Genomic DNA, 1,139,979 nt, shown 5'->3' with positions numbered 1-1,139,979 from the left:
TCTGTATTTACTTACTTATTTATTTTAAATGGTTCTATCAGACTTTATCTCCTTGAACATAAGTGGTGCACAATGTAGCAAGCAAGTTACAAAGGTGATAGATTAACAATGTTAAAAAGACTTACAATTTATAATTTACCAATTTAAAAGCATTCAGTCATAAAACATCCAGGAATTTCTGAAAGGGAACAAAAATGCCTTCCTAAATATAATAGGCAAGTTACCTCACCTGAATGGGTCCATCATGAAAAAGGTCCATGATCTAACTGTGGTTGTGCAAATAGTCCTAAAGGACCTTAAGCGAGTAAATGGCACAAAGTGTTGGATCCTCAGGAGTACAAACCCAGCCTGCAAACAGCCACCTTTTTCTTGGCAAACCAACAGAAAAGACTGACCTACTCGTTTGGACAGTGAACTCCATAGTGCAGTGAGTATTAAACATTTGTCAAGAAAAGGCCGTGAGCTCCCCAGGGGAAAAAAATTCTGTGGGAGACAATGCAAACAATACAGTAATATTTGGGTGAAGGAAGCAAGCCTTTTGCAAGGGAGAAGGCTACATTGTGGGGCAGGGAGACTGCAGGGAACTCATAGCAGATTTCACCTAATTGCTCAGTGGGAAAGAACACTGCTATGGGAAATAGGAACAGAGGGTTTGAGGCCTGCCATAGGGGAGGGGGAAGTGTTGAAATGACCATTCAAAAGTATAATTTCTTCTGTGAAATTTCTTCTGTGAAAAAAAATATGCAATTGGTATGGAAGAAGCAAGGCTAGACCCATGATGCTGCCTTATAGCCAGAACAATAACAAAACAAACAAACCACATTCTGGTGCCTCTGATCTCCCAGGGGTCAAAGCCATAATATGATCACTTCCCTCTCCTCTGCTATATTATTATTATTATTATTATTATTATTATTATTATTATTATTATTATTATTATTATTATTATTATTATTATTATTATTATTTTATTAATAATAATAATAATAATAATAATGTTATTAATATTAATATTAATTAATTAATTAAATTTAGTATACCGCCCTATCCCCGAAGGGCTCAGTCTAGAGTTGGGAAATATTTATATGGAACTTTAACTGATGCCACAGGCTTGCTACATGTCTTTCTGGAAGTGGTAAAAATGGCTGACAGGAGTGCCATGTGTGCACATCAAAGACAATGCAGAGATCTTGTCAATTAGAGGTAATGACGCACAGAATAGTTCTTGTTTACCTTTGCTTAAACCAGAGACACTTCCCCCTACATCAATTTGTTTGATGGCCAGTGCCGGCCATGACTCCTATGCACAGCTTTACATGTATATCTTCCCTTTCTTCCATTATGGAATGCAGGGCAGCAGACTCTGGGTTCCCAGGATGTCTCCTGTGTATGCAGTTACTGAGTATGCAATTACTTAATCTTCAGCGAGGTGAATTGTGCCTTCTAACCACAGGCTAGTCTAAGGGTGACTGAGCATTCAGAGCCCACCAAAGCCACCTCTCCTGATATGTCCCCCAAAGAGCATTTTGCTCTGCTAATAACAAGTTCCTGGTGGTTCCTGGAAGTAGAGCCAGGGATCCTGACTGGTGGAATGCTCTGTCAAATGAGACCAGGGCCCTGCAGAACCTATCCCAGTTCCACAAGGCCTGCAAGATGCAGCTTTTCCACCAGGCCTATTCGATTTCGAATACCTTTAATGGCATATAAATTGTTTAAGATTAACTTAGCAAGATAATAACAGCCTTTACAACTTTACAATTTCTGACAAGTTAAAATAACACCATTTAAAAATTTAGCCACCGCTTCCAACAGCTCGTAGTTGTGGCTGTTTAAAAGATATATAACCTTCTGTTTATCTGTAATGCCTTCACTTCCAGGCAGGAAGGGGATTATGTACTTCTTCCTACCTATCTCATAAAAAGGACAATTCAACAGCATATGAGATACTGTTTCCACAGAACCCATGCCACACGGGCATTTCCTTTCTTTATGCGGGATTCCAAGGTGGCGTCCAAGGCTAAAGGAAGAAGGCAGGGCATTACACCTAGCTAAGGTGATTGCTCTACGCCACCGGGCCTCAACCAGGAGATAAAGGTACTGGGCTACAATTAATCTATCCACAGGTATTCCCAGAGAGATCGGGGAACAGGTTTTATTAGCTTCCTCTAGCATCTGTTGAAACTCTCTGTCAAAAAGTCTCTTCTTGATAGCCCCATAGACCTCCTGCTCTGTTAGCATTAGCAGGTCCTCCAAGGAAATGCCCAACTCATTAAGTTTGGCTTTGATTTTAACCCACCACTGGGTTGTGTGGAGGATGGAGCGTCCCTGGGATGTATAGTCCAGTTCATCTCGATTAAAACAAATCCTGGCCCAAAACTTGAATGTACGGCACCAGGCCAGAGTTTCCAGCCGATGCTGGCCTGTTTCTAAGCACAGGGCCGCATAGGGAATAGAATGGGGCAAGCCAAGGATTTTATACAGAAAGTATGACTGGACCCTTTCAACCTCTCTGCTCCATGCCCCTATCCAGATGGGGATCCCATAAAGGATTTGTTGACTCACTTTGGCATTAAATGCTCTCAACGCTGCAGGGATGTATCCTCGGCCTTTCCCATAGAGGAAGCGTATAATGGCTGAGGCACTTAATTTAGCGGTGGAGATGGCCCGATTCCTATGTAGTGTCCAGGAGGCCCTATGATGGTAGGTAAGCCCTAGGTATTTATATGACTGCACCTGCTCGAAACTACTGTGGCCTATCCGCCAATTGGTGGCTTTCCATTTATGGGTAAATACCACAATTTTGGATTTATCTAAGTTAAGTTGCAAATCATTGAGTGTGCAGTATTCTATACAACACTCTAAAGCTCTCCTTAGTCTGACTCGTGAGCGTGAAAGTACAACTGCGTCATCAGCAAACAGAAGCAGGGGTATGGAAGTTGAGCCCAGAGTTGGACTATGTACTTGGGCCTCACTTAGTGTGGAAGCTAGATCGTTAATAAAGAGCTTAAAGAGTGTAGGAGCCAATACGCAACCTTGTTTCACCCCTTTAGTAGCTTGAATTTTTGGGGTTAACAATCCCTCCATGTTACATCTCATGTGGCAATAGGTGTTTGTGTGCAGGATCTTAATTAATTCAAGCAACCTTGGCTCTACACCTTGGCTGCTGAGTTTCTTCCAGAGAATCTCTCTATTAACAGAATCAAATGCGCCCCGGAGATCAATAAAGGCTGCATACAAGGGGCTCTTTTTCCTCTTATATTTGGTTATCAAGCAACTTAACACCAGGCAGTGGTCGAGGGTTGACTTACCCCTTTGGAATCCAATTTGTTCCTTCCCTATGACATTTTTATCAACAATCCAATCAGTTAATTTCCCAAGGAGGTATTTGGCATAAAGTTTTCCCAAGACCGAGAGAAGACTGATTGGTCTATAATTAGATGGACTGTTAGGGTCACCTTTCTTATAGATAGGGATGATAATTGAGTAGCTCCACACAGTGGGAATTATGCCCACCAGGCCTATTGCTGAGGGCAGCAATGGGAAATATCCATCATGCTTTCTTTCCCTCCCCTCTTCTCATAAATGTAGGGGATGTCACCCCACCCTTGGGCATGTTTTAGCACCATAGGATAATAATTTTATAGGCTTTTATATTTTATATCTTATTTAAAATTATATTTATATGTAATTGGGTTATATGTACTGGAAGCCACTCTGAGGCCACTTTGCTGGGAACAGCAGGGTGTTAAATCCAATCAGTCAATCACCCTTGCTGATGCTCCAGTGACAAGGCTCAGACCAAGCTGCAGGTTCTCTATTCAAATATGGCAAAAAAATGCCAGCCCCACTTTGTTTCAGAGCCTAATCCTAAAGCACCTGAGGTGAGTAACAGCTGGAATAGGTGTGGTTGAGCCCTGTGGCATTGACAGAAGTTCTGTGACATTGATAGCTGTATGACAGACATGTGCAACTGATACAGCTTTCTCCAGTATTGTGCGTTTTTTGCCCAGTGCACACTTACTCTGGGCAGGAAACACTGCTGCAAGCTCTTGAGGTGGAAAGGATTATTTAGCCAGTACATGTTTTTTTCCATTACTGTACGAAAGGAAAGGCATATCTAGGGGTTTAAATGTGGAGGAGAACAGCTTTGAGCCATGGTCACCTCCTTGCTTCCGTATTTTTCCCGGCATATCCAGTTGTAGGAATAGAGGGGAGGTTCCTGTTGGATGGAATCTAGATTTAACCCTATATCCCTTTGCTGTTTTATTGTCATCCCTGGTTATTTGTACAAAGTGTCGTTGCACCAGACTTGCCATCACAAACATTTCCATTTTGTGCTTTCTGTAAACACAGCAATGAAATAGTGTTGCTCTTGTCATGTTTCTTGACTATTTGAGATTCAGGGTTCCTTTGTCAAAACCTTTATTCTCTGCACTTTTAAACATAGACCTTTGATAAAAGACCATTGCTCTGGATGGCTAAATAGCAAGACTTGCCTTTATGTAAAGTTTTGCTTGCCATTGGGAAAGAAATGCGGTTGTCAACTTTCCCTGAGACAGTGTATAGTCCATGTGATTTCATTTTTTAATTCATCTTTATTAAATTTAATAATAGTAAGAGGTTACAAAAACAAGTAAAGAGTTTAAAAGGTGATCTAGTTACAATCGTGCAGGTTAATAAACTTCTCTAATCCCACCCTGTATTTACAAGAAAGTATAGAACAGAAAAAAAGAAAGAGAAAAAGAAAAAATACTGTGAGAATAGAAAGGGAAAGTAGAAAAAGTGTAGAAAGTAAGTAAATTTTGTGAAGGCTTCACTAATATCTGAATGCATACCCTTTTGCCTCCTTTGGCTCGGTACTCCATCAATCTGCATTTTTGAAGTTTCCAAAACTTCTGTTCATTCATAAGGAGCATTAACAGCAGGTCTAGGAATGCACAGTTGCCACAGAAGACCAAGTCATGCTTTGTGTGCTTTGTTGGAGGGAGGGCATTTAATTATTTCTACAATTATTGTGATTGCAAATACTGAAAAATTAGGTAGGGAAATACCTGTAACTAAATTGTGCATGCAAGGTCTATGGGAGACATCATGCAGAGTATCTTTATTCCAAGGTTAAATATAATTATTTTCATACAAACCAGTAGTGAAAAAAGATTTGCTCTTTTTAAAGGGGAAAGAAGTGATGTATCATTATTACGTTATTTAAAAGTGCCTTTTAAAAAGCTGCAGTGTAATTTATTTTGGTAACATACAGGCTTAGGTAGAATGGAATAGGGTATACATAGTCATTCCTCCTATTTGGAGTGACAGTCCTTAAGGAGTATGTTTGCCAAATGAATACAATTGTTACAAATATTCCTATCAGCCAAAGACTACTAATTACCAGAGGTATAAAAAACTGTTATTTCCATTATTTCAAAAATCAGTACACAAATATGTTCCCATATTATATCACATTGGAATACATTTTTATTACACCATTCAATAAAATGGTGGATAGGTGGGGCAATATTTATTGACATCAATAAAATAAACTGTGAATACCTTTCAAATGTTATCGTCTCCTTCCAATCCCCAGGCCAACTTACCTTTTCTTCTTCCTTGTCCAGCTTTTCCTCATTACCTGGCTTTGACAACCTCTACCTGACAAAACTATGGCTCAGTTGCACAAAGATTTCTGGGGGCACATTATTGACCCCTGTATTCACCTCCCTACACTATTATATAATGAATGTATTTGTATTTGGCTTCAAAAGGGGGGAGGTTCTAAAATGATCTCAAGATCTCTGCTTCCATGATGATTGAGAACATCAAATAACTGGAGGATTAGGCTGTAAACTGGCCCCTCCTCTTTCCCCTTTCCAGGCAACTGCCATATCCTCATCTTTCCATGGTTCCTTTTCTTCTTTCTGCTAGCCAACCATTCTACCTTTTTTCTGTCCCCATCACAGTGGGGACTTGTGATGGCCTGGTACTTTCTCAGCTCCCTGCCCCTCCCAGTCACACCTTCCAGTAGCAATGACTGAGTTTAGTTATGAAGTGGTTATGAATAGTCAGCAAGGTAATGTTAAATAACTGTCCTGGATTACATGCTGCAATTACAGAGGAAGCCTGCAGGGGGCAGAATAGGAATCTAATTATATTTGCTACTTCCTGCCTCTCTTTGAGTGATTTTTCCCCAATGCCTTCCTTTCGCAATAAAGAATTAAGTCTCTTCTTCAAAAGAGCTCAATACTTAGTGGTTTGGTGGGTAAGACCAGTAATAAGACAAGTTATTGGTTATTACAGCCAGAGACTGTGGAACTCAGCTTTAAAACAATTACATATTCACACACCCAAAGCTTTACTGAGCTGACCAGCTATTTCAGTAAATGAAAGAAAATATATATTTTTATTTAGAATTCCTGTTTAAACTCAAGAATCTCAGCCAACTGAAGTGGAGTTAGCTTGTTTCTTGGGATATTTCCCAACTTCTACCCTACTATTTTCCTAAGACAACAGGTTACTAGCTCTATCCCTACCTCTTTACTGGCCCCTGAGCCATACGTAAGATGTTTTCTTTTCCTTCATTGGGTGAAGTGTAACTATTTCCTGGCAGTTTCCCGTTTCTCGTGTTCTCCCAAGTCCTTTTTGAGGTAATGCCAGATTTCCCCTCCATTTCAGTGATCACCTCCAATCCCACAGCCTCTCATTGACTTGTGCATCTTAAGATTGTCCTACTTCTCCTGTACAGCCCTGGATTAACTATTAAGCATACTAAGCATATGCTTAGGGTTCAAAGGGGGAACCACAGAAAGTGAAAAAAGGACACCACTACACACAAAAAATGGGTGTGTGAAAAACATCAACAAATAAAAGGTAGCTCAACTTCAGGTGAACTAGGGTCACACAAAGAAGGCCTCTGACATACATGTATATCTTACAGAAAAGCCTATATACACAGTAAAAAATTAACATGCGTATGGATTAAATATAATTATGAATCTAGCAAATGGAAAAGATGGGCACCAAGGTTGGACTGTGATTATGGCATCAGTCGGACTTAATCCGGCCTTGTCCCTTTAGGTAGGGATTTGCTGAATAACCTGGAAGGCAGAACTAGAAGCCATTCAGTGCAGGACCCAAAGCAGCTTTTAGCATTCTCCTTGCCTCCATTTTTTTCTTCACAACAACTCTGTGAGGGAAGCCAGGCTGAGAATATGTGATTGGCCCAAGACAGAGTTTTCAAGACAGAATATGGATTTGAACCTGGGTCTCCCAGATCCTAGTCTGAAACTCTAACAACAATTCTACACTGGATTTCATTGGGTGGCTGCAGCTGGGGCAGGTTGAGTATTGGAAGTTGCATGACAGCAAGTCTCTTGACGATTCCTGGTGGGCCTGAGTCCTGACCTTGCTGAGTTCCCCCTCAGATACCAGAAAACCCCTGAAACTAGGCCTGTCCCCCTACCCCTGCAACACTGTTGCTGTTGCCTAGCAAAGGCCACAGAAGACATTTGTTTCTGAAAGTTCCAGTTGCTATTTCAGAGGCGTATCTAGGCAAACTGGAGCCCATTGACAAAACCTGAGTTTGGCGCCCCCCCCTTATGGTTGGCCACCCTCCCCCACCATGACCAAACAATGATTTTTTTTTGCACCAGCCCACAAAACACCCCGCACCCCCAGCAAAACATACACGGCTCTCTCCCCACCAACTCTTTTCCTAATTTTGTTCTCACACCAAACCTATGAGATAGGTTGTTAGCCTGAGAAAAAGCTCCAAGCCAGTGCAAGTGGGTATTAAGCTTGTAAATCTCTCACAAATCACCCCCAGCAAAACATTTACCAAACAAATGTCAGCATCATCTCTCACAAAACACCTCCAGTGGAATCCACCACCAAACAGCATCACTTTCAATGGTGCTTAAACTAGGGAGTCCAGATTCTCCTTTTAAATCCACCTTAAAGGGAAAATCTGGGGTCCCCAGTTAAAATAACATTGAAAGTGATGCTGTTTGGGGGTGGATTCTCCCCCACCCTGAAACAGCATCATTTTCAATGTTTAAACTGGGGACCTCAGATTCTCCCTTTAAATCCATGCCAAAGGGGGAGAATTTAAAAGGAGAATCTGGGAAAATTTGGAAAGTGCCTGCTGTCAGGGGTCCAATTGTTAAGCTAGCAGCACCAAACTTTCAGGGTATCTTTAGGAGATTCTCTTGATGATACCACCCAGGTTTGGTGAAGTTTGGTTCAGGGGATCCAAAGTTATGGACCCTCAAAGGTGTAGCCCTCATCTCCTATTAGCTCCCATTAGAAACAATGGGGGATGGGGACGCCCCTTTTGGGAATCCATAACTTTGGACCCCCTGAGCCAAACCTCACCAAACCTGGATGGTATCATCAGAAGAGTCTCCCAACAAATCCCTAAAATTTTGGTGCTGCTAGCCTAAAACAGCGCCCTCTGCAGGCCAAAAGTTGAAAAACACTAAAAATACCAAAAAACCACAAATGAACCTTAAATATTTGCACACCCCCATGTGGCCAAATGGGCGCCCGGGTTTTGTCTGTTCATGATTCCAATCTCTGGATTTAAGTATCCACAGATTTGACTATGTTGACAATATATTGATGAGATCACATTTGAGATTTTGCAGGATTTATTTTTAAAAACCCTAAAGGTTATAGCAACATGTGTACTGGAGAGAAGATAACTTTTCCCTTCTCTTTCGGATTCTAGAAAATGTAACCCTGAAAAGCAATCTCTAATACATCTTGATTACTTCATCTAGGCCAGGGCCACTTTGCCATGCTGGCAGGGGCTGATGGGATTTGTAGTCCATGAAGATCTGGAGAGCCGCAGGTTGCAGATCTCTGATCTAGGCAGCTTAATGACATTTATTTGTGCTTCTGTTTGCCTATCAATGTGTTGGGTAATGAACTTGTGATGGTATTATAGTAATTTATTAACAGCTGAGCCCTGCAGGGACAGGATGGGATACAAATCCAATAAATAAATAGATATAGGCTGCAGATATACCACTGAAGTGAAAAGAAAAAGTATTTACACATGGAACTCTGCATTGTCACATTCTACGTAACTTTTTTTAAAAAGCTAAAATATGCCCCCAACGTAAATGCTTGCAGATCTTTTGCTAAAACAAAGAGTGATTTAAGGCCAGGGTATAAACTTTTGAATTATGCACTGGACGCTGCTGAAGTGAGAGTGTGAAGGGCTAGATAAGTGGGCCATTCCATCCTCTCCCCCCCCCCATATTTTGTCTCTAAATATAGGCCTGAGATTACCCACTTTATGAAGAATGCCAAGACCTGAGTGTAATGCAACTGCATCCAACTCCTGACGCTACATACTTGGAGAAGGCATGATCCCTTTTCATTAAAATTTCTCTTTTCATTGGTTTTATACCCTATACTTCCACGAATGCATACTCAGGAGTCAGGTACAGGCACACAAAAAAGAATTCTAAAGAGGTGTTGTGTGCTCACATCTGACTTGCAAGTAATAGTGTATCAATATTCCCATTATGATTTTGACTATAGAAATGGGTTGCAGGAACACTATTGGTAGGGTAGCTGCTCGCCAACTTGACTTTTTCAGAACACAGAATGTGGCTGAACTCTAGTGAAATTCTGGTGCTCACTTTTTATGGAATAATTGCAGCCTTGACTGAAGAAAGGTTAATGAGATTTTTAAAACAAAGGTTGGGCCATAACAAATTTAAAAGCCGGAGCTATAACTTGCTTCAGGAACACAAAGCCGAGACTTGCAGAAAAAGTATAGCATGATTAAAATAAACATTGTGTTATTATTTCTCTTGTTATATTATTTACCCTTATACCAAAATAACTATTAAGAAAGAATATAGTATATTATTGTCCTGGGCACACACAATTAGCTAGTTATGGCCCTGTTAAAAGCCAAACAGTGTTGTAACTGCTGTCTTATTAAAGTAATTTAAGTTGTCTTTTTCATTAGCTTTGATTTGCTCTGACGTCTTCAATCATTCCTAAGAGAAAAATCTTTTATAACATAAATTACTGACTCTCATTTCTCAAGAGCAAGACTTGAATCTAGTAACACCTTAAAGACCAACAATATTTCCAAGGTATGTGTTTGCAAGAATCAAAGTTCCCTTATCAGATATATGATGAAGGTAGTTTTGAATGTCAAAAACATAAACCCTGAAAATCTTGGTGGTCTTTAAGGCGTTACTGGACTCAAGTCTTGCTCTTTCACTACAGACCAACATGGCTACCCACCAGAAATTAATTTCCTCAAGCCTCTTTACAGCAAGGTAAGGATAGGAGACAGTTTTTATCAAGTAAATTGTTCAATTGATGCTGGAAAAGGAACTCTTCCTGTTCCCTAACAGGATACAGTGTTATGGTCTGAGCTCCCAATGTTCAGCTACAGATGACAGGAGATATATGAACTGATTTCTCACAGCTCGCATTCCAGCCATGGGGATCACTGATTTGGATTCAGGCTGCAACAAGCTGTATTTGCAATGCCAGTTGCCAGATGGTGACTTATACCCATATGGATTATGTTCTTCCTGTAAGGCAAATTGCTGCTTTGGTGTTGGTTGGTTGTGTGTGTGATTGAAATCATGAAAAAGTACATGGGGAATTAGTACTCCTATATATTATGGCTCCAGGGGGAAAGGCAGCTGTTTAGAATTTAAAAAGAGTGATTTAGAAATGCTAACTCTGGCCTGTACCATTTCAGAATGCTTAATAGGCTAATATCGTTTATTGTTCCGTTAATATACACTGCTCTCCCAGACCTATTTGCCTCTGAATGGTATCAATTAGTCAAATAAAAAATTTACTCTCTAGGTTCATTATTTGAAGATCTTTGTACGTTGTCACCCAGAGAGATATTCCAAACCTTAAAGAGCAAACTTTTAGAACCCTTTGAGAGGAATAGCCCAGTACGCATTCTGTGTTTGCTGCCCCCCCTCCCCACAGCGCCCCCCCCCCCCACACACACACACACTCTTACTTTTGTTCAACCTGAAAGTGCAGGCTGGAGAAAGCGGCATGTTCACTTGAAACTGAAAACGGCCTAGTGGGAACTACACTTCCCAGGAGACCTTGGGGCTCGCAAGTGTAGTTCCCACCAGGCCATTTTCAGCCTCAAGGGAACAAGCTGCTTTTCCAGCCTGTACTTTCAGGCTGAACTAAGGTAAGTGTGTATGGGGAGCTGCCACTGGGGGGGGGGGGGGAGTTTCCACCCCTTGCTGCCCCCTGTCCCCTCCCCAGCGCCACCACTTACCTTATATTGCAGGTATGATGGTGAGACACAGGGATCCATAGGGGGGCAGAAAATTCGAAGGTCGCCATTCCCCACTTTGCCCCATGGAGCAGGTGGCTGCCTGTTCCGTGAGGCAGAGAGGTTTTCCCCTGCTTGGCACAGCCGGCAGCATGGACTACGGCTGCCATTTCCCCTCCACCTGACGAAGCAGACGGCTGCATCCTCCATTGAGCAGAGGTAGTTTCCCTGCCTGGCACTCGCAGCATGAGAGGCAGCAACACAAGGCAGCCTGCAGCATCCATTTCCCCTCTGCCCAATGGAGCAGGCAGAGGGGGTTTCCCTGCCGGACACCACCACCTCCCGCAGCGTGAGAGGTGGCAGCACTGGGCAGCCCATGGCAGCCATTTCCCCTCTGCCCAACGGAGCAGGCAGCCGCCTTCTCCATCAGGCAGAAGGGTTTTTCCTACCCTGCGCTGCCGACTCCCACAGCACAAAGCAGGCCACAGCTGCCATACCCTCCACCAGGCACCTTCGGCTCCCTCGACCAGTCTCTGCCTGAGGGGCTGGCTGCGTGCCTCTCAGGCAGAGGCGGGCCCTGCCTCTCAGGCAGGAGCTGGAGGAAGCATCAGGGGGCGGGGCCTGCAGTTCTTCAATCAGGTTGTGGGGGAGTTGCGCCTTCCGCGTGACCTGGTGGGGGTGCACCTGGGACAAGCCGCCCCTGGTGTCCCCATTGGCGCTACGCCACTGGCTGGCCCTAGACAAATCTGAAAGAGACTCTGACAATTCTGTTGTGGAGCTTCTGTTAAAAAATATAGATGTCATATTCTTGGAAAAAGTAGCAACATTTCTTTTGCAGTTGACGGAACTTTCTAATTAACGTCTAATGCTAGATACAGTTTCTCTGTATGTGTTTTGTCATATACTTGCTTTGTACATTACAAATATCTCGTAAAGTTCTAGAACTTATTTCGTGTGCCTAATAAAGGTTGTTGTTGATGACGATGATTGTTTTTTTTAAGGTTGTTGTTGTCGTTGATAGTTTCTCACATAATAAATGGTGTCAGAAAGAAGAGTTCCATTCTAGCCTTTCCTTCATGGTTAGGGAAAGTACCAAGCTGGTAAGTCACAGAATCACAGAGTTGGAGGGGGCCATCTAGTCCAACCCCCTGGTCAATGCAAGATTAGCCTAAAGCACTCCTGACAAGAATTTGCCAGCAGCTCTTTGAAGACTGCCTGTGAGGGGGGCTCACCACTTCCCTAGGCAGCTGATTTCCCTGCTGAACTACTATTGCTGTAAAAAGATTCCTAATATCCAGCTGATATGTATTATTGTGAGGCCTGCCTGCTCTTTGCTGCTGACAAGAACATCTCCCTGCCCTCCTCTAAGTGAAACACAAAACACTCAGCTCCAACAACAGAATTCTGCTAATGATGACATGACGCAACAACTTCCAATTTGAAATCCTACTTGGTCTGCTTAATTTTCTGCCAGGAACTTCTGATTAATAAAAAAAAACCACATTCTTCCAAAACTGAATTTAATAGTTTATGAAGTGGATGCATCTCTATTCACAAGTAAACCCATATACCGGTAGTTCAATACGGTAGATGTAATCCTAGGCAGATGTACATAGCCATAGTAACACAAAAGAGCTTTAGATATCTGAAAGATGAAAAGCAGGCATTTATATCTCTTTTCTCATATGTCAATAATATTCTTAAATATTACGTCTAAAACCTGAGAATACATAGTTAAGTTCTAAATATATCAGAAGAAAACACTGACTCTGAGCACATATGTTCTACAAATATCATAGGTCGGTATCTAGCGCCACCAAGTGTTTGGCTAAATTCAACTGCAACAGAAAGTACATTTTACAAAGGTAAAATTCTCTTTCTATCATTGTTGCAGCTACTGACCAATTCAAGAAACGATGCTCTTAATGCTAAAACATTTCCCCTTTTGTCAGTAGTTCCACCTCAGACAGACTGGAGTTAAAACTGCAGCATTAGATGTCAAGATACTTTATTATAATAGTTATTACAGAACACATGGGGGGGATGCTCTATATCACTTTCAATAGATGTGCTTCAGCTTTGAGATGTCCATATTTATTATATTTTAGTTGTTATTTTAAAAATGAATTTGTTTTTAGTTAAATTCATTATTTAAACTATTAGTTTGGTTACTCAAATAGTTTTTGTTCCCATTGATTTCAGTGTGAAATACATTTACAGTCGCAATTCCTCTCCCCATCCAATTCAGATCAAATGATCAGAGACTGTACAAGTCACTCAACTGATCCGACCTGCCAAATTTCAAACAGATTGGAAAACATCCCCAGTTTTATACATAATTAAAATTCTTATTTAAAGGGCAGCCCAAGGGAGGCATTTGACAACTCTAGAAAGAAGGTAATGTAAGAGGATGGATACATAGCTCCAAGGGGGTGGGGGTGCACGATGCACTGAGTGCGTGCCCCTGTGGGGGTGTGGAAAGGGCATTCTGGGGGCGTGGCGGTGGCATTGTGGGGCAGGATGGGGCGGAGGACGCACCAGTGCACCGGGTGCTTTCCCAAACTTACACACACACACACACACACACACACACACACACACACACACACACACACACACACACACACACACACACACACACATCAGGAATATGAAGTCTTGTACCAAAGACTTGTGTAGGGATCAGGAAAAGATGCAGGCAAAGCTCCCACACAGCCTTTCTTCCTGCTCTGTGGCATTAGTGTGAAATTTTTCTCATTTTCCTCTCCCTAAGAGCAGGACAACTCCTCATTTGTGGTCCTGTGACTCCTTTACAGACCCCCCATCCAAAAAAATGCAGTTCCTGGGGCTATCATTTCAAGAGGACATGTTTGTGGGGATGGGAAACACTTCATTCAGACTGTCCTCCTATGGCCTTTTCTCACCAAAATTTGTGGTGTTTTTCCCCCTTGCTGGAGAAAGCTGAAGATTTCAGGTGAAAATTTCAGAGGGGTAACTTTGCTAGTCAGTTGCAGCAAAGTTAAACAGAAGTGAAGTGGCATTTACACATGCCCCCAGGGCGAGGGGAAACTGCGCTCAGGGCATGCCTGCGTCCTGTTCCCCTGCCTCGCCCCTGCCCTCCCCCACCACACCCTGGAACAGCAACGCCATGCCCGCGCACCAGTGCACGCCTGGTGCATCGTGCCCCACCCAACCCCCTTGGTGCTGCACCACTGCATGCTCCCCCTTCCCCGGGCCTGCTTGCTTGACTGCTCTTCCCCTCGCTCTCCGTTTGCCTTCTGTTCCATTTCTGTAAGAGACCCTCTCAGACCTGATCCATAAATTGTACACCCAAGCTTCCCTAGTTGCTTAGGACAGTATGAATTACCTATGAAAGTCTCCAGTACATATAAATGGATGCCCACATGGTGGTATTTCAGATGTAGCCTTTCTTCTGCCTTTGTAAAACCTGATTGTGAGGGTTCTTGGGTACATGGGATGACACAAATGCACAGAAGTTGCTTAATTTTAAATTTTATTTTCTACTCTAGGTTACATAGCAGCTGTATGACACTTCTCAACAGCCTGTATCTCAAGACTCTAAACAGTGAGTAGAATTTGGGCCTTTGGCAGGTAGTTATAGGAATCTGAAGGGGAAGTAGAAAGTAGGGATGGAGGGAAATATGGGAAGGAGGGAGGCAATATAGGATGTTTTAGTTGGGGGGGTTGAGAGAGATAGACAATTAGATATGTTTGTAATATGTTAACAATTGTAAACAGTTTTTGGTTTCTCTCCTTATGTTATTATTTAAAATCAATCAATATAATTATATAAAAAAGAAATAATACACTACCATACGGTATATTTATTTATTTATTTATTTATTTATTTATTTATTTATTTATTTATTTATAATTAGTCTTGTATACCGCCCCTCCCTCGAAGGGCTCTGGGCGGTGAACAACATGATAAAAACAATAATTACAATACCCCCATTAAAACAGATTAATAACAATGCATTGCAGTGGCGTCCAACATAAACACAGACTACATAAATCCACCCTGGAAAAACAAAACAGAGAAGTGATATTGCTTTTTAAATACTAAACATATTGCTTTTTAAATACTAAACAGTCATTATTTGAATCAAGAGGCGGGGTGAAGGAGAACTGCACCTGGGGTGCGCGCGCCCTGCGTCCTTGCCACAGCCCTGCCCAGGAATGCCCCACCCCAGGAATGCCTGGCCACGCCCCCATCGTGCCCCGCCCCACCCCATTGGCACTACACCACTGTTTGAATCCCATCACCATCAGAACCTGTTACTAATATTTTTGAATCCCACCACTGCCTTTAACTTTCTCTTCTCTCTCCCCACTTGGCTCCTTCTTGACATTCCCTTCCTTCTCCTTCTTGATATTCCCTTCCTGACTGACATGGGACTCTTTTCTTGCCATTAATGGCTGCCTCTCACCTGCCCATGTGTACTTCTGGGTGTGAGGAGGACAGCGGGAGACCATCACTGAGCTCTTGGAGGGCTGCTGCCACAGAGAGCAAGCCTTGCTGCTCAGCTCTTGATGTATATGCTGCAGGGCAGAGGTATATGACCTATAGGCAGTGGTGGGATCCAAAAATTTTAATAACAGGTTCCAATGGTGGCACCGCCGCACACACGCACCTCCAGTCCCTATTGGGCAGGGAGGTTGCTTTAGTAACCCCTTCTCGGCACTCAGAAAAAATTAGTAACCACTTCTAGAGAAGTGGTGAGAACTGGTTGGATCCCACCTCTGCCTATAGGGACATGGGGTCACATGCATGCCTTTTGGTCATGACCCTCTCATGACCAAAAGGCATGGACACCGGCCACATGCCAGTGCGCCCTGCCCCTTGCCTCCCTGCAGGCGGAGGCAGGGAGCAGAGCTTGGCAGTGGACAGCCGCAGCGCCCGCCTGGCAGCCCACTGCTGAGCCCCACCCCCAGCCTCCATGTAGGCTGACTTTTGCCTTCCCCATGCCCTGCCAGCTTGCATAGAGGGCAGGGGTGGGGGCACAGCTTGGCCTGCACAGAGGCTGGGGGTGGGGCTCAGTGGCAGGTGGCCCTGCTCCCAAGACCCACCCCTCAGCTTCCATGCATGCTGGCTTTTGGCCTCCCCAGGACCTGCCAGCCTACACAGAGGCCAGAGGCAGGGCTCAGCCTGCATGGAGGCTGGGGGCGGGCCTCGGCAGCAGGCAGCCCTGCCCTAACCTCCATCCAGGCCAGCAGGAGTGGGGCTCATCACCCCCAGCATGGGGGGTGCATGGAGGCGCACAGAGAAGGGGTTGCCTCCAGGCGCCATTTCCCCCTGATACTCCTCTGCTGCAGGGTTCTTTTTTATTTCATGTTCTCCCCTCACCACTTCAGAAAATGGTGTGGGAGGACTCCTGCCAACGTCAGGAACAGTTAGGGCTGGTGACTCCCTTATTCCTACCTTCACGCTGCTTATAGCTTTACCCTCCTTTAATTTCAAGGAGCAGAACAGAGATTTAAAAAAGAGAAAAGGGTTCATCTTGCAGTGAGTGGAAAGTAGATAGTGGAGATTCAGAACCAACTTTTTACAAATGTAACTCATTGACAAATTGAGTTACAAAGATATTTTCTTGATAGAATATATAGATGCAGTGTCAGAGTGAAGAGTATCTGCCAAATTATTGTAGACTCTACTGTTGCTTTCTTCTACAGGTTTCCAAACCTCTTTGATTACATGTAAGCCTTTGTGAACGACAGACCTCTACCTTCCACTTAACGGCCAAATAATCCCTAAAGACTGCATGTGAGAACCATAAACCAGCATGTGCCATATTAGGCCACCAAACTGACAGCCTGCTGCCACCTGAAGTTACTGGAGATTAAGTAAGATCACTAACCTGCCTGAAGACTCTCTAAACCCTATCTGTCTCAAATAGCATTTAAATTGTTCTTTTTTTTCCTCTGCTGTTCCCATTTCCTTCTCCCTCTGAAGGTTCTGGCTTTCTCTGTCAGATCATCAGAGTACTAAGGGGATTGGTAGGTATGACAAAGAGGTTACACTTGGCTCTGTTCATTACAGCAGCCCACTAGAGCATTAGATTTTGGTCTACATATTTTAATGAGGTCAGGGAGACATGTATATTAGACATACATCGGTTTAAATGCACCCCATGTAATAATATCCTTTTTCCTGGGAGCCCTGTTGTGTTACACCCACCACAGGCACCTTGTGATGTGGGTGTGAGAGAGTTCTGAGAGAACTGTGACTGGCCCAAGCTCACCTAGTTCTCTCACTGTTCAAGTAGAAGAGTGGGGAATCATACCCTGTTCTCCAAATTAGATTCTGCATCTATTAACCACCATACAAGAATCCAGGAAACCAGTAATCCAAGAGGCAATCCAAAGGCAAGGATAGTAGAAACATGTATCATGGTCACAGACCAAGTTTTCCACTGTACACAAGAGAGGGGTAATACTGGACTGTGGGAATAAATTTACAAAGTTACAAAGCCAGCAGCTTGAGTTAAAACAAAATATTTTATTTCCATGCTTGGAAAGAGGGAGAGGACAAGGATGGCAAATAAGTGTACTACTGGGTTGACCACAGTGGAGGAGACCGGGTTCTGTGAATATTTCCACATAAAGAATAGAGGGCACTACCCAGGTAGTGGTAAGGGAAGATGTTTGGAGGCAGTCTTATAGCACAGCACTAAGCAGAGTTTCACCCTTCTAACTCCATTGAAGTCACTGTTAATTCCTTCAAAAGGATGGGATTTTGCAAGAAATTCAACGCAAGACAATCCAATAAAACTGGTATTTTGCTCTGCTAGGTGCATACATCATAGGGAGTTATCAAGTGCTTGTTGGTATTGATCAATACTGATGCAAACATTTCTATGAGGTGGATTTCTAGAGGAACCAAGGATACTGAAAAGAGGTGCTGAAGGAAGTGAGACACATAACTCCATCTTCTGTCCTAATACCTCGACTGAAATTTGTTCTGGAATGGTCTGGTATATAAGCAGCATTGATAAATAGTGAATATGTTCATTATAGCAGCCTGAATTGAGATGGCATCCAAGGGAAAGAAAGGTGTGCCCCACTGTAGGAAGATTTGATTCTTGTTTCAAACTACCCTGCCTCAACATTGGTACAGCCTTCCCATATCAAATGTTTGAGCCCTGAAAAGTAGGAGCATTTTACAAGAAACCAGTGAGCAGTAGAATCCAGATTGCAGTTAAAAAGAAACACAATTGGTCAAGACATTTTAAACAGCTCTGTGCTTCCAAAGCAATCTTAAGAGATTGTCTCCTAAAAGAGACCCCCTTGGCTTTCATGCTTTACAATGGCAATCCAGACACTCAAAGAATTTGGTCATTTGGCCATAACAGATAGATTTTAATATTCATTCTTTATCATGTGTTTTGATATGTCCCATTAAGATTCCAATGACATAAAAACTATGCATCTATATATGTATACAAAGCAAACTACAAAGAAGTAATTCCGACTGATTTCAGTGGAGTCAGTTTTCACATAAACATGCATAGAAGCACAACTTTATTTAGTTATCTTGTGAAGTTACTGAGATTTTATGGTGGACTAAATATTTCCTGCCCTTGTTTTCAAATAATAATTTGTCATCAATTTAAAGGCAACAATGAAAAATAACCAATACAGATTTATTGCATATGCAAATACATATGCACAAAAATATACCTAGAAGCCAACTGATATAAATAGTCAGATTAATCTAGATATTCAAAATTAAAATGATTTTTTTGATATTCCACAGAAGCTGAACTTTTAGATGCAACCTGATCAGCAAGGCTGGACTTGGACTTCTACTTCAAAAAACTAGTTCTGACTCTGATTTCACAAACCTAAATGTCAACTGTAATGCTATTGAAGAAGCTGAACAGTAATGACTTCAGGCTAGAAATTTTATAAGATGCTGTACTATTCCCATTTTGTCATAAGCATTTTATATGAGCATATCTGTATTGAAATCAATTCCATCTGAGGGAGACTTCAAAAATATTAATAGCAGATTTAAAATTTATGAATTCAGGCTAGAGTTTGCCTGCAAGTTTGAACAAAGCCACAAGATGGCAGAATCAAATCACTTAATTTAGAGAGTGACAGTATCTGTTTTAACTTGAGTATATTGCTGACAACATTATTTGGAACTGAAGGACCCGTAGCTCAGAGATTCTCAGATGTTATCACAGCAAGCCTTTGCAAGTCAAGCACCATCCTAACAAGGTAACCAAAGGAGCAGTTTCTTCCAATGCTCTATTAGATGCTGGTATTCTGTTTTGGGGTTTTATGCACCTTTGAGAGTTATCTTGGGACTCCATTACAGTGGATGATGTAGCATATGAATAGGAACTTGTTCTGAACCTCAGTGGATTTCATCCTTTCCAATTAACTCTCAATTTGATTTTTCTTTGTGTAATAAGCTCTTATTTACATTGAGTCATACATCTTATATCCTAGAAGATGAATCTTCACAGTACATATCTTCATTACATTTGTCATTCTATTTCATTAAAAAGTATCAAAATTTTCAAGAAACTAGTTAACAGATTGCTTGCCCTCATGTCTAATTAACTGGCCAAAACTGGCCATGCTTCAGCCACATAGAAAATGAACTCTTTATATAGCTGCAACTGGTTCTAGCACCACAGAATGTTGATAATAAATTTTAAGTCACATTTGTGCACATTTTAAACCCTTAAAGATCACATATTATGGCAGGTGTATTCTTCTCGAGACACATTATACATATCAGTGGAGTTCTAGGAATCCAGTGGATTATAGCAACATTTATCTTTCCTGGTTTCTTTTACTAATTATTTCCTTGTTGTCTGAGAGCTCTGGTCACTTTTTGCTGATGTCGTCAGAGTGAGACAGTATGAAAACTAAGATAGCAGGGCTGAAAAGACTGAACAAGGAAAAGGTTTCTGAAGAAATTTGGGGCCCAGGACGTGTTGGGGGGTCCCTAAGAATCATGGTGGTTCCAGGAGGTTCTGTGTGATCTCAAGAAATCATGAGGAACTGAAAGGGTGATGGGAGCTGCTGGGCTACTCTGGAGGGGTTGTTTACCTCTGGACTCTCAAGTGTGATTTGGCTCCAATATTGTTTTCAGGACTTGTTGATACCTAATCAGGTTTTTTGTTTTACAGAGTTCTGTTGACCACATTGAATCCAGGGGTCTCTCTGTGGAACTGTATAATCCACCACCTATAGTAGCCTGATCAGTGGGGGAGGATTACCTGTGATTCCCTGTATTTATGAAGAGAATGTGAAATTTCTGCCCCCAATCAGCATTTCTGTTTTGCAGGGGATTTGGTGGGTAGTTTGTTTTAGTTGGTGTAGGGAGGGTTGTATGAGTTTGGGATGACAGCTGGGTGAACTACAAAGGAGGCCCACATTGGGTCAGTGATTACTGTAGCAAGGGACCGTGGGAAGTATGATGGTGGGATGAGATTAAGAACAGGAAGGCCATAGAAATATGGGCATGCTTGGTGTCCTTCCAATCTCTTTCCCACCCCAAAGCATGCTGGCAGAGAGACTAGGGGTTTTTACCTTTCTCTGTCACTGATGTTGTGCAATGCCAGATCCATTACTAACAGGACTAGAACTCTACAAGATTACTTTGTAGAGCATAAAGTGGATCTAACTTGCATGACCGAAACCTGGGTGATGGAGGGGAGACAATTGCCTTGAAAGTTTTCTGTCCTTCATCAGACACAGACTAAAGAGTGGGGGGTGGGTGATAGCTATGCTAATTTGGGAAGCTTTCTCCTACAGGGCTCTCCCTGTCCTGCAAATACCAAGCATTGAGTGTGTTGGCCTGGTGTGAAGAGTGTGGCTATTTTGACAGTGTATCATCCACCTAATGCACTAGCCAATATCCTGCTGAGACAGCTGGAGGTGGTGACAGGCTGGACCTTAGAGTTTCCTATACTGGTTCTGGGGAACTTCAGCGTCCATGCTGATGTCACTGCCTCCAAGCAAGCCTTGAACCTAACATCTTCCAATGGCAGCACTGGGACTCTCCAGAGCAGTTTCAAGTTCCAGACATATAGCAGGTCACACTCTGGATTTAATTTTCAGGATAGGGATAGGGGTGGGGCCAGTTTCAGTGCCATGGTTGGACCACTATGCCCTGAAGGCCTGCCTGAACATGCTATGCCTCTTCTATTTAAGTGGCAAGCTGATTTATGGTCACCCATGGATTCAATTGGTTTTTGGAACGCTCTGTGGGACTCAATGCCTCTCAGTGACTCATTAGATAAGCTGCTAGAGGACTGGAATAGTCATCTCTCTAAAGCCATCCCTGATGTCACACTCCAATGCACTCTTTGTCCCTGTGCCAAACCAACTCCATGGCATAACGTGGAGCTGAGGAGGAAGAAATGGGAGTGAAGACAACTAGAGCAAGTCTGGAGGAAGACTCTTGATGAACAGGCTAGAACATCTTATAGGACATTTATCAAAGCCTATAAGGTGGTGTTAAAAACAGTGAAAAGAGAGTATTTTGCAGATAATATTGCATCCTCAAGCTTGTATTCATTTAGACTAATGTGACAGTTGATGACTGTAACAGATAGACCCAAAATGGATAGGGAATAGGCATTTAGGTATGACGATTTTGCAAGTTATTTTGCGAATAAGATCTTGTGTCTCTGTCAGGGACTACCTGTCAGCCTTGATACAGTAAGTAAACTAGAGGCCTGTGTACTGTCTTTTGATCCTTCTTTGGATAAATTCAGCTGTCTCTCCCAGGACAATGTGAACAGAATCATGCGAGCTGCCAGGGCCACTGTGTGTTTCCTGGACCTGTGCTAATCCTGGTTAGTGAAAGATGACTGTGACAAAGTATGGATCCCTCTGGGGGAAATCATTAACCATTCCCTCAGTACTGGGAGTTTTCCCAGCAGTTTATTGGAGGCCATAGTGAGACTGCTCCTTAAAACGTCATAAAAATGGCTCTGGCAACTCAGGAAATCCAGAGGACATTTTGAGCACAGCTCCAACCCAAATCAGCACAAAGGATACTTAGCTTGGTAATGTGTGAAAACAGATATGAGAGAACAAGCGCTGTGAAGACATTAACAGCTGCTCTTTGCAAAAGTAGTGGAAAAAACCCAGCTGCTTAGAGTTGCCAACACCTGAAAAAATCTGGCAAGAAGACAATTGTCCAAACAAGCTGAGAACCTGAGGTCATAAGGGTTTGTATATCATGTGGTTAAGTGTTAACATTTAAATCTGGTCTAGAATAAATGGAAAGGAAAATACCAAGAGGGTGGGAAAGTTCACTCCTTGCTAGGATGTGCGCTCTAACAAATAAAGAAAATAGTATGACTCCTGAAACTCAGGGAACAGAATGAAATTGCAAATATTGCTGTAAGTTTAACACTGGATGTTTAATCAAGCCTGAGGGTTGTTGCTTTTTAAATATTTGTTCTTGTTCTTGTACTTGTTTGATCAGTAATCATTGGCAAGTGCCAGTGCTTCTCTCCATACTATGCTAAGTTTTATTTGTGGACTTCTGCAGATAAAATCTGTTGTTTAAAGCAAAAGAGCAACCTGGGCCAATTTTCTTCAGGTTGATTTATTTATTTAGAATTTTTTTATGTACGTCTCCAGAGAACTGCCTATGTCAGCTTACAAAATTAAAACATGAATAAACATAAAACCATGTGAACCTTAACAATTAAGAACCCAACATTAAAACTAGCCAGAGCATGAAACAAATGCAAAGCATTATAGCAGTATAAATTCTCAGACTAGAAGCAGGCCATAAAAACAACTGAAAAAAGAAGAAACTCTCAACTAAAAGCCTAGATAAAAAGAAATGGTCTGGTGCCTAAAAGAGCATCGGTACCAGGTGAGCCTCCAGGTGGAAAGCATTCTGAGGTGAGTGAAAAAGCCCTGTTTCTTGTTGTCATCCCCCCCATTTCTGAAGGCAGGGGCCCAGAGAGTTGGGTTTGGGAAACAAATCTCAAGTATGGTTGCCAACTGTGACTTGGGAAATTCCAGGAGATCTGGAGTCAGTGCCTAGGGAAGGTGGACTTTTGGGGCAGAGGGAGCTTGACAGCATTGAGATGCCATGGAGTCTGCCCTCTGAAGCTGCCATTTCCTCAAGGGGACCTTATGTGTGCAGTATGGAGATCACCTTCAACTCCAGGAGAACTCCAGACCTCATCTGGGGCTTAACTGACGTCCTATTGTTAGCAACTTTACAGAGCTATTACAGGGAGATTAAATAAACAAGGGCGGATAGGAAGAGAGGTGTATAAACTAAACATGCTGCCCTACCCCTAGAGAAGCCACCTCTACACATGTATTTATTTATCAATTTTATATACCACCCTCCCCCGAAGGGCTTAGGGCGGTGTCCAACATCAATCATAAAAACATTTCAAATCAGCTAAACAATCAATACCCAATAATTAAGAACCATATATGCATTACAGATGGCTTTAAAACTCCCACCCCTCCCCCTTACCTGTACCCATGGGAGGCCAGATGTTTATTATATGGCAAGATGTCAATGTTACCCTGGCTGGCCAAATGCCTGGCGGAACAGGTCCATTTTGCAGGCCCTTTGGAAACTCTGTAAGTCCCACAGGGCCCTGATCTCACCTGGGAGCCTGTTCAACCAAGTAGGGGCCAGGGCTGTAAAAGCCCTGGCCGTTGTAGAGGCCAGCCGGATCTCTCACTGGGACTGGGCTGGGGCTTGCCATATCTCCCAATTGGGATTGACTGAGAGGGGAAAATAGGCCTGGAAACGGACCATGTCCTCTAGCGGAAGGGGAGGGAAGGAAGAAAAGGACTGACCGCAGCAACCCAACAGAATGAGGGAATGAGCTGGCTTGCTGCAGGCTGCCCATTGGGACATGGGGTGCATCCCAGGGCTGCCACCTGCCCAGTCATGGGACCTCCATCTTTGATGGATTCATTCAGCCTTAATCTACTCTTTTCCAACCAAACAGCCATGGCCTCCAAGCACCATGCCAAAACATACGGGGGGGGGGGGGCAGCTTGCCATCCATCAACAGAACAAGCAGAGTGTCATCAGCATATTGATGACAACTGAGCACAAAGCTGTGGACTATCTGCACCAGGGGTTGCATATAGATGTTCAAGAACCAGAGCCCTCAGGGGATGGGGCGGTATATAAATATGATAATAAACAAACAAACAAACAAACATTGGGGAGAGGATAGCCCCTTGCAGCGATCTGCAAAAAAAGTTGGTGCAGCTAGAATGTCATCCCTGCAAGTGTCACCTGCTATCCCTGGTCCTGGAGAAACAAGGCCAGCCATTTCAAGGCTATGCCCCAACCCAGCATCAGTGAGACAATGAGTCGAAAGATCATGACTGACCATGTCAAATGCTGCAGTGATATCTAATAACACCAGCAGCACTGACCCACCTTGGTCCAGCTGCATCTGGAGCTCATCTGCGATGGTGAACAACACAGTCTCTGTCCCATGGCCAGGGCAGAAGTTGGACTGGAGGGGATCCAGAACCGATACATCCTCCAGAACCCTTGTAGCTGTTCCACAACTACCCTCTCAGCTACCTTAACCAGAAATGATGAATTTGAAAGTGGGCAGTAGTTGGCCCTGGCCATTCAGGGCCATAATGCCAATCAGGGAGATGGAATGGCTGTTGTATCACACAAGCCCTTCTCCTTTCACAGATTCATGGTGCAAACTATCACTGGCATTTATTGTAAGCTCCTTATAATGGGGATTAAGGATAGATTAAGCATTCCTAATTCCCCAGTAGGCATCCTGTCTAAACTGGCAGAGGTGCCCTTACACGTAGTGCTGGAGATACTTGGACCGATTGTTCTGGGGCACTCCAACATTTATGCTGATGATACCCAACCCTGTATCTTTCTATCCAAGTCTCTTTGCAATGTGGAAGAGGTCTTGAGCCAGTGCCTGACTGCTGCAGTGCCTGACTGCTGCAGTTAAATAATTAAAGGTGAACAAATTAAAACCAAAGGCTGACAAGAGAGAGTAATGCTCCCTGGGAAGCCTGATGTCTCGAACGGCATTTTACTTCACACTTCACACCCCTCACACCCTGTAGTAGCTACGACCCCCCACACCCCACTTTCTTGAGCGGCAATCCTGGGTAGCATGGTGGGGCCTGGTGGGGCGGGGCCAAATGATGTTCGGCTGCTGTCTCTGCTGGGCCTGGCTGTGGGGGCGGGGGCGGGGGGTGCCTGGCTGTGGTCTCCACTGGGGCTGGCGGGGCATGGCTGAGGGATGCTTGACTGCGGTCTTTGCCAGGCCTGGCAATGCAGGGCGAGGTGGAAAGGGGGAGGGGTGTGGGGTGATTTTCCGTCCCCATGTGACTGAATGGGGTCCCATCCGGGGCATTTGTCCCCACCCTTCCCCATGGTAGCTACGCCACTGCGGTAGTCCAAGGCCTCAGCCCAGTGACATATCTAAGGGGGGGACAGAGGGTGCAGATGACCCAGGAGCCATTTTCAAAGGCCACTGGGGGTGCATTGGGCCATTCACGCCTCCACCCTAGAAACAAGCAGGACCCGCTCACACTCTCCTGCTGCTTCTTTTGCCCTCCCCATCCCCTGCAGGCCAGCATATCAGAAATCTGCTGCAAGAAGGCCTTCAGCCACCTTCAAAAAGGCACCCAGGAAGATCCACCCTATAGGATGCAGGAGTTGCTTTGGCTGCTGGTCGAGCAGCTGCACGCTCTGAGTCAGAGCCAGGGCCAGGGCCAGGGCCAGGCAGCTGCCATGCCATCCCCTACACTGCCCAGCCTGGGCACCAAGAGACGGTGGCCAGCCCAAGAGTGCACAGCACGACTGGGAACAAGCAGGTGGTAAGTGGGCCCACCAGCTCCCAGTTCTGAGAGGGTCAGGCAGAACAGGGCAAAGCAGGTGGAGGGTGATTGAGCCAGCCGTTATTTTGCTTTCGGCCCGTGGCACCTTCCCTGCCCAGATTGGCAGCAGGGGTCTGTTCTGTGCCGGGGGAAGTGAGGCAAGAGCCCTGAATGGGCTGGGAAGTTTCCTGCAGACATGCCCGGCTATGATCCCCGGGCGCTGAGCACAGCAGCAGAGATGAGTGAGTGTGATTGGTGGCTGCTGGAGCCATGGAGGAAGGTGGTGCAGGCTTGACTTTCCTGCATTGAGCCTTTGACCTGCTTGGACAGGCAGAGAGGAGAAGGGACACCAAGGCTGGCCTGGCTGTGCAATTGCCCCCAGCTAGCCAAGCGCGTGCTCACTCTTTGTGTGCACGTCTTGGACTCACCCAGTTGTGTGCATGTGTCTTTCTGGCTTTCTTTTGTGTGCTCTGCTTTACACTCAAGGGAGGCCATTTGCCTTCCTTTTCTGCTGCGATCCGTTCAAAATAGGTAGTTGGAACCAGATCAGGGTCCTTCACCCTCCTGGCCACTTGCACTGCAGCCTTGAAAACCCAGCAGCCCCTTTTCTCCCATCCTGAGTTTTTCTCTTCTTGAGCCCCTCATTGGGCAGGCAGGACATCTGGCAGCTTTGTTGTGGCTGCTGCTGCTGCTGCTGCTGCTGCTGCTGCTGCTGCTGCTCAGTTGCCAGAAGCAGGAGGCAGCTGGTGGTAGGGGCTAAGCCCCCTTTCCCTCTCAGGAATCCCTTTTGATTTCCTCCTCTGTCCAGATGTTTTGCAGCCTCAGGTTTTTTCTCCTTCTCCACAGCCTCCTTTTGTCATCGGAGATGATTCTATTTCATGACTTGCGCAGGCCAATCATAGCAGCCATTTACTTGCTCCAGGTCAGGACAAGTTATCTTGAAGAAGCTCTAGTATAGACACTGCTGCTGGGGTGGGGGTGGAGTACAATTTCACTGCTGACCCCAGGCACCATTTTTATAGATACACCCCTGCCTAGGCCTCAGCATTCCTGGCTCGAAAGTCCAGGTGGATACTGGCTAAATTGGCTCCACCCCTGGGAATGCCCCAGCCCTGCCCCGCCCCCTGCATTGGCATCCACTTGGGTACCAGTGTAGCTCCGCAGCAGCACACACTTCCAGGTTTGGCTGTGGGGTGCCTGGCTACTGGCATCTTTGCCCCCTCCACTGGCAGGGGTGCCCCTTGCACCAGAGAGGGGACAAACTTTCTAGTGTGGCCCTCTGCTGCTCTCAGACATCGTTATATCTTCTCCCCCCACCCCCACCCCCCCACACACATACACACACAAATCTGGATTTAGGCCATAAAGATTATACTGATCCCAGCATTTCTGCTAAAGCAGGGGTAGGGAACCTTTAACACTCAAAGAGCCATTTGGACCCGTTTTCCACGGGAAAAGAAAACACTTGGAGCCGCAAATAATTTTTGTCATTTAAAATAAAGATAACACTGTATATATTGGGTTTTTTTACCTTTTACTCCACTCATTCTGAGAAGCACATGGATGCGCCCGCCCTGCTGCCTGCAGGGCAGGCAAGGATGGGGCCAGCGGCTTGGCCTTGCTGGCCGCCGGGAAAGCGCCCGCCCTGCTCGAATGGGGTGGGCAAGAGGGGAAGCCCGCGGCACTGCCCAGCCGGCCCGGGAATTGGTGTGCCTGCCCTGCTGCCTGCAGGGTTCGGCCTTGCCAGCCACCGGGAAAGTGCCCACCCCACTCCAACGGGGCGGGCGAGAAGGGAAGCCTGTGGTGCGGCCCAGCCGTCTGCGGGCAATTGGTGCACCCGCCCTGCTGCCTGCAGGGCGGGCAAGGATGAAGCCGGCGGCTCGGCCTTGCCGTCCGCTGGGAAAGCGCCTGCCCTGCCCCAACAGGGCAGGCGAGAAGGGAAGCCTGTGGCGTGGCCCAGCTGTCCGCAGGCAGTTGGTGCACCCACCCTGCTGCCTGCAGGGCAGGCAAGGATGAAGCCGGCGGCTCGGCTCATGGAACCGCAGTGCAAGGGCAGAAGAGCCGCATGTGGCTCTCGAGCCGCAGGTTCCCTACCCCTGTGCTAAAGAAACAAGTTCATTCAGCTGCAAAAACATTTCTTTCTTCCAACTTCATTTAGCCTTGAAGATGGACTCCTACCATGACTCAGCCAATATGGCCATTTGGATCCATGCCACAGTAATATCAAGACAATGCAATATGCTCTAGAACATAACTTGGGTCTGCTCTTGAACATAACTTGGAAACTCCTGCTGGTACAAATGCTGCAGTTCAATTACTATTGGTAGCTAAGCAGAGCGTGTATATTACACTCAATCTGCAATCACTCCATTAGCTGTCAGTCAGTTACCAGGTCCAGTTCATGGTGCTGGCTATGACATATTTATGAACTTGAACCCACATATGCAAGAATTTTTTTCTTCCTTTGCTCCATCATGACAGTTTTGCTCATCTGAGCATGTGCCACCCTGCAAACAGACAAGATGAACAGCTGCCCATAAATGGCATTTTCTGAAGTGGTCCAAACCTTGTAGAATGGCCTACCTAAGAGGATCAGAAAGTACTCCTGGCATTCTGCAAATGGGATCATTCAGGATATTTTTTGTAAAGGTAGTATTGCCTTATTATAATGGAATGAATCAGTAGGGTGCTTTAATAAAGAGAATGGCACAACAGACAATACTACTGTATATAGTATGTATTATCCTGCTCCCTTGCATTATCTTTTGCATTAACACATCATGAGTAATCATTTTTCCTTTTTCCTTACATTTTCCTTATATTTTTCCTTACATTTCTGTAATCCTATTCAGATTATAGTTTATCAGAAGTACATCCTATTGACTGCATTGATTTACACTGTAATTTGCCTCACCAAGAAAAGGCGGACTATTAATGAATTATTCTTTTAAAAACTTAAAATCTTCATTTCAACTAACATTTAAGATATGCCTACTTTTATTGAAGGAGAAATTATAGAGCGGCTGCAGGTGGAATGTCCACCTTCAAACTGGCAGAGCTCAGCCCACATTTCTTCCCCCTTTTAGCCTTCTAAGGACTTTTTCTCCTGTCCCAGCTGACCCCCCTGTAGCTTTCCAGTGCAACTTGGGAAGGAAAGGAAAAGGGAGGTGAAAGGGAATATACTAGGCTGTGTGGTGAGAATGCTACATTTGATTCAGAAAATGGGGAGGAGCCAGGTGGGGTGGCAACAGCAAGTATAATAGAAATGAGTATGTGCAGTGGTGGGATTCAAATAATTTAACAACCGGTTCCGGTGGCGGGATTTAAATAATTTAACAACTGTTTGTTTACAAGCACCATTTTAACAACCGGTTCTGCCGAAGTGGTGCGAACCGGCTGAATCCCACCACTGAGTATGTGTGTGTTGAGTTTCTACCCCTGTTGGGCCCAGGAGAACTCCCTGCTCCCTATCAGTGACTCTGGGCTCAGCACGGTTCCAGGCTTCTGCAGCTGCTTCCAGTCCTGGTGTGGCTCCTGGACAAAAGCTCCAAGACTGTGCCACTGCCAGGCCAGAAGCCACTCCTAGATACAGCCTTTGGCCATTGCTAACCCTGGCATGGTTCCTACCTGCTACCAGGCTAGAAGCAGTTGCCTCTGCCATAAGACCAGTGGTGGGATTCAGCTGGTTCGCACCACTTCGGCAGAACCGGTTGTTAAAATGGTGCTTGTAAACAAACAGTTGTTAAATTATTTAAATCCCACCACTGGAACCGGTTGTTAAATTATTTGAATCCCACCACTGCATAAGACACAGAAGGTCGAAGTTTTTTCAAATGTTTCTAACACTGTTGTTATTTTTATAAAAAAACCTGTAATTTTTTAAGGTTTTAACCTTTTTTTTGTATAACGGGGGGGGGGGGGGGGGTATCATCCAAGTTTGCAAAACTATCTATTTAATTTCAGTGTGGTTCCAATCTGTAGATTTCAGTATCCACAGATGAAGCCACACTTGACTATTATATATAAGATTTTGCAATAATTGATGTTTTAAAAACCAGATTCTTAAGATGATTAGATTGCTGCAAAAGAAATTCAAAACACAGTGCTGCATGGCAACTGCCTTGATGTATGTTCAAACGCTAAATGACGGGATTTTTGCTAGGTTACTGTGGAGGACTATGAAGTATGACCTAGGTAATATGATTGAGCCAAAACCAGTCCATGTAAGTTTCAGAAAATCTCTCCATTCCTTATCTCTTTGTGAAGCACACCGATGCTGAAGAAAATGTTAGATTATGGAAATCAGAAGCACAAATCCGCAGGAAACAATGATCATATTAAATCTTATAGCTTGATCCATTGCTCTGTCGCAATTTAAAAGGTGTTCTGACCCACACTGTCCTTTTCCCACTGTTTGTATTTTTAGTGTCTTCCCTAATTCTAAAATCATAGGCTCATTAGGCTTTGTTTTTAAACAGTACTAATGTTCACAGAAATCTGTGCATCACCTGCATACACCAGTAATGCTGAGGCAATGTGTAAAAAAAGGTAGGGAGACCCATAAAATCTCCTTTCTAATGTTATATAGCCAAGTGGCAGGAATCCCCTTTGAGTGCCATCTAGGCTGAAATTAATGTACACTGGGGGTTCACTGTTAAGCAACGTTTCTCTTTTTAGTGCCATCATGAGGGTATTGAACAACTGAAACATTACAGATTTGAAACCAGCAGCATCTTGATTATGGTGTGTATTACATATTTGGCCTATTTTTTTTACAAATAGAGTAGATCTTTTGTTCAGTAATGAGTATTGGCTTTAGTCACAAATTCAAATTACCTTCCAGTCTACTGCAGCAAATAACACCCCTCCCATCTCGATTTCTTGAAACCTGATCAACACACGCAGGCAGTCAGTGTGGTGTGGGTGTTGGAGTGTTGGACAAGGATCTGAGAGACCCTGATTCAAATCCCCACTTTGCCTTGAATGTTTGCTGGTTGATCTTGAGCCAGCCACACACTGTCAGACTAACTTACCTCACAGGGTAAAATGGAGAAGAGGAGAACAATATAAGCTGGTTTGGGTCGTTAAAGGGGAGAAAGAAAGGGAACAGTTGAAGTAAATAAATATATAGTAGTAGAACATCCCCAAATTGTAAAATGAATGGTGCTACTTCAAAATATAGGCGAGGAATTGCATTTTTAAATGGTCCCTAAATGAAAACTCCCTGAAAAGAATGGTCCCGAGTCAGCAGGGCCCACCATTGCTGGTCAGAAAAGGGCACTGCAAAGAGGCCCTGCCACGCCTGACCTTAGAAGGGTGGAAGGCAGGCAACAGCGTCATTACGCCAGCATGGCGTTATGATGTCAGCAAGAGGGGTGGGTGGGTGGGAGCCTTTATAAGGCTTCAACCTGTCCCTTGGCTCCTCCTCTGGAGCTGAGCAGCGTCGAGTTTCCCAACCACCTCTCGCCTTTGGACAATGTTAATGCATGTGTTTGCTGTCATAGCCAAGTTGGTGGTTGGCGCATGGGAACTGATCTGATGGTGAGGGGAACTGGAGAGCTACCCTCTTTGGCGGAACCTCCTTAAGAGGTTTGGGGTGGAGCAAGCCATGGGTCAGGATGCCCAGGCAGAGGCTGCTGTGGCTTGCGCCCAGTGGTGGGATTCAGCAGGTTCGCACTACTTCAGCAGAACCGGTTGTTAAAATGCCTCTTGTAAACAACCGCTTGTTAAATTATTTAGATCCCACCACCGGAACCGGTTGTTAAATGATTTGAATCTCACCACTGCTTGCGCCCCTTAGTGGTAAAATGGTTCTTCAGAAAGGGGCCTGTTGCCCAGCTGAGTTCCACTATTGCTGCGCTGCACAAAGCGGATCTCCAGATAGGGACCTTCCATCCAGCTGGGATCCATGGTTACTGCGAAAGGTTAACAATTTCCTCCAGCAGGCAGGGTTTATTTATTTTAGATTTCTAGGCCACCCATTCCTGGAAAAGGGCTCAGGGTGGCATACAATATACATCCATATAGAAAACATATATAATTAAGGATATAGTGAAAACAATAAAAGCATAAAAACAATAATATACAGTAACAAATCCAATAAACAGGATGAGTTGGAGGAAGGTTTCACCGGGGGGCAGCACTTGGGCTGCCCAGTGTACAGATCAGATCCCATGCTGTGCCACACACTTCTTTTCATCCTTTGTCAATAAAACGGTTTGGTTATGCCCAAAATTTTACCCACAGACAAGAGTGTTGTGTCATTAATTTTGGTTGAGGACTCTGAGCAGTACTGCCCTTGGGTGGCAATTGAAAGACAGTGGCCTGGATTAGAACCTCTCATCTTGTGCAAGCCTTTCATGGGTGGTAGGAGATGTTTAAATATGTCTCACCCACCTGCAGCCTAACATCTATTCTACCACTTTTAGATTCTCCTTCTCAGTTTTTTGCATGTAGAGTCAGGCATGACATTATCAAGGTTACCGACCTTGGGATCATTTCCCCACATGACGGATCTGCTAGAACAGAGTTCAGGTTTATTTATTTGCTGACAAAATTTATATCCTACCTTTCTGCCTTCACAGCAGAAGGCCACACCTTAGAGCAGCTGACGAATTTTAAAGAAAAACTATACATAATAAAAAATAAGGCTTTTAAAACGACATTGCGATTATTATATTCCCAACGCACATTTTGAAAAGTTAAAACACATACAAGACATAAAAACAGCAATTAAAAATTGGTCATGAAGGAGGAATTACTGAAGGAATACCATGTGAAACAAAAAAAAAAGTCTTCATCTGCCGACAGAAGACATTAACAGAAAGGAACAGACGAGTCTCCCTGGGGAGACAGCTTCACAACTTTGGGGCCATAAGCAAGAAGGTCCTTTCCCAAGCTGCCATCCACTTGATCTCAAAAGGTGGAGGCACCCAAAGCAAGATCTCTGAAGAGGACTATAGTGGTCCAGCAGGTTCATTAGGGAGTAGAGATCCTTCAGGCACGTTAGCCTCAAATCATACTGGGCTTTGAAGGTCAACATGAGCATCTTGAATTGTGCCTGAAAACAAATTGGGAGTCAATGTAGACTTCCACTGGAGTGATATGGTCGTTATGACTCACCCCAGTCAACATACTGGCATAAGCATTTAGTAACATTTTGAAATTTCTGAACGTTTCTAAAAGGCAGCCTCATGTAGAGTGCATTGAAGGAATTTAAGCGAGCTGTAACTAAGGCATGCACCACAGTAGCCAGATCTTTTCTGCCCAGGAAAGCCTTCAGTCAGCTTACCAGTCAAACCTGGGAAAGAGTTCCACTCCTGACCACAGCTGCCACATACTTAACCAAAAATTACCAAAAAAAATACCACTATGTATCAATCTATAGGTGTATTTATTTTGTGGTGTCCCAGCTTGGGCTGCCAGGCAGAGGGGTTAGGTTACAGTAGGGAGTTGAGTCTAGTCTGAGAGTCTCTTAAACAATTTCAACATCAGAAGTCTTGTCTGAGGGTCAGATTACACAGAATCAGAGGAAACGTTGCAACAGTCATGTGCTTCGTTGCATCCGACTGGTATACTCTGTGAACCCGCTTGATATTTCCATCTAGTCAGCTGAACTGACCTGAACGTTATCATCACTGGCCTCCCATGGGTGCAGAGGAGGGGAGGGATTTTGCCATCTATGGCTGGTTTTATTGGTTTTCTGCGGGTGGAATGGTTTTATGGTTGTTTTATTGTTCATCGTCCTGTTGGGGAGGGCGGGATACAAATGGAAAAATAAGATAAATAAAAAATAAATGTAGGGTCTTCCAGCATGCTAGGCTTCATCCTGTGAAGACTCTGCTTCCATCTGTACAAAAGGTGTCTTTGAGCTAGCAGGAGAGCCCTTCTCCATTTAACTTGCAACCACTTTTTCCGTCTCTGCCTTTGGCAGGGCTGATGGAAATCGTAGTCCATGAACATCTGGGGTGCCAGAGCTGGACACCGCTGGCCTATATGATTCAGTAAAACTGAATCACCCCACCCCCACCCCCACCTCCCACACACAAAAAGCCACCTTGGACGATAAGCTTTAGGGGATTTTTTTTTGTTTTTTAGTGTTGCTGGTCTAATGCTGAAGCAAGGGATCGGCAGAAGGGGTGGGCTTTGCAGGAAAACGTAAAGGCATGCACGATTTAACTTTTGCCCCTGTTGGACTGGCAGCATAAGAAAAAGGACTCTTTAAAAATCAAACAGTGTAGGCAAAAAGGGCTGTGCTATGATTTATATAAGTAACTTTATGATTTATATGTAAGTAACTTTTGTTGTTTGTTGTTGCAAACTAAATTGCAATAAGAAATTTCATGAATGTAACAAATTGTATATTATTGAGTTTATATAGAGAGAGACTGTAAGATGATTAAGGTTAGAATGTTTCTTTTTGGGGGGTTTAGAGATATGCAAACCTAGCTGGAAGTCCTTCTTTCATGTTTCTTTTCTTCTTCTCTTTTTTCTTTCCTCTTTCCTCTTTTTCTCTTTCCAACTTTTTCCTTCTTTCTTTCCTTTTGCTTCTTCCTATATTTTCTTCTTTTTCCTTGGGATTATATATGTATGTGTGTATGTATGTGTGTATTGGGATTATATATGTATGTGTGTATGTATGTGTGTATTGGGATATATATGTATGTGTGTATGTATGTATGTGCGTATGTGTTTATATGTGTATATATATACACACATAAACACACACATATATATACACACACACACACACACATATATACATACATACACACACACATATATACACACACACACACATATACACCTATATATACATCTATATATGCACACACGTATAAACATATACACACACATATCTACACACACACACACACATGTATAGAAAACTCTTCCTTCTCTATTATCCGTGTGATTTAGTTTGGTCCTACTGGGTGGAGCTCTTGGTTTCAGTTTCTAGTTCTTGTTGTTAATGTTGATGGCTCCTTGCAAATAAAAGCTGTTGTTGTGGACCAACTTGTCTCAGCTGAATGGACCTGAGAACTGTGTGAGTACTCTGGCCAATCTCTTGTGTAAACAGAAAACCACAGGAAAACTTCATTACGATACAAACAGCCTCTAGGCAAGCACAAAAGCCCTAAGTGTATGTATGTGTATACAGCTTTTAGAAGTCATACTAGTTCATACCTTCTCAAGTCAAAGGTAGTTACAAAACTTGAGGCAGCCACAGTCCTTTAACTACACTCTTGCTACTGTGGTGTTGGAAATTCCATCAAGACACTGCCAATTTATGGCAATTCTGTAGGTTTGCAAGGCAAAACATGAACAGAGGTGGCTTGTCATTCTGTGCCTCTGTGTAGCAACACTGGACTTCCTTAGTGGTGTCCCATCCAAGTGCTGATCTTGAGACAAATAAGCCCCCAGTTGTGAGCTTTACCCTAGCACAAACTGCCAATTGTACGCTCATTCCGCACATGCAGAATAATGCACTTTCAAACTGCTTTCAGTGCTCTTTGAAGCTGTGCGGAATGGCAAAATCCACTTGCAAACAGTTGTGAAAGTGGTTTGAAAACGCATTATTTTGCGTGTGTGGAAGGGGACGTAGACAGAAAATGGGCCCATCTGCAGAGGAAAAATTCCTTCCTGAGCATCATGATCTGTGTGACAGAAAGACAGCAAAGTGCCAACATGTTGAAAGGCAACCTATCCAGCCCTCTATGGACAAGAAAAGTCACTTTTGAACATAAACTCAACACAGAAATGGTTGAAGTACTGAAAGGAAATGTTCTTTTTCTGAGACAAAAAGAAGTCATCCACGAAAGTAAAATGGGATACTTCAGTTCTTGGGGTGGGAAAGAGGAAGATGCCTAGTTGAAAACAGAAGTTGATCTTGCATGCACTGTGAAACAGTATGGAATGTGCTGTGCTGGTAGGTTGTAGATTGTGCATGGCATTCATACAAGCCATTTGGGTATGAAAAATGGGTGAACTGATCCAATGAGTAAGGTCTATTTATATAGCAATGTGTGTGCTGAGATACTAATTCACTTTAAAAGGTTTTAAGCACAATGAACCAGGAGATGTGAAGATAGGGTTTGCTTGCACCCATGTGGGTCATGACTGTACCAGCTTTATATATTTCAGCAAGCACATACATGGGCATCACTGTTTACAGAAACATACATACCCAACCAAACCCACTGCTCACACCAACAAATGCCTTTATGAATCGGTTTCCACTCACTTTAAAAGGATGTTTTTCAGTACTGTCTTGCAGACTGTAGTCGACCCACGCGGTCAGCGTAAGAACGAGACGAGACGCGGAGATAACATCTGGTGGAGATCGCCAGCAGCGGGAGACCGGAGGTCCGTGTTCCTAGCGAGTCTCCCGTCTGCCGGTTCCTGGCACCTTTTATTGTTACTCTATCGGGGGCGTGTAGGAGGGAGGACTGGGGGGAGTTCCGGGAGAGCGGGAGGTCGGGAGATCATCATGTGATGCATGATCTCATCTGGCTACGTGCGGAGAAGAGCGTACGCGTCTGAGCCTAATCCTCACCTGGGGGCAAGACCATTGTCCCTGCGCCCGGTGATTGAGCCAGACAGTTCACGACCCGTGACTCATGGGGGGATGAGGAGTGGGGGTGCGATGCGACCGGCAAGGCCGCAGGTCCGTTGGCGTCCCAACGTTCTACTACGGCACTGCTGGGTCGGCAGTGCACTACTACAGCAGACCACATGAACAGTTGGTTTATAAATGTAAGGATTCTTTCTTTTTTACTTTCATAGCACAGTCTCAAAAACTCTATGGATTCATTGGTGTTCCTTTCTGTTGCATGGCTAGTTTAGGGACATTGTTTACTTCATATCAGTCTGATGCAAGCAGTATTCTGATACAGATTTTGCAACCCTGCCACATTAAATCACACATTGTAGCACTTTTATTTCTGCTCCAGAAGACTTTCTGCATTAGTGGGTACATAAAATTACACTGGAAAGATTGAATAGACTGTGCAAAGTAATAAATTACACCATATGGTCCTCATTTTTTGAAGCAATGCACCACTGTTTTAAAACTATGTGTCTAATTTTCCATTTAAAAGACTTGACACAGATTCGCTAACACAGAGATGCACTTCAAGAATTCTTCTCAGCGAAGAAATCAGGTGAATCAACAGCTTTGACAGTCAAATGTTACCTTTCTTGAGGAAGAGTTCCTAGTTAATGTCTTCCTTCTTCATATCAATTCAATTCAATTTCAAAAACCTTTAATGGCATAAGCCTTCTTCATATCAGAAACCACCAGTATCACAGTTACCACTAAGACATGAGACTCAGAGCTTCTGAATTTATTGAAATGGGTATGTTTCTCCTTAAGCCTCTTGGGATTGAACATATGTTAGTCCTGAACTAGGCCCCTACCCCCGCTTTCTCACTCAATCCGCAGAGAAGGAAAATCTATTTTAAAATAGCACATCTTTGCACCGCTCCTCAGCAAGAAGCTATTTAAGCAACAGCATCTTCTCCCACAACAATCTTTCTGTTTTTTCTAAATGTTATGCCACCGACAACTATCAGTTTTAACTATATTATTTCTCGACCATAACAAAGATCCAACAAAAGGAAAATCAAGAGGTCTAGAAAACTTTTGTGCAATGTTGTTGCTGAATTTGGTGAGCTTCTGGGAAGAAACTGTTATCTCTGATATTAAATAAAAAGCTATCTGCAATCACAGTGCCACAGGCTGTGCTCTGAATGATATGCATGTGATAGCAAAAATGTGCAGGTTTGATAGAAAGAATATTCCTCCTTCTTTATGAGAGTCCAAAAGATTCTATGAACACTGACTTGATAGCATCTTCCACTGAACCTAGGTGAAGTTACTTTGTGGTTAGTTTGCAAAACATATATTGGCTAGAACTATGTTTCATTCCATGGCCCCACTTCCCTGACATCACACAACATGCACAGGTGACACAAATAATGAAGGCTTCAAACATGTTGTTTAATGCATGAGGAAAGAAAGTAAAAAAATCTAGGCACATGAACATGAATGCTTCTGTGTAATACATTAGTAGAGATGGTACCAACCAACAAGCTATGTTTGTTTAAGGTCACTATATAATCTTTACACCTGAGCTAGAGTATCTCTACTGTATTTGCTGGAATTTCTTTTGTCCACATATATACATATTTCTACAAGTGCTAGAGTATGTCCAAAATAAATAAAGGGATGCCCAAGGATAGAACGTGTAAGCATGCCGAAAGGTCTATAAAGATTGCAAAATGTGGAATTAAACTTACATTTTATATTTGACACTGCAGAAACATTTTACTGCTTGTGTTACCTCAAGTCTTTGAAAAATTACAAGCCTTAAATCATACAGGTCCAGTCCATCTTTTTTCCCCAGAAAACATAAATAACATATGAAGCCAGTTTTGTTAATCTGCTCTTGGGCACACTGAACAGGACTCCAGTAAATAGAATCCTATTCAGTATGAACATAGATTAGAGAGAATAAGTAAATATAGTGATAATTCTTTTATTCCAGGCTCCAGTCTTCAGTCTGAAAAAGTGTGTGTGTGTGGGGGGGGGGGGGGGAGAAATGCACCATCAGCATATATACTGCATGGTTAATGGGAGAGAAAATAAGAGTATAAATTATTGTCAATAATATTTTCTAGTCTGATTTTATTAGTGACTGTATTAACATTGTAACACATTTTCAGACTGACATGCAAAAAAGCAGCTACTGAACAGTGAAAAATAAATAGCATATCCATTCTCACACAGGTGTTGGGCATCTGTTTCCTCATCCACAGAACACACATACTGCCTAACGCTCTGACTCATTCATTTGTGAACAGTCCACAGTATCCTTGTCTCGTTCTCTCTGCCCTGCATCATGTATGACTCCTCTGTTGTTCATCTGAACACAGGCGTTTCAGATGCTGTGCTTGTCCGTTAACATGGGCCACATTTGCTCTACAGGCAACAGTTCTCTGGCCTCTTCCACTACTTTACAGGCAGATGACCAGACAACTTTAAGTCACAACCATTCAGGTGCCACCTTGTGTCAAATTCCCTCGACCTCGTCTAAAGCAGAAAGGTATGCTCAAAGCTCCCTCCCTCCGTCCCTCCTTGCCTGCCGGTGGGAGGTGCCTTCGACTGAAACCAGTCAGCAACAATGGGACGAGCGCAGGGGCAAGACCAGGCACCGAAGAGCGGAAAAGGAGCTCCTGCGCTGCAGAAGGGCAGGGTACAGCAGCCAGGCATGGGCACAGGCCAAAGGGTCCCGAGCTCGCCCAACACTTTCCCCACCATGATCCTCCGGCTGAATTTTACTAGATTGTTTATTATTTTGTAGGGGCGGAGGAGGGATAAGCAGTTCAGCCAATCATCGCCTCCACTGTCTAGACGGACGGTACCTTCCGAGCAATGCAAAAAGGAGGAGTGTTCCTGCGGTCACGCGCTTATTTAGAGAATGACATCATCTCTTTGCACGCGGCAGCCTAGCTTGTTGGCAGAGGCGGAGCTGGCAGGAGTGGCCTGCAGCGAACCAGAGGGAGGAGCCGGGAAAGGGCGGAGGAGGCGGGGGCCGAGGGTGCTGGCAGTGTGTTGAGAGCTGCACTGCGAGGTAGAGGTGGTACGTTGCAGTTGCTGGCGTGTTGGGGGTTGGGACGTCCTGTGCAAATCCATCCGTCTCCTGAGATTAGCACGCGGCGCTAAAGAGGGACACACTTGAAGAATTCACTGTGAGACAGCTGGCACCTTTTGGGTACTGAAAAAAGCACGTTTTTGCTAAAGAGAACTTGAATCTGAAACATTTCTAGCTTCCATGGAGGGTCGAAGGGTTTTTTTCATATGGTCTCAGAAACAACATAGGCAGATGCGATCAGGAAAAGGAAGCATGTTGTGTCTCCCCGTTCTGTGACAGCGGGAGATGGTTAAGGGTCAGCCTGCTAACAGGAGGCACAGAACAAATTGGCTGTCTTTCCAAATGTTGTTCTTGCCACTGTGGTTTCACGCACTGCAGGTCTCACGAGCTTTTAGCAATACTGACCACAGAAGACTTTATTTGATTCTCTTACCATCCCACTGTGGAATTATTTCTCTGTTGCCTGCGAGACCTTTTGTGGACACCTTTCAAATGCTTGGTTGACCTTTCGCAGTGCCTACCCAAAGTTCTTTCAAATAAAATGCTTTGATTACAGAGAGGGCTAATGAGTAATAATCATTTTATAATTAGGTGTTCATCAAGTGTTATTATCCATATTTACATATGGACAAACTCAGGCAGAAACCAGGCAAAACCAGTTATACAACTTAAGCAAGGTCATACAGGAGTGTTATTAGCAAGGCAAAAATAGTGTGTATTTCCTCATTCTCAGCCTCTTTCTCCAGTCCATAAGTTAGTTTTAGAAGTTACTTGTTTTATTGTAACATATCCTTGCCTTCAGTTTATTTTATCTGTAAGAGTCTGCACTGTTACATAGTAACTTATATTTCTAAAGTTCAAAATGCCCAAATAAATTCAACCCAGGAAAGCTTCACTGACTTCTAACAACAGTGATGTAAGGGACAGAAAGCTAAACATCAAACTTGGGCCTTCTGATTATTGGGCAAGGCTGTTTTACCATTAGTAATCAAAATCCACAACCTAAAATATTTCCACCTTAAAGCAGCTGCTCCTCCTACATACACCAGATTGCACATGTGATTGGAGAGTTGCTGTTTCCCCTTCAGATATTTCAACAATCAGGATGACGTAAAAATCACCAAGTAGCTGTTCTAGTTGAGTTCAGTTGCTATATTTGCATTTAGCTTCCATAAATTGCAATTCTTTTTAAGCAGACAAAGCAGTCATTTGTAATGGAATTCTATATCACTTGACCTACCATGCCTTTTTGTGTGCGTATGATTTGCCTATTCTTTCACGATATAAGAATTTGAGACCTAGAAGAGAGGCTGGACCCAGGAGAGAGATCAGCCCCTGGAGCTGTGTCGGTATCCTTCTGGATGCCTATGCAGTTTGGGGCATTCCTGGAATGCAGCCAACTTTAGTTGGCTCCTGCCAGGCTTTTGTCCTAGGAATGTCCCTGGCGCAGCCATCAGACTTATGCCATAAAAATAATGGCGGAAGTCTGTTTCCTCTTCATGCAGCAGGAGGGATTTTGAATTTTCTCCTGCCTGTGCTACTGGAGGCCCTTACTGGCACTGCCTTTGCCATGCTGCCTAAGGCAACAGCCCTCCTCCCCATCTGGATTGCGCTGTAAGCTTAATAGCTTCCTGACTGGTAAGAATTCAGTAGGTATAACTTTCTCAAAGTTACAGGCAGATTCTTATCTGCTAAATTTCTGCAGGTCTTGTAGCCCTGTTGGGAAAATAATGGCAGTTCTCTGGTCCACACACAATACCCAGGCCTGCAACATGGAGTAAAAGTTGGTTTTCAACAGCCGTTATGGGAATATAAAAACAGACTTACTGAACTAGTTAACAGCCCATCATTCAAAAGCACTTAACACTAGACATCTGCAACAGGCAAGCACCAAAGAACGTTTTAACACAAGTATTTGATTTTGTTTGGCACCACTCCCAGTAAACATCATTAGTCATATTCTGGAGTAATGAGAATTTGAATTAAAAACTATTAAAAATATTTCCTCCAACTTTTTGATGTCTTTTCATAGCTGCTGGCCTCTCAGATTCATTGTCAGTCTCATTGTTTTTGTAGTATTGAAGAGCGAATAGAATGCGATGGCGAACCTTTTTGAGACCGAGTGCCCAAATTGCAACCCAAACCCCACTTATTTATCGCAAAGTGCCAACCCAGCAACTTAACCTGAATGCTGAGGTTTTAGTTTAGAAAAAAACTGGTTGGCTCCCTCTTCCTCCGCCCCACCCACCCGAGCAGGGGCCAGCCTGCTCTAGCCTCCAGCAAGTCCCATGCGCTCCGCTCTGTGCCTCTCTAGCATCTCTGCCTCCTCTGCCCCACCCCTCGGGCAGCAGCCTCAGGCACCAGGCCCACCAGCTGAGTCCTCCCTGCTCACTGCGGTGCGCGCACATCATGCTCAGTGGCCCAGGCCAGCCTAGATGTGTATGTGTGTGGGAGTGATTTTCCGCCCCCACATGATGAACTCTGTGTGTGTGTGCCTACAGAGAGGGCTCCGAGTGCCACCTCTGGCACCCGTGCCATAGGTTCGCCATCACTGATCTATCCTGTCTGTCACTTTTGTTCAGCTGCAGTCTGTTACTGCCCTTCTAGGGTATACATTTTGTTCAGTGATCCTTAAGTCCTTTCTGCTTCATCTTCTTTAAGTATGGATCTTTGATCTTATTGGGTTTTCTTTTTTGTTCAAAACGGAATGCTGTTTTCAGAGGGAAACAGAAAGTCTCCTGGCTTGACCTTCTGTATATTTAAAATATATCTGCCACAGACTTGAACTGGTTTAATAGTGATTGCCTGTAACTTGATAACCTTGTGGTTCTGTAATGTGGGCTAGGGAATTCTAATGAAGAATTATTGGTTCCATCACCAAACTACAAAGCCGAAGAATATGAAAACAGTCTTACTGAATTCTGTGGTGGATGGGGGGAACCATGACAGTTAAACAAGGAGTGTGCATGTACATGTGATAGTGATAGAATCTAGACCTGGAGAATCCTTTCAAATTCTTGAATTAAAAGCAGTGTTGGTTCTACCAAGCCTTCTCTAATTCTTATATCATTGAAGAATGGGCAATTCCCATGCACCCAAAAAGGCATGGTAGATCAAGTGATGTAGAATTCCATTTCAAATGACTGCTTTGCCTGCCTAAAATATGCAGTGTATGGAAGCTAAATACAAAAGTAGCAACTGAACTCAACTAAGACAGCTACTTGGTGACTTGGTGATTTTGATTGGTTGTATGTATGTGTATGCTTGTGTGTGTGTGGGGGGACCCTTTACCAACAGAATATCTGGTATTAGCTTGGTGGGTTATTGACTGTAATGACTTGTCTTAAGCATAAAAATACTTGATATTTCATGTCTGGTATGTGACAGCTTAGTTTCAAAGACAGCAAGTATGGCCATGCTAGAAGAGATAACTACTGATAAGGTGGAAAGTATTGTAGCCAACTATCTATCAACTACAGCCAGTCAGAAAGTCATATAGCTACAAGAGGCCAAAAGGCTATCAACTCTTATCCCTCCAGTGCAAACCAGGACTTTGCTCAACCTAGCTTCCAGAGAGCAGTTCAGATCATAGCATGCCATAGGAAGACTGGAAGCACCAGCCTCAGGTGCTCACAAAAACAAACTATTTCAGATGCTACAACTTACACATGAAAAGAGAAAGAGAATCCAGCCCAAAGTGGCTAGCTGGTATGATTTGGGAATTCTTTCTCAGTTCCAAATATGATATTTTGTGAGATCCCAAACTTGAACAAAATCCATCCATGAATTTACAAAAAATATTTCATTGGAATGCAGTGCCATTGTGCCATAGGAGAAAGGGACAAAAAATACCATTTTGGAATATGAAAAACCTTTTGAGACCTCTACAAGCCACAATTGAAATAATAAAGAGAAATAATAACATTTAATTAATTAATTACACAAATTTGTATGCCACTTTTCCAGACCAGGCAGCTCACAATAAAAGCAGTAAAAAGTAATATCAATAAGAATATACAGGAAGAAAAAACTAATATCAGTAAAATATTCCCCATAAAAGCAAGACAGAGTATAAAAAGCATTTATAACAGAACACGCTGAAGTGATGTTGATCAAATAGTCTGCAGGCTTAGAGCTGAACTTACGATTGCTATGAAAGATGGATCCCCTTAGTTAGAAACCTAGCTAGAGATAAATGTTTTGGCCTGGTGCCTAAAAGATAGTAAGGTGCCTTAAGGTCAGGCCACCCCTGAGAAAGCCCTGCCTCTGTTGGCCATCAACAACAAGCCTTGCAACATCTCAACTGGTGGGCTAGACCATTTGGGAGGACACAGTCCTTCAAGTTTCAAGCTGTCCAAATAATTGCTATCCCAAGAACACTTTCATAGAAGTAAACCCTATTGAATATACATGAGTAGGGCTTAGAGTAGACCTGCTTAGGGTTGCTGATGTAGGGCTGTATAGCTGAGAACAAGCACTTTGAATTGCCCCTGGTAATCAATCAATGTAGGCAATCAATGTAGATCTTTCATCATGGGAGTGATACATACAAGAACCATAAGAAATTTATTAATTCTGTGTTATGCAGGAAATTTTGGGAACAAAAATGTAAAAGAAAATACTTTTAAGTGTATGGATATATCACTAGCAACCAAGACCAAGATACTTCATGCCATAGCATTCCTCATTTCTGTGTATGAGTGTGAAATTTGGACAATGACAAAAACTGACTGGAAGAAACTAGATTCATTTGAAAGGAAGAACCAAAATGAGATGAATTGACTCTTTAAGGAAACCATGGCCCTCAGTTTGCAAGACCTGAACAAAGCTGTTAACAACAGGATATTTTGGAGGATTGATTCATAGGGTTGCTGTTGGTTGGAAGCTATTTGATGGCACTTAACACATTACACACTTAAGTATTTATATCAATAAATCAGTGATGTCTTGCTAAGTACCTAAATATCTAGGTTTATGTTAATAATTCAGTCTCTGTGGATTGTGGATCAATTACCTACCAAGAAGTGACTATTGTTCTAACTTCACAAGATAGGGTTAGTTGGTTACCAAAAAAAAAAGATTTCTCTTCAATTAAACTGGAACCTGGAAAGACAGGTCTGATACATGTCTAAAGCTGCTTCCTCGGTGTTAACATTCAAAAGCCATTTCCATGTTAAATTTGACCTTGTTTTGGTTTACAACATTACAACAACTCCGCTCCTGCCTCCCAAACCCCCCTCCAGCAGCATTTTGTAATACAGAAGGCATTGTATTGGTAACCTGCATGCATTCTTTGTAGTAAAACAACAGAGAATCGTAAAAATTGCCCCAGTGTTCTAGAGCAGGAAAAAACAGCCAGCATGTGTGCCACCTTTTCTTCCCAAAACAAGAACCCAATGCCTTTCCCCTTCTCTATTCCAAAGTCCATTTTACAGAGTGCAAAAGGGAACATATTGCTGAATTAGGGGGCAAAGGCAAGCAGAAATAAAAGGGGGGGGGGGAAGGTACGTGTTGTCAATGGTCAAACTGAGCCCTGTAGCATAACGCACGGGGACATGTTCATGTTGTTTCTCGGGGCGTCGCATTCTCAGATCTGCTTCTCCTTGGGGCGGCGGGGGGTGGGGGGAGGTTTGAAAACTCTCCTCAGGAGGACGCCTGTTCGCGTAGGAACAGCCTGCGCCGAATCCGGCTGCCTGTAGGACTCGCCGTGCGAGGGCTCGTCCCTCCTCCGCCGCCTGCGTTGGCCCTTCCCACTTTATGGGCGGCGATGAGGCTGCTGCAGGGTTAGGTTGAGGCTCCCTGCGTGCGGCTGTAACTTTGTGTTGCCGCCGCTGGTTGTTAGGAGAAGGAATGTGGCAATCGGCGGAGAGGAGGGCGGCTGGCTGGCTACTCTGGCAGGCGGGCTGCGGCGTCCCTTCCGTCCCCCCTCCCTGCCCACCCCCTGCCGCTTCTTCTTTTTCCTCCTCTGCCTAAAGTGAAGCGAGCTGGGAACGCAGCCCCAGGAAGAGCGCAGCAGCAGCATCGGCGGCGGCGGCTCTCCGCCGTTTTCTCCCGTGCATTTCTGCCGGGGTTTTTGCTTCCTTTCTGCTTGTTCCTGCCCGGATTCTCCTGATTGGGAGCTGCCTGCTGGCGTTTCTGCCTTTCGCTTGCGGGACCTCTCGCGCTCGGTCTGTTGTTTTTTTTGGCCAAGGCTTTATTTATTTATTTCATGACTTGAGTGAAGCGGGGGGGGTGTGTGGGGGGGACTGTCAAGATGGCAGCAACGGCAGGACCGCGGAGGTTATGAATGTGGTGTTGGTGCTGGGACGAAACCCACCTTCTTGGCAGCCCTGCGGGTGACTTCGGGCTTCTGGACCTGTTGGAAGATCGGCGAGTGGACGTGCTTGGCTTCCCAGCTTCTCTCCTTCTCCACGAAAGGCTTTTTGAAAAGGACCCTGGAGCCGTCTCCTCCCGTTTAAAGGATCTGCTTTTCCTGTGCTTTTTTTTTTTTTAATTCGTCCTTTTCTTGGAGGGGAGGGGAGGGGAGGAGGCGACATGCACAACTGTTGTGGCAAACGCGATCGGGTAGATTTTGAGACTTGAGCTCTGGAGAGCAGGGCGCTTCGAAGGAAGGGAGGACGAGGAGTCATTCTCAGGGCAGCCTCTGCTCCAAGAGGAGAGCCGAAAGCAACAAGCGAAGAAGCCCGGCCGGTGTTTGCCTCTGGAGGCGCAGCGAGGGGGGACGGGGTCTCTTTAAAAGGATCCGGAGCGCTGCTATTGGAGCAGTTCTGCACGGGGGTGAAAGATAAACAAACACACGGCGCCGAGATCGCGGCCAAGGCTGCGGGGCTTGGGACGCCGCTCGCCGCCGGGACTCGCGGGCACAGGAGCGCACCTGGATCCTGAGCGCTGGAGGCTGGAGGATCGACCTCCTGCTGGTTTCAGGGCGGGGAGAGGAGAGGAGGGCCGGCGGCGGCGGCCGGACCTTTAATGGAGAGCGGCGCGTTTGCTCAGGTTCGCTGATCACTCCGAGGAGGCGCGCGCGGAGGCGGGACCGGGGTACGGATCGGGCCCCGCTTCTCCCCCGCGGCAGGCGGAGAGCCCCCGGAGCGGGGGGAGGCCACGATGGCAGAGGCGTCTCCCCCCTCCCCCTTGTCCCCCCTGGACGTAGAGCTGGACCCCGAGTTCGAGCCCCAGAGTCGCCCTCGCTCCTGTACGTGGCCCCTGCAGAGGCCCGAGCTGCAGGCGAGCTCGGCCAAGACCGCTGGGGAACCGGCCACCGACGCCGCATCCATGATCCCGGAGGAAGACGACGACGCCGACGACGAGGAGCAAGGGGCCAGCGCAGCCATGACCATCGCCGTCCCCGGCGGCGGCGGGAGTGAGTCCCTGGCCCCCGAGGACACGGCCCGCCTGCTGGCTCCGCTGTCCGGACTGCCGGGCGAGGGACCGTGCCAGGGCGCCGGGGCGCCGAGCGGCGGGCAGCAGCAACCGGGAGTCGCTGCGGCGCCGCGGAAATGCTCGTCGCGTCGCAACGCGTGGGGGAACCTGTCCTACGCCGATCTGATCACCCGCGCCATCGAGAGCACCCCGGAAAAGAGGCTCACCTTGTCCCAGATTTACGAGTGGATGGTGCGCTGCGTGCCCTACTTCAAGGATAAGGGAGACAGCAACAGCTCCGCCGGCTGGAAGGTAGGCACGAGGCGCAAAGTTAGCCGGGGTGGGGGAGCGGCGGGAACCGTGGAGGGGGCGTCGCAATGGCGGGCGCTTTGCAAAACGACGGGAATCCGAGGCACGGGTCGTCCACGGCTCCAGAGTCCTGTGTAAGCAGCACTCACACACTTTTAAAAAAATGTTCTCTTATCGTAGTTAGTGCAGGCAACGAAGATCTTCCAGTCCCACCTCCCTGTTGCAGGAGCACGTTGAATCTGCAGACGCACGATCTCTGTGTTAATTAGTGCAGAATAACGATCTGCGGCCGGTTACGCGATCGATGGAAAAGGCTGACGCTGGTCAGAAGGCTTCAAAAGGGCGGGAAAAGAGACACCCTCTAAAATTCTTCACCGACCTGATTTTGGTGTGGGGAAGGGAGTGATTGTTAACTAGCTCGTGTTCGGTGGTTGCAGCGAGTCCCTCAAAAAGGTCATCCCACATTACCACACACATATGTAACCTGTTAACCCATATAATTTAGATTATTAAATTATAGTTCTCCTCAGGCTGAAACTGAAAGCCGAGCCAGTCCGTGCATGAGGTGGTTGTGCTGTGGACAGGCCACCCAGTCAGGGTATGCTTTTGTAGCATGTTCCATATAGCAGCAGCACATCCCATCCTGGTGGGTCTGCTGGTGCCCAGGTTGCCCTCTGCCTGTCCACATGGAGAGTTGGGGCAACCGCAGGGAACAACTTCTCTGCTGCTGGGTGTAAAGGCTCTCTTGCCCAGGAACACTTGTTGAATTTTCAGTGGTACTTTGTAATGTCTGGCTGACCCAGAGAGTTTCCATGCGGACATGCCTAGAAGATACATTCTTACAAGGATTAAAACTGTAGGCTTGACCCTTCTCTGCTTCCCAACAGGGTAATCAAATCAGGCACGCTCTGCCCTGCACTTTTTGCCAGTTAAAAATGAAACAGTGGTAGTGATGTCGAAGACAGGTGGTGGCGGTGAGGAATGACCAGAGTCCAGGGTGTTTCCTAAAAAGCACTGGTGGCAACTGTCTCCCTTCATTGCTTTGCTATGGGGCTCCAGCATCAGCTGCTGTCTGTGTCAGCCTGATATTTGCTGGGTCGAATCCAACCTGAAGTTGACATCACTCTTTTAGGGAAAGCCAGGAGGCTCCTGAGCAGTGCCAATGAAGGAGCAGGGGTTTAAAAGATGAGCATTTAGGTGCACCTGGGTCATGATGGGGTTGGTTTAGTTCTTTACTAGCCACTGCAGATTAAAAAAAAACCCAGCCAAGGCATGTGTCAAAAAAAAAAAAGAAACTGGAATAACAGACTGAATCCATTCTCAGCAGCAAACAGGGAGTCGAAATGATCCTCTTGTTCAGTCTTTTGCTGCTGAGTGACAGGCTGATCCCTGTCCTTTGTTTGATGGGATTATCTGCACACAATCGACCTTAGAACCTATTCAGTACCGGAATAGAAGTGGAAGGACTTCACTGGCGTTCCTCGCTTAGTAGCTGTGGCTTTATGTAATGCCAACTCAATCTTTTATTTTGAATACTGAGTTCTTTTACTGGTGGGCAAGAAGTGGAAACTAGGTGACTTTTTAATAACAAACTAGTTCATGTAGAGTGCAACCCTGAATGCAACATAAAAAAAACCTTGAAACCTCAAGAGGTTAGATATTTAACAGTTAGAGAGAGCATTAGCAGGAATAGACAGAATTTCTCTTTTTTATTACACAGCTATCTATTACGTTCCTACAGACTGTAAGGCAAAATTCATCTACCCTACACCCTTTTAAATAGTTTTGTATAAAAAGTTAAACTGGAAAGATAACACTGTAAAGCCCCACTGTTGCTACCATTCTGTCTTTCGTTGCTGTGACATACCCAGTGAACAATCACAGCTGAAATGTGTCTGTTTTAGGATACGTTTAAGCTGTGTTACATTATACATACCACCTACAGATAGTCTTTGGGGGGGGGGGGTTTAAATCCCAGACTGGCAATACTACTCTAAGTGAAGTTTCACCCTTCTATGTCCAATGAAGTCAATGGGTTTAGAAGAGTATAATTTTGTTTTAAGATTGCATTGGAAGTTTGGTGGCCACTGATTATGGTTCTGACCTTGAACTTACTTTTTGAGAATGAATATTTGGGAAAGATGCAAAAGTGTGCGCCGTTACTTGGTAATAAGTCCCACTAGGTAAAGTGCCCTTATACGCATATAAGATCAGGCTGATAGTGTGTTGAGGATCAGAGTGCCCAGCTTAAGTGGCCGTTTGTATAATTTGAATCAGAGTCTCTAAGTAGGCATCAGGTGCGCTGGAGAAATGGCAGGGTGAGGGGATGTTTTCTTCCCTGCAGTTCCTCTGCTTCAAATGTCCCCTTTCTTTATTTACTTCAGTAGGGCTGGACATATGTGCTTTGTGCATTCGGAAATGCACAGGAACAAGTAGTCACTTGGACAAAAGGAAAACAGTGGGCAAGAAAAGATTTATGGATGTATCTCCATCTATCACTTCTCTGCTCCCAGTGCCGCTTTTCTTAACAAGAACAGCAAATTGAGCCATTGATACTTCTATTCATATGTGATTTGTTTCTTAGGTCATGACAAAGTGTACAGATTTTCTTCTTTAAAAGCCTAAGGTGGATTCACCTATAGTGCCCACAAGCCATCCCACATTTGCATGCAGATTACACATGATTCCTGTGGTCATCTATGTAAACAGATGTGGACTACTGTCAAATGTGCAAGTAGTGTCCATGCAGGGGAAGAAGCGATTTGGCTGTGTGGAAACCGGTGTTGCATTGAGCCTTCTTTTCCCAGACCCCATCAGCCCAGTTTTTTATGAAAAACGTAGCAAGGATGGAAAATTTCCATCAAGGCTGAAGATGGGCAACATTTTGTTATTGTTGATATTTGAGATAGTGTGTTGAAGGTAGTATGTGAGAAATGTTGGTGTGCACACTCGCCCACTATTATGTTTATTCACGAGTTTTGCAAGGTTTTGAAGAACTTCAGAAACTAGCAAAGCCTGTTTGACCAGCCAGACCATTGTGACAAAAGCAATTATTAAGAGGGGCCAGGCTAGTGGCATCTTTGTCACCTTTGTCACCTCGCCTTCAATGCTGTTTTGAATTAATGTCTGTCTCCATGTGTTGATGTGGTTTTTTAACAGTTAAGAAAAAAAGAATTCTTCACATACTATGACATTTCTATACGGAAGGGTTTCCCATATAGAAAAGAACAAGGCAATTTTTCTTTAGGAATGTGATTGCATGAAAAATCTGCTGCAAAAGGCCATCGACTGTTCAAAATTCTCTTTATGGGGCCATTACATGACAGGTTCTATTCGAAGTCAGAATTTTGTGACATGCAAAATTGCCCCGAGTTCAGTGGTGGGATTCAAATAATTTAACAACCTGTTCCGGTGGTGGGATTCAAATAATTTAACAACTAATTGTTTACAAGCACCATTTTAACAACCAGTTCTGCTGAAGTGGTGCAAACCTGCTGAATCCCACCACTGCCCGAGTTGTTCATATGTGAACATTGTTATAAAAGATTAGAAAGAAAATACTGTCTCCATGCATAACCTGAATAGATTGAATGGTTATATATCTTGGAGGATACACAGAATTAGCATATGCTAAATGTGCAAGGACCTCTGGAAAAAGGGGAAATTATTTTAGAGTGTTTATAATGGTTACTTTCTGTCCAACAATGTTTATATCTTACTGCACTCAAGGAATAAATATCAGGGTTTTTAGCTTTACCGAAATGTTGTCACTCTGCTTTACTTGCCTGCTGCTGGTCTTGCGTACAAAGAAGGAAGTGGAGCCCAGTTCTGATACAGTGCCTGTATCAAAAGCATGAATGACTCTATTCATTCAGAACTCTAGTATGTTTACAATTTAATACAGAACCCCCTTTCAATTTTAAATATCTTCATTTGATGAGAGTAAAGGACAGTGCAATATGGTGGAAAAGAAGTCATTTGAACCCTCCCCCCGCAATTTCTTTTAGTAACTTCTTGGTAGAACACATTACTGGAAATATAATTGAAGTGCAAGTTAAAGATTTCTACTAGTCTGAGCACTTGTTATGGTACACCCCCTTGGCTCAGGGTACAGTATTCCCTCAAATGCAAGACTAGTTTTCTTTTTATAGGTGTAGCATAAAAAGAGGGTTGTCCTGCATTTGCATGCAAGTTATAGTTATGTCCAATAATAAAAATGTTTTGCAGTATGACATTTTTATGGGGGTCAATATGACTCTTGGAATCATCTTCCATTGGAGTAAATATAGTAACCCTTTCTGTCTTGTGCAGCAGTTTAAAAAATTCAAGGCTTGTGACACAAAATACAGAAATACATATATGCATTTTGATAATTATCATGTTTCCCCGAATATAAGACAGTGTCTTATATTAATTTTTGCTCTTAAAGATGCGCTATGTCTTATTTTCAGGGGATGTCTTATATTTCTGTATTCTGTTCGTCAGGCATGCTCCCAAACAAAAACTTTGCTACGTCTTACTTTTGGGGGATGCCTTATATTTCGCACTTCAGCAAAACCTCTACTACGTCTTATTTTCCGGGGATGCCTTATATTCAGGGAAACAGGGTATATAGCGAATTTGTGTGAGAGCCTGTATGTACAATGCAAGTGCCACTAAGGGGTTTACTGCTTTCTGTACTGAGCACTGGTGTCCATTGTGATGTATAAATCACAGATCCATCACTTGTTTGACTTCTTATTTGTCTATGATAGAACCATCTTTTCAGCTATTACCTCAAAAAACTTCTACTGAGAAGAATAAAACACTATGTAGCAGTTTGCAGGCCTGAAAGGTAGACTTCAGTTGCCGTAGTATCCAGGCCTTACAACAAAATGCTTGCATTAATAGGATAGCTTAGTATTGTCAAAAAATTTCTCACAGTTTGTAGTTTTAATTTGATTTTGATGTTGTTTCTGAGCAGCCTTCAGTGGTGCTTAGAGCTTTGTTAACATGTTGGGCTGTTGTCCTTCAGAGTAATCTAATTAGTTTCTATGTAGCATTAGAGAATCAAGCATTCAGATTGATCATTCTTAAGACTCAGAGTAGATCACACAATATTTTTAAAAAGTGTATTAAAATATTTTTATATAGCACTGTGGCAAAGGAAGAGAATATTCTTTTGGGGTAGAGAAAGTTTATTTTTGTTTTTGTCAGTTACATATATACACACATTGCATGGTGGGTTTGTGCTACCTTAGAAATATGTCATTTTTAGCATTTGTATTTTAAAACATGCATGCTTATTTGTTGTGGAACACTGCTTTACAAGGGCTATCTGTGATATTAATATTAAACAAATAACACAGTTTGGTTAAGAAGTATTTTAAAGCATTTTTCAGAGGATACCATGAGGAAGTCCATGGTTAACCTGATAGTATACCTGCTAAATACATTTTGCCATTTGCTACACACCTTTTGCAGAGTGTGGATGCATCCAGTTTTACATTTGGCATGTAGCTGCTCTACCTGTCAGGCACAGTAAGAAAATAGCTCTACATAATCATGATTTCTGGATGTCTCTATTAACACTATGAGCCACTCCAAAAGTTATGTGGTCCTCACAAAGGAACCATACTATTCATCAGGTGCTTATATCCCATTACATGAAGAATATTTACACCATTGCTTCACATTCCCAGTGGCATGAGGCTCTTGGTCTAAACATTAGGGATGTAATGTGAGTAGTTGCTGCAATGTTGGAAATGTTTTTGATGACCTATGTGTGGGTTCCTTAAAAGGTACATATCAACAACTAGTATTATAGATGGTGTGTGATGGGAGAAGTTCAATAAATGTATAGCTTTACAGTGATTCTGGTTTATTACTTTGAAAGTATATTGATAACCAAGGAACAATACCCTTAGAGTTTTCTACTTGCCACAAATAGTATTTGATTACGTGTATAGACGGAGCCCCATGGCACAGAGTGGTAAGCATCAGTAATGCAGTCAAAGTTCTCCTCGTGACCTGAGTCTGATTCCGACAGAAGTTGGTTTTGGGTAGCTGGCTCAAGGTTGACTCGGCCTTCCATCTTTCTGAGGTCAGTAAAAGGAGTACTCAGATTGCTGGGGGTAAGGTGTAGACAACTGAGGAAGGCAATGGCAAACCACCCCACAAACATAGTCTGCCTTGTAAACGTTGGGATGTGACATAACCTTATGGGTCATCACTCCCTTTTTAAAAACCACATATAATATTTAGGCAGTAAAATACAAATACAGACTTTGCTTGCGACAACTCCTTTTTCAACTTTGTAGCTAATGGATGAATTTTTAAAAGATCCAATATTGGCACTTTATGTGTGTAAAATACACGCGTTTTCCTTGTGATCCTTGGATGAACATACACAACACACTTTTTAATAGAATTGTAGACATCAAAGAGAGACTATATCCAGAAACTAATGCTCTGTGAAAATACAGAATTATCAGTGCTCTCTGTATTCGAAGCAGCTTGGCTGGGAGAAAATATGGCTAGGTTAGGGAGGATAATGCCAGAAAAGCAAGAGTCACTCTGGTAAGCCAAGTCATCAAAAAAGGTGGGAAAAATGGCAAAGGGGAGGGAAGAAGAGCTGCAGCCAGCAGAGATCCGAAAGGAGGGGGGAAATTACTCTGCCCCCACCCAGCATTGGGAGCTCAGGAGTCCAGAGGGAAGGGAGGCTAGCCTGGGGGAAGGGCCAGGAGACTGGAAATCCAAGGTGTTACTCCAGCTATCACTGACAGCAGCTCAGGAGATGGAGGCGCAGTACGGAGCACCATAGCAGCGCAACGAGGGTGATGGAGCATGATTGCAGTAGCCTTTTTGTATGTATGTTTTATTGCATCATATGTATATTTTGACTTTTTTAATTGTTCGAATCATGTTTTTGTTTGGGTTTCATGTTTTTTTTAGATGCGTTTTTAGTTTTTATTTTAATCTCATCTTCCTTGATTGCTGTTATGAGGGCAGAAAGACAGGTATACATTTTGTAAATAACTGAGAGTTAGTGTGGTATAAGGGCTAGAATATTAGAATAGAACCAGTCACATATTCTCAGCTTGACTTACTTCACCTGGTTGTTGTGAGCATAAAATAAGAAATGGATTTTTGTACACAGCTTTTTGTAAAAAGGGCAGAATAGAGAGCCAGATAGGCACAGGGCTATCCAATTTTCAGCATGATCCAAAAAGAGAGCTTAAGAGAGGAAGGGGAAGTCTCACGTAGAAATGAGTTTTGTCTACTCAATGCTCAGCAGAACATGGAGTCTTCCCTCACACAGAGTTTACATAAAAATTAAGGGGAAAGGATCTTGTTTTGTTCTGTGCCACAGTAGAAAGCCAGGGACACTTGAACGTATGGCTACAATGCTGATGCTGCTATAATCATAACCAATATCTTGGTAATATTGAGCAGCAGTGGCGTAGTGGTTAAGAGCAAGTGTACTCTAATCTGGAGGAACCAGGTTTGATTCCCCGCTCTGCTGCCTGAGCTGTGGAGGTTTATCTGGGGAATTCAGATTAGTCTGTGTACTCCAACACACACCAGCTGGGTGACCTTGGGTTAGTCACAGTTCTTCTGAGCTCTCTCTGCTCCACCTACCTCACAGGGTGTTTGTTGTGAGGGGGGAAGGGAAAGGAGTTTGTAAGCCCCTTTGAGTCTCCTATAGGAGAGATAAAGGGGATATAAATCCAACTCTTCTTCTTATGTGATTTAAGCCAGCATCAGTGTTAATATTTTGCCCAGTAGATATTGTGGATAAAAATTGGTGTCACGGAGTCTCATTTACTTTTCTTTAAAAAAGCATGGGCATCATTTAAATGATGGTGTGAGTGTGTGTTTAGAACATTGAGAATTGACTATTTAGCAATAGTTAGTAAAGGGGTTGCCAACCTGTGGTGCTCCAGATGGTGCTCCTTCCTCTCCTCCCTTGCATGCCACCCCTCACTCCCTCTCCTCTCCTCCCCTTCTCAATTCCCTTCCCTTGCATGACTCCCCTCCCTCTGCTAGAGTGGGTGGGCCATGTTTAGATGCCAGGCCCCCTCCCCCAATTGGCCGTGCTGGCAGGGGCTGATGGGAATTGAAATCCATGAACCTCTGAAGCACTATAGTCCATGAATATCTGGAGCACCAGAGGCTGGCACCAGAGGCGTACCTAGGCAAACTGGAGCCCTGTGCAAAACCTGAGTTTGATGCCCCCCCATGGGTGGCCACCCTCCCCCACCGGGACCAAACAATGATTTTTTCCACCAGGTCGTTTCAAAGTCACCATCACACTATAGAACATCCCCCATCTCACAAATCTGAACACAGAAATGGACCATGCCATACAGCTGAAATAATTAAAAAAAAACCATTTTCAAAACGCTTTCAAAATGTTTTGTTACTGCTATGAAAACATTTTATGGTGTTGTATCCAGTCCCCCCAATTGGGGGAAACAGCATCACTTTCAATGTTATTTAAATTGGGGACCCCAGATTCTCCCTTTAAGGTGGATTTAAAAGGAGAATTTGGGCTCCCTAGTTTAAATAAGTGATGCTGGAATCCACCCCCAAATGGTGGGTGCTTAAACTAGGGAGCCCAGATTCTCCTTTTAAATCCACCTTAAAGGGAGAATCTGGGGTCCCCAATTTAAATAACATTGAAAGTGATGTTATTTTGGGGTGAATTCTCCCCCACCCTGAAACAGCATCCCTTTCAATGTTAAAACTGAGGACCTCAGATTTTCTCTTTAAATCCATGCTGAAGGGGGTGAATTTAGTAATAATATTAATAATAACCTTTATTAGGCATTGAGAGAATAAAAGAAAGAAAGAAAACAAGCATTGGCAGGAAGGGAGTGGGTTTAAAAAGAGAATCTGGAGAAATTTAGGGGGTGCCTGTTGATGATACCACTGAGGTTTGGTGACATTTGGTTTAGGGGGTCCAAAGTTATGGACCCTCAAATGTGTAGCCCCCATCTCCTGTTAGCTCCCATTGGAAACAATGGGGGATGGGGGCACTTCCAAAATTATGGACTCCCTAAACCAAACCTCACCAAACCTGGGTCATATCATCAGGAGAGTCTCCCAAAAAATCCCTGAAATTTTGGTGCTGCTAGCCTAAAATATGCGCCCCCTGTAGGCCAAAAACGGAAAAAACACTGAAAATACAAAATCCCCAACAAACGAATCTGCAATTTTGTCGCCCACTGCAAGGTGGCTCCCTGGGCAGCTGCCCACTTTGCCCAATGGGAGGAACGCCTCTGGCTGGCACCCCTGGGTTTGTAAGACTAGCCTTATATTTCCTGTGACATAGAAAAGGATTTAACCAGTTTATTTCCCCATTTGCTCTATGTTAGCTAATCCAATATTGGCTTGTGGATCAATACAGCCATAGTTACAATACTCCTCTCCAGATCCAGATCCTCTACATTCTAATAAACATATGTGCAAGCTGTTTTAACACTCACCTACACATTTCTGAGCCACCCTGCAGTGATTTATTTATATGACTCAGTATCTGCATACTCATTTGAAAAACTGAGGGTACTGAGAGAATGTTTTAACTTCTGGTTTCCCCGAAGGGAAGAACTGGTGAAAGGAAGGACTAAGAATTCTTTCTCATAAACAAATGTGTTGGTGCTTTTTCTCCCTTCTTGTTTCGTAATTTGGGGGAAGGTGGCTTATTTTTATACTGTTTGCACCATTTTTGTTCAACATTCTCACAGCTATTTCCCCCTCTTTTATCCTTCACAAGGAGCGACCTTAAGAAAAAAGTACTGTGTATTTGAAAAGTAGCCAAGTTTTTTAAAAATACCCCAGTTACTCTTGCCTAGAAATAGAACCAAGGTAAATGAATGGTAAAAGAAGAAAACAGGGTGACAGTATTCTTTAAGAATGAGCTCCAAAATAGCAAAATAATTTTTGGCATTGTCACATTCATATTCCAGTTCACTAGTCATTGTATTGCAAGAGGCAGGCCTCACAGCTCAGTTGCAAGCTCGCAGCCCTTCAGATGTTATGGACTACAGTTCCCATCATCCCCTGCCAGCATCATGCTGGCAGGAGATGATGGGAACTGTAGTCCATAACATCTGGAGGGCCGCGAGTTTGACACCTGTGCGTGACCTGGAAGGGAAAAGGCGGAGGAGGAGGAGGAAGAAAGCTCTTACCGTATATACTCGCGTATAAGTCGACCCGCATATAAGTCGAGGCACCTAATTTTACTACAAAAAACTGGGAAAACTTATTGACTCGCGTATAAGTCGAGGGTGGGAAATGCAGCAGCTGCTGGTAAATTTCAAAAATAAAAATAGATGCCAATAAAATTACATCAATTGAGGCATCAGTAGGTTAAATGTTTTTGAATATTTATTTCAAAGAAAAACTGTAAACTGGCTCTGTGAGTGGAAAAGAGGGTCAACACGAACAATATGGTATCAACAATAACTTTAAAAAGTACAAAAACCTTAGCTTCAACCAGCAAACCAAGCCCCTTAAAAACACAAGAGTTAAAATCCTCCAAAACTGGATTCCTCATCATCATCTGTATGTCCAAAATGTAACCCAACTTAAGATTTTTAAGAGAGTGGGATATTATCAGAAATGGAAAATCTACTATTAGCTTCCATTGTAAACAATGGGGGATGGGGCATCCTCTTTGGGGGTCCAATAACTTTGGATCCCCTGACTCCAAACTTCTTCACCAAACCTGGCTGGTATCATATAAGAGATGTTCCTCTCTCTGATGAGACACTTCAGCTTCAGGTTTGGTGAATTTGGGTTCAGAGGGTCCTAAAGTTATGTGGACTCCTCAAAAGGGTATTGCCCCATCTACTTCATAGCTCCCATTGAAAACAATGGGGAATGGGGAGACACCTCTATTACTTGAAGGTCCATTAACTTCTGGACCCCTGAACCAAACTTTACCAAACTTGGCTGGTATCATCAGAAGTGTCTTCTGAGGGTACCCTGAAATTTTGGTGCCACTAGCATAAAAAATGCGCCCCCTGCTGGCCGGCAAAGTAAAAACACACAAAAAATTTTAATGACCCGCATATAAGTCGAGGGGAGCTTTTTCAGCATTAAAAATGTGCTGAAAAATTCGACTTATACATGAGTATATACGGTAATTTTGTGATAAATCCTCACATACAAAACAACCCAAGAAAAGAGGGATAAGGAAAGAGCGCAAGCCTTCCTAACAACACAGATCACCCACCTTATTATACTCTGAATTGGAGTTCTGTTGTGAAATGTTTGGCGACTGTTTGCAGAATGCTGTATTGCAAAAACCATTCATTAGATCTTATAGAAAAATTAGGATATTTGTGCTTTTAAATTCCATAAATAAGCCAAACAGCACAATTTTAAATGTTAACTATACATTTTATGTTCATTTAGTAAAGGCATGTTGCTTAGCTGCCCCATATCACCAGTTGTGCCAGATAATGGTTAGCAACCAATGGGAATCTAGGGGGGTATGGCTATTGGGACTCACCACTGAGCAATGTCATTACATCTCTTCCAAGAAAACCTAGAAGTGATTTCATGCTGCTCTAGGAATTGCCTGAAACTGGGTTTTTTCTCATTTACATTGTAAGCTTGTGAAATCAGTAGGGTTTTCTATATGGCTGTATCAATAATTCCAGAATTTAGAAGCAGATCCTTTGCTTTATTTTGTTTTTATATCAGAAACCTAATTAATCTACACCTGGCATGCTTGGCTTCCTTATGAAGGATAAAGACCAGCTGCTGGTGTATTTTAGTTTTTTTTAATAAAGATTTTTTAAAAAAAGTTTCTGTCTAGAATGTGATGCCATACAAAAGGATCTTGTAATTCAACTTTTATCTTTATTTGCTGTGATAAATATCTGCTTGTGATTCCCCCCTCCCTCCATTAGCAAGGAAGATATAGATGCTAAGCATTAATAGATGGTAGAAACCATTTAGCACTAGTTTGGATTATCGACATTGTATGGTGCTCAGGAAGGGAAGCATTAGGGAAGTTGTTTCTTTTTATTTCTTATTGACTCTAGCTTCTGTGAACTTATCAATTCAATAACCTTTATTAGGCATAATTTTAAAATAAAATAAAATATATTAAAAGGGGAGGAAAACAGAATAAAACCTAATCAGGTTAACTAAGGCAGATTCCACCGGGGCCAAAAACAGCAGTGTGAAAATGGTTTGAAAATGGTGTAAAATGGTTTAAAATGATGTAAAAGGGTTTACACTTTACCCAATGGGAGCAAATGGTTTACACCATTTTCACACTGTTTCACACCATTGTTTTTGGCCCATGCGGAATCTGCCTTTGTTCAGGGCCAAAACAAGAAACTTTGCCACATCCTCGGTCTGTTTAGAACAACAATCTGTGAACTTATTTGGCATACCATAGTACCCTTGTGACTTGGAGCCCATAATCCTTTAGAAAACCCTTGCTCCAGCTACTGCAACTATCCCAGTTTGCAACAGTGTATTAGTGCAATGGTTAATACACTTTAACTTAATCATCTGTTTTGCAGTGCAACAAATCTTAATTTTAGGCTTTAAACCTAATTTATCATATGCAAGATCTGAGACTGTGGGGTTGATATAATCACCATTCCAGTTTTCAATCTGATTGGGAAGGCTCCTGATCAAGAAGGAGCACATCATACTCCCCAATAGAGTATATTTCTCTTCCAATAGGATTTCCATTTTACTAGTAGATATATTTTTACTTTAAATGCCTTTGACTTACAACTGGTTGATAGTGATGGCAAATGGATCTCACTTTCAAGTAAGAGTGTTTAGAACTACCACCTTTGTATGGGAGAAGGAAATATAATTTACCACTGTGCATCACTTTGAGATCCAGTTCATGTGACTAAATAAAGCTGTACTCCTAAGCAGATTTTCCATAGTCCATTGAACTTTATGGGATTTGTTTGTGAATGGCAATGCTTCGTATTGTACTGTCAGTCAGCATGTTTGGAATGTTGGTTGCATTCTTCAGCATACTCCAAAGAAATCACAGAATTGCTTCTGTATGTGCACAGTATTTTACTGCAAAATTCTGAAAAGTGAGTAGAATATTGAGTAACAAATGTAGAGCTTTGAACACATGATGCACTTTTTCATGTCCCCTTTTTCATGAGCCAAAAATGGCACAGATTCATTCAGCCCAAACCAGAGGCGTGGCGCCAACAGGGCTGGCGGTGGGGTGTGTGTGTGTGACGCCCCAAGCGGAGCAGTGTCGGAGGCATGGCCATGCCGTGGAGGGGGCATTCCAAGGCAGGGGGGGTGCCACTGTGGCAGGGGCGCAGGGCGCGCGTGTGCCCTGGGTGCAGTTTCCCCTTGCTTGGCCCCTAGCCCAAACTGAACTGGCTGATCGGTCAAGTTGATCTGGCTCTGAATTGTTCCTCAGTAGGCATTTAGTTGCAGTTAAAGGTGGCCCCATGAAAAAAGAAATTGGTATTTTCCAGTTTGGATTTTGGGAACGGTTTCTGTACCAGTATTCTGGATTATTTCGTTCTCCAGTACCATTTCTTTTCAGAATTATTATTTTTTTCTGGTCTTTTATTCCCTATGGAGGGACTCTTTCCGAGAGAAGGGGATGTCTGGAATTGCTGTTTTAATCAGATTGCACCAAAATAGAAGTGACTCCAGTCTTGTCTGTCCAATAATGATCCTTCTGCCCAAGTTTCAGAGAAATTGGCTCAAGGACGTCAATTTTACAGTCCTCTAAACAAGGTGCCCTCAGCCATCCTACTGGTTTCCATTGTATTTTTGGAGAAAAATGTTTAATGCTTTCTCCAGGGCAAAGAAAACAATAGCTAAATACTTGAAGCACATCCACTTCATGTCCACAGCCTCTATTGCTGCCCTAGTATTTGTGGCACTATAACTCACCACATAACCCATGGAGACCTACCTACCCTTGCCACTACCTGCTTCTCAGTGGTAGCAGAAATGTTGATTGCCATGTGCATCTTGTCCAGAACCTTGGTGTGGAGGAAAATCTGGAAATAGCAACCGTGGTGGCCGCTCACATTCTGCCTAGCACTAGTTGCCTCATTTCTACCCAGAACATCCTCAGTTGCTACCGGTATGCAGTCAGAGAAATCACACAGTAGGCTTGATGAAAACAGCTAAGAACCAGGTTTATTTCAGTGGTATCTGTGCCTTGGTTGTTTCTTTGATTTCCAGCTCTCTCAGTATTTGGTGATTGGTGAGCTGGGGCTTGAGACAGCATAATAGTTACAAAGTAGGTTTCATGTTTGTCTGTTTCCTACTTACAACATGGAACAAATAGAACTTAACTTTTAACTGTTTTTGACAGAAACAGTAGCATTCTTTCCCAAATCCCCAAAGTCCCTAATGGGCCCCTTGACTAACCAGCAGATCTCCTAACCCTTCTCCCACCAAAATCTAACAACCCCAAATTCTGTCAGCTGACCAGAAGTTAAACTGTCAAATGCCTCCTTTTTCCCTCTTCTTTTTAACTTTCCAGTCACCTGTTTGAAAAGGGCTGACTGTGGCTTCTGGGGGACGAAACCTGAAACTGTCCATCGCAGAAGGATTCAAAGGAACTTTTCTTTGTAGAATTCACAGGATGATATCTGTAAATAGAAGAGCTTTTAAAAAACAATTTGTAGTGTTTTATACTGCTCACTTCAGGGCTCTTTCCTCTTCCGAGTGAACCCAGCAAAATGTTGTGTATATGCCAAAATAATCCTTCGAACATCTTATCTTCTCTGTTCAGGCATTTCTTTTGTAAATGGACGCTGTTTTATTTGTGAATGGTTGCCTGACTGTTACCAAATGTTATACTATCTAACCTTTCGTCTAGACTAGGAAATGAGGTGCAATTAGCAATTTTGATGTTGACTTGACACATTTTCAAACATCACTTTGTATTGAGGATAAACAGAAAATGCACCCGGTTTTTTGTAGACAATAAGACTTATTCACCCAAGTAACAACAAAGGGACTCACCATTAGAAAAAGACCTATTTATGACTGAAGACCAGAAGGCTAGGGAGTCCTGGCATTAGGCACTTGCAGAAAATATAGACTCACATGGAAAATTTTAAAATACTTTGCAACCCCCCCCCCCCCAACAACTATGCTGTCTTTGAAAAAAAACCAATGGCTAACTTGCACCCTTGGTCACACGGAGTTTCTGATTAATCTTTCCTTATCGTACTAGAGGCCTATTAAAAAGCCAATGAAAGCAGGAAATAGGAGAGGCAATGTATGTTAATGTTCCTGAAATATATTAAGAAGGATCTTACCCCTGACCTGTCACTTAATTGAGCAGAATCTGACAGAGGCTGCAATCCTATGCATGTTCCCTTAGACAATTATTTGGTGAGGCTTACTTCCGAGTAAACAAGATTAAACAGTAGCCATTCCCTTTGTCCTCCTTCTTTAGTGGCCAAACAGACCTCATCAACCTAATGTACTCCAGGGTCAGCATACTTTCCCCCGTGCAGGAAATCCAAGGCAAGAATACACTAGGAAGGGAAAGTATACTCCTTCCATCTGAATAGCCTGACCAAGCCTTCTCAGCGAGGCAATCCAAGTGTGAAGGAAGGCAAGTGACTCTTCCATTAGAACCACTTAAGTTAGACAGAGGCTTCTTAGGCTACAAGGGGGCTTCAGTCTAACCAATGGTTCCCAAATTGTGTGGCTGCTATTGAAGCTTTCTAAGGGTAATTAAAATCACAGTCAGACTATCAGCTGTTGGTTCTCATGCTCATCTCAGGTTAGGAGATAGACAAGTGAAAAGCTGCACATAGAGGCCACTTATCACATGCTGAATGGTTCACTTTCAATCTGTTTCTAATGCACTTTGCAACTGAATTGTATGTGAAATGTCAAAATCCACTTGTAAATAATCATCTTTTCTAATGGGAAAGCATTATAGCATGTCAAATGCAGATGTTTCTGCTAGCTTGTTTTAAGGATGTAGCTGCACTTACAATGATAATCATTGTCATCCTGCTATTATGAGCTGGGTCTACTGGCCTACTTTCTGTGCCAAGTTTTGACTTGGTAGTTTGATTTCTGTGTGTTGTCCTGAAAGTGATCAAAGTAGGCACTGCTTATCACTGTCAGTCTAAGGAACCTGCTTGGAATTGCTAATTAAGTGTACACCTAATATGGCTTTTTAATATTCTGACCCAGGGGTTTCCAACATGGTGCCTCTGGGCATTGTTCATTGACATCTTTTCCGGTGCACACCCACTTTCAAAAAGTGGGAAGAGCAGGGGTATATCTGCCAGAGGGACATGTGGGATCACATGTCCTCGGGCGCCACTCATTTGTGATCATGCACCCCACGTGATCAAGCTCTAATCAAGGATCGGGAACCTGCATGTCCCTCTGACAGGTACCAATGCTTCTGTTGGCAGCAGCATGCTTTGGGTCATGGCAAGCCCCTCAAGTGAGGGGTCGTGGCAAGCGGCAGGCTCCCAGCCCTGCACCGGATGCTGCCTCCTGCCTTCCCCCACCTCTATTGGAGGCCATGTCTGCCTTGTTTGAGGCCCTCAAGCAAGGCAGGTGTGGCCTCCAATTCAGGTGTGGGGGTCGGCAGCAGCCAGCGCTGGCCCATGAGCCTGCTGAGGCTCCCGTTGCCGGCTGTTGCTGCTGCCTGCTGCCTCGAGGCGTAGCTAGGGAAAATGGAGCCCAGGGCAAAATCTGAGTTTTTTTGGGGGGGCCCATTTGGGCGGCCACCCTCCCCCACCATGATCAAACAACTTTTTTTGCACCAGGTAATCTCAAAGTCACCATCACATTATAGAACATGCCCCAACACACAAATCTGAACACACCCAGGGCTCCCTAGTTTAAACAACATATAAAGTGATGCTATTTTTTGAAGGGGGGGGGGTCCACCCTGAAACAGCATCACTATTAATGTTGTTTAAACTAGAGAGTCCAGATTCTCCTTTTAAATCCACCTTAAAGGGAAACTCTGGGCTTCCTAGTTTAAACAACATTGAAAGAGATTTTGTTTGAGGGGGAGGAATCCACCCTGGAACAGTCAAGTCAAGTAGTATTTATTGTTTGAGCCATTGGCTATAGCATCCAAAAATACATAAAGTTAAAACATTGAGATTAAAATAATAAACTTATCGTTAGGTTAAAATATAAATTATTTATATTCACTATATCCGAATTAAAATGCCCCATCAAATACTTTCCATGTGGGGTGTTTTTACAGCTTCTTCATACTAAACTAAGTTGACCACAAGCTCATTGAATCATCAGTTCAAGCCACATAATTTTCAGTGTTGTTTAAACTAGGGAGCCCTGGGTGTCAAATTGTTAATCAGCCAAATTGTTAATCCTTCCATTCAAATTTTTTATACAATTTTTTTTGGGGGGGGGGGGGCTTTTGCAGCATTAAGGACACTACTACATGGCAAACAGTTTCCAGTTTCTGTCATTCAAATTCTGGGCAACGATTTCCTGTACTTTCTTAAGATGAAAAAAATTGCGGCCCATCGGTAGGGGTTCTCCTCCTGTTAAGAACCCATATCCTCAGCTGACCTCTTTGCCTTGAAAGTGGTTGTAGCTCAGTGCTTTGTTTTGTACGCAAAAAGACCCTTGATCTCCTGGAAGAGTCAGGATTCCCCCCCCCCCCCCCCGTTCTTGTCACCACGTTCTTGTCCTTGTAGGTGTTTAAGATCATTACAAATGCCAACTTGCTGGTTTGAAGATTGAAACCAACATTGACTATTTGTTTTCCTTTGTTGTTTATCTGTTCAGATTTTCAGTTTGAACGTCAATTCATCTGCTTTCCTTAGCAATTAAGGTTTTGTTATGAAGCCCTTTATACAAATCTGAAGAACATTCAAAACAAATGTACTATCCAGAGCCTTGCTACATCTTAAAATTACATGGACATGATAGTCAATTAATAGATTGTACACTGTTGTATTCATCATTGGCAATATGTATGCATATTTGCTCATGGACCTGTTTTGTTTTTTACACTGAAGTTTACTTGATGTCAACAATCACATTTTAAGGGTTTTTTTCATTTTACATTACCTAGAGCAAATAGCCTACATGTTTCCCACACACAAGAAGAGGCATGCCATCCTGTCTGAGAGGGAAAAACTGGAACTGGTATATGCCTTTTTAAAATGAGAACATTGCAATCATATTGTTCAAGGCTTTCACGGCTGGATTCAACTGGTTGTTGTGGGTTTTCTGGACTGTGTGGCCATGTTCTGGTAGATTTTGTTCCTAACTTTTCACCTGCCTCTGTGGCTGGTATCTTCAGAGGGGTATCACAGAGAAAAGTGTGTTACACTGGTGGTGTATCAGGGGGAAATGGCGCCTGGAGACAACCCCTTCTCTGGGGCCCCCATGCCCCCTGCATTCGGTGGCATGCAGCTGGAGGCCCCAGTGCCCACCCCTTCTCTGGGGGCCCCAGTACTCACCCACATGACCAAAAGGCATGCACCTGGGGATATGGGTGACCCCATGTCCCTATAGGCTGTATGCCCCTGCCAAAAATGCTATGTTCAAGTATTTTTGAGTTAGAACATCAGTTTCTAGGCACAAAATATTCAAATTCAGATTTGTTTGGTTATCATTATAATTTTATAATGAAAACTCTATGCATCTGGAAGATATTGGTCAGTGCCATAAGAACAATCAACCATGTGTGCAGAAAAGTGATTTTATGCTTGCAGTTACATAAACAAAAAAGTCACTTTTTATTTTTACAGTTCTCTGGTGGTTGGCAAGAAGCAATCAGGTATTTCAGAACAGGGATCCTTTCAGGAAGCAAATATTCTTGATACTTAGATCTTCATAGAAGGAAGACTGAATCACAATATGCTAAATGACAATGGGGCAGGGGTGGAGTTTACAGCAAGAAGTGGAAAGTCTTCTTTTTGTTATATGAGCTTTCCTGGAGGCGCAGGAGGCTGTTGGAAGGAAAGATCCATTCATTTGAACTCTGTTCTTCATGGAGGCTGAATCTAGCCGATTCCCCCAAAGTATATATATTTTTATAATGCCTACCCTAGACTGCAGTGGGAAAATATTAAAATTACCCAAACAATTATATCTCCTAGTTGAATTTTAGTAAGAGTATAGAGGTAGCTTTCATGGCCTGGAAAATGTGTAATTGTATGAGACAGTATTGTATGAAGTGGCCCTCTGTGTCTATACTTGGCATGTGCTTTGTCAAACCCAATGCCTTAATATGTTTTACAATATTAGCTGCCTCCAGAAACTTGACATAAGTTGCTGCATCACAGTTGATTCTGGCTGTGAAAGCCTTAGACAATACATTTCTTTCATTCTCCTTAGGACTGTACTATAAATATATCACTGTATGCCTGGAAATGTGGGCAGTTGGGTTGTGCAAAACAGGATCCCAGTGATAGTTCTAGTTTTCTCCTGATCCTTCATGGGAACCGTTCCCATATTCTGTACTTGAAGGAAGGGGGGCAGCAGCCATCAGGTGAGTTCCCATTTTCCAAAGATAATTCTGAGGATATGGCAAGAGCCATTAGGGATTAGATTTCGAGCTGGTTATCTCCTTGGTCTGAATCCTAAGTGCTTTAAGACTGACCCCATGTATGACATGCTGGTAAAATTGCATGTTGGTAAACCATAGTTTTAGGGGCTTCGCAGAGATATTGATAATTACATTTAAAGTTGTAATGCTTATTTCACTTATTTCTAACATGTAAAAGGAGTTGCAGGCAACCCACCAAATAGATTTAGAAGTAGTATCAAACTATTTCTTTGACAGTTCTGAGAAATTTCTCTATCATGTCATTGTTATTGTTAGTAGCATCTAGTGGATTTTTTTTGTCCCTCTCAAAGACATGCAACTATCAAGTATTTCTTGGCTAAATGATGGTGCACATTTCAGGTAGAATACTCTGGGCATGGTCTGCTGTAATGGGTTCTTGGAAAGAGTGCATTTTGAGAGTGAAGATCAGGCTTACATTTGAGGGGGAGGTGAAGCAACTGCTAAAGAAAGGTGTTGAATTGTTCTGCCTCAGGGAAATGATTTCCAGATTTGAAATGGAGTCCAGATCTGTTAATGTGCATGTAAATGTTGCTGCTGGCTTCAGTTGAATTTGGAGCTTACTGAGTGAGATATATTATAATTTACGGTATGCACATATGGTATAGGTAAAGAAGACTACGTTGCAAGTTTTGGAGTTCCCCAGTGATTTCCATTGTGTGACACTTTTTGAAATAACGCTAGTTTTTTCTTGAGCTTCAAAAAAATAGAATAATGCTACCAAAGTATGTAGGTGGAAGGAAGAAGGATTTCTGTTTACATACATATCTGATCTATTCCAGATACTTTGTGAAACATTATTCTACATATGGATAACTGAACAATTTGAATTTGAATTGTTAGTCTATGAGGCCTGCCCTCGAGGAAGAAGCCTTTTGTTGGATGTTCTCAGTCTCAACCAGTTAGGGTGCTGTTGGGAGAACTTTCAGTTGGCTGATTGTTGGTAAAGCTCCTGAATGAAGAGCCCTTTAGGTATTGGGTGGGATATAAATCCAACTAACTAACTAACTAACTAACTAACTAACTAACTAACTAACTAACTAACTAACTAACTAACTAACTAACTAACTAACTAGATAGATAGATAGATAGATAGATAGATAGATAGATAGATAGATAGATAGATAGATAGATAGATAGATAGATAGATAGATAGATAGATAGATAGATGTCGCCTGAATAAGGCTGTATAAAGATCTTATTGTGTGTAGTGATGACAGGATAAAATAACATAAACCAGAGATGGATACTGTAATGAGAATGTGTTTTATTACTGTGATTTGTGCTGATGAAATTTAGAAAGCAAGGACAAAACTCTCACATGATTAGTACTGTACAGCATTGCAAGGTCAGCAGAAGATTAAGCTAGTTAAGATTAAGCTAGTTAAGATTAAGAACCATGGTGATTAAAAACAAGTTTAGGAGATTTGAGAGCATCACCACATTCTTTGTGAGTTTAGGACGCCATGACCTACAGTATCAGTCACAGCTGGTCAATCGAGGAAGATGAATAGTGAAAAGAACATTGAATTAACTGAGAGGAAAGGTTTGTTGTGGGCTTTTCTAACAGTTGTTTACGGCAACTCATTGTACTTGAGACATCACAATAAGATATTTAAATACCTTAAACTATAACAAATTGATGTTCACTTGGTGTCATTGTGACCTTGTCTGTCTTTATTTTATATATTAATAGCCTGTATTTCCCCCCAGTGGAGATTCAAAGCTGCTTAAATCAGTCTCCTCTCCTCCATTTTATCCTGTGAAGTAGGTTAGGCTGAGAAAGAGTAACTGACCAAAAATCACCCAGTGAGTTTCCATGGCAGAGTGTGGATTTGAACCTGGGTCTCCCAGATTCTAGTCCAACACTCTAACCACTACACTAGCTCTATTTTGACTCTGACTGACTATGGAGTCCTCCATGCCCTGATGTAGATGACCATTAGAGTTGTCTGGTGAGTTCTAATGCTCTATGCTATGTCTGGCCACTGTGTATTCAGTTTGATGTGTGGTTAGAGAACTGCTCTGGAGTTTTGAGGGGTGGTTCTAGCCTGGCCTCTCCTTTTGGCTTCTTGCTGAGAAAAGTGGCTTTGGTTTCTTGGCTGCACCCCCTTGGTAACATTCAAACTCATACCTCTTGTCTGTATTATGCACATGTTTCTCCATTGAGCTAATGAGAGTTTACTGGAGTTCCCTCTGTGAATGTTCACTTGTTTATTCTCTTGTTGCTGGGCTGGTTGACTGTTTCCCTCTCTAGCTGTCCCAGGAGAATAAACATCATATTATGCCATGATAGATGTATTGTGGTGGGATTTCTGCAGCCTCTATTGCTCAGCTCTTCATACCTTGGAGTGATACTTTTTTTTTGGGGGGGGGGGGACATTTTCCTTCTGCTGAGTGAACACAGGATACCACTAGAAGCACAGGCACCTGAGACTCAAGATTAGGCTGCCAAAGCACAAATTGTCCTAAATCAAGTTTTTATAATGTCTACACAGGGGCCAGAATGAACATAGAGAAACAGCCCTGAAGTTGTTTGTTGGTTTGTTTGGTATAAGCTACATCTATAAACTTGCTATTTTAGCACCTTATCATAGCACAGACAGATGGGCAGCCCAGCTCTGATGGGAGGAGGCCAAGCAGTTTTAGGAGCTGGTGTGGAGTTGTGCCAATGCATTTGCACACCCTGCTTGCATAAGTGACACTTTGCTGGTGGGAGGGACAAACTGGCAGGCAGGCAGCTGCCATGGAGCTTTGTGGCACCTGACTTGGAAGACAGGCCAGCTCCCAGAGCTGCATCATGTCCTCCTGGACACTGGTACAGCTGGTGGTGTTACCGGGACAGAGCCAACTTTAGTGGCATCAGTCTGTTTCCTGGAATGGGCTCTTTGGGTGGCATGAGAGATTTTGAATTTGCCTCCTGCCTCGAGTCCCTTCAGTGGTGGCACCACACCACCTTTGCCATGCTGTCTGGCCACAGTGCAGCTCCCTCCCATCTGGACTGTGCTGATAGATGTTTAATAGTTAGCTAGTAATAGTTTAGTTATTTGGCAGTATCTATTGGATAATGGGCCATGATGGTTCATGCAGAAGGGTAAATTAACATAATAAATTTGCTGCACTAATGTCCTTGCACTTCTCAATCATGTTTGTATAGCAGTTCGGACCCATGGGTACACTTGAGGAAAGGACTTTGGTGGAGGATGGGGGATCATTCCTTAATTCATTGCAGCGTCTTCTCCTCACTGAACGTGTGCCACTCCTAAAGCTTCCTTTGGTGATTAGGATTAAGTGTTTGATTAAGTGCAGTTTAAGCTTTAACTTTATTTGAATTTCATAAGTGAGTGTAATGTTGTGGTCCACCCCAAGCCTGAGGGTAGGGTGGATGAATACATTTAGAGGCCTGAAGAGGTAATCTGTATTTATTTTGGTTATTTATAGTCCACCTATCTTGCTGAGACTCAAGGTGCATTACAAAGTGTAAGTCAAGTACAGTCAACAGGATAGAACATCCAATGAACCATACAATAATGTTTGGACTGCAGAAATCTGAAAACAAATAGAAACCTAAAACTGAACTGAAGAAAACTTGAAACCAAGCACAAGCATTTAAACACAATGCATTAAACGTTGTAAAAACTACCTAGTTTGAAGCATGTTTTCAGTGATAGCCCTAATACAGTAGTATACGCCAGTCCCTACTGCTTCACCAGTGAAGTTTTCTGAACCCTTTCATTACAGTACAGTCCTATTTACCTGTGCAAAAAAAGGCCTCTTAAATAACTCCATTTGCATAGCTTGTGGAAAGCCAGGAGATGGGTAACTTCCTCATCATGTCAGCAAGTCCAATCACTTAGGTGGGGACCACAACAGAGAATTCACCAGTGAAGTGCTTTTGCCGAGATTTGAAGTCTGCTCCACAGAGCACAGAATCTCTGGCAGCCTGTGATGACTGAGAAAGGTTTCAACAGCCTCTTCAAATGGAATCATTAGAAGCTTGTTTATTTACTGCTCTGTGGCGCAGGGTCCTAATATTACTAGCAAATTTGGGACTTTGACACTGCCAGTCTCCATCACTCTTTTTTCACACAAGGAAAGCCAGAAAGGATGCTACAAAACCTATTCATCTGTCACTCCATAAGGGGTGATGAATGAATGAATGAAACAGACAAGCTATATCATAGTGCTGGTAGAGTTGAAGTTGCTACATCTCCATATTTAGAGGGAAGAGATCCAGTTACAACAGAGAAACTGAAGTTCTCCAAAAATAAATCCCATTGCTCTTTGTGAAAATTAAGCATGTTGAACTTCTTCTGCCCCTTAAGTGGCAAATCGTAGTATCTCTTAATACAAGACTGGTCTTTCAAGATTATTTCCATAAATGGGATTTCTTCCATTATGAATACCCTGCTGAGTGGCAGGTTGATGTGAACTAATCCATAGAAGTAGTTTCCTTGTTTGCTGTGGCGTGATTGCCATGATTAATGGCGCTTTTATCTTCTCTCATCTGCTTTGAAAAAGCCATGTGTGCTAATGTGCATATTCTTTGAACTCCAGATACTCTTGTGTTTGCCTCTTTATTTCACAACAGGGAATAATTGAGAGGGACCAAAAAAAACCCCACGTTACAAAGTTCCTCCTTTGACAGTTCTGACAATTCATGCAACACCGTTTCTGACCTTTACTTACGTCAGCGTAGCATACCTAGCTAAATATGATATCGGCTTAGCAGAGTTACCTTTTTTGCTGCTAAAAATCAACACAGCTCCTTTTTCTAGAACTGTGACTAAATGTGTCCATTTTGATTGAAGGCCAAGGCGCAACACAACTTGTTATTATTGAAACTGTGATGATTCAGTAATCCTTTCTAGTTATAAACCTATGCAAGACTAGTCTTCTAATTCTTGGTCTCTTTAGCAGGGAGCAGCAGTGGCGTAGTGGTTAAGAGCAGGTGTACTCTAATCTGGAGGAACCGGGTTTGATTCCCTGCTCTCCTGTCTGAGCTGTGGAGGCTTATCTGGGGAATTCAGATTAGCCTACATTCCAACACACGCCCGCTGGGTGACCTTGGGCTAGTCACAGTTCTTCGGCGCTCTCTCAGCCCCACCTACCTCACAGAGTGTTTGTTGTGAGGGGGAAGGGTGTAGTCGACCCACGCGGTCAGCGTAAGAACGAGACGAGACGCGGAGATAACATCTGGTGGAGATCGCCAGCAGCGGGAGACCGGAGGTCCGTGTTCCTAGCGAGTCTCCCGTCTGCCGGTTCCTGGCACCTTTTATTGTTACTCTATCGGGGGCGTGTAGGAGGGAGGACTGGGGGGAGTTCCGGGAGAGCGGGAGGTCGGGAGATCATCATGTGATGCATGATCTCATCTGGCTACGTGCGGAGAAGAGCGTACGCGTCTGAGCCTAATCCTCACCTGGGGGCAAGACCATTGTCCCTGCGCCCGGTGATTGAGCCAGACAGTTCACGACCCGTGACTCATGGGGGGATGAGGAGTGGGGGTGCGATGCGACCGGCAAGGCCGCAGGTCCGTTGGCGTCCCAACGTTCTACTACGGCACTGCTGGGTCGGCAGTGCACTACTACAGAAGGGAAAGGAGTTTGTAAGCCCTTTTGAGTCTCCTACAGGAGAGACAGGGGGCATATAAATCTAACTCTTCTTCTTCTTCTTCTTCTTCTTCTTCTTGAGTTAAGATTCCTTCAAAGATGTGAATCAAAGCACTTCTTCAGTTGTATGTCACTTCATGTCTCTTCTTCTGACCCAAGGATACTGGGGATATTTATTCTAGGCTACCTGAAGCAGAAGTATGTTTAGGAAAATGTAAAGGTTGCTCCCTGTGCAAGCACTGGGTTATCGCTGACTTATGGGGTGATGTCGCATCACGACATTTAGTAGACAGGCCATATTTATGGGTTGATTTGCTGTTGCCTTCCCCAGTCTACACTGGGGCAAGCAGGGTACTCATGTTCGTTTAATGGTGATTGCAGCTAATCACTGATGTCTCAGCTTAGCAAAATTCATGAGTTGCAGAAACTCTCCGAACATGTCCAGATGTGATATGTTCTATAGTATTCCCAGAATATCATCCATGAACACTTCTTTGGGTGTACAGAAAGTGAGCTAACAGGATGGTATATGAATAGGTGTAAGTAATCCTGACGCAAGTCTCTCATCAGTTACGTAGTTCAGCAGCTGCCTTATTCTGTATCAGGTCATTGATCCATCAAGATCAGCAGTGTCCACTCAGACTGGTAGTGGCTTCCCAGCATCTCAGGTTGAGACCTCTCACATCACCTGCTACATCACCCTTTTATAACTGCGGGGGGTGGGGGTGGGGGGGGGGGGGGGATGGATTGAACCGGGGACCTTCTGCTTGCTAAGGAGATAGTATTTGACTAAGTCATCATAGTTGCTTGTCTCTAGGTGCCCCAAATGATACAAAGACTAAATGCTGTTCTATCTTCTGTGGAAAAGTAGGCTATAAATATAATAATTAAAAAACCGTAAGTTTTGAATTAGGTGGCTGTGTGTCTCTTTGTCTGCATCTTCAGTACCAACGTTCAGCAAGCCTGTGAGGATCCTTATACTGTTCAGTTCTTTGTTGTCTGGAGACTGCTGTATAGTTATGGATCTCTGGATCATGATGAGCTTTTCTGAGTGATCATAACCTTGAGGTTGTAACCTTGGAAAGGAACTAGGCTGCATATAATGTTTCCAAGAACTGGAGACACCCTGCCCTATTGAGCTTGTACAGATCTCTGGGTCAATTACTAGCACTGGTTCAATACAGCTGCAGGGGAATCTTTCTGCTGCACTGTGAGCTCGTTACTAGTAGTTGGTTAATTGGGGTGTGTGATTGAGACAAACATGTCAAGAGAGCAGAATGAAGGAGCGAAATAATTTTTTCTTCACAGTTTGGCAAAATAATTTTCTTCACAGAGCATGAGTGTAAGTAAGCAAATCCCTCTGGTTAACGCAGGGGTGGGCAATTATTTTTTCCATGGGGCCGCATAAGAAACAGAAAATATTGTGGAGGGCCGGGCCAAAACGCAGGGGGGGCGAGGTGGTTTTGAAAGCCCACAGAAGCCGGCAGCCAAGGCAACCGGCTTCTGCAGGGCTTTCAAAGACACCTCGCGCCCCAGCAAGGCAGGGGCGCGAGGCGCTTTTGAAAGCCCCGCAGAAGCTGGCAGCCAAGGCAACCAGTTTCCGCGCGGGCTTTCAAAGTTGCTTCGGCCCCCAGCAAGCCAGGGGGGCCAGGTGGTTTTGAAAGCCCCCGCGAGAAGCCGGCAGCCAAGGCACTGAGGCTTCATGCGGGATTGTTATCACCTCGCGTCCCAGCAAGGCAGGGGCGCGAGGCGCTTTTGAAAGCCCCGCAGAAGCCGGCAGCCAAGGCCGCCTTGAGCCCTCCGGGGATAAGGCGGCCTATAAGTTTAATAAAATAATAAATAATAATAATAATAAGGCAACCAGCTTCTGCGGGGCTTTCAAAGGCGCCTCGCTCCCCAGCAAGCCAGGGGGGCGAGGCGGTTTTGAAAGCCCCGCAGAAGCCGGCAGCCAAGGCAACCGGCTTCTGCGGGGCTTTCAAAGACACCTCGCGCCCCAGCAAGGCAGGGGGGCGAGGTGGTTTTGAAAGCCCCGCAGAAGCCGGCAGCCAAGGCAACCGGCTTCTGCGGGCCTTTCAAAGGCGCCGTGCTCCCCAGCAAGCCATGGTGGCGAGGTGGTTTTCCGAGCCTGCCGAAGCCGGCAGCTAAGGCAACCGGCTTCTGGGCGGGGTTTCAAAGGCGCCTCACTCCCCAGCAGAGGTGTATCTATGCAAAGTTGAGCCCGGGGACAAAACCTGAATTTGGTGCCCCCTACCCCGATAGCGGGTGGCCACCCTTCCCCACCACCTACCAAACAATGATTTTTTGCACCACTGCACAAAAAAACACCCCCCCACCCCCAGCAAAACATACATGGCTCTCTCCCCACCAACTCTCTTTTCCTAATTTTGTCCTTACAATTCAACCCTGTGAGGTAGGTTATCCTGAGAAACAGCTGAGGTAGGCCTGAGAAACAGCTCCAAGCCAGTTCAAGGAAAAATTAACTTTTTAAGCATGTAAATCTCTCACAAATCACCCTTATCAGAAGATTTACTCAAACAAATGTGTCAGCAATATCTCTCACAGATCACCCCCCACCCCCAGCAAAACACACATACATGGCTCTCTCCCCACCAACTCTCTTTTCCTAATTTTGTCCTTACACCAACCTCTATGGTGTAGGTTGGCCTGAGAAAACATTCCAAGCCAGTGCAAGGGGAAATTAACTTTTAAGCATATAAATCTCTCACAAATCACTCTTATCTGAAGGTTTACCAAACAAATGCCAGCATCATCATCAGTTCTGTTGCTGCTGGGATCCAGCTCAGCTTTCCTTCTCCTGTGTGCTCTATCGGAGCCAGTCTGCCGAGAAGGCTTGTGAGTAAGGGAGAATAAGGCACACTGGGTCAGAGGGAGGGGAGGCGGAGCGCCCCAGTCCTGCTCCTGGGAGCACAGTGGGATTTCTCCCTCGCCCCCTGGACACTCCAGGCCACCGTACAGCGTAGGCGGGGCTACAACAGGCACTGGCAACAGTCGCTGCCTCAGTGCCGGCCTTGCTAAGGCCTACTGAATCAGCTTGCGTGCAGGGACGTTTTGGCGCCCCCCACGTGACCAAAATGGATGCGCCCGGGGACAAGAGGTACTGTCCTTAGGCAAATAAGGGGGGCCGGTCAGGGTCATCCGGCGGGCCGGATACGGCCCGCGGGCCGTATAATGCCCAGGTCTGGGTTGTGTCCTTTTAAATGTGTTACTTAAGGGAGTTTTTTTGTTGAATCAAATTATTTTCATGGAGAAACTGCAAGGGGTTTTTTTTTAATTATGCAGAGCTCTTCATTGGGCAGAGCAAACAAGGTAGCTAGTTAGCATTGACACATAAAGTAGAACTAGACATAATAAAACACCAGTATTTAGACAGACAGACAGTTGGAGAGCCAGTGTGGTGTACTGATTTAAGGTGCTGGACTAGGACCTGGGAAACCCAGGCTCAGACCCCCATTTGCACCATGAAAGCCTGCTGGTTCACCTTGGGCCAGCCATACACTCTCAGTTCTGATCCTGGCTGATATTCGAATGGGACACCTCCAAGGAATACCAGGGTCATGACCCAGAGGCAGGCCATGGCAAACTTCCTCTCATTGTCTCGTGCCTTGAAACCCCTATTGTGTCATCCTTACGTTAGCTGTGACTTGATGGCTATTAAAAAAAAAGTACAAATCCAGAATTTCCCAGTAGCCCAATAGCTAACCTAATAGCAAACATTTCCAATGCATTACTTTGTGTTTAGCCATGTGATTATTATTATTATTTGCTCTATCATTTTTTAGTAGTGTACTTTAGCTGTTTAGATTTATTTATTTATTTTGGATCCCTGGTTTTGAGGAATTGTTTTCTTATGAGATTGGACCTGTTAGAAATAAAATTAAGTACACTACATATGCTATATTTTGAGACAAAATTAAGTCAGCTGTGTAAATAGACACTAGACTTCCTTAGACAAACTCAGTTTAGGGGAATGTTTATTCTACCATGTTTACTCTTGTCCCAAGTTAAGATTACTGCCAATTATTGTTTCCATGGTCTTAGTCCATGCTTGTTCAGATTGAAAGACTGAGGAAAATAAGCAGAAACAATGATAGCTTTCCAAAGCACAATTCTATTTTTTTTTTGTAGTGCACTAGCTTTCAAGTTAGGGAATGAATTCATATTGAGGTTACTTAATATTCTTTGTGGTTTGTGGTGGCAGCAATAAGTAACTGAAGAAGATATTGCCTTTTTGTAATGTGGGAACATTTCAGATATCCGGTAAACTTTTCTAAACCATGCTATTGCTATTGGCCCCCATAGCAGCCCAGTGCAGATGTGCAACTAGCGGAGGGCCATGCCAATGCATTTGCCCTCTTTGCCAACATAAGGAGCAATCCCCCCCAGTGGAGGGGGCAGAGGCACCAGCCACCGGCCACTCCTTGGCTTTGTAGTAGTGAAATCTGGAAGTCCAGGCCGCTGCAGAGATATGCTAGCTTCCTGATCAGATGGCAACATGGTGGACAGGCCAGGTGTTCCCAAGGGTGGAGCCAGACTCATCCACGAGCATTCCAGCCTAGGAACACGGCCCCTGGACCTTCAGGCTTACACTGCTCTTTTGTGCAGCATAATCCTATTTCAGCAATGGGGCAGTTCAACAGCAGGAGTGTTTTGTGCCCAAATCCCCTTTGGAGTAAGTGAGGCGCCTCCACCTCCACCCGCCTCCATGCACACCCCCCCCCCCCAGAATGTGCTCTTAATCTTTCCATTCACATCTGCCATTTTGTTTTATAACATCTTATCTGACCTGGTATCTCCTCAGGGTCATGGTAGTCATGTGTCTCTGCACTATTCCTTCATTGGTTGTCATTTAATTGTTTTATCACTTGTGCCATTTTGAATGGATTTCTTTAGAGGTGATAAGATTTAATTGTATAAATGTGAGTCAACATTCGTTTGTATCTGCCAGTGTCCATTTTCATTTTAATTGTGGATGGGAGGAAGAGGAGAAACATATTGTTGGTTTTTTGTATAGAACTCCTAAGATAAGATTTTTTAAAGCCCTTAGTTGGACAGTCATAAGAGCCCTCTATGGATTTATAGTAAATGCTGATTGTGTTACGCCAACATTCACACATTGAAATGTTTTGGTGCTTGAGCATGATTCCTATTCTACAGAATGAAAGTACAGTAAAAGGAATCATTGCTAAATTGCCAATTGAGAGATTTAAAGCAGGGATGTTGATGGTGAAAACTAGCTAGTTCAGGGGTGTCCAATTGGCCATGCCTGCAGGGGCTGGTGAGAATTGTAGTCAATGAACATCTGAAGCACCAGAGTTTGACACCCCTGAACTAGAGGTAAAAAGTACCTGGCTAGATCCAAGGTCTGAGGTCTGACTTGTTCAGTTATCCAAGTGCTCAGCTAGATGCAAACAGCACAGATAATGGCCCATCTATGCTTTTTGTCTTCAGCATTTGGAAGCAATTAAGAGCATTGGACTAGAATCTTGGAGGCCCTGGGTTCAAGGCCCCATTCCACCATGTAAGCTCAATGGGTGTAAATACCACTTCTGAATTCAAAGATTTCATTTGAATGGAATGTCTGTAGAATAGCTTCTCTCCTAGATGAAGTCAGCAATGTGGAGGCTGGTTCCAGTGTTTTGATGAAATAGTGTTTAGGACCTTGAAATTGTAAGTCTGTGCACAGTGATAATAAATTAACATAGGGCAGCGTTTCTTACATGACAAGTGTGGTAGGGCCAGTGATGGTGAACCTATGGCATGGGTGCCAGAGGGGGCACTCAGAGCCCTCTCTGTGGGCACGTGCAGAGTCCCCCCACCCCCCACACATCTAGGTTGACCTGGGCCGCTGGGCTTGATTATTAGCATTAAACCTAAGACCTAGTTTTGGGGAAGCAGTGTAGGTAACCCTGTAGGTAACACTGTTAAACCTCACTGATTTTCATGCGAAGAACTAAAGCATGATCCTTTACCTGGGAGTGAGCTTGGTTGCTGGCAATGGGGTTTGCTTCTGAGTAAACCTAAGGTTGTGATTCACTTGTTGGAAGAGTTGCACAGTTGCTTCAAAGCAAAACTACCAACTACCACCAAGCTTACTCCCGAGTAACGCACGCCTTGGAGCCAAGCGTTTTTCCTAAACGAAAACCTCTAGAGCTTATTTTAAATGCATAATAAAGGTTGTTGTGTAAAGTAACTAAAACCTCAGTATTCAGGTTCAATTGCTGTGTTGGCACTTTGTGATAAATAAGTGGATTTTAGGTTGCAATTTGGGCGCTCGGTCTTGAAAAGGTTTGCTATCACTGGGCTAAGCACTGAAAGGAATGTGAAGTTGTGGCTTCTATATCTTTGTAAATAAGTCCTAGAAAGCAGCGCTTGGGGAAACTTTGGCCCCTGGCCCCTTCCGCACACGCAAAATAATGTGTTTTCAGACCACTTTCACAACTGTTTGCAAGTGGATTTTGCTATTCCGCACAGCTTCAAAGAGCACTGAAAGCAGTTTGAAAGTGCATTATTCTGCATGTGCGGAATGAGCCTTTGTTTTCTGGAATACTTCAATTGTAGCGTTACAACTGCTGTCAAGGTTAGCAGAAATTCAATGAGATTTAGCAGAAATTCAAAGGCATTTTGTTTTTAATTTGGGAGGAAAAGTTTACATTTCCTTAAAAAAACTGTCATTAAAAAGCCAATCAATGTGTGTTGATAGTTTGCATAAAATATGTGTGATCAGAGAACTCAGGAATTCAGAGGGATGTGTGATCAGAGAACTCAGCCTTCATGGATATTTAGGAGTTAAGCCCAACTGAACTCAATAGAGCTTCTGAATAAACATGCTTGGGGTTAGTTATATGGTTCTTAAATATAAGCAGTCTGTGTAGAAATCCTCCTCCCACTCCCTTACAGTAGTGTTGTAGTCAACGGCTGGGAGACCTCTGACGTATATAGTTTCATAACTCAGAGTTAGGCATTCTTTACTGGCTATCATATTTAGTGCTGTGTGCATACATATACAAAGAGAGAACATTGTTTACTTCCTCTGTAAGTGCTGGGACATTCAGTACTATGAAGTATGATATGCTTGCATAAACACTGGGGCCAGATTTATCTCTCACTGCTATCTTTCCTTTCCAGTCTTGGAAAGTGATTAATCTGCAACACACATTTTGTTCTTGGATTGCACTGCATTATTGTCTAATCGTTTCCAGTTTTGCTGAAGTCTGGAGCTTTCTTGACAGATCATTTCTGTGCCACAGCCACTTGGACATGTGCAAACGGGCAGAGCTGAGGTCTGCTTGTGGTTTTATTTTTAAAACTTCATACTCTGTGCGTACGAAAGACAAATATTGCTTTTCTTGACAGAGGCTGTTCCTCCCTGGTCCCCATTATCCAAATGGGCTGCTGCAGCCCATTTAATCTTATAATTCCTGTCTGACTTGGTCTCAAATTTATGAATTCTGTGAAAATCTCAGTTGGACATTTTTTTCTGCTTATTAATTTGGAGTTTGTTGGCACAGAATTTGAGGTTGAAAAACAATGACCATAGGGATTTCTGAGCGAGTACCCTAATGCAGTCCTGATCAGGGACATATTACTAAAGATGGTGCCCAGGGCAAATGCTAGCACAGTTCAAGGCTTGGCTTTCAGGTAGCACAGCTCAAGGCGGGGCGGGGTGTGGGGTGGGGGGCAGTTCAAGGCTGGGTTTGGCCAGCTCCAGCTTTAAACTGCAGGCTCCACCTCCAAAGTCTGCAGTTTAAAGCTGGACCCAGCCAGGCCGAGCCCAGCTTCAAACTGCGAGCTCTGCTCTGGCTGGGTGTAGCTTTATACTCCTGGCTCCACCTCTGAAGCTGTGCCTCTGAAGTCATGTGGATTTCAGAGGTGGAGCCAGAAGTATAAAGTTGGACTCAGCCAGGCTTAGCCTGTAGTTCAAGACTGTCCTCCACCTGGCCAGGTACAGGTTGAAACTGCAGGCTTCAAGATGAAGCCCATAGTTTAAAGCTAGAACCAGCTGAGCCCAGCCTTGAATTGTGAACACCCCCCCCCCCAAAAAAAAACTCCACATGGAGTTCAGGGGTGGCACATATTGTTGAATGCTGAACCTAGACCCAGCCTTGAAATAGGCATCCTTCCTTGAACTCCATGTGGAGTTTGGGAGCAGGGGCGCAATTTGACTGCGGGGAAACAAGGATTCTAGGTTGGGGTGGGGTTTCTGGGCTGTCTGGTACTCCCCTCTCCCCGCAGCACCCAGGACATGACCCTGGCTTCTCCCACTCTGGATATTCCAGTGGTCCTGAAGCATTTGATGCAGTTGCTCCTTATTCCTTTTCTTTTAAGTGTGTCTGCAAGGCAGTCCTTCTTTTGAGGGTTTTTGTTGCGCTGCTGTTTAGTTTGTATTTAGTGAAGTCAATTTTTGTAATTTTATAGTGCTACAATGTGCGGTGACTGTTTCCTATGCTTTTAAAGGAAGGTCAAGGAAAGGTGGGACAGATGTTTTAAAAATAAATAATAAATACAAGGTAGTGAATTTTTACCACAGGGAGCACAGAGAAGGGGGGAATACCTATTTGAGAAGCAGGAAAAGTATCTTGAATACATCACTTCAGAATGAAGGTGTGGTCTCCTCTAATGTAATCTTTTGTCCCACAACATTTATTTATTTATTTAAAATATTAATAAGGCTACTTTTCTCTCAAATATACTCCAAGGAACATAAAATAGCTGTAACGATTTACTAAAAGTCACAATACAGCCAGAAAGGACAATAACAGTTCCTCCCAAGTAGCAATTATCTAACCATATCATCAATTAGATCTACAGTAGAAAAAACTAGTGTGTTAGGGACATATTAGGAAAAAATTTGTGCTAGTTTTCTGAATCTGGGGCTTTTTTGGAGGGGAGTGGAATGGAAGAGCATCCAATCAATGTGAGCTCGGTTGGAGCTGGTCCCTTATAAAGTCCACCTCCCAGCTTTCTTTTACCCTTTCTTTTCTCATTTTAATGTTGTTCATCAACTTACTGGATACTCGGGGGGGGGGGGGGGTTTACTTTATTGCAAAGAGCAACTGTGAACTTGCATGAAATGTGGCTACAGTTTCAGCAATTATTTTAGGTCTGCAACTGTTTCCAGACTAGCAGAGAAAGACATCAGCTGTGCCTGCCACTTCCCATTGTAGTGTCCACCCTGCATCACAATGAAGATTGCGCCAGATTTCAGCTTCCTCACCACTGTTTTCCTTCTTTGCATATTTTGAGCATTCCCAATTGGATGGTAGTATGCAGCTGTGGCAAAACTAATAGAACATTTCCAACTACATAAAGAATGACTTTGTTGAAGGAAGATGGTTTTGTTGGTAGACTATAAGATGGTAGAATTGAATGGTTCTTTTTTAGAACTATCGTCTGTTGCAAGATAGTCATCTGTAAGAAAGCATTTTCTTTTTGTAACATGTTTTATTCTATCAGTGTAGCTGCCACAGCTTTGTGGACTCTTCTTTCTGAAAATTAAAAAAAAAGTTCTGCTCTCCTCACATTCAAAAGTGCCTTGCATTGGTGGTTTGTAGCAGTCCCGCTACATGGTTCATAGGTCATCAGAATTTCCACTCTGGACCAGTAGTTTTGAGAATGAGCTGAACAAAGAGAATACATGTTCTAATGAATGCTAAAAAAATGTAGTTGAAACTTTCAGTTTATTTTTAGTCGCTTCAGAAAAACTGTTTCTAAAACATGTAATGGTATCACAGAATGTTGGGTCACAAAAGTCTTTTCCCTTTCTCTGGGACTCAAATGTCATTTTTGTCCCACCTCCAAAGTCACTTTTCTGTTCCTGTTTGAACCATGGTATCCTCTCCACTCAGCAACTTGTTTTTCTTCAAAAACAAAGTCTGACATTTGGAAGTGATTCCCTTTTTAGGAAATGTTCAGATTAATTGCATAAATGACTCTTTAAGGGGTCTGCAACCTGTGGCTCTCCAGATGTTCTTGTCTACAATTCCCATCAGCCCCTGCTGGCATGGCCAATTGGGGCTGATGGGAATTGTAGACCATGAATATCTGGAGAGCCACAGGTTGCAGACTCCTTAGTTGCTGATTTTTCTTTTTTGAGTGAACCAGGGGTGTAACGAGGCAGCCCTGGGCAAACTGTAGCCCTGGCCAAAACCTGAGTTGGATGCCCCCCCCCCCCAATGGGCGGCCACTCCACCACAACCAATTTGTTTTGCACCAGGACATTGGTGCCTGCAGGGGGTGCATTTTTAGACATATCAGCACCAAAATTTCAGCATATCATCAGGAGACTGTCCTCATGCTACTTCCCAGGTTTGGTGAGGTTTGGTTCAAGGAGTCCAAAGTTATGGACTCCCAAAGGGGGTGCCCCTATCCCCCATTGTTTCCAATGGGAGCTAATAGATGGGGGCTACAGTTTTGAAGATCCATAACTTTGGCCCCCCTGAACCAAACTGCACCAAACCTGGGGGGTATCATCAGGGCAATCACCTGATGAGACCCTGAAAGTTTTGAGACTGTGCCTTCAGAAATGTGCCCCTCTCAGTTTGCAACCCCCATTGATTAGTAATATATAGGTTCATCGTAGTACAAAGATTCTTTGGCAAATTTCTAGGATAAATTCCTGAAAGTGAGCTTTTGAGGATGTATCAGCATCAAAATGTCAGGGTATGATCTGGAAACTATCCTCATGGGATTCCCCTCAAGTTTGGCCAGTTTGGTTTAGGGGGTCCAACTGGACCCCTCAAATGGGCCCCATCCCAAAGCATTCTTTGCTAAGGAGGTGGGGGCTACCCTTGGCGGGTCCATAACTTTGGGCCCCCTGAACCAAACTGCATTCGTAATCTTTAAAGTGCCATCATGATAGTCTCCAGATGATACCCTGTGCCTGGTGCTGATACGTCCAAGAATGCCCTCCCCGCAAGAACACCCCAAAATTTGCCAAATAATCTTTGTTCTGCATTGGTTTTTCTGAATTAAGGTCAATGGGGGTTGCAGGCTGGGGGGGCACATTTCTGTAAGACACAGTCTCTGTGCTTTCAGGGAGTCTCATCAGGAGACTTCCCTATCGATACTCTGTGGCTTGCGTGCAGTTTGGCTCAGCGTGGGCAAAGTTATGGACCCTCAAAACTGTAAGCCTCCCCCCCCCCATCCTCCTATTAGCTCCTATTGCTCAACAATGGGGGATAGGGGCACCCCCTTTGAGAGTCCATAACTTTGGACTCCCTGAACCAACCCTCACCAAACTTGGGGGGTAGCATAAGGACAGTCTCCTGATGAAACGCTGAAATTTTGGTGCCGCTAGCCTGAAAACTGCGCCCCCTGCAGGCCAAAAATGAAAAACCACTAAAATACCCAAAAACGAACCCAGCATTTTGATGCCCCCCACAAGGTGATGCCCTGGGCAGCTGCCCACCTTGCCCAATGGGCATTACGCCAGTGGAGTGAACATCTCTTCAGAGAGTTATATTAAGGAAGTCAGTGCAGAAGTAAAATCAGAAAAGTGGGTGTTATAAATAGCTCTGGTAAGAAAACAGGCGTTTGCCTGGTTCATATTTTAAGGAATATAGGCCTAAAAATATTCTAAGGGAATATACTTGAAATATTACCTACAGTGAATTACTTAACTGTGAAGTCACCATATGATTTGATGTGGACGTTTCTGTACACAATGAAATAGTAATCTGACTGCTCTTCAGTTTTATCTCCAGAGCTGAACATAGAACTCAATGTGATTTACAAGCAAGCTTAAAAACATGATGTTCTAGTAACTGGATATCTCTCATTCATCTAAGTCTTAAGCTGTGTATTTCTATCTATTCTTACCCCTCCCCCTGAATACTACAGACGAATGAGAGGTGTTGATTGTTCTGTTTTGTCTTTACACAAATAAACTTTTGTCTTTGCCAGTTTTAGTTTCCTTCCTACTACAGTGCCTAAATTTTAAAGTTGCAAGGTTAGCAATCATTATAACAGGCAGCAGAAATGAGAACGTATAAACTGTATGGGAGGCAGTGCCAGTTTTGTGATTGTCATGTTGTTACAAAAACAGCTAGGGATAGTGTTACCAATTACAGACAGAAATTTCTGGATAGTTGCGGGTGGTGCCTGGGAAGGAACCTCAACTGAGATGTGATGCTACAAAAGCTTCCATGTACTTTGGAGGAACTGATTTGTGTAGTCTGGAGATCACCTGCAATTTCGGAAAAGTTATAGGCATCAACTTCAGGTTAGTAACACTAAATGGGGAGTAATATAAATCAGGGCAACACCTTTATTCATTTTGGGAGGAGTTGTGGAATGGTATTGGTATTGGTAATACTACCATGGTATCGTAGTATTCTGGCTGTTGCTTAATTTTGATTGGTGCTCTTGCTGCACAGTTACATCATCTTGGTGTGCATTGTGTTCACTGCTGGATGTTGACACAGTTGCCTTCTGTGTTGGTGTTAGTTTTATTGATATTATTTTGCTTTTTTTTTTTACACTAGGAGTGCATCATTGTTGGCTGTGACGTGGCAGCTGCTGATGTGGCAGTTCAGGAAGCTAAATTTGATGTTATGTCCCAGCATAGTTATCGACATCAAAGTTCTTCAACTAAAAATAACACTGTGACCTCTAGTAGTAAATATAACTAATTTATTCTTTGGCTTTTATTCTAGTTAAATCATAGCAGCATTGTTGTAGAGAAAATGTCATAAATTACTATCCATGTTTTTTTATTCCTCACGAACATTAAGGAAGTGTGAGATACCTTATGATTCTTGTGATATAATTAAGAAAGAAAACTTATCTGGGAAAGGGATCACAGACATTAGCAGAAAGACAAGAGTCAAAAATTATGCTGTTTGTAAAACAGATAACACTACAATCTGCAGATTGCTTATGTCAGCACATCGCTCTAACTTACTTTATTTATATGAAAGTCTGTGAGTAATTTGCTAGCCAGTAATGCAATCCTGAGCAGAGATACACTCTTCTAAGCCCACTGACTTCAATGGACTTTGCTCAGCATGGCAATGTGATTTGTGAATGGAAGATAAAAATCATTCTCTTTTCAGTGTTGTGTATCAAATCAGCCCTCATCTGGATAGTCCAGGCTAACCCATTCTTGTCAGATGTTGAAAGCTAAGGAACAAAAGAAAAACTGCTGCACCAAGCTAAGAAGGGTCAGCTGTGGTTAGTATTTGGATGGAAGCAGTGGTGGGATTCAAATAATTTAACAACTGGTTGTTTACAAGCACCATTTTAGCAACCGGTTCTGCAAAAGTGGTGGGAACCTGCTGAATCCCACCACTGGATGGAAGACTACTGGGGTCACCATGCAAGGCAGGCAATGGCAAACCACCTCTGAATGTTTCGTGCCTTGAAAACCCCACGGGATTGCTATAGAATATTGTTTACTGTCGTCTGCTGCCTAATATTGCAAAGTATTTTTTAGACCTGGGAATTTACTAGAACAACTATGTGAATTTACTAAAACAACTATGTGAATTTACTAGATTGGGAGGTGCGGGTAGGAGGGAAATGATTAGATGCTTGGTATCCGTTGTCCCATATTTAATTTTGATATGAAAACAAAAATTGTTTGAAAGCTTGTGCCCATGAAATGACAGAGCATGATAGAGAAGGACAGTTTTTTACTGAGATAGTGCAATTCTAAATAGAGTTGCACCCTTCTAAGCCCATTAGTTTCAGTTGACTTGGGACAGTGTAATTTTGTTTAGGATTGCACTGTTAGTCTATTGCAGCAAGAAATGCCATCTTAAAGACTAAGAAAATATGCCACGATATGAGGAATCTTGTAGAGTTAATAGAAAGTCTTCCTTTGCCATTTTTATTGGAATCATTTTTGTTGTTGTTTTAAAGGAAAACCTAATATGGTCCTATCAAAGAGGCTTAGCATATGTGTAAAAGTGTGTTTGTGATTATATTAACTATGAGAAGCAGATACTGGATTGGCCAGCTACAACTGGGGCCTTAGAGCCACATTTACCATTTGTGGTGAATTTGAGAGGCTGGTCTGGGAAGTCATTTAAGCAGCCCATTTCCAGTGAGAGATCAGATAATGGTCAGTGAAAACAGCAATCCCAAAAGCCTGAAAGTGCTAACAGTAGTCAATAACATGGCTACTAATCTTTAAACTGAATCATGACATAATGATATCCTTAACACTGAGGGGAGACTATTTTTCTAAATGTGTCTGCAGCAGACAGACATGAGATAGATATGCATTGAGAAACAGTGACCGGAATGAAATTGTACTGGACAGGCAATAAGAAGTGTTGGTGTTCTCTCAGTGTGTAATGAGAAATGTATTTTGTTAAAATGAGGCTTTACTAAATACCATAGTGAAGCATTGTATTACATCTTTTTTTGATTGCCACATTGGTAACAATTTAGGTGTAATCACTACCAAATGTTGCCAGTTTGCTGCCTGGGTATTCCCTAACCTTGACATTCACTGGTGAATCAAGAGACTGCCACTTCTTCAGAAGTGTAACATGTGGAGAGTGGAATGGAGAGCAACTGTCAAGATGTGATTGTGAAGGTAAATAGTTAGGTAAATTACATAGTGTATTACCAGATTCAGTGCACAGGACACAAGTGGAAATAGCCTATGCACTCCCAAACATGCCAGCTGGGTGACCTTGGCCTAGTCACAGCTTCTCGGAGCTCTCTCAGCCCCACCTACTTCACAGGGCAATAGTTGTGAGGGGGGAAGGGCAAGGAGATTGTAAACCCCTTTGAGTCTCCTACAGGAGAGAAAGGGGGGATATAAATCCAAACTACTACTACTTGGTCTGAGATTGCAAATGCTTTAGCAGACCAGGTGCTCGAGAGCAGCAGCAGCAGCAGCAGCAGAAGGCCATTACTTTCACATCCTGCATGTGAGCTCCCAAAGGCATCTGGTGGGCCACTGCGAGTAGCAGAGTGCTGGACTAGATGGACTCTGGTCTGATCCAGCAGGCTCGTTCTTATGGAGGCATTCTTGTTTTTGAAATATTAAAATCTGAATTCCCCAGAATTCCCCCACAACTCAAGCGGCAGAGCTGGGACTCAAACCCGGTTCCTCCAGATCAGAATGCACCTGCTCTTAGCCACTGCTCTTAGCCACTACGCCACTGCTGCTGCTCCTAGCCCTCTTAACCACAACGCCACTGCTGCTCCTAGCCCTTCAGTTACTGCCTCTGATAGACTAATCAGCCAAGTCAGACTATGGCTGGGGAGCCAAGGTTTTGTCTACCACCTTGATGGCTGTTATGAGATTAGAAAGGCGAGATGTACATTGTCTTAAATAACTAAAAATAATGCCTAGGAACTGAGTTAGAACAGCATGTTCCTTTATTTTAGTAAGTACCTTTTCCATCAGCTAGTTCCCTCAGAAGTTCCCTATGTAGTGTGTAGTAATGCACTGCTGACCCAGCAGCACCGTGGTAGAACGTTGGGACGCCAACGGACCTACGGCCTTGCTGGTCGCACCAAGACTCTACTCCCTCATCCCCTACAAGGAGCCACGTGGTCATGAACTGCCCGCCTGAATAATCGGGCTTAGGGACAATGGTCTTGCCCCCAGGTGAGGATTAGGCTCAGACGCTTACGCTCCTCTCCGCACGTAGCCAGGTGAGATCATGCATCAGATGATGATCTCCAGGTCTCCCGGTCTCCCGCTCATCTCCCTACCCACCTCCTTTACACGCCCACAATGAAACCCTAATAAAAGGTGCCAGAGACCAGCATTGAGAGAGCTGTTCAGGATCAATAAACCTCAAGGCTTCCTGTTGCTGACGCTTCCACCAGATGAAACCCTCCTCCGCCTCTCACGCCTTAGCTTGTAATGACTCCCAAGCGGGATGACTACAAGCTGGTGCCGGAAACCCGGAATCTTCAACCTCCACCCTGCTCACTGTCAGCTTGGGGAAGGGCCGCTGACACCGAAGTCCGTAGCTGGATCGGGCGATCCAGGGGACTACCGCTTGCGTATCGCCTGTCCTCTGATCAAGCAAGATCCAGAGACATCAGCCCTAGGACACTTCTCAACCGGGACGGAACACCGGGTGGAGTATGCTGGGAGCTTGCAAAAGCAGGGCTTATGACAAGACGCTGATCTAACTGAAAGGCATTTAACGCGCAGGGTCCCCGTAAAGAGAAGCGGAGCTGCGAAATTGGTTGAGGAGATTGAAGCTCAGTGTCCATGGTACCCAGAGGGGGGGGACATTGAATCTTAAGGATCTGGAAAACATCGGGCGACTCTTTCTCGCGACACAGAGCCTCGCTACGATGTCACTGCTACCGGATCGTGGAGACAATGTTCTTTGTCGCCATCAGCCTGCAGACCCATGGCTCCCTTGCTGTAGGCCTCCTTTCGACTCTTTCACCTTCAATTTCAACCTCCGAATTTTCTATCCTTAAATTGGACTTCGTCCTCCTTCTGCCCCCTCTGCTGCTTCAATCTATTAAACTTCTCGCTCATAATACGCCTCCCCCGTTCCATTTTCATTTCTTCCTCGGGCCATCTGCACTCCTCACAGGCCATCGCTACCGGCGCTGGTTTTCGAAAACTCAAGCGAGAACGATAGCCACCATCTGGCAGAAGAAAGAAACTCCTTGACGGAAGACGATGCCGAGATTCTTGCATTGTGCCCCGGCCCATTTCCCACAGTGATACCGAGGGGAGGGTGGCGCTATTCGGGCGGGTTGTCGAAAGTATCGCCTCTTAAGCTACAACATCCTCACTGAGCTCCCGCAAAGCCGGGCGAAGACGAGGAGCCACTGTAGCCCCTATGTGAGAGGTATGCTAGAGGCGGTCATGCGAGGAATCACTTAATGGTTCCGACGTACTGGAAGACCACCTTCCGCGATGCTCCTGAGCCCTGCACAACAATTTCTAGATCTGGGAGAGCCGAAGTTCGGGCCAGCAATGCTTTTAGCAGGCAGTCGCCTCCCAAGGCGCTTCTTTACACAGTCAGCCAGCTTAATGGCTTCGGCGCCTTCAGTAACCCTGCAATCAATCAGATCGCCCTGCCGGTGGCCACACCCCACGGCTCTTCTGAATGCCTCTACAAGGCGCTTTTGAAAGTCCCCCACCACACAGCCAACCCAAAGTTTTTCTAGCACCTCGCAGAAGCCTCAAGATTCCTATGCTGAGTTTGTGAACAGGCTCCAGGAGGCCCTCAAGAGGCAGGTGGTTGACAACGTAGGGAGGCTCCAGGGCGACCTCCTGCTTCTTTGCCAAGGAGAACGCCTCGCTGGAGTGCCGCAAAGCTTATCACAGTGTACCTAGGAAGGAACCCCGAAGCTGGCCGCACATGCTCAAAGCTTACCAGGATATCGGGTCTTTTCGCCCATCAAGCTGGGGCCTTTCTAGCCGGGCCGCTCTCTCCGCTGCCATGAGACAGCCCTCAGACGAAAGTGTCTCACTTTGTGCGTAAAACCAGGACATTTCCGGAGGAACTGGTAGGCTGCCCAGTGGGGCCCACAACCCTGACGGAGGAGGGTTCTCCCTCAGAGGGCTTAAGGCCCCCCAGGAAAGTCTAAGACCGGAAGGCTTCCCAATGCCCTCGGCTAGGTGGCCTCGCGGCACCGGCATCTCCCCCAGCCTCGAACCAAGATCCTCAAGCACCTCGTGACCCTTCCCCCCTGAGCTCCCCATGCAGATCTTCGGGCTGTCCCAGCTTCAGTATAGTGATCCCATCCCCACGGGAGACCATTGGGCTGGGGTCTTGCCAGCTTGCTCCCTCCCTACGCTCTGGTACTTCCTGCTCTGCTAACCCCTTCTACTTCCAAAGTCACTATGCTCTCTCCCGCCCAGTGCCCCAGAGTGGGCACGCATTTCTGCAATCTCTGCAGAGTCCACAGTCACTCGAATTGTAAATAGAAGGAAATGTTGACGGAAGAGAACGCTTAACATTCTGAACACTATGCCCAGTCAGTCTCATATTATCCAAGAGGACTGCCGCTTTGAACCCTCCTCTCAGAATGCCCCATAGCCACCCACGTGGACAATGAGGTATTGAAAGGGGAAGATGCTCGCAGACAATGGCCTTAAGCCAAAAGTCCTTCGTCAGGAAGAAGAAGCCCCTGGCTCCTCTCCTTCCAGCTGTAAGGTTCAAACCAGATCTCATAGCCTCTTGGAGCCTGTGCAAAGCCTCTAAGCTCAAAGCCTTCCCAGTGGCAGCAAAATCAAGCCAGCACCTCAGAGAGAGCAAAATCTCAAATCAGAGCTAAGTAATCCTCCTCGCTACTTTATATGTGCTCTGTATGCTCTATATGTATAAATTCTGTATGTCTTGCCCCCTTTCAAGAGAGAGACCCCTAAAGTTTTCCCTCATAGGGGATTTTTTTCCATTGCTTCTAAGCTAAGTGCCTTGTGCTTCAATTAAAAGTTTTTCTCCTTCTGATTATGTGTGCCAATGCTCTTTGAAAGGCTTCACTTCATTATGGCAGCATCTCAGCTTTAAACGTGGGACACACAGCTCGTATGTTTCATAGGATACCGGATGGACCTGCTTCAAGTCAGCCTCCATCTTAGTTTCTTAAACCTTTCAAAACTTTTCTTCAAACTCTCCCTTGGAGAACCTTTTTTCCTTCTCGGGCCCATCTGAGCCTGGCTACACTCGCTACACATTACGGGCGAAAGTTTACATATGATGTAGCTGCCAAAATCATTTTCTATGTTCCCACATTCCTCTTGCTGAGCCCCTTGGCTGGGGCCAAGCAGTGCCAAGGGGGGTCTCAGTGCCACACTCTTATCTTTACACAGGTGCCTCCGCCTGTGAGGGTAGGAAGCGAAAGCTCAAACCGCTGTGTGTCTCTTAACGGGAGGGGAAGGTAGAGCTTGACTTCCAAACCCTTTCCCCCCCTGCCTTCCTTTCTGCACACCCCTCCTCTTTCTAATGGGCTGGACGCGACCCCACCTCTAGAGATTCTAGGATCTGGATAAAGGGTTTTTTGCAAACCCCTCTTCACTTTGCTCCTGTGATCAAACCTCAAGCCCAGGAACTGTTTTCTTTGCATCTTCTCTGTATTCCTTTCCTATAGATGCTATATTACGCATATGACTATAATTGTGAATTGTTCTGCCGTTGTTGCAAAACCCACTCTTTAGACGGGTGATTGGGATCGCTTTACAAAACAAACATCCTGACCTGGATATGACCTCTCCCTTCTCCTGCAAGGCTTTCCTTCGGGCAATTCCCTGCCTTGTATCTCTTAACGCCTTTGAATGTTGCAAGTGATTGTTGGTCGGAATGGGCCAACTGGCTACTTAACGAAAGCTTGGCTAAAACAAACGAAAGAAAGGGGAGTAGTTCCCCCCCCCTATTGACCCAATCAAGGTCTCATCCAGCAGACCATATTGACCCAATCAAGGTCTCATCCTCTCATCCAGCAGACCATATCCAAAGTACTCTCTATTCTTCTATCAAAATTGCCCTACTTCCCACTCAGGGCTCGAGCTTCCATTGTCATCTATAAGGACTCAACTCAAACAGCACGCTAAAACCCCTAGGAAAAAAGCTGCTATTTTGTCTTTTTTTCTCTTCCATACAGGAGTCCAGCTCACCATGCCAGACCAGCTCCCATCCCCGGAGATGGAGCCAGCCTCCCTGGAGGATCCTCGACTCCTCGGCCAGCTCTGTCGAGAGGGCCCGATTGCCCCAGCCTGGGGCCCGAGATGGGAGGGATCTCTCTGGAGCCAGCACACCCATTCTTCCACAAGGATCACAGCCCCCACTGGCTGGGGCCACACCCTGGGGAACGGGCAGCCTGGGCCAGCTGTGGCTCAGAGGTTGATGCCGCGGTTGCTGCTCCTCATCTACAATCGCCATTCTCTCCCTCTCTGCGCCTCTGGCTGAAGCTTGGAGTTGCAGCCAGGGACATTCCTGATAGATTAACCCTTGAACTCTCCGCTGTTCTCAGCCGCTTTGAATATTGTTGGAACACGCTTCTTCACAACCTTTGCTCGTGGAGAATCACTTCGAACCTGCAATGCTAAAGACTACTAGTAGCTCTCCTATGCTCTTGAGAAATCCATGGACTCTAACGCCATCGGCTTCTGTAGCTTTGGTAGTCAAACAGCAAGAGCCATGCATTGACAATTATGCAAACTAATGGGTTGCCTTCCTTCCTCGCATCATCCAGCCTAGTATGTATCAAGCGCAGTAGCCATGCTCTTTTATTGTTTAAATTCATTGCATGCCTAATTTTTTGAAGTTATGTTATTTGTTATTGCTACAGCATTCGCCGTCTGTCTGCCGGGATCTCTGCTACCCCAGGTCCCACCCCAGTGGAGCCCGGACGCCGGCCCGGCTTCTGCCTTGCTCGGGATCCCTCCTGTCGAACGACGCTGTCGCCTCTCTCTCCAAGGCGGAGCCTGTCTCCCTCGCGAACTTCCCTTGTGTGGAGCCCCCCCCGGACTCTTGTTTCCTGTAACACCAAGACTATTGGCCGGGTTGGCCTGTGCCCTGTAAGCCTATCAATTCTACCTCCATTGCTCTGGACGCTTCTGGCTCTCCTCGAGCAGCAGGAATTTCCGCTGCTTCTACCCCAGACAATCGCGGCGTACGCTATTGATTACTTATTATTGTTATTCACATCACCAAGGTTGTGAGAATGTACATAATATGCTGTTGTTCTAATCTTTCTGATAATTCCCAATTGATCTCATATGAAAGCACGCGGAGCTGCAAGAAGTTGTATCTAATCTGAAGTATGATGTTTTGTCTCATTGGTGGTCAGCCCCTCTGGAGCTGGCTGTCGGGAGGGATGGTTGAGTGCTATTGTACAGCTCTGCATTGGTTTAATTGTGTGCCTCGCTATCGGATCTTGTTTCGCCTAATGTGTGTCTAATATTGCCTGTGTAACGCAGTAAGAAGCCCTCAATTTCCCTACCCCCCGCAGCCAAGTTCTAATGTTACATTGCAGTTTGGTCCGCTGACCAGACGGCTTTGAGGATTGACAAGTCTGCCCTTTTAAATCGCCTCTTAGCATTTCGTCCCCTTTTCTAAAAAAAATGCAAAAGGAGGAGATGTAGGGTAAATGCACTGCTGATCCCCAGCAGCACCAGGTAGAACAAGTTGGGACGCTTCAACGTGACTCCACTTCTGCCTTGCTGGTCGGTGACCGCACCCCCCCACCTCTCATCCCCCCTAAGTGAGTCACGGGTCATGAACTGTTCTGGCTCAGTCACCGGGCGCAGGGACAATGGTTGGTCTTGCCCCCCAGGTGAGGATTAGGCTCAGGACGCCACGCCTCTTCTCCGGCAGACGTAGGCCAGGTGCGGAGATCATGTATCAGATGATGATTCCAGGTCTCCCCGGCCCTCCCCGCCATCTCCCTACCCACCTCCTTTACACGTTTCCACAATGAAACCTCCTAATAAAAAGGTGCCAGGTTCTCAGCACAGGTGAGGAGTTGTTGTGATCACTCTAAATTCCTACGCTTCCTGTTATGACGCTTCTCCACTCAGATGAAACTCCCTCCTCGCCTCGCCTCTATTCCTTAGCTGCACGACCCCAAGTGGGGATGACTACAGTAGTGAGATCCATTTTTTTTTCTTAAATTCACAGGTAAAAACACCTCCGAACAAAATGTAAAGAGCTTCCTATGTTAGACTGCTACTGTTTGCATAGTTTCTCAACTAAACAGACTGTATCAGTGGTGGCGAACCTATGGCACGAGTGCCAGAGGTGGCACTCAGAGCCCTCTCTGTGGGCACGCACAGAGTCTCCCCCCCCCCCCACATCTAGGCTGGCCTGGGCCACTGGGCTCGATTAATAGCATTTAACCTAAGACCTAGTTTTGGGGAAGCAGTGTAGGTAACCCTGTTCAGCGCTGTTAAACCCTACTGATTTTCATGCAAAGAACTAAAGCACAATCCTTTACCTGGGAGTAAGCTCAGTTGCTGCCAATGGGGTTTGCTTCTGAGTAAACCCTGCTAGGGTCGTGATTCACCCGTTGGAAGAGTTGCATGGTTGCTTCAAAGCAAAGCCACCGACCACAACCAAGCTTACTCCTGAGTAACGCACGCCTTGGAGCCAACCGTTTTTTCTAAACTAAAACCTCAGTATTCAGGTTAAATTGCCGTGTTGGCACTTTGTGATAAATAAGTGGGTTTTGGGTTGCAATTTGGGCACTCGGTCTCAAAAAGGTTCGCCATCACTGGACTATATTGTGCAAAGTAACATTATGCCTGAGGTGTTTCTTAATTCTGTTCAGTTTCTTCTTATTCTTCTTGTTGCTGCCACATAAATGCTCTCCAGGATGACTTTCCAGCCTAGTTCAGTCAAGACTAGCTTCACGTATGCTGAAAGTTAATACTTGTTTACCTGTTGCTGGCTGCTGGAGCCGCTCTCCTTTTGTTCAGACAGCAACTGCCACCATGGCCTCTAATAGCTGAGAAAGCAGATTTGTGTGTTGCTGGACTTACTGTCCTCACATAGGCTTTATTGGTTCCCTCCCCTCAGCCTCATTGGCTAGCAGCTTCTAGCTTGGCTCAGCTGACTGGGTGTCGAGATAGGGTGATACAGCAACGTGGAATTAACTTCTTGTTCTCGTTCCCAAATCCAGTTTTGTTTAACCTGGCATTTTGCCAACTTTGTAAAGTCTTTGTGCTGTCCTCTTGTGCCACAGCAAGACAGGACAGAGATGGGCCAATTTCAGTAAACAGTTTCTTCCTTGACTTTTCTTTTATGTGTATATTAATAGGAAGGAAGAGGAACAATTAAAACCTCTTGACGTTTTCTTTTTAGCTCATTCCAGCCCATTAAAAAGGTTAAATGCTGCCGAGTAAAAGGGAGGCACAGTCACAGACTTGCTCCACAAGGAGAAGGGAGGCTTTAAAAACCAGCAGGCTCCCTGTGTGATGGTTTCAAGCACTTGCAGCTTTTGTTGACCTTAGGAAGGCAAGCTGCCCCCCCCCCCATCTAAAATCAGGTCACTAGCTCAAGAGTTCATTGTGGTACACTGAGACTCCAAAGCCTGACAGTTCTATTTACTGCCACCAAATGCCCTGCAATTTAAGGTTTGGCCCTCACTGGAAAAGTTTGTGCAGTCCGTTACAGCTTCAGCTTCATAGAATGGCTATAAATAGCTTTCAGCGGGCCCTCACTTTGAATGCTAGTCTTGCCCCCTCTCTCTCCAGTCGTAGTTAATGACTAGAACAAGCGGCAGGCCCATGAGGAACCACAGGATGTAGAACCACCTGGGAATCCTAGTGACACTTCTCTTCAGGATTCTCTAAACTTTGAGAGGTCTGAGTCAGTCAATTTTTTGTTCATTTCATTCCCCTTCCAACTGACCAACAGTCCATCCCTTCTAGAGCATATTTTGGTTTATCAAGCGGTGGTCTCTCTTTGTTTTATTTCTTTTTGGTTAATTTTTAAAAAGTATTTTTAGTAGCTGAGAACCTCTTGAGAATGTAAAGATCACTGCTGCTAGCCAGGCAGAATGGAGTCGCCTACTCTTCTTTCCTTCCATGAAGCGGTGATCTTCCATTTCCCCTCCTTCTGCTGGGGAGCTGGGGCTGGAGGTGGGCCAGACGTAGGGGAAGGCAGTCAGGCAACTGCCCTCTGGCCTCCACAGCTAGTCATAGAGTGACACAGGGGACTGTGGTAGAGAGCAGGAATATCACTTACTACAGCTAATCTGGCTCAATCCAGGACTTGTTCAAAGACTCATTTGGCACCCTGCCAGGGTTTGCCTAATGGACAGGCCAGCTGTTCAGTGAGTGTAACTACAGTGGGACCTTGGTAATCGCCGGTAACCCGTCCGGCAGTGCTCAGTGAACTCAGAAACCAGCGTAAACCAAGGCTATGCCGTTTGCTCATGTGCTACGCAAACGGTGTAGCAAATTTACACAAAATGCATAAATTTGCACAAACAGCATAGGGGAACACTGAGGCGCCCGGTGACAACTGAGGAAGAAAAATGGCTGAGCACAACTGATGAACTCCGAAACCGGCATAAACCGAAGGCGCTGATTACCGAGGTTCCACTGTACTAGAAAAAAGATTTATGTTTAACTGTATAGTTAAGCAGAAGCTGTTTTCCTTTTTAATATTTCATTTTACGTTTCCCATTCCAAATTTCCATCCACTTGGGTATTTCAACTGCTTAGAAATGAATCTTTCAAACTATCTCTTTTACTAAGATCCTTGTGTTTGTCCCCCCATGCACCGCCCTATAGCTCTGTTCACTTTTAAAGAGTGTTGCGAAGGAGTGGAAATGTTGCGTTGTAGAAATGAGGAATGTTACGTTGTGGAAATGTTGCATTGTGGAAATGAGGAAGTTGTCTGGTTCTCTTCTGGGGCAGGAAAGAGATATTTCCCCTGCCTTATACATGCTCAGAAGCAGACACTCAAGGTTGATCTGGAGCAGTCCACCAGTGTCATACAGAGTTGCTCGCCATTCTCAGTGATGTCACAGTACCCACAGCTGCTGTGACTCAGGCTCAGAGGTGGGATCCAGCAGGTTCTCACAGGTTCCTGAGAGTAGGTTACTAATTATTTGTGTGTGCCTAGAGGGAGTTACTAATTGGATAGATCAGGGGTAGGGAACCTTTAACACTCAAAGAGCCATTTGGACCCATTTTCCATGGGAAAAGAAAACACTTGGAGCCGCAAATAATTTTTGACATTTAAAATAAAGATAACACTCTATATATAGGCTTTTTTAACCTTTTACTCCGCTCATTCTGAGGAGCGCATGGATGCGCCCGCCCTGCTGCCTGCAGGGCGGGCAAGGATGAAGCCGGTGGCTTGGCCTCACCGGCCACTGGGAAAGCGCCCGCCCCGCTCCAACGGGGCGGGTGAGAGGGGAAGCCCGCGGTGCAGCCCAGTCGACTGTGGGCAGTTGGTGCACCCGCCCTGCTGCCTGCAGGGCGGGCAAGGATGGGGCCGGCAGCTTGGTTTGTGGAGCCACAGTGCAAGGGCAGAAGAGCCGCATGCAGCTCTCGAGCCACAGGTTCCCTACCCCTGGGATAGATAGATAAACCTTTATTAGGCATAGAATCCATATAACAGCCAACATTGTCCAAACAAGTATCCCATACATGAGAACCATCGCAGGTAATCATTTCAAAGTTTCTATAAGGAACCTAGCTACAAAAGTTAAAATCTCGTTACTAATTGGTGATTTTGCCACGTGATTTTTGCCTAAGTTATGCCCCTCCTCTCAGCAGTAGCGTGCAGAACTTGAAGCAATCTAGCAGGAGGTGCACCAGCGTGCATGGCAGCCTGCATCTGCGTGCATTCGTTTCCCACCCAAGGACAGGCGCAGTGGCTGCGTTCTTGCCACAGCCCCGCCCGGGAATACCCCGCCCAGCCCCATTGGCACTACGCCACAGTTTGAATCCCACCACCATGGGAACCTGTTACTAAAATTTTTGGATCCCACCACTGGTCAGGCCTAACCACATGTATGCACAGTGGGTCTAGTAAGAGTAAGGTCTGATGTATTGTCAAAGGCTTTCACAACTGGAATCAACTGGCTGTTGTGGGTTTTCCAGGCTATGTAGCCAAGGTCTGGTATAAAAATAATCTTTCTTGCCCACTTCTGTTACAATAGAACCTGCCTTTCCATTACAGCAGGATGCTGATTTATCAGAGAATCTTTTTTGTGCTTATGTTTTAACTGCTCTTGTACATGATGGGCAAGATTTAATACTTTGTATTTTCTACTGAAACACTGTGTCGTCGTCCATACTGGTGTTGAAGCAGAGCAAGAACTGCTCATGGGTCTCCCATAAAATGCTAGAAAAGGAGAATTTAAAATGTTTACTCCCCAATGTGGAGGGAGAAAAGGTGCCAAATGGGGCAGGTGAACTGGAAGTAAAGAGTCGGTGTAGATATTGTTGCTTGAATGGGTGAGGAAAACATTGTGAGGGTTGGGTGAGCTGGGGTGGGGTGAGGTAGAATATATGGGAGGGCAGGAGGGTTCTTTAGACCATTTTCTTCATATGTTCATGTGTGCAGCGTGTGCGCACAGAAATACAAACTAGAAGTGTATGTAGATACAGAGACTATGGAACAAGACGAACCACTTTGATTCTGGTTGTCATCCCTGAATAGCTTAATCATCTGTATTACCCTGCAGAATGTTCCCTGTGATCAGGCACAGAGCTTTTCTAAAATGGGTGTCTGTATGTAGGGAATGTCAGTGGCTTAGTGATAGATCACATGCTTTGTATGCAGGACGTCCCTTTTTCAATATAAAATATTTAAAATAACTGGTGTTGGGAAAGATCTTTTTTTGTTCTTGAAACCCTGGAGCTCTGCTGCCAGTCCAAGCAGATTTCATGAGTGAGATGGACCAAATCCTGACACGGTATGAGGCCGTTTTATGTACGTTCAACCTTGTTTAGTGAGTGGCTAATTATGGTAAATGATCACTTTAGTATTTGGTCATCCAAATCTGCCATGTGCTTGATAACAAATGGGGATCATCTGTAAAATACGGAGCTCTTCTGCTGAAACTGTCTCCTCAGCGGCCAGACTGCTTGCACCCAACTGGATTTTGTTCACCCTAAACTGTAGCTGTTGTAAAGAGGGTGTGTATGCGTTTTGGAAGAACTGTTTTGACCAAACTATCTGCAAAAGAAATGTTGAAATGATATCTCTCTACGTGGCTGACTTTCCCTCCTCTTCTTTCCCTTTCTGTTTAGTGGCAGCATTTTGTAAGCTTTTTGGCACTGGCTGTTCCTTGGTGCTGCCTTTCTTTATTATGTGATTAAAATGCCCTGTTCATTGGTGGCACTTTCTAATCTAACTTAAGCCATTCTAGAGTCCCTGTTCTGTCATTACTGTGCTTTGTTTGGTCCCGTTTACAGAGAGTGTACTTTACTCAGCAGATAATTGGCCATGCTGAGTCTGATAAAAGTGTTTTCTTCTGCTGTGGATCAACTGACCTGGACAGAAGTTGTAACTCATGGATATTTCTGTCTCTGATGGCAGGGAGGGGTTTGGTTTATTCATTTTTTTTGTCTTTTGCACTAGAAGCATTATCTCCACTAGATGTTTCCTAATGTTTTCCTTAGCTGTAACCATTGTGTGGCAACACAATAGAGAACTGAGTATCTCATAATTATTTTTGTCTATAGAAAATATTCTTTTTCTTAATGCTAGAACTCCTGCTTGATTTTGAGCAAGGGGTGATTGTTCCCTAAAATCAGCTGTCGAAATAGTCTAAGAAAAAAGCCTTCCTTCAGACATGTGTGTTAGATATTTCAGCACCCAACTTCCATTTATTTACCTTAATCCTGAGGAAAAGAATAAATATTTAATCACAGCTCCAAGTCCACTGGCACTAACATCTGCTGGGACAAAAGAGCTGTTGGCCTAGAAAGTGGAGCACCATTGTTTCCAACAAATGCAGAATTGCTTTTATTAACAGAGAAACTATTTGGTTGGCAGCCATATTTCTGCTCTGGGGCTAGCAGGGGTAATATTAGATTTCTCCCTGAAAGTCCTGAGTTCAAATCCATGTCCTGCTTCATCTTTTGTACAATGAGAATATTTTTTCCCATTTATGAATACATATTAAAATGTTAGTGTGTCCCTGCAGGGAACTCTGAGAGAAATGTAGATATTTATCTCATATTATTTATGATGATATTGCCTTCGTGGCAGTAAATGAGGAATCTTCCATGACTGGAAGGACTCTTCTTTGAATGAAAAATCCTTTACTTAACAGAAGGGTATTTTAGGCTACATATTGTAGAACCACAGTGAAGGGACCAGACTGGCCTCTATAGATGGGATGCTGTTTCTCAGAAAGTTCCAGTCTTTGTCTCTAATAGTTTTTGATAATAGCAGTATCTTCGGAAGAGTCTCTTCAGATGACATTAGAGCATTGGTTGGGATATAAGAGAGAAGGTGTTATTCCTTGTAACTGGGGGCCAGATGCATAGGGTTTTGACAGGCCAAAACAGTAGCAATTTAACTTTATTAATTTTCATTATTTTTCATTTACCTCTTTATTCCTCCTCTACTCATTTACTTGGTTAATCAGGCTACTTCAAGGCTGGTACTACTACTGGGCAGCAAGAAATACTGGTGCAGCCCAGAAATCTCTCTCCTCTTCACTGGTGCATTCCTTCACCTAAAATGCTTTTCTTTAGTGCACTTTGAAAAACGTAGTCTTTGGTCTGCATTTGCAGAGTGCACCAAGGCGTTGCCCAGGGTATACCAGAAAAAGTAGTCAAGAAGGTGGCATGGGGCGGAGGGATGTTAAGATGATGGACTCTAATCTCATGCTGGTCTGTGCAGTACAATCAAAATATTTACCAATGTGAATGGATATCATTATTTTGTATTAATTATAATCAAAATGTTAATAAAAATGGCTCTTTTTTGTTCCGTTACTTTTCAGTTAATGATCGAATGCTCATTGCTAAAAACAACATTTTGAATAGCGCCTGGAACACAGTGGAGCTCTTTAAGGCCAGCCCTTGTTAGAATTCTTTACGATCTCTTAAGCCAGGGATCTGCAACCTGTGGCTCTCCAAATGTTCATGGACTACAATTCCCATCAGCCCCTGCCAGGGACTGATGGGATTTATAGTCCATGAACGTCTGGAGATCTGCAGGTTGCAGACCCCTATCTTAGGCCAATCATAGTTTTTTTTTTTTTTCGATTTCGAATACCTTTAATGGCATATAAACCGCATATACATCACAAATTTAAAACAAGTTTTACAATTTCAAGCGCATTGAAATAACACCGTTTAAAAATTTAGCCACCGCTTCCAACAGATCAAGGTTGTGGCTATTTAAAAGATATATAACCTTCTGATCATCTGTTATGCCTTCACTTCCGTACAGGGAGGGGATTATATGCTTCTTCCTATCTTTCTCATAAAGGGAACAATTCAACAGCATATGAGATACTGTTTCCACAGAACCCATGCCACAGGGGCATTTCCTTTCTTTGTGTGGAATACCAAGATGACGTCCCTGGCTAAAGGAAGAGGGCAAAGCATTACACCTAGCTAAGGTGATTGCTCTGCGCCACCGGGCCTCAACCAGGAGGTAGAGGTACCGGGCTGCAATTAACCTATCCACCGGTATTCCCAGAGAGATCGGGGAACAGGTTTTATTGGCTTCCTCTAGCATCTGTTGGAACTCTCTATCAAAAAGTCTCTTCTTAATAGCCCCATAGACCTCCTGCTCTGTTAGCATCAGCAGGTCCTCTAAGGAAATACCCAGCTCATTGAGTTTGGCTTCGATTTTAGCCCACCATTGGGTTGTGTGGAGGATGGTACGTCCCTGGGATGTGTAGTCCCGTTCATCTCGATTGAAACAGATCCTGGTCCAAAACTTGAATGTTCGACACCAGGCCAGAGTTTCCAGTCGATGCTGACCTGTTTCTAAGCACAGGACCGCATATGGGACAGAATGGGGCAAGCCAAGGATTTTGTACAGAAAGTGCGACTGAATTCTTTCAACCTCTCTGCTCCATGCCCCTATCCAGATGGGAATCCCATAAAGGATTTGTTGGCTCACTTTGGCATTAAATACTCTCAATGCCGCAGGGATGTATCCTCTGCCTTTCCCATAAAGGAAGCGTAGGAGGGCTGAGGTACTTAATCTAGGGATGGAAATGGCCCGGGTCGTATGAGATGTCCAGAAGGCCCTATGATGGTATGTGAGCCCTAGGTATTTATACCACTCCACCTGCTCAAACCTATTGTGGCCTACCCGCCACATTGTGGCTTTCCATTTATGGGTAAACACCACAATTTTAGATTTATCTAGGTTGAGTTGCAAATCTGTTGAGTGTGCAGTATTCTATGCAACGCTCTAGGGCTCTCCTTAATCCAACTCTTGTACGTGAAAGTACAACTGCATCATCGGCAAACAGAAGCAGGGTATAGAAGTTGAGCCCAGAGTTGGACTATGTACTTGGGCCTCACTTAGTGAGGAAGCTAGATCGTTAATAAAGAGCTTAAAGAGTGTAGGGGCCAATACGCAGCCTGGTTTCACTCCTCTTTAGTAACTGGAATTTGTGGGGTTAACAATCCCTTTATGTTGCATCTCACATGGCAGTAAGTATTTGTGTGCAGAATCTTTGATTAATTCGGAGCAACCTTGACTCTATACCTTGGCTACTGAGTTCCTCCAGAGAATCTCTCTATTAATAGAATCAAATGCACTCCGGAGATCGATAAAGGCTGCATACAAGGGGCTCTTTTTCCTCTTGTATTTGGTTATCAAGCAGCTTAACACCAGGCAGTGGTCAAGGGTTGACTTGCCCCTTTGGAATCCAATCTGTTCCCTCCCTATGACATTTCTATCAACAATCCAATCAGTTAATTTCCCAAGGAGGTATTTGGCATAGAGTTTGCCCAGAACTGAGAGTAGACTGATCGGTCTATAATTAAGAGGACTGGCAGGGTCCCCCTTCTTATAGATAGGGATGATAATTGAATAGTTCCACACAGTGGGGATTATACCTGTTAGGTTAACCGTGTTAAACAATTGTGCCAATATAGGTGACCACCATTCCCTGAATACTATAAACAGCTCTGGTAAAAGAGTATCAGGGCCGGCAGCTTTACCACATTTAAGTTGACTTATAAGTTTCCCAATCTCAAGGGGGGATACTGGGGGCCAGGGGTTATCAGAAGGTAACACTTGGGCCAGAGAGGAATGAAGATTCTGGCCCTCCCCCATTGTTTCTAAAAAATACTCATACCATTGCGTTCTTGAGATACTGGAAGGCCAATCATAGTTAGAAACCTTACTGCTTCATTCTGGAGTTTAGAGTGGGAAGCATGCAACTGTCCTCCAAGGTACCTTCTTCCAGCCTAAGCAGCCTTCCTCCAAATTGCAACTCTTTCTCCAATTGAAGAGCCACTTAAGTTGAAGGACATCTCCTTGGTCTCAATGGAACAGAAAGATAGGGGTAGGATTTATACCCCGCCTTTCTTTCCTGTAAGGAATCTCATAGCAGCTTTCAAACTCCTTATCCCTACAACAGACATCTTGTAAGGTAGGTGGGCCTGAGAAAGTTCTGAAGAACTGTGACTAGCCCAAGGTTACCCAGCAGCCTTCACATATAGGAGCAGGGACACAAATCCAGTTCACCAGATAAGAGTCTACCGTTCATGTGGAGGAGTGTGGGATCATGCCCAGTTCTTCAGATAGAGTCCACCATTCCCAGTTCTTCAGAGAGAGTCCACCAGTTCTTCAGATAGAGTCCACTATTAGACCACGCTGGTAAACACTAGAAGATCTCAAGACATGAATGGCAGAGGCCTGGTCTCAAATAATGATTAGAGTAATGGACTAGGATATGAGAGATCCAGGTTCAAATCCCTGCTCTGCCATTCCTTGGGCCAGTCACACATACACAGCATAACTTGATTCACAGAATTATTGTGAAGATAAAATGGAGGGGCAGGGGTGGTGGAGAAGAGGATAATGGTTTTAGGGCACAACTGGAAAAGGCTCTTCTTGCAACCGTTGTTGTCCAAATATCAAACTTTAATATATGCTCAAGGAAGACTCTCAAATGAGAAGCTGTACACTTATAGGGTGTTTGACTCCAAGCAGAGCAGATTGCCCACATATTCCTAAATAAGCAGGGCTACCAACTTTCAACATTTGCAATTCGTCTGAATACAGCTTCAGTCTTTCAGACTTCCATGTAGGCTATTATCCTTTAAGGCCTTTTGAAGACAATGGAAACCAGCATTGTTTGACATTGGAATTGCATTTGCTTCAAAATGCATGCATTATTTCCATCACGTAGTTTGGACTGTAAGCATGTACTGGTACAATCTTTTAAAAGAATACTTATTTCAATCCAAATACAAAACATTGATCATAAATATCAATGAAAATGTTAGTAACATGATTTACCTATGCAGTCTTTTAAATGGGCCTGTTCTAAGTATAACATATGGAATGGCGTTTAGTGAATTCCTTTTGCAAGTATGATAACATGTCTTGAAAAGCACTTTTGACACACAGACACTGCAGAAATGAATATTAATGACCAGCTTTGCAATAATGGGTAGGCCTGGTTTTGTTGTTTTTGATGCCAACTTGCTTGCTTGCAGTGCCTCAAACCTGTTGTGTTATCAAGTGGGCAGCTAATAAGCAAATGGGTAAAGCTGAACCACCTCTGTACAGGAAAATGGCTGAGTTCATAGAAGCAGGGTGGTTGTTGTTGTTTTACCACCTTTTCTGATAGCCTCCATCTTACTTGTAAGCTAATTCAAGCAATGGGGGTCGAGGGTGGGACAGGCCTTATTCCACAGGCTCAGGTCTGTGGATAGGAGAGAAACTTTTTCTTCTGTTTGCCAAGCAAGTTCTGGATAATGAACTAGCTCAGGTAAGCAGGACATATTATATAGAAAGCCTTCTTAGAGCCAGCAAGATGGTGCAGAATATGCTGACGAGTTGGAGAACATACCTTCTGTTAATGCTGAGTCACTGTTTCCACTCACTGTTTCAGTTCCTCACAGATATGGATCAGTGACACTATTTTTAATGAGGCATTATTTGGGCCAGATCACGCTTAGTAAAAATTATTTGAATCCCACCAATGATAGATGTGATCTGCATAATAGTGCTGCTATGCCAGCAAAAAATAACAGTATTGTAGTATCTCCTTGCACTGTTGCAGTGATGTTCTTATCTCTACCCAATGACCTAATTGGGGGTTCAGTTCACTATTAGGAGGCAATTAAGAAAATCCTAATTTTCCTGGATTAAATCATTATAAACATAAAACACAGTGTAAGTGCCCCAGAAAATGAAAACAGCCCTGACTAGAATGACAGAGATTATTTCTAGATAAAACAAAATGTGGTTCTAATTTCTCAAAAATATTTGGAAGTATAGAATGTTGACTTACAGACAGAACCAGCCTTTAATACTTTTTCAAGGGGGATATTTGGGCTGGGAAATATCCATGGGGCAATGAACAATACATTAAGAAATTATGGGGAAGGATGTTTCTTATATCTTAGTTAAAGTAAGGAACTTTCCTCCAGTTTAATTGGCCTTCCTCTGAAGGCAGAGCCACTTAAGTTGGTGGAAGATTCCCTAGATTGGAAGAAATCTTCAGATGTGAATCAAAAGGAAAGGTGGGATATAAATGTTTAAATAAATAACTTTGCTCAGATGGAGTAGAAGGATGGGATAGGTTCATCTTCATGGAACTTCTGTTCATTTAGGTGGGAACGAATCACTTGATTGTAGCTCTGTCATCTTTGGATTCTTCTACAATGGCTGAACTGGAAAAGGACACTATACAAAAAATTCCTGCCTGAACAAAGGGCGAGGGAGCAAGTGCTCTTAAAGTGACAGAACTGAAATAAGTTTTCTGTTCTCTGAAGGTAGGCCTGCTCATGCACAACTCTAGTGTGTGCCTCCACAAAACTCCAGTTGATAAAACCACTGTTACAAAGGTAAATGCAACACTGTTCATTCATCCCACTGTGGTTTTCAGTGCAATCCTAAGCATGCTTATCTGGACCTTGGCCACACTCATATCCACAGTTACCAGTTGCAGGCACCTAAAAGTCCAGTCATTTTTTTCTGAAAGAAAGTAACAATACCAACAATGCTTGCATAGTGTAATGAGGTAAAATTCAAACCCAGACTTGCAACGTTGTGGTGTGATAAATGCCTCTGACCATGTTCTTTTCTTAGCTTTATTCTTACAAGATATGAGAGGCTAACAGAATCAGGAATTCATTGTGCAAAACTATGGTATCAAGTATTTAAAGAACATATAGATTAAGTGCTTTCTTTTTTTTAGAGTGATATAACATTTAATGCAGAGTTCTTTTCCAGTTGTTACTCTGCGTTGTTTGATTTTTGGCTTGAGTGGCACCTTTGAAAAGCCCTTCCCTACTTTTTTCTTCCCTCAGCATTCTTCTGTGAACTCTGAAAGGGCATGTTCGGGGGGGGGGGGGTCAGGGAATATCTGGAAGAGACCCCACAGAAACTTCAGTGAAGAGGCAGAGTTGGGGAAACTCAACCTCAGTTAATTAGTTGATACTTGAATCACAGAGTTGTCCTGTAAAATTTATTATGTGATAAACGTATTATTATGCTGATAAACTTTTTGAATTCCTGCCCACCCCTGTACCCCTGTGACTATTAGTAGCTAGGAGCTGAGGAACTACCAATTTGTAGTTTTAAAGACCAGCTGTGGAATTAAATAGGCTCTAGCAGCAGCACTTGTGGTTAAGTCTCTTCATGCTTTGTTCTGAAATGGCTGAGAGCTGTTTGGCAGCACTGCTCTGGCCAAGAACTCTTTGTTCAAAAAAGAAAGTTATAGTTTGTACTCTTTAAAGTGATTGACAGACTACTTTCCGTCCGTACCAACCATAAAGGGTTGCCTGTTTAGGAACTGTATTGTTTTTAATTAAGAGTCCAGCCTTCTTTTTTTAACATTTTAAATAGTATATCTGCTTAAATTTTTCAAAACAGCTGTTTCACTTAAAGCGTGAGAGCTTTAAGTGCTAGATTTTTAAAATGTAGATCACTGTTGCAGTGTCCAAGGTTAAAAATGTTTCAATCCCATTTGTTTCGTTTGTAGAGTTCAACATGTGCTGGGCAGAATCATCCTGTGGTCTTGTTATGCTAGTGGCCCAGTGTAGCTGTGATGTTACTTTAGCTTAGAGTCCATGGTGGTAGCATACCTTAGAATCATAATGTTGGAAGAGACCACAAGGGCCACCAAGTCCAGCCCCCTGCCATGCAGAAATATACAATCAAAGCACTCTTGACAGATGGCCATCCAGCCTCCAAAGGAGTAGAAGCCACCACAATACAAAGCAGCATATTCTACTGTCGAACAGCCCTTACTGGGAGGAAGTTCTTTTAAATATTTAGGTGAAATCTATTTTCCTGTATTTTGAATCCATTACTCCTTCTCCTAGTCTCTGGACCAGCAGAAAACAAGCTTGCTCCCTCACCAACATGACATCCCTTCAAATATCTAACCATGACTATCATGTCTCCCCTTAACCTTCTCTTCTCCAGACTAAACCGCTCCTCACAGGTACGGATTCCAGACCTTTTACCATTTTGGTTGCCTTCCTATGGACCCATTCCAGCTTGTCAGTGTCCTTCTTGAATTGTGGTGTCCAGAAGTGGAAACAGTATTCCACCTTCAAGATACATCAGTATATGGTAGTTAATCAGAAACCTATAGCTCTCCAGCCAGAGTAGCAAGATTTTCAGCCTTTGCTGAAAATCTGTTCCACTGGAATAAATAAAATTTTAAAATATTTGTACCCTGTCTTTGGTTCTGATTAAGGTGAATTGCAGTAATAGCAATTGTGTATGTGGGAGCGTGTGTGTTTTGATATATTTTTCACATTAGGATTTTTTTTAACTTTGTTGGACAGATGGAAGGATTTTAGTAAATTTAGAATTTCAGAACATTGTAGTGTGGTTACCCGGCAAACTGCAGCAGCCTATTTTACCATTAGGGTCATGAAGCAGAGAACCCTTGAAAACCCCACCAGAGATTGCCAGAAATCAGATGCAACTTGATGGCCACCAAAAAAAAAAGTGTTGAAGGAGCATGACTCCAAATGTTGAGAGGTTGGGCATCCCTGATTTATATATATATTTCAAATGTAAATCATTTGTAGCTCTGCAGTTGTCAAAGAATGCAACCTTAAAAATTGCAAGTGCTACAATATCTTCCATAATATGACCAGTAACTATCACTGGGACTTTAGGTGGCCATGTTGGGATAGTGTTTCAGTTAGAAGTGAAGAAGCGCTTTCTCCCATCTTCAGCATCATGAAAGTGTTTTTGTACAAAGGTAATGTACAGACTGAGGGAGCATGTCATATGCATGAAGCAAGCAGAGCTTTCCCATCATCAGTGGCAGAAGAAGAATGGAGCTCCTCAGTGCTTATGGAGGTTGGGCTCCTCACTCATAAGAATGGTAAATTGGGTCATAGTTGCAACTCAAACTTTCAGGTAATTTCATTAGAATTTGAAAGCTGTGCTTAGACTGTGCAGTAAAAGTGTTGGCCTGAGAGAGTCTTTTAATTAGCGCTGCAACTTATTTTAATTCCTTCCCCATTCCAATTGCTTACAGAAAAAGCCCCATAAGAGATCTCATTCACTTCATTTAAGCTTGAATAATTAGTTCTGAAAGATTAAACTTTTGTTCTAGGGATCTGCTGCCAAGATAAGTTGTACAACCAAAAAACAAAACAAAACAAAAATCCCTTAGATACTCAATTATGTATTATTTTAAGAATCTACAAGGACTGGTTTGTAAAATTCCACATCTTACAAAAGAAAAGTTTGCATGGAACTATGAAGAAAACAGTTCTGAAGAGGAAATGGCTAAAAGTGAGTGGCAACTCTGCATGTTGTTTACAGCAACTCTTTCATAAAGGAGCACTTCAGAAATGTCTTTCATACTTTCAAAAATGAGTCCACCAAAAAGTCTGACCCACAATACATGGAAGCTGAAATTACTTGCATTGAAATATAGTAGTCCATGCCCTAGTCCAAGTGCATGAACCCTAGTCTAAGAACACTTTCCTGAGAATAACCCTTAGTGAATACAGTGACAATTACTTAGTAGAAATGCATACCATTGCATTGGAATTGTACCATAATGTGGATGGTGATGTCCATTCAGATGTACTGAGATTTCAACTGACAATAGTGTATTCCGGCTGCAGGTAGACAGTATCACCTTCAGGTGTTGACTAGTGATGCATATTTCATTGTACGTATGATTGGTGCTCGTAGTTCTCATTTCAGCAAGCAGTATGCATGCATAAGCCTTTTTCTGCATGCAGATTTGCTTAGCTGGATCAAGGCAAGTCTCATCCCATTTGCTTTAGTGGTATTAAATTGGCTCAAATATTAGCAAGTTGATTTCAGCTGGGGTTTGGCACAAACAGTGAATTGCTTGGTTCCAATTTGTTGCAACATTTCACTGAACTCTTTTCTGAATTTATTTCCAGAACAGAGAGGGAAGGTTACGTAGATGCCTGGGATCAACATCTGGCTGCCTTCTTCCCCCACTGTGGATTCCCCACTGTGGATCCCAACTTGGAATCCCACAAGTTCTGAAACAGAATTTCAAACTATACTGGGCCACCCTAAGAAGTCAGTGGGCATAAACAGTATAAACCCCCATACCGTGGGTTTGGTGTGGCCCAGCTCTATACCACTGGCTCTGCCTCTGAAGTCCACCTGACTTTGGAGGTGGGGCTTCAGGGACAGAGCCAGAAGTCTAAAGCCCTGCAGTTTAAAGCCGGACCCAGCCAGGCTGAGCTTAGCATCAAACTGTGGACTCGACCTGACCGGGTCCAGCTTCATCCTGCTGGTTCCACCTCAGAAATCCAGCTGATTTAGGCGATGGGGCTTCAGGGACAGAACCCACAGTTTGAATCTGGATCCATAGGGGGCAGAGCGAAGTTCTTGGTGGAGAGGGCCAGCTGGCCAAGAGTGTCCTCCCTCAAGTGGCGCCTAGAACACGCACTCTGGCTGCCCCACCCTAGTTACTTGTCTGGTCTGTCACATGGTTTGTATTGATACATGAGACAGGTGGTGCAAGAGAAGTTTAAAGGCAGTGCTTAGTATTTTGTGTGAAAATAGTCTTATTTCATTGCTGATATACTTTAAGGGAAGATTTTCCAGTCATTAATGCTAATCTAGCATCCTGTCCTTCAGTGATCTGTTGTGCTTGCCATTGAGTTTCTTGGTCACCATTTTCTTCTCTAAAAGAGCCAGTCCTAGCAATCATGTGTTTCCTCCTGCAGTGGGGAAGGATTTTAAAACAACACAAAAATAGGTGCTTCCATCAAGGAGGCTTGACTTCAAATGTGCCGACATTTTGTGGTTGGCCCAGCACTTCATAGCGGTGACACCAACAATCCATTCTCAAAATATCAAAGTGCCACAACTTCTGCTGCAAGACTTGTTAAGAACATAAGAAGAGCCCTGTTGGGTCAGAACTGTGATTCATCTAGTCCAGTATCCTGTCTCACAAAGTGGCAAACTAGTTCCTCTGGAAGTCTTACAACAGAGCTCAGAGGCCAAGTCCTTCCCCTGATGTTTCCTCCTGGCACTGGTATCCAAAGATTTATTGCCTTTGAACATGGAGGTTCCCTTTAGTCACCATGGCTGGTAGCCACTGATACACCTGTCCTCTGTGAATCTGTTTAATCCACTTTTAAAACTTCCCATGCCTGTGGCCATCACTACATACTCTGGCAGTAAATTCTACATTGCAGTATTTATTTTTCAAAGGCTTAACTTTCTTCCAGTGTGTCCATCTCATCAAGCAAGCAAACTGTACCACATCTGTGCAGAAAGATAATGGATGCAAATGGAAGACAAACCCCAAGTTTTTTCCAGAACAGTGAAGTAATTCATCAGTAGGTGCTTTGGGAACTAGAAAGCCCTAAATGGCTTGTTTGACAGGAAAAGGGAGGGCAGGAAGAAAGGAAGTAATAAGAAGAAATGTTTTTCACACCTTGGGCTTGTGCACATTTCTCTGCTGAGAAGATATGTAGTCGTTTGGGGAGAAGGGAGGTATGAGTGCAAAATGTATAGAAAAAGAGATTTTAGTGTTTTAGGGGAAAAGCAAAAACTATTTGGAAATGTCCTTCAGAAGGAGTGGAGCAAACGATGCTGTTCACAATGAATCTTTCTTTGTGTGCAGTTGTCACTAGAGATTTGTAACTCTTTTCTTGGTTCATTGTTCCCCGGCCAGTGCGTACTTTGCATTCAGTAGTGCCAGAATTAAGATGAAGCCTGCCTGTTTCAATAAGGCTGCTTTGTTGTCACAAAGGCAATACGTATAGAAATTGGATGGACTCCAACAGAGCTCGCACGGTACACTGAAACACCATTGTCATGTGATCCCTTTTATAACTTACAAGCAGTCCTTCCCCAAAAAAGTTCTCCCCACCACCCCCAGTTTGAAAAAAACACAAGAAAGTTCTTGCTACAGATATATATGGTAAGTATTAAAACTGAGCCTGGTGAATATATGTACAAGGTCCGATTAAGTTAATGCCGGGGAAGGCATTCATGTGAACTTAACCAATTTTAAGTTTGTCAAGTAACTTATGAGTGATTTTAATCAGATTGCCTGCATTCTTTGTCCAGGCCCATGGAACACAATAAAAGAGAGTGCAGGAAGAAGACTTCAGGTGGATGCTTCTAAGACTAAGTGCAAGGAAAGGAACGTATTTGATTTTTTTTTCCCACTGGAGGACACCAAATGTTATCAGTACTTCAATGAAATGGACCTTTGTGTGGGAAGACATTCTGCCCGTGTGGGTATCTCATGTGTTCTCCCCCATGTGTACACATGCTGGAAAGCTGTGGGTTTTGTTTCCTACCATGCATGACCACATGTGATGGTCTACTCATGAGATGTGAGTTGTTTCATATACATTAGTGCATTCCTTGTAGGATATTGTTGTGTGTAAAAGTAACATACCCAATCTTTTTATCCAGATATAGGGAAGATGATGAAAGGACAATATTGACACTGATTTCAATAATTCTTTGATAAGAACATATACAAAGGACGGTTCCACAGTTTACACAGTGGACAATATAGTAAAAAAACCCTACCAATCTATGTGTGTAAACCCTCAAGATTTCCAGTTATGTATGTATATGTTTCAAATATGCCGTCCACATATTTGCTGCATCAAACTCTTGGTAATGCTGGTATATGTTGCAGTTTTGTTTGCTGCATGAATTGTGGAATGGCTCATTTAGCAACAATTGGGAAACCAAAATCTACTACTACACTGTGGCTTTCACAGTAATCTATTATTCCAAATATTAATTGTTCATACATTTTCCCCCTTCTTTCTATGGGAAATTCCCTTCAGAAGCATTGCATCTGAATGTAGCATCCATGTGGACTCTGGAAAATCCATAATCAGGAGGAAGCAGCAGTTTAGTCATATCTGTTGGTGGTTGTATTCTTTCCATACAAACGCTTGAAACTATTCCTCTGATGAGGGAAATACATTTATTTCTTTACTTTACTTGTACCCCCACTTCTCCTCCCCAAAGTGGGCATTAAAGTGGCTTTTATCATTCTCCTCTTCTTCAATATGAATGTTACTTTATAATCAGCCCAAAGTTCTAAAGAAACAAAAAAAATGGAAATAGTTTTGAATCCTTGATAGCAGTTGGTTCAGGGAGGGAACCTTAATGAAAAATATTGTGATCAGCAGAGCCCATTAGGGAGTAATTCCCGTCTGACTTGCTGACAAGAAGCACCACTGAATTCAGAGAAACTCACTTGGGAGTGGAGGTTTGAGTTGCCAGTTGTGCCCTTGGACCCTGTAGCTGACCTTAAGTCAGTAGAGTTAAATCAGTTTACATGCAAGTGTACCTTTTCAAGTAATTTGCTCTGGTTTAAAGAAAGATTTGTTTGCCAGTGTGAAATTGAAAATGGGAAATTATTACTCATGTTTGATTGTTGACATATGTATCTGTATATAAAATACTGAAATGCTCAATAATGTATGAGAAGTAACATGCTGAAAAAAACAGTCATTTTAGAGACCTGAGTAGGATCATTCAGGCACCCCATTTAATTGTAATGTTCTGTGCTGTCAGAAAAGACTGATTGAAAAGTGCCTACCTTTTAACTGAGTAGTATAAATGCCAGGTTGTGACTAATTACCACTTGCCGGTCTTTTTTTTAAAAAAAACAGGCAATCAGAATGAATTTTCTCGGGAAAGGGAAGCTGAAAAGACAACATGTGTTTGGTTCAGAAACTTGTATTGCAAGTGGACCATATGCTGGCTTCTGTTTCCATGTTGCTAGACTGCAAACACACGGCTGCACATTTGCAGTTTTGAATTATGGCCCTTTGCATTCAAGTTATTAAAATATCCAAAGGCTTTTTCAAAGTGGATTTGTTGTTTGTTTTGAAGCAATGCTTGAACTGTTGTAGAAGTTAACTACTATTCTCAAGACTGCACTTGTGAGTCAATCGCCTAAGAGTAAAGTCTGCATCATTAAGAAATTTTGAGTTAGGAGATCATTCCTCATTGCTTGGAAAAAAAAGGATGGTGGCAAATTCAAGGTATGTTCTGTTTTGAATATCAGAATAAACGGTGGCTTCACTAAAAATTCTGTCTGTACATATGTAACTCTGTCTCTCTATGTATGGATGCATGTGTATAATTTCGGCAAGACTATAGAATTTGACCCAGCAAGTGATGAGAAACAGGTTTAGCACTGAGACATATAGTAGCAGACATACTAGTTCCTCAGTCCTTTTACTCTGCAAAGGAATGGCTTCTCATCACTGAACCTGGTTGAATTGTGCAGAATGCTGTAGAGATGTTTGACAGGCCCTGAGCTGTATTAGGTGGGCTTCTGGCCCAAAGTTAGGAGGAGTAGGTTCAGCAGTCTGCTAAAGTTGTGCAGAGCATTTGATCATTTGTCTGGAGTAGAGGGAAGGAGATATTCTGAATTAGCCCTGATGTTCCTCTTCACACCTCTTTCCCTTGTTATCAGATGATGATTGCCATGGGAGGTAGCACTTGGAAGTGTTTCATTGTACCACCAAACTGCTTTTCGTAATGTGAGTGGAGAAGGGCCCAGGAACACCAGCCTCTTAACACCTCACAGATGATTCATGTTATGGAGGGGCTTTGGCTTTTCAGTTTCAGTTGTTCTGGCAGAACAGGAGTAAGGCATCTTTATCTCTGCATTACAGCCCTGGTTCAGGAGAAATGGTACACAGTGAATGTGCTTGGAGGGTATGGATAAGTGTATCCTCTGTTTGCTTTCCGAACAACCTCTCTCTAGCAAGCTTTCAGCATTATCTGCCAGGTTGAGATTGTGGAAGCAATTCTCAGACAGTGTAGCTACTAGAGAACCCAGTTTCCATTGCCACTGACCAAGCCACACACCATTTTCTGCTGGACCCTCCTATGTAAAGAAGACCCCGTTGTTACCAATCATTTTACTTACATCTGTTGGAAAACACTCCTGGGCTGAATGTTATGGGAGACATGTGACTATCACCAAAAGCAGCAGCAGCCCCATGTCTCCTATTCGTAGATAACTACTAAATTCTTCCCTCACTCCATTTGGTTGGCTGCTGCCTAAATGAGGCTCACCACCTTCCTCCATGCACAGCCTCAGTGCAGAAGAATCCTGTGAACTTGACAAAACCAACCCCTCAGTTGCAACAACCTGTATGATACTGGAATAATACAACAAAGATGTTATACAAACCTTTAGTTTTGCATAGATTTAATAATGGGTGGCATGTTTCTTCAGATGTAACCACATTTTTACTGCTGATTTCTGCAGTTGAACATTTAATTGAGTTATGGTCTATTAGGATAGTTATGCTATATATTTATATGTCAAGAAAATCACTGAATCATGCAGGTAACAAGTTCTAATCCAAGTCTGTTCAGCCAAACTTTCTATCAGCCAGAGGCCCTCAGTGTTTTCCAGCCTGTAGGAACCTTTGGAATTCTGAAACAGGTTAGTGGTTACAACAACAAAATGACTGCCACAGGATGTGGAGTCAGCTATAAAATGTAAGGGAGTGAGATTATATATCACTGTAACTAGTAACTACATTTCAGGCAGAACCTCATATGATGCCTTTTTAAACAGGATGCCTTGTTTAAAAGTATTATCTTGCTTACATGTACCTTATCTTCAGTTATGCAGTGGTGATCCTTGTGGTCTACCTTGCCCACCCATGTTCTAAAAAAAATATTTGGCAGCTGACAGGAAAGATGTCACCGAGCAATAGGGATACCACACTGAGGACCCCTGTATCAGTCTTTTCCCACTTTCTTGACACTTGCAGCATAGAAACGCAACCAAAATTATTTCTCTAAGATTACCAAGTAATACAGTTTCTTCTATTACTACAACTTGAATGTGTAACTGAAGCTCATGGTCCAAAAGAGGACCATGAGCAGTGGCAATGTCTGTCTGAAGTGGTGACTATTACTATGCCTTGTGAGAAGAATTGATGTGTAGTGGCTGATTGGGTAAGCAGAGAAGTCCCTGGTCAGTTCTTGGCACGAGTTCTTTAAGTGGCTTTAAGCAAGCCACTAGGTTCCCCATTACCAATCCAGGAATAATGACATTGAAGCAGTTTATAGGACTGTTGTAAGGATTACTGAGTTGATGCATGATATATGCTGTACACTTGAGAACAGTGAATGTATGGGCAGCAAGGTATTTGTTTCCATTTGCCCATCTACATGCAAGCTATACGCTAATTCCTGCATGGATTTGATTTGTACATAGCCCTGTTATTTTTTAAAGCTCTAAAAGAACTTAGAAGAACTACATATGCCACTGTAGTGGGAAGATACAAGGCACATTTCTCAGTTAACCATAAAATTCTTTGGTTCCTCCTCTATATGTTTCATAGACAGAATGGGATTTAGAGAGGGAGAAAGTGCAAGCCCAAGATAAACATTTCAGTAATCTAATTTTGTAAGTTAATATATTGCAACCAAGTGAGCATAATTGATAAAAGTGAATTTTAGAGGTTCACATTGTTCTGGAAAGAGAATGTATGTTCCTACTGCTGAGGGAGATTAGGAATCTCGTGAGCTGAGGATGACAAGCATATATTCCTAAATTGATTTGCTGGTGTCTTAATACATCTATATTTGGCTAGTCTGATCCCATAAAATCTAGGAAACTAAGCAGGGTCAGTCCTGGTTCGTAATTTGATGGGTGACCACCAAGGAAGTCCAGGGTTGCTATGCAGAGGCAGGCAGTGGCAAACCACCTCTGAAAATCTCTTGCCTACAGAACTCCATAAGGGGTCATCGTAAGTCAGCTGCAGCTTGGCAGTGCTTTGTCGCACATTGAGACAGAGAAGTAGCCTGGCGGTGGTCAGGCTAGTACACTCAGAACATGATAACAGATCTCTAGTTTGCTTGTAACTTGCCAACCAGCTTTTCAAAAAGAAAAAAAAAGATTCCTATTGTGGAGTAGAAGTTGTCCAGTGTTGTCTGGTGGTAGTAAAGGAACTCCATAGTGAATCATAGAACAGAAAATTTGGCCAGAACTCACAGAACCATCTATAAAAGGCTGTGATCAAATCTCTTCAGTTCAGGTCCAGGACAACTAATACAATGAATTGTATTTGGAGAATACGTGTCACAAAAGAGATGGCCATGCATCAGCTGGCAGTTGTCTCTGACCGAGAGAGGTTGACTAAGTGGGTAGGATGGTACTTGCTCTTAAGAGACAGGAGTTTAACAAGTATTCTGTTCTAAGGGAGGCTGTGTGTTGTTAGCCAAGCCTGAAAATGGAGTGCAAACAAAGAAGTGGTTTCTTGCAATGCAGCTCTCTCATATCGTGATTAGAGATGAGTAGCATAAAAACAATAGTGTTTGTTGAAGTGCTTCTTGCAGGAAACTGGATGCCAAATTCATAATAGTTATGGGCACTCAGGGCAAAATGTTCAGCCATCATACCAGTTCTAAGAAGTGGGAGGGAGAAACATTAAAAGAAGCATATCTCTGTTTTTCTGTCTGAATGTTTTTGAGATGGTTTGGACAAATTATTCCTTCCGGGCATGTGGTGCAGCTTTCTTCATTCAGGACCTTTGTGCAGTGAAAGATTTACCTTTAGCTATATTTCGTGTACAGATCACTTAAGAGGGAGCTGCATGGAGAATGTTGTTTAGGAGAATGCCTTTGCATTTTTGTATGAGATTTCTGGAGGCAAACAAGAGTTTGGATTTATGTTTCACCCTCCTCTCCTGTAGGGAATCTCTGTAGGCAGCTTACAAACTCCTTTTCCCTTCTTCTCCCTACAACAGACACCTTGTGAGGTACGTGGGGCTGAGAGAGTTCTGAAGAACTGTGACTAGCCCAAGGTCACCCCAACAGGCTTCGTGCGTAGGAGTAGGGAAATAAATCCAGTTCACCAGATAAGAGTCTGCTGTTGTGACTGGGGGCTCCTGCTGTCCCAGCCATGGTGTTTGGCCACTGTCCACAGGGATCCTTCACTGGACCTCTGATAAGTTCACTCTGGGTAGCACCCCAAGAAACTGGTCTAGCCAGTTGGCTGGCCTTACAGCAGGATGCCACCAACTAGCCATTTTTTTCTCAGTCCTCTGACCCCTGGCATTTGTAGGTTCCTCCCTCCCAGAGCCCCAGACATCTACCACTCAAATCTGGTTCTCCAGATTAGAGTCTATCTTCTATTAACCACTACAGCATGCTGGTGTACTTTTTTTCCCCTAGAGCACATTAATGCTGCTGATAATATAATGATCACATTTGGAGAAATAGCACAAACTATTTGGAGAAATAGCACAAACTCACGTTTACTCAACAAAGCTGTTTAGGACAGTGTATGCAAGAGACCTGGGTCCTACAGTGAATGGGAAATACTGTTTTTTCAAGATTTCACTTACCTTGTCTAGTTGGGGAACATCTGATGGTTGGGAATTTGAAAGATTTTGACAATCCAGTTTCACCAAAAAAAATCTACTTGATATTCTCTAGCGCAATTTAACAGTGACTGGAAATATTCAGAGAGTATGTCAGAGCAGAATTGTACCAAGTTTGTGGAAACATCACAAATGGAGAGGAAGTGTTGCTCGACATCCAATATTTCTTCTCAGAAATAGTCAAGGCTGCGATTGTTATCTGTGGTACCACTCCTTCTGATAGGGAGCTTGACACACCCATGCCTACCAGTATGGCAGCCAAATGTGGCCACTCACAGAAAAAGGCATTTCTGCTTGATCGGCACCCTAGGTATGCAGAACATTATAGAGTCCTATTTAAAAATTAAAAAATCAAAGAAACAAAAATAATGGCCCAGTGAGCATGCTTGTGGTTTTCCAGGAGCCACAGACTGTTGAAGCCACAGACCTTTGTGTTGTTTTTTTTAAAAAGAAAACAGACACAGAAGTTGTTCTTCTCAGAACCTAACACTTTATAATATCCTGAAGGAAGAGATTAGAGCAGAATTAAGTCATGCCATGAGGCATACTTTAATACCCCTTGCTTTGCCAGTCCTGGATTCAATACAATTTTTGAGACTCTGACCACTCTAAATATAAGAGCATCCTGCTAGAGGGATTAATTAGGGTCTGAGGAAAAGAATGTCCTCTGTGCTTAATTAATTACATCCCCAAGCACAAGTGCACTAAGAAATGAAAATGGCCCTGTAGCAAGTCAAGATGAGTGCTGTGCTACAAGCCATTACTTCAGGACCACTCAGCTCAGTGGGGTTGACAGTGAGTACTAACCCACCTAGTCTGTCATCCCCCAAACTGAAAGCAGGGCTGGAGGAGATGGTTGGTGAGCTAACACAAGCAGCCGTGGCTGATGAGGCATCTGGGCTTAGTTGGCTCCTGAGTCTCAGTGTTTAGGGGTGGCACACCTACCCCTTCAGTTACTGCCTCTGATAGAGCAATCAGCCAACTCAGACTATGGCTGGGGAGCCAGGCTGAACACCTTGGGAGCCAGCGCACAACAGCTGAGGAACTGTGACCCAGACCACCACATCACTTGTTGCAGATAGAGAAGCTGAGGAAAGCAACGGAAAGATGGCGAGAGCAGAGGAGGCAGTAGAGGGGTGTCAGAGGTCTCAGATGGAGGTCTCTCATGTCCTAGTGGTCATCTAGGGCAGTGTCTCACTGAGAAGTTTACCTGAATGTTGAATGACCACTCCACCCGTGACTCTTTATGAAAGGGTAGCCCCTCAGTTTATTTTATCCTTGATTGGCCTCTTTACAGAAAGAGAAAGAAATCAGGGTCAGAGTGCATTCTGTGAGATACACATTCCCCATCCCACACACCCCCATTCTCATACACAGAGGGAAAGAAATCACACCCCATCAGATCATTGTACTGTTGAGTTCTAAGTCTGGATGCTTATTGAATCCTGATTTTTATTTATTTATCTTTGTGCTTATTTCGTGCCCATCAGCAAAGTCCCTGGGTAGGGTATAATAGTAAAACATCATAAAACAATCATATAAGCATCATAAAACCCTCCCTGCTTGTGTAAGGTCTTACACTGGTGATCATGAATAGGTGTTTTCCTAAATTGTGTATAAAGAAATGCTATATACAAAGTGGCTTCTAGTCTGAGCCTTTGCTTGAGTCTCAGACCCCAAATTCATAACATTCACTGTTATACAGATGAACTTCTATACAGGTGTCTCCTTCTCTATATAGAAGGGCTATTATGTGTACAAAACCTGTGTGTGTGAGAGAGAATGTGTACTAGTTATCAAGTCACAGCTGACTTTTGGTTACCCCATAGGGTTTTCAGGAAAAAATGTTCAGAGTTTATTTGCCTAACCCTGCCTCTGTGTCGAATGAGAGAATTCTGAGAAAACTGTGACTGGCTGAAGGTCACCTGCCAACTTGGGGGTTAAAGGATGGGAGATCTGGGGGTTAAAAGATGGGAGTTCTGAGTATCATCAGTGTAACACAAGGATACCTCATATCAACCAACATCTATTTTAAAATGTTGCAATAAACAACAGAGATAGGCAAGTCACACAATTTTAGTAGCAGGAGACAAAAAAACCACAACCATGTTAAATTAACTGCTAGCAATTAGCTAATATGATACAGACCAAGGCTGGAGCCCTCAGAAGACTGTGGTAATGACTTAACTAATATTAGGACAGTCACAGCCAAATGTTTTTACGGGTGAAGGAAACTGATTGGAGTCGCCCAAAATATTTCTCTTTTGCACCACACTTTCTCAGCCAAGGTTGGCTGTAAGTTCTGCACTGATTTCTCTTTCAAGCCAACCAGGTCTCTTTTCCCCCCCTAGGAGCATGCAGCTGCCTGGCCAGTCAGCTCTCAGTGTATGGTGATGTCACTGAAAGCAAACAACATTCCTTCAGAGGGAAGTCCCAGCTCTTGTTTCCCAAAATGTGTAAAGCCACAAGATCTCCCATCCCCCAGCAGTTTTCCTGTAGCTTCAAAGGTGGAAGAAAGTGGTCACTGAACCCTTGTGAAACTGCACTCAGTCAATGAGAAAGATAGACTGTAAAGAAAGTAATCCATAGCTAAATATATGCATCTCCTTCTTGGACTATTGTAGTGGCAGTGTGCTGGACAGTAGCAGTGGTTGTGACCCCCTTCCCAGCCCTGATGTCACTTCAGCAAAAGGAGTGGTGATTTTCTACATTCCCTTTTGTCTCAACCTTATAACCTTAATCCAAGTCTGCTAGGAAAGCCAGATTCTCTTGAGCTTATAAGATTGTTGTCTCTTGTCCTGCATATGCTGTTCATTTAAATGAGCATCTCAAGCTGCACTCACTATACCCAACCTGGCTGAGCCCACTTGGCCCTGCAGTATTTGGAAAACTGCCCAAGATCAAAGTAACAGGTCAGGTTTAGCTTTAAACTTGCCAGTTGCTCCCACAGGAGCTACGGCATTGGACCCCACAACTCTCTTCTTCTGATGCAAGCTGCAGAGGAAGGAGTCTTTTCTCCAAAGATTTCTTCTTCTGAAGCAAGACTGTTCACTTAATTAACCTGAGTTCACTTTGCTTCTGTGAGGACTGTGTTTACTGAAATCTAGGGATGGGTGGCACTCTCCCCTCTCCCCCCACCTCTGGGTTTTTTTAAGAAGCACTGTTACTTTCCTCTCAGCATTTCTTAACTATATAATATGAGGTAGTAATCCTAAACCAGGGGTCTGCAACCTGTGGCTCTCCAGATGTTCATGGACTACAAATCCCATCAGCCTCTGTCAGCATGGTCAATTGGCCATGCTGGCAGGGGCTGATGGGATTTGTAGTCCATGAACATCTGGAGAACCGCAGGTTGCAGACCCCTGTAAACTGTATCCACACATCGTGACATATTGTGCTATCAGTTTGTACATATGTGCTGGCAAGTTGCAAATGATGAATGGCAACCCCAGCAAGGCCTTACAGGGCAAGTGAGAAGAAAAGATGGTTTGCCACGGGTCTTCCTCTGCAAAGCTTTCCTTGGCAGTCTCCTTTCCAAACACTGAGCCTGATTCGGTTCTGAGATATGGCAAGATAACGCTATACCATGCTGACTTTCCTCCCTTCTTTGCCCTATAGCAGTTATTCACAACTGGATTTTCATGCATAAACAGGACAATCCGCTTACAAATGTTTTCTATTGTGCAAGGGTAGCACAAAATTTAACGTGTGGCTGCAACCCTAGATGCATTAAGATTTGCTTTAGGTGAAATTTTTGTGGCAACTGCTGTTGGCCAGTGCTACCCTAAACAAGGTTACACCCTTGTTAATCCAATGATCTGGATGGATTTATAAAAATCTAACGCTGTTTAGGATTGCACTGGATATCTGTGCTTGAAAGATTTCTGAAGATATGTGAAAGAGGTTCACTGTAATAACTGGTGATGTAACTGCCACAGCACAGAATTCGAGCCCAGCAGCACCTTAGAGACCAACAAAATTTTCAGGATGTGTAAGCTTTCATGAGTCAAAGCTCACTTCTTCCAAGCTTACAGGAAAATTTTGTTGGTCTCTAAGGTGCTGCTGGGCTTGAATTTTGATCTGCTAACATGGCTACCCACCTGGAACTACTACATAGTAACTCTCATGATGAGTTAAATTATGCCCCTTGTTTTCAGACACAAACCTGGATGTCCATGTGCCGCTTTATGATGCAAATCATATTCAACATCCTCCGGCTCAGCATCCATTTATGTGTGTGTTGAATGCAAAACATTTTATCAGATAATTTTGTTCCATTGACAAATGGATTACTACTGAACACCGTGACTTAGCAGCGACCCATTTGGACTCCTGCCGCTTGCAAGTTCCGTTGAATAGGGAATTGTGACATAAATTTTGGCTTCACTTTTATGTGGAGGATTGATGAGTCTCATTTAATGAATGTTAAACAGCCCATTTGTGTTCAGGTATTAAGTTATTTCTTACATAACTGTCATTTAATACAAATTGAATTCATTTGACCTTTGCCTGTCCCACTTCACTTCTGTCACAGTTTTACTACAGCACCTCATGTAGCTCTTTTCCACTGAGAGGTTAATGCCTCTTGATTATGGCTCAAGGCAAAGACTTACAGAAGCATATGCTGCATGTTGCCTTATCTGCAGTCATGAGAGTGTGATTAATGGCTCTGAGAATTTTAATTTGGTGTGGTTAACCATTACACCTCTCTTTCCAGAGGTTGCGAAGCCCTAACAAATGACTTTTGCACACCTGTGGAGGCCGGAAGTGGCTCTGGGTCTTGAAATAGCCCAGAATGAAATGTTCTAGTCAGCTTCAGGGAGCATTCTGCTCCAAGTAAAACCAGGCTGAGTCCTCCCTGCACAGAATCTTTACAGGACTACACCTGAAAGATCTGCTAGCTATTTTGCAAGCAATGGGGCTGCCGTGCTACAGAAAACATCTTCGCTATCTAGGTGCAGACGTGATCACAACTTAAGCAGGGTTAAATAGATTATTGTTTTTAAACCCATTGAAAATGTAATTTCACATTCTGGCTGTAGCCAATCTGTTACCATGGTTTAGGTAATCCTGCATTGTGCTTTACCATGGGTAAGCAATTAAACCATGGGCTGCTTCCACGTGGGGATTAAAGAGGAATCTCTGTGACCGTTTCCACACGGCCCATTAATGGCGCCCTGGGGACGGGATAAACGCCGTCCCCAGGGAGCCATTCGCACAGGCGGCGCTGCTGCAACGCAGCAGCGCCGACCTGACTCTGCTCCCTCTCCCCCAGGGCGACGTCAAGCCACCCTGAAAAACAACCCTTTAAAGGGTTGTTTTTCCTTCCACAGCGTGTTCCCGGCGGCGCGGTGCGAACAGCACCCCCGGGAACACGCTGTTTCCCTTCCCCGTTCCACTCACCGTGTCCCCGGCGTTGGCCTGCTGGCCGTCGCAGCCCCGCCCACGCTGTCCTCCAACCCCTGGAGGTCGGAGGGCAGTGTGGGAGGGGCTGTGACGGCCAGCAGGCCGACGACGGGGACACGGTATGTGGAACGGGGAAGGGGGAAGAGGCGGCTCCGTGCGGAGCCGCCTGCCGTCTGCCGGCCTCTCTGGAGGCCGCCCGCATGCTTGCATGCAAACGGCCTCCGCCTCCACGCCGGCGGAATTCTTGCCGGCGTGGAGGCGCCCTTACGGCCGTGCAGAAACGGCCTGTGTGAAATCATGCACCACTCAGGGCATTCCTGGAACTCTTCCCTTTAGTCCACAGCAAAATGAAGCCTGTAGAGTAGCATCCATCCAGACACACCAACTGTAGCCACCAAAGGAATGAGGACAAAGTTAAGACCCACTTTCATTCTCGTTCTTTTTAGCAATTTAAAGGAATTTTATTCCATTTCCATGTTAAGTTCAACAGCATTCGGGGGAGGAGGTCCCAGTATGATGGTGGAAGGGAAGAAGGGGGTTTGCGGGCAGCACCCAACAGTGTGGGAGGAGTGGGGTGGACCCAATTTTCACCTGTGCCTAAGCCACTTGCTGCTGTCATTGCAGGGGCACAAATAATTGTTTGCTGTCACTTTCAAAATACACTGTAGCAATTCTTTGAACAATTACAGAATAATTTGAATAATTACAGACAATTCATGCTATCATCCAGCTTCCCGGTAAACACAACAACTTCTTACACAGTATTGTGCTAGTGAAAAGCACAAAAACAATAAAAATTCATATAACCAATTCTTGTTCTTTTTGGAGCCTGTTAGTGTGAAGCGAGTTGTGGCACAATGGGAAGGGGAGAACCAGGCTGGAGGGCTTGATGGGGAGGCAGTGATGCATTTCAGACTGATGTACCCTCATGCTTGTTAGTTTTACAAATTAAGCATGATTTGTTTGGGAAATTGAAAATAGGGCCTCTTTAAGCTTCAAAAGTGATGTAACACCCTGGTCAAGTGAGGTCCATGTATTATTATGCAAACTAGCAAGATTACAGTTACCTTTACTGTACATGAAAGTCTTAGTTACTAAAAATGGTTAGTATTTTAGAGTGGAAAAGGTGAAGTTTGATGTCACTCCTGCTTTCCTGAAATTTGCACGTTTCTCTTGACAGAATTTAGCGGTTAACATGGGGACTTTCCAGTCCCATAAACCACCGTTCTGTGTAACTGTTTACCGTGGGAGGAGCACACAGACATTGCAGTGAATCACGTTAGGCAACCAGGTGCTCCTGATTTGGGGTACACTTGTCCTTAGAATTATCACTTTAATTTGGAGTTCTTCTCTGTAGAGAAGAGATTATGCCTGGCAAAGCTATAGTTTGCAAGCAGGTAATGAAAGCCGACTGACAGCACACATCGTTCAAGGTTAGCCTCTGAATTTTTTTGTCTCTTCCAGTATAGTTGCAGCAAAGGCAGAGGTTTATGTGTCTTCTAGCAGTCATATTGGAGGACCTTACATAAAACATGCCTTAATGAACAAGAGAGGAGACAAAATGCTGTGCATATACTGTCTTGTATAATAGGACTTTATGAAACAGGATTGGGAAAATACACAGCATAATTGGGCACATCCTGTACTTAGTGAATCACCAGCTCCAGTATAATAAACATTGCTCCATTCAGGAGAGTTCATTCCCTGCTCTGTTGCAAGTGTGGGGAACTGCTGATGAGAAGGAATTTATTAGGCGCTCACCTACCAGCACGTATGTGGGCACAAAGCTCTCATTCTTCATGCTTCTCATTCATTGGTTTATTTCAGTGTAAAGATCCAGGCAAGTATCCAATTGAGTGATTTAGGATACAGGCTCCTGTCCAGATGGGTGAGGTCTTTATATGCCTGCTTATAAAAGGCCTAGCAATACACCCATGCCAATTAACAGCTGATGCTGCATACTTGATGTGATAACAGAAAACAAGAATTTCCATAAAGCATGTGGACAGGCTATGCATATATGAAAAATATTATAGTGATTCTTTGTAAATATTACATCTAGCCATGACCTACATTAAGGTTGGGTTCTCTGCCTTACTTTTAGATCTGTAGTTCTCAAACAGGTTTTTCTCCCTGTTCACAGATGAGTCCACTGAAGACGCAAATCAACAAAACAAACCAATATCAGAAAACCTCTGGTTGCTGAATTGCACAAACCATGCCTTAGAATACATCCATGCGTTCAAAAATTTAGACCATCTTTCCTTGACATGTTGTGATCTTGACTTATAAATGATTAATGCACCAGCTAAGTTATGTTTTGCCTACACTACCAACACTTGTTTCTCTTCCTGTTTCTTCTTCATGAGAAACAGAAAGGGGGAGAAAGACAAACAAAAAAAAGCTACATGTTTATAGTCGTAGATTCGTGAGTGAAAAGGATAAAGACTTAACTAACAACTTAAATTTCTCACATCTGGCTAATCCAGCAACAACAAAAAAGGTTGATATTCATCAAGTGCCCCATTTCTCTGTGGCTTTTTGGAGTAGAGAAACTCTTCATGTGCTGAATCTCCTGTTTATATTATTTGCCTTCTTGATTCTTCACTCTTGAATAATGAACATAGCTGTGTTTGTTTATTTGGTAAAATTATGCATTGCCTTTCCAGAGAGTTGTTTGAGGTGGCTTGCACAGTAAAAACAGTACAATAAAATCATAAAAACCATAACATAAAATTATCAATATTCAAACAAGCCAAAATTATGTGAAATAAAAACAATAACCAGAATCATGATAGTTATAAATCAGTCTTCAGGCTAGAAGCAATACATAAAAGCAGCTTTCAAAGATGAACCCCCAAACCTGGGAAAAAACAAACGTTTTGGCCTAGTGCAGGGCTTGCGAAGAGGATATTAACCATAACTGGTAGGCTGGACAGTCAGCAGACCTTCAAGCACCCTGGTCCTAAATTGTTGAAGGCCTTAAAATAAGAACCAGCAATTTTAATTGTGCCTGAAAACACGAGACCTACATTATGGGCATACAGCTGGTGTTCAGTTGAGCCTCGTAACATTATTTTCATCCCTATCCTCTCCTTGCCAGTCTTTGCTAAAAGTTTCAGATTGGGTTGCCACTACTTGCAGCCACTCAGTTCGGCAAGGGATGGGGAATGGGGCCAAAGCAGTGTCTTGATGCACTAGTATCATCACTCACTATGCACTTGGAAGTGATGTCAACATGTCACTGTGGGGCACCAGGGACACTCAAGCTAGCATTAGGGCAAAACTCTATGGCTAAACTGGTACACACAGGAAGGGATGCAGGGAGGCAGGACCTGGCAACACTAGTTGTAGTACTAGTACTGGCCGTGAAGTCTCCATAGCAGGATGATCTTAGAAGTCAAAAAAGTGCTTTTCATTCCTAGCATTCCATGCCTTTTTTTATGCACTTACTGAAAGCCTTGCAACATAGAGGTCAAGGAAAATTTAACTTGTACACTGAGGTAACCTTTTCTAATAAAGACAGATTCCTCAGTCTATATAGATCAGGGGTAGGGAACCTGCGGCTCTCCAGATGTTCAGGAACTACAATTCCCATCAGCCTCTGTCAGCATGGCCAACTAAGACTGTTGCTGCTGCAGAGAATGCAAATGTGAATCACTCCCTGGACTGAAAACCCCCACCCACAATACAATACTATCAACCGCACCTTTGCATAGCAAGTTCCACCCCAACACTTACTGATTGGTTCCCCACCCTGGGACATGGACAATATATACCCCACTAAACATTCCCTTCTCACTGGACACAGTGTGTAACAGACTTCTCTCTGTGATACACCTCTGATGATGCCAGCCACAGATGCTGGCGAAACGTTAGGAGCAAGATTTACCAGACCATGGCCACACAGCCCGGAAAACCCACAACTAGTTATTAGGCTTATCCTTCACACCTTCCTCTGCCACTGCTGTGAAATGGCAGGAAATGGCAACAAGGCATGTGATGTACAATGTGCCATTAAGATAATGACTGGGTGGTATGGACACACTCAATGCTAATATCATTCCCAGCTGATGCTAGAATAGTATCTCTGTGCCAATTGATATTCCATGGTGCAGGACACACTCATCAGGCTCAGATCAAGTACTTACGTTGGACAAAAATCATATTGTGGTGTGGGAGGTGTGGGCCCATGTTCTTACCCCTTTCCTTCCAACAAACTAACTGCATAAGTCTGCACAGCTGTACTCAAAGGCATAAGCAGAATGAGTGGGAAACTGTGCCCTGTGCCCCTGCTGCTGCCGCGGCACACCTCCGCTGCGCCTCCTCCCGCCACACCTCCTCTGTGCCTCCACTGCAGCTCCGCCTGGGGTGTTGCTGCCCCCTCTGCCCCGTTGGTGCTATGCCACTGATCAAAGGGGGACTCATGCAGTCTAAAGTCCCAAATAGCTTGGGGTCCACATGCCTTCTCTCGAACTGTCTTGTTGGCTGACTAACACTATCATTGCAACCCCTGCTAATGGTGCCCTTGTCTGCAGAAGCAACTCAAGTGGCAACTAGGGACAGGGCTTTCTCTGTGGTGAGTCCTTTCTTGTAGAATGTCCTTTTTTGCTGTTGAGGATTTTATTAGGAACAAGATCTATCAGACCACGGCCACACAGCCTGGAAAACCCACCAGAACCAGTTGAATCCGGTCGTGAAAGCCTTCGACAATACATAAGCCTAATAAGTCCTTCAGTGGAATGTCAGTATTGCTTGAAAGTCAGAATGTCTGTGTGTTCTGAATTTTAGCATTGAGTACAGGTTTATGGACCAAGTGAAACAACTGGCATGAACTTTTGCTTGTCCCACAATGGTAATTGAGCACTCTTTCAGGCTTGAATGAGGACTTTTTCTCTTTGTTGTTTCCCCTGAAGCCTTGTCACTCCCTCCCTCACCTTCCTCCCACTCCCTGTAACCCATGAACATGTTCCTGTTCCAGTTCCAGATAACAAGACACCTACTGTTCTGGTCAGCCAGCTCCCTAAATTACTGCATTTTGCTTCATATCAAATTCAGCAGAATTTATCTAAGGGACAACAAAGAATGATGAAAATGCCCAGATGATTTGAAGTTTGGGGAAATAAAAGGATTGACAAAGAATCTATATGCAAGATACATAGGGGAAAATCAGTTAAGTTTTAAAAGATCTAACGAGAATGCAAACATTGTAGTCTGAAATACACTTCCTACGATAAACACATTGGTGCATTTGAAAGACACTAACTTCCTAATGCAAACATCCAAACGTAAAGGGCAGCTGTGACAAAGAAAATGGATTTGCTCATGAATTTTATTAATGTAAATGCAGTGTAATTAATCTCCTTTCCATATGGCAGGTGGTGTTTTCGCTAAGAAGTGAATAATCTGAGCTGTAGGTTGTGGGGAAGGCAGGCTATGGAAGGGATTCAGGTCATCTGGTTGGAGTTCATAAATAGAAACAAGGAACCCTTTGTCTCCTCAATCTCCCAATCCTTGTCAACCTAAAGTCTTTGTTTGTTTGTTTTTATTAATCGGTTACTAAGCTTTTTGTTCAGAAACTCTGTTTGTTGACTGATGGAGCCATGTGGAGAAATTGTATCTGAAATAGGAACTAATTCCTCTGGTACTTCATTGTAGCTGGAAAGCTGTGCACCCAATTTTGAACAATACACCTGCTATATAGTTGTAAAGACTGATATCTAAAGTGCCACTTTTTGAATAGCTCCCTTATTTATGCAGCCTTGTCTGGCTTGCTCGGTTGGCATTCACCAGTGTAAATGCTGAGTGAATCTCTCTGTGTGTGTGTGTGCACGTGTGTCCATGCATGAGCAAATATCTGTTTTGGTGTTCTTCTGTTCTCAGGCAAAAGTTTCTGAAATCCACGTGGAAAGCCCTTTTCTCTCTAAGCCCTCTTAATGCAGTACTTGGCACAGGGCAATAGCAGTATTCCTGCTTGGGTCTTTGATGGATAGATACACATGTTCTGGCCTAGTTCCATGAATGTCTCTATGAGGATAAGATTTGGGAGAAAGCTATCAGTGTCACCCAGCCAAGGGTGTGTGTTCTTGGCTGAAGATTGCTGGAGGTGGAGAAAAGTAGACTGAAACATTTTAAACATCTTTTTCGAGCAGCATATTGTCTGTTTTATTCAATGATGATTAGTACTAAAAGCTAAAGTTCTGTATGTAAAGATTAATTCAGAGACATGGAGCCATGTGGAAAAATGCTATCTGAAAATAAGAACAAATTCCTTAGGTACTGCACTGCAAAAATCTATCTATTGTAATTCAAGCCATGTTATATCCCTACCCAAGTTCAAAGTCTTCAGGATAGATAAGGGTTACTATTTATTAATCAGTTGTTTGATCCCTATTTAAAGGCTCACAACTTTGCAATTAATCAAATAATAGTGGTTTTCCAAGTGGGTTCTTAGGAAGTATAGAATTTCTCAGAAACTTATCATTAGTTCCTCAATATAAAGATCAGTAACAATTTAAAAGCTTCTGAGGATGGCACACAATTCTGTTGACCTTCCTCAACAATGCAGTTTTAGGAAGATGTATGTCCAAGGACCAGTTACCCATTTCAGAATCAGTTGTAATTGTGGGGGAGGGGGGAGAGCATGGGGTAGGGAAGTTAGCAGATAGACCAGAGTGAAGAAGAAAATTATCTGAAAACAGAAAGTTTGAAAAACCTTTGAAGCAGGGCAAAAGAGAGTAGCAGCAAATATCCTAGAAAATACAGAGCTTAACATTTTTATGTAAGTCTCTGAATCACATACGGTATATCCCATGCTCATTTTCCATGTAGGAAGTCAAGCATGCTTCAACTTGAATCATACGGCACAGCTATTGATGGACTTCAGGTTGGGGATATGGGATCCCATGTTGTGATTCTCTTCTCTTCATTAAAACACACACACACACACACACACACACACACACACACACACACACACACACACACACACACACACACACACACACACACACACACACACACTGAAGTAACATGGCAAGGAGGAATATACACTAGAATCAGTTCTAAAATTGACTTCAAAGGGATTTAAGCTTCCGAACTATTCACAGAACTGCAACCTATTTTGGAACTGATAAGCTTTACAGAAATCCAAAGTCACTTTGGTCATAAGAAGAGGAGGAGGAGTTTGGATTTATATCCCCCCTTTCTCTCCTGTAGGAGACTCAAAGGGGCTTACAAACTCCTTTCCCTTCCCCCCTCACAACAAATACCCTGTGAAGTGGGTGGAGCTGAGAGAGCTCTGAAGAGCTGTGACTAGCCCAAGGTCACCCAGCTGGCATGTGTTGGAGTGCACAAGCTAATCTGATTCACCAGATAAGCCTCCACAGCTCAAGTAGCAGAGCGGGGAATCAAACCTGGTTCCCCAGATTAGAGTGCACCTGCTCTTAACCACTACACCACGCTGGCTCTCTTTGTGACTTTGGGCAACTCATTGTTTTTTAGCCTGGCTTCCCTCACAGTGTTGTTGTGAAGATAAACGTTGACGACTGTAAACATCAATATATGCCATAAATAGCTAGGAAAAATTATACTCTTATGGAGATAGAGACAGTTCCAGTTGTAATTCTAGCAGTGAAGCTGTATTAAACCACAAACATGAATACATCTATACCTCCTCCATACAGAATGTTCCTAACAGGATGACTACAAACAAGAGAGGAGTTTGTTGTTGCTGCTGCTGTATGTCCTCGGGGCCAAATTCATAGATGACTTGATGACTTAGGGCTTGCCCTATCTCACAGATAAGCAGACATAATTTACAGCAGTCAGGTCAATCATCCTTTGAGATAGTAAGTAAGTACAGGTCATAGGGAACTGAAGATAAAGACACTATGCATCAGCAGAAATAGTTCAAGGTTTTGGACTTCCCTGTATCCTGCCCTGACCCGACCCAGCAGTCATTTGCAGTTGACTATGCATCTATTAGCATTTGTAAGTGAAAATACTCTTCCAGCAGAGAGTCTAAGTGAATTCTTTGCCTGGTTGGGCCATGATCTCTCCATCACAATATGACCGTATCTCTTCATTGAACATGCGCATTTGCCGTAGTTGAGATATTTGATCAAGCTGCATGTGTGTATGAAAGTACACAGCATGTGTGCATGCATTTTAAATAAAGCAACTGAAACTTTATACATTGCCTGCTCATCTACCACTAATGTTCTACAGTATGAAAACCTAAAAGTGAGAAGAGAAGAATATTCTAACTTGAATGCAAAAACTATTCCCAGATTGTTCCTCTAATAGACTCAGAAGGTTTCTTTCCTTTCCTTTCCTTTTTCATTGTCCAGTTCTGCCTACCAAATTTTAGGCAGATTTAAACCACTATACATTCTCGAATTATAGTATGGGGGGGGGGGTGTGTGACATGATAATAACTTTATGAAAAATCCTGAGTTTTGCTGCAAAAATTATAGTTTTCCTGAGCTCTTTAAAAGTAGTGGTTTTTTTAAATAGTAACTGCCTGATGGATTTGTTCTTTATTTAGATGACTTGCTGCTAAACACTAAGCAACAACTGGTCTGTGTGTATGTGTGAGAAATGAGGATACTCATTCAGCTATGTGAGAATGTAAATGTATGAAATGCTGATGAATGCACTATACTGTGCCTGTACTGTTTGAATATGCACCAAGCAACCTGCCAAACAGGCTTGAGCTGTTCATGAACAGTCAAGCTGCTCAACAACAAAATTGTCTCACAGCTTTTATTGGCACGTAAGCAAAACCAGTAGATGTTTGGGCATCCCTACCATTAGGAGAACTAGAAATATACTTCTTATTTCGCTTGTACCAACAAGCTGGTTTGATAAAATATGTCATGATTTCAACCTCATTGGTACCTCTACCATTTTCACAAACCTTAATTATTTGAAATGTATTGTAAACAGATTTTTTTCAGAACCAAAAAAGGGGGGAAATCTCTCCATGTCTGAGTGTATGGAACAAGATAGTACAACTCTCAACTGAAATAAATACTAGGACTACACACTCCGAACCACAGAAATACCTCATTGCTTTCTCCAGCTCACAAACCACCATTTCTAAACAGGATTTGATCTTGCACAAAGATATTGCAGTAAACAAATGGAGCACTCAGCATCTTGTACATGACTAAACCACAGCGAAATAGTTTTATCTCATCCGTCTTTCTACAACAAGATTTTTTTTTTAAGTTCAGCCTTTTCTTGAAGGAGATGCCCTTGTTCTCTGTGGTGTGGTTCACAATTTCTGGTGTGGTTTTAGCATGTGGCATGTGAAGCTTTTTTGTCCCCATTTTTAACTGCTTGTACTATTTTTGCTTTGACTAAGCAGTTCTTAAGACCGCTACTGTATCTACAAAAGGGAAGTTGAAATGATGGTGAATGATTTCAAAAAATGCCTTCTAGAAAGGGATCAGCAAAAGGCGGAAGTGGGATCCCTCTTAGTTTTTGTTAGTTTAATATCCCTCTTAGCAATTATGTCATTCTGAAATTTTTAGAATACTTCTCTTCATTTGCAGAAGAGGGATGATTGCGAGTGAGAAGCAAAGGAGAACATTTCATATGGCTGCCACTGTTAGCACAAAAAGACCAGAACCTCTGGAAACCACTTCCCAGGAATTTGTAATCTTTAACTATTAAGGGAAATGTGTGCCATCACTTCTTGAAAAATAATAGGAAAGGAAATAAATGGATAGAAAGGGAAGTTGCTGTCACACTAGTACAGCGGGGGTGAACCTATGACATGGGTGCCAGAGGTGGCACTCAGAGCCCTTTCTGTGGGCAAATGTGCACAGAGTTCGTCATGTGGGGGGAGCGAAAATCACCCACACACACTTACACACACACCTAGGCTGGCCTGGGCATGATCCTTTACCTGGGAGTAAGCTCGGTTGCTGGCAATGGGGCTTGCTTCTGAGTAAACCCTCCTAGGGTCGTGATTCACCCATTTGAAGCATTGCACGGTTGCTTTACCAAGCTTACTCCCGAGTAACGCGCGCCTCGGAGCCAACTGTTTTTTCTAAACTAAAACCTCAGTATTCAAGTTAAATTGCCATGTTGGCACTTTGTGATAAATAAGTGGGTTTGGGGTTGCAATTTGGGCACTCGGTCTCGAAAAGGTTCATCATCACTGTACTAGTATGCAAGAGTTCTGGAGGGGAGATTGAAGAAACCTAAGTTTAAATTCCCATTCAGCTACAAAAGACCCTGGATTGAATGTTAGTTACTACCATCCTGCTTGCTTACTCCCAGAGACTGTGATCATGAGAGCACTTTCCTGACAGTAAACCCCACTGAATAATGAGACTTATCTCTGAGTAGATCTGCTTAGGATTTCTCCCAAGGTTGCTCAGAAGATAAAATGGAACATTGGTGGCATTATATGTTGTTATAAACTCAGTGGAGGAAGAGTATGATAAAAATGCAATGAATAAATAAAAGTTGTATATTTTATATCAGGCCTGCACAACTGGACTCAGTAAATCAGACATGATTTACTATGTTTTGGGACCACCAAATGCTTAACAGCGCCTATTTTAACAGAGCATCCTCTTCCTTGCCTTGATCTGTTATACATGGCTGGTAGACTTGGCTGGTTTTCTGGGTGACAGGTTGAGCCTACCTTTGCTACACATAACTTCAGTGTTTTGTTAGTGTGTTGTGAATCTGTTTTTCAGTTGTTTGGCATGATAAGATGGAGCAAACAGGACACAGCTGAAGTTCTTAAAATATTGTAGTTCAGTGATCCACCAAAGGAATAACCCTTCTGTCCAGAGCCTGTCTCTTTATCTTTCCTTCTGTGTTGAACTCAGTGGCCTCTCTCTGTGTCAGCAATTTTGATGACTCACCATTGGAGCTGTGGTGACTCATGGGTGGATCCTAGACTACTATTTGGGTGTTAGTATTACACAGTTATTTCTCCCTGCCATTCAAAAGCTATTTCTTAATGCAGAATTTCTGATACCTCCAAAGTCAGTATACATTTCAGTCAGTTGAAGAACACACTGTTTTTGTACCTCCAGGCTATTTCAAGCAGTCTTTCCCCCATTTTATTCCTTTCTCCAGATTTTCTTGCAAAATACTTCCGCCCTGTTGCAGTTGCATGAGGCTGGCATCTTATTTTAGTGTCAGCTAAAAGCTGTGCAGAAAAAGATTACTAGGTCGTCTTGCTGACTGGGACTTTTTCAAAAGTTTGTTCTCATGTCTCATAGTTTTTGTACGGGTTCACTTTTTCCAGGTTATTTTTTATTTCCCCTGAGTTATGAACATTGAGCAGCATTTACTCAGATCTCTTTTTTTTTTTTAAACTTACCCATCTCGTATTTGTGACTTTCTCTGAGATCCCTGACCTGTTGCAATATAGAAACAGCAGTTAGCTTTATTCATCAGTTTGCACAATGTAACAATATAAAGTTATATAGTTTGCTTTCAATCATTTCTTGAGGCTGCCTAAATTCAAGGGCTAACTGTTTTCTTAGCTCCTCCAAAACTCTGGCTCTTGTTACCTTGGTGAATATTCATATTAATAAACATCATATTAATAAGGATGCCCATTGTGGCGAGGACTGCCGCTGTCACTACCTTCTACTAGCTCAGGTTTGATGGACAAGGAAGCAGGGATGGATTGAGAGTTCCAGGTCTGCCACCCACCAGCAGCTGCCCTGTGCATCTGCTTTCCAGATCTGTCCTAAAGCAAGAAACCTGCTTGGCCTGTTCCACAGTAATATTTTGCAAGGCTCTTAATAAATGCAAACTAAATGCCTGCCATTATGACCTACAGGATGTGTGTGGAAGGATGGCCAGCATATTAGAGCCCAATTGAAGAGTGAAGTACTGGCCACCCATTGTCAGAGTCGCTGAGCAGGTTTTTTCCATCCGTACTTAAAAGCAGCACTTCTGTTTTCCCTGCAGGTGTGAATGTCAGCCATTGCTTTATGAGAGATATGGGTGACTGGGGTGCAGTTTTAAACTTGGGATGCTGGTAGCTCCAGCTGTTAAGAATTAAACTTGCAGCTATTTATTATCTGGGTTCAGCTGGAATAGGACTGTATTCTGGGAACTTACCTACACACCCAGAGCATGCTAGCTGTTGTTGTATTGGAGTGATACAGTTTTGGCCAAAAATACTTCCCTCTTCAGGGACAGGGATGAACTTGATAGCAAGGAGAGGACTGTAATAGACTCACGTGATGGTTGAAGTAAGATAACCTGAGCTGGAGGGGTCAAGACCTCTGTACTTTTTATAAGCTGTGATGAACAGTTAAGATTTGTTTTGAAATGAGATTTTAAAAGACCTTTTCTGGAGCTAACATAGGACTAATTTCCTTCAATCTCCTTGCATTATTTCTTTTGATGAAGCCTTTTTTAGTCTCGTTAAGCATGAAGCTTATAACAATTTTAATATATACGTTAATAAATTATCTTGATTGTGTTCCTATTTATGGTTCAAAGTGTTCCAACGAAGCTCTTTATTGATTGCATTTTGTACTTTCTATATATTTTGTGAAGAGTTTTGCAGTAATGAGATCATTACTGATCCCTTGCTCTTCTGAATCCCTTTCTTCTCATTCTTTTGAGGTGTTATAAAGTAGAAATGAATAAACTGGAAAAGTGTGGTATATTCCTAATTTTTCATCACTGTAAACTCTTCCTCTTTACCCGTGGTGACAAACCTATGACACTCCAGATGTTCATGGACTACAATTTTCATCAGCCTCTGCCAGCATGGCCAATTGGGGCTGATGGGAATTGTAGTCCATGAACATCTGGAGTGCCATAGGTTCACTACCACTGCTCTATACCAGTGGTGGCAAATCTATGGCACGGGTGCCAGAGATGGCACTCAGTGCCCTCTCTGTGGGCATGCGCAAACAGAGTGCCCCCCCACACATCTGGGCTGGCCTGGGCCACTGGGCTCAATTATTAGCATTAAACTCAAGACCTAATTTTGGGGAAGCAGTGTAGGTAACCCTGTTAAGCGCTGTTAAACCCCACTGATTTTCATGCGAAGAACTAAAGTGCGATCCTTTACCTGGGAGTAAGCTGGGTTGCTGGCAATGGGGCTTGCTTCTGAGTAAATCCTCCTAGGGTCATGATTCATCCATTGGAAGAGTTGCACAGTTACTTCAAAGCAAAGCCACTGACCACCAACTTACTCCCGAGTAACATACGCCTTGGAACCAACTGTTTTTTCTAAACAAAAACCTCAGTATTCAGGTTAAATTGCCATGTTGGCACTTTGCGATCAATAAGTGGGTTTTGGGTTGCAATTTGGGCACTCGATCTTGAAAAGGTTCACCATCACTGGTTTATACAGTAGATAGGAAGCTGCCTTGAAAGATCAAAGAAGCAATACAGAAAGTGTGTGTTTTAAATAAAATATAACATTAAATTTAAGCCTGCCTGTGCTTTTCTAACTCCCAAAAAAGTTTCTAGCCACACAAAGAAAGCAAGACAACTGTTTGGGCAGATGGTAACTTGTCAGGCAAAGATTAGATTAAGTTTGATTGGCTGTTTGCATTGGCTCATCTCAACCCATGCTGAAGGAATCCTGAACAGAAAAAACAGCCAAAATTGGAAATACAATATTGTTTATTGAATCAACAATGCAGTATACGTCTGTATCAACAGTCAAATCCTAAATGTATTTATTTTAGTTGGATTAATTTTCAAAGAAGTATTTGTGTGGTTGCAGATGATAGGGTTCTTTGTAAACCAAGCATCCTTAACATGGTGGCATAAGCACTATAGCTCCTGTCAGCACCCTTTCTGGTTTCTGTCAAGTTTTTTTTAAGTGGGTGTGTGTTCTTGCCAAGCAGGGTTTATGATTGGCCACTGAAGATCTGACTGGCTGTGCAAATTAAAATAACATTGTTTTGGCAGCAGCTGGCATCACTGTGCTGGTTTTATTCAGTCTTGGTACTCTTTCCCAGTGCATTTTAAAAATTACTTCTCTTCTCCCTTGCACTTGCACTTTCTTTGTATATGTGGGTCTGCCTCCAATAGCACCCATTTTGTGGTGGACTCCTCCTTTTACGGCAGCCATTTTGTGATTTCACTCACCTCCTTGTGTCAGAATTCCAAAGATGCCCATCCAAAGATGCCCTGCACCAAAGGATATCATACTTTCTTGCCCTTGTCCCATTTCTCCCAGTTCAACATAGTGACAGGTTCTGAGAACTGTTGTTACCTGCTTCCACTGCTTTACTTTTCTATTTAAATGTTCGATTTCTGGTTTCAATTTCTGGTTTCAGTAACCATGAATGGATGCCATCATCAGTCAATATACTATTAGGCCAGGCCTGGCAGTTTCAACATTGTATGTAGTATTTTTCAGGTGGTTATTGTGTGAGAGACTGTATGTATGTTTTATTGATCTGCAAAAGGGGTACAGGAATAAAACCGCAAATATATATGCTAATCCAAATTAAAGATCAAGTTATGAATTTACGTGATGGTCTGTGCAGGTCAAATAATAACCAAAGCTAAAAATTTTATTTAAATATGCCCTCTCAAAATGTATTAGAGAGAGAATTTACTCCACCTTTTCCCTAAAAAGTCACCAAAAATATAATACGATACAAGTATGTATTAAAATTATTACAATAATTAAAAGAGATAAGCCAGAGCTCAAACCTGTAGACATTTAACTTATGGTAAGGATTGTAGTAATGCACTGCTGACCCAGCAGCACCGTGGTAGAACGTTGGGACGCCAACGGACCTACGGCCTTCTGGTCGCACCGCACCCCCACTCCTCATCCCCCTATGAGTCATGGGTCATGAACTGTCTGGCTCAGTCACCGGGCGCAGGGACAATGGTCTTGCCCCCAGGTGAGGATTAGGCTCAGACGCTTACGCTCCTCTCCGCACGTAGCCAGGTGAGATCATGCATCACATGATGATCTCCAGGTCTCCCGGTCTCCCGCTCATCTCCCTACCCACCTCCTTTACACGCCCACAATGAAACCCTAATAAAAGGTGCCAGAGACCAGCACAGGGCAGAGTTGTCAGGATCACGAAATCCCGCGCTTCCTGTTGCTGACGCTCTCCACCAGATGAAACCTCCTCCGCGTCTCGCCTATTCCTTAGCGACGACCCTGCGGGGATGACTACAAGCTGGTGCGAAACCGGGAATCCTCGAACCTCCACCCCTGCTCACGTCAGCCTGGGGAAGGGGCAGCGATACGAAGTCCGCTGGATGGCGCATCCAGGGACCACCGTTTGGTATCGCCTGTCCTCTGGATGGCGCATCCAGAGACCTGGCGTCCTAGGACACTCTCTCGTCGGCCGGAACACACCCGGTGAGTATGGGAGCTTGCAAAAGCAGGGCTTATGACAATGCGTTGTGAACTGGCGTTAAGCGAAATGCGGCAGAGGTCCCGTAAAGAGAAGGAGCTGCGCCAAGTGGTTGAGAGATTGAAGCTCAGTGTCCATGGTACCCAGAAGGGGGGACATTGAATCTTAAGGACTGGGAAAACATCGAGGCGCACTCTTCAGAGCCTCGTAGCGCCCGATGTCACTGCTACTGACGAGGAACAATGTTATGTCGCCATCAGCCTGCAGACCTATGGCTCCCTTGCTGTAGGCCGCCCTCCTTTCGATCTTTCACCTTCAATTTCAACCCGAATTTTCTCTATCCAGCTAGAATTGGGCCGCCTGTCCTCCTTCTGCCCACTTGCTCCTTCGCCCATTTCAAATTCTCCAGCGGCTCAGCCGCCCCTCCCCTGCTCCGCCTTCATTTTCCAAAAGCCACGCACCTCCGTCAGCGCCCGCGTAATGCGTAGCGGGTTTCGCTCGCCAGAAGCGTTATTAGCCACGATCTGCAAAGGAAAGAAAACCCTGGCCGGAAGAGCGATGCCGATATTCGCGTGCCCGTCCATTTCACAGATACCGAGGGGGAGGATGGCGTTGTTGGCGAGTTGTCGATACCGCCCTTAAGCTATAACATCCTCACTGAGCTCCGCCATAAGCGTCACGGGGCGTGGAATCACCAGCCCCTATGTGAGAGGCATGCTAGAGGTCGCGAGGAGGAATCACTTAATGGTTCCGGACGACTGGAGAAGACCACCTTTCGCATGCTCCTGAGCCCTGCACAATTTGTGATCTGGGAGGCGAGTTCCGCCAGCAATGCTTTAGCAGGGCAGCCGCCTCGGCGGCGCCTACCACCGCCCGCACAGCTTTACGGCCTTGATGCCTTCAGTAACCCCAACAATCAGATTGTCCTGCGGTGGCCACCCTTACGAGCTTACTAAGCCTCTGAATGCGCTACAAAGGCGTTTTTGAAAGTCCCCAATGCCGGACAGCCAACCCAAAGTTTTCTAGCACCGGCAGAAGCCTCAAAGACCCTATGCTGAGTTTGTGAACAGGCTCCAGGAGGCCCTCAAGAGGCAGGTTGACAGCGAGGAGGCCCAGAGGCGAACTCCTTAAAGCCTTGCCAAGGAGAGCGCCTCCGCTGAGTGCGCCAGCGATCACAGGCCTAGGAAGGAACCCGAGCTGGCCGACATGCTCAAAGCTTGCCAGGATATCCGGGTCTTTAAGCCCATCAGAAAGCCAGCCTTCTAGCGCCGCCCTCTCCGCTGCCATGAGACAGCCCGGGGAGCAGTGTCTCAATTGCGGCAAACCAGGACATTTCGGGAGGAATTGTAGGCTGCCGGCGGGGGGGCCTACCACAACCCTGGCGGAGGAGGGTCTCTCCCCAGAGGCGAAGGCCCCCAGGAAGAGAATCTAAGACGGAGGCTCCCAATGCCAGGCTGGGGAGGCCGCACCTGGGCATCTCCCAGCCGGAACCAAGATCCGCACCTCAGACCCTTCCCCTGAGCTCCCCATGAGATCTTGGCTGTCCCAGCTCAGTATAGTGATCCCATCCCCACGGAGACCATTGGGCTGGTCTTGCCAGCTTGCTCCCTCCCTCGTCTATACTTCCTGCTCTGCTAACCCCTTCTACTTCCAAAGTCACCATGCCTCCGCCAGAGTGCCCCAGAGTGGCGCGCAGCATTTCAAAATCTCTGCAGAGTCCACAGTCACTGAATTGCAACAGAAGGGAAATGCTGGCCGAGGAAGAGAGCGTAACATTCTGGCACTATGCCCAGTCAGTCTCATTATCCAAGAGGACTGCCGTTTTGAACCCTCCTCAGAATGCCCCATAGCCAATCTACGGGACAATGAGGCATGGAAAGGGAAGATGCACCGCACAATGGCCTTAAGCCAAAGGTAGCCGTGAAGAAGCCCCTTGGCCCTCTCCAGCTGTAAAGGTTCAAACCAGATCTCATAGCCTCTGAGCCTGTGCAAAGCCCTAAGCTCAAAGCTCCCAGTGGCAACAAAATGCGTCAGCACCTCAGAGAGAGCAAAATCTCAAATCAGAGTTGCAATCCTCCTCGTTACTTTTTATGTGCTCTGTATGCCTATGTATGTTCTGTATGTCTTGCCCCCCTTTCAAGAGACCCCCAAAGTTCTCCCCTCATAGGGGGGATTTTTCCATTGCTTCTAAGCTATGCTCTTGTGCTTCAATTAAAGTTTTCTCCTTCTGATTATGTGTGCCAATGCCTTGAAAGGCCCAGCCCATTACAGCATCCGCCTTAAGCGGGACACAGCTTCGTGGTGCTCCCCAGGATACCGATGGGACCTGCTTCAAGCGCCTCCATCTTAGTTTAAACCTTCAAAACTTTTCTTCAAACCTCTCCTTGAGAACCTTTTCCTTCGTCCATCTGAGCCTACACTGCCACATTGGCGTGCGGCGCAAGTTTACATATGAAGCCAAAATCATTTTCATGCTCCCACATTCTCTGCTGAGCTCCTGGCTAGTCACAGTGCCAAGGGGGTCTCTCAGCCACACACCTATCTTACACAGCCTCCGCTGTGAAGGTAGGAAGCGAGCTCAAACCGGCCAAAGTCCCCTTCACGGAGGGAAGGTAGAGCTGACTTCCAAACCCTTCCCCCTGCCTTCCTTTCTGCACACCCTCCCTCTTTCTAATGGGCTGGCGCACCCCACCTCTAGATCTAGGATCTGATAAAGGGTTTTTGCAAACCCCTCTCAATTTATCCCTGTGATCAAACCTCAAGCCCAGGAACTGTTTTCTTTGCATCTTCTCTATATCTTTCCTATAGATGCTATATTACGATATGACTATAATTGTGAATTGTTCAAGTTGCTTTGCAAAAAACCCCACACCTTAGGCGGTGATTGGGATTGTTTACAAACAAACATCCGACCTGGATATGACCTCTCCCTTCTCCTAAGCCTTGGGGCAATTCCCTGCCTTGTATCTCTTAGCGCCTTAGCAGATGTGTTACGCAGAGTGATGGTTGTCGAATGGGCCAACTGCCCCTAACAAGCTTGGCCAAAACAAGCGAAAGAAAGGGGAGTAGGTTCCCCCCTATCCATCGACCCAATCAAGGTCTCATCCAGCCAGACCTTATCCAAAGTACTCTTCTCTATTCTCTATCTATCAAAAAAATTGCCCACCCACGCTCAGGGGCTCGAGGCTTTCCATCGCGTCATCTATAAGGGACTAACTCAGCCAGCACGCCAAAACCCTGGGGAAAAGCGTTGCTTGTCTTTTCTCTTCCATACAGGAGTCCAGCTCGCCATGCCAGGCCAGCCCCATCCCGGAGATGGGCGGGGGCCTCCCTGGAGGATCCGACCCGCCCGCCCTGTCGAGAGAGCCGATTGCCCCCAGCCTGGGCGAGATGGGAGGGATCTCTCTGGAGCCAGCACACCCATTCTTCCACAAGGATCACAGCCCCACTGCGTGCACCCCTGGGGAGCGGCAGCCTGGAGCCAGCTGTGGCTCAGAGGTTGATGCGGCGTGTTTGCTGCTCCTCATCTGTCGCTATTCTCTCTCCCTCTCTGCAGCCCCTGGCTGAAGCTTGGAGTTGCAGCCAGGGACATTCCTGATAGATTAACCCTTGGAACTCTCCGCTGTTCTCAGCAGCTTGAATATTGTTGGAACCGCGCCTTCTCTCACAACCTTGCTCGTGAGAATCACTGAACCTGCAATGCTAAAGACTATCAGTAGCTCTCCCTCGGCTCTTGAGAAATCCATGGACTCCTAGCATGCATGCATCTGTAGCTTTGGTAGTCAAACAGCAAGAGCCATGCATTGGACAATTATGCAACCGCAGGGTTGCCTTCCTTCGATTACATCATCCAGCCTATGTATCGTTTAGCCATGTTTTGTGCTTACTGTGGACCAACTATTGCTGAAGTTATTGCATGCCTTACTTTTTTTAGAAGTTATGTTATTTGTTTGTTGCTGCATTTCGCCTGTGTCTGCGAACTCTCTGCTACCGCCTCACCATCGTTCTGCCTCAGGCTTCACCCGGAAGCCAAAGCTTTTAGCCACCGCTCCGCCCTTCCCCTTGACCCTTGCGGACGGCCAGCGGCGGTTCTAGCCAAGGCGGTGTGTTTCCCTCGCAACTTCCTTGTGGGAGTCCCGGACTTGTTTCCTGCATAACACCAAGACTATTGGCCGGCTGGCCTGTGCCCTTGCGAAGTCCATCAACTCCACCTCCATTGCTCTGGATGCCCTGGCCTCGAGCAGCAGGAATTTTCGTCAAGCGACTTTAGATGTCGTGCTGCAATTGATTATTTGTTGTTATTGCATCACCAGGGTTGTGAGAATGTACATAATATGTGTTGCTTTAATCCCTCTGATAATTCCCAGTTGATTCATATGAAAGTGCGTGAGTTGCAAGAAGTTGTATCAATCTGAAATCACGATGTATTGCCCCATTGGTGGTCAGCCCTCTGGAGCTGGCTGCGGGGAGATGGTCGAGTGCTATCGTACAGCTCTGCATTGGTTTGATTGTATGCCCCATCGTCGGTCTTGTTTTTTGTTCAATGTGTATCTAATATTACCTGCCAACCTGTGTAAGAAGCCCCTGACTCTCCTGCCCATAGCCAAGTTCTAATGTTGCACAAGCAGCTGGGTCCTTCGACCAAACAGCGGAGGAGACAAAGCGTCCCCTAAATGCAGCCCCTTTTGCATTTCGGCCTTCCCTCTGAAACGTAAAAAAGGAGGAGATGTAGTAATGCACTGCTGACCCAGCAGCACCGTGGTAGAACGTTGGGGCCAGCGGACCTCTGACTTCTGGTCGCACCGCGCCCCCCCCCCTCCTCATCCCCCTGAGTCACGGGTCATGAACAATGCGGCTCAGTCACGAGCGAGGACCAATGGTCTTGCCCCAGGTGAGGATTAGGCTCAGGCAGCTGCAGCTCCTCTCGCCGTAGCCAGGTGAGATCATGCATCACATGATGATCTCCAGGTCTCCCGGTCTCCCGCTCATCTCCCTACCCACCTCCTTTGCGCCCACAATGAAACCCTAATAAAAGGTGCCAGAGACCCGGCACAGGGCAGAGTTGTCCAGGATCCGCGAAATCACGGCTTCCTGTTTGCTGTCTCCACCAGATGAAACCTCCTCCGCGTCTCGCCTATTCCTTAGCGACGACCCTGCGGGGATGACTACAAAGGATATTGTAATCATTGGTCTGATATGCAGCTTGCATGTAATACAAGTGAGGAGTATCCCAATGACCTCCTTGCAGAGGCATAACAAGGGGGAAAAGCACCCGGTACACCGGTGCATCCTCCGCCCCCGCCCCAGAATGCCCTCACCACACCCCCACAGGGGCACGCGCCCAGTGCATCACACACACATCCCGCCCCTCCCCCTTGGAGATACGCCTCTGCCTCCTTGGGAGAGAGTTAAATTCTGCTGAAATAGAAGAATGGATAATCATGTTAACAGTATATCATGCACAGTTTTTTGAGTGCGCTAAAATCAGTGGGACAAGAGTTTTCAATGTCTTTTTAACGTGTTTTCCCCCATAAATTTGGACAATGTAGTCTTGAGCTTTCTTCCCTTAAATTTAAACAATTTGTTTGAATATAACATTTAAACCACATTTAATTTATTTATTTTCCTAATCAAATATTTAAGCACAAGTACAGTGGAAGCTCGGTTTTCATTGCCTTCGGTTTTCATCTGTTTTGGTTTTCATTGATTATTTCAGTGAAAAATTTGTCTCGGTTTTCATCGATTTGCCTCGATTTTCATCGATTTGCAGTAAGGTGCAAGGGTTTGTGGTGAAAAATCACCCGGACAAAGCTGTTGCGGGCCATGTCTGCAACTTGTGTAATGACAATGTCTTGCCCCATTTCAGACAAATCTTAAAGAGGCGTCAGAAACAGACCTCTTTGGACAGCTTTCTGGTGCGACATTGGTCCACTGGCTCTGAAGCTGGTCCTAGTGTTATTGTTTGTTACTGTTTTCAGAATTAAACACTATGTTTATTCACCAAAAATAAACACTATGTTTATTCAACAAAAATTTGGAGTGCCTAGAACGGATTACTTGGATTTACATTGATTCCTATGGAAAAGTTTGCCTCAGTTTTCATCGGTTTCGGTTTTCATTGATTCTTTTCAGACGGATTACCAACGAAAACTGAGATTCCACTGTAGTTGTTAGTATTGGGCTGTAAAATTAACATGAGGTAATTTTAATATTTGCTTACTGAGTTCAAGTCTAAATAAACATGATAATGTTCTATATAAACATGACAAATAGATCATGTTCTGTTTATAGCATTGGAGCACTTTCTAGAAAATATTCCTGTAATATTTCCCAATTCAGATTTTTCTGGAAACTCCATGTAACTGAGTATCTGGGAATTCAGGGAGGAGACTCAGAGCATAAAGCTGTTCTTCCATACCTATTGTCAGGGAGTTCTTTTTGGAGACTTCAAATGTTTCCTGCAAAAGTGTTCTCCCAGGGCACTCACTACAAATAGTTTAAACAAGGTGTGCAAGTGGACATTTCAAAATTGGAAACTCTTTTGATATGGTCTTTTTTAATCACATGTTCTATTGGAGTTGACAGAACTGCAGAATATTACAGGAATCTAAAGTACTTTGAAGGACATAGCTCGATGTAATGTGGTGACAAAGAGGTTATGGGGTCGAGAGATTTCTGGTTTGAATTTTGCTCTGACCATGAACTCACTAAGAAGTTGTAAACAAGTCTCTTAGCCAGTACTCAGTACCAGTGAGTACAATCCCCCTCCAAAAAGGAGAAAAGGAAAGAAAAAAATAAAATAAAAGGAAGCCCTGGATTTCCAAAGAAAATTCTTTAAACATATTCACCTTCAATTTTATAATTTTATAAACACATTGCAGTAAAGCACATTGTAATTTTATAAACACTTTGCAGTACAGCACATTGTAACAGTTAATAAAATTTAAAAAGTATATTTACAGTAAGAGTCACAGCCACAAAGATTTCATGCAGAGAGAGGATATGAGAAAGAATTTAGCACAGAATATTACGAGTGAATAAGCAACCCTTAAGTATCCCACCCTTAAATTTGGGAGTGGTTGAGATTGGTAGGGAGATTTATGCAGGCTATAAGAACAAATTGAAGTTCTATATAGGGGAAGTCATTACAGTGTGATTAAAGATTTCAGCAGAGAGGGAGTAAGTTATGGACTAATTCTGGCAATGTTTCACAGCTGCTGAGAGGCTGACAATTACAGTGCAGTAAGATGGATGGTTTGGGGGTCAAGGATTAGTGCAAGAGCTGGCAAAATTAAGGCTGAAGCAAGGATAACTCTAGTGGACAGGAAAGGATGGAGAACATCTTTTTTTACTAGTGAAGAGGATTTTTTTTAGTTGCTAAATCTTTTATTTGCAGGACATCAGGGTGTAGCTAGTGTCTGGTAAGCAAATTGGTAGGAAATGGGATGGCTCAGAATGAGTCAACTAGCCTAGAGTTGGGAGTCATTCACAGAAACATTTTTTTGGTCAAGAGGTTACTCTTTCCTGAAGAGTTTTTGTGCCAGATAGAATACATTTTTAATTACAATGTCACTTTTTAAATATTCCCAAGCACGTCTCCTTACAATTTTGGGAGGTGGGGGTAGATTCAGAAAACCATTCTTTTCCCAGTGAACATTGCTGTGACAATTACCAACTGTTGGGAGTCAAATGAAACAAAGTTGTTAGAGGCAGTCTAATTACCAATGAATTCTACAGACATCATTTGTTTAGCCAAACAGTGCAAAATCAATTGGTTGCCTATGGAATCCATTGGACTCATTCAAATCATCTCATTGATTCCCATTAATAAGCAACCGCAAAACATTAGTGGGTGAAGAAAATGGGTTTATTAGGTCACATGTATGAGTTACTATTTCTGTATCTGCTGTGTGCCAGATTCTGTAGAGTGATTATTGTTTTCCGTTCAAGGAATAAGGAGCAGGATTATTCAGTGTTCCAAGTATGACCATTTTATATGCTTCTCTTTCACTGTCTGTTACTCCATTCTCCTCATCCAGGTTACACATTTCTGCTAATTGTGGCATTGCCAGTGGTGTAGCACCAATGGGGGGGGGGTGCTCTGAACGGAGCTGCGACAGGGGTGTGGCCGGGCCATGGAGGGGGTGTGGTGGGGCATTCCGGGACATGGACGGGCACTGCCATGGCAGAGGCAAAGGGCACACACATGCCCCAGGCACAGTTTTCCCTTGCTCTGCCCCTGGGCATTGCCCACCCTGTTGTGAAGTGTGCTGTAGTCCTTGGGTTACTCTTTATCTCTTAGCCTAACTTACCTCGCAGAGTTGTTGTGAGGATAAAACATGATAGAACCATGTATGCTGTGGGGTTCTCCTTAGGTATGTGGTGGAAAGTGCCAGCAAATGGCAACCTAGTACGGTTTCCAAGGCAAGAGACAGAGTGGCTTGTCCCTGCCTGCCCCTGCGTACTGACCCTGGACTTCCTTGGCAATGTCCCATCCAAATACTAACTAGGGCTGACCCTGCGTAACTTCTGATTCAGCCCCACCCCAGCTCAGCCTTAACTGACATTACTGCTATTTAAAATTGTTTGTTTAAAATATAAGCATGAGCGCAATTCGGGATCCATAAGAGAAAACAGCAAAGCAGAACTGCAGTTGCCTTTACATTATAGCAGTTTATTCCATCTTCAATATAGTTTTAAACATTAAATGCCTAAAGTTCCTAAACTGTGTGGCCCAAGCTCACTCTTATATTTTATGAAAAGAATATTAAATAGCAGTAATATCAGTTAAGGTCAAGATGGGGCAGGGTTGATACGTATTCTGGAAAAAGAAAAGTACAGATGAGAGAAGATGGTGCGCGTGTGTGCCGAGGGAGGAGTAGGTGAGCTGACTGATAATGTGCTGTTGCTGCACTTCTGAGCAGAAGGTGTTCATTACTGAATATTTGCTAAAGAGGCTGTGTGTACTCCCACAGCCCATCCTTACCCTGGTTTTAAACAGTTATTGTTTTTTAGATTGAATTAGACCTGAATCAATATAGCTTGTATAACGGTGGAATAACTGGTTCTTCATTTGCCAGCCTTGACATTCTTATAATGACAATGTTGCGTTATTTCTGCTGTTGACATTTATTCTTTGGGTAGGGTTTTGAGGTCACAGAGGTTGATCTACTTTGTGATAACACCTCAATCTCATCTTCCTTAGTTTCATTTCTAATTTTCTTTTTCTTTAGCCCGCTCTGCTAATTGATTTTGAATTTTCTGAACCTATCTGTTGTCGCCCTACACCACCAGGTCATCAGAACTTCTAATAAATAGAATTTTTTAAAAAAAGTTTTCCACTCAGATTCAGTGTTTGGTTTTCTAAGAAACAGATAAACAGCTGTTCTTGGACAATCCTTATACCCTGATTTTAAGCAGTTCCATTTATGTGAAAGGAACTTATTTTCAATCAAGTGTGCATAAGTGTGTTAAAAATTATTCTACACAGTTCTTAGCTTGCCTTAAAAAAAAGTATCTGAAGATTTCCCCCACTATTTTACTGTGTGTTCTCTGCTGATCTCACTTCTCCTATGCACGTCTTTTAATGGTATCCCATGCTGTAAAAATATTTCATTCTAATTTTAAAGCCAGATTTTTCCACTTGTTTGTCAATCTACATTTTATAATAAGCTTCCAAGCATCTTGAATGATGTAACCACACATTATTCTAACTTATTTAACCATGCTACGACTGCCAACTTTTGTACTGGAAGTTATGTAAAGGTATTTGTTGATACTCTTATTATTAAATTACATCATGTCAGATTTAATGAGGTGAATCAATAAAAAGTTTTTAATTCACCTGTGCTGGTCTATTAGCACTCTACCCTAAGAAATATTTCAGATCATTGTTATTTGTTTAGTGCAGCTGATATATGTAGCATATATCTGACAAAATTAATCAGGTGGCACAATACCATTTATAATAGAAATGCCATTATCTGTTGAAATCACTTGACTATTTGAAATTTTTGGCCCACGCCCTGCTTTCTCATAGTCTGATTCCAGTGTGTTTTTGTGTAGTTTACAAATCTTTAGACCGATAGAAATTAGTGCCATGAGCCATGGTGCCATGTTACATGACCTCACATGGACCACTCAACCATACACAGATGGCATTGTCATGTAAATGTATTGTGATGTTTTCTCTATCCCTTCATCTTCTCATAGTCATACATTTATTTGATCCTGGCAATGGGATGTACTGTGGGCCAGCACCCATAATTTGTCATCTAAAAGGAGGAGTTGCAAAATTCAGATTAGTTGGTAACAACTTGTGTCAATCTTAAGTGTTACGTTCACAATAATAACAGATGCTATTTCAAGACAGTGTTTCTCTAGATTATGAGACGTGCAGAATGAAGGGTTGGAAACTTACCTTAATTTACATATTGCACTTTTGATCTTTACAAGCATGCATTTCTTGACAGAGATGCAAGAAAAGCTTAGAATTTATTCTTGTTGTATAGGCAGAGAAAGAGAGAGTTGAATCCTGGTAGAATGAGAAACCAAGGACATGGCAGTTGTACTGTAGACCTTCATTTATTTATTTACTTGCTAGTGATGACCAGTGTGACTGTAGAGAGAGATGGCTTTTCTGCTGCAAACAGTCCTGACCTGTGTGGGTGGGTCAGTGCATCTGTGCATATATCGTGGACTGATACACGTTGCACCCCTGCATGATGCTTGACCTGCTGCTTGGTGTCAAGAGTAGAGGTCACATTTTGGGCCTCATTTTTTTTCACTCCGGTGGGAAGGAGAAAGAAATTCAATAGGAATACCATTGGGATCTAATTCTACCCCATAGTGATTTCAGCCATTTGAGATACCGACCATGTGTATAACCTTGCCTATCTTGGGTGTCATTCTGAAATGCAAACGAATGTTGAAAAGCTGGCTTTTATGCAGGTAAGTGACCAAATGGCTCTGCTCACCTAAAAATATTTGAACATAGGTCTTTGCAAGACTGAGATAGTTTGCAGCACCCAGTGTATGTCAGCTTGTGATTGTGAAAACTCAAGATACTGAACCCTGAGAAGTGCTGACTATGCTTCTCATTCGTTTCTTAGTTTCTTTTAAAAACATATCCCACTGTGGTCTAGTTCGGGAGCAGATTCCTAGTTGTATAACCATGCCCAGCTGCTATCCACATATTTAATAAATGGAATGCTTACCCTCTTTCATTTGCAGCACTTTATCACATGATAAAAAATTTCTTTGCAGTCCTTGTAAACAATGTCTGGGAATCACTAAAACATGGGAGTGAGAGGACCACGCTGACCCAAAACAACTACCCACTGGATTTTGTGGGATAAACTAGTACAGTTTGTCCCGAGGGCAGAGATAACAGCTAGATAGCAGTGCTCAATTGTGCACAAGGAAGATAGCAAGAAAATATTCTCTACAGCTCTATTTGTTTCAGCACACATTTTCTTTTACTTAGTTACAGTTGGTTGTAGTAGATCACTAATTAGCAAACCATGTGTCGAAATAGAACTGTGAGGGCATCAGAAGAAATAAACTGATTAATAAAAATAATTGGGCCTCTCTTGCAAGGCCAACACACACACACACACACACACACACACACACACACACACACACACACACACACACACACAAAGGAGACAGTCTGCTGAATTTATTCATGATTCACTGATCTGCTTCCATCAGATAATGGCTTAAGCTGCTGCATCTTTTCATTGGGGATCACTGGATCATTCCATCTCTTCTAATGCAAAGATGCAGCAAGATAACACTAAGAAGTTAAGCCTAGAACAGGAATACATACAGAGACACAGACTGTGCTCCTCTGCAGGATAGCAGCCCTCCCATTTGCTAAAAATGGAGTTTCAGGGTTATACAACAGAAATCTGCCTCAGTTTTTTTTATTCAAGAAAAAAGTATGTCTTATTTTTTCAGCACTAGATGGATCTTGCCGGCACCTCCCAGTGTATGACTTTTTAACATTTTCCTTCATGCTATTTTAGCCTCTTACTGTGTACTTTGGGGAAGGCATGAATCAAATTAATTATAGTCTTTTGGCAGGTCAGCTATTCTGTGTGGATTTGAAAGAAACGGATTACTTGCTGTTTTTTCATTTTTCCATGACTTTTATTTTTTTATTCCAGTTGTAATCTAAATACACAAAGCCCTCTCTGCATTTATTTTGCACAGAACTCCTGCATTTTATCACAAAGCCTGAGAAACGATCCTGTTGCCCTATAGTAGCTCTGTTTCTTGTCATATGTTACAGCAACTAGCACCATATCAAATTAAAATAATTTCCTGATCCAGAGGTCAGAGCACTAAAGTAAGATCCTTGTGATTATCAGCCAAACTACCACATAGGGTGAAGGAAGCTGACCTGCTGAATCATTTTATGGCCTCAGATTGTCAATGATAATTTCTCATAGTAGAGATTATACTGGTTTATGGTCAACAGTCCAGTCTCATTCCAGCTATTTGATATGCAATTAAAAAACACAATGAATGAAGCTGCTCAGTGAAGGATGAATAGAAGTGAAGCATCTTTATGAAATGAAAAAGGGGACCACATAATGCCAAAAGGTGTTCTGTTGAAATTAGAATCTATAATACATATATGGGGGGGGGGGGGGGCTGTAGAACTTTTGAATCAGGAATTGTGCTTCTTGGCATATGCAAACTTCTGCTGTTACTCAGATTCTACCAAGAAAATTCTAACAGTCCCCCTCCCGCTTTGTAAATACACTTGAATCATGGGGGCTTGCATGCTCTGTGTTCTCTTCCAACGAGACTAAAAAAATTGAAAGCTTAATGTAAAAGCCCCGGAAGACAGATCGGGAGGAGATAATCGCATCATGAAGTAAAAGACACAGTGTTGAAAGCCATTGCTTCTTTGAACAGCAATGGCTGTTTGTGGGCCAGGGTGCAGAGAGCATCCCAGCCATCCCCATTATAAGCCAAGGAAGGGAAGGTATTACCCTTACTGGGGGACGACAGAGGTGCTGGTGTTCAGCTTCCATGTGGCTAGTGAAACTTGGCACAAACCTGGGGTTATAGCATCACTTGCTTGCACCAGGTTCAGGCAACCACTCAGAAGCTTTCATCAGCACAGTGCTGTGGTTCCACAGTGTTGGCTGCAACTTCTCATTATTATCCAAAAAGGGAGTCACCTTCCTCTCACTCTTTAGTCACACACAGAGGTGGAGGCTGAGTTATGCCCTGCCACTGCTGTCCAAGGGGCCTGTTGAAGCCAACGGTGATGTCTTTCTTGAACACAGTTTGTTTAAGTTGATGATTTGTAGGAACATGTTTTGCTTAAATTGCAATACCATTAGGTTTTGTTGTCCTAGCCATTGAATTCTTAATCTAGACTAACTGGAGCCATATGCTGGATATATATGGGCTGTAATGCAAAGATTTCCCACTTGAAAATGTCTAAAAGCTCGACCAGATTCTGTAATAAAGTGAAATGGCAAATATAAGACTGTTAACAGGGCTTCTTAAATATGGTCACCATGGCAACTGCCCCCCTTGGTGCCAGTGACTGTTCTCTCCCCAGATGTTCAACACAAAGATTCCTGAGACTCTCCAATTGCAGAGAATTTGGAAAAGGAAGGATCTTTCAGCATGAAGGATCTTTTTGCAGAAGGCAAAAACCGTAAGGGGCCCTCTCATTTTGCACCCAGCACTGGGAAAACGGAAGCAACAAGATGACTTCCTTCATTCTCCAGAATGCTGGGGAGGCTTTTCATGCTAGGCTTTGTAGAAGATGGAAGCAGAGCTGAAGGTCTGTCTTGCTGAAGGGGCAGTGCTTGTCACTCAAAAGGAAGTTCAGTGTTTTGAACCAAACTTCTTTCAGTGCACTCCCTGATGAGAGAAGAGAGATAATAGCTTCCTAAACGTTAAGCAAACTGAATCTCTTTTCATGAATGCATAGAAAATTCTTTCTAGTCTGATGCAATCAGATCTTGTGAAAAAAGTCACTGACAAATATTGCTGCTACTGCAGTTGCAGGAAAATAAAAACTGAAGAAAGATTCATCCTTACTTCCCATGGCTTTTGTTTGTTGAAGATATTGGTCTTTCTTTCTTAGGAACTTTGTTGCAATTTTTAGTATTTTATGAGCACATCAACAGAGTGAATTTTCCCTGGGATTTACTTTCCCTGGGACTAAGACTTACTTACTCATAGCTACAGAAGACGGCACCTGGGACAACCACTAAAATTGTGCCCTCCCTCCCCCCACCATCTGACTCCCATCTGGTCAGGAAAGAGTGGGGTAAAATGCTGGAAAAAAAGATTCTTAAAAATCTGTAGATTTGTTTTCACAAGGAAACCGATGGACTGCACTATTTATAAATAAAGGAAAGAACAGTAAATATGCAGAACCTACAAGATAGTAATCCAGGTGTGCTAAGGGACAAACATAAACCAATGACACACAAGTGCAGAACAGCCAGGACAGGCCAAACCCAATTTTAACACTGCACCAGACCCAATTTGGTTCAGCCCCCCAACTGGCAGAAGAACTCAGCTCTTCGTTATAAGAGTTGGGGGACCTTTTCTATGAGAAACCTGCATGGGGAGGGGCGTAAAGAGAGCCACTTGGGTGGTATAGTTGTTAAGAGCAGTAGACTCTTAATTTGGAGAACTAGGTTTGATTCCCCACTCCTTCACATGAGTGAAGGAATTTATTCTGGTGTACTGGGTTTGTTTTCCCTACCCCTCCACATGAAGCCTGCTAAATGATCTTGGGCCAGTCACAGTTCTCTCAGAACTTTCTCAGCCTCACAAGGTGTCTGTTGGGGAGAGGAAGGGAAGGAGTTTGTAATCCCCTTTGAGTCTCCTTAGAGGAGAGGAAAGGGGATTACAAATTCAAACTCTTCTGCTTTAAGCAGGGAGGTAACTATTCTCCATTCCCAAACGATGTGCACTTCTTCCTACCAAATTCTGTTTTTCCCCCTCATCTATAAACTCACTGGGTGATTTCAGATCAGTCATACTCCCTCCACCTCGCCTGCCCCACAGGGTTGTTGTGAGGATAAAATGGAGGGGTGAAGGGAACGCCCTGAGTTCCTGGGGAGAAGAGTGAGGATTGAAAAGAACTCAATAAATAAATGGCTTTGCCCACTTCCAGCTGTTCGAGCACAACCATAAAATAAGAATGTGTTACTGTCTGTATTCTTGTGAAGGGAAAACATTTTTCAGGCAGGCTGGGGGGCTTACTTCCTCAATTTGGTGATGATCAAATCCAACTTGTGGAGATCTGGGCCATTTCCTTGTTGAGAGAGGGGAAATCAGGGGCTTGGAACACAGCGAAGAGGGGCTGCCCACGCTGTTACTGAAATTCCCACGGGGGTCCAAAATAGGCGGGTGGCTGGGAGGGAGCCTTAAAATCCATGCTGAAGGGGGTGGATTTAAAAGGAGAATCTGGGGAAATTTGGGGGGGGGGGTGCCTGCTGTCAGGGGTTCAATTGTTAAGCTAGCTGCACCAAATTTTCAGGGTATCTTTAGGAGACTCTTCTGATGGTTGGTGAAGTTTGGTTCTGGGGGTCCAAAGGTGAGCCCCGTCTCCTATTAGCTCCCATTGGAAACAATGGGGGATGGGGCAACCCCTTTGGGAGTCCATAACTTTGGACCCCCTTAACCAAACCTTACCTAACTTTGGTGGTATCATCAGGAGAGTCTCCCGAAAAATCCCTGAAATTTTGGTGTGCTAGTCAAAAAACTGCACCCCCTGCAGGCCACAAACTGAAAAAAAACACTTAAAAAAACAAAAAACACAAATGAACCTGATTTTTTTGTGCCCCCCCCCCCCCGGTGCGTGCCCAGTGCAGTGCGCACCCTCCGGTCCCCTGATAGCTTCGCCTCTGGTGCCAGTGGCAGTGCTCCTGGTTTCTCTTGCTGCTGGTCCTCTGGCGGCTCTCACTGCCTGGCTGCCTGCTTTCTCTCCCCCTCCCCTCCTAGTTGTGGGTGAGCTGCCAGCAGTGCTCGGAAGTGAGTGCAGACAGGCAGACAGGCTGCTCTTCCACACGGTGGGATAAACCTGGTCCGGCCCAGGATATTTAAACTAACAGCCCAGATCCTTCCGACCATGCTGGCTCCACCCAAGGGTGTGCGCTGCCGAAGGCAGGCAGGCTTGGGGCGGGTGTGCTTTCTGCTCCTCCTCCTATGGCTGGAAAGGTGCTACGCTAGGCCCGAGAGGAGGGTGCTGCTGCCATTCTGCCCTCTCCCCTCCCCAGCCCTGTCTGCACCTGCTGAGACCCCAAATGGCTGGGGTGGCAACAGGGCAAGTGGCAGCGGCAGGAGAGGGAGGCAGGCGAGGTGTGTGCTAGAGGCTGCATCCTGGGAGAGGGGAGCAGCTGAATGTGCCCCCCATGTGACCAATTTCAGTGGCGCCTCTTTCAGGAGCCGCATTGCACCCCAGGGTAGCCACGCCTGTGTGCTTACTATGGAGGTAAACCTATTTCTGGACTGATAAATGCGGTTCTGAACTGGCCCACTTGGATAGCAAGGTACAAAACGAACCTAATTTGACAGTCCCCTGCACACACAAGCCCCTCCTTCACAAAGAGTATTAGTCTTCCAGGGAAAAACATGGGATGGCTCTCTTCTCATTAAAGCTTGTTTTCTAGTGCTGGGAATTGTTTAAATAGAAGAGCTGTGTGGATCCTCATCTTCAGTTTGAAGTAGCACATCCAGATACAGATGGACAACTGCAGTGAGAACTCTGTCTGTCTCCATTTTTTCCTTTTCTCTTGTTCTGTCTGTGTGTGACACAGGAGAGACAGTGAGTTGTAATTACGACGGCAGCCTTAAATTCACAATCTGAACCAGCTGGCTTGTTAACTTGATGAATTATTACATACATAGTTTCCTGGAAGAAATAACTGGATTTGAAAAAAAAATAGTGACTCAGGGATCACTGTTTTTCTTAAGGGAAATGATCCGTCGACAACTTTTCCATTTGTCTAGTGACTTGGAATGGTGCTGAAAACACAGAAACCAGGCACTTGCATGCTTTAAGGCCTGGGTCTAGATTCTGGCTCATTCAGCTACGAGGGCTAAGGAAGGATTGTTCCCCTGCCTCAGTGGCACATATGCAAAATGAGACCCTGCTGTGCTTTGTTGTTGGGAAATGGGGAAGCACGAGGACTTGAATGATGTGCAAAGTACAAATTACAATGAAATAGTACAAAATAATGAGATAACGTATTTCAGTCATTACAAAATAAAATAAACATTTTAAAGTATGATCTTTTTCAGCATTACAGAAAAAAAACCCATAGTGGTATAGTGTGTGGTTTCCCCTCATGTGTGTTATACTGCCCTTTACCAGGATTCTCCTAGTCCAAAACTGCCTCTCTTGACAAACTCAGAATAATTCCTTGGGTGCATATGCATGAACGTATGTGATCCAACTAGAGTCTAGACCACAGGTGTCAAGCTTGCAGCCCTCCAGATGTTATGGACTACAGTTATGGAGCTGTAGTCCATAACATCTGGAGGGCTGCAGGTTTACACCTGTGGTCTATAGACCATTACTTTAGCTGTAGTTGAACCCATGACTAAAATGAAACTAAATTCCTGATATCAAGGACTTTGGGGCTGGCCGAAAGAACTTCCTCCTATTTATCCTCCTTTGAGCTGCATAGAGGGGTGTGTGTTCTGCATTCAGTGTCTTCTTCAACCACAGAAGTAAATAAAAGCATGTATCATTCAGCCCCACAAAGCAGGCAGTGTAAAGTATCTGGACTGGCCAAGTCCAGAACAAATAGTAGCAACCCAGATTTCTGTCTTGTGTGACCAATAGGCAAGCTTTTGCTCTTTGTTTTTCAAGTGCCAGTTGACGCCATAGTTTCAGCAGCTGACATCAAGGGTCCAGAATGAGAGAAAAAGGGACTCTAGTTCTATAATTTGGTACACCCACCCATAGTTCCAGCCTGGTTGAGACACCAGAAGATATACTCTCAATTTTCCTTCATGTTATATTATTGTTGTTCTTTCACATGTGTACACAAAGTTTGAGTCAGGATCTAAAAGAAATTATCTTTCCTACCTCCCACTGTCTTCTGGAACCTTCTGCAGCATTCAAAAAGTTACTCTTGGAGAGCCGGGATGGTGTAGTGGTGGTTAAGAGCAGTGAACTCTAATCAGGAGAACTGGGCTGGATTGCCCACTCGTGGCGTGCAACCAAAAAGTTGATATGTTTTGATCCAGGTATGGTAGACCCAAAATTTTTCAGCATTACAGAAAAAAAACCCATAGTGGTATAGTTTTAGATCAGGAGTAGGGAACCTGCGGCTCTCCAGATGTTCAGGAACTACAATTCCCAATTGGCCATGCTGACAGGGGCTGATGGGAATTGTAGTTCCTGAACATCTGGAGAGCCGCAGGTTCCCTACCCCTGTTTTAGATGCTAAGCAGGGCAGCATTTGGAAGAGAGACCACAGAGCAAAATTCTCTAGAGGAAGGCAATGGCAAACCACCTCTACTTAATTTCTTGCTTTGGAAGCCCCTTTCTGGAGTCACTGTAAGTTGGCTATAACTGGATGACACTTCATGCACGCACGCACGCACGCACGCACGCACGCACGCACGCACACACACACACACACACACACACACACACAACCTATGCAACTACTTCTAAAATAAGTTTCTAAACATGCAGAAAACCCATGATAAAAAGGAAAGTTGAATGCTATTTTTCCTTATGAAGGATACAAACTACTAAATTGAAATGTTCTTTGTCTTTTGGCAACTGGAATAAAAAAGAAGTTATCTATTCTGTACAATGGTAAACTAATTACATCTTTAAATTGCATAGAACAGGGTTGCTGTTTCAGATTAGTTTTTATAATAGAAAAATCCGAAACAATCCAGAAGGCGGCCTAAAGCCCCTGGCTGGAAAGATTACGATACCATGAAAATTGTTGATGGGCCTGTACAGTCCTGCTAAAACATAGCGGCTTTTGAATATGTATATGATTTTTATCAGTCACAAAGTAGCTATATCCTGTTCCCAAATATGGGAGTTAATGTGTGCAATTCATGGTACCTGATTAATCCAGCCTACAAAATTCAAGCTTTTGCTGAACTAGCATTTCAGCATTAGTTCTTTGATGAAAGAATCTTAAAGGCAGTTTGGTTTAATCTAGACAGAGATAGGTATGTTCCTAAATCTCAGTAATGTTCATGTAAAATATATGATTGGCAGCCCAATCTAGGGGCCAAGGCAGGGGGAGCAGCTCCTGGAATCAGCACAGAGCCACACTGGAGCATTTCCCCACTTCACTGGCGTAAGTGGCTCTGCAACACCTGACCCAGAAAAGACTGCCAGCTGAGTAGCCGTGCTGGCTTAAAGTTGAACACCAGCGTGACTGTGGGCTGGCTAGGGATGTTCCTGGGGGTGGAGCCAACCTTAGTCAGCTTCCACCAGGCTTTTGAGCCAGGAACTCTCCCGGCTCAGGCCTCCAACTCGTGTAAGTCCTTTGGAGGGCTTTCAGGCAGGCAGGGGTTTCCTGGTTTCATTGCCACCTGTTGTGTAGAAAAATTCTCATGCAGTTTTTTCAGATATAGCACAATTTCAGTCTTTGTACAAGAATGTTCAGGATCAGGCTTTTTGAGTCTTCTGGACAGACTGATCTCATTAGTTTTCATGTTTATGCCCTGCCCACTAATACACAGCATTTCCTGTTATGGAATAGTTAGTTTACTCACAATTTCCCAAGCTTATTGCTCTCAATAAAATGGGTAGAAGATTCATAACAAGAGAATTAACATTGACTCACCCTTCCCATCTTCCCCATAAACAGAATGATCCAAGAGGAGCATGCTAACTGCATATTTATAAATTGACCAAAATAAACAATATGTTGTAAAGGCTGCAGGTTTAAAGGGAAATAAATAGCATAGTGTTAAAATCCTCACATAAATTTTAGGTTTGTGGACTAAGTTCACAAGAGCAAAACAGAATCACTGTTGTTCTGTGTCATTCATGCATACTTTAAGGTGTGGTGTGTATTCTAATTTTTCTTAACAAAGATATTCAAATTCAACAGAGTAACATGGGAATGTCCCACAATTCTCCTTTAGTATTTGTTCCACTGATTTCATTCTAGGTCCTCCTCATATGCTGAAGTGCCATGAAGAGTTACTTCTCAGAAAATAATTGGTCCTCATCTCTACTGTAAGTCTCCATGGTTCATCAGGAATATCATATCCTCTATGAATGGAAGTAGGAACTTAATCAGCTGATTTCATCCCAAACCATAACTATAATGTTTAAAAGTTTGTAATCAGGGTTGGCATCAAGTACCATTGTACGCCACCTGCAAAGGTAGAGAGTAAGAATATGAGCCATCCACTCCTACTAGGAATGAGAAGCTACCCCAAAAGCCATTGTAATATTTCAGTGCCTCTGGAAGAATCTGCCATTTCAGGTTGGGAGAAGCAGATTCTAGGGTCAGTGGAGCACAACTCCATTGCATTCTTTTTAACCAGCACCAACAGAGCATAAATAATTGTGAAAGAACAGTGCTCTGCAGGAGATTGTGTGCACGTAATTTGCCTGATGAAATGGGGTGCTTACTGAGGATGGCTATGAATAGCATCTTGCCAAGGGCCACCCAAAACCTGGAACTAGCCCTGCTTGCAACCACATGGGTGGGACTGATTGTGCTAAGGAAATCAGATCCCCACAATGAGGGAGGATGCTTGTTATGAGTGTAGAGCTACACAATTATCCCCACCCACATGCTTCCAGGAATGTGGTGGGATTAACCTCTGTCAGAGTGGCTTGTGTAGTGCAGCTGTTGCAAGTGAAGGACACTGAAGGTAGAAGATGCCAAAGTAGGTTGAAAGTTACTAGACTGAGGTTCATTAGAGTAAGGCTTCCCAGTCACCTCTGCTCCCATTCGACCACCTTGGGACTTTTTCACATAGTTCTTTCCTGTGGAAACCTAAAGGTATCTGCAGATACCGATACAGTGCAGATGGCAGCTTTCCATTTGTTTTACCTGCTATGGCAGCCATCGCCCCCGCCCCCCCCCCCCACGCACACACACTAGGAGGAGGTGGCTTTTCCCAGTGTTTTTCCCTCCTACCAATAATGGACATACCGCCATGATCGGGATAAGCCCAGGCAAACTTGATCTCATCAGATCTCAGAAGATAAGCAGGGTTGGCCCTGCCTAATATTTGGAAGGGAGACCTCCAAGGAGTTCCAGGGTCTTGACACTGAAGGAGGCAAGGGCAAACCACCTCTGAATGTCTCTTGCCTTGAAAACCCCACAAGGTCGCCAAAAGTTAGCTGAAACCTGACAGCAAAAAAAAAAAAAACCCAACAAAAAAGAGGACAGACCATTATACTAATATGTCAATTACTGATTTTTTAAGAACTCCAAAAAATCTGCCTGGTGGCATATAGGGGGAGTAAGTGGCAGCTGTGTAGGCAGGATCAGCAAAATCCAGACTTTCCTACCCACATAGCAGCTAGCTCAGCTGTGCTGTGATTTTCCTTAAAACATTGCTGCAAAACAGGTGTGATTGTAGAAAAACTGAGGAAAACTCAGGAGATTTGTAGAAGCAACAAAATGCTATGGGGAGGCAAGACCCCCCCCCCCCCAACAGCATCAAACCCATGTGGCCTTTATCAGGACTTCTCTTCCACTCCCTTGCAGAGGTAATGGCAGTTTTTGAAAGGTGATTTAAATAATTGGAGGCATGAGATGAATGGATGGAACACCATTTCCTAATCTTCAGAGATTAGGCAGAGATTAGGCGCTGATAATCATCTTTCCATGGTGCGGGGCGGGCCTCAGGAGAACCTCATCCAGGATTTTCCAGTCATATCTATCTTGACCTTAAGATAGTCAGACCTGCTAAGGAAAATGAAAAGCTTCTTAGAGCTCACCCTTCCCACTTTTGTGATTGGCTTCAGAAATGGCCAATCAGAATAAGGAACTAGATGACCCAAGGCAAAAATTGCAATTTAAAAACCTGTGGGATTTAGCTGCCTATCAGATAGAGTCATAATGTTTACAATCATCAATGTAACAGAGATTTCAAAACTGGAATTTGTCCAAGATTTCAAGAATAATCTGTAATGCCTAATTATATAGGGACTAGCAGGCCCAGCCACGCGTTGCTGTGACAATTGTCCTTCTCATCACAGTCCACAACCGACACAGATGTCCATGCAGTTCCAATGATCCCCAGCATATCCTTTTGGGGTGATCAAATGGAATCCCTCTTTCCCTTTTCAATGCACATCATTATATGGTTCTGTCTTGTTTTTTTAGTATAAGGTAACCCTTTCCATTCTACAACAGAACTGTCCAGAGTGTGAATCCCGCTGTCCATGAAGCTGGTTGATACGCACAGTCCTGGCTTGGGTAAGGCAGAACTGGGGCAAGCAGGCTATCCCAGTCAGGCAGCAGAGGCAGGGTGGTGAGGCGCTCAGATCGAGGCCAGCTCCCTGAGTTCGTAAAGGGCCATGTGCAAAAGAAGCGGAGCAGGTAGTGTTGGTTCGCCCCCACCCCGCGGATTTTCTTAGAAGAAAAAGGCAAACTCCAACTCCCTTTTAGTAAAAGAGAGCTGTGGCGAATATGGGTGAGGAAGTGGGTAAGTGGTATTTGGATGTGAGGGAGGGCAGAGTGAGGTGTGTGAGGATGAGCTGGATGTGTGTTGTGTGGTAGCAGTGGGTGAGGCACAGAGAGTGAAAGTTACTGCGTGTGAGGGGGGGAACCCAACCTGACGTCTCACACGGCAAAGTGTGTATGTGTTTCACTTCCACACGCATTACCTAACAGTATTACCTATTTACTGTTTTCACTGCTCATCTCTGCACATCTGCACGAACATTCTAAGCCCTCAGGCCACAGACAGACAGGCTGCACGAACATTCTAAGGGTGACAGTTAAACAGAGCCAGCTTCATGGCCTGGTACGCCAGGAAAAAGACGTTTTACCTGGCTCAGGTATGGACTTTCGGCGGTTTGAAGGTCCGAGTACCTGCCAGCAACAGGGAGGGATGTCCTGTGAAAATTTGGGAGCGATCCGTCCAGCAGCTTCTGAGGGAGACCATCAGGGACAAACACACTGTTAGATTTTTATATATATAGATTGTATACAGGTCTGCTGGAGAAATGCTAGGAAGGGAAGGCCTTGTTGAAGATGTATCTCTGTCCCCCCCCCCCCCCTTTAAAGTAATTCCTGAACCTTAGTTTGGCTTGGCCAGTTTTAATATGGATTAAAATTTAATCTAGAAAACACAGGTAGTTATTTCAGTCCAGTAGTTTCTGGGATGAGTTGGGATGCCACGTGTTCAAAGGCTTTCCCATTCACTATAATGTTGGGGACAGTTCTGGGCTAGCTTATTAATTGTTTGTGCAGAGCTGCCCCTGTACTAAAGTACGAGGTAATGTCTTCTTGTTGGAGGCTTTCCTTGGGCACCAGTGGCCGTTTGTGCTGAAACTGTGCATGCATGGATGTGTGCGTGCATCTTATGCTAACAAGAGCGGCTGGAGTGCTTGGCTGAATGTCAGGGGATGGGGGAGGGAGTCATGTCTGCGAGACCTGCTTCCAATGTCCAATATGTGCCGGAAGTGCAGGTTTGGCGGAGTGGAATGGAATGTTCTCTGTAGTTTTCCAAGAACAAAAACAGCTGGGCAAGAAGCTACTGAGACAGTTTCTAAATTTGAAAAAATAAACGGCGCACAACCATTTAACTGTTGCCATCTCTCCTTATGAAGTTCCTCATAAACAGGGAACACTTGGTATGGTTCCTGAGAGTGAGAGGCTGTTGTTGATTTTTTTTTTTTTTTGCCTTCAGCTTCCCCTCCCCTCTATTTTGGTCAGACATCTTAAAAATCAAAGCATTTTGGATAACTGACAATTACATTTCTCCCTGTATTTTCCTTCCCCACTTCCCAGTGGAAAAAAGTAAACTGCAAGCAGCATGCTCTCTGAAAGCAAAACAAATGTTACTTATTAGAGGTCTCCTGTGGTCAGCAAAAGGTCGCCTATAGGATAACTGGAAATGTTGCTACTAACTGAAAGTCTGATGTGTTCAGCCAATTCCCAGATGCTATATTTTCAGCCAGGGTGGGTCTATTTATTGTAACAGTTCACAACATCATTTTTTAAAAGTTCTCGGAAGATAGATATTTTAGCTCTAATCCAGTTCTCGTTGTGCACAGCTCGTGTTCCTGGAGGGAGATGTGCATCCTCATCAAACATTATATCTCACCACTTCAAAGGGATCTTGACCAGCACAGCCACGTAGATGTACTTCTGCACAGTGTATTTATTCATTTATTTAAATGAAATGTTACTTTCATTTTAGCATTCTCATGTTCATTAGATTTGTAGACCACTTCTCAAACCAGCTTCTGAGCCTTTGGCAATAAAAAAATACAATGATAACACTGCAAATCAATAGCCATCACATTAAAATCAGTACTGTTAGAATACAAAAAAAGACTGGTAAGGCCCACTGCAACTACAATAAAACATTATACATCTTAACTCAGCTCCAAAAGGTGTTTAATCATCCAGCCTTCTTCCACACCTCACATATCACAGTTCTCACAATAGGTTAGGTGAAATGTGCCTTCAAGTCACAATCTTCTTCTTCTTTCCGAACTGGTTTCCTGCACTTGTAGGGTCAATTTTGTAACTGTCTCTTCCAAAGGTCACGATTTTGAGTGTCTTCTGGGGTGACGTTCTTTGCCCGCAGGTCTTCATTGATTGTGTCCGTCCACCGTTTTTTGGGTCTGCCACATAGAAGTTTCTCCTAATGGGGTTCTCAATGCAAGAGGCAAATATAGGTGGTTTGCTGCTGCTGCCTTCCTCTCCATAGCAACCCCAGTCTTCTTTGGTGGCTTCCCATCCAAATACCAACTCTGCTTAGCATCCAAGCTCTGGCAAGATTGGGCTAGTCTGGGGTATTAGGGCTGCTACATAATAATAAGTCAGCATGAAAAGTTCTCAGCACATAGGAGGAAGTGTATGGCTGAGTCAACATCATGCACGAACATCACAAACAGATCTGCGCTGGTAGATTGAGACAAAGTGTTTTTTTATTTGAGTAACTTGAAAAACAGATAATAAACACACCACTGCTATTTCAGCAGTACCCCAGGTGGGCTTAAAAATTGCACATACACATGCCATGCACCAATGATTTCCCTTAAATGATTTCCTAATTTGAGTGGCTTATAAATACCATGGACAACAATGTCAAAAGGCATAAGTGTAACCCTATTGAAATCCTGGGTTCAGGGAAACATCTCTGAGCCACGTATAAAAGGGTGGACCTTTCTTTGTAGTTTTGGCATCTGGGAACTTCCCGATTTAGAATCATAGATCTATTTGAATTGTTTGTATGCTGAAATATTTTGTATAGTGAGTGTGACCCTGAGTATATGCAGAGAATCCAGTGGCGTAGCTAGGGAAAATGGAGCCCAGGACAAAATCTGAGTTTTGCGCCCCCCCTCCCCTGCATATGGGCAGCATCCCTCCCCCACCACGACCAAACAACATTTTTTTGCACCAGGTCATCTCAAAGTCACCATCACATTATAGAACATGCCCCAACACACAAATCTGAACACACCCAGGGCTCCCTAGTTTAAACAACATTGAAAGTGATGCTGTTTTTTGAAGGGGGGAATCCACCCTGAAACAGCAACACTTTTAATGTTGTTTAAACTAGAGAGCCCAGATTCTCCTTTTAAATCCACCTTAAAGAGAGACTCTGGGCTCTCTAGTTTAAACAACATTGAAAGCGATGCTGTTTCAGGTAGATTTCCCACCCATCCACCCCAAACAGCATCATTGTCAATGTTGGTTGTTGTGGGTTTTCTGGGCTGCATGGCTGTGGTCTGGTAGATCTTGTTCCTAATGTTTCACCTGCATCTGTGGCTGGTGTATCACAGAGGTGTATCACAGAGAGAAGTCTGTTATACCCTGTGTCCAGTCTTCTCTTATAACAGACTTCTCTCTGTGATACACCTCTGAAGATGCCAGCCACAGATGCAGGTGAAACGTTAGGAACAAGATCTACCAGACCACGGCCACACAGCCTGTAAAACCCACAACAACCAGTTGAATCTGGTTGCCTTCAACAATACTTTCAATGTTTTTTTTTAATCTAGGGAGCCCAGATTCTCCCTTTAAATCCACTCCATAGGGGGTGGATTTAAAGAGAGAACCTGGGGGAAATTTGAGGGTGCCTGTCAGGAGAGCAATGTTTAAGCTAACATTACCAAAATATTAGGCTATCTTTAAGAGACTATCCTGATTATACCACCCAGGTTTAGTGAAGTTTGGTTCAGGGGGTCCAAAGTTATGGACCTTCAAAAGGGTACCCCCATCCCCCATTGTTTCCATATCTGTTAGATATGGATGCATCTGGAAGGGCAAAAATCAAACCCCCTTGGAGAAAATCACAGCCCTTCACCCATGAAGAATGCATATTGTTCTCCATTTTTCTCCAGTTCGCTCCCTCTCTTCCCTTTGTTGTTTCCCTTAAAGTCTCAAACTGTCTTATTTTCCACTACAAAGAGCCATAAAACATTGATGGTGCTATATAAATAAATTAAATTTATATAATAACCAACATTTGTGGGATAGTGAGACACAGTTTGGTTTTCAATGCATTGTTTCAATAAACTCTTGCTTCTATCAGCATCACAGAAATAGCTTGTATAGCTTTATTTTGTGTTCTCTGTAATAGCAATTTGTCTGATACCAAAATCTGATCTAAACATAAGGAATCAGACAGACTGCTTAACCACCATCTGTACTTTATCTTGCTAATTGTTAGGCTTATTTAAAAACATAGGGAAAGGGTAAAGGGGCTTTTAAGAGTTAAAGTGAACCACTGTTTTTATTTTTAAAGCAAGTGGATTCCTCGCTACATTGTTGGGAATGATAAATTGGTACCACATGTTATTCCAGACAAAAAAGCCTCTGTATTCCAGTAGAGGCACTTGCAGCTGGTGTCTGAATTAATGGGCAAGTTCCATAAGGTAAACACAGTATGGAAGAGGCTAAAACAGACACTGAGCTAAGAGGACTGGGGAAATTCTTGCAGGGGAGGATCTGCCAATTTTCCTTGCCCAAAGTTGGGATAAAACATTAAACACTTCCAAATGACACACTGACATACGAAGATGATTTAATGTACACGTGAACTCGGCTAAACAACATGTGATGTAAGGTTTATATGGCACCATCCTTTTGAAATCTTTGAGTATTAAATCATTTCTCTAAATACTGTAAATCTGAGGAACTTCAGATCAGCTACTCAAAATCAAAGGTTATGCTCTTCCCTAAAACCAAGAAAATCACCTTTAATAACCTGGAGAATCGATGGCATTCAATCAGAAGAAGTTTTCACATTTCCATACGTGGATGGGTTGGTCTTTGACTCTAACCTCAACTGGCAACCCCATTTCAAATTCATAATATAAAATATCAAGTCCTCGATGGCAGCTAATTGAACACTTTTTTCTTTTCCAAAGGAACCAAATATATCCCAGGTGAACTGCAGGTATTCACCATGAAAATTATTCCACAGTTCCTATATGGAGTCTCAAGGTGACTCCTGTGCTGAAATTTTCAAAATGGTTTACTAAAATTGGTTGGAAAGGTAGCAATTGAACTTCTTAAGGCTAGTAATTCTAATTTTAGACAGACTGTAAATGTGTGTAATATTATATTAATATTAGTTTCACTGTCTTTTTAAGTGTGTGAAGTGCAGGATTTTGTCTTGTTTAGTGTGTCTATTTTGACGCATACACAGGACTCCTTAATCCTGAAACAGAGAACACATCAAGTACAAATCCAGACCCTGCTTCCTGGGTCCAACAGAGTGTGTCCAAGGGTCATCTAGGTTGAGAATGACATGGGAGTCATATATAATTAAACAAATAAGTTAATTTAGTTTGAAAGCATGACATGTAATTCCTTCTTGATCCAGTCTACTAGCTGACACAATACCAGAGCAGGGAGGGAGGTTATACTTAAGATTTACAATGTTTATTTTTTGAGCCGCTTTTAGGAAATGGCAGTAACTAGACAACTTGAACAATTCTGTGCACAGAAGTGAGAAAAACTTGGGTTGTTTTTTTTTTTTACCAGTCCTGGCTGCACACAACACTTTTTAAAAATGTATATACTTAACAGTTGAAAGACGCATGTGGATTGCCTTCGACAATACATGTGAATTATATTTCTTTGAATGCCCCAGATGTCTTCCATGAACTTAATGTCATTTGCTGCTATGTCAATGGTAAGAAGGCCAGTGTGATTCATCCACCTTCAGCAAGAGTCCCTGTGGTAGATAATAACCAAACTTTAGCAATTTGTGTGTCCCTGTTGCCTTTCTGTTTTCAAAATAGTTGGCAGAATATCTGTTTGTCTGTTCCACGGAGATAAAAGCTCTATGTGTCAATTTTTTAAAAATCTATTATATATTATTTCCTTTTCTTCTACATAAACATACATGTAGGAGTTTTGCCAAGGTGACATTCCTCAAAAATGCTATATTTTTATGTATGAAAAACAGGGATTTTACTCAGAGCAGTATTTTAAGCGCAAGTTCAATCACTGCTCCTGCTTTGGCACTGGTACAACAGAGCTCCTCATATTGAGGGGCCTGCCGTCCCCCCCTTCTTGGGGTGGGTTTTTAAATTGAGCCTGGACACCTCTTGTTTAATTTGCTAATTGTTAGCCACTGTTTTTATGTATTTTAAGATGTTTTATTGACGGAGCCTATGTTTGTATTGTACCGGATTTGCTCCTGCTTATTGTTTATATATTATGTTGTTCACCGCCCGGAGCCCTTTGGGGATCGGGCGGTATAGAAATTGAATTAATAATAATAATAATAATAATAATAATAATAATAATAATAATAATAATAATAATAATAATAATAATAAAGTTCGATAGCTGGGTTTTCCTCCTCTGTTCATCTAGCACCGTGGTGGCGAACCTTTGGCACTCCAGATGTTATGGACTACAATTCCCATCAGCCCCTTCCAGCATGGTCAATTGGCCATGCTGGCAGGGGCTGCTGGGAATTGTAGTCCATAACATCTGGAGTGCCAAAGGTTCACCACCACTGATCTAGCAGAAACGTAAGGCGCTTGTCAATAGATGGACCTTTCTCCTATTGGCCATTACCTTGCTTGAGGTCTGAACATCGTGGCATGTTTTAAATAGCACAGAGATTTCTGGGAAGCTGGTGGGTTTTCTTTTTGGTATGGGCGATTATAATTGCATCAACAGTACTTTCACGTGCTGCGTGTGGTGTTTTTTTGTAGCAACTAGCTGGAACTTGGAATCACCGGGCCTTTTTACAGGACCACTAAATGTCTGTAACCTAACAGCTGACTGTGCTGTATATAATGCCACAGGGTTAGGTTGCGTTTTTTTAAAGGAAAATTATTTGATGATGATCTGGGTAAGAGAATAACAACATGCAGAAGAGAAGGCTATAACAATGCAGAATCAAAGAAGAGAAGGGAAAAATGATGGTGCTGTGGGAAACTAAAACTTGTTTCGCTTAAAGATTTCTATGTGTTTCACACGTAGCTTTGTCAGATCTGTTAGGCAACCGTCTCTTAGACTGTAACTGTATTATGATGAGTACATACTCAGAGATGGCTGCCTTACAGATCCCCTGGAGCAGGGTTGCCATTCTCCAGCTGGAGATCTCCTGGAATAACAACTTGTCTCCAGGTTACAGTTATCAGTTCCCCTGGAGGAAATGGCTGATTTGGGTAAAAATCTGCTCTGAGTAAAAATTCTATATTTATAGATACAAGGAATACCAATGTAGCAGAGGAAGAAAAAGGTGGACTGTGTGGCATTACAGCCCACTGAGAACTCTTCTCAGGCTCCATACGCACAATCTCCAACCTTGAGACGGCAACCCTACCTGGAGCTGTATGCAAAATCTTTGAGTGAAATAACTTTTCTTTTCCCACTGCTCCATCATTTTTTTCCTAACAGAATAACAACCCATTTAATTCATTCAGTGGCCCATGATGGAGAAAATAGTGAATAGTTACTGGGGGGGAAACAATTATAGCAAATACAGTTTGGAGAAGACTTTCAGTTTAACATGTCTCAGGATTTTACACCATGATTTTTAACACATGTACTTGAAAGCATAATTTGTTCTACGCTGTGTTTTAAATATCAGTGCTTTGGATCAAAGTCTATCACTGCAATCTACTGGGGAGGGAGATTTTGCAGCAGCTGGGAATGCAGAGGTTTCTATTTTTAAGGGGTTTCAGAGCAATGAAACTGATAAGTTCCCCCGGCCGACCTGAAAGTCTGCTATGCAACCTAATGGGCTGTGCCACCTTTAAGGTGGCCTAAGTCACTTGGTGGGGTAGGGGGCATTTAAACTGTGTGGAAGCCAACTAAAGTTGGCTCCACCCCAGGAATGACCCTGGAACACCCTCACTGGGCCGGGGATGGGGGTGGCAAAGGAGTGCTAGCATAGCAGCAGCTTATTTGTTTGGGCACCACAGAGCTGCACAGCACCCCATCATCAGTGTATTTCACCTGTACCGGTGAAGGGCATTTGCCCTTTGCCCTTGCACTGGCATAAAGGGCACTCATATTGGTGCACCCTTGTGCTGCATCGACAGTACTTGGGGGGGAGGGCTCCCTTGTGAATTGTACTCTGTATCACTAGTCTTAGTTTCACCCAGTTTATTGTTTTGTCAATCTCCACGGCATCTTAATAACATACTTGGAGAAAAAAGTCATTATTTAATTCAATAATTATTTAAATGTAAACACTCCTCCTCCAGTTAAAGTATACAGAATTATTATTTGGGAAGCCTTAATAAAGATGTTGAGGATATTATATCAAATACAGTAGGCCTTTGGTTAATGTTATAAAACAGGGAGCTGGCCAGTTGTTTTAATTCTCCAAACGATTTACGAAGTCGATATTTTAATTGGTTTTATGGGTCTATTTATTGCTTTTATTTGAATTTATTGTATTTTAAATGTTGTGTTTTTAAATGCTATAAGCTGTCCGAGTCCCATGCAGAGAGAGGGTGCAGGGTGTAAAATAAATAATAAAATACCAAAGTCACATACAAAATTACAAAAATTACATCAATACTAAACACTGTTCCCACAGAAGCACTCTAGCCAATATGTTCCTTGAGGGAGGGCCCACATGTAGTTGTATATTCAGTACAGTGCCTAGAACTTTGTTCATGCAAAGTTTACAAGTGGGAAGGGCTGTAGTGCATTTATTTTGTACATCGAAAGTCCCAAGTTCAGTCCCTGGATCAGGTAATCGTTAGTGTGAAATATCTATATCTGAAACCCTGGCTTGCTTCCCATTAGAGTGGACAGTACTGGTCTTGAGAGACCAATAATCTGATTCAGTAGAAGGCAGATTTATGTGTATGTTAACAATAGCAGGTGAAAGAATAGTCTGATCACTTTTATAAATTGACATGAACATTTGTTCTTTGTAGTAATGGTGTTTCCCCTCCTTGTTTCTTGCAGAATTCCATCAGGCACAATTTATCCCTTCACAGTCGATTCATCAGGGTGCAGAATGAAGGAACTGGGAAAAGCTCATGGTGGATGATCAACCCAGATGGTGGAAAAGGTGGGAAAGCACCACGGAGGCGTGCTGTTTCAATGGACAACAGCAACAAGTACACAAAAAGCCGAGGACGTGCGGCTAAGAAAAAGGCTGCTCTACAAGCTGCACAGGAAACTAGTGAAGACAGCCCTTCCCAGCTCTCCAAATGGCCCGGTAGCCCAACCTCACGTAGCAGTGATGAGCTGGATGCATGGACAGATTTCCGGTCTCGTACAAACTCAAATGCCAGTACCATAAGTGGCCGCTTATCACCTATACTGGCAAGTACTGAGTTAGATGAGGTCCAGGATGATGATGCTCCACTATCACCCATGCTGTACAGTAGTCCACCCAGCATGTCTCCATCAGTAAATAAACCTTGTAATGTTGAGCTGCCTAGGTTGACTGATATGGCTGGCACCATGAACTTGAATGATGGCCTAACAGATAACCTTATGGATGATCTTCTGGATAATATCACGCTCCCTTCTCCCCAGCAGTCACCCACAGGAGGACTCATGCAAAGAAGCTCAAGCTTTCCTTATGGATCCAAAGGTTCAGGTCTTGGTTCTCCAACAAGCAGTTTCAACAATGTTGTGTTTGGACCTTCATCTCTGAATTCTCTCCGGCAGTCTCCCATGCAAACCATCCAAGAGAACAAGCAAGCTACATTTTCTTCCATTTCTCACTACAATAACCAAACGCTGCAGGATCTGCTGGCATCAGATTCGCTTAGCCACAGCGATGTCATGATGACCCAATCCGATCCACTCATGTCACAAGCTAGCACAGCTGTGTCTGCCCAAAATGTACGCAGAAGCATCATGCTCCGGAATGACCCAATGATGTCATTTGCTGCTCAGCCAAGCCAGAGCAGTTTGGTCAACCAGAACCTGCTCCACCACCAGCATCAGTCCCAGAATTCTTCTCTCAGTGGCAGCCGTGCCTTGTCAAATTCCATTGGTACTACAGGCTTAAGCGACACAAGCAACACTGGGTCAGCCAAACACCAGCACCAGTCACCTGTCAACCAGTCTATGCAATCACTTTCTGACTCACTCTCAGGCTCTTTATATTCCAACAGTGTGAGCCTTCCAGTCATGGGGCATGATAAATTCCCCAGTGATTTGGACCTAGATATTTTCAATGGGAGCCTAGAATGTGACATGGAGTCCATTATCCGCAGCGAACTCATGGATGCAGATGGGTTGGATTTTAACTTTGATTCCCTCATCTCTGCCCAGAATGTTGTCTCTCTGAATGTGGGAAACTTCACTGGTGCTAAGCAAGCTTCGTCACAGAGTTGGGTTCCAGGCTGAAGGATTTATGCAAAGAGGGGAAATGGTTAAAGCAGGTTAGCAATGTTTAGTTTGTTGGCATCCATTTGACGAGTGCAGACTGTGAAACTATCACATAATAATGTAATATCTTCTAAAATAATAGTCTTGACAGCAATCTTACTAGACTTTAGTGAATAGGTTGTGATATAGGTTGTGTTCTTCCTGCATCAATGGCTAAGGATTGATTCATGTAACTAGTATCACCCAATAGCGAATCTACAGGGTGACTCAGAGGGGGCAGACAACCTGAGTGCCAGTTTAAAATGTCACATGGGGGCACCTGGGCCAGTCCCCTCTCCCCCCACCCCCGGGAGCAAGCAGCAACTCACCCACTGACTTGCTGGCCAACTAATACCCTTTGGCCCACCTGTTGCTGCTGCAACAAGCCAGTAGAGGAAGCTAGCAGAGGAGAGACTGGAGACTGCTCCATGCTGGCCCTGTCGTTGGTGGTGCTCTTTCTGTCCAACAGCAAGGCCCCAGTGGTGGCCAATGGAGGCAGCTCAGGCAGTGGTTAAGCTCAGCAGGAAGCACTGTTTCTTCTCTCCCTGCCACAATCCATCATGAACTTTTCCCTGTGTAATTATTAATATTCTTGGGATTCTTTCCTGTGACGTGTGTCTGTGTATAAAGTCCTATCAAGTCACAGCTGATTTGTGGCAATCCACAGGGTTCTCAAGGCAAAAAACTTACATAGGTGGCTTGCCATTGCCTTCCTCCGCCAAGCGACCCTGGATTTCTCTGGTGATATCTCGTTCAAATACTTACCAGGGACGATGTTTAGCAGCCATAATCTGATGAGATTGGGCTAGCCTGGGCCATTCTTATTACTTGCTAGCATAAGAAACACCGAACCGTTAAATTTATTGTGGTGTATATTGCTGAAGTAATTTGATGCAGATTAATACTAGGATAATTTGCTACTCAGCTGGAATTTTCTTGGGACTTGCTTTAAGTTCCAGTTGCTTTAAGTTCCAGTTCTACCTTAGGATTCCTGTGACATATATTACCATTGTATAGCTTCTATTAGAATGGTATGGCTTAGCTTTTTGATCTGAGAATTTGTATTGATAGAGAGAACCGTCTCAAATTTAGGTATATGAAATGTACAGTCCCACAACCTAATGGAGGAAAAGTATCAATTCTGTGAATGCAGGTGATCAAAAGAAGAGCTCAAGTTTTCAGTAGAAGAGCAAATCAGAACACATTAAGGATTAATATGAATAGAATAATTGTTATGAATTTGTTCAAGTCTGTGGCACCTTTACAAAACAACACACAACCCTCTTAAATTTGACTGCTAAGTGTTTTGCTTAAACTTGGTCTTTTAACTAATATCTTCTTTACTGGGCCATGAACTGCTGAAACAATACAAAGCGGTTGCTCCCGTTGCTAAGAGATTGGCATGGCGAGGGGCATCCTGCAGATAGGAGACAATGTTATCTTCCAAGGTCTGTCATTTTCCCACTACCCCAGAGCAGGTCTTGCTGAGCTCTACTTAGCCCATTATCTGACTCTCTTTCAAGATCACTTGGAAAATTACCAGTGACTTCATGACTTTGAGGTTATAAAATATTACGGGGAAATAAATCCACTTCAGCTCATCTTGAGTGGCCACTCATCAAAAGTGGTAGATCACATAAAACCCATCTTATTTGCCTAAAATAAAATAAAATGTCTATCTTATATGCAAAAATTTTCACAAATCTTTTTTTTAAAGGTTTTATTTATTAATTATTTTATTAATTATTTGTTTTATTTATTAATGTACAAGACAAGGAGACTAAATCACTGTTTGATTTGGTTATTTATGTTCAGTCAATCACTATGGCTCCCAAACTGTTAAAATACTATTCTTGCTTCACACACCCCAATAGTCTATAGAGAACAATAATAAAAACCTCTTCTGGGTTAGCTTATTTATATTTTGTGGGATTGCTCTGAAGGCATAATTAGCATAAATATTTCAGCTTTTCAAGGTAATCCATAAATAAGATATACCTTCAGAGAAGCTGGTTTAATTTATTTGAACATTGCATCATTAGAAAAGTATTTTATTAGCTGGGTCTAGGATCTGTGCTATAGGAAGTGCTATGTTTCAACACTGGAGACCTCGCAGTTTTAGCTTTTCTAAATGCTTCTATTGGACAAAATGGTATAGTTTTCCTGTTGATCTAGTTTCACCACCCGCACATTAACAGTATCTTGCAGTTGGGAAAACAGTTATGCATCATCTTTCCATTCTGAACAAATTTCCAGTACAGCATAATTAACACCTGTGGGAACCAAACGGGTATAGCAATCTGCATTAGGTAATACTTCAGAGCTTCTTTCTTGCCACCTCAGTTGAGATCAGAGCTTGGAGGATTTAACTCTCAGCTAACAGAAAGGAATGAGGTGTGATAGCAGCAAATGAAATAGTTCTCCAATTCATAATATATACTCACAGTCTCACTTTTAGGGCAAAATAGATTGGATTGGGGGTGACAAAAGTATTCATAGTTTGTTATTTCAATGCTTGCAATTTTTTTTAAAAAAAGAGAATAAATTGGATTTTTTTTCTTTTTGCATTGGGGAAGGAAATTTATGTTGTTTGTAGGAAATGGCAATGCACGTAAGTTCCAAACAAATGTGGACAGCACTCACATATACATATATAATCCCTTCTAAGACATCTGCAGATAACGTTTTTATGGCCCTTATCTCAAAATTTGTATTTATTTAGAAAAATGTATATGCCACCTCTCCAGAGACCTGTTCCATAGCAAATGACCAAATGGGCTCCCCAATTCTACAGCATTGGTTATTTTTACTAAATGGAGTATCAGATCTAGATCCACATGGTCCTTAAGGTGGTCACTACAATCGTCACTACAAAAACATCCATTCTCATCTACCATATATAGGAGACTAATAGAACATGTGGAAAACATGACATTTTAAGGCAGTAGGCTATAGGACTAGTTCATATATATCATGGCTTGATAATTGCTTCAGTGTCAAGCAGTGACTTGCTCATGTGAACAAGCTACAAGCGATGGAATTTTCATATCTCATGCCATCACCCCGAAAGTACTGCTTTTCAGTGGAGTCATTTCACACATTCAGTTTAGTTCATACACACATACATGTGAATATCATTTGATTCCTACAGAATTATGACGAGCAAGTTTTTTTTAATTTTACATTATTTATAGTCTGCCTTTCTCACTGAAACAAGGATAGATTACACAATGTTAATCAATGCAATCAATAGGATAACATCTAATAAGCAATATAATAGGACTAGGAGTTGCAGAAATTTTGAAATGGAAGTGTCATCTGAACAAAGCATAGGTGTTACATCAATTAGAAACAGTGCATTTTCCAGTACCAATTGATGATGTTTCTCATATTTATTTATTTATATTTTTATCTCTGAAGAACTATGACTAGCCCAGGATCACCCAGTAGGCTTCATGTGTAGGTGCAAAACAAATCCAGTTCACCAGATATGAGTCTGCCACTCATGTAGAAGAGTAGGTAATCAAACCCAGTTTTCCAGATTAGGATCCATCACTCTTAACCACTCCTCTCTCAGGTAGAGTGTATTTAAAAAGTCATACCACCAAAATAGGGAAACTAATATAGAAATGTCCTCCTGAACATTTCTGGTTTACATAGTTTGCAAAATGCCAAGAACATAGAGAAGCTTTCCTGATCTCCTCAGGGAGGCGATTCCACAGTGTGGAGGTCACTAAAGAGAAGGCAGGCGCTCAGACAGCTGTTGATCTTGCCTATCTGTGGGCGGCTTCTGCAGGAGTTGGGCAGGTGATCTTGCAGATATGAGGGTCCTACCCATGAAAGGCTTTATATGTGATAACCTATACCTTGAACTGAGATTGGTAACTCATGGACATTCTATGAAGTGACCGCAAAATGGTGGTAATATGCATGCTTCACCTATCAGGCTGCTGACAATAAGTAAGCTGTGGAATTCTTCCCCAACTGGAATATATGAGTGGATTTTGAGAGGAGGCCTAGGTAAAACGCATTGGAGTAGGCTAGTCTTAGTGTTACCTTGGCATGTATCTAGTTATGGGAACTGACTCTGCTGGAAAGCATTGCAACTGAGATAATAAAATTCTGTCCCTCATAGCTGGGATGACGTATGTTCACTGCAGTCAAGAGAAGAGAACTTCAGAAATGTATATTCGCATGTGAACTCACTGGCAGCTTTCTTTGTGCTCCCCTCACAGAGCCATTATGACTTCCCATTTTGACATTTGCTTATTATTGTTAAGCACAGGTATTTTTCTTTAAACAAACCAAAGTAGGGTGACGAGATGTAAAGGTGGATGGGAATTCTGTACCTTTAAGAAATGAGAAGAAATCCACTGCTGAAATTTGCTATTCTGCACATACATTAAAGGCCAAGTCTTCCTTTGCACCATTTGTGTATCTTAAATTCATACAGGTTAGCCTGGCCTTTTTTCTCAACAACTCACAGAAAGATTTGCAAAATATTGCTTCCAGCTCTGCCTTTTCACTCCAAGAATGTTGTCAGTTGGAATCCGGGCAACCAGATGACTTCAGTGGGATTCTAGAAAGTGGATAGTGAAGATTTATTTTCATCTTGTTAATGAGGCAGGAGTTGTGAAGGATTACACACCATAGATTCCCTGAATAATTGTCTCATCTCCTGCTTCACGCAAAGGCACACATGGGCACAAGCCCTAAAACTGAGCAGTTGCATTTATGTACTCCATTGCTCAGGTTGTATTGTGAAGTCTGAAGGCTGGCTCTGTGTCAACAAATGTCCTTGTACTGACATCACGACAGATTTTCTGGATGGGATTCTGGCTAGTCAGCCAAACATTGTGATGCCTGATCCTGATGTTTACATTGCAACAACAGAAGTACTTTATGTGTTGAGCCAATTGCTTATTCATAAAATACTTACAATCCGAGATTAATGACAAGCAAGTTTTGATTGTATAAACCATGCAATGCTTTTGTTCTCCAAGTTCCTGTGAATGAAACTTTTCTTTAATTGGGAGCAGCAGTCCCTTGTGTAAGTTCTCCTTTGGACATTGCATCAGAAGTGTGCTTGTCCAGCTGCTTTCATCACTTGCTGTGGTGTCTGAAGTTAATGAAAGTAGAAGAGGGAGAAAGTGATTGTGAGAGTGAGCTCCCAAAGGCATCTGGTGGGCCACTGCGAGTAGCAGAGTGCTGGACTAGATGGACTCTGGTCTGTTCCAGCAGGCTCTTTCTTATGCACCTATGTTCTTAGAGTGTATCTTTGTGTAAAGATGTGACATTGAGATTTGATCTCTGTAGTACTATATATATATAGTCTATCCATAATATATATATATTAGCCACTAGTGCTATATTCAGGCTTCATGATAAATATGCTTGATAAACCCTGGTTGGTTCCAACCATATGATATTTAAATATAGACCAATTGGAATTCAAACTAGGGTTTGCAGCTTATTTTTTGACCACAGTTGGTATTCATTCTGAATTCACAAAGCACTGTTTGTTGATCAGTACCAACCCTTATGGCTGCCTGGCCAGAGAGTCAAAAGCATATGGAAGAAATGGAGACAACAAAGAGCTAAGAAACAAAGAATTGTCTCATATCTGCCCTTTACATCTTTGTTGCACAAATCAGGGTTTAAAATAAAACAGTTCACCATGCAGAGGCATAGCTAGGGGAAATGGAGCCTGCTGCAAAATCTGAGTTTTGTGCCCCCTTGCCCCTGGGCAGCTGCAGGCTCCCCAAATAGCATCACTTTCAATGGTGTTTAAACTAGGGAGCCCAGATTCTCCTTTTTAATCCAGCTTAAAGGGAGAATCTGAGGTCCCCAGTTTAAACAACATTGAAAGTGATGCTGTTTGGGGAAAGTGGATTATCACCCACCCCAAAACAGTATCATTTTCAGTGTTTAAACTGGGGACTTCAGATTCTCCCTTTAAACCCATTCTAAAGGGGGTGGATTTAAAATGAGAATCTGGGGAAATTGGGGGGGGGGGTTTCCTGCTACCAGGGGGGTTCCTGCTACCAGGGGTGCAATTGTTAAGCTAGCAACACCAAAATTTCAGGGTGATACCACACAGGTTTGGTGAAGTTTGGTCCAGGGGGTCCAAAGTTATGGACCCTCAAAGGTGTAGCCCCATCTATTAGCTCCCATTAGAAACAGTGGGGGATGGGGGCACCCCCTTTGGGAATCCATAACTTGGGACAGGAGAAAAATCCCTGAAATGTTGGTGCTGCTAGCCCAGGGGTAGGGAACCTTTAACACTCAAAGAGCCATTTGGACCCATTTTCCACAGGAAAAGAAAACACTTGGAGCCGCAAATAATTTTTGACATTTAAAATAAAGATAACACTGTATATATTGGGTTTTTTTACCTTTTACTCCGCTCATTCTGAGAAGCGCATGGATGCATCCGCCCTGCTGCCTGCAGGGTGGGTAAGGATGGGGCCAGCGGCTCGGCCTTGCCGCTCCAACAGGGCGGGCGAGAGGGGAAGCCCGCAGCGCGGCCCAGCTGGCTGTGGACAATTGGTGCGCTTGCCCTGCTGCCTGCAGGGCGGGCAAGGATGGGGCTGGCGGCTCGGCTCGTGGAGCCGCAGTGCAAGGGCAGAAGAGCCGCATGCGGCTCTCGAGCCGCAGGTTCCCTACCCCTGTGCTAGCCTAAAAACTGCACCCCTTGCAGCCAAAAACTGAAAAAACACTAAAAATACCAAAAAACACAAATGCACCTGAATTTTTTGGGGGACCCCCTTCCCAGGCTCATGTCCAGTGCAACGCACACACCCCAGTCCCCTGATAGCTCTGCCTCTGTAACCATGATACCTGAATATGGTCTATCCATGCCAGAAGAACTCTAGTATTTAGTGCTGTGTATCTTTTCGTTCTATGCATGGAATGCAGTTTCCCTGTGTTCTGCTCTGTTTCTTCATCCCCTTCTGACCTCCAGAAGGATCATTTCCATGATTATGGGACTCACTCTGAGGACGAGCTGCGTGGGTTGGGGAGATGGAGTGAAGAAGGACAGCTAGTGAAATCTCTGCTCCTTCTTCAACAAGCACTGCTTCATTGAGGAAAAAGCTGATTTCACTCCAACCCACTGACCCACACAGCTGTTCCTCTGCGCGGACCCCCCCAGCCTTAGGAATGCTCTTTCCCAGACTTGGAAGGGGCTGCAGGAATCGAAAGGAATGTAGGAAAACTCCGCATACCTGCCCTGCATGGATGGTTGGATGTACCCCAGTATTTAACTTTTAAAATGCCGTTGCAGTGAACCAACTATGCAATGGGATAGACTTGTCTACTTGCCTTATTCTACTCTTCGTGCTCTTGCAGTTGCACAAATCTTTTAAAATTTTGCTATTTTAGGGTAGCATGTGGAAGCTTCCACAACAAAACACTGTCCTTTCTGGTTTACAATGATCCAATCTTGTCGATTTTGATTGTCTGTAGACATTAGCTAATATTACTTACGTTCTCTTTTTTTTTTCCAGGCCCTTATACTGACACGAGCAAGAAAGAAAAAAATAACCCTTTGCCAAATCAACTGTCAACAAGTGGACAGAGATACCGTTTACATCTTATAACCTTTCTGAATCCCGTATTATTTTCCTAATGAAACAGAGACTGTTAATGAGCCCCAGAATCTGAGTGACAAACCGCCTTTTCTGGAACTCGTGCATTCTTGAAGTATGCAAAATCTTCCTACAGTGGGATGGGCAAAGCACCAACTTGTGGATACGACATTCAGCCACCATCCCGCTTCAGAACACACACTGTGTAGCCTTTAGGATAGTTTCTTTGTCAAACAATATATGGTGTTCCAATATGTTACTGGGTTGCAGAATGCTTTTGGTTGGCTTTTTTTGCCCAAAGTTTACCCCACCCCTACTCACCTTCTCTAAGGTGATCCCCCCCCTTTGAAATGCTTTAATTGTTCCTTTGTCTCCTTTTACATGCCAGTTCCTCAAATACAGAATGATATATGCACTATGAAAAGCTAAATCAGTTTTGGTTCAGTAGACCATTACCACTTGAATGCTGCAGCCTTTGTAGGATCACCAAGCAATTGGATTCAAGAGGTAGCTTACGGAAGGGTTTTAATTATTTTGGTTTGGGTTTATTCTTTTCTAGTTGGTTGATCAGTTGGTTTTGACTCAGATCCTACACCCCTCAAGTAAGTCTTTTCTTAAATGTCAGGGTATAGCTTCTGTTTATTCTCAGCATTGGGAAGGTGGATTTTACCTCACAAAATTAGCCACCACCAATGCTGCATCCTCACCAGTTTTGAAGAAGCATGAGGGAGAAGGCCATTTCATAGTCACGAACTAACTTGCTGATGGTTGTTATGCTAGCATGTTCTGCCCAAACAGCTGCAATGAATTTTAGTTTTCATTTGCCTATATGGTTTAGCAACTGGATGGTATGAAAGCGACCAAGTAAAGCTGCACAGTTTACCACACCAAACAATTTGACCATAATCACCTAGAAGGCAACAACTTGCTTTCAAATAATAATAATAATAATTTAAACATGTTGAAGAAATAGAATAGACTTTCTGCGATTTAAAAGAAAGTTTTGTGTATACACAATAACCTGGGAGTATCCTCTATAACCTGGGAGATTTATTACATTGATAATTATTTTTACATTCTCTCCTTGACTGATCTTTCTTTCTTGTGACTGTGTCGCTGAGACCTGAGAAGAGAAGCTGAAGGATGACAGGAAGGAGAGGCAAAGGGGGGGGGGGGAAACCATGCAGACAGCTTTTCATAGGAGCGTAGACTGTAATTGGATAAATTCCACTGAAAAACAAAATAGTTTTTATATATTTTGCTTATATGGGTTTCTTTGATAAATTGTAATAGTAATGATGAACAACAGTGATGGTGCTGTGCAGATCCTCCTGATTATTTTTTACTGGTATCTCTTTTTTGTGGAGGAAGGAGGGGAAGAAACGCAGAAGAAAAACCCAGTGGTACGTTTTAAATTAAAAAAAAAACATTGGAGTGAAGACACTTTGGCTAGGAAATTGTGTACCTATCTTTCCAAAGTGATATATGAAGACCTTTTTCTTGGCATAAAGGCGTAATGCATATAAATATATAAATATATTTTATTATGTACATAAACAGATCATTATGCATGAGTGTTAGGAGAACAGACTAGCATTTTAACCCAAAGTTTCAGTGCATGAGTTTCCACTGGCACATGAACCAAGTACAATGTGGTGCAATCCCTTCAGCCACTACATGCAAGTGTGCGTGTACCCATAGACACACAATCACGCACACACACATCTGTGGGCCCCATATTGCTCCTTCTTTTCCAGTCCTCTGAGGTAAACTTCGTGAAATCACAGCTCCTAGTGTGATGGAAGTTTTGTTTTGTACTGTAGCCTCTTCATGCTTGTGCTACGCTATTCTATAGATGAACATGTGACCTCCATCATACAGTTCATAAATGAATTATCTGTGCTGTTGTGGTTCTAAGTAGATTATAGAACATAAACTTCCCAAACAGTCAAGATTTTTATCATTAAAAAACCAGACTATTTTTTAAATAATGAAGGTGGTGTATTTGTCAATGGCAGGGTCTAGTTTATCATATTTCTTAAACCAGAAATAACCAATGTGTTCATTTGCTCTCCACATTGGAAAGGGCTTCCCCACAAGGAAAATACTATATTAAAACATCATCTGTTCCAGGAGCTTAGGAAAGGTGTCAGTTTATTTAGAGAAACTCTGATATAGGTACTTATTACCAAAGCTAGTTAAGAATTTGCTTATTTGCCTTTCACTTCATAAGAGTATCTGGTACATCGTCTAATGTGAATTCAGCTGACAATGTCATTTTTGTTTTTTGTTGCTGTTCTCTGATTCAGCAATGTATTTGGTGACTGACAGCGTATTTTATTGTAAGTTTATCTCTTTCTTCCCCCCAGGAAATCTGTGCACAAAAAAATCTGGTACATAGCAGGTTTTATGGTTTCCTTGTTTTTACTTCTGTCAAGTTTCCATTTGAGGGTGTAATCCTTCAGGGAGACAGTGAAGAAGAAGACTGTTGTTTTTGCAAGCTCTAATTTTATCTTGATGATTCAGTTATATGAAATATAGACATGGGTGAAATCCAACCAAAGTTTAACATTTTCTAAGTCCCATTGATTTTAATGGAAAAGAATGTTGTCCATGACCTCCGCCAGTAACATCAGTGGGGTTGTAAGGCTATAATCCTGTCCATACTCAACTGGGAATAATCCCACTCTAATTGCAACAGGACTTGTGAATAAATATGCTGTGGATCAGATTTCAGATCTGCGATCCTAAATGCAACTACTGGAGAGCAAGACCTGTTCACAAGGAGCTCTCGTTTCACTTGATAGACCACTGGCTTGATCCAGCAGGGCTCTCCTTATTTCACTACCATACAAAAAGTAAACCCACACAACTGAGCTTCCTTGTATGTTTAGAAGTATGCAAACTTTCAATGAAGATAGACATTGCCCTTAAGTTGTCTAAACATGCACAGAAGCCCAACCATGTGGAATGAAATTATTACACATTCCCAAAAGTGCTGTGAGAATTACCCTGTTGATGAATGTTGACTGTGCCACCCCAGGATATGTGTAAAGGAGGTATATATCTGAATAAACATGAAATCTCATTGCAAACTCATTAAAGGCAATTTGGTTCTTTTGGGTTGTCTCCTACTACTGTGCTAAGGATGATGCATTCCATGGATGCAAGGTGTTTTCACCCAATTCAAAGGCTCTTCTGCCAGCCTCTTGATGTTTCTTGCAATCATGTAATATACCTTGTGTCAATGGAACACATTCAGCCTCTAACTGAGCAGGGTGGTATACAGTTACTTCAATGGGATAAAGTCAGCGTGCAGAACTCCATGCCAATAAGGTAAGGTTCAACATAGTCACATGGGATACACTCCCACCAACTGTACACACTTTGCAGCCTAATCCTGTGCAGAGTTCCTCAGAGGTTATAACTCCAAATAGAGCATTTAATTAATCTCTTAATTATATGAGTATAAAGCTGTAAAGGGATTTTGAACGTCTATCAGTTGTCTCATCTTTGTTTTTCTATAGCTGATATCCACAGTACATAACCTCTAACTGTGAACCTGATTGAGAAACACTGCTGTCTAGACCACTTCCTAGAGATTAGTTCCAGTTAGATATTGAAGTAGCCCCCATGCTGTGCTTGTCACCCTTCGATGGCTGTAAAATCAATTGCTTTCTAAACCTGCCTCTCAATAAGTTTGCATCTACAGCTGTGGTGTAGGCAAGGTCATGAAGGAGTCAGATGCTCTATGAAATCCAGAACCTGAATAGTCATCTCCCAGATTTTATGCCAAGTTCTAAATTCAAAGACAAATGTAGCTGCTTGACAATATGACTATGTTCTTGGGCTGTACATTTCAAACCACTTCTTCTGAAGTAGTCCTGGAGTTCTTGCATTGCCAAGCGATTTGAATTTCCCAATCCTCAAACACTGCACAAGGGCACAGATGCAAACATCTCTGAGCACTCTCATCCTAAATCCCAAATAGCATTTACGTATGAAATAGTGCCCTGAAGTTAGTACACTAGCCACGTGTTTAAAATGTTGCATACATGATCACGAGCATTACTTGTGAACAACCTCTGTTGCTCTAATGAGTCTGTGGACAATTTTACAGATTGTTGAATTATTTGTGGGATTGTGCTTCTAGTATAGAATTGGATAAGTGGTTCTAGTCACTTCTATTTTTCAATTATAAGTCCATTTAAAATTGGATTTAATACCAATTTGGCACAAATGCACAGGCTATTTTCTTTAAATGTCTATTGAGTACTTCATAGTGTCCTGTTTTTTAGCTCACTGCATATTTCTTATTTGATTTCACTCTCATGAGTTAATTTCTCTGATAATAGGTTACCAGGCTATTGCCTATCATTCGACTGTTGTCAAAAACTAAATGTTAGAACATTTATCTCTTGGAAATTATGTCACTGCTTGGCAACCAACCTTCTTGCAGTAGTGTCTGTACTTGATGTATATCAGAACTACTACCAGCAGATATGAAGGGGGACCAGATACTTTTATTTGCTATGGGGAGGGATGGGGTGGGAATGGGAAATGTATTGTACTTTTTGGTTTCACGTGTGAAACTTTTTTTAACCAAAAAAAGTTGCATGAATGGACAAAATATGTATACAGTATCTGTAAAACTGTCTTATCTGGGTTTTTTCTTTCACTGTCAAACCACAAACTTTTGAAAGAATATTCCATCCACTGCCTTAGCGCATGGCTGTCTTTCCCAAGAGGTACATGATTTTTACTTTTCTTATGAGCTACCTTGCAGTTTCGTCAGAAAGCCAGCACTGTTGTTAACTAAGGCTTTTGTGGAAACCAGTTGCTGACATGGGTGAATATACTACCTTGTTACATAATGATTGGAAGTTTGATTTGGAAATCTTCCCTATTGCAAATGAAATAGCAGTGCAGAGCTTAACTCCACTTGATGTTAGTAGACATTGCATTGTGTATTTCATTCTCAATTGTAATCTAGTTTGTAAAAGAAATGGTGACGCATGTAAATAAAGCATAACAGCTCTCTATGCGGAAAACTGCAGGTCCATTTTTCTTTCATTATTTTATCTTTGTAAATTTGTTTTGAAACTAGGTGTCTTAAGGAGAAAATAAGCTACTGCTCAAATGTATTACTCTTTTGAGATTTGAATAGAGTCTGTTTAGTATATTTTACCCCTTCTTACTTCCCAAAAGCTTAGGACAGCTCCCTTCCCCAGAATTGCCTGTGAGGTGAGTTAGTCTGATAGGGAGTTCTGGTGCATGATCACCCAACAAGACTCCACAGCAGAGGGGGGATTTGAAACCAGGTTTCACTAGCCCTAGCCAGGCCAATTTTTTCATTATTGCCTTGATCTCATAGGTCCTAGGTAAGCATTACCATTACACTGCATTAGCTTTTTTTCTAGTATATTTCTCAGTATCTTTCCATATTAAGCCCATCCTGTCAATAGAAAGCTAAGAAATCAGGAAAAAGATTGTCCCTTTACTAATTTTATGTGTATTTTTTTTTAATAATAAGAGCTAATCATGCATTTTGCAGGATGGGAATGTGGACTTATATGAACCTAACCAGCAGATAGAGCCTTGGGCTTTGCCTCAAGTTCACATATCAATTTGATCTATAGTCTTATACTCAGTGCAAGTCTTACGCAACTCCCTGTTCCATATCCTCAGTTACCTGTCCATGAAATGGGCATAACAAAACGCTACTTCATGCAGATTAATAAGATACAGGCATGTTGTTACTAACCTTGAGTCCTGTCATTATGGTTTTATGTGTGTATATGCATACAGATGCTTTAACGCAATTCACATCCATGGTATATCAACATTTTTAATACTTGTTTCACATTTGAAGGAGAATGTTCTCTTACTGTTAGTAAAATATAGAAAATTAAAATTTGGTAAATACTTATCATACACAGAAATTATTGCTACATAATTTTGTCTGTATTCTCTGCACCATTTACAAGCCAATCATCACTGATTGTGGTGATCTGCACAGTTTTACGATGCCTTGTGCAACCCAGCTGTACAATGTTAGAATCAAAGCTTAAGGAAGTTTCCTAAAGTAAATTGTTCTGCAGAAGTCAACAAAAGCAATTAGAAGACTAGTGTCTGTGCTAACGGAAAGTGGGAGAGAAGAAATCAGCATGTCTTAAGTTTCCTGTATTACTAGGCACACTTCATATTTGAAAAAAAAGATCATCATCTAAGAAATCCTTGCTTCCAATTTCACCTGAGCTGTGAACTTATTAGGTGCCCCAAAACAAGCCACTCGCTCATCCCCATTCCCATTTGCAATTTGGAAATAATATTTTGAGCTATATGACTGTAGAGTTGTTATATGACTGCAGAGGTAATGTTTGGGGAGCATTTTGAAGATATTGTATCAAGAGTTCAGCTCAAATCCAACCCCATCACAGAAGAAATTAGCTTACATTTCTCACGGTTCCTTTTCAAGCCAATTTTGGATACATGTAGTCTGCAGCATACTAACTAGCCATTTTATCGATAGAGGGCCCTATACATGCTGCCTTGTATTTACTGAGCAATTCTGGCCCAGTCAGTTTAACACAGAGATGGAAGGTGGAAGAGGTAATTTGAGCTGTGCACCGATTTTTACCCACGTGTGACACTGGACCCAGCAATGAAATATGCCTGTAGTTTGGAAATCCCACCCTTCAAAATCTCAGCCTCTGGAACTCAATAAGCTCTGCAGAATTTGAACAGACCAACAGCCCATCTAGTGCCATCTGATTGAACTAGGCTGCTTTTGGAATTTCTGCCCCTCAGGAGCATTTTCAGACTTCTTCAGGTTAGACTTTTAAAGCTTATTTTTTTCCTTTTGGTTAATTTAAATATTCCTGTTTTTGTTATACTTGGTTAAGTCTCCCAAGTGTGTAAAGACCCAAGCCTTATTTGTTGCTCACCTAAACTGCAGCCAGCTAGGCTCATTTTGCACATGCAGAATAATGCACTTTCAAACTGCTTTCAGTGCTCTTTGAAGCTGTGTGGAATAGCAAAATCCACTTGCAAACAGTTGTGAAAGTGGTTTGAAAATGCATTATTTTGCCTGTGCGGAAGGGGCCCTAGTGTACAATTAGATAGGGTGATAGTTCTTGTTATTTTGAAAAACTTCTACATGTGGTAATGAGGGCCTGTGTGGAAAAGTAGGATACTTCTAAAAGTGTGTTTGGGAGGGGGATCCTAAAGCACTCCAATATATCACTTCCAATGCCTTACAAAATGTATAATATATTTCCTGTAGCTACTAACAATGTTTCCAACTGCACCTGTGCTTGAATGTGTTCTTTTTGAGTAATCTAGCCACAACCCCTTGGTTTGTGAGGAAGGGAGAGATTAAGTTTCACCTCTGCAAACACCATCAGTGAATTCAAAGTTAAGACAAGCAATCGCTCCACTTGCTAGCCAAGCCTCATTTAGCAGCTGCTGCTGCAGTCCAATAGGATTTTTCTTCAACAGGAGGTTAAAAGTTTGCAAGTCATACTTAGATGTAAGCATTTATTTTTGCAAAGAGGGTAACAGTGAGTTACATTTTAAAAGCAGATCTTGCAGGTACATAATAAGCAAAGCCTGAGTTTACTTCCTTCTGATGCTCCAGTTTTTGTAATGAGCCCTGCTCAATTTTCTGTGGTTTTGACATGGAACACTTGGAGCTCTGTACTTTGTCTGAATGCTTTGGTGTGTGGCGAGTAGAACCACACATCAAAAAGGTGGCCTTTCAACATTGGCAAAATTCCTGCGTGAAGCCAAACTGCATGAGGATATCTTGTAATGAGTTGGATCTGTGCACCTGGATGGGAATTCCTTTTTCTGCCACCACACAGCAGTTGAAGAGAACATCTTATTAAAAGCTGACAAGGTGGGGCTGATTTGGTTCAGAATTGTGGCTTGGTGGGCCAAGGCTTCTTCTGCCTTTCAGGCAGACCCTGGACAGTTCTTGTTAAAGAACACACCATATAGTTCAAGTCTGCTCCACTGATGTGACAAAGGGCAGAATTCTACAAATCAATTCTCATGCAGCATCACATCAAAATCATCACCAATTAAAATGTGCTTGCAACTCCAGTGAAAAGAGAAATAATGACGTCGGGTCCATGCTGATGTCTGACGGGCTCTGGCAACGTCACAACACCAAACAGTTCCAAGTTCATGAGAAGAAAAGAAAAAGACAACCTTGGGATTCTTCCTGTTGCTCCTTCACCTTCCTGGGAATGCTGGCATTAGCAAGGAGATCTTTCATCCTATGAAGGATATCTGTGTGATTAAAGTTGTCCTACATTGGCCCCACCCCATCAAAGAGAAGCTTTATCACTGCTTACATCTCATACAGTCCTGGTTGAGTTCCCATTCAGCAACTGACACTAAAATGCATGATACCTGTTATGGAGGTGGCATTTCCTGTGGCAATCCTCCTCTTTAAAACATGTGAAAGTATGTGTGAATTCAAACACTGCATGTCACTGATTTTTTAAATTTCAAGAAAGCATATCTTTACTTTCGGCTTAAACAGGGCCACTAATGGCCCAATCTAAGTTGAAATGCTGATACATTGTTTGGGAGTGGCGGAGGACCATGGCAACGTGTTTGCCCCCTCCACCAAGAGAGCAAATGTGCCAGAGACCGGCCACCCCACTTCTTGGTTTGGCTGCCACAGAGCTAAGCTGGCATCCAAGAAGACACCAGTGCAGGGTCAGGTTGGGATATTCTTGGGGATGGAGTTGACTAAGTTGGCTTCCAACAGTGTTCCCACCTAGGAATGCTGCCCTCCAATACTGCAGACTTACACCACACAAAAATATGTTTTAAGCCTGCTTCAACTATGGAGCAATGTAAGCTGCTGGAGTGCTTTCAAATTGTCCTCCTTTCTTTGCCACCTGAAATCCCTTGGAAGGCAGCGTTGCACCATCTTCAATGCACCATCCCCCACAGCACTCCCCCATCTGGACTGGACTGTAAGACAGCTAGCAATTAAAATCAGAACATGCTAAAACCAATAATAAAATAAGTTTAAACCAATAATTAAAACATAGAGAAGGAACCCTAGTCAACTGTGTGACCTGATACTGCAAGAGAGAGAATAGTGAGGCAGTTTTCTTGGTTGGTTTGTTTTATTTCTCCACTATTTCTCCAAGTGCCTTTTTCATTTTGATTAGACAATATTGCTAATGAATTATGATGACAATAGCAACAGACAGGCCTTGAGCAACATGAAAAGTTGTTTTGCTGTCTTTCCAATTTGATGAAAGGACTAGAGCATGGTGCATCATCCTGTGCATTCCAAAGCAGGTTGGCTCTGGTGTCATTACACAGTACCCATAAGAGAAGCCACATTTCTTATAATATGAAAAAATGCCATTGCAATATTGTGGAAGAATCCCCCCAAACATGTGCTAGGCTGGATCTCCCATCATTAAATCCTTTGTGTTGCTAAGCACCCAATTCCCAACATCAACTGCATCTAATGGGGAAAAAACCAGATGGTTTATGAACAATATAGTGCAAATCCCATTAACACGTACAAGTACAGAATTTAGCCCTTCTCATAGCTTCACATGCCAAAAACCTCAACTGAAAAATAAAAATATAAAAGGATATAATATTGGACCACAACAGTAAAAGACTGGGTTGTTCACACAAGTTGTCACTTGATATTGCAGTGAGTGAGTGACTAGTAAAAGCATGTATGAATTTGCCTTAAAAAGTAAGGGAGACAGTATTCTGGCCATATGAATTAACCTAGATTATAGTTTACAGTTTATTTAATTTTTAAATAAATGAATAGCAACTGTCAAACACCCTTGTGTACGTTTAATACTTTTTCAACATAATTGTGTGCATATTCATTCGGCAGACTTCTCTGAGGTCAATAACCTTCACTTCCAAGGAAGCGTGCATAAGATTGAAATTGTAGTCCAGCCACCTAAGAGCAGTTTACAAATGCAAACTGGATGGGTTTTTCCCCATCCTGTTAAAGTTCCTACAGTTTAGATGTATGAATTGACCAGATATCAGATTTAGTAGTTATCAAATGTAATGATGGTATTATATTCTGTGAACAGGCCAACAGTTAGTTCTCCTGCTTTCTAAAGAAGTTCTCTGTCATGGGCAGACTTGTTGCAAAATCTGTCAATCAATGACTCATGAGTTCACTTAAGGACTTGGACTTTTGAGTCTGAGAGTGGCAATGCTAGTCTTTTGTGCATTCTTGTCACTGCATTGCCTCATTATCATGTAAGTTAAAACAACATTTACTATCAAGCTGGAGTATTTGGATCTGAGGTGATTTTGTCTTTGCAAATCCCAATGAATTCCAGTAAAATTAGTTCCCCCACCTGCAATAGATAAGTTTTTTAAAAAGTTGCTGGCTTCATGACACAATATTCACAAATAAATGTACTTTGGCCAATTGCCATAAGCAATTTGAATACATTGTTTTAAGGTTATCATTATGTCCACAAACCTGCTAAACCAGTCCTTGGATTTAAGCCAATTTTACACCCATTTACACCCATTTGCGTCAATAGAACTAATTTGATTGAAATCTAGGCATTCCAACTTAATTGGTTTATGAATCAGGTTGTTATTCATAGATGTCAGTAGGACAAAAGTGCTTCATTCTAAGTATTCGGATTAACTAGTTTATTAGCTAGGCTGTTTGTCCAAGCTTAGTGTGTGTGTGTGTTTCTACCCATTTTTATTGTGTGACAAAATGCAGAATTTGTTTTACTGTGTCCCACCAGGGCTCAGAGGACCAAGCGGTCATTATATTTTAAACATTTTTTTCATAGCTGTAAATTGATGGACTAACTATGGAACCACACTTGGCAACCATGGCTAAAAGTCTAGGTTCATTTCATTTATTTATTTAGTGTATTAGTCCAGAAGCACAGCAATTAATACAATAAAAACAATAAAATAATCTCCATTTGTGCAACCAATAAAATAAGCATGCCATCTTAATGATTCCATTGTTAAACAACTAATAACCACACTTAGTAATATTAATAACATTTTAAAACCCCATAAAATTATACTATTATTTAGAAATATATGACAGCCTAAATCAAATATCAGTTCCAAAATTAAACACCCAGAGTAAGACAATAACCAATTAACCTAATAGGGAGCCATTATTACATATTTTTACATTTTATCTTCATAGCTGAGGCAAATATTGGCATCCTAGTCACAACAAATGTATCTTTATCCATCAACAGAAACATTAAGTTAACCTGAACTGACTTCCCTAAGAGTCATGATATAATGGGTCCATTCTAGGTTCAATATACACAACCTCAACTCTTCCTTTTTCCACTTATACAAGGTATGCTTGAAAGATTCGTGATGGAATTCATACCAAATGCATGTGTGCCTCAGCTCCTCAAACATGCAGCTGCCTTATACTGAATCAGAACATCAGTCCCTAAAAGTATCGTCTACTTATATTGGCAGCAGCTCTCCAGTGTCACAGGTAGAGGCCTTTACAACACTTACTGTCCAGTCCTTTTAACTGGAGATATCAGGGATTGAACTAGGATCCTTCTGCACACAAAGCAGAGACTCTCCCATTGAGCCATAGCCTCTGCCTGCTTTTGTAATCTTCCCTAGCATAATTCCCAGTACCTTCCCTTCACATATCTGAAATTGGATATGACTCACAAAAGTGCATATTTAAAATAATATTAGTTTTTAAGATTCCACTATAATAGACTAATACAGCTATCCATTTGCAAACAGTCCCATCCTGCCAAACCTCCACCATATTCATTTGCTTGATTGCCAGTTACCATTGTTTATTGTCCAAGCAGACATTGTCTCCTCCATCTTCTTTGCTCTGGTTGGTTCATATCAGCATTATACAGAAGAGACAGGAAAATGGTAAGCTGTCAAGGCCCAACTTAATGCTCCTATGTGCACCCAGTGGCATGGCTCAGGGCAAGAAGCAGGCTTCTCTGGTGGGTTGTGATAGTTGAGAATCCCCTTCCACTAGTTGTACATTAAGACAGCTGATATGAAACTAGGGGAGGAGATCTACAGTTTGCTTGCTGTTATACAGACACAGACAGCTGAAACAGTTTCATCTTTAACTGAACAGCAGCAGTTGTGAAGTGGGTTCTGACAGTGACAGAAAAGAATGTGGTTGCCAACTATGTTGCTCCCTTGAAATCTGCAGGGCAGACAAGGGGCAACAGGTGCAGCTGATGCATTATTGTCTATAGTGTCTTGATAGGCAGCAGAGGCCTGAAAGAATGGAAAGGTGGTAATCCCGCAAAGGAACAGCTGGGTTTCCAATAGTCACAGCTGTTGCTGATTTTGCTGTTGGAACAAGAAACTTTCTTGCCTCTGCAGTCTGCACTTGTCGAAGGGTTGCCTGGTTGCCTGTGAAGACAGATGCAGGGATGTAATGAGTCATCAATAGCATTCAAAATTCTTTAACTAAGTGCTCAGTAGGGGTAAATGAACGAGGAACTGAGAATGCATTCCATTACATCGGTGTTCCTCCAAATGCTCAGCCTCTACTCCTTCATAGGGATGTTACAGCTTCTTCCTTACCTAGAAGATGGTCTTCAGCTCCTTGGGCGATCACATGGCCAAAATGGCTGCCTTCTCCAGCACTCAGGCAATAGTTCTGTGTCATCTGGTAGTCCCAGCCAGAAGATCCCTTCCTCCTTAATCTCAGGAGTTTTATTCAATCTCTCCACTCACTGACCATGTCAGCCTGGGTCAAATAACCTTTTCCTAGAGTCTCTTCCTGAGTCCTCTCTATCCTCCAAATCTCTGTTACCTCCCCCACCTGTGTGTGGGGGCGGAGGAGGACTTAACCAATTCCCTTCCAATCGCTCGAGCTCACCCTCCCATCCTTGGCAACGCACCCTTGGCCACTCTTCTATATGCCGATGACGCGGTTCTACTCTCACGCACCAAGATAGGCCTGAAACGTCTACTCCACGCCTTCGCAGACTACTGCGAATGCAGTCAACTCACAATAAACTATGAGAAGACCAAAATTGTGACATTCACAAAATCGTGGAAGCCATCAGCATGGTCTATCAGTGGGAACAGAATTGACCAAGCCAAAAGTTTCAACTACTTGGGAATCCGTTTCCAATATAATCTGAATTGGACCGAGCAGTACAAGCACATCTTTATTTTTTATTTATTTATTTATTTATTAGATTTTTATACCGCCCTATCCCCGAAGGGCTCTGGGCGGTGTACAACATTTAAAACGCAATATAATTAAATAAACATTTAAAAGCAGCGATAAAATTTCCCAATATAATTACCAAGTATAAAACTCAAGTTCAGATTTAAATTTAAATTCAAGATGTAGGTGGCGTCCAGCGTTCCGAAAATATAAAGTCCCTCCCTCCCCGCGGTAAAGGGAGGCATGGCGAGTCTCATTAGGTGGTTAGCGGCCCAGATGTTAAGGGCCAAGGAAGGGGCACTATTAGCGGCTGGTTCCTCCAAAGGCCCGGCGGAACAGCTCCGTCTTACAGGCCCTTAAGTGGAACTCCCCTCTAAGGTCCCGCAGGGTCCGGACAAGCTGGTGGAAAGGAGCGTTCCACCAGGCCGGGGCTAGGGCTGTAAAGGTCCTGGCCCTGTGTGGAGGTCCAGCCAGCATTGCCGAGGGGCCAGGGACCACCAGTAGATTGGCCTCGCCCGATCGGAGAGGCAGCGTGGGGACGTATGGGGTGATGCGGTCACCGAAGATACGATGGCCCCAGGGCCGCGTATGGCCTTAAAGGTCAGCACCAACACCTTGAAGATGATCCGGAACTCTACTGGAAGCCAATGCAGCTGCCGCAGCACAGACTGAATGTGTTCTCGAAAGCCGCTGCCTGTAAGCAGGCGTGCTGCTGCATGGTGAACCAGTTTTAATCGCAGCGGGTCCACCGCATGGGAAGGCCAGCGTAGAAGCGGTTACAATAGTCTAATCTGGAGATGACCGTTGCATGGATCACAGAGGCTAGATCCGCTTTGGAGAGGAAGGGCCAGTCGCCGGGCCTGGCGAAGGTGGAAAAAAGCAGCCGGGTTGTATGGGCCACCTGGGTCTCCATTGAGAGAGACAAATCCAGGTGGACCCCCAGGCTGGCGGACGGAGGGGGGGCGCCAATGTGACCCCCTCCCACACCGGCGGCTGGAAGGTCCCGCCCCCCGCCAGAAGGCGAGCCAGAGGATCTCCGTCTTCGATGGGTTCAGTTTTAACCTGCTCTGTCGCAACCAACCAGCGACCGCCTCCAAACAGTGCTGTAGAGCCGCAGGGGCGGCGGCTGCTCCCCCCTCCATCAACAGAATGAGCTGTGTGTCATCAGCATACTGATGGCAAATCAGCCCAAAACTCCATACCAGCTGAGCAAGGGGTCGCATGTAGATGTTAAATAACAGTGGGGACAGTAATGCCCCCTGGGGTACACCGCAATGAAGCGGGTACTTCCGGGAGGCCTGGTCCCCGCACCTCACTTGCTGATTCCGGCCCCAGAGAAACAAGGTTATCCACTGAAGGACAGTGCCCCGCACTCCGGAGGCGGCCAGGCGGTGGGCCAAAAGGTCGTGGTCGACCACATCAAATGCTGCGGTGAGATCTAACAACACCAGCAGCGCCGATCCGCCTTGGTCAAGCTGAATACGGAGTGTATCTGTGACGGCGACGAGAACAGTCTCCGTCCCATGCCCAGCACGGAAGCTGGACTGGAAGGGGTCAAAAGCCGATGCGTCATCCAGAAAACCTTGAAGCTGCTCCAACACCACTCTCTCAATTACCTTCCCCAGAAACGAAAGATTCGAAACGGAGGCGGTAATTGGCCAGATCCCTTGGATCTAACGATGGTCTTTGTAAGAGTGGGTGACCACTGCCTCCTTCAACCCATCCGGGAAGGTTCCTTGCTCAAGAGAACCATTGATGATACTCAACAGATGGGGTATATTCAGCTCCGCGCAAGTTTTCACAAGCCAGGACGTGGCACGGATCCAGAGGACAGGTAGTAGGTCTAACAGCAGCTAAGGCTCTGGTCGACAGCGGCTTCAGAGAGCAGTGAAAACTGGGTCAGACAAGGACCCGAAGACGGCAAGGGAGTCTCCAGTTCGCTAATTGTAGCTAACGTGGATGGGAGGTCGTGGCGGAGCGACGCGATCTTGTCTGCGAAAAAGCTCATAAATGCCTCACAGCTGATATCCAATTGGGGGTTTGAAGATCTCTCTGATAAGGAGGTCAATGACTGAATTATACGAAATAATTGTGCCGGGCGGGAGCTAGCAGACGCGAGGGAGGAGGAGAAGAAAGTCCTCTTCGCCTCCTTCGTCGCCATCTCATAGGCTTTCATAAGCGTCCTATAGGATGTTCGCGCAGCTTCGTCACGAGATTTCCTCCACACTCGCTCTAGACGTCTAAGCCCCCGCTTCATATGGCGCAGCTCCTCTGTATACCACGGAGCGCGCCGAGAGCGGGGACGTAGGGGACGCCGGGGGGCAACAACATCGATGGCATCGGAGAGTCGGGAATTCCAATCCTCCACCTGCTCATCGAGTGTGCCGGCGGGTTTAGGGTCCCGCAGAGCATTCAGGAAACCAAGTGGATCCATGAGTCTCCGTGGGCGGGCGTAAATCAGCCCGTCGCCTAGACGGGGTTGGTGCGACAAGTCCACCCGGACCTTCAGGGCGAAATGGTCGGACCATGGCACTCTATCAATAGAGGATACGACCAGACTTATCCCCGACCCAAAGACCAAGTCCAGCGTGTGCCCAGCCTCATGGGTGGGGCCAGAATTTATCAGGGAGAGGCCCAGCGTCGCCATGGATGACACTAGGTCCGCGGCTGCCGTACATGAGGCAGCGTCGGCATGGACGTTGAAGTCCCCCAAGACAATAAGTCTGGGGAATCGCAACGCCCAGTCCGCCACCACCTCCAGCAGCCGCGGCAGGCTGTCTCCCGGTGCGCTAGGTGACCGGTACACCAGGAGAACAGCCAACCTCTCCGAGGCCAACCACTCCAGGCCGACACACTCTATGCCGGTGACCTCTGGGACGGGGGCTGCCCTGAAGGGAATAGATTCACGGATGAACAGTGCTACACCGCCCCCCCGGCCCTGGGTTCGTGATCGGTGAAGACACGCGAAACCCGGGGGCGCGACTTCGCCTAATCTCCCTCTCCACCAATCAGTGCGCAGCAGCAATTAGGCGGTTCTTCTACTCCCAAGGGGGTCAATGCGTCCCAGCAGCTGTGAGAGCCTTTGATGGCAGACTGATTCCAAAAACCTTGTATGGTGCCCCAATCTGGCTAAATCACAATCTAAAGCCTCTTGAGTCTATACAATCTAGCTTTTTTCACAAACTACTTGGAATTTCGAACACCGTGTCATATCTCTCTTTATGTTCGGAATTAGGTCTAAATCTTCTCGAAACACGTATATGGCTCTCCTCGCTTCGATACTGGCTGCGCCTCCATTTTCGATCAGAGCAGGACAGCCTAACAAAGCGAATGCTTTCTGATTCCTACCTCTTCACTTGGAGTCTTCTGATCAAGAAAAAATTAATTCGTTAGGCATCGCTTTAGACTTCTTCATAAACATGGATGAAGCGCAAACAGTCAAACTTCTGTCGCTAAGGCTACTTGATGCTGAAAACCAACTGCTTTCTACTCAGCACATGAAGGGCATTTTACCAGAGGGCTCCTACCTTCCCCCCTCAGTAAAGGGCTACTGAGGTATTTCTACAATATATCTTCACCGTACCTCCAACGTACCTTAATGCTAGCCCAACTGAACGCCCTACGCTCAGCAGTCCTGAGCGGCAGATTTCTCCAGATCCCATACCAACAAAGAACGTGTCCCTGCTCACAAAAAGCCATCGAAACAATCGAGCACATCCTCCTAGATTGCGAACTATATGCTTCATCTAGAAGACAATATATAGACCCATACACTGAGAACTATGCCTACTCATCAGACAAGGTCAAATCTTTCTATCTGCTTTGTGATCAGTCTCCTCAGAGATCCCTAGACGTTGCCAAATTCCTGGCGCTGGCACAACAGATTCGCCACAGATTTTAATTTATTTATTTATTTATTGTTTTAACTGCTGGAAATGTCTTTTACTTATTTTATTTACTTATTTTAACTTGATTCTCCTCAACCTCTCTGTTGTATTTTAAACTCATGCCAATAAAAGGTTGATGATGATGATGATGATGATGAGGACTTAACCTATCCCATTGTCTCTCGCTACCTGAATTAGCATTTCTAAAAAGGTAGCTGGGTGAGGCTGGCAAGCAATTGAAATGACTTCCCCCTTCCTCTTGCCCAGAGGGGGGGAAATGGTTAAATTGTTCCCTTCAAATCTCAAAGGGGAGAAAGGCCATTTCACACGGAATTTCAGGGAAGAGAAAGGAAGAGGAAATGAGGGGGTGCAAAATGAGATGTACCCCACATGTCCTTGCAGGTGTTCCATTTATACATCACTTTAAGTCTTCACAATAAAATAATTTAAACAAAGACTTTGCCTTAGTTAAATTTGAAAACCCCTTACTGGAAACTGGATACAACAAGATAGCATTTCCCGTTTGCTATGGCATCATAAAAGAACATGCACATGTGTGTACACACAGAGACAGAGAATAGGATTCTGACTAAACTCCACTCCCTGTGTGTAATGGCAAGTTTGCATATAGTGAACTATGTGGTGTTTCTGTATACTACATCGGCAAGTGTCACAACACTTTTTAAAAGGTGATGTGTATGTCGGAATATGGTGTTAATAAGCACTCCCTTTGAGAGACTGCAAAAATGTGAAAAATGCACAGCCAAAACAAACAGAGGTCAAATGAGGTCTGTTGGTTAAGATTTGTGAACAGGCAGGCTTGCACACACAATCCAATTATTTAAAAAATCCCAGAATGGATCCCAGAATGGGAGGAGAACAAGGTCAAAATGGTATGAATTATATTTATTAAGCATATTTTAAACCTGCCATTCTCTGAGGAGCTCAGGGCAGTGCACACAATTCCTGTTTACTAGCATCACATGTTTAATATACTGCTAAGAAGAGTTATACCCTTCTAAACCCATTGACTTCAGTGGCTAACTCTGTGGTAGGTTGAGAGAGATAGAAAGAGTGGTTGGCCCAATATGGCTAAGTGAACTTAATCTTTGAAGGCCCAGGGTGACATTAAAGCCATTCGATTCTAGTGGCGGTAGTGGGAAGCCAGAATAGTATAGCCTGATCTCTTCAGACCTCAGAATTGAAGCAGGGTAGATTCCCAGAGGAGAGACCACCAAGGAAGACTTTGCTGAGGAAGCCAATGGCAAACTACTTCTGCTTCTCACTTGCCTTGAAAGCCGCTTGCTGGAGTTGCCGTGAATTGACTACACCTTCATAGAATTTTACACACACATCCCAATAGTTGTACTTGTTGATGTAGTTTTATATTGAAAGCTTCAGTAGTAAGATGGAATGTATCTCAAGTTGCTAATTCCTGGCTGCGAGATTTCTGGAGATTTAGAGGTAAAGCCTAGGGAGGGCAGGGTCTGGGGAGAGGAGAGACCTCAGCAGGATTTAATATTATACAGGCTGACTTAAAAAGCAACCATTTTCTCCAGAATTGTTCTCTATACTCTGGGCATCCATTGTAATTCTGGGAGATCTCTAGGTCACACCTGGAGATTGTCAGCATAATTTGAATTATCCTGAATTATCACACCTAATTCCCCACCTCACCCCAGCCTGTCCGGTTATGGGACCTGCCCCGCAAGAGTGACGACTTCTTTTGTGTGGCCCTTATACCACCAAGCAAAGTCAATGGCAGTTTTTTTTTAAAAAAATCAGCTCTTCTGGGCTGTGAGACTGACATATTCCTTTACCTTTTAAAAAATCCATTTGGCTGTCATCTTGAAGGGAGCACACACCTCTGAAAAATACTGAACAGTAATTATTGGCTCTCCTTCTGTTTCACCATCCTTGCCCTGTGTTGCCCTTAAATACCCTTGGGTACTAATGAGATGACCTGCTACCACCAATATCTGTCTCTTTAACAGAGGCGTTCCTCCCATTGGACAAAGTGGGCAGTTGTCCAGGGCGTCCCCTTGTGGGGGAGCAAAAACTGCGGGTTCGTTTGTGGGATATTTTGTATTTTCAGTGTTTTTCCATTTTTGGCCTGCAGAGGGTGCAGTTTTTGGGCTAGCAGCACCAAAATTTCAGGGATGTTTTTGGACACTCTCCTGATGCTATCACCCAGGTTTGGTGAGGTTTGGTTCAGGGAGTCCAAAGTTATGGACTCCCAAAGGGGGTGCCCCATCCCCCATTGTTTCCCATGGGAGCCAATAGGAGATGGGGCTACACCTTTGAGGGTCCATAACTTTGGACCCCCTGAACCAAATTTTACCAAACCTGGGAGGTGTCATCAGGAGAGTCTCTTACTGATACCACCCAGTTTTGTGAAGCTTGGTCCTGGGGGTCCAAAGCTATGGACTCCCAAAGGGGGTGCCCCATCACCCATTGTTTCCAATGGGAGCTAACAGAAGATGGGGGCTACAGTTTTGAGAGTCCATAACTTTGGACCCCCTGAACCAAACTTCACCACACCTAGTGGTATCATTAGAAGAGTCTCCTAAAGATACCCTGAAAGTTTGGTGCTGCTAGCTTAACAATTGCACCCCTGACAGCAGGCACCCCCCAAATTTCCCCAGATTTTCCTTTTAAATGCCCCCCTTGGGCATGGATTTAAAAGGAGAATCTGAGGACCCCAGTTTAAACATTGAAAGTGATGCTGTTTCAGGGTGGGGGAGAATCAACCCCAAAATAGCATCACTTTCAATGTTGTTTAAACTGGGAACCCCAGATTCTCCCCTTGAGGTGGATTTAAAAGGAGAATCTGGGCTCCCTAGTGTAAACACCATTGAAAATGATGCTGTTTGGAGGTGGATTCCAACATCACTTGTTTAAACTGATACAACACCATACAATGTTTTCATAGCAGTAATAAAACATTTTGAAAGCATTTTGAAATTGTTTTAAAAATATTTCTGCTGTGTGGCGTGGCCCATTGCTGTGTTCAGATTTGTGAGTTGGGGCATGTTCTATAATGTGAAGGTGACTTTGAAACGACCTGGTGGAAAAAATCATTGTTTGGTCATGGTGGGGGAGGGTGGCCACCCATGGGCGGGGGGGATATCAAACTCAGGTTTTGCCCAGGGCTCCAGTTTGCCAAGGTACACTGCTTTTTAATATTATGAAAGTTAGTTGTACAAGAAAATTGAAATATAGAATTAGAAACTGGACATCACTTGCACATTCTGACTATGTGCTTCATCTGGATTTGTCTAGCAACCAACCTTTTTTTTCCAATAAGCACATTTTTTCATTGTTCCTCCTTTAAAAAGAATCTTTTACTGTTGATGTTTTCTCAGTAATACAAGATGTGACCTATGAATCTTCTCTCCAGTAGAAACCTATTAAGGAAGTAATTATCCTGTATTTTGAAAGGGCGTAATTCCCTTCCTTCTTTATTTCATTTTTTGCCCTCCCATCTTTTGTCCATCAGTCTGATTCTAGAGACAAAAAGAGAGAGATAATCACATGTTGACAAAACTCTGCAATGGAATTGTGCAAGCTATGAAAGCACAACATTTATTCCTCCTTAGTGAATAGTTTTCTAGAAGTCCCAAACCTATGCATGTTCACCAGCAGGAGCCAATTCAATCCAAGACAGTGATGCTCAACTACTCCTTTTCTCCATTTGCAATTTGATCATACATTACAAACAATAATATTGAGCACTCTTGCGGGGCAGAGTCTGCTTTCTATTGAGCACTGGAAATTTTTCTACTGCAAACATTTTGCTGATGTGTGCAAAAAAAATGCAAAAAACATTTTGCGTAATGCTTTCCTGAAATTGACCCTGTACAGTCCCAGTTCACTGCTGGATGAACAAATCTAACTGGGGGGAAAGGGATAAGTTATAATGGACAGATTTTTCTTGTTTGTTTGATCTTGCACTCAGGGAGGAGGGAGGTGTGTGTTCCTTGCTTCACTGGTAGTACAGTCTTTGCCAAACATGTTTGTGTTGAGTGTTCTAAATTGGATCAGACTATTTTGCTCATTCTCATGCTGCCATTTGGGGCTGTGGTTCCATCCACTACATTCTGAGCATGCACCAATTTGATGAATGCCACTGAGATGTTTATCCCACAAAAATTGGTCATTGCAAGCAACATAAGTTCATTCATTCATTCATTCATTCATTCATTCATTCATTCATTCATTCATTCATTCATTCATTCATTCATTCATTCCCCATCTCTTCCCGGCAAGTCTTATTTACAACCAGTACTCATAAAAATATGAAATAGACTTTTCCCTTTTTAAACTGGCATTTGAGAGAATACACATCTATGTCTGGACAGACCTTGTACTTTTGGTGGATGGTCTTTGATTAAGAAATTAATTCTGTAAGATAAATACAACAATCCAGTTATATAATTGTGCCTTCCTCTTCCTTGTGCGTACTACTAATGTAGTAAAGGTGCCAATTTATTGTGATTTATCATGCACAATCAATGCAGCTGAAAAAAGTTGGTCATGGGATCAAAGCAGATCCACTGTAAGAAAGATTGTGTAAGAAAGAAGATGAGTGTGGCTCCTGACAACCGAGCAAATCCTCTGTCCAGGTATGGCTGCTATCAGTGCTCACTACATACTTACCATCCCCGTAGTCTGTTAAAAACCATTGACCTCAAATAATAATAACTTCAACTTCTTACTCAACAGAACGAACCAATGTAATGGCGGAGCAGTAGTGGGATGACTTGGTTTTTTAAGCAGAGGTTAGACCCGGGCGCAGGCCTTCTGGTCACGTGGAGGGGGCGCAGAAATGCCCCCCACATGATACAACCAAACCAGCAGCAGCAGCAGCAACCTGAAAATATCCACGTGTGCATCGTGGGGTTTGCAAAGCGAGGCGAGGGCACTTGCGAGCCAGGCCATATGAGCTGCCCATTCTCCGGAGTCTGTGCCGGCATGCCAGCTCGGCCCCTTCCAGCCTTCCCAGCAGTAGACCCGGGCTCCTTCTGGCCTGCGCAGCAGTAGGCCTGGGTGCTCCTCCATGAAATCGGCAGATGGCTCGCCCCCCCCCCCCCCCCTGGTATCTAGGAAAAATGGAGACTTCATTCAGGCTTTTTAAAAAAAACTCCAGAATATTGAAATGTTAAAGTTTTCTTTGTGTTTAATAATAAATTATCATTATCTATTCATTTGTTTGTGTTGTATCCTTGTTTGACAGGGGGTCCTGGAACCCGAGGAGAGCTCCTAAGAGGGTCATGGCTAAAAAAGGTTGAGAATGGCCGGTCAAAAACAAAAACAAATTTATTTTCCACCCTTCTCCCATTTTAAATCTTATCATCTGTGCTGCTGCTGAGTTCTGGTGAGCTTGAAAGCTGTCAATGTGGTTGGTCCTAATGAAAAGTATTACCTGGATTTTGTTCTTGTTTTTGTAAAAATGGTGGCCACCATCGCTCTTCAGTAATAGGTGCTACTATGTTAAAATGTTGAATATATGTATCTATATGTTTCTAGAAAAAAGTAGAGGGCTGATGAGAATCACTCATTTTCTACTCTGCGTATGTCTTGAAAGTTATTATAATTAATATCTACAGGAGACTGAACAAAAAGTCCTCAGTTGAACCTAATGTTTTATTTGCAGCAAAAAGTATCTGTCCTTTTTCTAATTTTAGTTAAACTTCTGGTTCCCTTTTAGTAAGTGAGATCTAGTTATCTCTACTTGAAGAGGCAAAACTCCATTTTCTTTCAATATTCTCCCTTAGTATTTTGGCCTCTCTTTGACAGGTAGGAAGTATTGTAGAATTTCAATAAGCATGCCAGATCTCTTAAGGGTATTTTGTACTTGACAGTGCTAAACATACAATATTTATAGAGTGCATGTTTCTTTCAACATGTATGCTAAAAATAGGATACATCCACAGGCCTATCACAAGTTTGCCAGAAGAGACATGTCTAGTGTCAGGATGCATCAGCAGTGACATTAACAGGGAGTCCTGTGGCAGGGTCCCAAGAATATTCAGATTTCAGATTCCTCTGGTGAGTTTCATGCTACAGTGTAAGTGCACAAACAGGATGGAACAAACACAAGTGGAAGAAATGTAATAGTCTGAAAAAAGCTCCCACACTTCACTCTGCAGCCAGTAAAAATCCATAATTTTCAAACATGAGGATAAGAACTCTCTGAAGTGGCACATTGTTCAAATTACTTGAAGGGGACTGTAATTTTCAGAGCGGAAGACCTTTCTGCTAAAAGAATATGATATGCACAGCCCTCAACCTGTTAAGTTCATGCAATCCTTTCAGCAGGTCAGCTCAGCTCAGTCCACAAAGCACTTTCACAGTCAGCTCAACTCAGTTCTGAAACCATCTTCAACATGTTCCCCGTTGACACTTTCCCCAGCATCCTGTTTTCCTGTGACCAAAATTCACGGTGCCACAGAAGATTTAAGGCTTGAGACAGGTGGTGCTGCTGGATTAAAATGGGCCAGTGTGTACATTAGAGATAGCTAGAAGCCAACTCATGATTTGGTTGCAGACAGGTGAGGAGGCTGGGGTTGCTCCAAACCTTGGCAGCAAAGTTGATAATAGGCAGATAAGGATTAAGGCTCATGCAGCCATAACTGGAATAGCATAGGAGTTGTACCAAGAGAGGTCTGCCATCAACTGATACCATGGAGACTGGTAAGCTAAGCAAAATATATCTGGGCCACACCCGTTTTCACTGAGCTGTAGCAATTTTCATTTTTTAAAAAGATTGTTTAATGTTTAACCTAAAATGCTTCCACATTCATAGAACCACATTATGAGATTATACCAGGTCAGGGCAGTTTTAACAGAATGACAGAAATCTGTAATAAAACATCACAGCACCTTTAAGTCAGTGTTCTCTTATTCATTACCTTATGATTAGGACCTGCCTTTCTTGAAGCAGTTCTTCATCAGTTGTACAGTTGGCCTGTAGATTATAATTCCTTAACCATTTGCTTTCAGGAAGAAGCTTCCTTATGTTCCTTTGTCAATTTCGTTAATATATGCTCAATTAACTGACAAATATGTAGTTTTCGAATTTTTTCTAATACCCTGTCAAGAAGAGGCGGAGCCTAAGTCGCTGAACCTGCCTGATCTAAAAACTAATCCTCTCCACTTCTGAGTGATGTTGCCTTATTGTTCTGAGGCTCTACTCGGCATGCGTGGAAAAGCATAAGTGGCACCCCCGATCTCTCTTATTGCAGACCAAAAGAAGGTCCTTCTAAAAAGAAGCAAAAAGATTCTTCTTTAGATTGCCCTGACTTACTATGATATACTGCATAGCTTGGAAGCCACTGCTCTAGCACGGAAAACATTTAATACATCATCAGTGCTCTTGCTTTTCCTTGACTCCTCATTTCACATGACCTATCATTTACTTAGTGGTGCTTATTCTTTTAACTGATTTCCCCTACCTGCTTTCCCTGTATTCTTGTTATTTTATGAGTCTCATTGCACCCATTCCCAGTATAAGGCCTTAATCCATGAGTTCACCACAAGCAGAACTTGTCTCATTGACCTGGCACTGAAATCAACACAATTAGGATGCCATGGACCTGACCTCATGACCCTCAGGTAACACAGAAGTTGCAGTTTTTAGTCAACTGATAGCAACTTTCAGCCAGAAGTATCTCAGACTGAGGCAGTTGTGGACATGCAAACAAAATATGCTAACATTCTGTTAAAGTTATCCATCACGGTCTATATTGCCTACTTAGACTGGCCCCAGCTCTCCAGGGTTTCAAGTGAAGGTCTTTCATATCACCTACCTACACCTGGTATTTAACTGGAGATGCAGAGGATTGAACCTGAAACTTTCTGCAAAACAGATACTCTGCCATTGAGGCATGGCCCCTCCTCCAACCATGGCCCCTCCCGCCCTTTACCCCAAAAGCCAGTGGAATGGCATACTACCAGGAATGTATTTTTCAATGCTTGTGCTGACCTCAGTGTATGCTCTTGGAACACAACAACTATTTTTGGCTTTGGCTATAAGCAATGAGTAATACAAGTCAAAAACTAAACGTGTGATATAGATTCAGGTACATTTTTTTCAAATACACATTTTATTTATTTCATTATTTTAGATTAATCATAGAATCATAAAGTTGGAAGAGACCCCAAGGGCCATCAAGTCCAGCCCCCTACAATGCAGGAACACATAATCAAAGCACTCCTGACAGATGGCCATCCAGCCTCTCTTTAAAAACCTCCAAAGAAGGGGACTCCACCATACTCCTAGGTAGTGCATTCGACTGTCAAACAGCCCTTATTGTCAGGAAGTTTTTCCTGATGTCTTTTCCTTCATCTTGAACCCATTACTCCTTGTCCTAGTCTCTGGAGCAGCAGAAAACAAGCTTGCTCTCCCACCCACATGACATCACTTCCAATATCCAAACATGGCTATCAGGTCACCTCTTAACCTTCTCTTCACCAAACTAAACATACCCAGCTCCCGAAGTCTCTCCTCGTAGGGCATGGATTTCAGACCTTTTACCATGTTGGCTGCCCTCCTCTGGACCTGTTCCAGCTTGTCAACATCCTTTTTGAGTTGCGGTGCCCAGAACTGTACACAATATTCCAGGTGAGGTCTAATCAATGCAGAATAGAGAGGTACAATTTCATCCCTCGATCTTGACACTATACTCCTATTGATGCAGCCCAAAATCACATTGGCTTTCTTGGCCACCGCATCACATAAACAGTAAGTCATGGAGTGTCCTTACATACAATCCAAACAATACATAATATAATATCTTTACATATAACCCATACCTATTCCTTTTTCTATACCTCCATTAACAAAAAAGTTGCCTTTGCACTTGGACAACTATTAGGCCGTTTCCGCACGGCCTATTAATGGCGCCCTGGGAACGGTAAAAGCGGCTGTTTCCCCCAGGGGAGCCATTTCTGCACGAGCATTAACTCCCCCTCCCCAGAGGCGGCGTCAGGCGCCCTGGCTAATAACCCTTTAAAGGTTGTTTTTTCCCCGACTTAGCGTGTTCCTGGCGGTCTTGTTTTAACAACGCCGTACCGGGAATTCGCTGTTTCCTTCCCGGATTCGACTCACCTTGTCCCGTCGTCGGCCTGCTGTTGCCGTCGAAGCCCATACGCTGTCACTCCGACCCTGGAGGTCGGAGGGCAGCGATGGTACTTCGACCAACAACAACGCGGACTCGTTCTGATAATCGAGAAGCGAAGAGGCTGACTCCCGTGCAGAGCTGCCTGCCGTCTGCCGGCCTCTCTGGAGGCCGCCCGCATGCTTCCATGCGAACGGCCTCCGCCTCCACGCCGGCAAGAATTTTGCCGGCATGGAGGCGCCTCCACGGCCGTGCGGAAACAGCCTCCGATTCTGAACTCATACATTACATAAAATACTTCCTGCTACAATCATCAACTAAATTCAACCATCTATTAAGGAGAAAAAAAGAATTATTCTTTCTTTACATTCATTATTGACAACTAATAGCTATATAATCATTACTATAATTCTGTACTATATACCCTGTTTCCCTGAAAATAAGATTTACCCCAAAAATAAGCCCTGGCTTGATTTTTCAGGATTTTTGAAGGATGCTTGAAATATAAGCCCTACTCCAAAAATAAGCCCTAGTTACAGATTCCCCAGCACAGCTAATCTGGTCAGATGGGGGGGGGGGGTGCAAAATCATGGGGGGGAAATAAGACATCCCCTGAAAATAAGCCCTAATGCATCTTTTGGAGCAAATATTAAGACCCTTAAGTCTTATTTCCAGGGAAACAGGGTAGTTTGCCCACCCTTTCCAATCTATTTTGAATTCATTAATAAGTTTACACAAAATATATCCAGTCAATTTTGCCAGTCTTACAAATTCAATGACTTCAGTTTACCATGCTTATATAGTTGGTAAAGTGGCAATTTCTTGCCCAGACAATTCTCACTGCTCTAGATAGGTATCTGAACAATTCCTCATACCTTTGGTCATTTTGTTTATCCATCATTCCTATTAGTACTTTTCTGGTTTAATCACTATCTTTTCTTTGAATATTTGTAACATTCCCCTATGAATTTGTTGACAGTACTGCTTCACTTTTTTACAGGTCCACCATTGCTGACATAACGTATCCGTCTCCTCTCCACATTTCCAATACTTATCTGATCCTCCTTTTATTTTAGTGTGGTGTCATATACCAGCAGTAATACATTTTGTAATGATTTCGCTTAATATAGTAACTCTTAGGAAAACACATACCTTTAGTCCACAACTTCTGCCAATTCTCTAACATAATATTCCAACATTCTTAGCCCAGCTTCATATAAAATCTTTAACAATCTCCATTTCTGTATCGAAAGTTAAGCAAACTTCATACATTTGCTTGATCAAGTGTGTAGATTCAGGTAGTTCAAATGTAGTTCTAATGTCATCTTAGCCAAGAATTAATAGCCCCGGGCAAGCTACTAGTCACTCAACCTCAGCCCATCACCTGCCGTTTCTCTGTGGTTTTCTCATTAGATTTCTACTGATGAAGCTGCATGTGAAACACATAGAGGCTGTAAGAATTATTTAAAAATTACTACAGAATTTGTTTCCCTTTGCAGCATTTGTTTCTTTGCCTTCATTTTGCCGTGGACGAACCCCCTTGTTTTCCTCACTGTGTTGTCAGTGCAATATTTCTAGTAACTGCCTGTAATGAACTTCTAAGATTAGTTCAAGATCTTTCCTAAATACTTTTCTTAAATGGACCAGTTTGAGAGTGATTTTTGACATACATTATATATAGACAAACAGACAAAATGCATAAAAGAGAAAACACCATGAATTCATTTTCCTAGTAACCTAAAGAGAAGTTATTAACCTATACCTATACCTGAAAGGTTAGATGAATGCAGGCATATTTTGTGTATTTATCGACCATAACTATCATTTATCTCATCGTTGCCTCTTCTTTCTGAGCACAGAGAACCTCCAATTTCATGCCATTTTCAGGGCTAATGGTTTCTGCTTTTGAGTGCACAGGAAATGAAAGATCTTTAGAAGACATCCCTGTTTGTGCCAATAACATTCAATTAGACCTAATTGGGGCAATGATTACTAAATAGTTTGCTAAAAGGACAAGCTACTGGAAATTTGTTTGGGGACCTATTTTCTCACTTTCAAGTCAGCCTTCTGTATGTCTAGTGTAGGCCATACCTCCCTATGAAAATAACACCACGAAATGCAGTTTCTGATCAGAAGGAAAAGCTGAAATGTTGCTTACATACTGCTGTCTGAGGCAGCCCCCTATATATACCTTGTGATAAGCACAGTCTTATAGAATAAGAATGCAGAAAATTAGAATTCTATAGTTTTTAACACATTTCTAATAACTTCTTTTGTGTAGTGCATATGAAATTAAATCTGCATTTATACAGCCACAAGGTAAATCAGGTACATGTTCTTCAATCATTTGTTCACCTCAGAAGTATAAACACATTAAGAAAGAAACATAAACAGGAACTTAACCATTATTATACTCTAAAAATCATTGTGTTGTTCCATTATATCTATCTGTTTGTTCCAATATTTTTGAATGCTGCTCAAGTTACACTGAAAGTATTTACATTTGGCAGGCCTTATTGGATGCTAATATAACTGAGTAATTGGTGCCATTTCAGCAGTATTCTATTATTTGCAAATCCATTCATTTCATCTCACCATGTGTAACATGGTCACTTATATTCAAGGTGAGGGAGGGATATTATCCTACCACTAGCCACCAATTGTTACGGGATGTGTGGCCTACGATCAAGGTTCCCACTAAACTGACCAGTGGGGTTTCCTTGGCCACCCACAATATCCCAGGCTAGTGTTCAGGGATCTTCTTTTTACTCTGTTGCCACCATTAAAGAGAAGGAACTAGGAATCCCAAAACTGGCTGCCAAAGTGGCTGGCTGCCAAAGCGGCTGGCTGCCAAATATATAAAGGATCCCACCTCACATTTGCTCTTGGTCTGAGGGGAATGTCCTTCAGAGTCCCTAAATCAAAAAAATGGAGGGAACTCAAAATGGTTGGAATTCTAGCCACACAAACAGGCACTCTTCAATCTTTCACACACAAAAGCAGGCTGGCACGAGGGTAACTTGAACACAATGAATGAAATTTATTTTGAAAACAAAAGAAAGGCTTCTTAAACTGGCTCAGAGATTGCTAACGCTTGATGGTTTCAGAGAGGTTCTTTTTCACTTAAAAGTTACAGAGCTTCAGATGTTACTTAGGTTTCAGACACACACAGACACACGCAGGTGTCTCTTCAGGAACGATTTTGCTTTAGATCTACTAAATTTCTTCACAGACAGAGACTAGTCCTTTCTGATCCACAACCCACTGAATACACACACCCACACAGTTTATGCCCTGTGAGATTCTGGCATACAAAGCCTCCCTCTCTTACACTAATCCCAAACTGGCCTCACTGGCACTGGATCGGGCTTTTCCCAGACTGGTGTTACACAGGGGTAGGGCAGACTCTAGGTCTGGACAGTATTCACTGTCAAGCCACTGACTGGCGCGTCACTTTGTACCAAACTCAGGGCCTCCTGTCTCTGACAAGCATCCTCATCTTGTAGAGTGACTGGACTTCTGTCAGCTAACACTGCTGAGACAGAATCCTTCAGTTCAGATCTGACAGACCGCTTTCTGTCAAACTCTGGCTCCTTCTGAATCATGTTAAAGGTTAACTGCTCCTTCGCCCCTAGACTGGAGGGAAAGGCATGGTGTAACGGACTTGCCCCACCCTGAAGGGCTGGTGTGTCTGAAAGGCCTAATAAAAAGGCCCTAGTAACAGCCAGAGTTATACAGCAGGCTCCACTTTACTAAGGACCCCATTTGGTTGGTCAAGAAGGCACAGTTGCCTATGGCCAGGGTTAGGGGGAGCTAGAGTGCAAGCAGTATATATAGAAAGAGCAGAGCCTGTCAGGAAATACACTCTTTCTGAAGTTAGCAGAAGTCAGTCTAGGGGCGAAGGAGCAGTTAACCTTTAACATGATTGGTTAGTAGAACTGTAACTCTAGACCAATGAGAGGCTGATGCCGGGGTGGGGAAAAGTATCCTGTTGGGTGTGTGTATTGTATATGCTATGCTAAGTTGAGATAGAAATAGAGACTGAGTATAAGTTTAGTTCTGTGTGTGTTCAACTTCATTATTGCAACTGCTAAAGTAAAACCTTCCTATGGAAAGAACATCTTGCGTGGAGAGTATTCTTTTTCGAGTGGGGTAGCAGACCAGGGAGTGCACATTTGAAGAGCTTCACTGAATCTTCTCTGAACTCTTCCCACCGGAAGAGCCGACTCCGCTTTTCAGCCCTCTTTGATAGAAACGCCAGGCCTCACTTTGCTGCAAAATCAATGCATTTTCTGATGGCTGAAGTGGTTGCACGTGGATTTTGCCATTCTGCACTGCGACTTCAAAGAGCACTGAAAGCAGTTTGAAATTGGTACCAGCATGTAGAGACGAGCCAGTGGCAGAACAATGCTGCCCCGGTGATATTTCCCCTACAAGGCGCTCACCGAAATATTGCCCTGCCCTTATCGCCATTTTCTCCTGAATGCCTCAAGAATGTTTGGAATAGAGGGGTTATGCGAAACGCAAAATGCGTAATCACTCGGCTTCCAGGATTCAGAAAGAGCGAAAACGCTAGAGATCCGAATTCTGGTACATTGGAGTACTGGTGCGCTTCAAGGCCGTTTCATGCACGGGCAGAAAATGATGACCTGGAGCCGGTAAAAACGCAATGCTCCAGGCATGGCCATTAGCACGAGGGGCGCAGCTACCGTGCGGCCAGCGTGACCTTCGCGTCCGCCCGAGCACCCAGGAGCTGGCGTTTCCCCAGAGCGCTTCCTAGCGCTGTTTAGAAACTTGCCGCGGTGAAGCTCGCTGCGGTAGAGAACGGCTGGCGGCTTCACAGCGAAATCCCCGCCAGAACTTTCCGCACCTTGTCCCTGGGCCTCCGGCGCGTCGCCGAGGCCTGGGGACACGCCCCCCTGCCCTGTGCCGCTCGAGGCCCAGGGACAAGCCGGGTCGTGCGGGCGCCGGCGCTCCGTGGCGCCGGCTGCCCGCCTCTTCCCGGGACCGTCCGTGCAGACCGTCCCAGCGTCTTCGGGTTGGCGCGAGAAGCGCCGACCCAGCCGTTTCCGCTGCCATGCGGAAACGGCCCAAGAGAATTTCAGAAGAAAATCAGCCTGTCTTTTATAGATTATAGCAAAGCTTTTGATTGTGTGGCTCATGAAGAACTATGGCTGGTTTTAAAGGACATGGGTATACCACAACATCTGATTGTTTTTATGCACAACCTTTGGACAAGAGGCTACTTTTATGCCAATGATACTACATTACTGGCAGAAAACAGTGAAGATTTGAAAATAATGCCCACAGGCTGGCAAAGTTATATCCGTGCTGAAAATTTTATGAAAATTTATAATAGCCATAGAAGTAGGTTAAGAAAATAAATACACAACCATAACTTCAAAATGGCAATATTATAAAATTGAGAAAAAAATTATTCACACTGAAGAAGATATTGTTCAACAATGCTTATACGCGAAGGCGTTCGTTTCAGTCTTTGGATTTCAGCGTGGAGATAACTTTGCAAGCCTGTGGGCATTGAGACTCCATTTTTCTTTTTCTTCCTTTCATTTCATGGATGCTACATACCTCGGTTGGAGCTCACAAGTAAAGTTGTGTTCTGCTTGGAATTTATGAATTAGGACCGGCATTTGTATAGATTAAGACTGTCACTATATTCTGTCATTACAATTTTGTTTACTGATTCTAAAAGTTAATATGATTTAATTGATGATATATGGATGTGATATGAATGATCTTTGTTTATAAGAGTGCTTATATAACTCATGTTGATTTAATGATGATAAATGTGAAACTTCATTAAGAAAAATTTATTCCTAGTATTTTTGTCAGCCAGCCAGTGTACTACGCATTTCCCTGTCTGTCTTTATAGGTAATAACCAGCAACTTAAATCAAACATGGAAATTAATTAGTATCGAATGGAGTAACTGCCAAAAGGTGTAATAGGTTCAGATCCTGATAGCTGCAACATTCTGTACAAGCTGAAAATTCCAAGATGTTTCCAGGGTCAGTCCCAGGTAAAGCATGATATAATAATTATAGCCTAGCTTTGGGGTTACTGTAGTATAGGTTCCAGTGGCCAGATCAACTGGATCAAGAGAAGTGAATTAATTTGCTTCTCTAACAATAATTTGGGATCAGGGTTAATCTCCAGGCTTGTGAGTGAGTCCTCTAGGGATAGCTGAATCTCAGGAAATCCCATGAAATGCGGGAAGCACAAGACCTTCCAAGACCTTAGTCTGACTAACCAGCATCACCTCTGTTTTGCCAAGATTAATTTCAGTTTGTTCAATTCAGTTTGCCCTTTGGTCACAGTGGCCAGATGTGGTCAGAACAGCTACACAGCATCATATGGTGTAAACAAAGAAGTATGGAGCTGATGTCATTAGTATTTTGACACTCAGTTCCAAAACCACAGGGGGTCTCGCCAAAAAGCTTTACTTAAATATTAAGCAACATGGGAGATATGTTTGAATCCTGAAGAACCCACAGGACAAGTCCCACACAGATAAGATCAGGTCCTGTGCTTCTCAAGCAAAGCACATGGTATAGCCTTGTATCACAATAACATATTATTCTTCTGTCACACAGGCACAGATTGACTGGACACTTAATGTCTGACCTCCAAACCAGAACTGTAATATCTGCTTATTTGTGAAACCATCTCCATTCATTCCTATTATTTCCATGTGTTTCATCTCTGTTCTCATGTTTATCTTGTAGTTTGATTGTATATCCACATATATGTTAAATATATATCTCCACCAGTGGTGGGATTCAAATAATTTAACAACTGGTTGTTTACAAGCACCATTTTAATAACTGGTTCTGCTGAAGTGCTGAATCCCACCACTGATCTCCACCTTCCAGTGCATAGAGACCAATGCTTGCTGCCTGCCATGTTTGCCTCTTACAAGGGCACCACAAGGAGGCACAATGTACCACTATTTTTATGCTTTGGCTTCCATGTGGGGCAGCAGCAAGTGGATACTGTTAGTTTTGGAGGAGGCCTTGGGTGACAGATGACCACACCTGAACCTACAGATACTAATCTATTCACTATCATTTATTCAAATATCTGCACATACAAGCTGAAGTTCTAAAATATTCAAAAATTTGCAATCCACAAGGGAAGATCCCATTCATACCCATCACCAGACATTACTGATGCCAACTTGTGGCTACGCAATGATGCTAAAAATAAGGAGTCCCTTTTGTTTGAAGGGGGTGATGAGCATGCTTGGAACTGCAAAATATCATGCTTCTCCCCGCATGCCAGCATATCGACAAAAACATGTATTAGGACAGCAGCAAGGGAACACAAATATAATTGCAATGTGGTTGTATGGCCAGTCTTTTATGCATGCAAACCAAGGAAACTTTAGTGTAAGTCATACTGCTTAGGCCTGACAAATTCAGAATGTTCCTTTCTCCTACTGTAGCTTGTGCTGAACTTTTTTTTAAATTCACAACAAAGATTCGCGTTGCATCAACTGCTATTTATGTGCAACAAATGTGATATAAAGTGCAACAATTGTGATACAATATTTATCCATCAGCAATTCCAGGGGTAAACATTCCAAGTGAGCCTGTCACATCTCTAAAGATCCCCATTCAAGCTTGAATGTTTGGAATGTTTACCCCTGGAATGGCTGATGGATAGATATGAGAATTGTATCTGAAGAAGGATAATCGAAAACGGTGTATAACGTGTATTCCGTTCATTCCATTCAGATGGACTTGGATGATTCTCAAGAGATTCTGAATTAGAATATAAGACTTCTAATAACATTGTTTCTATAAGGAAACCAGAAACAAACTATTACCTTGGGAAGGACTTATATATATATATATTTGTATTGTATCACTATTGTTGCACTTTATATCACATTTGTTTGTTGCACATAAATAGTGGTTGATGCAATGCGAATCTTTGTTGTGAACGAATAGGCACGTTGCATCAGTTGATTGATTGACTGAACTTTTTTTTTTACCCACAGCAAGCAAATTGAAAGGATGCTGACTGCATGACACGCTCTTTTCTCACACCTCTCATACAGATATTATTTTAATAGGGGAGATTACATTCTGTCCTGAATGTGTTTCCTGAAAGATCCTTTTACTGTTGTGAAAAGGAAATGCAAGATGCTTTGCTTAACACATGAGGTGCTGCCCCCAGATATGTCACCCTTGTTCCTGGGAATAAAGTAATCCTTGGATTTCAGACTAAGACAAGATGGCTTCCTTTTATGGAGACTGATAGGCAGTATGATGAACTTTTGCCCACCTGTCAGGAAGGAGAAAGATCGAATGCAGATTGGATGTCCTGAGTTAGAGCTTAAAAGTTGAGGACATGTACCTTGTTATCTTACTATGTAAGTGAGCAGTGTATTCCCAGTGATGAACCAGAAAAGCAAAGGACTCTTGAAGATGTTCTCCACAGGGTACAATTTCTCACGTATAGAGGGGCAGATGGGACTCCCAGATGGGACTCTCAGCTGGTAACACTTCTTAAAGCTCTGGGATCCTTGCAGGGCTGTCCTATTCCTTGCCTGACCCAACTCTTGAGTAAGACAGTGGTGAGCAGCTTTGCCTGAAGCAGTGAGAATAGGGCTGTGGTGGTGGTGATGGTGGTGGTGGGGAGGCCTCATTATGCCCATCCAGAGCACTCCAGGCAAGCTACTGAGAATTGGCTGTGGAGGAAGGGAGAAAGAGAGAAGAAGTAGGATCCGAAAGAGAATGAGTGCTGGGGAGGGGGGGAAACAAGAGAGGGAGGTAAAATAGGTGGCCAGAAAGAGAACAAAAGCAGGGATAGGGTGGCAGTAATGGAGTTAGTTGTCTGTGGATCAGCCCATTCTGTGCGAGTGCAGTAAAGAAACTCTCCCAAAGAGATAAATTTTAAAAGGGCAAGTTACATTTAATTCAGGTAGTTTCAGATTGCATGCTTGGTTCCAGATAAAAGGTAGATAGATAGAATCCCTAGTCTAATGAATAACTTCCCTACAACAAGTGGGCACTCTAATGTGCTGTCACGTGTGTGCAAGTATGATCTTCTTTTGTGAGAAAGCCTCCACAAAAGCAGGCAGCCAGGACAAAGAAGAAGAAGAGAAATGAGTGACTGCAGGGTGAAGAAGGAGAAAGTTGGTGGGGGGTTTCCCAAACCCAGACAAGGAGAGCAAACCCCCAAAAGGTACCAACATAAAACAGCTTATAAAAACACAGCGCCTCCCATTGTTCAGACATGCAAAAGTCGCTTATTCCAACACTCTCTCTTGACTTTGTATGCCTTCAAGGTAGACAATATTCAATTTGTCACGCAGGCCTTGAAACTTGTCTCAAGGCCAAAATCGAAAAATCCTCAGATGCTGCAAAATGCAGATTGTGCAAAGAAGCTGATGAAACTGTAGAACATGTCCTCAGCTGCTGCAAAAAGATTGCCCAGACGGAGTACAGAGACACAACTCAGTGGCCAAGATGATCCACTGCAATTTATGCAATTATTGTTGTTGTTATTGTTGTTGTTGTTGTTGTAGATTTCACAGATCTTTAGCTGGCTGTTGGCCTTCATTACAATTTGAGCCTCATCCAGAGGCCTAGGAAGTTGTAATGTATCGGCATAGTATTCATGCGGATCCCAGCAGGGCTGCCTTCTGAATTTGACAGATGTTAATTTTGTCAAATTATTATTATTTTATATTTCACAGCTGCCAGATCTTTAGCTGGTTGTTGGCCTTCATTACAATTTGAGGCTCACCCATAGGCCTAGGAAGTTGTAATGTATTGGCGTAGTATTCTTGCGGATCCCAGCAGGGCTGCCTTCTGAATTTGACCAATGTTAATTTTGTCAATTTGAAGATGTTTCAAGTGCTGCTCTAGTGTTTTGGGGATGGCGCCCAGCGTGCCGATTACCACTGGGACAACCTCAGCTGGTTTGTGCCACAGACGCTGAAGCTCGATTTTCAAATCGCGGTATCTAGTGACCTTCTCGTGTTCTTTTTTTCAATATTGACACCGCTGTCACCGAGGACTGCTATGTCGATGTCGGTCACTTTCTCGTCCTCGATCACGGTGATGTCTGGTGTATTGTGTTTCAACACTTTATCCGTTTGGATTCGAAAGTCCCGCAGGACCTTGACCTTCTCATTTTTCATTACTTTCTCTGGACAATGTTCCCACCAGTTCTTAGCTGTTCTTATGTTGTAGTTCTTGCATAAATTGCCGTGGATCATCTTGGCCACTGAGTTGTGTCTCTGTTTGTACTCCGTCTGGGCAATCTTTTTTACGCTTGGCTGAGGACTGTGATCCCAGTTTCAATGCAACCTGCTTTGCACAATCACCCATTTTGCATCATCCTGAGGATTTTTCAATTTTGGCCTTATGTCGAATTTGTTCTGTGGCTTGCTCTTGGGCGGCTAAAATAAAGGGATTTAGTTTCCTTTTCAAGAGTTCCAGTTGTTAACCGCAGCCAGGTCTTTTAGTTAACCACCTTGTCTTTGATTTTAAAAGCCAGAAATTGGCCGTGCGGTGCTTTAAGCGGCACCGACTTTTCAGTCCTCATTTTAATCACATTTTTTCTGTATTCTTGTTTGGTTTTCTGGGTTTGCAGCAAATGTCTGTTCTTCACTGCAATCAATGCCTGTTCTTGACTTTCCTTCACATAATCGGCCAGAGCATGCTTCTCCTCTTCCACTGTTTGCTGTACTTGCAGTAAGCCCCTGCCTTCAGATCTCCGGGGAAGGTATAATCTATCAGTATCACTGCATGGGTGTAAGGCATGGTGCATTGTCATAAGCTTCCGAGTTTTTCTATCCAATGCTTCCAACTCAGCCTGTGTCCAGTTGATGATGATGATGATGATGATGATGATGATGATGATGATGATGATGATGATGATGATTACACAATGGGCTTTATCCTAGTGACTAGATAAATGTGCAGATCAGCATAAGTGGGAATACAAACAGTTTGAGGATGGGTCAAAAAGAAACCTTGCCTGCTGGAAAGAATTAAACTGTTAACATACTTTGCGTAAGGCATGTAAGCCAAGGACCCAAGGGGAGTGGGGGTAGGAGACAGCATGTAGTATCAAACACACACATAAGCAGCCTCTGTTAGCACATCAAACCACTAATAGCAAGGAAAGGGCCGTGTTTGAGGGGTGACAACCTACCTGAATTGTACAAGAGTGGAGGGCTGCACAGATCCCTCACTGTCTCCCAGATACTTGTGGATTAAGAGAGCAGGGAGGAGTAGTTCTGGATTGCTACAGATATTACCTGCAGTACCGGAGCTGGCCAGGTTGACAACAATCTCTAATACAGGTATTATTTTCATAGGGGAGATTCTATCCTATTTTGAATGCTTTTCCTGATGGATTTGTGCTACCTCCACCTCTGGAAATCACAATTTTCTTCTGGAAATCTTTGGGAATATTTATGTCTCTGCTTTTCTGCAATGGCTACTCAGCACAGAATAACAAAATAAATGATTTGTATAAAGATTTCAGTACATATATAATCTTATCACTCTTATAGTATCAAATGTTTAAATCTTAACTCATATCACACTTTCTTGGTATTGTAAGTTACTTATGGTAGTGAATCCACCGGTTGTGTGAAGAAGCAGGAATCCTTCCAGATTCTTTTCATAATGACATTCTGAATCACAAACTGATTTTTTTTACCTGCATATGTCCCATTAATTGTAAATACGTTCTATTTATCTTAGCATTGACTAACTATGGATATTCACTTCTATAGATTTTAATAAGCAGGAGACCAGCAAAGATTTCCAGTGCCCCATTTTCTCCCCACTTGCTCCCCGTCCACTATTTCTTCTTTACCTTTCCTGAAAGTCCCATAGTCTTTTGCCTTTTCCTGTCTCCTTCTCACCTATCAGCCATCTTATCAATCCTCCTCCCTTTCAGTCCCCACCCTTCCCTACCCTGGCAACCTCTGCCCAGGAAAAGTCTAGCCAAATTGCACAGTGCCAGCTCAGTTGTCTAGAAGGGAACCCACAAAGGCTTCTGAAAGGCACCTCATTTTCCTCTGTATTCTTTCCCCGTAATCTTTCCCCCTTCTGTCCTCCTCACAGCCACTATACCCTCACTTTTTCCCACCCACCCACAAATCTGTGTTTTATTGCCTCCTACCTTTCACTGTATTTATTATTTATTTTCTACCTTTATACTCCATCATTTTCTGTAATCTTGACCCAAGGAAATTTACATCATTCCTGTCCATTTTATCTTCAAAACAACCTTGTGAAATGGGTTAAGCTGGAGGGAAATTATTGGTCTAAGATCACCCAGAAAACATAGTGGGGATTCAAACCTGGGTCTCCCACATCCTAGTCTAAAACTTTAACTGCTACACCACAATGTCTTTCATGTGGTGGCTGCTGTGGAACAGTAGCAAGTATCTGGACCAGGATGAGTCATAGAACTCATGTGGTATCAAGTTGCCTGTCAAAATGGCCTTGGAAAGTGAGTCTTCCTCTCCCAGCTTTTTTACTGGCAGAAACAAAGGCTTGAAGGCTAACAATACAGTTGTGGCTATCTGGCAATGGCCACTGAGGGTATTTGCTTCTTAAAGCTGCAGGCACTACTGTTATTTTGGGTAGGTCCCTCTCCCCCCACTTAGTGTATTTATTTTTAGATTTCAGATTTTTCTTCCAACCTAGGAAGAAGCTTTTTCTTTCTTATGGCTCTTGAGGAATTCCTAAAGCTTATGCTTATCCACAGAGTTTTGGCCCTTCCCGTAAAGGAAGTATAATGGCGAATAAACGTACTTGAATTCTCTATGTGAGTTTAATTTTTCAATATAGTTGAAGTGAGACCATGAGTCTTTCACTCTTTTAACTGACATCTTTTTCATATCAAAAGTGTAAAAGTGTTACCTGATTTTGCATCTCACAAGAAGTGAAAGAGAAAACTGTCGTTTTTATACTTAGTTAGTGAATCTTGAAAATTAATTCCTTTTAGAGGTGATCTATTTTCAGACTGTGAAAAAACTGAACTGTACTTGGAGACCTGAAAGGTGTTAGGATGCTATTAAAATCTGAAATTGGATTCTTTTGTCTGTGGTTGACTTCCTGCAGCTGCTCCCCGCCACCCCCGCTTTAAGGATATGCAGAGTGCATATTTATTCCATTAAAAAAGGATCCTCTGGCTTTCGTCCTAAAATATAAAAATATAAGCCTCATTTCTTTTCAAGAAGTTGCATGGAGAGATCACATACACTGATTTATATTACCATGCAAAGTCCTCAGCAAACAAATATTGTAAACAGACACCTTTAAAATGAAAGGGAGGCTTGTGGCACCTTAAAGACTAACAGATTTATTGTGGCATGTACTTTCTGGATTTGAAGCAGGAAGGGTGTCTCTTCTGTCTCTCAAATACATATAGACACAATGGCATACTCAACAGTATAAAGTTGCTAACTGTAGTGTCAAAAGTCCAAGATAATATGCAAGAGGTATAATTTTTGACATATCTACATAAAGCTTAAATACACATGGCAAATACAATCTATGTTCACAACCACAGTATCTGGAGATAAAGATTTCCTAATTCAGCACCCAAAAAGTGTGAGAAAAGCTTCAACACAATCAAGATTGGATAAATTCAACTATAAATTTAAATTCAGCAATTTCACTTTGCAGTCTCCTTTTAAAGTTGCTTTATTGAAGAATAGGGACTTTCAAGTCAGCAGCAATATGTCCTGGAAGACTGATATGTTGTTCCACTAATTTCAAAGTAATTCCAGTTTAATATCAGGTTTGCCACTGCTGGGTTGGTAACATGCCTGCAGGAAAATGTCCTGTCCCTTTAACAGAGGCTTAATGAGATATTATTTATCCCAAGCCATGAAAATTGTTGACCTCGATTCTTTGGGATCCAGGACAGCAGGTGGCACTTAGGGAGGAGATGTCTCAGCAGTACCCTCAAATGTGTGGGGTGCTGCAGGAGGCAATTCTCTTCTCAGTATTATTTAACATCTTTATGTGACCCCTAGCACAGCTGGTTCAGAGCTTTAAGCTGGATTGCCGTCAATACACTGATGACACCCAGCTTCTTCTGTTGATGGAGGGCCACCTGCCCACTGCCCCTGATATTTTGGCTCAGAGATGCTGTGGTGAGATGGTTGCAGCAGAGCATACTGAGATTAAATCCAGTGAAGAAAAAGGTCCTGTGTCTAGGATGAGGGGTTCCAACTGCTAAATTTGGACAGTGAGGCTTTAACACCTGCCTCTTCTGTCAAAAACCCGGGTGTGGCCTTGGAGTCCTCCTTATCCATGGAGGCCCAGGTTGAACACACAGCCAAATTGGCTTTTTTCAGCTTTGCCAGGGCTTTGCCAGTAACTTGCTGTATGCTGGCCTGCCCTTGAGACTTCTCCAGAAACTGCAACTGGTCCTGAACATGGCAGTGAGACTGGTACGCCACCAACTGCACTGGTTATCGGTTGAATTCCAGATTGTCTTCAAGGTTTTGGTGTTAAGCTTAAAGGCCTTGAGCAGTCTGGAACTGTTGTATCTTTGGGACTGCACCTCCCTGTATTGCTTGCGAAGGGCCCTTTAGTCCTCCAATAGCAATCTCTTGGTGGTCCATGGGCCCAAGGACATTTGGCTGGTCTCTTTTAGAACCAAGGCCTTTTCAACCCTAGCTCCCACTTGGTGAAATTCACTGGCAGTGGACATAAGGGCCCTGCAGGGTACTAATCAATTCCACAGGGCTTGTAGAACTAAAAAGTTCTGGCAAGCTTACAGTTGAGGCTGCCATGGATTTTAGGGTATCACACTGGGCTTTTATCCTTCCTCCTTTCCCACCCTTACAGGAAAATTATATAATGGGATGAGATTGGGGATCTGTAACATGGGCAGTGAGAGTCCTTCATATTTAAAACTAGCGGGCCCGGCCACGCGTTGCTGTGACAATTGTCCTTTCATCACAGTCCGCAACCCACACAGATGTCCATGCAGGTCCAATGATCCCCAGCATAGCCTTTTGGGGTGGTCAAATGGAATCCCTCTTTCCTTTTTCAATGCACATCATTATATGGTGCTGTCTTGTTTTTTTAGTATAAGGTAACCCTTCCCATTCCACAACGGAACTGTCCAGAGTGTAAATCCCACTGTCCATGAGGCTGGTTGACACGCACAGTCCTGGCTTGGGTAAGGCAGAACTGGGGCAAGCAGGCTATCCCAGTCAGGCAGCAGAGGCAGGGTGGTGAGGCGCTTAGATCGAGGCCAGCTCCCTGAGTTCATAAAGGGCCACGTGCAGAAGAAGAGGAGCCAGTAGTGTTGGTTCGCCCCCATCCTGTGGATTTTCTTAGAAGAAAAAGGCAAACTCCAGCTTGCTTTTAGTAAAAGAGAGCTGTGGCGAATATGGGTGAGGAAGTGGGTAAGTGGTGGTTGGATGTGAGGGAGGGCAGAGTGAGGTGTGTGAGGATGAGATGGATGTGTATGAGAGTGTGTGTGTTGTGTGGTAGTGGGTGAGGCACAGAGAGTGAAAGTTAACTGCGTGGGGGGAAACCCCACCTGACGTCTCACACGGCACAGTGTGTATGTGTTTCACTTCCACACGCGTTACCTAACAGTATTACCTATTTACTGTTTTCACTGCTCATCTCTGCACATCTGCATGAACATTCTAAGCCCTCATACCAAGCCCTCAGGCCACAGACAGGCTGCATGAACATTCTAAGGATGACAGTTAAACAGAGCCAGCTTCATGGCCTGGTGCACCAGGAAAAAGACATTTTACCTGGCTCAGGTATGGACTTTTGGCAATTTGAAGGTCCGATTACCTGCCCACAACAGGGAGGAACGTCCTGTGAAAATTTGGGGGCGATCCGTCCAGCAGCTTCTGAGGGAGACCATCAGGGACAAACACACTGTCAGATTTTTATATATATAGATCATCATCTGTGAATAGTTTTAAATGTCAGAATGTTTTAATGATTAAATTATTTAATAGCAAAGTTGTATTATGACTGTGGCTGATATTATGTATGTTAGCTGCCCTGAGCCTGACTTGGCTTGGGAGGGCGGGTTATCAATTCAATTCAAATAAAATAAAAATAAATTTAAAAATTTAGCCGCTCATTTCCATACATCATTAAAGGGACAGGATAGGCAGCTGGTAATTTGTATTTCTGTACTTTATAGTTTGCCTGTTTTGAGATTTAAGGCAGATTGCATAGAGTAATTCAATGCAGTCAATAGGATGATACCTCTAAAAAGCGAAGCAATCAGACTAAGATTACAAAGCATAAAATATTAGATATGTTATGCAATGCAGAAAATGCTACTGTATAAGAAGAAAGCAATGCAGTACAGAATAACAACAGAATAATACATACGCAAACAGATAATACAAAATGAACAAAATGATGTAGTTCACAGTTCGGTTCCCTTAAAAAAAACAACACATTTCTGAACAGCAGATACCACCCTACAAATGGCCAACATTAAACTGCCTGCACAGGTGAGTACTCTGTTGTGGTTCCCACATTACGGGATGGCTTGCCTGATAAGGTCAGGAAGGTTTCCACTGTCCTGTCTTTCTACAAATAGCAAAAAACTGAATTATTTAGGAGGGCTTTTATAACACAGGTAGTCTTGGATAGCTCCAGGCTAGCCTGATCTCATCAACTCTCAGATGCTAAGCAAGGTTGGCCTTGGTCAGTATTTGGATGGGGAACTTCCAAGACATAACGTGGAGACCGGCAATGGCAAACCACCTGTAAATGTCTCTTGCCCTGAAAGCCCTATGGTGTTGCCATAAGTCAGGTATGACTTGATGGGACAAAAAAATTAGAGCTGTCCTATAACAAAATGGTTCAGAAAGAGCTTTAGTGAACGGTTGGGAACTACAGACTATACTACAATGTATAGTTTGTGATGTCTTTTGCTGTACATATGAACCAACTATGTAATTTCTGCATTGTTTGATGAGTTATGTTAATGTTCATGCTTTGTTTCAACTCCGTTCAGATTTTAACTTGGATCCAGATTTTGCAATACATATCCTATTGTACTGTTTATTGGATATCCCATCCTTTTGATTGTATTGATTTACACTGTGTTATCTGCCTTAAATCTCAAAGGGACAATACTTCCTGACTACATTATCAATTTCCTTTCTCCTAACAGTAAGTTATAAAACATAATCTTCACATACATGTTCTGATGTTACCTGTACAGAGTAACATCTGCACTAAAATCTGTTACCCCACACCTGAGGCTGGCATGTGCCACCATCCCCACAAGTGTATACCACAACAGTCAAGGTATTGCTTAGCTCTTTGTTTACACTGGTTTGCCCTTGCATGTCCCTTCCTCAAAGGGGTGGAAAGAAAGACACCTCTAATAAGCAATAGTAAACTTTATTGACTAAAAAGTGGATAGATAAAAAGAAAGTAAAAATATCAATTAATGACAGTTCATACATATAATATTGACAATCTTATTATCATTCCTTTATTATTATTTACTATTTTACACTAGTGTCCCACCTTCTTCTTCGATGGGGGAAGGGGGCCATGTGTGTGTATTTGTGTGTGTGTGTGTGCGCGCACGCGTACATGTGCTGGGTTCTGGAAGGAATGAAAAGGAATTGCTAAAATGAGAGAAAAGTAGACATGTAAGTAGCAGTTGATGGGGGCTACAAAAATACCTAGGAGTTAATCTAAGAGTCTGTGCTGAAGGATGTTGCAAGGATGAGAGTGAAGGAAATTGCTGGGTTGTACCATACTTGGAGAGGACAATGTGGATCTATGGGAATGAGCTAGAAGGAGAGAAAGTGGGAAATTGGAGCAGGATGGTAAAGTAGGATACCATTTGCAGAGGGCTGGTAGAAATTTTGGGCTGAATGCTAAAGCGCAGAGAGATTGCATCACAATTTGCATTATTCTGTTGTCCTGGTCCTGCTGCTAAAGTAGTGGTGAAGTTCAGCCTGTAGGAAAAACAACCACTTTTGTAGCTAAAATCCCAGCTCATGTGTATTTTCATTTTACAAGACTCCCAAGATAATTTCAAATTAAATTAACTTTATCTGCTGCTTTCCTGCTTCAGTGAAATTGTTTCCTTGCTTAGTGTTTGTTTGTGGCCAAAGTTGACCATAACATGATTGAAACACAATGGGGAGGGGCTAACCTGCCCCTGCATAGTCCCATGTAAGTCTGTCTGCACAGAAGAGCCCACAATGAACAGTTATAGATAAGGACAACACTGTTTTCAGCCCTTTAGCCTTTGGGGTCCTGCAAGTTTGAATCTAGTCCCTTGTGCTCTTTAACATCTACATGAAATTGTGAAGTGAGGTCGTCTGGAAACTTGGGCTGCGTTGTCATCAATGTGCAGATGGTACTCCACTCTATTTTGCACTTCCAGCTGATTCCAGGGAGGCTCTAGAAATTCTGACCCAGTTTTGGATCAGATGAGGGCTAATAAACTGAAGCTTAATCCCCACATAATGGAAGAGCTGCTGATAGGCAGAAGGTCTGACCTGGGATTTGAGATGTCACCTGTTCTGGATGGTGTTGTGTTTCCCTTGAAGAAAAAGGTATGTAGTCTAGGGTGCTCTTGGGCCCAGCCCTACTGCTAGAGAAGCAGATGGCAGCTCTGGCCAGCAGTGCCTTTTACCAACTTTGACCAAAGTCAGCGGAGGCCTTTCTTCAGCAGAAAAAAAATCTGTCCTCTGTGCTGCAGGCCCCAGTTGCATCTAGATCAAATTACTACAATGTAGTCTGGGAGTGCCTTTAAAAAATGCTCAGAAACTTCAGTTGGTGTCGAATGCTGCAGCAGGATGTGGATTGTAGGGACCATGTAACTCCAGTCTTCACTAGCTTCCAGCTTGTTTCTGGGCACAATTCAAGATGCTTGTCTTGACCTTCACAGCCCTATGTGGTTTGGAACCAACATATTTGAACAGCTGCCGAATCCCGTATGAACCCACCCAAGTATTATGGTCATCTTTTGTTTTGTATGTATTTTTACTGTTTTTAAAAGTTGTTTTAATTATGTTTATTTGGGAAAGCGGGGGTTGATTTTAATGTTTTTATAATGCAATTTTATTATGTTTTAAATTTGCAGGTCAGGTTCATTGCTTAGGGTTGCTTATAGGCCAAGCTTCGCTTTTGAATATCACGTTGGTGTCTAGCGGGTTTAGTACCTTTTGCTAGAATATCATCCTGTCTGAAGAAAAATTCTTCAAGTACAAGGAAATAAAGCATGGAGGAGGGCAGGATTGTGATAAATGCGAGTTATAAATAAAAGGTATCCTATTATGTATTATTTGTACCTACTATGTGTTTTCATTGGTTGCCAAACATCTGCTTTTGCCTTCTAGAGAAGTGAGAATTTTAATTATCAGAAGGTCTGAAATTTGGCAGGGAGGATCTTTTTGGGTGTTGACTAAGTTGGCCCAGGCTAGTCTGATCTTGACAGATCTCAGAGGCAGGGATAGTCCTGGCCTGGGGAGTCCACCAAGGAATACCTTGGTCGTGATGCAGTGGCAGGCAATGGCAAACCACTTCTGTTAATCTCTTGTCATGAAAACCCTCCAGGGCTGCCATAAGCTGGCTGTGTCCTGACAGAACTTTATATACACACACACATCTTTTGAGTGAGGGGAATAATCTTGGACAATTTCTTCCCAATTAGATAGGTAAAAAGTTACAAAAATATTACAATTCTTCCCAATTGGATAGGTAAAAAGTTACAGAAAAATTACAATGAAACCTATGGAAATAAAGAACAGAATAAAGAAACAAATGTGTGTAATAATTATAATAATCATTCTAAGAAAATAAAATTAACAACACAGAGTACATCCATATTTTTCATGAATTTACCAGGAAAGGTTCCTCTCAGTACTGAAGCAGTACAATATACAGCATGTCTTCTGAAGGACTTGAAAGAAAAGTTAAGGTATAATTCTAGGATACATGAATCTTCTAAACAGCTGCAGCAGGATGTTCTTATGGAAAGCTTTTCTGAAAATATTTCTACCTAGCAGCTTATCTGTCTTTGGTGTGGAGCCATCTTTCCCCTTTGCGATGAAGCTAAATTCTTATGCTTCTTCTTTCCAATGTTGATTCATCCCTGTGGGGTCTTCTTTCAGAATCTTCCATTAGTTTCTTTTGCCTGTTCCTGAGGAACTCCTGAATAGAGGGAGCTTTTTGTCAGTTTGAGGATGCTTATGAAATGGACGGTTTCATACCAGTATGGGAGAATTCCCGTCTATTCAAGACCATGTGCCAGGTGCATCCACTTACCCAGTTCAGAGGAACTAATGCTGCTCCATTCTTTGCTGCCAAGAAAATTGTTTACTCTGGAGTCATGGGCCAGAAAGCAAAACAAGAATCTTTACTTAAGGAAAAAAGAACAGTAAACTGTCCCTCTCACACAAACTGGTGCCCAGCTCCTTAATTCTCTGTGGGCCAATAACACTGAAGGGATTAAGCAAAGAAGAATGCATGCACATAAAGTACAGTTCTGACACAAAGCAGTGTTCTGTACTACATCGCTGCCTTGAGACACAGCAAAAGTCATAAAGAGAAACTCCAGTCTAAATGGAGAGCAGGGTTTCTCTTTGCATGGACCACAATGACTGCATTTGTATGTGAACAAAATTGCTGGATCAAGATGACATGCATGCCTGATGATTAAGAAAAGCTTGTCTGTACCCACTACATTAGAGAGACATCGTTAAGAAATAGTTCATCCTTTTGTAAATATTGCCTGATGTATTGGTGCCAAGGTTACTGTCAGTTTAGGTTATCTGCTGAATAAATAAAAATCATTCACGTGCTGCCTGAGGGAAACTCTAACATGTGCCCCAGATTTTAAAGAAGAGTCCTTTCAAAGACCCTTCTGTGCTTTCGGAATACCGCCTTACTTGGATTCTTTTCCAATCTTCTTTCAAACTTATTCCATTCAGTAGAGCGTTTTGGTCAGCTTTGTAGACAAATAGGACAACTGCAACCCTTAAAAATCACTCACCCACACCTAATCACAGAAATTAAATTTGTTCCAAATATTTTACCCAACTGAGTTTTCGTACATATCTGGCCATTTTATGTATCTGTAAACTTGCTGGAAGTTTAACATTTGTCAAAATGGACATGCCCGTGAGAAAATGGAACATTTAAAACTGGCTTCCATGTGAATTGCATTTTCAAACTAGCTATCTGAACATCCATATTTCCCTTCTTGCCATTCACCATGCCTCTTTGTTTCACTGTTCAAGCTACAAAGTTAAAAAAGATTGTATTTCCACTTTCTAAATGGAAGTTACACAATGGTTATTCATACAAGGTTTCTGCCTTTTTAGCTGAAAGGTTAGAAAAGATATTATGTGTGCAATCTGACATCAGTCAACACAGATTTCATGAGATATTGCAATACATTGAGGAATTAATCTCTTATTTTGTTTTCCAGACGAAATCCTGATCAATAGGAATTTTGTCCCCAGCTTTTAATAAGGAGGACTAAACTTCTCACAGCTACATTTTCACTGTGTTAAAGCCCAATTCAGAGTTGGGAAGTGAAGAGACCAGTGGAAGGGTGTTAACATTTGCTGGCAGATTTGCCCACCTCAGGGCACTTACCTCAGCAGAGGGGCAAGTACACTGGTGGGTGGCCTCTGCGGCTCTCCGGGATGGCCAGATGTCACTGTTCCCACCAGCCCCGCCAGTGCAGTGGGGCATGACAAGTATTCCTGGGGCTGGAGCTGACAGTTGGCTTCCGCTCCGTATTTGTGGCAGTTGCACCTTATGTCACTCTTTTGGGTGATATAAGTCCATTAAGCCCTATGGAGAACTTACCAGCTGTGGGTTTGTGTGTGTGTTTTACATCCTCCCCCACACTGCTGGAAAGACCTCTGGAGGCGCAGGGTGGCGCCACAACAGTGCCATTCCTGGCTGTCCAGGTTCTGGATTGGGCTGCCCAACTGATGATATAATTCTTTTTGGTGGATTCTGCACAGTAGAAATATAACTGGTTGATTAAGGGAAATATCCCAGTATGGGGAAGTATTTTGCACGGATCCCTCCCTCAAAGTGGGATTGGCCCATTATATTTCCCTCTGCCTGGGTTTTTCCAAGAATCGCTAAACATGTGATCTTTTCGCAAAATCCTAAATTCAACCTGCTCCCAAGTGAACGGCACAGGCGCTCAACCACTTTATTTTTCCTGTCCGCTGCCCCTTTCTCGTGCCTTACATCATGCCAGTTTAGTTTCTGCTGAGCTGCTGGCTGGTGTGATAGCCCACCAGTTCTGAAACGTTCCTCAGCACATTTTCTCCCCATGGCAGCGACTGTGAACAATATTTCACTCAAATGTGTACAGGAACAGATCCACATTGCAAGTAATGACTCCGTTTTCTTTATTTTTGGGCGGTCAAAGCAGGTCACTAGATCTTTGGATGTAGTTTGGACATATTGCTTTGCTCCCTTTTTGGACAGATTTTATTACTCTGTATTATTCTGTTAAGGGGGGCATGCTTCATGTTTACATGGGCTGTGATTTCAATGCCCTAAACTTTTTTCCAATACTGGAAAAATGGGAGGGGGGAGATCCTGCTTGAGCTCCCAAGGTTGCTGCAGATTCTCCACCAATCAGAAGCATTCCCTTAGCAGATGGCAGGGGGGCTGTGGTGATGGAACAGCCAATCAGAATTCAGGAAACATGGGATGTTTGCGACCGCGTAGCTATGTTTGCATTGTAAAAAAAAAAAGTGGGCTCATGCCAAGGGGCTGAAAGAAGCAGATTGTTTTCCCCTGACCTCAACTCAGTTCCTTCATGGAAAACAGGCACCCACGTGAAGGACAAAAACGAAATTAAAAGGACACAGATTAAAAAACAACGATGCAACCCATTATTATTATGCTGTGCGGAATCTACCTTTCAGTCAACAGAGCTACTTTCATTTGTTACCACAAATCTGACTTTTTAGAAATAATTCAATAAAAGAGGTTCTTATTTATGGATTCACTTGTTCTGAAGAGCAATCAGATCTTAAACTCTGGACCAAAGCATTTGCCACAGGAGCAACTGCAACATTGCTATAATGCTATACAGTGTCATACTTTGCGGTAGCTGAGAGCTTCTGTTCTAGCCAATGGTGGCCTTTTCCCAGCTGGGTTTTTGCTGCAGATTATTAGATCCCTGGAGCTTGGTCCAATAATCAGACTCTAGTGTATTGCTCGGTAGCCTTTATTATGGAAACACAAGCCCAGAATACTGGGTCAAAGCTAGTTCTGATAAACATGGCTTCTGGTTACATATTTATGGTATCCCCATCCCATATTCTCAGAGCAGAACATCTGGTAATTGTTGAATCCAGGGGTCAGATAATAACTCTTTCCCATGGCAGCAGCATGTCGGGGAGGCCTAGTAGTCTTAAGAGTTACAAAGCAGCCATAAATTCAGGTCAAAACAAGATACAGCAATGGCTACATACATCAGAAGCATATAGGTTCAAAGCATGTAAGGCACGACCCTAACATAGACTGACTGCTCAAATGCATAGGTTTCCCCCTCTCTTATGCACAGTATTATTTGCCAGTAGTTGCTCTTCTGTTTTTCTCCCAGTTTTTCCTGTGTTCTTTTGCAATAGTTTGGGAAAAAACAGGAAAAAAAATTCTAAATGCACTGGTTGACATGCAGGTGTTTGTGTTGATTTACCACCACATTTCAACATTGCTGCATTTTACAATGCATGTGTGATTTTGGCATTAGCACTATGTTGTTGAAAGCCAGAATGGTTTGTTGCTAATCAAAATATATATTAAGTAAAAGAAGAAAAGGCTGGTCAACCTCCTTCTAAGAGCCAATTTTGAACTTTTTTGTTTTGTTTGATTTATTACTCACAGCAGTATAAATGTAAGATGAGTAATTATGGGCCCTGCTTACTGTCACATCCATGTAATGGTACAGTAATTCTGGAGAGGTTAAATTTAAAACAGACTCATGTGATAACTAGAAGCAAGTAGTGAGGACACTATCCCCCAAACCCCTAGAATTCTGCTATACCTTTGCAATCATAATGAACTCTTTGACTAGTCAGTCCAGAACAAAATGCCACCCTGATACATAGTTCCTCTTGTTAAACCACCTGTTTTATTTATTTAAATTTGATTTATACCTTGCCCTTTTGTGGCAAGGCTGGGCCCAGAGCATCTTACAATAATAAATAAATAAACAAATATATAATTAAAACATAATTTAAACCACAATTGCTATTCTAATTATACAAGATGGAGTCCTGTATTATGTAGCCTCCTCATATATGTGAAGCTGTTACTGACAGATGCAGTTCCAAAAAGAAACAAAGGAGAGCACATGGGACGGGGAAGGAAAGGAAAAGGGAAGGGGGAAAGAAAAGGGAGGCCAGCTGATCCAACTGACACTATCCTTAGTCCTAAGTCCAGCAGTACATCTCCATGCTACAGGCCCTGCAGACCTAAGGTAATCCTGCAGGGCATAAGTTTCACTAGACAGAATTCCACCATGCTGAGGCCAAGGATCACTGAAGAGTTGTTTCCAGAAGAGAATAATGCTATCGGGGGAGGAGTTATCGGGAGCGCTTGTGGAGCTGGCTGTATGTTCGCTTTCCATGGGGTCCCCATAAAGATCTGCTGCCACTGTCTGGATCAGTTGCAATTTCAGGAGCTGCCCTGCATAGAGAATATTACAGTAGTCCAGTCTAGAGGTGACTGTAGTCCATCAACAGATATGGTAGTCAAAGCCAGCTAGCTGTCCATCAACCAATACAGCTGGGTGTCATCTGTATGCCCAACCAGTTCAAAACTCCTGACTAGCTGGATAAGGGGACATACACAGATGGTAAGGGGCAATGGGGAAAGGACTGCCCCTTATGGGACTCCACACACCAGAGGGTGTCAGGTTGAGCCCTTCTTGCCAAGTGCCACCCTCTGTCTCCAACTCTGGAGACTTGATTTTTCAACTTAAATTACAACTTTGTTTATAATGCATTTAGTTCACATAATTCCCTTATTCCGCTTCTCCTCCTACCATTTTCTCCCGTGTCTTGGATTTCAGACACTAAGGGCTAAACTAAAAGCGATGGCCACCATGGCCACCAACACTATTTCAGAGTCGAATTTAGCCACTTAAAAATTGCTGCGAGCACTAAATCCTAATCAGCCTCACAAAGTAATGGCAACAAGCAATCTTATTTCCCCTCCTGCAGCCTTCCTCCCCATCAGATGTTTCAGCACTTTTAAGATGCTTGCACCAGTGATCTGCCCACACAGCATTTTTAACTGGCTAAATTCTCCTCTATTACAGCATTGGCAGTCATGAGTTCACCCCATGGCACCATCATGTCTAGTGTGGCCCAGCAAGACCTTGTTCTTTGTTTAAAAACAAAAAGCAAATATTAGTTTCAAACACTATAAAACAAACAGAACCATACGATTAGTCTGTTGTGGGTGGAATAGGGTATAACACCACCATCTGTAAAATATTTTTGTTATGGACTGTTTGTTGTGGGTGGAATTTTTGTAAGGATTCTACCTGGATTGATTGCCAGGGTTTTGTCAGAGAAAAAAAAAGGGGGGGGGGATTCTGTATCTTATCAGTTACAAGATTGAGATATGTAGTAATACACTTGAAAAGAAATAGAGTGGACAAAGGCATAATCACCTGCCAAGGCATTCTCCTGAATAACTAAATGATTTTGTTATAGCTTTTCATATCTGACTAGCCATATTGTTTTTTAAGTACCACAAAACCCATTGAACCAACTACATTGTAAGAAACAAATTCTATTAAATCAGGGGTAGGGAACCTGCGGCTCGAGAGCCGCATGCGGCTCTTCTGCCCTTGCACTGCGGCTCCACGAGCCAAGCCGCTGGCCCCATCCTTGCCCACCCTGCAGGCAGCAGGGCGGGCGCACCAACTGCCCGCGGCCGGCTGGGCCATGCCGCGGATTTCCCCTCTTGCCTGCCCCGTTGGAGCGGGGCGGGTGCTTTCCCGGCAGCCAGCAAGGCCGAGCCACTGGCCCCATCCTTGCCTCCCCTGCAGGCAGCAGGGTGGACGCATCCATGCGCTTCTCAGAATGAGCGGAGTAAAAGGTAAAAAACCCCAATATATACAGTGTTATCTTTATTTTAAATGCCAAAACTTATTTGCGGCTCCAAGTGTTTTCTTTTCCCGTGGAAAACGGGTCCAAATGGCTCTTTGAGTGTTAAAGGTTCCCTACCCCTGTATTAAATGAATAAATATGCTGCATTCACAGTGCAGCACTATCAGAATAACATACAGTAAATCTGTTGGATAAGAAGGAATATATGCACATCTCCCAACATGTAATAAACTGAGTCACGTTTTACCCTTTTGTATTGTTATTCATTTGTATTGACTCAGATTCTTGTAGTAAGTCTATTGTACCCTCACAGGTTTCCAACTGTGAATGGTATGATCTGTTATATCAACCCTCACAAAAAGCGGATATAATATGTTAAAAATCAAATGGTCTGGAAGATAGCAAGCAATCTTCAAACATAGTTCCAAGAAGAGCCACTGTGATCACACAGTGGCAGTGTGAAAGCATTCCATGAAATGTATCCTGTATGTCTCTTCCAGTCATGAAATACCAGAAGTAATCTTGCTGGCCATCTTGTTGACATATTCCTGATCAGTGTGTCTAATCATTATATCCAAGTTGGTGTCAGAATGACTGAATGAAGTTAGACAAACACATGAATTGGTTCCATTACTTCTAAAATGCAGGAGTTTGTCAATTACTATAATTAGACCTTGTATATCACTCTTGTTAAAATACCTGACAAGAACATTGCGAACAGGAAAAATACATCCTGGCCTATCTACTTTTCATAGATAGGTTTAATGAGATAATTATCCTGATGTTCTTTGGAATTTCCAGACAAAGCACCATCTCATAACCTTATTTTATTTAAAGATGCCACCCAATTAACAAATCTTCCGGAAAAAGCATTTAATTAATCAGTTAAATCTGCATAAATGTGTCCATGAGCAAGCAATGGTTTCGAGGAAATTCACATTTATTTTGGTTTTAGAGTACATATGTGAACCAGTTGGCATAATTTTAAGAGATATTTAGTACATAAGAACACTTACTTAGAAGAAAGCTCCTTTGAATATACCTGATTGGGATTCTACATATATCTGTTTTAAGATTGTTTTCATTCCCTGTTACATGAGAAAGGAGAAATTTGTTTTCTAAATTGTTACTGCCACCCTCGGGTTTCATAAGATATTAAAGATGAGAAATTAACTGAGGGCACTTTTTTTTTTGCAATGCAATCCAATACAGAGTTACTCCAGTATAAGTCCATTGCAATCAGTGGGCTTAAACTGGAATTATCTATGCATAGGATTGCACTGACAGTCAGTTAATATCTTTTAAGTCAAGCAACTGAGATCTCAATGTTAACATTATAATGTAATTATTTCAGATAGCACGTGAGTTTCCATACATTTCTAGCAAATTTGGTAGAAGTTATTTTAGCATTCATCTCTCTTATTTCCACACTTCTATAGCTCTTACGATAAATCTATCAATAATGTTAAAACAACTGTATAATAACGAGAATGCCATCATGATAAAAAGTTACTATTCTTTTTCATTTATCACAATAATGTTAAAATTACTACCCTTCAAAGTGACCACAGCTTATGGTCATGTGTTGTTCCATCTACGTTCATGCATTTTAATTGCACTTGGCCTAAGAAGAGGGAGAGAGTTGTGTGGATTACATAGTTTCTCCTGCTAAAATGGAAGCCAGAAGAAACAGAAAAAGTTTTCATCCCCCCCCCTTTTCTTCACCTTTAATGATTCTCAAAGTGGTTTACAAACATCTTGTAAGGAAGGTGAGGCTGAGAGAGTTCTGAGAAAACTGTGACTGGCCGAAGGTTATCCAGCAAGCTTTTTGTAGAGGAGCTGGAAAAACAAACCCAGTTCACCAGATTAGAGTCTGCTCCTCATGTGAAGGAGTGGGGAATCAAAGCCGGTTCTCCAGATTAGAGTTTGCTGCTCTTAACTACCACACCATGCTGGCTTGTGTCTTGACCTTACATATTTTTCAGAGAAAAAAAATCAATATACTATAACTACCATGCAGATTACAATCCTCAACAATCTTCCAAACAATGACAATGGTATTTTACAGGGGGGGAAATGTCCCTGAAGTATCTACAGTTTAAGGCAAGCTATTAACGATATTGTAAAGAAAGGCCAGAAAGAAAAGACTAGGTTTGTAAAAACACTACTGGGATCCAAAGAGCTGCATGGCTAGTTCCACACGACCAAGAAACTTTGGGATTGTGTTTATAGCAGCTCCTTTTCGATATGTGAGACTGAAGGGAGTTTCTGTGTTAATGTCATTCTTACTGGGCATACGTATGCCCTTGGGGACATCAAAAGTATTTATTTTAAGCCTCTGACCATAAAGCTGTTGCCAACAACGGTGGAATCACCGTGATCTGACCTAAATGAACAATTGTTAGGTTATCTTCTTTTTAAAAGCAATTGGGCAGCCCAATCCAGGGCCTCAGGGTTGGTGCCACTACAGCTCAGCCCTGCTGCCTTGAGAGGACTTTTGGATGGTGCAGAGAGAGAGAAAAGGACAAAAAAAAAAAACCCTGGCTGGTGGAAAGCCTTCCATAGAGCTTAATGGACTTTTGCCACTCAAAAGGGTGGCATAAATCAAGGACCTGGGCTGCAGCACAATTCACTGCAAACCTGGGGAGGAAGCCAACTAAAGTCAGCTCCACCCCCAGGAGTCCCAGGCCTACCACCCTGCTGGTGTCCAATTGTAACGCCAGCACAGCTCCATGGCAGCCCGTATTTCTGGCCCTGCAGCTGAGGGGTGGTTAGTCACTGCCGCCTTTGCCCCTTGTGCCAGTGGAGGGGGCAAATGAATCTGCACAGCCCCACACTGCCTTCTCAAGAGGATCCCCCCACCCTGGATTGGATCATTAACATTCTTAACAGAAAAAGGACTGAAAATATGAAAAATGGTACAGAAAGTCTGAAAAGCTCTAACACAAAAAAATTTATATACAAAAAGTTCCCAAGTCTGTTTATTTTCAGAAGATTTATATGTTGATTAAATGCACATGAAGAAAGATTCTTAGGTTTTCCAAAAGAGATAAACACTATTCTAAAAAGAAAAAAGGGGAGAGAATGAGTCAATTAAAAAAGTTTGTAAGGAAAAATCTAGAGCAGTCTCTCTACAAACATAGAGTTATCCCAGCAGCCAATGTAGGAATTAGGAAATAAGGACTTGATTTTTAAAAAGAACACTCTCCATCCTGGATATAATTATGCCCCCTTCAAAAAAGGTGTGTGTGTGAGGGGGGGTTTAAATTTGGTTGCAAGATCAAAATGTTAGATTGATGCCAAGCTTTAGTGCTTGCAGAGTTTCATAAAGCTAGGGGGAAAATACAGAGAGTTCTCATTACATTTATGGAGCTATGGCATTCAGAATAAGGAATGATCCTTTTAAATAAAAGAAGTTCGCTATAGAAAGAGACATCTGGTTCGGTTATACAATATTGGTGTAGTCCTCCTGTCCTTGATTCAACTTTGTAATGGGCAAGGAGACTATTTTACTGTATTTATAACAGCACACAATTCATCTTGTGCAGATTACACTAAAAGATTTTTAAAGCATTTCAAAAGATAAGCTCAAAAGTTATTTTGTGGAATTTCCCCCTTTTGTTGGCCAAAAATTGGAGAGACTGTTTATTTCTTTAAAGCTTGTAAATTTCATTCTTAGTAGCTAAAATATAGTGCTGCCATTTCTGAAATTATAGGTCCCATATCCTTAAGGCATCAGATAATAGAACTATATTTTAATACTGCTTTAATTATTTTGCTTGTGTACTGCGACTACTGCAGAATGTAATCCATATCCCATTTTATATAACAGTAAAGCTCCACTGTTTCAATAGATTTGGATAGCACCTGATAACTTCTCATAAGATTTACCATTGTTCTTATTGTGCTTGAAATTGTATGGACACGCTTTACATATATATGGGGCAATTCTGTTAGTACTGGTTTCTCATTTTCAGTGCCGCAATTTGACAGTAAATAAGCATACATTAAAAACGCTTTGCCTTCAAAGCAGTCTTCAAAACCAGGGTGAAAAAGCTTAAATGCTTTAGTGCTTGCAAATGAACCAGAACAGTTCATTAACTGAAGGACCATATGAATTTGATGTGCGACTCTGGTAATCTTCAGAGGCGTTGCTTTAGATGCCCTGCTGTCTGAGGCTACATGGCAAACTGGGAAAGGACCTTCTCAACTGTCTCATCAACCCTTCTGAACTCCTTCCACACAAAGCTTCATATGTTCCCCTCTATTGTTATCTTCTCCCAGAGTTAAGACTTTTTTGTTTTCTTTGGCATTCCCCTACTAACTGTTATTGGCTTTCTTTCCGGGTTCTGTGTGTGAATTCATATGTTTTATTGGATTGTTTAAACATCTTATATACATTTATATTTGAAACACTGTTTAAATGTTTTGACGTTTGCAGCCTGGGGAACCCCATGTGAGCGGAAAAGAGGCATAGAAATGTTTGAAATAAAAATAATTACAGGATTTGATTTTTAAAAATTCAATTGCAATTACATGCATGAACTGCAGTGGCAGTAGATGGATATATTTTGATTCTAACCAGGTTAGTTCTAAAGAATACATTCATCTTTCTTGTATAGTGGGGTGATATCGTAAACATGCTCAAAATATTTGCTGCCTTGACATATTATATCAATTAATTCATACATCAGCTATCCATCTAGTAAATGTTTATCCTATCCTATTCCAAGGAATTCAGGACAACATACATGGTACTTCTTTCATTTGATTCTCACAAAAACCCTATTAGGCTAAGAGAATGTTATTAACAGAGGGGAACCATGTTTGAAGAGTTTCAGTTCAAAATTCAAAGGTGCCAAGATTTCAGTTGGATCTTATATCATGCTATCCCAGGACCATTTATATGACTGTATCTTGTACAGTAATGCTACCAATATTGTGTAAAGCAGAGTCTAAACCAACTAATTTTGCACTTGAGATAAGAAAATAAAATGTGCCCCCTAAATATTAATAGTTGTTATTGTTAAAACGATACAGAAGTAACAAGGAGTTAGAATGACAATAACACAACTTTTATTTTAGTCATGAACCATGAACATACAAAACACCATGTAAAGTTTGACATTTGCAGTACTTGACTACAGTGGGTCCTGGTGCCCCAGGGCTGTGATACACAATCAACAAATATAAACAATTAACAAATGCATTTAGATTAATATTTAAAAATACAAAATTAAACTACATCAAGTATGACCATTTTTATAATTATACTTTTCACACTTTTGATGACATTAACATTAAGTAAAATGGTTACTTTTAGTGTACTTATCACAGACAACCAGGAATCTTAATGTAAGCCACCTAGCACTGATGACTTGAATGATCTTAAACATTTCTATTTCAAACTCTCTCTGATGCTGCGAAGCAACCAGCCATTTTTCTCAAAAAGATGGGAGAGAATGGAGGAGCAGGGGAGCTGGTAGCACAGAGAGCCACAAACATACACAATACCACATAAAATTTGACTTTTCAGTGCTAGGCTGCAGCAGTGGCTGGTGCCCCAGGAGCCTGGTAGAGCAGAGGGTAGCAAATGGTAGCTAGAGCCAGCACAAACTAATGCTAACTTTATCCCCATCTTTAACCCTTCCACATTAATAACACTCAAGCACAGCAATCAGTTTCCTAACCTACAAAATGTGTTAAGAAATATGTAACGAAAGAATAAATTAATTCTTATGTTTATAGATGCTGAAAAAGCTTTTGATCAAGTAAATTGGAACTTTTTGCAGATTGTGATGGAAGAAATGGAGATAGTAGGGAACTTTTACAAGGCAATTTGTAATATAGAGAGAGATCAAGAAGCAGAAGTGAGGATCAATTATAATTACACAGACAGTTTTAAAATTGAATGAGGGACAAGACAAGGTTGTCCACTTTCACTGTTACTCTATATATTAACGCTAGAAATATTACTAAATGTGATTAGAGCAGAGAAATCAATAAAGGGGATATTGTATAAACTAAGAGCTTTTGCAGATGATGTGGTACTATTTATGCAAAACTCCAATGAAACATTATCTAAAGCACTAACCATGATTGAGGGTTACAGGATATATGATCTATGGACTCAAGCAGATGAATAAAACAAAAAACTGAAAATACATTGAAGCATTGCAAACCTCAAACAAAACAAGAAAGAAGGAGAATATAGAGAAACTCACTAAAGTACAAATAGTAAAGAAAGTGAAATACTTAGGGATTGAATTAGAGAGTAAAAATGAACAATTGATCAAGAACAACTATGGCAAAGTATGGAAAGAAATAAAAAGTAGTTTAATCAACTGGCAAAAAATGACAAAATCAATGTATGGAAGAATATCAGTAGTGAAGATGGTGGTGTTACCAAAATTGAACTTCCTATTCCAATGCTTACCTTTTGTAACGTCAAATAAAATTTTTGAGGAATGGAAAAAAGAAATTGTTAAATTTGTGTGGGGAAGTAGATGCAAGAGGGTTAAATATATAGACACCAAGAAAAGAGGTGGTTATAGTCTCCCAGATATGCAGCTATACCACGATTCTTCAGCCTTGCTGTGGATAAAATCTTGTGTAAGACTGGAAGAAGAATCATTGCTTAATTTGGAAGGGTATGGTATGAAAAAAGGATGGCATTACTATCTATGGCCAGGAAGCGATAGGACCAAAAGAATGAATTATGAAATGTCACGACATTATGTCAGAAAAGCATTGCTTAGTATATGGACAAGGTACAGGAAAATCTTTTATACAAAAACACCTATATGGATTTCAAGAATGGAATCGTACCAAATGAAAGACAGAAATAATTTTAGGAATTGGCTGAGATATAAAGACTTGGTAGAAGTTAGGCTAGGTGTAATAACTCTTAAAAATAGAGATAATATAATGATTGGTGGCCATGAATGCAAGTTACATAATTATGCTCGTCTGAAAGGACTATTGGAAAGTGACATTTCTGCAGGAGGTCTCTCAGTCACATGGAGTGAGCTAGATAGATTGTTAATGACAAACAGCACAAAGATAATCAGCAAATTTTATCAACTGCTACTAGAACAGAAGACAGAAAAAGCGGTAGTGAAACAATGTATGGTTGAGTGGGCACAAGAGCATGGAAATATTATAATGATGGAACAGTGGAATTCATACTGGAAGAGTATATATTATCACACCTCAAACACCGATCTGGGGGAACACAATTTAAAAATGATGTATAGGACTTACATAACGCCAAAGAAACTGTATAAAATAAATAAAAACAACTCTGATAGATGCTGGAAATGTTTGCGAGAAATTGGCACATTCATACACATGTGGTGGGATTGTAGTATGGTGGAAAATTATTGGCAGGAAATACATGTGCAGGTAATACGAATTGTTGGTCAGCAATTTACTTTCCAGAGTATTATAGATTTGGTAAGTCCAACTTTATTTGGGAATGAGCTGCCGAAAAAATATCATCATCTGTTTTTTCATCTAGCAGCAGCGGCAAGAATTGTGCTTGCAAGAGTATGGAAAACTGATAAGATACCAACTCTGGAGGACTGGAAGGAAAAGGTCCAATATTTCTCCAGTATGGATCGGGCAGCTCATAGGATAAGGAAAATACCTTATGAAAAATAAGAAGAAAGATGGGAACCTTGGTTTGTTTACTTTAAGGAAACAAATGATAGCAAACATGACTACATTAACAAGAGTGTTTTACCTGAGTTCAGTGGTCTTGTGCTCAATCATCTTTATCCACTTGGTCAGCCCTCTGACCACTTGATAATACCACTCTTAGGCTTATTTCTCCCTTATTTTGCACTTAATTCTTACATACACAATAGTAATAAGCTTTGTTAATAAGCCAGTCATATGCTTATTTATTTGGAAGTAAACTGAGATCAGTAGATTTTGTTCTCAACTAAGCATGCTTAGAATCTGTAGTGTGCAGCTTGACAAGTCAGAAAGAACCTGGGTTAGGAGAAGCTCCATCTGACAGTGCAATCCTATGTAGAATTGCTCAGTCTAAGCCCGTTAACTTCAGTGGACTTTTGGAACAACTCTGCACAGGAACGCACTGTAAGAATCCTGCACATTGTTCTGTCAGCACTCCAACCACTGAAGCAAGTTTTCTAAAAGAAAAAAAATGGCAGATTGTAAATTTTGCGTGCATTTTGCCTACTTTCCTATTTCAAAAGCCTACCATCTCATAGGCTGGTGACAACCATAAATGAACGTGGTGCTTAGCAGTGTAAAACTCACCAGAAAAACTTTAAAAGTTAGACCTCTGCCCCAAGAAACCAAAGAAGTACATGGAAAAATAGAGGGGGGGGGGGAATCTTCCAGGCACTTTAATGAGGGAAGGGCAGACAGTTTGGCAGTACAAACCTAAGCATATTGTTGACTCCAAAGCCCAACTGAGCTCAGTAGGGTTGACTCACTAGTAAGTGTGCTTATAATTGCAGCCTTTATGAACAACATCTGGTGGGAAAGTAATTATACAATGGGGCACACTCATATCTTTGATTACAGAAGAATAAACAAAAAACCATTTCCTCACCATATTTCTAGCTAAAGTGATCTGCTACTCTTGAGTGTGTCTGATTGGTCAACAAATTCCTTAAGAAACCATTGATCTAGCCCAGGGGTAGGGAACCTGCGGCTCTCCAGATGTTCAGGAACTACAATTCCCATCAGCCCCTACCAGCATGGCCAATTGGCCATGCTGACAGAGGCTGATGGGAATTGTAGTTCCTGAACATCTGGAGAGCCGCAGGTTCCCTATCCCTGATCTAGCCTGTCAGTCTTTTCTTATTTTAATATGCTTTGCCCCGATTCTGTACTTTTGCATTAGGCAGCTATGGGCTTTGCCCCAGAAAAGATCCTGTGGGGAAGAAAACCCTCTAGCTTGAGCATAGAGAGGATCTTGGCTCAAGTCTGGAAAAACAAGCAGGCTAAGAACGATAAACGAAGGAGCTGATAGCCTGCAAGCACCCAGGACTGATAGTAAGTTCCATAAGTCTTAGCGTCACTTCACTCTTACTGAAGGAATGCAGCAAGAGGTAGACTTGGTGAGGCAAATACGTGTGTGCGTGTGTGTCTGTGTGTGTGCGCGCGTGCGTGCTCCTCGGCTTCCAGCACTTTGCCCTTGTTACAGCTGTTATGTAACCTGGGAATACAGTGATCTCCATTTTGATTATGATATCTCATCAAGTAGGGTACTTCACAGCGTTCAGCTATAGAACAAACCTACCTTGAAATCTCCATGAATCTTTAAAGCAATGGGAAAGGGTGCCTTGGGGTCCAAAGGAAAAGTCGCAAGGAGACCAACTGTTTAATCCCTCTTTCATTACAAATAGTGGAAATGCATCTATTGCACCCAGTCGATATGAAGCTTGAGTAGCTTCTTGAAAATATATAGCTTTCAGATACTCAGCATAAGCAGGCAAAAGATGTAAAAAAACTATAAAAAAAATAAACACTAAACATTGGTACTACATGAACACACCGGAGTGGCTGGGCTTCTTCCTACTATAAACCCCCCAAAAAAACACACAGACACAGTGCATATCACATTATACTTGGCTGAAATGCAGCAAAGTGCATGCAAATTCAGGTTATGTACTTTTTAAAAATTGAAGCTATAAGCCTTCAGGCAGGAACATTCCCTTTTAATATAATTAATATATATCATATACATTATTAGAGAATCCCAACCATACGCGTATTTACTCAGCTGTAGATCCCACTGAGTGACTACTAATTGTGTTTAGGATTGCAGCCAGAAGCGCATAAAGAGAGACCTAGATTTATAACCTATCGGCACATGCAAGAACCTACTTAACAATATAGAACAATTGAGGTTAAAATGTTTCCTTTGTCTTTCAAGTGATGTAACTGGTAGCCTAAGCATTATTGCCAACATAGATGTTAGATTGTAAATCTAGATATTTTTTTTCACTTGCCTTCTTTGTATATGTGCAAATTAACAGCAGAATATGGAATGGGAGGGGGAGTGTTCATTTCGAAAATCAAGCAAATGTTGAAATATTTATTTTGTGTGCACTCATGTTTTAGCTGGCCATGAAGAAAATCATTACCTGTGCTGGTTTTATCCATTTTTCAGTTGCACTAAGGCAACGGCTCTAGATAACAGCTTGAAGTGCTTTCCCCTTCAGACAAAACCAATACATTTGCAGTAGTGAGAGAAGGGATATGATTTATCCAATTAAATAATTATGGTCAAATTTTAATTTTCACAAAGGTCTCTATGGCATTAAGTAGACACATGTGCAGTTTCAGAAATGTCAATGGCCTGAAAAAGAATAGCTGTCCTTCATGTACAGTTTTGGTGGTACTCTCATTGCATCTTTACACATTGCATTGCATCTTTACATATTCTGCAAAAACAAAATTCCCACAAAAGCGTCATATTTAATCCCACTAAAATTGAAAGAGGAAACATCGGCTCTAAATAGCAACTCTTTCTATGCATCTCTGACAAAACTTACAAATCTCTGCAACCAATGCTCACAGGTGCTAGGAATAATCAAACAAAAATATGGTTGCTTTCCTTTCTAGTTTCAGGTATTTAAATCACAAACAGTATTTACTGAAATACTGAGATCAGATTACAACTATGTGCATGTTAAAGACAGCTTTTTTAGACTTAACAAAAGGAATAAAAATTAATTCCAAATTTCCATGTTTTGATCAAGACTTTGATATTTTGTAGTAGGAATTTACTAATTCATTATGACACTGCCAAAATCACTTGGATTTCCAATCACCGGAAATCACTGTGCCCTCATCTCTTCCATGCTTTCTGTTACCAGAACAATCACTTTTTTACCCTTTGCTCTGTCCTGCCCTTTCCATCTTATCGATGTTAACTTTAGAATTCTGGGCAGACAATGAAACTCCTAGCAACTATCCAAAATATATCCGATAATAAATTTGGACAAATAGTATAATTAATTCATAGTTTTATTGTCATGAACTTAATAATTTGCACAGTTAATATAGGCAGACACTCCAGTTTGAGTGAGAGGAGTAAATTTCCCCTTCCCATGCCTGTACAAGACATCATGTTAGACATGAACACTATGGATGCCTGTATGTGATAAGGCCTGATCCACAGGATACTTTTCTCCAAAGGAAGAGAGGAATTAAAGGATGTCAGGCCAAGAACTGTAGCATGTTCTACCAGACATATTGTGAGTATGGAAGGCAACACTCTTTCCCCATGCAAACTGGAGCACGGCCCAAGAAAAAAATGGACCAGAGTGGTACATTCAGTGTGGTATAATGCATGTGAGGAAGAACTGATGAACTCTCACCAGCATATGTAGAATCCTATTATAATTGCATAAATAGGTGTTTTACCTCTGGAGAGAATTTCTCTAAAGAGGAACTTTCATGGTCTGCCATGTTTTTGTACTCCTCCTCTTACACAAAATCTGTTTGTAGTGGACTGAGATAACTAGTGGCCCTATTATTTTATGCTGCAGCACATAAACATTTAGAATGGAATGGGGCAAATTTCATGATGGAGTAACTAAGCTAAAGCTAATCTGGAATTATAAAGTTAATTCCAGTCTATGATAAGAATGGCAAAGTTACTGAGGTTGATTAACAATAGTACCAATATACATCACCACCAATAACAAGTTTACTTATAAAACTGCAGACACTAGTTGTCTGTGCCTCATCTCAGTGTTTTAAAACTGCTGGGATATCTTCATTTTTAATTATTTTATCATTTAAATTGCTAGCTGAATTAAAACAATTGAATTAAAACAACCCACAATGCATACCTAAAATCACATTTCATCATTTGTCAGATATCTATAAAATGCTACCAATTTGTTAGTGATACTGACTATGTTTCAAATGACCACAACAAATCTGAGTGAAGACAGAATATTTAAAACCTGCCTTCCCCAATGGCAAGGTTCGCTTTCTTGTGCGTTTCATCAGTGCAAAACCTTTCAGTCCCTTACCATCATGCATGTCAATGCATCACCAGTATAATTTCAGTGTACAACTTTGGCACGTTGTGAACGGGAAGTCTGAAATTCCAATAGTGAAAGTAGACAGCCACCTATAGGTGTGAGTTTAACTTAGCACTGTAACACACTGTTATGGATTCAATTTACTGTAAACACAGTAGGACACAACCAATTTTATGTAACTTTATATGTAACAGTTTTGCTCCAGCACCCATTGCATAAATTAAATCATTTAAAGAATTATTTTCACTGGCAAGATGAGTCAAAAACTGAAGACTGCCTGATAGGCATAAGAAGCAAAACATATTAAAGTTTCAAAATCTAGGCACAATATTAATAGGTAACATTATAGTTTAGTAAGTAAACAGTGTTATAACAGTATCTATTCTATCTAACAGCATTAGATAGAAGGTTTCTTGGTTGCAAACCAATTAGTTGATAATGTTGCCCAATTTACTTAATCATCGTTTTAGTCATCCAGCCAATATGTTTTCATGAAAACTGATATATGATTAGAATAATGTGTATTAATATTAAGCAGCTATACTCCTTTGCCTTAATTTAAATTAAATCTAGGGGTAAACGGAAATACGTGAGGTATACAACGCTCGTCATGGTTATGTAACACTTGAGTAGCACATTCATAACCATAAATAGCAATGGAAATTGACATTACAAATCTAGGGGAGTATGACCTCAAATTATTATAATTTGCAAATCAAAATATTTCTAAATTATTTCAAAAGATTTTGGAACAATAAGACATAAATAGCAGTCTTTTTCTTTTCCAGCTTTACTGCTTGGGTGATTGTTCTGTGCTATATGGTGCTATATACCCTGGACGTCCATGGAACGTTTCCAAAAATGAAATCCAGTCGTAAAAGTACTATAAATGCCACGAAAGTGCAGATGTGTTTATTTCAAGGAAATATATCATTTGATACATTGAGCAACGGTTATCATCAAATGTCTTCTGTAGAATTAATGTTACCAACAAAAAAGTGGTGAAGTACTTTTTTGGAACAGTTAAAAGTAACTAAAGCTTTCATTAGAATTTCAGATTATCAGACTGTCATGTTACAAAAAGCTCTTAAAATAAGCTCACTCGTCATCCTCTTGAAATGGTTCACATTTATTTGTCCTGCTTTCCTGGTTTCTTTAGCTTTTCAGGGAAATAAACGCTGCAGACTTTGAAAGCAGTTCATATAAGTAATATGTCTATAAACCTGTTTAATGCTTATATGGACATATGAGCAGTATCATATTATTGTACATCATTCTACAAATGCCCTAGCTTATACGCACCGAGTCTGTGACATAGAATATGGACACATTACATTAAAATATCAGCAGGATGTTTGAATACAGTACAATCAATGTGGTCAGATGTTTCCCCTTTGGTTTGTAAACATTCAGTCCATTGCTGCAGAACTGCTCTGCTCAAATGGCATTTAAGTTAAAATCTGAACATCTTCTGACTTAATCATGCTTAAAGATGCATTCAGAAACAATTTCTAACACTCGTATTTGAATCTGGCCCACCACTTTGCCATTTTGGACTGAAAACTTCATTGTTAAATACAAATTCTACCACTGTGTAAAGAATCAGCTTCAGACAAACCAATAGGAAAAATAATATATATTCAGCCGTAACATTTTCTGTTTGCTTTATGCCTGTCTGGAATACAGCCTTCTTGTTGTGGTACTACTGGAGCATGTTGAAAATGATTATACACCAAATCAAAATTCATATGTAATCTAATACAGTCAATAAATTAATATATTCTTAAAACGCAGAATATACTTTAAAGATCACCCAAAGGATGGATGTAATCAAGAGTAAAAATAATTACTGTACTTAAAAATCTTTAGAAAAAAATGAAATGAAAATTCTGCTCCACAAAATTACGTTTTATTGAAGGAATCCTTGTATTTAACAGTGAGACAGAACTTGACCTTTAGCTACATAATGAAAAACTTAAAATACCTTCATCCTGGAGTCCTGTTCAAGCCAGAACATCTATGATTATGAAAACAATTACCAAGGAGATACCTGCAATGTCTTAAGAATGAGCAATCATTATGACTGATCTAAAAAAATGAATATGAAGTACTCTTCTTAATTGTGCCTCATTTCTTATGTCAACTTCATCTTTTAATAAAAGGATTAAGAAAATGTCTTCCTGTTTATATAATATATAGGACAACCTTAAAATAAAATAAGATCCCTGAAACGCTTGTTTTTGGAAGCAATATTTGCTATTTCTACATCATCATCTGACCATCATCATTAAGTAATATATTTTGCAGGACCAAAAGTTTTTACACGACCCGACTACAACAGAATTCTTTATGCTTCTCATGGGTGGGGGTGGGGGATCAGCAAAGCACTCTACCAGGTAACACAACACTGACGCCCCATTAGGAAGTACTGTTTGGTTTATTTTACCTTTGCTCAATAGGAATACTAACAGCAAATAAAAAGTTCAAACGTAATTCTTACAAGGGTGATTTTTTAAAAACAGGGATGTAGATAGATGTTATATAAGGTGGGAGGGGACAGATAGAACAGTCCAGATATCAAATGCTTACATTATAAAGCAAACAATAAAGTATTTAGCTTAAATAAAGCCATAATTTAGCTAAAAAAATTAGCCATAAAAGAAACAAGTGTTTGTCGCTTCAGCTAATCTCAAATGGAATACCATGTATCAGCACGAGATCAATAAGAGATATTTCAAATGATCTCAGTTCAACCTGCGATGCCAAGCGTGATCATTCTGATACTTGCATTTTACCAGCATTGCAGCTTAGATCTCCACCAAGCCTGAGAACAATTTAGTCTTCAAATCAAGCAGTATTCTGTAGATCATCTAAATCAGGGTTATTTTAAACAATTACAATAAATATCGCTACCAATTTTATACCAGTTATTCTAATGGTTATATCAAAAACTACATCTGACTTTATTAACACTTAGTACAGATAACTGTATATTGATAATGATGTTTCACTGAACAACCTCTAGGAAATCCAAGTCACTTATTGCACCTATATGAGGTGCAGAAAGGGGAAGTGAGGTGTTCTATTATGGTTTACTCCATGACCCCAAAGGATGCTGTTAATGGGTATATAATCATACATATTCTCTACTTTTGTTATATGTTTATGCCTGATATTTACAGTGTAAATTACAAAACAGATACAATGGTGAAGTATTCTTCCAGAAAAAGGATTTGAGGATAGTCCTTTCCTTCTTTTCTTTATGATGTACAACTGAGTACATTTCAAAAACGACCGAGATTTCCTTTCTGTATGTCTGAGTGAGGATACTAGATTAACAAAACATCTATTGCATTCAGTCAAGACCAACTTTGTGTGGCTTCTTGAAAAAATATAAGTTTTCACATACCCAGCACAAGCAGGTATAAGATTTATAGAAAATGCAGGAAAGGAAACACTGTATATTGGTGCTATATGGACACACACTCAAGTGTTTGGACTCCCTACTGCATACTACAAAACCAAAAACATACAGTGTAAGAAGCTGAGATCTATAGGCAGTGGGTAAGTATTAGTTAAAGTTAATAGAAGCTGTTCTGAAAATGAAGGGCTTGTCTGTATCAATATTATGCTTGCATCAGGACCAGAGTGATTGTATTGAGCATCTGATGTACATCATTTGCTCTGTCGTCTGGAAAACCCGTCTTGCAGATTTACCATATGTAAAACTACACTGACTTTGAGAGAGGAAAATGTTTCTTCTTGTTGGAGAATGTCTAGCTCGCAGCTTTCCATCCTGCCAGTTGTGTTCACTGCATCCCGCTGTATTTCCCCAAGACACCTCTGGCCTCTGTGCAAGATGTCATACATTCACATCACACAACACAGCTATCTCTGCATTAGTTCTTGTTAAGTTTTCCCAAAAACATTAATTGACATAATTTTTACTTTCCTGTTGGGATAGTTCTGTCTTACTTTACTGTTATTATTACTTTTGATCCCTTAATTAGTACAGTGTTTATAATGTTCTATTATATTTTATTTTTGCAAATGTGCCTTGAACTTTTCAAAGAAGAAAGGCAAGCTAGGATTTTTTAAATAAAGACCATTGAGAAGTCTCTGTTTTTAGGTAATAAAGATGAGAAATTAAGAATTCTGTAAAGAAGAAATTACGCAAACAGAATAACTGCAATAGTGAAAATAATAATTTAATGTTTATACCCCAGGTTGCTCAAAATTGGAGCTAGAGAGTTTAAATGACTGCGTGAAAAAAAGGATGATGGAAACCAAGTCACACAAATAGATCCCAAAGGACTGGAAGTTGTTTCAGAAGAACTGTATGAATTGAACAAATATCAAAGGAGTTTTCTTACAGGAGCATTCACCTAAAGACTGCAGGGTCAGATTAAAAATGTTTGCAGCAATGTAAAACTATGGTACAAAAATGTATGAATGTACAGTGCAGAATCCCATTTTTTCATGTAAATTGTTGGATTACAACAAGGTCCATTGTATAGTCACAGAAGAGTAAAATCAACCTTGTCATAAATGTTTATTCTTTATCAGTCTAAACATTGTGGGAGTTTTAAAATTTGCATTTTAAAGATGAAGAACAAAGTTATTTTTTTTCTTGAATGGTGTTTCATATTTTGCAAGAAATCCATCTGACTCTCTAAGTCTAGAGGACTTTCATGATATAATGCAATGCCACTGGGAAAAAATAAAAACTTTACTGAATATCAAAAAAGCACCCTGATTTGTCCATGTGGTTTATATATGCATATAATGATATGAAAACAAAAGAGTATCAAAGGAGAGAGATAAACATGTAGTGGAGGTAATTCATCGAAACATACAAAAATCTGTTTGGTTTATTCAATATCCCAAAGCATATAAAAACAGACTGTGGATTTTGAGTGGTTTCTGCAGATGGATTTTGACAGATACATTTCTGTCCACGTAGCACACCTTCCCAGCCTCTGTCCTCCCACTGCACCTCAAAATATCCCCACAACACTGCCTCCAGGGAAAGCATGGGGAAACTCAGATGACAAGAAGCAGGGGCAATCAGTAAAAATCATTCCCCCCCACCCACAAAAATCCTCCATGGGATCCAAGTCTCTGCACTCATTTTGAGCATTCCACAAATTTATATCAACTCCCTCCTCCCAATATGGTATCACTCAAGTTCTTAATTTGAATTGCTAAGGAAGGCAGCTGAATCACAAAAGTCCAAAATCTGAACTGGGGTATACTAAAGTGAGGAAAATGAATACCAGTAATAATGTTATCAAAGCTGGATTAATTGTTGAAAGATGTAGCTTTAACATTAAATTTGCAATTTTATCAGAATTGTCTACCATAGGTCAAAGTATGAAGTAAATCTCTGTCTGTACTGAGGACCTGTTGTTTTTTGCTAATTGTATTTTTTAATTCTCATTTCCTAGCTCCAAACCAAGAGACTCTGGCCAAAAGGAGGCTGATTCCGCATGGGCCAAAAACAGCAGTGTGAAAATGGTGTGAAAATGGTGTAAAGGGGTTTAAAACGGTGTAAAAGGGTTTATACTGTTTTCACACCGTTTTCACACTGCTGTTTTTGGCCCATGCGGAATCAGCCGGAGATTCTTCTCATAATTGGGAAAAAACAGAATTTATTTACTTGGGAGCTTCAAGGGCAACATAAATACATTGCTTACAAAATTTTAAATCACTTCACTGTTTATGGCTGCCAGGCAAGGCAACTAGTAAAAAATGGGGAACATGAGATCTTCCTGACCAGTGCAATAACCACTTCTGGTGTGACTTGGAAGTCATGTCATCATAGCAGGGTGATGCTCCAGCATAAACCTATATCTCTATGGTTTAATCATAGAGCATCACCCAGTACAACAATATTACTTCTGGGCTATACTGGAAATGACATCATCACACTAGGGATCCCAATCAACTCCCCTTTCACTAGGCCAGGGGTAGGGAACCTGCGGCTCTCCAGATGTTCAGGAACTACAATTCCCATCAGCCTCTGTCAGCATGGCCAATTGGCCATGCTGGTAGGGGCTGGTGGGAATTGTAGTTCCTGAACATCTGGAGAGCCGCAGGTTCCCTACCCCTGCACTAGGCATTCCCTCACACTACTCACATTCCCTCACACTGCAGCGGGCAACAGTAGCTGGAGGTGGAAAATCCCCCAGCAAGAAGATGGCAACTCTAATGCAAGAATATTATTTATTAGAGGGTTGTAAAGTACACATCACAAGTAGTCCTAATTTGTTTGCCATTTTAGACACTGTACGCTATCAATATTAAATTACCACAGGATAGTTTTTACATGCATTTGGTCTTAAGATTTAGGATACACTCCAATTTCTGATCTTGAAATTTCAGTACAGGTTCCCTCCTATCACATTTTGTGGCTAAATTTTGCACAATACATATAAGTACATTGCTCAATCTGCCCCAGGTAATTTGCTTTATTAACTTAATCCCTTTCTTCACAATGAAGACCCAAAGCAGCTTACATTGTTGTCTTCGACTCTGTTTTATCTTTCCTACAACCCTGTGAGATAGGCTAGCTAGGCTGAGGGTGTGTGATTTGCCCAAGGTTTCCCAGTAAGCTTTAAAAGGCAAAACATCAACACCAGAAGTGAGAGAATTTACACAATTTCCAGAGAATGTTGCTATGCTGTAACCTGCTCTACATGGGGCTATTGCTGGAAAGTGATCAGCAATTATAACTGTTAGAGAATATGGCTATAAGAGTCGTGTAGTTTGCTGAAGCATATGATTATAATACATAGTCATTTACATGGCTCCCAGTTTATTTATGGGCCCAATTCAAATAGCTGTTTTTCATCTATAAAGCCTTATAGTCCAGGAAAACGACTGTTTTCTCCCATAAGAGACTACATACACCAAGGTCATCTTCAGGGACCCCCTCTTTGTAATGACACATTGAGGTCTGTTGAGTGCTAACACAAGACAGGACCTTGAGAAGCCATTTTAAGACAGTTAATTTCCAGGGGCCTCTCTCATTAGGTCACTAGACATATCTTTTTCTGTTTAAAAGGTTGGGTTTTTAATATACAAGAAACCATCTCTTTCTTGGTGTCTCAATGTCATGCGTCAGACTGACCATGGGTGCCAGCATTCTCATCTTTGCCAAAGCTACTATGTAGCTCCGAAGTCTTTTTTAAAAAACGGTTAGCTTAAATTAGGTTTATTGCATCATGTCCAGTCTATATGATAAAAGTCTTGGAACCACAATAAGCCTTTTAAAAATTAGTTTTTTATGTATTTGCAAATAAGCTGGTTGATATTAAAATTCATTATATAAATGGAGTAAACTCCCAGAGGAGCTGAGAAATACTTTCTATTTTTAGGAAAAGGTGTGCACTCCTCCTTTTTAATTTGTTGCCATCTCCATCCACAAGAAGTCTTTCATGGGCTGTTAGCTGTAACTTATTCATTAAGTTTTTAAGACATTTTCACTATTGTTTTTGTATAACTTTTTAAAATATTGCATATTGCTTTAACACTTTTTTACACAAGGTTACAGCTTTACATAAGCAGTTTAAGATGATTATATTTGTTGTAAAGTTAACATATTACTTACCCCAAAAATATGGCTTTAGGTAGCCTTTTTTAAAAAAGATGAAAAGAAAGAAAATCAATACCCAGCAACAATTAGCTGAGCCCAACTTATACTATGGGTCACTCTATGCTGTTCTTCCTTTTCTGTTCCCAAAGTAGTTGGCATGAGGTTGTAATTGCAGAGACGGGAAACAAAGATGATGTAGGATATCTAGAAGTCATAGCACACAGGAATTTATCTTCTAAATACCTGGGTCACGGGACATTGTTCATGTTGGTGAGCTATCGCTAAATGCATGCAGTGGTTGCAATACTCTCAGTATAAAAACTCTCCTGGGAAGGAATAGAGACTCATCTTGATTCCAAGCATGTTTACTCAACAGCACAACTTCCAATGTTCAATCCTAACTGCGATTAAAAGTGCAGCCTGGTTGTCTTTTCGAGGCACAAACATTTTATCTCTCCTTAAACCTAAATCACTCAAATCCCTTCACTTGGCTTCAAGTAATTCTAACATTTTTGTACTTAAGTACAGGAGTCCTTAAAATGTTGTTGCAAGTGATAATTAATATTATTTTGAGAATTATTAATGATGACATAAATGTGTTATCTAGAGCAGGGTTTATAGTAAGCTGTTGCTGTCACCTTGATCCCACTCTCCATAAAATTAAGGACCATCACTGTAATGGATCCATAATCTTGAAAAAGAAGTTCTTCCAATTCAAACCTTCTCACACTCAGTAACTGATTTTGGATTTCTGTGGTGTTTCACGCTCATTTTGTTCAGCTCCAAGCCACACACAAGAGCAATTTGATAAATATTATGACAAACTGGTGGGGATACTCCCAACAACCTGTTTTCTATGAAAAAATCCTAAAAAAATAATAATTCAAGGAAAAACACAATTTAATCTAAGCATTTAGTTAAGAAAAGCAATACAAGATAAATAATCATTACTGGGAAATGGTTCTAAACAGTAAACTTATCCTTTGCTGGGAAATAGTTCCATCATATCTGGAAATATGTTGGTCAGTACAGGAACAAAGTCAAATAGTCTCACCTGTATCCTCTCCATTTTTAAAAAGAACTGCTACTCTGTTCCGAAGCAGCCCCCTTGGTCTTAGGACTCCTAGAGCAATGCAGTCCCCTTGGGCTTACAGGAAAAAAGAAAAAATGCATATCACTCTATACTCCAAGAGTGTAAAGTGTCCATAAAGTCTTAAAGAAGAAATACCACAGTGCTGTAGCAATTTGATTTTTTACTATACTAATTAACAGATATCTAGCTTTATTATGTAGATCTAAAGGATATTTAATAAGTGTTGAGAATAATTTTTTTATGTTTGCTTTGACAATGGGCCCAGAATTAGCAGAAGGAGGACACTAGAAACCATAACAGAGGCAAGTAGAAACTTTCCTCGGAAGACGTGTAATGCTGAACAGAATTATGCCCTTCTAATTCCATTGGCATCGACAGATTTAGAAAACAGCAACTCTGTTTAGGATTGCAGGGCAGATCCCTCTCAGACTAGATTTGGCTGCAATGTTATATACATCCATTCTGCATTTCTGGGTTGTAAATCCTGCTTGTTTCCCCCCTCCCCCATAAACTCCCAATTTCGGTCTCTCTCTCCTTTACTGCTCTGGCTGGCTATTCTGTTTTATGTAAAGATCTCAGCACTGTGGATTGGTTTTGGATGTGAAGAACTGGTAAAAGTGCTTTTACGACAGCATCATTTGCTTGAGCTGCAGCACTGTGTCAGATATCTGTTTGGACTCATCATAATGTGAATTTGTTTTGCCATTGCCAGATTAGAAACTAAAAAGCATCTGTTCATACCTCTGGATTAAGACATTTGCTCCATACTGCTTTTCTCCAGGTATTGAAGCTTTCTTTATGTACAAAACATGAAGAGAGAATATCAAGCCAAAACAGAAACATGGATTCTGTCATATCCCTGAATAAATGAATACTTTCGTCCTTCATTTTATAATAATCCAAGATATTTGGATAGATATACAGAACAGCTTAACCTCTCCTCCCATTTCCACGTAATTTTCTTAATACATAAAAGAGACACACACACACACACACACACACACACAGGTATCCATGTAAATAATTCTTTACCTTTTTTTCTTCTTCTTTGCACTAGAAATCACTGTGAGACTATTACATCGTAGCAGATTGCTTTACCACAAGCTATCATTAGCAATAAGCGCTCCAAGAAAAATGTTTTAAGTCACACTGGATCTATATTCAGCATGATTTTTAGCTGCATTCCACTACCCTAAGGATCCTTTACAGCAAGGGAGAAAATGTACTTACAATAATTTCCTGCAAATCCGCTGCACCTCGCCCCCTCCCCTTTTACAACCTGATAGTACTACATCACTTTGCTAGTAAGTTCCATTATCTGCTTATAGAATAACAACCGGTGGAAAGAATCAATCAATTATCTCCTTAATCTACATTTTAAAACGAGGTAAAGATCAGAGCGAAAATAAAATCACTGATATGGCATGAAAATATTATAACACACATGACAGACCTTTTATGCCTCTATGTATTTCCCTCCCTTAGTGACAGACGTTTCATTGGATTCCTGCAACAACAGAAATCGTGCATCTATTGGTTGAAAAGATCAGGCTTATCTCTGTTGGTAGGTTGAGTCTGGCTGCCGGAATGGCCAATCAGGTGTTTTGTTTCCAGGAGAAACATGGTTTGTATAGCTATTTAAATCCTACTACAGTGATGTAAGCAACGCAGATTGTTGCAAGGCGGGGAGAGGAAGAAAAAAAAAAGGGGGGGGGGGGGAGGACAGAATTTAGTAATAAGGCGAACTGAAAGGAAAATCTTGTCAAACTGAATTATTTACAGTGTGCGAGCTAAATGCAAGTGGAGACCATTGTAACCCACCACACCTACACACTGAACCAAAATTCTAAACCTTCTTTTTATCCCCCTTCCATAGAAATTTTTACATACATCCATATGTATCTTAATCTGCAGGTAATGTGGAGGCACTGTTGTTCTTCCTGCCGAACTCTTTAAAATTCAGGATGCATCACCTCAAATGTGTTTCCAGTTTGTCTTTTTATGTTATTGTTACATCATCCACACCTCAGTAAACATTAGAAATGTGATGTTATTTTTTATGAGGCAATATTTTGCTGAATTAGGGTTGCCGGATATCTTTTGTTTTGTGAGTGATTTCTTATTTTAACAATTAGTGCCTTGTTTCAGAGCATGATCATGTTAATGGTCATGGAGCCTGTGTGAAAAATCATATTCTTGGCATCTCGCTTTTTAAACCACTATTCCATTTTCTTCTTATATTCATTACAAGTAATAAGAGAGATTCACCTGGACGCTTTTCTCCTGTCATGTCAGACCACAAGTAACATAGCAGGCATGGTCATTTTGGTTCTTCATGCTGCGCACGTTATTGGTATCCTACCTCAAGGTGGGAATTTTACAGGAACAACTTGGTGCACACAATATGTGTGCCCCTGGTAACTGGAAATCATAAATAATAACAATACAACATGGACTTTATTAAACTGATGAAGGGGCTGTTTTACTGTGTTATGTGCAGTTCTCAGGTTCCTTGACAGCAAATATGATGCAGAAGAAATTAACACACAGGCACAAAAAATGTTCTAGGTGCACCTTCCTGCAGTGGAGTAGTGAAACCCACCAGGAAAGGGCCGGAGGTCTTTCTAATTGTCTGCCATGTAGCAGAGTTCAGGTACAGAATTGCAGAGATCCTTTGATAGATGAGTTAATATGGAAAGGCAAAAGTCAGAAAACCAGTGAGCTGGGTATTGTTTCTCAATGCACTGAATCCAGATCATTGATTGATGTGAAACCAAATGGCTGTTGAAATAATATTGTTTGCTTCTGAATGGTCATAGAAGATAAATTAATTTCCTAATGGCTGTCACCAAATAGACATCGGAATGTATTGATTCTTTCTGAATTCATTATGCCATCATAGCCAATGTAGCCCAAGGTGTTTCCTTTACTGCTGATGCATTCGTGTTCTACAACCTGCTGGAAGTGGATTTATTATGGTTGTTCTACACCAGTGGTTCTCAACCTTCCTAATGCCACGACCCTTTAATACAGTTGTGGTGACCCCCAACCTTAACATTTATCCATTTTACAGATGGAGAACACTGATGCAGAGAGTCTTAGGCGACCCCTGTGAAAGGGTTGTTCGATCCCCAAAGGGGTCCCGACCCCCAGGTTGAGAACACTGTTCTACCCAGTTCTTAATAGAGCGCTGTGTTCCCAGCTGCAGTTCTGTAATGTCTGTCCCCACAGAACAGGAAAACATAGTAATGTTTTACTACACCAATCACAAAAAGTGTAATCATTTGCTCATTAACGGTTTTATCTTGTTTTTATTAGCGCTGTTGTGTTTTAACACAAAAACAAACAATTAAAGAAAATTATTGTTGAAAAATAAAGGGGAAAGGGATTGCATTATATTTTGGATCAAATGGTGGTGGAGATGTAATCAGCTAATGCTAGCTAAAATATTGTCATTCACATGTTTTAGGGATGGACAAGATAGGAAGCTGTAGTTACCCTCTCAAAGACAGCTCAAAGTTACCCTCTCAAAGACAGCTGATCTGTGAAATGGGATTGTTTTTGAAAGGGTTGCATTTTGAAAGGGAGTGCAGAACCAGGAAATCTGTTTGCTGATAAACTAGCTTTTCCAAATAGAGGAGTTGGTTCAATTTGTTGCCCTGTTTCCTTAAAAACTTTTCATAACATCCCAACAAAACTAAGGTCTTAGAAGGGGAAAGTCACCCCCCTTTCCCCATTCACCCTCTGAAGCAAATTAAAACAGGAAACTCTCTAAAACAGTGGTTCCCAACCTTCTGGCACATGTGGGCCATATTGGAGTGCCCAGTATCTAAAGATGGCCATATCTTAAATTAAAATGAAACAAAATTATTAAGCTACTTATTAGATCAAAAGTAAACATTCAGACGTCCATGACTAGATGTTAAATTAACCATAATCCATTTGGAACAATATTTTACTGTGGAATCCTTTTACCTAGTCAGTTGATTTTGAGGCTGATTTCTGTTAGCCATGGTATTAATGTCCAAGTAAAGGTTTGTGACAAACACCCTTAAAATATCATGTAAATGTTCATGTGTAAATCTTGATCTACACTTGGATTTCACACTTTTCATCATGGAAAAAGTTTGTTCTCCTGGAGGCGGAAGACATCTTGCTGTGGATCACCCTATTGTCTGTCAGGGAGGCAGGAAATAGTTTTCTGTCACTTCCTTCTTGAGACTCGGCAGCCATCTTCCCTCAGTATATTTCCTGCCTCTACAGGGAGAGCATGGTTTTTTAATAGATCCCTTAGTGCTAGTGTTTGTTATTGTTTTCCTGTTAGTTTTAGTTGTGTTCTAAGATATTTTGTCCAAGTCTATCCTTTCCTTCTCTTAGAGGATTTTAGGATCTAAGGGGGAGAATTTTGGGGGTGGTTCCTTGTACAGAGGAGATTCCCGCTTTTTTTCTCTGCAGTCAAGATGGTGACTGGATCATTATCACCTCACAAGAAGTTTACTAAAACTTCTGCTGAGGGAACCAGAGCAGCCACCTCCAGAGAGGACCCATCCCACTCGAGAAGCCAGCAGGCTGACCCTGAGCAGGGCAACGAGACCCACCCAGGAAGCCAGCAGGCTGACCCTAGGGCTGGGAACGCGGCACAGGGACAGAAGAAATGGCACCTTGGCGATTGATGGCACAAGGCATCCCTGGAACGCTCCAACGACTGCAGCAGGGCTGCGGAGCATGCCACCCCCCCCAGGTGGACACTGAAGGGATGGAGGCTCCATAGTCATCCAACACTCATAGGCAAGATCGTGTTGCAATGGGGGAGCAGGGAGAGTGCGGAGGTGACAGCTTAGTTTTCCTTTCTCACGAGTAACCCCATCTGGCAGAGCATCTTCCCAATGGAATTCACAGAGTTCCTTAGGAGAACAGTGCAGGATGAGATCAAAAGCTATCACCTAGGCAGGGACTGCATAGCTGATCCCACCCCCACCCCCTGTGCACCAGGTCAAGCTCTAGATCCCCGCTCAGACCTTATAGGGGGCAGTATAGAGACTCATATCAGGATCCATTGCGCTTTCCTGAAGAGGAGGGCCTTAGCAAGAGAGAAGAGAGTCCTTAGACCTCTTCTTTGATGAGAAGGACATCCCTTCTGAAACTTCAGAGCTTTTCTGTGCTTCTTTAAATTAGAGGACCTCCAGTATCTGTATTCCTGCAGGATCCTGATGATGCAGATGATCCCCTGGCTGCTACTTCAGCCTCCACCAAATCTATCAAGGGGTGCCCCAAAAATTCTTTCCACTTCCTGAGTTTTTTGAGTGACGCATTAGAAGAGAATGGGCTAACCTCTCCACCAGTAGGGACTTGCCCTCTATATTTAAGAAGCTCTATGTAGTCCCAGAATATGTTAATAGAATGTTACAAGTTCCCCTTGTAGATGCCCCCATGGCAGCCCTCCAATCTGGGGGACCAGTCTCAAAAGATGGCGAGGGGAGCATTAAGAGCTCTTTAGACAAACATTCAGACATGGCTCTCAAGAGGTCTCGTGAATAGTTGACCTACCTGCTATGAAAACTCTCGCCCCATCCTCCACAGTAGCCAGAGCAGTTATAGTCTGGATCCAAAGGATACTAGAAATACTTCCACCTAAGGAATAGGGCCTCAAGGAGGGCATTGAGCGTGTCCTCATCAGCATTTTCTTCTTGGTCGACTCCACCTTTGACGCCTTCATTTTAGTGTCTCGTTCTATGGCCTCCTTGGTAGTGGTACACCGTAATGTTTGACTTTGAGCCTGGCAGGCGGATACACATTCCAAGGTGGTGTTTGCAGGCTATGCCTTCCAAGGGGACAGACTATTTGGTAGAGAGTTTGATCAGATCCTTGTGGAAGATAGGGACAAGAAAAATCCTTGCCTAAGTTCGTTAGGCCCAAGCGCTCCTCCACCCTTCTCAAAACCACATTCAGGGCTCATAGGTCACTACCAAGAACCTCCAGTGATGGCAGAGGTCCTCCATGGTACAATCAGGGATCCTTTCGTGTCTCGTCTCCACTAGCAAACCTGAGAAGCCCTTTCTGCCAGGCAGACCATCAAGATCATAACTATCAAGTGTCCCCTATCGGCGGTCACCTCCTTCACTTTCAAGTCCAGTGGATAGGCAATCACATCAATACCAGGACCAGGGAGGTCATTTCTATGGGCTACGCTGTAGAGTGCTCCCAACTTCCAAAACCTCATTTTCTTACATCCCCTCTACTTTCCAGACCCAACAAGGCATGAAGGAATGCAGAGGTGATCCACCACCTCCTACAGAACTGTAAAACAGAGCTGATCCACTGGGCTTGTTGTTGTTGTTGTTGTTGTTGTTGTTGTTGTTGTTGTTGTTGTTGGTTGTAGTATGTGATTTTAAGTTTATTGGTTTTATCTTGTTCACCACCCAGAGCCTTTGGGGTGGGGGTTGGTGGTCTATTAAATTCAATAAATAAATAAATATACAGAAACAAGCTATAGAGTCAGTCCTGACTTTGGAGAGATCATTAGGGGTACATTCACATTTCCGGGGACTGGAGGGCCATCCTGAACCTACAGTTTGTAAACAGATAAATCAGGAGGCATAGGTTCAGAATGGAGACACTTCATTCCATCATGGAAGCACCGAGGCAAGGGGATTTCATGACCTCCTTAGATCTGATGGAAACATATCTTCATGTTCCTATCCATCCGGCCCACAGACGTTTCCTTCGCTTCAGGGTGGGGAACAACCACTTTCAATTCGAGCACTTTCATTTGGTCTGGCAATGGCTCCGAGAGTATTCTCGAAGGTTCTCCTGGCCCCTATCATTTTCCTTCAACAACAGAGAATTCATGTTCACCCTTATCTGGATGACATCTTTATCAGATCCAGGTGAAGGGAACAGGCCATGCAAGACATGAATCAAGCTCAGCAAGTCCTTCAACAACATAGCTTTCTGGTAAATTTTGAGAAGAGCACCTTGGGACCAACCCAGCAGATGAAACATCTGGGAATGCTGATAGTCTCCATCAAGAGTTCCTTATTCCTTCCCAGAGAGAAGATCCTGAGGATTCAGAGAACAGTGTCAGCTTTCCTAATGACCTGACACATATCGCTCCTGCAACTGGCCAGTCTCTTGGGACTATTAATCTCAGCCATAGATATCGTTCAGTGGGGCCAAATTCACACCAGACCTCTCCAAAGCTTCCTGCGACCATATCAGCTACAGATCATCACAAAGACAGATCGAGCACTGTTGGTTCCAGAACCGCTGTGAGCCAGCCTTCGGTGGTGGATGTCCCATTAGAACCTCAGCTCACCTGCCTTTTTCCGGCCACTGCCTCTCTCTCTCCTATTCAGCACTCAGTTTAAAGACACACAGACCTACACTAATTTCAATCCAACAAAAAATTGTTACAGTTATCCTTGAAAAAATTATAGTATGAGAAGTATTGTTTTAGGGGCCTAACTGTTATCTTTTCCACCAAATTCACTCCTCTCTGGTTGCTGTTAGCTGTGGATTTTCATTCAGACTTTGGCAAGGGAAAAAAACCCTGCCTCCTTATCTACTACTTCTCAGGAGTATTGGGCCATTTGCATATGCATATGCTATTAAGAATTTTTTAAAAACAGATTATGAATCTGACCTACCAGATGGTGGAGGTGCAATCCAAAGTACATTGGATACTGTGCCTTTTTTTCTTAACCAGCACATGCTAATACTTAAAAATTGGAGGCCCTCCAAGAAAGGGCAGATAGAAAGAACGAATCAAAGGGCATCCTCTCACCTGTAGCAGAGAATATATTGTTAAGATGGCTTCAAATTATATGGAGGGTGCATATGCATATCACTGTGTCGATCAGTGACATGATTGAAGACTTGACTGGAAAAAGATGTAAGAAGGGATATTCCCCCTTTCCTGCCAAGAGTACTCCTTCCCTCCCAACTCAAGGGGCTAGTCATCAGCTCTTGTAATCACAGATGTATGAGAAGACTTCTAGTTGGAATGGGTGGGGGAGGAGAGGCAGAAGCAAGCTGTGACAGTCTGGGGTTTAGATGTGTTGTACAAACAGCTGACGGACATTGTAGAGTTAATTCCTTGCTGCAACAGAGAACCTTGAGTGACATGCTGCTCCAAGCCGGGAGATTGGTTAGCATTAGCTGTACAGAGAAGGAGAGACTTTCAGTTTGGGGTTTTGATTTTCAAATGAATGGAGTGAGAACTCTGAAGTGGTCAGAGATCACGGAACTGATGTGGTTAAAGAACTATCTTTAGGGTTCTAAAGGGAGAGTTAAAACTTGGGGACGAGGGAGAGAGTTCCCAGAAAAGGGGTTTAGACACTGAAAAGAGGATATCAGCCATTTGGAAATTTGCAGCCTGGAGCAGCAAACTTACCAGTAACCTTGGAAGCCATACAGAATAGTGTTGATGGGTGGAGCCTCTAGTAATGTTCAGTGTTCAAAACACTTTGTATCTATTATTTTTGGTGCAAAAATGCAAACCTTTTTTACTGTGCTTTCCCCACCTTTTTTGCAAAAGCAGGCCTGACATATGGTGAACCCCTTCATTCTGCTGCTTTATCTTTGTGTGGGGCCAGAACCGCGTTTCTGGTCCTACACAGCTGAGTTAGTTTTAAAAAAAACTTAAAGTTTAGAAAACACTGAGAAGCAATTTTGAGAAAGATATATTAGAAGTAAATTCCCAAATAAAAGCACAAGACCTCTGACATTAGAAACAAACAGACAGTTTTTACTTAGCAGAATATAGATAAGATTACAGAATGTGACCTCTCCCAAGGGAGAGACACGCCCCGGTGCTCTCAATTGAGAGACACGGAATTTAGAACGTTACAGGAGGTTGCCCCTCCCGGGTGGCTCTCTAAAGAGGCACACCCCCTAGAGCAGGGGTAGGGAACCTGCTGCTCTCCAGATGTTCAGGAACTACAATTCCCATCAGCCTCTGTCAGCATGGCCAATTGGCCATGCTGGTAGGGGCTGATGGGAATTGTAGTTCCTGAACATCTGGAGAGCCGCAGGTTCCCTACCCCTGCCCTAGAGGAAGAGCCTTAATTTTTATAGATGCAGAATTACAAACGTCACACAATCCATCCCCTTACGTTCCACGTATTATGATTCATATACCTTAAGAATCTAATTGGATAGAATCTGACTCCTGGTCACATGAAGACAGCCCCTTATTCTAAGTATATTCACATTCCTTCTGTAATTCAAATGCTGCATGCTATGAGCTTATGCCCTCTACGCATATGCAAAGGGTAGCCATAAAACTAGCTTGCTGTCTCCAAGAAAAACCTGTTTTGCTTAGTTTTCTGCCAGAGAGAGCTATGTCTCTAGAGTATGCAGCATTCCATAGGATCATAAAACTTCCTCTTCCAACATGATTCTAACAATTCCCCAGTTTGAAATGTTAAAACATAATTCTAACAGATTTTACATACACTGATTCCAACAACAATAGAATTATGATCAAATACTAATACATGTGAATCTCTCATTATCATTTCTGTGTTATTTAACTATATAGAAAAACACTTTGTAATTTAACTAATCACATTCATTTCTAACCCAAAAACAGAGTAATAAATTGCATATTTATGCTGTCACGTTGGCCCTCAGTGACAAGATACTAAAGATGTTATCTATGCTTGCCCGCATTCTCACTGAGAAGCTTGCAACATGCAGGCTTCTGGTCACTTACACAGAGACACTCCATTTTGATTCTTTAAATCTTTGGTTCATTTGGATTTTCATGTTTCTTGATTAAATACAATTTATACACATTCTGGCCTGTCTCCACATTTGTTACATACACTTAATCTTCAACATGGTAATGAATGGGGCGAGGGGAGTCAAAAAAGCTGAATGGTATAGGTACCTGAGCTTTGCTGACTAGCAAAGTACCTAGAACGATTAAGACTAGTATGGAGAATAAGACCAAGAAGGGGCTAAGAAAAGGACCATGGAAGCCAGAAGAAACAATGTTGCTGTTGGGGGGGAGGTGCAAGAAAGGGACAGGAAGAACAGCAGTAGGTGATGCCTCTTGAGGGAGGAAAATCAGTGTAGGTTTGAGGGAAAATGCCTGAGGGATAAACCCTTACTCACAAACCAGCTAGAATCTCAGATTCAGTAGCATTTTCAAAGTCAAGACCAGAAATGATTGCACATTACCTTTATGGGCTCCTACTTTCTTGATTCAGCAATTTATTTATTTTTTATCCACCTGGTATTGTTACCTGCTGCTAGGGCAACACTCGTTGAGTTTAGTTCAATGATTCAGATGGGCAGCAACAAATCAGCGAGGGCAGCAATAAAATCGAAGCTACAAAGTCCAAATTGAAAATAAAATAAAATAAAATTTTCATGAGGTCGAACAGAGTTTCGTTCAGTATAGAGTGAAGTCAGCAGCAGCTCTGGGGTACACTGGCACGCAGGCTCAATGCACACTGACCACCAGGCAAGGCGCAAGGCCAAGCCTGGCAGAGCGCGCTGAACACAGAACAATACAGACATCTTATAGTAATTTTAGGGGTTACATCATTGGTGGAATTATACAATAACAATACAATAACATTAAGCTTCTTCTTCCGAGACATCCAGGTCTTATCTTTGGTGAGGAAACACCTCCAAATAGTTGTTTCTATGATAGTGTACATGTTTGCCTGCTGGCTCTTTTGCATATTCATCCTGACGTTCCACCCTGTATCTGGCTGTTAATGGGTTTTTACAGCATTTAAGAGAGACTTTAGTGAGGCTAGATGATTAGGTTATTCTTTAGTGATTTTTCCCAAACTAAGAGGAAATTACTTAACATAAATTCTGCCATCAGCTGTGGGCTTTTCCTGGGCATGCGTGACAATTATTTGGGGCTATGTCAAAATGCAAAAGGGGTCTGCCTGATTCATTAACTGTCTGCATCCTGTTTCTCTGTCTCCACCTTTAACATAATCTAATCTTTGTGTTTCAGCAAACTTGTGACTTAGACAATGGTTTCACGGAGTAGTGCATTTTACAGCAGGAAGGAAAACTTTACAGAAAATCAAAATAAAACCTACATTCTGCTAACATTATATATCTATCAAAACTATATTAAAAACAAAATAATTATTATCTGTCCCTCTGGCTACAGTTTGGATCCATTTTTGCATTCTAGGTCTGAGATAAAGCGGCACTGACTCACAACACTGTATACTAGGCGTCCCCAATGTGCTGCCTGCTGATACTGTTTAGAAAGTGAGTGGTCCAGCTGGGACTTTTGCTCAGTAGGACTTTTGATTGACCATTGGAGACCTGACTGACTGTAGACCGAGAGAGAGAGAGAGAGAGAGAGAGAGAGAGAGAGAGAGCTGATTTAATCCTAAGGAAATGTGCCCTGTTCAGAGAGTCAGAATATCTCTGATGACGAGATGCCGGAACAGACAGAGTATGGCATTCTATCCATGCCAGCTTGTAAGTTTCTTAAAGGTATCTAGTTGGCCAAGGTTGCATTGATAAACTCAATGGGAACTGGATCAGATTCAATCAGGAAATGTTTGTTTATAGGTTTGTACTTTGTGTACATGTATTGGTCATGCAGCAGCTACTGATGACAGTGAAGTTACAAAATACTTTCTTATTTATGAAAACATGTATACCCTATCTTTCCTTATGGTTTAAAGGAGCTTTGAATAATATGCCAAGCAGATAATAATAAGCCAAGCAGAAGTTTAGCCAGGAGAATTGAGAATCTTGGAAATGCCTGGTTTAATGGTTAAAGACAAGAAGGGATTTGTACCTCCAGCTGCATTGGTTGTTTCTCCTGCATTGTTTTATCTCTTGTCATAAAATTGGCGACATACAGGAAATATTTGGGTTTATTGTTACTAAACTTCTTCCTTATACTGCAGGGAATCCAGCAAACAAGTTTTCCTTCCTGCTTGCTTCTTTTGGGGTGGGGGGTCACTTTATAAGCTTGTATCTGATAAAGGGAACTTTGGTTCTCAAAAGTTTACACCCCAAAAACCTTGTTGGTCTCTAAGATGCTACTGCACTTGAATCTAGCTGGCTGTTGTGTGTTTTCTGGGCTCTGTGATCGTGGTCTGGTAGTTTTTGCTCCTAATATTTCACCTGCATCTATGGCTAGCATCTTCAGAGGTATGTCACAGTGAGATATGTTTCTCATGGTGGCAGACATCTCACTATGACATACCTCTGAAGATACCAGCCACAGATGCAGGCAAAACATTAGGAGCAAAAACTACCAGACCGCAGCCACATGGTCCAGAAAAGATACAACAGCCAGTTGATTTCAGTCATGAAAGCCTTTAGCAATACATCAAATTTAGCTGTTATGAGGTCCAATTTCCATGACAAAACTGATGTATTGACTTGGCGAGAAGGGAGGCTCTCCAGCAATCTGTGATCTGTTAAATGTGGATCATATGGTGCTGATGGATAATCCACACAGTTGCTTTATCATTTCCCAAATTCTGATTAAAAATACAGGAACAGAGCTATGGAGTTAAGGTTCATTTGTGAAAATAGCTGATGCCTTTGCATTCCTATATAGCAATATATTAGTATTGCCAAGTACACTCTTTCTCACTTTTTGTTTACATTAAGTTCTGTTTTCACTGTATGAGCTGAATGTGACTTCAAACTTCAGGAAGAGGTCAATTTTGATCCTCCTATTTTAAGAGGTTTTTTACAATGTTCTGTGCATGGACAGAGGGAACCCCCCCCCCCTTTTTGGCATGGAAGATCTTTGCTAAATAATTACCAGATTATTTGTGCACCAGTTTGAGCTTTCGTGCTTTGTCTGTCTATTGTAATAGTAACTCCAGTTCTAAAGATCACATAACATATTTGGTACTCATGGATGCATAAAGAAAGAAAAAATTGAATTTAAGTTTTCCGTTATTTTTCCCAGGAGAAAGGAAGGGCAAAGGAAGAAGTCTACTGAACTCTTCTATCTATAAAAAGTGTGTCACCTGCATCGGGAAAGAAAAGTAAAATCTCTTTTAGTATAAATTGTTAATATGGCAGAAGGATGAGAAAAGTACTATAAAACATTTGCCATAACAGGCTCAAATTCAATATTCAAGCTGTAAAGTTTGCTTATTTAATTTTTAGTGCAACTAGAAGAGTTGAAGATCTTGTGTATCATAATTTTGTTATTGTTTTAAAATAAACCACCACAAATTATATCTGACAAACATGGAAAACCAACTCAGAAAAAAATGAAATTCAGCAGGATGCCATGAATTGTCTGGATTCTTCATTAAAACTGAATGAACAGGCAATAGCAATTCCATTTTGAAAAGCGAGTATAGAACACAACCGTAGTCCATTTACTATAGAAACTTATGCAGAACAGACTATAGCAGAGTAAATGGACATGGTGGGCAGAAAACAGCCCTCAACAATGGGTAACGCTGGTGTGGTGGAATGCAAGAGAAAGTATGATTGGGATGCTGTGTGGTTTCCGGGCTGTATGGCCGTGTTCTAGCAGCATTCTCTCCTGACGTTTCGCCTGCATCTGTGGCTGGCATCTTCAGAGGATCTGAAAGTATGATTTCTAAAAGTGCAGTTCTGTCTAAGTATATATTATTTACATTCAGAATGAAGCCTGATTGGCGGTGGCCTCCTGCATTCTGATTGTGTGAGGCAGAGGGGAGGAGGTTATTATCTTTGTTAGTACTTTCTGAAGAACTTTTGAAATTTTGAAGTTCCTGACATGAACAGCTATCTGCCTTTGCTGTGACAAAACAAAACATTTCCCTTCTGAGGAAAGCAGTGGCAATCTCACACACACACACACACACACACACGGAGATCTAGTAGTTGGTTATTGAAGAGCTCAGGCTTAAAGCTATAGATATAACCAGTGTCAGGAAAGATCTTCCAGGAGAGGGAAGAAGACTCCAAGAGGCCAGATAATTTGCTATATGGGGTTTTGCTTTATTTTCCTCTGATGTGGGTCTTTTATGTTTATTTTGGGGGTTATCTAACTGTGTGTGGCTTGTGAGGGCTCAGTGTTAAGTGTCAGCCTGAGTTAGACCTGACTGTGAGGGAAATCCATTAGCCGGAACCATCTGTAAACTGAAAGGAATTGTACCATCTTATGAAACAACATCGATTCGATTTCGAATACCTTTAATGGCATATAGATTGTTTAAGATTAGCTTAGCAAGATAATAACAGCCTTTACAACTTTACAATTTCTGACGAGTTAAAATAACACCATTTAAAAATTTAGCCACCGCTTCCAACAGCTCGTAGTTGTGGCTGTTTAAAAGATATATAACCTTCTGTTTATCTGTAATGCCTTCACTTCCATGCAGGAAGGGGATTATGTGCTTCTTCCTACCTATCTCATAAAAGGGACAATCCAACAGCATATGAGATACTGTTTCCACAGAACCCATGCCACACGGGCATTTCCTTTCTTTATGTGGGATTCCAAGGTGGCGTCCAAGGCTAAAGGAAGAAGGCAGGGCATTACACCTAGCTAAGGTGATTGCTCTACGCCACCGGGCCTCAACCAGGAGATAAAGGTACTGGGCTGCAATTAGTCTATCCATAGGGTATTCCCATGAGAGATCGGGGGAACAGGTTTTATTAGCTTCCTCTAGCATCTGTTGAAACTCTCTGTCAAAAAGTCTCTTCTTGATAGCCCCATAGACCTCCTGCTCTGTTAGCATTAGCAGGTCCTCCAAGGAAATGCCCAACTCATTAAGTTTGGCTTCGATTTTAACCCACCACTGGGTTGTGTGGAGGATGGAGCGTCCCTGGGATGTATAGTCCAGTTCATCTCGATTAAAACAAATCCTGGCCCAAAACTTGAATGTACGGCACCAGGCCAGAGTTTCCAGCCGATGCTGGCCTGTGTGAAACAACATCTAAGCTAAACAGAACCAAGTAATTTTAAGTCTCTGTGCCAAGCTCTCTTGTGAATAGTGTAAATATATTCCTCTTGTTTGCCTCATCCAAATCCATCTCAAAGTTAATATTCCTAGCTTTACCATCTCCTCTGCCTTTTACATAAATCTGTGTTATTCTGTTTAAGTTTATATCTGCTTCAGTGTTATTATTATTTGTGCCTTACAAGGGGTAATGCTTGTAAAAAAGAAAATAAAAATTAGAGAACATCCTTTGCCTTCTAGGTGTGAACAGGGCTGAGGGAAAGTGCTTTCAAATAAATGCTATCTTATTTCTGAAGCACATCAGTCCCTGAAGGGAAAAGGCAGGAAAAATAAAAGTGAGTTGTTTCCCTGCCTTGGTGATGTAGAAAGTTGAAGAAGATGTCCATCGCAACTGGTGTTATATAAGGTGTAAACATTTTCATGTGTGAAATGTTGGAGAGATGCTTTAGCAGTGCAAGAAATGGTTGCTATTGATCAATTTTTTCATATTGCAGTTCCTGACCTAGGCAATAGAGTAATTCTCAGAGATGACAGCCTGTGCTTATTAGATGACACTTTATGTAAACTCCCTCTCTTACAATATTAAAGATACTGCCAGTGTTCTAATAGACCCCAGGTCCAAGTCTGACACCCTAGCCACTACACCACACTGGCTCTCATGCTCTGCTTAGATCCTGACAATAATAGACTGCAGCATTCTGCACTAACTGGGGTCTCTCAGTTGACTTTGAGGGGAGACCATGAATAGTGCATAACAGTACTCTAGTCTTGATGTTACCATGGCATGGATACAAGTGGTCAGATTGGCTGTGTCAAAGCGACCATCTTCTACTCTAGGCTGAATTGGAAGAAAGCAGCTACTTTGACTTGTTTCTAGCAGCCAGATTATCTTCAAATATGAAATGCTGACTTTTTTTTGAACTTTTTGCTCAAATGCTAGTGAATGTTTAAAATGTAAAGTGCTAGACAATAACAAACTGCTACCCACAAAATACATGAAAGGAAATTTAAAATAATTCAGGCCTGCAATAGGAATGGGATTAATAATGCTTTTTTAAAAAGTTTGCTTCTTATTAGCATCCATTCCCCCAAATTTCCTTTCAACCTTGTTCCAGTTCCTTGAGGACTGAACCTTGAAACAAATATTTTAAAAGAATGGTAACATTTTAATGTAAAGTGACATCTCTCTGAGACACTCAGCCAGTTTGTTCATAGGCAGGTTGATTTTAAAAGACAACTAAAAATCATATAAGCAGTTATTCTCACAGGTACAAAAACATGTTTAACACTTTTGCCGTTCATTACTGAAGAAATTGCACTCCTACAATATGTTTGTTTCTGACATCTTAAATCATAAGAAAAATGTTCAGACTTCAGCTAGGCAAGGTTTACTTTTTATATATTCAAGTAAAGTGATCAACTGTAATAATTCTGTGCTACTATCCATTATACTGAGTGACAGCATTATAATGGAAACTGCTTCAAATGTGGTAGATGTAAATACCTGTGGATTTTTTTGTGCTTGTAGATATACAGCTGTACAAGAAATTATGTACCATAAAAAAAGAAATGGGCCAATAAATGATAAAAATTGAACCAGTAAATCATATCCTGCATTTTCATTTTTAAAATAAACAGGATACTGAGCTTTTTAAAAAATGGGCAACAAATACCTCACTTAAGAACTGGGTGGCCAATGCCTGAAGCTAAAACAAGCCTGGAGTGACATAGAGGTTGAGAAATATATGATATATGATGGAGAGTTGTTAATGGAAAGCCAAAAGGAAACAGATCTTGATGTAAAAATGATGGTATCCTTAGGGAGAATGGGCAGGGCTAGTTAGAAAACAGGATCATCAATATGGGGTGAGAACTTTGTAATCCATCTGAATAAACCAATTCTATAGAACAAGTATCTATACTGTACTGAGAATAATTTACATGAGAGGTAGAATGTAAGAATTTAAAATTCTTACTGGATCAAACCAGTGTTTTATCTAATAGCAGATATTCTGTTTACAGCTGTGGCCAGCTGGATGCTTTTTGAAGCCTGCCAGCAGAGCCTGAAGGCATGAACCCTCCCTTACTATTTGTTCCCAGCACGTGATTTCAGAATTATCCTGCCTCTGAAGATAAAGGTTCAATTAAATTATGACTAATAGCTATTGATAGACTCATGGATTTATCTAATCTCTTCTAAAGCTACCTGAGCTACTTTCTGTCACTCAAGAAAAGCTTTCTTATCATGAAATTTATGAGGAATGTTTCAGCACTAATCCATCCATCTTTTGGAACCACCTATTAAAGTTCTATGTATTGTCGAAGGCTTTCACAGAGAACTTTTATACTGGTTCTGGTAATTTTCTCCGGGCTGTGTATTTGGTCTGGTGGATTTTGTCTCTAACGCTTTCAATCTGCATCTGTATTGGTATTTTCAGAGGTAAATAATACAGAGAAAAGTCTGTTTCACACTGTGTCTAAGTGAGAAGGGAAAGTTTAGAGTGGTATATTGTCCATGTCCCAGGGTGGGGAACCAATCATTAATCTTACTTAGCAAAGCCTGGCTCCCAGTACTTAAAAAATGGACTGATAACCCCACCCGCAATACAATGCACTCAACCACCCCTTTGCATAGCAAGTTCCACCCAAACACTTAATGATTGGTTCCCCACCCTGGGACATGGACAATATACCACTCTAAACTTTCCCTTCTCACTTAGGCCGTTTCCTCACTTAAAAAAAAAAGCAGAGGCAAAATGGTTTTGTAGCTTCGGGTGTTTTTGAGCGCGCAGTCACGCTCCCCACTGCAGGTAGTCACGCGGGGTTTTCCAAAAGGCGCTGTTCCAAACAGGAACAGAAATGACGCACGCTGAGGGGTCGCGAGGGCAGCAGAATTGGGGCGGCTGCGTTGTCACCGCTCCAATAGTGGGGAGTGCTGCTGGAACCCGCATTACTTGGAGCGAGTAGCGCGCAACAAAAGGTGAGTGGGGAAATGGACTTTTCTCTGTGATACACCTCTGAAGATGCCAGCCACAGATGCAGGTGAAACGTTAGGAACAAAATCCATCAGACCACGGTCACACAGCCCGGAAAACCCACCAGAACCAGTATAAAAGTTCTCTTCACTTAAAATTGTGCTGAACTTCAGCAATGAAAACTTGAAGTGCTGCGAATGGCTGACAACATGCTAATACCTGTTGCTATACCATGCATATACTTCACTAAATCATATTCTCCCTCATGCTTGGACACTTGATGATGGGGTATGGAGCTCCCTGGTGGACATTATCAATCTGTCCCTGAGTTCGTGGTCTTTCAAGGGAGATTAAAGGAGGTAGGTGTGAGACCAGGGGCATAGCTGCAGAAAATGACACTCATAGAAGGAACTAAATTTGTGATCCCTCAAACATTAGCCATCCATTTTTTAGATAATTGCACCAAAGAAATGCCTTCACACACTCATTTCCATTCATATGCAGCATAGGCATAAAATAAGAATCATCTTTACACTAGACATCTCTATCCCAAGGAATTTTTTTCAATTATTTATCATCCCCCTGTCATGCTTCTTCTCCTCCCATCCCCACAAAAGAAAACAGTTCTCTTAATTCTTCCCCATTATTGGAAAAGAAAAGTCTGTGAAGGCTAAAATTGTGTATGAAGGAGGAACTTACTTTTGTGGGCAGGGTTGGGAGGAAATCAATGTGAGAGAGGAAAACACGTGTGCCCTCAGTTCCCCACCCAGCTGCTCAGCCCAGCTTGCTTCAGCCTGGCTTGCTACTGTGCTCTCAGACCTCACCTCAGGGCAGGAACCCAAGGGAGAGGGTTGGTATTTATATTGTGTATGTTCTGTTCCCCAAGTAAACTAAAATCAGGGGCATGTGGCCAGAACAGAGTGTAAGATCCACAGACAAATAAGTAACAGTTCAAAAACGATTTAATAATATTGAAAGTTTAGGATTCTGACTTCTCCCATGAAGTCTGTCTAATAAAAGAATACTTGCAATGCTAGAAATGTTTGGAGATGGTTTGAAGAACTTGCAGACACCAACTCTTTCCTTAACTGCTTCTAAGAAAGTATTTGCTGCTTGTACTGCTTCTGAGATCTACTGGTGCCCTACTTGGACTCTGTTTCCTTGCAATTCTATTGAAATTGGATTACTTAAAATATCATGGATCTTTTACACCTTAAACGTCTGAGATATTGCTGTCTCTAGCCTTCTCCACTTGAATTAAAAACAAATTAAAAACAATTAAAATTAAATTAAATTAAAAACAAATGGTAAAACAGGAACTGCTAACCAATAAGAATGCTATAGTGCTTTGCCTATAGAGCAGTGGTTCTCAACCTGGGGGTCAGGTTTCAGCTACGTATTTCTATATGGAGCACAAATATCCTAGAACATACAATAATGTATATATTTATCCAAAGTTATCAGTTAATAATAAGTCAGTAAAGTTGCATCATAATCGATTTCCAGAAGCAGCGAAAGATAGCGTACATCATCCTGGCAGCTAAATTTTAAATGCTCAGAACAGGGGGGTAATATGTTTTAATTCCAAAAAGAATTTTCTCTTAATCAGAAACCGGGGGCTAAACTAGGGCAATTGTATACAAAACAGCCTGTGATCTACGTGAGAAAACAGTGCTGTGGCTTGCTTTGAGAAAAGTTTTTTATTATTTTCTGCAGTCATTTTCAAGACAAAGCACAAATGTCATACAGTAACCTCTGCCTCTAATTTTGAACTAAAAGCATCTTCCTCCAGAATTGTACAGAGATTATTTATTCATGGAGTACTGAAATAAGAGTAAAAATAATTGATATGCCCTTTTGACTCCTGTAAAATATTTTTTCACATTAAATTACATATAAAAATAACTACTTTGACATTTAGTTTTGATAAATACCCTTCTGCAGCACCAGTCTTCCAGTTTAACTGCAACATGCTGCTTGCATTTACATGCTCTCACCATCAAATCAGTTCCCGCCTCCACTAAAATGACACAAAACACAGAGAGATTTGAAGATTCTACTTATTGGGATTTTCTGAACAATATATATTCAGAGACATACTTGAGTAGGTAGCAGAGATGTGCAGTGGCAAAAATAAAGATATGGTACAGCCAGGAACAAATCTTTCTTCCACTTCCTGTTTCCTGGCTGGGGGATCACCTTCTCCTTTTCCTGCCTCAGCCAGGGAAAGAGGTGTTCAGAGTATAATCCATATCTGTTTACTTCTAAAGCCTAGATCCTGATTTCTTCTATCTTTAATTCTACTTTTAACTCTATTTTCCTTTGTTTGTAGACTATCCCATCAACTTTTAGTCTGCAGTTTTTCTCTTGTTCTTAGGCCCTTTCCGCACGGGTCATAAACAATGTCCCAGGGATGGCAAAAATGCTGTCACTAGGAAGCTGTTCGCATGGGAGGCACTCCCCTCGCTCCCCCCCAGTGGCGCAAAGATCTGCTTTCAAACCTCGCTCCCTGAGCGTGGTTTTTCGGAAGCAGCGTCTTCCAACTGCTACCGTGTGGAAGGCAGCAGCTGGAAAGCACCATTCCCCCCCGTTTCCTGAACACCTTACCGTCCCCTCCGGCCTTCACGCGGGTCGTACAGACCAGGGGACACGCCCGCCCTGCTATGCGACTCCAGAGCTGTCTCCTGATCTGTGCGACACGCCGGAAGGCCGGAGGGGACGGTAAGGCGTTCGGGGGATGGCGCAGCCTCTGCGCAGGCTGCACCGTCTTCCCCACCCCTACTGGGACCATCTGTGCGAACGGTCCCGGGTGTGTGTGTCGGTGTCATTTATACCAACGCACCCTCAGTGTGGCCGTGTGGAAGGAGCTGGGGGATGCAAAGAGAACAAGAACTGGTTGGCTGAAGTGGGACAGAATAATCGGGAACAGACTTCTTTTTAGGGTCCATTTCAACTGTACTATCTCTTTTCTGCTTAACCAATTGGCGGTGAAGTTGAAGACATCCTTCATGTGTTCCTCCTGGATGGATGTCAGATTGGCTTCTGATCAAGTCAAGATTTTCAGCACTTCATGGTGAAATGTCAAGGATCGAGACCCTCCCTGGTTGCTGATATATCTTGGCAGAAGTATTGTCTGTTCTCCAGATGTTGACCTGGAATGCCGATTCTGAAGTGCAATATTGCCAGGAATATTGCACAAACAAATCTCCAATTAGTTGACCACTGCCCCTGTGTGTTCTGGTTCTCCAGGAAGCTCCCTATCCTGACAAGAAAATTAATCATTCAGGAGCCATTATCAGGTCCCAAAATAGCCTAAAATTCCTCTCCCACCCCCCATAAGCAAGTCAAGATGAAACAAAAACTGGAGCTGCCTCAGCTAAAGACCTGGTGGAACATCTGTTTTGCTGGCTGTGCAGAACTGATTGAGATCCCGCAGGGCCCTAGTGTCAGCTGATAGAGAGTTCCACCAGGCCTGAGCCAGGGCCGCAAATGCCCTGGCTCTGGTTGAGCTAACTGGATATCTTTGGGGCCAGGGGCTACCAGTACTGGAAAGGTGTAGTGCCCTCTGAGGGCAGTATGGGGATGCAATCCCTTAGTACCTGCCTTCTTGTACCAAGGGCTGGGAATCACCCACTCAAGATGTCCTCCTGTTCTCAGAGGAGAAGGAGCCTTCTTGGTAAGTATGTATCCAAGGATGTAGGTAATGGGGGGGTTCTCGGGTTCAGACCCCTCATTGCATGTCTGAAGCTCCGCCCCCCTGTTTGTGGGTTTTGTGTATTTTTAAAGGTTTTTGGGGTTTTTGGCCTGCAGGGGGCACAGTTTTTAGGCTAGTGGCACCAAAAGTTCAGGATATCGTCAGGTGACACTCCTGATGATACCAGCCAAGTTTGGTGAAGTTTGGTTCAGGGGGTCTGAAGGCGTGGACCGTGTTCAAAAGGTGTTCCCATCCCCACATTGTTTCCAATGGGAGCTAACAGTAGATGGGTTCTACTCCATTTGAGGGTCCATATCTTTGGACCCCCTGAATCAAACGTCACTAAACCTAGGTGGTATCATCAGGATAGTCTGCTGCTGATACCACCACGGTTTTGTAAAAGTTGGTCCAGGAGGTACAAAGTTATGGACTCCCAAAGCGGGTGCCTCCATCCCCCATTGTTTCCAATGGGAGCTAATAGTAGATGGGTCTACCCATTTGAGGGTCCATATCTTTGGACCCCCTGAATCAAACGTCACTAAACCTAGGTGGTATCATCAGGATAGTCTGCTGCTGATACCACCCTGGTTTGGTGAAGGTTGGTCCAGGGCAGGGGTAGGGAACCTTTAACACTCAAAGAGCCATTTGGACCCGTTTTCCACGGGAAAAGAAAACACTTGGAGCCGCAAATAATTTTTGACATTTCTAAAATAAAAGATAACACTATATATATAGGGTTTTTTAACCCTTTTACTCTGCTTCATTCTGAGAAGCAAGCGCATGGATGCGCCTGCCTCTGCTGCCTGCAGGGTGGGTGCAAGGGATGGGCACAAGTTGCTGCTCGGCTCATGGAGCCATACAGTGCAAGGGCAAGTGTAGAAGAGCCGCGATGCAGCTCTCGAGCCGCAGGGTTCCCTACTCCTGGTCCAGGGGTGGTACAGAAAGTTATGGGACTCTCAAAGCTGGTGCCTCCATCCCCCCCGACATTATTTCCAATGGAAGCTAATAGGGAGATGGGGCTACACCTTTGAGAGTCCATACTCTTGGGACCCTCCCTGAACCAAATTTCTCTTCACTCACCTCGGGTGGCGTATCATCAGGAGAGTCTCCCCAAAGACACTCTGGAAAGTTCTGGTACTGTTAGCTTAACAATTGTACCCCTGACAGCAGGCACCCCCCCAAATTTTTCCAGATTCACCTTTAAATCCTACCAACTCGCACAGTAATGGAATTTAAAGAGAGAATCTGAGGTCCCCAGTTTAAACATTGAAAGTGATGTTGTTTCAGGGTGGGATAATTCATCTTAAAACAGTGCATCACTTCTCAATACAGTTGTTTTATCTAGGGGACCTCAGATTCTCCTCTCTTTTAAGGTAGGATTTAAAAAGGAGAATCTGGGCTCCTCAATGTGTAAACACCATTAAAAGTGATGCTGTTTGGGGGTGGATTCCAGCATCACAGCAGTCACCCATGGGGGGAGGGGTGCACAAACCTCACATTTTGCACTGAGCTCCATTTTCCCTAGCTACCCCTCTGCCTGGAGGGGAGAGAGAAGGGACTGCCGGCTGCCAGCTGGGAGCCCAGCCGGTGGGGGAGGCAGGGCTGGCGGGTCAAGGGAGTCTGCCATCCCTTGCCTCAGAGAGCTGCTTTTATAAGCACTTAGGCTGGGGGTGGGGCTTGGGGAGGCATGGCCACGCCCCCAGAGGCAGGTGGGGGCATGGCCTCTCCCCCAACCCCCCCATAAAAATCTATACCTACGTCACTGTATGTATCCAATGGAAAATTTCAGTTGCCATGCTCCCTTCACAGCTATAGTTAGCACTATCTCTTTGGGCCTCTAGTCATAGTATAAAGGTTTGTTTGGTATGAAGTTTGTATCAGTTTTGTGGACTGACCTGAGATACTGATTTTAATATTACTTTTTATTGGTGTGTTGTATGGTTTCCGTGCTGTATGGCCATGTTCTAGTAGCATTTTCTGCTGACATTTCACCTGCATCTGTGGCTGGCATCTTCAGAGAATCCTCTGAAGATGGCAGCCACAGATGCAGACGAAATGTCAGCAAGAAAATGCTACTAGAACACGGCCATACAATGCTATGTCAGGAGAAAATGCTACTAGGACACCGGAAACCTGCCATGTACTGCCATTAGGAGAACACCCCAGTGATTCTGGCTGTGAAAGCCTTCAACATTAGTTTTTATTGGTTTTTATATTCAGTATTGTCTAAATTCAGTTGTTCTAAATTGAACTACTTTAGATATTATTTTAACACTTGAAAGTTTCTTTTCATTGTTGTAAGCTGATTCAAGTACTACTTGAACAGCAAGTCAGTATCCAAGTTTTCTAGATAAACAAAAGCTGGTCTAGTTTACACAACACCATCTATTTCTGTGCACTACAATCAGGTTTGAACTACAAATGTAAAAAAAAAACAGTTTAGCAATATGTTATTAAAGTCCCTCATGAGTTAGTAAGGGAGAACAAGTCATTCATGATATTAGAAGTTCATTTTCTGTGGTTACTGAGAGCAACTGAGGCTTATCTGTGAAAACATCTTTGATTTTATTACAAAAGAATAAGAACAATTAATAATGTGATTGAGCTCTTGTTAGCAATACAACAGGACGACCCCTTCTGCACATGCAGAATAATGCACTTTCAATCTATTTTCACAATTGTTTGAAAGTGGATTCTGCTATTCCGCCCAGTAAAATCCAGCTGCAAAGTGCATTTGAAAGTGGTTTGAAAGTGCATTATTCTGCATGTGCGGACGGGGCTCAGATCCCTATTCTGTATTTTTACAGTACTGCCACCTTTAAAACTGAAAAAAGTGGTATTGTTAAGAATCTGGCAATGATTCAAAATGAATATGAAAATGGCATGTTACTATATTGACTTTATTTATTTACTTAAACTTAATATCTTGCCCTCCTTGGCCAAGGCTGGGCTCAGGGCAGCTCACATATATGTTTAAAACAGCTATATCAATCCCAGTTAATAAATTAATAGATTAAAAGACTTCAATAAATATACAGATGACGATAAATTATATGCAACACACTTCTTCTCTTTTAACGAAACATGTTTGTCTGACTATTTGTCGAACAGCATTTAATGTAACTGTGTCTATTGACGATATGTGGTAGTTGATAGGACTGACTCATAAGCTTATGTTTCTGAACTTCCAAGAACAAAAGCATCGCCCATAATTTACACTTCACAAGTGATGGTGGCTTCAGGAAAGGAAGAATCCTTTGTTCCTTATTCTCTGACTATAGACACTGATCTTGATATTCTACTTGGTAATAAAAAGTTCTCATCTTAACATTGTTCCAAGCAACCTACCTACTTGATTTGCCCAGTACACTTGAAATGTCTGTTAGTACTTTTCCTGTTATCTCAGTTGTCAGTGCCTTCATTTTTTTTGTACTGCCATTAGGAGAATACCCAAAGATTTTCAAAATGAGTGGATTGGATTCATCAGCTAGCAACCATATGGTCTCTCTCTAAATATAGTTTGATAATAATAAAAAAAAGATTACATGATGGGAGACACTGCTTTTTTTAAAAAAAATAATTTTTACCTCATCTTGTCACCTTTTCTTATATTATTATTTCATACTGTTGTTATGATATGAGAGAGTTTTCTTAATGGATTAGATTTGAATAGGGAAGTGAAGCAAGTTTTTAACTATAATATTAAATAGGAAGAGAATAGCCATGGGCAATAAAACCCTTGTTCTGTCACACAGTTAAATCCGATATTTTCTCTCACCAAACCTTTTTTGACAAAAAATTGTGTCCCCACCTCAAAAAAATCATCCTTAAATGATGTTTGCCAGAATCATGGGGGAAGAATTAAGTCTTAACCACAATTAGTGAGGGATTCATCTCCCCTAAGCTTCCTTCTATTGCAGCCTTTTTGCATTAATAGGATCATTTATTCAGATCCTGGAAATATAACGTCAAATACCATTTATTTATTTATTTATTTATTTATTTATTTATTTATTTATTTATTTATTTATTTATTTATTTATTTATTTATTTTTATATGCTGCCCTTCCCCTCACAGGCTCAGGTCGCTTCCAACATTTTATTTATTTATTTATTTATTTATTTATTTATTTATTTATTTATTTATTTATTTATTTATTTATACTTTAGGCTTATATACCTTCTTATATCCCTGGCAAGTATACTGGCCTCCCATGTGGCACTATGCACTAATATATAATGAAGTCACAGTCATAAAACCAAAGTATAATTCGACATTAAAACTTATAAAAGCAGCTTGTAGATTTCAAGCTGCAAACAGTAGCAGCATTTAGTACAAGTAAAAAAATACCATGTAGGTGGCTCTCGGATAACCTAATATCAAATTCTTCTCCTGAGGGAGGAACGGCAGGTCTCGCAGAGAGATGTTGAGTAGGCCCAGATGGAAGAGCCAAAGTAGCGGGGGGCACTATCACGCGCTGGTCCCTCTCCAAAGGCCCTCAAGGAACAGTTTCCGCCTTTGCAGGCCCATGCGTGAACTCTACCAAGGTCTCCAAGAGGGGTCCAATCCGAACAGCTGGTGGAAGAGCGTTCCACCAGGCCGGGGCCAGGGCTGTAAAGGCCCTGGCCCGTGTGGAGGCCAGCCGCATCAAACAAATAATTTAAATTAATTTAAAAGAGAGGTTCATACTTTTCAAATATTTATACTTCTGTACTGGCATTAGGCAGAGTCTTCAGGAAATAAAGTACAATGATATTTTATTATTTGTTTATTTAATTCTACTTGCAGGCCATCTTTCCCTTTGTAGGCTCATGGCAGCTTCAAATACGGGGTCTCGGTAAGGACCCATGATGCTGCATTCTGCACCAGCTGGAGTTCAAGGGTAGCCCTGCATAGAGTTGAGTTGCAGTAGTCCAGTCTAGAGGTGACTGTTACATGGATCACTGTGGCCAGGTTGGGTTGGGATAAGTAGGATATGTGACACTCTACTGATAGGGTAAAGGTAGAAGTTTTGTAAAGTACAAGGAAAAAGAAGCTTTCAAAATGAGTAATGATTGCAAAATGTTTTCTGAAGTTTTCAGGAGCACCTTTTTATGGAATAATCTTTAACACTTGCAATGCACAAAGTGATAAACAGCTGCTGAGATTAATAGTCAAAGCAAAGTTGAGGTATGTAATCAATTTTAAAAACCATTTATTGCAAGTACACTTCAAAGTGACAGAAACCACTGGTATTTTGTAGCAGTTTTAAAAACGGAAGAGTAAATTCCCTATTTCTTTTGGCAGCGTTCAGAAGCACTGTGTTGTCTTTAGGCTCAAGAGGACCCCTTGTCCCTGTAGTACTTTGTGTGGGAATATCAGATAGCCTGTTCCCAGAAGCAAAAGATAGATCTGTATGATATGATGACAGTCCTGGGGGATTTTCCTAAATGTGGTTGAACAACTAGTGGACCTGTGCAATGCAGAGGCCCTTTGAGCTATAGACTTGATCACTCCTGATCATCTTTCTCTGACACTACAGCTTATTTTGCTCATTGGTTCATACCATAACTGGGGGATGATAGAGCAACAGTAATAGAAAACCAAATCTTAGCAAACAAAGTTTAGAGCATATTTATGAGGCTAATCTATGGTGGTAATGACAACGAAGAAATACTCCTTTGCAACCGTTGCATTTATGCAGTGGTATCCAGCAATACTGTTTAGAATTTTAAGAGGCTTTTACATCTGGGTTCCAGGAGCTAACAAGATAACTCTCAGCAGCTTGTGGTGACCATTTCACTAGTAATAAAAAAAGGCATTTTACTGATAAAATCACTGGTATCCATGCAAACTTGGTATTCCACTTTAAAAACAATAAATAACTAATGTCCCCAAGGTGCCAGGTTGTTAGAATCATATACATCCTTGACTCAACAGTGGAACTTTTACTTGTTCTTGACAGAGGTATATTTATTTCCATTGAATGATCAGGTTTGCAGCTTGTGGGGTGTGTAAAAAATTCAATAATTATGTGGGTTTGTAATTTTCAATTATGTGTTGTCCCTGGACAAACAGGTATCTTGAATTGTCCAGATGGCCTCTTACTTTCTAAGGATAGTCCTGTCAACTGGAAAGAACAGAATTTGCATTAATCACATATACTGTGTGTAGGATTATATTACTGTAACATGCTGAATGTGGGACTATCCTTGATGGTTTAGAAACTTCAATACATGGTAGCAAATGTACTAAATAGCAGCCACTATGGAGACCATATGAAGACAGTATTATTCCAGTTGCTACTTGATTTTATCATCATTAAGTAAAACTTATATGTAGGAGAGTATTAAAACTCTACTATGAACTCTCCAATCCTCTGCAGTATTATTTACTGTGGTGTTCAAATTAATAATCCCTTATTATCAAAATTTTCTTTCCTGTTTGAACACAGCACAGAAAAAAAGTGATCATGAGTGATGGAAATTTGAACTAAAAATTCTGTGATTGCTAATCTTTTGTACTCTTTTCTAAATATCTTTCTAACATGGGCAACTCAATTGGGGGGCTGCAATAGAGCACATCTGGAGATGGCACTGCCACACAGCCTCCAAGAAAGCAATCAGAAGTTTGGGCATGAGGAAGAAGAAATTCCTTTCTACCCTGGGAAAGTCAATAGTGAAAAATGACTTGTGTTACCTTTTTTGGTGGCACAAATCTGCACTGCTGGAAGGGGGAGTTCCAGAACTAAAAGTGCATTAGGAGCCAACTATAGCAGTGGCGTACGGGGTCCAAATGGTGCCCAGAAACAAAAAACCCTCCGGTGCCCCCCCTGCGGAGCCCCACTTACTTGCAAGTCAGTGTCACAGTGCTTACACAGTTCCTCGTCCCCCTCACTCACTCATTCTTTCCTTTCCCCGCAGACTTTGAGGCTTGGCTTCAGGGAAGCTGCCTCTCAGGCAGCCTGTCTCTATGACTTCCTTAAAAGGGCAATACTCCAAAGATTGCTTAAGCAGGTGTGCGCCCGGCGTCATGGATGGCCCCATGTCTCAATAGGCGGTACGCCACTGAACTATAGTCAGGTTCGCCTCTGGGAACGCCACCGGAATGCCCTCCTCCATGCTGGCATTGTAGTAGCAGCCAGCTTCCACAGGGCCCAGCTTCTGCATGACGTTGGTGACACAGCACAGGCGCAGCCCCTCTTCTGCTTCCAATGTGGGCAGCTTCAGCCCCCCTTTTGGATTGTACAGTTATAGTTAGTGACGACAACTAGATTTTGTATTACAAAATTTTTGATTTGTGCTTTCATTAGCATAACATACTGGTTTTGAACTACGTTAAGGCCATTGTTCAGTATGGGTTTAAGAATGAATTACATTTCTGAAGAACCCTAGGACTTTTCTTGGCATCATTCCATGTAGTTTCAAACAAGTCTCAGTCCTAATGTATCTTGGACTGAGTTAATGAAGAAGCACATGTATCTGAAAAACATTCTTTCAATGAAAAACGTGACAAGGTAAGGGATTTCAGTGAAAGTTACAACAGTTAGGACAGAGCAAAGAAATTACAAAGAGAAACAAAGAAGTGGAATAAAAATTAACTCTTGAACTTGACAACCTAGAGAATAGGGAGAAGAAAAATAATGCGCATATAAGAAGAATTAGAGAAGGAGGCAAGAAAGCTCAGTGACTTTTACACAAAAGTGGCTGAAAGAAATGTTAGATTATGATAATCATAGGGAAAAGGTTCATGCTTATTATTTTGCCAGCATCATGGAATTAGATTCAGAAGTTTTTACTGGATAGGAAAGATTCTGGGGAGAAAGCCAAAAAGAACAATGAATTGGCCATTATGTGCCAGAAAATGTCTTTTGAAACATTTTCCTTTTTGGCTGTTAAACTAAGATGGGCATCAGAGAACAATGAGGCACTAAGAAAATTTTCTTCATTGCCGATGGTGTTTAGTTTGCTTTGTGATGCCCGTCCACAGAGGAAAAATGCTAAGAATACACACATGATGGATATTAAAATAATAATATTCTCTTCAAGAACTTGGTGATTCCATATATCCAACAGGGAAAAGTATATTAACTTCAATAATGATATTATATGTTTGAAAATATGAACAAAAGTACATATAAAATAATGTATTGTGAGTATCTCTTTTACATTCCAATCTTAACTACCTTTTATATGGAAGAAACCCACCTTAAAAATGTTGCTGTAGATTCCTAGCAATCAGCTTCTGTGGCTCATCTATCAAAGGACTCAAAAACTGTTCTGGTAAGTTTAAGGAATAAATTCTTCATGTGTATTTAATAAAAGAAAAAATAATGGAAATTAAAAAATATATCTCTTACAAATATCTGCCTCACTGATAAGTACAAACATTGGAAACAGATGGTGGAAAGGAAACAGACCAAAAAGAAACATCAAAGACAAAAAGTATGTTACTGAAAACAACTGTGGTTTTTGCAGACATAGCAGAAAGTAAGCAAGCCTCATTTATTTTTCTATTACTTCTCCCCAAAGCAGGTCAAAAGAGAGTAAGAGTGTGTTTTTGCTCCACAATCATAAGCATGTTTACTTGGAAGGAAGTACTGTTGTCCTTAATGGAGCTCCCTCTATAACCAGCGTGCACAGCATTGCAGCCTTACCAACTCACCCTCTTCCTGTCTGATTGGAATTATCAGTTATGCCTCCAGCATTATCTGTCACACTTCTAGCCCCATCCTTCCTGCATGGAGTTCAAGGACGCATATGTGTCATCACCCTTCATTCTGACAAGAGTTCAGCCATAATTGCTATTTGTTTCTATGTAGCACTCAGTGATGCAGGTCATATAGGGTTCCCATGTGTAGATCACTGTAGCTCTTTTTGTCTGTTGAAGGACTAAGCATATGCTGCCGCAGCTTCTCACCTTACTTATCTGTTACTAGTGGGGCCCAGCCACGTGTTGCTGTGGCTTATTGTGGTGAAATGGAAAAGGAACAGTAGCAGCAAATCAATTGCAGAGGTCAGCAGTACCTGCTCATGCAAACACGCAGCCTGATACTGTGTGATGTCATTGATGTGTGTGCCCGCATTCCTTGGGGGGGGGGGAATGGAAAGGCACCCCTCCCACACATCTAGGCTGGCTGGTCATGATCCTTTACCTGGGAGTAAGTTTGGTTGGTGGCAATGGGTGTCGCTTCTGAGGAAACTCCTTCTCTGAGGGCGCTGACGCAGCCATTCAAAGTATGTCACAGTTGCTGTACCGAGCTTACTCCTGAGTAATGCGTGCCTGGTTTTCTTAACTGTAACCGCAGTATTCAGGGAATCTAGGGTGCCTGGCCCCCTCCTCTCCGGGTCCCTTGCATGTCAGCCTCTCACTCTCTTCCTCTCCCTCACTCTCTTCTCTTCCCCTTTGCATGCCACCCCTTCTTCCCTTCCTTTTCTCCTCCAGCTAGGTGGGTGGGTCATATCAAGATGCTGGGCCCCCTGCCTCCCTCTCCCTTTGCAATGCCACCCCCTCACTGCTCTCCAACTTCTCTTCCCTTGCATGCCTCCCACTCTGTCCCTTTCCTCTCCCTCCCTCTCTTCCCTTGCATGCCACCCCTCCCTCTCCCTTCCCTCTCCCTCGTGTGTATGTGTGTGTGTATGTGTTTCACTTCCACTCAAGTTACTGCCTATGTGTACTTGGTACTGTTTTCACTGCTCATATCTGGCCATCTGAGTGAACATTCTAAGCAGCACGAACATTCTAAGGGTGACAGTTACACACAGGCAGCTGCATGTCCTTCACCAGGGAGCGCCAGGAAAAAGATGTTTTACCTGGGCCAGGTGTGAAATTTCAGGTTTATGAACATCTAAAAACACTCTCGCCTGGCTGACTATAGTGGCTGGGAATTTTCAGAGGAATTGGCCCAGCAGTTACTGAGGTATACTGTCATCAACAAAAACACTGTTAGCTTTTTATATATATAGATTTTGGTAGACCATCACTTGTAAATGCTCAGCTAATAGCAATTATCAGTGACACAGAAAAAAAGACACCAATTAGGTAGCAAGCATTAGTTTATCGTGTAAGCTGCATACTTGAACCTCTTCCAACAAGTCCTGAAATAACTTTTTTCCTGCCTTTTTTTAAAACTTTGCATTGAACAACCAATTAGATGTTATCTACTGGAGAATTTAAACACTGTTTTTGTGACATTTTGGTTCGTCTTAATAAAAGATTTTTTTATTTTTTTCCCTACAGACAACTACCTAGTATTTGCCTATTGTGGGGAATTCAGCGGTTGAAGAACACTTCAAATATGATGTTCAAATGGAGCCCTGCTTGTGAGAATAGTTCGCCTTTCAGCCACTAACTAATATTACCAAATTTAGCTTCCATTACTCTTTACCCAGTGTAACCTCTCAAGATAATTTTCAGTTTTAGTATAAAGCTACCTCCTTTCCCTTTCTCTATCCCCCCCGCCGCCCAGTCTTACATGGGACCTGTTTTAGAGAAGGTTGAGTAATTGCTGTCTTTTATAATCACAAGAGAGAATGACCATTTTTTTCTCTATCATTTGTTGTCCTAGCAATCTCTAGAGCAGAAGTGTCAAACATGCAGCCACATCTGCCCCCTTGAGATAGTCTATAGAGAATACAAAGGTGGAGGTTGTGAACTAGTAATCAAAACTGTGACCAATACACAAACAATAGCTGGCAGTCAGTAAGACTGAATAGCTTAATACTTTACTCAATCACTAGTGTGAACGAAGTCTACAAGTGGGGCCATTAGAAAACTAATGCTCCAGTCTCCACAAATATATGTCAAAGCATACAATCATTCAACAATTCATATAAATTAAAGCCAGAGGTGTACAGGAGAAAATGGTGCCCGGAGACATCTCTTCTCCGGGCACCCCACACACACCTCAGGTGGGACCCATGGCGGGCCTCGCCCCACAGTTCGGCCCTCCTCCCGGCTGGACTCCAAGCCGACAGCAACTGGAAGGATCCGTACTGGGGCCTTTGCTTTTATAAGCTTGGGGGTGGGGTCAAGATTTAGTTTGCACCCACCATTCCATTTTAAGCCTACAAACTGCAGACTTGGGGCTTTCCCATTAAGCACAGAAACATCTTATTCCCCACACCTTGTACTGAACTTCCAGCCTGATAAAATGTTCTTGAACATTTCAAACCTTGCACACTGTTCTATGATAATGTGGCTGATCCTAATTAAAAAAGCACTACACAGCATTTTTTAACATGACAAGATGATCTGTTATCACAGCTGGCGGGGGGGGGGTGAAGGAAAAGAAGAAGAAGAAGAGTTTGGATTTATATCCCCCCTTTCTCTCCTTCAGGAGACTCAAAGGGGTTTACAATCTCCTTGACCTTCCCCCTCACAACAAACACCCTGGGTGGGGCTGAGAGAGCTCAGAAGAGCTGTGACTAGCCCAAGGTCACCCAGCTGGCGTGTGTGGGAGTGTACAGGCTAATCTGAATTCCCCAGATAAGCCTCCACAGCTCAGGCGGCAGAGCGGAGAATCAAACCCGGTTCCTCCAGATTAGATACATGAGCTCTTAACCTCCTACCCGAGGAAGACAAAGAAATTTAAACTTAAACTGTACTCAGAGAAGTGTGGAAACCGTATTACTAACACAGAGCTACAACTAATAAGGAGATGCAAAATCAGCTGCCAAGGCTTGAAGAAACCATAACGGACACATGGCAAAAGTGTGGACCAAATAAAGGGCAGAAAGAGAGGGCTTCTGCAAATGAACGTATGGGCCTTTTTGGCAGGAAGAATTCGACGAAACCGCGGCAGCAACTATTTGCCTTCTGAGGGTGGGAACCACCAGGGTGAATCCTCTCCAATAACCACACTGGACACTTAGCTGGGATAAACATTTGGCCATAGCCATTTTATTAGCCAACCACAAAACAGAAGCGTGAGGCGTAGCATGGGTCTTGATCTGGCCTGTCTGTTTCATAGCGAAGCTCCAATGGGCGGATGCCCTGTATTGGACTTCGCTCCGCTGAAGGGCTCTGCCGGGCGGACGTTCCTGGCAAGAGGTGATCCCCATTTGCCAGTTCGGCAGGGCGGTTGCCTCTTGCTGCCATCGGCACTTCCAGATCATTACCCATGCACCACCACCAAACGGCTATGACAGAAAAATGCAACAACCGGACAAATCCAGGGAGAGGTGGGTGGGCAAATCGCTGGCTGGCTGAAGCACATGGCCAGAACAAAGGAGGGCTTCCCCTTTAAAGGGTCAATCTGCCCTCCCCCTTGGCGACGTCAGCCCTTGCCCAACATGGTTGGCTTCAGGCCTCCGCTCTCAGTCAGGGCGGAAGCGTCACCCTTTGGCTCCACCCTAATCCTAATTCCCCAGGAGGCAAAATCGCAAAGAGGCCGGTGGGTGATTCACAGCTGTTCTTTGCCTTCTGAGGGTGGTAATAAAACCACCAGCGTGAATCCTCTCCAATAACCCCACTGGCCACTTAGCTGGGATAAACATTTGTCCATAGCCATTTTATTCGCCAACCACAAAACAGAAGCGTGAGGCGTAGCATAGGTCTTGATCTGGCCTGTCTGTTTCATAGCGAAGCTCCAATGGGCAGATGCCCTGTACTGGACTTCGCTCCGCTGAAGGGCTCTGCCGGGCGGACGCTCCTGGCAAGAGGTGATCCCCATTTGCCGGTTCGGCAGGGCGGTTGCCTCTTGCTGCCATCGGCACTTCCAGATCATTACCCATGCGCCACAGCCACAAGAGCACGGGGGCCTGCCCCCGGCTCCCGCCAAACGCTTCCTAGCAACCCAGCCAGTCCTGCAGCGCTCCCTGTATTGCGCGCAACCACAGGTCCATCCCTCGTTCAGACAGGTCCATCCCTCGTTCAGATAAATAGCCATTTCCCGAAAGGAGATGGCCGGATGGGCGATGCTCCTGCCGCCAGCTGCCAAAACGAACCAGGAGACTGCCCGGCAGATCTTCTTCCTGGCTGTGTTCACGCGCCCTGGCACCCTGGCCCCGCGCCAAACCCGCCTTTCCAGCAGCTGGGACCAAAAAATCACGGTGCCCGGCAGAAGCAGGGGCAGTGCCGCGAGACTGGACAGTATGTCGTGGAGAAGCTGTATCCGTTTCATCTCGGGCAAATTGTTTTCCCCCAGCTGGATGATAACCGCGTGTGGCGTGCCACGATGTTCCCGGGTCTGGCGGAGCTGTTGCAGGAGCGATGCCCAGCGCGTGCCTCGAATCCCCACCCAGTGAACAGTCACCCGTGGTTGCAGGCCCAATGACTCTCCCCATCCGGAGGTGGCCGCGTAGCGAGATGCCCAAAGCACGATGCTATGGCCCACGATCCAGACCTGCCGGCCTGCATGACCTGTCAGGGCTTAAACGTAGAGAATTAGTGGGAGGGGAAAGGTCGAACGTAGCTCTTATATGCAGAGGATCGCCACCTGCCCAACTCCTGGATCCCTGGTCCGGAATACCCCAGGCACACCCCATTGGCATGGCTTTGTCTACATACCAGCACCCCCCAAACTTGAACCCCAGGAGGCAGAAGTCCTCGGGGTGGATGGGGAGAAGCCAGAAGGCGGACTGTATGTCGCATTTTGCCAGCAGGGCCCCGGGCCCACAGGACCGGATAATGGCTACGACATGGTCCAGTGATGCATATTTAACCGAACAGAGATGGGGGTCGACGCCATCGTTCACTGAAGCCCCGCGCGGGTAGGAGAGGTGGTGTATAAGCCTGTACTCCCCCGGTGCCTTCTTGGGCACCACCCCGAGCGGGGATACCCGCAAATTAGGGCAAAGTGGTTCGCGAAGGGTCTCCGCCAACTCTCGCCTGCTCTTTGGCGACCTCGGCTATGCACCATGTTGGGCATGGCCTGGGCGCTGACGGATTTAAGGTTTCCGCTAAACCGTGAGCTGCCACATCGGGGCCCGTAGGGGATGCGGAAGCCCTGCAGAAAACCTTCATGAAGGTATCTTGCCGCCTGCCTGTTGGGATATCGCGCCAGCCACGGCAACATGGCAGGGAGGGAGACCGGCGTGTTGGCCAAGCACGGCAGGGCCCCGGCTGGGGCCGCCTCATCTTGTGGAATTAGCTGGCCCGGACCCGCCTGCTCCCTTGGCTCCGGTGTCAGTGGCGGGCCGGGCACCTCGAAAGGGGTGTTTGCCTTTCTGGCAGGATTCCCTCGGGTGCCTGCCATGACACAGGTCGCATGCATGTTCGAACTTGCATACGGAGCGGGTGCACTTTCCTTGATTATATTCCCAACATACTAGCCGCCCCCGCCCCTTCTTAGCACCCCCAGACCGTTGCCCACGGGCCTGGCCCTGCTTGGTGAATGCCTGCACCTTAAGGGTCCAGATGCGTTGTTCGATGACGTCCCACCGGGCAGTGGCTGAGTGGGAGGCCGAACGGCGGAATTCCTCATCATACTCAATGGTCGCCGCGTCCCCAGCGATGCACCTGGCCTCCAGCACGTTGCCCATGTGCTCCCAAAACTGCCAAGCCCTCAGGGGGAAGGCTGCCAACAGCATGGCGGCATAAACCTGATACCCATTCAACCAATTGTCGAACGTGCGGTCCACGCGCTGCCGCTTCGCGGGCCTGTGCCTCTTACCCGTGACCGCTGGCTGCCCCGATGGCTTGGCCATGTCAAAGATATCGACATAGTACCCTGCCAGGGCCCGCTCCCTGATCCACCTTGCCATGTGCCACCCTGGCGGGCAGCTGAGCTCCCCCCCCCCGTCGCTAGCGGGAGGGATGGGGGACCAACCCCAGTCAGGCCCAACCGTTCCTCCGCCCGGCGGGCGAGCCAATCAGGGAGCACTGGGATGGCAGCCCTGTCATACCAGAACGTGCCATCAGCATCTGCCGCGTCGTCCACCGGGTCATACTCACTTTCAGACGATGAGCTCTCCGAGCGCCGGCGTGATGCGCAGCAGCGTGACGAAGATCTCCATCGCACCTGTCGACGAGCTGTGGCCATCCCGGCCTCTCCATCCCGGTCGGACTCGAACAGGCCCGCTTCTGTAGTGTCACCTCTCCTGCGGGGAAGAGAGAACCTCTCCCCCCGTGCGGGGCCCCACCTCGTTGTGCAGGCCGCTGTTCGTGCTCTGGCGGGGGAGGCGCTGGCAGTTAGTGGGCGGACCAGCGTATTTCCTCCTGAAGGCCCTGGCCATATCCTGGACCGCCTTTGTTGGTTGTACCATCGGTGGGATGCTCTCGCATACCCCGCTGGGCAGAGGCGAAGGGCTACCATGGGGACCATCCGGGGACATAAAAGCCCCGGCGCCACCTTGTGGTGGGCGCAAAAATTGCAGGTTCAAGCTTGGTGGCTTTTTTTTCATTTTCAGGTTTTGTTTTCACTTGGGCATTCGCAGGGGGGGGCGCAGTTTCTTTAGGGTTGTGGCACCAAAACTTCAGGCTATTGTCAGGGTGATTCTCCTTGATGACAATACCACAGTTAATTCAGGAGTTGTTTGGGTCCAAAGCTATGGGACCCCAAAATGGGTGACCCCATACCCATTGTTTCCAATGGGAGCTACAGGTGAATGGGCTAGGTTTCATTTTGAGGGTCCATAACCTTTGGACCCCCCCTGAATCAAACTTCTCACTCAAACCTAGGTAGGAATCATAGAAGACAGTCTCCTGAGCTGGATACCACTTCTGAGCCTATGGGTTGGTGAAGGTAGTCTAGTTATGGGACCCCCAAAAGGGTGTTCCATCCCATTGTTTCCAATGGGATCTAATGGTAAATAGGGCCACCCTTTGAGTGTGGGTCCATAACCTTGGGCTTCCTGAACCACAAACTTCACTCAAACCTGGTGGTTTCAACAGAGAGTCTCCCGAAGACAGCCTAAAAAGTTTGAAAATGTTAGCTTTAAACATTGCTCCTCCGACAGGCAACCCTCAAATCTTCCTCCCCAGGTTCTCTCTCTTCTTGGAGTGGATTTAAAGGGAGAATCTTTGGCTCCCTAGATTAAAAAAAACCATTGGAAAGTATTGCTGAAGGCTTTCAAAACCAGACTAATCCGAGTAGTTGTATTTTATTAGGAGTGGTTGTGGTTCAGTGATCCTTGTTCCTAACGCATCAGACTGCATCTGTGGCTGGCATCTTCAGAGGTGTATCACAAAGACAAGTCTGTTATAAGAGAAGGCTGACACAGTGTATACCAGGACTTCTCTCTGTGATGCACCTTTGAAAAATACTTTCAGCCAAAGATACAGATGGCAAACATTAGGGAACAAGATATACCAGACCACTCTAGCCACGCAGCCCAGAAAAACTCATTACATATCAATCCTTGAAAATGATGCTGTTTGGGGTGGGGGAATCTAAATTCCTGAAACAGCATCACTTTCAATGTTGTTTAAACTAGGATTCCAGAGTATCTCCTTAAGGTGGATTTAAAGGAGAATCTGTTTCAGAGCGTTTAAACAACATACTAAAAGTGATGCTGTTTCAGGGTGGGATTCCCCGGCCTCTCCAAAAAAAAAATAACATCACTTTCAATGTTGCTTTAAAACTAGGGAGCCCTGGGTGTGTCTTAGATTTGTGTGTGGGGCATGTTCTATAATGCGATGGTGACTTTGAGATGACCTGGTGCAAAAAATGTTGTTTGTTCGTGGTGGGGGGAGGGACGCTGCCCGTATGAGGGGGGGGCGCAAAACTCAGATTTTGCCCCGGGCTCCATTTACCCTAGCTACACCCCTGCCTGCCAGGGGTCAGCAGGGGGAGGAGGGGCAACCGGGCCCTGGTACGGCCAGTACCCATGGGGTGTCACGGCCGAGCCCGGGACTCCCCACTGGGCCGTCCCTGGACACTGGGCCGGCCAGCCCCCCATCCACGGGCATCACTGTACCAAGAGGCGGCGGCCTGAGGGGGAGGCCAGGGCCAGTCCTGCGACCCGGGAGGGGAGGAGGGGAGTTGGGTGCCCCCGAGGACCTCCGCGCCTGGCCCTGGCCAGGCCGCCAGGGGTGACCCGAGGGTGGCCGCTGGCGCTGTTGCCTTGCGCCTGGTACCCCCGGCCCCCTGGACGGACCCCGTACTCGTTGGCTTGGTACGTCGGAGCCCCCTGGTGGCTTCCCAAACGACCCCTTGTGCCTTGAGGGAAGCGCCTTCCCGCTGTGGCTGGGTGGTGGAGTCGGCAAGAGCTCCCGATTGGCTCCCCCCCCCGGCCCCAGACGGGGACAGTCCTGGTTACACCCTCCAGTGGGGCCGACTCTGCCCTGCGCTGCAGGTGTGCCATGCTTGGGCGGGCAGGCGATGGGCGTATGTGACCACCTGTGGGTAGTCAACTGAGCTTCCCTGGGCTCGCACTGGGCAGCGGAGAGGTGGGGGTGTGGAGAGCGAGCGCCAAGGCCCCTGCCCCATGAGCGGGGGTGGGGCGGTGGCGGCCGAGCCGCCGGTGAAGTGCTCGCTTGCCCGGCTGCCGGAGCGCTCCCCTGCCCGGGTGCCGGGAGGGGAGCGAAGAAGGCCCGCGGCTCGGTCAGCCGGCTGCGGGCGGGAAGGCCTTGTCCCTGGCGAGCGGGGGTGGGGCGATGGCGACCGGGCCGCCGGTGAAGTGCCCGCCTGCCCGGTTGCGGCCGCGGGCGGAAAAGGCCCCATCCCCCGCGAGCGGGGGCGGGGCGGAGGCGGCTGGGCTGCCGTTCGAGCGCCCCCTTGCCCGGGCGCCGGGAGGGGATCAAAGAAGGCCCGCGGCTCGGCCAGCTAGCCGCGGGCGGGAAGGCCTCGTCCCCGGCGAGCGGGGGGGTGGAGGCGGCTGGGCCGCCGTTGGAGCGCCCCCTTGCCCGGGCGCCGGGAGGGGAGCGAAGAAGGGCCGCGGCCCGGCCAGCCAGCCGGCCGCAGCCGCGGGCGGGAAGGCCTCGTCCCCTGCAAGCAGGGGCGGGGCGGAGGCGGCCGGGCCACTGCCGGAGCGCTTCCCTGCCCGGTTGCCGGGAGGGGAGCGAAGAAGGCCCGCGGCTCGGTCAGCCGGCTGCGGGCGGGAAGGCCTTGTCCCCGGCAAGCGGGGGCGGGGCGATGGCAGCCGGGCCGTCGGTGAAGTGCCCGCCTGCTCGGTTGCGGCTGCGGGCGGAAAAGGCCCCATCCCCCGCGAGCGGGGGCAGGGCGGAGGTGGCTGGGCCGCCGCTGGAGCGCTCCCCTGTCTGGGTGCCGGGAGGGGAGCGAAAAAGGGCCACTGCCAGGCTAGCCGGCCGGCCGCAGCCGCGGGCGGGAAGGCCTCATCCCCCGCGAGCAGGGGCGGGGCGGAGGCGGCTGGGCCACTGCCGGGCGCTCCCCTGCCCGGTTGCCGGGAGGGGATCGAAGAAGGCCCGCGGCTCGGCCAGCGGGAAGGCCTCGTCCCCGGCGAGCGGGGGGGGGGAGGCGGCTGGGCCGCCGCTGGAGCGCTCCCCTGCCCGGGTGCCGGGAGGGGAGCAAAGAAGGCCCGCGGCTCGGCCAGCCGGCTGCGGGCGGGAAGGCGGAAGCCGCTGAAGCGGTCCCCTGCCCGGTTGCCGGGAGGGGAGCAAAGAAGGCCGGAGGCCGCTGGGCCGCCACTGAGGCGCTCCCCTGCCCGGCGCCGGGAGGGGAGAGAAGCAGGCAGCGGCCGGGCCACCGAAGATCGCGGCCCGGCCATGCCGGTTGGGGCAGAGGGCGCCGGGGAACCCCGCCCTGGAACTCTGCGCCCAACTGCGGGCCCGGTAGAAAGGGGAACCCCCAAGGGCAAAGAACCCCAAAATTCAGCCCACCAACAACCAGCCTGACCCCAGCGTCCCACAAGCTTTATTGTTCCAGCCATACTCACACTCGCGCACAATCGGTAGTTCCAATCGTCCAAATCGCTGGCTGGCCGAAGAACATGGCCAGAACAAAGGAGGGCTTCCCCTTTAAAGGGTCAATCTGCCCTCCCCCAGGCAGAAGCGGTCACCTTGGCTCCACCCATCCCACCCCCAGAGGCAACGGCAGCCGGTGGGTGATTCACAGCTGTCTTTCCTTGCCAACTGATGCTAAAATACATATTTGTACTCCCGGGTCGACAGCTATTTGCCCAGTTGCGTATGGGTCGAGAATATCTCAAAGGTAAAAGGAAAAGCTTCGACTGACTCCCTTTGATAGGTGGACACACCCACTTCACTTGAACTTATTACTCAGTATTCGAAGAACCGTTGTTGCTAGGATGAAGTAAGGGCAAAAGCTTCAGAGACACTTGTTGGGCATGCTCAGTTCTGTCACGCATGCTCAGTCTCAGAAAGACAAGAGCGAGCCGGCAACTTTCATGGTACTCTGGCTACAGCAGCAGGAGAACAACGAGCCCACCTGACGACCTTCCTTCGTACCTGACAGATCCTCCGATAAGGTTTATTCCCCCCCCCCCATTACCTTGAGGAAACAGGAGCCCGACGTGTGGAAAGTCCCCTAGCTATAACTAAGCGAGGCTTATGTGTGCGCGTGCGCGTGTATATGGTTGCAATGGTAACAGGCTGCACGCCCGGAACTGGCTGACTGGAGCAGGTATTGGTAAAGGTCTGGTGTAATTTCCTGAGTTCTTCTTTAAAGAAAAGCAGGAGCTCCAGAGAGTTTTCTGTGCTGTCGACCTTAGGTCTTTAGCAGGTTGATCACGTGCGTCCGGCTTCACTTGCACACTTCTGAATCTTGGGGTGACGAAATAAAAATGGCAATCTGAATGCACTGTTTTCTAGACGATAAATAAAAGACACGTGTAGATATATTGTCATTTCTCCGTAGATGAAGGCAGAATCATCTCAACCAGCATGTTGTGCATTCTTTTTAACTGTTGCGGATAATAAACATATTTATTCAGCCGTGCACATAATAAGCACAGGTTCTTTGGTATGTTTTGCTGGATTTTTTAAATGTTAAACTAGGTAATTGTGAATCTAGAGAACAGTTCTGAGCCATCTAATTACCTCTTGTGATATTTGCAGCTGAGTTCCTGTGATGCTTCGGTTCCCCGTTCCTGAGCCCCGGGGCCGGGACCAACCCTCCTTCCCCTGCCCAGGCGTTGTTGTGCCCGTCCTCGCTTCCGGTCTCGGGGGAGCGGTGTAGAGAAGCCAACTTCTTTAGCCACAGGGTGAGGGTCCCTCGGCGGCTGACCCTAAATCTGTGCTCCCGCTCCCTGTTCTGTCCCTTCGAGCTTCCTCCTCACCAGCCTGGCTCACGCCACCTTTCTCTGGTCTCCTGCTCTTTGCTCTCACGCTGCGCCTCCGCTCCATTCTCCGAACTTCACCCCCCCCCCTTCCCCGATGCCCCTCCGGCCTCCTTTTATCTCTTCTTCGCCCCTTTCCTGGGCCCAATCCGAGCCTTCCCCCCGCCCCGCACCGGCCGTCTCTCGGCCCTCTTAACCTTCGCCCCGCCCCCTGGGTCAGGGACGGGGCTGCGGGGCCGGTCTGCTGGCCGGCGGCGGAGGCCGTTGCTCTCCCTCCGGTCTCCTCGCCCGCCGGGGTGTTGAGGCGGTCCTCCGCGCCCGGCCCCTTCTGCGCCGTCTTCGGGGGCCTCTGCGAGTCCCGCGACCCTTTCTAATCCGTTTGGCACAGCAATGTTCACAATGTACCTGGAGGGTTCACAAGCTGGGGTCCTGTGTGAGCCAACCCGGTGACTCCAGGACCAGCCTGTGAGTTGGAGCAAGGTGTATACTTTTTTATTTGTCTAAACTATATGCTTGTGTTTCTTTTTAAAATGCTTTGCATACACTGGGCGGGGGGGGGGGGGGGGGCAGGGTAGCAAAACCAGCTCAATTGTCAGTAAGAAATCTGCCTTTGTAGAGTATTTTTAAAGCATTAGAAAACAGTGAACAGCACAGATAAAAAAAGTTTATCAAATTATTAAATTTCTTAATGGTCTTAGAGTGCTATCTGGGGGTGGGGGTGGGGGTGGGGGTGGGGAAGAGCTGTGGTGTAACCCTGCCATTGCATCAATAGGGGCTCTGCAGCGCTGAGCCAGCACTCCTCTGCCTCAGGAGCCTTTGCCACAGGGGTGATCCCAGGGAGGGAGCTGGCTAGTCTGCTTCCTGAGGCCCTCTGGCCTGGGAACACCCCCTTCAACTGGCATAGATTTACACCAGCTATTTGTGAGGCACAGCCCATTGGGCTGCATAGTGTGGTTGCATGGTGGCCAGAAATAAATGTCTCGTTTTGGCCATGCCGTGTGTAACGGGATGTCCTTATATTCCGGGCGAGGGAGAGATATTATCCCACCGCTAGCCACCAATTGTAACGGGACGTGTGGCCTACAATCAAGGTTCCCACTAAACTGACCAGTGGGGTTTCCTTTGCCACCCACAATACCCCAGGCTAGTGTTCAGGGATCTTCTTTTTACTCTGCTGCCACCATTAAAGAGAAGGAACTAGGAATCCCAAAACTGCTGCTGGCTGCCAAATATATAAAGGATCCCAACTCACATTCGCTCTTGGTTTGAGTGGAATGTCCTTCAGAGTCCCTAAATCAAAAAAAATGGAGGGAACTCAAATTCCTTCGGATTCTAGCCACACAAACAGGCACTCTTCAGTCTCTCACACACAAACGCAGGCTGGCATGAGGGTAATTGGAACACAACACATTAAATTTATTTTGCACCAGAGGCGGTCAATTTTTTCCTGCCGCAATGGAAGTTTTTCAGTTAAAACTACTGCCACAATTACTTTACAGAGCTCCAATCTGGGGAGCAAAAACCGCTGAGAAATTAGAGAGTGTTCAATCTTTGTTTTTTCGTCGTGTATTGGGTCTTCCAAACTCAGTCACGTATCAAGTTCTTTGTTTAGAAACCGGAGCCAAGACGATTTTTTCCCGGGTTTGGCTTTCTTTGTTTAAATACTGGTTTCGCTTTATTTTAGATTCCTCCCCGGCAGTCTGACATATCTTCTGTTAAGCTGACCACTTCCACTCCACCTTGGCACACCAAAATTATCAATCAAATAAACAACATAGGTGTATCTTTGGACCAACTCCTCTACTGATGGATCTTAAAAAACAGGCTTTCGGAGTTTTGAAACAACGTACTCTTGACATTGAAGGGCAGCTTCTCACAGCTGGAGCCTGCAGAACTTGTTCTCCCACATTTTATGGCATTTCACCACCATTGCCGGGTTTTATGGCTAAATATCTGAGTAATTTAATCAATCCACATCTCCGTAGATATTTTATGCTTGCTCGGCTTAATGTGCTACCGACTGCCCAAACAAGAGGCAGATATCATGGCATCCCACAGGAGAACAGGACTTGTTCCTGTGCAGCGGGCCTACCCGAAACAACTGAACAATGCGGTTCTTCATTGTAAAGATTTGGCAGTCTATCGGTTGCTTTTTCTCGAGGCCATCTTGAAGAAATTTTCAGTGAGATCAGACAAGGAAATAGTTTCATACTTGCTTAGTGACCATCATCCCCACACTACTGAATCAGTTGCCAGGTTTTTAACAAAGGCACTTGGATTAAGGGTGAAACCTTTGTGTAAATTTTAGTCAATTGGTTTTAACCTAATTTGTATTTTACCACTTTTTATATGCCATTAAAGGTATTGTATTTGTAATTTGTAAATTTATTTTGAAAACAAAAGAAAGGCTTCTTTAACTGGCTCAGAGAGGTACTTACACTTGATGGTTTCAGAGAGGTTCTTTTCACTTAAAAATTACAGAGCTTCAGATGTTACTTAGGTTTCACACACACACAGACACACGCAGGTGTCTCTTCAGGAACAATTTTGCTTTAGATCTACTAAATTTCTTCACAGACAGACACTAGTCCTTTCTGTTCTACAACCCACTGAACACACACACACACACACACACACACACACACACACACACACACACACACACACACACACACACACAGAGTCTATGCCCTGTGAGATTCTGTCATACAAAGCCACTCTCTCTCTCACTAATCCCAGACTGACCTCACTGCCACTGGATCGGGCCTTCCCAAGACTGGTGTTATACTGGGGTAGGACAGACTCTAGGTCTGGACAGTGTTTATTGTTGTGGAAATGTAGTAGAATGCCTACAAATTGTGTTTGATTAAAAATATTAATTTGTATGAACCAAAGATTTCTAAGAATCAAAATGGAGTTTCTGTATAGTGACCAGCAGGACTGCATGTAAGAAGCAGGTCAAAGGGCATGTTAGAAGCTTGTCAGTGATTATGCAGGCAAGCAAAGATAAATATCTTTAAGATCTTGTCACTAAAGGTTAATACGTGACAGAAGACATATACTTTATAACTTTGTTTTTGTCAGAACCAGCTATAGGGGATAGCTACATGAATAAACAGAATCATAAAAGAGATCAGAGGTTAGAATAGAAATTAATGTGATTAGTTAAATGGAAAAAGTGTTTTTCTATATATGTTAAATGAACACAGACATGATAATGAGAGATTCATATTTATTGGTATGTTACTATAATTCTATTGTATTAGAATCAAAGGTACAATTGTTAGAATCAATGTTTGTATAATCTGTTAAAGTTAAATCATTTCAAACTGGGAAAAGGAAAGTTTTATGATCTAAAAGAATGTAAAAGCCTACATACCCTGGGGAGGTATCTCTCCTCAGGAGCAAACTTATAAAAACAGGTTATTCTTGGAAACAAGAAAAGGCAGAAGTTAAGTTTTATTGCAGCTGTTTGCATATGGGCAGAGGGACGTGAGCAAACAGCATGCTATGTTTGTGTAACAGTAGGAATTAGACACGTAGGATAGAGGTTGTCTTAATGTGACAAGGAGACAGAACTATCCAATGGGATTTTAAGGTTCATGCTTATAGCACATGAAAGGGGTATGGATTATGTATGTGAGTAAGGGGATGAACTGTGACGTATGTATTCTTTGTACCTATAAAGACTAAGGTCTTTCGTATGGTGGGTGTGTCTCTCTTTTGAGAGCACCCAGAAGGGGGGGGGGTGTCTCTTTCGAGTGCACCCAGGGAGAGTTTACCTTCTGTCAGAGATCTTATGTTCTTTTCTATATTCTGTTAAGTAAAAATTGTCTGTTTTATTTCTGATGTCAGATGTCTGATGCTTTTTATTGGGAGTTTGTTTCTAACCTATCTTTTCTCATAACAGCTGCGCAGGCCGGACATGAGTTCTGGCCTCACACTATCAAGCCACTGACTGGCACGTCACTTTGCACCCTACTCAGGGCCTCCTTTCTCTAATCAAACTTCCACAGCTTGTAGAGTAACTGGACTTCTGTCAGCTAACACTGCTGAGACAGAATCCTTCAGTTCAGATCTGACAGACCGCTCTCTGTCAAACTCTGGCTCTTCCTGAATCTCTCTCCCAATCTTGACTAAAAACTCTGACAGGCTCTCCACTGCCTATTTATACTGCTAGCACTTTGGCTCCCCCTAACCCTGGCCATAGGCAACTGTGCCTCTGCTCGACCAATCGAGTGGGTTCTCTTGTATAGTGGAGCCTTCTGTATAACTCTGGCTGTCTCTAAGGCCTTTTCATTAGGCCTTTCACACACACCAGCCCTTCAGGGTGGGGCAAGTCCGTTACACTGCGCTGCTGGGAACCTCTTTGAAGCTGGCATGACCACATTGTCCCTGTCCACCGTTCAACTCCCCTCCCCTTGGATTTCAAAGCCCACAAGGTACTTCTTAATATGGAAATATTAACACAGGCTAATGCATTTAGTCTTTGGAGCTGGAAGAGCTTGGTATCTTTGGTTAGTTAAAAACATCATCAGTCATCGTCATCATCAATCATACATTGAGGAACAGTAGACTCTTAACATTGGAAGACTGAAGACTTTGATTTGGTTGGCACACATACTTGTGGTATGAAAAAGAGAAAGCTAATAAATATATATTGTCGAAGGCTTTCCCGGCCGGAATCACTGGGGTGCTGTGTGGTTTCTGGGCTGTATGGCCATGTTCTAGCAGCATTATCTTCTGATGTTTCACCTGCATCTGTGGCTGGCATCTTCAGAGGATCTGATAGTTGGAAAGGAAAGCAAGTGGAGTATATATACCTGTAAGTTAAAGTCAATAGGTGAGGGCATCTGAATAGGAGTGGCCTGGCAAGTGAGTAACAATGAAGTGTAGCATGTGAGTAACAAAAGAGATAGCAAGGTCAATAGGTGAGGCATCTGAATAGAAGTAGTCTGGCCTTTGTTCCCTTTGATTATCTGTAGTCATCCTGTGCCTGTGTGGAGCTGATTAGTCACTGTCTTGACTCTAGTGTTTTTCAAAACTGGCAACCAAATTCTGTTCATTTTCATGGTTTCTTCCTTTCTGTTGAAATTGTCCATGTGCTTGTGGATTTCAGTGGCTTCTCTGTGTAGTCTGACCACCGGGCTTCCCACTGTAAGAGATTTTTAAAATATCTAATTGTTTATCTCCTAGGTGGTTACAGTAGTATAGTACTGCAAAAATGAAATCTCTGTGTGTGTGTTGTGCTTGGATAAAATATTGGACCAGGGGGGCTTCTTCTTTATGCAATCTTATATTACTACAGTGTTCTAAGATTCTGGTCCTCAAAGCTCTGGTCGTCATTCCAATATAAATGTTTTGGCACTTACACATCAGAATATGTATACATTTTGTTGTATTGCAGGTTGAAAATTATGTGACATGCCTCTTAAAGTTTGTCTTAGGATCTGTAATCACTTGGGTGTTCATGGACTGATGACACAGGGAGCAGTGGCCACATCTATTGGGGTCCTTTACAGGTGTTGCAGGTCTACTATAGGATATAATATCTGATTTTATTAATTTCTGTCTAAGATTGGTGGTCCTTATTAATCCTATCTTTGGTATTTCAGCACATCCTGGTATGTCCACCACTAGGTGCCAGTGTTTATACACTATGCGTTTGATTTCAGATGTTTTATGGGTGTAATCCAATGCCCAAGAAATTGAATTATTGGTATTTTTACTCCTAGGTTTCAATAGGTCTTGCCTGGACACTTGTATTCTTTTCCATGCAGTCTGTAAGACTGGTTTGAGGTAATTTCTAGAGTAATATTGTTGCAACACTTTTTCTGCTTCCACATTAAATACCTCATTTTCAGTTGCATTTCTTCTGGTTCTTATTAATTGACTATATGGCAAATTGATTCTCAAGTGTTTAGGGTGATATGAATCAAAATGCAAAACTCTGTTCATATCTGTAGGCTTGTGGAAACGAGCAAACATTATTTTCTCATCCGTAATGTAAATTTTGGTGTCTAAATAGTTCATATGTGTAGTACTAGAGTTCCCTGTAAATTTTGATAAAAGGAAGTTTTGTCATGACCATAATTTAATATCCAATTTGAGCAGAGGTGGTCAAGAATATGAAAAAAAACAAGAAACAAGAAAAGCTTATAATGAAATTCTGTTGGCAGGCATGACTATGGCTCGTCAGTCAACACTTTTGTCATACGTATCTTTGTAAGGCAAACAGCGATCAAAAGGAGATCTGATTTGAAAGTTAATTAGAACCTTCTACAGGTTGTAATGGTGTTGCCCCACATAATTTGATAATTTCTGCCAGGTTTCCAGCCAGTTAATTAAAATGAAGCTCATATTAATCCAGTAAATGTATTTAATGTATTTATGTTTTTAATGTACCGGTATTTATTGATTGCTGCTATTTATTGATTTATTTATTAATGTATTTATTGATTGCTGCTGAGTTTTAATGGTTTAACTTTATGTTGTATTATTTGCTGTCGGGAACAGCAGTGTTGGGAGCTGCCTCGAGCCCTTCGGGGATGAGGCAGCCTACAAATTTAATAAATATATTTAATAAATAAATGATATCCCTCAAGAGCAAAGTGTAATATTTTGTAGGTAGTATCTTCGAAGACTGGAAATCATTGACATGAAGCTGTATGTCACTTGATAACTGCAACATGAAGCTAAGATGTGAATAAATACAATATTTTTCACATATTCAATTGTTGGTCATGTATAAGTTCTGGAGCAGAGAAATCAATTCTATGTGCATGCATTGAACCAGCTCGTACACTAACCTTTAAAGAAAGATATCTGAACTTTTTGCACAGCTAAATAAAGTCTGTGCATTATTTGTGCTATATTTAAAAAAAAGAGAGAAAATGAGTGCTTGAAAAAGTCCACAAGAAGCCAGCCTTGAACTGTGAGAAATCATATTAGAAGTTAAATCGGTCGGCCTTTTTGCAGTAGTGAAACAGCAAATTAATAGTATATCGATTAGATTGCTAATGGTATTTACAAAGAAATTGGGCTGGTGTATTTCCTCAAGGTGTGTAAATGTGGAAGGAATCCTTCATTGATGCATGAACTGTGTGTGACTTGCCTTTTTAGATGTTGATCCATCTAAATCCTATTTGAATTTTTTGTGTATGTTGTGGTTACAATTTACACTTTCATGTAGAAAGCAATACTTCTTTTCTGTCAGAAACATCCCTTGATAACTTGTATTGTTTGTTTTGACAGCAACTATTTTTTCTCTCTCATTCAGATCCTGCTGTGATATTGTATTATTCGTTGAATCTTCAGCTTGTGGGTGTTTATATGGTTATCTAATAAAGTTTTCCATGGATTTGGGAAGCATTTTTCTTTGACTCTGAACCGGATATTTCTTGAAACCTTTGGTGAGTATCTTTAGTGTATGTTAGACTAACTTCCCACATTTCTGTGGTGTTTCTTTGCTATTAATAATAAAGTGGTGAGACCATAATCATTTGAACTTCAGTACTGCCTGAAGCTTTGAGCTGGTCAGGGAGAAGTCCATTAGGTTTCAAACCAATCTTTTTGTATGCACTGTGTTAAATCAAGCATAAAGCATTTTGTTGATAGATTTTTTTTTTAATGCTAGACCGTTCTTTGGACAACAAAATTCCATCTCAAAATGACATCAGTGTATTCTGTACTGTTTTATTTTATGGGAATTCAGCATTTTTGGTCTTTTCATTGTATAATAGATACTAAAAACCTTTGAGTAAGCTTTACTTTGCAACTGTTTCCCATATGATCTGCAAACCTGGCAGTTTTTTCCCCTTCTTTTGGACTTAGGTGTTATGGCCCTGATTACTCCCATATATTATTACAATATATTTTCTTTAAAATTATATTGGCAAAAGCCAGTTTTCACAGCACCTCTCTGTGTAGGTAGCAGCATGCTCACCTGACAGCAAGCCAAAGGTCAAAAGTTTGCTTTAACATGATCTAATTAAGAGAATGAGTTACTCCTGTATAACCTGCAGGCCTCATCCTGTTTAAGGGCATGCTTGATTACCACACCTTGCAAAGATACTGTTAAGACAAAGAATATGGAAAGCCACCTCAGCATCAGATACTGCATTTCCCTATCTCTTCTGGAAACCAAGTCAGCAACAAAGGGTTGCTCCTCTGAATCTCCTCTACCTTTGTTATGACTTTCCTAAACCACTCACCTCACCCCGGTCTAAACGTCTTAGCCAAACCTGAATATCTTGGGCAGTGACTCTAAAGAGTTAATCTGCCTGGAAGCCTTACAGGGGTTCCTTGTTTAGTTTAACAATGTAATTTGGCTACATTGTCCCGGGCTTAGCAATAATTGAGCTGATTAATTAGCTCTGCACCCCAAACCCTGCACAGATGTGAAACCTAGTGCAATTGGTTCCTTTTCCCGCCAAGGAACGATCTACCTTATAAAAGTTTAGCTCACCTACAACACATTGCTCATTACTAGCCTGTGCCTCCCTTGGTCTGGTCAGTTTGAGACACGATATCGTCTTCTACTGGGTTTCTGTGCTGGCGTGGAATCCCTGCCTTCTACTGCTTCGTGTGCTTCTTAAGATCGTTAGATAACATATCACCCTGCTAATTCCCAATTCCCTCTCTATCCTCCCATCTACGTTTCCAACCTTTCTATATACTAGGAACTTGTATGTATGTGCTCTTATGCCTTGCTGTATGCATGCGTTTTGAACCAAATTTATATAAATATTTGAAAACTCAATTTGGACTCTTACATTACTCTGCGGATCGCTCATTGCCAAATCCCTTCCCCGTATAAATAGTCTAAAAAATCCCCTCCTAGCAACCTCTCACATTGCTAAAGCTGAGTGTTCATTCCCCTTCGCTGTTTTAAAATCATATGTGTGCTGTTACACTCTTAGCAGCTGGTGGAGATTCCCTTTAATAAATTTATAACCCCTGTTAGGCTAGGTAACATAGGGCAGTGGTGGAGTGGGGGAGGAGTTTGCTGTAAATTCCCTGCATTGGATTGGACAACTCTTGTGTCACTCCCAGCTCTATGTTTCTGCGTTAAATCTCCATTTGCAGATAACTGCCACTTGCAATAAGCAGCCAAAAGTAAAACATTTTTCTTCACTAAGTTCCTATGCTGTGTATTTCTACACACAAGACACAAAGTTTTCATAGGGGCCACCCATGTGAAGTTTGGTGCATGTATGCTTGAGTCATATGATCATCAACATACAAATCTCAGATATGAATTAGCATAAATCCTATGCAAATGCTTCGTTACATAATGGCCATCTTGTAAGCTGGAAAGCAGCACTCATGTCTGATAGGTGCTCCCATGCCAGGGACAGGCTCTATACACTTAGAGGTAATTCCAGACTGTCCTCTGATTTTAACAATGATGTTCGAAGTTCAAAGTTCAAAGACCTTTATTAGGCATTAAAACATAGCAGAGCTAAGTAATCCAAATACAGTTTTACAAGATAGAACAGGTACTCCTGTTTCAAAAATGCATACATCAGAGCGAAAGAGGAGACCAGGAAATTATTTCGTAATAGTGAGCAAGAATTTGGCCACTATGTCCAATTGCTTGGGATTCTCTGTATTCAGAAGATAGTTCAGTTTAAGATTAAAAAGGCTTGGATGGACCAGTAGGGGATCCCCTAGAAACAGGTTTGGTCTAAAATCGCTAAATTTTGGACAAACTAATAAAATGTGCTCTTAACAATGATCTCTCTCTCAGAGGTTTGACAGTATTCACAAGTACGCTTTTGCTGTGAAGGTGCCGTGAATCTCTCTGGGGAAAAGGTTAGTGGAAATGTGTTGGTTCTCGCTCTGGTCAATAGCCACCTCAGCTTAGGGTCGGACAAGATGTTTAAATATGCAGCTGTCTTGCATTTCCCGGGCATGATGTTAAAATGGAGGGGAGAGAACAAGCTCCTTGCTTTACTAACTAGATATTGGTGTTCCTGGTCGAATAGCCGTACCTTGATACAACGTTGTATCTCGCTGGGAGAAAGCATGAGGAGCTGGTCCCAAGAAAGACCCAGGGAGGAAATCTTTGATTTGATATGAGCCTACTCAGGTAGAAGATTGAAGTTAGAGTGGAGGGTGCAATAAATGAGACTGTTAGGGTTGTTAGCGAAAGCATAACCGAATCCAAAATTTAAAGGTGGCCCACCATGCTTTTTGTTTCAAGAGGTAACTAATCCTGCCTCGAGGCAGAGGGCGGCTAGGGTACGCAGAATGGGGGGGACCCCAAAAAGCTTATATAAAAATTTAGATTGTATTCGCTCCAAGGATATATGCCAGGCTTCGATCCATAGGGAAACGAACAATGATGTGTATTTCTTATGTGTTGCTTGATTGTGGAAGATAGTGGCAAATAGAGCAATAATAGCAGGCACAGTGCAAAACTGGAAAATAACAATTTTGCTGGAATGTGGATCAGACTGACTTGCAGTATTAAGTGTGGACAGATGGTTAAATTAAGTGGGCTGATGACAATTGCAGTGCATCAGAGTGTGATCTGAATTGTGAAAAGTTCACATTGCTAATCAGCCCCTGGTAATTTTATGTTTTATGTTTCTTCTATGCAGAATGTTAAGTACTTACTACAAGAAGATGTCATCAAGGAACAGAAATATGGAAAATTCAGGAGTTTTCTACAGGCCCTCATTTGCCGTTCAGAAGAGCAGTGCTGAGATCATAAATGAGGCCCGAAATGCATTAAGAACATTAAGAACCAAAAGACCATTTACACCCAGAGAGGAACAAAGGAAGCTTTTTGGATCTGCCTCTTCAAGGACACCTGAAAATAGACCTCCTTCTTCTTTTAGGTATAGTAGCTTGGGAAGAGATGTAGTCAATGGTGGGATCCAAAAATTTTAATAACAGGTTCCGATGGTGGTGGGATTCAAACAGTGGCGCCACCGCACACACGCACCTCCAGTCCCTATTGGGCAGGGAGGTTGCTTTAGTAATCCCTTCTCGGCACTCAGAAAAAATTAGTAACCACTTCTAGAGAAGTGGTGACAACTGGTTGGATTCCACCTCTGGATGTAGTCATACATTTGGTCTCATCAGGGAATGGAATTCACTTGGAGTTTGTCTCACTACTGTTGGTTAAGTAGTGTCATAGAAATACAAAAGGCAGGTTTGAAATAGTCGAGTTGTTCCAGTAGAAGATAATTCCTTCCTGCCAGATAATATGGAGCTACTAATAAAATACGGTAGAAATAGTTTAAAGGTCTTTCAAACTCAAGACAGTTAAATTTTCAGTCCAAAGTTATTCTTAAGTTTTGTGTGTAGGAACCAGAAAGATTGGCTGCCTGTTTGTCTCATTTTCTGCTTTTGTTGATTTCCTGATCCTTGAAGGAATTGTGTCTACAGAAGAAGCACGGCTGTTGTACAGACTGCAATTCAATAGCAGGGACAGAAGAAATCCAGAGCACAGTGGTTTTAATTCTTACTCCATGTAATAATTCTTACTCCATGTAATAAGCAGGAGGGGGGGTGCTGTCAAGTCACTGCCGACTTATAACAACCTCATAGTTTTTTCAAGGCATGAGACATTCAGAGGGTTGTCGTTATCTGTCTCGGCATCGTGACTCTGGCATATCCATCCAAATACTAGCCAGGGTTGAGGCTGAAAGTGTGTGACTGACGACCCAAGGTGACCCAGCACTCTTCCATGATACGTGGGGGCTTGAATCTGAGATTCCCATGTCCTAGGCCGATAACCACTATGGGCACTTTTGCACATGCAGAATAATGCACTTTCAATCCACTTTCACAGTTATTTGCAAGTGGATTTTGCTATTTCGCACAGTAAAATCCAGCTGCAAAGTACATTGAAAGTACTTATTCTGCATGTGCGAAAGTACCCTATACCACACTAGCTGTCATTATAAGTAGGCACCATGACTTATAGCCAACCTATTTTTTTCTTTAACCTCCGTATTACTATTTTGCCTAGTATTCCAAATAAGCTCTTTGGGAGCATATAGAACAGTTTGGCAAAGTAGCACTTTCTCTGTGTTACCGTATACACAGAAGATACCCTTTTGATGGAGAAATAGATGTCTTTGCATTAATTAAGAGTAACATTTTTTTCAATTCCAGTCTCCGTGCTTCCAGCTTTGAATCAGCTGAACCAAGGCATGTTTCTTGTTCACGCCTTAGCCCACTGGATCATGTGCGTATTACCTATTGGCATAGATGTGTGCGCTTAAAAGTCAAAAATTTTGCACATAGGACATCAACATTCTTAAAATGAAGCCAGAATTCTGTACCTGCACAAGTGAAGCCCACTGGCACCCAAGCCTCATTCTACACACCCACCATCTTTGCGGAGGGGGCACATTTCTGGCTTCTCAGGGATGTTAAAAAACTGTTTTTAATTTTAATGTTCTCAGTGACAAAAAATAGTATTTGGAGTATCAACAAATTACAAACAAAAATACACAAACTTAAAACAGTGTTCCTGTAAACAATGTGAAGATTATTCCATAGGTAAGGCGTATATAATATTATAATTTAAGGGACACCTTTGTTCCTTTTAAGCAGATACTTGCAGCTGCACTAAAATTCTCAGTAAAGTTAATTTTTCTTCCTGTATCAGTTTCTATGCTTCTGTCTCTCATTTTATGGAATCGTAGCACATACTGCTCTATCGGAGTTAATATTGTTATTTTAATTTTTATCATATTATTTTTCTCCGGATTACAAGGTGCATTCTCCAGAAGTACAATATTTTTGGAAATTTGTAATTACATTTTGTAGACTTTTACTACAGTGCATGAGCCTGGCATCTCTCAAGAAATGTCTCTCCCTATGTGAGCTCACATGTGTCCTAATATCTCAAGGACCCTGTTCCAGGTGCCATCTACTTGGCAGGTAATATCAAGTAGGACATAAAATATGATTTGTCCAGTGGTGGCATCAAGATTGTGGAAGATTTGCTGGGAGAAAAGTTTCTCGGTAAATAGCTTGTGGTAGGAACCATGATTGTGTATAAGATGTTTCTCTTGATGCTACTCTGCTTGCATTAACTGGTGCAATAACATAAAACCACTTCATATGTTGTATTTTGTTATTTTTATTGCAACAGAAACCAAATATTTTGTTATCTTTCACAAGCAATGAAGAGTATCACATTCCCCCCCTTAAGCTGCCAGTGGATTCAGAGGAGATTGGAAAGGTCAGAAATGCCCATACACGTTTGTTTAGAACTGCCTCTCATGGAAATCTTCTGAATGATAAAATTTTCAGTTCAGTTGAGAGTAAGTTCACTTCCATTTAATTATTTTTACCAGTATCTGTTAAAGAATTTGTTTTGAGACTGAGGGGTTGGCCTGCCTCAGAGGTTCCCAAACTTTTTTGGGGACACCTCTCCCTTGGTTTCGTAAACTCATCCCCAGTGCTCCCTACCCTATCATAAAAAGCAGGATTTAGAATAGTGGTTTGCATGATCCACTAAGGAAGTCTGCAAATTGGTATAGCTCACAACAGTCTGTATTGCATTTAAAAAGAGCTGAAATATACATAGCAATGACCGATTCGGCCTTAATAAGATTGACCTGTGTTTTTTTTTTTTTTGCAACTGGATTCATTTCATTGAACTTTGCAGATAATTTTGCTAAGCAAACAATGTCACACCAGATCCCTTTGAATTCATCACTGGGCAAAGCATCCATGTCTTTAAAAAGCACCACAACTGTGTCAAAAAGTATCTCATGTAATTGCCTTTTGATAGCTAATGAATAGTCAGTCATTGAGAGCATGAGCATTAATTCTATTCACTGCAATAATGTAATGACTTGTTCACTAATGCCAATAAAGGCTTAACAACAATAACAACAACAACTTGTTCAGGTGATCACTGAGGTTTTTTGGCAACCAGATGTTGGTGATGAATGACACAGTGAATTGTAAAATCATTTGGCAGCTAAATGACTGTGGCTTAGAGCAGATGGTTGTGGAACCAACCAGGGGAGAGGTGATCCTAGATCTAATTCTATGTGGGACCCAGGACCTGGTGCAGGAAGTCAGTGTTGTTGAGCCGCTAGGGAACAGCGACCACAATGCTGTCAGATTCAGTATCTCAGCATGCGAACAAGTGGCAACTACTAATGTAGTTACATTCGCCTTCAGAAAGGGAAATTTCTCAAAGATGAGGGGGATAGTGCACAGGAAGCTGAAAGGGAAAATCAAGAGAGTCAAAACTGTCCAGGATGCTTGGAGGTTATTTAAAAACACAGTAATAAAAGCTCAGCTGGAATGTGTTCCACAGGTTAGAAAAAGAGCAGCACCCAGTCCAAAAGAAAGCCACCATGGTTAACAAGAGAGGTTGAGGAAATTATCAGAAAAAAGAAAATGTCTTTTAGAAAATGGAAGTCCAGTTTGACTGATGAAGAATATGAGAGGGAACACAAATGGTGGCAAAAGAGGGGCAAGTTAGCTGTAAGGGAGGCAAACAAGGATTATGAGGACAGCGTGGCTGCCAAGAGCAAGACCAGCAACAAACGGTTCTTCAAGTACATCAAAAAGCAGGAAGCCCGGCAAAGGGAAGCTGATAGGCCCGTTACATGACAAAAGAGGAACAAAGGGTGTATTATAAAGATGGCAGGGAGATTGCAGAGAAGCTGAATATGAATTCTTTGCATCTGTCTTCACCCAAGAGGAGGTGAGAGGAACATTCCTGCACCTGAACCAAGCTTCTTAGGAATCAAATTCGATGAACTAGCGATGACAGTGGTAGACAAAGGAAGAAGTTCTGGCAGCCATTGATAAACTAAATGCTACCAAATCCCCTGGCCCAGATTGCATTCACCCAAGAGTTCTTAAAGGGCTCAAGCATAGAAATTGCTGATCTTCTCACTTTAATATGCAACTTAGCCTCTGCAAATCAGGCTCCATCCCTAAAGACTGGAAGATGGCCAATGTCTCACACAGTCTTTAAGAAAGGATCTAGGGGGGACCCGAGAAATTACAAGGCCAGTCGGTTTGACATCTGTTCCTGTGAAATTAGTGGAATCTATCATTAAAGATAAAATTATAAGTATGTAGAAAAAGCAAGACCTGCTGAGAGAAAGAGTCAGCATGGCTTTTTTGCAGAACAAATCCTGTCTTACAAACTTACTGGGAGTTCTTTGAGGGTGTAAAGCAGGCATGTGGACCAGGGAGTGAACCGGTGGACATTGTCTACTTGGATTTCCAAAAGGCTTTTGACAAAGTTCCTCATAGAGAGACTGTTGTGAAAGGCACATCAGCAATGAAGGAATAAGAGGGGAAGTCCTCCTATGGATTCAAATCTGGTTGAGCCACAGGAAACAAAGGAAATGGAGTGTAAATTGGAAGTTCTCTATGAAAATGGAGAGATATCGGGAGTGGGTGCCCCCCAAGGATCAGTGTTGCGAGAGTGCTCGCTAACCTATTCATAAATGACCTGGAAGTAGGGAATTGCAGGTGGCGTGGTGGCCAAGTTTGCAGATGATGCCAAATTATGTAAATTGGAGGCAAGGAACCCGCAAAGGATTCTGAAGAGCTCAAAGCGGACCTTGATAAATTAAGGGTGAGTGACTCCAGAAATGGCAAATGCAGTTCAATGTAGCAAAACCTAAAGTGATGCACATAGGGGCAAAAAATCCAAACTTCACATGCACGCTACAGGGTCCAGTGCTTATATCAGTCACAATATCCAGGAAAGAGATTTAGGCGTCTAAGTTGGTAGATCCATGGGAATGTCAGCTCAATGCATGGCAGCTGTAAAAAAGGCAAACTCTATGCTGGGGATAGTGGGAAAGGAATTGAGGAGAATAAAACTGCAAAGATTGTCATGCCCATATACTACATAAAACGGTAGATGCGAGCTGCCACTTGGAGTACTGTGTCCAGTTCTCAGTCGCTTGCGCATCTCAAAAAGGATGTTGAAGAGATAGAAAAAAGTGCAGAGAAGGGCAACAAGGATAGTTGAGGATTCTGGAGCTGTTACTGACTTAGCCCGGCTTACTCGTAGTAGGTCACCTTGCAGGATTGCAATACAAACAAGAACGAGAAAAGACCACACAATCACCAGTGCAGTTCTGTTTGTTGCTAATGCTACTGTCAAAGTGCTCCTCCATGATACAAATTGTTTCCAGGCGCACTTTTACCCTGTAGTCTGTGCCAACTATATACAATTGAAGTGCCAATCAGGTGCCCATGCTCTTATCTGACTTTACACAGTGTGCTCAGAGACAGAGTCCCGCCTTCACGCAGCCACAAAGGTGATGCAGCACAATAACATCAACAAGACCTGTCTGCTAGCAGACTCACGCTGGTAGGCGTCTCAAGGTAAGTTCCAGCGATTTCGATCCACAGGCATTCGTCCTTGATATACAGCAGTTGGGAGCTCTCCACTGCCAAGGCTGATGAATGCTCTCGCTTGCTCCTCGGCCCTTATCTGTATGGCATGGAAGCTGCTTGGGTAAAGGAGTTTCCACAAAAGTCCCTGGAAATCCTCATGCAGAAGATAAGCTTTCATCTTCATACACAAGAGTCACATGGTTCTGCTCTGTTAGCATTCGAAAGGCAAGCCAGAAAAAGACGCAGCCATGGTGCAGCCGTAAACTGTTAGCACACAGCAATTCAAACAGTTACTCATGAGTAGAGAGAGGCAGATTCTGGGCCCATAACCTGTTGAAGCAGCGGCTTACTCGCGAGTAGGTCACCTTGCAGGATCTATGATATGCAAACAAGTACCGAAAGACACACAGTCACCAGTGCAGTTCTGTTGTGCTAACTACTTGTCAAAGTGCTCATGCCAGATTACAGGTGTTTCCAGGCACACTTTACCTACATGTAGTCATGACAACTGAGGTGAGGTGCCAATCAGGTGCCCATGTCTTATCTGACTTTGCACATGGTACAGTTGTGCACACAGCCCTAATTATGCACACGGCACCTGCTGGAAGGCAGGTCCACCTGTCATCTAGATTTTGTCCATCTGAACACATGTTCTGACAGGAGCACCTTCCCTATGAGGAGAGGCTGCAGCGTTTGGGACTCTTTAGTTTGGAGAGGAAGCGGCTGAGGGGGGATATGATTGAAGTCTACAAAATTATGCATGGGGTAGAAAATGTGGAAAGAGAGAAATTTTTCTCTCTTTCTCACAATACTAGAACCAGGGGGCATTCATTGAAAATGCTGGGGGGAAGAGTTAGGACTAATAAAAGGAAACACTTCTTGATGCGAGGTGTAGTAGGTGTTTGGAATATGCTGCCACAGGAGGTGGTGATGGCCACTAACCTGGATAGCTTTAAAAGGGGCTTGGACAGATTTATGGAGGAGAAGTCGATTTATGGCTACCAATCTTGATCCTCCTTGATCTGAGATTGCAAATGCCTTAACAGACCAGGTGATCGGGAGCAACAGCCGCAGAAGGCCATTGCGTTCACATCCTACATGTGAGCTCCCAAAGGCACCTGGTGGGCCACTGCGAGTAGCAGAGAGCTGGACTAGATGGACTTTGGTCTGATCCAGCTGGCTTGTTCTTATGTTCTTATGTTCTTATGTTTTTTCAAATGAGCAACATACCGACGTTAGCGGACTATAATTGGTGGTGCTCCATCAGTTGCACAAGCAAGCATGCTATTAAGCCACATTTCCTTGTCTTTGAAGAACTACTCAACCACAGCACCAGCACTCCCTGCCACCACTGTCCTAAATGAAGGATCTCAGTCTGTGTTATTGCTAAAGTAATGAGCAGGTTAATTGCAACCATAACGTTGCAATTAATAGTGCACCAAACTTTAGAATAGTTTTTCTTGACTGGACTTGGTGGGAGAAAGGATTTAGTAAGTGTATAAAAACATGATTATCTTGCAGAAAAATTCAAAAGACTCCGCTTTTGAATATTAATGGTAGTGTATATAGGTGTGTATAGGAAGTAATAAAAACATACAGAACAAGGAGTATATCCTGCATGGGAAGGCTGAAGGGGAATTACTTCCAAGTCAGGAGTGCTTTGATTGTGTATTCCTGCATTGCAGGGTTGGACTTGATGGCCCCTGGGGTCTCTTCCAACTCTATGATTCATTTGGGGATACCAATAGATCCAGAATAAAGGTAGTAGCTCTGCCTCAGTATTACTATTTTGAGGTTTAAAAACATTTGCATACCTTCTGGTTGATTTCCTTTCTTGTATTCAGGGACTTCTCCAGGTGCACCACTCAAACAGATGTAGGTTATAATGGCTCTTGACCGGAATAAAGTGGGCTGCCCCCATGATGCTGCCTAAATCTGCCCTCAGGACCTGGTTTTGTTATAGTGTATAACTGTTGCAGGGCAGGGGGTTGGAACATGGCATTCAGCTATTCTTTAGGCGGGAAGTCCAATGTTCTGATCTCCCACAGGCCCCTGGGATGCAACTGATAGAAGAACTGAAACTACTCAGTTCCTTAGCAGAGAAAACACAGCAGAGTTGTAAAAAAGAAATTATTATTTAATACAGTTCCAAATATAAAAGTCAGGCTACAAAAATATATATTTACAAAAAGAAGAGAAAGACAAAATAGTACTGTGCTAAAAAGCACTGGCAAGCAAAACAAGCAGCATAAGGACAAGGAGTAAAAGGTAGAGGAGGAGAGGTAAGGAGCATGGAAGCTACACCATAATATACAGCATTAAAGGTCAAACTCAATCAACCAGTTAACTGCCCAGCTGCCCTGCATTAACACACAGTAACCTAATGGTGCAACTGTGTTGCTCCTGCAATTACTTACAAGATATGCCAAATATTCTAACAGCAACTGAGAATTTCCCTGTCCTGGACTGGGGTTCTGATCACTAACACACACACACGCACGCACTTGTCACAATAGAGAACTTAATAGAAAAATTGGGCCCCCAGTTGTCCCCGCAGAAGGCAGTTGGTGTCCCCTCCCCCTACTCTGAATTTTGGTGAGCAGTCGGAACACCACTATGCTCACACAGCCTCATAGAAGGGGGCTGCAGGCAGCAGGATTGATACACCAAAATAACTAATACTTCTTTTGGAATGTTTATATAGATTTGTATGTCAATTCGATGACATATGCAGATAGTACATTCAAACCGTTGTTGATTAATCTTTTAAAATAATACATTTGTAGTGTTCAAAATAATGCATTCTTGATACGAGTCATTTTCACAATAATCTCACAGAATAAAATTTGTTTTACGTGACCATGATCTAGTCTAAACTCATCATTACTAATGCTGCTGCATTAAAAAATGTTCTTGTGCAAAGTTTAGAAAGCGGAATTTTTATACAAGTGTAAAGATTCAAGCCTTTAATGTGTCCTTAATTTTAAAAAAATATTTTAAGTCCATGTTTTATTGCAGAGGTCCCTAATCTTTTTGTGCATGTAGACACATTTGGAATGCTGACACGGCATGGTTGGTGTAGCAACAAAATGGCTGCCCCAAATGGCTGCTGTAGGAGTTGGGGCCAACCACAAAATGATTGCCTCAGCTTAACTTCAGTAACAACATAGATTCTTGTGCGGTAGGCGCAGTTGCTGCCAGAGCAACATTTAAAAAGCTCTGCAGGCCAATCAAATCTCCAATAGTCAGTCAAAAGCCTTATTGGGCAAAAATCCGACTTTCCCCCACCCACTTCCTCAGTGGGTGCTGTGGCGTTCATGGGCACCACATTGAGGCCCCTGTTTTATAGAATGATCTTTGCTGCAAAAAGAGTTAACCTGCATTGATTCACTTGGTATAGATGTCTTTTTCTGTGCTGATGAGGGATAGCATGGACAGTTAGTAAAAAGTGAATGAAAATATGATACAGAATTCTTGTGACAGTTCAAAAATTTCTTCCTGTATTTTTGCCTTGGAAGAATATTTTAGCAATATAGTGACTCTTTGTTAATGCAGGTAAGAGACTGAATTTTGAAGAACAAGCTACCCTGGATGATGTTCCAAGAAGCAATGAAGATTTTTCAGCAAAGGTAACAGTCCAGTCAAGCGTTGAAGATGAGGGTCTTCCATTAACGTACAAAGAGCATAATGATGAGGTAGCAGGAGAACAAACCTGTTCGGAAATGACAGAAATAGCAGCGCCATCTCAAGGCATCAGTAAAAGGTCAGCCTTTTCCACTTGTCTTTAATGTTGGGGAGGGAAGGAGGGCATTTTCATACATATGCTTGAGAGAATATTAGCGCCTTTGATATACTGGGGTGCTGTGTGGTTTCCGGGCTGTATGGCCGTGTTCTAGCAGCATTCTCTCCTGACTTTCCGCCTGCATCTGTGGCTGGCATCTTCAGAGGAACACGTCCGTGAAAGACTTTGCTTTTGATATAATTTGTTTTATGTGTAATTTCTTTTTGCATGTGGGAGTATGTGGAAGATGTTCTTATCTGTTTAGTCGTACTTTAGAGACAGAAGCAGCAATGATATGCTGAAACAACTATTATTTCTTTTGGAACTTTTAATATAGTTTCATGCATTTGTTGTGTAACATATGCAGATGATACAGTCAGACAGTTGTAATGTATTTCTAAAGTTCAAAATCACGCAGTCTTGACCTAAGTCACTTTCACAAGTGACTTCCTGCAGAGTGAAACCTTTTTTATGCAGCAATAAGTGAAGGTGGCAGCTGATGTGAGGCAAGCAGCACCCTCTTTAAGCAGTTCATCCGCTTCCTTCTGTGTGCTCGTTCGGCAGTGCTGGGAAAATGCAGCTACTGTGAGGCCGTTGGAAGCGGTGCCTGGCATACCAGGTGGCCTTGCTGCCATCGCTATACATATGCCATCCAGTCCCGATATTCCTCATCATGTGCTTTTTCACTTTATTGAGAACATTTCTATGCCATGCGTCCAGGGTGGCTGACAAAATAAAAATATAAAACACCATAAGTTAGGCATTAAAACTCAGCCAGAACATAGAAATAGAAGATCGATCAACTAAATTGAGTCTCAGTTTCAAGCTGAAGACCGTTATCTGCTAGTGAACAGGGCAGATTTTGCTCGGAAGATGAGAGCAAATATTTGTACTCGTAGTGGGGCTCTATTGCCTGATCTTAAACTTTAATACTGCTAAACATGGTAAAGCAATTGAAAATTGGTATTTGCCATGTATTCCTTAATTTTGGTTATTCATCATCCAGGGCCTCAGTTCTTAATCAGGTTTTCTAGTTTATATTATTTCAAATTTCTCCTAAATTGCCTACAGAAGAGTTATTTTGTTTATTGATAATAATAAGGGCACCTCATAATCAAGGGCTTAGTTGCAGGGTTTTCTCTGCATTCCCTGGAAGAGTGTTTCTGAATGCTTGTTAGAACAGCAACAAAAATTGGACCCATTTTATTCACTGGCAGTGACTATTGGCTTGTGATGTCCTTTGTGCCATTAAGGTGAGTGAGATGTTTGTTTTGTTTCCATTTGTTACTGAATTCACTAATGGTTATTGGCCCCCAGGTCCACTTATCTTGCAGTCAGCGCATCTGCCTTGCTTAGGATTGATCAGGGCCGTGTACATGCAGTTACATGCTTTTGCAGATTAATCTGCCAGTTTTGAGAGCTCAAAAGCTACAGTAATATCTAATTAATTCTCACATTTGGTATCCAGAGCCTTCTCTCCTACCAAATAAAATCTATTCTGTGTCAGATCTCCTGGTCATGCCAGCTGCTGATCAATGCCGTATTTCTAAAATAAGCTGCTATCAATGTTTGAGTGCCCTTTAGTTATTTAAAAATATTTCATAGTAATGTATGGTAGAACAGTCAGATGAAATGTTTTAATTGTAATCTTGGTAACATTGATAACTAAACCTTGATTGACTGAATATTATTTTCATAACAAAATAAAGAAAAACATGTTTTGTTCTGGCTGTAACCTAAGTCTGAACCTTCTACAGTATATGAGAAAGGCTAGAACAAAAGTGTAGAAAGGGTGAATTGAAAGGACTGAAAGGGAGAGCTAAACACTGGACACTTGAGACTTCAAAAAAAGCAAAGTAAGGGAAACAGATAGTGGAAAGGAGTAGATGTAGAGCGAGGAATGTCCGATTGATTTGTGTTACTTCAACATATTATGAATTGTATAAGCTGTATACCTGTATGTCTGTATGGCCTAACCCTTCCAAAATTTGTTTTTGCTTTGCCCTTTTACTGGGCAGTAAGTGTGGAGATATTTTTCAGTACCTTGTGAATACTTAATTGTAGAAGGCTTGACCTCTATTGTGCTTCATAATTTATTAGACTCTACCTCACACAGAGTGATAATTGTTCCCGGTATTCTCAAGTGCTTAATTTGGAACTTAGTTTCCCAAATTGTTGTTGCAAAGTTATTTATTCGCTGTCATCTAAACTAATATATACTCCTTTACATTTTCTTGACTGTTATTACCTTTGAACACTAGATGTTTAACTTCTGTGCAGTTTGAACCAGATTGTTCCATTTTAGTTTCACCGTGGTTACTGAATATGGTTTGACAATGCTTAATTATGGTACTGAAGTAGTCGGAAAGATAAAAACTCTTAAGTGGATTGATGCCCTTTAACAACAAGAATTTGTACTGATTCTAATAGGCATCTCATTTTAAATATGTGCAGGTTATTCAGGTATCTGTTTGGAGTTATAATTTTTTTTGAGCTTCAGGATTGTAACATCCTCTTCTGATTGGGGTTTCCCTCATTTTATTTCTGTTCTGTGCTCCAGTTTCTGGAATTCAAAAGACTATTTGAGGCACAAATATGTCATCTGAAGCACTGCCCATTAGGTTCACTGACAATGTAGGCAGTAAATATAATTTTGCTTTAAATTTTTACTCCTAAGAAGATGGCACCAAATTCCTATTGGACAGTATAAATGGAAAGGACCTCTGCAATCCAAGGAAACCTCTACTTTAATTATTTACCAAAACACAGATGATTGCCCTTATCCGGGAAATTCTATTGGTCCAAAGATCATACAGATCAGTAGGTGCATTGAACCATGTGGAATTCTGTAGCTTGGGCTGAGAAGTGAAATTGAAAAGTCACTGCAGGTTTTACAAATGACTGCTTTGTATGTTGAAAAGTACTACAGAAATTACAGATAATTTTTAACATGTTTTTGTATGTAGTGTGTTCCTTGATCTTTTTAAAAAGTTAATATATAAATTTCTTTTCAGCATAAATTGCTCCAAGAGAGTGACGCTGTAAGAGTTTAAAGATAGCATCCGGATCCAGTTCTTTATCTTCTGACAGTAATCATTCTGATCCTTTCAACCCTTCACAGGAACAGAAGCATGCCAGCATTTTATGTTCAATAATGGCGACCTCTTCTGGTGTTTGGTTTTATTGCAGTATGTTTAGATCTCTTAGCAAAACACCAGATGGGGGTTGTGCTCCTATGTGGGGTTATATTCTTCCTGAAAAGTCAGGTTCACAGCTTGGCAGTGTGACCTGACACAGCAGTCACCTTGGAAAACTAGGTGGCTGCATTGTCAGAGTGTTTTTTCCAGGCTTTGGTTGGTGTGTCAGCTGCACCTGTTGGTGGTTCAGTCACCTCTAACCACAGCGATCCATGCCCTCGTTACAGCTAAACTGGACTATTGCAATGCATTTAACTTGGGACCACCCCTGAAGAGTGTTCAGAAACTGCAGCTAGTGCAGAATGCTGCAGCCAGACTGCTAGTCAGGGCCAGCTACTGGGAGCACATGACCTCAATAGTACAGCAATTACACTGGCTACTGATCTATTCCTGACCACAATTCAAGGTGTTGTTGTTTTTTTTGTCTTTCAAAGCTTTTAATGGCTTGGGGCTGGGGGATCTGAAGGACTGTCTCTACTCCCATAGAGTACAGCCTGGGGTGAGGGATTACAGGAGGAAGTCATCCTGATAAGTCCCTGATCAAAGCAGCTGGGTAGTACCACAATAGAGGGCCTTTTTGGTGATAGTCTCACACTTGTGGAACAGTTTCCTCAAGGAAGTGCATCTGACCCCTCACTGTTGATTTTCAGGAGGCAGTTGAAGACAGTTTTATTTGGGACTGCATTTGATTAATTTGGCTGTATTTATTGGCAGTCCTAATTGGAGTTTTAAAATATAGTTTTGTAGAGTTTTATGATGACTTTATTTATATTTTTGTAATCATTTACATGTAAGCCACCTTGAGTTTTGCAAGGGAGAAAGCCAGCTAATAAATGTTTTAAATAAAAAATAAAGTTCCGCTTAAAGCCAGCACAAATTTGAAATATTAAATAACTTTTTAGCAATCTGACAATCTTGTTTATGAAATATGTTGTGATTTTGGGGCGATGAGGAACATTTTAAGGATAAAATTGTTCCTTTTTTGCCTTTGAACTCTTAAGCTTGGAGTTCCTATATAGTATGTGCCCCTTCCCTTAAATGGATTTGTGCATGGTCCTCACACAGGATTGGCTAATAGTGCTTATTGGTGATACTGCATACCGTCAACTCCAACTGGATCACAAGAGGATTTAAGGGGATTGGACTTGACTGAAACTCAGATCATTATTGGAACTTTTCCATCCTTATGCTGACCTGGAGTTATCATATGTACACAAGTGGAAAGTATGCACATTAGTTATGCCAGTGGTTTAGAAACAGTCTTCTACTATTTTTGGTAAAGGTGTGCTTCAGTTCTAGGCTATGCATCCCATTTGCCAAAAGCCTTGTCATAGCTACTTGGAAGACTGAGAGCACTTTTATGTATGTAAATTGGTTTGCTTTGCTTACCTATATTTGATCTGTGTGAATTCTCCTCTCCCCCCCCCCCCCCCCCCCCGCATTCCTGTTTCTAGTGACCAGGATCATCCCAACAGTTCAGGCAGGCCTTGGTCGTGTCCAGACAACACTGATTGGATTACATTGGATGCTAAGACAGGTACATCATGTGATGCTGGTTGAGCATAATTTTGAAAGTCTTTTAACAGTTTCCTTTCTTGTGTGTTACTGTATTCAATCAGCAGTTTTAGGAAACAGTGTCTCCTGGGGAGTGTGAATACCACTAGTAGATGAGACCAGTGCCTTTCTTCGCTTGTAAAATCTTGAAGCGGTATACTAGGTCCTTTAAAACTGAAAACTACATATACCTCTTTGGCAGAAGGAGCTTTCCAAAGCCTCTGAAAAAGGAAATTATGAGACCATTACTCAAAAAGACTGTTTAATTAAGCAGGTCTTGGCAAATTATAGACCTGTTTCAAACTTTACATTTTTGGGGAAGGTTATTCAGTGTGCAGTAGCTGAGCAATTCCAGGAATACCTGCAGAAGATAATCTGTCCTTGAATCTTTTCAGTCTGGCTTCAGGACAGTAGTGCTGATGGACAATCTGTGTCTTTGGACAGGTAAAAGAAATGCATCTCTGTTATTGTTAGATCTTTCAAAAGCTTTTGATGTGATGGACCGTGCCATACCACTGAGGTACTTGAACAGTGATGAAGGTCTAGGGGGGGAATGTTGAGGCAGGTCATTCTATAAGGCGGGAGACGCAACAGAGAATGCACATATATAGGATGTTGCTGATCTTAACCATTTGCAGGGGGGAACCCTCCAAAAGCTTTTCTTGGATGAGGGAAGCTCATACTGTGGAGCATAGTCAGAGAGACATCTCTGCAGTTGGGCTATAAAGTGCTTTGTAGGACCTTGAATTGAACCCAGTAAAGATCAGTAACTAATTTAGTCTTGTGGAGTGCTTCTGCAGCTGGGTGTTTTACTTGCAGAATTCAAACAGTGGTAAGTACTTGCTCTCTTGATCCATGCCCCTTATGACTGGTGAAACCCAGTCGTGAGGAACTATGAGGCCACCTGTTGGAGATTGTGAATCACTCCCTGGAGCAAGAAGTGTTACATGGGAGGCTGGAAGAGGCAATAGTTTGCCTGCTGTTGAAAAGACCATTTGTGGACCCAATGGATCTCACTAATTGCCTCCCAGTCTCGAATCTTTCATTTCTGGGTAAGGTAATTGACAGAGTGGTGGAGGAACAGCTTCAGGTATTTCTGGAGGATGCAAAGGTACTGGATTCTTTCCAGTCTGATTTTCATGGTGGTCATGGGATGGAGACCACACTGGTCACCATCATGGACAAGCTGTGGTCACACCTGGACCAAAACTAGTCAGCACTGCTGGTGTTATTAGACATGGTTGACCAGGATCTTTTTACTCATCACCTTGCCGATGCTGGAAATCAGGGCACGGCTTTGAACTGAATGGCTGTGTTTTCCAAGGCTGCGGACAGCAGGTGTCACTCAAGGAGGAGATGTTCCAGCGATGCCTGCTTGAATGTGGGATGCCGCAAAGGGGTCTTCCTTCCCCAATGTTGTGTAACATCTATATGTGACCCCTGGCACAGCTGGTCCAGAGTTTTGGGCTGGGCTGTCACCCGTATGCTGATGACACCCAGCTTGTTCTGATGATGGCGGGCTGCCTGGCTGCTTCCCCAGATGCTCTGCAACAGTGCTTAGAGGCCATGGCTGGATGGCTGATGAAGAGTAGGCTGAAGCTAAATCAGTCGAAGACGGAGGTCATATGGCTGGGTTGGTGAAAGTGCCTGAGGGTTTTCAACTGCCTCAATTTGACAGGGTTGCTTTAAGTACTACACCCTCCTTAAAAAATCTGGGTGTTATCATGTAGTCCTTATTGTCACACACGGCTAGAGTGGCATGTTTTCATCTTTGTCAGGCTAGCAGTTAAATCCTTACCTTTCGCGTGCTGATTTAGTCACAGTGATTCGTGCAGTGGTCACCTCCAGATTAGATTAGTATAATTCACTTTAGGCGGGCCTACCCCTGAGTCTGATTCGGAAGTTAAAGCTGGTTCAACATGCAACGACCAGGCTCCTCACTGGGGTTTCAATAAAGGAGCATATTACTCCCATTTTACATTGGCTGCACTGGTTAACAGTCAAATTCCAAGTCATGTTTGAGGTGTTAGTTTTGACTTTCAAGGCCTTATGCAGTCTGGGATCCTTCTATTTTAGGGACTGCATATCCCCATATTGCAAAGGTCACTCTGTTCTTCAGATGGGAACCTACTGTTGGTCCTAAGGTCATTAGGCTGGCCTCGACCAGAGCCAGGACTTTTTTGGCCCTGGCTCCAGCCTGGTGGAACTCTCTCTACACTGTGGTGAAAGCGCTCTCCTCAGGAGAGGTGAGAATCTGCAGGTGCTTGGTGACAGTAGGGTCTAATGCAGGGGTCTGCATGGCTATGCTGGCAGGGTCTGATGGGATTTGTAGTCCATGATTATCCGGAGAGCCGCAAGTTGCAGACTAGTGGTCTAATGAGAAGGACATGGGAGCCACATCTGCAACACAGGGAGGCCTGTGAGGACATGACTGTGCTGACACAGCAGCCTCATGAGAACCGTCTAAACAGCACCAGATTCTGGTGTGATGGAACATTTGGGGGCCTCAGCGGCTAGCATTTCCATTGGTTCAATCCCAGGGGGAAAAGGGAGAGACCACAGCAGGTTTGGACAGGGGTTCTCATGATGACATCCAGGATGCAGTGTGGGAAGAGGTCAGAACGACATTCACTTCTAAGTAGAATTAGGATGTAAATCTCCCAAACCATTTCCTCACATAGCAGTATAGGTTAGAAAATGAAAATGTTTTTCATTAAACATAAAGAAATTGGCTATTTATATTTTCCTAACAGTTTGTCAGTAAGCCCTTTTATTCCTAAATTGAAAATGTTCAAATAGGATGATATTGGGGTATAAAATGTGACAGGTTTGCCAACTAAACTGTTACGTCACTTTTTTCAGTTTGTATTTGCTATAGGCGGAGTCGGGAACCTGGTGAAGGGATCTGGTGCAGTCAGAGTCCTGATCATCCTGCTTCTTAGTTAGTATATAGCTCTGAACCAATTAGGTCTGCCCCTTGTACTGCTCTAGCACCTCCCTCTCATTCACAGTACTTCTGTGCTTGCAGAATCCTTTCTAGAAAGGAGATTTATGTGGCCCAAAAATGTTAATCCTCTGGACTGATCCCCTGTTGTGTGTGCTAACTGCCGCCCCGGCAACTAAGTTAAAATGTAATGTACTTGTAGCTAAATAAGCAATCAAGTGAAGACAGTGTTCAGCTTGCTGAACCTCAGTGTTGCTAAGGCTTTTGCACTTCCATGCTAAAAACAGCAGCCAATGAATGTAGACCAATGTCATCTTTGTGGCCAAAATGCAAAGCTGTGGTTATGACAGATAAACCACCGAGAAAGAAAAATATCTTGAATTTGTTGGTGTCTGCTGTCTAGAATTTCCTGTTGCTTTCCTATTAAGAAAGGTGGAGATTGATTTTGCCCTTTGATTCTATATGTTGTACCATTCTTTCTTTACCAAATTAAAAAATGTTAAATTTGCAGTATTTCCATAGCTTTACATACATTTGTCCTGTGAGCATTTGAAAACTTGTGTGTGCATTAAAAAAAACACCATGGTTATAAATTTCAGAAAATAATTTGGGAGTGAATGGAAATGAAGAGGAAGAAAAGTACTGGAATATGAGAATTTTGACAATTTTACATGAATTAGAGACTGGTATGTAATCTTTTTTGTGTCACTCCTGTTATCGCTGGAATAAAATTATTTATTCATTGTGTGAAAAAATTCAAAGGCTGTGAGTGGTTCTGAGTTTGCTCCTGAATTATCTCCAAACCGTGCAATTGCTTATAGATCTGCATTGCTCTCTCATTGTATCCTTTTTTATTCTGTCAAGGATATCTCATTTTTATTCTCTAAGAAGCTCAGGGTAGTATACAAGCCCCTCTCCCCCATTTTTTTTTTTTTGCAATTAAAATTTTTTATTAATTAAAATTTCATATCTCACCTTTACAGTGACATATACATACAGTGACATAGTTACACAATTCACATAAAACAAAATTAACATATACCATGTATCTATTAACAAACAGTTAAACACCCTGACAATACTAAGTGACGTCCCCTCCTCTTATCCCACCCTAGTGCCCTCCACCCTATTTATACAAGATAATTCATCTATAGTTTTCCATTCTTATCTTCTTGAGTTGTTTCTTCCAATCTTGTTTACTCTGGACTTCCCCTACACATATACTCCAAGTTCAACTATAACATCTAGCTGGCCAATTTTTTCAATAAGCTTTTAACTAAGGTGAATATTCAAATTAATTTACGTAATTCTTCTAGCTTGTTTCCTTTGTGTGTTGTAAACTTAATTACATGATTAACGAATTACTTGTTAATTAAATTGACTGTTATTAATTAATTATTAATTATTAATTAATTAATTATTATAATTTATTAAAGGAAAACACCCAGGAAACCTATAACCTATTATTCTATTGCTATTCCCCTTCCATAAATTGTATATAATGTTTCCAAGTCTTTTGGAATTTAGTCCACGGTAAGTCTTTAATTCTTGTGGAGATTTTGTCCAATTGAAAATATTCCATCAATTTCTGGAACCAATTTTCAGTTTTGGGTATCTTCTCAATTCCCTCCACTGTTCCTTGACATGGTCATCCTGTTAGCTGCTGTTGAACAATATAGAAAAAAAGTCTATATTAATATTTGGAATATTTTTAATCCCTATTCCCAATAAAGTTATATAATCTCGGGTGTTGCCCTCAAAAGAGATTTGCATAATCTCTTGCAAAAAAAAATTCAGTTTATGTATTTGCTTCCCAATATTTTTTTTATTCCTCTAATACAATCCCATAACATATGCATTAATGTTCCTGTCTCCTTTTTACATTTCCAGCATTTCGGAGATTGGTCTCTTATGTGTATCTTAGCTAGTATTTTAGAGTGTTAAAAGTTACCATCTGTGCAAGATCTTTTAAGAAGTTTTTCTCTCAGGTTCCTTAAGTTTGCACAGGAGGAAAGGTGCTCATGTAATTTCATAGTATCCTCCCCAATCTTGCCAGATGAATTCATTTTATTAAAGATCTTCTGCCTTCCATTTAATCATAGTTTCCTTTACAATCTCTGTTTTCTAGAATTCTGGGATAGTAGCCAATTTATATACTTTTACTTAGCAGTGGTTTACTTTTTGGGGTGTATGAAAAATTATCAGATCTAATTCTGCCAATAGGATGTATTACTTATACCTCTCTCCATATGATATCTTGTTTGAAATTGCTGCTGTCATAGTTAAGTGCTTTGATATGTGAACCGAGTGGCATTCCTGGCCTTTACTAGAGTTAATTTCTAGTTGTCTGTTTTTTTTAATTTAATCTCTATTTCTTTTCTTGTATAACTGTTTCTTTATATCGTAGTCCATGGGCCATTGTTTGCCATTCTGTAAGTTTTTACTAACTTTTCCAGTCTCAATACCCAGTAGGGTATCTTATTATATATTTTGAATTTATATCTTTCCCATATTGTCAAGAGCGCATTTTTCTAATCAGGTGACGTTTTAAATTTTAATGAAGATTTCCTTTTCTACATTTGGCCATAAATATTCATACCATCCTGATTGCATTATTTTGTCCTTCTATACTCAATAGTTCATCCTTTTTCCAGATTGAATCCAATCTATTATCCAGGTTAACGCGGCTGCATCATGAGTGCGTTTGCCAGGTCTGGCAGTGCAAATCCTCCTTTCTCCTTTGTCTCTATCAGTGATGTGTATTTAATTCTAGGTTTCTTTCCATTTCCAGATAAAGCTTTTACAATTTCCTCTTTTCCATTCTTCAAAATATTTTTTTATTTGTTATTATTGGTAGAGATTTTTGAAATAAATACATAGAATTTGCAGGGAGGATCATGAGTCTTAATCATTTCAATTTTCCTGATATTGGATGAGTGTCATGTTTTTTCCATTTATTTAAATCTTTTTTTAGAATTTCTCGAATCAGACCTGTTTATAGTTATTATTAAAAAATTCGGTTATTATTGTTTTCTAGATTTATTCCTATTTTACCTTTTTCTATTATCTGTAGACCTGTTTGTTCTGTTAACTGGTTTTGTTCTTTCTCAGTGTTAAATTAAATGCCAGGAAGTTTTTGTTTTTGACTTATTTATTTGTTAAATCCTGCATATTTTACCAAAAAATCTTCTATTTTTTTCCAGTTATGTTATTTAGTTTCCTCAGTTGGATCTTCCACAAAACTAATACCTAAGTCATCTGCATATGCTTTAAGTTTTATATTATGTTTTTTAATTTTAATTCCATCATACCACCTTTTCTTTTTTTTTTTTAATTTTATCAATAGTATTTCCAATATCATATTAAATATTAATGGTGAGTAACGGGCAGCCTTAGGCGTGTTCCTCTTTTGAATCTGGAATTCTGACGTGAGAGCTCCATTTTTATATTTAAAGGTTGCTGTTTGTTTGTTGTATATACTATTTATTGCTCTCATAAGAAGTTTCCTTTGTATCCCTATTTGCTTAAACACCTTTTCCATAAACTCCCATCTTCATAACATTATCGTAATGCCTTTTCAGCATCTACAAAGACCAATGCTGTTTTTTTAGACTCGGGTTCCAATCTAGCAATTCCTATCATTATTTTATCACCGTTCTAATATTATTTGTAATGTGTCTGTTTTTTGATAAATCCTGTCTGAGGTCTCTGGACTTATATATATGGTGAATTATTTTCTGTAATCTATTACTTGAAAGTATCATTGTAAATAATTTATAGTCTGTGTTTAACAAAGAGATTGGTCTAAAAAAGTTAGCCGTAGGTATTCACTTCCTCTGTTGTCTTAGGAATTAGAGGGTGATTACTGCTTGTTTCCAGGATTCTGGTACTTTCTAAGCTTTGTGTATTTAAGATATTATTGTTAAGCTTAACGCTCCTATGAATTTTTGGTATTAACAATTGTTGGAAGACTTTATAGTATTTCAGAAGTAAATCCATCTGGGCTGGGGGATTTATTTCTAGTTTGGCTTCTTTATCACCTTTTGCACTTCTCTTTCTTCTGTAATTGGTCTGTTTAAAATTTTCTAGAGATTGCTCCCTCTGTAGGAATTTTCCAGTTAATATTTTCTTTTATGTATTGTTCTAATTTTGGCATCTTTATATTGTCTTCTCTATACAATTTTGAGTAATATTCTAGTAGTTTTTTCTGTATTAATTCTGGTGTTGTTATTATTTGCTCTTTGTCTAATAGTTTTGTAACGGTTCTTTGACTCTTTTGTTGTCTGACTTGCATTGCTATCCATTCCTTGTGTGTCCAATCACACTTGGCCAATAAAGATTCTATTCCCTATATTTTTAGCATTGTAGAAGTTTTTTTGTTTACACCTGTTCAACTTGTTTAAAATTTCTTTCTGCCAGTTTTTTCCTTTACGTTATTATCTTTTCTTTGATCATTTTTTTATTTTATTTGTTATTTGTTTTATCTTTAGGGGAGTTCTTGTTGTTTTTTTGTTCAATAATGTAAGTTCTCTCCTTCTAATAGTCTCTGGGTTTTGTTTTTTTCTTTTTTCCATATCTATTGATTTCTTCTTGTCTAATTGTGCCCCTCATAAAGGCTTTATTTGTATCCCATATAATGTTTAAATCTTCTACTGATCCTTCATTTAAACCAAAAAATATTAACTTTCAAATTTTTTTGTACATTCTGCTCAGTTATCAATTATCTTAGCGGATATCTAAAAAGCCAGTCTCTTCAGTTTCAGAAGTTTAATTTTTGAATTTGAGGTTATGGTCCAGCTTATTGGATTGTGATCTGATATCAGCTTTGGATGTATAGTTATATCTTTTAGTTTGGAAGGTATGAATTTGTCCTTGTGGCCAAGTATCATATCTATTCTAGGAAGCCACTTTATGTCCATATGTGAGAAGAATGTATACTCTTTACTTGTTCCCCATTTTTCTCTCCAAAAAGGGTCATCTTCTCTCTTTAAGTGTAAAGTTTTCACCAGCATATCAAAAAAAAGGGTTTGGAAGTAATTTCGTTTTTTTTCTCTTTTCTTAAGAACTTTTTTTAGATTTTATCGTTGTAGTTTTATCTATATTTGGGTTCATTACTCCATTAAAGATCTCCCCAGACATATAATATTTCTCATATTGTAATTACCCGAAGAGTATATCACCTAGTTTTGATAGTATTTCTGTTTTTCTCCTTGGTTGGAGTGCATATATGCACCTACAATCAAAGGTTTTGATACCCTGAAATTTGAGCTTCCAATTGCTATATATCTGGCTTGAGTCATCTTGCTACTTGCAACCCCATTAGTTAGCCTGAGGATTATATTTAGGTTGAATATATACATTGCTATTCCCTCGTTTTTTAGATTTATGATTAACGGATTTACTGGAATAAGGTACCTAGTTGCAGTCTTTTTTTTCAATGAGTTTTTTCATCTCCTTTTTTAAATCGCGTTTCTTGAAGGCATATCCTGCACGTCTGCATGTTGTTTCTTTTGCAGAAGTAGTGGAATGTCTTTTCTTACGTTTTTGGGGAGAGTTCAGTCCATTTTACATTACATGTAATTATTTTTTCATTTGCATTTATTATTTCCCTAATTATGAAAGCTTCTTCCCATTTAGAAATTATATTTCAACTATTTCCCCTATACTTGATTTCCATTTTAAAATAACTGTTCTACAGTTGTTATTTTTCTTTATGTAATAGCCTACTATATTTTAATTTTCTCTTTTTTTTTTTTCATTTCTAGTCATACTTTTACCATACTTACCCATACCTATTCATCCATTTTGTTCTACTACTAAAAGGGGGGAGAGAAGAAGCAACATCGATCAACAAATCATCCGGGAGAAATATGTTAACATAGTCCATTTTTGTCAACAGCATGTTTATCTATAATTTTAGGGAATCCAATCCTGGTGTCTCTTCTTTCACTTTCCCTAGAGCTTTTCCCTCTCCCTTCTCTTCCCCACCCATATTCATTTATACTCTATTCTTTATTATTTTAACTTAATATTAATATTCCATTCTATTGATTTCAATTTATCTTGTCTTTTGCAATTTTATATTTGTCTAATGAGAGCTAATAGTGTCCTAAAAAATAAATAAATCCTTAACTAAAAAATGAATAGGTGAGGAAAAAAAAGAAAGAATAGAAATCAAGTAAAGCTTAAAAAAAAATTAATAAGTATGTGTATAATAAAAGTTTCGAATTAAAAAATATTACCCATTTTATCCTTGTCTTCATCTCTTTCTTTGCTTTATTTCTATTTAAGATCTTTTTTAATTCCCTCCTTTTTCCATGAAGTCCCGCATCTTTTGTTCTGCATCCAGTATATATTTCTTTCCTTTTATATGTGCTTAATGACGATAAGCCCTCCAGCATTTCCCATCTGTACATTATGTTCTTCCTTCCTTCAATATGTCTGTTAGGGGGGGTTGTATTTTTTCCTCTTCTTTTCCAATGATTTCCGGCTGGTAATTGTCTCTTTTCAGAAATGTGATTTCATTTCCTTCCACCTGGAATCTTTCTTTTGCTTGTACTCTGAGGGATGACATCTCTAGACTCTTTCTTAATAAATACCAATAATGATATCTCTAGGGTGTGTTTGCTATTTTCCTTTGCACATATTTTGAATTTACTCTATAAATCTCGATCTTATTTTCCATGTCTAATACTTCTTTCCTCATAGGCACATATATTTAGCCAGTGTTGGTATTATTTATTTTTTTTTTACCAGGTCCTCTCCCCTTTCTTCCTTTTAGACCTCTCATTCTGATTAATTTTTTCTTTTTATTTTTCAGTTCCATAATGGCCAATTTGTCTTCTAATGTTTGAATTTTTTTGTCTTTTTCTTCCATTTTTCCATCTATTTCTGCTACTTGCTGTTTTATTTCCTTAACTTCTTGCTTTGTTTCTAGAATTGCCATTTCCAGTTGTGTGATTTGTGCCAAGTCCTTTCTTACCTCATCAAAATTGGTCTCTTCATGTCTCTTTGTAATGCCATTATGGTTTCCTATTGTAAAGTGGTAGTTTGGTCCTGATCCTCTCCTAGTCAGCATACTCTCTTTAAGTAACTGAACCTGTTCTATCTTCTAGTTACTTGTTTGCTTTCTATTTGTGCAAGCCGGCCATTATCGTCTTTCTCACTTTCCTTGTTGCAGTTTGTGACAATCTTAATGATTTAACTGCTAATTTGTTAATTAGGCTTTTTTTTGGTTCTTCCCGTTTATGGGTGCAAGCCTCCTATACTTTCACTTCTGTTTGTTCTTATTTTAAATCCTCATACTCCTCCCTATTATCCAAGAGATCTAGAGTTTGTTTATTATCACGTTAGGTCTTTGTTTCTGTTTATTTGACTACCGTGCCTTTGTTTGTTTATTTAACTTACTCTCCTGCTGGTTATTTTCTAAGGTCCGTGCCAGGAGTGTCAGCTTTCACACTCTATAGTTTCTTTCCTTGTTTTTTCCTTCCGCTCTGGTCCAGCCCTGTATAGAGCAGTCTGTCCCGTTTGCTCTCTCTTCCTCTTAGAAGTGCAGCTCTATGCTTTCCTGCTCTCTATTATTTTTTTAAAAGGTAGGAGAGAGCTTTTATAACACTGCTGTCATAAGTTATTTGAAAATCTAGCACTCTCTCTTTTCCCAGCTTTCTGAATTCGGGACTGTGTTTTATTCGCACTATCTCTACACCTCTTAATGGGGTTTTTCGGCGGCTGTCTTAGTTTCCTAACACCACCCAGCTGTTTTCTCTGTCCTTGCTATTTTGTGCTTGAATCATGGTGGCAGTAAAAGTTGCTGTATAGAAGAACTTAAGGCTTAGATTTGCTATTTATTGAGCTTGGTATTTTGTAGGTATAAATCAGATATTTCCTTCCTTTGTTTAATATATTCTTAGGTTTGGTTCTGCTTTGGCTAGGGGGTTGATTAATTCCCCTTCTCCCTTCTTAGTTTCGATTATCACCAGGTGAGAAGCTGATTCTGTTTGTTATTCCACACAGTTTCAGATTAACTCACCCGGCCCCTCCGTGGGCAGCGAAGTTGGGGTGCCTTCTTATCGCTATTTAGAAGTTATCCCCGCTTTTTTCTCATTATAAGCTGGAGAATTACGCTGAAAAAGCTAGAAGGGTGCCGGAGCTCTGAGCGTTTGCAGCCGGTGCCTGCTCTCTCCAAACCGGAAGCCCCCTCTCCCCCATTTTGTGCAGAGAACAAACCCTGTGAGGTCGGTTAGTCTAAGCTATATGGCTGAGTTACAATTTGAATTCTCGTCTCCTGAGGATTAGTTCAATGCTGTAATGACTGAACCTCACTGACTATGGTTTCATGGTTTTAAGCGCCTGGTTGCTGCCTTGAACCCAATAATCAACAACCTAGCCTTTGAGATGCTGAAGTCAACAACTCAACCTTGTGAGATAACAATGTAGTAAGGTTGGCGTGGAGGTTCTGTTGTCAAAGAACTCACCCATATGAGCACTGGGCTCAAGCCCTGTTACTTACTGGCATTACACCCACCTTCCTAATGGTTAATATTTACCTTCCCCTGTGTTTACAGACCTTAAAAGGGGACCAATTGTGGTCTGATCTTCACAACTATATTTCTGTCCTTTGTAAGACTCATCAGCCTGATATGGTGATTCTAGATGGTGACTTTAATGCTAGACTCAGTAAGGAAGAGCGTATAATTTTCAGTCCTCGACGGGCTTAGACCTTGAGCTTTTACCATGGCATTTTGCTCTACCCAGGCAATCTAAAGATGCCTCCCTTAACCATGCGGGCGCGAATCTTGTTAAATTTACTCTTCAATCTGATTTAATTATTTTAAATGGCCTGACTCAGTTTAGATCTTCTGGTGACTTCACGTTTATCTCACCTTGTGGCAATAGTGTCTTAGATTATGTTCTAGTTTCCAAGCCTTGCCTAGATATTACTCAGTCTTTAACAATCCCACCCCATGTTTGGAGTGACCATATGTCCCTTGTGGTTCAGTTGACTTTATGTTCATCAAGAGTTGTGACTACATCCTGCACCCACTCCATACGGCACGAAAACAATAGGTGGAATGAGCATTCTAGACAGGCCACGGACTCCCTTCTTCATAGTCCTTCACTGATGCAATGCAGATCTTCTCTGGTATCATCTTCATCCACGGACTACTGCATTGCTAAATTTGAGAATCTGACCCAATCATTGGCTAGGGCCTTTGCAACCCCTACAAAGCTTATGCTTCCTCTAAGGCAGTGGTTCTCAACCTGGGGGTCAGGACCCTTTTGGGGGTCAAACAACCCTTTCACAGGGGTCGCCTAAGACTCTCTGCATCAGTGTTCTCCATCTGTAAAATGGATAAATGTTAGGGTTGGGGGGTCACCACAACATGAAGAACTGTATTAAAGGGTCACGGCATTAGGAAGGTTGAGAACCACTGCTCTAAGGCAACATCAGATCTTAATTTCACTGCGCAATGCAAGGCAACTAAAACTGAGAAAGCTCTTTTCTGTCTATTGGCACCAGGGTGCTGCTAATTTGCCCAAGGAATATTTTACACTCAAGAGCTGCCTATCTTTTCTCCTTCGTTAGAATCTCTGCAGGCAAATTAGTATAAAGTGGAGCGCTCTCATTCAAGCAGCCCAATCTAACGATTCCAGAGGCTTTTGGCACCTAGTCGCTAACTTTCAGCGGCCCTGAAAGTATTCAACACAAAAGTGTTTCATCATCTAATGTATGGGGTTCCTATATGGATCCACACATAGAAATCTAAGCTTGAACAGTTGCAGTCCAGCTTCATATATAAAATCTTTGGAGTTCCACACTGTGTCCCCTATGCAGTCCTTTGCCTTGAGGCAGGCCAGCACCTTCTGGAAACCAGGGTGTGGGTCACCACTTTCAAATTTTGGGTGCTCCTCTGTTTCCATTCCGACTCCCACAGCTTGGTCCAACTAGTGATGCATGAACTCCAGATCTCTGACGGGTGGCTACTAATCAAGGCTAAGATCTCCTCATTGGGCCTTGCCTCAGACTCCTTGCTCATGCTCACTGCCAATAAGGTTTATCTTCAACTAAAAAACAAATTATTTGAGCAGGAATATCAATATCTTTTGAACAAGGCATAAAGTTCCTGTTCACCCTCGTACTTTGGGATTATTCTCCGAAAGCTCTGTGTTGCCCATTATCTGAACCAACTTCCTAACCATAAACTCAGATGGGCATTCTCAAGAGCAGTGGTTCTCAACCTTCCTAATGCCACGACCCTTTAATACAATTCCTCATGTTGTGGTGAACCCCATCCCTAACATTTATCCATTTTACAGATGGAGAGCACTGATGCAGAGAGTCTTAGGTGACCCCTGTGAAAGGATCGTTCGACCCCCAAAGGGGTCCTGACACCCAGGTTGAGAACCACAGCTCAAGAGCAAGATTCAATTTGTTCCATCATCTTTATTTCAAGGCCAGTTCTTAAACATCCCTCGGCATGATTGACACTGTTCTTTCTGCCCTACTTACACTGACTTGCTTGAACACACTTTGCTGTCCTGCCCCAAGTGTAACATATTTAGGCTGGACTTCTCTGCCTTAACCTTGGTTGGATTCTCAGTTGGATTCTCGGATCTTACTATCAATGCAAAGATGATTTTCCTGCTCAACAACCCCCATCAGTCAGCCACTCCTCCCTCTTTTTTTAGAAAAAAAAAGAAGAAGAGAGATTTATGTCTTAGCCATTCATGCCTAGGACACTGGCCTGTTTTTTATGATAGTAGTCGGTAGACCCAATAACTTAGCCAGATAAATGCTTTTGAAGGACAATCACTTACAGTCTGATGCATTTTGGAAGTGGGATGGAGGTGATAAACTGTTCCGACTCTCCTAAGTGGTACCTATGCAGTTTAGCTGGAGATCTTGAAGCCATCACAGCGGCCTCCTTTTGCTGCTGCTGTTTGGGTGAGTTCCTGCAGCCCACACATAGCACAAAAGTGTGCTATTGTTATAAAGGACAATGAAGGGATTTTGGCCCATAGCAGACATGGAAACTGTTGCAAAGCTCCACCAGCCAAAATCAGAGGAGGATCAGCTTTTCTTAAGGTGGAGCATTTGCTTCCTTGGGAGCACCTAAAGGAGATCCCTGGACTGAGCCCATATTTCTTAAATTAGGAATTATGACTGTTACTGAATGTTTCACAACTTGCTTTATTTTTCTTCTGGTTAATTTTTTTTGTTTTGCTCAGCTGTTTTAACAAGTATAACTTGATATTTAATTTTGCTTTCTTCTTTTTCACATCAGAGGACAATGTGGAAAGCCTGTGCCATGCCTGTGACAGTCTCTATCAAGCTTTGGAGGAAGGAAGTATGCTTGGCAAGCGATTTAAAAGGAGAACTTTGCTTCTGAAGACTTTGTATAAATTGTGTGACATCGCTTCAGATCCTCTCGGCCTGAAACTATCAAAAATAATTCTGGGTGTAAGTTGAGCTTTTCAGTTATTATGGGCAGTGTGATAACTAAAACATCCTGTGAGGCTGGTGCTTGTGTGAAGTTGTACTTTGTATCTCGCAAATGCTCTGAGTTTAATTAAATTGCTAGAATCATCATTCAGAATGAGCAGCAGAATTCCTCAACTTGCCAACAAGTTGCAGCTGACTTATAGCGACCCTGGATGGTTTTCAAGGCAAGAGATGTTCAGAGGTGGTTTGCCTCAGCATCACGACCCTGGTATTAGATGACAGCATTCAAATACTAGCCAATGCCTACTCTGCTTAGCTTCTGAGGTCTAATGAGGTCAGGCTAGCCTGGGGCAACTCAGGTCAAGGGAATAAAAAGTTAGCTGAAAATGTTTTTAGTCCAGTGGGACCTATGAGACCAACAAAGTTTTGTTCTTGTTGTAAGCTTTCGTTGCATGCACACTTCTTCAGCTTTCATTTTTCCATTTCATATGCTGACAGTAATGGTAGATTCATTTTGAAATCCAGGAGCTCAAAGTGTTGAAAGTTAGAAAACTATAAATAAAAGTATTTTCAGGTACATTAACTGAGATTACAGTACTTTAAAAATTAATAATAGGCATAGTTTTACCCACAAGAAGTAACTAATGCTTTGAGAGAATGTCTCACTTTATGTTACTGAACTCATCCGTCTGAGCCTGAATGGGTTTTCTTGCTTTCAAGTAAGAGCTTCCAGGACCTGGATATTTCAGAGTGACAGTAATGGCAATAACATACTATCATGGGTACTGGAACAGCTGTCAGTAAAACCAAGACAGAAATAGGAAAACAACCCCCCAGATAAAATTGTAACAAAAAAGGCCATTGGGCATGGTCATATGAGGAGAGGAGAACTCTGTATGCCAACCAGAGCTTTTTGGAGAACAGGCAGTCTATATTAGATTAATCATATTATGCCTTCTACTCCAGGAAATAAAAACAATTTTCAAGTAAACATTTTATAAAGTACTCTTAATTTGGCATACTGTTGATAATTCTACAAAGTGTCTCTCATCTATTTGGGCATTTCTCATCAAAAGCCTCTCTACTCTTCTAAAGTGTTTAGTAATTATTGATGCTGAACCACTGTTAAATTCCCAGTTCATTCATGGTCTTTAATTTAAAATGGTATCTATCTAATAATAGTAATAGAGTGCACAGTATATTAAATCCCATAATGGCTGGGTTTTTTCAAGTCCTTACATATATAATTTGGTCAAATAAAGTATATTTGTCATAAAGTCCAAATCTGAAATTAGCATTTTACTGGATCTTCCAGTGTGAGTGTACGTTTATATTTCAAGAGTCATAAGAACCTGGATAGCCCAGGCTGGCCTGATCTCATCAGATCTCATTAACTTGCCAGGGGTAGTCCCTGGCAAGTATTTAGGTGGGAGACCAGATTTGTAACATGGAGTCAGGCAATGGCGAACAAACTCTGAACATCTCTTGCTCTGAAAAACCCACCAGGTTAAGTTAGATGTAACTTCACAGCAAAAGGGAGAGAGAACTTGATGCCTGGTTCTCAGTGAATGGCACATTTGAGCTATTCTTGCCTCATTCCCCATGTGTTTGACCACCTGATATCTCAGTATAAGTGCTGTACAGTTGGTTACTATGCGCTGGTGGATTCAGTATTGTTATCCTTTATATTTTCATGCTGCGCTATCCCGTTTGTAAATCAAATGTGTTTAACAAATTCTACAGAGTTTTCTTCTTCGATATCTTCCACGACACAACCTTTACCAAGAAGAAGAGATCCAATTTATCACATTTTTCTTTATGTACACATTTGGATACTTTTACCCTGCTTTTCTCCCCTGAGAGTGGACTTGAAGTGACTTAAAATATAAGAAAACAACTGACCACAGAGTATAACAAATCTACCTGTCAGCAACCACCTAATCTTCAGGGAAGGAAAGTGGAGCAATGCAGATGGTAAAAGCTATACCAGAAGGGCAGTGTTGTCTTCCCATTCTTTCCAGGAGGCTCAGAACTGTATATCTGTGGTTGTTTCTCATTTTAATTTCACAACAGCCTTGTAAGGTATATTTTCTGGCGAGGCAGCCACTGGCCCAAATTCACCTAGTCAGTTTCAGGGCAAAGTAGCAGTTTGGTTCATCCTGCACTGTCGTCCCTACACCAAACTGGCCATTATTAAGAAAGAAAGGATCTGAAACATTTTCAGCCTCTTGTAACATTAAAAACTGAGCCATATATAGTGATAAATACCGAAGGGACTTTTAAAAAGAATGATTGAACACAGGTATTTTAATATCTATTTTAAAAATATGAACAAAAGCAGTTGTATTGGTTTTTCATTTTATTACTATAGTGTGTAGTTATAGTATACTGGGATATTTTTCTGCACAAGTCATTTGGAAAGAACCTAACTTATGTGAGAATTAATTTATCACCCCATGGAGATACTGTCGTTGTTTCAATGCAGCTGTTAGCTGAATGTGATTTTGGCAGTTTTCTCAGTTCTCCACATATCTCAGAGTGATGGCCCTTGTTCCACAATGAAAACATGGAAAAATCCAGATCAAAAATATTTTTCAGTAGCTATTTGTGTGGTGACCTAATTTTGATTTTTTAAACTCCAGTTGTGAAGTATTTACTTCTATAAAATAGACTTCAGATAATTAGTACAATGCAGATGAGGTGTGAAATTCCTTTGTCCCATAAAAATCAGGGTGACTTAAGCACATTCAGTTGCATTTCCTTTCAGTTGGTTTCTATGCACTCAGTTCACGTTGCTGTTTCCCACAGTAGCTGTGGGGGACGGCTTCTTTTTTAAAAAGAGCTCATATGGGACTGGGGCCATGCTGTAGGGGGAAGAAGGGCTCCTGCCTGTCTCCCTGTGAAGGTATTTTCTTGATCAAAAACTATACTGATGTTTTCGTGCACATTTAGCAGAGAAATGTGAGCAAGTAACTTAGGAATATGCATACACCTTGTCATTCCAGGCCTGTTTTTTTCTCTGAACTCAAAACTTTTAAAACAATGGCGTTTAGTTTGGCTCTTAGCTGGTGTGCTGAGATGGTTTGACTAGAATGTTGGGATGGGATCTGGGAGGCCCAGGTTCAAATCCCCATTTGGCCATGGAAGCTTCCTGGGGTGACTGTGGGCCTGTCACACACACTCAGCCTCATAAGTGGAGAAGAGGAGGAGGAGGTTAACTGCTTTGGGCTCACTTTGGGAACAAAGATAGGATATAAAATCAGTAACTAAATAATCACAGATATACCTATAAAACTACACTTTGTAGAAACTGTATGTGCGTATGTGTGCGCTAATCTCAATTCTTGGAGTCCTTTGTTTGTCCTAAATAGAAGGTTTCCACCACTCAGATTTTCTCAGGAGGTTAAAGAAAAAATAATTAGAAACAGGATAATATCTGAAGTCAAATTATGTTTTCTCTTGAGTAAGTAGGTAAAGGATCAGTCATGATTTAATTGACTTTCCCCCCTCTCTATCTTATTTGCAGTTGAAAGTGAGTGGAAAAAACTTGCTTAATGTCTGCAAACTTGTATTTAAAATCAGTAGAAATGAAAAAAATGATTCCCTCATTCAGAGCGATCAAATATTGGGTATGTACTCTAATTTACACATGTTACTCTCTCTCATACTGCTTCTTAATGTATCATTTTTAAGGGGGCTACTAAAATATAAAAAGTGACCACATTTGAATGGCTGCAAGGATGAATACAAGGGCATAACATTTCACAACTGGAAGGGTCTAAGTCTACTATTATCTTCTAATATTAGTGTCTTTGCTTGAGCCTTTGCTCAAGCAATATTAGTGTCTTTGCTTTTTGGAGCAAAAAATTAGCCTCAGTAAAATAGTTGCATTCAAAAGTCACATATCTACACTACTTTCACCACAATCACATTAAGATATTTTCCTTGCAAGACTCCAGATAGTTAAGGCCTCTGGCATGCCAACATAAAGGCATATACTCCTGTACCAAGGAACACTCAAATAGGAACGATATGCCGGCCAGACAGAAAAATATTGTACTTTAAATTGTACTGTTGTAATTGTACCTAAATAAAGGTTTCTTAATTGTGCTCATAGCTTTCTGTCTGGTGACTGACTGAAAAGAGTCCAGGGAAAGATTGAGGAGCTTAAGTCATTGCTCTACAAGTTTATCCCAAAACATAAGAATGCTCTCTATTCAATCTGAGGCAGCCTTCTTGGATGTCCAAGTGTACAGTTTGGAATTCTGGAGATGGAATGTAGGAATTTAAGAAGAACTGAATCAAAGGACTCTCCTATTTTGTCAATCCAGACACCAGACCCACATATATAACTGAAAATTTTCTAACATGTGGTAAAATAAATAAATAAGTGGAACTGGAACTAATGTATTTTCCTGTTACATACAGACTATTTTTAATATAGTGATTAACAATGTCCATGATAGATGATCTGTATTCAAACAAGAACTGTCATTCTATGAACTGTCATTTGTTACAGAGTAAATTACAGCAAGGTTTCTTTTGCTGCTGTAAAAAAATGTAGTCGTCATCATCATCATTAATGCACTTGGTTTTCTCCATAGATTCTCTGCTGGATATTCTGAGATCTGAAGACCTGCAAGCAAACACAGAGGCCTTTATCTATTGTATCGGTGCTCTAAAATTTATTTCTGGAAATACAAGCCTCATTCATGAAATGTTAAATAAGGGAACAGTTGAAATCCTGGTACAGTTTATAACGCAGATTAATGAAATTAATGACAATGATGCACGGTTTTGCAGTTCAGGACACCTCTTGGTCCAGGTCAGAATTAAGGTTTGATTTCAACATGTCAAGAATTTGTGTGTGGGTTGCTGAAAGAGTTCTGTATGTATTCAGATAATTGTATTACAAGTATAGTAATCAAAATGTAACAGTGACTAATTTACATTTCTTTGATTCTAGTGGAATGTCATTATGTGTTTTTTCTTATTGAAAGAAAAGTATAATATTCCATCTAAGGGGGTGCCGGGGGGGAGAGGGTTAGGGTTAAGTTCTCTGAAGGATTGCTCATGTAGCTATGGCTCGTGGTTTGTCATTGTGGCTTGGATCCACAGAAGTTGTTCTTTTGGCTATGGAGCACAACTTCACTTCTGCTGCTGCTGCAGTGCAAAATGCCTTCCAAAATGCTGTTTCTCGTCTCCCAGGAAGAGGGGTGCGTTTTGAACTTCAGTGCAAGAAAGCTGCTCTCCATAGGCATGGTAACACTGTGATGGGTTTATGTCTGAGAGTTGTATTCACAATGGTATCTGGAACTCAGCAGAGTTGTATCTGGAAATATGACTGTTGTCTGTTAATATGCAGTATGTGAAAACCCTCTTACACTTTTTGAAAATACAGTATACCTTTTAAGCATTAAAGAAGACTGAAACAGCATGCAATGAATTTGTCTCCCCTCCCTCCATCAAAAGACTAACTCAGTAAGAAAAGTAGAACACATGAATTGGAGATGGAAATGGGTCACTGCAAAAAAGATTACAATAATAACAATTGTAACTAATTTCAAAAAAATATTTAAAATTATCTTGCAGGGTCTAGAATATGAGAGGGTCCTCTTAGAATACATGCAGAATGTGACCCAAAAGATTTTATGAAGTATTTTTGTGTTACTTACCATGACAATATCACATTCTAAAATGTTTATATCCAGCACATTTTTCTATGCATAATGCATTTTTCATACGCAGAAGAATTAGAAAAGGAAAACTCAACAGTCAGAATTCAAAATCAAAAGAGAATATTGGGCATACTATGAGAGCATTTTCACTGGGAATGGAAAATTCATATTGCATTGCATAGAACTACAGACTATCCACATTCCACCATGCAACAGATGTGAATGGCATTTGTTGCTAATACAGCTGTACTAATCGCAGTATGCTGTCAGTGTAACTTTCTTACTTTTATCCTATGAATCAGTTATAACAAAGCAAGGAGTCTTGCTATGAAAGAGGTGAAGAGGGAGGGGCAAGTTTGCCTTCTCTGCATCTTTAGTTCAGTCACCAGTCTTCCATGGTTTTTTGTCCTCACTGGTCCCCAACTGCTTATGTCATTTTTTTGGCAGTCATGGAGGCTGCTGGGGGAAAGAGAAGGCAGGTAACATCTGTCTTGTTAGCACCATCTCTTGGCAGTACATAGAAACCAATCCTTTTGAGTTCTTTTTAAGCATAATTATTTATTTCTATAAATATGAATATATAATATATGAAGTTGATGTATAGTGCCGTCCTAAGCAGATCTATCGAGACTTCTTTTCAGATGTATTTAATGGGGCTTTATCCCCAGAAAGTGTCCTTATGTCCATACTGTTAATCCAGAATTGAGATCCAGCATGAGAAACCTGCAAGAAGCAAGAGGTTTCTGCTCCTAGATTTACTCTGCCCATGTGTACAAAGGATAAATATAAGCAAATGCAGTGATGTGTATTTGGGCTTTCAAATGCTAATTAACATCATTACCACAACATGTTTTATATTGCTCAGCATTCCCGCTTTAACTGCTTCTGAAGGAATGCATTTAATATTTGTATTTAAAATCAGTACTGGGCCTTCCTTTTGTTAAAACCATCATCTGTTATTTTATTCTTATCAAACAACATGATTTATAAGGAAAACAATAATTTATATACAAATTATATTGCCCCAAAAGATAATTTTTCCCCTACATTTTTTGCAGCTGGGTGAAATGTTGTGATATGACAGGATCCCTGCATAGTTCCAGTATGAAGACTAGTGGGTCTTTGTTATGCCACAACAATAGAAATCACAATCTATATCTGGCAGAAGTGTACCAGGGATAAATGGCGCCTGGAGACAAATTGTCTCCAGAACGCCCCCAGGCTCTGCACCCCCAGCTCCACCCCCTGATGCCTCCAGGCTCCACCCCCACTGCCCTTGATCCCGCCCATGTCACCATGGACATGGGCAAGGTCTAGGGTGCCCACCTCCCGCCCCCAGACTGCCCCTGCTGGCTGGGCTGCCTGCAGTCTCTTCTGACCTCCCCTCCGGGGAGACAAAAAACCGAAAGGATAAGCTAACTATTCATGTGTCTCCTATAAAAAATAAAAAAAGTTTTTTTAGTGGAAAAAAGGAAATGTGACATCTACTGTCTTGAGGTGTTTTTTTAAACTTCAATTTATATCACTGTTCATGTTCTTATGACTAAATAACTAATAGCAGAAATACTATCATCTGCAGAAATTGACAGGGCTGCCTGCAGAAGATGCATAGGCCAGATTTAACCTTGTTAAATGTCCAGAAGTGCCTGGGATTCATAGTAATGTGATGATTTATTAATGCTTAAATGTTTTTTCGTACAGCTAACTGCTACTTTGCGCAACTTGGTTGACTTGCCTCAATCACGGTGTAAACTCTTGAGCTATGGAGCAATTCCAGAGCTTTGTCTTATGATGGAGAAGCGTGTGAATGACAAAGATATATGTACCAACGTGGCCAGAATACTCAGGTAACTCTTTGTTTTTTTGTATTATAACACAGCTTAAACCTATTAGCATATCTTTTAGAAACTGCTGCGTTATTGCAGTGACAGGTTTTGGGTTTTGTTCCTTTTGAAATATTGCATGCCATCTTTCATGTTCATATGTCGTTACTATTGCTGAAACATTGTTTTGGTGGCAAAATATTGGGTTGGGTTCTACACCCCATTCCTTCTTCCCAGCACCCACTCACCTCCCTCCTGCAACCTGCTCTTGACAGGCAGGGGACCATTGGGAACGGTGTCGTATGCAGTGCAGTTGGCTACAGTGGGAAGGGGGGCTGTTATGCAAACATGAGTAGGGAAGTGATTCCCACCAGCTCCCTTTGCCACTGGAGACCTTTACTCAGCATCCTGTGCTGTTCCTCAGGAAACACTGCTCCATTGTTGCAGCTCTGAACCCAAGCCATTCAGTGTTGCAATTCAGACTCTACATGCCAGTACATATAACAACAGTTACTAAAGTTGCTATCATTCTTTTTCATCATCTTTATCTATACTGGTTTGCACTAGAATAGAGAATTTTAGCATTTTAATATTTGTCCTGAACAAGTTTAAAAATTGAGAGGGAAAATATTTAGCTTAGGTGGAGGGAACCTGGAGAAGGAATGTTCTTCCCCTTACGTGTCTTTCTTTTCTTAAAATATAGCAAACTTTCTTCCTTCAATGATTGCTGCTCAGCTTTGGCAGATTGCTCCAGATGTTACATCTTATTTTTAGCCCTGCTAAACAAACACCCAAAGAAGCAGGTCAGTTTTTTCCCCATCTCTGTTTTATATATTTTAATCCTCTGATGTGTCTGTGGTGTTTTATGTGTAAACCCATTTTTGATGACCTACTTTCATATACATTTATAAGATAAAATTTTTAAATGGTCGACCGGATTTCTAAGTAGTAAATTATTGAAATGGGCTCAGCCGTTCAGGGAAATATAAAGAACAGACTGTCGGTTAACTTATTCTTAGCGCAGAGCTGTTGTTTGGAATATTATTTGTTTTTCAGAGACTTTGACTTATGTATATTAGAATCAAGGAGCAGGTGGTATAAGGGCTGTGTGTGGTTTCTTGCCAGAGTAGATTTTTCGTTAAGTAAACCTTTTCCCCTAAGGCTACAGGTAAGCTACCAGATGGTACCAGCATAGGACTGGCAAAGGTGCATGGAGCAAAACCTTAAGAACATAAGAACATAAGAAAGAGCCTGCTGGATCAGATCAGAGTCCATCTAGTCCAGCACTCTGCTACTCGCAGTGGCCCACCAGGTGCCTTTGGGAGCTCACATGCAGGATGTGTAAGCAATGGCCTTCTTCGGCTGTTGCCCTCGATCACCTGGTCTGTTAAGACATTTACAATCTCAGATCAAAGAGGATCAAGATTGGTAGCCATAAATAGACTTCTCCTCCACAAATCTGTCCAAGCCCCTTTTAAAGATATCCAGGTTAGTGGCCATCACCATCTCCTGTGGCAGCATATTCCAAACACCAATCACACGTTGCGTGAAGAAGTGTTTCCTTTTATTAGTCCTAATTCTTCCCCCCAGCATTTTCAATGAATGCCCCCTGGTTCTAGTATTGTGAGAAAGAGAGAAAAAATTCTCTCTGTCAACATTTTCTATCCCATGCATAATTTTATAGACTTCAATCAGACGGCTCCTCTCCAAACTAAAGAGTCCCAAACGCTGCAGCCTCTCCTCATAAGGAAGGTGCTCCAGTCCCTCAATCAAACCTTAGTTCCAGGGTGTCATTAACAGGCACATAATTTAATAAAATATGAATCTGGTCAGTGCCTGGATGGAAAGATCACCTGAGAACTGGCTTAGCCTTTCCAAGGAGAGCCAATAGACAAGCAGGAAAGACACAGCAACAGCAGAACTCCTGCATATCAATGTGGCCAGAGCCCCCTCTCGGCCCATAAGGGAAGGGCGCTCATTCAATATATAGGATGCCCACACTGCCTGTAGCAAGGGTTTGACTGACAGCAGAAATGCTGTCCACACACTTCCATTCCTGCTCAGAGCCACAGACACCCTTCTGAACAAGTGAAGCAGAAAGGAAGGGGTGTGGGTGTGTGTGTGGAAAGAGTCCTAAACTTCCACGTCTAGCATCCCTAACCACTGGGCCAAGAAGGCAGATGGAAAGGAGTCATGCCACTGGGCAGTAGGCACTCCGCTGTAGCCCAGGCATCACCACCAGCCGCATGGGGCCAGATATTGAATATTGCAGAGACAGGCATGGCCCAGTGGGAAGGCCCTGGGACGCGATGGCCTTGGCTCCTGGTTTGATCCCTGCAGTGGCAGGTAGAAGCCTCACAGCTAAAACTTTGCCTCTGTGAACAGCAAAGGGGGGACAGTGACAGTCCGGCTGATGGGCTACACTGGAGATCCATCATTTTGGCAGGGAAACCCCTTCACAACCCTCCATCCTGCAGCCACGGCAGCAGCTCCTTTGAACCCTGTTTGTCCTTCATGCATCTGCAGCACCCGTCTGCGTGGTTCATCAAATGCCATCAGTGCTGTGGGGGAGTACTGGCTCAAAGTGCCACACACACACATCCTTGGATTACCCACCAGCCCATTGTTCTATTATATGGCTGAACAAACAGAAGTCCACTAGCACCGTTAACACCTGAACTTGCCTTATACTGCATCAGACCCTCGGCCCTTCAAAATCAGTATAGTCTACTCAGACTGGCAGTGGCTTTCCAGGGTCTTTCATATCACCGATTGCCAAATACTTTAATCTGGAGATGCCAGGGATTGATCCCAGGACCTCTTGCATGCCTAGCAGATGCTCTACTACTGAGCCATGGCCCCTCCCCATAAAGACCAACAACAGCAAAAACCATCATGCGCATCCCTGAGCCAGAACCCACCTGCTTGAACATGTGAAGAGGAAGCCGCAGAGGGGGGAAAGGAAGAGGTGGGGCAGGGAGGGGTTGGAGATGGGTATCATCCACTCATCAACAAAGACAGATGTTGCTTGGGTGCCGTGGTGTTTTTTTTTGGGGGGGGGGGGTTGGCATAACTTTCCACTGGTTTCTGCCGCACTTGGATAATGAGACTGATGTAAGTCCTTGTGTTATGCTCTGAATTCAGTCCAGTAGCACCTGAGAGTCCCAGTAAGATTTTCAGGATATCAGCTTTTGAGAGGTACAACTCCCTTTTGTCAGATGCTTTGACTCTTTAAACTTTGATTCTCAGAAGCTTATGCCAGGAAAATCTTGGAGGCCTCTTAGGTGCTTGTGGCAAAATAGTCCAGCTTTGTCCTGCAGGTCCTAATTGGCTGTGCTCTCTGAGGCATCTGGGCACCAGTGGCTGTCTAAGGTCTCTGCCTGGCCACCCGCCTGGCTTTCCCAGCTCCTGGAGGGGCTTTTCTTTCCTTTTCCTGGTTCAACTGCCGCCACATGGCCTTTGTAAGAATTGCCCACTGAGAGGTCCAGAGTCCCAGCTTCCCTTCCCTGTGTTCTGAGGCCTTGTCTCTGTGTCCCCCACTATCCAGCACTTGGTTGTCATGGGGACAGCTGACTGCCTTGTGTGTCACAGGTGGAGGGGTGGCCACTTGCCAACTGGCCTTCTCCTTCCTACTGGCACTCCTTCTATAATTGAATGCCTGGAATAAAGGAGGTCTAATGTGATACAGAGAACAACTTTGTCATTAAAAAAACAACAACTTCATAGAGCAGCCCCATGGGGTTTCGGAGGCAAGAAGTTAGAAGTAGTTTGCCTTCTTCTGTATAGCAATCCTGGTATTCCTTAGTGGTCTCCCATCCAAATACGACCAGGACTGACCCTGATACCAGCATTAAAAGTTGTAAAACGTTTATTAAGAAGAGAAAATCCACATGCATCCTCTCAGTACAGCATCAGATCAATCCAGTGAATGAAAAGAAAGAAATTCCTCTGTCCTTCCCTCTGTATATGCCAGGAGCTTTATCATCTCCCTTTCTCCTCCCTCTGACCAGGTCATGCCAGGTCAAAGAAACTTTTCTTGAAGTCTTCATAGCTTCTTACGTCTTCCAGCTCTTTTTCCCTGCTAGATATCACCTGTCTATCTGGAAAGATGTGTGTGTGCTTATGTGACGTGACCATTGCCTTGTGTCCCCTATGCCTACCATTTGCATCTCTAATGGCTTGGTGGGTGAAAGTGCTGAACAATTGACTCCTCCCTCCTCTCCTTATACTTTTCCCAGAGAGAGAAAACTTTACAACTCAAGGAGAAGCTTTCACTCAGTTCAAGACTCCACCTTGAACTGGAATCTAGGTCTTTGGCTGCAGACCAACATGACTATCCTCTGAAATTATGCTATACTCCGTTGTTCCTTTCTCTCAGAAGTGAAGATTTTAGCTGAAATAAAGAAGGTGTATTTTTCACAAAGTATTAACCTACTTTTAACTTACAGCAGAGTTTTGTTTTGTTTTTTATTACAGGATTTGGTGGTTCGTGTCATTTTCATTCTTGGCAACTTAACAGCAAGGAACAATCAGGCTCGGGAACAATTTTTTGAGGTTCAGGGAAGCATTAATACCCTGATAACCCTGTTCCAAACTCATTGTGACATTGACTCTAAACTGTGTAAAGATGACAGCGAATTAAGAAGCCTGAAGCACTTTTCTGAAGTAGAAGATGTCCTCATCAAACTTGTAAGAGTGATTGCCAATTTGTCCATTCATCCAAGTATTGGTGCAAGTCTCACAACTAACCATCAGATTGTGGCATTACTCATTCAAGTACTAGGTAAGAACTGATATTTTTGTTTCTTAATGATGGAGTAGGTGCTATAGGCTCCCTGGAGTGATATAACATCAAATCCTGCTAGAGTGTCTGCTGAAATCAACATTGGTGCTGATTGACTGCCCACCCTAATCCAGAAGTGTATGAGGAAGTGGCATCTCCAAGATTCCCCAGTGTCCACTTTTGTCTCATAATTGCCAATTACTCCCATAATGCTGTCAGGTTCACCTGACAGGCTCATTTGATATCCTGCTACTTCCTTCCCCTACCTCCTATAAGCTGAAGTGTGTGGCCTTTAGTTTCAACTGAAGCTCAGCACCTTTCTTTCTTTTAATGGAAGCACAGTTCTGCTGCACTGTCTTGTCAGGTTCCACCTACAGAGGTCCAAGTGCCTCTTTTGGAAGCCCATGAAGAAAACCAGACAGTATCTTCTTTTTTCATCTCTTATCAGGGATTCCCTTATCAGGGAATAATACTGAAATGAGTTGGGAGAAGATGACGCTTCCAACAGTAAGACTGCAGAAGAGGAAGTTCCTGTCACATTGTTGTTCCACTCAATTTTCTAGCCTGTTTTAGTCCTACTGATTTAAATGAAATTTACTCATAGGGTTGCAGCATGCTTGTCACCAGTACAGTGGAAGAATAGCAAGGGATGTCAATCAAGATTAGATTGCTGTGAGATGAGATTGCTGGGCCCCACATTGTATGTTCTACTTTTCTCAATTTTAACGTATGTAATTAAGTCTTGTTTTACACCAATAGGCTTCATCAAGTTGAAAGTTGCTATGACATGTTTGAAAGCCTTCCCTGACCTCACAAGGCCCTGCCATACACACACAGTATTAAGATGGCTGTGTGAAGGACTTCCTTATTTATTTGCTTCATTTATACCCTACTTTTCCCCCAGAGGCAAATCCAAAGTAGCTTGCAACATTCTCCCCTTTTCTGTTTTATCTTCATAACAACCCTGTGAAGTAGGTTAGGCTGAGGGTGTGTGACTGGCCCAAGATCACCTGGCAAGCTCCCGTGGCAGAGTGGGAATTTGAACCTGGGTTTCCCAGATCACACAATATGCTGGCTTCTTTCATTTTAGCAGGATTTACTGATTACTCTCTTTTAGGTAAAAAATAGACAAGAACATGTTGGAGTTTAGAGCGGCCTAAAGAGCTGGCTCTGAATTCAGGATTTGTCAGAAATTGTATTCACACTCGCATAGCAGATTCTCTTTTGTCGTCTTTGGAATGTTCTGTGCAATATATTTACTGTAATTGTGTCTGATTGTGACAAAAGACTGATATGTTTATCTTTTCAAAATTATCAGAATACAAATCAGTTGAGAAAAGTGAGGAGCTGGTTATTAACACTGCAGCAACAATCAACAACTTATCCTACTATCAAGTGAAGGATTCTGTAATTCTAGAGAAGAAATTACGTATTGCAGAGTGTAAGGATTATTTCAAATCAGTTCTTGTTAATACATAACATGCAAAAGAACACTTGTAAAGACTCATGGGAGTGAACCTCCTCTCTTCTTGTTCTGGCACTGCATTTACTTGCTCTCTCTCCCTTCCTCCCCCCCCCCCTCCCCAATCTTGCTCAGTCACCCAGCCAGACTGCCCGTCCAACCTTTTCTCCCTCTGTGGCTGCTTTTACCCACTCATCTAGTCTCCTCTCCTGTTCCATTTTTGCTTTCTGGCTTGGCAAAGTATGTAGAGAAGCAGATATGCAAAGGAAGCAAGCATCCCTGTCGTACCTTTCTCCAGTGGATCCTAGCCACCATATTTTCAAGCAGCATCTTGGGTTACTATAGCCCAAATTGATTTTTGTTTTACCATTCGGCGTTTTCTTAAGACCTTACCCAATTATAAAGCTGACTATTTGATTGCATTGGGAATGGGGACACATATGGCTGTATTTTGTATACATGGATAGGAGCTGGTATATGCTGTGAACATTGAACAAATGAATGAAAAATAAAACTGATGTTAACAGAAGAGGAGACTTATCTTCTCTGTGGTAGCTGTTGCAGTGGCATATTCTTTGCAGTGGCTTCTGTATCCTTCACTTACAATGGGGAGAATAGACAGTGCAGAGTCTGTAGAGGTGGACAGTGTAACACTATGGCTATTGAAGGCAATACCCTCTCCACATTCAGAATGCTCAGAAAGCTAGTGAAAACTCTGACTTGTCATTGTTTTACTTGCTGATACATTAGCATTCAGACAAGATATGTAGGTTTTTATTTCAGCACTGTGAGCATGCTTTGAGTAGATTTTCAGCATTTTGTAGTTACAGATTATTGATCTCATATCTACTGACAAAAATATCTTGTGTGAGATAATGAATAATGCTTAATAATGTATGGTCAATGAGTAAGTTGCAAACATTGGGCTGAACGTGGTTGCCAACTCATGTTGCTTGAATTCTTTGATCTACATGTAAGGTGAGCTCCTAATCATGTCATAGTGACATTGAGACTAGACTACTGCAATGCACTGTACCTCTATTTTCCATCTGAGATGTTTGCAGTTCTCTTGTGCATACCCTGACAAGGCCTCTGTTGCTACTTGCAGAAACTTCATATTGCCTTTTATAATTTAGCTGCAACAAAAATGTATTTGATTCTTGAATTTGATTGAAGGTGTCTTCCATTTTTTTAAAAAATTATTTTTTAATTATTGTTAACAGTGCTTGTAAAACTATTACTGAGTAATAATATGGATGGAATTCTGGAGGCTGTTCGAGTCTTTGGTAACCTTTCCCAGTACCATGAAATCTGTGACTTCATTGTTCAGAGAAAGGGTGAGTTCAAATCCATTTTCAGGGACCAGGCTTTACACAATTGCACTAGTCACATCAGCACAGAGTTGCTTGTTTGTTTTCATTTAAAGTCTCTGAGGCCCCTTCTGCACAGGCCAATAAATGCAGGCTAATTATGGTATAAAACCGTATTGGAGGGGAACTTCTCACGGATCCCACTTCTAATGAGAATCTGCTCCGCGTCCCCCACCCCCGGTTTTTCCCCAAGAATCACACTATCTGCGATTCTTTTGTTTTCACATGGATTACAGCTGAGGCCGAGCAAATGGCTACCCTGGGAAGAGCATTACTTGGTCACGTTTCCTTTTTTTTCCTCAGTCCCTGCCTCTCTGCTGCGTAGCTATGGAAGGGCACAGGGATGGCAGCATGACTGCCTGCCAGGCTTCCTAGCTATGCAGCGGAGTGAGTTGAGTGGGGAAAAAAAGTGCCCCTGTGTGAAGGCGCACACCCCCAGCAGTGCACTCACTGACCATGGGACGCCCAGCCATGTGAACGGCTTGGAGCTACATCAGGTTCATTTATCCCACCTGCAACCCGCTTTACATTTGCTGTGCGGAAAGGGCCTGAGACCAATTTAAAAACTGTATGAAAGCTATGTATTATTGCCATAGGACAGTGGTGGCAAACCTATGGCACGGGTGCCAGAGGTGGCACTCAGAGCCCTCTCTGTGGGCACGTGTGCACAGAATTCGTCATGTGATAATAGTGCAATTATTTCAGGGAGATTATTAGCATTAAACCTAAGACCTAGTTTTGGGGAAGCAGTGTGGGTAACCCTGTTAAGTGCTGTTAAACCCTACTGATTTTCATGGGAAGAACTAAAGCATGATCCTTTACCTGGGAGTAAGCTCGGTTGCTGGCAATGGGGCTTGCTTCTGAGTAAACCCTCCTAGGGTCGTGATTCACCCGTTGGAAGAGTTGCACGGTTGCTTCAAAGCAAAGCCACCGACCACAACCAAGCTTACTCCCGAGTAGTGCGTGCCTTGGAGCCAACTGTTTTTTCTATACTAAAACCTCAGTATTCAGATTAAATTGACATGTTGGCACTTTGCGATAAATAAATGGGTTTTGGGTTGCAGTTTGGGCATTCGGTCTCGAAAAGGTTCGCCATCACTGCCATGGGACATGGTTCAGTTTCAGGTACAGTGTTCCTGAATCTTGGAATCCAGATTCTAAGGTCTCCCCACCACCTGCCTTTACAGGCCAAGCCTGGAAAACTTTTGCATAACATCAGAGTAGGTCAATAATTTGCAGCCAGATTGGACACAATCAATCTTCATGGTTTTGGTCATTATGGGAAGCCCAGTAGGTCAGTTATTAAGTCTCAAGTGCAATTGAGACAGTTTGGAGATTCAATGATGCAGTCGGCCCTTGTTTAAAAAAATTAAACACAAAAAAATCTCAATATAAGCATGACTGGGTTTAATAGTAAAGCACATCTGAAGCATCTGCATTTGCTATTGTGACTTCCACCTTGTGGAATAGGTTGGCTGAGGTGGCCAGAAAGGCTCCCCATTCTGTTATTCCACAGAATATGTAAAATGCATTTCTTCAGAAGAATGTTTTATAAATGGAATAGAGCTATATAATATAATGGAATAGTTCTGATTGTTTATACATGATGTTTCAATACCTTTTGACTTCATTAACCGTTTTGCTGCCTTATGACAATTTTTGTTGGTATTGTTCTGTAATCAGTTCTGAAATCTTAGCCTCTATTACAGCATTGTGTTATCTGAGATCTGTGCTGTTTTAATTATTTTTCATATTTTGTAATCTGCCTGGAGTCTCCGTGAAAAAGCCAGCTATGAATGAAGTTAATAGTTAAATAATAGTGGTTGTTAAAAGTACAGTATTGCAACACGACACCATGTAGAATGTCTAGATAGGTGTGCATTTCACACTGCACATACAGTTGGTATAATTCTAGTTCAGTGAATCTTGTTCAGATATTTTTACTTAAAAGCAAGTCTGAAATCATTGTTTCTTATTATGACATCCAGTGTACAAATTCATGATTGCGTTACTCGATGCCAAACATCAAGATGTCTGCTTCTCAGCCTGTGGAGTTCTGCTCAACCTTACAGTGGATGAAAGCAGACGCACTGTACTGGATGAAGAAGGTGCAGTTAAAAAGTGAGTGCAGGAAACTTGTCTAAGTGTGTCAAAGGAGTTTTTCTAATAATGTACTTTAAATTCAAAAGGAGAAGATTTAAAGCCTTAGCCAGGTGGCCAGGCATAGCTGCTCTGCCACTCCCAGAGAGGCTTCCTGGCGGCATGGGGAGACTTGCAAAGAGAAAAAGCTTCCCCACTGCCAAGACGCTTCTGTGGGGCTCTATAGACTTACACTACCTTTTCGGTGGTTTAAGTCTAACTGCCGCTGGCATAAGGGGCTGGAAGCCGCATGCCAGTGGTTTCCACTCTCCAAGGAGGGCAAATCCACCAGAGCGGCTACATGCCACTGTCACGGGCGGATTCACCCCCTTCCTTTGGATGGGGCCGTACATCTCCCTCTTTTGTTGCATCCCTTACCTCCTTAAAGGAGGTTGCAGAGTCAACCTGCTCTATGTATTAAGAAGAGCTGTAGAAAGGCAAAGCTTACAAACTTGCAGCATTACCTTTTCCTCATTATTGTGACAGATTGATTGATTGTTTAAGAGACTTTGGGCCTACAGACTGGCAGCTGGCTTGTTTGATATGCAAAACCTTGTGGAACTACAGTGAGAACGTTACTAGCGCTGGACCCTGCTTAGAAGAGGAAGATGCCAACACCTTGCTAATTCTCCTTGCATCATTTTTAGGTGAGAAGAAAAAGTCAACCTCATTACTGTTCCATAATGTGTAAAGCTAAGGAAGCTTAGATGCTTTGGGCAGGGTTTCTTTCTGGACCTCCTACAGGCGTTTAAGGCTCTGTGTGTGTGTGTGTGTGTGTGTGTGTTTGCACATCAAGAAAACAAGCCAAATATGTGTGTAACATATACGACAGAGAAACAAAACAGTGTGTGATGCGCTGTTTTGTTCCTCTGTTTGCACATCATACCATTTTCTGTCTCTCCTTGCAAATACAGCTCCCTTGTATTTTTCTCTAAGGGCTCAATTGTTGCAACCACTTTTGGAATGTACAATTCTGGTCAACTATCTCAAACAGTACCAAAGAGTTAGAAAAAGTGTGGAAAAGAAGAAATAACACACTCAATGATTTGGCTCTCTGATCTTTAGGAGCAAGAGATTAAATGTTCAGGGCTTTTGAGTTAGCAAAAGACAACTAAGGGGAACAAGGTAGAGGTTATGCATAATGGGGAGAGATTTTTTTCTGTTCCTTTTCCCATATAATCCAGTGAAATTGTGTGGCAATAGATTCAAACTTGACCAAAAAAAGTTATTTAGCACTATCTATTATAAACTTAAGGAATGTACTGCAATTAAGTGCAATGACAGCAATCAGTTTTGATAGATTTAAAAAAAGGATCACATAAATGTACACATAATAAGGCTGTTAGTCATAATAGCTGTATTGCACCTTTTGATGTGTCTCAGTACCAGAGGCTGGCAAAAACATTTAACATTGACACACTGGGTTTCCAGATCTTGCTGTCTGGTTTTCTGCACTTGAACTGACAATGACAGGGATTGAATTTGGTACGGTAGATCAGCAAAGCACAGATTGTCTTGTTACATATGGCAACAGCTTTCACCAGAGGTTATTTGAAATGGCCACAACTGTGAGTAGCAGGTCCTTTGCCAACTCATTTGTTACTTTCCAAACACTGATGCACTGGGACCAGGTAGATCTTACCTTGAAAAATCTTGTTAGAACTATATTGCCACTACATATAATATTTAATTCCAAGTTTTTAATTTTTACATACCTTTCTAACTTGCCAAGTAGCATTTTTCTGCTAGGAGAGCACATATTATGCCTGGAAGCCTCAAAACATTGCTGAATTCACTTTGATTCGCCCTTTACTTTATCTTGAATAGCCTGACTGCTGCACTATTTTCCTGTTTGACTATTTAGCTTATTTATGGTCAGCCATTTAATCTACTACCCTGTTTCCCCAAAAATAAGACCTACCCTGAAAATAAGCCCTAGCGTGATTTTTCGGGATTTTTGGAGGATGCTTAAAATGTAAGTCCTACTCCAAAAATAATCCCTAGTTACAGATTCCCTGGCGCAACTGATCTGGTCACGTGGGGGCACAAAATCATGGAAAAAATAAGATATCCCCTGAAAATAAGCCCTAACACATCTTTTGGAGCAAAAATTAATATAAGACTCTGTCTTATTTTTGGGGAAACATGGTACCTACTGACAGGCTCATTAACAGCCTGGTACTAGAAAGTGCCATACTAATTTTTTATGTGTTCATAGGTTTGCCAGAGTAGTATAGTGGTTAAGAGGGGTGGAGTCTAATCTGGAGAACCAGGTTTGATTTCCCACTTCTCCACATGCAGCCTGCTGGGTAATCTTGACCTAGTCACAGTCCTCTCAAATTCTCTTAGCCCCACTACTTTACAAGATGCCTTTTGTGTGCGTGTGTGGTGGGGAAGGCAGTTGTAATCCACTTCAAAACTCCTTACAGTAGGGACAAGTGGGGTATAAAAACCAATCCTCCTTCTCCTTCCTGCAAGGAATTTAATGTTGATGCTTAATTTGGCAACTTGCCAAAGAGAAGTAGGATGCTTTTCCATGGGATAAGCCTGAGTCTAGAGTAACTTCCTTGCAGGTGTTAGCTTTCACATATGTATCTGGAGCTTTTTCATGTTTTCCATTGTGAAACCAAATTATTTATGTACATTTAGGTAGTTTGTTTAAAATTGATATAGACATTCCCCTTCTTTCTCTGCAGAGGAAGAATTTGCACTAGACTGCAATTTTGACAGCGATTTAAGAGATCACCACAAACTGTATTGGGAATCAGAGTTTAAACCCGTGGCACAGAAGCTTCTCCAGAGAATTCAAAACTGAAACTCATTTTAATGTCCTTCAAATATTACTTCATTTGAAGGCAGGTGATGTTGGAATATTTTAAGGACACTGCAGGGGTCGCTTCACTGAAAAATGGTTCTCAAATTATTTTTGATGTACCTTGTACACTGCACAACTCCTCTACTTAAATTTGCAGTGAAATTAGAGGATGCAGAAATAAAGCATCTACATCATCAGGACTAAGTGCTTTTTTGACTGTCTTAATCGAAATGGCTGTTTGATTGTGTAGTTTTGTTAGAGGTTTCCAGAAATTACAGATGCATTTGGGTAGAAAGCTGGCTCTGCCACCATTCAGCTAACACAGAGGCAACTCTCCTTCCAACCTCATTATGTTTTCCTCCATTTTAACTCACCAGGAGTGTGTGGGAGAGAGAATCCTTCATTTTTTACACAATTACCATCTGCATCAGGCTGGCTGTACAGATTCATGTTCTTTTCAAATCTGCTGTAATAAATCTTTCCCTAAGAGTATGAAGGAAATGATGGTTCCATATATGCCATTGAAGGGACTAAGAGCCACACTTCTTAATTGTTGAAATGGCATTCCTAAATAGACCAAGGTTTTGAAATGTGGAAAAAGCAATCCTTATAAGGTTACAATAGGCTAGAAAGAATGGTGGATGGGAAGCCTACACAGGTGTTTCAGGGCTCATTTGTTACCAGGTGATGCAGGAATTCAGTAGTACAACAGCCACAATATATTTAAAGCCCTTTGTTTCATACATGCATAGCAGCAGCAGAAGAAAAGCTCACAAGTGCTTTAGGAGACATCTGAAACTTGTTGACTTTTGTTCAGATGAGATCTGGGTGACACTTAACAACGGCTAATATATTTTGTTCAGGTTGGCACATTCTTCTTGGGTTTTGTATGTGGTGTTCTGTTATGCCTGAGAACATGTGTATTCTGCATTCCTTGCTTTTTCATACCACCAACCTTCTTACCACAAACTCAGCTCAGCTACTATTATGGTTAGCACGTTGCATACTCAAGCATGGTATCTGTCAACCCCTGTCCCTTCTAGATGTTCTCTACTTATGCTTGAACAATTATAAGTTAAAAGATTTTTGTATCTTACTTTTGCTGTTGCATTTGTGATCAGCAGCATGTTATGGCAACATTTACACGTTTCTCCCTTACATCACAGGTTGCAGCTTTAAAAAGAGTACAGAAGTTCTCTCTAAAACAGCTTGTCTTAATACTTTCACTATCTATTTTGTATAAATATGTGATCTGTTTTCATATTATCATAAGCTTAACCACTTACAGGAGAACAAGGCATAGCTCATTAAAATATCCCTACAAATTGCTGTTTGCAGCAGAGAAAAAGATAAAAGTGTAAGGTGAGAAATGTGGTCAGTCTAAACACAGATTTACCTTTATTCAAGATTTTGGATCTGCAGCATCATTATATGATTGAAACTTAAACTGGTGGCTATTGTGTTCCTCCGTCCTACATCACTTTTGTATGAAAAATTAACCTTAACGTGCTCTAACCAAAATATCTGAGAAACATGCAACATTTCCTCCTGAATTATTTGCTCTTTCTTCCTTACGCTCATAACAAGCTGTACTTGAGCAAAATTGCAAACTCAAATCTTTACATAACTTGATTGAGCTGTAGATAAAATTCACTTTAGCACTGAATACAGAAGACATACACTCCTCCATCATTAGCTGTTATTTGAGCTAATGAAATTATCCGTTTCTTTGCTGGCAGATGGGCGAGACCTATATAGTTGAATGACTTCACAAAACAAAGATATAAACTGATGAAAGGATATTTAAGCCAAATCAAACTTTTAACACTGCACATTTAGTCTATGACCTTGTACATTTTGAATAGGAGAAATAGCAGATGCTTCCTGTTAAACTGTCAAGAGTTGCAGTTTAGCTTTTTTGTTCATTTTCCTCATGGTCAAGTTTCATATATAGCAAAGAGTGAATATCCACTCACTGCTCTGTTCTGCAACGTGCAATACTAATTCAAACAAAATCCTGATATAAGACTAGAGGGCGGGAATAGCTTTATTTAATAATTCAGTAATACTGAGATTTCAGAAGGAATTCACACTCATATAAAAGTATCCAAAAACCAGCTGTATACCAAACTTACAGTTAATGTTTGACAGCATTTTTCTACTTAAGCTGCTGCTATGTGACAGACCATAGCCATGAGTAAGCAATGTAGTGAAGGGTTGCTAGATAGTCTGAAATCACATTCTCACACTGTAGCTAGTGCCTGGGAATAACAGGGAGAGAAGAACGATGCTCATTCTCGTTCCTTATTATATAGTATAAAGTTGCAGGTGTGGCAACTTTACAAATTCCCGTCCCTTCTTCCTCTTGAATTAATGACACCCATTTGAACAAGTCCAAGCCACTAGCATAGTTTAAAGCTAAGCAACAGTATTTTAAAAAAGATCCTGTGGGGATTGTAACGGTTAGTATGGCATACAGTTGGGGTTATGAGCTAGGACTTTTATCTAAAACCATATCAGATACAGGCTCAGACATTAGCAGTGCTTGTGTTCACTTGTAGCTTCATTGGATTTGCTAGTCTCTTCATTCCACCAGCAAGTACAGCAGCATCAGGACATTACTAAAAACAATTATTCTTGTATCAAAACCAGAAAACCTCTTCTTATGCTCCAGGTGTTAGCTACTTGCCACAAAACGAGATCTGCATAATTTACTACTTCGCTGCCACAAATCATGGTTTTCTGGGTTACCTGAAGCAAGGCTGTAGTGATCAGGGGGTGGGCCTGCACAGTTGTGTCCCCCCAACCACCACATCTGGTGGCGGTGGCAGCAGTGACATTCCATCAAAGGAAGAGCAAAAACTAAAGGAGTTATGGCACGACGAATCTCATAGCTTTCAGCCACGATTGTTTCAGAAACTTTCACCATCCTCTGGTGGGATTATGCTGCACCTTCCATCATCCTTAACCCACGTTTCAGGTCATGTAGCGAGTAATGGCTCTTAGAGCATAAAGCAGTTCAGCTTGCATCCGCGCTTCTATGAGAAGCAAATTAACATGAACCTTTAAAAAGAACACATACACACAACAGAATTAGTCTGAAATGAATATCCTGCTCACAGAATTGCTGTGATTAATATCTCAGCCTAGTTCATAAATATGGTGACCTTCCTGCAATTAATTCCAGAAATTCACAAAATGAATAGTGACATCTAACGATTATGTAGAGGTGCCAGTTCCATGCTGCCTTGGAGGGAGAGACGAGTAAGCAGCTTTTATTAGATCGGCACAATGATTGTGTCTTGTGCCTGCTGACTGTGGTCGATCTACATTTAATTCTCAATAATAGTATAGTGTAGTTGGAGCATGCAGCCATTGATGTGATGAGCCAGCTACTTATAATAAGCCTGGAGTTTCCTTTTAAAGTGGAGGTTTTTTTACAGAGAAACTCAAGTTTAATGATCGGGGATATTTTCACCCAAATACCTCAGCTGATGCATATATGTTACAATAAAATGGAGGTAAAGCCAGAGTTGCATGGGTTTGTTGTCTGCCTTATGTTAGTAAAATCTTTATACTTGTTGGAACTATGTGGACCAGTGTCTAAATAACTATTACAATCCTCAATTTACTGTGCTAAGAAAACATGAAAATAATCACTTATTGGAAGAAAGACAAATATTTAGTGTTACAAGACATGAGTTTACTTATGGTAACCTATATTTATACAATATGTGGTTCTCAGCAACTAGAACTCTTTAGCAGCATTATTATGAAATCTAACAAGTCAAACGTGCATGCAGAATATACCTTCTCAGAGTGTTTGAATTGCCTCCAGAAGCTATCATACATTCTTTTTGTGGTTTTTTCAGGCATACAAACTACAGTTTTGATGTAAACTTTAAAGTTGCGGTCAAGTAGCTGGTTGATTTCACCGTAGTCATAATCATCATACCTGTGTGGAAATAAGGAGACAAATATTCTTTTCTGATTCTCTGGCACTTATTTCTCTCAATGTATAACCCTTTGTGGGAGCCAGTTTGGTACAATTGTTAGACTAGGGACCGGTGGATGATGCAGACCACAACCTGTGGCACGCTGGGCGGTGCCAGAGGTGGGCATGCCAGAGGCCCTCCCTCTGGCACTTGAGGTGCCGAAACTCCTCCCCTTCCCCCTCTCCGTTCCAGACGCGGCTCCTCTGAAAACTCCATTACCTTCTCTGCCGAGCGTTTCCCTCCCAAAGTGCCTTCTGGGGCGGGCCTTCCCCTCCTGCAAGGCATTCTAGAGTGATTCCCTCCACTTGCCAGCTGGTAGCCTTTCTCCTCAGCTCACCGCCTTGCCTCCCAGACACTTGGCGAGCACCAGCCAGCCAATGGCCAGCCAAGGAGGCAGAGCCAGTGGACATTGGTGGCTTCCACCATCTCATAGCTGATTCTTCAGAAAGTGGGCCTCGCTCCAGCCATGGCCGGACAAAGCCAGGTAGGCACAGTCACAACCCGAGCAGGACAGAGCCCTGCATGTCTGCCACCACACACTCTCTGGTGGAGTGGGAAGCCATGCCTTTCTAAGCCTCTCCGCCTCCTGCAAACCCCCCTCCATTTTCCAGGTGGTGCGGCTCTGCCTGGCGAGACTGGGGTGGTGGGCGCAGGGAGGCTGCCATGCAGGGTCATGGGCTGGCTTCCTCCCTCAATGGCTCCTTTAACTTGGGCGGCAGAGCAGGGTCTCTTGGTAAGCCCCGGCTCTGCCTCGGGCTGCCAAAGGGGACTGGGGTGGGTGGGCTGGTGAGGAGGCTGGCGGCAGCAAGGAGTCATGCTGGCTGGCTTCCCTCCCTCAATGGCCCTTTAACTTGGGCGGCAGGCCCAGGGATCTCACCCATTGGTAAGCCCCCGCCTAGCCCCACTGCCAAGTGACTTCAAGGGCACAGTGAGGCGGGCGGCTGCAGGGGTCAAGAGGCTGGCTTCCTCCCCCTCAATGGCCCCTTAACCTGGGCGTAGACAGGGTCTTGGTAAGCCCCGCTTGCCCTCACTGCCAAGTGACTGGGGTGGTGGGCGAGAGGCGGGCGCGGCAGGGTCAGCTGGCTTCCCCCAATGGCCTTTAACTTGGGCGGCAGACAGGGTCTTTGGTAAGCTCGGCTCTCGCCAAGAGACATTTGGGTGGGCGAGAGGCGGCGGACTGCAGGGGTCATGGGCTGGCTTCCCTCCCTCAATGGGCTTTCTCCTTGCAACTTGGGCGGCAGAGCTGGGTCTCTTTGTAAGCCCCCGCTTGCCTCGGGCTGCCAAGTGACTGGGGTGGAGTGGGCGAAGGCGGCCCAGCAGGAGTCGCTGGCTGGCTTCTCCTCAATGGCCCTTTAACTTTAAGCGGTAGAGCGAGGTCTCGTAAGCCCGCTTGCCTCGCTGCTGCGACTGGGGTGGTGGGCGCCAGGAGGCTGCTGCAGGTCATGGCCAGCTTCAATGGCCCTTGTAACTTGCAGAGCTTAGTCTCTTTGAGTAAGCCCCGGCTTGCCTCGCTGCCAAGTGACTGGGGTTTAGGTGGGCTAGGAGGCGGGCGGCTGCAGGGTCGCTGACTCCCCAATGCCTCAATGGCCTCGGCAGGCAGAGGCCCAGGGAGTCTCTCAGTAAGCCCCGCTTGCCTCAGCTGCCAAGTGACTGGGGTGGTGGGCGAGGGAGGCGGCGGCTGCAGGGTCAGCGGGCTGAAAGCTTCCTCCCTCAATGGCCCCTTTAACTACGAAGCAGAAGCTTAGGGTCTTGGTAAAGCCCCGGGCTTGCCTCACAAGCTATGAAGTGACCGGGGCAATTGGAGCGAGTGAGAGCGGCGGCGTAGGAGTCATGGAAGCTGGCTTCCCTCCCTCAATGGCCCTTTAACTTAAGCGGGTAGAGCGTAGGGTCTTGGTAAGTCTCCGGGCTTGCCTTCGCTGCCAGAAGTGACTGGGGTGGTGGGCGAGGGAGGGGCGGCCAGCTGCAGGGTCAAGGGGCTGGCTCCTCCCTCAATGGCCCTTTAACTTGGGCGGCAGAGCGAGGGAGTTCTCAGGTAAGCCCCAGCTTGCCTCGGCTGCCAAAGTGACTGGGGTGGGTGGGCGTAGAGGCGGCGGCTGCAGGGCTTCAAGGGCTGGCTTCCCTCTCCCTCAATGGCCCCTTAACTTGGGCGGCAGAGAGCTAGGAGTCTCTGAAGTAAGCCTGCTTGCCCACTGCTGCCAAGTGACTGGGGTGGTGGGCGAAGTGAGGCGGGTATCGGGCTGCAGGAGTCATGGGCTGGCTTCCCTCCCCTCAATGGCTCCCTTAACTTTGGGCGGCAGAGCCAGGGTCTCTTAGTAAGCTCCCGTTTGCCTCGCTGCCAAGTGACTGGGAGTGGGTGGGCGAGAAAGGTGGCTGCAGCTGGGAGTCATGGGCTGGCTTCCCTCCCCTCAATGGCCCTTTAACTTGAGCGGGCAGAGCTTAGGAGTCTCTTTGGGTAAGCCCGGCTTGCCTCGGCTGCCAAGAGACTGGGGTGGAGTGAAGTAGCGAGGGCCGAGGCGGACTGCAAGGGTCATGGGCTGGCTTCTCCCCCTCAATGGCCCCTTTAACTTGGAAGCGAAGCAGAGCTTAGGAGTCTCTTAGAAGTAGGTGCCCAGCTTGCCCTCGCTGCCAAGTGACTAGAATTGGGGTGGGTGGGCTGAGGCGGTGGGCTGCAGAGGTCATGGGAGGCTAGCCCTCCCTCAATGGCCACTAACTTGCAGCTGACAGAGGCCGAGGGAGTCTCTTAGGTAAGCCCCGCTCTTGCCTCGGGCTGCCAAGAGACTGGGAGTGGAGTGGCCAGTGAGGTGGCCCAGTGGCTGCTGCAGGGTCATGGGGCTGGCTTCTCCCCCTCAATAAAGCCCTTAACTTGAAGCTGACAGAAGCCAGGGAGTCTCTTGGTAAATGCCCCGCTTGCCTCGCTGCCAAGAGACTGGGAGTGGAGTGGGCGAGAGGCGGGCGGCAGCTTGAGGTCTGCTGGGTCAGCGGGCTGCACCTCTCCCTCAGCTGCTCCCCTTTAACTTGGAAGCGGCAGAGCCGGGTCTTCTTGAAGTAAGCCCCGCACTTGCCTCTGCCAAGAGACTGGGAGTGGAGTGGGCGAGAGGCGCCGGTGGCGGCAAGGGTCATGGGCTGGCTTCCCACTCCCTCAGCCATGGCCCCTTTAACTTGGGCGTGGCAGAAGCCAGGGGTCTCTTAGTAAGCCTCGCTTGCCTCACTGCCAAGCGACTAGGAGGTGGAGTACAGGCGAGGAGGTGCGTGGCTGCAGAAGGGTCATGGGCTGGTTTCCCTCCCCTCAGTGGCCCTTGCTTAGAAGCTTGGGCGTAGAGCCAGGGGTCTCTTGGTAAGCCCCCCGCTTGCCCACCGCTGCCATAAAAGAGACTGGGAGTGGAAGTGGGCGCAGGGAGTGAGGCAGCGGCTGCAGAGGTCATGGGCTGGCTTCTCTCCCTCCAATGGCCCTTTAACTTGAGCTGGCAGAGTCGAGGGGTCTCTTAGTAAGCCCCGGCTTGCCTCAGCTGCCAAGAGACTGGGTGGGCGAGGAGCGAGGAGGCGGGCGTTTACCAGGGTCAAGTGGGCTGAGCTCCCTCAATGGCTCCCTTTAACTTGGGCGGCAGGGAGCTGAGGGTCTCTTGGTAAGCCCCCCGCTTCGCCTCACGCTGGGCAGAGACTGGGGTGGAGTGGGCAAAAGGACCACGATGGCAGCGTCTCAGCTCACCTGCCATGGGGGGGGAGAGGAGGAAGCAGCAGGGTCATGCCTGTCCACAGCCAGCCACACATCCTCCGCTGTCCAACTCCCAGCTTCCACAACGCCGCCCGTCCGGCTCTCTCCTTATCAGCCCTTGCAGGGGCTTCTGGGGCGTTCCCTGGCCCGCCCCCGCACTCCGCTGACGGCCCAATCAGCTCCAGATGAGCTGCATTGTGGCCTCTTGGCCACCTTTCCTGCGGCCCGCTGCCGCTCTCTCGTGCGGGCGCGCCCTTGCCGGGTCCAGCTGTCGGCTCGTGGCAGTCCCCGCCCCCTGGCTGAACGAGTTTGGGGCGACCCCGTTGGGGCAACACCTGGACAGGAAGCATGCTTCATGCCAGTGACAGCCTTTTTAAGCAAAGTCCTTTGAGACTACATTTGTTCCCTGTAAAAATGCATAACATCTGTTTGGAAGACATCATGAGCCACTGGTGTGGACTGAATGTCAAAGATGACCTCAGAGATGGCTGAAAGGTACTTAATTGGGATTCTGGCCCATTAAGATATCAGCTTTAGTACAGGCTATTTTCTTTCTCATCTTCAGTGATCCTGAACCACAGAAAGTTGTATATCCATAAGATCCCACAAAGAGGAAGGACCCTGGATATAGTTTGAAGGCACTTTGATGCACACTGACTTGAGCTAAAACTAAAGGAAGAAAAGCAGTACATTAACACAAAAAGCTGCTTTATGGCCCCTTCCACGCATGCAGAATAATGCACTTTCAATCCACTTTCACAATTTGCAAGTTGATTTTGCTATTCTGCACAATGAAATCCAACTGCAAAGTGCATTCAAAGTGAGTTAAAGTGCATTTGTCTGCATATCCATTACTCTCTTTAGTGTTAGCTGTTTTGTGCCGGGATATAGGATTTTTTATTGGGTGCTTAATTTTTATTTTTGCAGACTCCAAATCACACAAAAATGGCTGCAGCTAAAAAAGCTAAAACAGACAGTGGAAGATCATTCCAAGACGCCTGGACAGAGTTATTTGGAGTGATTGAACGCGGCGGGAAAGCATTCTGCGTCCTGTGTAACGAAAGCGTTGTCTGTCGCACATCAAGCGTCAGACGCCACTTTGACACCAACCATGAAAACGTTGCCAAACTTGGTGAAGCTGAACGAAAAGAGTTTCTTGAAGGGAAATTGAGGAACTATCATTCCCAGCATCTCAGTTTTTCCAGCTACCTTTCCAGAACAAATCATCTGACAGCTGCCAGTTTTCAAATTTCACTGTGCCTAGCAAAACACGGCAAGCCCCTCTCTGATGGGGAGATTATCAAAACGGCCATGTTGTCTGGGAGTAATTCCCTTTTTCATGATTTCCCAAACAAGGACAAAATTCTGAAACTCTTTTCTGAGATGGCAATTAGCAGAAATACTGTGAAAGATCGAGTCCAGCCGCGATACCAGCAAGTGATGTTAGTCAGCAGCTCACCACTGACTTGCAAAAGGCAGCCTTGTTACTCCATGTGCGTGGATGAGAAAGCACACAGATGTGACTGATCATGCCAGGCTAGCAGTAATTCTGCGTTATGCTGCTCGTGACATCATGAGAGAAGAGCTGGTGAAACTGGTGTCTTTGCCCAAAAGAACACAAGGGATAGATATCCACAATGCTGTGATGGAGGCTTTTGTGTCACACAATATCAGACCAGAAAAAGTGGTTTCAATCACTAGTGATGGGGCACCTTCCATGGTGGGGGCAACATCTGGCTTCATACAGTTCTTTGTGAAGAAAGAAATAAAACATCCAGTTATCCAGTTCCACTTGCATTATACACCAGGGAAGCCTCTTCTTTTTTGTGCCAGGGACAGCAGCCAAAAAACATTTTGACTGATGTCCCTCAAAGACGTCACAAAAATGGTCAATTTCATCATGGCTCGAGTGGCTCTGGAATTCCTAAGCAGTTCTCAGACACTTCTTGAGGAGGTTCAGGCACAATACAATTGTTTACTAATGTACAACAATGTCCGGTGGCTGAGTAGGGGACGAGTCCTGGAGAGATTTGTAGCCTGCTTGGAAGAAATTCGGCTGTTTATGAGCGAAAAGGGGCAGGAATGTCCACAACTCACTGATATGGCCTGGCTTACCAATCTCATGTTTTTTCACAGATTTTACAGCACACTTCAACACTCTGAACAAACAGCTACAAGGTGTTGGGAAAACTGCAGAAAGGATGTTTTGTGATATCAAAACATTTGAGAGAAAAAACTGCGGAGGTTTTTGAAAGAGATCTTGGAAATGGGCAGTTGAAATATTTTCCAACTGAAAATCCATTTGGAAAATTTCCTACAACTTTTGCAGACAATCCACCACAAGCCACTCAGGAAATCTACAAGGAATTTTCCAGCATTGTAGCAGCTGCAAAGGAGAATTTTAGTAAACGATTTTCACAGTTCATAAGATGGATAAGCAACACTGTCTTTTCTTACTTCTCTCCCCAGATAAAGCCAACTTTGGAAGAACTTGATCTTTCCTGCGTAAATTGGCTGAATTTGGAAAATCTGGAAATGGAACTGTTGGCATTTCAAGAAAATTCTGTCTGGAAACATAAATTCCACACCTTGCGTGAAACACTGGAGAAGATAGAAGGGATGCCAGAGGAGAACACAGCTAGTTCTGGAAAATGAAATTCCCAAAGTGTGGTAATCTCTGCCAACAATTTTAAATCAATGAAAAGAACTGGGGATTGCTTTCCTTTCTCTGGTTCAGAGCAGCTGTTTTCAGCTTTGGAATTATATAAAATCTGACACACGAAACAGACTGACAGATGACCTTGAGTGTTGCATGCTGCCCTCAAACTTAGCGTGCATGAGCCAAACATAGACAAATTATCAGCATGCATGCAGCAGCAGAAATCGCATTAATTGCTGACCATGCCAAATGCAAACATTCACCTTCAATAAAAAGTTGTTTATACAATAAAAGTTGTTTATATAAAGTTGTTTATAAAATAAAAGTTATTTATATATTTGAAAGCTCTGTGATTGTGTTTTTCTTTTCAGACAAACAATGGTAATGTATGAGTTGTTTGTCTAAACAAATACTCAGTATTCAGGTTAAATTGCCGTATTGGCACTTTGCAATACATAAATGGGCTTTGAGTTGCGGTTTGGGCACTCGGCATCAAAAAGGTTCGCCATCACTGGACTAGGATCTGGGAAATCCAGGTTCAGATCTCCACTCATGCTATGGAAGCTTATTGGATGAACCTGGGCAAGTCACATAGTCTCAGTTCTGACCCCGGCTGCTATTTGGTTGGGAGACCTCCAGTTAATACCAGGGTCACGGCTCGGAGGCAGGCAATGGCAAACCACCTCTAAATGTCTCTTTTGCCTTGAAAACTCCACTATTCAGCTGTGATTTGACAACAAAGAAAATGTAAAGCAATAACCAAAATGAATAAAAATACCTAACAAAGAATAAGGGGTTCTAATGGAATTTGAATCAACTCTTTTGGAACTCCAGCTATATCCTCATCACAGTCACATGGCAGCAGCCTTCTGAATACTTCTGACTCTTCCCCGTGGGTTTAAATACAAAAAGTTCCTTTCCTTAGTTCCTTTCCTCAGCTTCCCATAATTCTTCTAAAAAGTCCTTAGAAGACCATGCATCAGGCAACAGACTAGCTACTTGGCCCACTGTATCACTTGCTAGCATGCTTCGTTTTCCACTTCTTCCTACTAACCATTTACTATTCTACACTGACTGGCTTTCTTAATTATGTATCTATATTTCTTCCCAACAGCAATATGCTTTACTATCAAACTCACATTAAAAAAAAAAATAAGATGACTGGCTTTACCTGGGCATGATCCACTAACCTATTTGCTCTTAAAAGGTTTGTAGACACAAAACCTTTGGGATTGCAGACTGAAAAGGTCTTTGGGAACCAGTGCCCTAGAACATATGGTAGTCATTGATAAGGAGTAGCTACTATGTTACTTTGATCTTTAGCAGAGTCAAATGCAAATTTTAATATAGGATTTTAGCTTAAAATAATTTGTATTCATAATAAGTGATGTGCAAATTCATAGTAAAGTGATATGTAAATTTGTATTCTGAGTAAGTGAAGTGATAGCAACGTTATTTACTTGAATTAAGGGTACACCCTAAATAAAGCTGATCTTACACAAAGGGATAGCGGGACCAACCTTATTCCAAACATACAGTGGATATAATTCCAAATTGCACGCCTAAGCATAGAGGTATCCACATCTTTATGTGAGGCCATTGTGTTGTAAGTCAGGTCATAGGCAATATGAAACTTCTCATCTATCAGTTGGCCCACATCTGGATACAGACGATTTACCAGTGAATAGCCATGATCCTCCCATGAATAGTCCTGAAAGACAAAATGGGTACGTGAGGAATGACAACAGGATCACCTAGTACAACAAACATTTTTAAATTTAACTGGAGAATAGTTTAAGGGCTTAGGGAAGTATTCTCTTACATCCTTAGGATAACAGTAAAACCCTTTCAATGGGCCACCTGTAATGCACCCTTAGAATAGAAATTATGCTGGGCATTCTTCAGGTCATGGTGCCCGTCAAAAGCTGGAAACACAAGTGCTACCTGAGCATGCAACGTAGGCACATGCATTCCATGCCTGGAGAAATCCTCATAACCATAACTGGTATCCTCAAAGTGGCGAGACACATCTCTTGTGGGTGCTGTTTCTTCATCCCCTGGAAAAAACACAAACCATTTTTGGAAATAAAGACAACATTAAACCCAGAAGCTAACTGCTGAATTATTATAGACCATGAATAGTCAATACAGGAAAAAGTTTCCAGACAAAGAAATTCAAAGCAGTAAAGTCCACAAAATGACCACTGCAGCTTATCTTCAGCCACTCAGTCAAGATCCTTGTGGAGAGAATGCTGCTAGAACACGGCCATACAGCCCGGAAACCACACAGCACCCCAGTAATAAATCTAAAAATACTTGGTGGGCAACCGAAAAAGTGTCATGATGCATGGGCACCATGTTGGGGACCCTGTTCTAAAACATGCAAGGAGCTAGAATCAGCTACACAACGTCAGCTATAGTTCTTGACCAGGCAAGAACAGCTATGGAAAAAGTCTGTATTACAACCACAACTGTGTTCCCATATAAAGTATATATACCAGCCATTCTCAACCAGGGTACCGTGGTACCCTGGGGTGCCGTGAGCATGTCCCAGGGGTACTGCGGCAACTCTACTGCCCCTCCCTCCTCATTTTTGTGGTGTCTCCCACCGGCGCCAGCAAGGACATGGAGCTGGCCCATGGGGCAGGGCCTGCCACAAGGTCAGCAGCCACCACCACCCCCAGTGCTTCCCTTCACCCTGGAAGGGGAAGGTCGGGTATGTGGCAAGCAGGGGCAATGGGAGGAGAAGGTGGAGGGTGGCGGCAGGGGTACCGTGAGATATGAAGAGTGAGGTCAAGGGTACCCTGACCTCGAAAAGGTTGGGAAACACTGATATATACACTACTGCCCAGCAGAAATTACCACATCTGGGCTTGCTTCTTTGCTTACTCCAAGTGCTGTTCAGAAATTCCAATTGAATTTTTCTTCTCACACTGCCACCAGGGAACACAAGCAAAACAAACATCCCTTGGTTGCCACATCTTCCAGCCCGTTCCTGCCTAATTACATACACACATATGTACAGGCAGCATGGTGTCATGGTTATAATGTTGGTCTAGGATCTGGGAGCCCCAGGACTGAATCCCTGCTCTAGCATGAAAGCTTGTGCACTGACTTTGGGCCAGTGACCCAAAGTCCCTCAGTCAAACCTATCTCACAGGGCTGTGATGAGGATAAAATAGAGGAGAAAGGCCAATGTAAGCTGCTTTGGAACCCACTGGGGAGAAAAGTGGGATAGAAATATCTGAATAAAACAACTACATACAGAATTAAAGAAATAAAATTAAATACATGAAAGGAAGCTGTTGATCCAACCATTGTTAACTCGTCATGTATATCCATTCATAGATAACTCAGATACGAATTTTGTAAGAATATTATTAGAAGATCGTGTTTCTGCCATTTCACAGAAGGTAGCTAAATTTTGTATATTGGTGCACAACAATCGTAGTTCCTTATTAAAACAAAGAGCTGCACTGTGAGATGAGGACTGTAATAATGCCTGAAGCTAATGTTATTTATTAATAGATTTTATAATGGATTTTAATTTATATTATATTTTTGTATAAGTGGAGTGCTATGGATTCACATGTACTCTGATTTTAAACTATTGGCTGGCCAAAAGGCCGTTTGTTTGTTTGTTTGTTTGTTTGTTTGTTTGTTTGTTTGTTTGTTTGTTTCTATCTATCTATCTATCTATCTATCTATCTATCTATCTATCTATCTATCTATCTATCTATCTATCTATCTATTTATCTATCTATCTATCTATCTCATACATAGAGAATATAATAGTTTCAATTATGAGGAGATTATAGATATGAAGTGTTTCATTATGTACTCAAACTACAGAACATTTTGCTGTGACCACTGACAATTACAGATAGTTCAGTGTTCAATTTGACAGGCACCAAGGAAAATTCAAACATACTTTTCACATTAAAATTGGGACATACAAAAATGCTACTTTATCTCCTAGAAACCATTTCAATGTGGCAGATTTACACTTGGCGTATGTACCAACCTGAGCAAAAGACCAACATGCTTTCTCGCTTCTCTTTCTCAAAACGGGTGGCCTTTTCTTCTTTGCTGGCTTTAGCTTCATCTCTGCATTCCTGTAGCTGCTTCATTTTTTCCATAAGTGCTTCCACTTCATAGGAGGGCTCTGTAGTCTTAAAGAAAAATAATCACAAATTCTAAATTTTCTTCCGTGGTTGTCTGTGCCTGAACACACCCACCCAAATTCACTTTATATCCTTGCCTCGTGGCTTAAAAACCAAGGAAAGGCACAGCTGTGCAATTTATGCCCTCTCTCAGTGGCCTCCACTCTGCAGTGCACCAATGCCGAGCAATAAAAGCAGCAAAGTCGCTATAGCAGGGGTTGCACATGAGTAGTGGACACCAGGCTTAAGGTTCATTCTTCGCTTCCTCTTTCTTTTCATTTCTTCCACTTTCTTTCCTTCCACTTGTTCAGGTTCCTTTTCTTCTTTTCTTCCATTTTTCCTCCCTTTTTCCATTTCCTCTCTTTTCCTTCCTTCTGGTTTTCCACCTTCCTTTCACTTTTTCTTTACCTTTTTCTGCACCCCTTCCTCTGTTTTCCTCTCCCCCCTCCTAGTCAACCAGATGGGTAAACAGATGAAAGAGCTGCCAGGCTTCTTTCCTCCCTACTGAACCTTCTGACCCACCCTCCCATGTACCCATGCAATCCAGGCCCGCGCCTCTAAAATTTGGGCAGGGAGCGCACTTTCACTTCTTGTCCTAGGTGCCATTTTCTATAGCACACCCCTGCACAGCCTCAATCTGTTAAGAGAAGGAGTATGGATTTATATTACCCCACCCCTTCTCTCATAAGGAGACTCAAAGGGGCTTAAAAACTCATTTCGCGTCCTCTCCCCACAACAGACACCTTGTGAGGTAGGTGGGGCTGAGAGAATTCTGAATGAACTGTGACTAGCCTGTGACTAGGTCACCCAGCAGGCATGTGTGGAAGCATGGGGAAACAAATCCAGTTCACCAGATAACAGTTCTCTGCTCATATGGAGGAGTGGGGAATCAAACCAGATTAGAATCAACCTGTTGTTAATCACTACACCACCCTGGTTCTCCTGTAAAGCATCTTCTTCCATAATCCTGTTCAGTGGAATAGAATGTTGCATTTCTTTTTTTAAAAGCATATTTTGGAGGAAAAAAAGAGATGGCAGTCCATACATACATTAACTATATCATGTCCTACAAGAAAGTCCAGTTCTCAGTCATGGAATATGAGATTTGTAGGTTCTTCTGACTCCCAATTTAATTTTGGCAAAGAAAATAATGACAACTTTGATTCTCCTTGACATGAAAAAATGCTTCTAAGGACCTAAGAAGCTACAGCCTATTAGTATCTGAAGTTATATGAGAAGCACATGGATCATTACTAACCTAAACCTTAACGTGAAGCAAACATTTCCAAAGGCAGATGCTTGGGGGATAGGGGTGCGGAAGCAGTAGAATTACCAACCACCTTAAGAAAATATGTCCTGATCCTTTAATAAAATGTTATTTCCATCTGGCATGAAAAACTTCAGCTGTCTGTTTCCACACATTAGGGACTGTAACTCATGCCCTTATCTGGTCAAGAACACATGCTGGGAGAGCGAGATAGCAGTATTTGCAGCATGTCACTGTACATGACTAGTCTTGGACATATAAAGATTAATGTATGTCCCTACTCGGCCTCTGCGTTCAGCAGAGGCCAATTTGCTGGTGGTCCCCGGCCCCTCAATGATGCGGCTGGCCTCCACACGGGCCAGGACTTTCACAGCGCTGGCCCCGGCCTGGTGGAACACCCTCCCACCAACTGTCCAGGCCCTGCGGGACCTTGGTGAGTTCCGCAGGGCCTGTAAGACTGTGTTGTTCCACCGGGCCTTTGGAGTGTCCAGCCGCTGATATGGTGCCCCCCCACTGCTCCTGCTTTGGCACTGGTACAACAGAGCTCCTCATATTGAGGGGCCTGCCGTCCCCCCCTTCTTGGGGTGGGTTTTTTAATTGAGCCTGGACGCCTCTTGTTAAATTTGCTAATTGTTAGCCGCTGTTTTTATGTATTTTAAGATGTTTTATTGATGGAGCCTATGTTTGTATTTTACAGGATTTGCTCCTTTTTATTGTTTATATATTATGTTGTTCACCGCCCGGAGCCCTTTGGGGATCGGGCGGTATAGAAATTGAATAAATAATAATAATAATAATAAATGTTCACCTTACAAAACAAACTTTCAACAGATCACTCTTGGGTGTCCTTCAGAACTAAGAAAACAGCAGTGACTCATCCAGATTTAAATAGGAAATCTTCTGTTTTCTGGACTTCTGTTTCATTTTGTTACAAAAGCAAAACACAGCTATCCCTCAGGATAGATCAGCAAAGATCTAGGAAATACTTACTGGAATATTTCTAACTGGGCCCTGTGTCTCACACATGCTGTGGTTACCATTTGTAATATCACAAATGCAGTAGTCACTGACAGAGGGAGGCCTGAAAGTGTGACCGCCATCGCAATGAATCTCTGGGTTGATTCCACAGCCAAATGTAAAGGAGGCAAGCGAATGGTAGTGTGTAAGAAGAACTACGCCATGGATCAGTTCTGCCAATGACCAGCTATGTTCTTCAGTCCTTAAAAGTTGCTTTGGAAAGAGAGAGGGAAGGAGGAGGGATAAAAGAACTGTCAGTCTCAGAAACTCCATTTTATTTAAATTACCTCAAACATTTAGTTACAGAACAACCATCAGATTTTTCTAGCAATAGTAAAAGAGACCAGTTTGTTACCATTATTTCTAGTAAAACTCACAGAAAGCAGGAAGCTTCCAAGGGTTGCCATCAGGCCTGTAGAAAAAAACGCCCTGTCCTTTTAATAGTGGCTTAATGTTTGGAAATTGGCAGCTGGTTTTTTCATTCATAGAGGTTACAAAATTCCCATTAAACTTCTATTGAAGGGCCAGGCCATGTTTCCTTTGGGCAGTTGGCAACCTTAGCTGAGGCTACTGAAGCCATTATAGCAACCTGCAAGTCACCTTAGGGCTTGCTTTTCAATGTACTGGGGAGTACCTGTTAGTCATCTTCATTCTAAATCCATGTTATGCAAGATGGATCTTCCTGCAAACAGAGATATAAACAGCTCCTCAATTCCTCTCCAGTCATGGCCCATTAGTATATTGGGTGAACTTGGAGATAAAGCTTCAGATAAATGCCTCAGCTCACTGTGGTGGAGAAGGTACATACATATAGCTGCTTACAAGCAACGTGTTGCACACCAATAAAATAATGTCCTATTTTGTAGTGCTTTGTACTTTCTGTACTTCCAGAGCATTTTCATTCGCTTATGTTCTGACTTGGGAAGACAGCTCAATCATGGAAGTTTTCTTGGTTTGATCTCCACTACTTTTAGGAAGGTTAAAAGCAGATTAACACACCTTAAGGTGGCTCTCTGCATCATACTGGAAAGCCCTGCTTAAGAGACACTGAATACTCCATCCTGCCTTGCTTCATTTTCTTAAAAGTTCTGCTATCCAGGGCAAGAATTTGCACAAGGCAGAACAGCCTGAGGGGTCAGCCATCCCCAGCACACCCTTCGGCCTCTGCTTAAAACAGACAGACAGACAGACAGACACAGGTTGAGATATTCAAGATACTGGATTTTGTACTGACTATCAAAGTTCTATTTGTGTGCCATACACAAGGAATGCATTCCTTATGTGATTATTCTTTATTCCTCAGTGAGAGTAGACAGCTACTCTGCCTGACACTCAACTTCATGAACTACGTTCATGAACAATGGACTCCATCCAAACACAGGATTTGCATTCACCAATACTGCTGCTGCTGAAGGGCATGAAAAGGTGAATCTCTCCCCGGACTGATAAGCCCCACCCGCAATACAATACTATCAACCATATCTTTGCATAACAAATTCCACCCAAACACTTACTGATTGGTTCCCCACCCTGGGACATGGACAATATATACCCCAAACATTCCCTTCTCTCTGGATACAGTGTGTAACAGACTTCCCTCTGTGATACACCTCTGAAGATGCCGGCCACAGATGAAGGCGAAACGGTCACACAGCCCAGAAAACCCACCAGAACCAGACAAATCTAATAGCTCCCTTACAAGGAATTAACTTGTTTCTTCAAGGAAGATGCAGTCCTGTCCCGAACAAGTTGACTATGGAATCCCAGGCTAGAAATGCTGACAGCAGTTCAGTCTCTCCCAATCAAAATTTTACTGTGCAGGCCCTGATCTTATTCGTTATCACTTACAAGTTCAGTGCACGCATTGCCTCATCTGATTATACTGAAAAGGAGGAACAGAGTTGGGTATGCTTACCAAGGACATCTTACACCAAATCCCCAGGCAATCGAACCCAGCAGAATCAAGCAGATGTTAAACAGCATAGTGGATGAGATGGAAATTTGTGGAACCTCACAGAACAAGTGCCAAGGGTCAGACCAATCCCCACCACCACCTTCCAACTTCATTTGGACATAGGACTGGAACAAGTAATGCACAGCGTCATCACAGGGAACTGATCCAAAGCAATACCATAGTTGAAGTCAATGAAAACTGTTGAGTGATCCACCACTACCAACAGGGCTGCACTCCCTCATCTCTCTTTCACAAAAATAGCCTGTCAGGGCAGCTGCGAACCCAGACCTGAAACTTGAGGATCTAGGTCATCAGCTCCACCCAACAAAACCTGGAGCTGCATAACAGCCATGTTTGAGCCACCCTGCCCCCCACCCCACAAAAGTATCTGTCATTAGTCAATAGTTGTTCAATACAGTTAAGAGTAAGGCAAATTTCTCTAGAAGGGGGCTCACAATCTCTTCCTTTGAAGTGATTTGGAACACAAGAGATGTGTTCAAGACCTGTACTCAAATGAGAAGCTAGGATGGGGAATACTTTTTAATTTATCTCTGGTGTAAATTATGAGCAATAGCAGCCCTTCTTCCACTAGGTGACTCTATCAGCCTGAGCAAAATGCATAAAGGAACTTTCAGGCTATGTTCAGGTTGTTTCATTAGCAGCTCTTTCTGATAAATGTTTGCTCAGAAGCAGTGACATAGTGCCAAAGGGGTGTGATGCACTGGGCGGGTAGGGGTGCAGGGCACAAACTTGCCCCAGGCATAGTTCCCCCTCACCACAGCTCTGCTCAAAAGTAAGTCCTTCCAAGTTCACTCAAACTTACCCTCCATGTATTTAGGATTGCTGCTCAGTCTGTGTGTATAAGAAATATAACTAGGGCTTCTAGGGGTTATTTGGGTTACAGATTTGGTAATCTATTTGCTGCACTATTTTTTCTATGTGAGGGTTTATATCAGTGGGAAATTGGTTGGTGATACTCTTGGTATCTGACACATTTATTTGTCTGCTGTGACAACTGGTGACAATCGTAAGAATTTGAAAATACTGTTAAACTATGCAAAAGTTTTCCACAAAAATCACTAGCAGCGTTTTGATAGTTCACAACATAATCCACATATTTGAACTGAAATTCCTTTATAACCCCATCCAAACTCCCCAGTGCTCGGGCACAGAACCAGTGCAATGCTGCCCCACTGCCTCCAAAAGGGCATTCTGGCAGTGCGGGGAGCAGGGAAAAGCCCCATAGAGTTGAAAGGACACACGATGCCAAAAGGACAGCGTATGTCTGAGTGCTGGTGTGCCATGCAACTGGCCCTCAACCCCAGGAGGGAGTAGATTAATGTCAACTCTGCCCCAGGAATGCACCCCCCCCCCAAAACTGGCATCTATCTGTTAATCTGAGAAAGAAGAAAACTAATGGGATTTGAAAGAAAACAAATAGCCCTGCTTTATTCTAAAAATATGAGAATGACATATTTACATTTCACCATATTTCATAAGTTCAAAGAGGGTTACTTGATTTATAATTTTAAAAAGCCAGCAAGGGAAACAAAAATAAAGAATAAGTAGGGAATGGCTATGGAGATAGTAAGTTCTGCTTGCTTTTGCTCAGATACTGGTACTGTTAAAAAGTAATGTTGTGATTTTTTAACAGAGATCTATTAAGTTGAAGTTTTAGTAAGTCCATGTCCATAAACAAATTAATAATTTTTTTTAAAATGCCAGGAAGTAAAATGCCCAGTAAAAAGCACAACACTGTAGAGTCCAGGAAACGGTGATTTCGAATATTCTAGTTTAGCCTCATCTGATCTAATTAAAGAAACAACTTTTTAAACTTTCTTTTGATATATACAAGACAACTGATCTAAAAAATCGGAGTTCACAATGGCACAGCATTAAGTATTGTAGAAGCAGAATCTGTGGTATCCTTAAGTGACCCTTCAAACATCAGATGTTACATGCCAGTGGTATGAATCACAGCCAAAATAACAGTGTCCATCCATCCCACTTGAGAGCTACACTTCAAGACTGTCAAATACCAGAGAATTATTCCACACTCACTAAGCAACACTTGGAGCACTCCAGTAGCAAACAGAACTTAGCATAATCATTATACGTTTCTATAAAGACAGCTGGAATGCAACAGCATGTTGTGTCACAGAACATATACAATTGAAGTCACAGAAAAACACTGTAGATCCACAGAAGCTAAAGAAAATGGGAATATATATTTGTATTATATTATATGCCCATAAAAGTGACTTACTTCAATATGTTCCTTAGTAATGAGCCAAGGTCTGTGTGCCAAGATTTTATTCAATTCACCCAAATTCTGCAGTTTCTGAGGTGCGTTCTCTAGACCATTCAGCCATTTAGGGTCTCCCCCAACATGAAGAAAGTCACTGACGTGTAGATTAACCAAGTAAGAGCACTGGTGCCTCGCTGCAGCCTGGAATAACATACAAAACTATCAAATATAGAAATTCCCTGTGGTGAAGCTCTTTGACCTCCATAAGAAATATGGACAGCTGCAGAAAAACTGCATATCACATATTAATCATGTTACACTGCAAAGATGATACCATGTTTGTACTGTTTTGTATTGCTTTTTATCTGGCAAAACTCTGTAAATAAATACAAAACTTTCTACCATAACAGCATTTATTTCCTCACCATTTAGAAACACATTAGTTGTCTGAGTAGATTTAACTTAGAAAGGAGTATCACTAATTTTACAGGTAGGTAAATTTATTTTATGCAATAGAAGCTAGGTCCATCTAGCCCAGCGCCGCATTTTCAAGAGCAATCAGTCAGGTGAAGAAGAGAAGAAGAAATGGTTTTTATAGTCCACTATTCTCAACTTTTAAGGAGTATCAAAGTGGCTTACAATTACCTTCCTTCCTCTCCCCACAGCAGACATCTTGTGAGGTAGGTGGCACTAAGAGAGTTCTAAGAAGAACTGAGACTAGTCCAAGGTCACCCAGCAAGCTTCAAAAAAACCTCCAAAAGATTAATTCAAAGTATGAATTAGAAAACAGGCCATCATTTCCAATATCTTACGATCCTGGTTGTTCAAGAGATAGTTCAATTTAGAATTAAGAGAGCAAGGGCTTGCCAGGGTAGGGGCCGTAAGAAAAAAGTTGTGTCTAAATCCCATAAATTTCGGGCAAACAGGGTGTGTTCAGGCGACTCTTCAAGAGTAAGGCAGTAAGTGCAAGCGTGTTTCTGATGTGCAGGTTTCAGAAACCTACCTAGAGGTAATGTGAGAGGAAATGTATTGGTTCTAGCCCTGGTGACCACCCATCTCAGCTTGGGGTCAGAAAGAATATTTAAATAGTTGGCTATTCGACATTTTCTGGGTACAATATCAAAATGGAGGAAGGAACACAAATTTCTTGCTTTACCAATTAATAATTGATATTCCTGAACAAATAATCACTCCTTTATCGGGTGGAGGAACTCATTACTGTAGAGCAGGGGTAGGGAACCTGCGGCTCTCCAGTTGTTCAGGAACTACAATTCCCATCAGCCTCTGTCAGCATGGCCAATTGGCCATGCTGGTAGGGGCTGATGGGAATTGTAGTTCCTGAACATCTGGAGAGCCGCAGGTTCCCTACCCCTGCTGTAGAGCATGTGAAGCTGGTCCCAAGTAAAACCCAGGGAAAATATATTTGTTTCAATGTGGGTCCACCAGGCAGAAATCTGAAGTTCAGGGAGAGCGAGGTGGATAAGACTGTTTGAGTCATGAAAAAAGCATAGCTGGGCCCAAAATTTAAGAGTGATCCACCAGGCCCTTGTTTCCAAGAGATGCTGTGCTGCTTTAAGGCAGAGAACAGGTTTCCCTTCATGTGGCCTGCCCTATACATATTAAAAATAATTTTAAAAGCCATAGAAAATGCCATTATTGTTGCCCGCTTCATAGTTCAACCTACTATATAAATTACCAGGATGGTTTAATGGGGGCTGTCACTGGATGGCCATTTACTGCCCCAGTTCTACTTGCTGTCATGAGAAACTGCAGCAATGTAACTGCAATTCAACAAAATGACAGAGCTGTGTAAGATATCACTATTTATTGATTTATTTTCATGTACAGTCCACCTTTTTCTCTGGGAGTCAAGGAAGACGACAAGTACTATAGGTCTATCCAGCCAATCAATAAGCTGATTACAAAATATAATGACATTTGAATGATAACAATACAGCTTCCAGGTTCATAGATCAACCTACCATGATACCTAGGTAGTGTCGATAATGAAGAGGCAGTGGCCCATCCATCTGCAACAGATAATGCTGAGTTTTCAAAAAACTCTCTAGATACTGTGGGTGGAAAACCATCACTAAGGTAATATTGTCCAAACGCCCTAAAGTTGTGAAAGACTCGGCAAACAAAGTATGCATCTGGGTATCTTCAGTGCTCACTTGAAGAATCTGCTTAAATTTAAAAAAATAAAATAAAAGAACATTAGTAATGTTTTCTTAAAAAACTACACTACTGCACATTTGTTAATCTCACAGCCGCAAATCAGGTTTTAAGTCTAATACACCAAATAAGATTTTATTCATAACTCTGAAGGTTTTCAGCACTTTCTCAACAAATAAATCACTGTCAGGGAGCATATACAAAGGGATGGGTTTTAAGTCAGATTTTAAAGCTGCAATAGCAACTTTTCCAGTATGCTGATAGCTATTTCGGTAGTTGGTTATAATAGGGGAAACATGTTTATGAAACATGTTTATCCATAAATGTTAACAAATGTATTATTTTGAGGGTCATCCAGTTTCATATCAACATATTGTAGAAACAGAGCAGAGTGAAAGAATGCTGATTAATGTAGCCCCTATAATTGAGAAACTGTAGTCCTTAAAACAACTTAGGTGCCACAGTAAGAAACACTTTTTAAGGTGCACTAGACTAGATGAAAAATGTGCAGTAAATTCTAAAATTCCACATAGAGATTACCACAGCAGATCACTGCCAAACTCTCAGAATGATTTACAGCAGTCATCATATTGTGTTATACTTTGCACATCAACAGCTATTTTTTCAGCCAAAAGCAGACTGATTTTTTTCCTGAAATGTAACAAGTTCACCATGTACTTGCAAAACAACTAGCACCACAACGTACCTCCATCTCTGGGATGAATCTGCTTGGTCCTGGTCCCAGCGGTCTAGGAATTCTAACTCCAAGTTCCTAGAAAAGAAAATTACACTATTTGAACTTTTAGCTGTAAATATTTCAGCTGTGGCTCCAGGGGGAATCAAGAATTCACCACTGAAACAAACAGAGCTGTTCTTGTTTTAGAAGCGCCGTCTATGTGTATGGAAATTTTCTATTTGTGCTTCATAACCAACCACACTTGTTTACAGTATACTATATTGCTGCCACTAAAAACAATGAAACCTGGTTCACTGAAAATCTTGTTTTTTTGCAAGGAATACTTGGTGAAGCGTCTAGAACAAGGAGTCCAGTACACAGCTGCCAGCTGAGTAATGTCAGCGATACCAAATGAATTTGAAGTACATCTGTAAAACAGCAGTGATGTCTTCCAATATTTTTCAGGAGACAATGAAGTTGTGATATTATTTAAGGGTTTTAAAAAGTTGTTAAACATTTTAACCACAAAAGCACATGAAACAGGCAAGTTGGCCATTTAAAATGACAAAGAACAAGTAGTGATTTCTCAGATAAACTGGCAGCCTACTTAAAATACTGCCTACCGCAAAACTTCCACTGAAACCACAGACACTCTATGCACAACTCAGATTCTATAACGAACGTGGGGCAGAAGTCACTCTGTGAGGCTTTTAGGGTCAGCACACATTATTACCAAATCCACCGCATGAATAGAATTCATTTCCCCCCAATTAGACCAATTACAGTGTACACAAAGTAAAAAAGAAAAGTTTTCTAACATTAACATTTTACCATAAACACACAGGTTTCAGTAATTCTATATTGTACTAACTGGCTCAAGTGTATGTTTTAAATTGTTAGTTTCCTTGGCAGTCCTTAAATTTTGTAAATAAATAAAATAAATTGTGAAAAACAGCTTTACCAAATATGTTCACTGGCTTTCAGTACTTTAAATAAGATCACTGCATTAAGAAAAAAACTTCATAATTTTTTTCAGCTACCACAAATCTGACATGATCTTCTCATTGGAAAAAAGACTATGTTGTAGCATATTCATGTAGGAAAGCGCCTATGATTGAGATGTCAGATGAGAGATCTGAGTTCTAATCCTCATTCAGCCATGAAGCTCACTTACAATGCAATCTTAACTCTCTTTTTAAAAACTGTATGCAGGGGTACACCTACAGAAATTGGTGCCTATCATCCCCCTCCCACAACCTCTGGATCTGCTTTTCATCCTCCGACTTTTTCATCAGTGGGGCATAGTGGTTAAAAGCAGGAGGACTCTAATCTGGAGATCCGGATTTGATTCCCCGTGCCTCCAACCACAGTTGTTTCCCCACTCCTATTTTCCCCACTCCTATTTTCCTGCTGAATGACCTGGGGCTAGTCACAGTTTGTTCAGAACTCTCTCAGTCCCACCTACCTCACAAGTTGTGTGTTGTGGGAAGAGGAAGGGAAATGAATCTGTAAACAACCTTGAGCCTCCTTACAGGAAAAAAGGGTGGGGTATAAATCCAAATTCTTCTCTGAGCCCTTCGGGGGAGGGCGGTTTATAAATATAATAAATAATAATAATAATAATAATCTGTGTATATCACAGACTTCCCTTGTAATACACCTCTGAAGATGCCAGCCACAGATGCAGGCAAAACGTTAGGAACAAGATCCACCAGACCACGGCCACACAGGCCAGAAAACCTGCCCCAACCAGTTGAATTCGGCTGTGAAGGCCTTCGACAAATGTATTAGTGTAAGAAATATAAAATTAATAACCATATTTGTTATCTATAAAACAAGAACACATTGTGGCAGTTCTGTAAATAGTTGGTTATGGATTCAGACAGTAGACATCGTACTTTCTACTACATTAAGTACTTCCACAACCCTGCCTAAATGGTTTAGTTTTTGAAACCCCTATGATACCAAGGCAACAGAGATAAGAGTCAACTTTTTAAATCAATGAATGCAATTACTTCGGGTTGTCCTTGCATGCCCCAGTCTATTATTAGCCCTATCAGAATGGCATGCAGGTCCTAGCCAATTGCAAGGGAGAACTGGGAATCTTCTTATCAGTTATCGCACCTTGCCTTATAATGCCGATTTCTGCAACATAGTTTAAATGTTGCAGACCATGGGCAAAGCTATAAATCTGCAGCAATTGCCACCTATGTTGCATAACACTACATCCTAACCATGATGTTAACTGTTTCGTAATGCACGCATGCACATAGTGCAACTTTTTTGCAGTACTGCTAAAATGAAAGGCTGAGCATTTAGCGACAAGCAGCTTGAGATGGCCGTCATGATTTCTGCAGGCATATCACAATGAGATCAGCAAAATATTGATAGTTTAAGTTGCTGTCACAAAACATTCATTACAGAAATACACTTAATATTTTATAGTTTCATTACAATCTCATAAGAAGCTGAGATGAAGAATTTACACATCACAAGCAATGTATTTATTTAGTTTGCATTATTTAAAGAGTATAAATATTTCATTCCTCTACACTTTTCCTGCACAGATCACAATCTTGCTGTAAGGCTGAACACTTGTAAATGGGAATGGATGCTCTACTTCTTCAAGGGAGACATACCCAGTTTTTAAATTTAAAGAGGGACTGTCACCTGATGCATATGGGAGAAGTGAAAAGACAATGCCACCTACTAGGGCTCCCACCTCCCACCCCTTGTGTGATGATCTTCTTAATTACTGGTCTGGTGCTTCAATGCTTTTCTCTCTTGAAAAATGCTATCAGATAGAAGATGATAGCATTAACTGACAATCAATCAGCCAGCCAATCATCACTGTGCAAATCCAGAGTACACTACAAACCAGAAAAACAGGCTTTTCACTTAGCAAGATCTAGGAGTGGAATTGTATACAAAAAGTGGGAAGTGACTCAGAGCACAGCTACACGATACACTGTGTTCCCCAGTTGGGTTTTGACGTAACATGTACCAATGGGGAAAAGTGGGTAACCCTAACAGAGCAAACAGCAGCTCTCGTGGGACCATTTCAGGTCAGGAAAATGGTGCAGGAAGGCAAAGGCTTAAGCCCCTCCTCCTGCATGCTGCCATGTTGATCTGAATCATTGTGTGATCCAGAATTATGGAATCCCCTTGTTGATACAACCCAAGGAAAAGTATCATGTAGTTCACTTATGTTTCTCCAACAAATGAATTCTTTAAATGATGTACCCCTGACTGGGAACCAAACCAGAGAGACATCAAATTGCCCAACGCTGTACCAACTCCACCTGAGTCAAAGTTTCTGAGCACCTTACGATTAAAACCAAACCAGTCCAATTATCTTTTTACAGCTGCTTTTCTTTACCCTAAGGGTCACATTTCTTTACTAGTTCAACATGTAATTCAAGCCTACTGACTAAATATAAAGATGAAGTATATGCTCTAATTTCCTAACACAATTTTTTAGTATAATCCATTGGTTCAGGAAGCAGTCTCTAAAGGTATCATGAAGAACAAGGATGGCTAAATATCTATTATATTCACCCGATGCCATACTCTTACTCTTATAATTTGTAGTACTGTTTTACTGTTTTGATGCTGCTAGGTTTTATGAATTTTGTAAACTGTTTTTAGCTTAATCTAAGTTATTTTATGATGTGTAATGTTTTTTTCGGCTACTGTGTGTAATATTGTTTGGCCTGGTGTACACCACCCAGAGCCCTTTGGGGGTGGGCGGTTTAAAAATTTAATATATAAATAAATAAATAAAATATAGGTAACATTACACAAATCTCAGTTCAGTCTGGCATGGAAAAGAAACGGACTTTGAGCCATTCAGACAAAACATGGCATGGGGTTTTATGGAGGAAAACCCCGTCAAATTATCTCCAGCCTTTTTTCCCTCTTCTTCATGTAACAGTGCCCCCCACCTCACCCCCACAAATACTACTTATCACACAAACACGGAATATAATTTGTTCTTAAAGATATTCCTACACTGCCTGTCCACCCTAAAAAGGCAAGTATTTTTCTGCTTAGCAAACAGAAAATCTTATAATTGCTTATGGTGAATACACAGGGAATGAGGTAACAGGCCAGTAATTTACCCCCAAATGTGATTAATGTTCTGGGGGAGGGTATGTCAGTGTGTGCAAGGATGGGTTAAACTCAAAATAAACTCTCCTCCCCCATAAAATCACATCTGCAAGGCTCTGTCTCAGAAACTGGCCACAGAGTGGGAGCTTTCTTTCTTTCTTTGAAGACTGCTTAAGTATAATAAACGCTGATATAATTATCATGATTTTTGTAAAGAAACCTCCATAGGGAGAGATGATGGATGGATATTCTAGGTGGGCTAGAAAAGTAGTGTTTGCAGCAGAACTGGTAGAGGAGCTTCCAGCATTCTCATTTTTGTATGGCGCCACTGTATCAAAAAAAAAACACAAAGCATTTCTACACACACATTGCACAGTTTTCTCAAAGCCTGACAATATCATCTCAGCTGAGAACTCTCCAAGGTGCAGTCAGAAAGAAGCCCAGCTCCCTGCTAAAGAAGTTGGCTACTCATGATCTACAACTTAAAATTTAAATCTAAATTGTGAACAACTAGAAATGTTTTGAGGTTTTCACTGGTTCCTTATTCCTCTTTTGGTGTTGAATGTTGTAGCTTTTAACCGACTTGTTCTGATCACCAAAAACCTTAAAAATCACCTTCTCACCTAAAGTAAATTCTCCAGAGTTAGTCAACAAAGACCATGACAGTTTCTATGTGGTGACCAAATATGAGCAGGAAGGATGCATACCCGTAGGTCAACACTGCAAACTTGATTTTTCCTTCCGAGGCTCACCCAAATTCAAGCATGTCCTAAAGTTAAATGGAAGGTTACATCTTTTTAAAAAATAATTTGAAAGTTCATTGTTATCTATTATCTACCTAAAACAGCAAAGTAGATGAGATGCATTATAAGTTTGGTCACCTTACTGATTAAAGATTCCAACCTTGTACCATTATCTTATGGAGGTCCAGTTGTACTTTAATCTTGAAAGGAAAAATAGGATATAAGATAAGAAAAGAGTACAGGGCGTGAATGCCCAAAACCAGATTCCCTGAAAACATCTGGAATCCATAAGTGCCCTAAACAGTGTGGGCAGACAGTATGTTAGTATGCAGTGTGGGCATGCAGAATCATCATTCGTATTTTTTTTTTGTATTTTTATCCCATGCTATACCCAAAGGTCTCAGGGTGGGTCATAAAATCCAATAACCTAAAAACAATTACAACCTGTAACAATAAAATGTGTTTAAACTTTATAAAACCTATTAAAATTCATAAAACCTGTTTTAAACTTCATGGTATTACCAGAAAGGCCAAGCCATCTCCAACCAAAGGTGCATCTTTACTAATTTTCTAAATGTTTGTAAAGAAGATGTTTGATGTGCCTCAGGGGGGAGATTGTTCCATAGACTCGGAGCCACCATGAAGAAAGTCCTATCTCGGGTAGGGAGCCTTTTTTGTCTCGGGTAGGGAGCCTTTTTTGTCTCAGTTCCCAACCTTGTAAAATTATTTCATGGAGCTCTAATTGTACTTTAACCAGAAAGGCTTAATTGGCTCATCCTAAGGCACGGGCAGGTCAATATGAGAGAAGGCATTCCTTTAGATATTTGTGGCCCAAGCACTTTAGGCCTTTGATGTATAATCAAAGATAACACCTTAAATTGGGCTCAGTAGTGAATTGGTGGCCGGTGGAGTTCTTCTAAGACAGGTGTGATGTGTATCCGGCTAGTAGTACCTGTAAGGAGTCTTGCTGCCGCATTCTGCACCAGCTGCAGTTTCTGAACGGTCTTCAAGATTAACAGAGCATGGTTTACTGTAGCCAAATCATCTCAGCCCACAAGGGGCTATAGCTGGAGAACTAGCCCTTATGACTTCATATAGATCAGGGGTAGGGAACCTGCGGCTCTCCAGATGTTCAGGAACTACAATTCCCATCAGCCTCTGTCAGCATGGCCAATTGGCCATGCTGGTAGGGGCTGATGGGAATTGTAGTTCCTGAACATCTGGAGAGCCGCAGGTTCCCTACCCCTGATATAGATGTTAAAAAGCATAGGAGACAAAATCAACTCCCAAGGGACCCCACAAGTGAGTAACCATGGTGTTAAGCAAGAGTCTTCCATGACCACTATACAGTACTGGTCTTGGAGTGGAATAATAATAAAGCAGTGCCCCCAACTCCCAGATTCCATGGTCAATAATATCAGAAGTCACCAAGAGATCCAGGACAACAGGGCCGCATTGCCCTGATCTCTCTATTAGCAAAGGTCATCATTCAAAGCAACCAAGGTACCTTCAGTTTCATTACCCGGTCTGAACCCAGATTGAAATGAGTCTAGATAATCAGATTCTTCCAAGCATGCCTGCAGTTGTACAGTCACAACCCTCTCTAATATCTTGGCTAAAAAGGGTACGTTAGCAATAGTTGTTTAGCAATAGAACAGTTGTTTAGATCTTCAGAATCTAAGGAAGATCCCTTAAGAAGGGGACACACCACCATCTCCTTGAGAGTCAGTGGAACCACTGGAAGCTTATCAGGTCTCATTAACGGAGACAGATCCAAAATAATCTATGGATGACTCCTTTGGACCAATGGTGTTATCCAATTCCATGCAGATCTGAGTGACTCTGCCCTGAAAGTGTCTTGCAAAGTTCTCACAGCAGTCATTTATCTGGCCACTGCCCTTGTCTCCGTGGGGTTGATCTTACAAGTCCATTCACTATACGGAAAAGTTCTGCTGGAGGACTACTTAAGGATGCAATGGTGGTGGAGAAACCCCCCACCATCTTTTTGCCATCACCACCGGATAGGCATGATAATGCGCTCTAACTTGTGTTTGGTCAGCCTCACAGCAGGATTTATGCCACCTATGCTCTAGTTGAAGACCTTCCTGTTTCATAGACCAGACTCCATAGACTATCAAGGAGTTTTACGGATTCTACAGGTAAGGTGACAGCATTTGAGAGCAACCATGTCAATTGTCCTGTTCATCTCACCATTCCAGAGAGAGAGAGACCAAAGCCTTGACACAAATGCCATCCATACCAGCTGGAAAATTTCCCAGACCATTCAGGAACCATTCAGTTTCCAAAAGTTTCCAAGGGCAGACCATCTCAATGAGTCTCCCTCCTCCGGGGCAGCGGGGGGGCGGGGGGTAGATTGTCACTTCAAATCCAAATCTTACCAGGAAATGGTTGGTCCATGATAACAGGTTTATCATCAGCCATTCTATTAATGGATGTCTACTACAACCTGTGGCAAAGACTAAATCAAGGGTATGTCCTGCTGCATGTTAGGTCAGTCACAAATTGAGACAACCCAATAGTTGTAATAAAGGCCATAAAAAGCTGAGCTGGCTCAGTGAGTCTAGTCTCAGAATGAATACTGGAATCCACCAGCAACACTGTGGCAGGGGCTTCTGATACCACATCTGAGACCACCTCGGCCAGCTCAGACAGAGAAGCTGTGGGCAATACGGTGGATGATATTCCAGCAGCAAATCTGTTATATCTCTGTGGCCCAACAGCAAGAACAAACCCTCAAATCCAGCCGCCACATAGACAGGCCACCTGACAAGAGGGATGGAAGTTTTATGGATTACAATGACTCCCTGTCCCCTCCCTACCGATATAGAACACTGTTTTACTGAGTAAATTGGGGGAGGGGGGGCAAAGCTGGGCAAGATCAGGTCTTCCCAGCTTCCCCTTTCAGGTTTCAGTAATACATGCCAGGTCAACTCCCCCATCCTGGATTCATGAATGAGAGATGTTTTATTCTGGGCTGACATGGCATTCAACAGTAGCACCACTAGAGCAGTAGGCCTACTGACAGGCATTGCAAAATATTGCTGGGTGGAAGGCAGACTAGGAGGGGTGATAGATGTATTAAAATTAGTACTCCCTCTCTTAATCAATCTCTGCCTTCCAGCATCATCTCTCTCTCTGCTTATCATCTTGGTAACAGTGGCTTCCTGGGCCCGTCCCCTCCCCTCCCATGTTACCTACACCATCTGAACCTAATGGAAGCCAACTCAAGAAAGAGCCTCCTCTGTCATGGCATCAGAGCTCTGAAACTTCCTCCCAGGGAGATTTATCTGTGTTCCCCTTTCACCAGCAGCTGAAGACTTTTTGTTTCGTCTGACATATCCCTAGTAATAGTTACTGGTTCCTCTTCTAGAGTTGTTTGTTCATACATTTTAATTGCATTTTAAAATAATTTAATGGTACTTTTAATTATTTTAATGTTTCTTATGTTTGCTGCCTTGTGTACCCTGACTGGGTAGAAAGGCAGCATAAAAATATTTGTTCTGAAAAGTAGAACAAAAATGTTGCACAGAAATAAATGCCTTCTAAAAAGGAACTCTCAATTCAGCAAGACTTTTATTCACAAGTTTTATTACTATTAAAGCATCTAAATTTTAAAATATGTCTATGAACAAATAATAAATGTTACAAAAGCTAATCTTTGTGATTCATAACGTGCACTGATTCTAATTATGAATATATAAGCCTGCTTTGGAATAGACAGAGTCCAAGCTAAATATACTGACTGGTAGTCACTTCCCAAAGACCACGGTACAGGACAAGTTTTTCATCACACTGCTACTAATGGTCTTTTAACTAAAGACGCCTGAGCTGTACCTAGGATTGTCCACAGACAAGGTCTGTGCTCTGCCTCTACAACCCTTCCCCCCTTCCTGGGTGTTTTGGTCATCCAGGCTAACAGAATTAGGAAAGCTGACCACCATTCTCCTTATACCTTTCAGGCCCAATGAAAACTTTTAAATATTTAATCTAACCTTCTAACTTATCCTGTTTTGTTGGCTGTTTAGTATATAAACACTTATCAGATTTAACCTTGTTGACAAAAAAATAAGCTCTACTTGAAAATTAAAATTTGTAAAAAATAGTTTTAAGTAAGATTTTTTAAAAATTTAAACTGATTTTTTGCTTAACTTCACATGAAAAGTGTATAGGTGTACAGTAGCTGATTTAGTAGCTTCTCCAATTCTCTTCTCACATTTCAGGACAGGAATAATCTGCAGTTTCAAAACCACACTACTGAATCTCTTACTTAGTTACATGTCCCAACTTCCATGCCTCTCTCAAATGTCACTTGAAGACAATAACTCACTGATCATGGCAGTGCTGATGCCAGATACCAGTCATTATTTAATGCAAGAACTGGTATCCCATTCCAGGTTATTCTGACAAGTTACACAAGCTGATACTCAAAACTAGATTTCATGTTTTCATTTCTGTTTGGGACAATAACTACAGTGTTGTCAAGGGAAACCTCGTCTTGGTGAAATGACTTATGAGTTTTAAGCACTGGAATATCTAATAGTTACTTTACATACAAAAGGGGGAGTTCCTCATTGTGATGGAAGAATTAGGTGGTCCATGAGATCTCTTTTATTGGACAGAAGTTTTTCTCCTACCAATGGCATAAGTCTACATACTATAAAAAACCATAATCATGACTCATTTGTACAGCTTTAGGATATTATTTTCTTGACTACCATTTTACATTCGATACATGATCTCTTGACGAGAAACATTATAGAAACTAAGCAAAAACTACTGCTCTTCTACATTGTGTATAATTTTAAAATATCCCCACTATATGCAACTACTAATCAGACTGGTCTGTTTTTAGAAGTGCATTGCCACAACAGCATATTAGTATAATTCAAATAGATATTACATATAACTTACACACAATTTTGAATTCTTTTACAAAACACTCTTAATCACAATATTCCTCAGGAATAAAAAGGCAGGAGATGAGAGATTGAGACCCCGTCCGGGGGGGGGGGGGGGGGTTTTGTGGGAGAGGCGCACCCTTGCGCTTGCCCTCACTGGGACACATATCCCGGTGGAGAGGCAAAATAGCCAGCATGGAGCTGCCCCAAGCCTTTCCTGCACTGGAGAGCGGCATGAGATGCTGCACCAGCGTCCCAGTGTCCCTGCCACCAGTGCAGCAGGGCAGTTCAGGGACATGACATGGCCCGGGAGGAGATAACATTAGTCAGCTTCCTACTGGCCAATTGGTGGGTTATGCCAGTGGCAGGAAATTCAGACAGTCATGTAAGTCTATTCAGCCCCATAGAGGTTTCTTGGCAGTGGGGAGGCTGTTTGGTTTTGCAAGCCTCCTTGCATTACTGGGAAGCCTCTCCAGGAATGGTGGGGCAGCAATGTTATGGTGCTGCAGTCGCCCACCTTACTGTTTGGATGGGGTTGCCCGAGACACAAACATTAATTTTTACATGCTACTGCACCATTGTGTAGTACCAGTTTGTTACCAGTTTGCTGCATGTATTATCCTGCTCTTCACTATGCAAATATTCTGAATTGTAGCTAATATAATATACTCTTTCAAATGTCAGTAATACTAGTCTACTGCTCATTTGATGTCACCTTGTACTGACCAACATTGGTCTTATTAGAAGTCTATTCATCTGGACTACTATCAATTTACGATGTGTCTTTTGAGTCTTGCTGATCTTCGAGCCTCAATGAGAGAAACAACTTTGTGATTAAACACGAAGCTCGATGGTTAACTTCTCTAGGAACACATTTACCAAGACTTGTCCACAGTATCCCAGTTATGTTACAATACCACCTACAATACAAGGCAAGCACTGAAACTATCCTTCGGTATTCTCTAAAGGCAGTTTACACAGGACTAGAGAAATGACCAATATTTTTCATGCATTGAGGAATGGTCACAGAACAAGGTGTCTGGGATTTGAAAAATTAGTATCATGCCCTTGCCGTCTACTTTGGAATATGAACATTAAAAAAAAGTTATAACTGCAATAAGTTTTCAGGGAGGGAACACAATTCTGTCAACACTTTAAGACATTATACTCAGAGAATTAATCTGGTCTACAGTGCTTTGACTTCGATTTTGATGTGCACTCCGCTGTTTTTAAAGGTAAGTATTACATTTATCTGTTCTGAACCAATGTGCTCTTCAGCAGAGCAACCAAGAAGGAGTTGACAAAAACAAATCTTATCACTTGTTTTTATAAACACATCTGCAGTTATTTGCAATGTGCAAAAGGGCACTGATCATTCCTAGAAACTTGACAAGCACCAACTGGGCAAGCCACACAAAACACACACACACACTTCCCAGAAAGTCCATTAATACTACTGCTTTGAGTTTTACAACATCGCTTCGATTTGCAAGAAAGTAGCCAGAATTAAAAGCGAGCAACTGGGTGACTGAAATGACCCACAGCAGCTGTCCTTAATGGGTTCAGGATAGAAACGGGGCGCCTTTCACTGTGAGCAGCGCAGCCTTCCCGGGGAGCATTACACAAGCAAAAGAAATAATGCCTCTCCGGACAGACGTGTCTTGAAAAGCCAGCCACACTCAGGAGGTCCCAATCCTTGGCCCCAACCCTTTACCTTGCGGCGCTGGCTCCCGCAGCGGTTGCACGGGAAGCCCTGCAGGGCTGCATACCCGCGGTGCTGGGGGGCTGCGCTGGCCAGCTTCATGCTCGCCCCCAGGAGGAGCCGCCGAGTCCAGCGCGCGCGACCTCTTCCTCGTGCCTCGCAGCAGCCTCCTCTCTGCACGGAGCTGGGCAGCCGCAGGGCAGCACTAAGAAAACAACCGCGGGGAAGGCGGAGAGTCCCGAACACAGCAAAAACAACAAGCCCCGCAGAGCCCACCCCTGGGTGGCTGCCCACCAATGGCGAAGAGGCGGCGGCTCTGGGCGGGTGGGGCGAAGCAAACTATCGGGAGACGAGCTCCGAGCACGCAGCCACCCCGAGGAGCCCCGTGTGTTTGCAGGGGCAATGGAGCAACTGTGATAGCCACCATTCCGGAGGAGGCAGAAAGGATTTTCACTTAGCTGGTGGGAGCGGAGGTCTCGCCCTCCGTGACATGAAACGATATCCTCTCAAGGACAACAATGAAGAGACAGACCTTCTCTCTCCACTTGGGCCATTCTAATCATGCGATCCGGATATTCTTGATTTCCTTTGTGTTTCATATGAACGAGTAGGCAGGTACACAATCATTCTTTTCCAACTGCGGATCCCCATCTGATACAAGCATGTGTTGCGTGCTGTGTTTAAGGCTAACAAGACAGGCTGAGATTTTCTTGCACTATTATTGAGCTGCTCTTCTCCTGGCCTAGTGATGCCATATTCTCTAGCTTGTTGGCTTCTCTCTCCCTGCCATTTGCCTGCAACACCTGCAGGAATTTCCACAGAAGCTATGGTAATACAATCGTTGAAGTTCAGTCAGCACACCAGGTCTTTAATATTCTTTATCTCTTTATTGTTCACTTAGAAGTCTTAGAGAGAAAGACTATTAGTTCATTTCAACATTACAACACTCACTCTTCCCCCTTAACACCCCCATCTCCCCCAGAGAGTGGATACTTGCCATGTAGAAAGAAGAGTCAAAATGACAAGGAAATGTCAGCGGGGGGGGGGGGTGATGTACTGTAGGCCCAGAAGCATTTGCAAGCAGCATAGAAACAAGATTTACATTTCCAAAAAAAAACCCCAACCCCACAGATACTCGCTGCTTGCTTAGACTGCATTCCTATAACAAGTATAAGAGCTGATTTGTGCACTGTGAGATGCAGGAAAGAAGTAGTAACTTCTGTAGGAATGTACAGAGTAGAGACCCAAGGCTCATGAGCTTGAGGCCTGCAAGTCCGCTTAGCAGTCCCATTCCCATCTCTCCCAGCTCCTGCTCTTCTCCCTGCTGCAATAACAGCTAGCAACGGTCATGGATTTAGAAACTTTCAGTATTCCCAGGAGGAATACAGCCCACTATTTGTAAAATCTTGAACCATAACCATAGGCCTGTTACTAATAAAATTTACATTGATTCACAATCCCACGCCATCCTAAAAGTCAAGTAATGAAGGTATTTAGTTGGATTTCAGGTGATATTTCCCAATGGAATGTAAATCCTCTGGATCAGGGAAATACTCTTCCATGTACTGCAATAGAAAATATATGTTTCCTCAGGTCACTTGAGTTTCTGAATGCCAAAAACTATTTCTGAAAAAGATCAACTCACTTTATATCACAGATTAAATGTAATCTTCATCAAAGCTCAGTCAAGAAAGTTAATGGGAAAAAGGTAACTGGCTGAAGTATTTAAGATTCTTTTTGATGATATAAAGCAAATACAATAATAATAAACAGTTGGACCTACAGCAAATTAGAAAGGAAAAATCACCATACTGTCTGTAAAAGAACAAAGGGAAGAAAGAGAAGGAGACAGAACTGAGAAAGCAGCAGAAAGCAGCTCAAACAGGTCACACATAACTTTCTAACTTGCCAGGAGCAAAGAGGTGAGCTTAGCAACAGTTTCACCCAATCAGAGATCAGAGAAACAGGTAAAAGACTCAACTTCTCAGATCCTCAGAAAGTCCAGCCTCCCAAAGCAGCTTCTTTGATTGTGTGCTGAGAATGTAATAAGACAGAAACTAACAAGTCTTTATGTTTAACATTCCTCCACTTGTTGAATCAAGAACTCTGCTTTTGTGGCAGTCATTTGACCCATAAATTACTGTTTAATTCTGTTCACTCCCTCGTCCATCTGAATCTCCTATTAAACTCTTTATTGGAAACGCACTGCCTTCCTAAACGCAATGCTTCTAAAGTACTTCAGTATTTTTATTTCACAAACAAGACACACTAATTGCTAGCTACTATATTCTCAACAAATTGGTGTTTCAGAAACCGTACTACAGTTTCTTTATGCTAAAAACTGGAATTTATGTGTGTCTCTATGTGTGTAGGTTTTTGCAGGACAAGTAACTGCCACTTGTATAACCTCTGACTATTCACAGTGAACAGTGAACTATTTTAAGTACAACCAGTTTCGTTTCTAGAAAACATGTTTACAGGCATCCATGTCATTATCAGTACAAAACCTTAAATAAAACCCCTTAACCTCACCAACTATTTTAAAAAGTCCAACCATCTGAAAATAAATTGGAAACTAAATGCAGAAGGCTAACACAAGCACCAATATATTTAAATATCTCCCCTCCACCCACAGTGGCCCATTCCACATGGGCCAGTGTGTGGTGAAGGAAGATACTGCTTTTCACTCCCAAAATGAAATCAATATTATTTTCATGAAGTACTACAAAATAATCTTAAATACTTCACAGAACTCTTATCATGAAGGGGGAAAATTACAAGCAAAGAGTGATAAATGTGCATGAATAAATGAGGCACAATTACACACTAAAGCAAGTAGCTCCTAAGCAAGCAAGAAAGCAAGCAAAAAGCAGTATTTTAATCCTCCTTCCTTTCCAGATATCCCAATGATCTTTCCCTGACCTGCTAAGTGTCTCAGAGTTGACCCCAGGGGTGGAGCGGCCACAGGGACGTGTGGGGTAACATGTCCCCAGGCGCATGCCATCCAGTCACATGGGGGCGCAAAATCATCCCCCACACGTCTCCTCCCCTGCGCCAACTCGGCTCCTGGGTCAGCGTGGGGGAGGAGGGGTGTGCCGTGTGAGGGGCGATTTTGCACTCCTCGACACTCTCAGCTTGTTCAAGTCAGCGGGAGGAGGGGATGGTCCCCATGTGTGTGTGTGTGGGGGGTGCAAAATCGTCCCCACACAGAGGTGGGATCCAGCAAGTTCTCAAAGGTTCCCGAGAGTAGGTTACTAATTATTTGTGTGTGCCAAGAGGGGGTTACTAATTGGTGATTTTGCCATGTGATTTTTGCCTTAGTTATGTCCCTCCTCTCACCAGTAGCACACAGAACTTGAAGCAGTCCAGCAGGAGGTGCACCAGCGTGCGTGGCAGCCTGCGCCTGCATGCATTCATTTCCTGCCCAAGGACCGGTGCAGCGGCTGCGTCCTTGCCACAGTCCCGCCCAGGAATGCCCCTCCCCTGAAATGCCTGACCACGCCCCCATCATGCCCCGCCCAGCCCCATTGGCGCTACACCACAGTTTGAATCCCACCACCATGGGAACCTGTTACTAAAATAGAACAGAATAGAATAGAATAGAATAGAATCTTTATTGGCCAAGTGTGATTGGACACACAAGGAATTTGTCTCCGGTGCATATGCTCTCAATGTACATAAAAGAAAAATACATTTGTCAAGAATCATAAAGTACAACACTTAATGATTGTCATATAGATCTAATAAGCAATCAGGAAACAATCAATAGTAACGAAACCATAAAATGTAAAATCATAAAATAAAATGAAATGAAATGAAATGTCAGCACAGGCTATAGTCATACAGTCATAAATGGGAGGAGATGGGTAATAGGAATGATGAAAAAAGTAGTGCAGTAATTATATAATAAATGTATAATAAATAGTTTAACATTATCGAGGAAATTATTTGTTTAACAGAGTGATGGCATTCGGGAAAAAACTGTTCTTCTGTCTAGTTGTCTTGGTGTGCAGTGCTCTGTAGCGACGTTTAGAGAGTAAGAGTTGAAACAGTTTATGACCAGGATGCGAGGGGTCAGTAAATATTTTCACAGCCCTTTTTTTGACCCGTGCAGTATACAGGTCCTCAATGGAAGGCAGGTTAGCAGCAATTGTTTTTTCTGCAGTTCTGATTATTCTCTGAAGTCTGTGTAGATCTTGTTGGGTTGCAGAACCAAACCACACAGTTATAGAGGTGCAGATGACAGACTCAATGATTCCTCTGTAGAACTGTATCAGCAGCTCCTTGGGCAGTTTGAGCTTCCTGAGTTGGCGCAGAAAGAACATTCTTTGTTGTGCTTTTTTGATGACATTTTTCATGTTAGGTGACCATTTTAGGTCATGAGATATGATGGAGCCTAGAAATTTAAAGGTCTCTACTGTTGATACTGTGTTGTCTAGTATTGTGAGAGGAGGTAGGATGGGAGGGTTTCTCCTGAAATCTACCACCATTTCTACGGTTTTAAGTGTGTTCAGTTCTAGATTGTTCCAGTGGCACCACGAGGCTAGTTGTTCAACCTCCCGTCTGTATGCGGTTTCATCGTTGTCTCGAATGAGACCAATCACTGTTGTATCATCTGCAAACTTCAGATGGATCGTTTGAGATGCAGTCATTGGTATACAGAGAGAAGAGAAGTGGTGAAAGTACACAGCCTTGGGGGGCCCCTGTGCTCATTTTACAGGTGTCTGATGTAATTTTTCCTAGCCTCACCTGCTGTTTCCTATCTGTTAGGAAGCTTGTGATCCACTTACAAATATGCTCAGGTACTGCTAGCTGATTTAGTTTGGTTAGAAGAATGTCCGGTATGATAGTATTGAATGCTGAACTAAAGTCAACAAAGAGGACCCTTGCATAGGTCTTTGGCGATTCAAGATGCTGTAGGATATAGTGCAAAGCCACATTAACAGCATCATCTGTCGATCTATTTGCTTGGTATGCAAATTGCAAGGGGTCCAACAGTGGATCCGTGATGGTTTTCAAATGGTACATCACCAGCCTTTCAAAAGTTTTCATAACTACAGATGTTAGAGCAACTGGTCTGTAGTCGTTCAGTTCCTTGATGGAAGGCTTCTTCAGCACTGGGACGATAGTGGAGTGTTTGAAGCAGGAAGGAACATAGCACATCTCTAGTGATTTGTTGAAGATTTGGGTAAAGATGGGGGACAGTTGGACAGCACAGACTTTTAAGCAAGAAGGTGTTATCTTGTCTGGGCCTGGTGCTTTTCCAGGCTTCTGTCTGTGAAATAGATCTTGCACTTCCTTTTCTGAGATCACCAGGGGTTGTAAACCCAATGAAATGGGTGCAGTTGCAGGAAGTTTGGCTATTGTTGGTGCATCTGAAATAGAGGTTGTGGAGAAAGGTGACTGTAGATTATTTTCAAACCTACAGTAGAACACATTCAGGTCGTCTGCCAATTGCTGATTCCCTTCAGCTTGGGAAGGTGGTTTGCTGTAACCGGTGATATTTTTGAGAGTTTTCCACATGTTTGCTGTTTCGTTTGGTGAAAACTGATTTTTTAGCTTTTCAGAGTAGTTTCTTTTTGCTGCTCTGATCTCCTTTGTTAATATATTTCTGGCCTGATTATACAGCATTCTATCACCTTTTCTGTAGGCCTCTTCTTTGGAGCAGAAGCGTAACTGCTTAAGTTTAGCTGTGAACCAAGGTTTTGTTGTTACTATATATCGCTTAAAGTTCCTGGTTGGTATACAAAGATCTTCACAGAAGCTGACATATGATGTTACAGTATCTGTGAGTTCATCCAAATCTGCAGAGGTGTCTTTAAAAATGTTCCAGTCTGTACAGTCAAAGCAAGCCTGCAGCTTTAACTTTGCCTCTTCAGTCCAAGTTCTCACTGATTTAGTTATTGGTTTTGTGGCTTTAAATCTTTGTTTGTAAGCAGGTACAAGGTGAATCATGCAATGATCAGAATGGCCTACAGCTGCTCGTGGTAAAGACTGATAAGCATCTTTCAGTGTTGTATAGCAGTGGTCTAAGATATTCTTGCCTCTGGTGGGACAGTTGACATGCTGAAAGTATTTTTGGTAGGTCTTCCCTTAAGTTTGCTTTGTTTAAATCTCCCAAAATAATAACCAGTGAATCAGGGTATTTGGCTTCAGCCTCCATAATCTGATCGGCTAGAGTTCTTAATGCCTTTTTTACAGACGCTTGTGGATGAACATAAACCAAAAAAAACAGAATTGAATTTATCTCTCGAGGGGAATAAAAGGGTTTGCAATTAATAAGTAAGGACTCCAAGTTTTCATCACAGAATTTTTGAATTATTTTTATGTCTTGACACCAGCCTTTGTTGATGTATATACATAATCCTCCCCCTTTTTTCTTCCCTGATAATTCTGCAATCCTGTCTGAACGAAATATCTGAAACCCCGGTATGCACATGCTATTATCATCAATGCTCTCATTTAGCCAGGTTTCAGTAAAGCATAGGGCAGATGCATTGTAAAAATCAGAATTGCATCTGTTTAAAAGAAGTATTTCATCTATCTTGTTGGCAAGTGAGCATAAATTGGTAAGAAAGATTGAAGGGAGCGGGGGGTTTTTAATTCCCTTATTCCTTAGTCTATTTAAAATTCCCGCCCTTTTACCTCTTCGTCTCTGCCGCCTGTGCTTGTTTTTGCTGATCTGTCGTTGCCGGGAAATGGCTGCCTCCTGTGCTGAAGTTTCCTCCGTGGTTTCCTCCGTGGTTGTAAAGACAGATAGGGGTAAAGTTACAGAGAGCCACTCCTTAAGGAAACGTTCCCTAATTCTTAGCAGATGGTCTCTGGAGTATGAAGTTCGTTGTAAATTGCAGGAAAAAGTAGAAAATGTAGAAGCCATTTGAGAGCATCCCACCGAGGCAGCCCTCGTCGGCGCCATTTTGGATCCCACCACTGCCCCCACACACCCCTCCTCTGCGCCAAGTCAGCTCATCCAAGTTGGAACAGGGGAGGAGGGGATGGCACCCGCAGGGGAGGTGTGCAAAATTGCCCCCCACACCCCTACCACCTCAGCAGGCCCCAGCCCTGCCAGGCCACTCCTTGAGCCGGTGAAGGCTGAAGGAGCGGCCTAGCAGGGCTGCCACAGGGCCCCCCTTGGCCTGCCCCCCCCACCAGGCCCAGCGGATGCCGCACCCAAGCACCCCTCGACCCCACTCTGCCAGGCTGCCCGGGACCACCTCTTGTAGAAAAATATTGCTAATAACCAAGTATACCCTCCCACCCTGTGAATATCAGTAAAGGGCTAAGGAAGATACTTCTGGCAAACTGCAGGTTTGTAGAAAAATACAACTAAAAAAACCTGAGGAGATAACTTCATCCCTCCACCCACAGTCTCCCTCATAAGACAAGTAATTGGTGCAAGCAGACATTATCACAAAACAGTTCTATCACAGCAGAGATCTAGTGAGAATATTTTGCAAAATCCTGCTTATCCTTTGTTTGGGTTTTCAAGGTAACCTGTTACAACAAAGCATCCATGGCTCCGAGAAGTCCACAAAGAAATGGTGGTAGCAATAATAATGATTATAAGGAAGAAGAGAAAGACAAGAAAAGTGTGAGTGAAAGTGGGTGAAGAACCAGCGGTGTGGGTGTGGGGGAGCGGTAACTGGGATGGAGCTGAAGAAAGAGAAACTGGACAAGAGATTGAGGGAGCAGGATATATATTGGCGGGCGGGGGGGGGGGGGGCATAGGCAGCCAGGAAAGATAGTGAGCAGGAAGGAAGGGGAATTGGGCACCAGAGCGGAAGAAGGGAAAGGAACAGAAGCTAGAGATAGGACAGCAGGGAGGATTTCCTCTCCCTCATGGGTCTTCTCTTATGATAGTTTCCATGTGTACTCAAAAGAAGTGTCAGAATGGCACTCCATGCCTTGTATTCCAATAAAATTATATGTACACAATAGGACAAAGGGGTAGAAAAGAAGAATTCTCATATGCCAATGTGAAGGTGGGGGATCACGAGGGGAAAATTTTCCTACCTCCCACTACCCAAGGACAAAGAATCAGTGGCGATGTGCCAATGGGGCGGAGGGTGGAGGCAGGACACCCTGGCCGCGCACTGGTGTGTAGGCGTAGCAGGGGCATGGCATGGCGGGGGTGCAGGATGCATGCGAGCCCTGGGTGCCGTTTCCCATCGCTCTGCCCCTGCAATGAATGTTCCCTAATTCTCCTAACTTCTTCTCTTCATTGAATATATCGGTTTGTCATAGGGTTCTTAATGCTTTTAAAATATGATGGAGTTTGAAGATGTTTAATAGATTATAACCAAATTAGCACCCAGAGGTTCATGTAGGAATTCTGATACTATAAATTATACAGAAAGGAGTATTTCCCACAATTCACTTTTCCCCTTCAGACTTCTCAAACCTTAGGTTTATCTCAAAGTATTTGAAGTAAATCCTACTAAAGAACTAGGGATGGAAATCCTTCTCCCACACAAACTGTGATTTCACCTTCTGACAACAGAATGGTCCCTCTCTGAAACAACTCTCTTGCATCTTTATTACAGTCAAAGACCAGCAAATTACAGTCAGGGACCGACAAATTCTATAAGCAAATTACAGTCGAGGATCAACAAATTCTATACACACTCTCAACCTTAATTCCCCGTGTAATTGTAATATATAAATACCCTAAAATCAACACTGAGGCCTAATTTGTTTCACTTGTCCCATACATACGATATCTTAGCGTTAAAATACATTCAGTCCATAACTTAGCGTTAAAATAAATCCAATCTATAACGGCATTAAAAATAAATCCAATCCATAACTTAACGTTAAAAATTAGTCCAATCAATAACTTAGCATTAAAATATATTCAATCTATAACTTAGCGTTAAAATGAATTCATTCCATAACTTAGCATTAAAATGAGTCACTTAAGTTAAAATTATTCATATATGCATGGGCTTGCCTACTTATTGTCTTTTGGCCTGTTTGCCCTCCCATTTACTCAATCCTAGATTAAAATAGTAATAATATTATTAATAATTAATAATGATTATGAGCCATATATATATATATATCTGTATCTCTAATACAATATCAGTTGCCTGCTCACTGGTCTGCGTTTCTTTATAACAAATGTACAAAATTTGGCAACCAATCTAGACCAGTTTGGATTTTTGTCTTCCAGGAGCTTCCTTATACATACATTTTCTGGATAGCCCCTGAAATTATTTAATATTGGGTCTAGTATTTTGGCTCTTATTTCTGTAAAGTGAGGGCAGCGGAGGAGGATGTGGCCTGTAGTGTCCATTTCTTCTAAATTACAGGAACAGATCCTCCTTTCTTTAGGTATCTTCTTATATCTCCCTTCTAGGATCGCAGACGGGAGCGATGCACATCTCACCAGGGTAAATGCCCTTCTGAGTGTATGTATTTCAATGTTGGATACATATGGGGCTGGTGACTGTATGTATCTACGAGATGCCTCTAGTGTAAAATCCGGATACTTATGCAGATCTTGTTGTCTAGCAATATCCTGTACCCTTTGCTTGAGAGTGCTTTTTGCTGTAAATATGGGTTGAGATTTTAAATCAGGAAGTGATAAACCCATCCTTGTTGCCTTCTCATTGACTTCCCGAATCCATCTGGGTTGAAAAGAGTCACTGACAATAAGTGGCCATAATCCTTTTTGATTACTATGTGCCTTCAACCATAGATAGGCTGTTTGAAGGAAGATTCTGTCTTCTATCCTTATTAATCCGGCTTCTAGCCTTAAAAAGGCGTTGGCCACTCCTGGAGGTACTTGCAAAATAGCTCTTAAGAATTTCATTGAGTTCTCTCCAAGATCTTTATATTTGTCATGCACTGATTTGAGTATACTCCATATATAAGTTGTGGAATGATTTTAACCTGATACAATTTTAGTGCTGCAGGAACATAAAAGGCCCCCTTTGAACAAAATAATTTTCGCACAGCGTGCATAGTTCTTTCAGCCCTTTCTGTTACTAATTTTAGATGCTCGCTGTTGGATCCGGAAGATTGTATTACCACTCCCAAATATTTAAAGATGTTTACTTGTTCAATTTTGTTGCCTTTTATATTCCAAGTTCTCTTTTTAGTTTTACTGCCAAATTTCATAATTTTTGTTTTGGAAAAATTTATGACCAGTTCTTCCTTTTCACAGTACTCTGTGAAGCTCCGGAGAGCTCTTCTAAGTCCTACTGCTGTTCTGGACAGGAGAACAATATCATCTGCATATAAGAGTATTGCCAGATGTTGTGAGGCCAACTTGGGTGGATGGCTATCAATATTTTTCAGTTGTTTTGTGATTCCATTTATGAAAAAGTTGAATAGGGTGGGAGCTAATAAGCATCCCTGCCTGACACCCTTGTGTATGTTGATTGGGTCAGTGAGATGCCCTTTAGGATTGCATCGAATTTTCATTTTTGCTTGGTTATGCAGGGCACGTATCAAAAAGTAAAGCCTCTTATCTATGCTAGATACCTCTAATTTCTGCCAAAGCTTGTGTCTGGAGATGGAATCAAAAGCAGACTTCAGATCAATGAATGCGGCAAATAGAGATGTTGGACCACTTGCGGCATATTTTTCAATCAGATGTTGTATAATTAGTGAATGCTCAGTAGTGGAGCGTCCCTCTCTGAAGCCAGCTTGTGCTATATCTATTAGATCTTCTCTTTCCAGCCAGTCGTTTATTTTCTCCAGCAGATGTCTTGAATATAATTTACTTAATACGCTAAGGAGGCTAATTGGCCTGTAGTTTTTGGGATCTTTTTTATCACCTTTTTTGTGTAGGGGAACAGTAATCGCCATTCCCCAATCTTTGGGGATCCGTCCCGTTCTGTCAATGTAGGTAAATACGTTGGCCAGAAATTGAGCCCACCAATCAATGTTCCCTTTCAGGACTTCTGTTGTAATTCCATCTAAGCCAGGGGCTTTCCCTGCTTTCAGCCTGTTAATATGGTCTTTTCTGAAACAACTCTAAGTCAGCTCTCTTAGTTCTACCCACTCAATCTAAAAGACAAACTAGCACTCCTCTAAGAACCTGGGCTGGGAATTCTTCTCTTCCTATAAGTAAATTCCCTTCTTGGCTAGAGTATGGTCTCGCCCTCCAATACTCTGTTCCCTCCAAAACCACAAGTCTTTCACAGACACTAAACATGTCTACTCTCTCTGGATCTCAGAGCTGAACTCCTCCAAATTTTGTCTGAAGCTCTAACACCTCCTAAAATGCTACCCACTCCTAGTCCAACACTCACATACTCTCTGTCAGAGTTTAACATTTTACATTCTAGCTTTTCAGCCTCTGCCTACTCCTTAGACCTGTCACCGCCAGGTAAATCAAATATTTGCCTCTTGTCTTTCCAGGTTTTGTATTTCTTACTGGTACTGTTCTTGTATGAAAGGGGGCTTGAAGCAGAAAAAAAACCATTTTGGGAGATACCGTTTTGCTATTTTTACTGGTACTTTCAACCAGTCTGTGTCAGCTTTCTTTCATCCCTGCTTCCAAGTAGGACGCTGTCCTAGATAACTGTCATCTCCCCTGAACTGTCAGTAGAATATCAGAACAGTAGTACTTTCTGATCTCTGTCCTAGAAGTACCGGAAATGTCATGTGTATCTAGAAAATGAAGATACTGTTGGCTATGCAATGTCAGAGGATCATGAAGGCAAACTGTTATATACCTAAAAAGAAGAAATCCCTAACCACAATTTAATTTACTTACTTTATTTATATCCCACTTTTTTCCCCAGTGGGAACCCAAAGTGAATTTCCTCCTCTCTATTTTATTCTCATAACAACCTATAAGGCAAGTTAAGATGACAGGGTGTGACTGGCCCAAGGTTACCCTGCAAACTCCCACGGCAAAGTTGGGATTCAGATTCTAGCTCTAGCCTGACAATCTGACCACTCCACCATGCTGACTCCTGATACAGTTGCTGCAATTGAACAAATGACTATTTGCTTAGATTTCTTTCCAACTGAATGAAGTGTTGACACATTTAAACAGCATCTAAACCCCCCCCCCCCACATCCCATGCTTGTTACCTGTTCTGCTATTGAACCGGGGTGGGGGGTTGTATAAGGATTGAATAAATTCAAGTTGAACAACAGAAAGTGTTTGCCTGCCAAACAGACACTTTCCAACCCTGTGTGCTATAAATATACAGCATTCATGATACAATTTATACCTTGTACAGCTTGTACAGTTTATATCTTGTACAGCTCCATGACTAGCTGCTGTTGACAGATGAGAATTCCCTTTATGCAGACTAATGAGAACTAGATATTTACCAATGTCTTGTAATTGTTTACCACAAGTTTTTTTTCAATGAGGATGTCTATGGATGTCTAACACTTTTTCCCAATTTGTTTGAAGACTCCCAACATACAGGGATGGATTGAACCCCCATACCTGCTATTCTCCCCTGAGCAAAGTTTGAAGGCTCCCTCCAACTTAAGCAGGTCTGCTGTTGGAGGAAGAGCCATTTAGGTTGAAGAAAGGTACCTTGGAAGATTTTTGGATTTACCCCAATATAATTGCCAGTTATTTATTTCACTATCTTTTTCCATTTTCACTTAGTACAAATTTAAACAAAAATATAGCAACCAATGAGTCCCCAATACAAACTTCATACATGTTATCAGCAATACCAATCTGCTAGTTCTGCTGGCTGACAAGGCTCACAGGCTGCAAGTCATAAGCTAAGAGCACCGTCCTAGGCAAAGCCAAGAGACTATGCAAGGCTTTAAGTGACCTAGTAAAAAGGAAGGATCAGACACTCGGCCTAAGTCTCATTCAGCTGCCTCAAATGATCTACTTCCTCATCTGTTTTTCCTTGTTCTGAAGACAAGAGTCCCATCCATATACATGTCTTTACGCTGATGAAAAATAGTATAATGCATAATGCATAATAGTATATTTAATGCATAATAGTATATTTCTAACCAGCTCCACCACTTTGCACAGGTACCAGCTTAAAAACTGGCAGATAAAGATATCCATTACAGGCAACTCTCAACTAGAACCTTCCCCCATCTGCCAAACTCCACCAACTTAACAATGCTCCCAGACCTTGCAAGAGAAGTTGCTCTTAGTTTATAGATTGCTCCTCCCAGCCAGCACCAATGCCCCATTCCAGCATTGACCTAATTGACCCCATGCTTACTCGAAGGACTTCAACCATCCCATAAAGGGTTTACATCTCCACATCCTCTAATAAGATACATGCTATCATGTACCAGCAATACCCTTCTACCACTTACACTGACCAAACTGGACAGTATCCAAGCAGGAGAACACACAAACTCAAATTGCCCATTAAAAACAGAATCATTCAGAAACCCCAGTGGGGAGCCCATTAACCTCCCTAGCTTTAACAAACTCAGAGGCTGCAGCATAAGAGTTTCCAAAGGAGAGTCCAGTGAGAAACAGCAGAGTTAGGGGTCATATGTAAATCTGAGACAAGCACGCATGGACTCGGGAGGGAGACTCTCCTTGCTGATTTAGTGTATGCTATTCATCCTAGTTTGTTAATTCCTCAGCAGCTGGGAGTGGTCCACACCCACTCTGAGTAGATTGTTTACTCTTAACTGGATCTTGTTTTCAACTGTGCTCTGCTATGTTATATAACATAGCATGTCCTAGGAAACTGGGCGAAGGTCTCTCTTTTTAATAACTTGTCTGCACCACCCTTCTACTGTTTGTAGTTGTAGAGATTATATATAAAGGTTTCTCACAGTGGAATGTTACATTTCATGTATCTGACCACTGACAAAATCTTATGGCATGATAAATTTGTTTCTAAGGTGCTATGAACTTTGTATTTTGGTTGCAGCAGAGTAGTACAGCTACTTTGCTGGAACTGGTCTCAATGTTTAAGACGGTCCACTTAATTTAGCACCAGCTTGTCAGGTACAATTAAATTTTAATAATCTTGTATAAGTGACTAGTGAGTTGTACATCCATTCCTGCATGGAAATTTCAGGAACAGGATTAGCCCTGTGGAGCACGACTGCTCATTTTGGTGGCCAAAAGCAGGTAGTACAGATAAGTGGGATCATAAACGCTGGTGGAAAGTGCCATTGAGTCACAAGTGAGTTATGGTGAGCCCTGGCGGGTTTTCAAGGCAAGAGACATTCAGAGGTGGTTTGCCATTGCCTGCCTCCATGCCACCACTGGTATTTCTTGCTGGTCTCCCATCCAAATACTAGTCACCACAGACACTGCTTAGCTTCCAAGATCTAACTAGATCAGGCTAGCTTGGGCTATCCAGGCCAGGACAACATAAATAGTCAGATTTAATTACTGCTTGTTATTTACTCTTGCAATTTTGAAACAGGACAAAGCTGTAAATAACCTGCATAACTAGAAAAGATCACAACATATTTAAAAATTCTTTAATCAGAGCAAAGATACCTCAAAACATAGTAAATAAGTAAACGGGAATCGATGCCACAGTCTCAGCTAGGAGATGTCATGCTCAATGCTTTGAGGATACCTGTTCATCTGGCAAGGAAGCATAAGGATCCCAATGACTAAGCAAACAGCCCTATTCTTTTAGGATTCAAGAAGCAACTGGAAAAATACACTGCAGCACAAAGATTCTCAGCAATCTGAAAGGGGTTCTTAATTTGGTGGCAACTGCAGAAGGAAGAGAAGAAGAAGAAGAAGAAGAAGAAGAAGAAGAAGAAGAAGAAGAAGAAGAGTTGGATTTATATCCCCCCTTTCTCTCCTGTAGGAGACTCAAAGGGGCTTACAAACTCCTTTCCGTTCCCCCTCCCAACAAACATCCAGTGACGTAGGTGGGACTGAGAGAGCTCCGAAGAACTGTGACTGGCCCAAGGTCACCCAGCTGGTGTGTGTTGGAATGTAGGCTAATCTGAATTCCCCAGATAAGCTTCCACAGTTCAGGTGGCTGAGTGGGGAATCAAACCGGGTTCCTCCAGATTAGGGTACACCTGCTCTTAAGTTTAACCTCTCCTGCTTGTGGTGCAAGATAAAAGACTTTATAGAACTGGGGTTACTTATACACAGTACTCATTATGATATATGCTATGGGGGGAGTCATCACAGAGGTTCAGAGAAAAATATGAAATGTGATTTTAATCTTTCTGGTATGGAATACAAAACAATCTTGACTATGACTCGAGAACTGAGTTTAAATACACTAAAGCTTGAGGTAGGCTTCAAGTTCCCTTGTCTTTTAAGTACCCAAAGCCATGATCAGTACGGTATTCAGTAAATGATTCTGCATGGAATGCTAGAAGACTGAAATGTCATTTATTCAAGGGGGATCATACCCCGACTTAGATTTTCTGTAACAAATCTCTCTGCCCCTGTTCAATTTCCAAGATTTTTCCAATATACCAGATGGCCTGAGAAATGAAAGATTTTAAACGCTGATTTCTATTAGTTGTATGCAATTCAAAAAAATTATTTATGGACAAAATCCATTTATGGACAAAATTCCATTTATGTAAGCTAAACAATTTAAGGAGTGTGAAGACTTAACTATGCTCATTATTTACTGTTTAAAGGGGATAAAGCCAGTTTCCTATTAACTAAATTTACATTTATAGAAAGTTATTTTGAACTTGTCAACTTTACGTAGTATTGTGAACACGGGGATTAAGGTGGGGGACATCGGGTTACTATAAGAAGTAACATGGTTCTGTGCATTTTAGTTGCCTAATTGTTTACATCTAGGCTTCTAAAACAGATAGTATGCTGCAATACACAATTCTCCTTTGAAGAATATTTAACATATAAGTGATACTATTTGAAGAGGCTTCTGCATTATAGAAAATGACAAAGCAGTTCCACATGGAGATTGAAGATGGTGTGTGAGTAATGGCAAAAAATTATCTAAAGTGAACAGTGCTGAACAATTGACCTAATTGCACATCTCCTTTGGATTCTGGATTCCTCACAACTGGTCTTCCATATTGGTTCTTTTCCCTACCTGAAACTAACACATATCTTTCCAACTGCCTTCAACATTCTTTATCCCCAGTTTTTTTAAGACACACACACACACAAACTGTTTCTATTAAAAAAAGATCTGCATCTACAGCAGATATATGTGCTGATTCTTAGATGACTTTAGTAAACAATTCTATATGCAACATTTCGATGTTACCCATCAAGTTTCCATGGCATGAGTGAGGATTTAAACCTTGGTCTCTCAAATACTAGTCCAGCACTCTTAACCACAATACCACACTTGCCATTTCTCAACTGCATACACATCTAGAGAACATAATGACAGTCTTTAGTTGCTATTTAAACAGTAAACAACTATGATTTTCTTTCCCAGCAAACTGTTAAGCTGTGAAGTTTCCACTTGTAGCAAAATAGAAAGGTTAATCTGTTTCCAGGCCAGTGCCTTTATGTGGGAAAGAGTTGCTTATCTGCTTCCTTTGGAAGAAATTTGTTTCATCTTGTATTTAAATGCACTGAGGGCACAAAGATGTTTCCTGTTCAGCAATGTATCACATTCCGATTTTTAAAAATTATTTCATAAGGAATTGTATTGAAAACATGCTGCTAATGCAACTGTGGATGCGACTGCAAACAAACTTCACTCAGACACTACAGTTCCCAGGAGACCTTGGGAAGTATAGTTCCCATCAGGCCGTTTTTACTGTGAACAGGCCTTTTGCAGCCTGAAAAAGTTCTAGAAAAAGGAAAGGAACTAAGGTAAATGTGGGAAGGGGAAAAGGGGGCGCCGTGGGGGGGGGCGCTGCAGGGGGGGGGCGGAAAATATAGAATGCAGTTTGGCCCAGCTACGCCTCTGGAACTAAGCATGGTTCAGTATTTCGATATGAGCCGACTATGGAAGACTAGAACTGCTAAGCGAAGGAAGATAATGGCAAACCACATTTACTCCTCCTCTCCTGACTTGAGTGCCCTGTGGTCGGAACTGCCATGAGTTGGTTGTGACTGGATGGCAAGTTCTTATTCTACGTGCACATGACGCAGAGAGAAGAAACCTACTTCATCCTATGCTGTCTTAGCATGTGTGTCCTAATTCTCAGAGGTCAGAAAAAACAAATATTGAAACTATAAAACAAATTCTGTAGTAAAGATGGTATATTATTTGGAAGAAACTGTTTCATACAGACACAGTAGGACTACCAGCATGTGCATACTGGCTGAATGCTACAACAGTGAATTCTTCAATATTGTGTTACTGTCACATGTTACTGTCACGTATATTACAGCATGTAAAACTCAACAGATTTTGTCTATAGTTAAATAGACATAATCAAAATATTGTATGCATCTTCAGTATACACAGGAAGTTATCTAATATTGTAGACTGTCTTATATAAAGCATCTTTATACTACACACTGTGTGAGCACAACCTTGTCTTAAAAAAGCATTTTTCTCAAAGAAAATGCTTCACAGGAATATTCTTCTATTGTCCTCCAAATTCTCATTTTTTTCCTACCAGAAAAATAGGAAAAAGTCCTCAAAGTACAGCTGCCAATGCCAAGTTAGGAAAGTCCTGGGAATTTAAGGGTGGGGCCTGAGAAGGGGCCTCAGTTGGGTATAATGTCAAAGAATCCACTCTCCAAATAAGCCACTTCTCCAGGGGAACCAAGCTCTGTAGTTTGGAGATCAGTTGGAATTCTGGGAGATTGCCAGGCCCTACCAGGAAGTTGGCAACCCAACCTCAGGGAGAAATCCAAATTGTTCTGATTCTTACCCCCAGGCCTTCACATCACTAATGGTGTCTCTGAAAGTAGATAGTAAAGGCTTTTTTTAAAAAAGAGCTTTAAAGTCCCAGTGCAATCTTCAGCATCCTGTGCTTTTGAAAAGGAGCTTTACCAAACATCAGTCCATCAGGGTCACTACTGTCTATTCAGCCTAGCAGAAGCTCTCTAGTGCCTCAGGGAGAGGTTTCTCGTATCACCTGCAATCATCATCTTCAGATGGACATGCTGGGAATTGAGCCTTGGACTTTCTGCAAACAAAGCAAATGCTCTTCCACGGCTGATTTAAAATATTCAAGTGCAAGTATTAGTTCTTCTGTCTTATACATCTTTGTTCTTACATTACATTAAATTGAGTAATATAGATAAATCGGTATGTCGAACCTTCAAGCAAACCATTTATCTGAATTAACACAAGTCATAAAGTAGCACCTCTAAGTATCTTGTAAAATGCTAAAGACATATGGCTTATTTTTCTTACACAAGCACATTACTACAATTAAGTAATATTTTGTACTCATACATATGCAGTAAAAGGTATCTCATTTGGGCTCCCACACAGCTTATTTCATGTGTCAACATACTGCTAGGCTTGAAAAACTACTCTTGAGTACTTTTTTTTTAAGTGAGCATGGTTCTCCATCCAAAACCCTACCCACAAAATGAAAAAAACAAAAACAGAATTTGAAACAACAACCACCCACCACATAGGACTTACTGTTCTCAAAAGAAAAACACTTATTCATTCCCCTTATTCACAGCTGACCCACATAAGTAATTTGCAAACAGTGTAATGATATATTTTTTGAATATGAAGCATTGCACAAAGGGATAAACATGTTCCAGAGGTGTGATCTGCTTCAGCCAATCACAAAGCTAAAGCCCTGTGCTGCCATTTCTCCCCGTCCTATTACAGTGAAGGGAGGTTTGTTTTTCTGCTTTTGTGTGCAACCTTAATGATGAATGGGTGCTTCAGGGAAGAGATCAAACTGTGCAGCTGAGATTTAACATAAAACACAAGATGCAACAACCAACAAGAAATCGCTCTCTAAGAATATCTGTGAAATTCAAAGAAAATATGTTTATCTCATAAGTTACTCCAGCTATAAAATTCACTCTTTCAATCCAAACTATGTAAGACAGCAGTAGGCCAATGTGCAGTATCACTCTGCTACTGAATCTCTATGGGGCCAGGGAAAATGCAAACCACAGCGCAGTGGACGGAGGGGGGGGGGGGCGGCAAAAAAACCCTGCACCTTTTGCCACAAAACTGTTCTCTCCTTTCAAAATCACTTTTTGTCATGTGGGAACCCATGAAGAAATCCCTGCAGGGGGTGGCAAGTGAGAGGAGAAATACAATTTATTTGTTGCAGAAAAAAATAATGCTGTCTTGATAAGCAGCAGGGTTCAGGTTAAGGAATGATTCTTTCACATCGGGTTGTTTCCAAAGCCCCAGGGAGGGTCTGTAACTCAGCACAGGAGCACAAACCCTGCATACAGAAGATCACAAATTTATTCCCTGGTAACAGCAGTTACAGACTCTCAAGTAAAAGATATTGGGAAAGATTTTTTTTCTGCTGCTGCCAGTTAGATTAAGACCAGTGGTCTTACTCAGCATAAAAATGCTTCCTGTGATGTTCTAATACAGGTTTGTGTAATATATAAAATCTTCCAGAATTTCAATTTATTGAAGTTTTTACAGTTAGTTCTTCAGGAAATACACTTCTTCAGTTCCACAAAGGTTACTGGCCCAAGTTCAATTCTATTGGAAGGAATCCCCCCCCCCCCCTCCTATAGGGGCATGGTGCATTCATGGACATCTCAGGCATTTCCCTCAGTTATCTTTGCTCATTCCTAATCTGCTTTCCTGAAAGGTTTTTGGGTGTTTTTTGGCGGGTGAGGGAGATCACACCACAACCTGGATGGCTGCCATATGGAAGTAGCCTCTGGCATCTACTCTGAGCACTATTTTGTTCTTGTGAAAGATACAAAGGCCTAAACAAATGGAAAAGACCTCTAGTTCTAATGTTAGCCAGGCAGAAGCAATTATCATGAGGAAAAAGACTTGAAGGGCAGTATCTTTGAACTTCCCCAGGATATTCCTTTAAAGCTAGGGTGCATGAGACATCGTCCACAACAGAAATCTATTGATGGGAGGAAGTCACACAGGGAGATTCCAGATATTGTGATGCCATCTATTGGTGGTGAGAATTCTTGACATGAGATATACATGTCTGAGCAGACCTGAAGAAACAAAAGAACATAATGTGCCAAAAAAATGTCAAAAGCCATTACCTTCTTTCTCCTTTCTCCATGTGGTGTTGTATATTCTAAAAGTGTATAAGGGAAGCCATTATCACTTGGATAATTTTCTGCAATAAATCAATTGTTATGCAACACTTCCTCTCAGTCTGCACACACACAAGTGAATTCAATTGATATTAGAAAGTAGATTGGACCCTTGTTCCGCATGCCTGGTTCTGTTGGGTCTGCCACAGGCTCTGTAAAGAGAGTTCCCATCTACTATAGTACCATGGTCATCCTAGCCAACAATGAGCTATGCAAGTCAGATCCTCTGATTTTTATCTCAACTTCTTGACAAGCCTTGGATGGTGAAGAGATTAAAGGGTATGTGCCAGCAAGTATACAAGCCACGGGGACATCACTGTAGAACCCCAAGCTCCATATTCTCTACTACAAAACTTCCTGCTTCAGAGATCATTCTCCACTGTCCAACTGCAAGCAACTTCAGCAGTCTGCCAGAACATTACTCACTGATGCAATCCTTCTATGCTTTGGAACTACCTACTCCCATGTAAACCTACCCTACCACTGTAGTTATTTTCAGTGACCCTTGTTGAATGTCCTTGCCAACTGAAGTTAGATGCGTTCAGAGGTGGGATCCAGCAGGTTCTCACAAGTTCCTGAGAGTAGGTTACTAATTATTTGTGTGTGCCATGGGGGGGTTACTAATTGGTGATTTTGCCATGTGATTTTTGCCTTAGTTACGCCCCTCCTCTCAGTAGTAGTGCGCAGAACTTGAAGCAGTCTAGCAGGAGGTGCACCGGTATGCGTGGCAGCCTGCGCCTGCTTGCATTCGTTTCCCGCCCAAGGACCGGCGCAGCAGCTGCGTCCTTGCCACAGCTCTGCCCAAGAATGCCCTGCCCCCGGAATGCCCAGCCACGCCCCATCGTGCCTTGCCCAGCCCCATTGGCGCTACACCACAGTTTGAATCCTACCACCATGGGAACCTGTTACTAAATTTTTTGGATCCCACCACTGGATGTGTTGCAACTTGAGAAAGAGTCATTTCAGTTGTGGAACGTAAATTATACTCCTTTCTCTTCTGTGGGGATACAAAGAAGATTACATTGTTCTCCTCATCTCAATTTTATCCTCACTGTAACACTGTCTGTTGTTGAAAACTTCCATGGCAGAGTGGGGACTCTAACCTAGGTCTCCCTGATACCAGTACTCTAACCACAGCAACTGCTCATTGGTATATATACAAAACAAATATTTCTCACACTCTTCACAACAAAGTGCTTTAGACAGTTTGCACCCATTCTAACCCATCCTCCCTTCTGTGCTCTCGGTCTATTCCTTGTTCCCTCCTGCTCTCATTTCTGGATTGGCTACACACTTCTAGTTTCAAATTATGTCCCAGCTTCCATTGTTGTGTCACTTCCTCAATCTCATCTTCATGTCTTATTTCTGGCCCCTGGATTGAGGATCACCAATTGTTTTGGCAGTTTCAGGAATCCCTTGATTACCCTTCCAGAAACCCATTAACAGCTCATTTCTCCCTCTCTGGATCCAGTTTGGGTAACAAAACCAGCAAAACAGATTAGGCTGGGAGAGAGATCTGGTCAATTAGCGAACTTCATTGCCTGGTCCATGGTCAATTAGCGAACTTCATTGTAGAATCCTGATTTGAACAGAGTGCTTCCAGACTTCAACAGTTTCCCTGCAATCAGTACCTTTAAAGCTAGGGTGCATGAGACATGATAGGATCTATATGATAGGATAATCTATATGATAGGATAATCTTTCACATGCTGTCTACATATACCTGCCTTTTATCTCATTAGGACTAAAAATACATTTAAGTATTCCATGTACCTTTTGAAAATAATGATTCAGTTTCCATAAGACTAACTCCAGTTAATTTTCCTACCCAATAAAGAACAAAAGCAAACATTCCTATACACCATTTCCATACATACAATACATTGTACTATTTCGGAGCTTTCATGCCTCTGTAACTATTACAACATGCCACAGAACAGATATGCCAACTTCCTCTCAAACTTCATTTGGAGGTGAGATGTATATTGAACATGTGCAATTTGTTGCAGATCACTAGCAACCCAAGAGTACAATAGTAGCTATTCATTTACCAGTTGAAGTAAGGAAGATTTCTCCATCAGCAATCACTCCCAAGTTCTCTCTCATTAAAGGCTCATCTATTTTTTATTATTCTTGGCTTTCTATAACTTAGAAACTCACCCATTTAAGGCAGCATTTAGAGATCTGCTGGCTGCTGATAGTTATTGGTCATTTTTCTGCTGTTGTTATACTGCTCATTTTTAATTAAATGCTTACATGAAAAGTCAGATAACAAAAAGGGAGGATAAAAATACTTTCAATTGCACAGTTTCTAAATTACAGCCAAATATTACAACTAAAATGTGGTAGATACTACATTTATATTAAACAGTGCTTAACAAAAACCCTATTCCAGCTTACATCTAAGGAACACAGAATACTTTATTAGCACAAGAGTGACGTCACAGTGCCCCCAAGTGAAAGGGAAGATGGAGAATTCAGAAACAAGACTGCCAAAAGTTGCAGCACACACTATGTTTGGGCCTCCCCTTAGGCAGATACTGATGGGCCTGGATCCCACATCCAATCCTTGGCCTTGCTGGAATACGTTGCTGCCTGTAGTTTTTAAAAGGAGACGTTTGACCTTAACCAGTACATTGGTTTGATTTCAAGGAATTTGTTTTTATTTTTGCAACAGGACTTTCAATGCATATTCAATTTCCATCAGAAATTGTTTTTGATGTATAAACCATTCAGTGCTTAGAACCCAATATACTTGAGAGAGAAAGAAGTGCCATCAAGTTATAGCCAACATGGGCAGTCCTCTTATTGCTTTATATTGCACAACATGAACTAATAAAAAGACACATTTTAGTGGTTGTCCCATAATGACAAGGGCTCATTCCGCACATGCAGAATAATGCACTTTCAAACTGCTTTCAGTGCTCTTTGAAGCTGTGTGGAATAGCAAAATCCACTTGCAAACAGTTGTGAAAGTGGTTTCAAAACGCATTATTTTGCGTGTGCGGAAGGGGCCGAGGTCTTTCTTTGGAAGTGAATTGCTGGTTTTGGTTTCCTCATTCATTCTCCATTATATCTGGTTCCTTGAACAAGCATGAAATCTAGCAGGCTCAGGTCCCTTCTTCACATGTAGAATAATGCACTTTCAATCCACTTTCACAATTGTTTGCAAGTGGATTTTGCTATTCCGCATAGTAAAATCCAGCTCCAAAGTGCATTGAAAGTGGATTGAAAGTGCATTATTCTGCATGTGCAGAAGGACCCTCAGTCTCCACAGTCATGGTGGTCAAATAAAGCCAGATTATGAATTACTGTAGATCCTGCAGATGAATTCTCAGGGTTTCTCGGCAACTGGTATTCTCAGACATGTGGTGGTTCCTGAAGTGGGCAGTGCAGCCCGTGGAGAGGCAGCAGGATTTCGCACGGGGCACAAAGAGGCAAGGGGTCGGTGGTAGGGACAGTGCTGGAAGTGAATCCCTTTGACTGTTTCGTTCACTTAATTATAATTGACCAAGCTCAGCCTACTGAAACACCTTCCTTGCTTTGTCTTTAAAGTTGTACAGCTCTTATAGCTTTGCAAGTTATTTCCTTCGATCACAGTTAATAATTACAATTCTGATTTGTCACAAGCCATAAAATACTGAATTATTTAGCTACTGATTTTTTAAAAATTAGTTTATGGTACATCTTTGGTAAGCAAAGGCTTGTGAATATTTGGCAAGTAGTTTTATACAAATCTTTTATACTACAGATGTACTTCACCCTTTCATTTTCATTAGTAAGACTGTGACAAATATTTTTATGAAATATTCATTTGCCAGTTACAAGATTAGATCAGAGCATATGTGTACATACGTATCACCACTCGTGTTTATAAGTTAGTTTTTCTGGGAACCTCTAGCTGTAAAAGAAGAGTGCAACAAATGTATTATATATTTACCATATATCGGTAGGTATATTCCAAAAACCACAAAAAATCCTTACTAGCTAATTTGAAGTTGAAGTCTTTAACTTCTTCATGGATATAACCAAATTTATTGGTAATTAGCTGTGTCATGCAAATATTTAACTAAAAAGGAATTGTAATGGAGGTGTATTAATTTAATTCAATATTTACTTGATCTTTTATGAATCTCTGTCACACCCTATGCCATTGCCTTTTCATTTGTCTGTTTTTATATGTGCTGCATAAACTCACTGGAATTAGAGGAGGCAGTGTGATTATAGAGCCATGCTGGCAAATGGGACTCTGAGTTTCTTCCTCTGTATAGTGCTGAAATAGGCAGAATTTATCAGAATTTTTGGTAAATATACGATTTGTGACAATTTGGATATGCTGCATGAAGAAATGTCTGAGTGATTTGAGGATCTTCTTTTGATGGAAATTCTAGAATGGGTGACAATCCATTTTCATATATTGAGGAAGCTGAGGTAGTAGAGGAAGAACTAATTGAGTGACAGGCAGGCCTATCCAAACCTGGAGGCGGCAGAACGTAGCACCAGTGTAACGCCAGCCCGCCACCTCCAATAGGCTTTTCGGCAGCATGAGAAACTCAGGCCCCTTCCGCACACGCAAAATAATGCGTTTTCAAACCACTTTCACAACTGTTTGCAAGTGGATTTTGCCATTCCGCACAGCTTCAAAGAGCACTGAAAGCAGTTTGAAAGTGCATTATTTTGTATGTGCGGAAAGAGCTTCAGAAAAGCTTTCACACACACACCACCAAACAGCCCCATAGGACTAAAAGGACATATGCCACAAAAAGGGTGGCGTAAGTCTAAAGGCCAAGGTCCTTACTCTAAACCATGAGATGGAGCTGATTAACATCAGTTCCACTCCCAGAAATGCATGAGTCACCCCCACATGCTGTCGTCTGAGGAGGACACTACCACAGACCTGCCACAGCCTGAACTTTCAGATTTTGTGATGGTAGGACTGCAGGACACACAAGATGCATGGCTGGCAGCACATCTGCCCCCTCCGCCGGGGTAAGTATTTGGGGATGGCAAATGCAAAGGCGCAAAGCCATGAAATTTCCAAGAGCCCTTTCAGCCCCACCCTCTACTGTGGATGGGTCTGAAAATAACATTGAGCTGAAATTTAAATAATTGTACCAAGTGTTTAATTACAGAGAGACATTTCTGATTGCTATCCTGTACTATTTGCAATGGTTAAGAAACTCTTCATTACATTTACAACATCATACTTGACAGAACATGGTTTTAGTGTGGTCGTTGAACTTCTATCCAAACAAAGAAATCAACTCCAAATTACTAAACATGATGATCTAAGACTCCTGCTACGAGACTTTAAACCAGACATTTGAAATCACTTCATCAAGCCCATCCATTGCATTACAAACTGAGGCTCATTCCGCACATGCAGAATAATGCACTTTCAAACTGTTTTCAATGCTCTTTGAAGCTGTGCGGAATGGCAAAATCCACTTGCAAACAGTTGTGAAAGTGGTTTGAAAACGCATTATTTTGCGTGTGCGGAAGGGGCCTGACTGAACAGTGAAGTAGTTACTAATTTTATAGGTTTCTGGTTAGATTGTAAATAATTTTTAATTTATGTCTAATAAAGGTTATTGTATTAGTTACTAATTGTGGTATCTAAGATTCTTGGTGAGTGACTATCAGATTTGGAAAAGCTGGATCAAGCTCATCAGTTTTGTTGAATGATTTAAACTAAAACATTTTAACTTGATTTTCAATACATGGGCAATTAATTGTTGGTTTTGCATTTTATTGTTATCTTTCTTAGTGGGTTGTACAGACCTCTATTCTCTGAATGACAGTTTTTATTGGGTAGAGCAGGGGCGCTGGGGATGAGTTTATGGAACCAAGAGGGAGGTGGTTTGAAAAGATTTGGGAACCACTGTTTTAAACTGCTGGTACATGAGAACTTCAAAGAGATAACTGATAATTTCTCAGCAAATCCAGTCAATTTCAGTAGCATATAGGAAAACTTGTTTTTAGCAAGCCTTTATTGGCATAGACAACAGTACAACAATAATAAAAAACGGATTAAAAAGCATACACAATACAGGAAATAAATGTTAGATCGAAGGAAATCTACTGGCGTTTAGTAATTTCCAGGAGAAAGTCTGCCACTATCATACAGGGAGAAGGATCAGGATTGTCCAACAAGTAGTGTAATCTAATTAAATCGGGGAGATGGGGTAAATGTAAAGGAGTAAGATTCACATACTTGGATCTGATTTCCTTGAATCTGAGACAGTGTAGTAATTGGTGGGCCAGAGATTCAACTGGGCCACCGTTACATGGGCACAATCTTTTAGCCTTTTCTTGCTTATTAAATCTGCCGTGTAACAAGGCAGAAGGCATAACATTAAACCTGGCAAGCATTATGGCTCTCCTTTGAGCAGGGTTTATTAAGCAATACAGGTAGTGTGCCAAGTGGCTCCATTCAAATGGGAGAGAAAAATACAGGGGGGAGCACGTTTTCTTGGCTGCAGTGTTTAGGGTAGAGAACTCTCTATCCAATAGTTGACCTTTTAATTTTCTATAAGCTTCTAAATAGGACAATTACTATTTGAAAGTACAGCTTGCTACTTCATGAAATCAGGAAAAATATTTCCCATCTTTTAATAGAAATAAAGCATTACCTCAAGTGATCACAAACAGTTTGTATGGTTGAAAAGAATTTTAAAAACTGCTGTTATATTTCTAACTAAAATAATCTCTTCCTTTTACAGAAGCACTAATCAATGTAAATAGAAGCATTTTGAGCAACTAAAAGGAAGAATACTTAACGAACACTACTTAGATTCAGATCACTTCTTTTCTTCTAGGTGCTGGTAGAAACAAGAACCTACATTATTTTAATTTGCTGAAAGAATATTTGGAGTAAACATATTTCTGCGTATATTATGAAAGTTAGGCCAGGCCTAAGCACTCTGCTTGATTACGAACATTGACACAGTTGAACAGACCCATATGAAGCCGAGAAGCAACACTCGGGCCTCAGGATACAAAAGTTTGCAGTTATGATGACTGAATTGATCCATGTCAGTTTGGCATAGATTCCCTTGCTTTGTGCTTAGTAGAAAGTACGATGAAGGCTACCCAAATTAGATCTGTTCTTGGCCATATTGAAGTTATACTGCATTTCTCCCATTTTTTTTTGGTGGAGCAGAAGGAACATATGCTGTTGTGCACAACTAAGCACTTAGTCGCTATCCAGAAACTAAGCAACCCTTAAGACAGAGGTCAAACAAGCATCTCAAACCTGGTCACATGCAGCATGCTATTCTTCTCTGTAGAAGTATAAATCCTCCACATGAACTCTATCAGTAGGGAGGTTAAGAGAACAGAGAGGAAAGACTGACAAAGCTGTTTTTGCACTGAACAGCCTGCTACTGTGTAAATATGCATTTCAAATATGCAAAATTATCATTTGGCACCAGCTCTGTCAGCAATCACTTGCAAGGCAACACAAGTCCTATGAACCGGCATAAAATAAATGTTGTTTAAATTGTTGCTTTGTTATTTAGAATATTTCTAGGCTTGCCTTTTTCTAAGTATCTTAGAATCCATGACATATATTTTATAACATACATATTAAGATATAAAACCTTGCAAGCACAGCAAAAGGTCAAAAGGAAAATGAACAGCCACAAGAACAAGAGCACTCTTAAAGAGAACCAGACCTAAAGAAAACTGGATTCTCAGCACAATTTTATTTATTTATTATTTAAAGTATTTATTAGCCACCTTCCTTCCAGACTTTAAGGCAGCTTACAAACACATAAAACAGATTAGACATGAAACATAAAATCAGAATTTTAACATCTTTAACATCAATGGTTAGAAGGGTATAGCTCTGAGTAAGACTATACTTCTGGTGTTTTAATTGCAAAAAAAGTGTTACAAAGAAACATTACAGACATCACTCAATTGACCACTTCAATTTTTTTCTAGACCAAACCTCACATTCCCAACTCTGAATGCTTTTCTTTTTAAAGTACACATTTAACTAGAAATGATCAACATCTATAAACTGCAGACTGTAATATGAACCACCATGTTTCAAACTTACAAAACTTTAAATCAAGCCTCTATGAATCACAGGAACAAAGTGGAATTAGCACAACCAGTACAACAACTGAGGAACCAAAAGACTTACTGGGGGAATCCTATCCTCCACTTCCCCCCTCCTTCCCCACTGAGCAAGCCACTCGCTGGGCAGTCCTCTCCCAACAACACTACCATGGCTGCTGTCCCCTCCCCTTCATAATCTGCCAGCCCACCTGGCTCATGCACTCACCAGTTCCTATTTTTTAAAAGGGGGGGGGGAGTACTCTAGCAGCTCCTGCCTCCCTGGCCACACTGACATCCTTCTGCAGTTTACACAGCAGCTGTGGTGGGGCAGCATTAATGGTTCCCACTCCTCCCTGTTCCCGCCAGTCCATCCTTCTTACCCCGCCTGAACTTGCCAGTGAGTCTTTGCTCCCACACATCTACCTGCCTGAGCTTTACATAAGAGTGTGTGTGTTGTAGCAGCAGTTGCTTCCTCTGCAGCTGCTTTGCTGATGTCATCCTCCTGTGGGCAGGGCAAACCACAACTCTTCCTCCTCCCTCCTCCTCTCCAGCTGTAGGGGCAAATTGCAACTTCTTTTTCCCATGGGAGAGTGAGTGTGGCAGCAGTGATGACTTCTTCCTCCCCAAGTGGGGAGAGCTAGTACTCTGTCTTCCACCATGCACAGAGAGGAGGAAAAGGGGGCGGGGGAGACAGAAAGTTTGTTCACTTTTTCCAAAGCCACCCTTTGCCATCCCCTCCCAGCCCTCAGGAAAGCATCAAAGTCTCTCCTGCTTACAGTTCTTATCCCCTCTTCGTACGTGGTGCAAGGGGCACCAGCAGCTCCCGCTCCTCCAATATCTGCAGCACACGGTGAGGCGAGCGGATGATGTCCAGCCAGCAGAAGTGCATTGTGTGCTCAAGCACAGACAGGGCTCCTCCATTTGCAAGGAGTTAAATCCCCCCATCCATTTTAAAAGTTTTCAAAATTCTCTGCAAGCCTACAGGGAATGTCCCCCAAATTGGTGGGTTTTTTAAACTGTGAAAATGGCCTTGAAGCACAGATTTAAGGATCCACAGATCAGGTAGAACTCAAGTCATTATTAGACATAAGATAGAACCAATTTAGCTCCATTTAAAATCAATGCAAATGTATTTAAATTATGGAGATCTGCCAAGATCTGAGAAGAAAGCCAAATTCACAGAATTCATGCCTATTATATTGTTATACAGCAATCAATATGGGATGAGAAAAGATTAGGCCACCTTAAGAAATTTCTGATTAGATCTCTTACAACATAAGTTTATTTTACACTTGTTCTGATTTTAGTCATTTGTTGCTCATTACTGTATTTAAAAAGAGGTGCAAACTGTTAATTATAATCACAATAACATAAGCATATTTTGATTCCATGTTGAAAATGCCACTGATTTCTTTGTTAAGGGCTAATTTATCAATCCACTGAGCAACCTGGAGGACTCATGTAACTCAGAACATAACAGTAGAAATTAATAATGATTAACACTGCCATCTTAAAATGAATAGCCTGAATAGCCAGCTTACCCTGGGCATGTCAGAACTTAGGAGTAATTGGTCCATACTTTCAAGGGAGACCACTAAATAAGGCTGGGATTGGTATACAGTCAATGGCAAACTACCTCTGCTCATCTCTTGACTGAAATACCCTGTGGATGTGGTCGTCATGAGTCAGTTGAGACTCAATTGGCACATTCTTCCTACAATGAGGTACACCCTTCTCAATCCATTTAATTCAATAGGTCTGGAAGGGTATTACTCTGCTTAGTATGGCACTGGAAGTCTCTTAACTGTAAAATCTAGGTCTGTGGTGGCGAACCTATGGCACTCCAGATGTTCATGGACTACAATTCCCATCAGCCCCTGCCAATTGGCCATGCTGGCATGGGCTGATGGGAATTGTAGTCCATGAACATCTAAAGTGCCATAGGATTGCCACCACTGATCTAGGTACTTGAAAATTCTTCAATGTTAATGAAAAAAATTTTTTAATCAAGACTAGATAGACCAGGGGTAGGGAACCTGCGGCTCTCCAGATGTTCGGGAACTACAATTCCCATCAGCCCCTACCAGCATGGCCAATTGGCCATGCTGGTAGGGGCTGATGGGAATTGTAGTTCCTGAACATCTGGAGAGCCGCAGGTTCCCTACCCCTGAGATAGACCCTAGAAACAGAATCTGATGTACTACAAGAAAGCATTCATTATACAAACATACTGCAAGATATTTTTGAATGTTCCATTTGACGATTGCCACATTAAGCACACTGCTCTGAGTTGGCAAAATGGATGGAAAATTCTAATGTTAATTTAGGAACAACACATAGCTGCTCTACATAACATTTTCTGCATGTGTCATCCTAAAAACAAGGGTCACTTAAATCAAACATTCTTTTCAACTGTTCTCTGTGCACCATAGCAAGAACATTTTACCTATAACATTTAAAACATTTAAAGGAAAACTCTCTAATACCAACCAGGTACGGATAGAAAGTAGATACATGCCATCAGTGGGCCACTGCTTAATTAACAATGGACCAGCTAAGGATGACTGGGATTATTATTACAAATGATACACTAGGTGGATCTTGGTATAGGGCATTCTCTGTTTGACAATGTACAAACTATATCTTCAGGCGTATATAACACAGAGACTGGGATCAAGCAATCCTTTATTCTAATATTTTCTCTATAGGTGAGAAGCAAAATTGTACCTTCCCCTCCTATCCCATCAGGATCATCTAACATTAACACGTTCTGATAGGGTAGATACATGTAATAGCCAATGTCAGCCTATTCTTAGCATAAAGACTTCAGTTGCATATGCCAAATAAATTAGCAATCAACCTGAAGCAACTCGACTGCCAGCTTTCAGAGTGATCTCAGCATATTTAATTTTTACAAAGCAAGCCACACTTAATGAAAGGGAAAACTGATTTTAAAATTTATGACATGGAAACACGGTTTCCTTCCCCTTTTGTAACTGCCCTTCTCCCCTTTCCAACACACAGTCCTTTATCAAAGCAAAAAGTATAGCTGAAAGATAAACCTTCCATGCCTGAAGTCACATTCGATGCTAGGCAACCCAAGATAAGCTTCATGCTGCTCATCGGTTGCCTCAACTTTGTCAGGGAACAAGTCACAATTATATTCAGTTGGCATTTGTACTGATGGCAAATTAAACCACTCCTAATATAGTAGCACGGTTCTATGCAAAACAGCCCATATACAACCCAGTTATCTGAACAGTGAACATCATTTTTGCAATGAAGAAAGTGCTCAAAAATGGCAGTCGCAGGCACAAAATATATCAAAAGCAAGTAGAGATGTGCACATTGAAATTGTCAGGACTGATGCATTAAATTACTTCTGTATCCACTGCCAAACAACATTAAACTCACACCATACTAAAACCCAAAAGAACCTACCCTATTACAAGATCTGGGGAAAAGGGAATAAATGTAACAGTGCAATGGCTTGTATTTTTCACCTGCAAATAAATGGAACTAGGTTATCTGCTCCATGGATAACTATTCTTACCAACCATAGTTTGCATAGCTTACCGAAAATTATGAAAGCACAAAAGGGGGTGTGTGTGTGTTAAACATTATATATATTTTTGGAACAAGTGACATGGTTTTTAAGACAAGATGAAATCTGACTCAGAAATCTGACCCAATCCAGAGGGCTCTAGCAGCCATAGACAGTGTTGCTGCTACTTCACCATGCCACCTCCAAGAGGGCTTCCAGGTGGCGAAGGGAGGCAGCGAAAAGAAGAAAAACCCCAGTCCCCTGAAAGCCCTTCACAGCTCAAATCAGACTCGTGCCACCCTTTGAGGGGGGCTTAAGCCAAGGCGCTGTTAATGCGGGGAATTCGCTCATTCCGAGCTTAAGCTGATCTTCTTCAAAGTCAATTCCACCCATAGCCTGCCCCCACCTGTACTGACAGTCAGCTTTAGGCCAGCGCAACTCTGAGGCCCAAGCGTCCAGGTCTGGGGCCGTCAAGCTGTGCGGCACCTACCTGCTGCCCTCTTTGCACCCTCTGATAGCATTTTACCACTTGCACTGGTGAGGTGGGCACCCATTGTCAGAGTGACATGCTGATTCCCCAAGTCCCTTCACTTCACTTCACTTCCCTCCCCACCCCCATTGGGCTGTTAATCTTAAAGATCCCATTTGAGGAGTTACTCTGAATGTCTACTATAAAGCTATGTAATGCTGCAGATCACCATAAGTGAGCACTGTACACATGAACAACATATTTCAAAGATACATTCATTTTTTATATGCAGCAAAGAGTTAATATAATGTGCATGCATTAGTGAAGATTTGAGCATCTTCACTATTATAAAGTTTAATGAATTGTCTTGCTAAACCTATTGTGACTGGATGAAACTGTTTCTACCCAAAGATTCTTTCATTTGTTTCTTTAAAAAGTTGTTTACTATTTTCAAAAGATTTATCCTGTCTCTCCAATGGTAAAAATTAAGATATGTATGCAAAAGTAGCACAAGATGAAACAGTTTGTTGCTCTCTCTCTCAAACGTTAGATATATTTGTAATATTGCTTGTATAAAACTATAGCATTTATACTTGTAAATTCTATTTTAAGATATATTTATGCTGTTAAAGCAGTAAAAACACTTCAACTTCAATAAGAAAGTATTGGATTTTTGCAGAAATTCCATTTTTTGCTAAAAACCAGTCTCTCTGCCGTGCTTCAAAACATCCACATTTTTTTAACTGTTTAGATTCATTCACAACTGTTCAGAATGCCTGCAAAGATATCAGGCTTATGTATATCAAGATCACTAAAGATGATTACTAATGCCTGATTTTATAAAAATACTAGACTGAGGTTTTGAATGAGAATTTCTAATAACTTTACGCAAGTGTACAAACAGGTTCAGTCGTAGCTGTAGGAACACTGGCAGAGCTCTTAGGATTCATAATTTAGGATTCTCCTAAATTAACATGAAGTCTTTTTTTAATAAATGTATCTTCAAAAGTTAAATCACAGTTTAACACTAGTGCACAATCATCCTTGTCACTCAAAAAGAGACCAAAGCTTAGTAGCAGAGCACATATTAAGTGCTCTGTCACTCCAAGGCTCAGTCCAAAACAGTCTAGCCAAATTTTCTCCAGTAGCAGAGCTGAGAATGACCTTTGTTGGCAACCTGAATCCACAATCAGGCTGTTACCATAAGATTTCCTTTCTGCACTCCAGATTCCTTTTACGCATCAATCTTCAAGTAGATCTGCAATGTGGGTTTCAAATAGCATTAATATACCGTAGTTGAATATATTCCTTCAAAACTAGCAATGCCCTCTCTGAAGGTTAAGATTCAAGTACTGTTTTCTTGGAAGGAAAAATGAAGTTAAGGCCAATATGGAGTACTGTACTGGAAACAAGTGGCTGAAATTATACCTTTCATTGTATGCCTTGGATACTTTCCTCTAAAAGAGACAGTGCCCATAAAATATATTTCAAATAGTCATCAGAAAGGAACAGGAAGTGATTAATTAATCACCACAGAGTCAGAAGCTTTAAAATAAGACAAGGAAAATAGGGGCAGAGAAGAAACTCAGTTGTGGAATGCCACAGTATATAATCTTGGCAAGTCTTAATAGCACTTTGTTGGTCCATATGTGGCCAGTTGACACTGCAATTCAGTTTTAAATGAAAAGAAATCTGGTCTTTAAAAGACACCTAAAATATGGAAAAACTTGAATGCAATGGGTAGCATACAACAGCATCTAGATCCATTAAGAAAATATAGTCATTCTAGAATAAACAATCACGTGAAATCTATAACAGTCAAAATAGTTTGGCTTTTAGGCAAGACAATTTAGCCATGAAGTTTACAGGATGATCTTGGGCTAATCACTATAACTTTACCTAACTTACCACACTGGGCTTTTGTGGAAATAAGAAAAGACCCACACACTCTTCCCAAGTGACATAAAGGGATACATGTAAGTTCTCTTTTTAAGCATACACAAAGTTGGCAAGCATAGTGAGGCATCCTAGGCATAATGAGACAAAACTAAGACACACAGAAGTCAGCAAAACTTAGTTCCCAGCTGGTTCCAAGATGTGCAGATGAATGGGAAGAGCTCCAAGTACTTTTCAAGACAACACTGTAGTGGCCTGCTGGCTGCAGAAAAAAAAATACAAGCCACATTTTTACCTGAACACTCCTCAGAATGGCCTCACTCTTCTCTCTCACATCTTGGAAGGGACACCTCTTGGACAGCATCAGCAGACGTGCGAGCATCTCGTTCAGCCCACCTGAAGCCCCATGAGCAGAAGGCAAGAGCCCTTCTGCTGCTGCTGCTACTGCTGCTGCTGGAGGAGCCGTTTTTTCTTTGGCAAGGGCCATAGCCTCACTTTTCTTCAGGGCTGCTTGCCTGATGTTTTCCAAGGCACTGTCTCTGGCGTTGGCATCCCTGCTGCGTAGCCCATCCCACCTCACTTCTCCATCTCGGTCAGCAGCCATTATTTCAGCAGACACCGCGATTCAGAAGATGCTCTTCACCCTTTTCAAAAACCTCAATTCGTCGTCATGGTTGGAAAAATCAAAGGAGCAAGAATACCAAACAATCCGGAGGAAAGGACGGAAGGAAGGTCCCCAAACACCCTCGAAAACTCCAGTCACCTGTCAGTCCTCATGCTGATGCCTGTTTGGCAAAGAAGTGCACCCACCCTCGGCAGCAAGAGGAGGGAGGCGGAGACGGCGAGAGGGCTGCCCTGCTTAGACGGCGAATCGCTCCACTTCCACAGCCCATAAAACTTAGAACAAGGTACGGGGCTGGAAGAAGCTCCTCTCCTGAGTCGAAGTGTATATGGTGAAGAGAAAGGGGCTCTGCCCGGGTGGGACCCACAAGGTTAGATGTGGCGTGAAGCAGCCAAGAAAACTTAACGGGGGGCACAGCGGGCAGCCAAATGGTGGCGTCTCCCTGCTGGTCCTCGGGAACCGCTTGCAGCGTCAAGGGTTTGAAAAGCGGAGCAAAGTCCCCATGCAGGTTTGCTTGCTTCCAACACAGAACCGCCGGTCGCCCTCTGGCTTCTGTCTCCCCAATGGCTCGCGCTTCGACCAAGCCAAGAAGCGACCCATGAGAAAAAGAGGGCCGCCGAAGCTCCGGCTCTCACCGCTTCTTCGTCAGGGAAGAAAGTCTGGACGACCCGCTACCCAAGAACTGCGAGCGGGTGACGCCCTCCACGGCGCCCCCCTTGCCCTATTTGGCGAGTGCTGCCGCTGCCCACCCAGAGGGAGGCGACGATGGGCCACCCCTCACTCCTGAGCGCAATGCTTCTCGGCTGCATGGGAACATGATAGATAACAGTTTCAGCCAATCCTATTCTAAATCTAGCCAATCTCCGGGTGTTTGCATCTGGGGCTGCCTATGAACGGGAGCTTTGGAGCTTCCGGGTTTAAACGGAACTACAAGTCCCAGAAGAAAGCGCGGGGCGCATCAGATGAAGGGCTGAAGGTGCAATGGTGTCCCGAAAACAATCTTGCTATGTGACCGGCCCAGGGCCAAGCGCAGGTTGATGGTAAAGTGGTGTAAGAGTTTGAAGTCTTCTTGAAAACTTTCAAAGACTTCTTTCCTCATGATCCAGATCTAGAAATGTCACCAGTGTATTTGTGATCCATGGGTGGTGGTGGTGGTGGTGGTGGTGGTGGTGGTGGTGGTGATGTAATCTAGAGCCTCTTTACCCATGGTGCCCAGAATGACTGTTAACAGATTGTAGATTCCACTGGAGAGCAATAATATCTTGCTGTAGTACTGAAAGCAGTTTCAAATTTATTTATTTATTTAAAAAATCTTGGCTTCCTAGTCATCAAATGTGGATGCAGCTGTTCTTCCACCTGTCATCTCTAGAATACTGCCATATCTGTTGCATCTAATAAAAATGTGATTACATTTTAACAGCACACTAACAGGAAGCACCTTGTTGAACTTTCCTTAGTACTAATAAGCCTACCAATTCTTAATAGAGACAAAATAAGGAAAGGAAAGGAAAAATAGAGAAAAGCAGAAAATAAAAGATAGTAAGAATAAAAGTTATAAAAGAAAAGTTTTCAGTGAAAAAGAAACCTCATCCAAAATTCTTTGTTACATAAAACTTCCAGTTATACTATGAAAATGGTCAAATTTTATAACATACTTTTATACTAGTTCACCTTTACATTAAATCTTTATCTAATCTTTATCTAAATCACAATCATGTCATTTGATTAATTATATCGTACAAGAGAATATAAAGAAAAAAGATTTATATACTATATTTTCTATGACAATTTAATCAGTTATTCTAAACTGACATGTAATAGTAATTTCTTACCAAAATAATCTAAACCTATACCTGTACAGATATTTTTCTTTTGGCCCAACAAGTAAGATATTTAAATTAAACTTATTTAACTGTCATGTTTTTATAATAAGAGATAGTCGGTTTCCAAGTACTTCCAAATTGATCTACTTGATCTTGCAGTATCCAGGTTAATTTGTCCAATTTCTTTTTTGTAGGATCTTCTGCTCCCATTCTTCTAACATTGGTATGTTTTTTCTTTTCTAATTCCATGCTAATTCTTTTTCTTGCTAATATTATCAAACAAATAAATAGTTTATCATATTTCAAAACCTTCTTATCAACTGTCAGACCCAACAAAAATAATTCTGCTTTCGTCTTAATTTTTACTTTGAACATTTTCCCATGAATTATTTCTTTCCAATATTTTTGGGCAATCCCAACACATGTGTACAAATGTTCCCAGATTTTTATTACATTTCCAGCAATAATCATGTAAATTTTTATTCATTTTCGCTATTTGTTATGGGGTATAATACCATCTGTGAAACATCTCTAGGCTGCTTTCTTTCAGATTCATCGACAACATAAATTTATAATTTCTCCTCCAAAGTTTTGTCCAATCCTCTAAACTAATATTTATTTTTATGTCAGTTGCCCATCTAATCCTTGTTTCTTTCACCACTTCTGTTTCAGATTTCAATTCTAATAGCATTTTGTACATTTTACTAATCAGCTTTTTTCATCTTTGCATAATTATTCTTCAAATATAGCAGGTTGCATGAGTATTCCTCCTATCTGATTTTCTTAAAATCCTCTTTTAATTTAATATTCTATACCACTGACAGCATTTTTCTCCATTGTGAAACTCTTCCCTATCTTTCATTTTTAATATGTCATTTTTTCTAATTAAAATTTCCCTGTAAGTTGGCCAGTTCCAATTTTTATAAAATTCTTTGATTTGGAGCGATTCCGCCCTCAAAATCCATCCTAGTGTTTTTGTATAAAACCTGTTCTTATATTTATTCTAGATCTTAATAAGGGATTTCCTAATTAAATGGTATTTGTATTGTTTCTGCTCTAAATTATTTTTATTCGGCCAGAGCAGGGGTAGGGAACCTGCGGCTCTCCAGATGTTCAGGAACTACAATTCCCATCAGCCCCTACCAGCATGGCCAATTGGCCATGCTGACAGAGGCTGATGGGAATTGTAGTTCCTGAACATCTGGAGAGCCGCAGGTTCCCTACCCCTGGGCCAGAGGTATGCGTGTCAGCCTCTTAATAAGTCGTAACCTTCAAGGGCTAATAATCTTAAATCTCTTAAAGTTATTCAGTCTTTTAGCCAAACTAGAGTGTTGGGCTCATGGTACATAAAACTCCCAGTAATACTATGAAAAACGGTCTATTTGTAGGCCCAGCAGGCCTAATCCTCCCCTCATTTTCTCATCAATCATTATTGCATATTTTATTTTGGCTCTATTATTTTTGCAAAAAAACTTGTTATATCCTTTATCCATTTATCAGAAATACTCTTTGGTAAAGAAATTGGCAAATTCTGAAAGAGGTACATCATCTTAGGTAAGACATTATTTTTTTATCAATGCTGTCTTTCCTAGGGGGGAAAATTGAGTCTTTTCCCATTTTTCCAGGTCTCCCTTAACTTCTCTCCAGATTAATTTATAATTTGATTTCAACTAATTGGTATATTAGGAAATAACATAGTTCTTATATTCTCTTTCATTTCATTACAATTCAAGCCTCACTCAGAGGTCTAGGAAGTTGTAATGTATTGGCATAATATTTGTGCAGATCCCAGCAGGGCTACCTTTTGAATCTGATAGATGTTGATTTTGTATATTTGAAAATGTTTCAAGTGCCACCCTGTTGCTGCTGCTGCTGTTATTGTTGTATTTATCTCCTGCCCTACCCCAGCCAAAGGCCAGGCTCAGGGCAGCTTACAAGGGGAAAAGTGTAGTGGAAATGTAGCAAGTAAAAATAATTTTGTCATTATCAAACAATATGGGCAGCTCATGTTGAACTTTTCAGGTACAGCCCAAAAAATCATATTCATATTTCACTTGGAGAGCTATTGTGCTGTAGTGAAAAGGCTGTCAGACATGAATAAGGGAAATCCAAATTAAATCTTGATTAGTAGGTATCTTTGGGCCAATAGTCTCTTAGCTTAAATTACTTTAAAAGAAATTAGTTAGGATAAAATGAGGAAGGAAATGAAAAGAATCAAAAAGTCTGGAACCACAAAAGGTTACAATCACAAGCCTAGTTACCAGAAATAATCATATTATTTTATTATTATAATGTATATCCCACTTTTCTCCCCAATAGGGACCCAAATTGGCTTACAACATCTTTGGCCCCTGCTGTATTTTATCCTCACAACAACCATGTGAAGTATGTTAGACTGAGAGTATGTGGCTAGTCCCAGATCACTCAGCGAGGCTCCATGGCAGAGTGGGGATTTCAACCTGGATCTCCCAGATCCTAGTCTAACCACCATATTGAATTTAATGTAGTTTACTTGAGGTAAACTACAACTTATTTCCATTAAAGAAAATTACGTTGTGTTCTTAAATGATATGCAAGTTGTTTTTACAATGTGTTCTTAAATGATTTGCAAGTTGTTTTGAAAGGTAAGTGGCTCCAACGTTAACATAACCATACTAAGGTAGTAATAATAGTCTTTGCTTTACAGTTCTGTAATCAGATCTTTGATGCAATCAAATTCCACCTGCATTGGAACTTCAAAAGAACTGAAACAATTATTCACTAAGTATCTGACAAGCTAAAACTAAAATTCAGCAAAAATAGGCCATACCAACATTTTCTAACCTGTTGACTTTAGCTCTTCTGCTCAGAGCCAAACATTCCTGGCAAGTAACCATTTGGATGCTTCTTTCTTGTTATGACTAAAACTATTTTCTTACTTGTTTTTCCTCTTTTTCATCTCAACAGAGATAGAAACAGAAAACAGAGTTGCTATCTTCTTAAATGAGCACCACTTAATGAGCAGCACTTAAAATAAATAAAACAGAAAATATATTTATACAATTTATGGGTCAATCGTATGCAGAATCATTTTCAGTGACCTTAGGTGCACTTAATTTTGTATAGAGCAATTACATTATATTTATGAGGGATAATTATTTACTTTTGTGACAAAAAGGACCTGCTGCCCATAAACTGGAAAGCCAAAATGTGCCCTTTTTATGACAAGGTTACCAGTGTTCTTTGAGGCAACCCCCCCCCCCCATGATTGGGTTTTTTTTCTCACTTGTACTGTGTTCCAGTGACTCTGAAATAAATTAGTGGGTTCTTTTGATTGTTTATGCAAGTAATTGTTCAGGCTACAAACAGGAAGAAATTGCCACTGTCTCTTGACAGCAAGGATAACGAGGGGGAGAAAAAGTCTTCCCATAATCACCCTGTTTGTGTCCTTGATTACAATCCCTTAATTTCTTCTGACATTTAAGTAGTATCAAAATACTGCCAGCTTTCCCCTTCCTATAAAAATATTTTTTAATTTGTTGACAATAGATATAGTAGAGCTAAACCAGACCTTTTCAACTTGCAGGCACAGGCAAATGGTTCAATCTTGATTCAGAAACATGAATAAAGTGTCTGAAATGGTCCATCTTAAGAATCTGGAACCAGTATATTCCAATATATATTATACAAAAAACGTTCATATAAAACCATAATGCTGCCTTTTTGAGGTCAATATCATGTACTCTGAGGCCCTTTCTGCACATGTAGAATAATGCACTTTCAATTCAGTTTGCAGCTGGATTTTACTGTGCGAAATAGCAAAATCCACTTTCAAACAATTGTGAAAGTGGATTGAAAATGCATTATTCTGCATGTGTGGAAGGACCTGAGTGGCAGCAGGTCTCCAGAGTTTTACTCCAAGATCTTTCATATCAATTACATCCTGATTCTTAACTAGAAACACTTGGAATTGAACCTGAGGCCTTCTGCATGCCACACAGATGCTCTTCCACTGAGCCACAGCCCCATCCCAATATCATGGCACCAGCAGTGATGTATATGTCCTACATGTTTCTATATAACCCATACTCCAAATAGATGAGCTGTCAATAAGATTGTTGTAGTTTCTACAAAATTAGCATTATTTTAAAGACTTGACATGTATTTGAACTGCAATTTTATTGTGACACAGTGTAGTTTTTCCTATGATATTCTGGCAAAGTTGGGAGCAGGAATGCAAGAGAACAGTACCAGAATACATTATGTCTCCACTGACAAATAATCACTGTAGGAGGAGGAATTTTCAAAGAAACCATCAAAGTAGCCTATGCAGATGTTCAGCCAACTGTTTTCTCATTTCTGGATGGAAAACCAAGGGGGGGGGGGAGGCTTTACATTCCAAACTGGCCTTTCTAAAGAGTCCCTTGCCAGTCAAATTGGTTCCATGACAACAGCCAGAAAAGCAGGGAGTTTCCCAATATTGCTGCTCATATTGTAGCTATTAGCTTCAATTTCTCTTGGAATGGGGTCAGAACTTTTGAATGATTCATATCACTGAAGGATGAAATGAAAACAAACATAGTCTGAAGTATGCAAGCCCCAACAAACCACATTAGAGGACTACTAGAATTGTTCTACTGAAACGCCATGCTCAGACAATTTTAACTTAAATAATCTTATTGAAATAAATGATTCTGAAACCAACCATCTGAAAATGGTGAATAACATTTTAATTCTAGATTTGAATCTGAAAATGTTGGTTAACCTTTCTAGCACAACTGTTCAGTAATTTTCCCAGATTGTTATGTGAGAGAAAATATTAGATCTATTTTCTTTGCCTTTGGGACAAATTTTGAGTGTTCAAATTGCAAATATATCTTCAAGCTAAAGCTAAAATAATTCATTTTTACACTGTAGTACATGGCAAACACTATTATGAAAGAATACCTTTTTTAAAAGTTTCAAAAGCTAATCATATCTATTTTAGTTCCCTGATTTGCTGCTGAATCTGATAATCACAATTCTTCAACAAAAGAAATTCTGGTTTGTAATTTTTCAGGAAATGCTATGCTGTTCAATAAGGTCTCATTAAGAGTATGGGTTTCTCTCACACTATGAGTGTTAAATTAGTTTGGAAAGGCTAGCAAGATTATATTTTCATTATATCTGAGCTTTGCATGAAAATGACGCATTCAGACCATGCCTCTTACATTTCATTAACTTTTGATTCTCCTTTTGTTCGTGTATGTGTGAGGGCAAGTGAGCAAGAGCGAGAGAGAAGCTGAGGATATACTAAGGCAGTGGTTCTCAACCTTCCTAATGCCATGACCCTTTAATACAGTTTCTCATGTTGTGTTGACCCCCAACCATAAAATTATTTGTGACTCGGTTCCTTAGACCATCGGAAATATGTGTTTTCCGATGGTCTTAGGCGACCGCTGTGAAAGGGTCATTCAACCCCCAAAGGGGTCACGACCCACAGGTTGAGAACCGCTGCACTAAGGGTTGCCAGCCACATGGTAGAGTTTAGAAATCTCCCAGAATTACAACTGATCTCCAGACAATAGAGATCAGTTACCATGGAGAAAATGATTGCTTTGAAGGGTCAACTATATGGCATTATACTCTACTGAGGTGTCTCCCCAAATTCCATCCTCCTCTGGCTCCACCATGCACGTAGGTAAGGCGGGGGTTCTCCGGTTTGAACCCCCCCATTCATGTCCGAAGCTCCGCCCCTCCGTTTGTGGGTTTTTAAAACATTTTAGTGCTTTTTTCGGTTTTTGGCCTGCAGGGGCGCATTGTTTGGGCTAACAGCCTTTAGGGATTGTTTGGGGGACTCTCCTGATGATACCTGCCAGGTTTGGTGAGGTTTGGTCCAGGGGGTCCAAAGTTATGGACTCCCAAAGGGGGTGCCCCATCCTCCATTGTTTCCAATGGGAGCTAATAGAAGATGGGGGCTACACTTGGAGGGTCCATAACCTTATACCCCCTGAACCAAACTTCACCAAACCTGGGATATATTATCAGGAGAGTCTCTTATTGATACCACCCAGGTTTTGTGAAGTTTGGTCCAGGGGGTCCAAAGCTATGGACTCCCAAAGGGAGTGCCCCATCCTTTATTGTTTTCAATGGGAGCAAATAGAAGATGAAGGCTACATCTTTGAGGGTACATAACTTTGGACATCCTGAACCAAACTTCACCAAACCTGGGATGTACTATTAGGAGAGTCTCTTATTGATACCACCCAGGTTTTGTGAAGTTTGGTCCAGGGAGTCCAAAGCTATGGTCTCCCATCCCCATTGTTTCCAATGGGAGCTAATAGGAGATGGGGGCTACACCTTTGAGGGTCCATAACTTTAGACCCCCTGAACCAAACTTCACCAAACCTGGGTGGTATCATTAGGAGAGACTCCTAAAGATACCCTGAAAGTTTGGTGCTTCTAGTTTAACAATTGCACCCCTGACAGCAGGCACCCCCCCAAATTTCCCCAGATTCTCCTTTTAAATCCACCCCCTTCGGCATGGATTTAAAGGGAGAATCTGAGATCCTCAGTTTAGAAGAAGAAGAAGAGTTTGGATTTATATGCCCCCTTTCTCTCCTGCAGGAGACTCAAAGGGGCTTACAATCTCCTTGCCCTTCCCCCCTCACAACAAACACCCTGTGAGGTGGATGGGGCTGAGAGAGCTCCAAAAAGCTGTGACTAGCCCAAGGTCACCCAGCTGGCATGTGTGGGAGTGCACAGGCTAATCTGAATTCCCCAGATAAGTCTCCACAGCTCAAGCGGCAGAGCAGGGAATCAAACCCGGTTCCTCCAGATTTTAGAATGCACCTGCTCTTACCCACTACGCCACATTGAAAGTGATGCTGTTTCAGGGTGGGGGATAATCCACCCCAAAACAGCATCACTTTCAATGTTGTTTAACTAGGGACCCCAGATTCTCCCTTTAAGGTGGATTTAAAAGGAGAATTTGGGCTCTCTAGTTTAAACACCATTGAAAGTGATGGTGCTTGGGGGTGGATTCCAGCATCACAGTAGCTGCCCGGGGGGGGGGGGGGGGGGGGGGCAAAACAGATTTTGCACCAGGCTCCATTTTCCCTCTATGCCTCTGCCCAGAGGGGAGGGGCAGGGCAGGGCAGTCTTGGAGAGCTGGAGACCTTGGAGAGCTGGGCAGGGCAGGGCAGGGGAGTCTTGGAGACCTTGGAGAGCTGCTTTTATAAGCGCTAGGCCAGGGGCGGGGCTTGGAGAGGCGTGGCCATGCCCTAGGGGCGGGTGGGGGTGTGGCCCCACCCCTGAACCCCCCCATAAAAAATCTATACCTACGTCTCTGGGCTCCACCCCCAAACCTCCCAGAATTTCCCAGCCCAGTGCTGACAACTCTAGATGCACTTCATGTATCTGATAGAGCTCTGGTCCACAAAAGATTTTGCCATAGTAACCCTGTTATTGTTTAAGGTTCCAGAAGATTTTTTTTTTTGCTGCAACATACTAAAATACCTCTCCAAGAGTCCTGACTGGTCCCATAAGTAGAAATGGGTAACACTATTTTGCCACCTTTCTGTATCCCATACTCAGGCATTAATACATGCTGTCAATTACTAGGCTTTTAATGCATAAATGGTATCTACATTGTGGAAGCCTACTCACCAACTGTTACAGTTATCATGAGTACTAGGCATCTACAAGTAGAAAATATGAAAATATAAATGTACCTCCAACCTTATGTACTAACCCTAACCCTTATGGTAATGAAAATTAATGACTCTAAAAAATTAAAATTATTAAGTATCATTTCAGTCTCATTAGTTATCATTTAATGTGTACCTTTTAAGGCTTGCTGCCATTTCGGTACGTCTGTGCACGTAAAGTGCCATCAAGTCACAGTTGACTTATGGCAAACCAGTAAGGTTTTCAAGGCAAGAGATGTTCAGATATGGTTTGTCGTTGCTTGCCTCTGTATAGCAACCAATTAGCAGTCTTCTATCCAAGTACTAACCAAGGCCAACTCTGCTTAGCTTCCAAGATATCCAGGTTAGGATTTTTCTGTAAACAGGAGTCTATAAAAGTAGTATGAGTATGAGGGAGATTTCTCCCATCACTCATCACCATGCTAAGAAAATGTAATTTGTTGATCTCTGAACTGATGGCAGCCACTGAAAGTCACAGGGTGCTGTCCATAAAAAGTGCCAGTCATGTTTCATTTTGCATGCACTGATTATAATTTAATCAGTGATTGAGAGAAACTGATCAGAACATCTGGCAATGAACATCTGGAAATGTTATTTTTCTAGAATAAATAACACAGGCATGTTATACTCCTTCCTTGTTAGTCTCAATGTCTCTCAAGTCACACATGCTCCCCAGAACGGAAAAGGGTAAAATGAAGATCTAAACAGATCCTCCTGAATTCATATGATTTTTGAATTGTAATGAAATGAAACAACCATGAAACTATAAAGCATGTCCTAGTCTACAGGCAGAATTAAAACAATCATGCATCACATTCTCCTTGGCGCACCAGTGGCACAAAAACCTGTTTGAAAAACAGGGATCCTCAGGATTTCTGCACTAAGTCATCCCAAAACCACCATCACATCACAGCTCAAGCCCTTAGCCACATGTCTGACCACAACAATCACACATCACATCCTCCGTGGTGCACCAGTGGTGCAAAAACCTGTTTGAAAAACAGGGATCCTCAAGGAGCCTCATGATTTCTGATTGTTGTTGTGATGCATGATTGTGGCTGAGGGCTTGAGCTGTGATGTGATGGTGGTTTTGGGATGAGGTAGCGCAAAAATCATGAGTATGCTTGAACATCCCTATTTTTCAAACAGGTTTTTGCGCCACTGGTGCACTAGAGAGCATGTGATGCGTGATTGTTTTGGTGCTGCCTGTAGAGTAGGACATATTTTATAGTTTCATGGTTGTTTCGTTTCATTACAATTCAAAAATCATATGAATTCAGGAGGATCCGTTTAGATCCTCGTTTACCAAGAACATAAGAACTAGCCTGCTGGATCAGACCAGAGTCCATCTAGTCCAGCACTCTGCTACTCTCAGTGGCCCACCAGGTGCCTTTGGAAGTTCACGTGCAGGATGTGAAAGCAATGGCCTGCTGCTGCTGCTGCTGCTCCTGAGCACCTACCAGAACCAATTACAAAAAAACAAAAAATGGTTAACTAACAGACGCAGATCAGGCGTTATATTGTGGTTAACTGAAGGGTAGCCACTTTTTTCCTGCTAGAAATTTTGCTGCCCATCAGGTAGACATTCAACAAATGGGTGTTTCCTAGCTGGAAAACCGGAAACAGTTGTATGTTCAATTGCTACATATCATGCAGTTGTTAAAAGCACGAGAGTCCTTGAGGTGGGAGCGAGAACTATTATAGGTTATTACTCCAATGTACTGTACTGCAAGGGGAAGGCGCTTTAGTCTGATTTCGGAGCCTCCTGCCGGCTTATTAATCCGTCCACACGTTTCTAGTATGGAGAAACGAATCGGATCAAATTGAGCTCCGGAGCGCAACAACCAGAAACGAACAGCCGCAAGTGGCACCCGCCTCTCTTTGCAGGGCGCGGCCAATGAAGTCGGGGAGAGGCGGGACGGAGAGGCGCCGAGAGCAGGCGGGGAGGCGGCCTGTTTAAAATTGTCGCTTCTGGATCGGGCATCCAGCAGGTCAGGAGGGGGTGGGAAGTGGACGCGGTCGTGGGGGGACAGGAGGTGGGAACCGGGAAGGGGCCTTTCCTTTGACGACTCCTTGTCGGGTGAACGGAGAGTTGCCGCCGTGCCAGTTTCACGCTCGAGGTCAAAACGAAGAGCTTAAAGCCGGCCTTGTGTCTCCCCACCGCAGCTCTTGCGTCTCCTTTAAATCCCCTGATGTTAACTGAGCTCGTCTTCCTCTGGGGTCCCCCAGAAAGTCTCAAGTTTTGGCAAAGAGGGGAATGGGCTGCAGATTGTCAAGGCTGCTGGTGGTTTAAAGGCCGTTTCGGGGGTGTTTCCTTCCTGCTTCTTGGGCGCCCCCTGACCTTTCTCTTTTGGTCCTCTGCTGCGAACGGGCTTTGGGGTGGGTTCCGCCCTCACCTGGCCAGGAGGCCACATGTTTGCCCCCCCCCCCGCCTTTCTCTTCCCCGGCGCCCCTTCGGACGAGTCTCGCGACAGCTGCCACTGATCCCTTGGGCGTGGGGGGGGGGGGGGAGGTGTGGCAAGAAGCTGCTGTTGCTGATGCTGGCTCAATTATATTATTTTGGAGAGGATGCTCCAGGCGGGCATTGCTTTTCTTCTTAACTGTTCGAGAAAGGGACACGGACACGAGGCAGGTTTTCTGCCCCCACAAGTGCTCTTCTTTCATTTTCAGTGCTAATGGTGCAGTACCTGATCTGTACTGTTGTAATAATGGCTAAGATATGGAAATGCTTTCCTAGTTATTTTATTAATAGTTTTAGCCAAGGCATAGTTATTTTTAATTGGTAAGGACTTAACACACATTAAGGTGTTTAAATTATCTGTTTGCTGAAAAGATCATTCCCTTTTGGTGTTTATCTAAAGCTAGGGGCCCTCAGTCCTATTCTTTGGCTATCTGTCCAGGACAGGAGTTGGTGCTCATAACTTGTTCAACAGAATGTGCTGAAGTGTGAATTATTTCCCTGGTGGAACAGCAGCACAGTAGGGAGCTGAATTCCTTCCCTGGGTTCAAGGGTGTTCCACGTAACAGGAGGCACAGTTGACAGTTTTTTGACAGACAGTTCGAGTCAGTCTTTTTTTCCTCCATCTAAAGAGATAAGGGCATGAATTATAGTTTGGGCCATTGTTGTGTGACCTCGTAAAGCAAGGTAACAGTGTCAACTAAGTGAGAAAGTGAGTCTCATTAGCATAGTAATTTCTCCACCTGTAAGTCCCTTTCCCCTCCCATATTCTGATCATAGATTGTGTGAAGTTGTCTGTAAGAGGCTTCACCTGTCTTTTCATTGTAAAATGTTACAAATGATGTAAGAGTGATTGGCATATGTGTTTCTATGAAACCTTCAAATTTTTATTGTAATATTGCTTCTACCATTAGTTAGAAGTCTATTTTGACTGCTGTCTAAAATAAAGTTGATTTTTACTTCTCACTCCCTGATGTGTGACTGACTGGATTTGTGTTTGGTACCAAGGTAAAGAGCCTGGACTCCTAAACTGGAAGAATACAGTAACGGATGCCTGTGTTTTCCTGAACGTAACAGCTATGGCTGAAAGGCTGTTGTTGTCCAGTACCCTAATAGTAGGGGAATATTTGGTAGTTGTTAGCCAGGGTAGCAGGAAAAGCACTTTGCATCCATCCAGTGATGCTGTTTTCCTACTTGCTTGTTCCAGCTTTTACCCATCAATTTTTTTTGAATTTTACTGCTCTGCAAAATGAGTTTCTAAAGCATGATTAAAAGTATTTCCCTTCTTTCCCTGGGCAGAGGAAGAGAGTAGCTTGATCTGTTCTCTTTAAGCAGACTTTCATTTTTGGCCTAGTTTTTGGATTGGCAGTGATAAATTGTGGCATTCTTTCGCCCAGTTTTAGTCACAAAACACATGGTATCCCTTTCATACCAACACTTTCGTTAATATTGAGCTGCAGAGGGCTGGAAGAGCCCAGCAGCATCTTTTCAATTTCTTTGCCAACATAAATAAATAAAAGGACTGCTTGTGCAATAGCCACACAAGTCTGAGAAGCTGTGCACTGCTGCCCCAGATAAGCTCTGATCATTCTCCTTGTTGCATTTAATTTTGTGTGTGGCCTTCTCTGTCTTTCCAGGTGGACCTTTATCCCTATGCATACTCTAAATAATTAATTATTTTGGCACCTAAATGTTATTCACAATGGTTAGCATTTAAGAAGGCAGTTTGTTGGTGGCACTCAGATATTGTGAAGCATCCAAGAGTAACTTCTACCAAAAAAGTAAAATGTGCAAAATAGGTTGCTGGTGTATGGTGATGACTAGGTTATATGGGTGGTGAATTCTGTCAAAGCCCCCTTCCCAAAAAAGTCTGCACTTGTGAAAGTGATAGTCCTGACTCACTTTCACACATCCTCTTTGATTGTCAATTATTCATCCATCTGTGAAACAAGAGTCTCCAACCCCTTGCTCGCAATATTTCAAAACTACCCTAATTCCCAACTAACGTGTTCACTGTTGGAAGAGAGGAACACAGAAATAACATCTACTGTTGCCTCCTATCTCACTTTAGTCCTCAAGACAAGACCTCTTAAGGACTTTCAGTCAGTTGGTCAACAATGAACTGGCCATGTGGCTATATGCATATATTTTTAATGATCCTAATTTATTGTAACAGAAGTTTAACACTAAGATTGTATGTTTTTATTTGTTTATTTTATGCCAATAATGGTATTGAACTGAACTGAATCCTTTGAAAGAAAAAAAATAATGAAGGGATAGAGGACAGGAGCCATTATGAGACACAGAATAAGTTTTCTTTTACAACAAACTGGGCAAAAGTTTTCTTTTCTTTAAACTACGTGTAGACATGCACAAAATATCCTGAAATGGATCTTGGGCAGTATTGCATCACAACATATAACAAATTTAACAATAGACTGCATTATATCATAGTGTTTTTTTCTGTTTCAGCTTCGGTGGGGAAACTGCCAGACTGAATGCCCCCTCTGCCTTATTCCATTTGCATATTTTTTTCTTTCTAAAATTAGAAAACAATACGTGGAGTTAAATGTGACTTGCTTCCTTTTTCTTTGCAAGTGGTGGCTCACTGGATTTTCTGTAATGGAGGTGAGTAATCTGTCATGTTTCTTTAGCAGCTCTTTAGTTAATTCTCAATTCCAAAGGAGTAAACATGTAATATAGTGAAAAATATATTGAGAAAAATGTAAATGTAATATAGTTGTGGCTTTTTCTGTAGAATCGTAGAGTTGAAAGAGACCACAAGGGCTATCAAGTCCAACCTCTCGCTGTGCAGGAATAGACAATCAAAGTACTTCTGACAGATAGCCATCCAGGCTCTGTTTAAAAATACCCAGGTTCTCTCAACATGGCTTCCAGAATTTAAGTCATGCATCTGCTAACAGGTGTAATCTTCCCTGATGTATAACACTCCTCCTCCTCCTTTCCTAGTTGGTCTATTTTTCCTAAATAGATTATATCTCTCAATTATTACATTCCAGTCATGAGACTCATTCCACCAGGTTTCAGTGAAGCCTATTAAATCATATTTGCTTTGCTGTGTTAAGAGTTCAAGCTCATCTTTTTTATTTCCCATGCTCTGTGTATTAGTGTAGAGGCATCTAAGGCCATGGTTCATTCCCCCTCCCTGTTTATTTAAGGTATTTTCTTCCACTGTTGGGTTCTTGAACTATTTGCTCAGTTCGCTCTATAACTTTTGAACTATTATCCCTAGCTCTTGATGAACTCCTGCCTTCTTGAATGCTGTCTCCCTCTCCTTCATAACTCAGTTTAAAGCCTTACTGATCAGGTTTGTGAACCTCCTAGCGAAAATGTTCCTACCTACAGCCATGAGGTGAAACCCATCCCCTGCCAGTAGTCCATCTTCATGGAACCACAGACCATGGTCCAAGAAGCCAAAATGTTCCTGGCAGCACCACCTGCAAAGCCAGTTGTTAACGTCCACTATTCTTCTTTCCCTCCCTGGGCCATGTCCTTCAACCAGGAGCTGAGATGAAATGACAACTTGTGCATCCAGATCCTTTAGCTTCCTTTCCAGAGCCTCAAAATCCCTTGTGATGTCCCGAAAGCTATGTTTAGCAGAGTCATTTGTTCCCATGTGGATCAAAAGGAGGGGATAATGGTTAGTGGGCTTTACAAATCTTGTCAGCTTTTCTGTGACATCATGGATTTTTACCTACCTCTCGAGACATCTTGTCAGGCTTGCAAATCACTGCTTCTCTTTTCCTCAGCAGGGAATCCCCGCCTACCTCCACCACCACATATCTCCTCTGGGGGTTTTTCAGGGGCCATTCCATGGGTTGAACCTTCTGTCACTTGCACATTCTCCAAGGACTGGCTCTGCTGCTCCTGTGCCTGTTCATTATCTTAACAGACAACTTCAAATCCATTCTGTAGCTTCATACTTACAGAATGCTCCCCAGTCCTTCTACAACTATATGTCACATTCCTCCAACTGCCTGCGTTTGAGAGCTGCTGTTATCCTCAGAGAGATCCCTGGTGTGTTCCCCACCCAGTTCTGTCTGCTCCACTCTGTCAGGGAAATCTCATTCTTCTTAATCGGCTGAAGAGCAGATAATTGCACCTCAAGCTTTTCCAAGAGAGCAACCAAGTTGCACTTGTTGCAGGTATAGGTCCCCTTATCCTCTGGCAAAAAACAAACATACCACAACTGTTGCAGGTGACAGCAGCAACTCCCTGACTATCCATATTTCGTAGTCTTAAATGGTACAGAAACAGATCTCTGGGCCTCCCTTTCAAAACGTCCCCTACTAAACTCTCCCTCAAAAACTGAGTGTTAGCCTTGCCTGTTTAGCCACGCCCCTGTTCACTGGGCTCCAGAGACTGAGACCTAGTGGCTGAAGCCTCTGCTCCCAGTCAAGTTTCTAACTCACCTTCTACTCCCTCCCAAAAGATTGGTTTTTACTAATAAAAACTGCACATGCCATTAGGTGCTTGCTGCTGTCTCTCAAATTCCTCAAACAAGCTGGATGGCAGTTACATAGAGCTGATGACTCACCAGAAGCCTCATCTCTCAGAAGCCTGAAGCAAGCACATGCCTCCCCCCACCAACACCCCCCCAGAAAATTACACACACACACACACACACACACACACACACACACGAGCCTTCCCAAGACTCAAAAAATACACACACATTTCAAAAACGTAACAGTTAAAGATGGCTAACCCCCCCCCCAAAAAAAACAGAGTTCACCTTTTGCTCTTTGTTCAGCTGCCTTCTGCTGCCTCTCAGAGATTATGTACCACTGCCTCAGAAATTTCTCAGAAGAATCGGATGGCAGTTAAAAAGTGTTGTCAAGTCACAGCCAACTTATGGTGACCCAAGCAAGGGACTTTAAAGGCAAGTGAGAAATAGAGATGGTTTGCTATGGCCTTCATTTACGGAGTCTTCCTTGATGGTCTCCCTTCTACGTACTGATCATGCTTAGCTTCCAAGGTCTGACGGGGTTGGGCTACACAAGTTACCAGATGCCATGCTGTTTTTCATACATAGGCTTTATAATCATTGCTAGAAGATGGGCAACTGAAGCCTGTGTGAATCTGCTTTCTGTGGGACTTACTCCCACATAAGTGTGCATATAGCCCAGGCTAGCTTGAGCTCGTCAAATCTCAGAAGCTAAGCAGAGTTAGTCCTGGCTAGTGTTTGGATAGGAGGTGACCATGGAAACCCAGGATACACAGGCTACACAGAGGCAGGCTATGGCAAACCAGATGCGAATGTCTCTTTCCTTGAAAATTCTACAGGGTCAGCATAACTCTTCTAGGACTTGATGGCATTTTCCTCTATCAAGTGCAAATTATCTGAGCCTAAAGAGGTGATGTTTTATATTTTGTGTTGGGTAGAGAAGAACTCATTTGGAGAGAGAGAGAGAGAGAGAGAGAGAGAGAGAGATCAGTGGTAACATGAAAAAAACCCACCACATATAATTCTCACAGTTTAAGAGTAGTGGGAATAATGTTGTTCATGAAGACAAAAATCTCAGATCACTGAAACAAGAAGTCGAGAGTGTATGTAGTTTCTGTGTTCAGTGTTCTACAATGATGCCAGAAAGCTTTATCTTAATTGTGAAATCAACTGTGGTAAGTAAACAACAGACTCCCATGTTAGTTATACACAATAGGCTGGGATGCATCAGACACATTCAGTCAGTTCAGTGTGATTAAAAATAACACATTGGGAATACATGTAGGCACATGGAAGAACATGTTGGATTCCCATGTAAAAACTATCAGGTACTTTCTTTGCTTCAATAATAGAGTTATATTACCAGTAGATGCCTTTTTAGAGTAGTTTTTTAGAGTAGTAGTTAGAGAATCAGACTTGAACTGGGTGACCTAGATTCAAATTCCTCTCAGTCATAAATCTTGTTGGCTGACCTTGCATTAGTTATTCTCCTCCTTCTTGATACTTGTAAAGCCTTGTGCTACTTCCATTGGTATTGAGAAGAAACATCCCTTTCTTTTATTATCTACAAAAAAACCCCTCAGTATTCAATTCTAAGAAAACTCTGTAACACTACAACAAGTGTGTGCCTTTGAGAGAACCATGTAAATGGGGCATAGAAACTGTGGCTGATTCTGCATGGGCCAAAAACAGCAGTGTGAAAACGGTGTGAAAATGGTGTAAAAGGGTTTAAAACAGTGTAAAAGGGGTTATACTATTTTCATACCGTTTTCACATTGCTGTTTTTGGCCCATGCGGAATCAGCCTGAGTAATAAAGATAACTTTGCTGGGGCAATGAGAGATTTCACAGGTTTGTAATCAGCTAAGTAATAATGGTACCTTGTATTGGTAATTATTTGTAAATTTTGATATGTTTTTCTTTGTGTATATTTTCTTTTCACTGTATATTTTCTTTCAGCCCTTCAGAATTACTTACCATGCTCAGGTGACATCTTTGCCTTGGGTGGGAAATGGTTCTTTCTCCCATTTTTGTCCACTACAAGCTGCCATAGTGGTTTTTTAAAAGATATATGTGTTGCAGGAAGCATAACATAAATAAAGAAATGTGTTGTTGTGCCTTAGACACAATGGCCTCTTCAGGGAACTTGCCTGTGGAAGTTCAGACCTCAGTAACCCAGTTCATCTGTGAGCCAATATTCTTTCTTGATTCTGGATTTGAAACTCATTTTGTGTTTGTCAAGTATCAGAGGGAATATGGCTGACTTAATGCTTAACTAATTCAGTAAGTGACATTATGTATCTTTCTGCAGTCTGTAGATACTGAGTCAAATTACAGCTACATAGGAAGCTTTGTTCAGCCTCCACATAAAATATCCATTCCATTTGCTGAGTTGTGGCCGAAGAAGACAACAGCTGTTGCAGCAGACACTCCTGCACCAAATAGTCAAGGTAAATCAGAGCAATGTGAATTATTACTAATTTACTAATTACTAATTTAAGCACTGAACTTTATCAAGATCCAGGCAAAATATATGGAGAACAGCGTTGAATTGACTTTCAGATCTTAAATAGTGAAGAGGTTATCTGTGGCATTTATCAGTGCTGGCATCTCTTCCCAGTACAGCCAGGCACGGGTGGGGCTTTACAAGTTTCAAGTACAGAGTAAAGGAAAATTGCCTGAGAGGAAAACATATTCCTGTTTTAGCTTGTTTCAAGTAGGTAAGTGGCCTTTTCTGGCAAGATGCAGTGGCTCTATTAAGAGAGGATACAAATCATGGCTTACATAATTTAATTAAAAGATGGGGTTTTAAAAAAGACCTTTTAAATTAATAAACTACTTTAGAATACTCTAGAACCCAACTGGCGGCTTGAGCTTTCAAAAATACAGAACGAGTACTGTATTGTGTTCTAATAGCCCTTGTATAAGGTCATTTGGAATAAAACTTGTTCACTAGCTTTCCAAGATTGCTAAAGTTTATGTTCCACTTTTCCAATTTCTGCCCAAATCAAACAACCCACATCTTTAAAAACACTAAAATCAGCCTAAAATCACAATAGTCTATTCCAAGGGGCGGGGTGGGGGTGGGGGGTGGGGGTTGTCTTATATAATACAAAAATTAATTGTCTCTTCAAAATGTCAAACCAAACAGGTGTCCATGCAGTAAATAGAAAAATCAACAAATGGCAAAAGCCTTTTGAAATAAGGAACCTGCCTTTTTAAAGCTAAATTTAGAAGGGGCTTTGCAGCTAATCCCAAGAAAGAGAAAATACTCCTTATAAACGCCAAGCTCACTATCCTGGCTGAGTACAACAGATAGAAGAGGCTACTAAAAAGCTTGAAGCTGGTGCATGGACTTATATCAGGAGAGTTCAGGCTCTAGGTAAGAACCAACCTCTTGAACCCAGAAGCAAGGTGTTCTTTGCAGCTATTTCAGTGCAACTGTGAGGTGCTTTTTCTCTCTCAGTGACTGGGGCAGTCCTTTTATTTTCTGCCCAGTTGTTATTGACAAATAATGTGTGCTCAATATATTACTTCTATATTTTGACCACAAGCTCCTGATGCTTCTTTCTCCTCCTGCATAATGGAGGTTTGGCTCTTTCCCCCCCTACATTGTAGATAAACTTACTTAGAAACAATTCAATAGTTGCTCATCTGAAGGATACATCGCCCATATTGTTCTGTTTACATTATGAATGATAATTGAATGATAATATGTATGTAATTTACAGGAACATGTAGGAATTTATTATTTTTTTCAGGTTCTAATCATTCAGAATTTGAAGATGTTTCTTTCGAATAGCTTGAAGTACAAGAGACATCAGAATAGTTTCACTATTGAAATATTTTCCAAAGTTTTTCTCATGTGTTTTGGCATGAAGCCATTTTTTGGCTGAAAATGAAATTTATCTTATTGATGACTATGTGGAAGATATATTTTTAATATTTTACTTCATTTGCCCTTGGACTATTTCATTATCTGAAAACTCTGTTGGTTCTTTGACTAAACCAAATATTGTACTTAGGGCTGGGGAAAGGAGAAAATTCAGAACGCACGAACGCACTGATGTCACCATTCTTCTCTCAGTCAAATATTTTTCAATGACTAATTACATCATTTGGTATAGACAAAAGCGCCTGAACTCCAACGATGCAACACTGGCTCAGGTCACCTTCTACATTAGGACCTTATGCTAGATCCTTGAGATTGAGTCACAAAGATCCACTAACCAACTGGCAAATGTCACCGTGGCTAACAAATTCCCTTGTACTCTTTACCTACAAACTCATTGAGAGTTCTGGTTGCTGTCACAGCCTTGACTTTCTCTCCTCTATTTCCTCTTTATCTACACAATGTCCTCAAGTAACCTCATCAAATCCTAACCTTTCATGAGTGTGCTGGCTTTACCTCTGTATCCCAGAAGTTTTCTGTCCGCTAGTTCCACACCTCCATTTGTTTTTCCACTTAAATGTCTCATTGCGTCTCAAATTATTTTCATCATTTCTTCCTCCTCATCTTTGTATACTCTCCATGTCTACTGATGTAATTATTTCCCACCCTATAGAACAGGCAGAGTCATTACTTTGTCAGTGAATGTTCTTTCCCCTTTAGTATTCAATATGTCACCAATTCAAGTTACCATTTTCTTAATAGCATTGCAGAAATGGAACCTTTCTTCTCTGCCTGGTGAGCAAAAACTCTGGTTCATGTTTTGGTTATCTCTCTAGGCCAGTGGTGGCGAACCTTTGGCACTCCAGATGCTATGGACTACAATTCCCATCAGCCCCTGCCAGCACCGCCAATTGGCCACGCTGGCAGGGGCTGATGGGAATTGTAGTCCATAACATCTGGAGTGCCAAAGGTTCGCCACCACGGCTCTAGGCTTATCTAGTGCAGCCACCTTTCCTGTGGTCTTCCTTATTCTTATACTGCTCCTCCTCAATTTAATGAACCCTTAGCTAACAAAACCATTCACTTTTCTCATTATCAAAGGCCTTCATGGACTTGCCCCTTGTCTCTCTGCTTTCATATCCTGATAGCTTCTTTCCCATAAACTTTGCTCCTTCAGCTCCACTGCTCTCTGCTGTATTTCTTCTGTGCCATTTCCCACTTAATGCTTCTTCTACTTGAAATTGCCTTCCTGATCATGTGTATTTACCACCGATCTCATTCAAGCCTCCCTCAAAAGCTTTCTTTTTACTGAGGCCTTTGGCATAATTCCTTAGTTGCCTACTTCTACTGAAACTAACTCCTAAGTAAATTTATTTGGAATAAGATATTTCCCCCCTTATTTCTAGTTGCTCATTCTATCTGTTCATCTTCAACTTGAGTGATGGTTATGCAGAACTGGATGTTGTAAGAGAAAATGAAAGAGACCATCTTATCTCTGCATCTTCAGCTTTCCATTCAAATGAAGGGTGTGAGGTTGTTTAAACGATTGTATGTTTCAAGCAGGTAAAGAGACATGCAGAGATAAAATGACTAGGTATGTAATATCTCATTTGTTGGAGATTGATGCAGGGTATGCTAGTTTATATAGTTCAGTCTGGGCTCTGTTTATGTAGCTGGGCTTCATGCTATTTCAGCCCACTTCTCCAGACCTCTGATCCTTTTCTTGGTAGACAGGCATGACTGATTTATGTATGAAGTATAGAATTAATTAAGAATGATGTTTCCTGTTCACTAGCTCTAGTGTCAGCTCTGAAAAGTCTTCAAGAAAAGATCCACCGCCTTGAGCTGGAGAGGTCACAGGCTGAAGCTGACCTGAATTGCCTGTCCAGAGAAGCTGCCCTGTATAAAAAAACTTTGCAGCATGAATCAAATGAGGAGGAGACGGCTCACCAGGAACTGATGCAAGAGAGGAAAGGTATTTCCTGGTATCACTGATAACAGCCTTACCAACCACATCTGTTACACCTTAATCTCAGAGGAGCGCTTATGTTGCTGGTTTGACATGCTTTGTTGATTCCCTCGCCTAATGTGTAATTAGAATCTGGAGTAAACAGTGATTCATTCATTTTTAGCTGATCATCTGCCTTCCATTTCCTTAATCTGTTGATTGAATTTGCATGTTGCCCAAACCTTAATATGGGTTTGAGATACTGAAACATGTATGGGATAACTTACAGTTTAGAAAGCTTTTTCTCATCAACAGTTTAGTAATTTTTCTGGCCAATGTTTGGTACTTATTGGATGTGGAGAGCATCCCCTGCACCAAGCCCAGCTCAGGGCCTTCAGTCATTCCTCCTCCCCTGCACAGGTGATCTTAAACCCGTTCTGTGGCCTGGTTGTGTGGCCACTATGAAGGCCTTGACTCTGAGCTGCTGGGCCCCCCTAGTGTTCCCTTTGCTAACTACAGGGGATGCGGGGCCGGGCAAGGCCCGGCCCCACCCCTCTCGCTTATTTTTCATTCTTTCCCTTCCCTTCACTAATTCTACTTTTGTCCCCTTTGTCACACTTGCTCACCTTCATGTTCTCTCCTCCATGTCTTTCACAAACCCCTTCTGCTTCCTCCTGCCCTCCTTCTCCCTCAACTGTTCCTCCCCCACCCCTCCTTGCTTTCCTCCACCCTCTTATGGGCTGGGGCTGGCCCCCAGGTTCTCCTTGGCTCTTGGACTGTCTGTCCCACCCAGCCAGGCCTCAGATTGGCCCCTTGGCATGAGAGCCCACCTGCCCATTCAATGAGCAGAGGAAGTGGTGTGGTTGAGCCAGGCCAGTGGCGTAATGTCCATTGGGCATGTGGGCAGCTGCCCAGGGCTCAGGAATTTTGCAGGGCATGCTACTGCATTTTTATTTTTGGTATTTTTTCACGTTCTCCTGAAGATACCCTGAAAGCTTTGTGACTGTGCCTTCAGAAATGTGCACCCCACAGGCTGGACCAGATATTTTCCATTGACATCAATGGAAAAAAATCAATGCAGAAGTAAGATTCTTGGGCAAATTTCTGGGGGTGCCTGTCAGGGGTGCAATTGTTAAGCTATCGGCACCAAAATTTCAGGGTATCTTCAGAAGACTGTCTTGATGACACCCCCCCAGGTTTGGTGAAGTTTGGTTCAGGAGGGGGCAAAATTATGGACCCTCAAAGCCCCCATCTCCTTAGCTCCCTTTGGGGGTCCATAACGTTGGACCCCCTGAACCAACTGCACCAAACTTGGGAGGTATCATCAGGACAGTCTCCTGATGATATTCTGAAACTTTGGTGCTGATATCTCTAAAAATGCGTCTTCTGCAAGCCAAAATGCAAAAACACCAAAAAATAAAATGCATTCAAGAATCTTGGATTTACCGCAAGTTCGGATTGCGCAGAGTTCGGAGGGGGCGGGCTCAGGCCCTTGGCCCTCCAAGCGCCTCCAAATCGGCTCATCTCGGCCCAATCTGTGGATTGGGCTAACCCGAACCGCCAAGCCTTGTTGCCTGTGCTCCGCCTCTTGCCAGCCCTGCTGCGTCCTTGGATGGATCTTTGTGGGGTGACAGGACTAGCAGTCAGGGGTGCATGTGCACCTGGCCGACCCACTGACTGTGCCGCTCTCCCCTGGATGCCACTGCTGCCTGCCTGTCTCCCGCATCTCGCACCCTTTCTCCGGTAAGGGGGGGCGCCTACATTCAGGCGACAGGGAGCGGGGAAGCCACAAGCCACCAGGGGAGGAGGATGGGGGAGCTCCGCCGCCCATGGGGGGGCATCAAACTCAGGTTTTGCCCAGGGCTCCAGTTTGCCTCGTTATGCCCCTGAGCCAGGCCTTGGCATTGTTCCACCCCATACCATGGCATAGGTTGCGGTCCTTTTGGGGCTTCTTTGTTGTCCAGCTATAGGTAGGGAGACTTTCCTGGGCTGGCACTTTCCTGACTTTCCTGGGCTGATGTTGTCGGGCTTCCTGGCTCTTCCACCTCACTCTGCCTCTGGTGGCTTTTCAGTTTGGTGCAGCCTCTCCATGCCCCACCCCTGTTGCTATCTCTGTACAGCTGTTGCCTCCCGGGCAAGTTCAGGGAAGTCTGGGCTGGCTGGGGACGCCAGTTCTATACTATATGAAGGAAAATCATCTTCAATATTTTTTAAATTCCATATAAAACCAACGGTTAGTACTATTAGTGTAAAAATTATACTGGTTTTATGTGAGTCATAACACATTTCTAGATTTTCTTATGGGGTGAAAACAATTTAAAAGCTCCTAGGTGAAGTTCTAAAGTGGCCACAATTAGTGCCTCTGTGCAGCAGACACAAGCAAGGTAATCGATTTTGTGACTGTCAATCAGGCCCCAGCTGTCTTGAAACTTTTACTGTATTGCAATAACGTTTCAATATGGAGTTGTGAATGAAATTATAAACGAGATGAACGTTCACCCTTCCTTTTTCCCTGTCTTAGATGTGAGTGTTCAGTTAAGCGCAGCTCAGTCTCGCTGTTCTTTGCTGGAGAAACAGCTCGATTACATGAGGAAAATGATGATCGATGCGGAGCTAGAAAAGAAATTGGTTCTGGAGCAGCAGGTGCATAGCTTTAATAATTCTGTATTTCCACTTCCTTTGTTGCCCTACATCAGAAAGGCCGTGCGGTAACTTTACCTGTGCAACTTTCTTCTATTATCTTGGTTGTCCTAGAAACAAAGACAGCTTGCAAAGTTCAAGTTGTACAAGATTTATTCTTAAAGGTTAGAACCAGCACTTAGGGAAAAGCTGGCTGTGGAATCCTGGGAGGAGTGGGGAGGAGAGTGTTCCCCCCAGGATCCATGGTCAGCTTTTCCCTAAAAACACAAAAGCAATGAAAAGCAGCCTCAACAATATCGATATAAGCAATATCGATATTTCCTTTAAAGGATTAATATCGATATTGTTATAGCAATATTGTTGAGACTGCTTTTCATTGCTTTAAAGGGTAGTATCATTGTTTTAAAGGTAATATCTTGCCTTTTGAGTGGGGGCAGGCAGCTGTGATCACGACTGCGTGGCAGACAGTGGAACTTCTCCTCCTGTTCAAAAAGGGAAATGCGAGGAAACCCCATTGCGAAGGGACCGTGAGGCTAAGAACGCTATAGAAAGCGCTCCATGCATAATGGGCCTGAGATTTGAAATAAACTTTTTAGGATATGCAGATGGGAAGCTTCTCATAACTATACATAAAGAGGTGTTCTGGGTTCCAAGAAACTGCTCTTTACATTGTGTAAACAGCTGAGAATGGTTTTGGGTTGAAAGATATTAGTAGTTATATATTCCATTTTTCTAGCTTTCTGAAAACCTGAACTGGAAATATGGGAGGCTGGTGCTTCTGCCCAAATCTAGAAATGTAAAAAAAAAAAAAGAAGGAATTGCACTTGACAGCCATGTGCAATTTACCCCTTTAAAACACATATTCCTAGTTGTTCCCTGTGACTGATGGAAAGATGCAGTATCACGTGGGTTGTTCAGTGCTCATGGGGAATGCATTAACTGAGACAACCATCTATCTACATTGCAGTAAAAATGCACATTCAATCCCGGTCAATCAGCACCACTTTCTATACACATGAGTTAGTTTACAGTGTTAACTAGTGCAGCTGTAATATGTAGATTTGCATGCATGTGTAAGCCTCCTACCATGTGCCTAAGGCACTTGCTGAATCAGGGTTCTATCTCTGACATCTTTTGTGGCACTGAATTTGCTGTGAATCATTTGAGCAAGGTTTGCAATTGGTTGCAAAATCATTATCTCATTTACGTTTTCAGACCCATCTCCAGAAGGAAAAAGATCAGAATCAAATAGAGATATGTGCAAAACTTGACAAGCTTGAAATTCTGGAACAAGAGTGTCGCCGACTTACTGGCACTCAGAAAGGTGCAGAAGTAAGTAAATCTGAGATCATCATTAGTTGTCTTTCAAGTTGTACCATCCTAAGACACCAGGACATCACTGGAGTGGCATCAGTCCTGTTTGTTAGGATCCTGTGCTGGTCCAGTAGAGGGATATATGTGAAAGAAAAAATCCTCACCAAAGGAGAAAGAGTATAATAATCTCAGCACGTTCCATTAGTCATGGAGTGGTGTGTCAATGGGCAGACATATTGAATCCACTATCAGTTGCTGACATGACTTTTATGATGTCAGGCCAGCCCACACTCCGACTAGATGAAGGGAGGGAATTAAGGGACCACAAGCATCCTTCACTGGAAGGAACACCATTATCTGACCAGGAGGAGTCCAGAACTAAATAAGTGTTTTGATGCTCTACAGAGATGGGTTTGAGTTACCTCCTTCAACCAAGTTCCCTTTTGCCAGATACAAAGACAAATAAAGGAACTTGGCTGTTGTGGCCACAGCATCCAAATGCTCATGCTGGTCATTCACTGATTCTGGTCTCAGGGGGCCCAGGCTTAAGGAGCACCATAAGAGGCTGCAGACACTGGTGCAGCGGCAAAGGAACATAAAATGGCATCTTCACAAAAGACATTGCTATCAATTTCCAAGTAACTAACTGGGGAAGGGAATCCATGTGTCAACCCAGGGCTATAAGTTCAGATATCATGAAAGGGGCTAAGGAACCTGGCAAGAAGAAAAAGCCCTCATTTTTGCCAGCAGTAGACAAACAGAAGGACAAGACAAACAGAAGGACAAGTAGCTTTCTAACCAGCCACACAAGAAAAAGACTTTACATCAGGATTCCCCCAGCTTCCCTGGTGTCTATGCCAATCAAGACAGGGAGGACAGTGGAGAATAGCATAGTGTATCCAAACTTGCTCGTTTAAATTCACCCTGTGTTTAGGGAGCCTGCAATAGGACAAAATCTCAGCTAATCCTTGAACTGGGAAAGATTCACAAATGTCAGCTCCTTCTACTGACAGATAACTGGATCTAATCCAACATGTCAGTCAGTTTTATTATTACGGCCATTAGGCCAGCAAAAATCCAACATGTCAATAGAGATTATTAAAACTGTGCCAGAGTTCTTGCTGAGAGAGTGTTGCACTGGAATCATAGAATCATAGAGTTGGAAGAGACCACAAAGGCCACCAAGTCCAACCCCCTGCAATGCAGGAACACACAATCAAAACATTCCTGACAGATGGCCATCCAGCCTCTCTTGAAAAACTTCCAAAGGAGACTGTACCACAGTCCGAGGTAGTGCATTCCACTGTCAAACAGCCCTTACTGTTAGGAAGTTTTTTCTGATGTTTTAGTGGAATCTCTTTTCCTTTACCTCGAGCCCATTACTCCTGGTCCTAATCTCTGGTGCCTCAGAAAACAAGCTTGCTTTTTCACCCACATGACATCCCTTCAAATATCTAAACATGACTATCATGTCATTTCTTAACTTTCTCTTCACCAAACTAAACATACTCAGCTCCCTAAGTCTTTCCTCGTAGGGCATGGATTCCAGATCTTTTACCATTTTGGTTGCCCTCCTCTGGGCCTGTTCCAGTCTGCCAACATCCTTCTTAAATTGTGGTGCCCAAAACTGCACACAATATTCCAGGTGAGGTCTAACCAATGCAGAATAGAGAGGTACAATTACATCCCTCAATCTTGATACTATACTCTTATTGATAAAGCCCAAAATTGCATTGGCTTTCTTTCTTTCTGGAATCAGGGGCATGATGGGGGCTGAAGCTGCTTATTAAGCTGACGAAGTCCTGTGATGTATCTTCGTATACTGACTCCAGGGTTGCACTGCCTCAGCACATGTTCCAGCTACACCTGTGTAGGGTTTAGTTGGCATGCTAAACTGTTCAAAGATGGAGTTAAGGATTATGCTGTAAGCCTCACATTTGCCAATCTGTTAGCTGAGACTTGTCTTAGGGACTTTATCTGTTTCTTTGGTGTCATGAAGACAATGGTGTTTCTGTTTCCTAGTTCTTCATCTCAACTTCTTGCATTTGAAAACTTCAGTCCTAGTCTTCAAAAATCCATAAACTTTTTGTCATCTTGAGCATTTTAAAAGTTTGGTTCATTGTTCTTGTGTGTTGTTTCTCTTATTCTAATTTTTCTCTTTATTTGTAAGGAAAAGATCAAACGCCTGGAGGCAAAGCTTCAGGAAGAACAACATCATCGTAAGCTGATACAAGACAAAGCAGCTCAGGTAGGAAAGCCAATAATTCAGCAAACTGGATCCTGTGATTGAGCAGCAGAACGCACTGGTGGTCGTGGGTGGTCTGGGCTGGCAGGCATGTCCTACCATGCAAAAGGAGTTGTGGAATAATAGTTCTGAGGATGGGGAGAGGGCAAACATCTCCTCCTGCTGCCTCATGCGTGAGCAGAACTTTGCTGAGGGAATACCCAGAAGAGAGCAATTTCCCACTGCAGCCTCCCAGCCTGCATAGCTCCATGTGGGGCCTGCCACTCTGGGAATAATTTTGCCTGGGGTTGAAAGTGACTACCGGGGGACAGGAGAACAGAGAAGATCAGGGATCCTTGTGCCGGATCCAACATGATACCAGGATCTGAAAGCAAACCTGTGATTAATTTCTGCTGTAGCCATCGGGGGTACTGAAAATATCCCCTTAATATGATACAGCTGTGCTTTATTTTTTGTGTTCATGTTAATTTGGACTTCATTATGATGTTGCACCAACCATACGACTTGAGCACACTTGTGAATAAAGCATATATAACCTTTCTCAGCTGTGAGTATCTTGAGAACGGAATTGGTAAGATCGATACTAGATAATTACTCTTTAAATTTTTAAGTGAGATAATATTTTATTTCAGTGAAGCAAAAGGATAATGCTCCTTATGTCTGCTCTTTCTAAAAAAGTGATTGATCAGCTTGTGCTAAACAGTGTTGTTTTTCTACATGGAATCTATGCTTCTGCAGCTCATCAGCCATGAAGGTCTCTCTCCCAATTGATTGCCACTGTGCCTTAAATACCCCAGCTCGCCTTCTCACCTACCCATCTTCCCAGCCAGCAATTCTTGTGATTGTTATGAATGTTAGATTTCTTTGTGGGATCTGTGCCTGTGAAGAATTATTTGTATTTGTAAACCATCCCAGGAACTTTGGCTAAGGTGGCTTAGAAATATACTAAACAAATAAATGAGTTGTTCTTTTACTTGGGAAGCAAGTGCCTAAGGCCTGGCTACATTAACCAACCCAGGGTATCCTGACAGCATCTTTAATCATTAATGTAATGCTAGCATTATCAGGTTGGACACAGCATCCTCAATACAGCACTGTTTATTCTAGCTCTGATGTATCTAGGCACTGCTTTAGATCAGTAAAGAGCAACTGTCTCAAATGCTGTCACATGTTCAGGAGATATTGGCAAGATTGTTGGGAAAACTATGGCAAATGCAGTTCAGCAAATACAGTCTTAGGCTAATATAAGTCGACCCAGCCTGAGACCACAAAGTTGAGTACAAACAGGCAACTATGCATGGCTCAGTTCCTATCCCTGTTACCTGTTTGGAATTGTGCAAAAGTGGTGGGATTGTCAAGCATGCCATGGGCAGTAGCACACAGCTGATGGAACTGCATGTAATACATTGTATTAAATACATTGTACGGTAGTAGTTCTACCCTGCCGATAGTGGGTGATTGATCTGTTTAAGTGGAATATTTTTTGGATATTTTTACCCTATTTTTTTCTACCATGTGGGCTCAGAACAGCTTACAAATACCAAAAGACAACAGGACATAAGTTTATAAATGTAACAATTCTACTTGGCAGCTAATTTATAAGGAAAGGGAAGAACAGATAGTAAAAACTCTGCCCCAGATGGCAGCAATCTCTATCCAGTCTCTTCTTTCCTTCCAGGAGGCACATCTCTTTAAATTTGTAAAACTGGAGGAAAGGTACAGCGCAAGTGGTAAAGCTCTGCCTCTGATGGCAGGAATCTCTGTCCAGGTGCTATACTGGTCTTGCACTTAGGGCCATTGAAAGGGGGTGCAAACGAGATCTTGCAAAGGGCCCCCCCCCCAAGAAAACCTTTTTTCTTTATTTCTCTTCCTGTTTCCTACACATTCTCCTCCTTCATTCTGTTATTTTCCTTTCACAATCTGACTTCATTCATCTCTCCCCCCCTCTGCTCCCCCCTCTATATTTTTCAATGTTTGTGTTAATCCTTTCTGCTCCATTCTGGTTGGCAACTTAGAACTTATCTAATAGTAGTATAGTAGAAAGCCTTTGTAAATATTATGAACAGATGGGAGGGCATTAATATTTCCCCTTTATCAAAGTAGTAAAAGGATGCTTCCTTCCTCTTGCCTTATACATGCTTGATAATGGCATGTTAATTTGCCTGAGTGGTTATAAATGAGGAACAGAAACCAGAACTTAGCTTAGCTTCTGTTGCAAACAGCACAGGGTGGTGGTGATGTCTGGAGATAACCTAGGCCTGGATACTCCATTCCCTTTCATTTTTTCCGTGTAACTGCAACAGTCATCCTGAAGCTGGTGGCCAATTTTGAGATTCCTTGTTTTATTTTCAGATGGACATGCGGGCTATTTTATTATTATAGAATAGCAATAAACCCAATTGTGTGAAAAAATACAACAGGCTGTAAAAAATGAATCCTCCCAGGGCAAGATACGTGGGCAGGGCATAACTACAGGAAGTGGTGCCTGGCACAAGCACTATTTTTGAAAAAACCATCCCACCTTCGCCAAGGACGGGCAGTAGGGTGTCTGTGAAGATGAGTAGAGTTTTCCCTATCTCCATGGGCCACACACCCCCCCCCCCGCCTGCTCCATTTACAAAGCTTGATCCCAGCTTTGCAAGGGAAGGGAGGACAGCAGTGTGCCTTTGAAAATGGGGGGAAATACAGTGGGCTCCAGCAAGTTGGTATCCACAAGTGGGGAGATGACTGGACATTACCCCCACCTTTTTTCTGTTCTGCCCATTCTCTGTCTCTCACTGTTCATCCCGCCAGCCCTTCTCTGAATCTTCTCTATTTTTCCCCACTACCCCAACTTTGCTTTTAACTTTCTGCTCTGTTACCTGGCTTTCCCTCTGTATGTCTTTCTGCCCCCTCCCCCAGCTCTCTCTGTCTACCCACTTACTCTAGCTCTCTCTTCTCTCTCCCTACTCCAACTCTGTATTTTCTGTTTCTTCCACCCTACCCCAGCTTTCATTCTCCCTTTCTGGCCACCTACCCTAACTCTTGCTTTCTCTTTCTGCCTCTCCCCAGCACTCATTCTCTTTCTACCCCCTCTCCAACTCTTTTTCTCTCGTCCCCCCTAACCCAATTCTTCGTAGCTTGTCTGGAGTTCTCTGGGTGGGTGTGGGGAGGCCTCTCCTGCCACAGTCCTGCTTTCACCACCTCAGGTGGAGCCATTCTGGGTGTGGTGATACCTTCTCTCCCCCCCCCCCAACAGCCTGGGGTGGGATGGCCCGTTCAGTCTGTGTTGCTGACTTACTCGAGAGTTGGGTTAGGTAAAGAATAGGACAGCCATGTGAGGACCCCTACTGCACAGTTGGCTTAGGCAAGGAATGGGACAACCCTGCGAGGATTCCAGAGCTTAAAGAAGTGTTACTTCCTAAGAGGAGTCTGGGAGTTGTAGTCCTGTCAGCCCCTCTGTATAAAAATGGCACTCTTTGGACTACATCTCTCAGAGTTCTTCCTTTTTCTGGTTTAACATGTTGCTCAATTATATAGTGAGATTTATAGGAACAACCAGCTGTCAAGAGAATGACTACTTTGTGTAGCCAGGGAGACTCCATCTTGAACATTGAAAGGCCTAAGAAAAAGTCCTTTTCCCTTCTCACCATTCCACACAGTTCAGATAGCAGGTGTTGGTGTTTGAAGATCAGCGTACTTCACTTCAAGGTCATCAGTCCAATTAGCTGGTCTGAGATCATCCTCATTATTTCTTCCAGGTGCAACTGGTTTCTTAATTGGATAAGTTTCGGTTTTGGAGGGAGGAGGAGAAAGTGAGCTTGTCGCAGGAATGTTCGGACCAATGTGTAATCTGATTGGTTTATTGATGATTACTTCTACTTCACCTTTCTTTGTCAAGGCTTTTGCCTCTAAGAACTTTGCACATATACTGAGCACTTCTATAGTAGTTTCTTTGTAAATAAGTTACCGTATATTCTTTCTAGTGAGTTATATCCTTTGTTATTTTATTGTGTATCTGAAATGCACCTTATACTTTTGTGTTCACTGTATGCTTTTTAAACCTCTGTTTTACAATCATTCTTTAAATAAAAATTATAAAAAATCTGTCTTGAGTTTTGAATACTGGTTCAGGGCCCAGGGCCCAACATTGCTACCACCCAAAGACCAGGTGAGGTCTTTGACACCAGCCAAGTGATTTTTTTTTTACAATATTAGATTTGGATCAGGTTTATATGAATTGGCCCAGGTGGAATCTTTGTCTAGGTGCCCAGGCTTGCACTGTTTCATGGCCAAGCAAAGTGTTTATGCACATGGGATATCTTTAACTGAAAGACTGATTAGCTCTAGTCTTCTATTTGTAAAAAGGCTTACTTCAGAATGGTTGAAGGTGGAACTAAATGATGAAGTCTGTAAGATGTTTTGTACGTGGAAATTAGTGTATGAAGAAAGAGTATTGATTGTGGTATCAGCTGGTACCATATGTTTACAAACTGATAATGATAGGTGGTACACAGAACAGGCGTCGCTGATTAATTTAAAGAATGGCCTGTTGACAAATGTTTTGTACTATGTTAGCATATGGTAAAAAGTGCAGTTTAATTCACTAAGAATATGAGTTCCTTTCCAGATTCAGTGACTGCTCTTAAATTACTCTGATGGTTCAGTCTATTAAAGCTATTTATTTGATGATCTCCCATGCTATTCTGAAGATATGGGGTCCCTGACATACTGGACTGCACTGATATCTGTTTCATGTATGATTAGTTAGCCAAGTGATTAGTTAACTTGTCTATTTTCTCTCATGCCTATGGATTAAGAAAAAGGTATCCTTTTGTTTCCTTAAAAAAAAAAAAAACTACAGCTCCAAACGGGACTGGAGATGAACAGAATTTTAATGCATTCTCTTTCACCTCAAAAAGAAGAAAAAAAGAAAAGCCAAAAGAAAAAAGCAGTAAAGGTAAAAAGTATTTGAGTTCTTAGCTGCATCTTGAATGCTACTAAGAAGTTAGACAGGCGGTTTCTTTCTCTTTTGGAATCCATGGTTTCAGCATTGCCTCCCAAGACTATCTAGGACAGGAGTCTGCAACCTGCAGCTCTCCAGATGTTCATGGACTACAATTCCCATCAGTCCCTGCCAGCATGGCCAATTGTAGTCCACGAACATCTGGAGAGCCGCAGGTTGCAGACCCCTGATCTAGGAAAATGCCTCTTATATTGGCAAAAAGATTAAAATACAGTGAGTCATAATTATTGCCTTGTCTGGCTACACTTTCCAAGTCTTTGAAAAAATGAGCTGGAATTCTACAATTCTCTGTGTTAAGATTGCTGGCTTTGGGCATCTGTTTGCACGATCATATGTCAGGCAATCAGAATGGGAACTTCTAGGTAACTACACAATAAGATTGTTTTCACAGCTCTAGCAGCAGGAGTGTCTAGTTTCACAGATCTTTCACATTTCATATGGTTAACCTCAGAGTCAATTGCAACTCTCAGAGGATTAGCAGCTCAGGTTAATAAGTTAAGCCATCAAGAGGAAATGGATTGGTAATTGTCTAAAGGGTAAAATATGACATCTGGATGGATCATTGCTTAGAATCATGTTCTGTCGTGACTTTGTTGTAAACTTTCAAATGTGATTAGGTCTCTGGAAACTCAAATCAGGAGGACAGACATCTCCAGCACTGACATGCTCCTGAAATAGTTCTCCAACTTGCTTCCTGTTCAGCTATGCAAAGTTTAGCTAAGAAACCTACAGGAGGAATACTGTGCAAATGAGAAATAGGCCTATTGACTTGAAAGGTGAAAAGCAGAGTGGCAAAAAATGTCAGATTAATGTTTTAAAACTTAACTAATGAGAACAACATGATAGTGGGAGTTCACGCTGACCCAAGAGATGAACGTACTAGTCAGAAGTAAGTCGGGTAGTTGTGCCTAAGTAAAAACAAATATGGGAAACATAAACATGAAGCATAGCTAAATGAGCATGGTTTCTAAAAGGGTGGGGCAATCTTATGTGCTGAAACAAATCCAGTTTTTAATTTCCAGAAAAATCCTAGTTTGAGGAAAGAATGCAGCTCACAACCATACCTGCCAGCTGGAGCGCTACCTTTTGTTGCTGGGAAGGTAATTATTGGTTTTTTTTCTTAAATTAAAATTTATTTAAACTAGAGCCTGTTTTTAATAATTTCATAAGGTGCTGTTTTCCCTCCAGTCTGCCAGCTCAAGTCATTCTGTTGCTGCAAATGTTCAAAGTGTCTTGCATATGATGAAAAGTCGTGGTCGGTATGTAATTCCACAAGACCAGGAAGCAGCTGAAAAGAATCCATCTAGATGGACTGGTGTGTGCAGATCTGGATCTGCTTATTCTGCATCTTCTTCTGCTACTGACAATCTGACAGAACTTCTTTTGCTCATGCAGGACGAGCTGGGACAAATGAGCTTGTAAGCACATTTTTCATTTGTATTTGAAGGACTGAGATTATTTGTGTTTGGAGCAAAGAGTTTCAAAAGCAGCCTGGAAACAAAAGGGCATTGTCCCAGTAGTCCCATTTCTACATTCCTTTTTTAAAATTAATCTAGTATAGAAATCGGAAGAAGCCCTGTTAAAATTGGATTTAATTTCTGTTGAATGCAGCTGTTTATATTTGTAAAACAAATAGATTGCAAATGCCTTAGCAGACCAGGTGCTCAGGAGCAGCAGCAGCAGCAGAAGGCCATTGCTTTCACATCCTGCATGTGAGCTCCCAAAGGCACCTGGTGGGCCACTGCGAGTAGCAGAATGCTGGACTAGATGGAATCTGGTCTGATCCAGCAGGCTAGTTCTTATGTTCTTATGTTCTTAGATTCATTCAAGCTGAGGTCCAAAGAACCACATGACTAACTGGATCCTGCAAGGCCGAGGCAACAGTGAGCCTGCGTTTCCAGAAACAGCAGTTCCTCCTGCATGGTGGCAAGCTGTTTTTGAGACTAAAGAGACACCCCAGTTCAATTTGAGATCTAGCATTGGAAGAAGAGTTGGCCTTTAAAGAAGAAAAATAGCTATGCCTAAATTAGAACATTGGAATCCATCCACATCTACACAGATAGTTTAGGAAAAAAATTTCCAGACTGACTAACATCCACATAACAATAGAGTGGGGATCTATTGATGTGTGCATTTTTATACTACAAGAAGTGGTGTGTTTTCTGGAGAGGACTGTAAAGTGGTTCACGTGCCATATTAACACAAGTCATAACACTTTTTTAAAGGAACAAAGTTGCATTGACTTCTGGAATGAGCAGTATAGCCTAGCAGTACTGGCATTGTCATTTGCTATTGTATTGGCTAAACAGAACAGAAGACTAACATTTTGTAGGGTGGTGCATAAGTGAAGAATCCCTGACAGATGGGTAGATGGGAAGAAATCATAGGAAGGATGGTGGACTGTTAGTGGAAACAATGGCTGACAAGAGTTTGTTTTCAACAGTGAACATCAGGATCTGCTGAAGCAGATACAAGAAACTAAAAGCTATGAAGTTCGGGAAGACCTGGAACGTGAACTGGAGTGTTTGGTGAAGCAGATGGAAATCAAAGGAGAGCAGATCACCAAGCTGAAAAGACACCAGGACAGTGTAAGAGACTAGTTCTGAAATCAGGAAAAGGGAAAGAAAAGGTAGAGCAGAATTGATGACATTTTAAGAAAGCCAGTTCTTAGGTACTGTGAATGGTGTAAAAATAAATTATAAATTGATATTTCTAATTACATGAAATTAGTGTGCTGGTATATACCAGCTGTTTCGTTTTGATTATCAGGATCAAGGTAGACTTTACAGGTAAGATATCCTGATGTTTTTGTGAGGCGAGGAGTAGTTGTTACTGAAAAATACTCCGAAAGCCATAATTGGGGAGGAGAGCTATATTCCCACTTTCTTACTATAGCTTTCTGTGTTCAAGAATGATGTATACTTCAGTCAGTTAAATATTATGTTAGCAGAGAAATGCCATCTACTGTAGTCATATTCCTTACTATATCATGAACCTCTGGTTTCCTGTGTGGTAAAATATGTTCTTGGAACAGTGTCCCGAGATCATTCCCATGTTCTTTAGGCATAAACAAAGAAACTGTGGAATTTTAATTGAATGTTACAAGACTTGTATTCTAGCATCTGCTTCAAGTTCTTGGAGACTTCTAGAATCCCTCCATTGTGCAAATTTATACTAAAAAAATAGAAAGCAATTTAGGTGTAGTGTGACATGATGTATCTGTTCTATATGATTTACAAAGCTATTTGTGCATACAATAAAAATGTTCTTACGGCAAATATATAATACTAGTTTAATTTGCTTGTCTACTGTTTTGTTCCTGTAATACTGCAAGGCATAAGTACACTTTCTTATCAGAACTGTAATGAATTTTTTTCTTTGTAGATTTATAAACTGAAGCAAAAGGCTCAAAAGCTGAAAAGAAAACCCGCTAATGTTACATCAAAGCCTGATTACTGCAGAGAAACTCAAGAGGCCACAGACCCTCCAAGAAGCAGTGTGTATGGCACTTGCTCTGTGAATAAGACTACAAATTCTCTCCAGCTGTTAAAAAGTGCTCAGAAAATTCAGTCAGTATTGAAGAAGGATGACATCCTATGGGAACCGTAGATCTCAAAATTAGTTTCATAAATCACTATACATCAGGAACTGGATTGAGTAGATCTTTGGTACCTGATGTATGCATATCCAAAATTCTGAGATTTAGATCTGGGGAACCAAACTTCTGTATTTCTATATTTTTTAAAAAGATATTTGTAATTTGGTTTTAATAAAGTGTACATTCCTTTTTTAATTAAAGGCTCTGGAAATTGATATGGAGTAATATATTTTTTTGCAGTAATAGAGACAGATTTTGAAAATGACCACTTGGGTTGCTTCTATAGTTATATGAGGGTATGAATCTTAACATGGACTGAGTATCAGCCCATGCTCTTATTTATGTTTAATCTAAACCCAGTCCTAATCTATGCATCAGGGGTGATCTCAAAACTGTTTGGTTTAAACCGATAAAATAAACAGAATGGTGCGTGAAAAGTAGCCTCACTAGAAGATGGGAAGTACAACTGCTGCAAAAGCATCTGCAGATCTGAAACATGTCTCCTCTTACTGAATTTGGTCATAAATGTTTATCAGTAAGATAACAGTGACCACACTAGAACAGACTGTGAACCTTATTTGTGCTCAAGTAGTTATGCTACAAAAATGCCTACTAGTACAGGCTGAAGTGTTATAGCTATAATAGAGGATTTGCTATAAGTCATGTGACTGTTTTCTGCAATTATGTGTTATTTTAATTCATATCAATCTAAAATATTCTCATTTGTTAAACATCCTCCTTGAGCAAAAGGGAAGGTTAAAATAGGGTGATTTTTTCCAAATTCAAACATCAGCGTAAAGTATTTGTGTGTCATTCCTGCAGATTAGTCAGTGCCAATATTAGACCACCTGGGCAGCCTGGGAATGGGATTTATCTAGTTTTATTGTTGGAATGGATGATTTGCATTGAGGGTTATTTGTCTCACTTTAGGGGAGGGACCATAGCTCAGTTATGACCTATGTGCTTTGCATGTAGAAAATGGAAGTTTTATCGCTGGCATCTTTAACTATTTTGAAGAGGGATTGGGAAAGTGCTTGGAAATCTGCTGCTAGGCAGTGCTACCCTGTGGTCTGACACTGTAAGGTAGTTTCCTATGTTTACACACCTCTGGTACAAATAATATAGATGTGCTCTGAACAGGTTCCTAACTTTTCCAAAAGATTTCATGGAAACTGATTTTCCAGTCTGCATATGAAAGCGGGATGCCATGTACAAAGATTAGATTACTAGAAAGCATAATGTCTTGCTGTAAAGGAGTGCACACAAATGATGAAATACTTCTCTGAATTTGGTATTGGTCAGGTCATACATGGTGCCCAGATTGCACAAGTCCATCTGAAAGTGAGGTAGAATCCCTGCAGTGGAGTGGGTGACCTTCAGGTTTGCAGGCAAGGACCTGCCTGTATAGCATTCTAGGATAAAGGTAAGATTAAAAAAAATAGGCAGTGTATTTTCACAACACCCTACAAAACTGACTAATGTCTGACTTATGTCATTTGTAAGTAGTTAAGCTTGCTACAGAAATCCAATGGCCCCTGGAGAAATAGGCAATTGAGCATAGGTATGTACTGTAACTAGGCAGCAGAAAAAGTGGAGAATGCAATGCTAGTTCTGACTTGCAGAATCTAATTATTGTTCTGAAGCATTTGTATTAATGACAGCAGAGGCATTGCATGCATTAAATGGTGTTTAAAGAGGGACAAAGTTTCATGCTCCAATGTGCTGTTTCAACAGTGTATGTATTGAAGCCAGCTGTGTGCCTGTCTTGTGGTCCTCTTGTCTTCTCCTAGCTGTACAAATAAAGTTTATGACTTTTCAAATGACTTTCACAATTACAGATTTATGGCCCAGTCCTAAACGCTTCCAATATAATAAAATAACATCAAGTATAGAAGTAAATTTTTCCCCTTATACCTGTAATTCCACCATTGTGAAATTATGATAGGTAGCTTAAATGTTGGAAGGGCAGAATACATGGACGTAGGTATAGATTTGTTATGGGGGGGTTCGGAGGTGGGGCCATGCCCTCATCCGCCCCTGGGGGCGTGGCCATGCCTCGCCAAGTGCTTATAAAAGCAGCTCTCCGAGGCCAGGGATGGCAGACTCCCCTGCCCCGCCCTCTCCCACGCCCCCACCAGCTGGGCTCCCAGCCAGCAGCCCCTTCTGCCCTCCCCTTGGGCAGAGGCGTAGCTAGGGAAAATGAAGCCCGGTGCAAAATCTGAGTTTTGCGCCCCCCCCAAATGGGCAGCCTCTGTGATGCTGGATTCCACCCTCAAACAGCATCACTTTCAATGGTATTTAAACTAGAGAGCCCAAATTCTCCTTTTAAATCCACCTTAAAGGGTTCCCCTTGGGGTCCCCAGTTCCCCAGTCTGGGGTCGCCAGTTAAAACAACATTGAAAGTGATGCTGTTTTGAGGTGGATTATCCCCCACCCTGGAACAGCATCACTTTCAATGTTTAAACTGGGGAACTCACATCCTCCCTTTAAATCCATGCTGAAGGGGGTGGATTTAAAAGCAGAATCTGGGGAAACTTGAGGGGTGCCTGCTGTCAGGGGTGCAATTGTTAAGATAGCAGCACCAAACTTTCAGGGTATCTTTAGGAAACTCCCCTAATGATACCACCCAGGTTTGGTGAAGTTTGGTTCAGGGGGTCCAAAGTTATGGCCCCTCAAATGTGTAGCCCCCATCTTTTATAGCTCCCATTGGAAACAATGGGGGATGGGGCACCCCCTTGGAAGTCCATAACTTTGGATCCCCTTGACCAAACTTCACAAAACCTGGATGGTATCAGTAAGTATCAGCAATAAATACAGTAAAATTTTCTACTGCTGCTATAACCAACCTAAGCGTGCCTGTGCAGTCTAGCTCATGGGGAAAAGATTAAGAGAAATATCCCAGAGAAATAGATTGCATTAAGCGAAGCCAAAACTTCTTGTTATGAAACAGTTTGTTGTAAAGGAGAAAAATAAATAAAGAGAACACATGGTTGGATTCAAAAGGGGGTGGGAAAAAGCAAAACAAAATACAGGGTAAAGCTACAATAGGGGTGGCCAACCTATGGTGCTCCAGAAGTTCATGGACTACAATTCCCATCAGCCATACTGGCTGGGGCTGATAGGGATTGTAGTCCATGAACATCTGGAGCACCATAGGTTGGCCACCCCTGAGCTACAGCAACAACAGCACAGAGATATTCAAGTGAAAACCAATACAGTTGCACTAACTGTGCCAAACATATTAACTATAGCTGGTTTCTCAGAGCCTATGTAGAGTTCCCTGTGGTAACAAGAAGTAAAAGGAGTCCTTAACCCCCACCTGACTTCCCAGGGATCCAGTTTCTACTGGAGACTGAAAGTTATGGACCCTCAAAGGTGTAGTTCCCGTCTTTTATAGCTTCCATTGGAAACAATGGGGGATGGGGCACCCCCGTTGAGAGTCCATAACTTTGGTCCCCCTAAACCAAACTTCACAAAACCTGGGTGGTATCAGTAAGAGGCTCTTCTGGTGGTACCACCCAGGTTTGGTGAAGTTTGGTTCAGGGGGTCCAAAGTTATGGACTCTCCAAGGTGTAGCCCCCATCTTCTATTAGCTCCTATTGGAAACAATGGAGGATGGGGCGACCCCTTTGGGAGTTCATAACTTTGGTCCCCCTAAACCAAACTTCACAAAACCTGGGTGGTATCAGTAAGAGACTCTCCTGATGATACCACCCAGGTTTGGTGAAGTTTGGTGCAGGGGGTCCAAAGTTATGGACCCTCACATGTGTAGCCCCCATCTTTTTAAAAAAAAAATTTATTGTATCATTTGAATTTTACAGTTTATAGTAATTTCCTTCTTCATACATTTTCAAACAATACTTTCCCCCTTTTCCCCCCAAATTACTTTTTCTTCATAGTTTTGTCACACAAACAGCAGTAAGTAGCCTCTTCTCCCATATTTCTTCATTGACTCGAGCTTCTTTCATCCAGTCCACATATATTATCCATATCTTCAAAATTTCATTCTGTTTATCTTGCCACGTCTTATTTTTTGGTTAGTATATCGAAAATATCAAGTGTCACTTGTTCCCAGATATATTCTAGCCATTTCTGAAGTGTCCATTTTTTCTTTTCTTTCCAGCCCAAGGCTATTGTTGCATGGGCTGCTTTAATCATTATTTTATACATATAACTATATTGTTTATCCACCCTTCTGTAACATTTACACCCATGAATATTAAGTCATTATTTAAATCAATATTTATCTTCACCAGTTTCTCAATATATAACAATACAATTGTCCAAAAATTTTTTACTTCTGCACATTCTATCCACATATGGCTATAATATGCCTCTTGAATTATCCCACAGTGCCAGCATTTTAGAACTAAGTCCTTTTATCATGTATGCTAGTTGTTTTGGTGTTCTATACCATTTTAATATCACTTTCTAACTCCATATATTTCTCAATCTTTATATTTTTCCAACTGTCTATTAATTTTTTAGTATTACCAATGTCTAGAAATCTACGCAGTGGTGTAGGAGGTTAAGAGCTTGTGTATCTTGTCTGGAGGAACCAGGTTTGATTTCCAGCTCTGCCGCCTGAGCTGTGGAGGCTTATCTGGGGAATTCAGATTAGCCTGTACACTCCCACACATGCCAGCTGGGTGACCTTGGGCTAGTCACAGTTTCTCGGAGCTCTCTCAGCCCCGCCTACCTCACAGGGTGAGGGGGGGAAGGGCAAGGAGATTGTAAGCCCCTTTGAGTCTCCTGCAGGAGAGAAAGGGGGGATATAAATCCAAACTCTTCTTCTTCTTCCTTCTCCCATTTTTGTTTCAATGTTCTTATCATGATTCCTTATCATCTACCATATATTTGCAAATATGCCCTAGAATTTTCCCTTTGCATTTTCCATATAGTTCCAGACATTTCAACATTATACATTCTTCTTTTCTCCATGAAACCTTTATCCTTTCCCAAATGCCTCTCAAAACCAACCAGTTCTCATTTCCTCCTATCTCTATAAAATTTTGTAATGTCATAATTTCTCCTCCTTCCCTAATCAAATTTGCCACAGTTTGAATTCCTTTTCTTTTCAATATTTTTATCACTTTTTTTCCTTCTTTGCCAGCCAGCCACCCTTCCCAAAGGTGCCACATCCAGGATGCCAGGCATCCATTTACCTCTCAATTTTCCCCATATATCTAGCAAGACCTTTCTTGGTCCTATTGCTTTTTGATTTCCTTTCTTTAACTCTTTATTGAAAACACCATGTGCACCAACTCCTTCGTTTATTTCATTATCAAACTTAACCCATTTTTCGACATTATCCTCGTTTATACTCATCAGACTCTTAATCTGAAATGCTTCATAATATTACTGGATTTTTGGAATCCCCCAACCTAGAGAATTTTTTGTCATATATATGATCTTATTCATGATTCTTGGTTTTTTATTATTAAAGACCCAAGCTTTCAGCCTTCTATCCCATTCCTCAAATTGCTTTTTCTTAATTTCCAGCGGAAGAGTTCAAAATAAATAAAACATTTTTCGGCATTATACACATTTTAATGCTTTGATTTTTCCTGTAATCGATAAGGTCTTCTTATCCCATTCTTTTATTTGTTTTAATATTTTTTTCCACCTTGCTTCATAATTATATTTAAACATCTTCTCCTTTCTATGTGTTATTGTAATACCCTAATATTTAATCTTCTTTTTTACTAATCCACTCTCTAATTGTCTTTTTTCCACATTAACCCCCATTATTTCTGTTTTCTCCATGTTGACTTTTAATTCTGAATATTTCTGAAAGTCTTCTAGAATTATTTTTAATTCTTTCATTGTATCAGCCGGATTCACCGTTATTACTAAAATATAATCTGCAAATAAACCTTATTTCTTCTTGATTCACTTTATAACCTTTTATCCTTCCATTATTATTTATCCTTTCCTGCCAAAAATTCCATTGCCAGTATAAACAGATGTGGTGATAATGGACATCCTTGCTTCACTCCCCTTTCAATATTAACAATTCCTGTCCACCTGTCATTAATTCTTATTTTTGCCCTTCCTCCTTTGTAAATCTCTCGTATAATGTTTATAAGTTGTTTTCCAAACCCAAAATTTTCTAGAGTTTGAAATAAGTAATTATGACTAACTATATCAAACACTTTGTATACATCTAACTTTATCATTGCATATTTTTCGTTTTTGCCATGTTCTATTACATTTAATACATTCCTTAACGGGTGACAAATATCTTTACCTCTAATAAAACCATATTGCTCTTGTCCAATTAACTTCGGAAGGATGTTTTTTAATCTATTTGCAAATATGTCCACAAAAATCTTGTAATCTTGGTTTAATAAACTTATTGGCCTATATGATTCTACTTGCTCGGGATTCAATCCTGGTTTTTCAATTGTTATTAGTGAAGCCCCCATCTCCTATTAACTCCCATTGGAAACAATGGGGGATGCAGCACCCCCTTTGGGAGTCCATAACTTTGGATCCCCTAAACCAAACATCACCAAACCTGGGTAGTATCATCAGTAAAGTCTCCCAAAACATCCCTGAAATTTTGGTGCTGCTAGCTTAAAAAATTGGTCTCCCTACAGGCCAAAAACCAAAAAACACTATAAAATATTTTTAAAAACCACAAACGGGGGGCAGAGCTTCAGACGTTTAATTGGGGGGGTTGAACCCGAGAAGCCCCCCCTTACCTACGTCCTTGGCAGAATAACTTTGTGTTCAGGGTTTGTTTTTTTTTTGGTGGGGGTGGGGAATGTGTTTTTCAGCACTTCGTTTGAAGATTGAATTCACAGTAAAGGAAAATTAAAGTTGTTGATAAAATGGAGGAGGACAAAATGAACTAAGCTGCTTTGGGTCCCATTCATGGAGTAAGTCAGGGTGTAACTGGAGTAAATAATAAATATAGCTGCAGATGTCTGGACAGGTAAAAGATGAGTGACTGGGAAGGAGAGAAGGATGCAAATATCTACTATCTAACTATCTAATTTCCTATTCCCCCTTCCCCTTCCTTAGGGGCCTGTTGCAAAAACATTTGCCATCCATATTTGCTTTATATCTTGACAAGTAAAAACTTATTTTCTGATTTGTCCAGGTCTCCAGATTTGAGAAAGTATTTAGTCTTCTATCCAGGGGCCGTGTTATGCAAAGTGTGTCTCATTAGAAGCCTAACTCAGTTCCTGTAGACGGTTGTGTGTACTGAAGTTGTTATGGTTACTGTGGTCACTCTTGCTGCTTCATTGCTACTTTAGTGTTTGATTGTGTTGACTATAGTAACCTGTAGAAGATGTGGTTTGCTGCTACAAATTTCAGTAATCCACCAGGGCTTTTTCTTTTCTCTTTTGAAAGCTGTTTAACCTCTGATCTTGGGAGGTTGTGGGACCTTGCCATCATGCCAGGCATGCATTGGTCTCAAGCTGCTGATCTAAAATGGGGTAAAAGTTTTTAAAGAGTTTATAGCAAATCAATTGCTACTCTTATCACCAATACTGAGGTAAGTGCAATTGCTTAAAGATACTTTTTGCTGCTGTTTTTAATTCCTGCTGAAATAGCAGCCATAAGAAGCTTTTGAAAAAAGAAAAGAAACTTGTCTGTATCATATACGGTCTGACAGCTCACACAAGGCAGTGTGTTGCTTTGACAAGACAGAGAGATAAATAAAGCCAAAAATGTTGTGGATCTTTTGTGGATGCATTTCTGTTTGTCAGAGCTCCAATATCTGATGTGAGGTGGATTGGGTATATTAGTGAGAAGTTGCATGTGTGGAAGGGGAAAGGTTTAGCTATTCTTTAATTTGTATCCCTGTGTATAAAAGCTTGCTGCCCACTGTCAGCCTTATTTTGTATCCATAGCAAAAGATTTCGGTGCACCCTAATATGAAACTTTCTAGCTGGGTCTGTCCCAGTGCCCGTGCCAGTTGTAAAAGTTTCCCACCATTCTACTTTCAAAACATTAAGTGCAGAGATTAGGAGAGCAACCTTCTTTCATTTAAAGTTATACATAAATAAGTCTACATAGAAAAAAATTATTTTTGCTCCACGTCAACTCTCCTTGGATCGGTAGGAAGGTGTTGACCCTTTAAACTGAAAGTCCTAATAAAGCAGAAATAGTGCCAGATTTCTTATGGAGAATAAAAGGTTAGAGGGGAAGAATTTATAAATGAAGAATAGATTTCTGTGAAAATGGATGTGTGTAGCTTAATCTCAGTTTTCCTTCTTATTAGGTACTTGCCCTTGTCTGTGGCTGTAATGCAATCATTTTGTTCAAGCGTAAAATGTTCAGCTAAGCACAGAAATGGTATTTGGCTCCAAGACAGAAGTTCCAGGCCAGAGGTGGGGAGGGTCAGCTGTGGCCAAGGGAAGCAGGGCAAAGGTATTGCAAGCACAACATTCTAATTGAAAACACAGAGCAGCAAAAGAAAGTTAGCCGTGGTTTCCCCCCTTGCTATTGGATGAATGGTTCTCCTTTGCTCTGGCCTGCTATCCTAATGCTCTCATATGAAATGAATTAGCTGGGAAGCATATGTGGAATTACAGCAATTTATGCGGAAAGATTAATGGCTATAGGTTACAGGCTCAGTATTTTATGGGAAGAAAGACTGGCAAAGAAGTAAAGCAACGCTGCTCAGAATGCTTTGGAATTGAATCTACTTGGAACTAGGATGCTTGCTAATTGAACAGACTACAAATCTTTTCAAAAAGGAGAGTTTCCACAGTGCTATAATTTAATATTTCAGGAATAAGACAATTTTAATAATTGCTTTGTAGAAGTTTTATCTTGTACTCAATAAACCTTCTGCAATGTACTCCCTTGAGGGCTATGCACGCTGGCTTTGTACAAGAGACAAACCCAGATTTCTGACCATCACTTTTTTCTATAGACAAAATTCCTGATTTTTCATAAATGGATTGGTATGTGATTGTGATGCGTGCTCATCGTAAAATTTCAGTTCTTACAGTGAGGTTTATAGTGGCACTATTGATGAGATTCAGTGCTATGTTGAACCTGAAAACCTGTGGGGTGAATTACCTGTGAATTACCTGAACACCTGTGGCTGGCTCAAGGTCCTCCAAAGAGCTTCATGATGAAGTGAGGAGTTGGAACTCTGGCCTTCCCCAGCTCATTTACCAGTGAAATATTAGATCTATGCTGTGCATTTTATTACTTTTTGGTGCCAAGGTTTCAAAAAACAAACTCTGAAGATAGGACTTAGAGTATCTGACAAAGGCATTTCAATACAGAGTATTTGTTCCTGAATTGATGTTGAAGAGTTTTTTTCCCTGCTTCCTCTTGGGTGTCCCCCTTTTGCCACATAGGAGGCCTGTGGCAAGAACAAGGACGTTCTTGTATGTCGGTACAAGGAAGTTTGCACATCGGGGTTCAGTTGCTAGCGCGCCGTAATCAGCCAACATGTGGAAAATCCTGTTGCCACTATGCTGAACTGGCAGCTGCATTAGCTGCAGGAAAACCACACAACCTGGTGCCCTGTGGAAAACACCAGAATAGGCTCAAGTACATGAAAGTCATTCCACCGTAAAAAGACTGTGGATTCTTATTTTGTTTTGAATTTTACCCCCCTCCCCTCCAAAACCCCCACTAAGCATTTAGTCACACAGGCCAGAACTCACAATCTAGACTTAACAAGTCACTGATTTCAGTACAAGGTGGTCTGGAAACCTTCCTGATTCATCACAGGACGCTCATCACTAAAGACATCAAGGCAGACTGGTGTTAATTTCTTGCAGGCTCCCAAGTTCCAGTTAATTATGATGCTGAATGAATTGATGATCAATGCTTTTTCACCATTGTTTTAAAAGCTGAAGTCCCTTTCATGAATACAAATGTACAGATTACTTGAAACAGTACTTTTGAATACATATTCAGGTGATATTGGAAAACATAGGGAAATCCAAATTTTTAGTTCTCACAATGTATGAATATCCAGCAAAAATTATGACCAATTTCTAGCTTCCTCATGCTCAGGAGAAAACACTGTTACTTACATTTATATTTATGTTAATAAAAATGTGATTATACATCTATATTTATAGTTGAGAGTGAATATGAATTAGGTGCTCACCTTACATTTCCCTTTTATGGTGCAAGGCAAAATGGATGAAATTTACAAGATCTCTTCAACAGAGAGAGTCCAGCAGGTAGAAAAAGAGCTAGCAATACAGCTGACTGAACTGAAGACAGAAATAGAGGAGAACGGGGTTCTGCACGGAACACCAAACAAGTCTTATAGGTAAAGATGATCGTATTCATCAAGGGAGCAAAAGGCTGTAGTCAGTGGAAGTTAATTTCTCTGTTTCAGTGCAACCCACTCCCATAAATTACCTTAGTGTTTATTACAGTTAATTGTGAGAACAAGTTCGGCATTGTTCGATATTTGATCACTATTTCACATAAGTTGATTTACCTGTATAGGTTTGTTTTGTTCGTATAATTCCAAATACTGAGGTCAATCCTGCCAGCTTTCCATTGGCTGAAGCTGATCTGTTAGTACTTTTTCATTCTTCCAGCCTCAACCTGTGAACTTGTCCTCAAATGTCAGCGGCTGTGGGGTGGTGAGAGAACTGTGCGAGTTCATCCTCATTGTATGAGATCAGCAACCTTCAATCTTTTCAGATAAAGAACTTACTTTAAACCCCAACCATTCCATGGAACCATTTTAAAATTTCTATTCAAAAAATCATATTTTTATGTTTACTTATTGAATCTAGATCTGTGTACAGTTTTCCTTTTCTCTCCCCTTCTGCTCTGTCATGCTGTCTTTTCACCTGCTCTCTAGTTTCCAGGTTTCTCATTATTCTGAAAAGTGGTTGTGGTTTTGGTGATATAAACTAGTATAATGAATTGGCCTAGCTGTTGAAGGTCAAAGTGTTGAGACCACAGTTGGCACCAAATCATTTCAATAATTAGAATTTCATCTGAATTTTACATGAATGCAGCACAAACCTTTTCTAAAACTGGTGGTAGATTGCAATTTTTAGTCAAGTATACTGATCTAATAAATGCAGCATTATTTCCATCTTTGCAGTGTGTTAATCTTCTATATGCACAAGAATTGTCTGATTACAGATACAGCCATTTTAATCTGAAGAACCCATAAAACATTTATACACATAGAAGTCAGGACCTTTGCTACAAGTTGAATAGCTAATTAGAGTGAATAGATAGTACAGCAAACTGGACTGTCTGAACATTGAATGAAAATCATACAAAAGGGATTAAAAAGGTTCTAAATGTTTTGTATAAGCTTAACTAAAACAACCATTTGAATAAAGAGATGGAATTATATTGAGTGAGGCTGATCCATACGTGACCCTGCTTCCAGCAAACACTTATGTCTGCTGCTCTGATGGTTCCTTGTAGCTGTGTGACTTGTTCGTCGCAAGGATAACTTGGAATTTTACATATAATCACTTAAACCAAATTGAGGAAGTTTGAAGTTTCCATTTGTGATATCTGGATGACTTAATGTATCAATGAGTGACCATTCTGAGTGACTATGTGCACCAACGCTGAGTTGAACTGTTTATTAGAAGGTCACAATGAAACGTTTCAACTGACTAATATGTTAAATTCTAGATGCCCCACTTATATAATTTGTTGCTAATTCTATGCATGTCTAAAACAGTTTTTTGATCATCTTTCATAGCTCCGTTCCACTCCCAAAAGATATTTATTTTTTCAGAAGAGAAAGAGAGTTTGCACTGAAAAAATGTTTACAGGTAAGTGATGGATACATCCTTGTAAAATATTTCATCAGAACATATTACAACGGATACAGAAACAATTTTCAGATAATGAGGACTATCCTAAGCATGCTTACTAGTGAGCTTTCTAAATAAACATGCTTTGAATATGCCTGACATTACATTTGGGAAGGGGGGGGTCATCTGGGAGGTTTTTGTAGGTTTAGTGGCACACAAATTGAGTGATTCCCACCCACAACACCCAATTGGAGCAAGTGAGAGCATGCTCACCTTTGCTAAGGATCTGTGAGGTAGATGCTTAAGTGTTCTATTGCTGTTCATATGGGAGCTGGTAGATATGGGGAGTGGAAGTTTCCAAAGATGGTCAGTGATAGGAAAGAGTGCTCACTGCTTATCTGTCCCATCCTGTTTTCTTCACTTTGTCTTGTGCAATAATAGATCAGTGAAGAACAAAACTGCACCCCCATTTGGGTTTTTGGAGGAGGAGAAAATGCATTTGACAAAGCCTTGGTTGCAGGGAAATGATGTAGTGCAGCTGTCTCTGTCAGCCCCATCTGTTTATGCAGTCCTTTTTAAACCCTGCATAGGGCAGTGATAGTTATCATACTCCACAAGTTTTTCCACTTTCTCAGACAGCCAGTAGAAACTATTGCCAGCACTGATTGTTCTCTGTGTTGGTCCCAAGGATAGGCTGGGCATTCCACCTGTGAACTGGCAGCCTAGTACTTTGGTGGGCACCTTGTGAAACCTGGCTGAGGTACCCTTAAGTTTGGGGCAGGAGATATGTAGGCTTCTTGTTCTGAGATTGTCAACATTCGTACCGAGAGTACCTTGCAAGGGCCAGCTCAAGATTTTGTGGCCTTTCTTGGCTGTCATGAGCCCCTCTCAGTTTGTGGTAGCCCCAGCACTTGAAAAATGTCTTGGACTTAATATTTTGCAGTGAGCCTTAGGGGGAAGTCTGGTTTGGGAGTTGGAGGTTCAGCCTGTGCTGTAGTTCGACCACTGTCTACTCAAAGCAACACTGAAGTGGCACTGGCACTCTTCAAGGTCAGGGGGCCAGTTAAAAATGGTCCACCTACAGAGACTCATGGATCCTACAAAATTTCAGAATGTGCTGGTTGATTTTAGGATCCCATTAGACAACTCTTTGAGGGCCATGCACATTTGGATAGCTCCTGGAAGTTATCAACAAGGCCCTTTCTTGCCCTCTCCCACCCTTCAAGTAGACCCCAGCCCCTTGGTTTTCCTGGGAGCTGCATGACCTGAAGAGGGCCAGGAAAGGCTAGAATGGTGCAGCAGAGTGTGAGAAGACCTATGAGGCACCACTGACAACAACAAAGGAATTTTACTTCTCTGCTACCATCGAATACTAATCAGCCTGACTCCTGACAAGACATGTCATGCTTGTGTGGAAAGGCTGAGGACTTGAAGGAAGTGATGGGGTTCACGTAACCCTGGCTGACATGGTTAACAGCAGTGGCATACTGGGCCTAAATGGCACCTGGGGGCATGACAGGCTCCCTGCATCCCCCTGCCTGGCTCCTTGCCCCCCTGCCCCACTTATGGGAGCTAGCAAGGAGGCCAGGGGGGGAGGTAGGGCTCGGTGGCACCTACAGGAAGCAGGCCTGGTATGGCTGGGGGGCTGGACTCAGTGGCGCCTGCTTGGGCTACCCACCATGGAGCCCTGTCCCTCCGTCCTCCCTTCAGGCTGGCTCCTGCCCTCCCCAGGCCCTGGGGAGGGCAGAAGTCAGCTTGCAGGGTGCCACCAAGCCCTGCCTCCCAACCTCCCTGTAGGCGGGCTCCTGGTCTTTGGCCTCTTCCTCTTGTGGGGCCAGGCCAAGGGGTGCCCGGCAGGCCAACGGAAGGCTTCAGTCTGTGGGGGGTGATAGGTGGTGCCCAGGGATACGGGGTTACCCGATGTCCCTCTGGCAGGTACGCCCCTGGTTAAGAGCCTAGGTGTTATATTGGATTCAGCATTATTTCTACAGAAGCAAATTCATTTCGCCCCAAAGATGGATTCCTACCTTGACTCAGCCCTGGCCACCTGGCTCCATGTCATGTTAACTTAATCCATCTTGAGTCTCAATGAGAGAGGTGGACCATAAATAATAAATAGATGGTAACCTCAAGATATTTATTTATTTGGTTCCCTTTCCCAACATTCGGGGCTCAGGCCGGCTTTCAATAGAATTCACAACAATTGAACAATATATCTAACATATAATTCCCAATTAACAAAACTCAATGGCATCTAAAACAACAAGGGAGACCTATCGGGGGGAAAGAATATAATAGGAAAAAACCTAAAACAATAATACCATAATAAAAAAGAAAAGAGGGGAGAGGGGGAGAGAGGCAGTAGGAGGAAAACTATCACAGTTCTCACCAAAGACCTGACAGTCTTGAACCAGGCCTGGCAGAATTGCATCAGGTACTGCAGGATCCAGGTTTTACTTGAAAAAGAGTTACTCCGTGTCAGGGCAGAGCTGAGAAATGTCTGGTCCAGGTTGAGGTCAGCCAGAAGATTTTTGGGCCAGGGACCACCAGTAAATTGTCACCTGATGAGGAAAGTGTTCTTTGGGGGTGTATTGGAAGAGGCCGTTCCACAGATGCAAGGGTCCCAGACCATTAAGGGCTTCAAATGTCACCAGAATTTTGAACTTGATTCAGTACTAGAATATTATAATGCGCTTTACAAGCATTTGCCCTTGAAGTTGTCTTGGAAACTCCAATCAGTACAGAAAGGTGCAGCTGTTTTACTATCAGTCTTGAGGTCATACCCATTCTGCAGTCAGTCAGTTGGCTACCTATCAGCTAGTAGATTCAATGCAAGGTTGTGATTATTACCTACAATGCCCATCATGGCCTTGGATGCACCTATGTACAGGAACCACTGTGTTTTACACTTGGAAATCTTTGTTGCATCTCAGAGAGAAAGCCAGGCTAGAAATAATTAATTAATGGTGATTACAGAACCAATTGTGCAATTTATACTCTCTGTCATAAGAATGGAGGATGGAGAACATTAACTGTAATAATCCCATATCATGCTTCAACAAGTTCCAGAAAAGAAAAGAGCAGGATGAATCTCACTTTCTGAGCTCTTAGCCTATAAATATGGGGGGGGGGGGGGGGGTTATACAGAGCCTGTGATGTCCAACTGCTCGATCAAAGGTGTCCTAAAAAAAACTCAGTTTCACTTCAAACTCTCAATGTCTGTTCTTTATAGGTAGCAGGTGCAAAACCACTTGTAATTCAAGCTGATGTCCTGCAGAGAGAGCTAGAGAGCTGTCTGAAAAGAGAATATACTTCTGCAAGCTTACCTTTGTTATTGCATCAGGTAATTTTGTTATCTTCATGTGAATTGAAGACCCATTTAGAATTTTTCAACATGAATGTTCTAAGATGGGTGAACATTATAGCTACTTATACCTTAAATAAGACTCCATACAGAAACTATCATGGCCTTAACTGCATATATAGAAAATGATACATGTTTTGTATTGGAACCTTTCTGCATAACTGTGTGTGTCACAAATACATTCGCACAAGTCAGTGTCTAAATCCCCCCAAATAATCCTATCAGTGAAGCAAATGGATGTGTAACATATAGCAAAGTGACTATCCTGTCTTAAAATAATTGTTTGCTAATTGTCAGGAAATTGGTTTAGAAGCAAATAAAGGGGATTCTCTCTATAATGGTCTGTTTACTGCTGGGCGGAGTTTGAAATCAGTGTTCTGCCAGTGATTGGGAATGGCAGAAAAGGAGCCGTGTGGAATTTTGGCAGAGAGCCAGAGAAAGAGAATGAAAGCTGGGAATTGTGTATGGGTTTCATTAAAAATAAGACCAGATTCCAAATTGTTGCTTAAGTGTGCCATGGGAGTCTATTTGCTGGTACTATACATATTTAAAGAAGATATTACAAGGAGATAAATAGTATTATGTTTCCTTGTTTGTGGACATTTCCTGCATCAGAGAAGTGGAAATGTCTAAAAATACCTGGACTCAGTATGGGGAAGGGAAGGGGAAGGGAAGCAGCGCAGATGTTTTGCACATTAAAATGGTGGTTGCAAATGCTGTTCAGCATCGAAATAGTACAGCAAAAACATTCTAAATAACTCCTTAGACTTATTTTAAAGCTTGTGCAACTCCAGTAGAATTAACTGGGTTTTGTTTGTTTTTTTGTCTTTGAACAAGTGAATTTCAATGCTTCTGATTCTGAAAAGCAATCTGCTATCATGCATTAAGAAAGTGGGAGGAGCTGTCTGGGAAAAATAAATCTAACAACTGTTGATGCTCACAAAAAGTGTCATGGTTGTTGACCGTGGATTCTTAAAAAATTAAATAGAATAAAATCAAAATTTCCTTAAATACAACGTTTTTGAATGATTTTACTGCTAAATATAAGCTTTACAGTCGCTAAAACAGAAGATTGCAGAGCCTTCATGGAATATATTAAAATGTTGTAAAATAGTATGGAGTAAGAGGAGGTACTAATTAACATCACACACGTTGAGCTCAATGGGACTTACTCCATAGTACATGTGCTCATGATTGCAACCTGAGGCTGAAATCCCAAGAACACGTTTCTGGGCATAAGTACCATTCAGAATAATGGGCACCATTGAATGTAATGGGACTTACTTCTGGAAGACCTACTTATGATTGTCTCTAAACCGTGTAACCCTTTTTATCACAACAAATTCATGGAGGATAGGTCCATCAATGACTGTTAGGAGCAATAAATGGTGTTCAGAGACTCCAAATGCTGATGATGGGACACAATTTGGAGTAGATTTGGTGTCAGTGCCATGCTTGTAGGACTTTTGAAGGTATCTGGTTACCTGTGGTGTGAAACTGTTGTTGTTCTTGATTATATTATTTGGTTTCCACTTTTTTGAGTATTAAGTGAAATATTTTGCAGTTGGAAAAATACAGTGGTAGTGCAATCTTTGGAAAGCCTTGCAGACTGTGTGTAACAAATAGGAAATAAATACATATTGGTCCCATATAAAAGCCATCAGTATCAAAGTACTATCCAAAATGGGGAGATCTGAAATAATCTTCCTGTTTCTGGTGGGTTTTCCGGGCTGTGTGGCCGTGGTCTGGTGGATCTTGTTCCTAATGTTTCGCCTGCATCTGTGGCTGGCATCTTCAGAGGTGTATCACAGAGAGAAGTCTTACACACTGTGTCTGGACACTGTGTAACAGACCTCTCTGTGATTAATATTAATTAATTAATTAATAAACAACAATAATAATAATAATAATAATAATAATAATAATAATAATAATAATAATAATAATAATAATAATAATAATAATAATAATAATAATAATAATAATAATAATAATAATAATAATGGTAATAATGTTAAATCAGACCATGCTATGATAGTTGGGGCAAAACATCAGTTGGTTGCATAGAATTTTTGTCATTTTAAAATAAATTTATTGAGAGTAAGGTATGAGTAAATGACTTGCTTTTCTTGCATATGTTACGTTACCTTGTTAGTACCCAGTGTGGGAGCAATTCCACAGTTTTAATATGTAGCTTTTTATAAAGTTTTTTACAGACAGAATCACCCAATTGGTGCAAAGCAAATATTTATACATGCTTAGATGGAAAAGATTTTGTCAGCACAGCAGTGTAATTGAGCAACTATATCCTTTCTACCAGGTATGTTATTTATTTATTTATTTATTTATTTATTTATTTATTTATTTATTTATTTATTTATTTGATTTTTTAAAATCACTGCTCATTCTAAGGGTCTCATGGCAATTTGAACCCTTGGAAAAATGGCTGTTTTGGAAGATGGACTCTGTGACATTATATCCAGCTGAGGCCTTTCCCTGCCACAAACACTATCTTCCTCAGACTCCATCTCAAGATTTCCTGGAATTTTCCTACAAGGAGCTGGTAATCCTAGACCTGGGCCCAATAAGACTTCCTTCAAAAGCCAAAATCAGGCCTGGAAAGAACCCTGCCCTCTCCCCCTGCCTTTTTATTCACAGAAATCCAGCTTTGAATTCTGTGGTTGCCTAGTGTAACGGGGACACTTATACTCAAGGCAAGGGAGAGATATGTTAACCCACCACTAGCCACCAATTGTTACGGGACGTGTGGCCTACAATCAAGGCTCCCACTAAACCAGGGGTAGGGAACCTGCGGCTCTCCAGATGTTCAGGAACTACAATTCCCATCAGCCCCTACCAGCATGGCCAATTGGCCATGCTGGTGATGGTCCCTGACATCGAGAGAAACACCCTGCACCAGGGGGTAGGGAACCTGCTTGCGGCTCTCAATTTCAGGAACTACAATTTCCCATCCCAGCCCTACCAGCATGGCCAATTGGCCATGCTGGTGAGAAACTGATAAGGTAATTCCCTGTTTATCTAAAACATAAGTTCTACATAAACTGACCAGTGGGGTTTCCTTTGCCGCCCAAAATATCCCAGGCTAGTGTTCAGGGATCTTCTTTTTTACTCTGCTGCCACCATTAAAGGGAAGGAACTAGGAATCCCAAAACTGCTGCTGGCTGCCAAATATAATAAGGGATCCCACCTCACATTCGCTCTTGGTCTGAGGGAAATGTTCTTCAGAGTCCCATATACAAAAAATGGAGGGAACTCAAAATTGGCTGGGATTCTAGTCTCTCAGACAGGCACTCTTCCACCTCTCACACACAAAAGCAGGCTGGCACGAGGGTAACTTGAACACAGTGAATTAAATTTATTTTACAAAAAAACAAAAGAAAGGTTTCTTAAACTGGTTCAGAGAGGTACTAACACTTGATGGTTTCAGAGAGGTTCTTTTCACTTAAAAGTTACAGAGCGTCATATGTTACTTAGGTTTCACACACACACACACACACACACACCTGCATGCATGCGCCTTGCGCCGCATGCGCCGCATACACTGCATACATACGCTTGCATACTTGTACATACGCTTACGCATACATACGCCATGCGCATGAGTATCTCTTCAGGAACAATTTTGGCTTTCATACACTTTGCTTTTCCTCACAGACAGACACTAGTCCTTTCTGATCCACAACCCACTGAATACACACACACACAGTCTATGCCCTGTGAGATTCTGGCATGCAAAGCCTCCCTCTCTCACACTACTCCCAAACTGGCCTCACTGCCTCTGGATTGGGCTTTTCCCAGAGTGGTGTTGTACAGGGGCAGGACAGACTCCTAGGTCTGGTCAGTGTCTACTGACAAGCCTCTGGCCGGCGCTTCGCTCTGCACCAAAAAGCCAGGGCCTTCCTTCCTCTCACAAGCTTCCTTTGCTTGAGGAGAGTCACTAGAATCCTGTCAAGCTATCTGAGCTTTGGACCAGAATTCCTTTTCACCAAGAGACAGAAGCGGAGAGAGCTTCACCTCCACATGACTCTGCTCTCAACTGAACATGAGCTGTTCTCTTCAGAACTCCAAACAAAGAACTGTCTGACAGGCTCTCTCTGTCTCTTCTTGTTTTATCTAGCAGCGTTTTAGCACCCCCTTTCATTGGCCATGGGCAACAGCGGCTTCCATCGACCAATCACCTTGCTTTTATTTAAATTAGGGCCTGCTGTCTTACTTTTACTGTCCTCCAGGCTTCTTTAAGCAGGCCTGCTTCACACCAGCCCTTCAGGGTGGGGCAAGCCTATTACATTTGTCCCCTGTCCCTAAAACATTGTGGATTACGAGGTTGCAAGCCTCGTTGCAGCAATGGGTGTGAATAAGAGCTTACACATTTTAACCAATTCTAAACATTTTTCACAAAACTTCACTTTTTAAATACCATTCAGTTCTTACCTTATAATACACTTACCATATAAATTCTTACCATTTACCACTGTGGCATAAAGCTACGAATTCTCCTTTAATCATTTTCCAGGTTTTTTAATGGATTCTTTTTCGATTTTACATTGTTCTGCACACTAAGGGCCCTTTTTGGGTTTATAGAAAGCTCTGTCTTCTAGTCACCAGATTTAAGTATCAAAAGGACCATGAGCAGATCTACTCAGAAAACAGATCTTTCTTGCTCTGTCTTCTCCCTGAAGCCCATTTTTCTCCTTATAAATACTGCTCCTGGGGATTAGCAGAAACTTGGGAACATCATGAGGTACAGTATAAGGCACTGACAATGGGATATAGACCATGACAGCAGTCATCTGTTTCAGCTGTTGAGAAGTTATCAGCAGGTAGTAGTCTTTAAGGATTCTAGATAGTACATTGATGCTAACTATAGCCTATGAAGTTAGCTCAGAAGACTTTAAAAACAAAATGCCTTTGCAGTGACTTTTTAATGCTTAGATTTTATTTTGAGGACAACACGAGACTGTAAATGTCTCACTCCTACTTTTGATTTCTCACCTCAAGGGAAAGGCTACCTTTCTGCATTTCTAGCTAACAAATAAGCAGAAAATAACACATCTTCTCTATCTGTTCCACCCTCTCCATAGAAACAGGTGGCTCACATTATGCAGGAATACAATGATGCAGTTCAAAGGGCGACAAGACTGTCAAAGGCACGAGAGAATTTCCTTTCAGGACAGGAAAATCCCACAAGTTTAGTGACTGAAGAAGATCTAGCTATTTACATACAATGGCTAATATGTCATCTGCACTCACTTAAGGCCATCCACAACTACCTTCAGGTAAGAAAATTGACTGTGAAAAATAATTACAGAACCTTTGAGCCACATTTCACATTATTAACCTTTGGAATCTCTAATCACAGCTGCAAAGGGCAGGACAAACATGTATCCCAGTTCAAGACTTTTGCCGATAATGGTGGGAGAAGGAAGGACTGGGACCTTTTCATTATTGTAACAAAACCCTGTTCAGAATTTTAGAAAATGAGAATGCTAACGGGATACCTTGGAACACAGTTCTTCCCTGCTTGTCATAAGTCAGGCACAGGATAATCAGAAAAGGCTGAGACTGATCCTGATCCAGAACTGGATAGTACTGGAAAAAGGAAGTGAAGCACCTGAAAATCTTTCCAACCCAATCACATGCTTAAATGCATGAAACACATAGTAGTGTTCATTGCGGGACATTGGAGAGTTCTGCGAGGCCTGCAAAACTGAGCTGTTCCACCAGGCTGGCGGGGGGGGGGGGGGCTGGCCGATGACCTGAGCCCTTCCTGATGGCCATATACCATCAGTTTCTCTTTGGCTGTCTGCCGGTCCCCTCCCAGGGTTAGAACTGGATGCCATCCACCAAATTGTGGGTGAGTTGTATCGCTGCTACTGTTTTTATTGATTTATATATTTTAATGATATTCAATGTTTTTGTATTTTGGTATTTATTGTCTGTACATCACTCTGAGCCCTTTGGGAGAGAGCAGTTTATTAAGTCGAAATAATGATGATGATGATGATGATGATGATGATGATGATGATGATGATGATGATGATGATGATGATGATGATGATGATGATGATGATGATGATGATGATAGGCATTTGAAACATCTTCGAATTGACAAAATTAACATCTGTCAAATTCAGAAGGCAACCCTGCTGGGATCCGCACGAATACTACGCCGATACATTACAACTTCCTAGGCTTCTGGGTGAGGCTCAAATTGTAATGAAGGCCAACAACCAGCTAAAGATCTGGCAGCTGTGAAATCTACAACAACAACAACAACAACAACAACAACAACAACAATAATAATAATAATAGTAGTAGTAGTAGTAATAATAATAATAATAATAACAACAACAACAACAACAACAACAACAACAACAACAACAACAACAACAACAACAACAACAACAATAATAATAATAATAATAATAATATGTGTGTATATATATGTATGTATGTATGTACACAACAAAGCACTGCAATGGCCCAATTTCTGGAGAAAATCAAAGGACAAAGTTGGACCATGAAAGAAAAGACCTGGCATGTGGTTAACAACTGAGGTACCTTTCTGAAAAAGGAAGCGGAATCCCTGGATTTTGAAGTTGCTCCAAGAGGCAAGCCATTAGAACAAATTCGATCAAGGCCAAATTCAAAAAAAATCCCTCGGACTGCATGCAAAATGCAGATTGTGCAAAGAAGCTGATGAAACTGTAGATCATGTCCTCAGCTGCTGCACAAAGATTGCCCAGACTGAGTACAGAGACACAACTCAGTGGCCAAGATGATCCATTGGAATTTATGCAAGAATTACAACATAAGAACAGCTAAGAACTGGTGGGAACATTGTCCAGAGAAAGTAATGGAAAATGAGAAGGTCAAGATCCTGTGGGACTTTCGAATCCAAATGGACAAAGTGTTGAAACACAATACACCAGACATCACCGTGATCGAGGACAAGAAAGTGAGCATCATTGACATAGCAGTCCCCGGTGACAGCAGGGTCATTGAAAAAGAACACGAGAAGGTCACTAGATACCACGATTTGAAAATTGAGCTTCAGCGTCTATGGCACAAACCAGCTGAGATTGTCCCAGTGGTAATCGACATGCTGGACGCCATCCCGAAAACACTAGGGCAGCACTTGAAACATCTTCAAATTGACAAAATTCACATTGGTCAAATTCAGAAGGCAGCCCTGCTGGGATACGCACGAATACTGCGCCGATACATTACAACTTCCTAGGCCTCTGGGTGAGGCTCGAATTGTAATGAAGGCCAACAACCAGCTAAAGATCTGGCAGCTGTGAAATCTACAACTACAACAACAACAACGATAGATAGATAGATAGATAGATAGATAGATAGATAGATAGATAGATAGATAGATAGATAGATAGATAGATAGATAGATAGATAGATAGATAGATAGATAGATAGATAGATAGATAGATAGATAGATACCATTCTATTAAAGCCCCATCAAAAGTTTCAAATTCCTGTTCCGCTCTTTTCAGTGTGTGGAATGGATCTACAATTTCTTACCTATAATCTAATGGTAACAACAGCAGTATTTTGCGGGATCCAGACACTAGAGCACCAGCAACCAGTACAGCAAGACTGTTCAGGAAAGTTACATCAGCGGCAACCCCTACAATTCCAGACAGATTGGTGCCTTGAACCCCCATCCCCTTGTAAGATAATGTCAGTGTGTGTTATTTGCCACTCCTTTATGAGTGTGTGTCATTCACCACTCCTCCTTTTTGAGGTGTAAATACATAACACTTTCAGTGGTCCATAGCTACTTTAGGTCCTCCTAAATATATCAAGAATGTGAAGCCTACTCCAGACAGTGGCCGGCTGTGGTTTTCTTCTAAGAAACTGTATTAACTGTATTTCTGTGATAGGGATGGCAACTCTAGAGGGTAAATTTCCTGTGAGGGAAAAGTAATGTAAAAACTGTTCCCATGGTTCTTTGGGTGAAGGCCCAAGAGCTGTGTTTCTTTAAAATCTTATTTATTGTATTTGTTCTTCATCTCACTTTCTCATAAAAACAAGATGTGTTTTCACACCTGTAGGTACTGCAGTACTTGCCTGTCACTCACAGGATGGAGGAGGCCATTGGTAGGCATCAAGGCCGTGATGATCAGGATAAAGACAAAGCTTTCAAAAAGCTGGACTCCTTGTCTTCTAATATGCAGTTCTTTATCTCACCCAATGCCGCAACCACAGATGGTAAGAAATAATTATTATATTCACATGCCTTGGAGTTTTTCTACAATGTGGCTATTTTAACACTAATTGTGCAGATGTTTGAGGGGTAAATACCTTCCTTTGAGGTTTGTTCCCTCTATTTGTATTCTACTTGTCTTCCTTCATGGAATTTAAGGAGACTTACATGCAACTCCTAAGGAGGTCTCGTGTCCAACTGGCCACATCCTGATCTGGTAAGCCAGAGGCGTAGCAATGGAGAAAAGCGCCCGGTGCACCGGTGCGTCCTCCGCCCACATCCCACCCAGGAACACCCTCACCATACCCCCACAGGGGCGTGCGCCCATGCTCGTGCTCGTGCACCCCCCGCTCCCTTGGAGCTACGCCTCTGTGGTCAGCTTTAAGAAGGTGAGTTTGTCATGCATCCTCTAACTACACCATGGGCTCAGCTTTTGTTGCAAAGGGAGTGTATTTTCCCAGCACTTAAACTGCACGAATGTAGGCTTAGGGTAATGCATTTATTCCCTCTGCATAACTGTCTAGTTACTTGACTGGAGTGGTTTGAACATTTTGCAGAAGCTCATGGTACATTTCTCACAAGATGTTGCGATTGTAGGGAATGCTCCAGGCCTCCTTAAATGGCCAAGACCAGAAAGAGGGGAGTGCATGTGAAATGAAAAGGGGGAGAAGATCTCTACTGGGGGGGGAGGACCTGGGATCTTGGGCTGATCTGACCCACTGAGACACCTAACATGAAATGAGAGACAGTGCTTCTGATCAGAGTGGAGAGGATTCCTTTCAAACCAGGGGCCTCAAAATATTCTCTCATATTGTGCTTCCAGACTCATTCTCACTTTGATGCACTTTTTTGGCCTCTTGACTTCAGTGTGCCATCTATTAGCAATGGACAAATGCCTTCATGTCAAACTCTCCCTGAATGCACGAAGTTGACCTATCAGGGAGAAGGCTTCTAGCCTTTCTCTTCTTGTATAAGCTCAGACAGGCAAGCAGTTCTAGTTCAAACAGTAAAATGCTACTGCTGTCTTCTGCTTTAAAAGAAACAATAGTTACTGTCACATATCATCTGAGCACTCTGAATCTAATTTGTTTTGATAGGTTGAATACTTATATAACCTTTGCTGTTGACTATATATTCTTCAAAAAAGTCCTTAAGTACTTTCATACAGCTGAAATTTGAAATATCTCAGCACAACAGAGTGAAGATCTGGACTCATGCTTTCTGATACCGAATCCAGTGCTCTCGTTGCTGTGGCAACAGTCAGCATTAGATTCTGAATGTGTTAGTTGTGATCATTTGAACAGGGATTGTGAGCCGATAAGATGTCCACATATTAGAAGACAAGATGTTCTACAGATCATTTGGAGAAGTCTAGAATTATATAAAGATTTGTTTTCAGAGGATTGTCCAATAATTTTGGATACTTGAGATGTTTGTTTGCAGAATTTCCTTTAAACACTACCCAATATTATATCTACATATCTGATAGTTACATGGGGGGCTTCATCTGCAGATACTTATATCTACTGATTGAGCCCACATGGAAAGAAGTGCGATTCTTCGTTAAACTTGGAGGATCCCCTACTGCAAGGCTGCAGAAAAATCTCAACCCTCTAATGAAAAGGTGTGTGGGGTTTAATGAATCCCAAAATGCAATGCTGCTGAAGTGTGGGAGGAAAAGAGGATTTGAAAAGCAGCACTGAAGAGCCCCGTACTGAGAGTTCAGACAACCACCATCACCACCACCTCTGCTTCTGTCCACAGTCTGACCAGTTAGAAACTGACAGGGAGGTTTTAAAAGGGTAGCGTAGCCATCCATTACAGAGGCTGGGGTGAGAATCGTCTCTCCCACTTGCAAAGCCCTGTTGTTGCTGGCTCAGCTGACTCTTTTAAAACATTCCAACGGGCAATTACAGAGCCTTACTAGAGGGGGAGAAGGATCATCGGTAGCTGACAGCTCAGCTGTCCCTTTGAAAACTTTCCCATTGGCTTCTAACTGGCCAGACTGTGAGGAGAAGCAGCACCTGGGGGTGGGGGTGGGGATTCTTTAGGAGAAGAAATAGAGAAAGGGAAGATTGACAGAGAAGGGAAGAAAGGGTAAAAGAGACCTAGGTAGGTTGACAAATCAGGGGAAAGGGAGGCGGGGGTGGGGAAAGAGGGAAGAAAATAGGAGGGTAAGAAAAGGGAAGGAAGCAAGGGGGGAGAGGGATGTACTCTCCGAAGGTTTCTTGTGGGTCCCCACTTGTGAGTTAAATTGGTTATTTGCAGCCATTTTCCCCACTGAGAAATTAAATCTAGATACAACCAGGTTTCAAAAGAATCGGCACCTTTTCATCAAGGTTTCACCCTCCCCTCTGCAGCATGTGTGTGATGAGGACATCACACTTTCAAACAGTCCATCAATTCCTACGATCATGTGATCGAATGTGCAGTCTGCTCAGCGGCTCTTTCTTCCTCGTCCTGATTGGCTGTTGCACTGTGTTGGGGCAGGGATATTTTTAAAACTTTTTTTTTGCGCAGCTACTGCACCACGCGCATATGTAGATAGGATGGTGGCTGTTTTTCATGCTAAGCTATGTTTATGTGCGACTTCGGTATTCTTTTTTTTAAAATATTTTTATTAGAGATTTAAAAGGAATGTTATACAGAGTTCTAGCAAACAACATAGAATGCCAAGTACACAATATTTTCTATATTGGTCCAAGGTCTTAAGGCTCTGTTGTTTGGGAAAAGGAACATAAGAACATAAGAACATAAGAACAAGCCAGCTGGATCAGACCAAAGTCCATCTAGTCCAGCTCTCTGCTACTCGCAGTGGCCCACCAGGTGCCTTTGGGAGCTCACATGTAGGATGTGAACGCAATGGCCTTCTGCGGCTGTTGCTCCCGATCACCTGGTCTGCTAAGGCATTTGCAATCTCAGATCAAGGAGGATCAAGATTGGTAGCCATAAATCGACTTCTCCTCCATCAATCTGTCCAAGCCCCTTTTAAAGCTATCCAGGTTAGTGGCCATCACCACCTCCTGTGGCAGCATATTCCAAACACCAATCACACGTTGCGTGAAGAAGTGTTTCCTTTTATTAGTCCTAATTCTTCCCCCCAGCATTTTCAATGGATGCCCCCTGGTTCTAGTATTGTGAGAAAGAGAGAAAAAATTCTCTCTGTCAACATTTTCTACCCCATGCATAATTTTGTAGACTTCAATCATATCCCCCCTCTCCAAACTAAAGAGTCCCAAACGCTGCAGCCTCTCCTCATAGGGAAGATGCTCCAGTCCCTCAGTCATCCTTGTTGCCCTTCTCTGCACTTTTTCTATCTCCTCAATATCCTTTTTGAGATGCGGCGACCAGAACTGGACACAGTACTCTAAGTGCGGTCGCACCACTGCTTTATATAAGGACATGACAATCTTTGCAGTTTTATTATCAATTCCTTTTCTAATGATCCCCAGCATAGAGTTTGCCTTTTTTACAGCTGCCATGCATTGAGTTGACATTCCCATGGAACTATCAACTAAGACGCCTAAATCCCTTTCCTGGTCTGTGACTGATAGCACTGACCCCTGTAGCGTGTATGTGAAGTGTGCATCACTTTACATTTTGCTACATTGAACTGCATTTGCCATTTCTGGGCCCACTCACCTAATTTATCAAGGTCCGCTTGGAGCTCTTTGCAATCCTTTGTGGTTCTCACCACCCTACATAATTTGGTATCATCTGCAAACTTGGCCACCACGCTACCCACCCCTACTTCCAGGTCATTTATGAATAGGTTAAAGAGCACTGGTCCCAAAACGGATCCTTGGGGGGACACCACTCCCGACATCTCTCCATTGTGAGAACTTCCCATTTACACCCACTCTTTGTTTCCTGTTTCTCAACCAGTTTAATCCATAGGAGGACTTCCCCTCTTATTCCTTCATTGCTGAGTTTTCTCAACAGTCTCTGGTGAGGAACTTTGTCAAAAGCCTTTTGGAAATCCAAGTAGACAATGTCCACTGGTTCCCCCTTATCCACATGTCTGTTTACACCCTCAAAGAACTCTAGTAAGTTTGTAAGACAGGATTTGCCTCTGCAAAAGCCATGCTGACTCTTTCTCAGCAGGTCTTGCTTTTCTACATGTTTTATAATTTTATCTTTAATGATAGATTCTACTAATTTACCAGGAACAGATGTCAAACTGACTGGCCTGTAATTTCCCGGGTCCCCCCTAGATCCTTTCTTAAAGATTGGTGTGACAGTGGCCATCTTCCAGTCTTCAGGGATGGAGCCTGATTTCAGGGATAAGTTGCATATTAAAGTGAGAAGATCAGCAATTTCATGCTTGAGCTCTTTAAGAACTCTTGGGTGAATGCAATCTGGGCCAGGGGATTTGGTAACATTTAGTTTATCAATGGCTGCCAGAACTTCTTCCTTGTCTACCACTATCTTCGCTAGTTCCTCGGATTCGCCTCCTAAGAAGCTTGGTTCAGGTGCAGGAATGTTCCTCACCTCCTCTTGGGTGAAGACAGATGCAAAGAATTCATTCAGCTTCTCTGCAATCTTCCTGCCATCTTTTAGCACACCCTTTGTTCCTTTGTCATCTAACGGGCCTACCGCTTCCCTTGCTGGCTTCCTGCTTTTGTTGTACTTGAAGAACTGTTTGTTGCTGGTCTTGATGTTCGCAGCCATGCGTTCCTCATAATCCTTTTTTGCCTCCCTTACAGCTAACTTGTTTCTCTTTTGCCACCATTTGTGTTCCTCTCATATTCTTCATCAGCCAAACTGGACTTCCATTTTCTAAAAGACATTTTATTTTTTCTGATAATTTCCTCAACCTCTCTTGTTAACCATGGTGGCTTTCTTTTGGACTGGGCGCTGCCTTTTCTAACCTGTGGAACACATTCCAGCTGAGCTTTTATTACTGTGTTTTTAAATAACCTCCAAGCATCCTGGACAGTTTTGACTCTCTTGATTTTCCCTTTCAGCTTCCTGCGCACTATCCCCCTCATCTGTGAGAAATTTCCCTTTCTGAAGGCGAATGTAACTACATTAGTAGTTGCCTCTTGTTCGCATGCTGAGATACTGAATCTGACAGCATTGTGGTCGCTGTTCCCTATCGGCTCAACAACATTGACTTCCTGCACCAGGTCCTGGGTCCCACATAGAATTAGATCTAGGATCACCTCTCCCCTGGTTGGTTCCACAACCATCTGCTCTAAGCCACAGTCATTTAGCATATCCAGGAATGCTCTCTCCTTACTATGACCTGAACATGCATTTTTCCAGTTTTAATTTATATTTTATCTTAAACCTTTGTATTTGTATACCTTTTATCTTAAACCTTTGTATTTGTATACCTTTTATCTCAGGTTTTTTATTGTGTTATGATTATTGTTATGCCAAATAAAGGCTTATTATTATTATTATTTTTCCAGTTTATATGCGGATAGTTAAAATCACCCATTACCACTACATTTTTGTTTTTGTTGGCCTCTCTAATTTCTTTTTCCATCTCAGAATCCTCTTGTGCACTTTGGTCAGGGGGACGATAATATATTCCTAATATTAAACTGTCCTTCACACCTGGTATTGATATCCACAGTGATTCTGTAGGGGAACCAGCTCCCCTTGCATTGTCTATTTTATGTGATACTATGCTCTCTTTGATGTAAAGGGCAACTCCACCCCCAATGCGCCCTGTCCTATCCTTCCTATAGAGCCTGTAGCCTGGTATAACAGCATCCCACTGGTTCTCCTCATTCCACCATGTCTCTGTAATGCCCACTATATCAAAGTCCTCCTTCAAAACTCTGTACTCTAGCTCCCCCATTTTAGGTCGAATGCTTCTACTATTAGCATAGAGACACCTGTATACCCTGTCTCTGTCCTTAACCTGGGATTTATGTGCTTTACCCTCAAGTCTTTTGTAGACACTATCCCTTGTCACAGGCACATTGCTATGTTCCTTGCTTGTATGTGGTTGATTTAGAAAAACCTCCCTCTCTGTCTGCATCCCCATAGATACTGTATTCCGAACCGAAGTCACCTCAGCTCCTGTCGGCTTTCCCCCAGTGATCAGTTTAAAAGCTGTTCTGCCACCTTTTTAATGTTGAGCGCCAGCAGCCTGGTTCCTCTTTGGTTAAGATGAAGCCCGTCCCGTTTGTACAGGCCTGCCTTGCCCCAAAAGGTTCCCCAGTTCCTGACAAATCTGAAACCCTCTGCCTTACACCACCTTCTCATCCACGCATTGAGACCCTGTATCTCCGCTTGCCTAGCTTCGGCCTCTGGCTGTGGAACGGGTAGCATTTCTGAGAATGCCACCTTGGAGGTCCTGGACTTCAACCTGTTTCCTAGCAGCCTAAATTTAGCTTCCAGAACCTCCCGGATACATTTCCCAATGTCGTTGGTGCCAGTGTGGACCACAACTGCTGACTCCACCCCAGCACTGTCTAAAAGCCTATCTAGATGAAGCGTGACATCCGCAACCTTCGCACCAGGCAGGCAAGTCACCATGCGGTCATCACGCCTCTCACAAACCCAACTCTCTACATTTCTAATGATCGAATCACCCACTACAAGGAGCCCCCACCTCCCCGAGGGGTATCCTCAGTGCGAGAGGATAGCTGATCACCAGTTAAGGAAGGGATCCCATCTAAGGGAGCATCTTCCACCACCTCAGACTGGCACCCTCCGTCCCCAAGACCTTCATTCTCCATGACATCTGAAGAGATGTCACCTTGGGAGTGGGACCCGGCTGTTAGGTCCCTGAAAGCCTCGTCTGTCACTCTCTCTGCCTCTTTCAGCTTCTCCAGGTCTGCCACCTTGGCTTCAAGAGAACGCACACATTCCTTGAGTGCCAGGAGCTCATTGCAGCGAGGGCACACCCACGACTTCTGTCCTAGTGGCAGATAGTCATACATGTGACACTCAGTGCAAAACACTGGAAAGCCCCCACCCCCTTGCTGGCTTTCTGCCTTCATATCTGATTTGTTTAGATATTTAAATATTAAGCTTTTAGTCACTGCCCCCCGCCCCCCCGGAGCTATCTGCACGTACTATCTGTCAAATATGTCCTTATTAATTAAAAAAACAAAAAGATTAAAAAATTAAATAAAAATTGCGTGCGCCTTACAAGGAGAAAAAGAGATAACCCCTGTTAAAATACACTGTTTTAAAAGCTGTGGCTATGAGAAAAGCCCTCCAAAATGAACACCAGCAGGTCACTCTGCTCTTCCTGGCCAAGTCTTCTGCTGCTACTCCTCTCTGCTGGTTCCAGAGACTGAACTAAAGCCCCACCTCTCAGGACAAAAGCTCCACCTCTCAGGACAAAGAGGAACAAGAGATGAACTCTGTTAACCCCTGTTAAGCCCCACCTTCCAGATTCAGCAGCCTTAGCTCACAGGAGCCTTACAAGGAGAAAAAGAGATAACCCCTGTTAAAATACACTGTTTTAAAAGCTGTGGCTTTGAGAAAAGCCCTCCAAAATGAACACCAGCAGGTCACTCTGCTCTTCCTGGCCAAGTCTTCTTCTGCTGCTACTCCTCTCTTAAGGAAGGGGGAAGAAAGGGATAAGAGTGAGAGAGTTTACATAAAATCATAACATCTCGCAAAAGCCTAAATAAAGAAGAGAGAGGCCATATCAATTCTTGAAAAGGATTTGTGTCTGTTGGAAAAAAAAGTATACTCTCTAGAATTTCCATTTTTTTTCTCTCCAGATATCTTTAAGACATAATAACTCTGTGCAGTCTCTGAATGATCTCGGTAATAAACAGGCTTTCCTATTTTTATAGTTTTGTCTTTTTTTTGTTTGTATTTGTTTGTCTTTATTGTAATTTAATACACCATTAAAGTCTCCTATAAGTATAATGTTATCATTGTGATAATCCAGCAGTTGGTGGGGTTTTTTTTATAAAAATCTGCTTTTCCATTATTTGGGGCATAAATACCAACGACTAATATGGAGATACCTTCCCAATTTATTTCCACCCCTAATAATCTAGCTTCTGAATCTCGGAATATTTCTTTTGGGGTTAACTTTTGTTTTATATACTTCGGTATTCTTTACCCATGCAACTGTGCTGGCACAAAAGTGTAATTTTAGTTAACAGTTGCCACAGAAATCATGTTCCACTCAGCCGCATTTCCACGTAGCCTCCGCTTGTGCGAAACAAAAAAAAGGGCTGCACATGAATCGCACACAGCCCACTGCACTCTGATTGGCTGGAAGGCTCTGCATCACTGCTAACAGCGAGAAATTAAATTTAGATTGAAACCCCGATCCTCCCCACCGATCTGGATTCGGTGCGTGTTTTTAAAAAGGTGCACTTTCATGCAGATTCTGAAAAAACACGCGGTCAGGGGGAGAGGGAGTGCCAGAACCCGGATGAATCCGTGTTTGGCAATCAGGCAGTGGGGAGTTCTTGCTGAAACCTGGTTATTTCGCATGAGTATCACACGATTAATTGACCATGGGGAATTGACCTATGACTGGCAACCTTTCAAACATCTTAAATCCAGTGAAAACAGTGCCATATTTTTAAAGTATGGACTGCAGCTTTGTTTTTGAAACGATATTTGTTGTTACTGCACAACAATAAGAAATATGGCGCCATCACCCTGCTAATAAGCTCCCTAGCACCAACTAGAGAATTAAATAGTGGCAAGATTCAGGCCGTTTTTGCACAGTGCAGTCTGGAATTCTTAACGATTCTCGAAGCTGAACTGGGTCTGCTTCTGCATTTTCCCTTTTCCCCGCAGCTTTAAAAAAACCCACCAAATTGGAGGTTCTTTTGAAACGCCCCTGTGTGAATCTGCTTGCCTCTTTCTGCTTCCACTGCTGTGAAAATATCACGGCAGCAGAACCGGGGCCCTTTTTCCTGCCTTGCTGCTCTGGCCTGCCCCGCCAATCAACAGGTGTGGGGTGTTTGACAGAATTGGCACCCTCCGCCCCCCTGTCTAAAATCCATGTGTGTTTGAGAGAATCGCCCCCCTCCCATTCGGGGCACTTTCAAACACTTTTCCCATCTAAAATCCATGGTTTCTCCTTCACGCCCTGGGATCATGCGGAAACAGCAGGGGCATTACATACTAGCCCTGCCTCGACTCCTGGAAAGAACCGGGGAGCCGTGCAGAGTAAAAAACCAGGAAAAAAGCACCGCGGCACATAAGATCCCTGGGCATTATGATCGTGCAAAAATGGCCTCAGAATCTGGAAATCCTGTGAAAGGACTGCAATGACCTTATGACTGTTGCAAATACACTATAAGATGCAACAGACCTTGAGCAAATATCTGTTTGGAAAATGGAAAGGATTTTTAGGGAGGTGAAGAGACTTGCTTCTTTGCTGTTTATTTTTCATGACAAGTTCATTTTCTTTACAGTGTAAAATTCAATAAAGCTTCCACCTTCATCTGCTTTAGTGGTCTGAACTCTGTAGACTAAATAGAAAAAGATTAAGCAAAACATTAAAAGCAAAGATAGAGGGAAGTGTAGAATAAGGGCACAGATGGCCCATTACTGCCAAGAAGTGAAATAATAAATTAGATTACATAGAGCTCTACAAATCCTCATGAGCCTTGTTGAACTTTAGCAAGTTGTTGCATGGCTATTAAAATCATCCGTGCATCAATAAAACTGGTAGGCAACGGACATCTGTGTGATATAATTTTATTTAGGCTTTGGGAAGTATAACTTGGAAAAAGTCCTTCAAAAGATTTTTTTAAAGAACACAGAAGAAAAGAAGTAATGTTCTTGGACAAGCATCCAAAATGTTTGGGGCAGGAATGCTATCTATATAAGGATACACTAACCAGGGGATGCACAGACAATTCCAGGCATCAGGAGCATCAAAAGCAAAAGGGCACAGTTATTTAAAACAGCAGGAAACTTGCCGGTGGTGGTGATACTAGAGAAACAAAGGACCGTGAGTTTGAGAGCAGAAAAACAAAGAGAAGAATGGCAAAATTTCTGCCACAGAGGCCGGGCAGTCACAGAACATTGCGAGTGTCTAAGCCAGGCATTGTCCTGCAACGAAAAAGAAGAAGAAAAAGAAGGAGGAGGAGGAGGAGGAGGAGGAGGAGGAGGAGGAGGGGAGTAGTAGTAGTAGTAGTAGTAGTAGTAGTAGTAGTAGTAGTAGTAGTAGTAGTTTGGATTTATATCCCCCTGTAGATATTCTCTGTAGAATAGATACTCCTGTAGAAGAGTCAAAGGGGCTTACAATCTCCTTGCCCTTCCCCCCTCACAACAAACATCCTGTGAGGTGGGTGGGGCTGAGAGAGCTCCAAAAAGCTGTGACTAGCCCAAGGTCACCCAGCTGGCATTTGTGGGAGTGCACAGGCTAATCTGAATTCCCCAGATAAGTCTCCACAGCTCAAGCGGCAGAGTGGGGAATCAAACCCAGTTCCTCCAGATTAGAATGCACTTGCTCTTCACCACTGCGCCACAGGCAGCATCTTCCTGGGCAATCCCTGGAGATGCAGAGGTAATTTATCCTGGGCTCTTTGGTTTAAGAAGAAATTATGTTTGATTTCAGTTTCCAAAGAAAGTGGAGAGTTTGCTTTCCTTGCAAAGGTGGCCAACCCTACAGACATGAGAAATCTGTGTCAAAGGCCAAGCCAACCACAAGTCAAGTCCTGTGCTTCAAGGAAGGATCACCCAACATCTGATTCCACAAGATAACTTACATAACCATAAAACATGCTGCCTAAATATCTAGAATTGTGTAAATTAAGCTGTGGAATCAGATGCTGAATGATCCTTCCTTGAAACACAGTCCATTGGCTAAAAGTTCACAAATTCTGCTAACTGCAGAGATCAAGGCTGTGTAGCAGGAAGGAAGGGTAGAAAGGAAAGTGTTGCTTTGGCTTAGGTTTTTTAGGGCCTGTAGATTATGGGCACCACAGTTCAAGAAGGATATTGACAAGCTGAAATGGGTCCAGAGGAGAGCAGCCAAAATGGTAAAAGGTCTGGAATCCATGTCCTGCGAGGAGAGACTTGGGGAGCTGAGTATGTTTAGTGTGGTGTAGAGAAGGTTAAGAGATGACATGATAGCCATATTTAGATATTTGAAGGGATGTCATGTTGGTGAGGAAGCAAGCTTGTTTTCTGCTGCTCCAGAGACTAGGACCGGAAGTAATGGGTTCGAGGTGAAGGAAAAGAGATTCCACCTAAACATTAGGAAAAACTTTCTTACTGTCAGGGCTGTTTGACAGTGGAATGCACTACCTCTGAGTGTGGTGAAGTCTCCTTCTTTGGAGGTTTTTAAAGAGAGGCTGGATGGCCATCTGTCAGGAGTGCTTTGATTATGTGTTCCTGCATTGCAGGGTGTTGGACTTGATGGCCCTTGGGGTCTCTTATAACTCTATGATTCTATGAGCTGGAGAGCCTGTTAATGAGATCTTGCTAATGGGGAGATATTTCAAATACAGTGGAACCTCGGTTTTCATCGGTTTTGTTTTTCATCGATTTTTTCAGTGAAAAATTTGTCTCAATTTTCATCGATTTGCCTTGGTTTTTATCGATTTGCAGTAAGATGCAGGGGTTTGTGGAGAAAAATCACCCGGACAAAGCTGTTGCAGGCCGTGTCGGCAACTTGTTTAAAATGTCTTGCCCCATTTCAGACAAATCTTAAAGAGGCATCAGAAACAGACTTCTTTGGACAGCTTTCTGGTGCGACATTGGTCCACTGGCTCTGAAGCTGGTCCTGGTGTTATTGTTTGTTACTGTTTTCAGCATTAAACACTATGTTTATTTACCAAAAATGTGTTTTTGTATGTTTTTTGGAGTGCCTAGAATGGATTAATTGGATTTACATTGATTCCTATGGAAAAGTTTGCCTCCGTTTTCATCGGTTTCGGTTTTCATCGATTCTTTTCGGACAGATTACCAACGAAAACCGAGGTTCCACTGTATTAAAATATTCAAAGCATATGTAGCATTTTAAAAATTGTTTCAGAAACTGCTGACTCTCAAGGTTTTGCATGACATAACTTTTCCTGTCCTGCATAACTTTCTCCGCTTCCAGGATTCCCATCGAGGGAAGCCACCTCTGCACTTCCCCAGCACAGAACAGACATTGATGATCTGAAGCCCCAGCTCAGACTTTTGCTTTCTCAGTTTGGGATCAGCTACAACGTAGAAGTCCTGAGGCATTCTGCTGATGAAATTGAACTTTTTTCTATGGTAATTAAACAGTCCAATCCTGCAATCAAAATATATCTTATAATTCAGCGCGGCTTCAATTAGTCAGCTGGAGAGCATCAAGGTTTCACGAATCTTCATTTTCTCCACCCCCAGATAATAACTGTGTGTGGAAGATAATTGTGTGTAGAAATCATGATGGCAAGAGCTCTCAGCCTGAACTGTACTATGTAAAGGCTATTATGCTGGCTCTAAACTTGGGACTATAGCTGTACAGTACTTAGAGGGGAATGATAGAATTTGGAGATGGATGCACAGCAAGCTGTGTAGCCAAGCTCCAACATAAATCCTTCCTCCATAGGATGGAAGAATTCCTGTGCTGTCTGGTTAAATTCCTTTTATTCACTCTCATTTGCTATTTTTGTGGATAGGATGTATGTATGAGGCAATATCATCTTCAGGACTAATTTCCCCCCTCCCATACGTGCATCACTTTCAGAACTTCTACCCTGTTTCCCCGAATATAAGACATCCCCTGAAAATAAGACGTAGTAGAGGTTTTGCTGAAGTGTGAAATATAAGGCATCCCCCGAAAGTAAGACGTAGCAAAGTTTTTGTTTGGCAGCATGCTCGACGAACAGAACACAGAAAAATAAGACATCCCCTGAAAATAAGACATAGCGCATCTTTGGGAGCAAAAATTAATATAAGACACTGTCTTATTTTCGGGGAAACACAGTAACTGTTTCTAATGTTCTTTTCTTAAGAGATAGTTTTGTGAATGCTTCTACTTTGTCATGTTTCACTTCCCTACTGCTTGGCGTGGAGGCTATAAGTTTGCTTCCTGAAGGTGGGAGGGGAATAAATTATTTAGAAAGTCCCCCAGTCCAAATCCCATTCTACGTGAATTATGTAAAGTTTCAGACTTGATCAGACCAGTTTTCTCATCTTCCCCTTCTTTTCTTTTAACTGACTCCTTTTAATTGACTCTCAACTACTCTCAACTCTTTGTGCCCCTGAAAGCCCAGTTTGTCCTGATGAAGGCCTTTTAGCTTTTTCTTCTGGTTAATTGACAGTCACTTTTTTCTACATAGTTGTGCAGTCTACCAAATATGACAATTGTGGGAATGGCTTTCTCTACATTGTTCATAATACAATGTTTAAAGGAAATTGTGCTTCTTCTGTCATCTGGTGGGCATCTTAGGTCACACAGAAGTTTCATAGCATCTTCAATAAGCAGCAGACAATGAGAACATTTCCTGTTTATGATTCTGGAACACCTGGGCTAGAAACGTGGGGTATAGTAGACCCCAAAATGGTGCTGAAAAAGAAAGCCAACTGGATTCCTTTTATAAAGGTAAATAAAAATGTATTGGAATTGATAAATTGCTTAATAAGGCCCTAGAAAGTTGTGTTTGTGTCTCCAGCTTTCCAGAGTACATCCTTAGAAGTACTTAATAATGACTTATTATGTACTTGTATTAAATACTAGTGAATGTAACAGTCTCAAACCAGGTCTCATGTGCAGGAACAGGTTGTTCCCATATTATTTCATGGAAGGTCCTTCCTACCAAACATATGATAGACACTGTTATTTCTGTTATTTTTGGATAGAGGAACCTGAGGGTGCCTGGGTTCAGTCCCTGGAATGATCATTGGGGAGAACATGTACCAGTCAGGTAAGGGTGGTGGGGAGATATATATAGGTGATTTGCATATAATACTCTGGAAACCTGGATCACAAATAAATATCCTGTGTGCTCACCCCACTCCACTCAGCCCAGCACCCTTTTGAACCCATTAGTATCAAGAGGGGCAACACGAATGTATCTTGGGGGGAAGCAGGGGGGTGTCTCACAACCCAGGCGCTATTCATCTTGGTCACATGGGGAGTGCATTTGGCCATTTGCACCCTCCCAGCAGACCAGGAAGGACAAGTAGGGGCCGGTGAGTCTGCTGCCGCCTGCCTCACACAGACAGAGAGGCAAGACAGTAAGGCCCTTTCCGCACACGGGTGGAAACGAGCCTCCACTGGCATAATTTATGCCAGTGGAGGCTCGGGGTCTGTTCGTACGCTAGCGTGCGAGCAGCCCCCACTCCCCCACAGCAGGAGAAGCGGCTCTGCACAGAGACTCCTCTTGGTCAGCCCCCTCCAGTGGGGCACTTCCAGTGGGGCACTTCCAAGGCTTCCCGATTGGCCCAGGGCCTCAGAGAGGGCTGCAGATGGCTCAGCTCAGAAGCCTGAGGCTCCAAGCACAGAAGCTGCATTGGGTCCCAGTCAGGGAGGCAGTCTCCTCCCCAGGTGCCCACAGAGCTGTTGCACTGCCGGGGGAAGGGCCTCCTGAGCAAGAAGCATCCTAGTCCCTGTGCTTGGACTCAGAGGAGGAGAGACTTTCCTCTGCTTGTCTTCCCTTCCTTTGCCACCAGCCAGTTAGCTTCCATCTGGTCAAAGTTCTCAAAGTATCCTGATCGAAAGAAGTAGGAAAGAGAAATCAGGCTGAAGGCTGCCTACCCTCCTTTCCTCAGAAGGGGAGGAAGAGTAAGCTGTGAACGGTGTTCTTTTTGGACTGGGGTGGCTGGGAGCTGGCGCCTGTGCATGGGCACCTGGAGGGGGGAGGGGATGGATTAAAAAAAAGGGGCGCAATTTCAGTGCTCGCCGTGGGCACCATTTGGTGATTTCCTCACTGGCGATTAATCCTGGGATAGTCACTCGAAAAAATCCAGGTTCCCTCGAGATCTCCTCACAGCCGAACCGTGGAACACAGATCAGTCCCGTTTCTGGCTCCCCCCCCCCCTTATCACAGGATTTTCCTGGACCTGCTTGTATATGTACCTTTTTGGGGAAAAAACACTCCAATGGGAGCCAATAGGAGATGGGGGCGACACATTTGAGGGTCCATAACTTCGAACCCCATGAACCAAACTTCAGCAAACCTGGGTGGTATCATCAGGAGAGTCTCCTACTGATACCATCCAGGTTTTGTGAAGTTGGTCCAGGGAGTCCAAAGCTATGGACTCCCAAAGGGGGTGCCCCATCCCACATTTTTCCAATGGGAGCTAATACACGTTTGAGGCTCCATAACTTCGGCCCCCATGAACCAAACTTCACCGAACCTGGGTGGTATCATCAAGAGGGTCTCCTAAAGATACTCTGAAATGTTGGTGCTGCTAGCTTAACAATTGCACCCCTGACAGCAGGCATCCCCCCCCCCCCAAGAGACAGGGCTAGATGTCTTCACTAGAAACATGCTGCAGTGGGGATGTTGGAACCTGGATGAAAAGGTGCTGATTCTTTTGAAACTTGGTTGTATCTAAATTAAATTGTCAGTGAGAGTTCGGCCTTTGTTGTCAGGGCAACCTGCATAATGAGAATGGCTACACAATCTGAATTATCTTCACTGATCACTAGATCTTCATGATGAGAAAAAAGTTATACTTCCTGGATCGTCATTTTTCTCAAAACATGTAGCATTTTTGGTTTCTTGTTTTGGTCACGCAGATTAAACCTAAAAAAGATCCATGGCAAGAAAAACTGATGATGAAACTGAAACAATGGATAAAAGTAGATGAACTGCTACAGCTTCAATCAAAGTTTTTAGCGGTAAATAGTATAGAGCCGTTTTTTCATTGCAGCCTCTTTTGTGGCTTGAAAATACTTCTTTATCAATTTTTGTGTCCAATTTATGGTGAATGCTAAATGGTGTGAATATATGCTAAGTGAAAAAAGCAACTGAAAGTATGTCATGATGACATTCAGAAATAGAAAAAAGCATAATGTAGGGAGGTAGATATTCTGTAGATATTACAGTCACTTTGTTTACTCAGGATGTAAGGGTGTTTCTTTTGAACATTCTCCTTAGCCATCCTATACCTGAATACTGTTTACATTCAATACTGCTTATACATATATCATTCTCCTTAACATTCAGTTGTGTTTGATGTTCTTGTAATGTTGTCCTGTTTTCAGCACACAAGGACAGGGTTCTCCCCAGCCCTTATCAAGTTGAAATGTTTTATAGTCATTTAAATCTTGCAGATGCTACTTGTATATTTCTCCTTATCAATCTCCTTTTAGAACGTTAATTCCCTCCCCACCCTCCACTCCCACCCATGAAAGAGATACATGAAAAAGTATTTTTGAAAACAGATCAATACCATGAATAAACAAATGCTTTTTCATTTTTCTTACATAGAGAGAAAACTTGCAGCCATGTTTTCTGCTGAGAAAAAAGGAAGTGTCTGTTGGGTTATGGAAGCTGCCATGCTTTTAAAACAAAATGTGTCCCCCCCCCATCCAGATGTGTATTCTATTTTAATTGTAGTTTTTATGGATATACCTTTAAATATGCTGCTATAATTTGAAATTAGGTTTCCAATGCGAAGCATGCGATGGAGGCACTCCTGAAGCATGCAGCTGCAGCAACAGAGAAAAGGCCAACAACATCAACTTTTATGACTTCTGTTAACTTAGAACAATATGATGAAATCTGGAAAAAGATTTATTGCTGCCCAGAACTCTCTCTGGTAATATCCTATGGTGATATCTTTTGACGAACTGGTATGATTTGCAATGCATGTATGACTTATGCCAATTTTACAATTATTCATCTGAATCGATTGTGCACCTCTGAACAATTCAGTGTTTCAGAATAGGATCTGTCTCTACCCAGCCCCCCCCCCCCCCACACACACACACAGTATTTTGGCTTCTCTGAGTGATTCTCATACTTGTGGTTTAAAAGTGGTTAGAAATGTGCAAACTGAAATAGAAACAGTATATCTTTTATTGGAATCTGGCTAAAAATCACAAAGAAATGAGCTAGCTTTTGACTTTTGCTGACTTCTTCCTCAAGCTGAATGTTAAACAAAAAAAAGGGAAGGAGGGAGAGAGAGAGAGAAAAATATTCTGATAAACAATGTGTTGGAAGATCAGTCTACATTATAATCTATATATATAAAAAGCTAACCGTGTATGTGTTGATGACAGGGTACCTCAGTAACTGCTGGGCCAATTCCTCTGAAAATTCCCAGCCACTATAGTCAGTCAGGCGAGAGTGTTTTCAGATGTTCACATACCTGAAATTTCATACCTGGCCCAGGTAAAAACGCCTTTTTCCTGGCGCTCCCTGGTGAAGGACAGGGAGGGGCCTGTGTGTAACTGTCACTCTTAGAATGTTCGTGCTGCTTAGAATGTTCAGTCAGACGGACAGAGATGAGCAGTGGAAACAGCACATAGGCAGTAACTCGAGTGGAAGTGAAACACATACACACACATACACACAAGGGAGAGGGGAGGAGGAGAAGGAGGAGGAGAGGAAGAAGAGGAGGAGGAGGAGTAGGAGTTTGGATTTATATCCCCCCTTTCTCTCCTGCAGGAGACTCAAAGGGGCTGACAATCTCCTTGCCCTTCCCCCCTCACAACAAACACCCTGTGAGGTAGGTGGGACTGAGAGAGCTCCGAGAAGCTGTGACTAGCCCAAGGTCACCCAGCTGGCGTGTGTGGGAGTGTACAGGCTACTCTGAATTCCCCAGATAAGCCTCCACAGCTCAGGCGGCAGAACGGAGAATCAAACCCGGTTCCTTCAGATTAGATACACGAGCTCTTAATCTCCACTGCCACTGAGAGGGAGGGGTGGCATCAGAGATGGGATCCAGCAGTTTCTCACAGGTTCCCGAGAGTAGGTTACTAATTATTTGTGTGTGCCGAGAGGGGGTTACTAATTGGTGATTTTGTCACGTGATTTTTGCCTTAGTTACGCCCCTTCTCTCAGAAGTAGCGCGCAGAACTTGAAGCAGTCTAGCAGGAGGTGCACCAGTGTGCGTGGCAGCCTGCGCCTGCGTGCATTCGTTTCCCACCCAAGGACCGGCACAGCAGCTGCGTCCTTGCCACAGCCCCGCCCAGTAATGCCCCGCCCCTGGAATGGCCGGCCACGCCCCCGTCATGCCTCGCCCAGCCCCATTGGTGCTACGCCACAGTTTGAATCCCACCACCATGGGAACCTGTTACTAAAATGTTTGGATCCCACCACTGGGTGGCATGCAAGGGAAGAGAGGGAGGGAGAGGAAAGGGACGGTGGGGGAGGCATGCAAGGGAAGAGAAGTGAGAGAGGGGAGACAGTGAGCTGTGGCATGCAAGGGAGGGGAGGCAGGGGGCCCTACATCTTGATATGACCCACCCACCCTAGCGAAGGGAAAGGGAAGGGAGGGAGGGGGAGGGGTGGCATGCAAGGGAAGAGAAGTGAGTGAGGGAAGAGAGTGAGGGGTGGCATGCAAGGGAGGGGAGGCAGGGGCCCAGCATCTTGATATGACCCACCCACCCTAGCGGAGGGAAAGGGAAGGGAGGGAGGGGGAGGGGTGGCATGCAAGGGAAGAGAAGTGAGGGAGGGGAGACAGTGAGGGTTTGCATGCAAGGGAGGGGAGGCAGGGGGCCCAGCATCTTGATATGACCCACCCACCCTAGCGGAGGGAAAAGGGAAGGGGGGGGGGGGGGGGGGGGCATGCAAAGGAAGAGAAGGGAGGGAGGGAAGAGAGTGAGGGGCGACTTGCAAGGGACGGGAGGGAGGGGCCAGGCACCCTAGATTCCCTGAATACTGCAGTTACAGTTAGGAAAACCAGGCATGCATTACTCAGGAGTAAGCTCAGTACAGCAACCATGACATACTTTGAATGGCTGCGTCGCACCCATCAGAGGGTTTCCTCAGAAGCGACACCCATTGCCACCAACCAAACTTACTCCCAGGTAAAGGATCATGACCAGCCAGCCTAGATGTGTGGGAGGGGTGCCTTTCCATTCCCCCCCCCCCCAAGGAATGCGGGCACACACATCACTGACATCGCACAGTATCAGGCTGTGTGTTTGCATGAGCATGTACTGCTGGCCTCTGCAATTGATTTGCTGCTACTGTTCCTTTCCCATTTCACCACAATAAGCCACAGCAACGCGTGGCCGGGCCACGCTAGTACAGTCTAAAAGGGAGAGCTGGAAATCTCTTTGTTGACACAACTACCCCTCTAGACTTTGCAGATTAATTCAAAGTTCCAGTTCCAAAGAGCATAGCTTGCACCAACATACACTGGGATAAAGGATCCATGGCCATTGTGCCTCTGATATGTATCAGAAGGAATAAAGAAAACCATGATAGTTTTATATCAGCAAAAATTGATAGTTAATTTTAGATCTGCAACTACAGATCAGTTTAATGTATGCCACTGATTGTAGACAGATGACTTTTCAATATGTCTGACCATTCCATTCTTCAGAATTATTTAAAATGCCTAGTTAAATTTCAGGGATGACTCTCCAGTTGTTTTATTGTAAAGATTAACAGGCATCATTGGAGATGCCAAGTTTTCCTCTTAGGATGTGTTATATAAGGTTCAGCAGGGGGCCAGTGTTGACACTAGTATTGTTTAATACATAAAACCACTGAACGAGATAATCTCTAGTTTCAGAATGGGGTGTCATCAGTATGCCAGTTCTATGTTTCATTAAATAACCATCCAGGAACATTCCTCTCTGTCCTCAACCAACACCAGACAGCAGCAGTATTAGAAGGGATGAGGATGAATAAGCTGAGTTGACAACTGTCCTAAGCAAGTAACAATAATAAGTTTATTTCATCCACAATACCTGAGCTACACTCACCTGAGTAGTTCACAAGTTGCTGTAGACTATGGAAAATATTTTGCTTATAATTCTATAGTCACTTAATAACAGAGAATAAATAGCTCTGTGTGTGTGTGTGTGTGTCTAACTCTAATCACCAGTTATTGAACTTGGACAGGACCAAACAAGTGATGATGATGATGATGATGATGATGATCCTAGTGTGGCAGTAAGTGAGAAAAATGTAGGAAATGCTAACCATAGTAAGTGTTCCTCATTGTCAAGCAAGAAGGAAGACCCAAGGTAATTAATATATTTGCCTTTCTGTGGATTAACATGTACTTTTCATGTAAAAGAAATAGGTGTCTGAATAAAATATTAAGAAATGCATTGTAGGTTGTATGTGTAATCAAGATGTTGCATTTAATAATGATGAGTATATGAAAATGCAAGGTGGATGGAGACAACAGCAATATCAGAGAGCAGATTCGTGGTATACCATGGACAGCAAATTCCTGAAGAGCATTCTTTCCTCCAAAATCTCCACGTCCTGAAAACTGCACTCCCAAATCTCCAGGAATTTCCCAAGTCAGATCTTGGCATCCCTACCCACCAGCCAACCTACCTTTATCTTTATGGCACCTAATCATTAGGAAAAAGTTCCTGATGGTAAGGGCTGTTTGACAGTGGAATACACAGCCTCAAGTGTGGTGGAATCTCCTCCTTTGGAGGTTTTTAAATGGAGTCTGGATAGCCATCTGTTAGGAGTGCTTTGGTACTGTATTCCTGCATGGCAAGGGGCTGGACGCCATGGCCCTTCAGATCTCTCCCAATTCTATGATTTGCACCTCAGCCTTCAGCTTTCCTTCCTTCTCTCCCCCTTGCATGGTGTGCCTGGGAAATTCTGTGGTGCCAGCTGTCAGGTCCAGTTGCATAGTGGGGAATGTGTGAGGAACTGCAGGGTGGCAGTTCACTTTCTCCACTTTCTACCTGCCCACACTATTTCTTCTTTCCCTTCTTTTGGCATCCCTACATACATCCCTTTTCTGCTTCCTTCTCTCCTTCTCCCTTATTAACCAACCTTTATTTTATCCCGCACATTATTCAGCTTTATTATTTACTTCATTTATACCTGACCTTTCTTCCTAATGGAGACCCAAAGCAGCTTACATCATTCTCCTGACCTCCATTTTATCCTCACAATAACTTTATGAGGTAGATACGGCTGAGAGAGATGGACTGTCTGTTCCAGTGTCACCTAGGTTTCGTGGCAAAGTTGGGATTTGAACCTTGGTCTCTCAGATCCTAGTCCAACATTCTAATTGCCACACTGCACAGGCTGTCAGCTTTCATTCCCTCAGTCCCTCTGATAGCCTCTCCCTGCAAAAGTTCTGGCCAACTTGCAAAAGATGTGTTCTGGTAAGTCACACAGGCAAGGTCTATTAAGTCAAACAAGTCATGCTCCTGGATCCAGATGAATTGTGTGGCATTACGTTATTTGGTTTCCTGCACCATACCTGCAGCAAATTTCCCAGTGGTTGCTGCAGGGCCTGAACTGGGAGGCCAAAATTGCAATGGAAATGGCTCTCCCTTGCCTTTTACCGACAGAAACCAAGACTTGGGTACTGGCACTGCTGTTGTTGCCTAGCAACCCTTCGGAGGCATTCATTCATGAAGTAGAGATGCTGGTTCTATTACTTTGGGGGTTTTTTCCCAGATTTTTCTGCAAACTTGGGACTTTTCTCAAGATTGTAGAAAGATCTGTCTTCTCTGTTCATGGCTCCTATATCCAGATTTAAGTATCCACAGATAGGGCCATATTGAGAATTAGATATACTGATAGATCTTTAGGTGGTTTTCAGAAGCTGCAATGGGCATTCATACTGAGGACCACTCTTGGCCCCACCTGATTCCATGGCTGTAGTCAACAGCTGATGATCAAGCACAGCCCCACTTATTCCTGTCTCTTGTGTATGTCATCCCAGTTGTCTGCTCTTTGGAAATAACCCTCAGCACCATTCATCTTGCACTAAGGTTTGGGAAAGTTTGGCCTCCCTGAGTTTCTATTTTCACTTGAACTGTAAACCAGGGTTGTCAGATATGGTCCTCTTACCTCCTTCAGTCCAGACAGTGTTTCTTAACCTCCTTCAATACATATGCGGTGGAAGAAACAGCTACTGCTGAGCCTCCTGGACATTCTTTCCTGAGTCGCATTGCTTGTCCTGGTGCTGTGTTGTCTGTCAAACAAAAACGAAGTCCTATTTGCTTCAGCAGCTTGGGAAGAAGACTAGTGATGGAACTGGAGACACAGCAGTGGCTAAATTTTCACTGGTATATATACATGTATATGTGTACATCAGGTCAATGGCTGGGGAAGCACTGGGTTCCCCTCTTCCCTCTGTACACAATAATTACAAGCATGCTTTAAAACAGCAATGTGCTTGTAGGGAAACCTGGACACCGGGAGGTGCCCCACCCGGTGAGCACATTCCAGGCTGGGAGTCCCCTCTCAGCTCGACATGCCGAGCTCACGAGTCGTTCACGTGCCCACCCGCTCCTCTGGGCTAATGTATATTGGGCAGAAACTGCTGACTTGCAGACTCTCTAGCTCCTGCAAGTACATGCCTTTGCTGACCACGGTGGCGCAACCCTTGCCCATAATCCCCCGCTAGTCCCATTGTCTTTTACCCTGATAAGTTTCATAATAAAAGGTGAAGGGAGAAGGCGCTCCAAGAGAACGCTGGATGCCTCTCCCTTGCCTGACCTGCAATCCATGTCTGTCGTCCTTCATGTGCTTGCTCTCAGTTTTATATGTCGATAGGGGAGGATGTGCATTGAGGAATTTACAGTGATGATTCCAATCAATATCATGTACAGGCATGGTTGCTCGACAGTATCGACCTACACAAGGGGTTTAGCCACAGTGCCAGTATGTCACCAGAGGTGAGGTTGAGCTCATGGCTGCCACACCTGTCGCCTCTCCCTCTACTTGCAATTGAGCTCTGCAAAACCCTCAGAAAATCCCTTTCAGGGCTGCCATTGGTCTGTGGGCTGTCATTTAGGCCCTACCGGACCCTTTCCCCATGGGTCAGCCTCTCCTCCTAGGCCAGCGAAGGGAGGGACAGGCACGGCTCTCCCACAACTGTTTCTCCACAGCTGCTAGACCTGCCTAGCTCTTTCTCCTCCCAATTGTTCTGCCTCTGAGCCCAGCCTCCTGCCTGCCTTCCCTGACCCCACTGGTTCTCCCCACTTGCCTCCTCCACTGCACGTCTGCAGCAGGGACATCCAGCCTGGCATTCTGGAGCTTGTTTGTGGCCCCATTCCAGGTCTTGGGGTGAGTGCAGCTAGCACGGGGGGCAGCAGCGATGGTGGGGGCAGGGGGCACAGAATCGGCAACAGAATCCAGATCAGCATGTGTTATTTTTTACTTTTCATAAAACTGATATTCAGATTACAGTATGACAGGTGAGGCTCTGCCTCCCTTGCCCCCCCCCCCGACCACATGCCCCTTGTGTATATGTGTGGTGTGCTGAGTGTACGCTGTATATGTGCTGAGTGTACGCTGGCATAACCAGTGTGGAGTTTCCCTGGTGAATGTCTTCAATGAGCACTTCAGTTCTAAAAAACAAATATAAAGAGATGATTTGATTAATATTTTGCTTAGATATTTCTTTGAGGAACAGTAATTTCATTTCATTTTCTCCTTCTTGGAAAACAGACATAATTGCACAGCCACCTTGCAGCTCTTGGGGTTAGATGAGGGCATGGAGGAGGCCAGCAGCAAGGACTTCACCACCGTGAAAGGGGCCTACTTGTCTCTCCTTTATTTGCGGCATTTAAGAATTAGAGAACTGCAGGTAAACTAAATCCCGAACTGCAGGTAAACTAAAGCCCGATAACCATGTGCATGTTATTTAGGGAGGCAAAAGTAGCATAAGATACAGTGATGCATAATTCTCTCATTTTTTGCCAGCGCATTTGCTTAGGAATCCTCAATTACTTTAGATCCATTGAAAGGACGCTCACAATCAGCACCTCGGGGCTGACCTTGACTGCTGGTAATCTGGTCTCTACTGCTGAAGATCCTTGTTGGGTAAATGCAGCCAAAGGAGGTATTGGTGCCTTTGGTGGTCTTGGCTGCCACTCCTACATGCATTATACGCCAGCTGACTATAAGGTGAGGCATTCTGTAACTTTGTGAAATGTCTTTGTATAGACAAATGAAAAAATTCAGTATTGCGGTTAAGATTAATAAGCATGCCATATCTTAGGCCTATTATGCACGGAACACTTTCCTTGGGGCTCTTTGATTCAGTGGAGTTCCTCTATTTACATGCAAGGAGGCACCTCGCTGCCTGCTATGCAGCTTGACTGAACTTTCCCAGTTCTCAGCTCCTCATCCGGTGTAATTGAATACCCCTCTTGATGCTTGGGAACTACCTTTTGTAGAGTGCAACAGAAAGAGGGTACAACAGAACAAGACTAAACATGGCCTTTTGGATCCTAGCCCAAATAATTGCAGGCTCAAATTTGGCAGGCCCCTACTATGAAGGATCAATCCTACACCTACAAAATGATAATGCTACTGCCTAAATGACACAACTATTCATCTACTGGGAACTATGCCTCTTTCTGCTTGTTATATGGCCTCCATATTTTCCTGTTTCTCCTGAATTCTTTCTTGCTTGCTGTTTTTTGGGGAAGAATATTAGTTTTCTAAGCAATTTAAAATAAATCACATCGGTTCCCTGGCACTGGTCCAAGTAATGTCAAGATGCCAATTAAATTTGGTCCCAAAGCTTCTGTTTTTCTATCTGTTTTGACAAGCAACCAACATTACTTGGGTTGTGTCTCCAGCTGCGTGTTATCAGGATGAAATGAATGCTTCTGTTCAGTGACTGGAATTCTAGACATGTTTTGTGTTCTTAAAATGAAGCTGGGAGGTGATTTGGATTGTGACCACTGCATGCCTATGGATCCTTTTTCAATTTCAGAAAATCAGGACCAGCAGGGAGGGAAAAAGTAACTCTTCTCAGAAACCCTTCCCTGGCCGTTTTTGGCTGTTCTACAGGCTACTTTTTAGGGCCAAATTACATGTCTAAAATTTCTGTCACAGAAGCCCAGCATCACATGAAGTTTGGTCCTGAGAAGAGGTACATTATATCATAACTACAGTATTTTAGAAATGTAGATAGAAGAACGATTTCAACAAGTATTATGTTGAGCTACAAAGATATGCAGTTTCTGAACATTATACAAGCTTATTGGGTAAGACCCTTTGGTCATTTCCCCCTGGGGCAAGAGCGCTTCCACTTTGAATATGACTGGAGAACAAAGTGGCAGTTAATGAACATGAAACAATAGTGGAATTATATACTGTCCATAATGGACTGCTGTCAATCCCTTCCTCCATACTCTGCGTGAGTTGTAGTTTCTGAACATTTTTCAAACGTGGTCCAGTGTTTGCAAACACCATGTTGATTCTGAGTGGTGAAGGGTGCCGCTGCACCTCAATACTTTTTGTGATTTGCTTCATAATTTCGGTCACTATACAGGTTCACAGTTCTCAATTTATGGAATTTGCAGAAGTAGAGAATCACGATGATTTTTACACCACAGAGGACGCCTACATTCACACACAAGATCAGCGAGGGGTTTATGTGATGTATGATGCTGCTCTCCAGGATCTGAAAGATCTAGAAAAGGAACTTTTACTTGTGGCAACACAGTACATCCAAACAGAGAAGGGTAAGATGGCTGCATGATCTCTTAGTTCTGCAATATCTTCAGTACACACATTCAGAAGGAGGCAGCGTTTAAATGGGGATCCTGGTTGTACAGAGCCACATTCTGCTTGACTATTTCCTTTACTGTACTAACTTTACCATACTAGGTTTCTTTCATTTGTATGTGTGTATCTCCATATCCTTTTGTGAAAATGAGTGTGACCTTCAGGTTCTGTATGCATATAGATAGAGCTGCTGGGGTTCTTGAGGATAAGATGTATGAAATAGGTAAGGCAATGCCTTTATTAAATCAGCTTTTCTGGGTAAAAGATTTTGAGAGCTGTATCAGAAAAACCTTTCTCCATCTTCCTGTAGCAATCAAGTCTATTGTGAAGGACTTTTGTCTAGTCTGCATTTCCAAACAGCAACTTTCTCCAAAGGGTGAACTATATGTTAATTTGCCAACATTTCTAAATTTGTATTTTCCATACTGATGTGACTAAGCAGACATTGATGGCATTTTGTTGGAGGGAACTGACAATGAAAGTTGTTTAACTATTTATGTACCTACCAGTTCTGCGTGCAAATATGCTTCATCTGTGCTTGTTTCCAGTATGGACAGGACCCAGGTGATCAAGTGGGAGACACAAGAACTTGATTAACTTACACATGGTTGTTTATCCCCCATCTTGAATGTTACTCAGGAAGCACATTTGCTCCCATTTCCCCACCACTGTTACCCTTCAACGTACCTTTCAGGTTTTCCCTATATTTCTTGTGACCTTTCCAAAAGATCCAACATTTTGTGAAAGATCACACATTGTGGAAGGGAAAGTCCAGCTCCTCCTGGTCTCATCCACATTGGCACCAGTTTCTGTGCCCCAGTTACACAACTGGAGTGTTTTTTATCTGTAACTGAGATTGTTATAACATCATATGAATCTGTTAGGTTCTCTGAATTCATAATTTCCATGAAAATAGGACAGGTGAGGACTGCAAGATTTGATTGGTTGTATATATGTAGACTGCTGATTTACGAAGAATTGTATGAAGCAAGGAAGCCTTTTGGCAAGAAATGTGGATGTGGGAAAAAATATGTTTGTTCATATTTGAAATAAACAGTATTATGTGAAAATGGGCATGATTGTTTCGGTGAAAGTTACTGTTGTGCTGTTCTTTTTCTTATTAGTCCAAGCAGCAGGCAGTGATTCTAGCAATGGTGCCTGTTCAGGGTGGGCACTTGCATCTGTGGACCGATCTGCAATACTGCTTGACCTTTGGACTTGTGAAAAAAACTTCTTAGAAAATAAATGGCAGGTAACACATATTCAAACATATTTTGATTTTAAAAGGAGAACTCTGAGAATCCCCATTGCAGTCAATTTGATGTATTTGCGTGTGTGCTATAAAGCACATACAAAAAAGTTACACTGGCTATCTTTTGTTGTGAGCTAAGAATGGATACTCAGAAAAAAAGGGTTGGAAGAGAGGGGCTGGGAAGCACATTCTCTTTCCTCGCCCTGCAAATATTCCACTCGAGATCACATCCTTTTGTGACTGCTTCTGGTGATTTTTCCAGGTTTATGGGAGCATTCACGTAGCTGTGAGTTTAATTCTGCCTATGAAATGCAAAAAAGTGTCAACTCTGAGCAGTGAATGTCAATAAAGAGCATTTGTGGAATTTACAGGAAAGGAGTGGTGGTGGTGCGGAACAGCCACATGAGGGGGCGTGGGGTCGCATTGTCAGGAGAGCTCTCAGGCAGCTGGGATTTTTCAGCTTTTCATGGCCTCCCTGCACCACCTGGAAACCTTCTGGAGGTCTCAGGGCAGCTTGAGAGCAGCCCCATTCCTGCCTGCCCCAAGGTCTGGACTGGGCTAATAATCATTTTATTCAAAACAGTGGTGGTTTTTTTTCATAATTCCTAAAGTAATTTTTTCATTATTCCTATATGGAACACAACATGGCTTATAAGAGAATATTTTGTTTTGCATATCTCTTCAGCTTCTGGATAGTTACTTTGAAGTTTATCATCATGCCTTAGATTCAGAAGAAAGATTTGCTTTGGCCCAAGTAATAACTGACATTATGTACAAACGCCCTCGATTTGATTTCCGCCTTGACTATTTTGTAAACATCTATAAAGATGAGTGCATTTGCCTAAGGCTTCAGCTGCAGCTCATAAAGGATGTGTTGAACAAACAGGTGAATATAATCCGACTTTTTCAAACAGTATTCATGATTAATCCAAGACTGGAGGTAAGTGTTGCAATTTATTCTGAGTTCTAGGAACGATTCTGATATTAGAATTTTCTCATACAATAAGTGTTTCCTATGGTACATGTTTGAATTTCTGAAGTTTTTTTTCTAGTAGGAATGTAAATGTTTAAATATGTAAAAGAGCCCCAGGTTTGCAGAAAAATCTAATTTTAAAATCCATTTTAAAAAATACACTGGGGTGGTTTAAGAACACCAAAATAATAAGACTCAGAGGCTATAGCTTTATGAAACACTCTTCTAGTGTTTGAAGTAACCACAATAGTATTACTAGCCCTAAAGCTTTAGTTTCCACAGTAAAAGGTGGGGGAAGGGATTAGGGTCTTTTCCAGGGCTTTTCTGGCCATTGAGAAAGAATTTATCAGGGCTAGACACACCAGCAAACACTGAGTAACTTGTTACTTTCTGATTTACCCAGGCCTGGCTTCTCACTTCTGTTCAATAGCAGCCATCTACAAAAGTCAGTGTAGTGTAGTGGTTACAGTTTGAGACTGGGATGTGGGAGACCCAGTATCAAATTCCTACTCTGCCCTGGAATCTTGCTGGGTGACTTTGGGCCAGTCACATTCTCAGGGCAACCTACCTCACAGGCTTATTGTGAGGATAAAATAGAGAAGAGGAGAATGATGTAAGCTACCTGAGTAACCATTGGAAGAAAGGTGGGGTATAAATTATGTAAATAAACAATAAATATAGCTGAAAGTGGGGAGCAAATAACAAGTAAGTTGGTGGGTGGAAACGAAAGAATAAGGCAGAAAAATGGGAGAAGCCATGGCGGCTTTCAGAGAACAGAAAAAAAGACCTAGTGGGGAAGGAGAAATCAGATGCAAGTCTTTGCAGGTCCACCATTCATATTTAGTGTTTCTTCAAATGTTTAGTGAAAAAGAGTATGGAAGGTGTTTTTACTAGTCAATTGCTGCAACTTGATTTTAAAGACTTATGCTGTTATGTCTAGAGAATCATTGTGGTGTTGTGGTTGAGATTGTCAAGACTAGTATCTGGTGAGCAGGGTTTGAATGGAAGCTGTCTGGGTGACCTTAGACCAGTCCCTCACTCTCAGACTAACCTACCTACAGATGTTGTTGTGAGGACAAAATGGAAGAGAGGAGAAAGATGTAAGCTGTTTTGGGTCCCCATTGAGGAGAAGAGCAAGGTACAAATGAATTTAAATATGTGAATACCTTCTTGCAGCATTCTTGTGACATCTCTGAAATACTGGCAAACTATTATGTTTTATAACATTTACAGAAATCTCTTCATTTAACCTTTTGAAATATTTTTGTTTGGGTTGACTTTCAGATAGATAACCAGCGTAAATATAACCATAAGATTTGGCGTGATGGTCCTCAAGATGGCATCAGTGAATATGGTTTTCCCCCATATATTATTGCAAAACAGTTAATTGCTGTGAATAATAGTCCGTAAGTAATGTCAGTTACTTTGTTTGGCTAAACGAGGGAGGGAAAGGGAAGGGAGGTAGGGGGAGGGGTGCCATGCAAGGGAGGACACGGTCACACACATCAATGACATCGCACAGTATCAGCCTGCATGTTTCCATGAGCACGTACTGCTGGCCTCTGCAATTGATTTGCTGCTACTGTTCCTTTCCCATTTCACCACAATAAGCCACAGCAACACGTGGCTGGGTCCCGCTAGTTTAATATAAAGGATAACATATAATATACTCCCCCACCCTCTTTTTGGTTGCTTTATTTAGTTTCTTTATCCTGAGCTTGACTAGGAAGATAATACACCATCCCAAAAGTTTGTCCTTCCATTATATTTTTTAAATTTTCCTTTCTTGTACCCTGTTTTTATTGTCTTTAAAGTCCTGCTTTGAAGAACATTTATTTGCTGGAGTTCCACCCCTCTCTTGGCCTGATATCTTTAATCCCCAAAAGTTTGGATCATGCCCTCCAGGAATTCCACCAAATCTGTAGGCCAAAAACTGCCCGTGATGTCATTTACCTGGAGAAACATGTGCTGCAACTTGCACTGGATGAGTGGATGACCATGGAAAGTACTGAATTTTTTTATGGCTCTCAGATTCAAAAAGATGTAAGTTTACCTTGTATCTTCTAAATTTGAGACTATCTCATATGATATTTAAGCAATTTGTTAATCTGTTAATCTGAAGCACAGTTCACAGATTGTAATGCTTATTGCTGACCAAAGGAAAACTTCCACTGAGTGCGGTCATTGCAGCTATTTCATCAAGGAATTTGAAGTAGTGCTACAATGAGCCACCTTGAGTTTGACGAAACAAGGTGAGAAATAAACATTAGAATAAACTGAAATAAATTGAAGTTGGACAAGGATCCAACTTGGATTGGATTGTAGCAAATGAACTAATATGAGGTGAGATTCAGTCATATCTTCTGCTGAGTGGTCTTCTGATAGGGAAAAGCTTTCTCAGTCAGTGGATTGGGCAAGCTCAGGGCTTTCCTTTGCCTGTCTGTAATGCTTTAAAATTCTCACGGCCCCTGTTACTTGCTCTACGCAACCATGTTACTTCTAATAAAAAAGATATCTTGTTTTGAAATAACATTGTTTCTTTGGTTGCTACATCAACAAGCAAATTTTTAAGAATAAATCTGAACGCTTGTGAGTTTCTCTTTACCTTTCCCAAACTCGTTCTTCTTTTTCCCACAATGTGAGCAGGATTTTTAAAGTTACAGTGACAAAAGTGTGTTAAATATACATTTTTCTTACTTGTTTATAACTAGTATGTTTTCCTGATAGTTATTCATGGATGTTCTGGTTGAAGATCCTTCTCTTGTAAGAGAAATTGCTACGTCTGCACTGAAATCCATAACAGAGGAAGCACAGAAACAGGGCAAAGAAAAACATGCTTTTGTTGTGAATATTTTTTCAAGACTCCTGGAACTTCTAACTCTTCGTCACCGATTGATAGAAGCAGCTGTAGAGAGTGCACAGCTGGGCAGGTTAGCAGTGGCTTCTGAGGCTAACTATTATGGAAGTCCTACCAAAATTTCTGTAAATACATATTGATAAGCATTTTTCAACTTCTTCTTTCATCTTTTAGGATCTTTTTATTAAAATGTGCATTCTGGTTTTTTCCACTCCTTTCTTATACCCTGTACTAAAATGCCCCATAGACACACTGTTTCAAGCCCACTATGGCTTTTAAAACTCCTCCTTTGACTCTAGTGCTTGTAATATATAACTGTTCACAGCCTCTAGTATTTTCTTTTGATTGCAAATTGGGTACACTTTCCCTCAATCTCTTATAATTAATAATTATTACACTCAAGCCCATTGAAAGAACAAGCATCCAAAGTTATAAGTGCATTTTGATCTCTCTCTTTTTTCTAAAGCAACCTTGTTCAGTTAGCAAACTGGTAATTTGCAGACCAAATATGATCCAAGTGGAGTTGGATTTATTCATCCATCACTATTCTATACCACTGTTAGTAATCTTATCAATATTAAATAAATTTTAACAAGGTGAACATTGTCAGAAGAAGCAGTGCTTGCTGTATTATTTATGTTAATGTTCGTAAGTACAAAAACTTACTAAGTGAATCCTATTTTGTATGAAAAATATTATAATGAGTTTTGGAATATGTCTATGTTTCCTCTCCTGTAGATTGTACAAAGAATTTGCAGGAGAAATGGGGTTTGATGAATTCCATTTGCACTTAAGGCCTGTGTTCTTTGAATTTGCAACTTACAAAGAGAAAGCAGATCAACTCCCACCCATATTCATTACTTCTCTTCTTGAGGATGACAGTGGTGTGGATAGGTAAGCTAGGAAATTGTGGACATTACGGTATGATTTGTATGCAGATCGAGATGTTATTAGCCATAGAACATTGCATCCTTGTTTCCTTTTCATGTCTCAGCTATAAACTGATGTAATCAGACTTTCAGGCTTGCATTTTCAACACTAATAAATAATAATGAACTTTAAAATCAATATCTTTAATGCTAAAAGAACTGCAGATGTAGCAAAGTTTTTGGCAACAGCTTTATCAACAACTGTGCACTCCTGTTGATCACCTAATAACCTTTCTATTTGTTGTTATTGTTAGTGTGATCGTTGTTTTATCCATGCCTAATAAAGGAATAGAAAAGGAAGTTTTATATCTTTTTTACTGAATAGGAAATGAAGTTTTTTAAATCCCTTTCTTTTTTTGAACTGCCTTATTCAACTATAGGTTTTTTTTTGTTCTGCTGCTATCTTTGATCTGGAATAAAAATGGAATCCCCCTTTGTTACTGCACAGCCTACTTGTGCTGATATTTTTAAAATATTGCTGTAGTCTGAGGCATTGTATAAATTGTTGGCTATCCCATGGTAATACAGTCGAAATAGTGTACTGTGTGCAAAAGTGTATCTAGAGTGGGACAAGCCAGAACTTATGCTCTGGAGAGTGACAGGCAGCCCAGAGTCCCCCTACCCCAGAAGCCCTGCCTCCCACCGCTGAACCATGCCCCTGCTACTGAACTTCATGTGGAGTTTGGGGGGAGAGTGTGTAGTTCAGGACTGGGCCCAGGTCCAGCATTCAACTGTGTGCCTTCCCCCCAAACTTCACTGGGAGTTCAGGGAGGACAAAGTTCGAGGCTGGGCTGGGCTGGTTCTCGCTTTAAACTGTAAGCTCCACCTTGAATCCCACAATTTAAAGCTGGACCTAGCCAGGTGGAGGTCAGCCTTGAACTGCAGGCTCAGCTTGGCTGGGTCCTGCTTTAAACTGCTGGCTTCACCTCTGAGCTTTGGAGGTGGAGCCAGGGGTATAAAGCTAGACCCAGGCAGGGCAGTTCCTGCAGTTCAAAGCTGGGCTTGGCCTGGCTGGGTCCAGCTTTAAATTGCAGGCCTGTAGTTTAAAGCTGGAGGCAGCCAAGCCCAGCCTTGAACTGTGTCCCCCCCAACTCCATGTGCAGCTCAACACTGGGCAGTGCTTATCCTGGGCACCATTTTTAGTAAATATGACCCTGACCATGTGATCTTGAATGTGAATAATAAAGTGGAAACTCTTTGCAATCCAATATGTAAAGACTGTGAGGTGCAAACCCCTCCCCCCCCGGTTTCCTTTTTCCTTTTAATGTCTACATTGTGCTCTCAGGTTGTTCAGGAAACATGTCTCTCTTGCAGGTATATTCCATCCAGCTTAGTGCTAAGTATCCAAGATATTGACAATCAAATTGGAAAATTTAGCTTTCAGACAAGAGAGAGCATTTTTCAGGTGACAATATTTTTCTATGTATCACAACAATGTACAATATGTATATTTTCCCATGAGAATCTGTTGTGTATGCAGCACTGTAATTTGTATTTTCTTCTTTAACTGCTACCTGACAATTTCAGTCAACTTTTGTAAACAAGGTTGGTATAAGAGGAGAAACTGCAGGGTGGGGTATCTGTGTTCTTCAACAATTCATAAGAATAGTCCTTCTGAATCAGGCTACTGGTCCATCGAGTCAAGTCACAAAGCAGCCAACCACTTGCCTTGGAGGGTCAAAAAGCAGGGCATAGAGGCCAAGGATTTCCCCTGATTTTGCCTCTTAGTAATGACAGTCAGAGGTTTGCTGCCTCCGCAGAGGCAACTTCCCTTTACTTCCATGGCTAGTAGCCATTGATGGACATTCTCCATGAATTTGTAAGTCCCCTGTGCCTCATGTCAAGGCCATCATTACATCCACTAGCTGTGAATTCCACAATTCAATTACTTGATGAATAAAGAAGTATTTTTTGTCTATCCTATTGTTTATTGCCTGTTGACTACATTGGGTGCCCTGAATGTTAATATTGTAGGAAAAGGAGAAAAAGGTATCTCTATCTACTTTCTCTACCCCATGCATAATTTTACCACATCCTTCCTCCTGTGGCCATCTTTTTTTTTCTAAATTGAAAAATCCAACACTTTTTAGTATTTCCTCAGAAGAAAGTAACATTTTCAAAGCAGTTCTATAGAACTACGTTGCCCTTCTGGGTACTGCAATAGAAATCCAAAAACTACAATCCAGCCCAAACTGAAAACCCTTCTTTTTAATGGAAAAATTGACTGTTTAATTTGGTTGTGATTTTTTTTTTTATCCTCAGTAAAAAAATGTGAATATTTTCCATAGAAACAAACTTAAAATTTCAAATGTAGCACTTATGATTGAAGTAACTAATTATTGGCAATTAACACATAATAATACAATTTGTAATAGATAATTCATATTATGTTGTCTCATGTGAGCATGCCTTGTCAACGGTACACCAGAAAAAGTTGTGATCTTGGGAAGGAAACATGCATTAAATATTCCCTAAAGAAAAAATATAATGCCTGAATTACCAACTGTCCTAAATTTCCATTAGAAATTTTCTGACTTATATTAATGATTTATTCCATGCCCGCTTCCCATTTTATCATTTTGTGTTACATTCTAAATAAAATATTCAATAGAACCATGAACATAAAAAAGACTTCTACTCCTTAATCATGTTTATAGCATTTTTTATGAACTGAAGGTTTATACAGCAATGCCGTGGATGAATTTTGTAACTTTGCATTATAGGCTTATAGCTATTCATTTGTTTTTACCGCTACCTTTCAGCTGCTAATGCACTCTGGAATAGAAGACTTGCAGATTGCTCTTGCCTGTCAAGTCACTCAGAAAAATGCTCTCCTTGCTGCTGTTCAGCAGGCTGCATTGTGCCACATGTTGCAGCCAACACAAACTGTAGACATGAAGGTAAGTGTGCTGGCAGAAGGTGCCTCTCTTTCCTGCCAAAGCCGCCTCCTGCACCCCCTGAAAAGCAGGTGCTGAGGCTTGGAGGACCCAAAAACAGCTTGGGATGTGGCCAGAGAGAAATTGACAGAAATCCCCTCTCCCTGCTTTGCCTCAAATGTCACATAGGATTGCTGAACTGTCTTATGTAATAGGTGGTGGTGGATGTTCTTCATGTTTCAGGAAGGGAGCCAGAGCCTGAGAAGTCAGAGCAGCTCAGCAACTGAAAGAAGTTCCGCTGTTGGGAATGAAACAGAAAACCAATTCCTTGCAACAGCCGCATCGATCTCTCATTCCCTTGTCCATTTTGCAGCTGGACACTGGAGCTTAAAGAGGTAGTTTGACACATGGACGGAATACAGAGTCCCTTCCAAGTTGGTTTCTATGTACATAACTGTTTATTAAGATTTCATTATGAAACTGCAATTTTAAGCATGCTTACCAGTAAGGGCATGTCACTTCTTTTAAACAGTCAGTCAGCACTGCCATGGACCCCATTCAACACACACATAACTCAGCAGTATGTGGGAGCTGCATTCCCATGACCTGATCTAAGGATCTGTGAATGACTGCTGGACTGGTCATTGTCCTACTAGGGCTATGTGGACCAGGATTGGTATAATTTGTCCCCATTAATTGCCCACCAACATGAGCATAATTGGAAGTGTAGCATAATTTATTAATAGCTGCATAGAATAGAGTCTATAGGACAGTGGTGGCGAACCTTTTCGAGACCGAGTGCCAAACTGCAACCCAAAACCCACTTATTTATCGCAAAGTGCCAACATGGCAATTTAACCTGAATACTGAGGTTTTAGTATAGAAAAAACAGTTGGCTCCAAGGCATGCGTTACTCAGGAGTAAGCTTGGTGGTAGTCAGTGGCTTTACTTTGAAGCAACTGTGCAACGTTTTGAATGGGTGAATCACAACCTTAGGAGGGTTTACTCAGAAGCAAACCCCATTGCCAGCAACCGAGCTTACTCCCAGGTAAAGGATCATGCTTTTGTTCTTCCCATGAAAATCAGTAGGGTTTAACAGCGCTTAACAGGGTTACCTACACTGCTTCCCCAAAGCTAGGTCTTAGGTTTAATGCTAATAATCTCCCTGAAATAATTATACTATTATTACATGAGGAACTCTGTGCACGCGTGCCCACAGAGAGGGCTCTGAGTGCCACATCTGGCACCCATGGCATAGGTTTGCCGCCACTGCTATAGGAGAATACAGAGTTAGAAAACAGCATCTGGGTTGGGAGGAGAGGTAGATGGCAGGCTCAGGTGTTAAGGATTTTAATGCATTTAATTTAGATAGAGAAATATTCCCATCATTTATATATCCACCTTACCTGCAAACAAAAAGTAGTGTCACTATATCCAGTTGCTTAGCTCAAAGGCAGCACTTTCATATATTTCCCAGATCTCCAGAAGCTTTTATTTCAATTCAGTTGGAGAAACAAGGTCCACGAGACGTTATGCTGAACACATTCATTCAAAAGAAACAAATACTGGGAAGCAGAATGCAAAATCCAGTAAGTCAAGACATTTTTAAAATACCCTAAGTAGAACTGACCAGTATGTTCAGAATTTTGAATGTTTAAAGCAGCAGTTCTCAACCTGTGGGTTGCGACCCCTTTGGGGGTCGAATGACCCTTTCACAGGGGTCGCCTAAGACTCTGTGCATCAGTGTTCTCCATTTGTAAAATGGATAAATGTTAGGGTTGGGGGTCACCACAACATGAGGAACTGTATTAAAGGGTCACGGCATTAGGAAGGTTGAGAACCACTGTCATCACATTTGCAGTTAAACCCCCCCCCCCACACACACACAAACATCTTTTTAAAAAATTGAACTAGAACAGTTATACAGTATGTATCATTCATTTAGGAGAAAGTGAGATAACACCCACAGTAGTAATATTTAGATCAGTTTAAAACTGACTGCTTTATATGGGTCAACTGCTTTCAGTTGCTATTAGAAAGAAGCTTTCACTGTTACTAGGGTAAATTTGATTTCCATATTGTCTTTATCCACTGGACCTAACAGCTGAGGATAATTAGTTCATCTTTTAGGGAAGGTAGGGTGCCAAGCCAGTGAAAAGTTGTTGGTGCCTACTGGAAAAGCTGAACTCTAAAAATTGGCTCATCAAATATTACCCTTTTTTCCAGCTTTGTCTCTTTAAATGAAAGTTGAGTAGTGAGTTTTGGCTTTATGGTTGCAAGCCAAATCTCATTATCCCACACAGAGCACATTGCAGTAATCTGATCTATATGTAATAGGGCATGGAGCACAGTGGCCAAGTCTTTTTTGCCCAGGAAAGGCCATGGCAAGGTTAATCAGTTGAAGATGGTAAAAGGCACTCCTGGCCACAGCTGCTACCTACTTATTCAACATTAAGCCTTGGTCCAAGAGCACTCCCAACTACTGACCTGTTCCTCCAAGAGAAGTACAACTCCATCCAGAACTGACACCTTAAATCCCCACTCAGACCTTACATATCAATAGTATTTCTATCTTGCTGAGATTAAGTTTCAGTTTAGTAGCATGTATCATCTTCAAAACTGCTTCCAGGCATTGGTTTAGGGACTATCCAGATCTTTCAACTTCCGTCCCAGAGCCTCAAAATCCCTTCTGATTTCCCAAAAGCTATGTCTTACAGTGTCATTTGTTCCCACATGGATAAAAAGGAAGGAGTAACAATCAGTGGGCTTGACAAGTCTTGTCAGCCTCTCTATGACATCTCAGATTTTTGCCTCAGGGAGACAGCACACCTCTCGAGACATCTTATCAGGCCTGCAAATGACTGTTTCTGTTCCCCTCAACAAGTAGTCTCCTACCACCACCACACGTCTTTTCTGGGGGTTTGCAGGTGCCATTTCATGGACTGAACCTTCTGACACCTGAATATTTTCTGAGGGCTGCCTATGTTGCTCCTGTACCTGTTCATTGTCCTCACAGAAAAGGGAGAGAACTTTGAATCTATTTTGTAGACTCACAGAATGTTCCCTGGTCCCTCTACGTCTTTGAGTCACATTCCTCCAATTGCCCACCTACGGTGTTTGAGAGCTGCTATTCACTTCAGAGAGATCCCCTGTGGGTTGCACACCTAATTAGATGCACCCGAATAACCGGGGGCAGCCATTGCTGCCGGGGTGAGCAACGCAGCAAAATAAGGGGCTTGCATGGCCTGGTGGCATGCTGCAGAACCGGGTGCAATGATTGGCTCCCAGCTTCCGTAGCAGCGGGAGTGAGCCAGGGTAGAGCCCATATTAAAGGCAGCCTCCCAGTCCCAGTCCGCTCTCCCGGTACGGCGAGACCCAGGCAAAGGCATTGGTGGTGTTGTTTAGCGTCTCATTGGCAGCCTGGAAGGAGACTGGCCATGCGGCCTCTTAGCTTGCACTGCCTCTTTTCTCCCTTTCTCACCTTGCTCTTCTGCACTTCTTCCGTTTTCCAACTTTTCTATTTCTTCTGCTTTCTCCTTCTGGTCGCTGACCGGTCTCGCCCAGCTTGCTATGGGGGCCGAAGCGGGCCAAGAGCAGGGGAGCCCCCCACTGGGGCTGCAACCTTCGGGCAGAGCCTTCGGGGGCTCTGCACCTTCGGCAGCAGAGCCTCCCCTTAACAGTGGTGCGGCCCGAAACAAGACGGCCCAGGGACATCGGAGGGCCCGGTGGTCGGGGGACGTATCGGAGCAGCTGCGCGTCGCAAGGCAGCGGTCTTGGGCTTGTCCCCCATCGGTCGGAGCAGGCCCGCTGGGCCCACTGGAGCAGTCTCTCCCCGGGAGGGGGAGGTCTCCCATCGGTCCCAGGGTGCTGGACCCGGCCTCCTCCCGGCCCGAGCTTGCCAGCTGAACCAGGCCCCTGATCACAATGTCACTGGTCCGGCAGAACTCTGCGTGGATACGCTCCTGCACCTTTCCCGGGCCCTCGGGCGGAGCAGCCGGGCGAGAATCCGGCACTCCTGCGTTAAGGTACAGGGGAGTTGGAGCCCTCGGCGCCGCCCGGCCAGGCGTGGCAGTGCAAGCGGAAGCTGGCGGAGGAGATCCAGCATGGCCACTGAGATGTCAGCTGGCGTCCACGCCGGGTGGGATGCATCCGTCGGCCCCTCTGGAGCAAGAAGGCAGGAGGCAGGAAGCGATCGCTCGAGTATGCGTTCCCTGTTCCTTCCAGAAGCGCATCTTCCTCCCAGCTCTTCATCAGCCGGGTGAGTCTACTTGAGGGACGGCGACGCTGCAGGCTAGCGGGGAGTTTTGGTACCATGGGTGAAAAGCGGTGCCCGCTCTCCCACTTCCTCCTTGGATTGCAAAGCTTAGGGCGAAATCTGGGGGCGGGGAGGCGCCATCCTCTCTGGCCCGCCCAGGACGATCACAAGGGCAACTCCCTCCCGGGTCCCATCTCCCCAGGAAGCTCAGGGAGCGGGCGCCTGGATGGGTACTCTACGTTTACTATCTTTAAGTTCCTACAGCGGAAGTGGGAAGTCATGGCTTGTCGGGTGGGAAGGCCGACTAGAAAGCGGAGGGACCCGGTGGCAGCCGAAAGCGAATTTCAAACAATCTGGCTTTCCAGGGGTGTCACGCGAATTTTTTGGCCCTCATCGGGGCCGCTTACCCCCTGCCGGGCTTGGTACCCATTGGCGGGCCCATATGGCGATTGCGTGCTGCGGGCTTCCGGCGCTGGTCAAGTGAACCAGCGCGCCATAGCTTTACGACGGCAGGCCATTATTTCCGCAAGAACGCTTCCCACAAAGAGCCGGTTCCGCTGGGATCTCATTCATGACCAAACCTGGATGGTCGTGGGTCCAGCCGGGCTATGCGAAGGCGGGCCGCTGGAGCCATCCGGCCCCAGATACAAACCCATAGCAGACCTCACCCGGGGCGGGCGGGGCAAAAGGGCTTGCCGTTGGGAATTCAACAGAGGCGCTTTGCCAACGTCAAGTGCAAATATCGAAAGCACGCTTGCTCCAACTCGTTCTGGCAGTCACAGCAGAGTGGGCTGCCCTAAGCCGGCCGGGCGCTCTCTCTCCTTTCGAGCAGGCTCCAGTCCCCCGGCGCCGGGCTCGCTCCCAAAAAGAAGCCGCGTTTAGCCAGGGCAGCCCTCCTGCCCCGCAAGAAACACTGAAACCCTCCGGCTCAGCTGCAGCTCTTTAGGATCGCCACTCCCATCCAGTTGGGGTGCTGTTGGGAATGGCTGCGGCATTATCCTGACAGAAGCGTGCATGCACGCATGCTGGGGAAACCTCTCCGCGGGTTTTAGGATTCCTTATCGAAGAGGCCCGGAGGGCCTACCAGGCAAAGCAACTCCTGAAGTCAGTTCGTGATCTCCCTGGCGGGTGGTGGCTGATAAGCTTAACAACAAAGCAGATCAGGGCCGTGGTCGCATTGCTGGCCCTTACAGCCACCAGCCGGGCCTCCCCAGCCTCAGGGTGCTCCCCAGAGGGGCTGCACTCTAGGCAAACTGGCTCGGGGACAAAACCTGAGTTTACCTGCTCATGCTATGGGCGTGGCGGGCGCAAATTCCCCACCATGACCAATTTGGGCATTTGGGGGTTACTTTGGTATTTTTTTAAGTCTGCAGGAGCATTTACGCAGTTAGCTGCACCACCATGATTTCAGGGTAGCCATCGACAGACTTTCCTGATGATACTACCCAAATTTCAGGATGTTTGCTTCAGAGCAGTATATGGACTCAGAGTGCCCCATCCTCATTGTTTTCAATGATGGGTCTCCTGAGATGGGGGCTACCCACTTGAGGGACAACCAACTTTCCTTTGGTCCTTCCTGAACATAACTTCACCAAATCCTAGGTGGCATCATAGCTGGGTAACAGATGATACCCTGAACATTTTGGTGTCACTAGCCGTAAAATACATCTCTTTCCAGTTCCCAAAAAATTCTGCCCAAGATTCTTTGTTTCGCAAGACTTTGCTCCACTGCAGCTAATGAGTGAATTTTCTGAGGCAGGCTGCACATTTTTTGAAGAGGAGGCCCAGACTTTCAGCAGTGGCTCCAGGGAGGGCATCTCACCCGCTACTGGGTATTCAGGTGCCGAGACCTTTAGCTTCTGTCCAATTTTATGGGCTTCAAAGGAAACTTCATTTTGTTTTCCCACACTCCTGCACATGAGAAGCTGCTGGGTGAGTTCCTCAACTAGCTCACTTTAATTCACTCCAAAGTAAAGCTCACCAAGCTTGGATGTTATTATTACAAGGCCTCTTGGAGTTACCTGAGGTCGTGGTTGCCTGTCTCAAAAAATGTAGTGGTCACCAAGCTTACACACTCAGAAATTTCCCAGAATCCACCAGCCATCAAGCCTGCAGATGATGTAGACAATCCTGTGGTGGGAAAAATTATTTTCCTGACCTCAATAGGACTTCAATAAGGCTTGTCTGTTGTACCCAGGCTGGCTCTGTGTTAGAGGTTTCAATAGGAGGCACTGTGGTAGTGGTTTTTTCTCTGGGCAAGCAGACTTATTTCCTGTAGGGCTGCTGTGTGAATCTTCTCTGAAAGGGAACCAGCTCAACTTTGCTAAAGTTTGCCTAGGATAATGTAAATGCTGTAAGTACTGTGGTTCACCTTTCAACCTTCGGTGCCCATGTTGCATTTTTCCTTCCTTCCACACACATTATTTCAAGTGCTCGGCTGGTTCCTTTCAGTGGAGACTCACACCAGCAGCCCTACAGGTGAAATGCCTCCCCACTCAGGAGCAACATCCCTACCACAGTGCCTCCTGTTGAAACCCTTCTACCACAGAGCCATCTGGGCATAACAGATAGCCCCATTGAAGCTCTGTAATGGTGGGAAAGTAATTTTTCTCACCACCACAGAACTTGTTGAAAGAGCCTGTGGCAAATTCTGGGGAATTTCTGAGGTGTGCTAAGCTGGCTGCAGCCACTTTTTTTTGAAGATGAAGATAAGCTACCAGACTTTCTCTGCTGTGGCTCCAGAGACCTTGAGTAATAGGCATCCAAGCCAGGTGAGCTTTGCTTTCCTGGAGTGGGGGGGGGAGTTGGAGAGAGTTCTCTGGGGAGAACTCAGCCCACAGGCTTTCCTGTGCAGGAGCAAGGAAACATAGTAAGCCTTTGGGGCCCAGCCATAAAATGAACCCCCATAAGCAAAAAGTCTCCAAACCCGGATGCAATTAGTAGGATGCCCTCCTGGAGCCACCCTGAAAGTCTGGTGCCCTCTATCTTCAAAAAAATGTGCAGCCTGCCTACACACTCAGAAATTCCCCATTGGCCAGCAAATGTAGCAAAGCTCACTGCAAAACAAAGAATCTTGGGCCAAATTTCTTGGGGTAAACCTGTAGCAGGGTGAGTGACCCTTTTTATAGTTAGTGACCCCAAAAATTTCAGGGTATCATCTTGTTAACAATTCTTATGATTCACTGAAGTTTGGTGAAGTTTATGTTCAGGAGGGACTAAAGTTATTGTCCCTTCAAATGGGTAGCCCCCATCTCAGGTTAGCTCCCCATTGAAAACAATGGGGATGGGGGGCACCTTACTGAAATCCCATGGCACTTGCTTCCCTGAAACAAAACATCACCAAATTTGGGTGGTTATCATCAGGACAATGGTCTCTGGGTGGTACTCCCCGAAATTTTAAATGCGGCCTTGTAGCAAAACAGCCCCTGCAGGCCGGAACGTTGAGAAAAAACACCTCAAAAAATGTAAAGAACATACAAATCAAGCACTCCCTGAAATGCTGGCCTACATGCGACCAAATGGGGGGGGCGCCCGGGGACAAGGGCAAGGGTACCCCATGTCCCTAGGTAGAGAACGCCACTGGGTCTCCCCCCATTGGAAGTCGTGTGCTCAGAAGACCGCCGGGGAGTTTCGCGTTTAATTCAACACCTTTCCCACCCCCGGGGTGATTCAGTCAATCATTCATAGACCCCGAGGTCTGCTCGGTGCGGAATGCCACCTTGGACGAGGCCATAGTTTCCATCAGGCAGGCGGGCCCAGGTGCTTACCAAGCAAAATGTGACATCCAGTCCGCTTCTCTTCCGGCTCTTGCCCATTTCCCCTCGATTTTTTTTGAGCTGCTAAGTAATCCATTTCCCCTACAAGCAATTGAGTACCGTTGGACAAGGCCATGCCCATGGGCTGTTCTTTCATTTGCAATGCTGCTTTTTGTGAAACTTTCAGCAGCACTTTCCCTCGAATGGGCTTTCAGGCGAAGAGGGTGCCCTTCGGGCTGGTGACCCATTATTTAGATGACTTCCTGTTCATTGGCAGGCAGGGCACCAGGGAATGCTTGAGGAATTCGCCCTGCAGGCTTTCCAGGCCCCTTCTGGTCACGAGCTGGGGTCCCCTTGGCCTCCCAACAAGATGGTAGAGGGCCTTCCACTGCCCCTCAGCTATCCTGGGCATTCCACCTGGACACGCGGCCTTCTGGTAATTTCATCCCTCCCCTGCAGGTGACAAGCTCATGGCCCTTTACCACCCTGCTCCAATCTGTGCTCCTCCTGCGAGAAAATGCAGGGTACGCCGAGTGCAGTCCCACTGGAGCCACCTCACTCGGGCTTCGTAGGGTGGTAACGCCAGGCGCGGGGCTTTCTGCTCGTGGCTGGCGAGACCTTGTTCATGGCTGCAAGTCCCCTGACCATCACATCATCAGGGTATCTCGGGGCCTCAAAGAAAGATCTGCAGGTCTGGTTGTCCTTCATCCGAGGCTTTCCCAACGGCATTTCCCTATGGCAGACAGCCTCCGGAACCCGGCCTGGAGCTGCAGGTGCACTCTGACGCATCCGGGGCCTTTGGCTTTGGTGTTGTGTATTTCCAGGGTCAGTGGGCCCCAGGGCCTCTACGCCTCCAGCCTGGCACTCACAGAAGGGGCATCACCAGTGGATCCTGCACCTTTCTGGAGCTGTTTCCTATCTTGGTGGCCCGGTACATATCTGGCACGTAACCTCTGGCTTAATAGGGAGGAGTACTTTTCTGAGCGCTGTACAACCAGGCTGTGGTGCTTGGCAGCGTGGTGAATAGGGCAGTGGTCCAAAGCAAGTCGGGCACGTGGGTCAGGCGCGCTTGGTTCTGCACTTTGGTGCCTAAGCATGCCTCCCACTTATAACGATTTCTTTCAAAGCTGCTTTTGTTCCAGGTTTACAAAATGAGATTGTTGATTTCTTGTCTCGCCAGCAGGTGGGATCGCTTCCGACGCCTGGCACCCGGGGCGGAGCTTGTTCTCGCTTACAGTGCCGGCGTCCCTCTGGGAACCCTTGCGCAGCCAGACGCCATCACAGGTGTTTTTGAACTTCATTGGCACCGGCCACGCGGCAGGCAGTAATGCGCCATTGAGCCGTGCGGCGACTTCGAGCTTCACAGCTGCCCAAGGGCCTCTGCCTGTGGCGGGTGGACAGGCCTCCTTGCTTGAGTGATTTGGTACATCTCCATGGCTGGGGATGCACCTATGCTCCATGGGGTGCAACCATGGCGGAACAGCGCCTTCTATTGCAGGGATTTCGGGCTTCCCTGACGTCAGGAGTTCGGCCGGCTGGTGGCAGGCTGGAGCGAAGCCGTGAGTGGGCCCCAGGCAGAGGGACTCCTAAGACGCCCTGTTACCAGGGGTGTTAAGCGGGCAGTCACCAGGGAGCTATGGCAGGTGTGTGCGTCCACGCTATGAGCCTTCGCTTTTTTCACAGCGCCGCTTTCCACCTGGCTCCACCACGGGCTTTCAGGCCTGGGGAACTGGTCGTAGCCTGGCCCAGGGACCAGCCGTTCGCTTCCACCGGCTCCAAAGGGAGCACCTCGCCTTGTCCGGGGACATGGTCTCTGGCAGGCATTTGGCCCATTCCAAGACTGGACTGGTAGGAGGGCCACGGGCGCCTGGGTCACCATGCCAGTTCTTGTCATGCGACGCCATCTGCCCTCAGCCTCCCTTACATTGCTTGGCTCCAGCATGCCATGGGCCACGGTTGGGCGGTATGCTCCTGGTGCATGAGGACGGGTCCCCTCACCAGGTTCCAGTAGGATGTTTGCAGTAAGCCTGGCATGTTTGGTCTGGGCTTGGTTGCCAACCGGCACGAAGTTCGCCTGCATTCCTTCCGGGATAGGGGCCTAATGCACCGCAGCTCAAGGGGCGAGTGGGGCCCAGGGAGGACATCCGCACGCTGGGCGGAGTGGTGTGGCGGTCGAGGGGGGGCTTTTCGGGCGTACATCTCGCCCACATCTGGACTTTGTTGATCTCCTTTCGCAGTGCCTCCAGGGATGCCGCCCAGGACCGTCTATCGGCAGGTGTGGGTGCGTGGGGCACAGCCTCCGTCAGCTAACAGAGTCGGGGACTCGCCTCGCAATCTCCGACTGGGGCTTGCATCTCCGGACTCAAGGCGCATCGCAAGGATTGCCTTGATGGGGCAGGGGCGCATGCTTTGGCATGAGCTGGTTTCCAAGATCATAGGAGAGGACATTTTTCTCAACTGGCCACTGGATCTCCTGGTTATCCACCTGGGGAGGAGGATCTTCCCAGCCAGGTCGGCTCTTGACCTCCGTCAAGCAGTGGTGGCCACCACTCTCAGGAGCTTCTGCCAGGCATCGGCCTGGCATGACTTTGGTATGGTCTGGAGATGCTACAAGCTGGTCCACTGGAGTGGGAGCTGTGGATCTCCACCTCAGCCGTGGACAGGGCCTGCAGAAAGGGTAACATATGCCGGGGCCAAAGGTGGGTGCTTCTCCCTCGGGGGGGAAGTGGCGACCACGGAGCAATCACCCGGGACAATATGGGGCAGCCTCTTTGAGTAGCGATGGCGTCCGCCTCGTCCCAGTGGGGCATGGACTCTGTGGCTCCAGTCGATTAGCCGGCTATACCTCCCTCTGCTGGGTTCGGGATCTAAGCAGACAGGCTCAGGCTTGAGGGAGTTTGGGCGGGGAGCTGCGAGGAAGAACGCAGCTCGCGGCGGGTTTGCAAACGGGTGTCGCACATCTGGGGAGAGAACGAGCCTTCCGGCTGGGGCTCCCAGGCTTGTGCCCTGCAGAAGGGCCGGGGGGTGGGGCCGGGCAGGCTGGCAGGCCGGCAGGCCGGGCCACTGCCCGACACCCCAGGGAGGGGGGTTGGGTCGGGCCGTTAGGCGGCCGAGGGCTTAGCCGGTGCCCGACACCCCAGCAAGCACGGGAGGAGGACGGGCCGTTAGGCGGCCTTGGGGCTTAGCCGGTGCCCGTCTCCTCAGCATGGGCGGGAAGGGTGGAAGCAAGCAGGAGTGTTATCTCTGGGGCTTCCCTTCCCGCCAGTTTCCCAATGGAGATTGGGATGTGATGTGCGACCCGTTTGCCGCCCAGCTCTCATGTATATAGTTCATGTTGTTATGTTATTGATTATTAATAAACGGGCTGCGGCCCATTCCTTTCCAGCCTGTCGTTGTTGTGTGTTTATTGAGCAAAGTAAGTCTCACCATCTGCAGCAATTATTGTCTGCTCCATTCTGTCCAGGAAATCTTCATTTTTCTTAATGTTCTGAAGTGTCGATACTTGTGTCTCTAGCTGCTGAACTTTCTCTTCTAAAAGAGCAACCAGCTTACACTTGCTGCTGGTGTAAATACCCACATTGCCCAGCAAAAAACAACAACATTCCACAGCTGTTGCAGGTGACTGCAGCAACTCCCTGACTGTATATATTTAGTAGTCTTCAATAATGTTTCCTTCAAAAAGTCTTGCCTATTTCACCAAGGGCTTGTTCATTAAGCTCCAGGGAATGAGACCTAGTTTCTGGAGCCTCTACCCATGTCCAGACTCTAACTCACCTTCTATTGTCTCCCCCAAGATTGCTGCTTACTGACAAACAAAAAAACTGTGCGTGCCACTTTGCACACGCCACTACCTCAATGAGAGTGCTGGGGACAGCTGAATGGTTGTTAAATAGAGGTGGTAACTCACCAGAAACCCCACCTCGGAGAAGCCTGAGGCAAGCCCACTGCCAGGAAAAAGAAAAACCCTCTCTCACACACAAAATCCTTCCCAAGCCCTCCAAAAATGTGCACAGTTAAAAATTTAACTTTAAGAATACCCCTCAAAAAGCACAGCTCACCTTTTGCTTTCTGCCTGCTCCTTTTCTGCTTCCTCCCAGAGTTCAGGGCTCATGCCTCTGCCTATTCTTTTGCATGCAGGTGTTATACTCACAGGTAAACTGCAGGCAGTAGGAGGCATGAACAAAAATGTATGTAATTAAAACATAATTTTGATTAGTGCATGAGAGAGTAATACTCTTCTGATTAAACATTCCCTTCATGATATTTTTGCTTTTATAAGCATAATTATATAAAATTGCAGGACTTTTATGCAAAGAATAAATGGTATAATTCATTACAGGATGAAGTTAGAAAAGTCAAAAGAGAAGTTATTGCTGAGTACTGTCATAAGTAAGTACCTGAAATATATACAGAATATATCTACAGTAGTCATCAGGGTCAAGTTTTGATTCATTGAGATAGGAAAAAATGGTTCACAGTGTTTACAGAACGGGCTTGTCATCCAAAAATCTACCTTGGTGGCATCATGAAAATTGGGCTTCCTTCAGCAATCAGGAAGTATACTGTCAAATGCTCTCTACTTCTCTAATGGACTAATTTGCATTTTACATGTCTCCTCCCTGAGTCCACTGTGAAGATTTTCCACTGGATATCAGTTGTGAGTTACCCACTGGGAATTCTGTTCCCAAGTGTGTGTGTGTGTGTGTGTGTGTGGGGTGCTGATTTGAAAGGCAACCACAATGCAATGAGAGAAAGGATGTAAGCTTTCCCCTTCTGCCATTATCCATATCTGAAAAGGTTCCAGGGAGCTACTGTTTTCCCAGTTGTGTGTTCCATGTGTATTAGGTTTCTCCAACTAGACACCTGACTGTAAGGGTCTGATTAGATCATACATGAAATGTGAGATGGCCTAACTTGCATTTAATATGTGACCTGGGACTCAGCATAAAATATTGGGAGGAGGATGGTCAGCTCCCATGCATGGCCCAACTGCATGATGGATTTTAGTATTCCCTCCTTTCTACCCTATGTGCTTATGGTAGGAAAAAAATAGCCATGGGCGAGTGGACTGTTTGTTCCACTGTCAGGTTCTATGCCAGGAGAGTACAGATAAAGGCAAAGAGCTACTCCTGCAGGTCATCATATGTCATCAGTGCCCACTGAGAAACATTAACTTTGTTCTACTACTTTTGTTCAGATTTGTGGCCTAACACAAATTCATTATTTATCCATAATCATAAAGCAAAGACACAGCACTATGCCAGCAATAATTTTGGATCAGGGTATACAACAGGTAGATCACATAAATGTACCCCAGAGACACAACAGCTCATCAGAGCCCCGAACCAGCCAGTAAGAGCTGTATCCTGGAGAAAAGATCTGATAATGGGAGATTGTGAGTTGGATGTTAGGTTTTAAAGGTTGGGGGGTTGGAAATGATGAATGAATGTATATTATTTAACTATGAACTGAAATGTGTTATGTACTGACTGCTGAATTTTATCTAAGTCTGTTTTCTTGTTTTAAACAATTGTAACTGGAAATTCTTAATAAACTTATTAAAAAAGAAAAAAGAAATGATGAACGAGACAGAAGCGTTAAATTATTAGGAGTATGGATAAAGATCTGAGGAATATTTGATCTTTGGTTAAGTTTCCTTGTCCATGGAATTGAGCATACAAACATATGCCAGTAGGGCTGCTAGGTGTGGTGTGTAACTTAGTTGCAGCAGAATGTAATATTTTAAATATATTAAAACTGTTGGACATATGTTCAGTTTTAAGCCTAACATTCCATAACTCCTGGTTGATCGTTAACAAATTTCTTCATCTCACTTACATCTTTTTTCTGAATAAAATTTGTTTTTGTTCACCTTAAAAAAAGCAAACCATCTCACGCCTGCCTGCTTAACTCAGTTCCTAATACTAATTTTGTTGGATATCTATCCAGACTCAAATTTTGTCCCCTTGAAGAGTTTTTTTATTATTTAAAATTTGTTTTACATGTGCAATGGGATAGGTGGGAAAGTGTGTGATGGGGGGAAAATGTATGTGAGGTTCTATCTCGCCCCCAGGAAGTGTCATAGGATATCACAGGATATAACTGGCAGCTTATCCAGATGGCTAATGATAGAATAAATACAGATTCATAAGTCAACGACAAAATATATTACCAAAATGTAATAACAAACCAAAAACAGTTAGATTGCTATAAGCTTATAGGTTATTTACACATCACTTTGAAACTGGATCGGTGGGGAGAAACGGGACAGATGCAGGTTATTCTTCCCGCCCTTCGAACCTTCCAGACAATCAGAGTGTAGTGGGCTGTGCGCACGCTCGCAGCCTTTTTTTGGTGCCGTGCTAGGTGTGGCTACGAAGGAATGTACATAGGAAGCTTCAGTATAATGATTTTGATAAATTGTTTATGCATGGCTACGTTCGAACGTAAAAACGAGAAGAAGAAGAACATGAATATTCAATCAGGGTCGGAGTAGTGTTCCCCGCTCCAGCACAATAGCCATCTACGCATCTACATAGTAATGCGAAAAAAAGTTTTTTAAAAAAGTTCCCGCCCCAACACAACACAACAGGACAAGGAAGAACAGACCTGCTGAACAGATTGCGTGTTTGTGGAGAGTGTTACATTGCTTGAATCTGCGATAGACATCGAGGTCTTCACTAGACACATGCTGCAGTGGGGAGGGAGAAGCCGTGATGAAAAAGTGCTGTTTGAAACTTGGTTGTATCCGGCTTTAATTGCTCAGTGGGGAAATGGCCTGTGACAGTCTAAGGGAAATAAACTTCAGTTCTGATGAGCAGAAATGTCTTCATTTGAGACACTGATGCTGAATCTTGTAATGTCACTGGCAATTGTGGTCTTAGTGTTATAAAACCCCTAAGAGCATTGCATAAGGGCACATAAGAAAGCTTTGGCAAGTGAAGGCTTTGTTCTGTTATAAGCTAGGTAATGTTTTGTTAATGCTAGATTTATATACAATTTAGGGTTACCCATCGTATATCGCAATACTCTCTTCGAAGCCAGATCATTGCATATTACAACCATATAAAAGCTTTGCTAGAAGATTTCCCCAGTGTGAGAGACAAATACTTCATTAGAGGATTGCCACAAGAGAAGAAAGGGGAAAAGAAGAAACTTGAGAACGATCCCAGGTTTGTAACTGGTTGAGTGATTGTTTCCGGTTTCTACAGCCATTTAAAAAATCTTATAGGGTGAAATGTATTTACTGCTGCTAGATTAGAAGAAAGCTGATTGGTTGTGAGTTTTGTGGAAATGGAGGATTTAGTGGAACAATAAAGATGAACAGACCTTGGAAGCTGTATTTCTAAAACAGAGTGAACAGTTTCTAAATGGTTAATTAGCAGACCTGTCATAGAATAATAGAGGAAGAAGTGGCCCATGGGGTGAGGCTGTTATGTTTGTTCATTATTCCTTCTTGTGTCCAACTCTTTCTTGCAGAAGTTTAAAGCAGATTATAAGAGTAACAGAAGTCTCCCATTTATGTAGCGATCAATTCCATAAGATTTACTGAATCAGTGTCCTCAATACAGCTGCTTGGGTCTACTACATTAACCAGTCCTCTGAAAGGATTGTGAGTAAAGAGGCAAGACTTTGGCAAATGGGGTTTTACAGAAGCAAAATTTTGCTACCCTTCCCTTAGCACCATTCTGAACAGCTGCAGCAGAGGCTCAGGGGACCTTTCATGACAATTTCCTTCCACATCGCTGGGGTTATGGGCGTGGCATCCCCCATGATCTGGATATTTGCTTTAAAATTTTTGGCCCTCGCCTCGTAGCAGAGGCCAAGTTTGAATTTTCTTTCTTTTATTTTAAAAAAAGAAACTGTGTATATTCAAAAAGAATCTTTAAATATTTATTTTAACTTCAAAAAAGTATTTTAAAATTTTATTTTAATTAAAAAAGAAATAGTGTGTATTCATGGTATTAAAAGATAAAATATGTTAATGTTATACAATACTATAAATATATTTTATGCATTTCTGAGTTTCTAAACTTTTTTGTGTCATCTGCTCGACTTCATGTGTCATCTGTGGCTTCTGCAAAACTCCCCCCAAATTCCCTTTTAATTTCTTATGTTGACCTATGGTATATCGAAACCAAGATGAGGAAAGTCATGATGTGGAAGGGATAACTGTATTCTACAATATGAGAGACTGGGGCGGGATGGGGGTGGGGAAACTGGCCAAAATAGCCCTTCTTCAGTTTTGTATGAAGAAATGTTTGCTTCATTAACAGCGTTTGCTTTGCCTTCACAACAATGAAGGAGCAATTTTGGCCTATTTGTAATGTTGATGCAGCCCCCTAGATTGTCTACGTAATTCAGATTCCTTTTGTAACAATTTAGATCATTCCATCCACGATCCCGGAATTTGCTGTCTGCTGATGGACAATCCTTTTTGAATCTGTGGTTCATCCCCCATCCCTCAGAAACACTATTTATGTTTAAAATGCTGCCGGAAAAGGTTAGTATGTATACAGTCTTAAAATGGTCAAATTATAGAGATTTAACCAGTCTATGCCATACATATGGTGAAAATGGGTATAGCTTGGCACAAGAAAGTTTAAAAATTCAACATTGGCATTGGGATTCTATGCATGGTGTTCTATGGTTGAGATATCATAGTACAGTCGTCCGTCCCACAATTGTGGTTACAGGCACAGCACTCCCCACAATGTGGAAGACCATATAAAATTGTTTTTGCCCTCCGCAATCCTTTACCCCGCTTCCAGCCCAAGCCCCATTCCCAGGTTCTTCCTTCTTCCCTCTGGTCCTTTAAGGCCACTGCACCACATCATGCCTTCCTCCATCACCTCCTGCCGGCAGACTTGCCACCTCCTTGGCCTCTCCCGTGCCCTGGGCCTTCAAGTAAGTGAGACTCCAGGGTTGTGCAACTTTCCACCCATCATAAGTCAAACAGACTTCCCTCTGTGATACACCTCTGAAGATGCCAGCCACAGATGCAGGCAAAACGTTAGGAACAAGATCTACCAGACCAGGGGTAGGGAACCTGCGGCTCTCCAGATGTTCAGGAACTACAATTCCCATCAGCCTCTGTCAGCATGGCCAATTGGCCATGCTGGTAGGGGCTGATGGGAATTGTAGTTCCTGAACATCTGGAGAGCCGCAGGTTCCCTACCCCTGTACCAGACCATGGTCACACAGCCCGGAAAACCCACAACAATCAGTGACTTCATTTTGTTCACCAGCAACACATCTTTACATTTCAGAATCTTTTCTGACTCATTCCTGGCTACCCTTCCCAGTCTCAATAACCTTTTAGTTAATGATTATGCAAAGGAATAGACAATCTTTAACAATTTCAATTTCTTCACCATCAACCTTAAAGTTGTGCAGTTCCTCAGTAGTCATTACTTTTGGGTTGATGTTCAGCTGCTTTGGAACTTTCTGCTTTAACTTTCATCACTAATGGTTTCAGTTCTCTATTATTTTCAGTCATAAATGTGGTATAATTCACATATCTCAAATATTTAATGTTCCTTCCATCAATTTTCACTCTACCTTCACCTAAATCTAATCCAGTGTATTTTATATGTTCTGCATATAGATTGAAGAGACAGGCAGATAAAATACATCTTTGTCTGACACTTTTCTCAACTAGAAACCATTCTGTTTCTCCATGTTCTGTTCTAACATTAGCCTTTTGTCCAGAGTGTAAGTTGTGCATCAAAACAATCATAGTTGTGGCACACCCATTTCTTTTAAAACCAATCATAGCCTTTTAGGATCCAGTGAAAAGCTTTGCTGTAATCTATGAATCATAAGCCCCTTTTTCTTCTATCTGTCTCATATTCTCCTTTTTTCTTCTTCTTTTTTTTGCCACCAAGGCACATTTGATTTATGGCAACTCTTGGTGGAATTTCCAAGGCAAAAGATATTCAGAGATGGTTTTCTGTTGCTTGCCTCTGCGTCACTACCCTGGTATTCCTTAGAGATCTTCCATGCAAATACTTGCCAAAGTTCACCCTACTTAACTTCTGATAAATGATGAGATTGGGCCATCTTGGGCTATCCAGGTCAAGACATTGATCACCATAAATCTGCAATATGATCTCTAGTGCCTCTTTCTGTTCTGAAAGCAGCATGAACATCTGTTGTCTCATGTTCCATATATGGTGACAGTCTTTGTTGTAAAATTTTGAACAGCACTTTACTTGCATGAGAAATTAATACAATTGTCTGACAGTTGCTGCAGTCTTTGACATCATCTTTTTTTGAACTGGAATGTAGATTGAGCATTTCCAGTCTGTGAACATTTCCAGTTATTTTGTTTTCCACATTTGTTGGCATATCTTTGTTAATATTTTGATGGACTCAGTTTCTGTGGCTTGAAATAACTCTACTGTTATCCTGTCAGCTCCTGGTGATTGTTTTTCCTAGCTGCTTTGAGGGTTTTTTTCCCAGCTTCTAAAATTGTAGGTTCATCTTAAAAAGATTCTTTTGGGTAGGAAGCAGTACAGCAATGGTGGTTAGTACAAGGTAGTGGCCCAGAAATATACCACCCGAGGCCATGATCTTATCATTATCTTATTGCAGAGTGTGAGAATATTATCGAACTTCTTTTTAAAGCTCTAGGTCTGCTGAGATTCCCGTTTTTACATAACTGTCAAAGGAAAAGGTGCCCTCCCCTCTGAACAGGAGGGTAAAATTATGTCAGACAGGAAGAAAGAGGTTGTGTGTGGTATAAAAAAATATAAGAAAGTATTTGGAATAAAAGAATGAGATAGAAGCGGAAATAACAGACAGAGATTTGTTCCAACATCAGGGTGCTTATACTAGTGCAATAAAAGTTTTGTGGTTTTATTTATCACAGATATATTCTGCTCTGTTTCATGGACTCAGAATGCCTTAGGCAGCTTTTCCCCTAGTGCAAACATTTCTGTCCCAAGAGGCTTATGGTCTAAATCTGTTTTTACAATATACTCCCATGTTATGTCAGAGGCAGATTCCACATGGGCCAAAAACAGCGGTGTGAAAACGGTGCAAAAGGATTTAAAATAGTGTTAAAGGGTTTACACCATTTTCACACTGTTTTCACACTGCTGTTTTTGGCCCATGCGAATCCACCAGAGATTATTTGTAAACTCCTTTGAGATTCAAAAGCAGTTTGCCATGAAAACATTTAAAGGGTCTTTGGGATCACCATCAGAATTCACAGGTTTTTAACAGTAAGCTTTATTCTACTTTGGCAAGAGGCTCTTCTACATGTGCAAGATTTCCACCAGTTTCCCCCTGCCACGGTCAACCCTCCCACTCTATTTGCAAGAGTCCATGTCCCCAGGGACAGCGTTTCAGGTTGCACTGCAGTTCAGAATAGTGTGGAAATGTTCTGTTCCATGAGTACAGCTCTACTCATAATGCATGGGGTCTGGTCTATCTCTTAAACCTGGTTTAGGATTCAACAAAACTGAGAAACTTGTTGAGTCCAATCAGAAGTGGCTGAAGTTTCATAAGTGTTTTCATTCCCAATTCACCTTCCACACACACACTTTTGCAACGTGGATTTTAAGCACAATAATGGTGGGAATCAGTTCTAGGGGAGATGGAGCAGCCACTGCTAGACAACAGCAATATGATCTGTGAAGATTTTAAAATACTTTCTCCCTTTTTTGTCTTTTACGCAGGCTGGTTACAAAGCCCTGAGACTGACACTGCAAATCGTAGCAGCTTTTCACGACATCATTTCATACATTTTCAGCTTTGCTCAACTAGGAAGTGGTCCAGGTTGCTTTGATTACCTCTGTCTTGAGCATTTAACTGCAGATTGGGGAGGGACGGAACAGATTGGTTAGTAGCAAGTAGTCTGTCTTTAGAAATGAGACTCTGGCTTTAGATGTACATTTCAACAGAATATATCAATATATATCTTAATATATCAGAATATATCTTTATATCTTAATTCTTTATATCTTAATTCTTTATATCTTAATTCAAAGACATAAAAACATTATTTTTTAAAAAAATCTAAGACTGGAATCATGCGTAATGTCCAGTTATGCAGTGCTGTCCAGATAGATCTGTTTGTGACCAGTATAATGAGTAAGTCAGAATGCAGCAGGATTACCAACACATTTCATTCTAGTCTGCAAAGCACTGCATTATTAATTTTTAAAATTACATATCACCTCTTATCCAATGGCTCTTGAAGTAATTTACAATGCAAAATAAACATTAAAGCCGAGTTCAAATACAGTATTGCTTGGATGCTTTCTAATGACTTTCTTCCTGGGGTCAGTAGAATATAAGACTGGAACTGTATTATTGTCAATTGTAAAAGTGAATAGGTGGAATTCTAGAGAGACACTTCATCCTCATTCACCAATCAGCAAAGACTTCTATCAAAACATAATTAATGATCATACATATTATTTCTACGAATCACATTAGTAGAAAGGAGTAAAATAGTATGAAAGGGGGGCATTCATTGAAAATGCTGGGGGGAAGAATTAGGACTAATAAAAGGAAACACTTCTTCACCCAACGTGTGATTGGTGTTTGGGATATGCTGCCACAGGAGGTAGTGATGGCCACTAACCTGGATAGCTTTAAAAGGGGCTTGGACAGATTTATGGAGAAGTCGATTTATGGCTACCAATCTTGATCCTCTTTGATCTGAGATTGCAAATGCCTTAACAGACCAGGTGATCGGGAGCAACAGCCGCAGAAGGCCATTGCTTTCACATCCTGCATGTGAGCTCCCAATGGCACCTGGTGGGCCACTGCGAGTAGCAGAGAGCTGGACTAGATGGACTCTGGTCTGATCCAGCTGGCTTGTTCTTATGTTCTTATGAAAGAGTCACCCCCCTCCTTCTCTACAGTTCTTGCCTGAGAGGCAGAGGTGAATCCATGTGCACTTGCCCCACTATTTTCTGTTGAAGGGGGTAGTGTACCCCCACTCAACTTGTGCCCTTCCTCTTTCTACCCACAGTTTGAGTCACAGATAGTGTCACTGGCTGGCCACGACAGATAAGGGCAGTGTGTGCTTGAATGTGTGTTGTTTTATCTGCCCCACTTCCTGCCCCTTGGCCAGCATTCTGTAGCTCAGGAGTTTCTAGTCTATTTATGGATTGAGCAGTCAGGTCTATAGGTGAGATTTTTTTTACCACAATCTGAGATCTCTAAAAAGGAAAGGCTATTTGTTCACTAAAATACATTTTCAAGGCACTAGGGCACAAACCATTGGAGAACTGCATTACAAACTAAGGAAAACATAAATCATATAAGGCTAACTAGGTTAAACAGCCACTAGGGTTATCTTAGCATGCCTTTCTCTGGAATGGATGTAAGCCCACAGGAACTACAAAAATAGAGGCTGGTCAAGGCTTCACTCCATTTGTTCCCTGTTCCCAGCCCTTAGCTTGCACACTTCTGACACAGTACTCAGAACTTTTAACCCTTCCTGTCCTAGTGGGAAGGATAAAATTTAACCTATCATGAAACTGGAAGGAGATTCCCCTGTGTACCTGTTCTCCAATCAAACTAAAGAGCACACCCAAAACTTTTTATGAACCACTCACTAAATCCAAATATCTTGTCCCTTCTTGGCAGGTGGGTAAATGACACCACCCCCCTCCTGCCAGTCTGTCCGCATAAAGGAAACTCATCTATTCCAAGCCTGCAGTTTGGAAAGTTTATGGTTCTGTTCTCAAAAAAAGAATATATTATCTGAGAGCATAGCCTCTCTGAATATTATCTTGCATCTCTATATCACAACAGTTACATTAGAGCTTTTGCGGCTAGTTGATGATAATTGAGATATGTCTTAATTTTCTCTTGAATTGAAACTATTTTGTGGGTATTTCCAGCTGTTGGATTGTATTTGACTTAGAAGGGTGTTTCTAGGTTTGCTAATATATTTTCATGTATGTTTTCACCAGTGTGTTTATTTATTTATTTATTTACTTACTTAATTTATACTCCAACTATCTCCCCAGGACTCAAAGTGGTTTATATCATGTACATTTTAAATTGATGGCCATCTTGATGGCCTTTGTAATAGCAGAACTGTGGGAAACAAATGTTGTAAATCAATCAATCAATCAATCAATCAATCAATCAATCAATTTGTTGTCTTCCATTTTATCCTCACAACAATCACCCAGTGTGGTAGATTAGACTAAGAATGTGTGAATGGCCCAACATCACCCAGTGAGCCTCCACAACAGAGTAGGCATTCTATCCAGAGTAGGTATTTTCTCACATCCTAGTCTGTAACTGTAACTACTGTACCACACTGGGTAAATCACATTGTATGCCACACTGCTGTTGAACAATTGTGAGCAGGGCATGGGTAAGTCATGCAAGTCAGGTGGTAGAAAGTCACCCACTGGTTGCTGACAATCTTGTTCCTGATCAATCCTCCCTCAAAGGTCAAAGGGCCCTGAATAAACAAGGTTGGCCCAAAGCTATGATGGCACAAATACCTTCTTCAAAATCCTTTCTGAGGGCAGGTAAGAGCAGGGCTGGCTCTTAGTCCAAGGAATCCAAGCAACTGCTTAAGGTGCCACACTCAGGTGATCTTGCCAGCAGACCACTGAGGCTCAGTCTTCTCCCAGCTGCTGTTGGCACAGGAGAGAGCAACAGGCATATCATGAATCCATTGTTGCCTCCTGGATCTGTGCTACTGCTGGCTGGATCTGAGTCAAACCTCTCGTCTGTAAGTCTTTGGGATTCACCTGGCTTACAGTAATGACAGATCACAGGAGGCACATGCAGGCACAGTAGCTGGGTCTGAGATCCATGAGGTGCTTGCTAGTTCTGTTGGTGCTTACATGGCTCAGGAAGAAGAAGTTGCTGCTATCAATTGGGGGTAGGTAGCAAATGCCTTGAACTGACCTTAGGACAGATCTGATTTGCCTGTTTTGTTGCAATCTTTGAAATATGGCAATAAGTCAGAAGCCAGCAAAACTATTTCAGACCTGCTTCCTTCTAATAAGTCTTCAAATCTTAGCCCTGAATTGAATTAAAAGGCTTCAATTCAAAGATGGAAATAACTGAGATCAATAAATGCCAGTGTACATGTTGCTCTGTTGTAGGAACAGAGCTTCAAGAGCTACAGAAAATGATAGACAACCTCCATAATCCCTCAGATCCAAACAAAGTAGCCCAGATGCTGAGCTTGCACAGAGAAATTATTTTTATGCAGTTTGATGCAGCCGTAAGACATTCTATGCGGTAAGAGACCAAGATTGCTTTCTTCTTCATATCCTAGTTGACAGGTAAGTTTATCAAAGGCTGGCTGGAGTTTAGCATAGATCAAGAATTAAGACGTAGATGCAATTTGTGGGGGGGGGGGGGCGAAGAAAAATATTGCAGAATGTGTTAATACTGGATGCAACACACAATTGCATGCAACTTTTTAAACAGAATATATTTAAAAGGCTGATTATCTGAGAATGCGGAAAACAAGGGACAGGAGATACTTTGATCTTCTTCCCTCTTGCTATCTTTGTGCTTAAAATCATATTACAACTTCTGTAATATACCTGAAAGAAAAACTATATCAGTATCTTTTTACCTTTTAAGTAAAAAAAGCCACAGAGAAGGGGGCAATTTGTAAGCTGTTCCACTACTTAAATCTCTAGCTTCCCAAAGTTGCATTTAGTTTTAAAAAGATATTGGTGGAGGTAGCATTTTCTGTCTAGTTTCAGGCTAAACAGATTATAGTTGTAGCACCTGACTGTTTACACTTCATGTGTTCCTGCAATTAGGAACTTCTAAAACATTATAAAAAGCAATTTCAGTGTTTTGGACTGAAGCCACTTGCTAAGACAGAATATACTTCTGTTAAATTACTATAGTGTATGATCTGTACCGCACTGAACAGAATGAAATAGAGCTTGAACATAGATAGTATTTAAATTTTTTAAAATTGAATGATGTATTCCTCTACCTTTGCTCATTCCCACACTTCACCTCCAGCTGTGTCTTGAAATTCAAAGCTTTTACTTATTGGTGGAGATGTCAGTAAGCATGGATAACATCCCTTCCTCCTAATATATTGCACATTTTTGTTTTGTTTTTGAGCCACAACATAGCAGAAAGTTTGAGGTATACTACTACCTTGACCAGTCACTCTATTGAAGGCTGCTAGAAATTCCAGATAGATAATAACGGCTTAGTCCTAGGGTGTAACTATACTTCAACATTAAACAGTCATTCCCTTTCCCCAGGGTCTAACAGGAAATAAAGTTATTTGAAGAAAATCTATGTGATCTAGCAGAGTTCTCAGCATGCTCATCAAACCACAATTCTCAGATCAAGGAAAAAGAACCTGAAGAGTTGTAAAAGCACAAAACTTGTATAACTTTTATAATTGCTGTATAACTTATACAAAACATTACAGTGCAGATATTCCTCTTACAGTGCAATCCTGTGCTAAGTTATTCCATTCTAAATAAATGGTCCTAGAATGGAGTAACTCTCCTTAGGACTGCACTGTTGGTCCAGTAAAGTTTTATAAAGATTTACGTTTTATCATCAGCGTTGAGCTGACAAGTATTCTAGTGAATACATTTGGCAAGGAGAAGATTCAGCTCCAGGAAATGACAGAATGATTGCTATGTTCACCTTAGAGAAGTATTATATCCTGTTAAGACACAAAATGTGTGTCTTGTCCAAATAGTCCTCGGTTTTTTTTAAAAAAAATACCCTCTAATCCATCTGTCAATCATAGATGTTCAAAAAGCATCAAAAAACAATTTAATAAAACTTGTAAAACCACTCATTAAAACAGCATGCCTTAATATCAGTATTGATGCATCTTTAAAACCTGCAGCTCCATTAAGTTGTTTTTTAAATTTATGGAGATGTTTTGGAAAGCAAAGAATAAACATCATCATGTACTTTTAAAATGTGATTATTATTTTTGTGATCTTTCAGAAAAGCATTTTTATCTTCTGGGAATGTCTCTGCCTATCAGAGTATTACAGACAACATCTACCACGGGTTACCTCCCTTAAGTGCCTGTGTTGTTAGAAGTGCCTTTGCTTCCCAACTCCTACTTCCACAGCTGCTGGATCCATTTGGTCACAGAGTGAGTACAGAGGACTTCCAAAGGTTCTTCCCCATTTTTCCTCATAGCCTTTTTTTTCTCATTTGTACCACACTGTGTACTGACAAATGAGTATGAGTGTCTCTGCCCTGAAAAATGCCAGAGCAAAAGAGTGCAGTGGGGAAAGTTCTGTTATACTGCCTTATGTGTTTCACCTGTGCTTCTTCAAGGGGATCTATAAGAATACAAATAAAAACAAGAATAAATATATTATTTAAAAATAATCAAAAGAGACATTAAAAGACAGCACATAGTAAGCATGTGAAAAGTGCACAGATAGAGACCCAAAGAGATGTAATACAGGTACAATGTAAGGTTGAAAACACAGTTCTTAAAACAACATGTATTTGTGTACAAAACTCCTGAACTTACAAGTTCTTTCTTTCTTTCTTTCTTTCTTTCTTTCTTTCTTTCTTTCTTTCTTTCTTTCTTTCTTTCTTTCTTTCTTTCTTTCTTTCTTTCTTTCTTTCTTTCTATCTATCTATCTATCTATCTATCTATCTATCTATCTATCTATCTATTTATCTAATCACCTGTATAATAAACTTAAGCAGTTCCCACAGAATCTTCTGTGCATTATGTTAAATCTAATAAACTCATTCATTATATGATGGGAAATTGCATGGACAAAGAACAGTATTGGGTTTGAGGCAGGGAGATTTGCATACTGGCACTTAGATGTTGGTAAGTCTAAGAGCTAACAGTCTAAGAGCTAAGCTACGTGTTTCAGCAAAATCACATGGTAATCTTTATTAGTGTGTATTGTTACTGATATGCTGCTATATGACATAAACATCTTGCCTCTGGAAAGCTAGCATACCAGGGAGAAAGGAACATCCATATCTTCTGGAAATATCTCTGCCTATCAGAGTATTACAGACAACACCTACCTACTCATCTCTTTCATTGCAACAAGTTCTTTATTGCCATTTTCTGCCTAGCAGAAACTTGGACAAGCTTTCGTGTCAATGGAGAGTGGTTTAAGAATGCCAGAGTGGATTGCAAATTATTGTAGCTTTCTGAACCTAAAATTCCCTGCTGCAGGCCCTAATGCTGTTTCCCTGGAGAACGTTCCTAACAAATCGAGGTCCGTTTCCTATCATCATTAGCAATCTGAATAACAACATACAGGTAATATATATTTTTTCCAAGTTTGTTTTTGCACATCTTCCCATTGTATTGCCACTGGACCTGAATGAAATACATTCCTTGATATTATTATCAGAGCTGAAATGATTGAAAATGATTTATTATTACCTTCTTAAATATTTTCTAGTTGAATTTACTATACGTATCTGAAGATTCCTAGGGTTTCCCATTCTTTCTAGCTATGCCTGTGTGGTCTGAATGACGAGGATCGAAAAGTTGCACATGGGGAGCTGGTTGGGATGCAGTTTGAAATGGAGGACATACTCCGGAATAATTATGAAGTTCTGGATGATCGCGGGGAAAGGAAGACACCTTTTGCGAAGGCAAGAATATAGATAACAGTCCAACCCATTTATTTACTTAAGTTAATTCTCTCTTTCTTTTTCATGTTACCAACTGTAGTTCAATTACACATTTTTACTCCTGCACTATTAACAAAACCCACGGGACCAGCAGCAGCGCTCAGCTGTTTGTGGGCTTGTGCCACCTCAGAGGACTGTAGAAGGAGCTGTACATCTGAATGTTCCACAACTTGGCAGATTACTGATTAAATGAGAGTGCCAATCAAGAGAAGGGTTTAGATATGCAGCTTTTAGCTATTTGGCATTGCTGCTTACCACTGTGGATAATAATGAGATTGTGGAGCTCTTTTGCTTTTTTAAAAAAAAAGTATTTTTATTTGGAGATCCAATTTACAAAAAGTAGTTTGAATACACTGTGATGAAATACAAAAAATAGCATTCCAACATTCAGTAATCCACAGAAGAGCGTTTCTTCTAGTTAGCAAGTAATGTATGGTAATAACAAAAAATAGAATACATCTGACCAAAAAGAGCAGCTTTGTTGTGAAGGAGGAAAATATTGGGGTTGGGGCAGTGATGGGATACAAAAATTTTAGTAACAGGTTCCCATGGTGGTGGGATTCAAACTGTGGCATAGCGCCAATGGGGCTGGGCGGGGCACGACAGGGGCATGGCCGGGCATTCCGGGAGCGGGGCATTCCTGGGCGGGGCTGTGGCAAGGATGCAGCCGCTGCGCTGGTCCTTGGGCGGGAAACGAATGCACGCAGGTGCAGGCTGCCATGCACACCGGTGCACCTCCTGCTAGACTGCTTCAAGTGCTGCACGCTACTGCTGAGAGGAGGGGCGTAACTAAGGCAAAAATCACATGGCAAAATCACCAATTAGTAACCCCCTCTCGGCACACACAAATAATTAGTAACCTACTCTCGGGAACCTGTGAGAACCTGCTGGATCCCACCTCTGGGTTGGGGTGATCACAACTGAGGGAAAAGCAACAATGGTTTTTGTTTTTTGGTTTTACAATGGTTGCCTGGTTTAATTTGATTGCTGGTTTAGTTTGATTGCTAGCTAATTTTTTTTGGAAAGTAATCTTTCCATCACAGTTAATTGCCATATGTTTGCATACCAAAGCTGTAGGCTAAAGATGAGCCAAAAATTGAATCAGTTCCTGGTGAGATAATACATTGGGACAATTCATACACATTCCCAAAAGAGCTAGATACAAACATGAGCAATGTCTGCGCAAAGCATATTACTAACCTCTGGGGAAGGAGGCCGGGGGAAGAACTGCACATTTTTGAACATTTGGACTAGGATTGTGCACCATTCTCCCACCCTCCCAATAAACCCAATATTTTGGGTTTACAGGACCCAGAAATCTTCAAAAAAGCTGTCTGGGGGATTTTCCCTTGGGGGGGGGGGCTTTTTTGAATTTTTGTTTAAACCTGATCCCCCCAAATTCCAAGTTGCAGAGCCAGCATTCAGCACTGCCCTGCCGCCTCCAGAGTCCATGTGGACTTCAGAAGTGGCAGCACCAAGCTGAATTCTCGGCCTAACCAGATTGAGCCCAGCATTCAGGTCTCTACTGATTCTGAGCCCATATGGACTTTAGTGTCAGCTTTCAGCAGGTAAGTGAGGAAAAGTGGGAGGATGTCAAGGGATCCCCCCCCCCCCTTTTAATGGTGACAGGGCTGGAGTGGCCTGAAAAATGGCGGAAAATTTTGGCATTTTTTGAGATCCACTGTTCAGTTCCCTTAGACTACCTCCATTTTTTTCAGCTGGAAATAAACCCAAAAAGGCTTTTTCAGGTTTGTTTTTGCAACAAAAGAGTGGCCATGAATCACCCCAGCTGCAGTTGCTGCCCGGGAAGGGCAGGAGGAGGCCCCTTGGCATCCGCTCTAATAAGGGCGGATGGGGGGGCCTCTCAGCCATGCCCCGTGTGGGCAGGGCAATGTCACCAGAGGAGGCTGGCCAGAGCTTACTTAAGGCCGGGCCAGCCTTTGTGTTCAAACCATGTGCCCTGGCCAGCCAATAACTTGCCCACCCACCTCTCCCCTTTTAATATTTTGGTGATGTATTAATGCATGCTGCTTTGTCATAGCCATTTGGCAGTTTGGCACATGGGAATTGATCTGAGGGGCTGGGGGAGGGAAGCTAGGGAGCTACCTCCCCCCATGGTAGTATGGAATGCTATGGCCCAGATTAGCCTCACAATGAAGCTTCAGTAAGAGGCCAGCCGTTCGCTGGAGCTCCACAGCAGCGGCAAAGGCATCTGTCAGCCAGCAGAGTGGTGGGAAGAGCTGCTTGCCCTGGAGGCAGCCCTGGGAAGGGTCTGCCCAGTGTTACAAATCAGATCAGAATCCCATACTTTTCTTTACACTTCTTACTGCGCAATAAACGGTTGGCTATGGCCAAGTAATTTTCCCCAGCCATGAGTGTTGTGTGGTTATTGGGTCAAAGGGCTCCGAGAAGGTGGTCGCTTCCTTGGGCAGCAAATCCAGATGCACAGCCCCACTTTGGACATAGGTCAAAGATTCAGTCTTTTCTTTTGCATCAGCTCTTTTAGCTTTTAAACATAAGCTCTTCTACATTTTCCTTTCAGATGACTTTGGCAAATTTTTATAATTCGCAGTTCTGATTAATGTCAGGGGCTTAATATTCTGTTCCTAAAATGCTTCTGGATGAAACATTTACCCATAACTATTCCAGCAGAGTTCAGGAAGACTTGCTGAAGTGAGTGGAAAGCCTTCTGGAGTGCTGCTGGAGCTGCCTGATTCAGTGGCCTCGTGTTCCTTGTTGAAATCTTACCTGATATTATGGAAACAACTGGAAATGTCCAAGACAGAATGGGGAAGACTCAAACTGAAGGTTGATGATATCAACACAGTTGCTCTATACAAGCAATTTTCTGAACTATACAAGTACGTTTCTTGTTTGAAAAGTGTATAGACATAACACTGTGTTACCGCTGCTGCTCAGGTAACATTAAGTGATTTCAGCTCAAACAACGTAGTGAAGCGCAGGAGGCCGGTGTTCTTCAAAAGCAAAGTATTTTATTCAAAAGTGGTTGCTACAGCTCAGGCAGGGGAATCGCGCTTTCGTAGCCAAGCGCAAGAACTTTTATACACACACATCAAAGGGGGCAAAGGGGGGCAGGTAAGGGGGCAGGTCCCTTACCTTACACCAATAAAGAAACATCAATACAAAAGAAAGATACAATTACAACTTTTGTGAATGGGACCATGAAATCTCGCTGTCAAGCGTCTTCCTGCGAGGTTTTACGATGGTGCTGAAATGGGGAGCAGAGAAGGTCCATTCATAGAACTGGGTGGGCCTGCTACTGCACCCAGTTATCTTTATCAGACGGGCTATTTCCTTATATCCCGAGGCTCCCGTGCCTCAGTCACAAGACAAAAGAAAGTTCAAACTGTCCAATGGTGGTCCTGACACGTTCTCCAATGGCTGGGACATCTGGGATGCTGTCATCAGATTCGATTTGCAAAACCAAAGGGGTCTTTGTCTTTGCTGAGGGGTCAGCTGGGTGTTGGCCCAAACTAAATTCCAGGGCCAACTTCCCTGTCTCTTAATATCAGCTGTTACAAGCTATTGCCTTTACCCATGGATACAAATATTTAAAATAACATTTCTAAACTTAAACATTAAAGGAAACCTTAAAGAACCTTCAATACAGTACAAGCACATATACCTATAAGCAAGAGTATCCTAAATTAACAGTAACAAAACCTTAATTTAACTAGAGTATAATCCTAAACACTGGGCAGCTAATTATTCAACATTGAGGGGGCTTACATTAAACCTTGAAAGGGACAAAGGCAAGAAGGAAACCATGTAAAATATCAGCACATTTGTATGTACACGTTCTTTCCAGGCCTTGTGGAGGCTTTTGGACAACACTGGTCTCTTTGTTCTGATTCTTAGCCAGTGCAGTTCGGGTAACTCGACTCAGGAAAATATTTTGGCTATTTTCCTGGCGGTAACAACTGCAGTCCAAAACAGTTATACCTTTCTGTGGACAGGGATCCTCACATTATACAGTCAAAATGGACAAGATGCTGAAAGATTTATTTCAGGTGTGTGTGTGGCGGGGATAACGATGTTGGGGGGGGGCGTGCATTGACTGGAGAGAGATTTAGAAAACAAGTTTCTTTGCAGTTCAGTACAGTAGAGGAACTCCTTATAGTATAGAAAAGTAGGGTACAAAAGCCAAGTCTTCTTCTATGCAATTTCAAAATTTGGAAGAAAAACTTAGATATATAATAGTGAGGAAAATGAGAGAAGGTAATTGCAAAATAATTAGGACATAGTGTTGTTATTTATATGTGCAAGTGTGTACAACATCTGTAACTCTGCATTTTTCTAGTGCTGAAATTTTTTACCCAGCTATAAGATCTGTAGCCATACATATGGGTATAGAAGATGAATTCGAAGAATTTGTTACCACGTCTCAATGTATATGTCCTCTTAAAGAAGTTTCAGAAGTTGAGCTCAAAACAAAGCAGGTAAAGAGAAATAGAAGACAAGAGTAGATTGTGAACTTTGTAAAGGATAGACAAAAGTATTTAAAAATATTAACAGAAATCCAAATCTTGCCAGAACTATAATGTTTGAACTTCTATCTAAGGGTTGAAAACTGATTAATGATTGATTTATGAAGGGCAGTGTATTCTTAAAGGCACATCAGTGTATTCTTAAAGGCACATCAGGTAGTTAGTGTGGCCATTTACTTACTTGCATTCTGCCTCACAGCCAGCTTGCTTTTCCTTCACCGTAGATTTTCCTTTATGCATTGTTTTTTGCCCTTTCCAAAGTCACTGCGTGGCAGAGCAAAGAAGCTGCGCTATTTCCAAATGCTGGTTAAAGGTGACCTTTCCTGTTGCTTTGCTTTTCTCTGCAAACGAAAACAGCTGAAACAGAAAGCTTGATTCTTTATCCAGGTTTTGCTGGTTCTTCCTACCTTTCCCAGCTACCTACCCAACAGCCATTTTTCCCACTCTTCTGACCACCATTTCCAAAAAAATCAGAAGGCTTTTTAAATATGCATTTTAAAAACACTGCTAGTCTATTAAGCTATTCGATGCCAGGGGGAAAAGGGGGGGGGGGTTGCAGGATCAAGGCATGCAGGATTTAACCTTTTGCCCCTGTTGGACTGGCAGAACTACTTTAGATAATGTTGAAGCAAGGGACTGGTCTATTGAGCTATGTGATGCTGGAAAAAAAAGGACCCTTTTAAAATGCATATAATGTAGGCAAAAGGAGTTCTGCTGTATTTACTGTGTATGTATGTATAGACATGGGGCTGAGTAGCTTCCACGGGACTGAGTGGGGACAAATGCCCTGGGCTGGCCCCCATTCAGTCATGTGAGGGATGGAAAATTGCCCCCAACACCCCCCTTCCTCCCTTGGCCGGTCCCGGCCCTGGCTCTGCCAGGCCAGTCCTTCAGTTGGCGGAGGCTCTGTTGGCTGAAGGAGCGGTCTAGTAGGGTCACTGCCAGGCACCCCTTGGGCCTGCCAGGCTGCCTGGAATTGCTGCTGGCTCAGGTAAGTGGAACTCAGGGGAGGCATGGGGGCACAGAGTGTGCCATTTTCCCCCACTACACCTCTGATGTGTGGAACAGAAGACTGTTCTTCCCATACTATCTTTGTGGTTTAGTTTGGTCCTATTGGGTGGAGCTTTTGGTTTCAGTTTCTAGTTGTTGTGACTAATGCTGATGGTTGCAAATAAAAGTTGTTGTTGTGGGTTAGCTTGTCTCTGCTGAATGGACCTGAGAACTGTGCAAGTCCTCTGGCCCAATCTCTTGTGTAAACAGAAAATCACAGAAAACCCCACTATTAAGCAAACAGCCCTGAGGTGAGCAGTAAATGCATAAAAGCCTGTGTGTGGACTGTATTAAACATACAACTAAGGCAAATGTTTCCTAATAAAAGATAACCCTGTACACTGCCAGTGTGAATACTGAATGTCAGTTGCCTTTGAATCGTCTTGACTTTCTAATGTACATAAAATATCTTCTGGTTTTAGCTCAAAAATCTCTTGGAAAGTCTAGAAATACATATGATTCATGATGTTCAAAAGAAAATAAACAAAGAGTTGACACTGGTTATATCTGAAAAAGCAAGAGAAGAGAGAAACCTTCCCACTGGTAAAGATGGCATATATATCGTGCTTATTTTAATAAAGTCTCTTTTTTCTTGTACTAGCCAAATCAAAAGATAATATGCAGGTCTACATAATGAACAGGGGTGGACCAACCCATGCTTCTGAAACATGCATATTATCTGTTGTCTGTTTGGAGTACCACCACTACATGCCCGCCCCGCCCCGCCCCGCCCCCCCCCCCCAAGTTACACCAGACTGCTTTAGAGACCTGAAGCGGTGGAGGGGTAGAACACAGACTACTGAATGTGGATCTTTTTAACTGTACAATCATGCATATACAGTACTTTACTCTTTATTATGGGGAAGGTGAAAGCCCCAGTGGCTGTTAGCCCATCAAAACCCTGGGTAAAATTCCTCCCTGTTCTTACTAACCAGTGAGCCCCTGCAGACATAGCAAAGGAAATGAACTCTGCAGGTAATGGTGGGGGAAGGAGCGGGTCCTGGTCAGGAGAAAGATATTTAATACCCAGAGCACCTTCAGCCTGTTCCTTTTCAATCTGAGCTGCAGGTCAGAGAAAAGCCTGCAGCGCCTAGATCTGCTGCCCCACCTTTCCTAGTGATGGGCTGCCCCCTGGGGCAGGCTGTAGGGAGCTGCCTCAGAGCTACCTGGCTAAAACTTAATCCTGGCCCTATCTGTTTGAAATCATCATCGTTTTCTACCCACCCCACCCCACCCCACCCCACCACAAATGATGCTCCATCCTAAGGCTGAGAACTTGACTTCACAAACATTTTGTTCAAGTTAACTATTCTGTGGTGGGGGGGGGGATTAATATGGTGTTTTCCTATATATTAAAATCCTGCCCTCTGGAGGCAACTGCCATGGGGAACACTGGAAGCAGCCTCCATAACGGGCTATTTTATATGCACTGATGCTGATTATTTCAATGAAACTTTCTTTAAGTAATTGCTGTTGAAGATTGCAACTTCCACTGCTCTATTCTGAAAATTGTTGGTGAAGTTCTGTTCTTTATTCTTTCAGAGCTCTGGAAACATCACAGCATGCAAGAAAGCTTCTCAGTTACTAGGCCAGAAATAGTTGAGTCATTTATACAGAGGTTAATGGAAAATCACAAAGAAACTGATGCGGAGGTGCTCAGGTTATATTTCTGTATTACTAGAGATTTATGTCGCATCCTAAGAAGTATAGAGTTGATGAGGGGGAAGCTTCTAATTAATTAAATTTATATTAATTGACTACAATAATGGACAGAAAAGCAAAGAGGGATGGCAAGTAGAAATATTTTAACCTCATCTTATCAGCTAGAAATATTTTAACCTCATCTATCAGCCAGAGCTTTGCATACTTAAATCCAGCAACTGGAATGGGCAAGACAAATCTGTAAAAGGCCCCAGGTTTGCAAAAAAAAAAGAAGAAGTGAAATTTAAAAAAAAATCGGGAGCTTTTAAGAACCCAAAATGATAAAGCTCCCAAATTATTTTTTTTAAAGATTTAAGATTTCACATTTTTCTGCAAACCTGGGGCCTTTTACAGATTTGTCTTGCCCATTCCAGTTGCTGGATTTAAGTATCCAAAGATCTTGCCATCCCTCTTTGCTTCTATAAGTGTGTGATTCCCCACTCCTCCATATGAACAGCAAACTCTTATCTGGTGAACCACAGTCGTTTCCCCATTCCCACATTCCTGCTGGGTGACCTTGGGCTAATCACAGTTCGTTCAGAACTCTCTCAGCTTCACCTGCCTCACAAGGTGTCAGTTGTAGGGAGAGGAGTTTGTAAGTCGCTTTGAGTCTCCTTACAGAAGAGAAAGGTGGGGAATAAATCCAAACTTTTCTTCTTCTTTCCCAAACCTTACCCTCCCAAGGCTCCACGCCCACATCTCCAGAAATTTTCTAACTTGGAGTTGGTAGTCCTAAAAAGGAAGTGGGAAAAGGGAGAGGCTATGGAGGTTTTTAAGAACGGAAAAGAAGAAATAATGGTGAGGGGAAAATGAGATGCTTCTTACAAGCCCTTGCAAGTTGTCACCTGCCTGTATACTAATAACCAAGTCAGTCAAATCTGAGAATACTTAAAACCAGTGACTGGAGCTGTGAACAGGCAAGACAGATCTTTTTACAAGTCTGAAAAGGACCCCCCGTTTTGCAGGAAAATGTGAAATCTAAAAAAAGTTAGATCATGGAGTTTTAAAAAACTTCAAAATGATAATTAAATATAGCTGAAGATGAGAGGCAGGTTGGTGAATGGCTGATGAGAGAATGAGGCAGGGGAAGGGCTATGGGGGTTGCCAGAGAGAGGTAAAAATAGTGTGAACGTGATAATACAGGGGAAATTAAGGTGCTTCTTTTGTAATCCAAAACTATGTTCTTTTTGGCCAGTGGTAAGAACAAGGGTTCTGTATTGTTTGGAATGATGAGCAGTTTGAAATGTAGGGCTGTCATTCCACAAGCACCGGCCATTCATTTTGCTTTAGATGTTAGGAGATCCCATGGAGTCATAAGACAAACTCCTGGTGGAAGGGGGTTACATTTTCCCATAGAAATCTGGCTTTCTCTTTATGAGAATATTTTATTGGACTTAATTGCCTTCTGTGATTTTCTAGTTTGATCAAAAAATGTTTGATCAAAAAACCTTTGACTTCATGGACCCCATGTTTTTTGGGGAGGAGGGGTAACATGCATTGCCCAAACTATGTCTTATCACTATGTAATGTATGCTAACTCAGCTTGTGTTCGTATCTAAAAACCTGGGTGGGGAGCATTCTGTTGTGGGAGTTTCAGATTTCATTTGGTGTATTATAAATTGATTTTGCATATAGGGAGCTACTAGAAATGTGGTGTCAGAGTTACAATGTATTATGCAAAGCATGTACTCACAAAGAAAAAAGGTGGTAGGGTTTCACAACCATTAATGCCAAGATTTAACTGTTTATAATCACCAAAATGTCTACTCTCACCCTGCTGAATTTAGAGAGTTCCTGTGAGTAGTCCATGTAATATTGCAACATCTAAGAGGCATTCCTTTTAGTTTTGTTATGCAAGTCTTGGATGTAAACCAGAAAGCAGCCTGTCACAAATCTTTAATGCAATATGCGGACTGATGTTTAGTGCGATGTCTAAGCTAGCTCCATGATACTAGCATTTTTCTTGCATTTCTTTTTGACACAGTGATGAGCTGTGGTTTAGGTGCTAGTGGAAAACCTATCTGAAGTTTAATATTCTCTGGTTAAAACTGAAACCAGATCATTTTATGTCAATAGATGGTGACACATGCCTTTTTAAAAAAAACACAACAAAACATTTTCTCAGTTTCAATAAGACTTTTTCCCATGCTGGAAGTATGAAATAAACAATTTCTTTGTTTTAAGAATACCCCCTTGAATGTTTTAATGAAAGTTAAATAGTCATGGCCAAAATATCATTCTGCTTTTGCAGCTTGGTCCCTTTATGATTCAGATAATGATCTTGGGAAATGAATTGGAAAGCTTGTAGGAGGTATGGCATGATATTTAGAGTGCTTGCCAAATTACATACTCCTGTTTGTATTAGCAGGGAGTACCTAGGAACTCCTTGAGAATATAATACTCATAGCCTGGTGTTATGTAATCAGTAAAGTGACATCAGCTATCATAAAATTAAATGCTAGCAAAAAAAAAACCCTGATGAGTTTATATCAGTTGCTGTATATTTCAGGTCACTCCACAACTAGTCTGAATGTAAACTGCATATTTGCTTCATTTTGCCAATTACTTTCCAAAAGAATGGGTATAAAGGTAAATAAAATTTCACTAAAATTACATCAGGATAAATAAATAGGGTATGTAAACCAGCCCTAAGCAAAATGTACTTTTTGTCCTTTATCAATCTAATTCTAAACATAGCAAAATCTGTACATACTTAAATCTAGAGACTGGATTTATGGACAGATGACACAGCTCTTTCTACAAACCTGTAAACGCTCCAGGTTTGCAGAAAAAGCTGAATTTTTTTAAAAGGAGTAATCGGGGAGGTTATCCTACCAAAAACAGTAACAGAAGCAGCACCTGTCATTTTAAGGAATGAATGCCCTCCAAGTGGTTGTTGTGGCCATTGCTGGGCAACTACAACAGTATTGTCAGCCATAGTTTCTTTCAGTAAAAGGCAGAGGGTGGGGACAGGGTGCTTGCCATGGCTGGTTTGACCTTTAAAAAAATTTTTTATTTCTTTCAAAAGCAGAAAAGAAGAGCAGGCCATTGAGAAAGAACTGATGAGGACCAGGTCTTGCAGCAACCACTGGGCGGCTTGATGTCAATATGATTTACCCAGGCCTGGATTCTGGCTGTTGTTCAATAGCAGTCAGCCCACCAAAGCCAGTGTGGTGTTGCTGGTTCAGCAGAATAGCTTATAAATCCAGACGAAGCTAGCCCACCATCTAAGGCTTCAAACTAGCATTTCCAGTTGTGGGTTGAGAAATTCCTGGATATGTGGGGTTGGATCTTGGAGGGTTTGGGGAAGGAAATAAAGGGACCCCACCAGAGTCTAATTCCATACAGTCTACCCTCCAAAGCTGCCATTTTGCAGAGGGACTGTTGTCTAGAGATCATTTGTAATTCCAGGAGATTCCCAGGCCCTCCCTGGAGGTTGGCAACTGTACCTCAAACTTTGAAAATATGTGTTGTAACGTCAGCAAAGGAGCAGCTTTGCAAAGCAATTCACTTCTGGGAAAACTAACATTTGTTTTGTTTTCTGGGATGATTTTTTTCCAGATCACTACTGGAAAAGACCACCTACACAGATGCCTCACTGCTCTAGGTTGTGACATCATGGCCAGAGAACGCAGCAACTTTGAGATCTATTCCATGTTCTACGAAAATATCCTCCAGCACCAGCATCAGCTACTGTATCAAAAAGAACAAGTATTCTCATGCTATTGATTTCATGTGTTGATCTGGTTCCTCTTCCCTCGGAAGGGGTTTGCCTGGTTGCTGAACTGATCAAGTAGAAACATGGTGATTTGGGTGGAAATGAAAATGTTTTTTAATTCTTTTTCAGAAAATGCATGCAACAGAAGACAAAGACAGAAATGCTGAGTTGGGGCTTAGTCAGGTGGGTAGCAGTAACTGTTATTTTTATTCAGCTAAACCCAGGCATGTCTCTTGTTGCTAGTTGTATATATACAATCAAAGGAGTTATTTAAAGTTATCAATTAATGAATTTAGAGAGAGACAGAGAGAGATAGTTTTTATTGCATTTTCTCTTCCTTGTTTAGGTAGCTGAACTGAGCCATGAGATGATCATGGAAATAACAACTCTGAGAGCCAAATTTGCTGATCTACAAAGAGAAGATAACACCCTCAAAGAACAAATAAGAAAAGAGGTGCAAGAGGATTATAGCACATTAGTGCAAAACTTATTCCTGATGTGTTTGGAACTGAAAGTAGGTACAAAAGGTTCCCCTCGAGTGCAAACTGCAAGTCAATTTAGTCTTCGAAGATGTATCAATTTAGTTTGCTTATTTACTTGGTAACAGGATTGCGGGGTGGCGGGGGAGGTAAACATCATTTATTGGATTTTGTTAATCTCCTGAGGCCTGGACCAGCCACTAGGCAGTCTGCATAGAACTATCACACACTTCAGCTACTGTTGCACTACATCTCCAGCACTTTGAAATATAATCTCTCACAATTCTTTCTATCTTCTTTTCCCCTCTTCTCACTTATCTTTCATACTGTGGTTATTTTTATCTACTGCTTGTGCCACCGGTGAAAACTGCAGCTGGCTGCCCATTCTACTCTGTGTCTTGCATGAATGGAATAGTTTCATCATAGTTCTAGCTCTGTTAGAAAAAGTGGAAACAGATATAATCTGTTAATACAGTTTAGATGTCAGTAGTAAGGAAACAATAACATGTATTTTAAATAGCGAAACTATTTGATTTTTTTCAGTTTAATAGGCAAATACTATTTTTAATCTGCTTCTGTAGCGTATTGTGTAGCTATTGTCTTTGTTATGAACAAAAGAAAAGTCCTTAGCATGCTTAGTCAAATAAATGTGTTAGTCTTTAAGGTGCCACAGGGCTTTACTTTTGTTGTAACATTTGGCTTCCTCACTAGAATATCTTTTGTTTGGGTGTTGAAAAAATAATTGGAAATTAATCTTCTACCCCCACCCAAAAAAACCCCATAACACTTTTTAGCTCCCATGACTAACAAAAATACAACCTACAGTATATGCTGAAAGAATGAGTGAGGGAATCAGCATTTATGTTGACATTTTAATGCCTTGTCTTCTTTTGTGAATTTTGCAAAATCTGGGTTCATCTTGATCCCTTGAGAATGCAAATGGTTTATAGCTGTTGAACTGTTGAAGCATACAACTTTCTCAACCGCTCCACGTCGACTGACCAAACTATTATCTTTATGTGAAACAGAGTTTAGTGTTTGTGACATCGAACAAGCATCATTTTTGTATCTTATTTTTCTTTAGTTTTGACAGCTGGGTGCTTTTTGGTGTACCATTCATGTATGGAAGCATGTTTGAGACACGCAGGTGAAAAACCACAGCAAATACCAGCATAGCTAACTCCTTTCTTTATCCAACAATGCTGCTGACATTTATCTTTCTTTTTCCATTGGCTGCAGTGAGGTACTAATTTACTTGCCCCTAGACCTTTCATAAAAAATGGGTAAAACTTAACACAAGATTGATTTACGGTTTCTGAAATTAGGGAGTTTTTAAATTAAAAACTTATAGAATTGTATGCTTTCCTTTCAGTTCATATACATTTATATAAATAATTCTAACCTCTGTGGTTTCAGGGAAAATTGGATTATTACCGTTTAAGCATCAATCGACGTATGTTTGAGATCATCGGTCAGGTGAGAAGAGATGGAGTGGACAAAATGATTGGCTTGAAGAAGAAGTTTGGCTCCATTAAAGACAATACTGAGCTCAGAGAACATTTAGCTCAAGTAAGCTGATGTGAGAGATTTTTTTTGAATGTTGCAGAAAAGTGAACAGACGAATTTCAATATGCAACACTGAGAGAAATTAGTACAGCATTTTCAGTGTAGTTTTGAAACAATTATCAATGTTTAGGCACTTTCTAAATAATCAATAGATGTGAGTACAAATTAAAATGTATAGAAAAGTGATACTGAAAAACAGATCTAATCAGGAATCAACATCTCATTCATTTCCTAGGACTCAATGATGTTGCTAACCCACACACACTTGGGCTGATTTTGCACTTTCTAAGTGCTCCGTGGTGCGTACCTGCTACGGGGCTTCTCACCCTGCTTGTAGTTCCCCACTGCTGCCCGGCTCTTTCCTTCCCTCAAGTCAGGGCTGGTGAGGGAAACCCTGAAAAATCCTTGCAGTGTGTCACAGGAACGGGCGGTTTCCCCTCCCCTCTGAAAAATCCTTGTAGGGTGTCACAGTAACTGGCTGTTTCTCCTCCCTTTCTTAAAAATCCATGCAGGAAATGTCGTTTCTCCTCCCCTCTCTGAAATATCCATGCAGTGTGTCAGAGAAGTGCCGTTTCTCCTCACAGCAGCGGGAGTAACAAAGGGGCATTCTAAAAGAATCTCAACCTTTGTGGTTCTGGAAATCCGTGGAGCAAAGCCACTGCCACGGGGCAGCTCTGGGGCAGAAACATGGCAGTCATGCTGCAGAACTGGGGACTGTGCAAAAGTTCTGATTACATTGGGGCATTCCCCGTGCCAAAAGAGGGGCAATTTTGGCATGCAAAATCAGCCTTGGTGAAATCTAGCTTATCACTTAGATCACTGGAGTGTCTCTGTTGTGAGAAATTTGAAAGTTTATGTCTTCCAAATCTGCAAAGGTAAAGGCATGCACCAATTTATTATAGCAGGAAGAAACATACTTTGGTGTCCCGCCTGCGTGTGTGTCTCATGACAAATTTTGAGCAACAGAAGAAACACTAATGTGCAAAGACATTTCAGTGATAGTACACTACACTCAGGCAGGTGTGAGGCATGTAATACCACAAACCAGCATTCCCTGTAAGCCGCATGGGTGCATGGCCACCATATTGGTGCTGTGTAGATGAGGGGCCACCTGGCAGGGGAAACTCTCCCAGGTGATTCAGTTCTGCACAGGGTCTGGAAAGTTCCATGCAGCACTGGGGAATGATTAGAGGAGCTATTACCACAAACTAAAGCTGATTTATATTTAATGATGTTCAATACAAGCAGAGGGAACAAAAACATGTTAAGAATAAAAAGATTGGCTTGATAAGCTGAGGCACAAAAAAGGCTGAGAGATACCACTTTGTCTCTACTGTTAACACAGGCCAGATCTGGCCAAAGCAAAAGCACTTTTCGATGGGACTTAACACTCACGCTGCATCTTGTTTAAACAGGGCTGCCACCCACACAAAGCAGCTGACAGGCATGCATAGCTGATTTGCCAGATGACAGCCAGTTTACATGTGATGCTGTTTGAGTGCAATATTGCATGGGTGTGTGCCATCAAGACAATTCCAATTTAAGGCAGTGCTATGAATTGATGTCATCCCAAATGTCTGGTTGTTAACAGCCTTGTTCAGGTCTTGCAGACAGAAGGCCTGTGGATTCTTTTATAAGAGTCAATCTATCTCATGTTGGTTCTTCCTTTTTTCCTGCTGCCTTCAACTTATTGCTAGCCTTATTGTCTTTTACAGTGAATCAAGTCTTCTCATAATGGGACCAAAGTATGATAGCTCTTCAGATTGACTTCATCAGAAAGCAGTTATTCTAAAAATATAAATATAGCATAAATGGAGGGAAGAGATCATATATTAAACTTAACCCAGAACTGGAGGAATAAAATCATCCTAGATGAAATGCATGTTTCATTGTGGTAGTCTATAATACAAAAATGGATTTTTCAGTCTACATCTGTCAGTGCCATTGTTTTGGATAACTTTGAATAGTCACAGCCATAATACTTTGATTTCATTTAAGGGTATATTATTTATACACTTTCCCCTATGTTTCAGATTCTTTCTCCATAGTACAAAATCTAATGCTTAAAACAGCATAGCCAAATAGATGTTGGGGAAACTATGGATTTGTCTGATGGGGACTTGATGGGAATTATCTGCCTTTATTAGCAGAGGCAACTACAGGAGCTAAGGGATGAAAGTAGCTGTTTAAGTGAGTTGGTGTGCAAACTGAAAACCATGCGTGGCTGGAAAGAAACAGTCCAAAAAGCACAGACATCTGCTTCCTTGAGAGAGATGGAGAAGGTGAGAGCACCACAAAGCCTCTTTCTTTAATAAAGTGTGTGAAATGTCATCATGTAAAATTCAAATCAAGAAAGATACAGTGATCATCCACTAGTTAAGCTAAGCTAACTCATTCTTGTTGTGGTGGGGTTGGGAGTCCTGAATAAGACGGTTAATATGTTAATGAACAAGGAATCCCCAAATCCATGTTCAAACTAGGTGGGGAAAGTTATGTTTCTTTATTTTTCATAACCTTACATTGGATTGCATTCATATAACATATACTCAAAGAACAAGAAAATCATTACTTAAAGTAACACTATTTATAATTCGCTTTCATTTTCAGAGGAAAGAACACAAATCTTCAAACAAATCTAGAAATAGCACAAGAATGAAAATAAACCTAACACTTTAGGTCCTTGTTCTTTTCACAGTAAATGCAAAAGGACACAAAGATACCAAATTACAGGGCACCCAAAGTTATCTTCAGGGTTGTGAGCAGCATGTGGCATTGGGGGGAAAGTTCTATGAGCGGCGCCCCATTAGATGTGGGGTGCCAGAGGGAGCCGTCCTTTCCCCAATGCTGTTTAATACTACATGCAGCCCCTGGCCCAGTTGGTGTGGAGTTTTGGCCTGGGTTTTCATCAATACGCAGAAGACATCCAGCTCATTCTTACAATGGAGGGCTGGCCAGCCGTCCTCCCCCCGCCCCCTCCCCCCGAGGCTCTCCAGCACTGTTTGTAGGCCGTAGCCGGTTGGTTGGGCACAAGCAGGCTGAAATTGATTTCATCAAAGATGGGAGGTTCTTCGGGAGAATTGGCCGGGGAATTTTCAGAAGCCAATCTTGAATGGTGAGGTCCTCCATCTCTCCTCATCTGTTAGGAACCTGGGGGTGACTCTGGACTCCACATTTTCATTGGAAGACCAAGTCACCAAGATAGCCCAGGCTGCTTTTTTCCATCTGTGTCAAGCGCAGCATCTAATCCCCTACCCCCTCCTAAACTGACCTGGCCACAGTAATCCATGTAATGGTAATCTGTAGGCTAGACTACTGTAATTCGCTATACTCTGGCCTGCCTCTGAAGTAGATCTGGAAACTGATGCTCGTACAGCACACAGTCGCTAGGCTCTTAACTGGAACTTCTAGCAAGGATCATATTACACCTGTCTTGAAAGAGTTACACTGGCTGCCTGTCGAGTACCGGGTCATCTTCAAAGTTTTGGTATTAAACTTTAAGGCCGTTAGTGGTCTTGGACCTGCATATCTGCATGACAGCCTCTCCCCGTATTGCTGGCCAGGTAGAATGCTCTTTCTGGTGACATCCAGTCCCTGCAGGGCCTGTCACAATTCCTCAGGGCCTGTAAAACAGAGTTGTTCTGCTGGTCCTTCTTGGTCAAGCCAGCTGGACCTTTCTCCTTTTCTTAAGTCATCTCCGGTCCTTGTTGAGATGGGACATGTTTTTTGTGCTCCCATTTTGGATTGTTTTTACGCCATTCTTTGTACTTGCTTTTAAATTTATGTATTTGTGTTTTTAAAATGTTCATATTTATTGTATATTTATTGTATTTTTTGATTGTTTTTATTGTAAGCTGCCTTGAGTTGTAGAGATATGGCAGGATATAAATGTAATAAATAAATAAATCTTCATCAAAATGGCCATGGATTCTCTTTTATGCATTCTGTTTCTGCACTTGTAGGAGGCCATTCAAAACAAAAAAGCGTGTCTGAAATGCAAGGTGATGGCGGAACAAGAGGCTGTTTTATTTCATCAACAATTGAAGGCTGCCAGGAAAGCTCTGGCACAGTCTCAGGCAGAGAATAAAAGGTTGAAGCAAAAGCTTGACAAACAGGTTTGCTACTGAGCTTGGCTGCAACCCATTCTAGATATTAACGGGAATTCTCTTATTTTCTTGATTCTGGTAACATCAGTGCAATTTTCTCCACTAAAATCAGTTTCTTCCTTTTATATTAGTAACATTTTACATTGTAGTTTTTAATTTAAACCACACCCAGGTAAGTAAGAAATAGATTGTAGTAAGTTAGCCGAACCAGTGAAATCACAAAGGGAAGAAGTAAAGATTAGCATTAATTAAGCTAATATTCTTGATCATTTAAGGTTTTGACTTCTGGAGTAATGGCCAGGGGTGTAATGAGGCAGCCCTGGGCAAACTGTAGCCCTGGGCAAAACCTGAGTTGGATGCCCCCCCCCCACCCATGGGCAGCCACTCCACCACAACCAAAAATGTTTTGCACCAGGACATTGGTGCCTGCAGGGGGTGCATTTTTAGACATATCAGCACCAAAATTTCAGCATATCATCAGGAGACTGTCCTCATGCTACTCCCCAAGTTTGGTGAGGTTTGGTTCAAGGAGTCCAAAGTTATGGACTCCCAAAGGGGGTGCCCCATCCCCCATTGTTTCCAATGGGAGCTAATAGATGGGGGCTACAGTTTTGAGGGTCCATAACTATCATCTGGAAACTATCCTAATGGGACCCCCCAAGTTTGGTGCAGTTTGATTTAGGGGGTCCAAAGTTATGGACCCTCAAATGGGATACCCCATCCCACATTCTTTGCTAAGGAGATGGGGATACCCTTTTGAGGGTCCATAACTTTGGACCCCCTGAACCAAACTGCACCAAACCTTGGGGTTGCCATCATGACAGTCTCCAGATGATACCCTGACATTTTGGTGCTGATACGTCCAAGAATGCCCTCCCTGCAAGAACATCCCGAAATTTGCCCAAGAATCTTTGTTCTGCATTGAGTTTTCTGCATTGCTGTCAATGGGAGTTGCAGGCTGGGGAGGGGGCCCATTTCTGAAGGCACAGTCTCAAAACTTTCAGGGTCTCATCAGGAGACTGCCCTAATGATACCCCCCAGATTTGGTGCAGTTTGGTTCAGGGGGGCCAAAGTTATGGACCCTCAAAACTGTAGCCCCATCTCCTATTAGCTCCCATTGGAAACAATGGGGGATGGGGCACCCCCTTTGGGAGTCCATAACTTTGGACTCCCTGAATCAAACCTCACCAAACTTGGGGGGTGGCATAAGGACAGTCTCCAGATGATATGCTGAAATTTTGGTGCTGATATGTCTAAAAATGCACCCCCTGCAGGCACCAATGTCCTGGTGCAAAAAATTTTTGGTTGTGGTGGAGTGGCTGCCCATGGGGGGGGGAGGGGCATCCAACTCAGGTTTTGCCCAGGGCTACAGTTTGCCCAGGGCTGCCTCGTTACACCCCTGGCCATTACTCCAGAAGTCAAAACCTTGAATGATATTCTTGATCAGTTTAGCTTAATTAATGCTAATCTTTACTTCTTCCCTTTGTGATTTCACTGGTTCGGCTAACTTACTACAATCTATTTCTTACTTACCTGGGTGTGGTTTAAATTAAAAACTAGCCTAAAAACTGCGCCCCCTGCAGGCCACAAATGGAAAACCACTAAAATACCCAAAAACGAACCCAGCATTTTGATGCCCCCCCACAAGGTGATGCCCTGGGCAGCTGCCCACCTTGCCCAATGGGCATTACGCCAGTGGTAATGGCAGTCTTACTGTGGGGTATCTGAACACTGGCAAGAAGGGATATTTCTGTCTTCTCTCCCTCTTCTGATAGGAGAAGTGTTTTGGCAGGTGGATCCTTGCAGACCTGATCATAAGGGAACTGAGGGCTTCTGATCTCATCAAGAACTGAGAAAAAAGCAAGCCGGCAAACAGCTTTCAGGCCCAGCCAACCCATTTTATTTTTCTTTAAAACTGATTCTGAAGTCTAAAGAGAGGATATTAATGTGATAGTATATGGGAAAAAACTATGTTAATCTTTTATGTATTGAGAGCTGGAAAAAAGGGAGTTGCGGTTCTGGAGATAAGGATTAGCCTATCAGATTGTGATTTATGATTATTTTTGTAACAACTTTCAGCAATTATCATTACCTGCCAATTACCTGCAACTGCAGATTTTTCAGGATGATTGGTTCCCCACCCTGGGACATGGACCATATATACCCCAAACATTCCCTTCTCTCTGGACACAGTGTGTAACAGACTTCCCTGTGTTATACACCTCTGAAGATGCCAGCCACAGATGCAGGCGAAATGTTAGGAGCAAGATCCACCAGACCACAGCCACACAGTCCGGAAAACCCACCACAACCAGTTTTCTGAATATTGTTGATTATGTAGGTAAAGTGATGGTATATGGAAAGAGTGTATAAAATAATTGTGCAAAGAAGGAAAACAAAAAAGATAATGTCAACTGGAGCAGGACAAAAAATTAAGCTAAGAGAAGATGATGAATGAGACACTCTAGAGCAGGGGTGGGCAATTATTTTTTCCATGGGGCCGCATAAGAAACAGAAAATATTGTGGAGGGCCGGGCCAAAAGGCAGGGGGCGAGGCACTTTTGAAAGCCCCGCAGAAGCCGGCAACCAAGGCAACCGGCTTCTGTGGGGCTTTCAAAGATGCCTTGCTCCCCAGCACTGCAGGGGGGCCAGTCAGGGTCATCCGGCGGGCTGGATGTGGCCCGCGGGCTGTATAATGCCCAGGTCTGCTCTAGAGGGAGTGGGTAAACTTTCAGAAATGCTGATACAGCAAATATAGAGTGACAAATCAAATTAAATGATCAGAATAAAGAACTCAAATTCAGACAGGCAGAAGAGAACACACAAGAGAAGATAAAAAGGAAGTGCAAAGCATGAGACACTAGATATCAATAGGATTATCAAAAGGCAAAAAACTGTACAAGAAAACACATAAGAAATAGTGAAAATTAAAGAAAGGGAGAAAGGAATTAAATTATACCTAGAAGGGCAAGATCTGTGGATGGGAAAGGCAAAACAAAGGATTGAAACCTTGGAAATGAAGTGTAGAAGTAACAATCGATAATTTAGAATTATTCCAGAAGATTTAAATAATTTTATTTATATTTTATATGCCACCCTCTACTTGGCAAAGCAGGGCTCAACACAGTTTACAATAAAATAAAAACATCAACAATGCAATGAGGATATGGGAGAGAAGTTCAAGAATCCAGGCCAGTAAACAGATGTAAACCACTGCTGCCCTCAACCATAGGCCTGCCAGATCAACTCTGTCTTACAGTTAACTGGGAAAGACTCGTCTGGGCCTCTTTGTTCAAGAGTGGAAAAACAAATAAATTCATTAAAATTCAGTATTTGCATACTTCACCAATTTAGTCATGATAACAGGTTGAAATGATGCTAGAAAATGTGACATCAAAGTATAGAGGCATACATACCACTTTTAATCTGTTGTACTACATTTACCATATTTGAAATTGGGGGTAGTAAAAAAAATTCTGTTCTCATTGTCTATATTCTGAATTTTAGATTATCCCATGGTATTTTTAAACTGTGATGTTGATCTGTGATATGCTTACTTTCTGCCTTGAAATCACATATTGGAAAAAAATGTGGTATAAATTTTAGAATAAATTATTATCAATAAGTGCATCTTCTCTCACGATACAAGTGACCTTTATACAGCTTGTTGCTTGACCGGCGTAGGAACACTTGCTGCAAGAGTCGGAACACAGGATGAGTCAAGAAGTCCACGGAAGACAGAAACTCGATCAGATTAAGACAGAGAGCTTGGAAAGGGTGCTGGAGGATCTTGGAAACAGAGAACAGAAACTGCGGTGCCTGTCAGCAGAAACAGAGAAATCCTTGCAGATAAGAAAGCTTCAAGAAACGAAAGTGAAAAAAGAAATTCACCAAGTAAGGTCTCCATATGATTTATATTTTGGAACAGAAGAAAAATTAAAAGATTTCTCTCCTCAAAAAGTTATATTCAAAAATCACATTATACAGCATCTATACTACCTGCCCTGCAGTTGCATATTCTATCAGAGTACACATATTTGCAAATTAAGATACATATTTGCAAAACTCCGGATAATAAGGCATTTAGGTGGACATAAATGCACGCCTTTACCGAGGAACAGTCAAATATGAACTGTAGTTGGGAAGCTAGTCAGATGGAAGAATGCTGACAAATTGAAAATGTGTTGTGCTCTGAAGATTGTACTTTTATAATTATACCTCAAGTTCAGAGGTGTGCCTAGGCAAACTGGAGCCCTGGGCAAAACCTGAGTTTGATGCCCTCCCCATGGGCAGCCACCCTTCCCCATAGCAACCAAGCAATGATTTTTTACACCAGGTCATTTCAAAGTCACCATCACATTATAGAACATCCCCCAACTCACAAATCTGAATACAGCAATGGGCCATGCCATGCAGCAGAAATAATTTTCCAACAACATTGAAAGTGATGCTATTTTGGGGTGGATTCTTCCCCACCCTGAAACAGCATCACTTTCAATGTTTAAACTGGGGACCTCACATTCTCCCTTTAAATCCATGCAAGGGGGGGGGATTTCATTGGAAACAATGGGGGTCCATAGCTTTGGACCTCCTGGACCAAACTTCACAAAACCTGGGTGGTATCAGTAAGAGACTCTACCGTTGATACCTCCCAGGTTTGGTGAAGTTTGGTTCAGGGGGTCCAAAGTTATGGACCCTCAAAACTGTAGCCCCATCTCCTATTAGCTCCCATTGGAAACAATGGAGGATGGGGCACCCCCTTTGAGAGTCCATAACATTGGACTCCCTGAACCAAACCTCACCAAACCTGGGTGATAGCATCAGGAGAGTCTCCCGAAACATCTCTGAAATTTTGGTGCTGCTAGCCTAAAAACTGCACCCTCTGCAGCCCAGGAACCTGCAGTTTTTGCGCCCCCCACAAGGGGGCACCCTGGGCAACTGCCCACTTTGCCCAATGGGAGGAACGCCTCTGAAAAGTCCTGTTAGCTCAGAGGCGTCTTTATAAAGTTCTGTGTAGAATAGTCAAGAGGATTTTTAAATTATTAAACTTAATGCTCTTTGACGCCCAAGAGATTGATGCCTTTGCTGGATTACAGAGGATTCTTATGTTTTCCAGTAAGATAAGCTTTCAGAGCAACAATTTCAGTGCTTCAGTCTTTCCTTGGACTCCCTTTATTCAGTTACCAGATTGGAAGCTATGAGCACAATTAAGAAACTTGAGCAGAGGCATTCCTTCCATTGGGCAAAGTGGGCAGCTGCCCAGGGCGCCACGTGGTGGGCGCCAAAAATGCAGGTTCGTTTGTGGGGGATTTTGTATTTTCAGTGTTTTTCCGTTTTTGGCCTGCAGGGGATGCAGATTTTAGGCTAGCAGCACCAAAATTTCAGAGATGTTTCGGGAGACTCTCCTGATGCTATCACCCAGGTTTGGTGAGGTTTGGTTCAGGGAGTCCAAAGTTATGGACTCCCAAAGGGAGTGCTCCCACACCCCATTGTTTCCAATGGAAGATAATAGATGGGGGCTACACCTTTGAGGGTCTATAACTTTGGACCCCCTGAACCAAACTTCACCAAACCTGGGTGGTATCATTAGTAGGGTCTCATGAGGATACTCTGACATTTTGGTGCTGCTATCTTAATAATTGCACCCCTGACAACAGTCACCCCCTAAATTTCCCCAGATTCTCTTTTTAAATCCACTCCCTTCCTGCCAATGCTTGTCTTCTTTCTTTCTTTTATTCTCTCAGTGCCTAATAAAGGTTGTTGTTGTTGTTGTTGTTGTTAAGAAGAGGAAGAAGAGGAAGAAGAGGAAGAGTAGTAGTAGTTTGGATTTATATCCCCCCTTTCTCTCCTATAGGAGACTCAAAGGGGCTTACAATCTTCTTGCCCTTCCCCCCTCACAACAAACACCCTGTGAGGTTGGTGGGGCTGAGAGAGCTCTGAGAAGCTGTGACTAGCCTAAGGTCACCCAGCTGGCGTGTGTGGAAGTGTACAGGCTAATCTGAATTCCCCAGATAAGCCTCCACAGCTCAGGCGGCAGAGCGGAGAATCAAACCCAGTACCTCCAGATTAGATACACAAGCTCTTAACCTCCTACGCCACTTCTGATTATTATTATTATTATTATTATTATTATTATTATTATTATTATTATTATTATTATTATTATTATTATTATTATTATTAAATCCATCCCCTTCAGCATGGATTTAAAGGGAGAATCTGAGGTCCCCAGTTTTAACATTGAAAGGGATGCTGTTTCAGGGTGGGGGAGAATCCACCCCAAAATAGCATCACTTTCAATGTTGTTTTAACTGGGAACCCCAGATTCTCCCTTGGATTTAAAAGGAGAATTTGGGCTCCCTAGTTTAAACACCATTGAAAATGATGCTGTTTGGGTGTGGATTCCAGCATCACTTGTTTAAACTAGGGAGCCCAGATTCTCCTTTTAAATCCACCTTAAAGGGAGAATCTGGGGTCCTCAGTTTAAATAACATTGAAAGTGATGCTGGATACAACACCATACAATGTTTTCATAGCAGTAATAAAACATTTTGAAAGCATTTTGAAAATGTTTTCAAAAAAATTATTTCTACTGTGTGGCATGGCCTATTGCTATGTTCAGATTTGTGAATTGGGGCATGTTCTATAATGTGATGGTGACTTTGAAACAACCTGGTGTAAAAAGTCATTGCTTGGTCACGGTGGGGGAGGGCGGTTGCCCATGGGATGGCAAACTTCAGTTTGCCTAGATACGTCACTGGGTGTAGCTACATGGGGGCCGGGGGGGTGCACGTTGCACCAGGTACGCCCCAGGGGGGCATCAAACTCAGGTTTTGCCCAGTGCTCCAGTTTGCCTAGTTACATCACTGGGACTTTTTACATGAAAAGTTAGTTTCCTTTTCTCTATGCATGACTTTATAACAGGACCATAAAGTGGGAGAATGGTTTTAATTGCATTAAAAAAACTGTGTCTTTTTAAGATAAGAACCCAACTGATCCAGGAACGTAGTTTAAAGCTGGATGCCTTTAAGAAGGTAGATGAGCTTCAAAGACAGCTTTATGACATGGAAGCTGCAGCATCCCAGAGCAACTTCTCTGCAGGTATGCAAGTGGTTTGTATGATGTCAGCCTCAACTACAAATGATAGGCAGTTGCAGGTGTATTTGTCAGTTATATTTTGAATCAGCAGTGGCTGTGGGAGGCTGCAGACTTGTGCACATGGTGGATGGCGGTGAGGAGAACAGCTAGTCCATTTCTGTCTTTTCTTTATTCAATATAATCCTACCCCATTTGTTTTGTCTGGGCACATAATTCCTCTGGCCCCCATGAAAATCAGCAGCAAGGGAGGGGGCATTTGATCAGGAAAATATGTCTTCTATAGCTGCTAAAATATTGGGGACAACACATAGATCTCAGTGCAATCTAAGGCAAAGTTACTTCCATTTAGAATAACTGTATTTTGACTGAAGGATTGTACTACATGTGTTGAATTCACATAGAATAGGGCTAATCAGTTTTCTCACCCAGACAAGATACAATTTTGCCCCTCATTACTTTCTAAATAATACAACCTTGGCATCTGAAAGTCTCATCATAATTTATACTTGTCTTAAAAACTGGAGATACAGGTAGGCTTGGTGATTCGGATATTCAAATCACCAAAAATGGCCAAATTGTGGCCTATTTGGGTCATATTTGGCCCGAATAAATTTTGGCCGAATACAAGCCGATCCGAATAGAAAGTATTCGGATCGGCTTGTATGTATTTGGCGGCATTCAGGGATTGTTTAAACAATCCTCAGATGCTGATACAGCTTTGAGGGGCAGCCTCTTTTCCAGGTTGGGTGCCACTGAGCTCCATAGCACCTACCTACCTCCCAGTGGGCAAACATCACAGCACGAGCTCCTGCTGACTCCACGAACCCATTCACTCCCTCTCCCCCTTTGGATTGGGCTTTTCCTGAGTTAGTGTCATAAGAAAATCTATATTATCCTTACAGTCCAACACATTGATAGAAAACAGATCATTCCTCTAATCCAGGATTTGATCACATCTACTTTCAATAATCTTGTGCATTTTAATTGCTAGGCACATTGTGTGCACAAGAAAAACAAATCAAAGGTCTTAAACATGAGAAAAATTCTCTCTAACTCTCCTGAGTTTATCATGTACAGTATATATTTTCCCTAACATATTATCTAACACTGCAGTATTACATTCACTGGTCTAAAAAGGTCTGCTAGTCTTTCTATTCCAGATAACAACATACTAAACTTCCTCCGTCAGGTCCAATTCTCTAGCATCAGCTCTTAGAAATCCCAAACTCCATCTAGACATTGTATTTATCTTTAAAAAAACAATGTGAAAGTAACTGACTTGTATTGTTAAACTTTTTATATTAAGGAAAGCATAGCAAGTTTTCTAAGCAGCTTCTTTGTGCAAAGAAATGTAGTGATGGTTATTATCAAGGGAAACTAGACAGCCTTTTTGGTTTTTCCTACACACAGTGTGAAATGAGGGTATACCCTGATCCTACAACTTGCACTTCCTGCAGCTGCTTGTTGTACAACAAATAAGTAGCAACAGACAACTTCTCAAGGAAGCCTGTTCCTTATTACTGATCATTTTGAGGACCCCTCCCCAAATCTGAACATTTTAAAGCAAATTAAGTAATCTGTGTGCAATTTACTGTCAAAAATCAATGTGACTGCCATATAAATAATCCATGCTTCTGGTTGGTTCCATTTTCATTCACTTCCCAACCACCTTGATCGTCCAGGTATTTTGGGCAAAGGTGACGGTTAACTTCTTGGGGGAACTAGTATTCTCCTGTACAATGGAGTTATATCAGAATATAGTTATTTTGGAAATAGTCATCATGATTCTTTTAGCAATTCCAGGGCAGTCTCCTGGAAGGGGGCAGGAGAGGAAAGAATGCAGGAAATATTTGAGTAAAAGCCTAGTTAAGGCAACACATTTTGTCACTTGCATAGGGCACTACAATAGCATACCAAGCAGCCAAGGACGTAGGTAAGGGTTTTTTTTTCCTCAGGTTCAACCCCCATTCATGTCCTCAGGTTCAACCCCCCATTCATGTGGGTTTTAAAAACATTTTCAGTGTTTTTCTGTTTTTGGCCTGCAGGGGGCGCACTGTTTAGGCTAGCAGCATCAAACTTTCAGGGATTGTTTGGGGGACTCTCCTAATGATAGTACCCAGGTTTTGTGAAGGTTGGTCCAGGGGGTCCAAAGCTATGGACTCCCAAAGGGAGCTAATAGAAGATGGGGGCTACACCTTTGAGGGTCCATAACTTTGGACACCCTAAACCAAACTTCACCAAACCTGGGTGGTATCATTAGGAGAGTCTCCTAAAGATACCCTAAAAGTTTGGTGCTGCTAGCTTAACAATTTCACCCCTGATAGCAGGCAACCCCCATATTTCCCCAGATTCTTCTTTTAAATCCACCCCCTTCAGCATGGATTTAAAGGGAGAATCTGAGGTCCTCAGTTTAGAAGAAGAAGAAGAGTTTGAATTTATATCCCCCCTTTCTCTTCTGTAGGAGGCTCACAGGAGCTTCCCCCCTCACAACAAACACCCTGTGAGGTGGGTGGGGCTGAGAGAGCTCCGAAAAGCTGTGACTAGCCCAAGGTCACCCAGCTGGCCTGTGTGGGAGGGTACAGGCTAATCTGAATTCCCCAGATAAGCCTCCACAGCTCAAGCGGCAGAGCTGGGAATCAAACCCGGTTCCTCCAGATTAGAATGCACCTGCTCTTAACCACTACGCCACATTGAAAGTGATGCTGTTTCACGGTGGGGGATAATCCACTCCAAAACCGCATCACTTTCAATGTTGTTTAATTGGGGACCCCAGATTCTCCCTTTAAGGCGGATTTAAAAGGAGAATTTGGGCTTTCTAGTTTAAACACGATTGAAAGTGATGCTGTTTGGGGATGGATTCCAGCATCACAGCAGCTGCCGGAGGGGGGGGGGCGCTAAACTCAGATTTTGCACCAGGCTCCATTTTCCCTCTATGCCTCTGCCCAGAAGGGAGGGCAGAAGGAACTGCCAGCTGCTGGCTGGGAGACCAGCTGGTGGGGGGCAGGGTAGGGGAGTCTGCAATCCTTGGAGAGCTGCTTTTATAAGCACTAGGCTGGGGGCGGGGCTTGGGGAAGCGTGACCATGCCCTAGGGGCGGTTGGGGGTGTGGCCCCACCCCCGAACCCCCCATAAAAGTCTATACCTACATCCCTGCAAGCAGCTCCTAGTATTCCCATCCTTGTTTACATTGATACTTGCCTTATGCTTTGTTACAAGACAAAATACTCCTCAGATAGGTTTGTTAGCAAACTATTTTGATTTCTCTTCGACTGTATCACACTGCAAATTCTTAGCTGTCATGAAGATGAGCAAGAGCCACATAGCGGGACTAAATATGAAAAGGAGACAAAGTTCTCACAACAGGGAAAACCTCTAGGTGTGTAGAAAGATAGCTAGTCTCCCAATCCCACCTCTCAAAAAGAGGGTCACTGCAGTTTGACTTTTAATTCTTCCCGCTGCTCATAAGCATCCTGTTTTTCCACCCTCATAGGAACACAGCTAATTGACACTATTTAGCAAGCTGTTAGTTTTTCTGTTCGTTTTGATTTCTAACCAACCTGTGTAGAAGTGGTTCTGGTGGGTTTTCCGGGCTGTGTGGCCGTGGTCTGGTGGGGAAGAATACACAGTGTGTAACAGACTTCCCTCTGTGATACACCTCTGAAGATGTCAGCCACAGATGCAGGCGAAATGTTAGGAACAAGATCCACTAGATCACGGTCATACAGCCCGGAAAACCCACCAGAACCAGTTGAGTCTGGCCGTGAAAGCCTTTGACAATACTATGTAGAAGTCTTTAATTTATCAAATGAGGTTCCATAAAAAGCTACGCCAAATTGTAATGGCCCTTGGCTTTAATATTTATGTTTTAGGCTCTGCATCATGGGTTCATAACACAGGAATATCAGTGTTCACATTAACAAAGGATTATAAGCAGCACTTTTTGACTACTGACTCTATGCATAGCATCAACAATATAACTGAAAAGAATCAACGACCTAAAACAGTGAGTAAGGTTGGTTTGGGAAGACAAGGGAAGACAAGTATCAGCATGAATCTCTACTGGAGAACAAAGTGAACTGCTTTTGTAAACACATGCATTTTAATAGAATAGCAGTATTCGAAGTTATCTTGTACAAACACACCTTCAAAACCACCAATTTTAGGTTGCTTCCACATGGATGTTTAATTTTCATTTATTTCACTTACCACTGTTGCTATTCTATATGCCCAGAGGGCATATAGATCCGCAACAGCTACATCTCTGCAGCTTTACAACATTATAATCTACAGCAGGGGTCTCCAGACTTTTCAGTATGAGGGGCACATTGTAAATTTTACAAATATTCATGGGCTGAAAAAAAATCATTTTATAAAGTAAACGAACCCTAGCATCTCCTTCCAGTTCTTTGTATAAATCATACTTTTCCTCCTTTAGTGCTCCTCTCTTTTATTCTCCCCCTTAGATTTAACTTAAAATGAATTCTGGTTTTCCATTCCTAACAAGTTATATAACTAAAGGCACTTCTTCATATAGGTCTAAGGGACCTGTATGCATTGGACCAGTTTCAATACAAACCGTGAAAAAATAACTAGGTGTCAAGAGTGAACGAAGTGCTTGATTCCTTCCCTCTCATGCCATTAGTTTACAGTGCAAGAGAAAAAAGGAGCCATTGGAAAAGACAATATTGCTAGGAAAAGTTGAAGGAGCAGGAAGAGGAAGATCCAACTTGAGCTGGAAGAAAAAATACTTTGAAGAAATGCAGCAAGTTAAGAGCTTCGCCTCTGCTTCCCGCATCTTTGTTGCCTGCTGCGGCAGAGATAGGAAAGCAGGAGGCGGGCAAGTGAGGTGCATAGCCATGGGCTCATTCTCCACACACACACACACACCCCCCGTGCACAGGAGCTGGAAAAAGGGCAGAGTGCAGCAGCAGCCAGTTGAGGGGAAGAACAAAAGCCCCTCCCTCAGCTTTTTACCCATCTTCATGAGAAAGGCAAGCGGGAGGGAAGCAAGGCGCAGAGTGGGTTCATTACCTCTGCCCAGCCAGAATGAGGGCAGAGTACAGCAGCAACCAGCTGAGACAGGGAACAAAAGTCCGTCCCTCAGCTCTTTGCCCATCAGTCTTTTTCCAGAGAGATGCAAGCAGGACAAGTGAGGAGCAAGCTGAATAAATCTTTTCGTGGGCTTGTACTGCGAAGTCCTTGACAAACAGCAATAATGTAGTTGTTTTAAGCTTTCATTTTTAGAAAAGAGTTTGGTTAGAGTTTCAGGCAGAAATATACTGGCTGAACATTTCTTGCTACAACTCTGCAATCCAAAGGGCTAGAGATCTTTTAAAATGAAAGCTGGGAACAAGTACATTGTGGCCGATTATGCAGATAACACTTACCTCAGATCTCTTCTCTGTGCAGTGGGCTTGCAGAGGGCACTCCTCACATTTCTGTTTACATGTAAGGAGGCAGTCCAGTGCCTGCCCCGCAAATGCTTGCTGAAGTCTCAACCAGTTTCTCCTTTTGCTACTTCTCTTAACTCTGCCCATCAACAGCCTTAAAGGCACAGATCTTATTAATATTCTGTTCCCCTCCCTGTCCCTACACATACACACACTGTCTCTCACTGCTGCTGCAAGAGAGAAGCTTGTTTTTAAAATGGAAGCTTGTCTGAAAGTAAGTTTTTAAATGCCCTCCTGATCATCAGGAAGAACAGAAGCAGAGCAGGTTAGACAGGGTGTAGTCTGAGAGAGACTCTGCTTCTGCTGTTCCCTTTCTGAAAACAAACTGTTATTACTATATTGATGTTATCAATACAAGCATTTAGAGAAAGTCAGGAACAGGAAGGAGGGGTAGGGGGAAGTATCCAAAGCAGCTTGAGGGTGTGTGTGGGGGGAGACCCAGCTGGCTGGCTGTCCATGGAGGGAAGAAGTCCAGGGCAAATCTGCTGCGAAGCAAAATTAAATCTGGGCTAGAAGTGGTCTTGCTTGCGGCGGGGAGAAGTGAAAGTGGAGCTTCAGGAATTAACATCCGTACAAGAAATCTTGTGGTGATGCATATTTGCCATCATCACAATGCAGATGCCTTCTGTATAATCAGCACGTGAAAACATTAGTGCTGTATTGCAATAGCGTTAATTTTTAAGTCTAAAAGATGCTCTATTGCAGCAGGTAAATAGCAGCTAGGGAAGTAAGGAGAATGCAGAGACTTTTTCCATGTGATAGTTGCCCCTGAAAACACAGCAACAAGACCTAGACAGAGCATCATCTCTGTATGGAAGCAGCCTGAGTTGATTAGGTTCATCCTCCCTCCTGGAAATACTTCCAATATAGCTATAATAGCTTTATTATAGTTGGCTTCTGCAGTTTTCAGAGGCCAAAACATCACAGCCATTCAGTATTTTATTCACAGAGATATGAATAATATAATTATTTATATTGCCAGGTACCCAGCGGATGGAGAAACAGAGTAGTAGGTACACTCTTGCCAGATCTTACAGAAAACTCTCATTCTACCGAACCTATGCAGTTTTGCAAACTGACAAAATCTCAAAACTGTTTACCAAGAAAGCTACATCACTAAGTAGAAAGTGCTCCAGCTAGAAACTTTGTATTAGTTGGAACTGCAAAATCTGTAGTTGTACAAGCTGTTAATAAAGTATTATTACTCCTCCACACTCTTATTTTTTTCTAGTAGGCTTAAAAGAAATCTGCCAATTAACAAACTTACGAAGTTCCAGAGTACACTTAAGAATACATCTGTTCATAGTATGTAGAGGCTCCTTTCATGAAAGGTGTGCAAAATTGTACCAAGTTATGGTCCAACATGCTTTTCTTCTGTTTCCCGAGACCTGCAGCAACTGCCTAGTCCATAAGTACACATGCTTATCATGTTGAAGGCTTGAGATCGCCACAGCTTTCATAACCAGTATAGAGCAAGAAATCAGTCAGTATTAGCTAGCATACTCTTTCCTTCTTGTGTGCCTTTGACCTGCACAAGGACAAGACTGTACTCTTCCTCTGCAGCTAAAAAAACCACTATCAAAATAATTTTGAAACTAAATTAGCATAAAATACTTCTATAGCCGTTGAGCACACGCGTTGATGCAAATTTATTAACAGATGCACAAAAACATTTTAGTAATCATTTATTATTTTTGGTTTTGTGATTATTAGTTTGCATTTCTTCTACTGAAGACTACACATATGCAATACAGTAATGTCTTAACATTCCATTCCTGATGAAGTATACTTGCACACCTGGGGTTTTGAAACAATCCAGATAAAACCTGAAAGTCACAATTTACTGCTTTATAGAAACCATATGATTAGCTGTTCCACACAGACAGGCTTTTTAATATTTTTAAAACCTCATATACAGGAGTCAAATGCTGTGGGAGTTATTTTAGGTATTTGCAAGTTAGCAGCCCCTCACAGCCTGAATTTTGGTAAGCTGATGATCAACCATGGTCTAGGTGACCAAGTATTTGTGACACTGCATAAAGACAGTTATCCTAAATCCTACACACACAGCTATATGCTAGCCAAGTAGAAAATGCAAACTTCCTGAATAGCAGAGGGGGCACCTGAATTTTAAGTCCTTGGAAAATAGCAATTGCTGGCACTGGGCAGGTTTAGTGACTAATATTCCCCTCCTCACATTTCTTCAGACATGAAACCAATCATTAAAAAAGTTTAAGGCACTTAAAATAGGATTTATAATTTTAAGACCAGCACAGAATACAGGGCTCTTTGATGGTCTGAAACAGCTGTTCTTCCTGGGTCAGTAACAATATTGGCTTAATTTTCAGTCATGGAATTGCATGTAGCACTGTTTTTGTTTCAATTCCTTTAGTTTACAAAATAAAGTAAGAGCCAGTAAGGAGTCAACACTAAATTCCTTTTAGGAGTTTAATCATCCTAAGGATAAGCTTATGAAGGGTACATGTTCTCCTTTTCAACAACTTCCAACTCTTTACAAGTGCATTACTTTCTATCTATACCTATTATATTTTATACTATGTTCAGATCCTCAGCTTTAATTTATGGAACCATAAGAGAGAGGGAACTAGATCAACTGACTTTTGTAAGGCCATAAGTATCATAGAATTCAGATATGCTGCTTGCTGACCACTGTCTGGCCAACGTACTGATTCATACACCTGAGCTGATTGTCTTATTTTGAGTGCAATTGTCCGAACGTTTAAGTTACAGTACTATTAGCTGTGTATTCTTATCAACAAACTTTTTATGTAACATTATTTAAGTGAATACTAGTCAAACTTTAATGTCCAGAGGTGCAGCATACTCCCCCCCCCCCCCGCAAAATGTACTGTAAATCCCGATATTACAATGGAGCAAGTTCTGCATCCCTTGTAACCTTCTCTAGCTCCAAAGGCTCATCCAAGAGCAGCACTTAGCAGTGAATCTGTAAACTGAATTTATAACATTTAAAAACTATGTTCATCATAACCTGCAAAATAAATCATGAGCTAAAGAAGCTTCAAGTGCCCAATCAGCTGAACTGTATTGCTATATGGGAACAGAATTTCAAACATACTAGTCACAAAGCCATCACAAATTACTGTAACTTTGAAATATCCGACAGCACTAAGGGTACCAACTGAAAACAGTACTTTCAATGTACAGAATGCTAATGGTGTTTTCCAAGACAAGTGATTTAAAGGCTATGAAGACATGGCAACAGAAGCAGCACATGAACAAAGAAAACAGTTGTCTCTTTCCTTGTCTGCTTTCTTTAAAATTAACAATAAGCATAATTGCATGTTTATATCTATTAGAAAAATATATGCTGAAAGTGGAATGATGTTCACTGTACCTCAAACAAATAAGATGACATAAACATTTTAATTTGCAGCCTATTCATTAAGGCACTGGTCTTTCTCCTGACAAAGGAAAAACAAACGAAGTTAATCAACTTCTTCCTGGGCTTCCTTCTGTTAATCATCCAGTATAGAAAAATTTGGGCTTTTGTAATGGGGAGTGGGGGGGAGAAGAGATAGTATTTACTTGGACAAATCCGTCACAATTTCCTAGCAATACACTATATAAACCATAGTTTTCACAAATAGTTTTTTATGCCAAGGCATCAGTAGTTCACATTTTAATAGCATCGTAAGGAAATACTAGAACTAAGGCTAGCTAATTTAACCACTGCAATTCTCTACTGAGACACTGCTGCCATTGAATACAAATCTACATTTGGCATGTCAGATAGAGGGAAAAGGTTCCACAGCAGCAGCAGCAACAGCAGCCACTACAGTACATTTAATACAGCCAATAAGGGTTCATGCAGAATATTGCGAGTATTCTTGCAGATTAAGACATGATTCACACAATCTTCAAAGCATGTTGCAAAAATATTCTTTTAAAGAAGTCTTCATAAAGAATAAGTATATTTTGGATTGCAGTCTTCCATAAGGAATAGATGTTGATTCAGCTAACCACAGATGTTGAGCTACGAGTCCTCTGAAAAGCAATATCCTAGAGGGTATGGTAGTTTTGATCTTTGGACTTGCAAAATTTATACAGGAAGAAGATTACTGCTTGAAGACCCAACACAAGGACAATCCCACCAATAAAACTGGAAGCATCAAATGTGGATTTGCGGGGTGACTGTGTGCCTGTCAAAAAACACATTTATTTAGTAGGTATTGGTTGTTAAATTACAGTGCTTTCAGAATTCTCTTTTCATTTTATAAAATTCAAGTCCCACATTGCAGCTACCATTCTATCAATGCAGATCCAGGAACAGCCCTGTTAATACACCCTTGGCTCCAAGAACAATTCTTCAGACCTCAGAAAAGAGCTATACCGTGTTTCCCCGAAAATAAGACAGTGTCTTATATTAATTTTTGCTCCCAAAGATGTGCTATGTCTTATTTTCAGGGGATGTCTTATTTTTCTGTGTTCTGTTCGTCAGACATGCTTCCAAACAAAAACTTATGTCTTACTTTTGGGGGATGCCTTATATTTCACACTTTAGCAAAACGTCTACAACGTCTTATTTTCTGGGGATGTCTTATATTTGGGGAAACAGGGTCGCAACTCCTGAATCTTGGCAAACTGCTGCTATTTTATAGTAGAGATGGAAAAAAATTGGAAAGGAGCTTAATTAAACAGCAACATTTAAAACTAAATATTCAAAATCTAAATTGTCTACCAGGTTGATCACACAATATAGTTTACTTCTGCATATTACAAGACAGCTTTGCCTGAATAAGATACTGTTATAAATAAAAGAGTACCTGGTACAGTAGTGGTGATTACTGTAGTTTTAGGTCTATTAGATGTTACTTGATGTGTAGTTGCGGTTGTATTACCTGCTTAACAAAAATTCACTTAAGTTGAAAGGAACTAATTTTATTTAACGTAAAAATCTTGGTATATCATTACAGAATACAAACATATCTAAATGAGTTACACACTAAACACCAGTTCTTGCAATAGCAACATTGATAGTCCCATGCCTATCAGCAGGGCAAAGGAGCCACAAGGCAGAGATTTCTCCGTGCTTAGAGATTTCCCATCATATTTATAAACTTAAGAAAAAAATAAGGCCTAAGCACAAAGTATCCTCTTAACACTCCACAGTTCCTGAAACTAGAGAACATTTGAGCTTCAGGAGAATGGAATCAAATGGGGAAATCAGTCTGCTTATCATCATATCTCATATCTATATGTCTGTTTCTCAAGAGTGGCACCCATCTGCAAATATCTAAATCCATGATCAAGGCACTAAACAGATTGTGCTACAAATTTGAGGGACCACTCCAGCTTTGCAGAAAAATCCAATATTTTATAAAAACTACATGGGCTGGGTGTGTGTGTGTTAAATCCTCTCCAAAAAGAAAAAGCATTACCTACGATATACATCTGCAGACAATACACTAACCTTTCTCTTCAAAGCTGGTGATGATGCTGGCAACCAGGACCTTCTCCAGGTCCAGGTCCTCCAGTTATCAGGAGGCAGCTCCCAGACACTTCCACCACTGTGGCCAGGCCTAGAGTCATGCCTAGCTTGGTGTCAGGGAAGCTGCTCTGAGCCCAGAACACCTTCCTGACAATGCAGTTACCACCACTGGTAAGGTAAGGGGAGGAGAGTGACAGGAAAGATTAGCAGCAAGGGGAAGAAGTGGGGGCTTGTCAGAGGAGAGGGGGAGATTTATGGAGAAAGCAGAGGGAAAGAATCATAGAGCTGTAAGAGACAGCAAGGGCCATAAAGTCCAACCTCCTGCCATGTAGGAATACACAATCAAAGCACTCTTGAAAGATGACCATCCAGCCTGTTTAAAAATCTCCAAAGGAGTCTCCACCACTCTCTGGGGTAGTATATTCCACTGTCGAACAGCCCCTACTTAAAAAGAGGGGGAGGCGGGTCCTTGCTTAGACATGGTGTCTGGTATGCTGATGATAAGAGTGGCCTTATTAATGCTGGAGGATTTCAGCTGGAATACTAACATCTGTTATTTTGAACCATTTACTGTGTAGTTAGTCCTTTGTGGTTTAGTTTTCGTTATGTTACTGCCACACTACCAACTGTTCACTGAAATACTCTTGCACAATTTTAATAAATTCCTTTCATTATAATTTGTCGTGTTTTGTCTTTAAGTGGCTTCTGTCTAATCCAGTATGTAGGTTCACATGGCTATGTCTACGAGTTTAACTCTTTTGTGAAACTAATGCTGCAGGTAGCCTACCTTGCAGGGGTGACTTTCTTGACTTTAATCCCAGGAAGGCTGGAAGGCTTCTGGCTGTTTAGGTAGGGAAAAAGGGCTGGTGGCAGGTTCCAAGCCTGAAGTGTGAATCTTCAAAGGCTAAAACAGGCCTGGAAAGAGCCCTGCTCCCTCCTCCTGCCATTCCATGCTTGGTTCTGTAAGGCAGGAGGAAGGAACAAGGTTCTTTCCAGGCCTACTTTAGCCTTTGAAGAAGAACTCACTGGGGTAGGCCTGGCTAGGATTGCCAGCTCCAGGTTGAGAAATTCCTGGAGAGTTTTTGGTAGAGTCTGGGGAAGGCTGGCAATCTTAGGCTTGGCCAGAACCTCAGTGACTTGATACCACCCGAACTGCATGACTCAACTAGGCCTGGCTGCTTGCTACAACAGCAGCTACCCTATGAAACTCAGTGCAACATATCAGTCAGAACTTCAGAGTAGGGTTGGGGAGAAATGGATTTTAATTCCCATCTTGCTGTGGAAGCTTACTGGGTGATTTTGGACCAGTCACATGGTTTCAGAGTAACCCACCTCACACGGTTGTTGTGCAAATAAAGAGAAGAGGATATTAATATAAGCTGCTTTGGTCTACGCTGAAGAGAAAGCTGGTGTAAAAATTAGGTAATTAAATAAGAAATATGGCTGAAAACGGGCAGCAGGCAAAAGGTAGGCTGGTGAATAGCTGAGGAAAGAATGAGACAGGAGAAAGGAAAGAGGAAATACTGTGGGGAGGGAGATACTGGGGAAAGTAAGCTACCATCTCACAAGTCCTTGAGGGCTGCCTGGCATGCAAGTAATGGTTTAGCCCGGTTGCTGACAGACACAATACTGAGCCACAGTCTTCCTACACAGAGGCTGCTGTGTGTGTATGTGGGGGGGCGGGATCAAGACAGAGGAGCAGACAAAGGTAAGTTGTCTGGTGGGTGGGAAGGAGACAAGGTTATCAACTCCAAGTTAGGAAATACCTGGAGTGGGGGTGGGAGTGACAGAGAGGCAGAACCTCTGAGGAGTATAATGCCAGAGATTCCACTCTCCAAGGCAGCTATTTTCTCCAATGAAACTAGGGTTGCCACTCTCCAGATGGGGGGTGGAGATCACTCAGAATTGTAACTGATCTCCAGATGACAGAGATCAGTTCCCCTGAAGAAAATGGCAGCTTTAGAGGGTGGACTCTATGGTGTTATATTCTGCTGTCACTTCCCTCTTCGAACCTCACCTCGCAAAGCTCCAACCACAAACCTCAAGAAAGTTCCCAATCTGGAGCTGGCAACCTCAAGAAGGAAACAAGAAGGGGGGAGAGGCTATGAGGGTTTCAGGGAAGGAGAAGAGGAAATAGCAGAGGAGGGGGAAAATAAGATATCTCCTGCAAGTGCCTGAGGATACCAGCTTGTATATTCTAATCTGAGACTACTTAAATTCAGTGACTGGAGCTGTGAACAGACAAGGCAGATCTTTCTGCATATCTGAAAAATGGTCCAGGGTTGCAAGAAAATCTGAAATCTAAAAAAATACATTGGAGGAGGGATAGAAAATTCAAAATGATGAAAGGAGCATCTTTTTTGTTGTCAAGATCTAGGATCCAGGTGACATATGGAAACCATTGGTGGGGGGAAGGCCAGAGACAGTCAGAAGTGGTTTGCCAGAGCCTGCTCTCTGTGTCAGGAGTCTGGTATTCCTCAGAGGTCTCCCATCCAAATACTTACTAGGGTCAACCATGCTTAGCTTCAGAGATCTGGTGAGATCAGGCTAGCCTGGGTACCCAGTCAGGGAATTGGGGAGTGTTACAAAAATTCAAAATGATAAAAGGAGTTCCTGTACCTTTAACAAATGGAAGTCAATACAATACATCTTTAATGGCATCTTATTACACAAAAAGAAGTATAAATGAGTTGGAAACATGACCTATAGATTACGTAATTAAATTAAGATCACTTATTGACAACCAATTTGAGAAATCTTGCAGTCTGTTCTAGGATTATTCCGGAGTTGTTGTTTAGTAAGTACACAGTCTTTTGCTGGTCAGTCCAGTTGTCTGTGCCAATTAAATAGGGCAGTAGTAATAACATTCTTGCCTCTGTATAAAAGGGGCAGTGATGCAAAATATGGTCCACAGATTCTTCACAGTGCATCTCCTTTACCTTTAACAAATGGAAGCAATGGAAGCTCACTAAGGAGATGCTTTGCTAGTTACTTTTTGTCTAATATACCTCACTGGGCTGTTGCGACAATAAAAAGGAGGAGAGGAGAATGAGATAACTTGCTTTGGTCCTCACCAACATTCTTTGTAAACTCTGCAGATGTGGAGCCATCCAGCCACCATACTGGTGCCACAGAGAAAAGGGGCGAATCAGTAGGAGGAGCTCTCCCAGGTGGCATTTCATCTTCACTCAGTGAGAAGCTAAAAGCAGTGCCTGAGACATTCTGTGCAGCACTGGGGAAAGATTAGAGGGACTATTGGCCATCACTGAGGCTGGGGATAAATGAAGTAAATAAACAAGCATAGCTGAAGATGGGAGGCAGGCAAAAAGTAGGTTGGTAAATGGCTGAGGCAAGAATGAGGCAGGGGAACAGAAAGAAAATATGGGGATTGCCAGGAAGAAGAAAAAGGGAAATAGTGTGAGAAGAGGAATACTTCTTACTGTTTTCACAAAAGTCATAAATAGTAAGGACAGGAAAAGTGATGTGACCCCACCTCCCCATAATTCCTTGAGAGGTCCATACTAAACAAGCGTAACTGATCTGGTAGCCAGCACTGCACAATTGGGTCAAGATTTTCCTAGGCAGAGGCTGCTGGTGGAAGGGGGGAGCTGAAGACAGAGGGCAGATAAAGATACGCTGATGAACGACTAAGAAAGACAAACTGAGACGGGAAAAGGAGAGAGGCTATGGGGGCTTTTAGGGAAAGGAAAGAAGAAATAGTGGGGAAGGGAGAAATGAGATCCCCACCCCCCACAAGTCCTTGCAGATTTTCATGTGCACAGCCCTAACGCTCAGTTTGTCACACTCAATATTTTACTGTGTGTGTATACTACCAGACTGTAGTCCTATGCCCAAATTGGAAGGTCCATTGTGTTGGGTTGTTTAAAATAACCCCTAACTTACAATGGACAGCCTAGCTGGGCACTAGGACTCTGAGTCTCAGTGGCTCTCAGGCTTTCTCATAAAAAAAAGTTGTAAAAGTGGAAGGATAGGCGGTAACTGAGAAGCTGAAATCCAACTTTTTGGGAAGTTAAGCAGGAAGTCTTCCCCGCTGCTCTTAATAGATTAGGGAGCTAATAGCAATGCCTAAAACTAAATTATCTGACACAAAATCTTGACATTTATTTCTAATATCCTAGGAATATAAAACAAAAAAAAAATGTTTTACCTGGGGTGGGACTTCCGGTTGTGTTAGTGGGAGGAATGATGGTTGGGGAAGCGGCGGTTGTCCCATTGGGAATAGCTAATGATTATGAAGCAATTGGAAAAACAATTTAGAAAACTGGAAAATCCATGTTATTATCAGTAGCCATTCCAGCTTCAGGAATTCTTGTGATAACATAATATAAAATAGGCGGGCAGAAGATCACTGAAGAGTAATCAGTGATCTTTCAAGCAATTAGAATGAGCTCTGCATCCTTCCTTTCAAAGTTACCACAGCAGGTTCTCTTTTTCTTCTGAAAGAAACCCATGCAAATACAAATCTCTACTCTGGATGGGAAAGCAGCACCTGCATTCTTTCCCATCCTTTTCCACTCTCCCCGCACACCCTTGCTCTGTATTGGAAAGGAACGTGGTACTTGTTTCCCTCTCCCACTGCACCAAAACTGCTATCGGTATTTGACTCTTCAAGGAAAATATAATCGTAACTATATTATTTTCCCTCACAGGACAAACTAACATTTGGGGCGACGTTTTGGGGAAAAGGGCAAAGAAAAGCACTGCAGACCTGATCTAAAATGCTGTGATTTCTGTACAGGCTTTTGTTTTGTTACCAGTTGCACCCACTGCACTGCTGTGATGTAGCTGGCAGCTCTCCAGATGCTTGAAAAAATTAAGCCGCTTACAGAAACAAAATCTGCATGCCCTCACCTGATAAAAACACCCACACTGGATATATCCCAGTTGCCTGAATCCTAAAATAATGAATTTTTGACATCAATACAAGTATTTAAATACACAATAACACATCCATAGCAGTATTTAATTCCTTACCCAAACATTGTTGATGATCTTCATAAATAATACAAGAGCTGTTTTTCGTTTGATTTGTACATCGGAACAATGTCGGAAGTTTCTCTTCTGTCAAAAAGAAAAGCATTCAGTTCATAATTTTAAAAATCAAAGTAAAGCGTTTAGCAAGATACTTTGCCTAAAAGCGCCACTGGAGAATATTTTCTACATTTTTCTAGAAATATTTTTACAGCTATTAATTTGCTCTACTGGGTGCTCTGTTTTTTCCACGCTAGCACAACTGCCTGGTTCAGCCAAAATGCTGTTTTTAAGAACAGATGGGTTAAGGATTCTGGCTGCTAACCAAAGACTATTAGATCAAGAAGTCTCATCCTTCCACCATCTCTAAATACTTGTGAAAAGCTCTATAAGAGAAGTCTAAGTATAGCCAGTGGCTGACCACATAAACAGCAACTGCTCCACTCCAGAACTTTGTACACAACATATATTATGGTGCAAAGGAAAACTATTGTTTGCAAACTCAGAAAAATAGCCCTTGAATACACACATGGCCCTATGCTTAACAATGAAGCTTCTAGTTTTTAAAAGCTAAGAAATATACTACCTGTAAGAACGTTTATAGAGGAGCGGTATAATGGGAAATCACTTAATCACATGAGCCTACATGTGAAGTTCGTGAGAATGAAACAGTATATACATCTCTGAGGCAAAGCAGGGTTGGGAGCCAGTAAGTTTTTTCCCTTCCAGGGTGGATAAAAGTCAATGATTTAAAAATCAATTAATCAATTTTTTAAAGTTTTTTGAGGAAAAAAGGTAGTTTTCTATATAAAATACATTATAGTACAAAGGTTATTCATCATGAAATAAGGACTAGCTTTGAATTATGTAGAATGAGGCTATATATTAACACAAAGTTTGGGGGAGGGGGGTGAATTCCACTAATCCATTCACAATGTCATGCTCTTCCAAAGGTTTCTGTACAATTATTTTAGACAATTTTCCTATTGAGACGATATTATCAGATGCTTTGTTTTGCGATTCACAAAACTGTACATTTGTGTCTGAAGATAAAATACCTCTTCTTGACATCAAAAATGTTATAAACATATTGGAAAAAATCTTAATCCCACTGTTCCTTTGCAAATCTATGTACACAGAATCAACCCCTTATCTCCTAAGTGTTAAATTTCAAGAAGTTCAATGAACAGAAGATTAGGGTGTTGTGGGTTTTCTGGGTTGTATGGCCGTGTTTTACTGGAATATGGCCATATAACCAGGAAAACCACCAACCCCCCTAGTGATTCCGTCCATGACAGCCTTCAACAAAACATTGAATAGAAGATTGTTTGGAGCAGAAAAGATCTGCACAGGGAGCTAACAGCCCAATCCAAAGGGCTTAGGTGGATGGAGATGGCACTACTGCTGCAACGGCCCCAGAGGGCTTCCAGGCAGTGTGGGAAGGCAGCAAAAGCCAGAAACGCCCCAGCCACCTGAAAATCTTCCTAGCCCAAAAATGGAGTCACATCACCCTTTTGGGTGGTGTGAGTCAGGGCTATACCAGGGGCGTTCTGGGCTCCAAAGGCCAGTGAAAGCCAACCTGCAGGAATGCTGCCAGAAGTGCCAGAATCCTTCTGGATGCTGGCGCAGCTCAGGGGGTCGGGTGCCACCCAGATCCATGGTGCCCACTCTCCTCCCAGTCTGCCCTCCCCTCCAGTCTAAGTGTGGAGTGACAAGCAGTGAAAATGAAAGTGAAACTTTTTAAGCAGACTACTCCACAGGTCTTGGAATCTTTGTGTGCATACTGTCTGCGGTTTATCATATTATTCCTTCCCTGGAGGCAAACATCTACAATGGCAGCAGAGTGTGTGAGAACTCAGAGACTCAGTTTGAGAAAATTTCAATAAGTTCCTCTATCAATGAATAAGACAGCCATGCATGCGAAATGAAAACACTACAACAAATAAATACAAGGTCTGGTGGCTTCAACAAATCTGAAGATAATGAAATTACTGCAAAGTGAACGATCTGTATATTCTAATATAACTATAAAATCTGAAAAGTTATTCTAAAAATGAAACCTCAATCTGACGGTAAATATTAACATTATACCAGAAAGAATGTGCCTTTATTTACATTTAGCCTTACTGACTGGTAGTTTAAATCATGATTTACGCTCCCTTCCTCAGATAAACATGCTGTTATTCATTCAACATTTGTCGTATGAAAACTTTTAAATCGTATGAAAACTTTTAAATCATGAAAATTTCCATGTATAATGTAGACATATACTATGTTACTATGTTTCCAAAAATACATTAAGTACAGCAACTTTACTGTTTCCAAAAGTATGACAACTTAATGAATGACAACTTTTGTCCACAATTAATTGGAAATAATATATATTACAATAAGCTATTTTGATACTTTATTTAACACTTTTAAAAAGACGAAAACACAAACAAAAAATATAAACGTAAATAATTTTTTCTACTAATTAATTTCTACTATATTTTTTTACTAATTAAGTAGAATTTACACTTTTCTGTTATAGCCATTTGCTTATTCTCCTAGCCCCATGGTGGCGAACCTTTGGCACTCCAGATGTTATGGACTACAATTCCCATCAGCCCCTTCCAGCATGGTCAATTGGCCATGCTGGAAGGGGCTGATGGGAATTGTAGTCCATAACATCTGGAGTGCCAAAGGTTCGCCACCACTGTCCTAGCCCTTTAATCCACAAATCATCTGTTCATTTTTTTCGGTCTTAAGCAAAAAATCTATTAGGGATTCCAGTTATTGATAAATTTGGATAACTTATTTTCTCCAATCAAATAAATAAGTTTTTTTATATAATTTTTTATTCTATAGAATATTTGTACATTTGTTACATTTAATCAAAGAAATAAGTTTAACCATCTCAGCCAGCTCCAATAAATCCAAAAACTATTCTTCTATTATGGGTACTGGTATGATAGTATGCTACTGAAAATGTCAGTGTTTTCTATGTTATAGAGTTTAATCCACAGTACAAATAAACTGCTAATCCTACATGACTGTATGAAACTATTTCTTGTCCCATCAGAAAAAGTATTTTGTTCACTACAATGCTGGGTTTCTCCCTGCCTCTCAGATGCCAGAAACTAAAAGCCATGTGCTGAGACTGCACTGGAACTGTTCCCAAATGTTGGATTCATTCACAGTTTTATTTCTAGACAACTAAGGCACTCATAATTCTACGTTCTATAAATCTGCAACATTATAGTAAAATTTTAAATGTTAAATTAAATTATGTATTGTATGGCATTAAGGCAGTACATTTAGGTTAGGCTTGTAACAAGAAAGTTCACACACAAAAACCTATTTTCCCATTGCTTCCAAATTTCCAAAAATGTTACATATCTATACGGGCAGAAGTTGACTTTGAATAAAAAAGACCCCAATTTTCACAAGTTAGTTTCAGTTTTTAAAAGCTGAGAAAAATATATGAGACAATTTGCATGATGCAAGTGGGTTCTAAACAATACAGTGCAGATACAGATCAACTAATTCTGAAAGAAATTAACTTTACTAGCAGTTATAAAGCTTTATTTGATCATGTCCAGCTACAAGGCTATCTCAAGTGTTTTATTTTTGGTTGAAAACTGAATACAGTCATCAGTTGCCTTAGCATTTTAAAATAGGGTCATCAATGTTTAATGTTACTGATCTGTGGTAAAGAAAACACTGAGTATCAAAAACTATCCATGCATACACTTAAGGAATTCAGAGCAAGCAAATAACTATAAATACTCTTAGAAATCATAGATTCTGTGCCCATGCCTGCCTAGCAGATGGCTAATAAGTTAGAGAGTTCCAGAGGTAAAATTTACAAAGGAACCAGAGTTGAAGAAGTCTGAAAAAAAGCTCACCTTCACACTTTAGCCACAAACAGGTAACATTTGGTTTGAAGGTACTATTAAGGCAGGAAAGGCAGGTGTTACGGTTTGTGCAGTCAGCTGAAAAGAAAAAACACATTATTTCTTACAAATCAGATGGTTAATAAGCAACAGGTGAGTAGCTTCAATTGTAGTATTTTAGGCCACAGCGTAGTGCCCTACTGTCATCTGGAAGGAAATTATGTGAACTAAACCATGTAAACACAGGAACTATTTTTATTTTAAAAAACAGATAAGAGACAACCCACACACTAGACAATAGGAGAGAAAAACAGAGCTTTGAATGATAAAATATTACAGTTCCTCAAGAACAAAGTCAAATAGATGAGTAAAACCTTATAGACCTCTCAAATTAACTTGCAGTCTACAAAAACAAGAACACAGGTATTTGAACAGCAAATCCTAGCATTTTATTCTTTGAATTAACACAAATCTAATAAATGGCTTGACGTCATCAGAGCAAGAGAAGCAAGTGCATTTAGCAGCCAGTTTTACATAAGAAGAGAGCTATGTTTTTATCTCCTGGAATATTCCTGAGCTTTCAAAGTTGACAGCACTACAAGTATGTGAACACCACTCTCTAATACCACACAGCGCACATCATTATTGGTCTGGAAGGACACATCAGAACTACACAGCCTCCAACACCACCCCCACAACTTCAAGATGGGCTCCTTTCCAGGAAAATTAAACCCTTTCTGCAACCACAAGGCTACTACCACAAACCTTGTTCCCCTCCCAACTCCTGAAAATTTGCCACCTAGAAAGGGGAGGAGCCATCATTCGCCCTGCCAAAATCTACCTGTCAAGGGTAAAGCAAATCTAATCTTATACCCCCCTCCAAAAGGTCAAGCGATTACTCACAGACCAGTTGGGCCAGCTCCCACGATGTTTTAAAGTTGAGATTTCCATCAAATGCTTCCTTACTCGGTCCACCCGCAGTATGGAAGAAATTAGTGTTCCACTCTTCCGCCCCCTCCCCCCCGCGACTGTCCGGCCCCATCAATATTAATCCCCGACACATTTCCGACGGTTGAAGCATAACGAGTGAAGTGACACTGTCCCCCCCCCCCCATCCATAACAGTATTGGGAACGTATTGGGACCTTCATCCTCTCACGCTCGCTGAACCCTCCCCCGCCCCCTTTATCCAACCAAGCTCGTGACCCACATCCTTCCCCTTCGCCCACCCTAGAAGGCCAGGAGAACAGTAGGGCCTTCAGCCCTGGAGACTGACGAAGGCCAGGAAGGCTCCTGAAGCGCAGAGCGCATCCTTAATAGACACCCATGGCCTGGAAGCCCCCCACCCCACCCCCGCCGCTCTTCTCCTTCGTGGGATTATTAAGGCTCACTGAGGGGCAACCTGAGCGCCGACACCTTGGCTACAAGGCAAGCGCTGCTCAGGTAAAGCCTCATGCCTAAAGTGGCCGCAACACCGCCCCCGAGCCCAACCCAGTCCTCACCTTCCTCCCCGCCCGCGGCGACTCCGTTCAGGTAGGTGAAGCAAGAGGCGAGAAGAACCAGCAGCATCGCCAAGCCCAGAGGAGCCGAGGGGCGGCGGGAGGTCATGGCGCCGGTGGGGGCAGGAGGAGCAGGAACACACGGAACGCTCGCGGCGGCACGAGGCGGAAAGGAAACCGTTGGCGCTGCCGCTCTGCTCGCTTAACGCCCTCCTCCCGCGCGGTCCCTGCGTCACTCCGCTCCCCCGCGGCTGAGCGCTACGGTCACGTGATATGGCCGTTGGGCGGGCTTGTGTGAAAAGTCTATAAAGCTGGGAGGCAATTGAGGGAAGCAAAGGCGCAAAGCGTTATCTGGCTTCATGTGGCCACGCCCCTCCTTATGACGATGGGCGCTCCCGCTTTTCTAATGCTCGGGACGGGGGGTGGGGAGGTGGAATGCAGGCGGCCCTAGGAGGCGGGCGGGGCAGGGCTGTATTCGTTGACGCGTCAGTCCGTGCAATAATGCGTCAATGTTAGGCCTGGCTGAATTGTTGAATAGGCTGCATCCACACCATAGTTTTTCTTCTACCACTAAAAAAGTACATTTTGTTATTTGTAAAAGGCCCTAATGACATAATTGATTCATGGACCTGAATCTAACCAGCTGTAACTGCGGGATTGCCAATACTAGTTTGGGAAACGTGAAGACTTTGGGAAAATACCTGAGTAGGAATGGGATGCCATAGGGGCCTTGCCCGATGCCCCTGAACATTCCCCGCCCCGCCCCCCAGCTGCCATTTCTTCCTGGGGGATGGATGGCTGTAATTTGAAGACAAATAGTAATTGTGAGAGAGCATCAGGCTCCACCTGGAGGCCAGCAGCTGTACAACCCATGTGTTTGTAATGTTTGAAGCACTGGTGGAAGAGCTAACCATGGCCAGTAGAACAACTCCCACTGTTACTGTTGGAAAATTCCAGCAGTCTCCTGATTACACAGGGACACATAGATTGGTTCAAAGAAGCAGATAAGCTTTTATTGCAATAATAGCGGGACAATGTGTTGTAGTCAGCTAAAAACAATGTCCAAAGAACAATTTGAAAGACACTTTTTTATACAGTCTTTCAAACAGGCAATTTAAGTTTGCAAATATCTGATTGGTTACATTTTGCAACCACACAATTGTCTGAAGGTGATTGGTCTGGTATCAGAATTGACAACCCACCCTGCCTTCTCCAGACAACCCTATCTCTTATTGAGCAAAGGGTGTGCCTGAAGCTAGTTAAAGGAACAGTGGACCTAGGTATGACTCAGCAGAGTCTGTAGGAGGGCAGAACAGCCGAGTCATTGTAAACATCTTGTCGCATACTCCCTGTTTTCCTTGACAGTACACTTGTTCATTCAAACCATGATTATATCAACAATATGTACGTCACAGCTCTCACTTCAGACTTGTGTTTGTTCCCTCTCTAGACACTGACACTTAGACCCTGGTCATTTTGCTTTACAAACTAATATTTCCTACATTACTACTACTTGTTTACATATCATTTTACTTTCATAGTGATCTGTACGTCTATGTTATTCATTCCAGTGTACATGTGTTGATGGTAACAGAACTGTTCTATGCATGTAAAAAGAAAAATCAAGAAAAAGAGTTTGGATTCATATCCCCCCTTTCTCTCCTGTAAGGAGACTCAAAAGGCCTTACAATCTCCTTTCCTTCTCCATCCCAACAAACACCCTGTGAGGTGTGTGGGGCTGAGAGAGCTTTGAAGAACTGTGACTAGCCCAAGGTCACCCAGCTGGCATGTGTTGGAGTGCACAGGCGAATCTGGTTCACCAGATATGACTCCACAGCTCAAGTGGCGGAGCGGGGAATCAAACCCGGTTCCTCCAGATTAAAGCACACCTGTTCTTAACCACTACACCACATATACACCTGCTCTTAACCACTACACCACATTCTTAATGTGTTTATTGTTTAATGTGTTTATTGTAAATTGTGAACAGGGCTAGAGACACCAAGGGTCAGCTGAACCCATCAGATGTGAGAAGCAGAAAATCCTTTAATATCTCAGTCTTCCCATCCAGCATTACCTCCATCCTGTCAAGATTCACTTTCAACTTGTTTGCTCTTAGCCATTTAACCACAGCACTTGGACAGTGGCTCAAGACCTCCCAGGAGGGGTAGCTGGGTTGGTCTGTGGCTGCAAAAATAAGAGTCTAATAAGACTAGAGTGGGGATATTCCTACTCCATGCAACATGTGAATAGGTATTCAGTTAAGATCATTGGAGTTATACTGCATAACGCTTTCTAGAGAAGCAAGTTAGTGCAGCTACAAAAACATTTTTCTTCTACTTTCATTTAGCCTGGAAGGTCCATGCTTCCTTGTAACTTGGGTGATCTGGTCACCTGGATCCATTCCACAGTGACCTTGAGACTACCACTACTAGCCTATTGTAATGCATTCTACATGAGTTTGCTCTTGCAGTCCACTTGGAAGTTCAAAGTGATATAGAGTAATGCAGCTCAATTACTACCCAGAGCTTGGCAGAGTATATATATTACACCTGTTCTCCAGTAAGTTAATTATTAATCAGTTACTGGGTTCAATTCAACTGGTTATTATATGTAAAGCCCTTCATGTCCTTGTATCCACATACACATGATAAGACCAATTTGCTTAAAGCATCAAGCCATAACACCACTTATCTGAGCAAAGCCTTCTGAAACTTAACCTGCAAATGGATGAGATTGATAGTGGCCTGTACATATTCAGTCTTTGCAGCCATTCCCATGTAAAATGGCCTGCTTGAAAAGACCTGGAAGGCTGCCACACAAATTGTATAAAATTGTTTAAGAGTGTATTTTGTAAAGAGAATAAAGCTGTAATACAATGGAACAGTTCAGGAGGGTGCTTTTATAAGGGAAACAGAATTGTTGTCTATTCCATTGTTTATTGTATGTATTATCTTGCGTTTACTGCATTGTCTTTTACTTTTGTTTCTGCATGGTTTATATCACGTCTGACATTTTTTTTGCATTGCTAATTTTTGTCATTCTGGACCTACTACATGTATACAACTAATTGTGTTGTTCCTATAGATATTAAGAAGGTGGTATTAATATGTGGCAGCCAACAATAGATGAATAATTGAGGTATTGGAAGCAGAGCTAACAAATGAATTCTGTCTTTCCCATTTTCTCCACCAAAACCTACCTTTTCATTTTCAAATTATTTTGTCTGTACACCAAAACCTCCCTTTGCACTTATGAAGATTTGTAGAATTATGTGTTACTTCATTTGGTGAACACCAGAAGTCTGCCACTTGTTTGTTTATTCAATTTAAATTAATACCACCATCACAGGAGCCTGCTCTTTGAAGACTGCTATTTGAAGAAAAGCGGACTGAAGAGCTGAGAATATGCATCTTCTTGGGTATATTGAGAAGTGTATCTAGGGAAAATGGTGCCCAGGGAAAATCTGAGTTTTCTCTCCCCCCCCCCGCCCCAATTTCCCCTAGATACTCCTCTGCCCGGTGCCCTATTCCCCCGGCAGGCACAAGGTACAGCTGGGTTATGGGGGCATCACAAAGCCCCTGCCTCATGCAGGGTGCCATGCTGACAAGAGGGGGCCGGAGGGGGCAGGTAAGGTGCTGGGGGGGGTGAGTTGTCCTAACCACCCCCATGCCTGAAGCTGGGCTTCATCCAGGGGCATTGGATGCCCTGGCACAGCACTGCTGCACCGAGCCAGCCCGCCTCCCCTTGGCCCCAGCCTGAGCCGCCTGCTCCCCCACCACTGCCTCTCGGCTAGCCCCACACCAAGCCTGCCTCCCCTCCTGGGCTGCTGTCCCCTGGTTGGAGGCTGTGTGGGCACCACTCACCCTTCATGGCAGCCAGCACCAAGCACATCTTTGGCTGGGGCCCGAGCAGAGGCTGGTGGGGCCAAGCAGGAGCTGTGTGCTTGTTGCATTTCTGTTGCTCCACCAGACCAGCCTGCTCACCAGCCGCAGCAGCCGCTGCCTGCCAGCTAGTCCCGGCCCACCCCAGCTCAGCCACCACCTCCAGGGGACTGTGGGGGGTGATTTTCCACCCCCATGTGACAAAATGGGTGCTGTCTGGGACATGTAACCCCACATGTCCCCGTGGGCAGTATGCCACTGGGTATATTTAAAGGAGTTCTCTGGAATGTAGCCGCATTGAATCAGTTTTAGGTTCCAAAGCCACTGTGTTATCAAATGCAATTAACATTTCTAAAATGGGAAAAGATACCAAAAGGTTTAGATTTACTTTCTTAAAATGGAACAGAATCATGTTTATATTAGTCGAACATTTTCTAATAATCACAACATCTACAGACAGAAAACTGTTATACATTTTTAAAAAATCTAATCAAGGCTCAAAAATTCCACAGTCAATAATTTTACATTCTACAACCGGCCTCTCATTGAATGTTTCTGTTGCTTCCAGTTGCTGTAGAACTTCTGATCCCTCAATTAATTGTCTGAAACAGGAAAAATCTCAATAAATACTAAGTCATATCCATTATTTTCAATAACAATTGCTGTTATAATACTGTTCAAGTTTAAATGCCTTACAGCCTAATTCAGAGTGTGAGGCAGACAGGGTCAGTGTTGCTTCCGCACCACTGTATTGTCTTCAAAGTGATTTCAGTAGTGCGGGAAGTCCAAAAAACAAAAAAAACTTTGGCCACCTGAAAAAAACCTGTTATGCAAAATGACTTACACCGCTTTTGGGTGGTGTAAGTCTGCGGCCAGGGAGGCGGCTGTTGCCAGGCTGAAACCTCAGTGGAAACCAACTAAGGTTGGCTCCACACACCCCCCCCCCCGGAAAGTCCTCAGACTGCCCCCCACTGTGACGGCGTGCTCTCCTGCACTGGCATAGTTTCAGAGCAGCAAGCCCTTCAGGGTGCAGCAGAGCTGCGTGATGCCAGCCCGCATGTTTGCTCTCTGCTGGTGTAGGTACCCCTTTTGCCATCAGGGTGGGCAAACATGTTAATGCAGCACCCCCATCTGGATTGGCCTCTTATTCTGCAATTAAAGCAATACAGCCTCCCATATTTCAATTATAATACACACAACACTTAGTGAATTATACCTTGATTTTCTCCTCAATGGAGACCCAATGTGGCTTACACGATCATTCTTCCATCCTCCCAATTTATCCTTACAATAGCCCTGTGATGTAGGTTTGGCTGAGAGACAGAATGGCTCAGGGTCACCCAGGGAGCTTCCATGGAAAAATGGGAATTTGAACTTGGGTCACTCAAATTCTAGATTGACACTCTCAAGACGCTCAAATTTGTATTTACATCTAATAGAGTTCTTATACATACCCAAAAGCCACATATTTTTCATTCAAATATGGAGCTGGCTGTAGTGTGATATAGAATTGGGATCCATTGCTGTGGCGTCCTTTGTTGACCATTCCAAGAACCCCTTTTTTGTCATGTGGAACGGCAAAGTTTTCATCTAGGAAACATACACATTTATGTACAATGGCTGCCATTTGCCTTTCCTTGATTCATTTTTTTCTACATTGAACAGTTTCCTTTTTCACAGTCAAAGGCAATACGTAATTTGTTCTAATTCCAATATTAATATCAGTTTAATGATCAGTATGAGTAATGGTATTTGTCCACCATTCTCAAAGGCTGGAACTACTCTTGCATGGCACCCCGCCCCCTCCCTCCCTAACGTTCCCCTTCCTCTGTTAGGGTGGGTGGCCCATGTCCAGATGGCAGACCCTGTCTCTTTCATTCCGTTCCCTTGCAGGTGAAGTGTGTTACTGTTGAAGTCCATCAGATGGCACTGTTGCGGAACCATACCATGGTTCCAACTGTCACAGGTGTGGCAGGTACACAATACCTCTCACAGTTCAACTGAAACGCATCCCTAAGAGATGTGTGTATGAAAGGTTATCTACTTGGCTTTCGGTTCCTATGTGTGTGTGTGTGGGGGGGGGGAGAATTGGGCGGATCGTAGCTTGTTATCATGGTTTACCTTGGCCAGTGTGGTACATGAGCTAGGTAAGTAGCTAAAAATACGCTGGGAGGCATGAGCTATGTTGTGTTCAAATTTCAGAGCGTTTGGTCCAGCAAAGCCCCGGACCCTCCCTCACCTTCCCCTTCCCTCGCTAGGGTGGGTGGGCCATGTCCAGATGGCAAGACCATCCCTTTCACTACAGATGACAGCGGTTTTCAAAGAAGGCGTGGTTGTTTCCCTTGTATCAGAGGGTGTTGCTTTGACGGCCAGCAGATGGCGCTGTTGCAGAACAGAACTGAGGTTCCAACTGTCACAGGTGTGGCATGTACACAATAACTGGCACAGTTGTGACATGTACACAACAGGAGGTGTGGAAACAGTATGGAAACCTGGCCACATGCGAATGCGACGTTGTGTGAAAATTTCAAAGCAATCGGTCTAGTTTGGGAGATTACCTGTCAGCAGAAAAACGCACTGATAGATTTTTACATATATAGATTAGCAAGGTGCAAACATAATCTGAAGTTTCAGGCAAGCTGTGAAATGCACGTGCTCGAAGCTTTTATTTATTTCATTGGTTTTAAAGCAGCAGCAGCAGCAGCATGGAAGTATTTGTCTGGACACTCTTGTTTGTCTACATGTAATATGCTTTGTCTGAGGATACATGGTCCTATTTGTATGGTTATGTACCAGTGTATTTAGTATATTTATGTGCACTTGTTCACTTCATTAATTTCACACTTTATTATTAAATCTCGTACTTATACTGGCGTTCTTGTTGGTTGCTTGTAGACAGGGTGTAGTAGGCTTGTTCTATTGATAGACTGGTTCTGCTACACCTTTCTCTTTGTGTTTTTTGTTAAAGACTAGAATGAGTCAGTCTTTGGGCAGCAACGGAGATTGCGCCGGAAACATAAAGCAACCCATGATTGTCCTGCTGAACCGTTGTTCATGCAGATATGCAAGCAATAACTCAAAACTAGAGTGATGAAATATGCTGGAGATATGAGGAACAGTTGTTCAGGACTAATAAAATAGCTGCCTTGTATTTTTTAAGAGCAACTGCTGCCCATATTGCTGCAGTTAAGCACTGGGTTGGTGCCCATGAGTAGTCCGTTTGGGCAAGTTTTGTGCTTTTATAAAAGATACCACCAACAAGGGCTGACAAGTGACTTTGTAGATGCCAATGAAATGTGAACTGGTCCAGCTGGAGGAGGAGTCTTATAGGTCAGAGGACAAAGTCTGCAAGAAAATGCTCTGTCTAACCAAAATCCTAACTACATTTTTTCTCTTTTTAAAAAAATTAATTTTCACAATATATGACAGACATAAAAAAGATACTTCAGAACAGATAGAAGCAGAACAGAAAAGACATCTACCCAAGACTGTATTAATATTATCATTACATAATGGACCCAGTATGATCCAAACTGCATTTCAAAATACTGTGCATGTGAAACAAAAAGAAAGGAGCAGCAATACTAATAAGCATTCTGGCTAACATTAACATCTAATCACAACAAGGGCTGCTTTAAGCCTCATGTAAAAACACCCCAAATCCTTAGTCATTGGCATTTTCCGCATGTCACAGTTACCCTAGGGTAGAAGCGGGATCATAAATACCGGATCAATTTTATCCTGATTTCTCCCTTTGCATGGCTGCCCATGGCTGTTTCTGTGGAGGAGCCGAAGTTGAGACTGGGATGAAATACCCCATTTTTTTTGCACGAACCTGGGACTTTTGTATTCACATTGCAAGTGTCCCGCATTCTGATTGGCTGTTGTTTTTGTGTGGCAGCTGCAAGCTACAAGCCTCTCATGCCCAGTGTACTGCGTTCTGATTGGCTGTTGTTTGTGAGTGGCAGCTTCAAGTTTATCTCACAAGACCATAAGCATATTGTAATCTCTTGTTTGTGAAATGGCAGCATTTCTTGCTGAGGGATCAGCCACCTTAGTTAAGGCCAATATTCAGGGGATTTGGGGAATCAGCATTAATACCGACTGAAATACTGTGTCAATTACATTTTGTAAACATGCAGAAAGTACAGTAATGAGCATGCTTGGTGTACCGTGTTCTGATTGGCTGTTGTTTTTAAGTGGTAGCTTGAATGAATGTCAGGTGAAGAGAACAGGTTGGCAGGGTGGGAAAAATAAACCGGCTCTGCTCCTGATTGGTTTTTGCACAGTAGCAGGCTCTAGCAGGCTCAACCCGGGATTTTTAAAATGAACCTCCAATTTGGCGATTTTTGAAAATCCTGGGATAAGGGAAATATCGTGGGGAAGCCTCAATTTAGGACTGGAAACCATGCAAAAATCATGCACAAAGCAGTATGTTTCACCTCCCCATCCTGGGATATTGGGTCCATGCAGAAAACGCCACTGTAACAACAACTGATGAGTTCCTAAAAGACAGCAAACTGATTCCCCGTAATTAGACTCCATGTACTTGACTTTGTGCTGTTGAATCAAATGCCATTTCTTTTGCTGTAATACATTTTGCATTCCAGTGGTATTCTCACCTGTATTAATAATGGCTTCTAGCTATCTTACCATCACCAGGAAATTGTAATTCCTTCTTACCTTCAAAGACAGGTCCATAAATCGACTCGCCACCATCCCCTTTCCCTTCTTTAATGTCTGTATATTAATTGGGGGGGGGGGGGAAGGTTATAAGCTTGTCATTTTTGTATTAGAAAAAGTCACACAGAAACTTAAAATGACATCCTGAGATATTTACTAAGATCAGCAATTAGGCTGTTAGCAGAAATCTGTACTCTGTATGTTGAAAAGCCAAAAACTATTTAGGGTTGGTAGTGTCTGTGGCGAAACAGGCTTGCCTATGGCTTGCAGGCCCTGTTTTGCCCTCTGACCTCTCCCAGAGTTGCCAACCTTTCCCTGGAGAGGGCTATCTTATTTCCAGGGTTCGCTGCCACCACCTGGTCAGTTTTTGGATTGTCCACTGGGAAGGACCAGGACTTCCCAGTCTCCTCTTCCACTAGCGTGTCCAAAACGGGGGGACACACTCGGTACAGAGAACGGTCCACTCCTGGTAAAGATTTAACAAAGTCAATTCTTTAATAACAGAAGAATAATTTAGAGAGCTTTTCTGGCACAGCACCCCAAAGACAACAAGGAACACAAACTAAAAAAAAGCAAACCGCAAGTCCTCTGGCCCTGTCGCTACCACATACCCTGCCTACTAGTTGTTGCCCAGCAGGGTAGGTCCTCGGCTTAAGTAGGTATTGCTTATGAAGAAGCTCCCATCACTGGGCCTAGCACACGTCCTGTGGGGAAAATGGCCACTGCCTTCTCTCCCAGGCAGAGCCTTCCTCTTCCCAGAGCCCAGCAAGACAAGAAGAACCCCCCCCCCAAGGGTTCTGGCTGGTTTTATCTCTCCTTTTCCCCCTCCCTTTTTTGGCTCCCCCTGATGTTGTTACCAGGCTCACTGCAACTTCTGCCCACCCACTCTATGGTGCCTGGTTGGGGACAAAAGGAAGGGTGGGAAAAAAAAACCATTTCTCCACAGTGTCTGCCCAAAGTGCTTTCATCTGTAATATTTGCATAAAATCTTCAGTATGATTCTTGTATGTTAATATTGCCAAGTGATTTTTTAAATATTTCCTAAAATATTCTTATCAAATTATTTTGGGGAAGAAGAAATAACAACATGAGCAACCTTTGCCTGGTCTTCTGAATTTATCCAGAGCTCTTGTGACCATGGATTCCAGTCACCTCAACAGAAGGACCAGATTAGCGTATACCAAGGAATGTGTATGTGTGATGTCTCCCATCCAGGGCCCTCATCCCCTGCCCACCCCTAAGGATATACCATGGTATAGTAGCCAGTCACATAGCTGCCATAGGGTGGCGGGCATGCCTCAGGCTCATGCCACTGGGGTCACGTGGGGGTGGAAAATCGCCCCCACACACTTCCTCCTTCCCTCAACTCTCCAGGCCCAGCAGAAGCCGGTGCTGGGTGTCCCTGCCCAACCCCACCCCATGAGTCAGGCCCCATGGCCTGGAGCAGCCAGGTTGCTTTTCAGCCGGCTGCTCTGGAGGCGACCCCCCCTCCGCCCCCCACTTACCCAGCGGCCCAGCCAGACTGCTTTTTCAGCCAGCTGTTCTTTGCAGCTGGCTGAACTAATGTGAGTGGGGGCAGGGTAGTAATGACTCTTGAGGGGGGCCTCGGGGGCCCACCAGTGAGCCCATGGGGAAAATGGCCCAGGTGTATTTTACTCTGGAGCATCCAACCTCCCCGATCACTGGGGCGTAGCCGTAAGTTTTTCTTATAATTAGTATTTCTATCTAATACCACTGCATAACATCAGTGGCTGCAATTCAGAGAATTGAAGTGGCACAATTCAGAGTATGATTTTAATCTGTAAAACTTTAAATTATTTGGTAATGAATCATCTGAAAGTGCTCCAACCCCCATGAAAACTGACCTAGTCACAGATACTTCCATCTTCACAAGGACATGCTCTTTTCAGTGGTGCTATCTCATTTGCTGAGCACTCATTCCATGTCTGTTCCAGTGGTACCACTTACATTATTTAGGTCCTTGGTTTCTTTAACGTTAGTTTTTGTTCTGCTCCCCAGGTGGTTATTTAGGTGCCCTGCACCCGGCCAAAAAACCTCCTTGCACTTCTATGAAAGTGACTTGTAGAATTATGTGTTACTTCATTTGGTGAACACCAGAAGTCTGCCACTTGTTTGTTTATTCAATTTAAATTACCACCATCACAGGAGCCTGCCTCTTTGAAGACTGCTATTTGAAGAAAAAAGCGGACTGAAGAGCTGAGAATATGCATCTTCTTGTATAGTTGATATGTATCTAGGGAAATGGTGCCCAGGGAAAATCTGAGTTTTCTCCCCTCACTCCCAATTTCCCCCTAGATACCCTCTGCTCCTCGGGTGCTCCCCATTCCCCGCAGGCACAAGGTACAGCTGGGTTATGGGGCATCACAAAGCCCCTGCCTCATGCAGGGTGCCATGCTGGACAAGAGGGGGGCCGGAGGGGGGCAGGTGCTGGGGTGAGTTGTCCTAACCACCCCCCATGCCTGAAGCTGGCTTCATCCATAGGGCATTGGATGCCCTGGCAGCACTGCTGCACCGAGCTGTGCCCGCCTCCCCTGGCCCCAGCCTGAGTCAGCCTCTGCTCCCCCCCACCACTGCCTCCTCGGGCTAGCCCCACACCAAGCCTGCCTCCCTCCTGGCTGTCCTGGTTGAGGCTGTGTGGGCACCACTCCACCCCTTCATGGCAGCCAGCACCAAGCACATCTTATTGGGCCCGAAAGTAGAGGCTGGGTAAATGCAGCAGAGCTGTGTGTTTGCTGTATTTCTGTTGCTCCAATTCAGACCAGCTTGTTTCACTCAGCCAGAAATGCCCGCCAGCTGTCTCGCCCACTCCCAGCTCAGCCACTCACCCCAGGGGACTGTGGGGTGACGCCCACCCCCATGTGACAAAATGGGTGCTGTCTGGGACATGTAACCCCACATGTCCCCGCAAGTAAGGTATGCCACTGGGTATATTAAAGAGTTCGAAATGTGTTTGATTGAATCAGTTTTAGGTTCCAAAGCCACTGTGTTATCAAATGCAATTAACATTTCTAAATGGGAAAAGATACCAAAAGGTTTAGATTTACTTTCTAAAATGGAAATAGAACTGTATATGGCTTAGCCCAAACATTTTCTAATAATCACAACATCTACAGACAGAAACTGTTACATACATTTTAAAATCTAATCAAGGCTCAAAAATTCACAGTCAATAATTCTTACATTCTGGCTACAAACCGCTCCCTCATTGAATGTTTTTCCCTTGTTGCTTCCAGTTGCTGTGGTAGAACTTGATCCCTGACAATTGTCTGAAACAGGAAAATCTCAATAAATACTCAAGTCACATCCATTATTTTCACAAATTGCTGTTATAATAATTTGTTCAAGTTTAAATGTCTTTACAGCCTAATTCAGAGTGTGAGGCAGACAGGGTCATGTTGCTTCCGCATCCACTGTATTGTCTCAAAGTGATTTCAGTAGTGCTGGGAAGTCCAAAAACAAAAAAACTTACACCTGAAAACCTGTTATGCAAAATGACTTACACCGCTTTAGTGGTGTAGGTTCAAGTGTCAGGGAGGTGTTGTTGCCAGGTTGAAACTCCTCATTGGAAACCAACTAAGGTTGGCGCCACACTCGAAAGTCCCTCAGGACTGCTCCCTCACTGTGACGGCGCAGTTTCCTCCTGCACTGGCATAGTTTCAGAGCAGCAAGCTCCTTTCAGGGCATGGTGAGTTGCGGATGCCAGCCCTGCATGCCTGCTCCTCTGCTGGTGTAGGTACCCCTTTGGCTACTGTGGGTGGGTGCAAACATGCACGCAGCACCCCACCATCAGCCTTTATCTCAAAAAATTAAAGCAATACAGCCTCCCATTTCCACCATAATACACACAACACTTAGTGAATTATACCTTGATTTTCTCCTCAATGGAGACCCAATGTGGCTTACACGATCATTCTTCCATCCTCCCAATTTATCCCACAATAGCCCCAGGATGTGGCTTCATTGAGAGACAGAATGGCTCAGGGTCACCCAGGGAGCTTCCATGGAAAAATGGGAATTTGAACTTGGGTCACTCAAATTCTAGACTGACACTCTCAAGACGCTCAAATTTGTATTTACATCTAATAGAGTTCTTATACATACCCAAAAGCCACATATTTTTCATTCAAATATGGAGCTGGCTGTAGTGTGATATAGAATTGGGATCCATTGCTGTGGCGTCCTTTGTTGACCATTCCAAGAACCCCTTTTTTGTCATGTGGAACGGCAAAGTTTTCATCTAGGAAACATACACATTTATGTACAATGGCTGCCATTTGCCTTTCCTGATTCATTTTTTTTTCTACATTGAACAGTTTCCTTTTCACAGTCAGCAATAATGAATTTGTTCTAATTCCAATATTAATATCAGTTTAATGATCAGTATGAGGCATTTGGTCCACCATTCTCAAAGGGTTGAACTACTCTTTGCATTGAACTCCTCACTCTCCCTCCCTAACGCTCCTTCCCTTCAGTTAGGGTGGGTGGCCCATGTCCAGATGGCAGACCCAGTCTCTTTAATTCCGTTCCCTGTAGGTGAAGTGTAAGTTACTGTTGAAGTCCATCAGATGACTGTTGTGGAACCATACCATGGTTCCAACTGTCACATGGTGTGGTAGGTACACAATACCTTCCTGCCAGTTCAACTGAAACGATCCCTAAGAGATGTGTATGAAAGGTTATCTACTTGGCTTCTCGGGTTCCTATGTGTGTGGGGGAGACTGGGCGGATCGTATTGTTATCATGGTTTACCTTTGGCCAGTGTGGTACATGAGCTAGGTAAGTAGCTAAAAAATAATGCCTGGGAGGCATGAGCTATGTTGTGTTCAAATTTCAGAGCGTTTGGTCCAGCAAAGCCCCGGACCCTCCCTCACCTTCCCCTTCCCTCGCTAGGGTGGGTGGGCCATGTCCAGATGGCAAGACCATCCCTTTCACTACAGATGACAGCGGTTTTCAAAGAAGGCATGGTTGTTTCCCTTGTATCAGAGGGTGTTGCTTTGACGGCCAGCAGATGGCGCTGTTGCAGAACAGAACTGAGGTTCCAACTGTCACAGGTGTGGCATGTACACAATAACTGGCACAGTTGTGACATGTACACAACAGGAGGTGTGGAAACAGTATGGAAACCTGGCCACTACGCGTAATGCCATCGCTGTGTGAAAATTCCAGCACCGTCTAGTTTGGGAGATTACCCATCAGCAGAAAACGACTGATAGATTTTACATATATAGATTAGCAAGGTGCAAACATAATCTGAAGTTTCAGGCAAGCTGTGAAATGCACGTGCTCGAAGCTTTTATTTATTTCATTGGTTTTAAAGCAGCAGCAGCAGCAGCATGGAAGTATTTGTCTGGACACTCTTGTTTGTCTACATGTAATATGCTTTGTCTGAGGATACATGGTCCTATTTGTATGGTTATGTACCAGTGTATTTAGTATATTTATGTGCACTTGTTCACTTCATTAATTTCACACTTTATTATTAAATTGTGACTTATAATTTCATGCTCTTTGTTGGTTGCTTGTAGACAGGGTGTAGTGGGCTTGTTCTATTGATAGACTGGTTCTGCTACACCTTTCTCTTTGTGTTTTTTGTTAAAGACTAGAATGAGTCAGTCTTTGGGCAGCAACGGAGATTGCGCCGGAAACATAAAGCAACCCATGATTGTCCTGCTGAACCGTTGTTCATGGTAGATATGCAAGGCAAATAACTCAAAAACTAGGAGTGGGATGTGAAATATGCTGGAGATATGAGGAACAGTTGTTCAGGACTAATAAAATAGCTGCCTTGTATTTTTTAAGAGCAACTGCTGCCCATATTGCTGCAGTTGAGCACTGGGTTGGTGCCCATGAGTAGTCCGCTTAAAGCCTTTGTGTGCTTTTATAAAAAGATACCTCACCAACAAGGGCTGACAAGGACTTCCTAGATGCCAATGAAATGTGAACTGGTCCAGCTGAGGAGGAGTCTTATAGGGTCAGGAGGGACAAAGTCTGCAAGAAAAATGCTCGCCCAACCAAAATCCTAACTACATTTTTTCTCTTTTTAAAAAAATTAATTTTCACAATATATGACAGACATAAAAAAGATACTTCAGAACAGATAGAAGCAGAACAGAAAAGACATCTACCCAAGACTGTATTAATATTATCATTACATAATGGACCCAGTATGATCCAAACTGCATTTCAAAATACTGTGCATGTGAAACAAAAAGAAAGGAGCAGCAATACTAATAAGCATTCTGGCTAACATTAACATCTAATCACAACAAGGGCTGCTTTAAGCCTCATGTAAAAACACCCCAAATCCTTAGTCATTGGCATTTTCCAGATGTCACAAGCTACCTCAGTAGAAGCGGGATCATAAATACCGGATCAATTTTATCCTGATTTCTCCCTTTGCATGGCTGCCCATGGCTGTTTCTGTGGAGGAGCCGAAGTTGAGACTGGGATGAAATACCCCATTTTTTTTGCACAAACCTGGGACTTTTGTATTCACATTGCAAGTGTCCCGCATTCTGATTGGCTGTTGTTTTTGTGTGGCAGCTGCAAGCTACAAGCCTCTCATGCCCAGTGTACCAAGTGCTCTGATTATTGCTGTTTGTGAGTGGCAGCCTAAGTTTATCTCACAAGACCATAAGCATATTGTAATCTCTTTTGGTTTTGTGAAATGGCAGCATTTCTTTGCTGAGGGATCAGCCACCTTAGTTAAGGCAATATTCAGGGATTTGGGGAACTCAGCATTAATACCAATTGTAGCCAATTTCTGTGTCAATTACATTTTGTAAACATGCAGAAAGTACAGTAATGAGCATGCTTGGTGTACCGTGTTCTGATTGGCTGTTGTTTTTAAGTGGTAGCTTGAATGAATGTCAGGTGAAGAGAACAGGTTGGCAGGGTGGGAAGAACCCGCTCTGCCTGGATTGGGTTTTGCACAGTAGCAGGTTTCCAGCAGGCTCAACCTCGGGATTTTTAAATGAACTCCAATTTGGCGATTTTGAAAATCCTGGGATAAGGGAAGGCTATCGTGGGGAAGCCTCAATTTAGGACTGGAAACCATGCAAAAATCATGCACAAAGCAGTATGTTTCACCTCCCCATCCTGGGATATTGGGTCCATGCAGAAAACGCCACTGTAACAACAACTGATGAGTTCCTAAAAGACAGCAAACTGATTCCCCGTAATTAGACTCCATGTACTTAACTTTGTGCTGTTGAATCAAATGCCATTTCTTTTGCTGTAATACATTTTGCATTCCAGTGGTATTCTCACCTGTATTAATAATGGCTTCTAGCTATCTTACCATCACCAGGAAATTGTAATTCCTTCTTACCTTCAAAGACAGGTCCATAAATCGACTCGCCACCATCCCCTTTCCCTTCTTTAATGTCTGTATATATTAATTGGGGAAGGTTATAAGCTTGTCATTTTTGTATTAGAAAAAGTCACACAGAAACTTAAAATGACATCCTGAGATATTTACTAAGATCAGCAATTAGGCTGTTAGCAGAAATCTGTACTCTGTATGTTGAAAAGCCAAAACTATTTAGGTTGGTAGTGTCTGTGGCTTAAACAGGCTTGCCTATGGCTTGTGCAGGCCCTGTTTTTATTCCCTCTTGACCTCTCCCCCAGAGTTGCCAACCTTTCCCCCCCTGAGAGGGCTATCTTATTTCCAGGGTTCAAGCCACCACCTTGGCCGGGGTTTTGGATTGTCCATTGGAAGGACCAGGGACTTCCCAGTCTCCCTTTCCCACTAGCTTGTCCAAAACGGGGGACTACCACTCGGGTACAGAGAACTATCCACTCCCCTGGTAAAGATTTAACAAAGTCAATTCTTTAATAACAGAAGAATAATTTAGAGAGCTTTTCTGGCACAGCACCCCAAAGACAACAAGGAACACAAACTAAAAAAAAGCAAACCGCAAGTCCTCTGGCCCTGTCGCTACCACATACCCTGCCTACTAGTTGTTGCCCAGCAGGGTAGGTCCTCGGCTTAAGTAGGTATTGCTTATGAAGAAGCTCCCATCACTGCACGGCACACGCCCTGTGGGGAAATGGCCACTGCTCTCCTGTGGCAGAGCTCTCTCTTCCAGAGCCCAGCAAGACAAGAAGAACCCCCCCCCAAGGTTCTGGCTGGTTTTATCCTCCTTTCCCTCCCTTTGCCCCCCCTGATGTTGTTACCAGGCTCATCAGAACTTCTGCCCACCCACTCTATGGTGCCTGGTTGGGGACAAAAGGAAGGGTGGGGGAAAAAAACCATTTCTCCACAGTGTCTGCCCAAAGTGCTTTCATCTGTAATATTTGCATAAAATCTTCAGTATGATTCTTGTATGTTAATATTGCCAAGTGATTTTTTAAATATTTCCTAAAATATTCTTATCAAATTATTTTGGGGAAGAAGAAATAACAACATGAGCAACCTTTGCCTGGTCTCTGGTTCTATCCAGAGCTCTTGTGACCATGGGATTCCAGTCAAATTCCCAACAGAAGTAACCAGATTAGCTGTGAGCACCAAGGAATGTATGTGTGATGTCTCCCATCCAGGGCCCTCATCCCCTGCCCACCCCTAAGGATATACCATGGTATAGTAGCCAGTCACATAGCTGCCATAGGGTGGCGGGCATGCCTCAGGCTCATGCCACTGGGGTCACGTGGGGGTGGAAAATCGCCCCCACACACTTCCTCCTTCCCTCAACTCTCCAGGCCCAGCAGAAGCTGTGCTGGGTGTCCCTGCCCAACCCCACCCCATGAGTCAGGCCCTGATGGCCTGGAGCAGCCAGGGTTGCTTTTCAGCCGGGTTGCTCTGAGACACTGGCCCCACTTACCCAGCGGCCCAGCCAGACTGCTTTTTCAGCCAGCTGTTCTTTGCAGCTGGCTGAACTAATGTGAGTGGGGGCAGGGTAGTGTGGCTGCGGGGGGCCTCGGAGGCGGAGCCCATGGGGAAAATGGCCCAGGTGCCATTTTGCTCCGGGCATCCTTTTCTCCCCACGTCACTGGGCGTAGCCATGGATTTTTTCTTATAATTAGTATTTCTATCTAATACCACTGCATAACATCAGTGGCTGCAATTCAGAGAATTGAAGTGGCACAATTCAGAGTATGATTTTAATCTGTAAAACTTTAAATTATTTGGTAATGAATCATCTGAAAGTGCTCCAACCCCCATGAAAACTGACCTAGTCACAGATACTTCCATCTTCACAAGGACATGCTCTTTTCAGTGGTGCTATCTCATTTGCTGAGCACTCATTCCATGTCTGTTCCAGTGGTACCACTTACATTATTTAGGTCCTTGGTTTCTTTAACGTTAGTTTTTGTTCTGCTCCCCAGGTGGTTATTTAGGTGCCCTGCACCCGGCCAAAGCAGAATGTAAGACTCACTGATTCAGTTAACAGTTCAATACTTAAAGCTTTAATTGTAACAATGTTGACAGACCCTGACTCCTCCTGGGTCTAACTAAATAAAGGTTACTTTGTTGCAGAAACTTTCTGGAGTCTGGAATTTATTGTAAACACTGTGAGACTATAACATCTATACTGTGAATCTATAAAATCTTTGACTGTTTAACTTAAATACTGAGAGTCTATAACATCTTGGACTGTCTAACTTGTTGCTGTCACCCAGCTTCCGTTGGCACCTAACTGTTGCAGTCACCTGTAGCCTGCTGGTCTCCTAACTGCCAACTAGACAGGGTTATTGGGCATAACTGCTGTAGAACACTTCAGCCCTAGGGTTTCTTAAAGGGACAGAACTAAATTCTGGTTCCCTCCCACTGAATACTGTACAAAATATAGCTAAACCTATACTAACTGTGGGGAAACTAAATCTTAAAGGGTCTGTGGGGGCATGACACTTCAAACTTCCTCTGGAAGTTTTAATTCCTTTATCAACTTCCATTAACTATAGTACTTAACTATTCTTACTGTACCACTTTAATAACTATCTTATCCCTAATTACATAATATCAACTATGCTAACTGTAAACTTCTATGCTAACTATAACTATAAACTTCTAACAATCTTGATTGCAGAATTCAAACTGCTTGTGGTTCACTGAAGTTCAACGTTTCAGGAACTCTGAATAAAGAAGAATCTCCATCTCATTCTAAAATCAGGGTTGAAGTCATTAAGTAGCAGGAAATGGACGCTTCCACAAGACATTTAGACATCCACCGGGCCACAAAGAGAGAGTCTCTCCCTTTCATAAGTTTGTCTGTTGCCACACTGTGGGTCTGAAGCTTCAGAGTTATTTCTAGAATATGTTTGTTGAGTTGGATTGATTGTTTTGCGGGTGGGTGTAGATTTGAAGTATCACTACATAAAAGTCTCTGTGAACAAATTGACTCACTTCTGATCCATATTGCTGCTCTAAGAGTTTTGCAGTCTTCTAAGTCCATAGTTTGCAATAGCTGGTGAGGGGCTGTTTCAAAAACATGAACACACATTCTGTACTCTTGCACCTCTGACATCTGATATGGATCCCAAACCACAGAAAACTTAAGATAATTTCTATGGTCTTTTCTGACCCAAAAGGAATAGAACATTTGTTGAATATCTGCCATAATTGGAGCAGCTTCTTTCTAAAACGCACAGTACCTCGGAGCAGATTGTTAATTAAATCCGGGTCCTGTCAGCAGAACTCTCATAAGAGATGTGCCATTAAATAATGCAGGAATCAAACACCACTGCACCTTTATGTGGCTTCTGGGGTGATAGACTCCAAAAAATGGTAAATACCAGCATTCTTTGATGGTCTTCAATGTCAGGAGCTTTTTCTGCATGGCCTTCTCTATCATGGTGTTAATGAAGGCACAACATCCCTCCTTTAACTGTGGTTTCTTTCCATACTTCTTTGAGTGCTCTCAAACGCTGCAGTGCCATGACACCCATTATTTGCAACTTGTCCTGTCTTTGAAGGTAAAGGTGCATCCACTTCCTTTGCTCATCCTGCTGACACTCGCCTCTTATTATGTATTAGGGAAACGCTTTGGTTCCCTTTATGGACAAGGCTGGCTGGTCACTCATGGACTGTAATTTTTTAAACACTGATGACTCCAACTCCTCTATGCTATGATGTTGGATCTGATGCATTTTAGCAGTTCCAACATCTGCGTGGTCGTCCATTTTGGCATAAAACCCATACAGAAGGTGTGTGTGCATGTTCAGGTATTCTTTGTGGTTCAAACAAATTGGGCCTAGAATGGTCCACCCCAGCCCTAACCTCTGAGCAAATGGCATTCCTGTGGGACCTTTTCACTTGTTCTTGACTACTTAACACCTCTTGGACAATCTGTGCCATGAGCAGTGTAGGAATTCTGGCATTTGGGTCAAGCTCTGGTATCTTGTCTGCTATAGACTCCAGGTGCTTGTGCTGTGTGGCAATGTTTTGTTGGGATTTTCTGTCTTCGCCTTTAGGGAATATGTTGACATTCAAGGAGAGTAGGTAGTTTTAAATTGCTCTGTCCCATCAGTTGATTGAAGAACAAATCCTTGGTGCTGTTCTTCCTGTCATGATTTGATTTCCCACTTCATATGTGGTCAAGGACATATTCTATCTCTTCTGAGTGTATGTTAACATCTCAAAGAACTCTTGAGGAAGTAATGAAGTGTCACAAGCAGTGCCTAATGCCACATACATACATGGCTTGATGTGAAGCTTTTGAGTAACATTCATGAAATCTGATGTGCACGTATCTTTTGTTCCATCGCACATGGTAGTGTATGTCGTTGTTGCCGTTTCTTGTCCCTCCTTTTTGGTTAGGTACGGTTCTCCCGACATTTTCTCCTGGTCTCTTTGGTAACTGAAGTGGTTTTGTGCTACGTAATGCTGAACCACCGCTGTTCACTGGAGCACTTTTGCACCCCCACCTTCTCTTTGCATTCACTGGCCATATGAGCCCTCTTGGAAAGAGCAACATTTAAAACATAAGTTTCTGTTGCTTTCATGTAGTGGGCAGGTGCTCTTCATAAGGCATTTCTCTAAACTCTTTGCAGTCATTGAGGTTGTGCAATTTTTTTAAAGTGAACTGGACACATACTCTAAATGGCTTCATTTTGAGAATTCGTTTAACTGAGTTTTGTATTTGTCTCTGTCTTCCTAACCATAACTTGAGGTTTACCTTTAAACTTGAACGACTTCTTCTCTCTAACACCTTGGTACAAAGAAGGGAATCAGTTTGAGGATCATTTCTTTCTTTAGCCATTCTTGATATAAATTCCAAGATATGAATATGGTGGATACCTTTTGCTTGATGGTTCTCTTTGTAATTAAAAACTTTACCCCATTGCTCTTTCAGGGGAAGGGCAACTTGTCGATAACTTCTTTGAGTCAAATGTTGATCCAAACATGCAAGTCCCAGCTCTGGTTTTCTTTGCAGCACTCCATCTCTCAAGCAGATCTGTCAAATCCCACAGTTCTCTGCAGGTAATCTTTCATTGCAAGTCAGGAAGTTAGTTTTAAGCCTCAGGAAGTGAAGCTTCTATTTCAAACATGCTCCATATCTTCGCCTTAATCTACTCCATGCTCGCTCTAAAGCCATGTGAGGGTTTCTTACATGTGCTGTATAGACTCTTCTTATTTTGCTTTAATGCATGTTGTTCCAACCAAAGCCATGGGCAAGGTCAGCTCTTCCCTCGCATTTAGTTTCAGGTCTTGAGAGCCTCTGGAATGTAACTTTCCAAAGTAAGTAGTCTTCTGCTTATCAGAAAACTTGAATGCCTCTGTCTGCTAAATCTCTTCTAGGATTTCTGGAAAGGTGGCTTTCAAAACGCCTGACAAATTTGGGATGTCAGGTTGCATAATGGGATTTGTTGCCTGATGATGCGAGTAGATATAATCCGTGAAGCTGATACCCAGGTACAACTGTGCTCCTCAGGAGACTTCTGCTCCTGTCTAAAAACTGTAGAGTCGAAATTGGGCATCCCGAACTGATTTGTAAAGGTTTTCCTCCCTCATTCTTCTGTTCATTTGCTAACTGGATTTTGTTTGTTGATTACTTGGGGTAGCTCCTTTGTGGTACTGTCTGCTGACTCTAATTAATTACTGGTGCAACCATGCTATGCTGGGTGGTTGGAACTGACCATGGATTGCTGCACCTGGACATCTGGGACATTAGTTCTGTTGATCTGCAGCTGCCAGATGTTCTGTCACTCTGAATTCTTCCTCAATCAGCAGTCACTCTCCAAAGTTGGATGACTGTTGATTGTACAGAAGATACCTTCATTATAGGGTCTCTTTCCCCATTTCAGAGCGAAGGTAAATAAACTCTTTAAGGCCTCAGTTCAAACTGCTTCCTCGCACGCTTCTGCCTTTGCCTTTGTTTTAGTGTTGACAAGGCTGCTTCTACTTGCTTGTCGAGCCTCCCTTCCCTGAGCTTTTAACTGTGCCCTGACGAAACAGCCTTCCTGGGCTTCAAATGAGCTTAGTTCTTCAATGATTTCTTCTTTTCGTTTTAAGAAATCTACTTGTTTTGCAGCCGGCCACATCAGCTTTGGCTTCCAAGATCTTCATTTCCATAGCCAATCTTTTGGGAACCACAAGAGGCACTGCTATAATTTGAGCCTGACTTAGTGCTTCTTTGTTCTGTGGGATGTGTGAAGACGAGGTTTTAGTTGCAGATTTAATAGCCACACTTGCTTGGCATTTCAGGTGTAACCTTTCTTGGAAATGTGAGGTGACATTCTCCTATCTCCATGGGGATGCAGTGTTCAAGGCCATTGCAGTGGATTTGTTCTTTCCATGCTGCTGGACTTGATTGTTGACTTGCTTGCAACTCTCTTGGAAACTCTTGCTTGGATAAACCACTACCATGTAAATGCTTGTTAAAGAAGCTCTTTGCCTTTCTCTTTGATCCTTCTCCATCTCTTTTGTCTTGATATTCAAGGCTCTGATGTATTCATACTCTAGGAGGGAACGATTCTAGCTGACCTTCCATAAGCAGTAAATTGCTATAAGGTCTCCTTACAACTTAACATTTCTTCTTCTTGTACAAGGCATTTTCCAGATTGATAAATTGCTAGAGTGGTCTTTACAATGCCTTTAGAGTACTTGAGCTGCACACATTCAACTGATCTTGCAAAGATGCTAAACATTTTGGTAGTGGGCTTTATTTCTAGTATTGCTTTGTGAAATAGAGCTTGTTGGCTCTGAGTGAGTTTCTTCTCTTTCTTGCATTGCCGGTGTCTTCACAAAGAAGACTTCAACTTTCCTATGCCCAGCTTCTTTAGGGCTTATAGGAACCAATCTCTCTTCTGCCAGTGCTCCTAGCAAAGAAGACTCAACTTTCCTATGCCCAGCTTCTTTAGGGCTTATAGGAACTAATCTCTTACTAAGTTATGTAGGTAGACTTTCTTTGTTCCTTTACTGCAAAGGCTCCCTGCCTTGTTTCTCACCGACTGAAACTTTCTAATTCGCCTTTGAAACTGGAACATTCACACTGTTCTGCTCCCCAGGTGGTGGTTATTTAGGTGCCCTGCACCCGCCAAAGCAGAAATGTAAGACCTCAACTGGATCTAGTTAACAGTTCAATACTTAAAAGCTTTAATTGTAACAATGTTGATAGAACCCCTGACTCCTCCCTCGGTCTAACTAAATAAAGGTTACTTTGTTGCAGCAAAACTTTCTGGAGTCTGGAATTTATTGTAAACACTGTGAGACTATAACATCTATACTGTGAATCTATAAAATCTTTGACTGTTTAACTTAAATACTGAGAGTCTATAACATCTTGGACTGTCTTGTTGCTGTCACCCAGCTTCCGTTGGCACCTAACTGTTGCAGTCACCCAGCTTCCGTTGGCCCCTAACTGCCAAATCAGACAGGTTGCTGGGTAATAACTGTCTGAGGAACACCAGCCCTAGGGCTTCTTAAAGGGACAGAACTAAATTCGGTTCCCTCCCACTGAATACTGTACAAAACATAGCTAAACCCATACTAACTGTGGGGAAACTAAATCTTAAAGGGTCTGTGGGGGCATGACAGTTTTTGTTGGTTTTTAATTTTATGTTAATTTGGACCATTTATTGATGCTGTTGGCTTTTCAGTTAGTTCAGTTTTTTTGCTGTTAAGTCACAGTCAACTTATGGGAATCAAATTGGGTTTTCAAAGCAAGAGATAGTCAGAGGTGGTTTGCCAATGTCTGCCTCTGTGTAGCAACCTTGGGATTTCTTGGTAGTCTCCCATCCATGTCCTAAACAGGGCTGACCTTGCTTGGCTTCTGATGAGATCAGGCTAGCCTGGGCTATCCAAATCATGGCAATTAGTTTGTAAACTGCCTTAGAAACAGTGATTGGAAGGTGAGGCATAATAAATAGACAACAATATAACCACAAATTTGATTTTTTTTTCTGGGTGAACAGTCATACATATTGAACCATCAAAGTTACCTTTTTTCTGGAACAGCTTCTAAAACCCACCTCCTCCTTGTATCCATCCCTTTTTGACAAGTCGATGAAAGATAGAACCAATGTAAGTGAGAGCCAGCCCACTTTTAGACATCCCTTTCTTCCCTGTGCACAAATACTGGAAGTTCCGGCATGTCTTGGGGCATTTATCAGAATAGAGCTGCAAAATTAACAGAGAAAGACTACCTGTTTCCAAAAACTTAACTTCCAGAGGCAGCCCTTTGTCTTGTTAGTGAAGACAAGCATGATGTGAACCCAACTGAGTCTATAGCTCCTGGTACACACTGCCTAAGCTTTTAGCAACTAAAAATATAACATACTTTAAAATCAAGGTTGGACAGTTCTTCCAAATGTCACAGGCCCTCTTTCAGTTTACCTCCAACATGTTTCCTGCCTCAGTCCAACATTAGTGTTAATCCCAGCCATCATTACCAAGGACCAATCAAAGCTAGGGGAGCCCTTTCCCTATATAACCTTCTCACTACTGGAACTTTCCTGCCCAGGAAGATTCATGTGCTATCCAGTTTACTGGCTTTCAAGAGGTTGGTCAGGACCTTTTTTTATTTCTAAAGGTTTGGCTGAATTAGATTTTAAGCTGAAGAATGTGATGTTTTAATCCTGGCTGAATTTATCTTTAATATATAAGTATTTGATTGTTATATTTTTTATTTTAATGTCATGTAGTGCTTTATTTTCATTCTTTGTGTCATTTAATTTTATACCTATCGTGAACCATGCTGAAGCTTATGTTCAAACCCTGAGAATTATGGAAACTACCAGAGCAAAAAAGGAAAACATTATAAATCACATGAAACAGTTTGTACCTTCTAGCAGCTTCTATTAACAGCATCTCTCTCTCCCTACAAGCAAATTCATTTTTATTGCTGCTCATTGTTATCAAGCAATACATACAGAGGTGGAATCCCTGGAATCCCACCAGGGCGGCGGCAGATCAGGCTGTGTGCGTGGCCTGTCAAGGTGGCTGCCTCATCAAGCTCCAGCAGGCCTCCCCCGAAGCGAAGGCTGCTTGTGGCCCCATTGGCAGCCAGCCGGCCCCCCACAGCTGCCCCCCTGCAGATGCCACTTTCCCTCGTTTTCCTCCTGCCCAACATCAGAAAGAGGGTCACAGCGCAGCAGCCAGGTAAGTGGGCGGAGGGGGGCATGGCAGAGGCTCACAGCGGGAGGGGCGGGAGTGGAGGGCGAACCGGTGGTTGGAATTTTAGAATCCCACCACTGAATACATGTATAGCTGTTTCTTCTTCAGCTGCTGTTCAGTATTGCTAGATTGCAACTATGGCATTAAGTGAATCTGGTACAACTTGCCATTGTGCCCTGACTTCACAACACTTCTTTGTCTTGCCCATTTGTCTTTGAGGAAACCAACATTCTATCTTCTTCATGAAGGCCCAAAATGCAACCTGGTACTCACTTAGCAATACTTTTTCTATTCAAATGTTCCTGCTGTTTGGTCAGGATGCAAAAAGGCCTTGACTCAGAACTTGCAACCTTTCTTCCTGCTCAACATTATTATTATTTATTAAATTTCATATACCTCCCAACCCCCAAAGGGCTCTGGGCAGTGTACAATGAGCCACAGGCAAACCACAATAATACACAAGGTATAAATATAAAATATACTATAACATTAAAAAAAATTAAAACAATAGCAGCATCCCGCATATATTGGCGGCACCTGATCCCATGCTTAATCCCATGCTTGGAAGGGGACTGGCAAATTGCTGAAAATGACAGCATAGATGATATATGGGGCATCAATGGGGGCAGGCAATCCGTGGGCAGCCTCCCCAAAAGCCCAGTGGAACAACTCGGTTTTACAGGCCCTGTGAAACTCACCAAGGTCACGCAGGGCCCTAACAGTTGGAGGAAGAGTGTTCCACCAGGCAGGGGCCAGGGCCGTAAAAGCCATAAAAGCCCTGGCCCGGGTAGAGGCTAGCCACGTCATTGAGGGACAAGGAACTACCAACAGAAGCCTATTAGGGACATATGGGGTAAGACGGTCACGAAGGTATGAAAACATCACCTTTTATTATTATTATTATTAAATCCAGTCTGGTGACGAGTTCTGGAGAACTCAAAATATTGTACACGGTTTTGTGTTATTTGCAGGGTTCCTAAAAAATATACTATGTATATACAAGCTTTTCTTTTTGGATTTTGCTTTAGGCCATTGCAGTTTCCTGAAATCATGAATCCCACAAAAACCAGTCCTGCTTTCAGAATGAAAAAGCTGAAGCATTAAACATGCAATCTGACAGTACATTTAAAACACAGGCATACTGGTGTTAGTTTAATAGAAATTATTTACAAATGAAAGATTTGATTTCCTTTCCTCAAACTTACCTCAAACAGCAATTGCCCAATAGGCACATCCTGAATGGCTACATTCAAGTACACGAACACGTGCTGCCAAGATAAAGAATGCAAACCCAGTTCTCAGATAAATAATTTTCCCTTCTGATTCTTAATCATACTTCTAAATGTAAAGGGTTGAATGGTGGTAAATAAGAAACATGAGAAATTGTTCTAGATTTCTCTGCAGCTGTAGTTTCCTACTTTCTGAAGACCCTTTACTCATCAACTTGTCTGCCAAGAAGGATACTGGCATTCTATTTATTTTATTTTTGTACTCCTGATCCAAGAATTTCTGGGTAGTGTACATGGCTCCTCCTTCCATTTTGTCCTCACAACAGCCTTGAAACTGAATAATTTGCCAAATAACACCCAGTGAATTTTGTGGCTGAGTGTGAGTTTGATCCTGGGTCTCCTCAGTGGAAATCATGTGGATGTTGATCTCCTTGGTTGCTGGTTTTACCATACTTCCATGTGATTGAATGATGATAATAATCATAATAAACTATATTTTTAGTCCAGCATTCTCACTGAGACTTAAAGCACATTACACAGTGTAAATTTATAATTGTCCATACAAAGAGACATCTAATAAGCACAGTGCAGTCCAATGAAATTGACATGAGGTGAACATCAAATCAGCACTGTACCAGGAATAGAATTACTGCAGTCTGAATGAACATTAGGATAATAGGCAGAGGCGTATGGGCACTAAATGGCGCCTGGAGCAACACCCCTGCGCGCCCTTCACACCCCCGCCATTGGCGGGGAGGGGGTTGGCAGGTGGCCGAACCCCCTTGGCAGGCTCATGGCCCGGCGCTGGCTGCTGCTGCCCCCCCCCACCTGCCACAGGTGGGGTGATGGCAGGCGGCAGTAGCTGGCGCAGGGACAGGAGCCTGCCGCAGGCCCATCAAGGGGCTTGCCACGACCCCTCGCTCAAGGGGCTTGCTGCACCCCGGCATTGGCTGCTGTTGGCAGAAGCATCGGTACTTGCCAGGGGGACATGTAGACTCCCAGCCCTTGCCCAGGACTTGATCACGTGGGGGCGCAAAACTCATGATCAAATGTGTGGCGCCTGGGGACGTGTGACCCCACATGTCCCTCTGGCAGATACGTCCCTGATAATAGGCATGACACAGAGTGTGGCTATAATAAAGAAAAATGTTATTAACGTCAGTAGAAAACAATGAAATGACCATTGCGTAATACATGTGACAAATTGATAATACATCCTTCACATAATGGTATAATCTACAGTCCCGACATCTTTTATAAAGCATCTTCCTGAACTATACTTATAGCATAGCCTATTACTGTAATTTTGGTGATGAAGTAAATCTCTGTACTCACATGAATTGCAGAATATAACACAAACTTCTTTATTGCAATTAAATTCAAACTAACACAGAAACTGAAAGCAAGAAAAGAGAACAGTCCACGGGGTGGAGTTTTCCTCTAACCCATCATCAGGTTCCACTTAACTCTTTACTATTTCACTATAGATATAGATAATCTCTTCTGAAAACTAGATTTTACATAATTTGCCTTCCCAACCTCGTCAGGCAGGCCATTCCACTAGGTGGGGGCCACAACAGAGAAAGAACAGGTATGAGCAATTGTTGATGCTGCCTGTTTGCAGGGTGGCACCTGCAGAGGGTTCTGAACAGCTGGGCACAGAAGTCATTGCGGAACAGGACAGGTGCCAATCTGTACCAAATATGGTGATTAGTACAACTCCAAGAATAATAATATTTTATGCGGTCAGGCCCTGTGCCGTTCATCACAAATAAGCCTGTTTCCTGTAGAAATGTATAACCTTACCTTTTTGCCTCTCATGTATTTTGTGAAGAAATCCTCTGTAATAGCTTGGTAAAGAGCTGTGGGTTTAAAATCTTTATAATCCCAAACTTCATAAGCCCACTTTAGCAGCATTTTTTCATCTCCAACAAGGTGACCATCAACAAAACACATCACATTGGAGGGATATTCCCATACTTCTCCTCTTAACTCCTGTGTTTAGAAGGTGAAATAGCAGGGTTTAAGGATTAGTTGCGTGTTTAACATCAAAGCCCCCACTGAATTAAACATGCATGCAATGGTTGGTAGGCAAACTAACAACATACTAAAGAATGGATCCCAAAATGTCACATGAGTTTTCCATTAGATGTGCAGATACTTGCGAGCTGTCCTGGACCTCTATGTATGTTTTGATTGATCACAACCTACAGTAGACACCTATAGACACTCTGGTGTCCCGGTTAGTCTTCCATTTGTTAGTTTTTGTACTAGGATGCAAAATACCTATAACCCAGGCACAGCTCATAATTTTATCACAGTAACTGAACAATCTGGGCAGATGCTGTAAGGAAAAAACATTATCTTCAGGTTTGCCCCTTATTGAAGCCCCAGCCTACAAGCCAAAAACCCTCTCCTGTTTCGAGAATGAGGTGAAGGGTATCTACCAGGTATCCAGCATTATCATTTTGGGCAGCACACTTTCATGTTTTGTTCCTTAAAATTATACTGATTTATATGTGTGGGTACTGAAAACACACAAAGATAACAGCAGAGCAACAGAAGAACAATGACATAAAAGACCTTGTTGATTAATCAGGCCAGCTCTACAAAGAGGTAGGCAGGGTGCTGAGGCAGTTGACTGGACATTGCATTTCAGGCTGCAAGTGAATGTGACAATTAAGGGAAATCAAGGGAAAGGGTCCTATTTTAGTTTTTTGAATAAGTTTCTATTTACAGGGAATCATTAAGCCATGTTACTTAGAAAATTTTGAAACATTCAGTCCTCCAGTCAACTGCCTCAGCACCCTGCCTACCTCATTGTGCTGTCTTTGTAGAGCTGGCCTGATTAATCAACAAGATCTTGTATGTAATTGTCCTTCTGTTGCTTGAGCACAAGGGAGAATTAAGCATATTATCCATCCCTTCCCTACAGTCAGCAGTAGAGGACGAGTACTGCCCATTCTAACAGAATTCTACTACTTTCTGTTGCTGCTAAAATGAAAGACAAGAAAATTAGAGTTCTTCAGGCATTTTGAACTACTTGTGAATTTAAACATTTATCAACATTTTGTATATTGCAAGATCAAGACCTATTTCCTAAAAAAAATAAATGAGCACAGTCTGGAGAACAATGCAACATTCAGTTATGGTAAGAATGGCAATGAGAACAAAATCACCCTACCCTAAGCCACCCTGAACAAAGAAGAAAGGTAAAATATAAATATTTAAATAAATAAATAAATAAATAAATAAATTCTGCTTTAGAAGTGCAAAGATAAAACCCACCTTTTTTTTCTCTTGTAGATACTCAGCCCATTCAAATTCCAACAAAGGAAACAATTTAGGTTCTGCTATCTTAGTTGGAAAATTTCTCCTCAGCGCCTAGATAGTCAAGATAAAAAGAATACTGTCCCATGATGCTTTATAGTGATGTTCTCTGACACATACTATTGGTGTTGCTGGAAGTGGTCCATTTAGAATTATTCTTCTCTTTTTCTTATTTGGTAACTGAATAATTTAACCAAGTTTCCCTGCATTTGCAGTAAAGTAGTTGTGAGATTGCTTCATGAATTCACACTGCAGTTCTACTAGCATTTGTTGTGCAACAGCAAAACAGATGAAAGCCATAATAGGAAGGCGCCATCTAAATGTATGAACTGAGAGTTGCAAAGTCCCCAGTTCTGATATTGGGTCAGGAAGGAATTCACTGGGTCCTGCAGGCAAGCCACTTCCCCTCCCACTCTTAGGCTCATTCCGCACATGCAGAATAATGAACTTTCAAACTGCTTTCAGTGCTCTTTGAAGCTGTGCGGAATAGCAAAATCCACTTGCACACAGTTGTGAAAGTGATTTGAAAATGCATTATTTTGTGGGTGCAGAAGGAGCCTTAGTCTCTAGCTGCAGTATTGGGATAATACTACTGATCTACTTTACAAGCTTGACATCCAGATTACATAACCAAACCACAGCATGATGGTAAAATGGATCTATTTTCTTTCCTATGCTTTCCAATACTCCTTGCGTCCCTTGATAGCTATAGTGTTTACTATAATAAGCTGTACATTGGGTTTCCCCTAAAGACAACTCAACCTGCTTTCTTCAGTTCAAAATGTGGCTGCATGTTTACTTACAGAGCCAAGCCACATTACATCTGTGCTAAACAAGCTGACCTGTTTCCTATTTGCTTCCAGATTCAATTACAAGCACCTTTAAAACTCTTCATGGTATAGGGGTCACATAACTGAAGGACCACCTCTCCTGGTATGAACCCGTCCACTTGCTCAAGTACCCAGTGTTCTCTTCAAACTATGCCATCTTCTTGACTGATGAATATATCTTATGTGAAAAATCAGGTCTTTCTGTCAATTGCACCAGTTTTATAGAATGGCCTACTAGAAGCTGTACACTAAGCCTCCAGAGACTGTCATTTGTTTTGTGGAGATAGATTACCAATGTTTTTGGAATGATTATGGATGCACTTTCATTAAGATGAGTAATCTTTCCAGTGTCCTTTTTACTCTGTTTTGTATAATGCATGTAAAACTATTGCTGCTATATAACCTGTCCTGAACATTTGGAAAGGCAGGAGATATATTTCGTTTCCAATAAAAGAAAAAAAATCGTATTAGTCTCCATTGGCCTGGCCTTCTTAATTCCTCACCTTTCAGTTCCCTTAGTTTAGCTTTGTATGAAGGTACATTATACCAACACATAATATAGCTCTATTTGACTCAGTATTTTCCATTCTGACTGGAAACAGCTTTCCAAGGTTGCAGACACAGAAAGTATTTCCTGCTGCCTGTTAACTAAGACCCTTTAATCTGATAATCTTGAAGGGTCAGGATGTCCATTGTGTTTATTAATTGCTAAATCTATTCTGTACTTATTATAATGCTTTCATGTTTAGACATCTGGATTTTACAAGTTCTACTATATTTTAAAATGCCAATGGGCTGGTTCAGACAGGGATTGGTCAGATCTGCCTTGAAGGTGAACATGTATGGAAGAACTTGAGTCTGATATGTGACTAGGTGCACAAAAGCTGCTTCTTCTCAGAGTTGATATTCAGAACATGGTGGCTAAAAAATCACAGTGACATTAATTACTGCTAGGGTGTCATGCTTGAATAGATATTGTGCCCTTTGGTTTGATGTCTCATTGCTTTCTCCAACCATGGGGGCATATCTACAGGAAAAATTGCCCCGAAATGTCAAGCTAAATTAACAATATTTAAGAGATAACCAAAGATGTAGGAATGAAAATGTATTTATTTTGCTTCAGCTTTAACTAAAGGTCAATATCTTTCCTATCCGACAGATAGGCACGTTACCCACTTTCAAACACAGACTGCCACATGCAATATTTTCTAAACCAAATTAGATGCTAACACTTCACATATAGATTTGCTTTAAAAACGACTGGATGAAAGATATTTTAAAGATATTTTAGAATTATACACTGTGGATAATAAAACAACATTTTGCTCTTGAATAAAACATGTTTATAATTTGCCTTATCCACAATCATGGTCGAGAAGGCTTGGATTTGCACCTAACTTTAACATTTATTTGTGATACAAGCGCTCACTATGCATGCTGTCCATACAAACCGCTATATAACACTAGAACTGATGCTAGTAAGTTGTCATATAAGGAGAAGAAGCCTAATTGTTTACCTCTGCTGCATACACTGCCATGTGAAAGGAGGGTTGTTTGAGAAGCCCAGCAACCACTATCTCTTGCAGGCCCACTAGCTCTGCACCACCTTTAGTCCACATTGTTCAACAGAATTCCTTTTCCTTGTCTGGCTGCTGCTTCGCTTGTCTCTTCCCCTTGCTAGAGGAGGAATATAAACAGTTCCATTCACCATAGTAACTCCAATCAGATGCATGTATGAAATCCTGGAGTGAGTTCCGTTAGCCTTTGATTGGTACTCTGTTTCTTTTGTATTTATACAACACGAGACAACGTTAAAGCATTCACCGTGTGTATTACTAGATTTGGGAGCTGATTTTGGGAGCCAACAGATACGTGTTCCGGTCTTCCACCTTTGAATGGAGGAGTGGCAAGAAATTTCCTGCTTGGCTGATTCCATGAGTAAAAGTAATTGCTGCACTAATTGAAGCAACAACATTGCAAAACCTGAACGTTCACTGTAAACACTTCTCATCATCTAAGGGTGCTTATTTTTAGATCTGCAGAAATGAATTAAAGTCTCAAGCAGTCTTAATAAACAGAAGAACTGCTTTCAGAACAATAGGGTTTTAGCTATAACTATATTGTATTTTCTTTGTATTATCACTGCTGCCTCTATTGTACTAATATTTATGGTTGTACTAATATTTATGGTTGCAAACCATACTTTTAATATTCATGGTTGCAAAGAATACTTTCCTGGGAGTAAGACACAGAGAATAAAATGAGACTTCAAATTGTCCAAGCGTGTATACTGCACTCTGAGCAAGAGAAAGATTTTTGGCAGTGTGTCAGATGCACTGTCTCCTCTTGGCACTGAAATCAGAATAGGATTTCTCACACAAGTATGGCTTTTCTCCACTACAATTGAAGACATTTTGACTTTATCAGGTGCATTAATTTTTTTGTAGGACACAGATATTAGCACCAACGGCTGAGCATGGATACTATGTGAATGTTTTTTCTAGATAGTATTTTTACTACAGTGCAGGTTAGAATCAACTCAATGGTAGCCATTTCCCAGTTTTTTACTACCTGCACCACAAGTCATAAACAACAGTCTAAAATGAGGCAGAGTCACTCCAGCTCTGCTCCTTTATTTAGAAGAAAATTTAAACTTCAGATGTTTGTGTACAGCTTTATACTGCTGGCTCTGTCTCAACAGTCCACCTGACCTCAGGGGTGGAACTTCAGAGGTATATAGACCAGCAGTACAAATCTGGACCCAGCCAAGCTGAACCTGCAGTTCAATGCTGGGTTCAGCCTGGTCCATCTTTAAACTGTCGACTTCAGAAATGGAGCCTGCAGTTTAAAGCTGGACTCAGCTTGAGCCCAGAATGGAACTGCAGCTGTATACCTGCTGCCTCCACCTCTGAAGTCCACTGTGACCTTGGGGGTGGAGCTTTGAAGGCAGAGCCAGCAGTATAAAGCTAGACTCAGGCCCTGCCAAACCCACAGTTCAATGCAATCCTCGGCCTTGTCTAGCATTAAACTGCAAATTTTGGAGGTGGAGCTCCCTGAGCCCAACATTGAATTGTGTGTACCGCTTCCAAAGTCCATATGGACTGCAGAGACAAAGACCACAGTTCAATGCTAAGTTCAGCCTGACCAGTGCTGGAAAAGTTCGCAGGCTGGATAAGATCCCTCAAGAGGCCAGATTAGGTCATATGTTTGACACCCATGAGTTAAAGGGTGTTGCAAGATGGTTGGAGCATCAGTGGTGAAAAACTAGAACCCATTCAAAGGTTTAAGAGGTGGCAAGGATAGAGACAAAGACATAATATACACCTGTAATGTGTAGCGGCCTTTAGTTCTAAAGAGATTGAACAAGTGGAGATGACACCACTTTGCATAATAACAACAGTACAGCGTAAATCATGTATCCGTTACTAGTTAGCAATGTGTTGAAGAAAAAAGCAATAGTTATGGGTTAAGTCTTGTTTTATTTCAAGAAAATGAAGGCAAAGTTTATTTTGCAAACTGAAAGGAACAAGTATCACTAAACATTAAAGCTAAAAGCATTCCATTAAATACAACACAATAATTAAACATTTAACAACAATATAGATTTAAAAAGTCAGTTTCAGTAACCACATGAAAAGACTTTTTAAAAAAAATTACATGTGCATTCTTTTATTGGTGGTTGAAGGAATATGCTCCACATATCAATACATGTACTTAGAGATAGTCCTCTGAAATCATTAAAACTTGCTTCCAAGAACAGATTGTTTAAAATGGAGCATACGGTAATCTTGCAGAACTGACAGTAATAGTTGATACACTGTCTCACTTAAAATGCATGAAACATACAGGACAGTCTTAGCCATATTGTTGAAAACAGCCTAATTGCTAGCTTGGTCAGCAGCTCATTTCCCAATGGCTTTTGCAGTCTATTCCGTTAAAAAAAGTCAGCCTACTGCTGAATTTTGCAGATTTGATTGCCTGATTTTTTAAACAGTTGTTCAGTGTTCCAAACTAAAGGGAAGTTGGGTCTACACCTTTGAGAGACAGAAAGGTGTGTAATTTGTGGTCAAAATCAATTGGTCGATTTGGAGGCTCTTTATATTTCTTAGTCATTTTGGTTCCCAAATATGGAATAAGTTCACAGTTATCTATGAACCGGTCCAACTTCCTCTTGTACTTCTTTCGCATATAGTCAGAACTTCTGGGATTAAACGCTGTAAGAGATTAAATAATATTGATTATCCTTTGTCACTTGCATTTCATGATTCATGCTGTTCACATCATTGCCTCTGAGGACATTTATATGATGATTGTTTTCTCACAGGAAATATATATTTTTGATTGTGATGATAGTGGCACTATTGTTATCTCTGCCTAGAACCTTGGCTACATCCTAGGTCTACCATACCTACATGCAAAGAGCTAAAGGAGTGCACAGATGGGGGAGGAGGGATGCTGAACTGCCTCCCAGTCTTATCCTTGCAATTCATCCTTCCAAGCACTGTTCTTCCTGCAATATTAGAAGTGATTGTAGAAATAAGACAGGTGGAAAGTGATTGGAAGGAGGTGCGCTGGAAGAAATTTCATTGCTCAACACCTACATGCTCCTTTGGACCTTGAAATTACATTTTCCCTCTCTACTACTCCATTTTACACATGAAAGAGGAAAATGCTCATTAAAGATAATGTTATGTTGAGGCCTCAGATTCTACTACTACCACTACTACCACTACTACCACGACTACCACGACTACCACGATTATTATTATTATTATTATTATTATTATTATTATTATTATTATTATTATTATTATTATTATTATTATTATTATTATTATTATTATTATTATTATTATTATTATCAATGTTTGTATACCGCCCTCCCCCGAAAACTGAACTGGCTAAGTCAGTCAGGAATGTTCTCTGCTCCAGATAAATCTGTAAGGTTTAAAGTGACAAATCAGTTTTGTGATACTAAGCATGCTGGTCCTGATGCAATTTTGCTCATCTTCCATTGTTTGGGAACTTGGGCCCCTTCCACACATGCAGAATATGAACTTTCAATCCACTTTCACAATTGTTTGCAAATGAATTTTGCTATTCCGCACAGTAAAATCCAGCTGCAGAGTGCATTGAAAATGGGTCGTAAGTCCATTAGTCTGCAAGTGTGGAAGGGGCCTTAGAGAAGCCATCAGAAGAGACAGAGGAAGCTATGAGTTTTTCTGCTAATGAAACGGGCAGACATGGCTTTGATTAGGACAGGGGTCCCCATCATGGTCTCTGTGGACACCTTTTCTGGTGCCTGCCAAGTGTTTTGAGGAAGTGGGTGGGGCCAAGTAAGGTTTCTGTCCAGCAAGTCTTCTGATTGACTACTGAAGATTTGATAGCCTGTGCAGATTTTTTTACATGTTGCTTTGGCATCAGCCACCACCACAGCCCAATCTGCACAGCGTCACTGAAGTTTGTTTGTTTATTTATTTATTATCGTTTTTATATACTGCTCCTCCCCCGAAGGGCTCTGGGCGGTGAACAACACAATACAACAGCAATAAATGGAGCACATAATAAATTACAAATTACAAATAAATATTATAGGCTCCACGAACCATAATATTACTAAAACCTATTAAAATACAGCGTTCCATATAAAAATACAAAAATTTTAACAATTTTTTTTCTGCGTCCCAACATTAAAACGGTCAGTAAAAAACCCTCCCAGAGAGGGGGAAAATGGTGGGTCTCATTAATATTACAAGACCCAATATATAAGGAGAACAGAAAGGGGGCGCACACCAATCAGTGGCCGGTCCCTCCAAAAGCCCGGTGGAACAACTCAGTCTTACAGGCCCTGCAGAACTCACCAAGATCCCAAAGGGCCTGGATAGATGGAGGAAGAGTGTTCCACCAGGCAGGGGCCAGGGCTGTAAAGGCCCTGGCCCGAGTGGAGGCCAGCTGCATTATCAATGGGCCGGGGACCACCAGCAGATTGGCCTCTGCCCAACGCAGAGGTCGTGCAGGGACATATGGGTTAAGGCAGTCCCGGAAATACGAAGGCCCAGGCTTCGTAAGGCCTTAAAGGTTAACACCCATACCTTGTGGACGATTCGGAATTCGACTGGGAGCCAATGCAGACGGCGCAACACAGGCTGAATATGATCTCTATATGCACCCCCTGTGAGCAGTCAAGCCACTGCATGTTGGACCAAATTTAACCTCCGGATCAGGCACAAGGGCAGGCCCGCATAGAGCGAGTTACAATAGTCTAACCTGGAGGTGACTGTTGCATGGATCACAGTGGTAATCATTTTGTGGATGGGTCCACTTCCTGTGGCAGCCATTTTGTGTCAGTCATTTTGTTGCTGTGTTTACCATTCCATGTCAGAATTTCAAATGTGTCCATAGGCTCAAAAAGGTTGGAGATCCTAATACCAGGGCAACTGGCAAAGCTGCTCAAATGCTGTTTGCAATTCTCAGACTTGCCCCTGATGCTCCACCATTGAAATAAAGGTAATTTTATTGCCAAGAAAATGTATTTAGAATAGAGGTGCTGGAAATCTACTATTTTTGTCAGAGTTACAGGAACAGAATGTATAATAATAATAATAATAATAATAATAATAATAAAGGGAAACATGAAAGTGAGGGTCTGAACATACAGAAATTCACTTTAACTTTTATTTTAATTAATACATACCTTTCAAATGGTAGGCTATGAACAAGAGTGCTGTTTTTTTCACACTTAGAAATGGGAATTTTGGCTTCAAACAGCCTACTTCATTCATTGCTTTTATTAGGGCGGTTGCAACCCCCTGTAGAGATAAAATAATATTGATGGTAGCGTCACAATATAAACTGATTGCTTTGTAAAAATGGTCTCTTCACTTTTCAGTGCATGTTCACAAACATCTTGGCCTTTGACATTATCCTCCATATTGTTTTTAGAGTTATCTGTGTGAATCACTGTAAAATTTGATCAGCATTTGATTCACATGTTGAAAAGCCCCAGATCCTGAAGATTTGTGCAACACCTTTCAGATTGGAGAATATTCAAAGAGATTTTAAACAGTGTTAATATTTATTGTTCAGGATTTTGCATTCTTATTTTACTATGAAGATTAGCCGTGCGATTAGATCCTATATACATACTATAGTAGTGCTTCATCAAACTTAATCATCTTGCCTTGTGACAGTTATTCCCAAGGACTGGAGGTGTTTGTGATAAGAATCAGCCGTTATTATGGAAATACATAACTGTTTTAGTAACTTGTATATTTCTCAAGTGGCATTCTGGGTTGTTTTTCTTTGTCCACTGCTTAAGAAGAAGTACCGAAAGTATTGGCAGCCTTAAATGGCAATAAAAATATTTTGCACTGTTAGAACAAATGCTTTCTATTAGTACAGAGCCAGATTTGGGGATTGGAGTCAGAGCGGTTCCAAGAGTAACTGGGGCAAGGGGAGGAGTACATCACATATATCAACAACACAGTTAATTTGTCCCCAAATTCAATAATTCAGTGTGAACATAATTAATGAATACAAATTAACCTGTTCAAGATATCCTGTCAAGGGAAGGGCTGTCAGAAATACTGGCTCCTTCTTGGGAGGAAGTTTATGTGGCAGTGTCTGCTTCCAATATTTTTCTGGTGATCTAAAAACAAAGAAGCTACAGCTGATCAAAATAAACACTCCATAACAGTTAGGTAAAAATAATATTAATGCGTGAGGTACCTCATAAACTTCTGAAGTTTTTCTTCGCTCTCAAAAATATATAGCTTCTTGCGATAAAGGGCAGCATATTCAATGTTGCCAGGTACCAGTGCTTCATACCTTAGAAGAAATGGTGAAAGAAAGCCATTATACATGTAGATGGGGTCTTAAGAACATTTCAAACAGAATTATTCAAAAAGTGAACAATTTACAACATTATATGAATGTGAAAGCCTATGTGGGTATCATGTGATCCATGAGGTCACATCCAGTTTAAAATTTGAGTTAGAACACTTTCTTATTACCTGGGAAAAAATCTTTCAATCATCTTGACAGGTGTTAATAGTTACCTTTGCTTCCCATCTAGGTAAGTAACTGGACAGTATCCTTGCATTTCAGCTTGCATGGGGAATAAGGCCTTCACATCTGCTGCAGTTAGTTTCTGTGGTAGCTTACTTGGGAGAGGAAGAGGATGAGGTGCTAATGGAGGCACATATAATTCTGGTGTATTCAGGAATTTCTGCATTGAAAAGGAGGCAGACATAAGCAGCAGCAATTCATGTTTTAATTGATGAACAAAATTCTTATGAAATTAATTTTTGTCAGGAATTGTTATTGCTCTTCAGGATGTAGACAATTCTACAGTGCCAACCTGAGCAGAGTTATCACAGAAAGATTCTGCTGACAGGGAAATAATGAAAGACAGAAGGCTAACCTAGGCAGAGGCTGGTGCTTGTGTATCACCATTCCTACTGACAGGCTCTACTGCTTTCAGGTCTGAGTGTGGGGTGGTCTCACCCTCCAACTCTAGGATTGCTTATAGTGGCCAAGTGTCCCAGGATAGAGCCTCAGAATAGAGTAAGAGGAGCTGGATCCTCTTCACCCAATTTGTATACACTGCTCTGCAATTTGCCTATTCCCAGCTGCCTTGCAATGAGCCTGGCTCCTCCTCTCTGGCTGTTCCTAAGCACACCTTTAGAGGGCCAACCTTGGGCTCAGCCAATCTTCCCTCTTCAATCCACCCCGTGGGAGTGACAAGCCCCTCGGCCAATGGATACCAGCAGAGGTGTAGCTGGGGGAAATGGAGCCCGGTGCAAAATCTGAGTCCCCCCGCCCCCAGTGTAGACGGCCTCCTCACAACCAAAGGCCGCCCTCCCCCACTATGACCAAAGAACAATTTTTGCACCATGTAATCTCAAAGTCACAATCACATTATAGAATATGCCCCAACTCACAAATCTGAACACATGTTCCAACTCACAAATCTGGGCTCCCTAGTTGAAACAACATTGAAAGTGATGCTGTTTGGTGTGTGTGTGTGTGTGTGTGTGTGTGTGTGTGTGTGTGTGTGTGTGTGTGTGTGTGTGTGAATCCACCCTGAAACAGCATCACTTTTAATGTTGTTTAGACTAGAGAGTCCAGATTCTCCTTTTAAACCCACTTTAAAGGGAGAATCTGGGCTCCCTAGTTTAAACAACATTGAAAATGATACTGTTTCAGGGTGGATTCCCCACCCACCACACAAACAGTATCACTTTCAATGTTGGTTGTTGTGTGTTTTCCAGGCTGCGTGACCGTGGTCTGGTAGATCTTGTTCCTAATGTTTCACCTGCATCTGTGGCTGGCATCTTCAGAGGTGTATCACAGAGAGAAGTCTGTTATACACTGTGTCCAGACTTCTCTCATTACAGACTCCTCTCTGTGATACACCTCTGAAGATGCCAGCCACAGATACAGGCAAAACATTAGGAACAGGATCTACCAGACCACCGACACATGGCCAGAACACCCACAACAACCAGTTGAATCCATCTGTGAAAGCCTTCGACAAGACTTTCAATTTTTTTAAATCTAGGGAGCCCAGATTCTCCCTTTAAATCCACTCAGAAGGGACCAGAATCTGGGGAAAATTTGGGTGTGCCTGTCAGGGGAGCAATGTTTAAGTTAGCAGTACCAAAATTTCAGGCTACTTTCAGGAGACTAACCTGATGATACCACCCAGGTTTAGTTAAGTTTGGTTCAGGGGGTCCAAAGTTATGGACCTTCAAAGGGAAGCCCCATCTACTATTAGCTCCCATTGGAAACAATGGGGGATGGGGCACCCCCTTTTGGGGTCCATAACTTTGGACCCCCTGAACCAAAATTCACCAAACCCGGCTGATATCATCAGGATTGTCACCTGATGATACTCTGAAATTTAGGTGCCGCTAGTCTAAAAATTGCAGGCAGACAAAGTAAAAACACTAAAATATTTTTAAAATGCATTTTTGAGGTTTGGGGGCCCCTTTCAGGCGTGCGCCTGGTGCATCGCGCACCCCCTCGTCCCCTGGTGGCTACGCCACTGGATACCAGCCTTGGAATGGTGAACTCACTGGCCCTTCCTTTTGGACTTTTAAAAAATAGCTGTTTGCCCCACCCAACTTCTTTAAAGAAGGTCAGTGTTGTCCATTCTTCCTGCCCCTTTGTCATCTCTGGTACAAACTTCTGCTCCTAAGCATGCTTTTGAGAGCTGGCTGACTCCTGAGTAGACTCTGTTCTGCCGTAAGCTGACAGACAACTTCATCAGCTTTATGACTGGCTGGTACAACACACCTTTGGTGGGGCTTGCAATTCCCTGAGGGAAGGACAGTGGCATCTATCACAGACACCTACATCAAAATAATCTATAATCACTACTTTTTAATATACAACTATGGGGGTCTAGAATGGAAATGTTAAAATTTGAAATGGAATTTTATTTTGACTGGGATCATTTTCAAGCAATTCTCACTATAGAGTTAGGTTTTTTAAAACCCACAATTGTGTAATCACTAACATATCACAGTAAAGTAATACCCTTAGTACCACCGTTCTTAAAACCGTTCCCAAACATGCCAGGGCCATTTTGGCTTGGGAGTGTTGTGGAACAGGATGTCATGGGCCCAGAGTCAGCCATTAGGATTCCTTGGATGAGGAGTGATGGCAGAGTGATTCTGCCTCACCAGACCTCCAGCTGGTTGAGTCTCAAAAGCAGCCAGAAGCCTCACAGGATGGAGATGGAGCTAGCTCGCAGACAAGCCAAGAGCAGGAGATCAGAGAGGTTTTTTGCATGTTAAAAACGCCCCACGGGGAATGCCCCGATGCAATGGGGAGTTCCCCACAGCACAGGGAATGCCCTGACGCAATGGGAAGTTCCCCACAGCATCTGGCGCTGCAGCATGTCTGCCACGCTGTTGCCCCAGCGCCACCCCCCAGCAGTTGTTTTGTTATGGGACTTTCCAGAACCGCAAAGGTTGAGGACCTTTTGGAATGACCCTCTGTTGCTCCAGTGGCTTCCGCTGCCATGGAAACTCCTCAGCAGCAGAACGAGACCATTTTTCCTGCCTCACCACTCCGGCCTGCCCCTCCAATGAATGGGCGCCTTCCCCCACTTACAGCGGAATTTTAAAAAATGGACGGAAAAACCTTGCAAAAACCTTGCAGAAAAGTGGTGTGTGAAGATGCTGTGAATGGGAGGGCAATGATTCCCTTGCACAAGCAAGGAGTTTAGATGGGGGTTTTTTTGGAGTACTGCAATTCCCTTGCACATGCAGGGATTTTAGAGGAGGGGAAGGGTGCCGATTCTCAGTGCCTGTTTTGTGCAGAGTCAACTAAATTGGTGAAAGTGAGTGGGAGGAGCGGGGGGGGGGGGAGATTCAGCCAACCAGAATGCGGGAAACTGAGGTTGCCTATGCCTGTCTAGAAGACACTGCTGAAGACCTTGCGGTGCAAGTGGGGGAGAGCTGGGGAGCAGTGTAAAGTCAACAGCAGGGTAAAGATCGCTGCGACAGTTGTGTTCCTGCACGGGGCGTTTTTACTGTGCGAAATCAGCCAGAGTGCTTGCAGAAGCACCTCTGGCCACTGAGGCCAGAACTAACAGTTCACTCACCTCCCCTGAACCAGTGAGGCACCTTAGAATCCGCTGCCAGTAGGAACTGTACTCTAAAAGACACAATGCATGCTTGATGGCCCAGAGGCGTCACAGGGAGTGCTGTTGGTTGGCCCATGATCAAGTCTGAGCTGCAGCACAGACATATAAAAGACGACTCTGGGAAGTGGAAGTTTCAGGAGCAAGGTTGTTGAAAACCCCACAGCTTTTTGTTGCACCTGCTCACAAACTGATCACTTGGAACTCAGGTAGGACTGGATTGCCTGAGCTGACCCACCTTTGACCCTTAACTACTTTTTCATATGAAACTTAAAAATTGCATGTTTCAGTTTTTCCCTCAAATGTCCCTTTTTATATCTCTAGAGATTTCCCAGCTCATAGTCACTTTCTGATGATATTTGAATATTTATCCCATTTTGTCAATGCCAGTTAATTTTCCAAATCAAGAATAATGTGTTCAAACTTCTCTGATACTCACATCCAGCTCTTCCTGTCCAGCCATTTTGTAGTAATGCCCTCGAAACTCTGCTGCAAACTGCAGCGAAGGAGTGACAGAACAATCAACAAGCTCTCCCTTTTCTGCAAGGCTGACAGGACAGTATTGTCCAAAATCTCCCAGCCGAGAGAGCAGTTCTTGTGGTGTGATACACAAATGGGCAATACTTGCTGCTTTCCCTGTTCACAATTGGACACAATATGCAGAATTTCAGCCATAACAATAAATATTTGGAAGATGAACATACAGGACATAAAATATCATGATTAATTTATCAACAAGCTTTCTATGTCAGGTGTACCAGCAGTATATTCTTTCACTCCCTGTTGATACACTTCAGTTACTGAACGGATTCTTTATACAGAAGAAAGCAAAGCAGAGCTACATTTTGACAAAATACTTTTTTCACTTCAGTTTCAAAATTTTTACAAACTTCTTCAACATATTTTTGAATAGGAAAAAAGAAAAAGAGCAATGATTTGCACCAGTGGCGGGATTCAAATAATTTAACAACCGGTTCCGGTGGTGGGATTCAAATAATTTAATGGCTGGTTGTTTACAAGGACCATTTTAACAACCGGCTCTGCTGAAGTGGTGCGAACCTGCTGAATCCCACCACTGATTTGCACTCATTTGTACAATACTATTGCTCTCCAATGGTTTCCTTCTGATCCTTGGCCAGGGATCTGGTTCTGTATCTTACTGCTATGAAATATTTTCCTTGCCCCGAAACAAGGAGTGTTACTATGCTGACTGCAGTTACTCCTCATGACTATTTTTTCTTTTTTTCTTATTAAATTATTATTCTATTTTTAAATTATTTCTTCCCTTTTTCCTTCCCTTTTTCCTTTTTTGTACTCTGATTCTTTTAAATTGTTATACGCTTATTTGTCAATCTCTTGTTTATCACATATTGAAACCAATAAAAACTAATTTTCATCTTATATTTTTCTCAGTCTACACTTAAACCTTTAATTCTTTGATCTTTTCTAATCTTTCTTGCCAAAACTTCTAATTGAAAAATAAACAGCAATAATGATAATAGACACCCTTGATATATTCCTTTTTCAAGCTGTAATTCCTCCATAAAAACACAATTTATTAATATTCTCACATGTTGCTTGGTATAAATAATTAGCAAACAGCTAAAAAATCTTGAGTCACATTTTAAGCTTTCCAGTATCTTTAATATAAGTCAAAAAACATTATCAAATTCTTTTTCCTCATTTAAAAATATAAATGCTGTTTTCTTTTTCTGCTTTAACTACATAGTGTTAATCACAAACCATACATTATCTTTTATATATCTTCTCAGTACAAATCCTGTCTAGTCTTCATGAATCAGCCTAGTTATACACCTTCTTATTGTGAGTTACCTGCCACATTGGTGGTAATTCTTTCTCTTTACTTCTCCCATTTATCACTTTTTGTAAAGGTTAACTTGCCTTCTAAACCAGTGGTTCTCAACCTTCCTAATGCTGCGATCCTTTAATACAGTTCCTCATGTTGTGGTGACCCCCAACCCTAACATTTATCCATTTTACAGATAGAGAACACTGATGCAGAGAGTCTTAGGCGACCCACAGGTTGAGAACCGCTGTTCTAAATGATTGTAATATTCTGCGATTAGGCAATCTGGACCTGGAGTTTTACCTTTTTTCAGTTCCTTGATAGCTTTAGATAATTTTTGGATTGTAATATTTTGATTCAGGATTTCTCTATGGTTCACTGTAAATTTTTCAACAGGTATGTTTATAATATAACCCAGGGGTCTGCAACCTGCAGCTCTCCAGATGTTCATGGACTACAATTCCCATCAGCCCCTGCCACCATGGCCAATTGAACATCTGGAGAGCCACAGGTTGCAGACCCCTAATATAACCCTTTAAAGCCAATTCATCTGAGGCACCTTTTTATATAAATTTGTATACAACTGGACAAATTGATCTTGTATTTCTTTTTCCACACAGATAATTTTGCCTCCTATCTTTATTCCAGTAATTGTCTTTTTCAGTTCCTTTCCTTAAGTTAGGAGCTAAACATCTTCCTGGGTTTTTTGGTTGTTAAAAGTGCTTTGTTTCAAAAATCTCATTTTTTTTGCATTTCCTCAGTTTTCAACAAGTTTAATTGAGTTTTTAAGTGCTTAATCTTGTTCAGAATTTTCTTGTCCAGAAACTTTTTATGTTGCTCTTTCAATATTGTTGTTCTTTCTAGAGTATTATTTGAATGCTCCATTCTTTCAGTCTTCTGTTTTGCGGCTATCACTATTAATGTTCTTCTCATGTAGGCTTTGCTTGATTCCAAAATTGGGGTGACAGAAACTAATCTAAATCCTTCTTGCAGTTCTCCACTATACCTGCTTGCAGCAAGAGGTTGTCGTTTAATCACCGTCATTTAATCACCACGAGAGCCAGCTTGGTGTAGTGATTAAGAGCAGATGGATTCTAATCTGGAGAATTGGGTTTGATTCCCCACTCCTCCATCTGAGTGGCGGAGGCTTATCTGGTAAACCAGATGTGTTTCCGCAATCCTACATTCCTGCTGGGTGACCTTGGGCTAGTCACAGTTCTTTGGAACTCTCTCAGCCTCACCTACCTCACCAGGTTATTGTGGGGAGAGGAAGGGAAAGGAGTTTGTAAGACACATTGAGTCTCATTACAGGAGAGAAAGGTGGGGTATAAATCCAAACTCTTCTTCATCATCATCTTCTTCCTCCAGTCTTATTCCATTGCCATGTCACTTCTATTGGATTGTGATCTGCAAAAGTCTTTAGAAGTATATCAACCTTTTCTAGGTTTGTAAGCAGAATAACCACATCCCTAAGAACCTTTTGGATTGGTTTAGAGAGTCCTCCTGTTTGAGGGACCCTTTGATTTTGATTAGAGGGGTTTGTTACAGTGATATATGCAACATAGTGCTGTTGCTTGCGCAGGGGTGGGGGCATTCTTATATAGTAATAGTTCTAATTTTATGTCCTTTGGGTTAAAATAGTATTAGGCTGATAGGCAGTTTAGAAGTATATAAAATCATATGATAACCAAAACCTCTGTTAGTTTAACAGGATTCTTTGCTTACTTTGTCTTATTCTTTCCAAATACATCTGGATTTGTTTGGTGATCTTCTGTGTCTCATCAAGTACTTTGTCCCAGATCCACCACTTGCTGTGCAATGCATCAATCACATACCAGTTCTGGTGTTGCTCTTCATAGTAAGCCCTAATTTCTTCAACTTGTGTTCTGTAACATGAATTCTTGATAGAAAGAATCTGAGAGCTGTCATGCAGTGGATAAGGAAGCCTGAGAAGGCAATTTGACATGCATTAATATATTGCTTAATTATGTTTTCTCCTAAACATTTCCCCCCCCCTTACTTTTATTTGCAAACTGCATTTCTACACTGCGTTTCACAAAAAGTACTAACTATAAGAATACAGTAAGAATAAAAGAATTAAAAGAATTAAAAACCTGTTTATCTTCTCAGAAACAATGGAGCTAAAAAACCCCAGGATGAGAGAAACTTAATATACTGCCTAAACAGATTGACAGATATGAAGCAGAGCGACAAAAAGCAAGGTCTGGTTTGCAGGAATATTGGTTCAAAGAGAAGTTTTAAAAAAGCACCAGAGGCAAGAGGCATCAGTCATCACCAAACTCTTCTTGATGCTAGCTCATGCTGTCCTTTCGTTTATGGGGGTAGCAGCTCATACATGGTCAAGCTTAAAAAATACCAGTTTCGATTCTGCAAAGATAAAATCCAGTGCTTTTGATTGAGCACAATATCTTGTGTTCAGTAAACTTGAAATTTTTGGTAGAGTCAAATAAAACTGATTGTCAGGTTAAAAGACCTGAAAATGTTCAGTGTTCTCCCCTACCATTTCCAAAATGGAGGGGGGAAGGGGGGAAGGACAGGGGGGAGAGAGAGACCTCAATGGAGTTCTCTCTCTCCCCTCCCCCACCAATGCTTTCCAAGTTCTCAGAGCAGGACATGGGGTTCTCTCTCTCCGTCCCCCCCTCAGCTGACTCCCAAGTCCTTGTGAACTTGGGAAATGACTGGTGGGGGGGGGGTAAAAGCCCCAAAAACCTGATTGTTATTCAGCATTTTCAAATAAACCTGTTTCTTTCAATAAATGACCCCCCCCAAAAAAGCTGATATTGTTTGTTTCAGGTTTTTCTGTGATTCACCAACCCTAATAACTACTCGATTTGAGAGTTACTTTAGAGCCACCTCCTACTGGTATTTTTACTTGTCAGGGCTTTGTTTATCCAGAAGCGCTCTTCTAAAAACCTCTTCTGCATCAATTTGCATCTCAAAGATTTTAACTGGAATTATTTTCATATGTTCTAAGAGGTTTACTTGTTTTCTTGTTACAGGGTATCCATCAATAACAACCCTATGGGAAAAAAAGAACCAAATTATGATCCGGATTTTGTTTCTCCTGAATATTGGCTGCTAGTAAACACATATGACTGAATATTCAAAAGCAGCAATAAATGTCCTCATTAGCACTATACAAAATTACAATTTAACAGTAATCGTAGAATAGCACAGTATAATAGATTATAATTAGGGTTGATTTACTTTTTTGTTTACAGCATTTATAGTACCAAATAAATTGTCAAAATAGTGAGCAAGCTTTCTAGTTCCCCATCACAACAGTCTGAATATTCAGTGCAAGCCAGGGTGTGGGAATGGGGGAAGAGTCTGACTTCGTAGCCTTAAAATGGATACCTGAAAATGCTGTAGGCTTAATTTGCTACCTTATACTGGGTTAGACCATTGGTCTGTCAAGATCAGTATCATCTCCTCTGAATAGTAGGGGCTCTCCAGGCCCACAGGCAGAAATAAGTCTTTCTGTTACCTATTACCTGATCCTTTAACTGGAGATAATGGGTGGGATTGTGAGATTTGGGGGGGTGGGGGTGGATGGGGTGGGCATGGAGTACAGATGCCTTTTTACAGAACGATGGTCCTTCCCCAAAATACTGTACAATTTATTATATACTTTTTATATGATGCAGTAAACAAGTTAATGCATTTTGAAGTTCTGGAATGAAATTAGAAGTTATTACTCATGGAAGAGCTAAGGAAGTACTAAACTGCACTGTTACACAAGTAGGCTTTTTTGGTTTCAACTGGCAGTTTGCTTTTTTTGTTCTAACGTGGTCACATATAGTATACTTATTACAAAACTAACTTTTACATATAAGCTGTCATGATTTCAGAAGACCCGATCAACTTATTGTGACTTCGCTAGTTCATAATGATCCGGATATGAAAAAAACTGTTGAATAAATTATTCCAATATAAAATAGTTAGAACAATATTTTCAGACTCTTTTTTTCATTTACATATCTCTTTATTAGAATAAATTGTAATCTGTATTTCTTGATACACTGTTATGAGCAGCCATGGCTCAGTGTAGGGGATGAGTCATCCTTAGAGAATGAACTATCCCTGAGATCCACATTGGTAGATACTCCTTATCTGGCAGGCTCTGGCAAAGTAGAACCTTCTCCCAGTAGGGAGCCTTCAGCAGTATAACCACCAGTCCTTGAGCCAGTATGGGTAGACTCCCCCTTTCTAGATCCATTAGATCCTTGGGAAAGGATACGGCAAACAGCCGGGGTAGAGGTCTACTTGACACAGGAGTACGTGCCTGGCAGCCCACAGTTACGATTCCCTTTTAGAAGCAGGTACTCCAGTGATGGATCCTTACAGGATCCAGGCCCTCTGAATATTCCAGCGGATCCTCTAGTGATGGATCCTTACAGAATCTGGGCCCTGCTGCTCCTCAGCAGTAGGACAAATGACTCTGCTAACAGCGCTGATCATAATGACTGGACTCAGATGTACCTGGAAGGGAGACTGGCTGGTTAAGCTGGTAGTGAGACCAAGGTTAGTGTGATAATAGATGATTCAGCTTTGGAATGGTGTCCCTGAATTGGAGAACCTGTTGCTTGACCTTGGATCAGACTTGAACTCTGCTGCTTAGATTCACTCCTAACTACTGCTCGCTGATGAGTGGGAAAAATTTTGGCTTGACTTTGGATGGCATTTTGGACTTTGCATTCCTTGACAAACCACATCACCTATCTGTTGCCAGAGCTAGGTTGAAGTGGTGCACCTGGACCTGCCCTTGCCTAGTAAGCAGGATATATGTTAAGAGCATTTATTTAAACTCTTATGGCCAAACCAGACATTATTTGAAGTGCACAGCTGCCAATGTAAATGGTAGTCATACATCAAGTAGTATCCTCTTGCATAAAGCTCAGTTAATAGTATTTATGTCATGTTATAGTATCAGAAGATTTGCATTTCCATGCCCCCTACCACCTGTAGGTATTGCTGTGGTATGAGGGCAGAAAAATGAAGAATGTCAGGAATGGGGCAAATTCTACTAGAGGTTATAGAGGGTGAAGGGGATGAAGATGGCTGTTGTTCTTCCACAGCAGCTATGAATGTGGCAACATCTGATATGCTCCTTACAGAATTCCAGACTAGCAATTTTTTGTGTAATTGCTATAGAAGCCAGGTTACAAGAGGCATTCAATCACATGATGATTTTGTGATCACGATTACCCGAGGAATCTCAAGTCCTTGTTCAGTTCTCAGGAGATGGTGTCAAACAACAATGGTTGTAACAAACCTAGATGCCCAGTGTCCACAATCACAGGACCTAATAACAGCTACACTAGCATCAGCTCATTCCCTTGCTCATCCTCCAATATGGCATGTCCACCCTAAATTCTCCATAATTGAAAAAAAATGGAAGTCACTCACCCTGCAGTGATGCACACGCTGCTCATCAATGCAATGTCTAGAGCCTGGATGGCAAGTTCATCGGGTGCAGTCAGTCCTTTATGAAGGTGCCACTTCAGCATAAGTGCTAATTCAGTGTCTGGCTGATCACTTAAAATCATACGTATGGCATCTCCCATGGAAAGCCGCATTAGTCCATATACACTTGCAAATTTTTTGGCAACTGCAAAACATTTTTATTATGAAGATGACACCTTTACTCATCTCAGTTTATCAATCATGAACTACTCACACTTTTAAAGCAAAATAAAGTCTTTCAGAATACGAAGTTTGCCAGGAGCAGTGTGCAGCAGCCTATCCTTCCAGCTTCACTACTACCACCAATAACTAGACCCAGGAATTATTCTGCATGTAATTTTCTTGTTTACGCCAAAGCTCAATCTAACTTGTAGAGCCACTATAATTGTCTTTTTCAGGGTGGTGTGGTTTATTGTGATGGGTGATTTTTATCACGTACTACAGATGCTGACAATATCATCCTCCATCAAAGGACATTAAATACAGTATGTAGTATGCAAGCATCTTGTAAGGAAGTGTTGTATTTTATAACAAATATTATGCCCCAAGGCTAAACCCATATTAACACATCTCCTATCTGTTGATGAATCAACATCCTACCTGTTGTCTTTCCAGATTTTGGAGGCCCCACTATTGCAATCTTGACTGGCACAGTAGATTTAGGCTTCAGCTGACGAATATATTTGATAGGATTTTTCATAAACGTGTCCCTATTTTCTTTGCTTGCAAAAAAATAAATAGAATTTCGGTGGATAACTGGAAAACTCGGAATGCTGGGACTTTGATAAGGCTTTATTGCATCTCCTTCACTTAGCTGCAGAAAATACAAAGTTGCTGATTTCTAGAAGTGCTCTTGTAACCATTTTATAATGATAACTTTAGTGAATATTAACAAACAAAACTTGGCCCTGGATGGAGGTAAAAATGAAACAAAGCTGCTACATTCTTCCAGCTAGCATAGGTCATTTAACCTTCATTTATTTTAATACAAGGTTGCCTGGTGGGACAATTCAGAGAGACTGTTGTGATTCTTGAGAGTTCCCGAGTCATGCCGCTGATCTTCCAATTATCCTATATTTTCCCTGTATCCACCGTCCAGAATAACTCTGCAGATAACTATGCCCCAGAAACTCTTAAGGAATTATGGTGGCTGTTCAATGGTTCTCCCACCCAGTGGTTCAAGCAGGAAGACCTTAAGTGATTTGCTGCTACCTTCTGCTAGCAAGAGGGAGGGGGTAGACTAGAGGAAGATAGGAAGATCTGAGGGAGAGAGGAAAGGAATGGAGAGCGGTGCCCTATCTCTCTCACACAAATTTCTTGGGACTCTGACTTTTTAATATATAATTAATTATAGCTTTTATTGATTTAGTGAGGCTGTAAAAATCAATTGTACACATTTCATAATATACAGCTATTAATTGCATAAAAGAAACAGCATAAGAATTCACATCATTGGCTCTGAGAAATTATTTTAAAAACCAAGCAAAGTGTCCTTCTCTGAAGGTTCATGTACCTTAATTGGGTCCCATTCCCCAAAATTGCTTGGATGTTTATAAGAAAGTGTTATCATTTTGCGCGCAAGTGACACACTTAATGGGTAACATTTCTCAAAGAGGCTTTCACGATTTTCCACTAGGTCCTTTAGCTTTTTATACAACTGGTAACACACAATGTGGGGTTTTCGCTTACTTCCTATAGTTACTTGGGGTATCAGTATTTTTTCAAGTTCTTCCTAAGAACAAGAGCAGAATATCATGTTAATCGAAAGCATGGCCAAGAGTTATAACATAGCAAGTGACGTAAACAACCATTGTTAGTACAGCTTTTCTGATCAAATAGCAGAAAGGTTTACACACAAAAAATTTGGGTGTCTGCATTTGTTGCAGGACAGTTTGTAACAGGGGAGAGTATCATTTCTGGACAAACAGCAAGTTACAAGGTTATTCTAAAAATCTTTCAACAAAATCTCCGGTACTAACTGACATCAGCTTGGGGTCTGGCTACATGGAAGAGATATTTTATTATTTTTATTTATTTTATTAGATTTAATATCTCGCCCTTTCCCAGCACAAAACCAGGCTCAGAATGGTTAACAATTAAAATCATTCCATATGTGTGCAAACAATGTTTCAATAAATAACACTATAACATTAAAACTGTTACATTCAGATGGCATTTGTCAGACTCAATTCAAAACAGAACATCCACTTCCCAACTCCTCCTTTCTTAGTTAGAAAATTATCCTAGTTCTTCTTTTAATAAAGGGAAAAGGAGGGGGGAACTGAGTGGGGAAGAGGATTGGGAGGCCAGCAACAATGAGGTAAACTGTAGCTGCATCAACCAAAGGCTTGATAGAATGTCTCCATCTTGCTGGCCCTGCGTAAGTATATGATGTCCTGCAGGGCCTTGGTCTCAGCAGACAGAGAGTTCCACCAACCCTGGCCCTGGCTGAGACTAGCTAGACATTTTTGGGGCTAGCGATTACGCAGTATGCCCCTTTCAGAGGACCATAATGTCCTCTGAGGGTTATACAGGGAGAGGCGGTCTTGAAGGTACAACTGTTCCAGATCACTCAAGGCCTAATAGGTTAATACCAATAACTTGAAGACGATCCATAATTCATCTGGCAACCAACGCAGCTGGTGACGAAAAGGTTGAATGTGTGCTTGTACTGAAGTCCCTACAAGGACCCTCACAACCACATTGTGGACCAGCAGCTATTTCCACAGTGATCTCAAGGGCAAACTGGCACAGAGTGAGTTATAGTAATCTAGCCTGAAGGTGACCGAATCACTAATCTTTTTAGACCCTTCAGTAAGGGATGATAATTACCTGATCACCCTAAATAATTGTGCTGGGCATGAGCTTGCAGAGGCAATGGATGTGGCACAGAACTTTCTCTTTGCAGCCTTCACTGCCATCTCATAGAATTTCATAAACATCCTATAAGATGTCCTTGAAGCTTTGTTGTGAGTACATCGCCAACCTTGCTCTAATAATTTCATTTCCCATTTCATCAACCGCAGCTCCTTGGTAATACCATGGAGCCAAGTTGGTACAGGGATGAAGAAGACATTGGGGTGTGTGTGTGTGTGTGATCTCATCAGTTTTGGAGGGCCAGGTATGCTAGTCCACCAGATCAATGAGAGAATCGCCAAGGGACACTGGATCCCACAAAGCATTCCGGAAACTAGTGGGATCCATGAGTCTCTGTGGGCAGGCATAAATTCATCCATCGCCTATGCAGAGAGGGATACTGAATCTCAGATGGGCCTTCGGGACAAAGTGCTCTGACCATGGCACTCTGCCTAAAAAGACCAAATTTACCCCCACATCAAAGATCAAGTCTAGCATGTGGCCTGTTTGGTGTGTGGGACCTGTTCTAACAAGGGAGAGTCCCAGTGACACAATGGAAGGCATGAGGTCCACTGCTTGTAGTGAAGAGGCCAAATCCACATGGGCATTGAAGCCTATCAGTCTGGGATACCTCAAGGCCCAGTCCAAGATGATCTCAAAAATATTCAGCAGGTATCCATCGATGCTTGTTCTGAAGTCCCCACAAGGCAGCCAGTGCACCAGCAGGATCGCCAAATTCTCCACAGCATCCCACATCAGGCCCACACAACCAATGCTGAAGATAGTTGAAACAGGGATTGTCCTATAAACCTCTCAAATTAGCATTGCTACTCACCCCCACCCCCAGCCCTTTGTTTGGGACTGATGCAGGATCAAGAAACTTGGGTGAGTCAGCTCTTTCAGGTTGACTGTTCTGCCCTCTGGCACCCAGGTTTCAGTCACATATGCCAGGTCCATTATTTTGCAACATCATGATCTTATTATTGATGAATCTGGCTTTGTACAGCATCAGTGACAGAGAAGGGCATATAATTCCAGCCCCACCACAGTCGTCTCTCAGGATGGGACAAAGGCTAGAGCAGGGGTAGGGAACCTGCGGCTCTCCAGATGTTCAGGAACTACAATTCCCATCAGCCCCTACCAGCATGGCCAATTGGCCATGCTGACAGAGGCTGATGGGAATTGTAGTTCCTGAACATCTGGAGAGCCGCAGGTTCCCTACCCCTGGGCTAGAGGGAGGTCAATCATAATCATATCTCAATCTCCCTCTGTCATAAAGTCTTCTCTCATACGTATCAGCCCCTTTGATATTACAACGGCCTCCCCCTTTTCTTCATTATGGTATGTCAGATAGTTTTATGAAGCACTGTTTTCCCGTTCTGTAATCCTAGTCCTACTGCATTATTTACTGGAGGTTTTAGCTGTCTGAATTGTTTATCACATATCAGAGTGCAGTCATCCCTCTTCTCTGTTTTCCCCTAAACCTGCTTTAGTATGATCCTTTCTGAAAGATTCTACTTAAAGTGGGTTTAGGAATGTTAGCAGGAAACAGTCCATGTGAGTCTTATAGCTTTAGAAAGAAATGGATACTGTTTATTATTACAGAAATCCACATTGAGAGAATAAAGGAAGAATATTTTATCTAATGGAGAGTGGGACATTTGTGATCTCCTAGTGGTCACTGTACTTCCTTTATTGTATTTGGAACCAGCTATTGCCATATTGATGGTTTATAGGTTCAGCCCAGCACAGCCCAGCCCAATTTTTGAAATGTGTGTGTGGGAGGGCATTATGAGGGGAAGGTTGATTATGCATTTTAATAGGGTTAGTTTGGGGGATGGGAATGGTTTTTAAAATAGTTTTATGATGGTTGTGGTGGGTTTTCTGGGCTGTGTGGTCGTGGTCTGGTGTTTTTTTTGTATCTGTAATCTGTAATAAGAGAAGTCTGGACACAGTGTATAACAGGCTTCTCTCTGTGATAACGCCTCTGAAGATGCCAGCCACAGATGCAGGCGAAACGTTAGGAACAAGATCTACCAGACCACGGTCATGCAGCCTGGAAAACACACAACAACCAACATTGAAAGTGATGCCGTTGGGGGGGGGGGGGTGAATCCACCCTGAAACAGCATCATTTTCAATGTTGTTTAAAATAGGGAGCCCAGATGCTCCCTTTAAGGTGGATTTAAAAGGAGAATCTAGGCTCTGTAGTCTAAACAATGTTAAAAGTGATGCTGTTTCAGGGTGGATCCCCCCCCCCCACCCCAAAAAGCATTACAAAAAGCATAGATGCTCCCTTTAAGGTGGATTTAAAAGGAGAATCTGGGCTCTGTAGTCTAAACAATGTTAAAAGTGATGCTGTTTCAGGGTGGATCCCCCCCACCCCAAAAAGCATTATTTTCAATGTTGTTTCAACTAGGGAGCCCAGATTTGTGAGTTGGTGCATGTGTTCAGATTTGTGAGTTGTGGCATGTTCTATAATGTGATTGTGACTTTGAGATGGCAGGGTGCAAAAAATTGTTCTTTGGTCGTAGTGGGGGAGGGTGGCCTTTGGTCATGGGGAGGCTGTCTACACCAGGGAGGGGGGCGCAAAACTCAGATTTTGCACCGGGCTCCATTTTCCTAGTGTTTGAATGGGAGACCTCTAAGGAATACCAAGGTCATGACACAGATGCAATGGGAAACTACTTCTGGATACCTCTTGCCTTGAAAACTATACAGTCACCATAGGTCAGTTGTGAATTGATGACAAAAAAGAAGTATCATAATCAGGAGTAGGGCATTAGTGATAAAGTAGCAGATAAGGAACGAGACTGAGGCTGTGGTTTTCAAACCAGATCTGAACTATCCTTTAAGTATTTTTTTCTTGCTTGGGTAAATTGAATTAAAATATGAATTTTAACAAACTGATCACAGAAAAAGCAATTCTCTACTTGTTAAAGAATCTCACTTTTAAGAAACGTCTTAAATATATTAGAGCATGGAAAGAAAAACAAATATGCTATGATAAAACTAGATGTATATAAAGCATTTGATACAGTAAGTCATGAATTTCTCTTCCAAACATTAAATAATTTTGGATTTGAAGAAAGATTCATAGACGTATTAAAAGAAGTATATAGAAACGCTAAGGCCAAGATAAGAGTAAACGAAGGTTTATCAGGAATAGTTAATATAAGAAGAGGTGTAAAACAGGGTTGCCCGTTGTCTCCGTCTCTATTTGTAATGGCAATGGAGTTCTTAGCAGATAGAATACGAAATAACGGAAGAATAAAAGGATATAAAATAAATAAGGAAGAAATTAAAATAAACATGTTTGCAGATGATGTATTATTGATAACAACTAATCCTGGGGATACAATGAAAGAGTTAAAAATAATTTTAGAGGATTTTAAGAAATATTCAGGGTTAACAGTGAATATGGACAAGACAGAAATATTAGGGGTGAATATAGAAAAGAAACAATTTAATAAAGAAATATTAAAGAAGAAAATTAAATATTTAGGAATTATAATTTCTACCAGAAAAGATAAGATGTATAAGTATAATTATGAAAATAGATGGAAAAGAATTCAAAATCAGATAAAAAGTTGGGAAGCAAAAACCTTATCTATAACGGGGAAGATAAAAGCAGTAAAGATGTGTATATTGCCTAAAATCTCTTATCTATTTAGAACATTACCAATGGAAATTGCTAAAAAACAATTTGAAGAATGGGACAGGAAAATAAAAGCATGGGTATTTAATAAAAAAAATGCGAGAGTGATGAATAAAATAGTATATATGCCAAATGATCTCCTAGGCTGGGGAATACCGAAAACCCAGGAATATTATGAGGCATTCCAGATAAAGAGCTTATTAGATATTAATGAAGATAATACCTCAAAATGGTTGAAATTTGAAAATGAAGTAAATAATGGAATAGGTAATCATGGTATTTATATAAATGATTATAAAAATGTAAAACATAGAGTAATAGGCCCAAGAAAAGTGAATATGGATATTTGGGAAAAATGGAGAAGTAAATGTATGCCTGGCATTCTGGATAGAGCCCCAGTGGTAAGCGTGACTGGAATAGAAGGTGAAAAAATTATAAGAAAATTGAAAGAAGAAGGGATACATAAAGTATCTGACTTAGTTCATGAAGGAGAAATTATATCATTACAAAATCTAATAGAATTGGGGGGGAGAATTGGCTGGCAATAAGATGGTTATGGGAAAAATTAAGGAAATATAGAATAAAAGGTGAATGTATAATGAATCAATGGCTAAGACTACATGAAACAATGAAAGGGAAGATTATAGGAGTAGTTTACAAGTACATGGTAGAGGATAAAGAATTTATGATAAGAACGTTGAAACAAAAATGGGAAAAAATAATTTTTTAGAAGAAGAAAAAATAGAAAGAATAATGGACAGTATGAAGAAGATAAAGATTGAAAAATATGTGGAACTAGAAAGAAAGGTTATACTTAAATGGTATAGAACCCCAATACAGCTAGCCTATATGATCAAAGGACTAAGCCCAAAGTGTTGGCATTGTGGAGAAAGAGGAGCATATTACATACATATGTGGATAGAATGTAAAGTAGTGAAAAAGTTTTGGGAGAATATTTTAAAATATGTAGAATTATTGATAAAAGTAAAAATTGATGTAAATAAAGAATTATTAATTGTGGGGATAACAGACGATATCAGAGTGAATAGAACCTTGGAACCAATGTATAAAATAATGATTAGAGCAGCACACGCAGTGTTGGCGTTGGGCTGGAAAGATAATAAAAAATGGACAGTTTCAAAATGGTTGGAATATATATGGGAACAAATACAGCTAGAGATATTTGAGAGACTGACAAAAAATAATTTATGGAAAGAAAAAATAGAAGATATCATGAAGATATGGACAGTGTTTGAAAAATGGATTGAAGATGCCGGATTTAACGAAGAGCCATGGAATAAGAGAATAAGAAGAATGAACCTCCTACTGCTTGCATGAAATAAACAATAGAAAGAAGGGGGGAGTGGGGAGAAAATGGAAAAAATGTATAGATGGAAGAAAAATATTAAATGTAACAAATGTTTTAATACTCTATACAATAAAAATTATTAAAAAAAGAATCTCACTTTTAAATACAGAAACTTTGTAAAATTACTCTCTTATAAGATCTATGTCAAGGAATAAAGTAATACGGTCAACAATGAACAAAATACCTGGACTGCTTGCATATTACCCAAATCCATTTCAAACTTCTCTGCAATTTCAGTTTTCAAACGCTCAATCGCTTCAGACTCCTGCTCCTCATCCTCATCTTCCATGTCATCTTCTTCTTTTGGAAACTCTTCTTCCAAAACTGCTTCAATGTCATCTTCTTCTTCTTCCTCTTCCTCCTCGTCGTCATCAGCAACCTCACCTTCAAGCCTAGCTTCAGAATACTAAAATGTGAAACACTTTGATTACTGAACAAACTTTTATAAAAAATAAATAGAAATAAATGAGGGCCTGCAAGAAACTCGCAGCAGTAGCTATCCCATCCTCCCATATTTTCTTACCCCTCTCCTTTCCCCCCACTCCTCTCAGTCTCTCTCTTTCTCACTCTTACTACCCCTTTCTTACTCTCCTCCATGCTAATCACTGACTCTCTATTTCTCTTCCTGACACCCCATCACGCTCTCTCTTTCTACCCCCCCACCATCATTCTATATCCTCTCCCACCCACCACCCACCCCCCTCAGCAGCAGCAGTGGCAGCAGTAGCTCTCCTGGAATCACAACAGATCTCCCAAACTACAGAGGTAAGTTGCCCTTGGGGTTGCCAGTTCCATGTTGGGAAATCCCTGGAGACTTGGGGTGGAGCTTGGGGAGAGTGAGGTTTGGAATGGGAAGTCACCTCAGCAGGGTATAATGTCACATGGTTCACCCTCCAAAGCAGCTGTTTCCTTCAGGGAAACTAATACCTGACACCTGGATATCAGTTGTAATTCCAGGAGATTTTCAGCCATCACCTGGAGGTGAAGTTTACTTGAAGGAACTGGCTGCTTTGGAGGGTACACTCTATGGAATTATACCCTCTATACCCTCCTCAGACCTACAATCCCTGGGCTCCACCCCTCAAATCACTAGGAATTTCTGAACCTTGTGCTGGAAACCCTATCTCCTTCCTACCCAGTATCCAACCTACCTTTATTTGGCCTTCTGTCTTTCTTCTTCTTTCTGGTCCTTCGTCTACTTTGGAACAGACTTTCTCCACAGTGGGGACCAAAGAAGCTTACATTATTCTCCTCTCCTTTTCATCCTCCCACCAATCCTGTGAGGTATGTCACTGGCCCAAAATTACCCAGTGAACTTTCACAGCAAGATAAGAACTCAGCAGTGACGTATTTGCCAAGGGTCATTGGGTACCCCATGTCCCCGGGCGCCCCCCCAGTGGAGGGCGCAAAAAATTCAAGTTTGTGTGTTTTTTGTATTTTTTAGTGTTTTTTCAGTTTTCGGCCTGCAGGAGGCACAGTTTTTAGGCTAGCAGCACCAAAATTTCAGGGATTTTTCAGGAGACCCTCCTGATGATACCACCCAAGTTAGCTGACGTTTGGTTTAGGGGGTCCAAAGTTATGAACTCACAAAAGGGGTGCCCCCATCCCCTACTGTTTCCAATGGGAGCTAATAGGAGATGGGGCCTACACCTTTGAGGGTCCATAACTTTGGACTCCCTGAACCAAACTTCACCAAACCTGGGTGGTATCATCAGGAGAGTCTCCTAAAGATACCCTGAAAGTTTGGTGTTGCTAGCTTAACTATTGCACCCCTGACAGCAGGCACATTCCAAAATTTCCCCAGATTCTCCTTTTAAATCCACTCCTTTGGCATGGACTTAAAGGGAGAATGTGAGGTCCCCAGTTTAAACATTGAAAGTGATGCTACTTCAGGGTGGGGGAGAATCTACCCCCAAACAGCATCAATTTCAATGTTGTTTTAACTGGGGACACCAGATTCTCCCTTTAAGGTGGAGTTAAAAGAATAATCTGGACTCCCTAGTTTAAACACCATTGAAAGTGATGCTGTTTGGGGGTGGATTCCACTGTAGGTGTTTCATGAGAGATGATGCTGACATTTGTTTGGTAAATGTTTTGCTGGGGTGATTTGTGAGAAAAAAACGTTTTTAGGCAGGAAATAAAACATTTTGGGCTAAAAGCCATGCAGAACTCCATGGAAGAAGCATTTTATTTGCTGCCTTAAAATGTTTTATGTGGTTTGAGCAGAAAGGCCTGTTTGACAATATCTCCATATTTTTTCTTTATTTTCAAAGCCTTTTGTAACCTGGAAGTCTCATATCTAAAGACCACATCTTCTGTTATGAACTCATGTGTCTGTTTTCTCTAGTTATCATTTTTGCATAGAGCACACTCACACTTTGGGCTGTTTTACTAGGGCATTTTCAGTCATTGCTTTTCTGGATTAGTCTACCAGAGAAGATTTAGAGGTCCTCTTTGCTCCCCACATTCAGGAAAGCTTATACACTGTTTTTCCTTCAAAGTACTTTTATTGGAGTCTGATACAATTTTTAGCTTGGAAAGGTTGGATGGGGTTCTTATTGTGGTTTGTTTGCGCTAATTTATTGTAATTAGTTTTTGGATAAAATAGTTTAATAATAAGTACAAAGTTGCATTAAAGCTCATATTTCAAAACACTTTTTAAGATAATATTTTAGCATAATTTTAATCTGTAACCCATTAATCTGTAACCCATAAATAACCCAATTCTGATCTGTTCTGTTGCTGATGTTTAAAAATATGTTAACCAATTTACAAATCTCATTTAACAAGTGACCTCAATGCTTTCTTTTAAAAGAAACCAACTATATTTTGGTTTTCTTACCTGTCTCCTTTTTGCTTGCATTGCTAGAAGTTCTATCCTTCTTTTGATAATTTGATCTTCCTGTTAATAAAAGGCCTTTAAGTATTTATTTCATTTTATTCTTTTAGCAATTGACACCCAAAAATTCTATTTCAAAGTTATTTCTTTTTTCCCTCGAAACAACACTGGATAATTAAAGACAGTAAGGAAGATTACCTTTAGTTCAGTCCCTACAGAAACCTACCCAGATCTTGTGGTACACACAGTCCATTCCTATTACAGCACTTAATTACATGAATTTGTTTAATAAAATAAGCAGCCACCCAGCTGCAAAAATAGTACTCGATTTTACCCTGGAACAATAACCTCTGTACACTAAGGGACTATAGTACAAAATCAGATGGAAGGAGCTTAGAAACGACAACATGTAAAGATATGCAGGACGTGGAAAGGAACTGAAATAGAGGGAAATCCTTATTCAGATTGCAGAGAGGAAAGAAAGATGATGCAAGAAATTCTTGTGATGATCTACTGTTATATCTGTCTACATAGATAATATTTTTGAAGCTTCTTTTGCTGGTCTAGCTAGAAATGCTGGAGACCCATTGAAGACCATCTGTGTTGCCAGATACATATTTACTAGATTAGTATGTAGTTTGAATTACATATCATTATACTGAAAATTGGCACTGAAAACTACCTGCTGTACACTTGTTTCTCTCCCCTGTTTTTCAGATGGCAAAGTTGGAGAAGCAGATACATTGGGATCTTCTTGTACAATTTCTAGTGCTATGCTTGGTCAATCTGAACCAACGTATCATTTTCTAAATAAAGAAGTGTACCTAGCTAGAACATAAAGTGCCAGATAAGTCTAATTTTATATAATTCCTGGAGATGTTAAGCTATAAACTCACAAGCAGACTATTTTAATCTATTATACAGTACATAGTTTCTGATAATAATTACCCTTATTTTTGCTTTCTCTTCTTTAATCTTCTGCTTCTTTTCCTTTTTCTGGTTTTGTTTGTCCTGCCATTTTTTCAAAAGTGTGGGAAGAATTCGATCAGAAACTTCATCTTCTTCAACTTCAAGATAAACTACAATGTCTGGACAAAGCCCACGCTCTGCTAAATATGCGGCTTCATCCACTGTTCGAGGAAAACCATCCAGTATAAATCCTGTAGATCTATATGAAAACAATAACTGATAATGAGCTTCATGACCAAGTAGGGATTAGATTCCAGATCCATCCAGTCCTAGTAGAGCATGCTAATGACTACTCTCCACTCTGGCTTCCTATGACACACAGCTCAGAGCTTTAGGTTGCTGATGTTTTGACTTTGAATTCAGGTACTCACAGGGTGGGCGTCGCCCCAGACCCCAGGTGGAGCCGTGTCAGAGGTGTGGCTGGGCCGTGGAGGGGGCATTCTGGGGGCGTTCCAGTGGCATTCCGGAGCGCAGTTTCCCCTCGGTCCGCCTCTGGGGTACCCACACTATGCCACAAACTGTTTTCTATAGCCCCCCATAGTTTTAAAGGGACTGCTGTTCAGGTAATATGCTCATATCCCAGCTGAGCATATGGAATTAGTAGTACAGTTAGTTGGATCGTGCTCACAGTGAGTTACTATGACCAGTGAACAGTTTTCATGGCTTCTTTTTAAAGGCTAGTGGCAACAATGGACAGTGGTGGCAGCTTGGAAGGGCCACACCTAATGTGATCAATAACCTTTTTAGTAAGTATTGTATATTTAGGGGGATATATCTATACTACTAATCTATGCAGTCTGATTTAGTGAAACATAATTATTTAAAATTCTGAATTGACATTCTGTTGTGGCTCATAAAAATTACAGTGTAACAAAAAAATTAATACACAAAGTACTAAAAATGCAATAACCATTCACCTCTAAAACAAAGTAATTAAACATTAAAAACTAATCTAAACAGAAAGGCATTGCAGTACCTATAAATTGCATGCCAGTCTGGGCTGCTGGAGTATACAAGATAATAACTGAAGGATAGCTGATAGCATCATGTCAGGCATTTTGTAGCATTCTTATAGCCTAATACACTAATGGTGCAGTACTGCAATCAAAGAGCTCTGCTCATGACCAGAGTTCAACCCCAATGGAAGTCAGTTTCAGGTAGCCGGCTCAAGGTTGATTTAGCCTTCTATCCTTCTGAGATTGGTAAAATGATACCCAGTTTGCTGGGAGTAAAGTGTAGATGACTGGGGAAAGAAATGTCAAGCCACTCCAAAAACATAGTCTGCCTAGCAAACGTTGTGATGTGAAGTGGGATTTTTTAAAAAACAGTAACATACTTTTATATACATGAGAGTTACCTGAAGGGTTCCTTTGTCCACCACTCTGAAACAACATTTTCGAGCACCCCTGCTGGCAGAGGTTCATTTTCTGCCAAGTTTGCCTTGATTGCCTCTTCTTCATCAGTTAATTGCAATTCTTTCTGCTGAAATGATTCAAAACACATGTTATTGTGCAATATTGCTTTTACCTGATGAAAAGAACAATGTGAAATTCATTAAATGATTTAGATGGTTTCTTCCTTGAAAGAAATTAGATGAAAAGAACAATGTGAAATTCATTAAATGATTTAGATGGTTTCATCTAATTTCTTTCAAGGACTATACAATGCTTCTGATTGGTGAATTCTTTTGCAGAGTGGGAAATATCCTATTTCTTCCTTTCTCACTCCACTGAGCAAAGTTTGAACCTGTCGCACTCTGGCCTGTTCAATAACAAGACTCTGGTTTCAGTTGATTTCTTTATTACGCAACAGCATCAGGAATAGCCAGACTTAAGCATAGCCAACATTGAAAGCACCATTATACCCCACGTCACCTATACGTCCTTTCACCCTGCCCTGCTGATCAGTTCTGAGGGGGGGATGGAAGGAGTAACCGCCTTCCCTTACTAGGGTCAAAAGAACCTACATTCCACACTGTTGAGAGAGCTGCGATAGCAGGTGACTAATGAGCTGATAATGGGTCTGAGAAAAGGAAAGCAGTTTAACTGAGTGGAAGGGGGATGAGTCTGAACACAAGCAGATGCCTAGGTCCCAGGTGGAAGGTGAAACATTGCAGGATCAAACAGAGACTGATCATGTCAGAAGCCTTCCTCTGGCCCAAGAAAACTTCCTCCAACTTAAGTGACTCTTCAGTTGGAGGAAGAGCCACTTAAGTTGGAGGAATGTTACTTAGGCTGAAGGAAGGGTCCTTGGAGGACTGTTAGATCCATTTCTGTATTTCACATATAACTATGAATAATCAAGCAGGTTCAATGTATTCCTTTGAGCTTCCCATGAGGTAAATTTATATGACAGATATAAATGTTGAAAAAAACCTCCTCTTCCACCATCTAACACTGAAACCATTTTAAGCCTCATTTAGCTCTCTCTATTTAAAATAGGATCATTATGCTGCTATGTTCAAAGTCACAACTATGATATGCACTCTCTTTCCAAACCAGAAACAGGCTGCATTATTATTATCTGATTTAAATAATAACAACTAGGAAATAAGGACAGTCCTCTGGGTCAGATCAGTGGTCCATCAATCCAGCATCCTGTCTCATACAATGGTCAAGCAATTACTCTGAAAGGCCAACAACAAAGCACAGAGGAGAGGCTTTCTCCTGATGTTGCCTCCAGGCACTCGTATTCAGAGGTTTACTGCTTGTGAATGTGGAGGTTCATCTAATCAACATGGATTATCCTCCACTGACAGACCAATCCTAGTCTGCCTAATCCTATTTTAAAGCTGTCCATCACTTATCTTTTGGCAGCAAATTCCACAATTTAATAATCTGTTATGTAAAGAAGCATTTTATATTGTCCTGTCCAATATATATTGCATCTTAGTATTTAACCTTCTGCCGAGGAAGATATTCTAATATTACCTCTGGAGATCGCTTTTCGTCTTCGCTCTCCATTTCAGTTTCAATTGCACTGTCAGGAACAAATGTCGGGGATCCCCCCATCTCTTGCATCCCAGCAGCCTCTTCCTCATCTTCTTCTTCAGTTTCTGGTCCAACTCTGGTCCCGGTTTTCAGCATGATCAATTCTTGCAAACGTTCTTCAAACTGAATGTGGAAAATTCCTAGCTTGTTTGCTAACCACCGAGCACACACTGTTTTACCTGATCCATGAGAACCTAAGAGACATACCCTAAGAGGGGGAATCTGAAAAATAAATATATTAATACATTTTTGGGTTGGCGTGTATTTCTGACTAATAAGGTTTACCACTGAATACCTTGTTAAAAATTCTGAGATATTTTACAGGTAATATGAAAAAGACCTCTCAAAAACAAATAATGGTTGTTGATATAGTAATCAGTATTGATGGCAAAGTTAATGATGGATAAAGATCAACACATGGGCTCTTTGGCAGGCGATCTAAGAAAAAACCAAGAATAAAAGGGCAAGAGCTAGGCTTGTGAGCTACCCAGATTTGTGTGCGCTCATGCCTCAGAGTCTTTTTCAGCGACAGAAAGGAACTGTCATGACATCCTTTGCTCAACCCAGTGACTTTGCCTTCTTGGGTCAGGAGCAGTGACCAAGAAGGAACAGAATCATCAGGGAGAGCCTAACACTGCAAAGGTGCATGCTGCCAATGTTCCAGCAAAGCCGGATGTCCCCTGTCCAAGCTTTGCCACCAGCCCCTCTGATAACCAACAGGATGTGAACCCAGACTCAGAACCCCCTAGAAAATGCACTTACTCTGCAGGAATGTTGGCAGAAGGCCCAGGTCAAGATGACCCAAACAAGATAAGTTGCTCCACTGGTGGCATGTAATCCCATCCCAGAGCCAGGCAGTAAGAACAGTAATTCATGGCAGGATATTAGCCAAAGCACAGGCCACCACAGGAGCTTACCAACTACTAATTGGGCAACTAAGTCTTTCCAACCCATTTAGGCTGAGGCTTAGGAAGGTTGCCTTGTTGGATCAACCAGTCCACTAGGCCCAAGCTTCTGCCAGATCCAGTTCCTGGCTGCCAGTACCTATTGATATTCCCAAGCTTTGCTATCTACACCTGAGGAACTGCTTCAGAGGAAAGCTGACTGGCCAGCTGGCCAAGACTGGTGCAAGTATTAGGACCTGGTCTTCGTTCCAGTTCTGGATCACTCAACAATCAGCACCTGCTGCCTGTTACACTTCAGGATACAGTCCTTGATCTCACACAAGTCAAGCACTTGCTCTAGTTTTGGCACACAAGTCCAGGTCTGGATTTTGAGTATGGCCAGTTATGGGCCCAGCTTGGCTGTGACATTATCACCACTTAGTGTTAAGGCACGAGTCACTAACTGAAATATTAGATGTATTAGATTCAACCTCAGTAGCATCTTAACACCAGTAAGATTTTTGGGGTATAAGCTTTCAAGAGTCACCAGTTACTCTTCACCAGATACTCTCAAAATCTTACAACCACCAAAATCTGGTTGGTCTCTAAGGTGCTGGACTCAGATGTAGCAGTTTTATTTCAGACCAACATGGCTACCCTCTGAACTATCAAGTGCAACTGCCATTCTTCATGCTGATGTAATTACTTACATATTATTTTGTAGTCTTCCTAAATTTCCTGAATTGAAACTGATTTGTGCAAATCACAAATTAGCCAAGATAGATTTGATTTAGGCCATTTTTTGTGATACATTAAAATCCTGATCTATTTCAACACTTGCATCTTGTAAAGAGCTCTTTTGTAAAATCAGATATATTACTATGAAAGAACACCGACACGTATTTGGACAAGATCATGTAATCAGAAACATAGCTACAGAAAATCGTGCCTGTGGCAAGCACTGAAATTGCATCCCCCACCCACCCCGAACATTGCCCCAGTGAACTCTCCACAGTGGGGCAGTGGAGTCCAGGGGGAGCCAAGCACCTCCAGTTGTGTTAACTGAAAGACAGAAAGAGGCTGTGACCCTCCCTGTCCCCTCTTACGACACTTATGCATATAATCATATATATCTCAAATTTGTAACACTGGCATATGAAACATTTTGAAAGCTTTTCATACTTTTAATGGCTTATTGTGAGACACATAAATGTCAGGATTTTCCAAAAATTTGTCTCTGTTTTCTGAAGTTGAAAAATAATAGTAACTATCTTGATACTTGGCTCCATTTTCATAACTTCCTGGGTAAAGAATAAAGTTTTCTTTTAGAATCACTGGACAAAAGTGTTTTGTGTCTCCCATGCGCCTCTTCCTCTCAATAACTTTTTCTTCATCCTAAAAAAGGCAAAATATTTCTGAGACCATTACACATTTATTTCACAAAATGGTCCTGATCCAGGCCAAGACAATAGCAGAAAGTTGGGCACTCCATGCTGCTCTCACAAAGTCTTCTCCTCACCTCAGCTAGGATAACTGTTATCACTTGCAAGCAGGGAGGGAAATCAAATAGTGATTTGATTGAATCAGGCAACCCCTCCTCCCTCACCTCAACCTCTGGTGATGTATGCTGTCTGAGCAAATGCCTCAAATGCCAGCTGCAAGATTTACCAAGGTTGTATCCTTCCTGTTGATGCCTGGCCACCCCGCCCCTCTTTTAACAACCTTAATTTCACAGGGGACTTGCACATGCTCATTTTCCAAGTGACTGCACAGAGACCATAACAATTAACCCCTATTCCTCAACAGCGGCCTTTAGTGTTCCCAGAAGAGATCTACATATGGGAAACTGTTCCTGCTTGGAGATAGCTCTTAATGGATGTGGAGTAATCCATCATTAGTGGATTGTGCTTCTGTGAAGCAATCCCAAGAATCATAGGCACCGCTAATTTTAGAAATCTTTTAAAAATTTAATTTATAGTCTGTCTTTCTTCACTGGCAACATACACAGGGTTCCACGGCACTCTCCCATCAAGGCACTGAGAAGTTCCAAGCCTGCTTAGCTTCAGCTTGGTTGCTGAACCGCATTTGCCTTCAGCTCAGGCCTTTGGGACCATTTATGTCCTAATAAATAGAATGAAACATGCATAACAGCGTTCTTTGGCACACCAGTATTCTCCAGATAATGGTTTGGATGGCCAAATTTTCTACCAAGTACATATTCTAGGGAATATATCCACAGTTCTTATGCAAAATGTGAATTCTTCCAGACTGCAGCACAAACACCCATTCCACCTCAAATGGGCTGTTATTGTGGCGTGTAGTAGTAGATTTGGCTTCAACTTCCTAGCCCTGAAGTGAGGTAGGTGCCGTAATGTACACTGGGATTTCACTGAAAGGACCTCAGAATATGCATTGATAATGTTTTGCTAGACAATGTCTATTATTTGAGTATTTCAAGACAAATACAGTATATTTTTACTACACAAAATATTGAACAAAAATCCAAAATCCCAGCACTCCTTTATAACACAAAACAGGGGTCCCCAAATGATGCCTGTTGGTGCTATGGCACCCACCAACTTTTTTCCTGGTGCCCACCAAGTGAATTAGGTGGGACGGGTGCCCAGCAGGACTTCTGGTTGATTGTGCACATGAAAAGGCATTCTGTTAAACAGAGCTTCTGCCTGAAAAGTTGAAGAGTTACTATCACAGCTACGCATAACCTCGCTCCCTGACATATTGTGGTTGGCTCTGCCTCCTGTGGCAATCATTTGTGATCATACCGACTGCCCTGTGTCAAATTTCCAAAGGTGCCTGTACGCTCAAAAAGATGGGAGACCCCCGACATAAAGGGTACAGACAGTTGTTTAAAATGCAATATGTTTTGGCTCCAAAATTTGAATTATTATTATTATTATTATTATTATTATTATTATTATTATTATTATTATTATTATTATTATTATTATTATTATTATTATTATTATTAATTCAATTTGGTATACCGCCCCATCCCCAGAGGGCTCTGGGCGGTGTACAACATCAACATAAAATACTAAATTAAGCCACCAGAAGCATATTGCTTACTTCCTCTTCTTCACTTTCAGCATCATCTTCCTCTTCTTCTTCCTCTTCCTCCTCTGCCAGCGCTTCTGTTTCAGCCTGCAAATCATCTTGTTCTTCATCTTCATCTTCCTGAGCTATTTCCCAGCCCTGATATTTAAGAGGTCCTGTAAAAAAATGAATTAATATTTAAAGTATGTAAACATCATCAAGTCCTTTGACATGTTGAAGACAATTCCAAAGTGAATTGATTGCTCAGTTGGAGACAGGAAGCGCTCCTATTCACCTTCCTGACTTTTCCATCCTTGTCCTGCCCTGACCTAGCCACAGTTATCCATGCCACTGTCACCTCCAGACTGCATTACTTTAATTCACTATGTTGGGCTCCTCTTAAAGCTGATCTGGAACCTGCAATTGGTCCAGAATGCGGCGGCAAGACTGCACATTTCTCCTGTGCTGTGCCAGCTGCACTGGTGGCTGCTAGAATGCTGGATTAGATTCAAGGTTTGGATGTCAACCTTTAAAGTTCTGAACAGTCTGGGACCCTCATATCTACTGGACCGCATCTCCCATATCTACTGGAACCCCCCCACCCCCCACCCCGCCGCCCCGGAAGAACATTATGCTGTTTCAAAAGCAACCTTTTGGAGGACTCTGGCCCAAGAGAAATCTCACTGGCCTCAACCAGGGCCAGGGCTTTACCTAGTGGAACTCTCTGCCATTTGAGATCAGGGCCCTGAGAGACATGGTACAATTCTGTAGAGCCTGCAAGGCAGATATGTTCTGCCAGGCCTCCTCCCACCCTTTCGTCTTTCCCTGTCCTCTCCCTTCCCCCTTTCATTTTTTTTTGTCTCGGTTTATGCTAAGTTTACTAGCTTATTAAATTTTACTTTCCATTGGAGATTGCATTGGAGAGTGAAATGGAGAAAGGAATGGCACCAAACTTTTTTGTATTTTGAAATAATTATTTGATTGCCTGATTTTAAATATCTAAACTGTTTTATTGTATTATATATTAGTTATTGACTGTATTATGTTGGATGAGATATGTTATATTGATTATGTGTAAGCTGCCCTGAGCCCAGTTTTGGCTGGGGTAAGGTGGGATAAAAAATTAAATAAAGTAAAAGTAGAGTAAAATGTATAACAGACTTTTTTTTTTGCTGTCAAGTCACAGCCGATTTGGGTGATTCCATGGGGTTTTCAAGACAAGTGATATTCGGGGTAGTTTGCCAATGCCTGCCTCTGCGTCATGACACTGATATTCCTTGGAGACCCCCACATCCAAATACTAACTAGGTCCGGCCCTGCTTGGCTTCTGAGATCTGACAAGATCAGGATAGCTGGGGCTATAGAAGGGACAGTCTAGGTAAGGGCAGCTGTTAATGCCTTGAAACAAAGCTGAATTACTAAGGTCAACTTAAGTTTAGTGAATATTCAAAATGCAATTAAGAATCCAAAGAGAAGGACTGCAACTGCAACTTGCCACCAGCAAACTATGATACTCTCACCTGCTCAGATAGTTCAGGATATACAGGTATACCTTGGCAGTCTCTATTAGAGATAGCTATTCTCCTTGTTGAATGACTTACACAATTGCTTTTAGGATTATTTTTGGTGGTTTTTCATTGGTGAAGCCTTGTCTTTGGAATGCCCTCCCCTTTAAGGCTCACCTGATTCCTACTATACTATCCTTAGATAGCTGGAAGGCCCAAGGGTGGGCTTGGCTGGCAACCTCAATCTTGGCAAGGGGACAAATGTGTCACAAAGACTCTACAAGTACAAGTAACCCTCTGTGGATCTGAGCAATCCACTTGTCTGTGGAAATGGACTCCTAGGTTTAACAGAAGTGTTGCCGACACTTCCTGCATAGATGGTGAAACCGTGTTTATACCAGAAGCAGATGGCAGATCTGCAGTCTCTTGACATATTTTGGCTGGAAGGGTCAGGAGATGAAATGTGGTCTAGAGGGCTTGCTGTCAATCTTTTTAGTAACAGATGGCATCAACCTTGTTTTATCTTTAGACTTCACTGGGATGTCTTTAAGAGCAGACTTTCTAAAAAGGTTATCTCTCTGGGCAGCAATCCCTACTAAATCACGTTTGGATGTTGGATCCATATTCCAGTATCTCAATTAGAGGTGGTGTGTGGCACAGCGATACTCAAGTTGTAATCTGCCTGCTTTTTTTTTTTGGCCTCAGTTTCCAATCCCGTAAGGCAGATTCTGCTAATAAGTGATTGGCAGTTTTATTCCCCACTACAGAAGATTGCTTGCTTCACTGTAAACCATTTCTTGCATCTCAGAGAATGCGTAAGACTCAGGGCATTTGGAGGGTGTATGCACAACGGCAGACCTGTGAGCATGTCATTCCAGTCCTCTCCTGCAAGGGTGGCTATTGAACTAGTTAGCTGGTGAGGTACAGGGAGCTGTTCTTGGGGCATTTGGGGGTCAGATATCTTTGCAGAATGTCATGACCTTTACTAACTTTTGTAATTTTTCAGTTGGAGAAAAGAAAAGAGACAGATAAAGAGAGGTAGAAAGGTGATTGCTGTTAAATGGGAAGTTGCTGTCTTTCCACCAGAGACTGTCACTTGCCTCTCCCTTGCCACTGTGCCACCACACAGGTGACTGCACAGCACTCGAGGTTAGTTGTCTCCTGGAGCAGGCAGGGAGTAAACCCTTCAAGCCCTTTGTGCACTCCTGCTCAGGCAATGAAGAGAATGTATGATAAAATGGAAATAAATAATAAGGAATACTGTCTGTTGCATATGAATGACAGCTACATCAGATGCTTAATATTGCATCAAGGCATCTGCAGCAACCTTCTAGTGATTACTATTACTGTTGACACCTAGTGAAGAAATGGTTAAACATCTTAATTTTCCAGAAAGGTACCATCAAAATGCTCGCAGCTGTATTGGGTTCCCTCATCTAGTCAAGGTCATTCTGAATTAATTGGAAAGATTTTTCACAGCTGTGGAGTGTTCTGAAGGGTGGGGGTCTTTTGCTTTTTCTGGTTGGGAGGGGTATTTGCTCTTGTTCTGGATTGTTCTGTCAGAACTGCCCTTAGATTGGTTAATAAGGGTCACCAGACCATGGTCTGCTTTTTCTAGAAATCCTTTGTAATGTATCAGTAGTCATCCCTTTCCACTTAGCTTTTTCATCCCTGCTTCTTGTCACTGCCGAAGGAACTTTGTACATGCCCATTAAGTCTTACAATGCTGAACATCTAAACTGATGAGGACCAGTAAACATGAAAGTCAGCTAGCTTCTTTGTTTTCATTCCAGTTGTCCCAAGCTACAATTCTGCTGTTTAAAGAACTTTTTAACATTTCTTTCACTAAAGCTTTATTTTAGTATTTACTATTTGAGTTACTGGCCAGATGCAAAGATCAAGAATGGCCAAGGTCTTTTGTTGTCATACACCTCCCCATGTTTACTGTCCAGTCAAGGAGCAAACATAGGACATTTTTGCAGCATATGGAGACAGGCTACAAACTGGTCAGGGTCTCCTTTAAAGCAAGTTTTGTGAGGCTTTAAGGACCACAATAGGCTGGGTTGAAGGATGAATTTCTTGTTGACCACCAGGGAGGCTTTGTTGGGGATCACAGGGCCTGCATGGAGGAAAGCCTTGTGAGACGAGGAACTCAGCAAGGGGAATTGTACAAGACTGTGCAAAAAAAGTTGGCTTTTTAATATTTATATTGCTATAGTCTAACATGGATGTTCTTCCAGAATTTTTCAATTTCTTTTTCTACCTTGACAGAAAATCAACAAAGCACATTACTTACTCTTCATGGCTCGATCACTTGTATCAAGCAGCATCTCTGGAGTCTGTCCTTCAATTTCAATATCAGCAATTTGAACTAAAGGTGCCTCTGTGACCACTGGCTCCAATTTTTGCCAAAGATTCATGAAATGGCTGATTTTGTTTTTTAATGGCTCCATTTCTAGCACATCTGGGAAACCATCCTCAGGAAATTCAGGAAGCTTGATTCCTGAACAGATTAAGGTGCATTTTAGAAAAACGCTGAAATTATTCTAGTATGAGTCATCTATTCCTGTCACATTCTTCAAATCTATCCTTTCCACACAATTTTATCTTAGCTGATTTCTTTTTCTTACGATCTTAGAATCATATTTCGCAATTATCAGGTCTATTGTGTCGATTCTTTATTCACTAATATTGCTTAAGTAAAATGGAAATAAAGATCACTATATGGTTATTTAATAACACAGCAAACAAATGCAGATGTTTACAACAGACCTGGGCTGTTTCCACAAGGCAATGATTCTCCATGTAGGTCTCATTGATACTGCCAAGGCAGGGACGTTCGGGGAGGGGGGCAAGGCCACACCTCCCCTAGCCCCGCCCCCAGCCTCAGTGCTTATAAAAGCAGCTCTCCAATGCCATGGACAGCAGACTCCCCTCCCCCCCCCCGACCGGTCTCCCAGCCAGCAGCTGGCAGTCCCTTCTGCCCTCCCCTCTGGGCAGCTGCTGTGATGCTGGAATCCACCCCCAAACAGCATCATTTGAAATTGTGTTTAAACTAGGGAGCCCAAATTCCTCTTTTAAGTCCACCTTAAAGGGAGAATCTGGGTCCCCAGTTAAAACAACATTGAAAGCTATGCTGTTTTGGGGTGGATTATCCCCCAACCTGGAACAGCATCACTTTCAATGTTTAAACTGGGGACCTCAGATTCTCCCTTTAAATCCATGCCAAAGGGGGTGAATTTAAAAGGAGAATATGGGGAAATTTGGGGGGTGCCTGCTGTCAGGGGTGCAATTGTTAAGCTAGCACAGTGGTGGCGAACCTTTGGCACTCCAGATTTTATGGACTACAACTCCCATCAGCCCCTGCCAGCTTGGCCAACTGGCCATGCTGGCAGGGGCTGATGGGAATTGTAGTCCATAATATCTGGAGTGCCAAAGGTTCGCCACCACGGAGTTAGCAGCACCAAACTTTCAGGGTATCTTTAGGAGACTCTCCTGATGATGCCACCCAGGTTTGGTGAAGTTTGGTTCAGGGGGTCGAGAGTTATGGGCCCTCAAAGATGTAGCCCCCATCTCCTATTAGCTCCCATTGGAAACAATGGAGGATGGTGGCACCCCCTCTGGGAGTCCATAACTTTGGATCCCCTACACCAAACCTCACCAAACTTGTGTGATATCATCAGGAGAGTCTCCCAGACAATCCCTGAAATTTTGGTGCTGCTATCCTAAAAACTGCACCCCCTGCAGGCCAAAAACTGAAAAATGCTTTAAAAATACAAAAAAACACTAACAGGGCCGAGTTTCAGACATGTAATGGGGGGGGGGGGGTTAAACCCAGGAAAAAAAACCCTTACCTACGTCCTTGTGCCAAGGTAGAGGCATTCACAGTGGCAAAGGAATATCCACATAGCAGATTTTCTCCCCATCGCCACTGGAAGGCTTAAAAATCAACAGGTAACTGCTAGATTGCTATAGTGCAATCATATTATAATGATCTATTACCACAATATACTGATTCCTAGCTTTCATTTAAAAAAACAACACTGGTCTTTTTCATTGCAGAGATATAAGAGGGAAAGGGTACCCCTTATATCTTGCTAATAAAAAGCATTGGAGATTTACTTTTTCTTTTTACATAAAAAATGTCATAGACCAACCCCTGGAGAGTGAGAAGTCCTCAGAGCTTGGTGGAGGAGAGCTCAGCCAGCTAGAACCCCAACAGGGCATGTGGTCAAGGGGGCTTTCCCCACTCACCTTCTGCTGCGCGCTACTCGGGGAAAGTAGCGCGGGGTCCAATGGCGCTCCCCACTTGCAAGGGCAGCAACCACGCAGCGGCCCCATCGCTGCCGCTCTTGCACCACCTCAGCGCGCGTCATTCCTGGCGCTGAAGAAACGGCACCTTTTGATGACCCAGCGCAGAGCGCGGGGTCGTGGGGAACCTCGAGAGCGCGCCAGGAATGACGTGCGCTGAGGGGCGCGCTGAAGGGGCGCGAGAGTAGTCACAGGTATTTCCAGGGGATTGATGGCTGGCTTCTCCCCCCAGAACAAAAATCAATGATAATGAGCCTGCGCAATAGCGATATGAGAAATATTAATATGAAACTAGCAGGGCCCAGCCACGTGTTGCTGTGGCTTATTGTGGTGAAATGGGAAAGGAACAGTAGAAGCAAATCAATTGCAGAGGCCAGCAGTAAGTGCTCATGCAAACACACAACCTGATACTGTGCGATGTCAGTGATGTGTGTGCCCGCATTCCTTGGGGGTGGGGGGAATGGAAAGGCACCCCTCCCACACATCTAGGCTGGCTGGTCATGATCCTTTACCTGGGAGTAAGTTTGGTTGGTGGCAATGGGTGTCGCTTCTGAGGAAACCCTCTGAGGGGCGCGACGCAGTCATTCAAAGTATGTCACGGTTGCTGTACCAAGCTTGCTCCTGAGTAATGTCTGCCTGGTTTTCTTAACTGTAACCGCAGGGTGAGCCCAGGGAATCTAGGGTGCTCTGGCCCCTCCCTCCTGTCCCTTTGCATGTCAGCTTCCCCCTCACTCTCTTTCCTTAACTCACTTCTCTTCCTTTGTATGCCACTCCTCCCTCCTTTCCTTTTTTCCTCCTCGCTTAGGTGGGTGGGTCATATCAAGATGCTGGGCCCCCTGCCTCCCCCCCCTTGCATGCCACCCCTCACTGTTTCCCCTCTCTCACTTCTCTTCCCTTGCATGCCTCCCGCTCCGTCCCTTTCCTCTCCCTCCCTCTCTTCCCTTGCATGCCACCCCTCCCTCTCCCTCCCTTCCGTCTCCCTCGTGTGTGTGTGTGTGTGTATGTGTTTCACTTCCACTCAAGTTACTGCCTATGTACTGTTTCCACTGCTCCTATCTGGCCGTCTGAGTGAACATTCTAAGCAGCATGAACATTCTAAGGGTGACAGTTACACACAGGCAGCTGCATGTCCTTCACCATGGAGCGCCAGGAAAAAGGCATTTTACCTGGGCCAGGTGTGAAATTTCAGGTATGTGAACATCTAAGAACACTCTTGCCTGGCTGACTATAGTGGCTGGGAATTTTCAGAGGAATTGGCCCAGCAGTTACTGAGGTATACTATCATCAACAAAAACACTGTTAGCTTTATATATATAGAGATTTAAAAGGCTAAAAAAAAGGCCAGCAATCCTGTGATTGATGAGGAACAACCTAGAAGTGGGGGCAGGAAAGCCATGTATGCGGTGTAGCAGGCAGTGGGGCATCTCCTTGTGTTTAAACCAGGAAACTTGAGGAGACCCCCACTGAGAATGCACTGCGGAGTGAGAAGTGTCACGAAAAGCAGTCCATACATAATGAACCTCTGACTATAAAAAAGCCTCAGAAACCCCACCAGTAGCATGAAAGGAAACAGTGGCGGCAGGGGGGGGGGAGGGGCTGAGACGTCTCAGCCTGTGTGGCTGGCATCTCCTAAAATGTGAATCTTCTCATTGACATGGCATCCAGATTTTCAAATTTGCTGCAATCTTTCCCAAACCTAAACGGCTATGATCTTCAGGCAAAGAAAATAACATTTCAAAAATATTCTCTCAAACTAGGTTTGGGAAAGATTGCATGTCCTTGAAAAATTCCAGGATAAACCTGGAAAGTGGGGTCAACATCATGTAGATGCTCCAAAAACAAAAACAACGCTCTCTTGCTCTCTCTCTCTCTCTCTTCTCTCTCTCTCTCTCTCTCTGCTTCAGTTTAAATGTCAAACCAGAACAACAAATATCTGAGAAAGCAACCTGGGACAACTAATACAAAAATGTAATTACAACACAAACAAAAAATGCTTGGCTTCTAACCCAGGTCAGATTCAGTATCTTTCATCTCCTGCAGTTGTTCAGATGAGTGCAGCTCTGTTAGTCCTTCAGTTTCAAAGTATTCTTCAGATTCTATTAGAACAAGCATAGAAAACTTTATTGTAGGAAAATCTCAAAAAGATTTCAAAATATTAAGGGAATATGTATCATTTAATTACATTTCTATAAAATTTATTTTTAATCACATAGGTATCATCCAATAACTCACTCCCAGTAAAAACGTTACCTAAGAGACAGGGGACACAACGAGAACTAGAAGAGTTTCCAAACATTTCTCTTTCCACAGCAGCAAAGACAGAGCTGGGAAGGAGATGTGACTGAGCGGTAGGTACCTGCTTGGCATGCAGAATATGCTTGCTACCTTCAGCTAAAATGATCCGGCAGAAGGTGATCTAAAAGACATTGATCCAAGTTCCTGGAGAGCTTCTGCCAGTCAGAATAGACAGCACTGATCCTGATAGAGGCCAACCATCTTATTCAGAATAAGGCAGCTGCATGTATTCAATAAAAGCATATAAAAACCCAGCAGCATAAAACATTTGACAGTTTAGAAGATACTCATAATTGTCTTCATCCTAGAAGCAAATTGTAAAACCCCACTGTTAAAAGCCTGGGGAAAAAAAGATGTTTTGGCTTGAGCCATTCTCTGCCTGCCCCACAGCTTGCTTGCTGAAGTCTCAACAGGCCTTTGTCTTTGCTGGTACTCCTAACTCTGCCCATCAACTCCTTCTTAAAGGCACAGATCTTATTTATTTTATTTTTATTTTATTTTATTCTATTAAATTTCTATACTGCCCTTCCCCAAAGGGCTCAGGGCGGTGTCCATCATTCAAATAACAGTTAAAATCCATTTCAACCCAATCCCAGTTAAAACCATATACAAATTATAAAATTCAAAGTCCCGATGGCGATTAAAATTATTTCCCCTTCCCCCTTCCTGCCCCCCCCCCACGGGAGGCCAGATTTTTCCACAGAAGTGAGATATTATCCCGGCTGGCCAAATGCCTGGCGGAACAGGTCCATTTTACAAGCCCTGCGGAAACTCTGTATGTCCCGCAGGGCCCTGATCTCACTTGGGAGCCTGTTCCACCAGGTAGGGGCCAGGGCTGTAAAAGCCCTGGCCCTTGTAGAGGCCAGCCGGATCACTTTGGGGCCAGGGATCACCAGGGAGGTCCGGGCCTCCCGAGGAGCCGGGAGGGGCCTAGCAGGGCGATATAGGGAGAGACGGTCCCGTAGGGTATGCTGGTCCAAGGTCACGAATAGCTTTAAAGGTCAAAACCAGAACTTTAAACATGACTCCGGTGCTCGATCGGGCAGCCAGTGTAGTTGGTACAGGACCGGAGTAATCCGGTCCCTAACAGATGTTCCTCAGCCATCAACCTGGCTGTCGTGATTTTGTAATGAAGCTTCCACTTCCGGATCATGGCGTATAAAGGTAAGCCGCTGTGAGAGCGAAGCTACAATAGTCCAACCTAGAGGTGACTTTTGCATGGATCACTGTGGCCAGATCCGAAATGAGTGTAGGGGGCCAGTTGTCTAGCCTGCCGCAGATGGTAGGTCCGCCGCCTTTAGCCGCCTGGGTGACCTGGGCAACCAATCCATAGTGATGGGTCCAGTATCACCCCTCGAGGTTTTTGGCTAATCCAGGTTAATGTTAATGCCTCGCCGTGCAGCGAGGGCAGACTAAAGGTCACTGGACACCCTCTACTCCAGCTAGCCACATGACTTCCATCTTTGTAGGGTTCAACTTCGTTTAATTTCGCACTCAACCAAATCCAGCCATGGCATCTAAACAACGCTGGAGAGCATCAGGAGCCGAGGTCGGGTGGCCCTCCATTGTGAACAACAAGAGCTGGGTGTCATCAGCATATTGGTGACACCGCTATATTCCAAAACTCCGGACTAAATCCTACAGGGGGTGCATATAGATGTTACACAGCATCGGAGAGAGTATCGCTCCTGGCGGCACCCCACACATGATGTAAGGCGTCGCCCAGAGATCCTCACCCCCCGACGCTTACCTGCTGTCCCTGTGTCTTGGAGAAATGAGGTCAGCCAATTCAAGGCTGAACCCCGAATCCCAATACCAGTGAGGCGGTGGACCAGAAGGTCATGATCTACTATGTCAAATGCTGCAGTGAGATCTAACAACACCAGCAGCGCCGACCCGCCTCTATCCAAGTGCAGCGGGAGATCGTCCACAACGGCAACCAACACCGTCTCAGTTCCATGACCAGTGCGGAAGCCGGACTGAAAGGGATTCAGTACGTTTGCATCATCCAGGAACCCTTGGAGCTGATCCGCTATCGCTCGCTCACTTACTCTTACCCAAGAATGGTAAATTTGAAACTGGGCGGTAATTGGCTGTATCCCTTGGATCCAAAGACGGTCTTTTTTTTAGGAGCGGGCGGACTATCGCCTCTGGCCGTAATTTCAGGGAAAACTCCTTGCTCAAGGGAGCTGTTGACTATATCCAACAGGTGGCTTCGAAGCTCCTCCCTGCTGGCTTTCACCAACCAGGAAGGGCACGGGTCAAAAGGACAAGTGGTAAATCGTACAGCATCCAGGGTCCTGTCCACATTCGTTGGGTCAAGTAAGCTGAAGTGGTCCAAGAAAGAACCCAAAGATGGCCCAGGGATCTCTAGTTCACATACTGTATCAACTGTGGCTGGCAGGGATTGGTGGAGGGACAAGACTTTGTGCGTGAAGTAGTCCGCAAATGCCTCACAGCCTAATGCCAATTTATTATCTTTGGGACCTATCGAAGAGGTCGTCAATGTCCGGATAACTCGGAACAGTTGGAGCCGGGCTAACTAGCCTTTTCAATAGCGGAAGCAAAAAATGCCCGCTGGTCTCCTTCTGTTACACCCCTCTCATAGGACCTCATAAACGATCGATACGAGTGTCTTGACCCCTCATCAAATGCCCGCCACCACACCCACTCAAGCCGTCTCAGTTCCCGTTTCATCTCCCTCAGCTCCTCGGTATACCAAGGAGCTGGGTTGGTGCGGGTGTGGAGAGGGTGCCTTGGGGCGATACATTCGATGGCTTCAGAGAGCCTGGCATCCCAGCTGTCTACCAGCTCATCTAGCGTATCACCAGTGGGAAGGGTCTCCCTTAGAGCATCCTGGAATCATTCTGGTTCCATTAGTCTCCGCAGGCTTATCACACCAGTAGTTGCAGATAAAAAGTCCTTTATGCATGAGAAACACATAGAAAGATAGGAGGAAGATGATTTGCCATGTAGCATCATTTTCACGATGGCTGAAACTGTAGGACCATTGGTGAAATTCTCAGTGCTTGTTCTTGGAGCTAACAATTGCTTTGCTTGGGGGAAAAACAATTTTTGTGACTGTCCCACTTGCATTAAAAAAGTATCGCTAGCTCTTCCTGTAGTGAATGATGGGTGCAGTAGGCGGAGCACCTTTGGCACTCCAGGAGGTTATGGACTGGCACTATCACTTCCCTGCCAGCATGGCCAATTGGCCATGCTGGCAGGGGCTGATGGGAATTGTAGTCCATAACATCTGGAGTGCCAAAGGTTCGCCACCACGGATGTAGAGGCAAAGGGTGTGGTGAACTACTGCAGTGAACACTGTAAGGGCAAATGGAAGGACGGGAAGGAGAGGGAACATTTGGATTTAGGGGGCATGGATTCTCACAGTCCATATCAGGGGGTGTCGCTTTTCAGAGAAAACAAATTCAGAAAAAGGATTGTGCACAGAGAGTCATGCCAATCCACTGATTCTTTAAATGGAAAAAATGCTGTATAAGCACTGGGGGAAAGCCAGGAAAACATGAACAGAGCCTGAACTAACCCCAGGATGGAGCTGTGCAGTTATAGAATGTGAAAAAAGGAAGTGAAAAATGTGGCATGCAAAACAATCCTGTTCGTGACAGCAAAATCTCATGGAATTTTTCCTGTCATCTCTGGCCATGTACTGCCTTGGCTTATTCCCTGATTTTTGCATGCATTTTTAATCTTTTAATTTTACACTGCTTTTTTCTGGTACTTTTGAGACCACTTTTATCCTACTGCTTTTCAGAAAGCTGATTTTGAACTGTTTTTTTTCCTCATGCCTAATATTTCTATCAAATTTCTTTGTCTCGCCCATCTCTAGCCCACTTTCCAAAGATTGGACTGATCTCATAATTAAACAATTTCCCCTTCCTGATACAAATGATTTCAATTTTTTTAGAAAGCCCCTATAATAGCAATATAGCACTGCAGTGTTAAAATGATACTTTATACAAGTTCTCTGAATTCACAACTTTCATTTTCAAAAGTCAGACCTATTATGCACTTGTGGTCTGCCTAGCGATGAGCGTACATTCCCTTTGGGGCAGATTCTTGGTTGCATGGACATTTCCCCCCCACCCCCAAACTCACTGTGAGGCAGATCAGAGAAGCCCTGAGGCTTGTAAAACCTCTTGAAGAGTGATTTTTGCCATTCTCTTCACTGAAAAAGCAAAGATCTGTTGTGTGCGTTCTGCCTGCTGTGGCTTTGCTTGTTCCTCCTGCCTTCCCCTATCCACCTAACAGCAGTTTTCCCCACACTTGGCTGGTCAAGCAGCCTGAAGAGTGTTTTTTTTTTCAAAGAGAAAAAAGCAGCAGGCTATAAGACAAGTGGGGAGTAAGGGAAACAGCAGTTGACTCAGCTGGGGAAGATTCACAGCGGGAGAATCCCCAGTTCGCACTGAAAACTACAGGAAAAACCAGCTGTGAAGAAAAGAGCCACAGAGTAAGCCCCATGTGCACGAGAGGCCTACATTTCTAGCAACTTCCCTTGTGGAGAAAAAGGGGAAAAGGCTTGTTTCCATGAGGCAAGCAACTAAAAACCTACTATTTTTTTAAAAATGAAAGCTTGGACTTCAGAGAACCTGATTAAACTATCATTGCAACACTGAAATGTTATATTGCTATTTTAGGGCCATTAAAAAGGGGAGAGGGATGCTCTGATGCCACTGACAATGACACCAATGGAAACAGGAAGCTCCACTAAAAATCTTTATTATTGAAGCCATGTATGGAAGAAAATAAACTGATTCTGCAACTGTAAAAATGCATACGGGGACAGACATTCGGAAGAACTCTGTCCAGATTGATTCCAGTGCTTGAGGATCAACTTGCAAGAAAATCAGAAGTAATTCCAGTGTACGGAAATGGGCTGGATTGTAATTATAAATAAAAAAGGTAATGGTAATAAGAAATAAGTATCTCAGAAATCAACAAATACATAAAAATAACAAAGATGTGACTGAAGTGCATAAATCTAACCTGGTCCAATTTGAGAGTCCTCCCTAGAACTTTCTGTTGGTATATACTGAGATTGTACTGATTCTGTGATTGGGTATAAAAAATTAAAGCATTGTTAATGGCTGGCATTCTTTGACAAATTCATGAGTTCTTTTTAGTTCCATCAGCCTTTACTGCTGTAGTCAACGTCATTGCAAAAGAGGGGGAGGGGTTCCGGCATCTGGACACGGCCCACCCACCCTAGCAGAGGGAGAGGGAGGGGAGGGGTGGCATGCAAGGGAAGGGGAGGGAGGGAGTAAGGGGTGGCATGCAAGGGAGGGGGAGGGGCCCCAGCATCTGGACATGGCCCACCCACCGTAGCAAAGGGAGGGGAGGGGTGGCATGCAAGGGAGGGGGAGGGGCCCCGGGATCTGGACATGGCCCACCCACCCTAGCAAAGGGAGGGGAGGGGTGGCATGCAAGGGAAGGGGAGGGAGGGAGGGGTAGCATGCAAGGGAACAACTATGATACACAAATGTAAGCTTAATTTGTCCATTAATGTGATCCATGCCTTTAAGGAAGAGAAAGGATCAAGAAGATCTGTAGGTACAACATACCTGTGATCCGCTAACTCACATAAGATAGCCTGTATGTTGTGATAAGATCATACCCTACTTATGCTTGGTCCAGAACCCTGACATACAAAGGATAATATTGATAGGATATTGATAGGACATTTTGTGCATCCTCCAAAAATGCTCAAAGCATCTTAGCAAAATCAGAATAAAACATAAAAATCAATAAAACTATGCCCAACCGAACAAAATTAGTAGAACAATATAAAATGAAAATGAACACATTTTCTGATTCTATAACATCAGTGCCCTTTTGTAAAAGTCTTCTAACTGCTTGGAACAAATCTGCTGAAAAGTATAGGACAAAGGCGATGGCAGCAGAAAAATATGAGCACTTTGCCATGACCAACATGTAGAAAGATCATTCTAACTTGTCCCAGAGACTGAAGTATGCAGATGGCTTCAGGATGGTTTTCAGATCTGACTATCACCCCTGCAGTAGCTACATCACTGTAATTGTGAATATCTGAACCAGACCATAGCTGTTACCAGGGAAAATGGAAAAATACAAGGCGAAATAAGTACAGTATATACTCACGTATAAGTCGAGTTTTTCAGCCCTTTTTAGGCTGAAAAATGCCCCCCTTGACTTATACGCGAGTCAGTGATCCCCCCCGTGGCCCCCCCACACACTTACTTTAACAAACGAAGCAGGCTTGAGAAGAGGCCAGCCTGTGTTCCCTTCCAGGCTGCAAACGGCCTGATGGAAACTACTTTTCCCAGGAGACCCTGGGGCAGAGGGGGAATGGTGGTGGCGCCCTGCTCTGTGCCACTGGCTCTCGTACTGTGGGAGCCAGCGGCGCCAAGCAGGGAACCCCCTCCGCCCCAGAGAAAAGGCGGCTGCCTTCTCCCTGGGGCAGAGGGGGAATGGTGGCAGCATCCTACTCTGTGTTGCTGGTTCTCGCACCGCAGGTGCCGGCAGTGCTGAGCAGGGAACCCCCTCTGCCCCAGGGAGAAGGTGGCTGCCTTCTCTCTGGGACAGAGGGGGAATGGCGACAATGCCCTGCTCTGTGCCACTGGCTGCTGCATTTCCCACCCTCGACTTATACATGAGTCAATAAGTTTTCCCAGTTTTTTTGTGGTAAAATTAGGTGCCTCGACTTATACTCGGGTTGACCTATACACGAGTATATACAGTAATTCAGTATTCTCAACATTTACTCATAATTGGTAGAGTGCACATTTTTGACAGAATTGTGTCATAATATTGCTACATTGTTTCGTCGTTTAACAAGTTGTACTTAGGAGAAACTAGATGCAAAGAAATGGAAAAAGGCAGCCAACCATTTCTTTGAAAACAGAATGGGGAAAAGCACATATTACATAAGCCCAACCTTTAGATTTTACTTTCCCTTCAGATGCAGCAGAATCAAGAGGTTGTTCCATTTGGTCTTGTTCAGTTGCAGAAAATTCCTCAAGAGATGTCGTTTGTACATCTGTGAATAAGAGCCATTTTGGACTCTCAGATAAGACTCAAAAACAATGTAAGGATTTTACATAGTCAACGAGTGGTCACAGATGTTCCCTATGTAGTGCCAAATCAACTTCAAATAAGAATAAAGTGGAATAACTCAATATTATTATAAGGTAGGGTTACAAATTAGGTCCCAGTGACAGTGAAATGTTTAAAGAAAAAAGAACACAGAGTACATCAGAAATGTGTCAGCCATTTCAAGAACTAGTTTGGTGAAGTCATGATACTTTCTGCTAATACTTTTCACTATAATGCATCTACAACACACTCCATGTATGTGTTGGGACTGTGCATTTCCTTAGAGAAGCCAGTTTGGAAGGAAGGATTGTCAACTGTGGCTTGGGAAATTCTTGGAGATTTGGGAGTGATGCCTAGGGAGGGCAGAGTCTGGGGAGAGGAGGAACTTCAGTGGGGCTGTGATGCCACCGAGGTCACTCTTAAGCTACCATTTGTCCAGGGCGACTGATCTCTGTAGTCTGGAGACTGCAATTCTGGGAGAACTTCAGGTCCTACCTAAAAGCTAGCAACCCTATTGGATGGTTTCAGCGAATTTGCTGACACTAAGCGTTTTCACAAAGAACATGTTGAAAAGGCACATAAGACATTTTACATGTAACTGCAAATCTAAAATGGGTAATCACAGGAAAATACATGGTCCTGGTCATGAAAATGTACTGGATCTGTTTGCCAATTTCTCATCAGACGTAAGGGATCCCCTGTCCCTGGCTCCCAAATCCCACTGCTGCTCTTGCAGCTGGTGGGGAAAAGCATATCTTTTGTGGTGCTTGTGTAAGCTTAACCCTAGTTTTATTACTTTGTTTATCAGATGTCTTCTCATTCTGTTGATTGCCCTGACTTACACACTGTATAATCTAAGTCTCAGTGAGAAAGGTAGGTTATCAATAACACAGATAAATAAAATTTGTATTTCATTGTCGACTGGGGTAATGATCCAGCTACAAAGCTTTCCAGGGATCATGGGACAAATGAGGACAAAAGTCTAACTTTACAGTCCTTATTTATGTAGGACATTGTCTCTCAAATGAGAGCAAAATAATATGTTTGGCATTTACAACATAAAGGACAGCAGATCTATTACCCACCTCAGTTCCTGAGAAAAAGGGTGGAGTCAAAGTGTTTCAGACAACTCTCAGCTAGAATTGCCAATCCAATACTCACATACAAATGGAGACACACCTGTGTGCAGGACTCACCTGTATGTGTGTATGTGTTCTAACATTGCTGGCAATGGCATGATATCAACTCCTATATGACCCAGAAGTGACACCTTCATGGCATGAGCAATGCTCTGGCATTCATCCAAACTCTATGGTTTAACTATACAGCTTTGGGTAAATGCTAGAGCTTCACAATGAAGTCACACTAGAAGTAATCTCACTGCTTTCTAGGTGCTGCCAATCATCTTCCCCATTTCTCCCTGCAGTGTTTCCCTCACCATCTAGCTCCCAGCATCATCTGTCTGCTTGTATTTTTCCCAGGTTCAAATTACTGCTTCTTCACATACATCTGCTCCCTCCATTAGTTGGGGCAGGATCGTCTCTTTCAACCTCTCATGAGTACTACAATACAGTCATAAGAAGACCAGTTAGTGGGTATTGAGAAAATATACAGTCATTAAGAGGCATTAATATAATTCTGCCTCTAGCTACCTGCACTTGGGTCATTTTTGCCTAAGCCCATAGGACACACATTCACCATAACCAGATTCCAGGCCTACCACATACCCCTTTCACCAGCAGATTCATCAGCTTCTAATCTCAACATTTCTTGCAGTTCTTTCCTGAAATTAAAAATGCACAAATATAATAGAATCACAGAGTTCAAAAGAGCCTTATAAGCTATCTAGTGCAATCCTTTGCTAAGTCTAACAAATCCAAATATAGAGCATTCGTTACAGATAATATGACTGAAACAAGAAAAAATGTTACTAAATGCAAGTTTATAAGACATCTTACAACAATAATAAAACACAATTAAAACACAGCAGTAAAACTATAAGGTAGAATAACAATGAAAACCAAAACAATAAAACCTCCTACAATATTCTACAGACTGTACAGGCAGCACAGTGTAGCCCTATCTCTCCAGATCATAGAAGTTAAGCAGGATTAGTACTTGGATGGAAGATTATTAAAGATGACTCTGCAGAGGAAGGTAAAGGCAAACCACCTCTGCTTCTCACTTGTCTTGAAAGCCCCTTGCTGGGATCACCATAACTCAGTTGCAACCTGACGCCACATATGTACATATAATAGTCCACAAATGCTTGGAAGAAAAAAATGTTTTTGCCTAGCATCTAAAATTTGGATGCATAGCTGGGTGATGGGTGTTCCCTGGATGCTATCCATCACATTTTAGATAGACGATAAGGTTTAAGCTCTTAATGTTAAGATCTTAAAGTCTGGGAGGGGGCTATGGGGCCCAATGGGAAATCCACATGTGTCACAGAGATAACATGCATTTCCCCAGACAGCATATCCTGGGTCTGTTACAGGATGGGAAAATAGCATGGGGATGGAGGTAAAGTCCCTTCTTCACAGTCCCAATCCTGCTCTCAGAGGAATTGAGGAGAACTCAGAACTCACAAGTGATTATGTTATATCTAGCACAGGATGCAATCTGTTCTCATCTCTGTACTTCCTATTGTGTTAAGAGGCAATGGAAATCCACAGTATTAAATCTCTGTATCTTCTCTCAGTATAAATCAAAAACAGGTTATTGTGACCGAACACAGACTATTCTAAGCAGCTTCTGCAATAAACCGTTAGCAGATATTTTTACCTTGTTTCTTCTTCCTCCTGTTTCCGCTTTAAAGCTTCAACCATTAGTCTTTTTAGAATCTTAGCATCAAGTTCATCTTTATTTGCCATATACAGCCTATTCAATAACAACTTTCCTACAATTTAAACAGAAAGATGTATAGGACTGGATGCCAGGAAGTGTTCATAGATACAGATCTTCCCTGGGGTCCCATTTTCCAAACAGCTGCAAAATGCTGGGGCATGAACATGGACAAAAAACTCCACTCAGAACAGGGCTGTAGCAAGTAGGCCAAATCTTCCCACTTTACCTCTTATGCCAAGCGAGCCTGTTGCACAAGTGGAAATCTTGCTTGCCGGAGAAGCAAATACACCGGATTTCCTATCCTCATTAGATCCTTCATCCTATATGTTCTTCTATCCCAAACATCAGCATTTTATGGGTCAAAAGACACAATGAGGGGAGAGGGGTGTTGGGAAAGATCAACTTCTATGTGAGACCTACTTCTATTTGAACCTTGGGCTCATATTTCACAAGATCAGAAACAACTCAAACTGCATTTTACAAACTACATTAGGAATGTGGGAAAGGTTTTTCCTCCCCACGGCTTCAAACATCCTGGAAATTTTACATCTCTATATCAACAGAAGTTATTCTCCATTTTTAAAAACCCCATACACCTCAAAATTGAATGTAGGCATCAGAGTCTGAAATTAAGTGAAAATAAATGATGTGCTAAAAATACAACAATGCATTTTATTTAGATAAGTGAAATTGTAAAAATAGCTTCAAACATTGTATTGTAATCTTAGCTGTTCCTTTATAAATATTCACCAACCATTTTGTTCAGTGTTCTTCAAACAAATTAGAATATCCGGCAGAAGGTCATTTTCTGTCAAAGCTGACCAGTACTCTGGTAATGGAGGAAAATTATCCACTACCCATCCTCCGTTCAATGGAGCACCCAAAAACCTGTTCTTATTTGTTGTAGTGAGCTGTAATAAAATACCGAGATTTAGTGAGAACATGAGCCAGGATCTCCCTCAGTATTTCCTCTTTTCCTTCTCTAAAAACCCCCATAGCCTCTCCCCTTTTCCTGAACCCTTCTCTCCTTCCCAACCACCAGCCAGCCTATGTTAACTGCCCCTCTTCCTGTTTTCAGCTTTTCCTTCCCTGGCAGTCTCTACCTAGGAAAACAAAGGCCAGGTTGTACAGCACTCACTGTCAGGCTAGGCTGATCCTGGCAGGGAATCCACAACAACTTGCAAGGCGTACCTTATTTTCCCATTTATACTCTTCCCCACAGTATTTTCTTTCTTCCAGGCAACCCCATATCCTCACTTTCCCTGTTTCCTTCTCTCCTTGCAACTAACAACCAATCTATCTATTGGTTGTGGTGGGTTTTCCGGGCTGTGTGGCCAAGGGCTGGCGAATCTTGTTCCTAACGTTTCGTCTGCATCTGTGACTGGCATCTTCAGAGGTGTATCACAGAGGGAAGTCTGTTACACACTGTGTCCAGAGAGAAGGAAATGTTTGGGGTATATATTGTCCATGTCCCAGGGTGGGGAACCAATCAGTAAGTGTTTGGGTGGAACTTGTTATGCAAAGATGTGGTAATAGTATTGTATTGCGGGTGGGGCTTATCAGTCCAGGGAGTGATTCACCATTTCATGCCCTGCAACAGCAGTAATAAGAGGAGAAACAGCAAGGATATTACACCTCTGAAGATGCCAGCCACAGATGCAGGCGAAACGTTAGGAACAAGATCCACCAGACCATGGCCATACAGCCTGGAAAACCCACCACAACCAGTTGAACCCGGCCGTGAAAGCCTTCGACAATATAAAGACATAATGGGCCTTTCCCCACTTACCTTAAGCCCTGCACTACTCTCCTCAAGTAGCATGGGGTCCCCCGGCACTCCCCACGACAGGGGCGGCGACAGCGCAGCCGCCCCAACGCGGCTGCTGTCGCGCCCCCTCAGCGTGCGGCATCCCTGGTGCTCTTGTAAACAGTGCCTTTTGATGACCCCGCCCGGGCGCACGGCATAGGGGGGTTTGTGGTGAGTGGGGAAACGCCCATAAACTCTGTAAAATTACTTATATTTGATATTAGTGTTTTTACCTCCATTACGGCTTCTTGTAATGCTGTAGAATACATTTCTGGTGGCAGTAATATGGGTGACTGCAGTGCAACTTGAATTGCTTTATTTACTATATCTTGGACCTCTGGGTGGTCAGCAGTTATGTTTGAATCTAGTACTTGTAATGCTGAGTCTGTGACAATGTTAGAAAAATGTAAACATAAATATGTTGATGAGCTCATTTTAGCAGGCATTTTATAGAATGTTCTGTATAAAACATTTATATTCCACCTCTATATAAAACTTAAAGGCAGCTTAATAAATAAATAATAAACAATACAATCAATCAATTTTAAAACTGACAATAAAGGATAAGAGTCAGTGTGATACAGTGCTTAGAGTTCTGGACTATATCTGGGAGACTAAGGTTCCAATCTCCACTGGGCATGAAACTTACTGGGTGACTTTGGGTCAGTCCCCACCTTTTAGCCTAGGTTGTTGCAAGAATAAAATGAAGGCAGAGACAGAACCATGTCCATCACTCAGTTCTGGAAGAAGGGATGAGGTAAAACATACTAAATATATTAATATCAGTTGGGGGGATAAGATCATAAACATCCTAAAATAACCTAAAATCATTATGAAAGTGAGTAACTTCAGTCTAAAAGAATCGATAAAGCCAAGATAATAAAATTTCTTAATCTGGTGTCTATATGTCTGGAGTCAGGCAAGCTTTTGAGGGGAGAGAATACTATCCTTTAAGGCCTTACGCGGCCTGGGACCCTCGTATCTTCAAGACCGCATCACCCCATATGTCCCTACACGGTCTCTCCGTTCAGCTGAGGCCAATCTACTGGTGGTTCCTAGCCCCTCAATGATGCGGCTGGCCTCAACGCGAGTGTCAGTGGGCTCCTTTACGGCTCTGGCCCCAGCCTGGTGGAACACTCTTCCTCCAGCTGTCCGGGCCCTGTGGGATCTTAGCGAGTTCCGCAGGGCCTGCAAGACGGAGTTGATCCGCCGGGCCTTTGGAGAGACCAGCCACTGAAGGTGCCCCCCTCCTCCGCTTTGGCTCCTTACATCTGAGCCCTTTTCATCTAATGGGACTTGCCATCCCTCCCTCTTAGGGAGGATTTAATTAAAAATGGGGTTTTGTGGGACACCTCTGATTATTATTAATTTTACTGCTGTTTTTAAAGGTTTTGAGATTTTGAGATTTTATGCTGTACTGAGATTTTATGTTGTACACCGCCCGGAGCCCCTTGGGGATGGGGCGGTATAAAAATCTAACTAACTAACTAACTAACTAACTAACTAACTAACTAACTAACTAACTAACTAACTAACTAACTAACTAACAAACAAACAAACAAACAAACAAACAAACAAACAAACAAACAAACAAACAGAGTGTAGCTACCAACAAGGTCCTGTCTCTAGTGCTCATCCACCAAGATTCAGAATCGAGGCACCCTGAGCAGCTTCTTCAGTGATGACACCAATTGACAGGCAGTTACATACAGAAGAAGATGGACCTTGGGATGTTTTGGTGCCAGGCCTTATGGAACTACAAGGGTCTATTTTAGCATTCTGATCTGAAACAAACTGGCAGCTTTCCAAACTACTTTTGTACAGAGGACAACATAGATTGCACTACATTAGTCCAAACTGGATTTAATGAGAACATGGATAACTACAGCCAAATCCTGTTGCTCCAAGTGGTTTGTAGTTGGGGGACCAGCTGAAGTTGGCTAAAGATGCCATTGCCATAGGCAAGATCTGTGACTCTTTAACAGGGTGTGTAACACCATCCAAAATAGATGACCAAGCACAGGAGACTGAAATGTAAAACAGTCCAATTGGAGGTAAAACGTGCCCCGCAAGAGCAGAAGGATAGACTTTGAAAACCTTGAGTGGACTTTTTATGGCCTAACAGCACCTCACTCGTACTTGTACAGAACTTCAGTTCCTCATTCAATTATCACATCTAGGCAGAGTTTCCATAAATATGAAGCATTTTAAGGCATATAAAATACAGAATGTCCTTAATTTGTTAATAAAACAGATCTCATCTCAGAACAGGATGATCATCAGCATTTTTTTTCCTCATGGTACTCTTCATCATATTTTCAATCGTATTTGTATCCTGGCCCTCCTCCATTTTGTCCTTACTTCAACCTTTTAAGAGATAAGGTTGAGAGATACTGGAAAGTCCAAGCACATCTAAAAAGTTTCATAACTGCTGTAGGTTTTGAACAGGCACCTTCCCTGTTCTACTCCAGAAGTCCAACCAAGGTTTGGGTAACCCACAGGGGCATTTATGTTTTAGGGAAGTTCTTTAGGTGGTGACAGATGGCCACCATACACTGGTCCAAATGGCCCATGCATTTCTGTTTCTTCTATTACACATAGCACCAATCTCTCTATTATAACAATTACTATTATAGTTGCCACTACAAATAGTACCAGTTTGCTCTTCCATCTCGGATGTGGACAACTCTCTAGATGCCACTTCTCTCACAGTGCTTCCCGTAGTTACTGACATAGGAGTAAAAAAAATGTAATGAATGTTTTGTCCTTACTACAACGTTTTAAGAGATAAGGTTGAGAGATACTGGAAAGTCCAAGCACATCTAAAAAGTTTCATAACTACTGTAGGTTTTGAACAGGCATCTCCCCTGTTCTACTCCAGCAGTCCAACCAAGGCTTGGGTATTCCAAAGGGGCATTTATGTTTTAGGGAAGTTCTTTAGGTGGTGACAGATGGCCACCATACACTGGTCCAAATGGCCCATGCATTTCTGTTTCTTCTATTACACATAGCACCAATCTCTCTATTATAACAATTACTATTATAGTTGCCACAACAAATAGTACCAGTTTGCTCTTCCATCTGGGATGTGGACAACTAGATGCCACTTCTCTCACAGGGCTTCCTGTGGTGACTGACATGGGAGTACAAAAAAAATGTAATGAATGTTTTGAACAATAATGATTTTGCATCTATTTCACAGAAGCATCTCTTCCTATGTAAAATTTAATCAGCTAGATAAACCAATCCTTCAAGGAGTATTTAAATTGGTAATCAAACAAACAAAGAACCTTTAATGGCATTACAACATTATATACATAGATCCACTTAACCCAATAGAGGGAAGCTAAAATAAATGGACAGGTAGAGAAGGCTGATGTTCAGGATCTGCTCCTAAAGCGTTGTTTTATATACAGGTCCAAAAATTTGGTGACTGCATCGTTTACATCACTACTGGAGCTGTCCAACAGAAAGGTGATCTTTAAATTGGTAATCATTCACACAATGCACACAAGACATAAATAATGTATGCCTGAAGTACTCATCCCCTAAGGGGTGGCAGGCTGGACATTAATAAATAGATCATGTTTCTAAGGGCAGGTCAAGACTTACTTCTGCTTCCCATGACCAAAGCTGATGGTTAGGAACAGCTTTGTAACACTGGTTGATAAATTGCATTACTTGAAATTGAAGTTCATCAATGAAAATATTATACTTTGTATTTATTTATTTATTTATTTATTTATTTATTTTTATTTTTCAAATTTATATCCCGCCCAACCCCCGAAGGGCTCTGGGCGGCGGACAACACAAAATTCAAATACAATAGGCATAAAAACAATATATAAATTAATCACTAAATAACATATTTAAAATGCAGCAAATTAATACATGATACAGCAATGCCCGCAAAGTCCCTCTTAGACCCTCCCGAGGGGGAACAGAAGCAAGGATTCCATACTTTTTTCAAAATGTTAACAGACTCACATAATAGTATGATAGCAAAAAAAAAATGTTACACTTACCCATAACTACTGTTAATTGAGTGGACTTCTGTGCAGGCACGTAGGAGACTGGGCATGTGCAGGCCTGCCATTGAGAAGAATAGCAAGCTTTTCTTCAGGCATTCCTGTAGTAACAGAGTGCTCCTTCCCCTTCCCCCTTGGAACCTTGGGTGGGAAGATTTCCCACCAAAATGGTCTCAAGATTGTAGAGGGAAGGAGCAGTCCCCTCTGTTCTCCAACCCCTGCTGCGGACAAGTTTCCTTGAGAGGTAAATGGACACATACAGGTAAGTCAGAGTGGTGAAGGAATAGTCCACAGTGAGGAAGGAAGGAGGAATGTGTGCCTGCACAGTAGACCATTCAATGAACAACAGTTACAGGTAAGTGCAACATTGTTTTCATCTTCATGGTCTTTTGTGCAGTCCCACATGGGAGTGTAGCAAGATAAACCCCTTGGAAGTGGGATGACACTGTGAATGAAGCCTCTAATCCGGCTAAACAGACCATGTAAAGCCAAACACAGGGTGAGACTATATAATGAATCTCCATTCAATAAAAACCATACCATGTTGTGTGTCAACAAACAGCAGTTTATTACACAGTTTACTTGAACAGCCTTTGTAACACTGCTCTCCCAACAGGTCTATTGCTTCTGGAGTCCACATCCATGGCAGTGACATAAGTATAGATTTTTTATGGGGGGGGTTCGGGGGCAAGGCCACGCCCCCACCCGCCCCTGGGGCCGTGGACACACCTCCCCAAGCCCCGCCCCTGGCCTCAGTGCTTATAAAAGCAGCTTTCCGAGGCCAGAGATGGAAGACTCCCCTGCCCTGTCCGCCCTCCCCCACCGGCTGGGCTCCCAGCTGGTAGCAGCAGTCCCTTCTCCCTCCCCTCCAGGTAGAGGGGTAGCTAGGGAAAATGGAGCCTGGTGCAAAACCTGAGGTTTGCACACACTCCCCCCATGGGTGGCTGCTGTTATGCTGAAATCCACTCCCAAATAGCATCACTTTCAATGGTGTTTAAATTAGGGAGCCCAGATTCTTCTTTTAGATCCATCTTAAAGGGAGAATCTGGGGTCCCCAGTTAAAACAACACTGAAAGTGATACTGTTTTGGGGTGGATTATCCACCACCCAGAAACAGCATCACTTTCAAGGTTTAATCTGGAGATCTCAGATTCTCCCTTTAAATCGATGCTGAAGGGATTGGATTCAAAAGGAGAATCTGGGGAAATCTGGGGGGTCACTTTTCATGCTTTCAGGGGTGCAGTTGTTAAGCTAGCAGCACCAAACTTTCAGGGTATCTTTAGGAGACTCTTCTGATGATACCACCCAGGTTTGGTGAAGTTTGGTTCAGGGGGTCCAAAGTTTTGGACCTTCAAAGGTGTAGCCCCCATCTTCTATTAGCTCCTATTGGAAACAATGGGGGATGGGGCACCCCTTTTGGGAGTCCATAACTTTGGACCCCCTGAGCCAACCTTCACCAAACCTGGCTGGTGTCAGCAGGAGACTCTCCTGATAATACCACCTAGGTTTAGTGAAGTTTGGTTCAGGGGGTCCAAATATATGGATCCTCAAAAGGGTAGCCCCATCTACTATTAGCTCCCATTGGAAACAATGGACCTTTGGAGGTCCATAACTTTGGATCCCCTGACCCAAACTTCACCAAACTTGGCTGGTATCATCAGGAGTGTCACCTGACAATAGCCTGAAATTTTGGTGCCGCTTGCCTAAAAATGCGGCCCCTGCAGGCCAAAAACTGAAAAAACCCTTTAAATACAAAAAGCCCACAAATGGTGGGCGGAGCTTCGGACATGCAATGGGGGGGGTTGAACCCGAGAACCCCCCCTTACCTAAATCCTTGATCTATGGCATAAAGCTAGACAAAAGTTGATGTAGAGGACCATATTGCTGCTTGGCAGATGTTTCTGGTATCAACATGTGTAGAGAACACAGATGAGCATGCTTGTGCTTATGAGGAGTGCACACACACAACAGTGGGGCAGTCGACTTCAGCCATGGCATAAACCTTGAGGATAGCCCTGGATACCCACTTTGACAGTGTCTTAGACAGTGCACAGCCCCTTACAAGGCCATGCAAAACAAACAAATGAACTTTGGTCTACTCATAAGTATTTTGTTCTTTCCAAATAAAACAGAAGGGCTCTTCACATGTCTAAACAATATAGGGTGCACTCTGCACCCTATGAGGAGGGGGGGGAAGCATTAGCAAGTCCAGCCTCTTTTAATGAACCAAATAATAAAAATAAATGGCAATTTGCACAAACAAGGATCAACACCCCATTCCATGTTGAGAATCATTTCTACTTCTCTCCCTATGACCTTCTAGTAGAGGCTTTTTGTAAATTTAACAGAATCTGTTAAGCCTTCTCTGGCCACTCTACCAATAGAGGATCAGCCATACTGCTAGATGGAGTGATTGAATCTCCTGTCGGTACAAGGAGGTCTCTGCTGGAGGAAAATAGTGCACTTGGCTCTATGCCAGCCTCTGTAGGGTGAGGAGCCAGTGTCTCCTGCTCCATATTGGAGAAATGACGATGGAAGATGACTGGTCTACCTGAAGCAGAGGGAATGAGGGAAAGATGAAGAGCAACATCTCATGTCGTGTGTACAGAAATGCATCCCCCAGGGAGCCTGACCCATCCTTGAACAGGTGCAAAACTGAGGGCACTTTAAGTTCTGGAACGAAGTGAACAGATCTATTGCCAGGCTTCCCCATAGGTCAAACATCTAGCTAAGACCACGCATGATGTGAAAATTCTTCCTGCTCAGGGCATCTACTAATATATTGTCCTTTATTGACATCATGATGAAAATGGCGTAGCACCAACAGGGCGGGGTGGGGTGTGATGCCCTGGACGTACACCGGTGTGGGGGCGTGGCGGGAGCATGGCAGGGGCACAGGGCACGCTTGTGTCCTGGGCACAATTCCAGCTCACTCTGCCCCTGTTGTCCTTTCCTGCAATATGTATAGCACTCAGGGAAATGTTGTGGTCTATTGCTCAAAGCCTCTCTATGAAATTGAAGGGAAACCATGCCCCCCCTCCATTTCAGGATGTAGTATTGTGTTGTAGTGTTGCCTGTGATGACCTGGACATTCTTTCCAGACATCAACTCTGAAAAAGTGATGAGAGCTAGTCTCACTGCCCATAATTCTAGCATGTTATCATGCAGATGAAATTCAGCCTCTGACCAAACACCTTATACAGAATGATCCGTACAAAGAGCACCCCAACCATATAAAGAGGCATCAATAAACAGTAGCTCAATTGTAGGGACCCCAAAGGAAACCCCTTACAAAAGATTGTTCTCATGATACCATCAGGAAAGGGATCTAATTTCAGCTTTCAGCACCAAAAATTTCAATCATTGGTGGTCCCATAGAGGGTTAAACTGGAAAATGAACCAAGCCTGCAGTGTTGCATCCTAAGCCTGGCCTGAGATACCACTATGGTGGTCGAGGGCATAAACCCCAAAAACTTTTCAATGGTTATGGCCCACTGGATTGAAACTTTGAACCAGTTTGGCTATTGAGACTGCCCTAAATATGGGCAGTAACACTTCATGCACACATGAATCCAAATCTGCCCCGATGAAGTCTATAGAAGTACTAGGAATCACAACCGATTTTTCCTCATTAACCAATTGCCCTAATAGTGAGAGGGCTCTTTGGTAACTTGAACCTGGGGGACCATATCCTCCTGGGAATTGCCCACTAGCAACCAGTCATCTAGATATGGGAAGTACCTAGATGGGCCCTTAGCAGCTAGATGGGCCACCACCACAGCCATGGATTTTAGTGAATACCTTTGGTGCTGTTGCAAGGGCAAAAGGCAGCACCATGTATTCATAAAATGTATCACTACCTGAAATATTGCCTACAGTCGAGATGTATGGAGATGTGGAAGAATGAATCCTGCAAATCAATGACTGTGAACCAAGCACCCAGAGTTACTAAGGGCAAAATGTTTATAAGTGTTAACATCCAAAATTTACATACTCTCAGATGTTTATTGAGAGGGCAAAGGTCCAGTATGGGAGGGCAAAGGTCCAGTTCATCTCCCGACTTGTTGATCAATAAATATCTCAAATACAGACCAGTATTAGCTTGGCTGGAGGGAACCTCTGAAATCACACCAACACTGGAAGAACTGCCCGGTTCTTGTACAGGAAACTCATCACAGGGTCAGCTGAGCCATCCATTGCGGTGACCAGAGTTAAATTCAGTCCAATGGCCATATGAATTATCTGTTCCAAGTACATAGAAAGGCCATCGGAGGGAGAAATCTCCAATGCTTGGCCAAACTCGTTCTAAGGAGACAGGATCAAAATTCTCTCAGAATCCTCATCAAAGGAATCCCTAGGGTCTGCTGAAATGTGATTTGGCAAGATGCTGCAGAAATTAGGTGAATACCTGTCGTCACGGTTTTTTGGAGTAATCTTGACATCATGATGAAAAACAGCGTTAACAAGGGCTGAGAGATTCTTGGCGCCAAGGACTGGAGGACATTCAGCTACAATGATGTCTATGAGGGCTAGTCAAAGCCTGGCATCAAGGACTGAACAACTGGTGCTTTGACAGTCAACAATATGAACTGATAGATTCCTGGCATCAAGGTAACATGTCCTGGAAATGGATCAGGATTTAAGAACATAAGAACATAAGAACAAGCCAGCTGGATCAGACCAAAGTCCATCTAGTCCAGCTCTCTGCTACTCGCAGTGGCCCACCAGGTGCCTTTGGGAGCTCACATGTAGGATGTGAACGCAATGGCCTTCTGCGGCTGTTGGTCCCGATCACCTGGTCTGTTAAGGCATTTGCAATCTCAGATCAAAGAGGATCAAGATTGGTAGCCATAAATCGACTTCTCCTCCATAAATCTGTCCAAGCCCCTTTTAAAGCTATAAAGGTTAGTGGCCATCACCACCTCCTGTGGCAGCATATTCCAAACACCAATCACACGTTGCGTGAAGAAGTGTTTCCTTTTATTAGTCCTAATTCTTCCCCCCAGCATTTTCAATGAATGCCCCCTGGTTCTAGTATTGTGAGAAAGAGAGAAAAATGTCTCTCTGTCAACATTTTCTACCCCATGCATAATTCTTTTTGTGGTAGGACTCTCTAACTTCATATCCCCCCTCAGCTGCCTCTCCTCTCCAAACTAAAAGAGTCCCAAACGCTGCAGCCTCTCCTCATAGGGAAGGTGCTCCAGTCCCTCAATCATTCTTGTTGCCCTTCTCTGCACTTTTTCTATCTCCTCAATATCCTTTTTGAGATGCGGCGACCAGAACTGGACACAGTACTCCAAGTGCGGTCGCACCACTGCTTTATATAAGGGCATGACAATCTTTGCAGTTTTATTATCAATTCCTTTTCTAATGATCCCCAGCATAGAGTTTGCCTTTTTCACAGCTGCCATGCATTGAGTTGACATTCCCATGGAACTGTCAACTAAGACGCCTAAATCCCTTTCCTGGTCTATGACTGATAGCACTGACCCCTGTAGCGTGTATGTGAAGTTTGGATTTTTTGCCCCTATGTGCATCACTTTACATTTTGCTACATTGAACTGCATGATTTGCTCTCGCTATGGCTACGAACAGGTCACCCCAGATAAAATGATGGGGGTATGGCCAACATCCATAACATCTCAGTGCCATGTGGTCTCAGCATCATCATGGACAGCACCAGGCTGTAAATCCTGACATCGTGGGAATCACCTTCAGGCCTCTCTTCCACAGCTTGAGATTGTCTATTTGGTGCTGGGGACTGCCAGCTCACCTCCATGACATTGGAATGGGAAGATGAGCTAGTGCGTCAACTGGTAGATCTACGAGAAGTATCCTTGCTCAAAGGAAGAGAAGGTGATGACCGATGCTGATCCTCTTGACAACCAGGATTATGACTGCTCAGCGAAGTCAGTAATTTCCTCAGTGAAGTTCTGGAAGCCTCTGGACATGGGCAGTGGATTTATGATGAGGGGAGTGTTCCCTTTCCACAGGTTTGGGCTGCTTCTTGGCTTTCAATGAAGGGGGTAGGGATAGGGCTCTGTCAGCTTGCCCCAAAGTGGATGGCTAAGCAGTTGGAGCCAATGCAACTGAGGGGTTTTTAGACAATTTCCCCCAGAATGAACAGAAATATCTGGCGCCAAGGAGTATGGGGGTGTGGCATACAAAATAGTCTTAAGTCTCGATGCTGAGGCAAGCCTTTGAGGTAAGCTGGGCACAGGCCTTGCACAAGGCCAGAATATGCCCCTTACTGAGGCAAAGAAGCCAATTTGCATTGCTGTTGTTCTGCGCCATCTTCACTATGCACTTGGAACACTTTTTGAAAAGAGCTGCACCCTTTTTCTCCATGTCAAAGCTGAATTTAAAAAATCCATATGAAACTGTACATAATAATACCATGAAGATAAACTAGCTTTTTCATCAGATTAACATCATATGTTGTTAATTCTCAAAGACAAGGTGTAACTATATGGTAAGGTTTAAGTTTCTATATGGCAAGATTTCTCTATTTCTGTAGGTGCTCTAGATCTTTTTTATAAATCAGGGCCCTCAACTGATTAATATATATATGTAGTAAACTGCATTTTTAAGTAAAAGGATAATTTGCAGAGCAATCCTATGCAAATTTATTGCAGTCAGAGCCCAGTGAAATCTATGGATTTAGACTGGAGAAACTGTGCACGATTGACCTGTTAATCAAAGAACTATTCTATCATAGACATTTGAATTTGATGTAAGGAGCTGAAAGTCAGTCCTGTCAGTGGTTACCAGTAGGGATGATGTGAAATACAGCAAGACATCACTGTTTAGATATTCAATTCTCACACCATTCAGGACTTCATAGATGTTTTGTTACTGGATGTGGCAGACCTTGCCACTAGACTATGGTTTAAAGAAAGAGTAAAACAGATAAGCTGCAAGTCAGCTCATCTCTGATAGAGTATGTAGTAGTAGAGAAACAAATTACTATACTTTGACTTCTTTGACTTCTAGATGTTGCAGCACTAGGTTGTTCAGATGAACTTTCTTCATCAACTTGGAAACTTTCTTCAAAGTCCTCTAATTCTTTATCACCAGTCAACTCTTCGGCACCTAGTGCAACTGTAAGAGATTACTAATTTACATATGGATTATTTATTTACATTTGGCTATTTTCCCTTATTTAATGAGCAATTTTTTAATAATGGAAAATATCTGTCTGGACTTCTAACACACTTTGGTTAGTAGATAAATAATAAGTAATCAGAAGTTACCCAAATCTGGCTTAGAGTGTGTTCAATCTGATATTCAACTAATTAATTTAAAAGTCCTAAATGGCTCCTAGCCAGGCACTGAAAAATGACTGCAGTCCTTATGAAGCTACTTGTGACTTTAGTCATCATCGGTTGGATCCTTGCTCTGTGTCCTCACAAGTGCTGATTTGGGACAGTTATTTTTAGCTAATGAATCCAGGCTCTGGAACCCCCTGCCCCAGAAAGCTTGCTTTACTATTTAATTCTTTGTCTTCTGGTGACATCTATGAGGACGACTCCCCTTTGTTGTTAACCTCTAAAGATCCTTTGGCTACATCACCAGAAGCATTCTATGCTTTATTTCTCCCTTTTATTTCCCAACAGCACCCTTGACTTGTCTTACTGCCAGCTGGTCCACCTTCCCGCAGGTCTTCCCATAAGAGCCCTATAGTTTATAGATAGGCAGACTTATGTATAGGTTTTGATTTGTTTCCCATATAAAATTGTTTTACTGCCATTCTTGTTATTCCATTCTCCCATTCTCTATGGGGAATAAATATTTTTCTTATTTGAGCTTTTATTCACTATCATTCTTTTCAGAGTGCTGCCCTGAATCGGGACTATGGTACACATAAGAGAAGATGCCAAATCTGATTGATACCTGTTGGGTCTTAAGCATGTAAACAATGCTTTGTACATTAGACCCCCAGAATGCATACCTATTTGGGTAACACTGATGTGATCTCAAAATGTGCTATGATGCTACTATTTTAAGTGGGTTTGGACTGCATCCTCTGTTTAGGATTGAAGTAATAGTTAATTAGCAGAATTAATAGTGTGCCTTGGAGAGAAACACTTCTTACTGTGACATGCCTCTGAAGATGGGTATAATGTTAGGAGCAAAAACTACCAGACCACAGCCACACAGTTTGGAAAACCCACCATGCCTAGTTGATTCTGGCCATGAAAGCCTTCAAGAAGACAATTAGCAGGAGGTTTCTGGTTTGGTCACCATTCATGCTGCCTGCTCTCCCAAGGAGAGACAGCCCTGGTGTTTTTTCTGCTCGCAATATAAGTTTCAGGCAAAGCAGCTTTGTTAATTAAACAACGATGAGGAGAACTTACACTTCAACAGGGTGGATAGGAGAGATGAGAGGAACTGGAATATTGCCAGTGACCCTGTTTTTGTTGCCCATCAAAGCACACTGAAACACACTGAAACACAGTCAATGATGCGACTGACCTCCACTCGGGCCAGGACCTTTTCAGCCCTGGCCCCTGCCTGGTGGAACACTCTCCCTCCAGCTGCCTGGGCCCTGCGGGACCTTGGTGAATTCCGCAGGGCCTGTAAGACTGAGTTGTTCTGCCAGGCTTTTAGAGTGTCCAGTCGCTGAGAGTGCCCCCCTTTTATTCCTCCAGTTCGGAGTTCCCATGATCATCTATGGGACCCACTTCTTGTTTTGCTTCCCCCCTCTGGGAGGGTTTTAATTGGGGTATTGCGGGACGTCATCTTTGTTAATTTTATCACTGTGTTTTAATCTAATTTTAATGGGGTTGTTTATATGGGTTATTGTACACTGTGTAGAGGAAGTTATGTTGTACACCGCTCAAAGCCCTCCAGGGGTAGAGCGGTATAAAAGACCCATAAATAAACCTCAACACTGAGAACAGTAGCAGCTTGCTGCTGAAGCCAAATGCTGAAGCCATATTTGACGAAGAAACGTGAAGAACAGAAATGAGATTACAGGAACATCTCGCCTGACAGCTTATGTTTCAACCAGTGTGAGTTTTGGTTTGGCTTAAAGATGAGTACTGTCTGTGTGCCTGTTAACTGCTAACTGAACTGCATCACTGTCCCTGGGGGAACTGCCATTTTGTCAGTCTGAAGGGGAAACTTCAAAGGAGCTGAAAAGCCATAAGCTGTCAAGTGACTTTTCAAAGTGGGTGGCAATGTGAGAAGTGCAGCAAATGATACATACCGCATCTGAAAATAAAGTCCTCCTTGGTGTTTGTGAATTGTTGGAATGCCAGATGAGGAGATGGGTACACAGGAAGATTGGACTGAATAATACTGAGTCAATAAGGACATCTTCTGGTGAACTTATAGAACTGTACTAAGAATTTATAGAACTGCATTAAAGTCAAAATTACTAACAAGACCCAGAACAGGTTTGGATACTTCAAATCCAGAGCCAATTCCAACAGTGTTAATCTCTATGCAAACAGACATGTTGGATATGAAATCAAAAGTGGACCATATAGACAAAGTGGTGGGGGAGATCATTGAGATAAAAAAGGAAATTAAAGGACTTATTGTTGATTTAATAAAGATGAATGAGAAATCTAAGACCTTGGAGACCAAGACTGAAGTGAATCAGAACGAATTCCCTCACCTATTTATTTTATTTATTTATATTTCGAACTTGTAGGCCGCCTCTTCCCCAAGGGGCTCGAGGCGGCTTCCAACATGGCTGTTCTCCGACAGCAAACTCAACAACACAATTTAACACTCTTAAAACCAGCAGCAGTCACATAATTTAAAACAACTCTAAAGAGAAAGTACTTTGGCTAGACCTTAAACAGAGAGAATGCATGTTGAGAACACAAGGTATGTTAGAGAAAGAAGGAGAAGACTTTAGAAAAGACTTTATTCCAGAACTGGCAAAATTTATGCCTTTCCCCTATTGGAGGAATAGAATCTATAGTGGATAAAATTTATTGTGTACTGTCAATAGCAGCTAAAAACAAGAACCTCCCACAAGATCGTATGATGTATTTAACACAAAGATAATTTAAAGAGGAGATTCTTCACATGCACTACAAAAAAAATGCAGTTGCGATGTCAAGGATTAATCATGTTGAAAGAATTTCCCAAGGAAATATTACTGAAGAGAAAGGAATAGATTCCTTACAGATGCGCTGAAGGAGAAAATATCCTTTTAATGGTTATTGATAGATGCATTGAGTTTTATTTTCAATGGGGCCTACCAGAAGATCACAGATAACCAAGACTGAAAAAGTTCTTCAGTAAGAACAAACAAAAAAACACCTTCAGACAACCTGAAAGTATTAGCTACTTCATTCTCATACTGATTTGTCTAATAAAACATCAAGGAAATAAATGGATTAGTAGGAGAGTTAGGAAGGTTAGACAGGAAAGTAAGCAGGTAAATTGGGGAAAGACAAAGGAGTTTGGGGTAACTATAAATGCACAAATAACTGGCTTGATATAATATGGGGGTATGCAACAGTCAGAATGAAAAGAGGAAGAATATATGTTTATAAAAGGGGCCTGGTCATGTGTTGCTATGGCTCAGTCTGCTGAAGTGGAAAAGAAAGAAAAGGGGAAGCGAACGGTTCAAACATGTGTCATTGAACAATGCTTGCAAGGGAGGGAAGGGGAAAGGGGTCCCTCACTCCCCTCGCTCTCTCCCATTCCCTTGCATGGCACCCACCCCGTCCCTCCCTAACGTTCCCCTTCCTCTGCTAGGGTGGGTGGGCCTTGTCCAGGTGGCGGACCCTGTCTCTTTCACTCCCTTCCCTTGCAGGTGAATTACCTAGCTTAAAACACGCTGGGAGGCATGAGCTACGTTGTGTTCAAATTTCAGAGCATTTGGTCCAGCAAACCCCTGGACCCTCCCTCACCTTCCCCTTCCTCCGCTAGGGTGGGTGAGCCATGTCCAGATGGCGGGCCCCATTTTTTTCACTCCAGATGGCAGAAGTTTTCAAGGAAGGCATGGTTGTTTCCCTTGTATCAGAGGGTGTGCTTTGACGGCAAGCAGATAGCGCTGTTGCGGAACAGAACTGTGGTTCCAACTGTCACATGTGTGGCATGTACACAATAACTGGCACAGTTGTGACATATACACAACAGGAGGTGTGGAAACAGTAGGGAAACCTGGCCGCACGCGAATGCGATGTTGTGTGAAAATTTCAAAGCAATCGGTCCAGTAGTTTGGGAGATTACCTGTCAGCAGAAAACGCACTGATAGATTTTTATATATACTAGCGTGCCCGGCCACGCGCTGCTATGGCTTCAGTCTGGTGAAGTAGAAAAGAAAGAAAAGGGAAAGCGAACAGCCCCTCTCTCCCCTCCCTCTCTCCCGTCCCCTTGCATGGCACCCCGCCCCCTCCCTTCCTAACGTTCCCCTTCCTCTGTTAGGGTGGGTGACCCATGTCCAGATGGCAGACCCTGTTCCTTTCATTCCATTCCCTTGCAGGCAAAGTGTGTTGCTGTTGATGTCCATCAGATGGCGCTATTGTGGAACCATACCATGGTTCCAACTGTCACAGATGTGGCAAGTACACAATACCTCTCACAGTTCGACTGAAATGCACCCCTAAGAGATGATTTTTATATATATATATGATATCTCATATATATATATGATATCTCATTTTAGTGGAACACACTAGTGGAACACACACATTAAAGGGTTATCTAGTTTTTAAAAGATGGGATAAATATTAAGAAAATTTGGTATAAAAGTTAAGGGGATTAGTAATTTGGAAAGTATATGTAACAAGGTAAATGCAAGATGAGAGGAAGTTAGATTCTTTGTTCTTTTAAACTGATCTTATCTATATAATGTCACTGTATGGGCACTCTGTATTTTATGTTTTTTATCTTTCCTTTCCTTTTCTTTTTATGTAGAGTGGCCAGTTCACCATTCTTGAATTTTGGTATAGAATTAAAATTTAAAAAATACAATAAGTAGAATGTCTGAGCTATTGTTTCTTTTTATTATATTCATGTTTATAATTTTATTTTTATGTTAATATATGAATTTATGTTTGTTAGATTTGTTTCTGCCTCATGGCACTTTTTGGACACATGGATGAAGATTACCTGGTGCATATTCTTCCATCAGTTGCATGCATTAAATGCCTTTGATATTGTTACTACATCATGCATGATTTAGGCTTCTTAAATTATGAATAATTGTGCTTTAGTATAATAATATTTCACTTCCCTTTGGGAAGAATGCTGAAATTGTATCTTTTCAATGTGGCCCACAGTACTAAGTATCTCAGGATACAATAAACGACTATGAAACCTCCTTACATTCTTCTCTGAATAGTCGTTCCATTTCAATTTTTTCTTTCACTTTGGCAATGCCTGCTGCTGTTGCGTCTGAACGAGTCTGCTCTATGAGTTCTAACCTTGCTTCTTCCAAATGGCTCTTAAGCAGAACATCCATATCAAGAACCTAAGGAAAGTGTTTGAAAATTAAATCTTATAAAAGGATGGATATGTTTGTACATAAGTGCGTGCGTGAGTGGGTGATCCACCTTCTGCTCATTAAACCTCAGTCCAAATTTCAGGAGCTCTGTCTGGTCAATAGGTAAAATAGGTAAAAAAGTTCAGATTGTGGGTAAAAGAAAGTTCTGGAAGACTGAAAGTTAATTCCTCAGCACAAAAAAAAGAAAAAATCCAGTACAGTTTGAGGAAGGAAGGGATCATATTAGCAGCAATAATTCAGCATCAGAATAGATCGGACTAGCAAGAATTATTTAAGGTTCAGGGCTCCTTTTTTTAACCTGCAGTACAGGAATTAAGTTTGAAGCCCTCAGTCTAAGGGAATTTCATTTGTTCCTCACATAATTAAAGTCCATGATTTCTTTAAGCGTTGCTCTCCAAAGGGATAATAACCTTTTCCATTTTTTCATACCTGCTGCATACCCTACATCCCTAAGCTGGTCTTGATATTGTTCCAGAACGCACACACAAGAGCTCTGTTATAGACCCTCCCTTCACAGAGGCTCTAGGTCACAACATTACCTCTGTGCATTATAACCAGAGAGTGATTGTTTGGGAAAGGTATATTATTTGAGTGTTTGATCTTGGGCATCTTGGGCATGCCTGACATTATTTTCATTAAATAAAAATATTTTAAAATCTGATTCTTGCACAAATAGTTTAAGTCAAGTGGCCCCTTTAAGACCAACAAAGTTTTATTCTTGGTACAAGCTTTCATGTGTGTGCATACTTTTTCAGATAACATGTACCCAAAAGCTTATACCAAGAATAAAACTGTATTGGTCTTAAAGATGTCACTGGACTAAAATTTCTTTCTGTTGCTTTAGACAAACATGGCTACCCAAACGAATCTTCATTCTTAGAAGTTAATAACACAAATTTATTTATATTTACCTTTCCTGTATAGTAGTTTGCAATTGCCTGACACAGGGTTGACCTCCCAGAAAATGGAGGTCCAATGATTAAGACTTTACAAGGTGGAAGTGGCATAGGTGGTAGTAGGAAGGGACGAGGATTCAGCATGAATGTGTTCAGGGCTTCCTCGGTTGACAGTGTGTACATCTTACCTAAGAAACTAAAAAGAAAATGGAGATATAGTACTATAGTTTTAGAGGGGAAGAATTCATATTAAGGCAAGCTTAAGTCTGTCTTACCTGACTGCAAAATCTGGTGATCCCATAACAATTCTACCATCTTTTAAAGCCACAGGACATGCTCGTCCCCACCTGCTGCGCCGCCATCTATATCTAGGGGCTACAAGTTTGTAAGCTGCAAGAGTCCGAAAAATTTCATCCTGTTTGCCAGAACAACAATTAAAGCATGAGTAAATTGTGCTACATTAAAAAAATGATCAGAAATTTACCTTCACACAATTTCCAACACTCATGAATTGAACTTACAGACCATAAGAAGGAGAAAATCAAAATGGAGTAAAGAACTAAATTAGCTCTTGTGGGTTTTTCAGGCTGTGTGGCTGCGATCTGGTAGTTTTAAAACCCAGAACAACCAGCTACCACCAGCCACGAAAGCCTTGGACAATACAGTTTTAAACTATTTGCTTTGGAAAGACAGCACATACATGGAATAAAAATTAAATGACAGAAAACAATAAACTGTGGTAAGCTGACAAATCAGGATCAACTCATCCTCCTTGATCCTATTCTTTCATTGGTGCTGTACATCAGCATTTAAAACACGAGATCATTTTCTTAGGTCTGTAATAGCAATGCCATTCTTGCAGACACACACTATCACTGAATCACAACACAAGCAAGTATCAGGCTTACCGATTCCAGTCCTTCCATAATTTCTTCTTCTGCGCTTTGAAGTCTGGTTATAAGAGCTCCATTTCTCAGACCCATGGACTGAAGATGGGCTATTACTGACTAAATAAACAACAGCATATTGAATACATTACCATTTAATGACTGAATTAGTAAGGATTGTATGCTATAAAACATAGAGTCAGCAAAAGCATGGGAAACTTGCTTCAGTGTAATTCAAAACTATCAATAATTTTAGCTTATAGTCTAGTAGTGCTTCAAATTTGTAATCTGCTGCAGGTGTGATGTGTACTCATAAGGGATTCATTTCAATGCATGGTTGCGTTTTCTCTGCACGTATGTTTTTCCAATTGGGTGGAACTGCACCCCTCCCCGTTTAAGTATGGAAGAGAGAACCTTGTATAGCAGATATGTGCAAGCATCTTCATGAAACTTTAGAAAAGAGCATATTTTTGTATCACATTTATAAGAATAAAATTAAAATCTCTGCATACATAACAAAACACTTTTGGACACCACTTCTCAAACATAATAATTCACTCTAGTCACTGAAAAGAGAAGAGACCATATCTCTTTGGTAAAGTACATGCTTTGCATGCAGAGTCCCCCTGGCTGAATCTCTGGCTGGCATCTCTTTTTACTGGACCTTAAATAGCAAGGGTGACAAACATCTCCAGCTGAGACCCTAGATAGTTGTTGCCTGTCAAAGACCATATTGAGCTTAGATGGTGGACCAATGGAATTATCCATATGTTTCATATATTTACTGGTAAAATATTTTTATTCAGACACTGAAATTAAACCTTATAAGTATGAAAACATTCTTGATAACATATTTATCTCCATCTATCAAAAGACTGAGATGATCAGCCTGACCTAGAAACCATTTCAATGAAGATTTGTGTATCTGACTAATGTGTAACTAATTTTTGAACTAGCTTGCTGTTCAAGCAAATCACATGGACTCAATTTGTGGATAAAGCTACAAGTGTATTATTATGGAATTGTACAATGTTCATTGGCATTAAATAAAGCCATGGCTCTTACAAATTTGCACAACCATTATTTTAAACACAGATATTCTTGAAATTGCAGAATGGGCTATAAGAATAAACCAGGTTTCTTTGTAATATGCATTTTATTCTGTGTACTTACTGTAAAGAGTTCATCTGAAGATTTATTCCCATCAAGTTCAATAAGATACTGGGAATCTTGCTCAGCCATTAATTCCTGAACATTTTAAAGACATAATGCTTTTAAAATCAGTACAGTGATTGGGAAAATACTGCATCTGACCTGATTCTATTCCTACGAAATCTAATGGCAAAACTTACAATTGTTAGACATTTGAAAATGGTTTGTGCAATTGGATTCACTTTTAGAAACAGACATCTATATTAATAATGCCTATAAAACTTTAGTTGCAATATATCATACTTGGCAAAAACATATGAACTTAAGACTACTCTTCAAGTGTCTTGATGATAATGCAGACAGATCATATTGGTTCAAAAACTCATGGACCTTATCCACACCCATGTGTAGTTGCCCAACCTTTGTTTCACCCATTTTCTCCTCCCCCTTTAAAAAAACCATATTTTTGTTATATCACATTAGTAATGTAATGTTAAAGCAGAGACACAAGCCAGATTCATTGATACAGGTTTGTTAATTTCACGTAGAACTTGAGATCTTAACATTCAGGCAGAGATACAAACTAGCACGATGAAGAGAATCAGCTTTGTCAGTTTCACATAGAACTTGCAACCTGAACAGTCAAGCAGATATGAAGAAGCAGGGTCCAGGGGATCAGCTTTGTTAATTTCATATTGAATGACTCATTTAATGTTAGAGCAAAACTTTATACAAAAAATACATCCAAAGCATAAAGAAGGTGCAAGCTTTCTATTCAGGGCACAAAAGCATATATATGTAGCAATATTTGGTAAATAGTAAATAGAGAACTACCTCTACAAAACAGACTATCTGAACATAAGACCACTACAAAATGGAAGGAAATTAGTAATGGGAACAATGATCCTACATTTGTCACAGTTTGATAAGCACCAAGAATACTTAAGGTTTCTCCATAATCCATAATTGGGCTGGCATGTGTAAAGAAGGCTTGCTGCAGAAAAGGGTACCTTACTTTGGGGGATCTAGTTGTGATGGTATACAATCCTATCTCTTTTTTGTTGATTTCATTCCTACTTTGAGAATGGAAAGAAGCAAAACTCATTTTATCCTGACTAGTGGTATAATTGAAGGCTAATTTATACAATACTAGCAGGGCACCCGTGCTTCACTACGCCTCTCTATGAATTTCGGGGTGACATTCAGCATACTTCTTTACTGCCTGTTTGTGAACTTTGGGGTGACATGCAGCATATTTCCTCACAGCCTGTCTGTGGACTGATGGGTTTGTTTTCACATTATTTTGCAGCAGCTTCCTGTAGTTGTCTTTTCCAAATGCAAAAGTGGTGTAGTGGCTAAGAGCAGTGGCTAAGAGCAGGTGCACTCTGATCTGGAGGAACCGGGTTTGATTCCCAGCTCTCCCGCTTGAGTTGTGGAGGCTTATCTGGGGAATTCAGATTAGCCTGTGTACTCCCACACACACCAGCTGGGTGACCTTGGGCTAGTCACAGGTTTTCGGAGCTCTCTCAGCCCCACCCACCTCACAGGGTGTTTGTTGTGAGAGGGGAAGGGTAAGGAGATTGTAAGCCCCTTTGAGTCTCCTACAGGATAGAAAGGGGGGATATAAACCCAAACTCTTCTTCTTCTTCTTCTTCAGTGTGTTATTGCTCTCTTTCACCTGGTGGGCTCCAAAAGACGTCATTTGGAAGCAGCCATTGTATTTTTGGAATGCAGAAAGGAAGTGTTCTGCCATTGGATGCTGATGAGTGAGAAGGCTGTGAAGAAGTACAGGGTAGGGTTGAAGGGCAGGGAGCTGGACTGTACCGCTACTGCAGCAGATTCCTGGGGACTCATCCCACCACTTCAGAGCACGACACCAAGCACAGGGTGATCGGAGGCCGAGAGCAATAAACTTGTCTCCATAGTAAGCAATGTGATGTTCATATGCAAAACCCGACAAATGTTTAGTAGTCCAAGGTGATAGTGTGGTTTGTAAACTGGTTTGATAGTATTTGGCTGTAGTGGTGTTGTTAACGTGAGTGTGGGTGGATAACTTGGACAGGCACTGCAGCTGGCACTTGTCCAAGCCCTCCCGGCTTCCTGGGAGGCCATGGGAGGGCAGAAGCTGGCTGTTGGGAGGCGGAGGGGGGGGGGGGCATGGCGCCGCAGCAGAGGCCTCCCTGCCATGCAGCTGGGCCTGGCCTCAGATGCCGGCGTGATACCTCAGTGGGGGGATTGGGCTGGCATGTCCAGCCTCTCCCATGGTACTAAAGGCCCCTCCCCTGCCGGTGCACCCAGCATGGGGGAAACCACTGGCCACTGGCCGGGTCATCGCATCATGTGAGAGGCTGGCTGTGGGGGCCTGGCTGGTGCTTGGCGCCTTCCATATGACCGAAAGGTATGCACCTGGGGATATGGGCTACCCTATAGGCGGTATGCCACTGGCTTGAAACCACTGTAAATTTCCACTAGCAAAAGGGATTTTTGAGAGTGGAGCAGAGCCTTCTTGCCTTTCCCCTAACACTACACCCAAAATATACCCCCCAAAATTCTGGTCCTGGAGTGCCAGAGAGGAGCATGAGGGGAGGAGCTGGTGCTCTGCAGTGGAAGAAAGTTGAAGCCCCCACCCCCCTTCTCTGCTGGATCCAATACCTATTTTGTTCTTACCTCTAAAGGATGTAACACAGTATCCCTGTAAACTTCGATTTTTTGTTGTACGTTTTCTAAAAAATCTTCTGGTCTCTGAACTAAATGAGGTAAAATTTCTGTCAGCATATACTGATCTGTTGCTGCCTGAAAGGAAAAAGATTCTTACTTAGCTTCATGATCATCATTGTCTCCCTCTAATAGCAACCTTGATGGTTAAATAACCAGTGAAATGGGATCACTGACAGACATGGTAGGGGATTTTGCATGTTAAGGAGAGATTTCCTTGGTATGCAGAAAAACACTACTCTGTAATTTTTTAAAAAAATCTCCAAAAACAGTCTGATGAGTACTGTGCCAGCCCTCAGTTAACCATCAGTTAAGGTGACAGGGAGATCTGGATCCTATTGTACTGTTGCTAGTCAAGGCTGATATAGTCATAGCCTGCAGTCAGACATAATGAGAACTCAACTCAGAAGCCTTAAGGTTCATAACTAACCCTAAGCCTTCATCATAGGGATATGAGTTCAACAGTCAAGTGTCAAAACAGACAAGATATTGGGAGATCTATGGCTAGGTGTTTCCAGCATCTTTTAGAACACAATTACAGTTGTGCAGAGTTCCAGCTCAGATTGGGGAATCATGACAATGTGAAAGAATTAAACTTCTCTTCTCTTCCCTTTGCAGCCCTACATAGCTATATCACAACATGTCCTTAAAGGAAAAATCTGGAAAGGTGAATTCGTAAACCTGCTTGTCTGTTGAATAGAGCATGTAGATTTGACTGAATCATACCTATTTTTATAAGAGTTCCATTGGTTTCCTGCTTCTGAATTCAACTCAAGATACAGATTCTTTAAAGCACTTCATGACTTGCAACCCACATACCTTAAGGACCATATACACTGACGTAATTCCCATTGGGCAAGGTGTGCAGCTGCCCAGGGCATCACCTTGTGGGGGGCATCAAAATGCTGGGTTCGTTTTTGGGTATTTTTAGTGGTTTTCAATTTTTGGCCTGCAGGGGGCGCAGTTTTTAGGATAGCAGGGTATCATCAGGAGACTGTTCTTATGCTACCCCCCAAGTTTGGTGAGGTTTGGTTCAGGGAGTCCAAAGTTATGGACTCCCAAAGGGGGTGCCCCTATCCCCCATTGTTTCCAATGGGAGCTACAGTGGAGATGAAGGCCACAGCTCTTTGAGGTCCATAACTCTGGCCCTCCTGAACCAAACCCACCAAACTTGGCGGGTATCATTAGTGAAGTCTGTTGATGAGACCCTGAAAGTGCTCTTGAGATTGTGTTTTCAGAAATGTGTTCTTTCAGTGCCTGTAATCCCCATTGACAGATTAGTATGGAGTAGGGTTCAATGTAGAATAAAGATTCTTGGGCCAATTTCAGTGGATGTTCTTGTAGTGAGGGCATTCCTTGGATCGTATCATCACTAAAATTTCAGGGCCCTCTGCATCATCTGAGACTGTTGTGATGGTATTCTTCTGTTTGGTGCAGTTTGGTTCAGGGAGTCCAAAGTTATGGACCCTCAAAAGGGTATCTCCCTTCTCCTTAGCAAAGAATGTGGGATGGGGTACTTACTCCCTTTGAGGGTCCATAACTTTGGACCCCCTAAACCAAACTGCACCAAACATGGGGGGTCCCATCAGGACAGTTTCCAGATGATAACCTGAAATTTTGGTGCCAATACATCCAAAAATGCGCCCCCTTCAGGAACATCCCAGAAATTTGCCCAAGAATCTTTGTTCTGCATTGAGTTTTCTGTATTGCTGTCAATGGGGGTTGCAGGCTGAGGGGGGCACATTTCTGGAATTGCACAGTCTCAAAATCCCCTTTGATTGTTCAGGAGACTGCTCCTGATGATACCCCCCAGGTTTGGTGCAGTTTGGGTCAGGGGGGCCAAAGTTATGGACCCTGAAATCTGTAGCCGCCATCTCCTATTATCTCCCATTGGAAACAATGGGGGATGGGGCACTACTTTGGGAGTCCATAACTTTGGACTCCTTGAACCAAACCTCACCAGACTTGGGGAGTAGCATAAGGACAGTCTCCTGATGATATGCTGAAATTTCCGTGCTGATATGTCTAAAGATGCACCCCCTGCTGGCACCAATGTCCTGGTGCAAAAAAAATTTGGTCGTGGTGGAGTGGCCGCCCATGCGGGGGGGGGGGGGAGCATCCAACTCAGGTTTTGCCCAGGGCTACAGTTTGCCCAGGGCTGCCTCGTTACGCCCCTGACCATATCTATTGGTATGAACCTGTGCTATAGCTTCAGACTTCCCAGAAATTTCTTCTGGCTGTTCCCTCATCCAAGACTTTCAGATCATGGGTATTACCATGGTGGAACACTCCATTTGGAATTACCTTCCAGAAAAGGTTGGGAAGGCACCTACCTTCAGGATACGCTACATATCAGTTCTGTTTAAGAGAGCTCTTGAAGGAAGCTAATTTGTTTAGCTGATGCCTGCTTTCATGGGATTAATAAATGTTTTACTGTTTCTGGTTGTAGTTATTTTGTTGTTAGTTTTTTAACAACTTAGTGTGCCCCAACTGGCACAGCACAATTTTTTAAACTATTTTGACTCCCCTGAATGCAAAAAAGGTGGGATTGTTAAATAATTGTTAAATAAATATTTGTTGTTAAATAAATATTTTCATAAATGACCTGGAAGTAGGGGTGGGTAGCGTGGTGGCCAACTTTGCAAATGATACCAAATTATGTAGAGTGGTGAGAACCACAAAGGATTGCGAAGAGCTCCAAGCGGACCTTGATAAATTAGGTGATTGGGCTAAGAAATGGCAAATGCAGTTCAATGTAGCTAAATGTAAAGTGATGCATATAGGGGCAAAAAATCCAAACTTCACATACACACTACAGGGGTCAGTGCTATCAGTCACAGACCAGGAAAGGGATTTGGGCATCTTAGATGATAGTTCCATGGGAATGTCAACTCAATGCATGGCAGCTGTGAAAAAGGCAAACTCTATGCTGGGGATAATTAGGAAAGGAATTGATAATAAAACTGCAAAGATTGTCATGTCCTTATATAAAGCAGTGGTGCGACCGCACTTGGAGTACTGTGTCCAGTCTCTCAATACCACATCTCAAAAAAAGGATATCGAAGAGATAGAAAAAGTGCAGAGAAGGGCAACAAGGATGATTGAGGGACTGGAGCACCTTCCTTATGCGAGGAGGCTGCAGAGCTTGGGACCTCTTTTAGTTTGGAGAGGAGACGCCTGAGGGGGGATATGATTGAAGTCTCCAAAATTATGCATGGGGAGGAAATGCTGACAGAGAGAAATTTTTCTCTCTTTCTCACAATACTAGAACCAGGGGGCATCCATTGAAAATGCTGGGGGGAAGAATTAGGACTAATAAAAGGAAACACTTCTTCACGCAACGTGTGATTGGTGTTTGGAATATGCTGCCACAGGAGGTGGTGATGGCCACTAACCTGGATAGCTTTAAAAGGGGCTTGGACAGATTTATGGAGGAGAAGTCGATTTATGGCTACCAATCTTGATCCTCTTTGATCTGAGATTGCAAATGCCTTAGACCAGGTGCTTAGGAGAAACAGCCGCAGAAGGCCATTGCTTTCACATCCTGTGAGCTCCCAAAGGCACCTGGTGGGCCACTGCGAGTAGCAGAGAGTTGGACTAGATGGACTCTGGTCTGATCCAGCTGGCTTGTTCTTATGTTCTTAAATATTTTTTTAAGACAGAGTATTTATCTCATCTAGTATTAACTGGAATAATTTACATGGGAAAGAGAAAAATTATTCCACATCATCCATAGTGTAATTGACCACACTCATGGTTATAAATTCATTGTATATGTTCATTAGATATTTAACCATTTGCATGGCAACTTCATTTTATTGGGAAAATATATGACATTTTGTTTGAATATTTTTATCCTTGTCTTTATTGAGAAATAGATTTTGTCTTCAGTTACAAACAGAACTGAGGAAAGCATATTCCACAATCTGTTTCTGAATGACTAAGTTTCTCACAGTATTCTTCATGCTTCCTGTTCAACTGATCTACCTCAACTGCCTCATCTTCTTCTTCCTCCTCTTCTTCTGCTTCCTCCTCTTCTTCCTTGGATTTATTTGGCGACTTCTTCTTTTTCCTCCGCTTTTCAATAATTTCAGGATCCCATTCATCTCTCTGAAATATTTGTCCTGTTGTATAAAGTTGTCTTTGTCCAGAGAGTCTTTGGCACAAATCATAGTCAGGACACTAATTTAAAAATAAAAGTATTGTTATTTACATATAACAACAAGAATGTCACAGTAGAAATTCAAAGGTATATGAACTATACTGGTCCCCAACAATGGTGAGTACTTAATGGTTCAAGAACTATAAAGGTACAAAGCACAAAGTTCCTTAAATACAATATTAATTCGCTAAATGGTTATTATCAGGATCACAGTACCCAATTTCTGTAGATCTATATTTTTAATAACAAATATAATTTGTTTTTGTCTTGGAAACTGAATCTAATCAAGGCTTTTCTCTCCTAGTAAACTTAAGAACCTTAGCTCCTTGTAGAACCCAAGGCCATTTGTTGATCTCACACTGGCAGCCCAATCAAGAGCCCCTGGAGGCTGGGGACAGTGCCACTGTGGCGACGCCCTGCCACCTCCAGAAAGCTCTCTGGCAGAGTGGGGGGGGGGGAGATAACCCCTCCCCCATTCCAGAAAGCCTTCTCTAGGGCCCAGACTGCAGGACAACTGCCTACAAATCCAAGATGGAAGTTGACTAATGTTGGCTCCATCCCCCGCAACACTCTGGCATGCCCTTCCCCCCATGCTGGCATCCAGTCAGGACAACAATACAGCTCCACAGCAGTCCAGACTTCCAGCTTCCACTGGTGTGGAGTTGAGGTGTTGCCACCTACTGGCACCTTTGCCCTCTCCACTGGGGCAGGTACCCCTTGCACCAATGGAGGGGGCAAATTCGTCTCCATAGCCCTGTGCTGCCTTCTCAACTGGATTCACCTCCCCTATTTGAATTGGGCTGTTATACCTCTGTAAAATTAAAGAATACCAGCATTTTCAGAATGTAAGGCCGTTTCCGCACGGGCAGAAAATGACGGCCTGGAGACGGTAAAAACACCGTCTCCAGGCCGCCATTTGCACGAGGGGCGCAGCTGCAGCGCAGCCGCGCCGCCCTCGCGCCGCCCGCCCGGCCTGGAGCAGGTGTTTCCCCAGAGCGCTTCCTAGCGCTCTTTTTGGGGAAACGCCGCAGTGAAGCCGCTGCCGAGCGAAAGGCAGCGGCTTCACCCGACTCCCCCACCCGGCACTCACCTTGTCCCTGGGCCTCCGGTGCATCGCCGAGGCCGCAGGGACCTACCCCCCTGCCCTGCGCCGCTTGAGCAGGCGCGCAGGGCCAGGGGGGCGTGTCCCCAGGCCTCCGCGACGCGCCGGAGGCCCAGGGACAATGGCAGGCTCATCTTGGCGCCCGGCACTCCGCGGCGCCGGCTGCCCGCCTCTTCCCGGGACCGTCCGTGCGGACGGTCCCAGCGTCTCCCAGCTGCCATGCGGAAACGGCCTAAGAAAAGTGTCATAGACCACTTCAAGACAATAACAAAGGGACCTTTTTGCTAACACCATATAACTGCTAGACTGATTCACTGATTATTTTGCAATATGTAGTCCCCATGAAATGGAACACCTTTTTCCAAAGGGATATCCAAAATTATCAGGACTCTACCATGTCTGACAGAAAGGGGAAAAAAGAAAGAAGAGGAGGAGGAGGAGGAGGAGGAGGAGGAGTTTGGATTTATATCCCCTCTTTCTCTCCTGTTGGAGACTCAAAGGGGCTTACAATCTCCTTTCCCTTCCCCCCTCACAACAAACACCCTGTGAGGTGGGTGAGGCTGAGAGAGCTCCAAAGAACTGTGACTAGCCCAAGGGCACCCAGCTGGCATGTGTTGGAGTGCACAAGCTGATCTGGTTCTCCAGATAAACCTCCACAGCTCAAGTAGAACCTCAATGTTGAATTGATTTGTACTCATTTCCTGGACCTTCTTTGTATTGAAAGGAGGTGGTAGCTATCTTAGAGGACCAGAAAAAATGATGAAATTGGAAAGTTTGAGTTTTGAAAAACTGATCAGTGGAAAATAATCCCTAGCAGAATGCCATTAAAACCACTATGATTGCCCAAGGAATTCCACAGATACAGGCATTTTGTGGTGGCTATTCTGGAAAAATTGGGGGTTCCATTAAAAAAAAAACATTAGTGGGGAAGAATTCTCAGAGGCCCAAGGGATTCCAGAGACACAAGTGGTTTTATTCACAGTGGCCACTTTAATATCAGGAGGTTTTTTTTCTACAGAGAAGCACACTCCTGTCACTTCCTCCAAACAACACAGAACAGCATTTTCATCTTTTGATGGGACAGAATAAAGCAATCAGTGGGGGAATTAAAGCAAAATTGACAACCAATTTGCTAGTTTCAATTCTGGAGCTTTATAGAAGAGGGATAACATTTTAGAAAAGGTAATGGTATATGTAAGGTGGGATGAGGAGAAGAATTTGTGATTTGGCAATCCACATATTAAAATACTGCACTATTAATGTGCTACAAGCTATAAAATAGTTACAAACCCACAATATAAAATATCCGAATTGTGCTTGGGGAAAATGAGAATGCAGTGGTTTGGGAGAAATGTTGCCTGGGAACTAAGTAACTGATTAAACGAACAATGTCAATATTATAGAAAGAGGATCATAAAAAAGCATCTAAGCTTTTAAAGGCAATGTAAATATAGAAAGGAACTACTTTACTCCTACACAATAGTAATTACATGTCCAGAATGATGTTTAAGATTGACTAAGAAATTATCAAAACTGACATTACCTTAATATTAATCAAGAAATCTGGTTTTAATTTAAAATTTCTAATTATTTCTATCTGTTCTGTTATAGTCATGTATTCCTCAGAAAGTGACGGAAAATCACAGAGAACATAGCCTGCAAAAAAAAATCCTATTAAACATGTATTTTTGAAAACAACATAAACTACATTAAATTGATTCAGCTACTAAATGGACATGTAACAACAACAAATGTGTGCATTATCAATATATTTTTTTAAAAAAATAAGTGGCAGAAATTAAAAGAATGGTGTTCACCCAATTATGAACAGGCTATTGCAATATACCAGGGTCCTCAATATGGCAGCTATAGTTACTTGGGCGTGCTGCTGGATCTGAAACTTTGGTTGGATTCTCAGGTCTCCCTTGTACACGTTGTACCTTTTACCAACTTTGGATGATGTTCCAGTTCCAGGCAAACCCAGAAAAGTGTGCTTTGACCACATGGGGAAGTGGACACATTAGAAGGCATTTATTGGATGTTTGCATCTGTTTCTCAGGGAGACGTAATCAACATGCCATTATATGTTTGATGGCTTGCAACTGGGCTGCTATGGTCTCCAGAGCAATTTATAGTGTTTCTTTTACATATTTCTCCACTGCAGAGTAGGCATAGAACACTTTCTAGTGAGGTTAGCACACCAGCATTGGCATCAGCAATGCATTGGTGTCAAGAGGGTCTAAGTTACCCATCTTGATTGCTTTATACTGAATATGCTACTTGATGCATTGTTACTTGTAAACCGTTGGAAAATTAACCCTATGTTTCCCCCACAAGGCTATTAAGTATCTAACGTACAATCTAAAAGTAAAACACATTCTGGTTTTATAGAATGATACACATAGTTGTTAGGGGGATCTGAGTGAGACGCATTCTCGAATCCATGTTCCCATTATATGTAACATAGCAATACTGCTCTGATATATGTAACCAGTCTGCTTCTTTGATATATGTAACCAGCCTATTATATGTTACCACTGCCAACTATGCATTCTTTCCTTGACCTTCACTGTAGTGAAGGTCTGCATTCCTTGGCCTGCATTGTAATAAACTAGGCTTCCCCTGGGTTGACTGTCCCATGAGAAAAGAATTACAACTGCTATCTCATTGTGGGCAGCAACCCAGGTGGCTCTCCTGCTATCTGTTGCTGACCTTGGGACAGTCTCAGTTTCAGAGACTGACTCTGGGAAGTTGGGGGTGTGTGTGCTTGTGGGACATATGAGACTGTAGATGTCAACTTTGTTAGAACTGGCTTTTACTAAGTATATGCTTGCCTACCTCATCAATAAACGCTGCTGATTTCTAATCCAGAATTCATGTATTGACTTGAGGTACTGAGACCTAACATTAAGCCAGTTCTCCCTGATCCCCGTGCCTTTCTCCATTCCTATAATGATGAATGGGGCTACAATCAGGGCAACAGTCGACAAAAATGGGGACCAAGGTGTGGACAGGGGGGTTGTCAGTAGTGCCCATGTGGACCCTGGAGAGGAGACCCTAGAAGGCACCCACGGTGATGCGGTCCTGACTTGGGTGGAAGAAACTGAGCTCGGAAGAAACTTGGCTCTGCCAAGGGGCTTGGTCCATGGCCTTGAGCTCCTACCCCAGGGAGCAGGTGGGGCATACCACCTCTCACTAGGTCTTGTGGCTAGGGGTTATACTGAAGCTCCACACAGAGGACATTGAAGGGGGCGAGATGCTGGAGATCGAGCAAAGGGACCCACTGTACATGGAGAGAGGGCAAGTGAGAGAAAAGGCCCTGCTCTGACGGAGCCACAAAGAGTTGAGATGGGACCTCTGCCTCCTGCAGCAATAGATGATGGATCTGTGCATGGCCCCCATGGTGGGTGTTCCAGTGGGCCCTGGGGCTGGAGGAGGTGGCCAGGCCATGCAACAACCAGTGGCACCTGGAGCTGGGGCAGGAGCTCCAGCACCCCAAGCTCCCACTCCCCAGGGGCTTTGACGAGGAAAGAAGGAGTTGATGGCTACCTTTAATGAGGAGGCAGGCTGAATGAATCCTTGGGCTAAGTTTTTTATCAAAAAACTCCCGGAGGGCCTCGGATTCCTGGGGGCTTATTGCGTACAGCCTCCCTTTTGATGGTGTTCATATCAACCCAGTTGGGATTAGAAGTTACGACTCGGAGTAAAGTTAAGGCAGCAGCCACCCTCACTTCACACCGCTTAAAACTGCCACTGGGTGAATCTCTGGAGAACGAACTGAAAGAGGCCAGCTGCCAAGACCCTGAACTCAGAGAGATGGGGGATGATCTGAAAGAAGAGGGGGGTTTATGGTGGTGGGAAGGGAAACTGTATGTTACTTAGGCCCTCCAGGGGCTTTGTGTATTTATCTACCCGTAACCTTAGGGGATTGCAAGGGAGTTTCAAACTGGGAGACGTTTATTGGGTCTTTCAAATTGAGACGGGTTATTAATCCTCTAGCGATTGAATTGGAATTACCCAAAAACTTGTGTGCCATACACCCTGTGTTCCATTGCAGTTTGCTGAAAAAGGCACCCCTGACCTACTGTTGGTATCCAATATTAGCTGTGTCCCCTCCCAAATGGATTGGAGAAGATATGCATCACTAAGTGGCTTCTATCTTGGATTCTCGGGACTATAGGGAGTGTCTCCAGTACCTGGTGTCACGGACTCACTTTCCAGAAGGGTTTAATGAATGGCTTGATGACATGAAAGTGAAAACCCCTCACCTGGTGAAAGCATTTCACAAACTATATCCTCATCACCTGGGTGGGGGAGGGTCTTAAGGGGGGCAGAATGTCAGGGGGACTTGAGTTAGTGAGAGGGATTCTTGAATCCATAATACCATTAGATGTAACAAATCAATACTGCTTTGATATATGTAACCAGCCTGCTTCTTTGATATATGTAACCAGCCTGTTATATTCTTTCCTTGATCTTTACTTTATGGCTTTGCTTGCGTTATAATAAACTAGACTTCCTATAGGTCAACTGTCCTGTGAGAAAAGAATTCCAGACTTAACAATGGTAAGGCATGCTTATAAACAAGATAAAGAAGAAAACAGATACCAAAGTGAGCAACTTCTGGTGTTTCAATTTTGTTCAAAAGCATCTTTACAATCAGTTCTTCAGGGATACTTTGACCTTGAAATAGCAGTTCCTGGATCTAAAGAAAAAACAAATCAAGTATAACATCATTATTCACATTATATACACAAGGAGAAATCCTAAGTGGGCTAACTTAGAAGGACTTCACATTTTATTAAATGGTGATTATTCCTAGAAAATGTTCTTAGAAATGCAGCCACAATGTGGTGCCACATATAATACAGAATTCTTCCAGTCTTGTCTCTATTGCTTTACAGCTAAACCTTTCAAAAATGTGTAAACATGAATGCTGTTGTGGTTAATGTTGAAATGAACAATCTTCAAGATTGTGCTATGGTATAGTGTCATCCTAAACAGTGTTACATCCTTGTGAGTCCATTGACGTCAATGGGCTTACAGTGGACTGCCATTTTGAAACATCCAGGTTGAACGTTCTCCCTCTCTCCTGCTGAAGTGTTTATAGCTCAGGCATGACTGAGGGCATGAGCTCTTGAGCATGAGACAAAAAGAAAGAGGGCTCTTTACCTGTGGATTATAGTCCATGACCTTGGCCAGCAATATTTACTTGGTGCATACCAGCCATGGATGTCTTGTTAACTTTTAAAAAAAATCAACTGTGCATATAAATTTGTTTAAGTTATATTTTTAGGTCTGCTTTGAGTCTTTCTCGGGATGAAAACTGGATAAAAATATATGAAATAAATCAGAAGGATATAACTCTTCTCAGTAGAGTTGCCAACTACCTGGAGAAAAACCATGTCCTGCTTCTAACAGAGGCTTAATTGGAGAAAGGAAGCTTTAACTCAGGAAGACCCTGGAAATCTCGTTGGTCTTTAAGGTACTACAGAACTCAATTCTAGCTGTTCTACTGCAGACTAACATCGCTATGCAGCTGGAACTATATTAATGGGATGTTATTTACCAGGTGAAATTATTTACCTTCATGTTATGAAAAGTTTCAGCTGCCAATTTCTATACATTAAGCCTATCTATTACAGGGAAGAAACATTTCCCACCAGTTATTTATTTATTTATTTAATTTAAAACATTTTTGTCAGGGTTCACAAGGTGGTGAACATAAAAGTAAACTTAAAATATTTAAACAATTAAAAATACAGGGAGGTTGAGGTTTTCCAGGCTATGTTGCTGGCAGTTTTTGCTCCTAATGTTTCGCCCACACTTATGATTGGCATCTTCAAAGGCATGTCACAGTAAGATGTGTTTCTCTCCATGGCACAGTATGGAGTGATTGTGCGGTGGGGGCAGGTGAGGTGCATTTGCACGTGCTTGTGTTAGCATGATCTGGACACAGAAATCCAAAAGGGGGTCAGAGCAAAAAGAGTCTCTGTTTGATTTAACTTACAGAGTCAACTATCCTGTTCGTTAGCTGACGGGTGCCTGAGCCTAACCACAAGTTAGCTTTTGTTAGCCACATCCTATGACAGTTTCCAAGAAGATGTCTGCCTCTCCTGTTCTTTGCAATACTAAGAAAAGTTATTTGCTCTGTAACATTCTGAGTAACCCCCACCTCTTGTCCAACATGAGTTGCTATGCAGAATAAGTATTAACCTTGCTAAATTAGCTTTTGTAAGACGGAACTGCTTGCCATATAAGGTAGCACTCACTGGTGTCATAGAAATTGATAGATTAACTGAGCTAACTGCGCCCACTTGTAATCTCTATAAAAGTTTATGAATGCCTTTGATCTGGGTCCTGAACCCTCAGGTACCAGGATAGCTATCTGTTGCTGATATCAGGCCTAAATAAAATAGTCTCCTGATCAAAAACGGTCATCCAATTGCTGTTTGACCTTGTCTTGTTCATGACTGCTGCCTTGGACAATGGTAACACTTGGGCAGAATTCATTTGTGGATGCATCTGAATGTGTCTGCTTTTTTGTTTTGTTTTTTTAGTACCACAAGCCAGGCTTTGTTGGTTTTCAGACCCTCTTCCTTTTTGTTGAAACTGTCCTGGTGCTTGGAGATTTCAGTGGCTTCCCTGTGTAGTCTGATGCAGGTGAAACATTAGGAGCAAAACTACCAGACCACAATGAAAGCCCGGAAAACCCACAACATCCATTTGATTCCAACCACGAAAGCCTTTGACAATATAATTAAAAATACAGTTCAAATTACGAAACAGTTCAATTAAAAACACAAAAATAACACTAGAAGGAAGACTAGTGATCATTACTGGGGGTAGTCACAACAAATAAAATTTAAACTTTACCTTGAGTCCATATGCTGTGCTGGCTGATATGTTCTCATCTAGAAGCTCTAAAACTAAAAATGATGCATCAGACAGAATCAATTTTCACAACTTTTAAAAATGATTAAGTAGCAAGAAAAAAATTATGTTACCTTTCATCTTATAATTCTGTTCCCAAATACTAGCATCTACACCTACTCCTCTGCAGTGAACTGTAGGAAGACATGTCGGTACATGGAGAGTTGTGCGTCTCATTGCAGGAAAGAAATGTGAAAGTGCCATTCTGGGCACTACAAAAAAACTAAACTTTGAAAAACAGGAAATACATTTATTAGGGATGTGCTGTAACAGTACCTTAAATTCCTTGTTTAGTTTCACGTTGGATATTTCCAATCAAGAACTAAATAGGGAAATATGGGCACTGTCTCAGTTGAGAAATGTCTGCAGGCACACCCTTAGTATTTATGTTTCTTGGGCTGTTTTTGCAAGGCCTGGGGTGTGCAAAATATTCTGGGGTGAGCACGGAAAATATTCCTGTGCAGCCAGGAATTCCACACAGTTCCCGAAGCTGCACAGGGTCTGCCCCAGCGTTGCCCTGCGATATTTACCTTAGCCTGGGATTTTCAAAAATCGCCAGTTTGGAGGTTCTTTCTTAAAAAATCCTGATGTGACCCTGCTTGTGCCTGAACCATGCACAAACCAATCAGGAGCCCAGCTGCCTGATCTCCCCGCCTGACGTTCATTCAAGCTGTCACTCAAAAGCAACAGCCAATCAGAACAATCACTTGGTATATTTTCCTCAGTACAAGCTTTATTTTAAATCAATTAGCAGACCTATTCACTAGTTTTCTCCCTCTGACATCAAAATCTTACTTTAAACCATTAAAAACACAGATCAATTTCTTCCATTCCAAGCACGAACACAAAAACATCAATTGGGAGCAGGTCAAGTTTCTTTCTCCCGCCCAGCTGACTGATCTCCCTGCCTGACATCCATTCACTCAAAAACATCAGCCAATCAGAATGCAGGACACTGGGAATGCTCAGACATGCTTCTGAAGTAAATACAGAAGTCCGGCTCATGCGGAGCAAACTGGAGCATTTCAACTCTGCTCCTGGGCAGAAGCGGAGAGCCATGCAAAGGAAGAAACCGGGATAAAAAAGCCCAGCTATATGTAATCCCAGTTCAACCCCAGTGTAATTGTGCCATGCAAAAATAGCCTTGGTTTCCTTGTATTACATTGGCTTAGAAAACTGTAAGTTGAGCTCCGTTGTGAAATGTAGCTTTCTTGCCTCTTCCATGGCCCTTTCCCCACTTACCTTAAGCCCCGCGCTACTCGAGGAGAGTAGCGCTTGGGGTCAGGCACTCCCACTGAGAGGTGCGGCTGAGCAGCGCTTACGCCTTGGCAACTTGCTGCTGTCGCGCCCCTCAGCGTGAGGCATTCCTGGCGCTCTTTCAAAGGGCGCCTTGCGGGGTCGTGGGGACGCCCGGGCACGCGCCAGGGATGCCGCGCGCTGGGGATTGCCCTCGGAAAAGGGTAAGTGGGGAAAGGGCCCATCTTGCTGCAGCCATGAGTACTCCCTGGAAGCCTCACTTATGGTTTGGAAAATCATTGGTCCATTGTGAAATTCAATCCAATCCTTTTGAGCATTGTGAAATTACTCATTATGTCATGTAATAGTGAAGGATGCTGCACAGGGAAGAAGAGCTGGTAAAAGTTATCCCTCTCCTCTTGCATGAGAGAAAGTGACCTTCTGGCATCCAATTTGGGCATTGTTCAGGGCACCTTGCTGGTAATTGACAGGGTTTTACCCAACCTTAGTAGAATGGCAGAATATAAAGACACTATATACAATAAAATGAAAAAATAACTAAGAAAACAGCTGTCTGAGAGATGTCACCTATGTCAGATTAAATATTAGTGTTTGTAGCTAAAACAGAATGCACTAATCCATAACTGAATGAACAGAACAACATTAACATAGTTTAATGTAACTTTCCCAAAGTCTAAACATAACGAAACTGATCCAATACTATCCTATGAAGGATTTAATTTTCACAGAACATGGAAGCACTTTTTTAGCCACCAGAGGGCTCTCATGTTTTTCTAAAAAATACAAATGTACCAAGGTTTGCAAAGACTGCAACCCTATTGAAGTAATATTGCTTCCCTTTAATGAAAGAAAAAAATATTGCAGACAAAAAGCAAAGATCCCAGTCTTTAAAATGCATGCGATTACTCAGAAATCACTATAAGAATGGAAGAGCAGAATCTTAGAGAAATCATTTTGTGGGAAACAAACTGGTTAATTTGCCACAGATCCTCAGATTTTTATGCAGAATCTTGCTGATTCTGAATCAGCCCAACAGGGAGAGGAAGTACTTTTTTCTGTCCTGAAACTTTTTTCTGTCAACTATTCCCAAAGCCTGAGTTCCCTGGGTGATAATAATTTACCCATGACCACCTGCAAGTTTCTAGGGGCCCATGGAACATGGCATGCTTTGCGTGTATTACAACTCCCTTCTCTCCCAGCCCTATCACAGACACATTTCCAACTCAATAGTTGTTGCTTTCTCTTCCATCACCACAATCGCTGATGATGGTTCCTTTCCCACCATAATAATGTTGTAAAGAATGACTTATTCTTCCCCACTGGTATCAGCATGTCTAAAAGGAAAAGAAAGAAAGAAAGAAAGAAAGAAAGAAAGAAAGAAAGAAAGAAAGAAAGAAAGAAAGAAAGAAAGAAAGAAAGAAAGAAAGAAAGAAAGAAAGAAAGAAAGAAAGAAAGAAAGAAAGAAAGAAAGAAAGAAAAGCAATTGGTCATTTGGGTGAGATTCTTGGAGGGGGCGGCAAAGTGTGCTCCTATTACCCTATTCCACAGCTTCTAGCTAACTGTCCTGAGGTGACCCAGAATATCTGGGTGGATTTGGTAGGCATCTAACCTTGTCAGCTCTCAGTTCAGACCTTAGTCTTGGGGTATAACTAATTAACATCACCTCAATTAGTTACACCCCATGAGAACGCACATCTCCCTTAATCACTTCTCAACAGCAAGAGATATTGCAACAATGGCTTCTTCCACCCAAAGTCTCCCTGATAGGTTCAACAACGCAGAGCAATACCAGATCAAGATTCTAAATATGTGTATATTCTGCGTCCTATTTAAGTATCTATTGATTTGACTTTCACATATACTTGAAGAACTCAAATGCCAATATGGTCATTCAAAGATATTTCCACATTTTTCCTACGATGAAAAAATAATAACTACTATGCTATGTTCCTTAGCTTTTGGCAGAAACATTTTACAAGTTTCTATTGCCTTTGAAGTTTCATCAAATAAAATGAGATTGCGGCCTGTTTTGTCTATGTTGGAGTTCACTAGTAGGACTCAATCTAATCATCCTGCAAGCAACTCAGCTTTGTTGAATATAACAAATTGTTCTGCTATACCTACAAGCATTACCTACAAACCATCTTCAAACCCACCAGGAAAATACAGCAGATGCTACGTTCTACAAAGGACAAGAGAGACCCCCTCACTTCTGCAGGAGTCTATCGCATACACTGCAGCTCTGGAAAGGTCCACAAAGGAACCACAAAATGCAGCATTCAGACTCGTATTAAGGAGCACGAAAGGCACTGTCAGCTTAACCATCCTGAAAAATCTGCAGTTGCAGAACATGTGTTAAACAAAACTGGACATAACATTTTATTTGAGAACACTGAAATTCTGGACAATTCAGAAGGTTACTATGTCAGACTGCACAGGGAGGCCATTGAAATTCACAAACACTAAGACAACTTCAATAAGAAAGAAGAGACTCTGAAAATTAGCAAAGTCTGGCTCCCTGTACTTAAAAAATGGACTGATAACCCCACCCGCAATACAGTGCACTCAACCACACATTTGCATATCAAGTTCCACCCAAAACTTAATGACTGGTTCCCCACCCTGGGACATGGACAATACATCACACTAAACTTTCACTTCCCACTAGACACAGTGAGAAACAGACTTTTCTCTGTGATACATCTCTGAAGATGCCAGCCACAGATGCAGGCGAAATGTTAGGAACAAGATCCACCAGATCACGGCTACACAGCCCAGAAAACCCACCAGAACCTGTTCTGCTATAGCTTCAGGTATAGATCAAATTAGCTTTGGGTCTTGTGCCGATAATTAGACTATGGCAGAATTAGACCCAAACCTGCATGCTGATATTATAATACAAATGTACTGGTGGGATCTTTGCTACATTGAAGGAGCCTTTCATTTATTCAACAAATTCCCAAATAAATAAAGTCTTTACGTGGTAGGGTATTGCATAGGAGAAAATGTACTTGGTTTTTGTTATTGCTGTAAAAGGCATGTAAGCAGCCATGTCACATAAGAAATATTCATTGAGAGTTTATCAAACTCTCAATTTCAGCAGTGCCACAAAAATAGGCATTATATACAACTTGTCATGACATTATGGTCACTATACATAAATGCCTATGACCGATGCAAAACATTCACTTCTCCATTACAGTAGCATGAGTTTTGATTCTGTATGTGTGTTTCAGACTTCAACAGGCACCACTGGAATGTTAATAAGCAAATGAAAAGCATAGATAGCATAGAATGTTAACAAATGAGCACAATAGTTACCATCTATGAGTGTGCATTTCCAAATCTGTGCTAATTTTGTAGCGAATGTTTTCTTCCCAACTCCCTTGAAATGAAAAAGACAGTTTAAAACTAGAATTATTTTGTAATACATAAAATATTGGTTGCAAATGCACAGATTGATACACTGAACTTAACTGTAATAGCAACTAGAAAAGTTATTCAGGCTAGATGCCACTAGAACAGAAATCCAGCATTTTTTCACGGTATATTGTACAGTATATTTCCTGTACTTTAAATAAACTAAAGCTGTCCTCAGGCCATCCTTGGTGGCTTTCAAAGCAAAATAACATTAGATGTTTTTAACTTTGCTAACCCTAGAGGCTAAAATAACCAAACTAATCTGATTCTGTCTTTATGAGAGTTCCATGCTGGAAAAATATAAACTGAAGCCATTATTTCCTGCTGGTGAGAAAACTGGTAGTGATGCAAAATAAAAACCCAGCAAATTTAAATTTTTGAAGGGATGTCTTGTTGAAGATGGAGCAAGCTGGTTTTCTGCTGCTCCAGAGACTAAGACATGGAGTAAGGAACTCAAATTATGGAAGAAATTCCACCTAAACATTAGCAAGAACTTCCTGATGGTAAGGGCTGTTCGACAGTGGAATACGCTGCCTCGGAGGGTGATGAAGACTCCTTTGGAGGCTTTTAAACAGAGGCTGGATGGCAATCTATCAGGAGTGCTTTGACTGTGTGTTCCTTAGTGGTGAGGGTTGGACTGGGTTGGACGGTTCAGCTCTTGAGGTCACTTCTAACTGTTTGAGTTTATGATTCTGAGTCCAACCCCGGTTGGGAATGGGCGGAATACAAATTCAATAAAATATATATTTTTTTAAAGCCAATGGCCTTAATTGGCAAGGCCTGCCCAAAGCTTTTAATCATAGGACATATTAAAGATCATCAATTTATAGCGTCACTATAAGTCAGTAGCAACTTGACAACATTTAACATACACACAAACATTAAGTCAATTAAATCTGACAGCACTTGAAAAAATCATTGTGACTGCAAAACAAAATTGCTGCTGAGAACCTGAGGTGGCTGGAAGTTTCAAATATCAAATCAGAATGAGGTCCAAGTTTAATCAAACTGAAAATTCTGTCTTACCGGTTTTCCAAGGACGAGGAAGCAGGTCGGCTTAGACATAAGAAATGCTTTGTCAGCTTCATCTTCACCATATAAATCTACAAAGGGATAAGACTGCTCTGGCTGAGGAGTTGACATCATTACACCTACATTACGAAGGAAGAGATTATTATTAAAATTATCATGTGTGGTTGATTTACAGGCAGGTAGGCATTTTTGATCTTAAAAAATTATGTTGCTGTAACAAAAAAAACATTGGTCAGTTTCCAGAGTGTAGGAAGAGTTTCTTTTCAAAAGCAGTATTCTTGAGTGGTTTTTCATCCACCTTAATAAACAGGCACCTGGTGGCAGCACACATTTTAGTTCAGCACATACTTTCGAGCACTAGGGCACTCTAACATTGCTACCCCTCTAGAGTTAATGTGCCCTAAGCCATCTTGAGTACGCAAGTAGGTGGCATAGGGCAGGGGATCATCCAGAGACCACTTACAGGGAGTTTAGCGCCAGCGGGCCTTGAGTGTGATACTTGGCCACGGTCTGCAGAGATTTGTGTACCCCTTGTAACCATGGAGACCGTCACCCGATCCGCCTCTTGGTCCCTCCCCACTCGGGTCACCCAATCAACAGAGCCGAGGTCGGGCCGCGCTTCGCGAGTCTGATTTTTGGACATGGCACTTGTAGTTTTACTGGTCGACGGCGACGTCGGTTGGGACATTAACCCCTGATGAGGCGCTCGTGACGCGGAATTCTCGCTGTCCCTGAAATAGGATAGGGAGCCGAAGGGAAGAATCCACGTTGGCTGGAGGCGGTTTTTTAAAATCATATTTCTATCTCGAAAGATCCCAAGGCGGCTTGTACAGGATACAGAATGAAAATAGAATTGATTTGGAGACACTCTTCACGGGGATTTAATGGCGTTTGCTGTTAAGTGAATAGGATGCAAAATTGCACGCAAGGACCTAATCGTGCTCAGACCTAATCGTGTTCAGTGATCTTAATGCTTAGGGCTCATTGTGCTTAATCCTTAAGGAAGGACGCTTCAGATTGTCCAGCGCCTTATTGGCGGCGGCACTTAATATAGTGTAGAATCCCACCCCACCAATCGTCGCAATCAAATGTAATGTCTGCCCCACACCTAGGACGACAGGCAGGAATCCCACACTTAAAATGGCTGCCTCAGCCTCAAGCACTGTCAGGTGACCTTCAGCCGTTCTTCCTTTGTCATTCTTCTGCGACTGCTCACAATGAATGCTGGACGACCTGCCTCTGGTTCAGCGGTGGACGGAATTAATGCTCCGTCTTGTTTTCGCATTGGGTCTCCCGTTGGTTGAGCGAGGAGAGGGTGGCTTTGTGGTCCTCGCTACCTCCCCTTGAAGCCAGAGTCTCCCGAAAAAGAAGTGACGCCCCAGCAGGTCTGGGGGTGGGCATCAGACTGAGGGAAAGTCCCTCTCTCTTCCCCCTACGATGCCTGTTTCGGCTCCGATCATCAGCTCTGTGCAGAAGTTGGTGCTGTACGAGACCAGAGCTGTAAGTAACGTCACTACCCCTGCTTGTCTCTCCTAGTGCTTGACAAGCCATGAGTACTGCGGAAGCAGGCAAGGCATGTGACTTTTTCGCTGAGAAAGAGAGAGAGAGAGGCAAGGGGAGTTCAGTGAACGCAGTTTAAATCTTGTGTTCAGAAGTCTGACCATTTTAGGACAACGTTTTAAAATTTATCCCGGGCACTTGTTTCTGAATAAACTTCTATGTATTTTGGCTGTTGATGGTGCTGACACTACTCAAATGCATGTAGAATGAATTGCAAACTTAAGTACTGAACATGGGACCCTTCACCTCAAATATTTCCCTTGGATTCCGCTTGCCCATAAGTTTATTGTCAAGCAGATGCTTATGATAGTTGTCAGAACTTCTTTCCTTTAGACATAAGGTCAGGTGTGCAGGAGCACATACATGGTATAGCATAAGAAATCATGGGGGAAGGGTGTGTGTTGTGTTTTACCACCACTGCATTTTTGCTTGTTTATTTAGACATTTGTGTCTTGTTTGATCTCATATTTAAGGTAACAAATCATTAATCAAAATAAATAGAACTGATCAAACAGCTCAAAATGCTATTAACAATTTCATGTTCAGGAAAATGTGGTTGCAATAGTTAAGTGAAACGTCAATGTTCTGAAGCAGCACATCTCTCTGAATACCTGTGTTCATGTCTGTGTGGTTTTTGAAAAACATGGTTAATGTGTTGGATATGAAACTGGACTAGATAGGCCCTTGGTCTGATCCAGTAGAGCTCTTACATTATTTCATGAATCTGTTCAGGAGCAGCAGTGGTGCAGTGGTTAAGAGCAGGTGTACTCTAATCTGGGGAAATTGGGTTTGATTCCCCACTCTGCCGCCTGAGCTGTGGAGGCTTATCTGAGGAATTCAGATTAGCCTGTACACTCCAACACATGCCAGCTGGGTGACTCTTCTGAACTCTCTCAGCCCCACCTACCTCACAGGGTGTTTGTTGTGAGAGGGAAGGGAAATGAGTTTGTAAGCCCCTTTGAGTCTCCTACAGGAGAGAAAAGGGGATATAAATCTAACTCTCTCGCCTTCCTTCCTTCCTTCCTTCCTTCCTTCCTTCCTTCCTTCCTTCCACTATGAAGCAACATGATTGGCATCTCTACAACAACTAAGGATGTTTTTGCATTTCTTTTTTCTCACTGGGTCTACTTATTCTCACTTCTACTTTTGACTTATTTTATATAGGGATGCTTGCACATCTATCAGCACATCTACCCTTTTTGCCAGGGGTGATCATGAATCCAATAAATCTCTGTGCTGGTCAGTTGTTTTTTTCTCACTGGGTCTCACTGCAACTATTGGCAGTCATCTGAAGCTACTCTCAGCTGCATCCCAGAGTTCCTGAGATGCAGTAAATGTAGTGGAGAGTTAATAAAAGACCTTATTGATTCCTGCGTTCTAGTTCAAGTTCTCAGCTAGAGAAATGGAGGACAAATCACTTCTTTTTCCCCCACCCAAGTTCTTTGCGTAGGCTGCAAAGGAAAAGAAACAATCTCTTTCTCCTCTCCCTTTTGTTGTAAGGAGATCAGAAAAACTATTTCTGTTCCCATTTCTCCAGAGAAATAGAAGTGATCTCTTTCTCTTCCTTTTGCATTGCTTCTGATCTCCAACTTCACCATGTAGTGATTTTTATAGGGTGGCAAGATGTGTGTGGTTAGAAACCCTTTCCCAGGTAATCCCCAGTCAGCTGTGAGTTGGTATCTGAAACCTGCTGAAATTTTCCTGTGTCCAGTGAACACTACAAGGCTAGAATACAGGAACTTGCTGGGGGAGGTCATAACCCAGCTTCTAGCTGATCTCCCAATCAGTGTTGATTTAGTTTCTGACCAAAAGACAGCTGCAATTTTATTCAGCAGTTGTTCAGGAGCATATTCCTGATGAACTCACAGTCGCATTGTCCACTGCCTGGAGATTGTGAGGAATGAGGTTATACACTTACACTTTCTTTAAAATCCGAGTTTACTGCAGCAGTAGTGTTGCTGATTTCCTGAAATAAAGTGTCCTTCAAAAGAGGCTTAATAGGATGTTATTTACCTGCATGCTGTGCAAAGCTTCTGTTGCCCATTTCCCCACATTTAGCCTCTATTAAAGCGACAAGACACTTTCTTCAGGAAATGGTATATTTATAATTCTTCTAATGGGCGTTATCTATATCTATATCTATAACATATATGTTAGTAAGTTACATGAGAAATAGCGTTGGTGTGTTCTGTAATATGAAACATTAATAAAGCATATATTAATTCCATGATGAGTACATCTAGAAGTGGCTTTTGTCACTAGATTCAAACTATGCTCTGGCTGGAATTATTAGTAGACCAGGTATGGTTAAAATTGTGTTTAAAAGTGAAAAGCTTGCTTTGTCCAGAGCTTGCTTGATTTTAATCAAAGAATGGAATATGCTGCCACAGGAGGTGGTGATGGCCACTAACCTGGATATCTTTAAAAGGAGCTTGGACAGATTTATGGAGGAGAAGTTGATCTATGGCTACCAATCTTGGTGTTCCTTGTTCTATGATTGCAAATGCCTTAGCAGACCAGGTGCTCTGGAGCAGCAGCAACAGAAGGCCATTGCTTTCACATCCTGCATGTGAGCTCCCAAAGGCATCTGGTGGGCCACTGCGAGTAGCAGAGTGCTGGACTAGATGGACTCTAGTCTGATCCAGCAGGCTCTTCCTTATGTTCTTGTGGATGAGACTCTCCACTCTTCAGGAAGAGGCTGTCTGGTAAGATATAGAGTTTGCATTATTGCTTTTTGAAAACTACTTCACCTCATTGATCTTACGCCTCTGTCTCAGTGGGGCGCAGCCAATTCTTGAATCTATATTTGAACTGAGTATGTTTGACATTAGTTTGTTTTTGTTTGTCTTTGTATTTTCAAATCTAAAAGAGGACACTCGGTGGGGGCCAGAACTGCACTAGAGTTTTCTTCAGTGACAGCTGATTTACTACGAGCTGATGTAGGAAAGTTTCAGTGTGTCTCTAGCTCCTCCTAAGCTGTGACAATTGAAGTCTTTTTCTTCTCATCAAAGCATCCTAGGGTTTCAAAAAAGCATTATCCTTTCCTTTATTACAAGCCCAGAGTCTGATGGTATAGCAAAGATATGGTGTGACCATTACTTCATAACAGGGTGGGGGGTCTTTATCCTCAGAAGAGTTTGGACAGAGAGAATGCCATTTCCTAGACTTGGCTGTTCCTTCCCCTAAGGAACAACTTGTAACTGGCTTAGACTATGAAGTCAAGTGCTTAAGAGACTTCTATGGTGGGTGGAAGATATATTACATTGAAATACAAATACCCCAAACCGTTCTGAATTTCTAAAACATAATTATTAATTTTCAAATATGTACAATAAGGTCACTGTGGAAGATAAAACCTACTATTCTAGGATATCAAACAGTATGCTAATACATGGTCTGTATGCCAATACATGGCCTGACCATGCTTTAATGCCAAAATTGGCTTGTAACATTTGAGAGGCTGAATAGAAGGATACAAGAATCAGATCTATTCTGGTGTGGATATCATGTACCAGGGATTAAATGTGTCATCTTTTTCCATGTCTGTACTGGGGATAACCTCATTAACACGAAGTTGCTTTAACACACAATTTATGGGGGGAAAGGGATAACTCACCTCCTCAGAGGTACAGAACACCAGACACAGAAATAATGTATTTCTGAAGATGCTACAAATGGCTTTCAAGGTTTGAAATTTTGAATTGACCTTGGGAGCAGATTGAAAACCAGATTGGGGGTCACATAATGAGTTCTACCTGCACCCCCCAAGATTGGGGTCACATAATGAGTTCTACCTGCACCCCCCAAACTATCTTCAAGGATAGTCCCAAGTACAGGACGTTGTAATAGTCTAGTCTAAATATAATTAGGAATATAGCCTGGGTGCTTGAGAAGTTGTATGTCCCACAAAACTGAAGTCTCCTCATCTGAATAATGATGGTTGAAGTTCCTCTCACTGCTGAATGGATACTTAGGAGGGGGATTTGAGCTTGGACAAGATAGCTTACATGGCAGGCATATTCTAATATCAAGGAATTCCTTTCCCCCCTTTTCCAGGCTCCTCGAAACTGCACAGCTTGGAGAAGTGGGGGAATGGAGGTAGGAATTGGTTTTAGAAGATAAGTATCCCTGGTTTCCATTGTTCAAGCCTAGTTCCCTCTTCCCAAAGAATTCTTTAAGCTGGGAGCCTTTAATTGTCTAAAAGATCCCATAAAGAAAGTCCACATACTGCTGCCCCCGCCCCCCCCACCCAGCTTTATTACAAAAACCACATAGGGTTATTGAATATGCACTTGGGTACAACCGCACATGGGATTACGCTGTATGCATATTACCTGATTCCTTTTTTGCATCACAGCCAGTATGAGTAGCTTGCAGAACATTGCTAAGGCTTAAATCTTACAAAACTGCCAAGCAAAAGTGTGCATCTCTTTTCTCTTCGGAATTATTTCAGTGACTTTTATTGTTTTAGGGATAATAGACTGGTAAGCTTAATATACAATAATGCAGTATTGAAATCTCTTCTCGTGAGTGTTTAGTTTCCCATGAGGAGATAATGAACTTTTCCTTTCAATCAGTTAAAATGGTTGTTTTATAACCTTTGATGAAACAACACATTCTTAATTTAGATAAAGGATTCTGTTACAAGAATCGTTCTAGCTCAAGCAGAGTTGTGATATTAAAAAATCAAGACCCACATGAATGACTAACTCTGAGAGATCACCCCAGTGAATCCTGAGATTTCTTCCTCACGCCATCTAGATATATTATAACTGCTGTTTTTATTATAATTTATGGATGCCTGTGATGTTTTTATGTGATTTTATGTTGTACACCGCCCAGAGCCCTCCGGGGATTGGGCGGTATACCAAATTAAATAAATAATAATAATAATAAATAATAAGTAAGATAGATACTCCGTTAGTTTCTGGCTTTCCTATTCACTGTAGCGATTGGAGGTTTTAAGCAGAGGCTAGAGGGCCATCTGACAGCAATGCTAATTCTGTGAACTTACATCATAGAGAGAGGGCAGGAACGGTTGCACTAGTGCTGGGCTCTTGTGGCCTTTTCTTATATGCCCAGGGTAATGCCAATCACTTTGGGGTCTGGAAGCAATTTTCTTCTGGCCAAATTGGCCAGGGATCCTGGAGGTTTTTTTGCCACCTTCATGGCATGGAGCAGAGGTCACTGGAGGTGTGGCAGGAGGGAATTGTGAATTTCTTGCATTGTGCAGGGTGTTGGACGAGGTGACCCTGGAGGTCCCTTCCAGCTCTATATTTCTATGATTGTATATATCATCTATGTGTTTGCATCTTTGTTGTGTGTAAAGAACTTCTGTGCTCATCCTGGGCATAAGTTATTTTATACTACATCTTAACCATCATCTCACAACATAGGGAAGAATCAGTAAAACAACCATCAAAATATATACAACAGCAAAACAAATTAAAACCCAGTTTAGTCAGTAGACATTCTCTCAGTCATGTTAAGCATTGATGGCCAACAGTGGGTGAACATGTTGTAATGGCCATTGAGAAGTCTCAGATAAGTGAAATTCTGAGTATGCTAGTCGTCACAAATATTTTTTTTGTTTTCAGAAGTATTTGAAAGCTGCTCCTAACTTTGTGAAAGGACTTTCTGGAGGAGGTATACTGATAGTGAATGGGGAAATGTTAGCTGCTCCTTTTAAATTCTGTTTATCGTTTTGTGAAAAAAAATCATGAGATTGTGAGCAAAGCATCATGCTTCTTATTATTTTCACACACCAACATAAGGTTAGAACTGTCTGCTTACTTGAGTTTCATGGATTGAGGGTCATAGAGTTTAGGCTGACTTCTAAATAAATATGCACATAAATAACAATAATGTGCTGTTGGTGTAAACATGCATTCTGTTTTCTGCAAAACAGCGGTGTCGGTTTTAAAAAGCAAGAACAGCACACCTCATCCAGTCCTGCACTCTGTTTGTGCTGTCAATTATACTCAGCATAGAAACTAATTTAGTTTTATTTGCTCTTTTGTCACGTAGTATATATGGTACAGCTGGCTAGAAAGCCACCTAAAGATTGCAGTCAGAAACAGAAAATGTAGTAAATGACATCTGGGATTAAAAAAAAAAGTTTAGTGTGTCAAAGTACAAAAGCCAATTGCATTAATAACAACAAATTGTTAAAATAGGTGACATTTGATTTTTCTCAAAGAGCAGTAATAAGTTCGATTCTGTTACACATGTGTTGTATTTTTTTTAAAAAAACCCTTACTATAATGGTGCCTCCATCAGCAGATGAGAAACTTTGGACCAAGCCCACTATTCTTTGAATTTTAAAAAATTTAAATAACAGGTTGTCAGAGGCGTTCCTCCTACTGGGCAAAGTGGGCAGCTGCCCAGGGTGCCACCTTGTGGTGGGCGACAAAATTGTAGGTTCGTTTGTGGGGGATTTTGTATTTTCAGTGTTTTTTCTGTTTTTGGCCTGCAGGGGGTGCAGATTTTAGGCTAGCAGCACCACAATTTCAGGGATGTTTTGGGAGACTCTCCTGATGATATGATCCAGGTTTGGTGAGGTATGGTTTAGGGAGTCCAAAGTTATGGACTCCCAAAGGGAGTGCCCCATCCCCCATTGTTTCCAATGGGAGCTAATAGGAGATGGGGGCTACACCTTTGAGGGTCCATAACTTTGGACCCCCTGAACCAAACTTCACCAAACCTGGGTGGTATCATCAGTAGGGTCTCACGAAGATACTTAATAATTGCACCCCTGACAACAGGCACCCCCTAAATTTCCCCAGATTCTCTTTTTAAATCCACTCCGTTCCTGCCAATGCTTGTTTTCTTTCTTTCTTTCTTTCTTTCTTTCTTTCTTTCTTTCTTTCTTTCTTTCTTTCTTTCTTTCTTTCTTTCTTTCTTTCTTTCTTTCTCTCAATGCCTAATAAAGGTTATTATCATCATCATCATCATCATCATCATCATCATCATCATTATTATTATTATTATTATTATTATTATTATTATTATTATTATTATTATTATTGTAGATTTCACAGCTGCCAGATCTTTAGCTGGTTGTGGCCTTCATTACAATTCGAGCCTCACCCAGAGACCTAGGAAGTTGTAATGTATCGGCGCAGTATTCGTGTGGATACCAGCAGGGCTGCCTTCTGAATTTGACCAATGTGAAGATGTTTCAATTGCTGCCCTAGTGTTTTCGGGATGGCGCCCAGCATGCCAATTACCACTGGGACTACCTCAGCTGGTTTGTGCCATAAACGCTGAAGCTCGATTTTCAAATCGTGGTATCTAGTGACCTTCTCGTGTTCTTTTTCAAAGACCCTGCTGTCATCGGGGACTGCCATGTCGATGATGTGCACCCCCCGCCCCAGCCGCCTTGTAGCTATGCCCAGTGGCGTATCTAGGCAAACTGGAGTTTGCTGCCCCCGCCCCCCCCGGCAGCTGCCCTCCCCACCGTGACCAAACAATGATTTTTTACACCAGGTCGTTTCAAAGTCACCATCACATTATAGAACATGCCCCAACTCACAAATCTGAACACAGCAATAGGCCATGCCACACAGCAGAAATAATTTTTTGGGAAAACATTTTCAAAATGCTTTCAAAATGTTTTATTACTGTTATTAAAACATTTTATGGTGTTGTATCCAGTCCCCCTAATTGGGGGAAACAGCATCACTTTCAATGTTATTTAAACAGGAAACCCCAGATTCTCCCTTTAAAGAGGATTTAAAAGGAGAATCTGGGCTCCCTAGTTTAAACAAGTGATGCTGGAATCCACCCCCAAACAGCATCATTTTCAGTGGTGTTTAAACTAGGGAGCCCAGATTCTCCTTTTAAATCCACCTTAAAGGGAGAATCTGGGGTTCCCAATTTAAACAACATTAAAAGTGATGCTATTTTGGGGTTGATTCTCACCCACCCTGAAACAGCATCACTTTCAATGTTAAAACTGGGGACCTCAGATTCTCCCTTTAAATCCTTGCCGGGGGGGGGGGGGGTTAAAAGGAAAATCTGGGGAAATTTGGAGGGTGCTTGCTGTCAGGGGTGCAATTGTTAAGCTAGCAGCACCAAACTTCCAGTGTATCTTTAGGAGACTCTCCTAATTATACCACCCAGGTTTTGTGCAGTTTGGTTCATGGGGTCCAAAGTTATGGACCCTCAAAAGTGCAGCAGCCCCATCTCCTATTAGCTCCCATTGGAAACAATGGGGGATGGGGCACCCCCTTTGGGAGTCCATAACTTTGGACTCCCTGAACCAAACCTCACCAAACCTGGGTGGAAGCATCAGGAGAGTCTCCCGAAACATCCCTGAAATATTGGTGCTGCTAGCCTAAAAACTGCGCCCTCTGCTGGCCAAAAACAGGAAAACACTGAAAATACAAAAAATCCCACAAACCTGCAGTTTTTGTGCCCTCCACAAGGGGGCACCCTGGGCAACTGCCCACTCTGCTCAATGGGAGGAACGCCTCTGGGTACTAGTCATTATAGTGTTGAGGTTATAACATTGACTTCTAGAACAAAACCTTCACTCTGTACATTAATTGGTAAGGACTCATTCCAAATTGGACCAAATTGTCCTGTCCCCTCCTTCCTGTCATATCGTGATTTTCTGTTACGGGGTTTCTAGGTTAGTGGGTCCTATGCTGCCACATAGGGGTTAAAGATTTGTCTTGTGTCTGCAGAGATCAAAGACAACTGCTTTAAATAAGCAGCTTTCTATAAAGCTTTGCATTTATGACTTGTGGAGTCTATCTTATTTAGTTTCTGCTAGGATGCCAGTCTGCTTATTCTTCCATGGAGGAAAACTACAATAGCAAAACTGGGCTTTCTTTGCATCAAATTTGGATGGTTTTCTTTTAGGCTTTGTAATTGGAGTAAAAATTCTATATAACCTAGGGCAGGGGTAGGGAACCTTTAACACTCAAAGAGCCATTTGGACCCGTTTTCCACGGGAAAAGAAAACACTTGGAGCCGCAAATAATTTTTGACATTTAAAATAAAGATAACACTATATATATTGGGTTTTTTACCTTTTACTCCGCTCATTCTGAGAAGCGCATGGATGCGTCCGCCCTGCTGCCTGCAGGGCGGGCAAGGATGCGGCCAGCAGCTCAGCCTCGCCGCTCCAACGGGGCGGGCGAGAGGGGAAGCCGGGCAATTGGTGCGCCCGCCCTGCTGCCTGCAGGGCAGGCAAGGATGAAGCCAGCAGCTCAGCCTTGCCGGCCGCCGGGAAAGCACCCGCCCCGCTCAAACGGGGCGGGTGAGAGGGGAAGCCCGCGGCGTGGCCCAGCCGGCCGCAGGCAATTGGTGCGCTTGCCCTGCTGCCTGCAGGGCGGGCATGGATGGGGCTGGTGGCTCGGCTCGTGGAGCCGCAGCGCAAGGGCAGAAGAGCCGCATGCGGCTCTCGAGCCGCAGGTTCCCTACCCCTGACCTAGGGATTGCATCTTTGTCTAGCTTACAAAAGTACTTAGAAGAAAAACTTTTACTTTTTCAAATGTTTTGCGTTATTCAGAAAGATTTTTGTCTGCCACTGCTTGGTATGTTTATGGGTATGTTAATAATGGTTTTATTGCTGCTTTTAACTTTCTGCAATATCTATTTCTGTCACATCCAGCGGTATTTTCTTGTTGGGAGCAATCATGCAGAAACCAAATACCGTGTTTTGAAAATTGATCGCACAGAACCAAAGGATTTAGTTGTTATTGATGATAGGGTGAGTACTTCACAATTTGAGGAATTCTGACGAGGAAAACAATATTAAAGAGTGATTTAATATTTCAACATATTGTATTCCTTTGAGTTTAAAACAACTCAAACTCTTTTTCCTTTAGCAAGTTGCTTTTCAGAAGCCATATTTATTTTTTGATATAGTTTCCCAATAGAGAAGCTAGGCTGAAGTATTTGAAAGAAGGGGATTGGTTGTTTTTTTTTAACTTCAGCTTGGAATGATTTCTTAAGAGAATGTGTTCTGGGAAGTATATCAAATAGAAAAAAATGGGTGAATACATTTTTAAGGTGGGTCCTCTTCTGCTGTGACTTGGGAATTGGAACGTGTGGGGGTGATTCATGAGTACCATCTCTAACACTATAGAAAGTGTGTTTCAGAAGAGGGACTGAGGCAGAGGCGAAGCTACAAGGGGACCAGGGGGTGCACGTTGCACCGGGAGCATGCCTGAGAGGGCGCAAAAATTCAGGTTTGTGGTTTTTGTATTTTTAGTGTTTTTTCAGTTTTTGGCCTGCAGGGGGCGCAGTTTTTAGGCTAGCAGCACCAAAATTTTCGGGTATCTTTAGGAGACTCTTCTGATGATAGTAGCCAGGTTTGGTGAGGTTTGGTTCAGGGGGTCCAAAGTTATGGACTCCCAAAGGGGTTGCCCCATCTCCCATTGTTTCCAATGGGAGCTAACAGGAGATGGGCCTGCTGCACCTTTGAGGGTCCATAAATTTGAACCCCCTGAACCAAACTTTACCAAACCTGGGTGGTATCATCAGGAGAGTCTCCTAAAGATACCCTGTATTTGGTGCTGCACCTAAAAACTGCGCTCCCTGCAGCCCAAAAACTGAACAAACACTAAAAAATACAAAAAACACAAACGAACATGGGGGGGGGGGGGGCACCAGGCTCCATTTTCCCTAGCTAGGTCTCTGGACTGAGGCATTCTTCCTCCTATCCTATTAAATTTACAGATGTAAAGTTTCTGTGAAAAGCAATAGGGAGATCTGCTAACAGTTGCTGCACTTATGGAAGAGACAGGGCAAGTTTGTTCCACCATCTTCCGTCTCGTTGCAGGCTCCCAATCTGTGTGGCTGTTAGACCTTATGGGGTCCTGGGAACCCAGAGCTAAACTTTACTGGGATCACAAATGGCTGTTGAGTAGCAGAGAATTTGGAAAAGATATGCTGTCCTCAGCCCCTTCTGCTGATGGATTCCCCCCCTCCCCCGCTCCCCAGATATTTAGCTATAAAAACTCACTGATGTAAATAAACTTGTTCATTTTAATGTATAGCAACGTATGTACATATTTGTGAGCATTATTTTACCTAAGAAATAACTGCTTTAATATGTTTTAAATGAATTAATGTTAATTAAACATTGTATGTTATTCCAGTTTAAGTTGGAATTACATTTTTTGTCTAAGGTCTCTTAAAAAGAATAGGAGGGTAGATGGATAATACCGCTACTGTTTTTTTCCATTAAGAAACAGATGCATTCCTTTCTATAGCAGTCTGTATATACGCTATCCAGTGTCATTTGAAGGGAATTCATTTTTGATAATGATTACACATTTTCATTTCTAAGCATGTATATACCCAGCAAGAAGTGAGAGAACTGCTTGGCCGTTTAGATTTGGGAAACAGGACAAAAATTGGACAGAAGGGCACCTCTGGACTTTCACGAGCAGTCTCTGCTTTTGGTATAGTAGGTAAGAAGAGTCATTTATTTATATTTTTCATATTATCAGGATATTGCGAATAGGATCTCCCACCCCCCCCCCCACCCCCACACACAACTTCCTTCTTCTCACAATATAAACTAAGGACCACTAGTAATGTGGAATAGTAATATGATGTACATCAAAATTTAACAGCCATTTTCATGTGAAGAACAAAAAAATATTGGCCAGTTATCCCCTATTAACTTAAAATGGTCATGGCACAGTCAGCCACAATGAAGCATCAGAGATTGATTAGGCTTCTGTAGTTCACCTGGGTTAACCTTTGATAGAAAAGATTTTTAGCATCCAGCAAATAATTTTGTAAATTGGAAAAATGTCCAAGTAAGCAGCCATTTTGAAAAGAACAGATTTTAATTTAGATTCATTTATGATTTAGAATACAATTTAAAAATTAATGCTTTCTATGCTACTGCTGGCCAGATTATTCAAAGAAAATAATTCACAAATGACAGTCTTTGCTATCTAAAGTTTTCTGACTTGTAAGAAACTATGAGATGTTGGAAACTATAAAAGGATTATAAAAAACAGAACAGTGTTTTCTTGAGTACAAAATCAAATATGAAGTACAAGTTACTATTAAAGCAATTTGCTCTGTTTTCTGTAGGTTTTGTCAGATTTTTAGAAGGTTATTACATTGTACTAATTACAAAGAGGAGAAAAATGGCAGATATTGGAGGGCACGCAATATATAAAATAGAAGATACAAATATGATCTATATTCCAAATGAATCTGTACGAGTGACTCATCCTGATGAAACAAGGTAAGTGATCCTGTACTCCAATCCTGATTTCCTCATAAGATTACAACTTTCCAAATGGATGATCAGGGCTTATTTAGTTAACATCTTTCATAGGGAACTGTGTGATAGATTTTATAAACCTTTATTTTTTATAACTATATCTCTAAAGAAAAGAATCCAACAAATATTTGGTATGTTAATCAAAATGTGAAATTTAGACTAACTACTCCATTATGCCTTGGCCCTTGCTGCCTCCTTAAGTTTGTACACCCACATTACTTTGTCCTTGGACTTCTGTGTTTTCCAGCTGCTCTTTTTTTAGTGTCCCTCTATCTGTCTGCTGGTTTACTCTACCCACTTTCATCAACTGGGTTCTCTGTCCCTCAGTGTTTAATAAATTTCCAGTATTCAGCATTTGCCCCTGACTGTACAGCTCTTCTTGTTCTTAAGAACTGTGCCATTTTCCCTCCACCCAGTGACGTAGGTATATATATTTTAATGGGGTGGGTTTGGTGACTAAGGGGTTTCCGGCTGTTCCATTCCAAGCATTATTTCAAGCAAGTTGGATATGTAATGGGAGGGGGTTGAACCCGAGAAACCCCCCCTTTACCTACCTCCACCATCGTCACCGCTCTCCCAAACATAATTTTGGGTTCACGTACAGAAAGTACACTGTTTGCAGACATACCGGTGTTGAGCAGTTTCATTCCAGCTTATGAACATTTTTAATGATTGCCAGAATGTTTTTAGGATAATTATGATGTAGTCAACTTTTTCTATGGCATGATATACTAACCAATTCTTTTTAGAAGGAATTATTCTAACTATTGCAGTAAATTAAATCTCTTTTTAGGTTCTTTACATATAATGTCTCTCCTCTTGTGTTTTCATGTACTTCACTATTCTGTCCCCTTAGTCCTAGCTGAAACTAATAGAGAGCCTGGCTGCCCATCAGAATTGGCTTATATAATGAAATATGTTTTTTGCCCTTGGATTGCTATCTGGAGAATACCAAAGTTAACTGTCTTTGCTATAGGAGCTTGATAGGCAGAATGCTATATAGTATATTAGATAGTTTGGGAATTATACAGGGATCGTGTTTTTTATAAGCAAGAATTCTATGCAATCTCAGATGCATAGGCTTTGTACTCTGTCATGAGCACAAATATTCGTGTCTGTTTTTTCTCTAATGGCATTTCTTTCTGGAGGAAAATTTTGCATTCACTAATGTTATAAGCATTCGGGCCAGACCAAACAGATTAATCAGTGTCTGTTGCAGCCATAGCACATTATAGATTATTGTTGCAGGAGAGGACAGAGTTCCAGGACCAAGAAAAGTGTTATGTAAAAATACTGTTTTAAACAAATCTGTTTTATTTTTGTTTAGATATCTTCGAATTTTTCAGAATGTGGATCTGTCTAGTAATTTTTATTTCAGGTATGTGTTTTGCATCAGGTCCACCTTACTATAGAATTATTATAATCTTTTAGTCAATGAAGGATCAGGGATTGTACTGTCTTTCCAAAAATAATATGGAAAGATGAAGATGTTAGACCAGTATTTCCATTTTTAAAAAATATAGTTATTATCATCTTAAATACTTCCTTAATGTAAAATGTACAGAAACAGAAAAACATAGAAATCTCTGTGTGATATCTCAGTGTTTAGAGGCCTCTAGTCACTGCAAAAACATTCCCAAGCTCCCTTCTTGTCCATTAAGCCCCTGTATGAGAGACAGTGTGATATAGTGGTTAAGAGTGTTGGCCTATCTGGGACACCTGGTTTCAAATCCCCGCCATGCCATGAATACTCACTGGGAGACCTTGGGCCTTTCACACACCCTCAGCCTAACCTAGCTCACAGTGTGGAAAAAATGTGAAGATAAAATGGAGGAGGAGGATAAAATGGAGGAGAGGAGAACAATATAAGCCATGTTGGGTCCCCACTGGGGAGAAAGATGGGATACAATGAAGTAAATAAATGTGTAGAAGAAGAGTAGAGTTTGGATTTATCCTGTGACTTTCTCTCCTGTAAGAAATCTCAAACCAGCTTACAAACTCCATTCACTTCCACTCCCTGTAGATATCTTGTGAGATAGATGGGGCTGAGAAAGTTCTGAGAGAACTGTGATTAGCCCAAGGTCATCCAGCAGGCTTCATGTTTAGGAGTGAGGATACAAATCCAGTTCACCAGATAAGAGTCTGCTGCTCATGTGGGAAAATGGGGAATCAAACCCAGTTCTCAAGATTAGAGTCACCTGCTCTTAACCACTACACCACGTTATAATGTGATCATTTTTCTTAATTGCCACCATCCATATTCTAAAATTCTTCTGCTTTTATATAGAAGGTAGTTCCACTTCTTGCTTTTGGCTCTATCTGGATGCCTAGTGGAGTGCTTGATCACTGAAAAAAAAATAAAAAAGCCTAGCTCTCAACAGCAATTGTAGGAGATTTTATAGCATTGATAGAAACGTTTGATCATGTATAGGTAGTAATGACAGAAGCCCTCTATCTCAGTTTAGAGTGATATGACCTATTCTTCAGAATATATTCAGAACTATTATTCAGAAAATAATTCCTTTCAAGCCCATTCTGTAGATTGAACCCCTGTGATCCCCCTTATCTGGAATGTGACAGTGTCTAACAATCTTCTGTCATCTGCCCACTAATCCTTCATATGGATGACATTCATACAGATATTCCCTTTTGTGATCATATTGTAATAATCTTGTGAGAAAGCTATGCTAGAGAGAGTTAATCCCAAAATCATCCAGGTTGTGTCATGGCGGAGCAGAATCCTTGTAGTCTGTGTACTCTGCCTCAGTTCCTTTTTGTGATTATTTGGGTTAGCTTTTGATCACCTAACCCAGGGGTTCCCCAACCTTTTTTATCCTGCAGGCATGTTTGGTATTGGGGCACAGCATGGTGGATGCAGCAACAAAATGGCTACCATAGTTTAACTTCAGTAACACATTGTAGATGCTTGTGGTGTGCAGGCAGCTGCTGCCAAAGAAACATTTTTAAAAAATTGTATAGCCAATCAAACGCCTTGCAGGGCAAAAGCCCTACCTGACTCCACCGACTTCCTTAAAAGACTTGGGCACCAGCGAAAGTATTGGTGGGTACTATGATGCCCTCTGATACCATGTTAGGGACCCCTGATCTAACCAAATGTTTTAGAGATGCTTCTGTAATCTTCTTTATTTGTGTCTTAGCTATAGCTATGATCTGTCCCACTCTCTTCAGTATAATCTTACTGTTCTAAGAATGCCTCTTGAGATACTTGGGACAGAAACAGCTCGAACCCGGCAGGAGAGTTTTGATATTTTTGAAGATGAGGGACTTGCTGCTCAGGGTGGAAGTGGTGAGTATGATTAAAACAGAAATAAGTCCTCACACAGGTATAAAGAATTATTTTAGCTCTAGAAGCAACTGTCTTCTTGTTGATCAATACTGTGTTGTAACAGCCTCAAGTTGAAATAAGATTACATAAGGTACCAATTACAACCAAGCAGGACTATGTTGCATTTAATTGTGTTAATAACTTGTGAGGACAGCTGGGCATGCTGATGTTTTTAGACAACTGATTATTCACCTGATTTATAGGCTGAGCAGATACACATTTGTTACATGAAATGTAAATACACTAGCAATAAAGCCTATTGTACTACAGATACAACTTGCTCTAGAAAACTGTTGGGGGGTTAACAGCAGCCACCAAAGGGGTCAACCGCTCCTGCCCTTCTTTCCCCCTTGGCCCTGTATCACCAGCTCCCTCCTTTTCCCGGATGCCTACATTGGCATGCAAGGGTTAATGGTGCCTACCAGTGAGGCTGACTCCTGCCTTTCCTCCCCCCTCGGCCCCGTTTCACCAGCTCCCTCCTCCTCTTCCTGGGCACCTGCTTCTCTTCCCAGATGCCTGTATTCATGGACATAGGTAAGGGAGGGGTTCTTGGGTTTGAAACCCCTCCATTCATGTCCGAAGCTCCGCCCCTCCATTTGTGGGTTTTAAAAACATTTTAGTGCTTTTTTGGTTTTTGGCCTGCAGGGGGTGCATTGTTTGGGCTAGCAGCACCAAACTTTCAGGGATTGTTTGGGGGACTCTCCTGATGACACTACCCAGGTTTGGTGAGGTTTGGTTCATAGGGTCCAAAGTTATGGACTCCCAAAGGGGGTTCCCCCATCCTCCATTGTTTCCAATGGAAGCTAATAGAAGATGAAGGCTACATCTTTGAGGGTCCATAACTTTGGATATCCTGAACCAAACTTCACCAAACTTGAGATGTACTATCAAGAGAGTCTCTTATTGATATCACCCAGGTTTTGTGAAGTTTGGTCCAGCGGGTCCAAAGCTATGGACTCCCAAAAGGGGTGCCCCCATCCCCCATTGTTTCCAATGGGAGCTAATAGGAGATGGGGGCTACACCTTTGAGGGTCCTACTTGGCTTTGGACCCCCCCTGAATAAACTTCATAATCCTGGATGAGCTTTATCATTAGGAGAGACTTTCCCTAAAAGATACCCTGAAAGTTTGGTGCTTCTATGCTAACCATGATGCACCCCTGACAGCCAGGCACCCTTAAGAATTTCCCCAGATTCTCCTTTTTAAAATCCACCCCCTTCGGCATGGATTTAAAGGGAGGAGAATCTGAAAGGTCGGAGTTTAGAAGAAGAAGAAGAGTTTGGATTTATATCCCCCCTTTCTCTCCTGTAGGAGACTCAAAGGGGCTTACAATCTCCTTGCCCTTGCTCCTTCACAACAAACACCCTGTGAGAGAGCTCCGAAAAGCTGTGACTAGCCCAGGGTTACCCAGCTGGCATGTGTGGGAGTGCACAGGCTAATCTGAATTCCCCAGATAAGCCTCCACAGCCCAAGTGGCAGAGCAAGGAATCAAACCCGGTTCCTCCAGAGTAGAATGCACCTGCTCTTAACCACTACACCACATTGAAAGTGATGCTGTTTCAGGGTGGGGGATAATCTACCCCAAAACAGCATCACTTTCAATGACCCCAGATTCTCCCTTTAAGGTGGATTTAAAAGGAGAATTTGGGCTCTCTAGTTTAAACACCATTGAAAGTGATGCTTTTTGGGGGTGGATTCCAGCATCACAGCAGCTGCCCGGTGGGGGGGGGGAGCGCAAAACTCAGATTTTGCACCAGGCTCCATTTACCCTTTGTGCCTCTGCCCAGAGGGGAGGGGCAGAGGAGGGCAGGGCAGGGGAGTCTGCCATCCCCGACCTTGGAGAGCTGCTTTTATAAGCGCTGGGCCAGGGGTGGGGCTTGGGGAGGTGTGGCCATGCCTTAGGGGCGGGTGGGGGTGTGGCTTCACCCCCGAACCCCCCCGTAAAAAATCTGTACCTACGTCCCTGCCTGTATTGCCGCACAACAGTTAGCAGCACATATGTAACTGCCAGCAGTTGCAACCCTCCTATGGGGAGCAGCTGATGCCTGTGCCTGCTCCTCCTCAGGCAGCTACAGATGGTACAGTGACTCTAATTATTCAGAAGTGGGGAAGAAGGGTGAGCGTGCGAGTCAGTGAGTATCCACCATGTTTTGCTGTTTTGTGTGTGTTGTTTTTTACCTGTTCTGTGTAAGCCCCACCCCCAAGCCATGTGTAAATGACAGTACGCTAGAAATGAGTAATGCAAGGTGATTGATTGGAAGTGAATCATCACCACCGTGGCAGGCCATTTATATAACAGGATTTTCTGTAGGGTATTAATTGTTCTAATAAATCCTGTTTTTTGTTCAGCTAAGCCAAATATGTTAATTTTTGTTAGTTTAATTATCCCTCCTTTTCTCAAGATATTGAAATTAATGGTTAACTGTCTTTCATCAGGATGTAGTGAGGATTGAGAGGGAAGCTGTTAACTAATAGGTAATCTTCAGGTCCAATAGGGGCATGATTAATAATTAGATGAGGTATCTTCCAGGGAGTCTGTAGAACTATCGTTTTTCTGGTACAGAAGTGTCCCTAATCACTCTCTTTCCATGATATTTCAAGGCTGCCTGTTAAGGAGGGAATTTCCAAAATACTGCTTGATTCTAGAGAGCTGAGACTCCCTAAGAGTGGTCAGCAGCAGTTCAAAAGCATAAAATCCCGACCAAAGGTCCCCCAGGGCAATTGTTCTGTTTCCAAGTGCAGCTGGGTCTCTGCTCTCATTCTGCGATGGTAATAGAGGGACTTTCTTTCTGTTTTTCACATACAAAATCTTGGGGACCAGAGATGGGATTCAGATGATTTGCAACAGTTTGCTAGAACCTGTAACTAATTTTTGTCTAGTTCACAGAACCGGTTCTGCCCCTCCCTTAAAACCCAGGCTCTTAAAGGGAAAGCATCTTTCCCTTTAAGAAGAAGAAGAAGAAGAGTTTGGATTTATATCCCCCGCCCCTTTCTCTCCTGCAGGAGACTCAAAGGGGCTTACAATCTCCTTGCCCTTCCCCCCTCACAACAAACCCCCTGTGAGGTAGGTGGGGCTGAGAGAGCTCCGAGAAGCTGTGACTAGCCCAAGGTCACCCAGCTGGCGTTTGTGGGAGTGCGCAGGCTAACCTGAATTCCCCAGATAAGCCTCCACAGCTCAGGTGGCAGAGCTGGGAATCAAACCCGGTTCCTCCAGATTAGATACATGAGCTCTTAACCTCCTACCCCACTGTGGCCCCCCAAAGGCCCAGCTGGCCTTTTGGGGCGAGAGGGAAGCCTTCTGCCAGCCCCCCCAAGGGCCCAGCTGGCCTTTTGACGAACTTTCCTCTTAAGAGCCCTAAGGGGGGGACTGAAGCCAGCCTAGAAAGTGGAGCTTACCAGGCAGGAGTGGGAGGGAGACCTCCAGGCCCTGCCGGTTACCTGAAACTGAAGCAGAGCCTCCAAAAGTGAGTGGGAGTTGGGGTGGTGGCGTGACCCGGGCTGTTGGGGGCCAGGCAGAAGCCTTCCCTCTCCCTCCAACCACCCCCAAAGGCCAGCTGGGCCCTTGGGAGCCCAGCAGAAGCAGAAGCAGCAGTGGCATAGTGGTTAAGAGCAGGTGTACTCTGATCTGGAAGAACCAGGTTTGATTCCCCGCTCTGCCACCTGAGCTGTTGAGGCTTATCTGGGGAATTCAGATTAGCCTGTACACTCCAACACTCGCCAGCTGTACACTCCCCCTACTCCCCCTCAAAAGGTCAGCTGGGCCTTTAGGGGGCCAGCAGAAGTTCTCCTCCCCCAACCATTCCAAAAGGCCAGCTGGGCCCTTGGGGTGCCAGTAGAAGCCTTCCCTCTCCCCCTACTCCCCCCAAAAGGCCAGCTGGGCCCTTGGGGTGTGTGACAAATGCCCATATTTGGGAAGTGGTTTCCAGGGAGAGACTGCCCTGAAATAATTAAGTCCTGCCCAGTCCTGATTGACTGGAGGAAATTGCCAGGGAGAAGAAAAGGAGGCAGCTGGAGTGCTGAGGGTTCTTTGGTCTTGGTTCGTTCTTGGACTAGGTTCCAGAAAGCTGAGTGCAGATCAGGGAGAGAGATCTGTTGCTTCTTGTGCGTTCTGACAAGATGTCAGACTGCTCTATTCAGGCTGAGGAGGCTTGAAAGAGTGTGAGGAAAAGCCCTGGGCTTGGTGGAAGGTGAATCCGCTGCTCAGGTGCTTGGCAGCTTGGCTGTCCAGGCTAGTGTCTGTCCAACCTCAGTTCAAAACCCAGTCAGGAGAAGACCAGTCCAGAAAGGGGGCAGTTAGGCCTTAACAGGGACTGAAAGGGAAGGGGGCGAGTGTTAAGCCAGAGTCCTTCCAGTCTTACTTGGGTGGTTAAGTGAATTGGAAAGGGTGTGGAACAGAGAAAATCTAGTGTCTCTGTGTGTAACAACTAAAAGCTGAAACCTCTGTGAGAGAAAGCTGAAGTAAATCAGAACCTGTGTGTTTGATGAAGCTTTATTTATTTATTTATTATTATTATATTTGTAGACCGCCCCATCCCCTAAGGGCTCTAAGAACCAGAACCTCTTTAAGAGAAGGAGTAAAGTGGCCACCTGTGTGTGACCAAACAGAAAACTTTACTGTAACTGACTGAATAACCTCTCAAGAAATAAGTATTGCTGTCTGTAACCAACAAGCGTTTAAAACCTCTCAAGTCAGCTGAGAAGCCATCAGTTCTAGCCAAATAAACTTTAAAAATTCTGTTTCACGTTGCCAGAGAGTTCCAGCGTATTTTCCTGTGTGTCTACAAAGGGTGGTGTCTGGCTGTGTAAAAGGCAAAACTCTCTCACAGAGTTTCCCTCCATTTGTTTTGTCAGGGGCTTTATTTTTTCCTCTGGGGAGAGTTGGAGTGAGGCAGACTCCAGAAAGGGAGTCTGAGCGTCCAATCCCTGCTACAGGGTGCCAGTAGAAGCTTTCCCTCTCCCCCTACTCCCCCCGAAAGGTCAGTTGTGCCCTTGGGGGCCTGGCAGAAGCTGTCCTTCTGCCCCCAACCACCCCAAAAGTCCAGCTGGGCTCTTGGGGATCCGGCAGAAGCCTTCCCTCTCCCCCCCCACTCCTCCCAAAAGGCCAGCTGGACCCTTGGGGTCCCAGTAGAAGCCTTCCCTCTCCCCCTACTCCCTCCAAAAGGTCAGTTGGCCCCTTGGAGGCCTGGCAGAAGCCTTCTCTCTCCCCCCAACCACCCCAAAAGGCCAGGTGGGTCCTTGGAGGGCCAGCAGAATGCTTCCCTCTCCTCCCACTCCCCGCAAAAGGCCAGCTGGGCACTTGGGGTGCCAGTAGAAGCCTCCCCTCTCCCCCTGCTCTCCCCAAAAGGTCATTTGGGCCCTTTGGGGCCCGGCAGCAGCCTTCCCTCTCCCCCCCCCAACCACCCCAAAAGGCCAGCTTGGCCCTTGGGGGGCTAACAGAAGGCTTCCCTCTCCCCACAAAAGGCCACCTAGTAGCTTTCTTTCCCCACCAAATACGTTTATTAGTACTTTGAGTTAGGCTATAATACGACTTTCTAAAACCCACATTACACAGACACTTAGGTTTCATTTGCAATATTTTTTTTCAGGTGTATTTGGCATTTGCAGTGAACCTTACAGAAAATATGTGTGGAATGGCAAACTGCTGGATGTAGTCAAAACTGCTGTTCATCGTGACTGGATGTTGTATATCATTCATGGATTTTGTGGACAGTCAAGTATCCTTCTACTGTTAGCTGTTAATATTCATTATGATAAAAGGTTTGATCATTAGATCAGTGATCAGTGATTCTGGTAACATACAATACCACTTATGGTAAGTATTTTTATGCATTCAGATTAAGAAATCCATTCACAACTTCAATAGCTGGATTTCAAGAATCTCTTGGTTCTAAGAGCTGGGAAATGGAGAGATGAGTTTCCAGATTAATTGGTTGCATATATAATGAAGCATGCTGAAGGCAAATTCTTATTCTAAGCATGAACGTTATGAAAAACCATGCATGGGGTGGTGTTGCCAGAGAAGAAATAGGATTCAGGCAGGCTTCATTTACCTACTACTATGACAATGTCTGTTACTTAGCTTCATTATTCAGACCTCGAGAGATACTCATTTTGGAGTGGATAGCAGGAAAACTAACAGAGCAGAATTACTGTAAAATGTGTTAAAAACAACCTGAAAGGGATAAAAAGCAAAGGAAGAGATAAAATAGCTTATTTTTATTGCAACTGTAAATATTAAGTGTAAGATATTATTCTGATCCATTCTATCTTTCCTTGCATCTTCAGAGTTTCAATTAAAACATTGAACAAACAAATAAATCTCAGTACAAATAGCAATATAAATGAATTCAGTAACTTCCTTTGAGATTGCAGTAGATCTCTAAGGAGGGAGGGGCTGCTACTCAGTGGAAGAGCCACTGTGTTCCATTCAGAGGCCCTTTCTGCACGGCGGCGGAAACGCAGCTCTACTGGCATAAATTATGCCGGTGGAGGCTCGGGGGCTGCTTGCATGGCAGCATCCAAGCAGCCCCGCAGATCCACCACACTGGAGAGGCGGCTCCACACAGAGCTGCCTCCGGTCCGTCACCTCCACTGACCTGGCTGTCCAGCGTTGCTCTGGAGGGCTGCAGGGACCCGCCCACGCTGCCCTCCGACCTCCAGATGCTGTCCTCATAATAATTTAGGTGCATCTTTCAGTGGATAGGCTACTGAATATGCCACAGTCATTTCATATTGGGCTGTTCAGTTGTGGGTAAGAAGGGTTCACTTGTGGTTATGTGTCAGAGCACCAAAGAATTCTTATCACACCCAGAAAATGTGTATCAGTTATACATTCAACAGAGTGCAATGCCTCTGTGGCTTTGGTGAAATTCTGGGAGATGCAGTGGCCATCTTCTGAGTATTCATAAACATGTGGGAATCTTTCTTTGTATGCTCTCAAGACGCTTACTGTGTCTCTGTGCACCTGCACAGTAAGTATTAACCTGAAACTGAATCATGGCTCTAATGAGAGCTCTTTTGTTACTTGAGAGAAATCTCATCCTCTGTTTCCTTTTCTGAAAATAAAATATAGGGTTGGATCTAAAATTTGGTTCCCATTAATAGAAGGCACTTTATTAGTGGATCTGAACTTTTTTGCCTCCCCAGTCCCAGTATAGCCTACAGAGCTCCCAAAATGATCTTGTCCCACAGGAGCAACATTTTGCAGCGATCAGTTGGTGACAATGGGAGCAGGGAAACAGCAAAGTTTCATGCCGCTGGTGGAAGTCTTTTCTGTTGAAGGAAAATTTAGTCTGGACAGCATGCAACGTATTATGATTAATGTAGTTTCCTTTTTGTAGAGGCTTTGAACAGCAACAGAATTAGATACTTTAAAAATCAATGTTGAGAAATTTTGTGAACATGCTGTTCTTTTTTTAAAAATGAGAACGATAAATTTGATGTGCCCATTTATATTTGTCCTATACTAAGTGACAATGAATGATCTGTGAACCTTAATGTGGCTTCTTAGAACTGCTCATTTATGGTCGTCCAGTGTATGTCACCCTGATAGCGAGAAGATCAAGTAAATTTGCTGGAACACGGTTTTTAAAAAGAGGAGCAAATTGTGAGGTAAAACAGATAATCTGTTTCTTTATTGTGTGAACACTGTATGAAGACATGTTTTTTACATGGGCGACAAGACCAAGTACTTTAACTTTGTGAGACGCTTACTTTGCACCATCTTGGCTGACATCAAAGCAACCCTTCCAAACATGTAAACCTTAGATTTTTGATGATTATAATTCTAACAAACGCTGTTTTAAAAATGGATTTGCAGCGTTTATGCTTAAGAATTCTTTTATGGCATACTAAAAACCTGTGAATTATTGAACAGTGATAGCTATGATCTAATTCATAATGTCTTTTTTCTAGGCTATAGTGTGTGATTACAGTCATACTACAATCAATATAGCTAATTCTTATCATGGCCAGATCTCTGGGTACTTAAATCCAGAAACTGTAGCCATAAACAGACAAAACAGGTTTTTCTACAAGCTGAGAGGACCCTAATTTTGTAGAAAAATCTAATTTTTTTTGATGGGAGGCTTAAAATGATGGGAAGGAGCAAAGCCATTTTCAGGGCTGTTTCAACCTTCAAAAGTGGGGCCAGATCTTGCAGCAAACACTGGGTGGCTTTCAATCACATCATTTGCTTGATTAACTCAGATACACCTGCTTAATACTATTTAACAGACGGATTAGACTGTTAAATGTAACGGATTAGACTTTTTAATGGTTAATTTTAAAAGGTGCAGTTAGCCAGAGCAGGAGCACCAAAGTGTTAACCGGAGCTCAACCTCATTGGTTGGCTGAAATGCAGAAGTCAGGAGCCACAGATAGGGTGCGTTGGCTGATATAAAAGCAGGAAAAGCCTGTCAGAAAAACAGATAGGGAGATTTCAAAGTTTTGAAAGCAGCTTGTGAGCTTGTGTGACACATAAATCATGTCAGTCCTCAGAGTCAGTCAGGGGAAATTGTGTCTAAGGGCAGAGAGAGCCTTAGACAAAGGGAGAAAGGCTAAGGGGGCTTGTATCCTCAGAGAGATCTCAGACTGAGAGGAAAGAGCCTTGTTTCCACAAAAGGCTAGGAGGCCCGGTGGTAGTGGAAAACAAGAGGGAAACTGAATTCACGGGAACACTCCTAATACCACACAAAGTGCTTGGCTATTGTCTCATGAGGAGACGCTCCCAGATATAGAACCGGAGAGGTTCTGAGGGTGTTTAGCTTAACTGGCAGAGTTAAGAGTGGGTTAATCTGTCCCAAGCCAGTGTGAGACCCTTTGGAGTTTAAGGGTGGGAGTTTTAGGAAAATGTTCAGAACTGTGTGGAAAAGGTTTACCCTAATCTGAGACACCTGTGCTTATGTGAAACTATATGTGAAATAATCTGTAAACTGAAACACTTACACATTGTTTTATCAAAAGATTGCTTTTTCACATGCAAATGCACAGAATTTTGCCACAACTTGTATAATACTGGGGTCTCTGTCTTAAAGCAAGACAGATATGGAAGGAGTACATTTCAGCCGCACCTGTTATGTGTGAACTGGGTTAATAAAGGAAAAATTAGAGAGTCCCTTTCCTCTCTGTAAAATCTGCAGTGGAGAAGAATGTGTGCGATAGATTCCACATCCCTTGAATTGCAGATACAACTTCTTGACTCACATGAGATTTTATAAAACTTCCCAAGTAATACAGCTGAAGGAAAGGCATCAAAGTGGGCTCTGGAGAAAGCCCAGTGGCATTTTGTTGAAGTAATAACAGATGAATAAGAAACTGCAGAGATGCACTTCCTTATCCTGAAGGACTTTTATAAGTGTATTCATGTAAACATTAAATAAGGAGGCCAAAAGACACCCTTGTTTCACCTCCTTCTGTGAATGTATGGGATCAGTTAGGTGCACCTCATATGAATATCTTACCAGCAAGGTAGTATTTTCATGTAATTTGATAGCTAAATAGACATCTATTGATGGTGGATTCTGCAAGTTTTGCCCATAAACAACTCCATGGGACATTATCAAAGGCAGTTTTTAAATTAACAAAGGCTGCAAATCAGGAACCATCAGTAGTGCAAACATATTTCTCTATCGGGTAATCTAATACTAAGCAATGGGCCATAGTTGAGCAGCCTTTACAAACACCTGCTTGTTCCTCTTCCAAAAGTTTTTCACTATCCAGCCCAGAGGCATAGCTGGGCCAGAGTGCGCCCGGTGTGCACTCTGGCTTTTTCGCCCCCCCCCCATGGCGGCGCGCCCCTCCCACTTCCACTCCCACTCTCACTCCCACTCACTTTAGAAAACCTAATAGTAGGTTTCCTAAAGTAGGTGTGGGGGGCACCGCAGGGGGACTTCTGTGGGGGGGGAATCACGCCGCCCCCCGCGGCGCTGCCCCCCCCACTTCTACTTCCACTTACTTTAGAAAACCGAGGAGGCTGGAGAACAGGCCTTCCTGTTCTGGTGGGAACTACATTTTCCAGGGTCTCCTGGGAAATGTAGTTCCCACCGGAACAGGAAGGCCTGTTCTGCAGCCTGCTGGGTTTCCTAAAGTAAGTGTGGGGGGGGCGCCGCGGGGGGGGCACTGCGGGGGGGGATCCTTGGCCCCAGTGCCCCATTAAAGCATTACTTCCAAGTAATCACTTACTTTAGAAAGCCAGGCAGGCTGGAGGGAACAGGCCTTCCTGTTCTGGTGGGAACTACATTTCCCAGGAGACCCTGGGAAATGTAGTTCCCCACCAAGTGAACAGGAAAACCTGTTCAACAGCCTAACCATTTTGCCCCTAAAGGAATGAGCAGTGCTACCCAGGCGGGGGAGGGGCCAGGGGTGGATTTTAAGCCCACGTGACCCCAAATCCGTGCGCCATACAATAGATGCGTCGTGGGTACACCCTCCCCCCTGGGAGCTTTGCCGCTGATCCAGCCAATGTGGTATAAGTCAGAATAAGTCAGAAGTTGCAGTCCCTACTTTGCTATGATCTTGAGTCAGTCACATACTGTTGACCTAACCTACCTCACAAGTAGAGATGCTAACTGACAGATGGGGCCTGGAGATTTCCTGGAATTACAACTCATATTCAAAGATCAGTTCTCATGAACGGTTGCTTTAGAGGGTGGACTCTGTGGCATTATGCTCCATCTCCAAATCTCCAGGAATTTCTCAAACCAGTGTTGGCAGTCCTACTGTTGGGGTTGTTGTGAGGTAAAATGGAGGAGAGGAGAATGCTATAAGCAGTTTGGGTTCCCACTGTGGAAAAAAAACAAGGTATAAATGAAGTAACTAATAAACATAACTGAAGATGGGAGGTCAGATATAAGGTAGATTTGTTAGTGGATGTAAAGGAGAGAAGGAAGCAGGGAAGCCTCCTTGGAATTGCCAGGAAAATGAAAAAGAAAATAATGTGGGGAAGGATATACAGGGAGACAATCAGTTGCTCCCTCCAAAAGTCCTTGCTGGTTCCCCACCATGGAACTGGGTCCAGCCTGGAAGTTATAACATGCAACTTGACCTGGTCAGCCAGCGCAGGTGGCCATTGTTTTCATGGGTGAAGGCTCCTATAAGAAGGGAAGCAGGGAAAACTGAAGATGGTGAGAAACTACAGGTAGACTGGTTGGTGGGTGAGAAGGAAGCAGCAAAAGGAGCGGCTGTGGAGGCTTTCAGGAAAGGAAGGAAGAAATAGAGGAGTGAGGGGAAATGTTGATGTTGTTTGCCAGTCAATGTAATGCTCAGTATGGCCATATCTGTTTAAACTTTAAACCAGACATTTGAGCCACGAACAGATAAGTCAATTCTTTCTACAAACCTGGGGGGAAAAGCTAGGTTTGCAGAAAAATGGGGGCATTTGGCTGTTAAAAACAATAAAATAATAGAAACTGTGTCTGCAGGTTAACATATCAGTAGCCACTGAGATCGAGTTGTGAGATCTCAGTGGCCATTTTTGAGGTTGTTATACAACTACAATATTGTCAGTCCTTCCAAGATTTGGTTTCTGCAAGTCAAAGAATGGGGCAGGGAAGGGGAGAAACTGAAAAAATAAATTATGGGACACAAGGAAGTAGGGCAAGGGAAGAGAAGAAGGAGAAACTGAAGTGGAGGAGAAAAGAAGAAAGTTGTTAGGTGAGAGAGAAGAAAGGGGAAAAGGCTGGTGGTGGGGAAGCTGAAGATGGGGGCAGATAGCAGTAGATTTTGTGGGTCGGGGAGAAAAGAAAATGAAGAGGCTATGGAGGGGATGAGGGGATGGGGGAAAGGAAATAGTGTAGAGAGTGAGATAGATGATAAAAATGAGATGCCCCTTATAATTTCTGATGGATTTCCCACTTGTAATTTTATAATAGCAAATGTTTCCTTGTGCCTTTTGGAGTTAGGATTCTTCTGATAAAATAGCCTAACAAGTTGTCATCATGTTTGTTGAAGTAGACAATTGTGCAGAAACCATGAATGGTGTTTGGGTTACACCTCAAACTGATTTTTTAAAAAACTCAGTGAATAATTAAATTGTCACTGCCAAGTGGACATAGCAATGATTATAAGCATAGATCATTTTATAAGGGAGTTCAGGACAGACTCATGGAGGATAGGTCCATCAAGAGCTGCTATCCAAGGTGAGATAAGCCCTGAATACCAGTGCTAAGAGGCAACATCAGGAAACAGTCTTGGCCTCTATCCTTTTTGCTGGCTGTCCGGGTCAACTGGTTGACCCCTTTGTGAAACAGTTTTCTGATCCAGTAGGGCTCTGCTAGTGCTTGATTCTGCAGATGCAAGAGGTTATTCAGAATAGCTTGACATTAGTTTGTGTCACTGTAGAAATCGGCATTGAGTGACTAGAAATTGGTATTGAGGCATGAGTGTACTTGGGAATGCATTAGGAAAATTTGATTAAGTTTATTAAACTTGTGCTGAGTTTTTCGTACAGCCTTAGAAAGTTAGTTCAGAAAAAGCACAACTTAAATTTGATCAGGCATTCCTCAAAAGAAATGGTTTTAGGACTAGTATTCTATAGTTGGATTTAAACTGGAGGTTCATACCCTAATAGAAGTGGGGCTCAGCACTGCCACTTGTAGAATTTATCAAACCAATGGTTAGCTAAGTTTTCACTTCTGTGTCAGAAACTGAAAATGTGGAATAATCTACTTTTGTTTTTGTCTAGGGAGATGTAGCTAATGAAGTAGAAACTGAACAAATACTCTGTGATGCTTCAGTGATGTCATTCTCAGCTGGGAGCTATTCATCTTATGTCCAAGTGCGAGGTTCTGTGCCTCTGTATTGGTCTCAGGATATTTCAACCATGATGCCTAAACCTCCGATTACATGTATGATATTGAATATAGATTGTATTATTTTAACACCACTATATATATGCATAATGTCTGGACTAGGCTCCATTAACCCATCAGTTGCAAAGGACACAAGATGTCTTCCCTCCTGCAGATCAGAGAAACAACCTTTGGATTGAGCTGGTGGGTCAGAGGGGTGCCTCTTTGTGCCACACACCTAAGTTCCAAACACTGACCTGGGACTAAAGTTCTTGTAAACATTTTTATTTTATTCTCCCCACCATCCTTCTGCTGACAGCCTGCAGGAAAATCTCAGAGATTCTGTAGGCCTCCTTTGAGTCTTTGGTGGAGAATGATTCACTTAGTAATGTTCTCCTAGCACTTCTGTGGGTCAGACCAATGTTCATGCTCTGTTTCTTCTGAGACAACCACCTCAGGACCCTCTGTACAGTTTCACCTAATAATAGTTGTTGTTTTTTCCTAGTGGACCAGGCAGATCCATTCGCACGTGTTGCTGCTCTTCATTTTGATCAGATGCTCCAGAGGTTTGGCTCCCCCATCATAATTCTGAATCTTGTAAAGGTAAAGTCTAGTTTTATTTTGATTTAAGTTGGCCACACATAAATGCATGAACTTCCCTGTGGCTTGAACTCATTTCTTGTAGTCATTCTTGCCTATTTGAAAGATTGTTTAGACCAGGGTGTTTTTTAAGAGCCTTGGCAAGCTAGTAATGAAAAATATCATTAGATATGAGATACAAAGTAGCTCAGGTGATAACTTCCATTGAATCCATTTTAATTGGTAGCACATTTGTGCTCTTCTTTACGGAACATTTCATCAGCATTCTGTTGTATTTACAGATAGAATTTATTTTATATTTTAAACATTGTTTCTAGTTTTTTTTATTATGCGAAAACTGTATCTTGCACTTTTTAAAGGAAGGCATCTGAATGCAAGGCTATTTATCTGCAATCCAATTGTCTTCTGCGTGTGTGTGTGTGTGTGTGTGTGTGTGTGTGTGTGTGTGTGTGTGTGTGTGTGTGTGTGTGTGTGTGTGTGTGTGTGTGTGTGTGTGTGTGTGTGTGTGTGTGTGGTGTGTGTGTGTGTGTGTGTGTGGTGTGTGTGTGTGTGTGTGGTGTGTGTGTGTGTGTGTGTGTGTGTGTGTGTGTGTGTGTGTGTGTGTGTGTGTGTGTGTGTGCGTGTGTGTGTGTGTGTGTGTGTGTGTGTGTGTGTGTGTGTGTGTGTGTGTGTGTGTGTGTGTGTGTGTGTGTGTGTGTGTGTGTGTGTGTGTGTGTGTGTGTGTGTGTGTGTGTGTGTGTGTGTGTGTGTGTGTGTGTGTGTGTAAAAATCTTTACTTGTCCTCCCCCATTCTGAAGCTGGATGACTTTTAGGCTATTCTACAAGTGACCTTTGAAGTGTCATCAAATACTTTTTATTGTAAGAAATTGTGATGGCTAATGGCCAACAATAAAATCTATCTATATCATCTTTACTAGTAATGTGTTAGTAATTCAACATAATTGTGACTTCCAGTGAAGACATTTTAACACTGTCTTCTGAAACCCAGAGTGATTCTCTGACTTGGGAGGCTATCACATTCTGAAAATGGTACTCAAAACATCTATATAATAATTTCCCAACCTGTGCATCGTGACCCAAAAGTAGGTCATAGACTTTTGAAGTTTTATTGATTTAAGTAAGTGCTTGCTTGGATGTAGCAAATAATAGTTATAGAACACGCAAATTTAAAATGCAAGAAACCAATGCCTGTCAACAGGAGCATATCTATAGAAAATGGCACCCGTGGCAAACTCAGTATGCTCCCCTCAACTTCTTGTGATCTGGATGTTATGCCCCTATTGATACACCCCAAGATTGCACTAGCCTTTTTTGTTGCTGCATCACACTGACTGATAATATTTAACTTACTGCCCACCTGTACCCCGAGATCTTGTACTCACACACTCAGTAGTGTTTCCTCCACCCAGAGAGAAAGGGGAAAGGAAAGAGAGGGAAAGGGAGAGGAAGAGGGATAGAAAGGGGGAAGAGAGAGCTGTAGTGGTGGGTCAGGGGGAAATGTCACCCATGTTCCTAACTGCTGCCACCACAAGAAAAACCTATGATTTCTTTAAAATTGAGATTAATTTACTTCCAAGCAAGTGACATTGCGGTTGGGAGGAGACTGGGGCAGGAACAGACCAGGGAGGGCGCTCTTACCCTGGCCTTCCCCCCCCCCCCAGTCTGCTCCCAGCTGCCACTTGCCTGGAAGTAAATTTTCTTAATCTTAAAGCAAGCATAGGCTTTTGCTGCAGAGGCGGCAGCCAGGAGAAAAAATGGCCAATGTCCTCCCACACTGTTGCCACACACACAAAAACCCTATGGTTGCTTTAAAATTCAGATTAACTTACTTCCAGGCGAGCAGCAGCTGGGAGAAGACTGGGGGCTGGGACAAGGCCAGGGAAAGAGTGCCCTCCTGGACCTTTCCCCACCCCGAAGCTGGAGTCTAAACTAATAGGGTCTGAACTTGCTGAGAGGGAAAGACACTTTGTGGTAGTAATGTGTAGCTCCATGAAACTGTCTATCCAGGGTGACACAATGTTGAAAAAGGCAAACTGTATGCTAGGAATCACCAGGAAAGGGATTAAAAACAAATATCTATATATATAAAAAGCAAACCGTCCATTTGTGAGTCATGCTCTAACTCCAAAACCACTGGACAGATTGCTTTCAAATTTTCACACAACATGCCTTTCCAATGCAGGCAGGTTTTCGGATATTCACATTGCTGAAATTCAATACCTGAGCCAGGTAAAACAACTTTTTCCTGGCGCACCAGGCCATGAATCTGGTTGTGTTTAACTGTCACCCTTAGAATGTTCGTGCAGCATGTCTGTGGCCTGAGGGGTTGGTATGCCCTTATAATGTTTGCGCAGATGGCCAGAGATGAGCATTGAAAACAGTAAATAGGTAATACTGTTAGGTGATACGAGTGGAAGTGGAACTTTGCCGTGTGAGACGTCAGGTGGGGTTCCCCCCCCCCACATGCAGGTAACTTTCACTCTCTGTGCCTCACCCACTACTACCACACAACACACATACTCTCATACACATCCAGCTCATCCTCACACACCTCACTCTGCCCTCCCTCACATCCAACCACCACTTACCCACTTCCTCACCCATATTCGCCACAGCTCTCTTTTACTAAAAGCGAGCTGGAGTTTGCCTTTTTCTTCTAAGAAAATCTGTGGGATGGGGGCGAACCAACACCACTGGCTCCGCTTCTTTTGCACGTGGCCCTTTAAGAACCCAGGGAGCTGGCCTTGATCTGAGCGCCTCACCACCCTGCCTCTGCTGCCTGACTGGGATAGCCTGCTTGCCCCAGTTCTGCCTTACCCAAGCCAAGACTGTTTGTGTCAACCAGCCTCATGGACAGCGGGATTCGCACTCTGGACAGTTCCGTTGTGGAATGGAAAGGGTTACCTTATACTAAAAAAACAAGACACCACCATATAACAATGTGAATTGAAAAGGGAAAGAGGGATTCCATGGACATCTGTGTGGGTTGTGGACTGTGATGAGAAGGACAATTGCCACAGCAACGCGTGGCCAGGCCCCGCTAGTTCTAAATATTATAATACCCCTGTATGATAAGGCCTAATATAGAATACTATGTTTAGTTTTGGACCTTATCTTGAAAAGGACATTGCGAAGCTAGAAGAAGTATAGAAGAGGGCAGCAACAATGATTAAGAGGTTGAAGTGCCTTTCCTGTGAGGAATAGCTAAAAGTTTGCTACTTTTCATTTAGAAAAGAGACTATTAAAGGAGACATGATAGAGATTTATAAAATTAAGCATATCTTCAGCACCATCCTTCTTGCTACACACCCCAAGGAGCATTGCACTAAGCAGGTAGCAACCTCCTTGTGACACATGCTCCTCAACCTGGATCAGGGCATTTTCAGTTGTAGCCCCCAGTCTGGTAGAACTCTCTGGGCTCTGCGGAACCTGGCTCAGTTCTGCAGGGCCTGTAAGACTGAGATGATCTGCCAGGCTTATGGTTGAGGACAGTGATGGGGTCATCCAGTGATGGGTTCATCCCTTTCTCCTGCCCTCCCGTCTCCTTTCTTTTCCCCTCTACTTTCTTTTTGCTCACTCTTTTACCCCTTTTTGCTTGTTCTGTCTTTTCTTTTTGTTTTCCCTGGTTTGAGATTTGAGGTTTCTACTCTTTTTGTTCTTTTTTTGAACAGAGGAAAATGGGAGAGGGAGTGAAAGATAGGGAATGAAAAAAGCTAGATCAGAATAATTAACGTGCATTTTCATTTTTACAATTCCATTGCTTTCATGTCGAGTTTTAAGAAATTGAGTGTCACTTGCTGTTGCCATATCTTTTCACATAAAAGTATATTTTACTTTTTGAGATAATTGGGTTTATGTCAGCAAAATTAAAATGGATCATTTGAGGGTGAGTTTTCTGTGAAAACCACCCTTCTGCTGAATAATGAGAGATTAAGATATATGAGGATGCAGTTTTCATTTATTTACATTGAAACATATAAGTACTTCCCAATGGAGAGCAACCGCAACAGAAGCACAAATAATAATAATCTGATATATTTCAGTATTATGTAGAATTATTTCTCTCATAACAATAACCAGCCACTTGTAGAAAAGGCAAAAAGTTTTTAAAAATTGCAGGTTATTAGCAGTGAGCCGTAAGGAAAGACCTTATCTTTGCCCCATGCAACATGCTAGTAAATACTGATGACCTTTCTTGCCTCCATTGATATATATCTGAAGCAAAATTGTGCTTGCAGAACATGAGATGGAGCATCTTGAGTTGAGCAAAATGAACAGGTAGGGATAGCAATCTGCTGAGCTTAAAGAGGTCTGGGCCAGTGACTCCTTTTCTATGACTTTGTCATCCTGGTGCCTTCCGTGACTGAATGTTCACAAAATGCTGCCCAACCTTTGTGGGCAATTTCATTTGTACGATGCATTAGAATTGTATGTACCAAGTATGTACGTACCAAGTATTTTTGCTCTGAACTCACGTTGCTGGTGAACATATGTCCATACTCAGTTAATGTTTCTTTTTGAAGGAGCGTGAAAAAAGGAAGCATGAGAGGATACTGAGTGAAGAACTCGTTAATGCCGTGACCTACCTCAATCAGTTTTTACCTCCTGAACATGCTATTGTTTATATTCCTTGGGACATGGCCAAATACACGAAGAGGTGAGTGTCTCTGTATCTAAAGCAGCAGTACTAAAAATGTGAATCAGATCTCCCTCAGGGAGAGTACTTCCAATTGTGAGAGCATAATGAAGTTTCATCATGAACTTTTAAAAACTTCGGCGGGGTGGGAACAGGACAAAGTTAGAGACAAAGTTCCAATTAGCCATTTTCCATTGAACATACCCTGAGAATCCAGGCGGACTACATGCTTTCCAGTGGCATCGATTGATAGCGAATCAGCCCTGTCTTTTAGAGAGGTTTTTCCTCTTCAGGCTTTAAAACACTCCATAACCCCATACTGGCCCTGACCTTCATATTTGTTTATACTTCTTATCCAAAGTACCTAGATGACTAACCCTAGCAGAGTTATCTGTCTTATTTATTCTGGGGAAAATTTCCTTTACCTGTGACACAATTTGCAATCCTTTCCTCTGGAAGTGCTGTAAAATATGTTTTGTCAATGACAAATATCAGTAGTCAGTGTTACATTTTTGCTGATAATGTATCTGTTCCAGTTCTCACAGTTTTCATGCCTTCTTTTTAAGGATTCAAAAATACATGATACATCATTTTATACCCCACGCATAACAGGCTGGTGTGAAGTGAAGCTTACTGCAATCATCTGCTGAAGGAGAATAAATCCATGTTTGCTTTTATTTCCCTCTAGCAAATTATGTAACGTCCTTGATAGGCTGAATGTGATAGCAGAAAATGTGGTGAAGAAAACTGGATTCTTTGTAAATCGCCCTGATTCCTATAGCAGTGTCTTACGCCCAGATGAAAAGTACGTATAAAAGAAAAGCATAATTATAAAGATTTTTAAAATAGATTGAAGTCCTCATTTATTTAGTACTGATAAAGATAAAAATATGAAACTGCTTAAGTTTTCATAATAATAAGATTAAACAATCTCAATACATTTCAATACAATAGTATGTTATGAATTGATCCATAAATTAATCTCCTGTCCCATTGATTTTATGCAATTTTTGCTTTCTTGGAAGATGATAGATATTTTCTAAGAACTACAATTGATTTAGGAAAGAAGATTTATTTTACATTCTTTGTATATAAAGCTGATCTGATGAATAGCTGTGATGAACAAAATGTGCACAAACAAATCGGCCTACTTTGGGTTTCTCTGAAGTGATTTGAGAAGTACTGATAAGTTATTTCTTCTAAAAACAAAGCCAATTGAACACTGGACATAGATAGTTGTACTATTGTATAGTTAGGATGGTGTGACCTTTGGCACAAGTGAGTTTGTCTGTCAAACTTACCATATTTGATGGGAATGATGAGATAAATTTGCTTGTACACTGAACTGGTTGATGGCTGCACAGTAGTGGGAGTTTTTTGTCAGTTGACAGAAAATAAGTTTTTAATATGGGCTGTGTTACTTGTGAACTTAAGTTGCTTAATAGAAAGAGGAGAAAGAAAAGAAAAAGAGAAGAGTACCACATGTTCCTTTCCTGCTCTCCAGAGTACTTGAGGGAATTATACACTATTGCAGCTTCTGTTGACTGAACTCTGTGCCCTTCCTGGCTCAGTCAGAAGGTACACGAAGAAACAACATAAACAATTATTTTTGCTAGGCAATCACATGATATATTGCTTGGTGTTGAGCTGCAGTGGTGTGACTGTCATATTGTGAGGCAAACAAGTTCCTGGTCAGCCATGCAAAAGTTCACAGATTATCTGGGCATGATGTTGATCAAACAATCAGCATGATTTTTATTTTCCAGAATTCAGGTTAACTAGGTGATGATTTGCTCTTTTGAAGGACAGCTATGGCTGGTTAGGCAGTTGGAGCTTATGAGGAAGTGCCTCATCTTTCTGTGGGCAATGCTCCATTGCAGCCTCTTTTGTTCTTTCTTTCTTTGTCCCCAGATCAGGTTGTCACCAGATAAAATATGATAGTGAATTCCTGTTCTTGAAGGTGAAAGCCTGATCTATCTTGGCTGCTTTTCTGATGTTATTTTCTTTTTAGACTCTGAGTGTAGATGAGCAGATACTTCCTCTGAGTCCTTTTGTATTCACATTCTTACAGGAGTCTGGTAAATTTTGGTAATTGGCTAATAGTGGTTGTTTTATTAATTCTTGGCAGTATCTAATAGTCTGGAATTGGAGACAAGAAAAATTTCCAAGCCATCAAGAAGTAATTAAGTCAGTCTCCTGGCTCCAGAAATGGAGTCATATCCAAGCTTGGCTGCCTTGCTTGAGAAAGAACAAAATGGGTTTTTTTCCCCTTAAGGCATCACTCACATGAAAATGAAATTGTCCACATTGAAAGGGCATGAGTGAAATCCAGTGGGAATGTTTTCTGGACAAGCTCCAGTGTGTCTCATGCACAAGAGCTGATGGATTCTCACCCTCATGCATTTCAACTGGGTTTTAGTAGCGTTCAGTAAGGCACACAGTTCTTCGTGCATTTAGGCAGATATTTCAAAGCAGTATGAGAAGGAAGCAAAAATGTTAAACACATACCAGAGTGACTGAAATTGTGCTGCATTTCATTATAATTCATGAATCAATTTGAGAATATACAACTATTGATCCACTGCATATAATTACTTGATATTATTTAAACATACTTTTTCATGTACTGTTCAACAGCCTTTGATGTCATTTAATATTAACTGAATTTCATAGATTTTGACATGTAATATGAATTGCTCTGGAAAAGCAATTTTTCTTGAACGCTCCTATTCCAGTACTAAACATACAGCATCATCTATATGCTAATTAGCCAATAACAGTGCAGAAAGTACTTCCTCTGTGTAATGGCTTGATCAAATTCTCAGTCTTTGGAAATTTGCAAAAAAAGGTTGTTTCTCTTCCAAAGGAGAAGATATCACATTCCCAATTTCTGGTTCTATGGCTGGGTGACGTACCGTCTGGCTACAAGTGGTCTGAGAAGACTTTTCCCTCCAAAGCATATCTCCTTAACTCTGCAGACTCTGAGCAGCCCTGTCTAAAGCCTCTATAGAAAAATGTAGTGTGTGAGGGTTGAATTTTGTTTTAAAAATAAATTTTGTTGTTGAAAATAAATATAAATTAGGCTTCTTCAGCTCAGATTTCCAAGCCCTTCTCAGTAAGCCAGAAAATGTTGCTTGTTTAAAATAAAACCACCTTCTCTAGCCAGAAATAAACTGGCTAGAGTTTTTAAAAGTTAAAAAAGGATTTATTTAACAATAACAGATATTTGGCATTGCAAAAATAACATAAAAATAAAGCAGGTAAGTTGGTATTAAGGCATTATATACAAATAAGCGATGTTGTTAGCTAATTACATTTCAGTTTGATCAGTTATTCAGAAGATGTTTGCTTTCTTAGGTCTTTAAAAACATATAAACCAGTTTTTTCAGTTTTAAAGGTTTTTCAGTTGTTAATAGAGTTCTCCCTCTCTGTTCTCGTTTCTGAGAGAATTACTTTGTTCTCAAGTAACATGTGTAGTTGACCCACGTGGTCAGCGTAAGAACGAGACGAGACGCGGAGATAACATCTGGTGGAGATCGCCAGCAGCGGGAGCGCGGAGCTCCGTGTTCCTCGCGAGTCTCCCGCGTGCTGGTTCCTGGCACCTTTTATTGTTATTCTAGAGGCGTGTAGGAGAGGGAGGAGCGAGGGGATTCGAGGAGGAAGCGGGAGGCGGGAGGTCGAGGAGATCATCATGTGATGCATGATCTCACCTGGCTACGTGCGGAGAGGAGCGTAAGCGTCTGAGCCTAATCCTCACCTGGGGGCAAGACCATTGTCCCTGCGCCCGGTGACTGAGCCAGACAGTTCATGACCCGTGACTCATAGGGGGATGAGAAGTGGGGCGCTGATGTGACCAGAAGGTCGTGGGCGATCGTTGGTATTATAGCGTTCTACCACGGTGCTGCTGGGTCAGCAGTGCATTACTACATCTCCTTTTACATTTTAGAAGGGGACCCGAAATGCTGGAATTGTTGTTGATTTAAAGGCCGGCATCTCCTCCATAGGAATCTGGTTAAGCTGACCGAGCTGCTTGTGTAACATTAGAACTTGGTTCGCGAGGTAAAAGGAAATTAGAGGCTTCTTACACACCGCGTTACAGGCAATATTAGACACACACTGAGCGAAACAAGATCGATAATAGCAGAGGCATACAATTAAACCAATGCAGAGCTGCACAATAGCACTCAACCATCCTCCGGCAGCCAGCTCCAGAGGGCTGACCACCAATGGGGCAAAACATCATATTTCAGATTAGATACAACTTCTTGCAGCTCACGTACTTTTCCTTATGAATCAATTGGGAATTATCAGAAAAGATTAAAACAACACATATTATGTACATTCTCACAACTCTGGTGATGCAACAACAACAAATAGTCAATGGCGTACGTTTATCTAAAAGTCAGCTGAAGTTCTAACTGCTGCTTTCGGAGGCCAGGGCATCCAGGGCAAATGGAGGTGGAGTTGATGGACCATAGAGGGCACAGGCCAGCTGGCCAATAGTCTTGGTGTTACAGGAAATAAGTCCGGGGCTCCCCACGAGGGAAGTAGCGAGGGAAACACACTCTGCCTTGGCTAGAAGCGTATCGACAAAAAAAAATTCGAGGCGGGAAGGCGGCGGCTGTGCCCAGGCTTCGGTGAAGCCTAGGGCAGAACGATGGTGAGGCGGTAGCAGAGAGTCGGCAGACAGACAGGCGGAAATGCAGTAATAACAAATAACATAACTTCACAAAAATTAAGGCATGCAATAAATTTAAACAATAAAACATGGTTAAATGATACATAGGCTGGATGATATGCGGAAGGAAGGCAACCCGTGGTTTGCATAATTGTTCAATGCATGGCTCTTGCTGTTTGACTACCAAAACTACAGAGCGATATGGCGTTGCAGAGTCCATGGATTTCTCAAGATAAGTAGGAAGAGCTACTCGATAGTCTTTAGCATTGCAGGTTCAGTGGTACGAGCAAGGTTGTGAGAGAAGGCGTTCCAACAATATTCTGCCGGGCTGAAACAGCGGGAGAGTTCCAAGGGTTAACCTATCAGAGATTCCGGCTGTAAATTCAAATTCCAGCGGGCGTTGAGGAGAAGAGGATGGCGGTTGTAGATGAAGATCCTGCAGGGGTGACCGATTGTCACCCGGTGGGGGGGGTAGTTGTGTGAGTAGCTGCTGATGGCTGTGAAATCATAGCGATAGCCGCGAAGGTTGCAGCTTTGGGATTCTTAGGTGTCTTGAGGCGGGCCGGCTGCTTTCTGCGAGTCTTCGGGTTAGGCTGATATTAGCTCTGGCGCCTTTACTTGGATCCCTCTGGATCTTGAATCGTTCGATGTTGATTGTAAGTCTGCTGAAGCTATGGGACGGGGGTACTCGGGGACCTGCTCCATCTTCGTGGTGTGTACAGCTCCGTTCGGCATCGTTCCTGAGCTGGTGGGACATGTCGGGCTGGAATCCATAGAGGACCTGTAGGGGAAGAAGGACTGAAGCATACCCCTTCCCCAGGTTATGAGGGGCGGTCCCCGCCAGGTTCGATCTGGGAGCTGGCGGTAGTGGGAGGGGTCTGACTGCCTGGAAGTGTCTTTCGGGGTGATCTGTTGCCCTGATGGTAGAGCAGATTTAAATGATTGATGGTGAAGAGTACTTTGATACTGTCTGTTGTATGTGGCCTAAATGGGGGGGGGCTACCTCCCCTTCTTTAGTTTGTTTGGCTAGAATTTCTTTGAAGTGGCGATTTGCTCTCTCAGCGATTGCTTGCCCGGTGCTGTTGTAGGGAATTCGTGTGTTATACCCGATTCCCCAGTTGGTGCAGAACTGGAGCATGGCTGCTTGGAGGAATATCTTGGTAGTTGTCCGCTTTTAGAAGGAGGCCCATAGCGGTGCTCTACGCAAAGAGGTGCTGGATGGCGTGATTGGTTGTTTAAACACCGGTGGGGTGGCCCAGGCGTATCCAGTAGGTATCTATAGTTACATGGCAGGTGCTTCCAGGGGCTAGGGCAGGGACCAGGGTTACGTCCATTTGCCACAAGTCATTTGCCAGGGCCCCCGGGTTTACCCGGGGTCTGAGCCGAGGCAAAGGCGTGAGCATTGAGCACAAGATTTAACAATAGATTGTGCCTGGTTGAGGGGATGCTACAGGATCGGTGAGTGCTTTTGCCCCTGGTGGAAGAAATGGTGTGACTGGAAAGTCGGAGAAGAGGGTGGAGATGTGGGTAGCGTTGTCTGCTGGTTCCCCTACGCTGAAGGGGCCTGGGAGCGTGATGTGGCTGCGCTTATGGCCTCTGGTATTGAGAGGAGTTCTGGATGCTAGTAGGTTCCGTAATGTCAGGAAAAGAGACTCATGAGGTTTAGTCGGTCGAAGGCGATATGAAGCTCGGGTAGGTGGGGCGTCCGTGCATACGTATTGGGAGATACGACCAAAAGGTTGAAAGGTTGGGGAAGGTTTGAAAGGCCAAAATGGCTGCGGGCGATTTCGCTCCGTTGAGCGGGAGGCTTAGGCGTGTAAAGCGGTCTGCCATTGACCATTTTGTTGAAATCACGATGAAAGCGCCCGGCGTTTACGTCGGCGAAGATGGTGGGGCGCTTTGGGATGGGACAGAGGGCTAAAGGCCGAGCGGGACAGGGGGTAGAGAGTGTTCTGGAGAGTGAAGGCGAGGATCACCAGGGGAGGTGGAAGATCCTGCAATCCTCCAGGGCCAGCTGGAGGGTGAAGAAGCGTTCAAGAGATGCTGGAATTCTGCTCTGTTTAGAGGCATGGCGTTTTAGGGGTCCTACCCCACCATTACCATAGTGCGCTGGCCAGCGGTTGATGAGATCTGCGTAAAGCTGGCCGGGGTGGAGAGATTTTTTGGGCACATGAGCAAGTAGAGCCATTCGACCAAGAAGGTTTGTGGCGGTCGTTGTGCGTACCCCTAGGACTCCGGTTGGGGAGGGGTGTTCAAGAGGAAGAGGGAGAGGGTTGATCCTTGAGGGGACCCGATCCACCCATCGGCGGGCTGAGGACCTCCTTACTGCCGAAAGAAGCGTCTTGTGCTTTGGGTGAGTTGGATCCTGTCCCTGGGTTTTTTTGGCGGCGGGAGTAGCGAGAACAGGGGCTGAAACAGAGGTGGTGAGGAGCAAAAGAAGGACTGGACCCAGTTGAGGGTTCCGAGCAGCTGCTGCAGCTGGAGGAGAGTGGGCGTGTCTGGGATTTACATCTCTGGTATGACAGGGGCGGAGTAGGAGTGGAGGAGTTTATGCCCCAGATACGCAAGAATGGCTCGTTCTTTTGCACCTTTTGGGGCGATGTATAGGCCTGACTGTTTTAATGTGCGGCCAGCAGCGTTATCCATTCTTGAGAATGGAGCCGATTGATTACGGCTACTAGGATATCATCCATGTAACCAATGGATGATTATATCGAAGCGCTTTTGGCGAAAAGCGGGCCAGACTAGAAGGCGTGATGGACAAAAAACTTTGACACAAAGGTGGGGCTGTTGAGCATTCCCTGGGGGCCAACTACTTTCCGTGGTATCATGGCAGTGGGGCTGCTGATGATTAACGCACCGGCACCCGTGAAAGCGAAATGTACCGGTCTTGAGGGAGAGAGGGAATACAAAGAAACAATCCTTCGAGGTCAACTAGCCAGGACCTGGTAGTCCGAGGGAATAAGGTTGGGGTTGGGTAAGCCGCGTTGAAGAGGGGCCCATGGGTTGGATGCAGGCATTTACTGCTCTGAGATCCTGTAGCAATGCGCCATGCGCCGGCCCACTCTTCTTTTATCTAAAGATGAAGTGTTCCATGGTGATGTTAGAGAGTCTCGAATGTGGCCCGCCAGCCAGCTGTTCCTCCGCGAGTTGGTGCATGGCAGTCCGAATTTTTTCTCTCTGGGCAGTGGCGCACTGTTCACTACCCATACTGGGGATGTGGTGGTCCATGTGAGGGGGGGGAGGGGCAGTGGGGGGGGGCTTACTGCGCCTCGAGGCTCTCCCCATGGCAATGGGGGAGGCTGATGAGTTGCAGCCCGAGGATTCTGGGGGGGGCTTCGTTGTGGCCTGCTCCCCTTCCTCTTCCCAGGTCGCCGTAAATGTGCCCCAGCTGGCAGTACGGTCAAAGCCGCCCGGTCAGGCGGGTGCTAAGCCCGATGGCCGTGCCAGAGCTCTCTCTGCACCCTATAGGTTTTACCTGGAGCCTCTGAACTTTGCGTGCTGAAGTGGTAGGCCAGGATACTTGGCAGGCGTGAGAGCCCAGCGGCGTGTTAGGAGCGCCCAGCGGCGTCGCGGCTGCCCTCGTGATGAGCCGTTCCTGCAGGATACCAGCCCACATTGGAGGTGTCACCCGGGCTCCGAATCGGGCAAGCGAGGAGTCAGTGGCCTTCCGGCAATAAGATGATTCTTGTTTAAAGGTGGGAGAAAGGTCCGGAGGAATGGCAGACTGCCTCCCTGGGAAGTCCTCTCCTCGCCTTGGAGAACCTTTGGGGTTGCCATTCGCAGTTACTGGAAGGCCCCTACTGGGCAGCCCGCGGCAATCTCTGGAAGATGGTCAGGACTGGTGGCAATTGAAACTTATCTGCCTTTTCGAGGGGCTGTTTCCTAGCAATGGAGAGAGGGCTCTTGCGGGCCAGGAGAGGGTCAGCGTAGTGGGCTGAAGTGGCCCGATATCACTATGGCAGACCTTAAGCATGAGGCCAGTTCAGGGTTCCCTACCCTGAACCTGTGATTGCCTTTGCGGCACTCAGCGGAGCGTTCTCCTTGGCAGGCAGCAGCAAGGAGTTAAGCCCTGAGGCCATCACTAAGTTAATCAACCTGCCTTTTGAGAGCTTCCTGGAGCCTGCTCACAAACTTCGGCATAGGGTTCTTAGGGTTTTGCGGGATGGTGGAAGCTCAGACTGCTAGGGCTGGCCGGCGTGGGAACCTTGACGCGAAGCGCCTTGTAGAAACACTTTCGGAGAAGCGATCGTGGAGGTGGCCCCTCAGGTAGGACAATCTGATTGTTGGGGTTGCTGAAGAGCATCCGAAGCGATAAAGCTGTCTTGGCCGGTGTAGAAGCGCCGCCAGAAGGCTGACTACCTTATGAAACACTGAAGGCGGAACTTCAGCTTTCCCAGATCACAAATTGTGCCAGGAGAAACTCAGGAGAGCATCGCGGGAAGGTGGTCTTCAATTCGTCCGTCGGAACCATTAAAGTGACTCCTACAGCGACTGCCTCTAGCGTACTGCCTCTCACATAGGGGCTGGTGACTCCCTACGTCCGCACCGCTGCCGGAGCTCGAGTGAGATATTTATATAGCTTAGAGGAAATTTTCAGGAAACAACCCGCCCGGGACAAAGCATGCATCCTCCCCTCGGTATCTCTGTAGCAAAATGGAGCGGAAGGAGCACAATGGTGAGAATATATGACATCGTCTTCACCGTCAGAGGTTTTCTTTCCTTTGCAGATGTTGGCTATCACGTATAAGTTCCGGATTACGAGAAACCAGCGCCATTACTGCGATGGCTGGCCGAGGAGTCGCGGTGGCACGGAAAATGAAGAGGCGAAGCAAAGGGGAGGCTGACTGAGCGGCGGGAGAATTGAAAATGGGGCAGGAGAAGCAAGGGGGGGGCGGCAGGAGGACAGGAAGACGTCCAATTTAAGCGGATAGAAAGGATATTCGGAGGTTGAGAGAATTGAGAAGGTGAAGAAGATCGAAAGGAGGCTGACCTCGCGGCGAGGGAGACCATAGGTCTGCACAGGCTGATGGCGACATAACATTGTCTCTGCAGTCAGTAGCAGTGACATCGTGGCGAGGCTCTGTGTCGAAGAATTAAGCGCCGATGTTTTCCCAATCCTTAAGATTCAATATGTACCCCCCCTCTGCAGGTACCATGGACACATTGAGCTTCAATCTCTCAACCAATTTCGCGCCAGCTCCCACTTTTCTTTCACGAGGGACCCTGCCGCATTGCATGCGCTAAACTCGGGCTTTCAGATCGTCAGCGTGCTTGTCATAAAGCCCTGCTTTTGCAAGCTCCCGTATACTCACCGACGGTGTTCCGTCCGGGCCGAGAGAGTGTCCTGGGCAGCGATAGCGTCTCTGGATGCGCGCCGATCCAGAGGACAGAAGCGATGTCACCGAAAGCTTGATTGGTCCCTGGGATCGCCCGATCAAGCGGACCGAAATTATCCAGCCCGGCCCCTTTCCAGAAGCTGACGGTGAAGCAGGGTGGAAGGTTCAGGATTCCGGGTTCGGCACCAGCTTGTAGTCGACCCGTGGTCAGCGTAAGAGCGAGGCGAGCGGAGATAACATCCGGTGGAAGTCGCCAGCAGCGAGGGCCAGCGGAGCTCCGTGTTCCTGTGAGTCTCCCGCGTGCTGGTTCCTGGCACCTTTTATTGTTATTCTATCGGGGGCGTGTAGGAGGGAGGAACGGGGGGAGTTCGAGGCGGGGGCGGGAGGGCGGGAGATCATCATGTGATGCATGATCTCACCTGGCTACGTCTTGAGGAGAGGGCGTAAAGCGTCTGAGGCCTAATCCTCACCTGGGGCAAGACCATTGTCCCTCGCCCGGTGACTGAGCCAGACAGTTCATGACCCGTGACTCATAGGGGGATGAGGAGTGGGGGTGCGGTGCGACCAGAAGGCCGTAGGTCCGTTGAACGCCAACGTTCTACCACGGTGCTGCTGGGTCAGCAGTGCATTACTACAAACATGTTTTAGCAGGATTTCTCCATACTGTTTAGGATAATCTGAACCTAGATATGGCCAAACTCACTCAGGTTTATGGGTAGGATTTTCTCCTTTTTGTGTTCTAACAGATTAAAATCCATTCCTTTTCTCTGTGAAATGCCACTGTCCTTAATAAGACTACCCTGCTTATTCTTCCTTAGTGGATTTCCCCCAGAGATGAAGGCTGGGAGCTCAGAACAGATCTCTCTTGTCTGCCTGTACTTGTCCCCTCACAAAGAATAAACTTTACACCAAGGGAATGGAGCAATTCCCTTATACAGTTGTTCTTTAGCTTACTCTTCCTCAGAACTCCCTCTCAGTTTTCACAGCACTGACTAAAAAAAACCTGGCTATTTAGCTGCCAGCCTATCACAAGTTGCTATAATTAACTCCTTGTGTGCTGGAGCTTAGCTCTGTTACAAAACAACTAAGTCCTGGAATCAATCACATCTGGCTTCTTAAACATCAATAAACCAGTCAACGTTTGATCAATGTACAGTGCATCACAGTAGTCTTGTCTTGATGTTACTGTCGTGTGGATCTAAGTGGCCACATCAGTCATATTGAGCAAAAGAAGTCACACTAGAGATCAGGCAATAATTGATTGGATCATTTTAGGATGGTTTTTGAAGTAGTGGACCGATAACTGCCTTGTGAAAAGGAAGGTGTCCTGAGTTAATGACTGATTTATAATAGATGCAAAAGGTTTGTTGAATTAGTCCTTTCTTGATTTTAGCAGCCAGGATGGGCGATGATCCAGAATACAAGTAGCACCTTTCATCAATCCCAGGACCTTGACAACCACCATCTTGGAACCTGGGTCAAAATGGTCCATAAATAGACCAGGAGGTGTATTAGACCTTAGTTCTAGTGTGCCATGCTTCAACTCAGATCTCTAGCCCCAAAACCAAGCCTTCCCTCAAATGACCTCTTTCCTGTGTTGAGCCCATCACAATTTGATAGAAGCCCAAAGCTGTCAAAAAGACTATAGAATTCTGGGCTAGTCTTGGCGAGGTATCCTCAGGATGAATATTAAAGTCCCCCAGAATGATCAGTCTGGGGCGGATTCCGCCTGGGCCAAAAACAGTGGTGTGAAAACTGTGTAAATCCTTTTACACTGTTTTAAACCTTTTACAGTGTTTTCAGACTGTCGTATTTGGCCCATGAGGAATCCGCCTAGGAGTCGCCAATACTATATCTGGCAGTACCTCTGTTGACTCATAAATGTTGTCCACTGGGCAACTAGGCAGCCAGTAGGCAAGAAGAATGCCTAATCTGTCCTTAGTTCCTGATGTAAGGAGATACAGTCAATGCCAGTGATAATTCGCACTAGAAGTCTGCAGAAGTTGGACTCCAAGGGGAGAATAGCCAGACCTCCCCCTCGGCCAGGTTTGGAGGACAACCTAATGCAGGAGTGTCAGTTGAAATGGGGACACTACATCATTTTCTTGCAGTCCTATTTCTGTTAAGCAAGCCCTGTCAGTTTCTTATTCCAGCAACATCTCATAAAAGTAATCAATTGTGTGCTTCTCTAATCTGATGTTGCATAATATTAGTATAGACATGGCGGGAAATGCTAGGGATACTATGGAGGTTAGACAGGTAGCAAGCATCCTTGCCAAACACTGGCCATCTTTGATAATTTCCACCCCCTTACTTACATGATAGGGTAGGTAGCCCATACTGATATGGCTATGTTAATATTAAATATATGGCATTTACTGTAATCACAGAGATATGAATGATGCATTCAGATTAAAGCAAAAATCACATCGATTTGCAGATGAAAGGTGTTAAAACGTGGTTAAAAATTCCCCAGAAAAAAACTGAAATAAAAACCTGGGTATATAAAGGTTGCAGACTTTGAAATCTATGCAGGAGTCTGGATTCATTTTTCTGTTTGTTAAAATGATCTCCTCTAGTCATTGACTGAACTGTTGAAATCATACAATGTGCATGAACCTTCTAATAGGTTCAGGAGTTAGAACTGTCATCTCAAAAGGCTCCAGGTACATGAGGGAAAGGGACGCAAAGAGATGAATCATTATTGTTTCAGGTCTAATAGACTTGGAAAGGAGACCATGACAAGCCTTTTGAGGGTATGTGCACAGCCTATTAAGATTTTTGGGTTCTAGGTTCTTTTTGAACCTTAAACTTTCCCTTCAGTTTCCAGGTGTTCTACAGGTTACGAGTGTATAGGCTTTGGGATCACTGCTGTGTGGTATGTTTTGTGGTGCACAGAGAAATGATTGAGATCACTGAGGCTGATTTAATAAATACACAACTTATTTATTTACAGGTTAGTTTGAAAGGAACAATCCAGCAGCACAGGTCTCCAGGCAGAAACCTGGAAGAGTCACATAAATTTAAACTGGTTATGACTTCAGAGTGTAGTTAGACTTTTCTGTAATGCTTTCAAGTTTAAACAGACTTTTCTAGACTAGCCACTAGGTTGAATCCTCTCTCTCACACAGGATTCCCCTCACACCAACCTGTCTTTTCCCCAGAGTGGGACTAAATTGTACAAGGCCTGCTCATCACCAGAGACAAACCTAACAGTCAAGCACTCTCTTCTCTCTCAGAGGTAGAACTGAACAGTTCTGCCACTCTGCCAGGCAGAGCTACCCTTCCTTCTATCTGCTCTTTTTCCTGAGCCAAACCTGAGCTGTCACTACTCTCTTCCTAAGGCAGAACTCAACTCCATTCTCTCCTCCCTCCTGAAGATCCTCCCTCCTGAAGATGATTGGATGTTGGAGCAGCACTCCTGTGGTCTCATCTGAGTAGCTGATGATCCCTTCAGGGGCAGGACTGCCTCCTGTCTGTCCCAAAGACCAATAGGTTCAGTGCAGTTAGAGGAACTGTAATGTCTAGGCTAATTCCCGATGCTCTCTCTCTGCTTCTCAAGATCATTATGCAGTAGATCTGTCGGTAGAGAACAGGAGTGGATCAACTCAGTTCCTTGTGCTACCACTTCCCTGTCTTCTCCTGTCACATACACGGAAGGATAAGGAATAGGGGATGGTGGTGGATGCTTGGCTCCTGTCTTACTTGAGACAGTGGAGGCAAGGAGAAACCACTCCAGTTACCTGTTTTCAGAGGGAAGAAGAATGGGCTTCCTGACCCCCAGTATAATCCAGAACAGAACCCGACCTAAGTTGTGGATGTTCACTCCTCTTGGAGTTCATCATGGAATTCCACTTGTGATCTAACTGCAATCTACAGCTATTGCATACTTCAACTGTGTTGCTTTCAGACACCTCTGATGTTATCTGAAGATATTTCTTACAGTATGTGCCCTACCAGATACAATGTTCTGTCTTGCAGGTGGAATGAGTTGGGAGGATGTGTGATCCCCACTGGCCGCTTACAGGTATTGAACTGAAATTGATTTTAAAGCTGTTGTTTAATATAGCTTTGTACCTGGGCTAAACCAGCTACAGAATAACTGATATATTTTTCAGGACTGGGTGTATGTTATCTGCCTGTACCTGATTAATTATTAGTAATAATCCTCAAAACTTGAGTTGGGATACAGTTGTCCATACACATTTCTAGTTATAATCATGGCTGCATTATTTTTTTGGTCTTCATCAGTTCTAGGCCAGGTGTTGAAATTAGTGTGTGGGTTTTGCAAAAGAGAAAATATTTTTGCCAGTATGTTTAGTAAATATGTTTTTAAAACCCTTTCTTGTTCAGTAAGGGAGAGAATTATCTCTATTCAATATAGGACAGAGCTTTGTATAATTTTATTATGAAGGACAGTATTCACTGTTAATGTTCATGCTTTCAGGTATTCATAGTTAAGAAACCCAGATTTTTCTGTGAACAGCATAATTACTGCAATATGAGCTTTTGAATTCAGCTTTTAATCTTGAACCTACTGTTATGCAATGGTGTGACATAACTGAAATGAGAACAAATGCACACTAAGTGTCTATGGATTAAATCCAGGACTATGACAGGGCAGATGATTAACATGGGGGCTTTCCTGCCTCCCCCTTTCCCCATCAACTCCTGAGACCACCCAAAGGCTGCTACTGGACATTTCAGGAAATGCATAGGCAAAACAGCTTTTTGATCTGCGAGGCTGCAGTGAGGAGGGGGAGCAAGATAGAATCGTGTCCAATTTCCTGGTGCATTGGCAGTGTCTGTGTTGTGCTAACAAAAACGCCCCCAGCAAAAGAGGAATATGGCCAGTGATTTTACCTGGGGGTTCCTCCTCATTGCAGCCTTCCAATCCACGTGATTGTGATAACCTCCAGCTTTAGTTTTCAGAGGCCTTGGGAGGTGCCTGGAGGCAGGAAAGATCCAGGACTCCCCTTGCACTTGCACTTTATTGGATCCAGCCCAGTATAGATATTTCCTATGTAGTATTTATTGTATTTATTTAAAACATTTTATACTGCTCTTGTACCCAATCAGGGTCCACAAGGCAGCGAGCATAAAAAACATTATTAATAATTAAAATTCAGTTAAAATATAAAATTAAACCAAAAATGTTAGGCTTGTATTTCCCAAACCTTTGAGGAGCCTAGAGTGATAGTCATAGTTCTTCCCACTCCCCAGTTTGCTCTCACAACAACTTTGATAGTTGAACTGAGGAAACAAGTGACTGGACCAAAATCAGGATCTGAACCCTGGTTGCCCCACGCATGATCTTAATTCTAAATATATGGATTTGTTTTAGTTACTGTTCCTAATAGTGTACTGAAAAATATTTTAAGATTTACATCCAGGATTTTCAAAGTAAAAAATAGATGATAGACCTGGCAATAATCCAAAAATCTCAAGTATTTGGAAAAAAATGACTTTTGTACTTGAAACAATTTTAAGTTTGCACAGAATTGTTATCTGGATGCAAATTTGGGAGGCAAATGACAAGTGAAATATGTTTGAAGCTTTATTATTAGGTACTATTTGCTTCATTTATACCAGGGGTAGGGAACCTGCGGCTCTCCAGATGTTCAGGAACTACAATTTCCATCAGCCTCTGTCAGCATGGCCAATTGGCCATGCTGGCGAGGGCTAGTTCCTGAGCAGCAGTCTGACCCCTAACTTTCTTTTCAGTGGAGACCCAAAACAGCTTATATGATTCTCCTCCCCTTCATTTTATTCTAACAACCTTGTAGGGTAGGTTAGGCTGAGTGTGTGTGGCCAGCCCAAGGTCACCCAGCAAGCCTCCATGACACACTGGGAATGCAAACACAGTTCTCCCAGATCTCTAGCCTAACATTAATCACTATACTGCCCTGGATTACCCTCTAAGCATGCAGTTGACTTTGGTGCAAAATTATCCCAATTAAAAAGGTCATTGACAAATGATTGTTTTTTAATTAGTAGATCCTTACATTTATTAAATTAATTTCTTTATTAGACTGGAGTTCTTCGAACCAATTGTGTTGACTGCTTGGATCGCACAAACACAGCCCAATTTATGGTTGGGAAGTGTGCTTTGGCCTATCAGCTTTATTCCTTAGGGTTGATTGACAAACCCAATCTGCAGTTTGACACCGATGCTGTTAGGTAAGAAGGTCTACTATAATATAGTCTTTTTTTCTTCTGCAGTTTCTGAATCATGCTTTTCTAGTATCTGTATTTTTGCTTATAAAATATTTGTATTAAATAGAAATTAACTCCTCAAATGTAGTCGAAGGATCTGGGTGTAAATAAAGGTTGCTTTAATATGTTTTCACTTCCTTTACCTCAATGAGATTAACAACCCAATCCAGACCTCCTGGGCTCCACTGTTGAGCGGGAAGCCCAAAAATGAAATGAAAAATCTGACTGGCCAAAATCTCCCATACAGGGTAATGGACATAAATCACAAAAAATGTGGCAGGTGTCTGAGGCTGTCTCCATTGACGTGTGTGGGTTGGGAGGACAGTGGAAGCTGACTAAAGTTGGCTCCACCCCCTGCAATGCCCCCAGGATGCCCCTGACTATGCCAGGTCATCTTTCTGGCTGACAGAACTGAAAAATGGCAGCGGCTTCTGGTTGAGGCGGGCAGAGCCATGTGGAACCCACCCACGTACCTGCCCCATCTGATGGCGCATTTGCCCCTTGCTCTGGAAGGTGGGCGTCTGCAGTGGTGTAGGGTTGCATCAACTCCTACAGTGGGTTCCCCCTCCCCCTTTGGATTGGGCTGTATTATTATTTTATTTATTTATTTAATTTGTATACCGCCCGATCCCCGAAGGGCTCCGTATGAGTATCGTGTATTTCTATCAGTCTTTTACTGTATCAAGTCAGAACAGCTATCATCCTGCTATCCCTGCTATTGTTTATACTGGTGAATTTTTATGAAGATTAGTTTAGAATGTATGTTTCTCATTAGTTCTCTGGGATATTTTAAGCTGAAAGGCAGGATGTAAATATTTTGAAGACATTAAGACAATCAGGTTTTTTTTATTATTCATTGCCAAGTGTGAAATGTTATAATTAAATTTGACAAGTGAAGTATAATTTAATTTCAAAATACAGTTATATTCTTTTTGGTCCACAGACGGGATGATGCTTGGAGGATAACCTTAAGCTTTCTTCCTGCCACTATGTTTGTCCTGTCATTCCCAAGTTTAAGAACTTTCTTCAGTGCATTGTCTATCTCTGCTTCAAAGCAGGTTCCTGGGTCTGGGGAGAAGAGTCCAATGAATCATGCTCCTCATTCCTTCTTCCTCCCAAAGCTGCGTCTTTAGATAGGTGGTCATTTGATTATCCTGAAAAGCAAGTTTAGACTACCTTTGGGTTGGAGGCTATTCTGCCAGTAGAACCAATACTTGGAACAAGAAGTCCCTTCTCAGCTGCATCTCAGATAGCTGTTATTAAAACTCAGTGGAAACTTGCAAATTTGTTTCATAGAATCCAATGAAAGACAGAACTTCACGAGAGCTACCTTCTATTTACACAGTCCAATTCCCTCATTTGTGTGGGCTTTTTACATACCCAACTTTCTCCTGGTTTTCTTGACAGTTTAACCCCAAGCAAATTGGTTTGGCCATGGTTTTTCCATTTATTCCCATCCTATACATTCTCATAGTTGTGGAGTCCATTTATTTTCTTCCACATGTGCTTTGTATTGTCAGGATTTTCAAGGGAAAGTGTTGTAATTGACGGTATCATGCCACCCCTCCCCTTTTTAGTTTTTGCACATATTTATATTTGTATATTGTTGCAATGATAGGTTTCACAGATTATCCAGACTCTCAGATTTCATTTAAAAATCAGAAGTAAGTGTCTACCCTGTACCCTCATGGAGTTATAAGGGAAAAAAGGTATATCTCTATAAGGAAAGAGACTAGAGATTTCCTTTTTAAAAATCTGGGAATTCAGAAAACCTGCTAAATCTATCATTATTATGATATTTTGCTATATTGATACCAAGGTGGTATTTTTTAAACTCTCACAGAGACCTTGGGTAACTATATGTTTCTTGAATTTATACGATTTGATCTCTATAATATTTGTAGAGGCAAAAATATGTCCTGCTGTTCTGCTCATCTAAGTGTGGAAAAGGACCTCTTGCCCCAAATGCAGACTGCAGGCTATTCCTGAGTCATCTTTCGTATGCCTTTTCTTTTCTTTTTTCAAAGTGGATCATTGTCACTTAAAAGACCCCTCAAAGTACTCCAGTGGCATATTAGAGACAAACACAAGTTTTCATGAGTCACCATATGTCTGGGCCAAATGTTTCCTGGGGAGAAGCTGGCAGGGGCAGGGAAGGATGAAAAGATGAGTACAGGAGAGTAGATAAAGATAGGTAGGAAGGTAGATGGATGAGAAGAAGAGAAAAAAGCAGAATAGGGGAGGAGACTATAGGAAGTTGCAAGGGAAGGGAAAGAGGAAATAGTGAGGGAGGACTAAGGGAAAAATGAGATCCCCCCTCCCCCCACTGCCATGCAAGGCCTTGCAGGTTCCCAGCTTGCTAATTCTTGAAATAAGCAAGTAATATATTCTTAGCCATTTTATTCTCCTTGATTTAGATTATTTGAAGAGTTATACGAGGATCATGGTGATACACTTTCTCTCCAATATGGTGGTTCTCAACTTGTCCATCGAGTAAAAACCTACAGAAAGATAGCACCTTGGACCCAGCATTCTAAAGATATTATGCAAACTCTTTCAAGATATTACAGCAATGCTTTTTCAGGTAAGTGCAAGCTAAGAATTTGTGCCTAAATTTCCATCCTGTTGTGTATTAATAATTATCAGCAGCAGTCAGTCTTTGACAGTGAAAACTGCTTTTTAAAAATACTTGCAACAACTAGCTACATGGGCTGCATGAATTTTCATGATAGTACTAAAACTGGGTCACTCAAACACGGCTGACAGTTTGGAAGTCATTTTGGTCACAGAAATTTAAAATTCAGTGGCATAAACTCAGATTAAAGATTAAGTGGTGGGGGAAGAAATAGCCACTGCTATCCCTTAAGGAGTCCAGGAGCCAACCATCCCATCTACCATTTTTAGGCTGAGGGACTGGGCTTTTTTGCCTACAATGCTAGCAGTGATGAGAAGCCTTCAGCAGGAATAATGCAGGCATAATAGGTCCAGCAACATTTGGGCTTTTCTGTTAAAATGTAAAGGGCCATGATTGGAGTCCACCTCTGTCGCATCATCCCTATTAGTCAACATTTCCCTTCCCAAGGGAAGAGAAAAGTCAACTAATAGCTGTTCTCTGGGAAAATTTCTTCTCTTTCCCACCCTATTCCTGTGCCTCCGCAAAACTCTTCCTGTATTCTAGGAGATCAACTTTCATTATTCCTGCAACTTCAAGAGAGTCTGGAGTAATTTCAAGCTGACCCCAAACAGCTTTGTTATAATTTTGGCTTGATTATACCTGAAGGTATACTTCTATTGGGGAGAGGAGGGGAGGGGAGGCTGCAGCCCACAGTGAGAACTGGCATAGTTGCCCTTTTCTTTGTTGTTTATTTATGTAAAATATCGCAGAACTTCAAGTGGCTTGCAATAAAAATAAAACAGCGATGATTAAAAAACACACATAAAAGACCACAATTCAAAATCTTCAGTGATAAATACAAAATGAATTTGTCAGTTGTGAAAATAAACTAAACTGTCTTGAACTGCCTTCTAAATATGTCCTTGGAGATTCTGTTCCATAGTTGTAAGGCTGCCACTGGAAAGAACCTCTCTAATGTGCCACCAGATGAACTTCTTTGATTGGTAGAACAGAGGATCACCTTTCCTTGTGATCTTAATTAGAATAGAATAGAATAGAATAGAATCTTTATTGGCCAAGTGTGATTGGACACACAAGGAATTTGTCTCCGGTGCATATGCTCTCAGTGTACATAAAAGAAAAATACATTTGTCAAGAATCATAAGGTACAGCACTTAATGATTGTCATATAGGTCTAGTAAGCAATCAGGAAACAATCAATAGTAATAAAAACATAAAATGTAAAATCATAAAATAAAATAAAATGTCAGCACAGGCTATAGTCATACAGTCATAAGTGGGAGGAGATGGGTAATAGGAATGATGAAAAAAGTAGTGCAGTAATTATATAATAAGTATATAATAAATAGTTTAACATTATCGAGGGAATTATTTGTTTAACAGAGTGATGGCATTCGGGAAAAAACTGTTCTTATGTCTAGTTGAGATGAGATCCCCCCTCCCCCCACTGCCATGCAAGGCCTTGCAGGTTCCCAGCTTGCTAATTCTTGAAATAAGCAAGTAATATATTCTTAGCCATTTTCCCCCGCAGAAGCATATTATAGAAGAAGATGGTCCTTCAGATACCCTGGTATCTTCACGTTCAGATACCCAAACCTTGTTATCTGTTCTAGAAGGATACCAAACAGAATCCTCACACTGAAGTTAATATGCCTTGTTTTTGAAAGACTTGTATGTGTTCTTGTTTTCAGTAAAAAGACAGTGCCTTTGTAATTCCTTTTCAAGCAGACAGCAGTCAGTCACTAAAGTATGATTTTTCTGATGGGTGTTTAAATTGTTGATTTCTTTCACTTAATGTTGAGTACATTTGAAAAGCTATTCTAAAGTGATACTTCTGATCTATATTTGCTGCAGATTGCAATGTAAATGTTGCCGTGTGTTGTTACGGATTTCTGGAATCTAAAACTACTTGTTTATCAAGAAACGGGGCTGTACTATCAATTTCTGTTTAACTGGTATAGGAAAATAATCTGATTACTCCATCCACTTAATCATAGGGTACTATGGCTCCAGTCATATTAAATCTGATGCTTCAGGGTTGCTATTTTCTAACATTATGGGGCCACTGAAGTGTTTAGGCTAATTCAATTGCTTTACCTCATAAAGCTCCTGGTCATATATCTTTCCCCAAACAACATGCAAAAAATGTGCAGTAACACACGTACATACATTGTCCATAAAAAAAAAAATCTATACAGAGATTTCCCTAATTGAAGCATCAGTGGCTGAATCGAAAAAGGGAAAACTGCTAATGCTTTTGCCAGAGCACTATTTAGGTTTTAATAATAACCTAGCACTATTTTAGGTTTTGATAAAAACAATATATTTTAATATTATATATCATTTGTTACTTTCATTTTTACTTGACTTATTGCTTTCACTGTTGTACATTTTCCAGTGCATTTTAAACACTTTTAGGTTTAAATGAATTTAATTTTCCTTTGTTATGTCTAAACTGTGTATCGTGGTTTTTAGATGTCAGCTTTGTGGATTCATCTAGGTAAAGTGATGGCGAAACACACATATAAAAGATTAAAGATAGTATGTTCATTGAAAGCTGCTCTAATATTCAGTCACCTTTAAAAGAGAGATTGAATGCTGTGAGTAGTCCAATAGCTGCATTCTGCTTCAGGAGGAGTACAGAGCAGGGTTTACCTCTACCTCAGAGTGACCATTTAGGCCTGTCTCTACTAGTAAGCAATTCATATTCTCATTTTGGCAGATAGGTGTGGGAAAAGTTTATTACAATAAGCCCAATTTTCCCAAAATTATAAGAAGCTGCACAAAAATGATGTTACAGTGAGCCCCGATTAGTGTTATGTCTGCACTTTTATCACTAAAAGTCAATTTTATACTTAAACTGTCTGCTTCACAATTAAGAGATTTGGTTAAATAATTGTCCTAGAATTGTTCAAATGTTAAACAGGGACCAATCACTTTTCATTTTGTGTAAGTTTTCTGCCTTCTGACTATTGGATCTTGCGAATGGCTGCAATGTTAAGAAAAAAAATGCTTTATATTTAAGTTCACCATTGAACCCATCTTCATTGGATGGTATGGATAGATGAACTCATTTTACATTTACAGTAGAACTCCAGATAGGCTGAATAAATGGTGTAGTAGGAGGTGAATATACAGCATGTCTAGTTTAAATCCTATTAGAGACTGTGAGGAAAAAGTTAAGAGAAAAACAGAACACTGAAATGGATAAAAAACTTTATTGTATTGTCAAAGGCTTTTACGGTCGGAATCACTAAGGTGCTGTGTGGTTTCTGGGCTGTATGGCCGTGTTCTAGCAGCATTCTCTCCTGACGTTTCACCTGGATCTGTGGCTGGCATCTTCAGATCCACAGATGCAGGTGAAACGTCAGGAGAGAATGCTGCTAGAACACGGCCATACAGCCCAGAAACCACACAGCACCTCAAAAACTTTATTCTTCTGTTTCCTTTTGAGTAATGCTTCTGTAGACAATTTATAATTTATATTTTTATATTTATAATGCACTCCTACTGCATATTTATAATGCAATCCTCTGAACATCTTAGGATGGGCAACTATCACATTATACTACTGTAGAATTCTGTTTCCCTCTAAACAGCTTCAAGAGCAGCCTTTGGATTGTACCGTTCATTCGGTTTCTGTAGCATCATTATCACTGAGTTGACTGTTTACAAGTTAGCTATTTTACAGACCAGAAATATTCTAATTTCCATATAGAGACAGATAGGAATAACTGTGAGAAGGATTTTTTTAAAAAGGACTGCATGAGAGAAGAGTGCAACATGATGGCTTGGTTTGATGTGTAAATGAAGAAATATGAGTAAGACTTTTGTGTAAGAGGCAGTTGGAATTAAAATAAGACAGAATCAAACAGAGAGGGATGCCTTTCTGTCGAGCTGCAACATGTAGGTTGTATCATGTGCAAGAAATATATGCCAGCCACTGAAAATGGCATTGCTATGTCACTTTCCCCCTTTTTTGTTTAAATGCACTAAACCTGTATCCTGAAGTCATCATATTCTATTTTTCATATTCTAGATGCTGACAGACAAGATTCAATTAATCTGTTTCTGGGAGTATTTCAGCCTGAAGAAGGAAAACCTCATCTATGGGAATTACCAACTGATTTTTACTTGCATCAAAAGGACACAATTAATTTTATCCAGGCAAGGCGAAGGTATTTCACAGTTCTGCAACTTTTAAAATCATGTGAATATTGTTAAAGATTAGTGGTTCTATGCAGTATCAGGCTCAATATTCCCAAATAATATTTTATTATTTGTATTGGTATTCTGTCATGTTCCCTTTCAGAGCCACTAGGACCAGGACATCATACACAATAGAAATTAGGGTGGTGAGGGTTAGAAAAGTAGCACTGTTTGACCCTTCCTTACCTAAACTAAAGTTTAGGTTTTAGTTGGTTTATTGTAACATTTTATTGTATTATTTTTTAAAATTTTGTAAGCCGCTCAGAGCTGGATTATGGTTGGGAATGGGCAGGATATAAATTTAATAAAATAAAAATAAATGTTAAAAAACTGGCTTCAGATGTGCTGGAGCTCATTTACTTTTATTAAGCTACTTTTCAAATGCCATTTGCCTGAGAGAGATGGCTCCCTCCAACTCCCTCCTGTTGCTTGAGAAAGTTGTTGAAAGGGGGAAAACAGGCCCGGTATTCTCAAAATGCTAGCCCCAGATATTCTGGAATATTTCCAGAAATATTTGGGACCAAGATATTGGTACCATTCCAATGTAACCAAGCATACATCCTAACCGTATCTATCACAGGTATATTGATCCTCTCCAAACTAATTGTTCCCTAACAGCATCACCTCCATCTTATCTGTGTTCATCTTTAATCTGTTTACTTAATTTATATCGTCTGCATCAGTTTTCAGACCCTGATTTAGGACAAAAACAGCAGCTCCTTGACAGGCACGTAGATAAGCGGGGGGAGGTTTCCACGGGTTCCAACTCCTCCCATTACATGGCCAGCTTGCTTGAAACAATGCATGGAATGGAACAGCCAGAAAGTCCTCAGTCACCGAACCCACCCCATAAAAAATCTATACCTACATCACTGCTCCTGGACATTCTCTCAATAATGTATAGAACTATAGGTGTTATCAGATTCTCATATCTGTGTATAAAACGAATTGTGTCTCACTTCAGTTATCAGATTTGTGGAACTAATAATTGGTAATACAATTTTAAAATGAATGGTTGGTGTCCTGAACATCTCCTTATCACTGCCAAATATTGGCAGTTTTGAAGGAAGAATGCTAAAAAAAATTGCCATGTTCACTTACCAATTTCTTTCATGACATTCGCGCCATCGTGCTAATATGTATTCCTGGCAGACTTGTTATATTATGTTTTGTTCATTCTGTCACTGTGTTTCATGATATTCTTTTTTTTTCAGAAGCTAGTTTTGTGTTCTCAGTATTTAATAACATGGGGTTCCTTTAATATCAGCATATGCTTAAAGCTACTGTTACTTATGCATGTGTTCTTGCTGCAATACATTTAAATGTAATTCTGAATAGAAAAATAAAGTTTGAAGCACAGGCAAACTCTTAAATTTCAAACAGTTGTATAAAGCACAGTATGGCATCAAAAGGTTTTTGGAAGTTATTTTTGAACTTTTCATCTTTTTGAACTGCCTTTCAATTGTTAGGTATTGACATCATAACTGCAGTAATTGGTGTGAATGCTTGATAACAATATATATGTACTATGAACATCAATATTGCTCCAGTTGCCTGATTGACACAAGATACTTTAGCAAGGCACAGTTATGCAACTGAGACATTGTAAAGTCTTCTAGCCAAGATTGTTTTTCACCTTTTGACACAAACACTAGTTACCAAATCAGATTATTTTTCAATTAAACAAATGCCTGAAGTAGTCAGTTTCCTAGTGAATAAAATAGACCATCATTGAAATTCCTATGTACATCAGTGCCAATCCCTTTGCTGGCTGGGACAGATAGGACTTTGAGAACAGGTAAACTGTGATAGGAATTCCCATTCATGAGCAGATTCCATCTCTTGGATCTTGGCCAGGTATTCTGAACCAACCTACTTTCCTTCCTTCCTTCCTTCCTTCCTTCCTTCCTTCCTTCCTTCCTTCCTTCCTTCCTTCCTTCCTTCCCTTTTGTCACTCTAACTGTATTGCTTGTCTGGGTGTCAAGTTTGATTAATTGAAATGAAATAGGAGATTAAGGAAATCAAATACAATCTTGTAAAGATGATTTTAAAAAATCTTGTCTTTGTTTCACACCTAAAGCTACACTTACTGGTGGACTCCAGGTGTATTAAAACACTTGCCACTGCCTTTTGACGAAGGTAAGTGTTTGTTATAATTCTTTTCCATTTAAAGATTATAATTACGATACCAAATCATTGACACAATAACAAGAACTTTTAAATAGTAAAATATCATGTTTATGAGCATGTATATGGTGAACAAAACCAGTGTACTGATTAAGATATTGATAATGTGTGTGATCAAGTTCTAAAGTATAAACCTGGAGATTTTCTTGTCAAAAGGTTAATCAGAGGTTAGCAGAAAACACTTAAATGACCATTATGTCATAGAAAGTTGCAGCAGTTTTTAAATTCATGTATAGTATTTAGGATATGATTTGTATTGCCATGAAGTAGCAGAGCAAATAATAGGGCACAGATGCGAGTGTGTTGTTTTGTAGAACTTTACTACAAAAATTAATTAACCTAAATATATGAACAGCAAACTCCATTGATTCAAGTGCTCAATCTGGGTGTTGGCACAGTCTATATGAGCCTGTGTATCTGTCTCTCCTCTTTCCCTGGAGGAAGAAAGGAGAGCTCTTTCCAAAAGCTCATGTGATTCCAGGCATGTAACTTCAACAGTTAACTCTTGTTTGATTGAATGAAGCATGCACTTGTAAAGTCCTAACACTGTCTAATAATTCTCTCCTATTTGGAAATTCTAAAGGCAAACCTATAGAATTATAGCTGTCATTAGGTAATATGGTGAGTTATAATATGTGCTGAATACTCATTTCATCTTCAGTATGTAGCTGTTAGAAAGGTCATTCGCTAAAACCAGAACAGGCCAAATATGTATGGTATTTATTTTAATTGAAAGAGTTGATTCCCATGCACTCCTCCCTTGTTCATAACAATTGGTAGGCAGTATTCACTGTCTCCTCACTTAACATGTCTGTTCAGAAAAACTGGCAGTTGTGCTTGGTACTTGAAGACAGTAGAGCCCACATACATCCTTTTCAGATGATAAAATAAAAATGGAATTTATTTCTGATGCTATATTTGTACCATCCCTCGATGAGCACTGTCTGCCACCATCACCTAGGATAATTACGCTCTTCTAGTACATCCTCGGGTAAGGTCACAGATGTTTTCTGGGAGTGCCATCTTTTCCAGGCACAGAGGGGCACAATTTGACCTATCTTCCAGGGTGCCATTTACCTGACTTAGAATGTTTCCAGGAACCTGATATTTGGGGGAAAATTGACAGGTTTCCATATACATGTGCACCCCCAAAGAGGGCAAATAGTGGATTCCCTTGTGTCACACTGAAATGCAGAACAATGCTGTGTATTATTTTCTGGCTGTTTTTTTTCTGTTAACAACCTGTGAAGATTGGTTTAAGGTTTAAAAAGTTAATGCACAAAACTCATGTTGAACAACACCTTAATTTGATATTTTAATGACATGCGTACAGTAAAAGCTTTGCAATCCAGCACTTGATTATCTGGAAAACTTGGTTAACTGACATCACCTAGAGGGCATGCTTCTTCTCCACTCCAGCTGCCATACCCCCTGGCCTTCAGGTGCACGAGCCACCCTCTGTTGTCTCTCCAGCTGGCTGACTGGATGCCTCTGGCTGTTGCTAATCTTCTGACAGCCTGCACTGTCATCCTCAGGTGCCTGCTTCTTGCTCAGCCTACCTCCCAATTACAGTACCGCCAGTTGACGTCACCCTTGTGAGCATCTTTCCCCCTCTTCCTAGCTTGCTTCAAGCTGCTAAAAACCAGCTGTGCCAGAGGGCTTCCAGACAGTTGGCTAGTTCATTGGCTTGGGAGGAAGAGTCCTGCCAGATGTGGGGGCTGTTGCCATAGAATTCCCAAAGATGTGGGGTGTGGTTGGTGGTGTTCTTCAAGCAGGTGGCAGGGCAGAGCAGTAAGCCTTGGCATCTGTAACATTTGTTTAACTCACAATCCTTATAAATACCAAATAATAAAGCTTTTACTCGGTTCTTTGTGTAAACTATCTCTTACTAGGTTTTCCCTTTTGCAGTAACGTGTCCTGAAAACAGAAGGAAGCTAACAGTGAAAAAATTTCATAAATATGATGAAGAAATTGATATTCATAATGAATTTTTTCGACCTTATGAACTCAGCAGTTTTGATGACACTTTTTGTTTGGCAATGACAAATTCAATAAGGTATTTCTGTTTTTAAAGCAAATTGTAGCATTGGCAGCTGTATATTTCAAAAGTAAAATTTTGTTGAACTATCAAGAGTTTTCTTGGGTGACATAGATTCCAACTATAGCCTTAAAACAGCATCTCTTCAGGAAAAAATGGGTTCTTAGAATTTGCTGTCATTCCTACATGCTTCCCCCCCCCCCCCCCATTATGCTACTTTCTAAAGTGAAGGCTAGTGGTATGTTGTCCAGGGGCAGTGAGGGGTGCACACTTTCCAATACAATGGATCTAAGAGCAACTCAGAAATGTATAATCCAGCTCTTTGGAGAAACTGCTACCTCAGGAATATATGTGAGGGCCACCGATTCATCTGACTTGGCTGTAAGGTTGTGAGTCTGAAGATGCTGATTCATTTGAAAACCAACAGGTTGAAGCACCCAGCATCCTGGACTTTGGCAAGGAAGGACTGAAATCTCCACTAAACCACAAAGAGTGACTCTGAGATGAATTGTCACTTCCTTAGGCCCCTTCTGCACAGCAAATGTATAACAGACTGCAGTCAGAATAAAGGAACCTGTTTTCTTGTTTCTGCATTCGCATGCATCTGTGAAGGCAGTGATTGGAGCCCACAGAAACAATTGCATGGAGACATCTATTTTTAAAAATTGTTTCTCACCCATGCATAGCTATGCAGGCATGCACAAATGACCCCCCACAGCTATGCTGATGTCCCAGTATATGTCCATCTGCACCTGTGTAACTACCGGGGGGGGGGGGGTAGAAGGCAAATAAAGTGCCTCCTGCCTGGCCATTCACTCGTGAGCGGCTACAACCTGGGATTTTTGAAAATAATTGCTTGTTTAGCAATTTTCAAGAATCCCAGTTTGGGGGAAATAACATGAGGCAGACTCGTTTGAGGGATGGGATCTGTGCAAAGTCCCCCACCCCCCGGTGGGTTTTTTAGCATCCTACACCCATGTCTACTGACCCATATGGAACAGGCCTCTGTCTAATTTACCACACAGGATTGTTGTAAGGATAAAAAGAGTAAAGGAACCCAGCATATGTCCCCTGTCCAGGTTTCTGGGAGTGAGGAAAAAAATGTAATAGATGCTTAGAAAGAAGAGCACAATGTAAATGTACAAAAAAACCCACCAAAAAACCTACCACTTTTGAGATGTTGAACCTAGGCAAAATATAATGGGGGCTTTTGATCAGAGCTGAGTCCAGTGTGGGCAATTCTGAACTTCATTGTAGGGAAAAAACACTTTGATAGGTACATTTGATATCATTTTAAATATATTATTTAAATCATCACTCTCTGAACTTATTTAAATCTTGAATCAAGTGCTGTAAAAATGTTTGTGACAATATTATTAACTTGTATGGTTTGACTTGTTTGTATTTGTGGGTGTAAATTGCCTCATACTTTTTGGTATGACAAAAAAGTATCTCTTGTAGTAATTTATTTATTGATTTTTCCCCTATTCCTTTTTTTTTTAGAGATTTTATGCCCAAGAATGTTGGCATTGATCCCAGCCCATTTACTGTACGTAAACCTGATGAAACCGGAAAGTCTGTTTTGGGGTAAGAGCCATGTTTAATTGTGAAGCACCTGTTGTATTAGGAAATCTGTAGTGCATCACGGTAAGAAAAAAAAAAACAAGCATGAACATGTACAGTTTTGAGTTCTCCAGAATTCTCCATCAGGCTAGATGTTGTTCCATTGTCTGTATTGTGTGTAAAGTGTCAAAGCAATCCTGAGTACAACACAATGCTGGATGGATGTGATTTCATGCTGCATTTTGGCTTGGAAATAAGGAAGGAGAATGGCAGGCTCCAATAAAAAAAAGAAAACCAATAGCACAGTTTTAGTAGGTAATATTTGTACAAGGTAATATTGTCCAATATAGCTTACATTGATTGACCAATTGATTAATCTAAAATTAATCTCCAGTTTTGCTGCAGAACCATCACATTTTCCTTTTTAACGGCCATCTGTGTTCTGCTTTTGATCAGTTTAATGGTGTATATATCCAAATCCTTCAAATAAGAGAGACGCCAGTTAATTTCAGTGTGTTTCTCACCCCGGAAACCTCCGAAGGGGAGGATGTCCTCCTTCAAAAAAGGCATTTCTTGTGCCCCTAACTCTTCTTCTCTCATTCTGTCATCCTGTCTTTAGTAAATTTTTGCTGCACTTCCGAGGCAGTTGTCCCTTAAAAATCTAATGTATAGTATGAGACACAGAGGGGGTTTTGGTAACTGCAGAACCGCATTATTTTGATATCATCATAAAACCGGCCTTGTAAATTTTTGTGATTCCACCTTCTGTCATTTGGAAGAGAAAACTTTATTCTCTTTAGGAGATATTTCTGCATCAAAATTTCAGTAATTTAGATCCGAATTACCTGCTGCCTTGGCAAATGCAATTCACAAATGTATTTTGTCACAGTGGAAATAAAAAGTCTCTTGTGTGTTGTTGTGTGCAACAACAACAACAAAAGTCACTGGACATGGTTAGGGAGATACTTGCAGGCAGAAACTAGCCATGTGAAGAAATGGTTGAACACTCCATCCTTCTGATTCTCCCCTGCAGACACGCCTTACATATGCATTTGCTTTACAAGGCAAACAAAGAGTTCAAAAAACCCTGTGTTTGCTTCAGTAACGTTCAGTTCTTCCCCATATAATGGAATATAAGATGTAGTGCTATGGGCAGTTAATTTAAGCCACTATGGACATTTAATTGGCCCCTGGGAAAACAGCAGTCATTCAATTCCTAGCTGGCAGCCAAGCAAAGGCGACAATGGATGGCTTTATTGCATGCATGAGTATTTGGCTCATCTTCTCTTGATAATGAGAGAAATAGTTTCTGCAAATGCCTTAAAACTATACTGGTCTTTCACAACCTACTCAACAATTGTGTTCACAAATTCCCTCAATTTGCACAATAACAAAAAATTGCTCCAGAGATTGATTTACTGAATGTAAATGCATCCAAGGTAAAGTGAGAATCCATCTGAAGCTGGTTGGTGTGAATTAGTTTTCATTTCAGGCAAGAACAGTTATTTTATAGCTTACTGAGGTTGGTAGCTTGTTGTAGCTTCAGTTGAAGTCACAGAGTTAAACAGTGTGCTGAGACATTTCCAATCTTGTATAGATTTATCGGTGTCTCTGGAATTCTTTGTAGCACTATTCGTAAAGTAATCTGCCTTTTGTATCTGACTAGTTACATGTTTTAACAAACAGGACCGCTTGTTCTCATTATGTACTAGGAACCAGTCCATTCTTTGAAAGAAAAGTATACCGTAGTTAAAAAAGTGAACAACTGCAATAGAGATGTTCTCCACTCCTTTAATAAGCTTTTAAAATCCATTTGCTTAGAATTCAAGAGGTTTTTTTATTTCTGAATATAGAATTACTGAAATATACTCTAGAGATCAATCAGGACATCAGCCCTGGAAATCCTATGGTACTATTTGTGCCTAATATTTTTGAGCAATAAGATGAATCAGTTGCATCCTCATGGTGCTCTTTTTGATCCATATTTTGAAAATAGGACAGTGTCAAAATGTTCTGATCTTGGTTTGTGGAACCATTGAACTACTTCACTAGTTGTCAATTTTATTTGCTGGCCTTGCTATATTGGGAAATGACTCAGTTCATCTAACAGTTTCTTGGTTTTTAAGTGGAACAGATGATGCCTCTGACACTTGAACTAGTGCATGGATGCTTATTCCATAATGCTTTTTATACCTCTTTTTGTTTAAGATGTGGCAGTTCAAAGAGTAAGACCCAAGTGGACCGAGAGAAAATGTAGTGTAGTTGCACAAACATAGGATTGAGACTTAGGGAACCAAAGCTGCATTATGTAGAATAAGGTGAGATCAAACTGTATGAAAAGTCTGGCAGGCAGAAAGATAGCTTTATAAATCAGTATTTAAGCATTAATGTGGAAGACAAAAAATAAATTCATATTTTTCTTCAGTGATGCATTATGTGAGAATACAGATGACCATTGGTGAAATAATTCTCCTAATCTGCTAACTGTGTTTAAGACAAGAATTAGCAGTAAGATTGTGTGTTCCAGATTCCTTTTCCTTGCACAAACTTTCTCATGCAACTTATGGAAAAATTGTAATTATTATCAAACCTAAACTTAATGTACTGCTTGAACAATATAAATGCATTGTTTATAACAGTATATAAATTGTATTCTTTAGTATATGTTTGAAATTTAAAAGTATAAGTATCTTAATTTTCTACAACCAAAAGTGTGAGTATCTTACACTAGAAAGAGAGAATAGCAAGTTACTCTATTCTTTTCTATCTTAGTTTATGTATCTTAGTTTTTTGCTATCGGGGTGTGTGTGTGTGTGTGTTGTAAATTAAAAATACAAACAAATTTTGTGGTAAACAAGAGGGCACATTTGCAATAGCACTACCAGCATATTTGGATATTGAACTACATTTTATGACATTGAAACCTTCAACAGTATTATCATACATACACTTTACAACACATTGATTATTGGCAATTTAATCACATTGAAAAAATGTCCTTGAAAATATGTATTATTTACAGGAGTTCAGGGGCAGTATGCACATCCCCAAACTTATCCAGGGCACATGATGGCAATGCTAGCACCCCTGACAACAGCCACTGGTTTCCAGAATTTCTCCCTGCCCTGGGAAGTTCTAAGAGGGCCAGGGAGTAGACCAAATACAGGCCCATTACACATGGAACGCTTCTCTCAGGACTCTTCTCTGTGCAGTAAGCTGCCTTGTCCTCATGTTTCTCTGTTAATACATGAGGAGGCAGTCCCTCCTTTCCCCAGAGTGTTTCTTGCAGAGCTTTCCAGGCCTGGTTCTCTTAACTCTGCCCATCAAGTGATTTTTAAAGGCACAGATCTCATTACACCCGGTAGTCAAGCTGCTGGCTTAGCACTTTGAGCTGTACTTAGGTAGATATTACTGTTCCAAAAGTAATTCTCCCCCCTCCCACACACACACACCCCTAAATGAAAGAGGCAAAGAGGACCACAGGCTGCTAAAGAAGTCCTAGAGCAGATATTCTTTCTCTGTCCCCTTCCCTCCCTCCCTCCCTCCCACACAAAACTTCCTGCTGCTGGTGCTGGAGGATAGAGGCTTGTTATTTTCAAGCTCTATATCTATATCTTGAAATATCAAGAGAATTAGAGGTTGGTGTTGTGTGAGTGAGCTTCTTTTCTGTTACTTGAAGCAGTCAGCAACATAAGGCAAGGGGGAAAGCTTGCAAAATGGTCCAAGGGAGAAGGAAGGCTAGCTGTGGGCAGAGGGAAGATATCCAGGGCAAAGCGGTGCTCCCTGCCAAGTCTCCCTGCTCTAGCAGCGAAGCAAATTAAAAGCCATGATAAAAGTGGTCTTGTTTGTTGTGGACAGAATGGAAAGCGAAGGTGGGGCTTCAGGAACCAAGTCCATACAGGAAATCTTGCTCTAACAGACATTCACCCGCATCATGCAGCAAGTACATTGAGTGTAGGCCACAGACTGGTTGAAGCAGTTGCAGAGCTACAAGGGGGTGGGGGGCGCCATGCGCACCCAGGCTCCTCCCCCTTTCCCCCGCCCCCTGCAGCATCCCCCGTGGTACTCCCCCACCCCCTTCCTCCACTTACCTTAGTTCCTTTCCTTTTTCAGAACTTTTTCAGGCTGCAAAAGGCCTGTTTGCAGTAAAAACGGCCTGAGGAACTACAGTTCCCAGGAGACCTTGGGGCTCACAAGGTCTCCTGGGAAGTTAGTTCCCATCAGGCTGTTTTTACTGTGAACAGGCCTTTTGCAGCCTGAAAAAGTTCTGGAAAAGGAAAGGAATTAAGGTAAGTGTGGGAAGGGGGAAGGAGGGCGGGGCACCCCAGGGGGGACATGGGGGCAGAAAATTAGAATGCGCACCAGGCGCAGTTTGGCCCAGCTACGCCTCTGGGTTGAAGCCATGGGCAAGCATGGCTCCAGGCCTGATGTGACCCCACCTAAAGGCAACAAGGAGGGCTCAGGGGAGGTTCAACTAGACAAGGCACTTTACCCAAGGGAGGGGAGAACCAGATCAGGCAGGGCTAGTCATAATGAAGGTCTCATCCAACTAGCAGCCATGCTTTCCCTTTACTTCCTTTGGGTGGTAATAACATCATGAGAAGTAGCAACAGTTGAAGGGGTTGGCATAGGCAATAGGCCCTACTTTAAAAAGGCCAGGGTGAACCTTCCCCAGCTTTCTTTGTGTCTAACAAGTTGGAGGGAAAAGTAGTGGAGAGGAAGAAAAGCATGTCTCTGAATTGTAGCTTTTCAAAGCCAAAAATAGGGAGGTCCGGGAGGCGTGTGCTAGTATTGATGAACCCCAGTGGAACCGCAGAGGCTCACAATGAAAGGGGGGGATATTCTTTATTTTGTTTTGTTTTGCTGCCAAGACACAGCCCACTTATGGCAACCCCATGAGGTTTTGTAGGTAAAAGGCACTCAGAGGTGGTTTGCCAGTGCCTGCCTCTGTGTCGTGACTCTGGCGTTCCTTTGTGGTCTTCTATCCAAATTCTGACAAGCTTCGTTTCTGAGATCTAATGAGATCAGGCTAGCCTGGGCTGTCAAGGTCAGGGCTACAGCAGTATACACAGAGGCATTAATCATCTTCTAATGCTGCAGATTGTTGTGTATAAAAATCTTCATGCTACAAATTTTAAATCAGTAAAATCTCATCAAAATTAGTGTTTTACTCATTTGGCCCTTCACATCTTTAGGTTTCCCTGCCCCTCCTTTTCGTATCTTTTATCGTAGTGAATGCTAGTTGCATTCTATCTTAGCAAGGACGTGCTAAATCTCTGCTGACCTAAATCTTACTAATGGTTAAAGTTGTGATAAGGGGCTAATTTGTTCATGATAGAAGAAACGGGAGATATGATATGCAGCAAGTTTTTGTTTTCAGTAAGTCAAAGTGAGTATTGTTCGTGGATAATGGTCTATCATTCATTCTCCATGTGTTAGACAGAGAATCATCTTACCCAAACGGTTACTTGAGATCCTTTAATTGGAAATGCCAGAACTGAATCTGGAATCTTTTCTAGAAAAAGTATATACTGTACCACGGAGCCACGGCCCCTCATCAAGAAAAAGGGTGCTTGACCAGGGACTTGAAACCTGGTCTCTCATGATCCCATGCCCCGTTCCACAACTCTTAATCATGGTCAAACGGTTGGCAGAACAGTCCTAAGAAGAGTTCTGCCCTTCTAAATTTACTGAAATTAGGATTAGAAGGATATAATTGTGGCAGTATTACATCTTGTATTAAATCTAAGAGGTAGTGAAATGGCTAGGAAAAGTCAAAGCATTAGGCCGAAGAGCTGCAGCACTGTCCTTTGAAGGCAAACTCTGTGAAATATAAGTATTTTTTCCTTCAGCTTGTTTGGCATAATGAGGACTTTTTTTTAGGAACAAAAGTAACAGAGAAGAAACAGTGCTGCAGCGTAAAACAGCTGCTAGTGCTCCTCCACCTCCTAGTGAGGAAGCTGTTTCGAGCAGCTCTGAAGATGATTCTGGGACCGATAAAGAAGATGAAGGTGCTGCATCACAACGATCAACACCAGTGAAGATGACAGATGCAGGAGATAATGCCAAAATAACAGAGGTGAGAAGTTGACATAATAGGCAAACAGCCATCACCAGCATATATCTTGTTAAATAGCTTACATGTTCTAGATCAGGGGTCTGCAACCTGCAGCTCTCCAGATGTTCATGGACTACAATTCCCATCAGCTCCTTCCAGCATGACCAATTGGCATTTAAGGCATACTGGAATATTCCTCTTGGACATGTTATGCACTTCAGGAGTTTCATTCCATCAGCATTAAGAGGTGAAATAACATACTTTCAGAAAGAATATAATGTTATTTTGAATCCATAAAAATTGGTATGGGATTTCAGAAGCAGATGTAAGTACTTAAAAGTAATGTTAAAAGAAATTGTAAGTTGATTTGATTTCCAGCTGAAAATCTTTTTTAAAGAAAATTATCTGTGTCATTGTTTTAAATGAAGGCTAAGTAGTTTGGTTAGTGGTGGGAAATGGTTTGATGCAGCATTTTTAAATATGATCGCTAATGTTGTTAAATTATGTCCTTGTGCAGTCTTCAGTATCTTTTATTAATTTATCAGTCTTGGGATGTTTATGAAGATACAGTAAATACAATAACTTTGAAACAGCTTAGCAATTTCATAATAATAGAATCTGGACTTAAGGGAATTAACATAGAAGAGAAGGCATGATGAGGAACAGATTGTAGTACCATTGCTCTTGCTGCAGGTGATACAGGAGAGGATTTGCTCTTGGCAGATTGCCTGTATAGTTGTAGTATATTTCCTTTGAAGAAATTTACTGTTGAGTGGGACACCTTGGTAATCCTTGGGTATGTAGGGCTGACCTAAACTATTCATTTGCCCACACAACAGGATCTCTTGCTGTGCTGCAGAGATTGCTGAGATGGTGTTCTGAAGTTGTGAGCTAAGTATGATCAGAGCTTAGGGCCACAGTCCTTTGCAACATTTTGAGAGATTCAGTGATGCATTCCTCATGTTATTCAGTGTTTCATCGGTGGACTAAGGCTGGTGCTGAACACAGCCACTGGAATTGTTTATACTGTTGTACCTATCCTGGAAGATTGCTTATTGTGTCTGGAGCAGGGGCAAGCCTGAAGGATAGGGTGAGAAGAATGACATAAACGTGGTAAACTAGGAGAAAATCAAAACACAACTTAATGGAGTGCTGATTCTTCAGATTTTGGTGCCGCATAATGGGTACATATGACATCTAACAGCAAGCCACGCCACCCCCCAACCTGCCTGTTGGTGGTAACCAAGGAAACAGTGGGTGCAACTGACTGTCAGTGAACCCCCCCCCCCCCCACGTCTGCCTCAACCAAGGAAAGAGAGCTAGTCATAGGATGACAAGCCATGGAAGCTTCTGTTCTCTTGGATGGTTTCAGCCATCTTGTGGGTCCTCTTTATCCTTCCGATTTTGGTAGGCAGGAAAAGATATTTGGTCACTTCCTGTTGGTCTGTTGCCGCCAATTTTCTCCAGTATCTTTTCCTGCCTCGTTGGTAGTGCAGCAACTTCGACAAGCTCCTTGCTAGTTTTTTCTTGTGTGTTTTCTCATCATGGTACAGTGAGGTTTTTTTGGTTTAAGACCCTGGTGTGTTGTGGCGCATTGTGCCCGTGTTTCCCACCCCACTAATTCATGGGCTTGTGTCTCTCTCCCTTGCACCCTACTGGGTCAACCGGAGACCTTCCCCTCAGTAGTTTTGGCGGCAGAGGAATTTTTTTTCCTCACAAGCGTAATGGCGACGGCGCCCTTTTCCCCTGAGAGGGAAACTTTCCCAGCAGAATCCGGGGCTCTCAGAAAACAATCTTCAGGGTGTCGACACGACACTCCTCCTCTCCTCCCCCAGCAAGCAGCCGATGGGCATTGAACTCCAACAGGGATTGTAGCCGCCTCAGAGCCTAACGACCAGCACGGAAGGCAGCCGCGTCCTTCAGGCTACTGCGGAGGGAGACGCGCCAGTTCAGCCGACCCGCCCGTGGGTCGCCGAGAACTCGCAGCCGGGAGTCGCGGACAAGAGAACGAGGCCCGACGGAGGGATGAGCAGGCCGCAACCACTCCCGGCGCAATGGCGTCTTTTCCCGCCCAAACGGCGCAACGCGCAACGATGGAAAGCGACGCATCATCCAGGCAAGAGGTTGCCATTGTGGCAGGGGCAAGCAGAGAGGGAGACGTTCCAAATGACTGGAGTCTTTTCTCCCCTCATCAACTCGTAAAACTAATGCGCTCCTCCATAAGGGAGGAGGTAACTCAGCAGCTTCGTCCCGAGCCAGGCAGGGGAGGGAGCAGAAACCGTTCCAGGTCCCCCAGATCCCACAGAGACAATCGTCATGGGATTTGTGCTCTGCTTGATTCTGACCTGAGTGAGGTCAGTGAAGGGGATCTCCAGTCTGATTCAGACCACTTTTCAGATCCCGAAACGCAGCCCCCTGAAGTAGCTGAAAAGTCCCACCGCATGTTCAAAATTAAACAGCTTACCACATTGTTATCAAAAACCATAGCAGCTTTGGAACTGCATGATTCAGCAGAAGCTGAGGACCCCAATCCCACAAAACCAGCTAAGCCTATCAAAGGCTGCCCAAAAGGGCTTAGAACCATCTTCACAGCTGAGGAAGATAAAGTAAAAATTTTTCCCTCTGCCTGAGTGGTTTGAAAGAAAATTCAAGAGGGAGTGGGTTAATCCAGCTGACAAGAGGGGTTTTCCCTCTGTTTTTAAAAAGTTGTATCTTGCCCCTGACCATTTGCACAATCTAATCAAAACCCCCTTAGTCGACGGCCCGGTGTCCGCCCTGCACTCGGGGGGCTTAGTCTCCAGAGATGGGGAGGGTAACCTAAGGGACCCCATGGACAGGAGGGCAGACAGCAGCATGCGCAAAGTCCATGAAGCAGCGGCCGTGGCCGCCAGGATTTTAGCCCCCACAGCCACGGTTTCTAGAGTCACCATTGTCTGGCTACAACGTTTGCTGGCTATCATTCCACCGGGTGATAGGGGTGTCAGGGAAGGAGTAGAAAGAATAATGATGGCAGTGTCTTTCTTGGCAGACGCCTCGCTAGATGCTTGCCTGACCACATCACGTATTATGGCTTCGGCATCTGTAGCCCGCCGCATACTGTGGCTTAAGCCATGGCAGGCAGACAACCTCTCCAAAACTGTAGTTTCCAGCTATGACTTTCAGGGGGGGATTCTGTTTGGCTCTGAGCTAGATAAGATCCTGGTGGAGACTAAGGATCACAAAAAGACCATGCCACGCTCAGTCAGAGCGGACAAGCCCAGGTTTCCTGCCTGACCTTCCTTTCGGTCCTTTCGTTCGTCCTTCCAACCAGAGAGGGACTCCAGGAGACCAGGTTGGCAAGGACAGAGCTCCTTTCGAAAGCGTCAGGAGCACAAGGGCCAGGGCAAGTCAGGGAAGCCCTTTAGAGCCGAATTCAACAATAACAACAAGGCCTGACTGCCTGGACGCTCCGGTCGGCGGACGCCTCCAGTTTTTTCATCACCGCTGGATCCCACCGTTTGCGGACCGCTGGGTCCGGGAGATAGTTTCTTCAGGCTACTCCTTAGAATTCCTTTCCTGGCCCAGAGATCATTTCATTCCCTCCCCAATAGGTACCAATCCAGAAAAAATAAGCAGGCTCCTTGAGGCCATCGAACACCTGAATTTGATCAAAGCCATCGAGCCAGTGCCGGCGGAGCAGAGAGGGATGGGAGTGTACTCCCACTTTTTTACTGTCCCCAAAAAGAACGGGGACACCAGGGCTATCCTCAACCTCTGCCATCTAAACCGTCATCTTCGGAAATTCAGATTCCGGATGGAATCTCTGAGGTCCACTGTGGCGGCAATTCAACAGGGCGACTTCATCACGTCGCTGGACCTGAAGGAAGCCTACTTTCACATCCCTATCCATCCGTCCCATCACAGGTTTCTGAGATTCGCTCTGGGGGACCAGCACTTCCAGTATGTGGCGCTCCCCTTCGGATTAGCCACGGCCCCCAGAGTTTTCACCAAAGTGTTGGTGGCACCAATTGCTTTGCTTCGCAGCAAGGGGGTGCATATCCACCCCTACCTCGACGACCTGCTTATCAGGTCGAGGTCCCAACTCCAGGCATCGAAGGATGTCCTGCTAGTGCGAGAGACCCTTGCGGACCATGGTTTCCTGGTCAACCTGGACAAGAGCTCGATCCTCCCCTCCCAAAGGATGGAGCACCTAGGAGCTCTAATAGACACCATGTCTTGCACACTGTTTGTCCCTCCAGCAAAGGTCCTCAAGATCCGGGAGGCTTGCCGCAAAGTGCTGAAGGAGAGCGCCACGTCCTTGATGAAGCTGGCAAGCCTACTGGGTCTCCTGTTATCTACCATAGTCCTGATTCAATGGGGCAGGGCGCATGCACGCCCTTTGCAAACCTTCCTGCGCCCCTTCGCCAGGCAGATCATTGGCAGAAAGAACCGGTCCCTGTCCCTCCCCCTGACGGTCCGTCTTTCCCTCCGATGGTGGACGCATGCAGCCAACCTGGGAGGGGGGAAAGTTTTTGCTCCACAGAACCTGATCCATATCTTCTCAGACGCAAGCCTTCTGGGCTGGGGAGCGAAGTTCGAACACCATCTGGCACAGGGATCATGGTCGGCAGCTCAGGCTCGCCTTCCCATCAACGTCCTGGAAGTTCGGGCTGTCTTTCTTGCCCTAAAAGCCTTCCGCCCGCTGATCCTGCGCAGACACGTCGTGATACACACAGACAATATGTCAACGAAGTGCTATCTGAACCATCAGGGGAGATCCAAGTCCTCCCAATTGCACAAGGAAGCGTTCCACATCCTCATCTGGGCCGAGGCAAATCTAGCATCCCTGCGCGCAGAACACGTAAAAGGGCTTCTGAACATCGAAGCAGACTGGCTAAGTCGAAAAAAGGTCTCCAACGCAGAGTGGAAGTTGAATCCGGAGATCTTCAGATTGATAACGAACAGATTCGGGGTTCCAGTGATCGATCTATTTGCATCACCCCTCAACGCTCAGATCAGTCGTTTTTGTGCCCGGTTCTACAATCCACAGGCCTGGAAGACAGACGCTCTGAATGTTTCCTGGCCAGACGGCCTGCTTTATGCCTTTTCCCCTCTGCCTCTTCTACACCGCTTTCTTCGGAGGGTCCAAGCGGAGGGCAGGTTAGTCATTCTAGTAGCCCCAGACTGGCCCAGGAGATCCTGGTATTCGGTGCTACAGCAGCTGTCCATCGCTCCTCCCTTTCGTCTGCCCATTGTTCCGGACCTGCTGTCGCAGGGTCCTCTGTTCCACCAGGATCCCGAATGGCTCAAGCTGACCGCTTGGCTCTTGAGCGGCAACGCCTAAGACATAGGGGTTTTTCTGAAGCGGTCGTCGACACCATGATAGCAGCACGGCGTAGGTCCACTATTGCCATCTACAGTGCTTCCTGGAAGGCTTTCGCTAGATGGTGCCGGAGGAAGGATGTAGATCCGGAATCTCCCTCCCTTCCCTTCATCCTCGCTTTTTTGCAAGAAGGTTTTGTCTCAGGGTTACGCAGTTCTACGCTTCGTCATCAACTGGCGGCTATAGCCACCGTTCTGCCCCCAGTGGAGGGTTTCCCGGTCACTAGGCATCCCGACATACAAAAATTTTTGAAGGGAGTTCAGCAGTCCCAGCCCCCTGTAGCACACCGTTTCCCTTCCTGGCGGCTACATGTCGTCCTGGATGCTCTTACAACTTCCCCGTTTGAGCCAGTTCAGTCGATACACCTACGCTGGCTTCGTATGAAGCTCCTGTTTTTGGTGGCCATCACCTCGGCCAGACGGATATCTGAAATCAGGGCTATCTCTGTTAATCCTAACTTGTGTCTTTTTTTCCCTGATAGGGTGGTCCTGAAGCCCGACCCGTCATTTCGACCCAAAGTAGCTTCAGGGTTCCATCTAGCGCAGGACATAATCCTGCCAAATTTCTGCCCAAAACCTACCCATCCGCGGGAAAGGCTTTGGCACTGTCTGGATGTGAGGCGGTCTCTCAAGGCGTTTATCATACGCACAGAACAACTGAGAAGATCAGAATCACTGTTTGTGAATGTAGTTCCACCCAGGGTAGGTGAACCGATGTCCACCGCCTCCATCAGTTCTAACATCAAAGCGTGTATCATTGAGGCCCACAAAGCGAAACAGATTCCAATCCCCACTGGGATTACGGCTCATTCTACTAGGAGTGCGGCTGCCAACGCGGCCCTTGTTAAGCACGTTCCCCTAGAGCAGATTTGTAGGGCGGCCACTTGGGCCTCTCCCTCTTCCTTTGTGAGGCACTACAGGCTATCCTCTCTGGATGCTGTCCAGGCGTCCTTCGGGAGAAGGGTCCTGGAACATGTTGTAGAAACTCACTGAACCCGCCCTTTTTGGGGCACTGCTGGGGGAGTACCCACAAGATGGCTGAAACCATCCAAGAGAACGACCCATTGGATACTCACCGTGAAGGGGTCTTCTCTTGGGTGGTGGAAGCCATCTTGGCCCTCCCTATTCGTTCTTTTCTCACAACGTGTCCAGTCATAGTACTGAGAAGTTTGTCCACTGGCCCATGTGTTCTTGGGCAATTGTTTATATGTTAATGTTTGGTCCCTTCTATGTTGGCTTTTTGGACCTTTTGTTGGTTTCATGTGGTTGGTCTGTTACTTGTTTGTGTGAATCACTCGGCCGGTCAGATACTGGAGAAAATTGGTGGCAACAGACCAACAGGAAGTGACCAAATATCTTTTCCTGCCTACCAAAATCGGAAGGATAAAGAAGACCCACAAGATGGCTTCCACCACCCAAGAGAAGACCCCTTCACGGTGAGTATCCAATGGGTCGTTCCATTCCCTCTTGGGGGCATGGTCAATGTCCCAGCCCTATAGATGACTTGCATAGTCCTCACGCCCAGAGTCTCTCAAGGGAACCACCTTTCTGGGGTTGCACAGTAAGCTTACCCTTGCACACCCTTATTTATTATTTGTTTGTTTCACACAATTTGTATGCCAGCCTCCTTTCTGTACTACATCCCCAGCCAGTGCCTAAACACCACAGGAGCCAGTCAGCTTAGCTTGCCTGACTCACTGTCAAATCAAACCAATGGAAACTGTAGTATGCTCATCACTAAATCTAGGATCACTGATGCCCACCCTCCCCTTCCCCCTTCCAAGCACACACCATAAAGAGATGTGTAATTCCCAGCCTGTGGGGGCCACACTGTGAAAAATGCCAGATTACCTTATGCTCCACTGCCATGAGCTGAACAAAGACCTAGAGGGCCCTAGTACTCCTACTGCCATGGTTGAAAATTTGGCAAGTTTTGCCTCATACTGGCAATGGCATGCAGAAATAAGGATGCCACAGAGATCACATAAGAACTCATTGGTTAGAGCAAGGGTCTGCAACCTGTGGCTCTCCAGATGTTCATGGACTACAAATCCCATGCTGGCAGGGGCTGATGGGAATTATAGTCCATGAACATCTGGAGAGCCACAGGTTGCAGACCCCTGGGTTAGAGGATGCCTTTTGATCAGGCCTGTTAGATGCATTGCAGCACCATCCCTCAAGTTCACATCAAGTCCCAGAAAATGCGTGTGAATCTTTAGAACTATTGGCCTTGCTAAAGGAAGAGGTGGAGATAGCTATCGAGTTTATGCTCACAGTTTTGGAACATAGCTGTTTCTTGTAAAGTGCACAAGACGCTGATTCATAAATCTCTTGAGTGGTGAACCAGCAGCCTACAGCTTTGGGATTACAAGACAAAATGGAACGATTCAAATTAGAATGTGTTAATTCAGTGTTGAAGATAATACCGATTTTGTACTCCCTGTGTCATGGTCAAGTGCACAGAGTTCATCCAAAAAAGGAGCTGGAGAAAATAGGAACCTGGTTCCAGAGAGTGTATTCTCTTTACCTGAAGATGAGACAAGTGTCAGAGGCATCATCTGATTATGCCTGTAGGTCAGCCCTTGGGTGCAGATAGCCCTGCCAAGAGTCACCCCATATAATAAGGTAGCAAAGAAAGCCAAATTCTCATATCATCTTTCCTCTCCTTACTAATCCTCAATTGATAGTGGCTGCGGGGACTCCAGCTGTAGACCCTGCAGACATATGGAGAAAGCCTTGCCAAGTCATCTGCTAGCAGGAATTAAAAAACAAACAAACTGAGGATTGTCTTCATTTTACTTTCAGTCACCTTTCAGTGCTTAATAACCGCACCAGTAACAACTACAGAGTTACTTAATAAGTGGAATTCAATACAAGTATATTAGTATCTGTGTAGTCCAATATAAAATTACTTCAGAGGGAGTCAATTGAAATCAGCACAGTGTTGAATATAATGACTATTCTTGTGAAAATATTATTTTAATTTTCTAGAAGTTTGATTAAAATGTACATAGTAATGTATTTTGTTTACACATGAGGAAGGAAGCCAGGTTTTCTTCCAGATCAAAATTCTAGAAATAGGCGTCCTCCTTCCTTCAACACTGCTCAGATTTTAGTTTCAGGGTGTTTCTGAATCAGTTGTCTTTGCAGAATATCTCCTGACTGCAGCTGATGAAACCTACATTGCATCTCAGGTAGGTGTTTAAAAAGAGGAATGGAGATTGTTAGTACAGGTGTAGTACAGGGGCCTATTCACATGGTGGTGTTCCTTGGTGTCATCACATACAGCTACACAGGCACATGAAGAGAGGTTAATCTAAACTGGTTAGACATGAGAGGAGCCAGCAGTCATCTTCTGGATCACAGCTCCTTTGAAAAGTGCAGTTGTAATACCACTGTTAAATCCCACATATACTTTTCTCTCTTCAGTCATATGACGAAGGGAAGGGAAACTGCGCCCGGGGCGTGAACTGACCATGTGCCCCCTCCCGTCCCCCCCTGAAACACCCCTAACCCCCCAACATGCCTCCCCCGACAAATGATTGCATAGAGTCATGGAGAAATGTGGCCATGTGAATCAGCCCTGCCAGGCCGAATGAAGCATATGCTTTTGACACTGAGGAGTGACTGATCTTCTTAAAATGAACTTTAACTTGACAACACCTCACAGAGAGAAGACTCTTGTTTGTCTTTGTCATTTTTAGAAAACCCCAGCAATTATTGTATGTAAGGAAAAAACCTGCATGTTTTGGATGCTCGTTGCTTTTTTTATACCATCATTGTCACTTCATGGCAAAACAAAATTGTTGCCACTCAACAAATGTTCGGGGAGAAAATGCTGAACTGTGTGCTCTATATATTTCTGGAGACGATTTGTTGGTGAAGATCTTTTTAGAGAACTTGCAAGTTACAGTGACCTGGTTGCTTCTTAAAGATGACTTTTTAAGTGGGGCAATAAACACTAGATGCAATTCCACCTAAAATGTAGTGCAATATGATCGAAAAGTAGTGACCCCTCTCAAACACAACAATTCCACAATAGTTACATATCTTCTCAACGAATGACACATTCAGAATAACTCTTTAAAATATTTTAAGTCTTTAATATGTCCTTCAAGTCCTTTAAATATGAACATAGGAAACCACTTGGCTTTCTGTTGTTCGTTTCTGAGAACACTTTTCCTGCTTCAGTATGTGTTGTGTCTGTGATGATAAACAATATTAAAGCAGCACAATTTAAAGAGCTACTTTAAGTATGCCTAAGTATGTGTGTTCACCAAACAGAGCTTCTTCAACCACTAACCCCCAGGAATGACCAATCCCTTTGTTCTTTCACAGTAGCCTGAATTTTTTTCCAGGAACAGAGCTATGTTGTGATATGGAGAGATGCCATTCAAAACTGTAAATCTGAAAATCAAAGTGAGATCTCATAGCTTTGAATCATGCAAAACACTTGAACTGTACCTTTATGTTCAGTGTTCCTTGTTAATTATGTAAAACAGCTGGCAACAATATAATTCATCCCTCTCTATAGCAACCAGGCTCTCAAATTAAGAATTGTCATTGTCCACTGATTATTTTTTTCTGCATGTGGTACCAAGTTATATTTTCATCACTGTGTCTTCAGTGCAGTTCTGTGTGGAACTGTGCAGGCACAGGCTGGTTGTGGAGAACTGATTAGATTTCGAGAAGCTTCAGAGCACTGTGAGCCCTCTCCTGACTCGCATTCGAAGCTGTGAGCAGGATGGTTTCTGTTCAAACAGCCATCCTTCATCAGTTCTCTCTTTGCTTCTGTGGACAGAGAACAGCCTTTAGCTGAGGATTCTTGTCCTTTGTTGAAATGGCATTGTTAAAAAAAAAATGAGGAATATCTGTTTTTGTCTTGGTGAGAACTCATGTGTCCGATACCTGTTCCTTTTTGCCGCCTTTTTACTCCAAATTCTTTCACTTTGGTGGATACTCCCACAGGCAGTTTTTCAAAGGGAGCTCATGTGCCTTCAGTCACTTCAGTCCCTATGATTCCTTTTGGGCTGACTTCGGATTCAGCTGACAAGCTACTTTGGAGACACCAGTTAAAAAGGCCAAAAAAAAAAAAGGTTAAAATACCTCTCAGTCACTACTGAAGGCACTTGTATAGGTAGTCCACTGATTTCTTTGCCCTTCCCAGGCCATTTGTTTGCACACACTGAAAAGCGTTCAGAAGGGTATTCTAGCACCTAGGCTTTCTAGAGCACATTTTGGAGGGATATGAATAGCTGTAGATATGGGTGGGTCACAGATTTTTCCCTAATGCAGTGGGATCTTTGGATCCAGGAAACAGATCTTTGACTCTTATCTTTTCCTTTTGAATGTCCTGACAGTCACATGGCATTCTGAACATCATTTTGTCCAGCATGTCTGTTGCTCTTTTCTCTCTTGACTTGGGTGATGCTTTAGCTTTTTCTTACCTGCAAGCACCTGATCTGTTCTTGACTGCATGGCACTGAATTACTTTGATCTATTGCCTAGTTAGTTCACCTTGTCCACCCTTCACACATTGTAAATGGGAAAAAAATGACTCACTGGGAGTTTATCGGAAAACAAAGAAGGCACTGTAAGATAATAGAAATTGTTCCAGTAACTTAAAAAAAAAACCTGTCAGGATGAAATTAAAGTATAAAGACTTGCAACATTGACTCATTTGCTGTCATATTCTAATGTAACATTTGTACTTATGCATTTCCTAAATGAGCAATTTCTTTTGAAGCATAATATATTTACGAACCTCAAAAGAAAAGTCATCTATTTGATTTTTGAATACAATATCCATCAATAACAAAATCAGGATGCTTGAGCAAAATAATATTTTGAAGCCTTTATTTAACCCTGAACAAGTGCACAATGTTATGAGTCTGGATTTTTTCAGTATTTTGTAGTAATCCCAGTATTTTCTCAGCATTTTGTAGTAATTTCAGTATTTTTGCACTACAGCAGTGGCGTAGGAGGTTAAGAGCTCATGTATCTAATCGGGAGGAACCGGGTTTGATTCCCAGCTCTGCCGCCTGAGCTGTGGAGGCTTATCTGGGGAATTCAGATTAGCCTGTACACTCCCACACACGCCAGCTGGGTGACCTTGGGCTAGTCACAGCTCTTCTGAGCTCTCTCAGCCCCACCCACCTCACAGGGTGTTTGTTGTGAGGGGGGAAGGGCAAGGAGATTGTAAGCCCCTTTGAGTCTCCTGTAGGAGAGAAAGGGGGGATATAAATCCAAACTCTTCTTCTTCTTCTTCTTCTACTTTCCAGGTTCGTTTGTGGGGTTTTTTAGTGTTTTTTTCAGTTTTCGGCCTGCAGGGAGTGCAGTTGTTAAGCTAACAGCACCAAAATTTCAGGGTATCTTTAGGAGACTCTCCTGATGATACCACCCAGGTTTCATGAAGTTTGGTTCAGGGGGTCCAAAGTTCGGGACCCTCAAAGGTGTAGCCCCCATCTCCTATTAGCTCCCATTGGAAACATAACTTTTTGGTAAGTCCATAACTTTGGACCCCCTGAACCAAAACTCACCTAACTTGGGTGGTATCATCAGGAGGGTCTCCTGAAAAATCTCTGAAATTTTGGTGCTGCTAGCCTAAAACTGTGCCCCCTGCAGGCCAAAAACTGAAAAAACTCAAAAAAATACAAAGAACACAAATGAACCTGAAATTTTTGTGCCCCCCTCAACTAGGGGGCGCCCAGGGACATAGGGTACCCCATGTCCCCAGGGTAAATACGCCACTGATTGTTTGTAATAAACACAGTTGTTAATTAGCCATCTTGTTTGACTGTTACGTTCTTTTGAAAGTCACTTGGAAGTCTTGAGGAGTGAGGTAGAAATAAAAGGTTATAATGAAATATTTTGTTTTCATGCAGAATGTAGTGCAATCTATAAAAGATGCATATGGAATCAATCTTTCAGAATCTCCCTCAGAAGATGATCTCAGCATATACACGAGGTACTGTGTTTCTGATTTACCTTGCTGATATGAATAGAGAATAAGTATTTTAAAAAGCAAATAAAAGTCAGCAAACTCTAGGCAAAGTTGCTTATGTTTAAATTATGGTTATTTCAAATGGAGAACTAACAATGCTATTTAAATTCCTCCGATTAACATTAATGAACTGAGAATCTCGGGAAGCAGAGTGATAAATTCTTGTTAGCACTTAGCAGGACAATACAGATGATTAATTCACCAAATATCTGTACACTGTGGTCTATTTGTATTCACCCTGAGCCCTAACATGCCCTGAATTTTTGGTGGTAATGCCCATTGGCTTAGATTGGCTTAAAGGGTGTTCAGAATTCGTGGAGACCTAAATGTTCAGAGGCCGTGTGCCACTGAATGCTAGTTCCTGGCACACAACACTAAGCAAGGACTATTGACTTCATGCTTTGCTCGTGGTAACCCTGTGTGCAGGATGCTAGGCTAGATGTGCCTTAGATCTGACCCAGCAGAACTCTCATGTCTGAGGCACATAGTAAGAGAAACACTGGAGGGCCTCCATGAGTTCTGCACTGAAGTAGCTGTTAGTTCAAACTCATGCATTAGTCACCCAAAATATTAGTTTCAGGGAAAGTGTTGTGTATGTTCCAGCTGACCTTTAAGGAACTTGATGTCCCTTTCTTAAAACTTCATGACTCTTACAAAACCTGCAAGAAACATGTCATTTTCATTATTTCACTGATATTATTTCACAGAGTTCTTTTCTCATGAAGACTTTTGGCTTCTATTCACAGGTTTGTTCAGTTGGGGCAGAGTCGACACAAACAAGACAAGGCTCATCAACAACTTTGTTCTAAACACTTAGATGGGGTTATACATTTGTAAGTACTGTTCCTTCTTTTGTTATTTCTGGCCATTGTCTCTTTCACTCTCAGTCCCAGTGTTCTTGTCTTTCCTTTTAATATTGATTCATAATAGTGTTTGTATATTTTAATTAGATTCATAATTTTAAGCACCAATTTCAGATATTTTGGAACAGTTGCTAAAACCAGTAGTGATATATTAAAAATACTATTGTATTAACAAATATACAACATAAATTCTAGTTCTCCACAGGAGAACACAAAAGTCATTAGCCATTGTTTTGCACAAACTTCAGTTTCTGTTATGAGTAGGAAATGTGGTTTTATAATTTCATTTTACAAAAATTATACCCTGTCTTTCTGCCCTCATTAGGGTCACAAAGTGGCTAACAAATTAAAACCATACACAATAAAATTGCACCATAAACACAATTAAAACCAACAAAAACCATATCATTAAAATTATTAAATCAAGAACTAAAATGCATATACAAAATGCATACACAAAAAAACCACCACAACCCCCCCCCCCAACAATTAAAAGAGTGTGTTGGAAAGAGGGGCAACTGTGGGACCACCAAATTAAACCAACAAAAAGTATTCATCTGTGGAAGATGGCAACAGAAGACTACAGATTAATTTTTCTGGGGAGAGAGTTCCAGAGTTCTGGTGCCAGAATTGAGAATGCCTCTCCCAGGTTACCACTTGCCTAATCTCAGAACCATTGTTGGTTCCGAGATCATACTGGAAGAGTGGTTAGCCCTTCTAAGAAAAGAACTCCTCCCGCTGATACTGTTGATTTTCCAATGGAAGTAACAGAGATTAGCAATTGACCCTGCAGCATCTCCCTCTGAATTGTGGACTGCCAGGGACTCCTAAAGTATACCATTTGGAGGTACCATAGTAGGATAATTCTATTGTTTACATAACTTTTCAGAGTACACTGTGTGTATTATCTCCTTATAATCCTTATAACAGCCCTATAACATCGACCATTAAGTAGATATTGCCATGTACAAACAATGACAACTGAGAATTGAAACTGGGCATTTCCAGCTTTAGGGGAGTGCATTCAGCAAAGCTGAAACAAAAACCCCCAAAATACCTTAGTGGTATTTTTTTTGGGGGGGGGGGGGGGGTTCTCCCGAAAAAATGGCAGCAATGTAAGGGAGCCCAAAAGCAGCCCACATAGACTTGGAGGATGCAGGCAGCAAACACTGGGTTCAACCCAGTAGGGACTTTAGAGGCTGTGGTTTCCTACTGTTTCCAAGACCCATGTGGACTTCGGAGACTTGGAATCAGCTTTAATAGACCAGAAAAATTTCAAAACATCACCCCAAAAGTTGGGAAAGACCTCCTCCCCATACCAGTTTGGGAATTTGGCTTTTTAATTTGTTTTATTTTCCAGGTCTTTGAACCCCAAGCCTGAAAAATACCAAAAAAAAAAAGAGTACAGTCCTATCCAGCTTATCCTGTTTAGTTCTAATTGGAGCATGACACAAACAATACAATCCTGGAGCAGAGAGAGCTGTCTGTGACCAGAGATAGCTGAGCTGCCTCCTGAGCAGTTAAGTGACACAAAAAAAGGCAGTTGTGGGGAAAAGGGGCCAGGGTGCAGGATCGCCAGCATGAGAGGGCAGGACTTGGCCCTGATTGACAGTCCAGCCTACAGCTCGCAGGGCGGCAGAGGATTAGTAGGCAGGCCTTGGTGAAGTACCAGGGGCTGGAGTCGGTTCAGAGGGGAGCAAAGAGGGTCAATAGTTACCCTACTGCCCTAAGGGATGGCCAGGTTGGCAAAGACAAACCCTCTAGAGTCTAGACAAATCCAGTGGATGTTGCCAGTGGAGACGTGGGGGGCAATTTGGAATTTTAATTGTACTATCATTGTTGTAAGTTACTTTGAGCCTGAAAGGGGGCCTAGAAGTCCAATCAATCAATCAATCCATCCATCCATCCATCCATCCATCCATCCATCCATCCATCCATCCATCCATCCATCCATCCATCAATAAATGGTGCCCCTTCTCTCAGATACTGTAGTCCCACCTCCCTGGCCCTGCCCCCTGCTTTCCAGGTGCCTGGATCTCACAGATTGCCTGAGAGCTGGCCTGGCCCACCCTGGTCCACAGACAACCCTCACTGTTTCTCTAAAGTCCATGGTTTCCATATTCAAATTCCTGTGGTGCAGGCCAGCAAATTTTTTGGGGGGGGGACCCCCTCCCACATTTATGTACTGATAGTTTTCAGTTACCATGTGGTGTTGCTGTGGCAGAATCAGTATTGCTAATGAGAGAACAACTGTCTAGATTAGAAAATCAAGAAATACCCAATATGAAAATTTTCCACACTATCAGGTTCATTTGGATATACAGTTATCCCTTCCACATCGTGGGGGATAGAACGTGCTTCCCCCTGCAGTGTGGAAAACCATGTAAAATTTCCCCAACTTCCATCTCATAGATATGGAAATTTAGAACGTTAAAAAATAAACAAAAAGAGAGAGAGACTAAATTGAAGGAAAATCTCTGAACTGAAGGTATTGGAGAGTGATAGCTGTTTTACAGCTATATAATAAAACTGACCTGACCATTTCTCAAGCTGGCGAACTGCCAAACCAAGACTAGAAAGGAAAGGCTGCCTTGAGAAGTCATTGAATAAGAAAGCAGGGCTACAGCAGGTCCAGAGTCAGACAACTGTTCACTATGGGCAACTGTTGCACAGTGTTATCTAGTAGATATTAGTGAGAATGGCTTCAATGAAATAAAGGCTCAGCTGCCTCTTCAGAGATTATAGAAATCGCCAGTAATGTGAAGGCTATGTCTGCTAATATACAGAATCTTCAGTCTGAAATAGATTCTATTAAAAATTATATCAGAAATATCCCAAGTTGGGAAATATCCCAACAATTATTAAAGGAGTTCAAAGGAATAAATATGGCTGCAAGAATTGAAAAAATCTGCAAAGTGAATTGTAAAAATCCAAAATCTCGTGGACTGAGCAGAGATATTGTCATCTTCTATGTAAAGGATTTTGCTCATCGTCTTAGAGGTCCATCGAAAATCATCATTCAAGATGGAGGATGAAGAGGTCATAATAATGAGAGAAATACCAATGAGAGTCTTTCAAAAGAGAAAGGACTATCCTTTTTTGGCTGATGCTCTAAACAGATATGATGTAATAAGGATGTGTGTGTGTGTGTGTGTGAAATGTAAGAGAAAATCGATACAATCGATTAAATAGATTAAAATGTTAGATATGAAGAGCAATAGAGGAACATTAGCTGTCAGTTTCAATTATATAATTTAGTGGAGGAGATGACATAGGAGGGAAGGAAAAATATTGTATAAAAGCCTTCAATTTTGAAAACTAAGTTAGGGAGATAAGGCTATAATGAGGTTATATTATAGCTATGTTTGTACTTTTTAAAAAATTGAACCGGATTTAAATTATTTTTGTAAGATTTTAAAGCTTTTAATGAAAATTTTAATGAAAATTTTAATGAAAATTTGCTATATAAGAACATTTCTACAGCGGAATTTGGGTGGGAAGTCAAATTAGTTATTTGTCGTTTTTACCTACATTGTCTCTAAGTAGTATAGAGTGACTGGTTCACTAATGTCTACCTTCCGATGTTTGTTTTGCTGTAGTTGTTATAAAATTAATTTAAAAATATTCAAAATTGAGGCTGCATTAATGATGTATGTTGGAAGGAATTACCAAATAGGTTTTCTGTTTCACTTCTCCTTGTATGTTACTTGTCTTGACTTTAATTTAATGCTTTTTTAAACTTTTCACAGAACACACATCTCAGCTTTTTCCCAAGACAACATATATGAAGTCCAGCCTCCTAAAGTTGACAGGAAATCTGTTGAAATCTTTCAGTCTCATATCCAGGCTGGAAAGGGCATCATGCAACCCCTCGGAAAAGAAGATGTCCTCATGTACCGAGAATACATTAGGAACAGATATATGTGAAAAACGTCTGTATTCAACTGTACCAAAAATCCTCTTGAAAGAGGTCACCATGTGTTAGCCAGTTTTTTGCTATGTTTGATGGCACTATCTAAAAACCTGCAATGCTAAGTGGGAAATTTCTTCTGTTGAGAATTGTGGAAGAGGGAAAAAAACCTTCGGAAGAAAAAAAGTAGATATTGACCAGTTTTGTCAATTGTTTCTGCTGTTTAAGTAGGTATGTTGCTTTTCTCAAGATACTGAAGTAAGGAGTAATGTTTCTTGTGCAGTATAGCCAGTGGGATCTGCTGGGAATGAGAAGTAGTTTAGAAATACATGTTTTGTTCTCCTTGAGCTTATCAAAATATTTATTGTGTACCCACAAATAATATGTAGTTCAATCAGTGTGTCATAAAGGAAGTGCAGGATATTAAATGTATCTATCGAATATGGTTGTAGGTCACTATTGGAAGTAAAAATTTTATATTGTGATTTTTTTTAAAGGCAGACAATTATCTAATTTTTCTGAGAATTTCAAAACATAGTTGGGTTTTGATCTGAGCTGCTGTTCTGTTGGCAGAATCCCAAAAGCCTTTACAGAAACATTACTGTGTATTGTAAATTAATTTCTAGAACTTTTCTGTTAGAATTGAATGTCATTAAATTTTTATTTGATAAAATGAATATATAGTTAGCTAATGGGCAACAAAGAGAATATACCACACACATTTTTATATATATATATATTTGGCTTATATATATTTGGCTTATATATATTTGGCTTTTACATATATATATATACCACACACATTTTTATATATATATATATATTTGGCTTGTAATTCTGGAATGGTAATTCCTTCTTACCTAGAATTGCATGTTGCACAAAAAACAGTACAGTTATGGGACCCAGTGATAGTGGAATCCAGCATTGCTTTTTGAAGAAGAATTCACCTTTATTCCATTAACTACCTTGTTCACTGACATACAGTGGATGTGTTGCTTCTGACAAACATATTTTGTTTTGACATTCAGGTGTCAAAGCTCTTAGTCAAATTGGTCTAATTTCCTTCTGTGAAAACTGCCTTTCGAGGAAATTCTACTAAATATAGGAGTTTATTGTCACGAGAATGAGTTTGTCCTTAAAAAGCAATCACTGAAGAAATCTTGGTACATAGATGAGTCAGGGACAAAACAAAGTATGTTGGGAGCAGGAGAGCCAATCCTACTTCCCTTATCTGCACTGCTGGAAGTGCCCTCCTGTCTAATATCAAATGGCATCCAAGCCAGTAGACCCATGCTCAGTGACAAGTAACCAGCCAGTCAGGTCTATCGTTTTGTGCTTAGTGGTAGGTGGCTTTCTAATCTAGGCTTACAGCAGTTGCCCAGAAGCAAACATCTGGCACTGCAAGTTCTAGCCATATGCAGTAGTTACTTTACACACATTCCAGATACCACTGCATTTATGTCTCTTTAGACCACCATAAAGTCTAAATTCCTTATTCTAAAGATTGCAAATCTTAGCCCATTCCATTATGAAGGGGTTTTTTAAGTGTGTGTTTAACATAACTTAATGTGTAAAAAGCTACTGTTATTGATCAGACATTCTGTCTTTGTAGAGAACAAGAAAGAATAGAGTGCTTATAGGTTGCACACTTGTTCCAGTGGATGCCTATCTAAAGTCACAGTTTCTTGGTACTACCGCATCTAGTTGCAGTAGACTTAAGACTCAAATTCCATTTGTATGGGAGTGATTATCAATTAATGGATGGGAAAAGAAACACTTGACAGTACTGTAATACACTAATGACCCATTTTTGTTGTAAATGTCGTCTGAAACTTTAAAAAGTGAATTACGTCATGTTATATGTGGTCTCTTTCTGGTAGCCAACCTTAATGCCTTGTTTCTGTACATGAAATATATGTAAATATAGATAATTTAATAGATTTGCAAGTCCAGGGGGAAAAAATAAACTGATGGAAAATTATTGTGAAAAGAGCTGAAGTTTTTTGTTTGTTTTTAATAAATATGCTTTGGAAAGCATGGTATTTTTTAAAATTTAATTCTGTATTGAGCAATTCCCTGTGATGTATTAGTAGTATGCCATCTTTTGTTATGTTTTAATTAGGCTATAATATTTTATACTCACTGGGTATCAGTGTTTTACATTAGGGATGCTGCAAATTTCACTATTTCAACTGCTGAACTTGTTCGAAGGTAGTGATCCCATGTTCGAAGGTAGTGTTCGAAGGTAGTGATCCCATGTGAGCAAACACTGAATCTGTTCGATCATGCTGACCAGCTGCTTTGCTTTGGGTTTCCCATAACTGCACATGTGCAAAGATGCTCCTGATTCAGACTGGTCAGTGACCATTACTATCCCTAAGGGCTGCTTAGAAAAGCAATAAATAAACATAACTTAAATAACACTAGATCCTTTGTCCAGTTCTCCTGGAATCTCCAGGGATCTCCTGGAGATCTTGCCAAAGTTGCCAGAAATCTTCAATTATTCAGTATCCTTAATTAAGAGATTGGTTATATTATAGATCCAAAACAGTGATCTATAGCCGCCGGTCAGTAATAATGTTCTCAAGTGGGTAGGCAATAACTGGAACAAGCAATGAAGTTAAAGAGTCATTTCACCATTGGTTGTGCTGTAACAGGTGGCTCATTATGGCAATAATTATTCCATTCAAAGAAATTCCGTACGTGCACAAATTGGCATGAATATGAACATGGTAGTTAGACTCCAGGCTTTCGGGGAACTTCACCCTTTCCTCAGCCAATTCAAATTGTTGATGAAGGAGATCTTTTTAGGAAGTTAATCCAAACTTCATAATGAAGTTAGAAGGAGATACATTCGGATTAACTTCCTAAAAAGATCACCTTCATCAACAATTTGAATTGGCTGTCGGAGGAAGGGGTGAAGTTCCCCAAAAAGCCTGGATTCTAACCACGTTCATATTTATGCCAATTTCTGCACATATGGAATTTATTTGAATGGCATCCCAGCCCAAAGCTCTGCACTAACTGGGGCATGGGCTGCATATAGATATTAAATAACATTGGGGAAACGATGGCCCCCTGCAGCACTCCACATATAATGGGGCACTGCCTGGAAACTTCCCCCTCCCTGACATTACCTGCAGTCCCCGGTTCTGGAGATACAAGGACATCAGGTTAGAGCTGTTCCTCGAACCCCAGCCGTGACAAGGTTGTGGACCAACAGGTCGTGATCTACCATTTCAAATACTGCAGTAAGGTCTAACAACACCAGCAGCACAGAATCATACAGTTTCTTGTAATGGCAGGTTTTGGTTGTCCTGGATTATCATAGCTAGACTTTCCCCTCAATAGGTAGATCGAATCTGCTTTTTCACTCATTCACCTAATAGCCCTTATTGCACTCCCTGTACACCACAACTTTTGTCCAAGAAGGTCCCATTAACCCCTATATATTGGGGGGTGGGGGTGGCTAAAGGGGATGCCTCCTTTTTTCATCAGTAGAAAAGCTGTCCGGATCCAGCCTGCTGTGTTTGCATGTTTTTTCAAAAATACCTCTGCCAGCCCCACATTCTGAAACAATAAATTGCCTGTTAATTTTAGTGGATGGTTGCAACTATGGCCCTTTCCGCAACGGTGCGGGGGGGTGTCAGCATAATAGACGCTGATGCACACACACCCCCGGGACCGTTCACATGGACGGTCCCGGGAGGGCGGCAGGCGGCAGCGCAGCCTTTGCACAGGCTGCACCATCCCTGAAAGCTTACTTCATCCCCTGGCCTCCGGCTCGTCGCAGAGGCCAGGGCACACACCCCCACAGGCTGGAGTGACGGCTCTAGAGTCGCAGGACAGGGGGGCGTGTCCCCTGGCCTCTGCGACGAGCCGGAAGCCAGGAGACGTAAGCTTTCAGGGATAGTGCGAGGGACATGGCGCCTTCCAGCTGCTGCCGTTCGCATGGCAGCGTTTGGAAGCCACTGTTTCCGGAAAACCTTGCTCGGGGAGCGAGGTTGAAACAGTGGCTTCGCGCCACTGGGGGGAAGCGAGGGCAGCGCTGCTGCGATGCAGCAACACCCCCCATGCGAACAGCTCCCTAGGGACGGCGTTTTTGCCGTCTCTAGGGCGCTGTTTTTGGCCTGTGCGGAAAGGGCCTTTATTTCAAATGAATAGGGATTTTTTTCCCTCCGACAACTCTTTTTAATAATTACATTTGTCGTCTTCATTCTTAGCACTCTAATAACATTGTACTTGTTGTTTATATGCAGTCTTCAGAAGAAAGATTATCCAATTCCTGAATTACTTCAGTTCTCCAACTGTACCGAAACCATTAAATCCATGAATAATACATGTGAATAATTACATTATCCAAATTGTCAGCATTCATTCTAATCTTGTCAAAGCCCAAGAGAAATATTTAAATTTACTTTGAGGCAAGAATATTAATGGTGCATCAATAGGCCAGTCCTAAAATTAGAGTTTTAAAAAAAAGAAAAGCAGGCTATGGATGCAATTCTCCTTTTCATTTGTAAATATGCAGCAGTCTGCTGTGGAAACCAGCCCCCTACACCCCATCCCAATGAAAATGAAACGTGAAGGGCAATCCAGTTCATGGATCTGTGCTACTGCAGCCTTCACTGCACCATGCTGCCTCCAAAGGGCTTTTGGGCAGTGCAGCAGGGAGGGAAACACCAAATCCCTCCCACCCCCCCAAATCGCCCCATTGGCCACAATGGCTTATGCCTCACAAAAGTATAGCATAAGTCCAAGAGCCCAGAGGCTGATGTTCCTGCGCTAAACGCTGGTGGAAGCCAACTAATGTCAGGTCCACCACCGGGACTACCATGCCATGCCCCCTCCCCCCATGCTGGCATCTGCTCAGGTTGCCAGCGCGACTCTGTGGCACCCCAGACTTCTGGGTTTTGGTGCCACGGAGCTGAAGGGTAACCAGCCACTGGCGCATCTGCCCCCTGCACTGGCAGTTCTGCCAATTACACAGCAGATGGAGCAAATGCATCAGTGCAACTCTCCACCATTTCGTCTGCAGATTTGTTCCCCTTCCCCCAATCTGGATTGCACTGCCCAGCATGTATAAGTAGAATGAAGGCATATTGTTCATTTGTATGATCCCTACCTTCATCCCCTCCCCTTTTCTCCCTTGTCTCAGAAGGTTAAGCCTGGACAGGTCATGTATGCAATAAATCATAGACATGATGATGGTGCTATATAAATAAACGAGGGATATTTTTCTGTTATTGCAAGATGATAAAGTCAGGTTGAACTGCAAATAATCTTTTTCTAAATCATCGTTAAATATTTAACAGTTTTAATTGGTCTATAGTTCAGTGGACTTTGTTGGCCTGTACACGTCGTAGTCATTTACTAGATATTCTCAGTTACACCTCTTGTCATCTTTGGCAGCAGTGAAAATGCTATACTGTAAACTCTAAGAACAGAGAGATTTCTATCCTACTCTGCCAATGTAAAAGCTCATAAATCACATTGCTCCAAAAGCCTTGCTTCAGAATACTTTAACAAAATAACTTACTTTCCACAATTTCAAACTGTAAATGTACTCAGTTATCTTCCTGTATTTCACAGTTACTGCTGAAGTAGAGTTGGACCCTGCAATTCAACAGCAGAAGGCATTGATAGTTATAGATCTTCCCTGTTTTCTTTTCTTCCCATTAGTCCTATCTGACCCTGGGAAACTTTATTCCCCAGGGTCATGGGACCTGCATGGAATAACAGCTGCATAAATCAGGGGTGCCATGGGAAAGGGAAGGGGGTGTAATTAATCCCCATCTCGCCTCCTTGGTGAGCAGAACTCTGCTGACAGGAAAGGAAGTCCCAACTTCCAAAAATGACTGGCCTGAAGAAGAGGAGCAGCACTGAAGACCACGGCCACACAGCCTGGAAAACCCACCAGAACCAGTTGAATCCGGCCGTAAAAGCCTTCGACAATACACTGAAGGAATTGATTACCAACATCCCCCATAAACATATGCAGTTACCCTGTGATTTATAGCGTGATTATTGAACAGCAAATTTGAGCCTGGATCTATCTTCACATATTAATGTGGCCTGGCAGCCAGCATGTTAGGCTTTCACTCATTTGTTAGGAACTGAATCCCAACTGGTCTTTGATCTCACTGTATGGCCATAGGCAAGTTCCTGCTACTGGCCCAAAAACCTGTGGAAGCCAACTAAGGTTGTCCCTTCTCCTGGGAATGCTCCTAGCACACCCCTAGCCATGTTGGCGTCCACAGTTATTCTGACACAGCTCTGGTGCAGGCAATCTCTTTTGGGTTGGGCACTGCACTCCTCCGGGTACCCACCCACCTCCCCACTGCTGTAGATGCCACCTATGCCAGCAGTGTGGGCAAATGCATCGGTGTGAGCTTGTGCCACTCCCAGATCACAGCCCCCCCCCCCCCCCCGCCCGGATTGTGCTGCATCATGTCTTGTAAAAAAGTCTCTGGCATCTAGCTGATAAAACATATGATAAAAAGCATCAACATTGAAATAAATCATGAGTAAAAGATCTGGATTTCTACATGAAGAATGTTTTCAATCATATTTTTCACCCCCTTGGGAAGTTCTACTGCCAGCTAGTAAGGGGAAAATTTACATGTTAGATAGAGATATGTGATAAAATTCATAGCAGAATACACAGTATTCTCTGTAGAGCAGCAGGCTAGGTCAGGAGGACAGGAAGGTGGAGTTGAGGTAGTCTGTTGTGATTCCATTCATCTGTCAAGGAGCCTCATCCTTCAGACTCCCTGTTTTGAGTTTGTGTTCCTGAAAGTGAGTGACCAGGATAGGATAGAGATTCTGCGGATATACCATTTGTCTGCTGTTCAGCTGTCTCTCTTTCTGAGCCAGGTATGCTGGTGGAGACCACAAGGCCTGGGTGACTTTAGCTTCCATGGCAAGACCATGGTTGCCAGGTTTGGTTCAGGATTTCATGGTCACCATAACAACAGCGGGCCTGTGCCAACTAATCGCTGGCCCCTCATGTTAAGCAGGGGACTCACTGAATTTGGTCTTTCATACTGTTGGGGAAGGGGATCTGGAGGTTGGGGAGTTACATCTGACTCGCTTGTCATGGACAGATTATTATCTGATAGAGTTTAGACTCACTGCTTTCTCTTCCTTCTGCAGCGATGGACCCATTCAGATGGACAGCCCTGGGTATATGATGGATCCTGTCAGGGTTTGACTGCTGCTGATTCTATCAAAGCCCTGAACACTCTCTTGAATAGGGAGATGGTTTGGGCTCCTGACACAGGCACCTTGAAGCACCCTCTCTGCTCCTGGTCAGAGTGAAGCCCTCTCCCTGGTTCATTGGGGAATTGATGCATATGAAACAAGAAGGACGATGGTTAGAGCACTAATGGTGGAAATTTTGGATGTACCCGGGCACTGGTGATGGCAAAAAGCAGATATTTATCCATCACCATGGTACCTGCCCAACTGAGCTATTGTGTGTGGTTTGCAGATATTTACATTATAGCTCCAAGGAATTGGATTCAGACTATTTCAGTGGCCTGCTCTTGGTTAGATGCCTGTGTGGATGCATGTTCTGATGATGTGCCTTTGGATTCTGTTTATCCAGTTTATATGGATACTTTTCTGCTTATGGATCCTGAGGATATGGACTAGATCCTTGGACAAGTGAGATCTGCCACCAGTGTTCTCAACCCTTGCCCTTCCTGGCTAATTAAAGGTGAACGGGGGGCGAGGCTGCTAGAGGTGTTGGAAACATTGCTTCTGGTGGAATATTCTATCATATCTGCAGTGTGAAGTGGTACAGTTTAGACATATTTCCTCACACTTGTGAGTGCTGGATCTATGGTTAAAGGATGAACAACCCACAGCAGTGACTGCTATTTTAACTATTGTAGCTTTCCTTACCAAAAATAACACTTTCTTTAGAAACTGTTTATGGAAAGTACCAAGTAAAATTCAATAGCCTCTCAGCAGGTAGGGTTCTCAATGCTGCCTTGACAAACACTGGGAAATAGGGGATCTGGCACCTGGAGATTGTGGAGTGTAGAGTGGGAAATGATGGGATGTCAGTTCCAGGTAATGCTGTAGAGTGCTTTCTATAGTCTATGGTGTTTACCATAGAGACTAGGGGATATTCCTGAAGTTGTCACTGTTTTCTCCTGCTCCTCAGTTCCTCAGGGGGAACAACTGGGGCTGGGAGCTCCATCCTAATCAGGGAAACATTTGTGACATTCTCATCCTAACACATGAAAACTGTGTCCTTTAGGGCAGATGTTTAATGACCATATTCCTCTGATTTCCAAATGATATACTTAATGTTTTCTTTATTTAAAAGATCATTCACAAAATACCATATCCATAAATTTACTTTGTCATGAAACAGAATGTGTTAAGTGTCTGGAAGGTTTGTTTTGTATTTTATACATTTATGTTATATAAGATCAGGAGATGGGTTGTATTAATGCCTTGTTTATAAACTTCCCAGGCATCTGTCTGGCCATTACTGGTGACAGAAAGCTACAAGCAATGGTCTGATCATGCTGGGAAATTCTTGTCTGGAAACCATACCTCAAAAAATTATTCATGTATATTTCTGAACCCAGAGCAGGATCTGGGGCTTGTTTCTGCCCAAGCTGACTGATTTAGCTGTAGACACTAAGCATTATGTCTACAGGTCACTTCAAATTTCTCCTTGCTCAGTTGACCTGAAAAGCCCTGATTTAATTTTGCTTCTTCCTGTGCAAAGTGAACCTGTGATTCTCTATTTTCACATCATTTTCTGTTTCTTCCCATCAAATTCCCCCCATTAAAGCATGTATTTTAATGTCATTTTTGTGTTAATAGAAATGAATACATAAAACTGAAATTTAAAAGCAGAGAACTAAAACCATTAGCAAGTATATTCATTCTGATTTATATCAGAATCGGCTGTTGAGTCCATTGTAGTTTCACTGCCATGTCTTTGCTAGCCCATCATATCCTGCTGGGATTGTAAATGTGTCTGGACTTTCAACATCAAATTGACACAACGGTTTCCTATTTCCCTTTCTCCTTTAATCAATGGATATCTCCCCATGCTGGCATTCAGCTTTATCGATATTTCTCATTCTGTCATTCCCGTCTCAGATTTCTGTAGCAGTCTTAAGGGATGCTTTGAATCAGTCTACAAGCCATAATATAGTTGAAAATCACTGTTCAAAGTGCAGGCTTGACAGATCATACCTCATTTCAAATTATACCACAGTGGGCCAAGCACTGATTAAGGGTAATTTTTTTTTCTGCTACAATGACTGCCAGCATTTTATGGATTTTTAACACCAGAGGACTGCTGGTGAGAAGTGTACAAATCACCTTGTATTTCACTACTTTGAAACAAAAAGTTTTAAAATGCATCTACTCATATTGAACTCACTGGAGGTCAGTGAGATACAAACCTTCCATTTTCTAGTATTTCATTTCCCAAATTCAGGTCATCAAAATCACAGTGAAGAGTTGCATGGCCTCTTTTACACAACCACTCAGAATAAGCTGTCTCAGAGAACCCCAAAATGTAGTAATAGAGTCCTACTGTGTATACCACCCTCTAGCTCTATGGGCCCCTTGCACAGCTGCCTATTTCCAGCTTCATTACATCAGATCTGTAGGTGAAGATCTTCTTTTCTTCCTTTCAGGCTTGCAGTCACTGAACTGTATATCTGTTCAGCTATCTGAACTATAAAGCCAGTGCTTCAGCTGAGGAAAATACATCAGCATCATTGCATGATTTATTATTTATTTATTTATTCAATTTGGTGAACCGCCCTACCCCCAAAGGGCTCAGGGCGGTGCACAACAAACAACAATACAATAAAACAAATTGAATAACCCCAGTTAAAATACAAAGCCTTAAAACTATAAAACTACGGCAGCAGTAGTAGCCTTCAATAAATAATTTGATTAATAATAGAAGACGTCTGGCACCCAACCCCAGTGATCAAACCCTGGGAAGGGAGGGGATTGGCAGATGGTCCAATAGATAGCCAGTGTGCAGGACAACACGAGGGGCTTGATGTTTTCAATACCTTAACTGTTCCATTGCTGGGGATATTGCATTAGTAATTGTTTAACCAACAAGGTATTTTCAGTGGCATGCGAAAAAGTCTCTGAATTATAAAAGCAGCTGACTGCGGTAAAAGCATGGACTCTTGCCAGGTAACAGGCAACCTGCCACAAACATTGCCTTCCATTTGTTTGTCCATTCATGAGAAAAACACAACCAACAATATCAGTTTCCCTGAAAATGATCTCTTTAGGGGCATTATGTTTGTCCTCTAGAGTCACATGGACACAATATTTTTCCTTTGCCTCTTACTTATTAGGGTCATCTGCATGTTGTCAAGGGGAGCAAAGCTGACCTTTACAGTTCATATGTGTTAGAAATTAATCTCATGCTGGTTGTATGCAAAGTTGCCTTATACTGAGGACCATTAGGCCATCTACTACAGTTTCTACTCAGACCATCAGCAAGTCTCCAAGATCTAGGCAGAGAAAGATCTAGGCAGGGATTGAACCTAGGACCTTTTTCGTGCAAAGAATGTGCTCAGCTACTGAGTCACAGTCGGAGCATTGTTCTTCTCCAGCCATCCAGCAGAGTGGTACACTGCAGTCCAAACTGTGCTCACGACCTGAGTTCAATCCTGATGGAATCTGGTTTCAGTTAGATGGCTCCAGGTTGATTCAGCCTTCCAAGATCAGTAAAATGAGTATCCAACTAGCTGGGGGGAAAGTGTAGATGACTGCTGAAGGCAATGGCAAACTACCATGTAAACATAGCCTGACAAGCAAATGTTATGATACTATTTATTTGACTTTATACCCTGCCCTATACAGAAGTCTCAGGGTGGCTTACAAAATTAGAAACAACAGCTTCAAAGGCATGAGGTCCCCGGACAGCTGAAGGCCTTAAAGGTCAAAACCAGAACCTTGAACATGATCCGGAACTCCACTGGCAGCTGGCATTAGATTGGTGTGATATGCTCCCTCATCACTATGCCAGTGAGGAGCCTCTCTGCTGCATTTTGGACCAATTTCAACTTCCAGATCAGTCTTGAGGATAGTCCTGCATAAAGTGAGTTGCAGCAATCCAGCTTGGAGGTGACTATTGCATGGATCACTGTGGCCAGGTCAGAATGGGAGAGGTAGTGTCAACTGCTTAGCCTGTTGTAGATGAAAAAGGCCACTCTGGCTGTATGTGTGACCTGGGCCACCATAGATAAGGAGGACTCCAAGACTCTTGATGGTGTTAAAACTACTCTGCCTAATGTGGCAACTGGAAATCCTCCACTGTCCCCACCCTCACCCAATAGCAGGATCTCTGCTTTCACTGGATTCAGCCTCAGTCTGCTCTTCCTCAACAAACCAGCTACAGCCTCCAGACACTTTGCCAAGACATCCAAGGCAGCAGTCAGCTGGCCCTCCAGCACCAGAAAAAGCTGGGTATCATCAGCATATTGATGTCAACCCAGCCCAAAACTCCAGTCAAGCTAAGCCAGGAGCTGCATGTTGAGGCTAAGCCTGAAGGGAGAGTCCAGAAGAAAGAGATACAGGAAGCAGTTACCAGTTTGGGGGCTGTTGGTGGAAATATCAGTAAAATTGCAGGTTGCTATTTATTAATTAAAACATTTATATCCTGCCTTTCTGCATGTTTCAAGGTGCTTTACAATAACAGTTAAAACATCTCCAGCTAAAACCAAAGATAAATTAGCAAGCCCCAAATCTCCCCCCCAAATGCCTGCCATTGGACCCCCCCCCCATGACCTTGCAAACAGGCAAGCTTTGCAGCACCTCCTGAAGGTCTCCAAGGGGCCCCTCCCACTTCTTCAGGAAGCCCATACCATAGCCACAATGGAAAAGACCGGGGTTCTGGTCGATGCCAAACAAGTCACTTTAAGACAGTGATGGGTTATCCAACATATGGTTGCTGTTGGCACCCAGAAACTCATGGAAGAAGACAGAGTGTGGGTTAATGACACATTTATGAGTCTGTTGTCATATCTACAACCAGACATGCAGTCTTGCTTTTAAAGTATGCTTAAAAAAAGTTAAGGTGATTGTTTTGAATTCCTATGCTATAAAATCTATTACTTTTGTGACAGCTCAGTCATGAGCATGCAAAAACCACTCTCTAACTGGGCTCATAATATAGAAACTATAATCAAAGGAAGGGACTTTGATTCATCTCCTTTCAGGAGAAAATTAAGAAACATAAATTTCAGGATAGATGGAGAAACTGCTGTGATTGTTTAAAAACAAGCAGCAATAGGTTTTCAGCAATTTTCCATATTTTGTCTGATGTTTTCTAGTATATGTTGCTATGGTTTCTTTTCAAGGCACCCACAATTTTAACAATTGAGCAGAAATTGCAGACACTTTAATAAATGGCTTAGGGATTGTTGTGTCAAGGAACTGAGTCACTATTTAAGTTCTAAACCAAGTATATTTTATAAGCTTAAGCAGACTCCACAAGTGCTATATCATTAGGTTATCCCAGACCAAATCTATTTCCTGTTTTCTGTCCTGCCAGACCAGACTACATTTCCCAGCAACTAGTTTATAACTACTCAAATACTTAAGAAGTTCCCAACCGTTTTTTGCCTGTGAGCACCTTTTCTCTCAATCACACTTTGACGCCGGATCGGTGGGGAGAAACAGGGGACAGACACAGCTTATTCTTCCCTCCCTTTAAACATTCCAGCCAATCAGAGTGCAGTGGGCTGTGCACAGAATGCACGCAGCCTTTTTTTGTGCTGCGCTTGGTGTGGCTACGAAGGAACATAAATAGGAAGCTACGGTATAATGATTTTAATAAATTGTTTATGCGTGACTACGTTCAAACGTAAAAACGAGAAGAATAACATGAATTTTCAATCAGAGACAGAGTAGTGTTCCCGCTGCAGCACAATAGCCAATCAGAAGGCGGGGAAATTCTGCCTATGCATCTACGTAGTGACGTAGCTGCACAAAAAAAGTTTTTTTAAAAAAAGTTCCCGCCCCAACACAACACAACAGCCAATCAGGACAAGGAAGAACAGACCCACTGAACAGATTGCGTTTTCGTGAGGAGTGTTACATTGCTTGAATCCACGATAGACATTGAGGTCTTCACTAGACACACGCTGCAGTGGGGAGGGAGAAACTACAATGAAAAGGTGCTGTTTCTTTTGAAACCTGGTTGTATTCGGCTTTAATTTCTCAGTGGGGAAATGGTCACTGTCACAAAGTGCATCCTTTTCCAAAATTCATTACAAATTTTAATGGGGTTCCAGGATGTTACTTGAATAAAGTAAAGAATATGCCTGTAAAATAGGCGACAGTAAGCTAGTTCACTGATTCCCTTCCAAGTAAAACCAAAAACCAAGTTTAATCAGGTGGGTCTTGGGAAAGCTATCATTTTTTTAATAATACTTTAGCAGTCTCAAGTGTACCTCATTGTGATTGAATGTAAACCTAACTCCCTTCTTAGATGGACAGCTGGAGCTTCCAGGGGAAGTACCAGAATTTTCCTTAAAAAGATGTTTTATATTGATTACAATGAACTCCGAATTTTAACATTCTACACCCAGACCTCTGCCCCATACAGAAGCTGGTTTTTGCCCTGGAAGACTTTAAATACTGGAGCTATCAGTTGGTCATGTTTAGTGTTAAAGTGTAAACCATATCATCAGCATATAGAAAAATAGGTATCCTTCAACTGGCTAGAAAAAGAGGAAAGTTGTCTTGAGAGTGCAGAATTTGGGCAATATCACTAACATAGATGTTAAACAGAAAAGAGGCTGACAAGCTACCTTGTTTTGGTCTGTAAGTGGACTTTGTTCTAATCTCAACAGGTGTGTCAGATTAAAGCTCCTTCAAAAGCCTAAATAACTTTATATTGATGCTAGTTTTATCTAATGTATACCATAATCTGGAGCTAATAATAGAATCAAAGGCTGAGGAAAGGTCCACAAATGTGGCAAAATCAAACACAGGAGAGGGAAAAGGGGGAATCACAGTTCCCTAAGCTGGTTCAGCTATAAATTCACTTTAGTGAGGTACATAGTGGAACCATTGAATAACCACCCTCACCCCTTTCCTCACCCCTGAAGGTTATGTACAGTAAAGCTGATCAGAAAAAGCAAATTACAGGAGAATTAGAGAATATCCCTGCCTAGTAATGTAGGGTGGTGGGAGATACCACAGCGTGGCACTTATATTTAAGCTATGCTATGTGACTTGGCAATACTTTACTCACACATATTAAAACATAATAGGCATAATAGTTGTGGGGACATATTCTTTTGTGATCATTTTCAAACAGGAGTGGGCTCTGGCATAGCAGTAAATTGATTAAAGAAACATTCTGCAAAATGTACGTTTAAAGGCTCAAGGATAGAAAGAATAGAGCTAACACACTCAAAGAAAAAGGTGCTAGCTGCTTTCAGAAGGATAAATGGAAACAATTTGGTCACAGTGTTTCTGACCTTTCTGAGGAGATAGGGCCAACTGGTTGTACAGCGTTTACATTTTGGTTGTAGCCAGGATATCATAGCAGAAAACTAGATCAACCATCAGTTTATTTTCTTCTTAGGAAATAAGAAATATATGAAGGTAAACGTGAGATCTTTACACATTCTCCTGAAAAATCTGTCCTGGGTTTTTAGCACCAAATGGGAAAAAAGACTGTGCAGGAATACATCCACTGTATACTGTAAATTATCTCATCTAAAACTTTTTGAAATATTGATGAAAATATGATGCAAGCTTTAACAGAATAGCTAGGTTATTGGGGATGTATGGATGCTTAGCCCAGCCCCACATAAGTAACTGGGGCTGTCAAAGGAGATAGTGTTGACCATCAACTTGGCAGGATATGCTTGCTGAAGGAGCACTTTATATGAACAGGCAGCTGGAGAAGAAACCTCTTTCACTCTTTCAAGTTAATGTAATTTGAAATTGGTTCTGAATAAAGAGCTATGAAATATTCATTATTATTTTTTTGTGAAAATGAAGGCTTGAAGGAAACGAAAGCTTTGGAAACTGGAAATGTTTTGAACTCTTTTGGAATTGACAGTGAAAACCTGTTAAACATTTTAACTTCATGCTCTTTGTTAAACATCTGCCAATGTCCCAGTCTCTTTAACAAGCATTTTAAAAGGCAGTCCTCCTTTCATATGTTTAGTCACAAAAAGGCTTCTTTGTTACATTTTCTGGCTATTCAGTCAGTAATTTGAACTGGCATTGAGATATTGGTATCATGACTCAGAAGCGGTGCATACTGTGGATATAAGCAGAACCTAAAATTTTCTAAATATTCTCCATACAAATTCTCAATGAGCCCATAAGTTTCTTTTCAGGGAAATTGATAAAGATCTTGCTTTTTTCCTCACCTCAGCTTGGACTTAATCACCCAGAGCCAAACAGATACCCTCAGTCATACCTTGACACTGTCTCATGGATAGGCCAGTGGTACTCACTTAGTAGATCACTGACAGCTGCATAAAGAGAGGACAGTGATTTCCACTGAGTCCACCTCTTGCTGCAGCAGCCCCATTACTATGTATGGGTGTAAAAGTTGAACAATGATGATAGCTGACAGGAAGAAAGTTGATTCCTTTGAGGTGTGATGTTGGAGGAGAGTTTTACAGATACTGTGGACTGTCAAAAAGACAAATAAGTGGTTTTAAGATCAAATCAAGCCTGAACTCTTCCTAAAAGTTAAAATGAGTAAACTGAGGCAATAGTACTTGGGTCATATTAAGTATGATAAATCGAAGGCAAGGAACAAATGGTGCAGATGGAGACGAATTCCCTTCTTTTCTTCACCTTATGAGAAGTCAGGACTCACTGGAAGAGACAATATTGCTGAAAAAGTTGAAGGCAGCGAGAAAAGAGGAAGACCCAACATGAGATGAATTAACCCAATCAAGGAAGCCACGGCCCTCAATCTGCAAAATTTGAGTAATGCTGTTAACAACATCACATTTGGGAGGACATTAATTCATAAGGTTGCCATGGATTGGAGGTGACTTGATTGGCACTTAATACATATTATACACATGAGAATAAACTGGCTTGGCACCTAAATGGATCTTTGCCGACTGGACCTCTGAAAGGAGACAATTCCAGAAACACTGTGGCATACCAGCCATGGCACTTTCTCTGGTCACCATCTGCTTCACATCCAGAAACAAACTTCTGATAATGAATTCAACGAAGAGGTTGACCCATACTGGAAGGAGTGGCCCTTCACACACCCTGGAACTAGCATAGAAGGCTGTTCTGATGTTATTTTAGTATTCTAATCTGTTTGAGATACCTTATAATTAAATGTTGAAGTTTGATGTTCTTATTTGGAGACTTACTCAGCAATTTATGACAATTAAATTTTACATGCCCCCCAATGTTTGATCTCAAAGCTCTACCTTCTAAAAAAGCACTAGATGATATTTGAAGGCATATTACTGAGAAATGTGATTTATTCACTTAATATGTCCCATCTGCCAAAGGACACAATCTCCCTCCTAATATTCACACCTATTTTCCAGGGAAGTGATGTGCAGTTTGAAATGTCATGTCATGTTAGCCTTTTCTCCACAAGCTACAGCACAGCAAGAGGAAAAAATAAGTTTTCCCTGTTCTAAAGTCACTAGCCTGCTCTCCCCTCCCCCTCCCATTCTATTTCTGTACCTTTGGTTTTTCACAGGGTGCCAAGAGGAAGCTGCATCTGTCCAGGAAAAAAAGGAAGAATTGTACCTTGCAGGAAGTCCTACTGCCACTTCCTTGCATTTTGGTTTCATGCTCTGTTGTTGTGTTTGGTGCACTGCTGTGGTCCACTCATTTTTTTAAATGTTCAACCTCAGAATCATACCATTGTTTACTTGTCTGAGGTGTTTTCACATATCTAGGGAAGCAAATTATTGCAGTACCCAGGCAGCAAGATAGTAAAAATGTAAGAAAGAACAACAGTTGTGACAGGTACTCTTCTCGCGGGCTCTGAAAGCCCTGAGCATCAACATAAGATTCCCACAAGATAGACATAGCCTTTTCCCTTTTCTATCATTGTACATAGTAAAGAAACAATGTCACAGGGTTACCATCTGGAACAAAAGTTATGAGTATAGAAGTGCTGCAATGTCCATCTGCCCTCAAAACTGGTACTATCTGCACCTACCAATTTGATATGATTTGGATTGAGAAATCAGAATAGGCTACAAAAGGGCTCCCCTGGGTGGGCCAGGACTATAAACTCCTGAACAGCTCTGGTGTGTGTGTATATGTATGTGTTTTTATGAGAGTTCACTTAGAAAATCTCATAATCAAAATCAAACTAATCATAAGGTCTGTTGTGGAAGAGGAAGATCATCTGACATTATTTAGCATTTTACAATTTGCATTTCATATTGTGTCCTGTTCCAGTATGCCCTCTGCATCCAGTTCTCTTAACAAAAAAATTAGTTCTTCACAAAAGTGGTACTTGCCTCACTTCAGCACCTAGCAATTGGACCAGTGTTTCACAACTCCCTCCATCTTAGCCATTCTGAGCCATGCACAAGTGCAGCCACACTAGTGCAGAGTTTCATGAGGTGGATACAACTGGGGTGCAACACTTGTATATCTTCAGCTACAACTAATGTAATTACACATTATGTTGGTGTATCTCCTTGTTACACCAACATGGGCTTCAAGCCATCAAAGCAGCTTTGGCCTGAACTCTGCATTGTAAATTTCAACTGTTGTTATCCATGTAAAGCCCTTGATAAAAAACTGGACAGAAACAGATCTGATTTCTCCCCTTGAAATGACTCTTCTTTTCTTAAATCTCACAGATATATCTTTGCTTGGTCTTCCCCCATTGTTGTTTTGGATACTGCATGTCACCACAGATTTAATAATGTCTCAAAGCACTGCCTTTTCCATGCACAAACATTAAGACATGACTTTTAGCTGCAAAGTGTTTCCTTAAAAATTGTTCTCAGCCTTAAGCAGACACGATCTTTAATATAATTAAATAACATTAACATCTTACCTTCTGTTGCAGTCCCATCCTTATCCTCGGGCACTCACCACCTGCCTCTTGTAAGAACATAAGAACATAAGAACTAGCCTGCTGGATCAGACCAGAGTCCGTCTAGTCCATCATTCTGCTACTCGCAGTGGGCCACCAGGTGCCTTAGGGAGCTCACATGCAGGAGGTGAAAGCAATGGCCTGCTGCTGCTGCTGCTCCTCAGCACCTGGTCTGCTAAGGCATTTGCAATCTGAGATCAAGGAGGATCAAGATTGGTAGCCATAGATTGACTTCTCCTCCATAAATCTGTCCAAGCCCTTTTTAAAGCTATCCAGGTTAGTGGCCATCACCACCTCCTGTGGCAGCATATTCCAAACACCAATCACCGCGTATGGTGAAGAAGTGTTTCCTTTTGTATTAGTCCTAATTCTTCCCCCCCCAGCATTTTCAATGAATGCCCCCTCGTTCTAGTATTGTGAGAAAGAGAGAAAAATTTCTCTCTGTCAACATTTTCTACCCCATGCATAATTTTATAGACTTCAATCATATCCCCCCTCAGCCGCCTCCTTTCCAAGAGCTAAAGAGGTCCCAAAGCGGCTGCAGCCTCTCCTCATAAGTGAGAGGTGCTCCAATCCTTCAATCATCCCTCGTTGCCCCTTTCTCTGCACTTTTTTCTATCTCTTCTCGGATAATCCTTTTTTGGAGATGTGGCGACCATTGAACTGAACACAGTACTCCAAGTCGCGGTGGCACCACTGCTTTATATAAGGGCATGACAATCCCTTGCAGTTTTATTATCAACTCCTTTCCTAATTATCCCCAGCATAGAGTTCTGCCTTTTCCACAGCTGCCATGCATTGAGGTTGACCACTCCCATGGGGAACTATCCACTAAGACGCCCAAATCCCTTTCCTGGTCTGTGACTGATAGCACTGACCCCTGTAGCGTGTATGTGAAGTTTGGATTTTTTGCCCCTATGTGCATCACTTTCTACATTTTGCTACATTGAACTGCATTTGCCATTTCTTAGCCCACTCTTCACCCTAATTTTATCAAGGTCGGCTTTGGAGCTCTTACATGCAATCCTTTGTGGTTCTCACCACCCCTACATAATTTGGTATCATCCTGCAAACTTGGCCACCACGCTTACCCAGCACCCCTACTTCCCAAGGTCATTTATGAATAAGTTAAAGAGCACTGGTCCCAATACGGATCCTTGGGGGACACCACTCCCTACATCTCTCCATTGTGAGAACTTCCCATTTATACCCACCCTTTGTTTCCCTGTTTCCTCAACCAGTTTTTTAATCCATAGGAGGGACTTCCCCTCTTATTCCCTTCATTGCTGAAAGTTTTCTCTCCAACAGTCTCTGGTGAGGAACTTTGTCAAAAGCCTCTTTGGAAATCCAAGTGTAGACAATGTCCACTGGTTCCCCCTTATCCCACACATGTCTGTTTTACACCCTCAAAAGAACTCTGAAGTAAGTTTTGTAAAGACAGGATCCTTGCCTGTTTCCTACAAAAGCCATGCTGACTCTTCCTCAGCAGGTCTTGCTTTTCTACATGTTTAATAATTTTATCTTTAATGATAGATTCTACTAATTTACCAGGAACAGATGTCAAAATGACTGGCCTGTAATTTCCCGGGTCCCCCCCAGACCCTTTCTTAAAGATTGGTGTGACATTGGCCATCTTCCAGTCTTCAGGGATGGAGCCTGATTTCAGGGATAAGTTGCATATTAATCTGAGAAGATCAGCAATTTCATGCTTGAGCTCTTTAAGAACTCTTGAATGAATGAGATACGCCAATCTGGGCCAGGGGATTTGGTAACATTTAGCTTATCAATGGCTTCGCCAGAACTTCTTCCTTGTCTACCACTATCTTCACCTCTCAGTTCCTCAGATCTTCACCTCGCGAAGCTTGGTTCAGAGTGCAGGAATTTTCCTCACCTCCTCTTGAATTCGAAGACAGATGCAAAAGAAATTCATTCAGCTTCTCTGCAATCTCCTGTCATCTTTTAGCACACCTTTTGTTCCTTTGTCATGTAACGGGCCTACACGGCTTCCTAGCTGGCTTCCTCGCTTTTGATGTATAATTTGAAGAACTTTCGTTTGTTGCTAGTCTTGATGTTCGCAGCCATGCGTTGCCTCTCATAATCCTTTTTTGCCTCCCCTTACAGCTAACTTGCTTCTCTTTGCCACCATTTGTATGTTCTTCTCTAGTATTCTTTCATCAGTTAGGTTGGACTTCCATTTCTAAAAGACATCTTTTTTTCCTAATAATTTCCTCAACCTCCCTTGTTAACCATGGTGGCTTTCTTTTGGACTAGGCAGCTGCCTTTCCTAACCCTCGCGGAACACATTCCAGCTGAGCTTTTAAGACTGTGTTTTTAAATAACCTCCAAGCTAATCCTTGGACATTTTTGACTCTCTCTGATTTTCCTCTTTCAGCTTCATAGCACTATCTCCCTCATCTTTGAGAAATTTCACTTCTGAAGGGCAAATGTAACTACATTAAGAAGTTGTCACTTGTTCGCATGCAGAGATACTCGAATCTGAAAGCATTGATGGTCGCTGTTCCTAATCGCCTCAACAACACTGACTCTCTCAAGCACTCAGGTCCTGGGTCCCACATAGAATTAGATCGAGGAATCACATCTCCCTGGTTGGTTCTACAACCATCTGCTCTAAGCCACAGTCATTTTAGCATATCCAGGAATGTTCTCTCTCTTTACTATGACCTGAACATGCATTTTTCTCCAGTAGGCTTATGTAGGGGATAGTTAAAATCACCCATTACCACGACATTTTTGCTTTTGTTGGCCTCTCTAATTTCTTTTTCCATCTCAGAACCCTCTTGTGCACTTTGGTCAGGGGGACGATAATATATTCCTAATGTTAAACTATGCTTCACCCCTGGTATTGATATCCACAGTGCTTCTGTAGAGGAATCAGCTCCCCCTGCATTGTCTATTTTATGTGACACTATGCTCTCTTTGATGTAGAGGGCCACCCCTCTACATTGTAGATCCCACCTGGGCATAAGCCTCCATCCTCAGGCCTTCTCCCATTTTCTACACTGCTTTCAGAGAAACAGGTGGGTGGGAGATGGGGATGAAATCCAGAATTATACAAGAAACTAAATTCATTCCTGATGAAAGTAGAACTTTACCAAATTAAAGATTTATTTTACGGGTTGAATGTTTAAAATGCCTATACTTTTTTCTGTGCGAGGGGTATAATGTTCTCTTTTTATCCGTTCTCTTGATAACAGTTCAAAAAAGCAGTTCTGTACACTCATTTTGTTCCAAGCTGCATACGATCAGACAGATTCTGGAGATTTTTGTAACAGAACCTGTTCATTGGAAATGAAAATGAAATCACTGCATATAATATCAACAGCAATTAACTTTTCAAATATATTTCACTTACAATTTTAAAAAAAGATTCTTTCACCAGTTAAATATCTGTGTTGTAAACTCTTTGCTCAATGAAGAAACTTTCTAAATTCAACTAAGTGTCAAATTAAACATGGCAGAGGGGATCTATGACTAGGATCTCCTGCAGTTTTTTTTAAAGATAAGCAATAAAAAATAAGGGGGGGTTAAATTGTGGTCAGGGCTATGGTCTGTTTCAGGTTTTGGGTTTTAATTTCAATTTTGGGAATAATTTATGACTGAAAAAATGAAATTAAAATAATGAGTTAGGGTTGAATTCTTGGGCACAGTCCGAGAATAAGTGTATGGTCAGTTGCAGGTTTGGGGGCTTTGCCTAAATCCTTGCCCTTGCCTGAAAACTAACATTAGCTTTTTATTTTTATTTAATTCATTTAGTCTTAAATTGTTCCCAAAATTGTAACAAAAACCTGAAACCTAAAACTGACCACAGCGCTATTCTCGGACTGTGCCCTGGAACTCCATGTAACACTAAGGCAAGCCTGAGCCCCTGCCCTTGCCTTAACCCTAAACCTAACTTATCATTTTTATTTAATTTTTTCAGTCATAAATTGTTCCCAAAATTCAAATAAAAACCCAGTACCTGAAACAGACCATATCTCTATTCTCAGACTGCGCCCTGGAACTCAACGTAACAGTAAGGCAAGCCTAAGCCCTTGCCCTTGCCTTAACCCTAACCCTAATTTATTATTTTTGTTTAATTTATTCAGTCATAAATTGTTCCCAAAATTTTAACAAAACCACTAACCCTAATCCTAACCATTTACCAATTCTCAGACAGCGCTCCAGAACTCCACAAAACACAAAGGCACGCCTCAACGCCTGCCCTTGTCTTAACCCTAATGCTAACCATTTATTTTTATTTTGAGAACTATTTGAGAACTATTTATAACAGAAAATTAAATAAAAATAATAAGTTAGGATTAGGATTAACGCAAGGGCAGGTACTCAGGCTTGGCTTAGTGTTACGTTGAGTTCTAGGGCGCAGTGTGAGAATAGGGCTATGGTCTGTTTCAGGTTTCAGGTTTCTATTTCAATTTTGGAAACAATTTATGACATTAAAAATTATATTAAAATAACAAGTTAGGGTTAGGGTTAAGGCAAGGGCAGGGTCTCGGGCTTCCCTTCGTGTTAATATGAGTTCTAGGGCGAAGTCAGAGAACAAGTGTATGAAGAAGAAGAGTTTGGATTTATATCCCCCCTCTCTCTCCTGTAGGAGACTCAAAGGGGCTTACAATCTCCTTGCCCTTCCCCCCTCACAACAAACACCCTGTGAGGTAGGTGGGGCTGAGAGAGCTCCGAGAAGCTGTGACTAGCCCAAGGTCACCCAGCAGGCGTGTGTGGGAGTGTGCAGGCTAATTTGAATTCCCCAGATAAGCCTCCACAGCTCAGGTGGCAGAGCGGGGAATCAAACCCGGTTCCTCTAGATTAGATATACAAGCTCTTAACCTCCTACTGCACTGCTGCTCCAACTGTATGGTCAGTTTCAGGTTTTGGGGTTTTGTGTAAAGTCTTGCCCATGCCTGAACACTAACCCTAACTTATAATTTTTATTTAATTTATTTTTTGTTACAATTTTGAGAAAAATTTATAACAGAAAATTAAATAAAAATAATAAGTTAGGATTAGGGTTAAGACAAGGGCAGGGGATTGAGTTCTAGAGCGCAGTCTGAGAATAGTGCTATGGTCTGTTTCAGGTTTCGGGTTTCTATTTCAATTTTGGGAACAATTTATGACTGAAAAAAATGAAATTAAAATAACAAGTTAGGGTTAGGGTTTAGGCAAGCTCAGGGGCTCAGGCTTCCCTTCATGTTACGTTGAGTTCTAGGGCGCAGTCTGAGAATAAGTGTTTGGTCAGTTTCAGGTTTGAGGGTTTTGCCTAAATCCTTGCCCTTGCCTGAACACTAACCCTAGCTTTTTATTTTTATTTAATTTATTTAGTCTTAAATTGTTCCCAAAATTGTAACAAAACCTGAAACCTAAAACTGACCATAGCACTATTCTCGGACTGTGCCCTGGAACTCCATGTAACACTAAGCCAAGCCTGAGCCCCTGCCTTTGCCTTTGCCTTTGCCTTAACCCTAACCCTAATTTATTATTTGTGTTTAATTTATTCAGTCATAAATTGTTCCCAAAATTGTAACAAAACCACTAATCCTAACCCTAACCACTTACCAATTCTCGGACTATGCTCTAAAACTCCACAAAACACGAAGACACATCTCAGCGCCTACCCTTGCCTTAACCCTAACACTAACCATTTATTTTTATTTAATTTAATTTTTGTTAGAATTTTGAGAAAAAATTATGACTGAAAAATTAAATAAAAATAATAAGTTAGGGTTAGGATTAAGGCAAAGGCAGGGGCTCAGGCTTGCCTTAGTGTTACTTTGAGTTCCAGTGTGCAGTCTGAGAATAGAGTTATGGTCTGTTTCAGGTTTTGGGTTTTTATTTTAATTTTGGGAAAAACACTAGCCATAACCATTTCAAAATTCTCGGACTGCGCTGTAGAATTCCACAAAACACAAAGGCACGCCTCAGCCCCTGGCCTTGACTTAACCCTAACCCTAACCTTTTATTTTTATTTAATTTATTTTTTGTTACAATTTTGAGAACAACCATTTATAACAGAAAATTAAATAAAAATAATAAGTTAGGGTTAGGATTAAGGCAAAGGCTCAGGCTTGTATTAGTGTTACGTTGAGTTCTAGGGCACTGTGCGAAAATAAGTGTATGGTTAGTTTTAGGTTTTGGGGTTTTGATTTCACCCTTGCCCTTCTCTGAAACCTAACCCTAAGTGTTTATTTTTATTTATTAAGTCTTAAATTGTTCCCAAAATTGTAACAAAAACTGGAAACCTAAAACTGACCATAGCACGATTCTTTGAATGCGCCCTAGAACTCCACCTAACACTCAGACAAGCCTGAGCCCCTGAGCTTGTCTTAACCCTAACCCTAACTTATTATTTTTATTTAATTTTTTCAGTCATAAATTGTTCCCAAAATTGTAATAAAAACCCGAAACCTAAAACAGACCATAGCCCTATTCTCAGACTGCGCCCAGGAACTCAACGTAACACTAAGGCAAGCCTGACCATTTACCTTTGCCTTAACCCTAACCCTAATTTATTAATTTTATTTAATTTATTCAGTCATAAATTGTTCTAAAATTGTAACAAAAACACTAACCCTAACCATTTCCCAATTCTCAGCCTTTACCCTCGAACACCAAATAACACTAAGGCAAGCCTCAGCCCCTGTCCTTGCCTGAACCCTAACCCTAACCTTTTATTTTTATTTAATTTATTTTTTGTTACAATTTTCAGAACAATTGATAACAGAAAATTAAAAAACAAATAAGTTAGGGTTAGGGTTAAGGCAAGGGCAAGGGCTCAGGCTTGCCTTAGTGTTACATTGAGTTCTAGGGCGGAGTCTGAGAATAGGGCTATGGTCGGTTTCAGGTTTCGGGTTTCTATTACAATTTTGGGAACAATTTATGACTGAAAACATTAAATAAAAATAATAAGTTAGGGTTAGGATTAAGGCAAGAGCTGGGGCTCTGGCTTGCCTTAGTGTTACGTTGAGTTCTTGAGCGCAGTCTGAGAATATGTCTATGGTTAGATTCAGGTTTTGGGGTTCGGGTTAAGGCAAGAGCAGGGGCTCAGGCTTGCCTTTGTATTCTGTTGAGTTCTAGGGCGCAGTCCGAGAATAGGGCTATGGTCAGTTTCAGGTTTTGGGGTTTTGCCTTAACCCTTGCTGGAACTCTAACCCAAACTTTTTATTTTTATTTAATTTATTCAGTCATAATTTGTTCCCAACGTTGTAATGAAAACAGAAAACATACAACTGACTATAGCCCTATTCTCGGACTGCGCCCTAGAACTGATTGTAACACTAAGGCACGCCTGATCCCCTGCCATTGCCATAACCATATCCCCAACCTAATATTTTTATTTATTTTTTTCAGTCATAAATTGTTCCCAAAATTGCTATAAAAACCCAAAGCCTGAGGCAAATCATAGCCCTATTCTGGGACTGCACATGAGAAATCAATGTATCACGAGCACAAGCCTGAGCCCCTGCCCTTGCCTTAACCCTAACCCTAACTTATTATTTTTATTTAATTCATTCAGTCAAAAATTGTTCCCAAAATTGTAACAAAAACCCAAGACCTAAAACTGACCATAGCCCTATTCTCGGACTGCGCCGTGGAACTCAACATAACACTGAGGCACGCCTGAGCCCCTGCCCTTGCCCTTGCCCTAACCCTAACAGTAACCTATTATTTTTATTTAATTTTTTGTTATAATTTTGGGAACAATTTATAACTGAAAACATTAAATTTAGGGTTAAGTCAGGTGCAGGGCCTCAAACTTGCCTTAGTGTTATGTTGAGTTTTAGGTCACAGTCCAAGAGTAGGGCTATGGTTAGTTTTAGGTTTTGGGTTTTTGTTACAATTTTGGGAACAATTTATGACTGAATAAATTAAACAAAAATAAAAAGTTAGGGTTGGGGTTCAAGCAAGGGCACGTGTTAAGACAAAACCCCGAAACCTGAAACTGAGCATAGCCCTATTCTTGGACTGCAGCCTAGAACTCAATGTAACAGTAAGGCAAGCCCGAGCCCGTGCCCTTGCATTAACCAGAGATGTAGATACAGTGGGGACATCCTGGGACGTATGTTCCCAGCGCCCACCATTGTGGGCGTAGAAAATTTGGGCTCATTTCTAATTTTGGGGGGTATTTTTAGTGTTTTTACTTTGTTGGCCAGCAGGGGGCGCAGTTTTTAGGCTAGTGGTACCAAGATTTCAGGTTATTGTCAGGTGACACTCCTGATGATTCCAGCCAAGTTTGGTGAAGTTTGCTTCAGGAGGTCCAATTTTATGGACCCCCCAAAAGGGATTCCCCATCCCCCATTTTTCCTATGGCAGCTAATTGTAGATGGCGATACCCTTTTGAGGGTCCATAACTTTGGACCCCTTGAACCAAACTTCACTAAACCTGGGTGGTTTCATCAGGAGAGTCTCCTGAAGATAGCCTAAAATTTTGGTACTGTTAGCTTAAACATTGCTTCCCTGACATGCACCTTCAAATTTTCCCCAGGTTCTCTCTTTAAATCCACTCCCTTTGGAGTGGATTTAAAGGGAGACTCTGGGCTCCCTAGATTAAAAAAAACATTGAAAGTATTGTTGAAGGCTTTCACAACCAGATTCAACTGCTTGTTGTGGGTTTTACAGGCTGTGTGGCCATAGTCTGGAAGATCTTGTTCCTAACTTTTCGCCTGCATCTGTGACTGGCATTTTCAGAGGTGTATCACAGAGAGAAGTCTGTTATAAGAGAAGTGTGGACACAGTGCATAACAGATTTTTCTCTGTGATACACCTCTGAAGATATCAGCTACAGATGCAGGTGAAACATTAGGAACAAGATATATCAGACCACGGCCATGCAGCCCAGAAAACCGACAACAACCAACATTGAAAATGATGCTGTTTGGGGGGTGGGTGGGGAATCTACCCTGAAACAGCATCACTTTCAAAGTTGTTTAAACTAGGGAGCCCAGAGTCTCCCTTTAAGGTCGATTTAAAAGGAGAATCTGGGCTCTCTAGCTTAAACAACATTAATAGTGATGCTATTTCAGGGTGAATCCCCCCCCTTCAAAAATAGCATCATTTTCACTGTTGTTTAAACTAGGGAACCCTGGGTGTGTTCAGATTTGAGTGCTAGGGCATGTTCTATAATGTGATGGTGACTTTGAGATGACCTGGTGCAAACAATGTTGTTTAATCGGGGGGGGGTGGCCGCCCATAAGGGGTGGGGGGCGCAAAATTCAGATTTTGTCCCGGGCTCCATTTTCCCTAGCTACGCCTCTGGTCAGGATTTACAGTGGTTAAAAAAGTTAAATATTTGGGAGTGTGGTAGACTAATAAAAATTGTTTACTACTTCAAAATAACTATGTATAAGTATGGAATGAGATCTGTTGAGCTGGAATAGAATGGATTTATCTTTGCTGGGGAGAATATCTGTGATCAAAATGATTGTGCTTCCAAGAATGTTACTTCTCTTCCAGGTGCTGCCAGTAATTAACAACACAGCATACTTTACGGAACGGCAAAAATATATTAGCGATTTTGTTTGGCAAGGTAACAAGCTAAGAATAACATATTAAAAATTTGCAAAATGCAAAAGAGAGGAAAGGTTTAGCATTGCCCAATTTAAAATTATATTGTGAAGCAACTACATTGGTCTGGATTAGAGAATCGGTGATGCTGAAAAATGCTAGGCTGTTGGACTTGAAGGGATTTTATAGAAGATTTGAATGGAATGGTTATTTGTGGTATGATAAAGGAAAGATTCACAAAGACTTTTCAATTTAGATAGCATTTTAGACACAATCTGAGGCTTTGTTTTATTTATGCTTTTTATTGAGAAGTTAGTTAACCCTATTTAAATGCTTGGTATTATTTATTCTGCTGTTTCTATAAGACATTTCACAAATACTGCCAACTAGAAAGAACTGGAGTGACATTCAAAAATCTAGAATATATTCAACGCAAGCAAATGTCACCATCATTTGACATACAGATTTCTGATAGTTGTCATATTTAATAGCATTTGATAGCATTTGATAGTTGTCATATTTGATAGTATTTGATAGCACCCGACAGCTGGTGATAGCCCCCGACAGCTGGTATACAATAACACTTGACTGTATCCGACATATAGCAGTCAACAATTGACACTTTTTACCATTCATGCAATGTGGTTTAGTAAATTGTAGATGATATCATCCTAACAAAGTTTTTTGTGCTACTGTTAAATTTTAGATATAATTTTGAAACTGGATTTTAACATAAAGATCTGACTTTTCATGACAGAAATTCGGCTCAAAGTTTGCAAACATTTCATTTTAACGTCATTACATTACAATCAATGCTGTGCTTTTATTTACAAATCCCTAAAAACCAAATGCTGCTTTTAGCTTTGCTTGCAGAAATGCTGTCATGCCAAAATCAAAGCCGCTAACCAATTTCCTTCATTGCCTCAGAAAATTACCCTTACTAATTTCCAGCCAGAATGCTCTGGTAAAGTAAGACACTTGTTTTATCTGATAGTTCTGAACTGAACCTCTTTGCCTTTGGGTTCTTTTAGAGCATCATCATGGGAAAACTCATCCCTATGTTTTACGCAGCAAACCATTTGAAATGAGGCTATGAGGATCACTTTATTGAGCTTGTAAACTTTGCAGTATTCAGGTTCTAAGATTAGAAGCTCCTGCTGAGCATGCAAACTTCACCTTGGGCTTGTTTCCTAGGTGACCAATGATTGGTTTGCTGGGTGACAGGACTAGCTCAGTTTAAGGAATGTGCCCTTTGAACAGATCTTGGTAACTATGCTTCATCAAACATACACATCTGTAGCAGCAGTGGCGCAGGAGGTTAAGAGCTCGTGTATCTAATCTGGAGGAACCGGGTTTGATTCCCAGCTCTGCCGCCTGAGCTGTGGAGGTTTATCTGGGGAATTCAAATTAGCCTGTACACTCCCACACATGCCAGCTGGGTGACCTTGGGCTAGTCACAGCTTCTCGGAGCTCTCTTAGCCCCACCTACCTCACAGGGTGTTTGTTGTGAGGGGGGAAGGGCAAGGAGATTGTAAGCCCCTTTGAGTCTCCTTCAAGGAGAGAAAGGGGGGACATAAACACAAACTATTATTATTATTATTATTATTATTATTATTATTATTATTATTATTATTATTATTATTATTATTATTATTATTATTTTATGCTATGTGGCAATTTAACTGTGGTTGTATTTGGTGTGTTCCATATAGCCTGCTTATTTGCTGGAATTGTACTCTATCCTTCTAGGGCATGTTGATTCTGAAGAAAGTTCCCAGGCTGAATTTGTTCAACTTCCAAATGCTCTGTGGAGCACTTGAATTGGCCATGTCAGCTATGGACATCAACATGTAGAATATAGGCCAGTGGCACGGGTGCCAGAGGTGGCACTCAGAGCCCTCTCTGTGGGCACACGCAGAGTGCCCCCCCCCCACATCTAGGCTGGCCTGGGTCGCTGGGCTCGATTATTAGCATTAAACCTAAGACCCAGTTTTGGGGAAGTAGTGTAATTAGTAATTTAGTCAAAAATTAATGAGCTGGTTCCAAATGTACTGCGCTTCTCAGATCATCCCCAGTGCCAAACTGCTCATTTTCTCTTACTTTCTCATACTTATTGGCATTTTTCTATATAGAGAAGTAACTAACACACTGATCAAAAGGGTAAAAGATATATGTTTATTAGGGAGGAATCTTTAGGATAAAAAAGAGGGGAAATATGGCATGTTGCTACCTTTCTTAGCTAGGAGTCTCTTACACTAACTTCAGGGAAAAATCAGGAAATTAGACTTGAGAGTATCACTCTAAAGACAGACAAGAGGGTGACACAAAATGACAGAGGTCACTAACCTTACACACTATCCAGCTGACCACTTGTCCACCCTCTGCTGGGTCTTCTTTTCCATTCCTTTGCACTATAGGCATTGCTACTGCAAACCAGTGATGTAGGTATAGATATGGGGGGATTCGAGGGCAAGGCCATGCCCCCACCCTCCCCGGGGGCATGGCCACACCTCCCCAAGCCCCGCCCCTGTCCTCAGTACTTATAAAAGCAGCTCTCTGAGGCCAGGGACGGCAGACTCCCCTGCCCCACCCGCCCCGCCCCTCCACCGGCTGGGCTCCCAGCTGGTAGCCAGCAGTCCCTTCTCCCTCCCCTCCAGGCAGAGGTGTAGCTAGGGAAAATAGAGCCCGGTGCAAAATCTGAGATTTGCGCCCTCCTCCCATGGGCGGCTGCTGTGATGCTGCAATCCACCCCCACACAGCATCTCTTTCAATGGTGTTTAAATTAAGGAGCCCAGATTCTCCTTTTAAATCAATCTTAAAAGGAGAATCTGGGGTCCCCAGTTAAAACAACATTGAAAGTGATGCTGTTTTGGGGTGGATTATCCCCCCCCCCTAAATCAGCATCACTTTCAATGTTTAATCTGGGGACCTCAGATTCTTCCTTTAAATCCATGTCGAAGGGGTGGATGTAAAAGAAGAATCTGCGGAAATTTGGGGGGGGGGGTGCCTGTGGTCAGGGGTGCAATTGTTAAGCTAGCAGCACCACACTTTCAGGGTATCTTTAGGAGACTATTCTGATGATATCACCTAGGTCTAGTGAAGTTTGATTCAGGGGGTCCAAAGATATGGACCCTTAAAAGGGTAGCCCCATCTACTATTAGCTCCCATTGGAAACAATGGGGATGGGGCACCCCCTTTAGGGGTCCATAACTTTGGACCCCCTGAACCAAACTTCACCAAACCTGGGTGGTACCATCAAGAATGTCACCTGACGATAGCCTGAAATTTTGGTGTCGCTAGCCTAAAAACCGTGCCCCCTGCAGGCCAAAAACCAAAAACTTTAAAATACAAAAAACCCACAAACGGGGGGCAGAGCTTTGGATATGCAATGGGGGGGTTTGAACCCAAGAACCCCCCCTTACCTACGTCCTTGCTGCAAGCACTATTTATGAGCTACCAAACCTAGTTAGTGTATGTATGTGTGTGTGTGCGCGTGTGTGCGTGTGTGCTCACGCACGTGCATGTATACATGTGAACATACACACAATGGGCTGGTAATCATAGGTGACAGGAATCCAAAAGTAGAAAACAAAGCAGAATCAAAAACTGCTGGCAGATTTGAACAGGAGCATGAAATGAAGCAGGAGAATGACTCAGATTTTGTGAGGACAAGAATTTGTTCATTGAAAACACATTTCAGTTAACTAAATAGACAATGGTACACATGGACCTCACCATACAATCAGTATAGAAATCAAATAGATTACATAATTGGAAGCAGAAGATGGAAAAGCTCAATTAACTGTGCTAAAACAAGACCAGGAGCCAATTGTTGTACAAACCATAAATTGTTAATATCTAAAATTAAATTAAAGCTGAAGAGAAACATCAGAACATTCATAGTGCCAAAATACTATCCAAGCAACATTCCTGAAGAGTTTAAAGCTCATGTAAATAACATATTTGCATTACTATGTTCATTTTAATGTAAACCAGAAGAACTATGAGTTAAAACTAGAGATATTATCAGAGAAGAATGTGCAAAGACTATTGCTGTAGCCAATGAAAAAGCCTTGATGAATGACTGAGGAAACTTAAAATTGCTAAGGCTGGCAGCAGCAGGGAATGAGGAAATCCCAACATGGGATGGATAGACTCTATAAAAGAAGACCAGCCCTGTCCTAAGAGCTGAAGCTATTGGGTCTTGGGTCCTCATCAATGGAGTCTAGAAACCAATATCACACCAATTAAGTATTGCAAATTACATATGGCGAGATACAGCAAGCTCAGACAAAGTTGGTACTGGAAATCACGGGATGGGGTTAAACTTATGCAAAGTGCTGCAGTTTGGTGGATGGGCTGTAAGGCTTGTGGGTCATCAGTGGCGCATTCCTGCCCTATAACTAAACTTTTTTGGCTTTTGAAATTTCAAAACTGAAATGAAAAGTCCAGCTGCCAGCCACTAACTGTGAACTCCCTCCAGCCAGCTGTTGGCGTTTCAAAAAGGAAATGACACCCCTCTGAAATCTGCTGCCAGAACTCATTGCTTTGCATTTGTGTTAAGGCCAGCTTGGAGCAATATGTAGTATAATGCTGAGCTGGGAATTGTGTATAAAGGAAGGAAGAGGAGTCTCATTACAACAGGTGCTACTTCCTAATTTTATCAATTTCTCTGTTACCATAAAGTCTAGAACTTTTCTATTAAAAAATAAAGCTGAGATTCTCAGTGTTCTAAGTGTGACACCAGAGCCCCTTCCACACACGCAAAATGATGCATTTTCAAACCACTTTCACAACTGTTTGCAAGTGGATTTTGCCATTCCGCACAGCTTCAAAGAGCACTGAAAGCAGTTTGAAAGTGCATTATTCTGTATGTGCGGAATGAGCCCAGGTTCCACTCTATCTGTGTAGACAAAACTCAGTGAAGGAACCTAAGTCCTCTGAGATCAGGGGAAGAAAAATTGTGGCTAAAGATCTAAGCTCCAGTTCTTAGTCTTTATTATTTTTGATGAGTGGTATTGCTCTGTCATACCTGGAGCCTTCCTTTGAAAATAGTAGCCCATGTCATAGTCTTGTTAACATCTAAGCATACAGAACACTATCATTTGATGTCTTCCTGTCATGATGCAGCAGATATTTCCAATCAAACAGGGAACATGACGTACTACTTAATTTTGTAGAAAATACTGTAATTTAGCAGTACAAAAAAAAAGGATATAGCCTATTATCAATAGCAGGTACTTCAATCAGATTTCTTGTTAGATGAAAAGAGAATTATTTTTCTAAAAGAATCTGGGGAAATTTGGGGTCACCAGTCTCAGGGTAATTGATATTCCTGCTGCTAGGCTGGCACTAAAAAGTCTCTTCTGTGCTTCACTTCACATCCAGGCCCATCAGGAAGAATCCTGGCTGCTTTTATCTTCCCTGCAATCCTTGTTCCTATTTTTAGACCCACTGGCTTGATGCAAGGAAGTCTCTCCCATCTGTCTTTGTCATCAGGCCCAAATGCTTTTTGTTGACATTAGCAATCAAATGGTGGCTGCAAAGCAGAAGCCTGGACAATTAACTGACTGACTGAGCAGGATCGCTAGGTCACTGCCTCGGCTTTGTTTTCTGCAGGCTTGTGGCCTTTATTCATGACTCCTGCGGCAAGGCTTACCTGACATGGAGATGGGGAATATTTGTAAAAGCTCCTGAGGTGTTATGAAAACATCAAGTGCCCCTTCACAAATGTGTACATAAGAAATTATTATTTAGGAATTTGCATATGACAGAGACTGCCAAAAATATACACAAAAGCAAATTGTTCAGCTGTTCTACAGTGAGAGATGTATTTCCTTGTTTAAAATAGTAATATCCTTTTTTATATTTAAAGTGGCTTACAGTAAATACATGTTAAAAGATAATCACAAAATACATTAGTGGTAACACAGCAATACCACTGTGCAGCAGATACACTGCTAAACTTGAACCAGTGATACATGTTCAAATTGTTGTTCAACAATTTCATTAACCAGGAGATTCTGAAAGATTCATTATCTTCCAGCCTAACTTCCCTTGTGAGGACAAAAATGTGAGAACCCATTTTTTTTGCCTAGAGCTTTCTAGAGAACAGTTGAGAAAACAAATATGATTATAATCATATTATCTATATATCTAACAATGTGTGTCCCCTCTCTGCTGATACCTAAATCCACAGATGAAGGCACACCCACACTAAATAGTTATCCCCCAGACTTTCAGAAAATCTGGGGGGAAAACCACATACATATATGCCCCCCAAATAAAATTGGCAGGGCTGGCGTCATTTACCTTGGTAGAGCTGGCTGTGGCAGACTCCAAGAGCTGCTCCAGCCTCAGTTTTGGGCAGCTGCTCCAGGTCTGGTCTTGAAGGCGGCAGATGCCGAGAGCTGTTACAGGGTCTATCCTGACAGATGCTGAGAGTGGGCACAGAGAGTGGCAGCGGCTTTTGCAGGGTTGTTTTGGCCTTTGAGAGAATCCTTAGGGCCAGGCCTGGCAGCAATCACTGGGTGGCTGGATACCACACACTTGCATGACTTACTTAGGCCCAGGGGCATACTGCCCTAGGGACATAGGGACACCCATGTCCCCACCACATGCCTTTCGGTCAGACTTTCAGAAGCCAGCCTGCACAGAGGCCGGGAGTGGGGCCTGGGCTCAGGGCGTGGCTCGAGGCGTGGCTACACCCCAAGCACCTCCCCCAAGTGAGGGGGTGCAGGAGTGGGGGGGCACCTGGAGAAGGAGTTGTCTCCAGGCGCCATTTTCCCCGATACGCCTCTGCCTAGGCCTATTGCAATTAATTAGCATAGCAAATGATAGGGCAGAGATGTGAGTGAGTTGTTTTGCAGAACTTTACTAGGTAACAAAGTAAATATAGGAACAGCAAACTCTATCCATCCAAGTCTTCAGTCTCAGTATCTGTGCAGACTATCTGTGCCTGTGTGTCTGTCTCTCCTCTTTTGCTGGGAGAAGGGGAGATCTTTCCAAATTCTGATATGATTCAAGGCATATGACTTCCAAAATTAACTCTTGCTTGATTGAATGAAGCAAGCACTTGTAAAATCCTAACAGACTAGCTGCTTGCTATTGTTCAACAGCAGCCACCCTACGAAAGCCAATGTGGCAGAGCAGTTAGAGCTTCATAGTAGGGCCTGGAGAACCTAGCATCAAATCACTAGTCTGCCTTGGAAGCTCACTGAGTGATGCCAATCACATACTTTCAGCCTATCCTACTTCACAGGATTGTTGTGAGGATAAAAAGGAGGAGAGGAGAATCATGAAAGTGGAAAAAGGCAGGTTATGAAGTAAATAAATAAAAATATATAGCTGAAAATGGAAGGCAGATAAAAGGTAGTTTGGTGAAAGGCTGAGAAGGAGAGAATTGGGCAGGCAAAGGGAAAATAATAAAATTATATAGGGTGGGCATTCAGGGGTAAGTTAAGTGTCCCCTATAAGTTGTTGAGGCAGTAGTTTTTAACTGGGCATAGTTTTTGGGGGCCATAGGTTTTCTTAATAGAAGCTGGTGGGGAGGTGGAGATTAAGACAAAGGGGTAGCTAAGAGTAGGTTGGTTATTAGATGGGAAAGAAAGAAAGAAAGAAAGAAAGAAAGAAAGAAAGAAAGAAAGAAAGAAAGAAAGAAAGAAAGAAAGAAAGAAAGAAAGAAAGAAGTTATGGGGGCTTTCAGGGAAGGGAAAGAGGAAATAGTGGAGGAGGGAGAAATAAGATGAACCCCTCAAGTCCTTGTGGGTTCCCACTTGTTCATAATAATAGGCTTCTCTTATTAACTATGATCATTCTCTGCCTAAATGAGTGCTTGTAAAATGCTGAAGTGCTCAGCTAGCTCAAGATGTTTTGTCACTCTAGAGAAAACAAAATTATTCCATTTACCTCCCTAAGCATCAGCGTATTCTGGACAACAAAATGTCTGTTTATCAAGGTAATTCCAGAGGGTGATGGTAGAAGACTGTGTGCATAGCTTTTATACTTCAGAGTCTTGCAAAATTCTGTCTTCCATGCTATTTAATATTTACATGAAGCTGCTAAGAGACATTATTCAGGGATTTGGAATAAGTAGCACCAATATGTTCATGACACAACACTCTTACTTTTCATTAAATTCAGGCAAGTTGTGGACATTTTCAACAGTTGTCTAGAGTCTGTAATGGGCTTAATGTGAGCCATTATGCTCACAGTTAAGCCCAGGTAGCTCAGTTTAAACCAAAATAATGTTGATTGATGGTTGTAGCTGACTGAAGTTTTATGATTCAGCCTGTATTAGAAGTTTCACTCCCACAAATGAACCAAGTATTTTGCTTGAACATGTTTTTAGATGTACCCTTTCAAATTTAAATCCAGATGTTGTCTATTACATGATTTTTGTTATATGCTTTATGAAGAGTTGCTTATAATGGTAGTTTGCAAATTACAATTGTTTCAGAGCACCACTGTAAAGCTGTTTGTTTAGAAAGGAATATAACTTATTGGGAGAGTCCAGTCCAGTCCAGTCCAGTCCAGTCCAGTCCAGAACCTTTAATAGGCATATAATCAAGAAAATGTCAAACATTTCCAGATAGATTAAAAATCACTCATTGTTACAATGTAAAACACACCTTAAAAATACAGCAACTGCTTCCAAAATTTCTACATTGGAACTGTTCAAGAGCTTAAACATTTTTCTTTTATCGAAGAATAGTGTGAATCCTGTTGGTAACAGTGCCCACAAGTCAGCTCTAAAGTTGTTATACTTTGAACAATACAACAAAATATGAGAAATTGAGTCCAATGCATAGGGACAGTACCGGCAGCAACATTTGTTATATGGAATATTGAGAAAGCGCCCTTGGAGATAGACTGAGGGAAAAGAGCATCTTGCTCTGGTTATGACCCATCTACTCTTGTAATCAACTAGTTGTTCCAAATATACAGCCAAGCTTGTTTTCTGGGGAATAATCCCAAGGTATAGCGGGGAGCAAGAGATTGATATTCCAGATCATATAGTCTGGTCTTTAGACGGTGATAAATTTCTGTGGCAGTAAGCATATTCTGAGACTCCCATGAAAAACCCAAGGAGATTTTTTTTCTCAATACGCAACCACCATTTCGAAAGCTGGAGCTCCCTCATTTCTAGCAAAGTTAAACTTTCCAGATCTGAACAGAAACCTAAACGCGATAGCTTCAAAACTTGAATGTTATAGCCCATGCCCTAGTTTCTAGGTAAATGCTGTCCTGATTCCCAAGCAAAGAGACACTGTAAGGGACACAAGCGTGGGATGCCAATATATCTTATTCAGAAAATTTGAAGTTGAACACGTTCCAAATTCTGAATTGCCCAAGCTTGGATCCAGAAACGTGGGGATTACCTCATACAGAAGGTACTGAACCACCTTAGCATTAAATACCTTCAGTGCTGCTGGGATGAACCTACCACCATGGATGTTGAAAAATTTCAATACTGCAGCAGCCTTTGAGAGTGTTATTCCTATGAGTGGTCCAGCTTAGTTTAAAATGAAATGTTATTCCAAGGTATTTGAACAATTTACCTTGGTATTTGAACAGTTTAACTTGTTCAATGTCTGCCCCTTGGATGGACCATCTCATGGGTCTATAGGTGTTAGAGAAAACCACTACTTTGGAATTCACTGGGTTAATAGCCAACCTATTGTTTTGACAGTATTCATCTCATTTGATCACCAAGTTTTTAAGACCTGACCTAGTTCTTGATAGCAGAGCTGAATCATCAGCATATAAAAGGGTAGATAAAGGAACACCATTCAGATAGGGGCTGTGAGGGTTAGAGCTGTTCAAAGTGGAAGCAAGATCGTGCAAAAATAGATTGAACAGCACAGGTGCCAGCACGCATCCCTGCTTTACCCCCTGCGAGACCGATATTTTAGGTGTCAGAAGGCCTGAAGGTGTACACCTTACCTGCCTATTCCTTACCTAATTAGTAAGAGAAGCCTGGGTTCTATGGCCATAGCCATAGAATTTAATTTAAGCCATAGCAGTGATCTATCTACAGAATCAAAAGCCCTCTTAAGATCTATAAAGGCTACGTATAGGTTAGAGTTCCCTTTATGAAGGTATTTAGTAACAAGTACTTCCAGCGTCATGCAGGGTCTATGGTGGATTTTCCTTTTGTGAAGCCAATCTGGTCCATTCCTATTGGCTTATTAACCCGGATCCAGTCCAATAGACGATTCAGCAAGAACTTGGCAGACAATTTGCCTGAAACAGACAGGAGTCTGATTGGTCTATAATTAGAGGGGAGATTACGATCACCCTTTTTAAACAATGGTATAATGGTTGCATTTGCCCAAATTGAGGGCACTGAGCCAGAATCATTCACTGTAGTGAAAAAGGAGGCTAACAGTGGGGCCCACCAATTGGGAAAAGCTTTATAGATCTCTGCCGGGACTACGTCAGGATCCGGAGCCTTGTTGGATTTAAGATCTTCAATTAGTGGTATAATATCCTCTTCTACTACAGGAGGCCACCTGGGGATATCATTAGGCAAAGGAGGCTCAGTCCTGAGAGTGTCTGGGTTCCCATTATTGAAAATGTTGCAGAAATAGCTATACCAGATTGAGGGGTCAATAGTATGGGTGATAACAGTAGAAGAGCACAATCTCCTGGCCACAAGATGCCAAAAACTCCTAGTATCGTTGGAAAGGGCTGCCTGTATAAAATGCTTCCATTTCTCATTAGTTTGTTTATAAAGGCTTTCGTGGAGAGCAAGCGAAAATTGCCTCTTTAACACAAAATACTCAGTGGATAGCGTATTTAAACCTAACTGTTGAGTTCTAAAAAATATTGTTCACATTTGTTCTTTTATAAGCCTACAATCTTCCGAAAAAAGAAATGAGCCAGTAGAAATTTCTCGAGATGATCCTATTTTAGCTGGAACAGCTAGGGCATCTATTAATTTTTTCAAGAGGGCTTCAAAATTGCCAATACATTCAGCTGGAGAACAGGGTGACATAAGGCATGTCTGAGTGACAACATAGAGGGACTAAGCAATCGAGAAGCAGTTTCAGATTCAGTTACCTTATTCCACCTAATTTTATGTGGAAGAGAAGCTGGACTACTACCACAATTTGAGTTCGGTATTGGGAGAGTTAGCATGGTGTGGTGGTTAAAGTGTCAGACTGGGCAACTCAGGTTCAAATCCCCACTCTGCCATGGAAACCATGGAAACTTGCTGGGTGATCTTGGGCCTGTAACATACTCTCAGCCTTGACCCTGACAAATATTTGGAAGGAATACGAGGTGCATAGCATGGAGGCGAGCAATGGCAAAGCACCTCTGAACATCTCTTGCCTTGAAAACCCTGTGTGGTCACCATAAGTTGGTTGTAAGTTGACAGTACTTTACACACACACCTTGTAGATAATTAAAGTGTTTCTCAAGCTACCAATTTGTTTCCAGACGTAGTTAAAATATTGGTACTTACCATTAAAGCCCTAAATAGTCTGCCATTAGGGTATCTGAGGGACTCCCATAGGAACCTGTTTGGTTAAAAAGTTCCTCAGAAACCTGCTCTGTGAGTCCCCATCATCAGTGATAAGGCAGGTGCCTATCAGAGACATGGGGGGTCTTTTTTGACACAGCTCCTTAGCTGCGGACTGTCACTTCCCATACTCATTTGCCCTAGTTCCTATGTTTCTGGGTTTTAGGTGCCAAGTGAAAACTTTTGCCAGGGTAATGTCATTTTTTCTGCTTTGTTCTGCCAGTGGTTCTGGCAGCTTTATTTGGGTGCTTCTTTTTATTGGCTGATTTTATCTATTCTGCTGTTTTGTGATGCATTTTCAAAAATGACTGTAAACACCAGGAGAGCTTTATGTATTGGTAAAAATATTAATATTGTTGCTAAAAAAATAAATATCGCAGCACCAGTCCTGTCAGATAGGCCAAAGCCTGGAGAACTAAGGAAAATCTTTTTTCCCTAGGAGTCAAAATGCAATATGGAAAGGGACAAGAAAATGAAGAGATAGTGCTGTTGCCCTCGTGGTTGTGACTATTCATACACACACATATATGTGTGAATGTACATATATGAGTGTGTTTGGATACCATTACTGCTGTGCATTTTCTTCTAGGAGACTATAAGCCAAAGTAACACACACAGTAGCTCTTTTCCTGATGACTATTTTAAATTGTTAATTTTATTTTTTTACTATCACTAATTGTTTTATTCACCTCTCATATGTATTTTATATATTTCTCAATTTGTCTTTTTATATCTATGAACTTGTATTTTTTTGCTATTTATGCCAATAACAGTGTGATTGGATTGGATTGAATTGGAGTGTGTTTTGATATGTAGACAGATAGATAGTTTAAAATATTCTTCTGGCCTAGACAAGCTATTGGTAGATGTTATGGAAAATGGAAAAGGTTACCTGCTATACCCTGTTCAGCATAAAGATAATAGGAGATTTGTGAATTCATCTGTCACTTCCTGGACCATCTTTGTTCTAGAATGCTCTGCTTGGGTCCTACTTGGGTCTTCCGTCTCATAGTCTCCTGGTCCCAAAAGACACTAGGGACCCAAACAAATGTTACGTCTAGAGTTCAAAGACAATCCAAATGAAGGGTGGATGAATTCACAAATATCCTGTCATCTTTATCAGAAGCAGGGTATAGTCACTCTTCTATATAGCTGCCTTTCTTTTTTTCCCTGAATTTTTCACTTTGAGGTGGATGACTTAGCTCACAAATTAATGTAGCTGCTTGATGTTTCTACTAGTGATTCAGTCAGCAATTCTTATTTCAAAGGATAGCACAATGCTGTACTAGTCCTGTGCCTCAGTGCACTGCCAACATAATTGTCTCTTCCACCCCTTTGAAAATCATGAAGAATCACTTGTATGAGTTGGCATTGTTTGTGAATTCAAAAGCACTGTTTGAAGCAATTCAGCTCAGAAGCATCACAATTAGTAGCACTGGGGTGATGGGGGAGGTTTTATGAACATGTTTCTTCTCTAATGAGCCTCAGCCAGGATCCAGAGGGTCCCCCATCGGCGCGCTTCCTGCTGCAGCTCTCCCATGACCCTGGAAGCTCAGGAGATCTCCCAGCACAAGGAGCTGTTCTGGGAAAGTACAACAACAACTGTACTCCACATGTAGATGGGCCCTTATGGATCCAGGAGACAACACTGATGTATTTCAGTTTCATTCAAAACAATGGAACTGAGGTTATTACAAATTAATGTGCTGCTATTATGGCTGTGAGGTTGGCATTTACTATAGCTGGCAGTTGGCTGGCAGCTGCTGTACACTGTACAGTTGTTGGGATGTTCAACATAAGCTTACAGTCAGTAATAGCTCTCTGATACGTGTACTCATATTGTTAATCTCATTCATACATTCCTTTTAGGTATGCAGTCAACCATTTTAGCAATTAATTAACTTCATTTAGAGGCCCCCCTTCTTTCCAGTGGGACCCAAAGTGGCTCACAACAGTCTCCCCTTCTCTATTTGATCCTCAAAACAACCCTATGAGGTAGGTTAAGCTACAGGTATCTGATTAACCCAGATCTCTCAGTAAGTGTCCATGGTTTAGTGGGAATTTGAACTGGGGTCTCCTGGATCTTCATCTGACACACTAATCACTATAACATATGGGGTCTGCAAAAAACATAAACAACTCTGGCGGTCAGGATAGTGTCACTGCTGCACTGCCTCCTTAGGACTTCCAGGTGGCATAGGAAGGCAGCCAACACAAAGAAAACCACAGCCACCCAGAAAGTCCTTTATGGAGTTATACCACCCATTCAGGTGGTATAACTCCAAGGCCCTGACTGAAACACTCCCAGCACTAAATCCCAGGTGAAGCCAACTAAAGTCAGCTCAACCCCTGGGAATGTGCTGGACTGCCCCCCACTGCACTGGCGTCTGCTTGAACACCAGCATAACTCTGCAGCGGTGCCCACTTCTGGGTTTAGCCAATGGAACTGTGAGGTGGCCAGATGCCAACGCATTTGCTCTCTCTGTCAGTGGGGGTGCTCCTTATTTTGGCAGAAGGAGGGGGCAAATGTGTTGGTGCACACAACTCCCAGAAGCTGTTTTGTGCCCCCCTCCCCCATGAGAGCCAGCATGGTGTTGTGGTTAAGAGCAGATGGACTCTAATCTGGAGAACTGGGTTTGATTCCCCACTCCTCCAGATGAGCAGTGGACTCTAATCTGGTGAACTGAATTTGTTTCCCTACTCCTATATTATATGGAAGCTCTGGCTCATGTGGACCTTGAGCAAGCCTTCACAGTTCCTTAGGAACTCCGCTTTGGCCCTCCCAACCTCACCTCACCCAGTTGTTTGCCTTAAGTGTTTGCTTGCAAGCCCCTTTGCAGGTCTCCCTCTTTTCTTACAGGAGAGAAAAACAGGACATAAATCCAAACTCTTTTTCTCTTCTTCTTTGCATTGGGCCAATACTCTTCATCTTATAGGCTTATACCATAGCATCTGCAGTTCTTTGATGTTCTTGTGTTTAGAAGAGTTTGGATTTATATCCCCCCTTTCTCTCCTGCAGGAGACTCAAAGGAACTTACAATCTCCTTGCCCTTCCCCCCCTCACAACACCCTGTGAGGTAGGTGGGGCTGAGAGAGATCCGCAGAACTGTGACTAGCCCAAGGTCACCCAGCTGGCGTGTGTGGGAGAGCACAGGCTAATCTGAATTCCCCAGATAAACCTCCACAGCTCAGACAGCAGAGCTGGGAATCAAACCCGGTTCCTCCAGATTAGATACATGAGCTCTTAACCTCCTACACAAGCTCTTAACCTTTTAACCTGCACGCTACAGATTTTTTCCTATTACTTGCTGGATTTTTATTTCTCTTGAGCATATATTTTTATAGCCACCCTTATGAAGAAGGTCACGGGCCATCTCCATAAGCTCCTTCCATTAAGTGCTATATGATAATCTATCAGACACTACTAAACATAATTATCTGTCCAGCCTAATTAAATATAGCAGGAGCATAGCCAAAATGTCAAGTACTTTTAGTAATGGTGTCATCTACTAAAGTGCACATTACGATTGCTTTGGGCTTTCTCCTTTACACAAATGTGAATTTGATATTATTTAGTTCATCCTCTCTGTAAAGATTTGTAATTATACAGGACAAATAGGAGCTTTCATGTTTGAAGTTGTACCTGTGAAAAACAGGCAGAAGAGCCAAAGCAACGTGAGAAACCCCCCCCCCTTCCCCCATCCTACTCTTGTTTCTTAATCCATAGGCTGTGCAATGCTTTCAAAACAGGCTTGCTTTGCCAGAAAGAGTTTCTTATGAAAAGGCAAATAATATAGTCTGCACCATGCCTTAGGAGAGGAAGCGTCATCACAGGAAGGGTTGAATGGCTCTGAAGGTTATTAAATCTTCACTCCAAGACATGATTGCCCACATATCATTCATCCCCACACACCATACAAAGGTTAACTCATATTAGCCTGTTGCAAGGAGAGAGTGTGAGCACGCAAAGTGCACCAGAGACGTTCCTGAGTGGCTCAGAGCAGGTAGCTGTGGATTACTTAGAAAAACAACTGAAACCACAGACTGCAGAGCTCTAAGGAAGGAGTGGAGGGATAGTGATGCATGCTTCGATATAGCAGGTCCAAATTATACCTGAAAAATACCTTATAACTATTTTGGGAGTATGGTCAGGATTCACATAGATATTTAAGAATCACACAGATACCAATGTATCAGTACTGAATATTTTGAAAAGCTCCAAACTCCCCCCCCAAATTAGCAGGTTTCCCAGGCAACAGGAAAGAGGGGAAGGAAGGTAGTTCTCACAGGTAAATAGGATAACACATTAGCAGGAGTTTGCCATGTTGTTTCTGGTGGGATTCTCTGGTTTGACATTGGTTCTGTTGGGGTGCTGCCACATTGGTCAAGGGTTCTGCTTGGCTTCTGTGGATTTTGACATTGGTTCTGTTGTGCTTGCAGCCATGCCCCCCATGCCTGCTTAAAGTGGTTTGATTTGGACTGTCTGGTTTGACATTGATTGTGTTGAGCTTGCCCCACTGGCCTTTGGTTCTGCTGGGATTCCATAATTTGATATTGGTTTTGTTCACATTCGGAAGCTTTTGGCCAGTGGTTGCTTGCTCTTGTACGTTTGGCTATTGATTTTGCTTGGGAAGAAACATGGAATTTAGGGTGGACCATCTGACATGGACAAGACTCCCAGGCCTTTAATGTTGTGGCTCCAACTCTGCAGAATGGAATCCCTGAAGAGGTCAGGGAAGGAGCCCTCCTTGGAGATCTTTAGGGGATAATGCAAGGTCTGCCTGTTTGCTAGGGCTATTGAGGAAGTCTAAATTGGAAGACATCTTTTACAGGGTGGAAAAAGAGGGTTGGGGTTTGTTATTTTATTTTTGATTTGCAGTTGTAACAGTGTTTAACTATTATTGTGAGCCCCAAGAAAAGGCAGCATATAAATGTTTAAATAAATACATTTTCCCCATTGGAAGCAGTGGAGGATTTCTGGGGGCATTTTGTTCAGGGTCCCATAGAACTGGACCCTATGTGCCAATTCATTTGAAACTTGGTAGACTGGTAGCAATATGCTGCAGTTTTGCTCAAAAATACCTAATATGGAATAATAGACCTGAATAATTTTGGAATCTCCCCCACCAAACAATTGACTCTGGATACACAGAATACTTATAATTATGCCCTCCCTGAATTTTAGATCCAACAAATACTGGTCAATTCCCCACGCATGATAAATCACATGATACTCACGTGGAAAAACACATATTTATCCAACCCTCCCCACGAGCAGGTCTCTGAATGCACATTCATCCAGGTTCTGTCACTCCTTCTCCACCTTACCACACGTTTTTCCAGAACCTGCTTCGATGTACAACTTTTTCAAAAAGCACGCAGCAAAGCAGGATGGTGGGGAGGATCGGGGTTTGAACGCAGATTTGTTTTCCCACCGTAGGGAGTGACATAGGGGATTCCAGCAAACACCAACCAATGGGAGGTGGCAGGCTGTGCGCGATGCGCACGCAGCCCTTTTTTAAAAATTCACATTCGCCAAATCCACATGGACACTGAATGATGTGGGACCAGTTTTTGAATGATTTACTGAGAGTATAAACAAGAACTAAACACCATGCCCACATGGACACAAATGGACGAGGTCGCGTGGAAATGGGGCTTTGATTAAATGCTGTTTCCATGTAGCGTTGTTTGGCGCATGCATGTGCCGACATGCCTATGCTAAAAAAATTTTTAAAAACTCCCACCCTGACACAGCACGGCAGCCAAACAGGTCAGAACAGCTGAGCAGTTCACGGATTAGTGGGGAGGGTCGCGTTGTCAGAATGGGTGGTAGATGCACATCCCCTCATGGGAAAATTGTGCAGTGGGGAGGGAGAAACTGGGATGGAAAAATGCAGTTCTGTTTCTGATTGTATCCAGATCGAATTTCCCAGTGGGGAATCGACCACTGTGGGATTTTTCCTGGCGCACTTCCCTAATGGAGGGATAAAGGAAGTTCGGGGATGGGGCGATATAGAAATCGAAAGAATAAATAAGTAAGTAAGTAAGTAAGTAAGTAAGTAAGTAAGTAAGTAGCGCGTAAGAGTAAAGTAGAGCAAGTAGAGAGTAAGCAAGTAGAGTAGAAGTTGGGGCTAATGTTCAGAAGCTGACCTACAGTGAAAATGTAGCTTTCTCTCAGATGACCCAACAGCTGTAGTCATTGACCTCAATGGACATCCTCAGGGGTGTAACTTACTTTAAGATGATATTGTTAGGCTTCTAAATGTGAAGCAAACTTCACGCACTCTGGCTTCACTGTAGGAAATTTCATTGAAGTGTAAATTCACTAATGATTTGCCTCTGGAGTGAACTGGCCATTAAAGCCATCAGTGAATCCCCAACAGGACAATCCTGTGTAGTGGCAGTGTGCACTGCTGCTGTGAATCACCTGTGAGAGGAGTTGGATCTCTTGCCACCGTAAGTCAGCAAGTCCAGTTCTGTGTACACCGGGTGGGTTGCTGACCATTACACAGGGAATAGAGAATTATACTGCTGCTATCATACTGCCCTTATACATTTGGAAAACTATGTACAGTTCTGGATACCACACCTTCAAAAAGGATATTGCTGAGCTTGATAAGATGCAGAAAAAAGCAACCAAAAAGATGAGGGGGCCTAGAACAACTGCCCCATGAAGAGTGGTTAAAACATTTGGGGCTGTTTAGCTTAGAGGAAAGGCAGGTAAAAGGAGACATGAAAGAAATCTGTAAAATTATGCATGGTGTGGAGAGAGTGGGCAAGGAGAAGATTTTATCCCTCATAATATTAGAGCACGGGGCCGTCTGCTGAAACTGAAGGGTGAGAGATTCAAAACAGACAAAGAAAGCATTTCTCCACACAATGTAAAGTTAAATGGCTGCCAAACTGGGAGGCTTTAAGAGGGAAGTGGCATGTTGATAGAGGATAGGGTTATCCATGGCTACCAATCAAAATAGTCATTATGCATACATAGGGCGATTCCGCACACAAGTAAAATAGGTTCGACCCAGTTCCCTGAGAAGGGTACTAACCTAGGTCAAAGCTGTTGTTGTTCCCCACTGCAACCAGCTTGATCCCAGCTCGGAGGGTGGAATCATCCTGTGCCTCTTCGCCACTCCGTTCCGATTGACTACTGTTCTATGGCCATGGTCCGTCTATCCCCACACACGTTATAAAAAAACTGCCACAGGAATGGAGGGACAAAGGTGGCGCTTTTTGATTGGCTGCTTACATTGGTACATGGAAATTGTGCGCCATTTGTGCAACCAGCCATTGCTTTGAATGCAAGAAAGAAGGTGTGGGGGGGAATTAGGTACAATTTTCGCCGAGGTGGTTCTCCAGCTGTACGCATGCCCAAAACACTCAGCTGTGATTGGATGAATGGGATCCTCCAGAGATTCCGCACTTTACTGGAATCAAGCTGAATTCGAGCGTGGTTCCCTGAAAAAGTAGTAGTTCCCAACTGGAGTCGAAAATTTGACTGTTACATGGGGCGAAGCTGGTACAAAACCACGTCGATCCCAGTGGTTGTGCGGAGCACTTAGGTCGAACATTACATTAGGTGCTGTGGAAGACAGGATAATACTGCTGCAGTCGTTTTGTTTGTGGGCTTCCTAGAGGCACCTGGTTGGCCATGGTGTGAACAGACTGCTTGACTTGAAGGGCCACTGCTCCATTCTTGTTTACATGCCTGTTTTTGCCCCCAGTCCAACCCAACATGCTTTGAGTTGTGAAGACTGCCATTCTCTCTCCCATTTCCCTAAAGATGAGAAGGAGCTCCTAGCTAAAATGCTGGAGAAGAAACTGTCCTGTCCCTTTTGGATCACAATGTATGTATCACACATTCCTACATCTCTTCAGCTATGGTTTAGAACCAATGAGGTATTTCCCCCCCTCAGATTTTTAGCATTGAAAGAATTAGAAATCTGCTTCCAGCTTCCAACATCTTTTGTCCAGAAACCATTTTAATTGAAAGGTGTTCCTATACAATGTGAGACCTGGCCTGCGCTTTACTATAGCTGCAGAAAGGGTTGCTATAGAAACCCTACCTGGCTTAGTTAGCGGATCAATGACCATGTCTTTGTCCGGCCCATAAAGGGACATCGTACTCTCACTGCTGAGCAGCACAAGGCAGGCAAGTATGCCCTGAGATCTGTTTCCTAGCATGATTGCCGAGAAAAAAAAATCCAGATTTATGTTTAGGAAGTTACTAAATAATTAGTGTAGACCAGCCTGAGGCAGACCGAGCAAGGTTTTTGTTTTATTCTATTGGCTTTAAAATGTATGTGTCATTCCTGGGATGCTATTGCACTGTGGACATGCAGAAATGTTTGGTATTTAGAGCATGCTTCACTTTCATGATGTGGCTAATGCCACCTAATGTTGAACATCAGAAAGTGTGATCAAGATGACTGAATTGTGCAGCAAGCCACAGTAGCTCTGCAAACATAAATCTGGCATGCAGAATTGTGTATCCAGTAAATTATTATATTGTCAGATGAACAAGGTCTGAATAAACTGAATAAATGAGAACAGCATCTTGAAGAATAGCTGGTGCTTTTTATTGTCAACAGGAGTTGCAAAATGACCTCCTCAGAAAACTGCTGCTCAATTTCTGAGCAAAACTGTTTGCTTTGGCAACAGACCATTGTTATACCAGTGTTCCTCACAGCAAATGCACTGTGCTTTCTAGATTCTCATGGAGCTTTGATTGACGGGACCTCCCTGGTGTATGTTCCCAAAGTGTTTACTATTAAAAATGCACCAGTGTATCAAAACAAATGCACCAGTGTATCAAAACTTATAATGAACATAAGTATGAACCCAGAAAATTTAGAGGCACGCTTGCTCACATTTAGAGTCAAAATTTAGAGTTAAAATTGCTCATATCCATCATTACTTGGACTCTGCAATTAATACAGTTCAATCTTAGCACTATTGTCACTCCCAGCTTTATGGATGCCTTTCAGTTGGTGAGACTCAATACTTCAGGCTGCTTCAAAGTGTATAACTTACCAAATCAGGCCTTGACCTTTACCCTTCTTATCAGTTGGGTTGGGTTGGTTGAATGGGTCTATGACAGGGGTCGGGAACCTTTTCCCCTCAAAGAGCCATTTGGCTCACCACCAAATTTGGCTCACCACCAAAGAGCCATTTGGCTCACCCCCCACCCCACCCACTCGCTCGCCCCCCGTCCGCTCCCCCGCCGACTTGCTCGCTCGCTCGCCCTCCCTCCCCCTGCCCGCTCACCCCCCCGCGGGCTAGAGATGTGCTGGGCGGGCGAAGAGGGGCCCGGCGGCTCAGCCTGCCCGGCCGCCGGGAGAGCGCCCGCCCCGCAAGCAGCAGGGCGGGCAGGAGCCAACGCCCGCGGCGCGGCCTCGCCGGCCGCGGGCTAGAGATATGCCCGCCCTGCTTCCTGCAGGGCGGGCGAAGAGGGGGCCAGCGGCTCCGCTCATGGAGCCGCAGAACAGCGGCGGAAGAGCCGCGGGTTCCCGACCCCTGGTCTATGAGGTAATAAATGCTTCGGAGAAACACAGGGTGTTGTGAGCCACACCGAAGATGTGTCTTGGAAGAAACTAGTTTCATTATTTAGAGTCATTTAATTACAGATTCAGGCTTGGGTTTGGGATGAAAATTATCTAGGTTGCCCTGAGAGACAATTATCCCTAGATGAGAGATAGAGTGTGATCTCTAAACTTTCAGCACTTTAACCTTTAACATCATTGCTGATTTTTTAAAAAAAATCTCGCTTTTCTCTATCTTATTTTTAACAGTTCTTAACCTTCAAAACCAATAGTCATCAATTTATGGGGGTTTTTTTCCTGTTTTGTCTAGCTATACTATCAAAGGCAACCATGGTATCTTTCTGGATTGGGATTTAGGAGAGGCTCCTAGCCACTTCAAAAGATGTTACTTGAAGAACTGTTGCTCATCCTCATGGCATGTATGCTATAAAGTCTCACAGGGATGGTCTTGTTCCACATGCTAGTGGAACGACACTAGTAGATACCATCCAGGGGTTTAAAGGAAGGTATCCCCAATATGTGAATGGCACTCAGCTCTCTTTCCCTACCCATTAAGCCAGGTGGGTCTATGGACATTCTGGACAGATGTTTGGATAATATAATGGGATGGATGAGGATCAATTCAATGACATTTATTTATTATTTATTTATTATTCCACTTTTATACCGCCCTCCCCCGAAGGGACATTCAATCTGAACAGGTGCTGCTGTTTAATTAGTAAAGTTAGCCAGGGAATGAAGAGTGGAAGAGTCAGTCTGTCCTGGAGGACACTGGGTTGCCCCTGAGGGAGAGCAAATTCACAGCCTGCGGTTTACTAGGTCTTGAAGGCTCATGCCTCCTTTGTGTCATATCGCCTTGGCAGATACACAAGCCTCAGGCCTTCCTGTTGAACTATGTTATTTCCCCAGTGAGCCATGCTCTGAGCATATCCAGACAGGATTACTGCAACACAATTTACATGGGACTGTCCTGTAACAGTCTAAAATGTGGCTGTCAGGAGCAAGATACAGTGGTTGTCTCACCCATGTCTTGAAGAATCTGTACTGACTGCCTATTCATTTTTTATTGCTGCTTTTTAGTTTTTTGAGCTCTTATAATATTTTTTTAAACTTCTCCATGATGTAATCCCAAATTATGAAGGCAGGGCTACTTGTGAATTACACAATAGCTTCAGAGGAGGAGATAATTCAGTCATCAGCTGTGGTTTCTTGTGAAGGGCACATGATACTGATGAAATTGATGGGAGAGGACATTAGAATAAATTTGCTCACTTCATAATATTCCCACGATTATTGAGCATTACAGTAAACCAGAACCAAACACACAATAAAGAACTGTAACAATAATCGCTAAGATGCTGTGTGGTTTCCGGGCTGTATGCCCGTGTTCTAGCAGCATTCTCGCCTGATGTTTCGCCTGCATCTGTGGCTGGCATCTTCAGAGGATCTGAAGATGCCAGCCACAGATGCAGGCGAAACGTCAGGAGAGAATGCTGCTAGAACACAGCCATACAGCCCGGAAACCACACAGCACCCAAGTGATTCCGGCCGTGAAAGCCTTCGACAATAAATTGCTAAGATATTTTCTATATTTCTTCAAAACATTTATAAAGGTAACCTCAGTTGCAGACAATCCAACCAATATAAAGTTGCAAGAATAGTAATTATATACAATGAGCTTATAATAGTTTCACAGTTAAAGAAAACCTTTGCATATTTTATAACAGCAGTTTAAACTTGTTATCAGCAAAAGTTCAGCATATATTTACAACAGTATGTTTAATGAACTATCTCATGTTGGCTTGTTTTGTGCAGATTGGGACTTAGGAGTGGACTTCCCCAGACGTCTTTCTCAAAGTTCTTTACTCAGAATTCTTGAAACATCCTTACGTTTTCAAATATCATTTTCCAACTCTTGCCCAAAGGGCTCCTTGGGATCCAGCTGGATCTGCTTCAGGTCCCAGCAACTAAGAAAATGAGTTCAAATGTATTCCAAAGTCCTCTGCTCATTCCCGGTTCTCCTATCACTTAACTGCCCTGCCAGTAACAAGCAATGGCAGCAGAGAAGAGATCAGTATGCCTTTGCATGGAAGTAGGAAGGTGGGAAGTAGGCTTTCAGATCTCCCTTCTTAACATCAGACACTGGCATAATGCCCATTGGGCAAGGTGGGCAGCTGCCCAGGGCATCACCTTGTGGGGGGCATCAAAATGCTGGGTTCGGTTTTGGGTATTTTAGTGGTTTTACATTTTTCTCCAGAGTAGCAGTTTTAGGCTAGCTGCAGGGGAACCTTTAACACTCAAAGAGCCATTTGGACCCGTTTTCCATGGGAAAAGAAAACACTTGGAGCCGCAAATAATTTTTGACATTTAAAAAAGATAACACTGGAAATATTGGGTTTTAACCTTTACTCCGCTCATTCTGAGAAGCTGACGCCTCTGCTGCCTGCAGGGTGGGCAAGGATGGGGCCAGTGGCTCGATCTCCCGCCGGGCCTGTAGGGGACAAACTACCTGGGCTCCAACGTGGGCAGGCGACAGGAAGTCGAACACAAGGCACGGCCCCAGCCGTCAGCGGGCAGTTAGGCACTTCCCACCCTGCTGCCTGTAGGCAAGGAGGGGACCAGCGGCTCGGCTCTTGGAGCCACAGTGCAAGGGCAGAAGAGCCGCAGGTTCCCTACCCCTGGGCTAGCGGCACCAAAATTTCAGCGTATCATCAGGAGACGGTCCTTATGCTACCCCCCCAAAATTTGGTGAGGTTTGGTTCAAGGAGTCCAAAGTTATGGACTCCCAAAATGGGTGCCCCTATCCCCATTGTGCCTAATGGAGTTGAGATAGTGCTAACTTGGTCTCTCTGAATCAAACTGCACCACTGAACTCCCAAGAGCAGTCTCCTGATTTATATCTGAAGATTGTGCCTTCAGAATGCTCTCTTATTCACCCCATTGACAGCAATGCAGAAAACTCAATGCAGAACAAAGTTTCTTGGGCAAATTTCAGGATGTTCTTGCAGGGAGGGCATTCTTGGACATATCAGCACCAAAATGTCAGGGTATCATCTGAAGACTGTCATGATGGCACCCCCAAGGTTTGGTGCAGTTTGGTTCAGGGAGTACAAAGTTATGGACCCTCAAAAGGGTAGATTCCATCTCCTTAGCAAAGAATGTGGGATGGGGTACCCCCTTTGAGGGTCCATAATTTTGGACCCCCTAAACCAAACTGCACCAAACTTGGGGGGGTCCCATTAGGACAGTTTCCAGATCATACCTGACATTTTGGTGCTGATACATCCAAAAATGCACCCCCTGCAGGAACATCCCAGAAATTTGCCCAAGAATTTTTGTTCTGCATTGAGTTTTCTGTATTGCTGTCAATGGTGGTTGCAGGTGGGGGGCGGCACATTTCTGAAGGCACAGTCTCAAAGCTTTCAGGGACTCATCAGGAGACTGCCCTGATGATACCCCCCAGGTTTGGTGCAGTTTGGTTCAGGGGGGCCAAAGTTATGGACCCTCAAAACTGTAGCCCCCATCTCCTATTAGCCTCCCATTGCAAGCCTTTACTGGCACAGACTGGTACAACAATACAAAACTTGGATTAAAAAGCATATACACACAGGAAATGAAATGTTAGGGTCGAAGGAAATCTATCATGTTTAGGTAATTTCCAGGAGAAAGTCTGCCACTATCATATTAGGAGGAGAGATCAGGATTGTCCAACAAGTAGTATAATCTAATTAAAACGGGGAGATCTGGTAAATGTAAGATTCACATACTTGGATCTGATTTCCTTGAATCTGAGACAGTGTAATAATTGGTGGGCCAGAGATTCAACTGAGCCATCACTACATGGGCACAATCTTTTAGCCTTTTCTTGCTTATTAAATCTGCCATGTAACAAGGCAGAAGGCATAACATTAAACCTGGCAAGCATTATGGCTCTCCTTTGAGCAGGGTTTATTAAGCAATACAGGTAGTGTGCCAAGTGGCCCTGTTGAAATGGGAGAGAAAAATACAGGGGGGAGCATGTTTTCTTGGCTGCGGTAATTAGGGTAGAGAACTCTCTATCCAATAGTTGACCTTTTAATTTTCTATAAGCTTCTGAATAGGACAAAGGGCAAAGTGAATCCACTGACAGTCCAATAGAGGCCATTCTTTCTTCAATTATGGAAAACCAGGGGTTGGAAGGGGTGTCAGAGAGCAGACGGTGGACCAGGGAATTACAGTCCGAGAGAAAATGAATTTGCAGCCAGAATCTAAAAGCCCTCAGCCAAGTGGCTGATTCCAAGGAGTTTTGACCTAACTCCAGACAAAGGGCTGCATAGGGCACACAATTTGGGGATTAGCTCCCATTGGAAACAATGGGGGATGGGGCACCCCCTTTGGGAGTCCATAACTTTGGACTCCTTGAACCAAACCTCACCAAACTTGGGGGATAGCATAAGGACAGTCTCCTGATGATAAGCTGAAATTTTAGTGCTGATATGTCTAAAAATGCACCCCCTGCATGCACCAATGCCCTGGTGCAAAAAAAATTTGGTCGTGGTGAAGTGGCTGACCATGGGGAGGGGGGCATCCAACTCAGGTTTTGCCCAGGGCTACAGTTTGCCTCGTTACGCCCCTGACATCAGATGCTGTGGCTATTATTTCCGGGTCGTTGAATGAAGAGGGAAGTAGGGACAATGTTAATGGGCTCATGGAACGGGATAGGGTCATTGCAAAGTCCTCATGGATTCATCAGGGTTTCCACATTTGAAACAGCATGATTTATGGAACCCAGCTTTAAACTGAACTCAAGGAAATTCACCCACCTGTAGCAGAAAGTCCCACTGGGCAGTATCCTATCAATTCATTTGCAGAATGGTGTAGTTTTCCTGCATTCCTCTGAATTGCTGCAGATCTTGCTAAGCCCTAGAAAGAATATTTCCATGGGCTGGGACCTACAAAGGTGGGCAGGTGGGGACAGGAATAAGAAACAACAAAGATTGCTCCTTTTCCTTCTTCTGCAAACACAGCTTCACTGAGAGGAGAGGGAATTATCCTTCCTCACTCCACTGTGACATGGCTCTGCATTGATCCTGAGACCCCTAAAACAATCCCTCTGGAAGTCAGAAAGAGCTATAACAATACAGACAATTATTGGGGGGGGGGGATCCATGTGTCTTCCCCTCAGAGGAAGAGGGATGCTACCTGCTGTAAATGATAGTATTATGATGGGTACTTTTTAAGCTGAGGAAATTGTGCCAGTCCTCCTGAAAGCCTTACTGTTGGTGCTGTGACATCTTTTACATTGGAATGTGAACAAAAATGGCTAGAATGCTTCTCTATGCCAGACACTCTGAATTCAAAATTTACAACTCGGCTCAAAATATCTTCATGACACAGCCAATTATCAAACTATCTCATTACTTGGTATATCCATAAAAACGATTGAACAATTTATTCTCCAATGCAAAACACTAATTGCAGTAATGGAAGAAAGAAGTGTTGTTTTGTGGTTAGGAAGGGAAACATGTAACAATTAAGCAGTATGATTAATAACTGTAATAACTGAGGAGTGGAAATGTAGTTTTGAATAGCTCTTAATTGGAGGATCCTTCATCAAAGAGCAACCATAACAGTTGGATTTGCACATTCTTTAAATTCAAAGAAATTATCCATTTGAATGGCAGGAACAATTATCCTCAAAATATCACAGTTATATTTTAAGATAATGTATTGCTAAATGAAAGTGAACATAAAAATGTGCACAGCCCTCTACTATTTATAGGTCTCCTCAGGCCCCAGAAAACAAACAGCCCTAGTCAGCCAAATACATACTTTAAAAATCCTAATTATATCAATGGGATAGAGTCACTGAGAGTTACTAGATATTTACTGGCTACTCTGTTTTCATCATCTAACCCTCTGCATACCTTCCTAATCTGATCTCCTAACTCTTCTGGGCACCATCTCTTCAGGCATTATCCCTCATCTTCCACAAAGTCATCAATATATCCTTTTCTAATGTCTCATTCTCCACAAAAGCCGCCCTTGACCCAAGTTCCTCTCAGTACCTTTTCCTCTTTGCTTCCAAACTCCTGGAATGTGTGATACCCTTTCACTGTTTCAGAGTTTATATCCTATTTCTTTCTTGACTCCCATTGTCTTGTTTTCATCCTCTGAAAATGCTCTCACTATAAATCACCTTGCTCACCATATATAAATGAATTTACTTTGGCTTTGCACTCTTGAGGACCTAGTCAAACCATCTTGTTAAAATACAAAAAGGTAAATTTAAGAAAAAAGATTTAATTACATTTTTCAGATATCTTTTAAGAAGACATTTAAGCACACAGACATTGTATTTCCCAATCTTACTTAGAAAATCCACTACAGTTATAGACACATTATTTTTTAGGATGGGTGAATAATATGTTGAAAAGATAATATCCTAGCAATAACAAGAATGAACAACACACATATCCTGGTATCTAAACTGAAATTTAATTGCTATAACATGCATTAGATCAACGGCTGGTTGGTTTACTTGTACTGGTTGAAGGCTGAATATAAGCCATTTTACCACAATGCAGGACTATGGAGACAACATTACAATGAACTTTTAAAGCCTTGCAGTATGGCTGAGTTGTAATAATACTGTATCTGACTAGTAGGTTCAAATAAATCCTTTCAATCACTTGCATGAACTATTTGGTGGAATGTACATGTGGGGAAGCTCTTCAAGGAAACTTGAAAACTTCAGTTGGGAGGAAATGGAGCTCCTTGCCTGATTTTGCATGCCAAAATTGCTCCTATGTTGGCACTGGGAATGTCCCGATGCAATCGGAAGTTTTGCACTGCCCCTGGTGCAGAAGCGTGGCTGCCATATTTCTGCCCCAGAGCCACCCCATGGCATTGGCTTTGCTCCACAAATTTCCTGAACCATAAAGATTGAGGTTATTTTGAAATGCTCCTTTGTTGCCCTTTTTTGTGTAGCACCAGCCATCTGAACAGCCTGCAAGGAGTCATGTGGCATTCTACCTTCCTTGTCTTTTAGGAGTGGGGTCCCTCCCCAAGGGCCTTTCATTAATACTGAGGTCAATCAGTTTAGCATAGCTAATTTTTGATGTTTGGTCAATAGTATTTTTTTATTAAAAAAAGATATGGCAAATACTTGTTTGTGGTATTTAGGTTTCAATGAAATTTTCTAGGTTGGATTTTTTTTTTAAAAAATACCTACACAGTCTTGGAATTGTTTTATATAATTGTTTGGCTCCTGTTGTTTGCTGCCTTGAGGCCTCTGTGGGTAGACATGGTACAAATATTTTAAAACAAATAAAAAATAGTACTACCCAATCACAGGAGGCCTGGTTAACTACTGGTAACTTTGGTTTGGTAAATTGTTGGAGGAGCTTCTTGGACAGGCTCCATGGAGCATTGGCATCACCAAAGTGGGACTGATCATCCAGGCACACAGTATGTATAGTGGTATAATTCATAACATTTGCAAAGAAAACATCCATAAAGTTTGAATTGAAAAGCTTTTTCAGCTCAAAACAGTCATACTGTTTCTCATCATGAAGAAAATGACAAAGTTTAATCTGTCTGAAAACTGGAAGGTGATGGAGAATATTTGCCTATACTCTTTTCACCATAAAGATTAAAGTGTGGTCAGTTTGAAAAAATCAAGAAGTTTTGGATAGAAATACACAAGACAATACAGCAGATAATTAAAGTTAAATTTCCTCTCACTGCAAAAACAATGCTGTTGGGCACACTACCAGAAAAGTTCCCCAAGAATTTGAATGAATATGCTGGTATTTAATAACTGCTGCAAGAGTAACAATTGCAACAAGTTGGAAATCTGATAAAGGTCTCACAGTAGAATGTTGGGAAGACCAAATCAGAGAATACGCTACAATGGCCAAATCAACTAATTTTGTAAATTGACGCCTGAAACTTTAATCTGATGAGAAATAGAATCTTTATTTTTTTTGTATGAATCTGAATCAATTATGTCAATATAAAATAATTCAAGCATTGGAAATTAATAATATCTAAAATATAATAATGGGAGTACTAAAATACTTTGAGTAAACAGATGAAAAAATGATATAAGATTTTATAATGTCTCTCTAGTAATCAGAAAATGTTATATTGGCATCCATTATGTAATATGTATTTACAATGGTAGATAGCTTCTATGTAGCTTTAACTATTTTCTGTTACTTTCTTTTTCATGTTTCTGATCTTTTTAACATAAGTTGATATAATCTTTAAAAAAAATTTTAAGTGTGGTCAGTTATGGTGTGGCAGAAGAGAAAACAGTATGCTTCCGCATTGGAAAACAGTTCTGAATGAACATGAGAAGTAACATTCATTTTTAAGCCCCCCCTTTGTCAAAACCATTATTCTGTGCATTATGAGACATGGTACTTTAATAAAAGAACATTTATAGTGCATCGAATGCTTTTTTCACAGGTGGCCAAAATGGCACAGAGCCAACTTGCCATGTCAGGCTGCATTCTCAACCCCAGCACCGGTTTCTTTCTTTCCTCCTCCCCCCCACCCCAATACCTTTCCAAAATGCATGACCCAGTGAATGGGCATCCACCCACAGATGGAGACCTCAGCTGCCAAGTGTTCATGTGGTGTACCCAGAAGCAGAGTGCACAAAACCAACAACTGCCTGTCACAGCAAGTGTGGTGCAGCAGGAAGTGCAGGGTCATCACAGCAGCTTCTCACTCAAGAAGCCCGCCTCTGGGCTGGGCCCCAGAGACATGGCAACAGCACTCATGATAGCACAGGGAGAGTAGGCTCCATCCAACCAAGTGGGAATAGCCGTGTGAAGGAAGCAGCCAAGCCCTCGACTTCCACCACAGTGCCACAGCCGCTGGGCACAAAGGAAGAGAGGTGGCCCTGGAAGGGACTTTACCCCTAGCAAAGGCAAAGAAACAAAGCATTGTCACTGGGCCAAGAAAACCACATGGTTGTGTTGAAAGGTGAGGTACAGTGACCAGGTAACCTGCTAATGCCAGCCAGAGTTGAGTACTGCGGCCTGTGATCTGAAGCTCAGAGAGGTAGCTTAATCCTTCTTTTGCAGAGTCAAATGATCAGGTTCGGGAATTAAAAAGACTGGCGAGATCTTGGGCCAGCATAATTTTTTAAGGACAGAAGCCTAGTATGTTCCTCCGGGAAAGAGACTCCTGAGAGTCTTGAGTGGCTGCTCTTAGGCTGCCTACACAACCCTCACCATGCCCCCAGGCAGGGCTTGCACCCCTTCTCACAGTCTTCTTGCACCCTTTCTCACAGTCAGTGCTGACCCTGAATGGATACTCCAATCACATGTTTGGCAACAATAAAGTCCACAGGGTGAGGGGGGGGTTAGTTTTATTTTTGCGTTTGAATGGAATGCGGAGCAGAACAAGGATCCAAGCAGAGAATTCTACAACAAAGAAGACCCAGCATCTGGATGATGAATATACAGTTCTACTTTAATCTTTATGTGGAAAAGAATGTAGTCAGAAGAAAGTCATCATGATATTTGAGAATTAAATGTAATAAAAATCAGAGAAAGACTTGGGGGGACAGGACAAAGAGAAGCCATTTAGCAGAACATCCTATTCTGCCTACAAAATGCAGATGCTGGGGTCCTGCTTGACTTCTTCAGATTTTAGCTGGAGTGCAATATGAGACACAACCATTAAGAAAAGATACAGAAAACTGGAGAAGATTCCGAGAAGTACATCAAAATTAGAAGTTCTTAATCTGAGGGTTGCTTGAAATGGATACAAGAGCTGAAAGAATAAGATGGTTGAGTGGGTACATTATGACACTTGTAAAATGCTATTATAAGCAGGACAGTAACGATTTGTTTTCTACTTACAGTAAGAGAGTAACAAAAAGTGACAATTTTGAATAAAGGCCAGTGTCAAGGTGATATTACAGGTAACAGGGATACTGCCTAAAGCAGCATCTGTAATTTGAGTTCTCCTTAATGTAAAACCTGATTTTACATTTTGTACCCAAGTATGAAAATCAGTGGTGTGAAAATATGTATACCACTTCTGATGTTTTGAGGTTCATGTGTACACCTTTTCAGAACGTACTTATATCTGGTATCCATTCCAAATGTAAGTAAATCAGTGAGTGAGCTGCATTTTCAATCAACCAGACCTGCTTTTTCAAACAATTATTCTTCCTTATCTTTCTTCTTACTAAAGCCCCTGGTACCATGTGGTTTTTAGACCATGGTTTGTATCATAACCTTTTTTGTGGTGAAAGGGGGGCACCTTCTTTCTTTTTCAGCAGTGGAAAAACTGGTTGGCTGCAACCTGATGTAAAGTGAAAATTGTCCCCTGGGAAGAATATTTAAATTGCAAATAGTTCATGACTGATTCTTTATGACTATGGTCCAATTGGTTTATAATCCTGTTGCCTTTCTATTATGTAAATCATGTGGAATATTGATTAGATCTACACCAAATCACATGAAGATGGTGATAATATAATATCACTAATGAAAGCTGGAGGCGGGATGACGGGATCTCTTCTGCCTTCAGAGTATTAAATAGATTGTTTCATATGCTTATCATGGGGAAGCCTCAAGAAGTGTAGAGACTTCAATGTTAATTGGAAGATCTAATTGTCCTCTTCCAAATGGGAAGTAATCAAATCCAGGATTTATCTTTGAGGCACTGATTTAGCAGCTACATGCAGTTTTTATGGTAGTTACATTTCAAGTAGCTCTGCATGTTATTTTCTTTGATTGCAGCATGCATAATGTGAATGGTGTTGAAGGCGCCATGTTTGATTTCAGATTCTTTTACTCTGAAAAGGATAACATAAGAATTAACATATTTTGGTATCAAAGATTCCACAATATTTAATTATTTGGTTGTCCCATTGGCTAATGGAAGGCACTCATAAGTTGTGTTCAGTAGCTAATTGCCACCAGCCATAATACGTCATATTCAGTTTAGTGCAATCTGAAGTAGAATTATGCCCTACTAAGCCCATTGACTTCAATAGACTTAGAGGGGCCTAACTTGGATTGGCACTGTGAGAAACATTTCTTAGACATAAAAGGAACATTTCATTATTAAAGTGTAGTGATCATTATCTTTTCATTAAACATTTTCATAATGTCATATATTTGATTTTTGTGCTATTTGATGAGTTTGATTGTCATGCATATATCAATTTGTATTAAAATGTTTAAAGCTTGATGTATCCTATTGCAGATCTGTCAGCATATTTACATTGATGGTTGTGGGACCCAGATCATAGTCAAGATTTAAAGGCTGAACTTGGCACTGAAATGGTCATGAATCAAATTCAGCAACAAAATGATTTACCTGCACATGTCATTAGGTAAAAAGACACATGGGAATAGTGACTATCAGACAGTACATGTGTCCTTCATCTCTCTTTGAATGGGGTTCTCACATGACAATACTCGCCTGGGAATCACCATAGAGCCACTCCTTCCCATGTCCCTGAGGTAATGTGAAAAAGCCTAGGCCAGTGGTGGCAAACCTCCAGATGTTCATGGACTACAATTCCCATCAGCCCCTGCCAGCATGGCATGAACATCTGGGGTGCCATTGGTTTGCCACCACGGGCCTAGGCCATGCTATGGTTACACCCTCATTAAAACAGTGGCTAAGGGGGCAATGCTGGCATGGGGAGAAGTCAGAATGTGGTCTGTTGAGCCACAAAATACCCTGGGGCTGTGGAAGGGAGTGGCATTGCAGGCTCCCATGTTGCCAGCATAATGTGAGATGGAGTCTTAATTTTCCTAGTTGAATGTATTGTCGAAGGCTTTCACGGCCAGATTCACCTGGTTGTGGTGGGTTTTCCGGGCTGTGTGGCCGTGGTCTGGTAGATCTTGTTCCTAACATTTCACCTGTATCTGTGGCTGGCATCTTCAGTGTTGTATCACAGAGAGTGTAACAGACTTTCCTAGTTGACTTGGCAATAAAACTATAATTCCTTTTTGCAGAATGGGATGGGTGGTGCTCCATCTGCTTCTGAGACCAGGTTCTTTGGCTGCTCTCTAGTGTCTAATCCGACACCCCCCCCCCCCCAATCCTGCACATCCCTACTCTTAATCTATAATACTCCTGTTTCCCCAGTCAGGCCTGTACTAGACCCACTTAGAAGAAGAAGAGTTTAGATTTATATCCCCCCTTTCTCTCCTGTAGGAGACTCAAAGGGGCTTACAATCTCCTTGCCCTTCCCCCCTCACAACAAACATCCTGTGAGGTAGTGGGCCTGAGAGAGCTCCAAAAAGCTGTGACTAGCCCAAGGTCACCCAGCTGATGTGTGTGGGAGTGCACAGGCTAATCTGAATTCCCCAGATAAGCCTCCACAGCTCAAGTGGCAGAGCTGGGAATCAAACCCGGTTCTTCCAGATTAGAATGCACCTGCTCTTAACCACTATGCCACTGCTGCTCCTTAGATTGAAATTGCAAACATACCTACTTGTACCAGTCCAATTGAAATCAGTGCGTCTTCTTTCAAACAGTAGCAAAACCACCTCCCTGGGAGTCAGTGGCGAAGCTCCCATGGGGGGCCATTCCCCACTTCAAAAATGGAAGGTCATTTGACTTAGCTGCTTTCGATCACAGAAACTTGCTCCCCACAGCAGTTTGCTCTTACCTAAATAACGTGGGGTCAGAATTGCAGCATTCCCCATGACCCCGTGCATTTAGCAGCGATTGGGAGGGTGGGTCTCTGCTGGGATTGGCTCGCTCCTTGCGGTGCGCAAAAATTTGCAGAGCTTCCTGGTTGTTTGTTCGTATTTTACCATTTTGAATTTACAATTTACAATGTACTATTCTTCATCCGCATGCACTGAACCCGATGTGCACACTTTCATTTTTTGAATGAAAATGGTAGTAAGGCAAAGTCTGCCCAAGCAACACGCACGAACTGCCCCAGACGGAAGTGCGCACATCACCAAGAACGGCACAAAATTCAGTTTCGCGCTCGCCTGACGAAGTTCCCCACACCCCCGCACTCGGTGCGTGGCTTTTCAAAAAGGTGCTCTTTGACCAGGACCTAAAATGACACTCGCTGAGGGGGTGGGAGAGTGGCAGAATCATGGTGGCTGCATTGTCGCTGCTGGTGCGGTGGGGAGCACTGCAGAACCTCCGGTCATTTGCCCCGAATAGCCCTCAACAAAAGGTGAGTGGGGAAAGGCCTGGGGACAAACTGTCCCCCAGTATCCTCAGAGCCTGCATGCAAATGATCCTTCTTCTCATTGGCTCCTACTTTCAGCTTTGCCTCATGAAGCGAGGGGGAGTAAACTGACGAAAGGACTGGGACAGAGCCAGCCGGGTAGGGCCGAAGAGATCATGCATGCCCTTCTGAAAATTGCACTGGTAAGTTTGAAAAGAAAATATGACCTTTTACTTTCAGTTTTGTAGAGAGGCTTTTGCCTCACGAGGGGACTAATCAGAGCTTTGTGGCTAATCAGAACAAAAGACATTTTACCAGTTATCTTTCAGCATAAGCACAGTATGATCTCTGTGAATTGCATTTGCACGAGATCTTTAATGCATTGAATACAAAAATAATCCCTTTCTAGGTAATGGTTTACCACTACAAAACTGCATTATGCAAACAGCCCACAGGCAACATAAACTTTGGAGATTCAGAATCTGCAGAGTTTACAAAATAATCTCATAAATGCTAAAATGAATCCAGCCATGAAACTTGAACAATTGAACCTGCAAAGTTTTAATTAGTAGTTTTGTTATATTATGCATAAGCCATATAATTGAAAAAATTATGCAGATACATGTATGTGATGTAAGTGTTGCATACTTGATTCCACTTGAAAAAGATCTATCTTTAAGCCTTTTTGTTTTTGGTATAGCTTTTGGCATATAATTTTATAATACCGACCGTGTCTCTCAAAGTGAGTGCATAATGTGGTTTTTCACTACAGATAGTGGAATGAATTTCAGATACATAATAGTTTGCTAAGGAGCACAAGTCATATATTGTTCCAACCTTCAAGTGGTGGCTGGAGATCTCCTGGAATTACAAATGATTTCCAGTTGCACGGATCAGTTCACCAGGAGAAAATGACAACTTTGTATGGTTGATTCTGCATTGCACTCCACTGAAGTCTGTCCTCTCTCTGAACCTCCCTTCCTCGGGTTTCACCTTGACAATTTCCAGGTATTTCCCAGTCAGGAGCAGGCAATCCTAGTTCTGCACAATGTAGGATGTTTTAATAATAGCTATATTTTCAATTTTTTAATGTCACCACTGCTTGTTTGTGATGTCTAAATTGTAAACAAAGGAGCCCAGAAGAAAGTGCAGGGGACACAAACACATAGCTGTTCATAATTTTTCTGCATCTGGGATTGTAGAGAGTGATGTGTTGGAATGCTTGGAGTAAACTCCCCACAGTAAACTCCCTGAGGTTCAACAAAAAGGCATAGAGGCCAAAGTCTGATGTTGCCTCTTGGCACTGGTATTCAGAGGTTTATTGCCTCTGAATGTGGAAGTTTTGCACAGTTTCAGCACTCAGATTTTTCAAGAGCAAGTCAAGAAAGAAGATTCTGAGTTTGTGCCCACAGCAGCTTCTGGCCTTGGCTACCCAGGCTGATGAATGCTCACCATATAAATTCCCAAGAATACATAATCTCTCTCTCTCTGTCTCTGTCTCTGTCTCTCTCCCCAAGGGTTACTTTGGACTGCACCCTTAGCAATTAGAGGACAAATCTGCAGTACTTGGAGTTCTTGTAGATACAAGTGTGAAATAGGCATTCAGAGGAAGGGATAGAAATTCAGGCTTGCTTGTACTGTGCCTTACTTGGGCAGGTTTGATATTAATCCAATTTGGCTATTATTTCAGGCAATGCTTGGGAGAAATGCAAAGGAATGAGTGGAGGGAATAAAACATTATTCACAGCACTAATAAAACATTTTGAAAGCATTTAAAGTCATATGACAGTTAATCATTTAAAGTCATATAACAGTTAAACATTTTTGAAAGCATTTTGAAAAAGTTGTCAAAAATTTTTATTTTTGCTGTGTTCAGATTTGCACATTGGGACATGTTCTATAATGTGATGGTGGCTTTGAGATGACCTGGTGCAAAAAAATTTGTTCTTTGCTTGTATTGGGGGAGGGTGGCCTTTGGTCACGGTGGGGAGGGCAGCTGCCCATACAGGATGGGCGCAAAACTTAGATTTTGCCCAAACTCCATTTCCCCAAGTTACGCCTCTGCTGGGAGTCCAATCTACCCATTTCATAAAGGATTGCTACTAACTGCTGCAAATACTATTCTTTCTAAAACTTTACACTTTTTCTTTGTTTCTTCTCAGTGCAGCACTGTGAAGAAAATGGCTATGCTTCTATAGTAGGAGAATGAGGATCCATATCCTGTCCACAACTCCTGACACACACATCTACTTGGAATCCTGCTGAGGATTCCCAGAAAAGTGTTCTTATGATCGAATTGCACATGGTCCCTACAGTTATACACGAAGCCACCATATGTGCTGAACCACACTAGAATGTCTCTCATTTGATTCCATGACCTGACAGCATAGTGACTTAAAGGAAACTGAATTCAATCCAAAAATGTTGGCTTAACTAGGGCTAGATGAATGGAGGTATAGAGATGTGCTGTATATCTATATCAAGCAGAATTGGTGTAACTGCCCTCCAGTATCTGGCTGGAGGAATCCTGGGTTTACCTTGCATAATGTGCAAGAGAGCCCCTGGTGCAATCCCAATTACTAGACTGACTGCTGGTGTCGAGTGCAAGTGTCTAAGGTGCCAGCAACGTGTTGTTAATCGAGCGCTGCTCTCTCAGTAGGCATGGCTTGTGGCGCCGACTCGTTGACTGCGGCTCAGTGAAGTTGCTCTTTTCCCATCCCTTGCCGCGCCGCCCTCTGCCTTGCTTTCCCACGCAGCCCGCCTTGGCCCTCCTGCTCAGCGCTTCTGCCGCCTCTCCCGCCCCTCGTGGCTCGACTCCTCTCCAGCCCCGTCCGCGTGCCTGTCCCTCTGCTCTTTTCTGCCTCCTTCTCCCTTCCCTCCTCCTCCTCCTCTCCTGGAGGGACCCCTCCTCCACTCTCCGCCCAGTTTGGCACCTCTAGTGCCTCTGCCCTTCCGTTGGCCGCTCGCTTTGCCTTCGCCTGCATTTTACTACACGCGTTTCTCCTCTCCGCTCCTCTCCTTTCTCCGCCCCCCCCCCCCCCCCCCCGCCGAGGGCTCCGAGTCCAATGCTCCATGTGCGCTTGGAGAGCTTCGCGCCCTGCCCTCGGCTCTGACATTTGCGTCAGTCTGAGAGCTCCTGGAGCCTCCTGCTCTTTCTCCCTCACTCTCAAGCCACGCACCGGCTGCAGCCGAGCCTGCTTCTGCCCGCCAAAGGCAGGAGGGGACCCAACTCCGACCACACGGCAGCAGAACCCGCTGCGGAGAGCCAAGGCAGAAGCAGCACCCATGAGAAGCATCTTTCAGTCCTGACGCGGAGTAAGAAGCGGGGTGGTGGTGGTGGTGGTGGTGGTGGTGGTGGTGGATGGAGAATTACAGCCCACCAGAGGTTGCTCGGCGAAGGGAAGAGAAGGGGAGCGGCAGGGGGTTCAGCGGGACCGTCACGGGTGTCTTTAGCGCGGGGTCCGGCCATCTGCCTGCCTTTGCTATCCTCTTCTAGGGGTTCAGGTTATTTCCTCAAGGGGGTGGGGAGACAAGGCTTTGATTTCAGCACCACGGACAGAGCCTCTCCACTGTCGCTGGCCGGGCTCAGCTAAGACGCTCAATATTAGCAAATCTTCCGCCAGGGTGGGATGGATCTGATGAAGTGAGTCGTGAAAGTTTAAGCCACAGTAAAACTGCCCAGCTTTAAGGTGCTGCACGACTCCCCGTTCCTTTTGCCAGTCAGGCTAACATAGTTAATCCCCTTGGGAATTTTTCCCTGTGGGTTTCTTCGGTAGGTCCTTTCGGTTCTAGAGGTAGCTTCAGCATCATTCTCATTTTTTTCCTTTCCTTGGACATGTTTTCTTCCCCTTTCTGTTGAATCCCCCTCGTCACTATTTACACACTTTTACCCCATCCTTCTCATTTACTTTTTATTTGTTCAGAGGTTGTGGGGGCCTAGGGTTCCTTATACTTTGCTTTCATTTTTAACACTCCATTTTCTCCTTTCTCCTTCTTGCAGGTGGCATACTGGCTGTGGCAGAGATGAACAAAAGTGTCTCTTTGAATGAAACTGTGGCTCCTGTACCCCAAATCCATACCAGCTATAGCAATTCTTCTTTAGAGCTCTCTAGTGAGCTCCCCATCTTTGTCATCAACCCCTGGGATATTATGCTCTGCATCTCTGGAACCATCATTGCCTGCGAAAATGCTATAGTAGTAGCCATTATATTCTACACTCCCAACTTGAGAACCCCAATGTTTGTGCTGATTGGGAGCTTGGCTACAGCAGACCTTCTGGCTGGAATGGGCCTGATCCTGAATTTTGTTTTCCACTATGTGATCCAGTCAGAAACCATCAGCCTTATTACAGTCGGCTTCCTAGTTGCCTCTTTTACTGCTTCAGTGAGTAGTTTATTGGCCATCACAGTTGATCGCTACCTTTCTCTATACAATGCACTGACTTATTACTCCGAGAAGACTGTCCTCTGTATTCATATGATGCTGATCGTCACCTGGGGGGTGTCCCTCTTCTTAGGGCTGCTACCTGTCTTAGGCTGGAACTGCCTGGAAGATTATTCATCATGCAGTATTGTCAGACCTCTGACCAAAATTAATTTGACTTTGCTGTCTGCCTCTTTCTTTTTCATTTTTATCCTTATGCTCCATCTGTACATTAAAATCTGCAAAATAGTTTGCAGGCACGCACACCAGATAGCGCTCCAGCAGCATTTCCTAACAGCATCGCACTACATTGCAACCAAAAAAGGAGTCTCCACACTTGCTATAATTCTTGGGACCTTTGGAGCCAGTTGGTTACCTTTTGCGATCTACTGTTTAGTTGGAGATCCCAGCTACCCCACTGTGTACACTTATGCCACACTTCTACCAGCTACCTATAACTCCATGATCAATCCTATCATTTATGCTTACAGAAACCAAGAGATTCAAAGGTCCATGTGGGTTCTTTTTTGTGGCTGCTTTCAGCCTAAAGTGTCTTTTCGTTCAAGATCCCCCAGTGATGTCTAAGTGACTTTTTCCTCTGTATAATTCCACACAGCGTGACAATCTTTGACTTTTGTGAATTACAGTGCCTGGTATGAACCAGATCCATGTTGTGAAGTTGTTTGGGGGGGGAGGGGGATGTTTAAACAGTAGCACTTTATGTCTGTGTATTCTTGAGAATGTAAGAGATTTGGGGTTGTGGGAAACAAACAAAATGTGTTTTTTATATGAGACAGTACATCACATTTGTAAAGTGGAGGCATCCCAAGACTACGTAATTATAGCACTTTATTTTTAGCTGCTCAACTGCCAAAACAGTGTTGTCATTTTTAAAGGGCAGATAGAAAGGAAGTGAAATACTGTTTGACTATTTTGGAATATGAATGATAATATATTTTGCTGCATAGTATTGATAAATTATGGCATTTTGTATACAAATAAACAAACCCATTACATATTTTTATTTGGTGTGTGGAACTGATTGAATAACCTTCAAGAACCAGAGAGACCTTCCATGCTGCCTCTCTTTTATTTACTTAGGAAACTGCTGAGTTCATCTCCCCTAAGTTAAATGAGTTTACTTACGCAGAGAACCAGGTCATAAAATACATGCTAAAATTAACTGTTTTATTTGTTTCTTTCTATTGATTAGTAATTTGTTTCCTAGGGAAATAAAGCCAGTGAAACATGATGTAGAATACTGATTCTTTTACAGTCTTCTCCCCACAAAAATTTCGAGCACAGGTTACAGATTCAGATAGAAACACTTTAAGAGAGGAAAACAGATCCAAGATATTCTTCTAGCTATCAAATGAAGATTGAAAACTATAGGGAACACATGTCACCATTTAAATGTGGAAGAACCAAAGCTAACTTAAATTCATTTCAAGGCGGGTTAGCACAGGAGAAAATTCCTATGTATTCCTATTTGGACTGGTTGAGTCCAGATCTTAGATTTTCCCTGAAAAGTCTGTTAATTAGTAAAATGGCTACCAGTCCACAGGATCTGGAAGCCTCTTTTCATCTCTCTGTCTGACTGGTTATTCAGACCTTGCACACAGCTTTGCCCATTGCTATAGTCTATTCACTTACTGAACATTAGGTTTTGTTAGGAACCCAGAAGCAGGTAGCTATTGCAGCTCAGCCTAGAGTAACTTGCTCATCTGAATCAAAACTAATAAAATTTGATCCTTAATACTACATTGTCCTCCAGTATCATTTCAATATAGAAGGAGAAGTAGTAGTAGAGGAGGAGGAGGAGGAGGAGGAGGAGTACTTTGGATTTACATCCCCTCTTTCTCTCCTGCAAGGAGACTCAAGGAGGAGACTTTCTCTCCTGTAAGGAGACTTTCTCTCCTGTAAGGAGCTTACAAGCTCCTTTCCCCTCCTCTCCCTGCTCTTAACCACTACACCATGCTTTAAATATCACTGACTCACTTAACCATTTACTTAGAATGACCATTTGTCATTTCTGTTTAAATGTTACAACATACTAGTTTTCCAAATATATTTTGAAAGGCAGATACCATCCACTTTTAAGCATTCTTGAAAATATTTTAACCCAAGTTCAACAAAGACCACTAATAGTCGCCAAATCTTCTGAAACATTGATTTTGCAATAGCAGCCCCAAATAGCAGCTAATTTCAAGAACATTCTGATCCAGTAATATTAAAATGAACAATATATATCATATAAGCTTTTAGTTACAAATGTTATCAACATCTGAGAACTGTGACAAAGTGTTACTGTGAAACAGGTGTTTATGCAAAGGTCTGCTACATCAGAACTCCGCTGCACATGAAGAAAATGGTTCTGGGCTCATCAACAGGGTCATATCTGCCTGGGGACATGGGGTCAACCATGTCCCTGGGCGCAACTAATTTGGTCACGTGGGGGCGCAGAGGTGGCACTCAGAGCCCTCTCTGGGGCATGCGGGCACAGAGTTTGTCATGTGGGGTGATCACCTCCCCCCCACACACACATCTAGGCTGGCCTGGGCCACTGGACACGACATGCGCGCACCACAGCAAGCAGGGAGGACTTGGCTGGTGGTCCTGGTGCCTGTGCTCCGGGTGGCTGCTGCCCAAGGGTGGGGGGCAAAGGCAGAGGAGGCAGAGATGCTAGAGAGGCGCAGAGCGGTGCACGCAGGACTTGCTGGAGGTTAGAGCAGACAGGCCCCTGCTCGAGCGGGTGGGACAGAGGCAGAGGGGTGGGGTGGAGGTGCTGGAGCAGCGCAGGGCAGAGCGGCGGGTGCATACAGGACCTGTTGGAGGCTGGAGCAGGCTGGCTGCTGTTGCTTGAGGGGTTGAACAAACAAAACATGGGGAAAAGGTAAAAGGCGGATCCAAATGGGTCTGTCCCATGTACACCAGGGAAACACTCAGACCCAAGTTTTTTGCCAATCGCCTGGGCAGATCAAGCCATTTCAGAAAGTTTCGGAAAGCGAAAGTTTTGCTTCCCTCTCCCCCCAGACCCTTTCCCTGCCAGGCCTCCAGTGTGATAATAGTGTAATTATTTCAAAGAGATTATTAGCATTAAGCCTAAGACCTAGTTTTGGGGAAGCAGTGTAGGTACCCCTATTAAGCGCTGTTAAACCCCATTGATTTTCATGGGAAGAACTAAAGTACGATCCTTTACCTGGGATGCTGGCAATAGGGCTTGGTTGCTGGCAATAGGGCTTGCTTCTGAGTAAACCCTCCTAGGGTCATGATTCACCCGTTCGAAGCTTTGCATGGTTGCTTCACCAAGCTTACTCCCAAGTAACACACGCCTTGGATCCAAACTTTTTTCTAAACTAAAACCTCAGTATTCAGGTTAAATTGCTGTGTTGGCACTTTGCGATAAATAAGTGGGTTTTGGCTTGCAATTTGGGCACTCGGTTTCGAAAAGGTTTGCCATCACTGCATTTGTGCAATATTCAGTTGCCAGAGGGTCTCCCTCTAGTGTCCATTTAATGATGCGAATAGAACAAACATAGAACAGGAGGATATTTGCACCTTAAAGACTAACAACATTGATTACAGCACAAAGAATTACAAAGGTAAATGGCTTACACTCATGGTCATTCAATGTCCAGGGCCATCAGAATGCGCTGACTGATCACTAGTTATGCAGCAGGATGCGGAAAGGAAAACTATGCCTGGATCCTTTTCTTTCCCTTCTAACCTCAGAGCATCTTAAGACTGCAAGTAACTTCTTGTAATTTAAGAAATGTGTGAGCTATTTGTTTATGCAAATCCCACCTTTCTGCAAAAACAAGACTTTTGAATAAAATATGAACTATATTTTAAACACCATGACTAAAAGAACCACCGCACAACAGAAAGTTGTGCAAGCAGCAAGTTGTGCAAAGTCAGTAAGCAGGCTCCCCACAAGAAGTGATTGATGTTGCCAACTCTTCTTGTTCACTCCAGAAGAAAGTACACCATTCTAATAAAAGTCAACAGCCTGTCCATACAGCATAGTGTGAATATTTTTTTTATTTTATTTTACACCATCTATCTCCCCCCCATTCTACCCTCAGAAGGGCTCCCAAGGTGTCAAAAAAATAAAACATACATGAAAAAAATAAAATTTTAAAGCTGTTAAAACCAACCCCCCAGCACACATCATTAAATAATTAAAAATAGAGCTAAAATTCATACAAAGACACAAAAGTAACAATCAAAACACTGGGCAGGGAGGAGGGATCACAGAGGAACACCAGATTAAACAAACTAGTCTACACCTGCAGCAGAAAGATGGAGCATAAGGTGGCAGTGAAAACTCCAGAGCTTTGGTACCACATCAGAGAAGGTTGCCACCTACATAATCTCAGAAGCCACAGGACCTGAAGTAGGATCTCTGAAGGTGATTCTAGAGGAAGGTGGGTTCATAGGGGAGTAGGCAACCCTTCAGTTACATTAGTCCCAAACTATGTAGGGCTAAGATCAGCACTGGAACCCTGAACTGCACCCAGAAATAGACTGAGAACCAGTGTAGGTGGGCTGAGACTAGAGTGATAAAGCCCCTACAGGCCATTCCAGTTAACTTCCTGGCTGCAGAATTCTCTTACAAGTGTGCATCCCCCACAGTGTACACACACTGGGAGTCCACTGACAATCACAAACGAGCCAGAATAGACGCTTGCATTATCTTTTGTAAGGATGATAATCATTGCTCCATCTGGGTCTCCCCCTTTTAATGCTAACATGCTCCCTGGGATGGAAACAATGGTGTGACCATCAGGTTTCCTCAAAATAGAGTTTGGGGACTTGATGACCAGGTCAGCCTGTGGTTGTGGTTGCCTACATCAGGGCAGTTGCATTTAACCCATGTCCTAATCATGGTCAAGATCCAAATTGCTCATTCCTCTCAACAATTGATTAAACCATTTTAAATTTAAAAACCCTCTGCTGCTGCCATGAGAACTAATATGTCTGAATTGCTCTAACAGCCACATCTATAACGCAAATAGTTTTCAGCGTATGCCATATAAAATAATCTCCCTTAGCTCACTAATCATTTCTGGGAAGAAGCCATCTTCAATGAGGACATCGTTTCAGTTCTGTTTTGGTTAACTCTTAGACTAGAAATAGACGTCAATCTAGATGCAATAAATGATGGCCTTTTACTCCACATACTGAAGGGATACCTGAGCAGAATAACATTAACATCAGCTACAACGTTTCTTCCTTTGTCAATCACAGAGCCTCTAGTTATATGCAAATGCTGAAAGCATCTTCAGGAACAGAAAATACGCCCGGTGCAAAATGGAAGAATTTCTTTTTCACTTCTCAACTCTTTTTGTGTTAATCTGTCGGACTGGAATTTATCAGTAGATTAGATACTACACATTTTGGGTTTAATCAGGATGATTTTTTTTTCCATGTACCATAACTAGAAAGATAATATCACTAATTGCTGTGTAAATTACCCACATTAGGGCTTTCCTCAGCTCTACTGCTGCTTCTTGCATTTCATGTAGGAACCCTACTGCCTAAAGTTAAATGTTACCAAACCGTATAGTTACATTCTCTGTCCCCATGTGCACATATGTGCATTCAAAGATTCATGGATAATACATACCACATTTTATATCAACTTTCTTCTTAGGTGACCAGGGAATTATATATGGCTGCATCCAAACTGAGGTAGGCACATTTAAATCCCATTGATTTCACTGGGAGAGTTTACACATGTGCATGACTCTTGAACTTAACAAGGGTTGAAAATTTTTAAGTTCTGAAGGGTAGACATTGGGACAAAAGTGCTATTGATTTTACTGGGGGACACTGAAACTTGACAGTTATAATGAAATCAACCAGATCTGAAATCTTAAGTTTGGTTGGATTTTGTCCAACAACTAAAGAATCCTGCCGAACACCAGAAGTTGGTCAGAGACTGATGCCTCAAAAATACTATAAATTATATCTAATTTTGATTATCATCTGTGATTAGACATTAATCATAGCAAAACTGACCATAAAGATACGGGGGGGGGGGGGAGGTTTTGAACTGAAACATCCTACACACAGGCATCAATAAAACATGGCTTTTAGACTTTAAATGGATGAACCTGGTAAACTTCCATGTCTGTTCTGTGTCAATTTGTGTCATATAATGCCCACAACTATATAAGCAAGTGAATAAATTGACAGCACTCCAAAGGCAAGCTCTTTATTAGATGAACTTACACCCACGGGATAAAGGACACAGCCTTACTCAACAGGAGTTTTGCCTGAGGAGAAAACTGAAGAAGGGCCCACTGGAGACTGATGCACTATTAAAGGTCACAATGACTAATTACACTAACTAAGAGAACTTATTTAACATTCTCCCATTAAAATGAAAGGGACTTATACATGCTTAGGTGAATAATGTCCTGTTGTCTTAAGCATTTCGTTTCATTTAATTTCATTTATTCATTTTGTATGCCACCCTTCCCCTTGCAGGCTCAACAATGTTAAAATACAATAACAAGTTAAAACATGTTATCTGGATGACAACTAACTACACAATATAAAATTAATATATAATATATTAGAGGGAAGCAAGGTAGATGGAAAGGGGGGAGTCTGATGATGGAAAAACCGTAGTTGCCTCAGCCGTATGCCTGGTGGAACAGCATTGTTTATTATAGTCCTCTATGACCAGAATGATATACATTTGTGCTTTACCTTTCAATTTAACCAGATTCAACCTCAAGGTATTTATTTAAATATTTAAAGTCTACCTTTTCTCATGGTTCAATGTGACTTATCAGTCACAATTAAAATAGTACAATTTAAAATCTACATTACAAAACCTTAGATACTTCCCTCGCCCTAAATATGTCCGCAAGGGTTTTTAGGGGGGGGGGGGAGTTTTGCAATGATGTCACAGCTGGCTTATGACGATCCCATAAGTTAGACCAGTGGTGGCGAACCTATGGCACGGGGGCCAGAGGTGGCACTCAGAGCCCTCTTTGTGGGCACTTGCAAAGAGTGCCCCCACACACATCTAGGCTGGCCTGGGCCGCTGGGCTCGATTATTAGCATTAAACCTAAGACCTAGTTTTGGGGAAGCAGTGTAGGTAACCCTGTTAAGTGCTGTTAAACCTCACTGATTTTCATGCGAAGAACTAAAGCACGATCCTTTACTTGGGAGTAAGCTCGGTTGCTGGCAATGGGGCTTGCTTCTGAGTAAACCCTCCTAGGGTCGTGATTTACCCATTGGAAGAGTTGCATGGTTGCTTCAAAGCAAAGCCACCGACTACCACCAAGCTTACTCCCGAGTAACACATGCGTCAGAGCCAACTGTTTTTTCTAAACTAAAACCTCAGTGTTCAGGTTAAATTGCCATGTTGGCACTGCAATAAATAAGTGGGTTTTAGGTTGCAATTTGGGCACTCGGTCTCGAACAGGTTCGCCATCACTGATTTAGACCCATTAGAAGCCCTGGCAAATAAAATGACCTTTCCTCAGCTCTACTGCTGCTTCTTACATTTCATGTAGGAACCTTACTGCCTAACGTTACATTTGACTAAACCATCCTCCCAAAGATTGCTAATGATGGTGCACCTCTCTTCTCCTCAGTTTCCATTTGATGCCTGGTGAGACACCTTATGTGGGTGGACAGCCAGGAGGTGGCAGCCTAAGAATGGGGCATAAGGACCTATGGGAAGAAGTGATCCTTTAAATATGTGGGTCCTAGATTGTGAATGGCTTTCAAGAATTGTAACCAGCACCTTGAACTGGTGTAGAAATCAAACTGGCAGCCAATGCATCTCTTCTAGAATAAGATCCACGTAGGCTAGCCCCTATCAGTAATCAGTCTTTCACATGCTGAGCCAGCTGTAGGTTCTGGGTTGCCTTCAACAGCAGAACAACACATTACAGTAATCCAACCATTTCATGCAAGCGTGAAGTTACAAAGTATGGATTAATGTGGCCAGATTGCTTGAGTCTAAGAAAGGAGAGCATTGATTAACCAGATGCAACTGATAAAAGGCCTTTTTAGCCTCAAACGCCAACCTGCTTTTCAAATAACAAAGACTGGGCCTGAGGGCATGATCCAGCCAAAAGGTAAATCAATTGCACACAGGGAGGTTTTGTGAGACTATGATGCATGTGTTGAATCTCCCACTGAAGTCAATGGAAAAGTACAGAAAGAGGAAAAAAGTGTTAATCACATAATATAGATTTCCAATTAACAAAGCAATAGTGACTTGGAATACAAAATTAAACAGTAATGTGAACACCAAACTGCTCATGCTGACAACTGAAGATTCTAAACAAATCGACAGGGCGGGGGGAAAACCCAAAATGTCTGGATGCATCTTCTAGTATAAGGATGTCTATTTATATAGGTAGGAGATGGACTCTGATTTGATAAGAAAAGTATTGTAAAATGTATATAGATATACAATGCAGTGGCATTTTAAATATTGTCTGCAGTTTTGGCTGCCATGTCTGAACAAGGCTATTTTAGCAGTGGAAGAGATGCAGAAGAAGAAAACCTTCCTATCAAGAAAGGCTAAGTAGTTGGGGTTTTTTTTAGTTCTCTAGTTTTCTAGGGGAAATGATGGGGGAGAAAAGTTTATTTTAAATAGAAAAGGGATTAATAAAACAGAGAGAGGTTTTTTTTCTCCCTCTCTCTTAAGGCCAAAACTTAAAGGCAGCCACTGGTGGGAAGTCAGTTAAGGATAAATAAAAGGAAGTAACTCATAACTCATACAGTGAGAAACTTGTGGAATTCACTGCTTCAGAATGTAGTGACAGTCAAAGGCTGAGCTGGCTCCAAAAGCCTATTAGATACATTCACAGAGAACAGGTAGTCATGATGAGTAAATGGCAGTAATCCCTGAATGCCAGGGACGAGGGACAAAGACGGGGAAGCTTGGGCTTCAGTGCCCGCTGGAGGCATCTGGTTGGCCACTTTAAAAAAAGAGGATGCTGGGCTAGATGCACCAATGCATCCGCTGCTCTTATTAATTGATTGGTGCTTTAAACTTAAGGACACCAGACTTAAGGATCTGGACACCAGCACTGATGTAGCTAGTCTTTGTCCTACTTTCTCTCAGGTGAGGAAAGAAATGGTAAAAAGATCAAACTCCAAGGAATTGAGAGCATAGAAAACTGCACTGGAATCTAAAATGATACCACTAAACCCCCCAAAACACAGATATGCTATGCTAATAATTCCCCCGTGTCAATCAGAATAATCCAGTCCATGTCACTTGCCTCCATGAAACCAGATAATACAACAAGGAAAGGAACATAAGAACAACAGCAGTGTAGGGAAGACTATGGCAACCACAACCCCGGGAGCTCAGTAAATGAGTGTCGGATTGCCCTAATTACCACAGGAAAGGAAGAATGGCAACTCCAAACCAGAGGCGTATCTGCCTAGGGACATGGGTGTATCTGCCTAGGTACCCCATGTCCCTGGGCGCAACTGTTCCAGTCAGGTGGGGGGCACAAAATTGGCCCCCACGTGACCAGAGAGTTGGGCCAAGGGAGGCGGAAGTCTAATGAGGCACGGAGCCTTGTCAGACTTTGGCTGCCCCCAGTCATGCCCACATCATCTTATTTGAAGAGGCATGGAGCCTCCTCAGACTTTGCCCTCCCTCCACCCCACCCACATTGCCCCAGGGTCGAGGCAGGGAGGACGAAGTCTGAGGAGGCTCTGTGCCTCGTCTGACTTCTTCCTCCCTCAGCCCCGCTCCATGCATCCCTGCTGCTGGACCAAGGGAGAGGTTACCTGCCTTGTCAGACTTCATCCTCCCTCGGCCCTGTCACGACAAGGCACAGAGCTTCTCCCTTGGCCTGGCAGCAGAGATGAGCAGGGGCGAGGTTCTGTGCCACAGGGGAGGAGCTCTATGCAGTGCGCCACCCGGAGTTTGTTTTGTCTCAGGGCGATGTTTGGCCACTGTACATCTCTGCTCCAAACACATTACCCAGATATCTCACTTGGCAGAAGAAACCACCACAGAAAATTTTCAGCCTCTTCCTGGCAGAAGTTCAGGGCAGAAGTTCCTGGCAAGGGGTAAAAAACAGAGATGAGGGGGCAGTGCCATTGGCACCAGAGTGATGTCACTTCCAGGGAAAACCTGCAAGTAATTGCATACTTCTCTAGAAACTCTATGGTAAAACTGCAGCACTGTCAACAAGTCCTAGAGAGGCTGACATCACTTCTGGGGGAAACACAGAAATTATATCAGTCCTCTCTAGGAATCACCAGAAACTTTCTTAGTTGTTGTTTTGGTGAAATGATAAATATGTAAATAGCAATAAAAACAACACAACATTTTAATCATAAGATCTGCACATAATCAAATAATGTGTAGTTTAATGAGAACATTATTTTTTTTAAAGCTAAAAGAACATGTGGGATGACCAATTTTACAGTTGTACTTTTCATGTTTTCAATGAGGCAAATTCATCAATAATTGGATCAAAATTAACATTGTTCTCTTAACAATATGGACATGTTTGTTAACCTCTCCTGCCCATGAATGCTCAAAAGTATTTTTAATTATTTTAAGTTTACTGAAACTTTCCCCACAAAATGCCACAGTTACTGGTTTGCAGAGACTTATTCAAAGAACAATTTCTAAATTTGGATAACATTCAGACAGATTATATACATGAATGAACTGGAGAAAGTTTAAACGAGTAGCAGATTAAATGTCTGGAAGCAATGCTAATACCTGATGTTTAAAACTCTGAATTTCTGACAAAATTTCTGAGGCATTCAAACCACTACCTTATTTGAGACTTAAATCCACTGCTGCTTTTTTTTTCAGATTATCAGTATCTGTTTTAGCAAATAAATTGCCCAAAAGAAAATGAAAATCAGAAGATGCTAGCTTAAAATTTCATATCTTGAGTTTAACTCAAAATTATTCTGTCAAGTATGTCTTTGATCTGTTTTTTGAATGGCTGTTCAGCAGGTAAGTTACTACTTTCATCTTCTGGCTTGTATATCTGTTGTCTTTTACATTTTCATTTTCTATGTTCCACACATTCTGCTTGTCCTTCTATACTTTCAGCTGGGTTTTTTTTAAAAAAATCAGATCATCTTCCCAGTAGGAAATGGATGTTTTTGTAGGGTAGACTCTATGGCATTGTAGCCTGAGGTCCGTTTCATCCCCAGGATCTACCCTCAAACCTCCAGGAGTTTCCCAAGTGGGATCTGGCAACTCTACCTCCCCCACCTGCTGTTGGCCCGGGAAGATCTGGAAAACCAAACTCTATGGTGTTACACCCTGCTGAGGTCCCCCTCCTCTCCCCAAACCCTGCCATTCCGAGGCTCCACCCACAAAATCTCCAGGAATTTCTCAGCCCAGAGTTGGTAATCCTACTGAAAGCTGTGGACTGGTATTAAGTTCAGCAAGGCATTTATTTTACTTTATTTTTACTGTAAAGGAAACAAGTAGCAAGGAGCCTTCTGCCCCTGTTTTGTTGCTTCAATTTGAATTTATAGAAATGAGCCCTAATGACATGGCAGCTTGGAACAGTAAATAATGATTATTTTTCTGTGTCCCTCAACTTTGTGTGCTCAAGGCAAGTGTCTAAGTTGCCTGCCCTTTGTTATGGCCCTGCTTAGCACTGCAACTATCCTGCCTCTGTCTTGCACATCCGTTCTAAGTACACTCTTAATGTAAGGCCCATTGTGTCAGATCTTTTGTTGGACAAATCTAGAATTAATTAATAAGGCATGAGGGACTTATGTTTGTCAATACATGCAACTTGGTGACTAACATGTATTTAGCACTGGCATATACAATCCCCTGAAATGTAGATGGCATTTCAAAGGTGCATTCAGTACAAAGAAAACAATTTATGAGATGATTCCTTTTTTTTCCCCCCCCCCCCCCCCCGCCATTGTACAGCTTGTTGACTTCTGTGTTCTGGACACTTTGTGCTGACAGCACAGCATTGCAATCTTGTCAACTTTATTTATGCAGTCTCCTTCTCCAAATGACACTTCATACACTGAAACCTCCTACTTTCAATGATGCAAGATGGCAGTATTTGTATATCTAAAAAGTATCTTTTTCTTTGCTTCTTTTTTTTAACACTGAAGTTTCAATACAAAAGGGATTGGATTTTCAACTGAAGCAAAATGAGAGAGAAATTTAGATAGATGACTTAACTTAGCTTGTAAAAGCTATTTGTCATCACATAAATTTGATAGAGCTGTGTGCCATGTGCCATGCCTATAATTGATGTGGCATGTTTATGACGAAGATATAGAATTGTAGGCATGTTGGATTTTTTAAAAAATTCCTGAAATAACTATTTGTCATCATATAAATTTCAGTTGAATTATGTGCCATATAAATGATATGATATGCTTATTTCCAGCACAGTGCATTAGGATCAAATTTGACCTTTTTTACAACAACAATAACAACAAAGACGTATACTGGCCCATGAAGCTGTATCAAGTACATTTTTAATTGAACAACAACAACAACAACAAAAAGACACAGTTATGAGAATTATGAAGGTCATTTATTTAACTCCATGTTGGTTTTTACATTTTCATGTTTTTTGACATTCTTTTATGCTTTATGATCTTATTGATTTTATATTTGTTATTAACTCTACCTTCAAGATTAAAAATGAAAGGGCACCATTCTGAAGGAATTATAATTTTATATTTTTATATCTAGCTATAATTTTAATTGTACATATTGTTGTATACCACTCTGAAGCCGTTTCCGCACGCCCAAAAAACAGCGCTCCAGGAACGGGAAAAAAACCAGTCCCTGGGGTGCTGTTTGCACGGGAGGCACTGCTGCATCACAGCAGCGCCGTCCTGGCTCCCCCCAAGCAGTGTGAAGGCGCCGCTTTTAAATCTCGCTCAATGAGCGAGGTTTTTTAAAAGTGGCATCTTCAAGCCGGCGCGGTGCGAACCGCACTGGCAGGAAGATGCCGCTTTCCCCCTCCCCTCCCCCCTTCTTCCAGCGTCGCTCTAGAGGGCTCGAGTGACACACCCACGCTTCCCTCCTACCCCTGGAGGTTGGAGGGTAGCGTGGGCGTGTCCCTCCAGCCCTCCAGAGCAACGCTGGAAGAAGAGGTGAGTGGAGGGGACTGAAGGAGAGGTGGCTCTGGCGGAGCTGCCTCTCCAGCTGGGGAGAAAGTTGGGGTTGCTCGCATGCTTCAATGCAAACAGTCCCCGAGCCTCCACCCGCATAATTTATGCTGGTGGAGGTTCGTTTCCATGGTTGTGCGGAAGCAGCCTGAGCTCCATTCATTTGGAAAAAGTGGTTTACGAAAGAAATAACTAAATTAAATTAAATTGTACTTACATGAGAGAACGTTGTGTCACTTTTTAAATAAATAATAAATAATAGATATCTCACTCCATCATATCAGTGAAGGAAAATAGGGATAGGATAGCATAGTGTTTACTATTATATCAGCATAACAATGGTTGTGTAGTCATATAATTTATATATTTCCAAGGTTAAATGAGGAATTATAAATATGAACTATGTCTGATGACCATCATCATCCTCATCATTATATTTCACAGCAATTTCAGTTTTCAGAGTGGGTATGTCCATCAATGTACACATCTTTAAGGCTAGTAATGAAGGAATTGAAATTGTTAAAGGTTATCTACTCTTTGGCTCAGTCATTAATCAAAAGGGAGACTAACAAAGAAATGAGGAGATTGAGACGTGGAAGGACAACTAGGAAGGAACTAGAAAAGGGCCTTAAGTATCAGGAAATTTCACTGGGCATCAAGATAATTATTCCTATTTTCCCCATTACTATGTAAGGATATGAAAGTTGGACAATGAAGAAAGCTGGACAATGAAGAAAACTGACAGGAAGAAAAGTGGTATTAGAGGAGAGTTTTAGAGATCTTTTGGATTGCCCAAAAGAACAAATCAAGCCTGGATTCTTCCTAGAAGCTAAAATGATTGTTGAGGTTACTGTACTTTAGTCATCCCACAAGAAGATAATTGTAACTGGAAAACAAAATAATGCTAGGAAAAGTTGAAGGCAGTAGGAAAACACAAACTGAACTGACTCAATAAAGGAAGCCATGGCCTTCAGATTGCAAGACTTGATCAAAGTTGTTAAGGACAGGCCATTTTGGAAGTCATTTTGGAAATTATTAAAATTAGAGTAAGGCAACTCAGCATGTCTGGAAATTGGAAGGGCTCTAATTGTTCTAGATGCGTGTATGGACTATCTTCTTAACAAATGGGATGCCTGTCACCTGGGGGCTTCCCTCTGACTCCTTCATATCTTCCTGTGCCCTTTGTGTTCTTTCTTTCTCCTTATAGACCCTCAAGGAGCAGAATGCATCTACAGGTCCATGATGTAGAAACTGCCACGTGGAAGGTTTTGGGAGAGAAAGCTTTAAAGATCAGAGAAAAGGGGCCAGCAATCCCAGGAAGGGTTAGGCTGGAGGAATTAGAGAAATGAGAGATGGAAGGGAGCCAAAAGATGGATAAATGCACAAAAAAGGCAGAGAAAATAGGCAGAGTGAAGCAGGTGATCCAAAGTGTGCTACTCGGCGGCCATATGAGAGAAGGTGGGGGAGAGATAGACGTGCTCGCTCACCTTCTGACCTCCGTCCTATCCCGAGGGATGTAGGTGGTAGGGTTCAGAGCGACTCCGCTTCATCATTGGTGCTGATCAATGCCAAGTCCATAAATAACAAGACCACAGTTCTCCGGGATTTTCTCGGGGACCTGCAGATGGACCTGGCTTGTGTCACCGAGACCTGGGTGCGTGAAGGAGAGACCGTCGCCTTAGGCGAGGTCTCACCCCCGGGTTTCGCGTGCCTGCACCGATCTCGAACACGGGGCCGGGGGGGAGGCGTGGCAATGTTCATCCGTAATACCATCCCTTTTAGGGCAGCCCCTGTCCCGGAGATCGATGGCTTAGAATGTGTCGGCCTGGAGTGGTTGGCTCAGGAGAGGTTGGCTGTTCTCCTGGTGTACCGGTCGCCTAGCGCGCCGGGAGATAGCCTGCCGCAGCTGCTGGAGGTGGTGGCAGAGTGGGCATTGTGGTTCCCCAGGCTTATTGTTTTGGGGGACTTCAATGTCCATGTCGATGCCGCCTCATGTGCAGTGGCTGCAGACCTGATGTCATCCATGGCGGCATTGGGCCTCTCCTTGGTAAACTCTGGCCCCACCCATGAGGCCGGGCACACACTGGACTTGGTCTTCGGGTCAGGGGTTAATATGGTCATATCCTCTATTGATAGAGTGCCATGGTCTGACCATTATACCCTGAAGGTCCGGATAGACATGCCGCAACAACCCTGTCTAGGCGACGGGCGAATTTCTGCCCGCCTGCGGAGACTTATGGATCCTATTGGATTCCTGAATGCTCTGCGGGACTCTGAACCCACCGGCACCCTCAATGAGCTAGTGGAAAACTGGAATTCCCGTCTTCCTGAGGCCATTGAGGTAATTGCTCCCCGGCGTCCTCTACGCCCCCGCTCGCGGCTGGCCCTTTGGTATACTGAGGAGCTACTGCCCGTATGAAGTGTCGGGAACTTAGACAACTAGAGCGAGTGTGGAGGAAAGCTCACGACGAGGCCACACGATCATCTTATAGGACGTTTATGAAGGCCTATGAGGTGGCGACGAAGGAGGCGGCTTTCTTCTCCTCCTCCCTCGCATCTGTTGGGCTCTCACTGCATAATTGTTTTATTATTATGACGGTCCTTGACCTCATTGTCTGAGGAGTCTACAAATTGTCAATTGGATAGTGGCTGTGAGGCATTCATGAGCTTTTTTGCAGATAAAGTCATGTCGCTCCTTGCCAAGATCGTTCCCTGCCACCTTAGAGACAATAGAGTGAACTGGAGGCACCCTCTACCAGTCTTCTGGCCCTTGCTTTAAGGCCCAGAAGTTCCCCCCTCCCCTGCTCTCGGAAGCCGCTGTTGACAGGGCCCTGGCTGCTATTAGACCTACTACTCTGTCCCCTCTGGATCATTAGGCCCCTCCTGGCTTATTACATTAAAGCGTGCCAGGCTGTATGGAGTGCCACGCACCCACACCCCTGTTGAGTATCATCAATAGCTCCCTTTGAGCAAGTGAGTTTTTCCCCTGGTGGAGTTGGAAGGGAGGCAGTGGTCCGGGCCCCACTCTTGAAAAGACCATCATTAGATCCTGGTGATCTGGGCCAATTACGCCATTGCCGTTTCCAAATCTTTCTCGCTTCTGGGGAAGGTAATTGAGAGAGTGGTGTTGGGAGCAGCTTCAGGGTTTCCCTGGGAGGACACATCAGCTTTGATCCCTTTCTAGTCCGGGTTCCATGCTGTGAGCCATGGGGCCGGAGACCGTTCTCACTCACCGTCACCAATGGATTTGCTCCCGCTTACAATCCTTGTAGACCAAAGGTGGATTGGCGCTGTTGGTTTTGACATTAGATCTAACAGCAGTGTGTTTGATGTGGTCGACCACGACCTTTTAACCCACCGCCTGGCCGCTTCCGGGGTACAAGGCACTGTCCTTGAGTGGATTGCCTCGTTTCTCCAGGACCGGACACAGCAAGTGTGGTGTGGGGACCAAGCATCCCCGGGAGGTGCTCACTTCATTGTAGGTGTGGCTACCTCAGGCTTTGCTGTCCCCACTATTATTTAACATCTATACGCAACCCCTTGCTCAGTTGGTGCGGGAGCTTCGGGCTGTGACGTGGTCACCAATATGCTGGGATGACACTCAGCTCATTCTGTTGATGGAGGGGGGATGGCCAGCTTCCTGTAGGGCCTCTCCAGCATTGCTTAGGAGGCCGTGTGGGCTGGTTGGTTGAAACTCAGAGCAGGTTGAAACTGAATCCATCCGAAGATGGAGATCCTTTGGCTGGAGGCATGAGGGGGGTGTGGGGACTTTCAGCCAGCCGGGTGTGGGAGGGGGCTAGTATTGGCACCCAGCCCCTCTGTTCACAAACCTGGGGGGTCCACCTGGGATTTCGCCTCTTTCAATGGAGACCAGAGGGTGGCCCATATAACCCGGCTCGCATTTTACTCATCTTGAAGCTGTCAGAGCCCGACGGCTGGCCCCTTCCTCCTGGGCAAGCTGAGCTTGGCCACTGCTGGTCCATGCAACGGTCACCTCCAGGCTAGACCTATTGCAACTCCCAGCTTCACGCATAGGCCAACTTCCTCTTGCATCTGATCTCGGAGACTGAAATGTAGTCCAGAATGTAAAGCGGCCCGTGATGCTCACAGGGGGGTCCTATGAGAGAACATATTACACCTGTGCTTCTGGCAGCATTGCACTGGATTTACCAATTGAATGCCGTAGAATCATTTTCAAGGTGCTGGTATTGGCCAACCTTCTACAAGGCCTTATGCTGCCTGGGACCCTCCCATACCTACGTGGGACCGTCTTACTCACCATATGGTCCCGAATCGGTCTCTGTGCTCTTACTGGTGATCCCTGGCTCCCTCAATGATACGGGGTTGGCCTCCACACCCGGGTCAGAGCCTTTACAGCTCTGGCCCCTGCCTTGGTGGGGAACAGCTCTCTCCCACCCAGCTGTCCTGGGCTCCTGAGGGATCTTGCTGAGTTCCACAGGGCCTGCAAGTGACGGAGCTGTTCCACCGGGCCTTTGGGGAGCCTAGCTGTTGATTAGGGGCCCCTCTCCCTCACCTCTCTCTTTTGCATAACATCTAACCAAGTGGATCCTACTGCCTTCCTCCTAGGGTTTTGGGGGGAGTTGACACAGCAGGGGCCATCTTATATTAATGTAATTTTAATAATGTAGTATTTGAATGGGGTACGGTTTATTTCTTATTAGGAGCCATGTACCTAATTTATATTTACTGGTTTTTAACTTGATATTGTGCTCTCTACTTACATGTTGTTCATCAGCATCTGAGCCCTCCGGGGGAGGGCGGTCTATAAACCCAATAAATAACAATAACAATAACAATAACAATAACAACAACAATAATAATAACATTAACAACAACAATAACATTAACAACAACAACAACAACAACAACAACAACAACAACAACAACAACAACAACTTAATGTAAATACACATAAATAATAATAATACACACACACATAATATGTAATAATAGCTAATAATGTAATAATAATACACACACACACACACACACACACAATGTATGAAATCCCCTTGGAGGCAGAAATCAAACTGGAACAAAGGGGGCAATCCCTCTCCACAGGAAGAGGAAGAAATTTCATTTCCTGCCTCCCCAATGGGATGAGGGGAACCATCCACAAGATGTCCTCTAGCTCAGGGGAGAACAGACTTAACAAACACATACAAACCTTACTTCTGCCATTTTATTAGTTTGTGGAGATAAAGCAGGGTAAAAATATTTTACATAAAATGAAATTATGTTCTGCTTCAGTTTCTTCCCTTCCGCTTCTGCCTCTTCCACTTCCCTCTATGAGCTATGTACAGCAATCCTCCTTTCATCTTCTCAGTCCAGGACAATCCTGGTTTCTTATGCAGTACTTCCTCTTATGCATTATTATTTTTTCAGAGATTATTCAGTGCTTTGGTCTCCAGGTCTTCCTGCCTTAACAATGCTAACCTTTCAGATGCTGGGAGAGAAGTGTTTCACATTTTCATTCATCATTTCTGTTCATTTTTTCTTATCCATCTGTAGAAAGATATGGGAAATGATGCTTTCCCATCAAAGGTTGGTTGAAAATTTACTGTAACAGGCAGCAGTAAGGAAGCGTATGAAGATGACTAATGACCAATTAAGCTTATTCTCTTTTTTTTAGCTGATTGACATCTCAATTCAAATAACAATGCTCAGAAGTAAATCCCATTTTGTTCTATCAAGCCTACTTCTACAAAAGAAATGTGTGAAGCATTTACTAAGTCTACACTGATTTTTTTTTCTGTCTGTAGAAGGGTTGACTCATGTCCTTTCTAATATTTGTCAGAATGTTCAGGCTTGTACATTAATTACCCCAGCAATATGATTGCTACTAGGAAGCACGGTTATGATGAAAAGTGCTGTCAAGTCATACCCAACTTATGGCAACCTTGTAGGGTTTCCAAGGCAAGAGACATTCAGAAATAGTTTGCCATTGCCTCCCTCCATGTGGGCTCAGAGAGTTCTGAGAGAACTGTGACTGGCCCAAGGTCACCCAGCAGCAGTGGTGTAGCTACAATGGGGACTCTGGGAACAATTGCCCTGGGTGGCCCCCATTGAGTCATCAGGGAGGGTGGAAAAATCCTCTTCCTTCCCCCCTCAGCCCCGCCCCACCAGACTGCTTCTTCTGCCAGCAGAGCCAGCTGAAAAAGCAGTCTGGCAGGGCAGGACGGGGCTGAAGGGTGAAGGAGGCACAGCCCCGCCAGGCTGCCCGAGACCGCCACCGTGCTGTAAAGACCGCCACCACCCAAAAAGGCCAGCTGATCTGCAGGGGCCAGCAGAGGCCTTTCCTCCCTCCACCACTCCTTCCCATTTCCTTCACCCCTCACCCCTAGCCATCCTTTGCCACCTTCCCTTCCCCCTAGCCACCGATCCCCCCACCCCTTACCATCCCTTGCCACCTCCACCCTAGCCACCCCTTGCCTCCTTCTCCAATCCCTACCCACCCCTTGCCTCCCTCCCCCAACCCCTAGCTCAGCTGGCATTGTTTTGAGAGGTGGTGATTTTATGGTGACTTAGTATAAAAATCATGAGGATCCACAAGGATCTGTATTTTTCAAGGTTTTTGTGCCACTGCAGCGCCACAGAACGTAGGATGCATGATTGTTGTGTTCAGACATGTGGCCACGGGCTTCGGCTGTGATGTGTTGGTGGGAATTCTCAGTGGGAATTCTCCCAGTGTCTTTTTCCCTACAGGAAGAGTGGGTCTAGCTGTGAACTGAGCCTCCATAACCTGTTTGCAGTCAGGTGCCCATTTCTCTTATCTTCACCTCTTTGAAGGTGATCACCACTTGATAGGCTTGTGTGCCCCATCCATGCTCTTTTTCCAAGCAGTCTTTCCCAAGGTGATTGATAGATCAGCTACAATTTTGCCAAGTTTTGTCAAAGCAGCAGCAATTGCCTATCACACATCTTTCACCATCTTGCAGTTAGCCTTCTCTTAGCAGTAGCAGCAGAAGAGCTGGTTTTTATACCCCACTTTTCTCTACCTTTAAAGAGCCTGAAAGTGACTTACAATCACCTTCCCCTCCCCACAACAGGCACCTCGTGAGAGTTCCAGGAGAACTGAGAGTAGCCCAAGGTCATCCAGCAAGCTTCATGTGAAGGAGGGGGAAACAAACCTGGTTCTCCAGATTTCTATCTGGTCTTAACCACTACACTGTGCTGGCTCTACACCTGTGGTGACATGTGCCTTTAAGTGTTTAAATTGGTGGGCAGAATTAAGAGACCTAGAAAAGCAGTTGGAACTGTGACCTGTTAGAGTTCAGACTAAGAACTTCTGGTCAGTTGTTAATTAATTTGTTTTAAACCACTACGGTTGTCCTGCCTTCTATCTATTGACAACACCCATCTGTCACTCTTGCTTCTCAGAGGGCAGATCTATTACCTCTGCATTATCATTCAGCCAGAACAGCAAATTTAGTTTTATAAGGAAGACATTTATAAAGTTAATGTTGGAATTCAAGAATCTTGGTCCCTCGGGAACCAGTTATATTCTAGATCTAGTAATTTAGCAGAGTGCACAACCCTTCTCTGACAGCCTTTCTTTGAAGCTTTTACTTCTTATAAAGACTTGGCAAAAGTTTCTTGGCTGTTACATTACTTTGGTATATTGATCTGCTTCCCAAGGTTCACAGTGTTATGGTCAAAGAGTCCTGACTCTTTAGCTCATATCAACAAGAGGAGACGGGAGAATTATTACTCAGTTCAATTGTCTTCCCAGTTCCATTTCTCAGAAGCAACTTTTTTTATTACATCCTTCAAACAAGTTTGTCTGTCTGCACTCTTTTTATTAGTTGATCCCCTAAATTAGTCTCTCAGGGCTTGTGAAATTCTTGAGGTGTCCCATCCTCACACCCCATGTAGAGACTTTACTTTTAGACAACCAATACTTTCCCATGACCTTTATTAAGAAATCTGTTTGTGTGGAAAAGTAGCCACTGGCTACCACTGAATGAAGTCAGTTGCATTTTATTTGTAAACAGGAATTTTTAAAATAATCTTGTCCGTGCCTGAACCGGGTTTTTCTGCACACACCAACAGTTCTTGACTTTAAAAAAATTGATGGAGCAGAGGCATATGGAAGCGAGGCTTAGCCAAACAGCATCACTAGCTTCATGTAGGGTGTGGAGCTCTCCTAGAGAATTACAACTCAGATGCAAACTACATGCATCAATTCTCCTGGAAAATATAGCTGTTTCAGCAGGTGGTCTCTCCACTCCCCAAAGCTCCACTCCCCAAACTCCTAATCCAGAGTCGGCATCCCAACTTCAGCCAAGTTTCATACAGATGTCAGTACAGTTACTAACAAGAAGACAATGCATGAAGGACATCCATGGGGCAGCTGCTGCATGCTGGCAGCTGGAGCATGTTGGGGCAAGAAGTCTTGTCCCGATGAGCTTCCTCCCTGGCGCACACTGAGAGAGGAGATGCATTGGGGCAAGATTTCCTGTCCTCCACCACTGCTATTCGCCTCATCGCTTCTCCAGCCCACCTTGACCACCAGGCTTACCTTCCCTGTCCTTCCTGTCTTTCCTACACCCAACCCATCACATCAGTGACTTCCCCCGGCCCTAGGGGAAGCTCTCCTTCTGTCTCCCCCTGCCCCATGCTGTCCCTGAGCTCACCAGCAGTGTGAGCCCAAGCGCCGCACAAGAGCACCTGATGGTGCTGCCAGGCAGTAGAAGAGGTGCCACACGAAGGCTGCACTTCTGATTGCTGTTTCTCCTGCTACTGGCAGCAGGCCTGGACCACGCTTGGACCTGCCACAAGGAATCCAAAGAGAGTGACAGGTAGGTGGGTGGCCCACCATCCTTGCTTGCCTGCAGGCTGGGTGGGTGGGCAGTTCCAGGACCTGCATTGGGCACGTTGAGTAGAAGGCGTCCTCCCCCATTAGCCCTGCAGCATGGCTTCTTGTTGGGCTTGCCAGCAGCAGGCTTGAGCTGTGCAGCTGCCTTTCTGTCCAGGGTGGGGTGACCAAATGCACCCTCCACGTGACCCAGGCGAGTGGTGTCTGGGTCTCAAGTCCCTTTGTGCCCCCCATGGTATGCCTTTGTTGATCTCCCTCCTTCCCCGAGCCAAGGCAACCTCTGATTTCACTGTTACTGAAGTTAAACTGTGGCAATCATTTTGTGGCTGGCTTCACCTCCTGACCAGCCAGCGTGCAGCAACCATTTTGTTGCTGTATCCACCATGCCCTGTTAGAATTCAAATGTGCCTGCAGGCTCCAAAAGACTGGGGACTCCTGCACTAGGTGGTATCTAAACCACCCTCCAGTAGAAACTGCAATTTGAGGATCGTCTGTTCTCCAGTAAGCCATTTAATCCACTTGATTTGTATAGTCCCAAAGGATCAAAATAAGGTTCTGCTGATGTACATTGAAATGGTCTCAATGGTGTATCTACAATTAGGGAAGCATATTGTTATATATGCCTTGGGATACTAAATGCAGTGTATATATATGTCACCAAATCAAGAAGATAAAATCCAGTGCTTAACATCCTGTTGAAAGAGGGCACATGGTCCCACACAGACTGTACAAGAGCCGAACAATTATTGAATAGCCTCTTTTTCAAGGTTCTCCCAGAGTTCCACTGCATTTGCCATAAAGCAGCAGGATCTGCATGTCCGGCTGGGTTTTGTATTCTCAGATTTAACAGCCTTTTGAGGAAAACACGTTGGACACTGCCTAGCACTACACGTGGGTGAAAGGCAACCCACAACACGTGGGCAGAAGGCAATGCATTAAGACTTCCTGCAGAGCTTTTGCCCCATTAGGTTTGGTGTTGTTAACAGAGAAATCACTGATGTAATTCCAAGACTGCTGGGCAGACATCAGCCTGTGAAGAAAGGTTCGAAGGCTCTCCAGAGTGCAAGGACATGGGTGTTGATTCTTCAGATTATGTAATCTGAACACTTTATCATCTTTAAAAGCACGTGTGATTTAAAAGCTGTGAAGCCTGCAATAGCATTCTATAATACATCAGTGTTTGAACTCCAGGGAGTCAGTAATGATGTAGCCTTGTGGGGTATCTATTGCCTGGAGTCCACCTGACTCAGGACTCAGCAGTTCCCTTCAGGACAGCTCCCTGCTTCTTTTAAATACTGCAACCCCATGTTGGTCTCAAAGTACCCTGTGCCTGCCAGTCTGATTGCCACTCTGACATCACTTTTGGTCAGGCATGGCATGTATTGGCAGAGCCAGGTCTGATTTAAAGGTGATACTGGCTGGCAAGGAGAACTTCCTTAATTAAGACTTTATGTAGTGAGAACTTTATTTAAACTGGGCTGTTATACTTGTAACACTTCAGTGCGCGCAATGTTAGCACCCCAGTCGAACACCTCACTGGTCCTCTAATGTACTAGCATTCATGAGTAACTTTTTCTTACTCACCCAGAGATGCTCCCTGGAGCATCTCCCTTTCTTTGCACAAAACAGTGTGTGTGTCAAGGCACGAAATAGGTCTGTATTAAATTATTATTCATTTTTTGTTTAGATTGTTTTTTTCATTCTGCCTTTCGTCCAAGGAGTTTAGGGCAGCACACATGGGCCTCCTTGCCTCAGTTTTATCTTACAAGCTAAGTGAGCAAACTTCCGAGCTGAGTGGGGATTTGAATTGGTGTGTCTGAGATCGGAGTCCAACACTCAAAGCACAACACCGCACAAACTGTACACTCTGTCATAACCACTTGGCAGTGCACTTCTACCCACATGTGGAAGGCAAACAAAGTTTTCCAGGATCCTGCAGCTCATTCTTATTCCTTCCCAAAAGGTTATTCCTGGGTTCAAGATCTATGCAGAAGAACATGGAGGAACAGCCAGGACTGAGGGGTGGGAGTAAGGAGAGATGAGGGGGTGGAACTGCCTCCTCCTCTCCTCCTTAGAGCTGTGCCCATGGAAGAGAAAGGAGGTGCCATTTCAGCTTCCTGTCCCTTTCTCACTCCAGCCCCACACTCAAACTGTACAGCTGTTCCTTTGAACGGATCTAGCAACTATGGGAACTGTCTCTCTGGGGGTGGAAAGAACTGCAGCTATGAGAGGAAATGACACCTTCCACAGAGTGGTGAGACGCTGCCCATTAAGTTTTATTATTTAAAAATTATTATCAATACTGTAACTTCTCTATTAAGGGAAAATGCTCCAAAACTCTGCGATAAAAGCATGATCTTAAACATGTATGTCAGTTGGGAGATACTAGTACTGGATTAACTGCTGCACAATCCACAGCTATGATGATAGTAAACGGGTTTGCACTTTTCCATGAAGGGTAGGACATGCCTCTTGTAAAAAATCTCACCAAGTTAGTACAAAGAAAGACAAGCCAAAAGAACTGAATTAATGAAAGCCAGTTTGGTGTGGTGGTTAAAATGTTGGACTAGGATGTCAGGAGACCCAGATTTGAATTCTCATGCTTCCATGGAAGCTTGCTTGAGGACCTTGGGTCAGTCACAAACTCTCAGGCTACCTACCTCACAGGGTTATTGTGTGTATAAAATGGAAGAAAGGAGAATGATGTTAGCCACTTTGGTCCCATAGGAGAGAAAGATGGAGTATAAGTGAAAAGTAAATATATGATAATTATCATAAAATGATTTTTTTCCATAATTTATATGGGGTTTATTAAAGCACTTCACAATCCTGATGCTGTTTTTCTCTAAACTATCATTTTGATGGAAATGGCCTATCGTTTCCCTATGACAGAGACTGAGACACAAAGTACTTGCCAAAGACTTGGTAGAAAGAACAAAGATATTAACATTCGGTTCAAGAAGCTTTCGTACTGGGTTAAATATTAAAATAAATCAGCATGGGATCGATATGTCATAAACAGCAGAAAATAAGTTTATTAGTGAGGAACAATGTGACCATGAAGGTGTGACCAGGTAAAATCAATATTTTCTCTGTCAAAATTGGGCTCATAGTGAAATACAATAGATGTGTGTCTGGGTTTCTATTAAAACTTTCAAATGTGAAAAAACCAAGCAGGAAGCAAACTTGTTATATCTGTGCCACAAACATGTAAGGACTGAAACTGGCTGTGTAGAAAATTCAAATCTTTGGAAACAATGAACTATTACAGCACAAGTTTGACAGTTCCTCAGGGCTTGTGAGATGGAGATGTCCACCAGGCCTTTGGTTGAGGGCCATCTTGTGTGCCGTTACCATCTACTGGACGCCCTACACAGCACTACCTTCACCGTCACCCTCTTGTGATGTCGCCCAGGCCTGAATAGTTCTGCGAGGGCTTATGTATGATCTGGGCTGGGTAGGTTTTTAGTAGGCTGTGTTTTAATGATATTTATACTTTATATATTAGTAGAATTGTTCAAAAATATTTGTGCACCGCCCTGAGCCTGACTTTGGTCAGGAGCGCAGGATATAAATGTAATATATAAATAAAATAAACTTTAAAATCCGTTTGTTCATTCTCTCTTGCTCAGAGGCGTAGCTACCACAGGGACATCCGGGGACAAGTGCCCTGGGCACCACCTTGTGATAGGTGCAAAAATTGCAGGTTCGTTTGTGGCTTTTTCTATTTTTTAGGGTTTTTTTCCATTTTTTGCCTGCAGGGGGTGCAGTTTTTAGGATAATGGCACCAAAACTTCAGGCTATTGTCAGGTGACTCTTCTGCTGATGCCAGACAGGTTTGGTGAAGTTTGGTTCAGGGGGTCCAAAGTTATGGACCCCCAAAGGGGATGACCCCATCCTCCATTGTTTCCAATGGAAGCTAATAGTAGATGCAGCTACCATTTTGAGGGTCCATAACTTTGGACTCCCTGAATAAAACTTCACTAAACCTAGGTGGTATCATAAGGATAGTCTCCTGTTGATACCACCCAGGTTTGGTGAAGGTTGGTTCAGGGGGTCCAAACTTGTGGACCCCCAAAAGGAGTGCCCTCATCTCCCATTGTTTCCAATGGGAGCTAATGGTAGATGGAGCTACCCTTTTGAGGGTCCATAACTTCAGGACTCCCTGAACCAAACTTCACTAAACCTGGGTGGTTTCATCAGGAGAGTCTCCTAAAGATAGCCTAAAATTTTGGTATTGTTAGCTTAAACATTTCTCCCCTGACAGGCACCCTCAAATTTTCCCCAGGTTCTCTCTTTAAATCCACCCCCTTTGGAGGGGATTTAAAGGGAGAATCTGGGCTCCCTAGATTAAAAAAAATTGAAAGTATTGTTGAAGGCTTTCACAACCAGATTTAACTGATTGTTGTGGGTTTTACAGGCTGTGTGGCTATGGTCAGGTAGATCTTGTTCCTAACTTTTCGCCTGCATCTGTGGCTGGCATCTTCAGAGGTGTATCACAGAGAGAAGTCTGTTATAAGAGAAGGCTGGACACAGTGTATAACAAACTTCTCTCTGTGATACACTTCTGAAGATACCAGCCACAGATGCAGGTGAAACATTAGAAACAAGATCTACCAGACCACGGCCTCACAGCCTAGAAAACCCACAATAACCAACATTGAAAATGATGCTGTTTGGGGGGTGGGTGGGGAACCTACCCTGAAACAGCATCACTTTCAATGTTGTTTAAACTAGGGAGCCCAGAGTCTCCCTTTAAGGTGGATTTAAAGGAGAATCTGGGCTCTCTAGTTTAAACAACATTAAAAGTGATGCTGTTTCAGGGTGAATTCTCCCCTTCAAAAATAGTATCACTTTCAATGTTGTTTAAACTAAGGAGCCCTGGGTGTGTTCAGATTTGTGTGTTGGGGCATGTTCTATAATGTGATGGTGACTTTGAGATGACCTGGTGCAAAAAATGTTGTTTGGTCGTGGTGGAGGAGGGACGGTGCCCATACTCAGATTTTGTCCCGTGCTCCAGTGTCCCTAGCTATGCCCCTGCTCTTGCTACATTCTTTGTCTGGAATTTTCTCCCAGAACATCAGCTGGGCATTAAGGATATGTAGTCAGAAACATCTGATAACCCACCCCCCCTGACATTTCTAAATACTGAAACCTTTGCTTTCAAAGAGTCCCAGATGTGAATTCAGAACACAATGAATCAAAATCCAACCCCAACCTATCTTGTTAATTAATCTTTGAAGGGCAAATTACCCTAATCTATCTGTAAGAAACAGAATAACCCATATAATTTTGGGTGGTTCTTTGCTAGTTATAATTGTCCTTTGCTTGAAGTTTCCATTTCTCCATGCTAATTTTCCATTTATCCTGGGAAACAGAGGAGGGAAGTGAAGAAAGAGATTCAGTAGACATGTGGACAAGGACAACCGAAGCACTTAGCCCAAGTCCACACCAAATGGGATTATCCCAGTTGGTGGTCTTGGGCACGGCAACCATTTCCATTTCCATTGCTGTGCCAGTTCTGAGGCTTTAAAGGCTTTTCTCAATAAAGCAAGGTTGCATGAGCTATTATGTTTTCTAAGTGTTTGCATTCTAGGGGAGATACAAGCAAGCAGGCTTCTTTCTAGGCCATTTATGCATGCACTACTTCCCCCATTGCTGTTTGCTTCACAGGGGGGTTTCCCCATGGTTTTTGTTTACGCAGGAATTCTTCTGCGAAGTGTCCCTAGCCAAGCTGATCCACCATTTTACCCACCCATGGCTTCCTTACTGTTTCCATTCAACCCCCATTTTCCTCTGTAATCTTTGATCTAGTGTTACTTCACTATTACATGTCAATTGCATATCAATGTTATCTTTAGTGTTAGTGTTAATTTTTTTAAAAAATTAAGTCTTTCTGATCATTCTGAAATGGTGGCCCCAAGAAACTGCTATTGTATGCATGGGGAAATGTGGGGAGGAGTGAGAAAACCTGAAGAAATCTTAATGCACAGTGATCTCCTTCACTTTCCCTGTGAAGGAAGAGAAAAATTCACACTTTAAGAGTTTTTGGAAACCATGGGGATTTTCTGATCTGAGAGCACAGTGAGTTCCAAACAGGGCAAAATGTGTGTATAACTGAGAATCAAACCCAAAGGGAATGTACACTCAATGTAATGGAGACCACACATGTGTAAATGGCCTAGCATAAGCAACACACCTGCCCTCCAGATGGTGATCTTAAGATGTCTTCCTATAATAAAGGTAAACACACACACTGAAAATCTCTCAAAAGAGATCAGTGGGAGAGCATCTGATCATCTTCCTCTCAAAGAATTACTGATTCAGGGTCTAAAAATCTGTTCAATGCCTTCTTAAATTTTAGCTAAATCTAGCTAAATCTAAAAACTGTTGGGCGACTCAGTGTGCTATACTCAGTCTATCAATGTGTAGAAGTAGAGGAATCTAATTGTCAAGATCCATTTGACCAGACAACAAGACACCTGTAAATCACAAAGGTTTCTTTATTGCAGGTGTAAGTCAGATCCAGTACAGTTCAAAGACAGCTCTGCCCATCAGCCAAAGCTGTGAATCATATAAGCAAAACTTGGCCAGGCAGACCACGGCAAGATGACCAGATTCTCCACAGTACAAACACAAACCCAAATGCCGTCGGCAAGCCGACAGGGATTCAGCTGCAGGTGGAGGCACGGGGTCGCTGGCCAGAGGCACAGGCCAGAGGCCTGTGAGGGGTCGCTGGACTCGGAACTGCACAACGCAGACCTGGGGCCCAAGATTCCATGGGTTTCAAGCGGCAAAGCCAAGCATCGGCATCTCCTGCCAAAGTGATCCATTTGGCCAGCCAGGTGGGCTCGCCCCTCATAACAACCCATTTATGCAGCTCAGGGTGCAAGGCTTCCATAAAAGCAAGGACCATCATCTGGTCAGGCCAATCGGTCACCTTACTAGCCAGCACCTGGAATTAGCTGGAGAATTCTACGAACGATTTAGAGCCCTGGCATAAGCGGAGTAAATCACTTTTAGCCTGTTTGCCCATATGAGGGTTCTCAAATTGATGACTGAGGGCCATGATGAACCCAGGTAGAGTGTTGAGTTCTGCCACCGCACGGTAGAACAACTCGACGTACCATTCGGCTGTGTCCCCCTCCAATGTGTCCCCAACATCGCAAACACATTCCAATTCATTCTGACAGTGGTGACAATAGTCATGCATGTGAGCATCCACCTGAATGAGGAAAAACAGGAGCTTCTTGGGGGATACCGTCAAAGCAGACCAAGAGCTTAGGGCGAGCCCCAACAAGGGGCATGACCGGAGCCTGTACTGGAGGAGGTGCCGGGGCTGGAACTTGGATCAAAGGAGCAGGCGGCTGTACCAGAGGTTGATTGGCAGAGCAGATGGGGGATGACCCACTGGATTGGCAGAGCAGACGGGGGATGACCCACTGGAGTGGGCTGCAAAGGCAAATGAGAAACCTGCTGAATAGGGTAGGTTGCCAGAGTAGCCTGTTGGGGCGGCTGAGGCACCTGCTGCGGCAGTGGGCGCTGACGCTGGTTCAACAGGTCATACAGGAAAATGTATTCGTGTAACTTTCATTCGGCCTCAACTGCACAGGTCTGCATCCATTCCAGGCAATCCTGCAGCAGCTGAAGGCGGAGTTTGAAATCCTCCTCCTTGTATCTCCAAGCAGAGGACTTCAAGGAAGAGGTGTCGGAATCTGAGGAAGTCTTCACCGGACCCGAGATTCGAGAAGGCCGAGGATGCTCGGCTTTAGGCTCATCTACTTGTCTCTCAACTTCAATGGTACTGTAGATAGTTGTTTTTGGCTGAGCACCCCCCGACCAATTGCCAGAAAAGCATACACTCACTTGTTTGTAGTCTGAAGAACATTGCGACATGGAGATCCTTAGGCCCAATGGCTGGGAACCATTGTAATCTGGGAGCTGTCGAAGGGCGCTAGACCCTAGGCTCATAGAATGAGAGGCACTGTAATCCATAAGCTGCCAAGGAGCAATAGCCCCCAAATCTGAGATATGGGATTCGTTAGCCACGTCACCCCCACCAGGGTCAGGCAATGTGTAATCCACTGGTAAGGTAACAGCACGCTGCTCTCATGGGGCTCTGTGATCCCAGTCTGATGGGATGTCCTGCCCAGGCTCAGACCAGGTTAATGGGTAGCACCCAAAAGAGTCACGGCTCGGGCCCTGCGCTGCTGCCTGTCGTGAGGGACCAAACTGCAGTCTGCAAGCAGCCTGAGTTCCAGCCAGGAGTTTCTGAGGAACTGTCTTGGATAACAGTGGGGGCACCGATTCAGCATCATCATCAGTAGACCTCAGGTTCCTTTCCAACTCCTCAGCATCACAGTCCAGCAAACAACTTCAGTGTGAAACATCTCTGACTGTCTGTTGGGTACATTTTTCTCTCTCAACCTGTTGGATAAGCATCCAGAGTGGAGAAGTTGGGAAAGGAGATCTCTTATACAATCCCTGAGAATTCTGTCTCTGTTGGTCGAGAAACAAACAAAAAATACAGACTGGAACATGTTTCTTATTGAGAGGGAATATCATGTGAATAGAAGAATGACTCTGGATGCTTCAGAGCAGTTTTGAAGCATTTGGACTCTTTTTTTAAAAAAAACAACTCAAATCCAGACCTGTGGCCTGTGGCCTTCTCTAATAGACATGGTGATGGTGTCAGAATGAGGATACCCATATGTCAGAGTGAGTTAACAGGTAATTACTTTATAAATCACCTACCCAGCTAACAAGATTCTAGCAATTATGTCTCCTGCCCAAAGCAGCTTCAGGCATGGCAGATCAGCAATGAAGAAATGGTGGAGTAGGATGAGTGCCACTCCCCACTTCATTCCTTCTTGTTCCTTAACTGCTTCCTTGTTCACGCCCCATACACATGTCTGAAGTATAGCATACCCCTTTCCTCCTGCTTTTCCACTGCAATTCTCCATCGCCTAAAGTGGCTTTGCCCAGAAGAAGCACCTCTTGAGAATTCTTTCGTAAAGTTTTTGTTTTTTAGTTCTGTGAAGCACAAAGGGATATTATGGTGAAGATGCCTAAGCCAGCATATGCTTTGGGGGTCATGTCTGATTGGGAGTTTGTCAGCTCTAAATTAAAAGCTTTGATGCCAAACCAGATGAAGGGATGATCATGAAGGTTTCTTTGCAGTCACTGTGTTTTGTGTGGCTTACAAAACTGGATGTGCTCCATGAGTACAGTTTGAGATTGTGCTGTAAGAACATCACCACAGACAAGAATCTGCCAGCAATGTCCACTGTTTCCTCAATACAAAGCATGGCAGTGTTCTCAGACAAGAAATCTTTAAAGCCATTTTCTACTGCTTATGCTATGACCTGCTGCTGAGATCACCTGTGAAGGTGGTTCATTTTCAGGTGTGAAAAAACATTATTTACAGATCAATGTGTGTCTGGGTAAAATCTGTTTCCCTTTTCAATTAAACTAAGAACAAGCATTTGTCTCCCTTTTTCCTTGACAAACATGTACAGATAGCCTTTTTCAAGAGTCCATCAACTTCATTTATGTACAGACATCATTTAATCCCAATGTTTCATTTTATCGGTGACAGTGAGGGTACATTTCTTTTAAGAACAGTTGTCCTCAGGATGATAATTTGTTGGTATTTGTTGGTCTTTGCAGTCATGAAAGTGTTAACTATCTGTTTGTGTGTAAACAGGATGTTGAGGTCACATTCTGATGAGCTGACCTATTGATTAGCTATTGGCCAGTTTGAATAACCACTGCTTATATGTACAAGAAGTTATAAAGTTAACCGGTTTTCTTTCTCACTCAGAAAGATGTAGAGATGCTCGGTTGATGCTGAAGATAGCCATGTGCTGAGACAACTGTAAATATGTTACTGTGAAGTATAGCATTTAATGTTTTATCTCCATGTTTCCTTACTCTTTTTGTTAGTAAACTTTCATATAAAGCAACTCATTCGTGTCTGGGTCTTTATTGGTATCTTCTAAATTTGTTAATCATGTATACTTACCAATATAAGTTTTCTGATCACCATTTGCCCTCAGGTGCTAATGCTGCACCTCTGATCATATCTAAAGTTCTGTAGCTGACAGTCTCCCCTTTGACATAAAATGACTGCAGTAAAAATAAAGCCAATTCTTTTTGCCAGGTGTATGATTGTTCAAAATATCTTTAATAACACAGCGTTCTGAGGAAAGTAAACAGCAAGGCGCAGGCTGTTTTACTTGGCAACTGGTGTAGCAGCGAATAATCTTTGCATGTCATGTGTGCTTACATGTGTAACTCTCACCAGCACCTCCTGCACATCATCGTAAGATAAGCTGAGGCATAAACAAACAATAAAATACTGGAGGTGGGAAAGAGAGTCTGGAGGCTGATTTTCTAAGCATAATGTTGCCAATAGCATGAAAAAAACTTATCCTGCCCCTTTAATTGAGACTTAATGGTATGTTATTTACAGGTGATGTACATCTCTACATCTTTCTGAGTGAGAAAGAAAACAGGTTAACTTTATAACTTCTTGTACATATAAGCAGTGGTTATTCAAACTGGCCAATAGCTAATCAATAGGTCAGCATTCAGATGCCCTGGTTTGCTTTTATCTTAGAATATTTTTTAAAAAAACTCAAAAAGAATGTGACATGAAAAAGGCAGTGAAAAAGCATAGTGCTGCTTGAAATTGCAAGAGTGTTGTAGAGACTTCTCATTAACAGACTGAAATCATCTGTATGAAACACCTGTCCCTGCATCACTTTACTTGGAATTGGACCATCAACAGGTAACATCTGGTTTAGAATAGCAAATCTGAAGGGAGCCACTGGTTCTTCACATATATGCATACTTTAGCTGCCTTCTTCAGCTGGGGTGGATCAGCTCCATCCAAGCTATGATATGTGCATTGGAGATCCATCTTCTAATAATTCCTCCCTTGTTTTTAAAAACCCTAGCCGCCGCAAAACTTAGATTCCCAGTTCCCTTGGACTACATTTTTCACACCAATCAGGCAAGACAACATTTAACAGAAATAAAATTATTTGCCTTTGTTGGTTTTAGAATGTGTACGGGTGGACTTGTTGAATACTTGTCTGGGGTTAATCTGATTACTATAGTTACTGTGAGGTTACAACAGATGCTCTTGAAGTACACTGGTTTTTTCCCTTCTAACTGAAAATGTACAGAAGTAGGTTATGAGATTTTGCTAAATCTCTCAGTCCCTCAGTATTACAAACCATTCCCCACAATGAACTCTGAAATGGCACCCCTAGGGTTGGGTTTATAGAGCAGTTGGAATCACACTGACAATCTCAGACACCCCTGTGTTTAATTTGAGAGCATTTACAAAAACAGTTGGAAAATTGAAGGCACAACTTAAATTGAAACTGAATAATAAAACAATTATCTTTACTCTGCTTGTCTTTGAATCTAGCTCCCTGCGGAGTTCTTAGAATTAAGCAAAGAAAGTTATTTATAGAGCAGATGGCAGGGCTCCTGTTCAAGCTCGAGATCTGCCACTTCTCTTTTAAGAATCAGGCCAGTCCTTACCCCCTTTCTATGACAGCAGCCCAATTGTGAGGATGTTACTTTTTTTTTCAGGTTTGAAGTGCATGAATCAAACCATTGGTCCATCCAGGTCAGTACTGCCTTCTTAAACCGGTGGCAGCTCTTCACAGCCTCAGGCTGAGTTATTTCATAACATCAACTACAGGATCCTTTTCACTGGAGATGCTGCTGATTGAACCTGGGACCCTGACATGCCAAGCACAAGCTCTGCTGGCAAAATACGGCCTCTTCCCAATAACACCAATTAACCCAATGCATGGAGCAGCAGTGGCGTAGGAGGTTAAGAGCTCGTGTATCTAATCTGGAGGAACCGGGTTTGATTCCCAGCTCTGCCACCTGAGCTGTGGAGGCTTATCTGGGGAATTCAGATTAGCTTGTACACTCCCACACATGCCAGCTGGGTGACCTTGGGCTAGTCACAGCTTCTCGGAGCTCTCTCAGCCCCACCTACCTCACAGGGTGTTTGTTGTGAGGGGGGAAGGGCAAGGAGATTGTAAGCCCCTTTGAGTCTCCTGCAGAAGAGAAAGGGGGGATATAAATCCAAACTCTTCTTCTTCTTCTTCTTCTATTACATTTTATTATTATTATTATTATTATTATTATTATTATTATTATTATTATTATTATTATTATTATTATTATTATTTATTAAACTTAATATACCGCCCTATCACTTTGGCTGGCTACACATATGCCATTTTACACATATCTGTTTATATTTATCGAAACATTTATAGCCCATCTTTCCTCATGATTCAAGGCAGCTTAATAGTTAACCATTCTCAGTTAAAACCAAAAATAAATTTACAAAGATGAAATGGGCTCCTCCCCCTATTTAAAGAGGCCCTACCATTCAAACTCCCTCAAAAGCCCCAGATGCATATGCCTTCACATACAAGGAAGCATATAAATATAGGCTCGTATGCCTCCATATAGGGCTACATATATTTCACAATATTTGGTGGAAAGATATAATGCCAATTGCAGCTTCCCCAATGCATGTAAATGCAACTCATGTCATTTTCACTTTAACATATTATATTATTTCTATGTAAAAGGTTTAGAATTTAGGGCCTAGGGAGCAGAAGGACGTAGAGCATGGCAGTTAGTTAAGTTGCTCCTGTATTACTCACTGCAATCCTACTCTCTCAGTCAGTCTGGGCTGCAGCAAACGAGAAAAGTCCTAGAACTTGACTAAGAAAATGATAATTATTTTTTCTTTGCAGATATGTGATGGGCCCAACTTGGGGGAAACTGCATATTATAATTAGGAAATATTATAAAGAAAACATTTGTCAAACTGTCAGTTGAATTGCAGTGTGGCATAAAACTCTTTCGCTGGTCTACAGCTGGAGAAAGGAGTCCCAGTGCTCAACTGAGGGAATCATTTCTTTTCAAGTCAAGTCAGAGAAATAAAGCACCAAGAACAGCAGCAAGAGCTGTTGAAGAACACAGGGGGAAGAAGCAGCCCTACAGTTCTTAAATGGTTTGGACTTGCTGTTTTTTTGGTGTTGCCTTTATTCAGAGTGTGTTGTGTGAAAGGCACTGATGGTTCTGTTTCTGCAAATGTTGCTATGTTCAGAGCAGCTATGATTCAGTTATACATGTAGCTGTAAAGTTGATGAGTTTATGATTCACATTTGTTACACTGAAAATGACAATATCTTGAATGTTTTATTTTTGAAGCAATTTTGTAATTGCTTGCCAAGTTACAAAGGTCCTTTATTGACTCAATTCCCCTACTCTTCCAATTGTAAAAAGTAATTTAGAAAAGAAATCTATGTAGCCAGGGGTCTTCTGGATACACAGACACAATAAAAGCAACATGCACATGATATTCAGACATGATGGCACACATGGAAGTGTTTCTTTGCCCCTAATCACGTGTCAGAAAATTTCTGCATGATAAAGCTGTAGTATTCTGGAAATACTTCTCTAAGTTGTAAATAAGAGTCTTATAAAAACTGGGGAAATGCTGCCATCTGTTGATGTAAATGTTTATTTTCACAAATCCAAGTTTCACACTTCTCTTTTCCATTAAAAAAATTGACATAATTTACTTGTGTATGAAGGAGCCATAACATGGATGTAGCATTGAGAAAGGCACTATTTTTAAAGCCACGGGTGCTGATCAATTTGAAAGTTACAACTGATCTCCAGGCACTACAGATCAGTTCCCCTGGCTGCTTTGGAAAGTAGCCTCTAAGGCATAATGCCCCATCAAAGTCCTCCCCTTACCAAACATTATCTTCTTCAAGCTCCGCCTCCATAATCTCCAGGTATTTCCAACCCTGAGTTGGCAACCCTATATACAACTACAAGTCCTCAGATCTCTTCATCTGGTTGCCATATTTGTGGGTGGCGTGGTGGTTATCTATGAGCAAATCAGTAATTTTTTTGGCAAGTCAGTAACTTGTCTATCAAAGGTCGAATCCCCACTACTGACTTAGCCAAGTTTCAGAACACAAACTAACCAGGTTTGAGGGATGACCTCCCCATTGCTTGTGTGGCAGATTCCGTTTCTGGCGCTCGTTCTCCCCATTAATCTGTGTTCCAGCAGGACCTGGTTGCAAGTGGCATAGACCCCATTAACACGGTTCAGACCAGGTCCGAGGGGAGGAATGAGGGTTGAAACCCTGACTCATTTCCTGCCCTGGAGTGTGATGCAGAATTCGGGCAACCAATCAGCACTGCGATGCCTTTCCTTGGTTTCATTTCCGCTTTTGCAATCGGCCAGCAGAAGGGGACGCAAACGTTAAACAGTCAAATGTGTAACTTTGAATTGTTCATGGTTTACACAGGTAATGATTAACTGTTTGCAGAGTTAAATGTTAAACTTTTACACATTGGTTTTTTTGATCATGCCCCTACAATGTATGTTTCCGCAGTGGGAAAAGGTCCCGCCCCATCAAGGCACGCCAGCCAATCAGGGGAGACCCAGGTAGAAGGCAGGCTAGCCTGAAGTAGCAGGTAGGATTATAAGAGTTCTGCAGCTTGGGGTGTGTCTGCTGTGTGCTCGCTGCAATGGGGAGGGAGAAACGCCAATGAAGAGGACAAGGTTTCACAATGAACAAGTTTGGATCTGCGTGCAAATTTCAAGTGGGGATTCGACCAAATGCTCTGAGCTCCTTCATAGAAGGGTAGAATATGTTCCAAAGAAATACATTCAACTTATAACTGCATTTCAACTCTGAACAGTGTGGTTTTACCCCAGAAAGATAAGGTGCAGGACCTGGGTGTTATTTTGGATCTGTCACTGTAATCTCATGTGACAGTGGTGGCAAGTAGGACCTATCAGGGTCTCCACTTGGTTCGTCAGATCTACCCTTACTTGAACTGGGGTGACCTTGAGTACATCCTACTTGTTAATCTTAGAAAGGTAACTAACCTGGAGAGTTGGGATTGCTACCCGAACAAAGTGGCATTTAGGAAGGAGAGGGAGCTCAGAGAGCTGTGATGCCATAGACTCCACCCTCTGAAACTGCCATTTCCTCAAGGGGAGTTGATCTCCGTAATATGATTAGCTGTAATTCTGGGAGATCTATAGACCCCACCTTGAAGCTAGTATTCCTACTAATTCTGCTTGCTTGCTTTCCTTACCTTGTTGCCCATGAGTGCATGACTAGTTGAAGTGTGTTTCTTCTCCCAGCTTGATCTGCCACTAGAAATTTTATTCACATCTAGAACAGGAGCCTAGCGTGGTATAATGGTTAAAGTGTCAGACTAGGATCTGGGAAATCCAGGTTCAAATCCCCACTCACGCCATGGAAACATGCTGGGTGACCTTGGGCCAGTCACACACTCTTAGTCCTGAACCTGGCTAGAATTTGGGTGGAAGACTTCCAAGGCAGGTAATGGGAAACCTCTTCTAAATCTCTCTTGCCTTGAAAACCATACAGAGATACCATAAGTCAGCTGTGACTTGATGGCAAAGAAAAAAAAGAAAGGAAGAACAGGGAGGTTTTGTGGTACCTGCCTGAAAGTTGGGCCAGAGGGTCTGTCCTGTGAGGACTAGCTGACAACCCCCAGGAGCATGGGGAGTGGAGACTGCAGAAACTGGCATAATATAGCACAGTGACATCTCTCCTGGTTGCCTATCCAGAAGTGACATCATGGTGTCAGTGATGTCCTAGGACCTTCCCACATTTCTATGGTTTTTATCCTATTCAGTTCAGCAGGCAGGAGAACATTTGCATAAGTTGAGGAGGGCGTATGTAACGGAGGGCTTATGTTCCTGGTGAGGGAGAGATATGATCCCACCAGTAGCCACCAATTGTAACCGGGTCGGGTGGCCTGCAATCAAGGTTCCCACTAAACTGACCAGTGGGGTTTCCTTGGCCACCCAAAATATCCCAGGCTAGTGTTCCTTTTTTTTTCTCTGCTGCCACCATTAAAGGGAAGGAACTAGGAATCCCAAAACTGCTGCTGGCTGCCAAATATAATAAGGGATCCCACCTCACATTCGCTCTTGGTCTGAGGGGGAATGTCCTTCAGAGTCCCATATGCAAAAAATGGAGGGAACTCAAAATTGGCTGGGATTCTAGTCTCTCAGACAGGCACTCTTCCACCTCTCACACACAAAAGCAGGCTGGCACGAGGGTAACTTGAACACAACGAATTAAATTTATTTTAAAAACAAAAGAGAGGCTTCTTAAACTGGCTCAGAGAGGTACTAACGCTTGATGGTTTCAGAGAGGTTCTTTTCACTTAAAAGTTACAGAGCTTCAGTTGTTATTTAGGTTTCACACACACACACACACACACAGACACACGCAGGTGTCTCTTCAGAAATGACTTGAGCTTTTCCTTACACTTTGCTTTTTCCTCACATGACAGACACTAGTCCCTTTCTTGATCCACAACCCACTGCCGGAATAACACACACACAGTCTATGCCCTGTAAGAGATTCTGGCGCATTCAAAGCCTCCCTCTCTCACACTACTCCCAAACTGGCCTCCCACTGCCACTGGATTGGGCTTTTCCCAGACTGGTGTTACACAGGGGCAGGACAGACTCCTACCGTGTTTCCCCAAAAATAAGACAGTGTCTTATATTAATTTTTGCTCCCAAAGATGCGCTATGCCTTATTTTCAGGGGATGTCTTATATTTCTGTGTTCTGTTTGTCAGGCATGCTTCCAAACAAAAACTTTGCTACGTCTTACTTTTGGGGGATGCCTTATATTTCGCACTTCAGCAAAACCTCTACTATGTCTTATTTTCCGGGGATGTCTTATATTCGGGGAAACAGGGTAGGTCTGGTCAATGTCTACTGACAAGCCTCTGGCCGGCGCTTTGCTCTGCACCAAAAACCCAGGGCCTTCCTTCCTCTCACAAGCTTCCTTCGCTTGAGGAGAGTCATTAGAATCCTGCCAGCTATCTAAGCTGGACCAGAATTCCTTTTCACCAGAGACAGAGCTGAGAGACTTCACTCCACAGACTCTGCTCTCAGCTGAACACGAGCTGTTCTCTTCAGAACTCCAAAGAACTGTCTGACAGGCTCTCTCTGTCTTTCTGTTTATCTAGCAGCGTTTTAGCGCCCCCTTACATTGGCCGGGGCAACAGTGCCTTCCATCGACCAATCACCTTGCTTTTATTTAAATTAGGGTCTGCTGCCTTACTTTTTCCTGTCACCCAGGCCTCTTTAAGCTTCACACCAGCCCTTCAGGGTGGGGCTAGTCCGTTACAGTGTACCTTACAATCCTGAGCAATTTTGTAGGACATTGACCATACACAAATGCTCACAGTTTGTAGCTGTTTGTGCAGAAAGAGTGAGCCCAATTTGTCCACTTATAATGTGATGGAGAGATGTAATATGTCCTTCCATTTCATGCAAGGATTTGGCAATGTCATAAACCACACAAAACCCCCACATAGTTTCTTTCTGAAATGGAGAAAACAAGTAACTCTTTGTGTTTCACCAAAAGCTTATACTACAATTGACTTATTAATTTTTTGTGATTCACTTCAAAAAGCTGTGAAGAAATCAAACAGCAGAGGGCTCCCATGCCTCCCTCTAGTGAACTTATAATGGGGGTACATGCAGAGACATTGATTTCCACTCAGGACTGGGCTGCAGTTGTTATTCTCATAACCCTCTACAATTAATACACAGGCTGGTTTGTGCTCATAATAAAAATATTGTTGGAAATCAACGGGAAGATGCCTTGCCAAGGTTGTAGAAGGCCAATTGTTGGCATGCTGCTTTTAAAAAAAAATCACAATTTCTATCACCAATTGTTTAATCTATATTTTGTATAAATATGAAAAAGATAATTGGCTAGATGTCATACTAAACATCCTGAAAATTACAGAATTTGCATTTGTCTAATAAAAATTCTGACCACAGAATTGAGAGGTTAGTACAATTTTAGAAGAAAGTACAAAAATATGCAAGTTACCTCCCCCCCTTCTTATATACAGGTATAAAGTGTAGCATGGATATTCGTAGTTTAGAGAGATGCTACAGCTTGATCTCAGATTAATTCAGATGAGGAAAGCAATATGGCTCTGCAACAGTTTCTAAAAAGATAATGGAGCCAAAAGAGATTTAATTGTCATTATATTTGCTGAATATATGGGTGACCAAAAATTCAACAGTATCTATGAGGCCACACAGCCCGGAAAACCCACCACAACCAGTATCTAGTCTGCTCTGGGGGGAGGAGGCAAGGACATAGGTGGGGGTGTTTCCCGGGTTCAACCTTCCCCCATTATATGTCCGAAACTCCCCCCCCCCGGGTTGGTTTGTATTTTTAGTGTTTTTTCAGTTTTTGGCCTGTAGGGGGTGCAGCTTTTAGGCTAGCAGCACCAAAATTTCAGGGATATTTTGGGAGACTCTCCTGATGATATCACCCAGGTTTGGTAAGGTTTGGTTCAGGGGGTCCAAAGTTATGGACTCCCAAAGGGGTGCCCCATCCCCCATTGTTTCCAATGGGAGCTAATAGAAGATGGGGGCTACACATTTGAAGATCCTTAACTTTGGATCCCCTGAACCAAACTTCACCAAACCTGGGTGGTATCATCAGGAAAGTCTTCTAAAGATACCCTGAAAGTTTGGTGCTCCTAGCTTAACAATTGCACCCCTGACAGCAGGCACCCCCAAATTTCCCCAGATTCTCCTTTAAAATCCACCCCCTTCGGCATGAATTTAAAGGGAGAATCTGAGGTCTCCAGTTTCAGGTTGGAAGATAATCCACCCCCAAACAGCATCAATGTTGTTTTAACTGGGGACCCCAGATCCTCCCTTTAAGGTGGATTTAAAAGGAAAATATGGGCTCCCTAGTTTAAACACCATTGAAAGTGTTGCTGTCTGGAGGTACATTCCAGCATCACAGTGGCTGCCCAGGGGGGCCCCCGCACAAACTCAGATTTTGCACCGGGCTCCATTTTCCCTAGCTACACCTCTGCCCAGAGGGGAGGGTGGAAGGGAACCCAACCGGCGGGTGGGTCAGGGGAGTCTGCTGTCCCTGGCATCAGAGAGCTGCTTTTATAAGCACTGAGGCTGGGGGTGGGGAGGTGTGACCCTGCCCCTGAACCCACCCCCCAAATTCTATAGCTACGTCTTTGGGAGGAGGAGGGGGAAAAGGCCTTTTATGCACTTGTGGTTTGACTTGCGTTAAGTTCACATTCCCTTTGGGTTGGATTCCTGATAATGCACTCATTTTGGCCTCTTTAGAAGTCACCACACTCAGAGGAGCTCTGTGGTTTCCAAAATCAAGTGTAATGTATACTGCCACTTAAGCTCATTCTGACCTTAGAATAATATGAGCCTAAAAGGTTAATGGAATCCACAGCCTGATTGGCTAGAGAGAACTGCTGGGTGTTCTTAACTTGAAGACAGTTGGTGCTGAGGGGAGAACCTTTGGAAACGTCAGAATGAGTGGGTTATTCTGAATCCATGCTCTGGAGGCTGAGGGCCAGTTCTGTGAGAGCTGAGCAACTCAGAGTAAGGGCCAATAAGGACAGATTTCTGTGAAGGAATCTGCACCAAGGTCCTGTTGGTAACCATTACACAAAAAACATAATCACGTTGGTGTCTTGATTTAGTTTTTCTGAGGAGAACCTACCCAGACATGGGGTAGTGAAGCTCTTGAAGGTGTTGGAAGTGTAAATACAGAAAGTATTATGTTTTCTGGAGGAACACCACAAATCCTTCTCTAGTAAGCACCATGTGAAACAGACATCTCAGATAAAGGAGATAGTTTAGGAGAAGTGTTTTAGAACCAGTGTTGGTAACTGAAGGGAGGAATTAAGTCTTGTCAGAACTTGAATTAGAGATTTCCAAACTGTACAAGAAACGCCTCCTGAGGATCAGGATAGTTTTTCAAACTGACTGATACAAACTTGAAGGCACTGGAGTTAGTGACCAGTGCTACCCCTGTAGCAGCAATTTAAAGATATTGAAACATCTTCTAAACAGGTACCTTATCTGAAACAGCTTCTTGTATATACTTACTAATGTGATTCTTGGCTTAAAACTCTTCGTGATTAACTTCAATTTCCTTGTAAATAAATATCTAAATCTGTGTTTGAACTTTACATGCCTCTGGTGCCCATTTAATGTTTCTCTGACAGATAGGAATAGATTACTGAGTGTCCACAGGAATACATTACTGAGTTTCCACCCATCTTCCTGAATTTAAAATGCCGTGTGTGTGTGTGTGTGTGTGTGTGTGTGTGTGTGTGTGTGTGTGTGTGTGTGTGTGAGAGTGAGTGAGTGAGTGAGTGAGTGAGTGAGTGAGTGAGTGAGTGAGTGAGTGAGTGAGTGAGTGAGTGAGTGAGTGAGTGAGTGAGTGAGTGAGTGAGTGAGTGAATTTATCATACCAGGCGAAGTCTGATTTTTCCTTCCCTGTGGAATGGAAGGATTTTTCCTTCCATTCAAAGGGAATGAGGATGGGTACATTTCCTTCAGATTTTCCAACTCCACATTGCCTTCCCCTGCCCACACAAGAGCTCTTCCAGACAGGACTGAAAGGGATTTTAAACTTTTTTTCATGCTGCAAGTGTAGTGATAATGTAACAGGCCTGTGAATTGACATTTTTTTTTGCATTATTGATAGACTCAAGCCACACACACACACACTCACACACCCCAAAAAAGGGAGGATGTGTAAGTAACCTGCCTACGGAGGGAGGTTGCAAAGAAATGAAAAGGAAGCAGCGGGTGGGCAAAATGGCAGATTGGAGCAGTGTGGCAGGGAATGCTTCATAGCAGGAGACTTTCCCTACAAACCCAGGCAAACATCTTTTCTGGCTTTATCATCTGAAATCCGTGTAATGGGGCATATCAGGAACTGAACCCAGAATCTTCTACATGTAGCACATGTGCTCTACCATTGAACTCTTTGTGTATGTTTACAGAAATAAATCTCTCTCTTCAAATGTTATTTGAAATATTTATACTCCTATATTCTCAATTCATGAAACTCCCAAGGTGGAAAGGTCATGACAATCTCTAGAAGCCAGAAACACATGTAAAGTTAGCAGCCAAATGACATGCGATTCAGTCCTTGCAAAACTTACCATCAATCTACATCAATGGTATACCGCCCATGGGGACATGTGGAGACAAGAAGGCCATGTGGGGTCATGGAGGCCATTTGGTCACGTGTGGGGTGGAAAATCGCCCCCCACATGGCCACACCTCTCACATGCCGTGCGCCCACCAGCCCACCCAGTAAGGAACACTGTGTGCAGCACATAGCACCCACCAGCCATAGCCATGTCTCCTGCTAGTGCCAGGGGGAGGGAGGGCACGGAGGTCAGGAGGGGGATTCGGAGTTGCTCGCTGCGGGGCCCCTCTGCCCTCCACACGCTCCAGAGCCAGAGAGGGTGAGTGAGGCAGGTGGAGAGCCACACGTTCCCCTCCTGACTGTCCTGGGCAAAGAGGCTCACTTTGGAGGTGGCCGCAAAAAGTCCCAAAGGGGAAGAAGCAGCAGGGCTGCCTCTGCGGCCATGAAGCCCCATCTGACTGAGGGAAAGCCCCACACTAGTTAACCCTCAAGTGGCCCAGCTAGGCCACCTCAGAGCATGTGAGAGCTCAGTGGATGCTCAACAGATGCGGTTGGGAAAGCGGCCGCCTGGAGGGAGGGGGAGGAGGTGGCTGGGGATCGGGTGGGCCATCTCCTTGGGGCCCCAGTGGTGGCAGGTGTGGCCGGGTCCCTTCTCAGAGGCCAGTCCTAGCAGAGCTGGGGGCAACCTGCTGGTAGTGGAGGCCCTCCAGCCTTTGGCGCACCGCTCCATCAGGGCTGGTTGGCCTTCCAAGGCTTGCAGTGCTCAAACTGCTATAATTTGGCAGCCTCTTTGGTTCAGTGGTCAAATGTGGCTGCCTCCCTTCTCCAGGCCCTGCAGTGAGGTGCTCCGGTGGAGTGTTGGCAGAGGCTGCCTCACCTCGCCTGCTGGAAGCTGACCCAGGTGGGCAGGAGCGCACATGCGAACCCCCTCCAACATGCAGTTTTGCCTCCTGCCTACAACCAGACTTGCCTGACAGTCGCCCACTTGGGGAGCTCTACTGGCTTTGGACGATGGCTGGAGGACTCTGCGCTGCTTGGAGAGCATCCAACACCCCTTCCCAGCATGGCCAGCTGCTGGGGCCAGCTGCTCTGAGTTCCAGGAAGCCCAGCCCCACGCCCGGCTAAGAAGCGAGGGCTTGGGGCAGCGGGTGAGAGGAAAAGATGTCACATCCAAGGCAGAAGGAAAGGGGGGCACTTGAACCACTGGGCTGCACTATAAAGACACCCTCCGCAGATTGGAGAGGCCAGCCTTTTCACAGTGCCGCAGAACAACCCCCCCATGTGATCAAATGGGAATGGCTACAATTTTGTTCAAGCCAAAGATGTTAAGGGATTTCCTTCCTTTAATTGGTTGTGAAATGGAGTTAAGGGCCAAAATCTAGGGAAAATGGAGCTGGAGGGGGTGGGAAACTCAGATTTTGCCACGGGCTCCATTTTCCCTAGATACGCCTCTGATCTACATTTCCAGAGTGAGAAGAACTGACTCCGTATAAGGCAGGTTCATGTGCTCAAGAATTGTAACTCTTTTCTTATTATGTATTGTCGAAGGCTTTCATGGCCAGATTCAACTGGTTCTGGAGGGTTTTCCGGGCTGTGTGGCCATGGTCTGGTGGATTTTGTTCAGAGGTGTATCACAGAGAAAAGTCGGTTTCTCACTGTGTCTAAGTGAGAAAGGAAAGTTTAGTGTGGTATATTGTCCATGTCCCAGGGTGGGTGGGACTTGCTATGCAAAGGTGTGGTTGAGTGCATTGTATTGCGGGTGGGGTTATCAGTCCATTTTTTAAGTACTGGGAGACAGGATGGTTTGATTCTTCATTTCTGACACACATATCCATTTCTAAACTCTGATAATCAGGTAAATTTATCAGAAGGTTGAACTACCTCAAATGCCAGTAGGATGTATTTCCTTAGGAAGACATCAGTGGTCCTGATTCCGTATCAACATCATCTGTGTTTGGGGTAAAAGGAATAACTCTGCAATGATTATGCTTGTTATTTAATGATAGGAAGCAAAGCAGAATCAGCTACGGACCTGGGAGCCCAAACAAACTATTTTTGCCCATGCTCTTCAATCTGTATAATAAAACCTTTCACCCAGACAGTCAGGAGCTTTGGAATGCAGGATCACTAATATGCAGGTGACACCCAGCTTTCTGTTTTATTATCTAAGTCTCCTGGGGCAGTTGTGAAGGGTCCCAGGCTAGTCTCTTGAAAGTGTGATTGAACAGTCAAGAACGCACAATCTGAAAATTGCCCTTCTCAAAAATAAAATGAAAACTGAATTTTCAGAATAATTCCTGTGTTCAGTAACAAAACTCATGCTCCATCTTTGCTGATACAGAATAGCAAATTGAACACTTGCAGAATACAGCTTTATATTGCCCCAGGATTTATGCACAGATTTTTAAAACACATAGTGAGTACATGGTGGCTCCCATTAGGGGCAAAGAGCTATGACTATCCCATGCAATGGAGGCGGACTAGCCCTGAGCAAAACACATCTTCTGCTCATAGTTAATGAGTCATATAACCTTCTTTGCCTTCAGCAAGTGGAGAAAAGTAGCTGCTATAGGAAGTGGCTGTCACTGGGAAGAAAGCAGCAGGCAAATCTTAGTTGATCCCTGATCCTGCAAAATACCGCTTGCTTATAAATAGAAAATCACTTCCGAGTAAAAGTTACAAAACGAATATTTACAGTTGATATTTAAGTTTTAATTAATTTGCTCATTAGAATATATTTAAAAAACCCTCTTTTTATGCAGATTATCAATTACATGTGATTCATCATCATTATATCCGGCAGCATGGTGTGGCATACAAATATTATTTCTCTCAAGGCAAATTACTGAAGAGCTACATGCTAGGGACTTTGAAAAAGGCAGAATGGGCTGCTCTGTGCAGTAGAGAATAGGAAATAAAAACGTCCTCCCACTTGATAATGATCACCAGCCTACTCTAGTAAGTATAACAACTCATTCACAAGCTGTCAGTTACAACACTGCCCTACACAGACGGTGAAAATGAATGAGTTCTAACTTATTTTGAGATGTCAAATCAAACAATACAGTAAGTTATTCTGTATTGATTTATGTGTTGACCTTTTTTGCTCGTCTATCTGCTTCGAAATGGTTGCATCAAATATAGCCAAGCGCGGCTGGTAGAAAAAAAGCACTATTTCACTATTTATAAAAAGGGAAAAAGTGAGTGAAAATGAATCACCACAAAAAACAGAGCAGTGGCTCTCATTGTCCAAGGGGCAGAGATTTGTGGGTGGCAACAATCCTTAATTGTGATTAATGTTCAGAGAAAGCACTCAGGGATTGGGTAAATTCAACTGAAGCCTGAGTGTTTTCATAGCATGGCTTATTAAAGAATTAAGCAATTGTATTATTTCTGGTTGGTGTGGTGAATTGATTCCCACCGAATAGCTGCTGTTTTCTCAGTCGAGGGGTGAAGTTCCCTCTAAGTAGGCCAACAAACTCACTGAATTATTGCACTGACTGGCATTTCAGTTAGCTCTTTTTAAAATTGTGGTAGGCCAGAAACAATATTTCCCTGAGAAACTGTCAAATACAATCCATTAAAATTTTATTTATTTTTATTTATTATTCGACTTTTATACCGCCCTCCCCCGAAAGGCTCAGGGCGGTTTACAACAGTGATAAAACAATAAATATTAAAACAATTTAAAAGCAGCATCCAATTTCTGTATCAATTAAAATAAAGATGGCGTCCCGCTATTAAAACTCCTACAAAGGGAACAGCAGGTTGTAGCTGTTTCCGGGCACCCCTATCAGCGGCTGGACTCTCCAAAAGCCCGGCGGAATAACTCAGTCTTACAGGCCCTGCATTGTATTCTATTTACCATCATGAAGATTTGAGGAATAATGTAAATGTTATGCTAAAATTATCTGACTCGGGTTCCAAAAGTCTTTTGCACCTTTTAATTCACCTCCACATTCTGTGCTTAGAATCACATTGGGTTCAGTTCATACAGAAACCTTAGTGGGACAAAAGGATGGGATTTCTAAAAACCATGGCTCTAACTTACTGCAGTTTATTTGATAGCTCCATCTAATACATACGCACTGTGCCAAAGAAGCTTAGGGTGGCTTAATGGAGGAAGGATCAATTACAGATGCTACTCCATAATTATTGTTCAAAAGGGACATGCTTGAGAGTTACAAAGAATTATTGGCTCATACTTCAGTCATGTTCCAAAGACAGACACCACCCAAACAGTAACATTTTGAATTTTGATGTAAAGGATCAGAAGAATTGATCATCAAAGGCTATAAGAAGGCTATCATCCTGGAGGTTTAGTATTTTTGTATTTCCAGCAGCATACACCTCTGCAGTTCATGGACTGACCCACTGAGGCAGTATGAAGACATGAAAGCATAGCCAAATATGATTCTAGGAAAAAGACATCGTAGGTTTTCTCATTATAAGAGAAAAATGCCTACAAGCCCTCCAAGATATGAGAATGTGAGGGGAAGTAGGGGAAAGCTTGAAACTACTACAGAAACCAAATCCAACCAACAGGGCTGGATCAAGATCTTTTGCAGACTCCAAAAGCCGCACTGCAGGTGTTCAGCTCAGACTCGGCTGGTGACAGTGCTATCATAGGAGGCAAGGAGCCCTGCCTGTTACTTTCTATCAGGCTTCTGCCAGCTGGAAGCCAATGGAGCTGCTGGAGAGCATGGACAGCCTCTTCTCATTATGATGCCCCAAGTGGCTGCTTGGACAGAAAACCCACCCTGAACAGACACAGGCCACGTCTATCATGTTGGCCTTGCAGTTCACCTTCACTATCCAGGACTGGGGACTGTTGTTAGATAATAGTGCTGAGAATTCTCTCTTATACATACCTTCAATCCCCCCTCCTCACAGAACTAATTTCTCAGAGTTCTTTGAGGATCAGGAATGACAATTAAACCATTTTAAGTTAGCAGTGTTAACACACCCTTAAGGACATTTACATAACATGACTGTAGTGATGAGGGAGTATTAAAGGAATTCATGACTGAAAAAGCAAGTAAGAGGCTGCAGCAGCATCCATAAAAGCCGGAAGCAACCGAGGCATAAACAGTACGGAATGGAGAAAAGAATGATCAGAACTGTGAAACGATCAAATGGAGTAAACCGTCAGTGCAATCCTAACTCTAGTGTAAGCTTATTTATTTCAATGGTCTTAGACAGGAGTAACTCTGCATAGGATTGTATTGCACGTTACATGGCAATAGTTTGATAGAGAGCAGGCATAAATGAAAGAATTAAATGTAATAGTAAAACTTAAGTAAAGTTTATTTGCCACATTGGTTACTGAAATAAGCTAAGTTTGGAGAATTTGCATTGATGCATCAGGTACAAGAGGGTCAATGAAAGAACAGAAAGGACTAGAAATGGACTGTTATAGGAAGATCAGCTTCTCCCTCTGCTGGACCCTCAGCCTCATCATGGAGGCAGGAGAGGTATTTATAAAATGCACCATCAAATAATCTAAAAAACAAACTCAAATACATTTATTTCTGGATATGAAAACTACAGAAATAAGGAGCTTTTGTGGACCTTGTAAAATTACCAAGATAATGCAATTTACTTACCCCACCCTTTTTTTTTTAATTAATGTTCTGAGTTTAAGGTGACTGTGAGCTGGGGGAAAAAATCAACAGCTAGGAACACTTAGAACAAATTGTTTATTTAAATCAAACTGTTATTTTTAACAGTTACATAAGTTACACAGGGTGGGTAAATGGAAATCAAACTCTTAAGCAGGCAAAATAGTATCACACAATAGGTACCAGGAAAGAAGGGAGAAAAATCTCAAAACATTCAAATAAGGCCATAATTATTTAATAAAAACAACAATAAAACTTCTCAAAGACCCTAATTTCATTTTCTTTCAGTGGGTCCAGTACTGCTAGAACAAGATGTACCTACTCAGATAGCGGAAACATGATAGTGAGGGTGTAATCCACCACGTTTTTCTCCTGCTTGTGTTCCATGGATGGCACAGGAAACTGCAGTTTGATGGATCATACCCTCTTTTCCCTGTTTTTGAATCATTAACAGTGTAATAAGGCTCATTAGTACATACTGCCCTTGAAACTTCAGTCCTAATCATCTTCATAACTTAAAATTCACAAAGTGCACAGTTAAAGATATGCCAAAAAATTTAATCTGCTATTCTACCAACAGCTGCCCATGCTTAATACTTAGTGGTCTACTGGAACAAATTATGCTCTCCCAAAGAGCTGCATCACTGTAAAACATTTAGTTTCAAAGATGTGCTAACATTCTGTGAACTGAAAAGTAGAAAAACATGGGTTATATAAAGAAAATACTAGAAATGACCAAACATTTTCAAAGAACAAGCACCACAATGGACATCAGCATTCATGTTTGTAGTATATATCCATTCTACTCCAACCAATCCACTTCATCGAACTCCGAGTCATCTTCAGAATCACTATATTCCACAGCAATACGACGAGACAATATAGTGGCAACATCATTCTCAACGCGCTCATGTTTAGCTTCTTGTTCACGTTGCTCTTCAACTTTTCGCAACTGAATACCTAAAACATAAGGGAAAATAGTGGTAGTGTCAGGCTTCATGTATTACACATGCCAGAATAAGCTCACTTGGTTTATTTTAGATCAGCATTACAGAATACTTTAGGGTTAAACTAAATGGCCCGCAGAGACCACCACTGTCTTAAAGCCTAATGAGATTATTTTAAAATGCCATGAAGGCCTGCAGCGGGTTGTCTCTCCTGACCTGAACAGCTGTTTCCACACTTTAAAAGATATATACCGTGTGTGTGTGTGTGAGAGAGAGAGAGAGAGAGAGAGAGAAAGAGAGAGAGAGAGAGAGAGACAGACAGACAGACAGACAAGAGCACCTGATCCCATTGCACTGTTGGCCAAATCAGATTTGGGCCCTGTCAACATTTTAAAAGTGCCTCATTAGGCTTTAAAATGGCTGTGGCATCCACAGGTTTGTATCTGGGGATGGTGCTGCATATAATATGGCCCTCAGACTGCTTCATAAAGCACAATTACTACTATGAACTTTTACAGTTAGATTGGTATAAGCAAATATTCAACTGTACTTTGAAGTGACTTCCCTAGTCCCAGACCTTTACATTGGTAAGTAATATTGTGAAGTTTTAAAATAATGTTATTTTTAAATGTGTTTCTTCAGATGGGAAAACAACACATAAGAATAAAGTATACAAATATTTTCCAGCCAAAATGGATGAAGTACTTTAAAATACTTACCTTCAGTGGCGTTCCTGCCTAGGGACAGGGGGTACCCTTTGTCCCCGGGCGCCCCCATTTGGTCACGTGGGGGGGCGCCAACATTTCAGGGTCGTTTGTGTGATTTTTAATTTTTAAAGTGTTTTTTCACGTTCCGGCCTGCAGGGGGCGCGTTTTTAAGGCTAGCGGCACCAAAATTTCAGGGTACCATCCAGAGACTATCCTGATGATGCCACCCAAATTTGGTGATGTTTGGTTCAGGGGCAGCAAAGTTATGGACCCCCAAAGGGGGTGCCCCCATCCTCATTGTTTTCAATGGGAGCTAACAGGAGATGGGGGTTACCCATTTGAGGAACCATAACTTTGGTCCCCCTGAACATATCTTCACCAAACTTGGGTGGCATCATAAGAATAGTTAACATATGATACTCTGAAAATTTGGTGTCACTAGCTTTAAAAATACATCCCTTCCAGGCATCCCAAGAAATTTGCCCAAGATTCTTTGTTTTGCAGTGATTTTGCTCCATTGTAGCCAATGGGGAATTTCTGAGTGTGTAGGCAGGCTGCACATTTTTGAAGATAGAGGCACCAGACTTTCAGGGTGTCTCCAGGAGGGCCTCCTGGTAATAGCATCCAGGTTTGTAGACCTTTGCTTCTGGGGGTTCAATTTTATGGGGCCCCAAAAGGCTTATTTTGTTTCCCCGCTCCTGTACATGACAGCCTGTGGGCTGAGTTCTCTCAGAACTCTCTCAACTCCCCCCCACACTCCAGAAGCAAAGCTCACCAAGCTTGGGTGCTATTACTCAAGGCCTCTTGGAGCCACCTTGAAAGTCTGGTGCCTCTATCTTCAAAAATGTGCAGCTTGCCTCAGAAATTCCCCATTAGCTACAATGGAGCAAAGTCACTGCAAAACAAAGAATCTTAGGCAAATTTCTTGGGGTGCCTGGAAGGGATGTATTTTTAAAGCTAGTGACACCAAATTTTCAGGGTATCATCTGATAACTATTCTTATAATGCCAGCCAAGTTTGGTGAAGTTACGTTCATGGGGACCAAAGTTATGGTTCCTCAAATGGGTAGCCCCCATCTCAGGTTAGTTCCCATTGAAAACAATGGGAATGGGGGCATTCCATTTGGGCATCCATAACTTTGCTGCCCCTGAACCAAACATCGCCAAACCCGGGTGGTATCATCAGGGCAGTCTCTGGATGATGCCCTGAAATCATGGGGCCGCTAGCTTTAAAAATGCGCTGCCTGCAGGCCAAAAAAACACCAAAAATACCCCCCAAAACCCAAATACCTTGCATTTGCATTTGTTCATATTTGGGCAGGAAATAATTGGACAATTTCTGTTCGAATGTGCCCAAATTTGCCCAGATTCCAGCCAAATCTGCTATTTGTTTCATCTGAATCTTTAATCCTCAAAAGTGATGCTGTTTCAGGGTGGTGGAGAATCCACCCCCAAACAGCATCACTTTCAATTTTGTTTTAACTGGGGTCCCCAGATTCTCCCTTTAAGATGGATTTAAAAGAAGAATCTGAGCTCCCTAGTTTAAACACTATTGAAAGTGATGCTGTTTGGGGGTGGATTCCACTGGAGGTGTTTTGTGAGAGATGATGCTGACATTTGTTTGGTAAATGTTTTGCTGGGGGTGATTTGTGAGAGATTTACATGCTTAATACCCACTTGCACTGGCTTGGAGTTGTTTTTCAGGCTAACAACCTACTTCATAGGGTTGTTGTGATTAGGAAATTAGGAAAAGAGTTGGTGGGGAGAGAGCTATGTATGTTTTGATGGGAGTGGGAGGTGTTTTGTGAGCTGGTACAAAAATCATTGTTTGGTCATGGTGGGGGAGGGTGGCCGCCCATACGCCAGGCGGGGGGGGGGGGCGCCAAACTCAGGTTTTGTCCCCGGGCGCCAGTTTGCCTACGTACGCCCCTGCTTACCTTTATAGGATAATAATAATGATAATATGACTATTTAAAAGTTTGAAAAATAAATTAATTCAAAGATGAAGAAAAAGAATGTGGGTACACATTCCCCGCCCCCTCCACATGTATTTGCAGCTGCTGTTTGCAAGTGGAAAATTATTAGTGATTTGAGACAAGGGGATTTCATCCATTAATAATTTTAAAATTTTTCCAATTGATTCATGTAGATTGGTCTACATAAAAACTGAAATACTAAACAAGTACACTGAATTATTCACTTTTCCATCATAAAAAGAATTTCAACGTTAAGTAGAAGTCAGCAAATTGCTGCTAATCTATTGTTCTAACTGAAATAAGTACACAAGGGCCTTTACTATAACTGAAGCTTTCCTTATATTAAAGATTAATAATAATTCCAGTATGCATTAGGAAATATTTTTCATGAACAAATACTACAACCATCCTTCTGGACTTTTCATTCCCCTTTTATTTGTCTTCTAAGTTCAACCATATAATAATGTATCAGATGGAAAACATTTTAATGCATCAGATACCAACCGCTCTTTATTAATGCAATATCATGTTTGTCATTTAAGAAACATTAAAATTAAATTTCATGTATAAATAAATAAATAAAACATTTAAACAATTAATAATTATAAAATAATTCAATTAAAATTCATAAGCATAAGGAGGGCCAGTAACCATTAATGGGGGCGTGCCAGACAAAACAAGAAGTCTCCACCTGCTGGTGATAGAAGGTGCCATGGCTCCAGTTTCAGATGCCGAGAGCAACTAATGCAGGGCCTGCAAAGATGACCGGGTGTATGGATCTTATGGAAGGAGGTGGTCCTTAAGGTATGTTGATTCCAGACCATGGAGGGCTTTACAGGTTAGTTTAAAAAAAGATTGGTTAGAGTTGCTTGCGGGAAGAAGTTAATTGTAGCAACTCGTGTTTTGGTAAAACAGGTTAACAATTTTTTTGACCGTTTTAGAGTAAGTTAATGATAAAGAGTATTTTAATTACTCTTTCATCATATATACCAGTTTTTGCTATTAAATTTACTTGGAACTGCGATTGAAAACTGATCTTTGAAACAGTGATTCAGACTTCCATTACACCAGCTGTGTATCTAACCAAACTGTTCCCAGCTTGCATGGAAAATACTTTGCATCTCTAAAGCTCTTACTAAGCCCTTAGCTCAAATGATAAAGCTTTACAGTGTATATACAAAGGAAAATGTAAATTATCATCCTTTTTTAGCTTCTCTTTTTTGCTGAGTGTCAACTGAGAGATATAGCCTTTCTTGCAATTTTTTACTAGCTACAAACATTTCCTGCAGGTAATGTCAAAAGATTAACATAAAAGTCAATTAGCTTGTGCTGCCCATGTTAAAAAGGTGCCAAACACTACCTTCAATTCACTAATTAGAAAATGTGCAGATTCGTAGAGAAAGTCTGGAGGAAAATACCTCATATATGATAGATTCATGTTGAGGTTCAATGACACTACTGAATTTCTTAATCACTGGGGCTTAATTTAAATAGGAATATGTGTACAGAATACTTATATAACCTCACTTTTCAAACCTCTTTAGCTAACATTTTCATAAAATCATTTAACTTCTGAGCTCTACCAGGAGAGAAGAAGCTGAGCTAGAAAACAAGTTATCTGGTGAAGGAGGAGGAAGAGTTTGGATTTATACCCTTCCTTTCTCTCCTGTAAAGTGGCTTATAAATTTCTTCCCTTCCTCTCCCCACAACAGACACCTTGTGAGGTAGGTGGGGCTGAGAGAGTTCTGAACAAACTGTGACTAGCAAAAGGTCACCAGGCAGGCTTTATATGTTGGAATGGGAAAACAAATCTAGGTCTCCAGATTAGAGTCCACCTGCTTTTAACCACTACACCATGCTAGCTTTCACTGGAATACAACTCAGTGGAATGTCTGAAATACTGTTGCCCGAAATCATGAAGAATATTAAACCTGTCAAAAAAGAATAATTTTGGCAAATTATCATGAGTAATACCTTTGCTTCAATCCAGAAATGCACAGATAAGCTTCAATACCTTTTAAATGTGCTTCCAGGAGGACACTTCTGGCATCACTGATGACAGGAAGTGTTGATGGGTGGCGTTTGGGTTCCGAAGCAGGAGTGACTTGAGACGGTGGGGAGGGAGGCATTATTGGAACATGAGGGCCAGGAACAATGGTTGTGGGAGGGTGAGACAGAGCTGTGACTGGTGATGAGGGTCGAATGCCAGGAGGTGGCAGTGGAGGTGGAGGCGGTGGAGGAGGAAGTCCTTGCATTTCACCTTGTGGAACTAGAATAGTTTCAGACACTTGGGCAGCTCTAGTGACTGGAGGAGAGGGTTGGGCTAAAGGAGGTGCAATTGGAGGAGGAGCAGGGTGAAGAACTCCAGGAGCAATCTGGAGAGGAGCTGGAGGTGGTGGTACAGCAGGAGCTTGCAAAGCAGCTGTTGGAGGAGGTGGAGGTGGTGGCACTGGAGGGGGAGGAGTGGAAGTCATTGCAGATCTTAATGACGAAGTAGACAAAGCAGACGGAAGAGGTGGAGGTGGCGGCGGCGGCGGCGTAGGACTCACAAACACTGGCGTTCTGCCTGTAGCAGGTGACTGAGGGCGATTTTCAATCAAACCTGAGGTGGAGCTAAAATAAAAGACATTACACGGGGTTACAACCAGAAGGGTGAAGATAAGCCATTATTCATGTATAAATAGTATTCATTTATATTTTTTTCTATCAGTACCAGAAAATTTTTGAGTGTTAGTGCAAAAATAGTTCAATCATTCTCCTGTAAATGCTCACATTTCTATCTATTGAAACAGTCTTATATAAACTTTCACCTTTTATAATTACAATGAAACAAGTTCTGTCATGTGGCCAAGTCTACACAGAGACTGAAAAGGAGCAACTTGGGGGATAAAACAATGCTAACAGTCCTTTTAAAATACAGATTGAATAGAACTTTATAAATAGGACACAAATAATCTATAAATGTGCTGAACAATTGTAGTTGGCAGCTACAGGTTGGAATGTTCATCTTATCCAACAAATGTTTTAGTATTTTTTGAAGTCCAGGGTCATTAAAATGCTAATACAAATAATGTTGTGTGCCCTAGCAGGGCATTTGAAGTTTTCTTTTCAAACAACAGCATTATTGAAACACATACAATCTTGAAAGTATGAGTCACAAAAATGATACATCAAAATCCCTGGTGAATATGCATTTTGTGCATTCCTTATTCTGGTATGCTACTTTTCGGAAACAAAGACCTACAAAGGGAATATTTTTCTTTCAGCAAAAATCTCATGCAATGATAATTTCAGTGTTTCTTACCTGACACAGGGTGGAATGGGTTTCACATCTCCACCTCCATGCATCGGTGGTGGCGGAGGTGGCTCATGTGGTCTCACTAATACACGTTCCTCTGCCCTGTTCAGTAGTTCTGTCATCTGGCTGTATGGCAATGCAGAAAGGGAGTAAGGTCCATCCATGTGCTCCACATATGCCTGAGGTCTGTATATATATATAAAAAATCCCAAGCTCAAGTCATGTTAATTTATTACATTTTTCTTTCTCTTTTTACTTTCATCCCTTAAACAGATCAAAGAAATTAGCAAAAATCATTGGATTGCTCCAATATGTACACAGCAAGAGAAATAGTTGTAATATGAAATGATTAGTAGTATTTGTCACGTCAGTCTGTGCTAAACTTTGGCACTCTAGAAAAAACGAGTACATTGTGCTAGGTTCAGTGTTTCTAATACCAGATATAATGCGATGATTCTACAGATCTGAAACAGCAATTTATTTTTATTTTATTAAAATGTAATATCCCACCCTTTCCCAGCCCAAGGCCAGGCTCAGGATGGCTAACAATTAGCGGCAAATGGACAACAAAGCAACAGACACTAAAGGAAATGGGAAGGAGATGATCAACAGAAGAGGAATTATAAATGCAGCAGGAAGATGTGGGAAGACACAGTGGGCTCATCTCAAGCAAATGCAGGCAAGCAGCATCCCATTTGGACCCGGAAGAGGATGACCCAAAGGTGCTGCTGGTGATAACTACCAATAGGGAAGGGTAACAGGGTTTGGTTAAAGTGGAGCTTGAAAAGCTATTGACTGAACCAGGAAAGATGGGTGAAGAAAAACTAAGACGCTATGAAGAAAAGCAGGAGTGAGTTTGGCAAGTAGAAATGCTCTTTAATATTTTGTCTGTGAAATAAACCAATTCAAAATATGACCTAAAACTGCATTTTAAACCCTGGGAAAAACTTTGAATACCTTTTAAATACCACATGACTCGTGTTTATGTTTTTATAATTGTGATTTACAAACAAGACTCTTAGGTTATGCCACATATGTACACTGATCAGCTATTTTAAAAAGATGGAGCATAAAAACCCCAAAAGGACACCTTGTCTCAAAATGTGATGCAGGGCCATTAGCGACTTCAATGTGCTTGTGCAAGAGACTCGCATCATCTTCAGCAAGTTCTTGACCCTGGGCTAGCTTCTGCCACTCTCTCCGTCTGTCATGGGGAGCCCGTGGCACTTTTTCCGGTTCATGAGGACGATCTAAATTCTTCTGCTAAAAAAAACCCATAAAGACAAACTGACAACTAAAACAGTTCTTTTCAAAACACCACAGTAAGGTCTGCCATATCACAAGACAAAAATCTTAATTATAACACAAACATAACTCAAGATAGAGAATACTGCTTATCAGCACAATTTTATAACACACACGAACACAGGTTTACAATGTTCTGTAATTATTAGGTTACCTGCCCAGATTGAAGAAAAGGTGTTCTACAAAGGCCGCAAATAGCAGAGACATGCTTTCCATACATATGAGACTAAGTTTAATCTCTTCCACCTCTTGCTTGGTAAGAAACTCAGTGAAACCCTGGAGCACTGTGCCAGTCAGGGATGACAGCAGTGGACTAGTATAAAGCTGCTTCTTAAATTTAAGAAGTGTTTTACTGTACTATGCTTAGAAACTGGTCAGAACCTACTTGAAACAAGAGCATGGCTGAACACATTCAAATATTGGATCAAACTATGTTTTAACTCTGATGAGCGCTGTTTAACATACATTGTGTGCCCAGACCTATTTGCCTCCGAATGGTATCAACTTCTTAAATCAAAAATCTACTCTCTGGGTTTAATACTGGAAGATCTCTGTATGCTGTCACCCAGAGAGATTCTGCAAACCTTAAAAAGCAGACTTCTAGAACAGGAATACCATATCTTGTTGGGGCAAGCAAATAAATCGTGCCCACCCCTCTCTGTCAGAATAGTACTGGAACAGGGACGCATAGCCAAATATCTTGAATTATTAACTGAACCCCAACAGAGATGGATTATTACAAGGGCCAGATGCAAAACTTTTCCATCGTCCATTACAAAGGGTCGCTACCTATCTATTCCTCTCCAGGATCAAGTCTGTCCACACTGTAAAAACCAAGTGCAGACTCTTGCTCACATTATACTTGACTGTCCAAGATATGTGGGTATTAGGAATTTCTCTCCTAGGCTGGTCCTAGACAAATCTGAAAGAGACTCTGACAACTCTGTTGTGGAGCTTTTGTTAAATAATACAGATGCTGTGCTCATGGAAAAAGTAGCAACATTCCTCTTTCTACAGAAGTGACAGAACTTTTCTAAGTAATTTTTCCAATGCTAGGATTAAGCAGTTTCTCTGTATTTTGAATGTACTTTTGATTTGTACTTCAGAAATGTCTGTAATGCTCTGGAGCCTATTTTATATGCCTAATAAAGGTTGTTGTTGTTATTAAGTGTTTTACCGCTGAAAATGTGCAATTGCACGACAGGAAAACTTTCACATTTTCTCTATTACGTGTTCAAACTTTCTGAACAAAAGAACACCCTTTAAGGCGTAAATAATTCACAGTCAAGGAGTATAATACCTTCTGCTTTCTTTTTTCTTTTCTTTTGTCTTCTGTATCTTGCAACATCTTTTCTTTCCAAAGATCAAAGAAATATGAAGGATTGGTGTAAAACTTCAAACCCTCTTTTCCATCATCTCTAAGGTTCAAGAAAAATATTAAATGACTAAGTACAGGCAGTGTGTATCAACGTTTTATTGTTAAATAGAATGGCTTTTTGGGAAAGCATATACCAGCAAACAGATCATAGGTCTTGCATCTCCAAATTAAGGAAGGAAATTGATTTAGCAGAAAAGACATCATTAGACCAAGAGGCTGCTTGCTACAAATTCCCCAAATAACAGAACAGTCATGGTAATCATTTATTGTACGTAATGTAATAGTGCCTTATTATACAGGGACAGAGGATACATATTTCCGTTTCTAAGAAAATGCATTACAGTCTACAATAAAGCACCTCTCAGGAAAACAAATGAAAACTATACACTAATGATGAAGTAATGACAAAGCATATTGCTCCACCCCTGAGTGAAAATCAAGAGGGGCTCCACAGCAAGGGGGCAGGATGCCAGCCTGGGCGTGTGGGAGGGTCCTTTAGACTGCAGTGAGATCCCCAGCCCATCAGCAGGTGCTGGGATCGAGGCTCCTGCCAGAGCTCACAATCATCACCGGAAACACAAGAGGTCATGCCACCGCTCTTGTCGTCGATCCCCCAGCAGCTCATCATCCACTGAGTTTCCTCAGAGGAGGACACTGTCCACACCAGCAGCTCTTATTGGAGAGGGGGTGGATGTTCCTGGGTTTCCTCACTGGTTAGCCAGGCATAGAAGGTCCAACTCTGACAGTGGGACCAGGTCCCAGCCCTCGCACACAACTCTGGGGAAAGTAAGGCCAGAGACCCTCCCAGATCTCACCTACCTTTTCAAACTTAGGGAGAAGCCGTTAGATGACTATTATATGGATATCATTTCCCTTCTGAAGCCTGATGAGTTCCATGGGGTTACAGGAAAATCTGTCAAGGTGCCCAGAAAGAAGGAGGCAGAGCGCCCCTTTGATAACTGGATGTATGGTTATGGGCAGTATCAGGTTTTAATCTCCGCTGCCTACCCCAACAGAGGTTGGCATCTCACAGCCCATATGTGCAATGTCTTATGGGCCTGATCCATAGCAGGGCATGCTGCTACCATTTATTATGATGAAGACTTTAGGAAAAGTGCATCCCATGATGAAACTGTGCGCTGGGACCTTATCCATGACCAAGTCTGGATGGTCACCATTCACCCATAAGTCAAACCTCAGGGTGACCCCTCAAAATATTGCTTTCCTGTTAAAAGGGATGGGTCCCAGCTTGTCTATTGGGAATTCAACCAAGGGAAGGTTCAGTGCCAGCTGTGAAGATCCAAGCATGTTGAGTCATGCTTTGGGCCCCACCCCAGGTTTTCATGTGGGAAGGGGGGTAGCCAGCAGCCCTTTTGAGAAGCCCAACCCACCAACCTGGGGGAGGGGTAGGAGGGACGAGGGGTCGGCAACCTCTACCTCCACCTGTACCTCTACCTCCACCACCTCCTCTTAATTCCCTAGGCAGGTCAGGTTTAGGGAAGCCAGCCACCACCCCATACAGCTCTCTGGTGCCCCAGCTGCATGCTTATTCCAACAGAGCAGCTGCAAAAAACATCCTGTTGTGTGCAGCCTTTCTCAGAACTTGCAAACTGAGGGTTGTGGCTTCCTTTATAGAGTCAACCCATTTCATGCTGGGTCTTCCTCTTTTCCTGCTGCCTTCAGCATTTCCTAGCATTATTGTCTTTTCCAGTGACTCTTGTCTTCTCATAATGTTACCAAAGTACATCATCTTCAGTTTTAGCCATTTAAGCTTTTAGGGATAGTTGAGTTAATCTAGTACCCATTTATTTGGGGGGAGGGCTTGGGGGGGAGTCCATAGTAGCCATAACATTCTCTTCCAACACCACATTTCAAAGGAATCTACTTTCTTCCTGTCAGCTTTCTTCATTGTCCCAGTTTCACACTCATACACAGTAACAAGGAATAGTATGGCATGAATTAACTTGATCTTGGATGGAAGTGACACATCCTCTAACTCAAGGATATTTTCTACCTCTTTCATGGTTGCCTTTCCCAGCCTCAATCTCCTTCTGATTTCTTGGTTGAAGTCTGCCTTTTGGTTGATGATGAGCCAAGGAATAACAAGTCTACAACAATTTCAATTTCCTCACTGCCCACCCTAAAACTGAGTAATTTTCCAGCGGTCATTACTTTATCTTCTTGATGTTCAGCTGTAGTCCTGCTTTGGTACTTTAACTTTCAGCAGTAGTCATTTTAAGTCTTCACTATTTTTGCTAGTAATGTGGAATCATTGGCATATCTCAAATTGTTAATGTACGGACTAGGGCTGTATCCTAACATAAATAATACGATAGGAAGTGGGGGATTCCCTTCGTAGTTCAGATTGAGTTTTGGTTTTGGGGCTAAAGGAACAAGGTTAAAGAAAATACATGCTACAAAACTACACACCTGCAGGAGATATTTTCCCTACTTACTTAAATCATAGGAACGAAGACCAGCCATAACAGAGGGTCCAATGAAGCAGACAATTACACACTCACATTAAATCTCTTAATGAAAAACAGAAATTATGACAAGGCTGGCATGTTGAATGTACAAGCAAATATAACCCTAAAATATCTATTTAACCTAGTAACCACTAGAAATAAAATCCACAATAGTTAAGCCACAAGGATCTGATTCTGTCTTTCCTGATAGTTAACCCAATTCTTACTTAAGACCCCCTTAACTGATTAGAAATACTTTTACAAAGAGATTAGAACTGTAGTAGAATGGAACAATCCAAGAGTGAATCTTCATAATGGAACAGGATTGTAATCCACCGCAATAATTATTCTAGGTATCATCCTACTTTTAGTGTACAGTCTTCTACCTTTGTAATTCCACTATTTACTGTCTAGACCAGGGGTAGGGAACCTTTAACACTCAAAGAGCCATTTGGACCCATTTTCCACGGGAAAAGAAAACACTGGGAGCCGCAAATAATTTTTGACATTTAAAATAAAGATAACACTGTATATATTGGGCTTTTTTACCTTTTTCTCCACTCATTCTGAGAAGCGCATGGATGCACCCACCCTGCTGCCTGCAGGGCGGGCAAGGATGGGGCCAGCGGTCATTCGAAGCTCCTTGCTCAGCCACTGGGAAAGCCCTTCCACCATCAAACAAGATACAGCCCCACTCAAACAAGACGGGCTGGAGAGAAGAGCTGGCACCAGGCGTCCGCGAGGTATTGAGGGCGCTCGCCTGCTTGGCCTGCAGGGCGGGCTAGGATGAAGCCGGGCGCTCAGCTCGTGGAGCCGCAGTGCAAGGGCAGAAGAGCCGCATGCGGCTCTCGAGCCACAGGTTCCCTACCCCTGGTCTAGACCAGTGTTTTCCAGTGTTTTCGATGTCCTCACTCTTCATATCTCTCGGTACCCCTGCCATCCTCCCCCCACCTTCCCTTCCCAGTTCCCTTACTTGCCACCCCCCACCTTTCCCTCCCAAAATGAAGGGAAGCATGGAGGGTAGGAAGTGGCTGCTGACCTTGTGGCAGGCCCTGCCCCCTGGGCCAGCTCCATATCCTTGCTGGTGCCAGCAGGAGACACTGCAAAAGTGAGGGGGGCCGGTAGCATTGCCGCAGTACCCCTGGGACATGCTCACGGCACCCCAGGGTACCACAGAACCCTGGTTGGGAATCGCTGGTCTAGACAGTTGTTGTTCACATCATTTAGTCATTCTGTAATACTAGTCCAATTGTACTTTTCACTTGGTGTCTTAATGCTTTATGGCTGCGTTATTTTTTATTCTGAATTCTGCACTGAGACTCAGCATGAAAGGCGCGTGATAAATAAATACTTAGATTCATTAATCATCATGAGTTATACAACTGCAATTGCAAATGCAGTTACAAATGTGATTGCAAATGTGCCTCACCTCCTGTCAGGTGGACAAAACATATACCCTACCACACAATCACTCCACATTGTGCCATGGAGAGAAGCACATTGCACCATGACATGCCTGAAGATGCAAGCAATAAAAGCAGGCAAAATACTACAAAAAAACTACCAGACCACAGCCACACAGCCCAGAAACCACAACAGACAGTTGATTCTGGCTGTGAAAGCCTTCGGGAACACATAAGTAAGTTTTGCAAACTATAAAATACTTTGTGTATTTTTCACACTTACCTGTAAGGTGTAAGTATGTTCAGTGGAGGAGGCTGTTCACACGTATCATAAGTCTCTTGCAATGGAATTGGAAGAGTCTTACGGTCAAAAAGCTGCTGATCTTGAGTTGTGGAACTTTTGAAAGCTTTCCTCATTGTTATATCCTGTAATGAAACTGAAAGGGATATTAACATTTAGATTACTAGTGTCCTACAAATGATGTTGGAAAAGAACAAGGACCCTGGAAAATTACTTTTTCATAGAAAAAAATTGTTTACTGTAATGGTTCTGAACTGGCAAAGACAAAGATTGAAAGTAATCTTGGGGTTATACTGAATAGCTGAATGAAAATGTTGACCCAAAACTATAATGGTTTTTTTTAGGAAAAAGACGGACAATAAAATTGCAAATATTGTAATTCTCTTTTAAGCCATGGTGTGGCTTCATTTGGAATACTATGTACAGTTCTGGTCAATGTATCTCTACAAGGATATTGCAGCGGTGGAGAAAGTATAAAAGAACATGATTAAAGGGTTGGAACACCATTCCTATGAGGAAATGTGTAAGGGTCTGGGATTTTTTTGTTTTAAAAGAACCTTAGGTGGGATATGAAAGAGATATATAAAATCTTGTCTAGAGCAGAGAGGGAGCTTCTTCTCCATCTCTTATAATACTAGAACTCAATGATATTGATGAGAACTTTATTTAACAAGTAATTAAATTCTGGAATTCACTGCTACTTAGATAGTGATGGCACAAATAGCTTTAAAAGGGGAAGTTTGACTGATTCATGGAGAATACGTCTACCAGTGGTTAGTAAAGGGAACCTCCACAGAAACCTCTACACTCAGATCCAGTAAACAACTGAAACTCAGTGCTAGACAGCAACATCAGGGGAAGGCACTGGCCTCTGTGTCTTGTTTTTTGGCCATCCAGGGTAATGGGTTGGCTGATGTGTGAAACAGGATGCTGGACTAGATGAACCAGTGGTCTGATCTAGCAGGGCTCTTATATTCTTATAGTCAACCAACCTACTTAAAACAATAAATAAACATTAAGATGTTAAAATTAAGGAACATGCAAACTGGAAAATGCTATGACATTTAGGAGCAGTCGTTATCTGTTGAGCACCTCCACATTTTAAGATAAGTTTTAAAATTTTAGATAAGTATTAGACTCCTTTTTTAACCTTAGTTTTTTTCTTTTAGCATATCCTTTTAGCTTCCCCTCCTTTTATTATTTAAGCACTCTACTTCACAATTCTCTACTTCACAACAGAAAAAAAAAGATTTCATTGTGCAGAGAACTCAACTGTGGAATGCCTTATCACAATTCATAAAAAGTGTTTCCCTAGTAGGACCATGGGAGACTTTTTGTTCTATTATCAGATATATTTTTACTTGACTAGTGCATTCATAAACTATTTTTGGATTATTTTACTGTACTTAATATCTGTTTTTGAGAATCTTCCTTCTGAAAGCCTTCTGAACTTACAGTATAAACCCACGAAGAGTTACTCTAGTCTAAGGAAATTTATATCCATAGTCTTAGACTGGAGTAACTCTGCATTGCACTGCACTGCAGATACTCAAAAACATTATTGAAGACTATTAGCCACAAACAAGGCTGAAATAATATAGTAGGAAACAGCTTTGGCTGCTACAAGATGATATTGACTATCTCAAATATCTCAATTAGTTGCCAGAGGGTTTCCAAGTCCAATTCAAAGTGCTGGTTATGACCTATAAAATCCCTTTATGGTCTGGGACCCACATATCTAAAAGGCTGTCTTCTCTCACATGTCTCTGTGCATCAGCTAGGCACCTGAGGTTGTCACCTACTAGCTGCTCTCCTACTTAAGATAGCCTGCCTTGTTAGAGCTCCCGCTTCTGTGGAATGCACTTCCTGAGGAAGTGAGGGGGTGACATCTCAAAGTTTTTAAGCAATACTGGAAGGCTATTTTATTCATTAGGGGTTTTAATGAGGTATAGGGTACAGGCATCTGGGGGATATTTGAGGGTTTTATGTTGTATATTTTAAATTGTGATGTTTTTAATTATGTTTTGTAAGTTGCCATGAGAAAAGGTGGCATAAAATAATTTAATAAACAGACAGTACAGTGGCAAGAAAAAGGACACAAAGCATGAAGTAAAAAGGCAAGAGACCACTGATGTAGTGAGGTAATTAATTTTCATTCAATTCTAGGATCCCTACATATTTCATATACACTTCATTATGGGGATCTGTAACATATCACAGTCCAAACAGTTCCCACAGCAATGTTCAGTCTATGATATTTTTAAATCACTCTTGAAGAAGCACATGAAAACATATAGGGGTCTCAGAACTGAAGGAAAATTTATTCTCCCACTCTACTAACTCTTCTCTCCCCCACCCCACCCCACCTTAAACAATCTTTTGGCTAGAAAGCAACAAAAGTTCCCGTTTTAGAGCCATTGTTTAATCTGAAGTAACAATGTCACATTACTGCATTCAGGAGCATAACAAAATGGTACACAAAACCAAGAATCTGAGGCTGCTGCCTCAAATTTGTTTCAAATATAAAATTTACAGTGGTGATGATTTTTATTTAGTATGTGTATAATTATCTGTTGTAACCGATTCAACTATCCACTCTGCAGGCCCTTTTTTTACAGTGTCTGAAGGCCAAAACACATATACATGAACATGCATCTCAACCCAGCTCTTAGTCACACATTCTTGAGGGGACTGATATTTAAAAACCTCTCCACTGTTCTACAGACTTCTAAACACTGCAAGTGGGAAAAGAGGGGCTTCAGACTTTCCTCCTGCACCGTTTTCACCCCTGGAAACAAGTGCAGGGGGAGCCCATTTGTCCCTTCTTTGGGCTAAACAGATAGGGAGAGAGGCCTGAAGCATCACTTCCCGACAATGTTTGAAGCCACATGGAGCAACTGAGTAGTTTTTAAAAACTAGTTGCCACATGCATGAGAAACTGACTGGACTTTATTATCAAATATATTAAGGAAGGATTAGCCTGCAGAACAGTTCCAGAGCTTGGACAGAGGCTAGCATCTGTGGTATCTGCACCAGTTTTAGCCTCATTGTTCTTGGGCAGCCTGGTAGATCAGGTCCTCATGTGGCAAATCAGAATACATTCATGTTCAAATTTCATTGGCATTCATTCAGTTTTACATAGATAAAATTAAAGGGCACATACTTAAATAAAAACAGTTAAAATTCAGAATATACAAATTTCAGTTGATTCTGTCTTAAAATTTTGGTCAAAAAGTTGCTACTGACATAGTGAAGTGGGGGTATTGATTACTTAGCAGAAATTGAGTCAGTTTGGTGACTATTTCTCCATCTTAGTATCTTCATAAAATCTAATTTGGTGTCTAGTTGTCAGTTTTAATGGCTTCATATAATCCACATGCTCTTCATCTACATTTTCTGGAATTATTTCTTCTTTTGGCTCATGCTCAATGTGCTCACATAGGGAGGCAAAACTTAAGTCCCCTTCAGGGGTGGGCGGTTTAATAAATCTAAAGTATAAATGAATGAATGAATGAATGAATGAATGAATGAATGAATGAATGAATGAATGAATGGATGGATGGATGGATGGATGGATGGATGGATGGATGGATGGATGGATGGATGGATGGATGGATGGAGGGATGGATGGATGGATGGATGGATGATGGATGGATGGATGGATGGATGGATGGATGGATGGATGGATGGATGGATGGATAAATAATAAAGAAAGAAAGAAAGAAAGAAACAAACAAACAAACAAACAAACAAACAAAGAGTCACTAGAAGTGGAATAAGAAACAACGCAAACTAAGCAAGATGGACAAATCTTTCCTCCACATGGGCTTCCCAGATTCAGCTGAGACTCCTAAGCCTTTTTTGACCCTTCATAATCCGTGAGTATACTACAATGTATAAGTCGAATTTTTTCAGCATCATTTTAATGCTGGAAAAAAAAGCTCCCCTAATTCTTATATGGTCATTAATCTTTTTTTGTGTGTTTTTACTTTGCCAGCCAGCAGGGGGCGTAGTTTTTATGCTAGCTGCACCAAAAAATTTCAGGGTACCCCTCAGAAGCATCCCCTCCTGATAATACCAGCCAAGTCTGGTACAGTTTGGTTCTAGGGAGTCCAAAGTTATGGACCCCCAAAGGAGGTGCCCTCCCCATTCCCCATTATTTTCAATGGGAGTTATTAGTAGATGGGGTTGCTACCCTTCCTTGAGGGTTCATAACTTTGGACCTCTTCTGAACCAACTATTGTCAGAGAACTCCCGGCTGGTCTCATCAGGAGAGCTCTCTTTCATGATACCAGCCAGGTTTGGTGAAAGTTTGGGTCAGGGGGGATCCAAAGTTATTGACCCCCAAAAGTGGATGCCCCATCCCCACATTGTTTGCCACAATGGAAGCTAATTAGAAGATTTTTCATTTCTGATAATATCCCTCTTAAAATCTAAGTTAGTTACATTTGGACATACAGAAGATGATGAGGAATCCAGTTTTGAAGGATGATTTAACTCTTGTTTTTAGCTTGGTTGCTGGTTGAGCTAAGGTTTTTGTACTTTTAAAGTTATTGTTGATACCATATTGTTCTTGTTGACCCTCTTTTCCACTTACAGAGCCAGTTTACTGTTTTTCTTTGAAATAAATATTCAAAAACATTTAACCTACTGATGCCTCAATTGATGCAATTTTATTGGCATCTATTTTATTTTTGAAATTTACCAGCAGCTGCTGCATTTCCCACCCTCGACTTATACGCGAGTCAATAAGTTTTCCCAGTTTTTTGTGGTAAAATTCGGTGCCTCGACTTATATGCGGGTCGACTTATACACGAGTATATACGGTATTTATCTTTTAATTTCTAGCTACTGACTGCTGTCTAGAATATCCATTCACAGATTTCTCCACAATGCTCACTATCTGCCTGGTTTCCAATGCTCTAAAAAGGTGCCATGTGCTACCTATTGCAACAGCACTTTTTCTACTTCCCCTCCTTACTTTGTTTCCCCCCACAATTTCTCCAGGGTTTTATTTCAAAACATGACCTCAGTCTAGCTACCTTTTTGTTTTCCATTTTTGTGTTGATCTTTATTTCCAAATTAAGTTATTTTCTAGAGTGTTTCATATGCAGAAGATAATTTGCAAATCTAGAATTTTCTTCCTATTCAAACTAAAATCTCTTCCAATTTCCCATCACACTGTGGGTAACAAAATTACAACTAACGAAAATAGCTAGAATTTCACTTCCTAATATTTTACCTCCCCATTCATCACATATAGTAAATACCCAGCCTTTGTAGCACATTATTATAAGGCAGCTAACAAAAAGTACAAATTGAAATTTCATCTTAAAAACGATGCAAACCAACATACAAAAACATTAAAACAAGTTAAACCCAGAGCTTAAGATATGTACAAATGGCAAAAACAACTGTTAAAACATTGGGCAGGAAGGAAGGATCGCTGAGGGAATACCAAGTGAAACAAAAAAAGTCTTCACCCGCTGGCGGAAAATGGCAGCACAAGGGGACAAGCAATTCAACCTGAGGGGAGAGTTCCAGAGTTTTAGTGCCACTACTCAGAGGGCCTTCTCTCAGTTTCCACCAGCCTATTCTCTCACTCCACCTCTACACATATTGGCTATGTTCACTCATATATATGTGTGCAATGTGTCAAGCTTCCTCTTCACTTTGTCCTCTCAAGATTCATTCATCTAGACTGTCAAATTAGATGGGACAGTAGAGATCCATCATCAAATCTCTCATCTTTATAAACAGCTGAGGAAGAAACCATCTTTCTATTGGGAGCATGGCAATGATGGTGGCAAGGAAGAGAATTTAACCCTTTTCTCAATGTAAATCCATGCCTCTGGAGGTGTTATTTGCCTAGTAGAGAAAACATATTTTCTTCTAAAATAGCATACCCATGAGGCCCATTTAAAGTGTGAAAAGTTCATGTGTGGGGAGGAAAGAGTATTAAACTCCTTCCACCTGGTGCTCTAACCATGATCGAAATTGGGCTTCTCCTTATTTAACAGAGAAGGGAAATTCAATCATGATCCCAACCTTATCAAATTTGGCCTGAATCTTGCTGTAACATTTTAAAGACAAAACTTCTCAACAAGCAGTATCTCCCAGGTCTTACATATGCCAGAATGTCTTGTTTACTGCCTAGATGTCTACTCTTACTCTGCCTGTCTGCCAACATTTTGCCCTCCGGGGATGGGGCGGTATAAAAATCTAATAAAATAAATAAATAAATAAATAAACATGAGACAGAAATAACAGCCTTATGCTTTGGAGAGCAGCTACCAATCTAAATATGCAGTTTTACATGGATCCACTGGTCTGACTTGTCATAAGACAGATTCATATTCATTTCTCAGCTGCTCCCTAAGAAGTTACTTGCCATCACAGAGGTAGAGAAATCTGCAAATTTATTAAAGAGCCAAAGCTCTGAAAATTACATCCTGTGTTCACAGCTGTAATTCTCTCACATTATTTTACAAAGATGAATCAAGACTTCTAATATTTAGGACTAGGAAACATCACAGTTTTAATCCATCTCTAGAGAGATGTAACCTGTCCACCACTGCAGTCACATAAATTAACTTAATATATGAGGAGAACTAAAGATAAATACTAGCTGCAGTCTTACAGTTAGCAATAATGTATTTCCAGAGAGGCTCTTAGTGCTTTCTGCATATATGACAAGAGTGTCTACCAAAGCGAATAAATAAATAAATAAGTTCTGTTGAGTGCACATATTTTTGAATGAGAGAACTGGCTTGTTAAGGGTAGCCTGAGCAATACTGAACCACACCTTTAAAAATTCTCCTGTATTTGTCTACAGCTGCACATGTTCTTAAAATTATTTTGTGAAATGACAATAAAAGACCCTTTTATTTAAAAGCAAGTGTGCGATTTTAAGCCTGAGGTGAACAAACCATTAATGTAAGATCTGGTAGTGTCAAGTTATGAGACGGTGGAACAAACGGCAGCTATAGAATGAATAGGTGCCAATTTGAAACAAGACTCACAGATTATGTCACCATAAAAATTAGGACTCTGGGTGTTGAAAAGCAAAACAACAAAATTTTGCTAAGTAGGATTTACTACTCTGTTTGAACACTGATCAGGCAGCTTCAGATCTGTTAAAAGCCATTTCTCTTCAGTATAAAGCTGAGTAACTTATTTGATGGGTTTGACAGAAGCAGACATTATAGTGAATTTTATCTAGCTTTATGGGAAAATACTAATGAGAGACATGTTAAGGTAAGGTGCCATATGATTCTTTGGTCTGCACTTGTCCTGAAAAAGCAATGTTCCCAGCATTTGATCAAACTAAAGAAAAGTAGGACAGGCCACTTGTAAGGGAGAGCTGACAGAGAAAGGGGGGATGCTCTAACCTGAGCCTCCCTTGCAAATGCTACCTCAAGGGTGTTTTCCCCTAAAGGGTGATTTGCCTTTATTTCTCCTGCTTGGAGCCTGGATTGAAGATGAGGAAAATAGCCATGGGTTGAAAGAGCATAACAAAGATGTGCAAGAACAATCTGTGAAAAGAGTTCAGCATTCTCACCTGCTTGCTGCTAATCCTTTGAAAATACCCACCGTTTGAGCTTTAGTGTTATTTGAGCAAAACAGGGGACTGGGATTTCACCTTTAGCTGTATCATAATATAGATATTTATAACATCAACATGTTTGAGAGAAACACCTGACAAACATATCTGAAAATGTGCACAGTTTGTTAACGAGAACGGCAGTAATCCACACTCAAAGAACACTAATGGGAAAAATGGTTGATAATTTTTGGTGTGAGTCTCTTATTGGAGAAGATGCTTATATGTAGAAACCCTACCCAATATTAAGACATCAGTGGTACACTTTTATTCACAAACCATGCCGCAACTTACGTTCTTCTTCCTTTGGATCAAGTTGTGTAACACTGACAGACAAACGGTCCACACGTTCTTGTAAGGAGTTCACTCTGAAGGAAAAACTATGTGCTTCATTGAAAAGTTCACCAAATATATCTTCTGCATATTTACCTACAAAAGAGACAATAAGAGATCTAAGCCTTAGATTTGGACATATGTCATTTTGTTTAAACAAAATTATGGAACTGTCAGGTAGCAAGAGATGCAATATTGATTTCAATGTGCAACTCAAATGAATACACTTGTTAACAGGCATACATTCTATCACCTAACACTGGAGATGTTTAATATGTAATGCTAACAGGAAATGTGTTAAAATCTGAACACATTTATTTGTTCTAAATACTTACCGTATATACTTGTGTATAAGCCGCCCCGTGTTTAAGCCGAGGCACCTAATTTTACTGCCCAAACCTGGGAAAACTTATTGACTCGCATATAAGCCGAGGGTGGGAAGCTGGGAGGCAGACGGAGCTCCTTATTTGGGCAGTAACATCAGGGGGAGTCACTGCCCAAATAAGGAGCTCCCTCTGCCTGCCAAAGCCCAGCCAACTGACAGACAGAGGGATCTCCTTATTTGGGCAGTGACATCAGGGGGAGTCTCTGCCCAAATAAGGAGCTCCCTTTGCCTGCGGGCTGGCTGGGCTTGGTCAAACCCAGCAGGCAAGCAGAGGGAGCTCCTAATTTGGGCAGTGACTCCTGCCTGATGTTTCTGCCTGATGTCACTGCCCAAATAAGGAGCTCCCTCTGTCTCCCAGGGTTTGAGGAAGCCCAGGAGGAGGGTAGCAACAAGCGGCTTGTGCAACCGCAGGGAGATCGTCCCGGCCACGCCCCCAACCTCGGCAGAGGCCTGAAGAGCCAGCTGGTAAGCCATGACTCGTGTATAAGCCGAGGGGGCATTTTTCAGCCTTAAAACAGGGCTGAAAAACTCGGCTTATACGCGAGTATTCGGTATATCTTGCTTTTCTCCACAAAAGGGACTCAAAGCAACTTACACCAGTCCCCTCTGCTCCATTTTATCCTCAGAATATCCCTGTAAAGTAAGTGAGGGTGAGAGATAGTGCCAGGCTCAAGACCACCCAGTGAATTTCCATGGCAGACTGGGAATTTGAACCCGGGTCTCCCAGATCTTAGTGTGACCCTCTAATGACTGCACCACACTGGCTCCCTTTTCTTGGATCTAGAAAAGCAGTAGATTGCTTCTGCTTTGTCAGAACCCAATGAGGTACAAGAAGCTGCTCCTAGATAACCAAATTCCCTTCACTGTGAGTGAAGATGCAGAAGCCCTGGGGCCTACAAAGAAACTACAGCTGCATACAGCGTGGCTAATTTTACTAGATTCTGTTGTGCTGCACCTTATTTAAAACTGAGTTTTAAAAAAAATATGTGCCATTTGAAAGTTATGCCCTCTTCCCTTCTTAGAAAACTGGCATTCCCTTTGGAATGGATAGCAAAAGCTATAAAAGCACTCTTCATCTGAGTCTGGGACCAGCTCATTCATGGAAGATGATGTATAATTATAATGGAAAGTTACCAACCAGCACCAAGGGAAAAGAGCATAAATTTAAATAAGGGTATCACAGAAGGAGGAGGTAGTAATAATACTGGTGGGGAAAAAAGAGATTCTTCAACTTATGCCATATGCAAAGATCAAGAGGAAGAACATACATTATTTCACTACTACTCATTGGTTGTTCCCAATACTTTGCTTTTCTGCCCAGATGATGTAGGCCCTAGCTAATGTGCTGATAATCACCGAATCGCTATTTGCCAATACTCATTTGCAAAATGTAATTGTCGCAAAACAATAATTACAAGCCCAGCAGAAACCACTATTGATACATAAAAACAACAATATACAGTAATAAATCCAATAAACAGGATGAGTTGGAGGAAGGTTTCAATGGGGGACAGCACTTGGGCTGCCCAGTGTACAGGTCAGATCCAATGCTGTGCCTCACACTTCTTTTCATCCTTAGTCAATAAAACGGTTTGGCTATGCCACAGACAAGAGTGTTTGTGTTGTTATTTTGGTTATGGGACTCTGAGCATCACTGGTCCTGCCCTCAGGTGACAACTAGTTTCAGGACAGTCAGCCAAATTGGTCAAATCTTGCTGTTGGGGATGATGGTACAGCTGCTTTTGGATGGTCCTGAGAGTTGAAATCAACATAGGTCCATTCCTCACCCGCATGCTATCGAGAACATCCGATTTATTTATGTAAATGTATAGGGCACCCTTCTCCTTGCAGGCTTAGGGCAGTTTCCAACACTGAATGGTAACAATAAAATCAATAAAATATGGTCATCCAAGGCTCGGTGCTTTTACCTCTAATAGGGTTAACAGTTAAATTGTACCCTCAAAATCATCATTCATTCACGTCTGATGTTAAGGAAAGAAAAGGGACAGAGGAAAAGTGGAGGAGGAGACCTACTAGACGGATACTGCTACTGCCTCAACCATAGGCCTGTTGAAACAGCTCCAACTTCCAGGCCCTGAGAAACTGTGCTAAATCTCGTAGGGGCCCAGGTTTTACTTGACCAAAATTTCCACAAGGCACGGCCAGAACCAAAAAGGCTCTAGCCTTGGTTGAGGACAACTTTCATGTCAGGGATCACTGATAAGTTGTTACTGACTGAGTGTAAGGTTCTTTGAGAAATGTATTGGGAGAGGCAATCCCATGGGTACATACTGCTAGCCCAGCAACTCAAGAGTTTTCAAGACAGAAAGATTACCATGGATGAGTCAGAATGGTATACTGCTTGGCCTGTCAGACTAGCACTCAGATGATATGGGCTCAAATCCCCACTCAGCCATGAAGTTTACTGGGTGACCTTGGGCTAGTCACTATCTCAACATAGCCTACCTTCCAGAATTATTAAGAAGGACTGAAATGGGAAGAGAACTTTGTATGATGCCCTGAGCTTGGAATACAAATATAACAGACAGAACTACCAGTAATTCATTTGATAACTGACATAGTATATAAAGCAATAAGTGATATGGGCTTTAACATTAATGTTAACAACAGAACATGGTCTAAAAAGCATTAAATGAAACGGTGGGACCCATAAACCTAGTGGCTACAGCTGACACACTCACGGAGAAAACTGATGAGGGTAGTAACAGAAAATAGATAGTAAAAGTAATTACAGAAAGAGGTATCCTATTTACACTAAATAAAGCAGAAAATAATAATAGTATTTTTGGAAGATTTCTGTAAAAGATTCTTCAAGATAGAGACTCTTTTATGGAATCCTTCTAAGGAATGGGTTGCAGCCAGCCAATGTTTTCTCTTAATTTTGCTAAACCCTCCTCCTTATTATACTTCTCATCCAACATTATATTTGTCCCATGACCTCCAGCACAGCCTTTTGGGTGGCTAAAGGGGATCCCTCTTCCTTTTTCACATTTTTTAGTATTGAGAACTCACACAAGGACTCAAAAAATATGGTTGCCATAGACAATAGGATTTTTCTTTGTTACTCGGGATTGTTCTAAAGTTTTAGATATTTGACAATCCTTTCAAAACCTGACCTCTGTGTATATTCAATTTTTTGGCGTTTGTGCTATTATCTCCTGAAGTAATGGTGGGGAAAAAGTGGTACCTCACAGACAATCCAAAGGGGAAAGCTTAATAAAAACAGCAGGGATCTGGCTACTATGTATTTTCCTAGCATCAGCCTTTTTCTGTTATTTATATTCTGACCAGACAATTTTAGCAGTGTTGGGTTTTTTTTCCTAGAACATGTCAGTATAGACAAATGAAAACAAATTTAAAAACAAATATTTAATTTCAGAAATTAAACAGAATGGACAAGACATCAACAACTAGTCTCTTATTACAATATACAGAACATTGGATAAATAGATTTGAAAACAGAACCTTATTGAGGAGGGTTTTTTTGATCCAGATACAACTAACTTTGTGTTAAGTATCTTGAAGGAGCTGAAAACCTTTAATCTTCCAGAGATGCTTGTGCATGCTACAGCTATTGCCCCATAAGGATTCATTTGGTTGACGGTATGCAAATACTAGAGCTGGTTAAAATTCAATAGCAACAGTGGCAGTTCAGGCTAGCACCACAGTCTACCTGACAGACTTTTGAAGTGCTTATGGCTCAGGGGAGAATGTAGAATTTTCAGAAAGGTTCCTGTAAAGTTCCAAAGCTTATGAAGTCTTTGTTCATTTAAAATTAATATACTCATTGGGAGGGGGGAACCTATATTGCTTCTGTTTTTTCCTTGCTATTAAACAAGTAAAGCAAAGCTTAGTTCAGAGTGGCTATACTAAAAATGACAGGGCAGTTATGCTAAAAATGACATTTTCAAAATTATTCAGTTTTGGGTTAAGGAATGAATGAACAGATTTTTAATGAATTGAAAACAATTAAGGACTATGGCCACAGATAATAATATAAGAATGCAAGACCACTTGAATCTAATTATTCTCAATTACTTAAACAGTACTTTTTGTTTCTGCAAAAGATCAGTATAGTTACTATAACCACTCAGGAATGATACAGTTGATCTAATGTAAAAATTGCTCCTAGGAAACAGTCTACTTTCACTACTCTTAAAATCAATGCTAACATATTTATTGATGCCTATAACAAAGATCCTGGCAAATATTTGGATGGAAGACCTCCAAGGACAACCTGGATTATGATACAGAGGCAGGTGATGGTAAACTACCTCTGAACATCTTGCCTTGTAAGAATGTCTCTTGCCAGAAGTTGCCAGAAGTCAGATGTGACTTGATGGCAAAAAAAGAGACAGTACTAATAAAAATCCATAATGGCACTAAATCTCAGTATCTCAAATACGTGATCAATCTGTGCCTAAACCTGTCTCCTGTAATCTTTGTCTTCCTCACAGATCTGTTATCTGTGAAGCATGGGATCTACCTCGCCTTTAATTCTTCTCTGTTCCTTAAATATATTCATCACTGGGTTAGCTTTGCAATTTCCATTTTGATAACCTCCTCACTGGCTGACTTTATCCAAAATTCTTTTGCACTAACATCAATCATTTAAACCTTCTCCAGGCTAGACACCATAGGTTGAATTCCATAAACTGTGAATGGAAGGAACTGATCTCTACCTTTTCTGTTCTGCAACTCCCTGAAAGGCTAAGGGTCATGGATCTAACACCACACACAGGTTATTTGTCCTTGAAGAGAGGAAGCCTTCCTGTCCTTGGTAGGCAGCCAATTCCACAAAGTAAGGACATGAGGTAAGGACATGAGCAATAAAATGAAGAGGTAAGGACATGAGCAATAGAATGAAGCCTAGATTTTTGGCTTTGTTGCGAAACCGCAGTTTGTTGTGTTGGAGCTCAATGCATCCGTGTTGAAGTAAAATAAAGCAAGCAAAATTATTTACTTTTGGTTTAGGTAATCACAGCAGCTGGAAAGGTAAGAGTTTGTGAGAAACTCCAAAAGCCATTGGAGCTCTTCTGTAGAGATGATGATGATTCTCCCGTCTGTGTGGTCTGTGATGGATCTAAGGGGCGCCAATACCATTCTCATTCTCTTGGAAGAGGCTGCCCAGGAGTATAAGATAGACAGTCTCTGTGATTGTTGGTGGGGGAAGAGCTATTTGTGTCCTTTTCATCTGGGTGGCCTCAAGTTGGCGCCTGGAGCAGACGCAATGGTCGGGAGCTCTAGTATTAGTTTCATTAGAAACTTCTTAGGGCTTTTGTTAGACTACATTGAACCTTCATCTGACAACCTGATTGGTTACTTAATGAAACAATGCAAAGTGATGCAAGATAACAACGATTTAAGACAAAATAATTTCATTTGTCCGCCACGCTGCATAGAGGGTGGCGGCAGCAGCTGGCCCGTCTCAGCAATTGCTGGTCCCCGGTCCCCGATAGGTGATGGTCTGTTGTCTTGCGTGAGCTGGGTGAATTGGATGAACTTGGAGAGGTCAGTGGCAGACCTTTGGATTGATGAGGAAGGGGGGTCGGTGGCAGAGACCCCCGTACAGCTTCTGCCTTCGGCCGAGATTCAGGGCAGGGGCCAGCCAAACGTGATCAGGACGAGACAACGGAGACCACATGGCCTCCACCATCTTAGAGGATGCTTGGACAGAGAGGGGAGTCGGTGGCAGGGACTCCCCTGTAATGTTGCAGCGCCCTTTGATGGAGTGAGGAGTACGACGGTGAGCAGGGACAGTGCCAAGTCTCCTTGAACACCTTTTCGAGAGTTTTTCACCCAAAGAACGTTTCCTCCTGCTCAAAGAATATTTGCCAGCCCCCTTTGCAGAATGGAAAATACCGGGGGGTGCTTCTCTGACATTGCGCTAGTGGTGACCCCCAACGGACGGTTAACAACGGATAAAATGACAAGGTTGGCGGCGGAGTTATCAGAGGAGGGGCTGGCCCTCCTGTGCTGAACTTTTGCATTGCCATTTTGTTGTCCCTCCTTAAGTGTAGCTACTATTAGGAGTACAGCCTATTAGGTATTGTTAGTGAATTAGTTAGTAGTGAGGGACTGTAGTCTCCTTCTTATGTTAGTAAATGTAGTGTAGGCACTAAGTAATTCAGTAAGGTCATTCCTTGCAGCAGTTATAGGGTAGTCTAGTTTAGGGTAGTTAGTTTGGAAGTGTTCATACAGTCTGTTCCTGGCTATTTGTTGATTTTGATTATGTATTATCATGAAGTTTATATTGTTTAGTATATACTGGTGCATTGTTAACAATGTTGAGATGTATCCATGAAATTCTATTAGTTGTGTATTGCTACTCTGATACTGTTAAATTATTGATCCATTATATGTATTGATTTATTGTATGTACTGATGTATTTTAAGCTTTAGGTATTGCATGGATTAGTTGTATTTATTGTTAGTACTGCTGTTTAGGGTGTTAGAAGTTGTATAGCTTGAATTTAAGTCACCATCTGCAATGAGGCTATTAAGCCATTCGTATTTATTAATGTTACCATGTGTTTTGCTGTATTGCTAGTATGTATTTTTGTTGGGTTGTGAGCCGCCCTGAACCCTTCGGGGATAGGGCAGGGTACAAATATAATTGAAATGAAAAAAAAAGGTAGGAGCCACCATAGAGAAAGTTCAGGCATAGGCAGCTGTTGATCTTACCTACCTGTGAGTACATAAATTACAGTCTTGAAGCATCCAAGTTATAGCCTATCAACCCCAATCATTCTTTTGCTAGGTGCTGGGCACAAGCTGTGCTGCCTACATACTACTTTAATGTTTCACTGAGTCCACTGAATGTAGTTATTCATCAACATGTTTAGGCAACTGGCTTAACACATTTATTCTAAAAATAATAATCTGTTATAAGTATGCAGGTACAGTAGTTGTGGTTTGTTTAAAAAGGAATACAGAAGACAACTAAAAGGAAAAAGGAAAAAAAAACCTGCTCAACTAAAACCTTTACAGGCATTATTCCAATTAATTATTAGGTACATCACCATGTCAGACAATTTTAAAAACATTGTGAGCTAGTATTTTGAAGAGTGTTAGTTTGCTTCAGCAATAAAACACAATTTTAGCTCATAAGTCACTGGCAGGGAAAAATACTGAGTACTTACTTAGACTGCTTAGTTGTCTAATTATGTTTGCCAAGGAGATATTGGTAACACATTCAAGTTCATTTTTGATGCCCCGTGGCAGTGCTGTATGACAAAGGTACCTGGGGTCTATGTTTCTTTTTACCAACGGCATACTGAAGCACCAGAACCAGAATACCTGTGAAGAGACAGAAGAATTACAATTTGTTTTAATTATCAGTGTTGAAGCAAGTCAATGAACTTAGCTTAATGCTAATTTATTTATAATAGAAAAATACAAATTGTTTATTTTAGCCTGAAAAATAATAATGTATTACAAGATAGCTCAAAATGGGCAAGAGTGATGCAAAACTTTCATTACCTGACCAACGTTACAAATGAAGCGGCCAATAACGTTTTTAAAAGACTTAATTCTGAAATACATGGTGTTAATGGAGCCTATTCTAAAATAAGATAGTATAGAATTACTTCCTTAAAACATCTCAAAGTATAACAATGCCAACCAGCAACAATTCTGTCTCATTTTTATCCTATACTTGTAGCAAACTAAAAAATAAGATATTTTAATAGGGGGAGGAATAATTAGGAAAATTGGGAAGTGCTTAAATTATTTGACAATAAGGCAGCAAGAGCTAGGGAGGTGGATCTTAACATAACAAGGGATTGGGAAAACAGTTGTGGAAGGGATTTTACATGAACTCTGGTGCAGGAGGTGCAGTGGACCACATAAGGACAGTTCCACTTCCACCTCATCTGGAGAAAGTTCATCTGAGTCAGGGGAGTATAACACAGGCTCTATCTCCTTAGGGAATGAAGTGCTTTTGACTTCTGAGGCTTACTTAGCAGAAACTTTGGGATTGGAATATATTGGGGGGGGCAATATAAAAATTTATGGCAGAAACAGAGGAAGCTAAATCAATCAGTGAAGAGGAGGGGAAACAAGAAGTGTTCTGTGGTGCTTATTCTCCTATTTACATTCTTATCTGTTCTAGTCTGGTATTGGTCAGAAGGATGGTGAGTAATATAACTGAGGTCCATACAGGAACTGAATTGTGGGACCCAGAAGACTATCCCAAGTATGTGACATACTCCCAAAAGGGAGAGTACTGCTATATCAAAATCCATGTGAGGGGAAAACAGGTAGTAGGTATAAGCTTCTGTACCTAGACCCTTAACATGCATAAAACAGATTTTCTCAATTGCAATAAGTATGATGACCTTTGAATGAAGGGTTCCTTGAGCACTGATGATATCCAAATTAAATAAAAATGGAAAGGGAATGAGTGGCCACCCGAACAAATAATTAATTATTATGGGCCAGCAACATGGAATCCTGATGAGCTTATTAGTCGTTGGAGAACTAGCTTCTATGTCCCAAACTGAATTATAAGGTTGGAAGCAGTAGTAGAAATTAAGACCAATCAAACAGCCATAGCTCTTGATCTCCTAGCAGACCAAGCTACCCAGATGCGAGATGACATCTTACAACACCAGATGGTGTTGGATTATTTGTTGGCTGCCCAAGGGGGAGTATGTGCTATAATAGGGGAACAATGTGTAATAAAGTGATGAGTTAAATGATATTAAAGAATGAGTAAATGGAATTCGGAGGGACCCAGGGCTTCAACTGGGAAAGTGGTTAATCTTTTGGTTACCAGATGTAGGGTGGTTAAAACAAATATTCTTTAAATAACAGTAATATAATGATTCTGTTATGTGTGCTTACAGTATTTACCAGCTTGGATAAAAGGGTTAAAGAACTTGGTACCATGCTGAAGGGAAAAATGCGTACGATTAATGGTTCAAAAATGTGTTCCAAACCAGTCAGAAAAAAGAAAAAGTGAAAATTGTAAAAGATAACATGAGCAGAGCAGATGGTTTTGAAACAAAGGAGAATAAAGAAAGTGTTTTGGAATGTGGAGAGGTATAAAATGATAAAGGGGCTAGCTAACCTAATCAAGCAGTATCCCAGGAAACTTGCTTCAGTGTAGCAGCTAAAAATGATTGAAGGTAATCTTGCTTGCTAGTATGACTGCACAATGAGCTATTAAAAATTAACTGTAACGCCTATGATTACAAAATGCCTCATTTTAATAAACATGGGATGTTTAGTCAGGGAGGCAGGAATCTTAAGTAAGATTTTTTTGCTTCACTGTTGCGGTGGGACCCTTCCACTTCTCCTCCAGTTCAGACGGTCTGAGGGCTTTGTTCATTTCAGTGACAAACCCAAACAAAGGTACGAAGATATCCGCACAAACCATCAGTAAGTGTTTGCGGGAATGTATCGCTGAGGCATATAAGACACAAGGATTGCAAGTTCCAGAGGGCATCACAGCTCGCTCTATGAGAAATGCATCAACTAACACGGCCTTCAACAACCGTGTGCCAGTAGAAGAGATCTGTAGGGCAGAGACTTGGACGTCGATTTATACTTTTGTCACACATTACTGACTTAATGCTTACAACTCTCCAGATTCCAGATATGGCAGAAGAGTGATGGAGCACATTCTAGGGGATGATCTTGACTCCACCCTGTAGAAGGTGACACTGCTAGGGGAGGTCACCAAGATGTCCTAAAACCCAAAGGGAGAACGACCATTCGTCTTACCTGTGAAGGGTCATTCTCCTTCTGGGTGAAAGGACAGTTGCCCTCCCAAGTAGTCATATCCATTTCTCAATCAGGCAATTGTTTGTTCCACTGTATTACATTATGCTATGTTTTGTTTCACTGTTAACCTCTGGTTGTGTTGTTACATATGCATGTTCAGTTGCAAGTCACCTGCGTGCCATTTTCTACGCAGTGGATTCTTGTCTTTACTTACTAACTCGATGTTTAGTATTTATCTTAGGAAAAAGTTACATGGTTCCTGTTGATTCAGTGCAAGAACTGATACTGCTATCTGTAGTCTCCGTAACTGGAGGAGAAGTGGGAGGGTCCCACAGCAACAATGAATAAAAAAACCTTACATAAGATTCCTGCCTTCCTGCCTTCCTGATTGGTCGCTGACAAAATACCCAGATGTCCTGAAACCCAGAGGGAGAATATACTATACACTGTAACCAGTCAAATATCTTCCCACATTTTAAAACCTTAAACACATGGAACTGTTAACTACTTTGAAAAGTTAAAATATTCCTCAAACTGGCAAAAAATGGCAGCATAAATATCCTTTTAAAAAACAAAGTAGCCTTACAACAAGTACTTAAGCTTTTATGATGTTGTTTTTATGCTCTGATACTAGAAAATAAAATTAATTATTTGTTTAAAAAAACAGCTTTTGCCTGAACACAGTACACAGTGATTTAACAGTGTTTTAAATAATTAAATTCCAATCACAGAGCCTCTGTGACTTCTTGATTATTTCATCAATAATAAGGGAATACCAACCTAAAGGAAACATAGTGTTCTTGTTTAGTTTGATATATAACTTTCATTTCTCGAACTAAACTGAACAAGACAGAAGACCAACATTTTCAATGCTTGGAAACATAAAGGAAACATAGTAAATGAAAATGATAATTAATTGATCATTTTTACCAATTAAACAGATACTTTACCAATTAAACAGATACTTACCAATTAAACAGATACTACCAATTAAACAGATACTGGCCCACTGAGAGATGACTAAGTACTGTGTTATCATGTCAAGTTTGCAACAGTGATAAAGTGGTTGATTGTTCATGAACTAGCTAAGCAGCAGAAGTTCATGTAATGATCAATATTTAATATAGTAATAAAGTCAATTTTCACTTGTGCATAGCTGAAAGCCATTATAAAATAAATGCAATTAAGAACAATAAAAATTAAAACAATAAAATGAGGATTTCACAAAATGAGACAAATTACAAATTAACTAAAACATCCACTCCAACAGATGCTATAGACTTGCTCTCTTTGAGATCTCATTTGCCCTTATTGTTTTTGTTGCACACGTGAACAAAGACATTTGATAAGTAACATAAGAATCAGCATCTGATAGTAAAAATATATTTTTAAGGTTGGATTGCCAGTTTAAAGCTCTCAATAATCCATCAAGAAATTTGGCCCCGGGGTTCCACGGACAAGATGAAACATTATGTGGAAGATCCTCCATGACAGACTAAACTATACAGCACGTATTTTGAACAAGTGAGCAGACTAAGTGATTGAGAACCATGTCATTCATCCTCAACAGGATGGATTTAGAAAAGGGCTTAGTACCGTAGATCACTATCTAACTCTCCACCAATTGGCCCATTCAGGTATAAATGATCCAACAAAAACACTTTATGTAGATTTGTAGATTTGGCCACAGCGATTCACTCCACAAGCAGGGACCACAAGTGGTCTCAGTTAGCTGGAACAAAAAATGATAAGCGACTACTGTTCTTATTATGGGAGCTGCACACAGAAACCTCAGTTCAGATTAGGGAAAGGACATCAGGGTCCTTAACCAACAAAGTCACCACTAATAACGGAGTAAAACAGGGATGTGTGTTGGTGTCCCTGTTATTTAATTTGTATATTAAAGACATTGTAGAAAGGGTTTCAAGTCTGCAATTTTCCACCTTCTCTTGGCTAACAAAAAAAAATCTTATTATATGCAGATGATATGGCCTTAATTTCAGATAATGGGTGGTCACCACCCCCTAGCTTTGAAAGAGATGCATACACTTATAAAGAAGCCAAACTTTGACCTGGGAATATGATTATCTACCAGTGTCAAATGTTCCATTCTTAAACTAATTGAACAGGTAGTGCTGCACACCTCCAAGCTTTCATGTAAGAGGTTTAGAATTATCCAAGTACAGGTTTAGGAATGGTTACGGTATGAACCAGCCTTGTTTGCTGTGGTGGAGGACTCACGCAGGGAGATGGCCAGAGTACAATCCTACTGATCTACTGGACCTCTCAGTGGCTTTCAGTACTATTCATCATGATATTCTTCTGTGGACTAGGACTGGGATAATAATATTGTATAGAGAATCACAGAATTGCGAAATATCATGTTGATGAACTTTATAGTCAAATAAGTATTATTTCACTGAATAAGAAAATACTTAGTCACACCACATGATAATTGGTCTTTACTGGGTGCGCAACTGGTTTTCTATTCATTCTGACACTCAGCTTTGTCATTCTTCAGCTGATCCCAGGAAGATTGTACAAGTTCTGAAACAGTGCCTAGAGCACTGGTGGCGAACCTATGGCACGGGTGCCAGAGGTGGCACTCAGAGCCCTCTCTGTGGGCACGTGCAAACAGAGTCGCGCCCCCCCCCCCACGTCTAGGCTGGCCTGGGCCGCTGGGCTCGATTATTAGCATTAAACCTAATATATGGGACTTCATATCACTTAGCACTAAGACCCAGTGAAAAGAGTAAACATCTTGGCCGCAGTCCTAACATCTTTTTTCAGAAAACTTACAGGCACTTCATGTCTGGATGCATGTACAGAAAGGATGACCCTGTACCCCCAAAGAAGGGGCAGAGCTTTGCAGCCCAGAAATGAGAGCAGGGTCAAGAAACTGACAACTTCAAACTAAGAGTCTGCAACTGTCTTCCCTGACCCCTTGCAACCACAACAGTGTAGACTTCAAGAGCCAAGGCAAGCTGTATATGTGTATGAGGGCAACACAAGGAAGGGCTACTGAGCAATATGTCCCATGCCATGTAACAGGGCTTATCCTCAGGAAAGTGTTTCCTGGAGTGATGTCTGACTTACTGGCTTCTTCTGATACTGCCTTAGCAGAGGGAGGCTTCACATGCTGCTGCTTGGTCTAGGCCTTAGTCCTAGCTCTTTACTTCTCTGCTCCTGGGGGAGAGCATGGCAAATCTGGCAGTGGGCAGGTCCATGGTGTGGCCTCCTGGCTTGAAGGTCCTGCTGGCTCAGGGGCAGTACTGGTGCAGGGACTGAGTAATCCACCTTACAGGGAATGTCTGCCAAGACAAGGCTTGGGTGCAGTTCCTCCTCCATCAATAAGGACTCAACCTTCCATGTTATCCTTTGTTGGAGGTATTATTGTGTTTTTCCATCTTGCTGCCCCAATGTCTATAGTCCCCTACCTAGGAAAAAGGAATCCAGCAATGGATCAGACTCCATCTGTGGGAGAAGTAGAGGGATGTCAGAGGGCTGAGGCTACAGGTGGTGGTTGGCGGTGCCTATGCATGTCACACAGAGATGTCAGTGGGGTGCAGTTCCCTGATTGGTGGGTATTACCAGGAATTGACACTCTCAGTAAGCAGTCTGGGCCACATGGAGGGATGCTTGGTTTTTTCTCCCTCTGTCGAATGTCCAAAGGGTACTGAACAGTGGTGCAATGCCACAGCAAACCTCCCTCCCCTACCAGCACAGCTATGTTGTGGTTGGCGAGCTCTCTCTATTGTGCTGCCCATTTATCAGATGACTTTCCACTTCTACACTAATCTATTCTGTCTCTCAACTGCTTTGGGTATTCAGATACAAAAGTCCTATGCCTGATCACATCAACAGCTCTTTGTAATCTTGCCAGCTATAGATAACTAATCCTGTGTTAATTTAAAGCTGAAATTCTCAATAGCAGGAAACAAATTATATCTTCTATTTATTTAGAAGGTCATTAGAGCTTTCCTTTAAAAAATCTGTTTTCCCCTAACACAACTATAGCATCCCAAATTCATTGTCTGCTACATGAGAATTCTGTAATCAGATTTTAAATAAAAATTACAAAAATTATAGAAAATACCTGAATTTTAAAGACTTAACACTCAAATCCCCAATCAAATTTGTCAGTAGTATACAAAAGAAGACATTCTATACCCACATTATGATCTTACAGTTCTTCAATTGTGGCAGAATTCTGGACATAAAGAAATTCGGTCCAGAAAGTCACAGAACAGAGGTACAATTCATTATACTGAACCCTGGAATTATTGCAGTGCTATGAAATGGGCTGGCCCTTGCACAAAGAAATTAGAATTCAACACACAGAGTCTTCCCTTAACAACGCTGCTATCTTTTCAAAGTTGACACAGAAACCTTCATTCCAGTGACCAAAGCTTTCCCTCTTTCCTCAGATACATGGCAGGAGTCTGTAAGATACAAGGCTTAGGGAATGATCTTTTTGGTGACAAACCATCAACCCTACATTTTAGGCTTGAATGTATATAAATTGAGAAGCTATGCTCAGTGTACAGGGAAAAGGGAAGAGGGGGAATAAGGGCCTCACTGTAGAATCTAAAAGAGAAATTGGAAGCTAATGAAATAATAAATCATGTAAGACAACTAAAGAAGTCTATTGTTCAAAAGGCCGTCACTAGAAATTTTGCTACCGTATAGGACCTAATTATATTTTACTACGTACTGCTGCAGATTCAGTTCATAAATCAATATATAATACTGTAAATCATTTTTATTAAGACTCTACAGAAGATTTTGTTTCTTTTTCCATAACACAGTTTTAGAATATTAGATCACAAGAAATCAGTAGCTGAGAAATTAAACTAAGGATTTGCAACTTCTCAAATGCTTGTTTATTTTTAACAAACTAATACAATTTATTATACAATTTTAACAAACTAATACAATTTATTAGCTAATACAACTAGCTAATACAATTTATTAGTAATACAGTTAAATATCAGATACCAATATTAGCTGTAAACACTCCACGGTGACTGATTTACATGCTATGAGTATTTCATAGGAAGCGTTTAGAATAATTACAACAATCTGTTACCACACTACCACACTGCACTGGGTCATCATGCATTGTGCAGCACAGGTGACTTTCACCAAGCAACTGCCTTCTCTTTTTGGTAGTTTGTAGTGACGCGATGAAGACAATTAACATTCCAGTTCCCCTATCGCTGTCCTGTGAGGAGAGACGATCTTACTGTCTTTTTCACCCGGTATGCAACTCCAGTGCAAAAACAGATCTGTAGATTAAACATATCTGCATGAGGAAAGCTTCAGCAGGATGGGAAGGAGAAGTGAGGGGCACTGTAAAGACGTCAGCAGCCCCATCCTTTTCTCTCTCCTCAACCGTGGGAGCAGAGGCAGTAATAAAGCTGTCAAACTGATTTCGCAAAACTTGTGAGATCTGAAGAAAATAAGAGAAAGGGGATGTCTGGCCAGATATCCTATGCTCCAGTCAGCGAGAACTTAAAATATGCTGAACAGATCAGTATGATTTGAGTGTGTGCCTGACAGAAACTGCGAATTGCCATTTTGAACTGAGAGGCTCAATTTCAGGTGCAAAGCTGCCCTACAAGTTTGAATGAAAGAGCTATAAAGGCTTAAAGCTATAAAGACTTATAATTTATCCAATAAAATAAAAGTTAACTTGATGAACTTTAAAATCTGGTGGAGAAGAGTGGGGGGAGCATGGAGAAGTCTGAGTAGAACTGTTGAGGTTACAAGGACATCTAGCGGCAAATCTGTAAAATTAAACAAATGTGTAAAATTACAACAAAATTGCTATGGCAGATAAAAGAAGGAAGGGCCAGACCACATTGATTCTTTGACCCCAGACTCATTACAAAGAGTCAAGCTACTGTTAATTTCCATGCAGAAGGACATGTCAGAAATGAAACTAAAAGTGGAACATAAAGACAAATTTATGGGAGAGATTGGAGAAATGAAGAAGTTTAAAGGATTAACTGCTGAGCTTAAGAAAGTTACAGAGGACTCTAAAATGACAGAAACAAAGGAGGAAAACCAGAAAATCTGGCTGGAGTTGAGATAGATCGGATGTGCTGTAAGAATCAGAACTATGCCGGAAAGAGTCAGAGAAGACCTTTGAAAGGATTTTAATCCAGAGCTGGCAAAGTTCATGCCTCTCCCTACTACAGATTTAGAATCTAAAATGGATAAAATTTACCGTGTAAAATCAGCAGCTACCAAGAATACAAAAGCCCCACAAGACAGTGTGTACTTGACATTAAGATCATTGAAAGAGAACATCCTTTGTATGCCTTATAAAAAGAAGACGCAATATCAAGGCCAACAGCTTATAATAATGAGAGAACTCCCACAAGACATACTAGCAATAAAGAAAGACTACACATTCTTTATAGATGCGTTGAAGAAGAAGATACATTTTAGGTGGCTCATGACCGAGGGATTAGGTTTCACCTTTAATAAAATCTATCAGAAGATTATAGATGTCCAAGAAAACAAGAACATTCTTCAACAAGATTAAAAAAATAACTCTAGACAACTTGGAAGCGCTACCGTCTTTCTTTTCTTGTTTCATTATGGCAAGAAAAGAAGCACCAAGTGATCAAACAAAGAGATAGGATGAATAAATGATAGAGACATGAAATACTAAGGCGTTAAGCAGGGAAAAAGAGAGGTAAAGGGGAAGAAGAGGGGTAAACGGAAATAAAATTGATATAGAAGATAAAGCAATAAAAGTATAGATAGAAAGAAAATGGCTTAAAAGGATCTAGGAGTATACAAAACAATAACATTAGTGATTGCTGGTTATATTGCATACAATTAGACTATATAAATGTGGTAAAGCTAAAAGGGAGAGAAAAATTAGAAGCTGATATAAGAGTAAATGAGATAGTTCGATTAAAATGGTTATGTACAGGTAAAGGCAAGGTGGGAACCACGTAGATTTTCCTTTTTATTTGTTCCATTTTCTTTATTCACTTATTGTCACTATATGAATTTTTTGTTATCTTTTAAGGCAATAAAAGTTGACACTTGTATGTGGTTTACTTGCTGGTTCTTGGTAGGGTGGCAGGTTCACCCTTCTTATAGTTTTGTAGAAAAATATTTTAAAAATTAAAGAGACAGTTGCCATGTGGTTTAAAGGTTTCTGATGTGGCAGCCATAACATACAAAAAAGCCAAATGGATCATATATGGATTCTTTTTGCTCTTCCAAGTCAACTCCTCTGAAGATAAATTTGTACACTCAACACTTAATACATAAAAACAAAAATCGGTTGAAGAAAATAGTATTAGAACTACTATTGGTCCAAAATGCCTAACTAATTGTAGCCCACCATAAATTTGCATTTTAGCATTATGCATAAACAGGAAATGTTCATATTTTAAAAGAAAAGGTCAGAAAATATCCATAATAATGTAACTGCAGCAATATATTTGGATATTCCCTTACCATTTCATTACTCACAACATTGACGATAACGTTAACAAACCATATTTTGTTTCATATCCTATACTATCTCAGTTTATTTTTCTAAACAGAATCAACTTCTGAAAATTGAACATTTTCTTTGAACTTGGCAAATTTTGAAAACACAAGTTATGTAAAAATTTAAACTGTATTTCACATGTTAACTTTATCTCGAGGAAGCTCTTTTTTCATTAAGCTAGAACAGGGGTCTGCAACCTGCGGCTCTCCAGATGTCCATGGACTACAATTCCCATCAGCCCCTGCCAGTTTGGTGAATTGACCATGCTGACAGGGGCTGATGGGATTTGTAGTCCAGGAATATCTGGAGAGCCGCAGGTTGCAGACTCCTGAGCTAAAATCTGATTTTATACCAACATGTTAAAGCAAAGGCTATACATGTCTGGGCAACTCTCTCTCACAGGGTTGTTGTGAGAATAAGGAAAAGGCAGGCATGCAGTCTTGAATTCCTTGGGAGCATGGTAGAATAAAAATCTATCTATCAACAAATTATCAGCATCTTAATCCACAATCCTCTAACAAACCCAACCAGTATCAAAACACCCTGTTCAGGATCCATACAATCAGATTAATTCTATGAACTTGAGAGTAACCCTACTGGATCTGATGCAGGTTGCTTCTAGTCCAGCACTCAGCTTCCCACAGCAGCCAGATGAATAAAAGGCTATCAGCTATTTTATTCCTCTCTGAGAATGTGAGGTGCCCGTAGGTGCTCCGGAGTCTGGCTTTGTTTTTTTAGAACCAGCAGATGGTGGCCAAGACAGTTGTCTGTTGTGATTTGAAAGCTATCTTCCCATGCTTAACACAACCCACTGTGCTACATTGCTCCATATTTCTGTAAACTTCAGATCAGATAAGGCAGAGTAATGAACTCTATGATAGGCAGCTCATAAATGTAAACAAAAATTGAATCTAGCCCAGATAGACCATTGGCCCAGCCAGCCCAGAACGGTCTATTCTGGCTCGCAATAGAATTCAGGATCTCAACTACAGAGTCCACCGACACCAGCAGAGATTCTTTTACCTGTGCATGCCAGCATGTGAGTTTTCATACAATTCATGGGATCCAGACAAAGCTACAAACTTTGTTTATTACGAAAAACTGTATCTAAAATAATGGACTTACTTCTACGAAAACAGATACTCTGTACCTGAAAAAGTGAATTGTACTCTATAAAATCTGGTTCCTGAGATGATACAGAACTCAATATCACCGCTCTTTACTTTTGTAATAAATTCTTTTAGATGGGAATTTAAATTAAGTGTTATACCAGAAAATACATAACGTTTATCAACAGTCTTAAATACTATACAGCATGTCCCTTCTCTGGTACAATAAAACCTTGAATGTCAAATAGTAACAGAACGCTCCAAATTTTTTCACATATTATGAAATAAATTTCCCTCATCAGAAAATGTACATGTTGTGCTGTATTTGATCTATTATGAAAATCATATATTTTGTGACAAAAAAATTAAGTTTGCAAGTACCAACTGATCTATACTTATAAAATTAGTTTAAAATTAAGAATCAATTCATTTATTTGTAAATTTAGATACAACTGAAGGCAATGAATAATGAAGTTGGCATATTTCATTCTCTGTGGTTCTAAGGGAAGGGTCAGAACGATAGTGGAAATAGTTGAGAAGAAGTAAACAATGAAACATGAAATTGGGGTTTAAAAGGACACAGCTTTTATTGATTAAAGCAGATGGAACACTGGCAAGGCACACGGCACGGATCCAGGCATTAGACAGTCACTCTTCTGTCAATGGGGAAGAAAACACAGAGTGTCAAATCAGTGGTTCCACACAGACTTCAAAGTGGTACCCTTGCTACCTGGGCATAGATAGAGCCATTCAACAGCCTCTAGGCACACAGACACAGCCTCCCTACAGGGGGATCCAGCCTAATGCCCCAAACTGCCTAAAGCAGTGACAAACAATGAACACCGGGAGGGAAGGAGGGAGGGTAAAAAAACAATGGCAGCACACAACAAAGCCGAGGGTCAGGCCAAGTGGGCTTAACTCAGAAGGGATGGGCACAACACTTGCATCACAGCATTTGCATCATATCCCAGCCCCTTGCTCTCCAAGAGGCCACTCCACCCACATTGAATTGTGATAGGATGCCAGCGGGGAGGGCCACCCCAGGCCAGCATTTGGCACGGCAGAAGCAACCTTTGCCCATCAGCTATAGCTCCATTTTCAGGTCGATGCTGCTCCGTGTGGCCACAAAAGCAGCAACTGGTAGGTTTGTGGCTGCAATTTACATTTAAATAATTGTTTCTCTCAATACTCAACAAAACTGTTTCTCTCACTAGAGATTATTCTCTCTATTTTTAATACATAAATTGGCTATCAGTCACAGTTTATGGTTACCTGTCTTGTACCAAAATATACTTTTTGGGAGCTCATGACTAGGGTATGAAATAGAGCCTGGAAAATACATGAAAGGCTAATGGAACTTTCTCCAGACTATAAAAATGATTATTGCTCTGTCACTTTAAAATCTGGAATTCCACCACTGACAGATATCACTCCTTAAGATTGTATTCATCATAAACTTTAACCATACAGCATAGCATTCTATTAGTTTTCAGAATATAATGAAATGCTGTGTAAATATAAGGGTTTCAATAAATGGCTTTCCCATTAATTACTGTTTTAATAGTTTCACGTCATGATGAAATTTCACTATAGTATGTCTGCAGCCTAAAGAACTGAGAAAATGTTGGCAGACACTCACTTAAAAAAATTAACACTAATATTATGTGGCACTACTGTTGTGACAATAAACTGAATAGTCATTGCCCTGACATTATAATGAACAGCTCAATCATTCAACTGCTCTTCTGTAATACAACTGTTAAGTACTTGAATAAGTGTACTTTCTATTTTACATTCCAAATTCTGATGCTATAAAAGAAAAACAGAGGCTCCCTATCACCACCAAGTACAGTATGCAAAAAGGCATAGTTAAATAAGAACTATTCAAATACGACATTGTCCCATCCTTAATTTTTAAGTGAACATGTATCAAATCAATAAAAGAGGGATTGAGACAAATGATAAATATGCCAGGTATCCAGTTATTAAAACAAGATTAAATAATTTAATTTCAAGCTATATTTGGGTTTCAGAAGCCTCACATAAAGGCAAACACAGAATTATCACCCAAAATGATACTATTCTGTCCCCAAATCTTGATAGGCTCATTAGATCAAGAACAACAATAAACTGCCAACTCGTGTCGTAGAATTATTTTGGGACTATAAGACTGCACACTAAATGGTATCTGTGGTAAAGGCAAAATAATATAGGCAAAAGTAATATAAAAATAGAGTAGCTATGCTGGGGAATGGACAATGCAGCAAGTCTCAACAGACATCTTTTGGGATACAGGAACAAGCCCCAACATCTTAAATCGAGCAATTATGAATATTCCTAAAATACTGTATAACAACATTTACAGATACTCCACTAAGTGTAGATGTTTAAAGAGGTGGCCAGAGTTCAAAGCAGGGAAATGTTATGCTCTTATGAATTAGGAAAGGGAGGGAGACTTATTCCCACACAACAGCAGAGAAAAGAGCTGCAAACATAAAGCTTTTACAAAGTGTCTCTGATAGGTAAGTCAATGCTACTGTTGGAATTACAGAAAATGAATAATGCATTCACCTGATCCACATTATCTATAAATTATAGACTAATGGAGTATCATGTGGCTGTTGGCAAATACTATATTTTAGCACAAGTGTTAGAGTTTGGCGCCTCAGGTGAGTTACCCCTCTGTCAGTGCATTTGCCCCCTGCTTTGGTGGGGTGGGTATCCATGCCAGTGCAGAGCTCCACCACCTCCAAAGGTGCCCCCCCCCCCGGCTGCTGGATTGGGCTGTTAAGGACTTTAAAAATTCTTAAATTTACAATATGGAGATAGGTTCTAATTTTATGATATATTATAATAATGCTTTAATTGTTAGCCACCTTGGTAGTCCTGACTGAGCAGAAAAGTGGGATATAAATTTTATTGATTAAGTAAAGTACTGAAATATCTGTGTGTCTGGCACGAACCTTCAGGAGGACTAGAATTTGTTGAAATAATTTTAGCAAAATAGCCTGAGCAAGAGACGGAATAAGTAACTGAAATGCCAATAACAAAATATTTCTCTTATTATTATTTTATTATTTATTATTTATTTGTTTTATATACCGCCCACGCCCGAAGGGCTCTAGGCGGTGTACAACATAGAGGAAAACACAACATACAGAAAGAGCATAATCAAAATTGCCAATATAAAAAATAAATATAGCTCCATAACATTAAAATAACTAAAACCAAGTAAATGCAGCGTACAAAGATAATAAACAGCGTCTGACAATTTTTAAAAAAAACCCAGAGAGGGGAACGGAAGGCCCCATAGATGCAATAAGGGCCACCTAGTTAAGGGGGGGGCATCAGCGGCCAGCCTCCCTAAAAGCCCAGTGGAACAACTCAGTCTTACAGGCCCTACGGAACTCACCAAGGTCCCGCAGGGCCCTGACAGTTGGAGAGTGTTCCACCAGGCAGGGGCCAGGGCTGTAAAGGCCCTGGCCCTAGTAGAGGCCAGCCGCATCATTGAGGGGCCGGGAACCACCAGGTGATTGGCCTCTGCTGACTGCAGAGGCTGAACTGAGACATATGGAATCAGGCAGTCCCGTAGGTATGAGAGTCCCATAGCTTACTATGGTGCAATCAAGACAATACTTTCTAGAATGAACTTTTTAAAGTATTTAATAAAAAATGTGTTCTCCATTGCACATAAAATCATATAAATAAAAGCAAAGCATTAATGTTAGTGTTTCCAGTATTTTGCTTTATTGCCTTCCTTACCACAATACACATTTATTTGCACACTGCCATACAATGATCTTCTTTTGGTGTACCACAGATAATGCATTTTATTCTGTTCATATACCTTGTTTTCTTCTCCTAATTCTCAAGTTCATTTACTAAAATATCTAGTGCTTAACTTATTCTCATTCTTTTCTGATTTAATTTTATCAGACACTAACATTCCTTATTAGTGATGCTACACACTCCATAAGCCTGAACAATACATTAAACCATACCACTGCAAAGTTCTATAATAATAAAGGAAAAGTGTGACATTAGTCAAATCAATTCTAGATAATTTCTGGAAATTCTCATTTTGTATGTTTGCTTCCATCCCATCATTACTCTAAGATGGGAGAAGAGGAGGTGGTGTAGGAATAGAAACAGGCCATTGTATAGATTAGACTTCCAAAAACTTATAAGCAAGAACAAAAGTATGGAAACAAACCCTCAAAGGCGATGAAGATACATGTTTGAGTGGCATAGACACACCCTTTATCTCTTTAGCATTAGATTTAATTGCTAAGTGAATTTATTTTAAAAAATCCTTTGTTCCAAAATTAAGCAACTTAATTTACAGTAGAACCCTGCTTTTGTAGTTGGCATTCAAACGCCATACAATGAAAATTTGATCACATTTCTATTAAACTTTACTGTACATTTTTGTTTTGGGGAGGGAAGGGGAATAGACCAAAAATGATCATGTAAACAATCACACAGCTGCCAGTATAGTGATCTACATATCAGATACTTAGGGCTGCCATTTCCTGTAACTTGGTTGTCTTTGTCCTAACTTACAGATTATAATGTTTTCCAAGGCTAGTTCCCCATTCTTCCCCAACCCAATTTAAGTACTATTAGGTGCCTACTCAACTTGCTTCTCCTTTCATTTGATTTCTGCTGCCCTCCCTATTCTTATAGCTACACTCTATTCTTTACTAGCTTGTCCATACTGAAGTTTAATAGATACATACAAGTCTTTAAAAGAAAGAGGAGATGGGACAGGAAAGGTTATCAAAATCTTGTTGAATTTTTATTGGCCTAACCTTCGATGAAGAATAATTGATAATTAAAAACATGGTGACAAATAAAAAAGTATTTCTTGGGCATATCACATATATGTAACTTCTCAACATAGCCACTATTGTGAATACGTCAATCCAGAGACTGGAGCCATGAACAGACAAGACAAATCTTTTAACAAATCTGAAAAAGATGTCTCAGTTTTGTAGAAAAATCGGAAAAAGAAAACACACATGTCAGAGAGTTAAAGACACCTTCCCCTAAAATAATAGCAGGGGTGCCTGTTGCTCTAAAAACAAATGTTGTCTCTGAGTCCATTGGGGGAGTTGCTAGACAGCCATAGAAGTATTGCCTGTCTTCAAGCCTTGGCTTCTGTGCAACCTTTCCAGGGTTGTTTGGGCCTTTGAGTAAGAACTCATTGGGTCAGGCTAGGCACAACCACTGGATGGTTCAATACCATACAACATATATGCATGACTCACCTAAAACTGGCTGCTTACTACAGTTTAACAGTAACCATCCCATTAAAGCCAGCGATGTGTAGTGGTTAGAGTTTGAAACTAGGATCTGGAAGACTCAAGGGCAAACCTTGGGCCAAGGTATATATTCTATGCTTAAGCTACCTCACTGGGTTGTTGTGAGGATAAAACTGAGCAGAGGAGAAGGATGTAAGTTGCTTTGGGCCCCCAACATGGAGAAAGGAATAATATAAATAAACAATAAAACTGTAGATGGAGGCAAAGAAAACTTAGCTTGGTTGGTGGGTGAGGAGGACAAAAGGAAGCAAGGGAACATGAGAATATGGAAACTTGCCAGGAGGAAGAAAAGAGAAACTAGTGTGAAGGAAATTCAAGGAGAATTGAGATGCCTTCACAAGTCCTTGCAGGTTCCCCACCACACAATTGGTTCTGTCAGCTGGTACTACACAACTTGGATAGTTTTCACAGATACAAGGCCCCTGAGGAAAGAAAGAAGGGAAAGCTGGAGACATTGAGTTAAACCAAGGTAGGTAGGTTGGTGGATGATAAGGACAAAAGCAAGCAAGAAAAGGTTACCAGCTGTAGGGGATTTCAGCGAAGGAAAAGAAAAATATTGGGGGAGGGTAAAATAAGCTCCCCCACTTGTTATCCTCACCTGTGCTAATGTGAGAATTCAGTGTTTAGTGCTGCTATGTGTAGTTCAACACACTGTCTGTTCATTGATATTTGATAGGATTTTAGAAATGCTCAGAGATGGAGGAAAGCCAACACCTCTTAAGGAAGTTGCTGCAGGCACCTTAGAAACTATCCTTCTGTATGGATAAGGTGACAGCCATCAAATTATCACTAACCTTTCCTTTTGGGAGAGGATAGCTATAATGCCAACATTACAACTTTGACTTTTCTACCACTCCTGCCTGAGCATAGACTTGTTGGGAGAAGACTGCTTTAATGCTCCTCGTATACAATATTATTCTAACACAGCAATATGAATAATCTCTGGGTTTATCTTCTAACCACAGTCTCAAAGAACAAGTCACACAGAAATATATGAAGTGGGTAACTACTTTATCGCAGTCTGTTCAGTTGCAAGAGTGGTGTTGTTCTCCAGTGTTAATTTAAGAACATGTGCTTCAGCCAACAGAAGTTTGGGAAACACAAGAGCAGGTAATGTGGAAACAGAAGGCCTACAAAAACCTGGGGCCAGTTCAACATGAGAGAAGCACCACTGCAGATGACAGTTCTATAAATTGAAACAAAGTGTATTACTTTATAATTTAGGAGGATTTCATAGTTGTAATTGTCTTTAATATTTGCTGTAAACAGCTGTACATCAGTATATACATTATATCAATAAAATAGATTAAGAAACATGGATTTGTTTTTTAAATTATTTAAACCCTGCCTTTCTCCCCAGTGGGGACGCAAAGCAACTTACATCATTCTCCTCTGCTTCATATTATCCTCAAAACAACCCTGTAGGTAGGCTAAGCTGAAAATATGTGACTTGTCCAATGTCACCCAGCAAGTTTCCATAGCAAAGTGGATTCACACCAGGGTCTCCCAGATCTTAGTCTGATATTCGAATCACATCACCACATAGGATAAACAGCTACATGTGATGAGGATTCCACATACCCGAGGCCAAAACAATGAACAAGCAATGCAAGACATTTTGACAGTGCATGACAACAGTGCTGGAGGATGCCAAGAAAGTACATTGCAAGACGGATATTTCAACCACAGTGAATGCTGGAGCCAGTGTCCACATCAGCATGTTTCAGGCGCCAAACATCTCTACATAAATATACAGATAATATGCTTAGGGCATTAAAACACCCTATATCTACTTTAGTGGGGGGGGGGGAGAACATTTTGTGTCTAGAGCTCTAGACACAAGAGCCTGTGTGCAGTAGTGGGACTGACAAAACTATAGGATACGCACAGGCCATTAAGAATCTTATATCTAATAGCCAAGTGTCACCTAATCTCTGGATATTTAAATCTGCATATTGGACCCACACTGACATAAAATAGATACTTCTCCAAACTTGGGGAACTCTGCAAGTTTGCATAAAAGCCTGAAAACACTAAAAAAAATGCCATTTTTAAAATTTCCCTATTTGAAGAGCATTGCACATGCACATAACTTACCTACCTTCTCTATTAATGCAGGTGTCAAGGCTTCCTCCCCATTGATGTGTCTGGGGAAGCTGCCAGCATTGAAGCATCCACTGCTGGAACCCAGGCGCACCCCCCATCTTTGCAATGGGGGCTGGCAGCAGTGGTGCTGTCCAGAGGTGAAGACACCGCCAACACTGCCCTTGCCCATTCCAGCACTTCCTACAGAGCTGGCCAAAGCAGCATCACTATTAGGCAGTGCATCACTGCCACCAACAGCCCAATGCGGCTCTCTGGTCTCCCCACAATCATTGCCAGACTCCCTGCTCCCCTGTTACTATCCCCCACCTCCCGCTTCACAAGTTCCTTGGTTGTCTCTGGTTCGAATGTGCTACTTGCTTTAACACTTCTAAAACTGAAAGTACACCTTTTTTTTTTTTGCTTTTGATGATCCAAGGAAAATTCTAAGCTATTTTCGTTTCTAGAGTCTGCTCAGGGGACAGAGCTACTGTTACTTTCACCAGCATTCAGAGACTCAGATCAATTTGTTATCAGCAGTACACAGGCTGCCAGTAGGGAAACTGGTTCAAAATCACGTTACATTATTACTTGGCAAGATTATCCTTTTTTCTTATTTGCCATTTTCTTCTTTCTCCCTATGTCAAAGTATTTGTTATCCAGAACCTTGACTCTTTTCATGTGACTATGTAAAGTACATGCTGACATCTCATCTTAAAATGTAGGGCTATCATGGGAGGAAGGAGTTCTTGCTTAATATGTTTACAATATGTGTAGGACAGTGATGGCGAACCTTTTAGAGACCGAGTGCCCAAACTGCAACCCAAAACCCACTTATTTATCGCCAAGTGCCAACACGGCAATTTAACCTGAATACTGAGGTTTTAGTTTAGGAAAAAAAGGTTGGCTCCGAGGCACGTGTTACTCAGGAGTAAGCTTGGTGGTAGTTGGTGACTTTGCTTTCAGACAACTGTGCAACACTTCAAACGGGTGAATCACGACCCTAGGAGTGTTTACTCAGAAGCAAGCCCCCCCACATGAAAAACTCTGTCCGTGCGTGCCCACAGAGAGGGCTCTGAGTGCCACCTCTGGCACCCGTGCCATAGGTTCACCACCACTGGTGTAGGAGATAAGCTCATGAGAGGCATGGCAAGGTCCCAATGTTTGTGTGGGGCACTGCCTTTTGAATGCCAGGGACAGGAGAGGAAACAGGTCCCATAATGCCACACAGCAATTGCTCCACATCCAATCATTACATTTGTAGTAGTCTAGATGGAGCACTTTTAATTTCATTTTTCATAAGATATAAAAATTATTGATCACTTTGACCAAAATGAAATAAGAAATATTAGAAATTGGACTGTGGACATTCATCTAGTTCCCTGAAGGTCCTCTTGAGAGGCAACATGTCAGAGTGGTTCAGAGATGGAGACTCTAATCTGAAGAACCGGATTCAATTCCCCTATTCTTCCACATGAAGGCAGCTAGATGAGTTTGGGTTAGACAGTTATTTCAGAATTCTCTCAGCTTCACCTACCTCACAAAGTGCCTGCTGGGAGAAGATGAGAGGATTGTGATTGTAAGCCACTTTGAGACTCCTTATAGTAGAGAAAAGTAGCGTATAAAAGCCAGCTCTTCTTTTTCTTCTGTGGGGTTGTGAAATACATCAGATGTTAACTGATATTTCTCATTCCCTTCACTCACTCTTGACTCTCCTTACTTCACCACCAGCTCCATTTTGCTTCCTCCCTGATCTCCTTTCTCTTTCTGCCCACCACTACCTACTCCTCCTCTCCCTGCTGACCATGACGGCTGGTAACTGGCCATCACCATGATATTCTAGGTTTGCCCCACCTCCAAAAACAAACTCCAGTGGTTTCTCCTTGGGATGTCTTTACAAGTGTACAAATTCATTGCAGACAAGGTTGAGGATTTTTAAACCTTAAACAGAAAATCAGATTTTCGGAAAACCTTGAGGTATGCTTGGGTTTTCAGAACCCTACTGTGAAGTAGTAGCATGAGAACAGCTCTTCTTTTCAAGATGTAACAACAAAGAAATACTAGTACTTTTATACAAGTCAGGTTTAAGTGCGGCTCCTTCCTTTAGCGTTCCTCAACAATGTGAAGAAGTTATGTTTTAAATATTTAAACTGAAATTGAAACTTGTAGTTCCTGAGAAATATATTTACATTTGAGACATAACAGCAATGTAACCTACAGCCAAATGAACATGTTACTCCCATACCAGATTTCAAGCAATCATGTAGCAATAACAGAATATTCCCTTTGATTCTAATACAGTGACATGTTCATAATGAATAGTTAAGTGAATGTTTTTATGACATTAATCTAGTCAGACAGGATTAAGAGCTGATGCAATTTTGTAAACAGATGCTAAACTTTTTAGTACTAGAGGTAGACAGAATATACCATCATATATCTAAAAAGCAGCAATCCTAAACTCATTCACTAGAGAGTAAGCCCCATTAAAGTTTTGTGATCTGTTCATCAGCTTTTAGAAGAGTCACATTAGGCAGGGTATGAATCAGGGCAAAGAATTTCCCCAAAGGTTCCCTATGGCCCCTTCCGCACATGCAGAATAATGCACTTTCAATCCACTTTCACAATTACTTGCAAGTAGATTTCATTATTCCTCACAGTAAAATCCAGCTGCAACGTGCATTGAAAGTGGATTGAAAGTGCATTATTCTGCATGTGCGGAAGGGGCCTATGGAAAACCAATTAAGCAAAGGAGTTTTGAGCTGAAAAATGACCAGAGAAGAAAGGGTATACTGCCTCTCCCATTCCAAAAGGTGGCAACTATTATTTCTTTTTTTAAAAAAGCATGGGCTCTAGTTGAGGAGGTCTACCCTAGCTGGAGAAAAAACTATACTCTTTTCCACTGAAAGATGACTGTAGAATTAAATATTAATCTGCCAGTTCCTGGACCTTATTTGTTCTAGAATGCTCTGCTTGGGTCCTAGTGCCTTGGGGACCAAACTAGAAACGCACTAGGACCCCAGTGGAGCATTCTAGAACAAAGAAGGTCCAGGAAATGGCAAAATAACATACAATTCTGTCATAATTTGGTGGAAAAGAATGTAGCAGGTGGCAGCTGGAGAACTACAAATGGCACACGGGGTCCTATGGAAAGAGACAGACCTTTCGATATACAGAACTTAGGCAGGACAGGTTTTAAAGGTGATTACTATCATCTTGAAATGAACTCTGAAACAGGCAGCCAATGCAGCTGTTTTAAAATAGGTGAGACATGTTTCCGTCAGCTACACTCTAAAAATAATCAGACTGCTACATGGTCTAGAAGCATTTTGTGGGTTATCTTCGAGGGCAGTTCAATGTAGAGCACCTATCAGTAATCCACCTGCAAATTTACAAAAGCAGGTATTATTATGGCCCAACCAGCTGAGGCTATGGTTAATGAATCCAGTGCTACTACACTAACCAGCTTTTTAAATAGGAAGGCTGAGTCTGTATTTTTAAATAAAATTTGGGGCTATTTGAAAACAGGAGTGACAGAAATGCATTCAGAATGCATCTGGGAATTAGGTAGGGAGCTTAGGAAATTTAAAGTATAGAACCATACTATACCCATACTCTGGCTCCACTGTACCCTGGCATTACCGTTCAATCTTCTTCTTTAGAGCTCATCTTCCAAAGGCACATAGATCACAGAGACTTTCAAAAAGAATTCAGTCACTGATAGCTTCCAAAAATAGAAACAGAAATGCAGTTCAGCATTTTCTCCTAGAAAAGAGTGGAATCCATGAGTTTTAAGTCAGATGCCTACCTATAGAAAAAACTCTCATATGCAGCTAAAAATAAGACTTCCAAACAATGCATGTTTGTCAAGGGAAGTTTGTAAGGCAAACACAATGGTGGGGCCTCATACTTTGCCTGCTGCTGATTGGACACCAGTGTCCAATCTGTAGTCGAGTCAGAATAACTGAATTTGTACTGGGTTGAGTTCAAGTAGTTCCCTTCTGGACTTCCGGTCCCTTTTTGTCACTATCTCTTTAGTATGGACTTGGTTAATGTAACTTAACAAGACTCTTGCAATTCAAATGGCAATCTGCGTTACTATTAGCTTGACCATCCCTTTCATTTAATACCCACATGCCCAAGAATATAACTGCATTATAAGTACAGGAAACTAAAGGCCTTCACAACAGAACAACTAAGTGTATGTTTTCTCTAGTCTGGCTGTTAGACATAATCTGAGTTCCACACTTCCTGGAGATGAACAGGCCTGATTAGGATTGTGACTGCAATACCTGGGGAAAGGGGGCTTTAGTTTTCCCTCCATGACATTTTCCAACAGCTGATGTTGCCCTGTTGGGGAAACTTAGCATATACTAATGGGCGACCCATTAAGTTTCCCTACAGGACAAAGAGCAGCATTCCCGCCCCACCATTTCAAATCAAGGAAGTGGACACAAGGAGGAAGGAAGAAGTCTTCTCTCTCCACATAACATTGTCCCATCTGAATCAAACCCACATGGGCTTGAAAAGCACAGAACTCTCAGGCTACATCTGTCAACCAACCTGGGAAGAGACACAGAAAAAATGTAATGTTTAGTTGTTCCCTAACAGTAGATGACAACAAACCATGAATGAACTGAAGCTCGGCAATATAGAATTGTGCAAGTTAGCATATATCATAGATATGCCCAGAAAATCTACATAAGGTCAATCTGCAGAAGAATTGGGAGTTTTTTGCTATCTTTTGCTATCTTCAGAACAAACTGTCACCACGTGTAATTCTGTGATTTAGAACTATCTGTACAAATTGCTGCATAATTACCATGAGTTGAATTATCTCTTCCCATTTACTATAGCCCTATCACCCACAGGCCTCAGGACTGGTAGATAGTAACAGTATGAGAAGTACTGCAGAGAGCTGCAGCTTAAGGAGGAAAAATGCAGAAACTGTGTAATACCCCCCCACCCCCCACAAGAAGAAAGTGCATGGTTGGTAATGAGGGAATTCTGTTCTCTGCCCTTATCATGGACCTTGTAAAAATTAGATTTAGAGATGCTTGCAAGGGAAGGGGGATCAGTTAGAATGCTGTACTTATTGTGGCCACTCTGGAGTTGTGCAGCACCAGCACACTGGCATCTGCTCTCCCCACCATTGTATTTGTTCCCTTAAGCTAGCAGGGCCAAATATACTGTTACAGACCTCTGCCACACCCAAACATGGATTCAGACCCCCCCCCGCCCCGAATCTGGATTGGGGAATAAATTATTAATGCTTAGAAATTATTGCGAAGGTATAGAATTATATTGACACTGAACTGCTTGAGGTGCTAGCAACCAGAGGCGTTCCTTCCATTGGGCAAAGTGGGCAGTTGCCCTGGGCGCCGCCTTGTGGGGGCCGCAAAAACTGCAGGTTCGTCTGTGGGATTTTTAATATTTTCAGTGTTTTCCGTTTTTGGCCTGCAGAGGGCGCAGTTTTTAGGCTAGCAGCACCAAAACTTCAGGAATTTTTCAGGAGACTCTCCTGATGATATCACCCAGGTTTGGTGAGGTTTGGTTCAGGGAGTCCGAAGTTATGGACTCCCAAAGGGAGTGCCCCATCCCCCATTGTTTCCAATGGGAGCTAATAGGAGATGGGGGCTACACCTTTGAGGGTTGATAACTTTGGACCCCCTGAACCAAACTTCACCAAACCTGGGTGGTATCATCAGTAGGGTCTCATGAGGATACTCAGAAATTTTGGTGCTGCTATCTTAATAATTGCACCCCTGACAAGCAGTAAGCAACCCCCCTCGGACAGCAGGCATTTCCCCAGATTTTCCTTTTCAAATCCACCCTTCCCTGCCAATGCTTGTTTTTCTTTTCTTTCTTTTATTCTCTCAATGCCTAATAAAAGGTTAGTGTATTATTTTTATTAAATCCACCCCTTCTCAGCATGGATTTAAAGGGAGAATCTGAGGTCCCCAGTTTTAACACATTGAAAGGGACACTGTTTCAGGGTGGGGGAGAATCCACCCCAAAACAGCATCACTTTCAATGTTGTTTAAACTGGGGACCCCAGATTCTCCCTTTCAGGTGGATTTAAAAGGAGAATCCGGGCTCCCTAGTTTAAACACCATTGAAAATAATGCTGTTTGGGGGTGGATTCCAGCATCACTTGTTTAAACTAGGGAGTCTAGATTCTCCTTTTAAATCCACCTTAAAGGGAGAATCTGGGGTCCCCGGTTTAAAAAACATTGAAAGTGATTATTTTTCCCCCAATTGGGGGGACTGGATACAACACCATAAAATGTTTTCATAGCAGTAATAAAACTTTTTGAAAGCATTTTGAAAATGTTTTCAAAAAAATATTTCTGCTGTGTTCAGATTTGTGAGTTGGGGCATGTTCTATAATGTGATAGTAGCTTTGAAACGACCTGGTGGAAAAAAATTCTTTTTGGTCACGTGGGGGAGGGTGGCTGCCCATGGGAGGGGGGGGCATCAAACTCAGGTTTTGCCCAGGGCTCCAGTTTGCCTAGGCACGCCACTGCTAGCAACTTCCCATATCTCAAGGGAATAGGCAACCCTTGTTTGTGAAAATACATTGCTTTCCAGTGTTAGCCTACTTTTTCTTCACAAGAAAAGCACTGTGAAGTCATCTGGTCTTCCCCCTTGGCTCAGGATGATCAGAACAAAGGCTGATGAAGTGTCTCAGTAGTGAAAATATATTGGAGTAGTGAAAGCTTTTGATAAACAAGTATTTGCAAAGTTGTGTCATCATACTCATAATATGCTAGAACATCATAATAAACATCTGTTTTGCTTTAAAGAGAAATGCCTAATTTCCAAAAACAAAATAAAACTCTAGTGTTTATGAAAAGAGCCACAGGTGAACAAGGCAGCAAAGACAGAAAGCATAACTGTCCATGCTTATAGCTTAACGTTGGTGCTGCAAGAATCACAAGTGGCCAAGAAAAGCTGCATTAAATATTGCGGGCTATACAAAAGTTGTGTAATTTCCTCAAATTCAAATGTACATTGGAAATAGCTAGTGCACAAAATGAGCATCCAGGGAATGTCCAAAACCATTATGCTGACGATATGCTAATATCGCCTGTCCATGCATTTAATTAAGCTGCTCATCTGTTCAGATCTCAAAGGTAGGCACATTTAAAATATTACACTTTCATGTGAGACTGGCATCAGCAGAATGATTTTGCTGAAGTGTAGAAAAAGCACCAAGAACAGAAACTGAAGGTACAAATAGAAGTGAATCCCTTTTGCCATCACACTGTTCAATCTGTTTCAAATTTCAATTTCCATAATTTGTGTTGGCTGCTAAGCAACGAATCAAATATGGTTTGATGTATCTGATATTTAAAAGCATTGTTCCCCTTGCTGCTCTGATGGCTGATAATACAGTTGGAAGAGCAGCTTCTTGCAGCAATGATGTTCAGAAAATACCAGACTTTCAGTAGTTATTAATTATATGAAAATATACATGAATTATCTGTAGAATGGCAAGATTCTTATCTCTATAAAATCTGGTTACCTGGATCTATGGGAGCACACAGAGAAGAAACAGCAAATGCATGTGTACTTAGTCATGCATATTTATCCACATAAAATCCCATGGTGTTCAGTGGCTCAGATTTCCAAGTAAATATGTACGCTTTTAATGCTTACAGTACTTTCTGCTGCCACAAATGTAGTCTTCAAAGCCCATTATCTCAAAAGCCTCCTTTGTATCAGAATTTAAATTATTAAGAAAAATCTGCCTTTTCTGTTGTAATGCTTCTACAGAATGAAACTCAGGACATTATATACCCAGGAATGACATATGCATGCTAGAAGGTAAGAACGTTTCCAAAATTCCTAACCTAATTACAAGAAGGAACCAAAAGACAATTAGTACCAGTTATAATTTATAAGTTGTTGACGGAACTTTCAAGTTTTCATAACTCTTCTTCAGAAGAATGCTTGAAACCTTTTTAGGATAAGCAACAAAATATGCTTAATGGGTAGGATAATGAACACTGCCTGCAGTGTAAATCTTAAGAAAGTGATAAATGAATCGCTCAATGGAATAATCAGGATTAAGGATCTGATTTTTTTGCCAAAAGGGGGGGGGGGGCGGGCGGGCGGGCGGGCGGGCGGGCGGAAGGAAGGAAGGAAGGAAGGAAGGAAGGAAGGAAGGAAGGAAGGAAGGAAGGAAGGAAGGAAGGAAGGAAGGAAGGAAGGAAGGAAGGAAGGAAGGAAGGAAGGAAGGAAGGAAGGAAGGAAGGAAGGAAGGAAGGAAGAGGCAGAGAGACAGAAAGAAAGTGACAGAGAAAAAAGAGACAGAAAGACAGAGAGATAGAAAAAGAAAAAACCCCAGAAACTTCCTCTATGGAAATACATACAAATCAGCAGTTGACTGTATTGTCATATTAATCAGAGCTTACAGGTACTATAAGACTACATAACAGAATCAACAGAACCAACAGAACAAGTTCAAATCTTAACTTGTGCTCATCAGAGCACTGGTATAGCAAGAATGAAGATACTTGTTGACCTCTTGTGCTGAAATAAATATTCAGACAAGGAGAAATATAACATGAATCTCCTCTCATGCAATTAATGGTGCTTGAATGGTTAAGCTGGCCTTTTCTCTAACATAATAGGCCAGGTCTGTACAACATAACTGTGAACTCACTGTAATCACCTTCTGGAGGAATTTCAAACACCTGTACTTCCATTAAGGTGAAATTTTAACAAGAATCACTGGAGTCATGTGGCCCTCTCAAGTCAGTATAAGCCTAAAAGAAGTCTTCAGTGTGATTTGAGCTGCACACTCCATTAACAGAATACAATCCTTTATCCAAGGTTATGAGTTTTATAACCTGTGTTAAGAATATTCATTCTTATTGGCTAACTAAGTTCAGCTGCCCTGTTCAACTTGACATACTGCAAGACACACCAGTTTCTAAAGTATTTCTTCATACACACTTCGGTTACTCCTTTTAATGTAACTTTTTAGAATGAAAAATAAAGGAGCTAACAGAAAAGGATGGTGAATTTCAATGAATTTATGACAGAGCATCATGCACAGTACCTCTACCAGCGATAAATGGTAATTTGATGAATAATAGTTTTACACTTTCTGATACTAACATACCTAGTTAAACCTTTTGCTACTAAAAAGGAAGTATAATGTGCAAGATATTGTTAGAACTGCACGTGATTGAGGGTCAAACTAAATGTTATGGTGTCTATAGGCCCAACCCATTGGACTTGATGTCATTTTAAAAATGCAATGAGGTCTGATCCTAATTGTTCTCACAGCACAAGACCAGGTAATCACATGTCTCCCTCCCCATGCCGTTTCATGCACCAAAACTGTTAAAGAAACAGCTCCAGAAGGACCCATTCAAGTAACTGGGATTAATTTTTTCTGCCGAATGCTCAACAGTACATAAAATTTATAATAGACAGCTGTGGAACATACAATGTTTATTCTACAATGAGTAGCAGCCACACTGTGCGCTCAGGTCCAATCTACTAGATCACAGCAGACGTAATCAATTACATTTATGCTATTATCTTCACTTACCCTTTGTTGTTAATAAATTTCTTTTTAAATTACAAGTAGAACTTCTGAGGTGCGTTGGATTTTGCGTTCAAAATAGTTTTCTATGTATACACAGGATTTGATGGGTTGTCAGGTAAACATATCGTACAAATAGTACTGTGTCTCATCTCTGGCCAGGAATGAGTCTCACCTGAAAGAGAAAGGATAATTTAAAACTATTTAATCTTTTACCTTTCTATAATTATTGTTCACAACCATGTTTTAATGTTAATCCTCATGTACAAGCCAACCTCCTGAGAACTGGACAAAGGCAACCAACACATTTCACACACATTATTAAATCATCATAAAATCAAAGAGATTTTTTAAAAATTTAGATTATACAAATGCATTAGATAGAATTTCAACAAATATCAGAATTGTATTCTACTGAATCATCTTATTCATTAAAATAATCCATATGATACCAATAAGTTACTGCTTCTTTATGAAGGGACGATACACCTCAAAGTCTACCAAACCTATATGATTACGGGTTCTAGAGGGTAGTCCCAATAGTCAGCCAAAGCAAAAACAAACAAAAAGAATCTTGTAGCATCTTAAACACCAACAGCATAAGCTTTCACTTTATCAGATGTACCTGATTAAATTTTCCACTACTCTTGTTCATCTTCTATGAATAAGTGGGGAAAATAATTTGCTAAAGGAGAAATGTCACTGTTCAAAAGATTGTTATTCTGAAGGTATCTCAAACATACAATGTGATGTGGAGGGACAATACATCTAGGGGAACAATTCACTCCCAAAAGATTAATGGTAACCCCACCATGAGTTGGATACTATTGAATACAAGTCTGCAAAAAGCTGTCAGTTACAAAATAATTATGGAAACCTACAAACTCTACAAATTTTTAAACATCTGAAAGGGTGACTTTCTACATTATAGTACTGAAAATGTATTCTGGCAGAAAAACTGGGGTTAGGAAAAATCTTGGTGTATCTAGAATGAAATCGTGTTAGTAATAGAAGTGCCACATAACTCTCCTGCTTTCATTACACTTGAAGCCACTTCAAAGAGGTAAGAATCTTTGTTTTCAAAAAGTCTGATACTTCAGGCTAAGAACTTCTAGGTAAAGGGGGCACTCTAAAGAAGAGGCACTTTTGGAAGAGTTATTTAAAGGAACAAGAATATATTTCCTGGAAGGAAATGCTCCCTCATCTTTATGGAGGCCACCTGGTTATATCCTAATATCTGATACACGGAGCTTCAGATTATAAAACCATGCCAAGATTGAAGAAAAATTGAGTTTAATATACTGTTATCTAATACAAACCTCATACAATATCTAACTTTTTTAAAAAAAACCCTCCTTGGGGGAAAACCCTATGAAAAGAATAATTTTTATGAGTGAAAAGGGTAATATATTGTGCATCTTATGAACAATCATTTTATCTGGCAGGAATTATACTTAATGCAAGCAAGAAAGCTTGTCGTTAATATGTTTTCTGTATCTCACTGATATTTATAAAACAATTTATCTATTTTTCAAACTATAAATGACTTTTGTTACATGTTGCTTAGGTTTATCAAAAGGATTAGCAGTGTAGAGGGGTTTTTGCACAAGGGGACATTTCCATCTTATCCTCAGTAACGTACATAAGAAAGGATAAATGCAGCTTCACTCCTAGGCCCCCCCTAGGGGCAAAGAATGAAAGTAAGCACCAAAAGAGACTGTATTTTATGACTGAAACATTAACCCTATAAGAACTGCAATGACAAAGAATGCAATCTAGAGAATTCTTAAGTGATTGGTACTGTATAAAACATTGTGCCATCAATAAAAAAGAGGGCTGTCATAAATATGCATGTAAGGTACACATAGTAACAAAAAATTGTTCATAATTTTTTATACAACCATAAGCAATTGTAAGCAAAAAATCCTCGTGCAATTGTGAAATATGTGATAACAATACAGTCCTCAACTACAAAGACAAGAATACATCTACACTTTTCAAGCGAAAATTTGGTACCAATACCTGGAAGACTTGGGTGCTGTGTGGTTTTCGGGCTGTATGGCCGTGTTCTGGCAGCATTCTCTCCTGACGTTTCGCCTGCATCTGTGGCTGGCATCTTCAGAGATGCCCGGAAACCACTCAGCAGCCAAGTGATTCTGGCCATGAAAGCCTTCGACAATACCTGGAAGACTGCTTGACAAGTATGGCATGGTGGTAGTGATCAGGCTCTGTAGATTACTCAGAAAGTTGAGCTAATGCAAAAGCATAAGCTGTTTGCAATGTTTTCTGATGACGCCATCAGAAAACCAAAATGATTATATAGCAAATTTATAGATGAATGCATTTTACAGATGCATTACCAATCTCTACCACAAGGAGCTGAAAGGAAATGAAAAATAAAAAAGGATGCAGTAGAATCACCCTTCTCTCTGAATCTCCAATCCACAGTGAAGAACAATGCAATCAAGCCAGCCATAATGCATTCAGTGGTCCCCTTCATCTCTTTTAGCAACATAGACCCCACACACCTCAATATACAAAATGAAGTTCAATGTGAATTCAGTGGCCCCTGCCAACATTGGTCAAATTCTTTAACAGAAAGGCAAACCTGCCTTTGACTCCATTTCCTCTGATTTTATGGGAAGGATGTACTGCATATAGATTATTCCACTCTTCTCAGCAAAACCTGTTTCAAGGCACAGGTAAACCTCAGCTGAGTCCAGAGGCTCCGGCTGCCAATATTCAGTAGACTCAATGAGCAAACTAGGACCATCTAGGACCGTGGTGGCGGCGAACCTATGGCACTCCAGATGTTCATGGACTACAATTCCCATCAGCCCCTGCCAGCTTGGCCAATTGGCCGTGCTGGCATGGGGCTGATGGGAATTGTAGTCCATGAACATCTGGAGTGCCATAGGTTCGCCACCACTGATCTAGGATATGCTACATGCCTAGAAGCAATTGATTCTCACCACAGACAAACAGGAAACTAATAAATTGCATATTTGGATGAGAGAATGCTAAGGGCATTTGCATTTTGAGATATGCTTCTGATAAGCACGTATTTTTCCTAGTTATAACCAAAGGGTTTAACTGTACATAATATTCTATTCCAGAGTCTGATTCTCCTATTCCAAAGTCTGATGCTCCTACAAAGGGGCCTCAAACCTTAAGAGAAATATTTCCACACATTTCTTCTGTTCCACTCACACAGACTGAATGAGGGTTGGCTCACCAGCTACTGGCCACCTGTTTAAACTGTGGTCAAACACAGTCAAATGTTCCATGAACTCAACAGTGGTCTGGATCCACTAATGTATCAGCAAAAAAAAAAAACGGCCATGCATCTTCCCTGCATATTCCACCCCACATGTTGTTTCCACAGGTGGGGGGGGGGGGGAGGTTCCAACAGTAAAGCTATGAATGTCACAGCATCATTATCCCCAGCACCTTCATTAAAAGAATCAGGTATATATGATATGATAGACCTCTGCTTGAGACCCGGCAAGGAGCTGCATGTCAGCACAGGAGATACATTCATAGATCAATAGAACAGCTTAATTTTTCCAAACCTGTGATAGTTTATTTGTGGGGTTGCAGGACATGTGCAAACTAACAACCATGTAGATCAGGAGACTGCAGTGAGGTGGGAGAGATGGATAACGTGCCCCTGCCTCTTCTGTCAGTGCAGTTCTGCTGATGAAAGAGGCAGAAGAGTGGGATTTCATCTGTGCTGGCATGGTACCCCCCCCCCCCAACAAAAGAGAAACAATTCTGTTCATTTATTTTAAAGAATGCAATCCAATTGTGCACAGCGGTAAGTATTATATAAAGAAACATCAAATAATTACAAAAATGACTCAAACTCAATCAGGGAGAATAGTTGTTGCCAGATGTTGGTAAATGTTGGCGTGTCACCCATGTCATGATGTGTCACCTTTGACATATGCATTATAAGTTTGCCATCACTGCTGTAGATGGTAGCATACTTTATTTCACTGTGATGACAAAGCACCCTCCTGTCCTTTGATGCATACCACTGTAACAGTCACAGACCAATATGGCAATACAACAAGTTTCTCCTGCTCACCAGCTGCCCTAACCTCAGTCAAAACCAAATGTGAACACCTGCATCAAAGAGACAATTTCAGTTTTCACTCATTCAGGAACTGTAGGTTGCCTTCCATGTTTTCCAGGATAAAAATCAAATTTTAAAAAAAAGCAGTTCAGTGAATCACTCACATTTGTTAAAAACCTCAGCTTCCATTGTTAAAAATTAGAATTGTTCATTAAAAATTGTTGAAAATTAATTTCAGTATCTCAGAAAAAGCTAACTAGTTAGTGTAATTTCTAATTACTGTAAGAACTGTCAAATCCATTAAGGATCACAGTATCTTTTTATACTAATAAAATTAATGGTCTTAAACTAGTTAACCAATATTTAATCAGTTACCTGTCTGAAAGTCTTCTGTGATAGGCTGGTCCTCTGAGCTTTTGTGCCAATGAGTTCCTATAATAATCATTAACTGTGTTTGAACCCTGCTAGTTCTAGCAAGCCTAGTTCAGTGGCTTTACCCCAGTATACCTCACTCCCATTTTGGCATTTAAATTAGGAACACATCACCTAAAATGCTGAGTAAAGCATTACTGTGAGAAAGCAAACCTTTAAGAGATATGCAATGCAGCTTTACTACTAGAACAAAAATATTAATTATGAAGTTATATACATTGACTATAACCAAGCACACAGTTACATACATTTAAATCCAAAAACAGGACTAAGTATTTTCAACAACACACAGTGGCTATCAATTTTCAAATTATTCAGTTCTATACTGTTAAATGTCTTGTCCAGTGTCACAATTTTAAATTTGTCTTATATTTGTAACAGATTAGCAACAAATCTAAGGTAACCGAAGGTGAAATATTGTTTCATTCTGATAGAAGAGCTATGATTTTATTTCAAGGATCACAGAGTAATACACAGGGGTGGAGGCAGTAATGAGACTGCAGTACAACAGCAGATCACTAACCAGTTTCTATCAGACAAGCTAGCACCTGCTGGTGGTCACTGAGATTTTTGTGAAGAATAATGAGCTACAGATGCGGTTTATTTCAGCAAGACTTTTTAAATATTCTTAACACAACAGTGCAAACTGATAGTTAAGGCATGACTAAAATATGTAGAAAGGTTCTGAGTATACATTTTTACATTTAAAAACTATTAATACCAGCTTAGGGAAAGAATCTTGCCATCAGTTATTACATGCAAGTACACATCTACTGAATTTTTAATACTATTCAAAACAAGAAACAACTATAATTTGTCTGATTTGAACTTCATGTCAAGCAGTTGTCTGAGGCCAAAAAGACTTCAGCCTCAGATGCATGCAAGTGAAAGAGGCAACACAGAAGCCAGGGGCTTTCTGAGGCTTGTTCCTTAGCAAACAAACCATGGTTAGCTGGTTGTTGTGGATTTTCTGGGCTGTGTGGCCGAGGTCTGGTAGATCTGGTTCCTAATGTTTTGCCTGCATCGATGGCTGGCATCTTCAGAGGTGTATCACAGAGGTAAGTCTGTTACACACTGTGTCCAGTGAGAAGGGAATGTTTTTAGTGGGGTAGATGTTGTCCATGTGCCAGAATGGGGAACCAATCAGTAAGTGTTTGGGTAGAATTTGCTATGTAAAGTTGTGGTTGATAACATTGTATAGCGGGTGGGGTTTTTCAGTCCAGGGAGTGATTCACATTTGCATACCCTGCAGCAGCAACAGTCTTAGTGCATGCAAACCCTGTGTCTGGGTGGAGTCCATTGTCCATTAACCTAGCATGACCTTGGGCTTTGCTTCTGGTGTTTTTAATTACTGGTAGCCTAGTTTTGTTAATTTTCAGAGTCTTTCTTTCCTGTTGAAGTTTTCTTGATGTTTATGGATTTCAATGGCCTTCCTGTGTAGTCTGACATAGTAACCTTCCGAGTTGTCCAGAATTTCAGTGTTTTCAAATAGAATGTTAAGGTCCAGTTTTGTTTAGGAGCATGTTCTGCTACTGCAGATTTTTCAGGATGATGGAGTCAACAGTGTCTCTTCATGCTCTTTAATACCAGTCTGAATGCCGTGTTTTGTAATTCCAATCAGACTTTTCCACATCTGCAGTGGGTATGCGATACACTCCTGCAGAAGTTAGGGGGTCTCTCTTGTCCCGTTGCTGAGCATTACATTCGCTGTATTTCTTCTGGTAGGTTTGAAGATTGTTTTGTAGGTTATGTTTTTTCATTAATTTCACTCATTTGATCTTCGCGATTCCCTTGAGGTATGGTAGAAATATTTTTCCTGTGGGGGCTGTTTCTCCGCAGTCCCTCTGGGTTTCTCTTGGTCTGAGAGCTCTTCTGATTTCTGTTGTGGAGTAGCCATTAGCCTGCAGAGCCCAGTCTAGATGATTGATTTCATCAGGGAGGAGGTGAGGTTCACAAATTTGTTTTGCATGATCTGTCAAAGTTTTGATTATACACCGTTTTTGTTGTGGGTGGTGGCTGCAGTTTTTATGTAAATACCGGCCTGTGTGTGTAGGTTTTCTGAATACTGTGTGGCCCAATTGATGGTTAGGTTTGCGAAAGTCCAAGACATCTAAAAATGGCATTTTTCCTTCTGTTTCAGTTTTCATGGTAAATTGGATGTTTGGGTGGGTGTTGTTAAGGTGGTCCAGAAAACCCCCACCCGCAATACAATACTATCAACCACCCCTTTGCATAGCAAGTTCCACCCAAACACTTACTGATTGGTTCCCCACCCTGGGACATGGACAATATCTACCCCACTAAAAACATTCCCTTCTGACTGGACCACGGCCACACAGCCCGGAAAACCTACAACCACCAGTTGAATCCGGCCATGAAAGTCTTCAACAATACATATGGTTAGTCTTGGCATCTCTAAATACAGGCATTTAATCCAGATAAATCAATTATGTTGCTCAAGTGTTAATGACCCGTAGTTGGAGTCACCTGCAGTTTTCTGAACATGCAGATCATAAATAGTTTGTATTATGTGTTATTTAATAGATGCGTCCTTTACCACCTTCTGATGAAACCAAAAAATTATTCAGTTCACAAAGAGTATTATTCAAAGAGTAATAGGAAGAACTGATGACAAAAGGGAATGCTACTATTTCAACAATTAGTTCAAGTAAAACAGGTCTTGCATAAAAGAAATAATGGTAACTCTTCAACTTTGGACCAAGCTAATATAAAGTTTCTGTCTAGCAGCAAAGAAAGAAATCAGAGAAAATTCCATCAATTGAATTTATTCTTAAATTCAGTGGTCCTGTAAGGCATTTCACATTGTCAGCAGACTGGTTAGATTAAATATATGGAGAAATGGAAGCTTCACTAATGACAAAGATATTTGGATTACAGAATTTAAAACATGAGAAAAGATAGATACTATATAACTGTAGTTGCAAATCAGAAAGATGAGCCATTTTCATGTTCTCCTCACTCTGGCCTGCCACACAAAAAGCTGAGATACCCCCAGACAAATATGTACTTCCAAAAATATTGTCAGTTTTACATCATCTTGTCCCATTCATCTTTCAACAGTTAATAACAGCAACTTTAAGATACACAATTGAACACAGCTTACAAAGAGTCACATTTCTTTCCATAGAGGTAAAGGGAGTGCCCACAAACTGCCAGATACTGTAATTGCTGTTTATGTGTTTAAGTCCTAATGGCCAGATCAAGAACCACCTAATACAATTGACATAGGACATAAATTAAAGAACAATCCTTGGGAATATATATACCCTATTTCTCCGAAAATAAGATATCCCCTGAGAATAAGACGTAGTAGAGGTTTTGCTGAAGTCCTAAATATAAAACATCCCCTGAAAGTAAGACGTAGCAAAGTTTTTGTTTGGAAGCATGCCTGTTGAACAGAACATCAGAGCATGCAGCTGTGGAGCAGAAAAATAAGACATCCCCTGAAAATAAGACATAGCGCATCTTTGGGAGCAAAAATTAATATAAGACACTGTCTTATTTTCGGAGAAACACGGTATCAACCTGTATTACTAAATATTCAAATCCAGTTTACATGTCATATCTTCCATGCCCTAGGACAGGGGTAGGGAACCTGCGGCTCTCCAGATGTTCAGGAACTACAATTCCCATCAGCCTCTGTCAGCATGGCCAATTGGCCATGCTGGTAGGGGCTGATGGGAATTGTAGTTCCTGAACATCTGGAGAGCTGCAGGTTCCCTACCCCTGCCCTAGGATCAGCTGCCACTGCTCATAACTCCTGAAAGTTTACATTTTGTAAAATGATATTCTGGAGGATGGCTAACATTTTTTGAATTCCAAGTATTTGTCTGTCCTAAGAAAATACTTCACTCTGAAAAGTCTACTTCAACAGGTCAACTCTAAAAATTTCTCATTAGAAATTAGATAAAAACACAGATGTTTTAAATAGCAAATAAGATGTCCATCTCTCACAGTTTAGAAAAAAAATGAGATTACATTATTCATAGCATCATTGAAAGAGGAAGACACATACCTTACCTGTCTGCAATTAAAACAGGCAACTGATATTTTAAAGTCTTTACAACAAAAGTGTGTAATTTCAGGACAATTGTTCATAGTAAAATCACATAGACTCAACTGCATATAGACAAAATAAAGCTATAGCTATAGGGAAAGTATTGAAGAAATCTTTTCAAGACACGTTCAGAGCATGATCTTTATTAACATCAATATTGCTAAACAGAGCACAGCTCTATGCACATCAACAATCGTAAGAGATCACTTACAGTTGTACCCCACAGCAGAAAGTTCATTTTTTACATATGTGTCATATTGTTATTATAAAGTTGACAATACCCAAGATCAAATTTTATACCATTGTTACTATGCACTCTTGAGATTGAGCTTTACTTTGCATAGCATACAATACTCCAAAGACAGGATCAGTACGGTAAGTTAAACCTCAAACAGGTACTGAAAAATATTTTATGACCTCTTAAACAATAAAATCTATCACCTTCTATTTAAATGGATTCTATTTAAATACCTGTTCTATGGAATTCAGTGCAATGTAAATGTCATACAAGACTTATATTAGAAGATCATAAGAAAATAATAGCATCAAATGTGCAAATAACTTCAGGTAACAACACTAAAAGCTTCAAAATACAATTAACATACTACAAAAACACTTTTAAATAAGGTTGTCTGTTTATGTAAAAAATGTACAGAATGTTATTCTGAACTGGGTTTCCACAGTTTGTATAGGGTACTTCTGTCTAAAAAAGGAGTCAACATGCAATAAAAACTGTAAATGAATGTCATATGCTATGTGTGTACTGTACTTCTTTCCAAAACACGTCAAAATTATGGGACGCACCACAAAGTACAAGTCTAAAAGAGATGCAAGTAGTGCAAGAAGTAATTTAAACCTGTTACTATATTATTACTGGGAGTAAATGGGGAGTTGGGTTTACATCCATTTAAAGAAAGAGTTTAGACAATTTTATATGATTACAACTTCTCCTATAACCAGAAAAGAATGGATACATCAGAAGAAATGCTTTGCTGACTGCAGATACTACAGATTTATACATGTGTGCATGTTAACTGTTGCCAGGACAGCAGTCTCTGAAGCTATGTTTAAGGCACACAACAGAAAACTAGTTTCATTTCAAAACAGGCTGCATTTCACTGCATCTTTATTCTTTCTGACAGACCTCAACAGGCCACACATCACTTCTACACGCCTAGAAATAAACCATTATCATTTTCCACCCCATCTTCACATACATACATACATACATACATAGTAGCCCACTTCATTTATATACTTCTCATTACCCTCCATCATTAGCATTCAGAGGGCTCCACACAATAAATAATCAACCTAGAATGGTTTGCACTGCACTTTATGGCCCTACTCAGACCACACTCCCCTGCATCTCACAGATAACAAATACAATAGCAAGTATTACCTTGTGATTCTGTATACAATCATAAATAGCATATTAAAATTTTCTCATATCCTCTCAGTCAGGAGAGAGAAGCTATGTTTCCATTATTTCTTAGCTGCAAGTACCTGGTTAATTAGTGGGTAGGAAGTGGTAATAAATTCACATCAGCCCAATCCTAAACAGAGTTGTTCCTAAATCCATTTAAGTCAATGGGCTTGGAGGGATGTCACTCTGCTTAGGAGGGTACTGTAAGTGATCATGAGAATACGTTCGAAGGTAACAGCTTCAGGGGTCTGCAACCTGCAGCTCTCCAGATGTTCATGGACTACAAATCCCATCAGCCCCTGCCAGCATGGCCAAATGGCCGTGCTGACAGGGGCTGATGGGAATTGTAGTCCATGACCATCTGGAGAGCCGCAGGTTGCAGACTACTGAATATGGAGAGGAAGAGCGAAGAATGGTTACCGTGTTTTTAAAAGCACCTTTATTCCAAGAAGACATGAATCCAGAGAAAAGCCAGGGAAAGCTCAAACAGATGGAGTCGCTAACTCATCCAACACAATCTCTTTAATGGAAGGGGATTTCAAAAGTAGCCTCTAGACTGCAGCCCTTCCTTCTCTTTCACGGACACTGAAACCGGTATTTAATTTTTGGGGAGGTGGAAGAGCTCATATATATTTAAACCTCACCAGAAGCGTTCCCCAACCCGAGCGAGAGAGATCAAGCTAGCGACTGACACTAACCCACTCCTTTCCTGCTTCCCCATCCTCAATGCTCAGGGAAAAGCAGGCTGGATAGGGGGGAGGATCTCTTCCTTCTCCTCCCCAGCGCCCCCCTCTCCCGTGTGGCATTAGAAAGGGTAGACCGCGCGCTCCGCTGTGCGGGAAAGGGGCGTGAGAAAGCCGGAGAGCCGAGCGGCAGCGGCGGCGGCGGCGGCGGGGGGGGACTGCGGTGAATGCGGGGCTGCAGGGCACTCACCGTCTCTCTCCAGGAGGAGCGATAGCCAAAGCCGTCTCTTCCCCTCACATCTTCATACAAATCGCCGCCGCTGTTTAGTCCCCTCCCCGGTCGGCGTCTGCTGGGCTCGCGCCAACCCGTCCGCCTCTCCACCCCCCAACCTGGTCCGTTTGGGTCTGAAGTTCGAACGCTTCCTTCCAACGGCCCCCTCGCGGAGAGGCAGTCGTGAGAATTCCGGAGGGGGCGGGAGGAAAAAGAGGGAAGAAAGCTCGAGGCGGGAGAAGAAAGAAAAGGCGGGGAGGGGAGAGAGAGTGCAAGGCTTCCTCCGCACAAAGCTTCACAATAGGCACACAGAATGCTGCGCGCGCGTGTGAGCGAGTGAGTGTGGCGAAGGCGGGGCTTCTCCAGCTCCAGCGCTCTCCTCCTGGAAGGGGGGAGGGAGGGAGGGAGGGAGGGAGTGGAAGAAGGTGTTGTTTACGCAACCACCTGACCGGCAGCCCTGCAGTTCCCCTGGCGCTCACTGCAAAGGAACCCGGAGACGCTGCGCAACCTACATTCCCTGACCCCCTCACCCCCCCCCCCCGCGCATGCTGTCGGGTGGTACAAGCCAGTCGAGATGTGAGAGTGAAAGAGAGATAGGGCTGGGACTATTGCGGCGTTTATTCAAGCCGGCATGTCGTAGCCAATCGGATTAAACGTTGAAACCGAAAAGGTGGGAGTAGCGTCTTTTCCAAGGAGACTAGAAGTGCGCGCTGAAATACACGGATGCGGTTCGGCACCGCTCCCTCCTTTCTTTGCCGAAAGTGATCCGGTGGGTTAACTCTGTGTCTCTTTCCCAAGACTTTTGGGATGCGCTTCCTTTTAGAAAAGAAAGAAGTGACAAAGGGGAATAGCCAGAGCTTGTTCTGGAAGAGCGTCCTGAGAAAATCCTATCGATGACCGTCGGCGTCAGTTGACTTCTGAGAAAATATAGATAGGTTTGGTTTGCGCTCAGCGTCTTTGGATCGTTGTGCAGCTGTATACAGTGACGTTTCCTCTTACGGAATCCTTTTATTGGAAAAGTCACAACACGGAGGCATCGGTTCCTAATAAAGGCTACGAGTGATCCTGAACAAACACACTTATCTGATACTAAATCCTTTTGAGATTAAGAGGATTTACGAGTTTGTAAACGGTCATTAGGATTGGGCTGCTGTAAAATCGCAATGCTCTCCATATTAATCTGGGGCTAAGCCCCATAAACAGGTTAGAATGTGTCAGTTTGAGCGTTTTCTCCTTGCAAAGTGAAAAATCAGCCTAACGTAGCAAAGGCTGCATTGGACTTCGAAGGGTACAACAGTTTGGGATTCCGTTGTAAAAGGCTATTAGAATGCATTGGTTCCTTCCGAATGGCCATAGGAGCAAACCTATATCTCCATCCTTTTAAAGACATCCGTGAAACTCATATGCACTAGGTTTGAAGTTTCTCGTGAAAAAAGCCGTAGATTCATATTTGTTTTTGGGGTCTGCTACGTCTACAGTCGATAGTGAAAGAATTATGCAAGCTTCAGATATCAATGTAAAATTGAAAGTTGTATGGGGTTTTTTTTCTCTAAAATAGGGGGAGGGTTTTGTGGCAAGGCACAGAGGACTAAGAACACCGCCCATATATAGTGTGGGATGAATGTTTAAGTTTCGCGAAATGTAAACCATTATGCCGAGTACTTACCTTCTATTTCTTGAAACTCCGGGGGGGGGGGAGTATTGTGATGTTTGCGAGTGGAAATTATTGGAGGGAGCAGTTTATTACCACTAAGTATTTGACACTGATACAGTTAATACTATTTGACCCTGAGGCAAGTTAATACTATATCACTTCGACCAGATTACATAAGAGCCCAAAATTCCTTCTTCAGTCCTTAAACTGCGATCATGCATACATCAGGCAAGGAACACATTGGTGCGTTGTCGCATAAACACTTTGGGGTTGCACTCCGGAATTCGTGCACTTGAAGGAAGTCCTGCAAGTACGGTTTTAAAAACAGACTGAGAATTGGCTGCACCTGCCCGAGCTGCATTCTGTTAAGCAGTTTGAACAGAGAATATATATTTTAGAGTATTCTGACTATTTGCAGGTAGTAATGGTGAACGCATCAACACAGAATCGAAAGAGAAGAGAAAATAATCCCACTCATCTTCCAGGACGCGGCGGACGCTCCTCCCCGCCGGCGCTCGGCCATTCCCCTCTTGCTAAGATGTCTGCCGCCATCGCTGCGCTCGCCTCGTACGGAGGCTCCGATTCGGATTCAGACTCCGGCGCCGAGGCTGAGGGCGGGACCGGCCCCCTGGCTCAGGTGGCGGCTGGGGACTCGGTGCTGCACCTGGCCTCGCTTCCTGCTGCCCAACAGCAGGCGATCCTGCCCGCCGTGGACTCGGCCCCTGCGGTGGCGGTGAAGGTAAGTCAGGGTGCGTAGGGCCCGCCGGTGTCTCCGCCCGCCTCTGGCCTGCGTGGAGGCTGCGGGCTGTGTGACTTGGTCCCGCCAGGCGAGGACGGTGGCACTTGACGGCCTTGGGCCTTGGGTGAGGATCTCGGCCTTGTGTTCCGTGTGGGCACCTTAATAGTGCACGTGGGCTGCAACTTGGCTTGGCCTGGCAGGAGTCGCTTTTTCTAAACAGTTTTATAATGGGGATAAGGTCAACAGGCAAAGTTTTTCATACAGTGGGGATTAAATAGGATTGTGACACTGTGATGTCTTGGAAGTCCAGTCTGTTTTGATTAATTCTTGAAGCAAAGACCTCCCCCCGCCACAGCGTTACACCCAGCTGATATCAACCGCCTGATCGTGTATGGTCTGAGAATCCGACTGTCCTCAGGGTTTTTTTCTGTCCTGCCCCCAGCCTGGTGGAAGTCCCTGTCGGATGAGCCCCGGGCCTTGTGGGACTTGACTAAGTTCCACAGGGCTTGTAAGATCCATTGACCTGTTCCACCAGCCTATGATTGAGAGCAGTAACAATTTTACAACAACTGGACTCCTTTCCTGTTCCTTTCCTAAGTGCTCCCTATCTGGCATCATCTGGCTATACCATTGTCTTTCCCACACCGTGATTTTTATTGATTGTGGGTCAGTGCTGGAACCCACCTCCCAACATGAGCACCCCCAAAGAACCCCGTAAAACCCCAAAGCAGACCCTTGCATCACAAGGGGGCCTGCTGATAAAAAGCCACCTAGATCTGCTTCTACCAAGTGCCTGCCGCCCACCAATGTCACCACCTCCAGAGCAGATGAATAGAAGCCAGCCAGAATAGCCGCCGCATCCCCAATGGTTGCAGTTTTACCTGGTTTTCCCCTAATCCCACCACTGTGGGAGGGTCAACTGTAATTGCTGTTAGCATGATATTTTAGTTAATTGAGCAGCGCTTATGCTGGAAAAGCATAAAATAATGATACTCTTGTTCAGTTATTCCCATTTAAACCTGTTGTGTACACTGGAGTAACTTTGCATGGGACTCTACTGCCCGTTTGAAGTACATAATGGCTCAAAAAGTTCTGATAGGTAGTTTGTTTGCTTTACTGAAGTGGAAGTAAGCCAATTCTCCCTTTAAAACTTGTTTGATTTTCTGTAGAAAGAGATCTCAAAAATATGGTTGGTGTGACCCTTAATTTCTTTGCTATATTTTGTACTTGGACATCTGCTTTATTTCAGAGTGTATTTTGGAAGAGGTGTTCTTAGTCTGAGGTCTGAATTACTGTTGAGGAAGGGTATCTAGCAGCAGTGGTGTTCAGATCATGCACTAGATCTGACTAGACAGGAACACATTACTTGCCCTTACTCTTACCCAGGTTTCAAGCTGCCAATTACTTTCTTCTTGATTTCTGTTTGTCTTCTGTATACATTTTTTGTGCTGGGTACCTATACATTTTGTGCTGGGTACCTATAAATTCTTTTCACCTCTCTCTGATAATTCTGTATTAACTCCACTCATTATATTTCTAGGTGAATGAGTGCCCCACTTTGAAGACATGTTCTGAAAGATTTAGCTTGTGATTGGCCTCTGCCTGTGGTTGATGGAACAGCATCTTACATAAAACCCCAAGAAAAACTGAAGGGGGGGCTTTGTAGTAGTTCTGTGGTTGAATATTCAGAGTTGTTTTCCTATCACACCATATGAAATAATGCTGGATTAACAATGTTTACTTTAAATTGGTGAATTATGAGTTATTTATTGTGATGAGGGGCACAAAAACAAGTACATTGAATGAACTGTGCTGTTAACCTCTATTCTGTGTTCTCCACCATGCCAAGGATACTTTCCAGATGGAATGTGCCTTGGTCCTGTAACATTCCTTCCCATCAGCAGTGCCTAACCTTCCACCAGCAGCAATTTCAAGAAGGAAAGAGATTCAGTCCTCCTCCTGGTTCCCTCCCTAAGCCACAATTTTATTTTCATTCTGAGCTGCAGCTTTTTCTGCTTCTGAAGGAAGTAGAAGAACATAAGAACAAGCCAGCTGGATCAGACCAGAGTCCATCTAGTCCAGCTCTCTGCTACTCGCAGTGGCCCACCAGGTGCCTTTGGGAGCTCACATGCAGGATGTGAAAGTAATGGCCTCCTGCGGCTGTTGCTCCTGAGCACCTGGTCTGTTAAGGCATTTGCAATCTCAGATCAAGGAGGATCAAGATTGGTAGCCATAGATCGACTTCTCCTCCATAAATCTGTCCAAGCCCTTTTTAAAGCCCTTTTTAAAATCCAGGTTAGTGGCCATCACCTCAATTCCCTCCTGTGGTAGCATTATTCCAAACACCAATCATCTACTATTGTCAGGTGAAGAAGTGTTTCCTTTTATTAGTCCTAATTCTTCCCCCCAGCATTTTCAATGGATGCCCCCCCTGGTTCTAGTATTGTGAAAAAAAGAGAAAAATTTCTCTTTGTCAACATTTTCTACCCCATGCATAATTTTATTACATGACTTCAATCAGACCCCCCTCAGACGTCTCCTCTCCAAACTAAAAGAGTCCTAAATGCTTGCAGCCCCTCTTCATAAGGAAGGTGCTCCAATCCCCTCAATCATCCTCATTGCCCTTCTCTGCACTTTTTCTAGCTCTTCAATATCCTTTTTGAGATGTGGCGACCAGAACTGAACACAGTACTCCAAATGCGGTTGCACCACTGCTTAATATAAAGGCATGACAATCTTTGCAGTTTTATTACCAATTCCTTTCCTAATTATCCTCAGCATAGAGTTTGCCTTTTTCACAGCTGCCATGCACTGAGTTGACATTCCCATGGAACTATCAACTAAGACGCCCAAATCCCTTTCCTGGTCTGTGACTGATAGCACTGACCCCTGTAGCGTGTATGTGAAAGAAGAGTTTGGTTTTATACACCAGTTTTCTCTACCTTTTAAGGAAACTCAAAGCAGCTTACAGTAATCTTTCCCTCCTCTCCGTAACAAACACCTTGTAAGGTAGGTGGGGATGAGAGTGTGAAGAGAACTATAACTCAGGTTCACCCAGCAGTCTTAATGTGGAGAAGTGGGTAATCAAACACAGTTCTCCAGATTACAGTCTACCACTCTTCACCACTACAATACTTTTGCAGTGCCTTATAAGAGCTACTTGAAGACCTTTGTTTGAGAGGCTGAACTACACAAAAGGAACTTTCTCCTTAGTCCTATTCATATCTTTGTTGTGCTTGTGTGTGTGTGTGTGTCTGTCTGTCTGTCTGTCTAAGGCACAAAAAGTCTTATATGTTTAATTAAGTAATTACTGGTGACAAATCATTCCTGTTTGAGGGTGAGGTAGGGAGTGTCTGCTGCCCACTTCTTTGTGTTCTTGCTTATCTCTTTTACTCTTTTCACTGCACCAGTTCTTTCCCAGGTGATTAGGGGCCTCACTAAAGCTCATACTGGCATTCAAATGTCCATGAGCATAATATGTAAAACTAAGCAAACACACACACCCCTTCCAATGCTATACAGGGGCCTTTGGAATTACATTTATGGAAATGGTACCTTTTGGTTGAAAGACACTTTCTGCTTGTTTCAACCAGATTTTTGTCATAAGCAGCTCTTTGCTTTACAGCCTTATCCAAAGGGGCTGAATCCACCGCTGGGAACAGTACTGGACCACACTGGAAGATTTGCCCTCCTCAGGGCAGTTGCCCTGGTAGAGCGGTAGATTCGCTGGCAGGTGGCCATCATAGCCCTCCTGGGCAGAGGAACATAGCGCTTTGCCCCTGTTACACTGGTGGCCAGGGCTGTGAACTTAGGCCCCTTGAAGAACAGCAGTACAGTTGCGGTGCTGCGTCCTGGCACCTAGCTGCTTGGATGGGGCTACTTATCTGTTTGCCTCTAATGCTCAGAGATGTTAGAGAGTAGTTTGGCAGAACCATTGGTGGGCATTTGTGAATCACTGTTGCCATGAACAGCAATGTTGCATGCAGCAGAAAACTGGAACACAGCAGAGGCTCTTCTTTATTTAGAGACAGATCCTGGGGAAAAACCCCACCGTCATAACAATTAAAGATCTCCTAGCACATAAACACTACCAGATGAGAATTTTTAGGAAACTTTTTTTTAAAAAACTAACTAGTTTTTTTAAAAAAACTAACTAGTTTTATTTAAATAGTTAAAAAAATAGTTTCCTAAAATTTTATTAGTTAATTACCATAATCATTGAAGTACTACAAGTGAATTTGAGGTATCTCCAGGATTGACACATTGACACAGAGCTTTCTCAATGAATTGATGTTGTAATACCAGGACACCTCACTACTAAGTTCTAGACATCATGTTGTAAAGGTCTTCCTATTTACTGTGATGTTTTAGCCCAAATACATTTTGGGGAGCTCGGATGTTTTAGTTCTGCGCTGTTTGCTTAATAATTCTCTTAATCAGCAGTCATTAAAAGAAACAGACTAGAGAATTAAGGTTAATTCCAAGTATGGGATTTATGTCATTAAAATAAAATAATGTTCAGTTAATGTTTGAGTTGTCTGTGTTTTATATTAGAAGAGTGATTAAAGTTTATAAATGCTTTATATTTGCATATATTACACAGCCTACTTGGGTTGGCTTGATGTCAAAGTTTCACCTGAAGCTCTATTTAAAAATAATCATTCAGGCAGGTAAAATAAATTCTGTATACTTTTTAGGGAATGGGCAACTCTTTGATCAGATAGCCGAATTCTTCTGCGTTTGAAATGTATAGGTGAAACAATGAGAAAATAGAGTAGCAAAAAGTTGAAAAGTTAATGGTTAATTTCCAGGAACGTTATGAATGGTGATCTAGTTACTTGGATTATATCAGCCTAACAAAATAATAATTGTTTTAACAGGTTGGTGTACTTTATCAGTATAACACACTGAAAAGAATTGCATTTGAAATGAACAGCAATTTGAGAATAGTTTGAATTTTGGTATATATTGTAGCAGAGGAACTAGAGTAGTCTTTTGTATATCAAGCTTGTCTTTTTCTGTTTTTGATTTTTCTAACTTCATAGCTATCTGTGGGCATAACCAGGGGGAGTACTTCTTTCTCCACTGCAATACAGATTTTGTTTCCAAGGCAGAAATAAGCATGCTGTGCTAGTCTATTCCATTTTCTTTAGAACAGGGGTCCCCAGTGTAGTGCCTGTGGTTGCCATGACAAGACATAAATGGCCCTGTATATAGCATCAGCTGCAAAGAATATCACTACAGTTAAATGGTACTGCCATTGAAGGCCTTCTTGAACAAAGAGCTTTCGCAGAGATGCTGGAAAGAGGGATGCCATTTGCCCACTTATAGCAGGAGGCCTGCCTGCTGAAAACACAGATATGATGCAAGTATACTGGAGGATGCTCTCACCATTCCCATAATCTCCATGGTACATGATTAGGTCACTTCCAGATGTGAGGTCACACATGAGTGAACATCATTTCTGCTAATTGCCCTATCCAGAAAGTGGCCTTGCACCCCAGAATTATTGCAACTGCCAGACTCCAAGTCAGAGAAGGATCACATTCAGACTGTGGTAGATCTAGTGGACTTCAGGAGAGGGATGTTTGGAAGAAAGTGCTGAGAATATCTGAGTCAGTAAACAAGATTACAGTGCAAGAGAGTCCCCCAAGTATGTGGTTTCCAGACCAAATAAGGCTTTAAACTCCTAGAATTTAACTTCAAAGTGAATAAGTAATCAACATAGATGTTGTAAAATATTGACAACACTACTGAATTATAGCCAACAGATCAGCTATATTATCATTTGAAGCTACCTGATCACCTTCAAGGGCAGCCCCACATACAGCATGTTACAATAGTCTAACATTGAAGTTAGGGTGATGTGCATCAGCATGGCCAGCTTGACAGAGTCCAAGAATGGAGCCAATTGCCAACAAATGCAGTTGAAACAACTTATTAAAGTTACATTAATAAGGTTTTCTAACACAGCTGGGTCAAATAAACTCCTAGTCTCTTTTCTGAATTGGTCAGCTGAATTGGTCAAAGGTGATACCAGAATGTTTTGTGTGACATGCCAGCATTCTCCAATACCCAATACCAACTATTCTACCTGTATGAGTTTGAATCATTTTTGTAATTATTTGATTTTTTTTTTGTATAAAACATACTGCCACACATGATGGGACTGTGTTTTTTATAAATAAATGAATATGTAAAGAATTGCTGCCCCTTCGTTGGGCGAAGGATGACACGCTAGCAGAGTCAAGTTAGACATTTTCTGAATTTTTGACATTCCAAACCCAAAAGGTTCGCCATCACTGATCTAGGGTGAAAACTTAATACCTGTCATGAGCTAGCTCCTGGGTACTTATCATGATACAGAGGACTCTCATCAGAGCCTGGCAACACGGTGCAGCCAGAATTGTCTTCTCTTGAGGAAGACCAGACAGCAGAGCCAACTCCCAGCCCTTCCCTGCCTGATGGTGTGCAGGTGGAGGAGTCTGCAGATCCTCCTAGGGAACCCAATAATGAGTCATCTGTGCACAGGAGGCAGAAGCAGAGGCAGCTCCTGCAGAAGCAAGGGAGGAGTGTTCGTTTTGCAGCAAGATATAGGAAAATAGAAGTGTTGGCATCTGATGAGGATTAACTCCTTGCAGAATGCTAACCCCTTGGACAAGGCTCTCTATATAAGCCTTGCTGTGAGCTTGCTTCTGCCTGGGTGCAACAAGTATGTCACCTGTCGCCGCCGTGTGCCTGGTTCATCGCTGATCTCCAGCCTGTTTATCGATGTTCCTGTACCACGTCCTGCGGACTGTTATCTGACTACACCTGCCTTGACCCACTGGACTATTATTGGACTGTGCTTTTGCCTGCCACCTGTTTGGCCCCGCAAGGCCGGACCTGACCAGGCCCTGTCTGCTGACAGCACAATTCCCTTCAGAGATCTGCCTTACTGACCAGCATCATCTTGCCTGGATCCAGCTTTATCCAAGGACAGATACTGAAATTTCTGGTCCTCTCTCAAGTAAATGAAAAGCTAGACATCAGTATACTCATGACACTCAGTCCCAAATTTAATATGATTTTACTCACAGACCTGAGATTGAATGACACTGGACATGCAGTTGATTTCTGCAGTTCTCTGCAGGAGAGATTGCATGCCACTTTGTAACTGAAGGGGAGAGGAAAGCAAGGCCACATGAGCCTACAAAGTTTCCTGATTTCTAAATTTTGATTTGTCAGTTGGACAGTATAGATTAGCACAAAGCATCCTGAGTAATGGTTGCAGTTTAGCACATTCCTGTGTGAAATTTAGTCCTACCTACTCTGCATTTTTATGTAAGTTATTTTAAAGAGTTCTCTTCCATTTTTCCCCTCAGCCACTCAGCAGGTTTTCCTGTGTTCTTGGCCTAGCTTTGGAATTGGATCCTCATTATTGTTGATTTGCAGTCTTCTTCCACTACTTCACACTCTCTCTCTCCTTCCTTCCTTCCTTCCTTCCTTCCTTCCTTCCTTCCTTCCTTCCTTCCTTCCTTCCTTCCTTCCTTCCTTCCTTCCTTCCTTCCTTCCTTCCAGCTAATGACCTAACTAGTAGCCTGATAAAACAGTTGTGTTGGCCTGTAACAAAATAAAATTTAAAAAGCCATGTAATGCTTTGTATTAACACCAAACAAACAGTGAAACACTGTGTGCACACTATTGTGTGCTGTTCTGGCTTTTGTTATTTCATGGCTTTGTTTTTTTCATCTTTGAGATGTAGTTCGTAGCACTCTAACTGGAACCTCCCTTAACCCTCCCAGAGGCAATAGTGCACAGGATGATAGCTTTGCCAAACAAATGGGCTGAGGTGTTGTTCAGATGAGGACTGCATATTAACATTGTTGAAGCAGTCAGCCCCCGCTCTGTGGTTGTCAGCAGCATCAGGCGCTTGGGAGGAGGCCACACCATGGAAATTCATGTGCCTTAATTCTCATTTAACAAGAGTTTGTTCTGTATGCTTTGCTACCATTTTAAACAGAGGTGTATATTTTCAACTGTAGTCCCCCTTTACTTCTGAACTTGGTAATAATTTATTCTGAATGTTGTATTTTGAAATGTTTTAATTGGTAGCAGTTAATCACCTCTTCTGACTGTGAAAGAGGTAGGGGTAGAATGAGGTAAATGGTCCTTGTCTGTTCGTTATTGTACTGTGGAGTTCCAATTATGTGTATCTGAAGAAAAAGGGAAATGCTCGGGGTTTGCTAACAGTGATAGAATTGATTCATTATTTAGTGAAGGAGAATGACCTGCAATTCATTTGCAAAGCAGGCTGAATTTAATTTGTCAGCACTGAAGAGCTGGCCAGTTTAATATTTTATGTGGTAAAGATGCGACACTAAAAATTAGTATGACTTTGGTTTGTTTACATATCATTGATCATTGTACTTTTATTACATATAATAGGAGTATTCTCCACATTAGTCAGTGTGTTGGAACTGAATGATTTTAATAGATACACTAAACTAATTTTGCAGATCTGTATTCCCTGCCCCTAAAGTTTCCAGGTTTTTTTCTGAGCCTTCACATCTCCAGCACCAGTACATAACTTAAATTTGTTTAATTGTAGGGTAAGTTGTTGATTTGTTTGTCAAGCTCTTGCTGAGGTTCATGGTATTTGGGTTTATGTAACATTTAGTGGGAAGACAGGTAAGGAAACCTTGCGCCTGTTTGGTTAGTCTGATTGCTTCTGTGGTTTTGGGTTTTGCAAGCCCCAGTTTCATACAGAGTAATCTATCTTGTTGAGACTTGCAAATGGCACAAGACTTGGGTGAAGGGATAAATGCATTTAATTCCCTGAAGATTACAATTTTCTTGATATGTGGTCTGGATATGCATAAAACTAAAATCACAGCCTTAATGTATTTTCAGGACAATGTATTGTCGAAGGCTTTCACTGCTGGAATCACTAGGAAGTAGTGGGGGGTTCCGGGTTGTATGGCCATGTTCCAGTAGTATTTTCTCCTGAAGTTTCGCTTGCATCTATGGCTAGCATCTTCAGAGGATCTTCACAACATCCTATTTTCAGGACAGTTGATAACAGGAATTAAAATTAAATGATAGTAACATATTCTATTCTGATTGGATCTACACAAGTGTCTCAAATTGTTTCATATATAGGAACTCTCATTCTTTTATTTTTGCAGTGCAAGTTATCACTTGTCAAATTGAATTCTTATATATTTGGGCTTTTCAGTTAAACATGTGTCTGGCTATATAAACACTGACTACAGTTTCTGCTGTTTGTGTAGCAATGATAATAACTGTAATTGTATTTAGACAATACTAGTAATTATAATGTTGGTATACTATCAGAGTGGCTTAAACCCTTGCTGCTCATGGACACGCCATGTTTGCTCTTGAGTTCTGTTCAGAAACATCTCTGTCATCAGGAAATGGAACTCTGTTTCCTACCTCTTAACTTCTTGTAAATTCAGCCATATCTGATTGTAAATGCTGGACAGATGTGATCCTGGGTTGCTTCTCAAAAAACAAAACACCCCGTTAAATTCTGCATCACCTGAAACATCTTAGACCGAATTATTTGACTCTTCCCTATATAGAATCATAGGGGCTATGCAGGCCTTCTAGTCCAACCCCCTGCTCTATACAGGGCATCCCTGACAAGTGTGTATCACTGACAAGTGTGTTGTCCAGCCACTGTTTAAAGACAACTAGTGAGAGGGAGTTCACCACCTTCCTAGGTAGTCGTTTCCAGTGTTGAACAACTCTTACTGCAAAAAAAGGTTTCTTGGTATCCCAGCCATTACCTTTCCACCCAAACCGGTTATTGTGTGTCCTAATCTCTGCTGCCAGCAGTTCCCTCCCCTCCTTTAAGTGACAGCCCTTTAAATACTTAAAGAGAGCAATCATGATTCCCTTAAGTCTCCTCTTTTCTAGACTAAAATTTCCCAAGTTCCTCCAACTTTACTTGTGGTCTCCAAGCCCCGATGATCCTCATTGCTCTCCTCTGCATCTGCTCCATTTTGTCTATATCCTTTTTGAAGTGACACCTCCAGATCTGCACACAATAATCCAGGTGTGGCCTGATCTTTTTCCTTTTCTGGACCTTGATGAAGTTCTAATTTATTCTTCCTCTTGTGCATGTAGCACAGAGACGAGATACTACAGAAAACATTTGTTGTGCCTTGTCTCATCACCCTACACAAATCTATTTTACCTCTCTTTCCATTCAGAGCTCTGAATGGTTTCCCCAGCCTGTGGAGCCTTTCTGTAATTTAAGTGGCTCTTCTGTTGGAGCAAAAGCCACATAAGTCAGGTTCTCTGTACAGCAGGAGACAAACTTCAGTGCATAATAGCCAAAAATAAGGAGCACTTTAAGCCAAATATAATTTTCACAAATAAAGTGATTTAAAATGCACTAATGCAGTTTGAGTATTTTGGAAAGTAGAGTGAGTAATTTCCTTAGCTTTCTTCTTTCTATCTGCAGTGCTACCTGTGAAGCAGGTTGATGTGGCCCAGCGGAGAAAGCATTATTAAGCCACTATTACTAGATCCAGGTCCAAGGCCCTTGAAGTCTTCTTTGTTGAAACGGACTGTGCATAGAGTTAGGACCTTCCTGAAAGATCACAGGGCACAGGAAGGAATTATTATAGGAATTATTCCCATGCATAGACGTAGCCCGTTTCAAAGCTTAAGAAGTCATCATTGTCATGTCTCTGGCATGATTTAGACCATTGATCACATTTTTGTGGGAACTTTGGATTTCCCCCATTTTGAGCAAGTACCAACTTGCTGTTGAACCTCAGGTAGTTTTATGTTGGCTGACGTTAGTTCTGCAGTTACACGATCTGTGGCCAAATTCTTGTCTTATTACAATATCTTTGAGACTCTCCTGCTAAGTATTAATCTTGACAATCTTACAGTTTTATTAGTGGCATACATTTTTTATTACTCATTTTTTTATTACTCATTCTATAGTTATTGGTATTTGGATTGTGATTTTATTCTATGGCTGAACACCTCCAGTCAAAAACCTTATTGTTAATAAAGAAAAGGAAAAGTCATCAGTGGCACTCTAACTGCTGTTTGTTTCCAGTCCAAGTCAAGCCAAGATAACCACTGCATTCTCCCAGTGACTTACTCCTATGGGAAGTGCAGTATTGTGCACTATCTACATTGCTTTCAAACTGTACAGTTCTTGTTATGCAGTCATTTTCTTTGACTGTAAAACCTGAAATCTGCTTTCTAGATAAGGCTTTATGTTAATTTTGAGAATTGTCAGTGTAGAAGAAAAATCCAGTAAACAGTGATTTCCAGATCTTTTTTTGTTATAGCAGTGTTTGTTTAAACAGCCACAGTACATTTTTTGTGTTCTATAAATGCTTGATTGTTGCTTGTATGTAAAATGTCTATTATGGTATGGTACAAAAATTGAGAATGAAAACAGCACGAACTGGGGCTTATGCATAGGTCCTCTTTTACATGCCAGAAAAGGTCAGTCTCACATATATGATGCATCTTAGGAAGTATCCTTGTTACAAGCTATAGTGATATAAGGGCGGGGGGAGGAAACATGCATTAAAATATATTGGCAGACATCCAATTTAGTGCTAATGTTGGGGGCCTCTTTTCTTGCACAGTGTCCCACATTACAATCACAATTTTAAAATGTACTGTATCAAAATGTAATATTCAATCAAGTCTCCCCTCCTCTCTTAAAATAGTACTAGAAGAGCTGGAACAAGCATGTTCTGAACATATTTTCAGATTTTAACAATCCAGATATTTACATCAAAGACTGGCAGGAAATCATTATTAAAGAAATGCATTTGCTTGATGGAAACAATGGATAGAGGAACCCCTTGAAAAGGAAAGTTGGATATCTGTTTCTGTTTCAAAGATCAAGGAATTTCACAGAGAATGATCAATCCATTATAGAGTTCTAAAATGATTCAGAAATGTGAAACTAACAGTAGTACAGAGCCAGAATAGCTACAGTTATCCTAGTGAGAATTTTTCATGTTATAGTCTGTTCTCTGTTGCTTGCTAGTGGATTAATAAAATAATTTAACTGGTGAGGGAAATGAGATAAAATATGTGACATTTCAGCAAGTACAGACTTTCATGTATTCACCTAATTAAATATTAAGATCCTTGCAACTTATGAATTGGTACAACAACTGTTAGCAGTTGTCATGTTTCCTTAGCAGCAGACATAATTTGATTATTCACGTACAAATAGGAGACTTGGGAGGGAATCTTATTTTCCCCTCCCCCACTATTCCTCTGCCTTCCCTGAAAGTCCTCATAGCTTCTCTCTGCTTTCTGTCTCCTTTCCACCCACTAACCAGCCTGCCCTTTTCTGCCCCCATCTTCAGCTTTTTCTCTAGCTGCTGGGAAAACACTGGTCGAGTTGCATTGTGCTGACCAGCAGACATAAACCCAGTTGCACTGTCGGATACTTGCAAGGATTTGGTGGGCAACTTTCCCCTGTATTCCCCTTCCCACACTATTTTCACTTTCCATCCATCACCCTTTCCCTGCTTCTTTGACTTCTTCCCACAGACCAGCCAGCCTACCTTTTATCTACCCCCCATCAACTATATTATTTATTTACTTCATCTATCCCCCTTACTGTACAGTGAGGACCGAAAATCTTGTAACGTTCTCCTTGTCTTTATTTTATCTTCACAACAACCATGTGGGTGAAGTAGGCTACTCTGAGAGTCTGTTGCTGACCCAAGGTCACTGAAGTGAGCTTTTGTGGTAAATATTTGAACCTGGGTCTCCAGATCCAGGTTTGCAACTGTAGTCACTACTCTACCCTGGCTTCATGAGGTGATGGCTATAGAACAGTAATGAGCAGCTGAGTCATGTATTGTAGCAAGTCTTTAGGTGATTGTCAAAGGCTTTCATGGCCGGATTCAATTGGTTGTTGTGGGTTTTCCGGGCTGTGTGGCCATGGTCTGGTAGATCTTGTTCCCAACGTTTTGCCTGCATCTGTGGCTGGCATCTTCAGAGATGTATCACAGAGAGAACTCTGTTACGCACTGTGTCTGGACACTGTGTAACAGATTTCTCTTTGTGATACACAGACTTTTCTCTGTGATACACCTCTGAAGATGACAGCCACAGATGCAGGCGAAATGTTAGGAACAAGATCTACCAGACCACGACCACACAGCCTGGAAAACCCACAACAACCAGTCTTTAGGCGATTGTTGGTAGACTCAATCCTATTGTGTCTTTCCACAAAGGCCAAAACAGCCCTAGAAAGGGCCCTGCCCCTGCCCCTGCCCCTACCTTTTACTGACAGAAACCAAGGCTTGTTTGTAGTAGTGTAGTTGCCTAGCAACAGCCATAAGGCATTTGTTTCTTAAAGCTGCAGGTGATGCTTCAGTTTTAATTTTTTAAATATCCTAGTACTGTGTATGTATGTGTTTTAATATTTCTGATTTTTCTGCAGACCTGGGGCTTTTCTTGTTGTAGGAAGATCTGCTTGGTCTGGTCATGGCTCTAGTCTCCAGATTTAACTAACCCTGGACAAGGCCACATTGAAAATTAGATATTTTAATATGATGCATATATAGTTAATTGCAATGTGATCCATTTTTTTCATAAAGTGTGGGAGATAGTCTTCATATAAGGGGGAGGGGATGTGCTGTGAGGAGTAGCATTTGTGAGATATTTCTTTTGTCACAATTTTGTTGTGAAAAGATTGATTTGTAGTATATTGATTGTAATTAAAGAGCATAGAACATGGACTAAAACTTTCTAGCTATACTGCAAGTTAGATTAATTTTGGCTGACTCAGCTGGGATATTCCTTGTATGACAAGAATGATGTTAGACAGTGAGTCGACACACTACTGAAGCACAAACTTTGGAATGTTGTATATATATATAATATTAATAAGCACATCTAGCAAAAATCACTTATCGTTTGGGCTTGCAATTCCTAGAATAGGTAGTGCATTATGCAGAGTAGCTTACTGAGTTGTTGATGTCTTCTCGCTCTTGTAATCCCTTTATTAAAGGATCATTTGAACCTTTTAAAGCACTTGTAGTAAATTAAGGAATAAGGGCGGATTTATTTACCCTTTTAATGAAGGCTCACCCTTCCCTTATATAGAGATGCATAGGCTTAAACTTTCATATGATTTGAATTTTTAAGCTGATTCTTTTATCAAATTGGTAAATTAGCAAGAGAAGTATTCAGTTAATGCTGATTTATTTTCGATAGATATGCAGTGTGAGAAATTATTGCTGCTTTGGATTGCTTTGAAAGTTGCTTAAAAGATACCATTTTACAGAGCAATTGTCCTTGCCCTATGAAGACATATGCGACAGACCCTCCCCCCTTTCTTCCAATATCACCCTGGCAGGGAAACCACTCACTGATCAAGTTTGTCAGATTTTTCCTGTCTTTTTCACCTCATGGACTGAGCTGCTTTTAATATGGCAGTGTTTGGTGATAAGAAGCACTTTAGCTCAGCCTTGGTATGCTCCCCAGAAGGTGAAGGATGCCCATTATTTCAAAACTTTCTTGGCAAACCCCTTTTATAAGACAAACCAAAATAATAATACTGAGGCAGAAATAAACAGAGTAAAATATTTATTTACAGAGAGAAGTAATGGAGGTAGCTGCAAAAATATATATTTACAAAAGAAGAACTTAAACCAATAAGCAGTATTTGTTTTCAGGCACAGGATTAAACAAGCTTCAGTTTCAGTGAGCTTAATTTGTAAATTTGGATGTTCTAAAGATGGGAAAGCTACTTAGTTCTCTGTTTGCTTAGATTATACTCTTGCTAGTGGATATCAACACTGGGTTCTATCAGGCTTGGTACACTTACTTCAGACCCCCACTCAGCCCTTTCTGATAGAAATGTAAAAATAAACATAAAACACTCTCTTTAGGAAAATAAAAGCAAAACCCAATACTAACTGATCCTAGGGATTCTTCTCCCCTCTTCCTGGAATCCAGTTGAATCTGACCCTGAAAGCCTTTGACAATACATTGATATTTTATGGTTGACATTGTGTGGTGCTGCTTATGTAAATTTGGTGTTGAATGTTTTCGCATAATTTTTCATTACTTTCCTTCTCCTGGAGGCAGAGGACATCCCATTCGAGATGTCCTCTGGCCTGCCAGGAGAAAGGCCCTTCACAGTAAGTGCCAATGGACCCTTTTGTTATATTAACTCTGATTCTTGTACAGGAAATACTACAGATTGTTGGAAAGCAAAATTATAGAACAGCTAACCTCTGGGTTAGCTGAGCAACTAGACCAGAGGTGGCCAACCTATGGCGCTCCAGATGTTCATGGACTACAATTCCCATCAAATTGGCCATGCTGGCGGGGCAGATGGGAATTATAGTCCATGAACATCTGGAGCGCCATAGGTTGGCCATCCCTGAAGTAGACCTTTGAGGTCCTTTTGCAACTGTGGTATATAAAGCTTGCAGACTGTCTCTAAAGCCACCTTCCATAAGGAATAAACAGTATAGGTTGGCTGTATCAGTTAATCAAACTACCAGTATAGGTTGGCTGTATCAGTTAATCAAACTTCTTCAGATTCCTTCACCAGCCAGCTTGTTTTTGTTGCTGACAATGGCACAGCAGTTTCAGAACATTAAGGCCAAATGTAAACACTGGAATTACTGAAGAATCTCTGGGAATTCATGACCCAGTGAGCAACAGGAAAACCACCAGTTAGGATTTGGCTTGCAAGTGCAGCATCTTGAGAATTTAGTCTTTGTGGGGCTGCAAAGATACACATTAAGAATGTGGGTAGTAACAAGTGTTATCTCCAAAAGCAGTGAGAAATGAAGTATGACCTGTAGTGGTCAGAGTGCGGCACTTCAGTGCATTTCCCCATGGCTAGCTGAAGAAAATTATACAAACAGAAAGTTTTACAAACTTGCAGGATTCAGATTTTCATGTTGCACTGTACTGAAAGAAGACAATAGGTCTTGTTGGTCTGGGAACAGGAAAATACCTCTCTGTCATGCGTCCATTTATGAGCTGACAATGTAGGTGCAGCAGCAAAATGGCTGCTACAAAAATGTTGCTACAGGAGTGATTGTTGCAGCCTAACAAAGTGATTGTTGCAGCCTAACTACAGTAACACAAGGTAGATCCATGTTCTGTAGTGGCAGCTGCTGCTAGAGCAACATATTTTTACATCTGCATAGCAATAGCCCTACCTGGCCCCACCCTCTTCCTAAAAACACTTTGGCACTAAAGCACCCATAGGCACCATGCTGAGGACTCCTGTGCTAGGAAATGACCTGAATCTGTGCCTGGCAAAGAAGAAGGGGAAGTGTATTCCATAGTCCAGACACCACCACTGGATCTTTCATGGTCATCAACCTTATTTTGAAAGATGTATGTAAATGAAGTTAAACATAATTTCCAAGCAAGTACATATGAGAAAGGTTAGTCCTTCAGATCAGGCTGAGAGGCCTCTGGCACAGAAGTTATCAGGCTATCAAGAAAGAGTTTTCAGTAATGTTGTAACATGTTGCCTATAGTTTACATGGGGTAGCAAACATTCTGTTTCAGGTTGGGACTAACCCAAGCTCCCAAATGTTCTTCCTATGCAGCCCAGCCTTCCCCTATAAAGCACATTACAGTTGGCAATGGCAGATATTTAAGCTGTTGTCCAAAGAACAGCTGCGATGACCACCCTTTTATTCCTTTGAAAATAAATATGATAGGTGTAAAAATAATGTTTATTTATTACTATATAATATCTATATGTCACTGACACCAGAAATTTAATGGCAAACCTCCTTTCTTCTGTACTAAAGTAGTGTGTCTGAGCTTTAAAAGTTTTGAAGAGCTATGCAGTTCTGAGGAAATTACTAGTGTGGGATTCCAGGTTCTGGTTAACAAATTAAAATTTTATTTATATATGTTCTTTAGGTTGAAGATTACAAGAAATAATTTTCAATAAATAAAACTGGGGAGGTGACATTCACTTGGTATCAATCCATTCTCTCTTTTACATTTCTGAGACTATATTAGGATTGACTCCATTTCTATCTCAATATTTCTACCTGTTTCTTTGGGCAGTTCTACACTTTGTATAACTCTAGGCTCTTAACATCATCAAGCTCCCTTCTCACTATAAGCTCATTTCAGACGTGACTCTCAGTTTTTGTGATGGTACAAATCCTCTTGGTACAAATCCTTCACAGTCACTCTCCAGTGACAACCAATCACTTCGCTCTCTCATCCCCTTTTCAACTCCTTTTTCTACAACACGTGCAATATTTTAAATTGTTACAACAGATTTCTACACGTCTCGTTTTGTAAATGTGCACAAAATTGGTACTGGCAGTGTTACCAAAAAGAAATAGGTACCCCAGGCATCAGAAATTCTATTTTTTTTTTGGTTCTGTTTAACTTTACAATTAGGTCCAGTGGTGGGATCCAAAAATTTTGATAACAGGTTCCGATGGTGGTGGGATTCAAACAGTGGCGCCGCTGCACACACGCACCTCCAGTCCCTATTGGGCAGGGAGGTTGCTTTAGTAACCCCTTCTCAGCACTCAAAAAAAATAGTAACCACTTCTAGAGAAGTGGTGAGAACTGGTTGGATCCCACCTCTGATTAGGTCATACAAAGTTTGTCTAGTTGAAGCTTTCTCAAAGTAAGGATTGCCCCATTTCTAAAAAACTAAAGTAATGATCACTTTTGTTTGTTCAATCCAAAAAGTAAAAATTGGGATTACATTACTACGATCAGCTTAGTATAAGTTGTGCTATCAGAAGAAAGATGTTCATTAAAATTCTGTTGAATTTTCTAGGAAGATGTGGAAACAGGAGTTCATCTTGATCCAGCTACCAAGGACGTTCAGTATAACCCAACATATGACACCATGTTTGCACCTGAGGTAAGTAGTGTTTTTAATAGTCATTTTAATAGTGTTGTTCAAAGCAGCTTCTGAAAGGAATACCTTGTAAATTATTAAATCGTATATGAAAATGAATCTTTAAAGAACAATATGACACCTATTATGGTTAAATATAAATGAGACTTGAGTTCTTCAGATGTTTACATCCATATTGATCTGAAGCTAAAGTAGGTAAAATGTTTTTCTATTTATATAATATTTTGTACCTGTGAAGGGTACTTCGTGTTACGTTAAAAGGTGTAATGAAACAAACATGACACATCCAATAAAATAAGGTGTGAACAGTGGAACTGAAAATACTGTGTTTTCTTTACAAAGCAATAATTAGCAGTAAGAGCTGGGCAGTGAATTGTCATATTATGAAATTCAGGTTTCAAGTACTACTCAAAGTGAGATTGCCTAGTGGTCATTAATTTGTCTCCTTTTTTGTCTCCTGCGGCATAATGCAGCTATTCAGCACTTGTGGGGGTTAATGCTGGGTATACTCTTACTTATTCTCAACATGAAACTCCAGATGTGATGAAAGTATTGTGGATGGCTGTGTGCATGGTGAGGTAGTAGTCATAATGAATCAAAGACATAGTTTATAATCTCACAGCGGGGGTTGTATATTTCCGTCCTCTGCATTTAAGGGATTGCAGTTGGTGGGTGTACTACAAGCTGTCCTTTCTTCAGTGCGCCATTTGTGTGCTTGTAGGAAACCAAAGTGATATTCTGAAAGATTTATGGAATAATCCATGGTAGGCAACCATGAGCAGAGCAGGAAAATACTGTTTAATTGACAAATTCAAATATTAAATGGTTTGCAGATCTGAAATTAAATAGTACATCTCCATGCCTGAAAACATTGAGGTAACACACACCTCACTCACTACTAGTTATGTGCTCTAAAATTAATTTTCATGTACATAAACAGCATGTGAAGTCTGTTTATTAAGGTTGTACAGCTGCTTAGATGCTTTTATTTTCTCCATTAACCATGTTTATTTAATATGACTAGCACCCGATTATGCAGAAAACGTTATTTCCTTTTTGAAATTTACAAATCCTAGAAAGCAATAAACTGAATGAAGGATGTGGGAAAGAAATTAAGATGTGGGGAAGAAAAAACTTGGATGATATTTGCTGTACAAAGTTGTCAAATGAATGGACTGTAAAAGTCAATTTCATATTGAAATTGGTATTCCTCATGGAAAAAAACCTCTGGGAACAAGCAATTTGTATGAAAATAAAATATGCTTACCCTTAATACATGCAGCTGTCAAAAACTGAAAGTTATTTTTTGTTTCTGAGGTATAGCTAATCAGTAATAATGGTCTTTATGTCCCTGTACAAAATTAATTTAATTTGTTGCAAAGCATATGCAAATTTTCTGTCTTATTCTAGTTCATATGCAATTTAGAAATATTAGTACTATTTGAGGAGGTTAGCCTTGTAGTAAATGAAAGAACAAGGGAATGCTGCAGTAAATAGAAGTGTCAGGTTATGCATGAGATTTCTCTGGAGAGTTGGGAGGAGCTAACTATGCAGAACACATAATGCTATACATAATGCTATACATAATGCAGAACACATAATGCTATACATAATGCTATACATAATGCATTACAGGAACCTCATTAAATATAACAATTGTGATGCAACATAGTTTTCTAACAAAATCTGTTGAGGATTCATTCTATGCTGATAGTTTGGGTTCTCTGTATACTGCTGCATTTGACTATCTCATATCAAGGAGGATAGATGATTTATGAGCAACACATTCTTTTCAAGTGGTCAGCATCTTGCAACTATTCCTATTTTGTTTTTCCTTTGGGATTCTTTGAAGCTTTAATGTAAGATTTTAATAGGTTCTACCATGGACAAATTTCAGAATAATTCCTCCTTGAATACTGAGGTCCCATTCAGATGCAAAAATTCTTTTATCACCTAACCATAGTTAGTGCTGTCACACTTTTTATTCTGCCTTCTGTTGCTCAAATTTCCTCCCATACATTTATCTTACCCATTTATCGTAGTATAACATTATGTGTTCTGCATAGTTAGCATGAACTCTTGTTAGCTGTAGCCAGGTTTATTAATCAGATTCAAAGTCTAGCTGTGGAAGTTTGCAGGGTGACTTTGGGCAGTACTCTTTCTCCATCTTTCCTGATTTCCAAGGTGTGTGTTGTGAGGATAAAATGAAAGGCAGAACAGTGTGTGAGCCACTTTGGATTCCCATTGGGGAGAAAATTGTGTTATAAGTATTTAAATAATAACAGAAAATAGAAGCAGATGTAAAGATGAAATCATTTCTTTGTAGACAGAAAGCTTCCAACATGACAAGCATTATATGTAAAACTAGCGGGGCCCAGCCACGCATTGCTGTGGCTATTGTCCTTCTCATCACAGTCCGCAGCCCACACAGATGTCCATGCAGGTCCAATGATCCACAGTATAGCCTTTTGGGGTGGTCAAATGGAATCCCTCTTTCCCTTTTCAATTTATATGGTAGTGTCTTTTTTTTAGTAAAAGGTAACCCTTTCCATTCCACAACGGAACTGTCCAGAGTGCGAATCCCGCTGTCCATGAAGCTGGTTGACATGCACAGTCCTGGCTTGGGGAAGGCAGAACTGGGGCAAGGAGGCTATCCCAGTCAGGCGGCAGAGGCAGGGTGGTGAGGCTCTCAGATCGAGGCCAGCTCCCTGGGTTCTTAAAGGGCCATGTGCAAAAGAAGCGGAGCCAGTAGTGTTGGTTCACCCCCACCCCGCGGATTTTCTTAACCCAGAAGAAAAGGCAAACTCCAGCTCGCTTTTGAAGTAAAAAAGAGAGCTGTGGCGAATATGGGTGAGGAAGTGGGTAGAAAGTGGTGGTTGGATGTGAGGGAGAGGGCAGAGTGAGGTGTGTGGAGGATGAGCTGGATGTGTATTGTGTGTGGTAGCAGTGGGTGGAGGGCACAGAGAGTGAAAGTTACCTGCGTAGTGAGGGGAACCCCTTGAGGTAGCCCTCACAAGAGCCCAAAGGGTGTGTATGTGTTTCACTTTCCACTTGTATTACCTAACAGTTATTACCCTATTTACTGTTTTCACTGCTCATCTCTGCTTACATCTGCAACGTAGACATTCTAAGCCCCTCATACCACCAACTCCTCAGGCCACAGACGTGCTGCACGAACATTCTAAACACAGCCAGCTTCATGGCCTGGTGTGCCGGAAAAAGATGTTTTACCTGACTCAGGTATGGACTTTCAGCGATTTGAAGGTCCGATTACCTGCCCAGAATGGGGAAGGACATCCTGTGAAAATTTGGGGGCGATCTGTCCAGCCATTTTGGCGTTAGGGTGTGACTAACAAAGTCACTGTTAGCTTTTATATATATACTAGCGGGGCCCAGCCACGCGTTGCTGTGGTAAGTAACAGTGTCAGCTTCAAATCACAGTCTGCAACCCACACAGATGTCCATGCAGGTCCAATGATTCGCAGCATAGCCTTTTGGGATGGGCAAATGGAATCCCTCTTTCCCTTTTCAATTCACATTGTTATATGGTGGTGTCTTGTTTTTAGTATAAGGTAACCCTTTTCCATTCCACAACGGAACTGTCCAGAGTGCGAATCCCGCTGTCCATGAGGCTGGTTGACAGGCATAGTCCTGGCTTGGGGAAGGCAGAACTGGGGCAAGGAGGCTATCCCAGTCAGGCAGCAGAGGCAGGGTGGTGAGGCGCTCAGATCGAGGCCAGCTCCCTGGGTTCTTAAAGGGCCATGTGCAAAAGAAGCGGAGCCAGTAGTGTTGGTTTGCCCCCACCCCGCGGATTTTCTTAGAAGAAAAAGGCAAACTCCAGCTCGCTTTTAGTAAAAGAGAGCTGTGGCGAATATGGGTGAGGAAGTGGGTAAGTGGTGGTTGGATGTGAGGGAGGGCAGAGTGAGGTGTGTGAGGATGAGCTGGATGTGTATTGTGTGGTAGCAGTGGGTGAGGCACAGAGAGTGAAAGTTACCTGCGTGGGGGGGGGACCCCACCTGACGTTTCACATGGCAAAGTGTGTATGTGTTTCACTTCCACTTGTATTACCTAACAGTATTACCTATTTACTGTTTTCACTGCTCATCTCTGCCCATCTGCACGAACATTCTAAACTCTCAGACCAAGCCCTCAGGCCACAGACAGGCTGCACAAACATTCTAAGAGTAACAGTTAAACAGAGACAGCTTCATGGCCTGGTGCGCCAGGAAAAAGACGTTTTACCTGGCTCAGGTATGGACTTTTGGTGATTTGAACCCATTACCTGCCCGCAACAGGGAGGAACATCATGTGAAAATTTGGGGGCGATCCGTCCAGCCGTTTCGGCGTTAGGGAGTGACTAACAAAGTCACTGTTTGCTTTTTTTATATATAGATAGATGCTTTAGTATTTCAGTGCATTCCATGCATATATTTTGGAACCATCTGTTATTACATTTAGGCACAGAAGAAATTCTGAAAGTAAAGCAAACTTTTCCCCTTAAAACAGTTTCCCTTCTGATGCAGATTGCTTACTATGTATCTACCAGATAGCTTCATACATGACATTTTGCTTACATGGCTGAATATTGAAGTGCCACAATCATGTGTGATCATTAGGTTTTTAGTGCAATTCAGCAAAAGAGATGTATTTGCAGTCTTTTGCTTTTGTGCTGTGTGCATGGATCTGCTAGTGACCTTAATGACGGTCCTGTGCATATTGCAATTATAATTTTTTAATACAGTTTGGACCAGTGAATCCTTTTAAGACTCAGCAGATGGCTGCACCCAGGAATATGCTTTCTGGATATACGGAACCAGCACACATTAATGACTTCATGTTTGAACAACAAAGAAGAACATTTGCAACCTACGGTAAGATGTCTTCATGCTTGACTCTTTGACTGAGTTGATCTGCTCCAGTTGCCGATGTTTGATATACTTTGATAGTCACACATTCTTCAGTCTCAGATTTAGCATCATTTCCCTAGAATTTTATATGTCAAGAAAGGTATTTGTATTTGCATTATTTCCCTAGAATGTATGATTATAAAATAGTAAGATTTAAATATATTTTGTCTTATGTGCTGGCTCTTCAAAAGGGGAGTTGGATTAAAAGAGGTGTATCCCCATGCCACATTCTATTCAAGACAGTAGATCTTTATCCCTGGGGCAGCATATAGTTAATTGCAGCTTGGAGCCTTTGATTTCAGGCATGAGATCCAGAGACAGTGCATGCCTCCTTCACATACTATTGAATGGAAAGGAAAGGCAAAGTATGCAGCTCTAAATTACCATCTCTCCAGGAGGCTTTACATCAATCTTCCCTTTTTTGTACTCCATGAAATGTGAATTTTAATTACATGAGCTCTGGGAGGTAAGAATTAAATATACAGCATGCAGTTCTTCTGGTAAGTCTGGTATACTAGTGTGCATAAGACTTGAAGCATTCTTTAGTTTACTATGTGCTGAATCTATGTTAAATAATGTAGCAACTATTGTGATACAGTGGAGAAGATAGGAACAAATTTATTACATTACAGATGTAGATGAATGATTGTTATATGTATGCCATCTCTAGCAAAGCTCTTAAGCTCTGTTGTTTCTGGTCATTACTTAGTGTATCTAGAAGAACACTATGTTTTGAATTTCCTTCTCTCAATGCATGTTTCATGGAGAGATCAATCTAGCTACTTTCTATTTTCCTACAATAAAATAAATGAATACAGTGAATGTTGCATTTGTTAGACATTCTGCCCAGCTATTTCATTCAGGAGGAGAAGTTGCTCTGAGTCCCAGAACCATCAGCACTACCTTTTTTCACAAAAGTTTCCATGGAAACAGTTGGATTATCCAGGAGCATTGTTGATTGGGCTAATTTAATGTAGAACCAGAACCACGCTGCTGATAAAGGTAGAGTTATGCCTGTAGTTTGTTCAAGTGGTAGAACTGAAGCATGTGGAGTCTGTTATGCTTGTAGCTACAATTTCCCAGTTTTGTATTCATTTCTGACAGTCTTAAAGAGTAATTTGAAGAATGGTAACCATAGTATTTTATTACTATTCTTTGTAGCTCTAAAGGTTATTATAAAGATAAAATATTCCTTTAAAGAGTGAGAATATAGGGTTTGTAAAACTCTAGAGCAGATGAAGACAAGCACACCTGTTCTAGGACATGCTAAGCATTCTTTTAAAAGTCCAGACCTTTAAAGATTCTCTGTCTTTCTCTGTGCTTATAGTATTGCTGCTTAAGTTGTTGTGTATAGTAAGACCTTTATGGCAAGATGTGGGGAAAACAGGTCCTTCATAAAAGAAAAGATTGTGCGCTTAAAAAAACTGAAGGGTGGGTCCTTTCTTTACGGAATACTTTGATAGCTCCCCCATAAGCTTTACAGATGAACTTGAGCAATTATAAATCTGCTCTTTTCTAACATCTACTCAGGCATGATAGCTGAAAGGGTCATAAATGGAAACAGAGAGAAATAGGGGTGATAAATTATGCGAAATTTCAGTATTTCCCACAGTCTGGTTTTCCTGGTTGGATTCTGTGTTGATGTGGACAGAGCAGGTTGCAGAATGGTTATTTTTTCTTTTCTTTTTTTTGACACTACAATCTCAGGAGAACATCCTTTTTTAAGTACCCTTGTCTTGGTAATCATATTTTTTTTAGAAAAAAAAGTTTCACATTGCTCTGGAAGCAAAGTAAATACAAGCGTGAATGGTAACTTTGCTTTCTTATTCATCATCGTATTTAAAGAAAGGAGTTACACGGAGTTCCCCTGTGTTCCCACAATATGTTTTTTGCAAGCCGTTCACAGTAGAGAGGGTTGAAAGCTCATCTTCTTTCCTCACAACTTCAAGCTTCTTTGCAGGAATGCATTTCATGCCTAAAATGTTGCTAACATAAGACAAAGGTTCCATTGTTCACATTACTTCAGACTAATAAAAATACACTGTTATACTGTCAGCAAGAGACAGCAGGAAATAATAAATGTAGTTCATGCAGACCACGGGCTGTCTTCCAGGTCTGCCTTGTGTGGATAACTATTGCAATGCTAGTTGCTGGTTATATTAGGCTAGTAGAAACATCACAATGTGAAACTTATTCAAAGTTAACTAAAAGAAAATTAAAAAAACAAAGACTTACTCTCTTCCACTGTTCTTTTTTGACTCTGTATATTACTCCTCATTTTAGTGAGTACATCCATAGCATGCTTGAAGATTTGCTTGAGTAGAATAATTCCATTCAAGACCAGTTGAGGATGGCCATATCTGGCTGCTGCATCTGCCATCACTTTTGGAATTCTGGGAAAAGGGAACAATATCCCTCTCACCAGTGACCCTGCCCCTCTGGCACACAATCAGAAAATATTAGTAGGTTCTAAGGAAGTGAGTTGTAACAGAGGCAGCACTTATAAATGAATTCTCCCAACAAATGTAGAGCCAGAGCCTTCTGAAGTCCCTCTTGCTCTTAGGAGGTGACATATGTCCAAGATAGCTTAGTCAGTCAGTTGGGAGACATCTGAAGCTTGCTTTGCTTTTCTACTTCATGCAGGGGGGAAAATGTCAATGATTTTTCCCCTACTCCATTTTTCTGTGGAAAATTCTTTATTTTTAAAGGTTCATTGCTTGATAAAATCAATTCTAATTCATCTTTTTTTCTGGAAAATGCATATCACTGATTTTATCTCCAAGTCTCAAGAGAAGGTCACAAGGGAGCTCACTGGTGGGTGCCACAACACCTGCAGCCTCTCGACAGAGAAAATGGCTGCTCTTCAGTCCTTCAGTAGGGTGAATCTTTGCTTACATGTAGAGACAGACGACCTTATAAACTGGCTATCATTGAAACAGAAGTGTCCTCACGCCTCTGTGGACCACATGGTATTTACTGTACTATTTTGTGAAAATCTTTGTCTTTGGTTTGTGTTTCTAAAGAACTTGCCTTTACTTGTAATATTGCAAAATAATTTTTTAGCACTTTGTTTCCTCATTGTGGTAGTTTCTGTGAGGAGGCTGGGTAAGGGAGGACAGTGCAGTTAAGTAGCCATACATCTTTTCATTGGTCACCTATATTTAGAAAATATTTGTCATTAATATTATTCCAGTATACATCTTGATTGGTAGGGCAGCTGAATTTTAGATTCTTTTATTTATGTTAGACCAGATTTGGTTTAATGGAGGAAAAAATAGAGGGCTTTAATTTGGTATATGTCACATAAAAGAATATTTAGCTTAAGCCTGCAGGTTTTTCCTTACAGCTGTGTTTGGAAGTCTGTCAGTAAGGAAGATGGGAATCTCTTTCACATTCTCAGTATAAAGTATGAATTGTTCAGAGCCCTTTTTATAAAGAAAAGATGCTGAACCAAATGCAGCTTGGCTATAGAAAACACTGCTCCCCCTGAAGATTAAATCTCACCCAGTGTCTCCATTCATGTTGGCTTGTTTAGAGAGAGCAACAGCAAAACAAATAGTCCTGGAGACAGCATCAATACAGCATGAGGACAAATAAGCTGCTGTATCGATTCTGACATGCATCCAAATTGGCATTTCTGCCTTATTTAAAGAGAATCTGTAAAATTGAGTCTACTGGAAAATTGGCTCAGTTTCAATGTGCAAAGACCTCACTTGAAGTAAAACTATGTTTTGGAGCATTCCATGTATTTGAATAGAAACTGCTTTCGTAAACTTCAAATAGTCCTATGGCATTTACAGTAATCAGTCTTGCAAATAGTTAATGAAAATCCACCCGTCCAGCAGTCATATGGTGTGGAAAATTTTCTGGAAAATTTTCTGATGCTATATTTTTCTGTGAAAATGCTTAGGGGCAGAAAATTAGCATCCATCATGAGATAAGAAATCTTATGTCTCCTGTTCAAGTTATTGATTGCAATTCTCATTTTCGATAACTAGGGAAACACTTTTGTTTACAATAGGCTGTAGAGCAGTGGTTCTCAACCCTCCTAATGCCACGACCCTTTAATACAGTTCCTCCTGTTGTGGTGACCCCCAACCCTAACATTTATCCATTTTACAGATGGAGAACACTGATGCAGAGAGTCATAGGTGACCCCTGTGAAAGGGTCGTTCAATCCCCAAAGGGGTCCTGACCCCCAGGTTGAGAACCACTGCTGTAGAGGTTTTAAGAATTGTCTTCTACTTCAGCTATAAAAAACAGACTGAAAACTCTATTAAATCTGTCCTTGTTTGCTAAATGTTTTTTTCCCCTTACCCAGTAATACGAATGAAGATGATAAATGTTACAGGAATCTGTGACTCATAACTGTCACATTGATGTATTGGTACCCACCAATATATGTTTTTGGCTTTCCTAACTCTGTGGCTGTTGCTTCTGAGTACTGGCATTTTATATGCCTGGTCTCTATCATTATCCACATTATCTTAATTATAACTAATAAATTACAAGGCTGTTCTCATGTGCAGACTAGGGTGCAGTGTTCTCTGTTATTTTCTAGACTCAACGTGGCTTCCATTGTTCTCCTCTCTTTTTTACCTTCATAACAACCATGTGAGGTAAATTAGACTGAGAGCGTATGACTGGCCAAGGTCACCCAGCAAGCTTCTGTGGCAGAGTAGGGATTTGAACCTGCGTGTCCCAGATCATAGTTTGACACTAGCAATATTGTCCTACAGAAATTGTGTTAGTTTCCCATAAGGTGGTATTACATATTTGGACATCTATTATTTGAGAGTCAATGTATTGGTAAAAAAGAGAAAAGTTTAGGAATGCAGGTAGCTAGAATTGAGAGTGTGTTCAAAATGAGACGTCATTTAACTGTCAATTTTTTAAAAGATTGCAGAATATTCTTCTACCCTCAGAATCTAGTTCTTCTTATTCTGCTTATTGCCATTACAGAATTACAGTTAAGACCAAAAAATACCAATTCTGGTATCAGCAAAATACAATGTACTTGGACATTTGAGAATGTAGCTGTGTATTTGTGGAACTGAAAGGTGAAATTGAGTTCTGAATTGGGCAACAAATGCTGATTAAGCAAACGACCTTGTACTGACTGTCTCAACTCTGTGAAATCTTACCATGTCCTCCAGGTTTTTTGCTAAGTATGACAGCTGGATATTGCTGCTTGAGTATTAATGCCTGGTAGCGAGAGATCTGGGGAAGGGAGAGCATGACATCATGCATCCTAGTCTCTTTGCCACAAAGGGATGGTGCTTATTTAAAGCACTTATTTAAAGCACTTATTAAAGCACTTATATCCTGCCTTTGGGGTTGCAGTAGCCCAAAAAGCGCCGTGTAAAAAGTACACCCAACGCGGCATGAAAATGATGGAGACCAATCAGCACACTTTATGCCTTCATTGCCTCTAGTAGGCATGTTAGTACTTGCTGCCATTGTCCTCAATTTGCCCTGAAGGCAAGGAGCAATAGAGCCTCCCACTTCAGGGCTTCACTCTGGGAAAAGTCACTGGCCCATTAGGCAAGGGACACTTACTTCGGAGCTCTTTGCTGCAGAGCAGAGTTGTAGTGGGGTCTGCTCGTTTACATGTGAAGAGGCACCCCACTGCCTGCAGCATGGCTTCCCTTCTGAACTCTCCTAGGTCTTCTTTTCCTGGCTTGCTTAACTCACTTTTAAAGGTGTATTTGCTAGGCCCAAACTCCCCCGACTTTTTCAAGGGAGAAAATTCTGGACCCTCATGTCTCTAACAGCAGGTGTTAAGGAAGAGATTACGGGTGACAATGTATTCTTTACCTGGTCCCATGCTATCTTGTGTAGCATTTGTTGTCACATTATCATTACTGTAGATTTATTTGCTATTTTCCTCACCCAGGTCCATATTTTCTTGGGAACTTTAACTAAATATTTATTAATATAAATTAGCATTCCTTAATTAATATCCATTCTTTCAGTTAACCTAAACTGGAAATTTGGTGGTTTATTTTAAGATTAGGTATTCCTAGCGACTTTTTATCCAAAGCTCCAAAGTCAGTATTTTAACTGTTATTGCCAGTTAACGCTTTATCAGAAATTTCAGCTGGCAACTTGCAAAAAAGGAATTTTAAACTTGGAAGTTGCCAAAAAGGAATTTTAAACTTGGAAGACTTTTAATATGTTTGTTCTTCTGGGGTCTCCAGAGTGGGGGTTTAGGGGTTCTTTTTAGTTAATGGATCATAATTAATTTTACAAAAACCTTTACTGTTCTTAACAAAATACTTGTTATGTTTAATTATCATCATACCCAAAATCCAGTTATCTTCTTTGCATTCACTGTATTTATCTACATTCAGTTTGTACCCTGAGACACTACCATATTGCATAACAAGGGTCTCTGATTCTATACAAGATTATTCTGTCCCTGATTAAAAAGGTAGCAGTGTCATCAGTGTACAGACCAATTTTGGACTAGGTAAATCCACTTTAATTCCCTGAATGTTCATCTTCCCCCTCGCCATAAATACTAATGATTCCAAAGAGATTGTGACAAGAAGAGCCGAAGAGGGTATCCTTGAAGAACATCTCTTCTGATGTTTATTTGAGGAGACAGACACCCATTTATACTTGCTTTAGCAAAAGATTGTGAGTATATTAGATTAGCCCATCTTACAAAATTGTCTGTAAAACCGAAGACCACTGCAGATTCTAGCAAAAATCTGGGTTTCACTCTATTACGTACTTCTTACTCTAAGATCAAGGAAAAAAAGCTGACAATTCCTTCCTTATCAACAAGCTGAATAAAGTTAACAATATTTTCTGTATTTATAACAATAGATCAACCATGAAGCCAGTTTGTCAGATGATATATACATTTATTTTATTTTAAATACTTCAATTTATTAGTTAAAATCAAATAAAAAACATTTTATTACATATTTATACATATAATTTTAGCAAATTCATAACATTAAGTCACAGTAATATTTGTCATACTACAGTAACTTTCTCTTTTATGTCCTTCCATAACAGACTCTCAACTTACTGTTACCATTCTATCTTTCGATATTCCAGTATTTTTGTACAAATATTTTACAATTTTCTTTTCACTGTGTCTTGTTCTCTCTCTCTTTTTTCAAGTGGGCTAATCTATTTTTGCTCAATATTTACAACAATATAACCATTTGTCACAGTTTTCTTTATATTTCATGTAATTCAACAGTGGCAACCATCTTTTAAAGAAGTTGTCCATATCCAAGTTCTTCATTAGGGATGTTAATTTATCATTTCCTGCATAAACTATTAATTTGTTCAGCCATTCTTCCACATCCAGTGTTTTCTTTTCCAATTCCTTGCGATGAAGATCCTTGCTGCTATAATCATAATACGTTAACCATCTATTTTCTGATTTAATAATTCCATCCATCATATTTAACAGATATAATTCCATTCTCATTTCAGATTTGTAACCAGTTATTTGTCCCATCATTACATTAATACTTTCCCAGAAAGGTTTAGCTAAAGTACATTCCCACCAGGCATGTTCATAGGATCCTTTCTCTTTTTGACATCTCCAACAGATTTCTGGATTATTGGGATACATTTTTGCTAATTTCTTAGGGCATAAATGCCAGCGATAAAACATTTTAATGAAATTCTCCCTTAAGGAGATGTTATAAGTATATTTTTTATTGTTTTTCCATAACTTATCCCATTGCTGTAGCTCTATGTCTTTGCCAATTATTTTCGCCCAAGTGATCATATTATGTTTTACTCTTTCTGTTTCTAGTAAGACATTATACATTCTTTTTATCATACCTTTGTTACCCTTACATAATGAATTCCATATTATACAATTTTGCATTTCAAATCCACCTGGTGCATCACTTTTATATTCTTTCTCAACTTATAAGTAAAAAAAAAACCATTGACATTTTTTCTTTTATTATTCTCTTGATTTCATCCTCTTTTTTAAGTACCTCTTTTTATTATTCTCTTGATTTCATCCTCTTTTTTAAGTAATATACTCGTGTATAAGTCGAGTTTTCCAGCCCTTTTCCTGGACTGAAAAATGCCCACTCGACTTATACGCAGGTCACCACTTATCGGTACCTCCAGTTGCAAGATGACATCGCTTGTTGCTGCTTGTCTGGGTGCAGGGCTTCCCAGGAGGGAGAAGGGGGAACCCCCACAGCTTTCTCCTGGCCTCGGCAGAGGCTGGGGGCGGGGCGCCGGGTTGCTCTTCTTGCAGCTGCAGAAGCCGCTTGTGCTGGGCCACCCCCTCCTGGGAAGTCCATGAGGGCAAAATATATTAGTTGGATTTATATCCTGACCTTTCCCAACCAAGGTCGGGCTAAGTAGCCCTTTCCTAGGAATTATCAGGTCCATCCCCCCTCTCCTTGTTTGTTGAACTGCATACTTAGACTTTAAATTCAGACCAGAGGCGGAGCAAGGGGAAACTGCGCCTGGGGTGTTTGTGCGCCCTGCCGCAGTGTCACCCACCCCCGGAACGCCACACCCCTTCAATGACCCAGCCACGCCTCTGGCACTGCTTCACCCAGGGCATCGCGCACCCTGCTCCGTGGGCGCAACGCCACTGATTCAGACAAAACAAGTACACACATCCCCCCCCTTTGCCATTTTGATACTTTTGACGTTCTTCCTGGAGAGGCTGATGTCTCTGAAACACAGTTCTGCTTGATGAGTCATCAATAATAGGGATGAAGGCAAGAGGGAATGTGCTTTTGTCTGTATATAGGAGACTGAGAGGAGAACTACTATGGAACAGATTAGCACTTCAGATTTCACAACAAGCTAAATTGGTAAAAGCTGTGATTTAAAAACCATTTGAGCTCTTACCAACAAACCACCACAGTTTTTTGGTGAAGAGGTGCAGGCAGGCATTCATTAAAAAAGAGTTTAATCAAATCATGACTTATAAAACTCATTGTCTTGGCATCTGAATGTAGCCAAACTGGCAGCCAATGAAACTGGTGTAAAATTGGCAAGATGGTTCATGTATCTTGTCCCAGTTAACAATATGGCTGCTGTATTCTGAACTTGTTGTACTTTCCAGGTGCTCTTCAAAGGCAGCCTCTTCCATTTATGCTGCCCTTGATGAAGTAGACTGATCAGCTATGATACAATCTTTGTCATTTTTTTCTGACTTTGTAAGGAAGTACTTTATTCTTTTACGGAGTCACATAATGCATTTTCTTCTGTCATCAAATGGTTACAACACTTAGATTTTCATCTCAAGCATTCAGTCACCATGGTAATATCATTGAGATCCCAGAATACTTTATGAGCGAAGGATGTAAAATACAGATAGGCACACACTTTTAAAAATCTGTCAGCTAAAAATAGATGACTGTTATAGTGCCCAGAATAGTGCAAATACATTAATCCTGGAAGAGATTCTAAGAACTAGTCAAATTATCATTCTAAGAACTAGTTTCTAAGAACAAACCAAGTCAAATTACAAATTATCAACTAGCGTAAGTAATGTTTTATAAAATGGTACTATTCTTTCCGTGTGCCCTTGCTCTTTTCAAAAATAATTAAATTTGTATGCTATGTTGTTTTGTTAAACTGCAAAATGTGGAAAGTGTGCATCAACAGCATTGATTTCAGTATCGGTCATGGCAAGGACAGTAATTCTAAAAACACAGTATATTTAACTTTAGTAGACTGACCACAGAATTGGTAGCTATTGCCCCTTGTTCTGTTGTGCAAGCTGTCTCACAAATGGAGAAGTAAATAAATAAACAAAGCATTGGTTTCTGCCAATTTCCCTTCCCCCTTATGGCAACACCCCATGCCGCTGTCCCCCTTTTCCTCGAAGAAATTATTGCAAATAAGAATAATCTGTAAAGGAAGAATCTTAATATTAATTTGTGGCACTGCCTTTCTTCTCCAGGATATGCTCTGGATCCTTCAGTAGATAATTATGATGTTTCTACTAAATATATTGGATCTGTTGAGGAAGCAGAAAAGAATCAAGGTAGGAAATCAGAGTTTGTTTAAATTATCATCTACACTGTTGTATTTAAAATGTCAAGTTTCTGAATGAAGAAAATGTTAGATAAAATAAATAGAATTGTCTTGTTGTGTTTAAGCAGTTTGGGGCTTCTGAACGACTGATACAGTAGGAGTACACCTAGGGCTGCCAAGCAGTAGCTACTACTGTAGCTCTGTGTCTGCTAGTACCTCCTGTGGCTGTCATTCAAAATTATAGGCAAAATTTCTGGCTAAGCTGAATGTTATTGAACCGGCACTGGGAGCCCTGACCATACTCTGAAAGGGAATTTCTGTACGCATTCACATGGGTGGAACCTGTTGCCAGAAATGGGCAAGGTTTGCATAAAGCTTCACTGTTCAGAACAGTGGCAAGGAAATAACTACCAACAGAAAGAAAACTCTCCCTGAAATTGTTTCACAGGTCAGAGAGTGAAGGTGTGCCCTCCTCTCCCTCCCCCCCCCCCCTTTCAAACACACATCCCATTAACAGTTTGGATGGCGGAAAATTCTGACTGCCAATTTTCACATGATACCCAGGGATTCATTTCATTTCAAAATCCTGATGGTGTTTTTAGCCTTTAAAGTGTCATACAGCAAGAAAGGAACCCCTTCTGTCAAAACTTTTGTATGTAAGCTTTACTCCTGTTCAGTGAGAAAGAGCCTTGGAAACAAATGTGTTGTGAGAAATGGAGGCTTAACATTTGAGATCTGGCTACAGCACATTCTGTCAGGAAAATTTCCTACATCTAGCAAGATGGTCACCAGATATGTATGGAAATTGAGGTTGATCCAGCTGAGTTCACTGTCTGTCTTCCTCTTGATCCCGGTTTCCTGGCTCTCTCCATACTTTTGGACTTCTACATCTTATTATTTGCTCCCTTACCACATCTTTTTATTGCATCCTTTACTTCAGGTCTGTGCCTCTTTCGCTTTTCTTCTACAGTCCTATTTAGTTGTCTTGTATTCATGTAGGTATGTTAGTAATATCTGCTAATTATGTGGAATTCTCTTCTTGGGTCCTGGACTCAGTTCCTTTATTGAAGAATGCAAAAAGAAACGACAGGTCTGTAGGCTGCTGACTGTACAAATATGTAACTGAAGCACGGAGCAGAGGGCACTGATTGTTCTGTTGGTTGATGATTTCACAACTACCATTTATTCAGCTCTGGCAACATCTTGTTGGACAAGACTTCTAGGGGCATGTACCTATCCATGGGGGAAAAGATTCTCCAGACATCACAAATTACTTAGCTTTCACAGCCTTATGACAGCCCCGCAGCCACCAAGCAGTTTAAGGTTGGAATGTTATTACTGAAAGTTAAATAAAGCAGCATTGTGATTATGGAAATTTTGAATTTTGATTTGGATTTTTATGAGTATTTTAAAAAGAAGTGGGGTTCTTTAAGTAAAATGTTGCCTACAAGTATAACTTCTTTTTCCTGCTCATAGGTCTGACAGTATTTGAAACTGGGCAGAAGAAAACAGAAAAAAGGAAGAAATTCAAAGAGAATGATGCCTCTAATATTGATGGTTTCTTGGGACCATGGGCAAAGTACATTGATGAAAAGGATGTTGCCAAACCTTCAGAAGTGAGCATTGCTTGTTTGTTTGTTTGCCTTGTATGTGTCGTTGTAGCAATATTGATCATTCCGAAGTACACACAAGCTGGGATCCAAAGAGGCCCTTAAATCTTCTCATATATGCACAGAGGTTTCTGAATTTTCCTTCCAGCTACAGCCCTATAAGCTAATTGACTGGTGCATTGGAGGGTCTCCTAACATCCTGAGTGCAGAATCTTTGGGGAATATTTTTCATTTAAGTATGTCCAATAGACCTGGCCTCCCAGGTGGACCTCAACTCTCCTTCCTTTAAATTCCTGTGTTGGTTGTCTCCTTCCCCTTGTGGTGTCAGTTTAAATCCCTCTTGATGAATCTCCCAGGTTTCTGCCAAACACATTCTTCCCTGACCTTGATAGGTGAAGTCTATCACATACCAGTACGTTGTCATCCAATAAATCTAGCCTGTGGACCCTGAATCCAAACAGCTGCTTTTAGCACCACGAACACAGACAGTAGTTCACCTCCCATTATCTTCTGTTCCTGTCGCATTCCCCTTCCTCTGACAGGAAGGATTGAAGAGAGCACCACCTGTGCCCCCATTCCCTTTACTTCCTCCCAAGAGCTTCATAGTCACCCTTAATACTTTCAGTGGTGTTCACAGCTGTGTCATTGGCTCCCATGTAAGCCATCACAAGTGGGTAACGATCTATTGATCAGCTTTGGGATCCGCTCTACAATATCTGTAATTTTTGCCCCTGGCAAGCAACACACCTCTTATGCCAGGGGGTTAGACCTGGATACAAGATGTTCCATACCCCTCAGCAGAAATTCACCTATGGCCAATATTTTTCCTTTTCCTTCCAGTTCTGTTTCTTTGTATCCCCCCTGTCCTCCTCCCTCTGTCTTCCTGATCCTTCCACTGGCTGTGTTTCCATCTCTGCCACCACCACTGTGAGGACCTGGAATTGATTCTGGAGTGTTGTCTTGCTCAGTGCCTTTGGGGTTGCACTATAGGGTCTTGCTAGGGCAGTCAACCACATAAATCGTACTGGTGTGTATTTGGTCGTCTGTAGACTTTGCATCCTAGTACTTTCCTTTCCTATTGCAGTTCATTGAGCCCTGCTGAGATTTTGTTCCTTGTGGTTAAGTGGGTCCTCAGAAACAGCATGGAGTCTACAGTGGGAAGGGAGAATTTTCAGAAATCACCACTCTTCTATTCTCTGAAGGGAGATTCCATTCTGTTGAAGAAACTGCATGATGGGATATAAATCTCAGTTTTTTTAAGGTCCCCATTTTTGAAAAACAAGAGACACAAAATCAATAAGGCATCAACTCTCCTAGAAACAGCCTGTGATGAGCTCAGGTGCAATTTTTTCACACTGTCTTACAGCAGCCTAAGCAAGAGAGACACATTTTTCAGTAACAGATTTATCACTTTTAGTAAACAAAAAAAGCAGCCTTATGCTGAACCTATCATCAGTATTTTCGTTAAAATACTTTGATCTCAGAGCTTTCCTTACAAGACATGGGGATGAATAGGGCTATCAGTCTTTCACTCACTTTCTCAAGAAATACAATCCCTCATGGTGAAATCCCCCCCCCCCCCAACGTCATTCAAGATTGTAATGTTCTTGAAACAGTTAAAACTCTTGTTTAGGATACAATAAAAGATCTAAGACCATTTCAGCCACATGCACAAAAAATAAACAAACACCATAGTACTGACCTTACTGAAGAAAGCTCAGCTAACTCATGCGTACATAAATTTAATTTTTTGCCAAATCCCCAAAGGAGCAGATAACATATTTAGAAAATCAAACAATGGTTTGCAATAAAAAATACTGCCACTTACATGGAGACAAAATGATAATAATATGAAGAACCAGTCCAACCTTTTACGTGGTTTCTTGGAGCAAAGTTCAGGGTATTCAGTATAAAGTCAACTATTCAGTGGAATTTATGTATGATTAAATTAAGAGTTCCATTCTAACATGTCATGATACAGTGTCCCATTCGTCATCTTAGCATTTAGATGGTGTTTTTGAGTCTACAAGTACATTATATACTTTTATCTCATAGTCTCTGTAAAAGTTCTGTGTTAACCCTGTAGTATGAGCAGGCGGTTGATGCTACGAGAGAAAGTGATTTGACTGGGGTTACCCAGTGAATCTGTCAGTGGAGTAACATTTGAATTGGGGGCATCCCAGCTCTTGAACCCTTGCAATTATCTCTAGTAAGGGATTTTAGCAGTGAGTTATAAACAGCATTCATGCTGATCACTGTGTACAGACCCTAACACTGTACAAGATTAAATCAACCAGTTTCCCCCACCAAGGTGTCTGGGTAGTGAGTGATCCGTGTTTATCAGGGTGACATGTGTATTTCCCAATGCTCATTCTCTGTGGCCATTGACACTGCTGGTTTGTCTGTTTTGAAATGGACTCCCTCCCCCAATCATGAACCATTGAATCAGAATGTGCTGACAGCCATTTTAGGGAATACGTGTGTATGCACCAGTAAATAAAATTTGGAAGTGCAGTCCAAGTGTAGAAGGGAAAAACTTCATAGAAACTGAACAGCACTCTGATTGAGTAAGCTGACCTAAACTATGATTGCTGGATCAAACCAGCTGACTAACTGAGGGAGGAGAGGTCTCTCTGAGAGGGAAAAAATTGAATTGGATTTGGATCTTCATGTTAATATCAAGTCCCTTAACTCTGTGTACGGAAAAAATCTACTCTGAAAGGGTTTCAGTCAGAGAATGAATCTGACCTGAATGTATTGTGTGTCAGCATATGCTAAGAGCAGAAAATACACAGACAAGATAACTGAAAGTTTATTTAGTGGTCAAGGCTGAAGTGGAATAGAGAGAGAGTCTTTCCACAGTGATCATAAATAAAGGGTGTGTGGAATATATCTTCTGGAAGATAGAAAAAGACTATTCCTAGGCCAGATAGAAAGGGAATTATACTCAGTGGAGGATTCACTGTCAGATGTATTAGTAATCTGCTAAAGTTACCTCATGAGGGAGATTTATGAAGAGTGAGTGACTAGCTGTGGAAAGGCTGTATGTGTATTGAGGAAGGGTACCAGCCGGTTAGAACCCAGAGTCTTTTTGAATCCATGTCAGTAACATATAAGAGTAACTCAATACAAAACTGCATCTTCATAAGAAATATAGCATCCAAGAAACTGAGAAACCTTGAAATCTTGATAAAATTATATGCATATGACAAACCAAAGATTGTATATAGTTTTCTCCTGCCTGATTTCAGTTGAAATATCTCTTAATTCCACCTGGTTTGTTCAGTAAATTTTAATTTTGCATGTTGAAGTTGCCTCAGTTCACTAATGCCTTAAGAAGTGGATTTGATTTAAGACAAAAAGAGCCTCTTCACCTTTCTGGAATTCCTTGGACTGAGCAGATCAGCTAAAAACCCTCACGTTCTACCTGAGAGGTACCTCAGTCTCAAGAAAGACGAGAACACCTGCATCCACGGACAGAGAAGGGTGTTGGGTTGCCACAGCTTGTGCGTAGATCCCCATGCAGAACCTATTACTGCGAATGGTTTTTAAGAGCTGAGTCTTGTTGCTAGAGGACTGCTAGAATAAATTTTGCACCTGACTTGTTCTATGGGAAGACACTATGATAAACAAGTAATGATAAATGATTGAGTGTTCCATGTGTATTGATAAATTAGTTGTCTTGCTTTTTATATGCATTTAGCTTTCTTTGTAATATGTGGAACTCACTGTGTGAAAAGTTGACTTACTGCCCAATCCAGAGTAGAGAGACTGAAAGGTGTTTCGGAAGTGACGGGGCCCTAAGCTGACAGAAATGATCTCCCCGGGGTAATTACCCGGCAAAGGGGTAAATCTTCCGGCAGGCAGCTGCTGCAGTCTCCCAGGACACCTTTATGGTGTAGCAGGGGCATTCCGGAGGCATGGCCGGAGATGGAGCCGACATTAGTCAGTTTCCGCCCCAGCATTTTCTCCTGGGATGACAGCACCAGGGGTATGGTCTTATGCCACCCTTTGAGCCAAATGAAGGGCTTTTCAGTGATTCGGAGGCTTTTGTTGTTGTTTTCTGCCTCCTTATACCACCAAAAAGCCCTCTGGAGGTGGCAGGGTGGCACCATAGCAGTGCCATTCCTGACCGCCCCAGGGTTCTGGATTGGGCTGTTCATAATTTGCTAAAGTTTTTGTGTTAAATTGTTTTAAAGGTATCTTTAAAGTTATCTTTTCTAAAGATAACACAAGTATTGTTTTTAAGAAGCTTGTTCAGTGAAGCGTGCTACTTTAGATTTCTCTGTAGAACAAGAATTGTAAAACATAAAATTTGGGTTACTTAGGAAGAACAGAGGGAACTGGATGAAATAACAGCAAAGAGGCAAAAGAAAGGCAAGCATGAAGATGACAAACCTGGAGAGGAAAAGACTATTTTGCATGGTAAGTGCCATCTTCAGCATTTCCAGTTATATTTTCTTGTTCTATTTTCAAATGTTTGCTCACTTGCTCACTTTTTATGTGTTTTGGCTTAAGTACTGTGTGAGAACTTCTTTCAGAATACCATTTAGAAAGACAGAGAAACAGCCTTGTTTGTTTTTGGTGACGTGGGAAAGAATTTGGAGTTAAATTTGGATGGTAGGCAGATTGTGCTATTGGGAACACCGTGGAAATATCATTTTCTTATGTATTCATTGGAAATGTCAATTCCTAGTATTTTAATTTGGCAGCTTCCTTTGCGTAGTTATTTCTACCACACAAATAGCTCAGATTTTTACTTCTATGCACTTCTTGTATTATAGATAAATCTTATAGATAAATCTCTTCATATTTTCCAGCAGCAAAGGTTTGTGGCAAACATGTTGCCCACAAAAGCTTGAAATTGTAGCTATCTTATGATTTCAGGGCAATTCACAGTGATCGGGAGGGAGAGCGTCTTTACTGTTCCCTGCCCAAATATCATTAGATTTTTTTTCTACCTCATGCTTCTCTGTCTGTGTCACTGTACCATACCAGGCTCATTTTGCTCAGCATATTTATAACAAATTCAATTGTTATAAATGAATTTGTTTTACATTGATAAAAAAGGAAAATGAGTTCATTTACAATTGCAACTCGTTATAAATGTGCTGTGATTACAAATACATTACAAATAAAACTTTGAGCTAAATGCAGTTTGTGGTGTTAGTTTTGTCATCAGACAGAATTTTCCATTATTAGAAATCCATGCATGCTCTCCTTGCAAAGAGTCTCATTACCAGGCAACTTTTTAATTGCAATCAAAATCAAAACCAGACTTAATGGCAGCCTTCTTGCTACAGAGTTGAATATTGTATGCATGACCACATAGCCCCAGCCATATTTGACTGTGAAGATTTAAATTACTACTTTGAGGATGTGGACAAAGCAGCCAGAGTTTAATACTCTGATTATGAGACATGTTTATACTCTGTTCCACAGAAAGATGATAGTAGGGTTGTATATTCCTCGGCAACAGAACAAAGTATGCCGGACCTTCTTTGTTGTAGTATGCATCGCCCTGCTCCCCCTGTCTTTTTGAAAGTTGTTCAATGAACTATAAATCCTGTTGTATCAAAGCACTGTCTTCAGTAATGCACAAAACAATGGTTTTGACAAAGGCAGTGTGTCAAAATGAATGAAAATTCTCATATTTGTTTGGGACTATATTTTAATGTGGAAGCATACAATTTTCTAAATCATTGCACCTCAACTGACCGAACTAGTATCTTTCTATGGAATATAGTATAGAAGGTAGATGGTCTAATATTTAAATTGGATAATATTGTATACCCTTGACCTGCACTGCTTCTATCTGGGGTGGGCGTCCTCTTCCACCGAGCGTTCAGCTTTGGGAGGGACGCATATGGAGCAGTGAGGGAGGTAGGGGACACCCACCTAGCCAGCCAGATCAGCCAAATCAACTCTGGCAATCAGCGGGGTGACAGATGTTGCAGCCAGATCACCCCCATATCCAATTGAATAGTATTTTAGAGAAAATCTTACAGAATTCTACTTTTTACCTGACTTCTTTTTCAGTCAAAGAGATGTATGACTACCAGGGGAGGTCCTACCTTCATGTCCCTCAGGATGTTGGAGTTAACCTGCGTTCACCTGTGCCCCCTGAGAAATGTTACCTTCCTAAAAAACAGATTCATGTGTGGTCTGGGCACACAAAGGTAACCTATGATTGAAACTAAGTTTTCCCTACTTTGTGCATGGTGTGCATGCTGTCTAACTTGGTTCTGTCATTATAATAATGGATCCAGCCCCTCCCAAACTTTCTAGTGTTTCAGCACATGTCCTTGCACAAATTGCAGCACAGCACCCATCAGTTTTAATTACTTCAGCTGCTGGGTGAGACATACAAATGAAAACATACAGTCCTGACTATGACATTATATTTGAGCTGATGGGTCATTTCATTAGTATTGGCATTTGTGCTGTTAAGAACTGTGCTGCATGACGTTGTGCAATATTACTTGTTTCTGAAGGTGATTTTTTCCAAATAAGAACAGGTGTTTTGAACAAGGTTTAGCTCCTGTTTCTAGCCTAGCCTTCTCCAGTTCTAAATATTTCTCAATGGAAGCTTCTCTCAAAGCCATTGGTATTGATCCAGACACCCAGTTTTCAGGAGCAATCTGTGCACAGACATCTGTGATGTTCGTTTAGCTTTTCATGCTATCATAAGATGTGTAAAGTTAGAATTTATTATTCCTCTTTTTTTCCTTTCTGTTTACTTCTACAATTCTCAGGGTAGCTTATACAGTCATGGCTGTGCTGGGGCACACAGGTGTGAGTCTGCTAATAATGTGTGAAAAACCTTTGCTGTATTTAGAACTTTAAATATTTGGTTTCACAGACTATGTAGGCCATCATTCTTTTTTATCCCCCACTGTATAACTTCAGTATACAAAAAAAAAGGTCCTTCACTGGGTTTTGAGTTGTTTGCCCCTAATCCAATCAGCATTTCAATGCATGGAACCACAAAAACTGCTATTTAATCCCCAGGTATTTTATTTATGGGCCATAAATCGCTATCAAGAGTTCCTGTTAGGGAACTGAACGAATGAAGGTGACATGCGTCTCATCATTCTTTCACAAAGTAATATGTTTTGCTTTGGAAGCACTCACTATATGGTTTATAGAACCATAACACTTTTTGGAGTGTTTTATGTTGTAAATATTTCTTTGAGACTTTCTTGGGGACCCTGAGAAATTCTGTGGTGACTTGTTTGATATAAACATTTTTTCCTGGGACCAATATTCCTCAGCACATGTTGTTATACTGGTCATTTTGGACCCATTGTCAAGTGTGTTTTCATGTAATATTCTTGCCGTTAATCTGTTCAGAGAACAACACTAACCCAAAGCCACAAAATTACAGAGTTCTGGGCATGGTGTTTTCTTCAGTTAGATTTGGAATACCTGCTCGGTAGGTATCTCCTGCTGTTCCTGGATGTTCCATGAAGCAAATTATCCTGGAGTTAGCTCCTGCTCTTAACCAGCTTGTTCTAAAAAGCAGGATAAAAGCAAATGCTGTACCAGAACATTAGCAGGGAAGAGAGCTCAGTCCTATAAAAGGATGATCATGTAGTCATTCTTAATTCGCATGGTGTACTCTCTAGGCAGGTACAACGCTATATGTTTGATTCCTCTTTATAGTTGCAATAATATCATCAATTGCCACATGTGAACTAAGTTTACAGCTATTGTGGTTGTGCCCCCAGGATTAATTTTTTTTAGCAGAATTGGCAGTCATCCACAAATGATAGAATTATTTTATAGAATTTTATAGCAACCTGATAGAAAGTGTAAATGTCGTGGTCATGGTGTTCAGTTTCACTTTTTTAAATTTCAAAAGGGTGTCAGTGCTGTCAGACTGTTTCCTCTTTCTGGCCACCTGTTGCTGTCTTGTTCGATGGACTGCAAAATTAAGGTAAGCTCCTCGGAAATAATGCAGTCACTAGCTTATACACGTCACATTGACTTTTGGGCCCTTAACTCCTTTGTTTTGACGCCAGTTCAGTTGTTGGCTTTGTGTTGTTCTGGAATGATGTGTAGGCTCATCCTGGAAGTCAGCGCATTTTTACAACTTAGATTTTTGGTTTGTTATAAAACAAATGTGTGTGTGCTTAAGTGCTGTGAATCCTGTGAATTAATGACCTCCAAAATGTTCTGTTGTTAACTTAGATCTTAACTTTGATCTAGAAATCAATTATTTGTCTTTTTGGCAGTCCACAGTATCTGTAAAACCCTCCTCCACCATCATATTTCCAGTGAGTTAACTTTCTTCCAGGTTTCTTCATTGTCCAGCTTTTATTTATTTATTCATTCATTCGACTTAATAAACCGCTCTCCCCCGAAGGGCTCAGAGCGGTGTACAGATCAATAAATAACAAAAAAAACACATTGAAGAATATCATTAAAATACATAAAACCAATAAAATCAGTAGCAGCAATACAGCCCACCCACAATTTGGTGGATGGCATCCGGTCCTAACCCTGGGAGGGGACTGGCAAGTTGTCGAAGAAAACAGATGGTACAGAGGGCATTATGTGAAATATTATGGTATGAATTATCTTGATCTTGGTCTCCAGAAATACATCATTACACTCAAGCATCTTTTCTAGCTCTTTCAGGGCTGTCTTTCCCAGTCTCAGTCTCCTTGTGATAACCTTGGTTGCAATCTCCCCTTTGGTTGATGATGGAGCCAAGGAACAGAAAATCTTTAACAATCTCTTTATGATCTTGGGCCAGTCACACACCCTCAGTCTAATGTACCTCACAGGCTTGTTACGAAAATATGGAAGAGAGGAGAATGATGTAAGCTTCATTGGGTCCACTTGGGGAAAAAAGCGGGATATAAATAAAGTTATATATGTATACATATAATTTATTTTATTTTCATATTTATACCCCGCCCTCCCTGTAAACTGTATTGAATCCCCACTGGGGAAAAGTGTGGGGGTATAAATGAGGTAATAAAATCTCTTACATCCCAATCCTGAGCCCTCGGCAGCCAGTTCCGGTGCTGCACCACCCTGCTGCTTCCAGGGACTCTTCAGTGGTGCAGGAAGGCAAAATGTGAAGCACAACCATCCTGCCACTGAAAAGCCCTCCACTGGGCTCAGTAGGCTTACGCCACCCAAAAGGGTGGCATAAGTCCATGGTCTGGGCTGCTTCATACCTGAAGGCAATGCCAGGGTGAAAGCTGATAATGTAAGTCACACTTCCCAAATGCCTCTACTACTCCAGCAGAACTGGCTGGGGTTCTGACGCAGTGCTCAGAGCTGTGTTGGGGCATCCCAAGAGGCTGTGATGACCACCCTCAGATTTGCCCCTCTGCCGAACTTAGTGCCCCAGGGCAGGCATTTCCACTGGCATAGGGCTGCATCACCTTTACAATTCCCTTAAGACCCCCTCCAGATTGGGCTGTTAGTATAACATCTTGCATGCCATACAGCTTCTGATACACTGGGAACTCAAACCTGGTTTCTTAAAATGTATAAACTAAGTGAGACTTACAGCTTCTTCATTTCCATATATTGATTTGTGTTCCACCAGCATTTAGGTAAGGAGAGTAAGGTGATTTTGTTCTTTATTAGCTTGAATTGCTTTTGAGATGAATATAGAACCTAGGTCGTAAACATCTGCTTCTGAATATATTTTTACTTGGCATTAACCAAAAATTGTTTGTACAATTACACATTTAAATAAAGGCTTGCTGCTAATAATTTTTGTTTGTTTTTTCCAGCTCTGGGAAGTTTATGGTGAACGAAGATGCTTACGAACATTCATTGGTAATATCTTCTAATTACCTTAAATAGAAGAAATTTTTATTTGTTTCAAATGTTAGAGTGATCTCATTTTATGATGGGGCCAGACTTAAAACGTGTGCCTCAAGTGAATCATCTAGAAAACATGAGTGCATTTAAGAATAAGGACTAATGGTAGCTGAAAGCCTTGCGGGACTTTGAGTTTCAGACAGATTTGGTACAGTGCAGTTTGGAGTTGGCACACTTGTGTCTGAGGGAAAACACTGCAATGAAAGTGTCTTTAAATGGGAGCTGCATTTCACTTATAAACTACGTGATTTGTCTCAGCCTTTAGAACTGTACATCAAAATATTATGTGAATGTATCGCATAGTTATTCAGGGTCCATACTTAAATTAGGTAAGTTGATAAAATTTGTATCATAAATGGTGACTGACTGTAAAACCGTAATACTATTCTTAATTGTATTGACTAACTAGAGTGCATGACTTTGTCGCATTGAAGTAAGAATTGGGCTGAAGCAATGGGAGGCGAGATTCGTAGCCACAAGTCTCATCTGAGTGCAGATGGGAGGGTTCTACCATTTAGCCATAGGTTTTTCTGTTACCCTAGGAGGGCAGTCTTCACTTTAACTGGGGGGATTAGCTGCAGGGACAGTGTGAGGTGGCAGTTGGAATCAATAACATTTGTATACCAGGATAATCCTGGGTGGGAACTCTCAAGACAGTTGTACAATTAACGAACTGTGTTTTATAAATAATAATTATTGAAAACAAAGAATATATATTTAGGCATGAGCACACACATGCAAAACATAAACTGGGATGACTAAGAGGAAAAAGGGTGGAAGTTGGATAGGGTTTCAGGGATGGGTGATAGTTACCAGCAATGTCCAGTGAAAGCCGTACTGAAGGAGAAAACAACCAGTATTTCTGGGGTTCCAATAAGTGTGGTTCTAACAAGAAGATAGGAGAAGCTTAATGAGTCATCGGGACCCAGAAGAATGCCTGGACTATTCTCTTGAATATTGATTGATTGCAGGGATAGGTGCAGAAAGGATAATTAATAGCCTTCACAGAGGGCTGATTGAGTTACCTTACGGTGACACAAGGGGAATTAGCTAATCCAGGCATACCTTACGGCCAGGCAAAAAGTTTAGCTGCCAACTGCCTTCCTGTTCAGGCTTGACACACAGGATAATTCCAAACTTCTCAGAGCGGCATCTGTTTTGTGCGGAGCAGCGTCTTGCTCTGATGCCCGTCTTTGGTTCCCATATCTTAGCAGGAGGAGGGGTCCGGTTTCTGACATTTCATCCTCCTCAGAATGTAGAAGCTAGAACATTGTCTAAGGAGATGCTAGGCAATCCTGCTCAGGTTCCTTATGTTCTTGACTGATCTGAAACTCTTTGAAATATTTTCCAAACTAGGGGTTATTATGAAGCACCAGCAACCCTTCAAACCCTTGACTTCATGCTCTGTGAAAAAAATCTCTTCACAAAAGCCCTGAGAAATAAAAAAAAACCCTTGGGATTTTTTCCCTTATAACCAAGGGCATTTAAAGGTGGTAATGAGATATGTTTAGATGGGTGAACTATTTTGCTGTCTTCGTTACCACCCTGCTCCCCCTCCCCACAGCAGCACTTCTTCCTTTTGAAGTGGAAGCCCTTCTTCAGCTGTAGACTTAATGAAGGCACATTAAGCAGTTGTGGAAGTGGCCTTTCACCTCAGGTTTCTAGGACACAAAGAACCTGCAGAGTGGAAAAATTGCTGCTCAAAATAGAACTTCTGTCGCATTTCTTCACAGTCATATTTTTAGACCTTCCTTTAATGAGAATTTTTTTAGCCTCCGTAAGCACATCCACTACTGAATCAAGAGCTTCTCGGGCAAAAAGGTGATGCCTGTGGTGCGGCCAGTGCTGGATGGGGAACTGTGTTCTCAGCATAGACCAATGGTTCAATGAATCCATCCCGCCATGAATCCATCCCACACTTCTCCTCTCCAGAATGTCCCTTGGCCTTCATATTACCAGTGACAGATAGTTTGATTCCACTTTTCTTCTCCTACTTCTGTTTCATTTGATAGGGCATAGTAAAGCTGTTCGAGATATATGCTTCAACAATGCTGGGAGCCAGTTTCTCAGTGCCGCCTATGACCGATATCTTAAACTCTGGGATACTGAAACAGGTAAATGTGCCTCCATTTTGTAAATAGCAAAAAATATAGCTATGGAGTTGCAAAATCTTATCCTGCAGATCATGCAAAATTTAACTCTGGAATGACCATTCACTCTCCAAGCAATTTAGCTTTCTGTTCCTCTCTCACCATGCATTATTTGTCCTAACATATCTAACAGTTTAAAGGTTACTATCTGAGTAAGATTTTAAAAGTCTTCTGCTCAGAGAACAGGTTTTTTAAATCACCCAGCACAGGTCCCATAAGTCCAAGCCTGCCTGTACATAGAATGGAAAAATACGTGAATATATCTCAGTGAAAAAATATTTGAATATATCTCAATCAGGTTAACAGAGCAAGGCAAAATCTCCTATTAGATGGGATGTTTTTGGATCTTACTGACACATGTGCACATGGGAGCATGTTAAATCTAACCAGCAAAAGCACATGGCAATATTTTGGAATCGTTAATATAGACAGGTAACTCGCATATTGATGTGGGATCATTGGAGCTCAGCTAAATAGTCGGGGAAAGTACACACCGTGATCTTTAGCCAATGTTTCTGGGAAATCAGTTTTCTTTATATGGTCATTAATCACTAATCTAGCCATGATTTTTAAAGGGTGGAGGAGCCAAAAGGGGTCAGTTTCTCATTTATTGGGTTAAGCCAAGTTGGAGTATAGGGATCAGTCGTTAAGCTGTAAAGAACATTGATTGTGGATGAACAAAAGTTGGATTCTAAATCTGAAGGCTGCTAGCAAGGCCAGATTTGTAAGTGATATGAGGCCAGTTTGTAATGTGAGTTCCGTAGAGGATGTGGATGTGTTGAAAGGCGTCCCAGTCAGTGGCTTGTCTTTCTCTTTAGGACAGTGCATTTCAAGATTCACCAACAGAAAGGTTCCTTACTGTGTCAAGTTCAATCCTGATGAAGACAAGCAAAACCTATTTGTGGCAGGGATGTCAGATAAGAAAATTGTTCAAGTAAGTTGGGCATTTCATCGACTTTACATAATTTTCTAATGAAAAGTGAATTTGCCATTATACTAGAAAGCCTTCATGACATCTAAAATAATCGTAGACTGTTTCCTCTAATGCTAGAAATCCAGGCTCAAATACTGGTTCTTCTCTTGCAGGAAATTTACAAAGTGATGTTTATCAGTTGCATATTGCTGTGTGAGGAATATAGAGAACTGTATTGTTCTGCTTATCTTACAGTGGGACATTCGAAGTGGAGAAATCGTACAGGAGTATGACAGGCATTTGGGTGCTGTCAACACCATTGTGTTTGTGGATGAAAACAGACGATTTGTCAGCACGTCTGATGACAAGAGTTTGAGGGTCTGGGAATGGTAAGTGGAGCTCCGTACCTGATGCTGGTTGGGCGAGTGGAAGGATAAAACTGGCCAATTCAAATTGGGGTAGTGGAATACATTGTTCTTTTACTCACTCCCCCCCCAAATATGCTCATGATGGCATATACATATAAATTGAGTTTCGACTGCTGTCTTCTGAGTTTGTTAAACAAATGTGCAGACTGTGTTTATTTGGCTTTTGTGCCTTCAAAACTAGTGCAGATGTAGCAGCTCAGCATTTAGTTTAAGACTGCAGATCACATTCTATCTTCCTCTTCCTTGCACACTTTCAACTCCATCCATGGACCTGCTCAGCTTTGTAGCCTGATTGAGCTTGTATTTGCTGTTAGGTGATCAGAGTAAGCTTATAGCCAGAATGAACAGTCATGAGATGATAATGCCCAGCCACAGAAGGAAGGGAGCTTGCAGCACCACTTTTTATTCCCTAAACTTATCAGTCCTCAGATGAAATCTAGCATGAGTTCTACTGTTAAAAGATGATGGAAAGTAAGGAGAATGCGTTCCAGTGTCAAATTAGGTCCAAACATTGGGATCAGTCAGCACAAAAAGGCCAAGGTGTTTTCACTTCCAGGGTAGAAACTGGAATGTGGAGATACTTCTGGTGGTCAGATCTCTTTGAAATAAATTTGAACCATTGCATTAAGTTGCTGTCTTGGTTGGCCATTGACATTTAGGAAAGCGCGCCACCTGCTGGCTCATCAATCCCAGTTTATGACCTCTGTTTAAAATGCGAGGTCTTGCTGTAAGATGAGAAGCAAACAGACTTGCAATTTGCAGCAGTCATTGTGACATCGTTGGGATCGTGTTCTTGGAAAGAGTGCTGTAAATCAGAACAGCCAGATGTTTTTGCAACTGGAAAAGACATCAGTTGAGCATGCTACTGATACAGGTCTACAGGGTAAGGGGTTTTCCCCTCCTTAAGTGTCATAGCCTATAAAACGAAGCCATGCCTGTTTTTTTTCTAAGGGCTGGTAGAATTCAGCTTTAAAATATACTCTATGGAGGCTAAATATAAAGTTCAGAATGAAAATCGATTGATGTTTTTGCCATAATTACCAAAGAGGATTGTAAACATTGCAGATTCTTGACATTTTAAAAGTGGAATAATCTTTTTAAAGCTTGAAGTGTTGAAATAGGCCAAAAGACCTGGAAACAGTTTGATTACCTTGGATTTATATGATTGCACAGTTATATGAACAAAATTAAACCGCAATTAACCTTCGTGAGAGCATTTACACTCCATCCAATTTGATGTTAATTTGATATATGTAAATATTATAGAGGTTAATGTAGCTGCATAATGAATGCTTTCTGCATTGTTAAGTCTTCAGTGCCACACACTGAAACTGGTAAGAACATCAAGCCAATATTCTGAGCCAGCAATCACAATCACCAAGAATCTCTAAAGCTTTAGTCAACCAAAATGACTGCCTTGAGCATTATCACAGTATGAATGAAAATTCAAATAGAAGGTCTTGTAATCTTGGTGCTTTACAGAGGCATTTCAGCATTCAAAAATCTTTTAAGGTCTCTTTTACGTGGGGCCAGTCTTCTGTCTAGGTTTCCTTTTCTCGCATTGGCCATGATTAACCTGCTCCTTCCTCCCAACCCCCTCACACAGCAGCACTCACAGAGAAGCTCTCCAACGACAGAGATCAATTCCCCTAAGGGTTGCCACTCCAGTTTGGGCAATTCCTGGACAGTTTGGGGGTAGACCCTTAGGAAGGTGAGATTGTGAAGGTATGAGGTAAAGCCCCTATAGCAGAGTAGCACAGTACATTGGAACGCAGTAGGAAGTCAGACGCACACAGCATCTCAGCTTCACAGAAGCGGTCCTACTTTTATTTGTTCACAAGTATAGCTCACACAGACAAAGTGCTCCGCCAGGCAGTGCGAAGACAAGTGTCTCACAGACCTCCGTACACTGCAGCCTTATATTTGGTTTACTGGCCAATCACAGTTCTTTGCCAATTAAACACAGAATGAGGCTGTGTCATGTGATACCTGTCAGTTAGATTTTGATGATCAGACACCAGTTATAACAGTGCTCTGACAGAGATTTGGGGTGGGAAGCAACCTCAACAAGGTATAATGTCATAGAGCAGCCTACAAAGCAGCCATTTTATCCAGGGGAACTGATCTCTATCATCCCTGTCAGTTGTATTTCTGAGTGATCTCCTGCCCTCACCTGGATATTGGCAATGCTACCCTGTTTCCCCGAATATAAGACATCCCCTGAAAATAAGACATAGTAGAGGTTTTGCTGAAATGTGAAATATAAGGCATCCCCCAAAAGTAAGACGTAGCAAAGTTTTTGTTTGGAAGCATGCCCAACGAACAGAACACAGAAAAATAAGACATCCCCTGAAAATAAGACATAGCGCATCTTTGGGAGCAAAAATTAATATAAGACACTGTCTTATATTCGGGGAAACACGGTAGTTCCCGGGAGAAAATGGCTGTTTTGGAGGGTATTATAGTCTTCTGAGGTCCATCCCCTCCTCAAACCCCTCCCTCCCCCAGGCTCCATCCCTCAAGGAATTTCCCATCCTGGAGTTGATAAACCTATCGTTTTTATCCTACCACCACCTCTGCAGCCACTACCCTGGAAAACTATGGTCTTTTCCACAGTGGGGATCAAAACAGCTTATACCAGTCTCCTCTCCACCTTTTTATATGCCCAACAAACCCATTAAACATGTAAATGGTCCCAAATCAACCAGTGAGCTTTCACAGCAAGATGGGGATTTGAACCTGGGTCTTGTATGCCCTTCTCTGGAGCTCTAACTGCTACACCACGCAGGCTTTCATAGGGTGGTTGCTGTTGTTCGGTAGCAGGCAGGCCTACGGTTGCCAACCTCCAGGTGGGACTGGGGATTCCCCAGAATTATAACTGAACTCCAGACAACAGAGATCTGTCTCCTGGAGATAATGACTGCTTTGGAGGATGGAGTGCATGGCATTGTGCCACGCTGATACCTCTTCCCTTCCCCAATCCTTCCCTCCTCAAACTCTTCCACAAAATCTCCAGGAATTTCCCAACCTGCAGCTGAGCAATGCTGGCTCCAGTGAGTCTTCCCTCAAAGGCAAAAATAGGCCTGGAAAAGCTCTGTCCCCTCCCCTTGTTTTTTACAGACAGAAACTGAAATCTGGAATCTGGTTGCCTAGCAACAGCCACTGAGGGAATCTGTTGCTTCTTTTGTCATATTTGGATTTTTTAAACTCCACAATCTTTTTTTTTTAGATTTCAGATTTTTTTTTTGCAAGCCCTTTGTAGAATGGTCAGTTTTGCTCATTCCACAGTTCCATTTAAGCATCCAAAGATTTGGCCAATTTAGCTATTAGAATGTAATTGTTCAGTATTTTTACCACAACCAACCTTGCAGTGATCTATAAGAAGTGGCCTATTGGTTGTTACTTATATTGAAGATGAGATCTAAACCTCAAGACCTAATTTATTTGAACCCAAGATTCCCTTACCTTTATTTTAACTAATGTGCAGGTAAGGAAGATCTACCGATCTCCCTATTTGGCTGTTAGCTTTTATACACAGAGGAAAAGGAAAGAACCTATGAGCTTAGGGTGACTGTTATGGAGAAGAAATGTCTGGGAAAGCCTTTAGATATTCCTTGCAGTTTTCATACAATGAATATGAAACTTCTCTTTAATATTCGTCTCAGAGTAGCCTACTCTGAGGCTGATATTCTATTCTGTTTCCAACGAGAAACCTGAACCCAGTTTGTGTCTTGGGGATGCAAATCTCAATGTTAAAGCAGGGTGAAAATCATAAGCAAATCTGGCTGTCTTCTTTTAATTTTAAATGTATCTTCCTGATCAAATAAGTGAGATGTACTATGATTCAGTTATCATTGCAAAAGGGAGACAGGGAGCTTTGCAAAGACTGGGGCTGAGTTGAGCTGAGTTTTTCTCCCCATAGAAAGTTACAAGTGAACAGAGCTTGACTCAGAGCTGTGTTGAATAAACTCTGTGTGATGCCTGTATTGATCTTCAAGAAACAGCAACAAAATGGCATTGAATTTCACCTTTTTCTGAACATGTCAAGACATAATGTCCTGAGAACCATTTATCAAGCAGGCGACATTATCAAAGTTCATGGCACAAAACAAAATATAAAACTAGATGTTGAGGAGGAATAAGAAAATGATTCTGCAGCGCTGAACAAATTCAGGTACACACATATCAAAAGAATTTTTTTCCAAGTCTGACATTATATGGTTTGGTCTTAATAACTCCTGGGTTTTATTTATGGAGCTAGAAAGCCACTTTCAGAGGTTGACAGTGAGATTTCCAGGTCAGGTAGGCTAGGTGGATGAAGCAGGTCAGTTCTGGGTTGTGAGAGTGTAACCGGGGGAAGAAGTCAGCACAAGCCAAAAGAGAGGTTGGAGCAGGCAGCAAAGAACTTGTATAAGAGGCTCTTCTTATTGGAGAAGAGGGAAGCAGTTGAAGCATCTGAGTTCAGTCTTATGCAATTACTCCAGCCCATTGATTTTGGTGTGTTGAGCCTGGAATAACTGCACAGGATTGCACTGAAATTGATTATCACATGCTGCTGTACCTGTTTGTTAGGTCTTCTGAAGTAGTTGAGGGCTACTTAAGAAACCATTCGTGGACATGACAAGTAGCCGTGTCCAGAACTGTCCATACCGTTGTCCAAAAGATGTTCTTTATATTGAAGCATGAGACAAAGGGACAGATTAAAAGAAATGCTTGTTAAATATGACCAAGTTAAACACTAATGGGCTCCCATGCAGAAAGTCTGTCAATTGTATATTGTACTTTTTACCATCAGTTCTTGGTTTTTAACAATGGGAAATTTATGCAGCTCAGTAGTGTTGGCAGTATATTGTCAAAGGCTTTCACGGCCAGATTCAACTGGTTCTGGTGGGTTTTCTGGGCTGTGTGTAACAGACTTCCCTCTGAGATACACCTCTGAAGATGCCAGCCACAGATGCAGGCAAAACGTTAGGAACAAGATCCACCAGACCACAGACACACAGCTGGGAAAACCCTCCAGAACCAGTGTTGGCAGTGTTTGTTGCTCATAGATGTCTCTTCTTTTACAGGGACATTCCAGTAGATTTCAAGTACATCGCAGAACCAAGTATGCACTCAATGCCAGCAGTGACTTTGTCTCCAAATGGTAAGCTAGCACATGTGTCTTGCTTATTAAGTTCTTCTTGTAATGCTTTATATTTTACATGTGGATTCTCCATATCCAGAGTGTAAATATGGCAGAACAACTTGTTTCGGCATACAGCCAGTGAAGTGTAGTTCCCTTCCTACTACAGTATGTGTACTTGGTAAACTCACAAGTATGCTTGTTATTGGAAAGGACATTTTAAAATATATTAGCCTCTGCCCTTGTCCAGCACCTAGGGAAGAGTGAGGAGATCTTCTGAATTCTCACTGAGACTTGTAAAATTGTAAGACTTCTTAGAAACTCAGGTCAAAATCAGAACAATGTGGAATTTCTCCAGCGTGGAATTGAACCTTCAGCAGGTTCAAAGTGACATAGGTGAGTTCCCCCCCCTCCCCCCCAGCGTGTTTGGAGCACTTTCAGAGATTAACCTGATGTTACATGGAAAGATTCTGCCACTCCAACAAGGTCAAGCACACACTTTGGTTGTCTGCCAAAAGGTGAGGCTCCCTGGTTATATCTTTTGTACGCTTGTGCTTTTCTTCTGAAGTGGTTATGTGCCACCAACAATGTTGTTTTATCCTTGTTTAAAATATTAGTCTTCAGGAAAAAATTATTAACAGCCTCTTTGGATGCTAGAATTTTTGGAGGAATACAAATGTACAGTGGGTCTGATTTGTCTTTGAGTAGAGGGAACAGTGCTCTAGTCATAATGTCCAGTAAAATGCTGTCTTTATCTACCTTCTTGTCTGTCAGTCCCATCACAACATTTTTCTCTATGCTAGCATCCTTCATCTTCACTTCATGTTACCAATCTTGAATCTCATTAACCTTCCCCACCCCACCCCTCCCCTGTATTAACGCTGATTTCCTTCTATGCAGTAGGTTCTTTGGCATATCCAGGGAGGGCCAACCTAAGGCACTCCAGATGCTCATGGACTACTATTCCCATCAGCCCCTGCCAGCATGGAGCGCCATAGGTTGGCCACCACTGGCATATGCATTTTCAGCATTGCCTCTGAAGTTAATGGATTTAGTTTTTATTTATTTATTTATTTATTTATTTTTTAATCTTATATACCGCCCAACCCCCGAAGGGCTCTGGGCGGTGAACAACAGTAAATTACATATAGGTTTTAAAAGCAGCAGTTAAAAGCAGCAGATAATAACAACAATGCCCGCAATAGTACCAATTAAATGCTCCCAGAAGGGGAGGAAAAAAGTGGGGCCCATAGGTGGTAATGGCCCGAAAAGCAGGAGGGTGGAGGGGGCACTTTCAGTGCTTTCTTTTTTGTATGGTTAGAATTGGTTTCAGCATTACAGTTGAACCAGCAGTGCTAGAGAACTTAGTAGGTTATGTTGTATGGGATTGGGTCAGCCGAGTTTGTGTATTTTGTTGCTTTGACATCTTTTAATAGAGAGACACTTAATTATTCAATACATGGTGAACATCTTTAGTGATTCTAATCATTCATGAGCCAGAATTGTAAAAATCTAGTGCAGGAATGTATTTTAAGGAAGCTAACCTCTGCATTGATATCTTTAACAGGAAAATGGTTGGCGTGTCAATCGATGGACAATCAGATTTTGATTTTTGGTGCTCAGAACAGATTCAGACTAAATAAAAAGAAAATTTTCAAAGGGCATATGGTGGCAGGCTATGCTTGTCAAGTTGATTTTTCACCTGACATGAGGTATGTTTCTTGTCCATAAGCTTGGTACATAAAGTTCACCATTCCCATCCTTGTTTTCAAATCAAGCATGATGTTCTGTCATGGCAAGCTGTGTGTGGGGTTGGGGGGAGGGGAATCTTTGTGTAAACTACCCAGCTTATATACTGGCCAGGTTTTTCATGTATTTAGCAAAATCATTTGCTTTGGGAGTGGGTTAGACTTCCTGGCCATGGGACAGGGATAGGGATTACAGAGATAGACAGGTAACCCATGCTTTCCATACAGTTGCCAAATCAGCAACCTGGTCATGTGCATATCTTTTCTCAGCACACTAAGAATGGAGACTATTGGAATTAGCATAATGTGCTACAAAAACTGCATAACAATCTGTGTAGAACAGGAAGTGGGGTGGAATTTCTGAGATGCAGCGATCACATATCTTTCCCTGCCCCCAAAAGTCCTTTCTGATCCCAGGAAAATGTATTCCTGAGATTGCAGGACTGGCATGAACATATAGCCAGGGGGAGGGCAAAATTGATCTCTTCTGCCATCAGCTTAGTAAGGACAGATGATGATTTTTGTGCCCCTCCCCCTCTCCACTTGCAGCATCCTGCCCACATGCTTATCGAAAATGTGATTTTGCAGTGGTGAACTTCTGGGCAGAAGGAGAAATGCGGGAAAAATCCTGACGGATCATAGGAACCTGTCCACTGTTAATATTCTATTAGAATTTGTTTTCTTCTGCTTTTTGCGTTAAAACATGCTTAGTTTTGATTTCAGAGCTCCTTCCAAAAGAATCTTTAAAAACATGGCTTACTTTCTTTTTTAAACAGCTATGTGATATCAGGAGATGCAGATGGGAAGCTCAATATCTGGGACTGGAAGACAACAAAACTTTACAGTAGACTAAAAGCCCACGACAAAGTCTGCATTGGCGCAGTGTGGCATCCACACGAAACATCCAAGGTGATCACATGCGGATGGGATGGCCTCATTAAACTCTGGGACTGAATACTGTGTGCTGAATTATGTGCATACCGTTTTGGAAACGTTCTAACCAAGATTTGGTGTGGAAGAATTCCCTAGTGAGGATTGTGTCCTGTCAGAATCTGAAAATGGCCACATGAAATGCACTGAAGTGGGAGGCTCTGGATGATTTTTAGCTCTTTCACATGGAATTAAACCGGAATACTTCTCTAGGATTGTTTAAAGAAGCTGAAATAAAGATTCAGCACACTTTGCTCAGTTTTGTAAGTGCACAGTTTGTAAGTGTAGAGCTTTTCATATCAGCATTACATAGTAATGTACCTGTTTATAAATACTACTTGGCAGTATTCTGCAATTCCAGGTAAATAAGGGGGGTCACTGAAATTACGTTGCGTATAATAGAAATTTGTTACCCCAAATTATTGTTGTATTTAATTGAAATAAGTAGTTGGCTTCAGATGCACACTGAGATACATACTTTGTGCAGTTTCATGTCCTCAATTTGGATTGTGCACATGGGAAAATTTCCCCCTAAATCTAGCAACCCTGCTTTGGGAGGGAGGGGCCATTATCAAGTTAATCACAGGTGCAAGGCAACTACCTGCTATAATGCTCTTTTGAGGTGGGAAGAACTCAACCTTGAACTCTGTTCCCTACTATTCCGATACACAAGAAGGTTCATCTGCACAGGTATGTTGGGGGGTTTTTGGCAGGGAGCACGTGTCTCACAACCTGCTTTTCAAATTTCTTCACAATATAAGATTCTGATTGCTTTGTTTGCTTTTTAAATAAAGAAATCCAAAGAACGTTGTGTATAAACCTCTTAACATATAAACCTCCATGTACCGTTTCATTGTAAAAAAAAAAACCCACCCCCATTTATCCAGCAGGGTTTGTGTAAAAGCAAATGTTAGTGAACTGCAGCTTATTATAAATGTACCTCAAAGAGGATATAATTGGAAGCAGCAGCAGCTTTATCACTTGTCCACCCACATCTCGTAAATAAATGGGCACTTTAATATCTATTTTTATTTTATAGAAATGTTTTGTGTGCTGAAATACTGTATATATGTCTCCATCTTTCTTTTTACAGAAATTATTTTTAATAAATGTTTTATATAAAAAGACCTTTCTGTTTAACAAAGCATCTCTAGCATTGTCCAGTCTGTTTAATTTTTAATTTAGTATAGAAGTTCTAGTTCGCTGCAGTGTCAGTGTGTGAATTTAGCTTTCCTTCCTCATTTTAAAATATTACAAAAGAATTCCTCTTGTAGTGAACACGGTTGGAGGTGGGCGGCAACTGCTATAGCCTAGAATTGCTTCCATACTATTTTTTTTCATCATGTAAAGATTAACACTTTGGAATAAACATATAAAATAGCCTGTTTTCTGATTCTGGGATCACATCCCAAGAAACCACTGCTTCCTCATGCATTCCCACCACAGAAAAGAAGCATGTCCATCCTACTGCCCATAACACTTGATGCTAATGCATGGTTTGGCTGTTCAGTTGTGACAACAGATGAACATGTAGAGAAACAATCACATTGGCATTACCCAATACAAAATTGGAATAATTTAAAATGGATAAGAAATCCTTGAAAATTCTCCCATATGATGGAGAGAGGAAAGTTTAGCGGGGCTCTTCACGTCTGCCTTTAAAATTGCAAAACTATGATGATGATTCTCCTGCAGTTCACAGCTACTGTCTCAAAATTATTTAAACAGCATTTCAGGTTTATTGGTGGTCAGTCGATGCAAGACATGCACTGGTACATATTAATTACCATGCAAGAGTCGCTAAACACAAAAGGCAACTGGACGTGTATTAAAGAAAAAAAACAAATATATAGTGAAGAGAAATTGGTCAACCTGAGCCCCCAAGTGTTCACAGGCCAGGTTTTCTACATTCAAAATGTATAGCATGAGAAGTCTGAGGACTGTTCTGTTTTTCCAATAAAAAATACCCGGGGGAATTTAAGGTAGCAGTGAGAAAAACCTGTGGAAATATTTTCTCCTTTCCAGTGAGAAAAACGTTGGTTTATAAAGCATTTCACTCATTCCAAGTGTACAACAGCATGAAAATGCCTGAGAAGTGGGGATATTTGGTGGAGAGCTGGAAAAACTTACCATAGACAGTTGCAATGTTTTCAAGAATTTTCAAAATAATATTTGGGTAACAGTTAATTTCTTATAATATGTTTATAGCATTGAAAACATTGAACTCTTTTATAAAGTATTTTCCTTGAAGTTTAGCTTAATATTCAGACATACTGCCAATGATACCCACTGTGGCTATGAGAATGTTTCTGTCCCAATAATACACTTTGTTTTGTTTACTACAGAATTTATTTTCTAGATTCAGTTAAAGATGCATGTGCTATTGTGACATAGGATGTAGCAGTTTGCAACTCTTTCCCAAGTGGCTGTTGTGGATTTTCTGGTCTGGTAGTTTTTGCTCCTAATGTTTTGTCTGCATCTATGGCTAGCAACTTCAGAGGTACACAGAGAAACACATCTTGCTGTGATGTATCTCTAATGCTTCCAGCCATAGACATGGGAGAAATGTTGGGAGCAAAAAAAAACCATGTCCACATGGCTCAGAAAACCCACAACAGCCAGTTCATTCCGGCCGTGAAAACCTTCGACAATCTTTCTAAAGTATTAAGCATATTTGCCATTTTTCTTACACATTTATACTTTTACATTCCAGAAATATAACAAATAATACAATTTTGTATACTAAGCTAAAAGTAATTCATGTAAAACCAGTAAACACTATTTTGGTTTGGCTGTTATGGATTTTCAGGGCTGGGTGGTCATGATCTGGTAGTTTTTGTTCCTAATGTTTTGCCTGCACCTGTAGCTGGCATCTTCAGAGGCATGTCATGGTAAGAAATGTTTCTCTCCGTGGCATTGTTTTGGTTTCATGGTACTGAATATATTTCAATTATTTTTTCAGGGGAAAAACTTTTTGTCATGGCTTCAGGATTTCTGGAAATTTTATATCATTAACCTTCACTAATGCAGGAAACCATATACACTACATGTGAATTACATTTGTTTGGGTATTTTTCTGAAATGTTTCCTTAAACATCTGAGATTTCAAATGCCTTAGCCGATCAGGTGCTCGGGAGCAGCAGCAGAAGGCCATTGCTTTCACATCCTGCATGTGAGCTCCCCAAGGCATCTGGTGGGCCACTGCAGGTAGCAGAGTGTTGGACTAGATGGACTCTGGTCTGATCCAGCAGGCTCTTTCTTATGTTCTTATGTATACATAAGAAAATACACATCTTCACATAAGGTAATGTGCATGAATCTACAGTGGTTCAAAAAAAGTGGTATGAGACAATCTACTGTAGAGTTTCACAATTCAGCCTAAAATAAACCCCCATGGAATTCCTGGATATTGTAGCTTTGGAATAAGTCTCTTTCCACCAAAAAGAAAATACTGTTCATGAACAGCTTTCAGAGAAGAATACCTTTAAAAAAAGTTAGAATAAACACACGTTCACCCTAATCACCCAAAGGGTCTAGCCTTGTGTTACTGTGGCAATATGCATGCCGAGTTTTGTTTAAAAGTACAGGGGGGTGCATCTAATTGAATATGGTGTATCCTCATATAGATGAGTATCCCAATGAGCATAATTTTTCATCAGACAAATGAGCACCTGACAGTCTTTTCTGGATCAGATTGCTAAATTCTTGTCTATACTCAGTCCATGTAATATTTTGTGCAAAGCACACGTAAAGTTAACATTTCTGAACATTTGAACTGAAGTATTACAAATGTTGGGCTTGAGTTTCCTGTGCAGAAATATACCGTATATACTCGCGTATAAGTCGACCCGCATATAAGTCGAGGCACCTAATTTTACCACAAAAAACTGGGAAAACTTATTGACTCGCGTATAAGTCGAGGGTGGGAAATGCAGCAGCTGCTGGTAAATTTCAAAAATAAAAATAAATGCCAATAAAATTACATCAATTGAGGCATCAGTAGGTTACATGATTTCGAATATTGATCTCAAAGAAAACAGTAAACTGGCTCTGTAAGTGGAAAAGAAGGTCAACAAGAACAATATGGTATCAACAATAACTTTAAAAGTACTAAAGCAGCTCAACCAACAACCAAGCTAATTAACCAGCAACCAAGCTTAAAACACAAGAGTTAAAATCCTCCAAAACTGGATTCCTCATCATCATCTGTATGTCCAAATGTAACCAAACTTAGATTTTAAGAGGGATATTATCAGAAATGGAAAATCTACTATTAGCTTCCATTGTAAACAATGGGGGATGGGGCATCCCCTTTGGGGGTCAATAACTTTGGATCCCCTGACCCAAACTTCACCAAACCTGGCTGGTATCATAAAGAGACTCTCCTGATGAGACCAGCCAGGTTCTAGTGGACTCTGTCTAAGAAGGAGTCCAAAGTTATGGACCCTCAAAGGGGTAGCCCCATCTACTAATAGCTCCCATTAAAAACAATGGGGAATGGGGGCACCTCCTTTGGGGGTCCATAACTTTGGACCCCCTGAACCAAACTTTACCAAACTTGGCTGGTATCATCAGGAGTGTCTTCTGAGGGTACCCTGATGTCGCTAGCATAAAAACTGCACCCCCTGCTGGCCGGCAAAGTAAAAACACACAAAAAAATTTAATGACCCGCATATAAGTCGAGGGGAGCTTTTTCAGCATTAAAAATGTGCTGAAAAATTCGACTTATACATGAGTATATACAGTAGCTTTTTCATGACTCGTTTAGTATATAATTGCCAGCTTGGGGGGCGGGGGGTGATTCCTCTACATGTTAAAAGGTAAAAGGTAAAGTTTCCCCTTCAGTCGTGTCTGACCCTGGGGTACCACTGCAAGCAGTGATTTCATAGGCAAGCCATTTTTGTGGGGTAGCTTGCCATTGTTTTCCCTAGCTATTCTTTTACCCCTAGCTATGTGCTAGGTACTCCTTTACCGACCAAGGAATGGATGGCTGGCTGAGTTGACCATGAGCCAGCTGCCAGGATATCTGACCCACAGGGGGCTCGAATTCCTGACCGTGTGAGTGGAGTGGTACACATGCTCAATTGCAGCTGGTTGAGAAAACTATTTTTAAATTGTGTTTAGCTTTAGCTGAACTTTGCCTCTGTGTTAGTTTTTACTGTAATATTGAAGTTCTTTTTGTTCTACTTCAGCCTGTGCCTCATGATTTTTAACCACTACTGGCATGTTACAGTTGGTCTTAAACCACTTTAAGGTGAGAGGCCTCTTTCCCAATTTCCCATAAATATGCCTAACATGATTAAAAATCCAACCTGCGCATAAGAAAATTCAGAATATTGTTGCTGTTTCTTTAACTATTCAAACACCAGCTAGCTTCAAAAGTATGCTGTACATATTAAGTATGCTGTACATAATTTGTACATAATCAATGCTTGCAGTGGTACCCCAGGGTCGAACACGACTGAAGGGGAAACTTTACCTTTTACCTTTACATAATTTGTTAATCTGACTCTTAAAGCAGCAGTATGATCCCATCCAGGAGAGGCAAATAACCTATACAAAAGCCCACTTTCCACTATTAATGGAATTTAGATTGTTCTCATCTGCCTGTTACTATTTACTGATGTCCAATCTTGTATCACACCAGGAGGGGGCAGGGTGTCAACTGCATACTAGCAACATTTTCCAAATCCTAAGGTGCACAATATTATGTTGTTGATTGGTCTAAGAAACAAGATTGAATTTTGCACATTCTGAAAGATTATTCCCATTGGACCACCTCCTAGAATGTTTCCAGGAAAAATAAGTGGGGAAGATCCCCACCAACTGAAAGACATTTTCGTGATACCTTTTCTTGTACAAAATACAGACATTCACATGTATTTTACAAAACACGTAGTTTTATCCTTGAATTAATACTTTCCTCAGCAGTGAAGGCTGGTGCCACATCCATCAGTTTTCCTTAATGATGGTCCCAAACATCCTATTGTTAACGACCTTACTTAGGTCTTGCAAATTGATGCTTCCTTTGTAGAGTCCATTCATCTCATGTTGGGTCTTCCTCTTTTCCTGCTGCCTTCAGCCTTCCCAAACACTTCCCCACCCTGGGACATGGACAATATATACCCCAACATTCCCTTCTCTCTGGACACAATGTGGTGTGTAACAGACTTCCCTCAGTGATACACTTCTGAAGATGCCAGCCACAGATGCAGGCGGAATGTTAGGAACAAGATGCACCAGACCATGGCCACACAGCCTGGAAAATCCACCAGAACCAACTTGTTCTGGGTTGCCAGTGACACACATTTATACTTAAGAATCTTTTCAAGCTTCTTCATGGCTGCCCTTCCCATTCCTTCTGATTTCATGGTTGCAGTCCCCCTCTTTTTCTCTCTCTGCCCAACTCACCTGCCTCTTGCTGTTTCAGATGTTCTTTTACAAACACATTGGCACAAAGAACAAAGTGCGGCCCCATTGCAAACAAAATCTACAGCTCTTTGTTAATGAAGTACAATCTGAAGCAGTGAGCTCAAGCAAATACAAATACAGTCCTGCCACAGGACTTTTCTTTGGGTGAAAACAAAAAGCATCTCAGATCAGCCTTAAAAGCAACAGCAACCATGGACAGAGCCCTCTCCACCAGACATCAAATGTAGATATAGGCACAGCACACAACCTTCTTTGTTTTCACCTTGGCCTCTTATGTGTCTTGGTTCCCTGCAGAGCCAAAAGCTTTCTATCATTTCAAATGTGGGAGTAATGCCATAAAGAACGCATACCTAAGAGAAGGAGAAATCGGGAAGAATGCACAGAAGTGGTAATGCTCATGAATAAATGAATACTTACACTTTGGCTTCCAACTGATAGGTGACACTAGCAGCATTCATTCCATGTCTGTCTTGCAACGAGAGGGAGGGGAATTGGGAAACTGGTAAAAAGAAATAGAGTAACAGCCAAAGTATATTTGCTAGAGCAATAAAAGGATTCAGAATGTAAAGCAAGAGTGGCAGGAAAAAATACAGATGAAATGAAATCTGGGAGGGGGAGGGGGTACAGCAGGTTAACAAATTGTCAAGCCCTTATTTCCACAACTTATTTATTTATTTATTGGGCTTATAGATCGCCCCTTCATCAAAGAACCATTTCTTCTTTCTGTATGTATTGGGTTGTCCTTGCATACTTAGGGAAAAGTTCACTTATGATTAAATATGGTACTTCTGACCTGGATAATGTAGTTGCCCACTGAATCATTATGGCAGATACTATTAGAACTGAATTTGTGTAACTGTACCAGCTGTAACCAGGAAGAGGTCACCAGAAAATCCCACAATGTAATCTACAACTGGGAATTGATATAGAACTGCCATTTTCATTACATCCTGAGCCTACTATTCATCATTTTGCTTGCCGCCGATTTTAACAGTTAGGAAGATGGCCAGTATTCTGCAGGCTTAAAACCATCCATACATGACACAGGATTTTCAGTCATGCTTCACATTTGATCAGATTCCCTTCTGTCTTTGATGGAACAGGTGCAGTAACTAGATTGGATTTATAATATAGTTCACTGGTATCTTCTTGCATATTTAAAATACATTTTGCATTAACTGAATCGGCACTGGATTTTTAGGATCTGGCATGCTGACAGGTTTAATTGTAAGGTATTGTAGGAATGTTCAAAAGCACGCAAATATTTTACTATTTTCAGTTCAAATGGATAATACAATGTTGGGATTAGATCACTTGTGTTCTATATGTTGTAAATTGTTGTCAGTTATTGCAAAGACAATTAGAAGGCTAGATTTGTTTCTTTATTGCACAGAGAAAAAAGCTGAGGAATAAAAACTTATCTTCCAGAATGACAGATGTGAATAAACAAGACACCAGAAGGATATCGTTCCTCATAAGACCAGACAGCAAAGTGTGCCAGCAAAGAAAAGGAAAAAATTCAAGCTGGCTGGATTTGTAAAACAGACACATGCCAGGGCTGCAGTAAACTGTTATACACATTGTCCATGTTATTAATTTTACACAAAGAAAAGCTTTTATGGAGAACAAATCTAAAATGACTCAAAGAAATCTTCATCTGCAGTATCAGTCCTTAAGTGAGTGCAAGTTGCTTACTGTTTGTAGAGAATCAGAAAGGACCAGAATAGAGTAACCATTGAAGGATCTTTATTCTTAAGCTTCCATGATACACACACACGAGATGCTGAATCTGACTATTCCCAAACAAACAGACTGCTTTTACGAGTCTGAATCCCCCCTCCTTCGAAACCCCAGACAGGTTCCCATGAAAGACTCAAAACTAGCTTCACACACATAGATAAGGAGTAGCAAGGTTAGCTTGCCTCACCGGGCACACAGCCCAGCTCGAGGAATGCTGCCAAGGTCGCAAGAGCTGGGAAATGAAAAAGCAACATCTTTACACTGTTGCTTTCATGAGCTGTTTGTGGATTTCCAGGAAACAACTGGTTGGTCACTCTGGCAAACAGGATGCTGGATTAGATGAACCCTCTATCTTATCCAGCAACGCTCTTCTTATTACTTACTGCCACTGATTGAAAGCAAAAGTTGCCTAATTTGATGCAAACTGCTAAAATAAAGCATGTTGCGAATTGGGCCATATACCACAGTACAAGATAAAAAAGGCATCGAGAAAAAAAAGGAATTATTTACGGAAACGACTGCCCAGCAGCCATACAATAGAGAATAAATTCAAGTGCCTGGAAATGCGTACTAGAAGACACAGCAAGATAAAGTGCCTCCTGTAGGTCAGAACCCTGAGAAACAGTCTCCCCTTCCTCGAGCGCAAAGAAAGAGTAAAAAATTAACATTAGAAGCTAATTTGCTCATCTCGTCTGTCCGTAAGGATACAGTGTCCTTTCATGCATGCCAATTTCTTAATCAATGCAATTATTACAGAACAGTTGCCTGCTCCTGTCATTCATCTAAGCATGAATTGATGTGCAGCCATGTGTACAGCAGAAGCAAACCATTTTAAATTCAAACTACTTCTTCCATGACCTGTGCCTTTGCAGTGGGGAATAGTACAGAGAAAACAAGGAAAAAAATCCGGGTATATACCCAATAATTCGCAGAACCTTCCTGCTTCCCCCTCTGACTGCAGTCTACTGAACCTCACCATAGTGTGGGGAGGAGGTCAGTGGATCCTCAGGAACAGTAGGAAAGGCCAAGTGTGGGATCTGCTGTGGGAAGATAAATCAGCAGAAACTATCATCACCTCTTCTGAAGACACAAGCGTTCTCTAATCTTCAGAACTGTGTGGTTGGATGCAAGTCGGTTATTATTCACCCCAGCTTGTCTTTGCAAGTTCAGTAACTTTTGTCAAGGTCTCCAATATCATCTTCAATCACACTCCTGAAGGTGATGATTCACAGTTCTCTTCCGTAGCTGAGGCTTTCTATTTCCATCTTGTATTCACCCAACTCAGAGTATAGCAGCTACTTGCATTGAAGGCTGCCCTTTTTAGAAATATCTGTGGCTTTGATAAGTCTTTGTAAGTGTGAAAAAGCCTGAACTCCTTCAGTTCTAACTCCTTGAGAAGACTGTACCAATACCGAACCACAGTACTGTCATTACCGCTGACCTCAAATCCAGGCCAATGGACGTGGATTTCAAACACCAGTTGTCCAATCTGCAGCACAACATCCTCCAGGATAAGATTTTCCAAAATTTTCCATTCTGCACTTTCCATATCTGCCTTGAGGACATCAATCTGTTAAAATGTGATCAAAACACAGGATAATAAATAAGCAGGCGGTAACAAGATAAGCCAATATTATATTCTCAAGTTACAGAAGAAAAAGAGCAGCAAAGTGGGGGCCCTTGGTGAGGTTGTTAGAGGTGACTTTGCGTCTCTTCTGATTTAAGGCCTATTCACAGAGCAGAATTACAGCCGTTCTTGTTTTTTTCTCCTCTTTCCACTGCTCTGCACTTTTAATGTGTCAGATTGGAATGTGGGAGGTTTATCAGGTCTTTGGATGCGGGGGAACAAATCCCAACTCTGATGATGACCCAGCTACATAGAAGGTGAGGCACTCCCAAGCTACACCCCTTGAGATAGATCTGCCCCTCTCCTGAGTACCTTAGGACAATCACAATAGATGGCTTGAAAACTTGAGATTAGGCCTGTACAGCACCAAAGTTGTAGGGTTAGAGAACTGTCCTGTCTCTTCCATATCTCTTGTATTCAATACACTGATCTGACTTTTATTCAGCCGTGTGTTCAAAGAGTGTTTCTGGTTCACACAGTCAATAAGATTTCACTCCTTTCAACAGCCAACAAAGCCTGATCACTCTCAGTGGGTTCTCACTCGGCATTAGTCTCAGGTAAATTGAACCACATCCTAAAACCTTTTCTCTAGCAAGATCACCACTGAACATGAATTAGAGCTCCAATCCCACAAACGCCCATCCAACACACCAGTAAACACAGGAACACCCAAGGTTCCTGTTTACTCTGAGAACTACAAAGAACATGATAAAACAACATCATGCCGGAGATTTATCTCAAAGAAAATGTTTTTCCCCCTGTGCTAGGCAGACCTGCTCTGTGCAAAAATGTCAGTAATACTACTCAAGAAGAGAGATCAGCCTTGATCTAAATGTCAAAGTCTAAAAGCAAGGAAGACAGACACACAGCCCATCAGTCACAAGAGATGAGCAGTTTGGGGACTATGATTAGAATACTGCTATGATGCAACACAACTGTCGTGTTTGGATAAACCTAGCATAAACCTGACAACAAAGTGGATGCTGGGATTGAAGTCATAAAAGTATTTGGAGTCAGTATGGAGTTCTCACTCCCCGGGAGTATGACACTAGACCTTTGGCAGAATGAGTCACCCCTAGGCTCCACCCAGACACGGGAGACAGAGACTCACCTGCGAGGGTCATTGGTTAACCTATTTATTGCCTAGGGAACAGTTTTCTTGAAAAAAATGGATATGTCACTTTCTATCTTTAAGAGTCAGTTAATCTAATATATACCTTACCTGCGCAAGCAGTCCAAAACATTTTCAGGTATGGCAGGCATTATGTTTGACCCAAGCAAGATCATGTATGGCATTATCAGATTCTCTAATCATGGGGAACATTTAATTCAGTCACCATGGTTACTGAACTTGCTGTCAGCCATAACATTAATAGCTTGGATCAGGCAAATGGATCCATGGTTGTTTATCCAAATCATTTCTTGACAAATCCAACAATGGGAACAATGGTATTTCATTTCTATGCATTATTTTGAGGAGGAAACACTGCTCTTTACTTCACCTCCTCCTACATGTGGTAAAAACAAAGGTTATTGCGATGAATCAAAATGCGAGTGCTCTCGAAACGGAACCTGAAAGGCACAGCAGATTATTACTCCAGTTATAGTCACTGGGTGTCTCTGTGCTAATCACTGCCACTCTCCTTCCAATCTAGATTTCCTTTGCCCCACAAATATTCAAGCACAATTACAAAACCTCAGTTATCTTTTTTTCTCCCCTTCTAAATGCATTACATATGTATTGGTATTCAGCAGGTTCACACCACTTTGGCAGAACCGGTTCTTAAAATGGTGCTTGTAAACAACCAGTTGTTAAATTATTTGAATCGCACCACTGCATACGTGGAAGTATAAAGGAAGTTTTTAGAATTGAGATATTTTTAAAATGCAAACAACAAACCCAACCCTGCAGCTCAGCAGGAGGAGGAAAAGAGAACATGCGCAAACTGGAGATTGGCAATAAACAACACAGTAATCGCAGGGCTGTGATCCCACCAATATTAAGCACTTTTTAGTCCCACGGAATAGTTTTAGCAGCAGAGCAGAGCATGTGTTGGATGATTTCCAAGTGAAACATGGGGGATTTAACTGTGGTTAGAACATGACTTTGAAAACCTGCCATGGCCCTCTCCAACCAGCTTAGTGACTCGGAGTGTTCAGGGGAGGAGTCTGAGGACCTAAGGCTGATGGCTGAGGAAGACCAGAGGGACCAGGAAGGAGCCAGCCCTGCAAAGACACCTCCTGACAATGAATCAAAGACCATCTTGCTACAGCCTGCCAGAGAAACCTTGTCACCAAGTCAAGGAAGTCACCAAACTCTTTCATGCAGAACTTCAGCCCAGAGCTGTAACACACACACACACACACACACACACACCCTTGGATCCACTCCCATTTTGCAGTGGCAGAGGGCCCAAGCCAAGATGGCACAGAGGAGTCTAAGCACCAGACTGGTTGCACACAATCCAACTACTGAGCTAGAACAGTGCGCTGCTGGTGGTAGTTCCTTTCAGGATCCTGGCCAGAACAGAATGCAGCCATGGGAACTCCAGCACCTGCCTGCAGTACAGCTGGCTCCAATTATCTCCCAGACTATTTAGACTGAGGCCTGCGAAGACAATCTTGCGGTATCAACCAATTCAGAAGCCACAACTCCTGAGTGGTCTTCTGTAAGATTAAGTCCTAGTTCTCAAGGACACCAGGAACCCTGAGGCCAGAACAAAACTAATATCATGGACAAAACTAATATCGTGAACAAATTTTTAAAAATAATGTAGCACCTTGTGGGTGGTGATTAGGATGGTCCTCCAGCCTCACAAGCTGCTGTTAAGTATTCCACCATGAAACATTTTTCTTTATCCATAGAAGTCATGCAAGGATACTTTAGAAGAGTGATCTGACTATAGATCAGATTTTCGAAAAGTAGTAATTCAAAAACAATCACTAGCTGCCTGATTGCTGAAAGGGAATTGATTCATTGATTCATTGTCAGGAGGTGTCTTTGCAGGGCTGGCTCCTTCCTGGTCCCTCTGGTCTTCCTCAGCCATCAGCCTTAGGTCCTCAGACTCCTCCCCTGAACACTCCGAGTCACTAAGCTGGTTGGAGAGGGCCATGGCAGGTTTTCAAAGTACTTCTTTCTAAGGAAGAAGTACAAACTTTATCTCAAGGAATATGTTTATACTTGTAACATCTGCAACATCTGTTACATCTGTGGATCCTGCCGCCCCCCCTCCCTTCTGGTTTTTAGGGGATTGATAGTAGGCACCATCTACTATGTTGATTTTAGTATGCTGCGTTTTAATAGGGTGGGGTATTTTATTTATATAGAGCCAATTTAATTAATATTTACCGGATTTTAGTTTTTGGTTATGTGCTCTATTTTGTTTTGTTGTTCACCGCCCTGAGCCCTCCGGGGGAGGGCGGTATATAAGTTCAACCAATAAATAAATAAATATAGATTTTTTTAAAAAAAATTAACTATTTATACCTTTCTCTGGCCCAGCAAAATGGCGGTTCTGCCTGAATCCTTTATCTTCCCTGCCTCCTTTGTGGAAGAACTTCTCCAGGGCTGTTTTTACTGCCTCTCAGTATGCAACCTTGCAAGTAGTAAGACTAGTTGGTGCCTCTTGGTCCAATTTGCTTGAAACCTGGGGTGGGGATCTTTAGTGCACAGGCAACACCAACTCCCTGAAATTCTGGTGTCATTTGGCTGAAAAGTAGCCACCTACCCACTCCCTGAAAAGGTCCCACATAGGTAATAGTGGAACTCAAGTAATTTCAGAATCCTCAAAAAGCAGAATCTGAAACCTAAAATAGTATTGGAGAACCCAAATATTGGTATTTATGCCCTTCCCAAGAATCTCCCCCCCCCCCATAAACAAAATCAAAGGCAGGGTTCAGTTGCACATCCTGCTCTCCTGTTTTTTATCCTCACAATAGCAACACTATGAGGTAAGTTAGGTTGAGACTGGCCCAAAGAAGCACCCACAGTAGAGCGAGGATTCAAATCTAGGTCTCCATGATCAGTCTGAAACTCTGACCTCTACACCACACTGGCTCCTTGAAGAAGGTTCAGTACTATCGGGTAGTTACTGTGGGTTCTGTCACTGCAAAACAGAGCCATGGAAAATCTCTATAAATACTTTCCAGGAGTAATTTTGCAGAGATTTCCTTGAGAGTGTGCAAAGGCAAGTGTGGGTGCTTATTAGCATTCCCCTCAGAAGTTTGCTGCCATCATGCAGATCCACAGCTGCCTATTTATGCCTTCCCAAAAAGGAAGAAAGAGCCCATCTTGGATGACAAAGAAAAGCCTGTGCTCATCATAACACCCCATATGGTGATAATCTTTCAGTTCTGCCAGTTCAGTTTTGTTGCGCAGCCTTTGCATAATTTTCTTCATGTCCTCTTCTTAACTCTTAAATAGCTGCTAAGTCTGCCTATAATAATTCAATTACAGCCAGTGCACACAAAGCCACCTCTTTTGCAGAAGCTGCTTAAAACCATGCCCATGTGCTGAAAGGCTGTCACTGTGAAGCAGTAAACTTCACCATGTGCAATTCTTGTTTACCTGGGCACTCCTCAATCATATTGGGCATAGATAGTGGAATGGCATGGAGAAAAAACAAACAATCTGTTATTCTTTGTATGGTACTGCTCAGAGACCTTCAAATACTTAAGTCATGATGGGCAAGTAGTATATATAGCTGCAGCTAGAACTCAGCCCACTGACTGGTGAACAGGGCAGAATAAAGCTCCTTTGTCCCATTGGTCAGGCAAATTATACTATTAAAATATATTGGTACATTAAATTAAGCACTTGGTTCTCCATTCACATGGCCACACTTTTCCATATATGAATATTAATTGGCCAATGCCTACCATCTGACCTCTAAGTTTCACTGAGCCAGGACTGGCCAGTTTCAGAATTTTGAAAGCAGAGGGAAAGCACCACATATTTATTCATTGGGTTTTTATCCTGCCCTTTTCTGACCAGAGTGAGGCTTAAGGTGGCTAACAGCAGTTAAAATATACAATTAGAAGAAGAAGAGTTGGATTTATATATATCCCCTTTCTTTCCTGTAAGGAGACTCAAAGAGGCTTAAAATCTCCTTGCCCTTCCCCCCACACAACAAACATCCTGTGAGGTAGGTGGGGCTGAGAGAGCTCTGAAGAACTGTGACTAGCCCAAGGTCACCCAGCTGGCATGTGTTGGAGTGCACAGACTAATCTGAATTCCCCAGATAAGCCTCCACAGCTCAGGCAGCAGAGCGGGCAATTAAACCCGTTTTTCCAGATTAGAGTGTACCTGCTCTTAACCACTACACCCCGCTGGCTCTCCTGGACCAATAAAATGAATATTCTGTATAATTACACAGATTAACATTTAAAATCCTACCAAACAGATAGGTACCAGACAGCAGACCCACAAGACAAATATCAATAATGGAACAACAGTCAGGGAGGAAGTGAAAAGGAAGACAGGAAGGTGAAAGGGAGAAGAAAGGGGGGACAGGAAAAGGAAGGTCAGCTAGAATAGAACCTGGCCCTGTCCTAAACTGTAGGACCAGTTTTCAGTCTTACCGACACTGAATAACTGAGTCAAGTCCCACAGGCTCAGGGCTTCTTTGATAGACACTTCTACCCGATCAGGGCCAAAGCTGAAAAGGCTCTGGCCCCAGCTGAGGACAGCTGGACACTTTTTTGGCCAGGGACCATGAGTAAGTTGCTACCAGCTGAGTGTAGTGCTCTTTGGGAGACATGATCCCACAGATACAATGGTTCCAGACCATTTAGGGTTTTGAAGGTCAATACTAGAACCCTGAACCTGAATCAGTGCTCACCTGGGAGCCAGTGTCACTGGTACAGCACTGGTCGTATATGCTCTCCCTGGGATCCCTGTGAGGACCTCTGCCTCCACATTCTGGACCAATTTTAAGTTTTAAAGCAGCTGCAAGAGCAGCCCTGAATAGAGTCACAGTAGTCCAATCTGGAAGTGACTGTTGCATCAATCACTGTGGCTGGATCAAGGTGGGAGAGGTAGGGCTTCAGCTGCCCAGTCTGGTAAGGGTGGAAAAATGCCATCCAGGCTGCATTTGTGACCTATGCCTCCAAACAGAGGAAAGCATCCAGAATTACATCCAGGCTACTGGCTGTGGAGGCTGATATCAGTTGCACACCATTAACAGTCGGAAACTGGTATCCTGAACTTGAACCTCCCTGGTCCAGCCACAGAACCTCTGTCTTTGATGGATTTAATTTCAGCCGACTGAATTTCACTACTTCACCACAGCTTCCAGACACCTGACCAGGATATCTGAGATGATACCCGCCTGACCAGTCATCAGCAGATACAGCTAGGTTTCATCCGCATATTGATGACATAGGCAATCAATGTGTGCTTGACTACAGAATCTTGTAAAATTGGAAAAATCACCCCACTCATCAAAACTGGAAACAAAACCTACAAACACCTGCAGTGGAATTCATCTTATTAGGAGACAAATTCCTAAAACCTCCATTTGTGAATGAAGGAAAGTACTCATGAGCAAAGAGACACTTGTGCCACCATTCACGCATAAAAATGAATACACTTTTCCAGACACAAATAGACCTGTGCCTGAATAACAGCACTGTCCCCTGAAGATGTCTGTTTCCATCATTTCCTGCTTTGTGTTACATTATAGAAATGCTAAAAACTCCCATGATATACACGGGTCACCTGTACCATCTGGAAAAAATGAATATTCCATTAGGAGTGTACCGGCTCTATCTGTTAAACACTGCGGAGGTAGAATGCTGAACAGCACCAAAACTATCTGGAAAATAATTTGCATTGCTTCTGCAATTTACCCCTGGGGAGAAAAAAAAGAACTCTCTTTTCAACAAGTCTATTTTCAATTGTCAAAATTATATTCCATCCAGAATCCGCTTCCCTGGTGCTATATTACCTTTCATTCAGCAACCTATGCTGGGAATGGGAGACAGCAGAGAGACAGTGAGATAAATTTAAAATGCATTTGTATTAAAATGTGACTTGTTTCAACAACTGGCAGAAAAATAGGCAGTTTTAGTTTCTAAATCAGGAAATCCTTAATGCAGACCTATTTAAGGCTGTTCCACCTGTATCAGTGAACTGGGCACTCTTAATTGCTCCCGAACGTAAAGAGAAGGTTCACCATACAGTTTCAAGTCAGCAGCAGGAATTCAGATCCATTTCCCTTTTTATGAGAACAGTAATTTAAAATGTATACCCCAAGAATATTTACCAGAGTGCAGGCAGAAACTTGGAAAGGCCCAAAGGTGCCATAATAGCAGCAGCAGAAGAGCTTGCATTTGAAATATCAATTTATTTCAGGCTATTGACATAATCTTGTAAGTTTTCATGGGAGAGCATTTATAAATGTATAGTTAAAACATATTATAATGTTATTTATTTATTTATTTTTGCAGATTGGCTTGACAAAGAATACGAAATAAAACCATATCCAGAGGTTCTAGTGCCTCTAAATAGGCTCTATACAAACTTCTTGTTACTTCACCTGTTGGGTTTAAATATCACTGGATTTACATTAGAAGAAGTGAAGATTGGGACTGTCACAATTATAAATCAATTGTCACAACTGTAAATCACTTGTTTATGACTCAAGTATTGAGTTTATGTACGCCAAGGTGTAGTATCTGTTATAGTGTCTTTTATACACCTACCCTGTTAAAATGGTGGATAATAGCAGCAGCGGCAGCAGCAGCAAGGTTAATAGGATTTCTATTCTATTTGGAGTTGACCAGAGGACTATTTGAAGTTCCCCACAGAGAAAAATCAAGACAGAATGAGTATCTATTTGTCAGTGTTATTTCAGCACTTACACTGCACATGACAAACACACAAAGACACAGCAATTGGCTGTACAGCAGGTTCCTTGCATTTCTGTATTACTACAGATTACATCTCCAGAGTTGGGGTCAAAAGAGAATTAGGTGACTTACTGCAAAGTTCAGCATTGCAACTTTGGATCTTTACAGGTCTTTGGATCTTTTACAGGTTGAAGTGAGAGGCGGGTTTCTTAGCTCCCAAAGTCTGTATGCATGGCTGAATGACCATATCAACTGGTCCATGTATAAACAAGGAATATCCTAACTCAAGGTAGTTTGTGCATATTGTCCATCTTATTTTGCACTGCAAATGTGTGCACACATGTTGCTTCTTACAGCAATATATCTCAGAATATCTCTCAGACTTCACCAAGAAAAACCTCATTCTGAATAATATCCTTAATTAAGGCTCTAATTTGGAAGGGCCATAATTCATGTTTTCTTCTCATTGTTTCTCAAAGAATAGCAAGACAATATGAAGAAATAGTACATAAAAAGCTTTGTCACTGAAATAGCAAACTGGAGTGTTTACCTGTAAGTAGATGTGTGTGTAGAAGTGGGTGGGAGGAATGTGCCTTTCTGCCCTCACAGACACAGTCCAAGCTTATGCAGAGAAAATGTCTATAGCAACAACTGCTGACACCGGAGCATTCTTTTGGCTCAAGGAGATAACTCAAGAGTCTTTTGTCCTGGCAAAAAATTCCCTGTGCTGAAAGAACGAAGCAGCAAAAAGCCTGCTGGGATCCAGCTCTCTTATTTAACAGCTGCTACCATCAGGGTATAGCAGCCAGAAGGATGACCTCGCAGCCTGCACAAGTTGTGGAGAATAATTGCTTTCAAGCCTGTGTCAGCCTGAATTCTGGATGCACCTTTCTGAAAGTACATAAATCACGGAATATACGCAGTCCATAAAAATGTAAGAAGAGACCTAATCAGGTCACAAGATGCATGTCTAATGTTATGACACAGTGCCTGAAGACAACAGCTCCCTCCCCTGCTGCTCTCTGAACCTGCTTCTTCAATCTTGGAGGTTCCAACCAGCTGCGATTTTAACAGCCACTGAAAAGAGTTTTTCTCTGCATTTTAGTATTATCCCTTTTAAAGGGCATCAAGATCATGTCCACCTTTTACGGACAGTGAGTTCTAGAAAGCTAATTATGCAGTATGTGAAAAAGTGCTTTCTGCCACCTCTTCTCAATCTCCTGCCAATCAATTCCACTGGGTGGCTCTGATCGCCAGTGTAAGACAGAGCAAGATCCTCCCTAGTAAACAGTGGGGGAGGGGGGGTGGTTTCCAGATCCAAGTCAGAAACTCCTAGAGATTTGTGGATTGAGCCTGGAGAAGAGAGGGACCTCAGTGGGGTACAATGCCAGACAGATACAGTCTACCTTCCAAAGCATCCATTTTATCCAGGGGGGCTGATCTCTGTAGTCTGGATATAAGCTGTAACTTGAGATCTGACTTGCCTATTTTTCTCCATACCAGTCAACAATATATCAATTTGCCAACTGTGTCAAAGAGGAGATGGTCAATAGAGCTACAAAATGGAGCTGGGGACAGACCAGGGGGATTTCTCCACAAATCTGAAGGAAATATCAAGCAAACAAGCAAATAACTCTCTCACATACACAAAGGAAAACAAAACAGAGGACTAAAGTCTCCCAAAATAACAGAATTACCACCTGTAGCTTTAAAAAAAGAACAATTATTGACCATTTTATGGCTGTTGAGCTTTGCTAGGCAATCGTAACAATTTTACCAAGCTTCTCAAAAAACTATAAAGCAAAATGGAGGAGGAGAGGACTGGGAGGCTCAACCATCTCTGGAAAAGGTCTCTCTCCCTCAGCAGATGCTGCTGGTAACTCACGATCCATAAAACTCAGCCTTATCCAGTGGCCGTGGCCACCATTCAAATCAGCTTGGCCAGGCCAACCACTGGCCACCGCACAACTGGGTCCAGCCACTACCACATAGCCCTGTCAGATTTTTCTCAGGGAAAGGCTGCCAGGGGAGGGTGAAAGGGTAGGTTTGATGGTGGATGGAATGGAGAGAAGGATGCAGTCTCAACAGCAGTGGCAACCACCTATTGGCCTGGCCCACTGTTAGTCACTGCACAGCTGGGAACACTATGCAACTAGGCCCAGCTGTGTGCTGGAAGCCACAATTCAACTGGGCCAGACTTTTCCCAGGGAAAGGCTTCCAAGGAAAAAGGAGAGAAAGATGAAAACAGGGGGACAGATCAGTAGATCAGCTAGTGTGGGAAGGAGAGAAGGAAGCAGGGAGAGAGGAAATGCGGACTGCCAGGAGAAGAGAAAAAGGAAATGGTATGGGAAAGGGGATAGAGGGGCAATGAGATTCCCCCACAAGTCACTGCAGGTCCCCCACCTGTAATTTTATAAAACCATGTAATATTTTCGTAATTTTTCCACCTGAACACTTTTGAGCTAATGCTCTCAGAGGAATTGGACTATGCATCATACTTGTAGAAGGGGTCGGTCCCTCAAGCTATACCAGACCATGACAACTTTCCCTGATCTTAAATGTGTAGCCTAGAGACATTTTTATGGTTGTTGGGTAGGTGTTAAATAGACTATTCTGATGAAGAATCTCTGTGGTCTCAAAGCTTTCTTAGACTCATTATGCATGGAGTGTTTTCTGCAGTGCTTCTAGCTCCACTGTCCATTCACAGTGGGTCTCCTCACATTTCCTTGTTTAAACACAAGGAAGAGCCCCACTGACTGCTGCACAGCTGCAATTGCACACTCTGCTGCCTGACCTCACTCAAAAGGCAAGATATTACCCTTTAAAGGTAATATCAATATTGATTATATTGTTATATTTAAGTTGTTAAGGCTGCTTTTCATTACTTTTGCACTTTTAGGGAAAAACTGGCTGTGGATCCCTGGAGGGGGGGGAAGAACACCCTCCCCTCCTCTCATGGATCCATGGATGGCTTTTCCCTAAAAATGCAAAAGCAATGAAAAGCAGCATCAACAATATCGATATAAGCAATATCGATATTACCTTTAAAGGACTTTAAAGAAATAAAGCAGGCAACCTTAATCTTGCTTTTTGGCTGCGGCGACCCGGAAGGAAGGGGACTCCACAGCAAGGGGGAAACATTGCTGTTTCCCTACTGAGGGGCGACCAAGATCTCCGGTGACACAACACTAATGGTGTCAGTACAAGAATCTCTGCCCCCAGGACCTATACGCTTGCTGCAGGGCACAACACCAGTGTATAATCAGCCTTTGTAATAACCGAACTTTTATTATTTTTTGCTTGATATGAGAAGTATAACACTGCAGGGAACAGCACATTAACAGCCCACTCATATTCTGCTGCACAAACAAAACTCCAGATAGTGTAAAGGCCTTAAAGTGGTGCTTTAAAAAAACAAAACCTAAACTACCCTGCTGTGCACTCATTCATTAATAAGATGAGTTCCTGATTGCTCAATGTATTTTTCTACCCACTGGGTTTTGCAGAAAACTCTTTGGGCTGGAGAAAAAGGTTCTACTAGTGATGGGTATGATCTCCAGACTGCTGGTATCTGATGAGTCATGCAGATCGCCTACAGAAAGTGGGGACGGCTGGGACTGAAATTAAAGAGCTAAATGCATGTGTAACTTATGCGGGTTCACCAGCATGCTGCTTCTTGATTGGTGGGTGTCACAACTTCGCTAGAGATTCCAGAGTACCCTCTATAAGAGTCAGGGCCTTGGGGAGGGATATTTGTCATTTCTTTCCCTTCTGCATGATGGTCTCCAACTAGTGAAGCTTTTGCCTTATGGTACAGGTGGAGTCTACTTTTATTCCCTCATTGTATCAAGCCCATCTGGATCTGGGCTGAAGTGCACTATCTATCCATGCTGTTTTTCCCCTTTAAAATGAACAAGCACACACTGGATTTGATACCTGCCTCACACAAGGACTTGTAGCTGATTCACATATGTCCCAGCGTTCCACAAGAAAACTGAGTTTATATTTTAAAAATCCCAATATGTCTACCAGCCCATAGGGCTGTATATCATGTCATCATACCTTAATTTAATCAAATGAATGTTCTATTGACACCCTGTGCAAGAAAAACAGAAGAAGAAAACTGTTTTTGTCCCCTTTTGATCTTATGCCCCAGACACTGCTGGATTCCTCAGGACACAGGATGTTTATGCAGACACTCACATCAGTGATTTACAATGCTCCCTTGTTTGTCTTCTTCATGAACAAATATCTGCATCTTGTTTATGCTGCACTGGCCTTTCACTCTTTCTGCACAAAACAAAGTTTAGACATTACAAATGTGTAGGGAATGGGCTTACCTGGGGCTCATTAGAATACGAGTGAAGTTGTTTTTTAAGACAAAGCAAATATTTAAACAAAAATTTTAAAACTCTAGGTTGATGTGTACACTCAATAAGTTTATTTGTGTTTGATTACTCAGTGTTATTACTGATATTACAACAGTTTCATCTCCTTCACTGAGGCAATGGGAAGTTCAAGGCTTCCTTGGGAGCAATGAAATGTATGTAGTATATTGATTTGCAACTAGACACATCAAATTAGGTGTTAACACAGAAGCAAGAATGCTCTGGCAGACGAGATGACAGCAACACCCATTCATGCCCTAAATCAGCTGTCACTCTGGAAGCTTCTTCCAAAGCCCTCACCAAATAGCTTCTTTTTGCTTCTACTCGGTGCATTGGATGCATTCTAACCTTTTGTTGGCCTATATAGGAAAGTTTGACCTTGGGATGTACTGCACGAAAGTTTGATTAAAGTTGTTCTAATAAAGCCATACCTGGCCCCGCCTAAACCTTTTTTCTATATTTACATAAGTCTTACCAGTAGAGCAATAGATGTACCATGGCCAAATCGAATAAATAATAATGGTGGTCAAAGGCAAGAGCCACAGAAGACTTTGTCCTCAGTTCATCCAATAGCCCTCCTTAGTTTAAAGCAGCATTTCTCAAACCCTCCCCTCTAGTCCCACACTTTTCTTTACACAAATCCCCACATGTTGCCAACCACCTATTTAACTAGTGAACATTTCATTCAGAATATCCTTGGCCCTTTCTGCACGGGCCAAATGAAGCGTCCCTGGGAGAGCGTTCGTATGGCCAGCCTTTCCCCGGGCGGCGTGAAGCTGTCCTTGAAAACTTCGCTCATTGAGCGAGGTTTTTAAAAAACTGTGTTTTCCCTGCGGCGCGGCACAAACTGCACTGCAGGGAAGCTGCCCCTTTCCCCATCGCTCCCACTCATCTGCCTCTCCAGCGTTAAGAACATAAGAACATAAGAACAAGCCAGCTGGATCAGACCAGAGTCCATCTAGTCCAGCTCTCTGCTACTCGCAGTGGCCCACCAGCGTTGCTCGGGAGGACTGCAGGGACCCGCCCACGCTGTCCTCCAACCTCCAGGGGTCGCAGGGCAGTGTGGGCGGGTCCCTGCAGCCCTCCCGAGCAACTCTGGAGAGGCAGGTGAGGGAGGGAGGGCGACCGAGAGGTGGCTCCGTGCGGAGCTGCCTCTCCGGCTAGGGAGGGAGCCGGGACTGCTTGTCCGAGCAGTCTCCACACCTCCACCGGCATAAATTATGCAGGTGGAGAAGCGCTGCCGCCGCCGTGCAGAAAGGGCCCTTGTCATACCCACCCTTGACAATCAACTGAGCCCTCTAAGATGCTCCAGAAATTGATCTGAAGGACAGGTAGAGAGCATCATATTCAGCTAAGTACAGTTTATACTTCAGGGAGATATTCAGTCAATGTAGTAACATTTGAAGGAGTTTGAACACTTTGGCTTTTGCATTGGATTCCCTTGCTATGTGCATAGTGGACAGCACGGCCCCATGTTGTATCACCTGAGCCAATATTCAAGAAGCCTCTCTGCAGGTGGGGGACCAGTTAGATTTCCTCCTCCTCTGATGTGGGTTGAATCATTTAAACTGCAATGAAGGAGTATATGTGGGGTAACTCTGACTCTGTGAGGAAGGATGGTGTTGAGGTCTATACTGATGGTTATAATTGCCCTGCTTCAGAAAGTTTCATGAGGGGCAATGCCATGGGAGCCCTGAGGTGCACATGACATCCATGACAATACTACCGGGTTCTTGAGAAGCCTGTTGGTAGTTAAGCTTTTGTCAGTGCTTTTGACATGCAGATGAGACGCTCAGAGAAAATGTGGAGGTTCTCTGCTGGATGCACGTAGGGAGATTCCTTTAGGGTGTCCTCTGGTGTTGGATCCATTTGCTAGGAGACATCACTGGAATCAACCCTAGGAAAATTATCTAGATTGGACTGAAAGAAAGACTAGGTCATATTCTGATCTGAGAAGATCTTCCTCTCAGTCTGATCTAGATAATTTTCCTAGGGTTGATTCCAGTGATGTCTCCTCGCAAATGGATCCAACACCAGAGGACTTGGTCCCAAGAGACTGAAGAGGGTGTCACTGAGTCTGTGAACAATGAGGTAGAAGATTGAGAAGTATGCTTTGAGGATGATGGCTTTGGTTCTGAAGACCTGTGGTGACTGCTGTACCTAGAGCAGCTTGGCGACCTTGACCAGTTCCATCGGCTGTCTTTCAGGGAAGCAAGGAAGCATCCATGATCAGCAAGGTGATCTTTCTGATGAGTGCTGGTCCCAACATATTTTCCTTGGTTCTAGGGAGCGATGGCAGTCTTTTGAATCAAATGTGAGTATCTCAAAGAGCCTTCCAACAGCAATGGAGTGACAACAAGTACTAAACGCATCCCAATATCTCTAACAATATGGATGCTGAAAATATGGGAAGTATCCGAACAGTGAAAGAAGTTGCAGCCAAGAATCACATACATGGGGTGCCCTAGGGCTGGATGCATCAGTACCAGTCATAGCGACTCGCCCCTTGGAAAGTAAGGAGGAGGAACAATTAAGATATTGTCACCTGACAGCTGCAGATCCTCTCTTGAGTGCTTCATTGGGGTTGTTCCACATAAGGCTGTGTCAACAGGTCCAAAATTTGGCCCATGTGAGAGACAGAGGAATGTCTAGATGAAGATCTGCTGCAACTAAGGTGCAAGATTTGAGATCCATGTTCTCCCAGAGCTGAAGAAGAGCGATGGTCGAAACTATGCAATGGTACTAGGGAGATTCTTCGGTTACAAATAGACAGTGGCAATGGAGTGTCCCAAATCAGTTGCTGCATTGACACTGAGCACCTCAGTTCCTTTAGACAGAACTGCATTAGGTCTGGAGCTGGATCCACCAGTGTCTTTTGCTTTCCTTGTGTTTGTCTACACTCCTGATCCTATTGTAGAACTGTTCAGGGCAAAGAGGAATTCTGATGGCTGCAGTCAGAGATGCCAGTGTTGTCCATTCTGTCCCCTAACAGCAGTGCATCAGGCACTTTTGTTGCAGAGCTTTCCAAGCATAGTTTGAATCACTGTTCCAGAGCTACTTCTGTTTTCAGTCTGCTAATGGTGATCTTCCGCTTCTGCTCTTGGGGATTTCCCTGATTCTTTGGGGGAATACTTTTGGTTTCTCAAAAACATGGAATCAGCGAGGGAGTAATTTGAACTGGTGACTGGTGTTGGGAGAGAAAGACCTCCTCATTTCCCAACTTTAGCAACCCCTATGCTGTTTTCGTCCTCACTAGAGAAAGCTTACTATTTCCAGTAGGGTACCAAATTCAAGTTGGAGCCTGGAGTTTTGCCACAGTTACAGCTGATGTTCAGACTACAGGGATCAGTTCCACTGAAGAAAATGGAAATTCCACATGATGGACTATATACGGTATATGATGGTCGAGGAGAAACTGAAGTCCTACAGTTATATATATCCATCCCTTCCCCCTATGCTATCCTTCCCAGGCACTATCCCCCAAATACCAAGAATTTCCCAAACCAGAGTTGGCAAGAATAGCCTTAATTTCAAGCAACTTCAAGACAGTATGACTGAATTGTATTTATGAATTCAACATGAACCTGAAATCCTAGAACAAAACAGTGTCAGGGCTTTTCCACATTCTAATTTTCCTTCCTTGTTATTTTACTTTCCTTTGGGAAGGGGGAGTTCTATTCTGCACTTATTTTGCTCCCTCTAATGGTTGAGCTTTATGTCTGGCATATCTCCCCGCAGATTTAAACAGCAGGCTTTTTATACTGGACTTAAAGTGATATCATATTAACAGCCACTAGAGGGAGAAAAACAGAACATCCATCCATCTGCAGCAGCAGGAACACAAAAACCAAGGAAAATTAGAATGCGGAAAAGCCCTCAATCAATAAAACTCAAGGATTATTTCATACTTACTAAATATATCTTTCTGTAAAAGCAACAGCCTTTCCCCCAGGGATGCATGTTGGTTCAAAAAGCCATAAAATGCATTACTTCTGAAATATTAAGGGGAAACACCTGCATCCACTTGGCTGCCAGGAAATCATAAGTCTGCCATAGAAATAACAAAGTCCACACATGGTAACAGTTACTGTACAAAATTAAGATTAAAGTAACCACAAGTCTTCATAGGCTTCCACCGGGGTTCAACTTGGTCCTGCTTATGTAAGCATGATCTCAAAAGAACTGAATTTGTGTCATGGGTGGCAAATTTTGCATGAACCCATAATTCAATTATAGAGCTGAAGATAGATGTTTCTTCTTAAAACATGCACTCTACTTGTTTGGGATCTATTATTTTAATATGACAAGAATTTTAAAAGTATTTTCAATTTTATCATGAGTAAAAATTTGAAGGAGTGACTTATATTAACAGCCTCTATCTAGTTCTGCCCTTTCCTATCTCCTATTCCTGTCTGGATATCACATGTATTTTCACACATTTCAGGCTTATCATAACTAGAAAGCCTCCAATCATTTTTTTAATCTAAAAGCATATAGTCCTGCATGCCAGCTGTCCTTATTCACGAAGCGCAGTCCCTATTTCTTTATACAGGCCTTTGGTAAATTGGAATACCTATTTTGTCTCTATTGTTGCCTTTTAGAAATGCCTTGGTAAATTTTGATGTAATTTGCTAAAGTTCACATTTTCTTCAAAGGTTCTTGAAATAGTTTTGAATGGGAACATGGATGCATCTTGTAAAAGAAGGTGCATAAAAATGACTGGAATCTCAGTTGAGTAATTTGAACTCAAAAGCAGCTGAGCAGGACCTAGCTGGATCAAGTCAACAGCACTTAGGAAGAGTTAATATGCACAATCACCCCAACAGGACTCTCCCCCTCAACTTCTTTTAATCATACTAGGTAAAACACAGGCAGGGAGTTCTCAGCAAGGGAAATGGCATAACAGGCAAGAGTTAATCCCCTTTCCTAGCCTGTAGGTTCCAGTTCAGAACTCAGCCTCCTATTAAGGCTTAATTACATGTTGGGAATGCTAATCACAGAACTCCACTGGTATGTATAGTTTTGGCCCTGAAAGTCCTCCTCACTGGCGTTTAATCCTGGGATAGTCTCACTATAATACACATACCAGAGATACTGGGAACTTTAATTTCCCCAGGCCTCCTTCAAGAACAAAGATACAATTAGATATTATATATGCCAAGGAGCCATCTTTTCTTCTTAGTGGAATCTGTAGGACATTAAATTCTCCTGGATTGAAGTAATATCTCAGTGTGTGTTCTCATTTGTGTGATTTATTTACTTGTATATTAATTCCAGAAAAACCTATAGTAGCATTACTGAGGTGTTCGTCTGCCTGGGAATTAAATGATCTGGTACAGGAAAGCGAACTAGATGCTTAGGATCTTTTAAGTGTATTCCTACACCTGAGTCAGGCCTGATCACAAACAAAAATACAGAACAAAGCCAAGTTAAAAAAGGAAAAAAAACTTTCTTAAAGGATAATAATTCATTGTTATAATATAGTTAAATGTATCTTCATTATTTTGTAATCCCATTCTACCTCTAAAAGGTCATGGCCCAAAAGCATATAGGAATTTATGGAGAATGAAACAGCCTCCTGTGCTATATATTACTGTCATGACCAGCAATTTTTTGATCTGCAGGATTATTAATAATGCAAATCACAAACACATCGCTACGTACAAGGCAGGCAACAGCTAGCGGCAGCTATTTAAATTCACAAATGTAACACACATAAAATCATCTGCTACACACTTTAAGCTTCGGAGGACTAAGCCATTCAATCTTTTTCCTCTCCATCACATGGATGAGGAGAAAAAGATTTCTGGGCGGAGATGTTTAGTTTGGTGAAGAGAAAGTTAAGAGATGACATGATAGCCATGTTTAGATATTTGAAGGAATGTCATGTTGGTGAGGGAGAAAGAATGTTTTCTGCTGCTCCAGACACTAGCATCAGGAGTAATGGGTTCAAGGTGAAGGAAAAGAGATTCCGCCTAAACATCAGGAAAAACTTCCTGACAGTAAGGGCTGTTCAACAGTGGAATTCACTGTCTCGGACAGCTGGGGAGTCTCCATCTTTGGAGGTTTTTTAACAGAAGCTGGATAATCATATGTCAGGAGTGCTTTGATTGTGTGTTCCTGCATTGTGGGGGGTTGGACTTGATGGTCCTTGGGGTCTTTTCCAACTGTATGATTCGATGACTAGAGGCAAATGATCTCAAACTGACAGAGTAGACATGGCAGCAGTCATGACAGGAAATACTCTAGAAATGATCAGGAGATGGCAACATTTGCACGATTCCATTACTCACATTTCCTTTCAGGCCAAACAATTTATTTCTCAGAATTTCCTAAAATTAGGAAATATAGCCCTGGGTTAAATATAAAATTTTGCAAGGTGCAAAGGAAAGAGGAGATCTACCTGATCACAAAATTATATTTTGTTGCCTGCTGTTTGGTTTGGATAAAAAGAATAGATTACATCCTGAAACAGAAGACTGCTTTCAATGGCATGCTTATCTACGACATGACAAAGCTAAAGTCAATAAGGATTTTAATAATCATTATATTAGGCTTGCCATTCTGAGAACATGGAACAAATTTTAACCTAGACTAGGTAAAAAAAGTATATATGGCTCTCACTACAAGCCTTATTTAGATGAAAAATTTGAAAATAGGTGGATAATATATCATGATATTTTAGACTGCTCACGTGGAGAATGGAATTAAGAGAAGAATTAATGGCAGAAGGGAATTGGTTCATTTATACACTGTTATTTAAAAGGTTTAAAACAGATACAATATCCTATGATTCTGAATGTTTTAAGACTGAATTTGAGGTAGAATTGTGTTTGAATGATGATCATGTTATTGCCAAAATGTATAAGCTTCTGTTGAGATCTGAAACAGGAGAACAAATGAAATATTGTATGTGAAATGGGCTATTAACTTTGGGTACAATATACAAATGGAATGATGGTAGAAATATGTGATTAAAGGGTCTCAAATTTACTTTAAATACTGGTCTTAAAGAAAACTTCTATAAAATGATGCACTGGTGGTGGTAATTGTCACTGCAGAAACTGGCAAAAATGTATTTTAAAATTTCCAAATGTCCCAAATGTATGTTGAAAATTATTATTATTATTATTATTATTATTATTATTATTATTATTATTATTATTATTATTATTATTATTATTATTATTGGGTTTATAAACCGCCCTCCCCCGGTTTGGGGGGATTTTTAAAAGCATTCATGGTAGCCTTGATTTTTAAAAGCATTCATGGTAGCCTTGTAATAAAGCTAAAATTTTTGGATACAAATACATTGAACAATACAGTAATTTTAAAGAGTAATGTACAAATGAAATCAAAAGCTTTGAACAGACAGCTTCAAACAAAACATGGAACTTGGTTTTTATATAGGACATCAGCAGAAAGAATATTATATGCACAAAAATGGAAAATGTAATCTATACCTAGAACAGAAGAATGACTTCTGAAGTTGTTGGAATTAGCAGAAATAGCTGAGTTTACTTCTCTGATAAGAGAATAACTTATCTAAACTCACTGATTATTGGCAACCCTGATAAGACTTTTTGTATATGACAGAAAAAAATGAATTGATGATTTGTGGACCATCAATTCAATTCAGGAAAAGAAGAATAAGAAATAGATGTAATAGAGAAAAGTGTGGACTTTATTAGTAATAATAACTAAGAATTAATTTTACATTTGTAGTTAGGGAGCAAGTAGTAAAATTTTAGTTGTTTTTAAAATTGGGAGACCTCCCTCTTCCCTTGTAATATGATTTTTATGTATGTTTTGTTTGGTTGATATTTCTTCTTTTTGCATATTTTCAAAGTCTGAATAAAAATTATTTGAAACCAGAATTTCCTAAAGTTGGAATTTCTGAGAAAGCCATCCAGTTCCTTTGCTCAGGTAATGTTATTCAACTGCTTCTTACTTTCTTGACTTTCCATATTCCTCCAATGACCTATTCATGTAATTTCAAAGGGTAGCACTACTGTGAAAATTACCATTACATTGCAAGCTACATCATTTAGCTTTTCTATTTATAGCCTTCCTATTTCTACAAATGATTTGTGCCTCTTTAGGCAAGCTACAATCCTGTTTATGGAATGCTGAGAAGCCAAATCCACACAGTCGTCACATTACAACAAAGGGAATCCTTTCCTACAGACTGCTGCTGCTGCTATGCTTCCCTTGCCAAACTGTAGAATCCCCTCAAAAAGTATCCATTAAATGGTCAGAGACACACATCAGACTGTCATACACAAGCAAGAGATATGGATCGCAGTTGGCACAGTTACCCTCTCCAATGGTGCTAAATGCTGTGGTTATTTGCTTAAAACTGAGAACAAATTATATTCTGTGAAGCTTGGGGAATACCATACATTAGATTTGATTCGCATATGCATGCCAATCAGCCAATATGTCATGTCAACTAGAAATGTTCTCCCTATTGAAAAATATGGTGTTTGTTGACACTGGGTATAACATGAAAATTCTGTCAGTCTGCATCCTTGCATCTATATCATTGCTTGATTTTGCAAATAATGAGTAATAAATATGCCTGTAAGAATCAGTCCCGAAAGTTTAAAAAGATGAATGGGTTGCTGAGTTCACTGGTAAAATGTGTACAGATGTGAAAATGGCCGTAAAAAAAACAAATACAAAAATGCTTCAACCTTCCTCAGAAATATATGCTGTACTTCTGATCAAAACTATTCCTATCTCAATTATTTATTTATTTTTATTTATTTCTTAAATTTATATACCGCCCGATCCCCGAAGGGGATTTGGCATGTTGGCAGCTGAATGCAGTTTGGATGGGGAGAAATGTAGGAAAAGCTCATAAGACTGCAGGCATTTTTATTTCAAATTTTCTTTTAACACATGGATCAAATTTAACCCTTTCCAAAGAGAATGATTTGGACTGTTGCAACTTTTAGGGAAATAGGAGAGAGCCTGAAAACTGAAAGAAGGGACTAATCTAAAATAATCTAAAATAATTGGAAAGTGCTGGCCAAGTTTCGCAATCATGGACAACGTGTTGCCCATGCAAGAAAATGAAAACACTCTGTATTTACTGTGAGACATTCTTAATTAATAGCAGCTCATTGGCATCTCACTATAATACACATGCCAGAGATACTGGGAACTTTAATTTCCCTAGGCCTCCTTCAAGAACAAAGAAACTATGCAAACTGAATAGTCTGTTTCACTCACATTTCCTGTAAACACTAAATTAAAATAAATGTAAAGCAAAATGGTTTTAGTTTTCACAGGGTGAAATTTAAACACAATCCCATGCCTAACAACATCATCAACAACAAACATATTTGGATATTGGGAAATGGAACTTGGCTACTTTCCATCTGCTTGGTTCTGCACTTAGAGGGCATTTAAGAACATGAAAACAAAAAAAATGCAGTTGATTTTCAAAGCCAAAGTCCCTAAGGCCTGGGTTCTGTTTCCACCAGTACTGGCCAAATGTCTCCAAGTGCCACAAACCAGACATAAAAGTGATGGATGGAGTTCTCCTGTACATTCTCAGCATCTGGCACCTGGATCCCCACTGAGGAGAAAGGTGGAGTATAACTAAAATAAATAAAATAACCAGCTGCTGGGTTTGATCAAAAATATTAGAAATAGAGCTGTTTCATGGGAGTCTGGACACCCAGAATAGAAAAATGAGGTCCCAGATAACTTTATTTTCAATCCATGACCATACAGAAGATATATTGCAGGAAGAAAGCTTGCCGCTCTTATGTCTGAATTTGCAAGAAAGGGATTTACATGTTTGACTACAGCAACTGGGAGAAACATTAACTAATATTTGACCTGCACCATCAGAAGCAGTTGAAACCTTAGCCCATACTGTGATGAACCTGGGGAAGAGTTTTTTGGGGAGATATGTGGATGTGTTCTTATTAGGATTGCCAACCCCCAGGTGGTGGCTGGATGACAGATATCAGTTCACCTGAACAAAATGACCACTTTGGAAGGTGGACTGCATGGCCAATTATGGACAGGGGAGTTTACCTCCTCTCTGCCCCCGCCCCCGCCTCCTCCACCCCCCGGCAGCATCAGTTGCATGCCTGAAGTGCTCTTGCTTTCTGCAAGGAAAGCAGACAGCAAAAGCAGGAGGTGCACAGGAACTCATACTAATGTACACGGAATTCTGCCGTACCGGGGCTCAGTTGCTGGCACACAGTAATAGGTCGCTGCATAATTGGCTTATGACATTATATACCCCATTAAGTCTGTCCTCTTTTCAAACCCTGCCTTCCTCAGGCTCCACTTCCCAAATTTCCAGTTATTTTCCAACCAGAGCTGGCAATCCTAATTCTTATAGATAAAACCCATGTTGCTAGCAACAATAGCCTTGGAAAGAAGCAAAGAAATTACACATAACATGGACTTTTGTAGATTAGAAACCTTCTACCATATCCATAGATACTATGTACTGAGGTCCGGGGCGGAAGCATCTGAGGATAGCAAAAATGTCCAACTTCACAGAAACAAATATAACGTTCAGAGATGGGGTATACCAACTGAGAGCCAACAGAGATTGTGTTGACGACTACCTTCTTGCTTTGTGAATAGATACAATATGTGCAATACAGTTGCATGCCTGAAGTGCTCTTGCTTTCTGCAAGAGCACTTTTTATTTCTTCCTTTCTTTCCAAGGTATAAATTGATGCCACCACAATTTAATTCCAAACCTCTTTTTAATTTCTCCTAAAGTATTATGTTGGAGCTCTAAATCAGTTTTAAATAAAAAATGCAAATAGCAAATAATGTGATAAAGTGAGAAAAGAGAACAAGACAGGTTAAAAGTTAAGGGAAATTCATTTTTCATCATTACTGCTTTCTATTTTTCATTTTCCTCTCTGCAGTTATAAAAGTAAACATCCATAGTGTGGTTCTGATTATTCATGTTCTGACTAGCCAATAGGCTGAACAAAGCCAGCCTAAGGGCTTCTGTCACCCTAGGCCACCCATTGGTCTGCCATCACCAACCTGTCAGCCAACCTACCTCTGCCACCACCACTGGCCTGGGCATGCTCCAAGCTGCCATTAGCCCAGAAGCACTCTGAGCTTCAAGCGGCCACAAAGGAGAAAAAGAACAGAGCCTGTTGGCAGCAGAATCAGCAGTCTCCTGATCTTCCTTCTAAGGCAGAGCGGGGAAAGGTAAGCAAGGCAACCCAGGGAGCAAAGAGAAATGCTCAAAATTGCCATTTATCACCTGCATGGTTCTTCTGGTGCCCCCTGCCCTCTGGTGTCCTAGGCCCGTGGTGTCCTTTGGCACTCCAGATGTTATGGACAATTCCCATCAGCCCCGCCAATTGGCCATGCTGGCAGGGGCTGATGGGAATTGTAGTCCATCTGGAGTGCTAAAGGTTCGTCACCACTGCCCTAGGCAATCAGCTATGGCCACCTAATAGTGACCTGTGTTTGTCAGCATTAGAAAACCATTCCCAAATTATAAAAATTTTAGACTATTCAGATTTTCTGTGAAACCCTTGTACAAATGAGTTGTAGCTGCACATTGCGGACCAAATACCAGCTCTAAATACAAGCACCAAGAAGCCAATGGCTATGTCTGTCCAAGTACCCTTAAAGTCATGTGAAGTGTAGATAAATTCTTACCTTGTAATGGCCGAAGTCATTCAATATGGCACCAAGCCTCTTGGTGTTGGCATGAAGCTTATGAGCAGCAATCGCTGGATTAGGATCCCGCCAGTCGATGGATAGGCGATGGTACCAGAGATGTCCTTCTTGAATATGTGCTGCTCTGATGCCGGGGTCAAAGCGATGCACTTCACATCCACTGTTGGCCATGCTCAGCTCAAACTGGTTATCTTCATCGCCCAGTCTTACCAAAACAGCCAGGAAAAGTATTGTTGTTTTCAAATAGAAACCAAATTACCAAGATTCTCTTTATTATTTATATTTTACCCCACTCTCATTCTTTTAAGGCTTGGGGCATGTTATACCAACTGAAATATATTAACAAATAGAAAAATGACCATAGATACTACAGTTTGCATCTGTTTAACTGTCATTAGAGAATGGATTGTATTACATTTACTTTCTCCCAAAAACTGAATGGCTTCCATAGATTTCTTTGGGAGAAATAAAACACTGGGATAAGAGAAAAATCCAATCCCTACCTCAGATAGCAAATTCTCACATACTGCTTAAGTGGATCCAGCCTATCCAAGTAGAAGATGACCCAAGACAGAACCGCTCTGAAACTGCATTTCCATGTATCCCTCTTACCAATCAGTCCTTATTGCTGACACAAAATTGATCAATATGGCTTTGAGCAATTGCAGATGGTGGTGTAACAACAGTATATAAATATGATGAAGGAAGGAAGGAAGGAAGGAAGGAAGGAAGGAAGGAAGGAAGGAAGGAAGGAAGGAAGGAAGGAAGGAAGGAAGGAAGGAAGGAAGGAAGGAAGGAAGGAAGGAAGGAAGGAAGGAAGGAAGGAAGGAAGGAAGGAAGGAAGGACGGAAGGACGGAAGGACGGAAGGACGGACGGACGGACGGACGGACGGACGGACGGAAGGAAGGAAGGAAGAAAGAAAGAAAGAAAGAAAGAAAGAAAGAAAGAAAGAAAGAAAGAAAGAAAGAAAGAAAGAAAGAAAGAAAGAAAGAAAGAAAGAAAGAAAGAAAGAAAGAAAGAAAGAAAGAAAGAAAGAGGGACCGATCTCTAGCCAGGATGAGAATTTAAACTGGAAGAATTCCCATTCCTAGTTCAGAGGTGGCTTTGCTTCAAAAGCTCAGAAGTGATCCTACAGTTTGGGGAAGTCTGAAGGGGAAAGGATATTGAATGAATACTTTATCCCTTCTGGATTTTGGGCACCAGAGTTTACACAGGAACCGCTGAGTACAAGTCTGAGTTAAAGTTATTGTACAACTATCTTATTTCAAACTATTTAGAAATTTGTAACAAACTGAAATGTAGTCAAACACCCAAGTGCCATTTGAGCTGTACTATTAAGACCTTAATATTTCTTTTCTTTTCAACAAATTTCTCCCTACCCTTATCTTATTCCCCTGAAGAGTTTATTAATCTGCATTTATAATTGAGCAGTGTGTTCCAGACAACGAATCAGAAAAAGGGAAGAATTCTGTGAGATGTAGTCCAGAGGGTGCCCTTTTCCAAGCAAAGAGGGGCCAACTGGATTACAACTCCCACAATTCTTCATTTTATCAACGGAGTCATCACCTCCCAGAAGGCCACATGCAAAAGTCCAAAGAGCAACTGGCAGCCAAAGCGGGTTAGGGCTAGGGTATAGTGGCAGAAATATAGATAAGACAGAGCTGGGATAGGGAGACAGAAAGAGAGTTGGGTTACGGGGGCAAAAAGAACTGGCTGAATCCCACCTCTGATCACATCCAGTAGTTTTTTAAGTTTACTGAGATCAGCTTCCTTAAAGTCTAGAACTAGACTTGGCATCCCCAACTAGACTTGGCATCCCCTTTCAACCGTATAATGAACTCCAGGAGAACAGGGTCACTCCCACCTAAGGACCCTACCACTTCCACCCCATTAATCAGGTTATCATTGATGGTTAGGAGCAGATCTAAAATAGTCAATCCCCTTGTTGCCTCGCCCACCTTCTGGACCATGAAACTGTCTGAAAGGCAAGTGAGGAAGTTGTTGGACATGGTAGTGTTGGCAGTGTTTCACTCCCAGCAAATATCTGGGTAACTGAAATTTCTCATTACTACTATTTCTCTTCTTTGTGCGAGTTTGTCATCTGCTCCAGGAAGGCATCATCCAACTCTTCAGTCTGGCTTGGGGGTCTGTAATAGACCGCCATAATGAGATCCCCCTTAATTTTTACCCAGATGCTCTCAACCAAGTTTCCAGGATTGAAGTCATGGACCTGCTCACAGCTGTAATCATCCCTGACATATAGTGCTACTCCGCCACCTTTCCATTGATCTATTTCTCTGGAATAGGTTGTACCCTTCAATTATTACATTCCAGTCATGAGATTCATCCCACCAGGTTTCAGTGATGCCTGATATATTTATTATGCTGTGTTAAGAGTTTCAGATAATCCTGTTTATTACCATGCTTTGTGAATTAGTGTGGAGACATCTAAGGCTTTGGTTCATGCCCCGTGTGTGCTTATTTAAGATTTTATCCTCCTCACTGATGGGTTTTTGAACTATTTGCTCAGTTCTCTCTATAACCTTCAGCCTATTCTCTCTAGTACTAAGTGAACTATCTTACCACTGGAATATTTTTCCCACTTCACTCAGTTTAAAGCCCTCCTGACAAGGTTTGTCAATCTCCTAGCAAAAATGCTTTTCCCTACAGTAAGGTGACCAGATTTTTAGCTTGCGCGTGCGTGCAGCTGCAGGAGCACACTGCCTTCTGGGGCGCTCCCCTGTGACAGGGCGGGAAATGGGAGCGCCCCAGAAGGCAGTGTGGCAGCGTGGGAGGCTGCCACACTGACAAACCCGTTTCCTGCCCTGTCACAGGGGAGCGCCCCAGAAGGCAGTGAGGCAGCCTTCCGCGCTGCCTTCTGGGGCACTCCCATTTCCCGCCCTGTCCCGCTCCCGTTTCCCGCCCTGGTGCCCTGGAAACAATAATTCTGACAATTTTCAAACAAGGCCCTTCTTTGCATTAAATACTGTGTATTATGCTGATCTGATATCCAGCTCTGATGGAGAAGAAATCTAGAAAACAAGGAGTGTTACACTGCCCTATATTTAGAGAGAAAGTGAAAGTGTTCCACTATGTAAATTAGTTGCGGTAATTTTAAAATAAATTTTACAATGCTTAACACTGCATGCAGTATTCCATAATAGAGGTACCCAGATACTTTTGTATCTTTTGTATCTGTGTAACCAAAGTATACCATAATGGAGGTATCCAGATACTGTTCTTTTGTATCTGTGTAGCCAATCAGATAACCAGTGGCCAACAAACACCCCACCTGGCCCCATCTACTTTCTAAAAACACTTAATGAGCAGGAAAAGTGTCTATCAGTGTCACCACGTGCACCATGTTGGTCACCCTGTGTTAGACAGTGGTCCGTGTCAGAATTCTGAAATCTCAAAAGGATGCTCTGAAAACTCATTCCTTAACATTGTCTCAAACACTCAGTGGTGCAAAACACTTTTATAATGAGCCAGCTAAAAATGAGCATTCACTACATTAATCCATTATGCAACAGCCTGCCACAGACTAATACTATCTTTTTTAAAGCAAGGAATACGATATGAATCCCAACAGGTGGGATTTATCTAAAGAGAGGAGCACTATCCACTATGGTCATTTGAAAGGCATTTTCCTTCTGACTACAATCCTTACAAGTACACAAGCAATAACTATTCTTTCAACATTTCATACAATACAGATTAATAGTACAGATGTCTTTTTTATACTCTGAAACATGTGTTCTCTCGGTAGTTGTCCTCTGGGAAGAGCCCAGCTGGTCTCCATTTCCTCTTTCATAAATAAAATCATTATATAAGAAGCATATTTCAAGGAGATTTTTCCTATGCTAAATAAGATTGCTGTTCAGTGCAATCACACATCAATGAGCATCTTAAAGCAGAGTTAAGTGCCAATGACTTTGAAATAATGTAATAGGATTGGAGTCAAAAGGAGCTGGAATTGATTGTTATATAATTCTCGGTAATTATAACCACACATGCATTTATTGAAACCCGTGCTTATTTTCCTTTTGTTCTTTTAGAAATCTACACTGCCAAAGTATTTATATAGATTGTAGAAGGAGGATTGGTAATAGAAGACAAATACTGAATCAGTGCTGTTCTTGAGAAGTTGGCCCAGAAGTTAGTTTGTTGATTTAATTATTCTTTGTTGGTAATTTATGCAATCATCCCACATCTAAAATTGTGTCCTTATGGGTTCTTTCAAAAACAAGTTCATTTATTATCCAACATAAACAGTAAAAAGACAACAATAAATATAGCATATGGAAATAAGCATGAGAACGCCTCTCCTGGATCAGACCAAAGGTCTGAATACTCCAGTGTTCTGTTTCCACCAGTGGCCAGTAAAGGCCATGGAAAGTTCATCAGCTAAATGCAACTACACTCCCTTGCTGCCTGTCCCTGGAACAGGGGTCACAAACCTTTTCTTTAATGAAAGTTACTTCTGACTAATGAAAAATATCCTGAACCACTTCCTCACCCTGGCAAATTACCAAGTTTTGTTCTGCCCTAGAACCAAACTATGGATTCAGACAAGTTTGGTGCGGTTTTCGCCAGAACTCTCTTTCTATGTTCCTGACATGCCTTCAATAAAAGCCTTGAACCCATCACGTGATTTATTGTATGAATGGGGAATCTGACATTTGGCCATCTACAATGTGGAGTCCTCAAAAAACAACCCAAGCCTCAACAAAAGTCTTTGTGTTTAGTCATGATTTGTGCCACATACCTATCCCAGGGCAGTCAAAGAAAGCCTAACTAGATATCACCAGTGTCACCACACTCGCTCTTACTATTCTGAAATTCAGTTCACTGGCTCTTTAATGGGTAGCTCCCAGATGAAGTCACTAATATAACTTTTAAAATAGATGGTTTCCTCAACAGGTTCAGTCCTGCAATGAGAAACCTCCTCATTACCTCAACATACATGTGAAGAACTAGCTCACACAGATACTACACAGCTACTGGCAACCATCCTTCTTCTGTTAAGGTGACTTTTCATCCAGAACTCAGGCATACAGATTTGAACCAAACTGTAGCCAGTCTCCTTCCTCAGCTGCTTCTCTCAGTAAGAGACAAGTAAGAGAAGAGACAAGAACTGGAATGTGATAAGTGTTTATCAATTACAGTAGGTTGCAGGTGGCTGAGAGAGTTAAGTACCAACAACTGTAACACAGTTTATAGCTCTCTGTTCCCGGCAAGTCTGCTAGTCACGCAAAGATAAAATTGAAGAACAAGGGGGCCTTCACTTCCTTACCAAGAAGTGCCAAAAGTAATATGTGCACAGACTGAGGCAGATTCTGGTCCCAGGTGGCACTTGCCAATCCAGGGGGAGAAAGAACCAAAGTCTGTGAAGATGGGATGTATATTATCCTACATGGGCATCTGGTCTAACCCTAGTTAATTTCTGTCCATGCTTAGGTGTCGTCTTACTCCTTTCCTCTTCTATGTAGCTCAATAAATCCTTTGAAAATAGTCCAGTGAATATGAGCAACAATTTTGGAGTTTTAACACTAACCAGTATCCTGACTGCCTCTGCTTGGCCTTGGGCCTGATACACCCCAGACTTGGACAGCAAGCAGATGACTCAGGCTAGCCAAGTGTCCCCTTTTGGACTCAACACTTCCACATGAATGTTTCAGGGTAGTGATCTGAATTCCATCTAAAACATCCATGCACAGAATAACTTCCATGCACAGAAGCACAGCTTTGCTACCTCTTCCATCCTGCTGCAGCCTCAAATGCCCTCCAAAATTTGCTCATAAAAACAAAGATCCAGAATATGGCAAGAGGTTCAAATCAGACCCAGTGGCGGAGTGCATTCTTGCAGGGATTCATTCCCTTCCTAGCCAGCATCCTATTTATGTCTGGGCAGGAGTTCTGTTCAGTCTGTGTGCAATAAACGTGCTCCACGAGGAAGTTCCACACATATCTGGTTTCTCTTGGCTTCTCCGAACTCTGGTTCTCTGTCGGCTGGCCAGAACGTATGCCCTGTCTTGACCCCTGGACTATCTGACTACGCCTACACCTGCCTTGAACTCTGGACTGTCTGACTACACCTTTGCTTGCTGCATGCCCTGACCCTCGGACTGCCAGCTTATGACCCCACTTCAGTCTGGCTGGACTGAATTGCTTGGGCCTGGCCCATACTGCCCTGCCCCCTGACAGCAGAATAGGCTGCCTACCGTGAGTGGAAGAGATCTTGTGTGAACCATAAGTTCAAGTACATCTGGTTATGAGAAAGCAAAAGGATTTCTGTCAATTTGGCAGTGCCAAAAAAGGAGTGTCACAGTGTACAGAAATTGTTGCAGTCTTATGCAATAATCATGTGGAGTCAAATTAGTGTATGCTTCTGTCTCACAGTCTGCTTTCTGCATTTGAACACAGAGGGTATTCATTTGGAGAATTTTCAAAACATTCCTGATTTTCAAAACATACCTGAAATTGGAGGTATAGTCAAACACTCAGTGGTTTATTCTAGTTCAATTGATTTTATTAGCTGGGGGGAGGGGAGTTTTCAACACTACTAAATACAAGACAAACTAGAGCATCTTCCAAAAATGTAGGCTGTGTCATTCTACATTATGTCAATGGATTACAGAGTACAAATTTATAATCCTCTCTTTGGCCAATTATGCTCAAAGTTTTTGCTGCGTAGTGGAGGCCAGTGTTCACTGCAGCAAGATTTTTTGTAAAGATGTATTTTCTGGAGCCCAACTTTAACTTTCCACTCTCTTTGCAGCATGCGAAACCAATTAAAGCATGATTTAAATCTTGCTTTGCTGCCAGAGCAGGACAGATTTGCCAGTGGGCACAGCTTTGCCCTGGATCTCTTCCCTCCACCCATGGTAGCCTTCCCACACCCTTGGAGTGCTTTGCGTGTCTTCCCCTTCGCCACCCCCCTTCATGCTGTCAGCTCCTTCCTGGTTCCCTAAGTGCACTGATCATGAGATTGATAAATCGATCTCTCATATATATAGTGGTGGTGGGAGAAACGCCCCCCCCCCCCATCTCTGGCTAAGTGTGTGTTCAGTCTCTCCTCCACCAGCACAGCTTCAATTGCCAGGTGCCCTGAAGCCTTCTGCCTCACCCCCCTCTCACAAACTGTGCTGCACACTCTGGGCTGCCTCCTCATGTGTAAACAAATAAATGCAAGGAAGAAGAAGAAAGAAGAGTTTGGATTTATATCCCCCCTTCTTTTCCTGTAAGGAGATTCAAAGAGGCTTACAATCTCATCCCCCCCCCCTACAATAAATACTTGTGAGGTGGGTGAGGCTGAGGGAGCTCCGAAGAGCTGCGACTAGCCCAAGGTCACCCAGCTGGCATGTGTTGGAGTGTACATGTTAATCCAGTTTCCCAGATAAGCTTCCACAGCTCAAGTGGCAGAGCGGGGAATCAAATTCAGATTAGAGTGCACCTGCTCTTAACCACTACACCACTGCTGGAGAGAGCCCACTATGAGCCCACTGCACACAGAAAAGGCTCGACGTTAGTGTTCCATGCGTAATGGGTCTTGGAGAGAGGCAAATGAGATCAGTAGCAGAAACTATGTTTAACAGACTGCTTTAAGAGTAGAACATTTATGGTTGTTGCATTTGAAATTATCTTCTTCCCCAAAACGAAGACACTCACCCCAGTGAATATAAACGACATTGCTTGCTTTTCATTCGATGAATCAAACTTAATCTGTCATCCAGGCAGACTGACCATGGCCTCTTTAAGCTATCAGGGGTTTCTGGCAGGTCTTGTGTGTTCAAATGGTCACATGACATCTGTTCAAACAAAAAAGAATTTATTTTAATCTATTTTATAATCTTTCCATAAATCTTATGTTTCTTTAAGCAGGCAGAAAAGTGAATGAGGAGAAAATGGTTTAGCTGCTAGTTGTTTTACTTTGCTAAGGGAAGAATGTGCTGGACAGAAAGAAATCCGAAAGCAAACATGAAAGGCAAATTGATGAACACCAGCAAATATTGTGCATTGAATGCATTTATCTAACAGCAGTTCCCTAGAGTGTAAAAGTCAATGAAATATGCAAATACAGTTCATAACAACTGAATTCCTCTTAACAATTCTGAGGAAATGGAGCCTTTTCTTCCTTATATCGAAAATCTGAGCTCTTTAGCTCCCCCTAATGGACCTTGGGTTACACAAACAGAGCTTCAGCTATAGCTGGTGTGAGGTTATCAGCACAGACTAGGGCACATACAGTTGTATATAAATATCATATATCAGTGGCGTTTCTGCCTAGGGACAGGGGGTACCCTATGTCCCCGGGCGCCCCCCATTTGGTCACGTGGGGGGGCGCCACCATTTCAGGGTCGTTTGTGTGATTTTTAAATTTTTTAGTGTTTTTCACGTTTTGGCCTGCAGGGGGCGCATTTTTAAGGCTAGCAACACCAAATTTTCAGGGTATCATCCAGAGACTGTCCTGATGATACCACCCAGGTTTGGTGATGTTTGGTTCAGGGAAAGCAAAGTTATGGACCCCCAAAGAGGGTGCCCCCATCCCCATTGTTTTCAATGGGAGCTAACAGTAGATGGGGGCTACCCATTTGAGGGACCATTACTTTGCTCCCCCTGAACCTAACTTCACCAAACTTGGCTGGCATCATGAGAATAGTTAACAGATGATACCCTGAAATTTTGGTGTCACTAGCTTTAAAAATACACCTCTTACAGGCACCCCAAGAAAGTTGCCCAAGATTCTTTGTTTTGCAGTGACTTTGCTCCATTGTAGCCAATGGGGAATTTCTGAGTGTGTAGGCAGGCTGCACATTTTTGAAGACAGAGGCACCAGACTTTCAAGGTGGCTCAGGAGGCCCTCCTGGTAATAGCATCCAGGCATAGAGACCTTTGCTTCTGAGGGTTCAATTTTATGGGCCCCCAAAAGGCTTATTTTGTTTCCATGCTCCAGATGGCTCTGTGGTAGAGGTTTCAATGGGAGGCACTGTGGTAGGGGTCTTGCTCTGGGTGGGGGCATTTCCTGCAGGGCTGCTGGTGTGAGTTTCCTGAAAGGAACCAACCAAATTTGCTAAAATGCTAGGGCACCAAGTTGAAGGTGAACCTGATGCCCACAGCATTCAGCCATCCCAGGCAAACTTAAGTGACTCACACTAAGAGCAAGACCACTACCACATTGCCACCTGTTGAAACCTCTACCACAGCGCCAGCTGGGCATAACAGAAAGCCCCATTGAAGTCTATGGTGGGAAAAATAATGTTTCCCACCATAGAACTTGCTGAAGAGCCTGGCAGATTCTGGGGAATTTCTGAGTGTGTAAGCACTGACCACACATTTTTTAAGATAGAGGCGCCAGACTTTCAAGGTGGCTCCAAGAGGCCTTGGGTAATAGCATCCAAGCTTGGTGAGCTTTGCTTCTGGAGTGGGGGGGGGGTGTGAGTTGAGAGAGTTCTGAGAGAACTCAGCTCACAGGCTTCATGGGCAGGAGCATGGAACCAAAATAAGCCTTTTGGGGGCCCATAAAATTGAACCCTCAGAAGCAAAGGTCTCTATGCCTGGATGCTTTTACCAGGAGGGCTTCCTGGAGCCACCTTGAAAGTCTGGTGCCTCTATCTTCAGAAATGTGCAGCCTGCCTCAGAAATTCCCCATTGGCTACAATGGAGTAAAGTCACTGCAAAACAAAGAATCTTGGGCAACTTTCTTGGGGTGCCTGTAAGGGGTGTATTTTTAAAGCTAGTGACACCAAAATTTCAGGGTATCATCTGTTAACTATTCTTATGATGCCACCCAGGGGGAGCAAAGTTATGGTCCCTCAAATGGGTAGCCCCCATCTACTGTTAGCTCCCATTGAAAACAATGGGGATGGGGGTATTCCAGTTGGGCGTCTATAACTATGCGTCCCCTGACCCAAACATCACCCTACTTCGGTGTTATCATCATGGCAGTCTCTGGATGATACCCTGAAATCATGGTGCTGTTAGCTTTAAAAATGCCCTCCCTGCAGGCCAAAAAAACACCAAAAAATACCCCACCCAAAGCCCAAATACCTTGCATTCACATTTGTTCATATTTGGGCAGGACATAATTGGACACTTTTTGTCCAAATGTGCCCAAATTTGCCCAGATTCTGGCTGAATCTGGTATTTGTTTCATCTAAATCTCCAACCCTCAAAAGTGATGTTGTTTCAGGGTGGGAGAATCCACCCCCAAACAGCATCACTTTCAATTTTGTTTTAACCGGAGACCCCAGATTCTCCCTTTAAGGTGGATTTAAAAGAAGAATCTGAGCTCCCTAGTTTAAGCACCATTGAAAGTAATGCTGTTTGGGGGTGGATTCCACTGGAGGTGTTTTGTGAGAGATGATGCTGACATTTGTTTGGTAAACGTTTTGCTGGGGGTGGTTTGTGAGAGGTTTACATGCTTAATACCCACTTGCACTGGCTTGGAGTTGTTTCTCAGGCTAACAACCTACCTCATAGGGTTGTTGTGATTAGGAAATTAGGAAAAGAGTTGGTGGGGAGAGAGCCATGTATGTTTTGCTGGGAGTGGGAGGTGTTTTGTGAGCTGGTGCAAAAAATAATTGTTTGTTCATGGTGGGGGAGGGTGGCCGCCCATTCGCCCGGCGAGGGGGGCACCAAACTCAGGTTTTGTCCCCGGGCTCCAGTTTGCCTAGGTTCGCCCCTGTCATATATACTCGAGTTTAAGACCCAATATAAGCCGAGGGGGGCTTTTTCAGCATTAAAAATGTGCTGAAAAAGCCGGCTTATACATGAGTATATATGGTACTTAAATAAATTCCACCAAACAAAATAGCAACTAAACCCACACTAAATAGAAACTTGTTCTAAATGAAGTAAAAAATGCATGCAGTAATCTCTTCTAGAATTCACAACAGGACTGTTTACCATAGAAGAACCCAAACTATAACATTAATTACTACCTAGAAAGGCACAGATGAAAAAATTACACTTGGGATGAGAATTCCACATTATTTTGTTCTTTGACAGGGTGAAACCCATAGAAACAAGTGGAAGAATCAACCTGATATTTCATCTGGCTTCAGGCAATTTTGCTTGTTCTCTGGGATTCAGAGCTTAAGTTCTGCATCATGGTACTTCTATTTCCCTATCGAGAAAAGCCAAATTCTGCAATCTGAATAAACATTGTCTATATTTAAGAGAGAGATTGTGGTGTAGTTGTTAAGGTGCCGGACAAGGATCTTGGAAACCCAGGTTAAATCCGCAATCTGCTGTAGAAACTTGCTGGGTGACCTTGAGCCAAACACATACTCTCAGCCTCAACACTGGCAAGTATTTGGTTGGGTGACCTTCAAGGAACACCAGGGGCGAATCTAGGCAAACTGGAGCCCGGAGACAAAATCTGAGTTTGGTCCCCCCACAACGACCAAACAATGATTTTTTGCACCAGCTCACAAAACATCTCCGACCACCAGCAAAACATACATGGCTTTCTCCCCACCAACTCTCTTTCCTAATTGTGTCCTCACACCAACCCTATGAGGTAGGTTGTTAGCCTCAGAAAGAGCTCCAAGCCAGTGCAAGTGGGTATTAACTTTTAAGCATGTAAATCTCTCTGAAGTCACCCCATCTGTGAAGGTTTACCAAGGCAACTTATCGAAAGCATCCATCTCACCAATCACCTCCTGCCCCAGCAAAACATACATGGCTCCTCCACCACTTTCCCTAATTGTGTCCTCCACACCAGCACAACCTGAAACAGCTCCAAGCCAGTGCAAGTGGAATTAGCACCAAAGCATGTAAAATCTCTCACATTAACATCTGAAGGGTTTCGCGAGCAGCATCAGCACATCATCTCACAAATCTTCTCTCACCCCAGCAAAGCCTATAGGCGAAACCTCCCACCACTTTCCCTAATTTACGTCTCCACCAGCCTGTAATTGGGCTGCCAGCCTGAAGGCAGCCAGTGCAGGGAATTAACTTTTAAGCATGCTTGATCTCTCCGAGTACTTTACCATCTGAGAAGAGTTTACCAAACAAGCACGTCAGCATTATGTTCGGTTCTGCTGCTGCTTCTTGGCTCTACTCTGCTCAGCTTGCCTTTTCTGTGCACTGCTTTTAGGAAAGGCTGCAATTAATCTACACACTTAATTTAAAGGCGATAAGGCATGCTGGATTGCAGGAGGGAGGCACCGATCCTGCTCCTGGGAGACCAGTGGGACTTCTCCCCACCTGGACATCGGTGCATTTAAGAATGGAATGCGACGAGCACTGGGAGCAGTGGCTGCTTCAGTCTTACTGCTTTCTAGGGCTTGCTCAATCCCGCCGTGTGTGTAGGAGGGATGTTTGGCCCCGCGTGACCTCCAATGATGCGGGGGGACAAGGGTACTATGTCCTAGGCGAGAATGCCAGTGAGAACATCAGGGGTGTGACTGACGAGCAATGGCCAGGCAAAATACTGAACGACCAATCTCGCCATAAATCAAGTAATGACTTGAAGACAAAAACCCCTACTGTTTGGCACCTCACTGCATTCAGGCTGCATATTCTCAATAGTCACCCATGGCAACAAAAAGCCCTGCAAAGCCCTTTCCAGCTGGCTTCTTTCACAGGGCATTTCCCTTACATATTTAAGAGGAGACAGACCATAGCTTTTGCATGAAACTGAATAATGCTTGAAAGTATGACAGTTGCCTGTGATTTATACACTCACCTCTGGTAAACATTTTTGTTATTGTTGTTGGTTGTTTTTGTTTTGTATTGTTTCAAAAGCTGTCAAACATTATTTGACGAGGGGCAACAGCCAAATAGTGAGGCCTCACCCAAACATCTGGAAAAGCAAGTGACTTTTCCTCTCTCCTGTCTTCCCTCCACAGATAAACTCAGGAAACTTAGAAGGAAAGAATCTGAGGTTCTCAAGTTCTCTCTTAAACAGAGTTCTTTACCCAGTTACCAAATGTCAATAGTGTAATAGTTTGATTTAAACCAGACACACCACCTCACAGAGATTCCCAAGCAGGCATTTCAGGAGAAGCAAAAACTACAGGAGTGCAACACACATGGCAAGGAACAGCTGAATAGGGAAGCTAAAATTAAAATCAAATAATCCTTAGCTAATGCAGGCACTTCCTAATCCTTTCTAATGAGCAAACCAAACAAACATTATTAGTGAAGATTAAGCTTTAAGACAGCATTATTTCGAGAGGATCAGCAACAGAGCAGCTGAATGCTGCTAAGGCTGTTTCTCATTCTTCAGTTAATTCCCACAACATGGAAATTGAAACAAAAGCCGGCTTTGCTTGTTCTCCTCCTAGATGTTTATGAAGCTATAAACAAAAATTAGGGTTTCTAATTTTCATTCTATGAATTACAATATGGCATGGCTTTTGCTTAGAATACCTGAAACCACACACATACACAAACAGATCTATATGGACACACCACCAGAATCTTGACCACCTCTTGCCCAAAATACACAAGGCTGGCAACCCAGGAAACCCCACTGTGTCTCAGGCACAGACACCATCACTGTAGGGCTCCAAAAAACATGGATGCTATTATCAGACTCTATTGCTAACAACATTATTGATGGTTACAGTTATAAAAGTCTATAATAGTTTCTATATATTTATTTAAAACTTTTATCCAGGTAACCACAATTACAGTCAATCCACCAAGGATAAAGCCACAAGAACAACATTCTGCACGAAGTGAAGTTCAAAAAAATCTTGCATACAAAGAGTTATAATCAATGAAGACTTAAAACTTATTGTCAGCAGAAACTCAAGGTCGAGAACGCCAAAAGTTTTACAAGCTATCCAGAAGCAGTCTTGTTTCATATACGCTTTCTCAGAAATCTTCTGGAGTGCTCTTGGAATATCTTATGATTTTAAATGCCTCCCTAATTTGAATTCCCTAATTTGAGTCTTGCTCATGATCCAAAAAGATCTTAACCAGGAGGGACCTGCAGCCCTCTTGACTGTCTCATTGACCAAAGAAGCTCATTGGGTGAGTACACAAGAGGGTCTTTTCAGAGGTAGTTCCACAATTATGGAACAACCAATACAAGTGTGCCTGGCGCCCTCAATTTCAGTCTTTAGAAGGAAGTTTAAGACTGTTTGGGATTGCATTTGACTGACCTTGGATTTCTGTTTTAATGGCAGCCCTGATTAGAGATTTTAAATTGTGGTCCTTTATGTGTTTTTATCACTGTTGTTTTATTTAAGAACATAAGAACAAGCCAGCTGGATCAGACCAAAGTCCATCTAGTCCAGCTCTCTGCTACTCGCAGTGGCCCACCAGGTGCCTTTGGGAGCTCACATGTAGGATGTGAACGCAATGGCCTTCTGCGGCTGTTGCTCCCGATCACCTGGTCTGTTAAGGCATTTGCAATCTCAGATCAAGGAGGATCAAGATTGGTAGCCATAAATCGACTTCTCCTCCATAAATCTGTCCAAGCCCCTTTTAAAGCTATCCAGGTTAGTGGCCATCACCACCTCCTGTGGCAGCATATTCCAAACACCAATCACACGTTGCGTGAAGAAGTGTTTCCTTTTATTAGTCCTAATTCTTCCCCCAGCATTTTCAATGAATGCCCCCTGGTTCTAGTATTGTGAGAAAGAGAGAAAAATTTCTCTCTGTCAACATTTTCTACCCCATGCATAATTTTGTAGACTTCAATCATATCCCCCCTCAGCCGCCTCCTCTCCAAACTAAAGAGTCCCAAACGCTGCAGCCTCTCCTCATAGGGAAGGTGCTCCAGTCCCTCAATCATCCTTGTTGCCCTTCTCTGCACTTTTTCTATCTCCTCAATATCCTTTTTGAGATACGGCGACCAGAACTGGACACAGTACTCCAAGTGCGGTCGCACCACTGCTTTATATAAGGGCATGACATTGCAGTTTTATTCTCAATTCCTTTCCTAATTATCCCCAGCATAGAGTATGCCTTTTTTACAGCTGCCATGCATTGAGTTGACATTCCCATGGAACTATCAACTAAGACGCCTAAATCCCTTTCCTGGTCTGTGACTGATAGCACTGACCCCTGTAGCGTGTATGTGAAGTTTGGATTTTTTGCCCCTATGTGCATCACTTTGCATTTTGCTACATTGAACTGCATTTGCCATTTCTGAGCCCACTCACCTAATTTATCAAGGTCCGCTTGGAGCTCTTTGCAATCCTTTGTGGTTCTCACCACCCTACATAATTTGGTATCATCTGCAAACTTGGCCACCACGCTACCCACCCCTACTTCCAGGTCATTTATGAATAGGTTAAACAGCACTGGTCCCAAAACGGATCCTTGGGGGACACCACTCCCGACATCTCTCCATTGTGAGAACTTCCCATTTACACCCACTCGTTGTTTCCTGTTTCTCAACCAGTTTTTAATCCATAGGAGGACTTCCCCTCTTATTCCTTCATTGCTGAGTTTTCTCAACAGTCTCTGGTGAGGAATTTTGTCAAAAGCCTTTTGGAAATCCAAGTAGACAATGTCCACCGGTTCACCCCTGTCCACATGCCTGTTTACACCCTCAAAGAACTCTAGTAAGTTTGTAAGACAGGATTTGCCTCTGCAAAAGCCATGCTGACTCTTTCTCAGCAGGTCTTGCTTTTCTACATGTTTTATAATTTTATCTTTAATGATAGATTCTACTAATTTACCAGGAACAGATGTCAAACTGACTGGCCTGTAATTTCCCGGGTCCCCCCTAGATCCTTCCTTAAAGATTGGTGTGACATTGGCCATCTTCCAGTCTTAAGGGATGGAGCCTGATTTCAGGGATAAGTTGCATATTAAAGTGAGAAGATCAGCAATTTCATGCTTGGGCTCTTTAAGAACTCTTGGGTGAATGCAATCTGGGCCAGGGGATTTGGTAACATTTAGTTTATCAATGGCTGCCAGAACTTCTTCCTTGTCTACCACTATCTTCGCTAGTTCCTCGGATTAAGCCTCCTAAGAAGCTTGGTTCAGGTGCAGGAATGTTCCTCACCTCCTCTTGGGTGAAGACAGATGCAAAGAATTCATTCAGCTTCTCTGCAATCTCCCTGCCATCTTTTAGCACACCCTTTGTTCCTTTGTCATCTAATGGGCCTACCGCTTCCCTTGCTGGCTTCCTGCTTTTGATGTCCTTGAAGAACTGTTTGTTGCTGGTCTTGATGTTCGCAGCCATGCGTTCCTCATAATCCTTTTTTGCCTCCCTTACAGCTAACTTGCTTCTCTTTTGCCACCATTTGTGTTCCCTCTCATATTCTTCATCAGTCAAACTGGACTTCCATTTTCTAAAAGACATTTTCTTTGTTCTGATAATTTCCTCAACCTCTCTTGTTAACCATGGTGGCTTTCTTTTGGACTGGGTGCTGCCTTTTCTAACCTGTGGAACACATTCCAGCTGAACTTTTATTACTGTGTTTTTAAATAACCTCCAAGCATCCTGGACAGTTTTGACTCTCTTGATTTTCCCTTTCAGCTTCCCTTGCACTATCCCCCTCATCTTTGAGAAATTTCCCTTTCTGAAGGCGAATGTAACTACATTAGTAGTTGCCACTTGTTCGCATGCTGAGATACTGAATCTGACAGCATTGTGGTCGCTGTTCCCTATCGGCTCAACAACACTGACTTCCTGCACCAGGTCCTGGGTCCCACATAGAATTAGATCTAGGATCACCTCTCCCCTGGTTGGTTCCACAACCATCTGCTCTAAGCCACAGTCATTTAGCATATCCAGGAATGCTCTCTCCTTACTATGACCTGAACATGCATTTTTCCAGTTTATATGGGGATAGTTATTTATTTAGGGAGTAAACCACCTTGAGTTCCACAAGATAGAATGGTGGATAATAAATGTTTTAAATAAATACATAAATAATTACCTCAATCACTACCCTGAAGTCACCACCACACACTGCAACACAAGAGATGACAGAGAAGCCAGCAGCAACATAGCAATTGGGCAGTCTGGGGTCCTCCAGCACAGCCGCTCTGGTTGCCACATAGCTAAGACTCCGCCTAGTTCGGCAATGGGGAGCACAGGGTTGAGCCTACTGAACCTGTCTTCTGCAGGGTTCATCAGAAATCCTACGGTTTCCATGGTAGTTATGGAAGTTGTGACCAATTCCTTGTCCAGGAGCATCTCTTTAGAGTTTCTGTTTTGATCGGAATCAGTATTTTACTCTGAATTTGGACAAAATCACCAGAAATCACCAAAAATCACCAAAAAAAGTATATATCATGATCACTTGTAGTACATTTACAAAACCAATTTCCCTCCCGAGGACTAACCAATACTTTATGATTTCCTACAAGAGAAATATAAAAACTCACCTGGGTGGTGCTGATATAGTTCAAGAGCCTCAGGGCTTCATTACTCAAGGAAGGTACTGGACTTGCCCATGGCTGCAAGTCTACATGCCATCGTATAGTCTGGAATAACAAAAGAAAAACCAACAAGTACAAGCAAGAATAAAGCTATTTGCAATTTTTGAAAAATATAACAGGTATTTCTAATATATGAAGCATTGAATTCCACTACTGTGTGCCATAAAATGTAAGTAAAGGTCACATGACAAATTTCCTGCTCTATTCTTGTCCCTGACCTATTCTGGCTAACCCAGCAGACCCAATTTCAAATTCCCGTTCTGCCATTAAATTTGCTTGGGAACCTTCTACCAGTCACACTTTCTCTGCCTTAACTACCTTACAGGAATGTAAGGATAAAATGGGAAAGGGAGAACCAGATATGCCAAGGACAGAGTAAAAATGTACTGAACAGACAAGTCTATACATCTCTAAACTGGGTATGTCAGCACAAAGGACTGTGTACACCTGATCCTGAAAATTGAAGCTTTCAGCATGGGTTTTCTGAACAAAATTTAGCTGCCCATATAGTCTTCCACCAATACAACATGTATTGCAGTAATCACAGAGCTCATGATAAATGAAAAAGTGCATATGTAAACCAGAGTCTACTAGGAGAGCTAAAGATATTCCCACATAAGGAAGAAAAGGTGCAATTCTCCCAGATTTGTTGGAGAGCCTGAAGTTGTAGGTAGTTCACCTCAGAAGGATTTCAAGTTTGTTATGAACTATATATTGATGTTCCAGGTATGAGAATATTGGTATTTGATTGCTGAAAGGAGGGATTGTGTTTATATTGGTTTGCTATTAGTTTGTATTTTGCATTTCTGCTATGAATGTTGCAACTGATGTTACATGAATTCTACCAGATTTGTTGGAGAACCTGAAGCTGTAAGTAGTTCACCTCAGAAGGACTCCAAGTTTGTTATGAAATATATATTGATATTCCAGGGCTACACTGGAACCCCTGAAGAGAAGAACAGATGGCTCAACAAAGGCAAAGTAAAGCTGCAAAGCCTATAAGGGACCCAGCTAGACAAAAGCCAAAAAGGGTCTGAGATTCTGCTAGCGGCTAGCTAGCCTGTTTGAGCACAACAGGCCTGAACCTTTATATGTCAATCATTGTTTTCTATATTTGATTTACTGTTCTGTATGTTATTTCTTATAAAATTAAAAAAAGACAAGTTGGAAAATGGTTTACTGTAATTTTTGTAAGTGTTTAGTGTCACAATGTGAGATCACACTGTCAATTAGTGAACTTTTAGTTTCAATTGAGACTAATATACATCTTGGAATTAAATTGGGTTACACATACTAACAGATATAAAACTTTTTGCCAGTCAAAATTTATAAAATAAAATATTCTGCATGTGCAGAGAAAATATTATTCGGAAGATCATTCTGAGGTGTCCTGAAAGAGGCAGTATTGTTGCCCAAAGCACTAACTGCTGTCATTTTCATCTCTGGGGAAAGTTAGTCTCAGTTCATGCTCTTGTGATCTGTGTGAAGTCCGTCATCTCAAGATCCTGACAGTTTAGCAAACAATTTTTCTCACATAGAGGAGGACTGAAGGAAAGATCATAAGGTGAGGAACTACCAAAGGAACCACATTTTCCCCCAGAAGTCTCTTTCCTTTGTGTCGTCTGCTTTGCAAGTCATGTTCAACGTGTAAATAGCCAGTTTCCCACCTCCCAAAATATACATTAAACATGTTCTCTCAAAACTAGTACAGTTGCCAACAAGTCAGGATATTCCTAGGGATTTGAGGATGGAGTCTGGAGAGGATGGGGTTTGGGAAGGGAGACCTATTCTGTGTGCCTTGTCTACACAATTTCTGCAGTATTATTTGTGTGGTTTTACTCAAAACCTTTTAAGTGTTGGTTTATTCGTCGTAATTTCTTCCCATACGTTCTCAGAGACCACACTCCACCACAGCCATTTTCTCTAAAGAAACTAATCTTAGCAGCCTGGAGATCAGTTGCAATTTCAGGAGATCTCCATGTTGGCAACTCTAAAACCAAATAATTCCTTCATTACTAGAATATTCAAAATAATTTCAGCTTGTACAATAATTCATTCCTTTCTGACTGGAGGGAAATAGTGCTAATCTTGAATATTAGATTATCAATTTATGTTATCATAGAAAATTTAAAACTGAGATTAAACTGTATTTTGTTCTCAGTTTCTAGTCTTTTATTATTTCTACATTGTAGTTTGTGAATTATATATATAAAGATTCATACCCTTTCATGTTGGAATGCTATAGGAAAAGTCTTAAAATTCTTTTGTTAGAAAGTAGGGGCAGGGGGAAAAGAAACATGACATTTAAGATAGGAAATCTCTCTTCCTCTCATCTGTGTAACATTCTGTACAACATTAAAAGACATGCTGAAAAAAAGTAAATACAATAGAAGCCTGGCACATCATTGCCTTTGAGTTCCACAAAGCTCTACATCAGAGAAACTGGTGAAGATGTTGTAATTGAATTAATTGGCTCAGATCACTGGAAGCTTTCTGCATGCACTAGGATCCTTACATAATGAGAAAAAGGTGGGGTGGAGGGGGAACCTCACGCAAGCCTCCGGCACTACATTAAACATAGTATACCCTGAAACTGAAGCATTTTTGTGCTTGCACAAGTTGTACATGCAATATTTGGTTATTCCAATATAGAGAGAGGAAAGCCATGCTGGCAGGGGCTGATGGGATTTGTAGTCCATGAACATCTGGAGAGCCACAGGTTGCAGACCCCTGCTTTAGACAATACACTGATGCTGAATCTGAGAACTAGGTGAAGGTGTCTTTCACCAAAATCAGTATATCACTCTATATATCTCTATAAATGGAGGAGGACTGAAACAGTAGGAGCACTGTGGAATTAAGATAAAATAGTGAGCCACAAACCACTTGTCCACTCTGTTGCTCAGGAAAGGCGAAATTACTGCCAATGCACAATTATGAGACACGAAGAAGAGTTTGGATTTATACCCCCCCTTTCTGTCCCAAAAGGAGACTCAAAAAGGCTTATAAACTCCTTCCCTTCCTCTCCCCACAACAGGCACCTTGTGAGGTAGGTGGGGCTCAGAGAGTTCTGAACTAGCTGTTAGTGTTTGATATTCCAGTCAACAAAGACTCAGGAACATTTCAAGAGCTTTATTGGAACTGTGTCATCCCGAGGTTCAGACAGCCAAAACTGAAGTTTGGCTCTCTGACCCCAGTATATACCTGTAAGTTACAACATAGCTCAACCCATAGTCCTCCCACCCTTGCATTCCCAAAATATCAGCATAATAAAGAACAGTGTGAACAGAAGCATTGTTTTGGGACAGGTGGTTGCCTCCTTCAGAGGATGGCAGATAAGAGAGGATGGTCTATTCTATTGACTAGTTACATTGCAAGCGAGGGATACCTCCTTAGCCTTGAGAGATGATAATGGCTCGGCCAGCTGTGGCCCTGATGCGGACGTGTAAGATGCCAGGCTGAGAATAGCGCAGCCTGACACTAGCTCAAGGTCACCCAGCAGGAATGGAGGAGTGGGGAAACAAATCTGGTTCACCAGATAAGGTTCCACCACTCATGTGGAAGAGTGAGAAATCAAACCCAGATCTCAAGATTAGAGTCCACCTGCTCTCAACCACTACACCACGCTGACTTGAAGAACAAGTCAAGAAAAGCAGCTGACTACCTACTACATAACGTAGAAGAAGAAACTTTCCCAAAAGACATGATGTGGGCCACGTTAGGCGGGAACAAAAAAAAACAATTCTCAAACAAGGCCATTTGGAGGCCTGATATGGACATTGCTTTTCTTCTGTAATAAAATCTCAGAACCTGGGATAAAAAGGTCAAAGGAAATGTTTTATTTGAGATTATGCAGCACTGAATGAAACAAAAGCAAAAGTTAACTTTATGGCAGAATCATACTTAGGTTTGCTACCGGCAAATGTCGTGCAGATTTTCCCATATAGAAAAACTCTAGTGAACATTTCAGCAAAACATTCCCAAGAAAAGGAAGGGTTGCAAAGATAGATGGTGGGCTTAGAGAAAGGGCAGAGGTAAAAGTTCAGAAACAAACAGAAATCGGGGTCAGACATGTTCCGTTGCTATGAGTGGGCACACATGAGTCATATTTTTGAAGCTAAAACAAAGTCAGGCTAAGAGCTATGAAATCTGTATGAAACTTCGTTCATTGAGCTATATAAGAAAAACTTCAACTGTGATGATGAAAAGAACATTTTGAAAAGTTTTTCATTCACAGCCAGAAAGCAGACTTATATTTTCCAACACGTGAATTGCTCTTTTGGATTCAATTCACTTTCCATTACTGGTCAATTAATGAACTTGAACGCCCTTCAAAACTGAGCTAAAGTATCAGCTTGCTCCATCTATTACTGCTACCTTATTTCTAAATGGAGCTGTTGAATTATGTGAGTCCATTTGGAGGGAGAAGCACGGAGACTTTCCAAATCAATCAAACCTTTGTGAAGACTGGAGGGGTGAAAATCAGAAGACAAGAGATCAAAATGAGCCCTGCCAATGTTTTCCCGGACATAAACCAAGGACACATCAGACAGTTGCATTCCATTTATTTTGAAATATATTTGTGGCAGCAAACAAAGGAAAAAAATTGCAGCACATCCAAAGCAGCATTGATTTTTTTATTTTTAGAAATTAATGGAAAGGTCTTCAACGAAAGGAATCTATATATTTATTCTTTAACAAGAGAATATTTTCAGGTATATCTGCTCCTTCCTGTTTTTTCTTTTGGTTTGTTGGGGTGGGTTAAACCCTGATCTGCTCTGAGGTTGGTAAGAGGAGGACAAACTGAGGTTTGAATGGGGAAGAGGAAAAGGACTGTCTAGGAAAATATCTAGAACTATAGGGTTGCTGCTGAGATAGAGGGGCTAGCCCCACAGACTTAGCTGTAGCATTAATTTTCTTCCTCTTGTGCAAGATCAATGCCCTCATTAAACAAGTTCACCCCCTCAAGTGGGGGCGGGGTCCCCAATATGGTTCCTAATAACCTCTGGGATGCCAGATGTTCTCAACCAAGCATAGAGCCAGAAAGATATGGAAATGGCAATCACTTTTGTGATTGCATCAACCACATAAGAAGCCCCATTGACTTGTTTACCTAGCTTAACTCCCTCTTACTGACTGGCTTTCGCTACAGGCCTACACTTCTCTGGTAGGAAGTCAATCATGCTACTCATTCTGTCCCATAGGTGTATTTGGTACCAGGACATAACTTCCACTAGGTTATTTATTTTATTTAATTTATTTTTTGGACTTTTATAAAGCCCTATCCCCGAAGGGCTCTGGGCGGTGGTTAGCCACTTTCATTTCAAGTGTATCTAAGGATTTTATGCCCCATGAGATCCAACTTCCTCCCCTCTTTGAATGAGGGGAGGACTAGAAGCTCCTCTACTCCTGGAGGGGACCACCTCAACTATCATGGAGTTAGGTTGGGGTGACTGAATAAGAATTCACAGCTCTCTTTGAACTCTATAGAGATTCTCAAACTTTTTGTTAGAGTATACACATGATACATATACAGCGATGTACTTAGATGCCACTGATTTTGTTGCCACTTAGTACAAGCCTAAGCGATTAAACCATTCAATGGATTAACTAATTCTGGATTGCTGTCATAGGATATATGTAACTGAAACCCAAAATTTAATAATATTACTACCATTGTCTGCTAGCATACCTCCTTGCAGAATTTCTCAGAATCAATGCAGATATTTTATGGGTTCTCCGTTCGATTTTTCATGTCAAATATTGTCCAATGCAGAGACTCCCAGAAGAATGGCTCAGTGATAAGCCACAACATTAGAATTCTGTCTTCTGAAACTTTCAATCTCATGCAGCTCATATGAGAAGACAATTTGTACAAGATTTTTTGTGTTATCAGCCAACCAAAATCTATCCTAAATGTGACTCATAAAACAATTTTCACCATCTAAAAATGTCTGGATAGTCTCTCCATTTAACAGAACACCATTTGGGCTTCTTCTTTTTTCATTTGCTTTACCTATGCTAAAATTACAAGCAGTATCTTATAATATCTTGTAGGCAGTCTCTGCCAAGATTTCAATACCGGGCCTGATCAATGTTCTCCAATTTCAATATTCATTTCAAGTATGGCACGTTCAACCCAGGCAAGCAGGCTACCAAAGAAGAAGCTGAATGTATGTTCTATTTCCAGTGCTCTCTGGTACCGTTTTGTTTTCTTGGCGGCGGCTGCTCTTTCTTAGTCATTTGTCCACTACTGAATCCAGTTAATGATGGCAACCCATGTGACTTTTGTTTACAGGCATCAATGACATTATCATAAGCAGACAGAATCATAATGCCACTGGCAAAATCATGAGTCATCGCATACCTGAAAAGTAGGCATGAGAGGATTAGGGCTGCAAGATTAAAGAACAAAGATAGCAATGAGAAGTATGGTGTGATTTGCACCCCTCCACCTTCTATATTTCTTCAGGCTGTGAAATCTCACTGACCAGGGTTGTCAGACTCCCCCCCTCCCTTTTTTTCCCTCTTCAGGGACTGAGCTGCTTCAGAAATGGTAGTGTTTGGTGACAAGAAGCACGTTTCCTCAGCCCTGTTTTGTTACCAGACCGACCCAAGGGAAGGGAGCTCTGTTTTCAGGCAGTGGTGCCTCTACCTGTTCTGTCAACCTTTGGGATGCCTTGCAGTGCAGTGTCAAAATGGGAGCCCATTCTCTGCACACAGGACACACAGTGAGTACAAACTTGTCTGGACTTGCCCTCACCCACATTTGCCACATTTACCCATCTCACACCCTTCCTGAAGGGATTAAGCGAGCACAGTGACCTTGCCTTGGAGAGCATTCCCATCTTCAGCCCTGGACCACACACCCTTGTAGAGACAAAGGACTTGTTAATACGTTCATCTCAAGTGTTCCTGCCCAGTGTTGCATTATCCCAATACTTCTTTCTCTAACTTTCTCTAACCTAATTTGCAGTGTCATTATTCTACAGCTGTAATTCCATCAGCTATCTTCCTCCTTTTTAAACATTCTCAAGCTTGGCCCATCAAGTGAATCCCTCAACCATTAGATTAACAACCCAACCATTAAGGCTGAAGTTTGTCTCTTGTTTTTCCCCAGAAAAGCAGGACTCCTCTTTGTCCTGGAAGATTAAGCTTTTTTAGCATGACTAGAGGGTCCAATCTCCCCTATAAAACAGGCCCTTGCCCAACACTCAGAGTTTAGTGTATCTGGACCACAGGTCTGGCCACACTGTTCTGGTCAGTACTTCTGAACCTGCAAATGGTTCCATTGCTGCTGCGTGCCACCTGTTTTCTACTCACTTCTTTAGAGCTCAGTGCAGGCAGCTGGACTCTGCTTCATGGACCCAAAGCCACTTCAGGATCTAGTACAATATCACCTCTAAGAATTCTCCCAATTCCTCCACTACTCCAAATCTATCCCCTCAAAGCTGTTTATATCCTCGGACTGTGTATTCTACTGCTCTGGTTATTGTGTACTTGTGTGCCTCTATTGTTCCTAAACTGTTAAACTTTGTTTGCTCTCCTGTGGAATTTCTTGCAAAAGCTGATATTAGCATATATAGGCAACAAAGAACCTGAGCTTGCCCAACCTTTTGCTAAGCCATCAGTCTGCTCTTGCTTATTCCCCACTCTAAAGGGGAGAGATCCCCATCATTTCAGGTAACAGTTCAAATTCCCAGAAGGCAAAAGATTCCGGTTGACTTTTATTTCTCTTTTTCACAGGCACTCCCTTCACAAGGCACAAATAAAATAAATACTTAAGGCAGATTGAAACTTAAATAGTAACTCAGATTTATTTAACAGAATGGAGATGGTAAAGGGAGAATAACAACTTAGAGATGGATTAGGATGAGGTAAACCAGGCAGGAGGTAGGATAAATATATATACACTATTCACAACAGAGCTTGGCACAGAGACTTATAGTTTTCAGTTTCTTTAGCACAGTATTTAAAATTATTTAGTTCAGTTCAGCTTAGATGTTGGTTTCATAGATGGTGTGTTTGTACAGTTCCTTTGATTAGATGTTCTGGCTTATGGCTATTCATACACAGGGTCCTAACACTGGCTTGGTACTTCTTTACTGTACCCTCACAGTTAAGTAAAACTCTCAAAAACAAAACAAACTCTCTTCTGAAGTAAACTTAGAGCAAATCCCTATACCCCAAACCCACGGATACACTAGAACTCTCCTCTCTTTAGATAGTTCTTATCCTGGTTTATATAGCCTTCAACTTGGCTCTCCAATAAGCCTAACCCCACCAGTATGATTGCTTTCACACAAAACTCAGGCAGATAACCAGTAGAATCAGTCACACTCTTTGGCTGATCTACTCCTGTTAGAGTTTAGTTTTCCCTCAGTTAAGACAGATAGTTCTGAACAGCATGAATGATTCAAAACAAAAGCCTCACCGAATGTACTGACAAGGAGTTTAACCTTCTCTCTCTCTGCATCATGCAGTTACTTGTCCAATCAGAATGCAGGAGGCCACAGTCAATCAGGTAGCTCCCCAGGCATTTCTGTGCCTCACTCTGGAGGTAAACAATATTATATTTTGACAAAACTGCATTTTAAAAATACACATTTCTCTGCAGTCCATCACATGTGGCATCAAAACAATGTGAATGTGTTCCCATGGCGTAGCAAAAACACACTGTTGGATAAGGTGAGCCTCTTTTTGACACTTCCAAAAATGAATTCAAATAATGTAAGCAATTTCAGTTATGCCCTTGTTAAGATATCAAAGAATCTGGAGTACCGTAATCCAATTCCCCTCTATTATTTCTGTCTTCACTTTACCACCACTATAATAACCATAGAATTAAAAAGGACTTCCTCTATCAAAAACTATTTTTGCCAAAAGCCATAACATGACAACGATATTATTTTACAGATCTGTTTAATATTCATTAGGTTGGATTTTTTAAAGTCCCCCCAATATTTTTTAAGATAGTAATCAGCATTGATGGTCCTCAGGAGACCATGTTCCCTTTAAACATATATGCCCCTTAAATAAGCTGAATAATTAATATGGTCTTGTTTGTCCTCTTTCTAAAAATACAACACTGAAATAATAATCAGGAATTCAAAGGCCCTGTTTCCATAACAGACAGAGACTTGGGGACCTTGGTATAAGGAAACGAGAACTCAAGCCCTTATATTATTGCCTCAGTTGGAGGGATGGGCTTACTAAAACATTTATCCTTTGCTTCAAAGCATTCTTTTTCTTGCCAAGGCCTTACTCCCTTGCAGGTCTTCACGGAGAAGCAGGTTAACTGCTCAGAGTATAGAAGTCTACTGTCTACCAGCGCCACAACAGAGCTGCCACTTCCCCTTTTGCTCCATTCCATAATGTTGCATTGTTTCCTTCTCCTCCCCACTCCCCCTTTTGTCTGAAGGATTGCTACGATGAGATTTTCCCCTGAAAGACAACAGCTGCTCCTAACTCTGCTACCTTTTTGCAAGAAGAAACATTTATTTTCTCCCCAAGGGCACAGAGGTATATTGGGTCCTAGACTCCCTCACCTCACACACTGCTAAGAAATATCCTTCATCATCTGAGCCTTGGACAGCCTGGTTCTAGAGAGAATACTGGGTTATGTAAAATGTCTAATATCTCCCCCTGCAATTTTGTGTTTAGTCTCACTGAAGTCAACAGCTGAAATGAAACACAGCTAACAAGATTCAGGAACTCCCAGGAAAAACAACAAGACTTATTACAGCCTGTTCAATGACTCTTTTTCTATATAGTGATAAGAGTGTTGCTCCAGCATCCTAGAATCCAGGAGACCCAAATTCAAATTTCCACTTTGCCATGAAAACTTGCTGTGTGAACTTGGACCAGTCACACATTTACAGTCTGGCCTGCCTCACATGGCTGTTGAAAGGATAAAATGCTGATGAGGAGAACGATGTATGCTACTTTGAGTCTCTATTGGGAGGAAAGGCAGAAATATTCCATCATCCTTCATCACTAAATGTCTGCTCTGAGGCATTTACAGCCCAATCCATATGGAGGGAGGCCAAACTGTACTTTGGAGGCAGTGCAGGCTCGCACCAGTACTACCCTGGTAGAGGGGCAAACATGGTGGGTGGCCACCACAGCCCTCCAGGAAAACCAGATATGGTGCTGTCAGGGCTTCCACACCACACCACGTCAGGGCTTCCACACCACACCACAGCCAGCCATGTCAGTGCAGTGGAGACATGCCGGAGGCATTCCAAGGGGTGGAGCCAACGTTAGTTGGCTTCCACCCTAGGTTTTTGGGCAACCACACAATGGCCCAGGGCTCAGACTTATGCCACCCTTTTGGTTCATTGAGCTCTAAGGAGGGCTTTCCAGCAGCAGGGAGGTTTTCTTGTATTTTCTTCCTCTTCGTGTCACTGGAAAGCCCTCTGGGGTAGTGGGGCAGTGCAATAGTGGTGCCATCCCTGGCCACCTTGGCCTGTGGATCGCGCTGTTAGTTTTTAAGCAGCACTAATCAAAAACAGCCATCAAATGTAATCCAAATTAGTTGCAATTCTCTGCATGCTGGCATGACATCATCTTCTTTGGAGGTATATGGACAAAGAACTTTCTTTATGGAATGGAGAGATGGAGAGCTCTTGTGTGTGTTCACTATAAACTCAGCATCTGGGGGCGTGTTTGGTGAAATGTATTTATGTAAACCCAAACATCTACAAACACTGAAAATGTCAGACAGACAGACATAGGATATCTCATTTTCAAATTATGAGCCAGACACAGGAAGCCAGATCTACCCAAACATCAGTCACATTTTATTCAATGAGGTTTACTCCAGAAAGTGTTTTAAGGATCACAGCAACAGTATGAAGCTATTGCCACTAAAAAAATTGCAGAGAACCTCTTATTTACCAGAATTTTTGTTGGTGTCGGCATTTTATAACAAAGATGCTCCTTTTTTCCACATTTACTACTCTAGAGTTCCAAGAAAGCATTAAGCTGGAATGAATTGTCTAGGGCTGCTCCTATGGCCCTTTGAAGCCCAGAGAAAGTTCACTTTCAATTCCATCTCCCTATCTTCCCTTTTCCCTGTTCTCCTGCACCACACCCAAACACTATTATGTGTCACAAAGGGCACACATCCTGAGACAGCAGGAGACAGTGGCCTTTTGGAGATGGTTTAAAACACATTCTAGCATGACCACAGTGTCCCTTTAATTAGTGATTGGGAATCATAAAGCTGACCTGTACCTCATAATAGGAACTGCATTGTCCTCTACAATAGGCAATGGAAACATTCATTTGTAGTTGGGCTGAAACAATGTTATTTTTGCAAAAAGTATGGTATGAAAAAACCATTCTTTCTTATTACATACTCTATCCAGAATACAAGTGTATTGATAATGCACTTCAAAACATTCTGTGTGCTTGCTGTGCTATATCCATCTCAAGTATTATATTTCTATGGTCATTTTTCTGCTATAAAAAGAAAAGTAAAGAGATTCTAATTATCTAGAGCTCTTTTCCTCATTTTCCTTGTATAGATTGTGCCTTTCTATTGCCTGATATCTATGACTGAACCAAGCTGACAATCTTCTGAGGAAGGGGGAAAAAATATTTTAAAGAAGTACAAAGCATAAGTGAATAGCCTTGTTTCATCCTCAAACAACATCAATTATTGTTATAAATTCACATTTGCTGCATCCATTAAGTGTCTTTGCAGATCTGAAAAGTGGCAGCATTATAGAAAATGCGTACTGCCAGCCACCGTAGATAAAGCTAAAATGATAGCAATTTCTTAAAAATGTGCTTAGCCCGAGGTGTCCACTAAGCACAGTTTACAGGCAGCTTCTTGAGGCAAACATGTTTAGGATTGAAGTATAATTTTTGTACTTTGTCTGGTTATGAAGAAACAAGACATTTTTATTGCTATAAAGTCTGCTCCTAAGAGCTTGTGAGTCAGTTGGCTGAATGTCACAGGGTATGTGGGAAGCAAGATTACTTCCTTCGAAACAGCAGGTAATTGCCCAAGAGTAAACCTCCCACTCAGTTAAGTGAAAAGCTTGTAGAGGGAAGACTTGCAGTTTTCTCCAGTCCTGCAAAATGTTTTTGCTCTATTTTTAGACTTCAAAGACATTTATCTCAGAAAGCATTTCTTTGACAGCATGTATATACAGCACAAAGCCTCTTTTGTATCAAACCGTTGAATACCCTCACTATCAGTATTCAGTTTCATGCAGTGATGCACCCTGGTCACATATGGAAACTACCACATAGGGAATGACAGCCCTATGAAAAATCAGTGGGTTAGCACAAAATCTGATTGTGAAACTCGAATTTGACCCACAAAAGCCTTGGGCCCAAAATCAGCTCAGAGCCTTCCTTTCCAACTGCATATTTAAACAAGCTTGCATGCAGAAGGAAGTAGACGCAGGGGGAAATGAGGGAGGAAATTTGGATACACCCAACCCAACAATATATCTGAAAAATGCTCCCAAAACTACCAGACCATGCCCATATAGCCTGGAAAACCCACAAAAGCCCATTGATTCCAGCCATTTTGTGTCAGAGCAGGGTTCTACATGCTTGCCAGGCTGCTTGTTTCAATTTCAAATTTGTGAGTTTCAAGATTTTTTTTTCTTTGTCACAGTTGCTTGTGTCCAGTTTCTGATTTTTACAGTGTTGCTCAGCACTTGGATTTGTTCTGCTGTGGTTTCACTTTGGCTCTGTTGAGCTCGTGCTGCCATAGTGGCACTGGGTTCTGCTGGGTATGGTGTACGTTGCCACTTTTTTCCTCTTGGGCTTGCAGAAGTGATCACCACACCTCCAGCTTCTACTGCAGAGAGAATCCAGGCTTCTTTGGATTGCGCTCAGTTCCGATGAGCTTGCAAAAGTGCCCCTGTGCCCTGGGTTCTTAAAAAAAAAACTCTGCTGGGATTCCTTGGTTCTGGTGGGCTTGCACTGTCACATTGGGTCTGGGTTCTGCTAGGCTACTCTGTTATACATTGGTTCTGTTGACATTACAAAAGTGCCCCTGCTTGATTTTGTTCTGCTGGGATTCTCTAGATTGGTCTTTGTTTCTATTAGGCATGTCCCATCAGCCTGTAGTTCTGCTGTTTTGGTTCTGCTGGGCTTGTGTTGGCTCTTGTCATGAAAGGCATTGATCTGTGGTTGTTGCAGGCATGCCTCTTTGCTTTTGCCCTGGAGAAAAATAGTACCCCCTCCACTGAAAACAACTGGAAGATGGGCTTTGTGGGTTCTCCAAGGCTGTGTGGCCATTGTCCAATAGTTTTTTATCCTAACATTTCACCTGCATCTGTGGCCAGCATATTCAGAGTATGTAATTATAAGATATGTTTTTCTCCATTTGGCCTGCATTTTTCTCATTGGGCCTGCATTTTTCTTCATTTAAAGGTCCATAAAATTAGACCCCTGGTCCAATCTTCACCAAACTTAGGGGTTTGTGTAGGGGGAGTCACCAGCAGTTATGCTGCAAATTTGGTGCCTCTATCTTGAAAAACAACCCCAAACAGCCCTGCAAGGGCCCCCATTGATATAACTGAGCTAAGTCAAAGCTGAGGATCATGGAAAGTAAATTTTCTCAGCATAAGGAAACTATTGGAAAATCTTTGTAGGGTTCTGGGGGGGGCGGGGGGAACAAAGTTTTTTGAGACAGAGACACCAAATTTGCAATGTAGCTGTGGTGACCCTCCTTAAGAGAATCACCAATCTTGATGAAGGTCAGGAGCTCAAATTTTATTGGACTCCATTTTTCTCATTTGGAAACAATAGGAAATGGATGGGAAAACCCTCACTGGGGACCCATAATATTGGACTACCTGACCCAATCTTTACCAAACTTGGGGGTTATTCTAAGGGGAGGTGCAGCAAATTTGGTGGCTCTATATTTTTAAAAGGCCACCCCAGACCCCCCAAAATGTTTCCCATAAGGTTTTAAAGATCTGAAAAAAATCATATTTAAAAAAAGTCAAATAAACCCATGTGGTATAGGGATTCTACTTTTTTCAGATTTTTTTAAAAATCAGGTTTATTAAACCTGAATCCAAAAAATACCAAAAGAAATTGGTACAAATTCCTATTCCGAAATAAAACCCTAATCCAAATACCAAAGCATTATTAGTATTCAGAGATATCAAGAATTCCAATTTTTCCAGCTTCAATATACCCAAACCAGCAAAACACCTTCTTTTAAAAAATGCACATCCCTATTATTTTACCTTAGGGCCAAACTAGATATCACAGGAGCATTCACATGTATTTACTCACATGAAGCTGGGGTTGGGGGGCGGGTTGTCAGAATGGGCAGGGAAGAGGATATCAACTGTGTCCTTCTTCCCCATGTAGTTTCCCTGCACTCCTTTGTTCCAAATACTTTTCTTCCAGCTCAGTTTCAAGTGAGTCTGGGTGAAAGAAAAATGCTTCAAGCAGCACAGTGCAAGAAGGTAAAATGGGAGAGGCAGCAACATTAGGCTTCAAGTCAGCCACCTGTTCCCCCTTCAAAAAAAAATAAACCCACATACACCTCTTCTAATTTTCATGTGAAAAAATACACTGGGGTTACATTGGACCCAATGTTATTGCTGCATAAGCAAAAAGCACTTTTTACCAACCCAGCCTAGCCCATAAGATGCCCTTCTACCTTGATATGACTGATCTGGGCACCTAGATCCATGCTCCGGTGACATTGAGATTAGACTACTGAAAAGCACTGTACATTGGTTTCCCTGCAAAATTAATTCAGAAACACCAACTGGTGCAGAATGCCACAGTCTGGCTATTATCGAGAGCTATATAGAGCATGCATGTCACTCCCATTCTACAGTCACTTTACTGGCTGCCCATTAGTTACCAGTATTAGCCATCACATTAAAAAAGTATTTCATGACCTTTGACCCTTGTATCTGCAAGATCACCTTTTTCCTGTATGCAGTACCATGACAGCTTTGCTCATTTGAGACAAGGCTTTCTGCAGGTGCTGAACTACAAATGGGCAAAATCAACAACTGCCTGTACACAGGCCTTCTCCGTCATGGCCCCCACCTTGAGGAACGGCCTGCCTGAAAAGTTGAGGAAGGGTCCCACTCTCCCAGTTTCCGCAACTATGCAAATCTGAATTATTTAAGAGAGCTTTTCCAAACAGGCAATAGATTTACACTGCACTAAATGATTCACAAAGCAACTCAGACAAGTTATTAGGAACTGGGGTCTATGTGACTCTATTTAACTAAGGCTCATTCCGCACACGCAAAATAATGCACTTTCAAGCTGCTTTCAGGGCTCTTTGAAGCTGTGCGGAATGGCAAAAACAGTTGTGAAAGCAGCTTGAAAGTGCATTATTTTGCGTGTGCGGAATGAGCCTTACTGAAACTAGGAGCATACTATGTAATTTTTGTATCATTTAATGTGGCATGTTAAGGCTTATGCTTTGTTTCAGTTATTTTTTAAATTTCTGACTGGTTCTACAATCCTAATCCTATTGTATTGTTTATTGAATACCCCATTGTATTACCTCACTTTGAGTCCAAGTGAGAAAGGTGATGTAAATAAAAAAAAATCTCTGGTAAGTCCAAGCAAATCTATGTTTAACTTTAAAAATATCATTCATATTTTGAAGTACAGGAAACCCTTTTATAGTTAATAAAGGTGCCTTAAATGCCTCAGTCTAAGCCCTGATTTGACCATGACACTAGAAGGCAAGAAACACTGCACTGACCCAGCATCTCATTTAAATAGGGCTCTCAACTGCTATATCTGTGGGAGCTTCTGGTAGCCATGCCTGATGGATGTATTTTGAGACGAGGATTAGTTCTGAAGTATTCTCTTCTTTCCTGGATGATTTTTATTAGGACTGCACTGTTTTTATCTATTTGTTCTATTGCTTGTGAGGAACTATGGCTCTTATCTCACTTTCCGTTAACATATTTGTGTTGGAGGCAACTCTGGCCTGGATAGGAGTTGATAATAGCTGTAGTAGCGCCAGGTACAGCCAGCTGCAGTTGATCTTCACTGATTGCTTTGAGGCACTCGGCCAGCAAGAATCAATTCTTGGTGGGGACATACATAAGTACATGGAGGTGTGAAGGATGAGATAAGCTACATTAATACACTCACATATACATGATACCTGCCTGGGATGTATGTATCTTTGCTAATTTTTTAATGCATAATGATGATCAAAGACCAGTTTAAATGAGATGCTGGAGCATACCACATCACACAAGCAAGTTTTGCATGCCCGCCTGAGTCAAATGTAGATTTTATTTATTTATAATTTGATTTATAGACCACCCTTGCCCTGACTAATTGGTCCAGCGTGCGCAGATGACCGTGTATTCAGATGTACTCTTCTGAAAGTAATGCAGTGTGGATAGTCAGCATCCTATCCCGGAATATATTTGAATAATTATTCAGATGTGCATCAAACTTAACGCCTGGAACGCCTGAGATATGTATGTGGAAGCCAGCTTCCCCACAAAGATCTTCTTCTCCAAACTGGGGCAAAGGTTTTCTGTTCCACTGATATTAGACATTCCAGTGTGAGAGTAACCTTTTAATAATTAAACACATTCATTCGGAAGCATAACAATGTCACATGCAAATTGTCGATGTCCAAATCTCCATGCAGCAATGCAAAACCTTTTCATTCAGGCACTAATTTAGAGGCAAAGAATTAGAGGAGGAGAAGGTCTTTTGAGAGCAAGGTTCCCCCTCCCCCCCCCGCCATTTTAATTTATTGTGCACAGCAGTCTTTAATGAAACATAAGTATGCTTATTCACTCCAAGCCTTCAAAATATGGAATATTAATGATTCAATATTAATAAATAATGCATACATAACAAGTTATCAGAAATATACCTAATGCTTATCATTATTTGATTATTATGTACATGAGGCTGTAATTACAAAAGCTACATTACAGGTTGAAGATACAGATTTCTGCCTCCACAGGGATTACAATCTAAATGTCAACAGTGCAAAGTATCAGGGACCTGAACCAGGAAGTTCATGGTCTGCATCTGGGACCATGTTCGGACTCTGTATGCTGAAATCTCAGAGCTTCTTCAATCACCTCAGGAAACAGGATGTAAGATTCCTGTGATTGGCAGGCATTATAAATCCTCTGGATTGGTATAAAGCCTGAGATAAAAATTAGAGGTCTGACCTTCCAATTTTGCCAGGTCAGTTGAGCATTACTTTCTGCAAGCTGCGCTCTGGTCTCTGGCAACCGACATCAGGGACTCTGAGCTGAAAACTCACTCTTCAAATCCAGAGCTGGACACTACACTGAGGTGACCTGAGCAGAGTAGCTATTCTTTAAGGATGCTGGAGCTGGACTACTCTGTTCCATTAAAGATCAAAATCACCCACCTTTCAATTTCTTTTGCCGGACACAAACATTTGCTCAAAGGAAGCACACTTTTAGAATTAGTGCTTGAATTTAAGCAGGCCATTTTGCAAATGAGGAGCTTAACACAGAACTCCTACCCAAATTAACCAGATGTTTTCTATTATTAATTAGTGAAATCAGGGGCTTGGAGACATATGTCTCCAACCCTCAAAGTATACCATCCATTCAGTTGCCAGATTGTCAGGTCTACTTAGGAGCCTTTCAGGACTCTAGAGAGTACTACCATGAATATCCTAGGTATACTATAACACAAAGATACCCCTCTCAAACTCAAATGCCTGAAAATATACCCACAATTTTTTAAAACCATGAGGCCCTCCAGGGTGTCAAAAAGCTTAAAACTAGCAATTTGGAAACATCTATAGGCTTTTGAAATTAAAGACCTTTTTGAGTGAATCCAGCTGACACTGAACATCTGGTAACTGTGTACAGAAATCCAGTTAATGTCAGGATTTTGTTTTGCATATTTTATTTGGTTTAGTTAACTTTTTAGCCCATTTCCACACCACACAGAATCTATCAAATGAGCAACCTTTGTTAGGAGATTTTAGGGACGATTTTTATATGCACAGCATTAATCACTTTTTAACTGGAAGACCAATATGGCTATTGATGCAAGCTAATTTTAGCTGATGAAGGCATATTGAGAAGGTGGAACTAAAATGTAAAAGCATTCTTGTTTAATTTTTGAGCTTTTTAGTGTGTTTCTTTAATAAAGATGAAGATTTAAAAATTATGTAAACATTCAAAACTTTTAAAGAATTAATTGCTTCAAAAAAAGTTTAATAACCTGCTTCCAGCACTCTGCAAGCAAAATAATCCAGCTGATTGTTCTGACAATGTGATGTCCCTCCTTAAACCCTGACTCTGCCTTCCATTCTGCAATAAACTTCAACACAGACATTTAATTTTTACCCTCATGTCCAGCTCATGATCCTTTACTCCTCAAGTTCCTACACTCTCACCTATTGCCAGTTATGCCTGGAACTCCATCCCAAAATACCAGCATGAAGTGACTCTTCTCAAAATGCACCTTTTCCATGAATCCTTTGGCACTATCCCTTAGTCCCCCTTCCATGATGAAACATATATTCTTCTCCTGCTTGCCTTCACATTCACCGTTCTTTTCTCATACTGTCACCTGCTGATGGGCTGCTCCATCCAAGCCTGGCTGCCACCCCCAAAGAGGCTTCCCAGCGGTGTGGGGAGGTTCAAAAAGTGAAAAATTCTTCCTGCTGCCAAGAAGCCTCTGTGGCATTCAATAGACTTGTGCTGCCCAAAAAGGGAGCATTGTCTAAATTCACAGCTGCCAGCATAACACTGCAAATGGCCGGGGAGGAGCCCACTAAAGTTTACTCCTCCCCAGCCACGCCCCCAGCCCACCCCCACTCCGCCAGCACAGGGACACTGGTGCCACATCTGGTGCTGCACCCCAACACCAGGATGGAGGATGCGGTGGAGGCCGTATGCCTGCAAAATCACCCCTCTGCCAGGGTAAGTGCCCTGGGAAGGGTAAATCTGCTGAAGCAGCTGCGTGCCGCTTCCACCACAGATTCACCCCCAGCCCCTGGATAGAGCTCTTTATGTTGTAAGATCCTCAGGACAGGGACCCTTCTTTTTCTTGCTTTTCTGTAAAGTGTCAAGTTACAGGAAAAAAAGGTTTAAAAATCAATAAATGACTGATGGTCCTAATTATTGAAATGTATTTCCCAAGGTGAGGAGATGTTCTGAAGCATTTAGCTGCATTTAACTAGCAAGAAACTTTTCTTTTAGCTTTTAGTATTTTGTAGCTTGGGGAAGAAAGGCAGCAGAGTATTGTCTGATCTTGTCAGATCTCAGATACTAAGCAGTTGGTGCTTGGAAGAGAGATCACCAAGAAAGACTCTGTAGACTTCAATGACCAACCAACTCAGCTTCTCACTTGCTTGAAAGCCCCTTGTTGGGACAACATACAATTGCCTCTTGTTCAAGGAGTAAAAAACTGACTGAGAGCCCCCAAAAGAGCACCCATTAAGCTATGTCAGAACTGAGAGAAATTTTTCCCAGCAAAAGAAACTATTGGGAAATCTTTGCTGGACTCGGGCAGAGTGGTTTTTTGAAGCAGGTACCAAATTTGCAATGTAGTTGCTGGTGACCCTCCTTACAAGAACCCCCAAGTTTGGTGAAAATTGGGTCAAGGGGTCGAATTTTATGGGGGCCCATTTTTTTCTCCATGGGAAACAATGGAGAATGGATGAGGGGCACCTTCCTTGGAAGCCCATAAAATTAGACCCACTCACCAAATCTTCACTGGGAGTTCTTTTAAGGAGAATCACTTGAAGCTACATGGCAAATTTGGTAGCTCTACCTTTAAAAAAAACCTATTTCCAATAGAGCCACAAATATTTTCCTTAGGGCTTAATAGGCCCCAAAATATTTGGATATAAAAAAAATTTAAAAACCCATATTGGTATGGGGATTCAAGTCTATTGAACCTGAATCCAAAAAATACCTGCTTCTAAATACTTTAAAAGAAATATACATGTATTTAAGATATATATATATCAAGAGCACAGAACAGCATTATCATTCTCAAAGCAAAAAAAAAGTCTTTGATGTAGAAATATTTGCTGTGAAGAGCAAATTTCCCTGCTGTACAATAAAATCTTAAGCATCTAAGTAGCAGGGGATTTCTAATTATACACTGTAGCTACAGGCAATACCTTCCCTGTATCAGAATTCTCTTAGCTTCAAGAAAAATTTAATTTTGTTAGATGAAAGACAGCCTGGATTGGAAATGAATAAATAAAATATGTAGATGGTTGCTATACTTTCAGTGCAATCATATGCATCTTTACAAAGATATTAGTCTCACTTTTTTGAGAGGCTTACTCCCAGTAAGCTTGCACAGGACGTAACCCAGCGTTGAATGAAAATTAGGGAATTCCATGGGATAAAGAATCACCCATACACGGTCCAAAACTTTCTTGATCTACTCATGGTAGCATACCTGCATTATCTAAACTCTAGTAAAAGGACAAATACTTTAAAGTTTCGCAATGGGTTGTTACACATTTTTTTAAGAATATCCATCCCACCTTTCAGCCCAAGGTGGGATAACAATAGGAGTTTTAAAAGAAACGAAAAGCTACAAATTTAAGTTTAAAAACATTGAAGCAAGCCCTACATTAAGACATAAATAAAAGAAGAAAACCACCATATAATTTATCTATTAAAAGCTTGAGAAGACACAATTGTCTTCTCGGGTTTTACAAAACATCAGAGTAGACACCCTGGTTAGTCAGGACACAACTACCCTGAAGGCTTTATCCTTGGATCCTTCCCAGAGGTGTACTGGGGGAGAGCAGGAGGGGGCATTTTCCATGGACGCCATTTGCCTGAGTCGTGTGGGTGATTCATTTTGGCCACCTGTTCCCTCTTTCCCTCCCCCCTGCAGGCCAGGAAGGCATCTTTCTGCTCGTGGCCTCAGAGAATGAGAAGGAAGAAACATCCAAAAAAAATTTAAAAACCTTACACAGAGCAAAAAAAGAAAAACCTTATGGCTTCACTCTGCATTTCCCATCCATCAGAACCATGTTACCGCAGCTACCTCATCTATTGCTGCTTCTGAAAATTCTTGAGGGAGAGACTCCCTTTTCCAGTGCGACATTTAAGGAGAAACTGACAATTCTGTGGTAGCTACGAAACAAGAAAAAATATTCAAACATTGTTATGCCATTGAGTATTCATCAATGCACGTGAAGAATGCACAATAATGCAGCGTTCAACTGATCTTGCTGCAAGGTGCTGTAAATTAAGCTGGAATCTGTTCAAGTGTCTGCTTTAAAAATGCAACTGAATTACTGCCACAAGAGTAGATCAAAATCACAGCATTTATTCCTCTGGTATTCAAGGCCTTCAGTACATTTACACAAAGGTTCTCATTACTCTACTCTTGCTTGTGCCTTGTGGGGAGGGGCACAAATAAGTTCAGACTGCATAAAAGACCTTTTCCACATGTACAACTTACCAGATTTTCCCAGAGGTCAAACCTTGTGTCTTGGAAAGGTTTTCTATGAAAGCATTTCACACACCTCCTTTCCCCTGGTCATTTTGGGGGGTTTTCTCCTTGTCCCTTCAGTTGCATATTCTCCTGACGTTTCGCTTGCATCTGCAGCTGGTATCTTCAGAGGATCCTCTGAAGATGCTAGCCGCAGATGCAGGCAAAACTTCAAGAAAAAATGCTACTAGAACACGGCCATACAGCCTGGAAACCACAGACTGTAAGGTTGTGGGTTGATATGTGTTTCTGTTCAGCCAGTCTGGCCTTGGAACATTCCTCGGTCTGGGCTCTTTGCCCAGGATGGCAGTGTTAGTTAACCTTGCTGTCTGCGCTTATCATATACGTTTGAAGCTTGCCTTTTTTCTGTCGTGGGAATTCTAGTTGGGAGTTCGGGGAGGAGCCGTTTTGTCCGTAAAAGAGGCAACCTGTTTTGGGAAAGCTCAGAATCTGCATTCCGTGTATTGTGTTTCCTGAAGTTTATGAAATAAAGAACTCTTCAAAGTTACTTGATTTCTGGTCCTTCGAGGTTCCTTACATTTTTAAAAACGCTCCACTTACTTCGGCGTCAATTTTGGTGGCGCACTATGCGCAAAGACATTGAAGCATATATTAGAGGTTGTCCAACGTGTGCGAAAGCCAAGTCTATCTCGGGGAAACCTCATGGATTGTTGCATCCCATCCCTGCAGCATCCAAACCCTGGCAAATAATCTCTATGGATTTTATCACAGACCTCCCGGAAAGCCATGGGAATACCGTTTTGTGGGTAGTGGTGGATCTCTTTTCGAAGCAGGCGCATTTTGTTCCATGCTCCACCATTCCGTCGGCCCCTAAATTGGCTAGGTTGTTTATTCAACATATCTACCGTTTGCACTCCTCCCCTGAAAAGATGATTTCCGACCGCGGCCCCCAGTTCATATCTAAGTTTTGGAAGGCATTCCTGGAGATTTTGGGAACCACCTCAGCGGTCGCTGCCCCGTACCACGTGCAAAGTGATGGCCAGACGGAACAGACCAACAGAACTCTGGAACAGTACCTACGTTGCTACACCAATTATCATCAAGATAACTGGTCGGAATTACTGCCCTTTGCCGAATACGCCTATAACAACGCCGTTCACAGTAGTACCAACAAAAACCCCTTTGAAGTGGTGTCAGGTCGTTCTTACCCTCCCCTGCCTCACCTCCCAGACCAGGTGTTGCAGCCCCCGGACTTTGGTGAATGGATCCGGTCATTAGCTGAAGGCTGGAAGTCGGTATCCTCTTCGCTGGCACAAGCTCAAGAGGCACAAAAAACTCAAGCAGACAAACATCGTTCTGATTTTCCTTTGCAGATTGGGGCATGGGTTTACTTGTCCACAAAAAATCTTAGAGATGTGCATAAATATTCCAAGCTGGGCAAGAAATTCATAGGGCCCTTCCGGATCACCAACGTGATCAATGATGTGACTGCTCGTTTAGAGTTGCCCAACTCGTTAAGTAACATTCACCCTGTTTTTCATTCTAGCTTACTCAAGCGGGCTCCAGATTCCGATGCCTGGCACGACCCAACGGAGGCACCCCCACCAGTGATTATTGACGGCCACAAGCATTATGAGATCGATGCCATTCTGGACTCCCGCTATTCTCACAAGCGCTTGCAATACTTAGTTTCATGGGTGGGATACCCTTCAGGCCATAATCAATATGTGGAAAATATTGATGCCCCCTCCCTGATCTCTGCTTTTCATAAATCTTTTCCCGCTAAACCAGGTGGGGGGGAAGCTTTCTTTGAGGAGGCAGAGTGTAAGGTTGTGGGTTGATATGTGTTTCTGTTCAGCCTGTCTGGCCTTGGAACATTCCTCGGTCTGGGCTCTTTGCCCAGGATGGCAGTGTTAGTTAACTTTGCTGTCTGCGGTTATCATATATGTTTGAAGCTTGCCTTTTTTCTGTCGTGGGAATTCTAGTTGGGAGTTCGGGGAGGAGCCGTTTTGCCCGTAAAAGAGGCAACCTGTTTTGGGAAAGCTCAGAATCTGCATTCCGTGTATTGTGTTTCCTGAAGTTTATGAAATAAAGAACTCTTCAAAGTTACTTGATTTCTGGTCCTTCGAGGTTCCTTACACAGACCACCCCAGTGATTTCAGCCATGAAAGCCTTCGACAATACAAAGAACTACATTTTTTGGCCAAATTTGATCTTAAGTAACACAATCGTTACTACTCCAGTTAGTATTTCAGTCATCCCCCAACTGTGTCTTTTATTCTGTCTGGAGGTGATGATGCTGGTGGGGGAGATGGAGCCTTATTGGTGCCACAGATATTGAAAGCTGACTGTGGATCAGATGGAGCTCCTGATCCAAATGAGCTGCTCATCAGTGTGGAAAGTCTCCCTGACATGGAGTGGAGGGACCTCGGCTAGATGTGCAGAAAGGGCCAGAAGCTCCTGCAGTGTGGGGGTGCTATCAGTGTACAGGGGCCAAAACTTCTCAGCAGAGACACAGTAAAAGCTCAGATCAAAGGTGAGCAGACAGGTCTAGGATTTGTGGCACATTGGGAAGGACCTCTATGAGTCTTCTCAGCTGTGCAGAAAATTGGGAGGGGGGTTGACAAGAACTACCAGTGTGTTAGGAAAGGATTCCAGCCACCCTAATATTGAGAGGCTGTCATTCAGCAACTGCCCATACTGGATAAAATGCCACCCTAACAGTTAACACCCTTCAAATGGGTACTCTGCCAGTTTTCAACTGCCTACTTTTCATCCTAGGGCCCAGTGCCCTTAGAGCTAAGAGAACCCACAGACAGTGAGGTAGGCTCACAGAGATTGCTCGGGGGGGGGGAGCCATTCTCGGGGAGGGAGCCATTCTCAGAAACAATTGTCCAAGGCATTGAATATTTTCTCTTCTCTATTCGTGGGAATTCCTAGCTCTGAAGTCAATGAAGCCCCCTCCTCTTTTCAAGGGAACCAAAAATAATGTGTAAAAGCGGGATGCTGAACTCTGGAGAAAGACTTTGAAAATTCCTCTGTCTGCCTCCATGCCCATTTCCGTTTGTCATCTGGCAGCATGTCTCCAGGAGACATTTGAGATAGTGCTGCACTAAGCTCTTTGGGGCACCTCCCATTCCAACCCTCTCCCTTTGGCTAGGCAGCACCCATTAGGGTGAACGGATGCCAAAATGAGGAGGCATTACTAAGAAGGGTCACCTTTCACAAAGAGTCTATCGCCCACTGTCTGAATTCAGTGTAGCAACATGCATTGGAGGAGGAGGGGGTTGACAGGTGCTCTTTTCTGAAACAAAGGGGATACAACTTGGGTCAGTGGGCATCCACTATCCTTCCACATCATACCTCCCCTGGAGTGGTAGGGGCCCAGGGGCATAAAAGGCATCCGGGGCAGCTGAACCAGATGTGTTATTTATTTATTTTATTTATTTGTTCCACTTATATACCGCCCTCCCCCGAGGGGCTCAGGGCGGTTTACAACATTAATACAAACAAGTGGAAGGATAAAATACAATATTAAATATTAAATATTAAAATGCAGTGCTTAAGTTCTTAACCATTTAAAATACAGATGGCGTATGACCATTTAAACTCCTCTGAGAGGGGGAACAGTGGGTCCAAGCTGTTAACGGGCATAATCAGCAGCCGGCCTCCCCAAAGGCCCGGCGGAATAGCTCAGTCTTACAGGCCCTGCGGAATTCATTTAGGTCCCGCAGGGCCCGGACAACTGGAGGGAGAGCATTCCACCAGGCAGGGGCCAGGGCCGTGAAAGCCCTGGCCCTGGTAGAGGCCAACCGCATCATGGAGGGGGCGGGAATCTCCAGCAAGTTGGCCTCTACCGAACGCAGAGACCGACGTGGGACATATGGGGCCAGACGGTCCCTTAGGTACGAAGGTCCCAGACCGCGTAAGGCCTTAAAGGTTAACACCAATACCTTGAAGATGATTCGGAACTCAACTGGGAGCCAGTGCAGGCGGCGCAACACGGGCATGATATGGTCTCTGATGGCACCTCCCATGAGCAGACGAGCCACCGCATGCTGGACCAGTTTCAATTTCCGAATCAACCTCAAGGGCAGGCCTGCGTAGAGCGAGTTGCAATAGTCTAGTCTGGAGGTGACCGTCGCACGGATCACCGTGGCCAGATCCACCTGGGAGAGGAAGGGGGCCAGCCGCTGGGCCTGCCGAAGATGGAAAAAGGCAACCCGGGTTACTTGGGCCACCTGGGTCTCCATCGAAAGAGACGAATCCAGGTGGACCCCCAGGCTGCGAACTGAGGGGGTCGGTGCCAATGAGACCCCCTCCCACACCGGCGGCGTGAAATCCCCCGTTAGTGAATCTACTGATGCTCAATAAGTACCCTTTGCTGCCACCTCTTCTAACTCTGCAGTTTCCCTGTCCTGATCCAGGGCCCACCTGCAACGGCTCCTAGAAAGGGTAGAGAGGCAAGCAGTGGTCCATGGCCAGGTTGTGAACCATAGCACATAATGCAAAGAGTTTGGCAACCGCCAGGAACTGAGTTGCCTGGCACCCATCCATGTGGTGGAGGCAACAGAATCACATCTTCAGCTGCCCAAATAACTGCTCAATGACCATGCATGTCTAGTAGTGAGAACTCTGCCTCCTGACAGCAGGTGGCCATCATGGAAACCGGGGGACAGGGTGGGACCAGGGGCTCACCCCTGATCCCCCAGTGTGTGGTCTCATGGTAATGATATCAACTGGTGGCAGTGATGGTTACCACCAGCCAAACTGGACCAAGGCAGAGAAGCTGCTGCTGTATGGGTTGGTGGTGGATCAAGCAAGAATAGCCCCCACGACCAACAGGAGGGGTTCTGCACCTGCACAGCTCTGTGGCAGCACAGCAGATCTCAACCCTGGGCCAAACCACTCTGACAGCTGTCCACTCTAAAGCACTGAAAATACTTCTTTGGATGTGCTCAGAAATGGGTGCACGTCCTCATGGCTGAGTTTGTTCCTCAGGCAGTGGATAAAGGTTGCCCAGAGCGGAGATCATCATGAGAGTGGTGATACCACCTGTAATAGCAGGCACATATGAATTCGAGATATTGAGTAGGAAGTTACAGGGGTTCTGCAACTACCTGGCCCATGGGTGGCAGAGGCAGGGGCTAGCAAAGGTGAGAAGACACTAGGGCAGCTGGTGCCATTACAGGAGGAATTATCTCTTGGCCTGATGGTCCATTCCCTGTTTCCCAAGCCATTCTCTCTGACATTTACAGAGGATGCCATAAACCACCTTCATGACCTAACCCCAGCAAAGTGAACTGAGACAGCCAGGTCAGTCATGCTGCAGTCAATGGGCAACTTGGAGTCACTGCAGCCTACTGCTGAGGTCTACTCTAACCCATGCAATAGGTAGATTTGACATTGTCAGATGACAGCAAAGTTGGGTGGTGGAGACTGAGAAAACGGGAGAGAAGGGAAGCTCCAACCCCCCTGAGCTAGGTGTCATGACTGCTGATTTCCCAGGTGATACTAGGGATGCTGGCCCCTTGCCAAGTCCCCGGGCATGGGGCTCATGCCTGTCTCAGCCTACCACCACCCCTATAATCCATGGGGGCAGCGATCAAATGTGAGTAGCTAGATAACCATTGAGAGTGGTGGAATGCCTTCTCCAGGGGTCAGCAGTGGATGGAAGAGCTATCAGCCTCTGGTGCAGCTGGGCACCATGCCATCACCAGGAATGTGGGGAAAAGATAGGTACGTAGGCTGCTGAAGTACCTGACTGAGACACTGCATGGCCCCATCCAACAGCCCACCATGAGGAGTGGTGAGGGGGCATCCTTGGCACAGTGGGTGATCTGCTGAATGGCACCGATGCTGGGAGGGCCATTGTTAATGCACACACTGGGCATGACATCCTCCTCTTCCCCTTCTGAGCTTTGCATGCCCTTTGGGAGTTATTGTGAACCTCTTCATGTGGGATTCAGGCTAGAGAAGCCAGATCCAAGAAGTGGGCTGCAGAAAACAGACAGAGAAGAGGGCGAAGAAAGAAGGAACATCGGTGGGGGAAGCAACGGCACTCAACCATCCACAGCTTGTCAAATTTGATGACATTTTGCTAGGTGATTATAATTAAAGCACGTCAGCTGTAATGCCTTTCTGAAAGATAACATTCCCCAGATGCTGATCAAGAACTCAGGAAGCAAGACTAATTTTGTAAGGTAAGTAAGCAAAGATCAAGGCTATGCTGTGCAATCATTAACCTAGTAAGCTTGCTAGAGACATCGCTATCCTGAACCATGTTATAATCAGTACTTTCTGGTCTATTAACTGCAAATGAAAGTGCTTTAAGATATAATGAAAAGATCAGTACTTTTCCCCCTTGCTTGGTTGCTTTGAAAATAAATGTAGGCTTCCTGTATAATATTTAAAGTCCGGGATTGTTTCACTTTTATACCAGGATGAGGCTGGTGCTCCTGGGATTCGATTGTTTAGTGTTGAAAACAACTTTCAATAAAACAGCAGCTTTTTATTGCAAACACGAAAATCTCTCAGTCTGCTCTTTTAATTGGACAATATTTGAGGAAGAACTCCCCAAGGTTTTTCTTAGTTATCCTTGCAGGTGCCAGTGGCCTAAAGTCACAGTACCTGGCCACTCCAATTCTGTTAGTGTTCTCAGCATAAATAAGTTTGAGCACAGTGTGAGAAAAACAGAGCACTTCTACAAAATCTGTATATGCTGAAACGGGGTGGGGGGGGGGGAACTCCTTACTTTTCCATTATGTGCACAACCTTTGAAAACCTTGCTGGCTATGCTACTGTTTTCCTAAAAGAACAAGAAAGTATGTTTCGTTTTTTTCTTAACTTTCAAACTACAACTGCATCTTTTCCTCTCATTTTAAACAAAACCAAAAAAAGATTCACAAGCATCCATTTTTTTTTTTTTGGGGGGGGGGGGGGGACCAGCAAAGTACTACTGCTGAGACATGCTATTACCATTCATGTAATTTTGGGCTTTTTAAAAGACTTCATTGGGATTAAAGGAAGAAAAGGAGTAATAAAATAAGCCATTTGAAATTAAAGGCTGCACAGCTTTTCCTTCAGCACTACTTCAGGGAACGTCTGCTGCATTTTCAAAAGACAGTTAATGTCACCAACTATTGTTTCAGAGTAATAATCCAAAAGAGACTTGATGGCAAGATTCAGAACTCAAATCCGGAAACCTTTCCCGGAAGTACACGGATAGTTAGGTCTAGTTCACATCTTTGCAGCTGGATCCAGTTCACTCAGAAAAAAACCCTCCAGTTTTAATTGGCTCTACTGCAGTTTTAAACTGAGCCAGGCTCAAATGCTTGGAGTCAATAAACCAGATCTGAACTCTGCTCTTTTAGAGTCACAACAGTCTTGTACTACTTCAACCAGGATCGTTCAAAATAGGGCCACACTTTCAGCCTACAGTCTACTGTGCCTGTTGTGACCTCTTTGGGTCAGTGAACCTTGCACGCAGCCCATTCAGCAACAGGTACACATTCCCAAGCCAAACTGAACCTCATTGTACACAAATACACACCACATGCACAACAACAAGATATAGCAATGCTAGTCTACAACTGAACCAAGTCAACAGCCTAGAACTTGTGCCATGCAATTCTACGTCCCACTCCTTTCAGCAGGGCTTACTTACTTCATACTAAAGCCAATTTTCTATGCAAACTGACCTGAAGTTAAACCTCTCAGGACACAGAATACTTTACTTCCGAGTATAAATATGTAACATTGGACTGAAAGTGCCTTACGTTTATTACGGAAGAAATGCCCCTTATTTCAGAATGTTTTTCTCTTGTATCCCATATTTCTGCCAATTCAGCAGTTCTCAGAAACTCTCCTTGAGACCTTACAGCTTCCCTTTTCATTTCAGAAAGTTTGATGCGGACCTCGGCAGCCCCATTAAACATCTCAGTGCATGGTTGGCCAAGGGTATAAAAAGCAAGCTCAGCAGATGTCCCTTTTTTCCTGAAGAAGCCTTCATGGAAGGTAACCTATGGCCCTTACTTCAAGTAACCCCCTCCCACTTTTGCTACAGCCAGCAGCACAGGTGCAGAGGCGTAGTTAGGGAAAATGGAGGCCAGTGCAAAATCTGAGTTTTGCCCCCCCCCCCCCCCCCCCCCATGTTCATTTGTTTGCTGTATTTTTCAAGTTTTTTCCGGTTTTTGGCCTGTGGGTGGTGCAGTTCTTAGGATAGCAGCACCAAAATTTCAGGATATCTTTAGGAGACTCTCCTGATGATACCACCCATGTTTGGTAAAGTTTGGTTCAGGGGTCCAAAGTTATGGACTCCCAAAGTGGGTGCCCCCATCCCCCATTGTTTCCAATGGGAGCTAATAGAAGATGGGGGCTACACCTTTGAGGATCCATAACTTTGGACCCCCTGAACCAAACCTCACCAAACCTGCGTGGTATCATCAGGAGAGTCTCCTAAAGGTACTCTGAAAGTTTGGCGCGACTAGCCTAAAAACTTCGCCCCCACAGGCCAAAAACTGAAAAAACACTAAAAATACAAAAACTACAAGCCTGATTTTTTACGTCCCCCCACAGGCACACACCTGGTGCAATGCGCACTCCCTGGCCCCCCTGTAGCTTCACCTCTGCACAGGCGACATAGGCTACCGCACAGCTTCGAAAGGCTGTCAGCACAAGCTTAATCGAAACGCATGAACTGTCGTCTCAGGGTCCAAGAGTCAAGCACACGCTTGCAGAGGCACTCTTGGACAGCCTGGTTGCCGATGCCAGCTGAACCTGAAGGCACGGAAGGCCAACTCCAAACCCCCACAAGCTGTCCATAGGAGGCAAGAAGAGCCGTCAATCCCCACGCGGCGCCACCTCCTCACCTTCTTGCGGCTGGTGCGCGGCAGCGCCGCCTGGAGGCAACAGGTGGGGCCTACGGCGCTCCCCCGGCGGCTGCTTCGCACGTAGGTAACTCGCCTCCTCCTGCTGGCCGCAGCAGCCTCCGCCTTGTTGGCCTTCTCGACTCGGCTGCGGCCGGCAGCGGGCTTGTCCGCTCCGGTGTCCGCTCCGTCGAGCTCGGCGTCGGCGGAGTCCCAGGAGCGCCTGAGTAGCAGCTGCAGGCACAGGAGGAGCGTGGCCGAGAGCAGGCAGAGGCGGAAAGCGCAGCCCTTGCCCGGTCGCCTCTCCTTGGCCGCGCAGCAGGGGGCAGCGAGGCTCATCCTGACAGCAGCCACCTTGGGAACCCCAAACCCCCGGGCAGGCGGTGGGCGGCTCTCCGTGCTGCTGTTGCTGCCGCCGCGTCCGGACACGTGTCTCGCCGAAGGGCACACGCCGGGACAGGCGCTGAGGGAGGCCCCGCGGAGTCCAGCTGCAGTTCGCTGGCAAACTTTGAGGCTGGCGGGAGGGGAGGCGAGGGGAGGCCCGGCCCCCTCCGGCTGCAGCCGCCAAGGAGGGAAACCTCCGACGACCCGCCGCCTCTCGGCCACTCCCGGCAAGGGACGCGGGAGGGATTTTTGCCCGGCTCCTGAACCGTTTCTCGTGGATCATGCTTCGGAGTGGGAAGGGTGGAGCGCTGCCTTGGAGGGACAGAGTCTGGGCGGGCAGGTGGCCTAAACTGCAAGCCCCCTCACCAGGATACTACATATAATAGTTAATCAATCTGTAGAGTTTCAGAGACGGAAAATGGAGGGGGGGGGGAGAGAGAGAGAGAGAAACCAATCGTCTGAGGAAATGAACTGTGGCTCATCAGGGCTTATGACACAAATACGTTTCTTAATCCTTGGACTGTTGTGCGTGGGGTGAATTTGTTTTCAAAGCAAGGCCCGCCTCATGAACCCTATAATATGTTTGCAACAATCTCTCTATATATAAATCTAACAGGTAAACAGGTAATAGGAGTGGAAGTGAAACACATACACACTTTGCCATGTGAGACGTCAGGTAGGGTCCCCCCCCACACACACACACACGCAGGTAACTTTCACTCTCTGTGCCTCACCCACTGCTACCACACAATACACATCCAGCTCATCCTCACACACCTCACTCTGCCCTCCCTCACATCCAACCACCACTTACCCACTTCCTTACCCATATTCGCCACAGCTCTCTTTTACTAAAAGCCAGCTGGAGTTTGCCTTTTTCTTCTAAGAAAATCTGCGGGGTGGGGGCGAACCAACACTACTGGCTCCGCTTCTTTTGCATGTGGCCCTTTAAAAACCCACGGAGCTGGCCTCGATCTGAGCGCTTCACCACCCTGCCTCTGCTGCCTGACTGGGATAGCCTGCTTGCCCCAGTTCTGCCTTACCCAAGCCAGGGCTGTGTGTGTCAACCAGCCTCATGGACAGCGGGATTCGCACTCTGGACAGTTCTGTTGTGGAATGGAAAGGGTTACCTTATACCAGGGGTCCCCAAACTTTTTAAACAGGGGGCCAGTTCACTGTCCCTCAGACTGTTGGAGGGCCGGACTAAAAAAACCTATGAACAAATTCCTATGCACAAATGATTGTAAAATGTTCGATTTCACCTTTCAGCCTTTCTGTCATGGTCTATTTTTAGAACAGTGACCAAAGTATGTCAAGTACAGGGTGGGCTCCAAATATTGTTGGGGAGGCTGTGGAATACCTTCCCCTGTAAAAAAAAAAGCAGAACTTTCCCACTGAAGCATTCCATCTAACCCAGGATCAGGTATCTTCCTGGGTTCTTTCCTCCCTAGCAGCCAGCGAGCGATTCGCCAGCCTGCTGATGCCAATGGGAGTGAGGCGGAACAGAAAACCTGAGAGCAACACATGGAGTAGCCGAGAGGGAAGGGCGGAGCAGGTGTTGCCACATGTAAGGTTTCCAACTCTGGGTCAGAAAATGCATGGAGATTTGGGGGTGCCATCATGTAACTGCAATCAATGGCCGTTGGGGCCAGTTCCTCCTCTCCCTCGAGCCCCCACTGCACATGAATGGAGCCATCGCTGCCATGCCTGGTGGGCCGGATAAATGCCTTCAGGGGGCCACATTTGGCCCCCGGGCCGTAGTTTGGGGACCCCTGCCTTATACTAAAAAAACAAGACACCACCATATAACAATGTGCATTGAAAAGGGAAAGATGGATTCCATTTGACCACCCCAAAAGGCTATGCTGGGGATCACTGGACCTGCATGGACATCTGTGTGGGTTGCGGACTGTGATGAGAAGGACAATTGCCACAGCAATGCGTGGCCGGGCCTGCCAGTTTAGAGTATATATCTGAGTTGAGACAGCTACCCGTGGGGAACAAGACACTGTTTATGGGCCAGGATGAGAAGAAGCAGGGGTACTTGTTTCCATTTTGGACTTGGCCCAGAGGAATGATTTCCAGAGGCACAAATGGTTGTGCCTCTACAAGTCATAGAGCTACAGTGGGTGTATAGTGCAGTGGAGGGAGACCTGGGTTCAAATCCTTATTCCCATGAAGTTTACTGGTTGCCCTGGAGCCAGTCACTCTCTCAGCCTAACATACTTCTCAAAGGGGGTTGTGAAGACAAAATAAAAACAATCCTCTGTAAAGTAAGCAGCTTTCTAGCATCGTAAAATATTGTAGCATCATCACAATGAGGAATAGAAGTTAGATGTAAGAGGATAGAACTCACAAAAAGAGTTCAGTCACAATAATGTTCACTTGATTGCAAAAACATTTTTTACCCAGCTACTAAAGCTACTCAGGACAGATACCAAGTGAATGGCTGTGGGAAGGGAATTCTAAAGTCAAGATACTGATGCAAAGAAGCTCTTCTCTGGTGATCATCTGCCTCACTTCTGAAGGTGGAGGCACAAACAGCAGGGGCTGCTCAGAAGACTTCATCCAGATGTGATCACTGTGACCAATTCTGGCTGTCCAGGAAAGAAACCAGCTATCTTACCAGCTGAAGCTGAGCAAAGGACTGCCAACCACAGAGGACATGTAACCCTCTGTCTAGCTCTCTCTAAATCTACTGCCCATTATTAGATTTATTTAATAGTAATATATTAACTTTTAGCAAAGTTATAACTGTTGCACAGAATTGCTAGGGTTATTTCCCCATGATTTATGGGTCTCTTGCTGCTGCAATTGCAAAGACATTCACAGAGGAAAGTATCCTCACACCAGGTTTCTTTGCATTTCCCCCTACCCTGTCCCTCACAGTGGCCATTCTGCCCATCACCTGAGCACTTTTTAGTATTTTTTAAACTAGTAATTGACATAGGGTTACAAAACTACTGATTTTTTAAAGTGAAAATGCTTTTTGGTGGCACACAAGGGAACATGGTACTAATTTAGGTGGGATTGGGGAAGATGGAAAACTCCTGGTGTCCTTTTACCGCTGTGCTATAGAGAGTGTCTTAACCTACTGCATCTGTGTATGGTTCTCCAGTTGCACAGTGGCAGATAGGAAGGCGCTCCAAAGAGTGATTCCTATTGCACAGAGGATTATCGGCTGCCCTCTCTCCTCCTTGGAAGAACTCTATAATTCCCGAAGCCTTAAAAAAGCCCAAAATATTCTGAGGGACCCGTCTCATCCAGCACACTCTCTTTTTGAACTGTTACCATCTGGTAGACGATACAGGACTATCAAATCTAGGACAAAGAGGTTTAGAGACAGCTTCTACTCCAGAGCTGTGGCTATGCTAAACTCTGCGGCTTCCTGTTGATGTGTTTGGGGCTGTGTAGGGATGGGTGGAGGAAGGGGGAAGTGAGGATGATGTATGAGTCTGAAATTGTATGAGTATGATGTATGAGTCTGAAATTGTGTGCATCGAGGAATGCTGCTGTAAATTTCGTTGTGCATGCACAATGACAGTAAATGCTTAAGCTTATGCTAAGCATGTTGAATCCAGACTTTCCTGTCACTAAGGCAGCTGCATGGCTTTGTTGTGATCGCTGCAAAATGATTGTAATAAAGCTGGTTTAGAAGAGATTGTAGTGAAGCTGGGGGGAAAGCCAAAGGTTACAAAACCACCATGGTGCTATATGGAAATGGGACTTGGAAACCTACTTCTCTTTAGCACCCAGGAAAGATCTAACACCTAGTGTGGAAGGAACCTGGGTATCCAGCATCCCAAATCATGAGACTCATGGGCTGATGTCACCCTGCTGATGTCACACTGAATTGTCAAACTAATGATGGTACTTTCTCATGCCAGTTGGGACTGTTCCGTAAGGAAGCTGTAAATGTGGGCAGGCACAACCAAGTTAATCATTTCCAAAGGCTTTCTTCTTTCCTTTAATTTATCAAATAACTTGCAGTGTTTATTAATCCTTTACAAGGCTTAGCTTAGATAGAATGGGCCAGGGAGTTTCATCACTGAATGGGACTTCAATCTGCACTCCTAGTTTGATACTAACCACGTGGACAAGATGGATCTCTTTTTATGTCATATGGCTGACACTCTGGCATTCTCTCCCTAGCAATGTGGGGAAAGATCCAACCCTCTAAGCCAGTAGTGACGAACCTATGGCACTCCAGATGTTCAGGGACTACAATTCTCATCAGCCTGCTGGCAGGGGGTGATGGGAATTGTAGTCCATTAACATCTAGAGTGCCATAGGTTTGCCACCACAGCTCTAAGCAGTGAGCCCCTGAGGGGTCTGTCCATTTTTGTCTGTCCAGACAAAGGGGTCTGTCCATTTTTCACTTTCTCTCCTGCCCTGTTTTTCTTCCTCTCCACCTTTTCTATTGACTTTTCTTGGACTTTGGGGGACTTTTCATAACTATTGTGATCCTGGGATGGAGTGGGGGGTTGACCATGTTTGATGGAGTTTCTGATGTGCCTTCCCAGTACAGGGAAACCCTCTCCCTTCTCTCTACCTTTTTCTGTTAATATATATTGTCCATTATTTAGTTTCAGAATTATCTTACAGTTAAAAGTAACATTGTAGTGGGGGTGGCTAATAGAAAACAACACTTGACTCCCCAGAACAGCCACAATGTGTGGGTTCCTCTTGCACAGAAGTTTCAAAAGAGGCTCTCATACATGGGCTGGTTGACAGACCTGAGGTTTTAACCTTCCTTCCTGAGATCCAGAGAATGAATTCCAAAGTCTGACCCACCAGTTTGATTTCCAGTCAGGAAAATAGGCATGTCAGTCAAAATGCTAATTTTCAAGGCCAGTTATATTTTGAATGGTTTCCCCTATGACAGCTGTAACGCATGGCAATGTGGTGGTCAGCAAAGAATAAGCAAGTGATGCAGTACAGCAAAACTTAAGAATGGCTTTAAAGAAAATTAATACAAACCCCCACCTGTAGAAGCAAATTGAGGAAAAAAGGGAAGAATGTGGTGTTACGCCTTCCCTTTTTTTCTGGAACAGAGAATCTTGTTCAAAGGCCGTGGTTGTTATTATGGTTACAGAATCATCCATCTTTCAGGGTTATAATTACAGTTCAGCCAGTATAACAAAGCCTGGCAGCTCCCGTGAGGTGTTTGCTTCTGAAAGGAAGGAATGCCTGCCCTAATGCCCACGTATTCTCCTGGCAGACAGCATTTGCTGAACAGTTACAGTTGCTAGATAAATTCAGTCAGACAAAAGCTCTTTTGTCCTAAAGTAAGAAAGGACAAAGCCAATCTAAGAGAAAGAAAGGGTCACACAGAAGTCAGCAAAGAAATCATAATTACTTGTAGCATAAATTCTATGAAGACTCCACAATTACTTGATGTCTTCGTCCTACATGGGATGATAAAGGAAAATTATGTACCCGTCAGAATGCCTTTGAAATTAGTTCAATGAACTAGAACAAACAAAATGCATTCCCAAAAGTCTTGGGGAGGGGGGCACACAGAATTTTGGGTTCAGAAACTGAAGCTCGTACAATGAAGTCTTCTGTGTTGCCATGTATCTTTACAATTGCAAAAAGTGTTTAAGCAGAATAATAAAAAGGGAGAGAGTAAGCTGGAAAAGTCATGTGCAGCAATTAATGCCTATACTCTTTTCTACAAAAAGATGACAGTAAATTTGTATATTAATCCGCTGTTTCCTGGATCTTCTTTAAAGTACAATGCTCCATGGAGGTTGTGACAGAACAGGCCCGCTTTGCCTGGCAGGCCCTATTCCACCCCAAGCCTCTACCAGGGATTACCACCTTTCCCTGGAAAGGATTTGTTTTCTCTTTCTGGGTAAACCGCTGCCATCACCTGACCATTTGAGGAACTTCCCACTGGGGAGGGTCAGGGCTCCCCAGCCTCCTTTCCAACTCTGAGGCCTAGCCTCAGTTTCCCCTGGTTCCCTTCTACTGGGTTCCACAGGGCATATTGGATGCCCCAGAGGAACATTTGCTTGCCAACTGCTAGCCTTCCTCCTGGTGCCCTCCTATTCCAATAGCGCATCCACAATGGCAGAGACCTAGGTGGCACAGAGAACTGTTCCCCACATCTAAGGTTGAACAGTATTTATTAAAAATAGAATTATTACAAGTATGTTTTAGTTGCCTGGAAGACTGGGTCATTTCCCTGGGCAAGCACATGGTCCCCAAAATGGCTGCTTTCTCCAGAGTCCAGGCACGTCCTGTGCTTCCTTCAGTGGCCCAGCTAAAAGAGACCTCCCCTCACTGTTCCCAGGAGTTTTATCAGTTCCCCAGGCCCACCCCTCTCTCAGTGTCAGGCTGGGTTTACATATCTTTTACCCCTAGGTCAGGTAGCTCTTCCTGATGTCCCTCTAGCATTTTTAAGTCCTCAAAATCTATGATACCTGCTTGGAGAAGGGAAGAAGAGGGGGAGGAGCCATTTCTTCACAGAGGTCCTACCTAGTGCCTAGCACTAGAACCCCTGCGGAGGATTCTACTATAAAGGAGGTCCAGGAAATGGCAGATAGATATACAAATTTACTGTCATCTTTTTGTGGAAAAGAGTATAGTAATATAACATTTCATAAATTTCAACAAATGTCTGCAAACAAAACTCTAAAAGGATTACATTGCAGCAATAGTTATTATTTACTTACCAGCAAAATAGTGGTGGCTCAACTTTCTCTTGTAGTTCCTGTGGGTCAGCAAGGGAGGAAATAGGTGCTTTCCCAACACTATTTTCAAGGTGTAGCCTCGGCTAAAGTTGCCATATCCTGTTAGGTGATGCAGAGCAGCAGGATACTAAACACAGATTCATGTTGTGGGGGTTCTTAGCACATTATATGACATTGCACTTGCCACCATGGTTAGCAGGAAGTCACATATGTGGTTAGCAGGAAGTAATATCGGCTTCTCACATCTGGCCACATTTGTTTCCAAACTGGGGGAAACAACTATTGGGCTTCGATCACATATGTACCTATCTAACATGCAACTCAGCCCTAAGTGATAGATTCTGATTAGTTCATAATTGCCACAGGTAGAAAGAAAAACAACAGGTCGTCTGACATGGGAATTCATGGAGGATAGGTCACTGCCCAGAGCCCCCCGGGGATGGGGCAGTATAGAAAATCAATCAATCAATAAATAAATATCTACTTGCCATGGTGAGGGAACATTCATATTTAGACACAGTAAATATCTGACTACCAGTGCCAGGAGATAACCTCTGCCTCAGGGCTCTGCTGTTGGCCACTGTGTGAAACAGTACGCTGGACTAACTGGACAACTGGTTTGATCCAGCAGGGCTCTTCTTATGTGCCTGAAAAACCTGCTTGTGTGACTTTTCTTTAAAGAGCTGCGACACAAAAGAATATGAATTAGTGCACTCACAGCTTGTAGACAAAAGCCACAGCAACACAATTTTAACAGTTGAAAGTGAAAGACTATGAAGTCTTTTTAAATGTGAGAAATCACAATAAAATTTGGTATGTATAAAGCACTTCGTAGAGTTCAAACGCATCATATCTACCAGCTGTATCGCAGCAGTCAGTCAGACAGTGAGTGTGGTGTAGCAGAAAGTGTTGAATAGGAATAAGGAGACCCAGGTTCAAATCCCTTCAGCCAGTACATACAAACACTGTCCAAGAGAATCCAAAGAATCTGCATGTTTCATTCTGTGGACAGCTACCACTAGTACCACATAAGTCTCCCTTGAGGAAAATATAAACACACTGTCCTAACACTTTTGGAAGTGAGCCCAGGAGCTCTCCAGGACAAATTGAATCCAGGCAACACTTTACTCATTCCGTTTTTGTAGCATAGTGACTATGGTACATAGTTACGTCTGAGGAGCATTGATCATTGTTTGACCTTTCACTTTGCACTGTATAATTAAATTGTACTTTCTATGCCTCAGTGCTTTGTTTCTAGCAGCCAGGAGTACAGTAATTTTCCTTTTCCTTTACTTGTACATTGTACTTCATCTGGAGGGGTTTAGCTGCTACTGGGGTTGCCAACCTCCAGGTAGTGGCTGGAGATTTCCTGGGATTATAGTCAGTCTCCAGAAATTAGTTCACCTGAAGAAAATAGCTGCTTGGGAAGGTGGACTCTATGGCATTATACACCATTAAAGTCCCTCCCCTCCCCAAACACCTGCCTCCTCATGCTCCATCCCACAATCTCCACGTGTTTCCTAACCCAGACTGAGCTGGCAACTCTACTTAATATCCGTGGCCCTTTTCTTAATATTGGATGTGTGTGTTTATTATTCTCTTTTTCTGTTACAGACTTTCAACTCAGTGGGTCTCAGGTTTAAAAAAGGGTAAAGATTACTGGCATAGAGCACTTGTTGTGTAGACTCCATCACAAATCACAATGGTTTTGAATAATACAGTGACAAAGTCTATGATTTTGTTTTACTACAGAATCCTAAACAAAGTTGCACGCTTCCACGTTCATTGAAGTCAGTGGGCTAACAAGGATGTGATTCTGCTTAGAACTCCACCATTACTGTGTTTTCTGGGGGTATGCCTCATTGAGCAGGATTCTGATTAGAATTGCTTATGATGGCACTGTAAGTGTACTGTTATAGTCATCAATACAGACATGGTGGGCAAAATTCTTCTTGCAAAGGAAGTCAACAAGACAGTTCAAACTAGTAACATAAATCTTGTTTTGCTTTCTACTTCTCTTGCACCTTATCTCGTTTGGTTAGTCTAAAATGGACATAACCACCAACATCTATACATTTTGCACATAATGCTGAATGTTGAAAAGAATGTGATCATGACTAGTTGTGGTCAATAATACTTGTGTGCATGAGAATGTAGGCATGTTGCTTAATTGAGTTTAGGAAGGAGTTGCATACAAGCACTGGAACTCAGGCACAAAGGCATCTGTACAAGTTATCTGCTTTCTCTTTGCTCATTACATTACAAGTAAGCGGCAGAATCTCTCATGAAGTATCAGAAATGTGCTTATGAGAATTTTGCCATCAACTGGCAGTACAAACAGCAGTTATCAGTCTGCCCAAAAACTAAAGCAGGAGATGAAAGGGAAAAATACTTTTATGTGCGCAGTGGGCTCATAGTGGGCTCTCCTCAGCAGTGGCATAGTGGTTAAGAGCAGGTGCACTCAAATTTAACCCACATACACCTAGGAGTTAAGTTCCCAGCGGAGAGGTTCCAGAGCATGTCTGAGAAAAGTCCCAGATGGGCGGGCATGTGGACTATGTAAGCTGTACATTAGCTCTTGGACTTTATGGCATAATAGGAACTGTCCTCTTGACAATCTTATTTTAAAAATGTTTTTTCTTTACACATTACCAAACAGAGCTTAAGGAGGCCTACACAAAACAGTACAATTAACATAAAGAGCCAAGATGCATGCTAAGAATGCCTCATACAAGAAGTTGCTGAATTGCAGTGGCTTTCAGCATATGGTGACTCTTCTGTATCCAGCAGTTCACTGTGCAGATCTGATTGTCCATGGCTAAGGTGGGAGGGATGCAGTTATGGCAAAGCACATTGTGGTTGGAGGGTGGCAGCAACATTTCCAGGGATGCTGGGGACGCAGCTATTGGTGTTGCTAAGTTAATGTTTGCCTCCGTTGCTTTTGAGCTCTTGGTTCTACTGATGGCTGAGCAAAGGATCTTGATTGCATGATATTGGCCTAAGCCCATGGTGGGAGAGAGAGAGAGAGAGAGAGAGAGAGAGAGAGAGAGAGAGAGCGTGGGTCTCTCAGATCCTGATCCAACACTTTAACCCCTACATCACAAAAGGAAGACAGGAATCCAAGTATATGATTTATAAAATGCGCTGCTCGTATAAACTTTTTTTCGCCTGAGACTGCACTGTATATTATTTGGCAAAAATGCAAAGCTGAGAATGGAAAAAGGAGCAGTACTTGTGCTTGCTTTCTTTGTATGGATGTAATAAAAGCCCCTGTGCTCTGCTCTCCAAGGGAGCTCTCCATCTGCCTAAAAAGCCCTGCCAGTTTTAGCCCCTTGAGGCTGAACTGCATCTGTCAAACTCATTCAAAGTGTTATCTCTGTTCACACATGGAATTTTAATGAAGTTAACTGAAATCTCTTCTCTGTCCCCAAGCAGCTTTGATCAACTTCCTGGACTGCACACTAAGAATATCAATATTCAGTAATCAGGACAGACTCATCAGGATTTGGAAATATCAAGCATAAGGCTGAGTTTTTAACAGGTGGCTGCTAACATGAGCTTGTTCTGAAACATCTCATGTTTAGCACAGTGATTCTTTGCAAGGGAAAAAAAACCCAGAATAAAGACAGGCTATTGTCTGACAGAGCTTCTCTCCCCCCCCCTCCCCCTCCTTTCCCCAGCCTGGAGAGATACAGAAGCCATACTTGGGACCAGACCCTCCGCTGCCAACACAGGAGACACATTCCCAGTGGCCCACCCCAATGACAGAGATCACAGTAGCCTCCCTTGCGCCAACATGGCCCCCCTACCTGGAACTACAACGTCAGATGCAGGTGGGGAATCCACCCTGGGGCCCAAGAAGATGGAGTCTCCACTGCCTCAACAAAAGCCAGGGTAAACCAGACCGACCAGCAAGCCAGGATTGAAATCAGGGTGGGGGCAGAGAATCCTGCACAAGGGCAAGTAATAATCACCAAAATAATAAACACCAAATCAGCCCAGGCTAGGGAAAAGCAGAGGCAGAGACTGAGGACTGGCAGGCTATCATATCCAAGCCCTGGGATAGCTGATAAGCAGGAGGCAGCGTAACTGAGAGGAGGGGCCATCCAGAAGGAAGAACGGGGAGGAGTGAATCACTCTCCGAGAGAGGCTGGTATGCTTGTGAAGGGGCAGGCCAATGTGGACATTTAAAGGTAGGTTCTTGGGAAAAGCCAAGCTCAGATGTGGCAAGTTGTGATCATGGGAAAGGAGGAGGAATAAGGAGCTGCATCCATGTGAAATGGATCTGTCAGCATCCACACATCACTGCATACTGAGCAGTTGTTAATCTACAGCAATCCTTTGCAATTGGATTGGCTTGTCTACACAGAAAAACCCAGCTGTAAATTAATGCTGCAGTGGTGCAATATCCACCACTGTGTAGGTACAGCTTTAAATGTAACTTTGCTTCTCCCGGGCTTTGCAAAGGACAAGGCGCTTTTGTCCACTCTTCTGCTGTA

At 42.3% G+C, this 1,139,979-nt stretch overlaps 14 protein-coding genes and 2 long non-coding RNA genes across 42 annotated transcripts; 8 read left to right on the top strand and 8 right to left on the bottom strand.

The window, feature by feature from the left end:
* Nucleotides 1-11,133: 11,133 nt before the first annotated feature.
* LOC125439138 lies at nucleotides 11,134-17,126 on the top strand. The gene is made up of 3 exons (XR_007245485.1): nucleotides 11,134-11,188; nucleotides 14,806-14,861; nucleotides 16,970-17,126. It is a non-coding gene; the product is annotated as an uncharacterized LOC125439138 (long non-coding RNA).
* Nucleotides 17,127-45,560: 28,434 nt separating this feature from the next.
* FOXO3 (forkhead box O3) lies at nucleotides 45,561-184,467 on the top strand. The gene is made up of 3 exons (XM_048493173.1): nucleotides 45,561-47,460; nucleotides 170,406-171,841; nucleotides 179,336-184,467. Exons 1-2 carry the CDS (start codon nucleotides 46,894-46,896, stop codon nucleotides 171,804-171,806), a joined length of 1,968 nt encoding a protein of 655 aa, XP_048349130.1. The 5' UTR covers nucleotides 45,561-46,893; the 3' UTR covers nucleotides 171,807-171,841; nucleotides 179,336-184,467.
* Nucleotides 184,468-188,337: 3,870 nt separating this feature from the next.
* Nucleotides 188,338-253,991, bottom strand: LOC125430863. The gene is made up of 3 exons (XR_007244239.1): nucleotides 253,935-253,991; nucleotides 191,245-191,836; nucleotides 188,338-188,915 (listed from the first exon to the last, which is right to left on the bottom strand). It is a non-coding gene; the product is annotated as an uncharacterized LOC125430863 (long non-coding RNA).
* A 27,851-nt stretch (nucleotides 253,992-281,842) lies between these two features.
* Nucleotides 281,843-289,142, bottom strand: LOC125437778. The gene is made up of 3 exons (XM_048505741.1): nucleotides 288,944-289,142; nucleotides 286,660-287,410; nucleotides 281,843-281,861 (listed from the first exon to the last, which is right to left on the bottom strand). Exons 1-3 carry the CDS (start codon nucleotides 289,029-289,031, stop codon nucleotides 281,843-281,845), a joined length of 858 nt encoding a protein of 285 aa, XP_048361698.1. The 5' UTR covers nucleotides 289,032-289,142.
* Nucleotides 289,143-294,089: 4,947 nt separating this feature from the next.
* On the top strand, nucleotides 294,090-362,591 carry ARMC2 (armadillo repeat containing 2). Of its 3 annotated transcripts, none has more exons than XM_048493067.1 (19): nucleotides 294,090-294,666; nucleotides 301,466-301,598; nucleotides 304,794-305,033; nucleotides 306,319-306,391; nucleotides 307,307-307,478; nucleotides 314,098-314,305; nucleotides 318,975-319,057; nucleotides 322,618-322,704; nucleotides 333,304-333,479; nucleotides 336,988-337,090; nucleotides 338,066-338,286; nucleotides 340,841-340,986; nucleotides 341,666-341,765; nucleotides 345,439-345,745; nucleotides 347,064-347,186; nucleotides 348,431-348,544; nucleotides 350,566-350,698; nucleotides 351,203-351,363; nucleotides 362,166-362,591. In XM_048493067.1, the coding sequence occupies exons 3-19, from the start codon at nucleotides 304,795-304,797 to the stop codon at nucleotides 362,195-362,197; spliced, it is 2,478 nt and encodes an 825-aa protein (XP_048349024.1). In that variant the 5' UTR covers nucleotides 294,090-294,666; nucleotides 301,466-301,598; nucleotide 304,794; the 3' UTR covers nucleotides 362,198-362,591. The 3 variants fall into 3 exon arrangements, with proteins under 3 accessions (XP_048349024.1, XP_048349015.1, XP_048349007.1); XM_048493058.1 differs by lacking the exon at nucleotides 362,166-362,591 and adding an exon at nucleotides 353,413-353,731 and having other exon boundaries at nucleotides 294,096-294,666; nucleotides 338,066-338,208; XM_048493050.1 differs by lacking the exon at nucleotides 362,166-362,591 and adding an exon at nucleotides 353,413-353,731 and having other exon boundaries at nucleotides 294,097-294,666.
* On the bottom strand, nucleotides 354,906-424,347 carry SESN1 (sestrin 1). 4 transcript variants are annotated; one of them, XM_048493087.1, is made up of 10 exons: nucleotides 423,217-424,347; nucleotides 377,428-377,493; nucleotides 376,529-376,729; nucleotides 374,565-374,747; nucleotides 370,318-370,557; nucleotides 367,922-368,069; nucleotides 365,842-365,954; nucleotides 365,418-365,608; nucleotides 357,342-357,486; nucleotides 354,906-356,594 (listed from the first exon to the last, which is right to left on the bottom strand). In XM_048493087.1, the coding sequence occupies exons 1-10, from the start codon at nucleotides 423,523-423,525 to the stop codon at nucleotides 356,508-356,510; spliced, it is 1,683 nt and encodes a 560-aa protein (XP_048349044.1). In that variant the 5' UTR covers nucleotides 423,526-424,347; the 3' UTR covers nucleotides 354,906-356,507. The 4 variants fall into 4 exon arrangements, with proteins under 4 accessions (XP_048349044.1, XP_048349036.1, XP_048349054.1 ...); XM_048493079.1 differs by having other exon boundaries at nucleotides 376,529-376,732; nucleotides 423,217-424,337; XM_048493097.1 differs by lacking the exon at nucleotides 423,217-424,347 and adding an exon at nucleotides 388,884-389,095 and having other exon boundaries at nucleotides 376,529-376,732.
* Nucleotides 424,348-424,453: 106 nt separating this feature from the next.
* Nucleotides 424,454-460,795, top strand: CEP57L1 (centrosomal protein 57 like 1). Of its 5 annotated transcripts, XM_048493139.1 has the most exons (13): nucleotides 424,498-424,583; nucleotides 426,867-426,920; nucleotides 437,964-438,119; nucleotides 442,270-442,408; nucleotides 445,646-445,825; nucleotides 448,320-448,441; nucleotides 449,654-449,770; nucleotides 451,923-452,000; nucleotides 456,841-456,936; nucleotides 458,025-458,102; nucleotides 458,191-458,420; nucleotides 459,446-459,590; nucleotides 460,387-460,795. In XM_048493139.1, exons 3-13 carry the CDS (start codon nucleotides 438,114-438,116, stop codon nucleotides 460,609-460,611), a joined length of 1,416 nt encoding a protein of 471 aa, XP_048349096.1. In that variant the 5' UTR covers nucleotides 424,498-424,583; nucleotides 426,867-426,920; nucleotides 437,964-438,113; the 3' UTR covers nucleotides 460,612-460,795. The 5 variants fall into 5 exon arrangements, with proteins under 5 accessions (XP_048349074.1, XP_048349096.1, XP_048349105.1 ...); XM_048493117.1 differs by lacking the exon at nucleotides 426,867-426,920 and having other exon boundaries at nucleotides 424,454-424,583; XM_048493148.1 differs by lacking the exons at nucleotides 424,498-424,583; nucleotides 426,867-426,920 and adding an exon at nucleotides 425,566-425,589.
* A 7,096-nt stretch (nucleotides 460,796-467,891) lies between these two features.
* LOC125430762 lies at nucleotides 467,892-575,861 on the top strand. Of its 7 annotated transcripts, none has more exons than XM_048492987.1 (47): nucleotides 467,892-468,107; nucleotides 470,720-470,861; nucleotides 472,278-472,350; nucleotides 475,565-475,675; nucleotides 477,903-478,016; nucleotides 480,799-480,993; nucleotides 483,790-483,946; nucleotides 495,946-496,103; nucleotides 497,266-497,418; nucleotides 499,561-499,662; nucleotides 500,430-500,585; nucleotides 503,846-503,970; nucleotides 507,386-507,524; nucleotides 507,641-507,844; nucleotides 509,223-509,415; nucleotides 510,583-510,710; nucleotides 511,396-511,596; nucleotides 512,968-513,089; nucleotides 513,498-513,726; nucleotides 514,411-514,613; nucleotides 515,279-515,434; nucleotides 516,784-516,874; nucleotides 518,232-518,369; nucleotides 518,589-518,740; nucleotides 519,823-519,934; nucleotides 530,695-530,744; nucleotides 533,360-533,527; nucleotides 534,741-534,858; nucleotides 538,040-538,139; nucleotides 541,451-541,589; nucleotides 543,297-543,450; nucleotides 544,513-544,599; nucleotides 544,797-544,940; nucleotides 547,632-547,840; nucleotides 549,301-549,439; nucleotides 550,960-551,080; nucleotides 552,080-552,189; nucleotides 555,800-555,949; nucleotides 556,086-556,139; nucleotides 556,303-556,470; nucleotides 557,852-558,004; nucleotides 560,149-560,283; nucleotides 561,961-562,113; nucleotides 565,789-565,998; nucleotides 569,085-569,205; nucleotides 573,071-573,204; nucleotides 575,634-575,861. In XM_048492987.1, exons 2-47 carry the CDS (start codon nucleotides 470,725-470,727, stop codon nucleotides 575,769-575,771), a joined length of 6,504 nt encoding a protein of 2,167 aa, XP_048348944.1. In that variant the 5' UTR covers nucleotides 467,892-468,107; nucleotides 470,720-470,724; the 3' UTR covers nucleotides 575,772-575,861. The 7 variants fall into 7 exon arrangements, 6 of the variants coding, with proteins under 6 accessions (XP_048348944.1, XP_048348934.1, XP_048348926.1 ...); XM_048492977.1 differs by having other exon boundaries at nucleotides 538,040-538,202; nucleotides 552,080-552,135; XM_048492969.1 differs by having other exon boundaries at nucleotides 538,040-538,202.
* A 424-nt stretch (nucleotides 575,862-576,285) lies between these two features.
* On the bottom strand, nucleotides 576,286-590,811 carry CD164 (CD164 molecule). 2 transcript variants are annotated; one of them, XM_048493030.1, is made up of 6 exons: nucleotides 590,493-590,811; nucleotides 589,004-589,090; nucleotides 585,117-585,203; nucleotides 584,290-584,364; nucleotides 579,457-579,534; nucleotides 576,286-578,832 (listed from the first exon to the last, which is right to left on the bottom strand). In XM_048493030.1, exons 1-6 carry the CDS (start codon nucleotides 590,596-590,598, stop codon nucleotides 578,693-578,695), a joined length of 573 nt encoding a protein of 190 aa, XP_048348987.1. In that variant the 5' UTR covers nucleotides 590,599-590,811; the 3' UTR covers nucleotides 576,286-578,692. The 2 variants fall into 2 exon arrangements, with proteins under 2 accessions (XP_048348987.1, XP_048348994.1); XM_048493037.1 differs by having other exon boundaries at nucleotides 579,457-579,531; nucleotides 590,493-590,802.
* Nucleotides 590,812-594,854: 4,043 nt separating this feature from the next.
* Nucleotides 594,855-622,682, bottom strand: PPIL6 (peptidylprolyl isomerase like 6). Its single transcript, XM_048508046.1, has 8 exons — nucleotides 622,539-622,682; nucleotides 620,150-620,245; nucleotides 618,668-618,856; nucleotides 616,838-616,900; nucleotides 614,489-614,636; nucleotides 606,408-606,464; nucleotides 603,179-603,314; nucleotides 594,855-594,975 (listed from the first exon to the last, which is right to left on the bottom strand). Exons 1-8 carry the CDS (start codon nucleotides 622,638-622,640, stop codon nucleotides 594,864-594,866), a joined length of 903 nt encoding a protein of 300 aa, XP_048364003.1. The 5' UTR covers nucleotides 622,641-622,682; the 3' UTR covers nucleotides 594,855-594,863.
* A 1,988-nt stretch (nucleotides 622,683-624,670) lies between these two features.
* AK9 (adenylate kinase 9) lies at nucleotides 624,671-719,048 on the bottom strand. Of its 8 annotated transcripts, none has more exons than XM_048492898.1 (41): nucleotides 718,967-719,048; nucleotides 718,498-718,622; nucleotides 717,373-717,436; nucleotides 712,738-712,790; nucleotides 710,470-710,566; nucleotides 707,405-707,517; nucleotides 704,585-704,779; nucleotides 700,550-700,675; nucleotides 697,904-697,978; nucleotides 696,752-696,850; nucleotides 696,119-696,258; nucleotides 695,859-696,039; nucleotides 694,770-694,914; nucleotides 689,445-689,573; nucleotides 681,100-681,171; nucleotides 678,678-678,829; nucleotides 677,392-677,548; nucleotides 676,575-676,689; nucleotides 675,518-675,573; nucleotides 673,633-673,734; nucleotides 671,706-671,768; nucleotides 666,410-666,499; nucleotides 662,389-662,595; nucleotides 658,621-658,763; nucleotides 656,716-656,928; nucleotides 654,590-654,871; nucleotides 653,017-653,141; nucleotides 651,639-651,858; nucleotides 650,694-650,753; nucleotides 648,036-648,257; nucleotides 641,482-641,700; nucleotides 640,569-640,782; nucleotides 639,912-640,113; nucleotides 637,375-637,521; nucleotides 636,207-636,427; nucleotides 633,114-633,310; nucleotides 629,079-629,248; nucleotides 628,750-628,848; nucleotides 628,567-628,669; nucleotides 627,716-627,830; nucleotides 624,671-625,235 (listed from the first exon to the last, which is right to left on the bottom strand). In XM_048492898.1, exons 2-41 carry the CDS (start codon nucleotides 718,615-718,617, stop codon nucleotides 625,033-625,035), a joined length of 5,706 nt encoding a protein of 1,901 aa, XP_048348855.1. In that variant the 5' UTR covers nucleotides 718,618-718,622; nucleotides 718,967-719,048; the 3' UTR covers nucleotides 624,671-625,032. The 8 variants fall into 8 exon arrangements, with proteins under 8 accessions (XP_048348855.1, XP_048348863.1, XP_048348870.1 ...); XM_048492906.1 differs by having other exon boundaries at nucleotides 653,017-653,138; XM_048492913.1 differs by lacking the exon at nucleotides 671,706-671,768.
* A 671-nt stretch (nucleotides 719,049-719,719) lies between these two features.
* FIG4 (FIG4 phosphoinositide 5-phosphatase) lies at nucleotides 719,720-807,744 on the top strand. The gene is made up of 23 exons (XM_048492888.1): nucleotides 719,720-720,003; nucleotides 729,686-729,784; nucleotides 731,369-731,492; nucleotides 732,130-732,286; nucleotides 733,653-733,703; nucleotides 735,484-735,632; nucleotides 741,256-741,384; nucleotides 743,181-743,281; nucleotides 748,353-748,515; nucleotides 748,964-749,061; nucleotides 753,582-753,715; nucleotides 754,383-754,499; nucleotides 767,693-767,738; nucleotides 769,743-769,891; nucleotides 772,345-772,511; nucleotides 776,602-776,740; nucleotides 778,852-778,910; nucleotides 780,867-781,014; nucleotides 782,500-782,583; nucleotides 788,443-788,638; nucleotides 800,863-800,945; nucleotides 801,728-801,814; nucleotides 805,594-807,744. The coding sequence occupies exons 1-23, from the start codon at nucleotides 719,941-719,943 to the stop codon at nucleotides 805,769-805,771; spliced, it is 2,721 nt and encodes a 906-aa protein (XP_048348845.1). The 5' UTR covers nucleotides 719,720-719,940; the 3' UTR covers nucleotides 805,772-807,744.
* A 63,035-nt stretch (nucleotides 807,745-870,779) lies between these two features.
* Nucleotides 870,780-873,006, top strand: GPR6 (G protein-coupled receptor 6). Its single transcript, XM_048508035.1, has 2 exons — nucleotides 870,780-870,901; nucleotides 871,587-873,006. The coding sequence occupies exon 2, from the start codon at nucleotides 871,610-871,612 to the stop codon at nucleotides 872,591-872,593; it is 984 nt and encodes a 327-aa protein (XP_048363992.1). The 5' UTR covers nucleotides 870,780-870,901; nucleotides 871,587-871,609; the 3' UTR covers nucleotides 872,594-873,006.
* A 47,735-nt stretch (nucleotides 873,007-920,741) lies between these two features.
* Nucleotides 920,742-989,498, bottom strand: WASF1 (WASP family member 1). Of its 2 annotated transcripts, none has more exons than XM_048492880.1 (10): nucleotides 989,082-989,498; nucleotides 978,141-978,309; nucleotides 949,949-950,105; nucleotides 942,362-942,496; nucleotides 934,447-934,600; nucleotides 930,215-930,332; nucleotides 928,700-928,869; nucleotides 927,616-927,795; nucleotides 926,326-926,924; nucleotides 920,742-921,642 (listed from the first exon to the last, which is right to left on the bottom strand). In XM_048492880.1, exons 3-10 carry the CDS (start codon nucleotides 950,079-950,081, stop codon nucleotides 921,485-921,487), a joined length of 1,647 nt encoding a protein of 548 aa, XP_048348837.1. In that variant the 5' UTR covers nucleotides 950,082-950,105; nucleotides 978,141-978,309; nucleotides 989,082-989,498; the 3' UTR covers nucleotides 920,742-921,484. The 2 variants fall into 2 exon arrangements, with proteins under 2 accessions (XP_048348837.1, XP_048348827.1); XM_048492870.1 differs by having other exon boundaries at nucleotides 928,700-928,872; nucleotides 989,082-989,489.
* A 61-nt stretch (nucleotides 989,499-989,559) lies between these two features.
* On the top strand, nucleotides 989,560-1,048,174 carry CDC40 (cell division cycle 40). The gene is made up of 16 exons (XM_048492856.1): nucleotides 989,560-989,871; nucleotides 991,175-991,495; nucleotides 1,009,296-1,009,382; nucleotides 1,014,121-1,014,250; nucleotides 1,024,203-1,024,286; nucleotides 1,025,753-1,025,892; nucleotides 1,030,215-1,030,311; nucleotides 1,031,926-1,032,065; nucleotides 1,033,751-1,033,825; nucleotides 1,035,645-1,035,690; nucleotides 1,037,748-1,037,849; nucleotides 1,038,704-1,038,819; nucleotides 1,039,054-1,039,187; nucleotides 1,044,296-1,044,372; nucleotides 1,045,919-1,046,063; nucleotides 1,046,876-1,048,174. The coding sequence occupies exons 2-16, from the start codon at nucleotides 991,181-991,183 to the stop codon at nucleotides 1,047,051-1,047,053; spliced, it is 1,866 nt and encodes a 621-aa protein (XP_048348813.1). The 5' UTR covers nucleotides 989,560-989,871; nucleotides 991,175-991,180; the 3' UTR covers nucleotides 1,047,054-1,048,174.
* A 7,179-nt stretch (nucleotides 1,048,175-1,055,353) lies between these two features.
* METTL24 (methyltransferase like 24) lies at nucleotides 1,055,354-1,139,533 on the bottom strand. 3 transcript variants are annotated; one of them, XM_048492844.1, is made up of 6 exons: nucleotides 1,139,290-1,139,533; nucleotides 1,135,463-1,135,607; nucleotides 1,098,061-1,098,159; nucleotides 1,088,425-1,088,564; nucleotides 1,080,732-1,080,957; nucleotides 1,055,354-1,056,771 (listed from the first exon to the last, which is right to left on the bottom strand). In XM_048492844.1, the coding sequence occupies exons 4-6, from the start codon at nucleotides 1,088,562-1,088,564 to the stop codon at nucleotides 1,056,457-1,056,459; spliced, it is 681 nt and encodes a 226-aa protein (XP_048348801.1). In that variant the 5' UTR covers nucleotides 1,098,061-1,098,159; nucleotides 1,135,463-1,135,607; nucleotides 1,139,290-1,139,533; the 3' UTR covers nucleotides 1,055,354-1,056,456. The 3 variants fall into 3 exon arrangements, with proteins under 3 accessions (XP_048348801.1, XP_048348792.1, XP_048348781.1); XM_048492835.1 differs by lacking the exons at nucleotides 1,135,463-1,135,607; nucleotides 1,139,290-1,139,533 and adding an exon at nucleotides 1,134,142-1,134,185; XM_048492824.1 differs by lacking the exons at nucleotides 1,135,463-1,135,607; nucleotides 1,139,290-1,139,533 and adding an exon at nucleotides 1,128,402-1,128,891.
* Between the last annotated feature and the right edge of the window lie 446 nt (nucleotides 1,139,534-1,139,979).

The sequence above is a fragment of the Sphaerodactylus townsendi genome, linkage group LG01 (genome assembly GCF_021028975.2).
Source record: "Sphaerodactylus townsendi isolate TG3544 linkage group LG01, MPM_Stown_v2.3, whole genome shotgun sequence".
Taxonomy (NCBI): Eukaryota; Metazoa; Chordata; class Lepidosauria; order Squamata; family Sphaerodactylidae; genus Sphaerodactylus; species Sphaerodactylus townsendi.
The sequence above is the reverse complement of the archived record's forward strand: the minus strand, read 5'-3'. Positions and strand labels throughout refer to the sequence as shown.

What these genes read in the sequence shown, in the direction of transcription:
- FOXO3 (XM_048493173.1), top strand. Translation starts at nt 46,894, where the DNA reads ATGGCAGAGGCGTCTCCCCCCTCCCCCTTGTCCCCCCTGGACGTAGAG. An exon ending in ACAGCTCCGCCGGCTGGAAG is followed by an intron (nt 47,461 to 170,405) that starts GTAGGCACGAGG and finishes TGTTTCTTGCAG; the next exon opens with AATTCCATCAGGCACAATTT.
- LOC125437778 (XM_048505741.1), bottom strand. Translation starts at nt 289,031, where the DNA reads ATGGCCACAGCTCGTCGACAGGTGCGATGGAGATCTTCGTCACGCTGC. An exon ending in GGAGAGCTCATCGTCTGAAA is followed by an intron (nt 287,411 to 288,943) that starts GTGAGTATGACC and finishes AAGCCCTGACAG; the next exon opens with GTCATGCAGGCCGGCAGGTC.
- ARMC2 (XM_048493050.1), top strand. Translation starts at nt 304,795, where the DNA reads ATGTTAAGTACTTACTACAAGAAGATGTCATCAAGGAACAGAAATATG. An exon ending in TCTCAAGGCATCAGTAAAAG is followed by an intron (nt 314,306 to 318,974) that starts GTCAGCCTTTTC and finishes TCCTGTTTCTAG; the next exon opens with TGACCAGGATCATCCCAACA. An exon ending in CAGGACACCTCTTGGTCCAG is followed by an intron (nt 338,287 to 340,840) that starts GTCAGAATTAAG and finishes TTTTTCGTACAG; the next exon opens with CTAACTGCTACTTTGCGCAA.
- SESN1 (XM_048493079.1), bottom strand. Translation starts at nt 423,525, where the DNA reads ATGGCTGCTGACCGAGATGGAGAAGTGAGGTGGGATGGGCTACGCAGC. An exon ending in CCATTCTGAGGAGTGTTCAG is followed by an intron (nt 377,494 to 423,216) that starts GTAAAAATGTGG and finishes TTTCTTTTCTAG; the next exon opens with GAACTTGGAGTTAGAATTCC. An exon ending in GCCCAGTTAGAAATATTCCA is followed by an intron (nt 368,070 to 370,317) that starts GTAAGTATTTCC and finishes TTTTTCTTTAAG; the next exon opens with ACTACAGAGCCCTCCTATGA.
- CEP57L1 (XM_048493117.1), top strand. An exon ending in CTGGATTTTCTGTAATGGAG is followed by an intron (nt 438,120 to 442,269) that starts GTGAGTAATCTG and finishes ATCTTTCTGCAG; the next exon opens with TCTGTAGATACTGAGTCAAA. An exon ending in TACCTTTTGTTGCTGGGAAG is followed by an intron (nt 458,103 to 458,190) that starts GTAATTATTGGT and finishes TTTTCCCTCCAG; the next exon opens with TCTGCCAGCTCAAGTCATTC.
- LOC125430762 (XM_048492969.1), top strand. Translation starts at nt 470,725, where the DNA reads ATGGATGAAATTTACAAGATCTCTTCAACAGAGAGAGTCCAGCAGGTA. An exon ending in AGGATGTGTTGAACAAACAG is followed by an intron (nt 511,597 to 512,967) that starts GTGAATATAATC and finishes GTTGACTTTCAG; the next exon opens with ATAGATAACCAGCGTAAATA. An exon ending in CAAGAGAGAGCATTTTTCAG is followed by an intron (nt 516,875 to 518,231) that starts GTGACAATATTT and finishes GCTACCTTTCAG; the next exon opens with CTGCTAATGCACTCTGGAAT.
- CD164 (XM_048493030.1), bottom strand. Translation starts at nt 590,598, where the DNA reads ATGACCTCCCGCCGCCCCTCGGCTCCTCTGGGCTTGGCGATGCTGCTG. An exon ending in AGATCATCAACAATGTTTGG is followed by an intron (nt 584,365 to 585,116) that starts GTAAGGAATTAA and finishes CATAATCATTAG; the next exon opens with CTATTCCCAATGGGACAACC. An exon ending in AATCACCACTACTGTACCAG is followed by an intron (nt 578,833 to 579,456) that starts GTACTCTTTTAT and finishes GTTTTTTGACAG; the next exon opens with GCACACAGTCACCCCGCAAA.
- PPIL6 (XM_048508046.1), bottom strand. Translation starts at nt 622,640, where the DNA reads ATGTGGACTAAAGGTGGTGCAGAGCTAGTGGGCCTGCAAGAGATAGTG. An exon ending in AATACATGAGAGGCAAAAAG is followed by an intron (nt 616,901 to 618,667) that starts GTAAGGTTATAC and finishes TTATCTTGGCAG; the next exon opens with CACGTGTTCGTGTACTTGAA. An exon ending in TTATGGACCTGTCTTTGAAG is followed by an intron (nt 603,315 to 606,407) that starts GTAAGAAGGAAT and finishes TATGTTTCCTAG; the next exon opens with ATGAAAACTTTGCCGTTCCA.
- AK9 (XM_048492898.1), bottom strand. Translation starts at nt 718,617, where the DNA reads ATGATGTCAACTCCTCAGCCAGAGCAGTCTTATCCCTTTGTAGATTTA. An exon ending in ATTTCTTGATTAATATTAAG is followed by an intron (nt 704,780 to 707,404) that starts GTAATGTCAGTT and finishes TTTTTAAATTAG; the next exon opens with TGTCCTGACTATGATTTGTG. An exon ending in TGACAGGATATCTTGAACAG is followed by an intron (nt 627,831 to 628,566) that starts GTTAATTTGTAT and finishes TTATCTCTACAG; the next exon opens with GGGGTTGCAACCGCCCTAAT.
- FIG4 (XM_048492888.1), top strand. Translation starts at nt 719,941, where the DNA reads ATGCCTGTTTCGGCTCCGATCATCAGCTCTGTGCAGAAGTTGGTGCTG. An exon ending in TGGATTTTGTGGACAGTCAA is followed by an intron (nt 741,385 to 743,180) that starts GTATCCTTCTAC and finishes GTGGCTTCTTAG; the next exon opens with AACTGCTCATTTATGGTCGT. An exon ending in GCCTAAACCTCCGATTACAT is followed by an intron (nt 748,516 to 748,963) that starts GTATGATATTGA and finishes GTTTTTTCCTAG; the next exon opens with TGGACCAGGCAGATCCATTC.
- GPR6 (XM_048508035.1), top strand. Translation starts at nt 871,610, where the DNA reads ATGAACAAAAGTGTCTCTTTGAATGAAACTGTGGCTCCTGTACCCCAA.
- WASF1 (XM_048492870.1), bottom strand. Translation starts at nt 950,081, where the DNA reads ATGCCGTTGGTAAAAAGAAACATAGACCCCAGGTACCTTTGTCATACA. An exon ending in TAGACAACTAAGCAGTCTAA is followed by an intron (nt 942,497 to 949,948) that starts GTAAGTACTCAG and finishes TCTCTTTTGTAG; the next exon opens with GTAAATATGCAGAAGATATA. An exon ending in CCTGGAAGCACATTTAAAAG is followed by an intron (nt 921,643 to 926,325) that starts GTATTGAAGCTT and finishes CTTATGTTTTAG; the next exon opens with GTATTCAGTTGCGAAAAGTT.
- CDC40 (XM_048492856.1), top strand. Translation starts at nt 991,181, where the DNA reads ATGGTGAACGCATCAACACAGAATCGAAAGAGAAGAGAAAATAATCCC. An exon ending in ATGTTGCCAAACCTTCAGAA is followed by an intron (nt 1,025,893 to 1,030,214) that starts GTGAGCATTGCT and finishes TGGGTTACTTAG; the next exon opens with GAAGAACAGAGGGAACTGGA. An exon ending in ATGCTTACGAACATTCATTG is followed by an intron (nt 1,035,691 to 1,037,747) that starts GTAATATCTTCT and finishes TTCATTTGATAG; the next exon opens with GGCATAGTAAAGCTGTTCGA.
- METTL24 (XM_048492824.1), bottom strand. Translation starts at nt 1,128,737, where the DNA reads ATGAGCCTCGCTGCCCCCTGCTGCGCGGCCAAGGAGAGGCGACCGGGC. An exon ending in CGCGCACCAGCCGCAAGAAG is followed by an intron (nt 1,098,160 to 1,128,401) that starts GTGAGGAGGTGG and finishes TTGTTATTCCAG; the next exon opens with ACTATACGATGGCATGTAGA. An exon ending in ACTATATCAGCACCACCCAG is followed by an intron (nt 1,088,565 to 1,098,060) that starts GTGAGTTTTTAT and finishes TTGTTTGAACAG; the next exon opens with ATGTCATGTGACCATTTGAA.